The sequence below is a fragment of the Dendrobates tinctorius genome, unplaced genomic scaffold (genome assembly GCF_039654945.1).
Source record: "Dendrobates tinctorius isolate UK_male_01 unplaced genomic scaffold, ASM3965494v1 ptg000107l, whole genome shotgun sequence".
Taxonomy (NCBI): domain Eukaryota; kingdom Metazoa; phylum Chordata; class Amphibia; order Anura; family Dendrobatidae; genus Dendrobates; species Dendrobates tinctorius.
The window spans coordinates 30,203,566-31,356,998 of record NW_027361775.1 but is presented as its reverse complement, the minus strand read 5'-3'; the positions used below and the strand labels follow the sequence as shown (position 1 = coordinate 31,356,998).

Here is a 1,153,433-nt window from a genome sequence, read left to right as displayed (position 1 = left end):
CTGCTGAGACCTTCTGCAGCCAGATGCAGTGTGACGGTCTGCAGCCTCTGACACACCCGTGAAAATAGCAGGGTATAAGTTATTTTTCTTCTCTCTTAGGTTTTGTCTGTTTAATGGCCACTGTGAACATGCTCCTACACATTGCATGTATACCAACGTACCAACATATACTCCAGTTCATTTCTTTCAGTTTTACATTAGCTTTTTGCACTCAGTGCATGCAAAGGCATGGCCTCCCTTTTTTTGAGCAGGGCATTGTTTTTTATAGCTTCCTATTGCTGGGTGTCCATAGTTGGACATTTATCCACTCAATGCCGACTTTTATTCCCCATTGACTTGCATTGGGGTCGGGTTTCAGGTGAAACTCCGACTTTTTTTGCCATGGTCGGACCAGTTTCATCCGACTCAAATTTTGTTTCATTCGGGTTTCACGAAACCCGATCCGACCAAAGTTGCTCAACTCTATTCCTTACCACAGTATATATTGTGGAGCTGTGTATACTTCTATCCTGTATACATGCTGTAATTCTTAGTATCTGCGCTTATTATGTGTGTGTACAGTTGTGGCCAAAACTATTGACACCCCTGCAATTCTGTCAGATAATACTCAGTTTCTTCCTGAAAATGATTGCAAACACAAATTCTTTGGTATTATTATCTTCATTTAATTTGTCTTAAGTGAAAAAACACAAAAAGAATTGTCCTAAAGCCAAATTGGATATAATTCCACACCAAACATAAAAAAGAGGGTGGGCAAAAGTATTGGCACTGTTCGAAAAATCATGTGATGCTTCTCTAATTTGTGTAATTAACAGCACCTGTAACTTACCTGTGGCACCTAACAGGTGTTGGCAATAACTAAATCACACAGCCAGTTGACATGGATTAAAGTTGACTCAACCTCTGTCCTGTGTCCTTGTGTGTACCACATTGAGCATGGAGAAAAGAAAGAAGACCAAAGAACTGTCTGAGGACTTGAGAAACCAAATTGTGAGGAAGCATGAGCAATCTCAAGGTTACAAGTCCATCTCCAAAGACCTGAATGTTCCTGTGTCTACCGTGCACAGTGTCATCAAGAAGTTTAAAGCCCATGGCACTGTGGCTAACCTCCCTAGATGTGGACGGAAAAGAAAAATTGACAAGAGATTTCAACGCAAGATTGTGCGGATGTTGGATAAAGAACCTCGACTAACATCCAAACAAGTTCAAGCTGCCCTGCAGTCCGAGGGTACAACAGTGTCAACCCGTACTATCCGTCGGCATCTGAATGAAAAGGGACTGTATGGTAGGAGACCCAGGAAGACCCCACTTCTTACCCCGAGACATAAAAAAGCCAGGCTGGAGTTTGCCAAAACTTACCTGAAAAAGCCTAAAATGTTTTGGAAGAATGTTCTCTGGTCAGATGAGACAAAAGTAGAGCTTTTTGGGCAAAGGCATCAGCATAGAGTTTACAGGAGAAAAAAAGAGGCATTCAAAGAAAAGAACACGGTCCCTACAGTCAAACATGGCGGAGGTTCCCTGATGTTTTGGGGTTGCTTTGCTGCCTCTGGCATTGGACTGCTTGACCGTGTGCATGGCATTATGAAGTCTGAAGACTACCAACAAATTTTGCAGCATAATGTAGGGCCCAGTGTGAGAAAGCTGGGTCTACCTCAGAGGTCAATGGTCTTTCGGCAGGACAATGACCCAAAACTCACTTCAAAAAGCACTAGAAAATGGTTTGAGAGAAAGCACTGGAGACTTCTAAGGTGGCCAGCAATGAGTCCAGACCTGAATCCCATAGAACACCTGTGGAGAGATCTAAAAATGGCAGTTTGGAGAAGGCACCCTTCAAATATCAGGGACCTGGAGCAGTTTGCCAAAGAAGAATGGTCTAAAATTCCAGCAGAGCATTGTAAGAAACTCCTTGATGTTTACTGGAAGCAGTTGGTCGCAGTTATTTTGACTAAAGGTTGTGTAGCCAAGTATTAGGCAATACTTTTGTCTGGCCCATTTTGGGAGTTTTGTGTGAAATGATCAATGTTTTGCTTTTTGCTTCATTCTCTTTTGTGTTTTTTCATTTAAGACAAATTAAATGAAGATAATAATACCAAAGAATTTGTGTTTGCAATCATTTTCAGGAAGAAACTGAGTATTATCTGACAGAATTGCAGAGGTGTCAATACTTTTGGCCACAACTGTATATGTGTGTGTATATATATATATATATATATATAAATATACACTCACTGGCCACTTTATTAGGTACACCATGCTAGTAAGGGGTTGGACCCCCTTTTGCCTTCAGAACTGCCTCAATTCTTCGTGGCAGAGATTCAACAAGGTGCTGGAAGCATTCCTCAGAGATTTTGGACCATATTGACATGATGGCATCACACAGTTGGCGCAGATTTGTCGGCTGCACATCCCTGATGCGAATCTCCCGTTCCACCACATCCCAAAGATGCTCTATTGGATTGAGATCTGGTGACTGAGGAGGCCATTTGAGTACAGTAAACTCATTGTCATGTTCAAGAAACCAATCTGAGATGATTCGAGCTTTATGACATGGCGCATTATCCTGCTGAAAGTAGCCATCAGATGTTGGGTACATTGTGGTCATAAAGGGATGGACATGGTCAGCAACAATACTCAGGTAGGCTGTGGCGTTGCAACGATGCTCAATTGGTACCAAGGGGCCCAAAGAGTGCCCAGAAAAAATTCCCCACACCATGACACCACCACCACCAGCCTGAACCGTTGATACAAGGCAGGATGGATCCATGCTTTCATGTTGTTTAAGCCAAATTCTGACCCTACCATCCGAATGTCGCAGCAGAAATCGAGACTCATCAGACCAGGCAACGTTTTTCCAATCTTCTACTGTCCAATTTCGATGAGCTTGTGCAAATTGTAGCCTCAGTTTCCTGTTCTTAGCTGAGAGGAGTGGTACCCAGTGTGGTCTTCTGCTGCTGTAGCCCATCTGCCTCAAAGTTCGACGCACTGTGCGTTCAGAGATGCTCTTCTGCCTACCTTGGTTGTAACGGGTGGCAATTTGAGTCACTGTTGCCTTTCTATCAGCTCGAACCAGTCTGCCCATTCTCCTCTGACCTCTGGCATCAACATGGCATTTCCGGCCAGAGAACTGCCGCTCACTGGATTTTTTTTCTTTTTCGGACCATTCTCTGTAAACCCTAGAGATGGTTGTGCGTGAAAATCCCAGTAGATCAGCAGTTTCTGAAATTCTCAGACCAGCCCTTCTGGCACCAACAATCATGCCACGTTCAAAGGCACTCAAATCACCTTTCTTCCCCATACTGATGCTCGGTTTGAACTGCAGGAGATTGTCTTGACCATGTCTACATGCCTAAATGCACTGAGTTGCCGCCATGTGATTGGCTGATTAGAAATTAAGTCTTAACACACAGTTGGACAGGTGTACCTAATAAAGTGGCCAGTGAGTGTATATATATATATATACACATATATATATACACACTAGAGGTGTGCCCGATGCTATCGCATCGGGAAGGAAGTGTGAGTACGTGTGTGTGGGTACATATGTGTGTGTACGTGTGTGTGTGTACGTACGTGTGTGTGTGTGTAGCAGCTGCCTGCCCACCCACCTCTGTGCAGTCACAGCCGGCAGGAAAGAGGGTGGTTTGCGGCATGTGCTGGAGATGTGAGTACATGTGTGTGTGTATGTGAGTACGTGTGTATGTGAGTGTGTGTGTATGTGAGTGTGTGTGTGTATGCGAATACATGTGTGTGTATGTGAGTACGTGTGTGTGTATGTGAGTGTGTGATATATATCACTCTGATAAGTTGTGAAAAAAGTGGCGGACTCTTTATTAGCCAATGTGGCAACGTTTCAGATCCATAACATAACCTTTTCTCTGCTGAGGGACTGAAATGTTGCCACATGGGCTAATAAAGAGTCCACCCCTCCCTGCTTGCTCAGGGCCCTGGCACTTCCGATACTTACCTCTTCCCGCTACTCCGCTGCGGCGCCTTCTGACTGTCACGTTTCAGGTCAGAGGGTGCAGTGACATCACGTCTGTACTCCCTCTGCCTGAACAGTCACAGTGCAGAAAGCCGGAAGACACCGACGTTTAGGAGTCCAGAGCAGAGCAGTGGCAAGCGAGAACTGAGCAGGATTTTAGGTTTTTGTTTTTTTAAATGTTTTGAGCAATATATGGGTCCCATCATATACTGGAGCATCATATAGGGCCCATCATATACTGGAGCATAATATGGGGAACGTTATGTATTGAGCATCATATGGGGCCCATTATATACTGGAACATCATATGGGCCCATTATATACTGGAACATCATATGGAGCCCATTATATACTGGAACATCATAAGGGGCCCATAATGTATGGAGCATTACATAGGGCCCATCATATAATGGAGCATCATATGGGGCCCATTATATGTGGAGCATCATATAGGGCCCATTATATATGGAGCATCATATGGGGCCCATTATATGTGGAGCATTACATGGAGCCCATTCTGTTTGGAGCAATATATAGGGCGCATCATATAAAGTGCGGAGCATTATATGGAGCCCATTCTGTATGGAGCTCATTAAACTGTAGGGAGTATTATATGGGGTTCATTACACTGTTGGGAGCATTATATGGGGCTCATTATAGTGTTTGGGGAATTATATGGGTCTCATTATACTGCTTGGAGCAATATATGGGGATCATTATTCTGTATGGAGCAATATATGGGGCTCATTATTCTGTATGGAGCATTATATGGGGCTCATTATAATGTATGGAGCATTATATGGGGCTCATTATTCTGTATGGAGCATTATATAGGGCTCATTATTCTGTATGGAGCAATATATGGGCCTCATTATTCTGTATGGAGCATTATATTGGGCTCATTATTATGAATGGAGTAATATATGGGGCTCATTGTACTGTATGGAGCATTATATGGGGCTCATTATTATGAATCGAGCAATATATGGGGCTCATTATACTGTATTGAGTATTATATGGGGCACATTATACTGTATGGAACATTATATGAGGCTCATTATTTTGTATGGAGCATTATATGGGGCTCATTATTCTGTATGGAGGACTATACTGTCTGGTTTCTGACCTATTGCACAATAGTTATCACTCATGTAATGTAAGAAGTGAAATCTTTGGCATTGTATACCTATATTTCTCTGCTGTATCTGTGCATTATGAATTGTGGTATGTGTTAAAGGGGCCACTGAGACTATCACCTGGGGCCCACAAAAACCTGAAGCCGGCCCTGTGTGACTTGCACACTATCCACTTTTCCTGTCTTGTTGTCGAAGAGGTGACATTGGGCTTTGGGAGAGTCAATATTGGTTTAGTATTTTTAATATTACTATGGCCAAATAAAAATAAAATATTAGGAAAGCTATTTAAATGGATTATCCCAAGTAATCCACTCTCCTCTGGATAGGGGATAACTTTCCAATTGCTGGAGATCCGACTGCTGGGACCCCCATGATCCTGAAAATCGGAGGTCTGTAGAGCACCATGTAAATGCAGCTGTGGTCGATCATACGCACTGTGGCGGCATTCACATGTGGCTCTTCAAATAACTCCTTTTAAGAGAGTGACGGGCGCAACAAAGTATAGCAAAAATTCACTGATCGGGGTGATGAGTGTTATAGTTTGTGGGCTGGTGGAGTTTGTGTGGCAGGGCTGCTTTTTTGTCCCAATCCGGCCCTGCTAAGTACCCTACATTGTAAGTGCTATTGATTTTTACTTACTAATAGCAGGATATATGTTCATTTTGTTTCTATCTTAGGTTTTGTTTACTCCTACATGAACTCTGGTAGACAATCCTACTATGGAGTAAAGGTTTATGTTAGTCCCTTTGTGTTTATTGAGGGGCAGTGCTCTAATAATTGAACAATCTCAGTAATGATCAGTCTGGGCAGCATTTAATGTTATACAAATAAAGGTATCCAATTTATTTAAAAAAGTCTCGATGTTTTAAAATGTATATGTGGCGCCCCTGAGGCTCAGTCGCCACAGAGGTACTGCACCTTCTCCTAAGGTATAGTGCCCCACCGCCTAGGTAAGTTGGGAACTCCTTTCCACGCTCCAACACCTGCATCCCACACACAGGATAGTTCAGTAGGTCCGCCTAGCAGCTTCAGGCAGGGGGTAGCAGAGCACCCTTCATGGAACCCTGCTTCGTAACACGAGATGTGCTGGGAGGTGGGTGGAGTTAGTATAAAAGAGGGGGAAAGTGAAGAAGTGTAGGTCAGTCTGACGGGAGGTCAGGCGAGAGAAGTTCAGTTCTGAAGTTGAGTTTTGAGTTCAGTTTGAGTTCAGTTTAGAAAGAGAGTGCTGCAGCTGCCTCAGTGATCTGAGCCAGCTGGCACGGGAAAGAGAAGAGAAGGAGAAAGACGTAGACCTGCAACCTAAGCTTCCATAAGAAAGAGAAGGAACAGCGCGGAACGAAGGAGTAGGAGAACAGAGAGGAGTTGTGGGTTGAGAGAGTACCCTGCCTGTAGGTTCTCAGCGCAAGGCCGGGGCCCGGTCCCAGAGGTTGATTGGATCTTTATGTCCGGCAACAGACACTGGAGGAGTAGTGAGCCACTAACGCCTTGCTCCCATCATAGACTTGGGACACAACAGCAACTGAATAGAGAGCCGGGACGCAGTGAGGAGTCCCCGAAGCAGGTTACAGCTGTCTGTCATACAAGTAGAGACTAGGAACACCTAGAGAGAGGCATTCCAGGGTAACTAAGTACTAGAGTGCTTCGCACCTAAAGGCGCATTGGAGGAGTCGTTCAGTGAAGGTACATATTGGCGGAGTGTGGAAGGGAGAACCCTATCTGGCCTGGAGGTTGGCTGGAGCCCTGACCTGGAGAACACAGTACGGAGGCAGGTGTGTGTGTGAACTGCAAACAGTGAGTAAAGCCCTGGAACCGCACACCCTGGTGTCCTCCAGTTATTCCAGCACCGCTACACCTGGGTAACAACATCTATACCATTCTGCGCCTCTCCTCATTCATTGCACCTACACTGCCCTGGGACTACAGCTCCACCTGTGGAGAGCTACACCATCTTTGCTGCACCACACCATCAGTCCCAGCGGACCTGCATGCAGCGTTGGCTCAACATCTTACTTGCCAAACACCACGGGTGGCGTCACGAACTATTCTAAGAAACTTTAACACCATTAACATCACCGCCATTGATATTGGGCGCCCAGGGCCACGGACCGGGTCACCGCTGCTGTGACACGCATCCCTCTGACACCGGCCCAGTACCGAGTACCCCGCTGGCCTGGGTGTGAGACAGGGCGACCCATATAAAAGTCACGTATACTGTATAGTATACCCTAAAACCTTCTGTACATCTGATGTATAAACATGATGCAAAGGCATAAGAGGTTGCATGTGGGTGCTCGCTGTGTTATACAGCTGACATCTGGCTGCAAGATATCTAGAGCTTATCCCAACAGTTTAAGGGGGTTGTCAGGTCCAAATCAATAAGTGTGTAGTGATTTTGTGTGGCTGCAGACTTGCTGTATGAATACTCCCAGCAAATGCATTATGTATTGCGGGGATTCACTGGTTTACCGACCCAGGACCGGTGGGTGAGTATGAGTTATACATACTCCCGACCAGTCAGTGCGGCCTCGCTCCTTACACATGAATTGAGCCAAGAGTATGGAGAGCAAGTCCATATCGACTGGCCTTGAGTAGGTATAACTCATACATACCCTCCGGTTCTTGGTCAGGAAACCAGCGAATCCCTGCAATACACTATGCGTGCGCTGGGAGTATTCATAAATCTGCAGTCACACAGAGTGACTTAAGACTAATTGATTTTGACCAGACAACCCTTTTAACTAGAGTTGAGCGATACCAGCCGATACTTGAAAATATCGGATCGGAATGGATCGGCCGATCTTAAAAAAAAGTATCGGTATCGCCGATTCCGATACCGGGAACCAATGCAAGTCAATGGGGCCAAAATATCGGAATTAAAAAAAAACCTTTCTTTCCTTGTAGGTTAATTCTACATGAAGAAAAACAACTAAGAATAATGTAGAATGTATTGTGGGAGGTGGAGGAGACATTAAAGCCATAGAGGTTTAGCCCAATCAAATGGAATAGCAGGAATTAAACTTTTTTTTTAAAGACGTTAGGAGTTACAAAGATATTGACTATGTTAGCCTCATTTATATTTTGCCAGACATGTATGTCTTCTTCTTCTTTCTTCTTTCTTCTTCTTTCTTATTCTTCTTCCTTTTTTTACCTTCTTCTTCTTCTTATTCCTTTTTTTACATTCTTCTTCTTCTTCTTCCTTTTTTTACATTCTTCTACTTCCTTTTTTTACATTCTTCTTCTTATTCCTTTTTTTACATTCTTCTTCTTCTTCCTTTTTTTAAATTCTTCTACTTCCTTTTTTTACATTCTTCTTCTTCTTCCTTTTCTTACATTCTTCATATTCTTCTTATTCAACAATTATTATTCTACATATTCAACTTGTTCATCTTCTTCCTATTCTTCTTCATCATATTCTTATTTGTGTCAGGCATTCCTGTAGTTGTTATCTAGAAAAGTTAGAAGTTTACACCTTCCGTTCTGCCTGTCACAAAAGATTTACAACAGGATTTGTCCGCGTTCAGTTTGGCCTGCAGCAGCAGGCCTTTTCCAGGGGCACCACGAGGAGGAACGGACTCACCTCCATACACTGCTTAGTCTTCTTCTGCTTATAAATAAGATAATATCATTTGCTCAGAGTATTAGTCTTATGCTTAATGTTCTTCTGCTTTGTTTTTTTATGCTTCTTTGTCTTCTCTCTCTTGTTGTTCTGCATCTTGGTGGTTGTCTTCCTGTTCTTTGTCCTCTTGAACCAGCTGACGGTACTGGCACCCGGAGTGGCAGCAGAAGGAACAAGAGCCAATGGCACTACCGAGGACCAGCTGACGGTGCTGGAACCCGGTTACTAAGCAGGAGGTACCTGTGCTACAAAGCACTACCAAGGACCAGCAGACGTTGCCGGAACTCGGATACCGAGATGGAGGCACCTAGGCCAAAGGCTTTGCCGAGAACCAGCTGACGGTGCTGGAACCCGGATGGGTAGCATAAGCTGCAAGAGCAAATGGAAATAGCGAGGACCAGCTGACAGTGCTGGCACCCGGAGGGGCAGCAGAAGGAATAAGAGCCAATGGCACAACCGAGGACCAGCTGACGGTGCTGGAACACGGTTACTAAGCAGGAGGTACCTGTGCTACAAAGCACTACCAAGGACCAGCAGACGTTGCCGGAACTCGGATACCGAGATGGAGGCACCTAGGCCAAAGGCTCTGCAGAGAACCAGCTGACGGTGCTGGAACCCGGAGGGGCAGCTGAAGTTACCCCTGAAAAGCAAAGTTGGCATGCCGCAAGCTGGCCGCAGTTACCGAATCACACAGTCCTACAGGGGGTGCTTGTCCTACTGGCACTACGGAACAAGCATTTCTTACCAGAACCCGCAGTCCACATAGGAAGCACCTAAACTGCTGGCACCCTAGCCTCGGCTAACCCAACCGCAACACGACATGGCAACTTGGGGTGGCAAACTGACATTGACACTTCCCGGAAACAGCAGGCAGGGCTGGAACCAAGCTGGGCAGGAGGGAGTACCCGTGCCAAAGTCAGTTATGAGCAGCAACTGGCAATGTTGGAGCCCAGGGACAAGCACTTAGCAGGCTGAGGCCTGATGTGCTGTCAATTGGGAGGCAGCAGGACAGATTGCCATCAAAACAGCAGGGGAACAGCTGACGTTACTGAACCCCACAAACACAGGAGCTAGTGTTTTACTCTGTGAAGACGGCACTTCCGAGCATCAACTGGCTGTGTTGAAGCCCAGGGACAAGCACGGAGCAGGCTGAGGCTGCATTGAAGAAATTTTAAGATCGGTTGTAGACTTCTACTAATTTTAACCAAGCTCCACTTAGGCCTGTGGCTTCACTGATTTTCGTATTTCCCCTGTCCTCCAACCCCGCCAGTTATGGGAGTTAAGTTATGGGAATGTGGACAGAGCAGGCGACATTGCCGGACACACATCAGGGGATTAACTGACCGGACTGAACACCTGTAACACAGGAACAAGTGTGGATTGTGCAGATGCCACTTCGGAGCTGTAACTGGCGGGGTTGGAGGACAGGGGAAATACGAGAGACAGTGGAGCTACAGGCCTAATTGGAGCACGGTTAAAAATCAGTAGTAGTAGGACTGTGTAGGCAGCAGGAGACTTTGCCATCCACACAGCAGGGGATCAGCTAGCGTTACTGAACCCCACTGAGACACGGCAGCAAGTGTCTCTTTCCGTGTGGACGGCACTTCCGAGCTACAGCTGGCTGTGTTGAAGCCCAGGAAATAGGAGGGTGTAGGCAGAGGCCTACTGTCTTTGGAATGCGGAGACAGCAGGAGAGACTGCCATCCACACAGCAGGGGAACAGCTGGCGTTACTGAACCCCACTGAGACACGGCAGCAAGTGTCTCTTTCCGTGTGGATGGCACTTCCGAGCTACAACTGGCTGTGTTGAAGCCCAGGAAATAGGAGGGTGTAGGCAGAGGCCTACTGTCTTTGGAATGCGGAGACAGCAGGAGAGACTGCCATCTCCACAGCAGGGGAACAGCTGGCAGTGCTGAACCCCACTAACACTTGAACGAATGTGTTTGGCTGTGTGGAGATGACACTTCTGAACACCAACTGACGCTGTTGGAGCCCAGGATCAGGCGTGGAGCAGGCTGGGGCCTACTGGATTTTGGCAGGTGTAGGCAGCAGGAGACTTGCCATGTCCACAGCAGGGGAACAGCTGGCAGTGCTGAACCCCACTAACACTTGAACGAATATGTTTGGCTCTGTGGAGACGACACTTCTGAACACCAACTGACGCTGTTGGAGCCCAGGATTAGGCGAGGAGCAGGCTCGGGCCTGTTGCTTTTGGCAGGTGAAGGCAGCAGGAGACTTGCCATCTCCACAGCAGGGGAACAGCTGGCAGTGCTGAACCCCACTAACACTTGAACGAATGTGTTTGGCTCTGTGGAGACAACACTTCTGAACACCAACTGACGCTGTTGGAGCCCAGGATTAGGCGAGGAGCAGGCTGGGGCCTGTTGCTTTTGGCAGGTGAAGGCAGCAGGAGACTTGCCATCTCCACAGCAGGGGAACAGCTGGCAGTGCTGAACCCCACTAACACTTGAACGAATGTGTTTGGCTCTGTGGAGACGACACTTCTGAACACCAACTGACGCTGTTGGAGCCCAGGATCAGGCGTGGAGCAGGCTGGGGCCTACTGGATTTTGGCAGGTGTAGGCAGCAGGAGACTTGCCATCTCCACAGCAGGGGAACAGCTGGCAGTGCTGAACCCCACTAACACTTGAACGAATGTGTTTGGCTCTGTGGAGACGACACTTCTGAACACCAACTGACGCTGTTGGAGCCCAGGATTACGCATGCCGCATGCAGAGGCCAATGGGCAGCGGTTTTTATGGAGGTTGTTGACTACTACTGATTCTAACCATGCTCCACTTAGGCCTCTGGCTCCACTGTCTCTACTATTTACCCTGGCCTCCAACCCCGCCAGCTACATCTCTGAAGTGGCGTCAGCACAATCTACACTTGTTCCTGTGTTACTGGTGCTCAGTCCCGTCAGTTGATCCCCTGATGTTTGTCCGGCAAGTTCGCCAGCTCTGTCCTCATTCCCACTACTGGTTATGGGAATGTGGACAGAGCAGGAGACCTTGCCGGACACACATCAGGGGATAAACTGATGGGACTGAGCCACAGGAACACAGGAACAAGTGTAGATTGTGCTGACGCCACTTCAGAGATGTAGATGGCGGGGTTGGAGGCCAGGGGAAATAGTAGAGACGGTGGAGCCAGAGACCTAAGTTGGGCACGGTTAAAAATCAGTAGTGGTTTGAATGTTGATGGAGCTGGTGACTTTGCCGTCCACACAGCAGGGGATCAGCTGGCGTTACTGAACCCCACTAACACAGGAGCTAGTGTGTTTCTCTGTGCAGACGACACATCTGAGCGACAACTGGCTGTGTTGAAGCACAGGGATTATAGTTCAGGTGGTAGAAAAATGAACACACCAGCAGACCTGGATACAGTTGCCAACCACTAATTTAGTCTGTAAGAGGAATGGCAAAGTCTTTGGAGATCCAGGCCTTGTTCATTTTCAGAAAAGTCAGCCGGTCAACATTATCGGAAGATAGTCGCGTGCGACGGTCTGTTAGTACACCACCTGTGGCACTAAAGACGCGTTCCGATAATACACTGGCAGCAGGGCAAGCCAGCACCTCCAATGCATACTGGCTAAGCTCTGGCCATGTATCCAGCTTAGAGACCCAAAACTTGAAGGGGGAAGAGCCATCTGGGAGTACAGTGACAGGTTAAGACATGTAGTCTGACACCATCTGACGGAAGCGTTGCCTCCTGCTGACTCGAGGCGTCGCTGATGGTGTAGACAATTGTGGTGGACACACAAAACTTTGCCACATTTGGGCCATAGTGGTCTTGCCTTGTGCTGCGGCGCTGCCTCTGCTCCCTCTTTGTGCAGAGTTTCCTCCACTGCCTCGACGCACAGAGCTGCTTTGTAAAGCACTAGCAACAATGCTGTCGGGTGGAATGGAAAACATTATGGACTGCACCAGTGACTCTTCGTACTCCCGAAGTTTACGCTCCCGGTTCAACGTTGGTATGAGCCTTTGCACGCTGTCCCGGTAGCGAGGATCTAGGAGGGTGTACACCCAATAATCAGCCGAGACGAGAATGTGGGCGATGCGGCGGTCGTTTCTCAGGCACTGCAGCATGAAATCAACCATGTGCTGCAGACTCCCAACTGCCAAAGAACCGCTGTCCCCTGTTTGAGGCGTGACCTCGGCCTGCTCTGCATCACCCCACCCTCGCTGTACATACTGACTAGAGCTTTGTGTACCTCCCTCCTCTGGAGAGATGTCTTCCTCCTTCATCGAGTCCTCCTCATCCTCCTCACAAAGTGACCCCTGCCTAGGCCTTTGTGAGGAAACACGTAGCGCAGACTGTCCAGAAGCAGATGGCATTTGGGACTCCTCATCCTCCACCTCTTCCGAAACCTCATCCCTTAGTGCTTGCAGTGTTTGTTGAAGCAGGCAGATAAGGGGGACAGTCATGCTGACTAGTGCATCATCTGCACTCGCCATCCGCGTGATTCATCGAAGGCACGCAAAACGAGGCAGATGTCCTTCATAGAGGCCCACTCAATGGTGCTGAAGTGTGAACGGCGCACAGTGCGACTTGTTTGCGCCTGATGCAGCTGGTACTCCATGACTGCTGCCTGCTGCTCACACAACCGCTCCAACATATGTAACGTTGAATTCCACCAGGTGGGTAGGTCACATATGATGCGATGTTCCGGAAGGCCAAATCGTCGCTGCAGAGCAGCGAGGCGCGATCTTGCCGTGCTGGAATGCCGCAAGTGAGTGCACTCTATGCGGACCTTGTGCAACAGTACATCAAGATCCGGATAGTCCCTCAGAAAGCTCTGCACGACCAAGTTAAGCACATGTGCCAGACATGGGATGTGTGTGAGGTTGCCTAGGCCAAGAGCTGCCACCAGATTTCGGCCATTGTCACACACTACCAAGCCCGGCTGGAGATTCGCTGGCCCAAACCACACATCGCTCTCCTGCTTGATAGCATTCCAGAGCTCCTGCGCTGTGTGGCTTCGATTCCCCAAAGAAATTAATTTGAGTACAGCCTGTTGACGTTTGGCCATGGCTGTGCTCATATCGGTCGTAACAGGCTCCTGCTCTGCTGTTTCTGAGGAACTTGAGTAGGAGGAGGAGTCTATGTGTACAGACTGGAGTCCTGCAATCCGTGGCGTTGGAAGAACACGTACGGCGCCACTCTCCAGATCTGTACCCGGCTCCACAACATTGACCCAGTGGGCAGTGAGGGAAAGGTATCGTCCCTGTCCATGGTTACTGGTCCAGGCATCGGTGGTCAGGTGGACCTTGCTACTAACGGCGTTTAGTAGCGCATGTTTTATTTTGCCCTCAACATGTTTCTGCAGGGCAGGGACGGCTCGCCTGCTGAAATAAAAGCGGCTGGGCACGTTGTATTGGGGGACTGCCAATGCCATTAAGTCCCGGAAGGTGTCAGTGTCCACCAGCCTGAATGACAGCATTTCAACTGCCAGAAGTTTGGCAATGCCAGCATTCAGAGACTGTGCTCGGTGATGGTTTGCCGAGTAAGGGCGCCTTTTATCCCATGCCTGTGCTACCGATGGCTGTGATGGATGGGAACGTGCTGCTATGGGTGGAATCTGACAGGGTCTCCGGACAACAGTGGCAGAGGTTCTTCCTTGGCGATCCTGTGAGGAAGCCGAACCAGCAGTGTGTGAGCTGGAGGAAGAGGCCCCAACACGAACTGAAGAGGTGGTAGGTGGTGCTGTACGTTGGCCTACGTCTTCAGGGTGTCTCTGCAACTCCAACTCGTGCTTGGTGCGCACATGTTTCCACATATTTGTGGTATTGAGGTTGCTGACATTTCTCCCTCTTTTGACTTTCTGATGACACAGCTTGCATTTGACAAAGCAAATGTCATCTGCAACTGTGTCAAAAAAGGACCACGCACTGCAAGTCTTGGGAGCGCCCGTTTTGCCTTTGGAATGAGGAATGCTCCTAATGGGTGCCGAAGTGGAGGGTACAGGCAACCAAGTGTTCCCCCTCCCTCTGCCTCCTGTTTTGGCCGGTAGGGGAATCTCTTCCTCCGAGCTGCTCCCACCACCTTCCTGTTCCTCACGCCATGATGGGTCAAGGACCTCATCATCTTCCCTCCCCTCTTCAAACAGCTGCTTCTCCGGGGTTGTCTCGCCAGCACCGTACGCACCAGAAAGTGGCAACTGAGTCTCGTCATCATCTGATGCGTACTGAGGTGTGCTGACCATAGGCACTGGCCCACTCGCCTCTTCAGATTCAGAGGGACAAAGAAGTTGCGCATCACTGCATACTCCCTCTTCTTCACATTCAGGAATGCTGCTTGGCTGGCCCCCTCTTTCCAAGCCAACAGATTCCGAGAACAGAAGTAGAGACTGTGATGGCTCCTGTCCATATCTCTCTGACTGCCTGGGCACTTTGGCAGGTGGTGAAGAGACAGATGGTTGCTCTTCGGTGCTCTGGTCCTGAGAGGCTGTGGAAGTAATTGAAGTCGATGCGTTAGCTGCCATCCATCCGACAACGGCTTCAATTTGTTCCTCCCGCAGCAGTGGGGTACGTTGAGGTCCTACAAAGCTGCGCATAAAGGACTGTTGCCTGCTAAAACTGGGGGATGCTGATCCACTGGTGCCCGCAGCAGGCCCAGAATCCCCACGTCCTCTACCTGCAGAATCCCCACGTCCTCTCCCTGCAGAATCCCCACGTCCTCTCCCTGCTGAAACTCCACGCCCACGCCCACGCGCCTTACTCCCTGCCTTCTTCATCTTGCCAGACTGCTTAAGATAGGCAGAAAAGTACAAAGGGGGGCCTTAGTGTGCTTATTCCTGAACAGCTGGTTACAGGTACAAGAAACACTAATTTTATGAAGTGTGTGTGTGTGGACTACACTTTAATAGGAGCTGATGTGGCCTACACAAGTTCCAAATGTAGTGTTTGGTGAACTTTTTTTGTGGTTTCTTTGTTGGAAACAAACTCAAAGTATGTGAACAAAGAATTGAAACTGATAGTATCACCAACTTTTTGGAGCTATTACAATGCAGGCAGGTAACCTACAATGCAAAAGATGAGGCTCCAAAAAAATTGGGTAATACTAATCTGGCTGCGCCGGCAGGGCACAAGCCAGAAAAAAAGGCTCCTCTATCTACTCCTATATAGTGTTTGCAACCAACCAATGTTGATGGATACGGATGGATGCACACTAATAGGAGAAGAAAAAATGAGCTGCACTCAAAGACAAATGTGTGTGAGGCAGTGACGCACGTTGAGCGTCCTACAACCAGACGTAGCTGCAGGACACTCTACTCAGCGTGAGCTGCACTCACACACAGTCAGAGACCTCTCAGACAGCCGTGAACAGTGCAGCTAAGTGGACACTGGCACTAACAGGCTGCAGAAAGGCTCCGCTGTGTACTCCTATATAGTGTTTGCAACCACCGTAGATGGAGACGGATGGATGCACACTAATAGAAGAAAAAATGAGCTGCACTCAAATAAAAATATGTGTGAGGCACTGACGCACGCTGAGCGTCCTACAACCAGACGTAGCTGCAGGACACACTACTCAGCGTGAGCTGCACTCACACACAGTCAGAGACCTCTCAGACAGCCGTGAACAGTGCAGCAAAGTGGACACTAGCACTGAAAGGCTGCAGAAAGGCTCCGCTGTGTAATACTAGTGTTTGCAACCAACGTATATGGATACGGATGGAAGCACACTAGATTGAAATTATGTAAAAAATGCAGCTCAAAAATTAAAAGATGTATGAGGCAGCAGTGAGGCACGCTGGGCAGCCTACAACCTGACGTGGCTGCAGGACCCACTCCACAGCGTGAGCTGCACTCACACAGCCCTTGCAGACAGCTGTGAACACTGCTGCTAGGGCAAAGAAGGCTACAGTGGTGGTTTACGTAGCCTGGGTAAAGCACTAGATGTTTGGTGTAATCGCTATTTCTAACTGTCCCTCACAGTCTTCTACAGCAGCCTGTCCCTAACTGAATTCACAGCAGAACCAGTGAACCAGAAATGGCGGCTGCGGTGGCTTTTATAGTGCATCATGACATCATTTCGGCAGCCAATCACAGCCATGCCAATAGTTAACATGCCTACATGCCTAACAGGATGTGCCCACACTTCGGAGGATTCCCATTAGCTTAATCAAAGCAAGCAGGCTCATAGCATGATGGGAACTTCCGATTCCGGTATCCGATATGACAAAAGTATCGGAAGTCAGTATCGGAATTCCGATACCGCTAATATCGGCCGATACCCGATACTTGCGGTATCGGAATGCTCAACACTACTTTTAACCTTTAGAAGACACCATCGATAATGACTGTTGCATTGAAACAATTACACATCTCTGTCACCCCTATAACCACTCGCAGCATGATCACAAGATGACGATGGAGTGCCATGACAACAGGGTCGGACTGGGGTGTCTGGGGCCCACCAGGGTAATGGACTCTAGGGGCCCACCCTACAGCTATATGCAAATATCTGTCATTCGTTATCACCATTATAGAGAAGCATCGGCTGTAAAACACAGGCGGCTCCTGCACATCTACTGTGCGCCCCCATAACTGGGATGTATAATTATGGTAGTTTACATTAATGGGGTTCTTTGGTTGAAACAAGTTATCACCGATCCATGGGCTCCACAGGATAGGTGATCGCTTAGGTCCGACCATTAGAATCTGCACCGATTGGAAGAATGGCGTAGTTTTATCGTTGATAGGACACTTATCCCCATTTTAAAATGGAGCGGCAGGTGGGATGTCTGACCGCAGCTCCATTCATTCTCTTTGGGGCTTCGAGAAAAAAACAAGTGCAGCCACGGAGGGAATGAATGGTCAAGTCAGACATGCCACTCCTGTCTAATGGGGATGAAAAGTTCCACATTTTGCCAAATGGGTCCCAGCAGTCAGACCCCCACCAATCAATACGTTATCACTTATCCTGTGGAGAGGTGATTACTTTTTTCCACAGGAAACCCCTGTAAGTGCATCTCTGCAGCTGTGTACAAAGTATTTAATCTCTAATGGAAATAAAGAATCTTCTCCTAATTAATATCAGAGAGAACAAATGATCGCCATACACAACACAATCCCCTATACCAAGACCAATACCACCACATACAGGGGAGAAATACCACCACACCATGACCAGACCACATAGTGACCGAATAATATTACACACAATGGACAAATACTGCCACACCATGACAAGACCACATAGTGACCGAATAATACTACTTACAAGGAAAAATACTGCCACACCATCACCAGACCACATATTACCACCACATAGTGACCGAATAATATGACATATTAACAGCATATAGGGACCAAATAATACCACATACAAGGAGAAATACTGCCACATTGTGACCTGACCACAAATTACCACCACATACTGACCAAATATCACAATACTGATTATGAATACAAACCACAATACTAACAACACTGTTATTACCACCAGTCACATTTTATACAGGAGCTCTGTATATAGTGTAAATGCACAGGTAATACAGTGATCACCAATGACATTATACACAGGATCTCTGTATATAGTGTCAGTGTACAGCTAATACAGTGATCACAGGTGACTATACACAAGAGCTCTGTATATAGTGTCAGTGTACAGCTAATACAGTGATCACTAGTGACATTATACACAGGAGCTCTGTATATAGTGTCAGTGTACAGGTAATACAGTGATTACCACTGACATTATACACAGGAGCTCTGTACACAGTGTATAGTGTGCGTGTACATGTAATACACTGACTCACCAGTGATGTCTGTAGTTAAAGTCCTTCATCTTCGCTTTTCTTCTTCAACCAGCACAGACCGCCATCACTTCTTCCAGCCAGAACTCGTCTCTGCAAAAAATAATACAGTCATCAATAGCTGATCGTTCCTACAGCACGTTCCCCACTTTTTCCCTGACTTCTACACTATGTCAGATGAAGAAGAAAAGCGACATAGTACCGCCTTGCACAGTAACAGGACCTCCCTTTTGTTCCCTACATGGAAAACAGTTTCCTAAAAAAGTAAATTATATTACAGTAGTAATAATGTCCCTAATTGGACCCAAAAGAAATTATGTTCCCCACTTGTCACCATAAACTAATATATCATGTTCCTCATTCTGGCCCTCGAACAGTAATTAAGTCCCTCATCCTGGCCCCCTTTATTTAATAATCTCACCCAGCCTGGCACCCTATATTTTATAATATGCCCCAGCCTGGTCCCCTTTATTTTATAATATGCCCGAACCTGGCCCCCTATGTTCCTTGTCCTGCTTGGCCCCCAGATATCCATCCCGCTTCCCCAGCTATACATACTGGCCCACATATGTCCCATGTCCTGCCCCCCATATATATGCATCCTGCTCCCCCCATATATATGCTTCCTAGTCTCTTGTACTGCCCCCCATATAACCATCCTAGCCCCAAATATATGCAACCTGATCCCCCATATATATCCATCCTGCCCCCCATATATATGCATCCTGGTCCCTTGTCCTGCCCCCTCCCCCATAAATCCATCTTGGCCCCCCCATATATATGCATCCTGGCTCCCCATATAATTATCCTGGTCCCTTGGCATGCCCCTCACCCATATATCCATCCTGGCCCCCCATATATGCATTCTGGCCCCCTCATATATATCCATCCTGCCCCACATCCATATATCCATCCTACCCCCCATATATCCATCCTGGCCCCCTCATATAAATGCATCCTGGTTACTTGTCCTGCCTCCCATAAATCCATCCTGCCCCCAATATGTGTATCCATTCTGGCCCCTTGTCCTGCCCCTCAACCCTATCTATATCCATCCTGGCCACTCTGTATGTGTATGCATCCTGGCCCCCTTCCCCCCCCCGTATGTGTATACATCCTGGCCACCCCTGTATATATATCCATCCTGGGCCTCTTCCCCCTGTATATATATCCATCCTGGGCCCCTTCCCCCTATATAAATATATATGCATCCTGGGCCCCTTCCCCCTGTATATATCCATCCTGAGCCCCTTCCCCATGTACATATATCCATGCTGGGCCCCTTCCCCCTGTATATATATATATATCCATCCTGGGCCCCTTCCCCCTGTATATATATCCATCCTGGGCCCCTTCCCACTATATATATATATGTATCCTGGGCCCCCTCCCCCTGTATATATATCCATCCTGGCCCCTTCCCCCTGTATATATATCCATCCTGGCCCCTTCCCCTGTATATATATCCATCCTGGGCCCCTTCCCCCTGTATATATATACACATCCTGGCCCCTTCCCCCTGTGTATATATCCATCCTGGCCCCTTCCCTGTATGAGAGAGAGAGAAAGAAGAAAAAAAAACATTGCTCTTACCTGCCTGCACTCCCGGCGGCGGTGTCCTCCTCCTCCTCGGCATGTCAGCGCTCTCATACTAAAATGGCAGCCAACATAGCAGAGGACGGTGAATGTGTGCACCCGTAGCATGGTACTGACGTCATGCGCCGGGCGCACACTTGCCAGTATCGATGAGGACATGCGCTACAGAGGTTCAGGTAATGAACGCTGAGAGCGCACGTCCCCGCACATAGCGGCCTGCGCTTTTAAAGGGCCCGCGCCCCTTAAAGCCGCAGAATTTTTTTTTCGTCTCACCTTCCCGGGCCCACCGGGGCAATCCTCAGTAACCTGCCAGGCCAGACCGGTGCTGCATGACAACCATTGACCTAATGAAGGCCCATTTGTGTGTTATGCTAGCACTCCTTATAATCTACAAACAGATACATAGCCAAAAAGTTTTTTCAAAAATAACACTCGTGTATATACTCGTGTATAAGCCGACCCCCCTAATTTTGACACAAAAACTGGGAAAACTTATTGACTTGTGTATAAGCCGAGGGTGGAATCCATAGACTATGCCCCCATATGCTGCTCCATAGTTTATGCCCCCATATGCTGCTCCATAGAATATGCCCCCTTATGCTGCCCCATAGAATATGCCCCCATATGCTGCTCCATAGAATATGCTCCCATATGCTGCTCCATAGAATTATGCCCCCATATGCTGCTCCATAGATTATGCCCCAATATGCTTCTCCATAGACTATGCCCCCACATGCTGCTCCATAGAATATGCCACCATATGCTGCTCCATAGAACATGCACCCATATACTGCCCCATAGAATATGCCCCCATATGCTGCTCCATAGACTATGCCCCAATATGCTGCCCCATAGAATATGCCCCCATATGCTGCCCCATAGAATATGCCCCATATGCTGCTCCATAGACTATGCCCCCATATGCTGCTCCATAGAACATGCCCCCATATGCTGCAAAAAAAAAGCCATACTCACCTCTCCTGGGTCCTTCGCCGCTGTCTGCCGCTTCTTGTGTCAGTGACTGTTCAGCCAGCAAAGGGGCGGCGCGCACTAACCACGTCACCGCACCCCCAGCTGCCTAAACGTCACTGACACAGGATTCAGCAGAGACAGCGGTGAGCAGCGAATGACCGGGGGACAGGTGAATATCGCTATACTCACCCGTCCTGCCACGGTCTCTGCAGCCTCGCTTCTCCACTGTCTCCCTTCCTGTCTTCAGCGGTCACGTGGTACCACTCATTACACTCTTGAACCACGGCAGGACAGGTAAGGACACGTAAGGTAAGGTAAGACACGTAAGGACACGTAAGGTAAGGTAAGGTAAGAACCACGGCAGGACACCCCCGCTCCCCCTCCCCCGCCGACCCCCAGGTATATGATCCGTGTATAAGCCGAGAGGGGTACTTTCAGCCCAAATAAATGGGCTGAAAATCTCGGCTTATACCCGAGTATTTACGATAAATGACCTTTATTAAATACTGAAATATGTAAAAGCATTACAACAGGAAAATACCATATATAAGTTAAAAATTATACATACATACAGATGGTGAAAGGAACCAATGCTATAAAATTTATTATCACTATATACAGCTGCCTCTAACAAAATTAGAAAATCATCAAAAAGTTTTTTTTTTTCAGTTACACAATACAAAAAGTGAAACTCATATGTTTTATAGAGTCATTACAGACAGAGTGATCAATTTCAAGTGTTTATTTCTATTAATGTTGATGATTATGGCTTACATCCAATGAAAACCCAATAGTCATTATCTCAGTAAATTAGAAAAATTAACAAGCAACACCAGCAAAGGCTTCCTAAGCATTTATAAAAGGTCCCTAGTCTTTTCAGTAGGCTCCACAATCATGCGGAAGACTGCTGACTTGACAGATGTTCAGAAGGCAGTCATTGACACACTCCACAAGGAAAGTAAATTTTGCATTTCATTTGGAAAGCAAGGTCCCAGAGTCTGGAGGAAGAGTGGAGAAGCCACAATCCGAGTTGCTTGAGGTCTAGTGTGAAGTTTCCACAATCAGTGATGGTTTGAGGAGCCATGTCATCTGCTGGTGTAGGTCCACTGTGTTTTATCAAGACCAAAATCAGGGCAGCCATCTACCAGGAACTTTTAGAGCACTTCATGCTTCCCTCTGCCGACAAGCTTATAGGAGATGGAAATTTAATTCTCATGCAGGACTTGGCCCCTGTGCACACTGCCAAAAGTACCAATACCTCGTTCAAAAACAACAGTATCACTGTGCTTGATTGGCCAACAAACTCGCCTGACCTTAACCCCATAGAGAATCTATGAGGTATTATCAAGAGGAAGATGAAAGACACCAGACCCAACAATGCAGACAAGCTGAAGGCTGCTATCAAAGTAGCCTGGGCTTCTATGACATGTCAGCAGCGCCACAGACTGATTGCCTCCATGCCAAGCCACATTGATATTGTAATTGATGTAAAAGGAGCCCCGACCGAGTATTGAGTGCATTTGCTGAACATACATTTCAGTAGGCCAACATTTCAGATTTTAAAATAATTTTTCATGCAAGAGTAATAAAATATTCTAATTTACTGAGATGATGACTTTTGGGTTATCATTGGCTGTAAGCCATAATCAACATTAACAGAAATAAACACTTGAAACACATCACTCTATAAAATATATTAGTTTCAGTTTTTGTATTGAAGAACTGAAATAAATTAACTTTTTGATGATATTCTAATTTTGTGAGAAGCACCTGTATATTCACTTTTTATGTAAAAAAAATACGTATGTATTGAAAGGTCTTGATTTTAAATATATTCAATTGCTTTTATTAATAATAATATTAATGACTTCTTTTTGACTGTTTATTTTAGGATCTGTATTGAAATCTAAGGACTAGATATCTGATGGACCCTATGTTTTCCTTATATATGGCCTCATGCACATACAGTTGTGATCAAAAGTTTACATACCCCGGCAGAATTTTTTCTTTCTTGGCCTTTTTTCAGAGACTATGAATGATAACACCAAAACTCTTTCTCTACTCATGGTTAATGGTTGGGTGAAGCCATTTATTGTCAAACTACTGTGTTTTCTCTTTTTAAATTATAATGACAACCCAAAACATCCAAATGACCCTGATCAAAAGTTCACATACCCTGGTGATTTTGGCCTGATAACATGCACAGAAATTGACACAATTGGGTTTGAATGGCTACTAAAGGTAGCATCCTCACCTGTGACCTGCTTTCTTGTAATCAATGTGTGTGCATAAAAGCTGGGTGAGTTTCTGGGATTCAGACAGACTCTTGCATCTTTCATCCAGCCCCTGATGTTTCTGGATTGTGGTCATGGGGAAAGCAAAAGAATTGTCAACGGATATACGGGAAAAGGTAGTTGAACTGTATAAAACTCTGTTTTCTCTTTTTAAATCATAATGACAACCCAAAACATCCAAATGACCCTGATGAAATGTTTACTTGCCCTGGTGATTTTGACCTGATAACATGCACAGGATTTGACACAAATGGGTTTGAATGGCTACTAAAGGTAACATCCTCACCTGTGACCTGTGAAGAATGCCAGAAAAATTGTTATGGATGCAATTAAAAACTGGCAACTTGACCATACAGCCCATTTTTCTTCAGTTGACTTCTTATTGTGCATTTTGAAGCAACCACACTGTCCAGTATTTCAGCTGATGTTATTTGTGGGTTTTTCTTTGCATCCTGAACAATTTTCCTGGCATTTGTCACAGGTCACAGGTGAGGATGTTACCTTTAGTAGCCATTCAAACCCATTTGTGTCAACTTCTGTGCATGTTATCAGGGTAAACTTTTGATCAGGGTCATTTGGATGTTCTAGGCTGGTTTCACACTTGCGTTGGGCAGAGCTGCGGAGGGCTGTGTATTTCCTCCATTAAGCCACGCCCACTGACACACCTCTTTCATTCCGTTCCGCCTATGTCTGCCTGCGTACCCATCTTTAACGTTGGGTACACAGGCCATGGTGATGTATGCCGATGCCTCCGCTTGCATCATTTTGACGCTGCACCGATCATAACAAAATGCAACATGTTGCATTCTACACAGTTCAGCACAGCATCCAAACGATGCAAGCGGAGGCATCCGTATACATCAGCATGACCTGCATACCCATGTTAAAGATAGGTACACAGGTCGCAGGCAGACGTAGGTGGAGCTGAATTGAAGAGGTGCGGCAGTGGGCAGGGCTTAACAGAGGAAGTATGCAGCCCTCCGTAGCTCTGCCCAATGCAAGTGTGAAACCAGCCTTAGGTTGTCATTATGATTTAAAAAGAGAAAACACAGTAGTTTGACAATAAATGGCTTCACCCAACCATTAACCATGAATGGAGAAAAAATTTTGGTGTTATCATTCATATTCTCTGAAAAAAGGCCAAGAAAGCAAAATAATCTACCGGGGTATGTAAACTTTTGAGCACAACTGTATCTGTGGTACTTTTCCTTTTATATTTTTCTGCATTTAATAAAGGTCATTTCATTTATATTATTTTAAAAAAAAAAACGTTTTGGTCATGTAATTTTTTTGTTGGTTATAAGGTTGTGGTTGGACATATGACCATATTATGTATATTAAATTATATAGAGTAAGCCACAGAGAAATGTGAATAGCAGTATTAAAGCATATAATCCTTTGTACGGAGGACTTGAGACGGATTATAGAGCCTTTATCAGCATAAATGTCCAATTTGGAGGTGCTCAACATACACTATATCAACATGTAGACGTTAATGATTAAAAAAAAAAGTATGTGGCACTCACCATGGCATCTTGAATGAAAAGTCCTTTATTTCGTGACTATCATCTTAGATGGCAAAGGGCAGAGGTGTGCAGGGAGAGAGCACGATAGCCGTATCGCGTTACCACGCTTCAACAAGTCCAGGTGAATGACTAATTAAAACGTAATTCCTTTAAAAAGGCTGAACATGTGATTTAACCATATACATGACAGAGTGAACAATCAAACAAAAACAAAATAAAAATTGTTTTATAGGTAAAACTATAAGACCCCTAAAAACAAGATTCTGTGAACATTATCGATCTATTTCCTCAGGAAAAGGTTCCCAGCGATTAATAAATCATATAAAAAATTTTCATAATTCCGACTCTGAGACACTGAGCTTCGCAGTGCTTGAAATAATACAGAATCCTGCAAGAGGAGGCAATCAAAATTATTTGTTATCATTTTTCTTATGTTGCTAAAAAATCTTTTTTTGTTATGCTGCAAAAAATTTTTTTCTTATGTTGCAATAACTGTAAAAGTTAAATACTGTTGTATGTGATAATTCATAAAAATGATTTTTAGTTATTTTATTTAGTTTTTGACTGTTCACTCTGTCATGTATATGGTTAACTCACATGTTCAGCCTTTTTAAAGGAAACACTTATTAATTAGTTCTGTACTCTGTTACTTTCTCCAGAGGGGCACAATCTACTTTTGACGCCTGAATTAGATGAGTATAAGGTTTTATTTTTTTAATTTTTTTAGGGGTTGTGTGGGGGGCCATCAAATTTTATAGGGAGCTGTGTGTGGACTATTATACGATATAAAGCAGGCCCGGATTTAGGGGGGCCCAAGGGGCCCCGGGCCCTAGGCCACCCACCAAGTGGGGGCCTCCCACCAATATAGGGATAGATATCTCAAAACATGTAAAATACATGTCTCTTTTTGATGTGAACCATTTCTAATGATAAGGAACATTTAACAAAAGAGAAACTGGCTGGCACAGAGTGGCAGAGTGATGGCACCTGTGCCAGCATCCACTGACCTGGCTAGCCAGACTTCCTTAATACCTTTACCTAATGCTTAGCTTATGGCATGCGGCAGCCTTCTCCGATCCTAACAGAAGCTGTTCTAGGTGCGCCACGCTACCTATTCAGCTATATCACTCCCTCGGATTAGATCAGATGAAAGTTTGTTCAGTTCAGCTACCTTCGAGGAATGAGGTGGAGCCACGATGCCGGCGCAAGAAGAGGATTCTCCACCGCGGAGCGCGGCAGGACTTCAGTCTTCACAGTGTCGCGAGGGGTGAGTATGATCTCTGTCTGTCTGTTTGTGTGTGTGTGTGTCTGTCTGTCTGTCTGTGTGTGTCTGTCTGTGTATCTTTCTTGCAGCTCCTGTCCTACACAGTACCATATTGAATATACAGGTCCACACCATATCCTGCATTACAGTGTGTCTGTGTATACTGTATGTATATAGTGTGGATCTGTTTACAGTATAGTGCTGTGTATACACTTTATATAGCACACTCTTTAAATCTGGTTGCTAAAAATGCTGTAGAAATCTGCTCAAGTGCTGTACATTTTTTGACTTCCTTGAAAAGCTGTTCCTCTTCTTCACAGTTTCAACGCATCTGCATCAGCTCCTGAGGCTTTGAAAAATATTGACTCAGCAACAGCATTGACTCTCAAACATGTCACAACAACGCGTTGGTCCTGCAGAGCTGACGCTACTAAGGCCCTTAAGCATGACTATCAGCAGATTAAATCAGATTAAAGATGTACTTAAACAGATTGCTGATGACTTTGAAGAAAAAAGCTGTGTACGGTGTGAAGCAGAAGGACTGTTAAGACAAATGAATCAACTTGAAATTGGTATTAACACCACCTTCTGGGATGATATCCTGCAAAGAATAGATGCAACTAGTAAAAATCTACAACAAGCAAATCTCGATCTAAACACTGTTGTGGCATCACTGACCAGCTTAAAAAACTGTCGCATCAAAGCGTGACTCCTTTAAAATTTATGAGGAGCAAGGAGAAGAACTGTCTCGTTCATCTGAGAATGTTCAGACGATAACTCGACACAGGCACGGAAACGTGTGTCTCATCCATTGGATTATGGCCAAAAGGAAGAAGTACAACTCAGCCCTTCTGAAAAATACAGAACAGAAACTTTCTTGCCTATCATTGATCAGTTTATCGCTTCTCTTGACCAATGTCTTCAAGCATATAAAGATATATCAAGCAAATTTAGCTTTTTTAGCCATCTGAAAGAACTGTCTTCACGAGCTTAAGGCCACAGCAGAGCAACTCGTCAGGTCTTATTCAGATGACTTGGACATTACATTTATCGATGAACTGTGCCAGTTTGTAACATTTGCCAATTTATTCACAGACGAGGAGCCAAAAGATATCATCACTGAAATTTTCATGTACAAGCTTATCATGGAAAAGGGTGTGCAGGACACTTTCCCAAATATTGAGATAGCGCTAAGGATATATCTAATTTTGATGGTAACAAACTGCAGTGGTGAGCGTTCCTTCTCAAAACTCAAATTAGTTGAAAACCGATTAAGGACATCCATGAAGCAGGAATGGCTTGCAAATTTGGCTATCATAAGCATCGAGTCAGATATACTGCATTAATTGGACTTTAGTGACTTTGCAGCATGAAAACCAAGGAAAGTGCCTGGATTGTAAAAAATGAATGATTTTACCTGAATTACTCTATGTAAATGATTTTTGTAAATAAACTTGCGTTCGTTTCATTTTGTGTTTTTGCATTACATATTGCAACATCTTGGAAAATGGGCCTCCCTCCAAAATGGGCCCCGGGCCACCCACCTATTAAATCCGGTCCTGATATAAAGGGCTGTGTGGGGACCAGAATAATGATCCCCTTCTACTCCTCCTTCATCAGGCCTCATCTAGAATACTGTGTCCAGCTCTGGGCACCACATTTTTAACCCCTTAACCCCCAAGGGTGGTTTGCACGTTAATGACCAGGCCAATTTTTACAATTCTGACCACTGTCCCTTTATAAGGTAATAACTCTGGAATGCTTCCATAGATCCTGGTGATTCTGACAATGCTTTCTCATGACATATTGTACTTCATGTTAGTGGTAAAATTTCTTTGATATAACTTTCGTTTATTTGTGAAAAAAGCAAAAATTTTGAAAATGTAGCAATTTTCCAACTTTGAATTTTCATGCCCTTAAATCACAGAGATATGGCACACAAAATACTTAAAGGGAATTTGTCACCTATTATTTCATCTATATGATGCAGCCACTGCCATCAGTGGCTTATCTACAGCATTACAGAATGCTGTAGATAAGCCCCTGATGTAACCTGAAAGAGAAGAAAAACAAGTTAGATTATAATAATAATAATAATAAATTTTATTTTTATAGCGCCGACATATTCCGCAGCACTTTACATTTCAGAGGGGATTTGTACAGACAATAGACATTACAGCATAACAATAATCACATACAGTAGATTATAACAAATACCAAGAGGAGTGAGGGCCCTGCTCGCAAGCTTACAGTCTATGAGGAAAGAGGTAGACACGAAAGGTGGGTGGTAACAGTTGCCCTGATTGTATGGACCAGCCATAATGTTAAGTGTGTAACAGTACAGACACAGAGGGCTAATGGATGCATAAAGCAAGTGGGAACATGATGCTGGGAACCTGGTTATGGTAAAACTTTTGGCTCTGCCACACAGGGATAGGTTAGGTTAATGTGTTGAGGCGATAGGCCAGTCTGAATAAATGCGTTTTCAGGACACGCTTAAAATTGTGGGGATTGGGGACTAATCGTATTGACCTGGGAAGTGCATTCCAAAGAATTGGCGCGGCACGTGTAAAGTCTTGGAGACGGGAGTGGGAGGTTCTGACTATTGAGGATACTAACCTCAGGTCATCAGCAGAACGGAGGGCGCGGGTAGGGTGGTATACTGAAACAAAGGAGGAGATGTAGGGTGGTGCTGAGCCATGGAGGGCTTTGTGGGTGAGGGTAATAAGTTTATACTGAATTCTGGAGTGGATGGGTAGCCAGTGTAATGACTGGCACAAGGTAGAGGCATCGGTGTAACGATTGGTGAGGAATATGATCCTGGCTGCAGCATTCAAGACAGATTGGAGAGGGGAGAGTTTGGTAAGAGGGAGACCGATTAGAAGAGAGTTACAATAGTCGAGACGAGAATGAATAAGAGAAACAGTAAGAGTTTTTGCAGAGTCAAAAGTAAGAAAAGGTCGAATTCTAGAAATGTTTTTGAGGTGCAGATGACAAGAGCGAGCCAGTGATCGAATGTGGGGGGCAAAGGAAAGCTCAGAATCAAGTATGACCCCAAGACAGCGGGCATGTTGCTGGGGAGTAATAGTGGAACCACACACGGAAATGGCAATGTCGGGTGTAGGTACATTAGTAGCGGGAGGAAACACAAGGAGTTCAGTCTTTGACAGGTTCAGTTTCAGATATAGTGAGGACATGATATTAGACACAGCGTTTAGACAATCGCCAGTGTTTTCTAGAAAGGCTGGCGTGATGTCAGGAGAAGAAGCGTATAATTGGGTGTCATCAGCATAGAGATGGTACTGGAAACCAAATCTACTGATTGTTTGACCAATAGGGGCAGTGTACAAGGAGAAGAGGAGGGGGCCTAGAACCGATCCTTGAGGAACCCCAACAGTAAGGGGAAGGTGAGAGGAGGAGGAACCGGCAAAAGAAACAGTAAAGGAGCGGTCAGAGAGATAGGAGGAGAACCAGGAGAGAATGGTGTCCTTGAGGCCAATGGAATGGAGCATAGTGAGGAGGAGCTGATGATCCACAGTGTCGAATGCTGCAGAGATATCCAAGAGAATTAGCATGGAGTAATGACCATTTGATTTAGCTGTTAGCAGATCATTAGAGACTTTAGTGAGGGCAGTTTCAGTGGAGTGTAAAGAGCGGAAACCGGATTGGAGAGGGTCGAGAACAGAGTTTTCTGAGAGATAGCGGATAAGACGGGAGTGGACCAGGCGTTCCAGGAGTTTAGAGATGAAGGGAAGATTAGAGACAGGTCTATAGTTAGCGGCACAGTTTTGGTCGAGGGATGGTTTTTTAAGTAGTGGATGTATGATGGCATGCTTAAATGAGGAGGGAAAAATACCAGAAGAGAGAGAGAGGTTAAATATTTTAGTTAGGTGAGGGGTGACAGCAGGGGAAAGGGACTGGAGGAGATGTGACGGAAATGGGTCACTGGTGCAAGTAGTTGGGCGAGAAGATGCAAGGAGCCTGCTTACTTCTTCTTCTGTGACTGGTTCAAAATCAGAGAGTGAGTTAGATGCAGTGGGGGAGGGAGGACAGTGCATGGTATGAGGGGATTTGGAGATAATTTCCTGTCGGATCTGGTCAATTTTTTCTTTGAAGTAATTGGCCAGATCGTCAGCTCGGAGCTCCGTGGTTGGGGCCTGTACTCTTGGATTGAGTAGAGAATGAAAAGTGTCAAAGAGACGTTTCGGGTTATTGGACAGTGAGATGATGAGGGTGTTGAAATAGGTTTGTTTGGAGAGGTGAAGGGCAGTGTTGTATGTTCTAAGCATAAACTTAAAATGGATGAAATCTTCGTGTAGATTGGATTTTCTCCACAGACGTTTGGCGCACCTGGAGCACCGCTGCAGGAAACGTGTTTGCACCGTGTGCCAGGGTTGTCGCCGTCTGCGTTGTGGTGTTCTATTTATAGGGGGTGCAAATTCATCCAGGGCACTTTGAAGTGTTTCATTGTAATGCTTCAATGCAGAATCAGGACATGAGAGTGAGGAGATAGGGGCCAATGAAGACTGCAAGTTCTTCAGAAGTTTCTGGGTGTTAATGGCCTGTATGTTTCTATAAGTCTGGACAGTGGGGGAGACCTGAGCAGCCTGGCAGTTCTTTATAGAGAATGAAAGAAGATTGTGGTCAGAGAGCGGGAGAGGGGAGTTTGCAAAATCATCCACTGCACAAAGCCGAGAGAAGACCAAGTCGAGGGAGTTTCCGTCTTCATGCGTTGGAGAATTAGTAAGCTGCGAAAGGCCAAATGAGGAGGTTAGAGATAAAAGGTGAGTAGCAGATGGGGAGAGGGGAAGAGCAATGGGGATGTTGAAATCTCCCATGATGAGGGTAGGGATGTCACAGGAGAGAAAATGTGGAAGTCAAGTGGCAAAATGATCCAGGAACTGATGGGAGGGGCCGGGAGGACGATACACCACCGCCACTCGCATGGAGAAGGGGGTGTAGAGTCTGACGGCATGGACCTCAAAAGAAGGGAAGACAAGTGAGGGTACTTGAGGGATAACCTGAAAGTTACATTTTGGTTATAGGAGCAGACCAACGCCTCCACCAGCTCTATTGTCTGATCTTGGGTTATACTCACCCAGGGGCGGTCCGGTGCGGTCCAGGTCCGATGAGTGTCACAGTCCAGGTCCGATGCCTCCCATCATCTAGCAATGACGTCCTCAAACTAGCTGCCTGTCGTGGCTCCTGTGCAGGCATACTTTATCTGCCCTGTTGAGGGCAGAGCAAAGTACTGCAGTGTGCAGGCGCCGGGAAAGGTCATAGAGGCCAGGCGCCGCTATTACTTCAGGTCCAATTTTTTTTATTTTACCAAGGAGAAATTGGACCCCAAAAAAAAAGTTATTTTGCAATTTGTCCTGAGTAAGCTGGTACCCTAGCGCCGTTTGACTTTTTCAATGCAAAATAGGCTGGAATTGAGATCGGACGCCATGTCACATTTGGAGAGCCCCTGTTGTGCCTGAACAGTGGAAACCCCCACAAGAAACCCCATTTTGGAAACTAGAACCCCCAAGTGCTTCACAGAAGTTTATAAAGTAGAGCCATAAAAATAAAAAAATTCATATTTTTTCCACAAAAATGATATTTTCGCCCCCAATTTTTTATTTTCCCAAGCATAACAAGAGAAATTGGACCCCACTAGTTGTTGTGCAATTTGTCATGAGTAGGCTGATACCTCATATGTGGGGGTAAAACATTGGGTGCATGGCAGAGCCTGGAAGGGAATTGAGATCAGACACCATGTCGCGTTTGGAGAGCCCCTGATGTGCCTAAACAGTGGAAACTCCCCAATTCTAACTCCAACCCTAACCCCAACACACCCCTAACCCTAATCCCAACCCTAACCATAACCCTAACCACAAACCTAACCCTATCACACCCCTAACCCTAATCCCAACCCTAATCCTAACTGTAGCCCCAACCTTAACCCTAACTTTAGCCCCAACCTTAACCCTAACTTTAGCCTCAACCCTAACCGTAGCCCCTACCCTAACCCTAACTTTAGCTCCAACCCTAATGGAAAAAATGGAAAATAAATACTTTTTTTTATTATTTTCCCTAACTAAGGGGGTGATAAAGGTGGGTTTGATTTACTATTTGTAGCGGGTTTTTATGTTTGGCAGCTGTAAAATGCTAAAAGATGCTTTTTATTGCAAAAAATAGTTTTTGCATAACCACATTATGAGAGCTATAATTTATCCATAATATGGCCCATAGAGTCATGTGGGGTCTTATTTTTTGCAGGATGAGTTGATGTTTTTATTGATACCATTTTCAGGCACATGACATTTTTTCATCACTTTTTATTCCGATTTTTGGGATGCAGAATGAACAAAAACCAGCGATTCATGAATTTCTTTTGGGAGGGGTGCGTTTATACCGTTCCGCGTGTGGTAAAATTGATAAAGCAGTTTTATTCTTTGGGTTAGTATGATGACAGCGATACCTCATTTATATCTTTTTTTATGTTTTGGCGCTTTTATACAATAAAAACAATTTTATATAAGAAATAATTATTTTTGCATTGTTTTATTCTGCGAGCTATAACTTTTTTATTCTTTTGCTGATGATGCTGTATGGTAGCTTGTTTTTGCCTGACAAGATGACATTTTCAGCGGTACCAAGTTTATTTATATCTGTTTTTTTGATTGCGTGTTATTGCACTTTGTGTTCGGTGGTATGATGATAAAGCATTCTTTTTTGCCTTGTTTTTTTTTAAGGAGTTCACTAAAGGGGTTAACTAGTGGGACAGTTTTATAGGGCGGGTCGTTACGGATGCGGCGATACTAAATATGTGTACTTTTATTGTTTTTTTTATTTACATAAAGAAATGAATTTATTGGGGGATTTTTTTTTCTTTTTTTAAGAATTTTTTTTAAATTATTTTTACACATGTTAATTTTTTTTTACTTTTTTACATTGTCCCAGGGTGGGACATTACTATACAAAGTCAGATTGCTGATCTGACACTTTGCACAGCACTGTGTCAGATCAGCGATCTGACAGGCAGTGTGGGAGGCTTCTCAGCGCCTGCTCTCAGCAGGCTCTGAGAAGCCACCTCCCTGCAGGACCCGGAATGACCCTGTGGCCATCTTGGATCCGGGGAGGCCATCGGAACAACGCGATCACATCACGTTGTTCTGAGGGTCTCAGGGAAGCACACAGGGAGCCTCATCCCTGCGCGATGCTTCCCTATGCCACCGAAACACTGCTATAATGTTTGATCGCAGTGTGATGGGGATTAATGTGCTGGGAGCGTTCTGTGACCGCTCCTGGCACATAGTGCTGGGTGTCAGCTGTGAGCGTGGCTGATCGCCTATGACGTACTATTCCGTCCATTGGCATCAAGTCCCAGGGCACATGGACGGAATAGTACATCTAAGGTCAGAAAGGGGTTAAAAAGACATTGAAAAACTGGAGCAAGTTCAGAGAAGAGCAACCAGTGAGTAGACTTAATTGCTGTCTACAAATATCTGAAGGGATGTCACAGTGTAGATGGATCATCCTTATTCTCATTTACATATGGAAACATGAGAAGCAATGGAATGAAACTGTAAGGGAGAAGATACAGATTAGATAGAAAAACATTTTTGACAGTGGGTGTGGTAAATGAGTGGAACAGGCTGCCATGAGAGGTGGTGAGTTCTCTTTCAATGGCAGTTTTCAAACAGAGGCTGGACAGATATCTGTCTGAGATGGTTTAGTGAATCCTCCACTGCATTGAGCAGGAGGTTGGACACGACGATCCTTGAGTTCCCTTCCAACTCTAGCATTCTATGATTCTATGAATACTCTATGGTGGGCTATGTGGGGATCAGCATATATTATGGAGGTCTTTGTGGGGACTTGCATATGTTATGAGTGCTGTGTGGGGATGAGAATACTCCATGGGGTCTGATTGGCGACCATTGCAAGTTATGGGTAGCTGTGTGAGGATGATTGTCTGTAATAGAACACTGTGTGCGGTCCATCATACGTTATGAGGGACTGTGTGGGAACCATCATACTCTTTGAAGGTCTGTGGGGGCCTTCATATATTATGGGGGGATGTCAGGAGACCAGCATACATTATAGAAAGTTGTGTGGGGATCAGTTTAATCTATGGAGTGTCTTTGTGTGGAACAGGATATGTTATAGGGGGTTCGTGGGGACCATCATGTTCTATCGAGGGCTGTTTCAGGGCCATGATACGTTATGGGCGGATGTGTGCAGACTATCATATGTTATGGGGGACTGTCTGGGGACCAGAATAATCAAGTGCATTATTAAAGAGACACTAAGGGTCATTATTATAAGGAGGCACAATAGTAGATCGTTATCATTTTAGGGGAAGCACAGAAGGCATTATTATTCTAAGGATACACAAGGGGGTTAATAATTGAAGGGAAGTACACGTCATTGCAAGGGGTCAAAGGGGAGTATTGTTAAAGGAGGCACATGTGGATTATTATTATAAGGAGGCACAGGGGGACATTATTATTATGAGGAAGTATAGGGGGAACATTGTTACTGTGAAGGGGCACAGAGAGGGCACTGTTATTGTGTGAAGCACAAAGGATGGTACTATTACTATAAAAGGCAGAGAGGGGCATTATTACTGTCTAGAGCACTGGTTCTAATACTATATAATTTAGGTTGAGGTGGAGAATGTCAAGAGGGTGCTGGAAAGCAGTAAAGCAAAGATGCCTCGGTTTTACACTTTGCAGGGATGAGTTATGGATGTAGGAAGTCACCTGGCATTCTTGGCTGAATAGAAAAGGGAAAATGAATGACTACGATCATCAAGAACATCACTGGTGAGAACCTGTACATTATACACCTATATGGTCTGCAGATCACTGGTGTAAATCTGATATTACCATTAATATGGTCATTGAATAGTGGTAATCGGTCCTAGTACAGTGGCTTTGGTTAAGATCAGTACGGTTTTATTAGCACTATTGCATATGCTGGTAATATTTGCTTATTGACTGGTTGTAACAATTATAAGGGTACTACAGAATCTGATTGTGTGGGATAACACGAGACTGAGACCAAAGCTGATGTAAATAAATATATTAAGAAGTGAAACAAAGCAAACAGAGCACTTCCTGCAATAGTAACGAAAACACAGCACAATATTATTATTATTATTTATTGTTATAGCGCCATTTATTCCATGGCGCTTTACATGTAAGGAGGGGTATACATAATAAAAACAAGTACAATAATGTTAAACAATACAAGTCATAACTGGTACAGGAGGATAGAGGACCCTGCCCGCGAAGGCTCACAATCTACAATGGATGGGTGAGAATACAGTAGGCGAGGGTAGAGCTGGTCATGCAGCGGTTTGGTCGAATGATGTAAGTATAGCAAAACTAACAGAGCATTTCCTGCAAGAGTAACGAAAGCACAGCACCATATAGAAGGATGCAAGTGAAGCAAAACTAAAAGAGCATTTCCTGCAATAGTAACTTTCCTGCAATAGTAACAAAGGCACTGCACAATATAAAAATGTCCAGTGAAACTGAAGAGCGGAGCACGACTGCTAATATGAACCACTCCAACTGTAATATCACACAGGTGTGCACTAGGCACTAAACGTGAGAGTCCAGCAGTATATATGAGAGGAAGCTCACGGCCCTTAAAGACAAAGTCCAGCAATATTATGGATGAGCACGCACACCGCACTAACGTGTAGAAGTCCAGCAATCATATAGGTGAAAATGCACATGGCACCTAAACGTAGAAGTCCAGCAATTCACAGGAGTAGCATTAACAGAGGAAGGTCTCCACATGTACCTTTTGTGCTGAAAGTCCCGCACAAGTCCAGCACAGCAGCCCACACAAACACAGACCAAGAGGAGATGGTGACGTCAGAATTCCTTACTGGCCACAGCAGTTCCAGAGGCAAACAGCTCCTCGCTAGAAGTCCAGATAGCAGTTATTGGGGAGATGCACAGGGGACTGTAGGTAGCAGAGCATGGAGAGGCAGAGAGCCGAGTAACGAGCAGCAGGGAGTCCACCAGTAGACAGGCAGGAGCTCAAGACCCAATTGCAACAAAATACTCAGGCAAAGAAGAACACACAACCTGGACTTAAATCACAAAACAGACAGGAAGTTCCATGACAGGGCGAGATACTAGACTCCATCTTGAATAAGGGCAAACATGCACAAAGGAAGTCGGGCATCCATACATTACTCGCATCTCAGAAGCGGCCTCAGGACGATCCAGGACCATGCTTTTCAGGATATTTCTGGTGGAACAGAGTAATTTTTTGAGGCGCACAGATATTACTTACAGGCTCCTAAGAGTTCTCCTCAGAAGGATATTCTTGCCACTTGACAAGATACTGCAGCTGATTCCTGCAGATCCTGCAGTCCAGTATTAGGAGACACTAGTTTTAATAGGGAGACATGAAACACAGGATGTACATTCAAGGTCCTTGGTAACTTCAGATGACAGGCAACGGAACTCATGATCCCAGAGATCTTGAACGGGCCGATGAATTTCTGTCCCAGTTTCTGTGATGGAACGTTCAATCTCAAATATTTTGTGGTTAACCACACTGAGACCCCTACCTTGAACATAGACATAGGCCTCCGAAACCTATCGGCAGATCTTTTATATCTCTCCTGTGCAGTGGATAGTGATTCCTTCAGGGTTTCCAGATTCTGTCTCATCGCCGCCAACCTCTCATGAACTTCAGGCACTGGTGCATCGATCAGAGATGTGGGAAGAATACTGGGATGATAACCCAGGTTGGCAAAGAAGGGTGTAACCTTAGTAGATGAACTCTGTGAGTTGTTGTAACAAAATTCTGCTAGAGGAAGCAGCTCCAGCTAGTCATCCTGCGAATGGCTAATATAGCATCGAAGATACCGTTACAGAGTCTGATTAGTCCACTCTGTCTGCCCATTAGTCTGAGGATGATACACAGAAGACAGACAAACATTAACACCAAGTGCAGAACAGCCAACTTGGAGTCATGAACAAACTTGAGTTCCTGCAGCTTTACGGCCTCCAGAAAGTATAAGCGTTGATCCTGGACCCATATGCCGTTCTTGAGAACTAAGTTCACATCAGCAGTCGCGTTGGCGAGAAATGGGTCTGTGGGACGCCCTCACACCCAGGGCTGTGGGGTACTCGGTACCGAGCCCGGTGGATCTCAATGGGAGTTGTCACGGTAGCTGTTACACGGCCCGTGGCCCTGGGCGCCCATTGTAAATGTTCAGTGTGAATGAATAAGTCGTGACGCCACCTGTGGTGTTCGGCAATGTAGATGTTTGGCCGACGCTGCAGACAGATCCTCTGGGACAGATGGTGTGGTGCAGCAGGGATGGTATAGCCCTCCACAGGCAGGGCTGTTGTCCCAGGGCAGAGTAGATATGGTGACACTTAGGTGGTGTAGTGTCAGGCGCAGGGGATGTAGTGGTGCCGGGCAGGTTGACGCTGGAATAAGTGGAGGACACCAGGGCATGCAGTGCCAACGCTTTACTCACAGTCTGTTGCACAAACAGGTGCCTGCTTCTGTGCCGTGTCCTCCAGGTCTGGGACACAGTCAACCCCCAGGCCAGATGGAATACTCCTTTCCAACACTCCGACAACTTGTGCCTTTCTGAATGTCTCCTCTTATAGCGCCTTTAGATGAAGTACTCCTAGTACTGAGTTACACTGGAGTTCCTCCTGGCTGATGTTCCTATGAACTCTACTTGTACGGCAGACAGCTGTAGCCTGCTTCGGGGACTCCTTGCTACTAAGTCCCGGCTCACTATCCAGTTGCTGTTGTGCTCCCAAGTCTTGTGTGGGAATAAAGTGGTCACTACTTCTATTCCTCCGTAGTCTGCTGCAGGACCATTAGTATCCGTACAACCTCGGGGACCGGGCCCCGGCCTTGCGCTTAGAACTTCTAGGAAGGGTTCTCTTCTCACCCACGTCCTCTGTTCTCTTTTAGTCCTCACGTTCCGTGCTAATCCTTTCCTTCTATGGAGAGTCAAGCTTTCAGTCTATGTTGCTCTCTCGTTCTCTCTTTCCCATGCCAGCAGACCCAGATCACTGGGATCTGCTGCAGCACTTCCATCCATCTATCCCTCTCTCTAGGGATCTTCTTCTCTCTAGCTCCTCAATCAACTACTGACTAACTGACTTAAACTCTTCCCGCTCCTTAAAATGTAATCTAACTCCACCCACCTCCCAGCACGTTTCATGTTCCAAGCAGGGAGCCACCAATGGGTGCTTTGCTATACTCCAAGCAGGGAGCCGCTAAAGATGCTTTGCTACACTACTTTGTGATGTGGGGTGCAGGCATTGGAGTGTGGTCAGGAGTTTCCACCTTACTTGGATGGTGGGGCACCACACCTCAGGAGGAGGTGCAGTACCTCTGTGGCGACGGAGCCACAGGGGCACCACATACCCCCCGTTAAACACAGCATGTCCGTGGGCTGCAAGAAAACAAAGTTGACAAATACAGGAACATACAAAATTTTTGTAATGCTAATAAACAGTTCTTATCTAATCTTCTCAATATGAGAGGCACTCATTCTTGAACGCTACAAACAATTCTTAATTAACTATCTAAAGTCTTAATTCAAAAGTGAAAGTTTCATCAACCTACTTCTTCATCATCTTTCCTTTTTTTTCACATTTTCTACCTTTCTGTCATTAGCTTAAAATGATAACAGCTGATACCTGGTTCATCACCTACATTTTCCAAATCTTCATTCTTTATTCAAATCTCTCATCTCTTTATTAAAACATTCCTACATCTTATATAAAAGCTATCATCAGACACATTATCAAATACTTCACATTAAAACTTTCAATAATTCTTGTAAGTGCTGGACACCGCTCCCAGCCGGGATCTCTTGCAGTGTCCTTTGATTGGAGTCATGCTCCAGATGGGGTAGACGTTATCTTCGCAAAGTGTCTATGTAAAACAAAGAGAGGGCACCTAAAGAGGTGCAACTATTTACAATCACAGTTCTGGATCATTCAGCGTCCATGATCTCCACAGTTCCAAACGAAGAAACGCTGCCAATCAAACTGGGCAACAAAAGTGCGAACAGAAAATCATGATGAACAAAATTAGAAAAAGGCACAACGGTGCAAATACCCTCCTGGGTAATGAGAGTTATTTTTGCTTAAGATTGCTAGTGATGGTCTCCTTCTGGGATTTCTGGAGACTGGTTACTGGAACGGTTTCCAGGGGAGAAAAGCGCGTTTGCAAGCCACAGGTGACCCTCTTCCATCGGAGTCAAATTTGTAGCTTTCTGTACTCTTGGCTGTAGGACTGGTGTTGAGTTAGCTTGGCTTGTGGGGACAGGTACAAATACGGTTTGCTTTATGACTGTGGTTGGAGGGGCAGTAGGCGGTTTCTGCCTGTAGGTCTCGATGAGATCCTCAGGGATCCGTCTGATATTCATGGCGTACCAGCCTTTCAGTCCTTCATGTCTAGTAAAGGTTACATGCTCCCCCGGGTGCAGGTTTCTAGCAGGGTGTCCATTCCTCAGGTGGGATTCCACGTCCCGTCGGTTTAAGAAGAGGTCGGAGACTCGGCTAGGGTCATGAATGAAGCCGAACCCCTTCTCGTGGTTCACCTTTAGGACGTGTCCCCAACCTGCTGAGTCCTGGGGACCGTAGTGACCGGCACGAACCTACTCTTTCCGGTCCAAATCAGGGCCCAGCACAGCCAGCTTGCGCTGCTCCCTCGCCCGTTGCTCGGCTGCCAGCTGGCGTATGGTTGCTTGGCAGTTAGCCCAATTTTCATCTTCCTCTCGTTCTTCCCGAGACCGATCCCGGCTTGTTGTGTACCGCGGCACCACCATTAGGGGTTCCGGTGTCCTCCCCGGGGGACTGGTATACCGGTCCCAGACCAGATCTAACACGACCTGGCCAGCCGCTGCGACCGTGGTACACCCCAAGGCCTTCCCAGGTGTAGGGGCATCAGACATACCTGGAGCCTCCTGGCGGTGCGGTCTCTGCTCCGGTGCAGGCATAATGGTGGTGGACGCCGTTCGGTGGGATGCCGGGGACGGCGATGGAGCCAATGGCGGATCCGGGTCCGCAGGGGTCTCTGGAGGGACCTGCGTGGCCGCGTCAGGTCCGGACGGGAGCTCTTCTTCGGCTCTGCCTCAGACAGCTCCTCCGGTGGTAATGGCAGAGAGGGGACAATGAATGCTGTCGGGGCATGGCAGCGGTCGCAGGCTCCACTGAGTCTGCCTGGAAAAGATCCAGTGCAGCAGCGGCAGGTACCGGTGTGGCGGGTACCACAGGTGTAGGCCCCTCTTGGGCGCGCTGCAGATTTAAGGTCCATAGCGCTTCCTGCCTCAGTTGCAGGTGGCGCGACAGCTGGGCTATCTCGTCCTCCAGCTTCCGGCGGTTCATCTCGGACACTGGGTTGGAGCCTTCAGCCATGGCGCCGGGGAGGTCCAGCATAACCTCCATGCGCTCCGCAAGCCTCCATAGAATCTATGATTCTATGATTCCCATCTCCTTCCAAGATGGCGTTCTGGTGTTCTTCTTCCTGTCTGAGCTCTTTTCCCGCCACTGGCTTCCGCTCCTCCTTCTTGGGGCGGTGTCTTCTTCCAGCTCCTCCATACCGAGCCAGTATACGAACCCCTCGGGGGGTGGGCCATGTTGCTATCGCATAGTAATTCAGGCAGGTGAGGCCCAGGACAGTTCGCGGTCTTTTCTTAGGACCTCCCATGTTGTCACACCCTTCTTCACCGTGCCAGCGGCCATTTTTAGCATTCATTTTACAGTCTATTAAATTGGGTCTTCTGCACATTTTCAAAAATTTTAAGTCTTAGGCACACAGAACCCAATGGCATCGGGTCTCGTCATCCTGTTCGTGACGCCAAGTTGGGACGCCCTCACACCCAGGGCTGTGGGGTACTTGGTACCTGGCCCGGTGGATCTCAATGGGAGTTGTCACGGTAACTATTACCCGGCCCGTGGCCCTGGGCGCCCATTGTAAATGTTCAGTGTGAATGAATAAGTCATGACGCCACCTGTGGTGTTCGGCAATGTAGATGTTAGGCCGACGCTGCAGACAGATCCTCTGGGACAGATGGTGTGGTGCACCAGGGATGGTATAGCCCTCCACAGGCAGGGCTGTTGTCCCAGGGCAGAGTAGATATGGTGACACTTAGGTGGTGTAGTGTCAGGCGCAGGGGATGTAGTGGTGCCAGGCAGGTTGACGCTGGAATAAGTGGAGGACACCAGGGCATGTAGTTCCAATGCTTTACTCATAGTCTGTTGCACAAACAGGTGCCTGCTTCTGTGCCGTGTCCTCCGGGTCTGGGACTCAGTCAACCCTAAGGCCAGATGGAATACTCCTTTCCAACACTCCGCCAACTTGTGCCTTTCTGAACGTCTCCTCTTATAGCGCCTTTAGATGAAGTACTCCTAGTACTGAGTTACACTGGAGTTCCTCCTGGCTGATATTCCTATGAACACTACTTGTATGGCAGACAGCTGTAGCCTGCTTCGGGGACTCCTTGCTACTAAGTCCCGGCTCACTACCCAGATGCTGCTGTGCCCCCAAGTCTTGTGTGGGAATAAAGTGGCCACTACTTCTATTCCTCCGGTGTCTGCTGCAGGACCATTAGTATCCGTACAACCTCGGGGACCGGGCCCCGGCCTTGCGCTTAGAACTTCTAGGAAGGGTTCTCTTCTCACCCACGTCCTCTGTTCTCTTTTACTCCTCACATTCTGTGCTAATCCTTTCCTTCTATGGAGAGTCAAGCTTTCAGTCTATGTTGCTCTCTCGTTCTCTCTTTCCCGTGCCAGCAGACCCAGATCACTGGGATCTGCTGCAGCACTTCCATCCATCTATCCCTCTCTCTAGGGATCTTCTTCTCTCTAGCTCCTCAATCAACTACTGACTAACTGACTTAAACTCTTCCCACTCCTTAAAATGTAATCTAACTCCACCCACCTCCCAGCATGTTTCGTGTTCCAAGCAGGGAGCCACCAATTGGTGCTTTGCTATACTCCAAGCAGAGAGCCACCGAAGATGCTTTGCTACACTTCTTTGTGGTGTGGGGTGCAGGCGTTGGAGCATGGTCAGGAGTTTCCACCTTACCTGGATGGTGGGGCACCACACCTCAGGATGAGGTGCAGTACCTCTATGGCGACTGAGCCTCAGGGGCGCCACATCAGCATCATAGGCCTCCTAAATCGTCTTCCAGAAATCCTTATTCTGAATGACTCCAATAAAGTTGGCATCAGACAAAATGGTCATGGACAGGGTCCCAGGTACGAAATCAGTGTGTCATGATCCAGACCGGGTTTTGAGTCCTGTCTCCCCCTCTTCCCATTCTGGTCATGATAGGGGTTAACTTTGCTTTGCCTTGTTTTGGTTTCAGGTTGGCTATTTCTCTCCCCTGGATCCTGAGGCGATGTCAGTTATATTTCTGCCTACGGCATGTGTATCTGACTCTGGTAGTACCCTGATTTGTCCTGCTGCGCTTACTGACTTTGCCCATGTCTGTTCCTTCCTCTCTGCCTGTCCCATCTTTGTGTTTCTCTTTGTTTTTGGATTTCCCAGTGTTTGACTCGGCTTTGACTCTGACCTGTCTTTGTCTCTTGCTTCTGGTACTTCTGCTTTGGACTGGTATTGACCCTCTGGCGCTCTGCTGACTCTGTTCTTGTTTTTTCCTTTTGTACTGTGTGATGGTCTAGGTCAGTGCTGGCAAACCTTTCTGAGACCTAGTGCCCAAACTGCAACCTAAAACCCAATTATTTATGACAAAGTGCCAACAGGGCAAGCACTGCTCAGGAGGAGAGTCAGCAGCTGCCAACTCTCATCGCTGTACAGCACAACCATCCCTAAACCCTGATGATCAATTCTATTATGTAAACAATTCATTGATTTTAAACTTAAAGCCCCGTTACACATAATGATGTCCCAGCGATCCCACCTACGATCCGACATGGATGGGATCGCTGGGACATTGTTATGCTGATCGCTGGTGAGCTGTAACATAGACAGCCCCTCCAGCGATCAGGACCAGCGAGCAAGCTGGTTTCTAATGTAAACAGCGGGTATCCAAGATCTGCGCAGCTCTTGGATACCCACTGTTCACCTTGGAAGCCAGAGTGCATGCTGGTTTTCAAGGTAAACAGTGGGTATCCAAGAGCCGTGCAGCGCTTGGATACCCACTGTTTACCCTGGAAACCAGCGTCCACGCTGGTTTCCAAGGTAAACAGCGGGTATCCAAGAGCCGCGCGGCTCTTGGATACCCACTGTTTACATTGGGGACCAGCGTCGCTGATCGCTGGTCTCTCGCCTCTCACTGGCGAGATCGCTGTGTGTGACGGGGCCCTTACCTTTGCAGTCTTCTCTTCTGTTCAGCAGGGGGGCTTCAAACTCATGCGTGCTTATCACACACTGAAACTGAGCCACTCACACTGCCCTTTCCAGACACAGCAGTTGGATTGATCTTTAGGGAAAAAATGCAGAATATTAGATAGATAGATAGATAGATAGATAGATAGATAGATAGATAGATAGATAGATTTTAGCATGGAATGCAAGCAGATTCCAAGATGAAATCCACTTCTACATTTCAAAGTACGAATATCTCTAATCTCTAGCCACTTACTGTATCTGGCTGCTGCTGACTTCTGAATCCTGGCATGGAGAAGGCTGGCTTGGGAAGTTGGCTGGCTTATGGATAGCACCTGGCAAGAATGGCAGGCTAGGAGGCTTCACCGTGAACGAAAAAGTATAAATATTTGCTGCGGCTCCACATTTGACAAAAAATATATTAACGAATCGCTGGTGGTCAAGGTGCTGAGATTGCAAACAACCGCCAAACTAGCAACAGGTACACACTTTATCTTTAAATTAATGTGCTCACCACCTGCCCAATTAGAATGGTCCCACGGCCAGTAGCTATGTTCCCATCCTGATACCCTTGTTGAAGTAATATGCCCCATCATTGTCCCCTTCTTTTAGTAATGTGCCCCATCCTCCACCCCTTCATGTAGAAATGTCCCATCATGATCCCCTTCATGTAGAAATATCCCATCATGATCCCCTTCATGTAGAAATGTGCACCATCATGATCCCCTTCATGTAGAAATTGCCCATTTCACCTTCTCCCCATCACCCCAATATTGCCCTTTCGACTACCACCATCATTGCCCTTTCCACCACCCCATTATTGCCTTCTCCCCACCACCCCATCATTGCCTCTCCATCACTCCCATCACTCCCATCTTTGCCCTCTCCCCATCATTGCCTTCTCCATCACTCCCATGATTGCCCTATCATCCATCACCCCCATCATTACCTTCTTCATCACTCCCTCCATTGCCCTCGCTTCCATCTCTCTCATCATTGCCCTCTCCACCATCACCCCCATCATTGCCTTCTCCATCACTCCCATCATTGCCCTCTCCCCATCACCCCATCATTGCCTTCTCATCACTCCCATCATTACACAGATGCACACACCTTTTACACACACTCACACCTCTCACCTCTCCGTGCGCTCGCCGGCTTCCGTGCGCTCGCCGGCTGCTTCCTCTCACTGGCACAGTGGCTGCGGAGCTGAATGATGATGTCATCCAGCCGCACCGCTGACTGCCGAGAGAGGCAGGAAGCTGCATCTCTGGAGGGAGGACACTTGCACATCTGACGATGCCGCGTGCCAGAAGAGAAGGCTCTGCGTGCCCTCTCTAGCACACGTGCCATAGGTTCGCCATCACTGGTCTAAGTTTTGACTCGGCTTGTTTGACTACTCTGCTGCCACCTGGTGGTAGTCTCAGTGCAGCACTGCAGTTCTGCTCTTGCAGACGTGCTGTCCTCCTTCCACTCTATTGCCATCTAGTAGAGCTTGCAGCTACCTGCATAGCTGCAACGTGACACTGTGTCTTAGATTCGGGACAAAGCATCCGCTTTCCCATTACGTGATTCTGGGCGGTACGAAATCAGAAAATTAAATTGGTTCAAAAATAGAATCTAAGGAATTCCGGATTGCAATGAGCCGTGAGCACAATAACTTGCCGTGCTGCCCCCTGCAGATGGTGTCTCCATTCCTTAAATGCAGTGATAATGGCTAAAAGCTCTTTATCTCCCACATCATAATTCTTCTCTGCTGTGGAAAGTCTGCGAGAGAAAAAAGCACATGGATGTAACAGACCCTTCTTGTAATGCACGGTGAGGGAAAACCAAGTGTAACATAAAGGCAAATGGGGAAGGGGGCCCAGACACTAAGAAAGGGATTTGGAGACCCCCTAGGCTAGATCTAATCTCTCCCTAGAACTCCTACCAAGTCCCTATATTGGTTCCTCACCAATCGCTGAGCTGGAACCTGAGGCCTTGAATCTCCCTGGGGCCTAGTCCTGAATAGGGAACAGGAGGGAGATGCGCGCTATGCAGTCTCTGCTAAACTAAAGACAGTAAGGTGAGACAAACAGGGGAGCACTTAGCTGAATAGCTAGATACGGGTACCAGAAGAGTGATTCCAGACACCAAACTGGAGCACTCTGAGAAGGTCCAACACTCTAGCAAGCAGAAGTGGAAATGAAGCTATTACCCGCACTGGGTCACAGCTGAGCCACTAACTAAATAGATCCAAACTTCCCAGGGCAGGAGGAGGTCGATGCTAGGTCCTAGAGGCAGTTGGTTCAGGGAGCAGTCTGTATGGACAGGCGCTCAGACCTTCTGAGGCCTGACGCAGGATGATAGCCTGTCACCTCCGGAGCGCTCGTGACACTTCTCTCCTCTTCTCTGTGAGAGGATGGCCCCCAGAGAATAATCCGAAGCGTCCACTTCCACGATGAAAGGATGTTCTGGGTTAGGGTGAATGAGTACAAATGCAGATGTAAACTGTGACTTAAAGCAATCAAATGCTTCCTGAGCCTGTGGAGACCACAAGAAAGTCTTTTCCTTCTTAGTTAGCTGCATAATGGGTCGAACAATTTCAGAGAAATTTCGAATAAATCATCTATAAAGGTATGCGAATACGAAGAAATGCTGTACCTCCTTGCCATTTTTAGGTGTGGGCCAATCAAGAATAGCCTGGATCTTTCTTGCCTCCATGTTAAGCCCCTGTGGCAAGATGACATAACCCAGAAATTTAATCTCTGTGTGATGGAACTCACACTTTTCTGGCTTAATGTAAAGATGATTCTCTTTCAGGCATCTCAAGACAGTTCTAATATGATCCTGATGTTCCTGCAACGAATCAGAAAAAATCAAAATATTGTCCAGATAGATCACGAGAAACTGGTCTAACAGATCTCTAAAAATATCATTAGCCAAGTAGTGGAAAGTTGCCAGAGCATTGCAGAGACTGAAAGGCATCACAAGATATTCAAAATGCCCATACCGACATCTAAATACAGTCTTCCATTCATTTCTTTCCAGCAGTTCAGGAATTAACAGTAAAGGGTAGCGTTTCCTAATGGTTACCTTATTGAGCTCTCTTTAATCCCGTTATCAGGGAGACACACAGGGGACTGTAGGCAGCAGAGCATGGATAGGCAAAGCGCCGAGTAACAAGCAGCAGCAGGGAATCCACCAGTAGACAGGCAGGAGCTCAAGAGCCAACAGCAACAAAATACTCAGGCAAAGAGGAACACACGACCCGGACTTAAATCACAAAACAGACAGGAAGTTCCATGACAGGGTGAGATGCAAGACTCCATCTTGAATAAGAGCAAACAGGCACAAAGGAAAGTCCAGAATCCTTACACTGGTGGTATTTGTCTGCTATTTTGCAATATTATTGAGGTATCATTCTTTTCATTATTATTATTAGTCATTCTTATATAATGGTATCATTGGAAAGCTATGTATTGTATTAGTTTAATTCTTGAATTCCTCCAGGCAGAGTAATATTAGTAATAGAGGCCTGTATTTGGGGAAGAGGGCAAGGACGGTATGGGCCTCTATGCTTTTAAATGCCAGGGCTGAATTTTAGTCAGTCTATTCCTGATCAATCTTTTGAAATCAAAAATCGAGAAAATAAGCTATCAACTGGCCTAAAGAAGATTATCTCATCATATGTATTTTCCCATCTCTCTTGTCATGAAAGTTGATTGCAAAGTCCAGAATGTAATTTAGGGAAATGGTCAAAAATACTCTGCATATTGAGAGAATAAATGACTGCCTGATATCTTTTTCTTCTTATCTATCTCCTATCAATGTGTTCCCTCATACTTTTTAGTTTGCCTCTTGATAAAAGACAGTATAAAGCAAGATTATCAGGCTTAATGATAATTTCTTCATGCCTAGTTATAAATCTCTTAGGACCTTGTACACCCTAATTTGGTGTTATCTCTGTGTATGTTGTGCATGGTACTCAGATCTGTGTATTTTTATGGAAGAAAACATCTTGAAAATCTAATGAAAACTGATAGAAATACCCATCCACAACAATTTATGCATTAAAAGTGCCTTTATAATTCTGATAAATATGAGTATATTGGATGTATTTTCATTTAACCCCTTAACCCCAAGGGTGGTTTGCACGTTCATGACCGGGCCAATTTTTACAATTCTGACCACTGTCACTGTCCATTTATGAGGTAATAACTCTGAAATGCTTCCATGGATCCCGGTGATTCTGACAATGTTTTCTCATGACATATTGTACTTCATGTTAGTGGTAAAATTTCATTCATATAACTTGCGTTTATTTGTGAAAAAAACAGAAATTTGGAGAAAATGTTGAAAATTTTGCAATTTTCCAACTTTGAATTTTTATGCCCTTAAATCACAGAGATACGGCACACAAAAAACTTAATAAGTAACTTTTCCCACATGTTTACTTTACATCAGCACAATTTTGGAACCAAAATTTTTCTTGTTAGGAAGTTATAAGGGTTAAAAGTTGACCAGCGATTTCTCATTTTTGCAACACCATTTTATTTTTACGGGCCACATCACATTTGAAGCCACTTTGAGGGGTCTATATGATAGAAAATACCCAAAAGTGACACCATTCTAAAAACTGCACCCCTTAAGGTGCTCAAAACCACATTCAATAAGTTTATTAACCCTTCAGGTGCTTCACAGGAATTTTTTGAATATTTAAAAAAAAATGAACATTTAACTTTTTTTCACAAAAAAAATACTTCAGGTTCAATTTTTTTATTTTACCAAGGGTAAAAGGAGAAATTGGACTGGAAAAGTTATTATGCAATTTGTCCTGAGCACGCTGATACCTGAAATGTGGGGGGGAACCACTGTTTTGGCGCATGGCAGAGCTCAGAAGGGAATTTTCAATGCAAAATTGGCTGGAATTCGGATCGGACGCCATGTCACGTTTGGAAAGCCCCTGATGTACCTAAACAGTGGATACCCCCCAATTCTAACTCCAATCCTGAGAACTTTGAACCCCCAAGGGCTTCACAGAAGTTTATAACATACAGCCGTACAATTAAAAAATCATATTTTTTCCACAAAAATGATCTTTTCACCCTCAATTCTTACTTTTCCAAGGGAAACAGGAACAAAAAGTTATTGGACAATTTGTCCTGAGTATGCTGATACCCCACATGTGGGGGTAAACGACTATTTGGACGCATGGCAGAGCTCGGAAGGGAAGCAGCGCCACTTGACGTTTTTGGCAGGAATTGAGATCGGACACCATGTCGCGTTTGGAAAGCCCCTGATGTACCTAAACAGTGGAATCCCCCCACAAGTGACCCCATTTTGGAAACTAGACCCCCTAAGAAACTTATCTAGATGTGCGGTGAGCACTTTGAACCCCCCAGTGCTTCACAGAAGTTTATAACGACCAAGCGTGAAAATAAAAAAATCGTATTTTTTCCACAAACATGATCATTTAGTCCCCAATTTTTTTATTTTCCCAAGGGTACCAGGAGAAAATGAACCCCAAACGTTGTTGTCCAATTTGTACTGAGTACACTGATACCCCATATGTGGGAGAAAACTACTGTATGGGCACACGTCGGGGCTCGGAAGGGAAGTAGTGACGTTTTGGAATGCAGACTTTGATGGAATGCTCTGTGGGTGTCATGTTGCCTTTGGAGAGCCCCTGATGTACCCAAACAGTGGAAACCCCCCACAAATGACACCATTTTGGAAACTAGACCCTATAAGGAACTTATCTAGATGTGTGGTGAGCACTTTGAACCCCCAAGGACTTCACACAAGTTTATAATGCCCGGGCGTGAAATAAAAAAATCGTATTTTTTCCACATGCATGATCATTTAGTCCCCAATGTTTTTATTTTCCCAAGGGTACCAGGAGAAATTGGACCCCAAAAGTTGTTGTCCCATTTGTCCTGAGTACGCTGATACCCCATATGTGGGAGAAAACTACTGTATGGGCACACGTCGGGGTTCGGAAGGGAAATATTGACGTTTTGGAATACAGACTTTGATGGAATGGTCTGCGGGTGTCATGTGCGTTTGGAGAGCCTCTGATGTGCCTAAACTATTGAAACTCCCCACAAGTGACCCCATTTTGGAACCTAGACCCCCCATGGAACTTATCAAGATGTGTGGTGAGCACTTTGAACCCCCAAGTGCTTCACTGAAGTTTATAACGTCCATGCATGAAAATAAAAAAAATCATATTTTTTTTCCACAAAAATTATATTTTTGCCCCCAATTTTTTATTTTCCTAAGGGCAACAGGAGAAATAGGACCCCAAAAGTTGTTTTGCAATTTCTCCTGAGTAGGCTGATACCCCATATGTGGGGGTAAACACTGTTTGGGTGCATGGCAGAGCTTGGAAGGGAAGGAGCACCATTTGACTTTTTCAACGCAGAATTGGCTGGAAAAGAGATCAGACGCCATGTTGCGTTTGGAGAGCACCTGATGTGCCCAAACAGTGGAAACCACCAATTCTAACTCCAGTCCTAATGCCAACACACCCCTAACCCTAATCTCAGCCCTAACCCTAGCCCTAACCCTAGCCCTAACCCATTGAAGCAGACTTCCTCTTGCCTGCGCTTTGCAAGCACTGAGGAAGCCGGCTCCCTGCAGGCCCCCGAAGGTCCCTGTTGCCATCTTGGATCCGGGGACCTGCGGGGAAGGAGCCCCCCACAGCAGCGCTGCACATTGAGCTGCTGTGGGGGGCTGAGGCAAGCATGGAGGGAGCCCCCTCCCTGCCAATACTTCCCTTTAACCCCAGGTACACCGTGATCGTGTTTGATCGCGGTGTGCAAGGGGTTAACGTGGGTCGCCCTCCCAGGGCTGTGCGGTACTCGGTACCGGGCTGGTGTCAGTGGGAATGTGTCACAGCAGCGGTGACCCGGTCCGTGGCCCTGGGCGCCCAAGTAATGGGGGAATGTAGTTAATGGAATGGAATAGTTCATGACGCCACCTGTGTTGCTCGGCAGGGGAGATGTTAAGCCGATGCTGCAGACAGATCAGCTGGGACTGATGGTATGGTGCAGCAAGGGTGTAAAATCTCCCCACAGGTGAAGCTATAGTCCCAGGGCAGTGTAGAGGTGGATGGCACGGTGACGTAGCAGTGCCGTAAGGGTAGGAAGAGGACAAGACACAGCAGGGTGCAATTTCTGTACCTTTACTTGATAACTGCAGTCCAGGGTCCTGATTACAGATGGTAACGGAGCAGGCCAGCCTGGAAGCAATTCAGGGATTCTCTCTCAGCAGACGGGCTTGTGCAGTCTCCTTCCTAGCGCTTGTTTGAATGAAGTACTCCAGTACTAAGTTACTCTGAAGTTCCTCCTGTCAGATGTTCCCAAGAACCGTACTTGCACGGCAGACAGCTGTAGCCTCTCTCGGGGACTCCCTTCTCTGAGTCCTGGCTCTCTATCCAAGCTGCTGTTGTGCCTCAAGTCTTAGATGTGAGTAGGGCATTTACAGCCTCCTACTCCTCTGGTATCTGCTGTAGGACCCTTAGTATCCGTACAGCCGTAGAGACCAGGCTCCAGTTCTTGCGCTCTTAAGCTGAGGGAGCTCTCCTTCCTAGCTCAACCTCCTGCTTCTCTCTCCACGTCTGCACACTTCACCCTCTGCAGACTAACTAACTCTCCCTTCCTCCTGGCCCTCAGAGGGCACTCCTCCCCTTAATCCTGGTTCAGAGTTCCCCCTGCTGGCCTGGAGTGGAACTGTGTTGCATGTATGGATTGACTGTGAGAGAGACTCATCATTGCCTCCAAGCCTGGCATTACCCTCACCTGGAGGAAGGCAAGGCCACTGTGGCGACCATACTCCTAGTGCAAGTCAGCACTCCTGGGCTGAACAAAAGCAAACATGAATAACATATAAACAGTTAAACAATAATTGTACAAGTTTTAAAATTGAAAAATGTACAAAAACCAAGTGCTTCAAAAGTCGTCCTATGATGTCAAGTCCAGCATCAATGTCCATGGTCCATTCCTGGGCAAATGGTAAAAGTTTTTGACCACACACAAGTCCTGTGGTTCAGTGTCCATAAAACAAATTCCAAAGGAAACTCTTACAGGTTACCTGTAGGCACAAAACTTGAGAACAGTTACATATTTACATTTATTTTGCTATATGCGATATCTAAGGGGTGGTATACCTTGTGTAGTGCGGGTAGACCTGCGTAAGACTGGTGTAGTGGATAATGTACTGGATACACTACTGGGGGTTCTATGTAACACAGGGATACTGGATTGTCTGTGACCTCTCAGACTCACCAAGGGCACAACAGGTTCACCACTGACAGGGCGAGGGTTCTCTGGCTCCACTGCTGGTGTGGTATCTGCTACCCGATTTTCCTGATTCTCTTGAGTCACATCTTCCTGTGCTGCCAATTGGGGAAACAGCAACACTGGCACCACTATAGCATTGTTCACTTTAGTCCAATTCGCAGGGAATTCTGTTGTGAACTCATTTTCTGCTCCACCAGTTGAGAGTTCTCCTTCTGTTCTTGCTCTGGTGGTGACAGGAGGTAGTGAGGTTGGTTTAATTGGTAGTGATCTGCCACCTGATGAGAAGGATAACGATTGGATCTCTGGAGTATCAGACTGGATATAAGACAGCTGACTCCCTATCCTGGTCCTGGTGATTCAGTCTGCTTCTCAGGTCTTGGACTTCAGCTCTGTTCCAGTCTTCTCAAGTTAAGTTTGTTTTTGCTATTGTTCACACTTGCTCTTGTTGGTCAATTCAGTTTTTTGTGGTCAGCCAGCCCCTGCTGGGGTTGTGCTGAATTTCCACTCCTATTTATCTGTATTTGCCTTTTGGTCCCTTATTAGATTGGCCTCTTTTTGCTCTGTCTCAGAATATTTCAGAGTGCTGATATAGTGGGAGAAGTCTAGTGACTTCAGGGTTAATTTTGCTATCAGAAGTGTTGGACATTATTTTGGTAGGGTTTTTGGCAGATTGCAGACAGTGTCTTTCCTTTCCTGTCCTTTTTAGTTAGTCGGGCCCCATCGTTTGCTCAGCCTATTTTTCTGCCTTTGTTTGTGTTTTCATCTTGTTTCACCGTCAATACATGTGGGGGGCTGTCTTTCCTTTGGGGTCTGCTCTGGGGCAGTTAGTTTCCCTCTTTTCCTGCTTTAGGCTTATGTAGTTCTCCAGTTGTGATGAGGCGTCTAGGATCATCGTAGGTACGCTCCACGCCTGCTGCTAGTTGTGTGGTAAGATCAGGGATCTGCAATCTGCATAGTTACCAACCCCTCTGGTTTTCTGAGACTTGGCTTGTGTTGTTTTTTCCTCCTCGGTGACCCATTCATAACAGAATTCCCCAAGCACTGTGCTGACCTTCTCTTCTTCCACAGATTCTAGGGTACTCAAAAGCAGGAGAAAATTGTTTAAAAAGAAAAAAAAGTGTCAGAATTTTTTATTTTTTATTTTTATTATATTTTTTCCTCTTTTTCTCTGGGGCCGTAGGAGGATTTTTTTTTCCCTCTCCTAATGGAGATTAAGCAACTGTCTGATCGTGTGGAGCAACTTGCTGCTGAAATACAGGGAATTTCCACCTATCTCATTCAGTCACATGCTGCTGAACCCAAGATTCCTACTCCTGATGTGTTTTCTGGGCATCGGTCTAAATTTTAAGAATAATTGTAAATTATTTGTTGCCTTGAAGCCTAACTCATCGGGGAGCTCTGTGCAGCAGGTTAAAATTGTCATCTCCTTGCTGCGCAGCGATCCCCAGGATTGGGCTTTTTCTCTGACGCCTGAAAATCCTATTCTGACTAATGTGGATCCATTTTTTCAGACCTTGGGGTTGTTGTATGATGAACCTAATGCCGTTAATCAAGCTGAGAGAACTCTATTGGCATTAGACCAGGGTCAGGATACTGCAGAGTTGTACTGTCAAAAATTCCAAAAGTGGGCAGTCCTTACTACATGGAATGATAGTGCATTGGCAGCTCTCTTTCGGAAAGGTTTATCAGAGACCATAAAAGATGTTATGGTGGGATTTCCTGTTCCCGCTGGTCTGGATGGCTCTATGTCATTAGCCATTCAAGTTGATCGGCGTTTATGTGAACGTAAAACTACACGGGAGGTGCTGCCACCTTTTGAACAAATGTCTGAACCTGTGCAATGTGATGGGGTTTTGTCTAGGGTGCATCATCAGGAGTTTAGAAGGCATAATAAGCTGTGTTTTTTCTGTGGAGACGCCTCTCATACTATTTCTGTCTGCCCTAAACGAGAGAAACGTTTTGCACACACATTTGCTGTGGGCAGTGTACAACCTAAGTTCCTTTTGGCAATTACTCTGATCTGCTCCTTGTCCACATTTTCCACTAAGGCTTCTGTGGATTCAGGAGCAGCTCTGAATCTGATGGATTTGGACTTTGCTAAACGTTGTGGTTTGTCCATGATGCCTCTGCAGACACCTATTCCTTTGAGGGGTATTGATGTCACTCCTTTGGCGGAGAATAAACCTCAGTATTGGACCCAGGTGATAATGCGAGTTACCCCAGACCACCAAGAAAATTGTAAATTTTTGGTGCTGCATAATTTGCATGATACTATTGTTCTGGGTTTCCCCTGGTTGCAAACTCATAACCCAGTTTTGGATTAGAAATCTGTGCCTGTGGTGAGTTGGGGTTGTCAGTGTGTTCTTAGGGACGCTCCTGTTTTCTCCACCCCTCCTCAGTCTCATGATATTCCTGATTATCTGGCTGATATCTCTGATGTATTTAGTGAGAGTAAATCTGCGTCTTTGCCTCCTCATAAGAGTTATGACTGTGCAATTGAGTTGATGCCTGGGTGTAAATTTCCCAAGGGTCGGCTTTTCAACTTATCTGTACCCGAACATGATGCTATGCGATCCTATATTAAGGAGTCATTGGAGAAGGGTCCTATTAGACCATCCTGGTCACCTTTAGGCGCTGTTTTTTTTGTGGCCAAGAAAGATGGTTCATTAAGACCGTGTATTGATTATCGTTCCCTTAACAAAATGACGGTTAAATATCAGTACCCGTTACCTCTGATGTCTGATTTATTCTCCAGAGTTAAGAGTTCCTGCTGGTTTACTAAGCTTGACCTCAGGGGGGCGTATAATCTTATTCGCATCAAGCACGGGGATGAATGGAAGACGGCGTTTAATACTCCGGAGGGACATTTTGAGTACCTGGTGATGCCTTTTGGGCTCTCTAATGCCCCTTCTGTCTTCCAGTCCTTTATGAATGATATTTTCCGAGACTTTGTGGATAAGTTTTTGATCATCTATCTGGATGATATTTTGATCTTTTCTAGTGATTGGGATTCCCATGTGGAACACGTCCGGACTGTGTTCCGGATTTTGAGGGAGAATTCCCTGTTTGTTAAGGGATCAAAATGCCTCTTTGGTGTACAGAGGATTTCATTTTTGGGATTTATCTCATCTCCATCGACTATTGAAATGGACCCGGCCAAGGTACAGGCCATTTATGATTGGGTTCAGCCTACTTCTTTGAAGGCTCTCCAGAAGTTTTTGGGTTTTGCTCATTTCTATCGTAAATTTATAGGTAATTTTTCTAGTATTGTCAAACCACAGACTGATCTGACCAAGAAGGGAGCTGATGTGCTGAATTGGTCTCCTGAGGCTGTCTCAGCATTTCAGGAGCTTAAGCGGAGATTTACTTCAGCTCCAGTTTTACGGCAACCTGATGTCTCACTTCCATTTCAAGTGGAGGTAGACGCTTTTGAGATTGGTGCAGGAGCTGTTTTGTCCCAAAAAGACCCTGTGACTTCTAAGATGAATCCCTGTGCCTTCTTTTCTTTAAAGTTTTCCCCATCTGAACGCAACTATGACGTGGGGAATCGGGAATTACAGGCCATGAAATGGGCATTTGAGGAGTGGAGAGATTGGTTGGAGGGAGCTAGACATCAATTTGTGGTCCTCACCGATCATAAGAATCTGATTTATCTGGAGTCGGCCAAACACTTGAATCCTAGACAGGCTAGATGGGCCTTGTTTTTCACGCGTTTTAATTTTGTGGTCTCTTTTCTTCTGGGCACTAAGAATGTTAAGGCAGACTCCCTTTCAAGGAGTTTCTTTGCTGATTCTCTTAATGTGACCGAGCCTACTACTATCCTAGGTGAGGAGGTAGTTCTTTCTGATATTTCGCCTGATTTGAGACGTGCCCTTGAGGAATTTCAGGAGGATAGGCCTGAGCGTTCCCCTATGGGAAGATTGTATGTTCCTGACCAGTGGAGAAAGAGAGTGATGTCTGAAGTCTATTGCTCCGCATTGGCTGGTCATCCAGGTATTTTTGGTACCAGAGATTTGGTGAGTCAGTCGTTTTGGTGGCCTGCCTTGTCTCGTGATGTCAGGAATTTTGTACAGTCCTGTGGAACTTGTTCTCGGTCTAAACCCTGTTCTCGTTCTAGTGGGTTGCTGATGCCCCTGCCGGTGCCCAAGAGGCCATGGACCCATATCTCAATGGATTTTATTTCTGATCTTCCTGTCTCTCAGAGAATGACTGTTATCTGGGTGATTTGTGATAGATTTTCGAAGATGGTCCATCTTGTACCACTCCCAAAGTTGCCATCTTCTGCTGAGTTGGTACCTGTCATGATCCAGGCTGGATCTGACAAGTTAAATGGACAAAGTGAACTTTTTTTTTCCTTTGGCTTGGTGACAAAGTGGGTTGATTGCCCCCGGTAGCCATTAGAATTATTACACGTGGTGTCGTTCATTCTAAGTTGCCCCGGTGGTGGTGAGCGGTAGTGCATTTTAGTTTCTTTGGTTTAATATGCACTTAATTACAAATCAGGTGTTCGGCTCTATAAAATAGAGGCAGGTGTGTTCAATCCCTGTTGGTTATATTGTGTTAGTCATTCACAAGGAAGCCTGGGTGAATGAAGGAGCTGAACATGAGTCCTGTGCAGCCCAGCCAGAGGGGACGAGTGGCAGCTAGGTGGTCTGCAAGAAGGGCTGGCATGGCGTGGTGGAGTCACAGTTTATGGTGTTGGCAGGAAGTGCTTGCATGGCTTGGTGGAGTGATGACTATGGAGAGAGTTGCACTCAGCATGCAGGACTTGGTTGCTGAGAGCTGGACTCAAGCATGCTTGACTTTTTGGGCAGGAGCTGAACTCATCTTTGGGACTCTGTCACTGGACTTCTGCAATTGGTGGTAGACTCTGCTCCAAGGCTGCACTATGGAGAAGGATCCAGTTATGGTGATGGATCCGGGTGGAGGAGAAGATGCACACAGGTGGTGGGCTCTGTTGCTAGGAGCGTACGCATCAGAGCAAAGCTAAGTGGTGTTTTCCCTGTTTTGTCATCTTTCCTCATGTGTGTTTTAGTGCAGTGGTGGGATTAGTTTCCGCACCGACCAATTCCCTAGTGAGGGTTTAGGTCAGGACGAGCTAATTTTTTTAGGTTCCTGTTGCGCGCCCATTGCGGAACCGGCATAGGGAACGTTAGGAGTGCAGGGACACTGGCTCAGGGGAGCTCAGGAGGTCTCCACTTTCCTATTCCCTATCGCAGGGCCCACCATTGTTAATGTTTCCCAGGTTTCCCTTATTGTTTAAATTCGCCTTACTGGAGTCGGGGTTTCCAGACTTGTATATACGTGTAATGTCTAAATTCGCCAGTTGGAGGCGGTGTATCCAGCTGCACGTGTTATTATTTAAATTCGCCCCACTGGAGGCGGTGTATCCAGGGTCACATGGGTTCGCCTTGCAGTACTCGCTGCGTCCAGACACACGTGACCGTGACAGTACCCTTGTTTTTACAACAGGTGGTTCGGTTACACGGGATTCCTGAGAACATTGTGTCCGATAGAGGGGTCCAGTTTGTTTCCAGATTCTGGAAAGCCTTTTGCTCCAATCTGGGAATTCAGTTATCCTTCTCCTCCGCGTTTCATCCCCAGACCAATGGGCAGACTGAGAGAACAAACCAGACCCTGGAGTCTTGTTTAAGATGTTTTATATCTGCTGATCAAGATGATTGGGTCTCATTTTTGCCCTTGGCCGAATTTGCACTGAACAATAGAGCTAGTTCTGCCACTTTGATGTCACCCTTTTTCTGTAATTTTGGGTTTCATCCTTGATTCTCTTCAGGGCAAGTGGAATCTTTGTCCTGCCCTGGTGTGGACACTGTGGATGTGAGAATGCAGCAGATATGGTGGATAAGTTGTCACTCTCTCAGGAAAAGGCCCAGCGTTTTTCCAACCGGCATAGGACCATTGGTCCCCGGTTTAAAGTGGGTGATATGGTTTGGTTGTCATCTAAGAATATTCCTATGAAGGTTGCATCTCCAAAATTTAAGCCAAGATTTATTGGACCTTATAAGATTTTGGAGATTCTTAATCCTGTTTCTTTTCAATTGGCTCTTCCAGTTACGTTCAAAATCCATAACGTATTTCACAAGTCACTGTTGAAGAGGTTTGTTGAGCCAATAGTTCCTGTGGCGGCACCTCCTGACCCTGTATTGGTTAAAGGCAATGTGGAATATGAGATAGAGAAAATATTGGATTCTTGTTTGGTTAGACGGAGACTCCAGTATTTGGTCAAATGGAAGGGTTATGGCCAGGAGGATAATTCTTGGGTCTCTGCCTCTGATATTCATGCCAATAAATTGGTTCGTGCTTTTCACCGGGCCCATCCTGATCGGCCTGGTAGCATGGATGAGGGTTCGGAGACCCCTCCTCAAGGGGGGGTACTGTTGTGAACTCATTTTCTGCTCCACCAGTTGAGAGTTCTCCTTCTGTTCTCCCTCTGGTGGTGACAGGAGGTAGTGAGGTTGGTTTACTTGGTAGTGATCTGCCACCTGATGAGGAGGATAACGATTGGATCTCTGGAGTATCAGACTGGATATAAGACAGCCGACGCCCTATCCTGGTGCTGGTGATTCAGTCTTCTTCTCAGGTCTTGGATTTCAGCTCTGTTCCAGTCTTCTCAAGTTAAGTTTGTTTTTGCTGTTGTTCACACTTGCTCTTGTTGGTCAATTCAGTTTTTTGTGGTCAGCCAGCCCCTGCTGGGGTTGTGCTGAATTTCCACTCCTATTTATCTGTATTTGCCTTTTGGTCCCTTATTAGATTGGCCTCTTTTTGCTCTGTCTCAGAATATTTCAGAGTGCTGACATAGTGGAAGAAGTCTAGTGACTTCAGGGTTAATTTTGCTATCAGAAGTGTTGGACATTATTTTGGTAGGGTTTTTGGCAGATTGCAGACAGTGTCTTTCCTTTCCTGTCCTTTTTAGTTAGTCGGGCCCCATCGTTTGCTCAGCCTAATTTTCTGCCTTTGTTTGTGTTTTCATCTTGTTTCACCGTCAATACATGTGGGGGGCTGTCTTTCCTTTGGGGTCTGCTCTGGGGCAGTTAGTTTCCCTCTTTTCCTGCTTTAGGCTTATGTAGCTCTACAGTTGTGACGAGGCGTCTAGGATCATCGTAGGTACGCTCCACGCCTGCTGCTAGTTGTGTGGTAAGATCAGGGATCTGCAATCTGCATAGTTACCAACCCCTCTGGTTTTCTGAGACTTGGCTTGTTTTGTTTTTTCCTCCTCGGTGACCCATTCATAACAGAATTCCCCAAGCACTGTGCTGACCTTCTCTTCTTCCACTATGGGTTGGATGTTATCTGGTTCTTCTTTACTTTCCTTCAACTGGTCAGGACACAACTTCAAATGATCTCTCGAAACCGTTGCAGAGGTCTCTCCCCCATCTTTACTAACAAGGCATACCTTAGTATTATCAAAGTTCGAGGGAAGAATGGTTTAAGGTTCAGCTTCCCATTGATCATCCAATTTGTGCAATCTTCTCTTTCTTTTCAAGACTTGCTCTCCCGGCGACAAAGGAACGGCAGGTGCATTTTGATTGTAAAGCTTCTCCTGCTTTTGTCTTGCCTGTGCCAAACTCCTCTCCACACACTCTTGAACTCTTCTGTACTGTTGCTGCCTCTCCGTGTCCCAATCAGCATCTGGGGACGCCACTTCAGGTGTCATGACTCCCATGTCTAAGTCAATAGGCAGCTTACCAGGTCTTGCTCTCATTAAGTAAGCTGGGGTACAGTTGGTGGAGTTCACTGGGATATGGTTGTAGAGGTCCACCTGATCGGGCAACTTCTCTGGCCACAGACTCCTCTCCTCCAAGGGCAAAGTCTTCAGGTGGTCAATCACTACCTGGTTCATCTTCTCGCACATGCCATTGGTCTGTGGGTGATACGGCGTTGTCCAGATCTTCTTACAACCATACAGGTTACAGAATTCTTGGAACACTTCTGCCTCGAAAGCTGGACCTTGATCTGTAAGCACTTTCTCCGGGTGCCCATGTGGTCTACACAAGTGCTGCTGGAATGCTCTGGCTGCTGTCCTGGCAGTTTGATCTTTGACAGGCACAACTACAAGGAATCTTGAGTAGTGGTCCACAATGGTAAGAGCATAGATGTAGCCTGACCGGCTTGGAACCAGCTTCACATGGTCCAAGGCTACCAACTCAAGGGGCTGTTTGGTGATGATTGGCTGTAGAGGAGCTCACTGGCTGTCTCGATCCTTTCTGCGCAGGTTACATTGTCCACACTCCCGGCACCACCTCTCAATGGCTTTCCTCATACCAGCCCAGTAGAACCTCTCTCGGAGCAATACTTCCAACTTCTTCCATCCGAAGTGTCCAGCTCCATTGTGGTATGCTTCCAGGACTATTGATGCCTCTCTCTTTGGGATTATCACCTGCCAAACCAGCTCATGAGTGCAGGCATTGATACTCCTCCGACACAACTTCCCTTCATAAATGAACAGCCGGCCTCTCTCCTACCACAACTGCTGAGTTTCTTCAGGAGCATCCGACTCTGGACGTGAGTCAGCTCGTGTCAGGAGCTCCTTCACCAGGCGGACTGCAGGGTTACAATCTTGCGTTTCTGCCCAGTCATGATGGGGCAACGGATTCAGGGTGACCTCCTTCAAGCCAGACCATCGGTTCCTCACTCCTTGAGCACATTGGGCCGCAAGTGGCTGGTGGAAGGGAGGTAGCTCTATCTCTTCAAGAGCCTCAGGGTCTTCTCCTGCATCTTGTAGGTTAGGCATTCTGGACAGCGCATCAGCATTGGTATTCTTGTGCCCTGCCCGGTACTTGATGGTAAACTCATAGTTCGATAGCCGAGCCATCCATCGCTGTTCCAGTGCACCTAGTTTTGCAGTGTCCAAATGCGTCAACGGATTGTTGTCCGTGAAGATAGTGAACTTGGCAGAGGCTAGGTAATGTTTGAACCTTTCAGTGACAGCCCAGACTATGGCAAGGAACTCCAGCTTGAAAGAACTGTAATTATCAGGGTTCCTTTCAGTGGAGCGCAGCTTCCTGCTGGCATAGGAGATCACTCTTTCTTTCCCATTCTGTACCTGCGACAGTACTGCTCCTAGTCCCACGTTGCTGGCATCTGTGTACAGCACAAAGGGTTTGTCATAATCTGGGTAGGCCAGAACTTCGTCTCCTGTGAGAGCCATCTTCAATCTGGTGAAGGACCTTTCCAACTCTTCAGTCCATTCAAAGGTGGAATTTTTCTGTTTGGTCTTCTTGGACTGCCCCACCAGGAGATTTTGCATAGGGGTGGCTATTTCAGTAAAGCCCTTGATGAATCTTCGGTAGTAGCCTACCAGTCCAAGGAATTGGCATACTTCATGAAGGTTGCTGGGCTTCGACTAGTCCCGGATGACTGTGACCTTGTCAGGATCTGGTGGCACACCTTCTGCACTGACCACATGACCGAGGTACTGCACCTTGGGCTTCAGGAGGTGGCATTTGGAAGGCTTCACCTTCAGGCCAAAATTGGACAAAGCTTCAAACACTTCAGCCAGGTGCTCCAGATGATCTTCATAGGTTTTGGAGAAAACAATAACATCATCCAGGTACAACAGGACCGTCTCAAAGTTCATGTGTCCCAGGCAGCACTCCATCAGCCGTTGAAATGTTCCTGGAGCAGTGCAGAGCCTAAATGGCATATAATTGAACTCACAGAGAACCATTGGAGTGGTAAATGCTGTTTTCTCCTTGTATGCCTCTGCCACAGGAACCTGCCAATACCCACTAGTGAGATCCAAGGTGGAAAAGTAATTAGCAGTTTTAAGTGCAGCCAATGATTCCTCAATTCTAGGCAATGGGTAGGCATGTTTATGTGTAATGCTGTTAATTTTCCTGTAATCAACACACATTCTCATGGTACCATCCTTTTTCGTTACAAACACTATTGGAGCTGCCCAGGGGCTACAACTGTCTCTGATGACCCCTGCCTCCTTCATCTCCCTCAACATACTCTTAGTACACTGATATTGTGTTGGGGGTATAGGTCTGTACCTCTCCTTTATGGGTGGATGGTCACCGTGGGGATATGATGTTGAACCCACTTTGCCTGCCCAAAATCTAGTGGGTGTTTGCTGAATACCCGCTCATACTCTTGTGTCACTCTGTAAACCCCATTTTTCTGGTATGAAGGTGTAGAGTCAGTTCCCACCTGCAGTTGCTGACACCACTCATCTGGCTGCTTCACAGAGCCATTGTCCTCCACCTGATCAGATGAGACCAAGGGTTCTGCTGCCTGCAAAGAGTTGTTAGAGTGAGTAGCTTAGTAACTGTGGCGTACCGAGGTATTGTGGCTTATTCTTCCCCACAATTCAAAAGGCGTACAGGTACTCTCCCCTTTCGTACGTCAACCACCCCTCTGTCTGTCAGGACAATGGGCCTGCTCTCGGAGTATACTGGTTCTACCAACGCCTGGTAATCTCTCCCTCTAAGGCCTATAGCTGCCCGACACCAAACCAACATTTCACATCTGGGGGGTATTGCAATGGGAAAAGCATCACTCACTCTGATGCTGCCAATCTCTCCACCAGAGAGTTCTACCTGTTGCCTTTGCATCAGGGCTCGGATCTCCTTCTGCAGGACTCGTTGTTCTCCGGAACCAGCAGTCTCAGCCACCTGTTGCAACAAGACAATAACCTCGGACAGACAGTTTTCAATTACATTTGTACCAAGAGTCATCATGGGATTACATTCACGTCGATCAATATCAACAGCTATTAAATCTTGAGACTTTAGCTCTACCCGCCCCACTTTAACAGTAATTTCTTTACATCCTATCTGCGGTAAAGACTGACCATTACTAGCAACTACTGTCAGTTCATCAGTAGGGCCACGGGTAAGCTGTGAATCAGCCCAATATGTCTTGTACAGAATGTACGGCATAGTGGTCACCTGGGAGCCAGTGTCCAGTAAAGCGTTCATGGGGATGCCGTCAATCACCACAGGAAGGATTGGTCTCCCTCCCACATACTTGGCTCTCCAGTTCTTTGGGCCTGGGGATCCTACTCCTGGGGGTTGGCCCTTTGCCCCAGGGGTTGCTCGTTTAAAGGACAGTGCCTGACAAGATGACTTGCCTTGTATCTCTCTGGTATCTGCTGTAGGACCCTTAGTATCCGTACAGCCATGGAGACCAGGCTCCAGTTCGTGAGCTCTCAAGCTGAGGGAGCTCTCCTTCCTAGCTCAACCTCCAGCTTCTCTCTCCACGTCTGCACACTTCACCCTCCGCAGAATAACTCTCCCTTCCTCCTGGCCCTCAGAGGGCACTCCTCCCCTTAATCCTGGTTCAGAGTTCCCCCTGCTGGCCTGGAGTGGAACTGTGTTGCATGTATGGATTAACTGTGAGAGAGACTCATCATTGCCTCCAAGCCTGGCATTACCCTCTCCTGGAGGAAGGCAAGGCCACTGTGGTGACCATACTCCTGGGGGCGCCACATAACGTGTCCGCAACCGCCCCTGACACATTGTGCCGGGTGTCAGCTGTGATAATCAGCTGACACCCGGCCGCGATCAGCTGCGCTTCCCCCGTGAGCGCCGCTGATCGCTGTGATGTACTATCCGGTCCCTGGGAATTAAGTCCCAGGGTACATGGACGGGATAGTATGTCACATGGCAGAAAGGGGTTAAAGGTTGCCTCAAATTTGCTTTCTTGAGAAACACACCGCAACCCGATTCCTGGCTTCCTGCTCTAAATGGGACATGCTCCTGAAAACAAACAGTTCAGACCAAGAACATGGCCGCGCCACTGGTTCAAACTGAGAGTTCTCCAAGTCTGTTAACAGACTTGTTAACCTTTTACTTTATATTGATAAAATATAGCTAGCATAGCGTGTGTTTCACAGAAATAACATGATCATCGCAAACAAAATAAAATTCCCCACACTTGGCTTGTTAAGTCAAAGATGTAACACACCAATCCATTCATTTTGAACTAACCCATATTGAAAATGTAACACCTCTATTGGGAGCTTTATGGCTCTGGGCATGATAATATTACACAGATTTCAAGTGCAAGCCATGGTATGGGTTTATATAGCAAAAAAAATTAAATGCCATATCAACAGCAATTTTACTGTATTTTTGTACTATTCCATGTCTTAGATGTGTATATGCGGTGCTCCAAAGCATTAGCTGCATTTACCATTTGACTTTAGGCATTTTGGCCATGGAACGAGGAGGTGGAATAAGATTCTGCAGGTGAACAACTGGCTATGTCGATGGTGCTGTCAGCAAGGATTGGGATTTCTGGATCACAGAGTGAATTACCTATACGATGGACTACTTTCTAGAGCACCTTACAAAGACTGGAAAACATGTATTTGGAAGTCACCTTGCTACTACACTAATCAGTAGAGCTTTAAACTAGAACAATGTGGGAAGGGAAACAAAAGGCCAGAAAAAGCCATACATCTGACAAATACAGTCATATGTAAAAGTTTGGGCACCCCTATTAATGTTAACCTTTTTTCTTTATAACAATTTTGGTTTTTGCAACAGGTATTTCAGTTTCATATATCTAATAACTGATGGACTCAGTTATATTTCTGGATTCAAATGAGGTTTATTGTACTAACAGAAAATGTGCAATCTGCATTTAAACAAAATTTCACCGGTGCAAAAGTATGGGCACCCTTATCATTTTCTTGATTTGAACACTCCTAACTACTTTTTACTGACTTCCTGAAGCACTAAATTGGTTTTGTAACCTCATTGAGCTTTGAACTTCATAGCCAGGTGTATCAAATCATGAGAAAAGGTATTTAAGGTGGCCACTTGCAAGTAGTTCTCCTATTTGATTCTCCTATGAAGAGTGGCATCATGGGCTCCTCAAAACAACTCTCAAATGATCTGAAAACAAAGATTATTCAACATAGCTTTTCAGGGGAAGGATACAAAAAGTTGTTTCAGAGATTTAACCTGTCAGTTTCCACTGTGAGGAACATAGTAAGGAAATGGAAGAACACAGGTACAGTTCTTGTTAAGCCCAGAAGTGGCAGGCCAAGAAAAATATCAGAAAGGCAGAGAAGAAGAATGCTGAGAACAGTCAAGGACAATCCACAGACCACCTCCAAAGACCTGCAGCATCATCTTGCTGCAGATGGTGTCACTGTGCATCGGTCAACAATACAGCGCACTTTGCACAAGGAGAAGCTATATGGGAGAGTGATGCGAAAGAAGCCGTTTCTGCAAGCACGCCACAAACAGAGTCGCCTGAGGTATGCAAAAGCACATTTGGACAAGCCAGATACATTTTGGAAGAAGGTCCTGTGGACTGATGAAACAAAGATTGAGTTGTTTGGTCATACAAAAAGGCGTTATGCATGCGCTGTATTGTTGACCGATGCACAGTGACACCATCTGCAGCAAGATGATGCTGCAGGTCTTTGGAGGTGGTCTGTGGATTGTCCTTGACTGTTCTCACCATTCTTCTTCTCTGCCTTTCTGATATTTTTCTTGGCCTGCCACTTCTGGGCTTAACAAGAACTGTACCTGTGTTCTTCCATTTCCTTACTATGTTCCTCACAGTGGAAACTGACAGGTTAAATCTCTGAGACAACTTTTTGTATCCTTCCCCTGAAAAGCTATGTTGAATAATCTTTGTTTTCAGATCATTTGAGAGTTGTTTTGAGGAGCCCATGATGCCACTCTTCATAGGAGAATCAAATAGGAGAGCTACTTGCAAGTGGCCACTTTAAATACCTTTTCTCATGATTTGATACACCTGGCTATAAAGTTCAAAGCTCAATGAGGTTACAAAACCAATTTAGTGCTTCAGGAAGTCAGTAAAAAGTAGTTAGGAGTGTTCAAATCAAGAAAATGATAAGGGTGCCCATACTTTTGCACCGGTCAAATTTTGTTTCAATGCAGATTGCAGATTTTCTGTTAGTACAATAAACCTCATTTGAATCCAGAAATATAACTGAGTCCATCAGTTATTAGATATATGAAACTGAAATAGCTGTTGCAAAAACCAAAATTGTTATAAAGAAAAAAGGTTAACATTAATAGGGGTGCCCAAACTTTTACATATGACTGTACTATTGAGAACTCTCCTATTAGAAGTGGAAGGGAAGAACAGACAGATAAAATCTAAATAATAAAAATATTGGAGAAAGAGAAACCAAGCACAAACAAATATTTCTATACGAATGCACAAAGCATGGAGAATTGGAACTACTAATGCAGGAAAGAAATATGATGTCAATGGAATCACTGAAACTTGGTGGGATGATACACATGATTGGAATACAAGGCTAGAAGGATACAACTTATTTGCAAGAAACAGACTTGATAAACGAGGAGGGGGTGTCGCATTGTATGTTAGAAACACGTATATCTGCACAGAGATTCAAACTTCAGAGACTGGGAGTTCTGTGGAAATTCTTTGGGTAAGAATACAAGGAGAGAACTATGGAAAGGACACCATTGTAGGCATTTACTACAGGGCCACCTGTGCAAGCTGAAGATATGGATGAACTCTTTATGCATCAAATGGCCAAGTTCTCCAAAAAATATGACACAGTTGTCATGGGAGATTTCAAATATCCAGACATTTGTTGGGAATCTCTCTCTGGCAAAACTAACAGGTCAAGCAAATTCTTATCCTCTCTTGCTGACAACTTTATCTTCCAAAAGGTAGGAGAGAAAACAAGGGGAACTGCTATCTTGGATCTAATCCTTATAAACAGAGAGGAAATGGTTGAGGAGGTAAGAGTGGCTGGGACCCTAGGAGGTAGCGACCATGCTATTTTAGAATTTTGAATAACTAGTCGAGGAAGACCTGTGAAGACTCAGATGTCAATGTCAGATTTCAGAAAGGCAGATTTTAAGGGACTCAGAAAGAGAATCGGAGGTATTCCATGGCTGGACATCCTTAAGGAAAAAAAATTCTAGGAAGAATGGGAAATCTTGAAAAAATGAGATTGTCAAATCACAATCATTAACATTTCTGAAAAGAGGGAAGAATAGGAAGCATTTAAGGAAACCAGGATGGATGAACACAGGACTTAAACGAATGCTAAAAAGGAATGTTTTCAAATGGAAAGAGGGAGGCATATCTAAAGAAGAATATAATGCTGTCTGCAGAACCTGCAGGGCACGAATCAGATTATCTAAAGCTGACAATGTTATTAAAGCTTGCAAGAGACGTGAAAAGCAATAAAAAAGGATTTGGGGGATATGTCAAAAGTAAAATAAAAGTCAAAGATGCTATAGGATTTTTACAGGATGAAAGTGATGAAATAGTAAGAAAGGATTTTGAGAAGGCCGAACTTTTAAATTCCTATTTTGCATCTGTTTTCTCTCAGAAAGGAAATGTAGCATCAACTGATCTTCACTGTCCTATTAAGGAAATAGAAGAATCCAGGATATCTATAAACATAAAGATAGTGATTAAACACTTAGCTAACATAAATAAATTCAAGTCTCCAGGTCCAGATGAATTACACCCCAGAGTACTGAAGGAGATAGCAGAAGAATTTCTTGAACCACTCTCCATAATCTTTGAAAATTCTTGGAGAACAAAAGTCCCAGAAGACTGGAGACGAGCAAATGTTGTTCCTATCTTCAAAAAGGGGAAGAAGGTGGTCTCAGGGAACTATAGGCGGGTAAGTCTGACTTCTATACCAGGAAAGATCTTTGAACAAATTATTAATCAACATGTATGTAAGTACCTAGATAAGAAAGAAGTGATTAAACAAAGTCAGCATGGGTTTGTAACTAATAAGTCATGACAGACTGACTTAATTTCCTTCTATGACAGAATCACTGACTAGCTGGATCAGGGAAATGCTGTAGATATAGTAGATCTTGACTTCAGGAAAGCATTTGACAAAGTATCTCACTCAATCCTTATTGAAAAATTACTAAGTATGGATTGGACAAGGCAGCTATTAGGTGGATTCATAACTGGCTTAGTGGTCGGACCCAAAAAGTGGTCGTAAATGGCTGCACATCCAGTTGGAAGAATGTCTCAAGTGCGGTACCACAGGGCTCTGTCCTGGGCCCTGTATTGTTCAATATTAGTGATGAGCAAGTATACTCGTTGTTCGGGTTTTCCCGAGCATGCTCTGGTGTCCTCCGAGTATTTTGGTGTGCTCGGAGATTTAGTTTCTGTTGTTTCAGCTGCATGATTTGCGACTTGCAGACAGCCTGAATACATGTGAGAATTCTCTAACAATCAGGCATTCCTGACATGTATTCAGGCTGTCCAGCAGCCGTAAATCATGCAGCTATTTCAACAGAAACTAAATCTTCGAGCACGCCAAAATAATCAGAGGTCACCCGAGCATGCTCGGAAAAACCCGAGCAACGAGTATACTCGCTCATCACTATTCAACATCTTTACCAATGATTTAGATGAAGGAATTGAGGGTAAATCTGATTAAATTTGCTAATGACACAAAGTTAGGAGTAATGGCTAATACTAGAGAAGAGAGAGGATTCAAAAAGATATAAATAAACTGCAGCAGTGGGTATCAACTAACAGAATGGTTTTTAACAGGAACAAATGCAAAGTACTACATCTGGGCAATAAAAATGAAAAAGCATATACAGAATGGGAGGAATAGGGCTAAGCAACAGCACATGTGAAAAAGACTTTGGTATACTAATAGATCATAAACTGAACATGAGTCAACAAGGTGATGCAGCAGCAAAAAAAGGCAAATACAATTCTGGAATGTATTAACAGAAGCATACAGTCTAGATCACGTGAAGTCATTATTGCCCTCTACTCCTCTTTGGCAAGACCTCATCTGGAATACTGTGTCCAGTTTTGGGCACAACATTTTAAAAAAGGCATCAACAAACTGGAGCAAGTACAGAGAAGAGCGACCAGAATGGTGACTGGTCTGCAAACAATGTCCTATGAGAAACGGTTACAGGATTTGGGAATGTTTAGCTTGCAAAAAAAGAAGAATGAAAGGAGACTTAGTAGCTGTCAAAGGCTGTCACATTGTAGAAGGATCATCTTTATTCTCATTTGCACAATGAAAGACTAGAAGCAATGGGATGAAACTGAATGGGAGTAGACACAGATTAGATATTAGAAAAAACTTTGACAGTTAGGATAATCACTGAGTGGAACAGGCTGCCACGAGAGGTGGTGAGTTTTACTTCAATGGAAGTCTTCACAGGCTGGACAGACATCTGTCTGGGATGATTTAGTGAATCCTGCTTTGAGCAGGGGGTTGGAACAGATGACCAGGTCCCTTACAACTCTACCTTTCTATGATTCTATGATTTTGGAGCTGGTGAATTGAACTACATTTATTTTCAGAATTTTTGCAGCTGTGTTTTACCATGTCCTTTTCTATGCTTTTTGAGATGGAAGCTGGGTCACATTTGTATTTTTGCAGCCTGTTCCAAGTGGTGCTGTCATGTGGTGATATCCATGTAATGGATGTTTAGGATATACTGAGCATGCTTGAAGAAGGGGAATTTCCCCAAAAATGAAACACCATAGGTGTCATAAGTAGTGTTGAGCTTTCCGATACCGCAAGTATCGGGTATCGGCCGATATTAGCTGTATCGGAATTCCGATACTGACTTCCGATACTTTTTTCATATCGGATACCGGAATCGGAAGTTCCCATAATGCTATCAGCCCGCTCGCTTTGATTCAGCCAATGGGAATCCTCAGAAGTGTGGGCACATCCTGTTAGGCATGTAGGCATGTTAACTATTGGCATGGCTGTGATTGGCTGCTGAAATGATGTCATGATGCACTATAAAAGCCACCGCCGCCGCCATTTCTGGTCACTCTGCTGTGAATTCAGTTAGGGACAGGCTGCTGTTGAAGACTGTGAGGGACAGTTAGAAATAGCGATTCTCAAAACAATATTGTGCTTTACCCAGGCTACATAAACCACCACTATAGCTTTCTTTTCCCTAGCAGCAGTGTTCACAGCTGTCTGCAAGGGCTGTGTGAGTGCAGCTCACGCTGTGGAGTGGGTCCTGCAGCCATGTCTGGTTGTAGGCCACCCAGCGTGCCTTACTGCTGCCTCATACATATTTTTCTTTTTGAGCTGCTTATTTTTAAAAAATTCTATCTAGTGTGCTTCCATCCGTATCCATATACGTTGGTTGCAAACACTAGTAGTAGACAGCGGAGCCTTTCTGCAGCCTTTCAGTGCTAGTGCCCACTTAGCTGCACTGTTCACGGCTGTCTGAGAGGTCTCTGACTGTGTGTGAGTGCAGCTCACGCTGAGTAGTGTGTCCTGCAGCTACGTCTGGTTGTAGGCCGCTCAGCGTGTCACTGCCTCACACATTTTTCTTTTATTGCAGCTCATTTTTTCTCCTATTAGTGTGCATCCATCATTATCCATATACGGTGGTTGCAAACACTCTAGAAGTACACAGCGGAGCCTTTCTGCAGCCTGTCAGTCCTAGTACCCACTTAGCTGCACTATTCACGGCTGTCTGAGAGGTCTCTGACTGTGTGTGAGTGCAGCTCACGCTGAGTAGTGTGTCCTGCAGCTACATCTGGTTGTAGGCCGCTCAGCGTGCGTCACTGCCTCACACATATTTTTCTTTAATTGCAGCTCATTTTTTCTTCTCCTATTAGTGTGCATCCATCCATATCCATCTACATTGGTTGGTTGCAAACACTATATAGGAGTAGATAGAGGAGCCTTTTTTCTGGCTTGTGCCCTTCAGCTGCAGCCAGATTAGTATTACCCAATCTTTTTGGAGCCTCATGTTTTGCATTGTAGGTTACCTGCCTGCATTGTAATAGCTCCAAAAAGTTGGTGATACTCTCACTTTCAAATCTTTGGTCACATCCTTTTAGTTTTTTTTCCCAAAAAAAAAAAACAACAAAGTTCACCAAACACTACATTTGAAAGTTGTGTAGGCCACATTAGCTCCCATTAAAGTGTAGTCGACACACACACTGCATAAAATTAGTGTTTCTTAAACCTGTAACCAGCTGTTCAGGAATAAGCACACTAAGGCCCCCTTTGTACTTTTCTGCCTATCTTTCTCAGTCTAGCAAGATGAAGAAGGCAGGGAGTAAGGCACGTGGGCGTGGGCGTGGAGTTTCAGCAGGGAGAGGACGTGGGGATTCTGCAGGGAGAGGACGTGGAGATTCTGCAGGGAGAGGACGTGGGGATTCTGTGCCTGATGTTGGCACCAGTGAGTCAGCATCCCCCAATTTTAGCAGGCAACAGTCCTTTATGCGCAGCTTTGTAGGACCTCACCGTACCCCACTGCTGCGGGAGGAACAAATTGAAGCCATTGTGGGATGGATGGCAGCTAACGCATCGACTTCAATTACTTCCACATCCTCTCAGGGCCAGAGAACCGAAGAGCAACCATCTGTCTCTTCACCACTTGCCAAAGTGCCCAGGCAGTCAGAGAGCCCTGGACAGGAGCCATCACAGTCTCTACTTCTGTTCTCGGAATCTGTTGGTTTGGAAAGAGGGGGCCAGCCAAGCAGCATTCCAGAATGTGAAGAAGAGGGAGTATGAAGTGATGCGCAACCTCTTTGTCCCTCTGAATCTGAAGAGGCGGGTGGGCCAGTGCCTATGGTCAGCACACCTCAGTACGCATCAGATGATAACGAGACACAGTTGCCACTTTCTGTTGCGTACAGTGCTGGCGAGACAACCCAGGAGAAGCAGGTGTTTGAAGAGGGGAGTGTAGATGATGAGGTCCTTGACCCATCATGGCGTGAGGAACAGGAAGGTGGTGGGAGCAGCTCTGAGGAAGAGATTCCCCGAACGGCCAAAACCGGAGGGAGAGGGAGGGTGCAGACTTGGTTGCCTGTAGCCTCCACTTCGGCACCCGTTAGGAGCATTCCACTTTCAAAAGGCAAAACGGGCGCTCCCAAGACTTGCAGTGCGTGGTCCTTTTTTGACACAGTTGCAGATGACATTTGCTTTGTCAAATGCAAGCTGTGTCATCAGAGAGTCAAAAGAGGGAAAAATGTCAGCAACCTCAATACCACTAATATGTGGAAACATGTGCGGACCAAGCACGAGGTGGAGTTACACAGACACACTGAAGACGTAGGCCAACGTACAGCACCACCTACCACCTCTTCAGCTCGTGTTGGGGCCTCTTCCTCCAGCTCACACACAGCTGGTTCAGCTTCCTCAAAGGATCGCCAAGGAAGAACCTCTGGCACTGTTGTCCGGAGACCCTGTGACATTCCAACCACAGCACCACGTTCCAAGTCATCCTCAAACTCCCAGGCCACTCGACAGCCATCGGTAGCACAGGCATGGGAGAAAAGGTGGCCATACTCGGCAAACCATCCCCGAGCACAGGCTCTGAATGCTGGCATTGCCAAACTACTGGCACTTGAAATGCTGTCATTCAGGCTGGTGGAGACTGACACCTTCCGTGACTTCATGGCATTGGCAGTCCCACAATACACTGTGCCCAGCAGCTTATATTTCAGCAGGCGAGCCGTCCCTGCCCTGCAGAAACATGTGGAGGCAACTAAACACCGTCAGTAGCAAGGTCCACTTGACCACCGATGCGTGGACCAGTAACCATGGACAGGGATGATACCTTTCCCTCACTACCCATTGGGTCAATGTTGTGGAGCCGGGTACAGATCTGGAGAGTGGCGCTCTACGTGTTCTGCCAACTCCACGGATTGCAGGAATCCAGTCTGTACACATTGACTCCTCCTCCTACTCAAGTTCCTGTGAAACAGCGCAGCAGGAGCCTGTTACGACCGATATGAGCACAGCCGTGGCCAAACGTCAACAGGCCGTACTGAAATTAATTTCTTTGGGGAATCGAAGCCACACAGCGCAGGAGCTCTGGAATGCCATCAAGCAGGAGAGCGACGTGTGGTTTCTGCCATGGAATCTCCAGCTGGGCTTGGTAGTGTGTGACAATGGCCGAAATCTGGTGGCAGCTCTTGGCCTTGGCAACCTCACTCACATCCCATGTCTGGCACATGTGCTCAACTTGGTCGTGCAGAGCTTTCTGAGGGACTATCCGGATCTTGATGCACTGCTGCACTAGGTCCGCATAGAGTGCGCTCACTTGCGGCGTTCCAGCACGGGAAGGTTGCGCCTTGCTGCTCTGCCGCGCCGATTACGCCTTCCGGAACATCGCATCATATGTGACCTACCCACCAGGTGGAATTCTACGTTACATATGTTGGAGCGGTTGTGTGAGCAGCAGGCAGCAGTCATGGAGTACCAGCTGCATCAGGCGCAAACAAGTCGCACTGTGCGCCGGTCACACTTCAGCACAACTGAGTGGGCCTCTATGAAGGAAATCTGCCTCGTTTTGCGTGCCTTCGATGATTCCACGCGGATGGCGAGTGCAGATGATGCACTAGTCAGCATGACTGTCCCCCTTATCTGCCTGCTTCAAAAAACACTGCAAGCACTAAGGGATGAGGTTTTGGAAGAGGTGGAGGATGAGGAGTCCCAAATTACATCTGCTTCTGGACAGTCTGCGCTATGTGCTTCCTCACAAAGGCCTAGGCAGGGGACACTTTGTGAGGAGGATGAGGAGGAGTCGATGGAGGAGGAAGACATCTCTCCAGAGGAGGGAGGTACACAAAGCTCTAGTCAGTATGTACAGCGAGGGTGATGCAGAGCAGGCAGAGATCACGCCTCAAGCAGTCGACAGCGGTTCTTTGGCAGTTGGGAGTCTGCAGCACATGGTTGACTTCATGCTGCAGTGCCTGAGAAACTACCGCCGCATCGCCCACATTCTCTACACGGCTGATTATCGGGTGTACACCCTCCTAGATCCTCGCTACCGGGACAACTTGCAAACCCTCATACCAACGTTGAACCGGGAGCGTAAACTGCGGGAGTACCAAGACACACTGGTGCAGTCCATCATGTTTTCCATTCCACCCGACAGCAGTGGTGCTAGTGCTTTACAAAGCACCTCTGTGTGTCGAGCCAGTGGAGGAAACTCGGCACAAAGAGGGAGCAGAGGCAGCGCCTCAGCACAAGGCAAGACCACTATGGCCCAAATGTGGCAAAGTTTTGTGTGTCCGCCACAATTGTCTACACCATCACTAATGGCTGCAGTCAGCAGGAGGCAACGTTTCCGTCAGATGGTGACAGACTACATGTCTTGCCCTGTGAGTGTACTCCCAGATGGCTCTTCCCCCTTCAAGTTTTAGGTCTCTAAGCTGGATACATGGCCAGAGCTTAGCCAGTATGCATTGGAGGTGCTGGCTTGCCCTGCTGCCAGTGTATTATCGGAACGCGTCTTTAGTGCCGCAGGTGGTGTACTAACAGACCGTCGCACGCGACTTTCTTCCGATAATGTCGACCGGCTTACTTTTCTGAAAATGAACAAGGCCTGGATCTCCCCAGAATTTGCCAGTCCTCTTCCCGACTAAATAATTGGTTGGCAACTGTATCCAGGTCTCCTGTTGTGTTCATGTTTCAACCACCTGAACTATAATCCCTGGGCTTCATCACAGCCAGTTGTCGCTCAGATGTGTTGTCTGCACAGAGAACAACACTAGCTCCTGTGTTATTGGGGTTCAGTAATGCCAGCTGCTCCCCTGCTGTGTGGACGGCAAAGTCTCCTGCTCCATCCACATTCAAACTACTACTGATTTTTAACCGTGCTCCACTTAGGCCTCTGGCTCCACTGTCTCTAGTATTTCCCCTGGCCTCCAACCCCGCCAGCTCCTGCTCTGAAGTGGCGTCTGCACAATCCACACTTGTTCCTGAGTTACTGGGGCTCAGTCACGTCAGTTGATCCCCTGATGTGTGTCCGGCAAGGTCTCCTGGTCTGTCCACATTCCCATTACTAGTAGTGTGAATGAGGACAGAGCAGGAGACCTTGCCGGACACACATCAGGGGATCAACTGACGGGACTGAGCCCAAGTAACACAGGAACAAGTGTGGATTGTGCTGACGCCACTTCAGAGCTGTCACTGGCGGGGTTGGAGGCCAGGGGAAATACTAGAGACAGTGGAGCCTGAGGCCTAAGTGGAGCATGGTTACAATCAGTAGTAGTCTACAACCTCTATAAAACGTGCTGCAAGTTGGCCTCAGCCTGCTCCATGCCTCATCCTGGGCTCCAACAACGCCAGTTGGTGTTCAGAAGTGCCGTCTTCGCAGAGAAAAACACACTCGCTACTGTGTCTGTGGGGTTCAGTAAAGCCAGCTGTTCCCCTGCTGTGTAGAAGGCAATGTCTCCTGCTGCCTCCACATTCCAAAACAATCTGGCCTCAGCCTGCTCCATGCCTCAACCTGAGCTCCAACAACGCCAGTTGGTGTTCAGAAGTGCCGTCTTCACAGAGACAAACACACTAGCTCCTGTGTTAGTGGGGTTCAGTAATGCCAGCTGTTCCCCTGCTGTGTAGGCGGCAAAGTCTCATGCTCCATCCACATGCCAACAACATTAGACCTCAGCCTGCTCCATGCCTCAACCTGGGCTCCAACAACGCTAGTTGGTGTTCAGAAGTGCCGTCTTCACAGAGACAAACACACTAGCTCCTGTGTTAGTGGGGTTCAGTAATGCCAGCTGTTCCCCTGCTGTGTAGACGGCAAAGTATTCTGCTCCATCCACATGCCAAAACAACAGTTGGTGTTCAGAAGCTGTTCCCTTGCTGTGTAGACGGCAATGTCTCCTGCTGCCTCCACATGCCAAAACAATCTGGCCTCAGCCTGCTCCATGCTTCATCCTGGGCTCCAACGCCAGTTGGTGTTCAGAAGTGCCGTCTTCACAGAGACAAACACACACTAGCTCCTGTGTTAGTGGGTTCAGTAATGCCAGCTGTTCCCCTGCTGTGTAGACGGCAAAGTCTCCTGCTCCATCCACATGCCAACAACATCAGACCTCAGCCTGCTCCATGCCTCAACCTGGGCTCCAACAACGCTAGTTGGTGTTCAGAAGTGCCATCTTCACAGAGAAAAACACACTAGCTCCTCTGTTAGTGGGGTTCAGTAATGCCAGCTGTTCCCCTGCTGTGTAGACGGCAAAATCTCCTGCTCCATCCACATGCAAACTACTACTGATTTTTAACCGTGCTCCACTTAGGCATCCGGCTCCACTGTCTCTAGTTTTTCTCCTGGCCTGCAACCTCGCCAGTTGCTGCTCTGTAGTGGCGTCTGCACAATCCACACTTGTTCCTGAGTTACTGGGGCTCAGTCACGTCAGTTGATCCCCTGATGTGTGTCCGGCAAGGTCTCCTGCTCTGTCCACATTCCCATTACTTGTAGTGTGAATGAGGACTGAGCAGGATGGATGATCATGATCATCAGGGGATCAACTGACGTGACTGAGCCACAGTTGCACAGGAACAAGTGTGGATTGTGCAGACGCCACTTCAGAGCAGCAACTGGTGGGGTTAGAGGCCAGGGGAAATACTAGAGACAGTGGATCTGGAGGCCATAGTGGAGCACGGTTACAATCAGTAGTAGTAGTCTACAACCTCTATAAAACCAGCTGCAAGTTGGCCTCCGCCTGCTGCATTCTTCATCCTGGGCTACAACACAGCGAGTTGTAGCCTGGAAGTGCCGTCCACACAGATTGAAACACTCGCTCTGTTGTCTGTGGGGTTCAGTAACGCCAGCTGTTCCCCTGCTGTGTGGATGGCAAAGTCTCCTGCTGCCTCCAAACTCACACTACATCATATTTTCTCTTCGCTCCAAGTAGGCATCAGCCTGCTCGGAGCATTGATCCTGGGCTACAACACAGCCAGTTGTAGCCTGGAAGTGCCGTCCGCACAGATTGAAACACTCGCTCCGGTGTCTGTGGGGTTCAGTAACGCCAGCTGTTCCCCTGCTGTGTGGATGGCAAAGTCTCCTGCTGCCTCCAAACTCACACTACATCGTATTTTCTCCTTGCTCCAAGTAGGCCTCAGCCTGCTCGGAGCATTGTTCCTGGGCTACAACACATCCAGTTGTAGCCTGGAAGTGCCGTCCGCACAGATTGAAACACTCGCTCCGGTGTCTGTGGGGTTCAATAACGCCAGCTGCTCCCCTGCTGTGTGGATGGCAAAGTCTCCTGCTGCCTCCAAACTCACACTACATCATATTTTCTCCTTGCTCCAAGTAGGCCTCAGCCTTCTCGGAGCATTGATCCTGGGCTACAACACAGCCAGTTGTAGCCTGGAAGTGCCGTCCGCACAGATTGAAACACTCGCTCCGGTGTGTGGGGTTCAGTAACGCCAGCTGTTCCCCTGCTGTGTGGATGGCAAAGTCTCCTGCTGCCTCCAAACTCACACTACTACTGATTTTTAACCGTGCTCCACTTAGGCCTCTGGCTCCACTGTCTCTAGTTATCCCCTGGCCTCCAACCCCGCCAGTCGCTGCTCTAAAGTGGCGTCTGCACAATCCACACTTGTTCCTGAGTTACTGTGGCTCAGTCACGTCAGTTGATTCCCTGATATGTGTCCGGCAATGTCTCCCGCTCGGTCCCCATTCTCATTACTAGTAGTGGGAATGTGGACAGAGCAGCAGACCTTGCCGGACACACATCAGTTGATCAACTGACGTAAATGAGCCCCAGTCACACAGGAACAAGTGTGGATTGTGCACACGCCAATTCAGAGCAGCGACTGGCGGGGTTGGAGGCCAGGGGAAATACTAGAGACAGTAGAGCCAGAGGCCTAAGTGGAGCCCGGTTAAAATCAGTAGTTGTGTACAACCAATATAAAACTCGCTCCAAGTAGGCCTCAGCTTGCTGCATGATTGACCCCTGGGCTCCAACATCACCAGTTGCAGCTCAGAAGTGTCTTTGGCATGGGCACTCCCTCCTGCCCAGCCTGGTTCCAGCACGCCTGCTGTTTCCAGGTAGTGTCAACGTCACTTTGCCACCGATACGTTGTCCTGTCGTGTTGCGGTCGGGTTAGCCGAGTCTATGGTGCCTGCAGTTTTGGTGCTTCCTATGTGGGCTGCGGGTTCCGGTAATAAAGGCTGGTTCCGTAGTGCCAATAGGACAAGCACCCCCTGTAGGACTGTGGGTTTCAGTAACTGCGGCCGGCTCACGGCCTTGCAACTTTGTTTTTTTCCTGGGTACCTTGTGCTACCCATCCGGGTTCCAGCACTGTCAGCTGGCTCTCGGCAGAGGCTTTGGCCTAGGTGCCTCCTTCTCGGTATCCGAGACCCAACAACGTCTGCTGGTCCTTGGTAGTGCTTTTTAGCACAGGTACCTTCTGCTTAGAAACCGTGTTCCAGCACCGTCAGCAGGTCCACAGTTGTCCCATTGGCTCTTGTTCCTTCTGCTGCCACTCTGGGTTCCAGCACCGTCAGCTGGTTCTCGGTAGTTCCATTTACTCTTGTAGCTAATACTACCCATCCGGGCTCCAGCACCGTCAGCTGGTTCTCGGAAGTGTCTTTGGCACGGGCACTCCCTCCTGCCCAGCCTGGTTCCAGCACGCCTGCTGTTTCCCGGTAGTGTCAACGTCACTTTGCCACCAATACGGTGTCCTGTCGTGTTGCGGTCGGGTTAGCCGAGTCTATGGTGCCTGCAGTTTTGGTGCTTCCTATGTGGGCTGCGGGTTCTGGTAATAAAGGCTGGTTACGTAGTGCCAATAGGACAAGCACCCCCTGTAGGACTGTGGGTTTCGGTAACTGCCGCCGGCTCACAGCCTTGCAACTTTGTTTTTTTCCTGGGTACCTTCTGCTACCCATCCGGGTTCCAGCACCGTCAGCTGGTTCTCGGCAGAGCCTTTGGCCTAGGTGCCTTCTTCTTGGTATCCGAGTTCCAGCAACGTCTGCTGGTCCTTGGTAGTGCTTTGGAGCACAGGTACCTCCTGCTTAGTAACCGTGTTCCAGCAACGTCAGCTGGTCCACGGTTGTGCCATTGGCTCTTGTTCCTTCTGCTGCCCCTCCAGGTTCCAGTACCGTCAGCTGGTTCTCGGCAGTTCCTCAGCCTTCTTGTACCTTCTGCTACTTTTCCAAGTTCAAGCTTGTGGAAATGGTTTTTGATTCTCACTCTGGATCTCCCTGACAATGACCCTGAAGACGACGACCCTGAAGACCACACAGAAGAATACCTAAAAGATGACCCTGAAGAAGATGACCAAGAGGACAAAGAACAGGAAGACAACCACCAAGATGCAGAACAACAAGAGACGGAAGACCAAGAAGCATAAAAACCAAAATCAGAAGAACATTAAGCATAAGACTAAAAATCAGAGCAAATGATATTATCTAATTTATAAGCAGAAGAAGGCTAAGCAGTGTATGGGGGTGAGTCCGTTCCTCCTCGTGGTGCCCCTGGAAAAGGCCTGCTGCTGCAGGCCAAACTGAACGCGGACAAATCCTGTTGTAAATCTGTTGTCACAGGCTGAACGGAAGGTGTAATCTTCAAACTTTTATAGATTACAACTACAGGATTGCCTGACACAAATAAGAATAAGATGAAGAAGAAGAATAGGAAGAAGATGAAGAAGTAGAATATGAAGAAGAATAATAGTTGAATAAGAAGAATATGAAGAATGTAAAAAAAAAAAATAGGAAGAAGGAGAAGAAGAAGAGGAAGAAGAAGAAGAAGAAGAAGAAGAAGAAGATGAATAAGGTGAAGAAGTTGATGAAAAAGATGCTGCTGAGGATCATGAAGGAGAAAGTGTGGGAGAAGTAAAAAAGAAGGTGAAGAGCATGGAAGTAGTGAAACATACTGTACATATCTGACAAAATATAAAAGAGGTTAACATAGTCAATATCTTTGTAACTCCAAACGTCTTTAAAAAAAAAATTTAATTCCTGCTATTCCATTTGATTGGGCTAAACCTCTATGGCTTTAATGTCTCCTACACCTCCCACAATACATTCTACATTATTATTAGTTGTGCTTCTTCATGTAGAATTAACCTACAGGGAAAGAAAGGGTTTCTTTTAATTCCGATTTCAGTTCCATTGACTTGAATGGGACTTCCGGGATCAGAATCGGCGATACCCGATACTTTTTTTTAGATCGGCCAATCCATTCCGATACGATATTTTTCAGTATCGGGTGGTATCGCTCAACACTAGTCATAAGTCCACCATACAGCACCTCAGAGCAGTGAAGGAACTGTACCTCCAGGTTCAGATTATAGTCAAGTCACTCTCTAGACATGGGAACGCTTCAAGTGAAGATGGTGAAAGATGCTGGACTGTCATGTTTGTAGGGGTGAGCAAAATATAAATATTTAATACAAACATTTTTTCAAAGATTGTGAATGTATGTGCTAAAGTATGAAAAAAGGTCCCAGAGCACACAGTGCTTTACGGTTAGCTGTGAAAGGGGATGTGCATCTGCAAAAACTGATCAGATAGCCCCCGACCATACGAGCCTACAGTGGGAACATGATTATCACAATTGCACCATGGAGCTGTTGAAGAAGGTGTCTGGTCAAATGTATACTATTTTCTTTCACATCATATGGATTGTTGAGTACATGTGTATTGCTTACTTGGGAAAAAGATGTCACCAAATACAATAGAAAGAAATAGATAGAAGTAGGTGAAAACACTTTACCAAACAGCACCAAGTTGAACATTGCCACAGGTCCAGTGCACCTTCAAAAGTGAGTGGGCTTTTCAGCAGAGTAATGTGCCATGCCACACTGCATAATTTATTGTGAATCGTCCGGAAAACATAAACAGTTCTTGTTGATAAACTGACCCCCAAATTACTGTTTTAATCTTACTGCTTGCTATAGAATGTGCATCTATGGAAGACTCAAAACTTACCAGATTTAAAGATTTTACTAAAGCAAGAAAAATGCTGCGTCACATACCCTTATCTGGACAACAATGCTGTAGCAGGAAGTACAGGGTCAAGTGAGGAAACAGGAAACAGCAGAAAGGTTGTGGTGGGATTGAGAAGGGTTTATTACTTGCAATTCACATTTATGTGGTCACATACCGACTAGACATTTCTCCATTTCGTAATGTTCTAGCAGAGGAGAGTGTAGTCAGTAACAAATTACAGCAATGTTATTACTTGACTGCCCGTCCGTATGGGAAACATAGGGGAGTCTTGACAGGGTATGAATTGCACACTGTCACAATTTGACTGTCTGCAGGCTATTCTTCATAGACCAGACATCTCACCCATATAAGCCCCTTGAGAGAGAAGGAAGAAAGCCACTGCCAGTCACCTCTAGTAAAGGCAACAAATAAACACTGTGTCAACCGTTCTTGTATTATATTCCACTTAAAATTGGTACGGATTTATTCACAGGACCCGGTCCAGCAGCCACGTTGGTGATCTAAGAACCACCTCATACCCAATGGCATCACGGCTTCTTTTTTGAGAAGCCAGCCTGGCGGAACATCATAAAACAGCATGATGTGCATGTAAAGTCACTCCAGGCTGGCTAATCAGAAGAAGAGCCATAGGTGCCATCAGATGAGAGGCAGTTTTTAGGCCACCCACCCAATGGCCACAGATTACTGATGTAGCGGCTGGAACTGGTCCTACGAACTGATTCACACTTACTCTAATCATACTATATCACATCAATGAAAGCACTAGGCCATAACATGAAATCATATAAATAGAAAAGTCATAAGTTTGACACAAATTGGTTTATCTTACATAAAAAATGTCCTACATTATCCAGAAAACTGGCACTTCACAATAATATCAACAAAAATTTGGACTAACATGTAACCATTGCCGAAAGAAGAGATCCAGAAATAAAGATTTAAAACATTGCAATATTTTATTAATGCTACAAAAATTTCAACAAAATTAAAACAATAAATCAAGAGCGCCCAAAACTAGGAGAGACGTGTAATGTGTGTTAGCTATCCGGCAACTCAGTGCTGTCAGTGTTACTGCTGCCTTCACCGTTTACCTGCTTTCCCTGGTAATGTATAGTGTTTTTTCCATTCATTCTGTTTGATATATAGTGGCTTATTATGAATTGATTATATGGGATGTATTTAGTATTGGTGTATGACTTGCCGGATAGTTAACACGCATTACACGTCTCTCCTAGTTTTGGGCGCTCTTGATTAATGGTTTTAATTTTGTTGAAATTTTAATAGCATTAATAAAATATTGCAATGTTTTAAATCTTTATTTCTGGATCTCTTCTTTCGGCAATGGTTACATGTAAGTCCGAATTTTTGTTGATACAAATTGGTTTATGTATAAAAAAATCTTACACAAGGCACAATTGTAAAGTGAATAACTACAAGACCATTCAGGTTGCAAGAGCAATGACAGGAGACCAAGCTGAGGTTCTCACTTTTATTACCACTGTAATCATTAACATTGTTACTTAGTGCACAGTGACTCTCCAGCAGACTTTAAAAAAATCGTACCTATTTAATAGGGTAAGAAAAAAAAAGTGGAGCCAAAATATTACAAAGTAACAAGAAAATATACTAATCTCTTTAAACGCAAATAAGCCTTTAAGAATAATTAGTATATAGCGATATTTAGGGATGGGCCACTTGGCCTCTTCTCACCAGTTTAGACCAGCCCATACAGAGGTCCATACCAGCATGATAGATGAGGAGATGAGGAAACCTGAATTTAATGGAGGACAGTCTGTATAGGGTTCTAAGCAGGCTGCGTAGGCCATAACATGGGCAATGTAACTCTGCTCATGAATCCCATGGAAGAGATGAGCGAGGGGTCCTTTAGCCATGATGGCCACATCCTCTCCTCCATGTGTCTCTGATGGAAGCTGAACAGCAGACTGCTGAACGTAATTTCCTTCTGTGAGATTCAACAGAAAACATGATCAGCGTATGCAAATATTATCCATTTTCAATAAAAACATTGTAAAGTAAAATTACTAAATGATTTATTCATATGTCTATCTTGTTTGTGCCCTTACCAATGTCAACAGTGGTAATATTCTCTCTTGTGCCATCAACAACTTTGTAACCAGGACCATTGCCATATAGAAGACTGGTAAATGGCATAAGATCCGAAGCCAAATTTGGTGCCTTCCCTAGAAAAGTAAAATAAGGTTTGGACTAAGGCTATGTAGATACAGGTAATAAAATATATATGCATGCATCAAATGCTTATTAATTCCCTCTCATACAACATACAGTAGTTGTTACAGTAATTGAAGGTAGAAGTACACATCCCAATAATGGACAGCGGTTCCTAAGGTTACCATGGCCCCTGATTGCAATATTTTCAACTTACAATGGCTTTTTCTGGTCAATTATAACTCAAAACCATGTTCACCTTACAATATGATTGACAGTGACAATCTGTAACTTGTGATTGACTGAAAAGACCAATACTTAAGTGCCTCTATACAGTACAGTGTAGTACTATATGTGCCGTACGGCTTTTTACCTATACTAGAAGTACTGTGCTGGTCTGCCTGTACTGCATGTATTATACTGCTCTCTTTGTGTAGTGCATATACCATACTGTCTATGCTTGGACTATATGTACTATGCTGATCTCTATTACTACTGTATATATAGTACTGCTCTCCATATATGTTGTGTCCCACGAATGGGAACAACCTGTAATATATATATTCTCTCTGTTGAGTTTTCCCTCAAATCAGTCAATTCCCTGTTGCTGCTAGGTAGAATTAGACTGTGTGAAGATTGTCCCTATGTCCCTCCCGTAGTTGGGCTCTGTATTAGGTTGCTCCTCCCTTCTTCTTCAGTTTAGCCTACAGCAGCCATTACTCAAGATGCATATGTACTCCCCTGTACAGATTACTCCTTTTTACTTACTGTTCATTGTAAACTAATACAAGATTTTGGAAGAAAACAGCATAGTTTCTCCTGGTCTTTCTACAGTTGCATTGCCAGTGGAGTTAAACTATCTGCGGACGCCTGGTGGTGTGAGTACGAGTTATAGAATTATCTAAGAAGCTGATAGAACGCATGGGATTTGCAGCCATCAGGAAGAGGCAGAATAATATATTACTTTTAAAGAACAGCTTTTTAACCTCTACGTCATTGCATCTGTAGTATATACACTGTATTGGTATCAACCCTTACTGCATGAACAGTCATGCCCAGAAATTTTGAGATTGACACAAGTTTTGGTATCATGCAGTTTGCTGCTTTAGTGTTTTTAGATCTTTTAGCCAGATGTTTCTATGGTTACAGAAGTACCATTATAAGCATTTCATAAGTTTTTACACTTTAGTTGACAAATACATCAATTATATATCAATATTCAGTATTAAAAGTGCCGACCTTTATTTTGCAATACTTCTGCAATTTGCCCTGGAGGTTGAATATTTTCTTACAGACCAAATCCTGACTGATGACAGCCCATTCTTCCCTGAACAGTGCTTGGAGTACTTTTGTTTGTCCACTCACAGTTTGAGGATTGACCATAGCTTCTCAATGGGATTGAGATCTGGGGAGTTTCCTAGCAATGGAACCAACACTTCAATGTTTAATTCACTGAACCACTTAGTTATCACTTTTGCCACATGATATGGTGATCCATTAGGCTGGAAAACGCATTGCTCATCACTATATTGCTCCAGGATTGTTGAGAAAAATTACCCCTGGAGGATATTTAGGATGTTTAGGTCCCAATTTTTAGTCCTAGCAGATGCTTTTCTATGAAAGAATTGGCAATTTTCCTAGTTTGCTTACTCCATATGCAGAGCACCTAAGTGCTAGAAGAGCAGAATACCTCCTCAAATGACCCCATTTTGGAAATTATACCTCTGACAAACATGTGGGTGCTAAATGTTTTTTAGTCACACTGTGGGGCTCAGAAGGAAGTCGGGCATTTGGATATGAGAGAATTACTAAATTTCTTTTGGGGGGACGAGGAGAGCCATAGCGCTGTATTGACATATGATGGCCTTAGTGGGGACTTCTTTGTGGATTGAGTTGTAGCTTTTGTTGGGAACATTTTACATAACATTTTGAATCACATTTATCCTGTGCTCTACACTGAGCACTTACATTGGGGGTTTCCATCTAAGTCTCTGAGTGACGTGATTCAGAGTAAACCCCCGAGGGATCCATTCACTCTAATGAGACAGCAGAGTTGCTCTAGACTCTGTCTGGCCTCTGTTCAGCATTGTATTTCTTTTCAGCAGTGCACAAAACTGTGGTCGACTGCACTTTTATGCACACCTAAAAAGACGGATAACTCTGGATCATAGGCTAGATGGCATCCACAGTACCTCCATCTGCCTCAGTATAGGGAATTTTCCATTGCAGTTTCCATCAGAATCACGTATTTCAGAGATTTACACGGAAATACTGGTGTACGCACACTTCTTAGAGCACAGTATAAATGTGAGTCGAGCCTTACTGAGATATTTGGGAGGTAGAATGAACAAAGCAACAGAAGGTGAAGAATTGGTTTTATTTGTTTTTATGCCATTCCTCATGCAGTATAAGTGTGAAGGAAGACCGGTTCCTCCCACATCACCAATGTGACGTAACTACAGCTCTCCGGCGCCCCCTTTGTCTCTCAGGTCAGTAAGGGAACTGCACCTAGAGCAAATGGCCGCCGGAGAGGATGTCCTGTAATCAAAGTAAAAGCATCAGCTCAAGATTAATTTTATGGATTAATTGCCTTAAGGGCGCACTAGATAATTACAGAAATATCCAGTAAGCTATACAACGGAATCACAGTGGATTTGCAGTCAGAGTAAAATATAACAATAATGGTATAAGACTTAGAGATATTAAGCTGGAGGTCAATTTACCAGGTTGTAGGTTGCATGTGGATGCCAGGAGCTCTGCAGTCCACAGGTATAAGAATCTTAGTTGCCGGACAGACCCCAAAGCGCGTGCCGCTGCTCCCTCGGCAGATCTGTCCCCAGTTCCTTCTTAGATCATCTGGTTCTTCTGTGAGAGTGAGAGTCTCTGCCATGTGCTCCCAGTTCTTAAGCATGCTGGGTTCCTCCCCCCTGTGTCAGAGGGTGGGCTAATAATCTCCACCCTTTAGCTCCCTGCAGAACTTATTCCCAATATCTAAGAAAGGGGGTAACTTTCTCCAGGATGATCGGATCAGGATACGAGAGGTACCAGCGAATGCGGTTTGTTTTGCCTGTCGTGTGGAGAGCAAACACGGCCCCATTGGGTCGCTGTGGAGGGCCAATCTCTATATCTCAGGTCCCAGAGCCCTCACCGACTCAGGAATCACACTGCCAGATGCGCGATTTCCTCAGGGTCACGCGGATATTTTTTATGAGTCTGTAACTCGAAAGGTGTGCTCATAATCCATGATCCTAGGATGGAGTCGGAGTGGCTGGGAGAGACAATGGATGTGTATTTCTGTGTCCAGCTGGCAGGTATATTCTAACTGAAGCCCCCAGGCACCTTCATGCCCCATGCTGGCATGGCTCCTACTCAAGCTTTGAAGTTCTCTTTTGGCCTTATCTAATTATCATGATAAAAGACCTTGCTATTCAACATTGGAGCACTAAATCCTGCTTTCTTCAATATGCTTACATGCCATGGGGGGAGCAGTTAGCTGTCAGACAAACTGGCGTCACTGGGACAGGCCAAGCTCAGACATGAGGCAAGCATTATGCCCCATATCCAAGATGGCAGCTGCTCTTTCATCACACCTCCCTGCTTTAGAGGGCGCTAGGGGGGTATCACATTCCTGTATTCCCCCCTGCGCCCTTCCGCACCCTCTCCTTGCCGGGACAACCCATTAGCGTTACCATGGTCCCTTCCTTTTTTTTGTGGCGAATGCTGAAATGATACTGCTGGAGAGCGAGGCTCCAGCGTAGCAACCTCCCATTCGTCCCACAGACCGTGTGTAACCAGCTGAGGGGGTTGTGGTCTGTTTCCATGGTGAATTGGCATTCGTACAAGTAAGGCTGCAGATGCTGCAGGGCCCACACAATTGCCAGACATTCCTTCTCCATCGTGGAATAGGCCACTTCCCTCGGCAGGAGCTTCCGGCTCAGGTACAGAACGGGGTGTTCATGGTCCGTAGTGTCAACCTGGCTGAATGAACACAGCACTGAGGCTGAAGTTGCTGGCGCCGGTCTGCACTAGGAACGGCCGCATGAAGTCGGCTGCCTGTAGTACAGGAGAGGTAGAAAGGGCAGTCTTGAGCACCTGGAAAGCTGTCTCACAGGCGACTGTCCAGTCGACTGCGAAGAGCAGCTTCTTCTTGGTGAGGTCCGTCAGGGGCTTGGCCAGGGCACTATAGTGTGGAACAAACCTCCTATAGTACCCGGCAGTCCCCAAGAAGGACATCATCATCGCATCCTGGGGGTGGGCCAGGATGCGATGGCATACACCTTCCCGGGCTCTGGCTTCAGAGCTCCCCCACTTACCCAGTGTCCCAGGTAGTGGACCTCACTCATACCCAGCTGGCATTTTTTCAGCTTAATGGTCAAGCCTGCTCGCTGAATCTGCCCGAGCACCTGCGCCAGGTGCTCTAGGTGATCCTCCCAGGTGGGACTGAAGATGGCAATGTCATCCAGGTACACGGTCGCATACCCTTCCAGTCCCTTGAGCAGCGTGTTGACCATCCTCTGAAAAGTGGCAGGGGCATTCTTCATGCCGAATGGCATCACCGTGGACTCGTACAGTCTGAATGGGGTGATAAAGGCAGAGTTCCCGTGCCCCAGGGGTCAGGGGAATCTGCCAATACCCCCTGCTCAGATCCATGATGGTCAGGTACTTGGCCCAGGCCAGCTGATCGAGCAGGTCATCGATGTGCGGCATTGGGTACACATCGGTGACTGTCACAGTGTTGAGCCCCCCGGTAATCCTCGCAGAACCGCGTAGTTCGGTTCTTTTTAGGGACGAGGACTACAGGCGAAGCCCACGCGCTGTTGGACGCTTGGATCACCTCCAGCTTCAGCATCTCGTCTATCTCTTGGCGCATGTGCTGCTGCACCTCAAGAGAGACCCAATATGCTGAACGCCGGATCGGGGGGTGATTACCGGTGTCCACGTCATGGACTGCTGCCTCAGTCCTTCTGAGCAGGCTGCTGAACAGTTCCCGAAAGGGGTGTAGGGTGACCCCCAGCTAGGAACGTTGGTCCCCTGAGAGCTGGTGGCCAACCCCCACATCCTTGATGGATCCACCCGCCTTGGCTTGAGTGAGCCGATCCAGGAGGGTTTCTATCTCTCCTTCCTCGGGAAGGTTGCACACTGGGTGGGCACAAGCCTCCCGCTCATGATGGGCCTTCATGTTCATGTGGAAGGCCTTCCTCCCATGGGCGTGGTCCAGGGTGACCAGATAGGTGACAGCGTTGAGACGCTGGTGCACGAGGTATGGACCCTCCCAGGCCGCCTGAAGCTTGTTTTGAAGTACAGGGACCAGTACCCACACCTTTTGACCCACCTGGTAGGTCCGCTTACAAGCATTTTGGTCGTATCACCGCTTCCGGTCAGCCTGGGCTTGGGCCATATTGTCATGCACCAGCCGTGTCAAGGCCATCATTCTGTCCCGGAAGCGCACAACATACTCAATGACCGACACTTCAGGGGTGGCCAAATCCCCTTCCCATGCTTCCTTCACCAGAGCATGGGGCCCCTGTACACGTCGCCCGTACAGGAGCTCAAAGAGGGAGAACCCTGTTGAGGCCTGTGGAACCTCCCGGTAGGCAAACAGCAGGTGTGGGAGATACAGCTCCCAGTCTCTCCCATGGGAGTCGACCAACATCTTTAGCATCTATTTTAAGGTGCCATTGAACCGCTCACACAGGCCATTGTTCTGTGGGTGGTACGGGCTGGCTACCAGATATTGCACCTGTATCTGCTTACAGAGACTCCATCAGCTGCGACATGAACTGGGTCCCTCGGTAGGTGAGAATTTCCTGGGGAAACCCCACTCTGGAGAAAATCTCCAGTAAGGCAGTGGCCGCTTTGTCGGCCCGAATGGACAACAAAGCTACCGCCTCCGAGTACCAGGTGGCATAGTCCACTACCGTTAGTATGAAGCATTTCCCGGAGTGGCTGGGAGTGGACAGAGGTCCAATGAGATCCACAGCCACCCTCGAGAAAGGCTCTTGATGATGGGCAGAGTTACCAGTGGGGCTTTGGGGTGCCGCCCCGCCTTCCCCACCCTCTGACAGGTGTCACATGAATGGCAGTAGGCAATCACCTCGGTCCTCATTCCTGGCCAGTAGAAATGCTGAGCTAGCCTGGCCCTGATTCCTAGGTGTCCGGCCATGGGAATCTCGTGTGCGATCCGCAACAATTCCACCCTGAACGGATAGGGTACCACTAACTGTCGGTCCCTGGGCCACTCCTCCGGTGAACCCTGCTGGACCGTTACCTGGTACAGCCGTCCCTGGTCCCACACCTTTCGCTTGCGGTCGGACTTCAGGGGAGGCTGTGCCGCCTGCTCCTTGAGAGCTTTCAGGCTAGCGTCAGCTTCCAACGCTGCCTGAAATCCCTGACTTGATGTGGCAAGAATTGATGAAACTGCCACATCCTGTCAGCTTCCCGGGATCTGTCTCCTGGCCGCTGTCTGACTCAGCAGCCACTTGGTCGGAGAGGGGGTAACCGTCGGACCTCCGGGAGGCTCCATGGGCTCTGGCGCTCCTACTCCTGGTAACAGTGGCCATGACCGCTGAGACCACAGGTAGCGCCTGCTTCCCCTCAGCCCCCGACCAAGTCGCCGGGTCAGGCAGACTTCCCTGGCCTCCTGACATCCCGGAGGCGGGGAACTCCTGCCCTGGGGTCTTATCTGGTGGCTCCTCTCCTGGGACACCCCCTCCTTCCATGGCCTGTTCCTCTTTCTGCAGAGGCCCTAGACTCAGCAGGCTGGATTCACTTAGGGGCCCTACACTGCCCATAGCAGCCCCTCCCTCCACCTCTGAGCTCTCCCTTGCAGTCTTCTCACCTGTCCTCACTGTGAGCCCTGTGTGTGTAGTGTCAGTGCATGGCTTGCCATCAGGTTTCACTCCCTCCTCCACTGTTGGAGACACATTAACATTCGCATTCACAGTAGAGTCATGACATTCTTGGGGAGTCGGACTTGGGGGTTGAGTGGCCACATACTGAGGCACTAGCCGCCCCAAATCGGTCCCAAGCAACACATTGGCAGGAATATTTGGTGTTACTACCACCTCCCGTTTTCCCCTCCCGGCGCCCCAGGCCAAAAACACCTTGGCGACGGGCAGCGCCGGTTCAACGCTTCCAATTCTGGAGATGGAGAGGGTTTTCCCAGGCACCAAGTCTTGAGGGGACACCATTTCCGGATGTACCAGGGTTCGTTCAGTGCCTGTGTCCCGCAGTCCCATGACCGCTGAGTGGCCGATGGTGACAGGTTGGTAATTGTCCAGGGACCTCCCACCACCCCCTCCCACACACAAAACAGTGGACGGTTTCTGGGACAGGGATGAGGTCCTATGGCGCTGGGGACATGCAGCCTTAAAGTGTCCCGGCTGGTTGCAATGATGACAATGCCTGGGTTCTGCTCCTGGCCTGGAGAGGGCAGCAGGGGGGTACACCCCATGCACTCTGGGGGCCGGGGGGACAGGGGCAGGATTGGGCTTACCCCCTCTCCAGGTGCTGCTGGCAGGCTTCTTTGGCTCAGACGCCCTGTTGTTGGCATACTCATCTGCCGGGCAGCTGTAGCAGAAGCCCACTTTGGTTTCCGGTCACAGAGGAACTGCTGGAGGTCCTCTGGGCAGTTCCACAAGAACTGCTCCGTGATGAACAGTTCCTGGACCTCCTGGCGGGTGGTGAGCCCTAGACCCGAGGTCCAGTGCTCCGCAGTTCTCAGCAGTGCCCGCATGTGGTCGGTCCAGGTGTCCTTTGAGCCCCGCTGCAGGCTCCGGAACTTCCTGTGGTATGACTCCGGGGTGAGGTTGTAGTGCTGGATCAGGGCCCGCTTGATGCTGTTGTAGTCCTGCTCCTCCCCGGCAGGTAAGTCCCCCAAAACTTCCAGGGACTTACCCCTCAAACGGGGGGTCAGGTACCTTGCCCACTGATCCAGGGCCAGATGGTGTTGGAGGCAGGTTCTCTCAAAAGCCAGCAGAAAGGAATCCAGGTCTCCATCCTTTTCAAGCAGGGGGAAGTCCTCTGCCCTGACCTTGGAAGCCTTGGTCACCGGTGGGGCTGGAGCGTCCAGCGGGAGCCCATGCTGAGCCATCTCCAGTCAGTGCCGGCGCTCCACAGCTTCACAGCGTTCTGCAGCCCGCAGCACACGTTCTGCATGCTCATGCTCTGCCGCCGCTTGCTCACGCTCCGGTGCTTTCTCTTCCGCCACCAGGAGTCTGTCATGGGCGGCGGCATTACCAGCCTCGAGCTGTGCCATAGCCGCTTGGAAAAGGGCCTCCTATCTGGACAGGCTGGGGCAGGCAGGTGGTGGACAGTCCACTGCAGGACTGAGCACGGGGGTCTGGCTCCTTGGGGAGCCCTGGCTGAGCTCCCCCTCACCTTCATTGGTTGTGTCTTCCACCACCTCATCATAGACCATAGCATTGGCCTCTCCCTTTGTCTTACTCCTGGTGCCTTCCTCCATCTTGGGAACCTCTGGTTACTGTCACAGCTGCAACCCTGACCTCACACACAAGTTATTATATTTACACTCTGACCGTCTAGTGCTGGGCTGACCTTAAGACCCCAGCAGTGAAAGTTACCGCTGGTAGTCCTTAGTGTCTGGGAGTAGGGGTCCCATGCACACTATTACTCTGATCCCACCGCTGCCACCAATGTGAAGGAAGACCGGTTCCTCCCACTTCACCAATGTGACGTAACTACACAGGCACAGCTCTCCGGCGCCCCCTTTGTCTCTCAGGTCAGTAAGGGAACTGCACCTAGAGCAAATAGCCGCCAGGGAGGATGTGCTGTTACCCGCTGGGTATTCTAAGATCCGTAATCAGAGTAAAAGCATCAGCCCAAGATTAATTTTATGGTTTAACTGCCTTAAGGGCGCACTAGATAATTACAGAAATATACAGTAAGCTATACAATGGAATTACAATGGATTTGCAATCAGAGTATAATATAACAATAATGGTACAAGACTTATAGATATTAAGCTGGAGGTCAATTTACCAGGTTGTAGGGTTGCATGTGGATGCCGGGAGCTCTGCAGTCCACAGGTACAAGAATCTTAGTTGCCGTACAGACCCCAAATCGCGTGCCGCTGCTCCCTTGGCAGATCTGTCCCCAGTTCGTTCTTAGATCATCTGGTTCTTCTGTGAGAGTGAGAGTCTCTGCCATGCGCTCCCAGTTCTTAAGCATGCTGGGTTCCTCCCCCCTGTGTCAGAGGGTGGGCTAATAATCTCCACCCTTTAGCTCCCTGCAGAACTTATTCCCAATATCTAAGAAAGGGGGTAACTTTCTCCAGGATGATCGGATCAAGACACGAGAGGTACCGATGAATGTGGCTTGTTTTACCTGTCATGTGGAGAGCAAACATGGCCCCATTGGGTCGCTGTGGAGGGTCAATCTCTATATCTCAGGTCCCAGAGCCCTCACCAACTCAGGAGTCGCATTGCCAGATGCGCGATTTCCTCAGGGTCACGCGGATATTTTTATGAGTCTGTAACTCGAAAGGTGTGCTCATAATCCATGATCATAGGATGGAGTCGGAGTGGCTGGGAGAGACAATGGATGTGTATTTCTGTGTCCAGCTGGCAGGTATATTCTAATTGAAGTCCCCAGGCACCTTCATGCCCCATGCTGGTGTGGCTCCTACTCAAGCTTTAAAGTTCTGTTTTGGCCTTATCTCATTATCATACTAAAAGACCTTGCTATTCAACATTGGAGCACTAAATCCTGCTTTCTTCAATATGCTTACAAGCCATGGGGGGGAGCAGTTAGCTGTTGTCACGGTCACATGTGTCTGGACGCAGTGAGTACCGCAAGGCGAACCCATGTGACGCACGTGACCCTGGATACACCGCCTCCAGTGGGGTGAATTTAAATAATAATCACATGCAGCTGGATACACCGCCTCCAACTGGCGAATTTAGACATTCCACGTATATACAAGTCTGGAAACCCCGCCTCCAGTAAGGCGAATTTAAATAATAAGGGAAACCTGGGAAACATTAACAATGGTGGGCCCTGCGATAGGGAATAGGGAAGTGGAGACCTCCTGAGCTCCCCTGAGCCAGAGTCCCTGCACTCCTAACGCTCCCTATGACGGTTCCGCACTGGGCGTGCAACAGGAACCTAAAAACCCTAGCTCGCCCTGACCTAAACCCTCACTAGGGAATTGGTCGGTGCTGAAACTAATCCCACCACTGCACTAAAACACACATGAGGAAAGATGGCAAAAGAGAGGAATCACCACTTAGCTTTGCTCTGTTGCGTACGCTCCTAGCAACACAGCCCACCACCTGTGTGCATCTTCTCCACCCGGATCCATCACCATAATCGGATCCATCACCATAGTGCAGCCTTGGAGCAGAGTCCACCACCAATTGCAGCAGTCCAGTAACAGAGTCCCAATGATGAGTTCAGCTTCTGCCCAAAAAGTCAAGCATGCTTGAGTCCAGCTCTCAGCAACCAGGTCCAGCATGGTGAGTGCAACTCTCACCATCGTCGCCACTCCACCAAGCCATGCAAACACCTCCTGCCGACACCATAAACTGTGACTCCACCATGCCATGCCAGCCCTTCTTGCAGACCACCTAGCTGCCACTAGTCCCCTCTGGCTGGGCTGCACAGTACTCATGTTCAGCTCCTTCATTCACCCAGGCTTCCTTGTGAATGACTAACACACAATCAATATCACCAACAGTGATTGAACCCACCTGGCTCCCCTTTATAGAGCCTAGCACCTGACCTGTAACTGCGTGCACATTAACCCTAAAACTAAGGTGTGATACCATTCACCACCACCGGGCAACTTAGAATGAAACACCACGTGTAATAATTCTAATGGCCACCGGGGGCAATCACGTCACTGTCACGCTCACGCCTTGGCTGACTGGCTTGAGCCGGGGGGTTTGTGGCCCCACTGTGCCACAAACCAGACTACCCTGGAAGGGGCGTGACTACGACAGCTACCTCGGTCTTCACTGGAGCCTCTGATGGTGAGGTCAGGCTTGTGCGGCAGGTAGCTGTCGGGTGCCACTCCAGAGTGGTGTCTGGCTGTGGCTGCTGATCCCACTCGGGGACAAGTCACTTGGACAGGTGTGACTAACAGGCAGGCTGAGACACTGGGCAAGCGGGAGTGGTATATGAGAGAACAGGTTTAGACCTGTTCACACAGGAGGTGCAGGCAGGCAGAGCGGCTAGAGAGCTGCGAGGGTGCAGATGCACAGATAAAGCTGCGAGGGTGCAGATGCACAGATAAAGCTGCGAGGGTGCAGATGCACAGATAAAGCTGCGAGGGTGCAGATGCACAGATAAAGCTGCGAGGGTGCAGATGCACAGATAAAGCTGCGAGGGTGCAGATGCACAGATAGAGCTGCGAGGGTGCAGATGCACAGATAGAGCTGCGAGGGTGCAGATGCACAGACAGGGAGGACACAAGGAAAGACACGGCAGAGAAGGAACCACAAACAAGGAGACTGACAGACAGAGGTAAGACTGAGTTCAGACAGAGACACAGGGACAAAGACACAGGGACAAAGACACAAGGGCCAGGATATTCTGCCTCCTGGCAGGCGGACAGAGAACAGACAAGGCACTGGGAACTAGACTCAAGGGCCAGGATATTCTGCCTCCTGGCAGGCGGACAGAGAAATGCTAGGCAAGGTACCAAGGCACAGGAATACGCAGTAAGAGCCTTCAGAGAAGGCAAGGCATAGGACAGGGCCTGGCTGGCTCAGCAGCAAGGAGCTAACTTAGTTTAGACATTGCACAGGCAAAGGTCAGTGGGTGTGGTGAAACTAAATAGTCAAGGGCTCTAGGTAATTGGTCAGGGACATATTACACAGGTGCACCCTGACTGCATAAGAACCAGAGAGTTCAGGCGCCGCCCCCCTATACACACAGTCAGGAAACATGGAGAGCAGAGGCACAGAGCTGGCAACAGACAGAATTCACAGCATGGCTTGAAGCAGAAAGTAAGTTGGTGTGCGGGGGATGGGAGGCCATGCAGTGATGCCAGCAGGGTTGTTACAGTCACTTTGGCACCTAGCCAAAGGAAAAAAGTTCACTTATCCATTTAAACTGTCAGATCCACAATGGATCATGACAGCTGTCAGACAAACTGGCGTCACTGGGACAGGCCAAGCTCAGACATGAGGCGAGCATTATGCCTCATATCCAAGATGGCGGCTGCTCCTTCATCACAATAAGTGATTAGATGACTTTATTCTTCAAGTCAGTGCGAATACTGCGATACCAAATTAATACAATTTTTTTCTGTTTGGCTTTGGTCACACAATAAAACATGCTTTTGGTTTGAGAGCTATAATTTTTCCATATTTCTGCCAACAAAGTCATGTGAGGGCTTGGTTTTTGTGGAACGAGTTGACGTTTTTATTGGTACCATTTTCGGGCACATAACATGTTTTAATCATTTTCTGTTCTGATTTTTGGGAACCAGAATGAACAAAAACCAATTCAGAAATTGTTTTGTGGGGTTTTTATGTTGTTTGGTATATGGTAAAATTAATAAGGCAGCTTTATTTTTTGTGTCTTTCTTTGGGGCTTTTACACAATAAAAACTTTTAGAAAAAAATAATTATTTTGCATATTTCTTCTGAAAGATATAACTTTTTAGTTTTTCCACTGATGGAACTGTATGGATGATTGTTTTTTGCAGGACAAGATGATGTTTTTAGCTATACCATTTTTGTATATGTTTTTTTTTTCATCGTGTTTTATTCTACTTTTTACAATAGTATGATGAAAACCATATTTTGCCACTTTTTGGGGTTTTTTTAGGGTGTGCACTGAAAGGGATAACTAGTATGACGGTTAAATAGATCGGGTCATTCTGGACGCGGCAATACCAAATACATGTACTTTTGTTTATTTTTCCTTATACATAAAAATGTTTATCTATTGGTGTAATATTTTTTATTTTGGAATTTTTTTTTTATATTTTTAATATTTTTTTTTACTTAGTTCCTCTGTGGGACTTTCACTTTTCTTCCTCTTTGATCACAGGTATAATGTATTGCAATGCGCCATTATACCTGTAGAGAAAGCTTTCCATAACTTGGTGACTCGGGGGCCACCATGGCAACAATATGGCACCCACAATGATGCCGCGGGGGCGCCAATCTGAAGGTAGCTCCCTCCCTCTGCCTGCCTTCTAAATGTTGCAATTACTTTTGATCACAGCACTTAGGTAGTTTAACAGCCAGGGGCAAACTAATCACAGCACCATGAGTGTGGGAACCAACGGCATGGTTTTACATGCAGTGATAGTTTAAAGTCATGAAGGACACAGTGCATCATGGTGTGGGAACTGACACCTGCTCTTGATGTGCTATGTCCATCATTGGTTGTAAAAGGTTTAATATAGTTTTTTTAGGTTTTGTTACTGTTGCACAATAAATTACCTAAAAAAAAAGTTTGGGTCACCATATTCTAACACCCATAGCGTTCATATTTTTCAGTACATGTAGCTTTATTAGTGCAGGACAAGCTTTACTACTTTTTGTACCATTTTTGGCTACATGCAAGTTTTTGATCACTGCTTACTTCCTACTGTTGGAGGTATGCATGAACCAAAAACATTGAGGTATCACTGACATGCTAACTTTATTCTTCGAGTTAATATTATTATGATGATACCCATTTTATACCTTAATCATTTTTACTTTTTTCACAAGAAAAATCTTTTTTTAGTCATACTATTTTGATCCTCATATTCTAAGAACCCTCACTTTTTCTTTTTCTGTTTGCAGAACTGTATGAGGGCTTGTTTTTTACTCAATGAACTTTCGTTTTATTGATACCTTTTTGAAATTTTAATCACTTTTTACTTGTTTTTTTTGCAGTTAAGATTAACCAAAACTACAATTATGGCATAGTTTGCCATATTATTTGTTAATGGCATCCCCGTACAGGATGAAAAAACTTTGTTTTATAGAATTATTTATTGTGAATGTAGTAATAGCAAACATGTTGGTTTTTTTTTTTTTCTGAGGGGCGCTTGTTTTTACAAATTGTGGTTGATCGGCTCACTTGGCTGCACATAGAGGTAGACATAGGATCGCTGTCTCTTTAAATATTCCACTGGTTTATTAAAGCTACTACATAAATGAGTAGAGTATTAAAAAAACAAAACAGCCTTTCTGTCCTAATGAGAGAAACAAAAACATAACGTGTGGCACAGTCCAAGTTGCTGCAGGGATCCGGTCACTTAGGGACAAATAACAAAAAAAGTTAAGCTTTCCTTATCATAAAAGCACAGCTCTGGAGCTTGCACCTCCAGTCACACCCAACATTAAATGAGCCAGAAGGCTGTCTATTTATCATCTGGACTCCACCCACTCTACAACTGTTTGAACATTCAACCTTGCCCTGAACATGGCTGATTAACCCCTCTCATAACTTACCATGCTGGAGCATTTTCCTAGGTTCATATCACTGAAACTAACAGCCACAGTTATACATATCATCCCTCCAGTACTTTGCCAGTGACTTTGTCACAAAATAAACTATTTTTTTTATTATTAAAACAGATTTTTATTGTTACAATTTTTTAACTCTTAAAGTCTTTTCTTTTTTACAATGCTAGTCCCACAAAGATAGTCACATTGATAATAAACAGTACAACCTAAGTTATACAAAGGATTATCTACTTTTCAGTGTTTCACTGAAAATCTATCAGGCCAAGACTCCAATGGGATCTAATAGACTGAGGAATACGACAGACATGGTGGTCATTTTTAGGACTCTGGTTTCCATAGCAATTCATTGCCACCCAGCAATCACTCTGCAAGGGTACCTATCGGCTGATGGGAATGATTTCCCTTTATCAAAATCCTCCTATCCGGTTGACAGTGGCATGTGAGAGGCTAATGTGCAGGGATCAGAGCTAGCTCCAGACCCAGTACACACAGCAGTGGCTCAGCTTCTAGTTCTTGTTGCAGATGGCATGCGCACACCTCCTGTGATCATGCTATCCCTAAGATGTAACTATACACCCGATTGCAGGAAGTCTGGACTGAAAAGTTTCTGGAAATGGCTTAATAATAAGAAAAATAATAATTCCGGTATAAGAAGGCGCTTACCCAAAATACTGTCACCACGATTTGTGTATCCTCCAAAAGTAAAGACGTGAGAGTGATCAGCAGTCACAACAGTCAGAGTTTCAGATTCTGATGTTAACTTCCCAGCAACCTGGATAGCCTTGTCAAACTCAACAGCCTCAGTCAATGAATTTCGTGCATTAGAATCATGGTGGCCATGGTCAATTCTACCACGTAAACAAATAGATATAATGTTACCATAAAAATGTCCGGTTTGTTAACATGTCTTTTGTTTAAGGAATAAATATTATTACATGGGACTTCTCACAACAAATGCTTCTTTTGATATTAAGTAAAATCTCGATTCTCAAATTTAAGCATTAACTCTGCTTTCTTTCTTTCTGTCTGTATTCTGTCTATCAATCCCAAGGAAAGTGTCAGGAACACCGCACTGCACTTGCTCACTGTGCCAGTGCGCGTGTCCTAAGTACAAAAACAGTGCTCAAAGATACCTATGAAGCGGGGCAGCAGTGGTGACGATGCATTCTTCAGACTATCAGGACCTGAAGCACGTGACTGCTGGGGGTGTGACCTAAGCTCCACAGAGCTAGGAGCTGCAGGGAAACTCCTAGAAAGGTAACTACGGGACAAGTTACCAAGGGGCATAGACAGGGACGTAAACCAGATCAAGCTGGGTCAAAGCACGAGATAGCAGGACAGTACCAAAGGGTTAGACAGAGCGAATAGTCAGGACGTAGCAATAGATCAGAAAACCAGAACGGGCAATGGATGGTACAATAGGGATAAACTGTAACGGAGTAACAATAGCCAAGCCAGGAGGTCAGAACCAGAGAACACAATAGTACCAAAACGTGAGACGGAGTACAGAGTGAGGGGACAGACTGGGTCATACATGGGAATCAAACAAGCAATGCAGTATACACGCACACCAGGGGGGTCGGTCAGACACACAGCCAGAATAACAGTATAACTGACAGGGAATCCTAGTCTGGAGTGAGTAAAAATACCCCTCCCAGATCCAAAGAGAGGCTGGCAAAAGTTAACCCTGTGAGAACAGGACATTAACCATGTCCTAACCATGACAGAAAGTTTTAAGTAGAACATAGATCTTAGTATTATATTCAACCCCAAGATTTTAAAGGATTATTTCCAAAATTCCAAAATAGTCTTCAAACTATGTACATACTGTATTTGACATACAGTATACTGTATTTGACTATATTATTTGACACGTTATTAACTCGTGTCAACATTAGCTTTCAATACTTTTTTAAATATGCCCTATTTCGCACATACTCGTGTCAACATTATCTTTCAATATTTTTTAAATCTGCCCTATTTCGCACATACCACCTCAATGAAACACATTGACGCTCTATTGTCCCCCAAGCCACTGGATCCATCCTGATATAGTTCCACTGCGCTTGATCGAGCATGTACAGTACAGTCTTTCTATGATTTTACAAACTTGAGTCACCTGGCTTCCAGAACAGCTCAGCTGCTCCTCCACCAGGGAGATTTGGCACATCTTTTGGCTCTGTTCTACTTTCAGATTGGAGCTTGAACCATTGTGGATCTAAAGCAGAGCTGACGATTGCACATCGCTGTACTGGAAGCAGACTAATAAATCAAAGATATAATCTTGCAAACTACACTCTATTGATATAAATGGCAGAAAATAAAATCACCATTGGAACCTCTGCCATATGCGCTGCCTTTTCAGCTGAATTTGCAGTATTACAACACTGATCTATTTAAAGGGAACCTGTCACCTAGTTTTCCCATACAAAGTACGCCCTCATATACAGCATTTTACCCCAACACAAAAAAATAGCTTTTAATATGCTCGCCTGTGGCTTAGTTTGGTCTGATGGGCATTTAAGATCTTGTTCACCTCCTCTCTTCTTGCGATCGCTGTCCTCCTTCCCTGCTTCATGTGGAAAATGCATCCTACGTCATCCACATGGTGTCCTCCATCGCACTCCTGCAGAGGTGTACTTCTCTCTGCCCTGCTGAAGGCATGTAACACTTGTTATGCTCTTGGCAGGGCAGAGAAAATGCCTGGGCAGGAGTGCGATGGAGGACACTGTGGGGATGACATACAACGTTATATAGGAAAAAACCTGAAGACAGGTTCCCTTTAACAGCAGACATTAATCACAGCTCAGCTGTGTTACTCTTAGCTCTCCTGTGCTTAAACTTTTTTTTATATACAGTACTGATCAAAAGTTTGGACACCCCTGTTCATGTTTGAAAACTCATAATAGAGAAAAGAGTATAAGTATAGTTGAGCGAAACGGGTCGAAAAATTTCAAAAGTCGCCGACTTTTGGCAAAGTCGGGTTTCATGAAACGAAACCCGACCCTAGGATGAGGTCGGCCACGAGGTTTGCGACTTAAGCGCCAAAGTCACGTTTCAAAAGTTTGTTTTGCGCTCTTTTTCAGCCAATCAGGATCCACGGACACTGTGGGCAACGTGATGACATAGGCAGGGGTCACCACCATCTTTCAGAAGGGCATGCAAGTGATTGGCTTGCTTTGGTGGGCGTCACAGGGGGTATAAAAGGGCGTGCACGCCGACCGCCATGTTACTCATGCTGATATCAGAATAGGGAGAGCTGCTGCTGATGATGATTTTGTAGGGAGAGCGTTAGGCAGGGAAGAAGACACCAAAAACTGCTTCTGCTGCTAGCGATTTTGCCTGTACAACACACCAGTCACTGTGTGTGCAGTGCAAGTGGAGGCTATATTTTGCTGGATCAGCGGTGTTGGTTGTTAGGCTGCCTTCTAAGGCTTCCTGACGGCTGCATTGCTGTTTACCCACTGCTCTGCAAACTGCTTTTTTAAAAGCAATCCCAATTTTTTTTTTTGTCCTGGTGAGGTACTGAGCGTGCATTTTTTCACACCATACAGCGGTGCACACTCCTCACACGGTACCGTGTAACGGCTGTTATCACAGCCACAGTGAAGCTATCTGTGTGTCACTCTGTAAGAATAAGTCGAGGACATGTTCTGTTCTTACAGACCTGCACCTTCTAGTTTTGTCTAGCTTTCAAACAGTTAAATATATTTGCTGTTTGATCACATTCAAAACTATAGAGAGACAGCGTGTGTCAGTCCGTATACTTAAAAAACACGGAGCTTGACAATTTTACGTACACCAGACAGCCGTGTACGCGCACGCTCCTCTCTCAGTACCGTGTAACGGCTGTTATCACGGCCACAGTGAAGCTATCTGTGTGTCGCTCTGTAAGGATAAGTCGAGGACATGTTCCGTTCTTACAGACCTGCACCTTCTAGTTTTGTCTAGTTTTCAAACAGTTAAATATATTTGCTGGTTGATCACATTCAAAACTATAGAGAGACAGCGTGTGTCAGTCCGTATACTTAAAAAACGCGGAGCTTGACAATTTTACGTACACCGGACAGCCGTGTACGTGCACGCTCCTCTCTCAGTACCGTGTAACGGCTGTTATCACGGCCACAGTGAAGCTATCTGTGTGTCACTCTGTAAGGATAAGTCGAGGACATGTTCTGTTCTTACAGACCTGCACCTTCTAGTTTTGTCTAGTTTTCAAAACAGTTAAATATATTTGCTGTTTGATCACATTCAAAACTATAGAGAGACAGCGTGTGTCAGTCCGTATACTTAAAAAACACGGAGCTTGACAATTTTATGTACACTGGACAGCCGTGTACGTGCACGCTCCTCTCTCAGTACCGTGTAATGGCTGTTATCACGGCCACAGTGAAGCTATCTGTGTGTCGCTCTGTAAGGATAAGTCGAGGACTTGTTCCGTTCTTACAGACCTACACTCTAGGGAGATTCCTATTCTGCCCAATTCTATATACACCTTGTAGTTTGTCATACACTAGCCAATTTCTGCCTGTGACATAGCGCTGTGATATTCACTGGGCCTCACACATTCCAAAAGTGTCCAGTGTCCACAAGTGTGTGCTGAAATTCAAAATCTCCGTTATCCTCTAGTCACATTTTTTACAACTGCGACATCAAGCCTGTGACATAGCGCTGTGATATTCAGTGGGCCTCACACAATCCAAAAGTGTCCAGTGTCCACAAGTGTGTGCAGAAATTCAAAATCTCCGTTATCCTCTAGTGACATTTTTCACACCTGCGACATCGAGCCTGTGACATAGCGCTGTGATATTCAGTGGGCCTCACACAATCCAAAAGTGTCCAGTGTCCACAAGTGTGTGCAGAAATTCAAAATCTCCGTTATCCTCTAGTGACATTTTTCACACCTGCGACATCGAGCCTGTGACATAGCACTGTGATATTCAGTGGGCCTCACACAATCCAAAAGTGTCCAGTGTCCACAAGTGTGTGCAGAAATTCAAAATCTCCATTATCCACTAGTGACATTTTTCACACCTGCGACATCGAGCCTGTGACATAGTGCTGTGATATTCAGTGGGTCTCACACAATCCAAAAGTGTCCAGTGTCCACAAGTGTGTGCAGAAATTCAAAATCTCCGTTATCCTCTAGTGACATTTTTCACACCTGCGACATCGAGCCTGTGACATAGCGCTGTGATATTCAGTGGGCCTCACACAATCCAAAAGTGTCCAGTGTCCACAAGTGTGTGCAGAAATTCAAAATCTCTGTTATCCTCTAGTGACATTTTTCACACCTGCGACATCGAGCCTGTGACATGGCGCTGTGATATTCAGTGGGCCTCACACAATCCAAAAGTGTCCAGTGTCCACAAGTGTGTGCAGAAATTCAAAATCTCTGTTATCCTCTAGTGACATTTTTCACACCTGCGACATCGAGCCTCTGACATAGCGCTGTGATATTCAGTGGGCCTCACACAATCCAAAAGTGTCCAGTGTCCACAAGTGTGTGCAGAAATTCAAAATCTCCCCTGTTAGTAGTCTTGAAAGCTTGCAATGTGTTACCATCTTTTCAGTTAGCCATTAAAAGGTATCAACTACTGAGGACTCTCAAACCTGAATATTTTTCCCTGTCCTATAGACACATTGTACCTTGTTTTACATTACTATATAGTTTGTTGGATTTTGTCTACATTTCTACCAAAAATGAGGAAGGCTGGTGGAAGAGGCCGTGGAATTGGGCGTAGGTTGGCAGCTGGTAATGATGGTGTTGGTGGTGGATCTGATGGTAGTGATAAAATCAAAATAGGACCGAATGCAGGAGGTGTTGAGCCTGCGTCATCGTCTGGCTCCACAAGGCCTCGAAGGCTTAGTTTTCTAGGAGTAGGCAAACTGCTTTTAAAGCCAGAGCTTCAGGAAAAAAGTTTTGTCTTACATTGCTGACTCAGCCTCCAGCTCTATCGCCTCCTCTTCTGAAGTTGTAAAAATTAAAAGCACTGAGTCGTCATTGGAGGCTCATGTTCATGAACCACACCTTTCCTTGTGTCCTTCACCCCAACCAAGATTGAAGGATGACGCAGGCCATACTACTGATTACTCCATGGAGCTGTTTTCACATACCATGCCTGGATTATCAAGTGAAATGGTGAATTACCCAGGCCAAGATGAATCTGACATGGAGTGCACTGATGCACAGCCACTGATAGATGATTCTGCTGGTACATGCACTCAGAGCACTACATTGTCCTTGCAGTGTACAGAGCCAGATTCTGACCCTGATGAGACTCAGGTGCGCCTTCCCGCACACTATACCACCATACACGGTGACATAGAGGAAGGTGCACATGACATTGAAGAGGAGGTGATGGATGACCCAGTTGTTGACCCAGATTGGCATCCATTGGGGGAAGAGGGTGCTGCTTCCAATAGCTCAGATGAGGAAGAGGAGCATCCACAGCTGACATCGACATCGCAACAGCTGTTATCTGGCAGGCCCGGAGCACTCCAAAGACAGGTTCCAAAAATCAAAAGAGTTGCTGAACAGCTTGTCCAGAGGGTCAAAATATCACAGCGTGCTAGGCCGCAAAATGTCTGCCAAAGTAGGAAGAGTGCAGTGTGGCACTTTTTTGAACAAAATCCTCATGATCAGGCCAAGGTTATCTGTAAGAAGTGCGCAAAGACCTTTAGCTGAGGGAAAAATCTGAAAAATTTGAATACCAGTTGCATGCTTAGACATTTAACCAGCATGCACTGCAAGTGTGGACACAACACCAAACCTCAAGTACCACATGTGCAACTGATCACAAAAAAGGTAGTCAGCAACGCTACATTGTTTCCCCCACTGTAAGCCCACTGGTTAGCGCAGCAGCAAATGTTGAGGTGTCGTTGCAAGGCCACAGCAGTCAGGGAATCCCACTGTTATATCAACGAAATACTGAATCTAGGCCATCAGAAAGAACACCAACTCCATCACCATCATCAACCCTCTCTCAGTCCGCCCTGTCCACCGCTACTTCCACCATATGCAGCTCTCAAGTCCAGCTCACCCTCCCAGACACTATGAGTAGGTCAAGAAAGTACTCAGTCTCTCATCTGCGTACACTGGGTTTGAACGCCCACATTGCCAAACTAATCTCGTTAGAGATGATGCCCTATCAGTTGGTGGAAAGCGCAGCTTTCCGCGAACTCATGGCCTATGCAGTACCACGCTATGACCTACCCAGTCGCCACTTCTTCTCTCGCAAAGCCATCCCAGCCCTCCACCATCATGTGAAAGACCGCATTGTCCATGCACTCAAGCAGTCAGTGAGTGGAAAGGTGCACCTCACAACTGATGCATGGTCCAGTCGGCATGGCCAGGGCCGTTACGTGTCCATCACTGCGCACTGGGTTAATGTGGTGGATGCAGGGTCCACAAGGGAACAGCGGTGGTGGGACAGTGCTGCCTAGCCCATGGTATAGGAAACAGTTGGCTGTAGGCGTTCGACCCTCCTCCTCCTCCTCCAGAAGCGAAAGCTCGTCCACAGAGCGCAGTCGTACGAGCACTCCATCTGCAGCTGCCACTGTTGCACATGAGGTGTTCCCCTATCGAGCAGCTAGTGGAAAGCGTCAGCAGGCTGTGTTGCAGATGATGTGTTTGGGCGACAGACACACTGCCGAGGTGCTGGTCGAGTACTTTCAGCGACAAACTGAGTCATGGCTGGGCAGTGTACATCTTGAAGCAGGCAAGGTAGTTAGTGATAACGGCCATAATTTTGTGGCAGCCATAGCCCTTTCAAAACTCAGCCACATACCTTGCTTGGCTCACACCTTGAACCTGGTGGTGCAGTGCTTCCTCAATAATTATCCGGAGTTAACAGCCCTGCTCCAGAAGGTGCGAAGACTGTGCGCACATCCGCCGGTCGCCTGTACACTCCATTCGTATGCAGAAGCTGCAGCGATTGCTCCACCTTCCCAACCACCGCCTCATTATCGACATTGCAACAAGGTGGAACTCCACCCTGCACATGGTTGAGCGGCTGTGCGAGCAGAGGCAGGCCATAATGCATTTGTGGGAGGATACACGGCCAGGCACTTTGAGAGCAGACATAGAGTTGACAGGTGTGCAGTGGTCGAAGCTGAAAGACCTCTGTAAAGTCCTTCAGTGTTTTGAGGAATGCACACGGCTGGTAAGCGCAGACGACGCCATCCTAAGCATGAGCATCCCACTTATGCGTCTGCTCATGCAAACTTTGACGCACCTTAAGGAGCAGGCGTCTGCAGCCAATGTTGACGAGGAGGAAGAGGAGGAGGGAATCCTTGATGACATTCAGCCATTGTCTGCTCAGGGACCTCTCCTGGACGAGGTAGAGGAGGAGGAGGATGATGATGGGGATGATTACTTAGGGGAGGAGGATGCATCTCGTGGGGTAAGTTAAAATGTTGGCGTGGCAAGGTCTGGTACAGGGTTTGTGCGTGACGGGAGGGATGTGGATTTGCCAGAAAGTGCTCCTCCACCCAGCACTCGCAGTGCATCATTGACACCGGGAACATTGGCCCACATGTCAGATTATGCCTTGCAGATCCTAAAAAGGGACCCATGCATTGCCAAAATGATGAACGATGATGACTACTGGTTGGCCAGCATCCTGGATCCACGCTATAAAGGCAAATTACAAAACATCATGTCACAGGAGAACCTTGACCTAATATTGGCTACTAAACAAGCAACTCTTGTTAACCGGTTGGTTGAAGCATTCCCAGCACACAGCAGCGGTGATGGTTCTCACACGAGCCATACGGGCCGGGGGCAGCTTGGCAGAGGTGTTCGTGGTGCACACAGCAGAAGTGGCGTTGGAGACAGGGGTTTCATGACAATGTGGTGGACTGATTTTTCACGGACCGCTCAGACACTGTTAATACAGCATCGATGGAAAGTGACAGGAGACAGCAGTTGTCAACTATGGTTAACAACTACTTTTCCTCCCATATCGATGTTCTCCCGCACAGGTCATTCCCCTTTGACTATTGGGCCGCTAAACTGGACACCTGGCCTGAATTGGCCCAATATGCCTTACAGGAGCTCGCTTGCCCAGCTGCAAGTGTGCTATCGGAAAGAGTCTTCAGTGCAGCTGGATCAATCCTGACAGAAAAAAGGACCCGTCTGTCAACCCAAAATGTGGATGATCTAACATTCATTAAAATGAACCATGTATCCAAGGATTTTGTCCCACCTTCCCTTGATGACACATAGGTTGCCAGAAAAATGGCTAGCTTTGGTCCTCCTCCTATTCCGCGAACTTGACCTATTTCGCCTTTTGCAGCAGCTGAATGACCCACATCTACATATGCCACTTTGTAAACCTCCCTAAGTGGGTGGCCCCCCCATGGCCGGGGTCACCACCTAGCGCACAAAACCGTGCGATTGCCGTTGCCCTGGACAGGTGGGTAGGCCGACTCTTGGGCGCGGGCACTGGCATAGGGTCCCTCATAGTGCAATCAAGTGTCTCTGACAGTGGTGGTGCACACCCGCCGTCAGACACACCGCCGTACTATGAGGGGCCCAGTGCCAGTACCGACGCCCACGAGTGTGCCCCCCTTGCTTGGGCAGGGCCCCAGCATTTGCAATGTTTACCTCTCCCTGCTCCTCCGCTGTGTAGTCTGGGCTGTCAAATCCTTCACTGGGACTGCCACTACAAATTGATTGAACTGAAAGATGATGGTTAAGATGTAGCTATGCCCTGTCCTGCTGGCCGGGCTCTAGCTCCAGATGATCAGTGGCTTCCATTTCTTATGGACGTCGACTCACAATTACATGCAGTGGCGGTTTATCATCAGCTTTCACAGTTTTCCTACTCACAAATGTGTGACATTCCGGCGCACATTTCAAAATGTGCCCTCTCATGCCAATCAAATACAATCGCCTATGGCCTGTGGCTTCTGTCTTTTGCACTCCAAAGTTACGTGACAGATCATGATGGCCAGTGAGCACCATGCTTACATCGCTCCCTGTGATAAAAATTGGATTGAGATGAGTAACAGTGATGGAATCAACGGAAGTGCGATACAGCAAGACTTTATTCACTAAAAAATGTTTTCACTGTCTCAACACACAAATTAATTGAGGGTCAGCATCGCCTATGAGAATTGTGACGGAAGATTTTCCCGTGAATAATAATTCCTAGATTTCTGCAATCAATAGCCTTTATGTCACTAATTGTATGCATCTCATTTCCTATTGCGGAGAGGCTGGACTGTATTACTGAGACAGAAATATATATGAAGATTTAAAAATAACACCAAAAGTATATAGTTGTGTACGCCTCAAATGCATTTCCTTTTTTCCACTTTTTAGATTGCTGTGTAATCCATACTGAGAACACGGAGATTTTACATGTTTAAACTATGCTATATATACCTGCTATCCAGTGATAAAGTACCCTTTCTCAACTTTGTACAATCTGGTCAAATCCATACTGGGCCTGAGAACATCTGAGTCTGCCTCCTGATCTATAGACATATATTTTTAATGTGTAAACTAGGCTACATATATACGTGTTATCCGGTGAAACTGTACCCTTTATCAACTTTCTACAATGTTGTTGAATCCATACTGGGCCTGAGAACGGCTGCCGAGCTGTTAAGCAAGCTACAGCACCTGTGGTTTGGACACGTAATTTTTTCAGGAATGACAGTTAGGCCTAACTCCGGAATTGCAGTTGACCTGATCTTACTGGGAAATCATCGTTCGCGGGGAATAATCTGAATCCCAGATCCCCATCACTAACGGAGTTCAGCAGGTTATCTGCACCTGTAAGCGACAAAAGCTGGTCCTTTCAGTGTAGCGTGCATGCAGCCCCGGACATGTACTGGAATGCTAGACCTGTTATTGCTCGATCTCACGTGCCACAGCCTCGCGTATCCCTCTAGTAAGCTTGACGCGTACCACGGGGCCATGCCGGAGTCTCGGTCGTTAACGGAATAAAGCTGAGAAATCGCTAGCACAACTACAAACGGACATACCACACCACACACAGAATCGACAAAGCTTGCAATCTGTCCATCTTTTCTGTAGCTTGTATGGTAGTGGTTTCCCGGGTGCAGTCCAATTAAGCCACAGGCTCCACTCCCGGTGGTGCCCTTTTGGACATTCCTTTAAGGTTCAGCTTTGCAATCATACTGCCCCCGGAAGCCAAAAACTTTGCCTTCAGGGATGCTGTTTGGAGGTTCGTGGGAATAACGCCGCCCGATCAGCAGTCGGCATATGGGTCGTCCTCCCAGGGCTGTGGGGTACTCGGTACCGGGCCGGTGTCAGTGGGATGTGTCACTGCAGCGGTGACCCAGACGGTGGCCCTGGGCGCCCATGTAAATGGCGTGGTATAATGGTAAAGAGTTTATATAGATAGTTTGACGCCACCTGTGGTGTTCGGCAACATAGATGTTAGGCCGACGCTGCATGCAGATCCTCTGGGACTGATGGTGTTGTGCAGCAAAGATGGTGACGCTCCCCACAGGTGGAGCTGGAGTCCCAGGGAAGTGTAGATGTAGTGATGGGGGAAAGGCACAGGCGGTGTAGGTGCTGGTACCCAGATGTAGCGGTGCTGGAATAACTGTAGGACACCAGAGCGTGCAGTTCCAAAGCTTTACTCACAGTCTGCAGGTTACACAGATGCCTGCCTCCGTGCTGTGTCCTCCGGGTCAGGACCTCTGCCAACCTCCGGGACCAGAATGGAAAGCTCCCTTCCAACACTCCGCCAACATGTACCTTCCTGAACATCTCCTTTCTAGCGCTTGTGGGGGAAGCACTCACAGGACCGTGGTTCACTGAAAAGCCTCCTGTCTAACAGATGTTCCTCAGACTTTACTTGTATGGCAGACAGCTGTAGCCTTATCCTTCTGCCTCGCACACATCGATGCTGGGGCCTCCGAGCCTTAGTTGGGTACAGAGCATTTATAGCTGCTACTTCCCCCGGTTTCTGCTGCAGGAACGTCAGTGTCCCAACAAACTCAGAGACCGGAATCGGGACCATGCGCTCCAGCTAGGAGTGAGCCTTAACTCTGCTCATCCTCCAGCTCCCCTTCTCACGTCCACACACTTCCCCTTCCCTGCACAGAGTGCCCTAACTTACCTCCTCCCGACCACAGAGAGCAGCTCCTCAGCAGTCAGGTTCAGAGGTCTCCCTGCTGGCCTGGAGTGGGAAATGTGCTGTGTGTTGGTTTCACTGCTAGAGAGATCCTTCGTTGCTCCCAAGCTTGACAACACACTCCCTAGGAGGAAGGCAATGCCACAGTGGCGACCGTACTCTTGGGGACGCCACAAGTGCACTGAGGCCCAGCCACTGCTGGATGATGCTGCTGGTACATTGATATCCCTTAAAAATGGTACTTTATTGTTTAAAAAACCACAAATGTGGTATGCACCAGAAAAAGCGTGACTAAAGATGAAAAACAAAAATAAAGTGTTCAAACAAACAAGCCCATACTAAGGTGACACCTTGGAATCCCTCGTAAAGACTAAGCTGTATCCTGCCTATCATCGTGACTTCTCTAACTGCAAGACAACAGGGGTCATCTATATGGCCACGTGTTCGTGCCTTAAAAATTATATAGGTAAGACTAGGAGAGAGTTCAGAAGAAGAGTGGGGGAACATCTTGGGGACATAAGGCATCAAAGAGAAACCCCGCTTGCAATGCATATGTGGACATGCCATAAAGGCGACCTCGGTGACATCAAATTTTGTGCTATAGAGGTTGTTAATGTTAACCCAAGAGGAGGTAATGTGGACAAGGTGATTCTTAGGAGAGAATGTGAATGGATATTCAGGATGGAGTCCCTAGAGCCGAGGGGGTTGAATGAGCAACTGTCGTTTGCCTGTTTCTTATGAGCCACAGTAGAATAATGTGTTCTGCTTTGAGGATATTGCTCTTTTGGGTTTTGTTTGTGTTTCCCATTTTTAATGGGATCCCCATGCATTGTCATGGAATATTGGATATATATAAAAAAATTCCCCTCCTCACTGCCATATCTAGATCCACCCTCTAATGAATGTGAGCAGCTCTTATTAATCTCAGCTCCATTGGCATAATAATTTTTTAACAGGTGTGTGCTAGGGATGCTGTATATATATATTGATGCATATCTATTATTATCTCCAACTATGTTTGCAAATCATTTAACATCGGATTAACAACTATAGGATCTATATATATGTGCTATAATGCTTTTTTCCTATAGGTATATATATTTTGATTGTAAAAGAGTGTTCAATTCATTTAATGAGGGGCATGCCCACTGACTCCTGTTCACACCGCTGAAGGTTATGATGCGATTTACATTTGCGTACCTGCATGCTAATCATCATGCCGAAAAAAGAAAAACATATTAAGACTACTGAGCATCGGTCTATATGCCACACCTAGCGCTTTACTGTGGATTTATTTGGAGAGTGTATTTTACATGTGGGTGATATACTTCGGAGTGGACAGCGATTCTAAGCCGCAGCGCTTTGAGAGCGCTGTGAGATGGCTTATCCACAGACATTTGATTGGCGATCCAGCAGTGACGCTGCGTGTATGTCAGACGTGGCAAACAGTTTCAGCTCTGCTGATTGGTGAATGCTGGGAGACTTTCTGTCTGAGGACATCGGATTGGTCACCATGACGCTGCTGGAGAGTCCGGTTAGCTGATTGGAGCAACAGTGGATGGGTGTCGAGGCAATTGGCGCGCAGAGACGCCATGCAACGTGAGTGGGCGGAGCTGTTGCTCTGCGCGGCGGCTTTAAAGAGGGGAGTTGCACTGAGTATCGGTAAGCTATTTGCACCTTTATGGTACACAAGATATCGCAGCATCGGGCCTCCTGATGAGCCTAATAAGGCGAAACGCGTTGAGACGTTAACTGGTTGTTGGCAGGTGGCAGAAAATGCAGATGAGTATCGCTGTGGCAGTTCTGCATTTTTTCTGTATTTATACAGCAATGGGATATAGCCTTTATCCGTTCTGTGTGTTATGACTTATTAGAGTCAGTGCCTTTTCTATATATTAAGAGATCTTCTACATGAGATTGAGGCACTATTCACAAACTGTTTTTTCTATTATGATGTCTCTTGCTCTAATCTGACCACCGATTGCCATATGTGTTCTATTTAATTTTAACCTCTTTGCTTTGGGACACAGGGTCCTCTTTAAAGCAGCTTGGTCTCTGTCTAGAGATAGGGGTTCCCATATCTTGCATCGGGTAGAAGGGACCACTAGTGGCGGTAGGGCTTATCAGGGCCCCTAGGGACAGCCATCGTTGAGCGGGGGCGCCACAACGTTCCCCCCTAGGGTGCCAACCTCCGCGGACAGGCAGGATACAGCTTAGTCTTTACGAGGGATTCCAAGGTGTCACCTTAGTATGGGCTTGTTTGTTTGAACACTTTATTTTTGTTTTTCATCTTTAGTCACGCTTTTTCTGGTGTATACCACATTTGTGGTTTTTTAAACAATAAAGTACCATTTTTAAGGGATATATATGTATGATTTGACTTTGAGAACCCTTACAACATTGTAATTGAAATTGTTTATATTCGAACCTGGGATGGCTGGTTTTCTAGCAGGCCCCATTAATTCAGATTTGTGGCTGGAAGATGCAAATCAGGCATTCAATACAGTAGGGTCAGTTGAGGGCAATACTGGCCCGTTGGCTCTCAAAAATTTGTTTAATGAAGTCTATGGAGGTTATAAAAACTTTTTGAAATCTTGGTGGGAACTCAGGACACTTGAGAACTATATAAAAAATCGGATAATCCCAAGAGGTTTGAGGATAAACATCAATCCTTCCCCCAGAATCTCTTCACCGGACCTTTTGAATGTGTGGATGAAGGAATCCATTGAGTCATCTGTCAGATTTATGCAAATCCTATTGGTAGAAGAAAGGAAGGTGTTTGAGAGGGTCACTGGAGAATTAAATAAACTGATTGAACAAGTCCTGAAATTTAAAGGGGATACCGACTTTAATAGAAGGGAGGGAGTACTACAAAATTCCGTTGAGAGATATCAGGCCCTACTAAAAGAGCGAAAGCACCTCCAGTTTCATAGAGATCTTAAGGACTTTAGTGACAATCAGGTTTTTAGTTACCAAAAAGAAAGACAGTCTGAGGCTTCTTCATCTGATATTGATACCTCTGATACAGAAAGGACAGAGAGGGTATCGGGGGTACTTATCAGTACAGAGAGACGTTGTCGAGACAGAGATGGCAAGGTGGGAGGGGCAGATATGTGAAAAAAGGAAGAGGGTCGCACAGGGGAGGTATACGAATGCCAACTCCCTCTCCCTCTCCAGGTTCCAATTTAGTATCTGGTTTAGGTTCTGGTTCTGCTCAGCCCTTTACCCCAGCTGTCTCCTCTTCCTCTTTTTTGGAACAAGGTGCGAGGACGGGTTATCAATTAAGAACTCGGTTCAACCATTAAAAGGTCAGATTATAAACCTATCCTCGCACATCCTCACTATGGATGAACAGAGTGTCCTCTCAAGAGGCCTGAATTTTGTGCCATTGAATAGGTTCAATTGTTTTGAGTGGGTAAAAGATCTGAATTTGTTTTGTAGGAAACTCAAGTGGAAAAAGTTCTTTAGACACAATAGTCGTGAGGCCTGTAGACAACAGGGCCTTAATGAGGAGGACATTGAAGGATACGAGGCGCTCATTGGACTTCTAAATGAAAATAATAGAGCCCCCATTGCTGGGAAAGGTCCCTTTACTACTTTAACAAATAAAAGCGAAAAGATGCCACCTCTGGGGGATATGGGAAACATTGATATCTTTGCCAGTTTGGTAGAAAGGGACCTTAAGAGATTAACAGGACCAGAATGGGAGAATAATGATAATTTGTTGACCAGTGAGAGACTAGCACTTGAGGCCTTAAAGAAAAATGACCAAATAGTAGTGAAACCCTCCGACAAAGGGGGTAATATGGTAATCTTGAACCACGCTGAGTACCGTAAAATGTGCCAGGCTATACTGCAGGATAATTCGACATATGAGGTCTTAAAAGAGAATCCTATGGTCACCTTCAAAGGGGAGTTGCAATTGATTGTGGATAGGGCCCTAGTGGAGGGCTTGATCTCAAAGACTGAATTTGATTTCATTATTCCTAAGTTTCCAATGGTAGCCACCTTTTATGCATTGCCAAAGATACATAAGGGTCTCAATCCCCTCAAAGGGAGGCCGATTGTATCAGGTGTGGACTCTTTGACACAAAATAGCGGTTTATATATCGACCAGATAATACGCCCCTTTGTGGTCTCTATGCCATCATACTTAAGGGATACATCCGACCTATTGCTAAAATTAGAGGGCGTACATCTGGAGGGGGATGCTTGGTTGGCTTCTATTGATATAGAAGCCCTCTATAGCAATATACCACATGACGGAGGCATCAGAGGTGTGGGACACTATTTGAGTCAGAGGTCAATAGCTTGTAGAGGGCATAATACTTTTTTGTGCTCGCTCTTGCGATATGTATTGACCCATAATGCATTCTGTTTTGATGGAAAATTCTACCACCAGCTCAGGGGCACTGCGATGGGGTGCCCCTGTGCCCCTTCGTATGCAAACCTGTTCCTGGGCTGGTGGGAGGAGACTATTGTGTTTGGAGGAGAAGAGAAGTGGTGGCACGGTTTGATTTCTCTGTGGTACAGGTTCATAGATGATGTCTTTATGATATGGACAGGAGAAAAAGATCAGTTTGAAGAGTTTGTAAGAGAACTGAATCAAAATAATGTGAACCTGAGATTTACCTCAGAAATTCATAAAACCGAAATACCATTTTTAGATATCAAAATCAAAAAAGATCTAATGGGAGGTGTCTCCACTAGTATATTTCGGAAACCGACAAGTACAAATAGTTTATTACATTGGCAGAGCCACCACCCAGTTCCCCTCAAGAGAGGCATCCCGAAGGGACAATTCCTACGATTGAGGAGGAATTGTTCCAGGAATGACCTGTTCCATAAACAGGCTGGTGACATGTTCTGTAGGTTTAAGGCAAAGGGATACCCACAACATGTTTTAAACACGGCGTATGACTTTGCAAGGAAAGCAGACAGGGGTAAATTGCTGCAGAAACGTGAGACTGGAGACTCGACAGAAATAATAACAGTCATCGGGACTTTTGATGTAAATCATCAGGAGGTCAGGAAGGTCCTGTCCAAGCACTGGGATGTCCTTAGGTTAGATCCGGATTTGAAAAATATCATTGGTGAGCGTCCCAATATTACCTTTAGAAAGGGCAAATCAATCAAGGACATGCTGGTCCATAGCCTTTATAGGAGACCAGGGGTTGGTGGGACATGGCTAGATAGGAGACCCTGCGGCTTTTATAAGTGTGGGGATTGCAGTTTTTGTAAATATATGAGACCAGGGAAGTCCTTTTGTAGTGCGAGTACAGGCAAGATTTTCTATCATCGTGACTTCTCTAACTGCAAGACAACAGGGGTCATCTATATGGCCACGTGTTCGTGCCCTAAAAATTATATAGGTAAGACTAGGAGAGAGTTCAGAAGAAGAGTGGGGGAACATCTTGGGGACATAAGGCATCAAAGAGAAACCCCGCTTGCAATGCATATGTGGACGTGCCATAAAGGCGACCTCGGTGACATCAAATTTTGTGCTATAGAGGTTGTTAATGTTAACCCAAGAGGAGGTAATGTGGACAAGGTGATTCTTAGGAGAGAATGTGAATGGATATTCAGGATGGAGTCCCTAGAGCCGAGGGGGTTGAATGAGCAACTGTCGTTTGCCTGTTTCTTATGAGCCACAGTAGAATAATGTGTTCTGCTTTGAGGATATTGCTCTTTTGGGTTTTGTTTGTGTTTCCCATTTTTAATGGGATCCCCATGCATTGTCATGGAATATTGGATATATATAAAAAATTCCCCTCCTCACTGCCGTATCTAGATCCACCCTCTTTGAATGTGAGCAGCTCTTATTAATCTCAGCTCCATTGGCATAATAATTTTTTAACAGGTGTGTGCTAGGGATGCTGTATATATATATTGATGCATATCTATTATTATCTCCAACTATGTTTGCAAATCATTTAACATCGGATTAACAACTATAGGATCTATATATATGTGCTATAATGCTTTTTTCCTATAGGTATATACACTCACTGGCCACTTTATTAGGTACACCATGCTAGTAACGGGTTGGACCCCCTTTTGCCTTCAGAACTGCCTCAATTCTTCGTGGCAGAGATTCAACAAGGTGCTGGAAGCATTCCTCAGAGATTTTGGACCATATTGACATGATGGCATCACACAGTTGGCGCAGATTTGTCGGCTGCACATCCCTGATGCGAATCTCCCGTTCCACCACATCCCAAAGATGCTCTATTGGATTGAGATCTGGTGACTGAGGAGGCCATTTGAGTACAGTGAACTCATTGTCATGTTCAAGAAACCAATCTGAGATGATTCGAGCTTTATGACATGGCGCATTATCCTGCTGAAAGTAGCCATCAGATGTTGGGTACATTGTGGTCATAAAGGGATGGACATGGTCAGCAACAATACTCAGGTAGGCTGTGGCGTTGCAACGATGCTCAATTGGTACCAAGGGGCCCAAAGAGTGCCAAGAAAAAATTCCCCACACCATGACACCACCACCACCAGCCTGAACCGTTGATACAAGGCTGGATGGATCCATGCTTTCATGTTGTTTACGCCAAATTCTGACCCTACCATCCGAATGTCGCAGCAGAAATCGAGACTCATCAGACCAGGCAACGTTTTTCCAATCTTCTACTGTCCAATTTCGATGAGCTTGTGCAAATTGTAGCCTCAGTTTCCTGTTCTTAGCTGAGAGGAGTGGTACCCAGTGTGGTCTTCTGCTGCTGTAGCCCATCTGCCTCAAAGTTCGACGCACTGTGCGTTCAGAGATGCTCTTCTGCCTACCTTGGTTGTAACGGGTGGCAATTTGAGTCACTGTTGCCTTTCTATCAGCTCGAACCAGTATGCCCATTCTCCTCTGACCTCTGGCATCAACAAGGCATTTCCGGCCACAGAACTGCCGCTCACTGGATTTTTTTTCTTTTTCGGACCATTCTCTGTAAACCCTAGAGATGGTTGTGCGTGAAAATCCCAGTAGATCAGCAGTTTCTGAAATACTCAGACCAGCCCTTCTGGCACCAACAATCATGCCACGTTCAAAGGCACTCAAATCACCTTTCTTCCCCATACTGATGCTCGGTTTGAACTGCAGGAGATTGTCTTGACCATGTCTACATGCCTAAATGCACTGAGTTGCCGCCATGTGATTGGCTGATTAGAAATTAAGTCTTAACACACAGTTGGACAGGTGTACCTAATAAAGTGGCCAGTGAGTGTATATTTTGATTGTAAAAGAGTGTTCAATTCATTTAATGAGGGGCATGCCCACTGACTCCTGTTCACACCGCTGAAGGTTATGATGCGATTTACATTTGCGTACCTGCATGCTAATCATCATGCCGAAAAAAGAAAAACATATTAAGACTACTGAGCATCGGTCTATATGCCACACCTAGCGCTTTACTGTGGATTTATTTGGAGAGTGTATTTTACATGTGGGTGATATACTTCGGAGTGGACAGCGATTCTAAGCCGCAGCGCTTTGAGAGCGCTGTGAGATGGCTTATCCACAGACATTTGATTGGCGATCCAGCAGTGACGCTGCGTGTATGTCAGACGTGGCAAACAGTTTCAGCTCTGCTGATTGGTGAATGCTGGGAGACTTTCTGTCTGAGGACATCGGATTGGTCACCATGACGCTGCTGGAGAGTCCGGTTAGCTGATTGGAGCAACAGTGGATGGGTGTCGAGGCAATTGGCGCGCAGAGACGCCATGCAACGTGAGTGGGCGGAGCTGTTGCTCTGCGCGGCGGCTTTAAAGAGGGGAGTTGCACTGAGTATCGGTAAGCTATTTGCACCTTTATGGGACACAAGATATCGCAGCATCGGGCCTCCTGATGAGCCTAATAAGGCGAAACGCGTTGAGGCGTTAACTGGTTGTTGGCAGGTGGCAGAAAATGCAGATGAGTATCGCTGTGGCAGTTCTGCATTTTTTCTGTATTTATACAGCAATGGGATATAGCCTTTATCCGTTCTGTGTGTTATGACTTATTAGAGTCAGTGCCTTTTCTATATATTAAGAGATCTTCTACATGAGATTGAGGCACTATTCACAAACTGTTTTTTCTATTATGATGTCTCTTGCTCTAATCTGACCACCGATTGCCATATGTGTTCTATTTAATTTTAACCTCTTTGCTTTGGGACACAGGGTCCTCTTTAGAGCAGCTTGGTCTCTGTCTAGAGATAGGGGTTCCCATATCTTGCATCGGGTAGAAGGGACCACTAGTGGCGGTAGGGCTTATCAGGGCCCCTAGGGACAGCCATCGTTGAGCGGGGGCGCCACAACGTTCCCCCCTAGGGTGCCAACCTCCGCGGACAGGCAGGATACAGCTTAGTCTTTACGAGGGATTCCAAGGTGTCACCTTAGTATGGGCTTGTTTGTTTAATCATAGAATCATAGAATCATAGAATCGTAGAGTTGGAAGGGACCTCCTGGGCCATCTGGTCCAACCCCCTGCTCAAAGCAGGATTCGCTAAATCATCTCAGTCAGATGTCTGTCCAGCCTCTGTTTGAAGACTTCCATTGAAGGAGAACTCACCACTTCTTGTGGCAGCCTGTTCCACTCATTGATCACTCTAACTGTCAAAAAGTTTTTTCTAATATCTAATCTGTGTCTCCTCCCATTCAGTTTCATCCCATTGCTTCTAGTCTTTCCTTGTGCAAATGAGAATAAAGTTGATCCTTCTACAATGTGACAGCCCTTTAGATATTTGTAGACAGCTATTAAGTCTCCTCTCAGTCTTCTCTTTTGCAAACTAAACATTCCCAAATCCTGCAACCTTTCCTCATAAGACAGGGTTTGCAGACCGGTCACCATTCTGGTCGCTCTTTTCTGAACTTGCTCCAGTTTGTTGATGTCTTTTTTAAAATGTGGTGCCCAAAACTGGACACAATATTCCAGATGAGGTCTGACCAAAGAGGAGTAGAGGGAAATAATGACTTCACGTGATCTAGACTGTATGCTTCTGTTAATACATCCTAGAATTGCATTTGCCTTTTTTGCTGCTGCATCACACTGTTGACTCATATTCAGTCTGTGATCTATTAGTATACCCAAGTCTTTTTCACATGTGCTGTCACTTAGCCCTATTCCTCCCATTCTATATATGCTTTTTCCATTTTTATTGCCCAGATGTAGTACTTTGCATTTCTCCCTGTTAAAAACCATTCTGTTAGTTGCTGCCCACTTCTCCAGTTTATTTAAATCTTTTTGAATCCTCTCTCTCTCTTCTCTAGTATTAGCTATCCCTCCTAGCTTTGTGTCATCAGCAAATTTAATCAGTTTACCCTCAATTCCTTCATCTAAATCGTTGATAAAGATGTTGAACAATACAGGGCCCAGGACAGAGCCCTGTGGTACCCCACTTGAGACATTCTTCCAACTGGATGTGCAGCCATTTACGACCACTCTTTGGGTCCGATCACTAAGCCAGTTATGAATCCACCTAACAGTTGCCTTGTCCATTCCATACTTAATCATTTTTTCAATAAGGATTGTATGAGAGACTTTGTCAAATGCTTTGCTGAAGTCAAGATATACTATATCTACAGCATTTCCTTGATCCACCCAATCAGTGATACCGTCATAGAAGGAAATTAAGTTAGTCTGACATGACTTATTAGTTACAAACCCATGCTGACTCTGTTTAATCACTTCATTCTTATCCAGGTATTGACATACATGTTGTTTAATAATTTGTTCAAAGATCTTTCCTGGTATAGAAGTCAGACTCACCGGCCTATAGTTACCTGGGTCCACCTTCTTCCCCTTTTTGAAGATAGGAACAACATTTGCTCTTCTCCAGTCTTCTGGCACTTCTCCTGTTCTCCAAGAATTTTCAAAGATTATAGAGAGGGGTTCAAAAATTTCTTCTGCTATCTCCTTCAGTACTCTGGGGTGTAATTCATCTGGACCTGGAGACTTGAATTCATTTAGGCTAGCTAAGTGTTTCCTCACTATCTTTCTGTTTATAGATATCCTGGATTCTTCTATTCCCTTAATAGGACAGTGAATAACAGTTGATGTTACATTTCCTTTCTGAGAGAAAACAGATGCAAAATAGGAATTTAAAAGTTCAGCCTTCTCAACATCCTGTCTTACCATTTCATCATTTTCATCCTGTAAAAATCCTATGGCATCTTTGACTTTTCTTTTACTTTTGACATATCCCCAAAATCCTTTAATATTGCTTTTGACATCTCTTGCAAGCCTCAATTCATTTTCAGCTTTAGATAATCTGATTTGTGCCCTGCAGGTTCTGCAGACAGCATTATATTCTTCTTTAGATATGCCTCCCTCTTTCCATTTTATAAACATTTTTTTCTTCCTTTTTAGCATGTGCTTAAGTTCTGTGTTCATCCATCCTGGTTTCCTTAACTGCTTCCTATTCTTCCCTCTTTTCGGAATTGTTAACAACTGTGCTTTGAGAATTTCATTTTTCAAGATTTCCCATCCTTCCTGGACATTTTTGTCTTTAAGGATATCCAGCCATTGGATCCCTCCAATTCTCTTTCTGAATCCCTTAAAATCTGCCTTTCTGAAATCTAACCTTGACGTCTGAGTCTTCACAGGTCTTCCGCCTCTAGTTATCCAAAATTCTAAAATAGCATGGTCGCTACCTCCTAGGGTCCCAGCCACTTTTATCTCCTCAACCATTTCCTCCCTGTTTATAAGGATTAGATCCAAAGTAGCCGTTCCCCTTGTTTTCTCCCTTACCTTTTGGAAGATAAAGTTGTCAGCAAGAGAGGATAAGAATTTCCTTGACCTGTTAGTTTTGCCTGAGAGAGATTCCCAACAAATGTCTGGATAGTTGAAATCTCCCATGACAACTATGTCATATTTTTTGGAGAACTTGGCCATTTGATGCATAAAGAGTTCATCCATAGCTTCAGCTTGCACAGGCGGCCTGTAGTAAATGCCTACAATGGTGTCCTTTCCATTGTTCTGTCCTTGTATTCTTACCCAAACAGTTTCCACAGAACTCCCAGTCTCTGAAGCTTCAATCTCTGTGCAGATATACGCATTTCTAACATACAATGCGACACCCCCTCCTCGTTTATCAAGTCTGTTTCTTGCAAATAAGTTGTATCCTTCTAGTCTTGTATTCCAATCATGTGTATTGTCCCACCAAGTTTCAGTGATTCCAATGACATCATATTTCTTTTCCTATGTTAGTAGTTCCAATTCTCCTTGTTTGTTGCCCATGCTTTGTGCATTAGTATAGAAACATTTTAGTTTGTGATTGGTTTCTCTTTCTCCAATATTTTTATTAATTAGATTCTTTCGTCTTTGTTCTTCCTTTCCACTTCTAATAGCAGAGTTCTCAATAGCATTTGTCAGGTGTATGGCTTTTTCTGGTCTTTTGCTTCCCTTCCCATGTTGTTCTAGTTTAAAGCTCTCCTTACAAGTGTAGCAAGGCGACTTCCAAATACATGCTTTCCAGTCTTCGTAAGGTGCACCCCATCTCTAGCAAGTAGTCCATCGTATAAGTAGTTCACTCCGTGATCCAGAAATCCAAATCGTTGCTGACGGCACCATCGACGTAGCCAGTTGTTCACCTGCAGAATCTTATTCCACCTCCTTGTTCCATGGCCATCCACTGGGAGGATGGAAGAGAAGACCACCTGCGCTCCCAGTTCTTTCACTTTCTTGCCTAAGTCTTCAAAGTCTCTGCAGATGGTTTCCAGGTCGTTTCTTGCAGTGTCATTTGTCCCCACATGTAGTAGCAGGAATGGGTAGTCATCTGTAGGTCTGAAGAGTCCTGATATCCTGTCAGACACATCTTTAATTTTTGCACCTGGAAGACAACACATTTCTCTTGAAGTTATATCCGGTCTGCAGATAGCGGCCTCAGTTCCTCTCAACAGGGAATCCCCCATGACCACCACTCTCCGTTTCTTCTTCACAACATTTTTCTTTCTCCATCCAGGAGGACTCTGAAGGCGTACAAGGTTGCTGCTTGTTGGCAAAGTCTTATCCTGATGTATTTCTTCATTGTTTTCCTGCGTGAGAGCCTGGTACTGGTTTCTGAGCAGTATGGGTGCTGACTGCCTCCTGATCCTCCTGCTTCTCTGGGTCACATGTCTCCATTCCTCTGTTTCTTCAGGTGCACTTCGAATTTCTTCTCTTTCTGTAACATGAAGAGATAATTCTGCTCTGTCCAAGAACTCTTCACCTTCCTTAATGATCTTCAATGTAGCTAACCTCTCTTCGAGATTTTGCAACTTTTCCTCCAACAGGGACACAAGCTTGCATTTGTGGCATGTGAAGTTTGGCTTTTCCACTGGTAAGTCTGTGAACATGTAGCAAGAAATGCAGCTCACCAAATGGCTCCTGGCCTCTTCCATCTTGAGATTTCTTAAAAACGATGAAAGATGAGCCCAAACGGTTTTTCCGATTTCCTCTTTTCAGCTGCAACGGCCAAAACCCAGTGATCGTTGAGCTCGCGGAGACTCTTCACTTATCCCAGAAGGCACTGGGAATATGCAAATGATCTCCTCAAGACTCTTCCCCTGGTTTTCCGATTTCCTCTTTTCAGCTGCAACGGCCAAAACCCAGTGATCGTTGAGCTCGCGGAGACTCTTCACTTATCCCAGAAGGCACTGGGAATATGCAAATGATCTCCTCAAGACTCTTCCCCTGAACACTTTATTTTTGTTTTTCATCTTTAGTCACGCTTTTTCTGGTGTATACCACATTTGTGGTTTTTTAAACAATAAAGTACCATTTTTAAGGGATATATATGTATGATTTGACTTTGAGAACCCTTACAACATTGTAATTGAAATTGCTGGTACATTGACCCAGTCCACTACATTCCCCTCGCACTCTACACAGCCAGAATCTGACCCAGAGGAAACTCAGGTTCCCCTTCCCGCATACTATACCACCTTACACGGTGGCAAAGAGGAAGGTGCAGATGAAAGTGCAGGTTCCTTGAGCAGGTGGGGGGGCATACTCATGGGCGATGGCACTGGCACAGAGCACCGCATAGTACGCAAAAGTGTCTCTGCCGGTGGGAGGGCCTAAACAGCCAAGTGAAGTGAGATGGAAGATGAGGACGACAAGGAGTTCAGAGTAGTGTAGGGATTCCCTAGCAAGGAGACTTATGTAATTGCTTTCAGTGTTGGGACAGCAATTTTTGGGGAGCACTATACTCTGGTGAATGATATATGGGGCCCACCATACACTGGAGCATTCCAAAGGTGGACATCAGACACTGGAGCAGCATTTACATGGCCCATTATACACTATAGCAGTAGAAATGGGGACCATTATATATGGAGCATTATTTGGGCCCATAAGACAGTGGAGCTTCATCCATTGGGACCAACATATACTATAGCATTATGTGGAGCTCATCATATATGGTTTGAAACATTATATGGGAATAATGATTCCGTATGGAGAAATATATGGGCCTCATTACTCTGTATAGCGCACTAAGCGCTGGCCATAATACTGTATGGAGTTATATACTGTCCGTTTTTGGAGGTATTGGAGAATTTAAAATGGATATCAGTCATGAGATGTAAGAAGTGAAGTATTTTTCATTGTACTATACCGCTATTTCTCTGCCGTATCGGAGCATCATGAGTTGTGGTATGTGTTAAAGGGGCGCTCTTTGGCCCTGGGCCCACGAAAACCTGGAGCCAGCCCTCCCCCCCACAACTGTAGCCAAATAACCCCCATTTTTCAGTGCGTAACTAGTATTATGAAGTTAATTAAGGTTGACAAGCTTCAGTAACAAGAATTTATGCTTTTGGCATTCAATGGGCACTGTTGGTGTGTTTCCTGTCCTCCTCTCACTGCCGACTTTAATTCTCCATTGACTTACATTGGGTTTCGTGTTTCGGGACGACCCCGACTTTTCCCTATAGGCGGCCGATTTTGCTCGACCCGACTTTTGGAAAAGTCGGGTTTCATGAAACGTAACTCGACCCTAAAAAACCAAAAGTCGCTCAACACTAAGTATAAGTATCACATACAATGTATATAAATCTTTATTTAACAGATATTAAAAAGAAGATCATATAGAATATGCAAATACAATATCAGAGGCTGCAATGCCCATGCAGCAGTCTCAGGAGACCTTGTTACATATTTTGCCCTAATTTAATCCTATTATATGCTCCATTAGAACGTAGTTTAAACATTAGTAAAAGTACAAAAAAAGAGCATTTTAATATAAAGTGCTGCTAAATAGCATGCATGTACAATACAATTATGAATATAGGACTTACATAGGAGGACAAGGTATGATAGAGGTACTCCTGCTGCCCCAACGCAAGTTTCGTGTGGTCTCTTCCTCAGGAGGCGTGTGTTGGGAAGGAAGGTCAAAACATATATAAAGCTGGCTGGCCAGTAGGAAGGTGGATACTCATGTGGTGTGATTTTGATTGCCGGAGCAATCAGTGAGCCGGTGGCATGCCCGTAGTTGGCGCATGCGCGATGCATGTCCAGCGTCGTGTGAGGCTGCTTCAGCTTGCGTCCAGTTGAACACAAGCACAGGCACATCGGCAAGTCAACAGCGCATGCGCAAGAGTCCAAGTGGATCATTCGCCGAAGTGTCAGCGGCAGACACATTGCACAGTCGTGCAAGGATACAGAACGGAAATGCTAAAGTATAAGCCGCATAAGGAATGAACTACAGAAAAATTGCAGGTAGATATACTGTGAAATAATAAGTGAAACTGTGGATACAAAGAAAATGAGATGATGATTGAATAGAATGCATAATTTAGATTCCTAGAGCCAGGAATAATGGTCTAAAGAAAAAGTAGTGCACAAATATGAAACTATAAAAAGGGAGAGTGAAGTAAAGGACTTGACGATTGTAAGGGAAGAAATATCATAAATTGCATTGGTGTATGCTGTAACTGGTACTGACAATAAGAGAGAGATTATATGAATTGAAATGTGCTTATTATGTGTTTACTGAATGCTAGTGGAAAAATAAAATGTGTGTGTTTCTCTAAACCACTAGTTTCATATTTGTTCACTACTTTTTCTTTAGTCCATTACTCCTGGTAAATATGATCACTGCACCCTGTTTACCCAGCTTCGTATTTATTTGTTCATACTAGGTACCTACTCTGATATATATATATATATATATATATATATATGGGTGCAGAGGATATTCATGCCTGCCCCTTTCGTTATTTAAGACTACCTCCATCAGATTTTTGCACAATTATTGGTTTCTTTTTTACCAGCTCACCATTACTGCTTTTCTATCTGTACACACTACATGTTTTTTCTGATATTTGTATAGGTACACAGGATATTCCGGTGTGCCCCTTTTCTATTTAAGACTACTTCTATCAGGAATAGGTTTACTGGCTTCATTTATACTCTACCTAATGCACAATTATTGGTGGGTTTGCTGCGTGAACAGTCGGGCCTGGATCCTGCCCTGCCCATATCTATTTTGAGGTCTGCTGACACAGAGATTTAATAGAAGAGATAGGACCATCCCGATTGGGTACACCTTGTCATGATGGGATGGCTCTTACACTTTTTTGATCAAAATAGAGTTAATTTGCTTGTTGCCATTTGTTATTTACATGACCTTATTATTTTTTATTTAATTACTATAGGGATTTTGCTCACTTTGTTTTTATGTTAGATTTTGTTTGCTAAATGACGAAAGTGTGAACATGCACCTACACAGTGCACTTATACCAACATATATACAGGCTCATTTCTTTGATGTTACATTTACAAAATAAATAGGTTTAGTGGTATATATTTTTTTACATTTTTGCATTTGTTTGAAAAGTGTTAAAACTGTCCTGAAAGTCCTCAAATCTGTTACTCATGTCATCCAATATTTTTAATGCCGCAAAGTAGAATATACTTATCTTCTACAAATAGGAAAAACCCTTTTGGATTCTTGCTTAGAATCTTAATGGCCTTCTCTGTCATTTCTGCAAGGGTTGGGTCCATGGAATGGTCTCGGTTTAACTCGTACTTCATGTCTTTTGGTTCAAAAAGACCTAAACAGTTAAAACAAACACGATAATAAATGCGGTTGTAATGATCAGTTAGTATCTCAATCTCAAGTAATGAGAGAATGTTATCACTTTTTGTTTGACATTTGAATAAGAAAAAGACAAACTAAAAATGTAGTTGGTGTACAAAGAAAGCTGTAATTTCACAAAGGCAAGGACACTAGGAAAGCTGTTATACCCCGTTTAATACTATATATCATAGATATTAGAAAGGCCCACTTAAATATTATAGTTGTTAAAAAAGAGCCTTACCCATAAGATAATCAGTGTTACTTTCAACAACAGCTTCAAGCTGCTCTTTGTTCCAGACATATTTGGAACCCTGAAAAAAACAAGAAATAAATGCATTTCAAAATGATTGGAAACCGTACTGAGTACAGGGTGATTCACTCGTTACTTTACCTGGAAAAATTGCTGTGACTTCTAAAAGAGACAATCTATTGTACTGAAATTTGGACTGTATATACTTTGGTTCATGAGACGTGAGAGCGCAAAGAATCTCAGCGACAGCGACATGAAACATTCTCGCGCCGAGTGGTCTAGCGGACCTGTCACCCTGCCGTTGGTCTCCACTACAAGATTCACTTGTTGGACGCCTTTCTGCTCTTTGGTAGTTTGTGTGCTTGCATTTTACTCCTGCTGAATTCCTTCTTAATTTGTTAGCAATGTACAGTTATAGTTTGGAGAAGCGTCTTTCATTGTGAAAACTTATTGGAAAACGGACTCCTTAAACAGGTGCCAAAGTGAGTTTTTGAAAGGAAATTTTGAGGTCGAAATTCGACGTCCAAACTGTGTGTTCTCTCATTGGTGAATAGGCTAGAACATTCAGGAACATTACTGGATAGGCATAATGGAGGATGTTTCATTTGGAGCCATTTGAATGTTCTGATGTACAGTAACAAGAAACAAACATTATAGGCACTTGGAGAAAACATACAGTGAGAAATTCAGGCTATGACCCCAGACATCCTGTGGAATACATTCAAAAATATGGAATGGCGCGTGCAGGAGTGCTTGGATGCGAACACTGGACATTTTCAACACTTGCTTTAAAATATCAGTTTCTCATGAACCATGGTATATACAGCCCAGATTTCACTACAATAGATAAATCTATTTTAGAAGTTATAGCAATTTTTCTTTGAAAATTAGTGAGCAATTCACCCTGTATAATTCAGGAAAAGGGCTAGCTCTGGTGAAAGATTTAACTTCTAGGCTTTATTTAAGACATATTATAAGATACAAGGTACGAGAAGCTTTTTTTTCATACATGAAAAATCTCTGATGAAATACTAATGGTAAAAAACTGACAAACTGACCAAGCACTGATGCAAATCTGACCCAGAACACTGATGAAACTGAGAAAAATCACAGATGTCTTACTGAAACCGCAAATATTCAGTGGCCTTTGTAATACAGCCTACCTAATATATTTTTGGATCGCCATATTTTATGACCTACAATATTTTTGTTTTATTTTTGATGATTTTTTTTATCTTGAACTTTTTATTCTACTTTTAAGTAAGGTCAAGCAAAAACAGCTATTCTGACATCATTTTTCTTTTTATTTCTTCATAAACTACATCATAATTTTATAGTACAGGTTGTTATAAAAGGTAGCAAAACAAATGTTGCACAGTATAGTCTTTTTTGTACAGAATTTTGTATTGTAATAAAAACACAGCATCTATGGGGTTTGTGACTGATATCAGAGATAGGTGTTGTAGCAGGGTGTCTGATCTGATACAAAAAAAGTAGTTCATTTTGTGGTTGTATGTTTTCTTTCATCCTTCCCTGACATACAGTCATGGCCAAAAGTATTGACACCCCTGCAATTCTGTCAGATAATATTCAGTTTCTTCCTGAAAATGATTGCAAACACAAATTCTTTGGTATTATTATCTTCATTTAATTTGTCTTAAATGAAAAAACACAAAAGAGAATGAAGCAAAAAGCAAAACATTGATCATTTCACACAAAACTCCAAAAATGGGCCGGACAAAAGTATTGGCACCCTCAGACTAATACTTGGTTGCACAACCTTTAGCCAAAATAACTGCGACCAACCGCTTCCGGTAACCATCAATGAGTTTCTTACAATGCTCTGCTGGAATTTTAGACCATTCTTCTTTGGCAAACTGCTCCAGGTCCCTGATATTTGAAGGGTGCCTTCTCCAAACTGCCATTTTTAGATCTCTCCACAGGTGTTCTATGGGATTCAGGTCTGGACTCATTGCTGGCCACCTTAGAAGTCTCCAGTGCTTTCTCTCAAACCATTTTCTAGTGCTTTTTGAAGTGTGTTTTGGGTTATCGTCCTGCTGGAAGACCCATGACCTCTGAGGTAGACCCAGCTTTCTCACACTGGGCCCTAAATTATGCTGCAAAATTTGTTGGTAGTCTTCTGACTTCATAATGCCATGCACACGGTCAAGCAGTCCAGTGCCAGAGGCAGCAAAGCAACCCCAAAACATCAGGGAACCTCCGCCATGCTTGACTGTAGGGACCGTGTACTTTTCTTTGAATGCCTCTTTTTTCTTCTGTAAACTCTATGTTGATGCTTTTGCCCTAAAAGCTCTACTTTTGTCTCATCTGACCAAAGAACATTCTTCCAAAATGTTTTAGGCTTTTTCAGGTAAGTTTTGGCAAACTCCAGCCTGGCTTTTTTATGTCTCGGGGTAAGAAGTGGAGTCTTCCTGGGTCTCCTACCATACAGTCCCTTTTCATTCAGATGCCGACGGATAGTACGGGTTGACACCGTTGTACCCTCGGACTGCAGGGCAGCTTGAACTTGTTTGGATGTTAGTGGAGGTTCTTTATCCAACATCTGCACAATCTTGCGTTGAAATCTCTTGTCAATTTTTCTTTTCCGGCCACATCTAGGGAGGTTAGCCACAGTGCCGTGGGCTTTAAACTTCTTGATGACACTGCGCACGGTAGACACAGGAACATTCAGGTCTTTGGAGATGGACTTGTAGCCTTGAGATTGCTCATGCTTCCTCACAATTTGGTTTCTCAAGTACTCAGACAGTTCTTTGGTCTTCTTTCTTTTCTCCATGCTCAATGTGGTACACACAAGGACACAGGACAGAGGTTGAGTCAACTTTAATCCATGTCAACTGGCTGCAAGTGTGATTTAGTTATTGCCAACACCTGTTAGGTGCCACAGGTAAGTTACAGGTGCTGTTAATTACACAAATTAGAGAAGCATCACATGATTTTTCGCACAGTGCCAATACTTTTGTCCACCCTCTTTTTTATGTTTGGTGTGGAATTATATCCAGTTTGGCTTTAGGACAATTCTTTTTGTGTTTTTTCATTTAAGACAAATTAAATGAAGATAATAATACCAAAGAATTTGTGTTTGCAATCATTTTCAGGAAGAAACTGAGTATTATCTGCCAGAATTGCAGGGGTGTCAATACTTTTGGCCATGACTGTATGTTACCTCATATGTTGGGTCTCTGTCTTTGATTCGGGCTCACATGCAAAGCCCACATCTTTTCAAGCAGATGATGGCTGAATTATTTAGCCATCATCTACCTGTAACAGCAGATTAGCTGGACAGCCTGGTATATAACAACTAGTCCTGCAGTGATAATTTCCTGTTGATGAAACTCTGATTATATTGAAACTACAGCAAGATGCTGAGAAAGTGACACATCCCTGGAATCAGGATCTCTGGCTAGTTATGCTGCTCTCATATTAAATTGCAAACGTTGTGGCTGGAATTAGCTTCAGTCTCGGCAGTTTAATTGCTTAGATGAAGCTACAACCAGTAGAGTAACGAAGAAGGCTGAGAGGATGCTTTGTGAAGATTTACACATTATGTAGCTGAAGATCAGGGTGAACAGCATGCTTTAATCAAGTAACTGAACAGGAAATGCTAATGCATTACATGACAAATACACTTTTACTAAAAGGGGTTGCCTGCTGTATCTTAATCAAGTATGTTCTCCAATTCTCAAAAAGGCATTTGATCGATGAGCATGTGATCAGATCCGTATATCAGTCTCTTCTATTTGAAAAACACTGTACATGGGAAAGCTGTATAATGGACAGGTTTGGTCACATGCTCAGGGCCTCCATCAGGGCATTACTGCCCTTACTGGTGTATGGGTCAACAGAAGTACAGAGGGGGGCCCAGACCGAGCCCTCCTCTGTTCACCAGGCCTCATGGGCAGGAGGATCCTGCCGTTGCAGTAACTGAACATGTGTCCTCGATCGTACGTTCGGTTAAAATCTATTACAATGCAGGCCCACACAGCAATAGTTAAAAGCCCTCCATCCAATCACAGGCTGGCAGCTGATGTCAGTCTACACGTCGCCAATGTATGACGTCACTGTCATGTACCGGCGAGTCCATGCTTCAAATGAAAGGAGGAGATGATGACGCAGGACTGTGGCCAGGTAAGGAAAATGTGTAATATGGGGGCAGATTATGCAGGATCATGGGACATATGAGGCAGGATGGACACAGATGAGGCAGGATGAAGACACATGGGGCAGGACGAAACAGATGAGGCAGGATGGAGACAGATGTGGTTGGATGGAGACAGATGGGGCAGACTCATGGGGCAGGATGGATACACATGGGGCAGGATCATGAAGCAGGATGGAGACGATGGAGACACATGAGGCAGGATCATGGGACAGATGGGGCAAGATTATAGGACAGATGAGGGAGAATCATGGGACACATGAGGCAGGATGGAGAAAGATAAAGCAGGATCATGGGACAGATGGGGCAGGATTATGTGACATATATGGCAGGATCACAGGACAGATGGGGCAGGATCATGGGACACATGAGGCAGGATAAAGAAAGATTAAGCAGGATCATGAGACAGATGAGGCAAGGTCATGTGTCACATGAGGTAGGTTGGAGAAAGACAAGCCAGGATCATGGGACAGATGGGGCAGGATAGAGACAGATGGGGCAGGTTGGAGACAGATGGGGCAGGATTGGGAGATCATATGGGGCAGAATGGGGAGATCCGATGGGGCAGGATGGAGACACATGAGAGCAGGATGGGAGAACATATGGCTGGAGCCAGGAATGAAACACATGGGGGCCAGGATGAGGGATATTAATACTGTAGGGGCTAATTAAGGGATATTGCTGCAGTGATGTATGTTATGTTTGAGGATCCTGTATTCAATGGGCGAGTGCTGGAGCTGTGCAGGTCGGCACTATGTCGCCTTTTTTTCTTCATCTGGTGTAGTGTAAAAGTTTGGGAAAAATTAAGTAATGTGTTCTGCAAGCGCTGCTCTAGATAACTGTGTCATTTTCTGCAGAGATTAGTCCTGGTTGATACAAGTGATGGTGTTCTGCACTAGATGAAGAAGAAAAGCGAAGATGAAGGACTTCAACTACAGAGATCACTAGTGAGTCAGTGTATTACCTGTACAATTGCACTATGCACTATATATTATATACAGATCTCTTTCGTATGTCACCTGTGATTACTGTATTACCTGTACACTTGTGGGGAGGAGGACTCCCAGGCAGTGACCGGGCAGGTACCCAGGGGACCGCCATCAGGGTTCCTGAGGGAACGATACTGGGAGGACAGTAAATGGAGAGACTTGACTGAAGTTGTCAGGGAAACAGGGGGCGGGGCAAGGATAAAAGGAGCAGGGGGCGCGCTGAAGTGGCAGTTGGGAGAGAGTGTTGCAGGAGGCAGGAAGCCGGGTGACTTGGAGGGACACTGACCGGAGCCTGTGAGGAGAATACTGCGCACTCACCGACAAGGGTGACATGAGAGACTTTTACCGGGGGTCACTTCCCGCCCCTGTTCGCAGATAGACACGCCCGCCGCCCCCGCCTATGTGAGACAGATCCCTTACCTCAGGTCGCGGCTGTGACTAGACGTAAAACGGCTACAGAGGCCTGGACACTGCCCCCAGGCCTTCTCCCACTGCGGCGACCCTGTCATCACCGGCCTCAGGGGACACCGCCTCGTCCTAGGTGACATTAGAGGCCCATTTCCCGGCTGTGGAGGGACCCTTATCAGAGGACAGCTACTGGTCATTTGGGGACCTGCGTCATTACCGCGCCCCACCGACATCGTTTCTTCAGGGCCTGTTGCACCCCACCGACATCGTTTCTTCAGGGCCTGCTGCGCCCCACCGGCATCGTTCCTTCAAGGCCTGTTGCACCCCACCATCATCATTTCTTCAGGGTCTGTTGCGCCCCACCGACATCGTTTCTTCAGGGCCTGCTGCACCCCACCGGCATCGTTCCTTCAGGGCCTGCTGCACCCCACCGGCATCATTTCTTCAGGGCCTGTTGCACCCCACCGTCATCGTTTCTTCAGGGCCTGTTGCACCCCACCGGCATCATTTCTTCAGGGCTTGTTGCGCCCCACTGCCATCGTTTCATCAGGGCCTGTCGAGCCCAAATCTTCCCGGGATATCGAGGCGTCAAGACAGCCGCATCAACGATCTCTAAGCGGCCGCATCTGCGATCCCGAGTGACGCAAGGAAGGATAAGTGCACTATAGCCATAAGTACTATAGTTTGGCCACGTTCCGGCTTTCTACACCCGGACTAGCCGGGGTACTCCCAGTTTCCTTAGCAAAGTATTGTTTATTTTATTGAGTCCCTGCGAGGACAGATTTGTGTTTACCCCTTTCTGCCTGTTCAGCATAGCCCTAGGGGCTCCAGTTTATAAAAGTTGATTATACAAGTTATACCCTGTCTCGTCTCTCGTCACTGCATCCTGAGAATCTGCTGGTCACTACACTTGGTGTAGTCTGCAGGAAGCAGTCTCCGAGCGCAGACAGTGGTGCCCCCTATCAGGGCGGAGCTGTCAACTCTATAAATAATGAGGGTACCCGCTCCAGCATTTCATTGAGAGCCATGCTGAACAACCTGCCTAGATTTTCCGGCTCCAATACTATGTTATGGAGCTGGACAGAGCGGATGCGGGGGCTCTTTCGGATGCACCCAATGACCCCTGATCTGGAAGCCGAGGTGGCACTCATGGCACTGGACGGGGAGGTGCGGAGGTCAGTGATGTTGAAACCTCCGGGGCACAGCAACACTTTTGAAAAAGTGTTACAGACAGTAGAACAGACCCATGGGGACACTACTAATGTGGGAGAGTTAAAAACCCGTTTGTTTAGTCAGATGCAGGTAGAGGGGGAGACGATCACAGAGTATATGAATGTCCTCCAGGAATTGCATATGGCTATAGAAAGAAAGGATGGGGTAAGGGTAGGACCTGTTGACATTACCCTACGTGACCTACTGGTGACTGGTTTGCGAGATCCATTAGTCAAACAGGCACTGCGGGAGCAGATCAGAATGAATCCCCGAATAGACTTTTCAGAGGTGGGAAGTCAGGCACGTGCTCGAGAGCAGGAGCAGGGGATGGCGGTCCCCGTGGGGAAAGTCCGAGGTGTGGAGGCCTCCGCGAATGCAGTCGAGGAGCCTCAGTGGGTGTAGGAGATGAAGCAAGAGCTGAAAAATATAAAGGGCGAGTTGGCCGAAGTAAAGAGAAGAACCGAGACCGGGACTGGACGACCTAGCTTTAATCCTGGCTCTTGGGGATCACGCTCCCCGCGGGGTGGTCACCCTACACAGGCCCGGTGTTTTGAGTGTGGAGAACCAGGCCACTTCGCCCGAGAGTGTCCGCGGCGTGGGAGATACCCACCCCCGGCGGCCATTATACTAAAGGGCTCCGGGCTGGGGGGACGCCGCTCAGAGCCGAAAACCACAACTAGGGGTGGTGGAAGGCCCGAAGATTTGGTAGCAAAGTGCCCGGTGGTTTGGGCAGAAGTGGAGGGCCGGGCCGTCCGGTGTCTGGTAGACACGCGGTCACAAGTAACCACCATGCCTGCAACGTACTTTCAACAAAACTTCCCAGAGGCAGAAAGACCCCAGTGGAGGCCCATGATTAGACTAATAGCCGCCAACCAATTGCCGGTCCCGGTTGCCGGGGTAGTGTGGGTGCAGGTGACATTGTGCGGTAAATCCCTTGGTCGCAGAGGGGTGGTGCTTACTCAAGGAGAAGCTGACCCCGTCACCCTAGGCATGAATATTTTACGCGAGTTCGGCAACCTGCTACTAAATGATCCCACACAGAAGATTCTGAAGCAGTGGGGTTCTCGCACAGCTCAGGGACAGGTATTCCAGCAGCTGGTGCGAGGTGCGCGGGTGCATCAGGACTGCCAGGAGGGCGAGGCTCTGGGCAAAGCCATCGCGTCAGCAGCTCCCCTGCTTGTGCTACCTCCTGGACAGACAGTGGTGGGCCTGCCAATTCGGGCCCCGATACCTTGTGGAGGTGCAGGTGGAGCCGTGTCACTCAGAGCGCTTACCTCCTGGCATACTGGTGGCCCGTTCCCTGGCTATGGTGCAAAAAGGAACCGTCCTGGTACGCTGCATTAACCTTGAAGACCGAGACACCGTTCTGAAAGCACGGACTGTACTGGCCAAACTAGTAAGGCCTTTAGAAGAAGTGCTGCCAGCTCCTGCGGTTCAATTACGAGTACACCCCGAGGATCCTTGGGAAGTAACAATACGAACCTTACAGGTCCACGAAGTCTCGGCACAAGAGAAGGGCCGAAATATTTTGGAGCAAATGCGGGCCGACCTTTCTGGATTAACTGCAGCCCAACTCTCACAGATAAAAACATTGCTTGGACAGTACCATGAAGTATTTGCTAGTCATGAGGACGATTTTGGGTGTACCACCGCCATCACTCATGAAATCCCCACAGCAGGAGCGGCCCCTATCCGGGAACGATATCGACAGATTCCGCCACAACTCTATCAGGAGGTGAAAACTTTGCTGGCCCAAATGCTGCGAAAAGGGGTGAAACGGGAAAGTCAAAGCCCCTGGGTGGCCCCAATCGTGTTGGTCCGGAAGAAAAATGGTACACTACGATTCTGTGTGGATTATCGTAAACTGAATGCTTGCACTATTAAAGACTCATATCCACTGCCCCGCATAGAAGAATCCCTGTCCGCCTTGGGAAAAGCAACATATTTTTCAACCCTGGACTTGGCCAGTGGGTACTGGCAGGTGCTCAAGTCAGAAGAAGATAGAGCCAAGACGGCGTTCATATTGCCCATGGGATTGTTTGCGTTTAATCGGATGCCGTTTGGGCTGGCCAACGCCCCCGGGACCTTTCAGCGATTGATGGAGCGGTGTCTGGGAGATCTCAATTTTGAGGCTACGTTGATCTATCTGGATGACATCATCGTCTATGCCGCCACCTTTGAGGACCACCTGAAGCGGTTGGGACAGGTACTCAGCCGGTTGCAAAAGTACGGGTTGAAGGTGAAGCTTCAGAAATGCCACCTATTTCGCTCTCAGATTGAGTATCTGGGTCATGTCGTTTCGGCAGAGGGTGTGAGGCCATCCCGGGAGTAGGTTGCTGCTATCCAGGAATGGCCTACCCCCGAGACGGTGAAAGATGTGCGGACTTTTCTGGGGTTAGCCGGATATTACCGTCGCTTCGTAAAGAATTTTGCATGTCGAGCTCGAGCCCTGCACGACCTGCTGAAGGGGGCTCCCGCTGGGGCCAATGGGCGAAAAATCCAGTGGCAACACCCTCAGGAAGAGGCCTTCCGAGACCTCAAGGCTGCGCTCTCGGATCCCCCAGTGTTGGCTTATGTGGATTTCTCTCAACCGTTCATCTTGCACACTGACGGGAGTCTTCACAGGCTGGGAGCTGTGTTGCCACAGGTTCAGGATGGCCGGCAGGGGGTGATCGCATATGGAAGTCGCTCACTCCATGACTCCGAGCGTAACCCTGACTATTACAGCTCCTTTAAGCTCGAGCTCCTCGCAGTGGTGTGGGCTACGACGGAGAGATTCACAGAGTACCTAGCGGGCTCCAAGGTGGTAGTGCGAACTGACAACAACCCACTGGCTCATTTGGAAAACGCCAAATTGGGGGCTCTGGAACAGCAATGGGTGGCCCAGATGGCGAAGTACAATTATAAGATTATCTACAAAAGAGGGGCCGAGAATGTCCATGCAGACGCCCACTCCAGGATTCGACATACAACTCCAGGACAGAATCGAGATGAAGAATTAGAAGGAGAGGAAATACCGTTCGCTCTCACTGCTGCCGTGCTCACAACTGACAATAAAAAAAATCTTCCTCTGAGACCCCAAGGGGCATATTGGAACAATCCCGGGATAAGTGGATACAATAGCAACAAGAAGACGAAGAGGTTGGCCTTCTCAGGACATGGGTCGCCGCTGGGCAATTACTCACTGACTCTCAACGGCAAAATTTGACTCAAGACCTGTTGCTTATGCTGCGACAATGGGAGAGGTTGGTTATCCGAAAGGGATTATTGTATCGTAAAATAACATCACAAACAACCTCAATGACGGTTTGGCAGGTGGTAACGCCAGGAGCCCAACTTCACGTACTGGCTTGGGAGGCTCACGAAAAAGGGGCCCATTTCGGAACAAAAAAAACTTTGCAATAGCTGCAACAGAAAGCTTACCAACCGCGCTTGCCGGCTGTTGTGGACGAAATTTGCCGGACCTGCCGCTTGTGTGAATTAGCCAAACCACCCGCTCAGCGAGCTGCAGCACAGACTATTGTGACCTCAGCGCCCCTTGAGCTCCTGATGGTGGATTATCTGACCATTGGGCCTGCATTTCAGGGATACGAACACTGTCTCGTTATGGTAGATCATTTCACCAAGTTCGCTGTGGTCACCCCCACTCGGGATCAGACCGCAGAGTAAGCTGCCTCCGCAATTTGTATAAACTTTATACAAGTATACGGCTGTCCTCAATGAACACATTCTGATCAGGGAGCATGTTTTTTGGGAAAAGTCATGGAAGAACTACATCACCTCTATGGAATTGACAAATCCCGGACCACACGGTATCACCCGCAAGGGAATGGGGCTTGTGAACGATTTAATCGGACATTGATTCAGATGTTGCGCACTCTGGAGAGTGACAAGAAGGCCCGTTGGCCTGAATATGTTTCTGAATTAGTTTGGGTCTATAGCAATAGGGTACATCGAGTGACTGGCTATACCCCCTATTCCCTGTTGTTCGGACGAGAAGGTAAAGGGATCACGGAGGTGGAGTTAGACCCCGAAGAGCCTCAGCCCTGGACTGGAGTGTCATCTTGGGTCCGAAATCATCGTCACCGGCTGCAAACTCTTCACCGAATTGTACACACCAAGCTCCGAGACTGGGAGCACCCTGGGAAGAATGCAACCCCACCTCCTCGCCTCCAAAGCAGGGACCGGGTGCTTGTATTAGATCAACGCCCCCAGAACAAACTGGAGCCGCGTTGGGAAGAAAGTCCTTATCGGGTCTTACGCCGTATCCATCCAGACGGACCGGTGTACGAAATACGACCTGAGGAGGATGAGACACTGCCCACTCGTATTGTGCATCGTAATATGTTACGCCCATGTACTTCCTCCGACCCGAAGCAACCGGAGCCTACCCGGTCGACATCCGTACCGTCTTCCGTATGTTGGAACCCGGACGACGACGAAGATTGTCTCCCAGGACACAGAGGCCCTCCACTCAGTAATGAATCATCTGACACAATTAGCCCGCCCGCACCAATCAGTCCACCGATGTCCACCACCCCAGACGACTCTACCCCAGTTGAACTTAGACGCTCCGAGCGGTCAACAGCCGGCAAACCCCCTGAACGATATGAGCAAGATGAATTCATATGGCAACGAATATTGAAACCCCTACAGACCGATCTCAATAGACTAAGGCCCTCGCCCGAGGACTGGCGAGCTTACAGGGTGGGGGAGTGTGGGGAGGAGGACTCCCAGGCAGTGACCGGGCAGGTACCCAGGGGACCGCCATCAGGGTTCCTGAGGGAACAATACTGGGAGGACAGTAAAGGGAGAGACTTGACTGAAGTTGTCAGGGAAACAGGGGGCGGGGCAAAGATAAAAGGAACAGGGGGTGCACTGAAGTGGCAGTTGGGAGAGAGTGTGACAGGAGGCAGGAAGCTGGGTGACTTGGAGGGACACCGACAGGAGCCTGTGAGGAGAATACTGCGCACTCACCAACAAGGGAGACGTGAGAGACTTTTTCCGGAGGCCACTTCCTGCCCCCGTTCGCAGAGAGATACGCCTGCCGCCCCCCGCCTATGTGAGACAGATCCCTTACCTCAGGTCGTGGCTGTGACTAGACGTAAAACGGCCACAGAGGCCTGGACACTGCCCCCTGGCCTTCTCCCACTGCGGCGACCCTGTCATCACCGGCCTCAGGGGACACCGCCTCGTCCTAGGTGACATTAGAGGCCCATTTCCCGGCTGTGGAGGGACCCTTATCAGAGGACAGCTACTGGTCATTTGGGGAACTGCGTCATTACCGCACCCCACCGACATCGTTTCTTCATGGCCTGTTGCGCCCCACCGACATTGTTTCTTCAGGGCCTGCTGCGCCCCACCGGCATCGTTCCTTCAAGGCCTGTTGCACCCCACCGTCATCATTTCTTCAGGGCCTGTTGCGCCCCACCGACATAGTTTCTTCAGGGCCTGCTGCGCCCCACCGGCATCGTTCCTTCAAGCCCTGTTGCACCCCACCATCATCATTTCTTCAGGGCCTGTTGCGCCCCACCGACATAGCTTCTTCAAGGCCTGCTGCGCCCCACTGTCATCGTTTCTTCAGGGCCTGTTGTGCCCCACCGGCATCGTTTCTTCAGGGCCTGTTGCGCCCCACCGCCAACGTTTCTTCAGGGCCTGTCGTGCCCAAATCTTCCCGGGATATCAAGGCATCAAGACAGCCGCATCAACGATCTCTAAGCAGCCGCATCTGCGATCCCGAGTGATGCAAGGAAGGATAAGTGCACTATAGCCATAAGTACTATAGTTTGGCCACATCCCGGCTTTCTACACCCGGACTAGCAGGGGTACTCCCAGTTTCCATAGCAAAGTATTGTTTATTTTATTGAGTCCCTGCGAGGACAGATTTGTGTTTACCCTTTTCTGCCTGTTCAGCATAGCCCTAGGGGCTCCAATTTATAAAAGTTGATTATACAAGTTATACCCTGTCTCGTGTCTCGTCACTGCATCCTGAGAATCTGCTGGTCACTACACACTGACACTATGTACAGAGCTCCTGTGTATAATGGCACTAGTGGTAATATTAGTATTGTGTTTTTTATTAATGATCAGTATTGTAGTATTCGGTCACTATGGGGTGGTAATATGTGTTCTGGTCAAAGTGTGGCATTATTTGTTCCATGTATGTGGTATTATTTGGTCATGCTAGTGATATATGTGGTCTGGTCTTCGCGTGGTGGTATTTGTCCCTTGTATGTGGTATTATTGGCCACTATGTGGTCTGGCCACAGTGTGGTAGTATTTGTTCCTTGTCTGTGGTATTATTCGATCACTATATGGTAGTAATATGTGGTCCAGCCATGGTGTGATGTTATTTGTCCCTTGTATGTGGCATTATTGGTCATTTTAAAAATGGAAAAATAAATAAAAATATAGGTAAGAAAAGAGCTTTGGGCATTTTAAGAAATGTTTAATAAGTTAGAGTAGAGAGGGGCCCGGACAAAAAAGTCTACCTTGCCATGATGTCAGATTAAAAAATCTTTTGGCCAATATAAAAGCTGATGACTATGTATATGCTATATCACATGGGAAATGTTAACGTGTGATTGGTGTGGATGTGGTGCAGAAGTTGAGTTTTTCCAAGAGTGGAAGGTGGGACCGTGAAAGGTTCAAGGGGTGGAGGCGGGGCTGGAGTGGAGCCTGGGCAGAGTCTCAAGGGGATCCAAAAATTTTGTCAGTATGGGGCCCTGAAATTCCTGGTGGCAGCTCTGCACATGCTGCTCATTCAGCTGCCATCTTGAGAACAGGCGAGCTGCACAGTCTGTGATGAAGGCTAAACTAAGAAGTGGATGGCGGCACACAAAGGAAATCATGTAAGGGCAGGTGCATCAAGCAACGTGCACGGCCCCATAGACTAACATTGATCTGAGTGCAATCCAATGTTTTGTTGGATCGCACTCGGAACAAAACTAAAGTCATCTGCACCTGCCCTAACACATATATTAGTAAATACAACAGAATCTCCCAAAATAAAGATAAAGTAGACAACACTTTTACAATTTACCTAACATGAAGAAACCTATTTTATTTTAGTGTGCTGCACACCCCCAATGTGCTTGCTCCAGGAGGAGGTGAGGAGGGAGGCGTGGGTATGTCTGGTCTACATGGTTTCTGTATTTAGTATTACTGTCTTTCTATTATGCCTTGCAAATAACTACCCATAAATTCAATACAACGCTTTTGGCTGTTTCCCATTGTGATGTGTTCATTGATATGTGACATACATAGTTTGTCCCTTTTATGCCTCTGGAGATTCTAATAGCATGTACTTATTAATTGCACTACCACTTTAAATATACATGGATTTAATTATATAAATATATTTTCTAATATTTCCTTGGACATTCTTTGTTCATTCACTAAGTGTCTTGAAATTAAATTTATGGAAGCATATTTTTGGGAAAAAAACTTTGATTATACTATCATTGTTTTATTTGGCATATTGTTTTCCCTAATATGGGGGTTATTCTTCTTTTTGCAGTGGACATACCCCTCCCCCCTCATGAGCTACTTTTTATTTGCCTAAATTGTTTGTATTCTAATATATCCTTGTCTTGTGTCAGTTTTACTTAGTTTCAGTTTAATAAAAATATATTTATAGAGATTGATTTTGTCCTTGTTTGATACCATTTATTTGGGAATTTCCGCGTTTTTTCTTGGTAGTTTTTGAACTCATTATTTTTGGTGTTTTCTTCTGTTTTTGTAAGATCTATTCTGAAAGTATAATGGTATGTATCACAATCTCTATGAAATCGGGAAAACACTTTTGCATGTAAGGCAGCTGTGATATATTAGCTCCCCAAAACCTTTTTTGTCTTAGGTGTTGCTTGAAATGAGATGACTTATATGCGATACCTATCTGTTCTGTAACATTTACACCTGCCTACCTGTGGATAATAGTCGGGTTTCTGTTTTTGTGTCTTAATTTGAAAAATTGATATTTTAATTACTGAATTAAATATTCTGTTTTAAATTCCCATTTCTTGCCTTACGTTATGCTACATAATCTAGGGAACGCACTTTTCTTCTATTCTATTGTTGAAAATTGATTACGCTATTGCGGTAAGGGTCACATATTTTTCATACTTATCACATAGTGTTTAGTTTATAAGCCACATATGGATGATTGATCAAAAAAGGCCAGTTACAATGGGTCTTTTAGCACAAGTCTTGTCAGATCAGTCCACTGAAGTCCATAACATCTTTGGTTACCTATGAAGTTCGCTTGCTATAAACAGCAATACTTACTGTATATTGACAGTATATACAACTGTGGAAAAAATTAAGAGACCACCACATCAAAACCCTGTCATGGGCAGCCCATTCTCCATACCTGAACCCCATTGAAAACCTCTGGAATGTAATCAAGAGGCTGATGGATAGTCACAGGCCATCAAACAAAGAAGAACTGCTTACATCTTTGCGCCAGAAGCAGTGTGAAAGACCGGTGGCAAGCATGCCAAGACGCATGAAAGCTGTTTTTAAGAATCATGGCTATTCCACAAAATATTGATTTCAGAACTCTTCCTGAGTTAAAACATTAGTATTGTTGTTTCTAAATGATTATGAACTTGTTTTTTTTGCATTATTTGAGGTCTGGGTTTTTTAAATTTTGACCATTTTTCTTTGTCAGAAAAAAAAATACAAAATTTATTGCTTGGAAATTCGGAGACATGTTGTCAGAAGTTTATAGACTAAAAGAACAATTTACATTTCACTCAAAAATATACCTATAAAGAGAAAAATCAGACAAACTGAACATTTGATAGTGGTCTCTTAATTTTTGCCAGAGCTGTAGTACAAACAGTTGCAGACTCAAGCCCCTAGATATACTAAAATAATGTTTTTAAAAATATTATCAAAACATAAAATATTGAATCTCAGCCTTTTCGCAAAGCAAAAATAAAGTTAAATATATATATACTTGGTATCACCAAATACACAAGTCTGCAAAAGTACAATGAAAATCTTAAATTATTTAACTCATATGGCAAAGAGCATAAAGCAATAAAAAGAGAAATTACACAATTGTCATTTTTTGATCACCAGACTTCTCCCTAAAAATTGCAATAAAAACCAGCTAAAACATTTATGTGACACCAATAAAAACTGCACCTCACCATCAAAAAATTCAAACTTTCAAACAATTTAATTAATGGAAAACAAATCAGCACGCAAAAAACAATCTTTATATGAGCTTATTTTTGGACAGAAAAATAAGAAAGTCACATGACTCTTAGAAAAATGGGAAGAGTAAGCAAAAGTGCAAAAAAGGTAAAAAAAAATGCCCTGGGATTAATATTCCATAGAAGAGTTGCACAATACCGGTCTCTGGTCCAGCCACATTTTTGTTAGGTTAAGATTATCTTTTCGAAGGCCGCCACTTGATGAATCAGTTGGGTATTCTGGGTCTGGTGTCCCGCTGGGAAACATATAGGCTCTTCCTCCCCCAAGTATTACCTGCATAGAAGAAATTATGAATCAAGAAATAGTTGAATCAGTCGTAAATGTTATAATAGAGCAATACAATAAAAAGATTATATATATATATATATATGTATTTCTATATATATATATAAAATTGAATGTATGTGTGTGTGTGTGTGTATCACCGACCAATCACAAAGGATCTTTCATTTCACCAGAGCTATTTAAAAGAAGCTGAGCTGTGATTGGTTGCTATGAGCAACAGTTTTCCTTGCAACCAATCACTAAGCATCTTTCATTTCACCAGAGCTGTTTAAAAGAAGCTGAGCTGTGATTGGTTGCTATGAGTAACAGTTTTTTCACTCGACAACACCTCAGCAGACACTGACTTGGTGGGAGAAATCTAACATACCTGGGAACATAAGCTCCCAGCCATTGCCTGCCCCCCAGAAAGGAGCAGAGAACACATGACAGAAATGAATCACCCCCTCCCATGCCCATAACCCCATCACACATCCTGTGCAGGCATGAGGAAGCCTTGTGCAGCGCCTGTCAGATCGCTGATCTGTCACAGCACTGTGTGACGTGTCAGATCAGCGATCTGACACATGACAGTGATGTCCCCCCTGGGACAATGTAATAAAGTAAAAAAAAAGAGTGTAAAAATAATTTATAAAAAGTCGCTAAATAAATAAAAAAAAAATATTCCCTAATAAGTTCATTTTTTGGATATTTAGTATCGCCGCGTCCATAACGACCTGCCCTATAAAACTGTCCCACTAGTTAACCCCTTTAGTGAAAATAAAAATTAAAAACAAAGCAAAAAATAATGCATTATCATCATACCGCCAAGCAAAAAGTGCAATAACGTGCAATCAAAAAGATGCATATAAATAACCATGGTACCACTGAAAACGTCATCTTGTCCCGCAAAAAACAAGCTGCCACACAGCATCATCAGCAAAAAAATAAAAGTTATAGCTTGCAGAATAAAGCAATGCAAAAATAAATATTTTTTATATAAAATTGTTTTCATTGCATAAAAGCGCCAAAACATAAAAAAAGACCTAAATGAGGTATCGCTGTAACCGTACTGACCCGAAGAATAAAACCGCTTTATCAATTTTACCGCACGCGGAACGGTGTAAACGCACCCCCCCAAAAGAAATTCATGAAACGCTGGTTTTTGTTCATTCTGCGTCCCAAAAATCTAAATAAAAAGCGATCAAAAAATGTCACGTGCCCGAAAATGGTACCAATAAAAACGTCAACTCGTCCCGCAAAAAATAAGACCTCACATGACTCGGTGGGTCAAAATATGGAAAAGTTATACCTCTCAAAATGTGGTGATGCAAAAACTATTTTTACAATAAAAAGCGTCTTTTAGGAGGTGGTGATCACAATAAATCACTGTTGCAACGTCAAGCAAGGTAGATTATCAAAACTAATGCACAAGGAGTATTGGGGTTGAACGATAGATTAGATTATTCTGTGTTCCTATGACAATGTATTAATTTTTTGGTTGCTTACAATCAGTAAATGGATTTTTGCATTGTTTTTAATTTATGAAAAAAAAAAGAAAAAACCCTGTTTTTTTCGCTGTTTTTAATTTGAATATGTTAATGATGTATATGGTAATTCTTGATGATAAGCCCTATAAAAAGAAATGACGGTGTAATTGATACATCTGGACCTGTTGAAGCGTGTATAACGTGAAACAGCTGTAGTCTTGTTCTGTCTCTGCATTTTGTTCACGTAGCTAGCCCTATGTTAACCTTGTCCAACTGATCCAATAAAGGTCTTTGGTTTTTTAACGGAGTTGAAGAGTGCTGCATTTTTTCTCCTTCTGGATTTTTGTTTTGATACTACGTGTGGTTTCATGCAAGCACCAGAGCAACCGGTTTGAAAATCACCCAGACGTCCGGAATTCAGATATCTATATCTCCACCAGTGAGTAGACCCTGCTTAGTGCAGTTTTGCTGTTTCTTATTGTATGCAATTCCACTAAGTGCTCTGGTTCTGTCCCCAGGCCCCTCTTAAAGGGATCCTTGGTACAGAAGTGAGTGCAATTCCACTCAGCGTTCTAGTTCTGACCCCAGGCTCTCTTAAAGGGATCCCCGGTATGGAAGTCAGGGCAATTGCCTTTAATTCCTCTGGTACTAACCCCAGGCTCTCTTAAAGGGATCTCCTGTATGGAAGTTAGGGCAATTCCACTCAGCGCTCTGATTCTAGCCCCAGTCTCTCTTAAAGGGATCATTGGTATGGAAGTTAGGGCAATTTCACTCAACGCTCTGGTTCTAACCCCTGTCTCTCTTAAAGGGATCATTGGTATGGAAGTTAGGGCAATTCCACTCAGTGCTCTGATTCTGACCCCAGGCCCCTCATAAAGGGATCACCGGTGTGGAAGTGAGGGCAAATCCACTCTGCGCTTTGGTACTGACCCCATGCCTCTCTTAAAGGGATCTCCGGTATGGAAGTTAGGGTAAAACCCTCAGCACTCTGATTCTCACCCCAGGTTTCTATTAAAGGGATCATTGGTATGGAAGTTAGGACTATTCCACTCAGCGCTCTGGTTCTCATCCAAGGCTGATGGGATGATGTGGGATATTAGGGGTAGTAGTCCGGTGGCTCTGGCTGATGGGATGATGTGGGATATTAGGGGTAGTAGTCCGGTTGCTCTGGCTGATGGGATGATGTGGGATATTAGGGGTAGTGGTCCGGTGGCTCTGGCTGACGGGACGATGTGGGATATTAGGGGTAGTGGTCCGGTGGCTCTGGCTGATGGGACGATGTAGGATATTAGGGGTACTAGTCCGGTGGCTCTGGCTGATGGGACGATGTAGGATATTAGGGGTACTAGTCCGGTGGCTCTGGCTGACGGGATGATGTGGGATATTATAGTGAATGTGGCTCTGCGGAGTGGGCAGGGCTCTACACTCAGCTTTATATAAATAGATATAATCATTATAATTTGTTATAACTAACCGTAGTTAGTTACTATGCCCGGGCAGCGCCGGGGTCTTCAGCTAGTGTATATATATATATATATATATATATATATATATATATACATAAACAGTATAGACCAAAAGTTTGCACACACCTTCTCAAAGAGTTTTCTTTATTTTCATGACTATGAAAATTTGAAAATTGTAGATTCACTCTGAAAGGCATCAAAATTATGAAATAACACATGTGGAATTATATAACTAACAAAAAAGTGTGAAACAACTGAAAATATGTCTTATATTCTAGGTTCTTCAAAGTAGCCACCTTCTGCTTTTATTATTGCTTTGCACACTCTTGGCAGCTTCAAGAGGTAGTCACCGGAAATGGTCTTCCAACAGTCTTGAAGGAGTTCCCAGAGATGTTTAGCACTTGTTGGCCCTTTTGCCTTCACTCTGCGGTCCAGCTCACTCCAAACCATCTCGATTGGGTTCAGGTCTGGTGACTGGTGAGGCCAGGTCATCTGGCGTAGCACCATATCACTCTCCTTCTTGGTCAAATAGCCCTTACACAACCTGGAGGTGTGTTTGGGGTCATTGTCCTGTTGAAAAATAAATGATGGTCCAACTAAACGCGAACCGGATGGAATAGCATGCCGCTGCAAGATTGAGTGGTAGCCATGCTGGTTCAGTATATCTTCAATTTTGGATAAATCCCCAACAGTGTCACCAGCAAAGCACCCCCACACCATCACATCTCCTCCTCCATGCTTCACGGTGGGAACCAGGCATGTAGAGTCCATCCATTCACCTTTTCTGCGTCGCACAAAGACACGGTGGTTGGAACCATAGTTCTGAAATTTGGACTCATCAGACCAAAGCACAGATATCCACTGGTCTAATGTCCATTCCTTGTGTTCTTTAGCCCAAACAAGTCTCTTCTGCTTGTTGCCTGTCCTTAGCAGTGGTTTCCTAGCAGCTATTTTACTATGAAGGCCTGCTGCACAAAGTCTCCTCTTAACAGTTGTTATAGAGATGTGTCTGCTGCTAGAACTCTGTGTGACATTGACCTGGTCTCTAATCTGAGCTGCTGTTAACCTGTGATTTCTGAGGCTGGTGACTCAGATGAACTTATCCTCCACAGCAGAGGTGACTCTTGGTCTTCCTTTCCTGGGGAGGTCCTCATGTGAGCCAGTTTCTGTCAGAATCCTGTCAGCATCGGCAAACTGCCATGGCTGAGCAGGGTGACTTACCCACACTACGGGTGGGCCCGGGGTCTGATACTACAGTGAAAGTTCAAGCAGACAGGACCTGCGACACTGAAAGTGGTAAGGAGTGCGAGGACCTACGATCATGTGACTGCAGGGGGCGGGGCTTAGTGTCCTACTGCTGTAGATGATGTAATATACTTACTGCAGAGATACTGTAGTAGAGGAGAGGGAAACGCAGGTCAGACAAGCAGAGGTTATACACAGAGAGGGCGGTGCAGTACCAGAGGAATGAGCAGAGAATAGTCAAGTCACTGGCAGAGAGTCATACACAGAGAGGGTAGAGCAGTACAAGAGGGACAGGCAGAACTCGTAACAGGGACGGAACTGGATCAAAACCAAACAAGCAACAAGTTAACAGGCACAAGGCACACATACGTAAGATTTCAACTAACTCAGCCGAGGGCAGGAGTATAACGGACACTGGACCTAGGTCGAGTGGCCACTAAATAGCCGCCCTCTGCCAGAGAGAGGCAGAAACAATTAAGCCCTGTCTGACCAGGATGGGCGAAAGACAAAACCCCGTCCTGGATCATGACAGTTTCTTTGTAGCGCTTGATGGTTTTTGCCACTGCACTTGGAGACACTTTCAAAGTTTTCCCAATTTTTCGGACTGACTGACCTTCATTTTTTAAAGTAATGATGGCCACTCGTTTTTCTTTACTTAGCTGCTTTTTTCTTGCCATAATACAAATTCTAACAGTCTATTCAGTAGGACTATCAGTTGTGTATCCACCAGACTTCTGCACCACACAACTGATGGTCCCAACCCCATTTATAAGGCAAGAAATCCCACTTATTCAACCTGACAGGGCACACCTGTGAAGTGAAAACCATTTCCGGTGACTACCGCTTGAAGCTCATCAAGAGAATGCCAAGAGTGTGCAAAGCAGTAATCAAAGCAAAAGGTGGCTACTTTGAAGAACCTAGCATATAAGACATATTTTCAGTTGTTTCACACTTTCTTGTTAATGATATAATTCCACATGTGTCAATTCATAGTTTTGATACCTTCAGAGTGAATCTACAATTTTCATAGTCATGTAAAGAAAACTCTTTGAATGAGAAGGTGTGTCCAAACTTTTGGTCTGTACTGTATATAGATACACATCAACAAAGAACCATATCTCAACTATTAAGTGAAAATTAGGGACCAGAAGAGTTTTAGCAAAAAAAAAAAAATTAAATTTTATTACAAAATAATTAAAAACAAAAACAGAGCATCAATGCTAAAGCAGGCAGTGATAGACATGAATAATAGGTGACATCTAGAGAAAAAATCCAAGTGGAAAGAATAATAATAGAGAGCGCTACTCCCTTAAGGTACTCAATAAAAAGTCTCATCCATATAATATAAATATGATCTAGAAAGCCTTATTCATTAATCTGCCATATTTATGTAGTAGAGATAATAGGGAATATTTCTTTTGCCAAAGAATTTATTATAACAAATTCACTAAAGTGTTGGTTATCAGCTAAGGAAGAATACAGAGTCAAAATTGTATAATGTACATACCGCCGTAAACAGTTTTCACCGCATGGAGAATGGATTTCAAAGAGCTGCACCAATCACGTAAACTCGCATAAAGTGGCAAGAGTTAAAAGTGAGTATAAATAATTGCCACAATGATAGGCGGCAGAAAAGATTTTTTTCACTATAATGTTCAAAACGAACAGTATAAGTAAACAGTTAGTTGCTCGGCAGAGTAAACCACTTATTAAAGCAAATAAGACTGACCGCAATTTGAAAAGAAAAGTACAAGTAGTAACCTCAGCAACTACTGGCGAAAGTAAGCCATAGAGATAACCAACCTAGGGCAAAGCAAACTATATTCTACTATGCAGAGAAAAAGACCTAATAATAAAAGTGGGACCGGATAACAAATAAGCAATAGAGTACCATAACACTTACATTAAAGTGACTATGTGCTGCCGCTGCCTGCCGCCTCTACGCGCGTTGCGCCTTGGCTTCCTCAGGAGGCATAACTCACAAATGCCCCGGAATTAGTATATATAGGGTCAATGGGCAATAAACCACATCGCGCATCAGGTGTCATCCCGATTAGGCACATGCGCAATGCCAGACCACAGGACTCACCATTCAAAAGTCTGAAAATAGGTGACGCATGCGCTGATGTATCCCGACTCAGTAAATCAGAGATTCTCCTTCAGCGCTCATGGGGAGCAGATGGATCCCGCTGCGTGAGCAGCAGGACACCACGAGCGCACCTGGTGAGCGTGTCTGGAGATCTCAAGTAGGGAGAATCCAGGGCATGCGTACTAATCAGACTGAAAAAACAAAATGAAAACAGAAAGAAATATATTGAAATGTGAGCAACATTTGTAGAAATGTAACTAAATAATAAAGTGTGTAGAAAGAAAAACAAAAATTAGATGCTGGTGCCAAATAAGATATGCAAAGAATGTGACTGGTGATTGAAGATTATGAAATTAATATAATCCCAATGTTCAATCCCTAAAGTGATAGGGACAAAAACCCTACCTAACGGTTTTAACAATAACAAACACATAAAATATTAGTGCCAATGGATTATGCAAAATATGTGGCTAACAGTACTGGTGAACAGTAGCAAAATACACATTATAAAATATTAATAATATCCCCAATATTCATTCCCAAAATTAATGAGGAGGAAAATCCCAAAGTCTTCTTCTTTGTGAGTGAGATATATTTCATTTTCTGTATAGTGAAACGAGATCAACGAAAATCCCAAAGTCTTCTTCTTGTGATTGAGATATACTTCATTTTCTGTATAATGAAACGAGATCCACGACCAGGAGCAGACTGAATAAGGTGAGTCAAATAAAATGAAAACTAAAAATAATAAGAATAAAAAGGATTAAAAAACCGAAGCAAAAGTAAAAACCATTATACACAATATGAGAATTTTTTTATAAAAAGGATCCAAAGCCATTGTTCTCATTTAAACCCACTGGTATCATCGTATTGAGCCTATAGATCCATCTGCTTTCTACCTGTGAAAGAGTTTGGCATTGCGCATGTGCCTAATCGGGATGACACCTGATGCGCGATGTGGTTTATTGCCCATTGACCCTATATATACTAATTCCGGGGCATTTGTGAGTTATGCCTCCTGAGGAAGCCAAGGCGCAACGCGCGTAGAGGCGGCAGGCGGCGGCAGCACATAGTCACTTTAATGTAAGTGTTATGGTACTCTATTGCTTATTTGTTATCCGGTCCCACTTTTATTATTAGGTCTTTTTCTCTGCATAGTAGAATATAGTTTGCTTTGCCCTAGGTTAGTTATCTCTATGGCTTACTTTCGCCAGTAGTTGCTGAGGTTACTACTTGTACTTTTCTTTTCAAATTGCGGTCAGTCTTATTTGCTTTAATAAGTGGTTTACTCTGCCGAGCAACTAACTGTTTACTTATACTGTTCGTTTTGAACATTATAGTGAAAAAAATCTTTTCTGCCGGCTATCATTGTGGCAATTATTTATACTCACTTTTAACTCTTGCCACTTTATGCGAGTTTACGTGATTGGTGCAGCTCTTTGAAATCCATTCTCCATGCGGTGAAAACTGTTTACGGCGGTATGTACATTATACAATTTTGACTCTGTATTCTTCCTTAGCTGATAACCAACACTTTAGTGAATTTGTTATAATAAATTCTTTGGCAAAAGAAATATTCCCTATTATCTCTACTACATAAATATGGCAGATTAATGAATAAGGCTTTCTAGATCATATTTATATTATATGGATGAGACTTTTTATTGAGTACCTTAAGGGAGTAACGCTCTCTATTATTATTCTTTCCACTTGGATTTTTTCTCTAGATGTCACCTATTATTCATGTCTATCACTGCCTGCTTTAGCATTGATGCTCTGTTTTTGTTTTTAATTATTTTGTAATAAAATTTAATTTTTTTTTTGCTAAAACTCTTCTGGTCCCTAATTTTCACTTAATAGTTGAGATATGGTTCTTTGTTGATATATACTGTTGTCTGAGTTATGCTATTATTTATTTCCCATTAACAGGGGATTTTTTTGGTACTTAATGTATACTTTCTGTTTTACCACAGTTTAATTCCCTATGATGGATTTCAAAGCCAGGGAAAAAGTCTGGCAGGATAAAGCATCGGATTTATTCAAACAGAGCTCTATTGCTAATTTTAACCATACCCAATATGATGATAAAGGATTAATGATGAAATATAAAAACTTGGTTAATAAAAAAACTAGGATTTGGTGGACAAAAACATCCCTAGATAATTATATTAAACAAAAAATCATTCCACGTGGCCTGCGGATACAACTGTATCCCACTTTTAGTCTGGATGATACTGAGTTAATATCTAAATGGGAAAGTGTTTCCTCAGCATGCTCTATGTCCTTTATGGAGATCATCAATATCAAAAACGCTTCTATTTTGGAAGAATTAGATATTGAGTTGCACAAATTACAAGAAGAATTGGTAGCCAAATTGTCTAAAGAGGTCCTGGAAAAATTCTTTCAGGATCTCAATCATGATATGGAAAAATGGGAACAACAGATCAGTAAAAATAAAATGAAAAAATATGAACGTGATGTGTTGGATTATGATCAGAAAAAAGTTTTCCGTTGGCAAAATAGAACTTCAGCTGAAGATCAGAAACAATCAGAGATAAGAAGCTCATCGGTGTCTTCGGTGTCTTCTATATCTAGTAATACCACTTCAATTCATGAAAGGGAATATTACACTCCCAGACGTATTAAAACAAGATATGGTGGTAGAGGCAGAGGAAATGCTAGACATCAATCTAACTCTGGTACCAGGAGAAATGATAAACCTAAGGTAATAAATCTATCCTCGCATATTTTATCTAATGAACAGGTGGAATTGTTAGAAAAAGGTCTATCTTTCTCTCCATCTCAACAATTAGATCCCTTCACGGTCATAAAAGATGTTCATCTGTTCGCGAGAAAACTGATACTAAAGAGATTCCATGAGAAAAGCACTATGGGATTGTCACTTAATTCTGAGGAAGAGAAAGCTGCTCTGGAGATTTTAGAATCCTTAGCAGAGGAGAGCAACCCTGTGGAAGCGGTGAGTTCCTTTCCCGTCTCCTTGTTCAATAAATCAAAAAAATTTCCTAACCTTAACACATGCTCGGCCGTTGAAACTTTTGTTAGATTGGTCACCCATGATATAGAGGAACTTAAGAAAAATTATCACTTTAATCCAACTTTTAAAAGTGATAAAAAAGCAATTATGGAAATGCAAGATTGGAAAGATGTAATCTTTAAAAGAGCCGATAAAGGTGACAATCTTGTTCTTTGGCCACGTGACCTCTATGAAAAACAGGCTCATAAATTATTATCTGACATTAATTGCTACAAAAAATTGACTTTCAGTCCTCTTCCTGTATATCATAAAGAACTAAACAATATTCTGTTAGAGGCACATGAGAAGGGCATTATCCCCAAATCATTGTTGGAGTTTGTTCAATCTTTAAAACCTAAACTGCCCACCTTATATTTAATTCCAAAAATACATAAGAACATTGAGGATCCGCCCGGCCGTCCTATCGTGTCTGGAAAGGAAGGACTTAGTGAATTGATATGTCAGATAGTAGATTACTATCTGAAGCCCCTGGTGACCACTCTACCTTCTCATATTCTTGATACAACTGCGGCCCTACGGAGGTTAGACCAGTTACATCTGGGGGACGACATGATCCTGGTCACGGCTGATGTGGAGGCGTTATACACCTCCATTCGCCATGACCAGGGACTTAGAGCTACCTCCTGGTTTCTGAGAAATAGCAATTTGGACCCCCCTCTGGCAGCCCTTATAATCATTCTGTTAGAATTTATTCTGACGCACAACTGTTTTTTATTTAAAGAACAAGTATTTTTGCAAACACAAGGTACAGCCATGGGGGCGGCTTGTGCTCCGGCTTATGCCAATTTATTTTTGGGTTTCTGGGAGAGGGAAATTTTTCAGTGCTCTCCTGTTGCCAATATTGTAAAGGCCCATAATTGGATGAGATATATAGATGATGTTATGTTTGTATGGGAGGGCTCGTTAGATGAATTAAAAACATTCATGTCTGTATTAAACGATAACGATTTGAACATAAAACTTACCTATTCCTATGGGAGGAGAGTTAGTTTTTTGGACATCGATATTTCAGTCAATGATGATGGATCTGTATCGACTGATATATATAGAAAACCTACGGCCACTAATTCAATTCTACACGCTAAGTCCTCTCATCTAAAATCTACTATACGTTCAATTCCAGTGGGGCAGTTCTTGCGAGCAAAGAGAATTTGCTCTTCGGAAAAGACATATCAAAATCAAGCTGCAGATTTATACTCCAGATTTAGAGAAAGAGGATATGGTCACAGGCAAATTCGCAGAGCTTACAATAGAGTACAAGAAGTCTCTAGGGATCAATTACTTTACAAAAGAGACTCTAAATCTAGGGATAACAATCAAGTTCGTTTAATTACCCCTTTTAATGATCAATGGGATAACTTTACTGGTATAATTAATAAACACTGGCATGTGCTACAAATAGATCCTATTTTGAAAAAGACATTGCCAGCTAGACCTTGTATTACAGCTAAAAGATCCAAAAATCTATCTGACCTGCTTGTAAGGAGTCATCTAACCTCCAACGAAAAAGTACAAAAAGGTATTTTTGGTGAACTCCAAGGATTTTTTCCTTGTCGAACTTGTAAAGCATGCTCTAATACACTAAAAATGAATAAATTTCAAAATTCAGATCATTCCAAGACCTTTTCAATTAGAAAATGTCTTACCTGTTCATCTAAGGGTGTGATATATTATGCAAGTTGTCCTTGCAAAAAAATTTATATAGGAATGACTACAAGAGAGCTTAGAATTAGAATTCGTGAGCATGTTCGAGATATTGAAAAATCTAAGGAGGTTAAGGATCTGGACCAATTGAAGACACTACCGAGACATTTCCGTGCATTTCATCATTCTCGAGCTGATGATCTCCGTGTTTTTGCAATTGATCAGGTATCGTTGGGTATGAGGGGTGGAAATTTATTTCAAACTCTTTCACAGGTAGAAAGCAGATGGATCTATAGGCTCAATACGATGATACCAGTGGGTTTAAATGAGAACAATGGCTTTGGATCCTTGTTATAAAAAAATTCTCATATTGTGTATAATGGTTTTTACTTTTGCTTCGGTTTTTTAATCCTTTTTATTCTTATTATTTTTAGTTTTCATTTTATTTGACTCACCTTATTCAGTCTGCTCCTGGTCGTGGATCTCGTTTCATTATACAGAAAATGAAGTATATCTCAATCACAAGAAGAAGACTTTGGGATTTTCGTTGATCTCGTTTCACTATACAGAAAATGAAATATATCTCACTCACAAAGAAGAAGACTTTGGGATTTTCCTCCTCATTAATTTTGGGAATGAATATTGGGGATATTATTAATATTTTATAATGTGTATTTTGCTACTGTTCACCAGTACTGTTAGCCACATATTTTGCATAATCCATTGGCACTAATATTTTATGTATTTGTTATTGTTAAAACCGTTAGGTAGGGTTTTTGTCCCTATCACTTTAGGGATTGAACATTGGGATTATTTTAATTTCATAATCTTCAATCACCAGTCACATTCTTTGCATATCTTATTTGGCACCAGCATCTAATTTTTGTTTTTCTTTCTACACACTTTATTATTTAGTTACATTTCTACAAATGTTGCTCACATTTCAATATATTTCTTTCTGTTTTCATTTTGTTTTTTCAGTCTGATTAGTACGCATGCCCTGGATTCTCCCTACTTGAGATCTCCAGACACGCTCACCAGGTGCGCTCGTGGTGTCCTGCTGCTCACGCAGCGGGATCCATCTGCTCCCCATGAGCGCTGAAGGAGAATCTCTGATTTACTGAGTCGGGATACATCAGCGCATGCGTCACCTATTTTCAGACTTTTGAATGGTGAGTCCTGTGGTCTGGCATTGCGCATGTGCCTAATCGGGATGACACCTGATGCGCGATGTGGTTTATTGCCCATTGACCCTATATATACTAATTCCGGGGCATTTGTGAGTTATGCCTCCTGAGGAAGCCAAGGCGCAACGCGCGTAGAGGCGGCAGGCGGCGGCAGCACATAGTCACTTTAATGTAAGTGTTATGGTACTCTATTGCTTATTTGTTATCCGGTCCCACTTTTATTATTAGCTCTTTTTCTCTGCATAGTAGAATATAGTTTGCTTTGCCCTAGGTTGGTTATCTCTATGGCTTACTTTCGCCAGTAGTTGCTGAGGTTACTACTTGTACTTTTCTTTTCAAATTGCGGTCAGTCTTATTTGCTTTAATAAGTGGTTTACTCTGCCGAGCAACTAACTGTTTACTTATACTGTTCGTTTTGAACATTATAGTGAAAAAAATCTTTTCTGCCGGCTATCATTGTGGCAATTATTTATACTCACTTTTAACTCTTGCCACTTTATGCGAGTTTACGTGATTGGTGCAGCTCTTTGAAATCCATTCTCCATGCGGTGAAAACTGTTTACGGCGGTATGTACATTATACAATTTTGACTCTGTATTCTTCCTTAGCTGATAACCAACACTTTAGTGAATTTGTTATAATAAATTCTTTGGCAAAAGAAATATTCCCTATTATCTCTACTACATAAATATGGCAGATTAATGAATAAGGCTTTCTAGATCATATTTATATTATATGGATGAGACTTTTTATTGAGTACCTTAAGGGAGTAACGCTCTCTATTATTATTCTTTCCACTTGGATTTTTTCTTTAGATGTCACCTATTATTCATGTCTATCACTGCCTGCTTTAGCATTGATGCTCTGTTTTTGTTTTTAATTATTTTGTAATAAAATTTAATTTTTTTTTTTGCTAAAACTCTTCTGGTCCCTAATTTTCACTTAATAGTTGAGATATGGTTCTTTGTTGATATATACTGTTGTCTGAGTTATGCTATTATTTATTTCCCATTAACAGGGGATTTTTTTGGTACTTAATATATATACACATATATTATATGTATATGGAAGTATAGGCAAATAAGGAAAAATATAGCAGGTTCTGTTCGTAAATGTAATAATAACAATATGCTGTAACTATATGCTACAGTGATCATTACGCTAATCCCACCCATCAACTCTATATATTTACATTAATATCAGTATTTGTAACCAGCTGGTACGCAATGTCCTTGCAGCCTTTTTCTTTCATAGCAGTAGTCATCTCATAGTCAGAGTACCAGCCCCGATAGGCACTGTGTGCATAGGCAGCGGCTGGAGAGGCATGTTGGACACGGGTTGTTGTTACAATGCCTACAGATTTTCCTGCAGTAAAGAAACACAATTGAAGTTTCTTAAAAAGTTCATAAGAGGCTAAAATAACAGGTAAATACATGAAAACAAACTAAAGAACCTCTAGCTTGCTAACTTGTCCCCTGACCGCTTTACCACTGTATAATAGTACACATTATGATTCAACTAGACTTTATAAACATTTCTACAAAGTATCTTGCCCCAAAGTTCTTAATAATAAATAACCTGCTGAAATATTAAAATTTGGAATATAGAAAAAAACCTGTAAGTGTTAGGGATCGAGTGATTGTTTTTGTGTACTATACGTTACTATAGTCTATGAACTTCAGCTTGTTTTCTATTAAAAAATATTTTTAAAAAACAGCCACAATGTCTTTGTACCTGCTATTTTTGCTCGATGAAGTATGGATTTGACCTCATTCCCTTTTGCAGTCTCACAGAGGCCATACATTGCATTTGCACTAACTCCCAGGGTCCCAGAGTTGCCTTTTACCCCGCACAAGTAGGCTGTACCTGTCCCCGCACTGTCAGGGACTTGTGCATCCACGTTGTATACCTGCAGTATAAGCAAGAAAGAATATGGACATCATTTTTTATCCTGAATTCCATTTCCACTAATAGCCTACGCTCACATAACCTTACAAAAAACGATCCAATTTTAATTAAAAAAAATAGTTGATTTTTTATCTATATTAGGCCGGTTTCACATTAGCGCTTTTTCAGCGCACGCACGGCCGGGGGTAGCTCCGCCCCCGAGCCGGCTCTCTGCCCGGCGTGCCCGCCCCTTGCTTATAGCGCCGCCTGCTAGCGGACAGCGGCGCCTGCGATCGGCGCACCCTATCTTTAGCATAGGGTGCGCAGATCGTGCGCAGGCCGTGCGCTAGTTGCGCTTTGACCTGCGCTGCGCACTTTTGAACGTGCGCCGTGCGCGCCAAAATCAAACTTTTCGGATTTTGGCGCGCACGGCGCACCGTCAAAAGTGCGCAGCGCAGGTCAAAGCGCAACTAGCGCACGGCCTGCGCACGATCTGCGCACCCTATGCTAAAGATAGGGTGCGCCGATCGCAGGCGCCGCTGTCCGCTAGTAGGCGGCGCTACAAGCAAGGGGCGGACACGCCGGGCAGAGAGCCGGCTCGGGGGCGGAGCTACCCCCGGCCGTGCGTGCGCTGAAAAAGCGCTAATGTGAAACCGGCCTTATAGTTGGTCTTCCAATTGTATGGCAGTCTTATGACATTCAGTTCTATATATGAAAAGAAAAGAAAATTTTCAGTACCAAAAGCAATTTCATATGTTAAGAATTGCAATGTTTCAGTCAAAATTAGATGTTGTGAAGTTGATTTGTATGGCATTTGATTTTTGTTGTGCACACATAGACTTTTAATGGTGAGCCTCATCGGAAATATGGAATATACTAGTGCATGCTACAATTTTTTCATGTGGACGTTCTGTCTGTGTGAAAAAAAAAACTGTATATGTAAGGTCAGGGGGTTTTTTTTAGCGAGAGCACTCGTACTGAAAATATTGTTTTGTGAACATAGTTTTCCAAAGGAACAAAGATTTAACATAATTTATGCTCTAAGATCTATTCTTTTCAGGTATTTTGTAATGTCCTTTGTATTACTTCTTCTGCCTCATGGGTAGAGGGATGGAGAAGTAATTGTTCATAAAGAGAACCAACTGTTGTGATGGTGTGATATGTGATGTGGGTATCATTTTGTGTCTATTTATATTTTACGGATTTCCATAGTGTTTTCTTGTTGCCCTGTATCATTCCGTGTATTTCCCATATTGTCTAGAGTCTCAATTACCTTCCAAAAGTCTGATAATTGAATTAGTTCACTAAAGGTACTGTCACACTTAGCGATGCACCAGCAATCCCAACCAGCGATATGACGCTGTCAGGATCTCTGGTGCATCGCTAAGTGGTCACTAGTGAGCTGCCACACAGGCAGATCTCACCAGCGACATCACTGGGGACGGGGGTCGCTACCTACCTGTCACACTAGGCGATCCTGCGTCCTCCCACCCGGCTCCACGCTCGTCGCTCTTCTCTCCACAGGAAGCGCCGCAGGAAGCTGACGACGAGAAACAGTCCAGCCTGTTCTCGCGCGATCAGCGATAAGCAGCAGGAGAGCGGGTCGTAGGTAAGTATCAGACACAGCGATATCGCTAGCAATATTGCTATAACGTCACAAGTTATAGCAATATTGCTAGAGATATCGCTTAGTGTGACAGGCCCTTTACTGTCTGCAGCCTGACTGTATCTATGCCTCTTGATGAACCCCCTGACAACCCCCTTTGTCAGGTCTGGGAGGCCTGAAAACCGCCCCAACCTGTCTGACTACCCCTGGACATAAGGAGGGGGCTGGGGAGGACAGGGGCTGTTCAAATCAGACCCTGTGAGGTGATGATCGTGTGAAGACAGCACGTCAGAGAGAAGGGAAAGCACATGGACCCATTTTATCCTCTGTCTGCTGGATTATTGGACTCTCATCTCCTTGGACATTCATCTTGTTACTGAACTGCATTAGTGTTCTGGACTATTGTATCCTCAGTGCGATGGATTGTGTCTGGACCTTTTAGTTTTGCCTATAATAAAGGTTTTGGGATTGTTCACACTTCCCTCACTCTGTTGATTGTGTGGTATCAGAGAAGGACCCCGTGACACCTGTCATGTTAAATAATGCTATTAACCTGCAGATATGGGGTTAATCTGCAGGTCAATAACATTCTGAAACTGAGAACCCTGCTGCCAGAAGGAAATTAGCTTTAATCCCCCCAGCATGCTCGATCTTTCAGTTATAGGGCTGGCGGTAGCGGTGGCGCCACCGTGGTTTCAGTAACCGCCCTGTGTATAGAGAGCAATGTATGTAAATGCGCCCCCAGCACTGACTGAAAGCCAGCCCTAATGCTGATTGTGCTGTCAGTAATGCTGTCCCTGTCTACAACAGAATATGCTGCAATGTGTTACCATATTAGACAACCTCCATCTTCCTGTATGTAAACGTAAAGGGAATGAGTTCGTTGAATGCAGTGGAGAGCCGGAGACAGAGAAGGGGTTAACAAAGGTTTACTGAACAAGAAATAAGACAAGGAACACTCCACACAGGGAGACAAGATTAACTACATGAACTACAGTTATTAAGCACAACCACAATGCACGATAGAAAGATATGCAAAGCGGGGTAACTTATCGCTTGCATTCCTTGCAGGGGAAAGGCGACTGGAAAATCTTCCAACGTCGTTGCTAATCGTGAAGAAAGTCTCTGCCTCTTTTGCGGAGGAACGAGAAGCACTGTCTTCCAATGTTGCAAATGGATCCGGTCCTGGCTGGCTTGAGTACGCTGGATTGTGGAAACAGTCCTTTGTGTGGATTCTTCAGTGATGGCGCCGAACGCGAGCCATGTGCTCGCTCACAAACTGCAATAGTGGGTGGTTCTCTGGGATAATCTATAGGAACGCAGCAAATCAGCTTATCAATCACCACAGGCAGGACTGGGCTGTCCATAGGAACAGGGTCAGATGATAACTCAATGGTGTCAAAGTCAATTGTGGGGTCAGCATTCTGTGGGAAGGGTGGTGTGGAGTTGTCAGCTGGAGCAGCGGAGAGGGAGTCAACCTTCTCCTGTCGCTTTCCCACCAAGTCTGACCCATTCCCACGCTCAGTCCTCTTTATATTCCCTGTGCCCCCTGCTGTCCAGCGTGAAGGTTCTTCCCTCCCAGAAGAACCCTCCCCCGGCAACAGTAGTGACAGCCCTGATAATTCCGGCCCTAAAGGGCTGTTTCTGCCTTGACCCATCTTCTTACACCATGCTGCAGTGCTTACCCTATAGTTGTAACCTGGCATAGCAGCCTCTTAAATGAGTAAAGAAAACTGGCTGAATACAGCCCCTCTTCCCTGATTGTTGTTACCACTGAGCTATGTCTCCAAAATGAGGGCTGGGGGATGCTATCATCTTCTCCCACTGCAAGGTGCTGAGTTCAACATTCCAACCCGGCCATTCACAATTTCAAGGGAAGCTACCATCAGAAAATCACCTATTGCTTAAATCAAGTTTTTGTGTTATACGTTTTTGAAAATGCTTTAAAAGAGTGTTTTATTAACATTTTTGTCACAATGTCACAATACTACCACTCACGGTGTCCTAGGGATGCTGTGAATGACAGTTCTGGCACCCTATAGGATCGAGGGATAGCTGAGCTTTCAGGATTATGAATGACAGCTCTACCACCCAATCTGAGGCTGAAGTTTTAGTTTTGTGATTGACAGATCAGCCGTCCTATCTGGCTGGGTCTGTGTGATCTTCTCCATGTGTCATCAAGTCTGGGTAATTGCAGGGCTATTTAGCACTATGACAACTATAAGACCTTTGCCAGTTGTAGATTTGCTCAAGTGGTGTGTGTGTCTGCTCTGTGCTCTGAAGTTGTATCCTGATCTCCGTTGACGATCTTGGAATTACCTTTTGACCATCCATTTGACTAACCCCTTTGTCTTGATCCGATACTTTCATGATACTCTATCCTTACTATTGTATGCTTTTGTCTTTTTCCTTTGTCTAATTTGAGCCCTCTTCGTACTTATCCCAGACCTCTTGACTATCCTGCCTCACGGTAAATTTGTGAGTATGACTACCGTCACACTGAGTAGTGACTAGTGTCACATTACAATTGGCCCAAATAACTTTTTTCTCCCACCAGTATGGAGCCAATTGGCATACTTTGCAATCAGGTGATGAACCTGATACAGGTGGCTCAGGATCTGGCCAAGCAGCACCAGAAATTAGAAGCATCACAGTCCCAGCTGCACGATCAGTTTTCCAGTGCGATGGATGCTACTCAGAAACCTCTGCTGCAAGCAGTAGCTATGACAGCTGTACCTTCTGATATACAGTTGGTCTCTCCTGAAAAAGTAGTTGCTATCCCTGATAAATTTTCAGGGTAGAAAGATCAGTTCTGGGTTTTCAGGGAGAATTGTAGGATATTTTTTACCTTGCGACCCCGGTATTCAAGGGATGAGTCCTAGCGGGTGGGAATAATCATGTCACTACCGTGAGGAGGCCCTCAGACTTGGGCATTCTCTTTGACCCCACAATCCCCAGGATTGTCTTCAGTTAACACCTTTTTTGACGCATTAAAATTAATCTATGACAAACCTGACAGGATCCAGTTTGCGGAGGCAAGGATTATGACTCTGACATAGGTGGGGCTGCAATGCTGAGGATTACTATACCAAGTTATGGCAATGGTCCATGGAAGTGCTGTGGAATGATGCAGCTCTTTGTTGTCAGTTCTGTAGAGGCCTCTAAGATACTCTTATGGGCACTCTGGCCATCCATACTTTCCTTGGAGGAGGCCATGACCTCGTCCAAGGCTATTCAGTTGTATTGCAGAATTCGGAAGAGGCATGATGAGCGACAGCAGGGGTTCGTTCATTCTCCCCGATCTTGTCTACTTACTGGAGGCGGAACCAATGGAAGTGCGAGCTGCCATCTCTTCGGTCTTTAAAATGAGACATTGGTGCAATCTCGGACTCTGCTTTTGCTGTGGTCATGTTGGAATAATGCTTATTAGTGTATATATTATATCAACTATTATTTACTACTGTAATGGATGAGCTTCTGTCTCCAGCAATAATACAAAAAAAAAACAAAAAAAACAGGACTCTCCTGTTCACTGTGTGTGTAGCTGGAGCACATTTTACTTTCACTTTGTAAGCTGACAGACAGGATGCTAACTAGAGATGAGCAAGCTTGTTCGGAAAAGGTTTGCCAATATCAAATTTAGCGTGACCATTACACATTCGGATTCTGATTTGATTTCCCAAACATTTTCCTCAAAGTTGGCAAAATTCAGCTAAAGTTAAAAAATGATCGAGTTTCCACTAATGCTTTTCTTAGGACTTTGAATAGGATATTGGTGCTGTATGAGGAGCTGGGGGGATGTGTTTGATGAGGGGAGGGAATGGGGAGAGGTCAGAGGAGCGGCAGACTATTCTCCTTTAATTTATTTATATTTTTATTTACTTACTGTATGAAGATTCTGGCACCCAATCAGGGTGCAGAAACAATCCACAACATCCAGACACAAGGGTTTGCATCATTGGCTGCCGAAGTCACATGTCCCTCTCCATATAAAATGCAGGCATGTGGTTTCTGCACCATTTTGTGGGTGTAACAGCATACTGAGGCTGCTTTTGCTGCAGTTATTCAGATAGTTAACTAGGTGGTTTATCCTCAGCTAGTTCAGATAGATAGGATGCTGTGTCAAATCGACCTTTCAGCATATAAATCTGGAGTGCTAATTCTGTGATGCAGCCAAAACTCGCCACTTCAACATATAAATCCATAGTGCTGCTGATTCTGTACTACAGTAACCAGCCACCACTTCAGCATATAAACTGTAACTGTGAGCGCTATAAGAGAAATGAACATTCATTGCCAGTGCAGTGAATATTCATTTCTCTTTAGTAGCAGGCACAGTTACAGCCACCGACTCCTGCCTCCTGTGACCCGCTGCTCCGCCGCTCCCCCTAAAGGGTTCTAGCAGGAACGTGGATGCAGTAACGGAGCAAGGCAAAGCAAGGGTTAAAAAGGGGTTTAATATACAGTGGATACTCCATGCAGGGAGAAGTGGGAAACAATAGACAGGTTCAACAGGGGTGATTTAACGAGAATGTTGAGCAGAATCAGGTAAATAGAAAAAACAGGCCATGGCGCATTCGGGGTCTTGCATTGTCCTGAAGAAGGAGGTGTTCTGGATCCTTCTGAAGGCAATGAATCCTTGTGGTCCTGGCAAGGGGTCCGGAGGAATGAAGGGTGGCGAAAAAGAAAGTCTCTGCCCCGTGCAGGGGTTAACGTGACATGGCGATTGTGCGCGAGCTTGCCTGGCCTCAGATCACAGAGGCTGACCCGGCTTCCTTTCCGGCTGAGGTGTGAGTCTACGATTTCACAAGGGGTCTTATGACTTACAGTCAGTGATGGAAGCGGCGTCAGTGGTGTCGGAGATGTCAGCGGTGTCCGTACCGCTCTCTGCTGCTTGACTCTCCTAGCATCGCTGAAGCCTCTCAGTCCTAGGCCAGCTCTGTGACGAACCCCTACCATCAGAGCACTCACACTGTCGCCCTGCGCACTGCACGTTCCCGCGCCAAAACTGCCCATTTTCCCACGCTGCGGCTCTAATAACTTAACCGCGCCCCCTGTCAGCAGGTGCAAAGGTCGGTCTGGGGTTTTTAGCTTTCCCCCGTGCAACATAGGTGACAGCCCCGACAGTTCCGGAACCTTTGCAGGGAAGGTACACCTGATATGGTCCTTGTTCTTACACCCCTCCCCCGCCATCTTTCTGGGACAATGACTCGTGTAAAAGCTGAATGCATTCCTCAATAGGGCAGATATAGTACGCCTGCACAGGAGCCGTGGAAGAAGTAAGGAAGCGGACATCATCGCTAGAAGATGGGAGGCGCCGGACTGGACCGCGACACCCATCAGACTGGACCGCGACACCCATCGGATCGGACCGGACCTCCAGGTGAGTATAATCTAATTCATTTTTCTTATCTTTCAGGTTACATTGGGGGCTTATCTACAGCATTACAGAATGCTGTAGATAAGCCCCTGATGGCGGTGGCCGCATCTCATATCGGAAAAATGTGTGTGGTCCAATGAGTACTCAAACTCCTGAAAATAAAAGATATTTTCTCATATTTATAGATGATTATTCAAGATGTACAGTTGTCTTTCTGCTTCACAGCAAAGATGAAGTTCCAGAGAAACTTGAAATATATCTCGCTGAAGTATACAACAAATTTGGGAGAATGCCAAAAATTCTGCCTACAGAGAATATAACTGAATATTCAAGTAATGAGACACAATGCATTTTAAGGAAAAATGGGATCGTGTTTCAGACCACTGTACCATACAGCCCTGAACAAAATGGTGTAACAGAAAGAAGAAACTGGACGCTTTGTGAAAGTGGGAGAAGTATGCTATTTGACGCAGTTTTGCCAACAACATATTGGGGTGAAGCAATCATGACACCAGGCTACCAGGTAAAGCTAATGAGAAAACTCCGCTTGAGCAATGGAACAGCAAGAAGCCACATAATATTCGGAAATAAAGTATTTGTACATATTCCTTAAAAAAATGTACCAAGTGGGAATCTCATGCAAAAGAAGGTATCCTGGTGGGCTACAGTGAAACCCAGAAAGGATATAGGATCATGCACCCAGAAATGAACAATTTCACAATAAGGAGAGATGTAATGGAAGAAACACTTTACAGCCCAGCTCTTCCTATATGAACCTGAATATGCACAGTAAAGCATGGATGAACTTTTTTGTAATTAAATGCTATAGAAACAGCTAAAACAGTGATATGATTTGGTCTTCTCGAAAGGTGGATGAAGAACCCGTGACAGTGGCTCCTATGATAATTTCACCTTGATTGTGGGTATATGATTTTGGAGACACAGAAAAAAGTCACAAATAAATCAAAGAGAAACAGAACTCTGCTTTGCTTATATTGAATCTTAATGTTATTAAGTGGCCAAAACAAACATGACCATAGTGTAATTTACATTAAAGTTCATTTCGAGGTTGAAAGTGAAAAAATATTTCTAGTTTAATAATAATTTACTGTTTTTTATTTCTGTGCTACAACCATAAAAGTGACTTAAAACACAGAAAACTACAACTTGTTATACATGGAGAGTTATTTGCTAATTAACTTTTTTCTGCCACAAATCTAATACTTCACCATGTAATCTAACCCTCACTGTTGTGTCATCAATCAAGGGGCACATTTTATTTTAAAGCAGAAATAACCTATTCCTTAGGATCTCAAGGCTGATCAAAATTTATTAATCAACCACTGCCCATTAATATTTATTTAAATGGTCAGCCTTGGCTATTCTGTAATATTAATGTTGGTAGAAAGAAATTCTCTGCAGGATCCATCAATCTGTTTTCTACACATGTGGTAGCATGGAAAGGTATTTTAAGTTACTTCCCATTTTCCCGCAATTTCCACATAGGATATGGCTAGTGGGTAGATTTGATAGAACCCGCTAGAAACCCCTTCCTGTCCAAGATTTTTAGGAAAAGAATACGGTATGTTGATTTGGTTAAATCTTGATACATAGAAATCGTTATTGAGTGGGAACATAGGTCTACACTACCTTGGAAAGTGCGACATAGGGAAATGATTCCATCTCTAATATATTTTCTTCTCCATTTTCATTTCTTAGCTGGCCTTGGTATATTCGTGCTGCAGATATTGTGGTTACTCCCATTCCTGGAACGAAACAGCAGTAAATTATCACTATAAAGGTAATTAAAGACTAGTATAGTTAGTAAAAGAAGTAGTATATATGGTAAAGAAGTATAATCAAAAAAGGGAATCACATTTATATTTGTTGTGATGAATGGAGATGAGCGTCCACCTCAGTAGTAATCAAGGACATGCTGGGTCCACCAAGAGGTCACAAGGATCACAGGTGTCCACTGTAGAATTAAAGCCTATGGCATATGGCCTTATGATATGAACACAATTTGCAGTATCGCTATGTAATCTAACAATTTCAATGTCTTCATTATGTTACACATTTTAACAATAAAGATGCTCACCGTCTCCCAGGAACATGATTAGATTCTTGGCTCTGTGGTTGATGGGTTTCAAGTCCAAAGCTCTTTTCAACGTCTGGAAAGCCTGATCGTTCCAGAATTTAGGAGTCTTTTCTTGCTCTGAATGCAAAAAAGTAAAATTATACAAGGTTCCAAAGCTGTCAATCCAATAGTCATTCCAATGTCATTATTAATAATTATGGGTTCCATGCTAAGCAAACACTCATATGCGCCGCATGAGCAATTTTAGAGGTATTGAAAACAGTTATTTGTTTTTTTTTGTAGAAAGGTTTTAATCTAGTCCCAGTAATGGAAAATAATTACTTAAGGTGTTTCATGTTCCAGATCTTAAACAATTCACAGCTTGACAACTGAAAAAAGATTCTCAATGCATAAATGTATTTGGGAGTATCACAGGAATGGCATGTGCAATAAGTGGACATTCACAACTCTACAGTAACAGTCATCACTACTCATTGGCGTAACGTGAAGCTTGTGGGGCCCTCTGCAAAATCGCTAAGAGGCTCCCTAAATATCACAGGCCTTCAATAGTATTGATCTTTTCACATAAACCAAAGGGACCTTTTGGGCCTCCCTAGTTTTCAGGGACTGGGTGCAGTTACAACCCCTGCACTGTTTATAGTTACTCCCCCAGTAACAATTCCTCCTTCAAAGTGTCAGCAAACACAGTGGCTTGTAAAAGTTTAGGCACCCCTGGTCAAAATTACTGTTATTGTGAACAGTTAAGTAAGTTGAAGATAAAATGATCTCTAAAAGGCCTAAAGTTAAAGATGACACATTTGTTTTGTATTTTAGGCTAAAAAGTAATACACATTGTAATTTTTTCACATTTTAAAAATTACAAAAAGAAAAATGGTCTGATGCTAAAGTTTGGGCACCTTTGGAGATTTGCGTGCTCAGATAACTTTGACCAAGGTTTCAGACCTTAATTAGCCTGTAAGGGATATGGCTTGTTCACCCTCAATGTTAGGAAAGGCCAGCTGATGCAGATTCCACAGGTTTAGAAACACATAGCCTCCTCTAACTTTGTGCGAAAAAACAGCCACCATGGGTTCTTTTAAGCAGCTGCCTAGCACTCTGAAAATGAAAATGGTGGCGGCCCACAAAGCAAGAGAAAGCTATAAGAAGATAGCAAAGCGTTTTCAAGTTGTCCTTTCCTCAGTTCAATATGTAATTCAGAAATAGCAGTTTACAGGAACAGTGAAGGTCAAGATAAGGTCTGGAAGGCCAAGCAAAATTTCAGAGAGAGCTGCTTGTAGGATTGCTAGAAAGGCATATCAGAACCCCCACTTGACTGCAAAAGACCTTCAGAAAGATTTAGCAGATTCTGGAGTTGTGGTAATTGTTCTACTGTTCAGAGACACCTTATCAAATATGGCCTTCATGGAAGAGTCATCAGAAGAAAACCTCTTATGCACCCTCACCATAAAATTTAGCATCAGAGGTATGCAAAAGAACATCTAAACAAGCCCAATGCATTTTAGAAACAAGTCCTGTGAATCGTTGAAGTTAAAATAAAACTCTTTGGTCGCAATGATCAAAGGTATGTGCAGAGAAAAAATTGCATAGAATTTCAGGAAAAGAGCATCCCTCCAACCATTAAGCATGGGGATGGATTAATCATGCTTTGGAGTTGTGTTGCAGACAATGGCACAGGGAACATTTCACAGGTAGAGGGAAGAATGGTGTCAATGAAATTTCAACAAATTCTTGATGCAAACATAACACCATGTGTAAAAAAGCTGAATTTGAAAACAGGATGGCTTCTACAAATGGATAATTGTTGTGAGTTCATTTTCCCCTTCGTCACTGAGGTCTGGTGAACTCCCTATTCTGGTGAGGGAAGGTAGTGAGCCTGATTATCAGGCACCTGAGCCTAATGATGATGACTGGCTGAGTGGAGTCACGGACTGGATATAAGGCTGCCGACGCCCTTCTGCCCTGCGGGTGATTTCTCTGTGGACTTCTAGGACACCAGTCTGATTCCTGCTCCTCTAAAGCTAAGTTTTCTGATTTGCCTTTTTGCATTTGTGTTTTGTTTTTGTTTGCCTTGCTTTTCTGGTTTCTGCCATTCCCTGTTGGGTGAGCTGAATTTCCTTTTGCCTGTTGCTCTGTCTTCAGAATATTCCTGAGTACTGACATAGTCTTTTGAAGCCTAGCGTCTTCAGGGCCTTTTTCACTGTCAGTCTGTTGGCTCTTATTTTCATAGGGTTTTTCACAGATTGCAGACAGCAGCCTTCCTGTCCTTTCCTATCTAGTTAGCTTGGGCCCCGTCTTTGCTCAGTCTATCTTTCTGTCTGTGTTAGTGTTCTTTCTTCTTGCTTCACCATCATTATATGTTGGGGGCTGCCTTTTGCTTTGGGGTCTGCTCTGGGGCAGTTTAGATTTCCCTTTCTGTCTTTAGGCTATATAGTCCTCCGGCTGTGATCGAGGGGTCTAGGGCATCGTAGGAACCCCCCACGGCTACTGCTAGTTGTGTTGATAGGTTCAGGGGTCTGCAAGCCGATAGCTGCCAACTTCTCTGGTTTTCTGGACTTAGCTAGCATTTCTGTTTTTGCCTCCTACGGTGACTCATTCATAACAGATAATGATCACGCACATCAAAATCCACAATAGACTACCTCAAAAGGCGATAGCTAGAGGTTTTTGAATGGCCCTCACAGTCCCCCGATTCGATCATCATTGAAAATCTGTGGCTAGTCTTCAAAATAGCAGTGCATGCAAGGCGACCCAGGAATCTCACAGAAATGGAAGAATTTTCCAAGGAAGAAAGGATGAAAATCCATCAAACAAGAATTGAAAGACTGGCTGGCTACTAAAAGCATTTACAAGCTGTGATATTTTAAAAGGGAGTGCTACTAGGTACTAACTATGCAGGGTGCCCAAACTTTTGCATTGGCCTATTTTCCTTATTGTAATTTTTAAAATGTAAAAAATGACAATATATAATTTTTTTGGCCTAAAATACAGAGAAAATGTGTCATCTTTAACTTTAGCCCTTTTAGAGATCATTCCATCTTCAACTTGCTTAACTGGTCACAATAACAGTAATTTTGACCAGGGGTGCCCAAACTTTTAAATGCCACTGTATGTAAATTCTTCTAATATGGCAGCTTAAGTAGCAACTTGGAACTACTTTGTGGTTGTATAAAAGGAGAAGGCAAATGATGAGAAATGATCTCTGTTCTGCCTTCTTCCATGTGTGACGTTGTGTGGATTCCAGCATACGGCTAAACCCTTCATCCACTCCCAGTAAAAAAGACTGTATGGGTGCTTAAGTCTATATTTATTAGGATGACGTGAACAACAATGGTAGAAGATAATGGATGATATAGTAGCTGAGATCGGGTAAAAACTATAAAGAAACAGACAGTACAATACATTAGTACTGGCAGATAACAACATAGCAATAATGCAGGGTGCTATTACATAGGTAAAGGCAATGATACAGAGTGCTAATATATCAGTAGCAGGCATTATTACAGAGGCTGAGTACTACACACACAATGCAGTGAAAAGAGATATCTAAACAAACTTAGGCTGCTAGCATTGCACTACCATGAACAGAAATGCATAAATACATACAGAGCAAGAGCATTACATAGAGCTGAAAATACATTGCAAATATCATGGGGGGCTGCATTATGGCTAGCTTACACAGATGCATTTGCAAAAACACATAACTGCACTAAACCCTCACCGGAATCTGCTTGATAGGAGCAGTGATTTTACAGAGAGCTGGATGCCTGTGAGAAGCTCAGAGATCCGAGGGAAAATGGCTACATGCTTCAAGCCCGGGAAACCTGGAGGGGCGGTTCTGAACAGAACAACAATTAAAGGGAAAGGAGCCCCTAACTTCAAGAATAGGAAAAAGAAGGGCAACTATGACATCTAATGGCCATAGCTGGAACAGCACTTAAGAAATGTCTTGCTGCACATGAATGAGTAGAACAGTCTCCATATATAGCATAGACTGTAGAGGAATTGGCACATCTCACAAACTTTGAGATTTGGCCCGAAATGGCTATAAAGTATCTTTTACAACTATACTAAGAAGGTCATTACAAAACATTTACAGCCCTGCCACTGGAATTTAGGCTACCGAAGACATGCTTATTCAAAACTGCTATATTTCCAATTATCACATGTCTGTATAAATCAGTTTAGGAGGGACCCTATTATGTGGAAATGTGGTTATCTTGAACCAGTGCCTAGATCTAAGCAACTTCAGAAAATAGTTCATTCTTTTACAAAACTATGCAAGCAGTCACCAATCAGCAAAATAAAAAGTGTTTGAACTTGGATGGAGAACTTTTTTGAGTTGAATGATGACCATGTTTAAAAACTTGCCATTGTGTGGAATATCTCTGCAATCAGTGCTAGGAATGAACTCATGTAGATGAAATGCTTACATAGTGTACTTGCCCCTGAGGAGCTAGTACAAATGGGAAAGCTCGCTATTAATACATGTACTAGATGTAACAGTGGTCTAGGTAGTCTATTTAAAAAAAAATTTAATTGGCCTATTATTTGACCCTAATGTTAAGATGTCCACCATTTCTGGAATGCAAAATTGGGATTTCTGGATGTCAGGGAGAACACCACTATGCCAATTACAAGGGAACTCACAGTGAGTGTATGGTATATACACCTCCGATTCCAACGCATGGAATATATATACAAGGTGGGCCATTTTTATGGATATGCCTAACTAAAATGGGAATGGTTGGTGATATCAACTTCCTGTTTGTGGCACATTAGTATATGGGAGGGTGAAAATATTTCAAGATGGGTGGTGACCATGGCGGTCATTTACAAGTTTCTCTTTGCTTACAGCCATTGATATGTCACAAAGGTTAACACGTCAGGAGCGGATAGAAATTATGTTGATGTCTGGTGAACGCAGTACCCGGGTCATTGCAGCAGATTTCAATGCAAGACACCCTACGCAAGAAAACTGTCACCATTCCCATTTTATTTAGGTGTATCCATATAAATGACCCACCCAAAAAAGTTTGCCTCATCATTGAACATAATGTTCTGTGTAAACTGTGGGTCCTGTTCCAATTTTTGTTTTGCCCATTCTGCAAATTCAGCGCGCCGATCTGGGTCACCAACCATTCCCATTTTATTTAGGTGTTTCCATATAAATGGCCCACCCTGTGTATATATATACCCAGGAAGGTCACTGGTAACAGCACAATAACAAAAGGAACTACTAGCTACCTCCACCAATAATGTATATAGGCCAATTAGGCACCAGTTACAGGTAGCGTATGGTTTCAGGGGTGCGGTTTACAGAGAAAGCGGATCATAGCTATTATATCTTATACATTAAATCTGGAAAGGTGGGCAGTGTTTAAAAAAAATACACAAAGACCTTACAAAATGGTAACAACAATACGCTATGTGACGGAGTCAGCTTTTGCTGAGTCGTTTTCTTTAGAGTGGACCCTCTGGGTCGTGGCACCCACCCACCTAGGGCGAGCTAACCTTGTGAGGAACCACCCCCTATACAGGGAGTGTCAGGGGCAAGGCCAAAGGGGTGAGGCACCACTACTGCTGGAACCAGACGGCCGGCTCAAGGAAGACACGAGTGTCTGAGGACATGTAGGAAACAAGACAAGACGTGAATTCAAGGTATCTTCATTAAGGCAAACTCAGGGTAACAACAGGTGCAAAACATGATTGTCAGGAACACTGCACTAAACTTGCTCACTGAGCCAGTGCGCGTGTCCTGAGTAAAGCGAACTGTGCTCAAAGATACCTGTGGTACTTCAGAACAGCAGGACCTGAAGCACGTGACTGCTGGGGGCATGGCCTAAACTCCAGAGAGCTAGGAGCTGCAAGAGAACTCCTAGCAGGGTAACTGCGAGACAAAGTTACCAAGGGGCATAGACAGGGAGGATAGTCAGGACGTAGCCAATGAGTCATACACAGAGATAGCTGCAAGGTACAAGAGGGGCGAGCAGAGAGTAGTCAGATCACAGGCAACGAGTCATACACAGAGAGGGTAGCACAGTACAGAATCAACAGGCAAACTCACAACGGGGAACAGAACCGGGTCAGAACCATATAAACAAGCTATAACAATGAACAGGCACAGGCATACAGAGGTCACCACACTCGGCCAAAGGCAAAAGTATAACTGACAGGGATTGGAGCTTCCCAGGGGTTTAAGAGGCTCTCCCAGAACCAAAGAGAGGCCACAATTATTAACCCCAGGTGTGCAGGTCAAAACCTGCAATGAGCTCCAGACATTAACCCCTGAAGTGCAGCTCAAAAACCTGCACTGGGATCATGACAATGATAACAAGAAAACACAGCAAGGTGCGTGCATGGCACGCCAAGGTCCATGGCATGGTACGTGCTAGATGGCATGCCTAGGTATAAGTAAGGCTCAATGGCATCGGACTCCGGACAGCTGGCAACAATCGACAGGATCAGAGCATCAGGCTGCGGACATCAGCTCCGGACATCAGGCCGCAGTCGTCAGGCTTACGATCTCTGGCAGCGATCGGCAGGTTCCAGGCATCCGGCCGGCAAACCAGGGTTCAGGCAAGGAGGCACAACAGATCTCCAGACATGGTGCGTGTTAGGGAACACGCCAAAGTCCAAGGCAAAGTTCCAGGCAGGGTGCGTGCTAGGGGCACACCAGGGTCCAGGGCAAGGTGCAAGGCAAGGTGCGTGTGTAGGGGACACGCCAGGTTCAAAGTACAAAACACGGTGCGTTTGTAGGGGACACGCCAGGGTTCAAAGTACAAGACATGGTGCGTGTGTAGGGACACGCCAGGGTTCAAGGTCCAAGGCAAGGTCCCGCGCATGCTGGGGGACACGCCAAGGTCAGGGTACAAGTCAAGGTCCTGCGCGTGCCAAGGGACATGCCAGGGTCAGGGTACAAGGCAAGGTCCTGCACGTGCAGAGGGACACGCTAGGGTCAGGGTTCAAGACAAGGTCCTGCGCGTGCCGAGGGACACGCCAGGGTCAGGGTTCAAGGCAAGGTCCTGCGCGTGCAGAGGGACACGCCAGGATCAGGTTCAAGTCAGGGTGCGTGCTAAGAGACATGCCAGGGTTCAGGCTAAGGCAAGGGCCTGCGCGCGCTCGGAGGCACACCAGGGTACAGGCTAGGGCCTATGCGTGCAAGTGGGCACGACAAGTACATGGCAAGATCTGCGCATACTTTTACAGAAGCATTGGGAGATGTGCCAAGGAGCAGGCTAGGACCTGCGCGTGCTATTATAGAAGCACGCAAAGCACAGTGCAGAGACAGCGTGGGTGCAAGGAAGCACAGAGAGCACGGCTGGGGCACTGGCTAGCTGGTCGGGCTGCGGCACAGACAGACGGGCAAGACTCCAGCGAACCCGGCTGAGGCATTACAGGCGACACAGCTGTCACTGGCCGACAAGCACGACTGAGGCACAAGCAGGCGGACACGGCTGAGGCACAGACAGGAGGCTAGGAAGGCCAAGCGCATGCAAAGGGCACATGAAGAAACAAGGCAAGGCAAAAAACAAGGCAAAGCTAGACTAGGTACGGAACAAGATGCGGAACGTAGGCAGAAGCACAGAGCGGGGTCAGAGAGAGAAAAGGGCTAGCAGCGGAGCATAGGCCGAAGCCCAGAGCCGGGTCAAGGGAGAACCTTGAGACTAGCCATGAAATGTGCTAGAGAGCACGATAGGACAGAGTCTAGCAGCGGAGCGTAGGCCGAAGCCCAGAGCCGGGTCAAGGCAAAACCTTGAGACTAGACATGGAATGTGCAAGAGAGCACCATAGGGCAGAGTAAGGAAAACCAGGCAGAGACAGAGAACGTGGAAGTACTACAAGGCTCAGAACAGCAAAGGCCAGACATGGCAAAACAGGCAAGGCAGAGAACAGAGGAAGGACTACAAGGCAAAGAATAGCTAAGGTGAGACACAGCAAAACAGGCTAAGGCAGAGAACACAGGAAGGACTACAAGTCTAAGAATAACAAGGACAAACATGGCACAAAAGACAACACAAGACATGGCACGAGACAAGAGGCAGAATACAAGCACAGAGCGTGTGCAGAGAAGCACTACAGGGCAGAGTGCAGGGGCACAGAATACAAGGAGCGACCGAGCAGACCAAGCAGCCATGCAGGGAAGCAACACGATACTCAGGCCCTGACCAACCATAGGAAGGGGCGATCTGATATAGCACCATAGCACCTGCACTTCCAGGTCAGGACCAGGGAAGGACTTCCGGTTCAGATCCTCCAGGATCATAGAGAGCATTGCTAGATCAGACTGGGCTGGACCATAGAGAAGGTCACATGATCAGGGGCTCCAGAAACACTGAGAGGTTAGCTGAGTCAGACAGTGCTGGAACATAGAAAAGGTCACATGATCAGGGGCAGAACCACAGAGACAACTACAGCAGGCAGAGCAGAGATGGGCGCACACACAGTAACGGCGTGCAGCCATGAGGTACACGTGCGCCTACACACTGCTCCAAGAGTCACGCAGCACAGCAGTCATGAGGTGCACAGGCACACTGCTCCAGGGATCTTGCAGCATAGCAGACATGAGGTGTGCATGCACACTGCTCCAGGGATCTTGCAGCATAGCAGACATGAGGAGCGCGTGCACACTGCTCCAGGGATCTTGCAGCATAGCAGACATGAGGAGCACGTGCACACTGCTCCAGGGATCTTGTAGCATAGCAGACATAGTGGGCATGACACGCTATATACAATCACATAGAGTAAAAGGAGTAACAAAAAAAAAAGAACTAAACTTGTGTCAAGAAAATGGCTCAGAAATTAGCAGAGGGAAGTACTCCTTTAGGAAATGGACAAACTACAGCAAACTGTACCTTCCAGGACGGACAAATGACAGAAACGCAACTTCAATTTTTATTAGATCAAGGTTACACCCATACACCTCCCCTTAGTGAGCTCATATGTGGGTTCTTTATTGATTTGATAGGTCTTTTAGAAAAGTCCCAGGCGGGAGATATCATTGTCATGTTTCATAGCGTGATTTTACCTTTCTATAGAGATGAAACATGACATGGATTCATTCATTTGACTTAAATTAAGTAGGAGGTCTTCGGCTGGCCTTACGATCTGAGTGAATGCGTCATCTTTGTCCCTTGCTACGACGCTTTAAATATATCTCCCATAAATATTGGATCGATGCAAATCCCAATATTTATCACTGACCACTGAGCTCCAGAGGGTCGGAGACAATCCTTAAAACAGAGGAAATTGAATCTTTTGAACAGAGAAAGCCTCTGTACTTCTCTACCTCTGTGTAAAGGAATCCTGGACTTAGGGTACCGTTACACTTAAAGATGCACCAGCGATCCTGACAATGATACGACCTTGTCAGGATCAATGGTGCATCACTACATGATCGCTGGTGAGCTGCCAAACAGGCAGCTTCACCAGCGATCAGCACCAGCGAGGACACTGGTATCTAAGGTAAATATCGGGTTACTAAGCAGCGCTCGTCACTTAGTTACCCGATGTGTACCTTAGAAACCTGTGTGCTCGCACCGGGAGCTGCCAGCACGCAGTTTTCTAAGGTACACATCGGGTAACTAAGTGTCGCGCGCCACTTAGTAACCCGATATTTACATTAGATACCAGCTTCCAGCGCCTGCTTAGAGCGCTGGGAGCCTCGCTGATCATTGGCTCCCTCTGCCACATGCAGCGATGCGCACTGGCCAGCGGGAGAGCAACGATCAAAAAATGGCCTGCACGATCAGCGATACCCGGTCGCTGATGTGTGTCACACACAGCAATGTCGCTGGCGAGATTGCTGTGTCGTCACAAAATCAGCCATCTCGCTAGTGATCTCTCTGTGTGTGAAGGGGCCTTTAGTGACTTGCTCTCAGAGCAGATATCTGCTGTAATTACATGTTCACGGCAGGAGGTCCTACATCAATGGAAGCTGAAGTGTCGGTTATTTCTCACTTCCGAAATTATATGTAATCCCATATGTTCAATGTGAGGGAGATATGCCCTCTCTCTGGGTATGTCTGTATGGATTTTATAATTTTTCTCTATGACACTGGGCATCTGTTCTCAACAAATAGGGTGAAATACAGAATAGGGTGGAGAGCTTTACAGATATTTACTGTTCCACTTCAGGAAATGTATATTCAGTTGGAAGCTTCCCAAGAGAACATAATCATTAGGTGGCTCTACCAATCTATAAACTACCTTATTCCTAATAGGGTAGCTCCTGACAGATTCTTCCAAATTTGGAACCTGTGGCTTAGTGCTCTTACAGCCACTGCTTCGTTACTGGTCTTAGGAATTTAATTCTAAAAGCATTAATGGAGTAGTGTGATTTTAGGTAGACCTACATTACCTAACGAAGTACTGTATAATATCTGTACAATGTTATGTTATATTATGCACTGGTGTACTGTTTGGATAGTGTGATAACTTATTTCTGTTATTATGCCTTAACCCTTTTCAGGTACTATCTATTGTATGTATTTTTTTGTTTTGTTAATTTTGAAAATGCAAAATAAAAACTATTTAAGTAACTATAAATTCTGAAGAAAATAGACCATATAGAAAATGGACCTTTTATTGGTATTGTCTTTAGAGGTGCATGACTGGGTAATGTTTGATTATGATTCTGTGAAAGTTTGATTCTGGCCCCATCAACATCCACCTTGTGTATGTGGTAATTCATGTAATCTAATATATACCTTCAAGCATGCAATATTGTTTAAAGGCATAGTTCCCATATATAGTGATGTTAAACTGTCAAGCTAGAGATCAACATGAGGTTTGCCAGCAAACAACTTTTCCTTTATAGTAGCACTAGCCTGAGGGCGTAAGTTAAAGCACTCTGTAAACAATACATGAAAGTTGTCTGAACTTGCTGATTTCAGGGGGACCATCCATCTGATATGTGAGGATGGCTCCCCACTCTCTCCCGACAGAGGATGTCAGAGGACAGAATGATGGAATTTCAATGCCCAATCCTTTTCTTTAAGTTGAGATAAGCTGTTGAGGGAGGATCTAGAGTGACCCTTCACGGTTGACCAAGTGATTTCCAAATTAATCCACAGGGCATTGCTAGCAACTGAGAATGACCAGACGGAGATGAGTCTCTGTTTGGGAGGATCAAGGCAGATCGCTAACCCCGTTTATTAAGTCACCTCTTTTATAGTATTCTGCTTAGTTATACAAAGTACACAGCTACCAATAGCATCGTAATACGTTTACTTTATAAGCCAATAGTATTGCAAGAAAACCGGAATATGTCCCTAGCTACGTGACATGGAAAAAAATTACAGAACTTCATGAGTCAAGGCCACTATACAACAACCCCCTTTGTTCATACTGGTGTGAACTAGTCATAACAGCTAACAGAATTTATCTCGTAAACAACAAGATGGGGTTTCAAGCACAAAAAATGAAGCCTTCGGTTTTGATTTTAGTTTAACCCTTCACAGAGCTGCTCCTGTTACCTTTCCTTTTTGCTCCTCTCTCTTTTTCCTTTCTTCCCTTTGTAAACACGTGAACGCTCGATCGTTCTGATTACTCAGGAGTATGGTGGAGTGAGGAGAGATATCCCGTGTGTGGCCAGACTAGTGGAGTGTATAGGTCAACAGCATGTACTGTATGTGAACAGTATAATATAACTTCTTACTAATAATGTTATTGATTTATTTTACTACTTGATATGATTTCTGAATTCTGATTGATTAGTAGACAGATGAAAAACAAGTAATTAAGATTTAAGAGAGTGATGAGAGTATTGTATCATGAAGAGTTGTGGTTTTGTAATAGCCAATTAAACAGCACTTTAATAAATTATTTCAATATTTGGTAAGATACAACATGTGAAAATGATAACATGTTACATATGTACACCATAGGGTAGAGTAGGAAGGGTAGTTAAAACTAGTGATTTAGTCTGTTTGTGCCATGAAACAACAAACAAGATTGTCTTACCGATGGAAGCGACAGCTGCTCCATTGCAGAACTGAACACTATAAGATCCCAGGACCCAAAGAGTGTAGATGACGGCAAAGGTTCCCATCACCGTTTTAGTTTATGGCTCTGTGTTCTAGACTGACATTATATCGCTATATATGACTTTAGCCATTACTACATAGACAATCAGTTTAACCTTTGGACAGTAATATATACATTGATCTATATGAGTGCGTAGATGTCTTTTTCTCTAACTCCACCCAAGCCAGTGTTCACATTTTATTATACTCAAACCCACAAACACGTAATAGACTCACATGACAACTTCAGTATATTCTAGGTGATGACCTCAGGAGTGTGCTTTAGGGTATGTTCACACTGGGCGTTTTTGATGCGGCAAAAAACATGTTTTAGCACTTTTTTTTGCAGTTTTGATGCTTTTTTCATGCGTTTTTGGGGTTAACTTGTGTCTCTTTGTGCATGCTAATAAAGTTGAATGCCCCAGAGAAAAAAAATTACTTCCAGTAGAACCATACCTCCTTTGAAAAGCCGACAATTCAAGTGCCGCTACAGTAAAATCACACTGACAGGTTAGACTAGAATGGATAGAATAGATATATACATATAGAATACATATATTCCGTATATATATATATATATATATATATACACACTCACTGGCCACTTTATTAGGTACACCATGCTAGTAAGGGGTTGGACCCCCTTTTGCCTTCAGAACTGCCTCAATTCTTCGTGGCAGAGATTCAACAAGGTGCTGGAAGCATTCCTCAGAGATTTTGGACCATATTGACATGATGGCATCACACAGTTGGCGCAGATTTGTCGGCTGCACATCCCTGATGCGAATCTCCCGTTCCACCACATCCCAAAGATGCTCTATTGGATTGAGATCTGGTGACTGAGGAGGCCATTTGAGTACAGTAAACTCATTGTCATGTTCAAGAAACCAATCTGAGATGATTCGAGCTTTATGACATGGCGCATTATCCTGCTGAAAGTAGCCATCAGATGTTGGGTACATTGTGGTCATAAAGGGATGGACATGGTCAGCAACAATACTCAGGTAGGCTGTGGCGTTGCAACGATGCTCAATTGGTACCAAGGGGCCCAAAGAGTGCCCAGAAAAAATTCCCCACACCATGACACCACCACCACCAGCCTGAACCGTTGATACAAGGCAGGATGGATCCATGCTTTCATGTTGTTTACGCCAAATTCTGACCCTACCATCCGAATGTCGCAGCAGAAATCGAGACTCATCAGACCAGGCAACGTTTTTCCAATCTTCTACTGTCCAATTTCGATGAGCTTGTGCAAATTGTAGCCTCAGTTTCCTGTTCTTAGCTGAGAGGAGTGGTACCCAGTGTGGTCTTCTGCTGCTGTAGCCCATCTGCCTCAAAGTTCGACGCACTGTGCGTTCAGAGATGCTCTTCTGCCTACCTTGGTTGTAACGGGTGGCAATTTGAGTCACTGTTGCCTTTCTATCAGCTCGAACCAGTCTGCCCATTCTCCTCTGACCTCTGGCATCAACATGGCATTTCCGGCCACAGAACTGCCGCTCACTGGATTTTTTTTCTTTTTCGGACCATTCTCTGTAAACCCTAGAGATGGTTGTGCGTGAAAATCCCAGTAGATCAGCAGTTTCTGAAATTCTCAGACCAGCCCTTCTGGCACCAACAATCATGCCACGTTCAAAGGCACTCAAATCACCTTTCTTCCCCATACTGATGCTCGGTTTGAACTGCAGGAGATTGTCTTGACCATGTCTACATGCCTAAATGCACTGAGTTGCCGCCATGTGATTGGCTGATTAGAAATTAAGTCTTAACACACAGTTGGACAGGTGTACCTAATAAAGTGGCCAGTGAGTGTATATATACACACAGTGCCTTGCGAAAGTATTCGGCACCCTGGAACTTTTAAACCTTTTCCCACATATCATGCTTCAAACATAAAGATACTAAATGTAAATTTTTGGTGAAGAAACAATTGTGAAGTTGAATTAAATTTATTGGTTATTTTAAATTTTTGTGGAAATACAAAAACTGAAAAGTGGGGCGTGCAATATTATTCGGCCCCTTTACTTTCAGTGCAGCAAACTCACTCCAGAAGTTCATTGTGGATCTCTGAATGATCCAATGTTGTCCTAAATGACTAATAATGATAAATATAATCCACCTTTGTGTAATCAAGTCTCTGTATAAATGCACCTGCTCTGTGATAGTCTCAGGGTTCTGTTTGAAGCACAGAGAGCATCATGAAGACCAAGCAACACAACAGGCAGGTCCGTGATATTGTTGTGAAGTTTAAAGCCGGATTTGGATACAAAATGATTTCCAAAACTTTAAAACATCCTAAGAAGCACTGTGCAAGCGATCATATTGACATGGAAGGAATATCATACCACTGCAAATCTACCAAGACCCGGCCGTCCCTCTATACTTTCATCTCAAACAAGGAGAAGACTGATCAGAGATGCAGCCAAGAGGCCCATGATCACTCTGGATGAACTGCAGAGATCTACAGCTGAGGTGGGACAGTCTGTCCATAGGACAACAATCAGTCATACACTGCACAAATCTGGCCTTTATGGAAGAGTGGAAAGAAGAAAGCCATTTCTCAAAGATATGCATAAAAAGTGTTGCTTAAAGTTTGCAACAAGCCACCAGGGAGACACACCAAACATGTGGAAGAAGGTGCTCTGGTCAGATGAAACCAAAATCAAACTTTTTGGCACCAATGCCAAAAGATATGTTTGGCGTAAAGGCAACACAGCTCATCACCCCGAACACACCATCCCCACTGTCAAACATGGTGGTGGCAGCATCATGGATTGGGCTTGCTTTTCTTCAGCAGTGACAGGGAAGCTGGTTAATATTGATGGGAAGATGGATGAAGCCAAATACAGGACCTTTCTTGAAGAAAACCTGTTGGAGTCTGCAAAAGACCTGAGACTGGGATGGAGATTTGTCTTCCAACAAGACGATAATCCCAAACATAAAACAAAATCTACAATGGAACGGTTCACAAATAAACGTATCCAGGTGTTAGAATGGCCAAGTCAGAGTCCAGACCAGAATCCAATCAAGAATCTGTGGAAAGAGCTGAAAACTGCTGTTCACAAACGATCTCCATCCAACCTCACTGAGCTAGAGCTGTTTGCCAAGGAAGAATGGGCAAGAATTTCAGTCTCTCGATGTACAAAACTGATAGAGATATACCCCAAGTGATTGCAGATGTAATCGCAGCAAAAGGTGGCGCCACAAAGTATTAAGTTAAAGGTGCTGAATAATATTGCACGCCCCACTTTTCAGTTTTTGTATTTCCACAAAAATTTAAAATAACCAATAAATTTCGATCAACTTCACAATTGTGTCCCACTTGTTGATGATTCTTCACCAAAAATTAACATTTGGTATTTTTATGTATGAAGCATGCTATGTGGGAAAAGGTTGAAAAGTTCCAGGGAGCCGAATACTTTTGCAAGGCACTGTATATACTAGATGGTGGCCCGATTCTAACGCATCGGGTATTCTAGAATATGTATGCAGTTATTTATGAAGATTTAAAGGGAGTCTGTCACCCCATTTTTGCCTCATAAGCTGGGGCCACCGCCATCAGGGGCTTATCTACAGCATTCTGTAATGAATGAAACCTGAAAGATAAGAAAAAAGAGTTAGATTATACTCACCCTGGCGTTTGGTCCGGTCCAATGGGTGTCTCCGTCTCATCCGGGGCCTCCCATCTTCATACGATGATGTCCTCCTCCTTGCTTCTCCCTCGGTTCCTGCACAGGTGTATTTTCTGTGCCCTATTGAGGGCAGAGTACTGCAGTGCGCAGGTGTGGGGAAGGTGACCGGACGGACGGACTTGTCAGCAAGAAGAAAGGATGGTTTGTGCACTTTAGACAGATGTTAGTTATGACAGAAAGGAAACAGCTGGGAAAAGTGTATATTGAGTGCAGTACCTTGGGTTGACCAAAAGATGGCAGGGGAGAGCGTCAGTTCAGGACTTGACAGCAGCTTAGGGCTTTAGAAACCGTTGGTCATGGGGGGCGGAGTTAGAGGGAACCGGGAAAGTTATAAATAGGACAGGAAGGTTCCAGAAAGTTCCAGTCCCGGGAGGAGCTCAAGAGGAGAGGAGTCTGTGATGAAGTGTGTGCTGTGTGGAGAGCTCAACTAGGGGACTGAGGAGAAAGGAAGTCAGGGGGGTGGTCCCGACACGAAGAGCCGCAGAACAGACGAGGCCCCGGGGGAAATATACCAAAACTGACGACGACCTCTGACGAGTAAATTGCTGTTGGTGAACAGGCCTAAGGCGGCCACATTGACCGAGCTGGTAGGAATGTCACTAAGCTAAAAAGTATGGTGTATGTACCCGGTCCTGGAAACTTAAGGCTGTGGAAGAAGTGTGGTGTATTGCTGGAGTCGTCAGACAGACGACTAAAATAAACTTGGACCTGTTGTACCCGAAATCTGCCTACTTCTTGTGTCTGTGACGTCTGTGCGCAGTAAATAAGGGACCACCCCCCCCAAGTCCGGCCCCCACCACTACATTTGGCGTAGTCGGCAGGATCATTGCCGCAAATACATCATCTTCTGCGGGAAGCCTGCGCCAGAAGAGCCAAGGGACCCAAGTTGCTTTTTGCCCTTGTGGATTATAAAAAAAATAAACTGGACTGGCTGGCTGTTAACAAGTCTATCCGGAGCAGAAAACTGCTTTGTTAAAAATGGCTGTGGCGATTTGGCGTCAAAAAGAAGCACAGGAGTTTGCAGCCACCTTGGACTACCAGGAACAGCTGCTAGAGGAGCTGTTGCTGACCGTCCATGTGGAGTCATCGGGCCTGGAGGCTGGCCCTGCCGGATGGCAGAGTGAAGAACATCGGCTACTGGAGGAGCTGCGGGATGGACTGTCGGGAGCAGCGGTGCCAGGGAAGGTGAGCGTTACTCCGGCCCAGCTGCTTGCACCTCAGGCAGACCCCGTCCTCATACCCCATGTACAAGACATTCCCCAGGGCCCTGACACCGGCCCTCGGCCTCCCCGCCCGACCCCTTACGCTGTGGTGCCTCCCGCTCTGGAAGATGGCGTGACCCCCGCCAATCTGACTTTCGCTACATCGGTCCCACTCCCGGTCACTGCTGTGATCGGGCCGTCCGCTGCTGTGGTGGACTCACCGGCACTTGCGGTCACTGCTCCATCTGTGGCCCTACTTGCGATTGATTTGCCGGAGCCCATGGCCGCCTTGAGTCCAGCTGCGGCCTCCGCCGCTGCCACGCCAGCCTCACTGCTAATGACAGCTTCCGCCTACTCACCACCAGAGCCTGCGGCCGCTTCTGCCCCGCCCCTGACCTTGACCGCAGCCCGCCCACCGGACTGTGCGGCCTATACTGGACCCTCCGCTTGGGTTGCGGAGGTAATCGAGAAAAAGAAGGCTAAGAGCGGGAGATCTGGGGGCTGCTTCATGAAAAAGGGAGGCTGGTTTACACAAATGTGGAAAAGGGTTATGGATTCATCCGGGACCTCGCCACAGGTGAAATAGTATATTTAAATGTGACTTCCATCCGTCACGGCCGGGCTCTACAGGAGGGAGACTCAGTCTCTTACTATAAGGATTACTGCCCCCCGCGGTTACTACGCTGTTGTGGTGATCGCTTGTCCTGAAGGCTACGTGCCCCCGTAAAGGGACTTCACGGCTGTGGAGTCCCTTGCTGAGTTGGCGGAACACCAGTCGTCAGGAGATGGCCCGGACTACAGGGAATTCGACGCGCCATTGTGCAGTTCACAGGACAGTTCTACGTCCAAGTTATTAGAAATGTTTTGTTTGCTGAAAGTGGTTTACTCCTGACACAGCGGGGATGCATACGGGGAAGTACTATTGTCAAAGGAAGGGGGAGTATGTCTGTTTTGTTTTTTTTGTTGGTTTAAAAAAAAAAAGAAAAAGGGGGTTACTTGTGCTATTATAAAGTTGGTTTAATGTATAATATGCATAAGAATGCAACAGGTCCCGGGTTTGAGGGTCTGTGTGACAAAGGGTCTGTGTGACCGAGACGCCAACCATGACTTATTTTATAGCGAAGGACAAAGAGATGGAAGATATGGAACCAGACAGTGGTCCCAAGCCAGGTCCCTGACACCACGGACACCCCAGGAGAATAGGCGGGCGCTGACAATGACCTGGTAGGCGTAAGGCCTCGGTCATGGCGTTGCGGACAGTTGAGGGTGACAGAAGGGGAGAGTAGGGGAAGGTACACACCATAGAGAAATCCGGGTGTACCTATCCCAACTTGAAAGAAGTTGTCATGTGGCGTGCACGCCGGCGAGTAGCAGTAGGCTGCTCGGGGCATGGTGCTCCCGGTTTGGTTCGGCCCCTGCGTGTGGCGGGTTTGGCCCAAAAACCGGTCCGACAACAGACAGTAGGAAAGCTTCAGAACGACGAAGGTAGGGAATACGATTGTCGGGGACGACAATAGACAAAGGAGGGGGGAGTGTGGGGAAGGTGACCAGACGGAATTGTCAGCAAGAAGAAAGGATGGTTTGTGCACTTTAGACAGATGTTAGTTATGACAGAAAGGAAACAGCTGGGAAAAGAGTAGATTGAGTGCAGTACCTTGGGTTGACCACAAGATGGTAGGGGAGAGTGTCAGTTCAGGACTTGACAGCAGCTTAGGGCTTTAGAAACCGTTGGTCATGGGGGGTGGAGTTACATTGAACCGGGAAAGTTATAAATAGGACAGGAGGGTTCCAGAAAGTTCCAGTCCCGGGAGGAGCTCAAGAGGAGAGGAGTCTGTGACAAAATGTGTGCTGTGTGGAGAGCTCAACTAGGGGACTGAGGAGAAAGGAAGTCAGGGGGGGTGGCCCCGACACGAAGAGCCGCAGAACAGACGAGGCCCCGGGGGAAATATGCCAAATTGACGACGACCTCTGACGAGTAAATTGCTGTTGGTGAACAGGCCTAAGGCGGCCACAGTGACCGAGCTGGTAGGAATGTCACTAAGCTAAAAAGTATGGTGTATGTACCCAGTCCTGGAAACGGAAGGCTGTGGAAGAAGTGCGGTGTATTGCTGGAGTCGTCAGACGGACGACTAAAATAAACTTGGACCTGTTGTACCCGAAATCTGCCTCCATCTTGTGTCTGTGACGTCTGTGCACAGTAAATGAGGGACCACCCCCCAGTCCGGCCCCCACCACTACACAGGCGCCGGATATGCATCACACATGTTTTGCGAAACAGCTGTCGTCATCTCCACTCCTGCTCCCATCCTCCCTATGCCGATGTTTTAAAGAAATAGAATAAAGAAGATTTTAACCGGTGAGTGCCATCTGTATCTCTTTTTTGGTGAAGTTGTTGTGCCTATTGCTTTGGAGTGGCACCCCGGTCTATGGAGGACTTCTTATAATGCACGCACTCTTAGGCGGCAGTTCACACAGGTATTTGCACAATGAATGCATTTTCTTGCTGTGCGGATTAATTCCTGGTTGGAGAATTTAGAAGTTGGTTCATCTGAAAATTTTCATCTCTGGTTGGTGCAGGCTTTTTCTTTGAAAAGAAAACAGAGAGGCCTCTGAGATTGTTTAGAAACTTATAGTGGTCTGAATAAAATCATGCTGAAATACAGATATCTATTCATTGTCCCTCATCTAACAACTATTTGACAGAATTAAAGGTGCTACTATTTTCACCAGATTAGATCTGCGTGTAGTTTAAAAATGGTGACGAATGGAAGAGAGTATTCAGCATCCGTGATGGTCACTATAAATTTCTAGTTACGCCTTTCTAATTATACAATGCAATGGCTGTGTTGCAGCAGTTCCTTAATGAGATCTTTTGTGATGTCCTGTACCATGATGTCCTAGTATTCATGACAACCTAATTTTCTCCAAATACCTATACGGGCACGTCTTCATATCTGCTTTGTTCTGAAAAGACTGCAACAACAACATTTTTATGCCAACCTGGAAGAATGTCACTTTGAACCTGACATACCAGCCATTTTTAGATACCGTATATCATTTTATCTGATGATCTGTGTATGGATGCTGAGAAGGTTTCTGCTATTTTGGATTGGCTACAACCCATAAATCTGAAAGCCCTTCAAAGATTATTTGGCTTTCCAAATTATTACAGCCAGTTCATTGTAAACTATTTTCTAGTGTCATCTCTTCTTAAAGGTAACTTGTCACCAGGATTAACATTTACCTGCAGATATGGGGTTAATCTGCAAGTTAACAGCATTATTATGCTGTCAGACACCTGCATGCCGCCGAATACAGCGGGGAGAAAATTATCTTTATTCTCACAACCAGCATACGGTATTCACTCATGGGGGGCGCCATCTCTTCAGTCACCGCTCTGAGAATACAGAGCAGCTGCTTTACCCGCGCCAGCCCCAATGTAGAGCCAGTGTCAGTCAGGGTCGGGGGCACGGTTACAGCAGCCGCTCTGTATACTCAGAGCAATGACTGAACCGGCACCGCCCCCATGAGTGAATACCGAATGCTGGCGGAAGAATAAAGATCATTTTCTCCCCTCTGCATTCTGCTGCATGCAGGCACCAGACAGCATAATAACGCTGTTAACCTGCAGCTTAACTGCAAATCTACAGGTTAACAGCGTTATTCCTCATTATTGGTTCCCATTACAGGCACTAATACTCTGAACTGGTTGGATTCGACTGTTCAAGCCTTCCAGGAAATTAAATGTTTTCCATTTCTCTACTCTGACACCATCTTGATGTCAACAGGTTGTTATTTACTGTATTCCTTGAAGTGGATGCCTTTGTTTTTGGTGTAGGAGAAGTTCTGGTTCAATATTTCTCCGAATGAAGAAATCACCCCTGCAAAATCTTCTCCAAGAAATTCTCTCTAGCAGATGAGAATTATTCTACTGGTGACCATGAGCTTTTAGCTCTAAAATTAGTTTTATCAAAATGACAACATGTACTTCAATAACAAGTTCTATTGACCATCTTTTACTATTTGACATTTTACATCTTGACTATTAAAATCTGGAATACCTTCAGTTAGCTTGCAGGCTGAATCCCCCAAGATGATCATGGGGCAATAATCTATTGAAGACGTTTTCACAGACATCACAAATTTGCCTGTACCCATGATAATGACTAATGGCAATCATTGAGAATTGATACCCCCAATTATCTTGAAAATGAGGATCTGAAACTACAAAAACAGGACCCTTTTCAATGTTTTGTGGACTTATAGAAATACCAAATCACTGTACTGTGTTTTCCTCAACAGTTCCAGAGACAATAAATAGAGCGAAGGTCAAGCATCACCACTCCATTCGAGATGGGGTTCTGCAAAGCCCTGTTCTTGTACTTCAAGTCCTGATGTCTCCATTCTTAATGGTTGGACCTCCAGCAATCAACAAGTTATCCTGTATAACTCACAAAATTGGGAAACCAATTTTACTTTTATTTCAGAAAATTGATCAAACCATAAGCGAATCTCCTGTTTCCTAGTGAGGAAACCTTTTGTTTCTACTAAATATAACATACTTGAATATCATCCCCGTATAACATAAGTTTCCCAAACTGGCAACCATCACAACCATTTTTCAGTCTCTACAATTCATTTCAGCCAAGGATTCAATTATCAGAGTGTACAAGAGGGGAGACAGAGGACATCATTGTCTAGTTTCTCTTTTCAAAGATAAATCTGCCAAGCTCCTATTATTTAACTGTATACATTACTTTTGCTCTTTATATAAAATAGTGTTCCAATGTAGAAAAATTTCATGGAAACCAAGCTCCTTACATCTGAATTTAATTGTGAGATTGGATGGTAAGATTGTGTTTTTCATGTGCCTGTTTCAACAGTTGTTTGACAGCAGCTTTCTTTTCTCGTTCCTTTGAAACGACACTATAATCGCCCATCTGTTTATGGGTGAGTCGGAAGAGATAGCTGACTGCCGAATGAGTTCTCAACTATCAGTTATCATATGTGTACAGCTGGCTTAATAGTTACTTCTATGTCTTAGATAGCATAGCTTTATACCTTTATCTTATAAGATATGTTGTATGAGAACATCTTGGTTAAAGGTTGTTGTTCTTTAATCATGATCATAACAATGATATAATGGTTTAGTGCGTGTAATCATTATAAAAGTCAGATATCTCCTGGCTCAGGCCACATAACTATTAAGTTTCTTCCAGCCTACACAAATTTATCACAAAGTTCAGTCAATGTGATATGAAGCCATAATAATTCAAGAAGATCCACCTGCACAGCATTAAGTTCCAAGTTTATGTTACTCAGCAACAGTTTTCATGAAAATTACTTACAACATTGGTGACAAGTTTCAATTTTTATCTGACAAAAAAGGCTAGAGAGGGTTAAATGAAAACGGTCAGCAGTTTTGGCCGATATAAGATGCGGCCATTACCTTTCAGGGCTTATACACAGCATTCTATAATGCTATAGATAAGCCCCCAACCCGACCTGGAAGAAAAAAGTCTTATTATGCTCACCTGTGGGGTGGGGTGGTCCGGTCCAATGGGTGTCGCAGGTCTTGGTCCAGCGCCTCCCATTTTCTTATGATCGCCCCCCTCCTGTTTGTTTCTTGTGGATGACGCGACCCTGCATCATCCACACAGGCTTCCTGGCATTGCTCTCCTGTGCAGGCGTACTTCTCTGCCCTGTCGAGGGCAGAGCAAAGTACTGCAGTGCTCAGGTGCCAGGGTTCTTTGACCTTTCCCGGCATGTACACCAGCAGGGGGGCAGGGAGGCACCGTCTTCAGCTGAGGACTCACTGATGAGTTCCACTAGGGTGAGGAGAATGGTATCCCCAGGTCTGACACCCATGAAGGGACCAACAAAGTCAGGGGCTTATGTCTGCCCCAAGGATGGCCAGTAATGTGACTAGTGGGACCCTGGAGAAGAAATGGGGGCTTATGAATCACCGTGAGACTGTGGACACTTCTACGGCCCGGGTGACTCACATGTTTAAGATCTATGAGGAGATGAGCAAGGAGGAAGGGCTGCCACTAGGAATTTCAGGGCCCCATACTGTCAAAATTTTGGGGCCCCATTGAGACTCCACCCAGACTCCACCCCAGCTCCACCACCACCCCTCAAATCTTTAACAGTCCCACCGCCAACTCTTGGAAAAACTCCACTTATGCACCACGTCCTCACCAATCACACATTAACAGTTCCAAGATCACATACATAGCCATCAGCTTTTGTTTTGACCAAAAGAATTTTGAATTCGATACCATGACTAGGTAGACTATTTTTGCTGGGCCCTACTCTACTCTAACTGCACTGCAAAACCACAAAAAGAAGACTTAGAAATCCTCCAAAAATTATTCAAAAAACACCAGAAAAAAGTCAGAGATGCTTACCTGACCAGGCCTCCAAACAAGTGCACTATAAGAGTGCAGTGGACCCAATTAATGATGGTGGCAACACAGGTGCAACAATACCGATGAAACAACCACTCTCAACCTACCAATCCATGGAGGGGGTAGCTGTTTGGTATATTAGTGCACAAAAAACAATCTGTATGCGGCACTGTTCACATACAGGTAATGCAGAGCATCTGGCCTACAGCCTATTAGTGACACCCATAGTTTTAGGTCAGGCGGGCTATCCAGTGCTAATCAAAATGCATCCCGTGTGAACAGACCCCACAGTTTACAGAGCTGTCTGGGCCCAACTGCACCATGAAAGATAAATAAAGTGCAAAAAACACATAAATATATGTGAGGTATTAGTTAATATTATGGCCAAAATATGGAAGCTCGCAACCCACATCAAGGGTCCTCACACTTGCGAGTCCTATCACTAAACAGCAAAACCACAAAAAGAGGACTTAGAAATCCTCCAAAAATTATTCAAAAAACACCAGAAAAAAGTTAGAGATGCTTACCTGACCAAACCCCACAGTTTACAGAGCTGTCTGGGCCCAACTGCACCATGAAAGATAAATAAAGTGCAAAAAAAACACATAAATATACAACACAGGTGCAACAATACCGATGAATCAACCACTCTCAACCTACCAATCCATGGAGGGGATGACTGTTTGGTATATTAGAGCACAAAAAATAATCTGTATGTGGCACAGCAGTGTGAGCGCAGACCATTTTCCCCTTTTCAATAATTACACTGCCATAATAAAGATGTTTCCCAATCATATATGCCCACTTTCTATTTTTCTATCAATATGGCCATGTGATGGCTTCTTTTTGTGGGACAAGTTGTACTTTTGAATGACATGATTGGTTTTTACCAAATAGTGTACTGGAAAATGGTAAAAAAAAAATCAAAGAGCAGTGAAATTGCAAAAAAAGTGGAATTGTACAATTGTTTTTTGGTAGTTTTTTTTTTTTTACCATGTTCACCAAATGGTAAAACTGACCTGCCATTATGATTCTCCAGCTCATTTCTAGTTCGTAGATACCTAACATGCCTAGGTTCTTTTTTATTTAAATGTTGAAAAAAAATCCAAAGTTAGTAGAAATGCTCATTTGCGATGAATGCCGACCACTGGGCCACGCTCATAGCAGAGTGGCAATGACAACCACAGGGGTCTGCTGCAAACCCCAGGTTGTCATGCCAACCCATTGGTGACCCACAGTCATGTGACGCAGGCGCCGGTGGGCGTGGTTTGCATCATGTGCATGTTAAGGCTGTCAGACATTGACAGAGGCATTTAACATGTTAACAGCCATGGGTGGATCGTGATTCCACCTCCGTCTGTTAGGGGCACATGACAGCTGATGAGATCAGCTATCATTTCCTGGAAAAGGTGCGGGCTCCACAGGGGGAGGCATCCAATGATGTACACTGCACATCATTGGGTGTCAAGGGGTTAATAAATGTAAACAGTGTATATTATAGCATATGCAGTATATTCACCGTTTAAACACTACCAAAAAATGTTTTTATTGGTATTCATTAAAAACCTATAAATTGTAGAATATACTGTAAATACAACCCAAAACATGACAACTCCAAAAGTGATATGATAATAGAAGAAAAAATATCAATTGTCAAGCATAAAGGGGGATCATCCTATTTGCCAACTACTCTTGTTCCTACCTGTCCGCAGAGGTTGGCACCCTTTTAAAACGCAATTGGCGCCGCCGCTCCTCATCGACTAATCCTGGTTGTCTTCATCGCCGCCTCCTTAGCCTCACTCTATCAGATGCAGACTCTCCTCAGCAGCTCCCCCCTGCTGGATGCAGACTTCCCTCAGCAGCCTCTCCTCACTCCTGTAAGCAGCCTCCCCCTGCCAGATGCCGAATTCCCTCAGCAGCCTCACCCTGCCGAGCACAGACTCACCTCAGTAGCCTTCCCTCAGCAGCCTCACCCTGCCGGACGCAGACTCCCCTTAGCAGCCTCCCTTCTCCTCACTTCCCTCAGCAGCCTCCCTTCTCCTCACTCCCCTCGGCAGCCTCCCATCTCCTCAGTCCCCTCGGCAGTCTCCCATCTCCTCTCTCCCCTCAGCAGCCTCCCTTCTCCTCACTCAACTCAGCAGCCTCCCATCTCCTTACTCACCTCAGCAGCCTCCCATCTCCTTACTCATCTCAGCAGCCTCCCATCTCCTTACTCACCTTAGCAGACTCCCATCTCTTCACTCACCTCAGCAGCCTCCCTTCTCCTCATGCACCTCAGCAGCCTCCCATCTCCTTACTCACCTCAGCAGCCTCCCATCTCCTTACTCACCTCAGCAGCCTCCCATCTCCTTACTCACCTCAGCAGCCTCCCATCTCCTTACTCACCTTAGCAGACTCCCATCTCTTCACTCACCTCAGCAGCCTCCCTTCTCCTCATGCACCTCAGCAGCCTCCCATCTCCTCATTCACCTCAGCAGCCTCCCATCTCCTTACTCACCTCAGCAGCCTCCCATCTCCTTACTCACCTTAGCAGACTCCCATCTCTTCACTCACCTCAGCAGCCTCCCTTCTCCTCATGCACCTCAGCAGCCTCCCATCTCCTCACTCACCTCAGCAGCCTCCCCTCTCCTCACTCACCTCGGCAGTCTCCCCTCCCCGTCTCACATCGGCAGCCTCCCCTCTCCTCACTCACCTTGGCAACCTCCCTTCTCCTCACTCCCCTCAGCAGCCTCCCTTCTCCTCACTCCCCTTGGCAGTCTCCCATCTCCTCACACTTCCCTCAGCAGCCTCCCATCTCCTCACTCACCTCAGCAGCCTCCCTTCTCACTCACCTCAGCAGCCCTCATTCTCCTCACTCACCTCAGTAACCACCCCTCTCCTCGGCAGTCTCCCCTCCCCGTCTCACATCGGCAGCCTCCCCTCTCCTCACTCACCTTGGCAACCTCCCTTCTCCTCACTCACCTCAGCAGCCTCCCATCTCCTCACTCACCTCAGCAGCCTCCCATCTCCTCACTCACCTCAGCAGCCTCCCCCCTCCTCACTCACCTCAGCAGCCTCCCCCCTAATCACTCACCTCAGCAGCCTCCCTTCTCCTCACTGCCTTGACAGCCTCCCATCTTCTCACTCACCTCAGCAGCCTCCCATCTCCTGACTCACCTCGGAAGCCTCCCCCCTCCTCACTCACCTCAGCAGCCTCCCTTCTCCTCACTCCCCTCGACAGCCTCCCATCTTCTCACTCACCTCGGCAGCCTCCCCTCTCCTGACTCACCTCAGCAGCCTCCTTTCCCCTCACTCCCCTCTGCAACCTCTTCAGAGTCCTCACACACTGTCCGCCTCCTCTGCCTTCTTGCCACCGACTTCAGTGTCTCCTGTCTCTCACAAACATGGCATGCTGCTTTGCTCCAGAATGAAAAAGCACGCTCAACGTGTCACATGACCGGCATCAGAACCGTGATGCACTTGGGCCTGCTGCTGCTGCGGCTTAAAGGTAGAGCTCCAATTTCTGGATGCCAGATGCAATAATAACACTGTAGGTGTATCTTTAAATCACCGCAGTGTTGTCATGTATCTGGCTTGCAGCGGCCCTGAACTATTGCGCATGGAACCTGACAAGCAGAAGCAAGAGAGGAGGGCCCAGGCTTCCAGCGCCTCTGGCCCCATTTTTGCTACTGCTCACTGGGCCCCATACAGTAGTAAGGGCAGTAATGCCCTGATTGCAGCCCTGCAAGGAGGTCTCCATCTACGGGAGGAGCTGAGGGGCGCTAGGTTCCAGTATGACCATGTGTCCAGAAAGGACTGGCCAGAGGTGTCAGTCAGGGTGAAAACCCTGAAAGAGCCACAGTGGCTCTCTGTGACGGGATCCTCAGAAATGCGGATTCTTTCCTGGAGAAATTTTAGAACGATCACCGCTTTGCCAATATGATAAAACCAGGCTGTCAATTTGCCCAGCAGGTCGGTCCTGTTCAGATAGGGTGTATTTTCAAGAGATAGAGTAACAGCTAAGGTTGTGTTGTCCAGTGTCCAGCCTAATGCTGGCCTCTCTGCAAGCACCCCGCCCAGGGTCAACACCCCATCTAGTTCCACTCTGGCAAGTGGAGTCCCTCCTAGTACCATCCCACCTGGGAGTGACCATCCCAGTAATGTTTCATCTGGCAGTATTGTTCCACCTACTGTGGCTGAGTCTAGCATGAGAGTCCAGCCCCATAAGACGCCGGCTAGAGGAGAACCACTCAGCAGTGATGTCCCAAAGAGCAGTAGCGCTCCACCCAGCTTTGTCGCTCCACTCAGCTATGTCACTGCCTTCAACTCTGCCGCTCCACCCAGCGTCACTAAATCAAGCAGTAGTGTTCCAGTCAACATCTTCCAGCCTCATGACATCACCCTGCCCAGTGCAGTAGACAGACAAGGGGATCGGGATTTGGTGACATCAAACCCCCCAACTATTACCCCACTTGCCACCGAATCAGGGCAAGTTGGAAGAGTGAGGCTAAGTGACAAAATTGGCACATCTTATAGATGGTGCCTTTACTGGGGTGGCTGAGAGCTGAAGTTGTTAGCTGGGGGGATAATATCAATGGCCACTTCCTAGGCTATTAATATCAGTCCACAGCTGTCTGCCTAGCGTTTGCTGGTTATTAATTATAAGGAGACCCTATGTCATTTTTTGGGGGGTCCCCCATTTTAATCACCAGTAAATGCTAAGTATACAGCTGTGAGCTGATATTAATAGCCTAGGAGGCTCCATGGGTATTACCCCTTCTCAGGCTTTAAACATTTGCCACCAGCTGTCAGCTTTCATTCTGGCGGTTAAGAAAATTATGCTGGAGCCCACACCATTTTTTTCAGAAAGATTATCTTTTAATAATTAAATACATGTACAGTAAGCTGCAGACGCACTAATTATATATGTCACTGACATCTGTATATCTATATATTCTGTGTGTATACTGTATGTAATCCATTTATTCTATCCTGTCGGATCCTGAGTGATTTCACTGTACGCGGCTGCTGAGTTACCGATTTTTATTCTCTCTCGCTATATATACTGTATATATTTATATATATATATATACACATAGTGGACTATATGGTGGAAAATAAGTATTTGATCATTATGTTCATCTCAATATTTTGTTATATAGCCTTTGTTGGCAATGACGGAAGTCAAACCTTTTCTGTAAGTCTTCACAAGGTTGGCACACACTGTTGGTGTTATGTTGGCCCATTCCTCCATTTAGATCTCCTCTAGAGCAGTGATGTTTTGGGCCTGTCACTGAGCAACACGGACTTTCAACTCCCTCCAAAGGTTTTCTATGGGGTTGAGCTCTGGAGACTGGCTAGGGTACTTCAGGATCTTCATATGCTTCTTACGAAGCCACTCCTTCGTTGCCCTGGTGGTGTGCTTGGGATCATTATCATGCTGAAAGAGCCATCCACGTTTCATCTTCAATGACCTTGCTGATGGAATGAGGTTTGCACTCAAAATCTCATGATACATGGCCCCATTCATTCTTTCATGTACACGGATCAGTCATGCTGGTCCTTTTGCAGAGAAACAGCCTCAAAGCATGATGTTGCCACCCCCATGCTTCACAGTAGGTATGATGTTCTTTGGATGCAACTCAGCATTCTGTCTCCTCTAAACACGACATAGTTTTGTTTCTACCAAACAATTCTACTTTGGTTTCATCAGACCATATGATATTCTCCCAATACTCTTCTGGATAATCCAAATGCTCTCTAGCAAACTTCAGATGAGCCCGGACATGTACTGGTTTAAGCATGGGGACATGTCTGGCACTGCAGGATCTGAGTCCCTGATGGCGTAGTGTGTTACTGATGTTAGCCTTTGTTACAGTGGTCCCAGCTCTATGCAGGTCATTCACTATGTCCCCGCCGTGAGGTTCTGGGATTTTTGCTGACCGTTCTTGTGATCATTTTGACCCCATGGGGTCAGATCTTGTGTGGCGCGCCCCGTATCGAGGGAGATTATCAGTGGTCCTGTATGTCTTCCATTTTCTTATTATTGCTCCCACAGTTGATTTCATCACACCAAACTCCTTGGTTATTGCAGATTCAATCTTCCCAGCCTGGTGCAGGGATACAATTTTGTTTCTGGTGTCCTTCGACATCTCTTTGGTCTTCACCATACTGGAGTTTGGAGTGTGACTGTTTGAGGTTGTGGATAGGTGTCATTTATACTGATAACAAGTTCAAACCGGTGCCATTACTACAGGTAATGCGTGGAGGACAGAGGAGCCTCTTAAAGAAGAAGTTACAGGTCTGTGAGAGCCAGAAATCTTGCATGTTTTTAGGTGACCAAATATTTACGGTATTTTCCACCATAATTTGAAAAATAAATCTTGCAAAATCATCCAAGGTGAGTTTCTGGATTTGTTTTCTCATTTTGACAGTCATAGTTGTGGTCTACCTATGATGTCAATTACAGGCCTCTCTCATCTTTTTAAGTGGGAGAACTTGCACAATTGGTGGCTGACTCAATACTTTTTTCCCCACTGTATGTAATAGTCATAATAACCACAATAATCAACATGATTCACTTGCAGGTAACAGGCTGCATAAGCATGATATACAATTAGGAGAACAAAGGAGCATATACGTATAAAATGGCAAAGTTTATTAGTCATATATCAGAAAAGTTCGAAACAGTAGTAAGATCGTACAAAAAGGCATAGTACATGATACATGGATGGAAGAAAAAATGGGGGCAGAAGTATGTCCCAGAACCCAGTGCAGAACAAGTGCTAATAATTAGGTATACCAACCCCCAGAATCAATAAGGTGCCTATGTTCCTAAATGACTGGACTTCTATGAGAGTAAAACATGGGGGCAGTAAAGACCCATATATAAGGGCAAACACGGGGAACCAGAGATGAACCAAACATTTCCTCAAACCTGGAATGCTATACCAGCAGCAAGTAACCTAATGGGCAGAGTGTCATCCACAATAAATTAAGTAAAGACCCTAATAGGTATATAAATAAGGTGGAACAACGCTTACCTATGGAAGACAGGTATAGGGCACCAGGTATGGTTCCAGAAAGAGACCCCTGCCGCGCGTTTCGCCTAGAATGGAGTAGCTTTCTCAAGGGGATATCAGACTAATCTCCGCAAGGACCTTTAAATATCATTGGTGGTCAGTCAGGTGACCTGGTCACATGTATAAAATGGGCCAATGAGAGCAGCTATAGTCGACGCATAATCATTCTGCCCCATAAAGGGCACATGCATAATTACAATTAATCATACAGAGTATAAATAAAGTCGAACTGTGCCACAAAAGAAACAGCATATAAATATAAACATAGGCACAGGATTAAGAACGTTGTCACATAGGGCGGGTATCTTCAAAATTCAGTGTCCATCATCATATGTCAGATAATGCATGATGTTCAGTATCTTATAATTAAATATTAGTCAGAATACCACAGAAGAACGTCTGGTTATATATATTCATAATCTATGATGGGCATGGCATGCCCTAAAGCTAAGTGCAGGAACTAAAATACTGCAGCAGCGTGCAAGGATTTAAATCCCAAAATACTGTGTAGGAAAAGTAGAGTGTAGGAAAAGTACTTATGCCAGGTAAGGGTCTCCGGGATATATAGAATCCACACGTGTGCTGTATTCAGTGCGCGTGTGTCTTTTAACCCCTTTACCCCCAAGGGTGGTTTGCATGTTGATGACCAAGCCAATTTTCACAATTCTGACCACTGTCCTTTTATGAGGTAATAACTCTGGAACGCTTCCATGGATCCCAGTGATTCTGACAATGTTTTCTCATGACATATTGTACTTCATGATAGTGGTAAAAATTCTTTGATATGACTTGCATTTATTTGTGAAAAAAAACTGAAATTTGGTGAAAAATGTAAAATTTGGCAAGTTTCCAGCTTTGAATTTTCATGCCCTTAAATCACAGAGATATGGCACATAAAATACTTAATAAGTAACATTTCCCACATGTTTGCTTTACATCAGCACAATATTGGAACCAAATTTTTTTGTTAGGAAGTTATAAGGGTTAAAAGTTAGAGCGATTTCTCATTTTTACAACAACATTTTTTTTTTTAGGGACCACATCACATTTGAAGTCACTGTGACTTTGAGGGGTCTATATGATAGAAAATACCCAAAAGTGACACCATTCTAAAAACTGCACCCCTGAAGGTGCTCAAAATCACTTTCAAGAAGTTTATTAACACTTCAGGTGCTTCACAGGTATTTTTGGAATGTTTAAAAACAAAGAACATTTAACTTTTTTTAAAAAAAAAATTTACTTCAGATCCAATTTTTTTTTATTTTACCAAGGGTAACAGGAGAAATTGAACCCCAAAAGTTGTTGTACAATTTGTCCTGAGTACACTGATGCCTCATATATTCAGGTAAACCACTGTTTGGGCGCCGTTTGACTTTTCAATGCAAAATTGGCTGGAATTGAGATCGGACACCATGTTGCGTTTGGAGAGCCCCTGATGTGCCTAAACAGTGGAAACCCCCCCACAAGTGACACCATTTTGGAAACTAGACCCTCTAAGGAACTTTTCTAGATGTGTGTAGAACACTTTGAACCCTCAAGTGCTTCACAGAAGTTTATAACATAGTGCCGTAAAAATAAAAAATCATTTTTTTCACAAAAATGATCTTCTCGCCCCAAATTTTTTATTTTCACAAGGGTAACAGGGGAAATTGGACCCCATAAGTTGTTGTCCAGTTTGTCCTGAGTATGCCAATACCCCATATGTGGGAGTAAATCACTGTTTGGGCACACAACAGAGCTTGGAAGGGAAGGAGCACCGTTTGATTTTTTTCAACGCAGAATTGGCTGGAAATGAGATCAGACGCCATGTCACGTTTGGAGAGCCCCTGATGTGCCTAAACAGTGGAAACCCCCCAATTCTATCTCCAACCCTAACACCAACACACCTCTAACCCTAATCCCAACCCTAACCCTAACCACAAACCTAACCCTCTAACACACCCCTAACCCCAACCCTCACCATAATCCCAACCGTACCGTAACCCAAACCGTAACCCCAACTTTAGCCCCAACCCTAACCCTAACTTTAGCCCAACTCACTTTAGCCCTAACCATAATGGGAAAAAGGAAATAAATACATTTTTTCTACTTTATTATTTTTCCCTAACTAAGGGGGTGATAACTCTCCCTAACTAAGGGTTTGTTTTACTATTTTTTTTTTACATTTTGATCACTGTGATAGGGTCTATCGCATTGATCAAAATGAATCAATAGGAAAAAAGCTCCTATTCTTGCCGGGTGCCGGCTGGCAGATCTTGGCGGGCACACTCCGCATGCGCCTCCCATTTTCTACCGAACAAAGAAGCTGGCAGCCCGGGGGACTTCAGGGAGGCCTGCAGGGACAACGGAGGTACCGGGGGTGATCTGGGGACCAGGGGAACCTATTTCTCTCTCCTCTGATGTGCGATCACATCAGAGGAAAGAGAAATTAAATGGATAATCAGGGGTTTTTTTGCAGTCGCAACATCGGGGTCAGTAAAAACCGATCCGAATTATGTTCTCTTGGGTCTCGGCTACCCCCGGCAGCCAAGACCCCGGAGAAATTCCAATGCTGGGGGCGCTATAACCTTAAACATCAGGGCCATTGAAAAGTGGCGCTGTGGTTTACATACCCTTAACTGCCGCCGTTAAAATACGTATCGGCGGTCTTTAACCCCTTTCTGACATCAGATGTACTATCCCGTCCATGGGACCCGGGCCCCTATGCCCATGGACGGGATAATATGTCTAGCGCGATCAGCGGCGCCCACGTGGTGAGCGCCGCTGATCGCGGCCAGGTGTCAGCAGATTATTACAGCTGACACCCGGCACTGTGTGTCAGGGGCGGTCACGGACCGCCCCCCGACACGTTAACCCCTTGCACACCACGATCAAACACGATCACGCTTTACCGGGGGTTAAAGGAAAGCATCGGCAGGGAGGGGGCTCCCTCCGTGCTTCCCTGAGCCCCCCACAGCAGCGCAATGTGCAGCGCTGCTTCGGGGGGGCTCTTTCCCTGCAGGTCCCCAGATCCAAGATGGCGACAGGGATCTTTGGGGGCCTGCAGGGAGCTGACTTCCTCAGTGCCTGCAAAGCGCAGGCATGAGGAAGTCTGCGTCTATGCCTGTGACAGATCGCTGATCTGTCACAGTGATCTGTGATGTGACAGATCAGCGAGCTGTCACAGGATAGTGATGTCCCCCCTGGAGCAACCTAATAAAGTTAAAAAAAGAAAAAAAGTGTAAAAATAATTTTTTAAAAATCGCTAAATAAATTAAAAAAAAAAAAATTCCCTAATAAATTCTTTTTTTGGAAATAAAAAAAAAAAAAACAATAAAAGTACACATATTTGGTATCGCTGCGTCCGTAATGACCCGCCCTATAAAACTGTCCCATTAGTTAACCCCTTTAGCGAACCCCTTAAAAAATAAAAAACAAAGCAAAAAATAATGATTTATCATACCGCCGAACAAAAAGTGCAATAACGCGTGATCAAAAAGACGCATATAAATATCCATGATACCGCTGAAAACATCATCTTGTCCCGCAAAAAACGAGCTGCCATGCAGCATCAATAGAGAAAAAATAAAGTTATAGCTCGCAGAATAAAGCGATGCAAAAATAATTATTTTTTATATAAAATAGTTTTTATTGCATAAAAGCACCAAACCATAAAAAAATGACATAAATGAGGTATCGCTGTAACCGTACTGACCCAAAGAATAAAACTGCTTTATCAATTTTACCGCACGCGGAACGGTGTAAACGCACCCCCAAAAGAAATTCATGAAATGCTGGTTTTTGTTCATTCTGCGTCCCAAAAATCGGAATAAAAAGCAATCATAAAATGTCACGTGCCCGAACATGATACCAATAAAATGTCAACTCGTCCCGCAAAAAATAACACCTCACATGACTCAGGCCGGTTTCACATTAGCGCTTTTTAAGCGCACGCACGGACGGGGTTAGCTCTGCCCCCGAGCCGGCTCTCTGCCCGGCGTGCCCGCCCCTTGCTTGTAGCGCCGCCTCCTAGCGGACAGCGGCGCCTGCGATCGGCGCACCCTATCTTTAGCATAGGGTGCGCAGATCGTGCGCAGGCCGTGCGCTAGTTGCGCTTTGACCTGCGCTGCGCACTTTTGACGGTGCGCCGTGCGCGCCAAAATCGAACTTTTCGGATTTTGGCGCGCACGGCGCACCGTCAAAAGTGCGCAGCGCAGGTCAAAGCGCAACTAGCGCACGGCCTGCGCACGATCTGCACACCCTATGCTAAAGATAGGGTGCGCCGATCGCAGGCGCCGCTGTCCGCTAGGAGGCGGCGCTACAAGCAAGGGGCGGGCACGCCGGGCAGAGAGCCGGCTCGGGGACGGAGCTACCCCCGGCCGTGCGTGCGCTTAAAAAGCGCTAATGTGAAACCGGCCTTAGTGGGTCAAAATACGGAAAAATTATAGCTATCAATATGTGGTGAGGCAAAAACTATTTTTACAATAAAAAGCATCTTTTAGCGTGTGACAGCTGCCAAAAATAAAAACCGCCATAAATAGTAAATCAAACCCTCCGTTATCACCCCCTTAGTTAGGAAAAAATAATAAAATTAAAAAATGTATTTCCATTTTCCCGTTAGGGCTAGGGCTAGGGTTAGGGCTGAGATTAGGGGTAGGGGTGTGTTGGGGTTAGGGTTGGAGTTATAATTGGGGGTTTCCACTGTTTGGGCACATCAGGTGCTCTCCAAACGCAACATGGCGTCTGATCTCAATTCCAGCCAATTCTGCGCTGAAAAAGTCAAATGGTGCTTCCCTTCCAAGCTCTGCCATGCGCCCAAACAGTGTTTTACACCCACATATGGGGTATCAGCCTACTCAGGACAAACTGCAAAACAACTTTTGGGGTCCAATTTCTCCTGTTGCCCTTAGGAAAATAAAAAATTGGGGGCAAAAATTTCATTTTTGTGGGAAAAAAATATGATTTTTTTATTTTCACGACCGGGCGTTATAAACTTCTGTGAAGCCCTTGGGGGTTCAAAGTGCTCACCACACATCTAGATAAGTTCCTTAGGGGGTCTAGTTTCCAAAATGGTGTCATTTGTGGGGGGTTTCCACTGTTTAGGTACATCAGGGGCTCTCCAAAGGCAACATGACACCCACAGAGCATTCCATCAAAGTCTGCATTCCAAAACGTCACTACTTCCCTTCCGAGCCCCGACGTGGGCCCATACAGTAGTTTTCTCCCACATATGGGGTATCAGGGTACTCAGGACAAATTGGACAACAACTTTTGGGGTCCACTTTCTCCTGGTACCCTTGGGAAAATAAAAAAAATGGGGACTAAATGATCATGTTTGTGGAAAAAATACGATTTTTTTATTTTCACGCCCAGGCATTATAAAGTTCTGTGAAGCACTGGGGGAGTTCAAAGTGCTCACCACACACCTAAATAAGTTCCTTAGGGGGTCTAGTTTCCAAAATGGTGTCATTTGTGGGGGTTTTTTATTGTTTAGGTACATTAGGGGCTCTCCAAAGGCAACATGACACCCGCAAACCATTCCATCAAAGTCTGCATTCCAAAACATCACTACTTCCCTTCCGAGCCCCGACGTGGGCCCATACAGTAGTTTTCTCCCACATATGGGGTATCAGTGTACTCAGGACAAATTGGTCAACAATTTTTGGGGTCCATTTTCTCCTGGTACCCTTGGGAAAATAAAAAAATGGGGACTAAATGATCAGGTTTGTGGAAAAAATACAATTTTTTTATTTTCACGCCCGGGCGTTATAAACTTCTGTAAAGCACTGCGGGAGTTCAAAGTGCTCACCACACATCTAGATAAGTTCCTTAGGGGGTCTAGTTTCCAAAATGGGGTCACTTGTGGGGAGATTCCACTGTTTAGGTGCATCAGGGGCTTTCCAAACGCGACATGGTGTCCAATCTCAATTCCAGCCAAAAAAAGTCAAATGGCGCTGCTTCCCTTCCGAGCTCTGCCATGCGCCCAAATAGTGGTTTACCCCCACATATGGGGTATCAGCGTACTCAGGACAAATTACACAATACCTTTTAGGGTCCTGTTACCCTTAGGAAAGTAAGAATTGAGGGTGAAAAGATAATTTTTGTGGAAAAAATATGATTTTATAATTGTACGGCTGTACGTTATAAACTTCTGTGAAGCCCTTGGGGGTTCAAAGTTCTCAGCAAACATCTAGATAAGTTCCTTGGGGGGTGTAGTTTCCAAAATGATGTCATTTGTGGGGGGTTTCCACTGTTTTGGTACATCAGGGGCTTTCCAAACGCGACATGGTGTCCGATCTCAATTCCAGCCAAAAAAGTCAAATGGCGCTGCTTCCCTTCCGAGCTCTGCCATGCGCCCAAATAGTGGTTTACCCCCACATATGGGGTATCAGCGTACTCAGGACAAATTGCACAATAATTTTTGCAGTCCATTTTCTCCTGTTACCCTTGGTAAAATAAAAAAATTGAACCTGAATTATTTTTTTTGTGAAAAAAAGTTAAATGTTCATTTTTTTTTTTTTTTTTAAATATTCAAAAAATTCCTGTGAAGCACCTGAAGGTTTAATAAACTTCTTGAATGTGGTTTTGAGCACCTTGAGGGGTGCAGTTTTTAGAATGGTGTCACTTTTTTCTATCATATAGACCCCTCAAAGTGGTTTCAAATGTGATGTGGTCCGTAAAAATAAAATGGTGTTGTAAAAATGAGAAATCGCTGGTCAACTTTTAACCCTTATAACTTCCTAACAAAAAAAAATTTTGGTTCCAAAATTGTGCTGATGTAAAGTAAACATGTGGGAAATGTTACTTATTAAGTTTTTTGTGTGCCTTATCTCTGTGATTTAAGGACATAAAAATTCAAAGTTGGAAAATTGCAAAATTTTCAAAATTTTCACCAAATTTCCGTTTTTTTCACAAATAGACGTAAGTTATATGAATGAAATTTTACCACTAACATGAAGTACAATATGTCACGAGAAAACAATGTCAGAATCACCAGGATCCATGGAAACGTTCCAGAGTTATTACCTCATAAAGGGACAGTGGTCAGAATTGTAAAAATTGGCCCATCATGAACATGCAAACCACCCTTGGGGGTGAAGGGGTTAAGAATGATTAGAGCCATGTTCAGCACCTGGCGCCGGGGAACAGTGTTTACTGCATCGCTTCTTCCTTGGCACCCGTCCGTGTGGTACTGATGCGGCACACACATGCCATATGTGTGCCACAAGTGTCACACACAAGGACACTTACATTTCTGAGACCGTAAATATCAGGACGTGTGAAAGAGGCGTTATAGTGGGTTTTTATGTTTGGCAACTGTCAAACACTAAACGACGCGTTTTACTGCAAAAAATAGTTTTTGAATCACAACATTTTGAGAGCTATAATTTTTCCATATTTTGACCCACATAGTCATGTGAGGTCTTTTCTTTTTGCGGGACGAGATGACATTTTTATTGGTATAATTTTTGGGCACATGACACTTTTTGATCACTTTCTATTCCAATTTTTGGGAGACAGAATGAGCAAAAACCAGCAATTCATGAATTTCTTTGGGGGGGGGCGTTTATACCATTCCGTGTGTGGTAAAATTGATAAGGCAGTTTTATTCTTTGGGTCAGTATGATTATAACGATACCTCATTTATATTTTTATGTTTTGGCGCTTTTATATAATAAAAACTATTTTATAGAAAAAATAATTGTTTTTGCATTGCTTATTCTGACAGCTATAACTTTTTTTCCCCGCTGATGGAGCTATATGGCAGCTCGTTTTCTGCAGGACAAGATGACATTTTCAGTGGTATCATGGTTATTTATATCCGTCTTTTTGTTCGCATTTTATTTCACTTTTTGTTTGGCAGTATGATGATGATAAAGCGTTGTTTTTTGCTTGGTTTTTTTATGGTGTTCACTAAAGGGGTTAACTAGTGGGTCAGTTTTATAGGTCACTACGGACTTGGCAGTACCAAATATGTGCATTTTTATTGTTTAGATTTTTTTTTCATCCAAATATTTATTTTTTTATTATTAGTTTTTTAAATATTTTTACACTTATTTAAAAAAATTTTTTTTTACTTTATTCTAACGTTTACATTTTGTCCCACTATGGGACAATTATTTTTTTCAGGCTTATCACTTCTAAAAGACAGCAGAAAAAAAGGCAGCAATGTATTTACCTGCCTAGGCCTCCAGCCAAATGCACTTCAGGGTGCAGCAGGCCCATGTGGTTAAGGTGGCAGTAACACAGGTGCAAAAATACTGATGAGACAGCCACTCACTACCTACTAATCCATGGAGAGGGTGGCTGCTTAGTATATGATTGCACAATGAGGACTTGTATGTAGCACTGTTCACACAGTGGAGATGCACAGCATCCAGGTTACCAGCCTATTGGTGATGCCCTTCTATTAGATCAGGCGGGCTGCCCAGCGCTATCAAGATGCATCCCATGTGAACAGGCACCACAGTTTACAAGACAATGGGCCAAGCTGCACCCTGATATTAAAGTTCAAAAAAAAATTTTCTTTCCTATCATTCAGATCTCATAATATGCACTAAGGCTAGTTTCACTAATAGGCTGGTAACCTGGATGCTGTGCATCTCCACTGTGTGAACAGTGCTACATACAAGTCCTCATTGTGCCTAGGCAGGTAAATACATTGCTGCCTTTGTTCTGCTGCCTTTTGTATTTTTGGATGATTTGAGTCCTCTTTTACTTGCTGTCTATTGATAAGGCTTATCGCTTCTATAGCATGCAGATGAAGAAGCATCTGCATGCTATAGAAGCTGTCAGCGCTGCACTCAGTGCACTGAGACTGAGAGACTTTTTGACCATGTACTTCGCATGACAGGAAGTTTCTTAGCTCTGGTAACTTTGATGTCGTCATGACGACATCGGGTTACCATGGCAGCAATTACGACCTCGCGTCACGCTGCGGGGTCTCCGATCCAAAGGCAGAGGGGCTGTCAGCACTGTACCTGCTCCCGGAATGCTGCGATCATGTTTGATTGCAGCATTTCAGGGGTTGAAGTGCCACCTGTGTGCACGGCCAATCGCTATGACGTACTATACCGTCCATAGTCAAATTGTGCCAGGTCAAATGGACGGTATAGTACATCAGATGCCAGAAAGGGGTTAAACATAGTCTGTTCAGGCGAAATACTTCCGGGGTACTAGCCACCAACGTGAAAAGAACTGCGCATGCGCAAACCAGAGTCTGCCGGAGATAGCAGAGTCATATCATAGATGGCCGAGATTTCTTAGATCGAGACAGCGCATGCGTGTCGGCCAGTGAATAGTCGAGTCAGATAGTGGATGGCCGTGTCTCCTTAGATTGGGACTGCTCTTGCGTACTGCAGAGAAATAGACAGAATGTTATGATATATACTGGAATAGACTGAGATGTACCAGAGCTAAAATGAATAGAAAAATGGTGAAACCTACACATTAAAATATGTCTATTTATGTAGAGAGGTGTATAATTTAAAAAAAAGAAAAAGCTAAAACAGCAAAAGGGGAAAAAAGTACTTGTTAGGTTAGTTCCGGTCAGTTCCTCCTCTGATCGCATGAGGCTGCATGCGATCAGCGTATCCTATATTTAGCGTTGGATACGCTGATCGTGCGCTGGTCTGATTTTGCTGGCTCTGCGCCTAGCGCACAAAAATGCGCTGTGTTGCATTCTTGTGCTCTGGGCGCAGCGCTAAAAGGGGGCAGCACCAGCAAAATCAGACAAGCATATCCAACGCTAAATATAGGTTACGCTGATCGCATGCAGCCTCATGCGATCAGAGGAGGAACTGGCCAGAAGGGGCGCGGCCGGGGGCAGGGCTTAGCAGCTGCCCTGCGCTGCGCCTGAGAACGCTAGTGTGAAACTAGCCTTAGTGCGTATTATGAGATCTGAATAAAAAGAAAGAAAACGTGATCTGGTTATAATCAATATATTAATAAGTATGACATTCAAAATAGTTATGAGTATATAAATGTTCTCAATATATTACTCCTAAAGAAATGCAATGCTCTGGTTGGGGAAACCTTAACCAAATATCTTATAGACCTATAGTTGAGAGAACCTTATACATAATCCAAAATGAAAGTACCATACAGGTCAGATACAGCTACTCTGAAATTTAGGGGAGTTAGGCTGTGTGCACACGATGCAGATTTGCAGCGGTTCCGCAGCGGATTTTACCGCGCAGAAACGCTGCATTTCTGTATTGTGATGTACAGTAGCCTTAAAATCAATGTAAAAAAAAAACGCTGTGCAGACGCTGCAGATTTTTCCGCGGTACAAAATCCGCAGCATGTTACTTCTTTTGTGCGGTTTTCCTTCTCCCCTGTCACCAAATCCGCAGGGGGAAAACCGCGATGGAAAACCGCACAAAAACCGCATGAAAAATGGAAGAAATCCGCAGGAAAAATGCAGGTCATTTGACCTGCGGATTTCTTCCATTCTGCGCGGAAAAATCCGCAGGGCCAAAAACTCCGTCTGCACTCAGCCTTAATGTAGCACTTCATATTTCCTATTAAGGCCTAATGGGGTTAGAGTCTGAAGCGTGTGTATCCAAAATGATTCACGTTCTTTTAACCTTTTAATCCTATCGCCTCCTCTTCTGACAGTTGGAACATGATCCATGACCTGATATTTTAACTGGGTTATCGTATGGTTGCTATGAAGAAAGTGGGCAGGAATTGGTAAGAGTGTGCGTCCACACCTAATGGTAGATTTGTGTTGTGAAATCACACAGATCATACATAGCTAAGATCGATCAGCCATGCTTACAGCTAGGGTGCCCTTTCTGGATAGGGGGTCCTGGGAAGTGGCCAATCTTCTGCCCTATGCCATCCCTGATCAGGGGGCAGAGGCTGCAGTCACTACCGCCTCCTGTGCCCCCTCCCTGAAATGAAACATCACCAGTGATGTTCATTTCAAGGGATGGGCTAATTCCTGCTCTACTGATAATACGTTAGTTATAAATTCTGACATGCTCAGTGTGAGCTCCCTGTGCAGCATTTCTTTGAATGCACAGTGATAGTGCACTCCCTTGCCAGCTCTAAAGAAGAGTGATGAGCTAGAAAGAGAGTGCACTGTCAGTGCAAATTGTAAGGAGACACTCAGGGGGCAGGGATTAGCCTTGTCCCTGAAACAGGGATGCTTCTTATCAAGATGGGAAAGCAGCTGGTCGTAAACACAGCCTCTACCCCTGATGACGACCCATGCAAGTATCCCAAAATGCACTCGGATTCTCAAACAAAATATCATTTGAAGTAAAAAAAAAAAAAAAAAAAAAAAAAAAAGCAAACAAAAAAAAACCAAACAGGCAAGAAGTTAGAGTAGAGAGGAGAATTAAACAGACATTTAGCATGACTTTCAGCATAGGTTTTGGATCGCTCCTTTAATTCTGCACAATATTAATTTTATCAATTTATATAAAGCAATTGATTATAGAAAAACAGACAATTCTTTCACCTGTATTGGCATCCTTATGGCATCCATTTTTATACATCAGAAGTGAATACAATTTACAAGAACTGATATATTTTTCTGTGTTAGTAATGAAAAAGTATCCGTATTATTTTTTTTGCACATCCATAGACATTAATAGGGGAGTATAAAACATGGCGAGCGGCGGTAGCTGTGGCTGAGGTACTCATTTCCTATGCCCCGGCACAATACATGAAGGTGTGGGGCCTGGATGGGTGGGTGGACTTGTGCTATGGGGGTGCTACAACCTTACAGGCTGCATGTTGCAAATGACTTGGGTTGGACAGGACCAGATGTTGAACAGTTCAATGAGGGAGAACACCAGCCAAAAAAAAACCTTTTTGCTGAACAATAACTTGGTGAGGATTATATACAGTAGATTAGTGGGTATACAACTTTATGAACGTTTCCTTCACAATATGGAACATTGTATACACACAGTTCCAGTTCCTTTCTAGTTACGCATTCATTTTCTATCTCCACTGTTTCACTCGCCTTCACCACAACACGTCAGTACTACAATCCAGCTTTATGGTAATGAATGTTATACCTATTTTATATAAAAAGCTAGCTGAAGAGCCCAGTATTGCCTGGGCATAGTAACCAACTATGGTTAGTTATAACAAATTATAATGATTATATTGCACATAAAAACATTTCACATCATATATTCAACACTACAGATTTGCAACACAAATTAACTAAACAATTACCCAAGTATTGATAGTATTTTATTTTCAACTCATTCAAGATTTTTGGTTTTTCCTTTCGGTGCAAAGATGAACAGATTTTTGGCAGTTCCAACTCTTGAACAGACCACGTAAAGCTGACCGTGAGAAAAGCATGGAGATTGCAAATCGATCCCTACTACTTTCAAGGACTGTCCCTGAGCATTGTTAGTGGACATTGCAAATAGGAGTTGAACTGGAAACTGGAGGAGTTTAAAATCAAAAAACAAATCAGATGGAATGAGTGGAATGAAAATGTCCTCTCCTTTGGCACATCCTGTTTCTGAGCTGTGTATCTAACCCTATCCTGTGTGATAATGTCTGCTGAGCTGTGTACCAAATCCTCTCCTGTGTGACCCTTTCTGCTGAGCTGTGTATCTAATCCTATCGTGTGTTACTGTCTGCTCAGCTGTGTATCTAATCCTATCCTGTGTGATACTGACTGCTGAGCAGTGTATCTAATCCTATCCTGTGTGATACCGTCTGCTGAGCCGTGTATCTAACCCTATCCTGTGTGATACGGACTGCTGAGCCGTGTACCTAATCCCATCATGTGTGTTACTGACTGCTGAGCCGTGTATCTAATCCTATCCTGTGTGATACTGACTGCAGAGCCGTGTATCTAATCCTATTCTGTGTGATACTGTCTGTTGAGCCGTGTATCTAATACTATTCTTGTGTGATACTGTGTGCTGAGCTGTGTATCTAATCCTGTCCTGTGTGATACTGTCTGCTGAGCAGTGTATCTAATCCTATCATGTGTGATACTGACTGCTGAGCTGTGCATCTAATCCTATCCTGTGTGATACTGACTGCTGAGCCATGTGTCTAATCCTCTCCTGTGTGATACTGACTGCTGAGCTGTGTATCTAATCCTATCCTGTGTGATACTGACTGCTGAGCCGTGTATCTAATCCTATCCTGTGTGATACTGACTGCTGAGCAGTGTATCTAATCCTATCCTGTGTGATACCATCTGCTGAGCCGTGTATCTAACCCTATCCTGTGTGATACTGACTGTTGAGCTGTGTACCTAATCCTATCATGTGTGTTACTGACTTCTCAGCCATGTATCTAATCCTATCCTGTGTGATACTGACTGCTGAGCTGTGTATCTAATCCTATCCTGTGTGATACTGACTGCTGAGCCATGTGTCTAATCCTCTCCTGTGTGATACTGACTGCTGAGCTGTGTATCTAATCCTATCCTGTGTGATACTGACTGCTGAGCTGTGTATCTAATCCTATCCTGTGTGATACTGACTGCTGAGCAGTGTATCTAATCCTATCCTGTGTGATACCGTCTGTTGAGCCGTGTATCTAACCCTATCCTGTGTGATACTGACTGCTGAGCTGTGTATCTAATCCTATCCTGGGTGATACTGACTGCTGAGCCGTGTATCTAATCCTATTCTGTGTGATACTGTCTGCAAAGCCGTGTATCTATTCCTATCCTGTGTGATACTGACTGCTGAGCTGTGTATCTATTCCTCTCCTGTGTGATACTGATTGCTGAGCTGTGTATCTAATCCTATCCTGTGTGATACTGGGCTCCCCCTGCAGTCTGTGTCAGAGGGTGGTCTGTGTTGGCATGGTAATAAATTGTGTTATTTCCAGCTTTACAGAAGGATGATAACACCATAGAAATGATAAGAATAATAGGCCAAATTGTATGGTGAATTGGAACGCCCGGGGTTAAAATTTTGCCTCACAACATAGCCTATGACTCCCTCGGGGTCCAGACGTGTGACTGTGCAAAATTTTGTGGCTGTAGCTGAGACGGTGCAGATGCCAATCCCAGACATACATACATATATACACACACACACACACACTTTCAGCTTTATATATTAGATTTTCATAATATGCAGGATTTGTCTACTAGCTATGCTCTGCCATGAGCCCTTCCTACCAGCTAATGTACTACTTATGGTTTAACTCTCTGTGGCTGAAAGACTCACTATTTTTTTTTAAGCTTTGGACAAATGTATTGTATGTCTTCTTTATTTTTATGCACCAAAAAACAGCCCTGTGCTTAGCATGCCTGCATACAGCCTGCCTTAGGCTACTTTCACACATCCGGTTTGTGACGTCAGGCACAATCCGGCATGTGTGTAAAAAAACGGATTTTTTTTGTTTAACGCCGGATGCGTTTTTTGTCATTGAGAAGCACATGCGCCGGATTGCGCCGCATGTGCTTCCGTTTGTTCCGGTTTTTACCGGATCCGGCAGAATTCTCCCGTCCGGCGGCCGGACAGGACGCATGCTGGAGCGTTTTTTTGTCCGGCGCAAAAAGCCGGACATGGCCGGATGCGGCCCTCCCGGCTCTGCGGGACAATGTTACTCTATGGCACATTCCGGCCGCCGGATCACGCTTACACCTGATCCGGCTGCCGCATGCACCATTTGACCGTGTGTGCATGCCTGGAGCGCTCTCTCCCCCCCTCCTCACCGGCGCCTTCTCTACAGCATCCGGCGCCGTAGGTTGCGCCGCATACCTTTCCGATCCCTGCGTTCCCAGCCGCATCCGGCTCTCCTTCTTTTCACCGCACCATACCGGATTTGCAACGCCGGATGTGTGAAAGAGGCCTTAGTAAATGTTTCTTGCTAATAGCAAAAACACACTATTATTTGAATTACTTTAAAAGCACACATGGGATATAAATGCTATTTGGACTATTCTATGTATATGTTAATGTTCATTGCCTAATTACACTTGTATATTTATGTATTTTTAACCATATATATGTCCAGGCTGTGCCACCCAATTTCCTCAACTGTGCTCTTCTTATCTTTTTATCTGTCACCCCATTTTTCGAGTATCAGCTGCCGGCACCGCCATCAGGGGCTTATCTACAGCATTCTGTAATGCTGTAGATAAGCCCCCAATGTAACCTGAAAGATAAGAAAAATTAGTTAGATTATACTCACCAGGGGGGCGGTCCGGTGCCTCCCATCTTCTAACGGTGACGTCCTCTTCTTTGCTCCCTGTCGTGGCTCCTGTGCAGGCGCACTGCTCTGCCCTGTTGAGGGCAGAGCAGAATACTGCAGTGCGCAGGCGCCGAACCTCTCAACGTCACCGTTAGAAGATGGGAGGCGCCGGACCGGACCGCGACACCCATTGGACTGGACCGGACCCGGGACCGCCCCTGGGTGAGTATAATCTAACTCATTTTTCTTATCTTTCAGGTTACATTGGGGGGCTTATCTACAGCATTACGGAATGCTGTAGACAAGCCCCTGATGGCGGTGCCGGCAGCTGATACTCAAAAAATGGGGTGACAGATTCCCTTTAAAGGGAATTGCCCTGCATGCTAACAACAAAAAAATGCAATGCAACAGAAAGAGGCAAATAAAATTCTTTTTACTACAAAAATGTGTACAAATTCTTACTAATCAGTAAAAAGAGCTTTAAAATAAGCCTAGCTTTACACTTTTGAAAATACATCTGGTACTGTCAAAGAGATGCTGAAAATACTAATAATGAGAATTTATATATATTTTTTTCAGTTTATCACTTATGGTACCTGATAACATAATGCAGAAAAGAACAGTAATGATTAGCTGTTAATAAAATATCTTTACACCATCTCAGAAGGAGTATAACCCCTTTCTCTTTAGGTACTGTCACACTTAGCGATATCGCTAGCAATATCGCTATAACTAGTGACGTTATAGCGATATTGCTAGCGATATCGCTATGTCTAATACTTACCTCCGACCGCTCCCCCGCTGGTTATCGCTGATCGTGCGAGAACATCCTGGACCGTTTCTCGTCGTCAGCTTCCTGCGGCGCTTCCTGTGGAGAGACGAGCGACGCGTGGAGCCGGGCGGGAGGACGCAGGATCGCCTCGTCTGACAGGTAAGTAGCGACCCCCGTCCCCAGCGATGTCGCTGGTGAGATCTGCCTGTGTGGCAGCTCACTAGCGACCACTTAGCGATGTACCAGCGATCCTGACCGCGTCATATCGCTGGTGCATCGCTAAGTGTGACAGTACCTTTAGACTGAATGCCAGAATTTCTGTACAGGTTAAATGCAAATCATTCAAAAGACTTTTGTAAAAAGCAAATATTGAAAATAAATAATCAACTAAAAATATAAAACAAATTATATTTTTAGCTTGTAAAAAATGTCAGAGTAAAAATAATAGTAAAAACTCTTATGTATGTGCCATTTAATTTTCTAATGATTAAACAAAATATCAGTATCTCCCGCACACAAAGAAGGTAAGAAGAACTCTCCTTCCCCCTACTGGATATAAATGGAATATTGTTTTTCAAGTCATGCAGTACATTGAAAAACTAATACTTTCTTAACACATGATCGTTTAAGGTTGTTATAAAGAAACTTTCAAAAGGTAATTTCCAAGTAAACAAATTTTGATAATAATTGGCTTAGCCAATGTCATTGGGATCATAAACATAATAACTATCCTTAAGCCCCCGTTACACACTGCGATATCGCTAGCAATATCGCTGTAAAGTCACCGATTTTGTGACGTCGCAGCGATATTGCTAGCGATATCGCTGCATGTGATACTTACCTCCGACCGGCTCCTCCGCTGGTTATCGCTGATCGCGCGAGAAGCTGCTGGACCATTCCTCGTCGGTCACTTCCTGCGGCGCTTCCTGCTGTGACGACGAGCGACGCGTGGACGCGGGCGGGAGGACGCAGTATCTCCGCGTCTGACAGGTAAGTAGCGATCCCCGTCCCCAGCGATGTCGCTGGTGAGATCTGCCTGAGTGGCAGCTCACTAGCGACCACCTAGCGATGCACCAGCGATCCTGACCGCGTCATATCGCTAGTCGGGATCGCTGGTGCATCGCTAGGTGTAACGGTACCCTTACTATTTGGACTGTTAAAAAAAATGCATATTGACGCCGACTAATATTTACAATTTAGTAGTTTTATTGAGTACAAAATTTTAAAAAAATCATGATCATCAAAGTTACAAACAGATAATATGTATCTGAAATTCTCATAGATCACACATGCTTTATTCCTACCACCATTATTACAGCAGCAACAGCAATATAGGCGGCTGTTTCAGAAGTTATTCAGAGGGCAATTTTGCCTTTAATTGTTCACAGTCTGTATACGGTTCCAGACAGCCTGCATAGGCTACATGGGCAATGTAACTCTGTTCATGGAAGCCATGAAAAAGATGGGCAAATGGGCCTTTAGCCATGATTGCCACGTCGTCTCCTCCATGAGTCTCCGACACTAGTGGTATAGCAGCCTGCTACCTGTAATTATTGGCTTCTGTTGAACAAAAGTAAGACAAAGTTTCAGTTATGGTGACAACCACATCCCAAATTGTGGAAAGAGAAAGAGGTAAAAGGAAGAAAAACACACGATTTGTTACAGAGAACAGGTTCTAAATGTACTAAAATAAAGATTTACTATCACAAAGATTGCATTTCATCTCCATCCATTGTCTTTGCCTGCTTTATTTCACCTCTGGAGAAATCAAGAAATATTCCCATCATGGACACATCAAATATAGCATGCTGGTTAATACCTGTATCAATGTTTGTGATGTCCTCCCGTACTCCATTAATGAGTTTAAATCCAAGTCCATTTGCATACAAAAGGCTAGTGAAAGGTTTAATGTCACTGGCTTTATTTGGTGCCAAACCTACAAAGATTACAAAATAAAGGAATACTAATCTTTTTGGCAATGTGGTGCCTGAAAATAAGGTGGATGAACTTTCTTTAGAAATGCCTCATTAGTTTTGATTCCGACAACTTAGGGTTGTATTCAACACCGGACAGGGACAAATAATCCCACCGGCCCACATATTAAAACACGTTCCCCCACCATCAAGGTACAATGTAAGGTTCAGTGAATTTTATTTTACCGAAGGCCCCTTTACATTTAGCGATGCACCAGCGATCCCGACCACGATACGACTCGGTCAGGATCGCTGGTGCATCGCTAATGGTCGCTAGTGAGCTGCCAAACAGGCAGATCTCACCAGCGATGTAGCAACGCAGCAGCGGTCGTACTTACCTTTCAGACGCGGCGATCCTGACGTCCTCCGCCCGCGTCCACGCGTCGCTCGTCAGTGCCAGCAGGAAGCCCAGCAGGAAGCGCCCGACGAGAAATGGAGCTGCACGATCTCGCGCGATCAGCAATAACCAGCGGGGGAGCCAGTTGGAGATAAGTATCACATGTAGCGATATCGCTAGCAATATCGCTGCTGCATCACAAAATCGGTGACGTTTTAGCGATATTGCTAGCGATATCGCTATGTGTAAAGCCCCCTTTAGTCATGCCCTTCACCACTCACTTATAGGAGGTGTTTGAACAGCTACCTGTCATGATACCAGTGCTGGGTTGACCGGCACTTCTGGGGTTAATGTTTTGATCTCAGTGCAGACTCTTACCTGCTCACCTGGGACCTATTATGGTGGCCTCTCATTGGTTCTGGGAAAGCTTCTTATAGCCTCAGGAAGTTCCCATCCCCCGTCAGTTATATTCTTGCCCTTGGCATAGTGTGGTGACCCCTGAGTGTGTTTGTGCTGTGTTCTGGTTGCTTGATAATCTGTGTACGACTCGGTCTGTTCTCTGGATATTGCTTTGGATTCTGCTTGGTACCATCTATGTCTGTTTGGTTTTGACTTCTGCTTGGCCCTGACTATCCGTTCTGTCTCATCCCTGGTACGTTACTGCTATCTCTGTGTATGAACCCCGTTTTGCCTGACTCTGAGTAATTCTGTATAGTGTCTTGCCATCTCACTAAGCAGGATGCTAAGCCCCGCCCCCTTGCAGTCACATGACCGCAGGTCCTGTGTCTGCTTGCTAAACTTCAGCATCCACAGGTCCTGTGTATCGGTACTTTCTGGCTGTACCTGACCCCGGTACCCCTACAGTGCGGGTGAGTCCCTGCTCAGCGGAGGCTGCACGCTGGCGCTGACAGGATCCTGACAACACCCATGAATGAAGTGGATTGACTTTCGCTCCATTCACACAGGGCTCTTCAGAGCCATGTTTTTTTTCATTGTTGTGGGTCCCATTGGTCCCCACAGTGATGGGATAACTTTCAAATGTGAGAGAACTCCTTTAAACAAGTTGTCCTAGATTAATTTTTAATTGCCCAAAGGATACCGACCCTTCCCAAGTCCACTGCTATCAATCCTTATATAGAACAGGAGAAGTGGAACTGTATAAAAAACAAATCTGAACTGAGAAAAGTAAGTTAATGTGTATGCACAATGTGAGTGCATATTAACACATGACCATTAACCAGAGAAAACAAAAAGCAAAAAACACAAATATCCTGAACTAAAAGTAAAAAATATACTGCAAATAATGCATAAAGGTAATAATAATAATAAGGGTATTTAGTAAACATAATTTTGATCAAAATAACGAACAAGCCATCCCGCCACGTCACGGCAACCCTTGTGGGACAGTCCCTACTCTAGTATTTAAAACCTTTTCACTTGCCAAGTGGCGTGAATGTGAATAAGGGTCGAGCGGCTGAACCACTAGTAACAGCTTAGGCCAGACTGGATGGCTTTCCCAGCTCAGAAAGAGGGCAGTCACACCCATATATGCACTGAATGCACAATGAAATGAATAAAAAACAAATCTGAACTGAGAAAAGTAAGTTAATGTGTATGCACAATGTAAGTGCATATTAACACATGACCATTAACCAGAGAAAACAAAAAGCAAAAAACACAAATATCCTGAACTAAAAGTAAAAAATATACTGCAAATAATGCATAAAGATAATAATAATAATAATAATAAGGGTATTTAGTAAACATAATTTTGATCAAAATAACGTACAAGCCATCCCGCCACGTCACGGCAACCCTTGTGGGACAGTCCCTACTCTAGTATTTAAAACCTTTTCACTTGCCAAGTGGCGTGAATGTGAATAAGGGTCGAGCGGCTGAACCACTAGTAACAGCTTAGGCCAGACTGGATGGCTTTCCCAGCTCAGAAAGAGGGCGGTCACACCCATATATGCACTGAATGCACAATGAAATGACCGCCCTCTTTCTGAGCTGGGAAAGCCATCCAGTCTGGCCTAAGCTGTTACTAGTGGTTCAGCCGCTCGACCCTTATTCACATTCATGCCACTTGGCAAGTGAAAAGGTTTTAAATACTAGAGTAGGGACTGTCCCACAAGGGTTGCCGTGACGTGGCGGGATGGCTTGTACGTTATTTTGATCAAAATTATGTTTACTAAATACCCTTATTATTATTATTACCTTTATGCATTATTTGCAGTATATTTTTTACTTTTAGTTCAGGATATTTGTGTTTTTTGCTTTTTGTTTTCTCTAGAAGTGGAACTGTGCAGTGTATATATACATAATGATATAGAAACTGAGAACTACACCCAGTATACAGGAGAGGAGAAGTGGTACTGTGCTGCATGTATATATATACAGATTACATAGGATAAAAATAGGCTGCTGTATATACATCACATAGGATACACTGGGACTCTGCTGTACGTATCGTATAGGATGCACTGACACTGCTGCATACATCAAATAGGATACACTGAGGCTGTGTTGTATAAATAACATATGATACACAAAGGGTCTGCACTCTGCAGTATATACATCACATAGAATACACTGTGACTGCTGCATAAATCCCAAGGAAACACAGACTGCTGTATATACATCAAAGGATACACTGATACTCTGCTTTATACTTGATACTCAGACTGCAGTATACATCACATAGGAGACAATGAGACTATTGTATATACATCACATAGGAGACATTGTGACTGCTGTACATACATCACATAGGATACTTTAAGACTGATATATACATCAAATATGATACAGTTAGACTTCTGCATATATATCATATGCACTAGCATGCTACAGTTCATTAGATTACATAGGATACACAGAGACTGATGCATATACATCACATCCAGGGCCGCCATTGGGACATTAATACCCTTACTGCTGTATGGGACCAGGTGAGCAGAAGAAAAGAGGGGAGCCCGCACCCGGTCCACCACCCCTCTTGTGCTTTTCCTCACTGGGCCCCAGGGTGTAATAAAGTGCAGAATGTCATGACGCACACTTCAGTGCTGAGAGATTTCCTGGAGCTCCACGGCCATTTAACCTGAACAGCTGCACAGCTCCAGCTCCCTCCACCTTCTCTGGACTTCTGGTCAGGTGACAACACGTACGAGATGATGTCATCATGTACGTGCCGGCATGTACAAGCACCACTGGCCGTTGCCAGGACACCAGAAGCAGAGCTGCACCTGCAGAGAATCATCAGTGTGGTAAGTATGAAAAATATTTTTGTTTTTTCTTTACAAAATTAATGAAATGGGTAAGGGGACTATAAATGATGAAGTGAGGGGGGAGGAAGACCGCAAATAATTAAGTGAGGGGAAAGGGAGACTTCAAATGATGAAGTGAGGGGGGAGGGGGACTGCAAATCATTAAGTGAGGGAGCGGGGGACTACAAATGATGCAGTGGGGGCAGAGAGCAAATGATGAAGTGAGGGTGGAGGTGGATTGCAAATGATGAAGTGAGGGGGATGGGGACTGCAAATGATGATCTGAGGGGGAGGGGGACTGCAGATGAAGTTAGGGGGGAGGGGACTGCAAATTATGAAGTGAGGGGGACTGCAAATCATGAAGTGAGGTGGGGGTTGGTTGACTGCAAATGATGAACTGAGGGTGGAGACAGCAATTGAATTGAAGGTGGAGGGTGGGGAGAGCAAATAATGAATTAAAGATGGGAGTGGGGAGAGCAAATTAATTGAAGGTGTAAGGTGGGAAGAGCAAATGATGACTTGAGAGGCTGGGGAAGAGCAAATAATGATGAATTTTAAGGGTGAGGGGAGTAAATGATGTATTGAGACAGGGGATGGGGACGTAAATGATGATGAATTGAGGGTGGGGGACAACAAATGATTATGAATTGTGGGTGGGGCAGATAATCATACATTGAAGGTGGGGGAGAGTAAATGATGTATTGAAAGTGGGGGAGAGCACTTGAAAATGAATAGAGGGTGGCAGCGGGAGAGAGAGAAGACATGACATAATGAAATGGGGCAGAGGTATTGAATTGGGGTAAAGAGTACAGCTGCTAATTAATTTATATATTTATTAGATGGGGAAAGTAGCTATTTATAGTTGCTGGGGCCGTAGTGGTGGATTACAATTTATACTTGAAATGGTGGGTTGCATAATAACTAATTATATATTAATGGTGGGTGCACGTCTGTAGAGTCTACCCTGTCATGGTGCACATAAAAAATCTTTTGGCCAAAACAAAAGCTGCTGGCTATGTATGTGATATGGTGTTAATGTGTGATTGGTGAGGATGTGGTGCAGAAGTGGAGTTTTTCCAAGACTGGGCAGTGGGACTGTGGAATATTTGAAAGGTGGAGGCGTAGCTGGGGTGGAGGTTTGGCAAATTCTCAAGGGGGCCTGAAAAAGTTGTCAGTATGGGGTCCTGAAATTCCTGGTGGCAGCCCTGATCACATCATAGATACTGAGACTGCTGTATATACATCACATAGCATACATTGAAACAGCTGCTGCTATACATAACATTGACCTCATCTCGGGAATTCACCCAGAGACTAGAGACAGGAGATGCTGAAAGGTTGTTGGGTGTCCAGAGACACTGAATCAACTGCCACATCAAGAACAAGACAGCGGAGTGAGAACTCCACCACAAAAAAAGTTCTCACGCTGGCACTGGCCGGCGTTAGACTTAGACCAGCTCACAATGCCACTATGCTGAAAAATTAAACGGTCAGTGGACGAATAATGGAGTCGCCTTCACAATATGTAGTTAAGTGCTTTGGCAAGGGCCAGACTGGCCATCTGGCAATTCTGGCAAATGCCAGAAAGGCTTGTCTGGTCGTAGGCTGCCTTGTCTGCTATGTTGTTAACAGAATCAGTATTCTCTAGACACCCATACTGTTAAGAGTTGTGACGGAGCACAAAGTCACTTACCCCAGCAGGCCATGGGTGTCATTAGAAATATTGGTCTTGTAGTATACCTTGCTTTCTTCAATCCAGGGTAATATTAGTAGTAAATCCAATCTGGTGCTTGGGGACGTGGACAGCATAGGTCTGTGTGATTTCAAATGCCAGGACTGAATTTCAGCCCCAGTCCATACCTGGTTTTGGCATACTATGAATCTGCCGGATAGGTCAGGGCCTAGGTTTTATTCACTCTTGGACTCTGATGTTTTAGGCTATTATTTTTTCTGTTGCATATAGCGTATATGCTATATCTATAGCTTTGTATTGGTAGCGACTGCTGATCAACTGCAGACTATTCCGTCAGAGCGGACTTATAACTATATATATTAGTAAAGTAAAAAAAATGTAAAAAACATAAGTTCCTTACCTAAAATACTATTGCCACGGTCTGTGTAGCCACCAAACATGAAGACGTGTGAGTGGTCCGCAGTCACAACAGTGAGGGTGTCAGAAACAGATGTGAGCTGTCCAGCTAAATGGATAGCTTTGTCAAATTCAACAGCTTCAGTCAATGAATTTTTAGCATTCCCATCATGGTGTCCATGGTCAATTCTACCTCGTAATTTCAATTCAAAAGGGTAAATGGTATAAATTTATGGGAATCACAAACATATGTTTAAATCTACAATTCATTTATCCATAACATTAAAGCATTCTACTTTATCATTTTATTTCTAGTTTCAGTGGAACTATACGTCAAAGATTACAATATGTTGATTAATCAGAGACTGTAATAAAAAGAATAAAGAAAAATAATGACCTAAATTAATATGAATACATTCTAGATTAGGATTTGAAGGCCATTTGTCATATTTTATATTAGGAGTCAAGAAAAAAGCTATAATATATTCTACTGCATACTTTACATACTATATTATGTTTTTAATTTTAGAGTCCATCTATTTACTGTGATGTTTTATTTGGACTGCCAATCTATTTTTGCTTGCCCATTTTCTGTCTTTCTTGGCTTATTTTAGAACTATAGTGATGATAAAAAAAGTGATTTTTTTTTCTATATTTAAATGTACTGTATGTCAAAAAAGCATTTTATACTCATCTTCTACAAATAGAAAAAATCCATTGGGATTTTTGCTCAAGATTTTGATGGCCTTCTCTGTCATTTCAGCAAGGGATGGGTCAGTTGAAGGGTCCCGACTCAGTTCATATTTCATGTCTTTTGGCTCAAAAAGACCTAAAAATACAAAGTTATCGTGTTTTTTGTTAGTAAAAACATCCCATCTATGTTATCAAAGCAAGAGGCTTGGCAAAGTGTTGCTTATATCATTTAGGCAAGGTCTACACCAGTGTTTCACAGACCTCATGGCCCCCCCAACAGATAAGGATTTCCTTAGTTTGGACATGTGAGAGAACCTGTGGCTATTTTGATGCCTTGATAGTAATTCCATCACCTTTTCAATAGTGAGGATATCCTGTAGACATGATCTGATGGGAGGCCGTGAGGACTGAAACTGGAAAACACTGGTCTACACAGTGCAGGTTGTCAGCATAAGTGGCATGCAATTCAATAACAACTATGGGACAATCACTTGATACTGTGGGTCATTAATATAGTGAACATAAATTGCCCCTTTTTTTTCCATGTTCCCAATATATAAATATAAATATAGAAGACTCTTTACCCATGAGATAATCGGTTGTATTTTCATTCACTGCATCAAAGTCTGCTTTATTCCACACATATTTGGATCCCTGTGAGGGTAAAATTAGCGTAAATTATAATGTGTAGTGTGAGGACTATAACTAAGGTATCATATATACTGGCTGATAAAGAATATGTCGGTGTCACGGGTTTACCGCGACAGTGTGGAGCCAGTAGACCGCAGCGGCTGATTGCTCCTACTCCAGCGCTGAGAAGAAGCACCTCTCCCTCATTTTAAATGTGTTTATTTCTTCTGGCAGAACAGGGGTTAATCGGCCATGTTGGAAATCGATGTGCTCGCAGCTGAGCTCAGCTAGCCACTCCCTTCCCCTTTATAATCTGGACTCTCATCCACATGCTTGTCAGAGCAAGCATTTCCTGCATGGCTAACAGAGGGAGAGGAGTTCATATGAGAAGTGTTGGAGGAGTTATCTATGACTGTTGCTTGGTTTGTAAGTGTGGTAGTTCCCTATCCTTCTCTATTTGGGTTTATTCACCTACCTCCATGCCCCAGTGTATTCCTGTGTTACTTGTGAGTGAATATTTTGTATGCCTGGAGTTTTCTGTTAACCCTTGTCTATGTTGCCCTGTTTGTCGGGTTGGTGTACTACCGTGCACAGTAGCGCCCCTCTTCCCTGGGTGGTTGAAGAGAACAGACGGAGGGCTAACTCAGGAGATAAGGCAATGGCGGAGACCCCGGCATCTTCGCCGTCTGAAATGTCCCGGGGAGCAGGGTGAGCTAGGGCGCCCCCTTGTGTTAGGGATCAGGGAAGGAGTCCCTGATCCCTGGTCACCCGACAGCTGTGCCGTGACAGTCGGTTCTTGTGTAAACACTCAAACGAGCAAAGGGTTTAGTTCTTGGCTGCATTTACACTGGACGATCACAGCCATTAAATGACTGCCTTTCGACTACCTGAAAGCCACTCGGTGGTCTGTAAATAGCCTGTATACAGGCAGGATGACAGCACTTCCATGTGCACAGAATAATCATTAATACAATCGTTCCGTGAGCATAAAACATCATTGTTCCTTGCAACACCTTTCCTGCTTACATAGGATAATGTGTTGTTGAGAAAGAAGGTCTTTCATGCAAGCTTACAAATCATATCACCTTACTAACGATTAGGTGATTGGCAGCCTGTTTAAGCAAGACATTAATTGAGAAATAATTCTAAAAATTCGTGTTCCCACTCATCAACCAGTGTAAATAACCTTGCTTAAAAAAACATTCTTCTCTGCAGCATTTCATCTTGTGTTAACAGGACATGTGCTGGAAAAACAATTATATTCCATGCTCACAGAACAATCTTAATATTGATTGTTCTGTGCACATAGAAGTGCAGGTGACCTGTCTAAACAGGCTATTAAACAACCGATGATCAGAGTACAAGTTCCCAATTGGTGGTCAATTTTTAGTTATGATAAGACAGACCATTTAAATTGTTGATATTGATTTTTAGGATTGTTATATTCAATAGGTGGCACTATAGTTCAAGTCCTCTAAACCAGTGGTCCCCAACCTTTTTTGCACCAGGGACCAGTTTCAAGCAAGACCATTCTTCCATGGCCCGGCAGGGCGGGGATTGAGGTGTGGCAGGGGCGGGGCTTTGGTCATAAGGGGGCGGGGCTCTGGACACGGTTGTAGTGTAGCAGTGCATACTTATAATTAACTAACATTTATAATGTGACTCAACTCACCATAGGTTTTGAATGAGTGCTCCATCACCCCTTCTCCCCATCATTGCCTTCACCCCATCACTCCCTTCTCCCCATCATTGCCTTCACCCCATCACTCCCTTCTCCCCATCATTGCCTTCACCCCATCACTCCCTTCTCCCCATCACTGCTGTCTCACCATCATTGCCTTCACCCCATCACTCCCTTCTCCCCATCATTGCCTTCACCCCATCACTCCCTTCTCCCCATCACTGCTGTCTCTCCATCATTGCCTTCACCACATCACTCCCTTCTCCCCATCATTGCCTTCACCCCATCACTCCCTTCTCCCCATCACTGCCGTCTCTCCATCATTGCCTTCACCCCATCACTCCCTTCTCCCCATCATTGCCTTCACCCCATCACTCCCTTCTCCCCATCACTGCTGTCTCTCCATCATTGCCTTCACCCCATCACTCCCCTCATGGCCTTCTCCTCATGTCCCCATCTCCTCCAGGGCCAGGTTACACAAACACAGACCAACACACACACACACACACACACAGACATACATACACACACACACACACACCACCTCTCTCCTCTCACCTGTCGCAGCATCGCCCGCGCTTCCTCGCTCTGACACAGCAGCGGCCGCGCTCTCCTCTCTGTGTCAGTCAGAGACAGGAAGCGCGGGCGGCGGGCAGGAAGCTGGACGCAGTGGACGGGTCCTTGCAGCTCCGCTCCTGCTATTCCCTCTTGCAGGCAGCGGAGCTGCTTGGATCGCTCCCTGGCCGCCGCTACACATGAGGGCAGTCTAAGAACTGCTGCGCGCCGCCCCAGCCCCCGCTACGCCACTGACCGCCCCTGGCTCCCCTTGTGTCCGCGGACCGGCAAGGGCACTGCAGCGGCCCGGTGCTGGGCCGCGGACCAGCGGTTGGGGACCCCTGCTCTAAACCTCTGAAGAGGATTATTTGCATATTTAGATTCCCAGAAAAGTATTGCATGACCTATAAGTCTCCTTACGCCAGTTTGATACTCTCCACAAAGAGAAACATTTGCCCTTTAGGTACCTATTCCATGCCTCTCAACCAGCCAAATCAGATGCCTCTCGACCAGCCAAATCAGATTTTCTGCTTTGCACTGATGAGGAGCAAACACCCTAAAACACATGTCTGCAAATGGAGTGTCAGGTATTACTCCTAATCCTAAGTCATGTGGCAAGGCTTTTTAAAGGGTCAACATTGTTACATCCAATAGGTGGCGCTTGAGTTCCAGTCTTCTTTCTCTCTGAAGAGGCTATTTGCATGAAGGAAGTATGTAATATATGAATGTTCCCATTGGCATTGGATCCATTAAGGTATAAATGAGGTATTGTGACTGCAAGTACTATGAGACTTTTCAAGTTTCCATTTAACTGAAGAATTTATTACCTCTCTTTTGTTCAACCACAGATCAATTAGGTTGAGTCCATCTTTTCTTACAGCCTGGCTTGTTATGCTGGTTGGGTATTCTGGGTCAGGTGTTCCCTTTGGATTCATGTAGATTCGGCCTCCTTCCAGAATTACCTGTAAATAATATAATATAGATATGTTACTCAATTAAAACCCCTTATAGTAGCCATCACATATTGTGTACGTCTAATTACATTAATGTCTGTATTGTGCACCAGCTGGTAGGCAATGTCCTTGCAGCCATTGTTAATCATATTTTGGGTCATCTCATTGTCAGAGTACCAGTCTCCGTTTGCGCTGTGAGAATAGGCAGCAGCTGGGGAAGCATGTTGGATGTGGGTGGTTGTCACAATACCTACAGATTTACCTGTCAAATAGAAGGACATGGAACAGTTACTAGAACTAGTAAAAGAATAACAATAATATAACAGTAAAAGAAATAATGGAGGAGAAAAGAAGGTGAAAGAAGCAGACGGGAAAATAGGTATTAGACCTACCGGTAATGATGTTTCCAGGAGTCCATCCTGACAGCACCATGGAGGACGTCCTCCTCCTCCTTACAGGGACAAGAAAGCACACGAGAGGTTAAAAGGCCCCGTCCCACCCCTTTCCCTCAGTGACTTAACAAGTACCACAGCGTGGATAATGCTATAACTCTTTTAATGGTATCATCATATTACATCATATGACATAACTTAACATAACAACCTATCCGGGAGGGAACTATCCGTGCTGTCAGGATGAACTCCTGGAAACATCATTACCGGTAGGTCTAATACCTATTTTCCAGGACGTCCACCTGACAGCCCCATGGAGAGTACTAAAGCACCTCCTCAGGGTGGGATCACCGCCTGGAGAACTTTTCTCCCAAATGCGGTATGTTGGCCTGATAGCACGTCAAGTTTGTAGTGCTTGCAAAATGTATTCAGGCTGGCCCAGGTTGCCGCTCTACAAATCTGCTCGACTGGGGCGCCTGCGCGCTCGGCCCAGGAGGCTGAAACTGCCCTAGTAGAGTGGGCCCTTAAGGTATCTGGTGGGTTGGCGCCTTCCGACTGGTAGGCGTCTGAAATTACTGATGTGATCCATCTTGCGATGGACGCCTTAGAGGCTTTTCTCCCCCTATTTTTACCCCCGAAGAGGATGAACAGGTTTGAGTCAATACGCCAGTCATTGTTGGCCTCTAGATAGCTTATAACTGCCCGTCTTACGTCTAGGGAGTGGAGACGCTGTTCTTTCTCATTGCGGGGATTGCTGCAGAAGGATGGTAGCACTATCTCCTGATTTATATTCTGGTAAGAGGCTACCTTGGGGATAAAAGCCGGATCTAATCTTAAGGTTATATGATCGTCTTTGATCTGGAGATATGGATCCTTGGTGGACAGGGCCTGGATCTCCCCTATTCTTTTGGCCGTGGTGATGGCTACGAGGAAAGCCGTCTTACAAGAGAGAGTCAAAATGGACATTCTATCACTAGGCATGTAGGGGTCCCTACATAAAGATCTGAGTACCAGGCCGAGGTCCCAGGGCGGGGTGAGCTGCCTAATTGTGGGGCGAAGACGCTGCGTGGCCTTTATGAATCTTACCACCCAAGGATGGGAGGCTAAAGGGTAGTCGAAGAAGGCGCTCAAAGCCGAGATCTGGACCTTTAACGTGCTGGGTTTAAGCCCCTTATTATATCCCGACTGCAGAAAGTCTAGGACACTAGGGAGGTCAGGGGTGCCTGCCGAGAGGTCGGACCTGCCACCTTCTAGGCAGAATCTCTTCCATACTCCGTGCACGGACAGGAAAGACACTGAGGGAAAGGGGTGGGACGGGGCCTTTTAACCTCTCGTGTGCTTTCCTGTCCCTGTAAGGAGGAGGAGGACGTCCTCCATGGTGCTGTCAGGTGGACGTCCTGGAAAAAGAGGATAGGGAGAAGCAAGATCGTGATGAGAGAGGGAAGGACAAATGGAAAGCAAAAAAGAGAAAGGTAGGAAGAACGTCTTGATTAAGCCTAGAATTAATGTATTGTGAGGAAAGCATCTATTGTTTGATTCAAGTTTTGATGTTGAACATATTTTTTTATTTTTCATTTTGGTGTTTTTTGCTTTTCCCATTTAGATGCCAATAACATTATTGACAACTCTTCCTGAAATCTTGCAGCTTTTATGTTGGTTACTGAGCCTCACAATCTCACAACAGATTGACATCATTTTAAGCTACATTCATGTATTTAATATTGCTTGGATGTATTAGGACTAAATGTACAGTAAAAAAACAGTGGCTGTGAGCTGCTTGTCAGGTTAGTCATACAGGAAATTCATGATGTTTCTCACCTGCTAATTTAGCTCTGTGAAGTATGGATTCAACTTCATTTCCATTAGCGCTTGTACAAACTCCATAATTTGCAGCTGCGCTCACTCCCAGGGTCCCAGAATTATTTTTCACCCCACACAAGTAGGCTGTACCTGTCCCCGCACTGTCAGGTACCTGTGCATCCACGTTGTATACCTGCAGTAGAAGTAACAGGCAGTATCTTATAGTCTAAAAATGATGCTGTCATGTATGAGTGATTAAATTGGAAACAGGAATAGGATCATGTACCTCTTATTTTATAGCTCCTGCTTAATAGAGGTTTCCACTTAGGATGTTTGCCCTAAGACCACCCCTTGCATTTCCAAACATCTGATCTAATCTTCAGAATGAAGAGCTGACATTTTTAAATTAGCATTCTGATTGGAGCTACATCAGACATGCTAGCAACCATTAAAGAAGCATTGCCATCAACAAAAAGTTATCCTCTTAATACATGATAGTGGGCAGAGCTGGGGGGACAGTAGGTGTGATATTCGCTATGCCACAAATCTTACTTCAGTCTCAGTAAGAACTGGAGTAAAGTTTCTGGTGAGGCGCACACTGAGGTGTACACCACTCATCCAACATTTCTGATTCATGAAACGACCTCTGCATCTTCATGAATCAGGAGTGTCTGACTCCAGTGCATCTTCACATCAAGGCCAGAGTGAACAAGACTGGTTTTGGTAGATTAGGTTCAATGTACATAAAAATGCAATGTAAATTAATACTAATCGTTAGTCATGTGGAGTCACAATTGGGTCACATGCTCCTGGGAGATCTGGGGTTAGACCATCACTACATATTGTGAATCACAGATCTTCCCTTTAACCTGTGTGTTTTTGTTTTTTATTAAATGGATTTCATATCCTTTGGTGCAGAAGAGGTTAACGAGCCTTTCTATGCTTGTTAGAAACTTACAGCTCCATCTCACAGCTGTTCCTGACCTGGTCATTTCCTCTTGCTATAATATCTGTCCAGACCTTCTCTTCCTTGCCAGTGAAAGTTTTACTTCCTACCTGCTTGGAGTCGTTGTGCTGAGTTGGAGATTATTGTTGCTGCTGGAAACTGTTACAGGCTAATGCCTGTCTGTGGTGTAGATTACTAAGCATTCACCACTAGTGGTTATGATCTCTGCTGCTGGGATTTTGTATTATTTGTAAACTGTTACATGCTGTTTTTGAGTGTATTCTTTCCTCATTGTCCTATTGTCATTTGGTTTGTACATTCCTACCTCTACCTTTGGTGAGTTATTTGTATGTTAGTTGCTTTTCTTATCCCTGTTTGTCTTGCGTTTTTATACACTAGCATATCTGTCCCAGGCCTCCTGAGGGAGGGGGAGGAGAAAGCTTAGTATATTTCAAGTAGAACAGTATGGCTGGTGGCCCAAACCTCCTCACCTTTATACAGTCATATGTTAAAGTTTGGGCACCCCTATTAATGTTAACCTTTTTTCTTTATAACAATTTTGGTTTTTGCAACAGCTATTTCAGTTTCATATATCTAATAACTGATGGACTCAGTTATATTTCTGGATTCAAATGAGGTTTATTGTACTAACAGAAAATGTGCAATCTGCATTTAAACAAAATTTGACCGGTGCAAAAGTATGGGCACCTCAACATAAAGGTGACATTAATATTTCGTAGATCCTCCTTTTGCAAAAATAACAGCCTCTAGTCGCTTCCTGTAGCTATTAATGAGTTCCTGGATCCTGGATGAAGGTATTTGTGACCATTCCTGTTAACAAAACAATTCCAGTTCAGTTAAGTTTGATGGTTGCCGAGCATGGACAGCCCGCTTCAAATCATCCCACAGATGTTCAATGATATTCAGGTCTGGGGACTGGGATGGCCATTCCAGAAAATTGTAATTGTTCCTCTGCATGAATGCCTGAGTAGATTTGGAGAGGTGTTTTGGATCATTGTCTTGCTGAAATATCCATCCCCTGTGTAACTTCAACTTCGTCACTGATTCTTGCACATTATTGTCAAGAATCTGCTGATACTGAGTTGAATCCATGCGACCCTCAACTTTAACAAGATTCCCGGTGCCGGCATTGGCCACACAGCCCCAAAGCATGATGGAACTTCCACCAAATTTTACTGTGGGTAGCAAGTGTTTTTCTTGGAATGCTGTGTTTTTTAGCCTCCATGCATAACGCCTTTTTGTATGACCAAACAACTCAATCTTTGTTTCATCAGTCCACAGGACCTTCTTCCAAAATGTAATGAATAATCTTTTGTTTTCAGATCATTTGAGAGTTGTTTTGAGGAGCCTATGATGCCACTCTTCATAGGAGAATCAAATAGGAGAACTACTTGCAAGTGGCCACCTTAAATACCTTTTCTCATTATTTGAAATACCTGGCTATGAAGTTCAAAGCTCAATGAGGTTACAAAACCAATTTAGTGCTTCAGGAAGTCAGTAAAAAGTAGTTAGGAGGGTTTAAATCAAGAAAATGATAAGGGTGCCCATACTTTTGCACCGGTCAAATTTTGTTTAAATGCAGATTGCACATTTTCTGTTAGTACAATAAACCTCATTTGGCTTTTCCAGATATTTTGGACAGATGCATCAAATGTAACTTTTTAAAATGGCACACTGTTTTTTGCTCAAATGTAATCTAGTCCCTTCTGTAGTGCTTTTTGTATGCCAGAAATGTTTGCAGAAATTTTGTGGAACACACAACTCTTTGCCTAAAAAGGTATAAAAAATAAGGCTAAAGACAAAAATAATAAAAATAAAACACGAGGGGATAACTGCTGGCCGATTGACCGGCCGAACCAATGTTCTTCTAATAGCTATCTATTGTGTATGAGAGGCTTTAGTTTTTGATAACTGTTTAATTAACGTTTATTTGCCAAGCAAGATTCCAGTACAAATGATATTATATAACTTCTACTTCTGCCATTTGGAAATAATTGGCAATAACATTATTGAACGATATTTTACAACTTTGGAGAGCCCCAGCATCGCACCTGTATGTTCCCACCGCTACAAACACCTATTGGTGATAACTTACCATCTCCTAAAAACATAATGAGGTTCTTGGCCTTGTTGACATTTGGTTTCAAATTCAGCGCAGCTGCCAAAGTCTCCCTGGCTTGGTCATTCCAGTACTTGGGGGTCTTCTCAGCTTCTATAAGTCACAAGGAAATTATTACATTAATTCTGTATCAGTACTAATAGATTACAAAGGTAATGACTGAACAAAAAACTGTAAGTTAAGTCATCGTACAATGTGGAACAAATAATTTATCTCATTTTAATCTTATGTTGTACATCGCAATATCATGAGCGAAATGTGTACTTCCAGAATCACGGCATTTAATAATATGTATAACCTTAACCCCTTCATGACCTTGGGGTTTTCCCTTTTGCATTTTCATTTTTTGTTCCCTTTCTTCCAGAGCTGTAACTTTTTTTTTTTGCGGGACAAGTTGTACTTTTGAACGACACAATTGGTTTTACCATAGCGTGTACTGGAAAATGGGAAACAAAGTGGGGTGAAATTGCAAAAAAAGTGCAATTTTACAATTACAAATGATTTTTTTTTAACCATGATAACTAAATGCTAAAACTGACCTGCGATTATGATTCTCCAGGTCATTATGGGTTCGCAGATACCAAACATGTATAGGTTTTGTTTTTTTTTATTTAAGTGGTGAAAAAAAAATCCAAAGTTTTCAAGAAAAAAAACTGTTGCTGTTTTCTTGTACACATAGTGTCTTCATTTTTTGGGATCTGGGGCTGGGTCAGGGCTTATTTTATGCAAAGCGAGCTGATGTTTTTATTGATACTATTTTGGGGTAGATACAATTTTTGATCGCCTATTATTGCATTTCATTGCAATGTTACGGCATCCAGAAAAAGCATAAAGCTGGTTATTTTTATTTTTTTTTCTCGTTACCCCGTCTACTTAACAATCTGATTAATTCTTTTTTATATTTTGATAGATCGGGCTATTCTGAACTTGGCAATACCAAATATCTGCATTTTTTATTATTAGTTTATTTTGATTGGGGCAAAAGGGTGATTGATTTGAACATTTATATTTTTTAATACTTTTAAAAACCTTTTTTTCTACTTTCAACTTGCTTCAATCTGTAGAAGGGAGGACCAGGTTGCAAGGGATGCTGAAGTGCCGGGTCCGGAACTGCTGGGGACGCACATCCTGTTGCTGGAGGGAATGCAACTGCAGCCAGAGCATGTCGGTAACTTGGGTGAAGGGGGCATGGCCAGGGTCAGTGAGCTAGGGGACTAGGACATGGAATAGGGGCTCAGCGGGCAAAACCAGAGACCGCCCATTGCCACCAGAAGCAGGACCGTGTGTTGTGCTGCCGGCATTCTACTACCCACTGGACCTTCAGAGAGTGACAGGCTGAAAAACCACTACAAGGGTGTGTGCACACACTGCGGATTCTGCTGTGGATTGTTCTGCGCGGATTTAGTAAAATCCGCAGGTCAAAAGACCTGCGGTTTATCTGCAGGTTAGCCTGCAGTTTTCCCCTGCGGTTTATCACCTCTACAATGGAGGAGATGGTAAACCGCAGTGCAATCCGCAGAAAGAATTGACATGTCAATTCTTTCTGCGGATTTGAAACCGCGGAAAAATCCACACCGTCTGCACTGCAGTTTCCATTTCCCATAGGTACTGTACACCGCAGCAGAAACTGATGCGGATCCACAGGACCAAAACCACGGCGGATCCACAGCAGAATCCGCAGCGTGTGCACACACCCTAAGGCCACTTTCACACTTCAGGCTTTTGGTATCCGATATGGTGCAGCGAAAAACCGGACTGCCGGATCCGGCGCCTGTTACGACCAGATCCCCCTTTTTCCCCGTGCTGTGTCATTGCTGCCGCATTGCGCCGGATGGCAATGCGGCGCATCCGTTTTTTTCCGGATCCGGAGAAAATAGCCGGTCCGGCGTCTGGAAAAAACGTTGCATGCAACGTTTTTCCCAACGCCGGACCGGTTTTTCGCACTGCGCATGCCCGGAAACCTTCTCTGCCAGGAATATATCCGGCAGAAAGAAGGATCCGGTGTCTGCGTTTGCGGCCGGATCTGGTAGTCCAGTTTTTTGCCGCACCATGCCGGATACCGAAAGCCTGAAGTGTGAAAGCGGCCTAAGTGAAACTGTTAACCAAAAACTGTCTAGTTAAACAGTTTAGTTATTGTACCCCTTTTTCCCTGCTATCTCCCTGCAAGGAGTTTATTGCTGTTGAATAATTAAATATACTTAACCCCTGCTCTGCAGTATTTGTGTTACTGCGTCCCAGTACCTGCATATTACAAATAGTCTGCAGTCTGCATAGGAGACTTGAATCTGCCACTGGGCAACACTCATAACAGACGGTCAATGACAACCCATCGCCGCCCCGCATCCATGTGACAGTGGCGCCGATGGGTGGGATTAGTGATGTGCTTCTGGCAATCCATGTTAAATGGTGCTGTCAGAGATTGACAATGGCATATAACATGTTAACAGCCGCAGGTGGATTGCGATTCCACCCATGGCTGTTAGAGGCACATGTAAAGCGGGAGTCACACATAGCAATCTCGCTAGCGAGATCGCTGCTGAGTCACAGCTTTTGTGACACAACAGCGATCTCACCAGCGAGATCGCTGTGTGTGACAGCGATCAGCGACCGGCCCCCCTGCCGGTATCGCTGATCGCTGCAAGAAACCTCTGGACATATTTTTCGTCGATGGTCTCCCGCTGGCCAGCACACATCGCTGCGTGTGACAGGCGGGAGACCAGCGATCAGCTGTAAATTAATAAAAAAAATTAAAAATATTGTTATTCTCACCTTCCGACGTCCCGCACAGCCATCCTGCCTCTCTCCACGCTCCCAGTCCCAGTGATCCTTTGCACGAATGACCGCGAGACTTCGCGATCCCGCGAGACTGTGACATTCTCGCGGTCATTCTCGCAAAGGATTACTGGGACCGGAGCGTGGAGAAAGGCAGGATGGCTGCGCGGGACGTCGGAAGGTGAGAATAACAATATTTTTTATTTTAATTCTATTTTTTTACAGGGATATGGCATCAGCGCTAACGAACACAGCGATGCCAGGCGCTCGACATCGCTGTGCTGATCGCTGGTGAAGCTGTCTGTTTGACAGCTCACCAGCGATCACATAGCGACTTACCAGTGATCCTGACATGTTGATATCGTTGTCGGGATCGCTGGTAAGTCGCTATGTGTGACTCCAGCTTTAGCTGATGAAATCAGCTATCATGTGCCGGAAGACATGCGGGTTCATCACCATAGCCCACATGCAGTGCAGGGACACAACCTATGATGTACCGTAGTTTTTGGATTACAAGACGTACCCCAAATATTGAGGAAAAAATAGGATTTTTTTAATAAAATGGTGGTGCTTCTTATAATCCATGCGTCTTATTGCTTAGCGGGAGTGGTGGCGGTGGTGAAGTGGGGTCCCAGGGTTGCTGCTGGAGGAGGCAGGAGTGGGGTGATGCTGCAGGCCGGGATGAGGGGGTATTTCGATGTCTGGTGCGCAGCTACTGCTTCACGGTGCTACTGTGGTATCCGGTGCTGCGGGGGTGTCCGGCGCTGCTACAGGTGCAAGGCACTGCTGCAGGTGTGTCGGGCGGTGCTGCCCAGTGGTTGTCTCCGGTCTTTAGTGGAGCCCCAGCAGTTCCATGGGTTCCATGGGTTTCCTGTGCAGTGAACTCCAGGAAATCTCATCTCCTGAGATCTCGGTGCCGAGAGCTCTATCTGCGCATGCGATGTTTCGGCAGCCATTTTCTTGAAGTTTTATGCGGTAGACACAGGTGCTCAGTCCGGAAACTGGAAACTCGCAGCCTGATACCGGAAGTGCAATGGCGCCTGCATTATGCCGCCTGCATACAGCTGAACACTGCCGATGACCATGCCAACACCCCCAGCTCCAGGCCTGCTGCATTGCCCCACCAGTGACCCTACCTTCTGCCAGTCTGCTCTGCAGCCGCCGCCAGGACCTCAGTAAGAAATATTTTTTTTCACTTTTTTCCCTATTTTTTCACTATTCACTTTGCAAGAGGCACCCCCATTACCCCCCCAATTTGGGTGAAATAAGTGTGTCTTATAATGCGTAAGATGCGGTATATATACGTTATAGTTTATGAAGGGGTTAAAATCAATTGAATGTGTGTGTCAGTTGGTGTCTCCCTACTGTGTTACTTGATCTCCTCTGACTATTGCCAAGGGTAATCTGTTTCTTGCAGCAGAGACACCAAGACATATTAAAGGAAGGGCGTTAGTCTTTGTCTCTCCGCTTCTCCTCTACTGTTTGTCAAATTAGACAAAGGTATTACAGAAAGATTAACTTTCAGTTCGGACAGGAAAGTCATTTACAATGGCGGTTGCAATGTATGCTGGGAAATGATGGAAAGAAGTTTCAATTGTTATAGTGCTGGTAGTAAACTGATAAAGAGGAATCCTACAATTAAAAAGGTTGATGGCAAATTATAGAATATAAGTAACAGGACAGTTCCTGAATTTAATAGCTTGATATGTGCACCAAAAAATATTTGTGGAGGATTAGGGAAGCCAGACTATGCTTTTCTATAGGACAAGTAGGTGGTAATGAGAATATGTCAGCAAGATTTCAAACACCAAACTATATGTGCATGTAACTTTTTGAAAGACAAGTCCAGCAGTACTTTTACATGGTCAGTCTGGTCCTCTGTTACTGAGAAATCAGCATTTGAATTGATATGTAATGAGGCTGTAGATCTGAAGCCTCTGTCACTCCAGCTCTGTTCCTCGTGCAGCACTGCCTCTTCCTGCTTGACTGCCAGCCTCTATGCTGTGCAACTTCAGGCAAATGAGCTGTCAGTCAAGCAGTAGGAGGTAGCGCAGGTAGGGAATAGAGCTGGAGAGACCGAGACATGTCAATTCAAAACTGATTTCTCAGAAATAGAGAAACAGACTGGCCCTGTAAAGATATTCCTGGACTTGTCTATAAAAAGAGCAACATGTGCATATATGACAATTATTATATAGTAGGTTATATTAAGACAGATTACCTTTAAGATTGTACTTGAGAAAATGTGCCATAACGCATAAAACTAAATGAGAAAAAAACTATGTGGGAAAATAGTGATACAGCGCATAAAAAGCTGTTAAACTGTAAAGCGCTGCAGAATATGTTGGCGCTATATAAAGATTATTATTATAAAAATACCCCATTATTGCAAACTGAATAAAGAAAGCTTCCTTTCTTCAGGCTAAACCATTTGCATTACACTGTGATACATTGAGCTTCCCTTACAATTTGTATCTATAGTTGAACAAGTAGAGGAATATTGGAATTGGATGCATTTTTGAACAATGTCCGGTCACTGGCAATGACGCCGTATAAATGATGCCATATAAATGAGAGCTCTCCATTTTATCTTCCAATATAAGCTGGTGTATATTTCATTCTATAGTGCGTTATCTCTTATCTCAGAGCTGTGGAGATTATTGCACTGAAGATTATAGTAAATGAATATATAGTACATACAAACCAGATACAATACACAGTACAATGGTGATCGCTCAGCATTTATCTATTCAATTAAGCATTTTCCTTATGTTAACAAAAAAAGGGAGCAAGATTACAGCACCAATTCAGTGGCTGTAATGGTCTATTTCGAAATACTGATTGACTGTAAAGCATTCATGTTGATTGTCGCTCATTTACTCACTGGTGCCATATCCACTGTATGGGGAAAATTATTAATTGATACATGTAGTCCTAAAATTATTCCTTATTGGAAGAGAAATGGCGGATGTAGAGCGCACATGCTATAGAGCAGTTATATTAGCAGTAGTGAAGCACATACACAACATAACACAAGATTATTGTTGGCTTTGGGAAAGAATGTTTCCATTATGTAGGGTGAAATTACGTACATAGATTCAGTAGTTGCTCACCTAAGGATATAGTTGCTCCTGCGCACAATGGCAAAATGCAGAAGGCCGTGATGAGTATCGGCAGCAAAGCTTTATGGAGCAGGTTCATTTTCTCCAGCTAAGGCTGGTTTCACATTTGCGTTTTTTAGCGCTGGAAAAAAACGCATACCTGCGCATGCGTTTTTTCCCCTATATTTAACATGGGTGCGCATACCTGCGCGCTGGTAAGCGCATGTATGCGATTTTCATGCGCTGCGTTTTTTTGGGGTGTGCGTTGGTATTTTCCAGACGCAGCATGTTGCATTTTTTGGCCCTGCAAAAAAGCGCATGCGCACATATGCGCATGTTTTGCGCTAAAAATGGCCATTATAGCCTATGGATGCGCATATGTGCGCACTGGCATGCTCATGTATGCGTTTTTTTGCATATGCGTTTTTTTTTTAACCATGGAATTTAGGGGTTTGGGTTAGAGTTAGGGTTAGTTAAGGGGGTTTAGGGTTAGGGTTAGGGTCAGGGTCAGGGTTAGGGTTGGGGTTTGGGTCAGGGTTAGGGTTAAGTATGGTTTGGTTAAGGGTTAGGGTCAGGGTTAGGGTCAGGATTAGGGTTAAGTATGGTTTTGTTAAGGGTTAGGGTCAGGGTTAGGGTTAGGGTTAGGGTCAGGGTTAGGGTTGGGGTCAGGGTTAGGGTTAGGGTCAGGGTTAGGGTTAAGTATGGTTTTGTTAAGGGTTAGGGTCAGGGTTAGGGTCAGGATTAGGGTTAAGTATGGTTTTGTTAAGGGTTAGGGTCAGGGTTAGGGTTAGGGTCAGGGTTAGGGTTAGGGTTAGGGTCAGGGTTAGGGTTAGGGTCAGGGTTAAGTATGGTTTTGTTAAGGATTAGGGTCAGGGTTAGGGTCAGGATTAGGGTTAAGTATGGTTTTGTTAAGGGTTAGGGTCAGGGTTAGGGTTAGGGTTAGGGTCAGGGTTAGGGTTAGGGTCAGGGTTAGGGTTAGGGTTAGGGTTAGGGTTAAGTATGGTTTTGTTAAGGGTTAGGGTCAGGGTTAGGGTTAGGGTTAGGGTCAGGGTTAGGGTTAGGGTCAGGGTTAGGGTTAGGGTTAGGGTTAGTTAGGGTTTAGGGTTTGGGTTAGGGTTAAGTATGATTTGGTTAAGGGTTAGGGTCAGGGTTAGGGTTAGGGTTAGGGTCAGGGTTAGGGTTAGGGTTAGGGTCAGGATTAGGGTTAGTAAAGTCATGGTTTGGGTAGTGTGAGGGGCCACCTAAAAATGTTGGAAAAAAACGCAAACGCGGTAAAAACGCACTAAAAACGCATACAAACGCATAAAAACGCTGCGTTTTTTTCATGCATGCTCATAAAAATGCTTGAAAAAAACGCAGCAGTTGTATGCTTATGTATGCGTTTTTTCAATGCATTTTTTTGCGGGAAAAACGCGCTGCAAAAAAAAGCAAGTGTGAAACTAGCCTAAGCCTTCAATGGTCACTACTCAGAGCACAATCTTTCCTCTGTCACGCTCTTCCTATATATATCATTATCCAAGACATCAATCCCTCCATCTTTGAACTCTAGTGTATTTAAGAGTGTCAGAAAAATAGGCATTTATCTACTTTGTTCAAGGCAGGTCTCAGATTTCCAATATTGAATGTCACACGTCGATAGCAATGAATCCTGAGTAGCAGAACATGCTTTGTGTGGTGGAGAGATGAATGTCATGCTTTGTGAATGTGGCATTTGTGCTTTCAGATCTTTCTACAAATAAGGGAGCATTTACACATTTGTAGAAAAAAAAACTTAGAAAGAAATCTGCCCAAAATTTTGATAAAGAATATGAAGAATATGCATGGCAGAGAACAGAGGCTACACAGCCACATAGGCTTCATCGGGCACCAAACATCAGAAACATTCAGAACATATGGAGCATGCCATTATTTTTTTCTGTTGACTTTATTCAGAATTCAGGACCTATATACCCTCTTAAAGACCAGAGCCATATCTGCGCCATGTACATGCATTCTCACTTGCAATTTTTTCCAGTTTGCTTTTGGCTCTGTACCGGATTGATTCTTTAATTTTTCCGATCTGTCTCCAATTTGCTGATTTAAAAAAAACGATCATGATAGATTCTGACAACCATTTTGATTACATGAGTAATAAAAAAAGTTCCATCATGATCAACTTTTACCAAACTGGAAACTAAGAGCTAATTCACACTGTATAAAAGCCTAACAACCTCATAAACATTTATGAAGTGGTTAGTTAAGGCATTGAGATCTGCAACCATGCTGGGAACTGTAATACATCTGTTGTTGTATGGTCATCTGAATTATCTTTATAGTTCTACTTAATCGTACACATTGTCAGCAGTGCTCTGGGTTTGGGGAACCTAATTGCTGCTGTGACTTCAAACAATTTGCTTTTTGGCAGTATCAAACCACAGAAGTGCAATATCATCCCAAATTATTGTAGTGGTGCTTGGGGCGGCTTGGATGGCAAAAATAGATTTGAAATCATGGTGGTCATATTACTCCACTGGGATGTTTCTGTTGGAAAATATAACCTTAAGTAGAGTTATATCCTAAGCTGTGGCCGTCCTTGCTTATAATTAGCCATCCTACCTTTATGGAGAAGTGAGGTTTCTGGAAAAGTCCTCTATAACATCTCATCTAGAGAAGCTCATGGTCAGAAGACCCAAGGAGAACCATGTGCATGGTAGTTCTGTCCAAATTTCTGCAGCGTCTAGTCTGCCCGAAACACTCACAGATCAAATTTGGAAGATGTTTCTGTATTTTATCCCTTTTAGTTTACAATGTTTTTGCTTTTATGCATATCTTTTTATTTTAACATCTTTTTGTCATTTTTTAAGCACTGTTTTCTTTTTGAATATAAAATCTAAAATTTAATCAGCTTGTTCCTTGCTGCTGTAATTGTACCCCCAGACTGAAAAGGAAAAATATAACTTGGTTGTGTTACTCTGTGCATGCCAGTGCAAGAACTGTCCCTTTCAGATGCTCTGGAAAACTGGGTGGCTTGTGTGCCTGTGTTTTATTCAGTGCAGACGTACTGGATGTGGGATGTGCTTAGCTCATTGTCAGCCTATGTGAGTGTGAGAAGCAGAGTCCCCCCTTTACATACATATCAGAGTCACATCATCAGCAAGTGAGTGGTGTTTGTGACACATAGTAATGTAAAAACAGCATTTATTGAGGAAAATTTTAACTTTCATATTATAGTGAAACTGATACTTGGTGAATCTACAGAAATAGATATAGCTCACTTAAAAAACTTACTATGATTTAAAGATCTTATGGGAACCTTTTTCCATGAGGTACTAAATAATAAAATGAAATGTGCACACCAGTAAAACTAAGAATAAGTGACACACACACACAGGACCGCCATAAGGGCATTACTGAGGCGAGGTGGATGAGGTGGTGTCTACAACCCAAAAAAGTTGCTCAGGAAGTACAGCTCATCCAGGATGGCACATCAATGCGAGCTGTGGTAAGAAGGGTAGCTGTGTCTGTCAGCAGTGTCCAGAGCATGGAGCAGATACCAGGAGACAGGCCAGTACATCAGAAGACGTGAAGGGGGCTGTAGGAAAGCAATAACCCAGCAGCAGGACCGCTAGTTCCTCCTTTGTGCAAGGGGCAACAGGAGGAGCAGTGCCAGAGCCATGGAAAATGACCTTCAGCAGGCCACTAACATCCATGTATCTGCTCAAACTGTCAGAAATAGACTCCATGAGGGTGGTATATAGGGACCATCTTCCACAAGTGGGTTTTATGCTTACAGCCCAACAAAGTGCAGGGCTATTGTCGGAAAGCACAATTGGCAGATTTGACATTGGCGCCCTGTGCTCTTCACGGATGAGAGCATGTTCACAGAGAGCACATGTAACAGATGTGACAGAGTCTGGAGATGCCATAGAGAATGTTCTGCTGCCTGCAACATCCCCCAGTATGACTGATTTGGCAGTGGACCAGTAATGGTGTGGGGAGGCATTTCTTTGGAGGACCACACAGCCCTCCATGTGCTGGCCAGAGGTACCCTGATTGCCATTAGGTAACGGTATGAGATCTTCAGACCCATTGTGTGACCATATGCAGGTGCAGTGGGCTCTGGGCTCCTTCTGATGCATGGCTATACTAACCCTAATGTGGCTGAAGTGTGTTAGCAGTTCCTGCATGATGAAAGCATTGATGCTAGGGACTGGTCTGCCCTTTCCCCAGACCTGAATCTAATAGAACACATCTTGGACATAATATCTCGCTCCATCCACCAATGCCACGTTGTACACAGACTGTCCAGGATTTGACTGATGCTTTAATCCAGGTCTGGGAGAAGATCCTGCATGTGAACATCCACCACCTCACCAGGATCATGCCCAAGCATTGTAGGGAGGTCATACAGACATATGGAGGCCACACACACACAAACATTACTGAGCATCTTCAGTCTTGAGGCATTCGCCTGTAATTAGATTTTCCACTTTGATTTTGATTTTCATTCCAAATCCAGGCCTCGGTGAGATATTAATTTTGATTTACATTGATCATTTTTATGTTTTATTGTTCTCAACACATTCCACTATGTAATGAATAAACATTTGCAACTGCATTTTAGTGTTCCCATTATTTTTTTTGAGCCGTGTATATACATAGCATATCATCATATTAAAAGATTTTTTTTTTTTTTTTTTTTACACAAAGCATCTGTCATGCTCATATAAATATATAACTACATGAAAAATATATAAATATAAGTAAATTAACATAAGATAAAACAATAAACAGATTTTTTTTTTTAAATTTCAGATCACATAATTACCAGCCACTATCCTGGCTCTCCTGATAAACTGATAATCTTATTCTGTTTGGCACACTTATTATCCTATTTCTCAGCTGTTGAAATCTTGCTCCGGAGTAATTGCCGATCTCTGAATAGCTGATTGAATGGACAACACTTTCTGTGGAAACAGAAGTCTGTGAGCTTCCGTATTCAAAGTCTCCATATGCAGAATGATCTACAAAGCTGCTCAATGAGGGAAAGTAAGTAGTTCCCTGAAGGAACCAAATATATTTATTTCATGCATTTTATCAGAATTTTATAGGAGGTATTTTAACTTTATTCGAGGAGAAAAAAAATATTTGGGTGGCTCAGTGGTTAGCACTGCAGCCTTGCAGCGCTGGAGTACCGGGTTCAAATCCCACCAAGGACAACATCTGCAATGAGTTTGTATGTTCTCCCCGTGTTTGTGTGTATTTCCTTTGGGTTCTCTGGTTTCCTCCCACAATTCAAAGACATTGATAGAGAATTTAGTTTGTGAGCTCCACTGAGGCAGCAATAATAATGTATGTAAAGCGGTGAGGAATAAGATAGAGCTATATAAACAAAGCATAATAAATATATATATTTTTATCAATAATAAAAAAGCCTATGCTGGGGATTTGTATATAAAATCAATAACCATACTTGTTCCTACTTATAATTCAAACCATCTGGATATAGACTTTGAATTCCAATGAATAATTTTGAATCTATAAATTACAAAGTTTTTACTATTCATTGATTCCATACTGATTTTCTCCAATGGTGTTACGTTGACCAAATCAAAATTTTTATTATGTTATATCAGGATGTCAGGATAGACTTTGCTTTAAAAAAAAAACAAAACATTTTTAACATTGTGTCTGTGGCCGTTCATATGCAATCTTAGGGTTTGAGTGGTGAGACCCACGTATTGCAGACCATAGTCACACGTTACTACATAAAACACAATCAGAACTGTATGTTAAATTTTGTGAAATATAAAATTTTTCTCCAGTGCTATTGGAATTAATTATGCTCCGTGGTTGATAATTATGCAACAGCAGCAATTTTTTTTTAAGACTGCATTTTATAACTCCCCCTTGGTATGAACTGATGGATGGGTTTTAGAGATGGTAGGACACCTGGATGTTCGGGTACCAGAACAGTACTTGGATTCCATTCACATGAGTGGGGGGCCCGATCATCCAGTGTTTGCCATGCTGTCATGTGCATAACAGCGCAGCAAACAGCGCTTCTGATCGGCGGTAAAATCATCACCACTGGTGAGACAGCCATGGTTCCCACGCTGTCAAAATACAGAGTGAGTGCGAAGCTGTGATCAGAGGTATAAAGTTTACCTCCGGTCACTGGTGTCAGCTGATGGGACTACTGCTCCCATCAACCTACGCCTACTGTCGCTAATAACAGCAAGAGCATTCTGCGGCAGTGGTAGAATTTATCAGCTGGCACCTATGTTGTAAATGAAGAATTAAAAAGCGAAAACTGCTTGGGTTCCCCTGTATTTTTGATAACCAGCCAGGCAAAACTCACAGCTGGGAAGCTGCAACCCTCAGCTGTCATCTTCAGCAAGGCTGCCGCTAGTAACAGTGAGAGCAGGAGCAGCTGATGGGAGTGTAACTATTCATTTAGGATAACTTTTTTCAATGAACCTTCTTCTAGAATTTCAGACTGAGTTATACAATCAGTGGTCATAGTACAATTTCTTCTAACATGATGGAATTGGCTTGATGCAATGTTTCTTTTCCATTTTGGGAAGTGAGCACTACAAAAATTTAAATATCCATTTCAATCCTATTGTTAGGATAGGTCATCAATATAAGATCATTGGGGGTCTGCCACTCAAACCCCCCACAATTAGCTATTATTGCTTCCAGGAGAGGCCTGATGTAAACAGTATACAGAGTAGAACACCACAGCTTCACACAATGTTTAGTGGCTTCACACATGTACTGCAGATCAGATCCTATTGAAGGAAATAGGGTGTGAAAAAGCTTGTAGACTATAACTGATATTTTTCTATCTGGAAATACAGTTAGAGGAGCAATGTCAGGACTAGGCTGTAGACCATGAGAAAGTGTTTGGAACCTTTGGACCATATTTCCATGTCCAAGTTTTACAGGTGCTTCTCACAAAATTATAATACCCTCAAAAAGTTTATTTATTTCAGTTCTTCAATACAAAAAGTGAAACTCATATAGAGTCATTACAGAGTGATCTATTTCAAGTGTTTATTTCTGTTAATGTTGATGATTATGGCTTCCAGCCAATGAAAACCCAAATGTAATTGTCTCAGTAAATTAGGGTACTTTAGAACACCAGTTTGAAAAATTATGTTAAAATCTGAAATGTTGGCCTACTGAAATGTGTGTTCAGTAAATACACTCAATACTTGGTCGGGGCTCCTTTTTCATCAATTACTGCATCAATGCAGCGTGGAATGGAGGTGATCAGCCTGTGGCACTGCTGAGGTGTTATGGAAGCCCAGGTTGCTATTTGTCTGTCATCTTCCTCTTGACAATACCCCATAGTTTCTCTGTGGGGTTAAGGTCAGGCAAGGTTGCTGGCCAATCAAGCACAGTGATACTGTTGTTTTTAAACCAGGTATTGGTACTTTTGGCAGTGTGCACAGGGGCCAAGTCCTGCTAGACAAAGAAATTTCCATCTCCAAAAAGCTTATCGGCAGAGGGAAGCATGAAATGCTCTAAAATTTCCTGGTAGATGGCTGCGCTGACTCTGGTCTTGATAAAACACATTGGACCTACACCAGTAGATGACATGGCTCCCCAAACCATCACTGATTGAGGAAACTTCACACACTAGACCTCAAGCAGCTTGGATTGTGTGCCTCTCTCCACTCTTCCTCCAGACTCTGGGACCTTGATTTCCAAATTAAATGCAAAATTTATTTCATCTGAAAACAACACCTTGGACCACTGAACAACAGTCCAGTTCTTTTTCTCCTTGGCCCAAGTAAGACGCTTATTGCGTTGTCTATTGGTCATGAGCTGGCTTAACACAAGGAATGCGACACTTGTAGCCCATGTCCTGGAAACTTGTGTGTGTGGTGGCTCTTAAAGCAATGACTCCAGCAGCAGTCCGCTCCTTGTGAATCTCCCCCAAATTTTTTAATTACCTTTTCTTAACAATTCTTTCAAGACTGCGGTTATCCCAGTTGCTTGTGCACCTTTTTCTACCACACTTTTTCCTTCCACTCAACTTTCCATTAATATGCTTGGATACAGCATGCTGTGAACTGCCAGCTTCTTTAGCAATGACCTTTTGTGGCTTACCCTCCTTGTGGAGTGTGTCAATGACTGCCTTCTGGACATCTGTCAAGTCAGCAGTCTTCCGCATGATTGTGGAGCCTATTGAAACAGACTAAGGGAACTTTTTAAACACTTAGGAAGCCTTTGCAGGTTTTTTGTTAATTATTATAATTTACAAAGATAATTACTTTTGGGTTTTCATTGGCTGGAAGCCATAATCATCAACATTAACAGAAATAAACACTTGAAATAGATCACTCTGTAATGACTCTATATAATGAGTTTCACTTTTGTATTGAAGAACTTAAATGAACTATTTGAGGATATTCTAATTTTGTGAAAAGCACCTGTAAAACTTGGACATGGAAATATGGTCCAAAGGTTCCAAACACTTTCTCTTAGTCTACAGTCTAGTCCTGACATTACTCCTCTAACTGTATTTCCTCAAGTCATTACTAAAAACTTATAGACATTTAATACCTTTATTTGATAAATAGATAAATACCTTGGCCTAATTCATGTGTTCATGAACTTGACTCTGACACAAAATTCCACAAATGGCCAGAAGATTGGAAAACTAGAAACTCAAAAGACTATTGTAACAGAGGCAAAATGCAGCATTACATAAAAACGGAGACAATAACTTGTGACTTATTAACAACCTATAGAAAGTCAAAGGGTGTGACCACATGTGCATCCTGTTCAGCTGCATAGGAACCCGTGGGGAAAATGGGACTAGTTTCACTGCAAATATCTCAGTAATCACACTGTTGTGATAGTTCGGTTTTCCCCTCTATAGATTCTCCTTCGACTGACGATCTTTGGGAGTATTTGTCTGTGCTCAGCAGATACCTTCACATATAGTTGATTTTCTTCAAGCTTGCGCTTTCTCAGGATTCAAACTTAGAACCTGCGGCTTGGCAAATAAACTTTAGGAGTAAAGCCCGTTACACACTGCAATATCGCTAGCAATATCGCTGTAAAGTCACCGATTTTGTGACGTAGCAGCGATATTGCTAGCGATATCGCTATGTGTGATACTTACCTCCGACCGGCTCCCCCGCTGCTCATCGTTGGTCGCGCGAGAACTCCCTGGACCATTCCTCGTCGGCCGCTTCCTGCTGCGCTTCCTGTGGCACCGACGAGCGAGGCGTGGAGGCGGGCGGGAGGACGCCAGGATCGCTTCGTCTGACAGGTAAGTAGCGACCCCCGACCCTCGCTATGTCGCTGGTGAGATCTGCCTGTGTGGCAGCTCACTAGCGACCACTTAGCGATGCACCAGCGATCCATATCGTTGTCGGGATCGCTGGTGCATCGCTAAGTGTAACGGTACCCTAAGCCACAGGTTGCAGTGCTAGGGAGTATTTTCTCTGCCTAGATAGCAGTATTCTTTATATGTATATTGTACTGCTACAGTGCAATCTTTTTTTATATTAGGAGTAAAACAAAATTATGATTATTTCTTCTTATAAAAATACTAAAAGCAATGAAAACTTGCTTTGTCAGCTGTCAATACATAGCTGACATTAACCCCAATATGATCGCACCAATTGCTAATGCACCAGGGCAAGTGGGAAGAGCTATGCTAAGAGCCAGACTTGGCACATTTTATGGATGTGCCTTTTCTGAGGTGGCTAGGAGCTTATGTTTTTCATCTGGGACTGGGGCAATATCCATAGCCCCCTCCTAGCCTAGTCTGCCTAGCCTTTTGCTGGTTATTATTTATAGGGGACCCTACGTTATTTTTTTTTAGGGAGATCACTCATTTTAATAACCAGTAAAGCCTAAGTATACAGTTGTGAGCTGCTATTAATAGCCTGGGAAGCTTCATGGGTATTACCCCCTTCCCAGGCTATAAACATCTGCCCCCAGCTGATTAATAAAATTACTGGGGACCCCACGCCATTTTTTTATGAAAATAATTAATTTCATGCTAAAATTACTAAAATACAGTAAAAAAAAGTACAGTAAGTTACACATGCAATGCACTGAATATATCTCAATCATATATATGTATATATATATAGATACACTACCGTTCCAAATTTTGGGGTCACCCAGACTATTTTGTGCTTTCCATGAAAACTCATACTTTTATTAATCAAATGAGTTGCCAAATGAATATAAAATCTAGTCCAGACATTGGCAAGGTTCGAAAAAAAGATTTTTATTTGAAATAATAATTTTCTCCTTCAATTTTGCTTTCGTCAAAGAATGCTCCCTTTGCAGCAATTACAGCATTGCAGACTTTTGGCATTCTAGCAGTTAATTTGCTGAGGTAATCTGGAGAAATTTCACCCCATGCTTCCAGAAGCCCCTCCCACAAGTTGGTTTGGCTTGATGGGCACTTTTTGCGTACCATACGGTGAAGCTGCTCCCGCAACAACTCAATGGGGTTGAGATCTGGTGACTGCGCTGGCCTCTCCATTACAGATAAAATACCAGTTGCCTGCTTCTTCCCTAAATAGTTCTTGCATATTTTGGAGGTGTGCTTTGGGTCATTGTCCTGTTGTAGGATGAAATTGGCTTCAATCAAGTGCTGTCCACAGGGTATGGCATGGCATTGCAAAATGGAGTGATAGCCTTTCTCATTCAAAATCCCTTCCACCTTGTACAAATCTCCCACTTTACCAGCACTAAAGCAACCCCAGACCATCACATTACCTCCACCATGCTTGACAGATGGCGTCAGGCACTCTTCCAGCATCTTTTCAGCTGTTCTGCATCTCAGAAAATGTTCTTCTGTGTGATCCAAACACCTCAAACTTGAATTCGTCTGTCCATAACACTTGTTTCAAATCTTCCTCTGTCCAATGTCTGTGTTCTTTTGCCCATATTAATCTTTTCCTTTTATTAGCCAGTCTCAGATATGGCTTTTCTTTGCCACTCTCCCCTGGCCAGCATCCCAGAGTCACCTCTTCACTGTAGACGTTGTCAATGGCATTTTGCGTGTACCATTTAATGAAGCTGCCAGTTGAGGACCTGTGAGGCATCGATTTCTCAAACTAGACTAATGTACTTGTCTTGTTGCTCAGTTGTGCAGCAAGGCCTCGCACTTCTCTTTCTACTCTGGTTAGAGCCTGTTTGTGCTCTCCTCTGAAGGGAGTAGTACATACTGTTATAGGAAATCTTCACTTTCTTGGCAATTTCTTGCATGGAATAGACTTCATTTCTAAGAACAAGAATAGACTGTCGAGTTTTTCTGGCCATTTTGAGAGTTTAATGGACCCAACAAATGTAATGCTCCAGATTCTCAACTAGCTCAAAGGAAGGTCAGGTTTGTAGCTTCTCCCAAACTGTTTTCAGCTGTGCTAACATACTTGCACAAGAGTTTTCAAGGGTATTCTAACAATTCATTAGCCTTCTTACACAGTTAGCAAACACAAATTACCATAAGAGCACTGGAGTGATGGTTGTTGGAAATGGGCCTCTATACACCTATGAAAATATTGCATTACAAATCAGATGTTTGCAGCTAGAATAGTCAGTTACCACATTAACAATGTATAGAGTGTATTTCTGAATCATTGAATGTTAGCTTCATTGGAAAAAACTGCATTTCTTTCAAAATTAAGAAAATTTCTAAGTGACCCTAAACTTTTACACAGTAGTGTAGATACATAGATATATATTATATATAGCCGCTTAGCCACACCCATCGTTGATAAGCTAGGCTCCTGGCACAGTGGGTCATACTTCTTGTCTTCCAGGTGCAAAAATTAAAGATGTGTCTGACAGGATATCAGGACTCTTCAGATCTACAGATGACTACCCATTCCTGCTACTACATGTGGGGACAAATGACACCGCAAGAAACGACCTGGAAACCATCTGCAGAGACTTTGAAGACTTAGGCAAGAAAGTGAAAGAACTGGGAGCGCAGGTGGTCTTCTCTTCCATCCTCCCAGTGGATGGCCATGGAACAAGGAGGTGGAATAAGATTCTGCAGGTGAACAACTGGCTACGTCGATGGTGCCGTCAGCAACGATTTGGATTTCTGGATCACGGAGTGAGGTACCTTTACGATGGACTACTTGCTAGAGATGGGGTGCACCTTACGAAGACTGGAAAACATGTATTTGGAAGTCGTCTTGCTACACTTGTAAGGAGAGCTTTAAACTAGAACAACATGGGAAGGGAAGCAAAAGACTAGAAAAAGCCATACACCTGACAAATGCTATTGGGAACTCTGCTACTAGAAGTGGAAAGGAAGAACAGGAAGAACAAAGACAAAAGAATCTTATTAATAAAAATATTGGAGAAAGAGAAACCAATCACAAACTAAAATGTTTCTATACTAATGCACAAAGCATGGGCAACAAACAAGGAGAATTGGAACTACTAACGCAGGAAAAGAAATATGATGTCATTGGAATCACTGAAACTTGGTGGGACAATACACATGATTGGAATACAAGACTAGAAGGATACAACTTATTTGCAAGAAACAGACTTGATAAACGAGGAGGAGGTGTCGTATTGTATGTTAGAAACGCGTATATCTGCACAGAGATTGAAGCTTCAGAGACTGGGAGTTCTGTGGAAACTGTTTGGGTAAGAATACAAGGACAGAACAATGGAAAGGACACCATTGTAGGCATTTACTACAGGCCACCTGTGCAAGCTGAAGATATGGATGAACTCTTTATGCATCAAATGGCCAAGTTCTCCCAAAAATATGACATAGTTGTCATGGGAGATTTCAACTATCCAGACATTTGTTGGGAATCTCTCTCAGGCAAAACTAACAGGTCAAGGAAATTCTTATCCTCTCTTGCTGACAACTTTATCTTCCAAAAGGTAGGGGAGAAAACAAGGGGAACTGCTACCTTGGATCTAATCCTTATAAACAGGGAGGAAATGGTTGAGGAGGTAAAAGTGGCTGGGACCCTAGGAGGTAGCGACCATGCTATTTTAGAATTTTGGATAACTAGAGGAGGAAGACCTGTGAAGACTCAGACGTCAAGGTTAGATTTCAGAAAGGCAGATTTTAAGGGATTCAGAAAGAGAATTGGAGGGATCCAATGGCTGGATATCCTTAAAGACAAAAATGTCCAGGAAGGATGGGAAATCTTGAAAAATGAAATTCTCAAAGCACAATTGTTAACAATTCCAAAAAGAGGGAAGAATAGGAAGCATTTAAGGAAGCCAGGATGGATGAACACAGAACTTAAGCACATGCTAAAAAGGAAGAAAAAAATGTTTATAAAATGGAAAGAGGGAGACATATCTAAAGAAGAATATAATGCTGTCTGCAGAACCTGCAGGGCACAAATCAGATTAGCTAAAGCTGACAATGAATTGAGGCTTGCAAGAGATGTCAAAAGCAATAATAAAGGATTTTGGGGATATGTCAAAAGTAAAAGAAAAGTCAAAGATGCTATAGGATTTTTACAGGATGAAAATGATGAAATGGTAAGACAGGATGTTGAGAAGGCCGAACTTTTAAATTCCTATTTTGCATCTGTTTTCTCTCAGAAAGGAAATGTGACATCAACTGTTCTTCACTGTCCTATTAAGGGAATAGAAGAATCCAGGATATCTATAAACAGAAAGATAGTGAGGAAACACTTAGCTAACCTAAATGAATTCAAGTCTCCAGGTCCAGATGAATTACACCCCAGAGTACTGAAGGAGATAGCAGAAGAAATTTTTGAACCCCTCTCCATAATATTTGAAAATTCTTGGAGAACAGGAGAAGTCCCAGAAGACTGGAGAAGAGCAAATGTTGTTCCTATCTTCAAAAAGGGGAAGAAGGTGGACCCAGGCAACTATAGGCCGGTGAGTCTGACTTCTATACCAGGAAAGATCTTTGAACAAATTATTAAACAACATGTATGTCAGTACCTGGATAAGAATGAAGTGATTAAACAGAGTCAGCATGGGTTTGTAACTAATAAGTCATGTCAGACTAACTTAATTTCCTTCTATGACGGAATCACTGATTGGGTGGATCAAGGAAATGCTGTAGATATAGTATATCTTGACTTCAGCAAAGCATTTGACAAAGTATCTCATACAATCCTTATTGAAAAAATGACTAAGTATGGAATGGACAAGGCAACTGTTAGGTGGATTCATAACTGGCTCAGTGATCGGACCCAAAGAGTGGTCGTAAATGGCTGCACATCCAGTTGGAAGAATGTCTCAAGTGGGGTACCACAGGGCTCTGTCCTGGGCCCTTTATTGTTCAACATCTTTATCAACGATTTAGATGAAGGAATTGAGGGTAAACTGATTAAATTTGCTGATGACACAAAGCTAGGAGGGATAGCTAATACTAGAGAAGAGAGAGAGAGGATTCAAAAAGATATAAATAAACTGGAGAAGTGGGCAGCAACTAACAGAATGGTTTTTAACAGGGAAAAATGCAAAGTACTACATCTGGGCAATAAAAATGAAAAAAGCATATACAGAATGGGAGGAATAGGCCTAAGCAACAGCACATGTGAAAAAGACTTGGGTATACTAATAGATCACAAACTGAATATGAGTCAACAGTGTGATGCAGCAGCAAAAAAAGCAAATGCAATTCTAGGATGTATTAACAGAAGCATACAGTCTAGATCACGTGAAGTCATTATTTCCCTCTACTCCTCTTTGGTCAGACCTCATCTGGAATATTGTGTCCAGTTTTGGGCACCACATTTTAAAAAAGACATCAACAAACTGGAGCAAGTTCAGAAAAGAGCAACCAGAATGGTGACCGGTCTGCAAACCCTGTCTTATGAGGAAAGGTTGCAGGATTTGGGATTGTTTAGTTTGCAAAAGAGAAGACTGAGGAGACTTAATAGCTGTCTACAAATATCTCAAGGGCTGTCACATTGTAGAAGGATCATCTTTATTCTCATTTGCACAAGGAAAGACTAGAAGCAATGGGATGAAACTGAATGGGAGGAGACACAGATTAGATATTAGAAAAAACTTTTTGACAGTTAGAGTGATCAATGAGTGGAACAAGCTGCCACGAGAAGTGGTGAGTTCTCCTTCAATGGATGTCTTCAAATAGAGGCTGGACAGACATCTGACTGGGATGATTTAGCGAATCCTGCTTTGAGCAGGGGGTTGGACCAGATGGCCCAGGAGGTCCCTTCCAACTCTACGATTCTATGATTCTTTAATGCATGCTTTTAAGACCTCAGAAGTCACCGTACACAACTTAAGGTACTGTCACACTAAGCGATATCGCTAGCAATATCGCTATAACTTGTGACGTTATCGCGATATTGCTAGCGACATCGCTGTGTCTGATACTTACCTCCGACCACTCCCCCGCTGGTTATCGCTAATCACGTGAGAACGTCCTGGACCGTTTCTCGTCATCAGCTTCCTGCAGCGCTTCCTGTGGAGAGACGAGTGACGAGCATGGAGCCGGGCGGGAGGAAGCAGGATCGCCTAGTGTAACAGGCAAGTAGCGACCCTCGTCCCCAGCGATGTCGCTGGTGAGATCTACCTGTGTGGCAGCTCACTAGCGACCACTTAGCGATGTACCAGCAATCCTGACTGCGTCATATCGCTGGTCGGGATCGCTGGTACATCGCTAAAGCCCCCGTTACACACTGCGATATTGCTAGCGATATCGCTGCATGTGATACTTACCTACGACCCGCTCCCCCGCTGGTTATCGCTGATCGCGCGAGAAGCTCCTGGACCATTCCTCGTCGGTCACTTCCTGCGGCGCTTCCTGTGGCACCGACGAGCGACGCGTGGAGCCGGGCAGGAGGACGCAGGATCGCCGCGTCTGACAGGTAAGTAGCGATCCCCGTCCCCAGCGATGTCGCTGGTGAGATCTGCCTGTGTGGCAGCTCACTAGCGACCACCTAGCGATGCACCAGCGATCCTGACCGCGTCATATCGCTAGTCGGGATCGCTGGTGCATCGCTAGGTGTAACGGTACCCTTAGTGTGACAGTACCTTTAGTTAAAAATCATAAATGCGTTTCAAAACAATGTCCTTGTCATAGTATAATATAATTAGCACGCGGTTAATTATATCCTACTCCAGATGAGCACAATAAAAAAATTCAACCTATCACAACATTAACCTACTACAGTGGCATGTAAAAGTTTGGGCACCCCTGGTCAAAATTACTGTTATTGTGAAGAGTTAAGCAAGTTGAAGATCAAATCTCTAAAAGGCCTAAAGTTAAAGATTGGTGATGAGCGAGCACGCTGAGGTGTTCTGAGTATCTTGGTTGTATTTATATATCTTATGTTCGCGTCCCCATGTCTGCATGATTTGCGGCTGTTATACAGTCTCAATACATGCAGGGATTATCTGTTTGTTAGGGAATCCCCACAGGTATTCAGGCTGTCTAAGAAACACAAATCATGCAGCCAACAGGGACGTGAACATAATATACGGGCACATCCAAGATACTCAGATAGAACACAGGCATGCTCGGATAAGACATTATCTGAGCACGATCGCCCATCACTATAAAAGAGGACACTTTTCCTTTGCATTTTAGTAAAAAAAAAAAAAAAAAATTATATATATTTTTTTCCATCTTTTACATTTCAAAACCTCACAAAAAAAGGAAAATGGCCTGATGCACCCTACATGGGTAGTGTGTAGTAGCACCCCCTTTTGAAAGCATCACAGGTTGTAAATGCTTTTTATAGCCTGCCAAGAGTCTTTCAATTCCTGTTTGAGGAATCTTCATCCATTCTCCCTTGGAAAATTCTTCCAATTCTGTGAGGTTCCTGGTTGTCTTGAACGCACTGCTGTTTTGAGGTCTAGTCACAGGTATGTAATGATGTTCAGATCAGGGGACTGTGAGCCCTCATTGTAAAACATTCAACTTGCGCCTCTTGAGGTATTCTTCTGTGGATTTTGTGTTTAGAATAATTATCTATAGAAGCCATCCTCTTTTCAGCCTCAGCTTTTTTTACATATGATTTAAAAAAAAACAAACAATTTTTATTGATCTTTAACATATATATAGAAATGTACATTCAAAAGCATTATCTTAGCTTACAGATTCTTTATTTCAGTTTTTGATTCTCACATTACAATTTGTAAGGTCAAAATACAGAATAAACAACACAAACTCCCCACCACCCTCCCTCTTCCCAGACATGCAGGAAATAGTGGTATATTTCTTGTGTGCACCTCTCCTTTCTTTAAGTACATCTTCTTAATCCCAAACAGTTATAGAATATTTAGTTTGCATCCATAATTTATATTACTTCTTAACCAGTGTCCCTACCATTTGTTCCATCAACATTCAGATCAACTAATTTTCAACTTCCCCAATGTTTCTCCCATGTACTCCAATATTTACCAACTGGTCTGTTCAAAGGGTTTCATAATTCCCAGAAGTTCTCTGTTTGTATAATGTTCAAGTAAAAAGCTTTTCCACTTGAGTGATTTTATACTCTTTTCTTTGTTACGTTCTGCTTCCAGCCATTCTAAGTGAGAAAGTCTTTATTTGGAATGGAATCACTCAACCAATCCTTTAATAAGCTTCTTTTGGCTATCAGACAAATTAAGTGGAACATTGGAGTATATGTTTCCTTACCTTTTTGCTGTGTGGCTCCATCTCCCTTCCTGTAATGGAAAAGGAACGGTAACGGGGTGCAATGATATATTTCCAATTCCAAAATTTTCCATCATCTGCTTTATGTCCTCTAGAAATCTTGTACTTTAGGGCAGCCCCAGAGTCCAAGTAGTAAATCAGACTCTCTAAGTTTACATTTTGGACAATGTACCAGCCGATCTCTCACTGTTCTAAATACTGGTATACTGATGGCTAGTACAGCTCTATGCATAATCCTAAATTGTGTTTCTCCAAGCTTCACTCAAAATATTTTTCCGTACTGCCTGCTAAACTGCTAGTATTTTTTCCCCAATTTCCTCACCCTCTATTTGTTTAGCTCAGGATCTAAATGTTTGCTGTTTCCATTTTCACAAGGATGTCTTTTAAACTTCTGTATATTGTGGACATATTGTGTGTGCCTGCTCTGTCAAATACTAGATTATCCATTTCATCCCTTCTCGTTTCTCCCCTCAAATTTATCAAATGTGTCATAATCGTTGCTTTATTTGTCCAAATTGTAGGAATTGCTGTTCAGTCAGCTTGAGTTTTGATATTATCTCTTCCCTACTCAGCCACCTATTTTCTTCTTCATGCAGTAGATTAGCAATTTTATGGATCCCTTTCACCCTCCATTCCTGAAATAGTTTGTTCTCTGCTATTTGTTGTAATGCTGGGTTTCCCTATATGGGTAAATCTCTCGAGATTTTCCATGATAATTTCAATTTTCTCCTAAGTTCCTTCCAAGTGGCTATTGTGTCTCGGTACACTATTGAATTTTTAATTTTTTTTTAGGCATTAGGCTTTGTGGCATGTGTAATAAGGCGACAAAGTTCCACGGGTGTGTACACGATTTTTCCAGGGCCGTATCAGAAAACCCATTAGTGTCTTTAAACCAATCTACAATGTGATGGGAAATGCACAGTAGATTATATCATCTTATGACTGGCAAGTTTACCCCTTCCTTTTCCTGGGATGCCATCAGTTTACTCAGTTTTATACGCGGTCTTCGACCTTTCCAGATAAATTTCCTAATAGCCAAGTATTTTTTTTCCCAAGTCCACATGTTTTAGGAGAACAGGGATGGTCTGTAATGGATACATGAGTTTTGAGAAACTCATCATTTTTAAAAGGTGAATCCTGCCCAAAAGACCCAAAGGCAAATTTTGCCACCTTTCTATTTCCTGTTGGATTTTTGGAGATAATATATAATTTAAACTTTTCTCCAGTTGACTCTGGTTTTCTACCCATCTTGATACCCAAATACTGTAGAGTATGATATGTGCAAAGTACGAGGCCCTAAGCTTCGTGTCCCTTATTGATGTCCCTTCAAATATTTCATGTTGTTCTATGTATTGCGCCAGGGGTTGTAGTGTCAGTCCAAATATAAGCGGGGACAAAGGACATCCCTGGCATGTTCCCTTTTCAAGTGGTAAATTTGCGGATAGATGACCTGAGGTTTGAATTCTTGCTGCAGGGTTAGCATACAGGGCTTTTATAAAATTTCTGAAATTCTCCTCCAGCCCAATTTTGTCCAAAACTTGTCCTACTCAATTCCACTTCACCTTATCAAAAGCCTTCTCTGCATCTACTGTAACCAAAGCCAGCTTACCTTGACTGTTTTCGCTTTTATTTATTACATCTATGGCTAACAGTGTATGTCTTACATTTGTGACCGCACTCCTACCTTTCACAAAGTCCAACTGTGCGGGTGTTATTAATGTTGGGAGTATCTCTGTTTGCCATGAGTTTGGATATTATTTTAATATCCTGGTTTATTAAGGATATAGGTCTATAGGATGCTGGGTCCTCCACATTTTTCCATTCCTTTGGTTTTAGGCTAATATGAGCTACATTAGTGCCTGCCAACAGATCCCCCCCTGTAACAACTCGTTCTACCATAGAGTCAAATTAGGGGTTATTGGTTGGGTCATGGCTTTAAAAAAATCACCCGTGAACCCATCCGGTCCAAGTGCTTTTCCAGCCGACAGTCTCCCAATGGTACTCCTCACTTCTTTCTCTGTAATGGGAGCATTCAAAATAGTTAACTGTGGCTCTGTGACATTAGGCATGTTAATTTTTTTTTTTAAGAAAGTCTCCACCCCTGTTTATGCCCTTGGCCTCCTCAAAATATAAATTAGCATAAAACTCCCACAGGGTTGAGTTTATTTCCCTGGGATTATCTACCAATTAAGCCCTCTCTAGTCTTAAGCCTTAATAGATTACGCTTTCCCTTCCTACCCTTTACCAAGTTTGCGAATAGCTTTCCTGCCTTATCTCAATATCTTCTCAACTCAATTTACATTTGCATCTTTATAAATAATTCTCTTTTTTCCGCCCATGTCAAAATCTCTTTTGGCCTCCCTCTATTCGTCTCTAGCTTTTGTTGATTCTTGTTGTTGAAAGCACAAGCACTTCTCCCTTAATTTCCTACTAAATTCCTCATGTTTAGAGTTTGTTTTTTTAATGTATGCATATACGCTATTATTTTCCTTTAAAAACCTCCTTTCCTGCTTCCCAGTATGTCTGTGGTTTCAGATCAACCGTCGTCTTGTGGTAGGTATACTCCTCCCACCATTGTTGCAATATCACTTTCAAATTGCTTGGGAATATCCATATGTAATCCGCTCCCTATGGAAATTGCTCATGTAAATTTAGAGATATCGGCATATGATCCGAAATAACCATTTCCTCAATTTTCGTCTTTTTGCATCTGTCTAGTAGCCCTCTACTCCCCAATATATAGTCAATTCTCAACCAAGTTGGTTGACGTGGGTAAGAAAAGTGCATAAATTCTCGTTCATTAGGTGATTCCATTCTCCAAATATCTGACAGATGTGTCCTGTTAACTCTGCCAATAGGGTTGGTTTTCCACTAGTCCCCCCCCTTGTCCCCATGTGGCTGAATCTATCTTCCTCTAAGGTGTGTGTGTTATTGTAGTCTCCTCCTCCTATCATTTTCTTTGTTGTGTTTTGCAGTATGTTAGACCCTAATTGATCAAAAAAAGGTTTTTGGTTTGTGTTAGGCGCATATATTGATTAGGTAGATTTCCTCATTTCTTTCTAATTTTAGCATTATGTACCTTCCATCTGTATCCCGTGCCACCTGTTTTACTTTGTAGGTTAGATTTTTGTGCAGCAATATTAGAACACCTGCTTTTCTTCCTTCCTCCTCTGATCCATGCACCTCTCCCACCCATTTTTTTCATCCTAAACATATCTTCATTTCTCAGATGCGTTTGCTGCAATAATGCAATATCTGCTTTTAGTTTCTTTAAGTGCCACAGAACCATCACTCTTTTACGTGGGGCTCTAAGCCCCTTTAGATTCCATGATACAATGTGAATGTTATATTTTCATTTTTGGATTATATGTTAGGTGCTCATACCAAATGCTCACAATTTCGTTCTGTCTTACATTGTGTTCCTGCATGTCTCTCATTTGAACAAAAAACGAATTAACAACCAACAAACAATAGCATGCGCTCTTCTGCGACTTCCTTTTTTCTGGCTTATTCTCCCCATAAACTCCTCCCCCTGGCAATACTGGTTTCATTAAACAACATCTAAAGTTCTTTAAATGATAACCCCCTCAAGTGAATACAAATAGGAGAGCCCTTGGGCAGCCAGTATCATTAAAGTGTCCTTCTCCCTGAATTATTCCCTCCAGAATGCATTATTTATCTGCTTCAATGTCCACTTCCTAGAGTTTCCCGTGTTACCGGGGCTTTGTCTTTGGGTCTGTGGGCTCTTCCTCCAGTTTTTGGAGCTCTTCTCCCCTGTTGTGATTTCCTGGCCTCTGTTTCATCTTGTCCGTTTTTCCCCAGCAGCTTCAGTACATATTCTTCTGCATCTTTCAGATTTTGAAAGTTTTTCATTGAGCCATCTGTGTGTCGTACTTTCAATATGGCCAGATATAGTAATTGGAACTGTATATGGTTTTTAAATAGTCTGGAACAACAGTCACTAAACATTCTGCGCTGTTTATTAACCTCCACAGAATAGTCATTGAAGATGGTAATTTTGTGTCCTTGAAAAGTTAACTGCTCTCTGCGGTGCCTGAACGCTCACAGTATGTCCTCCTTATCGTTAAAGTCCAAGTACTTGGCTATTGCCTGCCTTGGTCTCTGGCGTATTGCCCTTTCTACCCTTACTTGAGAAGCTATTCCCAGAGCCTCTGGTAAATAATCTTCAAATATTCTCTGAAGTCGTCTGGGCTTGATGGTTTCTGGGAGTCCAACTACCCTTAAGTTGTTCCTGCGCAACCTGTTTTCAAGGTCTTTAATACGATCAGAATATGGACTTGTTTCTGCAGTAAACTGAGGTCTTTATCAGCTTGTTCATTTATATCCTCCAGCCTTGCTATTCTGCACTCTGCTTCCTGTATTCTCACTTTATGTTGGGAGATATCTTTTTTAAGAGCCATCAGTGCCTGCTTCATTGCATTTTCTAGAGAGACCCTTATCTCTGGTGTGAGGTGTTGGATTACACTGTCAGTTCTTTGTAGTTTATATTGCTGAAGACTGCCTCTCCCAACTGCTAGCCAGCTTCTCTGGTGCACTGTCCTCATCTCTCACCCTCTTCTCCGGTTGGATAGTTGCAGAGATTACCTCCTGCCTCTGCTGATAGCTGAAAGCCACCCTGAGAGTCTTCAGCAGTGGCCATTTTGGATAGCTCATGCATCTCAAATATTATGCCACTCACAGAGCTTTTACTTCCACTATGAAGGAGATAGTGTTCCATGGGCTGGTTAATCTGCTTCTCACTGCTCTGTGCTTTTGATGCTTGGTTTTCTTATCAATTTTTACTGCTCCTAGGGGGTGAAATCTGCAGGGGCTGTGCAGAGCTCTCCCTTCTCACTCCTGTATAGGCAGGGCCAGAACCAGGAAGTCTTTTACAAATGACTATGTTTGCATCAAGAATTAGTTGAAATTTCATCGAATCCATTCTTCCCTCCACAAGTGAAATGTTCACCATTCTATTGGCTGCAACAACTCCAAAGCATGCTTAACCCCTTTCCGACATCGGGTTTACATTTACGCCAGTGTTCGACTCCCTCCCTTTGATGTGTGCTCCGAGGGTGAGCCCACATCTTTCCTAGGACAGGTCAGCTGTTTTGAACAGCTGTTGTCTGAAATAGCCACGGGTGGAATCGTGATCCACCCGCTGCTATTAGCCCGATAAATGCCGCTGTGAAACGCTGACAGCAGCATTTAACAAGCACTTCCAGCAATCGCACAGGAAATCCACCCACCTGTGACCCGCATCCTGTAATCGCAGGTCACCGGTGTGCTGGCATGACAACAGGAGTTCTCCTAGATATCTCTATGGTTGTCAGTTTTGTCTTGCTGTAAGCGCCACCCAGTGGTCAGCACTCATAGCAAGTAATTCTACTACATAGAGGCAAACTGATTATAGCCTCTATGTAGCAGAGTTGATCGGGTTATGGCAGCTTCTAGTCTCCCATGGAGACTATTGAAGCATGCCAGAAGTAAAAATAAAAAAATTTCTAAAAATATATATATAAAAAAACAAAACAAAGTTCAAATCACCCCCCATTCAAAATAAAAAAGCCATAAAAAAACACACATTTGGTATCGCTGCATTCAGAATCGCCCGATCATAAAAAAGGATTAAATGGTCGCCAAATGGCATAGCGAGAAAAAAAAGTCAAAGTCAGAATTACGTTTTTTTTTTCCTGGCTGCAACACTGCATTAAAATTCAATAACGGGTGATCAAATGATCGCATCTGCACCAAAATGGTATCATTAAAAACTTCAGCTCGGCACTCAAAAAATAATCCCTCACCCAGTCCCAGATCCCGAAAAATGGAGAAGCTACGGGTATCGGAAAATGGTGCAATTTTTATTTTTTTTTAACAAAGTTTGTAATTTTTTTCACCACTTAAAAAAAAGAACCTAGACATGTTTGGCACCTATGAACTCATAATTACCTGGAGAATCATAATGGCAGGTCAGTTCTCGAATTTAGTGAAAAAAGCCAAACAAAAAACAAGTGTGGAATTGCATATTTTTGCAATTTCACCGCACTTGGAATTTTTTCCCCCGTTTTCTAGTACACATCATGGTAAAAGCAATGGTGTCGTTCAAAAGTACAACTCGTCCCGCAAAAAACAAGGCCTCACACGCCCATATTGATGGAAAAATAAAGTTATGGCTCTTGGAAAGAGAGCGAAAAACAAAAACACCTTTGGGGGTTAAAGGTTGATGAGATTTTTTTTACGGAAGTTCTGTGCCCTTTTTTCTCTACACATACCTTTGATCATTTTGGCCAATAGAGTTTTGTTTTAATCTGATCGGTCCACAGGGCTTGTTTCCAAAATGCATCAGGCTTGATTAGATATTCTTTTGCACACTTCTGAAGCTAAATTTTATGGTGTGGACACAGGAGACTTTTCCTTCTTATGACTATTCCATGAAGGTCGTATTTGTGCAGGTGTCTCTGAATAGACAAATGTACCAAATTTACACCACCAGAGTCTGATAAATTTTTATGACGGTCTTTTGAAGTCAGGAGAGTTTCTAATTTGCCCCTCTGGAAATCCTACGAGCAGCTCACTAAAATTTTGCTTGGTCTTCCAGACCTTATCTTGGCCTTCACTGTTCCTGTTAATTGCCATAACTTAATTACATTTCAAACTGAGGAAAGGGCAACTAGAATACACTTTGCTATCTTCTTGTAGCGTTATCCTGCTTTGTGGGCCTCCATCATTTTCATAGTGTTATAAAGCTGCTTAGAAGAACCCATGTCAGCTGTTTTGGCACAACGTTCGAGAAGGCTGGGTTTTTCCAAAGTTGAAAAGTTTGCATCACATGATCTTTGCTAATGATGATGTTGAAGAAGCCTTAGACCTGACAGGCTAGTTAAGGTCTGAAATTTTGTTCTACGTTATCGGAGCACCCACATTTGCAAGGGTGGCAAAATTTAGCATCAGCCCATTTTCCTTTTTGTAGTTTTTAAAATGAAAAAAACCACAATATATATTTCTTTTGGCTATAGAGATTATTTCATCTTCAACTTGCTTAACTGTTCACTGTGTCTTTATGTGGTGCTCTACTTACATATACATCTGTATGGCTTATGACATGGCACTGATTCCTCACTTACCTGCCCCCTATTTTACCTACTGAGTGTTTTGTAAAAAAAAAAAAAATCACATTCAGCTGGCACTGTGGCATGATCTCATTTATAGTGTCCATTTAATAGTTTTAATTGGCGATATAAATTTATTAAAAAAATTCTGTCAAAAATGGTGCCAGTGCAGTAGCATCCATCGAGCTGATAGATGCTACTGCAAAGGCGCCATCTTGGTGGTGACCATTTTTTTTCCCCTCTAGCAAAATGGCCTTTAGGAGGGACCCAGGGTGTGAGGACAGTGCGGAGAGGGGGCCCAGTATGGAAAGGAGAGGTCAGTGTGGAGAGCATGTGCCATAAGAGACAGTGTGGGGGGGTCATATTTAATCATAGAATCATAGAATCGTAGAGTTGGAAGGGACCTCCTGGGCCATCTGGTCCAACCCCCTGCTCAAAGCAGGATTCGCTAAATCATCCCAGTCAGATGTCTGTCCAGCCTCTGTTTGAAGACTTCCATTGAAGGAGAACTCACCACTTCTCGTGGCAGCCTGTTCCACTCATTGATCACTCTAACTGTCAAAAAGTTTTTTCTAATATCTAATCTGTGTCTCTTCCCATTCAGTTTCATCCCATTGCTTCTAGTCTTTCCTTGTGCAAATGAGAATAAAGTTGATCCTTCTACAATGTGACAGCCCTTTAGATATTTGTAGACAGCTATTAAGTCTCCTCTCAGTCTTCTCTTTTGCAAACTAAACATTCCCATATTTAGTGAAGGGAACATAGTGAGGGGCATTTATTTATTCAGGTGCTCAGTGTAGGACAGATATTTTTATTCAGGAGCATTATAATGACACTGCCATCTTTATGAGCTTTGTGTGGAGATGTGCTTCAGAAGACTGAAGATGAAAATCTGCAGAGGCAAGATGTGGATGAGAAAAGTCATCATGGCGACTGGACAAGATGAAGAGGAAGTGAACAACTTAAATCAGAGACATCATATGTAAGGTATCCAAATCTAAGTGATATTTGTGATACTAATTCTCATTTTTATGTTCGGATCATTAAAAAGGTTGTCCAATTTGTGATGAGTCTGCAGTCATTCTATGTGACCGCAGACTTCTGAATTCTCACAGCGCATACTGCACGCTGTCAGGATTCTCTTGTGCCAGTGATTTGCATACATGCGGTCACATGCCGACTAGATGTGTAGCCTCACTCAATGAAAAGGAATTGAGTGAGGCCGGACAAGTCTAGTTGGAAGGTGGCAAGAAGTATACAAATCTCATATTTGTGCAAGGGAGAATCCTAAAAGTGTGCCGTGCATGCACTGTGAGAATTCAGAAGCCTGCAGACTTTCATCTCAAACCTGAATGAGCACTTTAACTATAAAATGAAGCCCCGCAGCCAATCCTAACAGCATGTAGCATACTCAGTTAGGATTCAGCTCTGCTTGCTGGTCCCAGCAGTCATCACATGGCCACTTGACTCATATGTGATTTTCAATCTTATGGTCATGTGACAATGAGCTTCTCTTCCTGCTTCTCTGTGTTTTTCACTTTACATTGAATTAGAACAAGCAGGTTGTCAGCAAGTGATTAAGTGTGAAAATCGCTTATGTGCTTGGAGGATTCCAGGGGGAAGGGCGCCAAACTGAATTCTTGCCCCAGGTGCCCAAAAACCTAGATACACCCCTCTGGGACAGGTTCCTTAGTTCCAGTGAAAGGAAATCTTAATGCTTCAGCACATTAAGGGATTTTGCCCAATTGCATGCGTCCAACTTTACGGGGATAGTTTGATAAAGTCCCTTTTCTATGCCAGCATGGCTGCGCCACAGTGCAGAGCAAGGTCCCTAAAAGCATGCTTGAAGAGTTAAGTAGTGTATGTACTTGACTGACTTATGGCGCAGACCTCAAACCCAATGATCACCTTTGGGATGAGGAAGAACAGATATTGTGAACCAAGTCTTCTCATGTAACATTAATATCTGACCTCAGAAATGTTCTTATAGATGAATTTGTAAAAATTCCTTCTACACAACGAAATTCATATACAATGCCTTCCCAGAAGACTGGAAGCAGTTATAGCAACAAAAAGAAAACTTTGCTTTAATACCTTTGGATTTAGAATGGGATGTCAAAAAATGTCATGTATATAAATGATATATAGCTGACTCAAAGATGGGAAAAACTACCCTTTAAAATGAGCCCGTCAGTAGGATTGTGTTCCGTAAACTACAGACTGTCAGGTTGGCGCTGTTATACCAATTAAAATGATACCTTGGTTGATGAAATCTGTCTTGCGGTTGCAGTGTAATCTTTATTTGTAGTTTTCAGTTAATTAGATTCTCATACTCCGGCGGCCTATGGGGGGGGTCTTTATGTGGTGCTCTGAATACATATTCATCTGTATAGCTGTAGCATATGATTTATAATATCTATATATTCATTTTAGTCAAATATTTCTTGAGGAAAAAAAAGATAATCAAAATGGAGCCGACAGCCGTGCTTGCGCAGCATCATTCGAAAAGCAATAAATGCAACTGCTGGCACCATTTTGTTAGAGGAAAAGAATTTGTCTCCATCAGAAATGGTGCCATATGACTAAATAAAATGAATATAAGGCTATTATAGATTGTATCATGCTACAGTGCAGGTGCCACCTTCATGATAAATGTAATTTTTTAAATTTTTTTTCAAACAATAAGATATACAGTATGTAAAATAGGGGGCAGGTCACAGATCAGGGACTGGTCGTAAGCCATAAGGATGAATACCTAAGCAGAGCACCACTTAAAGAACCCCCTCTCCCCACAGGCCACCCCAGAGCACGAGAATCTCATTAACTGAAAATTAAAAATAAAGATTAAACCACAAGATGGATTTCATCACCCAGGTATCATGTTAATCAGTATAACAGCACCAACCTGACACTGTCTGCAGGTTACTGAGCACAGGCCTGCTGACAGGTTCCCTTTAATGGTATAAACCCTTCCCCAGACAGGGTCAGTAATTAACATTTCATCTATTTCAGACATGCCTGGATCTAATGATTTCTTTACACACTTCTACATATTGGGTAAATGTTGAGAGTATCCTCAAATGAATACCTCCGATACATGTACTGTGTTTATATATAAAAAAATCCTAACCACCCCAAAACAAGAGACACACCTATTTGGACTTCAGTTGGAAGAATGGTGGCAATCTAACGTCAGAAAAAAGGTGACAAATTGTCAATTTAAAGAGTTTTTTTCCCCCAACAGAACTCTAAACTTGGACTGAAAATGTCATTTTCACAGTTCACCCACTATTGGAATATATTTGTTTTACTAAAATTACAGCCATATTTTCTCATTACAGATCCTGCACAGGAAGTTGAAATGGATCAGAGCTACAGTATAATATATTGTTTTATGCCTATTACCCATATTTCTAATATGTAAGTAGTAACATAAATGTAGTTCAAATGAGGTGTTTTACATTGTATGATTTGGAGACGCCCGTCACAGAGATCGAGACCATAAGACAAGACAGACGATCATTTTATTTAATTGTGGATTACAGAAATCAGGAGAATACAGGTCTAGACTTACACATTACTGTCAAACACAAAAGATGGGAATAAAACTCCTGACAGTATGCAGAAGGCAAACCACGAGTACGGTAATACACAAGTAGTGGGGTGATGGAGATAACCTGTCCAATTAGAAGACCGCAACTAATAAATTAATAAAAGAAATAAAAATGACAGAAAAATTCCAGCTCATGTCTAATCTGTCCATCTCTGGCAATAGATGGGTATATTCATATCCATTACAAAGCAAATTCAGAGTGCAAAATAAAATCCATCAAAACTTGTAAACATTTTGCTAAAAGGTAAAAATAATCCAAGAACAAATAAAATATAAATATTTTGTTAAAAAGTGTAAAAATATGAATTTCCAAGTCACATTTTTTTCTTTCCTGTATATTCAATGAATATGACATCGGAAAAGTTTTACCATCTTCAAACAAAAATAAATCTTAACGGATCGGTGCACAATTAAAACTATTCTTATTGTTCCAGTGAATCTAAAAAAAACCTAAACAGTGACACTTGTGACTATGCAATGTTTATGTTTTTTTTTTAAGCTTCTAAAGCTCTTCAGAAAACAGTTTCTTCATGGTAAAAGACTAAACAAACCCCATATAATTTGATCCTACAAATTTAGTTTAATTCTCCTACTTGACAGAATTTATGTATACATAAAATGGATCCATAAATGCATTCATAATTCCGATTCCTTTTTAATTCCTAGCTTTGGCTCAAAAAAAACAAACAAAAAAAACAAAACAAACTACAACAACTTGCATGTGTGTTTTTCAAAAACTGCTACGTGTGAAATCAACCTTAGCAGGTTAGTAAGACGCAGCCATCCAGATCGATGCCAGAACGAATACTGAATCAGAAAAGACAGAAAAGGGCTTTATAAAAACTGCAGAAACAAAAAGGATAGGAGATATTTAAGTCCATTTGCAGCGTTAAATTTAGATGCACTGGAAGCAAAAATAGTAAAAATGTACCTATGCCTTTAATGAATACAAGAAAGCGGCTATGCCATGTTCATCCTCTAATCCACAAAAAATATAAAATAAAAATGAGGCAATTAAAACACTAAATTAAAAATAAAACAAAATAATGAATAAAAACATGATACTGTACACTGTATGGCCATTAGGTAGCACATCACTGCACAGAATAATTCAGCCAATTCCTCGCTTTGGATATTGCACTGATGATAAAATAAGCATTGCATGAGGAGATGTGCAAAAACTCGGTGCTCCGAAGTGTCCTCAGCTCAGTTTGCAGCCCCAGGTCTTTTTAGCACCGCCGTATACTTCAAAGGCACATTATCTGACTTCAGAACCACCTCTAATAACGTGAAGATGCCAATTACCTGTGGAAGGATTGAAAATGATTTCCCAGTTAATATTGTATCATAGTGTAATACTTATAGCAGCAACATTCTACACTTCTACAGCTATAAATATTCTGAAAGTTGCTTGATAAAGTTGCTGTTCATGCACTGTATATCATCTGTCAGTGCACAGCTGACAGCTTGCACAGCATTGGGATGCTGCTGCATCTCCATGCTACACAAGCGATCAGCCTGCAAAAAATGATATTCCCATAGTGGGGCAAAGTAAAAAAAAAAAAAAGTTATTAAAAATTAAAAAGAACAGTTAATTTTTTAAAAATAATTCTAAGAATTTGCAAACAAAAAAAATCATTTGTGTGACAAAAATAATAAAAGTACATATTTGGTATCGCCACGTCCAGACCAATCTGACTTATACAAGTGTCCCACTAGTTAACCCCTTTTGTCAACACCATAAAAAAACAACAAACAAGACAAAAAGACAATGCTTTATCATCATACTGCCAAAGTAGAATAAAACACAATAAATAAGACTGATCCAAATAAACATGGTACTGCTGCAAACTTCATCTTATCCCGCAAAAAACAAGCTGCCATACAGCTCCGTCAGCAGAACAACAAAAAAGTTAAAGCTCTCATAATAAAACCATGTAAAAGTTTTTTCTATAGAATAGTTTTTATTGTGCAAAAGCACCAAAACAAAAAAATCAAAACAATATAAATGTGGTATTGCTGCAATCGTACTGACCCGAATAATACAACTCTCTTATATCTTATCAATTTTACCACACGTGGAACGACAATTCATTCTGCCTCCCAAAGATCGCGGTAAAACTCAGCACATATTTATCCTGCACTCTGCACTGAGCGCTTGCACCAGGGTTTCCGTGTAAATCTCTGAAATACGTGATTCAGATGGAACCTCTGGCGGAAGATTTCCTACAAAGAGGCAGATGGACACCATAGCACCTGTGATCCGGAGGTGTCCGTCTTTTTAGGACTGCATAAAAGTGCTGTCGACCACAATAATGTGCACTTCTGAAAAGGACTCCGCTGAACAGAGGCCAGACAGAGTCCAGAGTAACTCTGCTGCTTCATTATAGCGAATGGATCCCTTGGGAGTTTCATCTGAATATACGTCACTCAAGAGATTTAGATGGAAACCCCAAAGTAAGTGCTCAGCGTAGAGTGCCAGATAAATACGATCCCAAACGTTATGCAAAATGTTCCCAATAAAAGTTTCAACTCAATCAACAAAAAAAATTAAGTCCCCACTCAGGTCTGTCATCAGTTAAAAGAAATATAGGGGGATTTCATGTTACTGGTAGTACAAAGGCTCTGGAAAAGTGAAATGACTCCTCACCCACCAAAAGAAATTCAGTAAAATATCTGCTCCCAAACCCAAATGACCCCTCCCTTCTGAGCCCCACAGTGTACCTAAACCACATATAGCGTTCACATGTTTGGCATTTCTGAAGAGATGAGTGCCGCCTAACTTACGGGTTCAGGCCTCCAGAAGCACAGGCTGGGCATAATGTACTGGTGACCGCAACGTACTGGTCACTACAGGGGCAGTTTGCCATTTTCACTCGGCAACATTTATTGCTGCTTGTTTCTGGAAAATACCCACCATGGAGTCAAAATAGTCACTACATATGTTGATAAATTCCCAAAGGGGTATTATTTCCTAAATGGAGTCACTTGAGGGGAAATTCTGCTCTTCTAGAAATTAGGGGCTTTGTATATGGCGTCCACAAACTGTCCTAGGAAAATAGGCACTCTAGGAAGCAAATAGCACTCCGTTCCTCCCAAGTCTTTCCGTATGGTTAAGTAGAACTGTACTGCCACATATGGGGTATTGCCACATTCCGTAGAAATTGTGGGACAAATTATGGTGCCATTTTTACCCAGTTCTTGTGTGAAAATGTAAAATCTGAGGCTAAAAACATTTTGGTGATAAAAATGTAGTTATTTTTTTTTCACAGTCCAATGGTATAAAATTCTGTGACACAAATGAAGTTTTGGTGTACTCAGGAGAAATTGCACAACAAAATTTTATGGAACAATTTCTTCTGTTACATGTTTCATGGCTCAACGTTAAAAACTTATGTGAAGCACCTGGGTATTCAAGGTGCTCACCACACATCTAAATACATTCCTTGAGGGGTTTAGTTTCCAAAAAGGGGTCACTTGTGGGGGGTTTCCACTATTTAGGCACATCAGGGGCTTTCCAAATGGGACATGACGTCCGCTAATGATTCCAGGAAATTTTACATTCTGTGAGGTAGCGCTGTCATTTAAGTAGGGGATCACTCGCTTGGCAGCTAATAAATCACATCCGGCACAGGTTTTCCATCAAATCATACCAGTCCATGCGGTTTATTAGGCATCATAAACCATGACCATCAACATAAAGATCATATAACCGGCACAGCGTCCATGACAGAGCTTCACTGTTAGCAATGTCCAATACACAGGCTTTTCAGCCTCAGTTATATCTCACCCCGTCAGGGCTCTCTCATGGCTGCTTCTCCATACTGCAAACATTCATTCCCTCCAGGGAACTCTTAGGCACTTGCAGCCATTAACACACAGCGTCCACATGCTGTCAGGAAGGTAGCCATACGAGACCTTCCAACCAGACCAATCGGGTCGCTGCATTCACCCCATGTGACCTACCCTGGCCACATTATATGGTCCATAGCCACGCCCACCGAGTCACATGACTATGACCTCATCACAGGTCCTACACACACATATACACTTTACAATAGCGTTATTAAACACACCCCCTGGGTGGGTTTGTAGGTAACTAGTCCCCGACACATTGAACCAGCAACTCAGCAGTATCCCTGCTGATTAACACACACAAATCTCCATCTCAAGGCCACCCACCTTGAGATACATAACGGTCATTCAGTATCTTGCCATTTATCCACTCTCCTGGGACATCCATACAGTGCCCCCTAGTGGACACACTGGTCATTACACCACATGCCACATACCTCCCCCCTCTGTTCAAACTTATGGGGTTGAACACACAACCTTACATCAGGCTCTCCAGACTGGGCACTCATTACACCTTGCCCCACAGGTAGAGAGAACAGTCTCCTTCTATCATACGGCCTCATCTCTACGTTAGGCCTCCCCCGCCCCCAGTGGTCAGAATATCAGCCCTGATCTTTGGCCCTCCAGTTACAGTCTATCTGCGTCATCAGACACTGTCTAGTCACCACATTCCTCTCCCTGTTTGTTCAGTTCCCCGACCAGCTCCCCCGGTTGGTACGGTCATCAGTCTTAGTTGGGCCTACTGTCTGGCCTGAGTCTGACCCATTCAGCATCTCACAGGAACTACGGTCTCTCAACGTCGTCCTGCCAGTCGAACTACCACTTGCTGACATTCTTCAGCCATCTGCCATGTCACTTCTTGGCGGAACCCCTTCGGGTCCTTACATCTTGGGTTGAAGGCAGCCGCCACTTGGTGTTCTGAACCTCTTGATTCGCCTCAGGTCCAGCCTCAACTGCTCAATCTCTTGCAGGTACCCCACTCGATACTCCAAGAGCATCCGAAAGTTTCTCCGCCTTTCCACAGAGCCAACCACCAGGATGGGAATCCTACCCTCTTCACTGGATACCTGGTCTTCATCATCAGGAGGGATCCTCACCCTCACCACACCAGAGCTATTTACAAGGTCTTGCATTACCTTCCCGAATCTTCCAATGATTCTCCCAATCAGACCTTTGGGAACCGGAACTACCTTTTTCCGCAAACCCAACCGATCCATAGCCTCTCTTGCTAACTCTAGGCGTTGAGCAGCTTTCATATTACTCCGCCTAACTGTTTGACATGGAGACACTGCAGATGCATGTTTTTCAGGACAGCCACCCGCTTTGCTGTGTCTTCCCTGGCTGACATCATCAACTGCCGAGTCTCAGGCGCCCAGTGCACCTTACACGCTTTGACCGCCTCTCTGAAAGCCTCATGCACACCTTCCTCAGCACAGGCCTCTTGCATGTCTTTTGGTACATCAATCACAAACTTGAAGGTCGTGGCCTTGCTCTCTGCCTGGGCAGGAGGCTCTGGCCACTTCCCTCACTACAGTTGACCCGACCGGGTGACTGTCTTCAGTTCTTAGCTCCCCAACTTCACGAGATCTCATCTCTTCATGACCGTCTGCCAAGACGGGCACCAGCAGCTCCGTTCCACCACCAGTCGGACCCGGCCGCTGTTCATCACTGTCAAAGTTCTTCTCCTGCGAAGACCACTTACAGTTTCTTTGAGCTCCAAGACTTCTTTCTCGAGCTCCTCAACCCTGTGCTCGGCCATTTGTCTCAGGACTCGTTCTTGTTTGAGATGCCCTTCCACTGTCTCCTTTATCAGCTGTATCTCACGATCCTGTTCTCTTTTGGCCAGCACGTGTCTCACCACTACCTCTTTAATTATATTGTCAAAGGGTACCACTGGGTCAGTCCCACCAGTTGAGTGAACCCTCCAGTTACCGTCCACCACCAATGTGTCTAGCCCAGTCATCTCATCTCCTAGCCCACCAACCGTCATGTCACAAGACGTCAGGTCCGTCAGTTGGGTAGATGTACCTCTTCTTCCAGTCACATCTACATCAGACCTGTCCACTTTAGGAGGCGTCACCGTCTCAGTGTCTGCTGGTCCCACAGTCGAAACGTCTCCATCGTCTGACCATACATCATCAAACAAAACAAAGTCCCGGCCCCTCTCCAAGGCATAGAATAAGTCACGTGGTATCCCGCCCCCTTGGCACTCACCACCTTTGGTTCCCTCGAACATTACTGTCTACTGCATAGTTCTCCGTGACCCCATGTTTACAGCGAACCCTGGCGTTTTTCTCGGTTAGTGATAAAACGAGAGGAGTTCCTGTCAGAGTCACCTGACTCTCTGAGTCCAGTCTACCAAAGACTCCTTCCCGATGCAGCATCACGGTACACACCTGTGGTCCGTCAATATCCGGAAAATACATGCCGCACTCCTCAAAACTCATACAGACACACTGCGGTTCCCCAGACATACCCACTGAGGCAAGTGCTGCCATTTCCTGAACCACCCCAATTTGGGTCACCGCCCCCTCCCGAAACTCCACCCCTTTTTGGGTTACCACCCCAATTTGGGTCACCGCCCCCCTCTGGGACCCCACCCCCTTTTGGGCTACCACCCCGATTTGGGCCACAGCCCCCTTTCGGGATTTCCCCATGTCCATTATACCGGTCTTCTCAGACCACAGTTCACACAACACAGTTTGTCTCTTTTACGATACCACACAAGTCTTTGTTGGCACCACCACAGCTCCTGCTGTCACCGATACCACCGGCTGCTGTTCACACACAGCGGCTGGTGTCCTCTTCATAACCCCGCCGAGTTACAGGAAGCCGCTTGTCCCCTTCATAACCCCGCCGTGTTACCAGAAGCCGCTTGTCCTCTTCGTAACCCCGCCGAGTTACAGGAAGCCGCCTGTCACCTTCTTGACTCCCACTGAGCCACCGCAGGCTGAGTTGAGAAAAGAAGAAAAAAAAAACACCACACAAAAAACTCACCTGTCCTGTCTGTGTGCTATTCAGGACGCTCCATCTCCGCCTGAGACCGTCCAACACACAGGGCGCACCGGGTGCTATTCAGGGAGCGGCCCTCCTCCCAGGGTTTCCCAACACACCAGCCTCACCAGGTCCAGGGGCTTAGCGGATGCTCTTCAGGACATCCGTCTCCGCCTGAGACTGCCCAACACTCACACCTCACCAGGTCCAAGGTCATACCACGTGCTCCAGGGATCCGATTCTTCTCCTAGAATCTCCCAACACTGACCCTCCAGGACCTTGCTCACTGAACCCTCCAGGTACACAGTCTTTCCCACTGACTTAGGTCAGTACAACACGAACACCTGTCCGTTACCTGTGTCAGCCCCACAGGTCTTCGGATACCTCTTCTCCACAGAGGCACCCTATCAATCACCAGTCTCTTTCTCACTGACCCCGGTCAGTACAACACGGTTTTCACGACCGTCACCTGCTGGCCGCGCAGGTTCTCGGACCCCTCTATCGCAGAGGTATCCTATAAGTCTCTTTCTCCTGGGGAAACGGCCACACTGGGCTCACCGATCCGGACAGTGTCTTACTCACTAGGCCGCCCCACGGTTCCAGAACCACAGCCGGGCAGTGGCTTCCCCAACCGTCAGCCCTCCTGGCTCAGCGTTGCCCTTAGCAACCGACTTTGCAGTCCTCTAACGTTGCTCCCAGCAACAAGGCTACAACAATGCCCATAACTTTCTCCACTAATTGTGAGGTAGCGCTGTCATTTAAGTAGGGGATCACTCGCACGGCAGCTAATAAATCAGATCCGGCACAGGTTTTCCATCAAATCATACCAGTCCATGCGGTTTATTAGGCATCATAAACCATGACCAGCAACATAAAGATCATATAACCGGCATAGCGTCAATGACAGAGCTTCACTCTGTTAGCAATGTCCAATATGCAGGCTTTTCAGCCACACAGTTATATCTCACCCCGTCAGGGTTCTCTCATGGCTGCTTCTCCATACTGCAGATATTCATTCCCTCCAGGGAACTCTCAGGCACTTGCAGCCATTAACACACAGCGTTCACATGCTGTCAGGAAGGTAGCCACATGAGACCTTCCAACCGGACCAATCGGGTCCCTGCATTCACCCCATGTGACCTACCCTGGCCACATTATATGGTCCATAGCCACACCCACCGGGTCACATGACTATGACTTCATCACAGGTCCTTCACACACACATATACACTTTACAATAGCGTTATTAAACACACCCCCTGGGTGGGTTTGTAGGTAACTAGTCCCTGACACATTGAACCAGCACCTCAGCAGTATCCCTGCTGATTAACACACATATAAATCTCCATCTCAAGGCCACCTTGAGATACATAACGGTCATTTAGTATCTTGCCATACATCCACTCTCCTGGGACATCCATACAGCGCCCCCTAGTGGACACAGTGGTCATTACACAATTCAAAAAGTGAAAAGACGCTCCTTCCCTTCAGAGCCCTGCCAAGCGCCCAATCAGTGGTTTTCTCCCTCATACGGAGTATCTGCATGCTCAGGAGAAATTACAAAACAAATTTTGGGGTCCATTTTTTCCTGTTACCCTTGTCAAAATAAAAAAATAAGATCTGAAGAACAATTAACTTTTCACAAAAAAATTTCATTTTCTTCTCCAAATTCCAAAAATTCCTGTGAAGCACCTGAAGGGTTAATAACAGGGCTGTGGAGTCGGAAAGTCAAACCTCTGACCGACTCCAACTCCACAGCCCTGGTTAATAAACGTATTGAATGTGGCTTTGAGCACCTTGAGGGGTGCAGTTTTTACAATGGTGTCACTTTTGGCTATTTTCTCTCATATAGACCCCTTAAAGTGACTTGAAATGTGAGGCGGTCCCTAAAAAAAAATATGGATTTGTAAATTTTGTTGGAAACATGAAAAATCACTGGTCAACATTTAGCTTTTATAACTTTCTTAAAAAAAAAAAAAAAAAAAAAAAAAAGTCATATTGAATAAATTTTGCCACCATCATGAAGTACAATGCGTCAGGAAAAAAAATCTCAATCATTGGGGTCTAATGAAGTGTTTTAGAGTTATTACCTCAAATTAACGGTGGTCAGAATTGTAAAAATCAGCCTGTCATTAACATACAAACTGCCATAGGTGGTATGTTATACTAGCTATGAACCCGTTCTACGCCTGGGTGGCGAGCATTTTTATTGGTATATGGTCTCCCATCCTGGTATGTGCTGCCCCCCTCCTATTCTCGTGTGCATGGCACCCCTCATCCCTATCCTGGTATGCATGGTAACCTCACCCCCCCAATCCTGATAAGCATGACATCCTATTCCTCATCCTGGTATGAATGGTTCCCTCACCCCCCTATCCTGGTATGCATAGCACCTTTAACCCCCAATCCTGGTATGCATGGTCCTCTCACTCCCGTATCCTGGTATTCATGGTCCTCTCACGCCCCTATCCTGGTATGCATGGTCCTCTCACTCCCCAATCTGGGTATGCATGGTCCTCTCACCCCCCCCAATCCTGGTATGCACGGTCCCCTCACCCCCAAATCCTGGTATGCATGGTCCCCTCACCCCCCTTTTTGTTGTATGCATGGTCCCCCTCACCCCCCTTTCGTAGTATGCATGGTCCCCTCAACCCCCTTTCGTGGTATGCATGGTCCAGTCACTCCCCTTTCGTGGTATACATGATCCCCTCACCCTCCTTTCGTGGTATGCATGGTCCCCTCACTCCCCTTTCGTGGTATTCATGGTCCCCTCACTCCCCTTTTGTGGTATGCCTGCCCCCTCACCCTCCTTTCATGGTATGCGTGGTCCCCTCATCACCCCCCTATCCTGGCATGCGTGGTCCCCTCAGCCCCCTTTCGTGGTATGCGTGGTCCCCTCACTCCCCTTTCGTGGTATGCATGGTCCCCTCACCCCCCAATACTGGTATGCATGGTCCCCCTCACCCCCCAATACTGGTATGCATGGTCCCCCTCACCCCCCAATACTGGTATGCATGGTCCCCCTCACCCCCCAATACTGGTATGCATGGTCCCCCTTCACCCCTATTAAACTAAAAACATACAACAAAAAAACATTTATACTCACCCTTCTTTCCTGTGCTCCAGGTGCTGTCACGTTCTACTGGAGGCCGGGAGAGGAGTCTGGCGCCGGAGTACACGCATGCCCATAGCGCTGTCCGGCGCCATATTGCTGAAGACACACTACAAATGTGTCTTCAGTAAAATGGCGCCGGATCGCGGAATCGCGCATGCGCATAGAGGCCGCACTCCTGCCCCAGTCTCCAGCCGAAGAGAAGCACTGCGGCAACGCTCCTCCCGGTCAGGTAAGTATGGCGCCCGAGATCGCGGTATGCAGTGTGTACGCGTACTGCCATCTCAGACGCCATACACACTCCTCACCGCTGGATGCTCATTCTGTCTGGAGCCAGACTGCGCAGGCGGGTCGCGCTTGCGCAGTCTATAAAGGCACAGAGCGACGCTTAGCCCTTTATATTATAGATACAGATTTTAATAAACGAGTTTAATATGCAACAACATATATTGTATGCAGACTCTTTGAATTCTAGTCCATCAGACATCGCCAAGACTATTGTTAGTATTTACTGGTGTTCTTAAAAAGGGTTAATAATAGCAGCCATATCTAATCCCTGAAGACATGATTCCCAGTACTGTAACCATAAAAAACACCACACGCCCACCGCTCCTCTACTGAGCACACTATCAGGGATGCCCTTTGGCACCACATGTATTATAGAAATCAGGCAAAGGCCAAGGTGATAAGCTGATAATTAGCCTTCTGGACTCACTAAATACCGCTTTGGAAATTTTAATTGTGAAATTGTTATTCTGCCCTGTTTTATAGTTGTGCAGAGAAATAACAAGGTTCCACGACACACTCATTTACATGGATTCTGCTACAGAGTACAGACCTGCATTCAATATAGAAAGCAAAATTGAGATATTTAGTTTTTCTACATATCAAAATTTCTAACAAATCAAGGAATAGCTGAACTACAGTGGATGCACAGAAAAGCGACCAAAGTCATCAAGGGAATAGCTGGAATGCAGGACCAAGACAGGTTATCACAGATGCAGATTCTTTATAGTAAGAGCAGAGATACTATGGAACTCCCTGCCAGTGTGATGCAATGGTTGCTTCACGCACACAAAAAAGTACAAGAAGGGCCTGGAAGCCTTTTACAAAAAATATAATATTACGGTACATGTTATGAGTACCAGATTCTGTTGCTGGGATGTTGACCAAGGGAACTAGTCCGATTGCCATATGTGGAGTCAGGAAGGAATTTTTCTCCTAATTTTAGGAAATAAGCATCTACCTTATGAGGTTTAGACTTCCTCTGATCAACAAGTTAGATTGTAGGTTGACCTTGTATCCCCCCCTATGACCTTGTATCTACCTTTAGCCTTAAAACTATGAAACTCAAAACACACAGATCAAATCACGTTCTATCCGTTCTTGCTCAAAAATGATGCATGGCTGTACTAACTGTATCTGAAGCCGCTTCCATGGCATAATTGGTGGAAAGCACTTTTCATTGCTAAAACTGTAATTTTACTAACGAGTCTGATTCTCTGGATAAACTAATAATTGAATTCTGTCCTGCTTACCTGTTTGACAGGCTGATCTCCATTTTGTTCTGGACTCCACACAAGTGTCAACTCAGGCTTTTTGCCCACCTGCTGGAAATGTGAGCTCTGGAGAGGTAAAGCCTAAATATGACACACAAAACCAGTCTATTAGTGGTCAATCATCCATCACTAGCAGCACAAAGTAGAATATATGATCTACAACTTATGTTCTTAATTATTGCTCCACCAGCTTACATTACAATAAATCCGCTTCTGAACACCATATCTCAAGACCAAGACATCAAATGCTTCATTTAAGACTCCCATAACCATGGCTTCTGACTCCAATGGACCACACTCCTGCAGAAAAATCACAAAAGTAAAAAAAAAAAATAAAATTGTAAAATATATTGAGGTTTTAAATAGTAACAGGAAAGTTTTGAGAATTTTTTTCAAAAGATAGTGTATTTTGCCACAAGGTAATATCTTGTCTAGTGACCACTTGCTGATACTTTATATTAAAATTTAGTTTGTGTCTCACCTTTACAAATACAGAGAAAAAGAGATCTGCACTTAGTTCCTGTACCCTCTTAGATGCAGTTTTGCGGTCATTACAATGGTCTGCCTGGTTCTGTATTGCCTCTTGCATTAATTTCAGTGGTGGTCCTCGCCCTACAAATAAAAAATAAAATAAAGTTCTTTCATATATACCCACAGGATAGCTGGAGAAAGCCAGAACTGTCGTCCGCTTTGTATGGCAGTCTTAAAGACACAGAATGGAGAGGTGGCCACCACTCTAATCCAGAAGGAAAACTTCAGATTCCAGTTCTCAGAATCGCTGGGGGTCCCAGATGAAAATCTTAAGCAGATTAGTCTCATCCACATCCTATAAAATTATTCCACACAGAATTTGACCTGTGGTTTAAATTATACCATTTGTAGCGTGTCAATTTCTGATATGGATTTCCATTGCAGATTTTACCTCTTAAAAGGGAACCAGTCAGCGGGTTTTTAGACTTCTATACCTTTATATTACAAATCTTTGTCTCGGTTGTCTTGGAAGCCATTCTTATGCAAATGAGCTTGCAAAGTGCAGGGGCTTGGACTACACTTACAGATCTTTGGCCTCTTTCTCTTCCCGGCACAGACTTCCTGCCAGCGATTGACCGGTCACTTTTCTGTAACCTGTTCCACTTATCTCACGAAGGCGCTGTCATTTTCAGAGACAGCACATGAGCAGATGGATATTCTGGCTCTCACAATGTCATCAGAATGTTACTGCACATTGGAGTCACCCTAAAAATGATGGCACTTGTGAGTGATGGCGGCCAGGGGCGAGCAGGTCACAGAGAAGTGTGACCCGTCAAGCAGACAAGAGGCCAGCGCTGGGAGGAGAAAGTCCAGACCAAGACCTTGCACGTGAGAGTTCATTTACAGAATTCGCTGATGGATTATAGAACAACGGAGACGCAGACTTATAACGGTATAGAAGTAATCACAGATACTTTACATTAAAGGGAATCTGTTGACATGTTTGTATACCTCACAGTAACTATCACCGTAAAGTGGTGAAAACCGCTGGTATACATGTAGATTCTGCTAGGAATCTGCAACAGAAACCAAGTAACTATGCAGATAATCAGCCAGCAGCAAATTTCTGTGCTATTTCAGCTCTGAAATCTAGAGCACTTTGAACGCAGCTCTGGACTAAAGGTTCCTTCACCATGGGCAGATAATGTGCCCATAAATAATCAGCAATGTGATGATATATGCAAGTACAATAAACACCAATCATTGATGCATGTAAATGAATGCATGGGGACAAAAGATTGTTACTCTGCAGCACATCCTGTTTATAAGAGGGAAAGTGCCATCAACCAACAAGATGTGATCAATGGTATGGAGTGGTACAATGCAGGGCCCTCAGGAAGATAAAAAAAAACATCCAACATCAATGCTATTTCCATGACAAGCGCAAGTATATACTAATCTCAGACAAGTTGCGTGACGGATAGCATTTAAATCCCAATTCTACAGTATAAAATGTAAATACTGAGAGTAACCAGAATGGATTCCATTTTACCCTGCATGGATTCGGAGCTATACATTATCCAGCAGCCCATTCAGAATGAGGGCAGCTTCAGAGCTCTGCTGGTTGCTCTTTACAATGGACAGGAAACTAAAATTACAGCTCTGGCTTACTGTCTGATCTCTTAGGCTATGTGCACACGGTGCAGAATCACCTGCGGGTTTTTCTGCGCGGAACCGCAGGTAAAGTGACCTGCGGATTAGCCTGCGGTTTCACACCTTTATGATGTTAAAGGTGTGAAACCGCTGAGGAAACCGCCCAAACAATTGACATGCTGCGGTTTGTAAACCGCAGCAAAACCACGCGGAAGAAAACGCACCGTGAGCACAGCGTTTTTGAAAACCCATAGGGTTTCACTGTACTGTACTTGGTCAGCGGAACTGCTGCGTTTCCGCAGGGCCAAAACCGCTGCGGAATCGCAGCAGAATCCGCAACGTGTGCACATAGCCTTACAGTGCACTTCAATCATTGCACAGGAAGGGTCAAAATTCAAGATTTAGGTCGGAATATGAGAGAAAGAATTGTCACTCAAATACAGCACATCAGTGCAGCAAGGTAGTACCAGCTAGGTATTCACCATCTTAGCAGGTTTAGATAAATAATCTGATCAGCAGTGCAGGGCAGCGGGACACATAGTATTTTGATAATCTATAGGAGGCCAATGTGCATATGATCCATTAGGGGAATACAGATTAGACAGAGGAGGGGTCACCGGCATAAAACTACTTTTCACTGGAGGTTTGTAAGAATGAGAAGTCTTCAGTCTGACGCCATGCAATGCTACATTTTCACTGAGCAGTCACTCAAATAGAAATGTATGGCCAGTTCCTGCTTTCACTTTCAGAAGCTAAACCCAGAAATTGGGCGCAATACATGTTATGTAGAACGCTGTATAGACCCATATGGATCCATCAGTCTCTTTTCTAGAAGAGGACACAGGATATTTAGTAACTGCATATATTCCTGCACTTTCATTACAAGTATATAGAGAATGATCCTTTATTATGATTAAACTTTTTAATGAAAGCTTTTTAATGATTGGAGGACTGAAAAGTCACTACAGATATAAGATGACCATCTTCAGTACAAGGACTGCAGTTTCTGCATTTAGGTCAGTGGTTGTGGCATACGGTGTGTAGATGTACAGATGGAGGACACTTATAATAGTGACTGTTCTGTATGAACAATATAGTCGGGTGTGCATTTAGACAAGCCAATAAATATGATTTGCTTTGCTCCAATTTGCTTGCTCCACAAGATAGGTGATAACTTGTTTTTCGGTGGGGTACCTACACCAATTGAAAAGGGGAACTTTTATTTCCATTAGACTAGAGCGGCAGTGCACATGCTCAATCTGTGCTCCAATTTTTCATTCTGGGGCTGCAGAGCACAGCGCTCGGCTTTTATTTGGCAGCCCCATAGAGAACAATGGAGTGATGGTTGAGCATCCAGCCAGCTACACCATTTTATAAAAGGGATAAAAGTGTCCCATCAAGGATAAAATAAATTCTGCTCTGCTGATCGGCACAAGTCAAAAGAGTCGGATCCCCATTGATCATCAAGTTATCACCTATCCAATTAAAATGATCACCCTATCAGATTAAAGAAATCTGTATTCATCCTGTTATAGCAGTGATGGGAGGCAGCCAGAAAGCATAACAAGTTCCCTTTAAAACAAAAGGAAATTTAACAAAGTTTTACAAAATAAAGTGGAGGCGTGCCCATGGTAACCAACCAATTTGCATTTTTCACTTTCCAAGAGGCAACTAAAAAAAAAAAAAAAAAAGGGTAGAAATCTGATTGGTCACCATAGACATCTGCTCCATTTTCTTCCATAAATCTAACATTTAAAATAGTTTCTTTCTGTGCCGGTTTGATTACAAAATTGATCCATGGTTGTTTAGATAATGAAAAATAAAACTGTGATACCAGTATGGTGTCTTACCCAGAATATAAGTGTAAGGATTAATGGAACGGACATCATGAACAGAGGGAGACTATTGTAGTTTCCTTTATTCTAGAAAACTCACCTATGGCAGCAGCAAGAAGCCGGTGAACTATGATGTCAGCATAGCGCCTTATGGGAGAAGTGAAGTGAGTGTACAGAGGAACATTCAATGCATAATGATGGAATAAGGCTTCATCCTTGAGCACTCCAGTACAGAAATACACTGCCATCTACGAGGAATAAATCTTATTATGATCACAAAAATAAGGAAAGACGAATTTCATGTGCACATAGTAATGTAGCAGTACATAGGAATCCATCTTCACATTCAAATAATGCTCTTTTCATTACAACACAACAAAGTCCCATGGAAACGTGTGCTACCTTTTAGTTTTATTTTAAATGAATAGAATACATGAAAATAGGCAACTGTGTAATGTATCTCATAATAGAAACCGGCTTCTTTATCCTTCTGTATTGATTTTTAACTCTAAATTCAGGGTTAAATCTGTATTCAGTGACGACAGACCTTCATATTACCGAGATAGGAGATGGCAGTTGGTGCTTTGATAATTCTATGGAGAGGCGCTAAAGGCGGACACGGACGTGCTGCTGCACTTACACTTTAAATTTATGGTATAAAAAAAATGAAACTGTTTGACAAGTTACAACAGAATGTCTTTCTATCGCCTCCCTACTTCCTTCTTCATAGAATCCTATGAGCAGCCAGTGTCATCTACCCTCCCAGTAATGGCAAAGGGTGTATTCACTGAATACGGATCTAACAGCTTTTACCCGTGAATTGAAATTAAATAATCAGTCAAGGGAGAGAAAGAAGCAGATCTCCAAAATACAGTAAGTATTGTACAAACCTGCTTATTTTCATGTGCACTACAGATTTATGAAACAAAAATTAGACTGGCAGCGCTCTTGAAGGCTATGTTCACACAAATATTTTCACATGGAACTTAAAAACAGAGAAGAAAAAAAAAAGTTGTGGCACATGAATATTTGCAAAGCAGATAAGAACAGTGAGCTGCCCAGGAACCCAATCGTGACCGGCTCGATAAGACATACAATCATCTAGACATAGTCTAGAAATTCAGTATACTGAGCTTTTGCATGAATAAGTTATATATCCTCACTAGCTGAAGAGCCCGGCGCTGCCCGGGCATAGTAACTAACTACGGTAGTTATAACAAATTCTAATGATTATATCTAAATATATATAAAGCTGAGTGTATAGCCCCACCCACTACATATAGCCACATTCACTATAATATCCCACATCATCCCGTCAGCCAAAGCCACCGGACAACTACCACTAATATGCCACATCATCCTGTCAGAGCCACTGGACTACTACCCCTAATATCCCACATCATCTCGTCAGCCAGAGCTACCGGACTACTACCCCTAATATCCCCACATCGTCCGGTCAGCCAGAGCCACCGGACTGCTACCCCTAATATCCCACATCATCTCGTCAGCCAGAGCTACCGGACTACTACCCCTAATATCCCCACATCGTCCGGTCAGCCAGAGCCACCGGACTGCTACCCCTAATATCCCACATCATCCCGTCAGCCAGATCCACCGGACTACTACCACTAATATTACACATCATCCCGTCACAGCCACCGGACTACTACCCCTAACATCCCACACCATCCCATCAGAGCCACCGGACTACCACCCCTAATATCCCACATCATCCCGTCAGCCAGAGCCACCGGACTACTACCACTAATATTACACATCATCCCGTCACAGCCACCGGACTACTACCCCTAATATCCCACACCATCCCATCAGAGCCACCGGACTACCACCCCTAATATCCCACATCATCCCGTCAGCCTGGGGTCAGAACCAGAGTTCTACCGGGGATCCCTTTAAGAGAGGCCTGGCATCAGAACCAGAGTGCTGAGTTTATGTGCCCTGACTTCCATACCAATGATCCCTTTAATAGAAGCCTGGGGTGAGAATCAGAGCACTGAGGGATTTACCCTAACTTCCATACCGGAGAACCCTTTAAGAGAGGCCTGGACGTCAGTACTAAAGCGCAGAGTGGATTTGCCCTCACTTCCATACCGGGGATCCCTTTAAGAGAGCCTGGGATCAGAACCAGAGCGCTGAGTGGATTTGCCCTGACTTGCACATCAATGATCCCTTTAATAGAACCCTGGGGTCAGAACCACAGCGCTGAGGGATTTGCCCTGACTTCCATACAGGAGATTTTAAGAGAGCCTGGGGTCAGTACCAGAGCATTTGAAGGCAATTGCCCTGACTTCCATACCGGGGATTCCTTTAAGAGAGGCATAGGGTCAGAACCAAAGCGCTGGAAGGATTTGCCCTGACTACCATACCGGGGATCCCTTTAAGAGTGACCTGGGGTCAAAACCAAAGCGCTGGATGGATTTGCCCTAACTTCCATACCAATGATCCCTTTAAGAGAGGCCGGGGGTCAGTATCAGAGCGCTGAGGGATTTGCCCTTACTTCTATACAGGAGATCCCTTTAAGAGGGAAGATATGCCTATGGGGTGGAGGATGTGTAATGGGGATATGGGCATGGAGGGGGGGGGGGGCGCAGACAATGGCTGAGAGCTTATGTTCCCAAGGATGCTAGATTTCTCCCACCATGCCAGTGTCTGCTGAGGTGTTGTCAAGTGGGAAAACTTGCTCATAGCAGCCAATCACAGCTCAGCTTCTTTTAACAAGCTCTGGTGAAATGAAAGATGCTTCGTGATTGGTTGGTGATACACACACACATTCACTTTTATATATAGAGATTGGCTCACTGTTGCATCGTAAAACAGTTAAATAGTAAGCATCTCCCAATTCCAGCTGATATTCTCTTTAATCACAAAACAATTAAGCCCTTCTAGTAAAAAAGTGTATCGCTAGGTTTAAAAGCCCATCAGCACGTAGCTGCAGGTTAAAGACAAATACAGTAACATGATGAGAAAAAAAAACTTGAGGTGCTGAAAATCTATACTTGTGCAAGGACAGAATGGATTTTGCCAGGTCTGTGCTAGGACTTTGGTTACCAATAAGCGATCTACTAAAATAGTAACCTCAGGAAAAAAGACTAAAGCAAATGTAGTACTAAACCCCTATTTGATATGATTTCTATGGTGTTGGAGGTGTAGTACATATTCAATTATTACAGAAATGAAGAACGATAAGTCGTTGAATAAAAAGTGATACTATGCCATCATTAAAAGGGTCTAGAAATTCTGGAACAGCTAATGGTTACAAAATGAAGGAATCTCACCTGCATAGGTCTGGAGCACATATTGGTCAGAACCTCTTTGCGTGCTGTAGAATACTCATCTGCACCAAACTGATCATTCAAGCTTTTCTGCAAGGAAAATAAAGACGAGAGTGTCTGCCATTGGGTAACATCAGGACACCATTAATATCCAATTTTTGCTGGCAAACCTCTGACCATACTGTACATATCAAATAACCCCAGTTAATGCGACATAATAAAAACAAAGGCTGTGGGGTTGTTATTTTCTCTTGCGCTTTGGTATCAACTTATTTGCAATGGGTGGGGGGTCAGTCACTTTTCTTTTTCTGCCTTGTAGTACTTCTTGACCTAATTTGTCCCACATTACTTGACATATGTAAGGGGATGAGAGCCTTACCCCTTTAAGCTCCCATGTTGTTAATTTATATATATATTACATACACCCATATATATCCATATTGTTGTTGCGTGGTTTCGTGTTAGATATGCATATTTCGCGTTTCTACACCATGTATTTAATAGGAACAGTACAGGTTGGGTTTTGACCACTAGATGGGGGCATGGAGGTTGCTACTCCGTATATAGCACTGTAAGCGTTAACTGTAGAAGGGGTTAGCTGATAAGTCAGGAAGGTCTTCTTGTATTGGGTCAGTCGGGGGGAGGTCAGACTCCTTAGTGCTCGGGTGGGCTACATGGCCAAGCTGACAGATAACCCTGTAACGTTCAAGCGTGTGCCCAGCCATCCAGGGTACACAGAGAAGAGCAAAGTACAGCAGATCCTACAGTAGAGAAAGGAAGGAAGCAAAGGAAGACAAAAAGATCACCGTAAAAGTGTACGGGCAGGTCGCTCCAGAATTTGGCAGATAGCTTCATGGGCTAAATCTCTGATGTCCGGGGCAAAACGGGAAGGGAGTACTTCACCGTAGTGACGCTTTACAGGGAGGACACTGAGGGGCCGTTTGAGACGCTACGACCCACAGAAACACTTAGTGACGCAGGAAATAGTGAAAGGAAAGATGAAGTGATATGCTGTATCAACGGTGATGGAAATGCTGGAAACTACTTGGATGTGCTGTGTCCTGAAGTAAATAAATATGTTCAGTTAATAGTTGTCCTCCACTGTGACTATTCATTGGGATCCAGAAGCAGCCGTTTGCCAGGGCAGCAAAGGGGACACAGAGCACAGTGAGTACTGAACACAAGATGCAATATAAGAAACACTTTTTTCCTGTAGAGGGAGGCCAGGGTATCAGACACCTGAAAAGCTCAGTCATGACTACTGCCCTGGCCGACCTTCACAGATACATGGTTCATAAATATTGCCATTAAAAAAAAAAAACAATCATCACTCTGGGGTGTGGTGTGTGGGAATGTGCTGTGGTGTGTGGGGATGTGCTGTGGTGTGTGGGGATGTGCTGTGGTGTGTGGGGATGTGCTGTGGTGTGTGGGGATGTGCTGTGGTGTGTGGGGATGTGCTGATCATTTGCACAAAGTTGTGACTTAAAAAAGTGACAATTGACAAATCAGTTGAAAAAAATCTAGAAATCATAAATCCTGCCCAGGATGAAGAAAAAAAGGCAAACCAAAAATGGAACTAAAAGTAATGCAAATTAAAAGAATAAGACACAAGCAAAATAAATAAATAAAACTAAAGAATACACCAAAAACAGCACAAATGTAGTAATGAATTCAGCCCCTTGACTCAGCAGCAGTTTGACTCAGTTTTTTGACTAATTAGTGTCTTACATTGATCGAATATAATTATATCTTTCTAAATTGCTATGAATGTTATTAATTCTATACTATTAATAACAGGTTTTTTTTTAATACCCAATTCAGTACTTTTTTTCAACTCCATCATTGACTGCACACCTCTAGTCGTAAGTATTCAACCATAACATGAAGGTTTCTTGTGGAAGAAGAAAATGTGCAAAAATACAGTGGTTTAACAGAATTGTGGGCTACCATACTGCTGCTGGGGATCTCAGCATCTACACATTTTACTTTATTTTCACTTACATGTAAAGTTCCAGAATTGGTGAAATCCAGTTCAATTCCCATTTGGTCACAGAATTCCATCAAGTCATTCAGCAACTTTGTCTGTGGTGGAGGGTGGCGACGAAGCAGTGCCAGTTCTGGAAATCGGTGGTAAATTTTATGAGCAGCTGCCATGTTTGCAAGCAACATGAACTCTTCCACCAGCCTAAACAAAGCAGAGATAAATGCATGAAGGATTATAGAAAATAATAGAGACAGTTTAAATGCTCATCCAGTCATTCCTTCTCAAAATTCATTTATACGTTTCAAGCACAATTATTACCTTAAAAAACACTATTTATAATTAAATTTGAAACGCAATAAATAACCACATTCAGCCTTACGAGGGACTTCTAATTACAGTAATATGAAAAATAAACATACAAACCAACCTATTGAAAAGTTTACAGATTGTCAAGTCAAAACCCAAGAAAAAACACAAAAAAAGTGCATTTCAAAAAAAGAAAAAAAAAAATGGCCACGTGTGTCACTATACAGAGCTTCAAGGAAACACCATATTGCTCAGAAGAATTTGGTGTCTCACAGATTCTATGCCTCTGTTCACACACTGTTCAGCAAATGTACTGGGCTGAATGGGCAGGTTGACACATGGAGTACACAGCTCTAATACAGTGTGAACAGATGAATGATTATTTTGCACAACTTCAGAACTCATGAATAAAATATTAGCAAAATTATTTTATATTTTGTATAAAAAAAAATGTTACAATAACTTTCTAAGGTTTAGAAATGTGCGTCATTATTTCCTTAAAAACAGCCTGTTGCATCAATTAAATCTCAACTTAAGTAATGGATGAAAAACTGCATCCTCAGATACTAGTTGGGCTATGTTCACACTTTTTTTTCCACGCAGTCAATACCTGATCTCTTGGCAGTAAAAAAGCTGTAGCCAAAAATTATTTGTGGGAAAAAGTATTTTGTGTCTGAAAAAATAGTGACTATTCAGAACAAAAAAAAAAAAAAAAAATCTGGATTCATACATGAAGCACAGCCATGAAATAAGGTTAGACGTGTTCATGAAAAACTACACAACTGCAGATGTATAAACAGCAGACGGTGAATTGGTCGGCCATTGTTTACTTTCACACCCTGGTAGGGCATTGAATTGGTAGGGCTTTGTTTACTTTAACACAACACTTTCATTAAATAGAAAAATGAAAAAGAGCAAAGATCCTCCACAAAGTAATGATCTAAAATTATTTAACTTTATTACAATGTTAAAAACATAATAAAGGGATGGCAACACATACTGTACAGAAGAAACATTAGTATGCATGGTAAAAAACACTAGTAAAGTGCTAAGTGCATAAGATATACAGAGGATGCTGTGGGCGACCCTGGAAACTATCCCAATCATGTACTGCAGGGGTCCACTGTTGCAAGTCCTGACTGTGGGTAAATAGAAATATCAGCATCTACAGTAATGTTTACGTTCTGATCATTATGGTTTGTTTTGCAATCCAATTTTTACTTCCCTCTGGTCTATCTGCAGACGGATGGTTCAGATTAATGCTACTATAGCTTTACCCTTCACATCGGATTTCTCTGATCAGTACATGAACTTCTAGGCACTTTATATTCGTTAATAGAATTAATTTTCTTGCACAGTGATTTTTGTCTTCTGCACAGTACTGTATGTGTTGCCATCTCCTTTGTTATGTTTTTAACACGTAATTGTAATAAAGTTAAATAATTTTAGATCATTACTTTGCTTGTGGAGGATCTTTGCTCTATCGGTTTTCTGATTTTGCGATCCTCCGTGTGATTGTTTAGGGCAGGGATCCTCAAACTACGGCCCGCGGGCCACATGCGGCCCGCGAAGGACTTTTATCCGGCCCCTGGCCAGGCTGACATTAACCGCACTGATTGCACCGCCCTCACTGCCGTGGTGAACCAATCAGCGCTGCAGCCGTGATGAACCAATCAGCGCTGCAGCTCACAAACACTGCCACCCCCCTGACACGCCCACTAAAGAACTAGACTGCAGAGTGAAAACTCGCGGGCGGGACGAGGCGCCGAGGAAAGGCGTTGTGAAGCCCTCAGTATGCAGCAGAGACCACAGAGACGACGTGTTTGTCATCACGCCGCCTGCTCGGCCTAATGACGTCACGCCGCCTGTGCCGGAAGAAGACTGAGACGAGCGGGCGCCTCTTCAGAACAGCAGGGGACATAGGTGAGTACTGTTTTTTTTTTTTTTTCTTTTTAACTCCGGGTCCTATTGGGGACCTGTGCTGCAAAATGGGGACGTTTACATGCCTAGTAGGGACCTGTGCTGCGTATTGGGGACCTGTGCTACCTATTGGGGACCTGTATCTGCCTATTGGGGACCTGTATCTGCCTATTGGGGACCTGTATCTGCCTATTGGGGACCTGTATCTGCCTATTGGGGACCTGTATCTGCCTATTGGGGACCTGTATCTGCCTATTGGGGACCTGTATCTGCCTATTGGGGACCTGTATCTGCCTATTGGGGACCTGTACCTGCCTATTGGGGACCTGTAGCTGCCTATTGGGGACCTGTACCTGCCTATTGGGGACCTGTATCTGACTATTGGGGACCTGTATCTGCCTATTGGGGACCTGTATCTGCCTATTGGGGACCTGTATCTGCCTATTGGGGACCTGTATCTGCCTATTGGGGACCTGTACCTGCCTATTGGGGACCTGTACCTGCCTATTGGGGACCTGTACCTGACTATTGGGGACCTGTACCTGCCTATTGGGGACCTGTATCTGCCTATTGGGGACCTGTATCTGCCTATTGGGGACCTGTATCTGCCTATTGGGGACCTGTACCTGCCTATTGGGGACCTGTACCTGCCTATTGGGGACCTGTGCTACCTATTGGGGACCTGTATCTGCCTATTGGGGACCTGTACCTGCCTATTGGGGACCTGTGCTACCTGTTGGGGACATTTTTCTGCCTATTGGGGACCTGTGCTGCCTATTGGGGACCTGTGCTGCCTATTGGGGACCTGTGCTGCCTATTGGGGACATTTACCTGCCTATTGGGGACCTGTGCTGCCTATTGGGGACATTTACCTGCCTATTGGGGACCTGTGCTGCCTATTGGGGACATTTACCTGCCTATTGGGGACCTGTGCTACCTATTGGGGACCTGTGCTGCCTATTGGGGACCTGTGCTGCCTATTGGGGACCTGTGCTGCCTATTGGGGACATTTACCTGCCTATTGGGGACCTGTGCTGCCTATTGGGGACATTTACCTGCCTATTGGGGACCTGTGCTGCCTATTGGGGACATTTACCTGCCTATTGGGGACCTGTTCCTGCCTATTGGGGACCTGTTCCTGCCTATTGGGGACCTGTGCTGCCTATTGGGGACATTTACCTGCCTATTGGGGACCTGTGCTACCTATTGGGGACCTGTGCTGCCTATTGGGGACCTGTGCTGCCTATTGGGGACATTTACCTGCCTATTGGGGACCTGTTCCTGCCTGTTGGGGACCTGTTCCTGCCTATTGGGGACCTGGTGCTGCCTATTGGGGACCTGGTGCTGCCTATTGGGGACCTGGTGCTGCCTATTGGGGACCTGTGCTGCCTATTGGGGACATTTACCTGCCTATTGGGGACCTGTGCTGCCTATTGGGGACCTGTGCTGCCTATTGGGGACCTGTGCTGCCTATTGGGGACCTGTGCTGCTTACTGGGGACATTTACCTGCCTTTTAGGGACCAATGCTGCCTCTTGGGGATTCTTGCACCACACTAGTCTGAGCCTGAGGTAAAAGTGGAGTTCCACCAATATGGGCACTGGTGAGGCTGCATTGATGGGCACTGATCAGGCTGCTTTGATGGGCACTGATCAGGCTGCATTGATGGGCAGTGCAGTCTGTATGTCTCTGTATGGGCAATTTTATTGCTGGTATATTGTTTTTGTAGCGCTGTATATATGTTGGTATTTTACTAATAGCAATTTTGAATCCCTAGGAAACAATGATATCAAGAAAGAGAAAAAATTGACTCGAAGTGTAGGATATTCGAAGAACCCAAAAGAATCGGTAAGTTTGATGATTTAACTTTACTTCATTTTTAATATTGTATTTGTTCCTATTTTGTTTTATGATTTCTAAATAAGATATGTGCAGAGTGCCTACGAATTTGGTGCTAATTTTTTTTTAAACTATATTCCGGCCCACCAATGGTCCGAGAGACCGTGATCTGGCCCCCTGTTTAAAAAGTTTGAGGACCCCTGGTTTAGGGCATAGTAGGCTCTCACTTTAATTAAACAGCCATGCTCATGTGAGGATACAGAGACATTAGGGTTTCAACTAGGGAAAAATCAAATATAAATGTGCCTCACATTATGCAGCACCGGTGTTTTTTTTTTTTTCCACTAAACGTGCTGCAAAAAAGGCTAGCAGCGCTTTTGCACTTCATCACTGCTTTCTATGGGTGAAAAACAACGCAAAAACGCTAAGGCCTCTTTCACACATCCGGTTTTTGTCATCCGGCACGATGCGGCGAAATTTTTAATAACCGGATCCAGCACCGGATCCGGTTTTGTCCCATAAGCTTTCATGGGCGCCGCATCGTGCCGGATGGTTATGCGTTGTGTCCGGTTGTTGCCGGACACGGCATAAATTAGCCGTCCGGCATCTGCAAAAAACGTTCCCTGCAACGTTTTTTGTCAGCGCCGGACCGGCTTTTTCCACAGCGCATGCCCGGACTCTGTGAATGTTAACCCCACAAGTGCCCGGCGAGAGAGAGAGAAATCTCTGTCACCCGGACACTTGTGAGAGATCTCTCTCGCCGGGCACTTGTGGGGTTAACACTCACAGTGTCTGGGTGAGAGAGAGAGATCTCTCTGTGGGGTTAACCCCACAAGTGCCCGGCAAGAGAGAGAGATTCTCTTGCCTGGACACTAAGTGTTAACCCCCCATGTCTCTCTCTCTCCACCCCCCTCCCCTCTCCTCTCCTCCCCTCACCTCCCTTTCAGCAGCTGTCTCATTGGCTGCCTCTGTCCACCTCGTCCTGCGGCTCCTTTAATAATATCTGAGCCGTATCGTCTCGCTGCACACACATCCGGTGTCACGGCTGCAGGCCGGATCCGGCGGCCCGGCTTTTCGCCGCAGGCCGGATCCGGCGGCCCGGCTTTTCGCCGCCGGACCCCACACACCGGATGTGTGAAAGTAGCCTAATAGAAGTAACATGCTACAGTTTTAAAAAAACGCAGTTTTTCAATTTAGTCAGAAAAAAAACAAACGTGTGTATGGGATTTTAGAAATCTCATCTTTTGCTGTTACTGTACAAAGCAGCTTTTAAGAGGCATAAAAAATGCAGCAACAACGAAATGTGTGAACGTAACCTTACCATATTAGCAATGGCATGAAAGGGAAAATCCCAGATATGAGCATGTCTCCAGACATGAGCATTAAAACAGGTGAGCCGCTACTTTATTGATGGCATATCCTTAGGATAGTCAGTCAATATCTCGGTAGATTGCAGCACCCCTCATCGATCAGCTGTTAGCAGCGGTGGCCAGAAGTTCTCGGATGCTACCGGAAGACAGCAGATTTGTCAAAACTAGCATTTGAATGGGAGTAGATCTGCAGTACACGACCGTGGCCACTATGAAAATGACGGAGATGTTGTGTTCTGGCCGCGTCAGAGAACGTCCAGCCACCATCAGCAATCATTGACCAACAGGGGTGCTGGATGTCGCACCCCCACAGATCAGATACTGATGGCCTAAACTAAAAAAATAAAATAAAAAATGAGTGCCAAACCCTATTAACAAATGCATTTCAATGGAAACTGTACTGATATGGAAAGCTGATGAATTAAGCCCAACACAAAAGACTACATAACCACTTCGAACTGAACAGGCTGCATGCTCCGTTTTCTATAAAGCCGATTATTAGGAGTTATTTACGATGACATATTACCCAACAGGAGGAAAACTCCATTATAAATAGCAGAAAAGTCAAGTCAATGTATACCCCCTATATGCAGTGTCCATTACAGGATTAGTCATTAAGGGCATAGGAGGTAGGGATTTACACAAAGTAGTGAAGGAGATTTTTATTTTTTACATTTCAAAAATGCCTTAAAGGGAATGCATCAGTTCAAGTCTTATTGTTTAAAATGCTCATCATATTTTAACCCCTTTACTCCCAAGGGTGGTTTGCATGTTAATGCCCGGGCCAATTTTTACAATTCTGACCACTGTCCCTTTGTGAGGTAATAACTCTGGAACGCTTCCATGTTTCCCGGTGATTCTGACATTGTTTTCTTGTGCCATATTGTACTTCATGTTATAGGTAAAATTTCATTCACATAACGTGCGTTTGTGAAAAAACGGAAATTTGGCGAAAATTTTGAATATTTCGTAATTTTCCAACTTTGAATATTTATGCTCTTAAATCACAGATATGGCACACAAAAAACTTAATAAGTAACATTTACCACATGTTTACTTTACATCAGCACTATTTGGGAACCAACATTTTTTTTTGTTAGGAAGTTATAAAGGTTAAAAGTTGACCAGCAATTTCTCATTTTTACAACACCATTTGATTTTTAGGGACCACATCACATTTGAAGTCACTTTGAGGGGTGAGAAAATACCCAAAAGTGACACCATTCTAAAAACTGCACCCCTCAAGGTGCTCAAAACCACATTCAAGAAGTTTATTAACCCTTCAGGTGCTTCGCAGGAATTTTTTGAATGTTTAAAAAAAAAAAACAAAAAAAAAAACGAACATTTAACTTTTTTTTCTCAAAAAAAAAAATTACTACAGGTTCAATTTTTTTTTTATTTTACCAAGGGTAACAGGAGAAATTGGACTGAAAAAGTTATTGTGCAATTTGTCCTGAGTACGCTGATACCTGATATGTGGGGGGCAACCACTGTTTCGGCGCATGGCAGAGCTCGAAGGGAAGGAGCGCCGTTTGACTTTTTCACTGCAAAATTGGCTGGAATTCAGATCGGACACCATGTCGCGTTTGGAGAGCTCCTGATGTGCCTAAACAGTGGAAACCCCCTACAAGTAACCCCATTTTGGAAACTAGACCCCCCAAGGAACTTATCTAAGCACTTTGAACTCCCAAGGGCTTCACAGAAGTTTATAACGTAGAGCCGTACAATTAAAAAAATCATTTTTTCCACAAAAATGATCTTTCCACCCCCAATTTTTATTCTCCCAAGAGTAACAGGACCCCAAAAGTTATTGTGCAATTTGTCCTGAGTACGCCGACACCCCATATGTGGGGGTAAACCACTATTTGGGCCCATGGCAGAGCTCACAAGGGAAGCAGCGCCATTTGACTTTTTTGGCTGGAATTCAGATCGGACGCCATGTCGCGCTTGGAAAGCCCCTGATGTGCCAAAACAGTGGAAACCCCCCAATTCTAACTCCAACCCTAACCCCAACACACCCCTAGCCCTAACGGGAAAATGGAAATAAATACTTTTTTTTTTAATTTTATTATTTTTCCCTAAGGGGGTGATAACGGGGGGTTTGATTTACTATTTATAGCAGGTTTTTATTTTTGGCAGCTGTCGCACGCTAAAAGATGCATTTTATTGTAAAAATAGTTTATGCATCACCACATTTTGAGAGCAATAATTTTTCCATATTTTGACCCATGTGAGGTCTTGTTTTTTGCGGGACGAGTTGACGTTTTTATTGGTACCATTTTCGGGCACGTGACATTTTTTGATCGCTTTTTATTCCGATTTTTGGGACGCAGAACGAACAAAAACCAGCGTTTCAGGAATTTCTTTTGGGGGGTGCGTTTACACCATTCTGCGTGCGGTAAAATTGAAAGAGCGGTTTTATTCTTCGGGTTAGTACGGTTACAGTGATACCTCATTTCTGTCTTTATGTTTTGGCGCTTTTATGCAATGAAAACAATTTTATATAAAAAATAATTATTTTTGCATCGCTTTATTCTGCGAGCTATAACTTTTTTATTTTTTCACTGATGACGCTGTATGGCAGCTCGTTTTATTTATATCCGTCTTTTTGATTGCGTGTTATTGCACTGTTTGTTCGCCGGTATGATAAAGCTTTATTTTTTGCTTTTTATTTTTATTTTTTAAGGGGTTCAATAAAGGGGTTAACTAGTGGGACAGTTTTATAGGGTGGGTCATTACGGACACGGCGATACCAAATATGTGTACTTTTATTTTTTTTATTTTCACAAAATGAATTTAGTAGGGAAAATTTTTTTTTTTCTTTATTTAGCGATTTTTTTTATTAATTATTTCTGCACTTTAACTTTATTACATTGTCTCAGGGGGGACATCACTGTCATGTGACAGATCGCTGATATGTCACATCACAGATCGCTGTGACAGATCAGTCATCTGTCACAGGCAGTGCTGGAGGCTCTCTCATGCCGGCACTTTGCAGGCACTGAGGAAGCCGGCTCCCTGCAGGCCCCCGAAGGTCCCCGCCGCCATATTAGATCCGGGGACCTGCAGGGAAGGAGGCCCCCGCAGCACGCTGCCCATTGCGCTGCTGCGGGGGTCTCAGGGAAGCACGGAGGGAGCCTGCTCCCGATGCTTCCCTAAACCTCCGGTACACTGTGATCGTGTTTGATCGCAGTGTGCCAGGGGTTAACGTGTCGGGGGCGGTCCGAGACCGCCCCTGACACAGTGTCGGGTGTCAGCTGTGATAATCAGCTGACACCCGGCTGCGATCAGCTGCGCTCCCCCCGTGAGCGCAGCTGATCGCGCTAGACGTACTATTCCGCTCTTGGGACTTAGGTCCCAGGTCACATGGACGGAATAGTACGTCTAATGTAGGAAAGGGGTTAAAGTTTTAAATAATTTTTTTCTATATTCCATATTACTATCTAAAAGTAGGGTGACTACTCTGACTTAACAGGCCAACACTGCCTTTTCTATGGAGATCACTTTTCAGTAATTATCAAAAATTAGTTGACTCTGCTCCAGACTATAGATTTTTATGGTCCATCAAGGGCTGAACTCCATGCTGAAGCAAGAAGCTTAATTATGCAGAATTATGCACAGAAAATAGAATCAAATCTACAATCTTAAGAAAACAAAAAAGAAATGAGGCATTCCAGTATCTTGTATGTATAAAATGGATATTGATCTAAGGTTCAGCTGTTTTCACATACCACACCCCTAAAGCGCTGTCCTGTTGGGTGGTAAAAGAAAGAGGGGGGTGGAGGGGAATGAAAGAGAATAGAAATGCAAATGCTGATTAACTGGTTGTAAAAACAGGCTGCACTGCAATTTATGCTCATTTTATTTTTTACGACTTGTTGACTAGGTTAGCGAACAGCACTGCAGTCTATTAGCAGTGGTCAGTCTCTTAGGCAAGGAGCACAGTGCTTACAAGCTCTTTCCAACAGAGCTTGTAAGTGCTGTTCTGAAACTGGCCAGATCACTGAATTTTAGCCAGCTTCTGTTTTACTGGACTCCTCTGATGCCGCAGAGGTTAAGCTGCTTCGGCTTGCAGCATCAGAAAGCAGTGAGTTTAGGCCAGTGGTGCAACAAAGAGATAGGTCCAAACTGATAAGTAGGAGAGCACCGCTTAGCAAGCAGGAAGATGGGAGGCTGAGGACCAGTGCAGTCCTGACAGCCAATGGTTAACCAAACTTTTTAATATGTCCAAACCAGATTGTTTTTGTGCCATTTTTTCTTTCAAGTCCCTTTAATGCCATATTTGCAAAAAAACAATTTTCAAGTGCAACCCTTCATCTCATAACTGGCTACAGACAGAAGTTCTTGTGGCTACAGTAGACGAATGATTTTAGAAGTCAAACGATTCCACATACAGAGACAAATTTGCTTTCATCACCAATGGTATAACAAAATGTTCAAGTGTTGTACACACCTTTAGACAGCAGGTGGCAGTGTAGCTCCTGATATAGGAATATCTCTGACTACATTCTGATACAGGAAAGATGTATATCTTTGTACCGTGTTAGCCAGTAGATAGAAAAATATTCAGGATTGAGAGTCCTCAGTAGTTGATACCTTTTAATGGCTAACTGAAAAGATGGTAATACATTGCATATGTTTCTCCCTCTCCCATATTGATAGTTCTGCTTCACGTCACTTGTCTTATCTATTGCATTTTTTCTAGGCTGTATTGTGCATAAATATGTGACTTCAGATTTTGTATTAGTCTAGCCTGATGAAGAGACCTGAGTAGTCTCGAAAGCTTGCAATGTATTACCATCTTTTCAGTTAGCCATTAAAAGGTATCAACTACTGAGGACTCTCAATCCTGAATATTTTTCTGACTACATTCATGACTCATGTAATACCAATTTCTGCACAACAGACCACCATACAGATACTAGGGGATACTGTACATGCTCTTTCTAGGAATCCGAGAAAGAACATAACCCTGCAATCGCATCCATTTCTAAAAAGTTCCATGATTATTTTCTATCAAAGGTCAATCATTACAAATTTAACAGACGGAATTTTTCAATCTTCTTAAAAGTTTTCTAGCGGTTTCATTACGTTATGCTGGTTCACGGCATATAAAGTTCTCTTTTCCAAAAATCATTCAACTTTCATTCGTTCCAGTTGCAGAGATCAAATTATCAACTTATTTGCGGTCACGGAGGGCAGTCCTGCAGTGATGGGGTAAATTAACAAAATGAAAAGAAAACATGTCAAGAGTGAAATCTCCATCTGTTCTTACATTCCCATAGAGGTTACACACAGAGGGCTATGTTCCAATAGGCTCGAAATTATTCTACTGCTGCGCCTCTCATTAGACAAGGGGAAGACACAGGGATCCGCTGATCTAGGGCTCTGTCCGTTTTTAAAGAAGGAAATCGCATCTTAAAGAGAGAACTACATCACTGCGTTTTTTCACAAATCTGTTTGTGGGTTTGGAACAAAACTTTAACGTGGATAATACGGATATAAAGCAATTACAGAAAAAAAATCAACAATGAAATTTAGCCAATACTTGCACATTTTCAATAAATATTACATTACCAGCTGCTTGTTCCCATACATGTGGCAGCAAGCCAATACAGAAAAGTGGACGGTCAAGTGTCATTTGTTTTTACAAGAGCCTGGAATCCATAGTTCTCCTTCAAGGATGGACCCTCATTCTTATCTTGGCTTACGTACACTCCACTAAATAACTTCTGGTCTTATTAAAATGGTAGCGTCCATGTCTATTCTCACGGACTGGAAAAATCCATCTTTATCTGATCATATTGGAGGTTGCCTTCTGTCTCCCATCACATTACCCTTCCCTCTCTAAGTTGGGGAGTCATCATTGAATTTGAGGACAGACTGCGGTGATGAAGATAGAGGTGGAAAGAGATGGTAAGGGGGGGGGGGGTGGAGTTTTAGGAGTAGTTTAAGTTTTAACATTTCCTTTCATTTTAAGACTAAATTCACACACCTCTAAAATAGAGATTAAGGCCTGGCTTAATTGGTGGTCACCTGAACAAAGACAACTGCTTTTTATATGCCTATGAGACAGCTTGCTCAGGTCAGACTTGATGGTCGGCATCCAAGCACAGTCAGTGCTTCACAAACAATCTCCATAATTAAAAATATTTCTTAATTTCACAAAAAATGCTACGTTTTCACTCCAACTTTTTCATTTTTGCAGCAGCACAACCACAACTATAGATAAGTTTATTAGAATACAGCCCCCTCTAGTGGTAATCTAAATTAATTTAATATCCTCAAATGTCTACATTTTGTGTAGATCAGCAAGGCTTAAAATTTCACAACATATCTGTATGATCCATTTCATATGATTTTTTTTAATTTTCTTTTATCCCATGCGAGAATCTAGGAATCAGACAACTTACTACTACCAAGTAATCTTTTAAAGTCTAACTTATTTATTCAATTTTTGCAAATAGATTTGCTAATACTCGATTGTTTTCTTCCCTATCAGCTGTCAATTTTTTTTTATTTCATTTTTGGAAATTTAAAGAGTAACCCTAGTTTTAAAAAATGCTTTCCCTGTAAGTCAATAACACGCATCTTATTAGGAAAATCAGCTCGTTTCTCCTGCTTGACTAATCTTTTACTCGCAATGCATGAGTAAAATTGGTCTTCGGTGGAATACAGACTTTCCTACTACTGCGGTAGGAGATGGCAGTTGAGGCTTGTTATAGATTTTTACAATTCTATCATATTCACATTGAAGCATGGATTATATGAAGCAAAATTTAGCTCCATGACCTCCAGATAACCCTTAACTGTGGCTGAGACCAGGGTGGATAAAAATCAATGTTTTTTTAAAAAAAAATAAAAAAAAAAAAAATCGGATTTTTTTTATTTAAATCGGATTTTTTTCAATAAACTGCTTTTTGAGAAAAATATTTTACCATCCAAAGGTTCTTCCATCATGAGATAAAGCTTTGTTGTTTAACTCAGTAGAATAAAGGCTGTATATGTGTAACATTCACAATACCATGCTCTTCCAGAGGTTTCTGTAGGATTAGTGGGCAGTTTCTCTCCTATATTATCACAGACGCTCGCTTTACTTACGCAGTTCTCAAAACTGAATTTGACTCCGCAGAGGTCCCAGCCTCTTCTTCATGGCAAAAATGTTACAACATGAACAGAGTTGAGAAAAAGACCTTAATCCTATTGTTCTACAAACCTATGAATACAGAATCAACCCCTTCAGTGCCAAGTCCAAGAAGTTAGACAATATGTTTCTGATTGTTTGGAGTGGAATAGATCTGCACAACACAAGAAGAATGTGAATCTAAGTGTGAGGAGGAGGAAGGGCAAGCAGACAAGAAAATGAAAGTGAAACTTTGAGCACAATACTGCAGCATAGCCACAGACAGACAAGTCTGGATCTGTTTGTGTGTACGATCTGAGGTTTATTACATTCTTTCCTTATAATGGCAGCAGGCCGTAAAAGAGACCCAGTTTGGGAATATTTTAATGAAGCTCCTTCGCCTATCGGTAAGGCAGGCATGCGTGCAAAATGCAAACGATGCAACAAAGATGCAAGGCCTGGTGGCGCGAATGAGGCAACATCATGAGAAGTGCGGTGATTAAGATGACCAAAGAAACACTTCTGAACAGGCAGGATCTTCAGGTTGGTAAACATTTTTATTGAATCCTATTTCTAAAGACTGAACTGTCATGTGTGAGAAAAATTATATTTCTTATTATTACTGCATGTTACTGTCATTTGGTACAGTTATGAAGAAAAACAAATATTCCTTTTGGGGCAGGGGCAGTGATGTGTTGTGTACAATAAGCAGAAATTGTATAAACAATAAAATAACAGCATTGACTTTTTTTGTTTAGGGGAATTCATGGATTCTGGAAACTATCCACCTCCAAGATCACCATCATCCTGTTCTACAGTTTCAGAGTTATCCATCCAGGATAGTGCTTCATTAGCAGCAGCAGCATCATCATCAGACACCCACAGCCACATATCACCATCACCCAAAAGGAAGAAAAAACCTTTACCTCCTGGAACCACCATAGATAGGTTTGTGATAAGAACTAGCAGATTAGAAAAAGAGTTGATTGATGAAAAAATTGCCCAGTTTATTTATGTAACGAACTCTTCTTTCCGTCTGACTGAGAACCCACTTTTCATTAATATGGTTCAGTCACTGAGACCAGGATACAGTCCACCCAGCAGAGCTGATGTTGCAGGGAAACTGCTGGATCAAGTGTATGACAGAGAAATGGAGCAATGTGCAACAGCTCTGGAGGGTAAAATTGTTAACCTAAGTATTGATGGGTGGAGTAATGTCCACAATGATCCTATTGTATGTGCTTGTATAACAACAGAAGAAGGTAAAGTCTTCCTTGCACAAACAACTGATACGTCAGGAAATGCACACACAGCAGAATACTTACAAGAAGTGGCAGTAAAAGCTATAACGACATGTGAACAAAAATTCAAATGTCTAGTACGCAGTTTGGTCACTGACAATGCTGCAAACGTATCCAAGATGAGAAGAGATTTAGAAGAGCAGGGAGGGAATACAAAGCTGCTAATAACATATGGTTGCAGTGCTCATTTGCTGCACCTCTTAGCCAAAGACTTAAGTGCTCCAGAAATAAAGGCTAATGTTGTTGAAATTGCTAAATACTTCCGTAATAATCATTTTGCTGCAGCAGCTCTGAAAAGGATGGGTGGAACCAAGCTAACGCTCCCACAAGATGTTAGATGGAACTATGTGGTGGACTGTTTTGAGCAGTATATCAAAAACTGGCCTATTCTGATGACACTTTGTGAAGAAAATCGAGATAAAATAGATGGCACTGTCATGGCCAAAATCCTCAACATTGGGCTTAAGAGAAATGTTGAACATATGCTGAGCTTCCTGAAACCCATCTCTCAAGCTTTAAACAAAATACAGAAAAATAGCTGTTTTATTGCGGATGCTGTTGAAATTTGGAAGGAACCGAGTGAACACTTAAAAACAGAACTACACATGGACAGAATTAAATTACAAGCAGTAAACAAACGAATGGGACAAGCACTGACTCCAGCTCATTTTTTGGCAAATATTGTCAATATCCAATATCAGGGTCAAAACCTAAGTGCTGAGGAAGAGGAGTTAGCTATGACATGGGTATCCAGCAATCATCCATCTTTAATGCCAACTATAATAAACTTCAGAGCTAAGGGGGAACCATTCAAGAAATATATGTTTGCTGAAGATATTTTAAGGAAGGTCACACCAGTAAACTGGTGGAAGTCACTTAAGCGCTTGGATTTAGAGACTGTTCAAGTAATGATTTCACTTTTAACAGCAGTAGCTTCTTCTGCAGGCGTTGAAAGAATATTCTCTTCCTTTGGACTCATTCATTCTAAATTGAGAAATCAGTTGGGACCCAATAAAGCAGGAAAGCTTGTTTTTCTTTTCCAGATTATGAATAGGAACAAAGAAGAAGATGATGATGAAGATGACGACAAGTGAGCTACAGAGGACAGCAGGGACAGTAGTATTTAAGTTTTTCATGTGTCGGCTGGGCTGACAGTCTAAGTTTCTTAAAATATATATATATTTTGTTTAGCCAAATTAGTTAACAAACATGGATGTTTGTTTAAGCAAATAACTTATGCTGTAATGTTGTTATTGTTTCAGTTGAATAAATCTATTTAAATTGTTATTAAGGTCAGGATTATTTTTCTCCTTCCTAAGTACAACAGAACAGTGGTGTCCAAATATGAATGATTAACCCATTAAACTGGGGAGAAAAAAGTAATATAAAAAGTGATTCTAAAAATCTTCATCTACTTGCATGTTAAAGTAGCAAGAACTAGTTTAGGTAGAAACTTTGATTTAAATCACTGATTTAAATCCAGCCTTACTGACTAGTGATTTAAATCGTGATTTAAATCAGTTAGATTTAAATCAAATCCACCCTGGCTGAGACCCTATGTAAACAGGTAACTAAACTTGGTCATCTGATAGATCACAGACACCATTACATAACTTTAAGAATGGGGGAGTGCCCGATTTATGGCCCTTGCCTGCCTGTGTCACAGAACTGGCAGACAAAGTATTTTAAGATGCTTTGTAAGTTCTGAATATTGAGGTTTTTTTGCGAACAGCATAGACATGACAGATATGAGCCACTTTTGGAGTCGTAACGAAGTGGCGAACATAACACTTTGTCGTACGTCACTTTCAAATATGGATGATGCTATCCATGCCATGGGTTTTTCTTTATCTATACAAAGGTATAATCTTGATTGGAAACGTGACAGTAATATCTCCTGCCAGGGGGCCTCCAGGGGCGAAGATCTCATAGAAGTTGGGGTTCCCATAATTTTCTAAAAAGAACTAGCTACATCCTTTGACTAGCCCTGTTAGGAGTCATCGGAGGAGAGGTACGAGATATGTTGGCGTAACTTGTGTTAATAAAAGCATATACAGAACTATGGTCAGTGCCATACCTGGGAGACCATGTGTTGTGGTTCTGTACTGTTACCCCCAAAAAACTAAGAGCTTCCTTCATAAGAGAAAGAGCCAACCCTGTGACTTCAGGTTTAGAATATTTCTTCGGTTTACCCTTTTTATTTTATGTAAATGAATACACTGCATTTTGTCTATTTTGTAACACATTTGTATATTCTTTTATAAACACAGTCTACTTTTTGGATAAACATATAACAATGGAATAGCTACATTTTTCTTGCTCAACAAACAATCCCTGAAGCAATATGCCATTTGTTACAGGGGTCCAATAGACTTGCATTAACGATTGGTGGTGGCAGCTAGTTACTTTTGTTATTGTGGAGGTAGCAGTGACCTTTCCACGGTATGTATATGTATGTAGCTGGAATCTGATGTGTATCTACTATATGCTCACTGTGAGTTCTGCAATAAATGGCCTAATAGAGTGTTCCCTGAAAAATTGGTGCCAAGGGAGATCTGCGTGATTCTCGTGGCTGTTCTCTTTGTCAGTGCTTACAACATTCTATGGGGAGAAGAGAGGAGTGAGAAGTAGATTCATCTGCAAGTCCTCCTGAATTAAGTTAGGCTGTGTGCACACGTTGCATTCTTGCAACATGTTTTCAGTGCAGATTTGTCACAAGACCTGAAGGATTTCTTAGTACCAGCAAAGTGAAAGAGAAACAGTTAGTCTCATGCACACATTGCCAATTTATGACTTGTAGATTTTGGGTGGTTTTAAATCTGCATCATGTCAATTCTTTCAGTGTTTTTTGTTGCAGTGTACAGCCATATTAATAAGTGCTTTTAATGGAAGCAGGAAAGAAAAAAAAATGCCAACTACTAATCATCTTCATCTCAGGGAGTCCCAACAGGCTCAAATTGAGGATTGCCCTCTGTCTGTTCCATAAGCGTACAGTTCTTGGCGCACAGATTAGATTTTGCAACTGATGCTCCCTATTGACTTATCGTATATTTCATTTCAATTCACCACAGTGGTTGGGTAACATAATTAAGACAACCTTTAATACATAGACTTAAGAATACACAGTACTTCTTATCACCAATATATTCTGCAGATACAGCTGACTGCTGTACTGACAAATTATTCTCTAGAGGAGGGCTGTATCGATATAGAAAATTCCCTCTGTTGAGGCTTCTCCCAAGACTCATCTCTTGTTTCAGGGTCAGGACAAGCTCTTTTGGCACACAAGGTAGCTTCAAAAGGTTCGCCCCATGTCTACAGGCCAGTGTGAAACTGCGGTCACATAGTCTGGCAATATTGTGGCTGAGCCAAACTGGCATAGTTTGGAAACGATAACAGTTGACAGCACATTCATTGTTAATAGCTACATGTGAGCACTAATGGCAGCACTTTTACTGCTCTCATTTGTAAACTGATGGAGGTGTAACAATAGCCTGATCGCTAATAATTCACACACTTAGTACAGAAGTAAAAAAAGGTGTATGTTCACAGTTACATGCACACACTCTGCACATAGCAATACAGAAGAAAATTGAAGACACAGGCGTCACCGATAAGGACTGTCCAAAGAATAGAGGACTTCTGTATTGGTAAGACATTTGGGCAACAAGTTTCAATACCGAAATGGTATCATCATCAGGCATGAAAGGTGATTGCATCCCCAACTAATCACCTATACCTCCACCTCATTGGGCTTATTGCGCTAGGAGGCGCAGTGTCCATCTCTTGCAACGATGTATACACATTGCACAACTGTAAGACACAGAAAAAAAAAAATACATCATGCACACTTATATACACTGCTCAAAAAAATAAAGGGAACACTTAAACAGAATATAACACACTAAACACCTGTACTCAGCGTGCACATAGCGTATATAGGGGTGTGCAGAGTATGTATACTATGTTCAGGTATGGAAGTTTGATGCCACCTAAAATCTTTGGACGGTAAGCAGTACCTGACATTTTCCCCCATTTAGCTTGCAGTTGTGTGATCTAAACTTCTCTCATGGCTGTGCCATGTTCCCTACATTGTGGCAGTACCCTGGGAACCTCGCCCAGCACTAATACAAATCACCTGACTGAAGACAAAAAAGGTAGAGGGTGCCATAAGTGCTGCTCTTTAACAAGTGAGTGCTTATCAAACCTCATATCTGAAATAACTAATCCCCTGCTCTTAGGGTACCGTTACACTTAACGATGCACCAGCGATCCCGACAACGATATGGATCGCTGGTGCATCGCTAAGTGGTCGCTAGTGAGCTGCCACACAGGCAGATCTCACCAGCGACACCGCTGGGGTCGGGGGTCGCTACTTACCTGTCAGACGCGGCGATCCTGCGTCCTCCCGCCCGCATCCACACGGCACTACAGGAAGCGCCCGACGAGAAATGATCCAGGACCTTCTCGCGCGACCAGCGATAATCAGCGGGGGAGCCGGTTGGAGGTAAGTATCACATGTAGCGATATCGCTAGCAATATCGCTGCTACGTCACAAAATCGGTGACTTTACAGCGATATTGCTAGCGATATCGCAGTGTGTAACGGGGGCTTTACAGTGTGCAGAGTGGCTTGACAAAAAGTTTAAAGTGATACTTCTTACTGAAACAAAATGTAAGGAAAAAGGGGGAACAGGAGAGTCAGCTCACCAGATCCACTTAGTTATGAAGCTATGCATTATAACCATGAGTAAGGCGTAGCTGAAACACGTTCGTTGGAGACCAATGGAGGAACAGCTAGCGTTTTAGGAAGTCTATAAGATTCTGAAGTTTTATTTATCTGACTCTTCGCTGGAGATTTTTTTTCTCTTTGCTGCATACTCCTTATTGCATACTCTCACCTTTAAAGTTAGATGGTGCCCTAGGTGGGAGAACATTATTACTATTGCGAGGGCTAACCATATACAGACAAAGAGCTGCTGGACGGTCTACTAGGAGAAATTAGAACATCTCAACTTGTTTCAACCAGTCATTGAGTACTGGGGCACATCAATAGATCGTATACCAGACCCTGGTGGCCTTGATGAATGGACTCCAGTGGCCACTAGAACTGCTTTACAAATATGTACCCAGGTCCATTTTTAACGTTTCTTGTGAAATTTATCATCTATTTCTGGCTTCATAGCTTGTTGTAAAATAATGGCACATTAACTTCCATTAATTCTATTTATCAAGCACAATGTGCGTGAAGAGATCTTGTCATGTTTTCTTAAGTAAAAACACACTTATTCTTCGAAATGGGCTGGCAATACAGAAAAGATCAAGAGGGCTTCACTGGAATATAGCAACAATGAAAAAAAGGGAAAAAACAACTATGTAGAAATTGAAATGTTGAGTTATTATAGAGAAAAAGGAGAAATTTAAGAAAAGTGTAGGATGGCGGATGTGGAAGAAATAGTAAAAATGATTGCCAAACCTACAGAAGATCATTAGGTCATTCGATACCCATTTGGCGTCTTAATGAGTCACTAAAGAACAGGTGTCAAATATCAGGTCTTGAAACGTTAATGAGGTTTGAATTGTAAAAGGACCAGGAAAGCGAGAAAATGAATTAAAGAAAAATAATTAGATGTATATAATGCACAAACCACTCCGCGTCCAAAGTGTCTTGACATGGCTGCAAGTTACAAAATGGAAAATATGGCTCATTTTGCATTACCATTTCAGAGAAAGCCTACATCGAAGGGATTATACATCAAGATTCCTAGCTCACTTTCACTTGTACATTCAGTGTAGAATGAGGAGAAAGTTATGTCTGTCATTTCAATTTAGAGTGCACTTGTAGCAGATAAGATTCCCCTTGTAGTGAAGAACGGCTTTCAGGAAAAAAAAAAAAAACATACAGAAGCAATCAAAATTATTCAACCTCATTGCAAATAACGTTGGTTAACAAAAGGAAAAAAACTTGTTTGTAAAATCCAATAACAGCAAACCAAATAGATTAATACAACTAAATGCATTCTCCAAATTTAACAGAGAACTACATTTTTTATGACTACTGCAGTCTCAGAAATATTCAGCCCCTCATGACAAGAGTTTAGAATTTAGACCTTTGGTTGTTATGACCTGCGCCAAACATGATGCAAAGAAAGACACCGGCTTCTGGAAGTGTTCCTGAGGAAAACCACCTTCTGCAAATCCCAAAGATTTTCTCGTGGGTTAAAGTAAGGTGATTAAAAGTCACCTCAATCATTAAGGAATACTTCTAAAACCAAGCCTGGTCCTTTTTGAAATTCCAGTTACGCCAAAACTCCTTCCTCATAGAAGTATTTGCTAATACTTGATTGAATCCATCTTACCATATACATACTTCAGGTTTCCAGTGTGAGAGCAAGCAAAGCAGCCTCAGAGAAATATTGAGCCACCACCATTATTCACTACAGGCAGGATTTTGTTTTGAGCCTGTGTGTTATTCTTAACCAAGACATACTGCTGATCAGTAGGCCTGGAAACGTGTAGTTTTGTTTTAGCTCTCCTCAGAAAAGTCACAGAACTTCTGTAGCTTTATTTATACTTTAGCAACATTAATCTGCATAATATAATTTTGATTTTCATAGGGCCAACATTTTTCGCACCACTTTACAATTCAGGGGGAAACTGAATAAAGACATTACAGAGTAACACATAGCTAGAGAAGTGACGACCTTGCTTGCAAGCTAGCAATCTATGAGATTGGGGGGGGGGGGGCAACAGGTAAAAATAAAAGTGCTTGTCGTGTACAGTCCAGCCATTAAAAAAATAGGGGTGTTTTAACAATGGTGCAGGAACCAGCCACCAGCCAGTATGTGTACAAATACAGACACAAAGTGCTATATACTGTAGTGTATGGAAGGGAGAACAACACTTCAGTTAGTGAAGTGGCAGACCAATCTAAAGAAATTTGTTTTTAGGTCACGCCCTAGCCTTAGGTCATTAGTGGAACGGAGAATATGGGTAGGATGTAGAGGACTATTCTTGCGCTTTAGTGCTAAGCATTTCTGTGCAAACTTTAATCTCAGGACTTGCTGACACCAAATCTTGCAGAGGTCTTTTACAGTCACATAAGGGTTTCCCACCATCTGCTCCCACGGGAATCTGGTGGCAGCCAGTGATATTGTCATCTTTCCACCATGCCCAAGTAATGTTATTGTTTTCAAGTTTGAACTTGCTAAATATTTATTTTTAGAGAACCAATGATTCCCTGGTGCTGTACATAAGGGGGTTACATACAGAATACAAATAAATTACAGGGATCAAACTACAATGAACCGGGTACAGAGGGGAGAGGGCCCCGTCCTTGCGGACTTACAGTTTACAGGATTTTGGGGAAGGACACAAATATAATTTCAACTGTGATAATGTGGACACAGCACCCACAAAGAATCAGTGTGATCAAGTAAGGTGGTACCAACCCATAGTCTAATATATGTAATGCTGAAAAGTTTTAACTGGAGCAATCCAGAAATAAGAAGACTTTTCAGTATTATAACACAGATCTTCATCAGTCATGCAGATTGCATGTGAATGACCAGAAACCAAACAGAGCACACGCTGAAGGGGGAAATTACAACAGTCATCGCAGCCATAGAGCATGTGACATATGAATAAAGCCCTTGACTAGGTGCATCAGGAGTACTAAAGGCAATACCCAATTTGTAAATTTGTGCTTTTATGGGCGATTCAGTGGGTTGAATAATTCTATGACTGCAACAGTCATCAGAAGCGACATTTTGGCCAAGATTCAAGAATAACGTGAACAACGCAGGAGGTATGCTGGAGTCAAATGCTCCAGATTCATAAAGTGACATATGCCTTTGAGTGTGCCTAACAACTCTTCCTACTCAAGTCCCTGCTGGAGTAAGATTTGTGGCGCTTTAAATGCTGCTAATTGTCAAGAATCTGACTAGCGTCGATCGCTATGCCCCAGTTTAACCCAATCTCCACCCACTTTGGCAGTCTGAAGTCATTTTTGCCCAGCTCTGACAAACTACTAAATTTTAGCACAACCTCGTGTCGCACCAAAATGATGCAACTTTCCAAAGATTTTTACTTAATGGTGTAAAAGCTTTTACAAATTAGGTTTATTTTTGGAGAAACTACTACTACACTGTGTTGTGTAGAGCTATTTAAATTGTTCCCATCTGATTGTTTATTAGCAAGTGTTACAAACATTCTGCTGTTTGCAACAGACCAATTTGAAATGGAGGTTGAATAATTTTGATTGCAACTGTACATATGGAGGGCAGACTAAGCCTCTCCACAACTAGGTTGCAACTTGATAACTGCAATAACCCGTAGAGAATAAAGTTCTGAATTTAAGAAACAGGATGATGTGTTTGCAAGGTAGAAAACTAGTGCTACACACCTGTTTAAAGTCTAAGTGGAACTTAGACCTTTGTTATTTAAAGGTTTTATTAGGACTTTGATGTGTAAACCATCTCTGGGCTGAGCACTGGATTCAGCAGAGATAAAAGGAGTACCGCAGGAAAAGGTTTACAAAAGTTATTCTATAAACTGGTAAAGGAAAGTCTAAGAGAACAGCAACTATTAATACTGACAGACTGGACTTTCTTAGTATGCCTCCCTACGGGTTTCACTGTTCTTTTGCAGAATACTTATTTATAAACGTTAAGGAAGTCTCTGCAGCATGTAAAGACCCTTATTCTAGAATTTACAATAGGTTATTTATATGGAACCCCTTACCCAAAAGTAAAGTCTCCATAGCTCTAGTGGTCAAAGGTTTACGGTTTACAAAGTAATTTCACAACTTACCGTATATACTCGAGTATAAGCAGAGGTTTTCAGTACATTTTCTTTGTGCTGAAAACACCCCCCTCAGCTTATACCTGAGGGGGAGGGGCAGCGGCAGAGCAGCAGGTCACAGTGGAAGGAGCCGGCTGCTGCAGCTAACTCCTGTGCCTGCTGCTAAAGAGAAATGAATATTCTCTGCACTGGCAATGAATATTCATCTCTCTCCTGCAGCTGCCAGGCGGTCACGTGTGCCGCTACTTAAAAGAGGTGAACATTCATTTCTCTTAAGTAGCGGCCCGTGACCGACCGGAGGCAGACACTGTGCGCGCTACTTAATACTCACTGCCCTCCATGCATATAGTTCCGGTGTGGGGAGCGGTGAGTATTCCAGCAGCTGTGCTCTGCTTGTGAGCAGTACATGACGTACCTGCCATGCGCTGTTTACAAGCATAAAGCAGCTGCTGGCACCGGAACAAGACGCTGCTGGGGAGCGCAGGAAGGTAAGAGTAATGGTTTATTTTTTTGGTGTTTTTCTTTCATCCGGGCAAGGGCAAATCATACCAGGATAAGAATGGGGTCATGCATACACGGAAAGTGATGGAGTCATGCATACAAGAATAGGGATGGAGCCTTGCAAACAAGGATAGGGATGAGGAGCCATGCATACAAGGATAAGGATGGGGAGCCATGCAGATAAGGATAGGTATGAGGAGCCTTGCAAACAAGGGTAAGGATGAGGAGCCTTGCAGACAAGGATTGGGATGAGGAGCCATGCAGACAAGGATAGGGATGAGGAGCCATGCACACAAGGATAATGATGAGGAGAAATGCAGACAAGGATAGGGAAGAGGAGCCTGGCATACAAGAGTAGGGATGAGGAGCATGTGCATACCAGGATGGGGATGAGGAGCCCGTTCATACCAGGACAGGGATGAGGAACCATGCATACCAGGATGGGGGATGAGGAGACAATGGATACCCGGCTTATACTCGAGTCAATAAAGTTACCCAGTTTTTTTTTTTAGGTAAAATTAGGTGCATCGACGTATACTCGGGTCGGCTTATACTCTAGTATATACGGTAACCTTATTCTGTAATACTTTGATAGTCTTGAATTACCATAGTGTTTAATTCAGGCTTTTACATTACATGTATGGCTATTTTTCACAACACACTTTACTTAAAACAAAATTAGAAATCTTGCAATTTTTACACTTGTGAATGGGGCATATGTGGACTTGTCTTCCCTGTCCTTGCAGATAAAGTTTTCCGCAGATTCCTTATAAGAAGAGGCAATGTCACAGATGATGTTTTTCTGATCCTACATTGGGGTAACTACAATGCTGTGATTACTTTTTATTGCAATGTTGTGGCAGCCAAAAAAAATGATTTTGGAGTTTTTTTTTCCTCATTACGCCATTTACAGATCAGATTAATTGAATTTATATTGTGATACAGTTGTGTCCAAAAGTATTGACACCCCTGGAATTCTGTCAGATAATACTCAGTTTCTTCCTGAAAATGATTGCAAACACAAATTCTTTGGTATTATCTTCATTTAATTTGTCTTAAACCAAACATAAAAAAGAGGGTGGACAAAAGTATTGGCACTGTTCGAAAAATCATGTGATGCTTCTCTAATTTGTGTAATTAACAGCACCTGTAACTTACCTGTGGCACCTAACAGGTGTTGGTAATAACTAAATCACACTTGCAGCCAGTTGACATGGATTAAAGTTAACTCAACCTCTGTCCTGTGTCCTTGTGTGTACCACATTGAGCATGGAGAAAAGAAAGAAGACCAAAGAACTGTCTGAGGACTTGAGAAACCAAATTGTGAGGAAGCATGAGCAATCTCAAGGCTACAAGCCCATCTCCAAAGACCCGAATGTTCCTGTGTCTACCGTGCGCAGTGTCATCAAGAAGTTTAAAGCCCATGGCACTGTGGCTAACCTCCCTAGATGTGGACGGAAAAGAAAAATTGACAAGAGATTTCAACGCAAGATTGTGCGGATGTTGGATAAAGAACCTCGACTAACATCCAAACAAGTTCAAGCTGCCCTGCAGTCCGAGGGTACCACAGTGTCAACTCGTACTATCCGTCGGCATCTGAATGAAAAGGGACTGTATGGTAGGAGACCCAGGAAGACCCCACTTCTTACCCCGAGACATAAAAAAGCCAGGCTGGAGTTTGCCAAAACTTACCTGAAAAAGCCTAAAACGTTTTGGAAGAATGTCCTCTGGTCAGATGTGACAAAAGTAGAGTTTTTTGGGCAAAGGCATCAACAGAGTTTACAGGAGAAAAAAAGAGGCATTCAAAGAACACGGTCCCTACAGTCAAACATGGCAGAGGTTCCCTGATGTTTTGGGGTTGCTTTGCTGGCACTGGACTGCTTGACCGTGTGCATGGCATTATGAAGTCTGAAGACTACCAACAAATTTTGCAGCATAATGTAGGGCCCAGTGTGAGAAAGCTGGGTCTCCCTCAGAGGTCATGGGTCTTCCAGCAGGACAATGACCCAAAACACACTTCAAAAAGCACTAGAAAATGGTTTGAGAGAAAGCACTGGAGACTTCTAAGGTGGCCAGCAATGAGTCCAGACCTGAATCCCATAAAACACCTGTGAAGAGATCTAAAAATGGTAGTTTGGAGAAGGCACTTTTCAAATATCAGGGACCTGGAGCAGTTTGCCAAAGAAGAATGGTCTAAAATTCCAGCAGAGCATTGTAAGAAACTCATTGATGGTTACCGGAAGCTGTTGGTCGCAGTTATTTTGTGCAACCAAGTATTAGGCTGAGCGTGCCAATACTTTTGTCTGGCCCATTTTTGGAGTTTTGTGTGAAATGATCAATGTTTTGCTTTTTGCTTCATTCTCTTATGTTTTTTCATTTAAGACAAATTAAATGAAGATAATACCAAAGAATTTGTGTTTGCAGTCATTTTCAGGAAGAAACTGAGTATTATCTGACAGAATTGCAGGGGTGTCAATACTTTTGGCCACAACTGTAGATCGGACTTTTACGAACGCAGAGATACCAAGTGTGTCTTTTTGTTTTATTTTTAAATGGGGCAAAAGGGAGATTATTTGAACTTGTGTTATTTTTTTCATTTTTTTTTAAATAAAAGTTTAAACTTTTTACTGTATTTAATAGTTTCCTTAGGAGACTTGAACCTGCAATCATTTGATCGCTTGTGCTAGATACAGTTGCGATCTATGAATGCTAGCCACGGGCTCCTCAGCCGCAGCTTTTAGAGGCAAGTGATCTGCCGGGAAAGATGCAGACTCAGTGTGCAAGCCCGTATCAAAGGAAGGGACATGACATATGACGTATATGTACATCATATGTCGTACAAAGGTTAAACAAAAGGCCATATTCTGATGATCATTTCACTTTAAAAAAAAAAAAAAAAGCCAATGGAAAAACAAAGCTGTCCAGTTTCAACTTAAAGTTACAACTCAATCTGTGGCATTAAAAGTTCACAAAGATGTACAATACTAAACAGATGCTTCCCTCCATCGCGCTAGGCTTTGCTGAGCACACTACTTATGTCTGCACACTCAGCATCAGGAGATAATACTCTTCCAACTTACCCAATGCTTCGCTTAGTATCCTTCAATACTCCCTTATCCAACCTATAAGTAATCCAAAGAGAAGAAAATTCGGTCTATGCTAGAAGCTCATCCAAAACAAAATAGTAACCCAAAGAGAAAGAAACGGGAGCGTATCAAGTCAAAAATAATCTTCACTTAGACAATTCATAAACAAAAATCAAACAATACAAGTAAAAAGGAAGAATAAAAAAGGGGACAAAAGGTCTGATCCATTGCGGGATTATGAAGAATTTTTTCTATCTAATGCTGCTTCGTTTTACAGCCTTTCTTGATTCCTCCAATTTTTTTTTTTTGCCTTATGCTTTTCTTTCCCCTAGGATTTTGTGCCTCCTGTATGGACGTGGACTTTGAGGTCGCTTCTCCCCCTTTTTTATTCTTCCTTTTTACTTGTATTGTTTGACGTTTTTATGTATTGTTTAAATAACAAACTTTACTTTTTACACTCCTGTGTCCAATTTCTCTTTGGGTTCCCAAACCTATTAGTAGCTTTCAGAGGTATGCAAATTGCCTAGCTTTGAGAATACACTTTTGTCAAACAGGTAGAGGAAAAAGCCTGCATCTCCCACTAAAACCATGATTTTTACACGGAACAATGCTTTATCGCATGCAGTCTCCACTGCTTGGCTGCCAGTAAAGACTTAAAAAATCCCATCAATATCCAATATAGCCATCCTACTTATTAACAATGTCAGAATTGTATTTTTGTATATTGAGTCGTTTGGTTACTATTTTCATCTATTCCAGTGAGAACAATTTAGGTGAGAAAATATACATTTTTCATTTAAATACCATACATAATTCTGCCCACCAATAGTTGCCCAAAAATTCTGCACACATTCTCCTAATGAAAAACACTTTCTGAAATATTCAGCGTTCAGGTTTATTAACCTCTTGTATAGACTGGTGGTTCAATAATAAAAATAATCAAAACTACAAATAGCTAATAATAATGCACACAGTGTAGCAACTGGTCTAATTCGAGCATGTACAAGTAGAAACCAGTATGGACATACTTATTTGCGGCACCTTTACAGTAGCACCATATTTAATGCTTTGGAAAAGATGTATGACTTCGAAATACTCATTCCCTATCCAGTCTGGAAATAAACTCCTCAAAAAAGCAGTACAAACTTTCAGATATCTAAATAACGGGGATATACTCAAGATGATCAGTATAATTTAAGTAAAAAAATTTAAGTAAAAAAAAAAGGTCAGTATAATCTAAGTAAAAAAAAACCAAACATGAAGAAACTGCATTACTATATATAAGACACCTACCGGATTTATTAGACCCAGCTCATAGAAACAAAGCTATTACAGCAATCTCAAATACACATGGTGTTCACATATATACACACAAGTACAGATCTACAATGTCACTGAGAAAGACAATGTGGGAAGCACATTTCGGGTGGGTACATATACAACCTGAAAGGTCAGGTGTAACAAATGGCGCCATCTCCGTGGTGTGAGGTGGAGCCGACATATTCATTACTTTGCTGCCAAGCCCCAAGTGGCCTCTTTCCCTAATAGCATTTTCATGACAACTAATTAAGCAGCTTAACTGCAATGGATGCGGGTCGTTTCCCACATGGACAAGAATGCATGAGGAGCTTTGTCCAGCTATTAAATTGTAATTTGCAAAGATATAAATAGCAGTGTAGTCAAGCAGTGATCGGCATTCTTGTCAGCGGTATGTAAATGAGATCCTATCTAACCTACAGAAACAACCTCTTTAATTCCATACTGTTCCAAGAAGTATCCGCAAAGCCTCAATGACGGCTTTGTCATTGCAACTACTGCAACCACATCAATACTGAAAAGTAAAAAGGTCAATTTGTTGGCGCTCGTAAAAAAACAAAAATAATATCTATACACCTCCACTTCTATAATCCTCCACCCCTACCCCTCTATGTATATACCACATTCCACATTACCAGCAAAAATTTTATTTTTTTTTCCAAACTAAGTTTAGTCTCGATCACAGTTACAATAGGCAGATAGTCTTGGCTTGCTGAACGCCGCTAATCAAGCTCTACGGAAATGCATCCCTGCTCCACAGTGCATACTTGCACTGGTCACACGTTGACTTGCTTTAAACTACCACCAATAGGTATGTTGAATACCAAACAAGATTAACATGCAGAAGATGTTTTTTGTATTACTTTTTTTATACTAAGGGGGTAGGTTTAAAGGGGTCGTCCACTACAAGGACAGCCTCTTCTCATTCGGTTTGCCTCCGTTAAAATATAAATGCCTTTACTTCCCTACCGTGAAAGCGCAGTTCCAACCGTGGTTATTACATCACGTGAGCCCTGCGCCCAATCAGCACTTGTGTTACGGTACCCAACTTCAGACATACAAGTAATCAAGAGGAAGTGATAGCTGCGGCTGGCCGCTCAATTCCTCTCGATCACTTATACATCCGAAGGTGGGGACAGCGACTCCAGTGCTGATTGTGATGTGAGCCCTGCGCCCAATCTCATGTGAGTCACGGAAACGAAAGTGCAGACGCTGCTGGAACGGCACCGGAGGAGAGTATAGCCGCTTTTATCTTAAGGGGGAAAACATTAATAATCCTAGTAGAAGACAACCCCTTTAAAGCTACCCTTTTCTAGGAAGTCACTGGAAATCGTACTTCAGAAATAATTTTAATAAAATAATAATGCCTCATTTAAAACAGGTTTTATTTGCACATAAAAGTACACATCATCATTGAGTTGAATACTTTATGGAACCTGAATTTTTACACACTCAAAATAATGTGAAAGTATTTAGCTTCCAAATATTAATTCCATGTACTGTAACACTTATGTTAAAAAATAAGGGTTTTTATAGTGACAAATAATTTGAAAACCATCACTACTACATAAAGTTTATTTTTGTATAACAGAGAGGGGGTCCTCATCAGCATACTAATCCAGAATGGAAAATGATTACAAAGAGCGCTTTCAGGTCTGGAGGACCTGTCCTGCAATACATAATGACAATTCAAATAAAAGGTTATCGATGTAATCTCATTTAGCCATACTGTGAAGTTTCCCCATTATTACAGCTGATAACTTGAGTTTCCATCAGGGGAAACACTACAATCACCTGTGGTGGTCATTGCCAGATTGCCGTGGTCAGTGATCATAGCAAGTGAGAATTTCTGCTATACACAGGTGATCAAAAATTTGGTATTTCCGCTATCAGAACTGCCTGATCAATGTAAAGAAAGAATTAACCGGAAAGCTAAACGGCGTAAAGAGAAAAAAAAGTTAAAAATGCCAGAATTACGTTTTTGGTTGCCACTACATTGCAATAAAATGCAATAACGGGCGATTAGAAGATCGTATCTGTGCCAAAATTGTATTAATGAAAAAGCAGCACGGTGCCTCAGTGGTTAGCACTGCAGCGCTATAGTCCTGGGTTAAAATTCCACCAAGGACATCTGCTAGGAGTTTGTATGTTCTGCCCGTGTTTGCGTGAGTTTCCTCCAGGCACTTCGGTTTCCTCCCACATTCCAAAGACATATTGATAGGGAATTTAGATTGTCAGCCCCATCAGGGACAGTGATGATAATGTGTGCAAAACTGTAAAGCACTGCGGAATATGTTAGCGCTATATAAAAATAAAGATTATTATGCTGCCTCTCAAAAATCGAAATAAGGCTCGGCTCACATTTATTCTGCGCTCTCCACTGAGTGCTTACATCAGGATTTCTGTGCAAAATTCCCTCAAAACCGCGATTGAGAGAAAACCCCCAATAGAACCACTCACTTAAGAGGCAGATGGAGTCACTTTGGACTGGTCTCTGTTCCAGCGGTGTCCCATCATTTTAGGCATCTTTTTACTTCACACGTATGGTCGACCACAGATCTGTGCATGCTAAAAATATGAATACCATCGGAGAAAACGCCAAACGGACTCCAACGTGTCTCCATCTGCCTCATTATGGTGGGTGGTTCCATCAGGGGTTTTGTCTGAAACACATTTTTGGAAACTCCAAAGTTGTGATCAGCGTAAAACACATGAATGAGAATTTTTTTTTATGTACCCCAAGATGTTACTGAATAAAATCCTAATTCATTCTGAACAAAACCATCCCCCAGTCATCTGTCACTGGAACTGTCACTGGAACTATATGGGGTTCCCATGCTACTGGTGGAAAAAGACTCTGGAAAAAAGACATGACTCCCGCCCCCTCAAATAAAATCCGGTGAATTTTGCGCTCCCAAATCCAAATTGTCCTTTATTTCTGAGCCCCACTGTGCCTAAACCACAGTAAGAGGCCACATGTTTGGCATTATTGTAGCTAGGAGAGAGCACTTAATTTTGGAAGTGCGTGTCTTCAGAAGTACAAGCTGGTCATAATGTATGGGGGTGCTACAACGCTACAATACACGCGGGGGCTCTTACAATTTATGGGGATACAATATATGGGCACTAAATTGGCATATTTGCAATTCTACAGAATAAAGCAGAGAGTGGATGTTACAAAATAGTCACTGCAGCCATAGATTAATTGAGAGGTGCAGTTTCTACAACGGGGTCACTTTTGGGGGTTTTCTGCTGTTCTGGCACTTTTGTGGTTCCACAAATATCGCTCGTAAGCTCTTCTAGCAAAATCTGTACTCCAAAAGTCAAATATCGCTGCTTCCTTCTCAGCCCTGACGTGTGGCAAACCGTAAATTCTGACGACATGTGGCACATCACCGCGTTCAGGAAAATTTGCACAATAAAATATAAAGCCCAGTTTCATATATTAACCCTTGTGTACCTGATAAATTAGCAGCAAATACAAAAATTAGATTTTTACCACTAAAATGTCATTTCCACGTCTCAATGCTATAAAATTCTGTGAGGCACCCATGGGTTCAAAATATTCACTACACCGCTAGATGAATTCCTTAGGCAGTGAAGTTTCCAATATGGGGTCACGTCGGGGGGGTTTCTGCTGTTCTGCTACCTCAGGGACTCAGCTAAACTAGAGTTGTGTCACACAGAATAGTTACCGTATATACTCGGGTATAAGCCGAGATTTTCAGCCCTTTTTTAAGGCTGAAAGTGCCTCTCAGCTTATACTCGAGTCATTGTCCCAAGAGGTAGGAGGGGGAGGGGGAGTGCAGGAGCCGGCGACTGTCAAATCATACTCACCCCCTCCTGGCGCGGTCTCTGCACTCCCCTTCTTTCCGATGGTCTCCAGCACCGCAGCTCTTCCTGTATTCAGCGGTCACGTGGTAGCGCTCATTAAAGTAATGAATAGGCACGCGTATTCATTACTTTAATGAGCAGCACCACATGACCGCTGAACACTGGAAGGAGCTGCCGAAGACCATCGGAGAAGCAAGAACTGCAGAGACCGCACCAGGAAAGGGTGAGTATGACAGGGAGAGGCATACAAAAATCACCTGTCCCACCACCACACGTCGCTCTGTCTTCTGCGTACTCTGGCTGTGACAATCAGGTCAGAGGGCGCAATGACGTTTTTAGTGCGCGCCCTCTGCCTCAACAGTCACTTCCGACACCCGGAAGACAGAGCGACGAGTGGCAGTGAAACGGGGGACAGGTGAATATCGTGGGTGTCGGGGCCTTGAGTCAGCGGCGACACCGGCACCTGGCCCCCATAGCGTGTCGGTGTCCCTGCCGGCTCAGGACACAGGCACCTGGCCCCCAGCGACGAGAGGGGAGTATATATATATATATATATATTTTTTTTTTTTTATCACAGCAGAAAATGGGGCATATTGTTCTATGGAGCATCTTATGGGGCCATCAACCTTTAAGCAGCATTATATGGGGCATCTTATGGGGCCATCAACCTTTATGGAGCAGCATATGGGCCATATTATTCTATGGAGCATCTTATGGGGCCATTATTAACCTTTGTGCAGCATTATATGGGGCATATTTTTTTGTATGGAGCATCTTATGGGGCCCATCATGAACTTTATGGAGCATTATATGGGGTGTATTTTGTATGGAGCATCTCATGGGTTAAGGGCCTCTGCTTATATTCGGGTCGGCTTATACTCAAGTATATGCGGTAATTAGTTTTCACACATGTCTACTTTACATCTGCTTCATTTTTTAAACAAAAAAATTGGACGTTAAAAGAGTTAAAACTTGACAAGCAATTTCTATTTTTCCAAAAAATGTACACAATTTTTTTTTTTTTTAGGGACCACATCACATTTGAGGTGACTTTGGGCATCCTATATGAAAGAAATACCCACACATTACACTGTTCTAAAAACTGTAACCCTCAAAGTCCTTAAAACCACATTCAAGAAGTGTATTAACCCTTCAGGTGCTTCACAGGAACTAAATGCTAAAGGGAAAAAAAATGAAAATTTTTCCTTTTTTCGTGCCCCAATTTTTTTGGTTTTCACGAGAGTTATAGGATAGAATGTTCAAAGAGAAAGAAGGCAGCATTCACTGTTCTGGGCATCTGTGCTTTATTCAAAAGCATGTAAAAAAAAACCATTGCAGTAAAGGAAGAGAGGTGAAGCCAACGAAGGACTACAGTCGTTTTGCGCTGCAAGCGCTTCCATGGGTCACTTAGGATAGGTTTAATAACCTTGGACAAGGGAAAATATCCCATAAGGTTCCCAGGATATTAACAGCTCACAGCTGAATGCTAATTACTGGTGAATTTATGGGGGACCCCAGAAAAAAAATGAAAAAAAAAAATCAAAAGGCTTAACAAAACAAACCTTATTAGCCTGATTAGGGATCAGATATTGCACCAGAAATGGAATATCCTTAAGATGCACCAAATCTGGAGCTTATAATAATAATAATAATAATTTTTATTTATATAGCGCCAACATATTCCGCAGCACTTTACAATTAAGCGGGGACATGTACAGACAATAAATTCAATACAAGTTAAGACAATTCAAACAATGACATTAGGAGTGAGGTCCCTGCTCGCAAGCTTACAATCTACAAGGAAATGGGGGGACACAGTAGGTGAGAAATGCTTGTTAATTCAGGTCTGGCAATTATAATAGGGATTTTCATATAAAGCTGCATGATCCGGTCATCAGCCCGTGTGTTTAAGTGCAATAGACAAGTATCAAGTGCAGTTATCATGTGCATGAAGGGTGTGGAGACAGATGAATAGTAGGGTGCAGATTCAGAATAATATTTGGAAGGAGGGAACAGGGCAAAGTTAGCTTGCTGAGTAGTTGATGTGATAGGCTTCTTTGAAGAGATGGGTTTTCAAAGCGCGCTTGAATAGGTCAGGGCTAGGTATCAGTCTGATCGTCTGGGGAAGCTTAGACTCATTCTTCTCACTTGCCTGTGGAGGTGACAAGTAGGGTGATATTTGAGGTGTTGATGCCACCTTTGTATTGTTAGGCGACATCAAGCCCAGGAGCTAGTAATGGAGAAGTTTCTGTAAGACGACTCTCCATTACTATCCCCATAGTTATACTGTAAAAAAAAGTCAGTGTCAAAATAATGTCCTTTATTTGAAATAAAAATCCACACCGTTTTACAAATGTATTTAAAAATAAAAAAACTAAAAGTTATACTCCCCTTACACTCATTCCATTGAAGCCCTTGTCTCCTGTAAAAAAAAAAAATAAACACAACCAACCAAGTCACTCACCTGTTTTAAGTGTTTATTAGCTATATTGTCCCATGCCATAATCAATGTCTGAGATTAGCTTACTCACCGATAACGGTGTTTCTCGGAACCCATTACAGCTCCACGGAGAGAGGGGGTCCGCCCATCAAGGACAGGAACCTACAGATAAAAAGGCGGCACCTCTCCTCCGCCCCAGTTGGTTACAGAGCATCAGAGGGTCTCCCGGTTAGTTAACAACAAAAGTATATACATAACATTATAATATTGCATATTATGGAGAAGCACCGTGCCTTACAAAAAACACTACATGCATTAACTCGTGCTCACCGCATACGTGAAAAAGGGGGGGGAATAAGCAGGTGCTGTCATGGGTTCCAAGAAACACCGCTATCGGTGAGTAACTAAGCTATTCTCTCTCACCCATGACAGCACCACAGAGAGAATTTCAGAGATTGGTAGCTTAGGGAGGGACCACCGCCTGAAGGACCCTTCTCCCGAAGGTCAGATCAGACGTAGAGGCTAGATCTAAGCGATAGTGCCTGAAAAAGGTAGAAGGTGTTGACCAGGTGGCCGCTTTACAGATCTGTTCTATTGATACCTCTGATCTATCTGCCCATGAGGTCGCCATTGCTCTTGTAGAGTGAGCTTTCAGGCCCACCGGGATGGTATTCCCACTAGATGAATAAGCCAGGGCAATCGCATCTCTTATCCACCTTGCTAGGATACTCTTGGATGCCTTGAGTCCCTTCCGAGGTCCCTGAAAACACACAAAAAGACCCTTCCTTCCTACATCCCTTGGTGGCCCTCTAAGTATTGAGCTAGGCACCTCTTCACATCTAGGGTGTGAAATCTTTCCTCTCCCCTATTCCTAGGGTTTGGGCAGAAGGAAGGAAGGACTACTTCTTGTGACCTATGGAAGTGGGTCGACACCTTAGGTAGGTATGCTGGGTCGGGTTTTAATATGACCCTGTCGTCTAGGATTTCAGTGAACGGGGGTATTGCTGACAGGGCTTGAATATTGCTCACTCTGCGAGCTGATGTTAGGGCTACTAAGAGTATGGTTTTTAATTATAAGGTTTTCAGGGGTACTGACTGGATGGGCTCGAATGGGGGCCCTGTTAGGGCAGACAACACTAGGTTTAGATCCCATGATGGTATCTTCTGGGTGGTTATTGGTCTAGATCTGGCTGCAGCCCTCAAACCGTGTTACCCAAGGGTCGCCCGCCACATCCTGGTTATAAAGGGCGCCTGTACCTTCAACGTATTAGTAGCCAGCCCCTGTTCTAATCCCTTTTGCAGGAATTCAAGAATTTTGTTAATCTGTACCCCATCTTGAACCCTAACCCCGGAGCTGGATAGAAATTTCCTCCAAGTTCTACCATAGGCTCTGGTTGTGATCGGTTTCCTACTCTTTTGTAGCATGGAAACTAGGTTTTCTGAGAACCCCCTCTCCCTCAGCAGTGCCCTTTCAAATTCCATGCTGTTAAATGGAGGTTCACTGCTCGAGGGTGTAACACGGGACCTTGGGACAGACGGTCAGGGAGATCTGGTAGAACCCAGGGGTCGGTTACTGACAGTATTCTCAGCCAGGAAAACCACGTTCTTTTTGGCCAAAACGAGGCTATTAATATCATTCGTGCCCTGTCTTCTCTGATTTTCCTTATTACTGCTGGGATGAGGATGGGCGGTGGGAAGGCAAACATTAGGCACTGAGTCCACGGGAGCATAAACGCATCCAGGGTTCGAGGATTCCCCCTGGGGTCTAGGGAACAAAATGCTTCCACTTTTTTGTTTTTGTGGTCGGCAAATAAATCTATGTCCGGGTTCCCCACATTTTTACGATCTTCCGAAAAATGGACTGTTTTAGAACCCACTCCCCTTGATGTAGCTGGGTGCGACTTAGAAAGTCCGCTGTCTGGTTCTCTGCTCCCCGTATGTGTAGTGCAGATAGGGATAGTAGGTTCTCCTCTGCTAGCGTGAATATTTCGGAGGCTGTGTTCATTAGTGTCCGGGACCTGGTTCCCCCTGATGGTTTATGTAGGCTACTGTCACTCGATTGTCCGAAAATATGCGGACATGATGCCCCCCTTAATATCGGTAGAAAGTGTGTTAGGGCGTAATCTACTGCCAACAGTTCCTTTTGGTTTGAGGAGGCTTTTAGTTCCTGACCTCCCCATTCCCCTTGAGCTACTCTGTTGCTCATCTGCGCTCCCCATCCCTTGGGACTGGCGTCTGTGGTGATTATGTGTGAGATTTTTTATCCAGGGAATCCCTTTGGATAGGTTGTCTGTTTCCCCACCAAGCTAGGGAACGAATAGTCTTGGAGTGTAGTGTAACATGACCTTCCAGGTGGCCTCCTAATGCTGACTGGTTGGCAAAAACATCCCATTGGAGATCTCTCGTATGTAGTTGCGCCCACTGGACCGCTGGCAGGCAGGCGGAGAGGGACCCTAATAATGACATTGCTTTTCTTAGCATCATGGAAGGGTTCTGTGTCGCTCTTGCTACCATCTGAGCTATCCTCTCCTTTTTGTGGTCTGGTAGGTAACATTCCTGGGTGTTTGAGTCCAGTGTGAGGCCTAGGAACTCCTGGACTTTTCTGGGCTCCAGCCTTGATTTTTTGAGATTTAGGAGCCAGCCTAGGTTTTGTAGAGTGTCCATCACTCTGTCCCTTTGTTCTCTGCATGTTTGGGCCGAGTTGCTCGCTATTAAGAAGTCGTCCAGGTATGGAACTATTAGAACATCTTGCTCTCTTAGGTGAGCCATCATCTCTGCCACTAGCTTCGTAAAAACCCGTGGGGCTACTGAGATCCCAAATGGCAGGGCCCTGTACTGAAACGCCCTTATTTCGCCTCCTATGGAGACCGTCAGTCTGAGGTATTCTCGGGAGTCTTTGTGGATAGGGACATGATAGTATGCGTCGCTGAGATCTAATGCAACCATGAAGCAATGTGGAAAGAGAATTTTGACGGTCGACTTGATCGACTCCATTTTGAATTTTTCGTTTTTGACATAGCTGTTCAGCCTTTATTAGGTTTATAATTGTCCGGAAAGTACCGTCCGGCTTGGTTACTAAAAAAAAAAAGAGGCGAGTAGAATCCTCTGCCTTTCTCCCTAGGGGGAATCTCCTGGAGGACTTTTTTGTCCAACAGAGTTAGGACCTCTTTCTCAAGGGCTTCTTGTTCCAGAACTGATGATCTTAGTGGGGTCACTACATATTTTTGAGGTGGTAGAGAGAGAAAAATATATCCTTAATCCTGATCCTATCAGATTTAGCAACTAAGGGCTGTTCGATATTTTCTTCCAGGCTGGGAGAAAAAAAGCTTAGCCTCCCTCCCACCCTGGGCAGACAGTCACTTGGAGGGCTTTTTGTCTCGGGATGAGTTAAAGAAGAACCCTCTGTCCCTTCTTCTGTCGTCCCATTTCTGTTCTCTCGGGGGCCTCCTTTGAAAAAACCTTTTGTTCCGAAAGGACCTTTTAAAGCCTGTAGGACCTAGAATTGGGAATCCCTTCTTTTTATCCCCCGCTTTTTGGAGGATATCATCCAATGTCTCTCCGAATAAGAATTTTCCTTCACAAGGGATGGCGCATAATTGTATCTTAGTTTGTAGGTCCCCTGGCCAACATTTAAGCCACAGCGCTCTTCGGGCTGCGTTTGATAAGGCTGCCGCTTTAGAAGACAATCTTACTGAATCAGCTGATGAATTGGCTAAGAAGGCCGCCGCTCCCCTAATTACTGGAATTGATTCCAGGATTTTCTCTCTAGGTGTACCTTCTCTTAGCCGCTTCTCTAGGCAGTCTACCCACACCATGAGGGCTCTAGAGGTACAGGTTGCCACTATTGCTGGCCTAAGATTTCCCCCTGCCGATTCCCAAGTGACCTTGAGAAAAGTATCAGCTTTTTTGTCTAATGGGTCTTTTAAAGTACCCATATCCTCAAAGGGGAGTGCAAATTTTTTTGAGGCCTTGGCGACCGCCACGTCTAACTTCGGGGCTTTGTCCCAAGATGTGATTGCCTCCTCATCAAATGGGTATTTCCGTTTAAGGGAGGGGACCGTGGAGTTCTTCTTATCCGGTCTCTCCCATTCTTTTTTTTATCAGGCCATGTAGGTTTTCGTTTAACGGTAACACTCTTCGTTTCTTTTGGCCTAGTCCCCCGAACATAATGTCCTGGACTGATCTATCAGGCCGAGGGTCTACTACCCCCATGGTAGACCTTACTGCCTTTACTAACATGTCCACCTCATCCAGGGGAAAGCAATGACCACTTTCTGTTTCCTCATCTGAGGATGACGAGTCAGTGTCTGAAGTGTGAGATGTAACTTCCCTTGACGTCGAGACCTCTGACTGAGAGGCTACTACTGCGTCTCTTTTCTTTCCCCTCTCTTTATGTTTTAGGGAAGAAAGGGCACTTTGAAACTCCGACCGGATTACCACTCTTAGATCTGAGGCGTAATCCGGTGATTCATCACAAAGAACCTCCTGTATACAGGAGTCGCAGAGCTTTTTATCCCAAGCTGTTGGTAGTGGCCTGCTACAGGTGGGGCATTCTCTGTTCTTTGTTTTTTCTTTCTTCTTTCCCTAATAAGGTAAAGAATTATATTATAATGGGGGACATTCACGTAGATCACTTACCCCATTATGCGCGGTTGCATGTACCGGTTCGGGACATGCCTGTCCTTTTCTTTTTGCCGGCGATGATGATGCTGCCTATGCTGCTCCTTACGCTGCTGCATTGGCTGCTCCTCGAGCTGGTCGCTGTCCTCCATAACTATGGGACGCTTCCAGCAAGGAGCAGCTGCAGCATTCCTCGTTTTCAAATTTCCCGGCGATGACGTCACCTTCCCTCCCAGCCTGCCCCACTGTGTCCCCGGGAGCGCGCACTGCGCATGCGCAGACCGCGGAAGTCGGTAATTCATTTGCGGGGCAGCGCCATCTTGGTACACCTCTGTACCCGGCGCTGCCCGCGCGTATGCCGGGGTTCCCCAGCCCCATTCTCTCCGGAGCGGCGGCTTGGTCCTCTCCCGCCCGCTCACCCTGTAAGCCTCTCGGCGACAGCGGTGGCGGCTTCAGGTACCGACCCCACCGCGGTAGGGGCCTCCCCGCTACCAGGATTGTGGATGGGACTGCCCTGGCTCTTCCTCCAGGTAAGCTGTTGCTGCCGCTCTGCAGATTCTATGGTTCAACCGTCAAGGACAGGAAGCCAACTGGGGGCGGAGGAGAGGTGCCGCCTTTTTATCTGTAGGTTCCTGTACTTGATGGGCGGACACCATCTCTCCGTGGTGCTGTCATGGGTGAGAGAGAAATGTGGTTTACAGCCTGAAAGGTCAACATCATGCCACTGTCCAGGTTGTAAACCATGCGAAAATGAGATGCTGTGAGTGCAGCATCAGTGACTAGCAGAGATGTCAGAGGTCACCACCGGTCATTAAAGCTGCGTTCCCACACTTCACTGTGAGTAGCCCAATGAACTGCAGTGACCTCAACGAGATCGCCGTGAACACCATGAGAATCTTCTCACGGCGTTAGCGGTGATCTTACTGAGGTCACTGCAGTTTATTGGGCCACTCACAGTGAAGTATTGGAACGAAGATTTAATGATGTCACTGCTTGTCACTGATGCTGTGCTTGCAGCATCTCATTCTCCCATGGTTTACAGCTTCGACGGTCGCATCATGCCACCTTCCAGGCTGTAAACCACATATCGCAGACATAGATTACGGCATGAGACAGTATGGCTTATCTGGACAGGTGAGGGATACAGTGGGGAAAAAAGTATTTAGTCAGCCACCAATTGTGCAAGTACTCTCACTTAAAAAAAGGAGAGAGGCCTGTAATTGAAATCATACGTAGACCACAACTATGAGAGTCAAAATGAGAAAACCAATCCAAAAAATCTCCTTATCTGATTTGGCAAGATTTATTTTCTAAATTATGGTGGAAAATAAGAATTTGGTCACCTAAAAGCATGCAATAATTCTGGCCCTCACAGACCTGTAACTTTTTCTTTAAGAGGCTCCTCTGTCCTCCACTCATTACCTGTAGTAATGGCACCTGTTTGAACTTATCAGTATAAAAGACACCTATCTACAACCTGAAACAGTCACACTCCAAACTCTACGATGGTTAAGATTAAAGAGATGTCGAAGGACACCAGAAACAAAATTGTATCTCTGCACCAGGCTGGGAAGATTGAATCTGCAATAAGCAGTTTGGTGTGATGAAATCAACTGTGGGAGCAATAATAAGAAAATGGAAGACATACAAGACCACTGATGATCTCCCTTAATCTGGGGCTCCACACAAGATCTGACCCCGTGGGGTCAAAATGATCACAATAACGGTGAGCAAAAATCCCAGAACCACATGGGGGGACCTAGAGAATGACCTGCATAGAGCTGGGACCACTGTAACAAAGGCTACCATCAATAACACACTACGCCGCCAGGGACTCAGATCCTGCAGTGCCAGACATGTCCCCCTGCTTAAGCCAGTACATGTCTGGGGCCATCTGAAGTTTGCTAGAGAGCAACTGAATTACCCAGAAGAGTATTGGGAGAATGTCATATGGTCTGATGAAACCAAAGTAGAACTGTTTGGTAGAAACAAAACTTGTGTTTGGAGGAGTGTATTGCCAACTGTTCAGCAATAAGGTTCGGATACGGCTTTAAAGAAGGCTACTACTTGGATATGATACAATTTTATTATACAATGATTAATTTAAATGATAGAACACCAAGTTAATGGAATGGCAGATATAATATTACCCTGTGTTAATTAATTTCATTTGAATCATACAATTATTATGAATTATAGTACATAGAGAAATAAGTATCCATACTATACATTACCAAGCATTGTAGCATCACTTCTCTACTGGAAGGACCGCAGTGTCAGTGAGAAGGAAAATACTCTGGTCTTGTCACCACAGAAACCGTGCACCCACGATAGCTTCTGGAAATGTCCCTCCCTCGCTGAACCAGGTCCACCTTTTTATACACAACACTCCCACATTACAACTGTGCAATATGTTTATTCTGCATCAGAATCTTGAATCTGCACAAGACTTCAAGGTCTGTTTGTTATAGACTACTACAATCTTAGTGTGTTTGCACCAACCAGAGATTCGTTTGCCATTAGCATGTCTCTTAACAATAGCACAATGCATCAGGGTTGTTTTGTTACTGATTATAACCCAGGATCTGTTTGCCTCTGGTCAACTTGTCAAAGTTGTCTATCACTGTTCAAAGTTCAACATATATTGCTTATTACAAAGTTAACTCTTCATGCTCATAGCATAACGCTCTAAGATGGTAACATATGGGGCAGCATGACTTCCATAATCACCTATTCTGAAAACTGGATACCTATCGTAACCCAGGCACACACGCATACATGTCTTCATGTGTATCACAATCGGTCTTTGATTATTGATGTCATGCATGACCATATGTTACATGAGACCATAACATTTTGGTCTCTCTTGTCAATCGAGAGTCATACTATTATTGAGCACAAGACTTCCTTGTTCAAGCAGCATAAATATTCATTATCTATACAGTTTTTATTCCTATTGTCCTAGCACATATGTAAGAATTAGTTGGAAAGCTCCTTCCCATCAACCACCCCCCAATTGGCAGGGTATAGTAAAGAGAAAGTATTCAGTCAAAGCAAATATCACTTGTGTGCAAATCAGGATAAGGAATCTTTGAAACACAGAGCTTCAAAGACCACAGAACAATTCCTTGTCTTACGGTATTGACACAGAGCAAACGCTTTGTGTCTCAGTATCAAAGTTCAGCATTAATGATATTACACCATAGTATATTGCAATATAGTGTTTGGATTCAAACAACCATATTTCATATTTGCCATACTTTCCACCCTTGGTTTAATGACCACACTATATCAAAGCATATAAACAATATATTACAATATGTAGGCTATAAGATATCCATATTTTTATTAGCTCCACAGAGGAGATAATTGCTGAGTTGCATGCAAAGAACACCATACCTACTGTGAAGCATGGTGGGTGGCAACATCATGCTTTGGGTCTGTTTCTCTGCAAAGGGACCAGGACGACTGATCTGTGTACATGAAAGAATGAATGGGGCCATGTATCGTGAAATTTTGAGTGCAACTCATTCCATCAGCAAGGGCATTGAAGATGAAACGATGATGGGTCTTTCAGCATGATAATGATCCCAAGCACACCGCCAGGACAACAAAGGAGTGGCTTGGTAAGAAGCATATGAAGGTCCTGGAGTGGCCTAGCCAGTCACCAGATCTCAACCCCGTAGAAAACCTTTGGAGGGATTTGAAAATCTGTGTTGCCTAGCGACAGGCCAAGAACATCACTGATCTAGAGCATGGTTCCCCAACTCCAGTCCCTCAAGGCCCACCAACAGATCATGTTTTCAGGATTTCCTTTGTATTGCACAGGTGAAGCAATTATCACCTGAGCAATACTAAGGAAATCCTGAAAACATGATCTGTTCGTGGGCCTTGAGGACTGGAGTTGGGGAACCCACCCTGATCTAGAGGAGATCTGCATGGAGGAATGGGCCAAAATACCACCGACAGTGTGTGCTAACCTTGTGAAGACTTACGGAAAACGTTTGACCTCTGTCATTGCCAACAAAGGAATCATAACAAAATATTGAGATGAACTTTTGTTAATGACCAAATACTTATTTTTCACCATAATTTGAAAATTAAATCTTGCCAAATCAGACAAGGTGATTTTCTGTATTTGTTTCCTCATTTTGACTCTCATAGTTGTGGTTTTATGATGTCAATTACAGGACTCATCTTTTTAAGTGGGAGACATTGCACAATTGGTGGCTGACTAAATACTTTTTTTCTCCCACTGTATGGTTATTTGTATTTTATTTATTTTACAGGGGACATGAGCATCAGAGAATCAGGTGTAAGGGGAATATTTTTGCTGTTTATTTTCTGTTTTGTTACAAGGAACAAGGGCTTCAATGAATGGGTGTAAGGTGAGTATAACTTTGCTTTTTATTTTTAAATACATTTGGAAAACAGGATGTCGATTTTTATTTTAAAGAACTTTATTATGGCTGTCTTTTTTACAATATGACAATGGGGTTAGTAATGGATAGGCAGCGACAAGACTCCTCTCCACTCTTCATCACTAACCCCTGGGCTTGATGTCACCTGACAATAGGAAAGGTGACATCAACCCCACTTGCCAGCGCCACAGGGCAAGTGGGAAATGTGAGGCAAAGCGCCAGATTTGGCACATGTAATGGATGTGCAATTTCTGGGGTGTTTGTGGGCTGATGTTGTTAGCCTGGGGTCAGTGGGGGGGCAATCTCTCTGACTCCTTCCCAGGCTATTAACATCAACCACACAGCTATGAGTTTAGCCATTGCTGGTTTGAATTTATAGCGGGAACCTGTCATTTTTTTCTGGGGTCCTCCATAAATTGACCAGGAAAGGCTAAGCCAACAACTGCGAGCTGTTAATAGCCTGGAAATCTTTTGGGAGATTGTCCCTTTTTCCAGAGTATTAACATCAGCCCCCAGCTGTGGGTTTTCCCTCTGCTGGTTATGACATTTGCACGGGAGCCCACAACGGTTTTTTTTACTTAACCCCTTCACGCCGCAGCCCTTTTTCATTTTTGCCTTTCAACTTTTCGCTCCCCTTCTTCCCAGAGCCATAACTTTTTTATTTTTCTGTCAACATGGCCATGTAATGGCTTGTTTTTTCTGGGACAACTTGTAATTTGGAATGACACCATTCGTTTTACCATATTGTGTACTCCAAAATGGAAAAAATTTCAAGTGCGGTGAAATTGCAAAAAAGTGCAATCCCACAACTGTTTTTTGGATTTTTTTTTATCATGTTCACCAAATGCTAAAACTGACCACCGAAAGGCACTCATAGCATTCTGGCAATGATCACCAAACGAGTCTCCTGCAGACATTAAAATCGGCTGTCAACAGCGGGTGGATTACGATTCCAAAAGAGGCTGTCTGGGGCTCATGTCAGCTGTTCAAAACAGGGAAAGATGTGGGCCCACATCAAAGAGAAGGACACGACAATGCGCCGTACATGTATGGCGCATGTAGTAATGGGGTTTATCATTTTGTTAAAGAGCTGCTACTGAATACAAATCCCATCATTGTCTCCTGGTCGCACTGAGATCAGTGCGAGCAGGAGACCATGATGAGAGCTGCCTTCAGCAGCCAGCGTCTGTGTTTAGGGTGCACTGTACTGCTTTTCCCAGAAAACACTGATGGTACACAAATGTCAAATACATACACGGATCATGGCTCTCACGATTAGGCTGGAGTCACACTTAACGTATAAAAATACAGACCGTATTGTACGATCGTAATACGCAGAAATGTTTCCTGAAAATTGATCCATATGTCATCTGTTGTCAAGGTGTTGCCGCGTGTATTCTGCGCATGTAGGCATCCGTAAATAATCCGTATTTGATCCTTATGGCGTATTTTTCTTGCAACCTTGCAAAATGGACATTTAATGGTTTTGAGGCCTGAACAGAATTTAAATCATCATCAGCAACCCAATTTATTGCCTATACAACAGTTGCCAGCCTCCATTCTGGCCATTTTGGTGCTGTGCTTGTGTTGGTGTATTGGTGGTTGGTTGCAAACATGTCAGTAACACTTCAGCTCACCCCAACTGACCATGTTCTGTACAACTGGGTTTTGTCCCGCCGCTTTGGCCAGCCATACCCAGTGATTGTGGATCCGAGGAGACGAATGTGGGTGCATCCGCATTTGAGACAACGCCTCAATAAAAGCCATTTTCACAGGCTTTATGCATCTCTTCAGAAACATCCCGACAAGTTTTTCCTATATTGTTGGATGAGCATTGCCACCTTTGATGTTTTGTTGGAGACAGTGCGCCCAAGGATCACCCTCCAGGACACCAGAATGCACAAATGTATCTCTGCTGAGAAGCGCCTTCTCCTTACGTTACGGTATATATTCCTCAGCTACAGAATGTATGAGGATGATTCGTTTTCCAAATAATTCTTAGTCAGTAACCCCTTTTTGCAGAGTTACTTTCTTAATATATCCTAAATCTATTGTATAAGTAAGAATACTATGATGTTTGAGTACAAATTACAATACATAGCCATGTGACTTGTGTATATGTAGTGTAAGCCTTGCTTGTTAGTTACACACTGTTCGGGTGATCTATATGTAATGTGTGCAACCTTTTGCATGTTTTAATGTATATTTTGTCTACATTTGTTGAATTGTAGGTTCCTCAGAACTTGTCTTTCTTATGCTGCACTCCATCTGGAGTTTTTGATTGGGAGATCTACCATATCTGACATAGTCGGGGATACATGTTATCAAATCTGGAACAGACTTCAAGTGGTCATGCTTGAGCCCAAGATGGGAGACTGGTTGAAGATTGCCAGGGGATTTGAGGCGCACAGCCAATGTCCCAATTGTATTGGAGGCCTGGATGGGAAACACTTCCATGTGCATAAGCCGCCAAACTCAGGGTCCCAATTCTATAATTATAAGCAATATTTTTCTGTAGTTTTGTTGGCTCTGGTTGCAGTAACTACAGGTTTAGAATTGTAGACATTGGGGCTTATGAAAGAACTGGAGACTCGAGTCTTCAATTCTTCCATTATGGGTCGACGGCTGCGCAATAACCAGTTGGACCTACCACCACCACGTCAGCTTCCAGGCTCCAATCAAGAAGCGGTGCCTTATGTTCTAATGGGGGATGAGGCCTTTCAATTGACCAGGCATGTAATGAGGCCATACCCGTGACGAAACCTTGAACACTGGTGCAGGATTTTTCACTTGCGCCTATCACGTGGCTTAAAGATGTGTAAATTGTTTGTGTTATTTAATTATTAAAAGAAGAGTCAAAAATTTGCATTTTAAACTTTTTTATAAATGCAAAAAGGTAACTTGTGATACTGGTTACCATATTTTTTTCGTATGGCATATATTGCCCTTAAAATTTGTGCATTTCTGTATGAAACATTATTTGGACAACCAAATACATAAAAATAAATATTTGCTAAAGCAAGCACACAGCAATATTTGAATTTTTACGACTGCTGGTATGTTGGTGGAGGTGACGGCGGGAGTGCATCATCTTTGTTGGTGGGTGGGGTTCCCAGCTTGACCATCACCCTGTTGGGGTGGATAATCTTGGCCCTGTGGTAATATGTGGCCAGGGTCAGGTTGCTGTGCGCCGAAGTGGCCATAAGGAAAATGGAGATTATACTCCTGTGGCTGATTGTAGGCCCGTCCATCATACCCCCCAATATGACCATGTCGAGCAAATCCAGGTTGGGGCCAGCCTCCAACACCGGGTCTGTATAAGTGGCCATATTGGGCAGGTTGGTTATAGGCCGCAATTTGGCCTTGTTGTGGCCAAGGTTGGTTGGGGGGGGGAATTGGTTGAGGTTTAAGTGCACGTGCAGGAGGAACTTCTGATCCTAATTGAGCATGCACATCTGGGTGTGGAGTAAGGTGGAGACAATTACGGGGTGAGAGCTGCCACCTCTCAAGGAACTCAAATTCCTCATATGGGCTATTGGGGTGTGTGCATGCATCAAACAGGATCTGGATGGATCCTCGCACACGTAGCCTCACCTCACGGGGTAGGGGACGGAGGTACCGGGCCAGGCTTCGGGAATATACCTCTTCACCTTCATCCTGTGCAGCCCTGGACAGGTAATTGAGGACACCTGGGTTCTCTCGCCTAAGTCTCCCACGGCGGGATAAGGCTGCAGGCTGGGGGGCGCCCTCAAGACGACAGTAGGGCTGCTGCTGTTGCCAGGTTCATCGTGGCTGCCGGTTCCTGGTGCAGCTGCCGGTTCTGGGCCAGGTAACAGATGCAGGTCCTGCTGCTGGTGGAGCTTGGGGGTTGCAGCTGGAAGGCTCAGAAGATGGGCCAGCCACCTCTTCACCTTCCCCGACCGGGTCTATAATGGCCTCAGAATCCGACCCTGTCTCCCTCTCTGTGAGGATGGACAGAGTTCTGTTAGGAAATGTAAGCAAAATAAAAAAAGGTTGGAGATATGACCCTAAACAACATGTGTAATATGGTGTGATGTCTGTACTTACAGTCTGAGATCCATAATAGGAGCCAAAAAAGCAAGCCGGTCAAAATAGATTTATTTTCTGTTGGTCGGTGCTGCAGCCCTACTCCTGGCCCGCTGCTGTCGTTCCCGTCGGTACTGGTAGTGGATACTGCGCCAGCTTCTCATCACATCCTCAACTGCAATGTGACAGAAAATCTGAAAATTACATTGGTGAAATGTGAAATGTTTTGAAAGTTGCTTTTCACATAGTCATGTGGCCTAGTAGGTTGTGATTTAATTAACAGATTCACGCTTACAAACAATGATAACTACATACACAGTATAGGATTTTAGGGGCTCCTTTGAAAAATTCGTAGTTCAGGCATTTACGATGATTGGTAAAAAATGTGCTAACTTACTCATTTGTTGCTGCTCCTCACGTGGACGTTCCACAAACTCAGGAAACATCTGCTCACAGATGCGCCTCCATGCCACCTCTTTTCTGGCCCGGTCGGAATAACGTGCATCCCTTTGGTCCCAATTTTTGGGCCTTTCCTGGCCCAAAACGATTAGCATCTCCACTTTGATGTGTGTAGATATGCTGCAGGACTCCGTGGAGGCGTTCTTCCGGGATATCTGGAGCGCTTTTTGAGCTAATTAGCATGTCTAAGCTTCCTGATAATGGCTTGGCCCATTTCCTGTCACCTGGAGAAGTCTTGCGTAATTTTCGCAAGTCACGCGTGTGGTCCGTGTGTAATGCGTATTTTTTGCGCACCCATAGACTTGCATTGGTGTATTTCGGCCGTAATACACTTGACAATCGCAGCATGCTGCGATTGTCTCAGACCGTAAAATACAGCCAAGAAATATACGGCTGTTGGGAGATGCCCCATAGAGCAACATTGGTCCGAGTGTAATGTGTTGTTTTTACGCCTCTCACTCGTCCGTATTTCTCTCTAGAAACAGCAAGACAGCCAGCAAGATCGCTGATTTTGTGACGCCACAGCGATCTCGCCAGCGACATTGCTGTGTGTAGCATGTATCAGCGACCGCCCCCCCCGCCGGGTATCGCTGATCGTGATCGAACGCCCTGGGCCGTTTACTGATAGTTGGTCTCCCGCTGGCCAGCATGCATCGCTGCGTGTGACAGCGAGAGACGAACGATCAGCGACGCTGAGAGCTGGTTTCCAAGGTAAACAGCGGGCATCCCGCTGTTTACCTTGAATACCAGCTTGCTCGCTGGTCCTGATGGCTGGTGAGTCTATGTGACAGCTCACCAGCGATCAGCTAACTATGTCCCAGCGATCCCAGCCACGTCGGATCGTTGGTGGGATCACAGGGACACTGAAGCGTGTAACGAGGCCTTTAGACATTGGCAGAGCATTGAGTTTGAAGGATCCCGTTAACTTTCACACTTTGGTCAGCCCTTGAGTTGATCAGGTATTGTTTCATTTCCCACATCTGTCAGCCAATGTTTACTTGCACATATCACTATTTTAATTAAACTGTAGGAATCCTAACTGCCATTCTCAGGGGAGGAAACCAAGACATAATGGTTTAAAAACTTGGGAAAATCATAAAAATAAATGGGTTTTACATCTTGCTGTACATGCTTTTTTCCACACAAAAAATGCAGCAAAACCTCATACCTGAATTTTATGCTGTGTTTTTGCACTTATTTATTGCTTTCTATGGGTGAAAGAACACCGAGACATGCTGCGGTTATCAAATTCTATCAGGAAAAGAAAAAACTGCATGCAATTTCTGATATCTAATAGCTTTTGCTGGTACTGTAAAACACAGCTTTTAATTTGCAAAAAAAAAGCAGCAAAAACGCAATATGTGGACACAGCCAAAGAGTCATTGACGCCCACTAAGCAGGAATAGGCTACAAAACCATCTTTAAAGAGTTTGGCCAGCATCAATCCACAGTCTAAAGGGGCCTTTACACATAGCGATATCGCTAAAGCGTCACCGATTTTGTGACAGCAGCGATATCGCTGTGTGTGATACTTACCTCCGACCGGCTCCCCTGCTGTCTGTCGCTGATTGCGCGAGATCGTCCAGTTCCATTTCTCGTCGGGCGCTTCCTGCTGAGCTTCCTGCTAGCGCCGACGAGCGACGCGTGGACATGGGCGGCAGGACGTCAGGATCGCCGCGCCTGAAAGGTACCGTAAGTAACGACTGCTGCTGCTGCGTCGTTGTGAGATATGCCTGTGTGACCGCTCACTAGCGACCATTTAGCGATGCACCAGCGATCCTGACCGGGTCGTATCGTCGGGATCGCTGGTGCATCACTAAATGTAAAGGGGCCTTAAGGAGACTGACAGTGGCATGCCAGTGTAAAGAGATTTATAAGCTATGCAATGATCCTCTGGTTAATGAAATACAAATTGCCTCTTTAGAGAGAAAGAGGACTTGAACTCTAGGGCCACCTTTTGGAAGTAGCAATCCTTAAAGTCAATATTGACCCTGTAACGTGCCTTGTCAGAATCTTTATTTGTAGACGTGTTTTGGGGTGTTGCCCGTCTTCAGTGCAAAGCAAGAGATCTGATTTAGCGGTATGAGGAGAGGCCTCTTACTTGGGTCTAATAAGGGCTAACATCTCTTCTTGTGGAGAGTGACATGTCAGGGTTAGGAGACCTATAAGGCCATGCAATGCTTCTCTGGGAAATTAAATATGCAAATTGCCTCTACAGAGAGGTAACACAAGAAAACACAACTGCAAATAGGACAAAGGGGAAATCAGAATCTCTAAGTCATGTGGAAAGGCTTGTTAAAGGGTTGATATTGACTTATAGGATTGCTACTGCCAATACGTGTCTCTAGATCACTGTAGAATGGCGCTAAATAAAAAATTTTGAAGACTTACTAAAGTTCAAGTCCTCCCTCTCTGAAGAGGAAATTTGCAGATTTAATTTCCCACAGAAGCATTAAATGGAGAAAAAATGCACCAAAAACACATTTTATGCTGCGTTTTTCCTGCCAACACTTTAGTATTTGCTGCAGACATTTCTTCAGCAAATATTGAACATGTGCCAATATCTTGAAAACTGATAGCATTTAGACTCTGCTTTAACACACAGTTCAACTCAATAGATACAAGTACGGTAGGTAAGGGTACCGTTACACTTAGCGATGCATCAGCGATCCCCACAACGCTATAGATCGCTGGTGCATCGCTAAGTGGTCGCTAGTGAGCTGCCACACAGGCAGATCTCACTAGCGAAATAGCAGGGGTCGGGGGTCGCTACTTACCTGTCAGACGAGGCGATCCTGACGTCCTCTCGCCCCGCCTCCACGCGTCGCTCGTCGGCGCCACAGGAAGCGCCCGATGAGAAAAGATCCAGGATGTTCTCGCGCGACCAGCGATGAGCAGCGGGGGAGCCGGTCAGAGGTAAGTACCACACACAGCGATATCGCTGCTACGTCACAAAATCGGTGATGTTACAGCGATATTGCTAGCGATATCGCTATGTGTAACGGGAGCTTAAGTCATGAAAAAAAAGCATGTCCTGAAGAATGGAGTAAATAAATTGGAGTGCTGTAATATTTGGTGGCATTACATAACAATACAAATATGTTCATTAGTCATTTTCTTTCAATGCAGTAAATTAATCAGAAAGACAAGAAGGCAAAAATGAGAGACATTGCAGAGACCTCCCACATATGAGACACTTTACACGGTTACTTCATCAAATGGAAACCTGGACTAATCCTGACATTTATATTGTTCTAAAAATGAAGGCAAGAAACTGTAGATGGAAAAATACACAGTTTTTTTCTGCTATGTAAGTATGCAAACGTATTAACTCATTATTTCATGGCAGCTAGCCCTTTATAAGATTACAATTCAATGATAACCAGGGCGCAGACAAGGTTATTGTGTACCTGTTACCAGCTGGAAACATTTCTTCTTTATAATCACATATGCAGCAAGTCAGACCATATCTGTTGTGCATTTTCATTAATTATATTAACCTGCTTAGGACAATCTAATTTTGCACTTAATTACAGAACACATTTGTTTTTTCATTTTTCACATGGCAAAAGCCATAATTCCCCCCTCCCCCCAAACAATGAGGGCTTACAGTGGATTGTGAAAGTATTCAACTTCAGTGTGCATAACTATTCATCACATTAAAGTTGATACTTTGTAGATCCACCTTTTGAGGCAATTACAGCTGCAAGTCGCTTTGGATAAGTCTCCTCTGTTGAACAGCAATCTTCAAGTCTGACCACAGATTCTCAATTGGGTTAAACTTAGGGCTTTGACTAGGCGACTCCAAAACATTTACACATTTACCCTTAAGGGCCCGTTACACTAAGCAATATCGTTAGCAATATCGCTGTAACGTCAATGGTTTTGTGACGCAGCAGCGATATTGCTAGCGATATCGCTATGTGAGATACTTGCCTCCGACCGGCTCCCCCGCTGTCCATCGCTGACAGCGCAAGAACGTCCTGGGCCGTTTCTCGTCGGCCACTTCCTGCTGGGCTTCCTGCTGTGGCAACGAGTGACGCGTGGACGCGGGCGGGAGGACGTCAGGATCGCCTCGTCTGACAGGTAAGTAGCGACCCCCGACCGCTGCTGTGTCGCTGGCGAGATCTGCTTGTATGGCAGCTCACTAGCGACCACTTAGCGATGCACCAGCGATCCTGACCGGGTCATATCGTGGTCGGGATCGCTGGTGCATCGCTAAGTGTAACGGTACCCTTAAACTACTCATGGGTTGCTTTAGCAGTATGCTTTGTTTCATTGTCTTATTGGAAGGTAAACCTCCGTCCCAGTCTCAAATTACTGACAAACAGGTTTTGCGCAAGAATACCCCTGTATTTCGCAACATCCATCTTCCCCTCAACTTGGACCATTTTTTATCTCTGCTACCAAAAAACATCCCCACAGCATGATGCTGCCATCACCATATTTCACTATGAGGATGGTGTTCTTGGGGTGATGAGGTATGTTGGTTTGGTGCCAGACATAGCGTTTACCTTGATGGCCAAAAAAGATTAATATTGGTCTCATCCATTTTCAACACCTTCCTCCCTACATTTGGGGAGTCTTGCACATGTCTTTTGGCAAACTCAAAACAAGCCTAACAATTTTTGTGAGTACATAAAAGCTTTATTCCGCCCACTCTTCCATAAAGGCCACCAACATGGATTGTATGGCTTATTGTGGTAGTATGGACAGAAACTCCAGTCTGTGTATGGGAACTCTGCAGCTTTGGTCTCTGTGCTGCCTCTCTGAAAAATGCCCTCTTTGCCCAGGCTGTTCTTACCATTTTTTTTTTTTTAAATAACTTATCCCTGACATGTACTTCAACAACTTTGTTACTGACTTGTTTGCAGATCTCCTTGGTCTCCATGGTGGTATTTGGTTAGTGGTACCTCTTGCTTAATGGTGTTGAAGATTGTGTGGCCTTTCAGAAAAGGTGTGTATATACCTTGACAAACCATGTGACACAGATTGCACACAGGTGGACATCCCTTCACTAAGCATGTGACTTATTAAGGTAATTGCTTGCACCAGAAATTTTTAGGGCTTCATTACAAAAGGGGTGAATACATATGCATGTCAATTTTTAGTTATTTGATCCCATAAATTATATTTATGCCAATATTTTTTCTCAATTCAACTTAGACTATTTACTGGTCATTCATCAAACATTGGACTACAAAAATATTTAAACATTTTGTAGTGTAACAAAAGTAAGAACTAAGACCGGTGAATAATTTCACAATCCACTGTACATTTTAAGGCATAAGTTACTTTTTATTGCTACCATTTCGGGTTGAGTATAAAGTATTATAACTTATTAATTGGAGGGGGAATGGGCAAGACTCACAGCTTCCTACATTGCCAGTGAGTGGTGAGATCCCAAAGAGTAACAGTTTGGAAAAGCTGCATGCAGCTAGGAGAGACTGCTTTATTTCTGCAACAAGGGAGACGCACGGGTGGCTGGAGCTGGTCCTAACCGCTTCAGAGCGGCACTTGCAGGCTACAAAGCATAGAACATGGAAGCAGCATGCACTCCTTACCATGATAAGTTGCCTACCCAGCAGGGTGTCCAGTAACCTATGCAATGAGCTGTACACTAAACAATTTAAAATCCCTGCATTCTTGAGAACAGAGAATTTGTAACAGCAAATAATTTGTAAAGTTGCTCATTTTTACAAGCACTTTGAAATTTTATCTAATAACTTGAGACAACCTTTTTAAACCTTTCCCAACACAAGATACAATTTTACTTATGTTTGGTGTGTTGTCACTGCACCCAAGCATGCAAATGCTATCTGTAATATCAGTGGTTAGATCGGTATAGCATCACCACTTAAATGCTGCTGTCCGTCTCTGACAGCGGCATTTAAATTATGTCAACACAGATATGAGTGGTCATCAGCTTCAACTGCCCTCCCATGACACGATCACAAGGAATCAATAAGTTGACTCAGCAGCCAGGCGTCTGCTGAAAGCCCCTGTGATAGTCAACTTGATCTGCTTTTGGATGGAATTCATAGAACATCCTTTTCACAAATATTGTAATCGCAGATTCAAGTCCACTAAGACTATATATATATATATATATATATATATATATATATATATATATATATATATATATATATATATATATATATATATAGATATACACACACATACATATACACACACACACACACACAGTTGTGTAAAATAGTGTTTGCCCCTTCCCCATTTCCTATTCTTTTGCATGTTTGTCATGCTTAAATGTTTCAGATCACCAAACAAATTTAAATATTAGACAAACAGAAGAAAACAAAATGCAGTTTTTATTATTATTAAGGGAAAAGAAATACAAACCTACAAAGCCCTGTATGAAAAAGTGATTGCCCCCACCCTTAAAACATAAATTAATTGTGGTTTATCATGTTTGGGAAGTGGCGTTCAAATTCCCTAGCCACACCCTGGCCCGATTACTGCCACAACTGTTCTCAATCAAGAAATCACTTAAATAGGACCTGCCTGAGTAAGTGTAGACCCAAAAACCCTCAAACGCTAGACATCATGTCATGGATCCAAAGAAATTATGGCACAAATGAAAAACAAAGTATTTGAGAGCTATCAGTCTGGAAAAGGTTATAAAACCATTTTTCAAGCTTTGGGACTCCAGCAAAACACAGGCGAGAGGCATTATACACAAATACCAAAAACATTAAACAGTGGTGAACCTTCCCAGGAGTGGCCGACCGACCAAAATTACCCCAATAGCGCAGCGACGACTCATCTAAGTTGTCATAAAATACCCCACAACATCATCCAATTAACTGCAGGTCTCACTTGCTTTAGTTAACATCAGTGTTCATGACTCCACCATAAGAGAAAGACTGGGCAAAAAGGCCTGCATGGCAGAGCTCCAAGATTAAAACCACTAGTGATCAATAACAACCTAAATGCTCGTCTCAATTTTGCCATAAAACATCTTGATGTTCCCCAAGACATTTGGGAGAATTCTCTGGACTGACTAGACAATAGTTAAACTTCTTGGAAGATGTATGGCCCATTACATCTGGCGTAGAAGTAACAGCATTTCAGAAAAATCAAAGTTGGGAAAAAACACGAATTTTGCGCTGCTGAAAACACAGCTCAAAAAGAACAAGATAAATGAGTGTCTTATCCTGATGTAATTACACACGAGTTAAACTGAGAAACTCCACTAATATTCCTCTTCACAATTTTCCATAGAAAAATTAATATATTTATGAGAGAATTCATAACCTTTAAGAAAATTCCTCATTCAGTATAGAAAATTCTCCACAACCCGTAGCGGCTACTCAGTGCTGCCTCAGCAATATTGACAACAGGCCCAGTGACAACTCAAATCTCAGATCTATCGGAATTATGTTTTGTGCAATTTCACAGCACTTACAATTGTTTACTGGTTTCCAGTACGTTCAGTGATAAATGATTGCTGCCATTCAAAACTACAACTGGCCTCACAAAAAATAAACCCTCACAGGGCTGTTGAAAATAGAAATTAGGGGGGAAAAAAATTACCGTATATACTCTTGTATAAGCTGACCCGCGTATAAGCCGACCCCTTAATTTTGCCACAAAAACTGGGAAAACTTATTGACTCATGTTTAAGCCGAGGGTGGTGCTGCACAAGGGTTAATGGTGGTCCAAAATATGCTCCATAGATAAATACCCCCCATATATTGCTGCACAAGGGTTAATGGTGTCCCAAGCAGATGCTCCATACATAAATACCCCCCTATATATTGCTGCACAAGGGTTAATGGTGTCCCAAGTAGATGCTCCATACATAAACACCCCCATATATTGCTGCACAAGGGTTAATGGTGTCCCAAGCAGATGCTCCATACATAAATACCCCCCATATATTGCTGCACAAGGGTTAATGGTATCCCAAGTAGATGCTCCATACATAAACACCCCCCATATATTGCTGCACAAGGGTTAATGGTGTCCCAAGTAGATGCTCCATAAATAAATACCCCCCATATATTGCTGCACAAGGGTTAATGGTGTCCCAAGCAGATGCTCCATACATAAATACCCCCCATATATTGCTGCACAAGGGTTAATGGTGTCCCAAGTAGATGCTCCATACATAAACACCCCCCATATATTGCTGCACAAGGGTTAATGGTGTCCCAAGCAGATGCTCCATACATAAATACCCCCCATATATTGCTGCACAAGGGTTAATGGTGTCCCAAGCAGATGCTCCATACATAAATACCCCCCATATATTGCTGCACAAGGGTTAATGGTGTCCCAAGTAGATGCTCCATAGATAAATACCCCCCATATATTGCTGCACAAGGGTTAATGGTGTCCCAAGCTGATGCTCCATACATAAATACCCCCCATATATTGCTGCACAAGGGTTAATGGTGTCCCAAGTAGATGCTCCATACATAAACACCCCCCATATATTGCTGCACAAGGGTTAATGGTGTCCCAAGCAGATGCTCCATACATAAATACCCCCCATATATTGCTGCACAAGGGTTAATGGTGTCCCAAGTAGATGCTCCATAAATACCCCCATATATTGCTGCACAAGGGTTAATGATGGCCCAAGTAGATGCTCCATACATAAATACCCCCATTTGCTGCACAAGGGTTAATGGTGGCCCAAGTAGATGCTCCAAACATAAATATCCCCCCATATGCTGCTGTTATATAAAAACAAAAAAAACATACTCCCCTCTCCGTCACTGGGGGCCAGGTGCCGGTGTCGCCGCTGGCTCAGGCCCCCGTCACTGGCTATATTTAACTGTTCCCCGCTCCATCGCTGTCTCCTGAGTCCTGTGCAGTGACGTTAGCAGAGAGCGCGCACTGACCAAGTCATCGCGCCCTCCGCTGAATGTCACAGCCAGAGGACGCGGAGACAATGATGGAATGGGGACCAGTAAATATTGCTCTGCTCCCCGTCCTCCCCCGTCATACTCACCCCCCCTCCTGGCGCACGGTCTCTTCAGCCCCTGCTTCCCGCATGATCTCGATGTCCCAGCTGTTCCTGCATTCAGTGGTCACATGGTACCGCTCATCAAATATGCGCATATTCATGAGTTTAATGAGCGGTACCACGTGACCACTGAATGCAGGAACAGCTGTGACGCTGAGATCATGGGGGAAGCAGGGGCTGAAGAGACAGTGCCAGGAGGGGGTGAGTATGGTCTCTGACACCCCCCACTCCCCCTCCGACCCCGGATATGACTCGCGTAAAAGCCGAGAGTGGGACTTTCAGCCTAAAAAAATGGGCTGAAAATCTCGGCTTATACACGAGTATATACGGCAATGAAAACATACAAATCACTTGTGGCAGATTACGGGATTGTTTTCTTTCTGTGACAGTTCACTACACTGCAGAGAAATGTGTCAATAAATGGTTTTGTGGCAATAAATGTTAACATGATAAATTTTAGTTAAAAGAAAAGATTATTACTTTATAACCCATGGCACTGCGAAGCCTAACACTTCCAAACTAAACATTGGCTAAATTTGGCAGAGCAGCTAATTGATAACTGAAAATAGAAGCTGTTCACAAACAGAGGACAAAACACCAAGACAAAAATGAAGAGTTTATCAGTTAATAGTTTGAACACACAAAAAAAAGATATCTATGTAAACATGAGCTTGGTATTAGAATGGTTTAAAGTATGAAAGCATACAGTGGCATGTAAACATGTAAAAGTTTGGGCAGCCCTGGCCAAAATTACCGTTTTTTTCGCTTTATAAGACGCACCCCAAATTTTGAGGAGAAAAATATTTTAATAAAATTTCAGCGCTGAAATCTCATCTCCCGAGAATTCAGTGCCGAGATCTCCATCTGTGCTTCCGCGGCGGCCATTTTCCCGGAAGCAATCCACCGCACAGGCAAGCAAGCATGGATGGAATGGCAGAGCCCTCCCACGCAGCACAGGACAGAGCGCGGCGGCAGCGGCAAGCACCAGGGGACAGAGCATGGTGGCGGCAAGCAACGGACACCCAGAGCGACAGGAGAAATAAGGTATATACGCATTGTAAGATGCACTCCTATTTTCCCCCCAAATTTGGGGGGAAAAGTGTCTTACAAAGCGAAAAATATGGTACATTGTGAACAGTCAAGCAAGCTGAAGATGAAATGATCTCTAAAAATGATCTCTAAAAGGCCTAAAGTTAAACATGACACTTTTCCTCTATTTTAGGAAAAAATTATATATATATATATATATATATATATATGTGTATATATATATATATATATATATACACACACACATATATATATATATATATATATATATATATATATCAACAAAGCAAAGTCCAGCAATAACGTGAGCAATCCAGGATGCTGTTAAAAAAATTTTTCTTTTTATTCATAAATCCATTAAAATGCAATGGTCCAAGCAGTTCAAAACAGCAATAACGCAGGAAAGTTGTGCAGATAGGACTACGCGTTTCAGCGGTAGAACCAGCCTTCTTCACGGTCCAGAATATATATATACATACACACACACAGTATATAATGCACATTATATATATATATATATATATATATATATATATATATATATATATACACATATATATATACATACATACACACACACACATACACTACCGTTCAAAAGTTTGGGGTCACCCAGACAATGTGTTTTCCATGAAAACTCATACTTTGATCAAATGAGCTGCCAAATGAATTTGAAATCTATTCCAGACAATGACAAGGTCCGAAAAGAAGGTTTTTATTTGAAATAATTTTCTCCTTCAAACTTTGCTTTTGTCAAAGAAAGCTCCCTTTGCAGCAAATACAGCATTGCAGATATTTGGCATTCTAGCAGTTAATCTGCTCAGATAATCTGGAGAAATTTCATCCCATGCGTCAAGAAACCCCTCCCACAAGTTGATTTGGCTTGATGGGCACTTTTTGCGTACCATACGGTCAAGCTGCTCCCACAACAGCTCAATGGGGTTGAGATCTGGCGACTGCGCTGGCCACTACATTAAAGATAGAATACCAGCTGCCTGCTTCTTCCCTAAACAGTTCTTGCATAATTTGGAGGTGTGCTCTGGGTCATTGTCCTGTTGTAGGATGAAATTGGCTCCAATCAAGCGCTGTCCACAGGGTATGGCAAAGCATTGCAAAATGGAGTGATAGCCCTCCTTATTCAAAATCCCTTTTACCTTGTACAAATCTCCCACTTTATCAGCACCAAAGCAACCCCAGATCATCACATTACCTCCACCATGCTTCACAGATGGCATCAACTACTCTTCCAGCATCTTATCAGTGGTTCTGCGTCTCACAAATATTCATCTGTGTGATCCAAACACATCAAGCTTGGATTCGTCTGTCCATAACACTTTTTATCAAACTTCCTCTGTCCAATGTCTGTTCTTTTGCCCATATTAATCCTTTCCTTTTATTGGCCACTCTCAGATATGGCTTTTTCTTTGCCACTCTGCCCTGAAGGCCAGCATCCCTAGTCACCTCTTCACTGTAGACGTTGACACTGGCGTTTTGCGTGTACTATTTAATGAAGCTGCCAGTTGAGGACCTGTGAGGCATCAATGTCTGAAACTACAGACTCTAATATACTTGTCTTGTTGCTCAGTTGAGCAGCGGGGCCTCCCACTTCTCTTTCTACTCTGGTTAGAGCCTGCTTGTGCTCTCCTCTGAAGGGAGTAGTACACACTGTTGTAGAACATCTTCAGTTTCTTGGCAATTTCTCGCATGGAATAGCCTTCATTTCTAAGAACAAGAAGAGACTGTCGCGTTTCACATGAAAGGTCCTTTTTTCTGGCCATTTTGAGAGTTTAATGGAACCAACAAATGTAATGCTCCAGATTCTCAACTAGCCCAAAGGAAGGCTAGGTTAATATCTTCTCTAATCAGCCAAACTGTCTTCAGCTGTGCTAACATACTTGCACAAGGGTTTTCAAGGGTATTCTAACCATCCTTTAGCCTTCTTACACCATTAGCAAACACAAAGTACCATAAGAACACTGGAGTGATAGTTGTTGGAAATGGGCCGCTATACACCTATGAAGATATTGCATTACAAACCAGATGTTTGCTGCTAGAATGGTCATTAACCACACTAACAATGTATAGAGTATTTCTTAATCATTTAATGTTAGCTTCATTGTAAAAAAAAAACATGCATTTCTTTAAAAAATAAGGACATTTCTAAGTGCCCCCAAACTTTTGAACAGTAGAGAGAGAGATGATAAAATATATATATACACACACACACATACATACATACATACACACACACATACACACACACAAAAACATATCTCAAAAACATAAAGGGAACACTTAAACAACAAAAGTGTAACTCCAAGCCAGTCACACTTCTGTGAAATCAACACTGATTGTGTTTCAATTTCTCCTGCTGTTTTATGCCAATGGAATTAACAGGTAGAAATGATAGGAAGGTCACTAACGTTCATGCGTCTGCTCAGTAAGTGTGTCTAGTGTTCCCCTTATTATTCTCAGTTTGCCTGATTTTTCTCTTTATAGGTATATTTTTGAGGAAAATGTAAATTGCTCTTTTATTCTATAAACTACCGACATGTCTTCAAATTTCCAAGCACTAAATTTTGTATTTATTTTCAGAAAATGAGAAATGGTCAAAACAAAAAAAATGCAGTGCTTGCAGGCCTCAAATAATGCTAAGAAAACAAGTTCATAATCATTTAGAAACAACAATACTAATATTTTAACTCAGGAAGAGTTCAGAAAACAATATTTTGTGGAACAACCATGATTTTTAAATCACAGCTTTCATGCGTCTTGGCATGCTTTCCACCAATCTTTCACAGTGCTTTTGGGTGACCTTTGCCACTCCTGGTACAAAAATTTAAGCAGTTCTTTTTTGATGGCTTGTGACTATCCATCTTCCTCTTGATTACATTCCAGAGGTTTTAATCAATGGGGTTCAGGTGTGGAGATTGGGCTGGTCATGACAGGGATTTGATGTGGTGGTCCTTCATCCACACACTGATTGACCTACCTGTGTGGCATGACGCATTGTCCTGCTGGAAAAACCAGTCCTCAGAGTTGGGGAACATTGCCTGAGCAGAAGGAATTAACTGTTTTTCCAAGATAACCTTGCATGCGGCTTGATTCATAAGTCCTTCGCAAAGATTAACCTGCCCAATTCCAGCCTTGCTGAAGCATCCCCAGATGATCACCGATAGTCCACCAAATTTCATAGTGGGTGCAAGACACCGTGGCTTGTACGCCTCTCCAGGTCTCTGGCTAACCATTAGACCACCAGGTGTTGGGCAAAGCTGAAAATTGGACTCAGAAGATTACTTACGCCAGTCCTCTATGGTCCAATCCTTATCGTCTTTGGCAAACTTCAGCCTGGCTCTCCTTTGCTTCTCATTGATTAAAGGCTTTTTTTCTACCTTTACATGACTTGAGCCCTGCTTCTAGGAGCCTGATATGAACTTTCCTTGCCGTGCACTTCACCCCAGCTGCCATTTGCCATTCCTTTTGTAGGTCAATTGATGTCATCCTGCGGTTTGCTGAGTGCAGGGGCATAACCAGGGTCATACACGGTCTGACTGACTCACTTGGGGACAGGTGTAAGCGTCGCCACTGCAGCGGCGCCTCACCGCCGGCATTTCCGCATGCGCCAGCAGCGTGATCAGGTTACATGATCACACTGCTGACGTCACACGCTGACTCTTCAGAGGCGAAGACTCAGGCAGTGGGCAGCATTGCGGTTGGTGTGGTAAGTGCCCCAAAAGGGTAAGGGAGCTGAAGACACCACCGACTGTGCAAGGGAAGATTGGGGGATGGCTGCAGAGTCCCATGGAATGGATAGGGAGGGAGCAGGGGGAGTAAATTTACTGAGGACTGTGTGTGAGGACTCGGAGCAAGGCCAGGGTGCAGACACATTCATGTGGTGTGGTGGAGAAAGATGAGGAACATATGGGGGGAGGAGGGGAAAGTGTTATGAATGAGTCACCGTAGGAGGCAAAAACAGAAATACTAGCTAAGTCCAGAAAACCAGAGAAGTTGGCAGCTATCGGATTGCAGACCCCTGAACCTATCAACAACAACTAGCAGTAGCCGTGGGGGGTTCCTACGGTGCCCTAGACCCCTCGATCACAGCCGGAGAACTACATAGCCTAAAGACAGAAAGGGAAATCTAAACTTCCCCAGAGCAGACCCCAAAGCAATAGGCAGCCCCAACATATAATGACGGTGAAGCAAGATGAAAAAACACTCACACAGATAGAAAGATAGGCTGAGCAAATGATGGGGCCCAAGCTAACTAGATAGGACAGGATAGAAAAGCTGCTGTCTGTAATCTGCCAAAACCCTATCAAAACAAGAGCCAACAGCTGATAGGGAAAAAAGCCCTGAAGACGCTAGGCTTCAAAAAGACTATATCAGTACTCAGGTATTTTCTGAAGACAGAGCAAAAAGGAATTCAGCTCACCCCAGCAGGGAATGGCAGAAATCAAGGAAAACAATGCAAAACCAAAACACAAATGCAAAAAGTAGAGCAGAAAACTTAGCTTTTGAGGAGCAGGAATCAGACTGGTCTCCTAGAATCCCTCAGAGAGATCACCAGCAAGGCAGAAGGGCGTCGGCTGCCTTATATCCAGTCAGTAATTCCTGTCACCCAGTCATCATCATCCTGCCCAGGTGCTTGGTAATCAGCCTCACTACCTTCCTTCACCAGAAGATGGAGTTCATCAGACCTCAATGGTGAAGGGGAAAATTAACTCCCAACAGTACCTCCCCCTTGAGGAGGGGTCACCGAACCCTCATCCACGCCACCAGGGTGATCAGGGTGAGCCCGATGAAAGGCACGCACCAATCTTTTGGCATGAATATCAGAGGCAGAGACCCAGGAATTATCCTCCTGACCATAACCCTTCCACTTAACCAAATACTGGAGTCTCCATCTAGCCAGACAGGAATCCAGTATCTTCTCTACCTCATATTCCATGTTACCTTCAACCAATACAGGGTCCGGAGGTGCCACCCCAGGAACTACTGGTTCAACAAACCTCTTCAACAAGGACTTATGAAACACATTATGGATTTTAAATGTAACAGGAAGAGCCAAACGAAGAGAGACCGGATTAATAATCTCCAAAATCTTGTAAGGTCCAATAAATCTAGGCTTAAACTTAGGAGAAGCCACCTTCATAGCGATATTTTTTTATGATAACCAAACCATATCACCAACTTTAAACTGGGGACCAATGGTCCTATGTCGGTTGGAAAACCGCTGGGCCTTTTCCTGGGAGAGAGATAACTTATCCACCACTTGGTCCCAGATCTGGTGCATTCTCTCCACCACAGTGTCAACACCTGGGCAGGCAGAAGGCTCCACCTGCCGTGAAGAAAATCGAGGATGAAACCCAAAGTTACAAAAAAAAGGTGACATCAAAGTGGCAGAACTAGCTCTATTATTTAAAGCAAATTCGGCCAAGGGCAAAAATGAAACCCAATCATACTGATTAGCGGAAATAAAACATCTCAAATACGACTCCAAGGTCTGGTTTGTTCTCTCCGTCTGCCCATTGGTCTGAGGGTGAAAAGCAGAGGAGAAGGACAACTGAATTCCCAGCTTGGAACAGAAAGTCCTCCAAAATCTAGACACAAACTGAACTCCTCTGTCAGATACAATGTTCTCACGAATCCCGTGCAAGCGAACCACCTGTTGCAAAAACAGGGGCACCAACTCAGAGGAAGATGGCAACTTAGGGAGTGGTACAAGATGAACCATCTTAGAGAACCTATCACAAATCACCCAAATAACAGTCATTCTCTGAGAGACAGGCATATCAGAGATGAAATCCATTGAAATATGGGTCCATGGCCTCCTGGGGACCGGCAAAGGCATCAACAACCCACTAGAGCGAGAACAAGGTTTAGACCGGGAGCAAGTCCCACAGGACTGCACAAAATTCCTGACATCACGAGACAAGGCGGGCTACCAAAAAGACCGACTCACCAGATCTCTGGTACCAAAAATACCTGGATGACCAGCCAATGCAGAGCAATGAACTTCAGACATCACTCTCTTCTTCCACTGGTCAGGAACATACAACTTTCAACTGGGACAACGCTCAGGTTTGTCCTCCTGGAACTCTTCCAGAGCACGTCTCAAATCGGGCGAGATGGCAGAAAGAACTACCCCTTCGCCTAAGATGGTAGCAGGCTTGGTCACCACAGGAGAATCAGCAAAGAAGCTCCTAGAGAGAGCGTCAGCCTTGACATTCTTAGTGCCAGGAAGAAAAAAGACCACAAAATCAAAACGTGTAAAAAACAAGGCCCACCTAGCCTGTCTAGGGTTCAAGCGTTTGGCCGACTCCAGGTAAATCAAATTCTTGTGGTCTGTGAGGACCACGACTTGATGTTTAGCTCCCTCCAACCAATGTCTCCACTCCTCAAATGCCCATTTCATGGCTAACAGTTCCCGATTCCCCACATCATAGTTATGTTCGGATGGGGAGAACTTTCGGGAAAAGAAAGCACAGGGATTCATTTTAGATGCTACAGGATCCTTTTGGGACAAAACAGCTTCTGCACCAATCTCAGAAGCCTCCACCTCTACCTGGAATGGGAGTGAGACATCAGGTTGCCGCAAAACCGGGGCAGAAGTGAATCTTCGCTTCAGCTCCTGAAAGGAAGAAACAGCCTCTGGAGACCAATTCAACACATCAGCACCCTTCTTAGTCAGATCAGTCAATGGCTTGGCAATACTAGAAAATTTTGCTATAAATTTCCGATAAAAATTAGCAAAACTCAAACTTCTGGATGGCCTTCAAAGAAGTGGGCTGAATCCAATCATAGATGGCCTGTACCTTGGCCGGGTCCATTTCAATAGTTGACGGAGACAAAATAAATCCCAAAAAAGAAATCCTCTGTACCCCAAAAAGGCATTTCAATCCTTTGACATACAGGGAATTCTCCCTCAAGATCCGGAACACAGTCCGAACATGTTCCACATGAGAATCCCAATCCTTGGAGAAGATCAAAATATCATCCAGATAGATAATCAAAAATTGATCCACAAAGTCTCGGAAAATATCGTTCATGAAGCACTGGAAGACAGAAGCGGCATTAGTGAGCCTAAAAGGCATCACCAGGTACTCAAAATGTCCCTCTTCCATTCATCCCCATGCTTAATGCGGATAAGATTATATGCCCCCTGAGGTCAAGCTTGGTAAACCAGCAAGCACCTTTAACTCTGGAGAATAGATCCGAAATCAGGGGTAACGGATACTGATATTTAATAGTAATTTTGTTGAGGGCACGATAATCAATACAAGGCCTTAATGAACCATCCTTTTTGGCCACGAAAAAAAACCCAGCAACTAAGGGTGAAGAGGATGGTCTAATATGACCCTTCTCCAATGCCTCCTTAATATAGGATCGCATAGCCTCGTGCTCGGGTACAGATAAATTGAAGAGCCGACCCTTGGGAAATTTACACCCCGGGCTCAGTTCAATTGCACAGTCATAACTCCTATGAGGAGGCAAAGACGCAGACTCATTCTCACTAAATACATCATAAAAATCCGCCAAATAGTCAGGAACATCATGCGACTGAGGAGAGGTGGAAAAAAACGGAGCCTCACTGAGGGCACACCGACAACCCCAACTCACCACAGACACAGATTTCCAATCCAAAACTTGATTATGAATTTGCAACCAGAGAAACCCCAGAACAATGGTATCATGCAAATTATGCAACACCAAAAATCTGCAATTTTCTTGATGGTCTGGGGCGACCCGCATTACCAACTGGGTCCAAAACTGAGGTTTATTTTTCGCCAAAGGAGTAGCATCAATCCCCCTCAAAGGGATAGGCGTCCGCAGAGGTGTCATAGGAAATCCACAACGTTTAGCAAAATCCAAGTCCATTAGGTTCAGGGCTGCTCCTGAATCCACAAAAGCCTTGGCGGAAAATGTGGACAGGGAGCAGATCAGAGTATTTGCCAGAAGAAACTTAGGTTGAACACCACCCACAGAAAATGTGTGTGCAAAACGTTTCTCTCGTTTAGGACAGACAGAAATAATATGCGAGGCATCTCCACAAAAAAACACAGCTTATTACACCTTCTGAACTCCTGACGTTGCGCCCTAGACAAAACTCTATCACATTGCATAGGATCAGACATTTGTTCAACAGGTGGCAACACCTCTCGTGCAGTCCTGCGTTCACGTAAATGCCGATCAACCTGAATGGCTAATGACATAGAATTGTCAAGACCAGAGGGAACAGGAAATCCCACCATAGTATCTTTTACGGCTTCTGACAAACCCTTCCGAAAGAGAGCTGCCAAGACATTATCATTCCAGGTAGTAAGGACCGCCCACTTTCGGAATTTTTGACAGTACAATTCTGCAGAATCTCGACCCTGGCTCAATGCCAACAGGGTCTTTTCAGCCTGATCAATAGCATTAGGTTCGTCATACAACAACCCCACGGCTTGTAAAAATGCGTTCACATTAGTCAGAATAGGATCATCTGGTTTCAAAGGAAACGCCCAATCATGGGGATCGCCACGCAGCAAAGAGATGACAATTTTAACCTGCTGCGCGGAGCTCCCTGACGAGTTAGGCTTCAAGGCAAAAAATAATTTACAATTATTTTTGAAATTCAAAAATTTAGACCGATCCCCAAAAAACACATCAGGAGTAGGGATCTTTGGTTCAGCAGCATGTGAATGAGCAAGGTAGGCGGAAATTCCCCGCACTTCCGCAGCGAGCTGCTCCACACGATCTCTCCATTGAGAGAAAAAAAAATTCCCCCTACGGCCTCAGAGATTTAGAGGAAAAAATATACACACTTTTTTTTTTTTTTTTTTACAATTCTTTCCTGCTATAGAGTACCCTAGGATCTGCAGTATGGCTGGTGATTCTGTTATGAATGAGTCACCGTAGGAGGCAAAAACAGAAATACTAGCTAAGTCCAGAAAACCAGAGAAGTTGGCAGCTATCGGATTGCAGACCCCTGAACCTATCAACAACAACTAGCAGTAGCCGTGGGGGGTTCCTACGGTGCCCTAGACCCCTCGATCACAGCCGGAGAACTACATAGCCTAAAGACAGAAAGGGAAATCTAAACTTCCCCAGAGCAGACCCCAAAGCAATAGGCAGCCCCAACATATAATGACGGTGAAGCAAGATGAAAAAACACTCACACAGATAGAAAGATAGGCTGAGCAAATGATGGGGCCCAAGCTAACTAGATAGGACAGGATAGAAAAGCTGCTGTCTGTAATCTGCCAAAACCCTATCAAAACAAGAGCCAACAGCTGATAGGGAAAAAAGCCCTGAAGACGCTAGGCTTCAAAAAGACTATATCAGTACTCAGGTATTTTCTGAAGACAGAGCAAAAAGGAATTCAGCTCACCCCAGCAGGGAATGGCAGAAATCAAGGAAAACAATGCAAAACCAAAACACAAATGCAAAAAGTAGAGCAGAAAACTTAGCTTTTGAGGAGCAGGAATCAGACTGGTCTCCTAGAATCTCTCAGAGAGATCACCAGCAAGGCAGAAGGGCGTCGGCTGCCTTATATCCAGTCAGTAATTCCCGTCACCCAGTCATCATCATCCTGCCCAGGTGCTTGGTAATCAGCCTCACTACCTTCCTTCACCAGAAGATGGAGTTCATCAGACCTCAATGGTGAAGGGGAAAATTAACTCACAACAGGAAAGCCTGAGGGCATTATGGGGGAAACCTGAGGATATTACGTCTAGGTGGAATGTGGCCAGAAGTATATAAATCACATGCTTGTGCCGACATGACCGTGTACTCTTGCCATCTTGCCACCGGTATGGGAGAATCCTAAGTGTGCAGTGCATTCGTTGTGAGAATTCAGAATCTGCAATGTCAGGGAATCAGCTCTGCAGGTTCCAGTAGTCATCACATGGACACTTTACTCATATGCGATTTTCATACTTATGGTCTTGTGACAACAAGCTTCTCTTCCTGCTTCTTTCAGTTTTTCATTGAACATTGAGATCATTAGGGAGAGCAGCTCGTCAGTACATGGCTAAGTTTGGAAATCGCATATGTACTGGGGGGGGGGGCGCCGAACCGACTTCTTGCCCCGGGTGCCAGAAAGCCTAGATACACCTCTGGCTGAGTGACATTCCAATAAGATGACGATCATCCCGGTCAGTGGAGAGTCGTTTTCGCCCTGTGCCGCTCTGTAGCTTTGTTGTCCCCAAGGTCTGCTGCTTGAAGTTCTTGTAATGGACTGCCGTCATAAATTTTAAGGATGGAGGCAACATGGCGCTCACCGTATCCCTCTGCTAGTAAAGCTAGAACGGAGGCCTTTTCCTCACTCAAGACTTTTCTTTTCAGCTCCTTTGGCATGGCTAAAAGTTATTTTTTCATTCCTATTACTTTTGTGATATTACTTGCACTTGTTTTGCCATCCAGCTTGTCCCATTGCAAGAGGATTGTGAACACCACAGCAGGTTTTTTTTATACTTTTCTTCGTTAAATAAGATTTGGTTCAGATGATCACCTAATCAGAAGCACATTAAGTAGAATGATGTGAACTCTGGTTGGAATTCAACTGACACTGGAATGGAATGGCTAACATGTAGAGAGGCTGATTTTTATAAAATTGTGCAGTGAGGTCTCTTAATTTTTTGCGGGAGCTGTATATTAAGGAATGAACAAACATGCTCGGCGATACTCTTTTCACTCGGGTATCACTCATGGTGCTCGGATGTACTCGTTACTCAGCAAGTAAAGCACAGTGTGCTCTGTAAAATTGAAATCCCTACCCTGTATTTTTGGTGCCTGTTACACAGCCAATAAGCATGCGGAGATTGCCTGTATGTCACTGGAATGCCGTAGCCATCATGGTTGTGGCATTTCTGTGATTGGCTAGCAGTGACATCATCAGGGGTTATATAAGAACAGGTGCCGCCAGATTCAACACACTAACACCATTGCACAGCTCTGTGACACTTGGAATTGGAGGGAGAGTGTTTGTCAAGACTTGTGCGCACAGAATAACAAATCAGTGTTGATAATGGTGCTGAAGCTGAGCTATCATACTAACAGCCATTCTAAGGGCTATTCGTTTGCCTTGCTGTCTTTATCAAATACAATGTGCATTTATCCTAGGGAGGGAGAAAGTTGCAGGATCAAGAAGAGTGACAGAATCCAGTCTGTAAACGTGGATCAGGGCTGTGCAGTCCTTTGGCAAATATATAGCTGCAGCTTTTTTTTTTTTTTTTTTGGAGTGGGGGGAGGGGGTGAAGAGTGGAGTTAAAAAATTGAATATACTTTGATCCATCGAGTATTACGTGATATATGTTACTTATTTGTGTTATATAACAAAAAAATTATTAACATTTACCTGGGTTAAATTTCTTACCCACACACTATTCTGTGTTCTGGATGATCTATATCTATCTATATCTCTCTCTATCTCTCTCCAAAAAAGCGTTTAAAAGTTTTACAGAATTAAATTTGTCACCCATACAGTATTCTGTGGTCTGGGGTACATTTTTTGTGTTCTATAAAACGTAGGCTTAAATTTCTAAGCCATACAATTTCACATGTTCTGTGGTACATTGCTGTGATATCTAAGGCCAGACTCGTACTGCGTTAATGCAGTCCGTTCAACGCATAGCGTTGACAGACTGCGTTAATGCTACTGCATAACGCGATCGCATTATGCTATACCGCTAGCGCAGATGCTTCATCTGCGCTAGCAGTGACGGACCCTCGGATGCTGCAGACTGCGTCCGAGGGTCCGTCACAGAGTGATGGCACATCGCTAACACATGCCGCTTATGACATGCCTTAGCGATGCGCTTGTTAATGGCAGCGTTAACGGATGCGTTACATCTCAGTATGCCGCGATGTAACGCAATGCGCTAAACGGACTGCCTAAACGCAGTATGAACCCAGCCTAACATTTCAAAAAAGCATTAAAAAAATTAGCTGAATTACAATTCTCATCCATACACTATTCCGTGGTCTAATGTACATCTCCTGTGTTTTATAAAACAAAAAAAAGCATTACAATTTTTTCTATGGTTACATTTCTCAGCCAGACATTATTACGTGGTCTAGGTATATATTTCTGTGATGTACAATACTACAAAAAGTGTTAAAATCTTTACTGTATTCAATTAGTCAGCCAGTGTAATATAATTAGTGGGTGACAAAGATAGCAGAAGCACGCAAGACTCCCCGCGGGAGTGACCGGAGGAATATCGGATCCAGAGGACACTAGCGCAACAGCAGAGGTGGCAGGAGCCTGTGTTCCCAATATAGCCGACATCCCGGACCCACCAAAGCCCGAACCCAGGCCGAATTTTACACCACTTGAGTTCTTGGGGACTGCAGACAGGAGTCAGGATTCAGAAACTGGTGAGCAAACTGCGGTGCCTAGGCTGGTCGGAAGAGAAGCCAGGACCAGGTCTGGACAAATGTTATCATATGCCTGCTAGCCATAAGGTACAAAGAGATGGCATCCCAGGGGTAGTAGTTATGACAGTTAGCGGAGAAGGAGGTCCACTAAAGAGTTTGTGACCCATTATCACATCTTGTTCAACCATATGACCGTAAAACTGAACATGTACCTCAAAAGGTTGCAAGAGCTGACGGCTGGAATTAGAGTCACATTCCTCAAAATGGAGGGGCAACATCACTGGCATGCAGTGGGTGTGATCCCAGAAGGAAGGGAGCATGATGAACCCTTCTTGAAGAACGAACAGGCCTGGGAAAGGCTCCTTGAATGTTTTATGGATTCAATGACTCATATACACAGTTTAACAAGTTATTGTTGCATTACAGTGGTATGTAAAACATACAAAAAGTGCAGAAAAATGTCTGGATTAGATTACTCATCCATAGAGTATTACGTGCTTATCACTTTTTTGGTATACAAAACTACCAAAAAAAATTTTTTAAAAAGTAAAAGCATTGCTTGTTTAAATTTCTTACCCATACACTATTCCGTTCCCTAGGGAACATTTTTGGATATACAACACAAAGAAAAATTTTTTTCAAAATTTAGCTCGGTAACATTTGTCAGCCATGCAGTGTTGTGTGTTCTTGGGTACATTTCCTTGGTATATAACCCTCAAAAAAATAGTTTACAAATTTATTGGTATTCTATTGCTCACATATGGGGTATTAGGTCTTTTTTGGAGCATTTTGTTCATATCTAGTCTTCCAAAAACTTTAAAAATGTATCCGTATTATATTGCCCACCCATACAGTATTACATGTTCATCTTTAGTACATTTCTTTGCTATATAACCCTCAACAAACTTGCTAAAAAATTAAATCGGTATAATATATTTTTCGTCCATAGACTATTCCGTGGTGTGAAGTATATTTCATTGGTATACAACCCTCAAAAAACTTAATCAAAATTTATTGATATTATATTGCTCATCCATGGGGTTTTACATCGTCTTGGGTGCATTTCAGTGGTATTTAACGAGCCAAAAAATTATTTTTAAATATTTTCAGTATTATATTGCTCATCCACACATTATAAACGAGCGGTGGCCGGAGCCAGCGGCTGCGGACAACTACTGTGCCCGCTGCTAAAGAGAAATGAATATTCACTGCATTCCACACCCATTTCTCCACTGGCGCCATTTTCAACCTTTTTTTTATTTTTTTTTTTTTTTTTCAGGATAACCTTAAACAAATTAATTCTATACACATTTCATTACTGCTCCAGAAATCTTGTGGTTCGTTTATATTTAAAACTTCAGCTGTGCTGCCATATTCTTTTTAGAAAGAGGCAGTTTTCTCCTGGAAAACTTTCAAAAATAAGCTATTTTCAGTAGTTTTCTAATTGCACAGTCATGAACTTGTACATCTAACATGCTGAGGACTATAAAGTGTGAGCTGCAGCACTTTCTGCAATTCTGAATTTGGAGTGATTTTGCTTAGGGGCCCGCTCCTGGGAAGAAGGTTTTCAAGGTTTTCCACTTGTGACTAAGTTTTCTTACTGTAGAATGGTGGACTTTCAGCTTTTTTTGAACTGGCCTAACCCCTTCACAGATTGATGAAAACCAAAAAATGGTTCTCTAAGGGTATGTGCACACGTTCAGTATGGCAGGGCTTTGGACGCTGCACATGTCCGCTGCGTCCAATGCACTGCTGGCTTCTGTACGCAGGAGATTCCACATGTGTTCATTGAATCGTGTGGAACCACCATATCCTATACATTGCACGGGTGAAATTTATCCTGTGCAGACTTGCGTCTCCGCAATAGATAAATGGACATGCTGTGATCTGGAAAGATGCACTGCATGTCCGTCTCCGCAGAGAAGCCAAGTCAGTGCACGCATAGTGGACATGGGAGTTATTGATCTAGCCGCTGCTTTTACCGACAGTGTGCACATACCCCAAGACCACTCTTCATTCAGGTCTTTCATCCTTGGCACTGTGTTAAAATGTCAGAATGCCGCAGACCAGCAAATTGCCAAAACTCTTGCTTTTAGTGCAGTGTTGACCCATACTAATGAACAATTAACAGCCTACTTACTCCCTTAATTTCTCTGGAAGCTGTATGGGTGAAGATATTTTTTCATGCACTATTTCTGCAATTTGACTAGTTTTAGTTAAATAATTACATGGAGTAATTTGCCATGTGTTGTTAATCTGAAGTTGTTTTTAACCAATTTTTAAGACCTAAGGACCAGATGTTTTGGGTTTTTTTTTTTTTTTTATGACATCCTGACACGCAACCATAGAATACTTAAGATTTTTTCGATGCGTGCTTTGCTCTGCCATTTATACTCCTTTATCTACAAAAGATGGTGGACAAAGAGTTAATGTGAACTGCTACATCTGGGTCTGCCTAATGCTGCCATTCCAGGAAATGGTGATCTGAACTACACAAAACCATGAAGGAAGGTAAAGGAAAGGCTACAAAAATAACACCCTGCTGCTTAAATGGGAAACTGAGGCACTGGTTCCCATGAAAAGATGGGCTTGCCAAACCACAGAGATAAAACACTGTGCATTTATGAGGCTTTTTGCTGTCCTGTGATCATTTCTGTTATCTCAATGAAAAACAGCAGAATATATGCAAAAGTTAGAAAAACCTCATTAGAAATAAGAACGGGCAACACGTTTGTTGGCAAAGGTATTTGGTATTGTTAAATTAGAACATTTCCAATACGTCAGAAAGTCTAGCGAAAATCAACATTTATACCAATTCTTTCACACACTAAATTTATATAAATAAAAACTATCATATCAATAGTTGGAATAAATATAGCAAAAATAGGTCATAAAAAAAGTCTTCCACATGAAGGATAAAACACAGTTCTCACATTTTGCTCAAGATTTTGTGATTGAAAAAATTAAGCTCAGTAAGAATTATTTTCAAAAGCTTTTTAAAGAGAACCTGTCAGCACTTTGCATGTTAACGTAAAGGCAAGGCGATAATGGCACTGTTATACAGATTAAATAGATATCTTTAATGAAGAAATCCATATGGTGGTTGTTTTTTTAATCTGCATTTGAAGTTTTGATGCTTTAGGTGCATAGGGGTGCGGCTGTGGGTAGGGCCTTTGACTCCTGACCAGCCCCTCCGCCTACCTCTGGTGTCTGTATGACAGGTCACTGCTATGTGAGTGACCTGCCTCCTGCTTAAACATTCACACAGCATTGTCCTCGCTATGGGTGGTGCTTACACAGATTGAGCTCCAGTCTGTCATCAGAAAGAAGACACAGGTGACTGTGCATGCATAAAATAAGATCTCAGCTGTCTTCAGTAAAAAGGTGCCGGCAGCAGGTACCAGATTGAGATCTCAGTTCAATTAAGTCTTTAAAAGTACGTAATTTAAAAAAAATGCAAATCTCAAAGTATTCAAAACACCATTTAGGAAATTTATTAACCCTCCAAGTACTTCACATGAATATATGCAAAGTGGAAAGAAAAATTAAAAATTGCAAAAGTGTTTTAGTCTCAAATTTTAAATTACAAAAAGGTAACTAACAGACAGTAATATCGCTAGTATCAAAAAATGCTAGATTGGTCACTGGATATTCGGGCCTCCAGGCAGGAAGTTCAGAGAAGGAGCCCGAGTCTCTAACGGCCTCCTCAATTACCTTTGAACACTATTGGCATCATGTTGACCGTGACAATCTTGCAATAGAGGAAGGATTCACACGCTCCCTGTTATCAAGCACCTTATTTTACCTCCCCAGGCTGCTGTAGGCCTTTCAGCTTACAAGACACCACTGCATTATGCCAGCTGCTATATAATTCAAAAGAGGAAAAAAGCTGCATTGGACGGGGAAATCAGGATTAAGCGAGAATATGTTATTGTTTTTTTAATTACGGTGAGGCCATCACACTATGTGTGGGGATTGTGGTTATATTGATTGTGAGGCAGTAAATAATGCTGTGGTGTTGGCTCATACTTTAGGAGGGGTGTATCATACTGTGTGAGGTGCTGTGGAAACATTAAACTGATAGGGGACATTGTGATCGCATCACACTGTTTGCACACTTTGCATCGTACTTTGATGGTGGCATTGTGTGTGGGGGCTACTATAGGGCATCTTAATGCATATAGGATATTTTTGGGTGCATCGTACTCTACGGGGGTCACAAAAGTAGTATTGTAGTGGTTTAGAAAGTGCTTCAATAGGAGCAATATTACTGTGTAAAAGCAGTATAATACATGTCCCTCTCTGTCTTTATAAGTTGGGAGGTATGCTCTTCTAGGGCTGCAACTTTGCCTGATGACCCTGCCTACTCTGTTGATTTTTTTTGACACTAGGAGAGGTATACCCAATTCAAACCTTGTGTTATGTAGTTCCATGATTTATATGTATGCTTAGGATCATTTTTAATCCTGATGCGAGAGCGTTAACCACTGAGCCACCGTGCTGCCTATGAACAAAGTTTTTAAAACAATCATTTGTAATTGCATTGCCTCATATTGAGAGCTGTTTATTTAATTTTTCCTGCCAACAGCCAATGCTCATTTGTGGTAACACCTTCCTGAATAAAACAAATTATTTCATCTTATGTCGGGGAAGGGATTACACATGAACACTTTTGCTTTTAAAGGAAAAACAAGTTCGATAACTTAAACTACTTCTGATCCTTCCTTCTCCCTACATCATCGGTCAGGAGAGAGTAAGCGGTTCGCCATACACATCTCATTGTTGACCGGTTCCATCAAAACAGGTAGGTTTGCTCTAAAACCATATGGTTACATTCTGGGAAACAATGTTAGATCCCATGCATTGATTAAGTTTTAGAAGGTGGTTTTAGTTTAAAGGGACTGTCAGCACAAAAAGACTGTTCAAACCAAGTGCAGGCACACGGTGCATCATGGTGTGGCCAAACATTAAAGTGCACCTTCCCACTTGCTTGTTTTAGATCTAGCTCTTCCCTCCTCTGGCTCTATGAAGCCAGAGATGACAATCAAAGAAGGAGGCTTGGAGATATATATGTGATGGAGTTTCCAATCTTGAAAACCTCCATGATTTAATTGCTGAATAAGGAGAAAGCAGTATTCACTATTAGGACCATATTTACACTTGTGTGAAATGTTCTGTTGGAAGACTTAATAGATTAAGTCACCTTTGATGGGAAGAATGACATAACTTTGGTGCTCCTTCAGTCAAAATAACCACTTCGGAACGAATACATGCCAATGGCCAGTTGATGTCCTGTGACAGATCCAGATTCCAGTTTATAACAAACCATGACTCAAATGTAAAAAGTATACCCCCATGGTGCAATAAAGGGAAAATTTGGTCACAAATTAAAGGTTTTAATCAGCTGAAGCACCCTAAACGAACAAGACATGATCATGCATCCTTTGCAGATTAACTACTGAACTGCTTAAGTAAAAAAAAAAAAAGCAAACAATAGTTATTTCCATCCAGCCATATTTTAGTTTGAGATATTTATAATGTTATGAAGCTGGTAAACAAGTTTACTTGTCTGGAGGATATACAGATGTTTCTCACAAAATTAGATCAAAAAGTTAATTTCTTTCAGTTCTTCAATACAAAAAGTGAAATTCATTATAGAGTCATTACAGAGTGATCCATTTCAAGTGTTAATTACTGTTAATGTCGATTATGGTTTACAGCCAATGAAAACCCAAAATTCATTACCTCAGTAAATTAGAATACTTTATAACACCAGCTTTAAAAATGATTTTAAAATCCAAAATGTTGGCCTACTGAAATATGTATGTTCAGTAAATGCACTCAATATTTGGTTGGGGCTCTTTTTGCATCAATTCGGCGTGACATGGAAGCCAGTGGCACTGCGGAGGTCTTAAGGCAGCCCAGTTTGCTTTGATATGAGCCTTCAGCTCGTCTGCATTGTTGGGTCTGGTGTCTCATTTTCCTCTTGAAAATACACCATAGATTCTCTAAGGGGTTAAAGGGAATCTGTTACCCTTTTTTTGCCCTATCAGCTGCCAGCATTGACATCAGGGGCTTATCTACAGCATTCTGTAATGCTGTAGATAAGCCCCCGATGTGACCTGAAAGATAAGAAAAACACGTTAGATTATACTCACCGGAGGGAGCGGTCCAGTCCGGCGCCTCCTATCTTCATACGATGACGTAGTGGCTCCGGCGCAGGCGCACTGCTCTGCCCTGTTGAGGGCAGAACAGAGTACTACAGTGCGCAGGCGCCAGACCTCTCCCGGCAAACAGCAACAGTGAAACTGTTGCTTTTAAACCAGGTATTGGTACTTCTGGCAGTGTGGACAGGTGCCAAGTCCTGCTGGAGAATAGAATTTCCATCTCCAAAAAGCTTATCGGCAAAAAGAAGCATGAAGTGCTCTAAAATTTCCTCATAGATGGCTGCACTGACTTTGGTTTTGATAAAACACAGTGGACCAACCTGTTGTGAGCTCATCTGTTCATTCATCTTTTGTGTCCGAGGATCTCCCTCTTCTGGTGAAGGAAGGTAGTGAGGCTGATTTGGATGAAAGAAACCAAACACCTGATCAGGTGGATTGTGACTGGGTAACGGGAACTACAGACTGGATATAAGGCAGCCGACGCCCTTCTGAGTCGCTGGTGATTTCTCTGCTGGATTCTTGGAGACCAGTCTGATTCCTGCTTCCCAAAGATGTTTTTGCTCTGCTATTGAACTTATTAGTTTTGGTTTTGTTTACCTTGTTTTTTGAGTTCAGCCATCCCCGGCCGGGGGTGTGCTGGATTCTTTTTCCTTGATCAGTGTTCTCTTTTGCTCTGCTTCCAGTATATTCTGAGTGCTGATATAGGGTTTGAAGTCTAGTGACTTCAGGGTCCTTTTTGCTTATCAGTTGTGTTGGTAATATTTTTGGCAGGGTTTTCTCGGATTGCAGACAGCAGCTTTTCTGTCCTGTCCTTTTTAGTTAGCTTGGGCCCCATCGTTTGCTCAACCTATCTTTCTATCTGTGTTAGTGTTTTCATCTTGCTTCACCGTCATATGTTGGGGGCTGCCTATTGCTTTGGGGTCTGCTCTGGGGCAGTCAGTTTTTCCCTTTTCTCTCTTTAGGCTTGTGTAGATCTCCGGCTGTGACGAGGTGTCTTGGATCACCGTAGGAACACTCCACGGCTACTGCTAGTTGTGTGATAGGATCAGGGGTCTGCAATCCGCTAGTTTCCAACCTCTCTGATTTTCTGGGCTGAGCTTGTGTTTTTTCCTCCTTGGTGACTCAATCATAACACCAACCCCAGTAGATGACATGGCTCCCCAACCCACCATTGATTGTGGAAACTTCACACTAGACCTCAAGCAGCTTGGATTGTGGCCTTTCCACTCTTCCTCCAGACTCTGGGACCTTGACTTCCAAACGAAAATGCAAAAAATTTACTTTCCTTGTGAAGTGTGTCAATAACTGCCTCTTGGACATCTGTCAAGTCAGCAGTCTTTCCCATAATTGTGGAGCCTACTGAGACAGACTAAGGAACCTTTTTAAATGCTTAGTAAGCCTTTGCTGGTGTTTTTTTTTTGTTAATTACTCGTGTATAAGCCAAATTTTTCAGCCGCTTTTTTGGGCTGAAAAAGACCCTCTCGGCTTATACACGAGTCATACGCCAGAAAGCCGGCAGAGAAGGGGGAGCAGGAGACCCCATACTCACCCTCCTGGCGTCTGCATATCAGGCTCTGCATCTCTCTTCCGGTCTTCTTCCTGTGCAGTCATGTGACACCGTTCATTAAAGTCATGAATATGGACGCGTCTCCACTCCCATAGGGGTGGAGAGTATATTCATTACTTTACCATGTGACCACACAGGAAGAAGACAGGAAGAGAGATGCAGACGCCAGGACTGAGATGTAGCAGAGCCTGATAGGCATACGCCAGGAGACTGAGTAGCAAAGGGGGAGGGTGAGCTATGCCATATTCACCTGTCCCCGTTCCACCGCTGCACTCAGTCTCCCGAGTCCTCTGGCTGTGACGTTAAGGTGACATGATTAGTGCACGCCCTCTGCCTGAACAGTCACTGCAGAGAGCCAGCGACGCTGAGGAGCAGCGATGAGAGGTGAGCATGTCTTTATTTTTAAATCACAGCAGCAGCATTATTATATGGAGCATGTTATGGGTCCAGCATTAACCTTTCTGCAGCATTATATGGGGCATATATTAATATGGAGCATGTTATGGGGCCACCATTAACCTTTCTGCAGCATTATATGGGGCATATATTAATATAGAGCATCTTATGGGGCCACTATTTTACTTTTATTAGTATCTATTTTTATTTTTGAAATTTACCAGTAGCTGCTGCATTTCCCACCCTCGGCTTATACTCGAGTCAATAAGTTTTCTCAGTTTTTGTGGCAAAAAAAAGGGGCCTCGGTTTATGCTCGGGTCGGCTTATACTCGCGTATATACAGTAGGGTGTTTCATTTTGTATGGTGAAAATAATTGAAATGTCAAATTTTTGCAGACTTTGCTTACATCCTGAGTCTCATTAACGTAAAAAGTATATATGCCGAATTTCAAGACGATTGAATAATATTTAGAGGTTGCACACTTTTCAGTTTAATAAAAGTACACAAAAAAACAGATTTTCAATATTAAGTATTTTTTATTAGAAATTCAAACAATTTAAAACTTAGAAAAATAGTTACAATAAACAGTAACATTGATAGGCAGTATCGTACATATTAAATGATTTACACTAATGTGCTGTGAAATATGCAACTCCTTTTGTTCGCTTGGTGACGGCTTTTCTATGATACTCGAACAACAAACAGTTTTTGTTAAGAGTTGTCATCTCTGATTGAATTATTAAACTTCTTTATCAGAGAAATGCCCCTTTCCGCGTTGTCATTCACCACCTTAAGAGCATTAACGAAGCTTCTTAGTGTATCACTGCAATATTCTTCTATGTCGTTGATACCAAACAAATCAATGATTGTCTTTGTTTTACTTGTAACAAAATCGCTGAGATCTTGTCCTTCAAATACTAAGTTTTTACCTTCCAAACATTTCAGTTTCTTTTTCTTTGCAGGTTTCATTCTTAAATTTTCAAACATCTAAGGCCGGTTTCACATTAGCGCTTTTTAAGCGCACGCACGGCCGGGGGTAGCTCCGCCCCCGAGCCGGCTCTCTGCCCGGCGTGCCCGCCCCTTGCTTGTAGCGCCGCCTACTAGCGGACAGCGGCGCCTGCGATCGGCGCACCCTATCTTTAGCATAGGGTGCGCAGATCGTGCGCAGGCCGTGCGCTAGTTGCGCTTTGACCTGCGCTGCGCACTCTTGACGGTGCGCCGTGCGCGCCAAAATCCAAAAAGTTTGATTTTGCCGCGCACGGCGCACCGTCAAAAGTGCGCAGCGCAGGTCAAAGCGCAACTAGCGCACGGCCTGCGCACGATCTGCGCACCCTATGCTAAAGATAGGGTGCGCCGATCGCAGGCGCCGCTGTCCGCTAGTAGGCGGCGCTACAAGCAAGGGGCGGGCACGCCGGGCAGAGAGCCGGCTCGGGGGCGGAGCTACCCCCGGCCGTGCGTGCGCTTAAAAAGCGCTAATGTGAAACCGGCCTTAGGCTGGTTTCACATTTGCGCTTTTGTGCGCAGCGCATCTTGCGCACCCGTGCGCATGCGCACTGCGCACCTATGTTTAACATGACGTGCGCATGGTCTTGCGCACACTTGCGTTTTCGTGCGCATGCGGTTTTTTGTCTTTCGCGCCAGGCGCGCCAGACGCAACATGTTGCATTTTTTGGTGCGCCCTGTCTCGGCAAAAAAACGCATGCGCACGCTTGCGCACGTAATGCGCAAAAACAACACATTGAAGTCTATGGGAACGCATGCGTGCGCATGGTCTTGCGCACGGTTGCGTTTTTTTGCGCATGCGTTTTTGAGTTAAACAAGTCTAGAATGTTCTCTAGACAATGGAAAAAATGACACCTAAAAACGCATGTGCATAAAAAAATGCAAACGCATGCAAAACGCATGTAAAACGCAAGCAACGCTGTGTTTTTTTGACGCATCAGCGTTCGCATGACGTTAAAAAAACGCGCGTTTGCTTTGCGTTTTTCTTTGCGTTTTTTATGCGCCCAATGCGCTGCGCAAAAAAACGCTAATGTGAAACTAGCCTTATCCTTCTCAGCCTGACCGATACTTTCATCCAAAAATGCCAATCCTATGTTAGTTTCTGACAGATACCAAATGTGTCTCTTAGCCACTGTGAGGGAACGTTCTCTGACATCTTTATCTGGATAATATTGCAAAAGCTGTAGCATCTCCAAATCATTCTTTGGAGCCCATCGACTTACAACTGCCTCGTGCCAAAAGCGGACATGTATTAGACAGACAAAACGTGCTACTTTTCTTACTCCTTTCAATTCGGTATTAGAAATATGCAATTGTTTACTGAATAGCACAATTTTGAGTACATATATGGCCTTTGCCATCAACCTTGCTTCAGTCAGAGCCCCTGGAACCCTAAATTCAAAATAGTTTTCATCCCAACCTCCAAGATATACAATAGAAGTGATAGTTGTAATAGCTCTTTGTAATCTTCTCTTGGATGACTGCCATATTTCAAGACATTGCTGAGGTAGTCCACCATTTTCACATGTTGTTCTTCTAGAAAACCTTGAATGGGATTCTCTTCATCTAACATCATGGAATAGGACTTAACTGAATTCCACTGATTTTGGAACTTTCGGAAAATCTGGATGTCAGGACCACTTGATGGTATGTTACAACAGTTACCAAACACTCCTTTCAAGATTAATTCGTGGGTGTGGTGGTGGCAAGTCAATCACAACAATAGTCGCCCAAATTCAGTTTCAATTCTGATACATTCTCCTTGGAACATTCCTGTATTAGATGCAGTTGTATCAAAAGATATACAGTACCAATGATACAGTCACATAGCGCGAGTCAGTACACCTCCTGAATAACAACTTCAGCCATTAGCTCACCAGTACAAGCAAATGCTCAAAATCTTTTTCAGTTACAAGAACATCAACTATCTTTTAGTTTTGACACTCCCACAGGCAACCAAGCGCAACAATTTACTATCCCAATGTAAGACTAAATAAGGAGGATTTTCAAACAGTGACTTTTCCATGTTCTCAACCACTTGTCTTCTGTTAATCGCCCTAGCTCGGAAAACGGTAGATTGAGATATGGAAATGCATGAAACATCGCAACCAAGGCTTTTTGCATTTGCAATAAATGAAGTACTTGCTTGTCGAATGGAGAGTTGTTCTCGATCCCATGTAGCCATGAATGTGTGATCAAGAGGTTTTAATCTACGACCTGCACAAGATCTTTCCACTAGTGGTGCAGAAAATTCGTCCTCTTCGTGAACTGATGATGATGGAGATGAGACTTAGTGTTCCACTATAACTGTCTTGTTCATTTTGGTCATATCTTTATAATGTTTCATCTTGTATACCTCCTTTTTTCTATATTTATCTTCTTTGTAATTTGCGAAGCAAGAACCTTATCTACACCACTCATTGATGAACTCATACGATCCTCTCTTTGTGACATAAGGAATGCTTTATCGTGTTCTAGTATGCTATTCATGGACATCACATTTTGCCTGGCATTATCAAATAGCTCAAGAAGATCACCTTTCCAAATCTGCCGTTTCATATTTGCTTTGTCAGTGTTTCTTGATTTCTCTTTACCCAGATGTTGATATTCCTTGTATAACTTCTGTATACGATTTTGGATATTCTCCTCTGTCATGACAGGGCTACTTGCTTTCTTCCACATTTCCTGTAGTTTAACACTTGTGGATTTAGCAGCACACCAGAGTGTTTCTTTCATTTCCTTGTGATGGAAAATAAAAATTAAAAGCACTTGTTCCTTGGAAGGGAGTCGAGCTCCCAAAAATTCACCAGGCAGCACCTTTTCAAGTAACCAAATTCCCTTTCTAGTACTCATTTTCAGTTTAACTACCTGCAAAATGTAATATAAACACAACATACACATCAGTGTGTTGTCGATAATACATTTTCATGAATTTCAATCCTTTCAGATAAAAGTAATCAAAGTGTGCAACCCCTAAATATTAATCGATTTCACTACAATTTTTTACATGGATCTTTTACATGACTTAGACCAAGGATTCACGCAAAGTCATATGAAAATCATAACTTTGGAAAAATGAAACACCCTAATTCACAGTATTCTAATCTACTGAGATAATGACTTGGGTTTTCATTGGCTGTAAGCCATAACCATCAACATTAACAAAAATAAAACTTGAAACAGATCACTATTTTTAATGACTATATAAGAGTTTCACTTTTTGTATAAAGGACCGAAATAAATTAACTTTTGGATGATATTCTAATTCTGTTAGAAGCACCTGTATAAAAGAAAGTAAAGTAAAAACTTAAGAGCTCTAGTACTCAATAAGCAAAAATACTAAAAAATATAAATACTAAAAAGTGCTACGAGTTTGTACTAACAAGGGTGATTCTTTCCTAGTCAAAAAGTTAATTCTGCTCATTACACATATAGCATATAATTTACAAAAGAATGTTACCATTTATACGTAGACCAAGTTTTGCTTGTAGTAATGTACATTAAATATTTTGCGATATTAAAAATGGATTGACATCCCTCTACCTTTCACTGTAATAAACAAACCAAGGGTACATTTTTGGTGATATCATTTTTCATTTGAAAAGTTTCTCCATAGGAGTGACTTGGGGACACTTGAAGTGGTATTGTGGGAGCAAATTAAAAACAACTTTGAAATTTGACTGGAATATTTATCCATCAATTATATATTCCCTCTTAAGTAAAACTCAAGAGGAGGACAAAGTGGTGACCCATCCAGTAGGGTTGCCTTTGTATAATTTCTATTCATGGGAAGAAAAAAAAAAAGACAACTTTACGAACATCTGATTGTACTTTGGAGATTAACTTACAAAGTACAAAGATCTCGGAGTGTTTAAAGCATTACCTGTTACTTCCTGAAAGTGGCGCTCAGTGCACGCAGCAAACACTGACACTGTACTAGCCAGCAATATCAGGTCAGGTCATAAAGCAATGCAATGACATCTTTACAGCCATGATAATGCAACCTTAAAAGGAAAATTCCAATTCGTAAAATACACACACAATTTGGGATATTAAAGAGTTGTCCATTACTTGGACAATGTCTTCTGAAATGCAGCAGTCACCTGAGTAAAATAAAACAAAAAAAACGTTTTATTCTCCACTGGGAGCCGTTTAAACAATGTTAGGGCACCAGGTACCCAGGCGCTTGCGTGAATTGTGTCACATGAGCACTGAGCCCAATCAGCAGTCGCTAATGGACTGCAGCATTCACACCTCTGGACCTCCATGCTTCACCTGGGGTACGTGTGAGCAGGGACGCTTGTTAGCAGCCGCTGATTTTCATGCGAACACTGCAGTCAATATTACTGAGCTTTGGGAGGCAAGTTTTAGGTTTTGTTTTTTACTACATGAAAAGCTCCCCACACATCTGCTAAACAGAGGTTTTTGATGGATGCTTACGAGCGGCATTGGTTCACCACAGACCAAGTAAGAAATAAAGATATGTATCTATAAATACACTGATTATAGAAAACACACACACACACACACACTAATCTACTATGCCATTCCATATCTTTTTGCGGTATACTAGTGTCCGAATGGAAGCCAACCAGATTTGTTTAGGCCTCTGCCTAATGAACATGCTGATGGGTGTCAGGACCTTGCCAGGTGTATACGCAAATTCTAAATCAAAAATTCAGTATGTACATGGCTTTTGACACTTCTTGAGGTTTAGGAAGCTTCAAATTTTGCAATTCTAAGGATCTGAGTGACATTAATCATAACAATTAACCTAGATAACAGAGTCACATATCCAAAACAGAAGTGAATTAGTGACAGGTTCATTTTTGCACCTAGAGAACAAAGGTTAGTCTTTTAGGTCAGATTACATAGAAGAGCCACTGTAGCACAAATAGGTAAAAAAGTGAATAATGGCTAGGTTAGAAAAGTGTCAGAATATACAGGGTATCACAGTTTCTTGTACATGGAAGGACATAGCTACTGAATGATCTTGGAGACCCCTTGATCATCAACGAAAGCATTTACAGTGGGCAAATAAGAATTAGAACTAAGTCAATGAAAGAAGCTGGAGTAATGAAAGTTGATGGGCTGGACAGATGAAACATCTTAAGACATGCAGACTGCAATGTGCATTGTGAATGTGTCACTTACCTAGGGAACAGAAGGCACGAGGATGCACTGAGAAGAAGGTGGGCTGGTGGAGGCAATGTGATGTTTCAGGCAATGTTGAGCTGGGAAACCTTGGGTCCTGACATTCATGTGAATATCACTTAAATCTACCACTTAACTTTACAATGTTGCAGACCAAGTACACCTCTTCACATATCAATGGAGTCTCCACGTTTCAACCTACAGAACTCAAAGTATTTTCTAGGAGTCAGATACTACAGGACACAATGAGAGGAAGTGCGTAGTGCATGCCTTGGTAGGTCACTGCTGTTTTGGTGGCATGTGGACCTACACAATATATACACATACAGATACAGACAGACCTTTATAAACAAACACTGCAATGATTTGAAAATTTTTGGGCTTTTCACACAAAAAATTCAAATGAATGGGACTCACTGTTGAGATTCCGCTGTTTCCATACTTGTCACATGATTGCACCATATGCAATTTGCATATGGGGAATTGTGCACCACCTGTGTAGTTAGGATTCCACAGGTTAGAGACCCTATCCAATTCTATAAACATTCCAGACAACCTATTTAAGATCATCAAGCGAGACAAAAGCATGACGACAACTAAGGTTCTCAAATACAAACTAACATTTGGAACATTTCTATAATGTGCCTAAAATACTTAATGCTCTCTAAAAACATCCAAACTCATAGATTTATCCCTGTCTTTCTAAAATAAGAAGCTGCAATTCCAGAGAACAAAACTTTCACAAGTTTAAGACAACAACAGCACAAGTTACAGAGGAGAGGTCAGAAGAGGCACAGAATATGCCTCACCGCAGGCAAAAAGCCAGGGAAACTGCTGGATAAGGTGTCAGGGGGGCTCCAAGTTCAACTAAAGTGCAGCATTCAGGTCAAGTATATGCAATGCTGAGGAGCACAACTCCAGACCAGAATTTAATGTACATGGGAAAGTACTTGACTGCAAAAGTTTGAGACCATACAAAGGGTTATATGTGATAATAAACACAGCAATTTTGGAGAAAATATGCTGAAGTAGGATCCAAGGCCGTCAGTTATGATACACAAAGACTTGGAACTCGTATTGATGTATTCAACGAGAATAGTATTTTATTGTAGAAAATTCCACACCAAATAAGGAAACGTTTTGGCTAGGGCACTTAGTCTGAGTGGTGGATCCCGCAGACACCCTTCCTGACGCTGCTCTAAACCATTTTGCCACTTCCAGATGACTGATGAAGGGCTAGCTTTGACTGAAACTTTATTTTGTCTGGAATTTTATACGATAAAATACTATTTTTTTATTGAAATCATTAATACGAGTGCCAAGTCTTTTTGCATCAGTACAAAGGGGTTAAGCTGCCTGAGGCCTACTAAGCAGAAAAAAAAAAAAAAGTTATCAAATACTGGCATTTCCACACATGTGGTCAAACTCCAAAGCTGCCATTACGATAAATGTATTAATATCACCTGAGAAGAGGTTAAAGGTCCAGTAACGTCACCCATTTTCTCACTGGGTGGAGGCGGCGGGGGGGGGGGGGGGATTATGACAGGTAAACCAACGTGGGAGAACCTAGCAGTTGCATCACTGTTTAATGTGCAAGACATTGTAAGCGTTAGCTCATGGACGGAACAAGTCAGCCTTCATTGCCATAGACAACTCTAGACTTGTTCCCATGAGCTCATCCTTGGCACGCGACAGGTGAACATTGTACACAAGCTTAAAGGTTTCACAAGCTCTTCACTAACACAAAGGGCAGTATTTATCAATCAAGTGCACATGCAGAGATGTTATCAGCACAAACAGCAGCAGAACTCAAGTGCCCCCAGGCAACGTCCATGTGATGGAGCTGTAGGTGAAGTCTGCTGCGCAAAAATGTGGCTTACAGACTCCAGTTATTTTTAGAGTAAAAGTCAATCTGCTTACTAAAACATAATTACTGGACTAACACTGCAAATTAGTCATTTTTACTAAAAGGTAATATTCATGGTGAATTACACGCTTCTGCTCGATTTATCTTTCCAGACCCTTTGTTCCATCCAGGAAATCTATGTAGGTTCTGAAGCGACTACAACTGAAATTTCTGACTGCTGCCATAACAATACAGTGACATGTCTGATACTGACGAAGGACCAAGGAATGTTTGAATTTTGGGGGCATTTATCTGGTATTTTTCACCATGTTCAAATGAGTTTTCTACAACCTTATGCCACGTTCCCAACTTCAGTATTTGGTCAGTATACTTACCGCAGTATTTGTAAGCCAAAACCAGGAGTGGGACAGTCAGAAGAAAAGTATAATAGAAACACGTCACCACTCCTGGATTTATCACCCACTACAGGTTTTGGCTTACAGATACTGAGGTAAAATACTGACCAAATACTCAACGTGTGACCAAGGCCTTAATCAAATACATGAAAAAAAAAATGAATCCAATGATAGTTTTTCAGCAGCCATCACGAGGGTGAATTAGTTGCAAATATTAACTTGGCCATAGATATTTTTATAGATTCATCAATCAGTTTGACAGAATTTTGGTGTAATAATACTTGAAAGGTTGTAAACTTCAAGTTGTGCTAAAAATTTGACTTGCAATTTCTTTGCCAGTTCTGCCAATTTTCTTAAAAGTGGGTGGGTCTTTGATGGGACGGGAACAAGGTAGACAATTCCTCAATTTCTACAGTGACTTAGAATAAATATGAGAATTATATACACATACCCGTGACTGGGGTATATTCCTTGTGGTACATGGCAGCTAAAAGATTAAATAAATTTATTAACTGCTCCAGGACCACCTATTGATTTGTTCAGACTGTCCCACTCACTCTCCAGTGGCTCTCTGTTGATTACCATCTACGGCTTCTTGATCGCTGTAGTAACAGCACTAAACATGTGCTGTGTATACTGTAATAGGAAGTGAATATGGTGTTCAAGATATGATCGGTATGTGTAGGGAGGGAACTAGAGCTGATGGGTCACAGGAGACACAGACAGCTCTACTCTTTGAATATTTAAATCCCCCCCCACAACTAATTTTACCTTATGGGAGGTACAATGTGTAAAATGAAACAAAAAGTAAATAAAAATGCCACTTTTCATTTAACCCCTTAGACTGGTTTCACATTAGCGCTTTAGTGCACAGCGCATCTAGTGCAACCGTGCGCATGCGCACGGCGCACCTATGTTTAACATGGCGGGCGCATGGTCTTGCGCACGTTAGCGTTTTCTCGCGCATGCGCTTTTTTCTTTTGCGCCAGACGCAACATGTTGCATTTTTTGGTCCGCCCTGTCTCGTCAAAACAACGCATGCGCACGGAATGCGCCAAAACAACACATTGCAGTCTATGGTATCGCGTGCGTGCGCATTGTCTAGCACACATGTGCGCTTTTGCGCGCATGCGTTTTTTAGGTAAACAAGTTTGGAATGTGGTCTAGACACTGGAAAACCACTCCCAAAAAAAGGTGATAAAAGATTGTGTGGGCACTGGAATTCCCCAATACTCTACTGACTGCTGCAAGAGTCACAACCCTAATAACCCAAAGCTGTACCAATGTAAGTATAAAACCTAATGTCTGGCTGAATTTTGAATACATTTCTATGTACTTATGTCTCTTTTTTTTATTGCAGCATGTCTTCTTCATCTGATGAAGAATATGTCCCCGGGACAGGGCAAGAGGCACAAGAAGTGAGTACCATGCTTCCCTATGGATTGGTAAAAAAAAAATATACACATGTGGCTAATTTTTTTTGTTTAATTTTCAGACCTCATCCTCCACCACACCACCACCACCGGAGGAACGGCAGGAGCAGCAAGGCCCAGTGCGGGCGGGAAGATGGAATGTAAGTACAGACTGTCTTTTTTTTTTATTGTCATTACACCTTTTTATGCCTTTTTTTCATCTTCATTTATTGGTTTAATTTTGTTCTGTATTTTTGTCAACTTTTTGCTTGGAAATTCCTCTGCTTTTTTTTTTTTTTTCTCAAGTTGATTTCTATGCTTGGTTTTTGATTTTGTTTTTTTGGAACTGTATTGAACTAATTTTATCTGGTGTTTTTTTTTTTTTTTTATGTTTTTTGGTAATTTTTTATTATTTTTTGGTAATTTTCCTGCTATTTTTTGGTTCTTTTTTTGGTACGTTTTTTTTTCATGTTAATTTCTATGCTGATTTATTTTCTAGGTTTTTTTGGTAATCGTTTCTTAATGTATTTTTTTTTTTTTTTTTTTTTTTAACATTTTCATGCTGGTTTTTTTTCTGTGTTTTTTATTCATGCTTTTTTTGCTTATATTTTCATTTAAATAAATTTTTTTTTCATGGCTGGTTTATTTTATATATTTTTAATTTTAAAATGGTCTTTCTTTTCTAGGCTCCACAACGGGAGGAGGACCTCGCCCTGTACAATGACGAGCTCATCCGTCTAGTCCAGGAGCGAGTCCCGCTGTGGGACACCCGTTACCAACTGCACTCGGACAACGTGGTGATCCGGCGGCTCTGGAACGAGGTGGCCGCATCGCTGATGGATGGCTGGGACAACGCCTCTCCCCGGGTCCGCAAGGATTTTCGTAAGTATATAAATGCAGTGTGATGCAGCAGTGATCTTGGCCGGGATCACCCAACTGTGTGTGATGCTAGTAACTCCATGGAGTTTCTAGCATCACACACAGTTGGGTGATCACGGCCTCCAGTGCATACTCTTATTTTTTCTTTGTTTTTACCCACAGTGAACAAAGTCAGAACCCGTTGGCGCTCGATGAAGGACCGCTTCAACAGGTATATCCGTCAGGAGAAGCATGTTCGCAGTGGTGCTGCGGCAAGGACCGGCACGAAATACAGATATCATCGTGCCTTGGCATTTTTAAGACCGGTCCTTGCCTCCCGAACGCAAGTATTTTCTAGTTGTATTGTGTTTTATTCTGTGCTTTTCTATTCCACAGGAGTTGGCGATTGTTAATTTATGGTAGTAATTTCTTTTTCTTTTCACAGCACCTGGAGCAGCACCCTGCAACCTGGGCCCGAAGCGGTCCTTCATCAAGCTGCCCCAGACCCGTCCCAGCCATCCATCAGCGAGGAAGCACCTTGCAGGTCTGCACCAGTCATCTGGAGACCAGGAAGCTGGTCGCTCAGGTGTTCCCCTGTCCCAGGTCTCTGCCACTGGTTTTGCAGGCACTTCCCGCCAGCAGCGGCAGAGGACCTCGGACAGGCCTGTCATGCCCAAGTTCGTTGAATTGAGCTCGGTCTTTCAGAGTAGCCTCAAGGCACTCTCCGATAGACTTGAGAGTGGTTTCCTCCTTTTGAACCAACGCTACAAGTCTATCGAGAGTCGCCTTGGACGCCTGGAAGTCGACCTCGCCAGACCAGCGCATAATTTCTATACACAAATAGCTCGGGACACGGCAGAACACCTTACCCCTGAACTCCAGTTGACTGTCATGCAGGCCTGCAACAATGCTTTTATGCAGGCTATGCAGCAGAGTAGATATATGCAGCAGTCAGCGGGGGCATTTCCGCCGGTGTCACCGCTGACTCGATTCACAGCATTACCTACTTCTGCTGCATATCACTGCACGGCTACCACACTTCCAAGCCACGCCGGACACCAATATACCGCCCCAAGTCCGAGTGCAGCTGGACACTTCCCCGCCAACACCATGCCAAGCGCTGCTCCAGCCTCGCCCACCACTGCTGCCGCCACCACCACCACCACCGGATGGCCCGTCGTTGCCACCCCTGCCTGGAGCGCCACCAGCACCACCACCCGGAACACCACCCCTGACTGGGGCAACACCGCCGCCACCACCATCACCACCGGGAGGACCACCCCGATATGGACCGCCACCACACCTGCATGGACCGCCACCGCCACCTCTGAGCAGCATCAGCTGGGGGACATGCATTCACTATTTACGGCCCCTGCCAGGACATCCACCACCAGCATGCTACAGCAGCTACAGGATCCTGGCAGGCGGTCCACAAGCTCCAGGCGGTCCCCCAGCTCCAGCCGGTCCACGGCCTCCAGGCGGTCCACAGGCTCAAGGCGGTCCCCGGGGTCGAGCCAGTCCTCAGGCTCCAGGCAGGACAGCAGCACGCCGACGGGCCACCATCATAAAAAAAAAAAAAAAAAAAAAAAGAGGAGGACTCTAGCTCTCCCTACTCCCTCACCTCCCACCTTTCCTTGCCTCCGCTGCCTTCCCACACTTCTTTGGTTCCTCCTTCCCCTAGAACCCCTTCCTCATCCCTCCACACACCCCAGTTTCCACCAACTGACCCCAAGTAAATTTTTTTTTTTTTTTTTTTAAATCTTAAATTCTTTTATTTAAATAAAGTTTAACGTTTGATTTGAAAATATTGTTTGGTTATTTTGTCTTTCGCCGCCTGCACACACTGCGCCGTACACTTTGTTTTTGACACCTCATAGCTCCAGTACTGACACATGTTTCTTGTGTCAGTCCTGGAGAAATGTGATGTCAAACACACAAATATATGACTTGTATTTTCATCCACCAGGCACTTCAGTCTGCTAATATTGGTCAGACTGATGGTGGAGGGTGCAAGGCATATCTATTCTTACCTTTCCAGGTGTCAAAGAGTGAATTGAGGATGGTGTGTTTTGCCCATCCCCATTTCACTCTTTGTGACACAAGGCCAGGGGATCCTAGATACCTCGTCATGAACCACATTATCTATACAGTGTGTGGCAAATAGACTGAATAGATGATAGAGAAATTACAGGCCATATCTACAAATCCCCTGGCCTGGTGTCATAACTATTTAGCACACCTGGCCAGGTGAGTATACCTATGAGTTGTAATCTGCAGCGTCGCTTCAGTCTTCATTATCTATTGCACACAGACTGTAGAGATGCTGGAGGTTAACTCCTATGTGTATTCACCTGGCCAGGTGTCCAAAATTTCTGAAGTCAGGATGTGTTTTTTGGGGGCATCATCAATTCATCATGACACCAGGCCAGAGGATTGTAAAAGTTGTATAAACCTTTATCATCTCTCCAGTCTGCGTTCGACAGTGGAGATACTAAAACTAATAGTTTTAATCACATGGTCAGTTATCAGACAGAGTATACTTAGGCCAGGTGATATAAATATTAGTTGTATTATCTACACCTTCTCGCCAATATGCCTTATGAACACGGACTGGAGAAATGAGGAAGGTCATACAACTTTTATATGTAGGGTCACCTGGTCAGGAGTCCTAGCAAAGTCAGGAAGCACAGCATCCTGATTTCACTGGACACCTGGGCAGGCGAGGAGTGGAGTGTATTCAGACACAGTACACTGGGTACAGGAAAAAAAAACAAAAACGGTATTTTATTATTAACAAACAAAGCTATTACACCATTTGATCCTGCCATGCTACACGACCCACATCGGATAAGAAGAAGTCCGCAAATTGGTCCCTCATATGGGCAACTTCGACTGATGACCGAAGAGGATGCTGATTAAAATCTGGCAAAGGGTTGGCAGCAGGTTCATCCATGTCAAAGATCGGCTGCTCCTTTGCCATAACAAAATTGTGCAGAACCACGCACGCCTTCACCACCTCATCCACTGTTTCAAGTTTGAGATTGATGGCGGTGCTGAGAATTCGCCATCTGGACACTAGAATGCCAAAGGCGCACTCTAAAGTCCTGTGTGCCCTCGTAAGCCTGTAGTTGAATACTTTCTTGGAGTGGTCCAAGTCACGGAAGGAGTACGGCTTCAGCAGGTTTTGGCACATCTGAAATGCCTCATCCCCAACCACTACAAATGGCAGTGGTGGAGCTTGGGTTTGGGGAAGAGGCCGTGCCAGTGGAAAATTGAACTGGTTGCCGTACAACCTCCGGCCCATATTAGAGTTTTTAAAAGTCAGGGGAATTCGGACGGGGCAACGATTCCCAATGTCTACCGCCACAAACCGGCAGTCTGCATCCGCAATGGCCATGAGTACTGTCGAAAAGTACTTCTTGTAGTTGTAGTACTCAGAGCCACTTCTTGTGGGTTTTGTGATGCGGATATGCTTCCCGTCCACCGCTCCTAGGCAGTTTGGGAAATTGCAGACTGCCCAGAATTTGTCCGCTATTTGAAGCCACTTTTTGGCGGTGGGCAAGGGCAGAAACTCCGGACACAGAACATCCCACAGAGCCCTGCAGGTGTCGGCAACAATCCCGGATAAAGTGGAGATTCCCAGCCGGTACTGGAAATGCAGGGATGAAAGACTCTCTCCAGTTGCCAGGAACCTGCAAAACATAAAAAGAAAAAAAAATTATATTTCTGTCTAGGGTATTAATAAAAACACTGAAAATAAAAAGTACATGGCATAACTATTTTGCATGGTTTTTTAATACAACATAGCAGAAAAACATTTTATAAAGGCTTGTGGTTAGTACATGACAGAAGAAAAACCATTATGCAAAAAAGCAATTTCCCAAAAATGTTAAAATTCATTACCAAAAAAACACAGAATTTTTTAGCCAACCACAAAAAAAAAAAACAAAAAAAACTGCAAACATAAAAACATTACATACCGTAAGGTGACGAGGAGCCTTTCTTTGGGAGGAATGGCACGCCGGAGACGAGTGTCCCGTCTGCGGATGATTCCTTCAACCATACCCAGCAAGTCCAGGAAGCTTTGCTGGGACATCCGTGTATACTCTGCAAATTTCTCCTGGTTTTCCTGGAGCTCGCTGTGCAGTGTGTGATACGCTCCACGGCTTTCCCGGAGTTCAATTATTGGATGCCTCCAAAACCGACGCCGCTGCCGTCTATGCTGTCTTCTCCCTCTCCCTTTGTTGCTGGCAAGAAAAGGCATACGCCTGAGACAGCGCAATGTCAAGATCCAACTTGAATCGGAAATTATCCAGACGTAGGTCCATCTTGACACCGGAAACAGCAGCAAAATCTGAGGAATTCATATAACAGGGTCTATATAAAACATTCCAATAACACACGCCAACTGGTGTCCCATTGGTGTACTCTGTCACGCCTAGAAACGCATGCATCAAAAAAACGCAAACGCATGTAAAACGCAAGAAACGCTGCGTTTTTTGACGCATCAGCGAACGCATGACGCTTAAAAAACGCGCGTTTGTATTGCGTTTGCATGCGTTTTTCGTTGCATTTTTTATGCGCACGATGCGCTGCGCAAAAAAACGCTAATGTGAAACTAGCCTTAGTGACAGAGCCAATTTGGTACTTAATGACCAAGCCAATTTTTACTATTGATCAAAATGAACCAATAGGAAAAGTTTCTGTTACCGGGTGCCGACCAGCAGATCTCGGCGGGCGCACTGCGCATGCACCCATCATTTTCTTACCGGATGATGATGCAGACAGCCGGGGAACAGCACCGGGGGATGCAGGAGGGTCCAGGGACACCGGAGGACCCCATTTCATTTTGTGAACAACAGTGATTGCAACACTGGGGTCAGTAAAAACCTACCTGAATCATGTTCTCCAGGGTCTCAACTACCCCCAGTACCAGAGACCCCAGAGAATTTCCGACGCTGAGAGACGTTATACACTTATTTCTCAGCACAGTTAAAAAGCGGTGCTGAGGAATAAGTACCCTTAACTGCCGCCGTTAAAAGGTATATCGGCGGTCGTTAAGGGGTTAAAATGCTGTTATTAGGCCCGAAAAAAAACTTTTTCAGATTAAAAAGAAACAAAGATCACAACATAAAAATGAAGCCTCATGTATTTGGAAAAAATATGCAAAAATAACTTGAATAACTGAACGAGAAACCAAATTGCAACAGGTTGCGTTTGGCGCTGGTTGGTGCACCGTCAAAAGGACGCATGCGCCGCCAAACGCATACTGCGCATGGCCTGCGTCCCCAGTGATAAAGATAGGGGACGCAGGACGCATGCAGCGTCATGTGCCCGTAGGCGGAGCTACCGGCAGAGGAGCGGCAGGGGGCGGGGCTTAGCGGCGGCCGTGCGCAGCCCGACGCTGCGGCCGTCAACGCTAATGTGAAACTAGCCTAAGCGGTTGTCATGTTCTACTACATGAAATGTTGTATAGATTATAAACAATTTGTTGACCACATTTGTCCATGACACGTCTACAGAGCTCAACTTGCGCTCCCAAAAAAATTGGCAGATGTATCCGCAACCACAAAAATTATGGCAAAAAATTGCTAAACTTTTGTGCTGCACTGCGTGGCAGCTCTTCATTATGCACATTTTACCCCAGTGCTCCCTTCATTAAGACTGGCGTACAAAATGCCAGTGCTAAAGAAGCACTCACTGTTATTTTTATTCATTGAAGCTCTGAATCTGCCACTAGCGAAGATTCAGGATTGGGAGGCTCCTCAACCCTCGGAAGTGCCCCCTACTCTACCTCCGATTTGGAGCCGAAGGGGACGAAGGTGTGAAGAGCTCAAAGCGACGGAGGACCACTGACTTTATTCAGTCTAAAGCAGGATTCTAAAGCCTACCTGCTTGGCACTGAGAATTCTTTAACTTGTACTGGCTGGTATCATTTCAATTTATAAATGCTTTGACCTGTGCCGTAATTTGATATGCAGTTACTAGGCTTTTAGAATTTAGTGGCGAGTTTCCTGATTAATTGTAGTACTTCCTTTCTGGTTCGTTTTCTGGGCTTTTCCCGGAAATTAGATATACAGGGGATATCCTTCATATAGATTTTCACTATAGACAGGGCTAGCTAGGTAGCCTATTGTTCTTTAGTTATCCAGTGGGCTCATTTATTGCCACATGAGTTACCCCCCTACCAGGAATTTACCTGGGATTTTTGATCTTTACATACAGCGTTATATGTCATTGATTAATATTAATTGTTGTCTCGCTACCCTCGTGTCTCTTCCCTCCACTTGCCCAGCACCCCCCTTTTGAGGGTCGTGGCTCCCACTGTTAAGCAAGAGTCTTCCCCATCCAGGGGGCACCTGATTTGTCAGAAAAGGCTAGCTCCAGTGAGTCACTAGTGAGTAATCTTATATTGCTCTTCTTTCACACACTAGATTTTAGTCATGACATATCTAGTTTCTCAATGTAAAAATGTCTTAACTCCCCAAAGAAGAGGAGAGTCACTCTGAAGGAGTTGAAGCATCAGAGATTAGACACAGTCTTTCTGCAGGAGACCCACTATGATAAGTCTGGAACTTTCCACTTTGCAGCTAGTCAGTGCCCAATCGCATAATCTGCCTTCAATAATTAAAGAGGGAGAGTGGCAATTTTAATTTCAACAATTTGCCCATTGCAGATGACCAAATCTCATTTAGATCCAGGTGGCAGTTGTGTCATACTAGAAGCTCTTTTGGGAGGTAAACCCATTATTTTATGCAACATTTGTGACAAAGATAGCACAAATTTATTTCCCAAGCACGGTATTTGCCCTCCTCCGGAACTTAACGCCAGTGCTTTTAGTGGTGGGAAGTGACTAACAACATCCCCGTCTCTGAAATTTTTGACAGACACTCTGTTAGAAGTAACCCTCCCTCTGTAAACTTGGCTAGTATGACAAAGAAGTTCAGGAAATTAATCAAATCCAATTCCCATTTTGATCTCTGGAGGACTGACCATCCCAGAGAAAAGTCATATTCCTTTTACTCCACTACCCATGGCACTTACACAAGATTAGACATTTTTGGTAATATTACAATTCTCAGAGTGCTTGAGAAAGCAGATATGGATCAAATTTCCTGGTCAGATCATGCTCCAATTCTGGTACATCTGAAATCAACTTACCCTTCATTGCAGACTTGCCACTAGAGATTAAATGAAATTTTTTTTTAAGGATCCTAATATAAGGAAGTCCTTAACTGATCATCTGAATGAGTTTTTCCACACACAATATGGTGTCAGTGTTTTCCCCCTCTATTTTGTGGCAGTCCCACAAGGCGGTGATAAGGGGTCATTGTATTAGGGAAGGGACTAGAATTTTAAAAAAAATGCTAACCATTTAAATTCTAAACTCTCCTCTCAACTCCAAGCTTGGAAAATAAATTACTGTATATACTCGTGTATAAGCCAACCTGTGTTAAAGCCGACCCCCCAATTTCGCCACAAAAAATTGGGAAAACTTATTGACTCTAGTATAAGCCTATGGTGGAAAATGCAGAAGCTACTGGTAAATTTCAAAAATAAAAACAGATACCAATAAAAGTAAAATTAATTGAGACATCGGTTGGTTACATTTTTCGAATATCCATATTGAATCAGGATCCCCATATAATGCTTCGTACAGTTCATGATGGCCTCATACAAAATACACCCCATATGCTGCTCCATAAAGGTTATGGCCCCATAAGATGTTCCATAGATTATGCCCCATATGCTGCCCCTTAAAATGCTCCATAGATTATGACCCCATAAGATGCTCCATACATTATGCCCATATGCTGTCCCTGAAAATGCTCCATAGATTATGCCTCATATGCTGCCCCATAAGATGCTCCATAAGATTATGCCCCCATAAGATGCTCCATAGATTATGCCCATATGCTGCCCCATAAGATGTTCCATAGATTATGCCCATATGCTGCCCCATAAAATTCTCCATAGATTATGTCCCCATAAAATGCTCTATAGATTATGCCTCTGCCCCATAAGACGATCCATAAAATGCTCCATAGATTATGCCCCCATAAGATGCTCCATAGATTATGCCCATATGCTGCCCCATAAGATGTTCCATAGATTATGCCCCCATAAAATGCTCCACAGATGATGCCCATATGCTGCCCCATAAAATTCTCCATAGATTATGTCCCCATAAAATGCTCTATAGATTATGCCTCATATGCCGCCCCATAAGATGCTCCATAAAATGCTCCATAGATTATGCCCATATGCTGCCCCATATGATGTTCCATAGATTATGCCCATATGCTGCCCCATAAAATTCTCCATAGATTATTTCCCCATGAAATGCTCTATAGATTATGCCTCATATGCTGCCCCATAAGATGCTCCATAGATTATACCCCATATTCTGCCCCATAAGATGCCCATATGCTGCTGCTAATAAAACAAAAAATTACATACTCCCCTCTCGTCGCTGGGGGCCAGGTTCCGGTGTCCTGAGCAGGCGGGGACAGTGCCGCACTATGGGGGGGCAGGTGTCATTACTGGCTCAGGGCCCCCACGGCAACTCGAGATATTCACCTGTCCCCGTTCCACCGCTGCGCGCCGCTCTGTCTTCCGGGTCCTTTATCAGTGACTGTTAAGGCAGAGGGCGCGGCGCGCACTGACTATGTCATCGTGCCTTCTGACCTGATCACCACAGCCAGAGGACGCGGAGGACAGAGCCGCGCGCAGTGGTGGACCGGGGACAGGTGAATATCGCAAATACTTACCCCATTCTGGCACGGTCTCTGCAGCCACGCTAGTCCCACGGTCTCCAGCAGCTATTCCTTCCTTCAGCGGTCACGTGGTACCGCTCATTAAAGTCATGAACATGCGTATATTCATGACTTTAATGAGCAGTGCCACGTGACCGCTGAAGGAAGGGAGAAGTGGGAGACCGTGGGAGAAGCGAGGGGCTGCAGAGATGCGCCGAGGGGGGTAAGTATGATCTGACACCCCAGCTCCCCTTCCGACCCCCGGTATATGACTCGCGTATAAGCCAAGAGGGGGACTTTCAGCATTAAAAAATGGGCTGAAAATCTCGGCTTATACGCGAGTATATACGGGTAGTTGCTGCCCTCTCTAGGAGAGTCCTTAGGAAGTGGATTGCTACTAGATGAAAGACAAATATGAAAAAAGTCGCTTCTCTACTCTAAACAAAAATATGAGAAAGGTAACAGGGTTTATACACTCTTAGCTCGTCAACTGAAGGATAGTTTTGTGGCCTTGACTCCTAAGGTTCTCAAAGATTGAAAGAGTATAATTCAATATAACCCTTCTAATATTTTCAAACTATTTTTCAGCTTTTATAAAAAAAAAAAAAAACAACAAAAACTATATAACATCCAGGAGACACTACCGTTGAATCAGAAAAGAGGAGCCCACTTACTGAACAGTTATCTGTCTAGTCAAACTACCTGGTCTCTCCCCAGAAGCAATGAAATCTTTGCATAAACCAATATTCAGAATTGAGAGTCCTCAGTGATACCTTTTAATGGCTAACTGAAAAGATGGTAAAATGGTAAATTGCAAGCTTTCGAGACTACTTACGTCTCTTCATCAGGTATTGAATAAAACAATACCTAATGAAGAGATTTTGGGCATTACACAAGACCTTCCCCTGGATAAATCTCAGGGGTTGGATGGTCTGACATACCTGTATGGACAAACTAATACCTCACATTTCTAAAATGTTTAATTCCTTTATGGAAAGGTAACTATCCCTGATACCTCGCTCATTTTTAGCTAATACTCATCCCTAAGTCAGGCAGAGACACATTAGACTGCACCAATTACAGGCCTATTGCCCTTCTTAATTCGGACTTGAAAATTTTCACTCGTCTGCTAGCCTATACACTGTGTTCCAAATTATTATGCAAAAAATATTTCCTCATATTTTCTCTAAATTACCTATATGAATTGCAGTCAGTGTTATTTTCCAGTCATCTAATATTCTAGCATAATTGCAATGTTTTTGAACAATCTTCCTATGAAAAGAGTATATTTTTAAAAATAAAAAACACTCAAAATGCATGTTCCAAATTATTATGCACAGCAGAGTTTTCAACCTTTTTATTTTGAACAAAAAAATGGTCAATTGTGAAATTATAAGCATTATCAGCTTATTACAAAATGAAATCAAACAGTTTTCAAGTCAAAACTTTATTCTAGGTGATGTTACATTTGCACATAGGACCCCTTGTTCGAAAGAAGCTTCTGAACTCTCTCGTCCATTGAATTTGTCAGTTTTTGGATGGTTTGTGCTTCAATTGTTGTGCATGTGGACAGAATACCCTCCCAGAGCTGTTGCTTAGATGTGAACTGCCTCCCGCCATCATAGACACTCCTTTTGATGATGCTCCAGAGGTTCTCAATGGGGTTGAGGTCAGGGGAAGATGGTGGCCACACCATAAGTTTGTCCTTTTTTATGCCCATAGCAGCCAGAGATGCAGATGTGTTATTTGTAGCATGAGACGGTGCATTATCATGCATGAAAATGATCTTGCTGTGGAAAGCACGGTTCTTCCTCTTGAACCATGGCAGGAAGTGCTGCTTTAGAAACTCCACATAGATTATGGAGTTCATCTTTACCCCTTCAGGGATCCTAAAGGGGACGACAATCTCTCTCCCCATGATTCCAGCCCAAAACATTACTCCACCTCCTCCTTGTTGGCGCCTTAGCCATGTTTTCATGGGGTGTCCATCAACCAGCCATCCTCCACTCCATCCATCTGGACCATCGAGCGTTGCACGGCACTCATCGGTGAACAAAATAGTTTGGAAGTCAGTCTTCATGTATCGTTTGGCCCACTGGAGCCGTTTCTTCTTGTGTGCAGTGGATAGAGGTGGTCGACAGGATGGCTTACGCACAGCTGCAAACCTCTGAAGGACCCTGCATCTTGTTGTTCGGGGGACGTTGGAGGCACCAGCAGCTTCAAAAACTTGTCTGCTGCTATGACAAGGCATTTTTGCAGCTGCTCTTTTAACCTGACGCAATTGCCTGTTGGAAAGAGTCCTCAATTTTTCCTTAGCACGCACACGCGTGTGCTGGGAATCAGCTACATACTTCTTGATTGTGCGATGATCACGATGAAGTGTCTTGGCAATGTTGATTGTAGTCATGCCTTGACCTAAATACTCCACAATTTGTTGCTTCTCAGCAGCCGACACATCCTTTTTCTTTCTCATTTTGGCAAAAAATGTAGGCTGCATAATAATGTGGAACAGCCTTCTTAAGTAGTCTTGCCGTTATTTGGACACACCTGCCAAACTAATTTGCACAGGTATCAGCAATTGCTTTCAGTGATATAAAGAGCCCTGACACACATCACCATCGATGAGTTTAAATGACAAACAAAAAAATTCTAACCTTATCACTCCTATACTCTTTTTGCATAATAATTTGGAACACAGTGTAGAAACTACTCTCCTAGAGCCCATCCAGTTTACTTAAGAAATTTGGCCAACATGCAGGAAACTGTTTGGTCGTTGTTCTCCCAATTCCTCAATGAGGTCTTTCATCCATCAACCTTTAATACCCAATAGTCTGGATCCTGCGATGGTTCATCCATGGATCTCGGCAGGCCTATGCGGGCATCGTGGATAGAAATTTAATGGAAAACTTTTCATTTGACTACATCAAATCTAAATTCCCAATAACCAAAAGTGAATTCTTTCAATTGAGATTAAACACTTGGTATTAACTCTCTATGGCTCTATGAAAGTCTCATAACCGACAGAATTTGAAAAACTAGAAGACAGTCAACCAAGGGTCTAATTTCTGACATTTCTAGGATTCTTAACACCCCGAATGCAGATCCCCAAACTAAACATTCCTTCATGGTAAACTGGGAGACACTGCTGGGAAGGGAACTTTCTACCTGGCGGCAGATCATCTGGAACAAGACTGTGAAGACTTCCATTTGCACTTACCATAAGGAGACCCAATACAAAATTTTTATGTTCTGGTGCCATACTCCAGAATTCCTGCATAAACTCAATTCCCAGTTTCCGGATATCTAATTGCACTGTGGATCCTAGTTTCACATCTTTTGGTCCTGCACTATGATTGTAAAGTTTTGGGACTTGGATATATATCGTCTACAAACTGTTCTATTTTCTGAAATTCCACAGGACCTATTACTTTACCTAATAAACATTACCCTTACGGGGATGGGTAAGAACTCTGCTGAACTTCTACTGCATGTGTTAACAGCGGCCAGGTGCTTGACAGCACTTCATTGGAACAGATTAGTACTCCCTCCTATCACGATCTTCTGAGTAGTGGTTCTGATATTAGGTGAATGGAATAAAAAACTGCTATACTGAATGGTAGAGGAAAAGAAAAAGAATATGTTTCCAGCACACAGACCAGTTAAAATGAAAAAAGTTTATTAGGACATGATTAAAAATAATCATATCTACATTTTTTTCATTTTAACTGGTCGGAGTGACGGAAACATATTTCCTTTTCCTACATTTTCTGAATGCACCAGAAGGATAAGTACCCACCAGACACATGCTAGCAAACTTGCTTGGATTCCAGCTGGATTCTACTCACTTGGAGACTCCCTCTCCCTCTTCTCTGCCATTGATTGGTAGAGCTGACATTTTTGACACTATTTGAGCCCCTGGGACTACTTTTGGGCACAACATAGTATTTAAGACCTACACTGTCATGGGGTTAAGATTTTTAATCTTTAATAACCCCAGGGCCATTTTCAGTTTTCGTTTAATCCACCTCTTCCATGAGCCATAACTTTTATTTTTCGGTTCACATAGCTGTATGAGGGTTTGTTTTTTGCCTGACAATTTGTACTTTTGAATCATTCACTTTATCAAGCGACGCACTTGAAGTTCAAGTGGTAAAAGAATTGCAAGGGAGTTGAAATTGCAAAACAAAAGAAGAAAAAAAAGTGTTAAACAACTTTTTTCTTTTGTGTCACCATTTTCCAAGACCCGCAACGCTTTTTCTGGGCTATAAGGCTGTGTCAGGGCTTATTTTCTGAGTGGATATTTTTGTGGATACTATTTTGGAGTACATACGATGTTGGTGATTGCATTTTATTTGAAATGTTGCAGCGGCCAAAAAATGTAATTCTGATGTTTCGATTTTTTTTTTCCTCAAAATGCAGTTTACAGATTGGGATAATTTTTATATAATTGGACATTTACAAATAAATGCATGATACAAATTATGGGCATTTTTAATGGGGCAAAAGGGTGTGTGATTTGAACTTTTCATATTTTTATTGTCATGTCTTTAATAGCCCCCTTAAAGGACTTAAAGCTCCTATCGTCTGATCGCTTGTGCTATACTTATTGCTATGCATAGTGAAAATCCCAATCTTCTATGATCACCAGCTAAATGTTGACTTTAACAAAAGTATCGTAATGACCGCCACAGGGCTTCATCAGCAGACCGCTGGCTGTCATGGCAATCTATTGGTGCCCTGCGATCACGTCACCACCCATGGGTATTAAAGGCACATGATGGCTGATTAAATCAAGTTTCATCTCGAAGGAAAGATGCAGGCTGGAGCATCTTTTCCAAGATGTTAGCTGAAAGCATGTTTCTACACACTGCGGTCTGGTCATCACTGATTGGACAATGTCAGACTGTCTAAAGACACGCCCTTATGACATGATAGCTAGTACTGCCCAGTTGTAAATTTAATTTAACAACAGAAAAATTGCTCAAAGTTAGATTTAGGTGAAAAGAGGATTCCTGACTTTTATTTCATGGGGAAGCAAGTATTTACTGATACAGAAATGTGACCGATGGCAAGTGCTCTTTAAACATTAATCCTGCCTACTCACTGTGTTATAACATGGACGAGGTCCAACTCTCCAATGGGTTTAGAATATACAGTCAGTAGTAAGCAGAATTGTTCTCTTTTTCCTTTATTTTATTATGCCTTTCACTTCCTCCCACAGACCTCTTTGTAGCCTTTGTAAGCTTCAATCACTCATGAGGTTTCTGGATCTCAAGCTAGGGTTCACCTGGCCAACAACCCAGTACTACATATTTAAAAGACCCCAGTATAATGTTCCCTTAGGCAGTTTTAAAACTATCCCTGTTTGAAGGGAATATGTCAGCAGGTTTTTGCCATTTAATACAAGAGTAGCATAATATAGGGCATGAGACTCAATCCAGCAATGTGTCACTTATGAGGCTGTGTGTTGTAGTTTCAGTGCAATTAGTAGGAGATTAAGATTGTCAGGACTACAGTTTAGGTGCAGAGCAGTCAGGCTAATTTGTGTAACCCCACCTCCACCACTCAGTAGCAGCTTGCTCACATTGCACAGTGCATACAGGAAGCTGCTGCCACCGTCAAAAGGACGCATGCGCCACCAAACGCATACTGCGCACGGCCTGCGTCCCCAGTGATAAAGATGGGGGACGCAGGACGCATGCAGAGTCATGCGCCCGTAGGCGGAGCTACCGGAGGAGGCGCGGCAGGGGGCGGGACTCAGCAGCATCCGTGCGCAGGCCGTCGCAGCACCCTGAAACGCTAATGTGAAACCACCCTTAGCTAGTTGCTAGGGGTAGTAACCATGGATAACTAAGGTCTTGCAATGCCTGCACATGAGGAAAGACATAGCAAATCAGAATAACTATATTACATTTCTAATTGGAGACACTGTATTTGCTAATAATATGACTATAACACCTATTACATATTGGGATAAAATCTTCAAGATGGGAATACTCCTTTAAGTGCTCTTCCAGGTTTGCACTGGTCTGGAGTGAAATTAACTCTGATAAGTTTTGTAAAGAACTTGCAGCAGTAAGTTATAATGAACACATATTACACTTCAAATCTCCAGACAATGTGAAATTTATAAATGCTACACTTAAAAAACTCAAACAGTGGGAGGTCTACGGTATATATCACATAAACACAAGGACTGCTGTATATAGATCACATAGGAACAGATATATCATTGGTGTAACCTGTGTAGTTACATAAGGTTCAAAAGTTAAGGGGGCCCCACTACCACCTTCAAAAGCAGTAAGATGCTCCTATCACTGGTAGAACTTCTTTAGCAAACGAGCATACTTGGCTGTGTCTTCAACGTGCTCAAAAGACATATTCGAGTCCCTGTAGCTGCACGTCTCTCGGCTGTTCGACAGCTGCAACACATGCATGGATTACCTGTTTGTTAGGCAATCCCTGCATGTGTTGTGGCTGTTCAACAGCCGTGAGACTTGCAGGCACATGGACTGGAACATATTCGAGCACCTCAAAGTCACTGTTAGCACTCGAACATGCTCAGATGACACCTTATCCGAGCACGTTCGTTCATCACTAGTGGCAAGTCTTCCTTCAAAGGAAATCTTCAAACCAAGGATGGACAGTCATCTGTCTGAGCCGTTTTAATGAATCCTGCATTGAACAGGGCGTTGAACACGATGACCCTGAAGGTCCCTTCAAACTAAGGGCCCCGTCACACATAGCGATCTCGCTGGTGAGTCACTAGTTTTGTGACGCAACAGCGATCTCACCAGCGAGATCGCTGTGTGTGACAGCGATCAGCGACTGGCCCCCCTGCCGCTGATCGTTGATGGAAAGCCCTGGACATTTTTGGGGTCGCTGGTCTCCCGCTGGTCAGCACGCATCGCTGCATGTGACAGGTGGGAGACCAGCGACCACGAGCTGGTAACTAAGGTACACATCGGGTTTCTAAGGGGGCGCGCTGTGCCTAGAAACCTGATGTGTACCTTAGTTACCAGCACGCTGATGCAAGGAGCTGGTAACCAAGGTACACATCGGGTTTCTAAGTGACGCACTCCCCTTAGAAACCCGATGTGTACCTTAGTTACCAGCTCACAGCATCAGCGCGCTAGTAACTAAAGTACACAGCGACGCCACGTGCTCGGTGTCACTGTGCTGATCGCTGGTGAAGCTGTCTGACAGCTCACCAGCGATCATGTAGCGATTCACCAGCGATCCTGACACGTTGATATCGTTGTGGGGATCGCTGGTGAGTCGCTGTGTGTGACGGGGCCCTAACAGTCTAGGATTCTACAAACATGCCGCTCTCAAATTACAGTTTAGGCTTTTTTTCATTTTTCTAATATTGTTAGATTCCATGTACAAAGTGCAGATGGAGGACTTGGAGACTAAGTTTGTTATCTTCAATGTCTGACAAGTATTCTCGCTGTCCAACAAAAATGTTGGCAAACAAAACAATTCTATCAGTAACTTATTATTTAGGTCAGCATTAGTTGTAAGTACTGGGGAAACAGTCTTGACTTATAGATTTTGGAAATACACATTACACGAACGAACAATTTTTGCCTTTTGGACATTGAGCGCTAAGCTATTTTTTGGAAAACAAATCAAAGCTGTGGCATGGCCTCATTTATCACTATTTAAAAGGATGTACGGTATTACTGCTACTTGTTAAATTACCCAGTCGGAACAACAACATGAACTATGCCTTGAAAGTACATATTGTAACATCTATCTTCTAACTACACACTAGTTTAGTTTTATTAAATGTGAATGAAAGCCAATCACAGGGAGTACGAAAGCTACAGATTGTCAGTTCATCATCATCCACACCTGGTTTACATCTTTAGAGTTTAAGCTGATGAGAAAAAAAAGTAACTTGAATAAGAAAGAGCATTTTCCATTCCATGTGCAGCAAAGAAACCACCTGGAGGTTCAAGGCTGGGAGAAACCAAGGATACATCTTATTCTACCACTAACTGTTCTGATAAAAAGATTAATGGACATGACTTCATTACCATAACACTACACAATCGTGATAGCACGCATACCCCCCCCCCCTTCGAGAATGACAAGACAACACATGTGTAATGCACATAGTACATAGCCACCAGGGATACTTTGTCTATGATATCACAGTGCTATGGAAAGGAATAAAAAAGTAAAAGATTCTATATAGGTTTAGTTTAGCCCATGAAATCAATTAATTTGTTGTGAATTTTTACAGCTTGAAAATCCTAAATAAATATAACAAATCTAGTTTTCATGTAAACTCTTCACATCTTAGAAAGTTATGCTCTTATCCCACATACGGCAATGCCACATCTGTTAAAGGTTTAAACTTAAAAAGTAAAACAAAAACATTTAGGTTCCCAAAATATTTCATAAACCAATTTTGTTTTCAATTTACGGTAGTTTTTTATAATCTATAAAAAGCATAAAACCGTACAAATAAAAATATACATTTTGCATAATTATATTGACTTGCAGAATTTTTTAAAGCATAGTGAAAGCTTTCAAAACTAAAATCAGAACAATGGCTAAATGATGTTTTTTTTTATCTTTACATTACACACCACAAAGAATTTTTCAGTTTTTTGGCACTTTATACAGAAAAAAGGGGGAGGAAAAATTTACAATGAGGCCAGAGTATACATTTTTAAAAGAAAAGTAAATAAAGTTTATTAAACGTATAGTAAAATCACAAAAAAAAAAAAAAAAAAACAAACACACCGGTACAAGAATAAAGTGGGTACACCTGGATAGTGTATGATTATTGATATGTATTCGGAGTATCATATTAATAACAGTCCCTGTATGTATAGCATATGTATGCAAGTGGTTCCAAACACTTGGGGTAACCAATAATGTACAGGAAAAAAAACAAAAAACACTATAGCTATAATATACACTGCTCAAAAAAATAAAGGGAACACTAAAATACCACATCCTAGATATCTCTGAATGAAATATTCCAGTTGCAAATTTTTACTCATTGCATAGTGGAATGCGTTCAGAATAAAACATATTAATGTAAATCAAAATGAATATCCCATGAAGATCTAGATTTGGAATGATACTCAAAGTGGAAAATCAAATTACAGGCTGATCCAACTTCCGTGGAAATGCCTCATGACAAGGAAAAGATGCTCAGAATTGTGTGTGGCCTCCATGTGCCTGGATGACCTCCATACTGTACAATGCCTCGGCATGCTCCTGAGGGATCTCCTCCAAGACCTGGACTAAAGCATCCACCAACTCCTGGACAGTCTGTGGTGCAACGTGACATTGGTAGATGTAGCGAGACGCTCAATCGGATTCAGGTCTGGGGAACGGGCGGGCCTGTCCATAGCTTCAATGACTTCATCTTGCAGGAACTACTGACACACTCCAGCCACATGAGGTCTGGCATTGTCTTGCATATGGTCTCACAAGGGGGTCTGAGGATCTCATCTCGGTACCTCTGGCGAGCACATGGAGGGCTGTGTGGCCCTCCAAAGAAATGACACCCCACACCATTACTGCCCCACAGCCAAACCAGTCATATTGAAGGATGCTGCAGGCAGCAGATTGCTCTCCATGGCGTCTCTAGACTCTGTCACATGTGCTCAGTGTGAACCTACTTTCATCTTTGAAGAGCACAGGGTGCCAGTTGCAAATTTGCTAATCCTGGTGTTCTATGGCAAATGCCAAGCATCCTGAACGGTGCTGGGCTGTGAGCACAACCCCCATCTGCGGACGTCAGGCCCTCAGACCATCCTCATGGAGTCGGTTTCTAACCGTTTGTGCAGACACATGCACATTTGTGGCCTGCTGGAGGTCATTTTGCAGGGCTCTGGCAGTGCTCCTCCTGTTCCTCCTTGCACAAAGGCTGAGGTAGCAGTTCTGCTGCTGGGTTGTTGCCCTCCTATGGCACCCCTCCATGTCTCCTGGTGTACTGTCCTGTCTCCTGGTAGCGCCTCCAGCCTCTGGACTCTACGCTCACAGACACAGCAAACCTTCTTGCCACAGCTCGCACTGATGTGCCATCCTGGATGAGCTACACTACCTGAGCCACTTGTGTGAGTGGTAGAGTTAGTCTCATGCTACCACGAGTGTGAAAGCACAACCCACATTCAAAAGTGACTAAAACATCAGCCAGAAAGCATTGGTACTGAGATGTGGTCTGTGGTCCCCACCTGCAGAACCACTCCTTTATTTAGGGTATCTTGATAATTGCCAATAATTTCCATGTGTTGTCTATTCCATTTGCACAACAGCATGTGAAAATTGATTGTCAATCAGTGTTGCTTGTTAAGTGGACAGTTTGATTTCACAGAAGTTTGATTTACTTGGAGTTCTATTCTGTTTAAGTGTTTCCTTTATTTTTGTTGAGCAGTGTATATTAGCAGTCTAGAAAGGACAATAAATGGCTGGGCAATAGATGCATGCATACATGTGTAAAACTGGCAGCACCACAAGAAAATTTGTGGTAATACAAAAAGGGGGAAAACTTCCATATTAAGACTGAGTGGTCAAAAGTGTATAATGCTGCCAGATACACACATGTGGTTAAACCAGACACATAATAAACACATCAGACAGTAAAGGAGTACATGATAAAATGTATTTACCTCAGGAGTAGTTACCGTGGATCCACCACACCCGACACGTTTCACACTGAAATGCTTCATCCAGGGGTGGTTAGGTACTGCACAGGTAGAAAATTTAAGATGTCGACACCCAATCAGACCATGCATAGGAGGAATCATGTGTGCCTGATTGCTTTCTGCCACCGCATAATAATCCCAGATATATTAATCCATAACAATGGCGTAATCAAAGAAAAACACCTTGCTTCTGGTTCCCGTGTCATCGCCGCATCATGTTAGATCATATGACTCGGGGAGCAGAGATGCGGTACTTCCTGATAACATGGCAATGCCGTTGTTTCCCCGCATTGTCATGTGTCTCTGCAATGCAGTTGTCATGGTGCGCCATCATGTTAGCTAGTGATCAAAATTTGTGTCCTCTGTATTTTGATGACCCAAGGTGGAAACGGAATGGAAAAAGTCAATTGGTGTTTATCTACTGTTGAAGACCATGGAAATAGTTAAAATGATAAGTATGCTAAAAACAACTATAAAATGAAAATATATAATTAATGAGTGTGTTAAACTCCAATAAATGATAAATGTAAAAAAAAACAAATGGAAAGTAGTAGGGAATAATTGATAAAAGTGCAGTAAAATAAAGAAAGCTTGTATTGTTTCTGAGTAGTGTGAATGGTGTCATGTGTAGGGATATACAGTGCCTACAAGTAGTATTCAACCCCCTGCAGATTTAGCAGGTTTGATAAGATGCAAATAAGTTAGAGCCTTCAAACTTCACAAAAGAGCAGGATTTATTAACAGATGCATAAATCTTACAAACCAAAAAGTTATGTTGCTCAGTTAAATTTTAATAAATTTTAAACATACAAGTGTGGGTCAATTATTATTCAACCCCTAGGTTTAATATTTTGTGGAATAACCCTTGTTTGCAATTACAGCTAATAATCATCTTTTATAAGACCTGATCAGGCCGGCACAGGTCTCTGGAGTTATCTTGGCCCACTCCTCCATGCAGATCGTCTCCAAGTTATCTAGGTTATTTGGGTGTCTCATGTGGACTTTAATCTTGAGCTCCTTCCACAAGTTTTCAATTGGGTTAAGGTCAGGAGACTGACTAGGCCACTCCAACACCTTGATTTTTTGCCTCTTGAACCAGGCCTTGGTTTTCTTGGCTGTGTGATTTGGGTCGTTGTCTTGTTGGAAGATGAAATGACGACCCATCTTAAGATCCTTGATGGAGGAGTGGAGGTTCTTGGCCAAAATCTCCAGGTAGGCCGTGCTATCCATCTTCCCATGGATGCGGACCAGATGGCCAGGCCCCTAGGCTGAGAAACAGCCCCACAGCATGATGCTGCCACCACCATGCTTGACTGTAGGGATGGTATTCTTGGGGTCGTATGCAGTGCCATCCAGTCTCCAAACGTCACGTGTGTGGTTGGCACCAAAGATCTCGATCTTGGTCTCATCAGACCAGAGAACCTTGAACCAGTCTGTCTCAGAGTCCTCCAAGTGATCATGAGCAAACTGTAGACGAGCCTTGACATGACGCTTTGAAAGTAAAGGTACCTTACGGGCTCGTCTGGAACGGAGACCATTGCGGTGGAGTACGTTACTTATGGTATTGACTGAAACCAATGTCCCCACTGCCATGAGATCTTCCCGGTGCTCCTTCCTTGTTGTCCTTGGGTTAGCCTTGACTCTTCGGACAAGCCTGGCCTCGGCACGGGAGGAAACTTTCAAAGGCTGTCCAGGCCGTGGAAGGCTAACAGTAGTTCCATAAGCCTTCCACTTGCGGATGATGCTCCTAACAGTGGAGACAGGTAGGCCCAACTCCTTGGAAAGGGTTTTGTACCCCTTGCCAGCCTTGTGACCCTCCACGATCTTGTCTCTGATGGCCTTGGAATGCTCCTTTGTCTTTCCCATGTTGACCATGTATGAGTGCTGTTCACAAGTTTGGGGAGGGTCTTAAATAGTCAGAAAAGGCTGGAAAAAGATATAATTAATCCAAACATGTGAAGCTCATTGTTCTTTGTGCCTGAAATACTTCTTAATACTTTAGGGGAACTAAACAGAATTCTGGTGGTTTGAGGGGTTGAATAATAAATGACCCTCTGAATAAACTTTTCACAATTTAAAAAAAAAAATTAAACAAAGAAATAACATTCTTTTTTGCTGCAGTGCATTTCACACTTCCAGGCTGATCTACAGTCCAAATGTCACAATGCCAAGATAATTCCGAATGTGTAAACCTGCTAAATCTGCAGGGGGTTGAATACTACTTGTAGGCACTGTATATGACCAAGTAATGTGAACCACTAATTAACGAGCATGTTAACAAATGTGGAAAAAAACGATCTGCACATGGTAAATTACGAGTATCACACAACAGTCATATCGTCTAAAAAATGATAAATTATTGTAGAAGTGCCATAGTGTTACATTAGCAGGTCAGTCCAAATGATAAAGAGATCCACAATGTTTTCCTTAGTTGTAACCATGAGGGTAGAATGAATTTTTTTTTTTTATGGTAAAACCTATAATGGCAAGGTGTTCCGGGTTCAGGTATAGAGACACATGACACCACTCACACTACTCAGAATCAATACACTCTTTCTTGATTTTACTGCACTTTTATCAATTATTCCCTACTACTTTCCGCTTCTTTACATTCATCATGTATTGGGAGTTTAACATACTCAATTAGGCTGGTTTCACATTAGCGCTTTTGTGCGCAGCGCATCGTGCGCATGCGCACTGCGCACCTATACTTAACATGACGTGCGCATGGTCTTGCGCATACTTGCGTTTTCGGGCGCATGCGTTTTTTTGTCTTTTGCGCCAGGCGCGCCAGACGCAACATGTTGCATTTTTGGTTCCGCCCTGTCTCGTCAAAAAAACGCTTGCGCACGGAATGCGCAAAAACACCACATTGGAGCCTATGGGAACACATGCGTGCGCATGGTCTTGCGCACGCTTGCGTTTTTTTGCGCATGCGTTTTTGAGTTAAACAAGTCTAGAATGTTCTCTAGACAATGGAAAAAACGTCACACTTAAAAACGCATGCGCATAAAAAACGCCAACGCATGCAAAAAACGCATGTAAAACGCAAACAACGCTGCGTTTTTTTTACACAGCGTGCGCATGACGTTAAAAAAACGCGCGTTTGTTTTGCGTTTTTCTTTGCGTTTTTTATGCGCCCGATGCGCTGCGCAAAAAAACGCTAATGTGAAACTAGCCTTATATATTCTTTTCATTTTATAGTTGCTTTCAACATAGTTATTTTTACCATTTCCATTGTCTTCAATAGTAAACACCAATGGACTTGTCCATTCCGTTTCCACCTTGGGTCATCAAAATACAGAGGACACGTTACCCGATTTCTTTATAGCAGCGAGATGAACTCTTACGTACCGATGACGGGTGGCCTAATAGAGTCACTGGAAATCAGGAAGTGATGTTATGCGAATTTCGATCATCAGCCCCCTTTCACGGCACACCATGAAAATAGCATTGCCGAGACACATGACAACGCAGGGAAACTATGGCATTGCCCTGTTATCACGAAGCACCGCATCACTGCTCACCAGGTCACAAGAGCGAACAACATGATGCGGAGATTACACGGGAACCGGAAACGAGGTGCTTTTCTTGTATGCATCCATAACAACGGTGTAATCAATCATGGATCACTATGCGGCGGCGGGAAGCAATAATCAGGCACAAGTGATTCCTCCTATGCATGATCTGATTGGGTGTCGACATCTTAAATATTATACCTAGTCACTACCTAACCACCCCTGGACGAAGCATTTCAGTGCAACACACGTGTCTGTTATTGTGGATCCTCGGTAACTACTCTTGAGGTAAATACATTTTATTGTGTACTCCTTTACTGTCTGATGTGTTCACTATATGTCTGGTTTAATCACAGGTGTTTATCTGGCAGCATTATACACTTTTGACTACTCAGTCTTAAGGCAATTTTTTTTCTTTTCCAAAGATTTTGTTGTTTTAAACTTTAAACAGGGGAGGTATGTGGGAGGGAAGGAGGAAAGGGGGGAGGGAGGAGAAGGGAGCAAGAGATATTAGGGAATTAGGGAATATGCATCAGTTGACAAGGGATAGTCTTAAGGCAATTTTGACCTTTTTTGTATTACCACAAATTTTCTTGTGGTGCTTCCAGTTTTCCACAGGTATGCATATAGCTATTGCCCAGCCAGTTATTGCCCAGCCTCATTGTAAAACTTTTGTCCCCCTTTGGATATTCTATGCTGTTTTAACAAGGGATAATTAGTTTGGTGTACTTTATATGGCAAGTTAAATTATTTTACAAACAACATTTTTCTCGCTAAAATGGCTATAACTACAAAAAAAAAAAAAAAAAAAAAAAAGTATAGCTCTTGAAAGATTGGTTTAAAAAAAAAAAAAAAAAAGTTGCTTATAGAGTGCATTTCCCCCACCCCAAGTTATTTTCTCAAGCATACACTACAAAAACACCAGGCATACCAACAAGAGCGACTTGTCTCGATTCCCACCTACATTATTTACTCACTTGTTGCTGTCTCTGTAATTGTAGATGTAACAGCCTTGAGGCATCCCACTCTCTTTGTCTAATGTGAAGGAAAGTTTTAGCTGTGAAAGATATGAGAAAGATATTAGTATGGATTTATTCTAAAAGGTCTTTCATCATCCAATATGGCCTGGCTACATCATGGTAGAGCTCTGGCAATTTGGAAACAAAATGACAATGCTTATAAACTGTTATATCATAATAAATGTTTACATTAGTATTACTATTTTTAGAACACCATTGATGCCATGGTGTTGTACACGAGAGGGTTACATACAAGATACAAATATACAATACAGTGAACAAACTAACAATGACAGACTGTTACATGAGTGTGTTCTGCCCTTGCAGCATTCAGTCTGTAGGATAACGGGGAAGAAGACCATAGGTTAAGGGTACCATTACACTTAGCGATGCACCAGCGATCCCGACAACGATATGACCCGGTCAGGATCGCTGGTGCATCGCTAAGTGGTCGCTAGTGAGCTGCCAAACAGGCAGATCTTGCCAGCGACATAGCAGCGATCGGTACTTACCTATCAGACGCGGCGATGAAGACATCCTCCCGCCCGCGTCCACGCGTCGCTCGTCGTCACAGCGGGAAGCCCAGCAGGAAGCAGACGAGGAACGGCCCAGGACGTTCTCGTGCGATCAGCGATAGCCAGCGGGGGGAGCCGGTCGGAGGTAAGTATCACATGTAGCGATATCGCTAACAATATCGCTGCTGCGTCACAAAACCAATGACTTTATAGCGATATTGCTAGCGTTATCACTATGTGTAACGGGCCCTTAAGGGGTCGAGGCAGCTCCGTTAGCGAGGGGGGGGTCACTTCAGGATGCAAGCTTTACTGAAGAGATGTTTATCCAAGTTCCATCGGAGGGCTACAAGTCTGGCAGATTATCGGATGTGTTGCACAGAACTCCAGAGATTGGGGTAGAGTTGAGCGGACGTCTCGATGTTTGGGTCCGCGAAACAGTTACAAAAAGTTTGAGGTCGGGCACCAGAACAGTACCCGGACCACAAACTTGAATGGGGCGCCCAAATAACCTGTGTTTGCCATGCTGGCAAGGGCATGACAGCGCAACAAACACCGATTCTGATCAGCGTTCAAATCATCACCGCCGGTCAGACAGCCACAAATGAGCGTGACTGCTGTGATCGGAGGTATAAAGTTTACCTCCAGTCACTGGTGTCAGCTAATGGGACTAATGCTCCTATCAGCAGACGCCTGCTGCCATTAATAACAGTGAGAGAAGGAGTGCCCGATGGGAGTATTCAGACGGCGCCTGCGCTGTAAATAAATAATTTTAAAAAACGGCATGGGTTCCCCTTTATTTTTAATAACCAGCCAGGCAAAACTCACAGCTGGGGTCTGCAAACCTCAGCAAGGCTGCTTATCAAGAATAAAGGGGTCTCACCACACTGATTTTTTAAATTTAAATAGTGAAAAAAAAAAAAAAAAAAAAAATAGGACGTGGGGTCACCCTTATTTTTTTTTTACAACCAGCCATGCTAAAGCAGACAGCTGGGAGCTGGTATTTATAGGCTGGTAAGGGGCCATGGATATCGCCTACCAACCTAAAAATAACAGCACGAAGTCGCATCTATTTAGATGCCTCTCCAGTACTAAGCAGGGAGCTAGATGTCAACAGACAATATAAAGGTAACATCAACCCCATAAATATGAATCCCACTTGCCATCGCTACAGGGGAAGTGCAGGGCAAAGCGCTAGAATTGGGGCATCTAATAGATGCACCTTTTCTGGGCAGCAGTGGGTTATTTTTAGGCTGGGGGGAGCCAATATCCATGGCCCCTTACCAGCCTGAGAATACTAGCCCCCAGCTGTCTAATTTAGCTTGGCTGGTTGCCAAAAATGGGGGGACCCCATGCCGTCTTTAATTAAATAACTAGCTGAAGAGCCCGGCGCTGCCTGGGCATAGGAACTAACTGTGGTTAGTTATAACAAATTATAATTATCCTCCATCCCATAGTCCCGTGCCCATATACCCATCATACATATCCACGATCCCATAGGCCCGTGTCCATATACCCATCATACATATCCTCCATCCCATAGTCGAGTGCCCATATACCCATCACACATCCTTCATCTCATAGTCCCATGCCCATATACCCATCATACATATCGTCCATCCCATAGTCCCGTGCCCATATACCCATCATACATATCTGCCATCCCATAGTCCCGTGCCCATATACCCGTCATACATATCCTCCATCCCATAGTCCAGTGCCCATATACCCATCACACATCCTCCATCCCATAGTCCCGTGCCCATATACCCATCATACATATCCTCCATCCCATAGTCCCGTGCCCATATAACCGTCATACATATCCTCCATCCCACAGTCCAGTGCCCATATACCCATCACACATCCTCCATCCCATAGTCCCGTGCCCATATAACCGTCATACATATCCTCCATCCCATAGTCCAGTGCCCTTATACCCATCACACATCCTCCATCCCATAGTACCGTGCCCATATACCCGTCATACATATCCACCATCCCATAGGCCCGTCCCCATATACCCGTCATACATAGCCTCCATCCCACAGTCCAGTGCCCATATACCCATCACACATCCTCCATTCCAGTCAACCATTATGACATCATAATGAGCGGCGGGGCTTGCAACCTATGATGAATCAGCGTCGCCATGTCAACCATTATGACATCATAATGAGGGGCGGGGCTTGATACACACTGTTTACCCATTATGTAGATCGGGGCATTATGACATCATAATGAGGGGCGGGGCTTGACACGCACAAACTTTTTCCCCAGTATGTAGATAGGGGCAAAATTGTTTGGTGAATTGGAACACGGGGGGTTAAAATTTCGGCTCACAACATAGCTTAGGACGCTCTCGGGGTCCAGACGTGTGACTGTGCCAAATTTTGTGGCTGTAGCTGCGACGGTGCGGATGCCTATCCCGGACACACACACACACACACATACACACTTTGAGCATTATATATTAGATTTAAAAAAATCACAGTGGTGACCCCTCTATTTTTTGATAACCAGCCTTGCTGAAGATGACAGCTGAGGGTTGCAGCTCCCCAGCTGTGAGTTTTGCCTGGCTGGTTATCAAAAATACAGGGGAACCCAAGCAATTTTCTCTTTTTCATTCTTCATTTACAACATAGGTGCCAGCTGATAAATTCTACCACTGCCGCAGAATGCTCTTGCTGTTATTAGCGACAGTAGGCGTAGGTTGATGGGTGCAGTAGTGCCATCAGCCGACACCAATGACCGGAAGTAAACTTTATAACTTCGATCATAGCTGCGGGCGCACGCTGTCATTTGAGACCGTGGGAACAGCGGCTGTCTGACTGGAAGTGATGATTTTACCACCTACCAGAAGTGGTGTTTGCCGCGCTGTCATACACATAACAGTGTGACAAACAGGCGATGTTTAGGGAGGCCGAACCTGAACAGTAACACGGACTTCCTGGTGAAGTTCATGTTCAGTGTCCGTGCCCGAACAGTAGGTGTTCGGTACGAACGCCGAACTTTACTGTTTGGGTTCGCCCATTCCTAAATGGGGGACATTCATGAGAAGTTTTCGTTGTGATTGGGTGTGGAATTTTATAAGTGGGGAGGAGAGAAGGAAATCTTAGGAAGACAGGAAAATGGGTTGGAACATATTGGGAGATTAGTTCGGAGATATACAGAAGAGACAGATTAGTAAAACATACATATAGCAACAAACCACGCACCATCATAATAATTACTAATCATAATAACAAATATTCGGTGCAAAAAAAATAAGACTACATATGGAGCCAATCGCAAACAGAACAGAAACATAGAAAGGAAACTACGATCAAAAAGGCCCACTTTTTAATAAAGGTCAAAGTTTATTGTCATATCAAAAAGAACAAACACATGGGGGAGACAAAGTGCAACTGTGCATGACAGAGTGCCAAAGGAATACAGATCCATACAGGGCATCACAAAAATATATATAAAACATATCAGAATCCATGTAGATGGTAAGAATCCAATACATGTACATATCTCTCACCATATAGACTAAGCTTATGCAGTGCGCTAACCCATAGAGAAATATATAGATATAGAGTGTATTTATATAATAACATAGGAATGCCACCGCACAGCTGATCTTACCAAAAATAGTAGTAATGATGCCCTGGGACCTGCACCCACCCCAACGCACGTTTCGGCCTTTCCTTCGTCAGGCAAGGCAGAAACGCGCGCTGGGGTGGGTGCAGGTCCCAGGGCATCGTTACTACTATTTTTGGTAAGATCAGCTGTGCGGTGGCGTTCCTATGTTATTATAGAAATACACTCTATATCTATATATTTCTCTATTTATGGGTTAGCGCACTGCATAAGCTTAGTCTATATGATGAGAGATATGTACATGTATTGGATTCTTACCATCTACATGGATTCTGATATGTTTTATATATATTTTTGTGATGCCCTGTATGGATCTGTATTCCTTTAGCACTCTGTCTGTCATGCACAGTTGCACTTTATGTCTCCCCCATGTGTTTGTTCTTTTTGATGTAATGACAATAAACTTTGACCTTTATTAAAAAGTGGGCCTTTTTGATCGTAGTTTCCTTTCTATGTTTCAGAAGAGACAGATTGTGGAAGGTTTTATAAAGGTCAGTGCTAGGAATTTCAACTAGATACATTGGCAGCCAATGAAGGGATTTTCAGAGGTGAGAAAGAGGAGTAGCGTGGAGAGAGGTGGATGCAAGAGTTATCAGGGAAGCCACAGGAGAGGATATTGCAGTATTCAAGGCGGGAGATGATGAGAGCATGGACAAGCATTTTAGTAGATTCAACGTTAACAAAAGGTTGGATTCTGGAAACATTTTTGAGTTTGTGGTGGCAGGACATGGCAAGAGCTTGGATGTGCAGATTGAATAACAGGGCAGAGTCTACGGTAACTTTGAAGCAGTGGACTTCTGCCACGTTTACATGAATTTAATGTTAAAGCTACTAGTAAAAACAAAACCAAAAAAAATATTAAAAACTAAGCATAATTCATTCTTAAAGCACTTGTCCGGTTTTAAAAATAGACAGGATGATGAGACAATCACAAGGTAAGCAATAAAAATCAGTTTGTACACAGCAGCGAGCTGTAACTTCAATTTTGCAGCAGTATGTACAAGGTAGTCTGAGACACACCTTCTGTATCACTGGTTCAAACTGCTGCTCTCTGCTTCTTCTGATAGGCTTTATGCACAGCAGTCAATCACAATAAATGCAATACAATGACTGAGGCTGGTTTCACACTAGCGTTTGATAGTGCAGCGCATCGCGCGCTATAGGGCGCACGCGCAATGTTCCCCTATCTTTAACATGGTGGTCACAGGGTCTTGCGAATGTATGCGCTCATCAGCGTTTAGCGTGCGCTGCGCATTTTACAGGTGTGCGCCCAGACGCGCCGTACACTACATGCTGCATTTTTTGTTCCGCCGACATCGCTAAAAGAAATCGCGCGCGCACAGCTCGCAAAAATAGCATTACAGTGTATTTGGTCGCTGATGAGCGCTTGGCAGTGCGCACGTCAGCGCCTTGTACGTGCACGCGATTTGAGTAAACAATGTCTAGACACTTGTCTTAAAACTCCCCCTAAATAAGCAACATTGTTTGGGAGGAGTGTAGATAAAAGGTGTCTTCAGGGACAATTACTCTACAGACAGCCTTGCAGAGAGACCAGACAAGAGCCTAGAAGAGCCTTTACAAGTGTGGATTCAAGCTTAAGGAGCCAAAATGTGAGTATTCTTCAACATAATGTCTGTGTGTCCTGTACAGTTTTATAATGTACTAATGTATTTTTTGTTTTCATTTCAGCATGTCTTCTTCTGGATCGGTGTATTCGCCATCTCGGCAAGAACTGGCCCAAGCTGATCGTGAGGTGAGGATCTTGCTGCCTTTGGGTAAGTATATCTGACTCGATAAATGTGTTTTATTTTTTTCTTTCTTTACAGACATCGGACACTGAAGGTGAAGAGCGGGCGCAGTCTGAGCGGGAGCAGCGTAGTCAAGTCGTGTCAAGGAGACGCAATGTTAGTATATATTTTTTTTTTCTGTTTTTATTTATCTTGCTTTTTCTCTGTTTCTTTTTGTATCTGTTTCATCTTCCAAAATTCAAAACATTATAATATCTTTTCTAGGTTCCACAACGGGATGACGAATAAGTAGTGTACATCGACAACGAGCACCTGATCCACCTTGTTGAGGAGCGTATCCCGTTGTGGTACAGCCGTGACCAGCAGTACAAAGACACAGTGGTGACCCGGCAGCTCTAGAATGAGGTGGCTGCAGCGATGATGGATGGCTGGGACAGCGCCTCTCCAAGTTCAAAAAGGGTGTTCAGTAAGTATAAAGATGCTCTGTGATACTGCATTGATTTTTGGACCTGATGGTGCTGATGTGTTTTTTTTGCAAGCTATATTCTTGCATTAAACACATCAATGCCTTGTGGAATACATAGATTGATTTTTGTCTTCAACTGCTGCATTGCTTTATGGTCTTGATGGTGCTGATGTGTTTTTTGCAAGATATATTCTTGCATTAAAACACATCAATGCCTTGTGGAATACATAGATTGATTTTTGTCTTCAACTGCTGCATTGCTTTATGGTCCTGATGGTGCTGGTGTTTTTTTGGCAAGATATATTCTTGCATTCAAAACGCCAATGCCATGTGGAAAACAGTGATTGATTTTTGTCTTCTGCTGTCATTATACGGTTTTCACTCTTGCTCCGGATGATACTGTTTTCGCTGCTACATATATTCTAGCAGGAAACATAACAGTGTCCTCAATATCAACAGTGACTGCATTGTGTCTAGAATTTTATTTGTGCTGCAGCATTGACTGTTTGCAAAGTTCTATCCGTTATGTGTGCTGATAATTAAGTTTCCTTAAGTTCATTTTCTAATTTTTTTTCTTTTTTCCCCCCAACAGTGAACAAAATCCGCACACGTTGGCGCTCGATGAAGGACCGCTTCAACACTGATGTTCGTGCTGAGGGACAGGTTCGGAGTGGTTCAGCGGCAAGGCGCAGAAGAAAGTACCGCTATTATCGAGAGTTGGCTTTCCTGAGACCGTTCCTTGCCAGCAGAGCGCAAGTTTTTTTTTTTTTTCTGGTTTGTTATTACTATGTGCTTTTCAAATCCACAGGTGATGCTTCTTGTAAATGCATGATACTACGTAATGTTTTCCCTTTCTTTCCACAGCACTTGGAGCAGCACCCTGCAACCTGTCCCGGGAGCGGTTCTTCATTGATCGACCTCGGACCCGTCCCAGCCATCTGACAGCCAGGAAGCATCTTGCAGGTCAGCAACACAGACAGCTGGTGTCCAGGAAGCTGGTCCATCAGGTGTTCCCCTGTCCCAGGTCTCTGTCACTGGTTATGCGGGCGCTACCCGCCAGCAGCAGAGGGCCTCGGACAGGCCTGTCATGCCCGAGTTCATGCTCGAGCGAGGCCTTTAAGGGCAGCCTCAAGGCGCTGTCCGCCAGAATGGAAAGCGGTTTTTCCCTGATGGAACGTGGTTTTAAGCACATGGAACACCGCTTCCACTCTGTTGACCAGCGCCTTGACCGTCTGGAGGACGACCTCAACAGACCAGCGCACCATTTTTTCAGTAACACTGAACAGGGCATGGTGGAACACCTTAGTCCAGAGCAACAGCCGGGTGTGTTACAGGCCTGCAACACTGCTTACTTGCAGGCTATGCAGCAGAATCGGTATGTGCAGCAGTCAGTGGTGTCATTTCCAACAGTTCCACCGCTGACTCGCTTCACCACACTACCGACTTCTGCTGCATACCACTGCACGGTCACCTGCATTCCCAGTGAAGCCGGACACCACCCCAAGTCTGAGTGCTGCTGGAGACTCCTCTGCCACCACCACTATGGCAAGCGCTGCTCCTGTATGGAGCACCACCAGAGCACCAACAGCTTGGACCCAAACCACCACAGAACCTGCTTGGGCCACAGACACCACCAGTCAATACCAAAGGAGCACCGCCAGCACTCCTCATCAAAGGAGCACCGCCAGCACTCCTCATCAAAGGAGCACCGCCAGCACTCCTCATCAAAGGAGCACCGCCAGCACTCCTCATCAAAGGAGCACCGCCAGCACTCCTCATCAAAGGAGCACCGCCAGCACTCCTCATCAAAGGAGCACCGCCAGCACTCCTCATCAAAGGAGCACCGCCAGCACTCCTCATCAAAGGAGCACCGCCAGCACTCCTCATCAAAGGAGCACCGCCAGCACTCCTCATCAAAGGAGCACCGCCAGCACTCCTCATCAAAGGAGCACCGCCAGCACTCCTCATCAAAGGAGCACCGCCAGCACTCCTCATCAAAGGAGCACCGCCAGCATTCCTCATCAAAGGAGCACCGCCAGCACTCCTCATCTTAAGATCACCGCCAGCAATACTCCTCCTCGGAGTCCCCCAAGAACTTTGGCTGAGATCACAGACAGGCAGCCTCCTGCTCGGAGCACCAACCCAAATTTCTCCCCTTCTAGCACCGCCACTGCCACTTCTACCGCCACCACAGAGCAGCAAAGGGGTGATCCGTATTCCCTGTTTTACGGGGCAACAACAACACAGTCCACCATCACCAGGCGGTCCACCAAAGTAAGTCGGTCCGGGCAGGATATTCCTGCGCCAAAGGAAAAAAAAAAAAAAAAAAACTGTTTGTCCATCCACCCTCTCCTCCTAAGGTGTCTCAACCTGCTTCCATGTCCATTCCAGAGCTCCCTTCCCCCAGTACTTTCATCGCCCCTTCTCCTAGAACCCCTTCCTCAACCTCCAGTCGTTCATCTCTCCACACACCCAAAGTATCCCAATCTTCCCCCAAACGCCTTTCCTAAAAAAAATTGTTTTTAGTTTTTGTTACAAAATAAATGTGCAATTGTGCTTTCGAAATATTTTGATTGGTTACTGTGTAAATCGCCGGCTACACACACTGGGCCGTACACAAACCAAACTGCGCCGTACACTTAGCGTTTTTGCCACCAGATATCTCCATTACTGAGACATGTTTTTTGTGTCAGTCTTGGAGATATGTGTTGTCAACTAAATAAATCTACATGACTTGTCTTTTCCACAACAGTCTCTACATTCTTGTAATATTGCACAAGATCCAGCTGGGTTCCCCAACTCCAGTCCTCAAGGGCCACCAACAGATCATGTTGTATGGAATCCTTTTTTTTTTTGGCTCTTGATATGGATTTCACTACAATATGATCTGTTGGTGGCCCTTGAGGACTGGAGTTGGGGAACCCTGCTGGATCCACACTGTGCAATATTACAAGAATGTAGAGAATGTAGAGACTGCTGTGGAAAAGACAAGTCATGTAGATATGTGTTGTCCAAAAAAGAAATCCAATCTACATGATTTTTCTTTTCCACAGCAGTCTCTACATTCTTGTAATATTGCACAGAGTGGATCCAGCAGGGTTCCCCAATTCCAGTCCTCAAGGGCCACCAACAGATCATGTTGTATGGAATCCTTTTTTTTTGGCTCTTGATATGGATTTCATTACAATTTGATCTGTTGGTGGCCCTTGAGGAATGAAGTTGGGGAACCTTGCTTGATTCAGTCTGTGCAATATTACACGAATGTAGAGAGTTACCTACCCAGGAGTATTAGTGAATTCATGATGCACAAAACACAGCATCATAAATTCACTGATACACCTGGCTACTTGCTAATAGTATTGGGAGTGTAAAAACAGAGAATGCACTCAGTACAGGTTTCAAAAAGGTTTGTTTTTTTTTATTAACATACCAACATATCAAAAAGGTATTTTTTTTATTAACATACCAACAACAGGTATCAAAAAAAAAAAAAATTTTTTCTTATTAACATACCACCAAGAAAATTTTTTTACACTATTTGCTCTTGCCATTCCACCCGTCCTACATCTGAGTTGAAGTAGGCTGCAAATTGGTCCCTCATTTGGCCAACTTCAACGGATGACCTGAGAGGGTGCTGAGTAAATTCAGGCAATTGGGTAGGAGCAACATCATCAAGATCTAAGTTCGGGTGCTCTCTAGCAATTACAAAATTATGTAGAACACAGGCCTTGACCATCTCATCCACTGTTTCCAGTTTCCGATTAATAGCTGTGCCAAGAATGCGCCATCTAGATACAAGTATACCAAAAGCACACTCTACTGTTCTCCTGGCCCTGGTGAGCCTGTAATTAAAAATTCTTTTGTTGAGGTCCAAGTCCCGGCTGGAGTAGGGTTTGAGCAGGTTTTGGCACATCTGGAATGCTTCATCACCAACCATTACAAATGGCTGTGGCGGACCTTCGGTGTTGGGAAGAGGCCGTGGCATGGGGAAATTGAAGTGGTTGCCATACAACCTCCTGCCCATGTCGGAGTTCTTAAAAGCCTGGGAGTCATTCTCACGGCCAAATGCCCCAATGTCCACTGCAATAAACTGACATTCTGCATCCGCAATGGCCATGAGTACAGTAGAAAAGTACTTTTTGTAGTTGTAGTACTCGGAGCCTGTTATTTTGGGCTTGATAATCCGGATGTGTTTCCCATCCACCGTTCCAAAACAGTTAGGGAAATTGCAGACAGTCCAGAATGTTTTGGCAATTTCCATCCATTTTTCTAAAGATAGGGTGCACAGATCGCAAGCGCCCATGTGTGCTAGTAGGCGGCGATGACTGGATGGGGCGGGCAGGGAGCCGGCAGGGGCCGGGGCTTAGCGGCGGCCGTGCGCAGGCCGTCGCAGCGCTATAAAGCGCAAATGTGAAACCGGCCTTAAATGTTTTGACAAAAAAAATAAAGTTTTTCTTTCCATTTTTCACTTGTATATAAACAACCAGGTTCACATACAAAATACTGCAAAAATTATTCAATTAAAACACTTAAATTAGCTAAAAATCAAGACTTTACTAGGTCCGGTCAAAAATGACCGGAACATAACAAGTGTATAGTGGTAACGAACAGAATAGCAGGATTAAGGTTTTCTCGCTGGGATGGACCTTTGCCCATTTGTCCTTTACCATTTCTACTTTATGGACTCCATGTGGGATAGGCTAAGGCTAGTTTCACATCAGCGTATGGAGGAGCTGCGGAGGGATGTAGACTTCCTCCGTGAAGCTCCGCCCACAGCCACACTTCCTCCGGTCAGCTCCGCCTGCGTTGGCAAGCGGCCTGGATACCCTAGCTTTAACATTAGGTACGCAGGCCATACCGATGTATGCGGATTCCTCCGCATGCGTCATTTTGACGACGCGTCAACTGCAACAAAATGCAACTCAAAATATATATACTGTATATACTCGTGTATAAGCCGACCCCCCTAATTTTGCCACAAAAAACGGGGAACTTATTGACTCGTGTATAAGCCTAGGGTGGAAAATACAGCAGCTACAGGTAAATTTCAAAAATAAAAATAGATACCAATAAAAGTAAAATTAATAGAGACATCAGTAGGTTAAATGTTTTTGAATATCCATATTGAATCAGGAGCCCCATATAATGATCCATACAAAATACACCCCATATAATGCTGCACAAAGGTTAATAATGACCTCATAAGATGCTCCATAGAATAATCTGCCCCATATAATGCTCCATAAAGGTTATGCCCCCATAACATGCTCCATAAAGGTTATGCCCCCATAAGATGCTCCATAGAATATGCCCCCATATGCTGCTCCATAGAATATTCCCCCATATGCTGCTCCATAGAATATGCCCCCATATGCTGCCCCATAGAATATTCCCCCATATGCTGCCCCATAGATTATGCCCCCATATGCTGCCCCATAGAATATGCCCCCCATATGCTGCTCCATGGAATATGCCCCATATATTATGCCCCCATATGCTGCTGCTATAAAAAAATGCCATACTCACCTCTACTGCTCAGGACCCGGCACCTGTGATATTCACCTGTCCGGGGTCCATTGCTGCTCACCTCTGTCTGCGCGTCCTCTGTCAGTGACTGTTCAGCCAGCAGAGGGAGTGGTGCGCACTAACCACGTCATCGCGATCACGGACACAGGAAGCAGCAGACGGCAGTGAGCAGCGTGGGAACGAGGACAGGTGAATATCACTATAACCACCCATCCTGGAACCTTTCTGCAACCTCGCTTCTCCACTGTCTCCCTTCCTGCTTTCAGCGGTCATGTGATAGCACTCATTACCGCTCATGAATATGCGCATATTCATGAGTTTAATGAGCGGTACCATGTGACCGCTGCAGGCAGGAAGGGAGACAGTGGAGAAGCGAAGGGGCTGCAGAGAGTACCAGGACGGGTGAGTATGATCTGCGACACCTACGCCCCCCCTTCCCCACTGACCCCCAAGTTATTTGACTCATGTATAAGCCGAGAGGGGGACTTAACGCCCAAAAAAATGGGCTGAAAATCTCGGCTTATACACGAGTAGATACAGTAAGTTTTTTGGCATAGCCAGCTCACCGCTTTGACGAAAACCAGGAATAAGTCCAGCTTTAGGTTGCAGCTCGCATGGAAAACGAAATGGGATAAATCCTTACATGTAAAGGAAATAGTTTTTGTTTCTCCAGCGATCAGTCCAATGGTAGGGTAAAACACAGCTTTTGTTTATCTATTAAAAAAGCTGTAGGTTTTTTCAATAACAATTTTGCACGACATGTTTCGACACTACATACTGCTCAAAAAAATAAAGACGACACTTAAACAACAGAATATAACCAAGTAAATTTCTGGCTGATGTTTTGGTCACTTTTGAATGTTGGTTGTGCTTTCACACTCGCAGTAGCATGAGACGGACTCTACAACTCATACAAGTGGCTCAGGTAGTGCAGCTCATCCAGGATGGCACATCAATGCGAGCTGTGGCAAGATGGTTTGCGGTGTCTGTCAGTGTAGTGTCCAGAGGCTGGAAGCGCTACCATGAGACAGGCCAGTACACCAGGAGACGTGGAGGGGGCCGTAGGAGGGCAACAACCCAGCAGCAGGACAGCTACCTCAGCCTTTGTGCAAGGAGGAACAGGAGGAGCACTGCCAGAGCCCTGCAAAATGACCTCCAGCAGGCCACAAATGTGCATGTGTCTGCACAAACGGTTAGAACCCGACTCCATGAGAATGGTCTGAGGGCCCAACGTCCACAGATGGGGGTTGTGCTCACAGTCCTAAACCGTGCAGGATGCTTGGCATTTGCCACAGAACACCAGGATTGGCAAATTCGCCACTGGTGCCCTGTGCTCTTCACAGATGAGAGCAGGTTCACACTGAGCCCATGTGACAGACAAGTCTGGAGACTCCATGGAGAGTGATCTGCTGTCTGCAACATCCTTCAGCATGACCGATTTGGCAGTGGATCATTAATTGTGGGGGTGGCATTTCTTTGGAGGGCCGCACAGCCCTTCATGTACTCGCCAGAGGTATCCTGACTGCCATTAGGTACCGAGATGAGATCGTCAGACCCCTTGTGAGAACATATGCTGGTGCAGTTGGCCCTGGGTTCCTCCTAATGCAGGACAATGCTAGACCTCATGTGGCTGGAGTGTGTCAGCAGTTCCTGCAAGATGAAGGCATTGAATCTATGGACTGGCCCCCCCGTTCCCCAGACCTGAATCTGATTTGAGCACATCTGGTACATCATATCACGCTCCGTCCACCATCACGTTGTGCCACAGACTGTCCATGAGTTCACGGATGCTTTAGTCCAGGTCTGGGAGGAGATCCCTCAGGAGACAATCTGCCGCCTCATCAAAAGCATGCCCAGGCATTGTACAGTAGGGAGGTCATACAGGCACGTGGAGGCCACACACACACAATACTGAGCATCTTTTCCTTGTCATGAGGCATTTCCACTGAAGTTGGATCAGCCTGTAATTCGATTTTCCACTTTGATTTTGAGTATCATTCCAAATCCAGACCTCCATGGGCTATTCATTTTGATTTACATTGATAATTGTTGTGTTTTATTGTTTTGAACACATTCCACTATGCAATGAATAAAGATTAGCAACTGGAATATTTCATTCAGAGATATCTAGGATGTGGTATTTTAGTGTTCGCTTTATTTTTTGGAGCAGTGAATAATACATTAAAAATAAATATATATATATATATATATATATATATATATATATATATATATATATATATATATATATATATACACACACACACACTGAAGAGCCCGGCGCTGCCCGGGCATAGTAACTAACTGTGGTTAGGTATAGCAAATTATAATTATAATTATCCTCCATCCCATAGTCCCATGCCCATATACCCATTATACATATCCTCCATCCCACAGTCCCATGCCCATATACTCATCACACATCCTCCATCCCATAGTCCCGTGCCCATATACCCATCATACATATTCACGATCCCACAAGCCCGTGCCCATATACCCATCATACACATCCTCCATCCCATAGTCGAGTGCCCATGTACCCACACATCCTCCATCCCAAAGTCCCATGCCCATATACCCATCATACATATTCGCCATCCCATAGTCCCGTGCCCATATACCCATCATACATATCCGCCATCCCATAGTCCTGTGCCCATATACCAGTCATGCATATCCTCCATCCCATAGTCCAGTGCCCATATACCCATCACACATCCTCCATCCCATAGTCCCGTGCCCATATACCCGTCATACATATCCTCCATCCCATAGTCCCGTGCCCATATACCCGTCATACATATCCTCCATCCCATAGTCCCGTGCCCATATACCCATCATACATATCCTCCATCCCATAGTCCCATGCCCATATACCCATCACACTTCCTCCATCCCATAGTCAACCATTATGACATCATAGTGAGCGGCGGGGCTATGACGACATCAGTGTCGCCATGGCAACCTTTATGACATCATAATGAGGGGCGGGGCTTGATACACACTTTTTCCCCATTATGTAGATAGGGGCAAAATTGTTTGGTGAATTGGAATGCGCGGGGTTAAAATTTCACCTTGCAATATAGCCTAGGACACTCTCGGGGTCCAGACGTGTGACTGTGCCAAATTTTGTGGCTGTAGCTGCCAATCCCGGACATACACTTGAGGTTTATATATTAGAGATATATATATATATATATAGATATATATATATATTATATTTATATAAAATATATATTTATATTTATTCTATATATATTCTATCACATTCCATAGGCACATTTTCTGACCACATCTGGTTACACTTCTGTGTTGCCAATAGCAACCAATAACTAAGCATCTTTCATTTCACCAGAGCTGTTTAAAAGATGAAAGCTGAGCTGTGATTGGTTGCCATGAGCAAAAGTTTTCCTTGTAGACAGTTGTGGTAACTGAGGCCTATTATTCTTATCATTTATATGGTGTTATCGTCCTTCTGTAAAGCTGGAAATAACACAATTTAATACCGTGCTGACACAGACCACCCTCTGACACAGACTGTGGGGGGGGGGCCATAATTAGGAACTTCTCTTTGTCTGGCATTTAGCATCTCTAACTTAAAAATTCAGATTAAAAAAAACAAAAAACACAAGACAGATTTCTACAACCTAGGTATAATTTTTATCTGTGTAACAGCGCCAACCTGACAATGCCTGGTTCGCTTTAAACTTATTTATACAGCTACAACTAATGCCACGCTAAATTAGTCCTTCTTTACAGTTTCTAAATGGTAATACTTTTTTCCTTACAGACGCTGCTGGTTCTATTATATCTAAAGTTGATGACAGGCTTTTACAAAAGTCTTCTGTTAATTTATTTGGGGCTCTAGAATTAGTATTTTTAAGCTGCAACATACTAAATGCTTAGGTGGCCTTAATCTCCCTAATATACGTCTATACAGTATAGCAGCTATCTTCCGCCACTCCCCGGACTGGATCTATGCCTTCACCCACTTCACCAATATTTCAATAGATGAGGCGAGGTGCAGACCTTTTATTCTGCCTGCTCTGCTTCACCTATGACAAGCCAAGGTCCCAGTGGAGGCTAGGGATAACCCCCTACTATGGTCAGTAATTTTGGGATGGCGTCATGCTAGACAAATTAGTGGACTTAACCCCCATATCTCGGTGTTTCTTCCCTTCCAAGGCAATCCCTCCATTCTACAGGGCAGGCCAACTCCCATCTATCATGTGCTTGTGAATAATAAATGTATACTGGTTTGTGACATATTGGCGGACAATCAATGTCCTTTTACACGGTCTTTAAATACCCAATCCTGGTGGGAGATAACGTTACTATAACTCAAATTAGACATTATGTAGGCTCGATACTGCAGGATATACCGGATGACGTTAGAGCGCACCCTCTAAACTTAAGCTCCATTAAAGCTCACGCGGGGAATTAGTCTGAGTTTTACATACAAGTCATTGAAACCATACAGTGGTCAAGACTTAACCGGGCCCAAGAAGATGGGTATCTCAACTAACTGACGGTCTCGTCAACGACCTCTTGAAAGCCACATTACGTATTAACTCTATGTTACCATTTGATAGTTACATAACCATGACTCATGATATTCCATAGAGCATATATCTCCCTAGAGGGTAAATCCAAAATGTTCTCCTCAGGTGATTTTCCCTACCCTAAATGCCTACATTCTCCAGCTGATATTTTTCATTGTCTCTGGGATACACTCTTGCAACATCTCACTAATACCTTTGGAGTATCTATTTCTCTTTCTTCGGAGTGGGCTTTCTTCAACATTCTCCCACAAGATCAGTTGGTGAGGCTTTCTGTTCAGCAGCGCCAGATTTTATTCATCTGGGCAGCAGCCACCCACAAAAGTATTCATCTATGGGCACAGGATAATACTCCCTCTTTCAACTTAATTACTACGAAGGTAGCCTCGCTCTTCAAGATGGACTGGATATTAACCATATTGAATAAAGAAAAATACACTTAACGTTTTTTCCTTACATGGTCGTCTTTTATTAATGCCCAGACATTATCCGCCAGGCGATTCATGGCTGCTTCCAATTTACAGACTGGTACATGAGAGAGCTAATTGATAGCAGAATTCCTGTTGGGCTTGATTGATATTATGCTATGAAGGTGTGGATGTGTGCCTGGGGGTGGGGGGAGGGGAAGTTGGTTATAGTTATAATATACTAATGTTCAAAGCACTGTAAAACTATTTGTCAGATCTTTCCTAATGCTTCTCAATTAATGTACCCTTTGTTTATTGTTCAGTAAAGACTTCTATGTAAAAAAAAAGACCCATAGAAGGTGAAGTTTTACTCAAATTTATCACTAAGCAACAGAGCAGAGTGACAAGAAAGCAAATTAGAAACTTTGCAATTTGCATCCATGTTTCTCTGATCCCCACTGAATTGTTTGGTCGAGTCTGATCCACAAACACAAATCAGAATAGAACTTTGAGTTTCTGATCTCACTTGGATCTGCAATTTTCACAGATTGATCAATACATCCTTTCAACTATGTCAGGCGAACAGCCTTAAGGTCACTAAAATTGGCTTTCTTATGAGCGATCATTCCCCAATTATCATCCTATCTAAATAAACTGCATGAGCTGTAAATACAGGCCAGTACAAGGGTCATTACAATTTTCCATTGGTCACTTATACTATTTCCGTACATAACAAGCCATGTCTCCCACCATTATACAACGGAAACTTGTTAGTAAGGAATGAGGGCAGGTGAATTTATAGTTGCAAAATAGGAATGTTTCCAGACAGATCAACAATACGTTTGGTCCTCCAAGTTATATCACCAGTTAAAATCGGTTGGCACAGATGACAGGCTACAGGAAGACTTAACTACCGTAGATTAAAATATTTGCATATAAGTAAAGCAGGAAACTTTCCTTGCAGCATCCTTCCTCTTACGCTAAGGCCTCTTTCACACATCCGGTTTTTGTCATCCGGCACGATGTGGCGAAATTTTTAATAACCGGATCCAGCACCGGATCCGGTTTTGTCCCATAAGCTTTCATGGGCGCCGCATCGTGCCGGATGGTTATGCGTCGTGTCCGGTTGTTGCCGGACACGGCATAAATTAGCCGTCCGGCATCTGCAAAAAACGTTCCCTGCAACGTTTTTTGTCAGCGCTGGACCGGCTTTTTCCACAGCGCATGCCCGGACTCTGTGAATGTTAACCCCACAAGTGCCCGGCGAGAGAGAGAGAGATCTCTCTCTGTCACCCGGACACTTGTGAGAGATCTCTCTCGCCGGGCACTTGTGGGGTTAACACTCACAGTGTCTGGGTGAGAGAGAGAGATCTCTCTGTGGGGTTAACCCCACAAGTGCCCGGCAAGAGAGAGATTCTCTTGCCTGGACATTAAGTGTTAACCCCCCATGTCTCTCTCTCTCCACCCCCCCTCTCCTCCCCTCCCCTCTCCTCTCCTCACCTCCCTTTCAGCAGCTGTCTCATTGGCTGCCTCTGTCCACCTCGTCCTGCGGCTCCTTTAATAATGTCCGAGCCGTATCGTCTCGCCGCACACACATCCGGTGTCACGGCTGCAGGCCGGATCCGGCGGCCCGGCTTTTCGCCGCACCCCACACACCGGATGTGTGAAAGTAGCCTTAGCGACTATGTAAATGACATATTAAAAAAAAATTATCCAAGTAGCCAAAGGCTAAATATACAAGATGACAAATGGATTATGTAATTTTTTTCTTGTTTAGTTATGCATAGAGATTTCTGTTTTGTAGCTCACAAGTAAGGAAAAAACTGCATTATAGCAGAAAGTTATAAGGGAATGTGCACATGGTGCAGATTCTGCTGTGGAATTTTCCACGCAGATTTTGCTAAATCCGCAGGTAAAATGACCTTGGTTTTACCTACGGATTTAGTGCAGATTAAGGCTGTGTGCCCACGTAGCGATTTAAGCGTTTTTGCCGCGATTTTCGGCGCGAAAACGATTAAAAATCGTGTACAGAATGCCCCCCCATGCATTCCTATGGCATTCCGCACATGCTGTACTAATGCTGCGCTTTTTTCCTCGGCGGAATCGCATCGCGGAAAAAAAAAATCGCAGCATGATCATTCTTTTGTGCGGAATCGCAAAGAATTGCCGCGATTCCGCACCCATAGGAATGCATGAGAATCGCTTACTTCCCGCATGTGGCTGTGCCCACCATGCGCGAAGTTAAGCGTCTCATGTGTGGTTGGTACCCACGGTGTGGAGGAGAGGAGACTGTCCTCCAGGCCCTGGGTACCATCCCCCTGTAAAAAAATGAAAAATAAAAAAATCGGGGTATATTTACCTTCCGGCATCACGCGCTGCATTCCCGGCCTCAGCGTTCCCAGTAATGCCTTGCGGCAAGATCCTATGACGTGGTCTCGCGAGATCGCTATAGCAACGCGAGACCAACGTCATCACAGGTCTCGCAAGACATTACTGGGAACGCTGTGGCTGGGAACGCTGTGGCCGGGAATGCAGCGCGGGACGTCGGAAGGTAAATATACCCCGATTTTTTATTTTTTTTTAGCATTCTAACATTCTATCTTTTACTATTGAGGCCGCATAGGCGGCCTCAATAGTAAAAAGCTGCTCACACTTGTCAAACACTATGTTTGACGAGTGTGACCAACCTGTCAATCACTTTCCAAGCGATGCTTCAAATCGCTTTGAAAGTGCTTGAATATCGCACGCGAAAATCGCAGCAAAATCGCGCGATTTCTGGGAAGGAGTCCGGTTTTTAGTGTCCGGAATAAAACGCTACGTGGGCACATAGCCTTACTGTGGATTTTTTGTAGTTTTTGTGCGGATTTCTCCTGCAGTTTTTACACCTGCGGATTTCTATAATGGCGTAGGTGTAAAACTGCTGTGGATCTTCACAAAAGAAGTGACATGCTGCAGTTTTAAATCCGCACCAAATCTTAAGCATGTGCACTACGTTTTTTTGTTTTAGGCTGTGTTCACACACAGCTTTTTTTAGCGGTTTTTACCGCGGTTTTCACTATAAAACCGCTAAAAATAAGCTGCACAGTCATTTCTATGCATTTTGCACTTTGTGTGCACATTGATGCGTTTTTTACCGCGAAAAAAACGCATTGCGGTAAAAAACGCAGCATGCACATTAATTTTGCGTTTTTTCCCGCGGTTTAGGCTTCTCCCATGCTTTTAGAAACCGCTGCGGTAAAAAACGCATCAAAAACGCATCAAAACCGGTTTTTGTGCAGAAATTTTCTGCACGTGTGCACATACCCTTACATAGCCTTAAATGGTACTGTACATCACTTGCAGTTCTGCTGCAGTTCCTTAGGGCCAAATCCGCTGCAGATCTGCAGCAGAATCCGCACTGTGTGCACATACCCTAAGGCCATATATAACATTCAATATTTAGGGGTCACACAAAGAATTCATGATAACCATCAGTGGGGGCCTAACCTTTATTTACTAATACATATACTTGAAGGAGAGCCATCATAACATCCCCTTTTAACTCAAGATTTGAATAGTACTTGTATTTGTCTATTTTTCCTCATTTTCGATTTCAGCAACTACCGGTATATTGAAAAAAAAAAAATTATATAAAACTTAATGGGTAATTAACTTTTTTACTCTTAGTTATAAAATCTGCATAACTTCCATTTTGTCATCTTGCAAGTGCAGTCCTGATCCGAAAAGGAGAGGTAGTGATTTTTTTTTGCATTACAAACAACCCAGTTACATTCTGGCTCATGCTGATGTATGTGGACAATGCCAGTGTTGGAGGCGTTTGCATCACTGGGCAACACAGGTGATGTCCAGCCAAAAATATATTGGTGTGGCTGTGGCTGGGTCTTGTGGTACCACCCAACCAGGGATGGTATTTTCTAACAGAATACCTAGTCAGCAGGTGTAATCAGCTTCATGCTGTGGGTCTATGGTGCAGTACCACTTCCCATTTAAACTCTCAGAAGTCTGCTAGAAATTGAGTTATGAGTATATCATAAATCTGGTTTGATTCTCCCAATTCTCTACTATTTACACCTTTTTGCTTTATACCTGTTGCTGACCTTGGTTTGACTCAAGCTTCCTCTGGCCAGACGATTCTGCCTCTGACCTTGGCAACCTGCCTGACCTCATCTCTATCCCCAAATTTTGTCTTGTACCTGACCTTTCTTGCTTTGACCAGCTACGCAACTATCCTCTGACTGCTGAATGGATTTGGCTAGTGCAAAGTCTGTCCATAGAAGCCCTATTAAGAGATGTCAGGTAACAGGTTTCATGTTCAGTTTGCCATTCCGAATCTCAGTAGCTAACCAGAAAACCCATCAGTTTCCCATTGTCCCATTATATATCAGTAACTGTACAGCATTTTTAAATACACTTTTTCCATTTAAAATTCTTTAACTATAACCTGAGGATAGTAAGCGATATACAGAAACTAATGGGGAGTTGCAAAGACTTTAAAGGGAATCTGTCACCCTTTTTTTCGACTATTTGCTGCCGGAACCGACATCAGTGCACCTGCGCTGGAGCCACGACAGGAAGGAAAGAAGAGGACGACATCGTATGAAGATGGGAGACGCTGGAAGGGACGGCGACACCTATCGGACCGGACTGCCCCCTGGGGTGAGTATAATCTAACGCCTTTTTCTTATCTTTCAGGTTACATCGGGGGCTTATCTAGAGCATTACAGAATGCTGTAGATAAGCCTCTGATGGCGGTGGCCACAGCAAATAGTCAAAAAAAAGGGTGACAGATTCCGTTTAATGAATTCCAGAGTTGGGCTTCTATACTTACAGTCAATGTAAAACCCCAAAACAGGGGAATGTACCATAAAGCTACAGATTGTTTCCATAAACGGTTTTCATAAGTGTAAATTTAGATCAGTAATTTTGTGGAGAAAACATTTTCAATTGCTCACATCAGCTGAAAGATTAACATCCTAGTGGAACACTTATTTTCTAGTATTCTATACGTTCAACTTCTCAGAATTTCAGACAAAAGCAAACCACAAAGTCATTTAATGAAGACTATAGTACACTGATTGTTGCTTTTCAAGATGTAACATGCTGATTCACCATATGGAAAGAAGGAATCTCAACACAATGAACATAAGTTTTAACTTCCTAAAGACCAAAGAGCCGGGCTCAGCCATATTCTAGTTAGACATTCATCATAATCATCAAGCACCACTGAGCACAAGATGCTTCATAGTTAATCTCTTTGGAAAGGAAATGGGGGGAAAAAACAAATTCACGTTTAGTAAACCAACATCTAGTTTCCCATATTATAACTTTGTAGAGCAGAATTGCTCTTTTAAGGACATCCAATTTACTATTAATACTGCCACTTGTGGGTCAAAGAATCTGAAGTGACAAAAAGAGATGCAAAATGTATCTTAGGACAGCATTATGCTGGCAGCGGGGATGCCAGATTTGTTACAAAACAAGCAGATACTCATGGTACATTACTTTATCTTAAGAAAAAGAGATCATAAAAATTCATTAGGCAGTATAAAAAGTGCCTTGTCGCCTCTGTTGACAAGTGGGGAAGGCTAAAGTCTGATCATTGCAATCTGCATGACTGAATCACAATAGAGAACATCACTCACGCAGCACAAAACCACGCAAACACAATAAGTGTTAACACTCATGGGGTCACCTTTAAAACGACTTGCCATGGGCTCTGGTATTCAGAGGAAAAGACTGCCAATGGTCCATTGTGTTGAAACCCTGGCTCCCCCAAACCCTCCCAATATGTCCCATTTTCAGGCTTTGAGAACTTCACCTCTGTAAATGGGATTGAGATGTTCTGTGGACAGGGTGTGAGAAGCAGTATTGAAACTGCAGGGCAACTTCCCAAAAGTGCCTTTGTGCTCCTTGTTTTCTAAGTAACAGCAGGAGGCTTCCTCTCACTTCAATGTGTACAAACACAGAAGCTGCCATTGGATGATGGGTCACTTAGTGGGAAGGAACCATCCTTCTATTTGTAACCTCCACATTTTCTACATCCAGCAGGCAACTTCTAAGCTTTGATGTTCATTTGGTTTAAAGCTGTTCTCATCCATCACTGACACCAAAAGGTTCCAGAAAGGCCTGGGAGTTGGTTCACCTCTTGATAAACTGTAGAGCATGAACCTAGAGTGCATGCTTTGGCCAGGGGGACAGAACCAAGTAGACAGCCACACATATTTACTTAAAAATCAGGAATATCTATTTTCAATCCTGAAGAGGCATTGGGGTGTTAAGCTCTCTAGGCACTAGCTAAATTAGTGGGAACATATTACACTTTGAAATAAATAGTAGATATTTGTCAGTAAAACCACTCTCTGTTGCACTATAAGTATAGAAGGCCTTTCAAACTACATGCTATAATCAGTACAAACTAGAATGAAGTCGAGTAATTTCATAATTTAAGCATTCTCCAAATTCATAAAAGAAAAAAAAAAATTGTCATTTCACATTACAAAAAGAAGTCTAAATATCTCGTACAGTGAAGCAAGTGATATTTCCAGTAATAAAGGAAGTTAAAACAAACCACAATGCTCCCAGCTCCTCAACAACTAACTGTTTCCACCACAGACTGCTTTGATAGGTGACACTGACATCTTGACCCAATAACTTCAAGCACAAGTGATGAGGAATCTTTACCTTTTTTCTAAGCCAACTAGTCCTCATTTGCCTAATTTGGGGCAATCATAAGATCCAGTCTTTAATATCAACTTGAACATTTCGTAAGCACTGAATAGATTGCATACGACTGGAAAGAATTAGAAGCTTGAAAATCAACTTTGACAGCTTGTAATCTAAATCCCACTAAACAAAAATATACATCTAAAACTCTAAACAAATAACTAAGACCTTACAGGGATTTTGTGGGTGTATATATACATACACACATTTTACCTAGATGGCATAAAAGAATACGCAATTTTAATCCTTACTAGCATTGTTGGCCCATAGTTCTGTTGGTGTGTGTTTACACTGGCTGAAGCTGTTGATGTGTGGTCAACAATTGAAGAGGAAGGCAATATTACCTTTTGGCAGAGTTGAACAGTAGTAGAGAAAGGAAAATTTAAAAAGCTGCCTGGACCAGCTATGATATTGCTGCTCGTATTTTCCTACTTGTTGGAATCACACATGCAGAATTTGTGGCACTTTTCTCAAGCAAAACACAGAATGAAAACTATGAAGGAAAGACTGCTATTCGTCTCTCCTTTGTAGTGATCTCAATCTGGATCAATTAGCTTTTTATTTTTACATTTTTTTTAAAGGTAAAAACACTGCATCAAGAACTGCCAGACCAATTGTATATATGAAGTATGGCAAAGAGGGATGTTCAATTTCAGGTCACACAGAAAAAAGGATTTGTTTATCCCCTTAAAACTAAACTTATAACTCAAAAATTAGCATAAGGGTGTTTTGTTTTCAACACTTCAGTGCTGCATTGAGGAGTGAATGATGAACGCAAAAACGTGTTGAGGGTGGTTGCCTGCACTTTAGGGACTTTCTGCAGTAATAGTAGTTCTTAATCTCTCTATTCTTTGTCATTGTAATGCCTGCTCTGGTCTTGTGCTAATTGATTATTCAGTGAAGGTAATTGGTAATGGACCTTAGCAGATACATCCTATAAATTCTGATCTGGCTAGGGAGAGCACATGTGCAATATATTTTTAAGTGCAATATTTTAAAGTATATCTGCAGTTATACAAAGCAGGAGACAGGTAAGCTGTACCATATATTTAAACAAATATGCTTCTTGGTCAGTTGTAATGCATTATTTATTGGTCATCTCACTCTGCATGATGTGTGTTAACTTCTGTTTTATCTCAGTTCTCCTGCTGTCAGGATTCAAAACCAGCAGCTCTTGTCCACCAGGCAGCAGCTCTTCAGCTCGCTGGACAGTTCCTTGCTAAATCAAATACTAGTAAATGTGTTTTGCTCCTGATGGTCTCCACCCTGAGTTACTGATTGGCTCAACCCTGTGATCTCCTGACTGAAAACACTATCTAAACCTGGCACTGCACTTCTTTCCTTGCAAGATTATCGAGCTCCCAGACTTTAGTCTAGCTTCTTTCCCACCTGCTGCTCATCCTCAAGACTACTGCTGCTCCGTGTACCGACCTCTGGCTATCTGCCGACTACGATTCCTGCTAATCCTCCCAACTACACTGCTGCTCCATGCACCTCTGGCTATCTCCTGACTACACTACCTACTGGTGCTGCCCCTAGTGAATGTCACCACTCCAACTCAGGTCAGTCCATAACACCAGCTCTCCAACACATTCTGTACATTCTCTCCGCATTAGCCCCTTCCCTTCTCCCATGTATAACATGCTCTACTGACATTTCTCACTCCAAATCATCCACTACCATCATACAGAACTCAAAACGTTCATAGAAATCACTGCACCACACCTGCTCTTTTTTCTCCTTCTCCTAGTTGCTGGCAACATCTCCCCCATCTCTAGGCCTTCCTCTACTCGTATACATAACTGTCTTCAAGCTGCAAACAGAAACCCTGCTAATCTTCTTACCTTTCAGTGCAGCCCACTACTAGCTCTTAATTGTGCCCTCTGGAATGCACAGGCAGCATGTAACAACCAACTTGCAGTCATGATTTTCTTTATAATTCCCTTAACCATTTGGTTCTCACTGAAACCTGGGTCAAGCAATCTGACGCTCTCGCATTTGGGGGGCTGAAATTTTCAAAGATCAATTTGCCACAGAAAATACTCGCAGTGTGTGGATGAGAAATTAAAATCTCATCCACTTTGCTTCTGAGAAAAAACTGTCTGCATTTTTTTTTTAACCTCAGTATTTGTAAGCCAAAGCCAGGGATGGGACAATCAGAGTGAAAGTATAATAGAAACATGTCACCACTTCTCAATTTTTCACCCACTCCTGGTGTTGGCTTACAAACACTGAGGCCACGTGCACACGTTGAGTGTTTGATGAGCATCTTATCTAAAGGTATGTGAACACATTCAGTATTTGTAGTAAAAAATTCTGCTGCAATTTATGTATTGACAGGAAAATGGTGTGTAAAATGCACACTTTTTTGCTGCAGATTTTTTTCCCACTCCAGTTAAAAATGCTGAAAGAATTGATATGCTGCAGATTTATATCTGCAAGGAAAAAGTGAGCAACGTGTGCATACGACTTCAGAAATCTCACTTTGCTGATACTAGGAAATTGTTCAGGTTTTGTGACAAGACTGCGCAGAAAAAAAATCCACGAAAAAAAAAAGTAACGTGAACACTAGTGATGAGCGAATGTTTTCGAACAAGTTGTTATCCGAGCATGCTCGGTTTTTAACCGAGTGTCTTCTCTGTGCTCAAAAAATACTTTAGAATCCCCGCGGCTGCATGTCTCGTGGCTGTTCGACAGCCACAACACATGTAGGGATTGCTTGTTTGTTGACACCTTATCCAAGCACAGTCACTCATCACTAGTTAGCACATATCCTTATGTGGCTGTACGTGCGTTAATAACGGGTATGAGTTGATAAATTGTTACATTCTTGAACACTGATCAGAAATGAAAATTGTTCACTAAGCAGTTATAGTAGAAAGGCTAGGAGGACAGAACAGTCACTTGTGTTTTTTAAAGCTTGCGTATCGCCGTTTTTTATTTTTCCAATACTATTGAAATAGTATAGGAAAAAAACTGCGTTCCCCAAAACTGGAAGTCACGGTGCTCCACAAAAACAAACTTCGGCTTGTTTTTGTGGCCCCAATGTTTTTCAATGGGGTCCATGTCCATACGCCATATAAAAGATCGCGCAAGCTCAATCTTTTATCACGGCTGCAAATACAGCCCCGAAACACACAGTGAGTGTAAAAGCAACCTTAGGCTTGTTACCTTGAATGGATATGTTCTAACCACCGTATATAAGAAACCTGAAAAATCCAGCACTACAATTAACCACAAGGTTAACACTAGGCAGATACCTGAATTCAGTGAAGAAAAAAAAAAAATATGGTTCATTTTGGCCCACCTAACAATTAGGTTTCCTGCCAGTTTTCATCTGACATTAGCAGAATGTGTGGCACATGCATTGGATACCAAGTAGTATGTATCACCCTGGATTTTCATGAACGCTAACTATGATAAAGCTGGCAAATATGGTAAAGTGACAATGTGTTTATTTGAAGTCTCTTTAGTTGAGAGGTGCCAGACACAGCATAAAGCACACAGCGTTAATCTACCTGCATGAGAATAAGCTTTTCAACAAAGGCAAGGAAGTTATATGGAAACGCTCTTAAATTAAACACATTTCATCTTAAAAGCTGGCGAATCCACAAATGCCCCCTCCGTTAATATATTACACTCCTATTTCTAGACGTATAACATTCTTTTCATCTTTACCTTTCATGAGATTACCCAGATGAGGATGGATCACACATGTGACCGAGCCATGGTGGAATGACATCACTCAGACATGATGGATTGTGCGTGCCATTAGATTAGCTTTCAATTGCAAATGAAAAGGCAGCTACTCTGCAAAGGAAGCTAAACAGGGAGGACATTTTCTAAGCGCAATATGCGGGCATGAAAAATTTACCATTTTTCGAAAGTTTTATAGTCCAAAGGTCATTTTCAGCAAAGTATGGTAAATCGAGGTATTTAGTTACCTTCTGTATGGGCTACATTTGTTGAAGAGGCACAAAACAAGCAGTAAGTAATGAATGTTTAACCCCTTAGCGACAGAGCCAGTTTGCAGCTTAATGACCAGGCCAATTTTTACAATTCTGACCACTGTCACTTTATGAGGTTATAACTCTGGAACGCTTTAATGGATCCCACTGATTCTGAGACAATTTTTTCGTGACATATTGTACTTCATGTTAGTGGTAAAATTTCTTCGATAAGTCTTGTGTTTGTTTATGAAAAAAACGGAAATATGGTGAAAATTTTGCAGTTTTAAAACTAAGTTTTTATGCCCTTAAATCAGAGAGATGTGTCATGCAAATTTCTTAATAAACAACATTTCCCACATGTCTACTTTACATCAGCACAATTTTGGAAGCAAAATATTTTTTGGTTAGGAAGTTATAAGGGTTAAAATTTGACCAGCGTTTTCTCATTTTTCCAACAAAATTTACAAAACCATTTTTTTTTTTAGGGACCACATCACATTTAAAGTCATTTTGAGGGGTGTACATGACAGAAAATACCCAAAAGTGGCACCATTCTAAAAACTAGACCCCTCAAGATGCTCAAAACTACATTCAAAAAGTTTATTAACCCTTTACGTGCTTCACAGGAACTAAAGCAATGTGGAAGGAAAAAATTCACATTTAACTTTTTTTTTGCAAAAAATTTACTTCAGAACTAATTTTTTTTTATTTTCACAAGTGTTAAAAGAGAAAATCAACCACAAAATTTGTTGTACAATTTCTCCTGAATACGCCGATACCCCATATGTGGGGGTAAAGCACTTTTTCAGCACACGGCAGAGCTCGCAAGGGATGGAGCGCCGTTTGACTTTTTCATCGCAGAATTGGCTGGAATTGAGATCGGATGCCATGTTGCGTTCGGAGAGCCCTTAATGTGCCTAAACAGTGGAAACCTCCAACAAGTGACCCGATTTTGGAAACTAGGCCCCCCAAGGAACTTATCTAGATGTGTGGTGAGCACTTTGAACCTTCAAGTGCTTCACAGAAGTTTATAACGTAGAGCCGTGAAAATAAAAAAAATTTTTTTTCCACAAAAATGATCTTTTCGCCCCCAAATTTTTATTTTTACAAGGGTAACAGGAAAAATCATACCCCCACTGTTGTTGTGCGATTTGTCCTGAGTATGCTGATACCGCATATGTGGGGGGGGAACCACTGTTTGGGTGCTTGGAAGGGAAGGAGTGCCATTTTGGAATGCAGACTTTGATAGAATGGTCTGCGGGCATCATGTTGCGTTTGCAGTGCCCCTGATGGGCCTAAACAGTGGAAACCCCCAACAAGTGACCCCATTTTGGAAACTAGACCCATTAAGGAACTTATGTAGATGTGTGGTGAGCACTTTGAACCTTCAAGTGCTTCACAGAAGTTTATAACATAGAGCCGTGAAAATAAAAAGTCTTTTTTATTTCCACAAAAGTGATTTTTAGACCCCCAAAGTTGGTAAATAGTGGAAACCCCTCAATTCTTGCTCCAACCCTAACCCCAACACACCCCGAACGCTAATCCCAACCCTAATCATAATTCTAACTCTAATCCTAGTTCGCCCTAACCCCAATTCTAACCCTAGCCCTAACACTAGTCCTAGCCTAACCCTAGCGGAAAACTGAAAAAAAAAAATATTTTATTTTGTTATGTTGGCCTAACTAAGGGGGTGATAAACAGGGGGGGTTATGTACTATTTTTTTTTTTATTTTGATCACTATGATAGTTTATCATAGTGATCAAAATAATTGAATGGAATCTGCCAGCCGGAGCCGGCAAATTCCCGGCGGGCGCACTGCGCACGCCATTTTCTTCTGGATCCAAGATGGCGGCGCCCACCGGGGCATGCCAGCAGGACGCGGGACCACCGGGAGGGGACCCTGGACCACAGAGATACCGGGGGGGAATCGGGGACCCTAGTTGTCTCTCCTCTGATGTGCGATCACATCAGAGGAAAGAGAAATTTAATTCCATATCGCGGCTTTTTTTTTTGCGGTCGCCGTTATAGGGTTAATAACTGCGATCGCAAAAGCGGGGTCGGTAAAAACCGACCGATTCATGTTCTCTGGGGTCTCGGCTACCCCCGGCTGCCGAGACCCCGGAGAAAATTTGACACTGGGGGGCGCTATTCACTTTCTCCACAGCGCCGTGAATTAGCGGCGCTGTGGTTTATGTACACTTAATTACCGCCGTTAAAAGGCGTATCGGCGGTTGCTAAGGGGTTAAGTTTATGTGCCCTTTAGCCATTTTCTACATGTGAACCATATTTATAATACACATTAAAAGATCCCATTAACTGCTACAATTGTGAGGCACTCACTAAGTTTTTAATTCATTAAATGTTTGTGCATGTACATGTAATGTAGTGCGAGTGTGTTAATATATTCACCAACCGCTGGTCTCATTCCGGTGGCCATGGCTGTTCTGCGACTCTTCTCTGTGATGACACCTCTCTGTAGACTCTCCAGGTCACACTACGCTTTGCGTGACCTGAAAGTGACTTTTAGAATGTAAGGCTAGGAAGGGTCAGAGTAAGCCTCCATTGTAAAAGACTTCTGGCTGATGCATACAACAGAGAGCCGGCTAGATGGAATTATGGTGACGTCACTGAGAAGAGAAGAACGTCACTGGATAAAGCAGTGGTAAGTATATTAACCCCTTCACAACATGCGTCGTGTTAGTACAGCGCATGTCGTGTCCCTCCCTTTTATGTGGGCTCTGGCACTGAGCCCATATCTTTCCCGGCACATGTTAGGCCGGTTTCACATTTGCGTTACAGGCCGCAGTGCCAGCCTGCGCATGGCTGCTGCTAAGCCCCGCCCCCTGCCACGCCTCCGGCGGTAGCTCCGCCTCCGGGCTTATGACGCTGCATGCGTCCCCTATCTTTATCACTGAGGACACAGGCCGTGTGCAGTATGCGTTTGGCGGCGTCTGCGTCCTTTTGACGGCGCGCCAACCAGCGCCAAACGCAAACTGTTGCAATTTGGTTGCGCTCGGCGCACCATCAAAAGGACGCAGGTGCCGCCAAACGCATAATGCGCACGGCCTGCGTCCTCAGTGATAAAGATAGGGGACGCATGACGCATGCAGCGTCATGCGCCCGGAGGCGGAGCTACTGCCGGAGGCGCGGCAGGGGGTGGGGCTTAGCGGCGGCCGTGCGCAGGCCGGTGCTGCGGCCTGTAACGCAAATGTGAAACCGGCCTTAGCTGTTTTGAACAGCTGACATGTGCCCCCAACAGCTGCGGGTGGAATAGTCAACCACCCGCGGTTGTTAACTGGTTAAATGCCGCTGTCTGACAGCAGCATTTAATGTGATCTCACCAGAAGCGTGTCACTAATTCAGCCCATCGGCGCCGGTGCCACATGACCACGGGTCGCCGATGGGTTGGCATGACAACCCGGGGTCTGCAGGAGACCCTTGTGGTTATCACTGCTAGATTTCTATGAGCACCGCCCAGTGGTTGGCGCTCATAGCAAGTGAGCATTTCTCCTACATACATGCAAATGATCATCACCTGTATGTAACAAAGGCGATCAGACAACTGCAGCTTCAAGTCTCCCATGGAGACTATTGAAGCATGCAAAAAGTAAAAAAAAAAGAAAAAAAAAAGGTTTTTAAAAATATTAAAAAAAAAAAAACTAAAACAATCTAAAAGTTCAAATCACCCCCATTTGACCCATTCAAAATAAAAATTAAACAAACATATTTGGTATCGCCGCATTCAGAATCGTCCGATATATCAAGATATAAAAAGAATTAATCTGATCAGTAAATGGCGTAGCGAAAAAAACAGTCAAAACACCAGAATTACTTTTTTTGGTTGCCACAATATTGCATTAAAATGCAATAATAGGCAATCAAAAGATAATATTCACACCAAAATAGTATCATTAAAAACGCTAGCTCGGCACACAAAAAATAAGCCCTCATCCGGCCCCAAATCAGAAAAAATGGAGACACTACTCGGAAAATTAGTCTTTTTTTTTCCTTTTTAAAGAAACTCTGAATTTATGGTGGATGTTTTTCACCATTTAAGTAAAAAACAACCTAGACACGTTTGGTGTATATGAACTGATAATTACCTGGAGAATCATGATGGCAGGTCAGTTTTAGCATTTGGTGAACATGGTTTAAAAAAAAAAAAAAGAAAGAAAAAAAAAACTTGTGGAAGTGCCCTTTTTTGCAATTTTACCGCACTTGGAATCTTTTTCTAGTTTAAGTACACGATACGGTAAAATCAGTGTAGTCATTCAAAAGCACAAATCATCTCACAAAAAACAAGCCCTCACATGGCTGTATTGACGGGAAAATAAAGTTATGGCCCTGGGAAGAAGGGGAGCGAAAAACAAACGAAAGGGTTGTGGCGTGAAGGGGTAATACACACACTACATAAATGTATGCACGTAATACATAAATAATTAACAACTCAGTGAGAGTACCTCTAACTATTTTATCAAATATTTACAGCATATCAAAAGTAAAAAAGCAATAATTTAAACACTTTCAGAATTGTCTACAGCCATGAGATCTCAGCGCTCATCTCCCGAGATCTTGGTGCCAAGATCTCCATCTGCGCATGTCCTGGCAGCAATTTACCCAGAGTACACCGTAGAGTAAACCATGTATGGCAAGTGTGAGGGCTCTGGGCTTTCACAAAATGTTGGCAGAGCCCCCACACCACCGAACAGCCGCAGCGCCATACATCATAACACCCCCTCATCGCAGCCTGCAGCAACGCTCCACTCTAGCCTCCTCCAGCAGCGACCCTGGGACCCTGATCCACCGTGGCTGGTAAGGTATATTATAAGGCGCACCCCCATTTTTCCTAAAAATTTTGGTGAGAAAAAAAAATGTATCTTATAATCTGAAAAATATGGTAAATAAGACATGATCCAATTTTGCTATTGGACAGTATGCCTTTCACATACACTTATAAGTGCAGAACACTTACCTTATGCATCGGTTTATTAGACCAGTACCTGCTAAACCTGTACTTTAAGCTTGAATAATTTTGCATAAAAAGTAAAAATGACAAAAATATTCTATAATTCTGCTTTTAGCAGAATGGACTGATACAGCAAAACAATCTCATATTACAAAATCACCTATAGCACAAATTATATCTCCCAGATCAGTTTTTGAGGAAGAATAGTTTTGGATTAGTTCCCATTACTTTGGAGCTGTGCAGACTTAAGAAATCTGCAAAAAACTTATGGTCAGATTTTAAAAGCCCCCCCAAAAAATTGTATCAGATACTGTAAAGCAAGGATAGAATCAATCCTTCGAAAAGGAATTCCATTCCTGACAGCGCTCCAGCATACCACTAAGTGCCATTCTTGACAATGTATATAAATAAATGTAATACTTACAACATAGGGCTCTGTATAAACAAATTTATAACTCTTTGATTTAAAAAATTTCAACATACTCCATAATAAATTCCCAGTGCAAATTAAAGGTTAGGATTTAAAACAAACTCTGCATTACATGCATACACTAGATCGCAATGGCAAGCAGAGCAGAGGATTTGACTTCGAGCCAGTATCAGGAACACTTTAGAAGGGCAAGGTAATCAACTCGACCCCTAGAATATTACGGATCACAGATTTTAGGACAAAACCTTAACAGAAACATTTTCTACCTTACTGTGAATCATAAAAATATATGTATATTGTTATTATGACGTTGCCTTTTTTGAGACCACTGAAAAAGCATACCCAGATAATTTTTCCACTGAAAAACTCGGCAGGAATTTGAGCACTCTCCTCTGTACTGGACATTGGGACCTCTACAAAACAGCTATGTGCGCGACTTCTTTGGCACATTTCGTCTGGGCATTTAGTGTATGCTTACCGTTTGGTACTCTTTAAAGTGTTTCCATTTCAATTACCTACTGTATTGTGCTTATGGATTATGTTTTTATTCTAGGTTATATTTTTGCCCAAACTAGTAAGGCTCAGAACTCCTAGCGCCAAATGTGCTCAACAACTTCATAACTAAGGATCACCCAAAAAAGAGTTGGCACATTTAGCTGTTAAAGGCATTCACTAAAGAGAGCAATATAAGAACATTTAATCAGCGTCGCCATTCATCCGATCATGAAGGCTCATTCAAATCTACATTTTTGGGAAAACACATTAAAATTTAGTTGTACATTGTATTTTTCTGTTTGGTGGGTTTTGTAAGTATTTCCAATAAGTGCAATTTGCAATGGTTTTCAAAATTTTCTGGAAGATTAAAATTTTAAACAGTCACCTTTTTTGCCATTCAGAAAGGATCTAAACATATCTAGAAAACTGTGGCATACATGCACGGGTGACAAATTTTGTGATCAATTTTAGTTTAGTTACACTGCTCTGTATGAGGATTGTTTGACTAGGTTTTTCCAAAAATTGAGCTATTTTTTATAAGATGCATCCTAAAAAAGTGTATTTGAGAAGAAAAAAAATAAGTTTTCACAACTTTTCTGAATTTCAAAACTAGTAGCATCCTGCCTTGTTGACAGACATGTCAGTGGCCAGAAGTGAACTAGAGAAAATGACCCATCAATTGACCAGGAAAGGGCACTGCTAGATAAGTAGTACAGAGGAGCGGTAGGTGCACCATAACCCCCAATTATAAGTTCCCTTTACTGTATAATGTACATTCCATGAGCATCACTGGACTGATAGGTAGGCAGTCACACTTCACTAAACATCTATAGATGTAAAAATGATAATTTAGTTCGACAAAAAAGTATATTCAAAGGACATTGTGTTTTTTGCATTGTGGGCATAAACTTATCTGAGGACTCCATGTCCTACAGAGTCATCGATAGCAGGTACAGGACATTAATCTCTCCAATTGTCACACTGTACTGGACCTGTTGGCATTGACCACTAACAAATGCAGTTAAAGGGGTTGTCCGGGCTTTTCACATAATCTCAGTACATATCTGGGCTGCAGAATTATGACAATAAGTAATTTACTTTCTGTCACTAGTTTGCACGGTTTTCTAGATATTCTGAACAGAACGTCCAAGGGGGGGGGGGGTGTTATGGCATTGACATGAGAACTAGTCGTAACCTCCTACTCTACTCCAAACATGCCCTCTATAGCAACAACCCCACCCTCCATAGTCACAGGCCCTCCCCATCCACATGAAGCAGCCCTCATCACACAGTAACAAATTCTTCCCCTCCAGCAGCCTCAGTGCAGAGAGCAAAGAGCTGCTCCTCCCCCAGACACACACTGAACAGTTATCTATGGAAAACGAAAGTAGTGAGGAGGAGGCAAAATCGTCCTGTATTCTGGGCCACTCCATGATTACAATACATAACTCATTATCAGTAATTCCTTCCCTCACTGTCCCAGGCTGCTGGCAGCAGTGAGAGCAGACTGTGTGATGGCCAATGATGGGGGTCTGCAGCTTCTAATCTGCACAGGGGATGGCAGTCACTGATGTAATCTGTTGTGTGACAAAGCCTCTGCTGTGTGAATGAGACAGCTCTGTGTCACTGATGTCTTCACACAGCAGCAGATTTGGTGCAATGTATGTGTGAGCACTGTCTCTCTAATGACACAAATACTGATGGGAGCAGCCTGTCCAATCAGCAGCTGTAACAGTGTGAAGTGTTGGGGGGTGTATGTATGTATGTATTGTGCTGCTTTCACAAATACAGGATCACTGCTGTGTTCTTTCCAATGCTGGAATAATGATAAATATGAGTGCTGGTGCAGTTTACTGCCAGCCAATGAGTGGGCAGTGTGTGGTGCTTCGCACCCCCCAACACTTCACACTGTTACAGCTGCTGATTGGACAGGCTGCTCCCATCAGTATTTGTGTCATTAGAGACACAGTGCTCACACATACATTGCACCAAATCTGCTGCTGTGTGAAGACATCAGTGACACAGAGCTGGCCATCACACAGTCTGTTCTCACTGCTGCCAGCACCCTGGGACAGTGAGGGAAGGAATTACTGATAATGAGTTATGTATTGTAATCATGGAGCGGCCCAGAATACAGGACGATTTTCACTCCTCACTAGTTTCACTTTCCATAGATAACTGTTCAGTGTGTGTCTGGGGGAGGAGCAGCTCTCTGCACTGAGGCTGCTGGAGGGGAAGAATTTGTTACTGTGTGATGAGGGCTGCTTCATGTGGACGGGGAGGGCCTGTAGCTATGGAGGGTGGGGTTGTTGCTATAGAGGGCATGTTTGGAGTAGAGTAGGAGGTTACGACGTTCTCATTTATTCGGTCGTCCATGACAGCACCACCTGAGAGAGGGGATCCGCCCTCCAGGAACAGGAAATCCTACACATACATAAGGGCGGCACCTCTCCCACGCATCAGTTGGTTTCCTGTTCCTGGAGGACAGGATTCCCTACAGATCATGCCATCATGGATGAGGAATCCCCAGGCCGGCTGTCCGACTCAGGTAGTGGGGGGGTCTCCAACATCGGGCAGTGCGGAGTCCCCTGGAAGCGCCATGGTGGCCCGAGCAGGGTTCCACGTCAGTGTGCAGGGCAGGTGGGAGCGGGGTCCGGCGGATGCCCGTCTCCTGGGCCGGCGCCGGCAGGTAAGTATGGCCTCTCCTCCCCTGATCCCGGTTCTCCTTGTGGCCGGTGCAGTCCCCCTCAGCCTGGATCGCGGTCGGGGGCGTGCGGCTGCGCCTCGGTGGCATCCGGGAGGGCGCTGTGTGTCGGGCGCCGCCATGGCGCTGGTGGCCTGCGCGTCCTCACGCGCGCCCATACCGGGGAGGATGCGGCGGGGGGCGAGGCAGGTGGTCTGCCCGTCCTCGCCAGCATCTGGACTGGAAGTGATTCGGCGGGGGCGGGGCAGGTGGCCTGCGCGTCCTCGCCAGCATCTGGACTGGAAGTGATTCGGCGGGGGCGGGGCAGGTGGTCTGCGCGTCCTCGCCAGCATCTGGACTGGAAGTGATTCGGCGGGGGCGGGGCAGGTGGCCTGCGCGTCATTGCGCGCGCCCGTACCGGAAGTGACGCTGCGGGGCCAGCGGCGCCGGACCGGAAGTCGGGTGCCTGCGGCCTTCTCCCTCCCAGTGCGTCGCCGGGCACGGTGGCGCAGGCGTCGGCAGAGCGGTAGGGGCGGGGGGGGGCATGGCACGCAGAGGGAGGGACGTCGAGGGTAAATGGGGAGGGGGGGCAAAAATCAGCCCCTGGCCACGTCACCTGTGAACCCGGATTATCGGGGGGAAAAAAGGGCACAGAGGCACTGACGAGCGGCTTCAGCTCAGATGCAGGATGGACGAGCAGGAAGCTCCCGTGCCCCAGCTGAACAAAGAGCAGGAACGTACCTCAGAGAGGTCCCAAACCAGCTCCCAGCAAAAGAAGAAACAAACTGGACAATCCGGCCACAGAAGTTCCTCCAGGCTGAAGGATCCAGCTCGCCCCCCCCCTGTGATCCGGTACCTACGCCTTCTGCTCAGGGTAAGAGATCTTCGTGAATGTACCCTAACGCAGTGTCCCCCTTATGTTTTCCTCCTATAGGGAAAGAAATGTACTGACAAGGCAAAAAAACAGGGAATGCGCCCTTTGCAAGTGCCCCTTGCCAGATGCCAACCCTAAGAGGCTGTGCCAGTCATGCTTACGGCCGACGGTAGAAAAAAAAAAAAGGGGGGGGCGTAGTCACAAAAAATTACTGGCATACTTCCTTACTCTGTCCCCCCTCCTGTAGGTGGCGGAAGAAACCCCTGACTTCGCTACAAGTCTAAGGGAAATAATCAGGACGGAGGTTAAAGCCCTAAAATCCGTACCCCAGCGGGAGTCGTCTAGGAAGAGAAAAAGGGCGAGTTTTTCAGGGTCAGGCTCTTCAGCTGACCCTAGAGGGAATGAAGAGTCCTCAGAACCCTCCACCTCTGTGTCTGCGTTCTCTTCAGAGGAAGACACCAGTCGTTTCTGCCTAGGTCTGGAACAAGTGGACAAACTAGTCAAGGAAGTCAGAGCTACCATGGGGGTAACAGACACCAGACCTGAACGGTCTGCACAGGACCTAATGTTCGGGGGTTTAGACCCCAGGAAACGCAAGTCGTTCCTGTTAAACGACAAGGTCCAAAATTTGATTAACAGGGAATGGAGGAAACCTGAAAGAAAAGGCTCCCTACCACCAGCCTTTAAATGGCGATATCCCTTTGAGGACCCGGTGGTGAATAAATGGGATAAAGCCACGAAATTGGATACAGCCCCAAAATTGGATACAGCAGTGGCTAAGGCATCCAAAAAATCCGCTATCCCCTTTGATGACATGGTCTCGTTAAAAGATCCGCTGGATAAAAAGGCGGACTCCTACTTGGAAGGCACAAGGGAGATGTCGGCTGGCTCCCTGAGACTGCCGGTCGCAGCTACCTGCACGGCCAGATCTATGATGGTCTGGCTGGACCAGCTAGAAACGCAGCTAGAGGACAGAGCCTCAAGGGAATCTATCTTGAAAACCCTACCCACCATCCAGGATGCGGCAGCCTTTTTAGCCGACGCTTCGGCAGATTCCGCAAGAATGGCGGCCAAGGCCACAGGGCTATCAAATGCAGCCCGACGGGCTATTTGGCTAAAATGCTGGCCCGGGGATATCCAGGCCAGATCCCGGCTGTGCTCCATCCCGTGTAAGGGGGAATATCTATTCGGACCAGTCCTAGTTGAACTCCTGGAGAAGGCTGGCGACGATAAAAAGAAATTCCCTTCCGTGCCCACCCCTTCCTATAGACGTCCCTTTGCTAGGAAGAGATTTTTTTGGAGGAGGTCATCCAGGGACCGGGGCAGATGGGAAGATGAGAAGAGGAAGGGTACCGGCTTTATGTTTTGAGAGGGACGCCAAGAAGCTTCCCGTGAGACCAAGAAACCCCCCCCCAATGACTAGAGGCCCCGGTGGGAGGTAGACTATCGGCCTTCTTCCAAGCCTGGTCGTGGATCTCGAACAGTAACTGGATCCTGGGGTTGGTAGGCTCAGGCCTAAAGCTCGAATTTGCCTGTGTCCCCCAGAACAGTTTTAGGGTCACCTCGCTCAGGTCTTCCTTGGCAGAACAGACTGCCCTAGAAACCTAAGTTGTTGACCTACTGTATGTCAGAAGGGAGTATTGATAAAGGTACCGGAGGCGGAGAAGGGGCGAAGGCTTCTACTCCCCCCTATTTTTGGTCCATAAACCAGATAACTCCTACAGGACCATAATTAATCTGAAAGCACTCAACAGATACCTGGTCATTCGGCCTTTCAAAATGGAAATGATCAGTTCCACAATAAAGTTGCTGTTCGAAAATTGCTTTATGGTGGTGTTGGATTTAAAAGGCGCTTATTACCATATACCCATCTATGCGTCTCATCAGCGTTTCCTAAGAGTGGCAGTTCATTTGGAGGGGTCGTTACAGCATTTTTCAATATGTCGTCCTTCCCTTTGGTATAGCAGTCTCCCCCCGGGGTGTTCACTAAGGTGATAGCGGAAGTTATGGCCCATCTATGGGAGGCAGACATCCTAGTAATCCCCTACCTGGATGACTTCCTTATTGTAGGCAAAACAGTCCATTGTCTGGATCAATTGCAAAAACCAAAATCGGTTTTGGAATGATTAGGGTGGCTATTAAACATTAAGAAGTCCCGTCTACAGCCCATGAAGGTCCAGCAGTTCTTGGGCCTAATCCTAGATTCGCAGAATCAGGAATGTAGTCTTCCACCCAAAAAATTAGTTCGCCTACGTCAGCAGGTCTTGAACGCCTCCAATAACCCTACCATGTCTCTCAGGTAGGCAAAGTCCCTCCTGGGTTCTGCGTTATCCTGCATCACCGCGGTCCGGTGGGCCCAGTTCCACACAAGGGGGCTACAGGGCGAGGTTTTACGCCATCAAAAGATCCTGGGCAGTTATCTAGAAGGCCAGTTGACTATCCCAACACACTTTGAGATCACTTGAATGGTGGCTAGACGAGAACAATCTAGCCAGAGGGGTACCCTGGGAAAATAACATAACCCGAGTAGTCACCACAGACGCAAGCCCTACGGGTTGGGGAGCCCACATGGGGGAAATCTTGATCCAGGACCTGTGGGAGGGCCATTAATTGGGAATGTCCTCCAACCTGAAAGCGCTAACAGCCGTAGAGCAGGCAGTTGAAAACCTTCTTGTGTATCTACAGGGTCGGCCTGTTCGTATATTCTCCGACAATCAGGTCACCGTGGCTTACATCAACCACCAAGGCGGCACTCGGTCCAGGCCCCTGATGGAGGTAGCAGAACGGCTGTTCCAGTGGGCAGAGCAACATCTCCTATCTTTAACAGCTCTGCACATAAAAGGAAGGGAAAACACCACAGCAGACTTCTTAAGCCGCAACCTTCTAAAGCAAGGGGAATAGTCCTTAAAAGCGTCCATCTTCAACCAGATAGTACAAAAATGGGGGCAGCCAGAAGTGGACATCTTCGCCACCAGAGAGAACAGCAAGGTGCCTCAGTTCTGCTCTCTGAATCCCAGGGAGAACCCTCTGGCAGTAGATGCTCTTCTAATCAAATGGGACTTCGGCCTAGCATACGCCTTTCCTCCCCTGGCTTTACTACCCCTGATGATGAGGAAAGTCAGGAAGGACAAAGCGAGGATTATAGTGATCGCCCCGTTTTGGCCCAGGAGGGCATGGTTCTCATGCCTCAGGACCATGTCGGTATCCGACCCTTGGGTCCTACCAAACATCCCAGACCTCCTGTCCCAGGGCCCAGATTGCCATCCTCAGGTAGCTGGCCTACATCTGACAGCGTGGATTTTGAGCGGGCACTTCTAAAAGAGGTTTTTCCCCGGCCCTAACACCCTGCATAAGCCAGTTACAACCAAAATCTACGTGAGGATCTGGAAGAAATTCCTTCAGAGCTCAGTGGTAGTAGCAGGACAGTCCACTCCCATAGCACAGATCTTAGAGTTCTTGCAAAAAGGTCTGGACATGGGACTCTCCACCAGCACCCTTAAGGTACAGGTGTTGGCTCTAGGGGCACTGTTCAACTGCAACATCGCCAGTAACCATTGGATCAATAGGTTTATTAAAGCAACAGGCAGGTCCAGACCGATAGTGAGAAATAAATTTATGCCATCGGATCTAAACCTAGTCCTTACGGCCATGAGGCCCCGTTTGAGCATATTTCATCAGCTTCCACGAAAAACCTGTCCCTTAAAGTGGCTCTCCTGGTAGCGTTAACATCAGCCCGTAGAGTGAGTGACATCCAGGCGCTATCTAGACTTCCTCCTTACATACAATTCAGGGATGACAGGGTAATTCTTACACCCGATCCAGCATACCTGCCTAAAGTAGCCTCCAGTTTCCATAGAACTCAGGAGATAGTTCTTCCATCCTTCCTCTCTAATCCCACGAACGATAAGGAAAGGAAATTACACACTCGACGTTAGGAGATGTCTCCTAGAGTACCTGACAGTTACCGACCCCTGGAAAAAAGATAATTCCTTATTTATTTCCTACCAGGGCACTAGAAAGGGCCTTAGGGCTTCAAAAAGTTCGCTAGTGAGATGGATTAGGGAGGTCATTTCTTTAGCATACACCTCAAAAGGCAAACCGGCCCCTGGCAAGCTGAGGGCGCATTCCACCAGGGCCATGGCAACCTCTTGGGCAGAGAGATCGGAAGTCTCGATCGACCAGATATGTAAGGCAGCTACTTGGTTCTCTCCGAGCACCTTCTACAACCATTATAAACTAGACCTGGGTGCTTCCTTTAGACCTCTCCTTTGGTGTCAGGGTTCTGCAAGCTGTAGTCCCTCCCTAAAGTTATTATTACTCTGTAATTCTCTCAGGTGGTGCTGTCATGGACGACCGAATAAAGTCGTAGTTACTCACCGGTTAACGGTATTTTTCGGAGTCCATGACAGCACCCGTATATTCCCTCCCTTTAGTTTAATTTGGGTGTGCACTTCCTCTTATATGTACAAGGGTAATTAATAGTCGTGTAGATTATTGTATATAAATTATGCTATTAACCATTGTGGTCCTCTTGTGCTCTGTAAACCAACTGATGCGTGGGAGAGGTGCCGCCCTTATGTATCTGTAGTATTTCCTGTTCCTGGAGGGTGGATCCCCTCTCTGGTGGTGCGGTCATGGACTCCGAAAAATACCGTTAACCGGTGAGTAACTACGACTTTCAATGCCATAACACACCCCCCCCCTTGGACGTTCTATTCAGAATATCTAGACAACCGTGCAAACTAGTGACAGAAAGTAAATAACTTATTGTCATAATTCTGCAGCCCAGATATGTACTGAGATTATGTGAAAAGCCCGGACAACCCCTTTTAGGCAAACATATGTAACAGCAAAGCTAGCAGCCAGCAAATAGGACTCGTCACAATTGACTGTCTAACCAGCGTACACATGGGGATAATCTGCGCTTCTCTGCTTCCCTTTTACACGTACAACTCTGGAATCTATAAACACTTGGTGAGAAATGTTTTACTAAACTCTGTCACAACCTGCTCTGTTTGTTCTTGCATGGGGCTGCTCTTCTGTCTGGTGTCTTGTCACTTGACAAGCAGAGGAAATAGGGCTTGGCATTTGTTTTCATTAACATTTGGTATAATTTTGCTGTATTTTTTTACAAGGCTTTTAAGCTAAAATTAGTAAGGCGTGAAAAATAATAGCTGATCTTTGGAGGGCAAGTTAAGTAAGGAAGTTGGTTTTATCCTGCAGGCAGGAGCTACAATGACTGCTTATCTCATCTGCCACTCAGAATTCATAACCCATACGTTATGAAAATGCACTGCAATATTGACACTAGACTTTATGACTGCTCCCCTTAAGGGTTAATTTTTTTTTTTTTAATACCCCATACGGCTTCAGAGATATGGGCCTTTACAGTCAGTACAAACTTGTATGGTCTTTACCAAAGAGGCATTTGTCATTTGCCTGCTCTGCACCATTTACACTGTAAGCAGCACCCCTATATAAAGATCATCAAAATTAGCATTCAATAGAAAGGAGGTCGGTATCTCTGAAATCATTAAAGATTTAAAGAAAAAAAAATCTTCAGGGAAAAAATATGAATAAAAACTGAAGGTAGAATTGACCTGGTGATGGGTTCTAAGTAAACAATGATTTTTGCATTCAAGACTCCTTACTCTGAACGATTCTTTAGAATCTTGATTTCTACCCATTGGCTGCATAATACCACTTTCTGCAGTAAAATATATAACCCCTTACTGACCGGGCCAAATTTTTGAAATCTGAACATCACTATGTAGTAATAACTCTGGAATGCTTCAACATATCCCAATGATTTCGAGATTGTTTTTTTACTCTTCGCCACGACAGCACCCACTTGGAGAGAGGGATCCGCCCATAGGAACAGGAAACCTACAGAGATAAAAGAGGGCGATCCGCCTCTCCTCCTCAGTTGGTTTCCTGTTCCTATGGGAACCACAGGATTCGCTACAGTCTTACCTGGGCCAAGGAACCGCCTGTGCAGTATCTGCGGGAATGGCAGGGGTTCCGGTCTGGAAGCAGCGACGGGGGAGTGCTGGCATTTGGCTCCCTCCTCGTCTGACACAGCAGCAGTGTGAGCAGAAACGCCGGTGCCGGGTGAGGCCGACTGGGGCTTCCCCTGCAGGGTCACACGCCACCGGGATTGCGGGAGGATCCATCCCGGTCCGTGTGGGAGCACAGGAACGGGAGGTGAGGACGGTAACCTCCGGTGTCCCTAAGGCTCCAGCGTCCAGGGGGACGCACATGCAGCGCCGACAGGAAGGGGTAAGTAGGAACTTCCGGGTTACCGGAGGATCCTCAGCTCAGGGCGCAGGCATGGCTGCAGGAGAAATATCGCGAGCGCATAGGCATGTAGGAGCGCACCCCGCCCCCTCCAAGGAAAGAAAACAAAACAAAAAAAAAAGATTTAATTTGCAGAGCGCTGGCGATGATATTCCGGGCCGGGCACATTAGGGTGACCGGATCTCATATGGGGTGAGAAAAGGTCAGAATCTTGTTCGTCTGGACCCCACAAAACGATTCCCCTTTCCAGATATTGAGAGCGCCAAAATTTGAGCTCGATCAAACGACGTTAACCCGTGCTGCTCGCCGCTCAAAGTTTGAAAAAATCCAAATTGAGGTATTTTAAGATTTAGGTATTTTGCATAGTCTGTTAGACTATAAAGAATGTGACAACAACATTGCAGAAATAGCCCTGACCAAATTTTCGAACCATTCGTGGTATTTGAATGCAGAGTTGGTGGGATTATCGTTTTTTGATCCCACCATTACAGACAATGAAAAGTTGTTAATGGCTAATAAATTGCTCAGTAGCACAGATGAACCATCAGAGCACGCTAACCTACATGAGTTGATAATTTTACATAGTTATCTAATCTATTCTAGAGCTTTTGTTAAAGTAGTTTTTGAAACGTCAGAATATAATGCTCGGCATTTGCTTACAACTTGCAGGACATATTGCTTTTGTTCTTCATCTTTTGTCAGAAGGTCGTTAAAGTCGGTTACTTCCTACCTCTTAATTTTTCTTTCCTAACTTTTGGATTTACAACCCTAGCGTGCTCTGATGGTTCATCTGTGCTACTGAGCAATTTATTAGCCATTAACAACTTTTCATTGTCTGTAATGGTGGGATCAAAAACCGATAATCCCACCAACTCTGCATTCAAATACCACAAATGGTTCGAAAATTTGGTCAGGGCTATTTCTGCAATGTTGTTGTCACATTCTTTATAGTCTAAAAGACTATGCAAAATACCTAAATCTTAAAAATACCTCAATTTGGATTGTTTCAAACTTTGAGCGACGAGCGGCATGGGTTAACGTCGTTTGATCGAGCTCAAATTTTGGCTCTCTCAATATCTGGAAAGGGGAATTGTTTTGTGGGGTCCAGACGGACAAAATTCCGACATCGATTTTTTTGCGGTCACCCTAGGGCACATATTAATTAGCCGCAAGCAGGCGCACCTGGAGGGGGAGGTACCAATCTAATGAAGGGGCTTACAAAAGGCCGGGGGTGACATGGGTACGGCGTGCAATCATGTCTTCACAAAGACAGGACACGCATCCCCAGGCAGGCGATACAGCGGCAGCCAAGGATCACTCACGCCGAGGTACCTCGGATAGAAGCCACAGAAGCCACGCCAACAAGCCTCCTTCTCAGCCTGCTGAACCGGTACCTACAGCTTCTCTGGGTGAGTGGAGGACTATCTGCCTATCAAGCTGATATATATCTATCTCTCTCTCTGTCCCTCTCTACGTCTCCACCTCAGGCTAAGAGAAAGGAAAAATCAAAAAATAAAGAATGTGCCCTTTGTACACGTCCCCTACCGGACTCGTACACAAAAAGGCTGTGGAAAAAATGCATTAATGAAACAGCAAAACAGGCGTCAACATCAGCCACAGACATTAGGGCTATAAAGAGAAGAATTACAGGCCCTAACCCAGTCCAGCATACCTATAAATACTAAGGCTAACAAGCCAGCTACGGTTAGCATAGAGACTGATGAGGACGAAGCGATACTCTGATACTTCCAATGCATCCACATCATCATCTTCCTCAGATATGGAGGGGCGTTCGTGTTTTCCTCTAGATAACAGACAACTTGGTGAAATCCGTGAGGAACACCATGGGGTGCACAGAGGCAAAAGAGCCGCAAACGACACAAGAAATTATGTTTGCAGGGGTAACAGATAGGAAAAGGAGAGTTTTTCCTGTTATACCAGCTATAAAAGCTCTGGTTAAGAAGGAATGGGAGAAGCAGGACCAGAGAAGTTATCTTCCCTCGGCCTCAAAAAGAAGGTACCCCTTCAGCGACGAAGAATTGTCATCATGGTCTAAGGTCCTGAAAGTGGACGCAGCAGTCGCCTCCGCCTCAAAACAATCGGTCTTACCAGTGGAGGACGCAAGGGTTCTAAAAGACCCACTTGACCGAAAAGCTGATGGCTCATTAAAAAGGGGATGGGAGGCGGCTACCGGCACGTTTAAACCGGCAATAGCTAGTACTTGCACAGCTCGTTCTATGCTGGTCTGGATTGATCAACTAGACCAGCAGATAGACCAAATGATCTCCAGAGACAAGCTACGAGCCGCTATACCACTGATCCGTGGTGCAGCGGCATATATAGCAGATGCTTCGGCGGATTCATTACGCATGGCAGCCAGAACAGCAGGCTTACTTAACGCCAGATGCAGCCAATGGCTTAAAAGCTGGAGAGGTGACACCCAATCCAAGGCAAAGCTTTGTGTCATTCCTTGCGAGGGCGAGTTCTTGCTTGGAAAAGCCTTAGATGAAATCTTGGCTAAAGGTACTGTCACACTAAGCGATATCGCTAGCAATATCGCTGTAACTTGTGACGTTATAGCGATATTGCTAGCGATATCGCTGTGTGTGATACTTCCCTACGACCCGCTCCCCCGCTGGTAATCGCTGATCGCGCGAGAACGTCCTGGACTGTTTCTTGTTGTCAGCTTCCTGCGGAGAGTCAAGCGACGAGCGTGGAGCCGTGCGGGATGACGCAAGATCGCCTAGTGTGACAGGTAAGTAGCGATCCCCGTCCCCAGCGATGTCGCTGGCGAGATCTGCCTGTGTGGCAGCTCACTAGCGACCACTTAGCGATGTACCAGCGATCCTGACCAAGTCATATTGCTGGTCGGGATCGCTGGTACATCGCTAAGTGTGACAGTACCTTTAGGCAAAGGAAAGGAAAAAAGGGTTCCCTAACCCCTCTCTCCCATTTTATAGGAGGGCGTTTAAGAGACGACCATTTGGTAGAGGGAGACCAGCAGAAAATCAAAATCGCTGGGCCACAAAGGAAGAAAAAGGCAAAGGTGCCATGTTTAGAGGATTCTCCTTCCGCAGGGACAAGAGCTAAGGAGCCAGACCCTCCAGTAGGAGGGAGACTAAAATTTTTTCTTCAGGAATGGGAGAAGGTTACGGCCAGCCCTTGGGTTCTGGGCATTGTTAGAGAAGGGTTAAAGATAGAGTTCCATCACGTACCCCATAACTCAGTTATCATAACATCTTTCAGCTCACAAATCCAACAGCGGGCCCTGGAGGCTGAGATTTTGAGTCTGTTGGACAAAAAAGTTTTGGTCCATGTGCCTAAAGGGCAGGAAGGGAGAGGATTTTATTCCCCTCTCTTCCTGATACCCAAGCCAGATGGCTCATTCAGGACTATAATCAACCTGAGGAAGCTAAATTCATTTCTAATAAACCATAAATTTAAGACAGAATCCATAAGATCTATGATTAAGCTCCTCTTCCCCAATTGTATGATGGCAGGTTTGGATCTGAAACATGATTATCATCTTCCCATCCATTACAGATATCAGAAATACCTCAGAGTGGCGGTATTCCTCGATGGCACCATACAACATCTCCAGTTCACAGCCATGCCATTCGGCCTTTCCATCGCACCGCGAGTCTTTACAAAGGTGATGCTGGAGGTGATGGCTTTCTTACGCCAAAATGACACACTGATAGTACCCTATCTGGATGACTTTTTGATAATAGGAAACTCAACTCGGCAATGTAATAAGCGAGTTGCTGATGCAATCTTATCCTTACAGGCTCTAGGTTGGATAATAAACTTCAAGAAGTCCAGAATCGAGCCACAATCCGTTCAGTCCTTCCTGGGTCTCCAACTAGACTCCATAAATCAAAAATGCCTGCTGCCACAGGTAAAAATTTCAGCGATTAAAATAAAGGTCAGGTCAGCAATAGACAGGCCACACATATCCTTAAGGGATGCAATGTCCCTCCTGGGGTCCCTGACTTCCTGCATTCCGGCAGTTCAATGGGCACAGTTCCACATGAGAGAATTACAGCATCAAATTCTCTTAGAAGAGACCCATGACCGTGGGAATTTGACAAAGAAAATTACTTTATCCCAGACGGTCCTAACCTCCCTAGCATGGTGGCTAGAGGATGATAATTTATCGGGGGGAGTACCATGGGTGATAACACCCTCCCATATAATTACTACTAATGCCAGCCCCACAGGATGGGGGGCTCATATGGGAGGCACCTTCACCCAGGGCCTATGGGCTATAAGTGTAGATCAGGATTCTTCAAACTTGAAAGAGCTAAAGGCGGTTAGTCATGCATTATATCATTTTCTTCCACAGTTACGAGGAGAAAATGTGAGAATCCTTTCAGACAACGCCACAGTGGTCACATATCTGAACAGGCAAGGCGGGACTCGATCAGTCGCCTTAATGTCTTCCGCAAGAAAAACATTTTTTGTCTCTCTTGGCCCTCCATATAAGAGGGAGAGAGAATTCGGAAGCAGACTTTCTAAGCCGCCATACACTACGGCAAGGAGATTGGTGCCTGAGCCAGCAGATATTCACACGCATCGTGTCACTATGGGGTCTTCCCCAGATAGATCTCTTCGCCACCAGGAAAAACAGGCAGGTGCGAAGATTCACCTCTTTGAAAGTGACAGACAGTCTGGAAATTCTGGATGCCCTCCAAGCTCCATGGCGGTTCAAACTAGCATATGCATTTCCCCCAATCATACTATTGCCGCAGGTGATCAGGAAGATCAGGGCAGAAAAGGCACGAATAATCTTGATAGCGTCATTCTGGCCCAGGAGGCCATGGTTCTCTTGCTTCAAGGCAATGTCAGTGACAGACCCTTGGGTACTTCCTTCAATCCCCAAGCTCCTCTCGCAGGGGCCATTCTTCCATCCTCAAGGGGACAACCTCCACTTGACGGCTAGGAACTTGAAAGGGAAATGTTGAGGGCAAGAGGATTCACGGAAGGGTTAGTCAATACTCTCCTACAGAGTCAAAAATTGACGACAAAAATTTACACCAGGGTATGGAGGAAATTCCTAGAGTTCCACACAGCTCCCAACTCGAGAGAAATTCCGATATCATCGATCCTAGAGTTTCTACAAAAAGGGAAAGAGTTGGGACTATCTATATAATAATGTGGCAGGCAATAGATGGGTAGCCAGATTCATCTCGGCCTGTGAGCGGAGCAAACCGGTACACATACCTAGAGTTCCTCCTTGGGACCTGAATCTCGTACTAGAGGCCCTTACACGTTCCCCCTTTGAGCCATTAGACTCGATATCCCTTAAGCACCTCTCAAAACAGTACTACTAGTTGCACTAACCTCAGCTAGAAGAGTTAGCGACATACAAGCACTCTCAATAGAACTCCCTTTTCTATTGACATTCCAGGATCAGCTAATATTAAAACCAGACCCCTCATACCTTCCAAAAGTAGCAGGGAAGTTTCATAGGTCACAAGAGATTCACCTCCCCTCATTTTTTAGTAACCCTTCTACTCCAGAAGAAGAAAAGTTTCATACACTACACGTTAGAAGAGCAGTATTACAATACATCGAGAGGTCTAGCAGCTGGAGGAAGAGTAGGGCTCTATTTCCTTTCAGGGCCAAAAGAATGGATATGAGGTCACAAGGGATAACCTGTCTCGATGGATGAGAGACGCGATCAGTCTGGCATACTCCGTGAGCAATGAATATCCTCCGGATGGTATCAGGGCACATTCCGCCAGAGCTATGGCTTCCTCATGGGCAGAGAGGGGAGACGTCGCAATTGAGTCTACATGTAAGGGTGCAACTTGGTCAATGCCCTCTACTTTTTATAACCACTATAGGCTTGATTTATCATGCTCATATGACCTAGCCTTTAGTAGAGCGGTCCTCGGCACGGTGGTCCCTCCCAGGTGAAGCTCTCGGAAAGTCTCTCCAAGTGGGTGCTGTCGTGGCGAAGAGTAAAAAGCCGGCTTATCGGTAATGCTCTTTTAATGAGTCCACAACAGCACCCATTCACTACCCTCCCTAGAAGTTAATGTATATACACCTTCTTAGATGTAAAATAAATAAAATTTGAATATTGAATAATATAATGGCCTAATAATTGGCGGTCCCCCGGGTACTCTGAAATCCAACTGAGGAGAAGAGGTGGACCGCCCTCTTATCTCTGTAGGTTTCCTGTTACTATGGGCGGATCCCTCTCTCCAAGTGGGTGCTGTCGTGGCTTTTTCGTGGCAGATTAGAATTTATGATAATGTTAAATTTAGTTTAATATTTATTATGACTAAACACAAAAGATATCAGTAATTTTACAAAAATGATTTGAATGATTATCCCTTTAATCCAGATAGTCACACCACACAAAAGCATTAATAAATACTGTGTTACCAAGGTTTTGCCCCTCGGACAATTCTGAGTGTTCCTGATAGTTTGGATAATTTTTTTCATGCTGATTTCAGAAATGACTTCAGATTTTCCTATCACATAAGGTTTTTGAGAAATGATACGAAACATTATAATATTCGGTTATAATTCTAAAAACTGCCCATCTATGTACAAGAATATAACTATAATACTGCCCCTATTTACTAGAATATAACTACTATAATACTACCTCCTATGAACAAGAATATAACTACTATATTACTATCTCCTATGAACAAGAATACAACTACTATAATACTGCTCCTATGTACAAAAATATACCTAATATAATACTGTTCCCTATGTACAAGAATATAACTACCATAGTACTGCCATGTATGTAAAAACATAAAAACAATACTGCTCCTATATGAACAAGAACATTACTATAAAACTGTCCCATAAGATCAAGAATATAACTCCCATAATATTGCCTCCTATGTACAAGAATATACTTCTTATAATACTGCACCTAAGTATAAGAATATACCAACTATTATACCACCTCCTATGTACAAGAATATAACTAGCATAATACTGCACCTTATATATAAGAATGTAACAATTATAATACTACTTCCTATGTAGAACATAACTTATAATGCTGTCCTCATGTACAATATTAAAACTAAATACTGTCCCTATGTAGAATATAGTTACTATAATACTGCCCATAAGTACACAAATATAACGCCTCCAAGTCTGCCTCCTATATGTGAGAATATAACCATCATAATACTACCTCCAATTAACAATATAGTTACTATAATACTGACCTTATGCACAATATTATAACTACTATAAATGAGTAAAATAAAATAAAAATAAATACTATAACACTGACCATATATACAAGAATATAACTACTAAAATATGGCCCCCACGTACAAGAATATACGGTAACTATGCTAAATCTGCCCCTATATGCAAGACTATAACTTCTATAATACTGTCTACAATGTACAAGATTATCACCACTATAATAATGCCCAAACGTTCAAAAATATAACTACTATAATACTGCTCCTACGTACAAGAATATAACTACTATAATACTGCTCCTACGTACAAGAATATAACTACTATAATACTGCTCCTATGTACAAGAATATAACTACGAATATACCGCCTCTATGTGCAGGAACTATTATGACACTGCCACTATGCACATGAATATAGCTACTATAATTCTGCTCCTAAGTGAAAGAATAAAACAACTAATACTGCCTCCTATGTTCAAGAATATAACTACTATAATACTAAATAACATTGCATGATTTTTACATAATTAATTTACACTTTATTTCATGAAATAAGTGATAACAGAAAAACATAACTTAATATTTGGTACAGAAACCTTTGCTTACAATTAGAGGTCTGATGTTTCCTGCAGTTCTTGACCTACTCCTCCATACAGATCTTCTCCAGATCTCGTGGCTGTCATTGGGCAAATTGGAGTTGCAGTTCACTTCAAAGATTTTCTATTGGGTTCAGGTCTGGAGACTAGCTAAGCCACTCCAGGACCTTGAAATGCTTCTTACAGTGCCACTCCAAATAATGGATCCCATGTGGCACCCCATACAGAATAATGAACCTAATATAATGCTCATAATGTAGACTATAAACTTTTGTTTCTTAAAAAGCTTACGTGATATAGACTTTTGGAGCACATATTCATGTTCAGAATATCAAAATCTCTAAGATACAATAAAATTTTCTCATGGGACAAGAACTTCCCTGAAATTTGTTGCACAGTGTAACATTTGCGTCATGTATGCTTCACATCAGCACCATTTGTAAAATGTTCTTTTATTTTGTTCGCATTTCAGAATGTTTAAAAATGAGGTAGTAATTTTTCATTTTTTTCAAGATTTTTTTTTTTACAAATGTTTTTTTTTTTTTAAAGACCTATCCAGGTTTGAAGTGACTTTGGGGGGTCCTGTATATTGCAATACCATTTTAAAACAGCACCCCCTGACATATTGAAAACTGCTGTCAAGTAGTTAATCAACCCTTCAGGTGCTTTTCAGGAATTAATGCATAGTGACATGACAGGAATGAAGTTTATTTTTACCACTTACAGTATTTCTTGGAGTATAAGACACTTGTGCAGAAAAAATGTGGAGGAAAATGGGGGTGTGTCTCAGTCTGGATGTACCGGCTCTTGTTATGGTCTGGATGTACCGGCTCTGGTTATGGTGGTGAGGTGGGGGAGTGGTTTCGGTGGAGCTGCGGGTCACAGAGGCTGGAGCCGCCTGCTGTGGCTAACTCCTGTGCCTGCTGCTAAAGAGAAATAAATACTGCATTCCACGCCCATGGGCATGGAGGGCAATGAATATTCATTTCTCTTCAATGGCATCCTGGTATGATTGCTCCCATCTTTTACTTATCGTGGCAAAACACAAACAAAGACCCGGTGTGCGGAGAATAGAGAAATCAGGCAGCTTCCCTTCGGCTTGCAAGCAGCTTTTGATGTCCCTGCCACGCGCTGCTTACAAGTCCCTGCGCAGAGTCCCTGGCTGACCTGAGGTGAACTGATGAGCGTGGGAAAAAGTTCAGAAACTTTCCCACACTCGTTAGTTCATCTCCAGTCAGCCGGGGAGGCTGCACAGAGATGAACTAACTCATTCTGGCAGTGGTTTACAGCGGGCTGGTTGCATTAGCACTGATCCCGTTGTAAACCAGTTAACCCCTTCTGATGGACTGCAGCGAGGGACCTGACTGACCAGCGGAGGTAAGTATATTGTTGCTTTTTTTTTGCAGGACCATGATTTTTTTTTTGGATTAGCAAAGGAATAAATTTGGTCAAAAACTTGGTGTCTATTTCATAAAAAGAATTTTTAAATTAATGTCTTTCTTTTAACCCTTTACTAGTATAGAGTTAATAATGTATAGGTGTCATATTGACAACTCTCCATTATTAATCCGGCTTAATGTCACCTTTCAATAGCAAGGTGACATTAACCCATTATTAACAACCCATTAGCCACCACTACAGGGCAATGGGAATAGAGAGGCTAAGTGCCAAAAAAGGCACATCTTATAGATGGCGCATTTTCTGGGGTCAGATTTTTGTAGCTGGAGGGGCCATAAACAATGGTCCCTCTCAAGGCTATTAATATCTTCCCTCACTCACTGGCTTTCCCTCTCTGGTTGAGAATTTACCACGGGAGCCCACACTTTTTTTTTTCAACGAATTAACCCCTTAATTTAACACCTAGTTGTCCCAAATTTTACACACATACCCTAATCTAACTATTAGTCAAAGACGTATAAAACAATAAAGGGAATTAAATGGTTTACTGTATGCAAACCATGTGTCATTTCATGTCGGGTTTTGGAATGATTTTACAGAAGCCGGCAACTGAATTAGCAGCTATTCTGCTATGTAGAGCTCTATGAAATTATATAAAATATATATATATATATATATATATATATATATATATATATATATATATATATATATATATATATATATACACACACACACACATATATACACACACACATATAGTGTCTATCATTTCTTTCGTTTGTGCTTTAACCTGTCATTGGGCTCCATTATATGTCCATTTTGCAAGCCGGCCAGAAAATCTTGGCATAAGGATGCAATACGGATGTCATACGGATCCTTACATGCGCAAAAACGTAGCCACACCTTGACAATGGATGACATACGGATCATTTCTGCGTATTACGACTGTAAAATACGGTCTGTATTTTTATACGTTATGTCTGACTCCAGCCTTATACTGAAGGCCAGACTGACAGCTGGACAAACTCAGGCCATTCACATCCGCAGCTCCAGACAAGTGTAGTGGCTGCCAGTTATTGATGTGCTCTAGTTTGGTCCACAAATCGGAGTATACTAGTGCAGTCTGCATTTTTTTCCCAACTGTCTGTGGGACCAGGTGAAAAATAATTTGAAATTGCATGAGCAGGAACACTGGTTATTTTTAGATCCATATTCTGTTGGTTGAGCACACAGACAATGGAGGTCTCCAACCCACAACACATGCGGTCATTGTTGTAGAGAAGGCACTGCCTGCCTGCTGCATTGGCCAAGCCTTCTGTTATCAGGGAAATAAGCCTCTGCCAAATGAGTCTGGGTTTATCAGCCGAGTGCTCCTATGTATAGGTGAATCGTGAAAAATGATGAAAGCTGAACGATTCAGCTAATGTGTGGATTTATTATTGGCAAATTAAAGTAATGAGAAGTAATAGCAATCTAATCAAATTTTCAATAAGGAAAATAAAATTTAAACAGCAAGCCTTAAACATGTATAGACAATCCTTTCAACACATTCTTTCAGCATTTAGAAATGCACATGCAAAATCATGTATTGTATGTAAAGACCCTTTATAGATGTAAATGACCCATAACAATGTAATTACCCCATCAAAGAGTTACTGTTCACTTCATGAGATAACTGGGTGTGTTCTATTCTAGATACTTATAAGATCAAATGCTACACAAACTCCAAGGAATGTCAATGTAATGTGGATGATATCAGAGTAATAATGCCATCAAACCCCTTCTGCCAGTCATCGAGACAGTTGAATTAGCCCTACCTCTAAAGAGCTCATCAAACTACTTCTTGTTAGACTCTTCCCAGGATGTGCACAGTAATTCACTTCATACATGTAAACCTATGAATATTAGTACAGATATTCTGCAGCTTTCGAAATGTAGCATTCAATGTTGAATACCTGTTTTGTAAATTGAATGTAAACGAAGATTAGTGTCAAGAAAAGAAAAAAATGTGGGTTTTTGGTTGAAACAATGGATGTGCCTCTCTCCCGACTTTCTTGGGGGAAGACTTGGTCAACCATTTAATGGTCTATGGGATCCTCACATTACAGCTAAATTTTGAGGATTTGGCCAACTTCTCTAATGTGTGTAGGAGAGTATGTGTATCGAACAATCAAGCGCTCTAATGTATGGAAAAATTGTCCAAGATGGCTGTCAGTTGAACAATCGGTCAAAGCATTATTCACTCGACAATCATCTAATGTGTATGTGCAGCTTTTTTTTATCAAGTAAACTTTTATTACATTATTTTCCAGACCATAAGGCGCACTTTTCCCAAAAAATTTTTTGGGGAAAACGGGGGTGCGTCTTATTGTCGCAATATACTTAGAAATCCTGTGGCTGTGGCAGTGCGGCGGGGCTCTGTGGTGTGGTGGTGGCGGGCTGTGCTCCGGGGCAGTGGCAGCACCTCTCTGTGGGGGGCTCTGCCGGCATTTCGTCAAAGCCCGGAGGCCTCCGCACATCCGTTGCTGCCATGTTGATGTGGCCTCTGGGTACATGGCCGCCGGGCTGGAGGCGGCGCATGCTCAGATTCAGATCTCATCCCGAGATTTCGTTGCTGAGATTTGAATCTGAGCATGCGCCGCCCCCGGCTTGGCGGCCATGTTCCCGGAGGCCACCAAAACATGGCAGCAACGGATGTGCGGGGGCCTCCGGGCTTTGTCGAAATGCCGGCAGAGCCCCCCACGGAGCACAGAGATCCACTGCACCAAAGCACAGCCCCCCTGCCCAAGCATAGAGCTGCCACCCCTAGCACAGAGCAGCTACCCCTGCCCCAGCATGGGACGAGATTTCCCGGAGGCCACCGTACCAGCCTGGACCACCCCTCCACCTGTGCCGATCCCTTCCCTGGTAAGCTGAAGACTAAGACGGACCCTCATTTGACACATTTTTTTCCCCTACTTTCCTTCTGAAAATTTGGGGGGGCGTCTTATGGTCCGGTGCGTCTTATAGTCTGAAAAATACAGTAACTTTATAACAGTTACACATACAAATAACATTGTCAACCAAGGTGTTTAAACCCATTCCCCATACCCTGAAAACCTCCCCTGCCCAACAATTGTTATTCAGAATACCATATCATAGGTATACGACCATACAAAACAGAATAAATCAGGCAGGTCAAGACCAGTCAAGTCGAAAGGCACACAGCTGATTGGCATTTGTAATGCAATGCGTAGTGATTCCATAGCAACTGATACATATCTAACAAGATCCTATCGAGGCTGATTGCTAGTTCTCGCCAAGCCAGGGACCCCATAATTTATCAAAATATTTACTTCTATACCTTTTGAGATCTATCCCTTTTTCCAATTATATGGGGGACTCAAATTGATTAATAAACTCTGCCTCTTGGGGGAGTTGCAGAAATCCAGTTTTTAGTAATCAGTTTTCTAGCCATGCATAGTAATCGAGCTATGGCAGGTTTCAGTCTCAACAGTACACAGTTTATCTACATATCCCAGTATGCAGGTGAGAGAATTATTAGTCACCACACACCCATAAGCTAACGCTATATGGCAAAAACTGCTTCCCAATATGAGTGCACATATGGGCATGACCATAAAATGTGCAATATTCCTGCTTCCTGTTGGGCGCACCTCGGGCATCCAGAATCATTTCAAAGAACTATTTTAAACATTTAAATTGATCTGTATACTCTATCAATGACAGAGCTTCAAAAGTCATTTGGGCTCACTAAGCGAAAGATTGGGTATGTATTCCAGCACCGAAGCCCACTCATCATCTGTAACAACACCAATCTCTGTCTCCCATTTCTTTTTAACCAACAGAGTGAATTTCTTAAGGAAGGCAAAGAGAAGGTCACTATAGACACTGGATATTACCTCCTTTGTGGCTCCCACTGAGTAAATAATGTCCAATACCACATCTTTGAGTTTTAACATCCTTTACTTTACATTGGGCTCTATAGGAGTGTTTCAGTTGAAAGTATTAAAAGAAGCAACTATCAGGCAGAAGGAACTCTTTGCAGACTGTCAAAGGATTTAAGCCCCTCATAGCAGACTAACTGGTGAACGAACTGTATACCCATATTCTTCCAGTTGCCGAACTCTCTAAGTTTGGCAAATTATGAGTGTATAACATGACGACACCAAAGAGGTGTGTACATTGACAAGTGTTCAACCTCTCATATGTTTTAATTTAAGCCAAACCTTGGAAATTAAGTCCAACGTAGGGTATACTGAGAGACCCCAAAACCTGCCTGCTTCTAAACTTTCCACAAGGGGCCCTTGTCCCACAGTGTTTTGAATAATTTTACAGCCCGAACTGCCCGTGTCACTTTCTTTCCATCCCTTCATATGTTGGCATTGAGCCGCCAGAAAATATAACCATGCATTGGGCAGTGCCAGGCCACCGTCGGCTCTGCAAAGTATTAAGTCTTAAGGGGGCTTTACACATCGCGATATCGCTAGTGATATCGCTATAACGTCACCGATTTTGTGACATTATAGCGATATCGCTATGTGTGATACTTACCTCCGAACGGCTCCCCCGCTGTCCATCGCTGATCGCGCGAGAATCTCCGGCTCCATTTCTCGTCGTCAGCTTCCTGCTGTGATGACGAGCGACACGTGGAGGCGGGCGGGAGGACGTCAGGATCGCTGTGTGTGAAAGGCGAGTATCGTGCGCTGTGTTGCTGCTGCATCGCTGTGAGGTCTGCCTGTGTGGCAGCTCACTAGCGATCATTTAGCGATGCACCAGCGATCCTGACCGGGTCGGATCGCTGGTGCATCACTAAATGTAAAAGGGCCTTTATTTTGGACTGCCCTTTACACGAGATCAATTCTCTGAAAAGAGTGCTTATCTTATGGAATCTACATAGAGGGAACCAAATGGGAGCATTATGTAGAATATATAAAATCTGAGTCATCCACACCATCTTAAGATTTCACCTGGCCACCAGAGAGTTGGAGTTTACACCATGCCATTATTTTGCACTTAATTTTGTCTAGAAGAGGCAGTAGATTCTGTTTTTCACAATCTGAGAGGGGACGATATTACCAACCCCAAGTATTTGAACTGGGAAACCACCTCTATTTGGGTATATTGAATGTCTGAACAGTCTACCGGGCCATTAAGGGGAACAGTACGGATTTATCCCAGTTAACAGTCAGTATTGGCTAATATTTTAGCCAATACTTTGATATCTACTGTCAATAGATAAAAAGGTCTATATGACTCCGGGAGCTGAGGATCTTTACCTTTTTTAGGGATAATAGTAATAATTGCCTCATGGATGGTGGCAGTGAACTCAAATCATGAGTGATTGCATAGCTGTAACAAATTCGGGAGTAATACCTTGTTAAAACGTTTATACACCTCCACAGTACACCCATCTACTCCTGGAGCTTTACCAACAAGCATAGAAGACAGAGCATTTTCTAGATATTCCAGTGACCGGGGACCATCCAGAGCCCTCCTCTCATCTTCAATGTGGGAAACCTGGCCATTTCTAAGAAATTTGAAATTTCTCCTCCTGAAGGTCTAACCTTTGACAAATATAGTGTTTCATAAATGAAAGCAGAAACTCCAGTATTTCTCCCGTAGACTCTGCCCAATCCCCATTTTGGTAGCGAAACGTATAAATATGGGACGAATTCCTTTGTGCTGCAGTAACAAGAGACAGTAAGTGCCTTATTCTTTCACCTTCAAAAAAAGGCTATTCCATGAAAGGCTCTTTTTCTCTCAGCTTTTTGCAATAACGTCCGTGTAGCAAGGGACTGGGCTGTTTTAAGCCTACTTTGAGCCTCAGGTGTAGGACTGCCTATCACTAACTTCAGCCTGCCCAAGTTCTTGAAATACTGCCTGATCTGCTTTTTTAGTTTTCATTTTGCTCCTAGTTATTTCTCTAAAAAATATCCCTTTCAGGTAGGCCTTCATAGACTCCCAAACGGTTGGAATAGATGCTGTTCCATTATTAATTTGGAAAACTCTGATGTCTACGGCCACTTTTTCTACATTTATGATTTGTAGCCAGAACGGATTTAATTTCCACAGCCTAAAGGAGTTTGTGCCCAGTTTGAGTGAAACCTGAAGAGGACTGATCTAAGATGAATATCTCCCACCAGACGATCCACAGCCATATTCCCCAGCACCAAATCTATACGTGACAAGGAATTATGTGTAGCTGAATAACACGAATATTGATAGGTATCAGGAATTCTTTCATCATAACTCTAACAGCGCAACCTCTTTAATGAAGGACCCAAAAGGTGTTCTGTTTCCTTCTTTCCTATTGGGGTCATGTTTCCCTTTATCCCAATGGAAGTCCATAATGTTAACATCCCCAAGAATCAAAAGCGTAGTCCCCTGATTAGACGCAGCTAATATTTTTTGCATAACCTTACCAGAATATGGAGGCAGGAGGTAGACGGAAACGATGGAGATCATTGTATCAAATATCTTACCGCTTAAATATACAAACTGTCCTTCTGCATCTATATCTACTTTAATTAGGTTAAACGGTAAAGAAACATGAACCATTATAGAGACTCCCCTTAGAATATGAAGAGAAGATGGAGTGGTAACGCGCCTGCATCCATCTCTTCCTCTTAGTTATAAAGCGTTTCTTTTGTGAAGGGTGTTTCTTGCAAACATACTATAGAGGGATTTTGTGATGGACTATATTGAAGGATCGCTGCTTGTTATGTCCCATCTGAAGGTCCCGACATTCCAGTTTAGAATCTCAATTGTTCCAGACATTATTGCTAGGATCATATATTGTACTAAGGATCTTGTTGTGAAAGCCATTACATTGCGCCTTTACTATTATGCCAGTACTTCAAGGACTCATTCTGTGATTGCGCCCCCCATACATAACAAGTAACTTTCCCTCCCCCCCTCCCATAGAAACAGTGGAGTATTGTTTTCCTCTCTTGCCCAGAGTAGAAAGCATACTCCTAGTGCAGTTAGGACAGCAGACATTTACACAGTTAGGACTTAGATTTAATGGCAGGAAGTTTACCTATCTCTGCATATGTTTCAGTACATGGTACCACACCAACCTAAGTCAAATAGTAAGGAGGGAAAAGGAAACCATTATAATAACTTCAACTCTGATAGCTACCCCATCAGGAATATCTACTATATAAAGTCATAAGCATGAACCCGCAGCACTGCTACATCTTCTTCCACCACTCAACAGCTTCAGGTGGCATCAGGACGTATTTGTCTTTCGTGTTGATCTAGCCACTTCATGGAGTCTTCTGGAACTGGAAAAACATGGGTTTCTTTCAAAGCAACCAATCACAGTAGCCGGAAACATCATGGAATATGATAATCCTAAATTCCTTAGACTTTTAACCTCCGAGAATTTCATCCTTGTTTGTGCACCTCAGTGGAATAATATGGAAATATAAAGATCTTATGTCCATGAATAGAGAGATCAGTCATATCTCTGGCCTTCCTCAGTATAGTGTCTCGATCCCTATAGTGCAGAATTTTTGCCAGCATTGGTCTAGGAGGGTGACCCGGTGGCAGGGGTCTGGAAGGGATCCGGTGGGCTCTCTCCACTGCAAACAGTGCAGACAGGATTTCTGATCCGAATTTGTTTTTATATCAGTTTTCAGTGAATTCAGTGGGAGAGTTCCCTTCTGTTTTTTGTTTTTTTTTCGGGAATCCCTATTATTCGCAAATTATTCCATCTCGGGTGATTTTCAATGTCGTCTGTTTTAGCAATTAATTTAGAAATATGCTGGACTGACCTCTACTGGATCCTCTTAACATTGACAATGTCATCCTCATTTGTGCTCACTCTCTTCAACTGCACTTGTCCTTCCTGTTACCATTTTAAGAGCTGCTTTGTTATTAGAAATGTTCTCTTTAATGACACCCATTTGCTGAGTCAGAGTACTTAATGCAGCTTTGCAAAAGGATACCACTGCAAATACATCTTTATCCCCTTTCTGTCATGTGATGTACTATCCCGTCCATGTGCCCTAGGACTTAATTCCCAGGGACGGGACAGTACGTCACAGCGATCAGCGGCGCCCACGTGGTGAGCTCCGCTGATTGCGGCCAGGTGTCAGCTGATCATCATAGCTGACACCCGGCACAATGTGTCAGGGGTGGTCACGGACCGCCCCCGACACGTTAACCCCTTGCACACCACGATCAAACACGATTGCGGTGGACCAGGGGTTAAAGGGAAGCATCGGCAGGGAGGGGGCTCCCTCCGTGCTTCCCTGAGCCCCCCAATGTGCAGCGCTGCTGCGGGGGGCTCCATCCCTGCAAGTCCCCGAATCCAAGATGGCGACGGGGACCTTCGGGGGCCTGCAGGGAGCTGCCTTCCTCAGTGCCTGCAAAGCGCAGGCATGAGGAAAGCCTGTGCAGTGCCTGTGACAGATCGGTGATCCGTCACATGACAGGTATGTCCCCCCTGGGACAATGTAATAAAGTAAAAAAAAAAAAAAAAAAGTGTAAAAATAATTTAAGAAAAAAAAAAAATCGCTAAATTAAAAAAAAAAAAAATATTCCCTAATAAATTCATTTTTTGGAAATAAAAAAAAGCAATAAAAGTACACATTTAGTATCACCACATCCGTAATGAAACGCCCTATAATTCTGTCCCACTAGTTAAGCCCTTTAGCGAACCCCTTAAAAAATAAAAATAAACAAAGCAAAAAATAATGATTTATTATCATACTGCCAAACAAAAAGTGCAATAACGCGCGATCAAAAAGACCCATATAAATATCCATGGTACCGCTGAAAACGTCATCTTGTCCCGCAAAAAACGAGCCGCCATACAGCATCATCAGCAAAAAACTAAAAATGTTATAGCTCGCAGAATAAAGCAATGCAAAAATAACTTTATATAAAATTGTTTTCATTGCATAAAAGCACCAAAACATAAAAAAACGACCTAACTGAGGTATCGCTATAACAGTACCGACCCGAAGAATAAAAGGGCTTTATCAATTTTACCGCAGGCGGAACGGTGTAAACGCACCCCCCAAGAGAAATTCATGAAACGCTGGTTTTTGTTCATTCTGCGTCCCAAAAATCGGAATAAAAGCGATCAAAAGAGGTCACGTGCCCGAAAATGATACCAATAAAAACATCAACTTGTCCCGCAAAAAATAAGACCTCACATGACTCGGTGGGTCAAAATATGTAATAATTATAGCTCTCAATATGTGGTGATGCAAAAACTATTTTTACAATAAAAAGCGTCTTTTAGCATGTGACAGCTGCCAAAAATAAAAACCCGCTATAAATAGTAAATCAAACCCCCCATTATCACCCCCTTAGTTAGGGAAAATAATAAAATTAAAAGAAATTGTATTTATTTCCGGGTTAGGGCTAGGGTTAGGGCTAGGGGTGTGTTGGGGTTAGGGTTGGAGTTATAATTGGGGGATTTCCACTGTTTGGGCACATCAGGTTCTCTCCAAATGCAACATGGCGTCTGATCTCAATTCCAGCCAATTCTGCATTGAAAAAGTCAAATGGTGCTCCTTCCCTTCCAAGCTCTGCCATGCGCCCAGTGTTTTACCCCCACATATGGGGTATGAGCCTACTCAGGACAAATTGCAAAACAACTTTTGGGGTCCAATTTCTCCTGTTACCCTTGGGAAAATAAAAAAAAAATGGGGACTAAGAGATCATGTTTGTTGAAAAAATACGATTTTTTTTATTTTCACGCCCGGTCGTTATAAACTTCTGTGAAGCACTGGGGGGTTCAAAGTGCTCACCACACATCTAGATAAGTTCCTTAGGGGGTCTAGTTTCCAAATGGGGTCACTTGTGGGGGGTTTCCACTGTTTAGGTACATCAGGGGCTCTCCAAAAGCAACAAGATACCCGCAGACCATTCTATCAAAGTCTGCATTCCAAAACGTCACTACTTCCCTTCCGAACCCCGACGTGTGCCCATACAGTAGTTTTCTCTCACATATGGGGTATCAGCGTACTCAGGACAAATTGGACAACTTTTGGGGTCCAATTTCTCCTGGTACCCTTGGGAAAATAAAAAAATTGGTGACTAAAAGATCATGTTTGTCGAAAAAATACGATTTTTTTATTTTCACGCCCGGGCGTTATAAACTTATGTGAAGCACGGGGGGGGGGGTTCAAAGTGCTCACCACACATCTAGATAATTTCCTTGGGGGGTCTAGTTTCCAAAATGGTGTCATTTGTTGGGGGTTTTCACTGTTTTGGTACATCAAGGGCTTTCCAAACGCGACATGGTATCCGATCTCAATTCCAGCCAAAAAATCAAATGGCGCTGCTTACCTTCCGAGCTCTGCCATGCGCCCAAATAAGGGTTTACCCCCACATGTGGGGTATCAGCGTACTCAGGACAAATTGCACAATAACTTTTAGGGTCCTGTTACCCTTGGAAAAACAAAAATTGGGGGTGAAAAGATCATTTTTGTGGAAAAAATATGATTTTTTAATTGTACCGCTGTACGTTATAAACTTCTGTGAAGCCCTTGTGGGTTCAAAGTTCTCACCACATATCTAGAAAATTTCCTTGGGGGGTCTAGTTTCCAAAATGGGGTCACTTGTGGGGGGTTTCCACTGTTTAGGTACATCAGGGGCTCTCTAAACGTGACATGGCGTCCGATCTGAATTCAAGCCAATTTTGCATTGAAAAAGTCAAACGGCGCTCCTTCCCTTCTGAGCTCTGCCATGCGCCAAAACAGTGGTTCCCCCCCGCCACATATCAGGTATCAGCGTACTCAGGACAAACTGCACAATAACTTTTGCAGTCCAATTTCTCCTGTTACCCTTGGTAAAATAAAAAAAATGAATCTGAAGTATTTTTTGTGAAAAAAAATTAAATGTTCATTTTTTTTAAATATTCAAAAAATTACTGTGACACACCTAAAGGGTTAGTAAACTTCTTGAATGTGGTTTTGAGCACCTTAAAGGGGTGCAGTTTTTAGAATGGTGTCACTTTTGGGTATTTTCTATCATATAGACCCCTCAAAGTGGCTTCAAATGTGATGTGGTCCGTAAAAATAAAATGGTGCTGCAAAAATGAGAAATCGCTGGTCAACTTTTAACCCTTATAACTTCCTAACAAAAAATTTTGGTTCCAAAATTGTGCTGATGTAAAGTAAACATGTGGGAAATGTTACTTATCAAGTTTTTTGTGTGCCGTATCTCTGTGATTTAAGGGCATAAAAATTAAAAGTTGGAAAATTGCGAAATTTTCAAAAATTTTCGCCAAATTTCCGTTTTTTTCACAAATAAACGCAAGTTATTTCAATGAAATTTTACCACCAACATGAAGTACAATATGTCACAAGAAAACAATGTCAGAATCACCAGGATCCATGGAAGCGTTTCAGAGTTATTACCTCATAAAGGGACAGTGGTCAGAATTGTAAAAATTGGCCTGGTCATGAACGTGCAAGCCACCCTTGGGGGTTAAGGGGTTAATAGTGGGTTCTGGTGATTCTCCATTCTCCCCAGCTTGCTGCATAGAGTTATTCCCCTGCTTTTCATATGCTGCAGGCTCTGCTGGGAGCAGTTGTTCCTCTTCCTCTGAAAGTTCATCAAAAGCAGGATTACTTAGCATGCTGACAGCCTGCAGCATATTAGCAGCCTCACTGCCCAATCAAGCAAATAGCTCCAATTTAGCAGCCATTTCAAGCGTCTTTGCAAGGACTAAATTAGCTTGTGCAGCCCCTGCCTTGGCATCAGCGCCATCTTGATTCTGATGCTTACCGTGGCCCCAGGATACTTCTGCCTTTTTCAGGTCATTCTGCCTGACAGCACACTCAGATGATTGATCTTTAGCCTCCAGGAACTCTTCCCCTTCATCCTGGTGTTTTAGGTAAGTGTTTAAAAAGCAGAGATCAGGAGGATAAAAAATATAAATCTAAGCAGGAGTTCTCTGAGCTGCTTCCTACTTCATGCCATGCTAGGTCATGTATATGGGCAGCTTTAAAGGGCTGCAGAGTGCCCTTCAATTTTCCTTCTATACTGATGCATTCAAACATACTGGCTGCACTGTGACCCCCCATACAGCATGTGGATATGTGTGCCCAATGCACAATGCTCTACCATGCTCAATGTTCTTGCACAATCAAATCATCAATATCTCCTGCTAGCAGCTCTCTTTGCCGTTGATGACCAAAGACATCCCCCAAGATGTAGTATGAGCAAGATGAGGTCTGACGTTGTTGCATTGAAAAACAACTCCAGGGACATGTTGGAAAAATGGCAACACCAGAGATTCCATGACCAAATTAATATTACATTATGCCACCTCACATCATAATCCTGGTGGTAGGACCAGTGTGACGTTCCCTCTTGAAGTAGTCTCCAGACCAATCTCTGGTTATTTTGTCCAAGACAAGCGGGACTCATCAATGAAGATAAACTTCTATTCCTTCTTCCACTGCAGTCATGCTCTACAACATGATAGACAGAGAAATGGCAAGAGGTCAATGAATAGACCTTCACAAAGGAAAGAAATACTGGTCCTACTCCAAGGATTATGAGATTTTCCATATTTTCATATACTTAACATGGATCCAAACATAGAAAAACTGCTTAGCGCTGCTGCACCACCGCAATATCAGCACAATGCTTAGAGGTCAAATCACACACACACATTTTAAAACGCCATAAAAACAGACTACTTTCAGACTTGCGTTACCAGGCGCAGTGTTCGGCCGCCGCTAAGCTCCGCCACCAGCCTCGCTCCCTCCGGTCAGCTCCTCCTATGGTCGCAAGATGCTGCATGCAATCAGCGTCTCCTATATTTAGCGTTGGGTACGCTGGCCGTGCGCTGGTATGTTTTGCCGGCGCATGGGACCTTTTTGCGCTGCGCCGATAGGCGCTGTTGCATTTTTGTGCGCTTGGCACAACGCAAAAAGGGCACGTGTCGGCAAAAAACATACTAGCACACGACCAGCGTACCAAGGCTAAAAATAGGGTACACTGATCGCATGCAGCGTCATGCGACCATAGGAGGAGCTGAACGGAGGAGGCACGGCCGGGGGCGGAGCTTAGCGGCGGCCAAGCGCTGCGCCTGGTAATGCAAGACTGAAAGCAGCCCAAGAATGGGTGCTCAACCCAGAGGCGAAAAACAAATGGTCCAGATGCAGAGAAGTGAAGGATGGCACTCACCATCCAAATATTGAAGATTTTATTCAGAAATAAACATCGGCACAGGAGCAATGTGTTGAGTACGGACTACGGCGTTTTTGCATGCGTTTGCATGGTTTCAGCGCATGCATTCAATATTTCAAATGTTTTGCAGTAGCTTTTCCTTGACACCAGACACCCAATGGGCAGGTCTCATGGGAGATTTTATATATATATATATATATATATATATATATATATATATATATATATATACACACACACATACAGTGCAAATTAATTGTGACAAAGCTTTTTTTTTTTTTTTTTTTTTTTTTTTTTAAGTAAAATAGTAAGTCGGATACCAGTCAGTGATTCAAACCAGTTTTAACTGATTTGAACAGGTGTGAGTGCCTGTTCAAAGCAGTTAAAACTGGTTTGAATCACTGACTGGTAACCAACTTACAATTTTACTTAAAAAAAAAAAAAAATGCTTTGTCCCAATTAATTTGCACAGCACTGTATATATATATACTGGCCATGAACCAGTTTTACGCCCGGGTGGCAGGCATTTTTATTGGTATATGGTCTCCCATCCTGGTTTTGCTGCACCTCATCCCTATCCTAGTATGTATGGTACCCTCACCCCCCAATCCTGGAATGCATGGTGCCCTCACCCCCCTATCCTGGTATGCATGGTCCCCTCACCCCCCAATCCTGGTATGCATGGTCCTCTCACCTCCCAAAACTAGTATGCATGGTCCTCTCACCCCCCTATACTGGTATGCATGGTCCCCTCACCACCCAATCCTGGTATGCATGGTCCCCTCACCCACCTTTCATGGGATGCATGGTCCCCCCTCACCCCCCAATCATGGTATGGTCCCCCCCTCACCCCCCAATCCTGGTATGCATGGTCACCTCACACCCCGAATCCTGGTATACATGGTCCCCTCACCCCCCAATCCTGGTATACATGGGTCCCCTCACCCCCCAATCCTGGTATGCATGGTCCCCTCACCACCCAATCCTGGTAAGCATGGTCCCCTCACCCCCCAATCCTGGTATGCATGGTCACCTCACCCCCCCAATCCTGGTATACATGGTCCCCTCACCCCCCAATCCTGGTATGTATGGTCCCCCCCTCATCCCCCAATCCTGGTATGCATGGTCCTCTCACTCCCCTATCCTAATATGCATGGTCCCCTCACCCCCCTTTCCTGGTATGCATGGTCCCCTCATCCTCCTTTCGTGGTATGCATGGTCCCCTCAACCTCCTTTCGAGGTATGCATGGTCCCCTCAACCTCCTTTCGAGGTATGCATGGTCCCCCTCACCCCCCTTTCGTGGTATGCATGGTCCCCTCACCCCCCTTTCGTGGTATGCATGGTCCTCCTCACCCCTCAGGGATACAAAAATGTTTTGCCACAGGTAGATCCATTCTTTTTTCTCTTATTGTGTGACGATGAGAATTCATCCTTGTTATCAGTTTTTGCCCTGTCTCCCCCACATACAGACCCCCAGTTGGACATTTAGTACAAATAATTAAGTACACCATATCAGTTGCCCTTAGCAACAAAACAGATTCCACCTTTCATTTTCCAAAGAGTCTGAAGAATGAAAAGTGGAATCGGATTGGTTGCCTAGGGCAACTGAGTCAGTTTCACTTTATACCAGGTTCGATAAATCTCCGCCATCATAACCCTATTACACATACTCTCCATCTACTTTTGGACCACCATGTACAGTACAGACCAAAAGTTTGGACACACCTCATTCAAAGAGTTTTCTTTATTTTCATGTCTATGAAAATTGTGGATTCACTCTGAAGGCATCAAAACTATGAATTAACACATGTGGAATTATATCATTAACAAAAAAGTGTGAAACTGAAAATATGTCTTATATTCTAGGTTCCTCAAAGTAGCCACCTTTTGCTTTGATTACTGCTTTGCACACTCTTGGCATTCTCTTGATGAGCTTCAAGAGGTAGTCACCGAAAATGGTCTTCCAACAGTCTTGGAGTTCCCAGAGATGCTTAGCATTTGTTGACCCTTTTGCCTTCACTCTGCGGTCCAGTTCACCCCCAAAACATCTCGATTGGGTTCAGGTCTGGTGACTGTGGAGGCCAGGTCATCTGGCGTAGCACTCCATCACTCTTCTTCTTGGTCAAATAGCCCTTACAGAGCCTGGAGGTGTGTTTGGGGTCATTGTCCTGTTGAAAAATAAATGGTCTAACTGAATGCAAACAGGATGGAATAGCATGCCACTGCAAGATGCTGTGGTAAACATGCTTGTTCAGTATGCCTTCAATTTTGAATAAATCCCCAACAGTGTCACCATCAAAGCACCCCCACACCATCACACCACCTCCATGCTTCACGGTGGGAACCAGGCATGTAGAGTCCATCCGTTCACCTTTTCTGTGTCGCACAAAGACACGGTGGTTGGAACCAAAGATCTCAAATTTGGACTCATCAGACCAAAGCACAGATTTCCACTGGTCTAATGTCCATTCCTTGTGTTCTTTAGCCCAAACAAGTCTCTTCTGCTTGTTGCCTTTCCTTAGCAGTGGTTTCCTAGCAGCTATTTTACCATGAAGGCCTGCTGCACAAAGTCTTCTCTTAACAGTTGTTGTAGAGATGTGTCTGCTGCTAGAACTAGGTGTGGCATTGACCTGGTCTCTAATCTGAGCTGCTGATAACCTGCGATTTCTGAGGCTGGTGACTCCGATTAACTTATCCTCCCTGGCAGAGGTGACTCTTGGTCTTCCTTTCCTGGGGCGGTCCTCATGTGAGCCAGTTTCTTTATAGCGCTTGATGGTTTTTGCCACTGCACTTGGGGACATTTTCAAAGTTTTCCCAATTTTTCAGACTGACTAACCTTCATTTCTTAAAGTAATGATGGCAACTCGTTTTTCTTTACTTAGAATTTGTATTATGGCAAGAAAAAAAGCAGCTAACAGTCTATTCAGTAGGACTATCAGCTGTGTATCCACCAGACTTCTGCACAACACAACTGATGCTCCCAACCCCATTTATAAGGCAAGAAATCCCACTTATTAAACCTGACAGGGCACACCTGTGAAGTGAAAACCATTTCCGGTGACTACCTTCTGAAGCTCATCAAGAGAATGCCAAGAGTGTGCAAAGCAGTAATCAAAGCAAAAGGTGGCTACTTTGAAGAACCTAGAATATAAGATATTTTCAGCTGTTTCACACTTTTCTGTTAATTATATAACTCCACATGTGTTAATTCATAGTTTTTGATGCCTTCAGAGTGAATCTACAATTTTCATAGTCATGAAAATAAAGAAAACTCTTTGAATGAGAAGGTGTGCCCAAACTTCTGGTCTGTACTGTATGTATTATATATCTTGTCCAGTGTGTGTGTGTGTGTGTGTGTGTGTGTGTGTGTGTGTGTGTGTGTGTGTGTGTGTGTGTGTGTGTGTGTGTGTGTGTGTATATATATATATATATATATATATATATATATATATATATATATATATATATATATATATATTATATATATACACACACACACACATCTCAAATTGGCCCCCACAATCCCCAGACCGCAACATTATTGAGCATTTATGGTCGATTTTAGAGATTCAAGTTAGACGTCGATTTCCGCCGCCATCGTCGCTCAAAGAACTGGAGGGTGTTTTAACTGAAGAATGGGCTACAATTTTTGCAGTATTATATTGTATGTGAATCTGGTTGTTTATTAACAAATGAAAAATAGAAAGAAAAACTTACTTTATTTTTTGTGTCAAAACATTTAACATGGCTTTATTGGAATATTTATGCATATTGCATATTTGCACATACAAAAATTTATCCAACTGTAAACTATAACTAAGCAAACTAAATGTGATTATATTTTCCAACAAAAATAAAACAAAAATTAACAGTTCAGTTTTTATGTAAAATTATAAAGTCACACTCTTTGCAATTGTCACAGGTATAATTGACATGTCTCTTGCATAAATATTTTTCACATCTGTAATATATCACATTTGATTTGTGATTGCTTGATGATGGACAGAAGTCGCATCGTTTCCGTTTTAGACTGGTTGCGTTGCTGGTGGCATCCGTGGGTATTGTAGCAGTGCTGGTGGAAGCTGTTCGTTCACTTTCTTTATCTTGCTGTTGGATCCTGAGGACAATGGCTGCAGCTCCATCAACTCTGGGTGTTACCTTCTGTTCTGCAATATATGGGCTAACCAGTGATTTTCCCAACTCCTCTATAAAAGGTCTTCTCTTATATAAATTTTTGATCCAATTTGGGTCTATTTCCTTCCATATGAAATGTTGAGAACTGAATTGAACTATTTTACATGAACAGCAGGGTAAAAATAGTTGGCACATAACTATACTGAAAGGTAATCCATCAGCAGTATAGTAATGAGAAAATGTATGTACAGTGCCTACAAGTAGTATTCAACCCCCTGCAGATTTAGCAGGTTTGATAAGATGCAAATAAGTTAGAGCCTTCAAACTTCAAACAAGAGCAGGATTTATTAACAGATGCATAAATCTTAAAAAAACAAAAAATTATGTGGCTCGGTTAAATTTTAATACATTTTAAACATAAAAGTGTGGGTCAATTATTCAACCCCTAGGTTTAATATTTTGTGGAATAACCCTTGTTTGCAATTACAGCTAATAATCGTCTTTTATAAGACCTGATTAGGCCGGCACAGGTCTCTGGAGATATCTTGGCCCACTCCTCCATGCAGATCTTCTCCAAGTTATCTAGGTTCTTTGGGTGTCTCATGTGGACTTTAATCTTGAGCTCCTTCCACAAGTTTTCAATTGGGTTAAGGTCAGGAGACAGACTAGGCCACTGCAACACCTTGATTTTTTTCCCTCTCGAACCAGGCCTTGGTTTTCTTGGCTGTGTGCTTTGGGTAGTTGTCTTGTTTGAAGATGAAATGACGACCCATCTTAAGATTCTTGATGGAGGAGCGGAGGTTCTTGGCCAAAATCTCCAGGTAGGCCGTGCTATCCATCTTCCCATGGATGCGGACCAGATGGCCAGGCCCCTTGGCTGAGAAACAGTCCCACAGCATGATGCTGCCACCACCATGCTTGACTGTAGGGATGGTATTCTTGGGGTCGTATGCAGTGCCATCCAGTCTCCAAACGTCACGTGTGTGGTTGGCACCAAAGATCTCGATCTTGGTCTCATCAGACCAGAGAACCTTGAACCAGTCTGTCTCAGAGTCCTCCAAGTGAGCAAACTGTAGACGAGCCTTGACATGACGCTTTGAAAGTAAAGGTACCTTACGGGCTCGTCTGGAACGGAGACCATTGCGGTGGAGTACGTTACTTATGGTATTGACTGAAACCAATGTCCCCACTGCCATGAGATCTTCCCGGAGCTCCTTCTTTGTTGTCCTTGGGTTAGCCTTGACTCTTCGGACAAGCCTGGCCTCGGCACGGGAGGAAACTTTCAAAGGCTGTCCAGGCCGTGGAAGGCTAACAGTAGTTCCATAAGCCTTCCACTTCCGGATGATGCTCCCAACAGTGGAGACAGGTAGGCCCAACTTCTTGGAAAGGGTTTTGTACCCCTTGCCAGCCTTGTGACCCTCCACGATCTTGTCTCTGATGGCCTTGGAATGCTCCTTTGTCTTTCCCATGTTGACCATGTATGAGTGCTGTTCACAAGTTTGGGGAGGGTCTTAAATAGTCAGAAAAGGCTGGAAAAAGAGATAATTAATCCAAACATGTGAAGCTCATTGTTCTTTGTGCCTGAAATACTTCCTAATACTTTAGGGGAACCAAACAGAATTCTGGTGGTTTGAGGGGTTGAATAATAAATGACCCTCTGAATAAACTTTTCACAATTTAAAAAAAAATTAAACAAAGAAATAACATTCTTTTTTGCTGCAGTGCATTTCACACTTCCAGGCTGATCTACAGTCCAAATGTCACAATGCCAAGTTAATTCCGAATGTGTAAACCTGCTAAATCTGCAGGGGGTTGAATACTACTTGTAGGCACTGTATGTATGTATGTATGTATGTATGTATGTATGTATGTATGTATGTATGTATGTATGTGTAACTCTGCATGGACCAAAGGACCTAAATAAATTGATAAATAGTAGTAGATGTAATATATAGTCCAAAATGAGATTATAGCTCCTTTATTTTACTCATAAAATAGCTGGAGATAACTATAAAAGGCTATCGGTACTTTTTGACTGAACAGTACAAGTGTATAAAAAATTGTGGAGCAAAAAGTAAACAAATAAAAAAAAAGTCAATCAACCACAAGTTTCAGAACCGCATCTTGAATATTTTAAAAAATATTAACGTTCAAAATCAGTCGTTTTTGACCGAACATAACAGCGTTAAGGTAGCTCTTATTGTTAGTGTTGGGGGACACTCGGCTGCGATATTGAGGCACACACGAACCCTTTCACTTGAAACAGTCCAATGGAGTTTATTGTGTCATCATAAACCGCACCGTAAGCCATGTTATACTTCACAGGCTTACACATAGTCCATAACATTACATAGTACATGGCTTTAATACGCTGTCACTAATCACGCTGGACCGCTTGGTCAAGTTACCGTGGTCGACCGCATGCCATACAGTTCATTGATGTCCATAGAATATCATAGGCACCAACAGTTATATCCCCATGTCCGGGTTTACCTCACAGGAGCTCCTGCTCCAGATGCCGACTCTTTGGTAGTCCTCTCTCTCAGGGAAGCTGCCAAACTTGGATCACCGTCCCCGGACAACGCCTTGCTCACCAGGCCACCTGACAGTCCAGATCCACAGACGGACAGTAGCTCCCCCAATGCAGTGCCGTCACTGACTCTGCAAACACATGTGGCCTGTCTGTGTGCTATTCAGGACGTCCGTCCCCACTTTGCAACCGTTCAACACACAGGCCTCACCGGGTGCTATTCAGGGATCCGACCTTCCTCCCAGGGTCTCCCAACACACCGGCCACCAGGTCCAAGGTCTCAGCGGGTGCCATTCAGGACGTCTGTCCCCTCCTGAAACTGTCCAACACTCACGCCTCACCAGGTCCAAGGTCGCAGCACGTGCTCGAGGGATCCGATCCTCCTCCCAGGATCTCCCCATACTGACCCTCTTCCAGGACCTTGCACCCTGAACCATTCAGGTACACACTCTCTCTCCATGTGACCAGACCTAAGGAACATTATATGGTACCTAACCACACTCAGAGGTGAGGTATGGATCACATGGTCACTACAGGTCCTATTACACACACAGCCGCACACATGCAGGCTTTACTTTGGACGTTCAGACACGCCCCTGGGTGGGTTTGTAGGTGACTGGTCCAACCCATCTCATCAAGTCACCTGGAATCTTCCCTAATACACAGTAACAAACCCTCAGCAGTACCTCTGCTAATCAATACACGCTCCAGCTTCCATCACAGGACCACCCATCCTTGTGATACATATCGGCCATTCACAACCCTGCCGCTCATCATTTCCCCATCACAATAAAGGAAACACCTGCATGCATGTCCTGGGAAGGCCATACAGCGCCCCCTAGCTGTCACAGGGGTCACTGCATCACACACATATATATTACATACATATACACACTGCACAGATGAAATCCTCGTCTTTTGCTGTTGTATCCAGCTGCAAGATGGATCTTAGCGTGGAGAGCTTCATTATTAGTCTCTATTTGCAATTGAAATTGGCTGTTGCCTTTGCTGTGGCTCGTGAAGAAGAAAGTAGAGAAAGATGGAGCAGACATCATCGTCGCTATTGGCAACACTCCATTGTTGAAGTCAGAGAGCCGTGGAGTCTACCACTTGTTGTACACAGAGCTGCGTAAAAACCTGCAAAAGTATTTCAACTACACAAGGATGTCCTAACAGGGCTTTGATGACACAGCCACGACCTCTTTCGAACACTGAAGGACCGCCAATGCCGTTTGATGTGGTTGGGGATGAGGGGTTCCAAATGTGTGCCAACCTCATAAAACCGTACTCAAGTCGGGACTTGAATCACACCAAAAGGATTTACAACTACCGACTGACAAGGGCACGAAGAACTGTGGGTGTGCCTTTGGATTGCTGGTATCTAAATGGCGCATTTTGGGTACAGCCATCAATCTAAAAATTGAGACAATTGAAGAGGTTGTGAAAGCGTGTGTTATGCACAATTACATCCTAGCAAAAGAGCGACCCAACATAGAACTTGAGGAACCTGTTAATACCACATTGTAGGATTACCAAGATCACCCTCTGAGGACTACAGTGGAAGATGCCCAAATGAGGGATAAAATTGCTGCCTACTTTGTTTTGCACATTGGATATGTGGCATGGCAAGATGAAATAGTTTAAGCTGATAAATAGACGTACCTGTAATGTTATGTACCTGTACTGTTTGTGGACTTTAATACTAACCCCTTGACTGTATCACCCGTTAATACTTCACTTAACAATACACACGTTTAAATAAAGAGAAAAAACAGGGAGACAGGTATTATGAAAAAACAATTTGAAATTTAACAAATTTAAAAAAAAAAAAAAAAAAAAAAAAAAAGAAAGGGCTTTACTTTTAGGATCTGCAGGGGGGAGTAACATTGAGGGCATGGGGGGTGTTGGGCTGTGAAGGTAAACTTGGAGTGGTTAGGGAAGCTATTACATGGCAAGTGGCAGGCAATTGGAGGATTGGGACAGAAACATTGACAGAGTACACATTGGGGGGCAGAGGATACATTAGGAGTGGAATACAAGTTGGAAGGGATTGACTCATTAGATGGGAGAGAACAAAGGGAAGGTGTGGACAGCCTGGAAACCACCATGGTTACTTACCGGTAGCCGGTTTTTCCGGAACCCATGACAGCACCACCTGAGAGGGATCCACCCCGCCAGGACAGGAACCTACTGAGACATAAGGGGCGGCACCTCTCCCCCGCTTCAGTTGGGTTACAGAGCATTGAGAGGACTTCCCGGTTAGTTACATGTTTAATCCAACACCACAACACTCAAAACACCCTACTAATTGTGCACACCCATACAGTGAAAAAGTGGGGGAATGTACGGGTGCTGTCATGGGTTCCGGAAAAACCGGCTACCGGTAAGTAACCATGGTGGTTTTCCCTTCACCCATGACATCACCACCTGAGAGATTTTTGGAGACTTCGAAACACCTTAGGGAGGGACCACCGCTTGCAGCACCCTTCTACCAAAGGTTAAGTCAGCAGAGGAGGATAGATTTAATCTATAGTGCTTAAAGAAGGTGGAAGGTGAGGCGCAGGTAGCGGCCTTACAAATCTGTTCGATTGATACCTCTGCCTTTTCAGCCCAGGAGGTCGCCACGGCTCTGGTGGAATGAGCCTTGATGCCGTCAGGAATCGGGATACCACTAGCTGAATAGGCTACACTAATGGCTTCCCTAATCCATCTAGCAATAGTCCCTTTTGAAACCCCATAGCCTTTCCTGGCACCCTGAAAAGCTACAAATAGGGACTGTGACCTCCTCCACTGGCTAGTGGCAGATATATATTCTATGAGAGCCCTTTTAACATCCAGACTATGGAATTTTTCCTCCCCCAGATTTTTTGGATTTTCGCAAAAGGATGGAAGGACAATTTCCTGACCCCGATGGAAATCTGATACTACCTTGGGAAGATAACTGGGGTCTGTTCTTAATACTACCCTATCCTGAAAGACTTGCGTATAAGGAGGATTTACTGAGAGAGCCTGTAAGTCGCTTATTCTGCGGGCTGATGTGAGGGCTACTAACAGGATTGTTTTTAGGGTCAAGAACTTTAGGGGTAGCTGATGTAATGGCTCATACGGATCTTTTGTAAGGGCTTCTAACACCAGGTTTAAATCCCAGGGGCTATTCTGGGTATTGGAATAGGCTTAGCTCTATGGCAGGATTTAATAAATCTGGCTATCCACCTATCTGATGCCAGTTTGCAATTGTAGAGCGCCCCTAGTGCAGACACCTGAACCTTAAGTGTGTTTACTGCTAACCCCATCTGCAACCCAGATTGTAAGAACTCTAGGATGGCCCTAATCGGGGGTTCTTTTCCTAACGGCTTACCCAAGAACTGTAGGAACTTATCCCATGTTCTGCCGTAGATGTTAGTAGTCACCGGTTTCCTGCTTTTTAGCAGAGTGGCCACCAGCCCAGGGGAGAACCCCCTATCCATTAAAAGCGACCTTTCAAATTCCACGCCGTCAGATGGAATCCTTTGACCTGAGCGTGCAATATTGGACCCTGAGCTAGTAGGTCCGGGATTTCTGGCAGAACCCATGGATCGGAGAGGGACATCTTCCGTAGCAGAGCGAACCAGGGCCTTTTTGGCCAGAATGGAGCTATTAGAATCACCCTGGCTTGATCGTTTCTGATTTTTCTTACCACAGTTGGGATCAGAGCTACTGGGGGGAACGCGTAAGCCAGTCTGAAGTTCCACTGGATGTGCAACGAGTCCACTGCCCATGGATTTTCCCTCGGGTTTAGAGAGCAGAACCTGTTTGCCTGTTGTGCTTGTTTGCAAAGAGTTCTATCACCGGTTCCCCCCAAAGCTGAATTATCTTTTGAAAAATGGACCGGTTTAGCGCCCATTCTCCTTGCCTCAGGGTATTGCGACTCAGGAAATCTGCCTCTATGTTTTCTGCCCCTTTTATGTGTAGGGCTGTCACGGAGTGTAGGTGTTCCTCTGCACTGCTCAGAATGTCTGTTGCTGCTTCCATTAAGGAGTGTGATTTTGTCCCACCTTGGTGGTTGATGTATGCCACTGCTACCTTGTTGTCTGACATGATGCGTACATCTCGACCCTGGAGTAGCGGAATGAAGTGGCTTAGGGCCTTGCCCACTGCCCACAGTTCTCTCAGGTTGGAGGATGCCTTCCTTTCTTGAGGTGTCCAGGAACCCTAACCTATGAGGCCCCTTAGGTGTGCCCCCCACCCCGAGGAGCTTGCATCTGTTAAAATTATATCTTTCGCCTGTCTGTCCCATGGTATTCCTAAGGTCAGATTTGTCTCGTTCAACCACCAGTTGAGAGAGTCTCTGGTTTTTGAGGAAAGCTCCAGCTTCCCTTCCAAACGCCCTCTTAGCGATCTTTGTGCTCTTAGTATCTCCCCCTGGAGTTGCCGGGTGTGAAACTGAGCCCACCTGACCGCCGGAATACAGGATGTTAGGGTACCTAGCAGGGACATTGCTTTTCTTAATGTCATACATGGTTGGTTTCGGCCCGCCAAGGCCAGATTTTGTCTGGGAGCAGACACTCTTGCCTTTCTGAGTCCAGTATAAATCCTAGGAAGGTCTGTTTCTTTAGGGGTTGTAATTTTGATTTTTTGAAATTGACTATCCACCCTAACTCTTGCAAGGTGTTGATCACCTGAGTCAACTGTGCTGTACAGTGGTCCTCTGAACTGCCCACTATAAGAAAATCGTCCAGGTATGGTATTATGACCGTATCGTGAATCCGGAGAAAGGCTGTCACTTCCGCTATGACCTTGGTGAAGACCCTCGGGGCTATGGATATGCCAAACGGAAGAGCCCTGAACTGAAAGTGCCTTAGTGTGCCCTGAATATAAAGCGCTACCCTCAGGTATTTCTGGTAATCTGGATGGATAGGGATGTGATAATACGCATCCTTTAAATCGACTACGGCCATGAAGCAATCTTGATGTAGCAGCTTCACTGCCGTAGTCACTGATTCCATCTTGAAGGTCGGGTTCCTTATTCATAGATTGAGGCATCTGAGATTTATGATTGTACTGAACGACTGATCCGGTTTTTTTATTAGAAAAAGGGGTGAATAAAATCCCTTTCCTTCCTGTAAGCGTGGCACCTCGGACAGTACCCGCTTGTCTATCAGGCTCAGGATTTCTGTTTCTAAGGCCAGTTGTTCTTCGGTCAACTTCCTGATAGGTGTGATGACGACCACGGGTTTTGGCTGACGAATAAAGGGGATTTTCAGACCTTCTTTTAGGATGCTCAGAATCCAGGTATTGGAGATCTTTTCCCAGGCCTGGAAAAAGAGTGCCAATCTCCCTCCTACTGGAATACCGGCGTCATTGTGGTGACTTTTTTGAGGTGGAGGTGCCTCCACCAAACATAAACCCTGATTCTTTCTTTTATCCTCCCATCTTCTCCTGTCAGCGGGAGGACGCCCTCTATTGAATCTCCCCCTCCGAAAGGGCTGTCTCCTCTGATCCATAGGGAATCTGGGGAAGCCTTTTTTCTTATCGCCTGCTTTCTCCAGAATATCGTCCAAGTTCTTGCCGAACAGGAATCGACCATCGCAGGGGAGAGAGCACAATTTGGCCTTGGACTGAAGGTCACCCGGACAGCCCTTAAGCCATAACGCGCGTCTAGCAGCATTTGATAGTGACGCTGCTCTGGCTGTCAATCGCATAGAGTCCGCCGAGGTATCTGCCAAAAAAGCCGCTGCCCCGTGCAAGAGATACATGTCTGATAAGATCTTCTCTCTTGGGACCCTTGACGCCAGCTTCTCTTCTAACTGCTGCAGCCAGATCATGAGGGAGCGTGCCGTGCAGGTGCCCGCTATCGCCGGCTTTAGACCTCCTGCTGTCACTTCCCATGCGTGCCTCAAATATGAGTCCGCTTTTTTGTCCAGCGGGTCTCTAAGAACCCCTGCATCTTCCAAGGGCAGGGCCGACCTTTTGGAAGATCTGGACACCGCTGCATCTATTTTTGGGACTTTGTCCCATACCTCCGTATCCTTGTATTCAAAGGGGTATCGTCTCTTAGAGGCGGATGGAAGGGCCCCCGATTTTTCAGGCTCTTTCCACTCCTTCTCAATAAGCGCCTGGATTTTCGCGTTTACTGGAAAGGTTCGTTTTTTCCTCTCCTGAAGCCCCCCAAACATGACGTCCTCTAGGGTTTTAGCCGCCCTTTCTTCCTGTAGGCCCATTGTGGTTCTAATGGCCTTTAGGAGGGCATCTGTATCTTCTACAGGGAAACATGGCTTACCCCCTGTGTCACTATCTGAGGAGTCTGAGGAGGATGATTTTTCCGCCTGAGATGATACTGACGCGGAATCTGAGGGGGAACTAGGGAAATCCTTCCTGCTTTTTTTCCCTTTTTTCAATAAGGACTTAATTGAGCCTTCCATTTCTGACCTGAGGGCAGATATTAGATTGGCTGCGAAACTAGGCGCTTCCTCCGCCATAGTCCGCTGAATGCACGAAGCACAGAGATCTTTTTGCCAGTCTCTTGCTAGGGGAGATTTACATATAGCACAACCCCTATTATTCTTCTTGCTTCCCGCTTTTCTGGGCCTTTCCTACAGAGTGAAGCATACAATAGAAAACCCCTATTAATATACTGTTAACATTCACGAAGATCACTCACCACCCGTAATCAAGGGTACCGGACTTGGAGGCTGCATCGGAGCACCTGACCCGCGCTCTTTGGACCTTGAGGAGTGCCCCGACCTGCGGCTGGGGCGACTGCTGCTTGAATGGCTTCCATGCTTTCTGCCAGAGGGCTGTGAGGGAGGCAGGGACGCTGAACGTTCCTGCTCGGACTCCATTTTGCACCGCCGATCTACAGCTCTCTTCCTCCTTTTAAATTGCATGCCTCCGCCTGGTGAGCGTCTTCCTCCCCTCCCCCCTGCGACTGCCGGCCCAGCGCTTCAGAAGCCGGCCGGCGTCGCACCCGGCGCCATTACACCGTCGCCTTCTGCTGACGTTAGCCGGCGCACCCAGCATTCCAAGCGCCGCTGACGTCAGCGGCCGGAAGACGCCAGCGTCTCTCCCCTACCACGGGGATCGAGATGCGGCGTGCGCGAGGGGAGGGCGGCGCGGTGGGGGCTTGCCGGAGCCACCGGGATCCCATCCACGCCCGCACGAACCCGGAGCCCCAGGGACCCCGGGGACTGCGCTTCCAGGACCCGACGGCCGGCGCTACAGGTAAGCTACCTGTTCTTCCCGCGCCGGGACGGGCCTGGGTCTTTTATCTTTTTCTTCGCCCATGACAGGCACCGCCACAGTGGGATTCCTTCCAGGACAGGAACCCAACTGAAGCGGGGGAGAGGTGCCGCCCCTTATGTCTCAGTAGGTTCCTGTCCTGGCGGGGCGGATCCCTCTCAGGTGGTGCTGTCATGGGTGAAGGGAAAAAGAGACATTCAGAGGTGAGGGTGGAGGGTGTGGGTAATGTTTCTTTGCTACTTTTCTTTTCCTGGCCTTCGTTTTTCTGGTTCCTCAGCGTTTCTGGGGTGCTGAACTTGGCTGCATGGTGGAAGTTGAAGGCTGGGCTGTCCTCACCCTCTTTTATACCCCCTTTGTTTTAGGAGTGGCTGAAACCAGTTCCTGGACATGTTCAGTCTGAAGTACGCATTCGTATTTAACGCATGCGTACACGTCATTGCGTAACAATGCGTTCCCATAGACAGTAATGTGTTTTGACACACTCAATCCACAATCATCCGCATGCACATGGCTGCGCATAATTGATGCCTCAAAAAAATGCAACATGCTGCGTTCGCCACCCAACGCGAAACAATGCATGCGTACGCATCCACACGCATGCAAACGCATGTCCCAGCGTACAACATGTTAAAGATATGTACGCATGAGGATCTATGCGGATCATACGCTGTGCACAGATACGCTGTGAAACCAGCCTTACCCATTTGTAGCAGAAGCATTCAAAATTAACTTTGCAACATGAATGGTGACAAGAAAAGTGATGTAAACTGCATTTAATCTATTATGATGCACTTTGACAGTTTTATTGATGTTCTAATGCATTATATAACTAATGTCCTGATCCAGTATAATCAGTATGATATGCAAAGTGCTAACCATAATTAAATACAAGGGAACATGATTTAGAATTTTTTTTTTTTGGGTTGCCATTTCAGAATTCTTACTTTTTCGTTTTGCTATTCATCTTGAGTATAAAACCATTCAAAAGGGAACCTGTCACATTGTACATGCAATGTGATCTGTGGCCAGCATTGTATAGAAAATAAGACCTGTCAATCAGTGCCTGGTGCTTGTATACACAAGTTTTACTGCAATTTCTCCCACAAAAAATACATCAATCTGATCAGATCCTCCTGCTCTATAACATCAAGCCTGCAGATCAGATCCCATTTTTTCAACATGACTGGCTCCCTAAGTTACCTCCCTAAGCTACCTCCTAAGTTACAGACTGGATATATGATTCCGGAGTACAGGATGATGGAACTTGAAGAAAAACGGAGACTTGTGTAGACGTGCTACTGAATGAGCCAGTGATAAACCCATCACTGACATTGCACAGCTGTCACTATGCAAGAGGGAGATTCAAGAGGGTGAATTACTGAACCAAGCAAAGCTTTGATGTGGTAAAGTTTGTTAAAGCGTTTTTATATTAAATCTTAGTTTTATAAAGTCTCACTACTGCATAAAATTAACCTCAGACCCCAATAATGCAAAAAAAAAAAAAAAAAAAAAAAAAAAAAAGAAATCAAGATAAATTCTATAATAAATCTCTGAAATTTAAACAATCTCATATATACAGTACCGACTAAAAGTTTGGACACACCTTCTCATTCAAAGAGTTTTCTTTATTTTCATGACTATGAAAATTGTAGATTCACTCTGAAGGCATCAAAACTATGAATTAACACATGTGGAATTATATAATTAACAAAAAAGTGTGAAACTGAAAACCACCACGGTTACTTACCGGTAGCCAGTTTTTCCGGAACCCATGACAGCACACCTGAGAAAGGGATCCGCCCCGCCAGGACAGAAACCTACTGAGATATAAGGGGCGGCACCTCTCCCCCGCTTCAGTTGGTTACAGAGCATGAGGGGACTTCCCGGTTAGTTACATGTTAATCCAACACCACATCACACAAATGCACCCTACTAATCGTGCACACCCTTACGGTGAAAAAGGGGAGGGGAATATACGGGTGCTGTCATGGGTTCCGGAAAACCGGCTACCGGTAAGTAACCATGGTGGTTTTCCCTTCACCCATGACAGCACACCTGAGAAATTTTTGGAGACTTCGAAACACCTTAGGGAGGGACCACCGCTTGTAGCACCCCTCTACCAAAGGTTAAGTCAGCAGAGGAGGATAGATTTAACCTATAGTGCTTAAAGAAGGTTGAAGGTGAGGCCCAGGTAGCGGCCTTACAAATCTGTTCAATCGATACCTCTGCCTTTTCAGCCCAAGAGGTCGCCACGGCTCTGGTGGAATGAGCCTTGATGCTGTCAGGAATCGGAACGCCACTAGCCGAGTAGGCTACACTAATGGCCTCCCTAATCCATCTGGCAATAGTCCCCTTTGAAACCCCACAGCCTTTCCTGGCACCCTGAAAAGCTACGAAAAGGGACTGGGACCTCCTCCACTGGCTAGTGACAGATATATATTCCAGCAGGGCTCTCTTAACGTCCAAATTATGGAATTTTTCCTCCCCTGGGTTCTTTGGATTTTCGCAAGAGGACGGAAGGATAATCTCCTGACTTCGATGGAAATCTGATACTACCTTAGGTAGATAAGCAGGGTCTGTTTTTAATACCACCCTGTCGTGAAAAATGTGTATAGGGTGGATTCACAGAGCCTGCAAGTCGCTTACTCTACGGACCGATGTAAGGGCCACTAAAATGATCGTTTTTAGGGTAAGATATTTTATGGGTAGTTGTTGTAGGGGCTCATATGGTTCTTTTGTAAGGGCCTCTAGTACCAGGTTTAAATCCCACGGGGCTATCCTAGGTATTGGGATAGGTCTAGACCTATGGCAGGATTTAATAAATCTGGCTACCCATCTATTTGCTGCCAAGTTGCAGTTATAGAGCGCACCTAGTGCAGATACCTGAACTTTAAGTGTGTTTACCGCTAACCCCAGCTGCAATCCTGATTGTAAAAATTCCAAGATGGCACTAATCTAGGGGGTTCTTGTTCTAACAGCTTACCTAGGAATTGCAGGAATTTATTCCAAGTTCTGCCGTAGATATTAGTCGTCACCGGCTTCCTACTCATTAGCAGGGTGGCCACCAACCCGGGAGAGAACCCTCTATCCATTAGCAGCAACCTCAAATTCCACGCCGTCAGATGGAATCCCTTGACCCGAGTGTGGAATATTGGACCTTGAGCTAGTTGGTCCGGGATTTCTGGCAGAACCCAGGGGTCCGAGAAGGACATCATTCGTAGCAGAGCGAACCAGGGCCTTTTTGGCCAAAATGGGGCTATAAGGATTACCCTGGCTTGATCGTTCCTGATCTTCATGACTACTGTTGGGATCAGGGCCACTGGGGGGGAGACGACGCATAAGCTAGTCTGAAATCCCACGGGATTTGTAATAAGTAGACTGCCCATGGTTCTTCTCTTGGGTTCTGTGAGCAAAACCTCTCTACTTGCCTGTTTTTGTTGGCAAAGAGGTCTATCACTTGTTTCCCCCAAAGCTGTGTTATTTTTTGAAAAAAGGACCGATTTAGGGCCCATTCTCCTTGCCTCAGAGTATTGCGGCTCAGGAAATCGGCCTCTATTTTCTGCTCCCTTTATATGCAAGGCTATTGGGGAGTGTAGGTGCTGTTCCGCTCTGTAAAAAATGTTGCTCGCTGACTCCATCAGGGAGTGTGATCTTGTACCCCCTTGGTGGTTGATGTACGCCACCGTTACTTTGTTGTCTGACATGATACAGACATTGCGGCCCCTGAGTAGGGGAATAAAGTGATTTAGGGCTTTGTCCACTGCCCACAGTTCTCTCAGGTTGGAAGATGCATCCATCTCTTGAGGCCTCCAGGAACCCTGGGCTACGTGACCCCTTAGGTGTGCCCCCCACCCTGAGTAGTTCGCGTCTGTCAGTATTATATCGGTCGTCAGTCCCATGGCACTCCTGAAGCAAGGTTTGTCCTGTCTAGCCACCAGTTGAGAGAGTCTCTGACCTCTAAGGAAAGCTCCAGTCTTCCTTCTAAACGCCCTCTCAGCGATCTTTGTGCTGATAGAACCTCCCCCTGAAGCTGTCGAGTGTGAAATTGAGCCCACCTGACCGCCGGAATACAGGACGTCAGGGTACCTAATGGCGTTCCTCAATGTCATGTGAGGTTGGTCTCAGGCAGCCAAGGTCACCTTCTCCACCTTTTTGTATCTTGGTATCCGGTAGCAGACAAACTTGCTGCCCTGAATCCAGGATAAATCCTAGAAAGGTCTGTTTTTTTAGGGGCTGTAGTCTCAACTTTTTGAAATTTATCATCCACCCTAGTTCCTGTAGGGTGTCTGTCACCCGGCTCAACTGTGCCGTACAGTGGTCTTCTGAGCTGCCCACTATCAGAAAATCGTCCAAATAGGGTATTATGACAGTGTCGTGAATTTGGAGGAAAGCTGTCATCTCCACTACAACCTTGGTAAAGACCCTTGGGGATATGGATATGCCAAATGGAAGAGACAGGAACTGGAAATGCCTGAGCATGCCCTGGATATAGAGAGCCACGCTCGTATTTTTGATAACCTGAATGGATGGGGATGTGATAGTATGCATCCTTTAAATCGAATACGGCCATAAAACAAACTTGGTGTAGTAGCTTTATGGCTGTAGCTACCGATTCCATCTTGAAGGTCTGATTTTTTATCCACCGATTGAGGCCTCTGAGGTTTATGATTGTACTGAATGACTGATCTGGGTTTTTTATCAGAAAGAGGGGGGGGAAATAGAACCCCGTTCCCTCTTGTATGTTCAGGACTTCGGAAAGGACCTGCTTGTCTACCAGGCTCAGGATTTCAGATTCTAAGGCTAGCTGTTCTTCTATCGCCTTTCTTATATGGGTGATGACAAACGTTGCCTTTGGCTGGGAAATGAAGGGGATCTTCAGGCCTTCTCTTATGATGCATAGGATCCAGGTATTGGAAGAGATCTTTCCCCAGGCCTGAGAAAATAGCGCTTATTTCCCCCCTACCGGAATGCTGGCGTCATTGTGGGGATATTTTTGAAGTGGAGGTGCCTCCACCAAACATAAATCTGGACTCCTTTTTCCTTTTATCTTCCCATCTTCTTCTATCCGCCGGAGGACGACCTCTGTTGAATCTTCCTCTCCGAAAGGGCGGCCTTCTCTGGTCTGCCGGGAATCTGGGAAAGACTTTCTTCCTATCACTTGCTTTCTCCAGGATATCATCTAGATTTTTCCCGAATAAAAAACAACCATCGCATGGGAGAGATCATAGTTTAGCTTTATACTGTAGGTCGCCTGGACAGCCTTTAACCCCTTCCAGACATCAGACGTACTATCTCGCCCATGGGACCTGGGCCCCTATGCCCATGGACGGGATAGTACGTCTCAGCGATAAGCGGCGCCCACGTGGTGAGCGCCGCTGATCGCGGCCGGGTCTCAGCTAATTATCACAGCTGAAAACCGGGACAATGTGTCAGGGGCGGTCACGGACCGCCCCCGACACGTTAACCCATTGCACACCGCGATCAAACATGATCGCGGTGTACCGGGGGTTAAAGGGAAGCATCGGCAGGGAGGAGGGCTCCCTCCATGCTTCCCTGAGCCCCCCTCGGCAGCGCAATGTGCAGCGCCGCTGCGGGGGGCTCCTTCCCTGCAGGCCCCCGAATCCGAGATGGCGACGGGGGCCTTCGGGGGCCTGCAGGGAGCCGGCTTCCTCAGTGCCTGCAAAGCGCAGGCATGAGGAAGTCTGCAGCAGTGCCTGTGATGTGAAAGATCAGCAATCTGTCACAGGACAGTGATGTCCCACCTGGGACTATGTACTAAAGTTAAAAAAAAAAAAAAAAAGTTAAAATAATTTTTTTTTTTTTTTTAAAAATAAATCGGCAAATAAGAAAAAAAAATTTCCCCAATAAATCCATTTTTTGGAAATAAAAAAAAAACCAAAACAAAAGTACACATTAGGTATCGCCGCGTCCGTAACGACCTGCCCTATAAAACTGTCCCATTAGTTAACCCCTTTAGCGAACCCCTTAAAAAATAATAAAAAACAAAGCAAAAAATAATGATTTATCATACCGCCAAACAAAAAGTGCAATAACGCGCGATCAAAAAGACGCATATAAATATCCATGGTACCGCTGAAAACATCTTGTCCCGCAAAAAAAGAGCCGCCACACAGCATCAGCGAAAAAATAAAAAAGTTATAGCTCGCAGAATAAAGCGATGCAAAAATAATTATTTTTTATATAATTCATAATTTCATTACATAAAACCGACAAAACATAAAATAACGACCTAAATGAGGTATCGCTGTAAGCGTACTGACACGAAGAATAAAACAGCTTTATCAATTTCACCACACGCGGAACGGTGTAAACGCACCCCCCCAAAAGAAATTCATGAAACGCTGGTTTTTGTTCATTCTGCGTCCCAAAAATCGGAATAAAAAGCGATCAAAAAATGTCACGTGCCCGAAAATGGTACCAATAAAACCGTCAACTCGTCCCGCAAAGAATAAGACCTCACATGACTCAGTGGGTCAAAATACGGAAAAATTATAGCTCTCAATATGTGGTGATGCAAAAACTATTTTTACAATAAAAAGAGTCTTTTAGCGTGTGACAGCTGCCAAATATAAAAACCGCCATAAATAGTAAATCAAACCCCCCGTTATCACCCCCTTAGTAAGGGAAAAATAATAAAATTAAAAGAAAATGTATTTATTTCCATTTTTAGACCAGGGTTAGGGCTGTGTTGGCGTTAGGGTTGGAGTTAGAATTGGGGGGTTTCCACTGTTTGGGCACATCAGGTGCTCTCAAAATGCAACATGGCGTCTGATCTCAATTCCAGCCAATTCTGAGTTGAAAAAGTCAAATGGTGCTCCTTCCCTTCCAAGCTCTGCCATGCGCCCAAACAGTTTTACCCCCACATGTAGGGTATCAGCCTACTCAGGACAAATTGCAAAACAACTTTTGAGGTCCAATTTCTCCTGTTACCCTTAGGAAAATAAAAAATTGGGGGCAAAAATATCATTTTTGTGGGAAATAATGATTTTTTTATTTTCACGCCCGGGCGTTATAAACTTCTATGAAGCACTTGGGGGTTCAAAGTGCTCACCACACATCTAGATAAGTTCTTTGGGGGGTCTAGTGTCCAAAATGGGGTCACTTGTGGGGAGTTTCAATAGTTTAGGTACATCAGGGGCTCTCCAAACGCACATGACACCCGCAGACCATTCCATCAAAGTCTGCATTCCAAAACGTCACTACTTCCCTTCCGAGCCCCGACGTGTGCCCATACCCCATATGTGGGAGAAAACTATTGCATCAGTGTACTCAGGACAAATTGAACAACAACTTTTGGGGTCATATTTCTCCTGTTACCCTTGGGAAAATAAAAAAATTGGGGACTAATTGATCATGTTTGTGGAAAAAAATACGATTTTTTTTTATTTTCATGCCCGGGCATTATAAACTTCTGTGAAGCCCTTGGGGGTTCAAAGTGCTCACCACACATCTAGATAAGTTCCTTAGGGGGTCTAGTTTCCAAAATGGGGTCATTTGTGGGGGATTTCCACCGTTTAGGTACATTAGGGGCTCTCCAAAGGCAACATGACACCCGCAGACCATTCCATCAAAGTCTGCATTCCAAAACGTCACTATTTCCCTTCCGAGCTCCGACATGCGCCCATACAGTAGTTTTCTCCCACATATGGGGTATCAGCGTACTCAGGACAAATTGGACAACAACTTTTGGGGTCCAATTTCTCCTGGTACCCTTGGGAAAATAAAAAAATGGTGACTTAAAGATCATGTTTGTGGAAAAAATACGATTTTTTTATTTTCACGCACGGGCGTTATAAACTTCTGTGAAGCACTGGAGGGGTCAAAGTGCTCACCACACCTAGATAAGTTCCTTGGGGGGGGTCTAGTTTCCAAAATGGTGTCATTTGTGGGGGGTTTCCACTGTTTTGGTACATCATGGGCTTTCCAAAAGCGACATGGTGTCAGATCTCAATTCCAGCCAAAAACGTCAAATGGCGCTGCTTCCCTTCCGAGCTCTGCCATGCGCCCAAGTAGTGGTTTACCCTCACATGTGGGGTATCAGCGTACTCAGGACAAATTGCACAATAACTTTTAGGGTCCTGTTACCCTTGTGAAAATAAAAATTGGGGGTGAAAAGATCATTTTTGTGGAAAAAATATGATTTTATAATTGTACCGCTGTACGTTATAAACTTCTGTGAAGCCCTTGTGGGTTCAAAGTTCTCACCACATATCTAGATAAGTTCCTTGGGGGGTCTAGTTTCCAAAATGGGGTCACTTGTGGGGGGTTTCCACTGTTTAGGTACATCAGGGGCTCTCCAAACGTGACATGGCATCCGATCTGAAATCCAGCCAATTTTGTATTGAAAAAGTCAAACGGCGCTCCTTCCCTTCTGAGCTCTGCCATGCGCCGAAACAGTGGTTCCCCCCCACATATCAGGTATCAGCGTACTCAGGACAAATTGCACAATAACTTTTGCAGTCCAATTGCTCCTGTTACCCTTGATAAAATAAAAATTGAACCTGAAGTATTTTTTTGTGAAAAAAAAGTTAGATGTTCATATTTTTTTTTTTTTAAATATTCAAAAAATTCGTGCGAAGCACCTAAAGGGTTAATAAACTTCTTGAATGTGGTTTTGAGCACCTTAAGGGGTGCAGTTTTTAGAATGGTGTCACTTTTGGGTATTTTCTATCATATAGACCCCTCAAAGTGGCTTCAAATGTGATGTGGTCCGTAAAAATAAAATGGTGTTGCAAAAATGAGAAATCGCTGGTCAATTTTTAACCCTTATAACTTCCTAACAAAAAAAAAATTTTGGTTCCAAAATTGTGCTGATGTAAAGTAAACATGTGGGAAATGTTACTTATCAAGTTTTTTGTGTGCCGTATCTCTGTGATTTAAGGGCATAAAAATTAAAAGTTGGAAAATTGCGAAAGCATCAAAATTTTCGCCAAATTTCCATTTTTTTTCACAAATAAACGCAAGTTATTTGAATGAAATTTTACCACTATCATGAAGTACAATGTCACGAGAAAACAATGTCAGAATCACCGGGATCCATGGAAGCGTTTCAGAGTTATTACCTCATAAAGGGACAGTGGTCAGAATTGTAAAAATTGGCCCGGTCATGGACGTGCAAACCACCCTCGAGGGTGAAGGGGTTAAGCCACAACGCGCGTCTAGCGGCATTTGATAATCCTGCCGCTCTGGCTGTCAACCTCATGGCGTCCGCCGAGGTGTCTGCCAAAAAAGCTGCTGCCCCGTGCAGAAGATACATATCTGCCAGAATTTTCTCTCTTGGGACCTTTGACGCTAGTCTCTCTTCTAACTGCTGCAGCCAAATCATTAGGGAGCATGCCATGCAGGTGCCCGCTATTGCCGGCTTCAATCCTCCTGCTGTTGCTTCCCATGCATGCCTTAGATAGGAATCCGCTTTTTTGTCTAGCGGGTCTCTAAGAACCCGAGTCTTCTGAGGGCAGAGACGATTTCTTGGAAGACCTGGGCACCGCTGCGTCGATCTTTGGGACTTTGTCCCATATCTCTGTGTCCTTATGCTCAAAGGGGTACAGTCTCTTAGAGGAGGATGGAAGAGCCCCAGATCTCTCGGGTCTCCTCCATTCTTTCTCGATAAGTGCCTGGACCTTTTCATTAACTGCAAAGGTCCGTTTTTTTCCTCTCTTGTAGTCCCCCAAACAGGACGTCCTCTAGGGATTTAGCTGCTTTTTCTTCCTGTAGGCCCATCTTTGCCCTGATGGCCTTAAGGAGAGCATCTGTGTCTTCTACCGGAAAACATGGCTTACCCCCCGGGTCACTGTCTGAGGAATATGAGGAGGATGGGTGTTTAGTCTGAGACAATGCCGAAGAGGAGCCTGACGGGGAACTAGGGGGATTTTTTCTACCTTTTTTCCCTTTTTCAGTAAGTTCTTAATTGAACCTTCCATCTCTGACCTAATGGCCGATTTAAGGTTGGCTGTGAAACTAGGCGCTTCTTCTGCCATGGTTTACTGGATGCAATTGGCGCAGAGGCCTTTCTGCCAGTCTTTTGCTAGGGGGCTTTTACATATGGCACACTCCCTTATTGTTCTTCTTACTCCCCGCTTTCTTGAGCTTTTCCTACGGGGTTAAACATACAACAGGGAACCCCTTTTAACAGACTGCTAGCATTCACGAAAATCACTCACCACCAACAATCAAGGGTACCGGACTTGGAGGCTGTGTCGGAGCACGTGATCTGTGCTCTCTGGATCTTGGGGAGTCCCCCGACCTGCGGCTGGGGCGACTGCTACTTGAGCCGCTTTCATGCTTGCGGCCGGAAGGCTGTGAGGGAGGCAGTCGGTGGAGACGGCGATCGCTCCTGCTGAGTCTCCATGTTTGACCCCCGCCATGCCGCTCTCCTCGTTTAAATAACCCGCCTCCGTCCCTGGTGGGTGTCTCCACCCCTCCCCCTGCAACCGCCGGCCGACATCACACCCGGCGCCATGACCCCATCGCCTAGCTGACGTTAGTCGGCATGCCCATGATCCTCTGCGGCTCTCCCCCGCTAGGTGCTCTGGGGGAGCGAGACCGTGGGACCGCGGGGAGGTGGGGGGGAGGGCGGTGCAGTGGAGCCTCCAGGAGCCGCCACATACGCCCACACGAACCCGGAGCCCGAGGGTTCACCGGGGACTGCGCATCCATGACCCGACGGCCGGCGCTACAGGTGAGACCCCTGTTCTTCCCTGGGACGGGCCTGGGACTTTTCGCCCATGATAGACACCACTGACAGTGGGATTCCCTTCCAGGACAGGAACCCAACTGAAGCGGGGGAGAGGTGCCGCCCCTTATATCTCAGTAGGTTCCTGGACTTTCGAGGCGGATCCCTGTCTCAGGTGTGCTGTCATGGGTGAAGGGAAAATATATCTTATATTCTAGGTTCTTCAAAGTAGCCACCTTTTGCTTTGATTACTGCTTTGCACACTCTTGGCATTCTCTTTTTGAGCTTCAAGAGGTAGTCACCGGAAATGGTCTTCCAACAGTCTTGAAGGAGTTCCCAGAGATGCTTTGCACTTGCTGGCCTTTTTGCCTTCACTCTGTGGTCCAAACCATCTCGATTGGGTTCAGGTCTGGTGACTGGAGGCCAGGTCATCTGGCGTAGCACCCCATCACTCTCCTTATAGGTCAAATTGCCCTTACACAGCCTGAAGGTGTGTTTGGGGTCATTGTCCTGTTGAAAAATAAATGATGTGCAAACTAAACGCAAACCGGATGGAATAGCATACCGCTGCAAGATGCTGTGGTAGCCATGCTGGTTCAGTATGCCTTCAATTTTGAATAAATCCCCAACAGTGTCACCAGCAAAGCACCCCCACACCATCACACCTCCTCCTCCATGCTTCACGGTGGGAACCAGACATGTATAGTCCATCCGTTCACCTTTTCTGCGTCGCACAAAGACACGGTCGTTGGAACCAAAGATCTCAAATTTGGACTCATCAGACCAAAGCACAGATTTCCACTGGTCTAATGTCCATTCCTTGTGTTCTGTAGCCCAAACAAGTCTCTTCTACTTGTTGCTTGTCCTTAGCAGTGGTTTCCTAGCAGCTATTTTACCATGAAGGCCTGCTGCACAAAGTCTCCTCTTAACAGTTGTTGTAGAGATGTGTCTGCTGCTTAAACTAGGTGTGGTATTGACCTGGTCTCTAAACTGAGCTGCTGATAACCAGCGATTTCTGAGGCTGGGGACTCGGATGAACTTATCCTCCACAGCAGAGGTGAATCTTGGTCTTCCTTTCCTGGGGCGGTCTCATGTGAGCCAGTTTCTTTGTAGCGCTTGATGGTTTTTGCCACTGCACTTGGGGACACTTTCAATGTTTTACCAATTTTTCAGACTGACTGACCTTCATTTCTTAAAGTAATGATGGCCACTCGTTTTTCTTAACTTGGCTGCTTTTTTATTGCCATAATACAAATTCTAATAGTCTATTCAGTAGGACTATCAGCTGTGTATCCACCAGACTTCTGCACAACACAACTGATGCTCCCAACCCCATTTATAAGGCAAGAAATCCCACTTATTAAACCTGACAGGGCACACCTGTGAAGTGAAAACCATTTCCGGTGGCTACCTGTTGAAGCTCATGAAGAGAATGCCAAGAGTGTGCAAAGCAGTAATCAAAGCAAAAGATGGCTACTATGAAGAACCTAGAATATAAGACAGATTTTCAGTTGTTTCACTTTTTTGTTAATTCTGTAACTCCACATGTGTTAATTCATAGTTTTGATGCCTTCAGAGTGAATCTACAATTTTCATAGTCATGAAAATAAAGAAAAAACTCATTGAATGAGGTGTGTCCAAACTTTTGGTCTGTACTGTACATATGGCTTAATTCTAGAAACAATCAAATATACATACATTTTTAAGATACACCAGCATCTGACATGAAGCTAGGGCTGTGCACCCAGAGTCAGTGCGCATGCCCGATGAGTGGATGGGCAGTGCGTACACACAGGATTTGATATGTGGTTACTGTGACTTCTAGCCAGTCACGGCAATCAAATTCAGTGCTGTGGGTGTGCCTAATTTCAAAAGTACACTGGATGTGATCTGTGATTGAAAAGGTAAAATTCCACCCCTATGACTGAAAGAAAAAGTATGTGAGTGAATCCTATAATGTTAAAGTTTTTTTTTTTTGTTTTTTTGTTTTTTAAACCTAATACTGGGAGCTTTTCTTTGACAAAACCATGTTAGTGATGCACACTGCAACACTGACAATGCATTGGGGGCAGGTTAACAGCTTAAAACAAGGTGACAGATTCCCTTTAAGCCCATCTGGTACATTATTGATCAGCATTTGCAGAGGCAGCTGCCAGCACAAGATCTTGAGGATTTGTGTGCCCAAATGCATTCAGCGTGGAAGAATGTTCATTAGGCAACCATTATAAACCTCATTGATTGCATGCAAAAATGTGAAAGTGCATGTACTCATGTGCATGGCACACACATTCTGTATTAAATAAATCGCGATGCAACATCATAGTAAATTTGTGGAATTATTGAAATCACAGGATCGATAGACATGTAAAAGTAAAACAAATGATAAGAAAATGGAAACAAAATGTTCAACATATCTTGATATATTCAGTATGGACCAAGAGCCAATTTGCTCCACTCTCCTAAACCATTAAATACACAATATGCAGAAACAAACCGGCCAACTGTAGGCCAAAAGTACACTACAGGACACAGAAGTGCTCGCTTACTTTGCATCTTCCTTTTAATTTCTCCCTATAAAAAAACTAATACAACTGCTCAGTGCACTCGTTTCCGGGTCTCTGTATGATGTTCCTTATGGACAACTGGAAAATCTATTATTCCGCATGAATGCATTTGTGCCTTAGTCTTCTCAAAGTGCAAAAACCTGGCCCATATATGTGATGTCAGTGAATTCTGCAGCTATAGATATAAGTAAGAGCAAATCTCTTATGGCAGCATAGGTGGGGAGTAGAAATGCAGTAAAGAACAGAATTGGTCTTTAATGAATAGTTTGTTTGGAATTTAGATTCATTTTACTATAGTTTTTGTTACTTTTTCAGCATGGAGGATATTATGCATTTGCCCTTCAGCGTTGACCCATTCCCGCCACAGCCAGGTTTTTTAGTATTCATTTTTTCCTCCTCCTCTTCCATAGTCATTACATTATTTTTCTGGCAATATAGCTCTGTAAGGCCTTATTTCTGCATTATGAGATGCAGTTTTGAATGACACCATTTATTTTATAATAAAATAGTGGAAAAGAGAAAAAAAATTTAAGTGTGGTGATGAGTGGTTAAAAAAACATTATGGTGGCAAAAAGTATTTTATTCGAAAAAAAATAATGCATTTATTTGCAGAGGTACTGCAATAAAAAATTGAAATTCTGGCATGTCTATTGTTTGGATTTCTGGCATTTGCTATGTGGGCTAAATAATTTTACATACTGCAATGAACAGCCTTGCTCAACTCTCTAATTGCAAAAAGCCACAAGCTGTATTAACCTTTTTGAATTCTTCTAAATACCAAATTGTGGCCCTGTAGCAGACTTGTGTAGGCATTTAACACAAAAATGATGGGGATAACTAGAACAATCCTTTACTGTCATAAGTTCATATTTGCCATGGCTGCAGACATGGCTACGGGCTCATACTCGTATGCCAGAAACTCGGACGAGTCTTGCATGCCAATACCCGGCACTGCCGCCGGCACTCGGGAGCAGAGCGTGCGGCTGCATGTATTTCTATGCAGCTGAACGCTCCAATCAGAGTGCCGGTGGCAGTACCAGGTATTGACATGCGAGACTCGTCCGAGTTTCTCGCATGCGAGTATGAGCCCTAACAAATATACTCTCTCATCCCACAACAGGACTTACTGTAAAATTGACCTTTTCTTAAAATTCACTGTCACTCAACCCTTTGCTTTAACTTATTTTTGGAAAAAAACATTTTCCAACTAGGAAACTCAAGAGGCACATTCAAAATGTGGCTATGCCAAGGAAAATCTCCAATCAAGCAATTCTTAGCGGGAACGCAAAAATTCCTCAACTAAGACTTCACCAATCCTCTAGTCCTACCTGGTCTAAATCCACTACAAACTTCATCATTGATACTTGGTACAATCCCTCCCAACTTCATACAAACCTCACATCCCTTCACCTTCTTTGAGTCCCTTTGTATATCTGAGGATCTCGTGGGAGAGACTCTCCATGATCCATCAATGACTCACGGACCCACCTAAAATGTTCGTCCTCATCTTAATCAAAAAGGGAAAGATTCTCAGAGAACATGGTCTTATGAAAAGATAACCAAATTCCTCTCATTGGTGCACAAGACCTTTATCTCAACATTTATCTGTTGGTTTAAAGTTTAACAACATTTTAAGCAAAGAAAAATTTGGAAAAATGGTACTTTTGCAAAAGGTTGACATGCTGAGTATTTTTTTTTATATATTTCTAAGGTTTTTAAAGGGAATCTGTCACCTATTTTTAGCCCTATCAGCTGCCGGCACCGCTATCAGGGGCTTATCTACAGCATTCTGTAGCGCTGTAGATAAGCGCCCCCCCCCCGAAGTAACCTGATAGATAAGAAAAACAAGTTAGATTATACTCACCAGGGGGCGGTGGGTGTCGCAGTCCGGTCCAGCGCCTCCCATCTTCATACAATGCCGTCCTCCTTCTTAGTTCTGTCTCGACTCCTGCGCAGGCGTACTTTCTCTGGCCTGTGGAGGGCAGAGCAAAGTACTGCAGTGCGCATGCGCCGGGAAAGGTCATTGTGGTCCGGCGTCTGCGCACTGCAGTACTTCACTCTGCCCTCAACAGGGCAGGTAAAGTATGCCTGCACCGGAGCCGTGGCTGAAGGAGGACGGCATCTTATGAAGATGGGAGGCGCCGGACCGCGACACCCATCGGACCGGACACCAGGGTGAGTATAATCTAACTTGTTTTTCTTATCTTTCAGGTTACATCGAGGGCTTATCTACAGCATTACAGAATGCTGTAGATAAGCCCCTGATGGCGGTATCAGCAGCTGAAAGGGCTAAAATGGGGTAACAGATTCCTTTAATGTGTACTTTTTTTTCTTTTTAAACTCTGATCTCTTGTTCTATACACTGCAATAAAAAGGGGGCCAATGGGAGCCTGGAAAGATGCCATCCCTCACCTGTGCTGTGAACCTTAAGGCTATGTTTCCACGTTAGCGATTTTAAATGCTCAGGAAACTGATCCCTTTCCCAGAAAACGAGCGTCTTTTTTCCACGCGTTTCTTGCACAAAAGACGCGCGTTTTTGACGCGTTTTCTGGGAACATTGGGGAAGGCTAAAAACGCTCAGCAATGCGGAAATTAATGAGCATGCTGTGTTTTTAGCTGCTAAGCGATTCCTGAGCGTTTAAAAACGCATGCATTGGCACAAAAACGCATGCAAATTAATTTCAAGTTTCTTTTAAGCGTTTCTGCAGCGTCTGAGACTGCACAAACGCTGCGGAAACGCTTGAAAAAACACAACGTCGGCACACAGCCTAAATGCCGCTGTCAGATTGTTTCGGTTAAGGAATATTTGTTAACATGGGCGCAATTATATTAGGTGCATAGGTTGCAATCGCACCCGGCCATGGAGCCTAGAGGGTCCAAAAGGCACTTCTGACCCATATGAAAAGACCGTTATTAAAGGCTTGCAAGAATTTGGGGCCTCAGTTTTTGTTTTGGGGCCCACAAGATTCAAGTTATGACTCTCTTTGTTAGAGAGGAAGCTGCAAGAAGTCAGGAAGTATCAGACACTGCATACATGCTTCACTCTGAAATGCTGCTGTGCTTTAGAGAAAAACCCTACTTTAAAAGTAGCCGGGGACAGAGATGATGACTAGTCGAAAAGGAGAGTTCCTGGCAGCTTCTCTTTGACCACTAATGACTGACAGGTGTCTCCCTACAAGAAACGCAGGTAGAGATCTGACTTTTCAACTTGACACCCGTGCAGCTTGGTCCTAGAGGCTTTTAAATGGTTTTTCATTGAGACGAAATGTTTAAGTGTAAAATGTATATGGCTGAAATCATACAGCCAGTACATCTCTACTGTCAGGTTCCCTTTAAGAGGCAAGCACAAGTCAATGAACAATGAATTTGGTGCAAATATTAGATTATTTTCAATGAGTAAAGTACATTTACATCCACTTTTGTGGCATAAATTATGTATTGGTTGGCCGTGTTTGATCATGCCACTCCCAGCTAAGCTTTGCTGACTTTTTAAGAAGTTAAAAACATTAAAAAAAAAAACAAAAAAAAAAAAAACGACGACATTGACAACAGCCAATTGCTCAAAAATGTTTGACATCAAGCAGTTTTATACCAGAAAACTAGCAAAAAATGCTTAATGAATTGGGGCCAAAGATCTTCCTCAATTTACATCATTAGAGCCCTGTAAAAAGTGGTCATGTATTTTTACTACACAAAGACCTAATATCACAATTTTATACATTAAACAAATATGTCATGAAAAATAAAATTTTACCTGGTCCAGTCTTAAAGCACCATCTTTAAATCGTTGTCTACGTAAATTCTTTGCAATAAGATGCAGGTTGAGAACTGCCTGTTGAATCTCTTGAACTGTATGATCTGGAGACACTGGCGGCAGCTCCTGCACATCAGGTAGTCTGTCTGGACGCTCAATCATGCCCTGTGCATGGTCATAGCTCAGCTTCACACAAGAGCAGATAATACTTCGACCAAACCACTCTTCGAGGATCTAAAGTGTGACCAAAATAAACGTATATGAATTAGGTCATTAATAAAATTAGTTACAACAGTACATCCATTGGGGTTTAGGGGTTTTTTTTTGTGATGTGGCTGCACGGTGGCTCAGTGGTTAGCACTGCAGCCTTGCAGCACTGAGGTCCTGGGTTCAAATCCCACCAAGGACAACATCTGCAAGGAGTTTGTATGTTCTCCCTGTGTTTGCGTGGCTTTCCTCCGGGTTCTCCGGTTTCCTACCACATTCCAAAGACATATTGATAGGGAATTTACATTGTGAGCCTCATCGGGGACAGTGATGATAATGTCTGTAAAGTGCTGTAGAATTAATGGCGCTATATAAATAATTTTATTTTTTTTTATATAGCGCTAACGTATTCCGCAGCGCTTTACAGTCTGCACACATTATCACTACTGTCCCTGATGGGGCTCACAATCTAAATATAAATGAGTAAAATAAATAAAATATGTTTTTCCAGGAAATGGCTCTGGAATCTGCAAAACCATAAACATAGCGCTGTTCATATTGAAATATTGTGTGTAAACATATAGCTACAATGATAAGTTACACAACTAATCTTACACCGCATTCATAAGACATTCTTCGAATGGTCAATATTAAATTAAAGCGTATCAAAATGAAAAATCAAAGTAAATCAGAAAATGGAAAGGATTAAACTTGAAGCAAGGTTTAAAATAATTATAAATTATATTTAAGTTTAATGGTCAGGACTGTATGTTTGTGGTTATGTTTATCCCGATAGCCTATTACCTCTTCGTCAGAAAGCAGATTCTACCCAGAAGATAAACGTAACTGCTGAAACTGAATTAAACAGTCATTGTTATCGAGCCCTACACTTTCATTTATTCTTTAATATTTTTAAATTATATTATAATCAACACTTACTTTCCCCTGTGGAGTGATTTTCCAGATGACAGAAAAAGTCAGTCTGTCTGCCATTGGATTTAAGCTGCAAAGCTCTTCACAAAGTAATCTGGGCAACATTGGTATGACCTGCAACACAAAAAAAATTATGACAATTGAGTAACGGGAGAACATGGTATGTTTTGTAAAGTTGGCTGAATTGAAAAACAAACTAAAATATGGAGTATCATTATAGAACACAAAAAATTATTACTGAAACGTGGATGCATTCTATGATTTGTAGGTTTTGAATTAATGGGGTATTCCCATCTAAAACATCATATCCCAATATGTAGAATGCGTAATAATAGTATTAACAAATGCCTCCTATTAGAAATGTAGTATAGTTCTTCTGATTCGCTATGTCGCTTACCTTATGCGCAGGGTTTTGCAGTAACTTCAGTATCCATGGTTACTACCAATAACTTACTTACTATGAGGGGACGTTGCAAACAGTGTAAGTATGTTGAGCAACTTAAAGACACAGCCCCAAAAAACCCTGTGAACAATACTCCCTTGGTAAAGGGAATAAAAATTAGCATTAAAGAATCTATCAGCGGTATTTTACCAAGTACAGAAAGGGGGGGGGGGATATTGAAGCTGTAATACGGATTAAAATGACACCTCAGGTGAAAAGATCAGTTTTGTAGATTTTCTTTAGTCTCCGACGTTTCCTTGTATTCATATCTTCGTGCATCAGGATGGGTCCTTGGGCTTGGCTGTGGGTAAGGCCTTCAGCTTTGTTCTGTTCCCTCAGCTGTGTCCGAGTGTCTCCTCTTTAAAATTTCACGCAGGCGCTGTCTTAGCCGCAGGCGACAGTTGTGCAGATTAATCTAATGATGAGCTTCAGTAAAATGGCACCTGTGGCACTGAGCAATCTACATATGCGCAGCCCCTGGCGCCATTTTCCGGGAGACTTCCAAGAGCTCAATCTGCGCAAGAACCGCAAGCTGCTAGGACACTGCTGGCACAAAATTTTAAATAAAGGAGACATCCAGACACATCGGACAAGACAGACCACAGCTTAAGACCCTATCCGTAGTCCCACCACAATGAACAAAAATATGAAATGCAATATGAATGCAAGGAAACTTCAAGCAAGGATTAAAGAAAATCTACAAAACTGATTTCTTCACCTGAGGTATCATTTTAATCAGTATGACAGAGCCAAAATGGTCCTTTCTGTACTTTACATAGAGAACGTTGATTTTGTGACACATCAGCGATCTCGCTGTGTGTGACTGGGATCAGCGACCGGCCCTCCTGCCGGTTATTGCTTTTCGCGCTCGAGTGGCCAGGGCCGGTTTTCGTTCGCTGGGTCCCGCTACCCAGCGCGCATCGCTGCGTGTGGCAGCGAGAGACCAGCGATCAGCGACGCTGGTTTCTAATCTAAACGTAGGACATCCAGGAGCCGCAGCTCCTGGATACCCACTGGTTTCCAAGGTAAACAGAGGGTATCCAGGAGCCGCGGCTCCTGGATACCCGACGTTTACATTAGAAATCAGCGTCCAGCGTCACTGGTCCTGATCGCTGGGGCTGTCTATGTGACAGCTCACCAGCGATCAGCCTAACGATGTCCCAGCGATCCCATCCATGTCGGATCGTTGGTGGGATAGCTGAGACATCGTTATGTGTGACGGGGGCTTTAGACAGGGGTCCTATTGTTGGAATCTTTGTTTACTATACATTTAAGGCATGTCTTAAGAATATGACAAAAGCACAAGTTGGGAAAACCCCTTTAAACTTATTATTTTGCACAGATTTGCATTTTTAAGCTCATACTCATTGGGTGCTTAAAAATATACATAACAAAAAAAAATTAAAAAAAATGTTTATTCATGTTCTGCCGAATGCTAGAATTTTTAATCATGATTTAGGGCCACAATCTAGGTTTATCTCCTGACCAAATTAAGTGGACAACATATCTTTAGTTAAATGTAATAAATGCATGCTTCTTTTGGGCCAAAAATAGCAACAAAACCATTGTATTGAAACTCTACTAGCAATTGGTGACCGAGAGTACAGGAAGATTTCAACCTTTTCAAAGTTTGTGCAATGTTGAAACTGTGACTTCAGGCAGTCATTACAGAATTACAGTATTAGGTAATGCAGCACATGCTCCGACAGAGGACTACCTGACTATCCTTCTTGCCAGCTTGCACCACTGAACAGCAGCTGACTCTATGGCCCTTGCCCAGAAACCCGTGTGTAAAGGTACTGTCCCACTTAGCGATGTACCAGCGATCCCGACCAGCGATATGACGCGGTCAGGATCGCTGGTGCATCGCTAAGTAGTCGCTAGTGAGCTGCCACTCAGGCAGATCTCACCAGCGACATCGCTAGGGTCGGGGGTCGCTACTTACCTGACAGACCAGGCGATCCTGCGTCCTCCCGCCCGGCTCCACGCGTCGCTCGTCGTCACAGCAGGAAGCGCCACAGGAAGCTGACGACGAGAAACAGTCCTGGACGTTCTCGCGCGATCAGCGATAATCAGCGGGAGAGCGGGTCGCTGGTAAGTATCAGACACAGCGATATCGCTAGCAATATCGCTATAATGTCACTAGTTATAGCGATATTGCTAGCGATATCTCTTAGTGTGACATGCCCTCGATCACAGTTAAACTGAAAGCAGATAATGTATCTTTCACAGCTAGGGAATTAAGTGTTACTCAATGTCAAAGAACATATCCAAGCCCTTAGCATAATCCTTCTATACAGTTTACAGTAGAGAAAATTTCATAAACACCAATAATTAGTCAATGAGCTAATCACATGTAAATGGTACTAGAGATGGTGGCACAAGTAAAGGTACTGTCACCAGGTGTGCTGCTTTAGAGCAGCATAATGTAGGAGCAGAGACTCCGATCCCAGCGATGTAACACTTATTGGGCTGCTAGTTGCAGTTTTGTTAAAAATCACTTAGCAGGAGATTATCACTACAGGATTGGAAAAACCTGCTGCCATGTAATTCTACATATTTATAAGCTCTACATAATGACATGCCCACAACAGATTAGCAGCCTTCTGCCTTTGCATAGTAAACACAGAAAGCTGCCATGCAGAGGCTCAGCATTCAGAGAACTGGTAGATATGCAGAAAAACTGCAGCACCCAGTCCAATAAGTGATATATCACTGGAATCAGGGCGTTTGCCCCATCACATCAGATAGCATAAACTTTTTGACAGATTGTCTTATACCAGGGAGACATCCTTTACTTAAACATCCATTAGAATGAACAATTTAGAAAATCTAAGTTACTCACTAATAATGGGATTTTCCAGAGCCCATGACAGCACCACCTGAGAGAGGATCCGCCCATCCAGGACAGGAAACCCACTAAAATAAAAGGTCAACACCTCTCCCCCGCATCAGTTGGGTTAAAGAGCAAGAGCGGACCACCAAATATAAACATACACCAAATTATCAACACAATCTTAATCTAATCATTTAACTTAAATAATGCACCCACACCAGTGATAGGGAGAGGAAAATAAGGGTGCTGTAATGGGCTCCTGAAAAATCCCATTACTCGTGACTAAGTAAAGGCCCTGTCACACTAAGCGAGATCGCTAGCGATGTCGCTAAAGCGTCATCGATTTTGTGACGCAGCAGCGACATTGCTAGCGATATCGCTATGTATGATACTTACCTCCGACCGGCTCCCCCGCTGGTTATCGCTGATCGCGCGAGAACGTCCTGGGTCGTTTCTTGTCAGCCACTTCCTGCTGGGCTTCCTGCTGGCGCCGACGAGCAACGCGTGGACGCAGGCAGGAGGACGTCTTCATCGCCGCGTCTGACAGGTAAGTAACGACCGCTGCTATGTCGCTGGTGAGATCTGCCTGTTTGGCAGCTAACTAGCGACCACTTAGCGATGCATCAGCAATCCTGACCGGGTCGTATCGTTGTCGGGATCGCTGGTGCATCGCTAAATGTGACGGTACCTTTAGATTTTTTCCCCTTCATCCATGACAGCACCACTTGAGAGATTTATAGAGAAACCAATCCTCCTTAGGGAGGGACCACCACTTGCAGAACCCTTCTACCAAAAGTTATATCAGTTAAGGAGGATAAGTCCAGCCTATAGTGTCTATAGAAGGTAAAGGAAAGATGTATATCTTTGTACCGTACTTTGTATTAGTCTAGCCTGATGAAGAGACCTGAGTAGTCTCGAAAGCTTGCAATGTGTTACCATCTTTTCAGTTAGCCATTAAAAGGTATCAACTACTGAGGACTCTCAATCCTGAATATTTTTCTATAGAAGGTAAAAGGAGAGGACCAAGCTTCTGCCTTACATACTTGGTGCAAGGATACCTACACCTTCTGGAACGGACACATTACTGGCAGAATAAGTTACTTTAATGGCCTCCCTAATTCATCTCGCTAGAGTGCCCTTTGATATTTTAAGCCCTTTCCTAGCCCCCTGAAAAAACGACTGTTTTCCTCCAAGGGGTAAGGTTTCTCCTTGTGGAGAGTGACATGCCAGCTCGGGCTTGTCAAGGTAAGGAGACTTATTCACTGTGCAATGCTCCTCTGGGAAATTTAATATGCAATTTGCCTCTTCAGAGAGAAAGAGGACTTGAACTCTATAGCACCACCTGTTGGTAGTAGCGATCCTACAAGTTACAATCAACCCTTTAACGAGTCTTGCAATATGATTTAGGATAAAAGCCAAATCAGAATCTCAATTTGCAGACACGGTGTTTTGGGCTATAGGCCCTCGTTAGTGCAAAGTATAAGCCCGAGCTGGCATGTCAATCTCCACAACGAGAAACCTTACCCCTTAGGCCTGTTTCACACTTCCGTTTTTGTGTCCGCCAAACGGATCCGTTTCCGTTTTTTTGACGGAAACTGATGCAAACGGATCCGTTTTTTAAAAACGGATCCGTTTTTTTGACGGATCCGCGGTAACCGTAATGGAAGTCTATGGGACAAAAAAAACGGATCCTGCAAAAAATGGCGGATCCGTTTTTTTACGGAAAACAACGGATTTTGACGGATTTGAAAAAACGGAAGTGTGAAACAGGCCTTAGACATCAGTCCAGAGCCTCTCACCTAACCAAATCAGTTTTCATACTTTGCAGCGACGAGGGCCAATAGCCCGAAACACCGTGTCTGCAAATTGAGATTCTGATTTGGCTTTTATCCTAAGTCATATTGCAAGACTGAAAGGATTGATTGTGACTTCTAGGATTGCTTCTACCAACAGGTAGCGCTATAGAGTTCTTGTTTTCCTCCATTTATTCAATTAGGGCCTTTCTAACATCCAGCATGTGGAATTGCTCCTCTTTTAGGTTTCTAGGACTATTACAAAAGGAAGGAAGTATAATTTGACTTCTATGGAATCTCCTAGCCACTTTTGGTAAGTAGGATCAGGTTTCAAAACTATCCTGTCTTCTAAAACCCTAAGGGTATGTGCACACGTTGCAGAAAATTTCTGCACAAAAACCTGAATCCCTTCCCAGAAACCGGACCTATTTTTCCGCAGCGGTTTTTGCGCGTTTTTTGCGCGGTTTTGATGCGTTTACCGCTGCGGTTTCTAAAAGCATGGGAGAAGCCTAAACCGCAGAAAAAAACGCAAAATTAATGTGCATGCTGCGTTTTTTACCGCGATGCGGTTTTTTCGCGGTAAAAAACGCATCAATGTGCACAGAAAGTGCAAAATGCATAGAAATGAATGGGAAACTTATTTTTAGCGGTTTTATAGTGAAAACCGCGGTAAAAACCGCTAAAAAAACGCTGTGTGAGAAAACAGCCTAAGCGTATGGGCGATTAACAAAGCCTGAATATAGCCAACTATGAGCCGATGTGAACACCACTAGGGTTATAACCTCGAAGGCGAGATTCTTAATGTATAATGTATAATGTATATTTAGATTGTGAGCCCCATCGGGGACAGTAATGATAATGTGTGTAAACTGCAAAGCGCTGCGGAAAATGTTAGCGCTATATAAAAATAAAGATTATTTATTTATTTATAACTCCTGTAGGGACTCAAAAGGGACTTCTGGTCAGTGCTTCCAACACTAAACTCAAATCCCAGACGGAATCTTTGGACTAGGCTGCAGTGTTTCTCAACTCCAGTCCTCAAGACCCACCAACAGGTCAAGTTTTCAGGATATCCTTAGCATTGCACAGGTGATTTCAACACCTGCTCAAGCATTAATTCCATCACCTGTGCAATACTAAGGAAATCCTGAAAACATGACCTGTTGGTGGGTCTTGAGGACTGGAGTTGAGAAACACTGGACTAGGGATTGGTCTGGATCCATCACAGGTTTTAATGAACCTAATTACCCAACTATTGGCTGCTAGGTTACAATTAAACAGTGCCCCTAGGGCTGAGACCTGAATTTAAGGGTGCTGGTAGACAACCCAAGCTCCAACCCTTTATGGCGAAATTCTAAGATAGATTTTCTTCTCCACCCAGTTTCTTACTTTAACTAGATATAAACTACTTCAAAGTTCTACCATATATCCATGTGGTCACAGGTTTCTTGATTTCAAAAGGTTAAATACTAAACTCTGGGGAAACCCTTTGCATTGGCAGAAACCTCTAAATATCAAGGCTATTAAATGGAGACCCAAACCCTGGGGCTAATAAACTGGGCCTAAGAGAGCAGATCTGGAATCTCTGGCAGTACCCAAGGATCTGAAATGGACATCTGCCTCAACCATGAAAACCACAGTCTCTTAGGCCAGAATGGAGCAATTAGTATCACCCTTGCGTGATCTTCCTCAGTACTGTAGTATCATTGCTATAGGAGAAAAGGCATAGTCTAAGTTGGACACCCATGATTTCTAAAGGGCATCCACAGCATAAGGCTCTTCCCTTGGGTTCAGAAAGCAGAACCTGTCCCCTTTCCTGTTCCCCTGGTTGGCAAACAGATCATGTCTGCTCCACCCCAATCCAAAGACCTATAAATCTGCTGGATTTAGAAACCATTCCCCTGTCCCCTAATAAGGGAGTTAAGTAATGTGATAGACAGGCCTCTATTCCTTATATTTAAAGACTCTATAGAAACAGGGTCTGTTCCTTTTGATTGGCGGCAAGCAAATGTGGTACCAATATTCGAAAAGTGGTGTAAAAGGGAACCTGGAAACTATAGGCCGGTAAGCTTAACATCTGTCGTGGGTAAAATTTTTGAAGGGTTTCTAAGGGAAACCATTATGGAATATCTCAATGTTAATAAATGTTTAACTCCATATCAACATGGATTTATGAAGGATCGCTCCTGTCAAATTAACCTGATCAGCTTCTTTGAGGATGTAAGCTATCAAAAGGACCAAGGAGAATCATTGGATGTCATTTATCTCGACTTCTCTAAAGCATTTGGCACTGTCCCACATAAAAGATTGGTAAGTAAGATGAGAAAGCTTGGGCTAGGGGAAAATGTGTGTAGATGGGTAGGTAACTGGCCTAGTGATAGAAAACAAAGAGTGGTTATTAATGGTGCATACTCAGATTGGGCCAGGGTTACTAGTGGGGTACCACAGGGTTCTGTATTGGGCCCCCTACTATTTAATATATTTATTAATGATCTAGTGCAGGGGTCCCCAACCGCCGGTCCGCGGCCCAGCACCGGGCCGCTGCAGTGCCCTTGCCGGTCCGCGGACACAAGGGGAGCCAGGGGCGGTCAGTGGCGTAGCGGGGGCTGGGGCGGCGCGCAGCAGTTCTTAGCGGCGGCCAGGGAGCGATCCAAGCAGCTCCGCTGCCTGCAAGAGGGAATAGCAGGAGCGGAGCTGCAAGGACCCGTCCACTGCATCCAGCTTCCTGCCCGCCGCCCGCGCTTCCTGTCTCTGACTGACAGAGAGGAGAGCGCGGCCGCTGCTGTGTCAGAGAGAGGAAGCGCGGGCGATGCTGCGGACAGGTGAGAGGAGAGAGGTGGTGTGTGTGTGTACGTGTGTGTGTGTGTGTGTGTGTGTGTGTGTGTGTGTGGGTCTGTGTTTGTGTAGCCTGGCCCTGGAGGAGATGGGGACATGAGGAGAAGACCGTGAGGGGAGTGATGGAGAGATGGCAGTGATGGGGTGAAGGCAATGATGGGGAGAAGGGAGTGATGGGGTGAAGGCAATGATGGAGAGAAGGGAGTGATGGGGTGAAGGCAATGATGGAGAGAAGGGAGTGATGGGGAGAAGGGAGTGATGGGGAGAAGGGAGTGATGGGGAGAAGGGAGTGATGGGGAGAAGGGAGTGATGGGGAGAAGGGAGTGATGGGGAGAAGGGAGTGATGGGGTGAAGGGAGTGATGGGGTGAAGGCAATGATGGGGAGACAGCAGTGATGGGGTGAAGGCAATGATGGAGAGATGGCAGTGATGGGGTGAAGGCAATGATGGAGAGATGGCAGTGATGGGGTGAAGGCATTGATGGAGAGATGGCAGTGATGGGGTGAAGGCAATGATGGAGAGATGGCAGTGATGGGGTGAAGGCAATGATGGGGAGAAGGGAGTGATGGGGTGAAGGCAATGATGGGGAGAAGGGAGTGATGGGGTGAAGGCAATGATGGAGAGATGGCAGTGATGGGGTGAAGGCAATGATGGGGAGAAGGGAGTGATGGGGTGAAGGCAATGATGGAGAGAAGGGAGTGATGGGGAGAAGGGGGTGATGGAGCACTCATTCAAAACCTATGGTGAGTTGAGTCACATTATAAATGTTATTTAATTATAAGTATGCACTGCTACACTACAACCGTGTCCATAGCCCCGCCCCCTTATGACAAAAGCCCCGCCCCTGCCACACCTCCATCCCCGCCCTGCCGGGCCATGGAAGAATGGTCTTGCTTGAAACCGGTCCCTGGTGCAAAAAAGGTTGGGGACCACTGATCTAGTGGATGGCTTACACAGTAAAATATCAGTATTTGCAGATGATACAAAACTATGTAAGGTAGTTAACACAAAGGAGGACAGTTTGCAACTACAGACAGATTTGAGTAAATTGGAGAATTGGGCTGAAAAATGGCAAATGAGGTTTAACACAGATAAGTGTAAGGTTATGCACATGGGAAGGAGAAACAGATGCTACAATTACTTACTAAATGGGAAACTGCTGGGGAAATCAGACATGGAAAAAGACTTAGGCATCTTAGTCAATAAGAAGCTAAATTGGAGTGCCCAGTGTCAGGCAGCTGCCACCAAAGCAAATGGGGTCATGGGATGCATTAGAAGAGGTCTGGGGACACGAGATGAAAACATAATTCTCCCTCTGTACAAATCACTCGTCAGACCACACTTGGAGTATTGTGTGCAATTTTGGACGCCGGTGCTCAAGAAAGACATTACTGAACTTGAAAGGATTCAAAGGCGGGCTACTAAAATGATAAATGGAGTTGGCTCACTACAATACCCAGAAAGGTTATCAAAATTAGGTCTATTTACTCTAGAAAAGAGAAGACTTAGGGGAGACCTAATATATATGTACAAGTATATCAGAGGGCAATACAGAGATCTCTCAAATAAACTGTTTGTACCAAGGACTGTGACAAGAACAAGGGGGCATTCTCTTCGTTTGGAGGAAAGAATTTCTGCACCAGCATAGAAGAGGGTTCTTCACGGTAAGAGCAGTGAGGCTCTGAAATTCTCTTCTTGAGGAATTTGGTGATGGCCAACTCACTGACTGAATTTAAGAAAGGAATGGATGCTTTTCTTGTGAGTAACAGTATAGAAGGTTACGAATAACAGAATATTTTAGGTAGATGGTTGGTCCAGCTTAGGGGGAAGGAATTTTTTTCCCTATGGAGAAAATTGGCTTCTACTGAGTTTTTTGCCTTCCCCAGGATCAACAATGCAGAACAGCTGCACTAAAAATAGGCTGAACTAGATGGACATAAGGTTTTCCTTCAGCCTTCAAAACTATGTTACTGTCACAACTGGATCACACTCAGGAAATCTGCATTTTCATTTTCCCTCCCCTATATGTGTAATGCAGTCAGGGAAGACGTGTTCTACCATCTGAAAAATGTCCCCCATTGTCTCCATCAAGAAGCGAGCTCTTGTTCCCCTTGGATGGTTTAAAGATGCCACTGTAACTCGATTGTCTGACAGTACAACAACACGACGGCCATGAAGGACAAGGAGAAATAGTTCTTAATGCCTTTTTCACTGCTAATAATTTCCTCATGTTGGATGAACTCTTCCTCCTGCTTCACCCACACGACCTGGACTACACAATCTCTTAGGCCCGTTTCACAATTCATTTTTTTTCGTCAAAATTCACCAGAGTGTGAAAAACGGATCCGTTTCACCACAAACGGATGCCACCGGATCAGTTTTTGGACGGATCCACCTTAGCAGCTAGTGCATGAAATTTAAAGTAACACAACTCTGGGATAGAGGGAGAGGGGAGGAAGAGGGAGAGATCGCTGCCAGAGTGGTTTTTGGGGTTAAATTTAATGAAATGAAAATCTTCCGGGCATGCTCCGTATAAAAAGGCAGATCCGTCGCCCATTGGCATCCATTACAATGCATGGCGGACAGCAATCCGCTGTTTTAACGCAGACAAAAAATGTTTCATTGTCCGTCCACCCCAGACAGTGGATGCCAAAATTATGACGGATCCGTCAAAAAAACGGATGCAACGGATGACCATCCGTCAAAATCAGCTTCTGATGCAAGTCTACGGGAACAAAAACCGGATCTGCCAAAAGGATCAGTTATTTTTGCAAAACGGCGGATTTTGACTGACTTCAAAAAACTGAAGTGTGAAACAGGCCTTAGGGTATGTTTCCACGTTCATGATTACATCAGGATTTACTGCGGATTGAATGCTGCGTACAGCCGCAGCGCTACATCCGCAGCGTCCAGATGTTACAGCATAGTCAAGGGGATGTTATTAAATTCCATCTCCACTATGCATACAAAGACGCAAGTGACACAACCGAGATTATGGACATGAAGTGCGTCTTTCCAGAATGCAGCAAGTCTATTTATCTTGGGGAGATTCTCGGTCTCCGCAAGATAAATAACCCAGTCCATGGATAGGATGCGGTGATGCCGCATGTGTTCAATGAGTGGTATCACTGCGCGTACAACAGGAGGCAGCGCTTTTGGCAGCAGGGGGCGTCCGCTGGGTCCAAAGCGCTGCAAGTACGCAGCGTGGAAACATACCCATAGATGTGCTCTCCATCCAGTCATGCTCGCATCTCTAGTTATGACATTGCTGATTGGACATCCATGACCATAGAACACCTGCTAACAGATTCTTAACATTCAACAACCACAACAGGGCATCTGTCGTTGCAGAGGGAAGATTTATGCTGCCCTCTAACCGCCTTCCTAGCTGCACTTTCCCCTTTAACACTTCCCACTGTATTTGCTGAGAATGGAGCTGGCCCCACAATACTGCCAGAATGCATGAGGTCAGTGTTCCTAACAATGATATTGCCCTCCTGAAAGCAGTAAACAGACAGGTTAGGTCTGAGTAAACTAAAGACATTACTTTATGCTTTTTCTCCTCTGGTGCAGTTGTGCTCAGAAGTTTACATACCCTGGCAGAATTTTTGCTTTCTTGGCCTTTTTTTCCCCCAGAGAATATGAATGAAAACACCAAAACTTTTTCTCCACACATGGTTAGTAGTTGGGTGAAGCCATTTACTGTCAAACTTTTTAAACCATAATGACAACCCAAAACATCCAAATGACCCAGATCAAAAGTTCACATACTCTGGTGATTTTAGCCTGATAACATGCACACAAGTTGACAAAAATGGGTTTGAATGCCTACTAATCAGTGTGTGCATAAAAGTTGAGCGAGTTTCTGGGATCCAGACAGTCTTGCTTCTTTCATCCAGCCACTGAAGTTTCTGGTTTGTGAGTCATGGGTAAAGCAAAAGAATCGTCAATGGATCCAAGAGAAAAGGTTGTTGAACTGTATAAAACAGGAAAGGGATATAAAGATATCCAAGGAATTGATAATGCCTGTCAACAGCATTCAAACTGTGATTAAAAATGGAAAATCGGGGCTCTAAAAACAAAACCACGGTCAGGAAGACCAACAAAAATGTTGTCCACAAATGCCAGGAAAATTGTTCGGGATGCAAAGAAAAACCCACAAACATCAGCTGAAATACTGCAGTACGTGAAAACTAGCAGTGTAGCTGTTTCAAGATGCACAAAAAGGAGGCACTTGAAAAAAAAATGGACTGCATGGTCGAGTAGCCAGAAGAAGGCCATTTCTACACGAATGTCACAAAATATCTCGCCTACAATACGCAAAACAGAACAGACAAGCCTCAAAACTTCAGGAACAAGGTAACTTGGAGTGATGAGACCAAAATTGAACTTTTTGGCCACAACCATAAACGTTACATTTGGAGAGAGGTCAATAAGGCCTACTGTAAAGCAGAGGTGGATCACTGATGTTTTGGGAATATGTGAGGTTCAAAGGCACAGTAAACAGTCAAAGTTGAAAGAAAGATAAATGCAGCATGTTATCAGCAAATGCTGGACACAAGTTTTCAATCATCAGCCCAGAAGCTGCGCATGGGACGTACTTGGACGTTCCAACATGACAACGATCCAAAACACAAATCGACCTATCATTGGCTAAGCAGAACCAAGTGAAGGTTCTGGAGTGGCCATCTCAGTCTCCTGACCTCAATATAATTGAGCCACTCTGGGAAGATCTCAAGCGTGCAGTTCATGCTAGACAGCCAAGGAATTTACAGGAACTGGAGGCTTTTTGCCAAGAAGAGTGGTCAGCGTTACCATCTGAGAAAATATAGAACCTCACCCACAACTACCACAAAAGACATCAAGCTGTCATTGATGTTATAGGAGGCAATACATGGTATTAAGAAATGGGGTATGTGAACTTTTGATCAGGGTAAATAGGATATTTTGGGATGTCATTATGATATAAAAAGAGAAAACAGTAGTTTGACAATAAATAGCTTCACCCAACCACTAACCACGAGTGGTTCAGTGAACACATGCAGATTCACATGCGTTCAATAGACGGCAGCGCATTGAACGCAGCGAACATGTGCTGCGTCCAAAGCAATGACAGCTCCGGATTGCACATATCCTTAATGATCTTAGTCTTGACTTTTCCAGATTCAGTAACCAATCCAACTCTGCCAAGTTAGCCCTGATTCTTAGGGTCCCATTGCACTAAACGACGCACCAGCAATCCCGACAATGATACGACCTGGTCAGGATTGCTGATGCGTCACCGATCTCGCTTAGTGTGAAGTACCCCATATAAGATGAGTTTTGCAACGCTCTACTGACCTTCTTACAATCCAAAAATCATCTAGATATGGAATAATCAGTGTGTCTTCCTCTCTCAAAGATGAGCCGTGATCTCTGCCAGAATTTTGGCAAAACACCCTTGGAGCCACAGTGAGACCAAACGGTAAGGTTCTGAACTGGAAATGTCTTAACTTCCATTTATGGGTAGATCCACCCTTAGAAACTTTTGGTGATCTGCATATATAGGCACATGGTCGTATGCATCCTTTAAATCCAATACTATTATGTAGTGAACATAAATCTCCTTTAAAAACAGATATTTTGTTTACTCTTTAAAAAAAAAAAAACGAAACACCTAACCCAGTGTAGACGGTACAAAAAAACCAACAGATACAAATTATAAATGACCAAATCCTTGCCTTCCAAGACCCTGCAATATACCTAATCTTGCTCCTTCCTTACTGTGGAGGTTGGCACCCTAAGAAACGATTGTTTAGCACCCCTACTCAACGTGGACTATCCCTCTCTCCCCTGATTTAAACCTATAAATATAGGTGGGAACAGCTAATTCATGATCTCCGGTTCTCTGGTTTAACACTATTCAACATAGAACGTCACTGTATATGAATTACTATATATTAGAGAAAATCGGGCGCAGAAACAGAGATCGTGTCCATAGTAGCATATACATCCCAAATAAAAAAATAATTTTTAAAGGAAACTATCTTTCAGGGAGTAGAGCATGCTTAGTTATGTTAGAAATATTTATACAAAAATTTGGCAATTGCAGATCCATGGGCCTTGTGTATAAAGCTACCTGCACTTGTCCCATGGATTACGTTGGGAAGACCATAAGGGAACTGAGTGTGAGGGTAGTTGAACATCTTTGACATCAAGAATAAACGTGACACACCAGTAGCCCAACACATGAATGAGGTACATGGTGGATGCCTAAGTGAAATCACCTTCAGTATGATAGAATTGGTTACACCTAAAATAAGAGAAGGCGATCTGGACAGGACCATACACAGACGAGAGGAGGAATGGATTTTCAGATTACAGTCCCTCACCCCGAAGGGGTTAAATGAGTGTGTATCCTATGCTTGTTTTATTTATTTTTTCTGGTTTTTGAATTCCTGTTTTGGCTGATACCCTTTTTCTTGATATGTGTATGCCGTGAAGCTACATACCGTGTATGTATTATAGTATATCATAACATGCTCCTGATTGTGGGACTGTATAAAAAATCTTTAATTTTCTGTATAAATATTTCTAACATAACTAAGCATGCTCTACTCCATTAAAGATAGTTTCCTTTAAAAAAAATTTTTATTTGGGATGTATATGCTACTATGGACACTAACTCTGTTCCTGCGCCCGATTTTCTCTAATAATATATAGTAATTCATATACAGTGAAGTTCTATGTTGAATAGCGTTAAACCAGAGAACCGGAGGTCATTAATCAGCTGTGACAGGGAGAGACACTCCTTACTGCGCATGAGCACAGAATGGTGGAGCATGAGACTCCCGAAACTGGAAGTTACGCTAGTCACATGATCGGAGGGCATCCTGCGGGTCTATGGAGCGCACGGGGTCAGCTGTGGAACGCACGCCCGAATAGACCGCAGGTGAGAAGGGGGCATGTCTCCTCTATTGATCAAAAGACCCGGGAGTAATACCGCCGGCCATTGAGTGGGTGGGGCTTATTACGGCATTTAAATCAGACGGGGGTTACTTAAATCCGCCCTTCCTGACCGCCGGCTATGCCAAGCATCATCATGGCATCTGGCATCTGCAGCATCTAGTCCTCCTGATGAACCGTGATAACGGGGAAACATGTCGGGGTGTCCTCAACTCATGCCAAGTCCTACTTTATTTGCTTCATTGTATTTATGCATACCGGTATATGTAGCTGCTCTATGAAGATTGTTTGAGGGATTATTTTTTGGTTACCCTCAATTGGTGTGAAGGTCTGTTTTTGGGCTATAACATTGTTCACTGATGCTATAATGCTTCTTTGTGTAAGGACTATTGTATCAAGATCTGCCAGTGGACCATAGAGCAGGCAGTTTTTGGGCATGTTTTTGAGCTTTTTTGTTTCAATTTTGTCCCTGTTCTGCCATTTCCATTAAGCAAACCTATGAGATGAGATGTTATATATTATAAGGACCTATTCCTTTCATTTCTTTCCTTCACTATATTTTCCCACATATTTACAGGGTTACATCAGGGGAGAGAGGGATAGTCCACGTTGAGTGGGGGCGCCAAACAATCGTTTCTTAGGGTGCCAACCTCCACAGTAAGGAAGGAGCAAGATTAGGTATATTGCAGGGTCTTGGCAGGCAGGGATTTAGTCATTTATAATTTGTATCTGTTGGTTTTTTGTACCTTCTACACTGGGTTAGGTGGTTTTTTTTTTGTTTTTTTTTAAAAAGCGTAAATTAAATCTGTTTTTAAAGGAGATTTAGTTCACTATATAATTGCAATTTCCTGGAACAATTTGTTGAAAGTGAGTTTTTTCAATACTACCATGTAGCAGTCTGGGAATAGGAGTCTTAAGGTAGGCTTTATTGGTCTCCATCTTGAAGGGACGATAAACTAAAAACCTGTTTAGGCCCCTTAAATTGACAATGGTTCTGAAGACCCTGTTCGTTTTGATTGTGATAAAAGAAAAAAACAAAGAGGGGGAATAGAGTCCCCTAATTTCTTCTTCTTCCAAATCAGATTTAGAACCTCCATTTCGAATGCAGATTGTGCCTCTGGCAGATGTTATTAGGGTTTCTTAAGGGATTGAATTAAATTCCAGAGTCAGGCCTTCCCGCGTAATGACCAATATCCAGCCACTAGAAGAAATTCTCTTCCAGGCTAGGAGAAAGAGGGAAAGCCTTACCACTACCTGGATGCTGGACGTCACTGGGAAGTTCCTCCCCCCCCCCCCCCCCCAAACATGAACCATGGATTCTTCCTATTCTCTCAGTCTTCCTGATTTTTGGGAGGCTGCATTCTGTTATATTTTTTCTCCTGAAAAGACCTCTTCCTGTACTCGGGAATGGAAAAACTGGAAAACCCTTTTTATAAATCCGCTTTTTCTAGGATGTCATCTAATGCCTGACCAAAGTGGAAATAACCTTCACAGGGAATGGAGGAAAATTTAAATTTTTGACTGTATATCCCCTGGCCAACATTTCAGCCATAACATTCTACTACATGCATTTTAGAGACCTGCTAATCTTGCTGCTAATCTCAACGAGTCCACCGAGTTGTCTGACAGAAAGGCTGCTCTCCCCTGTACTAAGGGCAGATTAGCAAGTATTTTTTCCACTAAGCAACATTCTCTTGTGAGGCGAAATCCATGATGCTTTTGTTACAGCTGTTGGAAGAATGGGTCCCTGCTATGGCAGGTCTCAGAGAACCCACTTGCTACGTACTTCTCAGATAGTCTGCCTTCCAATCCAATTGGTCTCTAAGAATACCCAGGTTTTCAAAGGGTAAGGTAGACTTTTTTGATGACTTGGTTACTGCGAGGTCTAATTTTGGGCTCTTATTCCATAATGTATCAACCTCCTCTTCAAACCAATACTTTCTTTTCAAATATGAGGGCAATGAGCCATTCCAATCCACTTTTTTCCATTGAGTTTCTGAATCTTTTCATTAAAAGGGAATGTGGGTTTCCTCCTCTGCTCTAGCCAACCAAACATACCGTCCTATATTGATATAGGGGTCTTAGTCTTCATAAACCACATATAGTTCTTTATCGCTTTTATCAATCTGCTTGTGTCCCAGGGAGGGTAGCATGGTCTTCCTCAAGCATCATCCTCAGATGGATGGAGTCTGAATCAGAATCACCATCTGTTTTAAGGGATTAGTTCAAATTAGATAACCGTTTAGGTTTCTTTTAGCTCTTTTTGCCTTTCCTGCATAAGGGCTTTTAGGGAGTGCTTAACCTCTACTTTAATAACAGACTTCAGATTGATTACGAAATCAGAGGTCTCGTCACAAATCATTTTCTGGATGTATGATGGACATGGGCTTCTATGCCAAACTTTGCAAAGATCACACACTCCATTTTGATTTCTCAAAGATCACTCACCACCCATTGTAACTCGACGGTACCGGATTCTGAGGCTGCATTGGGTCACAGGGTTGTTCCTTCCTGGAGTTTCTAGACCTCTGGCTGGTTGTCAATTTTATGATTGTGCGACTGCCACTGCTTCGTCTGCTTCTCCTGCATGGTCACTGCTGCTGTTCCTCCATTTAGACTTCCAAGGGGTGATGGGGCATTATTGCTCTGATCACAGCCCGCACTCATTTTAAAATGAGGTGCCCACAGAGAGTCTCCCTGCATATACTGGAAACCACTCCTGAAGCGAAAGTGCCATTTCCTGTATACGTCACTCGGAGTGCTCGTCATCAGTGTGCGCCATCTTGTACTGAGCCCTTCACTTTATCTCCACTTCACTTGGTGCGCTAATTGTCAGGGCAAACCATCTCGCGGCATGAAGTGCACAGATCCAAGCAGATACGGCAGTCTGAGATAATGCTGAAGCCTCCTCAGCTCACCATCTCCTATCGCACCAGCTTTCAAGCCCTGAAGCGGAGCCTCCAGGACCCAACACACCACGGCCAATTAAGCCGCTCTTCAAGCCACTGGGTAAGGCCTGGGACCTTTTTTCATCAGCAACATTCATCTTGAGGTCTCCCATCAAGGACAGGAAACTGAACTGATGCAGGGAAGAGGTGTCGCTCTTTTAGGTCAGTGGTTTTCCTGTCCTGGATGGGCAGATCCTCTCAGGTGGTGCTGTTATGGTGAAGGGAAAATATCTCTTACTCATTTCCATTATGAGGTCTTTAAATCACAAAAAAATACAATTAAATTAAAATGAACAGATGACTGCCAATGTTTAGACTAAACATTCTGTGCGAAGCAGTCCAGCAATGTCAAATAGGTGGCCTATAATCACCATTCAACTTAATGTTTGTTAGCAGCGAGTCTTGTAACATTGTAGGTATGGTATAGTTTGCATAACTTGGATGCTGGAAAATCAACTGGAAAAGAAATAAAAAAAATAAATTGTATAAAACGGATACCTGGACATAAAAAATGTTGTTCCCTGGAAAGGTTTACCTGAGATGTTTCCTAAAGACATTATATATGCCCAACACATTTGTGTTGCTTTAAGACCATACTTGGATCTAAAATAGCTCAGAAAAAAAGCATATGGACTCTTTCACAAAGATCCTGTCCACTTTTTTCCTCAAGCTTCTGAAAAAAACCCCTGAATTTAAGTATTTTTGACAAGTGTTTTTACTCAGATAGGAATAATTCCTGTAAGAAAACCTATCTAAGATTAATAAAATGATAAGCAACTTTGAAAGTTTATTAAAATTCCTCTCCTTTCTCAAAGAACAAAGTGATTTTCTATTTTATTGTTTAATGCTCAAGAGTGCTTTCCATCAGAACTTGCAAGCGCCAGAATGAAGCTGCCCAGGATCGTCGCAGGACACGTCGCAGCAATAATGCCATTTGTCCATGCTTTTAATCAAGCAGGAGCACAGCATGGGAAGGGAACACCACACTGCAGAAAGGTCATAGGACAAGCACTAAAACATTTAAGAAAAAAAAAAAAACAGAAAAAAATGCCATGACAATGACCTGCCAAAAAGCACCAAAACTGAGGGAAAAAAAAAGCACTCAAGCATGTTGAAACTTCTCCTATTGACTCACAGTTAACATCTAAGCAGATTTTTCTTGACATTGCAGTAGAAAGTAGCTACAAAAAACACCCTTATATTATTCTACTGTACCTGTAGGAAATTCTCATTTAACATAGTAACATAGTTATTAAGGTTGAAGGAAGACCAAGTCCATCTAGTTCAACCCATATCCTATCCTAACTTGCCCTAACATGTTGATACCGAGGAAGGCAAAAAAAAACAAAAAAAAAACAACAACATGTGGCAAACCGTAAGCTCCACATTGGGGAAAAAAATTCCTTCCCGACTCCATATACGGCAATCAGACTAGCTCCCTGGATCAACGTAATATTAAGGAAACTAGTGTATATAACCTGTAACATTATATTTTTCAAGAAAGGCATCCAGTCCCCTCTTAAATTTTAGTAGGGAATCACTCATTACAACATCATATGGCAGAGAGTTCCATAGTATCACTGCTCTTACAGTAAAGAATCCACGTCTGTGAGTATGCTTAAACCTTCTTTACTCCAGACGTAGAGGATGCCCCATTGTCCCTGTCTCGGGTTTATGAATAGAAAGGTCATTAGAAAAGCCATTGTACTGTCCCTGAATATATATATCCATTGTAATAAGATCACCTCTAAGCCTTTGTTTTTCCAAACTAAATAACCCCAAGTGTAATAACCTGTCTTGGTATTGTAGACCCCCCCCCCAGTGCTCTAATAATCTTGGTTGCTCTTCTCTGCACCCACTCCAGTTCAGATATGTCTTTCTTATACACCGGAGAACAGAACTGTACACAGTATTCTAAGTGTGGTCGCACTAGTGACTTATATAGAGGTAAAATTATGTTCTCCTCATGAGCATCTATGCCTCTTTTAATGCATCCCATTATTTCATTTGCCTTTGCAGCAGCTGCCTGACACTGGCCACTAAATGTGAGTGTCATCCACCCATTCACCCAGGTCTTTTTCAGTGACAGTTTTGCCCAGTGTTTCATAATTAAGCACATAATTATACATCCTATTTGCTATATCCAAGTGCATGACCTTACATTTATCCCCATTAAAGCTCATTTGCCATTTATCAGCCCAAACTTCAAGTCTACATAAATCCTCCTGTAATATAAAATTGTCCTCCTCTGTATTGACTACCCTGCAAAGTTTAGTGTCATCTGCAAATATTGAAATTCTACTCTGTATGCCCCCTACAAGGTCATTAATGTTAAAAAGAAGCGGGCCCAATACTGACCCCTGTGGTATCCCACTGCTAACCGTGACTTAGTCCGAATGTGCTCCATTAATAACCACCCTTTGTTTCCTATCCCTGAGCCAGCTCTTAACCCACTTACACATTTTCCCCTATGCCCATTGTTCTCATTTTATGTATCAACCTTTTGTGTGGCACCGTATCAAAAGCTTTTGAAAAGTCCATGTACACCACGTCCACTGCATTCTCTTGGTCCAGTCCGGAACTTACCTCTTCATAAAAGCTTATCAGATTAGTCTAACAGGAACGGTCCCTCATAAACCCATGTTGATATTGGGTCATAAGGTTATTCTTCTTCAGATACTCCAGTATAGTATCTCTTAGAAAACTCTCCAGGATTTTACCCACAGTTGAGGTTAAACTTACTGGCCCATAATTTCCAAGTTCAGTTTATGTCCCCTTTTTGAATATTGGCACCACATTTGCTATACGCCAGTCCTGTGGTACAGACCCTGTTATTATGGAATCTTTAAAGATTAAAAATAATGGTCTATGACTGTACTTACCGTATATACGCGAGTATAAGTCGATCCGAGTATAAGTCGACCCCCTTAATTTTGCCACAAAAAAATGGGAAAACTTATTGACTCGAGTATAAGTCTAGGGTGGGAAATGCTCCATGGATTATTCCCCCATATGCTGCCCCCATAAGAAGCTCCATAGACTATTCCCCCATATGCTGACGCCATAAGAAGCTCCTTACATTACTCCCCCATGTGCTGCCCCCATAAGAAGCTCCTTACATTAATCCCCCATGTGCTGCCCCCATAAGAAGCTCCTTACATTACTCCCCCATGTGCTGCCCCCATAAGAAGCTCCTTACATTAATCCCCCATGTGCTGCCCCCATAAGAAGCTCCTTAGATTACTCCATGTGCTGCCCCCATAAGAAGCTCCTTAGATTACTCCCCCATGTGCTGCCCCCATAAGAAGCTCCTTAGATTACTCCCCCATGTGCTGCCCCCATAAGAAGCTCCTTACATTAATCCCCCATGTGCTGCCCCCATAAGAAGCTCCTTAGATTACTCCCCCATGTGCTGCCCCCATAAGAAGCTCCTTAGATTACTCCCCCATGTGCTGCCCCCATAAGAAGCTCCTTACATTACTCCCCCATGTACTGCCCCCATAAGAAGCTCCTTACATTACTCCCCCATGTGCTGCCCCCATAAGAAGCTCCTTACATTACTCCCCCATGTGCTGCCCCATAAGAAGCTCCTTACATTACTCCCCATGTGCTGCCCCCATAAGAAGCTCCTTACATTACTCCCCCATGTGCTGCCCCCATAAGAAGCTCCTTACATTACTCCCCCATGTGCTGCCCCATAAGAAGCTCCTTACATTACTCCCCATGTGCTGCCCCCATAAGAAGCTCCTTGATTACTCCCCCATGTGCTGCTGCATGTAAAAATAAAAAAAATGACATACTCACCTCTCCGTCGCTGGGTGTCAGATACTCACCTGTCCTGCGTCCATGGCTGCTCACCGCTATCTGCCACGTCATCGGTCAGTGATGTTCAGACTGCAGGGGGCGCGGCGCGCACTAACCACGTCACCGCGCCCTCTGCTGTCTGAAGTCACTGACCGATGACAGACAGCAGCAAGCAGCCATGGACGCAGGACAGGTGAGTATCGCTATACTTACCCGTCCTGACGCTGGCTCTTGAGCCCCCCAGCTTCTCCGTGCTCTCTCTTCCTGCGTTCAGCGGTCATGTGATACCGCTCATTAAAACTCATGAATATGCGCATATTCATGAGTTTTAATTAGCGGTACCACGTGACTGCTGAAGGCAGGAAGAGAGAGCGCGGAGAAGCTGGGGGGCTCAAGAGACAGCGTCAGGACGGGTAAGTATGACCTGACACCTCCGACCCCCCGGTGTATATGACTCGAATATAAGTCGAGAGGGGGACTTTCAGCCCAAAAAAATGGGCTGAAAATCTCGACTTATATTCGAGTATATACGGTAATTCCTGCAGTACTCGGGGGTGTATCCCATCCAGGCCCGGGGATTTGTCAATTTTAGTGATTTATAGACACCGCAGTACTTCCTGCTGGGTTAAGTATGTGACATTTAATGGAGAAATTTTTTTTTTTTAATAACTGATCATATAGTCTAACATGGGATTTTCTTGTGTAAATACTGTTGAAAAAAGTCATTTAGCATATTGGCTTTTTCCTCATCCACCACTTCACCCAGACTATTTTTAACCCCTTTATCCCCAAGGGCAGATTGCACGTTAATGACCGGGCCAATTTTTACAATTCTGACCACTGTCCCTTTATGAGGTAATAACTCCGGAACGCTTAAATGGCTCCCGGTGATTCTGACACTGTTTTCTCATGACATATTATATTTCATGTTAGTGGTAAAATTTCAATCATATAACTTCCGGGTTTTTTTTCTCACATAAACGGAAATTTGGCAAAAATTTTGAAAGCTTCGCAATTTTCCAACTTTGAATATTTATGCCCTTAAATAACAGATATGGCACACAAAAAACTTAACTAACATTTCCCACATGTCTACTTTACATCAGCACAATTTTGGAACCAATTTTTTTTTTTGTTAGGAAGTTATAAGGGCTAAAAGTTGACCAGGGATTTCTCATTCTTACAACACCATTTTATTTTTAGGAGCCACATCACATTTGAAGTCACTTTGAGGGATCTATGTAATAGAAAATACACCCAAAGTGACAACATTCTAAAAACTGCACTCATCAAGGTGCTCAAAACCACATTCAAGAAGTTTATTAACCCTTCAGGTGCTTCACAGGAATCTTTGGAATTTTTTTTTTTTTTTTTTAAATAATTAACATTTAACTTTTTTCACAAAAAAAAAATTAATTCAGGTCCAATTTTTTTTATTTTACCAAGGGTAACAGGAGAAATTGGACTGCAAAAGTTATTGTGCAATTTGTTCTGAGTACGCTGATAACCTGATATGTGGGGGGAAAACCACTGTTTCGGCGCATGGCGGCAGAGCTCGGAAGGGAAGGAGCGCCGTTTGACTTTTTCAATGCAAAATTGACTGGAATTCAGATCGGACACCATGTCATGTTTGGAGAGTCCCTGATGTGCCTAAACAGTGGAAACTCCCCAAAAGTGACCCCATTTTGGAAACTAGACCCCCCCAAGCAATTTATCTAGATATGTGGTGAGAGCTTTGAACCCACAAGGGCTTCACAGATGTTTATAATGTACAGCCATACAATTAAAATCTTTTTTTCCACAAAAATGATCTTTTCACCCCCAATTTTTATTTCCCCAAGGGAAACAGGACCCCAAAAGTTAATGTGCAATTTGCCCTGAGTACGCTGATCTGATACCCCACATGTGGGGGTAAACCACTATTTGGGCGCATGGCAGAGCTCGGAAGGGAAGCAGCGCCATTTGACTTTTTTGGCTGGAACTGAGATCGGACGCCATGTTGCATTTGGAGAGCCCCTGATATGACAAAACAGTGGAAACCCCCCTCAAATGACAATTTTAGAAATTAGACCCCCCAAGGAACTTATCTAGATGTGTGGTGAGCACTTTGAACCCCCTAGTGCTTCACAGAAGTCAACGCCCGGGCGTGAAAATAAAAAAAAAATATATATATTTTTCCACAAACATGACCTTTTAGTCCCCAATTTTTTTTTATCTTCCCAAGGGTAACAGGAGACATTGTACCCCAAAAGTTGTTGTCCAAATTGTCCTGAGTATGCCGATACCCCTTATGTGGGAGAAAACTACTGTATAGGCACACCTTGGGGCTCGGAAGGGAAGTAGTGACGTTTTGGAATGCAGACTTTGATGGAATGGTCTGCGGGTGTCATGTCGCATTTGGAGGGTCCCTGATGTGCCTAAACTGTGGAAACCCCCCACAAGTGACCCCATTCTGGAAACTAGACCCCCCAAGGAACTTATCGAGATGTGTGGTAAGCACTTTGAACCCCAAAGAGCTTCACAGAACCTTATAACAGAGCCATAAAGATAAAAAAAAAATTACATTTTTTTCCACAAAAACAGTGGAAACCCCTCAATTCTAACTCCAACCCAAACCCCAACACACCCCTAGCCCTAACCATAGCCGGAAAATGGAAATAAATGATTTAATTTTATTATTTTTCCCTAAGTAAGGGGGTGATAAAGGGGGGGTTTGATTTACTATTTATGGCGGGTTTTTATGTTTGGCAGCTGTCATACGCTAAGAGACGCTTTTTATTGTAAAAATAGTTTTTGTATCACCACATTTTGAGAGCTATAATTTATCCATATTTTGACCCACAGTCATATGAGGTCTTAATTTTTGCGGGATGAGTTGACGTTTTTATTGGTACCATATTTGGGCCAGTGACTTTTTTTATGGCTTTTTATTCCGATTTTTGGAACGCAGAATGAACAAAAACCAGGAATTAATGAATTTCTTTGGTGTGGGGGGGGGGGGCGTTTACACCGTTCCGCGTGTGGTAAAATTGATAAAGCGGTTTTATTCTTCGGGTCAGTACAATTACAGTGATACCTCATTTATATCTTTATGTTTTGGCGCTTTTATAAAAAAAAAAAAAAAAAAATTTATATAAAAAATTATATTTGCATCGCTTTATTCTGTGAGCTATAACCTTTCCTTTTTTTTGTTGACGCTGTGTGGTGGCTCGTTTTTTGCGGGACAATATGACGTTTTAAGCTGTACCATGTTTATTTATATACGTCTTTTTGATCGCGCGTTATTGCACTTTGTTCAGCGGTATGATAATAAACCATTGTTTTTTGCTTTGTTTTTTTGGAAGGGGTTAACTAGTGTTACAGATTTATAGTGCAGGTCATTACGGATGCGGCGATACTAAATGTGTACTTTTATTTTTTTTTATTTAGAAAAAAAAAAAATGAATTAGGGAATTTTTTTTTTATTTAGGAATTTTAAAATTATTTTTACAAGTGTTTTTTTTTTACTTTATTACATTGTCCCAGAGGGGGACATCACTATCTAGTGTCAGATCGCTGATCAGTTTGCACAATGCTGTCAGATCAGCGATCTGACAGGCGCTGCACAGGCTTCCTCAGTGGCTGCTCTCAGCATGCACTGAGGAAGCCGACTCCCTGGGGGACCCCGAAGGCCACCAGGGCCATATTGGATCCGGGGGCCTGCAGGGAGGAGACCCTCGGAGCGATCTAGGATATCGCGTCGCTCCGGGGGGTCTTAGGGAAGCACCAAGGGGTCTCCCTCCCTGCGCTATTCTTCCCTGTGCCCCCAGTACACGGTGATCACGTTTGATCGCAGTGTGCCAGCGGTTAATGTGATAATCAGCTGACACCCAGCCGCGATCAGTGGCACCCCCCCAGAGCGCCGCTGATCGCTATGACATACTAGCCCTTCCATGGGAATTAAGTCCCAGGTCCCATGGTTGGATGTACTATCCCGATCGCAGAAAGGGGTTAAGCGGGTCAACACTATCATTTTATAGTTTCTTACTATGTAGTTAAAGAATATTTTGGGATTATTTTTACTTTCTCTAGCAATGAGACTCTCTGTCTCAATCTTTGCGGTCTTGGTTTGCATTTTACAGAATTTATTTAATCTTCTGCATTTATTTTTTTAATGCCTCATCACTACCTACTTGCTTTAATTCTCTAAACGCTTTCTTTTTGCCACTTATTGCGCCCCTTACAGCTCTGTTTAACCATAGTGGTTTCCTCCTATTTCTAGCATGTTTATTCCCATATGGTATATATTGTGCACCGGTTCTATTCAGGATGCTAATAAACGTCTCCCATTTTCCTTGTGTATTTTTATGTCTCAGGATATCGTCCCAGTTAATTACACCAAGATCTTCTCTCATTAGTTGGAAATTTGCCTTACTGAAGTTTAGTGTCCTTTAACCCCTCTTCTACACATCTTATTAAAGGATACCTGAAAACTTATTAATTTGTGATCACTATTAGGCCGGTTTCACATTTGCGCTTTTGAGCGCAGCGACGGCCTGCGCACGGCCGCCGCGAAGCCCCACCCCCTGCCCCGCCTCCACCAGTATCTCCGCCTCCGGGCGCATGACGTTGCATGCGTCATGCGTCCCCTATCTTCATCACAGAGGGCGCAGGCCGCGCACAGTCTGCGTTTGGCGGCGCATGCGTCCTTTTGACGGTGCGCCGAGCATAACCAAAATGCAACAGGTTGCGTTTGGCGCTGCTCGGCGCACCGTCAAAAGGACGCATGCGCCGCCAAACGCAGACTGTGCGCAGACGGCGCACGGCCTGCGCCCTCTGTGATTAAGATAGGGGGACGCATGACGCATGCAACGTCATGCGCCCGGAGGCGGAGATAATGGTGGAGGCGGGGCAGGGGGCGGGGCTTAGTGGCGGCCGTGCGCAGGCCGTCGCTGCGCTCAAAAGCGCGAATGTGAAACCGGCCTTACCCAAGTGACCCCCAACCCTTACATTTGATATGCGGTCTGGCCTGTTGGTTAATATTAGGTCTAGCAGTGCCCCCCCTCTTGTTGGGTCCAGAACCAGTTGTGAAAGGTAATTGTCTCTAATAGTTGTCAAAAACCTATTACCTTTGCTGGAACTGCAGGTTTCTGTTCCCCAATGAATTTTAGAGTAGTTGAAGTCCCCCATAATAATGACTTCTCGAGTCGCCGCTTCATCTATTTGCTTTACGAGGATATTCTCCGTCGTTTCCATTATTTTTGGAGACTTATAACAAACCCCTATCAGTACGGTAATTTATTCTTTTTTTTCCCCCCTTCCACCCACAGAGACTCTACATTTTCATTAGATTCACATATATTATCACACAGGATGGGTTTTAAGGATGATTTTACATATAGAAACACACCTCCCCCTCACTTATTTGTACGGTAATTTCTGAACAGACTATAGCCCTGTAACTTAACCGTCCAGCCATGTCTCAGATATCCCCACCATGTCATAATTATGTTCCAACAAAGTTAATTCTAATACCTCCATTTTGTTGGCGAGGCTTCTGGCATTAGTATACATGCACTTTATGTATCTCTCTGTACCTCTATTCTTTCTTAAATTATAAACTGTTCTAACCCCACTCCCCATGCCACCCCCAATTTCATTATATGTGCCCAGGTCTCCATCTTCCCCTCCTATAAAATGAATACCCACCCCACAATCCCTAGTTTAAACACTCCGCCAGTCTTCTAGCCATTTTCTCTCCCCAGCACAGCTGCACCTTCCCCACTGAGGTGCAGCCCATCCCTAGCGTAGAACCTGTAGCCAACTGAGAAGTCGGCCCAGTTCGCCAGGAACCCAAATCCCTCCTTCCTACACCAATTCTTGAGCCACTTAACCTCCCTAATCTCCCGTTGCCTCTCTGGCATGGCACAGCCAGTATTTCAGAAAATACCACCTTGGCAGTCCTTGCTTTAAGCTTGCAGCCTAATTACCTGAAATCATCTTTAAGGACCTTCCACCTACCTCTAACTTTGTCATTTGTGCCAATGTACACCATGACCGCTGGATCCTCACCAGCCTCTCCGAGTAATCTGTCAACCCGATCAGCGATGTGTCGGACTCGAGTGCCAGGCAGGTAGCACACCGTTCGATGATCCCTGTCTTTCTGACAGATTACCCTATCTGTTCCCCTAATAATTGAGTCCACCACCTGTCTGGCCTGCCCTGCTCTCCTATTTCCCCCCTTACTGGAGCAGACACTCCTATGGCTTTCAGAGGACATGCCTTGCTGCAGCAGTGCTACCCCTGCACTGACACTCCCCTCATCTGCCAACTTGGCAAACTTATTGGGGTGTGCCAGATCAGGACTAGCCTCCCTGGCGCTCTTTCCTCTACCCCGCTTTCTGTCACCCAGCTAGCTGCTTCATTGTCCTGCATCTCTACCCTAGCATCCCCCCCCCACCTATCTCATTGAGCGTCTGCTCAGTGAGCAGATGACTCTTTTCCATATTGTCTATGGATTTCAGTGTTGCCAATTGCACATTTAGATCCAGTATCTGGGCTTCCAAATGCACAACGTACTCACATCTCGCACAGCAGTATGCACCCTCGACCGGCTGTTCAAGGATTTCATACATGTGGCAAGATGTACACTGGATGGCATTGGCAATAGTGGAGCACATTCCTAATGGGGATTGCACCAGACAGAAATAAGTAAAAATAAATAAAAAGTATTAATAAAATATAACAGCAATTCAGTAATACCTCCCTTGGAAACTCCCTGAATCCAAAGTCACTGAATCACAAGTCAGACACTTACCACCGTTCGCACTTACGCTCCGGTCACACTCGCTCAGGCAGAAGATTTAAAAGATTTAGAGATTTTTATTTTCCCCTCAGCAGCAAACCACCCTGCAGCTCAAGTTAGTGAGTTTTACTTCTACATATTCACAATACAATGTCCATACCTTCTGTACAAGGTACACACTAGTGGCTCTTTCACTTGCCACTAAATCGAGAGTATTCCCTTCATCAACAAAATAGCTCACGTCTGCAATATGGACTCCAATTTCAAAGTTCCCTGTAGAAAAAAAAAACAAAAAAAAAAACTGATTAAATTAAAATGTCTAACTCTATGCAGTTTAAGACTCACAAGGTTTTTTTTATGCTCGTTAAAACATACGATTGTACACAGGTAGGATTTGGCTCTATTTTAGCTCACCCGGCGGTAATCAAGTGACGGCTCACGACTTGTATACTTGCAGTAACGCACCAACCACTTTCTTCCTGCTTCTCAAAATTAATGAGAGAAGCAATAGAATAAGGAGCAGCATGTGATAAAGGAAATCACAGATGAGCAGGTGTTTTCCAGAAATTAAGGTGTTTTTCGTGCTCAGCATAAGATTCTGCAATGCAATTATCTGCAATCACACTGACAGAAGATTCCAAAACCCTGCAGTACACACTGTCAGGATTCCCCTTTACTTCCAGCAGGTGGTCACATGACCTGTAAGTTTTCAATTTCCTTATCTGCGGACTCATTACAACCTACTTCTCATCAGCTTCATTCAATGTTCTATTGAGAGCAACAGGTGAGAAGCTGGCATGTGATTGCAGGTATGTAAATCGCATACTTGCTGTCACGTGCCTTCCCGCAAGAGCTGGAGAAAGAGGAGAATATGATTGCAGAAATTTAGGATGAGGCCAAGAAATCACATTGAATTGGCACAAAGTGAACGTTATAATTTTTCCACCAAAATGCCTTTTCAGTGCTTAATATTTTGTGCCAAGCGTGGGCCACTGCATAGACCGCTCTCTGACCTTTATGCTAGGGTTTCTTGCATATGTGCAGGGTGTACCTAAACAACTATAAGGCTCCCAAGAGAAGAAACATCAAACACATTTTCGGCCTCATTTAGTGATTGACCCAGTAAGCGGCCACAACTGCATAAGCTTTGAAGTTAAAAGAAAATTCTTCAGAAAACCACACACCTTAAAAGACTTCTTATGGGAAGCAGTGACCATGTGGAATGAAGGCGAAAGACCAGCACTGCACCGTGGTATTACATGTAGTGTGGTCACATATGTGATGTTTGATAACAATTACAGTGAAAGGTGCAACGTAAAAAAGAAATTAGTATCCAATGCACCATATTGTGCACAACTCGTTTTACCAGAGCTAGACATCCGTACACTTAGGTGTGCTCTCCTGAGCCTAGTATTGCCATATACACTCACTGGCCACTTTATTAGGTACACCTGTCCAACTGTGTGTTAAGACTTAATTTCTAATCAGCCAATCACATGGCGGCAACTCAGTGCATTTAGGCATGTAGACATGGTCAAGACAATCTCCTGCAGTTCAAACCGAGCATCAGTATGGGGAAGAAAGGTGATTTGAGTGCCTTTGAACGTGGCATGATTGTTGGTGCCAGAAGGGCTGGTCTGAGAATTTCAGAAACTGCTGATCTACTGGGATTTTCACGCACAACCATCTCTAGGGTTTACAGAGAATGGTCCGAAAAAGAAAAAAAATCCAGTGAGCGGCAGTTCTGTGGCCGGAAATGCCATGTTGATGCCAGAGGTCAGAGGAGAATGGGCAGACTGGTTCGAGCTGATAGAAAGGCAACAGTGACTCAAATTGCCACCCGTTACAACCAAGGTAGGCAGAAGAGCATCTCTGAACGCACAGTGCGTCGAACTTTGAGGCAGATGGGCTACAGCAGCAGAAGACCACACTGGGTACCACTCCTCTCAGCTAAGAACAGGAAACTGAGGCTACAATTTGCACAAGCTCATCGAAATTGGACAGTAGAAGATTGGATAAACGTTGCCTGGTCTGATGAGTCTCGATTTCTGCTGCGACATTCGGATGGTAGGGTCAGAATTTGGCGTAAACAACATGAAAGCATGGATCCATCCTGCCTTGTATCAACGGTTCAGGCTGGTGGTGGTGGTGTCATGGTGTGGGGAATTTTTTCTGGGCACTCTTTGGGCCCCTTGGTACCAATTGAGCATCGTTGCAACGCCACAGCCTACCTGAGTATTGTTGCTGACCATGTCCATCCCTTTATGACCACAATGTACCCAACATCTGATGGCTACTTTCAGCAGGATAATGCGCCATGTCATAAAGCTCGAATCATCTCAGATTGGTTTCTTGAACATGACAATGAGTTTACTGTACTCAAATGGCCTCCTCAGTCACCAGATCTCAATCCAATAGAGCATCTTTGGGATGTGGTGGAATGGGAGATTCGCATCAGGGATGTGCAGCCGACAAATCTGCGCCAACTGTGTGATGCCATCATGTCAATATGGTCCAAAATCTCTGAGGAATGCTTCCAGCACCTTGTTGAATCTCTGCCACGAAGAATTGAGGCAGTTCTGAATGCAAAAGGGGGTCCAACCCCTTACTAGCATGGTGTACCTAATAAAGTGGCCAGTGAGTGTATGTGTATATATGAGCCCTCGAAAACCTGTAGGGGGTATGTGCTGGATGGGCACGGCTGAGCACATTTTCCAGTGCACAGTATAAATATCGTAAAGGGGATTATCTGGGACTTTGTATGATATAAAAAAAAGTCTAAGCACTAACAGGCAAGTACTTGCTACTTACCTGCCAGTTGTGTCCAGCATCATTCTTTACAGTCACAGACTAGCTACTGCTAGTGATTCAGTTGCCTCCGCGGACCTTACGTCGACAGAACAGCAGCTTCTTTTCCGCTCTGCTCTATTGACAGGGCAGGACTGCCGCAGGTAGGTAGTAACTGCATGTTAAGCCCCCGTTACACACTGCGATATCGCTAGCAATATCGCTGTAAAGTCACTGATTTTGTGACGTTGCAGCGATATTGCTAGCGATATCACTGCATGTGATGCTTACCTCCGATAGCTCCCCCGCTGCTCATCGTTGGTCGCGCGAGAACTCCCTGGACCATTCCAGCGACGCGTGGAGCCGAGCGGGAGGACGCAGGATCGCCGCGTCTGACAGGTAAGTAGCGACCCCCGTCCCCAGCGATGTCGCTGGTGAGATCTGCCTGTGTGGCAGCTCACTAGCAACCACTTAGCGATGTACCAGCGATCCTGACCGCGTCATATCGCTAGTCGGGATCGCTGGTGCATCGCTAGGTGTAACAGTACCCTTAGTCTCAGTTTTTTTTTTTAACAAAGTCCTGAATATCCCCGTTTAATATGGTTCTGCAGTTGCATAGGTTTCCAATTCTAAAAAGAAAAATTACAATTTTGTACTACCTGTGGAAAACAGGAAGAAGAGTCCAAAGCTACATGAAAAAACATCATACTTTATGGAATATGAAGAGGCACAAGAGAACAGGATAAAATATCAGGCAGGAATATAGTCCATAGTCAAAAGAGGATAGTGATCAAATACCCAGAACCAAAACAACCTGATTAACAACAATGGGAGTCACACATGTGTAATGGGTTGAAGGTTAAGATAACAAAAATAATAATATATACCAGGGATGTTTATCATATAAGGTGCCCAAATTGATAAAAAAAATATGCTAATTATGCCGAAGGATCCCTAAAAAAGAAGCTAAATGGGAACGTAAAATGGGTACCAAAGCCCATAAAGCTCAAACATCAAACAGTAGTAGTCTAAGGATTCTCTGGCGCAATGCGCATAAGTGGGAGCAAGTTATTGCACACTAACCCGCTAAATAAAGAGAAAAAAAATAAGGTTCATAACCTCCCAAACGTACCCATGATGACAAGACCTCACTGTGGTGAATCAGGAAACCCCAGTTTTTTTTTTTTTTTTTTACAAAGTCCCGAATATCCCCGTTTAATATGGTTCTGCAGTTGCATAGGTTTCCAATTATAAAAAGAAAAACTACAATTTTGTACTACCTGTGTACAATAAATTTGCAAAAGAAAGATGCAATAAACATACTAAAAGCAAGCACTTTATTTTATTAAAAATGTCAATTTAAAAAGGAAGTCGCATGGTTACATAATTGGAGGGGGACATGGTAAGTATATTAAAAGGGAATCTGTCACCAGGTTTTTGCCACCTAATCGGAGAGCAGTATAATGGAGAAAAACAAAGACCCAGATTCCAGCAATGTTTCACTTACTGGGCTGCTTCCCGCAGTTTTGATAATCTCCTGCTTATACAACTGATTTTATCACTTGAGGACTAATAACCCTGCCGGATCTGTATAACACTTTCTCCATAACTGACTGACAGCTTTCTGCCTATGCACAGTGTACACAGAAAGCTGCCAATCGGTGATGTGGGCAGGGATATATAGAGCTCAGCACGCAGATCTAAAGCAGATAAAATCCCTGTTATATCAAAACTTCATCAAGTAGCTCAGTGACACATCAATGGAATCAGGGATTCTGCACCTACATAATGTTTTTCTTAAATGGGGAAGCAAAAATCTGTTGAAAAATTCCTTCTACACGTTTAATAATTTGCCAAAAAATGACCAAGGTTAATATTTTAAATAGTTAATGTAGCATTCTATTGCTTAGTTTATTAAATTAAGAAACAGGAGCACATGTGGGTGACTGCAGCAATGAAGTTCGTACACAGCTCTGAGAACAGTTAAGGTCCAAGCAAAAAGTGCTAGGACAGTGAATGGATGCCAGAAATAAGAGGTCTATGGTTTGCGCAACTACATAACATTAGGACCTCAAAAGATAATCGGCACCTTCATCAAGGAATTAATGTGAATTAGCATGATAAAGTGCTGATAAAACCAATAAAATATGAAATTATACTCTAATGGGATACATCTGGACGAAGTTGAGTCACTATACACAAGCATCAGGCATCCATATGCATTACAAACTGCATTGTATTCTTTATTTTACAGATGGGCGATAAATCAGAACTGGTACAGTTGACCATACAACTACTTGAATTTGTGACAATCTATAAAACTTGTGTGTTCAATGGGTCCTAACAATATATCCATGGTACAGCTATGGGTGCAGAATGTGCACCTGGTATGCTAACCTAATAGTGGGACTGAGGGCGAATGACCTGCTTCAGTCAGACCAGAATGTCACAGTGCACCGTATCATGTGGGTAGATCATGTTCTTGTTCTGGCAACTAGGACCATTAACCCCTTCATCCCCAGGTGATTTTCAGTTATTCTCTTCCTTTTCTTCCAAGATCCATAACTTTTTGATTTTTTCCAGCCATATGGAGGTATGAGGGCTTGTTTTTTTGCAGGATGAGTTGTACTTTTGAAATACACCATTCTGTGACAATGTACTGGATAACATCATAAGAAAAAACGAACAGCACTCCATCCGGGTAAAGATAAAGTTTGCTTGAAAAAGACCCTTAAGGGTCGAAAAGTTGCATTTGGCAGAATAAAGATGTCATAAGATACTTCATCTTCACCCGGATGGAATGCTGTTCGTTTTTTCTTATGATGGTTTGCTCTCCAATTGGGTCATTGGAGTTTTGAACCTGCATTCTGATGGTTGAGTGCTGCTGGCTGTACCTTTCCTATTTTGGAATGTACTGGAAAATGAGGGAAAAAAAAAATCCAAGTGTGGTGAAATTAAAGTGCAATTCCAATTTTTTTTTTATGAATCATGTTCAATGTAAAACTGACAGAGCAATATGATTAATCAGGTCAGCAAGAGTACACAGATAAAAAATAAACTAAACTATAGAGGTTTGGTATAAAAGTGATGAAAAAAAATTGTTGCCATTTTCCAAGACCTGTAACGTTCTCATTTTTCAGGATATGGGTCTGTTTGACGGCTTATTTTTTTGCACCCTGAGCTGATGTTTTTACCGGTAACATTTTGGGGTAGATCAGATGTTTTAATCCTCCCTTAGTGCACTGTATTTTTGTTGCAGCAAGAAAAAAAATGTAATCCTGGTGTTTTTCTCTCATTATGCAATTTACCAATCAGATTTCTTTGATAGATCAGACATTTCTGAAAGTGGCAATACGGAGTGTATTTTTTATTGTTTTTATTTTAAATGGTTCAAAAGGTAGGTTATTTAAACTTGTGTTTGTTATGTTTTAAAACTTTACTTTTTACTATATTTTAAATAGTCACCTTAGGAGTAGAGTTGAGCGACTTATTTTTTTATGGTCGAGTTTCGTTTCGTGAAACCCGACTTTTCCAAAAGTCGGGTCGAGCAAGATCGGCCGATTATAGAGAAAAGTCGGGGTCGTCCCGAAACCCGAAACCCAATGTAAGTCAATGGGGAATAAAAGTCGGCAGTGAGAGGAGGACAGGAAACACACCTACAGTGCTCATTTGAATGCCAAAAGCATCAATTCTTCTTACTTAAGCTGGTCAACCTTAATTAACTTCATAATACAAGTTACGCACTGAAAAATGTGGGTTATTTGGCTAAAGTTGTGGGGGGGGGGTAGGGCTGGCTCCAGCTTTTCATGTGCCCTGGGCGAAAGAGCGCCCCTTTAACACATAATACCACAACTCATCATGCTCCGATACGGCAGAGAAATAGCGGTATAGTACAATGAAAAATACTTCACTTTTTACATCTCATGACGAGGCCCATCTATTTCTCCATACAGAATCATTGGTCCCATATAATGTTTGAAACAGTATATGATGAGCTCCACATAATGCTACAGTATATGTTGGTCCCCATGGATGAAGCTCCAGTCTTATGGGCCCAAATAATGCTCCAAACATAATGGGCCCCATTTCTAATGCTCTAGTGTATAATGGGCCCCGTAAATGCTGCTCCAGTGTCTGATGTCCACCTTTGGAATGTTCCAGTGTATGGTGGGCCCCATCTATCATTCTCCAGAGTATAGTGCTCCCCCAAAAATTGCTGTCCCAACATTGAAAACAATGAAATAAGTCTCCTCGCTAAGGGAATCCCTGTACTAGTCTGGACTCCTCGTCGTCCCCATCTTCCATCTCACTGCACAGTATTTCAACCTTGCAAGTGCTGTGATCCTGAGCAAGCAGAGGGGGCCCACTCGTTGGCGACGGCACTGGCACAGGGCCCCTGATAGTACGGTGGTGTGTCTGATGGCGGGTGGGCCGAACCTTCACTTTCATCTGCAGCTTCCTCTTTGTCACCGTGTAAGATGGAACTGTATATGGGAAGGGTAACCTGAGTTTCATCAGGGTCAGATTCAGGCCGGGTAGCGTGCGAGGGGAATGTAGTGGTCTGGGTCAATGTACCAGCAGATTCATCGAGCAGTGGCTGGGCATCAGTGCACTTGTGTCGGCCCCAGGAGTACGGTCGCCACAGTGGCATTACCTTCCTCCTAGGGAGTGTGATGTCATGCTTGGGAGCAACGAAGGATCTCTCTAGCAGTTTAACTGATTGGGCGGCGTTATTCCCACGAGTCATGACCCTCCAAACAGCGTTCATGAAGGCAAAGTGTTTGTTTTACGTGGGCAGTATGGTTGCAAAGCTGAACCTTAAAGGAATGTCCAGAAGGGCACCACCAGGAGTGGAGCCTACGGCATAATTTGACTCAACACGGGCAACCTCAACCATGCCAGCTACAGAACAGATGCACACATTGCAAGCTTAATTCCGTTAACGAACGAGACTCCGTCATGCCCCGCGGTCCGAGTCCGGCTTACTAGAGGGACACGTGAGGCTCTGGCACATGAGATTGGCCAATAACTGGTGTGTCATGCCCTTACATGTCCGTGGCTGCATGTGCGCTACACTGAAAAGGCCAGCGTTTGTCGCTTACAGGTGCAGATAACCCGCTGAACAACGTTAGTGATGGGGATCACTGATTACAATTATTACTCGCGAACGATGATTTCCCAGTAAGTGCAGGTCAACCGCAGTTCCGGAATTAGGCCTAACCGTCATTCCTGAAAAAAATGAAAAACTTACGTGTGCAAACCACAGGTGCTGTAGCTTGCTTAACAGCTCGCCAGCCGTTCTCACGCCCAGTATGGGTTACACGTGAATGCACAAAGGTGAGAAAGGGTACCGTATCCCCGGATAACATGTATGGATAGCGTACACATTCAAAAGATATGTCTATACATCAGGAGGCAGGCTCAGACGGTGTAAGGCCCAGTATGGCTTGCAAGTGATTGCACAAAGGTGAGAAAGGGTACCGTATCCCCGGATAACATGTATGGATAGCGTACACATTCAAAAGACATGTCTATACATCAGGAGGCAGGCTCAGACGGTGTAAGGCCCAGTATGGCTTGCAAGAGATTGCATAAAGTTGAGAAAGGGTACCGTATCCCCGGATAACATGTATGGATAGCGTACACATTCAAAAGATATGTCTATACATCAGGAGGCAGGCTCAGACGGTGTCAGGCACAGTATGGATTTGACGGCCCAGACTACACAGCGGAGGAGCAGGGAGAGGTAAAGATTGCAAATGCTGGGGCCCTGCCCAAGCAAGGGGGGCCCACTCGTGGGCGTCGGTACTGGCACTGGGCCCCTCATAGTACGGCGGTGTGTCTGACGGCGGGTGTGCACCACCACCGTCAGTGACACTTGATTGCACTATGAGGGACCCTGTGCCAGTGCCCGCGCCCAAGAGTCGGCCTACCCACCTGTCCAGGGCAACAGCACTCGCACGGTGTCGTGCGCTAGGTGGTGACCCCGGCCATGGGGGGGGGAGGCAGCACAGTTAGGGAGTTTTAGAAAGTGGCATATGTTGATGTTGGACATTCAGCTGATGCAAAAGGCGAAATAGGTCAAGTCCCAGGAAGAGGTGGACCAAAGCAAGCCATTTTTCTGTCACCCTATGTGTCATCAGGGGAAGGTGGGACAAAATCCTTGGAAACCCATGCATGGTTCATTTTAATGAAGGTTAGATCATCCACATTTTGGGTTGACAGATGGGTCCTTTTTGCTGTCAGGATTGATCCAGCTGCACTGAAGACTCTTTCCGATAGCACACTTGCAGCTGGGCAAGCGAGCTCCTGTAAGGCATATTGTGCCAATTCAGGCCAGGTGTCCAGGTTAGCAGCCCAATAGTCAAAGGGGAATGACCTGTGTGGGAGAACATCGATATGGGAGGAAAAGTAGTTTGTAACCATAGTTGACAACTGCTGTCTCCTGTCACTTTCCATCGATGCTGTATTACCAGTTGTGTGAGCGGTACTTGAAAAATCAGTCCACAACATTGTCATGAAACCCCTGTCTCCAACGCCACTTCTGCTGTGTGCACCATGAACACCTCTGCCAAGCTGCCCCCGGCCCGTACGGCTCGTGTGAGAACCATCACCGCTGCTGTGTGCTGGGAATGCCTCAAGCAACCGATTTACCAGAGTTACTTGTTTATTAGCCAATATTAGGTCAAGGTTCTCCTGTGGCATGATGTTTTGTAATTTGCCTTTATAGCGTGGATCCAGGATGCTGGCCAACCAGTAGTCGTCATCGTTCATCATTTTGGCAATGCGGTGGTCCCTTTTTAGGATCCGCAAGGCATAATCTGACATGTAGGCCAATGTTCCCGGTATCAATGATGCACTGCGAGTGCTGGTTGGAGGAGCACTTTCTGGCAAATCCACATCCCTCCAGTCACGCACAAACCCTGTACCAGACCTTGCCACGCCAACATTTTCACTTGCCCCACGAGATGCATCCTCCTCCCCTAAGTAATCATCCCCATCATCATCATCATCCTCCTCCTCTTCTTCCTCCAACTCGTCCAGGAGAGGTCCCTGAGCAGACAATGGCTGAATGTCATCAAGGATTCCCTCCACCTCTTCCTCCTCATCAACATTGGCTGCAGACGCCTGCTCCTTAAGGTGCGTCAAAGTTTGCATGAGCAGACGCATAAGTGGGATGCTCATGCTTAGGATGGCGTCGTCTGCGCTTACCAGCCGTGTGCATTCCTCAAAACACTGAAGGACTTTACAGAGGTCTTTCAGCTTCGACCACTGCACACCTGTCAACTCCATGTCTGCTCTCAAAGTGCCTGGCCGTGTATCCTCCCACAAATGCATTATGGCCTGCCTCTGCTCGCACAGCCGCTCCACCATGTGCAGGGTGGAGTTCCACCTTGTTGCAATGTCGATAATGAGGCGGTGGTTGGGAAGGTGGAGCAATCGCTGCAGCTTCTGCATACGAACGGAGTGTACAGGCGACCGGCGGATGTGCGCGCACAGTCTTCGCACCTTATGGAGCAGGGCTGTTAACTCCGGATAATTTTTGAGGAAGCACTGCACCACCAGGTTCAAGGTGTGAGCCAAGCAAGGTATGTGGCTGAGTTTTGAAAGGGCTATGGCTGCCACAAAATTACGTCCGTTATCACTAACTACCTTGCCTGCCTCAAGATAAAGAACCGAAACTACCATGTGATGTACACGAACCACAGTTAAATAATAATGTAAATATAAATGAAGAAAATCTAAGAAATATATAAAAAGAATAATGTTTATTATAATATCTAGCACAATACACAATAATGTAAAAAACAAAAAAACAAATATAATAGTTAAAAAATGTGGCACAAAAAACACCTCAATATAATAGTAATAACATACTTGGATGTATTAACCACTGCAGAAGAGAATATTTTATGGTAAGAAACAAAATAATGATCCCCTATAAAACAGCAGAGAAAAATGTACATATATATATATATATATATATATATATATATATATATATATATATATATATATCAGTGTACGTATATGCAGTGAACAAACAAAAAGGATTTGTAATGTGAAAAGAATACACAATAAAAAATTAACAAGTGTAAAACACTGGGTAACAATTTGTGATGATAATGTGCTTTTAATATGTATAAAAGAAAATAATATAGAGATGTGAAAAATGTATGTAATATAATAGACTGCTGAAAAAGTAGGGTAAAAATTTTTTTTCACAAATATACTATGCCAATATAGAAAAAAAAACACCAGCACTGGAATATAATAAACCAATCAATTCTTAGTAACCATAAAAATAATAATAATAATAATAATAATGATAAAAATTATATACCACCAGTGTTAGTAAAATTAGTGATTGCACACTACTAAGGATAAAACGCACCAACCAACCAAAGGACCTCTTAACCATGAAGAACCAGACAGGGTGTATTTATTAATTTATATTTTATTTTATTTATACAAGTGGTTACATTAAAACCAAAAAGAGTGCGCGTATAGGAACAGTTTCCACAAAGTTGTAAAATAATGAGACCCAGTTTATATATATATATATATATATATATATATATATATATATATATATATATATATATATATATATATCTCAGATATGCATACCCCACATGTTATAGAATAACAATTTGAAAAGGATTGTAAAAAAAGTGCAAAAATTACATAAAAATCATTATAATACATAAAAATAAATAAACAAAAAAAGTGCAATGTGCAAAAATTGTCACACTGTGAATCATATATAAGAAAAAATATTTTAAAAGGGAAAACACATAACCGCATATGCTTTTAAATATCAATTGTGTATATTCACAAAGCTTCCATATATCCAAAGTAAAGTGCAGAGTGCCTGTGCAATAGAATCATGCACAATATGTGAAGCAACCAGTGCCACCTTTTCATTAGATAATTATAACTCTTTACATATACAGAGGTATGCCATAGATAGATCCTTTACCTATAAGGGTCACCACGTTACTATCACACGCTCCCCTAACTGACGAAGGAGTTCTTCCGAAACGCGCGTCGGGACGCGTTATTGTGGCCATCTTGCCTCTACCACTGCTCTCCGCCTACCGGGTAAAATATTATGCTCTACCCAGGTTTATGCCCTTTTTATTACTGAGCGCTGGACATTTTGTTTAGTCCACTATATTATATATTCAGTCTGGTGCTGGCTTAGATTTAAGACGTGTGTGTCTTTGGTGGATGTCACGGCACATGCGCCATTTTACTCTGCACACCTGAGTCAGTCTTATGCTTTTTTCATTACTGAGCGCTGGACATTTTGCTTAGTCCACCACACTATATATCCAGTCTGGTGCTGGCTTAGATCTAAGTCTTGTACTGGCCCATGTCTATTACATAGCGCTATATGATAATTTAATCCACTACACGGGTTACCATATTAGTTTATGTATTCTTATACTTGGCACTTTATTTATTGCACGACTTATTGCACGTCCTAATATAGCATTCTCTTTGTGCTGGTTCATGCTTTATATTTAGCGCTATATTGTGGTTTATTATATCATTTGGTTTTTTACTTTTTGTGTTATAGTAGCGCTGGACAATTCAATTATTATATACATGGTGTGCTGGAGACATATATACAAATTTTTTTCACATAATCGCACATTAGTTTTTTGATTGAACTTTTTTTCTCCGTGTTGGCCCATGTTTACTACATAGCGCTACACGGCAATTTAATCCATCACATGGGTTCTTGTGTTAACACTTGAGGATTTGATACTCAGCCTTTTGTACACTTAAGGGGGTTTTACACTAAGCGATATCGCTAGCAATATCGCTAAAACGTCACCGGTTTTGTGACGTTATAGCGATATTGCTAGCGATATCGCTATGTGTGATACTTACCAGCGACCGGCTCCCCCGCTGTCCATCGCTGATCGCGCGAGAATGTCCGGCTCCATTTCTCGTCGGGCGCTTCCTGCTGAGACTTCCTTCTGTGACGACGAGCGACGCTGGAGGCGGGCGGGAGGACGCAGGATCGCTGTATGTGAATGGTAAGTATCGTGCGCTGCGTCGCTGCTGAATCGCTGTGAGGTCTTTCTGTATGAAAGCTCACTAGCGATCATTTAGCGATGCACCAGCGATCCTGACCGGGTGGGATCGCTGGTCGGATCGCTGGTGCATCGCTAAATGTAAAAGGGCCTTTACTATGGATTGTGCTGATTTATGTCTATCTTTATAGCGCCTTGTGGTAATCCAATCCATTACATTAAGTTACATACCTTGTGATCGATTCCAATATATAGTGCTATATGTGCATTTATTCTAGACTCTATGCCCTGCTATTAAGTATTATATAGTTTACATAATGGCATTGTATATTTGTGAAAAAAAATTTTTACCCTACTTTTTCAGCAGTCTATTATATTACATACATTTTTCACATCTCTATATTATTTTCTTTTATACATATTAAAAGCACATTATCACCACAAATTGTTACCCAGTGTTTTACACTTGTTAATTTTTTATTGTGTATTCTTTTCACATTACAAATCCTTTTTGTTTGTTCACTGCATATACGTACACTGATATATATATATATATATATATATATATATATATATATATATATATATATATATATATATATATATGTACATTTTTCTCTGCTGTTTTATAGGGGATCATTATTTTGTTTCTTACCATAAAATATTCTCTTCTGCAGTGGTTAATACATCCAAGTATGTTATTACTATTATATTGAGGTGTTTTTTGTGCCACATTTTTTAACTATTATATTTGTTTTTTGTTTTTTACATTGTTGTGTATTGTGCTAGAAATTATAATAATAAACATTCTTTTTATATATTTCTTAGATTTTCTTCATTTATATTTACATTATTATTTAACTGTGGTTCGTGTACATCACATGGTAGTTTCGGTTCTTTATCTGATACCGGATGGTCTGCCATCCAACTTTAAAGGAACACATTGCTAATTTATTACAGATTTTTACATTTCTGATTTATATTATATATTGCTGGTGTGTTCCTTTACGTTTTCTTGCCTGCCTCAAGATGTACACTGCCCAGCCATGACTCGGTTTGTCGCTTCAAGTACTCGGCCAGCACCTCGGCGGTGTGTCTGTCGCCCAAGCACATCATCTGCAACACAGCCTGCTGACGTTTTCCACTAGCTGCTCGATAGGGGGACACCTCGTGTGCAACAGTGGCAGCTGCAGATGGAGTGCTCGTACGACTGCGCTCTATGGACGAGCTTTCGCTTCTGGAGGAGGAGGGTGGAACGCCTACAGCCAACTGTTTCCTATACCGTGGGCTAGGCAGCACTGTCCCACCACCGCTGTCCCCTGTGGACCCTGCATCCACCACATTAACCCAGTGCGCAGTGATGGACACGTAATGGCCCTGGCCATGCCGACTGGACCATGCATCAGTTGTGAGGTGCACCTTTCCACTCACTGACTGCTTGAGTGCATGGACAATGCGGTCTTTCACATGATGGTGGAGGGCTGGGATGGCTTTGCGAGAGAAGAAGTGGCGACTGGGTAGGTCATAGCGTGGTACTGCATAGGCCATGAGTTTGCGGAAAGCTGCGCTTTCCACCAACCGATAGGGCATCATCTCAAACGAGATTAGTTTGGCAATGTGGGCGTTCAAACCCAGTGTACGCGGATGAGAGACTGAGTACTTTCTTGACCTACTCAGTGTCTGGGAGGGTGAGCTGGACTTGAGAGCTGCCTATGGTGGAAGTAGTGGTGGACAGGGCGGACAGAGAGGGTTGATGATGGTGATGGAGTTGGTGTTCTTTCTGATGGCCTAGATTCAGTATTTCGTTGATATAACAGTGGGATTCCCTGACTGCTGTGGCCTTGCAACGACACCTCAACATTTGCTGCTGTGCTAACCGGTGGGCTTACAGTGGGGGAAACAATGTAGCGTTGCTGACTACCTTCTTTGTGATCAGTTGCACATGTGGCACTTGAGGTTTGGTGTTGTGTCCACGCTTGCAAGTGCATGCTGGTTAAATGTCTAAGCATGCAACTGGTATTCAAATTTTTCAGATTTTTCCCTCGGCTAAAGGTCTTTGCGCACTTCTTACAGATAACCTTGGCCTGATCATGAGGATTTTGTTCAAAAAAGTGCCACACTGCACTCTTCCTACTTTGGCAGACATTTTGCAGCCTAGCACGCTGTGATGTTTTGACCCTCTGGACAAGCTGTCCAGCAACTCTTTTGATTTTTGGAACCTGTCTTTGGAGTGCTCCGGGCCTGCCAGATAACAGCTGTTGCGATGTTGATGTCTGCTGTGGATGCTCCTCATCTGAGCTATTGGAAGCAGCACCCTCTTCCCCCAATGGATGCCAATCTGGGTCAACAACTGGGTCATCCATCACCTCCTCTTCAATGTCATGTGCACCTTCCTCTGTGTCACCGTGTATGGTGGTATAGTGTGCGGGAAGGGGCACCTGAGTCTCATCAGGGTCAGAATCTGGCTCTGTACACTGCGAGGACAATGTAGTGCTCTGAGTGAATGTACCAGCAGAATCATCTATCAGCGGCTGTGCATCAGTGCACTCCATGTCAGATTCATCTTGGCCTGGGTAATTCACCATTTCACTTGATAATCCAGGCATGGTATGTGAAAACAGCTCCATGGAGTAATCAGTAGTATGGCCTGCGTCATCCTTCAATCTTGGTTGTGGTGAAGGACACAAGCAAAGGTGTGGTTCATGAACATGAGCCTCCAATGACGACTCAGTGCTTTTACTTTTTACAACTTCAGAAGAGGAGGCGATAGAGCTGGAGGCTGAGTCAGCAATGTAAGACAAAACTTTTTCCTGATGCTCTGGCGTTAAAAGCGGTTTGCCAACTCCTAGAAAACTAAGCCTTCGAAGCCTTATGGAGCAAGACGATGACGCAGGCTCAACACCTCCTGCATTCGGTCCTATTTTGCTTTTGCCACTACCATCAGATCCACCACCAACACCATCATTACCAGCTGCCAACCCCCGCCCAATTCCACGGCCTCTTCCACCAGCCTTCCTCATTTTTGGTAGAAATGTAGACAAAATTCTACAAACTATATAGTAATGTAAAGCAAGGTACAAGGTGTCTATAGGACAGGGGAGATTTAGATTTTCTGCAGACACCGGTGGACACTGGACACTTGGATTGTGTGAGGCCCACTGAATATCACAGCGCTATGTCACAGGCTCGATGGCACAGGTGTGAAAAAAGTGACTACAGGATAAGGGAGATTTTGAATTTCTGCAGACACTTGTGGACACTGGACACTTGGATTGTGTGAGGCCCACTGAATATCACAGCGCTATGTCACAGGCTCGATGGCACAGGTGTGAAAAAAGTGACTACAGGATAAGGCCTGTTTCACACTTCCGTTTTTGTGTCCGCCAAACGGATCCGTTTCCGTTTTTTTGACGGAAACGGATGCCAACGGATCCGTTTTTAACAAAACGGATCCGTTTTTTTGACGGATCCGCGGTAACCGTAATGGAAGTCTATGGGACAAAAAAAACGGATCCTGCAAAAAATGGCGGATCCGTTTTTTTACGGAAAACAACGGATTTTGACGGATTTGAAAAAACGGAAGTGTGAAACAGGCCTAAGGGAGATTTTGAATTTCTGCAGACACTTGTGGACACTGGACACTTGGATTGTGTGAGGCCCACTGAATATCACAGCGCTATGTCACAGGCTCGATGGCACAGGTGTGAAAAAAGTGACTACAGGATAAGGGAGATTTTGAATTTCTGCAGACACTTGTGGACACTGGACACTTGGATTGTGTGAGGCCCAATGAATATCAGAGCGCTATGTCACAGGCTCGATGCAGCAGGTGTGAAAAAAGTGACTACAGGATAAGGGAGATTTTGAATTTCTGCAGACACTGGACACTTTTGGATTGTGTGAGGCCCACTGAATATCAGAGCGCTATGTCACAGGCTCGATGGCACAGGTGTGAAAAAAGTGAATTGTAGAATTGGGCAGAATAGGAATCTCCCTAGAGTGTAGGTCTGTAAGAACGGAACAAGTCCTCCACTTATCCTTCCACAGTGACACACAGATAGCTTCACTGTGGCTGTGATAACAGCCGTTACACGGTACTGTGTGAGGAGCGTACACCGCTGTATGGTGTGAATAAATGCACGCTCAGTACCTTAGCAGGACAAAAAAAAAAAATTGTGATTGCTTTTAAAAAAGCAGTTTGCAGAGCAGTGGGGAAACAGCAATGCAGCTGTCAGGAAGCCTTAGAAGGCAGCCTAACAACCGACACCGCTGATCCACCACAATATAGCCTCCCCTTGCACTGCACACAAAGTGACTGGTGTGTTGCACAGGCAAAATCGCTAGCAGCAGCAGTTTTTTTGTCTTCTTCCCTGCCTAACGCTCTCCATACAGAATCAGCAACCTCTCCCTATGCTAAGATCGGCAGAAGTAAGATGGCGGTCGGCGTGCACGCCCTTTTATAACCCCTGTGACGCCCACCAAAGCAAGCCAATCACTTGCATGCCCTTCTGAAAGATGGTGGCGACCCCTGCCTATGTCATTACGTTGCCCACAGTGTCCGTGGATCCTGATTGGCTGAAAAAGAGCGCTTAAACTTTTGAAACGCGACTTTGGCACGTAAGTCGCCGACCTCGTGGCCGACCTCATCCTAGGGTCGGGTTTCGTTTCATGAAACCCGACTTTGCCAAAAGTCGGCGACTTTTGAAATTGTTCGACCCGTTTCGCTCAACTCTACTTAGAAGACTTGAATCTGTGATCGACTGATCGTCTGTGCTATACGTAGCAATGCTTCAGCACTGCGGTGTATAGCAAAAATCATGATCTCCTATGAACGCCGGCCACGAGCAGGCGTTCACAGGAGCATCATGACAGAGAGGGGGGTCTTCAGCAGGCCACCGGCTGTCCTGACAACCTATATGTGCCCGATAATATGACAGGCGCTAATGGGCGGGATCAATGTTGCGCTTCCTGTCTGCGCATGTTAAATGCTGCTGTCAGTAATTGACAGTCGTATTTAACTGGTTGACAAATAGGAGATTCACCCTCAGCCGTTGGAGGTACTTGATGGCTAATTAAATTAGCCATCAAGTGTGGAGAAATATGCGGGTTCAGCGGCTCAGCATGTGAGCCTTGCATGAAAGGTACGTCATCGGTTGTGAAGGGACTAAATAATGATTGGAACATTCACCTCAAATATGATCATTTTAACAGTGGACTTTCTTGATGTGTGATTCTGATTTGTATTCTAATTTTTCACTGACGTTCTTTATTCTCTCTAGTGGTCCTCATGTACTTGTGTTGACATTCCAACCAGCCGCCTTTTTGTGGGGACCCACTAACCATGAATCCTAACCCTTTTATAGAAGCCTAGACCGCATAACCCAACCAGCTTCATGTGACTTAATGTGGCATGCAGCCTTATTTATATTCCGTATGACTAACAAGAAAAAGGGATATTACAAAAAACATGAGCTTTCATACATACTCTAAAAACAAACAAAACAAAAAGTCTAAGAATCTGCTGATCTTATTCTTTAATTCTGTCATCAGATCTGTGATTTGTTCCTCTCTGATAGTCTGGTATGGGGGAGCCACTGTGCATGACAAACTCCGCTTACAAAGGACTTTCAGAACAGCAGAGAGAATTATAGGCTCCCCCCTGCCTAAAATCCAGGATCTTTATGATAAGAGTATTCGATCCCACGCATTGAAAATTTCATCCGATCCCTCTCACCCGGGACACTCCTCATTCCAACTACTCCCTTCAGGACGTCGCTTCAGAGTCCCCAAATGCAGTACCAACCGCCATATGAACAGCTTCTATCCACTCTCTGTTCAACAATTAAATCGTCATGTGTAGACTATATACTGTATCTGTCTTGTTAGATGTTACTTGTTGTATCTGTTGTTATATATTATGTTGCCTCTTTGCCACAAAGAATTCCTTGTATATATGTAATATGTACTTGGCGATAATAAATTTGATTGATTGATTGATTGAAACAACCTGATCAATAATAAAACCTACAAAATCACACACCACCTATCGTGATAGCATGTGAACAAAATATCAGTACCAAAAACCTCAACCTTACAATGGGTATGATTAAAAGCAGAAAGACAGCCCCCACTATACACCTTCCAACACGGTACATTTTGTTGGCAAACAGTTCGCATAATAAAGCGAGGATTGCATATAGTGATAAAGGCTCAGTAATCTACCGACCGAGGTATAAGTAAAACTCATTTGAACGTTCATAAATGTCGCTCATCAATGGCACTGGGGGTGGTTCAGAAACACACTCATCAATAGTGACCTAGGAAAACCAATTACTCCCAGGGAAATGCTTTTATTAAATTTGAATTACATCACTCTCTAAAATTTCATAGCTTTTGTTTGCTTCTGACAGACCTCTATAAAAAGGCTCAATTTTTTGCAGAACGGGAAGCACTTTCAAATAGTACTTTAGTGTATGCGTGTCTTTTGGATCAGTTTTTTTATTATAGAGGGGAGGAACCATTCAAAAATACAGAGATTTTAGCAAGTCCCCCCCACCCAAGGTTCACAAAGTTAGATAAACCTAGTAGTTCATCAGGTTGTTACTAGTGATGAGTGAGTGTGCTCAGATATCATGCTATCCAAGAATGCTCAGGTGTTATCTTGAGCATGCCCAATATAGAGTCCTCGCGGCTGCATGATTCACAGAGCAAAATATGCGGGGATTGCCTACACGGAAATTCTTGCATGTGTTGCGGTTAACAAACGCGAATAATGCAACTGCGGGGATGCGAACATATTACTGGGCACGCCCAAGATACCCGGATAACACAATATTCAAGCACGTTCGCTCATTACAAGTGGCTATGAAAGTGGCAACAATCATTTTTCTCTTTTTCTTTACATTTTTTTTCCACTGTTAAATACCTTAATGGAAAAAATATTTTCCTTTAAAATTTAGTATTTTTTTCTTTTTTGCTTAGTCCAAGTGCAGGATTTGAACATCTGCTGGTCTGATATCATACACTACAACACTACTGTATTGCAATGTAAATGCATGTCAGCTTCCCACTGACTGTCTTTTAACCCCTTAGCGACAGAGCCAGTTTGCAGCTTAATGACCAGGCCAATTTTTACAATTCTGACCACTGTCCCTTTATGAGGTTATAACTCTGGAACGCTTTAATGGATCCCACTGATTCTGAGACTGTTTTTTCATGACATATTGTACTTCATGTTAGTGGTAAAATTTCTTCGATAAGTCTTGTGTTTATTTATGAAAAATACAAATCTGGCGCAAATTTAGAAAATTTTGCAATTTTAAAACTTTAAATTTTTATGCCTTTAAATCAGAGAGATGTGTCACACCAATTTCTTAATAATTAACATTTCCCACATGTCTACTTTACATCAGCACAATTTTGGAAGCAAAATTTTCTCTTTTGTTAGCAAGTCATAAGGGTTAAAAGTTGACCAGCGATTTCTCATTTTTACAACAAAATTTACAAAACCATTTTTTTTTTTTTTTTTTAAGGACCAAATAATATTTAAAGTCATTTTGAGGGGAGTACATGGCAGAAAATACCCAAAAGTGGCACCATTCTAAAAACTAGACCCCTCGAGGTGCTCAAAACCACATTCAAGAAGTTTAATAACCCTTTAAGTGCTTCACAGGAACAAAAGCAATGTGGAAGGAAAACATTAACATTTAACTTTTTTTTGCAAAAAATTTACTTAAGAACCAATTTTTTTTCTATTTTCACAAGTGTTAAAAGAGAAAATCAACCACAAAATTTGTTGTACAATTTCTCCTGAATATGCCGATACCCCATATGTGGGGGTAAACCACTTTTTCAGCACACGGCAGAGCTCGCAAGGCATGGAACGCCGTTTGACTTTTTCAACGCAGAATTGGCTGGAATTGAGATCGGATGCCATGTTGCGTTCGGAGAGCCCTTAATGTGCCTAAACAGTGGAAAACTCCAACAAGTGACCCCATTTTGGAAACTAGATCCATTAAGGAACTTATCTAGATGCGTGGTGAGCACTTTGAACCTTCAAGTGCTTCACAGAAGTTTATAACGTAGAGCCGTGAAAAGAAATCCATTTTTTTTCCACAAAAATGATCTTTTCGCCCCAAAATTTTTATTTTTACAAGGGTAACAGGAGAAATCATACCCCCACAGTTGTTGTGCGATTTGTCCCGAGTACGCCGATACCCCATATGTGGGGGGGAACCACTGTTTGGGCGCATGGGAGAGCTTGGAAGGGAAGGAGTGCCATTTTGGAATAAAGACTGATGGAATGGTCTGCGGGCATCATGTCGCGTTTCCAGAGCCCCTGATGGGCTTAAACAGTGGAAACCCCCCCACAAGTGACCCCATTTTGGAAATTAGACCCCCTAAGGAACTTATCTAGATGTGTGGTGAGCACTTTGAACCCCCAAGCGCTTCACAGAAGTTAATAAACGCAGAGCCGTGAAAATAAAAAAGACTTATTTCCACAAAAGTGATTTTTTTTAGACCCCAATTTTTAGACCCCCAAAGTTGGTAAATAGTGGAAACCACTCAATTCTTGCTCCAACCCTAACCCCAACCCTAATCCCTAATCCTAATTTTAACCCTAATCCTAGTTCGCCCTAACCATAATTCTAACCCTAGCCCAACCCTAACCCTAGCCCAACCCTAACCCTAGCCCAACCCTAACCCTAGCCCAACCCTAACCCTAGCCCAACCCTAACCCTAGCCCAACCCTAACCCTAGCCCAACCCTAACCCTAACCCTAGCCCAACCCTAACCCTAGCCCAACCCTAACCCTAACCCTAGCCCAACCCTAACCCTAGCCCCAACCCTAACCCTAGCCCAACCCTAACCCTAGCCCAACCCTAACCCTAACCCTAGCCCAACCCTAACCCTAGCCCCAACCCTAACCCTAACGGAAAACTGAAAAAAAAAAATATTTTCTTTATTTTATTATGTTTGCCTATATAGGGGGGGTGATAAACAAGGGGGTTATGTACTATTTTTTTTATTTTGATCACTATGATCGTTTATCATAGTGATCAAAATAATGAATGGAATCTGCCAGCCGGAGCCGGCAGATCCAAGGCGGGTGCACTGCGCATGCGCCCGCTATTTTCAAGATGGCGGCGCCCATCGGAGGACGCCGGCGGGACGTGGGACCACCGAGAGGGGACGGAGGACCACGGAGAGGTACCGGGGGGGGGGAATCGGGGACCTTATTTCTCTCTCCTCTGATGTGCGATCACATAAGAGGAAAGAGAAATTGAACGCATAATCGCAGCTTTTTTTGCGGTCGCCGTTATAGGGTTAATAACGGCGATCGCAAAAGCGGGGTCGGTAAAAAACGACCGAATCATGTTCTCTGGGGTCTCAGCTACCCCTGGCAGCCGAGACCCTGGAGAAAATCCGACACTGGGGGGCGCTATGTACTTTCTCCACAGCGCCGTGAATTAACGGCGCTGTGGTTTTAGTACCCTTAACTACAGCCGTTAAAAGGCATATCGGTGGTGGTTAAGGGGTTAAACCCCACTTCTGCACCTGGCAGACCCAGAGACCATGTGTAATCTAAAGTCTTCTATCAGATGACCATCATTTGTTTCAGCTGCTAGAATACACACACCTTCGTCACCACCTTTTTGGGAAGCAAATTTTGTAACGATCTATACAGAAGACCACAATTTGTTTGACCTTTACTGAAGAAATTATTTAGGTCTATGATAGCTTAAACTAAAAATATGTCTGAATTGTATCCTCTGCGTAAAATCTTAACAGCCATAGAGGAGTAAGTAGAAGACCAATGGTGTATGGCAAAAGGGAACAATCATTTACGCAGATGACTGTCAGAACTATTGGACTGGAAGATTACAAACGCTGCACAGTCAGAAGCAGCTGACAATATCATATCATCATTTAGGAGAATTAAACACTTGGTCAATGGAGGAAAAACTATAAATCCATATTGCATTTTTGCACATGACATGTGCCCTTCTAACCTCTTCCTTGCTTAATAAGGCGCAGGTTTCCCTGCAGCAGAGCTGCTAAGCTCGTGTCAGCACTACTCAGAAACCCAGTTTATTAAGCCCAGCGTTATCCGCCTGAACTTTAAAAGCTGGGTTATACAACCGACAAACTGAGAACGATCTCATGACATGAGATAACAGGAGAAGGCAGCCAATCCAAACAAACTGTAAGAAAGTTCAGGATATCCCCCACGGTGGGGAGCCTTTAGCAGACCCCTTGAGATCCCCAACTCTTTAATGGAAGCCCCAAGTAAATATTTGGTTACATATATTTACATAATGTAAGCGGTCAGAATCCAGGACGTGATGGCTACGCCTGAAATTTAATGAAAAAAAAAAAAAAAAAAAAAAAGGAGAGGAAACAATTCTTGTTTCTATGTGCAAGATTAGCTATTTTTTAAAAAAAGAAAAACATTTCCACAAAGATCAGCTATATCAAAGATTTCTAGCAGTGGATCTGGATCCCACACATCTGAGTTTCACACGATCTCCATAACGAGACAGAACTGTAAAAAGTACTAAAAGGCCAAAAGACCACCCTACAGCCCCAATTTAAATGAAACATACTGTATAATAGCAAATTAGGAAACCAGAAATCAATTATTTTGACATTAAAAGAAAGGTTTGTAGTTATAAGGGACATCTAGACTTCTGATAAAAGTATACTATTTGCATATATTTGTTCACATGCCAGCTATATGTGCAAGACAGAGCAAGTCTAGTCAGAATGTATCAGAAAGTAAGCAAATGCATAACTTATGGTCACATGATCAACTGAATTGACCCTTTAGTGTTGTATTCACTGCCTCCATTTGGCAGAAACTGAGGATTAAACAAACATGCCGATTTGGCGCAATCTTGGCATGGCCAAGATGATCAAAGCCCTGGCCTACCCACTGGTTTCACATGTCCCTGCCTCCTTGGTTGGCGATTGACACCAAGGATGCAAATTTCAGCCTAATAAGTCTATCGAAATAAACGTCTAAATCACTGCAACCATTCCACATCTCATACTTCGCTTGAACTAGAATATGTTGTGTTTATTTCACATGCAAGTGGATCATCATATATGACATTTTGTTTCTCTGGACAGGCACCCTGGATGAATGTCAGCAGTTTGTTGAGACATAAAACAACAATGTTCTGAATATACTACTTACCTCCCACTTCTCCAAAACAGAATTGGATTTCTGGATCTGAAGCTTCGTTTGGATGGTTCCCGCATTTTGTCTACCCTATACCGTAAACCAACGGCTACGAACAGTTTACTGCATTTTACCAGTTTCCATCCACAACACCTTAGGAATGGCATCCCTAAGTGACAGTTTTATCGTGTCAAAAAGAACTGTAGCACGCAAGAGGATTTTTTTGGCCCATGCATGGGACCTAACAACGAGATTCAAGAAGAGAGGCTACCCCAAAAAGGTACTATCACGGGCCTTTATGGCAGCAAGGGATGCTGATAGGGATGATTTGCTTGTACCTCGGGTGAAGGGACCCCCTAAACCACTTGGGGTCATTACCACATATAATAACCAGTGGCGGGATATTGGAAGAATTCTTACTAAACATTGGGGGATCCTCCGAAGCGAGCCGAGACTAAAACCCCACATCTCAGCACAACCAAGTTTGGTTGCAAGAAGGGCCACTAATCTTAAAGACAGTCTGTGCCATAGTCACTTTAGACGACCAGTTACTAGATTGAATAGGGGGGTACGCTTGACTAGCACGTACCCCTGTGGCAACTGCAACATTTGCCCATTTACCATTGGCTCTAATGTTCTTACCCTACCTGTTTTTCCATTCCAGGTCACTACACGGAGCTATTTTAATTGTAAATCTCGTAATGTAGTATATGCTCTGGTGTGCCCGTGCCCGAGGATTTATGTTGGGCAAACGACGCAGGAATTGAGAAGGATACAACACCATTTCTTGGGTATTAAAACAGCCAAAAAGGATTTGGAGAAGGGAAAAACACTCACTTCGGTAGCATAGCACTATCTGGATCTGCATAATTCTCGGTGGACTGGTACCAAAATCCTAGGAATTGAGACTGTTCAAGTGGACATAAGGGGAGGAGATATTAGGCTGTGTGCCCACGATGCGATTTTTAAGCGTTTTTGCTGCGATTTTCGGCGCATAAACGTTTAAAAAACTCGTACAGAACGCACCCCATGCATTCCTATGGCATTCCGCACATGCTGCGCTTTTTTCCGCGGCGGAATCGCATCGCGGAAAAAATGCAGCATGCTCATTCTTTTTTGCGGAATCGTAAAGAATTGCCGCAATTCCGCACCCATAGGAATGCCTGAGAACCGCTTACATCCCGCATGTGGCTATGCCCACCATGCGCGAAGTTAAGCATCTCATGTGTGGTTGGAACCCACGGTGTGGAGGAGAGGAGACTGTCCTCCAGGCCCTGGGTACCAAACCCCTGTATAAAAAAAAAAAAAAAAAAACACGAATAAAAAATTTAAAAAAATCGGGGTATATTTACCTTCTGGTGTCACGCGCAGCCTTCCCAGGCCTCAGCGTTCCCAGTAATGCCTTGCGGCAAGGTCCTGTGATGACGTAGTCTCGCGCTACTCTAGCGGTCTCGTGAGATTGCTATAGCAACGCGAGACCAACGTCATCACAGGTCTCGCAAGGCATCGCTGGGAACGGGAGCGTCGCTGAGACTGCGCGGGACTTCGGAAGGTGAATATACCCCAATTTTTTATTTTTTTTATCATTTTTAACATTCTATCTTTTACTACTGATGACGCATAGGCGGCCTCAATAGTAAAAAGCTGGTCACACTTGTCAAACACTGTTTAACGAGTGTGACCAACCTGTCAATCACTTTCCAAGCGATGCTTCAAATCGCTTGGAAAGTCTTTGAATATCGCACGCGAAAATCGCGGCAAAATCACGAACATAGTCACGGTAAAATCGCGCAGAAAAAACACGTGATTTCTGGGAAGGAGTCCGGTTTTGCGTGTCCGGATTAAAACGCAACGTGGGCACAATAGCCTTACTCTTGAACTTTTGAGACGAGAATCAAAGTGGATCTTCAATCTCGGAAGTCTGACTCCTTCAGGCTTAAATGAGTACTTATTATTCACTGGTTTTTATAAACAGATCTGATCATGCGCGGTCCAGATGTCTTGTTTTTCACCCTGGTCCATGTAATCATCAATAGTATGGCCCATGTCTAAATAACATCTACTTTTTGACTACTTTTCTTTACAGGTTTCCTGTGGTGGCTACATGACAGTGGGGCATGATTACCCATATCTATCCTTTTTCCGTCCACCCTTAATATGTTTAGTTCTTGACTTACTATGTGGGGCCTCTGCTTTATCAAGCTTAGTATTCCTTATCGCTTAGTATTCCTTATAGGCGTTTTTACACTTTTTGGGGGGGCCCTGGGTGTGGAACTTTCATTCTTCCACGCTGTCTCAATCTTTTGGGTGTGCGTGAGAATAATAAAACGTGAACTGATTATGACTATATCAGTTTTACTTTTGCTTGGTCCCTTTATCCTGATTGGGACTAGCGGGACGCTCTGGTACAAGTTGGGTATGGCTGCGCTCATTCTAATGTCGCGATCTCTATCATTTATATGTCGTTACTTGTTGTCCATACTTGTGCACCGTGGAATTGTGCGTTTGGGGATCGGCCGTTTACTCTGTGTTCGATCGGCTTATTGAGCCACTGCCTAGTAGGCCATTTATTTCACCGACAGAGTTATGAGTGATATTATGTATACGGTTTTTTTTTGTGCTTGTGACTATTTTTAGTCCAGCACATATACCGTATTTTCCGCTTTGTAAGATGCACTTTTTTCCCCCCAAACTTGGGGGGACAATGGGGGTGCGTCTTACAAAGAGGATATACATTACCAGGTGCAGGCCGCAGGGGTGTCCAGCTGTCCGTCGGCACTGTGGGTGTCTCCTGGTGCCCAGCCGTGTCTCCACGTGCCCAGCTCTCTCTCACTTCCTGTATTGAGCATTTGTGCCTTGCCTCCCGGACACCGATGCTTGCGCAGTTGGCATTCTGCGACGTCACATGCCGCTGCTGTGAGCTGTCAGCCATAGCTATGGATCAGTGACTAATCGCTGACTCTCAGGTATATTGGATGTTAACCTTGTCATGGTAAGCAGCGGCGCAGCTGCTCCCTATCTACTAATTATGCAACCGTATATATTGACACAGCTGACTGTACCCCTGACGAAGCCACCTAGAGTGGCGACACGTGTTGGGTCTCTGGCTCTACCTTCCCCACTTCACTTCTCATGGGTTTTGTATTGTGCTGACTTGTATGTGTGGTTATCATTTGGGGTGGTTATGGAGATTTTCTCTGTCCACTTAGACCCTCTCTAGCCCCTAATGGTCTGGCTGATCTGGTCCTTGATGTTCCCTATGCCTGATCTTGGGCTGGAGTACCTCTACGCAAATATGAGGTCCATTTAGTATGCATTTCTATATTTTTTGTACACCTCAGTGATCAGCATCTTCTTGGGTTTACATTATCCCTTGTACTGTTTTTTGTAATTATTGGGTTTGAATTGCATCATTTTTTTCATTGTATTTGTATATTATTGGTGTTTCTGACTCATATGCTCTATATTACCTATGTGTGGGCTTACTAATTCTCCTATTGAGAATCCTGTTTACATGGACCTAGGGATATAGGCATCATTCTCAGTGAGGGTGATAGATGGTAGCAGGTGGGTTGCTCTATTATGAGCATTGTATTATTTGTGTATGTGTCACATTTGTGACCATTTTTAATGTTTTTAAGAATTTTTGCTGTTTTGTGTTTAATAAAATTTGTATTATATATGCTGCTATGTCCTATTCAGGGTGATCCCCTGCTCATGGCCTATTTCTTTCTCTCCTTTTGGTTAAACATTTGGATCATCATATATGCACTGTGAGAAATTAGTCTCAGGCTGCATTAATATATATCGGTGTTTCATGGTGAGCGTATGGACCTCATTGCTTTAACTGGCCCCAGATTGGGCTGAATTCACACCTCTGATGTTTAGTTCAGTTTGGGTCAGATAAAGGTTATAATTTTACATAGGCTATATCCCCTACAAGGCTATGCTTAATAGACTCTACTATATACTGTCAGTTCGGGATGACAGACACCAACACCTGAAAAGCTGGCTAATTTTGTATTTTACCATGAAGCGTTTTTATTCTAGTTTTCCCATTGTCTGCCTGCAAGAAACACAACATTTTTATATCAATGTAGCAATATAAAAAGCTTGCTTAATGCAAAATTACATGTAGTTGTCAGTGTCACCATTTTTTGGTGCATACAGTTTATTACCTGTTAAATGCTTTATGGGCAAGAGTTGGGGGGGGGATCTACAATTCTGAGGCTTTTTTAAGTTGTAATTTTATGCTATTGATGAGCTGCTGAAATAAACAATGTTAACTAACTATTCAATACAGCAGTAGCAAATTCATTGTTTATTGTATAATAAGCTGAAATGAAACCAACTGTGGGAAAAAAAATTGTGTATGTCGCCATATCCTAAAACAAGATACAATTTTCAGTGGAAACCTTTACTGTTGCATATGCTAATCGCTTACTACACCAGTACTCACTTGCCGAGTTGCCCTACCTTCTGGTAGAGGCAGATGCTTGGTACTGCACATCCGCCTTTTATTCACATCACTGGGATGCGGATGTGCAGTACCCTACTGTGGCCACTATCAGAAGCTGGCCAGCTCCACAAGCAAGTACTTCCGGCTGGCCGCCGCCAATGAGAGCTGATCGATGGGGGTGTCAGACTCTGGACAATCAGACATTATCTTGCCTATGGATAGTGCATCAATCAATGTAAAAGTAGTGGACAACCTTTTTAAATGGTATTAAGGATAATATGTTACAAAATGCACAATAGTTAAAAAAAAAAAAAAAAGGGCTATTTACACCTTTTAAATAGAAGCTAAAGATACCAGTTAACGCTTCTTATAGTAACAATTGCGGTCAAATTCTGTATAACTAGAAAACAATAGTAAATAGAATTGAGGTGTGGTAACAAACAATAGTGCTACGGTGGCCGTATCAGACCAGATTGTGACCCTAAAGGCCCTTTTACATTTAGCGATGCACCAGCGATCCGACCAGCGATACGACCCGGTCAGGATTGCTGGTGCATCGCTTAATGATCGATAGTGAGCTTCCACACAGGAAGATCTCACAGCGATGCAGCAGCGACGCAGCGCACGATACTCACCTTTCACACACAGCGATCCAGACGTCCTCCCGCCCGCCTCCACGCGTCGCTCGTCTCACACAGCAGGAAGCAGACGACGAGAAATGGAGCCGCGCGATCAGCGATGGACAGCTGGGGAGCCGGTCGGAGGCAAGTATCACACATAGCGATATCGCTAGCAATATCGCTATAACGTCACAAAATCAGTGACGTTTTAGCGATATCGCTATGTGTAAAACCCCTATAAGAGTGGAGGTTGGCATCCTAAATTGCGTAAAGGCTTCCCCCACTCAACTCTGGTACTCACACCTCCTATTTAACCCTAAACTTCTAGGCAATCTTCTAACAGTAGAGATAATATCAGAAGCACAAAGAAACAAAAAAAATATTAGGCCACGTGCATAAAAAGATAAATTGGCAATAAGAAAATATTTATCAAAAGAACACTAAGTGATAACCCCACACAAAATGTGGCATATGAACTTCCTTAAATGTGGTTTGTCTAACTTTTCACATAACTAATTTTCATTCAATGCATTATTTTTTTAATTACTTTTGCACAACATACACCGTATAACAAAATAGGATGTTAACCCCTTCATGATATACAATTTACATCATATCTCCCTGGCTTCAATGCAGACTCTCACGCCCAATACGCATCTTTCCCAGCAGATGATAGATTTCATCAGCTGTCAAGTGCTTTTAACAGTTGTTTGTGGAGCGAAGCACCACTTGAGGCTATTGACCTGTTAATAGAGTTGAGCGATACCGTCCGATACTTCAAAGTATCGTATCGGATGGTATCGGCCGATCTTTAAAAAAAGTATCGGTATCGCCGATTCCGATACCGGAAGTCCCATTCAAGTCTATGGGACTTCCGGTATCGGAATAAGAAAAACCCTTTCCTGCCCTTGTACAGCCTCTCTGGGGTCTGTACGGGCCTTTCGGGGGGCTGTGCCGGCCTGCCAGGGGGTCTGTGCAGGCTCCGGTGGTCTGTGCCGGCCTGCCGGTGGTCTGTGCAGGCTCCGGGGGGCTGTGCCGGCCTGCCGGGGGGCTGTGCCGGCCTGCCGGGGGGCTGTGCCGGCCTGCCGGGGGGCTGTGCCAGCCTGCCGGGGGGCTGTGCAGGCATCGTCCGATGGGACTACAAGTCCCATCGGGCGATGCCTGCTACCATGACAGTGATTGACACATTAGCCAATGATGGGACAGTAGTAGTCCCATCATCCGGCTAATGTGTTAAATGTAAAAAAAAAAAAAAAAAATTACATGCTACATACATACAACATGCATACTACATACATGCTACATTCATACTACATACTACATACATGCTACATACATACTACATATATACTACATGCATGCTACATACATACTGCATGCTACATACATACCACATACATACTACATACATACTACATATATACTACATGCATGCTACATACATACTACATGCTACATACATACCACATACATACTACATATATACTACATGCATGCTACATACATACTACATGCTACATACATACCACATATATACTACATACATACTACATATATACTGCATGCTACATACATACTACATATATACTACATGCATGCTACATACATACTACATATATACTACATGCATGCTACATACATACTACATGCTACATACATACCACATACATACTACATACATACTACATACATACTACATATATACTACATGCATGCTACATACATACTACATATATACTACATGCTACATGCATGCTACATACATACTACATACATACTACATGCTACATACATACCACATATATACTACATACATACAATACATTCATACAATACATACATAGACATACAGTACATATAACAGAGTAACATACTTACCAATACTTGTCACATTGTTCCCCGAAGCCATTGTCGTCTACGGAATAAATATTAACATAACAAACCACAAAAATACTCACCCACGATCCGAAGCAGTCCACGAGTGTGTCCCACGACGATCTTGGGTAGAGAACTGCAGCATCAGATGATGCTGCCGTTCTCTACGGGCTGCAGGAATCCAATGACGGAAGGTAGGTATCCTTCCGCACTGTATTCCTCCGCCACTTAAAAAAAAAAAGTCCCTAGTCTCACTTTATGCCATTGCTGTGTGGGAATTTCCCACACAGCAATGGCATAAAGTGAGACTAGGGACTTTTTTTTTTAAGTGGCGGAGGAATACAGTGCGGAAGGATACCTACCTTCCGTCATTGGATTCCTGCAGCCCGTAGAGAACGGCAGCATCATCTGATGCTGCAGTTCTCTACCCAAGATCGTCGTGGGACACACTCGTGGACTGCTTCGGATCGTGGGTGAGTATTTTTGTGGTTTGTTATGTTAATATTTATTCCGTAGACGACAATGGCTTCGGGGAACAATGTGACAAGTATTGGTAAGTATGTTACTCTATGTTATATGTACTGTATGTCTATGTATGTATTGTATGAATGTATTGTATGTATGTAGTATATATGTGGTATGTATGTAGCATGTAGTATGTATGTAGTATGTATGTAGCATGCATGTAGCATGTAGTATGTATGTAGCATGCATGTAGTATATATGTAGTATGTATGTAGCATGCATGTAGTATATATGTAGTATGTATGTAGCATGTAGTATGTATGTAGCATGCATGTAGTATATATGTAGTATGTATGTAGCATGCAGTATATATGTAGTATGTATGTAGTATATATGTGGTATGTATGTAGCATGTAGTATGTATGTAGCATGCATGTAGTATATATGTAGTATGTATGTGGTATGTATGTAGCATGCAGTATGTATGTAGCATGCATGTAGTATGTATGTAGTATGTATGTAGTATGTATGTAGCATGCAGTATGTATGTAGTATGTATGTAGTATATATGTAGTATGTATGTAGCATGCATGTAGTATGTATGTAGCATGTATGTAGTATATATGTAGTATGTATGTAGCATGTAGTATGTATGTAGCATGCATGTAGTATGTATGTAGTATTTTTTTTTTTTTTTTTTTTTTTTAACATTTAACACATTAGCCGGATGATGGGACTACTACTGTCCCATCATTGGCTAATGTGTCAATCACTGTCATGGTAGCAGGCATCGCCCGATGGGACTTGTAGTCCCATCGGACGATGCTTGCACAGACCCCCGGACATCAGCACAGCCCCCCGGCAGGCCGGCACAGCCCCCCGGCAGGCCGGTACAGACCCCCACAGGGTGCACAGACCACCGGCAGGCCGGCACAGCCCCCCGGCAGGCCGGTACAGACCCCGGGCAGTCCACACAGCCCCCCGGCAGGCCGGCACAGCCCCCCGGCAGGCCGGCAGAGACCCCCGGAAGGCCCGAAATGACGGCGCATCATGATGGGCACACACCGCGCATCATGATGACGTCAGGCCGTCAATCAACTGAACTTCCGATTCCGATGCCGAATTCCGATATTGAAAAAATATCGGAAGTCGGTATCGGAATTCCGATACAGCAAGTATCGGCCGATACCCGATACTTGCGGTATCGGAATGCTCAACACTACCTGTTAAATCTCAGACTGCGGCATTTCACAAGGAGAATTGAAACTACTAACACAGGAGAAGAAATATGATGTCATTGGAATCACTGAAACTTGGTGGTACAATACACATGATTGGAATACAAGACTAGAAGGATAAAATCTGTTTCTTGTAAATAAGTTGTATTGAGGAGGAGGAGGTGTCGCATTGTATGCTAGAAACGCGTACATCTGCACAGAGATTTAAGCTTCAGAGACTGGGAGTTCTGTGGGTACTGTTTGGATAAGAATACAAGGAGAGAACGGAAAGGACACCATTGCAGGCCTTTACTACAGGCCGCCTGTGCAAGCTGAAGATATGGATGAACTCTTTATGCATCAAATGGCCAAGTTCTCAAAAAAATATGGGAGATTTCAAGTATCCAGACATTTGTTGGGAATCTCCTTCCGGCAAAACTAACAGGTCAAGCAAATTCTTATCCTCTCTTGCAGACACTATCTTCCAAAAGGTAGGGGAGAAAATAAGGGGATCTGCTACCTTGGATCTAAACATAAACAGGGAGGAAATGGTTGAGGAGGTAAGAGTTGCTGGGACATCTAGGAGGTAGCGACCATGCTATTTTAGAATTTGGATAACTAGAGGAGGAAGACCTGTGAAGACTCAGACGTCAAGGTTAGATTTCAGAAAGGCAGAATTTAAGGGACTCTGAATCGGAAGGATCCAATAGCTGGATATCCTTAAGGACAAAAATGTCCAGGAAAGATGGGAAATCTTGAACATGAGATTCTCAAAGCACAGTCAAACAATTCCAAAAAGAGGGAAGAATACAAAGCATTTAAGGAAACCAGGATGGATGAACACAGAACTTAAATGCTTGCTAAAAAGGAAGACAGAAATATTTATCAAATGGAGAGGAGGCATATCTAAACAAGAATATAATGCAGTCTGCAGAACTTACAGGGCACGAATCAGATTATCTAAAGCTGACAATTAACTTAAGGCTTGCAAGAGACATCAAAAGCAATAAAGGATTTTGGAGATAAGTAAAAAATAAAGGAAAACTCAAAGATGCTATAGGATTTTTACAGGATGAAAATGATGAAATGGTAAGACAGGATGTTGAGAAGGCCGAACTTTTAAATTCCTATTTTGCATCTGTTTTCTCTCAGAAAAGTAACATCAACTGATCTTCACTGTCCTATTAAAGGAATAGAAGAATCCAGGATATCTACAAACAGAAAGATAGTGAGGAAACACATAGCCAACATAAATTAATTCATGTCCAGATGAATTACACCCCAGAGTACTGAAGGAGATAGCAGAAGAAATTTTTGAACCCCTCTCCATAATCTTTGAAAATTCTTGGAGAACAGATGTTCCCATCTTCAAAAAGGGGGAAGAAGGTCCCATGAAATTATAGGCTGATGAGTGACTTCTACACCAAGAAAGATCTTTGAACAAATTATTAAACATGCATGTAAGTACCTGGACAAGAATGAAGTGATTAACCAGAGTCAGCATGGGTTTGTAACTAATAAGTCGTCAGACTAACTTAATTTCCTTCTACAAGGAATCTGACCCCCTTAGACTAGTATTTCTTCTGCTGTGTTGCTATCAGTGTTAAGCGTGAAAGAGGGTTGCATTGACAATCCAACACAATGGGCAGCACTTTGAACACATTTTATAAGTGGTCATAAACTTGTAAATAACTCAAGAATAGATTTACGTTAAAACCAAGCACACCATTGTTTTTCTTGTGAAATTCTCAATAAGTTTGATATGTCACATGACCCTCTTCCCATTAAAAAATAAACATTGGATCCAAAATGGCCAACTTCAAAATGGCCACCACCCATCTTGAAAAGTTTACCCCCTCCCATATACTAATGTGCCACAAACAGGAAGTTGATATCACCAACCATTCCCATTTTATTTAGGTGTATCCATATAAAAGGCCCACCCTGTAGACTGGATATAGAAAGTTGAAGGCTGCCATGGCCCTTGTGGAGTGAGCCTTCAAATCTTCTGCAACTGCTTTGCCATTTGCTCAGTGGGCTAAAGAAATTGCCTCACTGATCCACCTAGCTATTTTGCACTAGACATCTTTTAACCACCTAAGGTATAAAGGTTCTCTACCTTATGATTTTTTGGACTAGAACAAAAGGAAAAAACCATCTCCTGTAATCTGGACAAGACTTCAAAATGACTCAGTCTTCCTGGATCTGGTTAAATAGTGGACCTAAAGAAAGGTCCTGAATGTCCCTGACTCTTCGGGCCAATGTTAAAGCTACCTGAAGGGTTGTCTTAAGTGAAAGAATCTAGAGATGTTTATTCCATGGGTTCAAATGAAACCTGCATCAAGGCTGTAAGGACCAGATTTAAATACCCTGTTTTCATTTTTTCTTAAAATAGGCCTGGATCTATATAAAGCTCTAATATACCAAGACACCCAATAATTATCCGCTAAATCACAGTTAGACAGCCCCCCCCCCCCCCCCCAGTGCTGACACCTGGACTTTGAGGATAATGGTAGATAGGTATAGTTTGAGACATTTTTGCAGGAATTCTAGAATAGGATCCACTGACACCCCATCCTCTATTTTTGACCCTGTGGAGGTTAAAAACTTTCTCCATGTTCTAGCATATTTTCTTGTCAGATAGTTGCCTTCCTACTATGAAGTAGGGTGAAAATAAGATTAGAAGAAAAAACCTCTTATTCCCTTCATGAACTGAGGTATTTTCGGTTTTGCATTTTCATTTTTTGCTCCCCTTCTCCCCAGAGCTATAACCTTTTTAATTTTCCATCAATATGGCCACGTGAGGGCTTGTTTGGCTTGTTTTTTTGTGGGATGAGATGTACTTTTGAACGATACCATTGGTTTTACCAATATCGTGTACTAGAAAATGGGGGAAAAAAGATTCCAAGTGCGGTGAAATTGCCAAAAAAACTGCAATCCCACACGTAGTTTTGCTTTTTTACTAGGTTCACTAAATGCTAAAACTGACTTGCCATTATGATTCTCCAGGTCATTACGAGTTCATAGACATTAAACAAGTCTAGGTTGTATTTTATTTATGTGGAGAAAATAAAAATCCAAACTTTGTTTATAAAAAAAAATTGCACTATTTTCTGATACCTGTAGCGTCTCCATTATTCGTGACCTCCTTTGGGCGAGGGCTTATTTTTTGCATGCCGAGCTGACGTTTTTAATGATAATTTTGGTGCAGATACGATCTTTTGATCGCCCATTATTGCATTTTAATGCAATGTCACAGCGACCAAAAAAAGGTAATTGACGTTTTATTTTTATCGCTACGCCGTTTAGCGATCAAGTTAATCTTTTTTATTGATAGATCGGGCGATTCTGAACGCGGTGATACTAAATATGTGCATGTTTGATTTTATTTTATTTTGAATGGGACGAAAGTGACGCGATTTGAACCTTTATATTTTTTAGACATCTTTAAAAAGCTCCATGGGATACTAGAGGCTGCCATAACTTTATCGGCTTTGTTACATACAGGCAATTATCAGTTTGCCTGTACGTAGTTGAATTACTCACTTGCTATGAGCGCCGACCACTGGGCGGAGCTTACAGCAAGCCGGCAGTGACAACCATAGATGTCTCCAGGAGACCTCTGGTTGTCATGCCAACCCATCGATGACCCATGATCACGTGACTGGGTTTATCTCCAGCACGACTGCTGGAAGCGCATGTTAAATGCCGCTGTCAGCATTTGACAGTGGCATTTAATGGGTTAACAGCCGCGGGTGGATAGCGATTCCACCTGCAGCTATTCCAAGCACATGTCAGCTGTTCAAAACAACTGACATGTTCCCAGGAAAGATGTGGGCTCATAGCCGGAGGCCACATCAAAAGGAGGGTGTCCGAAATCTGCGTACTATTACGCCCGATGTAGGAAAGAGGTTAACAGAGCCCTCTCAAATTCCACGCTGTTAGATGTAGGTTAGCTACTTGTGGATGGTGCACTGGTCTCAGAGGAGATTCTGAATCTCTTGAAATAACCGTGGTTTGGTGATGGACATTATCCTTAACCATGAAAACCATAGTCTACTGGGCTACAAGGGAGCAATTGGAACAATCCTTAACCTGTCTTCCCTGATCTATTTTATAACTAACAGGATTAGGACTACTGGTGGAAAGCCAGGTCGAAATCCCACGGAATTAGAAAGGCAAGTATCACTTGGGGACTTTATCTGGCATTCAGGGAACAGAACCTTTTCAGTTTTCTGTTTAGTTTGCTGTTTGGTTGAAGATGGACTGATTTAGCTCCCACTCCCCTTGCCTTAGATGATTGCAGCTTAGGAAGTCCACCTTGATATTCTCTTTTCTTCTTAAGAGCAGTCAAAGAAAGGAGATGATCCTCTGCTAGTTGGAATAAGCGATCTGACACCTCCATCAAGGGTCTGAATAAGGTTCTCCCCCTGGTGATATGTATGCCACTGACACCTAACTGTCCAAGAGGAATCTGACATGACGACCCTGTAGGGATACAAGGAGTTTCCTTACTGCACACTACTGCTAGTAACTTCTTTGAGTTTGATAAAAGTGTCTTGTTCCTTGTCAAGACCTGGCCCATTATATCCATTAGATGAGCTCAACACCCCCTGGGACTTGAATCTGTGGTGACCACCTCCGTAATTTACCCAGGGAGACCCCCTGGACAAATTTGATACATTAAGCCACCAAGAGAGGGACTGCATTGTCCTTTGGTATAATGTCATCTTCTCTTCAATGTGCCCCTAAAGGGAAATCTCATTTCCCAAAACATCCCATTGCAATAAAACCCTGAAATGGAATTGGGCCCACTGAACTGCCACCATGCACAAGGTCAAGTAACCTAGGAGAGACATTGCGCTCCTAAGGGACATGGTTGGGACTTCCTTGGCTTTTGATACTTGATAATGAATACTTTTTATCTTGCTCTCTGGGAGATATCATGCTTTTACCTCTGAATTAAACAAGAGCCCTAGAAATTCCTGTATTTTTCACAGCTCTAAACTTATTTTTTTTTTATACTTAGGCACCAGCCTAAGTTCTTTAAAAAGGTAGACATCACCTCTTCTAGCTGACTTGCAAAATGGTGTGTCAAACTAACCACCACCAGAAAACTGACCAGATACGTGACAACACATCCTTCTCTTGGAGATGAGCCATCACCCCTGCGATCACCAGTGTGAAGATAATAGGAGCAATTGCCAAGCCAAATGGAACTGTCCAGCTTAATTATTACAGAGGAGTAAAACCCCTAACCCTCCCCACCCAGTCTCCGACCCAGGAACTTCCAGAAGGACAGCCTTCTCAACCAGATCTAAGGCCATATGCACACGATGCAGATATCCAGCGGATCCGCAGCGGATTTTACCGCGCAGAAACGTTGCATATCCGCATTGTGATGTACAGTAGCATGTCAATAGAAAAAAAAACGCTGTGCAGACGCTGCATATTTTTCCGCGCGGATTTCTTGTGGTTCTAAATATGCAGCATGACACTTCTTTTGTGCGGTTTTCCACCTGCTCCATTCTCCAAATCCGCAGGGGGGAAATCCGCACAAAAAACGCAAGAAAACCGCAAGAATAAAGGAAGAAATCCGCAGGAAAAATGCAGGTCATTTAACCTGCGGATTTCTTCAATTCTGCGCGGAAAAATCCGCAGGGCTAAAAAGTACGTCTGCACTTAGCCATAGACTTCCACAGAGCAACAGGCCCTAGAAGATGAAGACCAAGAAGGGGAAGCGGGGTGGGGGTGGTATGGTAGTCAAAACTAACTTCCTTTGCAGGATTGACTGGAATTCTAAAGGCCCCATTACATTTAGCGATGCACCAGCGATCCCGACCACGATATGACCCGGTCAGGATCACTGATGCATCACTAAATGGTCGCTAGTGAGCTGCCAAACAGGCACTTACTCACCTGTCAGACGAAGCGATGATGACCAGAGAAGATACAGCCAACAGCACACAGATCAAATAAGGGGATGCACGCTCCAAAAGTCCTGGGAACCAGCAGGAACCATGACTCTCAGTGAATAAGAGAAGGAACAGCATCCAATCCGGGTGAAAATAGTCAGTCCATTTATTCTGCCATCAGTACAACGTTTCGACCATAATCTGGTCTTATTCCAAAAAGACCATATTATGGTCGAAATGTTGTAATGATGCTCTGATGGCAGAATAAATGGACTGACTATTTTCACCCGGATTGGATGCTGTTCCTTCTCTTTATTCGCAGCGATGATGACTGTCTTGCGCCCACGTTCATGGCTCGCTCGTCGGCACCAGCAGGAAGCCGACAATGAAAAATGGACCAGGACGATCTTGCACGATCAGCGATAGCCGGGGGGGGCGGTCGGAGGTGCTGCGTCACAAAATCGGTGACGCTTTAGCGATATCGCTATGTTTAAAAGACCCTTAACTTTAACAGAGATCTTATCAGTCTAAGAATCCAGATTCTACCAGATATGCTTTCCCAGGCAGGGATGAAGTTGGAGAACCCTCCCCACCTGTGACAGGAGTCATTGACCTGTTTTTTTTTTCTGGGAGGAAGTTCCAAACATGAAGCCTCTACCTTTTCTTTTTCAGTCCTCCCATCTATCCTTCTCCCTGAAGGTTTCCTTCGGGTAATCATATAGAAAAAGATGAATTAGTTCCAGCTCCTTAAAATAACTTCTTTATTTCATCTCATTAAAAATTCACATGAAGTAACATGCTCTCCTGTGGACATAACGAGGCAGCAGAGGCAACGCTTTTCAATTTGGAAGATCTTTTTCAAGCCTCTGTTGCCTCGTTATGTCCACAGGAGAGCATGTCACTTCATATGAATTTTTAATGAGATGAAATAAAGAAGTTATTTTAAGGAGCTAGAACTAAGTTATATTTTTCTATATGATTATCTACGTCCTTTCAACATGGGAGTTCCGGGCACCTGTGGCGGTTACTGGTGAGCTGGCTTATTTTTCTATTTATTTTCCTTCGGGTAAACCTTTTTCCTCCAGTGGCGCATAGATTAGGGAATCCCTTCTTAATATCACCAGGTTTCTCCAGAATTTCATCCAAAGCTGGGCCAAACAGATATTCTCCTTCACATGGAATGGAAAACCACCTTGCCCTGGCCTGAATATCTCCAGGTCAGCACTTTAACCACAAAGCCCTACAGGACGCATTAGAAAGATCTGCTGATCTTGCCGCCAAATCATACAGAGTCAGCTGAGGCATTCTATAGAAATGCTGCTGCTCCTCACATAAGTGGGACAGTGGCCAAAATACTGTCACTTGACACCTTAAAAAATGCTACCAATGCTGGAATTAGGGGAAAATGTCTAATTTTCTATGGAGGTGATCTTTCAGTATCTCCGTATCAAAGGGGAGTGAAGATTTTTTAGAAGTCTTTGTTATGGCCATATCGAGTTTTGGGGCTTTATCCCAGATATAAGAGGAAGGCTCATCAAAAGGATATTTACGCTTAATTGATGGGGGAAGAGAGACTCTTCTGTCCTTTTACATTCCTTCTGGACTAGAGCCTGGATCTTTTCATTTAATGGGAAAGTTCTACATTTCTTTTGATCCAAGACCCCAAACAATGTCCTGCACCAACCTCTCTCTGGATAGCAATCCACTATCACCATCATGACTGACAGCTTTTATTATTTTTTTTCGTCTCTTCTATAGTGAAACAGACACCCTGTGATGCAGTCTGAAGAAGAGGCTAACGAGGAGGAATCAGAGGAGTTGTCATTTCTATCTGATTTACTAAAAGTGTCTGACACCAGGGATAACTGCCTAGCACTTCTATCCTTCAAGAAGCTCTTTTTGAGAGGGATACCAGTGCTCTCTCAGTGGTCCCACAGCTATGTTAAATAAAAATGCCTTAAAAAACATTCATTCAGCAAATTATGGCAATCCCAACTGACATCAAATGGGAAAGGTTTATTCTGATTTCATGTGAGATATTGAGAAAAACATGCATATGTGGGTCTTCTTATATAGTGCATGTAAAATTCTGCTTTCAACTGTGTATAAATTTATATTATATATATTTATATACATACACACATATATACAAGTGCTTCTCACTAAATTAGATCAGAAAGTTAATTTCAGTTCAATGCAAAAAGTGAAACTCATTATAGAGAGTCATTACAAACCGTGATCCATTTCAAGGGCATCTGTTAATGTTGATGATTATGGCTTACAGCCAATGAAAACCCAGGTCATTATCTCAGTAATTAAGAATACTTTATAACACCAGCTTGAAAAAATGATTTTAAAATCCAAAATGTTGGCCTACTGAAATGTATATTCAGTAAATGCACTCAATACTTGGTTGGGGGTCCATTTGCATCAAATACTGCATCAATGCAGCATGGCATGGAGGCAATCAGCTTGTGACACTGCTAAGGTGTTATATGAAAGCCCAATGTTGCTTTGACAGCAGTGTTCAGCTTGTCTGCATTGTTGGGTCTGGCGTCTCTTATCTTCCTCTTCAGGTCAAGCAAGCTTGCTGTCCAATCACGTCCTCCTCTGAGCCTGGCTGTTACTCACAGGGAGGAGCTGAACACTGGTGCATGACAAATTATGCGAGAAAGGAGGAGCGAGCTGTGAGGAGGAGCTCCTGTCACATGAAATTATAATTGTTCTAAAGATAATAGAACTGCACTGGGCATCTCATCTTAATAGGCAGAGGGCAGGGACAAAAGCAATTTTTATACTCTTCCCTTCGTACCCCTTCAAGGAAGTGCCAAATTAGAAGTGGTAAGGACCTTAATTGCACGGACAGATTACCCTCCCCCCCTTCCTTAAGCAAGATCCCGGCAAATACTGATGAGTGTTGAGATCAGTACTAGACTATGAATAGCAGTAACCTTACTGCTATTTGCTATTTCTGGGGTCAGATTCAGGAGAACGCTGGACTATGTCGGGGCTTTGTAGTAACAGGTTATCAAATAAATTGGTGAATGAGGGACAGACTCTTGTTTTTATTTCTCTATTTTTAGGTTTTGTGGGTATCCATTTTTTCCCCAATAAATTGGCGAACCAGGGATAGTGTGTGTGTGTGTGTGTGTGTGTGTCGGGGGGGGGGGGGGGTCTTCATTCAAATAAACTTTATTTTGTGTTTTCATTTTTGATAACAGGTTTAGTAATATGGGGTGTCACCTTCATTACTAACCCCAGGGCTTGATGTTTATTTCATATCTATCTTTTCACATCATTAACAGCTAAAACATCTGTCATTTCTAGTCTGCATTCTATTCCGGTACGTGTCAAGTGAATGGTGGTCATGGATGACTCCCCCGTTTGAAACCAGTACTGATGTTTTCAGTACCATAAAGATTAGCGTGAAGGAGGCCTTAATAAAAGTTAACAGTTTTCACTGGGGGTGTACTTGTACTTCATGTACGATGCTGTCCAATGATAAGCAGGCAGCGACAGCAGAAAAAACATGCTCTCACCATAGCTTAGAGCACATTTATCAGTATGCAATATGTAATCACACTTCTGTCTGCTGCACTTAATCAACTTCTAAAAATGCTGCAGTGAGCAGACCAGGCTATCATATCTAAGGCTGGTTTCACATTTGCGTCTGTTTGCGCAGCGTTTCATCCACATAGATCCGCATGCATCATGTGTACCCATCTTTAAACTGGTGTACGCAGGTACATGCGTTTGCATCAGTTCGCAAGCATCCACGTACGCATGCGTCGTTTTTTGGTGCACGGCGGGGTCCGGCAGACGCATCATGTTGCATTTTTGGAAGCTGCAAAAATCTGTCAAATATGCGCAGTCATGCACATGCAGATGAGTGCATCAAAAAAGCATTATGGAATGCATGGGAAGGCGTGTGTACGCATGTGTTCTTCAAAATGTAAATAGAAATCTCATGAGACGCCCATTTTTGTCTGATGTCCTATCAAACGCATGTGCATAAACGCAAACGTATGCCTAAACGCAAACGTATGCAAAGACGCATACAAACGCAGCTTTTTTTGCGTCATGCGCAAGATGCAGATAAAAACGCTGCATAAACATGCATTTTTGCATGCGTTTGCGGATGATACGCTGCATAAACATGCATTTTTGCATGCGTTTGCGGATGATACGCTGCAGACTCAAATGCTAATGTGAACCTAGCCTCACACAGGAGCGGTCTTTTAATGGCTACTCGAGTATAAGATGTAATGACATCCTGGTCTGGTCTCACTGCATAGTGAGTTACCCTGAACACAACAAATGTGTGTGATAACTGACATCTTTAGCTTGTCCCCTCAGGGACATTATCAGAGGTACAAGTCATGTGTGTTTTTTAATTATGCAGGAAGTTAGAAACGAAAGGGTTGTATGTCATACATCTCACACGCTGAGAAATTTGTTTTAACCCCTTCATGACCCAGCCTATTTTGACCTTAATGACCTGGCCATTTTTGGCAATATTGACCAGTGTCCCTTTATGAGGTAATAACTCAGGAACGCTTCAACGGATCCTAGCGATTCTGAGATTGTTTTTTCGTGACATATTTGGCTTCATGTTAGTGGTAAACTTAGGTCAATAATGTTTTCATTTATTTGTGAAAAAAACGGAAATTTGGCGAAAATTTTGAAAATTTCGCAATTTTCACATTTTTAATTTTTATTCCGTTAAACCAGAGAGTTATGTGACACGAAATAGTTAATAAATAACATTTCCCACATGTCTACTTTACATCAGCACAATTTTGGAAACAAAATTTTTTTTTGTTGGGAAGTTATAAGGGTTAAAAGTTGACCAGCGATTTCTCATTTTTACAACAAAATTTACAAAACCATTTTTTTAGGGACCACCTCACATTTGAAGTCACTTTGAGGGGTCTATATGGCAGAAAATACCCCAAAGTGACACCATTCTAAAAACTGCACCCCTCAAGCTACTCAAAACTATATTCAAGAAGATTATTAACCCTTCAGGTGCTTCACAGCTACTAAAGCAATGTGGAAGGAAAAAATGAACATTTTAATTTTTCCAACAAAAAATTTCTTTTAGCATCAATTTTTTCATTTTCACATGGGCAACAGGATAAAAAGGATCCTAAAATTTGTTGGGCAATTTCTCCTGAGTACACCGATACCTCATATGTGGTCATAAACCACTGTTTGGGAGCACGGCAGGGCTCAGAAGGGAAGGAGCGTCATTTGACTTTTTGAATGGAAAATATGCTGGAATATTTAGCGGTTGCCATGTCGCGTTTGGAGAGTCCCTGTGCGCCTAAACATTGGCGCTCTCCCACAAGTGACCCCATTTTGGAAACTAGACTCTCCAAGGAACTTATTTAGATGCATAGTGAGCACTTTGAACCGCCAGGTGCTTCACAAATTGATCCATAAAAAAAAAAAAGGACTTTTTTTTCACAAAAATTTTCTTTTAGCCTCAGTTTTTTCATTTTCACATGGGCAGTGGGATAAAATGGATCCTAAAATTTGTTGGGCAATTTCTCCTGAGTGCACAGATACCTCATATGTGGTCATAAACCACTGTTTGGGCACACGGCAGGGTCCCGAAGGGAAGGAGCACCATTTGACTTTTTGAATGGAAAATTAGCTCCAATCGTTAGTGGACACCATGTCGTGTTTGGAGAGCCCCTGTGTGCCTAAACATTAGAGCTCCCCCACAAGTGACCCCATTTTGGAAACTAGACCACCCAAGGAACTTTTCTAGATGTGTGGTGAGGACTTTGAACCCACAAGTGCTTCACAGAAGTTTATGACGCAGAAAAGTGAAAATAAAAAAATAATTTTTTTTCCTCAAAAATGATTTTTTAGCCCGCTATTTTTTATTTTCACAAGGCTAACAGGAGAAATTGGACCACAAAAGTTGTTGTGTAATTTGTCCTGAGTACACCGATACCACATATGTCAGGGGAAACCACTGTTTGGGCGCATGGGAGAGCTCAGAAGGGAAGGAGCGCAATTTTGGAATGCAGACTGATGGGATGTTCTGCGGGCATCATGTTGCGTTTGCAGAGCCCCTGATGTGCCTAAACAGTAGAAACCCCCCACAAGTGACCCCATTTTGGAAACTAGACCCCCCAAGGAGCTTATCTAGATGTGTAGTGAGCACTTTGAACCCCCAAGTGCTTCACAGAAGTTTATAAACGCAGAGCCATGAAAATAAAAAATCATTTTTTTTCCTCAAAAATGATTTTTTAGCCCGCTATTTTTTATTTTCACAAGGGTAACAGGATAAATTGGACCCCTAAAGTTGCTGTTCAGTTTGTCCTGAGTACGGTGGCACCCAATATGTGGGAGGGAACCACTGTTTGGGCGCACGGCAGGGTTCAGAAGGGAAGGAGCGCCATTTGACTTTTTGAATGGAAAATTAGCTCCAATCGTTAGTGGACACCATGTCGTGTTTGGAGAGGCCCTGTCTGCCTACACTTTGGAGCTCCCCCACATATCACCCCATTTTGGAAACTAGACCCCCTAAGGAAGTTATCTAGATGCATAGTGAGCACTTTGAACCCCCAGGTGCTTTACAGAAGTGTATAACGCAGAGCTGTGAAAATAAAAATATTTTTTTTCCTCAAAAAATGATTTTTTTAGCCCGCTATTTTTTATTTTCACAATAGTAACAGGAGAAATTGGACCCCAAAAGTTGTTGTCCAGTTTGTCCTGAGTACGCTGGTACCCAATATGTGGGGAGGGACCACTGTTTGGGCACACGTCGGGGCTCAGAAGGGAAGTAGTGATGTTTTGAAATACCGACTTGATGGAATCGTCTGCGGGCGTCATGTTACGTTTGCAGAGCCCTTGATGTGCCTAAACAGTGGAAACCCCCCCACAAGTGATCCCATTTTGGAAACTAGACCCCCAAGGAACTTATCTAGATGTGTGGTGAGCACTTTGAACCCCCAAGTGCTTCACAGAAGTTTATAACGCAGAACCGTGAAAATAAGAAATCTATTTTTTTCCTCAAAAAATGATTTTTTAGCCCGCAAATTTTTATTTTCACAAGGTTAACAGGATAAATTCGACCCCAAAAGTTGTTGTACAGTTTGTCCTGAGTACGCTGGTACCCCATATGTGGGGGGGGACCACTGTTTGGGCACACATCGGGGCTCGGAAGGGAAGTAGTGACGTTTTGAAATACCGACTTGATGGAATGGTCTGCGGGCGTCATGTTACGTTTGCAGAGCCCCTGATGTGCCTAAACAGTGGAAACCCCGTACAAATGACCCCATTTTGGAAACTAGACCACCCAAGGAACTTATCTAGATATGTGGTGAGCATTTTGAACCCCCAAGTGCTTCACAGAAGTTTATAACGCAGAACCGTGAAAATAAAAAAATCTTTTTTTTCCTCAAAAAATGATTTTTTAGCCCGCAATTTTTTATTTTCACAAGGTTAACAGGATAAATTCGACCCCAAAAGTTGTTGTACAGTTTGTCCTGAGTACGCTGGTACCCCATATGTGGGGGGGACCACTGTTTGGGCACACATCGGGGCTCGGAAGGGAAGTAGTGACGTTTTGAAATACCGACTTGATGAAATGATCTGCGGGCGTCATGTTACGTTTGCAGAGCCCCTGATGTGCCTAAACAGTGGAAACCCCCCACAAGTGACCCCATTTTGGAAACTAGACCCCCCAAGGAACTTATCTAGATGTTTGATGAGCACTTTGAACCCCCAAGTGCTTCCCCGAAGTTTATAACTCAGAGCCGTGAAAAAAAAAAAATCATTTTTTTTCACAAAAATCATTTTTTTAGCCCCCAATTTTTTATTTTCCCAAGGGTAACAGGAGAAATTAGACTCCCAAAGTTGTTGTGCAATTTTTCCTGAGTACGCTGATACCCCATATGTGGGGGTAAACCACTGTTTGGGCACACGTCGGGGCTCGGAATAGAGAGAGTGCTGTTTGACATTTTGAACGCAAAATTGGCTGGAATAAATCGTGGCGCCATGTCGCGCTCGGAGACCCCGTGATGTGCCTAAACAGTGGAAACCCCTCAATTCTAACTCCAACCCTAACTCCAACACACCCCTAACCAAAATCCCACCCTAATAATAACCCTAACCACAGCCCTAACGCCAACACACCCCTAACCCTAATCCCAACTCTAACCCTAACTACAAGCCTAACCCTAATCCCAACCCACCCCTAACCCTAATTCCAGCCCTAACCCTAATTCCAGCCCTAACCCTAATTCCAGCCCTAACCCTAATTCCAGCCCTAACCCTAATTCTAGCCCTAACCCTAATTCCAACCCTAACCCTAATTTTAACCCTAATTTTAACCCTAACCCTAATTTTAACCCTAATTCCAACCCTAACCCTAATTCTAGCCCTAACCCTATTTCTAACCCTAACCCTATCTGTAACCCTTATTCCAACCCTAACCCTAATTCCAACCCTAACCCTAGTTCGAACCCTAAATGGAAAAAAAAATATTTTTTTTATTTTATTATTTGCACCTGGCTATGGGGGTGATAAAAGGGGGGTGTATTTACTTTTTTTTTCATTTTGATCACTGTGAGAGTGTATCACAGTGATCAAAATGAAAAATGAACGGGCAACCGGCAAATTCATGGGCGCCGCCATCTTGGACAATGGCAGGCGCACTGCGCATGCGCCCGCCATTTTGCAAGATGGCGGCGCCCATGATCCGGACGCCGGGAGCCACGGCGGGACACCGGGAGCACGATCGGAGGTCCTGGGGGCATCGGAAGGTGGGAGGGAGCGATAGACAGGGGAGGGGGAGCAGATGATGACGGCGGCGAACGATCGCCGCCGTCCATCGGTGGCGGGGGCCGATCGGCCCCGCCAGTCGGTGTGTGGGGGGGTCGGGGGTCAGTGTCCAGCCATGTCCGATGCTATTGCAGCATCGGCCATGGCTGGATTGTAATATTTCACCAAATTTCATTGGTGAAATATTACAAATCGCTCCGATTGGCTGTTTCACTTTTAACAGCCAATCAGAGCGATCGTAGGCACGTGGGGGCTAAGCCACGCCCCCAGGGATTAACTGTAGAGTGTCCTTTGTGTGCGGGTCGGGTGACCTTTCAGTGACCCCGGTCACCCGACCCGCAGGGGGGCTATTTATAGCATGACGCCTACGTAGGCGTCATAGGTCGTTTGGGCACGACTTTTCATGACGCCTACGTAGGCGTCATGGGTCGTGAAGGGGTTAAGCTACAGGGTGTTGCTCCCTGCCTAAGATCGATAAGAATCATACAGGGGGAAGTGGTACATGCAGTGAAAACCTTCTCATAATGCTCACTTGGACTTAAAAGTTAACTCATTAGGTTCCAAATACTTTGATTGCCAATGTCTCCACAACAGAGGTGAAATATAAAAAAAAAAAAAACAACTTTTTAGAAGTCTTCAGATACTATTCTATCATGTCTCCAGTTCAACATGATATTTATTTTTTTCAAAAAGTTCTAAGGCTATGTTCAAATGTTACGTTTTACATTAACAGCAAAAGCTATGAGATTTCAGAAACATAATGCACACAAAATTTATTTTTTTCTGAATTGGAAAACTGCTGCTTTTTTGAAAAGCAGCATGTCCCTTCAGCGTTTTTGTAGTGTTTTCACCCATAGAAAGCAATGAGTTGGTGCAGAAAAAACGCAACGTGAGAACATAGTCTAACATTGCAAGAGTGACATCCGGTTAGAAAAAAAAAAGTGATAATGTCACATACAAGAATAAATTATAGATTGAATTCCAGTGAACCCATTTTCCTCAATTTGTTTAAGTGTATTAAGGTGGCAAGTTTTTAATCTGAAAAAAAGAAGTCAACAGATAGTAAATATTTTCTTAAAAAAGTTTTCAATAAACTGACAGTCAAGTGGAATAAAAACTCTAAGAGTATAAAGAATCCTGAGTGTACATGTAGACTACGTTTACTAACTCTAAGACATGCATAGCTGACACGGTTGCAATCTGTCTATGAAAGGATTAGGAGAACACAGACTGACTCTTCAGGGGTATAATTCCAATTTGGCCATGGGCCAAATTCCACGTCACATAATGTAGCTGTCAAGTGATGTCATGTCACTGGCATGCCTTTGTATTGAAAGCAAGCATCTGGGGCGCAGCACAAAGAATGACATCACTGCTGAGCGGACTGTATTAGAGGCATCAGCAGCAGATGGAGCCTAACATAAAAAGCAAGCAACTTTCAAACAAACAGTGCTGACTCTGCTTTTTCCCCTTATATTGGTAGCCTGGCAGGTTCAGCTCACCCCACAGCTGGCACAAAATGCACACTTCGTCTCCATGTTACTCCAGTACAGCTGCCTGAGCCTGGTGGAAGAAATCTCAAAGCTGCGTTATTTCTTTTCCCTCCTCTGTTGGTGCACTTTTACTTTAGACATACTGAATAATAATAATAATAAATTTTATTTTTATAGCGCCGACATATTCCGCAGCACTTTACATTTCATTTCATAATTATCTAAGTCAATTATATTCACTTAAGGTACATTTCTGGATTGGATTAAGAACATTTACCACTAAGGGTAGCCATATACATTATATCAAGACATGCTTATAAGGGTTTTGCTGGAATTTATTGATGTTTTTTGATCAGCTGTTGCAAGGGGCCATGGAACACCATTCCACTACATCAGACAGCTTGCAGTACCATTCACTGCCACTATACCATGTAACACTGCCACTTCCAATGCACTAAGGCTCCTTTAAATCTGCTGATCTATGGGAATGCTGGGAGTTGGACTGGCAATTGAACATAAACTGATAAACTACCCAAAGGACTGCTGAAATTATATATATTTTAGCCCCAGAAAAATTGTTAAAAAGGAAATTATCACCTATATTTGTTATATAATAAAACCAGATGGTTAAACACTTTTTGAAGCACTATTCCAGAGGGATTTTATTTTCCACTGGAGTGGTGCCATTAATGCTAGTTTCCTGACCCTAATCTTATACTTACCTGTCTTCAGATGTTCCTGGTGCCACTCCATGTCCCAATCCATCAGCTTGAGACCGCAACTCATGACTGACTGGAAATCAGAGGTAATGGTCACAAACTCTCAAATTCAAGTCTACAAGGGCCTTATCCTGGCCTCGTTCTGGGTCTCAAAAACTTACACTGAGAAGTGACCTCTGTGTCGCCCAGTGAAGACTAGAATAGTTAGGCAGATTGACAAAAAAGTATTAAGTTAAGTACCGGTAACGGTATTTTTCGGAAGCCCATGAAGCACCACGAGAGAGGGGATCCGCCCTTCGGGAACAGGAAACCTACAGATACAAAAGGGCGGCACCTCTCCCACGCATCAGTTGGATTACAGAGCTTGAGAGGCTACCATGGTTAGTACACCGCATGTACACAATATATACAACCTATCTATCCTATTTACAATTCTTTATACCATCTCCCACATAAGGTAAATTCGTGAAACAATCTTCTAAAGGGGTGCACCCCTATACGTGAACAAGGGAGGGAACTAAGGGTGCTGTCATGGGCTTCCGAAAAATACCGTTACCGGTACGTAACTTAATACTTTATTCGGACTCCCAAGACAGCACCACGAGAGAATTACAGAGATGTAAACTAATTTAGGGAGGGACTACAGCCTGCAGCACCCTTAGCCCGAAGGTGAGATCTGAGGAGGCACCCATATCTAACCGATAGTGGTTAAAAAAGGTGGAAGGAGATGATCACGTGGCCGCCTTACATATCTGGTCAATTGATACTCCCACTCTCTCTGCCCAGGATGATGCCATGGCACGAGTGGAATGCGCCCTCAGGTTCTGTGGAGCCGGACCACCACCTGCTGTGTAGGCAAGAGAGATAGCCTCCCTAATCCACCTCGCTAACGTGCGCTTTGACACTCTATACCCTTTCCTGGAACCTTGGAAGGATAAAAATAATGCGTTCTTCTTCCAAGGATCTGTGGCTGCTAAATATTTAAGTAGGCATCTCTTAACATCTAGAGCCTGAAGTTTTTGTTCTTTAGGATTGGTTGGATTAGGGAGGAAGGAAGGCAGAACTCTCTCTTGTGTCCTATGAAAATGAGATGCTTGGGAAGGTATGCCGGCTCTGGCCTTAGGATTACTCTATCCTGTAGGAATTCTGTGTACGGAGGTAATCTGGAAAGTGCCTGTATGTCGCCTATTCTACGTGCCGATGTTATTGCTACCAAAAAGGCTGTCTTAAGTGATATCGTTTTTAGTGAAGCCGAATGCAGAGGTTCAAACGGTCTCTCTGTCATGGCTGTCAGGACTAAATTTAAGTCACAAGGCATACACCTATCTTTGAGTATGGGTCTCGATCTGGAAACTGCCTTAATATATCTTGCAACCCAATGGTTACCGGCAATGTCGCATGCAAATAGGGCCCCTAAAGCTGAAACTTGTACTTTCAGTGACTCGTGGAAAGGCCCAACTCGAGACCCCTCTGGAGGAATTCTAGAATCCGTTTTACGGGTATTCCATCCCTGATATCAAACTCACAGGTGGACAGGAATCGTCTCCAGGTTCTAGCATAGATACCTGTGGTGGTTTGTTTCCTACTTTTTAGAAGTGTATCGATTAGGTTTTTTGAGAACCCTCTATCCCTCAATAGTGTTCTCTCAAACACCATGCCGTCAAACGGAGTCCCGCTACTTGTGGGTGGTTGACTGGCCCCTGGTAGAGGAGATCTGGAAGGTTCGGCAGTACCCAAGGATCGCTTACTGACATGGTCCTCAACCATGCAAACCAGGTCCTTCTGGGCCAGAAGGGGGCAATCATTATGACTCTTGCCCCGTCTTCCCTGATCTTCCTCACTACCAGAGGTAGAAGGCTCAAAGGCGGAAAGGCATAAGCCAGCGAGAAGTCCCATTTTATTAGGAGGGCGTCCACTGCCAGTGGATTTTCCCTGGGATTTAGGGAACAAAGTTTTTTCCTTCCTGTTTTCTTGGTGGCAAAGAGGTCTACCTCCGGTTGACCCCATTTGCGGACAATCTGGTTGTAGATGTGTGAGTTTAACGCCCATTCTCCCTGCCTTAGGGCCCTGCGGCTTAGAAAGTCTGCCTTCATGTTGTCTTTTCCGCTGATGTGGAGCGCGGTTAAAGATAGAAAATTTTTCTCTGCTATCTGAAGGAGACGTTCCGTTATACGCATCAGGGCGTTGGAGCGGGTTCCACCTTGGTGGTTGACATAGGCTACCTCTACCTGGTTGTCCGAGAGTATCGTCACATGATGGCCCTGTAGATACATAATGAGTTTTTTAATGGACAATTCAATTGCCCGCAGCTCCCTCTGGTTAGATGATATCTCAGCATCGGAGCCCCATTGCCCCTGTACCACTATTTCACCCATATGGGCCCCCCAACCCCATGGACTAGCGTCTGTGGTTATTACGCAGGTTATCTGTATTACCCAGGGCACCCCCGAGGCCAAATTTCCGACATCGAGCCACCACCTAAGAGATGTAATAGTTGAGGGGCTCAGCAATACTTGACCCTCAAGGAGCCCTCTAAGGTTCTACTATTAACCAGGACGTCTTTCTGAAGGGCCCTAGTGTGGAACTGTGCCCACTTGACCGCTGGAACACATGAGGTTAGGGAGCCTAACAGGGACATGGCCTGCCTGAGGGTCATGGAGGGTCTATCGATTGCCCGAAGAACCTGCTGCTGTATCTGCTGTAATTTATCTACGGGTAACAGACACTGCTGAGTTTCTGAATTTAACAGCAAGCCTAGAAACTTCTGGACCCTTAAGGGCTGAAAACGGGATTTCTCGTAATTTATTATCCATCCGAGGTTCTCTAATCTGGACTTAGCTTTTTTAATCTGAGATAGACAATGGTCCACTGAATTTCCCACAATCAAAAAATCGTCCAAGTATGGAATAATTAAGATGTCAACTTCCCGTAAATGAGCCATAACTTCGGCCACTATTTTTGTAAATACCCGGGGCGCTGCTGAGAGACCAAAGGGAAGGGCTCTATATTGATAATGACGGATTATACCGTCTATTGATACCGCCACTCTCAGGAACTGCTGAAAATCTGCATGGATGGGTACATGATAATATGCGTCTTTTAAGTCCACTACCGCCATAAAACACCCTTCAAACAGCATCTTTATTGTCGAACTAATGGACTCCATTTTAAAGGTGCGTTTAACCAAAAACTCATTAAGGAAACGTAAATTGATAATCGTTCTGAATGTTTTATCCGGCTTTTGGATTAGGAATAAGGGAGAGTAGAACCCTCTTCCTCTCTCAGACTCTGGAACCTCTATCAGAACGTTTTTTTAGACACAGGCTCACGACCTCTGCTTCTAAAGCCGCCAGCTCGAAGGGTGAAGACCTTAAGGGTGTAGGTTTAAAGGTATCCCGTGGGACTTGAGTGAACCCCAACCTGAGTCCGGTGGATATCACATTCCGCACCCAGTCACTATTGGTGATCTGCAGCCATGCTGGGAGGAAGGATAACATCTACCCCCCCACGGGAATTGCTAGTCATTGGTTTTGTCTTTTACGCTCTCTCGACGAGCGTCTTCTTCTATCCTCCCATCTGGGACGGTCTCTATTAGGTGACGGGTTACACCTTCTCCCTTGACCGAATCTCATATTAAACGGACGTCGGTAAGATGCGGACCAAAGATTTGGGAATTTCTTTTTATCATCCCCGGCCTTCTCCAGTAGCTCGTCCAGGACTGCTCCGAATAAATATTCCCCCTCACACGGGATAGTGCAGAGTTTCGCCCTGGACTGAATATCTCCCGGCCAGCACTTCAGCCACAGGGCTCTCCGAGCCGCATTAGAGAGTCCTGCTGCCCTGGCGGCCATTCTGACTGCATCAGCCGAGGCATCCACTAGGAAGGCTGCGCCATCCTGGATTATTGGAAGGGCCCCAAGGATTGCCTGTCTAGATGTTCCTTGTTTTAACTGTGACTCTAACTGGTCCAACCAGACCATCATGGACCTGGCCGTGCAAGTCGATGCTACTGCTGGTCTTAAGGAACCGGCTGCCATCTCCCAGGTATTTTTAAGGAAGGTATCTGCCTTCCTGTCAAGAGGATCTTTAAGGGACCCCATGTCCTCAAAGGGTAGCGAGGATTTTTTCGATGCTTTCGCTATAGCTGCATCTAACTTGGGGGCCTTGTCCCAAGTATTCATTGCTGTATCAAAAGGATATCTCCGCTTGAGGGCTGGTGGTAGCGACCCTTTTTTATCTGGCTTTTTCCACTCTCTGCGGATGAGATCCTGGATCTTTTCGTTTAGTGGGAAGACCCTACGCTTCCTCTGCTCCAGCCCCCTGAACATCATATCCTGCATTGATAATTGAGGCTTCGGCTCCTCCACCTCCATTGTTCCTCTGACCGCTTTTACCAATTTGTCTACTCGGTTGAGCGGCAGGCAAAACCGACCAGAGTCCTCGTCCTCTGAGGAGGACGAGGGAGATGAAATGTGGGAGCCCTTACTTCTCCTCCACTCTGTTGAGGAATCCGACTCCACCGGGTCCTCACCTCTCACACTCTCTGGTTGGGACAGGGTTTTAGGGTTTCCTTCATCTCTGCCCTTACTATATCCCTTAAACACACCGCTACTGCGGGCGACTCCTCCGCCACTGTCTGCTGGATACAGGGGGGACATAACTTTTTGGGGCATGAATCTGGTAACGGGCATGCACAGAGTGCGCATTCCCTGTGTCTGGTTTTACTCGTAGCTTTCTTCCCCTAGAATAAAACACAGAAGGAGGGCCCCGTCACTGAGTGAACATTCACGAAGATCACTTACCAGTACCACAATCAAGTACCGGAGAATGAGGGGGATTTTTCTCAGTCGATGCTCCTGTCCGCCTAGCGGAGCTCTTATGACTGGACTGGTCACTTCGTCCCAGACGCTCCTTACTGTCACGGGCCTCTTTCTTCTTCTGTTTGACCTACCTAAGGTCATCCAGGGGCGGCAGTGAAGATTGTCGCTGTTGCCACTGTAGCTGGTGCTTTTGCTGCTGCTGCTCCTGATCGCTCTCCATTACTGCTTGCAATAATGTGGCCAAGGCAAGGCACCCATCTAGGGTCCTGCCTATATACCCCTCCTCCGGACAGCAGCTATCACCCGCCGCGCCCCCCTTCTACTAGGACTCCTCCCCCCCAGCTGGCGCCGCTTCTGGCAGGGGAACCGGCGCCTACCGATGGGCGCCGCCATCTTGGGTCCCGGCGCCTGCGCAGTGGCGCCGCCGACCCGGAAGCGCCCCGAGGCTCCGCCCCCTGACGTCACCGCGACTCCCAACGCAAACCGGAAGTCACGCGGAACGCCCGGGCCCTGCACTATGGAGCGCTCCCCGGCCCCAACACCCTGCAGCCGCGCTCACCCTGCAGCCGCGCCGCCCCCCCCCCCCCGACCACCGCGATCGCGCCGCTGGAGCTGGGAGTCCCCGGGGGGCATACTCACCGGCGCGGTCTGCTTATGGAGACGGACCTCCTCCGGACGCCGCTCCCTGCTGTCTACGCCACTGCCGTGCCACCCATCCTGGGCCACCGTGGAGTCTTCCAGGAGCTCCGCACCAGGCCGAGGTAGGAGACCCCCCCCCCGCTACCTGAACCGGCCGGCCTGGGATCTAGTCATCTGCAGGATCCAGTCCCCTCAGGAACAGGAAACCAACTGATGCGTGGGAGAGGTACCGCCCTTTCGTATCTGTAGGTTTCCTGTTCCTAAAGGGCGGATCCCCTCTCTCGTGATGCTGTCATGGGAGTCCGAATAAAAATACCCTTTAAAAATGATCTTTTAATGATTAATGTAAAAAAAAAAAAAAAAAAAAGTTTACTTAAAATTAGCCTCAATCCAGAGGTGCTTAATTATCCACAAAACATTTGACAAAATGAAACCCCAAAGCAAAAGCACAAAGGGTGTATATAGTGTAGTTATCTCTCCCTTTTATATCCCTGTGCTGAACAGGCTACCTGGCAGCAGAGGTTGGCACCCCCAACTCAATGTCGACTAACCAACTGGTCTTGTTGATCCCCAAGTCCAGTATGATGAAATTAAACCAATCCAGAACCAGACCCCATAGGGACTTCAAATACCAGTCAGCCAGAATAATGGATAGAAAAAGAATAAGGGTTGAGTAGTTTATACACATTCATATAAAATCAATCAAGCACTGTGCGTGGATTTATGGGGCAGACAGACATAAAAACATAGAAAACAAATGTATCGTCCCTATCTTACAACCCCAAACAATTATTCAAAACTTTTAACTCCCTCCTCCGCCCACCACTGCCCCCTCCAACCGCCGTCACCTCTGTCGAGACTTTGCCACACACTTCCAAAATAAGATTGACTAAACAAGGCAAGTCTTCATCATTCAACCACCATAACCCCTTTATATACCGGACCAATGCCCAAATCCCATAACCTCCCTCTCCAACATCACTGAAGGGGAGCTTAATTGTCTCTTCTCCAAATCACACCTCACAACCTGTGCACTCGACCCCATCCCATCGGACCTCCTCCCCAACCTCACCACCACACTTATCCCATCCCTAACCCACCTCTTCAACCTATCACTAACGTCCGGTACCTTCCCTTCTGCTTTCAAACATGCCACAATCACGCCTATCCTTAAAAAGCCAACCCTCGACCCAACCGCTAGGCCCAGCTATCGCCCAATATCACTGCTCCCATTCGCTTTCAAACTCCTGGAGCAGCATGTCCACGCTGAACTTTCCTCCCACCCATCATCTAACTTGCTCTTTGACAATCTACAGTCTGGTTTCCGCCCCCATCACTCCACTGAGACAGCCCTGACCAAAATTACTAACGACCTACTTACAGCCAAGTCAAACGGACAATACTCTATACTCTTGCTTCGACACAGTTGATCACTGCCTCCTACTACAGATCCTCTCCTCCTTTGGCATAAAAGACCTCGCCCTATCCTGGATCTCCTCATACCTTTCCAACCGCACATTCAGCGTCTCCCACTCCCACACTACCTCCTCATCCCACCCTCTCTCTGTTGGAGTCCCCCAAGGCTCTGTTTTAGGACCCCTACTCTTCTCAATCTATACACTTGGTCTGGGGCAACTCAAAGTCCCATGGATTCCAGTACCACCTTTATGCTGGTGACACTCAAATCTAACTCTCTGGCCCAGACATCACCTCTCTGGTGTCCAGAAACCCAGAGCGTCTATCAGCCATATCCTTCTCCTCTCGCTTCCTCAAGCTCAATGTGGACAAATCTGAACTCACCATCTTTCTTTCATCTCACAGATCTTCCTTAACCGACCTACCTATAACAATTAATGACATCACGCTTTCCCCAGTACCGGAAGTCCGCTGCCTCGGAGTAACCTTTGCCACTGCCCTGTCCTTCAAACCGCACATCCAAGCTTTTTCTACCTCCTGTCGCCTCAAGCTCAAACATATTTCCAAAATCCGTCCTTTCCTCAACCCTCAATCTACTAAAATGCTTGTGCATGCCCTCATCTCCCGCCTCGACTACTGCAACATCCTTTTCTGTGGTCTCTGCTAACACCTTCGCACCTCTCCAGTCCATCCTTAACTCTGCTTCACGACTAATTTATCTTTCTCCTTGCTACTCCTCCGCTTCTCCCCTCTGCAAATCTCTTCACTGGCTCCCATTCCCTCAGCGTATCCAGTTCAAATTACTAATACTGACATACAAGGTCATCTATAACCTGTCTGTTCCATGTGTCTCTGAACTAATCTCCCAATATCTTCCCTCACAATCTCCGGTCCTCCCAAGACCTCCTCCTCTCCTCCACACTTATTCCCTCCTCACCTAACCGCCTCCAAGACTTCTCCCGAATAGCCCCTATCCTCTGGAATTCTTTGCCCCAACATGTTCGACTATCAACCACATTTGGATCCTTCAGGCGGAAACTGAAAACCCACCTCTTCAAGAAAGCCTTCAGCCTGCAATGACCCCAATATCTCCTCTCCACTACCGGAGATATCACCTCAACCAACACCGGAACTGCTGCAACCCACCAACCTACTGTCTCCTTCTCCACCATCCTGTAGCATGTAAGCCCGAAAAGGCAGGGTCCTCTCCCCTCTATCAGTCTCTGACAGTTTGTTTACTGTAAGTGATATCTGTAATTTGTATGTAATACCCTCTCATGTACAGCACCATGGAATAATAATAATTAATAATAATAAAATTTACCCCTGAATGAATATTGGTTGAAATGTCTGACTATCCAAGGTCAAAACACAAATTGTCTATGGCTGTAAAAAGGGAAAATAATAAAACTTTCCCCATTTGTCCCTATAATAAAAAGCTTACCTAGCTGTGGAGGTTGTCACCATAGGATATACGCAAATGGCGCCCCCCACTCACCGGCGACTGACCCGAATAGGTCCTATTAATCACTATTCTGAAACAATAAAATAAAAGGTATTCAAGGGAGTAGATATTTACAAAAAGATATAAACCTAAAAATAGAAATCAAAAGAAGAGACTAGAAAATGCAGTCATCAAATGTCATCAATTAATGCCTATACCTGCCTGCAGTTTACAGGGCAGATTAAAAATACACACTTATCTGCATCTTCTGCTATAGGTTAGCCTTGACGCGTTTCCCCTCCATCATCAGATTTATCAGGAGGCTCCAGGATAAAAGATTGACATCAGGTGTATGTCATACTTTATGGACTGTAGTCTAATTGTAGGTCTCCAAGAGGTGCTTCCTCATCCCATTGGTTGGCAAGTTGCACATGTGCCGCCTTCTGTGGCCATGATCATAAAGATCACATCTGTGCGAGCATCGCCCTCCATGACCAGCGTTACATGATCCAATGACGCAGATCACGTCAGCGCCCATCACTTCATATCAAACCTTTTTATGGTGCGAGATCATCTAAGCACACATCACATCCCCCACGATAACAGTCATATGACTTAGTGACGTGGACCGTAATGGAAGCTACCATTGCAAATTCCTATGAGACGAGGGAGGGATATAAATATCGGGTGTTCGCAGCTGCATTAGCAGTCCAGTCAAGTGAGTTACTCCACATACCCCTGAAAGAATCCATGTTTCCCCAATACATATCTGTCATATCCATCAAAAGCACCATTAATTAGATGAACCCGGTGTGTTTCAATGTTAATGTCCTTATATTCACGCTACTTTTTAGGGATTAACTAATAAAAGATGCGTTACGTACACACCTTAGCATGTGACGTGGAGTGCGCCTGCAGAGTTTAAGTTATCTACGCTAACTCAAACTATCAACCTCTGTGTTAGGCTATAAGGAGCATAAATCACACCCTGACCCATTTAGCACACCCCGATTTCTTAGCATGCTGCTACCACTCAAAGACACGGCGTAAAGAGTCCCCAAAAAGTGTTACTGTGAGAATCAAAAGGTCACACACACTCTGATGGGCTATAGACTATTTTAGGGCATACAAAGATCAAACTTAAAGATTTTAAGCGTTAAAATACAGTGCTTACAATAAATATATATAAAAGGTAAAAAACAAAAACAAATATGCAAAATAGTTATAAAATAAAAAGGGATAAATATCTAAATGTTTCCGTTTACAGTTATTGTCTGCTTTCTTGAGTGGAGAAGTTGATCATAAAGCACATCTGCCCCTCACATTTGAACCCCTTCTCTGACCATAGGCTCATATTTCCAGGATGACCTGGATTGGCCCCTTTAAAAGATGCAGTTTATGAATGGACGACTAAAAATATATACAGATGATGTGTCAGACAGATGAAAGCTTCTGTGATGAAAATTAATGTGAACTGAAAACCATTCATATATAAAATAATCACTAAATGATTTCTCAGGTAAAAAAAGTAGAACATACTTGTGCAAAACATGCTCAAAGGTAACACCCAAAAGTCAGTTTCTCATTCAGACGTTTAAGAGAGCCAGACTCCATCCTGAATATCCACTGCGTCTTCTTCTGCAACATGAGTTTGTCCCGGTCTCCCTTCTTACTATTCTCCCTAATTACCCCCAAGACACAGAATAATAGATCCCCAGCCTTTCCCAGACCATACTCCCAAATATGGCGGGATAGTGGGGTATCCCTTTTGTGTCTTATGTCCCCCAAATGTTCACGGATATGTTTTTTCAACTCCCTCATTGTCCACATAATTACATAGGGCAGACATGTACCGGTAGCCATGTAGACAACATGAGGTCTTGCAATTAGCCAAGTCCCTGATAAAGCATCTTTCTAGTTGAAGCACTGGCAAAATCTCTGCATGGCAGAATCCAACAGCAAAAGGAACATCCTCCACACCTAAAAAGTGCCACAAGTCCTCTTGTCTAGCCAGGTTCCCCTCTTGTTTCAGTAAGTCGACGCTGAGCAGGGGTGCCATTTACCTTTTATCATTAAGGTGCCGACCTCTGCTGCCAGGTAGCAGGTTCAGCACAGGGATATAAAAGGGAGAGATGGCTACACTATATACACCCTTTGTGCTTTCGGTTTGGGAGGTTCATTTTGTCAAGTGTTTTGTGGATAATTAAGCATCTCTGGCTTCGCTTCTGTACATGGTTATAAGATGGCCGTGTTGCTTGGGCATTTAGCAGCATTTAAATATTTGCTATCTAGCAGCCAAACAGATCCAAAGAAAATCTGGAGATGACTAGAGAAAAAAAATTCCCAGAGAAGTAAAAATACCATGAGTGGAGGTCATTGTGCAAGGAGGAAGAGGACTTGAGCAGAGTCAATTATTTATGGTGAATACAGTGTTATCCAAAAGAGCTTTTACCTTTTATTTTAATGTGTTCTGTAATTAAATCACGGCTGAAAAGAGATCTTTAAAGGAAACGAAAGGAAGCATCAGGCCATTTTAGTAACAATCCGGGGGTTTTTTTTCTCCTCTTCATTCTGTTATAGGAGAGTGCAGAGTTTGGACCAGCGACATGACCATGTAACTTGTCCAAAATGTCAATTTTTAGGTGTGCACCACCCTCAGCACGAGCGACATGCTCCTGAAGATAAATGGTATGTTCACAAGTGGAGGGGTATTTTATCCATATTTTAGGTAGCCTATTTGGTGCCTGAAATATGCAGCATTTGCCAGCACCAGCATAATTAATGAGATTGCTGAAGTCTCTTACACAGGCTGCTTTTTTTCCTATGCATGTGAATTCTTTCACGATTTTTCACTCAAATGAGTGTGCGAAAAATGCAAGTAAATATGTGTATTGTCTGTCGCGTATTTCCCACCATCACACGCTGGTTTTTGATGCTGGAAAAAACCCTGCAAATACGACACTTGTGTACATACGCTAACTATTCTCTGCTATGTGATGACTTCTTGGACAAACCCTTTAATGATCGTAATGATTACTATAATTTGAACTGCTCTTTCAAATGGCAATTTTTTTTTCTAATAAATGTAGAAGAGAGCAATGGTTCTTTATTCAGCTATGAAAATGCACACCCAAGGGCTGACAGCAGTTGTCAAGCTGTTGAAAGACTTGATTCAGGCATGAAACTTCACATTCAGACGTCCTATTGGTGTGATCTGGATTTTTCACTGTCACTTTTATTAGACCTTTTTGCCGATACTTGTTTTTTAATTTATCTGTAATAAAACAGCATGGCCAATATAAAGCAACCCTTCACCTTGGTATTGAAAATGGACTATATATTTTCACTCAGTTTATCTCCTCCACTCAGATCGATGTTCCGTTACTACTGCCTCCATGATGGCCCCCACTTTAGGAGCTGATGAGTAGTTCATAAAGAGAAGCTGTAAGAACAATTTGGCAATGTACAGACAATGCAGTAATGGTGCTGCAATACTGATTAAACAGGGTGGATTTATTCAAAGATATCACATTAATCAGCATTTAAGTAGGTTTCTAATGAGCTTTCTGGGCACAAGGGTCAAACTGTGGGTAGGATCTTCTCCTGCTCTGTCCCCTCCGCCTGCCTCCAGTGTTTCAATGACAGGTGACCAATTTTTCACTGACCTGCCTCCTGTTTGAAATTTTTATTGGAAGATATCATTGAGGAGAGATCTTTCTCTGTGCATGTGCCGCCTCTGGCCCCATTTTATTGAAGACCAGAAGACTGGCCGTGAAATCTAACTGCAAACGTGCTGCCTACGTCAATGATGGAGGCGACACAAAATTTCCAAACAGTTACCTGTCGTTTGAAAACCAGAGGCATGCGGAGAAGCTGGGCCAGGAGAAGACACTAAACACAGTAGGGTCCTTGAGCACAAAAATCTCATTATAAGAAAGGTTAAAAAGCTGATTACAGAAATCTACTCTATGGTTCTTGCTTAACAAATTTTATCTGTATTACAAAGACATTATGGTCATGCCTTTACTTTACATTAGAAAATCGTGCTGACAGGTTCTCTTTAACAGCAGTTGCTGAACATTGACGCAAACTCCTCCTACAGCACCCACAGAAGTGGCCCAGGGTCAGTTCCCCCCCACAGATCAAACATGAACTGTCTCTTTTTAAAAGCAATATCAATGTTTAAGACGCAAAAGCATCAGTAATATTTAAAAAGCTAGATGACAAACATTATGCAAATTTATGTTCATACCATCAGGGAGCGGTTTACAGGATAGAGCATCGTCCAAGTCTCTAGCAGTGGCAGGGTCAATGGTGAAGATGCACTCTTTCCTACAAAACAAAAAGGATAGGACATATTATAAACTAGAGTATAGCATTAGGATAAATCAGCGTTATACATAACTGAAGAGAAGCTGATATGGTGGCAACAGAGAAGAATCCAAATGGTTTATTGTGACGCTCGACCATTCCCCGTTTGCTAGTCAGAGGAGAGGGATCTTGCAAGTGTCATAGTCACAATTTTAATTGTGATCAACATTGCTTGCATCCCTGTATATTAAGTACACCATGTAAAATATCTTCAATATTTTTTATATATTATAAACACAATGATCATTTATAAAAACCCTCGCGGGGAAATATGCAATAACTGTCCAGGAAAAAAAAAAACACGAAAATTGAGACTTCATAACAAAAGACGGAGGTGTGCCCTGATGTGTCATTGCATATATTTAAATCACATCATATGCAAATACCCTTACAAGTCACTTTCATTCTGAACAGTAGCAATCGAGGAGGGTGTCCCCAAACACCCAATAGCCCTTTCTCTCACAATCATGTTGCCAAGGCAGCTAAAAGCAAAATGCTTCAATAGTACAATGTTGCAGTGCACTGGTTAAGCGGTCAAGTGGTCTCACATTCAAGCACCCTTAAAATGGTTTATAACGTTAATAAAGAACTTAATATGGTTAAAGTACTGTCAAACATATTAAGTAAAAAAAAAAAAAAAAAAAACAGATGGATTTGGACTTTTTCCTGAAACGTAAATAGTAAAATACGAAGGATAATACAGCTTGTAACTAGCTAAACAATTGAAATACAAAAATATTTATCCCATATGCAGCACCCAAAAAAAATAAAATAAAAAAACGACAAAACCGCAGGCTCATTGTTTGCATTCATGAACACATCTGTATAAGGCATAATAAAAACTACAGCTCAAGCTGCAAAGAAAAAGGAAAACATTATGGCTCTCAGAATATGGAAACCTAATAAAAGGAACCTTATGGAAAAATTGCCATTGCTTATTATTGTTATGGTCATGCATCACTTCGTTTACTGGGTGCAGTAGTTGTGACCAGTTGTTGAGCCCTGTATAACCCTACTCAAACCAATGACTTGCACCTATGTATAATGTGTATAGTGATAGGAAATGGCTATGGTTGGACTAGCAGGCACGAGACAGTTTGTCCTACAGTGATATTCTCCTACTGATAAAACATTGATTGTATTGAAACAGAAAAACACAGCCCAGTAAGTGACATCACTATAATAAAAGGCTATCTTCCCGTTAGATGTTCTCAAAATATATAGCAAAAACCTGCTGAAAGATTTCCTATAACTATTCTAGGATGACCCATAGACTATAAACGTCCGGGCGGTCAGTTTTCTTTTCTGCAGTGACATTCTAAAACATCACTGCACTGTGGAGCTGCTGAATGCTAATGTGCATATGCAGGGGGGAGCTGGCTATTAGAGTCCCTGCAGAGAAGGCAGGAATAAATCATCATGTCTACCTTCTCCGTTGTATAAGCAGCACTGAACAAGCACTGTGTATACAGATTAAAATGCACTGACTGTGCTTCCTTCTCTGGACCCAGAAATAATGGGATCACTGTGTAGTGAGGGTGCAGGAGCTGCTGGGCTCTAAGAAACAGATACAAGTTGTGCAGAGAAGAGACTGTTTTTCTCTGCTTTAAATGGTGCTAATTTAACCGCCCCAGTTATAGGAAAAATCAGCAATAAAACAGATGTACTTATGAGTTTAAACACCCCTCTCCCTCCCAAAGAACAGTGGTCATAAAACCCAGAAATGAACCAGAGACACTGGAAATCGGGGAAGTCAGGATTGAATATATTAATGTACGTACACAACATATACATTTACATGGGTTTAACCCATAAAACCTTATAGCAGAAGAATGTTTTTATCTTCCTGACGAGGTCGCATTTTTCAATTCTGGCCAGTGTCACTTTATGTGGTAATAACCGACATGATGAAAAATTTCAGTTGGGGGTTTTTATTTTTGCACACATTGTACTTCATATCAGTGGTAAATTTAGGTTGATATGATTTGCCTTTAATTACAAAAAAAATATAAGATTTGATACGGCGTTTTTATGCTCTTAAAAAAGATGGTCATACCACAAAAAATAATCATTTGTCACATGTCTTCTTAACATCCATATAAATTTTTTTTACTTTTTTTATAAAATGTAGAAGGGTAAAAGATTTAGCAGCAATTTTTTTTTAACTTATTTTATTAGGGGCCATTTCCCATTAAGTGACTTTTCTGCTTTTTTTTTTTACATAAGCCCCCATATAAGCACCATTTAAGGTATTCAAAAACACATTTAAGAAGCTTGTTAACCCTTTAGGTACTCAATTAAAACAAAATGGAAACAAATGAAAAATCAGTTATGTTACACAAAAATGATTTTTTAGCCTCAAATTTTTACGTTTCACAACAGTAACAGGAGAAAATGGACCATACAATTTGTTGTGCAATTTTTCCTTAGCATGCCGATAACCCACCATGTGTGGAAAAAAACTACGGATTAGGCACATAGCAAGGTCCAGGATGGAAGAACCATTTCAATTTTGGAACACAATTTGGTTGTAACATAGTAACAGTTTTGAAGGCTGAAGGAAGACCTGTCCATCTAGCTCAGCCTATTTTTAGTGCAGCTGTTCTGCATTGTTGATCCTGGGGAAGGCAAAAAACCCACAGAGTAGAAGCCAATTTTCTCCATAGAGAAAAAAATTCCTTCCCCTAAGTGGGGTCAACCATCTACCTATAATATTCTGTTATTCGTAACCTTCTATACTGTTACTCACAAGAAAAGCATCCATTCCTTTCTTAAATTCATTCAGTGAGTTGGCCATCACCACTTCCTCAGGAAGAGAATTCCAGAGCCTCACTGCTCTTACCGTGAAGAACCCTCTTCTATGCTGGAGCAGAAATGGTCTTTCATCCAAACGAAGAGAATGCCCCCTTGTTCTTGTCACAGTCCTTGGTACAAACAGTTCACTGGAGAGATCTCTGTATTGCCCTCTGATATACTTGTACATATATATTAAGTCTCCCCTAAGTAGTCTCCTCTCTAGAGTAAATAGACCTAATTTTGATAACCTTTCTGGGTATTGTAGTGAACCAACTCCATTTATCATTTTAGTAGCCCGCCTTTGAACCCATTCAAGTTCAGTAATGTCTCTCTTGAGCACCGGCGTCCAAAATTGCACACAATACTCCAAGTGTGGTCTGACGAGTGATTTGTACAGAGGGAGAATTATGTTTTCATCTCGTGTCCCCAGACCTCGTCTAATACATCCCATGATCCTATTTGCTTTGGTGGCAGCTGCCTGACACTGGGCAGTCCAATTTAGCTTCTTATTGACTAAAGCTGGAGTAACTCATAGCGACTTACTAGCGATCCTGACAACGATATCAACGTATCAGGATCGCTGGTAAATCGCTATGTGATCGCTGGTGAGCTGTCAAACAGACAGCTTCACCAGCGATTAGCACAGCGATGCCGAGCGCGCGGCATCGCTGTGTTAGTTAGCGCTGATGCCATGGATCCATGTCAAAAATAGAATTAAAATATAAAATATTGTTATTCTTACCTTCCGACGTCCCGCGCAGCATTCCCGCCTCTCTCCACGCTCCGGTCCCAGTAATCCTTTGCGAGAATTACTGCGATGACGTCCGTTCTCGCGGGATCGCGAAGTCTCGGTCATTCTTCCAAAGGATTACTGGGACCGGAGCATGGAGAGAGGCGGGAATGCTGCGCGGGACGTCGGAAGGTGAAAATAAAACTTTATTTTTTTTTATTATTTTACAGCGATGCGTGCTGGCCAGCGGGAAATCCGTGACGAAAAAAATGTCCAGAGGTTTCTTGCAGCGATCAGCGATTCCGGCAGGAGGGCCGGTTGCTGATCGCTGTCACACAGAGCGATCTCGCTGGTGAGATCGCTGTTGTGTCACAAAAGTTGTGACTCAGCAGCGATCTCGCTAGCGAGATTGCTATGTGTGATGGGGCCTTAAGATGCCCAAGTCTTTTTCCATGTCTGTTTTCCTCAGCAGTTTCCCATTTAGTAAGTAATTGTAGGATTTGTTTCTCCTTCCCATGTGCATAACCTTACACTTATCTGTGTTAAACCTCATTTGCCATTTTTCATTCTGTATCCATTTTTCATTCTGTAGCCCAATTTTGGCTGGAGTAGAATGTGGATACCATGTTGCATTTGAAGCGCCCCTGACATGCTTAAAATAGCAAAAAACTCGAACAAGTGACCATTTTGTAAACTATACCCCTCAAGTAATCGGTTATGGTCACCATGTCACATTTGCTGAACGTCAGGAGGTGCCAAAACAGTAGAAACCTCCAAAAGTTAAACCATTTTGGAAACTGTACCCCCTCAAGGAACCAAAGAATCAAACGAGTATAGTGAGCATATATTGCTGGACACTCAGTTGTCAAACTCAAATAGTTTTGTAGCATTGTGATGTGTAAATGATAAACGTATTTTTTTTTCTTACAGAAAGGTTAATGCAGCCCCAAATTATTCATTTTCACAAGTACAGGAGAAAATGAACCACATGATTTGTTGTTCAATTTCTCTTGCATACAATGATACCCAATATGTGAGTTTGGGTACATAGCAGATCTCAGAAGGGAAGGAGCACCATTTGAACTGTGTAGCGCAATTTTGGCTGGAGTAAAATGTGGATACCATGTTGCATTTGAAGCGCCCCTGACATGCTTAAAACAGCAAAATACTCGAAGTAGTGACTATTTTGTAAACTATACCCCTCAAGGAATTCATGTATGAGTATTGAAAGTATCAAAGTCCCACAGGTGCTTCGCTGAATTTTATAACATGGGGGCTTAAAAACGAAAAATTTTTCAATAATACCGCTTTAGCCCCCAAATGATTCATTATCACACCGGAGGCAAGAAGCATAGTTTACGCTAAACAGCTGTTGCTCAACCATTCCTTTATGTCTCCTCTCCTCATGTGACAAACAAATAAACTGGTATTAATTCAGAAACCCATTTCCATTGTTTCTCTCTTTTGCAAATAGCTACTTTAATTCTTGAGCGCCATTTTGGCTGAAATAAAATGCTGATGCCATGTGAAGTTTTAAGAGTCTCTGACATGCCAGAACAGCAGAAACCCCAAAAAGTGACTCCATTCTGTAAACTACACCTTTCAAGGAATTAATCTAGTGATGTAGTGAACATTTTTAACCCTAAGGTGACTCAGACAATTGTATAGCATTGGGCCAAGTAAATGAAAAATTACCATTTTTTACCTAAAATGCTGCTTTGGCTCCAAGTTTTTAATTTTTCAAAATAGCTAATAGAAGTAATTGGGTAACAGTGAAGAGACCGTTTTCTCCTGTGTACGTCAATACCTCATATGGCCGAAAACTATTTTTGAGGCACAGTGCAAAGCTCAGAAGGGAAGGAGCACCATATTGGGGTGCAGATTTTGATGGAATGTTTCAGAATGACATGTCAGTGGCAGAGCCCATGAGGTGCCAGAAAAGCAGACTCCACCCATTTGTGCCCTTATTTTACAAACTAAACTTCTGAATAAATTACTCTATGGGTACAGTGGTCATATTAACTTCACAGGTGTATCACAATTTTATACCACTGGGTGGTGAAGAATGAATAATTATATTTTTACCACTAAAATGTTGTTTTAGCCCCAAGTTTTAAATTTTTATGAGGGTTAATAGGAGAATTTGCACAACAAACTAAGAGATCCATTTTTGGCCCCTAGTGCACAGATGCCCTACTTATTATCAGGAACTTCTTTAAGCCACAGGGAAGGAGCGACACATAGTAGTGCAGATTTTGGTGGAATGGATTTAGAATGAGAAGGACAGAGCTCTTAAGGTACCAGAACAGAAGAGACACCCCCATGTGACCTTATTTTACAAACTACACCTCTCAATGAATTCATCCAAGGTCACATTCACAATTTGGTCAGTATTTTAAAACCGTATTTAGAAGCCAAAATCATGAGTAGAACAATTAGAAAAAAGTATAACAAAATCATGTGCATGACTTCTGCATTCTGCACCTATTCCTGGTTTTGGCTCACAAATACTGATGGAAGATATTGACCAAATACTGAATGTGGCCTAAAGGTGCAAAAAAGGGCAAAGAAAACATACACAAATCGCAGTGATCACCATAGAAACAATCAAATTTATTTCACAGAACAAAGTACAAAAAATTGTAAAAACATTTAAAATATACAATGGTTATGCACCTAGAGTTGAGCGAAACGGGTCGAACAATTTCAAAAGTCGCCGACTTTTGGCAAAGTCCGGTTTCATGAAACGAAACCCGACCCTAGGATGAGGTCGGCCACGAGGTCGGCGACTTACGCGCCAAAGTCGCGTTTCAAAAGTTTGTTTAGCGCTCTTTCAGCCAATCAGGATCCACGGACACTGTGGGCAACGTGATGACATAGGCAGGGGTCGCAACCATCTTTCAGAAGGGCATGCAAGTGATTGGCTTGCTTTGGTGGGCGTCACAGGGGTTATAAAAGGGCGTGCACGCCGACCGCCATCTTACTTCTGCCGATCTTAGCATAGGGAGAGGTTGCTGATTCTGTAGGGAGAGCGTTAGGCAGGGAAGAAGACAAAAAAACTGCTTCTGCTGCTAGCGATTTTGCCTGTGCAACACACCAGTCACTGTGTGTGCAGTGCAAGGGGAGGCTATATTGTGGTGGATCAGCGGTGTTGGTTGTTAGGCTGCCTTCTAAGGCTTCCTGACAGCTGCATTGCTGTTTCCCCACTGCTCTGCAAACTGCTTTTTTAAAAGCAATCCCAATTTTTTTTTGTCCTGCTAAGGTACTGAGCGTGCATTTATTCACACCATACAGCGGTGTACGCTCCTCACACAGTACCGTGTAACGGCTGTTATCACAGCCACAGTGAAGCTGTGTGTCACTGTGGAGGACTTGTTCCGTTCTTACAGACCTACACTCTAGGGAGATTCCTATTCTGCCCAATTCTACAATTCACTTTTTTCACACCTGTGCCATCGAGCCTGTGACATAGCGCTCTGATATTCAGTGGGCCTCACACAATCCAAAAGTGTCCAGTGTCCACAAGTGTCTGCAGAAATTCAAAATCTCCCTTATCCTGTAGTCACTTTTTTCACACCTGCTGCATCGAGCCTGTGACATAGCGCTGTGATATTCAGTGGGCCTCACACAATCCAAGTGTCCAGTGTCTGCAGAAATTCAAAATCTCCCTTATCCTGTAGTCACTTTTTTCACACCTGCTGCATCGAGCCTGTGACATAGAGCTCTGATATTCAGTGGGCCTCACACAATCCAAGTGTCCAGTGTCCACAAGTGTCTGCAGAAATTCAAAATCTCCCTTATCCTCTAGTCACTTTTTTCACACCTGTGCCATCGAGCCTGTGACATAGCACTGTGATATTCAGTGGGCCTCACACAATCCAAGTGTCCAGTGTCCACAAGTGTCTGCAGAAATTCAAAATCTCCCTTATCCTGTAGTCACTGTTTTCACACCTGCTGCATCGAGCCTGTGACATAGCGCTGTGATATTCAGTGGGCCTCACACAATCCAAAAGTGTCCAGTGTCCACTAGTGTGTGCAGAAAATCTAAATCTCCCCTGTCCTATAGACACCTTGTACCTTGTTTTACATTACTATATAGTTTGTAGGATTTTGTCTACATTTCTACCAAAAATGAGGAAGGCTGGTGGAAGAGGCTGTGGAATTGAGCGGGGGTTGGCAGCTGGTAATGATGGTGTTGGTGGTGGATCTGATGGTAGTGGCAAAAGCAAAATAGGACCGAATGCAGGAGGTGTTGAGCCTGCGTCATCGTCTGGCTCCATAAGGCTTCGAAGGCTTAGTTTTCTAGGAGTTGGCAAACCGCTTTTAACGCCAGAGCATCAGGAAAAAGTTTTGTCTTACATTGCTGACTCAGCCTCCAGCTCTATCGCCTCCTCTTCTGAAGTTGTAAAAAGTAAAAGCACTGAGTCGTCATTGGAGGCTCATGTTCATGAACCACACCTTTCCTTGTGTCCTTCACCACAACCAAGATTGAAGGATGACACAGGCCATACTACTGATTACTCCATGGAGCCGTTTTCACATACCATGCCTGGATTATCAAGTGAAATGGTGAATTACCCAGGCCAAGATGAATCTGACATGGAGTGCACTGATGCACAGCCGCTGATAGATGATTCTGCTGGTACATTCACTCAGAGCACTACATTGTCCTCGCAGTGTACAGAGCTAGATTCTGACCCTGATGAGACTCAGGTGCCCCTTCCCGCACACTATACCACCATACACGTGACACAGAGGAAGGTGCACATGACATTGAAGAGGAGGTGATGGATGACCCAGTTGTTGACCCAGATTGGCATCCATTGGGGGAAGAGGGTGCTGCTTCCAATAGCTCAGATGAGGAGCATCCACAGCAGACATCAACATCGCAACAGCTGTTATCTGGCAGGCCCGGAGCACTCCAAAGACAGGTTCCAAAAATCAAAAAAGAGTTGCTGGACAGCTTGTCCAGAGGGTCAAAACATCACAGCGTGCTAGGCTGCAAAATGTCTGCCAAAGTAGGAAGAGTGCAGTGTGGCACTTTTTTGAACAAAATCCTCATGATCAGGACAAGGTTATCTGTAAGAAGTGCGCAAAGACCTTTAGCCGAGGGAAAAATCTGAAAAATTTGAAGACCAGTTGCATGCTTAGACATTTAACCAGCATGCACTTGCAAGCGTGGACACAACACCAAACCTCAAGTGCCACATGTGCAACTGATCACAAAGAAGGTAGTCAGCAACGCTACATTGTTTCCCCCACTGTAAGCCCACCGGTTAGCACAGCAGCAAATGTTGAGGTGTCGTTGCAAGGCCACAGCAGTCAGGGAATCCCACTGTTATATCAACGAAAGACTGAATCTAGGCCATCAGAAAGAACACCAACTCCATCACCATCATCAACCCTCTCTCAGTCCGCCCTGTCCACCGCTACTTCCACCATATGCAGCTCTCAAGTCCAACTCACCCCCCCAGACACTATGAGTAGGTCAAGAAGGTACTCAGTCTCATCCGCGTACACTGGGTTTGAACGCCCACATTGCCAAACTAATCTCGTTTGAGATGATGCCCTATCGGTTGGTGGAAAGCGCAGCTTTCCGCTAACTCAAGGCCTATGCAGTACCACGCTATGACCTACCCAGTCGCCACTTCTTCTCTCGCAAAGCCATCCCAGCCCTCCACCATCATGTGAAAGACCGCATTGTCCATGCACTCAAGCAGTCAGTGAGCGGAAAGGTGCACCTCACAACTGATGCATGGTCCAGTCGGCATGGCCAGGGCCGTTACGTGTCCATCACTGCGCACTGGGTTAATGTGGTGGATGCAGGGTCCACAGGGGACAGCGGTGGTGGGACAGTGCTGCCTAGCCCACGGTATAGGAAACAGTTGGCTGTAGGCGTTCCACCCTCCTCCTCCTCCAGAAGCGAAAGCTCGTCCACAGAGCGCAGTCGTACGAGCACTCCATCTGCAGCTGCCACTGTTGCACACGAGGTGTCCCCCTATCGAGCAGCTAGTGGAAAGCGTCAGCAGGCTGTGTTGCAGATGATGTGTTTGGGCGACAGACACACTGCCGAGGTGCTGGCCGAGTACTTGAAGCGACAAACTGAGTCATGGCTGGGCAGTGTACATCTTGAGGCAGGCAAGGTAGTTAGTGATAACGGCCGTAATTTTGTGGCAGCCATAGCCCTTTCAAAACTCAGCCACATACCTTGCTTGGCTCACACCTTGAACCTGGTGGTGCAGTGCTTCCTCAAAAATTATCCGGAGTTAACAGCCCTGCTCCATAAGGTGCGAAGACTGTGCGCGCACATCCACCGGTCGCCTGTACACTCCGTTCGTATGCAGAAGCTGCAGCGATTGCTCCACCTTCCCAACCACCGCCTCATTATCGACATTGCAACAAGGTGGAACTCCACCCTGCACATGGTGGAGCGGCTGTGCGAGCAGAGGCAGGCCATAATGTATTTGTGGGAGGATACACGGCCAGGCACTTTGAGAGCAGACATGGAGTTGACAGGTGTGCAGTGGTCGAAGCTGAAAGACCTCTGTAAAGTCCTTCAGTGTTTTGAGGAATGCACACGGCTGGTAAGCGCAGACGACGCCATCCTAAGCATGAGCATCCCACTTATGCGTCTGCTCATGCAAACTTTGACGCACCTTAAGGAGCAGGCGTCTGCAGCCAATGTTGACGAGGAGGAAGAGGTGGAGGGAATCCTTGATGACATTCAGCCATTGTCTGCTCAGGGACCTCTCCTGGACGAGTTGGAGGAAGAAGAGGAGGAGGATGATGATGGGGATGATTACTTAGGGGAGGAGGATGCATCTCGTGGGGCAAGTGAAAATGTTGGCGTGGCAAGGTCTGGTACAGGGTTTGTGCGTGACTGGAGGGATGTGGATTTGCCAGAAAGTGCTCCTCCAACCAGCACTCGCAGTGCATCATTGACACAGGGAACATTGGCCCACATGTCAGATTATGCCTTGCGGATCCTAAAAAGGGACCCCCGCATTGCCAAAATGATGAACGATGACAACTCCTGGTTGGCCAGCATCCTGGATCCACGCTATAAAGGCAAATTACAAAACATCATGCCACAGGAGAACCTTGACCTAATATTGGCTAATAAACAAGCAACTCTGGTAAATCGGTTGCTTGAGGCATTCCCAGCACACAGCAGCGGTGATGGTTCTCACACGAGCCGTACGGGCCGGGGGCAGCTTGGCAGAGGTGTTCATGGTGCACACAGCAGAAGTGGCGTTGGAGACAGGGGTTTCATGACAATGTTGTGGACTGATTTTTCAAGTACCGCTCACACAACTGGTAATACAGCATCGATGGAAAGTGACAGGAGACAGCAGTTGTCAACTATGGTTACAAACTACTTTTCCTCCCATATCGATGTTCTCCCACACAGGTCATTCCCCTTTGACTATTGGGCTGCTAAACTGGACACCTGGCCTGAATTGGCACAATATGCCTTACAGGAGCTCGCTTGCCCAGCTGCAAGTGTGCTATCGGAAAGAGTCTTCAGTGCGGCTGGATCAATCCTGACAGCAAAAAGGACCCATCTGTCAACCCAAAATGTGGATGATCTAACCTTCATTAAAATGAACCATGCATGGGTTTCCAAGGATTTTGTCCCACCTTCCCCTGATGACACATAGGGTGACAGAAAAATGGCTTGCTTTGGTCCACCTCTTCCTGGGACTTGACCTATTTCGCCTTTTGCATCAGCTGAATGTCCAACATCAACATATGCCACTTTCTAAAACTCCCTAACTGTGCTGCCTCCCCCCCCCATGGCCGGGGTCACCACCTAGCGCATGACACCGTGCGAGTGCCGTTGCCCTGGACAGGTGGGTAGGCCGACTCTTGGGCGCGGGCACTGGCACAGGGTCCCTCATAGTGCAATCAAGTGTCTCTGACGGTGGTGGTGCACACCCGCCGTCAGACACACCGCCGTACTATGAGGGGCCCAGTGCCAGTACCGACGCCCACGAGTGGGCCCCCCTTGCTTGGGCAGGGCCCCAGCATTTGCAATCTTTACCTCTCCCTGCTCCTCCGCTGTGTAGTCTGGGCCGTCAAATCCATACTGGGCCTAACACCGTCTGAGCCTGCCTCCTGATGTATAGACATATCTTTTGAATGTGTACGCTATCCATACATGTTAGGCTAGTTTCACATTAGCGTTTAAACGACGCGCGCACGGCGCCGCTTAAGCCCCGCCCCGAGCCGGCTCCCTGCCCGCCCCATCCGGGATCACCGCCTACTTTCGCATTTGCACGCATGCGATCGGCGCACCCTATCTTTAGCATAGGGTGCGCAGATCATGCGCTGCCAGTGTGAAAGTAGCGTGCTGCGCACTTTTGACGGTGCGCCGTGCGCGCCGAAATGCAACATGCTGCATTTCCGCGCGCGCGGCGCACAGTCAAAAGTGCGCAGCACGCTACTTTCACACTGGCAGCGCATGATCTGCGCACCCTATGCTAAAGATAGGGTGCGCCGATCGCATGCGTGCAAATGCGAAAGTAGGCGGTGATCCCGGATGGGGCGGGCAGGGAGCCGGCTCGGGGCGGGGCTTAAGCGGCGCCGTGCGCGCGTCGTTTAAACGCTAATGTGAAACTAGCCTTATCCGGGGATACGGTACCCTTTCTCACCTTTGTGCAATCACGTGCAAGCCATACTGGGCCTAACACCGTCTGAGCCTGCCTCCTGATGTATAGACATATCTTTTGAATGTGTACGCTATCCATACATGTTATCCGGGGATACGGTACCCTTTCTCACCTTTGTGCAATCACGTGCAAGCCATACTGGGTCTAACACCGTCTGAGCCTGCCTCCTGATGTATAGACATATCTTTTGAATGTGTACGCTATCCATACATGTTATCCGGGGATATGTTACCCTTTCTCACCTTTGTGCAATCACGTGTAACCCATACTGGGCGTGAGAACGCTGGCGAGCTGTTAAGCAAGCTACAGCACCTGTGGTTTGCACACGTAAGTTTTTCATTTTTTTCAGGAATGACGGTTAGGCCTAATTCCAGAACTGCGGTTGACCTGCACTTACTGGGAAATCATCGTTCGCGAGTAATAATTGTAATCAGTGATCCCCATCACTAACATTGTTCAGCGGGTTATCTGCACCTGTAAGCGACAAACGCTGGCCTTTTCAGTGTAGCGCCAGTGTAGCAGCCACGGACATGTAAGGGCATGACACACCAGTTATTGGCCAATCTCATGTGCCAGAGCCTCACGTGTCCCTCTAGTAAGCCAGACTCGGACCGCGGGGCATGACGGAGTCTCGTTCGTTAACGGAATTAAGCTTGCAATGTGTGCATCTGTTCTGTAGCTGGCATGGTTGAGGTTGCCCGTGTTGAGTCAAATTACGCCGTAGGCTCCACTCCTGGTGGTGCCCTTCTGGACATTCCTTTAAGGTTCAGCTTTGCAACCATACTGCCCACGTAAAACAAACACTTTGCCTTCATGAACGCTGTTTGGAGGGTCATGACTCGTGGGAATAACGCCGCCCAATCAGTTAACCTGCTAGAGAGATCCTTCGTTTCTCCCAAGCATGACATCACACTCCCTAGGAGGAAGGTAATGCCACTGTGGCGACCGTACTCCTGGGGGCGACACAAGTGCACTGATGCCCAGCCACTGCTCGATGAATCTGCTGGTACATTGACCCAGACCACTACATTCCCCTCGCACGCTACCCGGCCTGAATCTGACCCTGATGAAACTCAGGTTACCCTTCCCATATACAGTTCCATCTTACACGGTGACAAAGAGGAAGCTGCAGATGAAAGTGCAGGTTCGGCCCACCCGCCATCAGACACACCACCGTACTATCAGGGGCCCTGTGCCAGTGCCGTCGCCAACGAGTGGGCCCCCCCTGCTTGCTCAGGATCACAGCACTTGCAAGGTTGAAATACTGTGCAGTGAGATGGAAGATGGGGACGACGAGGAGTCCAGACTAGTACAGGGATTCCCTAGCGAGGAGACTTATTTCATTGTTTTCAATGTTGGGACAGCAATTTTTGGGGAGCACTATACTCTGGAGAATGATAGATGGGGCCCACCATACACTGGAACATTCCAAAGGTGGACATCAGACACTGGAGCAGCATTTACGGGGCCCATTATACACTAGCGCATTAGAAATGGGGCCCATTATGTTTGGAGCATTATTTGGGCCCATAAGACAGTGGAGCTTCATCCATGGGGACCAACATATACTGTAGCATTATGTGGAGCTCATCATATACTGTTTCAAACATTATATGGGACCAATGATTCTGTATGGAGAAATAGATGGGCCTCGTCATGAGATGTAAAAAGTGAAGTATTTTTCATTGTACTATACCGCTATTTCTCTGCCGTATCGGAGCATGATGAGTTGTGGTATTATGTGTTAAAGGGGCGCTCTTTCGCCCAGGGCACATGAAAACCTGGAGCCAGCCCTACCCCCCCACAACTTTAGCCAAATAACCCCCATTTTTCAGTGCGTAACTTGTATTATGAAGTTAATTAAGGTTGACCAGCTTAAGTAAGAAGAATTGATGCTTTTGGCATTCAAATGAGCACTGTAGGTGTGCTTCCTGTCCTCCTCTCACTGCCGACTTTTATTCCCCATTGACTTACATTGGGTTTCGTGTTTCGGGACGACCCCGACTTTTCCCTATAATCGGCCGATCTTGCTCGACCCGACTTTTGGAAAAGTCGGGTTTCACAAAACGAAACTCGACCATAAAAAAACAAAAGTCGCTCAACTCTATTATGCACCATAACCTGTACAGATGGGAACAATAGCAAGCCCTATGAAATATCCATTAATTATAAATAAATTACATGTACAGCATGTCCACAAGGTGTGCATGTATAATACAAAGCAGCCTTACATAAAAGTGCAGAAGAGATAACTAGTTGCAGATTATATCCATATACATAATGAAGGCAAAAAATAATTTTGTAATACAATGGTGCATGGATTAAAGGTGCAGTGATCATGTTGAATCACAAGTGGGTCACAGGTATTTTTAATCTAAAAAAAACTTTAGCTGAAGATTTTACATTTTTACACAGGGAAATGGGTAGAAATCCAACCAAAAAGTATCACACAATTTGTTGAACATGGCAATACCTCATATGTGGCTGTACTGCACAAATAACCAACACAGCGATATTGGATGGAACGTTATTCAACTGAGCACAGATTTACCTAGCATAGTTTGTGGTCTCCATATAAAGGGCCTTTAAGTGCCAGAAGAGCAGAATTCCCCCCTCAAGTGATTTTTTAGGAAATTACAAGCTTCTGGGATTGTATGTACAGGTTTAGTGACAATTTTGACACTGTTTTCCAGAAATAAGCCGCAATGGATGTTGAGGAGTGAAAATTGCAAATCTGCCATTGTAGTGCCCGTACATTACTTGTCTCCAGAAGCACGACCTGGACACTCTAAAAGGTTCTTATCGCTACACTACTGAAAGATGTGGATGCAAAATAAGGCTTATTAACACTGTGGGGCTCAGAAGGTGAAGGGGGGCATTTGGATTTGAGAGTGCTAAATTTCTTTTTTGGGCGAGAAGCCATTTTGCTCTTCCAGAGGCTTTGTGTTACCAGTAACGTGGAAGCTCCTTATATTTCCTTTCAACAGATGACAGTCCTGAGTGGGGACTTTTTTTGTGGGTTGAGAGGAAGCATTTATTAGGAACATTTTACATAAAATTTTGGATCCCATTTATCCTGTGCTCTACATTGAGCACTTACTTTGGAGTATCCATGTAAATCTGAGTGACTTGATTCAGTTGAAACCCCTGAGTGATCCATTCACTATAATGAGGCAGCAGAGTTACTCTCTGGACTCAGTCTGGACTCTTCAGTGTCCTTTTCAGAGGTGCACAAAACTAGACAACTGAGCTTTTACGCATGCTTAAAAAGACAGACACCACACGATCATAGGCTAGACAACGTCCACTGTATCTCCATCTACCTTCATTAAAGGGTATGATATAGCACTTACTTTGGAGTATCCATGTAAATCTGAGTGACTTGATTCAGTTGAAACCCCTGAGTGATCCATTCACTATAATGAGGCAGCAGAGTTACTCTCTGGACTCAGTCTGGACTCTTCAGTGTCCTTTTCAGAGGTGCACAAAACTGGACAACTGAGCTTTTACGCATGCTTAAAAAGAGACACCACACGATCATAGGCTAGACAACGTCCACTGTATCTCCATCTACCTTCATTAAAGGGTATGATATAAAAAAGGGAATTAGACCTACCGGTAATTCTGTTTCCTGTAGTCCCTCAGGACAGCACCATGGAGGACGTCCTTCCTTGCCCTATAGTGGGACAGGATCAGAGAGAGGTTAAAAGGCACCTCCCACCTCCACCCTCCAGTGTTTTTTCAAAGTACCACCGAGGATGGATGGAAATGGTCTAAACACGCCCTTACAAACGCGTCTGTAAGACCCTTTAGCGGCTCCATCCCCATCTCGAGCCACGATGACCTGATGGATGAACAATCTGCCGATCGATTCCATGCAAGCCTAAAGACAAACATAAGGGAGGGAACTAAGGGTGCTGTCCTGAGGGACTACAGGAAACAGAATTACCGGTAGGTCTAATTCCCTTTTTCCCTTACGTCCCTCCGGACAGCACCATGGAGAATACCAAAGCAAAGGTCTCAGGGTGGGTACAGAAGCCCCCAGATCAAAGTTCTAGGTAAGAACCAGGCTAGATCCAGACATTATCTATAAGATGAGAAGAAATATAGATATCGAAAGGGATCTACAAAGGTAATCACCGCAGTGAGTGTCTGATATATGTCTATAATGGCCAATTTCAGTATGAATGTGGCAACAAGATTTGCAGTGGAACAACCTGTTGCACCCCAATACCACTAATGAACCGCAGTGAATTACAGTTATTGTGATAGATACTTATGAACACCGCAGTCACAGAAATAGGATTAAAACCTTATTGTCCAGCAAAAGGTATGGTGATAACCACAGCCATAATACAAAGAGGACTGTACAGACCGTTTATTCGCTGTATTTGCTTATAACACAGGATAGTTCCTTCGTCGGTCCTCCTGGGCCCGGCTTAAATCTTGGCTAGAGACCACCTTACCATACTACAAGGAAACCTGCAGGCCAGAGACCCTGCTCCGCTGGCCGATCAGAGCAATAACAGTACATGGAAAATAGCGGAGTATTGGGACGTATGTACCCTACTCATCCAGGAGGTCTTGTGTATTCTGAATCCTTTACATGTCTAAACCTCAAGAAAGGGTTGGCTATTATTTAAGACTAAGGAAATACTCCATCTGGCAGGTAACCTCTCCTGCCACTTACCAACATTGGCTTTTCATTAGAAGCATTGAAAGGGAAATGTGGATCCTCACGCCTGTTTTACTGATGTTAGACACGAGAGTCTGGACTTTGGAACTGAGGAGAGTAAGTGTGTGCTTCTATACAAGTCATTAGCCCAGACACTGTAAATGTGTAAACTTATTCATATGTTATATCCTAAAAGGCAATCTTCTTAGAGATATTTATACCCCTGACTGCTATGGTGCGAGGAACCACACTCTTTAACTAGAGGGAAGTAGGTTTCCTCCCATCGCAGAGGGGATTGACTACTGCGAGGCAGATGGGCTATGGGTTCTCGACTGCCAGAGTCATGGATACCGCTTCTTTACCTTAGGAGCCCTGACTCCCGTAAGAGCAGCGAGTATGGGATCCTCTGCCACCTGATGCAGGGCTGCTGAACCGTCACCAGGTACAAAAAGTAGTGATGCCACCCCTGGTAAACATAATAGAACTGATTTATAGGACAAGAATCTGCCTAACGGGTCTCTATCAAGGAAACCAGTCCGACTGCTCTATGTGGAGTCGGGAAGAATTGTTTCCTCCCACCTTATGGGATTTTCTGCACCCAGGCTATGTCCACTTAAAGGATGAACCCCAAAGACGTATGTCTCGCTTTAAAAGTTGACTATGAGAGGGACCTGCCTTTAGCCCTCAAGACAGTAACTCGCTTTAGAGTTCTGTTCCAAATAGAAGAAATGCTAAGTTACTAGGCCAATTCAAGCATAACTGTTCGTCTGGCTAAGTCCAGCTGCCAAGAATGAAGCAACCGAAACTGGGTCTAGGCCCGAAACACAAAGACCAGAGTTGGGGCCTGAGACAACCATACAAGGTGTGGCCCACAAAAATGCCTAGGACAGAAGGTCTAAGCCAGAGGCCCAAAGCCACAGCACCCGAGGTATTATGAAGCACAGAGGTATTAGGACCCATAAACGACCCCCTGAGGCGCAGGGGTACCAAAGCCTTATGACGCCATATGATGCACAAAAGCCTTATGCTGTACAGAAGCGCTATGAAGCAATATGATGCATAGAGCCACTGTGAAGGCTTATGATGCAATATGATGCACCCAGGGACTATGAAGCTATATGATGCAGTATGACGCACAGACACTATAGAGCTCTATGTTGCAGCACAAAGGCACTATGAAGCCACATAGTGGAATACGCTGCACAGAGGTCCCATGATGTCGTATGGTGAACAGAGGCACTATGCAGCCCCCTGATGCAGTCTGATGCACAAGGGAACTATGAAGCCACATGATGTACAAAGGGCACTATGAAGCCATATGATGACGTATGATGTACCAAAGTACTATGACGCCATATGATGCACAGAGGTACTATGAAGCACAATGATGCAACCTGAAGCGCAATGATGCAATATGATGCACAATGATACAATATGATGCACAATGATACAATATGATGCACAATGATACAATATGATGCACAGTGATACAATATGATGCACAGTGATGCAATTTGATGCACAGTGATGCAATTTGATGCCCAGTGATGCAATTTGATGCACAGTGATGCAATATGATGCACAGTGATGCAATATGATGCACAGTGATGCAATATGATGCACAGTGATGCAATATGATGCACAGTGATGCAATATGATGCACAGTGATGCAATATGATGCACAGTGATGCAATATGATGCACAGTGATGCAATTTGATGCACAATGATGCAATTTGATGCACAATGATACAATTTGATGCACAATGATACAATATGATGCACAATGATACAATATGATGCACAATGATACAATATGATGCACAGTGATGCAATATGATGCACAGTGATGCAATATGATGCACAGTGATGCAATTTGATGCAATTTGATGCACAGTGATGCAATTTGATGCACAGTGATACAATTTGATGCACAATGATACAATATGATGCACAATGATACAATATGATGCACAGTGATACAATATGATGCACAGTGATGCAATATGATGCACAGTGATGCAATATGATGCACAGTGATGCAATTTGATGCACAGTGATGCAATATGATGCACAATGATACAATATGATGCACAGTGATGCAATTTGATGCACAGTGATGCAATATGATGCACAATGATACAATATGATGCACAGTGATGCAATTTGATGCACAGTGATGCAATATGATGCACAATGATACAATATGATGCACAGTGATACAATATGATGCACAATGATACAATTTGATGCACAATGATACAATATGATGCACAGTGATGCAATTTGATGCACAGTGATGCAATTTGATGCACAGTGATGCAATTTGATGCACAGTGATGCAATTTGATGCACAGTGATGCAATATGATGCACAGTGATACAATATGATGCACAGTGATGCAATTTGATGCACAGTGATGCAATATGATGCACAATGATACAATATGATGCACAGTGATGCAATTTGATGCACAGTGATGCAATATGAGGCACAATGATGCACAGAGGCAGTATGGCGCACGGCGGTCGTATGGCGCACGGCGGTCGTATGGTGCACGGCGGCAACATATCGTGCACGGCAGCAGCATGTCGTGCACAGCGGCCGTATGTCGTGCACAGCGGCCGTATGTCGTGCACAGCGGCCGTATGTCGTGCACAGCGGCCGTATGTCGTGCACAGCGGCCGTATGTCGTGCACAGCGGCCGTATGTCGTGCACAGCGGCCGTATGTCGTGCACAGCGGCCGTATGTCGTGCACAGCGGCCGTATGTCGTGCACAGCGGCCGTATGTCGTGCACAGCGGCCGTATGTCGTGCACAGCGGCCGTATGTCGTGCACAGCGGCCATATGTCGTGCACAGCGGCCATATGTCGTGCACAGCGGCCATATGTCGTGCACAGCGGCCATATGTCGTGCACAGCGGCCATATGTCGTGCACAGCGGCCATATGTCGTGCACAGCGATACGATGTTCAGCGGCGATACGATGCACAGAGACAAAACGATGCCCCCATGATGTAATATGATGCACAGATTACGGCCCTGCTTGAAGGTGCCAAACAAGAGGCCAGGTCCCCAGCTACCTCCAAGAGAGCAATCAGAGATCCGGATAAACCTTCGCTCTGAATAGTATATCTCAATTGTCAGACCAGCTCCACCTGAAGGAGCTAATTAATGAGACTCAGGTGGAGAGCAGACTCCCTGGAGACCCTGTGTTGCATTCCACCATGTGTCCAGCCATAAGGCTCTGTGCAGACCTGGTCTGCAACTAACTGAGGTCCCATTATGAGATGTGGCTTGGACAAATGGCCTTACTATAGCCTAGAGGTCCAAGGCCTAGCTGCTTATATGTGGAGCATATCTCAGCACATGAGGCTCTAGGCCCAGCTTTGGCACCAAGGCATGAGGCTAGTATTAACCCAGAGGCCAGGCTCTGAACACAACATTCCAGCGTGCACTCACCTGTGCTGGCTCCACACCTGCTAGAAAGACAGGGGGAGCTGGTAACGCCGAGAGCCTACCATGGAGGGAATTGGCGTTCGGTCAGGAATGTTGTATTACTGCCAGTGATTTCCCCACGAGATCCAAGAAACTAGGCTGTTGCCTGTCTCGTTCTGCACTTCCGCGTTCTGCCGTGGAACGCACGCCGACCTTATGCTGACGTTGCCGGAGGCGCGGCGGCCTTCTCCACCGCATGCTTTCCGGAATTAACCATGTTTTGCCGGCCGGCGTCCGAGCCGAGAGCCTCCCACCGGGAGGAGCGGCTCAACCCAGGAGCACGTCCGCTCGACTGGTCTCTGGGGCAGAGGGACTCCCCACCGGGAAGTGTCGGCCCTGGGCCCCTTGGCAGGGGGAAGGATTGGACGCACCGCACGATCCCCCTGAGCCCATCATGCAGGCTGGCTGAGGAACTTCTCTAAGAGGTGTCAGCCACGGTCCACTTGACAGCGGGGAAGAGAGGGCTGAGACCCCCAATCCCGTCTGGTACAACGAATGACGGCTGAGGGACCTCTCCCAGAGAGGAATCAGCCACAGACCACCTGCCAGGGGAATGGAAAGCAATAAATGTCCACAGGCTATCTTCGCTCTAAGAGCAACCTCTCATACAACCGTCCCCTGCCGGGACAGGAAAAACACTGGAGGGTGGAGGTGGGAGGTGCCTTTTAACCTCTCTCTGATCCTGTCCCACTATAGGGCAAGGAAGGACGTCCTCCATGGTGCTGTCCGGAGGGACGTAAGGGAAAACATATTTCTTTACATGTTTTTATTTTTTGCAGTGTTCATAGAAAGGGGTTATATAGTGACAGGATTCTATATCAAGTAGGATAATTTTTTTCAATTTTTTGTTCTTTATTATGCGATTTTTACATTTTTAGAATTTATGTATTTTTTGTAAACTCGCATACATGGGAATGCACTAGATCTGTCAATGTTAAACTGAAAATGCCTTTTAGACCATACTCTTAGTATGGTCTAATAGGCCACCATAGCTGACAGACCATGTCATTATTTGACATCCTGCTGTCATGGGAACCTTCGGGCCCCTGTAAACATGGTGAAGGGGGGGGGGTCAATTAGGTGAGAAAAACCCCTGTCTCGCCTAACCGTCTAAATGCTGCGATTGATATCAATCACAACATTTAGAAGGTTAAGCAGCCGGGGGCAGTGCAGGCCCTGGCTGTGACAGCCGGAGGATAGCTATCTTTTAAAGCCAAGCTACTGGTGGCGATCTTGCAGGCACAGCTCCTGTGCCCACAGTCGCCAGGACTTTTACGAGAACTCACTGCAAGATAGGACTTCCTGGTATCTCTAGAGTCAGGAAAGTGTTAAAAAAAAGTGATTAGAGCTCAGCTCCTGCTGTTAAAGGCAGATACCAGTTATGTAACCTAGCAGGCATCTGCTACATGTGGAGCAGGCTCAGCTCCTGATCCCGCTTCACACACCCTTACCTGCTCCATGATGGATATATCAGTTTCACACTTTTTTTTGCCTATGTTAAACGGATAGTCGGATATGAAAAGATCAAAATTGTTCAGATATTATCACCAATATCTCATCAGCTTACTATTGAAAATAAAACAAAAAAAAAAAAAAACAGGTCAGTGTTTTTCGAACATTTATGAACTTGTTCAATGTGCTACCCGAGTTCTCTTATCATACACTTGCACAGGTTAATTTAATCCAAGACTGGGATAAAAAATGGATGTGTGTTTATCTTTTGCGGACACCATATGCAAAATAAAGTGCGCCATACAATGTATTGAGTATGTGTCTTATCCGTGAAAAATACAGATGGGACAGATGAAAAAAAAAATCTAAGTGTGAAAGGGGCCTTTAGTTGCATTTAGACAGTCCATTCATGCAGCTAAATGACTGCAATTGATACGTGTAAGCAGCTTGATAGAGTATTTAGGAAGGACTACCGCAGTTTCATATAGAATGATGACTAATCTTTGTTGACACAAGACAAGGGTTTGCCAAGAACAATCATTTTTGAGCAAGCTTAATCATTACACCCAACAAATGTTTGATAAGTGGTTCTGTTTATACAGCGTAAATTTAACCTTAAAGTTAACGTAGTGGGCACAAAATTATGTTCCAAGGTGCCCATCAAAATAACATCATACATAGGCACAAACAGATGGACCCTACTCTATAACATAATGAGACAATCAAAGTCAAATGGTAAAAAGCCAAAAACAACAACATCAAAACTACCAAGAAAAAGATCTCTATGGCAAATGCAATACATTTGAGATGTCTGTATATCACTTTTGAAATTGCAAAGTCAGCAGAAAAAATGTACACTATTTACCAAGTTACCCTTAAAGACTAAGCAGAATGTACGATTGCGTAGTTTTCCTTTTGTCAAATTCACCTCTCCAAGAAAAGACTGGAGTATGGATTGGCAGCAAGTACCATCTTGGCTGATCTTAAAGACCTGCTCTTAACCAAAACCTCTACTTATTAGATCTTCTGCAATGTGATCCAACAATGAACACTCCAAGTGCTACATTTAAAGCGCTGTTGCCAATATCCACTGCTTTGATCTGAAATGAAGGATTAGGCTTTTGCAAAACGCACACATGAGAAGGAATACAGGAGGATTAGAGGCCTGGTCACTTGTATCTCCTTTCATCAAGATGAAAAATTAGGTATTTAAAATCAAGATTGCTGATTTTTATTCATGTCATATTTACCATATCGAGCTATACGTCACGAGAGTTAACAACTGTTGGTGACTAAAAGAATAAAGACAAGGTTACAATCAGCACTGATTTCTGCAACTGTTCACTTACTATTTGTACGATATAACTAAATTATAATTATGTAAAAAATACAGAATTAACAACAAGATTGTAATGTCATGAATCATTAAAACTCTTCCTGTTCAAGCTAGTTTTTGGTATTTATGCAGATCCATTTTTCAATTTCAATTCATTATGCCATTCTGAGAGCGATACCTGCTTTTCTGAATTGATGCAGCCATATGAGGGCTTGTTTTTTCTAATCAGATGGATTTGATTGTAGGCACTGTTACGCTACTTTCACACGAGTTTGTTTTTTGCACTGCGTGCACAGTGCAAACGCACATAAAAACGCATCATGCGTTTGTATGTGTTTTTCTGTACAGTAAAACAGTATGCATGCGCACACCTGCCAGTCGGAGACCAAAGGAACATACTTTTAATCTCCATCCGGGAACTAAGGGCCTATAAAAACATTACAATATACATTGAGTAAATCTCCCCGCATTAGTGGCAAGTTTCTTGTGATACATACAAGATGCCTCTTATGGGGGGGAATAGAACCAGAACTGCAATCCTGACTATTTCTGCCTCATGTGTTTAGATGTGCATGTTTTAAATGCAGAGTAAGCCTAGACGGTCCCCAAAATGTCACAATAGGTGTGGATGCTGTATCCAGTCACAGGCCTTTCTCTTGGTCTATGGTTTCAGTTTAGAGAGAAGAAACCATGATAAAGGATTTAACTGCACAATGGTGATTTAATTAGTGGTTGCATTGACAGTCCTGTACAGTGGCGGACAATGACAGCTCGAGCCCCCTGTTCAAGAAATAGGTCTGGGCCTCCCTCCTGCACGGCATTTCGTTTAGGATGAGGACAATCTGGCAATGGGACTCCTGGAGCCTCGGGCTCTGAGCAACAGGCCAGATTGCCCTCATTATCACCGCCCTACAAGAAGGGGTGCACAAAGAGGTCAGCATGGCAAAAGTTCTATTTGGGGCCCCCACACCTCTAAAAAAATGTTTTCTTTTTACTGAAATGGAGATCTATATCTCAGTTAGGATTCCATTCTGCTGAGCCCAACCATAGAATCGTAGAGTTGGAAGGGACCTCCTGGGCCATCTGGTCCAACCCCCTGCTCAAAGCAGGATTCGCTAAATCATCCCAGTCAGATGTCTGTCCAGCCTCTGTTTGAAGACTTCTATTGAAGGAGAACTCCCCACCTCTCGTGGCAGCCTGTTCCACTCATTGATCACACTGTCAAAAAGTTTTTTCTAATATCTTATCTGTGTCTCCTCCCATTCAGTTTCATCCCATTGCTTCTAGTCTTTCCTTGTGCAAATGAGAATAAAGTTGATCCTTCTACAATGTGACAGCCCTTTAGATATTTGTAGACAGCTATTAAGTCTCCTCTCAGTCTTCTCTTTTGCAAACTAAACATTCCCAAATTCTGCAACCTTTCCTCATAAGACAGGGTTTGCTGACCGGTCACCATTCTGGTTGCTCTTTTCTGAACTTGCTCCAGTTTGTTGATGTCTTTTTTAAAATGTGGCGCCCAAAACTGGACACAGTATTCCAGATGAGGTCTGACCAAAGAGGAGTAGAGGGCAATAATGACTTCACGTGATCTAGACTGTATGCTTCTGTAAATACATCCTAGAATTGCATTTGCCTTTTTTGCTGCTGCATCACCCTGTTGACTCAACCATGGATACATTATAATAAATTATACGTCTGATATCTGATAAAGAGCTATTCCTCAAATAAGGGTACCGTTACACATAACGATGTCCCAGCGATCCCACCAACAATCCGATGTGGATGGGATCGCTGGGACATTGTTAGCTGATCGCTGGTGAGCCGTCACACAGACAGCCCCTCCAGCGATCAGGACCAGCAAGCACGCTGGTTACCAACGTAAACATCGGGTTTCTAAGGGCCGCGGGGCCCTTAGAAACCCGATGTTTACCCTAGATACCAGCGTGCACTGCAGGCAGGGCGGGAGGTGGAGGCAGAGTGGCGCAGACAGACTGGAGTAGCAGATAGCAGAGCTACTCCGGTCTGTGCGCCACTCTGCCTACACCTCCTGCCCTGCCTGCAGTGCACGCTGGTATCTAGGGTAAACATTGGGTTTCTAAGGGCCCCGTAGCCCTCAGAAACCCGATGTTTACATTGGTAACCAGCGTGCAGCGTCGCTCATCGCTGGCTCCCGCTGCCACACGCAGCGAAGCGTGCTGGCCAGCGGGAGACCAGTGATGAAAAACCGGGCCAGGACGATCCAGCACGATCAGCGATACACCGCAGGGGGGGGCGATCGCTGCTGGATGTCACACACAGCGATCCCGCTGGAGAGATCGCTGATGTGTCACAAAACGAGCCCTTTAATCAAGTTATCCCCAATCTCGATAAGGGATAGCTTACTGACTTATAGGGGACTGACTACTGGGACGCCCAGCAATCCTGAGAACAGGACTCTGCAGATCAGACATGAATATATTGGAGGGGCGCATGCTTGACTTCTGCTCTATTCATTGCCTATGGAACTGACGGAAATAGCCAAGCGCAACGCTCAGCAGCTCTATAGATAATGGAGAGAGCAGGGGCCGAGCATGCACAACTCTGCTGTATTCAGGACAAGACTGCAGACCCCCCTTCTCAGAATCTGGGGAGGGGTGTGTGGGAGTGGTTGGATACTATAGATAACTTGATTTGGTGAATAACCTTTAAAGAGAATGGCTGATTTACCCATTTTTTACAAATACAGTATCACACATGAACCATAAATATCTTCAAATATACATACAGACACATGCAGAGGGACAGGGCCTGCTCCAGGTTATCGTGGGCCCCGGGGTAAAGTCTCAGTGGGCCCCTTTAACACATCATGATTCATGATGCACAGATACAGCAGTTAAATATGGGTACAGTACAATGCCAAAAGTTCATTTACTTCTTGCATTACATGAGTGATATCTATTGTAAAATCTACAACACCATACAACGGGGATTCATTTGATCGAGGGTCCACAGGTTTCAGTACCTGTAGTATTAGAGGTAAGCAGGATATTGATAAATGTACACTACCAGTAGAAACTGTTCTCAAGTGTTCCCTTCACAAAAATCAATTTCCTCCTATATAACCCTCCATTCAAGTATAAGTATATATTACTCCATACAGTATGAGCCCCATATAATGCTCCATACAGTATAATGGACCCGATATACAGTATTATTCCATACAGTACGAGCCCCAAACAATGCTCCATACTGTTTAATGGGCCCCATATATTGCTCCATACAGTAAAATGGTCCCATACATTACTCCATACAGTATAATGGTCCACATAAATTGTTCCATACAGTATAATGGTCCCCATAAATTGTTCCATACAGTATAATGGTCCCCATATATTGCCCCATACAGAACAGGCCCCATATAATGCTCCATACAGAACAGGCCCCTTATAATGCTCCATACAGAATAATGGGCCACATATAATGCTCCATACAGAATAATGGGCCACATTTAATGCTCCATTCAGAATAATGGGCCACATATAATGCTTAAAAAAATGAAATACTTACCTATCCCTCTTGCCACCGCAGGACTAATCTCAGTGACTTCTGTCTCTGCAGTGTTCAGAGCAGAGGGCGAACGGTACTATTGTCAGCGTGCCCTCTGCTTTGGCACGTCACAGTCAAAAGATGCGGACAATACAGGGCCTGCAGAGGAACAGGGAGAAGTATGTATTAGGCTATGAGTCCACGTTGCAGAAATCCTGCAGCAATGCCTGCATCTCCCAACTCCCCGCCGCGGGTAAAACGCATGCGGAATTCGCATGGGTTTTCCAGTAAAACATGAGTTTTGCAAGCGTTTTTAGCTACGTCACCAGGGGTCATTTGCGCAATGCATCCCTGGAAACGGAAGTTGCCGGCAGCGCCATGAGGTGCGGGAGAATTCCGGGGGCCGACGGAGGGCAAGTATATCCCTATTTTTTATTTTTAACAGGAATATGGTACCAGGGCATGGAGGAGAGTCTCCTCCAGACCCTGGGTACCATCCACACATGAAGCGCTCACTTCACACATGGTGGGCAGAACCACATGCGTAAAGTGAGTGTTTCAATACAATCTTATGGCCGTGGAATTTCAGCGATTCCGTAGAAATAATAAACATGCTGCGGCTTTTACCGCTATGCTATTCCGCAGAGTTTGCATGCATGCTTGAGAAAGGTCTGCACCTACTGGACCGAAAAGTTGCTGCATGGGCACAGCCTGATGGGCTATTAAATAGCACTTTATTGAAACTTATATGGTGTGCTGCTTTCATCTGTGAAGGACTATATGGAGGTTTGGTATATGCCATATGCCGGGAAGGCTTGCTGATTGGTCGCTGACAGGCGCAGACCGGCCGCGAATTGGCACGGAATTCGAACGACGCATGGAACTCCTACCATCGGGAGATCAGCCGCGCCATATATATGTATATATACATACACACATTATATACATACACACATTATATATATACACACACACATATATATATATATATATATATATATATATATACACACATATATAAATATATATCTCTCTACACACACACATACATCCACAGTACAGACCAAAAGTTTGGACACACCTCATTCAAAGAGTTTTCTTTGTTTTCATGACTATGAAAATTGTAGATTCACTCTGAAGGCATCAAAACTATGAATTAACACATGTGGAGTTATATAATTAACAAAAAAGTGTGAAACAACTGAAAATATGTCTTATATTCTAGGTTCTTCAAAGTAGCCAACTTTTGCTTTGATTACTGCTTTGTACACTCTTGGCATTCTCTTGATGAGCTTCAAGAAGTAGTCATCAGAAATGGTCTTCCAACAGTCTTGAAGGAGTTCCCAGAGATGATTAGAACTTGTTGGCCCTTTTGCCTTCACTCTGCGGTCCAGCTCACCCCAAACCATCTCGATTGGGTTCAGGTCTGGTGACTGGAGGCCAGGTCATCTGGCGTAGCACCCCATCACTCTCCTTCTTGGTCAAATAGCCCTTACACAGCCACCTGGAGGTGTGTTTTGGGTCATTGCCCTGTTGAAAAATAAAATGATGGTCCAACTAAAAACAAACCGGATGGAATAGCATGCCGCTGCAAGATGCTGTGGTAGCCATGCTGGTTCAGTATGCCTTCAATTTTGAATAAATCCCCAACAGTGTCACCAGCAAAGCACCCCCACACTATCACACCTCCTCCTCCATGCTTCACGGTGGGAACCAGGCATGTAGAGTCCATCCGTTCACCTTTTCTAAGTCGCACAAAGACACGGTGGTTGGAACCAAAGATCTCAAATTTGGACTCATCAGACCAAAGCACGGATTTCTTTAGCCCAAACAAGTCTCTTCTGCTTGTTGCCTGTCCTTACAAGTGGTTTCCTAGCAGCTATTTTACCATGAAGGCCTGCTCCACAAAGTCTTCTCTTAACAGTTGTAGAGATGTGTCTGCTGCTAGAACTAGGTGTGGCATTGACCTGGTCTCTAACCTGAGCTGCTGTTAACCTGCGATTTCTGAGGCTGGTGACTCAGATGAACTTATCCTCCGCAGCAGAGGTGACTCTTGGTCTTCCTTACCTGGAGCGGTCCTCATGTGAGCCAGCTGCTTTGTAGCGCTTGATGGTTTTTGCCACTGCACTTGGGAAAACTTTGAAAGTTTTCCCAATTTTATAGACTGACCGACCTTCATTTCTTAAAGTAATGATGGCCACTTAGAATTTGTATAAATGGCAAGAAAAAAGCAACTAACAGTCTATTCAGTAGGACTATCAGCTGTGTATCCACCAGACTTCTGCACAACACAACTGATGGTCCCAACCCCATTTATAAGGCAAGAAATCCCACTTATTAAACCTGACAGGGCACACCTGTGAAGTGAAAACCATTTCCGGTGACTACCTCTTGAAGCTCATCAAGAGAATGCCGAGTGTGCAAAGCAGTAATCAAAGCAAAAGGTGGCTACTTTGAAGAACCTATAAGACACAGTGTTTTCAGTTGTTTCACACTTTTTTGTTAATTATATAATTCCACATGTGTTAACTCAGTTTTGATGACTTCAGCGTGAATCTACGATATACGATATATATATACATACACACACATACATAATATAAATATATATATATATATATATATATATATATATATATATATATATATATACACACACACACACATATACACACACACACACACACACACACACACACACACACAATAGGTACTTCATAGGTACATTTTTGAGTAAAATATAAATTGCTCTTTTATTCTATAAAACTACTGACATGTCTTAGAATTTCCAAGCACTACATTTTGTATTTATTTTCAGAAAATTAAAAATGGTCAAAGTAAAAAAAAAAAAATAAATAGATTAAAAAAAAAAGGCAAAAAGGCAGTGCTTGCAGACCTCAAATAAAGTTAGGAAAACAAGTTCATAATAATTTAGAAACAACAATACTAATGATATAACTCAGGAAGAGTTCAGAAATCAATATTTTGTGGAACAACTATGATTTTTAATCACAGCTTTCCACCAGGTCTTTCACATTGCTTTTGGGTGACCTTATGCCACTCCTGGTACAAAAATTTAAGCAGTTCTTTTTTGTTTGATGGCTTGTGACTATCCATATTCCTCTTGATTATATTCCAGAGGCTTTCAATGGGGTTCAGGTCTGGAGTTTGGGCTACCCATGACAGGGATTTGATGTGGTGGTCCTTCATCCACACATTGATTGACCTACCTGTGTGGCATGGCGCATTGTCCTGTTGGAAAATAGTCCTCAGAGTTGGGGAACATTGACTGAGCAGAAGGAATCAACTGTTTTTCCAGGATAACCTTGTATGCAGCTTGATTCACACATCCTTCTCAAAGATTAAACTGCCCAATTCCAGCCTTGCTGAAGCATCCCCAGATCATCACCGATCCTCCAAATTTCACAGCGGGTGCAAGACGCTGTGGCTTGTACACCTCTCTCCAGGTCTCCGTCTAACCATTAGATGACCAGGTGTTGGGCAAAGCTGAAAATTAGACTCACAGTAGATTACCTTACTCCAGTCCTCTATGGTCCAATCCTTATGGTCTTTGGAATATTTCAGCCTGGCTCTCCTTTGCTTCTTAATGATGAAAGGTTTTTATCTACCTTTACATGACTTGAGCCCTGCCTCTAGGAGCCTGTTACAAACTGTTCTTGCCGTCCACTTCACCCCAGCTGCCATTTGCCATTCCTTTTGTAGGTCACTTGATGTCATCCTGCGGTTGCTGAGTGACATTCCAATAAGATGACGGTCATCCCGATCAGTGGACAATCATTTTCGCCCTCTGACGGTCAGGTCAGTAGCTTAGCTGTCCCCAACGTCAGTAGCTTAGCTGTCCCCAACGTCTACTGCTTGACCTAGTTGTAATGGACTGCCATCTTAGAAATTTAAAGGATGGAGGCAACATGACGCTCACTGTATCCCTCTGCTAGTAAAGCCAGAATTGAGCCCTTCTTTTCCTCACTCAAGACTTATTTGCAACTCCTTTGGCATGGTTAAAAGTAATTTTTTTCATTCCTATTACTTTTGGGATATTACCAGCACTTGTTTTGCCATCCAGCTTGTCCTATTGCAAGAGGATTGGTAACACTACAGCAAGTATTTTTTATACTTTCCTTCGTTAAATAAGATTTGGTTCAGGTGATCACCTAATCAGACTAACTGAGTAGAATGAGGTGCACTCTGGTTGGAATTCAACTTGACACTGGAATGGAATGGCTGTCAGACATGTAAAGAAGCTGATTTTTATAAAACTGTGCAGTGGTCTCAAATATAAACAGCTCTGGCAAAAAAATTATACATATCACACACTTGTGCTCAAAAGTTTACATGCCCTGGCAGAATTTTTGCTTTCTTGGTTTTTTCAGAGAATATGAATGATAACACCAAACCTTTTTCTCCACTCATGGTTAATGGTTGGGTGAAGCCATTTACTGTCAAACTACAGTGTTTTCTCTTTCTAAATCATAATGACAACCCAAAATATCCTATGACGATTATCAAAAGTTCACACACCCTGGTGATTTTGGCCTGATAACATGCACAGAAGTTGACACAAATGGGTTTGGATGGCTACTAAAAGTAACATCCTCACCTGTGACCTGTTTGCTTGTAATCAGTGTGTGTGCATAAAAAGCTTCTGGGATCCAGACAGACTCTTGCATCTTTCATCCAGCCATTTATGTTTCTGGATTGAGAGTCATGGGGAAAGCAAAAGAACTGTTATCGGTTCTACGGGAAAAGGTAGCTTAACTGTGTAAAACAGAAAAGGGATACAAAATGATATCCAAGGAATTGATAATGCCAGTCAGCAGCATTCAAACTGATTAACAAATGGAAAATCAGGGGCTCTGTAAAAACAAAACCACAGTCTGGTAGACAAACAAAGATTTCGTACACAACTGCCAGGAAAATTGTTTGAGATGCAAAGAAAAACCCACAAATAACAGCTGAAATACTGGACTCTGAAAACTAGCAGTGTGGCTGTTTCAAGATGCACAATAAGGAGGCAGAAAAACGTAATGCATGGCCGAGTTGCCAAAATAAAGCCATTTTTGTGCAAATGACACAATGTATCTCCAATACAATACGCAAAATGGCACAGAGAAAAGCCTCAAAACTTCTGGAACAAGGTAATTTGGAGTGATGAGACCAAAATGGAACTTTTTGGCCACAATCATAAACGTTACATTTGGGGAGAAGTCAATAAGGCCTACGATAAAACCCCATTCCTACTGTAAAGCACGTAGGTGGACCCTGATGTTTTGGGGATGTGTGAGCTACAAAGGCACAGGAAACGTGGTCAAAATTAAAGATTAATGCAGTACCTTATCAGCAAATGCTGGAAGAAAATTTGCAATCGTCATCCCGGAAGCTGCATATGAGACGTACTTGGACGTTCCAACATGACAGCGATCCAAAACACAAGGCCAAGTTGACCAGACATTGGCTATAGCAGAAGAAAGTGAAGTTTCTGGAGTGGCCATCACCGTGTACTGACCTTAATATCATCGAGCCACTCTGGGGAGATGTCAAACACGCAGTTAATGCTAGACAGCCCAGCTTTTTGGCAAGAAGAGTGGGCAGCTTTACCATCTGAGAAAATAAAGAATCACATCCACAACTACCACAAGAGACTTGGTTATTGATGTTATAGGGGGCAATACACGGTATTAAGAAATGGGGTAATGTGAACTTTTGATCAGGGTCATTTTATCCAGCAATAAAAAAAAGTCATCAGAACACAGGTATCCAACAAGAATATATTAAAAACGTTTTCTAAAAGGGGTTGTCCAGGCTTGTACGAGGAAACTGCACACTTCTAAATCCTAACTGCGTGCAGAGAGCTTGTGATCAGGATCCTCTGGCATTGCTGGTGCGAGTAAGCAGTCACGTGATTTATGCGATTTGCATGCTTTTCCTCAAATAACAACTAAATCATGTTCGTCATCTCACAGTGCACTAGTATGGAGATAGGAAGAGCACATCTAGCCGTGCTTGCCGTCATATATGACCACCCACTTCCAACAGCAATATTGGAGAATTCCAACTGTGATCGCACCAAGCTGCCAGGATTCAGAAGACTGCTTTCAAAGAGAATACAGATTTTCATCCCAAGCTTGGACAACCACTTTAAATATTTTTAAAAGATGTCTGTTCCTGGATACCTGGTCTTATTTTTACTGCTTTTATTACTACATTATCACACTTTCAAGGTATTTATTAAAAGACAAAAAAAAAATTGAAAGGCTTTATGTTGAACTTTTAGTATAAAACAAACCTCTGAAACTAATAGAATGCCCACCCACCATAAGAGTGAGATTAGAGGGTGTAATATATGCTGCCAGTGGGTTTAGCCATCAAATTTAAGCATCAAATTTTGAAATTAACCGGTTTCCTTTTTAATTTAGAAACCTGTAAAATCGTGACTGCTTTGTTTAATTCTCTGTGCATGTTTATTTTTTAGTTAACAAAACGCCTTCAAATTCAATGGCTGGTTCTGCTCCAGGTGAGGAAACTGACAGTGTCCTTACTAATGTATTACTCCAGTACAATAATAAACCATTCCAAAAGAAGGTCCATTTGGAAGTCTGTACAGTCTATTCTAACTACTTGCTTACAAATTTGCTGTCAAGGGGAGTTAACATTGACCAGATTTTTTGATACTTCGAGACAGACAAAAATATGAATCAATGTATATTGTGGTCGGAACAGTTCGTTGTCATGAAAATCTCCAACGCACACTAAAATTGCAGCCAGAAATTTCTAACATCTTAGTCAAACACATTCCACACAACATAACCATGTATCCAATGGTAGCTGAAACCATCTGGACTGGAGAATGACACCTGGCTACATTATACAACAGGCAAGGCTGGTTTCTTTTGTCCGCCAGGTCACCTGACCCAAATTCCTGATAGGCATACATAAAGCAGTTCACTCAGGTCAGGAGAACAGGTGGTCGGGTCGGATTCTCCAATTTGCGCACGGTCCTTATTTCATAGGCTTCGGAAAACGGTTTAAGGCTTTACATTTGCCATAATTCTTAAATCAGTAGGTTACACTAGCACTTTGATGACCATATTACAATAGCATGCTGTGCTATGCTGAGAATATTAAAAACAAAGAGAAACCAAGATTTTATTCTAACCAATTCATAATCAGTCCTGAAGATGGAAGACATGACACCCTGATTTACAGGATTTAGAAAATATGGAAACTTAACAGGTATAAAAGGTAAAAGGCAAAATATCATTCACACCCTCATTCTTTTAGACTACAAAAGAAAATAACTGATTAAAGGAATAAAATGTAACACCAATATGAGAGCTGTATTTTAGCCCTTTAAGTAACAGTCTATTTAGGAGCTCTATAAGAAAATTTTAATTTTTATCACAAATTTAATCTAAAAGCCAGTCATTTTTCCATTAATATAGTTGTATTAGGGCTTCTTGATTGCAGGGTAAGTTATACATTTTCTTGGCATTGTTTGAAAAAAACAAAATTACATAATTGATTTAATAAGCTTATCAGTTAATAACGTATTTTGATTTTTGTATCGCAATGCTAAACAATAGCAGAAGTGCTTCTTTCCCAACACGCTCTTGTTAAAAAGTGTAACTATCATGTTAGGAGAACTTGCAGCAGAATGTCATGGAGAAAGCGATCAAGGTAAATAAGGTCCTCCTTTTTAACTTATTTCCAATAGAGTGCTGCTCCATTCTATTTTTTTGATAACATATAACTTGAATTGTAGTATTTTTACTGGTAATGTGACAGCCCTAATATTTTAGTTTCACATGTACATTAGTGAAAAAAAAAATCTAAGGAGAAAAAAAATAAAGTGGCTGCTAAAACATAGAAAGTTAAAATGAAAAACACAAATGGTAATTAAGGTCTTTTTAGATGGAGTCATTTAAGCCAAAATGAGAGATGGAGTCTAAAGAAAAGAATTATCCTTTTCATTGACATCCACAACTGTGTGCCCCTCAAAATAATCCAAAAGTTAACACTGTGAGCATCAATGAAATTGACATTCTGATACTATATGGAAAATAATGTTTAGCTGTGAATCTTTAGACGTGAGACTGTGTATACACGTAAGGAACTTACTGATACATCTATATTTCCAAAGACAACCCTAGTTGACAATATTAGCAGCATTACCAGATTGGGCAACTCTGGACCCATGCTGCTCTGTAGTGCTGTATGCTTAGGGAACTGGCTGATTTTCATGATTACGGTAACCCCTCTGTCATGGCAGTTGCCCCAACAGAAGCATTTCAGCAAGCAAACTTCACACACAACATTAAGGATATGTCAGCACTGTTAAAGGAGGTGACCACTACTTAGACAACACCTTCTTGATCTAAAGGTTTTACCCAGATAAAATAAAAAAAAAACTACACTCCATTCCATAGGTGTCAGCCCTTGAAATCCTTTGACATGTGTCCCAGACTGCTTTGAAAGAGAATACTCTCCACAAAAAACGAACATGAGTTAGTCCGGGCTGCAGCAGAGCTCTCAATTTCTCTTCATGTTCAATTCAACAGGAGGTGGGGACAGTGATGTCAGATAATCAGGGTCAACTGTCACAACAGAATGGGAGCCTTAGGGAGAGCAAGTGTCAACACTGCAGGAACAGCGCTGCATGGGAGGTGGGTGAAAGCTTTATTTTATCGGGCAAGCGAGGAGTATGAGAAGTGATGCAAGTAGTGGAGCTTCTGAAATTTCGAGAGCTGCAGACATTCAGATTTAACGTTGCCTATATCAGTATGTCTTTGGAGTATAAGAGGCAATCAGGGTACCCGGAAAAAAACCAAGCAAACACAGGAAGAACACACAACCTCCTTGCAAATGTTGGTGGGAATTGACTCCCTATAGGAAGTTCTATGTATCCCCATCAGAAACATCTAAAATAGTTATCTTTTTGAAGAAAAATGTAAAATATATCAACCTTAACCATATTTAAAGTTGCCTTTGCATCTTTGGTGCAAGTTAAAGCTACCATTAAGTAAGGTAAAAATCAGTTACAAGACCGTAGAAACATCTACATGAACTTTGATGACATGGAAAATGACTGGAAATACTTCAAGGCTATACGCAAACCAAGTCCAACAGCTCGGAAACGTCAGGACTTGTTAGGTGGAAACTACAATGACCTATTGAAGCTGATGAGAAAAACAGCATATATTTATCCTGAATGTCACAGCAGCATCCAAGCCTTTATCATCTGTTAAGTAACTAAGCTAAAAGTTGCAGAAAGCAAGAAACTAAGTGAAGAAAGAGAAAAAATGAGTGGTTGTGTTGTGTTTAACCTTGCAAATCAAGAACGGTTGCCTTGGAAATTGATAGAAATAGTAAACAGTGAAGACGTTACAAACACTTCTTCACTAGAGGAAGCACATACACCATCACAGGACAAATCAAATGGTCTTGGAAAAGCCAACAACAAATGATTCCTCAGATTTTCCAGATGCATTTTAAGGGGAAGATTTCAACTTTAGAGTTTGCTGCTGCTTACATGTTAATTATATTATATTAAATATATACAGTTAGTATCCGAAATATTTGAGCAGTGACAAGTTCTGGCATCTTAACAGTTTACCAAAACATACTCCTGATACACTTATATAATCAAATTGGACTCAAAGTGCAGACTCGGTGTTAATTTGAGGGTATGTACAACCTTACTGGAGTAAGGGTTTAGGAATTACAACTCATATGTAGATGCATCTTTTTCAAAAGGACCAAAAGTAAATAGACCATTATCTCAAAAGCTTTTTGATGAGCTGCATTCCCTCGTTAATCCATCAATTGAGCAGGTAAAAGGTTTGGAACTGATTCCAGGTGTGCCATTTGCATTTGGAAGCTGTTGCTGTAAACCCACAAAATGTCAAAGGAGCGCGCAATGGAAGAGAAAACCGGATTACTTACCGGTAATACTCTTTTGTAGAGTCCATGACAGCACCCACTGAGAGAGGGGATCCGCCCCAGGAACAGGAAACCTACAGAGAGATAAATGGGGCGGTCCCCCTCGCTCCCTCAGTTTGTATTACCGAGAACAACGGAGGAACCGCCATACATGTTTTAGTCATTTTGTTTGGGCGATTCATATATCTTACCCCTATAGCCTTTACATTCGCTAAGTTTAATCATATATTAAATTCTAATTACAATCTCCACCACCAAGGAGACCCATGTGTGAAAAATTTTTACCGGAGGGAAGTGAGCAGGTGCTGTCGTGGACTCTACAAAAGATTATTACCGGTAAGTAATCCGGTTTTTCCTCTTCGCCACGACAGCACCCACTGAGAGATTTCCAGAGATAATCACTTGGGAGGGCACACCGTGTTAAGGACCGATCTACCAAAGGTCAAATCCTCTGTAGAGGACAAATCTAGTCTATAGTGACTATAGAAGGTAGATGGAGAAGACCAGGTTGGAGCCTTACATATTTGTTCAATTGGGACGTTTGCTCTCTCGGCCCAGGAGGATGATATGGCTCTAGTAGAGTGCGCCTTAATCCCCAGCGGAGGGTCTTCTCCTTTTGCCAAATATGCCATTGTGATCACATCTCTAATCCACCTGGATAATGTGCCTGTTGTAACTCCAGACCCCTTTCTGTTGCCCTGGAAGGAGACTAAAAGAGACCTACTCTGCCTCCAGGGACTGGTCCTATCAAGGTAGGCTAGTACAGCTCTCCTCACATCTAAGGTGTGATATTTCACCTCGTCCTGGTTTGACGGGTTCTCATAGAAGGAAGGTAGGCATATCTCCTGAGACCTATGAAATTTAGTTGCCCGTTTGGGAAGGTAGGACGGGTCTGTCTTCAAAATCAGTCTGTCTCATGTTATTGACAGGAACGGAGGGACTACTGATAGAGCATGAAGATCACTTACTCTTCTAGCTGATACTAAAGCTACTAGTGTAGCAGTTTTCAATGAGAGGCACTTCACTGATGCCGACTTTATGGGCTCAAACGGGGCCTGAGTAAAGGCATCCAAAACCAGAGTAAGGTTCCATGCCGGAAGCCGAGGAATATGCACCGGTTCTGATCGTTGACAAGCTGAAACAAAACGGTTTACCCATCTATTTGCTGCCACGTTATAGTTAAATAGGGCTCCTAGGGCCGATATATGGACCTTTAGAGTATTAACTGAAAGGCCCAATTCTCGGTCTCTTTGAAGAAACTCTAAGATGGGCGTAATGGGTACTTCACCGGCTAGCTCTGCTGGGTGAAAGGCCAGGAATTTTCTCCACACCTTAGCGTATATTCTTGTAGTAGACTCTTTCCTACTTTGTAGCAGGGTATTAATCAGGTTTTCCGAAAAGCCCTTCTGCTTCAATAGTTCCCTTTCAAATTCCAGGCCGCTAGGTGTAGGGATTTGGCCTGTGGATGGTAGCAGGGTGCCTGCGAGAGAAGATCCTGGTGCAGCGGCAGGATCCACGGGTCGGTTATTGACATGGCTCTCAGCCATGAAAACCACGGCCTTTTGGGCCAAAACGGGGCTATCAAGATGACCCTCGCCCTCTCGTCTTATTTTCCTGACTACTGTTGGAAGTAGAACCATTGGAGGGAAGGCATAGGCTAGCCGGAATGCCCAGGGTGCTTGGAGGGCATCTAGAATGTCTGGGTTGTCTGACCTGTAGAGCAAAGTGAACTTTACGCGTCTGTTGGCTCTGGTGGCAAACAGGTCTATCTCTGGTCTGCCCCATTCTGTCGCTACTGTCTCGAAGACGTGCCTGCTGAGGACCCACTCGCCCTGATATAGGACCTGGCGACTGAGATAGTCTGCTTGAGAGTTGTCTACTCCTCTTATGTGGAGTGCCGACAAGGAGTGAAGATGTACCTCGGCCATCTCTAGGATCTTTTCCGCGATAGACATCAACGGTCCCGACCGCGTACCTCCCTGTCGGTTTATATAGGCCACTGCGGTGGTATTGTGTGTCTGGATTCTCACGTGGGTTCCTCTTAACTGCGGGAGAAATTGAGATATCGCATAGTAAATTGCTTTTAGCTCCTTTACATTAGAGGTTTCTATCTCATGTTTACGCCACCGGCCTTGTATCATGTGCTCCTCCAGGTGGGCCCCCCAACCCAAGGGGTTAGCATCCGTGGTGAGCACCTTGGAGGGAGTTACGCACCATTGCACTCCCTTAGACAAATTGGTAGGATTTAACCACCACTTTAGGGATTTAACAACTTCTGGCGATAGGGACATCCTCCCTTCCAACCGCCCCTGCAGTCTCTGTTTCCTGCAGAATAGCCCACTGTAGTGTTCTAGAGTGGAACTGGGCCCATTGCACCGCTGGGATGCACGATATCAGGGACCCCAGCAAGGACATACCCTGTCTCAATGATATTACGGGTCTTCCTGTAGTATTCTGTATCTTATTGATTATGGCCACTGCTTTAGCGTCTGGTAGAAAGCACTTCTGACTTACAGAATCTACTTGCAGGCCTAGGAACCTCTGACAGGTAACTGGTTCTAGTCTGGACTTCACCCAGTTGATTAGCCATCCTAGCGTTTGTAGGGATGAGATAATCTTAGCCATTCTTGTTTTGCACTGAGAAACAAAATTCCCTACTACGAGCAGGTCGTCCAAGTAAGGGACCACTAGTGTGTCATTCAGCCTTACATACGACATTACTTCCAGCATCAATTTGGTAAATACCCGAGGAGCCATAGATAGCCCGAATGGCATTGCCACAAACTGGAAATGCTGAATCCGACCCTTGAACCAAACCGCTACCCGCAGGAACTTCTGGTGCTCTCGGTATATGGGTAGATGGTAATAGGCATCCTTTAGGTCCAAGACTGCCATGTAACACCTGGGAAACAAAAGTTTTATTGCAGAATTTATTGACTCCATCTTAAATGGCCTCAGCCTTAAGAAGGTATTAAGCTTCTTTAAATTTATTATGGTCCTAAAAGAGCCATCTGGTTTTGGGACTAAAAATAGAGAATAAAAGCCCATTCCTTCTTCGTCCCCTGGGACCTCTATCAGGACCTGTTTAGTTAGTAATACTGCAATCTCCATCTCCAGTGCTTCCTGCTGTATGTGGGACTTCATGGAAGTCAATAGGAAGAAGTTTGGTGGATGCCGAACAAATTCTAGTTTTAGGCCCGATGAGACGATATCAATGGCCCATGGGTTTGATGTTACCTTCCCCTGCCACCTACCGATGTACTGGTATTAGCGGAACCTGTCTCCTCTGAAGGGACGCTTCCCGAATAGATTGCCCCTCTGTTTGGGGTCCTTATTTCCCCAGCGATCCTGGGGTTTAAAGTCTTTCTTTTTGCCAAACGGCAGCTTTCTGTAGGACCTCCTATTAAAGGGAATATACGGGTTAGGAAAACCTTTTTTTCTCTCTCCCGCTTTTGTTAAAATCTCGTCCAGTTCCGTGCCAAATAGGTACTTACCCTGGCAGGGTATAGCACACAGTTTAGTTTTTGTCTGCGTGTCCCCTTTCCACCCCTTCAACCATAAGGCCCGCCGGCCTGCATTGGTTAGCCCTGCTGCTCTAGCCGATAAACGGAGAGAGTCCGCTGAGGAATCGGAGAGGAAGGCCGCTGCTCCTTTAATGAGGGGCATAGAGGACAGGAGTTTATTCCTGGCCACTCCGTTTTTAATATTGTCCTCTAGGTCATTCAGCCATACCAACATTGATCTTGCTGTGCACGTGGCTGCTATTGCGGGCTTAAAAGCTGCCGTAGATGCTTCCCAGGATCGTTTAAGGAGTGTATCGGTCTTACGATCTAATGAGTCAGCCAAAGTTCCTGAATCCTCTACCGGCAGGGAGGATCTACGAGAGGTAGAGGCCACCGCCGCATCCACTTTGGGGGCTCTCGACCAAGCTGTCAATTCCTCATCGTCAAACGGATATTTACGCTTTGACGTTAAGGGGAGGAAGGTTCTCTGCCCCTGTTTTTCCCACTCCCTTTTCACCAGCTCTTTTATAGCTGGGACCACTGGGAATGCTCGGACCTTTCTACGGGAAATGCCTGCAAACATTATGTCTTGTGGAGTCTTGGGGTCCTTACTCTCTGGTAGCCCCATGGTATTTCGGACAGACTTAACCAAGTTACTGACGCTGTCCGTAGGGAAACACGCCTGCTCCTCGTCCTCTGAGGAAGGGTATTCCTGGAATCTATCAGAGTCTAGTTCCCCGGATTCTGACGGCGACTTTGACGCCGGCGAAGCTCCTCCTCTCGGTGAACTTATCTGTCTCACGGAGGAGTGACCCCCCAGACTACTGGAGCTGCCCAAGGCCCGTAGCTCTTCCCTAATTATCGTTCGGATATCCTCTTTCTTCCGTGCGGATTCCTCCTGTAAGGCCTCCTCAATACACGCTTGGCATAATCTTTTAGGGTGGCCGTCTGGGAGGGGCTCAGAACATAAGGCACACTCTCTATTTTTCGCCATCTCTGTTCTTTTGGCCTAAAAAGGGGGGTATGGACCAGAAAAAAGAAGGCCACCAGCTATTTATTCTGACTAAAAACACTCACCCGTGAGTCTCGTTAGCAAACTACCGGCTGCGGGGTCCGCGCCTCAGGCTGAGGCAAGGCGTGGGATGATTTCTTCTCCTTCCGTTTTTTCTCCAGGGGCTCAACTTGCCTGGAAGGTCCTCTAGATTCCTTCCTGGAGCTGCCACTTGTTCTGGTGCTGCTGCTTCTCCTTGTAGCACCGCTCTGTCTGCTGCCATGTGGGGATTCCACTGGCTGACTTAGCGGGAGCGAAGCTGGGTCATCTATGGATGACATGACTGCGCACTGACGCTGCCTCCGTGGCTTCCTTTTATAGCCTTTCCACTCTTTTTTTTTCATCCTTCATTTTTTTTTTTAGCCCCTTCTGCACATGCGCAGGCGTTCTCCCGCGAGCGCCCCTCCTGCACTGATCCCGGAAGGCCTCCATACCCTTACTTCTGGGTTGCCTGCCTGGGAGCGCCGCTGGAAGCGCTGATGCAGCGGCCCCGACAGTGACACCACGGGCCCACATGTTAACCCCTGCAGGTATGACCTCCGGTAGCGCTGCCTGGCACAAACGCTCAGGCTCTTCTGCTTCCCTCGGGGGGAGGGGGGGCGCGCGGCCACCATCCCTGATATGCCTAATGGCATTGTGTAATGCGTTCGTCCCCTTCCTGGGGGGGGCGTATACGCCCCTGTCCCCTCAGTGAGCCTTGGCACCTTCTTACCTCCGGCCTCACCTGCATTACCAGCTCTGGGAGGCGGAAAACATCACCTCTCCGCCCGACGCTGCCTCCAGTCCTGGGGCCCCTGCTGCTCATATTATGCACGCAGGCAGCTACCAGACCAGGTATCCTCTTCTGCCGGTTCCTTCCTAGGAACAGGAAACCAAAACTGAGGGAGCGAGGGGGACCGCCCCATTTATCTCTCTGTAGGTTTCCTGTTCCTGGGGCGGATCCCCTCTCTCAGTGGGTGCTGTCGTGGCGAAGAGGAAAACAGACCATCAATAGGCTGAAAATCAAAGAGGAATCCATCAGAGATAGCAGAAGTGTTAGGAATGGCCAAAATCAACAGTGTGATAAACTGTGCAAAAATACGCACTGGTGAGCTTGGGAATTTAAAAAGGCCTGCGCGTCCATGGAAGACAACTGTGGCAGATGATCACAGAATCCTTTCTATGGAGAAAAATAACCCCTTCACAACATCCACGCAAATGCAGAACACTCTCTAGGAAGTAGGTGTAGATGAATAGAATACTTCATGACAGCAAATACATAGTGCTCACCACAAGGTACTAACCCTTTAGGCTGTGTGCCCACGTTGCGTTTTTTTTAAGCGTTTTTGAAGCGTTTGTGCCAGATCTTATGCTTCAGAAACGCTTAAAAGAAGTATCCCATTCATTTTAATGCATTTTGGCCTTTTTGTGCCAATTGATGCGTTTTTTTCCGCACAAGAAATGCTTAGGCTGGTTTCACATTAGCGTTGAAACAACGCTGCGCACTGCGTCGGTAAGCCCCGCCCCAATCCGGCTCCCTGCCCGCCCCATCCGGGATCACCGCCTACTATAGCATTTGCACGCATGCGATCGGCGCACCCCATCTTTAGCATAGGGTGCGCAGATCATGCGCTGCCAGTGTGAAAGTAGCGTGCTGCGCACTTTTGACGGTGCGCCGTGTGCGCCGAAATGCAACATGTTGCATTTCGGCGCACAGGGCGCACCGTCAGAAGTGCGCAGCACGCTACTTTTACACTGGCAGCGCATGATCTGTGCACCCTATGCTAAAGATAGGGTGCGCCGATCGCATGCGTGCAAATGCGATAGGCGGTGATCCCGGATGGGGCGGGCAGGGAGCCGGATCGGGGCGGGGCTTACCGACGCAGTGCGCAGAGTTGTTTCAACGCTAATGTGAAACCAGCCTTAGTGGCTAAAAACGCAGCATGTTCATTAATTTCTGCAAAAACGCGCGTTTTCTGGGAAGGAGAAACATTTTGTATCAGGTTTTAAAAAGCTAATGTGAGCACATAGCCTCAAACAGACTTAAAAATGGAAAGGCCTGTTTACACATTGCCAAAAATCATCTAAAGAAGCCAGCCCAGTTCTGGAAAAATATTCCAAGGATGAAACCAAAATCAATCTGTACATGAATGATGGGAAGAAGAAAGGGGAAGGCTTGGATCGGCTCATGATCCAAAATACACCATATCCACTGTAAAACATGGTGGAGGCTGTGTGATGGCATGGGAATGCATGGTTTCCAATGACACTTGATCACTAGTGTCTCTTGATGATGTGACTTTAGACAGAAGCAGCTGGATCAATTCGTGTACAGGGCTATACTTTAGGCTCCGACGCCACCAAATGCAGCAAGGTTTAAGCTGTGTTCACACGTAGTTTTTTGCTTTTTCGGTGATTTTAAACGCGCAATTTTACCGCGAAAACGCAAAAAAACCCTCATCCCATGCAATCCAATTGGATTCCGCAATGCTGTGCTAATATGCTGCGGATTTTCCTGCGGCGGAAACGCATCGAGGAAAAATACGCAGCATGCTCATTAATTTTGCGAAATCACGGCGATTCTGCACCCATAGGATTGCATTGTTCTGCTTACTTTCTGTATGTGGCTGTGCCCACTATGCAAAAAGTAAGCAGCAAATTTGCGGATGGTACCCAGGGGGTGGAGGAGAGGAGACTGTCCTCCAGGCTGTGGGTACCATATCCCTGTAAAAAATAGAATTAAAAAATAAATAGTCATTCTCACAATACGATGTCCCTCGCAGTGTCACCAGGATTCAGCGATGCTGCCGGCAGGCCCCGTTCCCAGTGATGAATGCGGCAATGACATTTGATGACGTCACGGTGTCACGATACCGTAGCGGTCTCTCGAGACCGCGACGTCAAAGGTCATTGCCACAATTCATCACTGGGAACGGGACTTGCCGGGAGCATTGCGAGGATCGGGAACGCTGCGTGGGACATCGAAAGGTGAGAAAAACACCATTTTTTTTTTTTTTTATTATTATTTTTAACATTAGATCTTTTTACTACTGATGCTACATAGGCAGCCTCAATAGTAAAAAGTTGGTCACACTCGTCAAACACTGTTTGACGAGTGTGACCAACCTGTCAATCAGTTCTCCAAGCGAAGCTACAGATCGCTTGGAAAACGCTAGCATACTGCAAGCTAATTACGCTTGCAAATCGCTAGTTTTTACACGGGAAGATCGCGGGAATTTAAAATGCTGTTTTCCCACTGAATGGAATTCCGGAATTCCCGTGGTAACTTCCGCGGGAATTCCGTAACTTGTGCACATAGCCTTATTGTACAATGACCCCAAGCATACTGCAAAAATAACCCATGATTGTGTATTTTTTGTTTGTTCTTAGGCAAAAGAAGTGGAATATTCTGCAATGGCAGAGTCCATCACTGGCTTTTTGCTACTTAATCAGAGCAGCATAATGTAAGCAGAGACCATAAATCTAAATGTGCCTATTAGTTTACTGGGTGCAGCCATTCTGACACAATCGAGTTTTTAATTTTAGCAATACGGCACAGCTGAGAAAGCTATTCCCTCAACCAGGCTCTTTATATAAAACTAGCTGCTGGCCCGATTCTAAAGCATCAGGTACTCTAGAATATGGCCAGCGGCAGATTGAAATAAAAAATGTGATATACTTACCATTCGACGGCCCCCGGAATCTGTCCCTCTCCACGCTGGCGGAATCTTCCATTCCCAGTACTGCTTTGCACCAAAGACCGCTGCCGACAACGTTGCGCTCTCGCGAGAGGATATCAGCGGTATTTCGCGCAAAGCAGTACTGGGAACGTAAGATGCCGGCAGCGTGGAGAAGAGGGACAGATTCCGGGGGCCATCGGAAGGTGAGAAGATCACTTATTTTTATATTAATTCTATTTTTTACACGTTTATGGTACCGAGGGAAGGGAAGGAATCTTCTCCTCCGGACCCTGGATACTGGCTAGCGCCGGGCACCTCCGGCTGCGTCGCCTCTGACGCCCGTGTGCCCGGAGATGACCCATGGCAACCGTCGGGAGATCAGCGGTTAGCGCCGCTGAACTCCCGACGGCACGGTAGCAGTGGCGTGCGTCCTGCTAATTGCAGACTGCGTCTGCGCACTGCACCTGCTGCTGATTGGTTGCAGGCTGGAGGGGGCCTGGCGGCCACGACCGATCAGCGCAGCGAGATTTCGGTTACAGACATAAGGCGTTTATATATGTAGATGTCTATAGACAGTGAGGTGCTTATCACAGAAGGGGGTGGCGGTGGACTTGGACTCACCTGCTGCTGTGTGAGCAATTATAAGCTCCTGGCGCTAAAACAATCATTGCAAGTAAACAGGGAGCTTGATAAGAGGCATTGCTGAAATCTGTGTTATAACCCCCAATTCATTCTGTTTTCAGACTACAAAGCAAAAACCCGCCGACAGATCAGAAATAAAAAGTTCAGAATTTTATTTCTTTAGTGCCAACATTTTCCGCAGCACTTTACATTATAGAGGGGACTTCTACAGAGAATAGACATTACAGCATAGCAATAAATACATAGGTCAAAACAAATACCAAGAGGAATGAGGGCCCTCATTCATTTTTGAAGGCAAAGTTAATTTGTCCAACTACAACTGTGCCCCTGAAAAGAGGAGGCTTTGCAGAAAAATGGTTTCAATTGCTAAATGTTTCACAGGCTATTTTTGTTCAACCCCTTTCTTTATACCTAAAAATCTACTGTACACTTCAACTCCATCTCAGTGGTTTCAATTTAAACAAAAGTAGCATGCAGAGCCCAAATCACAGATTCAGTCAATGTCCAAATATTTTTGGACCTAACTATATTTATGTCATCATATGAAAAAAAACAAATCAGTGCAACAAAAACCTGATTTAAGAGAAAAGTCATTTTCTGAACATAGCTCCACTGTACTGTGACATCAGTATGTTAAATAAAATACGGTAACTTGTGAAACAAATGAAACAGGTTACTGCAACAAACTATGGTGATCCTCCAGTTTTAGTTTTTCATCAATTAAAATCAGATACTAAAGTACCTCCCCCATTCAGACTAATATAGGACAAACCGACAGATAAACACAGCTGTCCCAGAAACACTAACTTTTAGAAAGGGCAACACTCAAATCAAATGAAACCTAATGACCCCTGAGATGGTAAATCTTAGAATAAAGAAGTGTACAAAAAATATTGTCTATAAAATTATTCTTAATCAAATACACAAAGAGAAAATAAAAATAAGCGGCCTCATGCCAAGAGGAGACACGGTAATAAACCTTTTGTGGTCAATATACAGGATAACAGTTAGTGGCTAAATTAATGGGCCTGATACTTACACTATGAAAAATATATAATAGTCATGCAGAGTTCCAAATAAAGTGCACAACGTGGATCAAGCCAAGTTATTAAATGGTATAAATGGAATTGCCTAAAACAAGAAATGCTGTTGAAGTCAACCAGAGAGGTAATGTCACTTCTCTCCACCCCGACACGCGTTTTCCCTTGCTTAGACACGCCTCTGGAACAAGCAAGTTGAAACATGACTTGGGGTGGAAAGACACATCACTACTTGTTTTAGGTAATAACTCCATTTATACAATTCATAACTTTGATTGATCAAACTTGGGGACTTGTATTTGGAACTCATGACTGTCTATCATATATTTTACAAAGTGTATGTTCCAGTACTAATATATTAACCAGTAACTGTTGGTTATCCTGTATATTGCCCAAAAAAGGTTTATCACTGCATCTTCATGGAATGAGGCACCTTTTCTTTTCTGTGTATTTATATGCATGTTAATAAAAAAAATTTATACCAAATTTTTTTGTACACTTCTTGTTCCTAAGAAGCCTACTATCTCAGGGGGCATCTTTCAAACACAGATATCCTAATGTGTATGGGGACCCCATATAATGGATTTTCTCGGGCGTTAAGGATCCAGCTTGTACAATTTTCGACAGCAGATCCTCTGGTTCTCCTAGGGATATGCTGCCACTTACTCATATCTGGTTGTGACTCAGAACACAGGAGTGCTCAACTAAATTAGCGCTCAGGTATAAAGCCCCCTTTCACACATAGTGAGATCGTTAGCGATATCGCTAATGCATCACCGATTTTGTGACGCAACAGCGATCTCGCTACATGTGACACTTACCTCCGACCGCCCCCACCCCGCTGACTATCGTTGATCACGCGAGATCATCCTGGTCCATTTCTCGTCGTCGGCTTCCTGCTGGCGCTGACGAGCAACTCCATGGACGCTGGAGGAAGTAGTCAGCAGAGCTGCCGTCTGACAGGTAAGTAACGACCGCTGCTGCATCGCTGGTGAGATCTGCCTGTTTGGCAGCTCACTAGCGACCATTTAACAATGCACCAGCGATCCTGACCGGGTCGTATCGTTGTCGGGATCGCCAGTGCATCACTAAATGTAACGGGACCTTAAGGGAAAGCCAAGATAGCTGCCAGGCGAACAATGGACTAAACCATCATAAGACTGAGGACCATCAAGTTGAACCTTTATCTACCAATTGTACATTTTGCCACTAATTTAACTGTTGCCCACAATGTTATGTGCCTCGAGGAAATCATCCAGCTTTTTTTTTTTTTTTTTAAAGGCGTCATACAGTCTGCCATTACTACCTCTTGTGGTAGGGCATTCCACAGTCTGACTGCTCTAACTGTAAAGAACCCATTCCTATTTATATGCTGGAATCACCTTTAACTCGTAATGAATACCACCTGGTCCTTAGTATGGCATTTGGAAGGAATAAGTCATGTGCCATTCTTTTGTACTAAACAGAAAAAGAAAAAAGTCAGCTCACCTATGTTATGGGTTTCTCCACATTCATTCCCGCACAGAAAAAGGCTGAGCAGCCAATCCAATGCACAAGAAACAAGTCTATCCAGCGGGGAAACAAAATTCACTAAAAATCCAGCATTTATTAAATAAACCATTAAAAAATAATATGGTGCACCACAAAAAAATAATTTGCTTCTAGCACTACAACTTAATGCACGATTAAGACGTATGTCGAAATGTGTTGGTAAATGCTGTGGTTAATACTGCTCCTTGTGCATTAAGTTGTAGTGCTAGAAACAAATTGTTTTTGTGGTGCACCATATGCTTTAAAAAAATTTTTCTAAATGAAGCATATCAAGAAAAGAACACTGTCCCTACTGTGAAACATGGAGGAGGCTCTGTTATGTTCTGGGGCTGCTTTGCTACATCTGGCAAAGGGGTCTAGAATCTGTGCAGGGTAAAATTAAATCTCAAGACTATCAAGGGATTCTAGAGAGAAATGTGCTGCCCAGAGACAGAAAGCTTGGTCTCAGTCGCAGGTCATGGGTCTTGCGACAGGATAATGACCCAAAACACACAGTTAAAACACCCAAGAATGGCCAAGAGGAAAACATTGGACTTTTCTGAAGTGGCCTTCTATGAGCCCTGACCTAAATTCTATTAAGCATCTTAGGAAAGAGCTGAAACATGCTGTCTGGAAAAGGCAAACTTCAAACACGAGACAACTGGAGCACTTTGCTCTTAAGGAGTGGGCCAAAATACCTGTCGAGAGGTGAAGTCGTCTCATTGACCATTACAGGAATCATTTGATTGCAGTGATTGCATCAAAAGGTTGTGTGCAACAAGATATTAATTACGGGTACCATCATTTCTGTCCAGGCCTATTTCATGAGTTTTTTTTTTTTTTTTTTTTTTTAATTCTGTCTAAGCATGGTTGAAAAGTAATGTCTGACGTTCATTGTCATAGATTTTTGATTACTACTTTTGTCAGATTCAAGCTATTTCTGTGACCATTGTGGGTTTTTCTGTCATTACACGAGGGATACCACCAATTTTGACCTAGTGTGTAGTAATGAATTTGAATACATCAAAAGGTAGCAAAACTCTAGCGTGTTTATCAACTATTTCTGCAAAACAAAAGTGGCTTGTTAAACCATTCCGTAATGAGGTCACTTTTCAGGCTATCAGGCAATGTGGAATTAACATACAAAAAAAAAGTTTAAGATGCTAACCCAAATTGTTTTAGTAATAGATTACTGGTCCCAACATGGGAGAATCTAGTTTGAGGTGGTAACACAAAAAGGTATGAGTTGCAGTGGACCGGGGATAGCCATAGTTTTTCAATTCCTATCCATATAGAAAAAGCCTTCAAAGTGGACCAGGCTGGATTGTGCTAGAGATGGGTTGCCCAGTAGTGTTTGAGAACAACTGGTACACCTAAGTTCACCCTTCGTTTTACTAGTTAAAAATTGATTTTTGAAAAATTTATATAAAAACCAGTGGCGCTGCGTAGGGGTATAACAGCTGCAAATTAACAGACAATACCACCTTATTGTCTGAATAATAAAACAATTAAAAATGTAAAAATATTTGCGCTAGTGATACCCACAAGAATAATGTTTCTCACTCATAAAACCAGCTAGTTTTCTGAAGCATTTGATGCCTTCCAGAATAATCTCATACAAGACATTAAGGAAGGTTTCAGACAAAAGATGCAAGAAATTCAAACACAATCTGTCAAGGGAAGAAGAGAAGGCTATTAGACAATTACAAAATAACAAAAATATTACTATTAGGCCTGCCGATAAGGGGGGCGGGATCGTCATCCTGAACACAAAAGATCATCAAAATGAAGTTTTGCGTACTTTAGCAGATACACGGACATACCAAATAATGGAAAATGACCCTTCAGATCATTACATCCAAGAAATAGGTGAACTTATAAAAAAATGGCTTTGAGAAAGGTTTTTTAAATAAGGAGAGGGATTTTATTAACACCCCATATCCAAGGGTGCCCTACTTCTATTATTTACCAAAGGTGCACAAGAACTCGATCAACCCACCGGGTAGACAGATTATATCGGCTATAGGAGGGTTAACATCCAATTTATCAAAATATGTGGATTGTCACTTACAAAAAATTATTTCCACTCTCCCCACGTACTTAAAAGATAGCACCCATATTTTAAAACTTTTTAAAAATCTAGTGTGGCAGGACCACTACATTATGGGGACCCTTGACATCACCTCATTATATACTGTGATAAAAAATAAAAAAGGATGTGAATCAGTAGAGTTTTTTTTATATCTAAGAATAGTGCGATACCCAAGGAACAGAGGGAATTTCTTAGATTGTATTGAATTCATCCTAACTCACAATTATTTTAAATTTGAGATGAACTACTACTCCCAGAAATGGGGCACAGCTATGGGTACAAGATTTGCCCCTAGCTATGCCAATTTGTATGTGGAAAAATGGGAACTTGAGACCATTTATACGGATGGAGAAATACGGTTGAATCTGGTGCTTTGGCGCCGTTTTATTGACTATTTTTTTCATTTGGTCAGGTGGTGACATTTTATTGAATGAATTTTTAAGTGATTTAAATAAAAACTTATTTTAAATTTTACTGCCACCATCAGCCATAAAGAGGTGAATTTTTTAGATTTGAGGATTTTTATTGAGGAGAACACTATCCAGACCCAAGTATACCACAAACCCACGGACTCGAAGAATTTTATCTCTTTAGACAGTTGCCACCTACCAAAATGGCTTCTTAATGTCCCTAAGAGTCAGCTCATAAGAGCTCATAAAAATTGTTCTAGACAGCAAGATTTTGAGAAAGAAGCAGAGTCCATGAATACTAAGTTTAAGTACAAAGGATATGATGTAAAATCGTTGGAAAAAACCACAGAAACAGTCAGAAAAATACCAAGAGACCAACTACTGGACCCCATTAAAGAATGTACTCAGGACGATTTTTTTGTTCAAGACAAAATTCCAATAATTTTACAATATAATTCCAATGTTAGAATTATTAGAAATATTGTCAGCAAGCATTGGAATATTTTAAAAAATGACAAAATTATTGGTGAATTACTGCCTGCGTACCCCAGATTTGTGTTTCAGAAAGCAAATAATCTTGGAAATATGATTGCACCCTCAATTCCAAGAATTCTATACAGGCAAAATAGTAGTGAACTAAACCTGTTAAGTGTTTTTTTCCATGTAAAAAATGTGGACCATGTAAGAAATTAAACATAAAGAAGCAAAAGATGATTACTAATAAGGGAATAGAGAATAAAATTACTGGTTTTATTAATTGTAACACCAAAAGGAGTTATTTATGGGGTAACCTGTCCATGCGGTAAATTGTATATTGGAAGGACCATTCGTCCAATGCAGGTACGAATTGCTGAACACCTTAGCAAAATTAATAAATTCACTGGTCACTCCCTCTCTAATCATTTTTTCACACATCATGGGGGTTCTATTAGGGGCATTACGGTAACTGGCATTAAGATAGTTAAAAAAAAAGCTGGAGAAAAGGTTATTTTATTGAACAGATGTCAAGAGTGGAAAGTGAGTGGATATTTAAAATGAACACGCTCATACCAAATGGCTTAAACAGCGAAATTGAATTATTTGCCTTTAATAAATAGTACTGTTCCACCACACGGGCTGGGTATATAGGTGCCACCTCAACAGCAGGAACCATCCCTGAAGGAAGCAGTAAGCCTCTGAAACGCGTAGGATTGGTTGTTAGTCCTGTCAGTTTTTTCCAAGCCGATCACGTGTCTCAACACGTGACTGACGTCATGCAAGGTCCTGTACCTTGCCGGCTCCAACCGCGTCTCCCGCTGCTTGCCCCTCCAATAACGGGCGGCATACCAGCGGGTGAACAGGGCGATTGCTACCGGCCGGAGAATCGCCCGCCATCACTTGGACAACATCAGAGGTGATCAACCTGTAATCTCCTGGAATTTACCCAATTTTGCCCGTGACTTTTTCATCCACGCTACTTTTCGGCATTGAGAAACACACCAGCATTGGACTATATGAAAGTGAATCAGGAGCAAAGTCTACATGTGCGGAATCCAAGACCGATGATACCGCGCATGGTATGAACAGTTACTTGGACGGTTAGTATCACTCGCTCTGCTTTTTAGTGAGAATTATATTCATGTGTGCCTAATTTTACATACCTCTAGGAGAGAGAGTGGTTATATCTTATAGACAGTTACCTACTTCCTTGTAGTTAGTAATTTTATTTATTCTATTTGTTTATTTGCATTACTAGCGCATTTTTCCTATTATACCCTCTCAGATAATAAGGGAGGTCAGTAACATTATTTTATTCAGCTGTTTGGCAATCACTCTACAATCCTTAGGGAGATTCGCTATTCACATTTGGCAAATGACCACTAGCTGGTTTTATGAGTGAGAAACATCATTCTTGGGGGTATCACTAGCGCAAATATTTTTACATTTTTAAAAATTGATTTTTAATTTTATGCCTGTTATAGGCAAAAACAAATTGAAGGATAGATGATTGAACATTTCTTAACTCACTATAGGGGACAAAGAGGAGCAGAGTTACAAATAATTATAAATTCTTAGGGAGTATAGTCTTTTTAATTGCTTTAATTCTACCAGACAGTGGAAGGCTGTTTCATTTATTACGTAATCGTTTGAGTTCAGTTATATAACGCTATATCGACATAACTAACCCCAGTTATTTAATGAAGTCAACTGCACCCCCAAATATCACAGTGAGGTGTCTTTCCATTTATATTGATAATCTTCTGCTAGTTAACTTAATGGATTTATTAAAAACATTAAGAGGAAGGGCTTTTGGTTTGCTACAGTTAACTTTGTAACCAGAAAGTTAGCCAAATTGTCCAAAGAGATTATGTAGATGAGGAAGGGTAATGTGAAAGTTAATGCCAATAAAACATCTGTAGATAAAGAATTTAAATTTATTGTCTCACCATCACTCCATGAATATTAAGATCAAGGGGTATTGCTGTAAAAAGGTGGAAGTAATTTTTGACCTTTTGCAAAAGCCACACAGTGGGACCCCAGCCTAACGCTGCCTTTGATGACAGTGAGATTTTTTTTATTATTTTATTCACTTATGTAGTACCAATAATTCCACTGTCATCCAGAAGAATTGTTAAGTGGAAATCCTCTGTGGTGCTAAACAATTGAAAAGAAGTCCGTCCATGTGTGTTTTTTTTTTTTGTTTTTTAACAAATTGTGGTGTTATTCTACACTTTCGAAGTTATAAGACCTTCTTCCTCAGGAAAAAAAAAAAAAAAAAAAAGGACCACATGTACCTGTAGTCCTTCTTCCTGAGGAAGAAGTTTTTGTAACTTTGAAACACGTAGAATAAAAACACAATTTATTAACCCCTTTACCCCCAAGGGTGGTTTGCACGATCATGACCGGGCCAGTTTTTACAAATCTCACCACTGTCCCTTTATGAGATCATAACTCTGGAACGCTTCCATGGATCCGGGTGATTCTGACATTGTTGTACTTCATGTTAGTGGTAAAATTTCATTCACGTAACTTGAGTTTATTTGTGAAAAAAAGTAAATTTGGGTAAAATTTTTAAAATTTCGCAATTTTCCAAATTTGAATTTTTATGCGCTTAAATCACAGAGCTATGGGCACACAAAAAACTTAATAAATAACATTTCACACATGTTTGCTTTACATCAGCACAATTTTGGAATCAATTTTTTTTGTTAGGAAGTTATAAGGGTTAAAAGTTGACCAGCGATTTCTCATTTTTACAACACCATTTTATTTTTAGGGACCACATCACATTTGAAGCCACTTTGAGGGGTCTATATGAGAAAATACCCAAAAGTGAGACCATTCTAAAAACTGCACCCCTCAAGGTGCTCAAAACCACATTCAAGAAGTTTATTAACCCTTCAGGGGCTTTACAGGAATTTTTTTTAATGTTTAAAAAAAAAAATGAACATTAACTTTTTTCCACAACAAAATTACTTCAGGTCCAATTTTTTTTTTATTTTATCAAGGGTAACAGGAGAAATTGGACTGCAAAAGTTATTGTGCAATTTCTCTTGAGTATGCCGATACCTTATATGTCCACCTCCCTGCAGGCCCCCGAAGGCCCCCACGGCCATATTGGGAGGAGACCCTTGGAGCGACGCAGCACATCGCGTTGCCCCGGGGGTCTTAGGGAAGCACCCAGGGATCCCCCTCCTTGCGCGATCCCCCTCCTTACGCGATTCTTCCCTGTGCCCCCGGTACATTGCGATCACGTTTGAAGGGAAGGAGACCCTCAGAGCAGCACAGCATTTATCGCTGCTCTGGGGCTTCCCTAATCCCCCGGTACACTGCGATCATGTTTGATCGCAATGTGCCAGGGGTTATCGTGCCGGGGCGTCCGTCAGCTGACACCCGGCCACGATCAGCGTCTCCCCCCCCCCCCCCCCGGGAGAACCGCTGATCGCTTAGACTTCCTATCCCGTCCCCGGTCATACGGGCCCGGGTACCGTGGACGGGATAGTACGACCGATGTCAGAAAGGGGTTAAGAAACCACACATGGACGGACGTCTCTTCAATCGTTCAGCAGCACAGAGGATTTTCACAATTCTTCTGGATAAGGTCTTTTAGGTTATGTTGTAATCCGTGGATCTGCAGCAGCTGTAACATACTACAAGTGCAAAAGAAGTCTAATCAGGTTAGCACAAACTAACGATACCCCTACTTTATGTGGATAAAACCCTATTTTTGCACCATCTTCTCACCCCAGCATTTTTTTCAAATAATTCCACTGTGTTTTAAACACATCACTGTCCCCACAGGGGCTCACAATCTAAATTCCCTGCCCAAATGTCTTTGGAGTGTGAGGGGAAACAAACGCCTTCCAGATGTTGTGTTACAAATCAACAGTGCTAATCACTGAGCCATCGTGCTAGTGACTTTTCAATGAATATAAACCACAGAAGTCACGCCTAGGACATGGAGATAAGGTCCAGTGACCTGCCAGAAATGGCCAGTGATCAACAGCTCACTGGTGAAAAAGAAAACACTGAACATTAAGTGATTATTAGTGAGGACTGCAAGTGCTCGTTACTAGAGTATGCCATGGGTGCTAGTGTATGCACAGAGTATCCGGATGCTCGAGTGAGATAAGAGTCCCCGTGGCTGCATGTTTCGCTGCTGTTAGACAGCCACAAAATATGCGGGGATTGCCCATGTTTGTCTGGCAACACCAGCATGTATGAAAGCTGATAGGAAACATACGTGCACGGGACTCTAACATCTCACTCGACCACCCGTGATACTCTGTGCCTATCCAAGCACCCACGGCAAACTTTAGTAAAGGCCCCGTTACATTTAGCGATGCATCAGCGATCCCGACCATGATATGACCCGGTCAGAATCGCTGGTGCATCGCTAAATGGTCGCTAGTGAGCTGCCAAACAGGCAGTTCTCACTAGTGATGCAGCAGCGCTTGATACTCACCTGTCACACGCAGCGAGAGTGACGTCTTCTGCCCGCATTCATGGCTCGCTCGTCGGCGCCAGCAGGAAGCCGACGACGAGAAATGGACCAGGCCGATCTTGCGCGATCAGCGATAGCCAGCGGGGGGGCCTGTCGGAGGTGAGTGTCACATGCAGAGATATCGCTAGCGATATCGCTGCTGCGTCACAAAATCGATGATGATTTGGCGATATCGCTATGTGTAAAGCCCCCTTAACGGGCACTTTCGCTTATCACTAGTGATTATGTAGTTAGTTGCTTTAGATATAATTATATCTGAAGATAGGAGGAGAAAGAAGCTAGAGGTAAAGCCATGACAGCTGCCATCTATCGTAGTAATGGGAAGTCTGTCTTTACTGAATAAAAATTTTACCTCAGAATCGAGAATTTTGGTAATGACTGATTAATTTTATCAGAAAGAAGCAATTTGTCTGATAAGATATGTTCCAGAGTTGCTTATTTTTACGTGCACTATTGATTGCAATGTTCCAAACACCTAGTTGCAGGAAGTGAGGAATGGTTTTGTGCAGTAAACCACTCTACCATCAGTAATCCAAAATTATCAACATACCCCAAGACTAATAAATGGGAAATGTGCATTATACCCACAGGAAATGGACCAATGCTCTACTGTCCCATTAGGTAGGTGAGAGGAGCAGCACAAATCTGGTTAAAAAAATAAATATGTACACATAGGTATAGATATGTAATATATTGTAATATCTACACACACCACTCTGGAAAATTATATTTTGTAAAATTGTAGGTTTGCACTTCATTAACCCCTTTACCCCTAAGGGTGGTTTGCACATTAATAACAGGGTCAATTTTTACAATTCTGACCACTCACTTTATGACGTAATAACTCTGTACGTCACGACAGTGGTAATTTTTTTTTCAACATAACTTGAGTTTATTTCTGTAAAAATGGAAACTTGGCAACAATTTGGAAAATTTTGTAACATTTCCCACATGTCTACTTTGCATCAGGCCAATAATTGAAACAATTTTTTTGTTAGGAAGATATAAGGGTTAAAAGCTGACCAGCGATCTCATGTTTACAACAAAATTTACAAAACCATTTTTTTTTTTTTTTTTTAGGGAACATCTCAAATTTGAAGTCACTTTGAGGAATCTATATGGCAGAAAACACCAAAAAGCGACACCATTCTAAGAACTGGACCCTTCAAGCTGATCAAAACCATATTCAATATGTTTATTAATCCTTCAGGTGTTTCAAAGGAATTAATGGAATGTGAAAGGATAAAAAGAACATTTAACTTTTTCACTAAAACAAACTTTACACTAATTTTTTTTTATTTTCACAAAGGTAACAAAAAAAAAAAAAAAAATGAACCGCAAAATTTATAATACAATTTCTCTTGAACATGTCAATACCTAAAACATCGGAAACAACCACTGTTTAGGCGCATGACAGAGCTTGGAAGGGAAGGAGAGCAGTTTGACTTTTTCAAAGCAAAATTGGCTGGAAAGGAGATCGGACGTCATGTTCAGTTTGGAGAGCCACTGATGTGTCTAAACAATGGAAACCCTTCCCAAGAGACCCCATTTTGAAAATATAGACCCCCAAGGAGCTTTTCTACATGTGTGGTCAGCACTTTGAACCCTTCAAGTGTTTCACTAACGTTTATAACAGAGCAGTGAAAATAAAAAAAATTTATTCCACAAAAAATGATCTTTAAGTCCCATTATTTTTTATTTTCCCAAGGATAACTGGAGAAATTGGATGCCAAAAGTTGTTGTGCAATTTGTTACGAGTACACGGATACCCCATATGTGGTAGAAAACTACTGTTTGGGCACACATCAGATCTCAGAAGTGAAGTCGTGACGTTTTGGAATGCAGACTTTGATGGCATGGTCTGCGGGCGCCATGTTGCGTTTGCAGAGCTCCTGATGTGCCTAAACAATAGAAACCCGCCACAAGTGACCCCATTTTGGAAACTAGACCCCCCCCAAGGAACTTATCTAGCTGTGCCTATACAGTGTCAATGCCCTTTTTGGAACTAATCTGTTTCCTGTTATGTGAATTTTATAATGTAGTGGTATACGCGAGTTGTGTAGGGTTTGTCAGGTTGTCATACGTCAGTTGTGTAAATCAGAAACATGGTTATTAGTTACCTGGCAATGTGTTTTTTCATAACCCATGACGGCACAACGAGAGGGGATCGGCCCTTCAGGGACAGGAAACCTTCAAGATAAAAAGGGCAGCTCCTCTCTCCACATCAGCTGTTTTCCAGAGCATGAGGGGAACTCAGACGATTAGTGTACACTCAAAATAACTTATCCAACTATATATTTAAATTCTTACTATCCATGCCCAGGGGAGTGTCTAATGACTAAGACTCACTGAACAAACAAGAGTGATAAAGGAGGGAATTTAAGGGTGCAGTCATGGGTTACGTAAATAAAACACATTACCAGGTAAGTAGTTCCCATGTTTTTCAGTCACCCATGACGGCAAAATGAAAGAATTTCAGAGATCTATGTTCCTAGAGAGATCACCGCTTACAGAACCCTTCTACCGAATGTGAGGTCAGAGGAGGCAAACCGGTCTAACCTATAGTGCTTGAAGAAAGTAGTAGGAGGCGCCATGTTACCGTCTTACAAATCTGGTCGATGGAGGCATCTGCTCTTTTCCACCCAGGAATACACAGATAGACCATGGCCATGCTTGGAGGTGCTAAACAAGACACTAGGCCCACAGCTACATCCAAGAGAGCACTCTCTCAGAGCTACAGACAAACCTTCACTCTGAATAGTACATTTCAATTGTCAGACTAACCCCACCCGAAGGAGCTAATTAATGAGCCCCAGAAGAAGGGCAGTCTTCATGGAGACAATGTGCTGGATTAACACCATGTGTCCTCCTATGGATGGAGTAGTTAAGTTGCAAAGAAAAAGTGAAATACCTGTTTACTGAACCAGAAAAACATGCTTCACAAAGTCACTCTGAAGCCCAATCATAAAGCTCTGCGCAGACAAGACGTGCAACTAACAAGTCCAATCAAGAGATGTAGCCTGGACATATGGCCTTACCAAAGCCTAGAGGTCCAAGGCCTAGCTGCGTTTACGTGAAAGCACACCTCATTACCTGAAGTTCTAGGCCCAGCTTGGTCATAAAGGCATGACACTAGCATCAGCCCAGAAACCTAGGCTATCAACACCACATTCCACCATACTCTCACCCCTGACCTTGCTCATCATCATCATCATCATCATCATCATCATCATCATCATCATCATCATCATCATCATCATCATCATCATCATCATCATCATCATCATCATCATCATCATCATCATCATCATCATCATCAGTACGCGACTTCTGGTGTGTTCTATACCAGCCTGTAACTTCCAGCGCATGCGCTGCTTCAGCGTTCTGCGGACTGCGCATGTGCCCCGAGAACTACCACCGGCGTGCTGCTGCTGTATCCCGCATACAGCTGGGGCTCGTTCAGCCTGACAAAATGTCTCCTCACACTTCACTCAGGGAGGGCACGGCAAGACGTGGCCTCCGAGGTGCTACCGGTACCTGGCGATGGATGCAGCAGAACTCTGCCTGCCAAACCCAACCGACCCAGGCCCAAGTATCCTCTTCTGTCTTCTTTAAGATTTCATCTTGAGGATTTCCCATCAAGGACAGGAAATGTGGAGAGGGGAGCCGCCCTTTTTGTCTTGAAGGTTTCATGTCCTGGAAGGGTGGATCCCCTCTCGTTGTGCAGTCATGGGTGACTGAAAAATGAATTTAGTGCATGGATGTGTGAAGCAGTCTTTTATACACAGGCCAGGTTTGTCAAGGCAGGTGTCACATTGATAAATGGAGTCCTTGCATAGTCCCCTTCTGTAACACACTCGGCACCTCTTTTGCGACCTTTTTTTTTCCCCACTTTGAGGGACCTTCCCAGGGAAATGTTGACCTGGTAAGATACGAGAACCTTCAGTTCGTTCCGGAAGTACTGGGGCCCGTTCCTTGCTGATCTCCAAAGATTATGGCCTTGATCACTACCTCCTGGAAATGAAGGCACAACATATCGGTCTGGCCTGCACATTGTGACAGCAGGAAAGTGTTGAGCATTTCCATCTGTACGATTTGCACAGCCAGCTACTTGTGCCACATTTTGGCAGCCTCTCTCAAGGCAATGTACGACTGGAGGACTTGATCAGAGAGATCAACGCCCCCCGATATTTTTGTTGTACCCCAGTACACAGTCTAGTTTGCGGACCTGTGCAGAGGCACCTCAGTGCTGAGGGTGCTGCCAACACCATGTATGGTGGTCAAGAAAAAGACCTCCCTCTAGTCCTTGAACTTGACCATTAGCAGGAGGTCGCTACATTGGGCTCTGCTGTCACCCTTTTTGAGCATCTGCCCCATTAGCATTTTTGGGAGGCCTCTCTGATTTTTGCAGACAGGCTGCAGTACCTTGCACAGAGGGGGACTTAAAGAGTGGGATGCTGGCATTGCCAGACACCAGTCTAGGATCGGTGCTCTTACATCTCCGATCCTAGGTAGGTCACAGCGCAGTAACACCGCGGCTCTGCCCTGTGATTGGCACGATTGACATAATCCATCGCACTAGAGTGGGTTCAGGTGTTGCCAGGCAGAAGCCTATGATCGGTGCTCTTGGAGCACTGATCACTGGCTGGGACACCAGTGTTTCATGCAATCTGATTGCCTGAAACACAGAAATGCTGTGATTGGCTAATCAGAATTGAACAGCCAATCACAGCGATTGTGGTTGCGGGAGAGCAGCGAAAACCTCCCAGGATGACGACATCTACCCAGAAGTAAGATGGCGCCGGAATTTTAATGTGATCACCACGACTTCAGTTGCAGTGTCGCATTTAAAAAAATGACTTGATGATCCTTACCTGGTCAAATAGGCCCAAGGCACATGGACGGATCATTACATCTAATGTCAAAGGGGTTAAAATACCAACAAAAGTGGATGGTTTTTGCTTTTAAATTATTTTCCCAGCAACAGAGTATTTTTTTTTTCTTTGTCATGCAGTCCTAGAGATGTGGGCCTTTTAATATAGCACTACTTTTTATTAATTTTACCCAAGGCCCATATTTATGGAACCATATGGCATATTTAAAAAAATAAATCCACAAAAAAAAAAAAAAAAACTGCAAAACAAAAAGGAGCAGTGGAAATAGAGCATTAACTGGCAACTTTGACCTGGTGACAGGACCAATTAAGAGCAGATTACACATTAAATAGGCAGTATTGTTGATACTGCCATTACTTATAGTGGTTGTCCATTTTAGCATTTCTTTAGCAAATAAGTTAAGGATTCTGTGGAACTTTTAAATGTATACATTTTACAGGTTCTGCACTTAGCACAGTCTCCTGCACAGATCAGATAGCTACGCGGTCAACAAAACATTGGCTGTTAAAACGACTGAGTCAAATGCTTCTCTGCCATCAGTATCCTAAAAATGAAAAGGTCTTCACACGGGAAAATAGATTTCCAATTGCTTATTGCCAGGTCTGGTCCCATGTTCCTCCATCAGCAGTTAAGGGAGTAAGTCTTTGAGGAAAGCTGCACTACAACACAGGAGCGGAACCTTCAAGTCCTAGTGCAAATTTTTTTTTTTTTTAGATGTCAAACTCAGTTTCATAAATATATCAGCATTATTATTGTCATCAGTCTGAGGATCTCTATAAAATGGATGAAAACGTTGAAGTCAGTTTCTACTTCAGACTTCCATCTGCGTTTCATAAATTTTTAATGAATACACTGTTAAGTCAATGGATAAAAAAAAAAAAAATTCAGACAGTACATGCTACAATGGGACAAAAAAAAATGTTAAGAAAAAAAAAGGAACACTTTATGGCTGGCCACAGTCACACGGATGTATGAATGTAGCCCAACACATCAAATCCCTAATACATCTGGTAAACTAGAGAAAGCAGACAATTCCTTTAAGATTTAATACTGTATATCATTTACAGGAGACATTGTCTTTACAGTCTGCACTAATTGATAGGCAATATCCACAAGCAAACATCCCATTTATAGTCCTTTATGAGAAGCTATAGGTGGTTATTGCATGGAGTCGTCTCAGATGCCAATTGTCTCCAACACATTAAATGGTCATAGAAACATAGAATGTTAGAGTTGGAAGGGACCTCCTGGGTTATCTGGTCCAACCCCTGCTCAAAGCAGGATTCATTAAATCACCCTAGACAGCTGTCTGTCCAGCCTCTGTTTGAGGACTTCCATTGAAGGAGAATTCACCACCTCTCGTGGCAGACTGTTCCACTCATTGATCACCCTCACTGTCAAAAAGTTTTTTCTACTATCTAATCGGTGTCTCCTCCCATTCAGTTTCATCCCATTTCTTCTAGTCTTTCCTTGTGCAAATGATAATAATGATATTCCTTCCAAAATGTGACAGCTCTTGAGATATTGGTAAACAACCATTAAGTCTCCTCTCAGTCTTCTCTTTTGCAAGCTAAACATTTCCAAATCCTGTAACTGTTCCTCATAGGACATGGTTTGCAGACCGGTCACCATTCTGGTTGCTCTTCTCTGAACTTGCTCCAGTTTGTTGATGTCTTTTTTAAAACGTGGTGCTCAAAACTGGACACCGTATTCCAGGTGAGGTCTGACTTCACGTGATCTAGACTGTATGCTTCTGTTAATACATCCCAGAATTGCATTTGCCTTTTTTGCTGCTGCCTCTTATTAACAGCTCTGAATTCGAAGACTGAACAGGGCTGCTATGTATATGATTTGGAGGGATGGAGTATGCCGCAGATAACAGCACAGGAAAGTCGGAGGGGTGGAGGACGACGCAGATTAAGCAGCACAGGAAGGGGTTATACTGTTAGACTGATTAAATAGATTTAATATGCTACAAATCTTAATTGCAATGATTGTTCATTTAATATTGAGCACTGTATTTGCATATACACCATTTTCACGAAGAATGAAAGATCAAAGGAAAAAAGTAAAAAAAAATAAACAGATTTCAAGATTTAAGAAAGAAGTTGATAACATACTTCACATAGCTCAAAGAATTAAAAAATTGAGCAATATTATATAAGTCATTATCTTTGTAATTTATGGTTGCAAGCGACTACCTGGTAGGTCTACTCTTCGCATCTCAGTAGCTGAAACCTAAAATTGGTGAGAACAGGCCACCTGTCCATACAGTTTAGAAAAGTAATACCAAGTGGGGTGTTCCAAAAGTCCACAAGTGAATATCCCAGGGTTTATTAGCATAAGGCTTCGTAATTTCCTCTTCTTGGATAGTTTAGCCCAAATCTTAAGTATGACCCTTCTCCTGGGGCCAGAACAGTTTAAAAAGTAGACCTCTGGCTTTGCCATCTTTCCCTGTTTCTCCTACGCCTGCTAATTTTAGCTCATTGTTTTCTATTTTGGCAGCTGAAAAAGCGACGAATGTAATTTTACCTCTTGCCTCAAATTTCTACTTAAAAAGCGAATACAATGTCCTGTTTATAATAAAATTGTTAACTGGCAAAGAAATGGTGAAGGGAAAGAAAAAAAACGTATAAAAAAAGGAAAAGAGAAAAGTAGGAGGAGAGGCCAAGCAAAGGGAAAATGTAAAGCAAGCAAAGTCTAAGAGCCAATTCACACTAACTGTGAGCATTGGTCCCAAATAAGTATCACATATTGAGCTACTTAGAGCACAATAGATTGTTAACTTGAGGGAAAGAATGGGTGCTTTAAACATACCAGTTACATATGCACATCTCTACATATGCACATCTCTACATACAGGGTTGGTCCAAAAGAAGGTGGACAGAAAATAACATTTCACAGCTTTGAAGTCTGCCTCTTACGCTTCGACAAACATTTTTGCACAAGTCTCTTTGGGTATTAATTTCTTGAAATGCATCTCTTATGTAATTTTTCAAATCACTGACACTTTTCGGTTTTCGACAAACTGTCCTTGAGTACTCCTCAAAAGAAAAAATTCATTGGGGTCAAGTCTGGTGAACGTGCCGGCCAATCAAGTGGGCCTCTTTGGCCAATCCATTTATTAGGAAATGTTTCAACAAGATACTTGCGGACTACTCTTGAATAATGTGGAGGGGGTCCCATCTTGTTGGAAATAAAGGTCATTGAATTAGGCTGTTGCTGTAACTGGGGAACAACTTGATTCATTAGCTTTTCGATTTACTTATCTCCTGTGACGGTTCCATAAAAAAAAAAAAAAAATGGTCCAAAAACACCAAAACTTGAAATACCACCCCAAACATTGACACCAGGCTCATTTAGTTGTTGCTCTAATGTTAAACGCATGTTCTCATTATACCAGTAACAATTATGTCTGTTAATATGGCCAGATAATTTGAAAGAAGCTTCATCACTCCACATAATGTTATCTAAAATTACAGGATTTTCTTCAATTTCGTTAAGCATAAATCTCACTAAATTGCAGCCGCCTGTCTGGATCATCCTCCAATAAACCATGAATTAGACGTGGACGATAGGCTTCCCACCCAATAGATTTCAGGATTCGCATGATGAAAGCTTGTGAAAGTCTTAGTTACTCACCGGTTAACGGTATTTTTCGGAGTCCATGACAGCACCACCTGAGAGAGGGGATCCGCCCTTTAGGAACAGGAAACCTACAGATACAAAAAGGGTGGCACCTCTCCCACGCATCAGTTGGATTACAGAGCACAAGAGGACTTCCAAGGTTAATGCATGATTTATGTACAGTATTCTTTACAATTATAACTTTTATCACCAGTGAGCATATACAAGAAAAAAGACGTGCACACCCCAATTCAACTAAAGGGAGGGAATATACGGGTGCTGTCATGGACTCCGAAAAATACCGTTAACCGGTGAGTAACTAAGACTTTATTCGGTCGTCCATGACAGCACCACCTGAGAGATTTACAGAGAGTAATATCAGCTTTAGGGAGGGACTACAGCCTGCAGCACCCTTATACCAAAAGAGAGGTCTGTGGAAGCACCCAGGTCTAGCCTATAATGACTATAAAAGGTGCTCGGAGAGGACCAAGTAGCCGCCTTACATATATGGTCGATGGAGACTTCTGATCTTTCGGCCCATGAGGTTGCCATTGCCCTGGTGGAATGCGCCCTCAGCTTTCCAGGTGGCGACCTGCCCTTTGATGTGTATGCTATTGCAATCACCTCTCTAATCCATCTGGCTAGTGTATTTTTTGATGCTCTACAACCTTTTCTGGGGCCTTGATGAGAGATAAATAGGGCATTATCTTTCTTCCAGGGATCGGTGACTGACAGATATTCTATGAGGCCTCTCCTGACATCCAGGGTGTGTAGTTTCCTTTCCTTCTCGTTAGTTGGATTAGGGAGGAAGGATGGCAGAACTATCTCCTGTGTCCTACGGAAACTAGAAACTACCTTTGGCAAGTACGCTGGATCAGGTCTAAGCATTACCCTATCCTCTTTAAACTGTAAATAAGGAGGACACCTAGATAAAGCCTGAATATCGCTTATTCTGCGAGCTGATGTTAGAGCTACCAGGAAGGCTACCTTGAGGGACAGGTTTTTTAGGGAAGCCGACGAGATAGGTTCGAATGGAGTCTCTGTCATAGCAGTTCAAGTCCCACGGCATAAACCTATCCTTCATTATTGGCCTGGATCTACCTGCTGCCTTAATGAATCTGCTTATCCAATAATTACCAGCAATGTTACAGCTAAACAGAGCCCCCAAGGCTGACACTTGTACTTTAAGGGTACTGGTAGAGAGTCCCATGTCTAGACCTTTTAGTAGGAACTCTAATATCTGCATTATAGGTGCTGAATCCCCAGCGATTACTTCTGAGTTTTGAAGGAATTTTTTCCAAATCCTAACGTAAATTTTTGTGGTAATGATTTTCCTACTTTTAAGTAGGGTGTTAATTAGGTCTGCGGAGAAACCCTTCTCTTCTAATAATGACCGTTCAAACTCCACGCTGTCAGATGAAGGCCAGCCACCTGAGGATGGAAGACTGGGCCCTGGGACAGGAGATCCGGGATGTCCGGCAGAACCCAAGGATCGGACACCGACATGGTCCTGAGGCATGAGAACCATGCTCTCCTGGGCCAAAACGGAGCGATAACTATCACCCTTGCACTGTCTTTCCTGATTTTCCTCATCACTAGGGGTAGAAGAGATAGGGGAGGGAAGGCGTAGGCTAGTTTGAAGTCCCAGTTTATCAGGAAGGCATCTACCGCCAGAGGATTTTCTCTGGGATTCAGGGAGCAGAATTGTTTCAATTGCGTGTTGTCTCTGGTGGCGAATAGGTCTACCTCTGGATATCCCCACTTTTGAACAATCAGATTGAATATGGAGGTGTTTAAAGACCATTCCCCTTGCTTTAGCCGATTGCGGCTTAAAAAGTCTGCCGTGATGTTGTCTTTTCCTTTTATATGCAATGCTGTTAAAGATAGGAAGTATTGTTCTGCTAGATGGAACAACCGCTCTGCTACAAACATCAGGGGTCTGGAACGAGTCCCGCCTTGGTGATTGATGTATGCCACGGTGACCTGATTGTCGGAGAACACTCGCACGTGATGGCCCTGTAGGTACACAAGGAGCTTTTTAGCCGCCTGTTCTACTGCCGTCAATTCTTTTAGGTTAGATGACATTCCTAACTGATGATGTTGCCATTGGTCCTGGACTAAAATTTCACCCATATGAGCTCCCCAACCGTAAGGACTAGCATCCGTGGTGACTATGCGGGTTACGTTATACTCCCAGGGCACCCCTTTTGATAAGTTATCCTTGTCTAACCACCACTCTAGGGACTCCCTTGTGTTACGGGATAAGGTTAGCTGACCCTCCAAGTAACCTCCAAGGACTTTTTGATGTAATAAGATCTCGCTCTGTAGTTTCCTTGCATGAAACTGGGCCCACTGGACTGCCGGGATACAGGCCGAAAGAGAGCCTAGAAGGGACATGGCTTTTCTGAGGGACATGGTGGGGTTATTGGAGGCGTTCAGGATCTGATAATGGAGGCGAACAAGCTTGTCCGGAGGCAGACGGCATTCCTGTTTTTCAGAATCCAGGGTTAGGCCCAAAAATTGTTGGACTTTCATTGGTTGCAACCGGGACTTTTTGACGTTCAGCAACCATCCTAACCGTTCTAGGGCAGACATCGCCTTTTGTAGCTGTTGTAAACAATGGTTCGCCGTTTTACCTACAATAAGAAAATCGTCCAGGTAGGGGATCACCAGAATGTTCGATTCACGTAGATGGGCCATGACCTCCGCTATCACCTTAGTAAACACTCGGGGAGCGACTGCCACTCCAAAAGGGAGGGCCGCATATTGGAAATGTCGAATTGACCCATCCAACTGAACCGCCACTCTGAGGAACCGCTGATGGCCTGCATAGATGGGTATATGGTAGTATGCGTCTTTTAAATCTAACACCACCATGAAGCAGTTTTGGAACAGCAATTTTATTGCAGATTTAATCGTTTCCATCTTAAAGGGACGTATGACCAAAAACTTGTTGAGGGCCTTAAGGTTAATTATTGTCCTAAAGGAGCTGTCCGGTTTGCGGACCAGGAACAGAGGGGAGTAGAATCCCTTCCCCCATTCTTCCTCTGGAACCTCTATCAGGACTTTCTTAGCGCACAGGTTATGAACCTCGGCTTCCAGGGCAGCTTGTTCTGCCGCAGACGACCTGAGTGGGGTGATTTTAAATTGATCAAGGGGAACCCTAGAAAACTCTAGTCGTAGTCCCACGGCTATTATCCCCAATATCCAGCTGCTATTGGAGATCAGAGACCAGGATGGGTAGAAGGCAGCTAGTCTCCCTCCTACTGGGGCAACTAGTCATTGGGGCGGCTTTTTCGTATCCCGAGCTGGACCTTCCTGGCGCCCTCCCTCAAACATGAATCCTGTACCTTTCCTTTTTTTATCATCCCATCTGCCCTGATCTCTGGACGGCCTTCTCCGGAAAAACCCTTTCCTGGCAAAGGGACGTCTGTAAGAGGGGTTCGGGAGACTGGGAAATTTCTTTTTGTCATCTCCAGCTTTCTCCAACAATTCGTCCAAGACGGGGCCGAATAGGTACTCCCCCTCGCAGGGAATGGAACAGAGACGGGACCGGGCTTGAATATCTCCTGGCCAGCATTTTAACCAGAGCGCTCTTCGCGCTGCATTAGACAGACCTGCGGCTTTAGCCGCCATTCTTGCAGAGTCTGCAGAAGCATCGGCTAAAAACGCCGCGGCATTCTGAATGATGGGCAAATTTTTCCGAATAGATGATCTTGAAGCTCCATCTCTTAGTTCGGAATCTAGCTGATCTAGCCAGACCATCATAGATCTGGCTGTACAGGTGGCAGCTACCGCTGGTCTTAACGCGCCTGCTGACATCTCCCATGTCCCTTTAAGGAAAGAATCCGCTTTTTTATCTAACGGATCTTTCAGGGAGGCCATATCGTCAAATGGTATGGCGGATTTTTTAGATGCTTTGGCTACTGCTGCATCTAGTTTCGGGGCTTTATCCCATCTGTTTACTACCGGGTTATCGAAGGGGTATCTCCGCTTAAAGGCTGGTGGCATGGAGCCCCTTTTCTCCAGTCTCTTCCATTCTCTATCAATTAGGCTCTGAACCTTTTCGTTCAATGGAAAAGCTTTACATTTTTTGGGGTCCAACCCCCCGAACATTATGTCCTGTGCTGAGAGTTCCCGTTTTTTGTCCGCTACCCCCATGGTGGACCGTATAGCTTTCACTAATTTGTCCATCTGGTCTAAGGGGAAGCAGAACCAGCTAGAGTTTTCATCCGAGGAAGACGACGAGGAGGCCGAGGAGTCCGAGGAATTGTCACCCTTCCCAGGGGCGACTGAGGCCTCCGAGCCTGAACCACTAGCCTCTCTTCTCCTAGAAGGTTCTCTTTGAGGTAAAGCTTTCATTTCTGCCCTGATCATGTCTCTCAGGTTTGAAGTGAAGTCAGGTGTCTCTTCCGCTACCTGCATAAACGGGGGAGAGTATAAGGGCCTGACAATCTACCCCTGGACTCCCTGTCCTTAATAACTCCTACCGTCTGCCGTATGCATGGCTGGCATAACTTTTTAGGGTGGCCATCTGGTAGGGGGGAACTACAGAGGGCACATTCCCTGTGTTTCTGTTTTCCCGTAACCTTCTTCCCCTGAAAAAAAAACATAAGGGAACACTGCATCAGGGTACATTCACGAAGATCTCTTACCCATGCAGATGAGGCAGGTACCGGATCACGGAGGGAGGCAGGGGGGTCCTTTCTGGAGGAACTTTCGCGGCTCTGGTCGCTAGTTCGTCTCTGTTTCTTCTGCTGGCCACTCGCCTGTTTCTGCGGGTGCTCCTGCGTCTCGTCCTGCTGGACTAAGGGGGCTTCCGACGTATCCATTGCTGGGGCCTTCAGAAGCACCCCAGCGGCGTCCCCATCTGCCTTATATGGCCTCCTGTCCGGGTCAGCAGGCATCCTGCCATAGCACCACCCACCCGGCTTTTGCGTTCCCTCCCCCATGCTCCGGCCCCCCTTGCCTTCGCCGGGTCGCCGCGCGACCCCCGGACCGGCATGCACCCGCGGCGCGCGCCGGAGGCCGCCAGCACCCGACTTCCGGTATCGGCGCTATCGCTCCGCCCCTTCCGCCGCGTCACTTCCGCCGCTCACAGAGCCCTGCGGGAGCGCGCGCGAAGGAGCCGCGCAGCCCCGACCGGAGTGCCAGCACCCCCCGCGCCCGCTGCCATGAGCCCGGCCAGGGGACAGCACCGACCTGGAGGACCGAGCCTGGGGAAGCGCACCGGGGCATACATACCAGGTGCCGGCTTTGGAGACGGCATCCACCGGACCCCTGCTCCACCTGCTTCGTCCACTGCCGTGGTGACCTACCCGGCCCCACCGTGGCGCTTCCAGGGACCCCGCACTGACCGAGGTAGGAGACCCCCTCGCTACCTGGGTCGGTCAGCCGGCCTGGGTATTCAATGATGATTCCATGACGGACGATCTGTAGAGAGTCCTGTCCTCTAGGAACAGGAAACCAACTGATGCGTGGGAGAGGTGCCACCCTTTTTGTATCTGTAGGTTTCCTGTTCCTAAAGGGCGGATCCCCTCTCTCAGGTGGTGCTGTCATGGACGACCGAATAAAATCCCAATTCTAAAGAGACTCTTCTGGTGGACTTTTTTGGACTCTGAACAAATGTTTCAGCAACAAGTTGTTTATTTTCAGTACAGGCTCATTTGGGTCGACCAGTTTTTGGCGCATAAAGGATTGAGGCAGTGGCATCGAATTTGTCACAAATGCGGTAAATGGTTTGTCTTTTTGGGGCTTGAGTACCAAATGTTTCAACCCAATTTGCTCTGTTTCAGCATTTTGAGATTTCCAATACTCTTAAAATCCATTTTCTTTGCTCTGTATTTAAATTATTTGTCATTATGGGTTATCTGAATTATCTGAAGAGAAAACAGATTTGGGGGATATTTATCTGTGAAAACAATCTGTGAAACTGACGCAGTTGCCCTTAGCAACCAATCAGATTCCACCTTTCATTTTCCATAGAGTCTGAAGAATGAAAAGTGGAATCTGATTGGTTGCTAAGGGCAACAGAGTCAGCTTCGCTTTACACCATGTTTGATAAATCTTCCCCTTCATAACCCTAGTACACATACTGTCCACCTACTTTTGGACCACCCTGTACATACACCTCTACATAAATACACACACCCCTCTACATATGTACACACACCCCTCTACATATACAAATTCAAAGAAGCTTTATTAGCAGGACCAAACAAACAGTTTTGCCAAAGTATATGTACAGTAGGGAATAGGGAGTAGGGACTGAGGATAAAGGGTGGGGTCTGAGGGAATGATGGATGGGGTACAGGGTGGGGGCTAAGGAATTCCATGGCATATCATGGTTCTCTTTCTCGTAGCCCATGGCATGTACTCACATACTGCGCTGCTATCTCCACCGTGCTTTCTTCTTCCCCCAGCAGGATGTATGTTTTCTCTTCCTCCTTCATGGAGCTGAAATCTGAGAAGAGATTGGATAGTCTCCTGAGGTGAGTGTCCCTCACTGCTGAGTATTTGGTGCAGTGTAGCAGGAATTGGGTCTCATGCTCCAGGGCCTCGAGGTCACGGTGTAGGCACAATCTGTCTTCCCTGGGTTTGTAGCTCTGTCTGTGCCAGCCGACCTCGATAGCCAGATTGTGGGCACTGAGTCTACTCAGGATCTGTCGGTCTCTGGGGTCCAAGAGTTTCTCCCGATATGTAGCCAGTCTGTAGTCTCTGTAGACTCTGGTATAAGGTCAGTTTCTGAGAGCTGCTGATCTCTTTCTTCCAGTCACAGACGTACCTCTCCTGTCCCTCGTCTACCATCTTCCTGATTCTGGCTTTTGTCAGGTTGCTTTGGTTGACAGCTCGGTCAGGTTGGGTTTGGGTAAGCTGTTCCAGGGGTCCTGGTTTGTGGGGATCACCTACATGTAGCATGGCTTTGTGGTGATGAGAGTTTGGGTTGCTACTCTGTAGTGACCCTGGAAAGACAGCGCCCTCTTCAGGACTGCTAGGTGCAGTGGGAATCTGCCCAGCTTAGCCCGGCAGGCACTGTTGGTGGTGCTCTGATGGACCTGGAGAAGGTGTTTACAGAGTTCCACGTGGAATATTCCCCGTTGGACTGGAATCCCACTTTGACCAGTCTGGGTATGTTGAGGGCCCCAGACTTCACTGCCGTACAGGAGGATTGGGGTGATTTATAGCATCGAAAATTTTTAGCCAGATGCTCACTGGCGGCTTCAGATGGTAGAGTTCCTTCGGATGAAATAGAAGGTTTTGCAGGCCTTGTCCTTCAGGGTCTCTATGGCTTGTTTGAAGCCCCATGACTGGTGAATTTCCAGGCCCAGGTACGTGTATTTGTCTGTTTCTGGTGTCATGGAGTGAGAGACCTGGTGATGTGGAAGATTCCAAAGAGGTGGCCAGCTCATTGATGTAAGTATTGAAGAGCGTAGTCTTACTCTGTGGCTCTGCTGGAAATCAGCCATTCTACTACCATTAGCATTCATGCTGCAGCGGCTCTCAGTGTAGGAGCTTTTGATGACATCATAGGTCTTTCCACCTATTCCGCTCTTCAGCAGTTTAAGTAACAGGCCCAGGTGCCACACCGAGTCAAAAGCCTTTCTAAAATCCACAAAACAATCGTACATCTTCCCGTGCTTTGCGTTGTAGACGTGGCTCTGAATGAGGCTGTGCAGGGTGTAGATGTAGTCAGTAGTGCGGTGGTTTGGCATGAACCCAGCTTGACTTTTGCTGAGGATGTTATGCTCAGTGAGGAAACTGAGGATCCTTTTGTTCATCATGCTGTTAACAGTTTCCCCAGGTTGCTGCTGACACATACGCCTCTGTAGTTGGCAGGGTCATATCTGTCCCCACTCTTGTGAAGGGGTGAGATGAGGCTTTGATTTCAGGTACAAGGGAAGTAGCCAGCACTCAGCGCAATATTGAACAGTTTATCCATTGCTGCCAGTATTTCCAGTGGTCTACATTTCAACATTACTGGTGGGATTCCATCCGGGCCACTGGCTTTTCCACACCTTATGGAAGAGATTCTCTCTAACTTCCTGTAGTGTGATTGGTGCATCCAGTGGGTTTGGGAAATGTTTGATTTTTAACTCCATTGCTTTTAGTTTTTCGGTCACTTTTTTTGTTCTTGGTTTAGCTCTTCCTTCAGGGTGTCTTTGTAGAGGTCTCCGAAGTACTGAAGCCAGATACTGCCATTTTGGATATGGATGTTTTTCCTTGCTTTTTGTGCCCATGTGGTTCCATAGTTCCCAGGAGGAGTTGTCATGCAGAGCGTCTTGGAGTCGGTTAAGTTTGGTGGAGATGTAACTCTGCTTCTTCCTCTTGAGGATGGTTTTGTATGGTCTTTGTATGGTGTTGTAAACCTCCCTCAGACCCAGATGGACAGGGTTTGTGTGTTTGTTTGAGGCTGTTCTCAGGGTTTTCCGTACGGCTTTACATTCTCTGTCAAAACAACCATTGGTCTATTTCTTTTGGTCTTTTATAGTTCACATTTTTAAGGTGGCACGATTCGGCCATGGTGTAGAATACATCATTGAAGTCTTTTGTAGCTTGTTTCACTAATTCTGACTTGTACTCGTAGTTGTAGAAGTGGTGAAGCATCTCCTGTATTCTTGGTCTGCTGGGAGCCTCTTGATATTTTATTGCTGACGTCTTGGACAATTTATAGGATGGAGGCAGGTTGAAGAGGCCGCTCTGCTGAGGTTTTTGTGCTGTTGGTTTCTTTGTAGATTTCATGTATAGGACAAGTTGGCTGTGATTTGACAGGTGCATTTGTGGGGTGGCTATGAAGTCGCCGATATTTACCATGTCCATACCTGTAATAGCATAGTCTACTACACTCCTTCCTACACGGGCGTTTAATACATCTTCCTAGGGAGTCTCCCTTGGTACAGCCATTAAGAATATGAAGTCCTAAACTTCTACATAGGTTCAAGATCTTTTTGCCACTTTTGTTGACTGTACTGTCGTAGCCGTTTCTCTCAATGTGTACTGAGTAATTGCAGTCAGTCTCTGCTCCAAATATGTAGAGGTTTCCATCCGTGGTCAAAGTCTTTTCTCTCCCAGTTCATGCACTGAGGTCTCCAAAGAGGAGAACTTTGCCCAGGGCCTGATATGGGCAGCTTCTCCTTGTAAGATCTCAAAGCTCTATGGATTGAAGTAGGGTGACTGGTGGTGGGATATAGGTGGCACAGAGACTGGGCGGTGAGGATGGAGCTGCTGATTCTAAACCATATGTGGCAGTCTCCTGTCTTCATCAGCTTGATGTACTGGTGCAGCTCTTTATGCCAGATCAATATTCCTTCTGAGCAGTGGCCTTGTTTAGTGTTTTATTTTTCAAGACAGGGACACAGATTTCCCTGTATCCGATGGGTATCAGGGATTCGTTTTCGGCCCTGGTCCATGTTTCTAGGAGAATCCGAATGTCTATGTTTTTCAGTCTTTGTATAAAATCTGGGTCATTTGTTTTAGATCCAAAGTCTGAGGTGTTCAGGCCTTGGATGTTCCAGCTGCTAATTTTAAGTGAAGTCATTTTTTCTATATCACTTGTATGTATACCTTGTAATGAGAGGGTCTGTGTAGGACACCAGATTTCTGACTGGTCTATTGATGTTGGTACTATCCAGTTGCATCAGTTTACTGCACACTGTGTTGAGCAGTCTTTATCTCCTCCATATCTCTACTCTGCGTATCTCTGCTCTGGATGCCTCTGTTTTGCATGTCTCTGCGAGGTCTGTGGTCTCCTCCATGGTGTTCTCCTCCTCTGATGGCCCAATTTTGGGTGAGGGTGTATGTTTCCAGCTTCCTTTGATATAATTGTTTCTTGCGTTCTCATTGTCAGGGGTCTTTTCTTGGGATTCTGTTTGGTGTTGGATCCAGCCATAGGGTCCCTGTGTTTAGTACAATGTCCTTCAGCTCTTTGGCCAGAAGGCTGACCCCTAGTTTGTTCAGGTGCTTACTGTCAGAGGTGATGGTGATTTATGGAATGTTGTGCCAGAATCACTCCTGGCACAGATTTATTTCTTGCCGTTAGGTCCATATTGATGATCTGGATGGTGTGGTTGGATATATCCTTTCTTGGGAGCAGAGATGACAATGATTTTGCCATCAGGGAATTTTAGTTGTGCAGTCCTTGCTAGTTGGGCCAGTTGTCCTGAGATCTGCTGGTCTGGCAGATTTTTTGTGCCTGTATGTATAATGATATGGTTCGGGTTGGTAAACTGTGGCTTCTTGATGACCGCAGTCACCTGTTCAATAGTTGCACAGCGGGTTTTATTGACCCTTTTTCCTGGGAATAGCCACCGTGTATTCAGGTATTTCCCATTTGAGTCCATTATGAGGACGGTATCAGGACTTTGTGACGTTGTGGGTGGGTGATGTGGCTGCTGATGGAGGTCTGTGCTGGAGATTACGCAGGTGGAAGGTTCTCTTCTCTCTTCTATGGATCTTATTTCTGGCTCACCTTTATTAGACTCGAGTTCCTCCATATTGGGGTTGTTTGGCCTCCCAGCACTTCTGGCCAGTGGAGGTCATGTCCTCTGCACTCCTCATTTCCATGGCTCCCTCTTGGCTCAGATGTCCAGGTGTTGATGGTTTAAGCTTTTCTATCTCCTGTATATGTTATTTTAATAATCTTTATTTTTATATAGCGCTAACATTCCACGGCGCTTTACAGTTAGCACACATTTTCCCTCTGTAGTTCACATATTGCGGCTCTCATTTCCTGCAGGTCCGACGTGTATTCACATTTTAGTTTATCTCATTAATTATGTGGTCATTAGCATTTCTGTCTCCAGTGTTTCTCAGATGTTCTTCCTTAAATTGTACAAAGTCTCTTTCTAGTTGAAATAGACAGTCTCAGGGTCTGGGGTGAGGGGTTTGAAGCATTGGGGTAGTGGTGTCTCTGGAAGTCTCTGTAAGGGTGCGGACATCAGAGGTGGCTGGGGTTTGTTCTTTGTGAGATTGGGCCTGGAGTTTAATATGAGGGAATCGGTCTTCAAATTGCTCCAGATTGCCCTCAGTCCCTTGTACCAAGACAGTGCCACTGTTATACAGAGTGATGGTAAGTGAGCTGCAATAGTGATCTTCATAGTTCCTGACTCTGATCTGCCGGCCATTATTGATATCAGACTTGGTTGTATATTTATACTGCTTGCACAGGGTGGTGTGCCAGGCCTGGAGATTCTCTGTGAAGAATAACACGTTGGTTTTTTTTTATCATCCTCACTAGATGTAAAGTCAGCATAGAGGGTCTCTGGGTTTTCCCTAATTGTGGCAGTTTTTATGACTTTCTTTGCATAACTGATGTTCTTCCCTTCAGGGTATGTTATCTCCAGGATCTTTGACCCCCTGCTGGCTTGTGTCACTGGCTCTCTATCAGCATTTACTTTGTTTTGCTTCTCTTGTTCCAAGTTTAAATTTTCCATTTTTAAAATTCTAATTCTTATTTCTGATAGTTTTATGTTCTAGCAAGACTAGGAGTGTGGTGAGGCTGGTCCTACCAGAGGGTGCTTGCTGTCCTCTGGATGTCAGATCTGGTGCTACCTGGTGTTTGCTGTCTGTGCTCCAGGAGATTCTTGTTTTGTCCTTTAAAACTTATTTTTTCCTCCTTTTTCATAAAAATCTTAACTCCGGCTCAGTCCAGCTCACTTCTGTATTCCACAGGGATGAAGTTTTCCAGGTTGTGTCCTCAAGTTTCCTCATTACAGGGTATAAAGTGATGAACATTCAGGAGCTCATGCTCAGTGCCGCTTACTCCTGGAATGGTGGGTTATATCTCTACAAATCTATAAAAAAAAATAAATCATAAAATACATTTCTAATGGATAGCCATTAATACAGCCAGCACTGTTGTCAGTGAGGTGGTCATTTCTTGTAGGCCTTTGTCAACGCTCAGGTTTACACCCTTTCCTTCATACACATTAGATAGTGGACAGTTGAGTTTTCGTCGGTCATCTCACCCGAATACCTTCATACAAAGAATGCATGGTTCAGACAAGTATTCCTGTGTTTATGAAATTGCACTGCCACAATCACAGAGCGGCAGCTTAGCTTCCGCTAAATAAGAGGTAAGAGGATTGGCAGTTGAAATTCCAAAGCGGGATCCTTTTCTCTCCAGACCAAAAACTCAGACGGCTGTACAGTTCAGCCGACTTCATTATACTGATGAACTGGCTCATCAGCAATCACACATCTCTGGCTGCCGTTTCAGGCAATGATACAGTGACCAAGTGAGATGTACCATAACGTCAAAACAATTAGCAAAACCAGTTCCATTTCCCTTTTTTTTCAATTAGGGAAACATACTTCATTAAATAGTAACAGAAATTTAAATTTTTAATTTAGAAATCAGTAGTACACAAGAAAAAAATAAACTAATATATCTTAGAGAATTCTGCTTCTCTCTCCACCAAGTCTGATCTTTCTCTCCCAAAATTCTCAATTCACAGATGAAATCTGTATACAATGACTTCATTACTGAAATAGGAGAGGACCGTTGCAAATGAAGATCCCATGTTTTCTAATTTGTCATCCTAAGATGTTCAAATACTGAAGGCTTAATAGACTAGATTGATCATGTCAGACTAACTAACAATGCAATAATGATTCTGATATAATAAGGAGGCATGTTTTGTATAAGCCTGCATGGAAAGTAATTACAACCTCCTCTGAATCTTGAAAATTAGAGCCAAAAATCAAATTTAAGCATCATTTTCAGCACCACAAACCAGAGTAATCTGTTCAGATAAAACTGGGGAACACCAATTTTGCTGCCTTAGATCTGACACTGTCATTTTTGGATTCTGAATCCAAAAGTAATCCCAGATTATCTCAATCACAGCTTTTTAAGCTTCAGGATACTCTCCCCTTTGACTCCTAACCCACACAAAATGTACATACAAATGGAAAATGCAAAAAAATTGCCTTAAATGTAATGTTTATTTAAAGCCATTTTGTTAATATAAAGGATATATTGTTACTTTAAGTCAAATTGTGTGCAAGTAGTAAAGTTAAATATATAATAGTGTTCCAAAAAAGGAATCAAAATTGCCAGAAGAATCATCAACAATCTAGTATACACAGACACCACATTTATAGCAAGCAACATGCGTAGAAATTAAAGACTTATTAAGGCATGTCAAGCTGGAAAGCTTGAACATGGGACTGCTACTCAACACAGACAAAAGATATTGAGTACTGCGCGAGGTACGACCAAGACACATTTGAGCTTGAAGGCAATTAAAGTAGTTTAGGACTTCCACCTACTAGGAATGCAGATCACAAGCTGCTGTGATGACAATAGAAGTCTATAGAGAATAGGTATGGATAAAACAATGAAGTCACTGGACAAGGTGTTCAAATTGAGGAACATTTCACTAGTGACGAAGACAACTTGCACACAGTTTGGTCTATTCTGTGTTAACATGTGGATGTGAAACATGAATGATAAAGAAACAAGACGGAAGAAAAATGGACACCTTCAAAATGTAGTGCTGGAGAAGGAGGATTTCAATAACATGGATGGTAAGAAGAATAAATATCAACTTTAAAACAAATCAAGCCAGACATGTCAAAGCAAAGATCACCAAAGCTACAACTTGCCTACCTTGCGATTTGGTATAATGTGTCCGTTAATTTAAAAAGGACATCATGGTTGGAACAATAGTGGGAACAAAGTGAAACAGAAAACAATCAACTTTATGGCTTGATACAATTAACTGCAAGAGACTCTGGCAGACTTATCTAGACTTGCACAAGATCAATCTTCCTACAGATCATTCATCAAGTGGCCATGGCTCAAGATCGAGCCAAAGGCCAATAAATAAACCAAGTATAAAGTATTTTATACCACGCAGTCCTCACAAACTTGGAGAGCTAGACTATCCTCTGACCCTCATTCTGTTAAAGGAGACCACCTTCAACCCAGGCTCTCTCCTGAGCACATTCAGTCCCCCAGGCTCCCTTATGGGTCACGTGGCCTTCATCACCTTTGGCGAGAGAAAATGAGCTAGAACATTGCCAAGAAATGATTCCTCTACAGGATGGTCCACAAGGACATCCTGGGATTTTTCTCCTGTATCCCACTCTGCATCTCCAGACCTAAAACGGACATCAACTCGACTCAAACACAGTCCGTCCCACTTAGCTGGATCCAATAGACCTGGTTGCAGGCAGATCTCATCTTCCACTTATGCCCAAGATAGGCCTCTCCCCTGATTTTGAGTGCCAACTAAGCCTTGCAGACTCTGCACTTCTAAAACTTATCCTATAGTGATGAACATCGACAAGCATCCTTGGCAGACCTACGTTCTCTAATGCAGTCTATCCGCACTAGACACGATCCCTTGACTTTAAATTCCCAAATAGTCACAAAATGTAAGGTGGAAATTGCCCAATTCCACTCTGAACTCTTAACACTCACTTCCAGGGTCTATACATTATCCCATTCACAAGAATCATCCTCAGCCGTACAAGCTCTGCAGGAAACCATGAATCACTGTTCATCTAAGTGCTCTTTAACAAAATTTAGACGATCTTGAAAATAGAAATCGGAACAACCTACGTATCCTAGGGGGCACATATTGAACTTAGCTCACAGAGATCCACGCTCACCCAACCCAAAAGACCCCCACACTAGAGAGATATTTGCCATGTCCACTTTTTCGCACTGAAAGAATCCATCCTAACGGCAGCCCGGAAAAAAACAAAACTCTACCTCCAATAACCAACCAATCCAAATTATGTCAGATCTTTCTAGTTTCACTTTGGGGCAAATGTCTGCTCTTCAACCTCTCCTGGATGTCCTACGAGATTTTAAAAAATTATCTTCCGTCGGGGTTTTCCCTGTTCTTTAACGGCTCGGCGGAGCACCAGATAATTTGTTCTATGTTCTCCTAAAGACCCCCCTACTTTTCTTTCTGGACTGGACCTCCTGAACCTGCCTCTTCCAGATTGCCCCGAGCTGTCATCTGGAGCCCTAGGTACCAACATAAATGTTCTTCTGCTATCCCCACATCTGCCCATCAAAGACCTCTCACCTAGGGAGCCAAGCCAGAATGGTAAACGAGGTCCCCAAACCAGACTCCAATGCATGAAGGATTCCACCTGACAGCTTTATAGCTCATCTAAATATACTACCTATGCGGGAATGTGACATTGTCTATCTGCCTTCTCCTGCCTAACAGTTAATGTTATATTTGAATGGTAACCTTTTTATTCCTCAGATCTTCTATTAGGTGTTGTTCTAGTGATGTGCAAACCGAAGGGGCCTGAATACGCTAATATTTCTACTTTTCACATGTTGATTTAGAATATTATAACAGTTATTAGAATAGTTTATTTATATTGAGCAATAATGTGATACTTATCTGGTTTCATGTTTAAGAACTGTTCATCATCCCACCCAATATAGACTATTGCACTATTGTTTGAATGCCAGTAGTTGTATAGATCATTTTTGTCTAATCTAATAGGAGTTAATTCAGAACTTTTCAGGTCCCCCTTCATTAAAGCTTGGAGCCTCTGTCTTTTCTTGTATAGCCATGTATGCAACTTATAAATGATTGTAATGGTTTTGCTCCTGTTGCAGGGGCTTTCCCCTCTGCTTTTGTTTACCCCCAAGCTTGCAAGGTTTCTTTCCTCCCTAACACTTTTTTTTGCTATTTTCTGGACCTGGGGACCTGGCATCACTCCTTAACGAACATCCAACCAAACATAAATGGTGGATCTAAACATGGTCTCTAAAGGGCCTGTCACACTAAGCGATATCGCTAGCAATATCGCTATAACGTCACTGGTTTTGTGATGTTATACCGATATTGCTAGCGATATCGCTATGTCTGATACTTACCTCCGACTTGCTCCCCCGCTGTCTCGCTGATCGCGCGAGAATGTCCTGGGCCATTTCTCATCCTCAGCTTCCAGCTGGGCTTCCTGTGTCGCCGACGAGCGACGTGTGGACGCGGGCGGGAGGATGTCAGGATCGCCTCGTCTGACAGGTAAGTAGCGACCCCCGACCCCTGCTATGTCGCTGGTGAGATCTGCCTGTGAGGCAGCTCACTAGCGACCCACTTAGCGATGCACCAGCGATCCTGACCGCGTCATATCGCTGGTCGGGATCGCTGGTGCATCGCTAAGTGTGACAGTACCTTTAATGTAAAGGTACTTAGTACCCCAGAAAAGCTGCCCAGCTTCTCCACCACTTTCACCGCTGTAAGGTACATATTAGATTTCAGGAAACATTTCAAAACCAGTAATCCACCTTTAGATAAACATAAGCATTACACTACCTGGCATCTTGCTCATAACCCAGTTGCTCGCTCTAAAGGTGTGGCAATAACCATCCACAAATTCCTCACTCACCAAGTCAGACTGATGTGGACAAGGAGGCCAGGTACATTATCCTCACCCTGTCAGTAGATGGACAATTGTTTAACAATACTTACACCCCTAACCAAGACCAAGCTACTTTTATTACCAAGCTGATTAATTGCTATTCCTCTTGTTAGAGGCACAGTTATTAAGTGGGGATCTCAATACCAGTCTTGACCCAGTGTTCGCCAATTCTAAAAGCAAATCTCATCTCTCATGCACCGTAATTAAACGTATCAAAGGGGCTCTCCTTCGGCTACAACATTGTGACTCCTGGAGTATTAGTCACCCTGCTGATGGTAACTATAGCTTTTATTTCCTTCCCCATGACTTGTACAGCTAACTGGACTAAAACCTAACCCAACATAGCGCTCTGTCGTGGTTGGTGTCAACCAGTGTGGGTAATGTTCTCTGGTGAGACCACGCACCTGTACTTTGCTCCCTTAAAATAGCCTCATTATCCAAAAAGGGCGATCCTGGCAGCTTAACGAGTATTAGACTCACTTTGTTCCCCTGATATACATTCTTCCATAACCAATTTCAGATCATGCGTCTGATGAGACAGCCCCATCATTTAAGTAGGAGGCCCTTAAGTGTGTCCTGAGGGGGTTGTTTATTAACCACTGTAGTAGAATTTAAAAAAAAAAAAAAAAAATAGGGTGCAGATTAAAACTGCTCTTTCAAATGATGAACAAGCTAGAAATAGCCCTTAAACAAGCTCTCTCTCCACTAAATCCCTTAGAAATCTACTTAAAGCTAGAATGGAAGTCAGATGTTTGTTGGACTCTCCCATAAGATGATACTCCAAATCAGTCTCAGTAAGTTTTAAGAACTTGGGAATAAGCCAGGGAAGATGATAGGGCATTAAAGTCCAAAATGATCCAAATCATATCCCTTGTATTAAAAACCCTTGTGGCACTTTGGTAAATACTACCCTTGAAATGGCCGACACATTTAGGTTATACTATTTTAAACACCAGTAGAGAATTTCCCCTCAATACTTCCTTTTAAAAAATTGGGTATAGACATAGTGGATGGCCTGGAAACCCCATTTTCTCATAGAGATATTGGAAACAATAGGAGACCTACCAAAATAAAATCCAGGCTCAGATGGTTTAAAACTACATTTTACAAAACTGAATAATTGTCCACCATAATATTTAATGCCTTCAAGTCCACGATCGCACATGTAGCGGTCATTCCCAAAATAGTCAAGGGCCCCCTCATTTAACACAGTTTTCACCCAATTTCTCTCCTAAATATGGATTTAAAAATATAATCTAAGCCAAAATGCTTGCCAATAGATTAAACTCCCCACATCTCTCAGGTTGGATTCGTGCCAGGCAGGGAGGCCCGTGACAACACTAAAAATGCTGGATATAATTGATTATGCACATGCCCACAAGATTCCCCCTTTCACTTGATGCTGAAAAGGCTTCTAACAGTATCTCCTGGTCTTCCCTGTCCCAATCTCTAACACATCAGACTAGTCCAGTCCTTTACTTCTAAGATACTTGGCCTTTATAATTCGCCATCTGCTAGATTTAAAATTAAAAGGTACTCTCTGAGCCCTTTTCTATAAACAATGGGACTTATCAGGGTTGCTCTTTATCCCCTCTACAGTATATATTAATCATGTAACATCTTATTCATGTAATATGCTCCAACCTGGGCATTCGGCGAGTTAAAGGGAATCTGTCACCCCTTTTCTGAGATATCATATAATGATATCATTCAAGTGTGTCACATAAGGATTCTCTTAGTACTTTTGCTTCCCCCTGACCCCGCACATTTCATGTATAAATACCTTTTTTATATCGGTTCAGATGTATGTAAACTGCTGCAGTCCGGTCCGCTGGGCGGGGCTTATTCACCTGCTCCCCCCCCCCTATCTTGCTCTATGCATTTCTTCTTGTGTAGAGCAAGACAGGGAGGGGGGAAGCAGGTGAATAAGCCTCGCCCATCGGACCGGACTGCGGCAGTTTACATACATCTGAACCGATATAAAAAAAGGTATTTATGCATGAAAGGTGCGGGGTCAGGGGGAAGCAAAAGTACTAAGAGAATCCTTACGTGACACCTGAATGATATCATTATATGATCTCAAAAAAGGGGTGACCGATTCCCTTTAAGATTGGTGGGTGTGAATATAAATGTTAAGCATTCCCGAAGACTTGTTGATTTACATTTCTCGTCCGCACATCTCTTCTTTCTCTGATGTCCGAGGTGGAATGTTTCGGGAAATAGTCAAATTTTAACCCGTTATGACCGTCAATAAGTCTATTAATTGACTTGAGATATAAGAATAGTATCCCCTTACAGGTGACAATCCAGCAACTGTGGGCTGTACACTTGAGCTAACAACTTGCTGCATCAGCCATGATCAGTGTTGTCACTGTCCATCTCTGTTTAATTCCTCTAAAATGTTGTCACTGTCCATCTCTGTTTAATTCCTCTAAGATGCTGCTGTCAATAGTGGCTATATCATATAAATGTTTAAAAGTGTGGCTTCTCCCTCTTTATCCCCATCGGCACCCTGAGATCGTGATTGTGTGGACCTGATGTTTACCACAGCAATTCACGAGCAAATAGCAGCCTTAGGCTACTTTTACATTAGAGTTTTTTAGTGCTGCGCTTCGTGCGCAATAGAAACGCATGCAAAAAACGCATAATGAGTTTTGCATGCGTTTGCGCTTTTTAGGCGCAAGCGTTTCAACCAGTTTCTAGCCATGTTAACTCTTAAAACGCATGCGATTTCAAACGCAGGCATTCCCATAGACTAATGTATTTTGTCGCATTCCGTGCACAAGTCTGCGCACGCTTTTTTTTACGCCGTTGGACGGACCTAAAAATGCAACAGGTTGCGTCGGGCGCGCCTAGGCGCACACTACAAAAAATGCATGCGCACGAAAACGCCTATGAACACGTGCAAACGCTAGACCATGTGCCGGCCATGTTAAACATAGGGGCACATGGACGCGCACGATGCGCTGCGCTAAAAACCGCTAATGTGAAACCAGTCTTCATGTTTGCCGGCTTCACGGACCTGTTCAAAAGTCAGCGACATTTAGGTGGTAAAAAGCAACTTTTTCATTCCTATCATGCCACTTTGTATTAATTCCTGAAAATCACCTGAAGGGTTAATAAACTACCTGACAGCAGTTTTCAGTAGGTGTTTTTAAAATGGTTACCAATTTGGGGTTTTTTCCAATATATAGGAAAGCTAAAGTCACTTCAAACCTGGATAGGTCCCTAAAAAAATAATAATTTTGTAATATACCATAAAAAAATGAAAACTTACTGCTACATTTATAAACCTCCTAAAATGCTAACAAAATAAAACATTTTACAAATGGTGCTGATATAAAGCAGACATGTGGGAAATATTTATTAATGTTTTGCTATGGTATGACTACTTGAATTAAAGAGATAATCAAAGTTTAAAAATTTCTATTTTTTTTACATTTGTCAAATTTCTGATTTTTTTTAAAAAAATATTCAGGATCGAGAGTCCTCAGTAGTTGATACCTTTTAATGGCTAACTGGTATCAACTACTGAGGACTCTCAATCCTGAATATTTTTCTATCCACTGGCTAACACGGTACAAAGATATATGATTTTTTTTATAAGCTCAAAACAACCTAAATTTATCATTATCATAAATTATAATGTGTGACGAAAAAAAAAATTTAAAGACACTGGAATTTGTCTAAGCGTTTGAGTTATTACTACATAAAGTGACACGTCAGATTTTTAAAATTTGGCTCTGTCACTAAGGCTTTAAATAAATGTTGATAATCAGAAGCTCTCAGTATCTCCTTTCCCCAGCAATTGACACATTAAAGACTAACTTTCCTTTCAAGTGGCCCCCAAATATTACCATCAACTACTTGGGCACGCGTATACCCTCTGACCTCTTGAAGCTGTTCCCATATTTATCTAAGCTTGAGGAAAGCATCGAAATCAAGGTCAGATACCTTGGTTCTGTAGGATTAATATTCCTAAAATGACTTTTACCCAAGTTGTTCTACTTACAGCAAACTATGCCACTACAATTTCCCTCTCAGTTTTGGATCATAAACAGACGCAACTATAATCAATTTGACTGGGCTACTAGACAAAAAAGAATCAAGGGGAGCGTCTTGTCTCATCCTAAGTAGGCAGGTGGGGTGGGATTGCCTGATTGTCACCATTACTACTTAGCTGATGCTCACACAAGGATTCTAAACTTACTACATTGTCAAATCGATAATTTGGGTTTGTATTGCCCAAAACGTCCGTCCAACTTCGATTATCATCCTTCCTTGGACACGGCCCTCGGCTCCACAAAATAGGATCCCTATGTCATATTGTGTCAGACATTAACCCCTTAAGGACCAGAGGAATTTCAGTTTGAGTTTTAATTCTTTGCTCCTTTTCTTCCCAGAGCCATAACTTTATTTTTCAGTCAAAATAGCCATGTGAGGGCTTGTTATTTGGGAGAAAAGTTGTACTTTTGACAGCATTGGTTTTCACACATATCGTGTACGGGAAAACGGGGGGAGGGGGGGGGGGGGGGAATCCACGTCCGGTGAAAATGCACAAAGTGCAATTCCACAGTTTGTTTTTTTATCATGTTCACCAAATGCAAAAACTGATCTGCCATTATGATTCTCAAGATCATTACGAGTTCATAGACACCAAACATGTCTAGGCTCTTTTGAGTGATGGGAAAAAAAAAATCCAAACTTTGGATAAAAAAAAGGCGCTGTTTTCTGAGACCTGTATCGTCTCCATTTTCCAGATGTTGGACTGGTTTAGGGTTTATTTTTTGCACGCTGAGCTGACATTTTTATTGATACCACTTTGGCATAGATATGATCCTTTAATCGCCTGTTCTTGCATTTTACTGCAATGTAGTGGCGACAAATAAAAACCCTAATTCTATCATTTGAGGTTTTTTCATAATACGCCATTTAGCATTCGGGTTAATTTATTTTTTAAATTGATAGAGCAGCCTATTCTGGATGCCGTGATATTAAAGGAGTATATTTTATCTTTTTTATTGTTTTATTTTGAATGGGGCGAAAAGGGGGTTATTTGAACTTTTAGATTTTTACATTTAATATCTTTAAAAAAAACTTTAAAAACTTTGCATGCTTCAATAGTCTCCATAGAGACTCGTTATGGAAACTTGAAGCTGCAGATGTCCAATTGCCTCTGCTACACACAGGTGATCAGATCAACTGTGTGTAGCAGAAATGCATACTTGCAATGAGTGCCAACTGCTGGGCGGTGCTCATTGCAATCCAGCACTGACATCCATAGAGGTCTGCTGGAGACCTCTGGTTGTCATGCAAACCCATCGGTGACAGGGTCACCCATGAGCGGGATTAGTGACTCCCTTCTGGCACGATCACATTAAATGCCATTGTAAGATATTTAAAGTGGCATTTAATGGGTTTGACAGCCGCGAGTGGATCGCGATTCCACCTTGGGCTGTTACGGGCACATGCCAGCCAGCTGTTCAAAACAGCCGAAGTGTGCCGGGAAAGATGTGGGCTCAGCGCCAGATCCACATCAAAGGAAGGGACACGACATGCGCCGGAAATGTACGGCACATGTCGTGAAGGGGCTAACTTGCATGAGTTGGAATTTTAAAGAGCCTTATTTGCTTTCATACACTAACATGATTATGGAGGGTTTGCAGCAACCTACTTACAAAATTAAATAACCACCAAGCAGCTACTTGTCGTTTAATAGCCTGTTTAGCCGGGCACACCGCATTTGCACACAGCACGATCAGTAATGGATCCTTCTGTTCATATAGGATGGCAATGTTCTCGGCAGCACAAGTCCTGTACATTAGCTGCCCACAACAATTTTAAACAAACCAAAACATAATTTAGGTAATTTCACCCTACAAACTAGTGTTTTGCTTGCACATTAGGTGATCAGTAGCATGTTTACACTGCAGTTATTGGTAAATGATCTTTACTAGGAGTTCTTGGATAATCATGCAGTGTAAACTGAGCTTTAGACTAATGCAGCCCTTACCAGATACTATTAGACTTGTCCCAGAAAGATATAAATAACGGCGGGAGATTCTGGACGCGGCGATACTAAAGGTGTATTTTTTTTTTTTCTTCAAAATCTTTGAGAGTAAAATTATGGCAATAAACAGCTCAAATAACATCAGCAGTGACAAAAACAAATCTCTGAAATTCCCCAACACCCCTTCCCTACCCACCCCTCTCTGCGTGCATAGATTATAAATAAATTTCGGAATTGGCATATGCCCACTTATTCATTGTAGAAGGTACCATTGAGCATTCTCAAATTGAGATCAACTTTTCCCCTTACTATCTTTCTCTGCTAGTCAACGTATTTGATCGGTTTTATTGTTTTATTTTGAATGGGGCAAATGTGGGGTGATTAGAACTTATATATTTTTTTTTTTTTTTTTTTTTGTAAAGCTGCAGTTCTCTGTTCTCCTCTGCCACTTACAGGCGAAGATTTTCTTGGTACTTTAACCCCAGACTCTGATGAGGAAACTGCAGTGCAGTCCTCTGTATGTAGAAAGTGCAAGAGGCAACACTGATGAATTCAAAGCCAAGTCAAACAAAGTCAATTTTCTGGAGCAGATTTTGAATAATATTTAGAAGGCGTGAACAGGGAACAGTTAGTTTAGTGAGTTGAGGTGATTTGTTTTAAAAACACATGTCTAAACATGCCTACTTAAAAACGTGGGAGCTAGGTAACAGTCGGATCAACTGGGGTAGTGCATTGCACAGAATTGGCGCATCACAGGAGAAGTCATGGAGGTGGGGGTGCAAGGTTCACATTATGGAGGAGGTTTAGTCTTGGGTCAGTTTTAGAACGGAGGGAATGTGTAGGACGATAGACAGATGAGGCTTAGATGATGTGGGTGAGAGAGGAGTATATATTTTATTGTGTAGTGAATGGGCAACCAGTGTAATGACTGGCACAAGGTGGAGGCTTTGGTGAAGCGGATGGACAGAAATACGACCCTGGCATTCAGGACGGATTGGAGAGGAGAGGGTTTAGTAAGAGGGAGACCAATGAAGAAAGTTGCCATAGTCCAAAATGAATGAGAGCAACAGTAAGAGTTTTAGCACTTTCAGAGGTGAGAAAAAGAATTTTGGAGATGTTTTTAAGATGCAGGTGACATGAGTGAGTGATCCAATATAGGGAATAAAGGAAAGTTGTGTGTCAAATATAACTCCCAAGACAGTGGGTGAACTGCTTGAGAGTTATGGCTGAACTCTCCAAGGTAATTTCAATGTCAGGAAGAGTCAGGTTAGTGGAGGGAGGAAACACAAGAAGTTCAGTTTTGGAGAGGTTCAGTTTCAGATAGAGGGAGGACATTATGTTAGAGACAGCAGACAAAAAAGCCGTCTTACTTACCGGTAATGCTCTTTTAATGAGTCCACGACAGCACCCACTGGAGGTAGCGGGATCTGCCCCGTAGGAACAGGAAACCTACAGAAAGATAAAAGGGGGCGGTCCGCCTATCCTCCTCAGTTGTATTTCAGAGCACCAGGAGGACTGCCAAGAGTTAGGTAAAGTTCTTGTATTTTAAGTTTAACTTATTTACTTTAGGAAATATACTTTAATATGTGGTGTATTTATTGCTATTATCTTCATAGGGAGGGACGTGAGCGGGTGCTGTCATGGACTCATTAAAAGAGCCATTACCGATAAGTAATCCGTGTTTTTACCCTTCGCCACGGCAGCACCCACTGGAGAGATTCCAGAGACCATCACCTGGGTGGGACAACCGTGCCAAGGACAGTTCTTCCAAAGCTTAGGTCGGAAGTTGATGAAAGGTCAAGTCTATAGTGATTATAGAAGGTAGAAGGGGTTGACCAAATTGCCGCCTTACATATGGCTTCGATTGGAACATCTCCCCTCTCGGCCCAAGAGGATGCCATTGCTCTAGTAGAATGCGCTGATGCTATCCGGAGGATCTTTACTTCTCACGGAGTAGGCTAATCGGATGGCATCCCTGATCCATCGGAATAAGGTGCTCTTCGTGACTCCATACCCCTTTCTACAGCCCTGAAAAGATATGAACAGAGCCCTACATTGCCTCCAGCTCCTGGATCTTTCAAAGTATTTTAAGACAGCTCTCCTAACGTCCAGGGTGTGAAATTTCTGCTCTTCAGGAGTGGAGGGGTCCCTGAAGAAAGTGGGGAGAAGTATCTCTTGTGATCTATGGAATTCTGCTGATACCTTAGGAAGGTATGAGGGGTCTGGTTTCAAACTCAAACTATCATGATATATCTGAAAAAAGAGTGGATCTATGAATAGGGCATGAATGTCACCAACTCTCCTAGCAGACGCTCGTGCTACTAAGAGGGCCGTCTTGAGTGACAAGTATTTTGGAGATACAGTGTCTATTGGTTGAAAGGGGGCTTCCGTTAGGGTGTCTAGTACCAAGTTTAAGTACCAAGGAGGGATTCTAGGTATGTGAACAGGGGCCATTCATTCACAAGCTGTAATAGATCAGGACAACGACTTATTCCCCACTATATTATGGCCGTAAAGCGCCCCTAATGTGGACACTTGGACTTTCAATGTATTTACTGCCAGACCCAGATCTTTTCCTTTTTGTAGAAATTCCAATATAGGAACTATCGGGATTTCTGTGGAATGAGAGGCTGTGTGGAACTGCAGAAATTTTTTCCATATTCTCATTTGAATCTGAGTAGTAGACTGCTTCCTGCTCTATAGGAGCGTAGCAATTAGTGTTTCGGAAAACTCTCTTGATTTTAGTAGCTGCCTCTCAAATTCCACACCGTCAAGTGTAAGCTGTCCACTTGGGGGTGGAGAAAAGGGCCTTGGGAAAGCAGGTTGGGGGTCGAAGGCAGGACCCAAGGACCGGATATCGACCTGGTTCGTAACCAAGAGAACCACGGTCTCCTGGGCCAGAACGGTGCTATTAAAATTACCCTTGCCTTGTCCTCTCTGATCTTCCGAACGACATGTGGTAGAAGGATTATCGGAGGGAAGCCATATGCTAGGTCGAATTTCCATGGGGCCTGGAGGGCATCTAGTATGTCTGGATGATCCTACAAGGACAGGGAGGCAAATGTTTTTACTTGTCTGTTCTCTTTTGTGGCAAAGAGGTCAACTTGAGGTTGCCCCCATAGAGCTATTATGTCCTTGAAGACAAGGTGATTGAGGCACCACTCCCCTCGCCAAAGTGTGTGTCGGCTCAAGAAGTCTGCTTCTTGGTTGTTCTTTCCCTTGATGTGGAGGGCAGAAAGGGACAACAAATAAATTTCGGCTAAGCTTAAGATGCTTGCTGCAGAAGACATCAGATTCTCTAATCGAGTACCTCCCTGTCTGTTTAAATATGCTACTGTGGTGGTGTTGTCCGATAAGATCCGGACATGCTTCTGCTGGAGCTGTGGAAGAAAATGATGTAATGCATAATCTACTGCCATCAGCTCCTTTAAGTTAGATGAGTACTGTAGTTCCTCCTTACTCCACCTTCCCTGACAGAAGCTATTCCCCATATGGGCTTCCCAGCCGTGGGGGCTAGCGTCGGTGGTTAAAGTATGGGATGGTAATATTACCCATGGAACTCCCACGGTCAAATGATTACTATCTAGCCACCATTCTAGAGAAGTCAAGACTTCCTGGGACAGGGTTATCTTGTTCTTGAGGTGACCTCCGTGCCATCTGTCCTCTTGGAGGATATGATGTTGCAGTGTGCGGATGTGATATTGGGCCCACTGAACTGCCAGGTACAAGAGGTGAGCGACTCCAATAGCGACATTGCCTCTCAGAGACATGCGTGGTCTGTCCATTGCTGCTCTAACCTTATTGTTAATGAGCATAATTTTTACCTGAGGGAGTAGACACCTCTGAGTCGTAGAGTCTAACTAGAACCCTAAAAACGTCAGGAGGGAGAGTGGAACAAGTCTGGACTTCTGGAAGTTGTTGATCCAGCCTAGATCCTGCAAAAATGAGACCGTATCAGCCACACGTCTAGCACACTGGGTGATTGAGTTCCCGATAACTAAGAAGTTATCAAGTTAAGGCACGATCAAGGTGTCTTTTTGACGAAGATAGGCCATCACCTCGGTAAAGATTCTCGGTGCTGTAGAGAGACCGAAGGGCATGGTCGTATACTGAAAGTGATGGATCTTGCCTTCAAATGCTACTGCGTCCCTTAGGTACTTTTGGAATCTGTCATGAATAGGGAGATGATAGTAAGCATTTTTTAAGTCAATGCCTGCCATTACACAGTTCGGGAAGAGAAGTCTAATGGTGGACCTGATTGATTCCATTTTTAATTTATAATTTTTGATAAACGTATTAAGCTTTTTCAGATTTATGATTGTTCTAAACGTACCATCGGGTTTGGGAACTAAAAATAGAGACGTGCAGAACCCTCTACCCTCTTGTCCCTCTGGGACTTTTACTAAGACCCTCTTGGATAGTAGACTCCGAATTTCCATTTCGAGGGCTTTTTGTTGTATTGTTGAGCAGGGAGGTTATAATAAATGAGTCGTGGGAAATATGAAGGAATTCTAAATTTTATTCCTTCTTTGATTATATTTAGAATCCACGAGCTCGATATTATTGTTTTCCATTTTGAAAAATAAAGTTTCAGTCTACCGCCTACTTTGGGGATTGATCGTTTAGTATTTATTTTCTTTTCAGAATGTTGAACTTCTAAACAAGCTACCATTTTGCTTCTCTTCTTTTGTGGGCCATCTTGCTGATCTATCCATTTGTCTTCTCTTCCCAAACGGCCACCTTTTAAAGGCTCTCCTGTAGAAAGGGATAGAAGAGTCAGGGAAAGCCTTCTTCCTTTCTTTAGCTTTGGTGAGTATGTCGTCTAGGGCTTTCCCAAAGAGAAACGCACTCTCGCACAGGATTGCGCAGATCTTAGATTTTGATTGTGCACCCCCCTTCCAGCTTTTCATCCATAGTGCCCGCCTGGCGCTGTTTACAAGACCCGCCGACCTTGCTGCTAGGCGTAGGGTGTCTGCAGATGCATCGGCCATGAAGGCTGCTGCTCCTCTAATTAATGGAATAGCGGCACGTAGCTTTTCCCTATACACTTTCTGCTCAATTTGTTAGTCCAATTGGTCTAACCATACGAGCATTGATCTGGCGGTGCATGTGCTGGCTACTGCTGGTTTAAAAATGCCCGTAGTTGCTTCCCATGACCTTTTTAATGATGACTCCGCTTTACGGTCTAATGGGTCGGATAGTAAGCCCGCATCCTCTACCGGAAGATTAGATTGTATAGAGGTGGAGGCTACAGCAGCGTCAACCTTAGGAATTTTCGTCCATTTTAGTAGCTCGTCGTCACTAAATGGGTATTTCCTTTTTGAGGCCGATGGAAGAAAACTTCTCTGATCATGTTTTTCCCATTCTCTCTTTATTAGGGCCTTAATCGCCGGTATTACCGGAAAAGCTCTCCTTTTCCTCTCCACCAAACCCGCAAACATTACATCTTGCGTGGTTTGGGCGCTCTTTGTCGTCTCACACCCCATAGTGTTTCTTACGGATTTGACCAAGTTATCTACACTATCCAGGGGAAAACATGATCGTCCCTCAATTTCTGTTGACGATGATGACGATGTGAGTGAGGAGTGAGATTCTTGTTCCTCCGAATCTGAGCTGAGAGTCACTTGTTTTTTGCTCCTACCCTGAGGGAGTACTAGCACAGGCAATAGCCTGTAGTTCCTCTCTAACGATGGTCCATATGTCCTTAGATGACACTGCAGCTCCCTGTCTGGTCTCCCTAATGCATTGCTTGCAGAGTTTTTTGGGGTAGGAGTCAGGGAGAGACTGACCGCATAAGGCACATTCTTTGTGTTTAGATTTCTTTTTTCTTATCCTGGAAAGAGGGGGGAGACATGGCGAGAAAAAGGGGGTGTCAGCTTAATAGGCAGAGTATCTTTTTGCGCACTCACCCAGTGAGGCATACGGTACCGGATCAAATGGCTGAGGTCCAGTCCTGGATCTTGATTCCCCTGCGTCACTTCTGCGAGTGGTGTCCATGGATCCTCTGCCAGAGCGGTCTCGGGAGGTACCGCCACCCGCAGATTCCCCTGCTGGAGGATGTGCGTCTCCCGGGGATGACATGATTCATCGCCGACTGCTCTGCAGCATTCATTTAAATAGGGCCTCTTTTTTTTCTGTAGTGCCCCAACCCGGAAGTCCCCTTCTAGTTCCGAATCAAATCGCACTCTTCGTGCCTGCGCAGTAGCGCTTGTGGGCGCCCTGCACCTCAGCCATTATGCCCCAGAAGTTCACTAATTTCTTCCGGGGCTTGGAGCATCTACGTCAGGCGGTGCATGCGCAGGCCTCGCCCCCGGAAAGCTGCCGTTGCTGGTCCCCCCCCACCCCACTGGCGCTCTTACCGCTCCTACTGAGGCGGCTCTTCCCTGGTCCCAGAATCGCCGTTGAGCATATTCGGCAGCTGTCCCGGCGCTCCATGCGGCACACCCAGTATGCTCCTGAGAGACCGGGCTGCCCTCCCCGATCCCGGTCATCACTCCAGTCCATCCACCAGATGAGGAGGGAGCCATCTAAAGGAAACTCCCCCCGACGCAGCTTCTGGACCGCAGCCCCTGCCGTTCTCTCAGACACTGCACAGGCGGCGTGCACTGGCCCAGGTATGTCTTTTTGAAGGATTCTTCCTGAGGTTATCCTAGGAACAGGAAACACAAACTGAGGAGAGGCGGACCACCCCCTTTTATCTTTCTGTAGGTTTCCTGATCCTATGGGGCGGATCCCGCTACCTCCAGTGGGTGCTGTCGTGGCGAAGGGTAAATCCTTGGTATTTTGTATTTGAGTAGGGGTGATGTCAGGGGAAGAAGTCTATAATTGGATGTAGTCAGCATAGAGATGATACTGGAACCCAAATCTACTGATTGTCCAATAGGAAGTAGGCAGAGAAGAATCGAGGAGCCGGGTAACTACTTATTCATTTACAGGCTCAAAGATAGCAAGTGAAGGGCAGAGTTAAAAGTTTTGAGCATGAAGGGTTTGTTTTTTTCTTGCTGCGGTTTTTGCATGCTGATCAAGTTTAGTGTTGAAAAAAAAAAAAAAGGCCTATTTTATAGAATCAGGTTTTGGCACAAAAAATGTAGCAAAACCTGTGTTTGTGCTTTTTTCAGCTTTGTTTTACCACCCATTCATTTTAATGGGTGAAAAACACTGAAAATACACTGAAAAGTGACATGCTCCATTGTGCAAAAAAAACATGCAAAGCACAAAATCCTGACAAAAAAAACAAGCTGTAGGCATTAGATTTCCAAAATCTCAGACATAGCTGGTACTGTTAAACACAGCTGCAAAAAAATCGCCTAGTGCAAACTTAGCCTTATAGTGGCTGAAATCCTCAGCTAAAGGAGATATCATGTATAATATAATATTGGCTGCAAAAGCCCAACTTTATCATATGAGAGGCCTTTCATCCCTTGTAATAATCTAGTTGCCTGCCTTTGAACTGACTTGCTTCTGAATATTCTTTATAAAATGTGACCCAAAACAGGTTCCCATATACTAGATATGGCCTCACCAGTTATTTATAAAGGGTTAGCAATACATTGGAAACACTGGATTTCATCTCCTTTTATACACCCTAAAATCTTGTTTACTTTTGCGGCTGCTACTGGACATTGAGCACCAAAGTCCTTCTTCTGTTCCTGCTGTCCCAAATAAACGCCCATTTAACGTATATGCAGAAATAGGATTACTCCATCCTAGGTGCATTACTTTACATTTATCTACATTGAATTTCACTTGCCAAGTGTTTGCCCATTCAGGCATCTTATCCAGATATATGTAATATTGTATTGTGAAGGTCAGTTTTAACCTACACAATTTGGTGGCATCATAAGACTGGCACTTTACTCTCAATTCCATCCACAAGGTCATTAATAGAGATTAAAAAGAATCAGTCCTAGTACAGATCCTTGAAGTACCCCACTGCTGACTAGATCCCATTTAGAAAATGTACGACTACTCTTTCCCATCTTTCAGCCAGTTCCTTACCCATCTGCATTTATATTTTTCCATAATGCTTTCTTCTGGAGCTTCAGTATATGGCTTGTATAAGCTCCGTGCTTCAGCTTCCATCTCACAGCAGCCAGTGCAGCAATGTTGTAGCAATAGAACACAGCTGTAAGAGCTGCAGCAAATCAGTTTGTAAGGAGACAAAGTTCAGTTCTACTGTTCTGTGTTACATGTCTCACACAGGTAATATCTTTCTTTTTTAGTACTTACTAGAGGCAGATTCTCAGTGTGTCTGGCTTACAGTTCTTAATAGCTAATTTACATACAGGAAAAACAAGGATATCTTTGGGTTAAGACATTGGAAATCAATGTATCATTTTAATCAGCTTCCTATGACTTGCAGGCCTATAAAGTTTTCTTAGGAGGGTTGTCTTTAAAGGGGTTGTCCAGTACTATATACTGATGGCCTATTGTGAGGGACGAAGTAGATGTCCCTCCTGGAATGTGCCCCCACATTCCCCCAGGCCATAAAAAGCCATGCAATATTTATCTGTAATTAAAAACAAAGAACAAACCATTTGAAGCTCTTCACACAAGGGTGAGAACTTAAATTTTTTTTTTGCAGCTGGCTCTTGTCTGAGAGAAGCACATGGAAACACAGTCATACAAGTCACAGCACGCTTTGATGTATTGAACCTGAAAATTACCTATAATAACAGAATGCAATATCTCTGACTAGCCGCACACATAATCAGAATGAGAATTCCTTTCCCCATGCACCTACATTATGTAGCCACCTCCAGAACCCTGCATTATGGAGTTATAAAGCATAGCTAACAGGAAGTACAGACAGTACGCATAAATTAATCTCTATGCGCTGTTAAAATCCAGCCAAAACCATTTTCAGCACCACCGACCCATTCAGAGCTTCGGGAGGAAAGTTATGGGCCATCTACGATTCTGGTCAGAAAATCATTCTCAGACATAGAATCATAGAATCGTAGAGTTGGAAAGGACCTCCTGGGCCATCTGGCCCAACCCCCTGCTCAAAGCAGGATTCGCTAAATCATCCCAGTCAGATGTCTGTCCAGCCTCTGTTTGAAGACTTCCATTGAAGGAGAACTCACCACTTCTCGTGGCAGCCTGTTCCACTCATTGATCACTCTGTCAAAAAGTCTTTTCTAATATCTAATCTGTGTCTCCTCCCATTCAGTTTCATCCCATTGCTTCTAGTCTTTCCTTGTGCAAATGAGAATAAAGTTGATCCTTCTACAATGTGACAGCCCTTTAGATATTTGTAGACAGCTATTAAGTCTCCTCTCAGTCTTCTCTTTTGCAAACTAAACATTCCCAAATCCTGCAACCTTTCCTCATAAGACAGGGTTTGCAGACCGGTCACCATTCTGGTCGCTCTTTTCTGAACTTGCTCCAGTTTGTTGATGTCTTTTTTAAAATGTGGTGCCCAAAACTGGACACAATATTCCAGATGAGGTCTGACCAAAGAGGAGTAGAGGGAAATAATGACTTCACGTGATTTAGACTGTATGCTTCTGTTAATACATCCTAGAATTGCATTTGCCTTTTTTGCTGCTGCATCACACTGTTGACTCATATTCAGTCTGTGATCTATTAGTATACCCAAGTATTTTTCACATGTGCTGTCACTTAGCCCTATTCCTCCCATTCTATATATGATTTTTTCATTTTTATTGCCCAGATGTAGTACTTTGCATTTCTCCCTGTTAAAAACCATTCTGTTAGTTGCTGCCCACTTCTCCAGTTTATTTAAATCTTTTTGAATCCTCTCTCTCTCTTCTCTAGTATTAGCTATCCCTCCTAGCTTTGTGTCATCAGCAAATTTAATCAGTTTACCCTCAATTCCTTCATCTAAATCGTTAATAAAGATGTTGAACAATACAGGGCCCAGGACAGAGCCCTGTGGTACCCCACTTGAGACATTCTTCCAACTGGATGTGCAGCCATTTACGACCACTCTTTGGGTGCGATCACTAAGCCAGTTATGAATCCACCTAACAGTTGCCTTGTCCATTCCATACTTAGTCATTTTTTCAATAAGGATTGTATGAGAGACTTTGTCAAATGCTTTGCTGAAGTCAAGATATACTATATCTACAGCATTTCCTTGATCCACCCAATCAGTGATACCGTCATAGAAGGAAATTAAGTTAGTCTGACATGACTTATTAGTTAGAAACCCATGCTGACTCTGTTTAATCACTTCATTCTTATCCAGGTATTGACATACATGTTGTTTAATAATTTGTTCAAAGATCTTTCCTGGTATAGAAGTCAGACTCACCGGCCTATAGTTGCCTGGGTCCACCTTTTTCCCCTTTTTGAAGATAGGAACAACATTTGCTCTTCTCCAGTCTTCTGGCACTTCTCCTGTTCTCCAAGAATTTTCAAAGATTATGGAGAGGGGTTCAAAAATTTCTTCTGCTATCTCCTTCAGTACTCTGGGGTGTAATTCATCTGGACCTGGAGACTTGAATTCATTTAGGTTAGCTAAGTGTTTCCTCACTATCTTTCTGTTTATAGATATCCTGGATTCTTCTATTCCCTTAATAGGACAGTGAATAACAGTTGATGTTGCATTTCCTTTCTGAGAGAAAACAGATGCAAAATAGGAATTTAAAAGTTCAGCCTTCTCAACATCCTGTCTTACCATTTCATCATTTTCATCCTGTAAAAATCCTATAGCATCTTTGACTTTTCTTTTACTTTTGACATATCCCCAAAATCCTTTATTATTGCTTTTGACATCTCTTGCAAGCCTCAATTCAACTTCAGCTTTAGATAATCTGATTTGTGCCCTGCAGGTTCTGCAGACAGCATTATATTCTTCTTTAGATATGCCTCCCTCTTTCCATTTTATAAACATTTTTTTCTTCCTTTTTAGCATGTGCTTAAGTTCTGTGTTCATCAATCCTGGTTTCCTTAAATGCTTCCTATTCTTCCCTCTTTTCGGAATTGTTAACAACTGTGCTTTGAGAATTTCATTTTTCAAGATTTCCCATCCTTCCTGGACATTTTTGTCTTTAAGGATATCCAGCCATTGGATTCCTCCAATTCTCTTTCTGAATCCCTTAAAATCTGCCTTTCTGAAATCTAACCTTGACGTCTGAGTCTTCACAGGTCTTCCGCCTCTAGTTATCCAAAATTCTAAAATAGTATGGTCGCTACCTCCTAGGGTCCCAGCCACTTTTACCTCCTCAACCATTTCCTCCCTGTTTATAAGGATTAGATCCAAGGTAGCAGTTCCCCTTGTTTTCTCCCTTACCTTTTGGAAGATAAAGTTGTCAGCAAGAGAGGATAAGAATTTCCTTGACCTGTTAGTTTTGCCTGAGAGAGATTTCCAACAAATGTCTGGATAGTTGAAATCTCCCATGACAACTGTGTCATTTTTTGGAGAACTTGGCCATTTGATGCATAAAGAGTTCATCCATATCTTCAGCTTGCACAGGCGGCCTGTAGTAAATGCCTACAATGGTGTCCTTTCCATTGTTCTGTCCTTGTATTCTTACCCAAACAGTTTCCACAGAACTCCCAGTCTCTGAAGCTTCAATCTCTGTGCAGATATACGTGTTTCTAACATACAATGCGACACCCCCTCCTCTTTTATCAAGTCTGTTTCTTGCAAATAAGTTGTATCCTTCTAGTCTTGTATTCCAATCATGTGTATTGTCCCACCAAGTTTCAGTGATTCCAATGACATCATATTTCTTTTCCTGTGTTAGTAGTTCCAATTCTCCTTGTTTGTTGCCCATGCTTTGTGCATTAGTATAGAAACATTTTAGTTTGTGATTGGTTTCTCTTCCTCCAATATTTTTATTAATTAGATTCTTTCGTCTTTGTTCTTCCTTTCCACTTCTAATAGCAGAGTTCTCAATAGCATTTGTCAGGTGTATGGCTTTTTCTGGTCTTTTGCTTCCCTTCCCATGTTGTTCTAGTTTAAAGCTCTCCTCCAAGTGTAGCAAGGCGACTTCCAAATACATGCTTTCCAGTCTTCGTAAGGTGCACCCCATCTCTAGCAAGTAGTCCATCGTATAAGTAGTTCACTCCGTGATCCAGAAATCCAAATCGTTGCTGACGGCACCATCGACGTAGCCAGTTGTTCACCTGCAGAATCTTATTCCACCTCCTTGTTCCATGGCCATCCACTGGGAGGATGGAAGAGAAGACCACCTGCGCTCCCAGTTCTTTCACTTTCTTGCCTAAGTCTTCAAAGTCTCTGCAGATGGTTTCCAGGTTGTTTCTTGCGGTGTCATTTGTCCCCACATGTAGTAGCAGGAATGGGTAGTCATCTGTAGATCTGAAGAGTCCTGATATCCTGTCAGACACATCTTTAATTTTTGCACCTGGAAGACAGCACATTTCTCTTGAGGTTATATCCGGTCTGCAGATAGCGGCCTCTGTTCCTCTCAACAGGGAATCCCCCATGACCACCACTCTCCGTTTCTTCTTCACAACATTTTTCTTTCTCCATCCAGGAGGACTCTGAAGGCGTACAAGGTTGCTGTTTGTTGGCAAAGTCTTATCCTGATGTATTTCTTAATCGTTTTCCTGCGTGAGAGCCTGGTACTGGTTTCTGAGCAGTATGGGTGCTGACTGCCTCCTGATCCTCCTGCTTCTCTGGGTCACATGTCTCCATTCCTCTGTTTCTTCAGGTGCACTTCGAATTTCTTCAATTTCTGTAACATGAAGAGATAATTCTGCTCTGTCCAAGAACTCTTCACCTTCCTTAATGATCTTCATCGTAGCTAACCTCTCTTCGAGATTTTGCAACTTTTCCTCCAACAGGGACACAAGCTTGCATTTGTGGCATGTGAAGTTTGGCTTTTCCACTGGAAAATCTGTGAACATGTAGCAAGAATTGCAGCTCACCAAATGGCTCCTGGCCTCTTCCATCTTGAGATTTCTTAAAAACGATGAATGATGAGCCAAAATTCGCACGCCAATAGGCGCGCGGTTTTTCCGATTTCCTCTTTTCAGCTGCAACGGCCAAAACCCAGTGATCGTTGAGCTCGCGGAGACTCTTCACCTATCCCAGAAGGCACTGGGAATATGCAAATGATCTCCTCAAAACTCTTCCCCTGGTTTTTGAGAAGGGAGAAGGGAGGCTCATGGGAGAAGGGAGGCTGCCCAGCCCAGGGGAAGCAGCAGAGTGTGGCAGGTAACAGTCTGGGAGCTATAAGGCAGACCTTCATTTTGGACTCTTGTTTTCTAATGGCCAGAGGATACATTAGCTGACGAAGCCAGAAAAGCCTGTAACTTAGATTTTGACCTGTGATTCATCAGTACCTCTCTGTGGTCACCTGCTACATAACACTATAATTGAAACCTATCTATACCTTATGCCTGTACTACACTTGTGACTGTATACCTGTATATTGTTCTTGTAAATATATACCTGTACATTTGTATATCTCTAGTGCGCCTTTTCGGCGATTAAGTATAAAATTAATCTTGGACTGCTCTTCTATCTCGATTCACAAATTCCCACGTCCTCACGCTCAGTTGGTCAATTGTACACCACCCGGGTTGGTTTCTGACCCGATATAAGCCTATTGTCGGACGGGGCTTATGTCGAACGAGGAACTGGTGGAAGAATACCGTATTGTTTTAGTGAGGAACTCTGGCAGTGACGGCCGGGAGGTTTAAATATACATCCCCAGCCTGTGCTGGTGACACATATCCCCCTCACTGGGAGCGCCTCAATAACCTATAAGGGAAGCCTTTCCAGCGACTATTTGCTCATGGTGCAGTTCTCTGACTGACCTGGAGCAAGTAGTGGTGCCAGAGAGGCAATCTTTGTGTGTCCTCCTCTCCCCTTCCCCGAGGTAAGTCAAGTTGACGTCCCCCTCCCGTGAGATACCTTACACCTACCCTTAGGATAAATCATTAATATGATATCAGTGCAGCTACGTCAAGCAGCTGAGTATGTCTCCTACCATCGGACATACTCTCAGCTAGTCTATATACAGTATAAAGGGATCTTTAGAGCTAGATAAAACATGATCACCAACTAAGATCTTTTAAGTGTGGCCACACTGTCGGCACATGCTGCAAACATAAAACGTATGCAGGACACAAACTTTTACCTATTCTGTAACTGAAAGTATATAACAATTAATTGTAATACGACAAATGTGGTTTACCCGATTACATGCACAGCGTGTATTCTTCAAGATATCAGATGAACGACAGGCCCACTTAAAATCCGCATTAGGAGTCAATAAATTACTGCTCAAATGTTCAGCACTTAAAACATTTTGAAGTGAAAAATAATAGTGATTTAACTGCATTCAGAGAGTTATTAACATTGTGGATGTACATATTGCAAACTTTATCCCCTTTTGAAATTATCAGACATAATTTGATACATCATTATTAAAAGGTGTTATCCACTACCAGGACAACCCATTCTCATTCACAATGCTTGGCGCCAATAAAATAAAAAAAGCCTCTACTCCCCTCCCATGCAAAAGTCATTCCTGCAGTGTCTGCACGCACTGTCCCAGTGCTCTTGTGCGGTTGTATGACATATGGTGCCCGGTGTCCAATCAGCGCTGGAGTTACTGTCCCCGCCTACGGACAAATTGAACATGAGGAAGTTAGTGCTGCAGCTGATCTCTCACTTCCTCTTCATGTTCAATTCGACATAAGGCGGGGGGCAGGGACGACAGCACTGATTGGGTGCCGGGCAACAGAAGTCATACGGCCACAAAAGAGCTCAAGAGACGAGTGCTGACACTGCAGGAATGGCACGGGCACAGGAGAGTATAAGTTTATTTTATCAGGACCAAGCGTGGAAAGGAGTACAGGTTGTCCTAGTAGTGGACAACCCCTTTATAGACTTGTCATAATTATTTGGTTAATTTTGTACATAATTATAATTCACCTGTATGCCTTGTAGATCTGTGATTTGTCTTCCAGTCATGTGCCAAAAACAGGATATGACAACACGTCGATCTTTAACATTTTTCACCATGCAATTATTAAGGACACGCATTTGAAGTTCGTTTACACTGCATTATATATGTTTTTATGGAGTGTTATGATGGTAGGATTTGTGGGTTGTTTTTTTTTTAATACGCTTTTCCTTAATAAAATGATGTCTTTTTATGGCAGATCCGGGGAATCCAGAATCCAAGTTCTCCTTATTCCCTGGTGCATCGCAAGTTTCCGTGCAGCGGATATACATTTGAGTGAGCTCATTATCGTGATATTTTTCTCCATTTTTGAATCTACCAGCAGGACGTACTGTACAGAGAAACAGCTTCAGGAACCTACAATGTTAGGATCTTGTAAACTGTAACTCCCAGAATAGCAGAGGAGCCCAGAAGCAAGGAGGGTAATGTTTATAAGCAGGTCTGAGGTTTATATTCCTTGGAGGTTGCCGCTGATTTTCAAAGGAGACGAGTTAATACAGTTTCTTGTTTCCCCTGGACAAGTGTTTATATTTGATTAACCATGGATAAGAATCTTTGCTATGTATTCTGAATGCTGCTGAAAACCAGCACTTTGATAATTCTCTCCAAAACACTGTCTAGAACTAGTTTCGGACCACTATTTGGTCTCTGTATGGCAAGATTATTATGCTTATATAGTAGTAGTGTACATTAGTGCACTAGTGTACAGTGGTAGTATACATTAGTTTTTAACTGACAAAAAATCTCAATACTTGTCCAAGACCATATTAGGTTAGTCTAAAAGTCTTTATGTTGTACATCCAATATTGTATCAGAGCTATAAGGGTTTGAAATGCTTTTTTAGTCTCAGACCAGCCCTTATGTCAGACGTTTTAACATTGACTGAAGATGGGAGTTGTTTTTTCAAACTAGGTATATCGGTCCTCATTTGAAACCATGCTAGGAAAATCCGTTAATAAAGTTTATAAAATTTGAGACGAGGGTTCTTAATTAAGCACATTTAACAGTATGATAGCTAAACAATACAAAATCAGTAAAAGCCAGAACGTAATCAAGGTCAAGAAATAAATTATACAAGACATTGCTCCTAAACATGTAATCAAACATCACACCCATTAAAACAAAGTAGTAGCTGTGAACCATTAGTCTCGACTGGAAAAGAGTGGATAGGTAACATGGCCAAGAGTTCTTCAGTGGTTTTGTCTGCCACCCAAACCAAAATGAAGACGAACTTTGGGATAAAGCAAGTAAAAATGAGTAATCTCCCAATTCCTTCCCTCACGTAATCTCAGATCCTCCCAAGACCTCCTTTCCACTTATTCGCTCCTCACCCAACCGCCTCCAAGACTTCTCCCGAATAGCCCCCATCCTCTGGAATTCTTTGCCCCAACATGTCCGACTATCAACCACATTCGGATTCTTCAGACAGAACCTGAAAACCCACCTCTTCAAGAAAGCCTAAAGCCTGCAATGAGCCTGCAATGACCCCACTACCTCCTCACCACTATTGGAGATATCACCTCAACCAACACCGGAACTGCTGCAAAACCCCCCCAAGCCTCCTTCCCCACCATCCTGTTGCATGTAAGTCCGAAAGGGCAGGGTCCTCTCCCCTCTATATCAGTCTGTCATTGTAAGTTTGTTTACTGTAAGTGATCTGTAATTTGTATGTAACCCCTTCTTATGTACAGCACCATGTAATCAATGGTGCTATATAAATAAATTTAAAAAAATATATTAACGTGCATAAGGTCAGCTAACCAATATCTCAAAGATTGTGATCAATCTGTTCTCATATGTGCTACAATGGTGCTTCATTCTATTAAACTGGTCTTTCATTCATGCATATTTAACTCTGCTCCTACTATTGTTCATTCTATCGTGGTTAGATTCTTTTCTGTACCAATGGAAACTTGACAAAACCATTTTAACCTTCAATGGTCTAAAGGGGATGTTCTCCAGCATCAAAGGAAAAAAGTTAAAATTTAGCCTTTAATCATAAAATTGGCACACAAAAAAGGAAAAAGAAAAAAAAAAAATTTAGGGTATAAAAATCCTTAAGGTTGTGCTTAGTTATGGAGCTGCTCCACCTACTAAGTGGCCACAGGCAAGTACTGCTCATCAGCCCCTGAATGATTTAAATAGCAGGCAGATGTGCAGTACACAGCCGCAGCGACAATCATTGGACGGAGCAGCACCATAACTGAGCACTACCAGCAGCCTTCAACATCAAGAACAGCTGATGAGTGGAGTGCCAGGTGTCACACCCTATCCATCACACAATCTTACATTCCGACGCATTTCTTGGTTTATGGCTCTTGCTACACACAGATGTCCTTGATAAAGACCATTCTCGGTCGAAATACTGGACCATCTCTGTTTTGACTCCTCGATGCATCAAAACGAGTAACATTGCAGAAAGTCCTATAGTCCCAATTTCTTTTTCGAGGTGCTGAGGTTTCTACTTCAATTTGTCTGGGCCATGAGCTCCTTACACAAGCACACTATATTGAAAAGGACAGTGTTGCTGGTTTTTCCCCTTCATCTACTCCAAGGATAGGTCATCGATATTTAAAGTAGTGGACAACACCTCTTCAATATTTTAAAATGTGTCTTACGCATTTACCAAAGTTAAGCGAAATTAACATGATCAAAGCCTGAACCAGTCTAGCAATAATGACCATCGCCAAAGAACAGAACAGTCATTGAATGGTCATTCCATTAAAACCCCCAACGGGTCACACTTTTGTCAAGTAGCAAGTATAAGAATTTTAAATGTTGAGGCAGTAAAACTTTCAACAAGCGAGACCATACATTCTCACACACAATGAAAAACGGATATTACAAAGAGACTAGATTAAATATTAAATGAAAATATTCCTGAATTCTGGCTGAATGCCTTCATATTACCTAATTGCTCACCACTTGACAGTCTTAACCCCTCTTAATTTTTAAAATGATTACATTTTGAAGAGAAACAATTTAAATAGATTAGACACATTGATTTTAGAGACCAAAAATAGAGCAGCAAACATTAGCAGGTCAAGAGATCAATTTAACTATGAACCTTTATATGAAAAACACATCCGTTTCTCCTGGACAAGGCATTCAATAGTACACAGATTGATTACTGTGTAAATGCAGGAAAAGAGGGATTATTTTAAAATACATTTTTCTGTTCTAGGAGCAACTAAGACAATTGCTTTTACAGAAATCATAGTTTCGTACAAATTGTTTTAACTTTCCCTTTCCATTCTGATCTCTAAATCCCAACCAATATCCTCATTTGTAAATCCTGTTGAATTTGCCAAGAATCTGCATCATGTGTAAGAATGACTGGGGTTTCTGTCAAGTTTATTTTTTTCCAGTACTAAGTCAACATTTAGACTAAATATTGTCAGGTCTTTATTATTAAACTTAACAACCTAAGCAGAAGAATTTTTTTTAGCTAAGTATAAATCAACATGAGTATCATTGTGAAACCTAGATTTTAAAGGTTCACGTTTGCAGAATTTCCATGAATATTCTGTTTCTCCTATTAAAACGCAGTTGACTGATTAATGTTTAGACTCTAGCATTACAATATGAAGCCCAGTCTGGTTTTCACTAAAATTAAAAATTTCCAGTAATCTATTTATTCTTTTGGTAGGCTTCAGCCTGACGTCTCTAGACACCACTGCCTAAAAATTTCTATAATTATCATATTGTGGCAGCCTGGAGAGCACAATTATTTGCTTTTAGCCACAGGAAACAAATAATTCCAGCGGATTCATCCTACTCAGCAATTAAAATCCATCTTATTGTATCATCTTTTAAAAAATATTCCATTTAGCAGAAATCCTTATTATACACAGGGGGATCAGAAAAAAAGGTCACACTGCAGCTTTATGCGTGCAGACAACGCGTTTCGACCTCCTTAGGTCTTCTAGGTATTCAGTGTGAGCAGTGTCCAAGACAGAAAGGGTACCCTTACACAACGATGTCCCAGCGATCCCACCAATGATCCGACGTGGATGGGATTGCTGGGACATTGTTAGCTGATCGCTGGTAAGCTGTCACAGACAGCCCCTCCAGCGATCAGGACCAGCGAGCACGCTGGTTACCAACGTAAACATTGGGTTTCTATGGGCTGCGGGGTCCTTAGAAACCTCATGTTTTCCCTAGATACCAGCGTGCACTGCAGGCAGGGCGGGAGGTGGAGGCAGAGCGGCGCAGACAGGCCAGCGTAGGTCTATCTGCTACTCCGGTCTAACAGACTGGAGTAGCAGAGCTACTCCGGTCTGTGTGCCGCTCTGCCTCCACCTCTCGCCTTGCCTGCAGTGCACGCTGGTATCTAGGGTAAACATCGGGTTTCTAAGGGCCCCGCAGCCCTTAGAAACCCGATGTTTACATTGGTAACCAGCGTGCAGCGACGCTCATCGCTGGCTCCCACTGCCCCACACAGTGATGCGCGCTGGCCAGCGGGAGACCAGCGATGAAAAAACGGGCCAGGACGATCCAGCATGATCAGCGATACCCCACAGGGGGCCCGATCGCTGCTGGATGTCAAACACAGCAATCTCGCTGGAGAGATCGCTGCTGTGTCACAAAATCAGCAATCTCGCCAGCGAGATTGCTGTGTGTAACGGGCCCTTAATATACCCTGCTCCCAGGAACGCAGTCCAATTAGGAATCTGACAATTTACATAAATAAAATAGGGTGTATACCCTTGTATTGCAGGGATAAAATCTTGTTACATGCGAATTGTGCAAGAGTTTAAAAGGCATATTGCTGCATAGTGCCCTTTTTCAATATATCATAAATATCAAAATCTGTTGAGAAAAAATACTTGTGACTTTTATAAAGTTTTTTTCTCCTCTCCGCCTCTAATATTTCATAGGATATTTTATTTAGACAAAAAGTTGCAATGACCTACGTTGAAGCTGTTAGATCAAATTTGTTTGCATACTATTATTGCATCTATGATATGCTAATAACTCATTCAAAAATACATTTATATCAATCTAATATTCTTATTTCAGGATATTGTTTACTGCAACTTTTTGTCTAAATAATAAATATCCTTCCTTCTATCGAATATTAGAGGCAGAGAGAAGACGAGAGGAGGAAATATTTTTTTTATAAACGATAGTCACAGAGGGTTTTTTTCTCCAACAGATTTTCTCCAATAAGGATTTCTGCTAAATGGAATATTTTTTTAAAAAATACGATTAAATAAAATGGATGTTAATTGCTGAGTAGGTAGAATCCGCTGGAATTGTTGCTTCCTGTGGCTATTGCATCATGGGTGTGCCTCTCCCATTTCAACTCTGTGCGGCTTCCTGGCAATGAGTGGATCTCCTACAGATGACAGACTGGGTGAGCTGGTTATAACTTTTACTATTTGAATATTAATTGCTTTTTAAACATAGAAGTGGACTGCTCCTGCCTGAGAGCTTGCACACGCAGCAAAGACCGATGCATCAGAAAGCCTATAACTTGCTACTACATGCATACTCTGCTGTGTGCACACCGAGGCAGGAGCTGTGAGCTTTTGTCTCCCGAACTGCTTGTTTTTAACCCCTTCACCCCCAAGGGTGGTTTGCACGTTCATGACCGGGCCAATTTTTACAATTCTGACCACTGTACCTTTATGAGGTCATAACTCTGGAACGCTTCCATGGATCCCGGTGATTCTGACATTGTTTTCTCTTGACATATTGTACTTCATGTTAGTGGTAAAATTTCATTCAAATAACTTGCGTTTATTTGTGAAAAAAAATGGAAATTTGGCAAAAATTTTGAAAATTTCGCAATTTTCCAACTTTGAATTTTTATGCCCTTAAATCACAGAGATACGGCACACAAAAAACTTGATAAGTAACACTTCCCACATGTTTACTTTACATCAGCACAATTTTGGAACCAAAATTTTTTTTTGTTAGGAAGTTATAAGGGTTAAAAGTTGACCAGCGATTTCTCATTTTTACAACACCATTTTATTTTTAGGACCACATCACATTTGAAGCCACTTTGAGGGGTCTATATGATAGAAAATACCCAAAAGTGACACCATTCTAAAAACTGCACCCCTTAAGGTGCTTAAAACCACATTCAAGAAGTTTATTAACCCTTTAGGTGCATCACAGGAATTTTTTTGAATATTGAAAAAAAAATGAACATCTAACTTTTTTTCATAAAAAAAATAATTCAGGTTCAATTTTTTTTATTTTACCAAGGGTAACAGGAGAAATTGGACTGCAAAAGTTATTGTGCAATTTGTCCTGAGTACGCAGATACCTGATATGTGGGGGGGAACGACTGTTTCGGCGCATGGCAGAGCTCAGAATGGAAGGAGCGCCGTTTGACTTTTTCAATGCAAAATTGGCTGGAATTCAGATTGGACGCCATGTCACGTTTGGAGAGTCCCTGATGTACCTAAACAGTGGAAACCCCCTACAAGTGACCCCATTTTGGAAACTAGACCCCCCAAGGAACTTATCTAGATATGTGGTGAGAACTTTGAACCCACAAGGGCTTTACAAAAGTTTATAACGTACAGCGGTACAATTAAAAAATCATATTTTTTCCACAAAAATGATCTTTTCACCCCAATTTTTATTTTCCAAAGGGTAACAGGACCCTAAAAGTTATTGTGCAATTTGTCCTGAGTACGCTGATACCCCACATGTGGGGGTAAACCACTATTTGGGCGCATGGCAGAGCTCGGAAGGGAAGCAGTGCCATTTGACGTTTTTGGCTGGAATTGAGATCGGACACCATGTATCGTTTGGAAAACCCCTGATGTACCAAAACAGTGGAAACCCCCCACAAATGACACCATTTTGGAAACTAGACCCCCTAAGGAACTTATCTAGATGTGTGGTGAGAACTTTGAACCCCCATGGGCTTCACAGAAGTTTATAACATAAAGCCATACAATTAAAAAATCATTTTTTCCACAAAAATTATCTTTTCACCCTCAATTCTTATTTTTCCAAAGTTAACAGGACCCTAAAAGTTATTGTGCAATTTGTCCTGAGTACGCCGATACCCCACATGTGGGGGTAAACCACTATTTGGGCGCATGGCAGAGCTCAGAAGGGAAGCAACGCCATTTGACGTTTTGGGCTGGAATTGAGATCGGACACCATGTCGGGTTTGGAAAACCCCTGATGTACCAAAACAGTGGAAGCCCCCCACAAATGACACCATTTTGGAAACTAGACCCCCTAAGGAACTTATCTAGATGTGTGGTGAGAACTTTGAACCCCCATGGGCTTCACAGAAGTTTATAACGCCCGGGCGTGAAAATAAAAAATTCGTATTTTTTCCACAAACATGATCTTTTAGTCACCATTTTTTTATTTTCCCAAGGGTACCAGGAGAAATTGGACCTTAAAAGTTGTTGTCCAATTTGTCCCGAGTATGCTGATACCCCATATGTGGGAGAAAACTACTGTATGGGCACACGTCGGGGCTCGGAAGGGAAGTAGTGACGTTTTGGAATGCAGACTTTGATGGAATGGTCTGCGGGTGTTATGTTGCCTTTGGAGAGCCCCTAATGTACCTAAACAGTGGAAACCCCCCACAAATGACACCATTTTGTAAACTAGACCCCCCCAAGGAACTTATCTAGATGTGTGGTGAGCACTTTGAACCCCCCAGTGCTTCACAGACGTTTATAACGCCCGGGCGTGAAAATAAAAAAATTCGTATTTTTTCCACAAACATGATCTTTTAGTCACCATTTTTTTATTTTCCCAAGGGTACCAGGAGAAATTGGACCACAAAAGTTGTTGTCCAATTTGTCCTGAGTATGCTGATACCCCATATGTGGGAGAAAACTACTGTATGGGCACACGTCGGGGCTCGGAAGGGAAGTAGTGACGTTTTGGAATGCAGACTTTGATGGAATGGTCTGCGGGTGTCATGTTGCCTTTGGAGAGCCCCTAATGTACCTAAACAGTGGAAACCCCCCACAAATGACCCCATTTTGAAAACTAGACCCACTAAGGAACTTATCTAGATGTGAGGTGAGCACTTTGAACCCCCAAGGGCTTCACTGAAGTTTATAATGCCAGGGCATGAAAATAAAAAAAATCGTATTTTTTCCAGAAACATGATCAATTAGTCCCCAATTTTTTCATTTTCCCAAGGGTAACAGGAGAAATTGGACCCCCAAAAGTTGTTGTCCAATTTGGCCTGAGTACGCTGACACCCCATATGTGGGAGAAAACTACTGTATGGACACACATCGGGGCTCGGAAGGGAAGCAGTGACGTTTTGGAATGCAGACTTTGATGGCATGGTCTGCGGGTGTCATGTGCGTTTGGAGAGCCCCTGATGTACCTAAACTATTGAAACTCCCCACAAGTGACCCCATTTTGGACACTAGACCCCCCACGGAACTTATCTAGATGTGTGGTGAGCACTTTGAACCCCCAAGTGTTTCACAGAAGTTTATAACACTCGGACGTGAAAATAAAAAAATCATTTTTTTCCACAAAAATGATATTTTTGCCCCCAATTTTTTATTTTCCTAAGGGTAACAGGAGAAATTGGACCCCAAAAATTGTTTTGCAATTTGTCCTGAGTAGGCTGATACCCTACATGTGGGGGTAAAACACTGTTTGGGCGCATGGCAGAGCTTGGAAGGGAAGGAGCACCATTTGACTTTTTCAACTCAGAATTGGCTGGAATTGAGATCAGACGCCATGTTGCATTTGGAGAGCCCCTGATGTGCCCAAACAGTGGAAACCCCCAATTATAACTCCAACCCTAACCCCAACACACCCCTAGCCCTAACCCTAGCCCTAACCCTAGCCCTAAGGCTGTGTGCACACGCTGCGGATTTTGCTGCGGTTCCGCAGCAGTTTTGGCCGCTGCGGACCAGCAGCAGTTTTTGCTGCGGTGTACAGTACCATGATTCCCTATGGGAATCAAAAACCGCAGTGCAGACGGTGCGGAATTTTCCGCGCGGATTATCTGCGGTTTTCAATCCGCAGAAAGAACTGACATGTCAATTCTTTCTGCGGATTCCCCTGCGGTTTGCCATCTCCTCTATTGAGGAGATGAAAAACCGCAGGACATAACCGCAGAGCAATCCGCAGGTAAAACCGCAGGTCTTTTGACCTGCGGTTTCACCTGCGGATTTTACAAAATCTGCACCTAATCCGCAGCGTGTGCACACAGCCTTACCCCAACGGGAAAATGGAGATAAATACTTTTTTTTTAGTTTTATTATTTTTCCCTAACTAAGGGGGTGATAACGGGGGGTTTGACTTACTAGTTATGGCGGTTTTTATGTTTGGCGGCTGTCACACGCTAAAAGACGCTTTTTATTGTAAAATAGTTTTTGCATCACCACATATTGAGAGCTATAATTTTTCCGTATTTTGACCCACTGAGTCATGTGACATATTTTTTGCGGGACGAGTTGACGTTTTTATTGGTACCATTTTCGGGACGTGACATTTTTTGATCGCTTTTTATTCCTATTTTTGGGACGCAGAATGAACAAAAACCAGCGTTTCATGAATTTCTTTTGGGGGGGTGCGTTTACACCGTTCCGCGTGCGGTAAAATTGATAAAGCGGTTTTATTCTTCGGTTCAGTACGGTTACAGCGATAGCTCATTTAGGTCGTTTTTTTATGTTTTTGTCGGTTTTATGCAATGAAAACTATTTTATATAAAAAATAATTATTTTTGCATCGCTTTATTCTGTGAGCTATAACTTTTTTATTTTTTCGCTGATGATGCTGTGTGGCGGCTCGTTTTTTGCGGGACAAGATGACGTTTTCAGCGGTACCATGGATATTTATATGCGTCTTTTTGATCGCGCGTTATTACACTTTTTGTTTGGCGGTATGATAAATCATTTTTTGCTTCGTTTTTTATTTTTATTTTTTAAGGGGTTCGCTAAAAGGGTTAACTAATGGGACAGTTTTATAGGGCGGGTCATTACGGACGCGGCGATACCTAATATGTGTACTTTTATTGTTTTTTTTTTTATTATTTCCAAAAAATGGATTTATTGAGGGAATATTTTTTTTTTTTCTAATTTATTTGGCGATTTTTTTAAATTTATTTTTACTTTTTTTTTTTTTTTTTTTTTTTTTACTTTATTACATAGTCCCAGGTGGGACATCACTGTCCTGTGACAGATGGCTGATCTGTCACATCACAGATCACAGGCATTGAAGAAGACTTCCTCTTGCCTGCGCTTTGCAGGCACTGAGGAAGCCAGCTTCCTCAGGTCCCCGAAGGCCCCCGTCGTCATCTTGGATTCGGGGGCCTGGAGGATAGGAGCCCCCCGCAGCAGCGCTGCACATTGCGCTGCCGTGGGGGGCTCAGGGAAGCACGGAGGGAGCCCCCTCCCTCCCGATGCTTCCCTTTAACTCCCGGTACACCGCGATCATGTTTGATCGCGGTGTGCAAGGGGTTAAGGTGTCGGGGGCGGTCCGTGACCGCCCCTGACACATAGTGCCGGGTGTCAGCTGTGATAATCAGCTGACACCCGGCCGCGATCAGCGGCGCTCACCACGTGGGCGCCGCTGATCGCGATAGACATACTATCCCGTCCATGGTCATATGGGCCCGGGTACCGTGGACGGGATAGTACGTCGGATGTCAGGAAGGGGTTAAGGAGTCTTGAGGTTTTGATTGGGAACTCATGACCACCTAAAATAAATATCAAATTTCCCAAAATGAACACATTTCAACCAACCTCAAATCTCTCCGCTTTTCCAGCTCCTCTTTAGGTATCGTCCATGGCAGATTTTGAGGCAAACACTGCAGCACATTATTGGAGAATTCTGAGAAGTCTACTCCATATTCAGTTAATATTCCTTCTGACTCTGGTTCAATCTCACCAGCCTGCCCAAGGCTCTTCATCAGCTTCCTGAAGACAAAAGAGGCAGGGGAAGAAAACATGAATGCTAGAAAAGGTAATCACCATTAAATACTTAGCATTAGTATAATACTATGTAGGTAAGCAAAGAAAAAAGCACCAGGCGATTTCCTTAAAAAATTACAGTTTTATATAATCCATCGCTTACAAAAAGTTAAAAACATGTGTTATTAAATGTCAAGGGGCAAACATCCCCTGCACGCCTGATGCGTTTCAGACTTCATGTCCTTACTCATTGGCAATTGGCATACAGAAGAGATGCCTAGCAGTAAGGACATGAAGTCTGAAACGCGTCAGGCGTGCAGGGGATGTTTGCCCCGTGACATTTAATAACACGTATGTTTAACTTTTTGCAAGGTACGGATTAAATAGAAGAAAACCGTACATTTTTATGGAAGTCACCTGGTGCAGTTTTTTTTTTGCTTCTTTGCCGGCTGCCTGCATTTACAAGTGGACTCCAGCCACATTGAACCTGGCACCTGTGATCCTGGCATACTCTGGTGAGCACCGACTAAATGCTTTCCCCTTTATCATTTGTTGATTCACAATGTAGTTAAGCAGAACAAATAAGGTGTTCCCATTTTTGAGAGTCATTATAAAGTCCAAACCGAAGTAGCATAGTTGGCACCACTGACAATATCAGCTACCATCTGGAAAGTTCTCACCTTGGAAAAAGCTCTCTTTAATACATTCGCCTTGGCTAAGAAACAAGTCAGTTGCCGTCACAACTTGTGCAAGGATGGCAGATCTGCCTTTACCTTGCATGCATTACTATGGTCCGTTAAATGGAACAGAATAGTGAGCATGCTGCTATTTTTTCCCACACAGACCAGACCATCACTATGTGTTTACAATAAACCATGAGCACAGGCTATGCTTAAGTTCCATTATGCACAGGCAAACAATACACTACTCTGAACAAGCCCTTACAAATATATACCTCTCCAGTTCAGAGCTGCTTGGCGCGCACACACATCTTTAACAATTTTAGCAGCGCACAGAAAAGACCTTTATTCATTGCATAATAAAAATCCGTGTAAAGTTAAAAATGTAGGTGTGTGTTTATAAACTCCTTATTACAAGACATCAGCCCACCATCAGTGAAGGGAAATATTTTTAAGCAAAATCAAATGCGTTGACGTATTTAGGGTATGTGCACACGTTGCGTATTGCTGTGCGGAATCTGCATCTTTTGGTAGAATCCGCAGGTCAAAAACCGCTCGTTTATGTGAATTTCCTGCAGATTTGGCATGCGTTTTTACACCTGTGGATTCCTATAATGGAATAGGTGTAAAAACGCTGCGGAATCCGCACAAAGAATTGATATGCTGCAGAAAATAAACCGCTGCGTTTCTGCACTGATTTTTCCGCAGCATGTGCACAGTGTTTTTTTCCCTCCATAGAATAACATTGTTCTGTAAATCACTTGCGGATCTGCAGTGGATCCGCAGGGGCAAATCTGCCGCGGATCCGCAGCAAATCCGCAACGTGTGCACATACCCTTAAGGGATTACTCGGCAGCCCTCATTGGACGGGGAATGGTGCCAATGAGCCTGCATCCCGACCGTTATGTGCCGACATCACTGCCACTGCTCACTTCCTGATGCAAGAGGCGCCAGATCACCCCTTTATCCCAAATTCTCTGGCAAGCCGTAAATTCACATTGCATTATTGTATGGATAGTCCATCCATTTTAGTGTTTGTGTTATGTTACATTTTGAACAATGGAAAATGTAATTAAGTGGTTTTTTCATAAAATTATCAGGTAAAAAAAGGCATCAATAACTTCTGTCTGTAGAATTAACCCTCCTAATCTGCCTACAAAGACACGTAGGTTATAGGAACCTAAAAAAAAATTATATTTTGATTTATACGATCCAATGTTGTATTCCAGAGTAATCCATATTTTTCTTAATATGTAAATGAGCCATTACGATCTATGGGCCAGACACAGATCTCCCTGAGTCTATGCTTGCAGAGCATATTTTAAATTCAAGGGGGAGGTACCAGTGTGAGACATGTGACTGACCATCTGCTCTCCTGTTCTACAGGTCTCACACTGGTAACTATCCCTTTCATTTAAAATAAGAAGGGAGGCCTATTCCCAGGTAGGATCTATGTCTGGCCCAATAATCTTATTAGCTCATTTACATATTAAAGAAGTACTCCAAAGTTTTTAACCTCTTAATATATTGGAATCATTATATGGCACAATGTCCTGGCAATTGCTCATTTTGCCTTTCTACCCAATTAATTCTTCTCTTTACCATTAGGTCTATGATCACGTGATTAAAAACAGTCTAGCTGAATCTTTTTAAGCTCTATGTAGGAACAGGAAGTCTCTTCCCTTCACGAGTAATCCCAGCATTAAACTCCTGACTTAGATGCTCCCTCTTTTCCCCTGCAGGGATTTTAAGTAAAATCATGAGACTCCTGCAGGGAAAATAGACTTCCTGTTCCTACACAGAGCTTAGAAGGATGCTGCTAGACAGTTCCTAATCAAGTGAGGTCATAGACCTAATGTAAAAGAAGAATTAGCTGGGTAGAAGGGCAAAATTAGTAAGTACACAGTATATGATATATAGATATGATGATTGTAACATTAAAAGCATAAACATTTTGACGGAAGTGCTTTAAGAAAAATGTGGATTTCTTAGGAATACTACAGCAGACCACAGATATCAAAGTATAATTAATTGTATTCAACTTTGTGACCTGCATTCCCACAAACTGCTTAGGTGGGTTGATTCTACTGACAGAGTCCCTTTAAACCCAAGTTAAAAATTAACAATTTCCAATTTATTACACAATAACTAAAAGCAAGCTGTATAAAGCTGGTTAGGCATCTCTGGCACGTTAGGAAAGCGATGAATGTCAAAATATAACAAATTGATAATCACATTATACTAGTTGAAAATTTAACCGCTTTTTACCCCCTTTCATCACTGGAGCATAACTGGAAAGCGCTATATTTCTGAAAGGAGTTACATAAACAAAGTGTTATTTTAAGAGAGATCACATTGAGTGGAAAAGTATATGAAGCTAGAGAGGGCCGATGGGACTAGTTGAGACTTATTTATCTCTTAGGTCTCTGAAAAGCTGAGATCTGACAATGAGACCAGGGAAACCTGGACAGCGTGTCAGCAGTTTACATAAAGTTTGCCATGGGCTTGCACGATGAAACAAAAATGTGATTTCATCCCTTCTTAACTTGGTGGAATAAAACATAACATTCCTGTCCAAACAAAAGCTTGTCAAGAAAATTACAAGCGTGAGAAGGATCTGTATGTCATGATGTAGTTTGCTATGGCCTCACCCAAGCTCTATCAAATATAACATTTTCCTGAGGACACAACTCTACTGATATCTCATATGTTCCACAAATATCCAGCTTGATAGGAATAATTTGTTTAGCCATATGATGTAGCAGATATTGTTAAGTATTTCTGTCAGGCTAGGTTTAAGGAACATACGAGGAAAAAAAAAAATACCCCACGAGGTTTCTTTGAGAGTGGCCACCTTCCAAATTTAACTGTTGTAGCTACACTGCCATATGCTTTTTGACACTAAAAATTTAGCAGATAAGAAAAAACTGTAGAAGGAAACTCCATGACACACCTCACTTCTATGAAACAGCAAGGCAAGTCAAAGAATTAAAAATAAATAAATAGATTGGTCACATTTTGACATTTGATTTCACTGATCCACACTATAGGAAGGCAAAAAGCAGAGAATGGGGTCTTATCCGATGGATAAGTTAGGAACAATACTCCAAATGCACTCACCTGACGCGTGAGGAGTAAAAGCACATAATATCCTTAGTCGGCTGCCGCAGATCTACAGGTCAAACTAGTGACAGCAAAGATTTAAAAATTAAAATAAAGGAGATGATTGTTGATTGTTTATTCTTAATCCCAACGCGTTTCGAAGTTTAAAACTTCTTCCTCAGGGTATGATATCATCCCCTGAGGAAGAAGTTTTAAACTTCGAAACGCATTGGGATTATGAATAAACCATCTTCTTCTTTATGAATAATTGATCTTGAGTCATATTGGGCGGCGCATCAAATCCACAAAATCTCTTCTTTTAAATGACATTCAATTTCAAACATACCACAGATTGCCAAAAAGCTTTATACAACTCAATTTTATCTATTTTTGTATTAAAAAAAAAAAAAAAAAAAAAGTTTTGCAATTTAACTTGGGTTTACATCGATTCTGTTAGTTGGATCAACCCTCCTAAGCCACCTACACAGCAAGGCAGGTAATAGAAAGTTGAATAAAAGGATACCTTGATATCGGCTATCCAATATTTTAGTCATGAAAAATCCAAGTTTTTATTATGTAAATTGGCTGTCAAGATCTATAGGTGGGACATATCTCAAAGAATCTGTCTAACCACTTATACTACACAAGTAAACACATAAATATATCAAATTCTTGACCTGCTGTTGATTTGTGCATTCTGCCTCCCAAAGATCGCAGTAAGGCTCGGCTCACATTTATCCTGCGCTCAACACTTACACTGGGGTATCTGTCTACATCTCTGAAATACGCGATTCATTCTGAACATCAAGCGCAAGATTCACTGTAATGGAGCAGATGGAGATACTATGGATGACGTCTGTCCTATAATCCAGTGATATCTGTGTATTTAAGTGTGCATGAAATTTCAGGTAGACTACAGTTGTGTACCTCTGAAAAGAAGGGCCTGGTATTTAGCCAGCCACTCTGTTAGGTCATAGCATTTGGTTTAATCTGTGCATTAGCTGGACTCCCATTTTTTTTGTACTTAGCTACCACTTCTTCAAGGTGTATTCCCTGCAGTCTTATATGGCTGAATTGTCTATTTTGTTGCACTATGCACTTTAGTTTGTCAGTCTCCATGCTCCCTGCACTTTGCGTAGCAGTCTTTTAATATGGAGAGGGCAGCTGCTACAGATGAGATTCTATCCAGATAGGAGCTCTGCCGCTAGCTCCTACCATCTACACAGAATTGTATCCATAGCCACTGCCAATCTCGTATCTCAGTAACGGAAAAGTCTCCACTGATTTTAACTCAATTTTGATTATGTTTGGTCAATTTTGATAGCGAAAGAATCAAATTTCTCTGAAAAGATATTAAAATGTTTATTTTCATCTGTATTATTGATTATAAAAGAGAAATTAAAATGACGGTTACGCATTTTTAAGTCTGCGGCTACATGACTATGCTGATCATGGTACCTTGTGAGTCACGAGGCATGGCTAATGTAGCCGAGCATTTCCAGCCACACTCAGAGCTGCAGTTACAACCTGTAATATGCAATAGCATAAACTTATGGTAATGAAATAAGGATTTTTAGTAGAAACTAAATTATTTAATAACAATCTTACAGATTTTGCTCTGGCACATTCATGTACTAACTACCAAGCTCCTGTCTTTACCAAAACAGAATTCAAGTAACGTAGCAACAAAAGTGCTCTCTTTACCCAGTTCAAGTAAATCAAAGGGGCTGAATTACTTGGAGAAAGGTCAATTGTGTTGCTGTAAGGGAGTCATAGTCAGCATTTTGTTTGTCAGGGTAGCAAGATGAATTATTACAGAATGAGAGCGAGTCCACAGATGGAAGTAAAAGGAAACTCCACATTATAAAGCATTAAGGCTATTCAGAGGAACGAACTGTCTAAAACAAGAGAGACTGCAAAACCAGAAACTGTTCTCCTCAAAGCAAAAAGAGGAAAGACTATCACCAGAATATATGGTGCACATTCCATCATTTCAGCCTAGCATAATGTTAGGTAAAATTTAATGTACGACTACTGAAACGCTTTCTTACACAAGAAATGTGGATTATTATAGCGCTCCAGCAGTATAACTTGGGCTTCTATTTGTATTTTGAGCATCGTTTCCCGATCCCAATGTTGATGCCTGATCCGTGCCTCAAACTTCCAGTGAACCAGCCAGTAGAGAAGCCATGATCCCTCTTGTGATTTCTGCAAATCGTGATTCTTGCTCAGTTTTAGTGCTGTTTTCTGAGGTTTATTAGCCGCACCCAAGGTGCTTCCTCTGTGTAACCTTTAACCCAGCAATTACATGCATGTCGGATCCACTTACTTTTCCTAATCATCATCATAATTATTATTCTTTCCTCTCTTCTCAAATTCTCACAGTGCAGCTGTGACAAGCATGTCGGGCTCTCTTTAGGATCACAAGACCTTTTTCTTTCCAAATGGCTGATTACTCAGTGTTCCTCCCATTTTCTCAGAACAAGAAGCCCCTGAACTGGTCTTTGTACACAGAAAAACACTGACCGGACCTATGTAGATGCCATGTGCAAAATGCATATGATGCAGAATGCCATTCTCCATGAGGAGCACAGCGAGAACTATAAAGTGGCAGCTGAACAAGGTATCATTTTGTGAAGGTCAATAAAGAAGTTGTGCCAAAAATCAAGTATAGTCGCAGAATGGGAGTCCCAAAGTCCTCTGTGATAGCAGAAATAATGCACCATCTTTGCCATTTTTGGTAGGGGGTCCCAATACTTGAATTCCTGCACAATTAGGGGTTTAAAGCCCATCTTGTGCATGGTTTACAAGAAATCCCCTTTAAGAATGTTTAACATAGGAAGGCAAGGAAGGAAGACAACATTTTGCAAAGATTAACTTTCAGTACGGTAAACAGTTCTCCAATATATTGTCCTAAAATAATCACAATTTTGGACTAACACAATGAGTTGCCGAATGAAGAGATCCAGAGAAATAGATAAAATAACACTTTATTAATACATGTTAAAAGATAAAGATAAATAAAAATATAGTAACCAAAAACAAGAGCGCCCTAACTGGGGTGTGTTACAAAATCCTATGTATTATAATGAAAGCCAGTTGCACATAAGTAATGATATAGCATAATAGCTAAACATCAGGTTAAGTGACATCCTAAATGGAATATAAGAATACACAGTGCAGTGCATTTACTGCTTAGCAAGGTGAAGGTTATAATACCATGCAATCATGACAAATGTGAAAAACACATTACCAGGGTAATGATGTAAAGCACAGCAACAGGAAGACCTCAGTGCCCCTCCTCACCCCGACGCAAGTTTCACATCCAGCTTCTTCCAGGGGGGCTCTTGTTTTTGGTTACTATATTTTTGTTTATCTTTATCTTTTAGCATGTATTAATAAGGTATTTTATCTATTTCTCTGGATCTCTTCATTCGGCAACTCATTATGTTAGTCCGAAATAGTGATCATCTTATGTGAAGTGTCAGCCATTTTTCATTATCTGGACACCCTGTATATTTATATTGCCCTAAAAGTATTTTTCTTCTAACATGGAACCGATTAATACAGCATTTGGTGTAGTGTGTTGGATAGGATTTAAAGGGAACCTGTCACCCCCCCACCTCAGGGCCTATTAAATAAATAGAGCCACCTTCAGCAGCATAAGGTTGCGTTCTGTGAAGATGGCTCTTATGTTTATTATCCCTAGGAACGCTGAAATAATGTCTTTTATAAATTTCCCGCCATACCTCTATTGAGTCAGGGAGGTATGTATTCTCCCCCCGACTCATCCGCCTCGCAGCCGTCCATTACCACCCTCTGGCCTCCGGGTGCTGCCTTCTTTCTTGCGATGTCACCGGCGCCTGCGCGCTGCAATCAGTTCTCGGGCATGCACTGCACACGCTGCCCAGGACCTTACATCAGGTGATGTAAGGAAATTGTGCTTGCGTGTAGCGGAGGGGCCCCAGATCCCGCCCCCGCAGTGTGTTATGATGTATTCACACTGCGGGGCTGGGAATCTGGCGCCTGCGCAGTGTGGATCTCTGCGTCTGTCCCCATCTCACTCAGCCTCATTCCTCATTATTTCAGCGTTCCTAGGGATAATAAACATAAGAGCCACCTTCACAGAATGAAGACTTAGTGCTGCTGAAGGTGGTTCTTTAACAGGCCCTGGGGGGGGGGGGGGGTTACAGGTTCCCTTCAAATGAAATCGGTCATGTTAAAGTAGTATGTGATCTGCAGACCGTCTGTTCTAGAGCAGGAGGAGTGGATTGAATTGATATACCGTATATACTCGAGCATAAGCCGACCCGAGTATAAGCCGACCCCCCCTAATTTTGCCACAAAAAATGGGAAAACTTATTAACTCGAGTATAAGCCTAGGATGGAAAATGCAGCAGCAACTGGTAAAATTAATTGAGACATCAGTAGGTTAAATCTTTTTGAATATCCATATTGAATCAGGAGCCCCACATAATGCTCCATACAGTTCATGATAGCCCCATAAGATACTCCATACAAAATACACCCCATATAATGCTGCACAAAGGTTAATAATGGCCCCATAATATGCTCCATAGAATAATATGCCCCATATGCTGCTCCATAAAGGTTATGGCCCCATAAGATGCTCCATAGATTATGCCCCCATATGCTGCCCCCATAAGATGCTCCATAGATTATGCCCCATTGTGCTGCTGCTGCATTTAAAAAAAAAAAATGACATACTCACCTCTCCGTCGCTGGGTGTCAGGTGCCGGTGTCACTGCTGGCACCTGAGATATTCACCTGTCCCCCGGTCCATCGCTGCTTGCTGCTCTCTGGCACGTCATCTGTTGGTGACGTTCAGACTGCAGGGGGCGCGGCGCGCACTAACCACGTCACCGTGCCTCTGCTGTCTTAACGTCACTGACAGATGACGTGCCAGACAGCAGCAAGCAGCGATGGACCGGGGGACAGGTGAATATCGCTATACTTACCCGTCCTTGCACGGTCTCTGCAGCCCCCAGCTTCTCTGCTATCTTCCTGCCTTCAGCAGTCACGTGATACCGCTCATTACACTCATGAATAAGCACATATTCATGAGTTTAATGAGCGGTACCATGTGACCGCTGAAGGAAGGAAGGCAGACCGCGGAGAAGCTGGGGGCTGCAGAGACCGTGCCACGATGGGCAAGTATGACCTGACACCCCCGCCCCCCTCCGACCCCCTGGTGTATATGACTCGAATATAAGCCGAGAGGGGGACTTTCAGTCCCAAAAAATGGGCTGAAAATCTCGGCTTATATTCGAGTATCTACGGTACATTTATACTGGAAATTTATCAATAAACCTTGCATTTTATTCATTGAAATTGCTGGTGTTTGTTTGAAGGAGCCAAGTAGGTGGTTCTATTCAGTGACCAACATTGCACAGTCACAGTCATAAAGGGTCACTTAGCAGGACCGCCTGCTGGACTCATACTGGGAATTACAAATCATAAAATACAAGTGATATTGAATCTGTTCAAACAAACCTATACATTATTCTGCTCTGCTTCTTTATGCCATGCAATCCACAGACTGCATGTACAACATGACAGGTTCCCTTTAAAAATAAACAATTCTGAAAAAAACAAAACATCTGGCACTTTAACAGTTAACAATTTGTGAAATTGTTGGTCATCAGCAGTCCTTACCTAATGAGCCAAAAAAAAAAAAAAAAAAAAAAAAAAACACAACCTCAGGATAGATTAGAAACAGAATACACATTTCCAACATGTATTCGTGAATGCATTCATCGTCCTTGGAAACAATTGGCACCCTTACCCTTCAGCAAAATTGCTGTCTGCTCTCCAATCAATTATGCGGCAAATGAAAAGCGTGCTTGCAAAATCTTGTGGTCGCACCAAGAAGTCTGCAGGGCAGTCAGCATGTGGGACATATATTCTTGGTACCCTATGGTCAACGGGAGAAAATAAGGCATATCTTTTGGCAAGTTCCCCACTTTTGTCTGTCATTGGTTTAATAAAGCCGGTGGCAGCTCTTGAATGCTTTTTCTCCAATATGAAAACAACCTATTTAGAAAAAGAAAAAAAAAAAAAGGGGGGGTAAAAATGTGCAATAGTTAAATACAATAGAAAACACTAAGTGATAACTACTGCACATGCCCAAGATTCCCAGCCCCACAGTGTGAATAAATCATAAGACTGCGGGGCGGAATCTCTGGCAGCACGTCCATGAAGTGATGTGAGAACAGGCAGCGCTAACCGCGCATGCCCAAGAAAATATATTACAGCGCAGGCGCCAGCATTTGAATTGAACACTGATGAGGCAGAGCAAAGACATAAGGAGGAAATGAGTGATGGATGCGAGGCGTCTGTGTCAGAGGGGGAAAGACCTGCCCCTCCGGTCAAAATTCTGGTATGTCTGACTAATTTTAAAAACTCTTATTTCAGCGGTGGAAGGGACGCTAAATAAAAGCCACCTTGACAGAATGCAGCATTAGTGCTGCACAAGGTGGCTCTTTTACTTAAAAACGCCTGGGGGGGTGACAGGTTCCCTTTAACCCCTTCACGCCGCAGCCCTTTTTCATTTAGATGTTGCTTTTTTTTTGCTCCCCTCCTTCCCAGAGTCATAACTTTTTTTTTTAGTCAATATGGGCATTTAGGGCTTGTTTTTTGCAGAACGAGTTGTACTTTTGAACATTATTGGTTTTGCCATTTAGTGTACTGGAAAGTGGGTAAAAAATTCCTAGTGTGGTGAAATTGCAAAAAAAAAAAAAGTGCAATTCAACAACTTTCTTTTACCATATTCACCAAATGCTAAAACTGACCTGCCAATATGATTTTTCAGGTCATTACAGGTTCACACATACCAAACAAGTATAGGTTTTTTATTTAAAAAAATATTGCATCATTTTCCCCCAAGACCTGTGGCGTCTCCATTTTTTGTGATGGGTTTATATTTTGCGTGCCATGGTGATGTTTTTAATGATACCATTTTGGTGCAGATACGATCTTTTGTTCGCCCATTATTGCACTCTAATGCAATATTGCGACCAAAAAAAAAACGTAATTCTGGCATTTTCACTATGTAGTTTATTGATCGGATTAATCAATTATTTTTATATCTTGATAGATCAAGCTATTCTGAACGCGGCAATACCAAATGTGCATTTTTTTGTTTTATTTTGAATGGGGCGAATGGGGGGAGTTTTGAACTTTATTTTTTTAAAAAATTACCGTACTTTTTACTTGCTTCAATTGTCTCCAGAGGAAACTATAAGCTGTGATAATTTAGATTGTGAGCCCCATCGGGGACAGTGATGATATGTGCAAACTGTAAAGCGCTGCGGAATATGTTAGCGCTATATAAAAATAAAGATTATTATTATTATTATTATAATCCAATCGCTTCTGCTTACACACAGGCGATGATCAGATCGCTTATGTGTAGCAGAAATGCTCACTTGCTATGAGCACCGACCACTGGGTGGAGCTCGTAGCAAATCCAGCAATGACAAGCACAGGGGTCTGCTGCAGACTTTGGGTTCTCATGCCAACTAATCGGCAAACCGCGGTCACGTGACAAACGCGCCGATGGGTGGGATTAGTGACAGCGGCATTTAACAGGTTAACAGCAGCGGGTGGATCACGATTCCACCCAAGGCTGTTTGTTAGATAACATGTGCAGGGAAAAATATGGGCTCAGCACCAGAGCCCACATCAAAGGGAGATACATGACATGCGCAGAATATGTAAGGCGCATATCGTGAAGGGGTTAAAAGGATTATGAGGTTAAAGGGAACCTGTTAAAAATCCATTTTAAAATGGCGCCAGCAAAGTAGCAGCTATCGGTGTATGTAGAGGTAATACGATAGCTGCTTCTACGATAGCTGCTTCTATGCAGGCGGCGCCATCTTGAAGGAGGAAATTTTTGGGATCTTCTCTAGCAAGATGGCACTGCCAGTACATGTGCCATAGCAGCTATCGGATCACCTTTATATACAGCAATAGCTGCTCCGGTGCAGGCGCGGTGGGTGCCATTTTAATAAGGTTTTTTTTATATTCAGAAAATGAAGCACAGTTATTAACTGCACATTAAATACGCGATTATGCTGCAGCACAGATGCCATGGCTGGCACTGGCCTGCAGAAGGGGTTTTTGTCTTGTGTTTTGTTTTTTGGGATTTTTTAAGTATATACATATATTCATTATGTAAACTAGGGAGCAGGTCAGTGAGGGATCAGTAACCTGTCAGCAGGCTGCATTATGAATAGGTAGTCAGAGCAACACATCCCCCTCCAGGCCCACCCCAGAGCACGAGCATATCATTAACTCAAAACTGAAAATAAAGATAAAACAACAATCACAAGACAGAGTTCATCAAACAAGCCATCAATTTAATAAGTATAACGGCGCCGACCTGATACTGTCTGTAGGTTACTGAGGACAATCCTGCTGACAGGTTCCCTTTAATGTAAATATAATGAATGTAATACAGTTATCTTTATACTTTGTCAACCATTATATTTCATTTAGTATGCACATACACGTCATGGGACACAGAAGTCTGTGGATCTGAAAGAGCAGAATGTGACATATCTGTATGTTAGTAGTTAAAGTGCATCAGGCACCAAATATTGGGGTGCAATCTGTATCAGCTTCTGGTGATACCCTTAGGAACAACTCATCCGCTTTATGGTGTGACATTTGTCTGTAATTGTCACTTAAAAAAAAAAGTCAGCAAAATGGCTGCACAAATATACAGCGTTTAACCTACATACAAAGTTCCTCTATTTTATCTACTTATTTTACAGAAGGAGAACGACAAATATACTAAGCAGTATATTTATCAGGTTTCTATAAAAGATTGCGCTTAACATTTAGAAAAGGAGCAGTTTTCATTTGTTTCAAGTTATTCTTTACTACAGTTGACATTAACAAAAAGCATGATTATAATTCAAGTTTTTAAGGGGTCAAATATAGGATTCTCGAAATGACAATGGCCAATAAAACTGGCCATTGTACAATTCTTTGTTAGTTTTAAAGGGAATCTGTCAGCAGTTTGTTGCTATGCAATTTTAAGATAGCATGCTATAGGGGTTAATACACAAATTTTAGTGATGCCTCTAATTAAGCTCAGTGCATTTGGTTACCTGCAATGATTGTTTTAGCACCAGGAGCTTATTATTGGGACACAGCAGCTTGTGCCTGGTAGTTCTACTCCACCCCCTTCTGTGAAAAGCACCTAACTATCTATAGCTGTGTACATACAAAGCCTGTTGTGGGAAGGGCTAGCTTTCTCAGCTCTGCTTCATGCTAAATTTAAAAACTGTCAGAATGACTGCACCCAGTAAACTAAATGATACATCGTTGGATTCAGCTTCTCTTTACCTACATTACGCTGCTCTCAGATGAGGTAGCAAAAACCAGCTGACCATTTCTTTTTAAATATCTGTTTCCAATGTTCCACTTAGAGATTACAGACTAGCAATAATTTTAGCAAAGTCAGCTGTATGAGCAGTTTGGCCATAATATGATGCCACACAAACTTAATGGCACCAAACCATAATATTTAAATATATAGGCCCATACTGTTTTCTTTTTGCTTGTATTTTAAACACAAAACTTGGCAAATATTTAAGGAAATGAAGGCTTACAGAACATTGCATGGGGATGTATTGAACTCCAGGTGCAGACTTACAGGCTTTATGTTGAGGTCTAAATGTAAAGGAAACCCTACGCAATGAGACTACCTGAACGCTTCCTTACTAATGCAGAGACCAATTATTCAACAAACCAGTGTTAGTGTCGCCATTTAAAAAATAGGGATTTTTGTGGTACTCACCTTAAAATCCTTTTCTCTGAGACGTTCATTGGGGGACACAAGACTGTGGGTGTATGCTACTGCCGCCAGGAGGCTGGCACTAAGTGAACACAAAAGTTAGCCCCTCCTCCGCAGTATACACCCTCACACTGGCTCTAAGCGAACCAGTTCTGTGCAAAAGCAGAAGGAGAACAAAAGTAAATCAACTTTTACACAAATACAACATGTCCAGAAAATCCACCTATCAAAAAAGGAAAAACAAAAAAGGAGCCGTCGGGCTAATAGGGTGGGTGCGGTGTCCCATAGTGAGCTTCTCAGAGAAAAGGATTTTACTCTGAGTACCACAAAAATCCCTATTTCTCCTTCACCTCATTGGGGGACACAGGACCGTGGAACCGCCTAAAGCAGACCCTGGGTGGGAAACTGATCCAACGGTTTTAAGCCATAAGTACCAACTATCTATAGGTTCTATACCGCTGCCTGGAGAATCCTTCTACCCAAACTCACATCTGCTGAAGCCCGAGTATGGATATTGTAGTGTTTGGAGAATGTATGTAGGCTAGACCAGGTTGCCACTTTACAGATCTGTTCTGCCGATGCCTGGTGCCAAAGGGCCCAAGAGGCGCCCACCGCCCGAGTGGAGTGTGCCCTGATCCCTGCTGGAATGTCTGCGCCTCTGAAACGGTAAGACTCCTGAATAGCCAAACGAATCCACCTGGCTATGGTTGACTTCAAGGCAGCGAGTACCCTCCTACAACCCTCGGGGAGCATGAGCAGAGTGTGACGAAAAGATGCCGTCCGTGACACATGCCTACTAAGAGCTCTTACTAGATCCAATGTATGAAGAGCCTTTTCCACACGGTGTACTGGTGCTAGGCAAAATGAGGGCAAGACCATGTCGTCATTAGTGTGAAAAAAGGAAACAACTTTTGGCAGAAAAGGAGGGGCCGGCCTGAGAACTACCTAATCTTGGTGGAAAACAAGAAACGGGGCTCGACAGGATAGAGCCGCCAGCTCCGAGACCCGCCTGACTGACGTTATATCAAAGAGAAAAACCACTTCCCAGGAAAGGTATGTCAATGAGATATCCTGTAGTGGTTTAAACGAAGATTCCTGCAGAACACTAAGGACCATGTTAAGGTCCCAGGCGTCCAGAGGAGCTTTATAGGGAGGTACCACGTGGGAGACCCCCTGAATGAAAGTCTACCTGCAGATTGGAAGTGATCCTGCGCTGGAATAGGACGGGTAGGGCCGATATCTATGCTTTGAGGTAGCTTGGTGCTAGGCCCGAGTCCAGGCCGGTTTGGAGAAACGCTAAAGTGTTGGGAACGGAGAAAATAAGCAGAGAATGCCCGCAGTCCCTGTACCATGTGAAGAAAACCTTCCAGGTGTGGTGATAGATACGTGCCGAGGCGGGCTTCCGGACGCTAATCATTGTAGCAACCACATCCTGGCAGAACCCGGCCTGGGTCAGGATCCAAGATTCACCGGCCAAGCCGTTAAACACAGGGCCCGAGTTCTGGTGGCAAATTGGTCCCTGGGAAACCAAGTCCTGGCGATCTGGTAGCCGCCAGGGTACCTTTGTGAGTAGCTGCACTATTTCTGCGTACCATGCCTGACGCGGCCAGTCTGGGACAACCGGAATTACTGGGACCTCCTCCGACATGACCTTCCTGATGACCTTCGGCAGCAGTCGAAGCGGTGGGAATATGTACGGGAGTCGAAATTAGTTCCATAGCAGAACCGAGGTGTCCACGGCGATGGCCTATGAATCCCGGGACCAAGCGACAAACTCTGGCACCGTGGCGTTTGACCTGGGGGCTCCATCAGGTCCACATTTAGGGTTCCCCAATGTTGGCAAATCTGTTGGAAAACCTCGGGATGGAGCGACCACTCCCTGGACGCAAGACCCTGCCGGCTGAGGAAGTCTGCCGCCCAGAATGTGGACTGCAGAGATCACAGAGTGATTTCTCGGCCCAGCGGAGGATATGTTTTACTTCGTACATGGCCACTCTGCTGCGGGTTCCCCCCTGGTGATGGATGTAGGTCACGGCTGTGGCATTGTCCGATTGAATCCGGACAGGGCGAACTGCCAGAAGATGAGGAAAATGCTGTAAGGTAAGCCGGATTGCCTGCATTTCTAGAAGGTTGATCGGGAGGTGCGATTCCTGAGGAGACCAATGTCCCTGGGCTGTGTGGTGACGAAAAACCGCACCCTAGCTGAGGAGACTGGCGTCAGTAGTGACCACCAGCCAATGGTCTGGGGGAAAAGGCTTCCCTGAAGGGAGGAACTCAGCGTCCACCAACTGAGTGACTGCCTGACATGCGCTGACAGCAGACGCTGGTGGTCGAGAGAAAACGGGTTCCTGTCCCAAGCGGCCAAGAAGGTGCGCTGCAGGGGCCAAAGATGAAGCTGGGCAAACGGAATTGCTTCCATCGCTGTCACCACCATCCCTAAGACCCTCATGCAAAACCAGACGATACCAGAGACCAGCTGGCGAAGTGCCTGGACTCCCCGCCGGAGGGCCAGGGCCTTGTCCTGAGGGAGAATTACCAACCCTTGGGAGGTGTCAAAGATCATTCCCAAGAAGGAAATCTTCTAAGTTGGAACAGAGGACGACTTTAGTTTACCAGCCACCCTAAGCAGGAAAGCGTATTCAGCACGATGCCAACGCCTTCCTCACAGGCTCGAAAAGACAGACCCTTGACCAGGAGGTCGTCCAAGTATGGCAAGAAGACTATGCCCCAGGAGTGCAGGATGGACATGACTGCCACCATGACCTTTCTGAATACTTTAGGGGTGGTGGCTAGCAGAAAGGGCAGGGCTGTGAACTGGTAACGTAGGCTGTCGACAGCAAAGCGTAGGAACCTCTGATGCAAGGGAAAAATGGGGATGTGGAGGTAGTCATCTTGGATGTCAATAGAAGCCAAATATTCTCCCTTTTCTATTGCAGATAACACTGAGCAGAGAGACTCCATTCGGAAACGTCTGATCTTGACAAATTTGTTCAGCTTTAGGTCCAGAATCGGCGTAACTGTTCCAGGCATCACTGTTCTGGACCATGGACAGGTTGGAATAGAACCCCTGAAAGCTCTCATTTCTCTGTACGGGAATGACAACTCCATTGCGACTGAGTGATTAGATGGCTTTGAAGGCGGCCTGTGAACAGGTTTCCACTCTGGGAGGACGGGAAAGAAAAAAACCGTTTTGGAGGGTGGTTGACAAATTCTATCTTCTACCGAGAAGACACCAGCTCTCTCACCCATGCATCATGCACGACGGCGAGCCAGACGAGGCGAAACCAGAGCAGACGGCCGCCTACCCTGCTGGTGTCGACCGGAAAATGCCTCGACTCATTTGGTTGAAAGTCTTAGATCCCCTGGATTTGGGCTGTTGGGATTGGATTCTCCCCCAATGGATTGGCTCTGTATGAGACCTGACTATCTCTGTCCTGAGTGGGTCAACCTGAACTGGCAGAATTGGCAGCTGCGGTCCACTCGGGGTTGCAAAAGGATCCAAACCGTGCCTGCAGCTGGTGACGAAATGGTTGCTTAACCCTTTGCTGAGGAAGAATGTCGCTTTGCCCTCCTGAGGTGTCAGACGAGCTGATCTAGTTTCTCACCGAATAATCGGCCACTCTGATAAGGCAAAGAGGTTAGGGACTTCTTTGAAGTGTAATCTGCTCGCCATGTTCACAACCACAGAGCTCTCCTAATGGAAATCGCTTTCGCAGCAGCAAGTGCCGCGCAGTTGGCCTGTGTCCAAGGATGCATTAATTAAATCTCCAGCCAAAGCGATCTGATTTGCAACCTCAAATACCTCTGATTGTAGGTCCCTACCCTGCAGGGCTCTATTTAATGACTCTGACCAGAAAACCATGGCCTTAGCTACCCAAGTTGCCATGGAGGAAGGAGAGAGGGCTGATTCTGATGATTCAAAGGCCGAGCGAGCCAGACTATGAGACGGTCAGTGGGATCTTTGATAGAACAACAGTTAGGTACGGATAACAGGGTTTTAGAAGCCAAGCGCGACACGAGTGGATATACAGTCGGGGATTCTGCCCTCTTTTTACGGAGATGGGGAGCAAACGGACATCATGTTTTGCGCACCTTATGCCCTGAGAAACGTTTGTCTGGACATTCCGTGTGCCGTTGCACTTTGTCCTAAAACTCTGGATCAGTGCTAAATATCTTATGAGGCCGTTTGGCTCGTTTGAATGACACCTTGTGGCCTTAGGTCAAGGTGGATTCATCGTCAATCTCAAGGGCTTGGCTGACGGCCTCAATGAGGCTGTCAACTATCTCCTGGTAACCAGGTGTATCCCAATTGAGGGGCCCAACCAAATTGTAATCCGAGTTTTGCTCACTATCCTACACTGAAGAATGTGAACAAGAGGCGGAGCTTATGGATGCTGAGGCACCGGACGGGCCGGGAGACGTCACGTGGGTTCATTTCCCCCACGTCTGCCTGGAGTGAGAACGGCCCCTGCAGGTCGGAGGCTCCTGAGAGGTGGAAGATCCTTCCAAGACAGGCGAGCCACTGTTCATGCCCCTATCTGGGGCTTGAAGGGACTTGATTGCTCTCGTTAGCGAGGTCATAGACTGCGACAGAGACCATTCAGGGGGACGCGGTACACTGGGCTCAGTGGAAGGGGAGGGCTTCTGGGCACGTTCAGAATCAGACTTCACATAATTGTTTGCTCTGTGCCTGCAGAAAGGCGGACCGACAGGAGGAACGTGAGGCAAATAATACAGTATGTGTCTTGGTCCTTCTAGACATGCTGGCCCTGCTAGCTGATATGACCTACAGCTGCCGGAGCGTGTATATGCAGAGTGTCGCCTAAAAAGGGTTAGTGCAGCTTCTGAGAATTAATGGTGATGCAAGAGACAGGGGTGAGCACTTACGCTGGTCGGTCCTGTGCCCCGAGTGTCATGGAAGGCTGCAGAAGGAACTGTAGCTGCTTCCGCTTCAAAATAAGCGCCACGCAACGCAGTGTGGGCGGGCCCACCGGAAATAGCATGCCTGGGGTGGGACATCCGGCCGCAGCCTAGCACAGGCCGAAGCCGGGGACTAAAGTTCCAGCGCTGGCCCGAGGACATGGGGGCGGGCCAGAAGTCGACGCGACTGGGCGTGGGACATCCGGCCGTGGCCTAGCACAGTCCGAGGTCGAGGAGTAAAGTTCTGGCATCAGCCGGAAGACAGAGGCGGCGTTGTGCAGGGTATTTGCGCTTGCAGACGCTGCCCAGCACTGAGAGTGAGGACACCAGGCCCTCGCTGGCTGGACCGGCCAGGGAATGCTGCTGCAGGAGTTCTCCCAGCCCACCCCCTTGCTGTGCTCCCTGCTCCTTGACACATGCATGGAGCGCTTCAGCTACCTACTTTGCATGTTAGGGGGGGGAGGGCTTGTGTAAAGGACGGTGCAGGCACGTTAACTCCAACTTTCCCTACATGGGATGAGGAGAGGGACCGTCTGCCTCCTTCCATCACGCAGTCTTGCATTGGTGATGCAGTGGGGGCCGCAAGGACTCTCCCCATGCCTCTGTATATAACCTAGGGTTTCTATACCTTAGGGCGGTCAGGACTGATTCCAGCATCATGTCCCATGTCGCAGGAGAGGATACATGGAGGAGACACTCTACGTGCTCGTCTGTTGGTTTGGGGAGAACGTCCCTTTTCAATAGGGTCCGTCGCCAGTCTCCTCTTCGTGGTAAAAAGAGGGAGAAAAAAAAAAAACAAAGAAAATGTCTGAGAAAACCAGACATGTGTGCCTCCTACGAACACTAAGCATGTACTGGTTTGCTTATACTGCGGAGGAGGGGCTAATTTTTTGTGTGTTCACTTAGTGTCAGCCTCCTGGCAGCAGTAGCATACACCCACAGTCCTGTGTCCCCCAATCAGGCGAAGGAGAAATATATAGATATATTATACATCTCCAGTATACACACATATGATTTTATCTTTGATGGAATTTCATGAACAGGAAACAGATCCTCACTAAAGGCCCTGTCACACTAAGCGAGATCGCTAGCGATCTCGCTTAGGCCTGTTTCACACTTCCGTTTTTAACCATCAGTCAAAATCCGCCGTTTTGCAAAAATAAACGGATCCGCCATTTTTGTGGGCGGATCCGTTTTTTTTCTCCATTGATTTGCATTACCGGCGGATCTTGACGGATGGCCATCCGTTGGATCCATTTTTTTTGTAGATCCGTCAATTGTTTTGCGTCCGCCGACATGCCTGGATGGACCATGCAACTTTTTCTTGCTGCAGGATCCGCATTTTATAGTGAGCATGCCCGGAGGAATGAAGTCAGCCAGAAATTTAACCCTGACATTTCTGGCGAACAGAAAAAATTCTCTCTCTGGGCTGCGGTTCCTTTAAAATTCTTCATTCAAAGGATCCCTCCGGCGGCATCCGTTCACATCAGTTAGCAACGGATCCACTTTCCGCCAATTTGGCGGATTTTAACTGACACAAAAAAACTGAAGTCTGAAACAGGCCTTAAAGCATCACCGATTTTGCGATGAAGCAGCGATATTGCTAGCGATATCGCCAAGTGTAATACTTGCCTCCGACCGGCTCCCCCACTGTCCATCGCTGATCGCGCGAGATCGTCCAGGGCCGTTTCTCGTCGGCCACTTCCTGCTGGCGCCGACGAGCGAAGCGTGGGCGAGGTCGGGAGGACTTCTTCATCGCTGCGTCTGACAGGTAAGCAACGACCGCCATCCGCTGCTGCATCGCTCGTGAGATCTGCCTGTTTGGCAGCTCACTAGCGACCATTTAGCGAAGAACCAGCGATCCTGACCGGGTCGTATCGTGGTCGGGATCGCTGGTGCATCGCTAAATGTGACGGTACCTTAAGGCTACATGCAAACGTTGAGTATTTGCTTGCAGAAATTTCTGCAAGGTTTCTGCCCCTCTTGGCAGCAAAAATGCGCATTTTGCCACAGTTTTGGTGCGTTTTTGCAGCGTTTTGTATGCGTTTTTCCATGCACTTTTGTACGGCAATGAAGGCTTTTCTGAGCTAAAGAGGTTTAAAAAAAAAAAAAAGTTGTGTGATGTAAATTCTTGGTTCAACACCACCTTTTTCATCCTGATGCAGTGTGGCATCAGGGTAATGGGATTAGGGATTGGTGTCAGCAGCTGTCTTTTACCCCAAGCCCTAGGTTTAGTAATGAAAAGGTGTCAGGCCAACACCCTCATTACTAAGCCGGTAAGGAAACATAAGCACACACAAATTGTCAACAGCCTATGTAAGAGCGTTAACAGAATGAACCTACAACCTCAGTTATTCAAAACTTAACTCGCTCCTCCACCCACCACTGCCCCCCTCCAACCTCCCTCATTTCTGCTGAGGACTTTGGTCGATCTTATTTTTGAAGTGTGTGGCAAACAAGGCAAGTCTTCATTGTTCAACCACCCCTTTGAATACCAGACCAATGCCCAAACACCATAACCTCCCTGTCCAACATCACTGAAGGAAAGTTTAATTGCTACCTTTATAAATCACACCTCACCACTTGTGTACTAGACCTCATCACACCTCCACCCCAACCTCACCACCACCACTTATCCCATCCCTAACCCATCTCTTCAACCTATCACTAGCTTCTGGTACCTTCCCTTTTGCTTTCAAGCATGCCACAATCACGCCTATCCTTAAAAAGCCAACCCTCGACCCAACCGCTATGTCCAGTTATCGCCCAATACCGCAGCTCCCTTTCGCTTCCAAGCTCCTGAAGCAGCACGTCCACACCGAACTTTCCTCCCACCTCTCATACAACTTGCTCTTTGACAATTTACAATCTGGTTTCCGTCCCCATCATTCCACTGAGACTGCCCTGACCAAAATTACTAATGACCTACTTAAAGTCAAAGCCAACGGACAATATCCTAAAATTCTCCTACTAGACCTGTCCTCTGCTTTCGACACAGTTGACCACTGCTTCCTACTACAGATCCTTTCCTCCTTTGGAAATAAATAATAAAGACCTCACCTTATCCTGGATCTCCTCATACCTTTCCAACCGCACATTCAGCATCCCTACTCCCACACTACCTCCTCATCCCACCCTCTGTTGGAGTCCCACAAGGCTCTGTTTGTTCTAGGACCCCTACAAATTCCCATGGATTCCAGTACCACCTGTATGCTGATGAAACTCAGATCTACAGTTGTGGCCAAAAGTATTGACACCCCTGAAATTTTGTCAGATAATACTCAGTTTCTTCCTGAAAATGATTACAAACACAAATTATTTGGTATTATCTTCATTTAATTTGTCTTAAAAGAAAAAACACAAAAGAGAATGAAGCAAAAAGCAAAACATTGATCATTTCACACAAAACTCCAAAAATGGGCCAGACAAAAGTATTGGCACCCTCAGCCTAATACTTGGTTGCACAACCTTTAGCCAAAATAACTGCGACCAATCGCTTCCGGTAACCATCAATGAGTTTCTTACAATGCTCTGCTGGAATTTTAGAACTTTCTTTTGCAAACTGCTCCAGGTCCCGGATATTTGAAGGGTCCCTTCTCCAAACTGCCATTTTTAGATCTCTCCACAGGTGTTCTATGGGATTCAGGGACTCATTGCTGGCCACCTTACAAGTCTCCAGTGCTTTCTCTCAAACCATTTTCTAGTGCTTTTTGAAGTATGTTTTGGGTCATTGTCCTGCTGGAAGACCCATGACCTCTGAGGGAGACCCAGCTTTCTCACACTGGGCCCTACATTATGCTGCAAAATTTGTTGGTAGTCTTCAGACTTCATAATGCCATGCACACGGTCAAGCAGTCCAGTGCCAGAGGCAGCAAAGCAACCCTAAAACATCAGGGAACCTCCGCAATGTTTGACTGTAGGGACCGTGTTCTTTTCTTTGACTGCCTCTTTTTTTTCTCCTGTAAACTCTGTTGATGCCTTTGTCCAAAAAGCTCTACTTTTGTCTCATCTGACCAGAGAACATTCTTCCAAAACGTTTTAGGCTTTTTCAAGTAAGTTTTGGCAAACTCCAGCCTGGCTTTTTTTTTTTTTTTTATTATAACTGGATATTTATTGATTTTCCAATAGAAATTTACAGAATGAAAACACACCAAGATACAATGCATGTAAGCATTCAATGAAAAACAATTAAACATAATAGAGACAAATATAATTGACAAGACAGTGAAACACGAGTGAGGGAGGGAGGGAGGAAATACCCCAGGGAAAGATGGCACATTTTGCTGAGTAAATATCCAGCCTGGCTTTTTTAGGTCTCGGGATAAGAAGTGGGGTCTTCCTGGGTCTCCTACCATACAGTCCCTTTTCAAATGCTGACGGATAGTACGGGTTGACACTGTTGTACCCTCAGACGGCAGGGCAGCTTGAACTTGTTTGGATGTTAGTCGAGGTTCTTTATCCAACATCCGCACAATCTTGCGTTGAAATCTCTTGTCAATTTTTCTTTTCCGTCCACATCTAGGGAGGTTAGCCACAGTGCCATGGGCTTTAAACTTCTTGATGACACTGCGCACGGTAGACACAGGAACATTCAGGTCTTTGGAGATGGACTTGTAACCTTGAGATTGCTCATGCTTCCTCACAATTTGGTTTCTCAAGTCCTCAGACAGTTCTTTGGTCTTCTTTCTTTTCTCCATGCTCAATGTGGTACACAAAAGGACAGAGGTTGAGTCAACTTTAATCCATGTCAACTGGCTGCAAGTGTGATTTAGTTATTGCCAACACCTGTTAGGTGCCACAGGTAAGTTACAGGTGCTGTTAATTACACGAATTAGAGAAGCATCACATGCTTTTTCGAACAGTGCCAATACTTTTGTCCACCCTCTATGTTGGGTGTGGAATTATATCCAATTTGGCTTTAGGACAATTCTTTTTGTGTTTCTCCATTTAAGACAAATTAAATGAAGATAATAAAGAATTTGTGCTTGCAATCATTTTCAGGAAGAAACTGAGTATTATCTGACAAAATTGCAGGGGTGTCAATACTTTTGGCCACAAGTGTACCTCTCTGGCCCAGACATCACCTCTCTGCTGTCCAGAATACCGCAGTGTCTATCAGCCATATCCTCCTTCTCCTCTCGCTTCCTCAAACTCAATGTGGACAAATCTGAACTGATCAGCTTTCTCCCATCTCACAGATCTTCCTTACCCATCACAATTAAAGGACATCACGCTTTCCTCCGTACAGGAAGTCCGCTTGTTCAGAGTAACCCTTGACTCCACCCTGTCCTTCAAACCACACATCCAAGCTCTTTCCACTTCCTGTCGCCTCCAGCTCAAAAATATCTCCAGATGGTGTCCTTTCCTCCACCCTCAATCTACTAAAATGCTTGTGCATTTCCTCATCTCCCGCCTCAACTACTGCAACATCCTTCTCTGTGGCCTCCCTGCTAACACACTCAAACCTCTCCAGTCTGCTGCCCGACTAATTCATCTCTCTCCTCACTACTCCTCCACTTCTCGCCTCTGCAAATTCTCTTCACTGGCTCCCATTCCCTCAGCGTATTCAGTTCAAATTACTAATAATGACCTACAAAGCCATCCACAACCTGTCTCCTCCATATATCTTTGAACTATTCTCCCGAAATTTATCTCTGGTCCTCCTAAGACCTCCTTTTCTCCTCCACACTTATTCGCTCCTCACCTAATCGCCTCCAAGACTTCTCCCAAATATCCCCCATCCTCTGGAATGCCATGCCCAAACACATCCGAGTATCAACCACATTCGTATCCTTCAGACAAAACCTTAAAACCCACCTCTTCAAGAAAGCCTACAGCCTGCAATGACCCCGCTGACTCCTCACCACTACCAGAGCTACCGCCTAAAACCAGAGCTGCCGCAACCCCCCCAACCTACTGTCTCCTCCACCATCCTGTGGAATGTAAGCCCGCAAGGGCAGGGTCCTCTCCCCTCTATCAGTCTATTATTGTAGTTTGGTTACTGTAATTTGCAGGTCACCCCTTCTCATGTACAGCACCATGGAATCAATGGTGCTATTAAAATAAAAATAATTAATCTAAATAGGCAGTAACTAAAAAGCAACCCTATTTAAAAAAAAAAAAAAAATTATGTGTGCTCCCGCGTAATTTTAATAACTAGTAGAGGGAAAGCCAACGGCTGAGAGCGGATGATAATATTCTGGTAAGGAGCCAATAGCCATAAAGGTTTCCAGGCTATTAATATCAGCTCACAGCTGTTTGCTGTGGCTTCACTGGCTAGTTTACAGGGGATCCCCAGAAAAAAAAAATTGACATAGGGTCCCCTTATAAAATCTAACCAGCAGAGGCAAGGCAGACCACTGTAAGCTGATATATTAATAGCCTTGCAAGGGGGTCATGGATACTGGCCCCCTCCCAGACTAAAAAAAAAAATCAACTCTCAGCTGTCCAAGAGAAGGTGCATATATAAGATGCGCCAAATCTGGCAATTAGCTTCGCTCTTCCCACTTGCCCTGTAGCAGTGCCAAGTGGGGTAATGGTTGGGGGGGTTGATGTGACCTTTGTATTGTTAGGTGACATCAAGCCCACAGGTTAGAAATGGAGAGGAGTCTATAAGATGCCCCCATTACTAACCCCATAGTGATATTATAGAAACACACACACCCAGAATAAAGTCCTTTATTTGAAAATGACAAGACTCCTTTATTGAATCTAAATTAAACCATATTTACTGAACGCCACTGATGCCAACGTCTACTGCAACAAAAATACAACAAACCACAAGATTTCTAACCTGTCCGCTGAGAAAATAATCCATATCATCTCCACAACAATCTTTATGACTTGAGAGCAGTTACTGATGTGACTGCTCTCCAAGACAGACGGCGATGCACTGACAGGAGGCAATCACTCCCGCAGTGTATAGCACTGAGCTGCCCTGAGAGTTCACCGGACTTCATCTGCTGATCAGCTCCGGTGATCTCACGGCATCACTGCTGATTAGCTAATGAACTCTGGTGAACTCTTACGGTAGCTCAGTGATACACTGACAGGAGGTAAATGCTCCCGCAGTGTATAGTCGGCGGCCGGGTAGAGTAGTTACATCTCCCGATGTGACTTATATACGTGAGCTCGCAGTGGGACACTCGGGATTACGTGGACTAAGGTGGTTTAATATTTATTTTTTCTATGAGACATGGGCTTCAGGGATTGGGCATTAAGGGGAGTATGTTTTTTATTTTATTTTTTTCTAGGAAACGAGGGCATCGGGTATTTGGTGTTATGGGATTATAATAAGTTTATTTTAATCTGAATATGTAAGCTTTCTACCACAGATCACTGTCACAGCTATGGGGTCACACTGACATCTGACAGCATGACCCCCACAGCGCTCTGACAGTCTTACCGGCAGTAGTGTTACCGCCGATAAGAACCACCACGCCGGTGTTTCCCACACTGTCACACAGATGACAGCATGGGAAACACCATAGGAAGTCTGTAAAAATGCAAACCAGCAAATCCGAACACATTTTTATACCTGTGTTTTTGCTGCAGGTTTGACTGACTCAATTGAAGTCAATGGGTAAATAACGCTGCAGAAACACAAAGAATTGACATGCAGAGGAAAAAACAACACTGCAAATACTCAAGAAAAATTACTGATCATGTGCACAACACGTCAGGATTGTCATTCAATTATCTGGCATAAGGATTCCACAGCGTTTTTGGCTTATTTCCGCATGGAAAACCCACCGTGTGCACATAGCCTTAATGTGTTGAGAAAACCATTTCATCAGCTGGATAAGTGATCCCAACCTTTCTTATCTAGAGCCACGTTCTGCCAAGAGATGGTCGAGAGCGACATCCAGAGCACTCCCCCCCCCCCCCCCCCCTGAATAGTGACCTGCAGCTCCTGCATCGCCCACAGTTGTGACAGAGGTTGCATTATCGGTGTTCAAACAGCACCAAGGAAGTGTACTTATGGGGTCTGGGGTTTCCCACTATTCTGTATTTTCACATTAAGGACTCCCACCACACTATCACATCCAGCTTCAAACTCTCTATCTTTCTGGTAGTATCATCCTATCTCCAGCTTAGTACCCAACTTCTCTTTCCAACCCCAAGGTCCGTATAGGCACATCCAGATCTGCTCTTCTACGTGGGCCTTCATTCAAGTTTGCTAGACATGATGCTATTGCATTAAGTTGGCAGACAGCTACGAGCCACAAGTTGAGAATCCCTGCGCTAGCTTGTTGAAATAAAAAAAAGCAATAAAATTTAAGAGTCCTGGACTCTTAGGCCTTACCTTTGCAGTCTTTTGAAGCCCATCCTCCATCATATGACTCTGGTCAGTGCGATTAGAATGTAATTTATTTACTTCAACTTTCTCTGACCTGTCTATAGTATCTGTTAGAAGAAATTCGAAAAAGAAAAAGGGGGGTTAGGCTTATACAACACTAAACTCTGCAGTGTACACTTCTAGCAATTTAAAAAAAAAAAAAAAATTTCCCAGAAAGTATGGTAGTTACATTTTTTAGTCACTTTTGTAACCTATTAAGTTATTATACTGCATACTGATAGTTCTTGGTAAGACACATTACAGGTATGTTCTCATGGTCCGTAAACGGCAGCACTTTGGACGCTGCACATTTCCGCTCTGTCCAAAGCGTCTCCGCAAGATAAATAGACATGCTGTGGTCTGGAAAGACGCACTGCATGTCAGTGTACGCAGGGATGCCGCAGGTGCCGAAGCACGCATAGTGGAGATGGGATTTCTTGAAATCACATCCACTATGCTGTAAAATCTGGCCGCTGCGGACGTACGCCGCATCCAACCTGCAGCATTTACTGACAGTGGGAACAAACCCTAAAGAAACTGGGACAATAATTCACAAACAAGCGTTCATAAGAACAATACCAAAAATTGACTGTACAGTGACCACACCGCTCATGTATTACTGGTCATTTTGCATATGCCAGTGTGATTGAGTCATTAAGTGAGATACAATTACAATTTACAGTATGTACTCTTGAATAAGCTGAGTTTTTCAGCACTTTTTTATGCTGAAAACGCCCCACCCTCCCTCCTTCGTCAGCTTATACACGAGTCAATTGTCCAGAAAGCCGGCAGGTCACAGGAGGCAGAAGCCAGCGGCTGTCACTGTGCCCGCTGCTAATGAGAACTGAATATTCATTTCTCTTACAGCAGCACACAGTGACAGCCGCCGGCTTCCAGAAGACATCCTACTCACCCACCAGCGCGCCTTCGCAGCATCTCGGTGGTCCCTTAGTCTTCGCAGCATCTCCATGGTTCCGGCTTCCAGCAGCTCTTACGACGCGATCTCGTGGCACCACTCATTAAGGTAATGAATATGCAAGCATCTCCACTCCCATAGGCGTGGAGCACACATTCAATACCTTAATAAGCGATCGCGCCGGAAGTCGGAATCATGGAGATGTTGCAAGGACAGGAGAGCCAGGCGTACCAGGACAGCGAGGGGGGGGGGGGGAAGCCAGGCATACCAGGACAGCGAGGGGGGGGGGGGGGGGGAGAGCCACGCATACCAGGACAGCGAGGGCGGGTTTGGGGTTGAGCCAGGGATGAGGGGACAATGCATAACCGGCTTATACTTGAGTCGATAAGCTTACCCAGTTTACCAAGGCAAAATTAGGTGCCTCGGCTTATACTCCAGTGTACACGGTGCTTGTATATAGCTGATTGGCGCTCATGTATGAGCAAAAATCTGCAGGTCTAAATGCATCTTTAATCTTACCGCATTAAAGAGGTTGGCCACCTTCTCATGTTATTGCAGCTTTAAGGGCCCTTTACACATAGCGATATCGCTAATGCGTCACCGATTTTGTGACGCAGCAGCGATATCACTACATGTGATACTCACCTCCGACCGGCTCTCCCGCTGACTATCGCTGATCGCGCGAGATCGGCCTGGTCCATTTCTCGTCATCGGCTTCCAGCTGGCGCCGACGAGCGAGCCATGGACGCGGGCAGAAGACGTCACAATCGTCACGTCTGAAAGGTAAGTACGACCACCGCTGCCATCGCTAGTGAGATCTGCCTGTTTGTCAGCTCACTAGCGACCATTTAGCGATGCACCAGCGACCCTGACCGGGTCATATCGTGGTCGGGATCGCTGGTGCATCGCTAAATGTAACGGGGCCTTTACTCACAAAAGGACCAGCACTTCTGTTCATACAATGGCTGCTGGTGGAGGAACACATTGAACAGATCATCAGACTTCTCCAATAGAAATGCAGCTTTCCCATGTGAGGAGTCTTACAATTGGAGGAGGCAGGCCATCCCCTTTAAATGAACTGGTATTCAAGACCAGTAGGACCTTCTCGAAGATAAAGATGCCACTAAAATCAGTGCAATAAAATTTATATGCAAATAAAGCTTTCAAAGTCTAAATTGCAATGTCAGTTTTACAGCAAATACAAATATGCCTAGATAAAAAAAAAAAATTATATATATATATATATATATATATACACACACCACAATATCTCTCTCCCTCCAATATCTCTCCCTCTCCCTGATCTCTATCTGAGGCACTGTGGTAAAGCAGGGGCCATGTCCTTACACTAATTCATGTAGCCAAACAAAACTTCGAAATGCGGCTACACCTCAAACGAAGCTCATCAAATGAATTCACATGTTCCACTGAAGAGCCAGACACTTAGTAACATTCTGAATTTTCTGCCAAATGGTGTAAACCACCTTTGTAATCAGAGAATCATCTTAACTCATCTATCAGGTTACAAACCAATTTAGAAAAAAACAGCCTGTCCGGCATAATCTTTGTAATAGATAGAAACATTACACACTTAACCTTAGCACTCACACACACAGTGCTGAAGTATTACCAACACCACCATCATATTCCGAATACTAGAAAGAGGTTCAAACACCTGAAGATATATCATGAAACCATGACCACAAAGCCTAAGGAGCACACTTTTGACGCTCTGGTTTACAACTATTGGTACACATGGGCCCCTTCCAGAGACATACATGCTGAGCCAGAATGGGTTTCACAAGAGGGAGGGAGTTGGCTGCTTCTGGACACCAGTCATGGGAACAAAGGAACGGGACATATTTTGGGAATGGGTATTGGACCTGTTAAATGAATGGGATTAAGCTGCAACACTAGGTACATTTTCACAAGATTTGGTAAAAAAAAAAAAATTATATAATTTTAAAACAAATTACACTGTCCCCCTTGGCAACATGCAGGGACTTTCCTCTCTGGGATGTGAAAAAAGAATAGGTTTTCATAGATGACTAATTTAAGATTTATAAAATGTATCATACACCGTGCCCTATTATACTCATCATAACTGGAGTTTTCAAATGACTTATCAAGCAATCTGAACTTTGGTTCTAACATCTTTATATAAAAATTAAAAATACGAGTAGGGTCCATGATGTATAGGTGAAGTTCCCATTGTACCATTTCATTAAGTCTCTTTTCTTTTGACTTGTATTTGATGATTTTTCTGGGACCAATTTTTTTTTTTTTTTTTTAATCATACACACTGCTTATGGATTTTGCACAAGATAGAAAAAGGTCTTTAAATTTAACCTTTTTTTGCAACTTATGCAAAAAGTAGCATATGTTCTGCTAAAAGGTTACAATATTTGTGCAAAAATTTTTTTTTATAAGTACAATAATAATAATAATAATAATAATAATTTTTATTTATATAGCGCCAACATATTCCGCAGCACTTTACAATTAAGCGGGGACATGTACAGACAATAAATTCAATACAAGTTAAGACAATTCAAACAATGACATTAGGAGTGAGGTCCCTGCTCGCAAGCTTACAATCTACAAGGAAATGGGGGGACACAGTAGGTGAGAAATGCTTGTTAATTCAGGTCTGGCAATTATAATAGGGATTTTCATATAAAGCTGCATGATCCGGTCATCAGCCCGTGTGTTTAAGTGCAATAGACAAGTATCAAGTGCAGTTATGTGCATGAAGGGTGTGGAGACAGATGAATAGTAGGGTGCAGATTCAGAATAATATTTGGAAGGAGGGAACAGGGCAAAGTTAGCTTGCTGAGTAGTTGATGTGATAGGCTTCTTTGAAGAGATGGGTTTTCAAAGCGCGCTTGAATAGGTCAGGGCTAGGTACAAAAAACGATTCCAGAAGGTACCTGGACTAAATATGAGCAAAATATTTGCAACAGAGGAAAAAGGGGCAGGGGGAGAAACAGGACCACATAAAATGGTCTTAAAAAAAAAAAAAAAAAAAAAAAAGATTGCAAATTAAAATAAAAGGCAAAACAAAAAGAAAAATAAAGCGAAATGCCCGAAGAAATGGACAAAAAAAAAGGGTTCAAAAATAGAATTAGACTTACCGGTAATTCGGTTTCTAGAAACCTTCCACGACAGCATAGGAGGTTGTCTCCACGCCCTAATGGGGGACAGGAAGAACGAGAGGTTAAAAGGTCCCACCCACCTCCCTCTCACCAGTGACTTATAACTGATTACCATAGCACCGGTTACCTTAAGATTCTCAGAATTTTGTCCAAGAATGCAGGGAGGGAAATAGTGGTGTTGTGGAAGGTTTCTAGAAACCAAATTACCGGTAAGTCTAATTCTATTTTCTCTAGCAACCTTCCACGACAGCATAGGAGGCATAACAACCTATACTGCACTAGGGGGGGGCACAACGGCCTGAAGAACTTTTCGGCCAAAGGCTAGATCCCTGTTGGACACAAGGTCCAACCTGTAGTGTTTAGCGAAAGTATGTAGGGAGGACCAGGTTGCTGCCTTGCAAATCTGTGCCGAAGATGCGCCTGCCCTCTCAGCCCATGACGTAGAGGTAGATCGTGTTGAATGTGCCTTGATCCCCGTAGGGGGAGCGATGTTCTGCGCCAGGTATGCTTCGGAGATGGCTTTCTTAATCCAATTGGCAATGGTGTTTTTTGCTACCTTCTTTCCCTTGTTTGGACCAGAAGTATGGATAAATAGGTTGTGATCAATTCTATAGGGTTTGGTACACTAAGTAGTAGAGAATTATGCGCCTCACGTCCAGCGTATGAAACACCTTTTCCTTAGGGTTCGCTGGGTTTTGACAAAACGAGGGAAGAATGATTTCCTGCGATCTATGGAAGTCAGACACAACCTTTGGCAGGAACGATGGATCAAGGGAAAGAACTATGGAATCGTCCCTAATGGTTAGGTAGGGATCCCTGATTGAGAGAGCTTGGAGCTCTCCTATTCGCCTTGCCGAGGTTATCGCTATAAGGAAGGCCACTTTACAGGAGAGCAGCTGAGAAGTACAGGATGGCAGGGGCTCAAAGGGTGATTGAGTGAGTCCCGTAAGTACCACATTCAAGTCCGAAGGTGGAATGGCGACTAGCCTTTTTGGATGTAGCCTAGTGGCTGATGTGATGAATCTTTTTATCCACCTGTGGTTGGCCAAGTCACAGTCGAACATGAAGCTTAATGCTGATATCTGAACTTTAAGCGTGCTGGGTTTTAGACCTAGCTCAAGCTCCCTCTGTAGGAAATCCAGGATACGGGAAATGTTAGGGTTTTCTGGGTCAGGCAAATCTGGCAGACACCATGAGGAAAAATTTTTTCAGATTTTGTTATAAATATTTCTGGAGGGTTTTTATTACTGCTTCTGATAGCCCCCTGGCCCTCAGGATCTGGGTCTCAGTAACCAGGCCGCTAACTTCATTCCCCGGAGGTTTGGGTGATGTAGAGGGCCCTGCAAGAGAAGGTCATCTTCCAGGGGTAGGTGGAATGGCCCGTCTACCTGTAGCTCCATAATTAGAGAGTACCAGCTCCTCTTTGGCCATAGCGGGGCTACTAGGATGGTTTGGGTCCGATCCTCCCGGATTTTCCTCAGGGTTGCGGCAGGGATTGGAACTGGCGGGAATGCATACGCCAGGCGAAATCTCCACCTGTGGGCGAAGGCATCTACCCCCAGGGATCTGTCTCTGGGGTTCAGGGAGAAGTAGTTTCTCACTCGGGCATTTTCTCTTGAGGCCAGTAGATCCACCTCTGGAAGACCCCACCTGTTGACCAGCCTCTGAAAGACACTCTGGTTTAGGCTCCACTCTCCAGGCTGGATGCATTTTCTGCTCAAGAAATCTGCTTGAAGGTTGGAGGTACCCTTTAGGTGGACTGCTGTTAGAGAATGGAGGTGTCTTTCGGCCCAGCAAAATATTCTACCAGAAAGGCCCTCTAGGCTGCTGGATCTCGTGCCACCCTGGTGTCTGAGATGGGCCACTGTTGCTACACTGTCCGAATAGACTCTGATATGATGGCCCTGGACTAGGTGTCTTGCTGCCAGAAGAGCTTCCTCCACGGTCTTCAGCTCCCTGAAGTTTGAGGATTTTGCACTCATTGTCAGGCTCCACAACCCCTGGAATGGTTGTCGGGACACCACAGCTCCCCAGCCTTTTTTGCTGGCATCTGACGTTACCGTGACCAGGGGAATCTGAGACCAGTTGATTCCCTTGCACAGATTCTTGTGGTCCAACCACCATACTAGTGAAGCTTTCACCTTTCCTGGGGTCTGAACTCTTGTTCAGGCAGGTATGATCCCCGTTCCAGCTCCCCAAGATGTGGGACTGGAGTATTCTGGAGTGGGCCTGTGCCCAAGGCACTGACTGGATGCAGGAGGTCATTGACCCTAGTATAGACATGGCTGACCTGAGGGTTGGGGACCTTTGTTCCCTGAAAGCTGAGATCCTTGATATTATGGACCTCTGATGTTGCTCTGGGAGGAAGGTTATTTGTGGTCTTGAATCTAGGAGGACTCCTAAGAATTTTATCTCCTGGGAGGACTGGATCTGTGACTTTTTTATATTCGGGATACACCCCAATAATTGAATACTCAGGGTTTGAGTCACCTGTCTTTCCAGGATCTGGTAGGAGGCTCCTATTATCAGCAGGTCGTCCAGGTAGGGCACAATGCATATGCCCTGCCCTCCGATGTGGGACACAGCTTCTGCCATAACCTTGGAAAATACTCGAGGGGCAGAGGATATTCCAAAGGGAAGCATGTTGTACTGATAGTGCCTGACTTCTGTACCCTGGCGGATCGCAAACTTCAGATACCTCCTGTGAGAAGGATGTATGGGGATGTGAAAATAGGCATCCTTTAAGTCTAAGGTTGCCATGAAGTGAGACGGCCCTATCAGAGGAATGGCGGTCTTTACCGACTCCATCTTGAATCTGTGATATACGATGTGTCGGTTGAGGCCCTTCAGATTTATTATTATTCTTGCCTCTCCTGTGGGTTCTCTCACTAGGAACAGTCTGGAATAATGCCCTCTTGCCCGTTCCTCCACAGGGACCGGAGAGATGGCGTTTGACTGGAGCAGGAGCTGGATGCCAGTTTTTAGTGTTGGGGACTCCCGAGGCGGTAGGGAGGTAACTCTTACACCCCGCGGAGGGAAGGATTCGAGTTCTAGCAGCAGGCCATCCCTGATCACGCTGAGGACCCAGGGGCTCTTGGAAATTATCTGCCAAGAGTGAATAAACCGCAAAAGCCTTCCCCCCACCGGGGTCGAGTCATTGCTTTTCTTGTGGCTGTTGCTGCTGCTGCTGGGGGACCAGGATGTTCCTGCCACTCCCCTTAGCATAACTCCATCTTCCAGTCTTTCCCTTGCCTCTCAGCTGGGATGGCTGATTCTGGGGGGCTCGAAAAAGCCGCTTTTTTGTGGTCCTCTGCTCAGGAAGCACCTTCTTATCTGTGGCCTTTTCAAGAATTTCATCTAAGGCCGGGCCAAAGACATGTTCACCCTTGAAGGGTAAGGAGCAGAGTTTAACCTTAGAAGTCACATCCCCGCTCCACGTTTTAAGCCAAAGGGCCCGTCTTGCAGAATTGGACTGGACCATGGCCATGGCAGAGGTGCGGATCATCTCCATTGATGCATCGGCCAAGAAGCCTGTAGCTCTCTGTAGTATGGGAAGGGAGTTAAGGAGGTCACCTCTTGAGGTTCCCGGGGAAATATGACTAGTTCCTCTATCCATTGGATGAGAGACCTAGAGACACATGTGGACGCTATTCCTGATTTTAGGGAGAAGGCAGAAGTTTCCCAGGCTTTTCTTAGGAGGCTTTCTGCCTTACGGTCCATCGGGTCTCTAAGCTGGGACACGTCATCAAATGGAAGGACCGTTTTTTTCACCACTCTCGCCACCTGGACATCAACCTTCGGGATGTCCCAATTAAACGCCTCTCCTTCCAGGGGGAATCTATGCCTGAGCTCCGACGGGGCTGAGTAGCGCTTCTCTGGGTACTCCCATTCTTGAGAGATCATGTCTACTATGCTCTTATGAACTGGGAAACCTGTTTGTCTGGGTCCCTCAAATCCTCCGAACATGCGGTCCTGTGCTGACTGAGTAACTGGTTCGTCCTCTAGGCCCATGGTGGCCCGCACAGCACTGACCAGCTCCTCCACATATTCCGTAGAAAGGAGTTATCTCCTAGTTCCGGCTGATTTAGAAGTTCCCGGTTGTTCCCAGCCCTCGAACCCTGAATTATATGACCTCTCTGATTCGGATTCCAAGTCCTCTATTTGTATTTTCCGTTTTTTGAGGGATGGGGAGCCTACAATCGGAGTAGGAGGTGGTGGGGGGGGGGGGAGACAGGGCAGCCAAAGAGGTCTGGACCTGATGAGTAACCAGGCTGTGGATTTCGTCAATTAGTGACGGGTGCTCAGCCCTGACCACCCTGTCCGTGCAAGCCTGACACAGTTTTTTTTCACCCAATTTAAGGGAAGTTTTGAACTGCATATGGCACATTTGGCTGACTTGCTGGTGGTATTGGTGTTTTAGTGGGCAGACTTTTCTCCCTAAAAAAAAGGGGGAGAAGCATTTTGAGGACCTCTATCCCAGGACCGCACCACTAGGACCCACCCCAGGTAACACTCACTGTGGCAGCGCTGGGCTCCGCAGACGCAGGGCAGGAAGAACCGTCCATGCTGACAGGGGATTTAATCTTACCTGTCGGCGTCTTCCGGCGGGTTAATAAGGGGTTTACCCCGCCCTCAGCGCAGTTTCTCATTTCCCCCTCCTCCTCCCTGGGTCCAGGAGCAGGCACAGCTGGTGCTGACGAGCTCCACGCGACGGCAGCTGAATGGGGGCCGCCATGATAGGAAGTCGTCAGACATACCCTGGAAATGACCGCGCGTGACGTCACTTCCGGGTCACCGCACAGCGCGCAGGAGGAGGAGAGACCGGAGAGCTGCGGGAGGCCTCCGGTCGGGGATCACTGGCCTGCTTTACTCCCCCTGGGAGAGTGCGGGTGGGCCAGGAATGGTCCCGAATTCTAAGACGACGGGAGCAGTCTGGAGGAGGGGAGGCAGCGCCACCGACCACCACTACACGGCTTAGGATCCCAGGTACACTGCAGCAGCCGGCCACACAGCATACCGAACCTCTCCATGCCCCATGGGGGACAGGAAAGACACTGGTGAGAGGGAGGTGGGTGGGACCTTTTAACCTCTCGTACTTCCTGTCCCCCATTAGGGCGTGGAGACAACCTCCTATGCTGTCGTGGAAGGTTGCTAGAGAGAAACAGATTGAGTGCCACGCATTTTTTATATAAACGTCAGTATTTGTTTAACTGTATTCAGCAGACTTGCTTTCACAATTTAGCTTATTATAGGGGATTATCAAGTTTCTGCTAAGCAATCTGACAACCGCATGAGGTAGGGACACAGACCCGGATTCCAGCAATACGGTATATTACTTAGTTTTTTTGTGAGCACTAGTTTGAGTAGAAGTCACAATTTTGCCTGCTGCTGATCTAACAGAGCTCAATTGTTAAACCCACCCATACTGCAGCTCTCTGAAGACTGACTAATGAAAGCTGATAATCAGTGCTGGGGGAGTGGCTTGACTATTCAGCAGGAGCAAAGTTGTACAGTAGTGATAATCTCCTGCTGATGAAACCCTGATTGTTAAGTGGTTTAAGTACAGAGACCAGTAACTGAAATCACTAATCAGACTCTGTCCCATCATTGGGCTCTCATATTACATAGCAAAAACATGCCGATATTCTTCTGAACAAGACTACATTACTATGAAATCATTGTTGCCCTATAAAAAATTATATCATTTACATGCACATTTTTGTCCCAAAATGAACAACTTTACACCTGATAACTCATCAAATGTAATTATGTTGCCCATAGATTACCCGATAAACATCTTAGACACTTTTGCTGCCGTGTTGTAGACCAGACTAAGTAGTATGGCCTCCCATTTATGCATCATGCATAAAAAGTCAAAGAATGCTCCCAGTACAAATCACATTTTTCGCTAATGCACCTAAGGCCACCTTGCCAAAGGAGATATATGGACAGATAATGGCATTAGTCTTACATCAAACTAATTATCCAAGAGCGGATAGGGTTCATTCATATAAACATTAGCCAAGGCGGCTCTCAACCAAGCCATGTCAATATTTGCTAATCACAAATTAATAGGATCAATACAGCAGATCGCTTTAAAACACATGAGAACAAAAACATTACTATAACATAGTATATAGTGATTAAGATTAGGGAACTAAATAAATGCAAACAGGACACAATTTAAAAGAAAAATTTAACTTCTATTTATAATTTGTCTATATGAGTAAGCTTTTGATATATATAGTAGAAACAGTGTGTGAGCGTTAGAGACCCAACCCTATGAAGAGACACACGTTTGCCGGTCACAGCCAAAACACGTTTGTCCTGGTAGAAACTGTGCTTGGGGCTGTTATCTGCAGCTGACAACCTATTATGTCTGTCTCTTGTGAGGCCACCCTTACTTAGGAAATGTAGAGGTGCCAGCAGGGTACAGGATTGCCCAAGGGGCCACACCTTGGGCAGCGTGCCACTTCATTGTTTAATTATAAATTGTTTAGTTCCTGTATACCATTTCTACTGGAACGGTCCCAGATCTATTAAAATTAATTTTATTACAGACACCGAAGCAACAGGCAGGATGGAGACAATGACTAATGGAAATTATGTAATCTAGTTCATGTTGAATGCTTACAATAAATGTACTTCTGATATGCGAAATATTGCAACTCCAAGAAGGAGTCAACTTTAATAGTGTTACAAACTTTTTAATATAGCACAACACTAATGTAATGTTCCATTATATCCTATAATTACATAAACTGGTGCTTAGGATTTAGAACATATATAATAGCAGATCAATAACAGTTCAAATGTTACTGTAATACATTCAAGGGTTGTCAAGCAAATCTTTAGATCCCGTATGATCAACAAATTACCTATCCAACAATTTGGTGAGGTCTGGTGAAAACAAGTGAACCCCATTAAACAATAGGTTCCTCAAAATTCCCACTAAATGACGACAGCTTGACCCACCATTGGCATTCTCTCAAGCAGCTTCCATAGATATTAAATGGAATCCAATGAACAGGTATGCCTCATCAAGAGTTCATTTGTGGAATTACGGTCTTCCAGAAAAAAAAACAACTATATGATGTGATTTGCTTTTGCTCCACACTGCACTGAGACCTACTCCAGAATTGTTCTAAGCCAGAATATGACAAGAACCAAATCAATTTGGTACAGAGAAACTGTCCATTACTACTTGAAGACATGAAAGACAGTAATTTTGTAAATTTGCTAGAACTTTCCACAGTATCCTCAAGAGCAGTCAAGAAAATCATCAATAGCCATGATGAAATTTGTTCTCATGAGAATTGTATCAGGAAAGGAAGACCGAATTACCTCTGCTGAGGAGGATAAGTTCATCATTTAAAGTCAGAAACCGCAAATTGACAGCATCTCGGACACCAGATCTTATAAAATGATTCATAGATGTCACGTATCAAGCAAAATCAACATTAACTGTCCAGAGAACACAGCAAGAAGCAGGAGTTTGTTGTTAAATTGTGGCAAAGAAGTCACTATAGGGGACCGCAAACAAAAAGAAGATACTTGATTGTGCAAAGCAAGACAAAAAAAGACAAAGACTGGACATTAGATCAGTGGAAATCTATACTGTGGTCTGATTAACACAAAAATAAAATTTTCACTCAACGCCATGTATTTCTGGGAATTAGAAAAGTATGGTTTCTACATGCGTTATGCCTATCATGAAGCATAATGGTGATAGTTTCCAAATCCAATGGATCACGTGCAAACTTAAATGACAAATGAGCAAATGCAAGTGGTTAATCTAGCTCCACTGAAGTTTGCACTCATTCTCCACTTAGGCTGCAAATTAAGCATGACCTACAAGAATGAGAATACTTAAAACTTAATTGTTTTCCTTTTTTTTTTTTTTTTTTTTAAAGCCCCCTCTCCCCCAAAAGCACAGGTGTTCAGGGCCTCTGGTAATTTTACAAGGGAAATTTGACACCTGTAACTGGACAGTAATCTAATAAGGGAAAGTACAATGAATTTTAATGTTAATTTTCTTAGCACTAGCAAGGTTGTCCTGGTCTCAACACCTAGAGTTGAGAGACTTTGGTCGGATCGGGTTTCATGAAACAAAATTTGTTTCAGATGAAACTGCTCCGACTAGGGCAAAAAAAGTCGGAGTTTCGTCCGAAACCCGACCCCGATGCAAGTCAATGGGGCCTAAAAGTCGGCATTGAGTGGATGAATGTCATCCGCTCAATGCCAACTTTTATTTCCCATTGACTTGGGGTCGGGTATCGGACCAAACTCCGACTTTTTTGCCCTAGTCGGACCTGTTTCATCTGAAACAAATTTTGTTTCATGAAACCCGATCCGACCAAAGTCGCTCAACTCTACTCAACACTGTACAGGCATATGGACTTGCAAAAGGACCTCTGGGTTGGGGCCACAAAGACGGCTGCTGGCTGGAGGAACAAGCACGAGACAAGAGCTGTAACAAGGGGTCGTTACCAGGAGGTTAAAAGCCACATTCACACATGTGACATCCTACTGCTGCAGTTTGTTGTTTTTTTGTACCTCACACAGACTCATAGGGTTCCATTGATTTACAGACACAAACCTCAGTTTACAAACTTATCAATGTCTATGGTCCATGAGACTCAGGGCAGGCCCTATTCTTAAACGTTTTGTGGATCAGACCCCGCCATTTAAGTTTATAGAGATCTGTATAAACTGGATAACGCACTAAAAGTGTTTGTTGTACTTAATCAGAGTTTCATCAATTAAAGGGATAAATTGTCAATGAATAAAAAAAAAGTTCATACAGTATCCACTCCAGTGGGAAAAAAACTGAAAAAAAATTTAAACAGCAGCATCTAGGATGACAAATGAGTAGAAAAAAAATTAAGCCATTCCATACCTGTCAAATGGTAACAATCACGCAGCTTAAGCCAGACGGAATCTGGAAGCAAGTATGTGGTCAAAATAGGAGCAAAGGTGAAAAATGTATTTAGAATCGTATCACAAGAGGATTACGCAAGATATGATCCATGTTTATTCCATAAGCAACAACAATTATTGCACGGCTAGAAGCTCCAAAAGGAGATTTTTTCTTTCCAGACCTTGCGTGATACACTTAAGACCCGATGGGACCACCGATTGTGGGACAAAGCACAGAGTAAAGGTACTGTCACACTTAGCGATGCAAAAGTGATCCCGACCAGCGGTATGACGCGGTCAGGATCGCTGGTGCATCGCTAAGTGGTCGCTAGTGAGCTGCGACACAGGCAGATCTCACCAGCGACATCGCAGGGGTCAGGGGTCGCTAGTTACATGTCAGACGCGCCTGCGTCCACGCGTCGCTCGTCTCCACAGCAGGAAGCCCAGCAGGAAGCTGACGACAAGAAACGGTCCAGGACGTTCTTGCGCGATCAGCGATAACCAGCGGGGGAGCCGGACGGCGGTATCAAACATAGCGATATCGCTAGCAATATCGCTATAACGTCACAAGAACCAGTGACGTTATAGCGATATTGCTTAGTGTGACAGGCCCTTAAAAGCACCCTTAAAGAAGTGAAACGATAAGAGTTTGCTCCTACAGTTGCGCTGTATGCCCAGTAGCAATAAATTTTCATTGCAAAGGTATGGTCACAGAAGGCCATCATAAGAGGCGGAGGTGAGTGTCAGGGCAGATGTCAAAAATCAGGGGAAAAAATAAAATAATTGCATTCTTGTTAGAAAGTTATCACAATCTTCATAAATGGCAATGGTTGGCTAATGCTTATATAAACAGCACTTTTGCTGTAATTGTTCATCTTAAGAAAGTCTGCAAATTTCAAGACTCGGTTATAGCTTGTTTTCTAGACGACCTACCACCTCTGCAGAGCTTAGAATCTCATTTCTATCGAGCTTGTAAGGACTGCTTTCAATCAGGCTGGGATCGCTAGGGAGCACCGTTCGCTTCTAACCCCGGCCAGCAACAGTGCAGTGCAACAAGCTGAACAAACATCCATCAAGCCGCATCTTTGAAAAAGGGAACAACCTTCTAATGATCACATGTATGTGCAGAAACATTTATACATGCCATTTCACAAGTTGCTTTTTTTTGCAAAAACTAAAATGTATATTTTAATGAGGGGGGGGGGGAAGTGTGGGGGGGGGGTGGGAAGAGTGGGGAAGCAGATTTAATCCCAGCATTAGGTGTTTAAACACAAAGCTGTTACATATGGGTCAGTGTATTGAAGCTTCCTTGCTATACTGACGTGAATGTTAAAAACTCGCACAGATTTATGTTCAATTCCTTATAAGCAGCAGCCCCAGTCCAGAGCAGTGAGTGCCATTAACTACTGAGCTTTTCCACCTTTATCTTAACCAATGCTGACTTTTCTAAAGATACCACAATCTCATAATTTATTGTAACAAGAAGACAGCTGATGAGATGAATACCTGAAAAGACTCATTTCCAGGGAGGCCCAGATTTTGGCTCGGCAGCTTCCACTCTGAATATTCTGCCAAAACCAAAAGTTCAGGCTTACATGAGTACAGGATATATAAGTGATCCAAACAGAAAAGCTTCTGGGAAGCATTTCCAAAGAAACGCCAGGGATAATTAAGATGTATAGGATGGTTACGTGGATGTGACTGTATTAACCTGGAGCAGTTGTGCTTGGCTGTACTTTGTCACTTCTCCAGCTGTAGCGCAAGGACAAGACCTCAGCCGTGAACAGCTGTGCAATAGATCCTCCTCGACTGCAAACCCAGCAAATCGGATCACATTTATTTAGTGAAAGGTCTCATTATGCAAGTGTCATCTGGTAAATATTGGTTTATCATACGGGCCATTAGTAGGTTTATTTTGTTGCTTAAAGACAATTGCCAGCAGTTGAGTTCTTGTATGTAGTTTCTGCATATATCAGCAGGATTTTCATTCAGTGTTATATTGTATATTACGTAGCACCGTCATTATCAAACCTGTTCCACAATTAACCCCTTAATGACCCATGGTGTACATTTTCATCACAGCTCGTTGTGTGGGTGTATGGAGCAGATGGCAGATGTTGACTGTGGATGTGTTACTGCATGCTCATAGTTTGAGGGTCCCAAAAAAAAAAAAAAAAAACACATACATACAGTACATACACAATATAAATTGAATTTATTCACGCAATAAAAATTGAATATACACACGCTATACATACACATATATATATATATATATATATATATATATATATATATATATATATATATACACACACACACACACATACACATACACACACACAATCCTTGAAAGGCCCTTCCTATTCATTTCTACTAGAAAGCCACTTTACTGGTTATATGTCCAGTTTTTTGAGAGTTTTCTCCCACTACAGGTTTGAATACCTGGTGGGAGGGGAAAAAAAAAAAAAAAAGGGCATGTCACTTTTCAAGAATCTCCCGAAATGCTTACTTTCACACATCAGTTTTTTGCCGTCAGGCAGGATCCGGCTTTTTTTTAGAAAAAACGGATCCGGCATAAATTTTGGAGAACTGTAGAAACGGATCCGTTTTTTTGCTGGATCCGTCTCTGTTCCTGGCGGCTGGCCAATTGGATCTGAGCATGCGCAGACTTAAAAAAACCGGATCCAGTTGCTGGATCCGTCTTTTTCTGGATCCGGCGCATTCCGGCGCCCATAGACTTTCATTGTAGCAAAAAGCTGGAAGCGCCGGATCCGGCGCTTCCGGCTTTTTCGCCGGAGACAAAAAACGTTACAGTAGACGTTTTTTCAAGACGCCGGAATGAGACAAGTTGCCGGATCCGGCAAAAAACGGATGAAACGCAATGCCATCCGGCGCGATCCGGCGCTAATGCAAGTCAATGGGGAAAAAACGGATCCGGCATTGCATTTTGCCGGATCCGTTTTTTCCAAAAAAAGCCGGATCGCGCCTGAAGGCAAAAAACTGATGTGTGAAAGAGGCCTAAGTGGTCACTGTCCAGTCACAAAGCTGCAAACACTTCAGGAATTAAAACTTAAAAAGCGTTCACTGAACTTTTTTTTTTGCAAAAAAAAAAAAAAAAAACCCACACACCACATCCTGTACACAACCCTACACAGCCAGCATCTGCCTTTAACAGTGCTGTTAACTACTTAGATGCCACTGCTAATAACAGTGGCATTTAAATGCGCCATTTATAACATGATTGCAGGGAGCCGATAGGCTCTTTTGAGCCACAACACTTCCCAAAAAATAAAACGTCATGCGTACCCCACAATTACGGGTCTGAAAAAGTTAAAAAAAAAAAAAAAAAAGTTGAACATAGTTCTGATTTTTTTTTTTTTTTTTTAAACCATTAATACAGTTATATAAATTTGAACTGGCCCCAGTCTATAAGTCTGCAGTCACTATGTGATTGCAGACTTGTGAATCTTCACATCACACGCACTGCGCAAATTCTCCGGTGCCGGGAGCACAACCGCGAGTAATTTGAATACATGCAGTTATGTGCAGACTAGATGGGCACTACCTCGTTCAACACAAGTGTATTGTGTAAAACTGGATATAGTCTAGTCAAGAGTGTGGCCAAAAGTATACAAAATTGCTTACTTGCAGCATGTGACTGCCAGCTCCCGAGCAGACACTGAAGAATCCTCAGTGTGTAGCTTGAGGCTGGACAACACCTTTAAGTATTAATTTTTGCACCATAGTAAATCGCACTGACCTGTAGTATTCTACTGCCACAACATTTTACTGCACAGTGAATGCCATAAATATACAACTCAAACCCCCAGGGGCAGAAGAGCGCTTTTATTCACCATTTCACTCTGCTTAGACTTTTTCAGCATAAACAGTAATATGGTACAACAGATTGTGTTTATTAAAACCACAACATAAAAGCAAAATAAACAGAAGAGACTATGGCCATGTAGACCAAAAAAAAAAAGTTATGGCTCTTGGAACAAGGGAAGGAAAACATGCAAAAGGTTTGTGCTCTTAATGTGTTATATTAGGATAATAAATTGGGGCATGCAGTCTAAATAGAACAAATAAGAATGCACGGTCATAACAGAAGAAAATAAAAAAGGAACTCAAAACACAGCACTTCATAAGTAAATTAGTTTATGCTTTTTCATTGCGTATGACTTATTACATGCATTTTTAAAGCCCTTTCAACAATGTGGTTTGTGTCTCCCTTTGGCAGGTCATGTTTTAAATAAAGCTGCTTTTTTCTGCATACTTACTGATATTTTCTATCAAAACAAAAAACCTTTATTGATGGTTATGTTTTGATTACAGGAATGCTTGCGTTTCCATGGCAGAAATGCACTAAAAGCATATTCCTTTTTTTCCTGTAGACTTTCTGCATCTAATGCAATTCTATGGGGGAAATCAGCACATAAGTCTGTGTACTCACAAGAGTAAAGGCCTCGTCACACTAAGCGATATCGCTAGCAATAGCGCTATAACGTCACTGGTTTTGTGACACAGCAGCGATATTGCTAGCGATATCGCTATGTGTGATACTTACCTCTGACCGCCCCGCTGATTGCGCGAGAACGGCCTGGGTAGTTTCTCGTCATCAGCTTCCTGCTGGGCTTCCTGCTGTGGAGACCAGTGACGCGTGGACGCGGGCGGGAGGACATCATCATCGTCTCGTCTGACAGGTAAGTAGCGACCGCCGCTATGTCACTGGTGAGATCTGCCTGTTTGGCAGCTCACTAGCGACCATTTAGCGATGCACCAGCGATCCTGACCGCGTCATATCGTTGTCGAGATCGCTGGTGCATCGCTAAGTGTGACTGGGCCTTAACTTGCACCTCGGATCAGTTTACGCAGGGGTGGTGGTGGGGGAGCACAGCGGGCAGGAGATTTCTATACATCACATACACTTTGCTGGAACTGGAAGCTGCAGCGCTTGGTGTGGCCAAGATACACGATGTTAATTCCTCACAAACTCATGGTGAGAACTGCCTCCGAGTACAAAGCGTATCAGACTAAGGACATAACCCAGCTGGGAACACAAAGCTGTAATTTATTCTTAAACTTCTAGGAGAAATGGCACAGGAACGGTACAATAGACAGTTTTAAGAATCAAAAGGTGCAGAAATATTTCACAGAGTATACACTTACAAATAGAGACATGCTCGGAGAGCTGATCTTTATATATAAGCTTATGTATACGTTTCTGTGTATGAATATTTATAATAAGCGCTCATGCACACGGCCATTTTATAACTATGTTCCATTTTCAGTTTCCACAGAGTAGCAATAAAATATCTACACAGATCTTCAGGGTTCTAGTACTGATCGGTCTCTTAATAGAGAGTTATTTTTTAGTTGATTCTCATGCCTACATGTTGCAACAGGAGTCAAAATGAGGAGATTCTCTTCGAGTCATTCCTTCTAATGCAGGAATGTGTTTTCCATCCATGTGCTGACCCATGTGAAGAACGGACAGCACATGAACTCAATGTTGGCTTATGGGCTTGTGCACGGACCTTAGGTTTGTGAGTGGGGGAGGGGAAAGGCTTGTGTTCGCCTGGTCAGATTTACAGACCAGGATAGTGCGTGTAAACAGGAGGCAGCTTAAGGTGCTGTTTGCAATGCGGACGGGCACATAAAATCGGCTGTGTGAACTAAGCCTGAGGAATAATCTCTGTAAGGCCATGTTCACACAGCAATATTTCACATCAGTATTTGTAAGCCAAACCCTATAGAGGCAATAGCAGAAAGGCATATATGCATAATTCTGCTGTACTGTTCGTCGAGAAGATATCCAATGGAGATGATGGTGTTGACTAAAGCAGTTTTATTAATCAACGCATTTCAGTGTAGAACAAACTCCAAAAAGTATAATAGAAACATGCGTCCCACATCTGCATTTTTTACCTACTCCTGGTTTCGGCTTACAAATATGGGAGGTAAGAAACCCTCAAAATACTGAACGTGTCAACGTGGCCAGCAACGGAGGACAAGACTCAGAGGTCCACTGTCCTCGTTGGCAGGACCCTATATGGCTGTATACAAGGTCAGTGCACACAGGGCTGCAATGGGCAAAAGTCTAAACTTGGCATGAAACTAAAGGCATATGACTGTACAGTAGAGGCCACACATGTTAGGTATACGCAACAGCTTTTTGTGGACTTAGTAGAGTTTAGTAAGATGTTACAATAAGTAAAGTGATCTCTCTTGACAATGCAATTTATTTTTAACAGATTGCAGAAATCAACCAAGACTGGATTTTCTTTTCTTAAGAAACCACATTCTGTTATGCTAGAGTCATCTACCCGGATCAACAATTAGCAGGAGCTGCAAAATTAACTTCCAAAACCCATCTTTATATATTGGACTTCTGACTACAAAAGGAGATCAAAATCCCTTTTGTTGAAAGTTGATCTGTAGGGAGATTTCAACAAGTGTTTGTGGGCTTCCGTAATAGCAGGAAAAGGCCCATATTAAATTAAAAAAAACACATCTGCACAGCAAAATGGAAAGGGAGGTTATGTATGGTGACAGGCAAGGCGGGAGAGGGGGGGGATATAGTGAGAGCAGCTTTGTTAACCTAAAATAGTTTTTCCAAGGCTTTAACGTAGTATCTAGGAACAAATACTGCCGGACGCAGCGCAACGTGCAGTGCAGCATTGGACACTTCACACCGTGCAGGAGCTAATGTCGGTACAAAGTAAATCAAGCAAGCCGCTTCTTGTACATATTAAAGAGTTATAACAACCATCTCCCCTAATTGTTATGGCACAGACACACACGCTCGACAAAAAATTGGCATTGGCCCAGAGGGGATATATGCTGTGAAGACATTCAGGAAAATGAACACAAGAAGCTGGAGGGCACCACTGCCCGGGATAGCACGTACATGCTAATGACAGAATAGGCAAAAAAAAGGGGGGAAGGGACATGTACATAAGAGGGATCACCAGACTATAATAGAGTGAAAAATTATCCTTTATTGAAACACTGCAAAACACACAGAACATTAAAAATGCACAAGAGGCAATAAGAAGAGTACAAAAACCCGCAATAGGGTTTAAACGACAGGGCTGAGGAGAGGCAGTCAAAAGTCATTCAGCTTAATACAAAATATAAAAAGTTCAGGTCAAGAGTGCCAAAAGGACAAGACACCCAATACAACCTGAGCCCAGAGAATGGAGACATGCACCTAAACAAAATAACACATCCAGCTAGGGCAGCATATGGACAAGGTAGTGAGGGAGGCAGGTGCCCAAAGGATGCCCCTCCTCAGCCCTGTAACATATGCAGCATCTGTTTATATACATTCGTGTGAATCTGTGGGATTTGTCTTCATCAATTCAGTCATTGTTATATGATTTTGAGTGTTATTTATCTTTATCTCTCACAGTCTACTCTAGTGGTGGGTTTTGGCAGGGGTCTTTTTAACCCTATTGTGGGTTTTTGTACTCTTCTTATTGGCTCTTGTGCATTTTTAATGCTCTCTGTGTTTTGCAGTGTTTCAATAAAGGATAATTTTTCACTCTATTATAGTCTGGTGATCCCTGTTATGTACATGCCCCTTCTCCCCTTTTTTGACATTCAGGAAAATGTAGCTTTATGGTCTTTAAAAAAGTCACACTAAATTCTGCTTTTGTCTGGGATGTTTTGCATGCTTTCTAGTCTCACAATTACACCATACACTAGCAACACAACACCCAGCTACTACGTGCCATTTTTACATATTCTCTCAGTGTTGTGGTTCCATGGCCCTAGAAATCTAATCTGGGCCATTACCTTTTTGATAAACCATGAAACAAATTTAGCCATCAGAAAAATGAAAAGCTATGATTCTTTCCTTGTCACAGAACACCCTGTAATCTGGTTTAATGGCTCCTCCTGCAGCCAATGATACACTTACTCAGCTACAGTGGGGAAAAAAAGTATTTAGTCAGTCAGCAATAGTGCAAGTTCCACCACTTAAAAAGATGAGAGGCGTCTGTAATTTACATCATAGGTAGACCTCAACTATGGGAGACAAACTGAGAAAAAAAAATCCAGAAAATCACATTGTCTGGTTTTTTTTTTCATTTTATTTGCATATTATGGTGGAAAATAAGTATTTGGTCAGAAACAAGCAATCAAGATTTCTGGCTCTCACAGACCTGTAACTTCTTCTTTAAGAGTCTCCTCTTTCCTCCACTCATTACCTGTAGTAATGGCACCTGTTTAAACTTGTTATCAGTATAAAAAGACACCTGTGCACACCCTCAAACAGTCTGACTCCAAACTCCACTATGGTGAAGACCAAAGAGCTGTCAAAGGACACCAGAAACAAAATTGTAGCCCTGCACCAGGCTGGGAAGACTGAATCTGCAATAGCCAACCAGCTTGGTGTGAAGAAATCAACTGTGGGAGCAATAATTAGAAAATGGAAGACATACAAGACCACTGATAATCTCCCTCGATCTGGTGCTCCACGCAAAATCCCACCCTGTGGGGTCAGAATGATCACAAGAAAGGTGAGCAAAAATCCCAGAACCACGCGGGGGGACCTAGTGAATGAACTGCAGAGAGCTGGGACCAATGTAACAAGGCCTACCATAAGTAACACACTACGCCACCATGGACTCAGATCCTGCAGTGCCAGACGTGTCCCACTGCTTAAGTCTGTACATGTCCGGGCCCGTCTGAAGTTTGCTAGAGAGCATTTGGATGATCCAGAGGAGTTTTGGGAGAATATCCTATGGTCTGATGAAACCAAACTGGAACTGTTTGGTAGAAACACAACTTGTCGTGTTTGGAGGAAAAAGAATACTGAGTTGCATCCATCAAACACCATACCTACTGTAAAGCATGGTGGTGGAAACATCATGCTTTGGGGCTGTTTCTCTGCAAAGGGGCCAGGACGACTGATCCGGGTACATGAAAGAATGAATGGGGCCATGTATCGTGAGATTTTGAGTGCAAACCTCCTTCCATCAGCAAGGGCATTGAAGATGAAACGTGGCTGGGTCTTTCAACATGACAATGATCCAAAGCACACCGCCAGGGCAACGAAGGAGTGGCTTCGTAAGAAGCATTTCAAGGTCCTGGAGTGGCCTAGCCAATCTCCAGATCTCAACCCTATAGAAAACCTTTGGAGGGAGTTGAAAGTCCGTGTTGCCAAGCGAAAAGCCAAAAACATCACTGCTCTAGAGGAGATCTGCATGGAGGAATGGGCCAACATACCAACAACAGTGTGTGGCAACCTTGTGAAGACTTACAGAAAACGTTTGACCTCTGTCATTGCCAACAAAGGATATATCACAAAGTATTGAGATGAAATTTTGTTTCTGACCAAATACTTATTTTCCACCATAATATGCAAATAAAATGAAACAAAAACAGACAATGTGATTTTCTGGATTTTTTTTCTCAGTTTGTCTCCCATAGTTGAGGTCTACCTATGATGTAAATTACAGACGCCTCTCATCTTTTTAAGTGGTGGAACTTGCACTATTGCTGACTGACTAAATACTTTTTTGCCCCACTGTACATAACATTCATCAACGCTACTTGACCCCCATTCGATGGTAACATAAGAGCACAATTGCCAGAACGGCACAGGTTGTATGACACCAGGGCAGACTTAATTAACATAATAGGATTGTGTTAATTTAACCATTTCCTTGAGCCTCATTTAGACATCAGTGTTGCACATACATGTTCTGTTACCGATACAACACGTTCCCATTATAATCTAGGCTATTCACATGTCCATCTTTTTTCGTAAACTGTGCAAAAGTCACACCTGTGTTACGGATGTACAATACCAATACAAGTCTGTGGGTCCATGAAAAATACGTACCTCACATGGATGGCTTTCATCTGCTGTCCGTGCTTAACATTGTAAAGTATAGGAGACACTTTTAATTATTTACGGATGGCCAAAACAGACAACAGCTGTTTCTTTTGGTGCACCAATTAAAAACAATGATGTCTGAACGAGGCCTTCGTTATATAGCACCATCATATCCTGCAGGGCTTCACAGACATTATTATTAGTGGAATAGAAGACGGACTTAATTGACCGCATAAAATACAGGGAGTTCTATTAACTCAACCCCTGCTCTTTGTTCCTTAGGATTACTGTACTGACTTTTGGTTTTATTACAAAGGCATATTTGACAGCCATTATTTCAGCTAGGAGAACCATTGCTATGCATTAGATGGCCAGTAGATCAATCCATAGAAAAGCACACTGCAGCAGGATATGCTAAATTCATTAAGAGGCCATGCCCTCTCGGTCAAGTTCCACCCACTTGAAGAAGTTGGCTGAGCTGGCCAGGACTTGAAAAAAATAAAACAGACATTGATGAAACGCGCGTCAGGGTGACATGTTTTCTGCTGGGCCCCCCTCCTCTTTCTTCTAAAGGTGTTTACGCGAGGTATGTGTTATAACTATATAGTATATACTTTATGCATCTGTCTACCCATAAGTACTGCTGTGCTTCTCTTGCTTGCTTCAGATGTTTAGTGATCACCAGATGACTGAGATGTATACTTCAGTGCATATGGTCTGTAGTGTTCTCTGCCAAGTATGACTATTAGCCAGCTATAACTAGGATATTCTATATTGACCTTAACCAGCACACTGTCATTTTTTGTATACTGCACATATGAACTTTGTGGTCTTCCCCTTCTTAACCTGTACCCTTATTTTGAATATCAAAGCATTTATGCTATGTGCACACGCTGCGGTTTTTGCTGCGGTTTTGCAGATAGTGTACAGTAGCATGTTATCCTATGGGATTTACAAATTTTCTGTGCACATGCTGCGGATTTTTAACTGCGGAAAAGCTGCGGTTTTGAATCAGCAGAAATAAATGACACGTCAATTCTTTTCTGCGGATTCTGCTGCGGTTTACCATCTCCTCCATTGTAGAGGTGATAAACCGCAGGCCAATTCGCAGGTAAAACCGCAGGTCATTTAACCTGCATTTCCGCAGATAAAAAGTCCGCAGACCAATCCGCAGCGTGTGCACATAGCCTTAGGGTATGTGCACACGGTGCAGATTCTGGTGCAGTTCTGCAGCAGATTTGGCCCTGCAGTACTGCAGCAGAACTGCAAGTGATGTACAGTACCATTTAAGGCTATGTAAAACAAAAAGTGCTGTGCACATGCGCAGATTTTTCTGCGCAGATTTGTTGCAGATTTAAAACTGCAGCATGTGACTTTTTTGCAGTTCTGCAGCAGTTTTTCATCTGCTCCAATATAGAAATCTGCACAAAAACTGCAGTAAATCTGCACTAAAACTGCAGGTAAAAACGCAGGGCATTTTACCTGCAGACTTAGCAAAATCTGCGCGGAAAATTCCACAGCAGAATCCACACCGTGTGCACACAGCCTTATACTTTTTCACTACTCCTGGGCTATATGATCGTTGTTTGTCTTTTTTCCAGGACTCAAAGTCAGAAGTGGCTACATTTTTGAGTAACTAAATGTTGTGCAAAAAATGTTGAAACATATTTAATAGTTTTACATCAGAATTGTGGCCAAAGCTGTGATGAATTTATTCCATTACCTATCCTGTAATTACACCCTAAAGAAAACCAAACCGTAAATTGACAAAATAAAAATATGCTACAAATCAAATCCCTAAAGACAATACCTATGAATGCAGCGGAACCGGCTGCAGTGGTGATGTGCACTGGTGCACAGTGTTTTGCCCATTCATGTGCAGCAAGAAATTTCTTAAGTGCTGTTCCAGTTATGGCCATTAGATGTCATTTGTCCTCTTTTCTGTTCATGGACTTCGGATCCTCTCCCTTTTATAGTTCTGTTTAGAACCATCCCTTCAGGTATCCTGGGCTTGCAAGCTTGCAGCCATTTTCTCCCGGATCTCTGAGCTACTCACATGTCCTGTTCTCTGCAAAATCACTGTTTCTGTCAAGCGGATTCCGGTGAGGGTTTAATACAGTTATGTGTTTTTGCAATGCATCTGTGTAAGCTAGCGATTATGCAGCCCTGTGATATTTGCAATGTGTTTCCAGCTTGTTGTAATGCTCTTGCACTGCATGTTAGATAGATGCATCCCTGTTTAGGGTAGTACAATGCTGCAGCCTAAATTGCTTAGATATCTCTCTTCACTGCACTGTGTTTTATTACTCAACGTATGTAATAATGCCTGCTACCGTTATAATAGCACCCTGTATTATTGCTATCTGCCAGTACTGATATACGGTACTGTCTGTTTCTTTATAGTTTTTACCCGATCTCATCCACTATTGTGTTCACCAATCTACTCCACTATATCATCCCTTATCTACCATTGTTGTTCACATAATCTCTATAAATATAGACTTAAGCTCCCATACAGTCTTTTTACTGGGAGTGGATGAAGGGTTTAGTCGTATGCTGGAATCCACAAAGCGTCATACGTGGAAGAAGGCAGAACACGCAGCTTTGTGCCACCATTGCAGCAACATACAAAGACTGGAGATGCATCACTGAACCTGGGAAGGGTGAACAATATTTCACCAAGTTTCTTTACAAGTAATTTTTTGGGGTCAAGTAATTTGCAAGTGGAAAACTTCTTTAACATTACAAACCAAAGCCTAATGTTTAAAAGGCTAATTAGGGCTGGGCTGCTTGCTGTAGGTTTTTTTTTTTTTTTTAACCTACTTCTTAGCACCTAATGATCACAGGGGACAAGCAAACCTGCATCAATATGTTCCATAATATTCATGAGCTCTATGTATCCCTGCCTCTCACCACTGAAAAGCAGCATCGGTCAGTTGAAGTGTCCTGCAGCTGCCCTCCAAACATCTGCAAGATCAGGGCTGAAGACAGTGATGTCCATCATCCGAGTTTGCAAGCTCAGACACCCAGTCAATCCCTTAACGGCAGCTCCGTTCCATCAGGAGCTGAATGACGTGCTCTTCCCATTCCTTACAAATCATGAGCCCAGACGAGGGGCAGATCAGACAGACAGGGAGCAGTGCTTGCATGTTATCAACGGCAATATGTGATCACAGAAGACAGACAATGAAGGTACAGCGTTTCCACAAAAGACTTGCCCCGAAAATAAGCCCTACCATCACTTTACAGGATTTTTGGTGTGTGCATGAAATATAAGTTATACTCAAAATAAAAACCCTAGTTAGTTAAGGCCGGCATTAGGGGCACCCAGTGTTTCTAAGACCATGAGGTCATCAAAGGTTCTTTAAATGCGGGAGTCTAGAGGAACTGTAACGTAGACAGGCTGATATGTACTGTGTGTGGGTGTATACATACGTCTATTTACGAGCAGCGTGTATGCGCGCACGTGCAGTGTGCGTAGACATTTAAATAAATGTTGATTTTTTTTTTTGTTCAAGAAGACATGTGGATTGTTGTTCTTGGGGGGGGAAAAAACTAAGACATCCCCGTGTTTAATTTTTCAAGCTTTTCCATATTCTCGTGTTTTGAGTTTTTCTTTTGCACTAAACTCACTAGTGTAGTTTATTGTGGATCGATAAGAGGCACCCCACTAATATCTTTAGAGAACATTTTAATTAAATATGCAAGAGAAATTGACATTGTTGATTGGAAAGTTTACAAAACAGTATAAATTCCATCTAGATAAAATAAGTATGTGCATGAGACATCAAAAATCTTCCAGTTTGCTGGTACTGTAATATGCTGCAGAATTTCAATTGAGAACTTATACGGAAAAGCTGCAGTATTTTTAACATTTGTAAAACGCCTGATCATGTTAACAGTCCACACTGCAAATGGTTTTTTTTTCCCTTTTCATTTTACAGTATATTACAAGTTATATTAAATGGTGGCATTCAAATCTACAACTCAAAAAAAAAAAAAAAAAAAAAAAATCTAAAAAAATTGAGCTTTCATATGGGTGTGTTGCCACACATTAATGATCCACAGAGACAAACATGGAAGCTCTGCATGAAGTTTAGGACTCTACATAAGACTTGAGCATCATGGGTCCTACACCATAGATGTTGCTACAGATCTGCAGCATTTTTGCTTTAAACAATGCATTATAGAGCTGCCACTGCAGACTTCCCTTAAAGTGAACCTGATCGCTTCCCCAGACCCCCCACACTGCCACCATGTATTCATTGCTATCTTTATACCCTTCCTAAAAAGCCCTTTTTATTGTCTTCTTGATTGCTATACTCAAAGAAAACATTTTAAAACTGTGCTGGCAATATGCTAATTAATGGGAGCATTGTTTTTCCCAAACTAGTCACATTACTAATAACGCTATCACGTCCCTGTGCGAGCGAATACCATGACTTAAGCCCCCGTTACACACTACGATATCACTAGCAATATCGCTGTAAAGTCACCGATTTTGTGATGTTGCAGCGATATTGCTAGCGATATCGCTGCATGTGATACTTACCTCCGACCGGCTCCCCCCGCTGGTTATCGCTGATCGCGCGAGAAGCTCCTGGATCATTTCTCGTCGGTCACTTCCTGCGGCGCTTCCTGCTTTGACGACGAGCGACGCGTGGAGCCGGGCGGGAGGACGCAGGATCGCCGCGTCTGACAGGTAAGTAGCGACCCCCGTCCCCAGCGATGTCGCTGGTGAGATCAGCCTGTGTGGCAGCTCACTAGCGACCACCTAGCGATGTACCAGCGATCCTGACCGCATCATATCGCTGGTCGGGATTGCTGGTGCATCGCTAGGTGTAACGGTACCCTTAGGGCCCCGTCACACATAGCGACGCACCAGCGATCCAGACAACGATATGACCTTAAATTCAAAGGATTAAGGGGTGCTCACTCTAGAAATTACTTATGAAACTGGTGCTGTGAAAAAATTAGTCCAAAATAGTCAGAAAAACTTCGGCACTCAAAATTGTTATTTTTTCTCACAAATTGTCAGGCAAAGGCTTTTTACAAAAGAAAATCAGGGCATATAAGACAACCCTTTAAAAAAATTATTCTTGAACATTCAGACACTTGCAACGTTTCAGCCAATATAAGCCTTTGTCAAGCCTACATCTGAAATATGCGGGATCAGTATGTCTAACTCATTAGAATCCACAAGTAGGACAATCAGTAACCGTGCTATCCCCAAACATGGAACAAAAGAATTTACTGCCTGTCAGGAAGCCGTTACCACATGTGAGTCTGGTTGTGTCTTATATGCCCTGATTTTCTTTTGTAAAAAGCCTGACATTTTGTGAAAAAAACATAAAAACAATTTTGAGTGCCAAAGTTTTTCTAACGATATGACCTTGTCAGCATCACTGGTGTGTCGCTACATGAACGCTGATGAGCTGCCAAACAAGCAGCTTCACCAGCGACACGCGGGTAACAAGGGACGCACGTCACTTAGTTACCCGCTGTGTATGTTAGAAAACAGCAAGCTGGTGCAGGGAGCTGGTAACCAAGGTAAACATCGGGTTTCTAAGTGCCGCGCGGCGCTTAGAAACACGATGTTTACCAGCTCCCTGCACCAGCATGCTGGTTTCTAACGTACACATCTGGCTTCTAAGCGCCGCGCGGCGCTTAGAAACCCGATGTTTACCTTGGTTACCAGGCTCCAGCTCGCTGTTCGCTGGTCTCCCGCCTGCCACACGCAGCGATGCGTGCTTGCCAGCGGGAGACCAGCGATCAAAAAAATGTTCTGGCCATTCGAGGACGATCAGCGATACCCGGCAGTGGGGCCGGTCGATAAGTGTCACACACAGCGATCTCGCTGGTGAGATCGCTGTTGCGTCACAAAACTTGTGACTCAGCAGAGATCTCGCTAGCGAGATCGCCGTGTGTGACAGGGGCGTTAAGGTCCTGTTTCACATAGCAGCGCACCAGTGATCCCAACAGCGATACGACCTGGTAAGGATCGCTGGTGCGTCGCTACATGGTCGCTAGTAAGCTGCCAAACAGGCAGATGTCTTCAGCGACGCAGCAACGATCCGGCGATCCGTATAATGACCTAGGCGGTCGTTGGTACCTTGTCACAGCAGCTATTGTGACGATTCCCGCCTGCGTCCCTGAGTTCTGCGTCGCCAACTAGGTCGCTCGTCGGCATCAAACACAGCGACGCATGCTGACTAGCGGGACGCCGGCGACAAAAAAATGGCCCAGGACAGTGGAGCACGATCAGTGATAACCAGCGGTGAGCCGGTCGCCGCTGCGTGTCATATGTAGCGAGATCGCTGTTGCATCACAAAATCGGTGACGCTTCAGTGATCTCGCTATGTGAGACGGGGGCTTTAGAATAACTACATCACTGCAGGCTCTTTGCAAATATCCAACAACGTGCAGTAAGTTGGGGAGTTGGCAGTGTGCTGGTGGACCCTCAGTGCGTACACCCACCTAACTGCACATTGTCATGAAGGCAGAGATTGGCAAAGTGCCGGCAATAATGCAACTCTTACAAATCATGTCACTTACTCCCACAGGGACATAACATTAGCAGGATGACTAGTCTAAAAAAAAACAAAAAACCATGACTATCTACCCACTAGTTAAAACACCGCAAGCCAGTGTTATAAAATGAGCTTCTGCCATATGCCGAAATCAATTAGACAATGAAAATGGCTTGTTAGTAAGGATATAAAGAAAGCAATAATTTCATAGTGACTGAAGGGCCTGGGAAAGTGGACAGATTCCCTTTATGACAGATAGAGACCTGCTGCAAAAAGAGTAAACCGCAAATCAGCAAATTGTGAATATACGCCGCCAAAGGGGTTAGTCAAACAAAAGCAAATAAATGCCTTTTCTTTACCTATTTGAAGGGGCCAGTTTCAATTTTTTTTGCATGTATTCTGGCATAAAAAGCTTTGAAGCCTTGTGCAGTACACACTTTTGAAAATATTACCCCAGGAGTGGCTGGAGTGAGATTTGTGGTTAGGCACATGTCAGTCGTTTTATGGTCCCGATTCATGAAAAGGTATACCCCTCTTCATGAATCAGGAATGTGTGACTACAGCACTCCCCTTCATGAATACCAGTGTGAACACCAGTCTTTTTGAATTGGGCCCAATGTCATTAAAGGGGTTGTCCACTAAAGGGACAACCCCTTCACATTTCTCATTTTTGGCCCCGTTAAACTAAAAACGCCTGTTTCAGAGGTGATGGCACTCACATTCCCATTGCTCACATGAGGTTATGTAAAACGTGTGCGGCGCCCAAATCAGTGGAGGATTCACTATCCTCACATGGACCATAAACAGGGAGTCGGGGTTGCGTCTGCTCTCCGACTTGCTCTTGAGATTCAATTTGTCCTAAAGCAGGAACTTCTAGAAAAGGTTGTGCAGCACTCCAGTTAGGAATGTGGTGCACAAATAGGACACCACTCCAAAATATTTAATGAAAAATTCAGCACTCCCAAATTTGTGATGCAAAAATCACATAGAATTTTATTGACAAATTACACAGGTCTGCAAAAAAAAAAAATATTTCAAGAGCTGTTTTGGTTATTCCACGTAATCTGTATGTTTTTGAGTGCACTGAATCCGAAAATGACCTCCGTTTTGTCATAGGACATAACATTTTCTGACAATTTAAGTAACTATGTTAAATAAGACAATACCTCAAAATAAATGAAAATAGAATCATAAAATTAATTTTTTATTACAAATGTTTCATGAAAATCATTTTTTTTTAACTGCAATGAGCTCACTAACACTAAAATCGATTCTTCTTCCCTGTGAGGCTTCTCTTGGTACATGTACGCTTGTGAGTAGCATCTGTAATGTCTCTCTGAAGTGTCCAACAGTAGTCTGCCATCATTGTAATGCTCCATCTTCCCTGGTATCTTCTTTCCATCTCTTTAATGTCTTGGTGGAATCGTTCAACTTGCTCTTCACTCACAGCTCCCAAATTTTCAGGAAAGTTGTCAAGGTGGGAATGGATGAAATGCACTTTCAAACTCATCAGGCAGCCTAAAGCTTGAAATGCTTTCAGCATTCATCCGACGATTTTTTTGTAGTCAGGGTCTTTGGTATTGCCTAAAAATTTCTCTACGACCTCTTTAAATGCAATTCACCCTCCTTTTTGAGGATGCGTCATGGTATTGATAAACTCTTGATCAGCTATAAGCCTTCTAATGTCTGGTCCGACGAACACACCTTCCTTTAATTTTGCCTCAGAGAGGCCTGGAAACTTGGTGACCAAGTATTTGAAGCATTCTCCATCTTTTGGAATTGATTTTACGAATTGCTTCATCAATCCCAATTTGATGTGGCGAGGTGGTAGAAGAACTTTATGGGGAGGAGCCAAAGTTTCTCGGAGGACATTTTTTTCCATCAACTGTGAGCACCCTCGGCTGCCAATTCTTCTTGGTCCAGTGATTTTGTCGGTCTCGACTGTCCCATAGACACAGAAAACAAGGGTATTTGGTATACCCAGCTTGTTGCCCGAGCAGCATGCACAAGACTTTCAAATCCCCGCACAATTGCCAATTGTGGTCTTCATATTTAAGTTTACGAAGAACCAATTCCAAGTTCTCGTAGGTTTCCTTGAGGTGTACGGAATGACCTACAGGGATGGAAGCATAAAAACCGCCATTGTGGAGTAAAACTGCTTTGAGACTTTTTGAAGAATCTATAAAAAGACGCCATTACGCTGAATCATATTTGATTTTGAATTGACCCATCAAACCTTCGACATCGATACAATAAACCAACTTATCTTCCTTGGCAAAGTAAGGAACGAAATCATCTTCACGATGTCTGAACCATGAAAAGGACACTCCTGGCAACAATTCTTGCTTTTGAGCCTTGATCAGAGTAACTCAGCGGCATCTTTGGGAAGATTCAAGTCTCTTACCAAATCATTCATCTCCTCCTGGGAAAACAGCTTTGGTCTTGTATCATCTTCAAAGTCAGAACTTGATTCATCATCTGGTTCAGGTATGACTCCACCTTCATCAGAGCTAGTTAACTCTTCCAAGGTAGCAGGAGCCTTGGGTACTGGTATATCTGGGCCATGGGGGATGGGACGAATTGCTGAGTGAATATTGGGGTATGAAATGGAATGCTTCCATTTTGAATTCTACCCTTTCACATCGCATGAACAAAAGTAACAGTCTTTACTATGGTTCTATTGCTCTCGCCATACCATAGGAATCCCATAACTGAAAGCTTTTTTCTTACCCTTGAACCAATTTCGGAGGTCCTCAACATACCGTTTGCACACTTTATGAGGTGCCCAAGCTTAATCTTGATCTCCAAGCTTTAGTCTGAAATATGCGAAGTATACTTTTTCCACAAAGTCTGTAATATTCAGCTGTTGCTTCAACACTGTATATTCACCACAAATGTAACAGAAACTGTCAGGCGAATTAATACACTTCCGCTGAGCCATAATGCTAATTTTGGGAAACACGGTTGAATATGATGAACTAACACGAACTGAGATTAAAAAGTGTGAACAGGCGAGAACTAAGATAAAACAATTGAAACAAGCCCGGGCATGTCAGAGCCCTCTCGTTCAGCTTGCAACATGTTGATGCTGGTTTCATTAGCTCACTCTGCAAGTTCTTTTCTTTGAAAGTTATATTTTTTTGGCATTGTATATCTTCAATGCATTGATGTGAATTAATTAATAGTAATTTTTACTTTCAAAACCATAAGATAAAGAAAAAAAAAATTGAGGAAAATGTACTAAATTTGAAGAGAATTTTGCATTTTGTGGCAAATCCTGATGTCCAGGATTTTTTTCAACATTTTTTTCATTTTCAGCACACCAAAATACATGGAAATTAGATGAAAATAATCAAACCGCTTTAGTCGCAGACCTGTGTTATCCCCTGTAGACAAAAACTGTTGACGTTTCGGCCAATTCTTAGGCCTTCATCAGAGCTCTAATGAACATAGAAAAATTCCATATCAATAAAACACATTGGTGTATACATAAAACAACAATTCCATAACAGTGGTGAAAAAAAATAAAATACAAATGAACTACATAAGTCCGCTTTGAATAATCAAAACGTAGCAACAATAACACAACTTATATCTTGAGATGTATTAAACATAGCTAATTCTAGCTGTATAACATAGAAAGCAATAATATTAGAATATGCGGCTGTAGTATATACTAGACAAATAAAGTGAATATAGATACCGTGTATAGGATAATAGGAAGAAGCAGAAAGGAAAAACATACATTGTCTTCAGTGTTTGTGGACCTCAAGTCCAATATAGAGGTGAAAGAAAACATATGGTCTATAAGTAAAGGATTTTTTCATATTCATATTATGGCGCCTGACAGCATATAGGTCCCTAAATGGAAGACTGGACTCACTAAATGGCGTCACGTCCTGGTACGCTAAGGGGAATGGCACTGAAGTGCTGGAGGGAGTAGCGACATCTATGTGTAGTCAGAGTGAGTTTTTATATGAGCAGTAACACCGCATGTGAGGCACGTGTGGCGCCATGGAGCCGCGAGACCGGAAGTTCCGGGTGGAGTTACGTCACGGTAAGTGACGCTGAGCCAACCAGGAGGAAAAGGCTTCCTCCGTGTAGTACATAAACAGCGTTTGTGTCCCACTAGACTATGATTGAATGTGTGTCACAGGAAGTGACGTAACGGGCCCTTGTATTCAGGGGATAATAGTAACACACTCTGCTGAGAATTGTAAACACTGAAACAAAGGGTATGGACAAAAGGAGAGCTGAGTGTGTGATGATTGTAAAGGATATCCAAAAAGGATATATTGTATAGAGCTTCAAACCTACCTAGAGGAAAAAAAAAACAGAATAGTTGGTAATGGACTGGAAGGTTTAAAACAATTAGCTATGCTTTATACATCTCCTTAAGATATAAAGAGAAACAGAATCTCGAGCACAGAACACATGATAAAAAGCAAATTCCTAGTTTTCAAAACCTAGGATTGGGGAAATCCCTATGGAGCTCCTCCTAAGGCCTCTTTCACACTTCAGTTTTTTGCATCAGTTATAATCCGCCAAAAAGGCGGACAAGCAGAGAGAGAGAGAGAGAGAGAATTTTTTTGTCCGGCACCCAGAAAGAATTTCGGGTTAAATGAGTGTCTGGAGGATCCGCCAGAGGAAAAAACGTTACAGGCTCCGTTTTGAAATCTTTGAGGATGGTGACGGACAGCAACTTTTGGCGGATCCTCACAAAAAACGGATGCAACGGACAGCAATCCGTCACAATCTGCCATTAATGCAAGTCAATGGGGAAAAAACGGATCCTCAAAAAAAACTGAGGATCCGTTTTTTTTCAAAACCTGGCGGATTGTGACTGATTGTAAAAAACCGAAGTGTGAAAGAGGCCTTACTGAGAAACACAAAGAAGCAATGGAGCCTATAACCCATAACAAAGAGTCTGCATAGTTTCATTAAATATAAAAATATATTTTTAATTATATGCATACAAAAAGACAGACTACAATTATTTAATTCATGTGATAACCAAAACAGAGATCAGATGATGTAAAAAAAGGTGCACCGGTTAAGAACAAAGCGCACGGTTACATAATCCAGCAGTGTGGGCAAAAAATCACCACCCTAAAATACATATACATCATGATAAGTTCACACGTTAGTACAACTAAATAGTCATGTAAAATGCCAGTACCATCTCAAACAAACAAAAAGGGGGGGGAAGAGGGAAAAGACCATACCATACTTTAACCCCACAAAAATAGTTCCATACTATAACTCATGACGAAGTGTCACTACCCATCAAGAATTTCCATTGCAAAAACTGCCAACAGGGTGGGGAACATAAAGTGGATGAAAGAGGTCTAATGGTCAATTACCCATGCTGGAGTCCATGAACACGTACGCGCGTTTCGCGGTAGCTTCTTCAGGGGGAAGGGAAAAAACCAGATGTGCCAAGTGTCCCTCTCATGCCTCTTAACCCCTTCCCGACCAACAACGCCACATAGGAGTCACGAAAACTGGTGCCAATCTGACCAGTGACACCTATGTGGCGTCATGACTTTAAAGCCCCCCTGCGGGTCGGGTGACCAGGGCCACTGAAAGGTCACCCGACCCACAGATACAGGGGGCTTTGTTCTTCACCACAGGGGGCATGGCTTCGCCCCCACGTGGCTACGATGGCTCTGATTGGCTGTTAAAAGTGAAACAGCCAATCAGAGCGATCGCAATATTTCATCAATGAAAATTGATGAAATATTACAATCCAGCCATGGCCGATGCTGAAATAGCATCGGACATGGCTGGAGACACAAAGTTACCCCCCCCCCCACCGACTGACGGTGGCGATCGTCCGCCGCTGTCACAATCTGCCCCCCTCCCCCTCCCCTCCGCTCCCCCCACCTTTCGATCCCCCCACCCCACAATACTCACTAACCCCCCTGGCCGTCCCGGTGTCCCGCCATCTGGGTCTATGGGCGCCGCAATCTTGGAAACTGGCGGGCGCATGCACAGTGCGCCCACCGGCATTTCCCGGCGGCAGATTCATTTTTTTTATTTTGATCACTGTGATACTCACAGTGATCAAAATAAAAAAAAAAAAAAGTAAATCATCGCCCCCCCTTATCACCCCCCATAGGGACAAATAATAAAATATTTTTATTTTTCAATTAGGGTTAGAAATAGGGCTAAGGTTAGGGGTGGGTTGGGGTTGGGATTAGGGTTTAGAGTTGGTATTAGGGTTAGGGGTGTGTTGGGGTTATGATTAGGGGTGTGTTGGGGTTAGGGTTGGCGATAGAATTGAGGGGTTTCCACTGTTTAGGCACATCAGGGGGTCTACAAACACTACATGGCGCCACCATTTATTCCAGCCAATTTTGCGTTCAAAAAGTTGAACAGTGCTGCCTCCATTCCGAGCCCCGACGTGTGCCCAAACAGTGGTTTACCCCCACATATGGGGTATCAGTGTACTCAGGAAAAATTCCACAAGAACTTTGAGGGTCTAATTTCTCCTGTTAGCCTTGGGAAAATTAAAAATTGGGGCTAAAAAAAAATTTGTGGAGAAAATTTTTTTATTTTCACAGCTCTGCGTTATAAGCTTCTGTGAAGCACTTAGGGGTTCAACGTGCTCACCACGCATCTAGATTAGTTCCTCGGGTGGTCTAGTTTCCAAAATGGGGTCACTTGTGGGGGGTTTCCACTGTTTAGGTACATCAGGGGCTCTGCAAACGTAACATGACGCCCGCAGACCATTCCATCAAGTCGACATTTAAAAACGTCACTACTTCCCTTCAGAGCCCCAACGTGTGCCCAAACAGTGGTCCCCCCACTTATGGGGGTACCAGAATACTTAGGACAAACTGGACAACAACTTTTGGGGTCCAATTTATCTTATTACCCTTGTGAAAATAAAAAATAGTGGGCTAAAATTCATTTTTTGATTTTTGAGCGGAAAAAAATATTTTTTATTTTCACGGTTCTGCGTTATACACTTCTGTGAAGCACTTGGGGGTTCAATGTGCTCACCACACATCTAGATAAGCTCCTTAGGGGGTCTAGTTTACAAAATGGGGTCACTTGTGGGGGAGCTCCAATGTTTAAGCACACAGGGGCTCTCCAAACACATGGTGTCCGCTAACGATTGGAGCTAATTTTCCATTCAAAAAGTCAAATGGCGCTCCTTCCCTTCCGGGCCCTGCCGTGCACCCAAACAGTGGTTTATGACCACATATGAGGTGTGTTTTTTTATATATATATATATATATATATATATATATATATATATATATATATATATATATATATATATATATATATCTTTTAAATATATAAATATGAATATAATTTATCATTCTTAATGAGTCCGGCTGTAAAGCAGAATATTGAGGGAATTCAAGCAGCTCCACATTCCATTATTTCAAGAATTCCGAAGGCCAGGCATATAGAATGGTTCCAGAAATATAGTATCACAAACTAAATAAAGGCGAAACATAAAATTAAAAGCAAAATATAGTGACCATTAGAAAGCAAACCATGTGAGCTCACAAATAAGAGAAGCCAAGTTGTTCATTTAAGTCTAGAGGAACCATAGTCCCCAAAGTTACAATCCAGCAACATTCGTTTTGCGTGAGGAGACGAATATTATCGCCACCCCGGACCCCCATATTAACATGGTCAATTCCTCTAATTTTCAGATCGCCTGGATTACACTTATGTTTCAATTTAAAATGCCTGGGGATTGTTTTAAGAGAATCCACATCCTCCACATCACGTGCAGCCTCAATGTCCCTAATATGTTCCCGGGTTCTCACCCGTAATTCTCTAGACGTTAGGCCAACGTAAATCAACTTACAACTACAGATAGTGTAGTAAATCACATGTGTGGTAGAACAGGTGATATAATCCCTAATTGATAATACCTTGAGGCCGTCCGATGATGCGAAGGTCGTGGCCCTCACGATTCCTACAGGCTAGAAATTTTCCACATGGGAAGAATCCATTGTTTCTCCCTTTAGAGCCAAACAAAAAGCGTGATTTAGAAGTGTAATGGCTTGATACCAAAATATCCTTTAATTTTTTTTTTTTTTTTTTTTTTGCACATGATGTGGAGGACGTGGATTCTCTTAAAACAATCCCCAGGCATTTTAAATTGAAACAGAAGTGTAATCCAGGTGACCTGAAAATTAGAGGAATTGACAACGTTAATATGGGGGTCCGGGGTGGCAATAGTATTCGTCTCCTCACGCAAAAAGAATGTTGCTGGATTGTAACTTTGTTTGCTTTCTAATGGTCACTATATTTTATATATTTTGCTTTTAATTTTATGTTGTTTCTCCTTTTAGTTTGTGATACTATATTTCGGGAACCATTCTACAGTCATGGCCAAAAGATTTGAGAATGACACATATTAATTTTTACAAAGTCTACTGCTTCATTTTTTCTAATGGCAATTTGCATATACTCCAGAATGTTATAAAGAGTGATCAGCTTAACAGCAATTACTTGCAAAGTCAAAGTTTGCCTAGAAAATGAACTTTATCCCCCCCAAACACATTTCAACATCATTGCAGCCCTGCCTTAAAAGGACCAGCTAACATCGTTTCAGTGATTGCTCCATTAACACAGGTGTGGGTGTTGGAGGACAGGGCTGGAGATCAATCTGTCATGATTAAGTAAGAATGACACCACTGGACACTTTAAAAGGAGGCTGGTGCTTGGCATCATTGTTTCTCTTCTGTTAACCATGGTTATCTCTAAAGAAACACGTACAGTCATCATTGCACTGCACAAAAATGGCCTAACAGGGAAGAGTATCGCAGCTAGAAAGATTACACCTCAGTCAACAATCTATCGCATCATCAAGAACTTCAAGGAGAGAGGTTCCCTTGTTGCCAAAAAGGCTCCAGGGAGCCCAAGAAAGACCAGCAAGCGCCAGGGCCGTCTCTTAAGTGTTTCAGCTGCGGGATTGGGCTACCAGCAGTGAAGAGCTTGCTCAGGAATGGCAGCAGGCAGGTGTGAGTGCATCTGCACGCGCTGTGAGGCGGAGACTCTTGGAGCAGGGCCTGGTCTCAAGGAGGGCAGCAAAGAAGCCTCTTCTCTCCAGGAAAAACATCATGGACAGACTGATATTCTGCAAGAGGTACAGGGAGTGGACTGCTGAGGACTGGGGTAAAGTCGTTTTCTCTGATGAATCCCCTTTTCGATTGCTTGGGACATCTGGAAAACGGCTTATTCGGAGAAGACCAGGTGAGCGCTACCACCAGTCTTGTCTCATGCCAACTGTCAAGCATCCTGAAACCATTCATGTGTGGGGTTGCTTCTCAGCCAAGGGAATGGGCTCTCTCAGTCTTGCCTAAAAACACAGCCATGAATAAAGAATGGTACCAGAATGTCCTCAAAGAGCAACTTCTCCCAACCGTCCAAGAGCAGTTTGGCGATCAACAATGCCTTTTTCAACATGATGGAGCACCTTGCCATAAAGCAAAGTTGATCACTAAATGGCTCAGGGAACAAAACATAGAGATTTTGGGACCATGGCCTGGAAACTCCCCAGATCTTAATCCCATTGAGAACTTGTGGTCAATCATCAAGAGACGGGTGGACAAACAAAAACCTTCAAATTCAGACAAAATAAAAGCATTGATTTTGCAAGAATGGACTGTTATCAGTCAGGATTTGATCCAGAAGTTGATTGAGAGCATGCCAGGGAGAATTGCTGAGGTCCTGAAGAAGAAGGGTCAACACTGCAAATATTGACTTGCTGCATTAACTCATTCTAACTGTCAATATAACCTTTTGCTACTGATATGATTGCAATTATATTTCTGTATGTGATAAAAACATCTGACAAACACATAAAAACCAGAGGCCGGCAGATCATGTGAAAATATAATATTTGTGTCATTCTCAAAACTTTTGGCCATGACTGTATATGCCTGGCCTTCGGAATTCTTGAAATAATGGAATGTGGAGCTGCTTGAATTCCCTCAATATTCTGCTTTACAGCCGGACTCATTAAGAATGATAAATTATATTCATATTTATATATTTAAAAGTTCTTTATATATATTTCTAATATGTATTAACTTTTGTGATTATTTAACTAAAATGCAATTGTTATTGGCCCTTTTGGTAAGGCGGCTTTGCATTTATCTATTGAGTTCCGGGTTCTTTTTTGCTGTTCAGCGTTTGGATGAATAGTGGGCATTATTTGCCCATCAACAACATGGCGGCGCCTGACACTTCTCACTAATGCGCATGTCCTGGGTGTGGGCGCTGCTACCGGCGCCAATTCTGGTGTCCTTCTGTGACGTCGCGGTTCACGCAGGCACAGTGTGGATCGCGTCGCCATTTTGACGCCGGGGCTGTCGCTCGGTGCGGCCCCCGCTAACCCATGACATGCGCCACCAATGGTTCGTCCTGGTCAGGTATTGAAGAGGCATGAGAGGGACACTTAGCACATCCGTTTTATTCCCTTCCCCCCCCGAAGAAGCTACCGCATAAGTGTTCATGGACTCCAGCATGGGTAATTGACCATTAAACCTCTTTCATCCCCTTTATGTTCCCTACCATGTGGGCAGTTTTTGTAAGGGAAATTCTTAATGGGTAGTGACACTTCGTCATGAGTTATAGGATGGAACTCTTTTTGTGGGGATAAAGTATGGTATAGTCTTTTCCTTTTTGTTTGTTATGTTTGAGATTGCACTGGCATTATACATGACTATTTAGTTCTACTAACATGTGAACTTATAATGTATATGTATTTTAGGGTGGTGATTTTTTGCCCACACTGCTGGATTATGTAACAGTACGCTTTGTTCTTAACCGGTGCACCTTGATTTACACCATCTGATCTCGGTTTTGGTTATCACATTTATTAAATAATTGTAGTCTGTCTTTTTTATGCAAATAATTAAAAATATATTTTTATATTTAATGAAACTATGCAGACTCTTCGTTATGGGTTATAGGCTCCATTGCTTGTGTGTTTCTTCTTAAGATATAAGTAGTGTTATTAACCCTGTGTTGGTACATTTTGATTATTCAAAGCGGACTTATGTACTTCATTTGTATTTTATTTCTTTTCTTTCACCACTGTTATGGACTTATGTTCTTTTATGTATACACCAATGCATTATATTGATATGGAATTTTTCTATGTTTATTCATTAGAGTTCTGATGAAAGCCTAAGTATTGGCCGAAACATCAACAGTTTTTGTCTACAGTGGATAATTTGTCAATAAAATTCTATATATGATTTTTGCATCACAAATTTGGGAGTGCTGAATTTTTCTTTAAATATTTTGTCCTAAAGTAGGGACAGCGTCACCAGCTGATCAGGCGCTAGGATCACGTGACAAACTCACGCGAGCTCCGAAGATGTGAGTGCAGACACTGCTGGAATGGCGCAGACACTGGCGGCTAGTATAGGTGTTTTTATTTGAAAGGGGCAAACCATGAGAATGAGAAGGGGTTGGTCCTAGTAGCGAGTCATTTTTATCCCTTATTTTTCATTAAAATACTGTACTGTCCATAAAAAGCAGCATTACTATCTGAACACATCCTTTTACAAGAAAGAGAAATGTAGACTTTCTAATGTGCCTATATTCACAATTGCCTGTAATTTTAATGATTCCAAACTGGTGCAAGAAAACAGGCAGCCTAGTGACTGCTGACAATTGGAGGGTGGCATAAACTAATCAAGCTCTCTTCAGGACGGCAAATCAAATGGTTATCAGGCAATGTATAACCTGTGGGTAGAGTAACAGTTCTCACTGAAAGTATTAGATTTCTGTTACAAACAGAACTGTGCATTAAGGACAGAAGTGTCCTGGGAAAACCTTTTACCTTAAATTTAAAGGTTGCATGTACGAAGTCATGTATTAGAATGCAAGAAAAAAAAACAACTTGCCATTTTCAGCAATAAGAGATAACCTAGTCTGGAGGTCTTCTATGCCACACTCGAACTGGGCTTCTATAATGAGATCCGGGCTTTTTGATCCATCCCGTAAATGACTGGAAGCGGCAACGGGCTGTACAGTGTCAATTGCTGCAGATGTTTTGTCACCATCACCGAGGTCCGGTTTTATAACCTGCATAAAAAAGAAAAAAAAAATATTCAGAGAGATGTAATATGTACGCACCCTTTCTATTCCAGCCCACCTGTTTACACTGGTTGGCAGAAGTCTTAGGGTATGTGCACACATTGCAGATTAGCCTGCGGATTTTTCTGCAGAGAATCCGCATCTCCTGGCAGATAAAGCAGTGCAAAATGGAGGGGGGGGGGGGGGAAGATTGGGAGAGAGTGATTTTTAGGTGCCAGAATGGAAACCACAACCGCGGATGTGCAATAAGATTTGACATGCTGCGGAAAATATAACTGGGCATTTCCCATTCATTAACATTGTGTGCACAACGCACTGTGGATTTGAGGCAATTCCACGCGCCCAAAAACGCTGCAGAAACGCATCAAAATCCGCAACATGTGCACATACCCTCAGACTGTGTGCAGAGAAGATGAATGGGGAGCATCAGGGACGCTGTGTCGAAACAGTGGGGAGTAAGCCGCTAAAGAATGCTAACGGAGTTATGCAAAGCATTTTCTAAATTTTTCTTAAAAACGTATGTCACCCCAACTCTAGGGTTTTCCCTGCTGCGCGTTTTAGGCCAGCTTCACACATTTACAATTCACAGTCCATGTATAGGCAGCAATTTCCAGACTGACCAGAAACAGCCTAATACATGCCTTTGAGGCGGTTTATGTTGAGAGACTGGTCTGTCCAGATGTTCCAATCTGTTACAGGAAGACCCCTGAAGCCAGCTTAAAGGTCCCCCATACACATTTAACGGTCGGACGGACACTCAATTGGCAAACTGCTATCACAGCAGATTCCAGCTTAACTTCAGGAAGAACAAAAAGGACAAAATGCTAAAATTCAACAAGCCAGATGCTTATTTTCCCCAAAAAGGTGTTGGGTAAAAGTAGTGAGGCCCCATACACACACTGTCAGCAGGTCCCACCACTATCAGCACGATAGGCAGACTTTAGTCTACTATGTATGGAGGCCTTGAAACTGCTTTATCATAAAGTCACCATAGTAGCTGATCACACAGAAATGACTGCTATATTGTAACATTAAGTGACAAACAGGTATGTGGTAAACAGCCATCATTTAAAGGAAAGGGTACTAATTTTAGTCAGTGGAAAATTAATGGGTGTTGTGCACTTGTTTATTTACAGCATTCAATCATTGCAAAACCTACACGAAGCTGCACATGTTAAGTTACCATATGTGCATGGAGCCAATCTTTCTCAAAGATTTGGAAAGGAGAAGCGATTGTATTCAATTCAAAATAGTGGAACATCTCTAAGTAGTAATCCCAACCGCCTAGAAAAGAGTGGCAATTAACACCTATTCTGGAATTAAGTCAATTGGCAGCAAGACTTGCTATTTCGCCTAAGACTCAGCTGTCTGTGCAGTAGACCTTTCAGGCTTTAAATAGTAGATGGTGGTTGCATCGCTTTCCCCTAGGAAATCAAAATGGTCATCAATGACCTGGGAAAACTATTTTAATCTGACATCTAAAAAATAAAAAGTTCTGCATATGTTAAACACAAGGACAAAGAAACAAAACCATAAAATAAGTAGCTTTTCTTTAGACAGCAGAATCTAAAAAGTCAATTTACAAATATTCATTTTTATTGAATTGTAGAGAAAAAAACGTATTTACATAACATACAACTCATCCAGAGTAACTAAAATGAGCAGACCATTGGAAAGTAACGCCGAAGGGCAATAGGTCAACAAGTACAAAGTGGAGTTCTGCCATATAGTGTCCTTCCTAACGCAACTTCTATTGATCATGTGATACAGAGGGACCAGAGCAGAAACCCATATCTGTGTACTATGTGTAGGTGACATCTCAGCTAGTCTCCACTCACCAGCTCAGACAACAGAAAATTATAGATCGTTTAACCTTTTGCAGGTTCTGATGAGAAATTTACATACCGGTAATTGCCAGGAATTAAAAAAATAAAACACAAAAATTATTTGCATTATTTGCAGTATATTTTTTACTTTTTAGTTCAGGATATTTGTGTTTTTTGTTTTCTCTGATTAATGGTCATGTGTTAATATGCACTTACATTGTGCATACACATTAACTTACTTTTCTCAGTTCCGATTTGTTTTTTATTCATTTCATTGTGCATTCAGTGCATATATGGGTGTGACCGCCCTCTTTCTGAGCTGGGAAAGCCATCCAGTCTGGCCTAAGCTGTTACTAGTGGTTCAGCCGCTCGACCCTTATTCACATTCACGCCACTTGGCAAGTGAAAAGGTTTTAAATACTAGAGTAGGGACTGTCCCACAAGGGTTGCCGTGACGTGGCGGGATGGCTTGTACATTATTTTGATCAAAATTATGTTTACTAAATACCCATATTATTATTATTACCTTTATGCATTATTTGCAGTATATTTTTTACTTTTTAGTTCAGGATATTTGTTTTTTGTTTTCTATAATTGCCAGGAATTGTATTATTTGTTAAGTACACACACATCTTAATAGTAAAAGTAACAGGTAACCACTGAGCAACTCAATGGTAAACTTTGCACACAACATTAGTGTGCACCATTGAAACTTGTAGCATTTCCAAACAGACATAGTAAAGAAACGTATGGATGAACAGATTCATACCGGAGCTCTCCAAATGCTGAACTACCCTGTCCAGAATGAGCAACAGAAATGTTAGACATTCTTTTTTCTTAAGAATAGTTTAATAAAGGTTACTAAAATAAAACAATTTCAACTGACAAGTTCACAAGACAAGTACTAAAAACAATAAGCAATTGAACAAGGTTTTTTTGTTTGTTTTTTTTTTTTTTTTTAGGAGGACCAAGATTTGGTACAAAGAGCAGCATTCCCAGATAAAAATTCTCAATGCAGAAGTCAGGGCTGTGGAGTCGGTAAGCCAAACCTGCAACTCCGACTCCTCAATTTCTCTTACACCGACTCCGACTCCAACTCCGACTCCACGACTCCGACTCCCACACATATTGCTTATATTTAAGTGAAAAATTTATTGTAGTACAATGTGAACCTCAGACATTTAATCATTTTTATGATCCCATAATCAAGATATTTAGATAGAACAGAATATATATTGGTGTACTACCCGGTTTTCATTCTTTTTGGTACAGATACGATATGGATAGACAGATATGGATAAATGGATAGATAGAGCAGATTTCTAATCTGCTTTTGCTATTGAAAACATTATCTATGAGCTCAAAAACCTTTCAGGTGATGCGGTTTTTTAAAAAGATGATCAGTTTTTGCAGCTGAAAAACGTATCCTCAAAAAACACAGGAAAAACGCTGTGTGTGAATGTAGCCTTAGAACAGGAATAGAACAGCCATTTATAGGACATTTCATAACTTTCCCAAACTCCTATTAAAAAATATTCAGCACATCCTGCATTGAATTACTGTACCCAATTTATTATATATTTTAGGAGTCGGAGTCGGTCCATTTTATACCGACTCCAACTCCGACTCCACCAAAATGAGCACCGACTCCGACTCCACAGCCCTGGCAGAAGTAGAAATGTAACAGTGTGGCTACAGGTCAATATCTAGAAACTAATAACTGTTTATGGGACATTACTGCAGTCAGCAACTAGAAGTGTTAACATGGTGTTGATAGCAATTCCATTTGTACAGCAAAAACCCTAATTAACCTACAAATCACCACTATGGCAAGTAATTGAAGGTAGATCCGATTTTGTTTATCGAGTGTTTTCAATATGTCAAGGCCAACATATACATTACAAGCTGGAAGGGAGAATGTAGATTCATATTTTATGGAGAGCGAGCAGCATGACAAAATATATTCTTTGAGCACAAAGACTTTGGAATTTAAATTAATGAATTTAGCAGAGAAAAATTAAAATTTTGACTAATAACTCATTAAAATCCTATGTGAAGTGTGGGAGAGTCCCCTGCGGCTTAAGAGTATTCAAAGAAATTTCACACTTCAAAAGAAAATAAACAATTCTCTGCTGAATGGGAAAAAAAAATTCCTAATTATTGCAGCTGGTTTTAAAATTTAACCTGTTGAACCACAAGGAGGTAGATAAAGACATTTAAAAAAAAAAAAAAAAAAAAAAAAAAGATGAATTGAAATCTAGACTCACTGGGAATCAATGGTCCGCTCTGAACAAGAGAATGGACAATAAATTAATTCCAATTCAAGCTGAGATTAAACAAAGAAAAAGAGGAATTCATCCGAGATAAAAATGATTTTGAATCTGGTAACATCTTTTCGTGGAACAAGCAGTAAGATAATTACGGCGATCATCGACCCATGAGAAACTGTTTTGAGAGGAATAAGGAAATCAACAGTAGGAGAAATAGAAAAGATTATTTGACAACGGATTCGGATTCTAGTTGTTGTGAAGATCCGTTAGTTGCAACAAGCTCCATTGATGAACATCCATTGGATACAATTGAGTCTACATCTACAGCTCTCCCTTTAGACGAAGGACACGTAGAGGAGGTGGTAAACAATCAGAGACCAAACCTCAAGAGGAAACAAGTCTCGTGGACTCCAAAACATTAAAGGGTCCCCTCTGGGGACATGGTTATTAATCTGACTGATCATTTTTTGAACCCCTCGCATATTTCGATATTATCTAAGGGGTTGGGATTTTGTATTCCTGAGGAATTTAACATGACAGATTTCAAAGTAGGTTTGTTTAAAGCAGTCAGGAAAATTCATGTATATAAATCTTTTGTTACTAAATCAATTAATGACATGAATTTAGAAGGTGAACGCCCTTGTCAAATAGGGCCATTAGGATTTTTAGCTGGCACTAATGCACTTTCCAATATTAGGGATGATTCAATCGAACTGGTGAATTTGACGGATTCACAGGCTATGAGAATTGTTAAGAATAATGGGCCTGACCTGGTTAATCCTTCTACAGGAGATGTAGCATCTACTTATATGCCCCTCGTTTCTCCAAGGAATGTAACTTACCTTTTTGAAAAACAGGTTGTTGAAGATATGGAAGCCCTTCTCTACCCTAAAGTGCCATACAATTTAATATAATTGGAAAGGCAAACATTGATCGATACTAAAGGGTGGTCAGACACAGTAGTCAGATTCGCCGATAAAGGCCGCAACACCATGTTGTTAACTAAATCCTACTATGTATTTGAGGCTAATAGACAGTTATCCGATGTTGACACATCTCAAACTCCATAAGGATCCCACTAGTAAATTTAAAAAATGAACTACATTGTTTTCTTAGAAAATATGTGGAGTTAGGAACCATCTCTAAAAAGAAGGCTGAGAAGTTGCTACCGGAGTTCCCCAGGAGACCACATTGGTACCACATTCCTAAAATACATAAGTCCATGGTAACCCTGCCAGGTCGACCCATTGTTTCTGGGATAGGGTCGCTAACCGAGCCCGTCCCAGTACATGGATTTGCTTCTTCGACCGATTTTGCAGTACATTCCGTCGTACATGAAAGATACTAATAAATTTTTGATATACAGAAATTTGAGTGGCAAACAGGTTTCTCCTTGGTCTCTGTGGACATGGAGAGCCTGTACACCAGAATTCCCCAAGACATGGGACTAGAAGCAATCAGAGGCATATTGAATACCACTGATAAGGTTTTAAATTTCATTAGCTATTTGTGAAGGCATTTTGTGTTATCACACAATGCATTTTTTTGGATACTTGGGGTCTACAGAATGTTGGTACCGAAATGGGGACTCCGGAAGCATGCACTTTGGCCAACCTATTTTTTGGACTTTGAGGAGAGGTCTGTCTACTCTTTGGGTAACATGTTAAGCACATCAAACTATTTGTAAGGTATGTGGACAACATTCATGGTGTGGGACGGCACACAGGAAGCTTTTGAACATTTTGTTACATACCTTAAATCAAACATGAATATGCCCTTCACTTCCAAATTTGGTGGTTTGTCGTTAGAATTTTTAGACTTTCTTGCTCAGCCACACTCAGGTGGCACACATCAGTTTCGTAGAATACTATAAGAATACTATTGTCAGGAAAATGTAAAGATAGTAACATGGGTAGCTGACTCACAGTGGAGAACTACCGGTATCTGAGGCCTACTGCTACAAGCAACACACATGGAGACCCAATGCAGAATATACACATTTACAATTTTTGGGGGCCTGTTGATGAGGCCTATATAACATTGACTAGATGCTACAAACAATTTCAAAGTCACATGTCCCCTAATGTATGATGTTAGTAGCAGAAGAATTGTTGGGACCTGTCGATAAGGCCTGTATAACATTGACTAGATAATCCAAACAATTTCCAAGGAGATGTCCCCTACTGTATTACGATAGTAACAGAAGATTTTTTGGGGGCCTGTCAATAAGGTATGTATAATATTGACTAGATGCTACAAAAAGTTTCAAACTGAAATCTCCCCTTCTGTATTTGGTTAGTAACAAACTAAAATTTCTTTAGTGTGGTTGAGGTCTGTATAATCTAGAAGATTGTGCGTGACGTTGGATCGCCCTCTTTCCTACTGTTGCTGCTGGTAAGGTGCAGGTTTGCATGACAAATATGGCCAACGTGTCATTACATTAACTGAGCAGGAACAGGGCCATAATGATGGCTGGAATGGGAACTTACAACAGGATCAATAACAGGGAGGCCTTGGGAAGTACGAGACCTATGATCCAGCCTCCGATTACCGTATTTTTTTTTCACCATATGACAAACTTTTTTTCCCTCCAAATTTGGGAGGAAAGCGTTGGTGCGTCTTATGGTCAGAATGTAGCATATGGGGAGAGGCAGCGGTGAGTGGGATCGCAGGAGGCAGGAAAATGTTGCCTGCTACAGGAATCCAGCCACTGGGGAAACCACGTGGTCCTGATACTTATAGTGAATATTCATGAGCCGCTTCCCCGCTCTCCTGTCAGCTGAGCAGTGAGCAGCAAATGACAGACCCACATGGTTACCCCAGCACCGATTCCTGCAGCAGCTGGGGAGATCTGTGTCCGGTGGTGGAGGGGGCAGGAGCCGAGTGCAGCAGGAGGGATCGCCACATACCTGACAGGCAGCACAGCCAGGGCTGTGCTGATGCGATGTGGAATGCTGCTGTGGAGGACCTGTGGTGAGGTCATGAAGAGGGCAAGCTGGATCACCACATGACCGCACAAAGCCCTGCCTCTTCATGATGTCATCACAGGTCCTACAGACACCGCACTACAAACAATGCAGCATCCTCTTGCATGACCTGTGGTGAGGACATAAGAGGGCTCTGTGCGGCCATGGGATGCTGCATTACCTCACCACAGTGTGGCTTCCTAGCTGCAGGACCCGCACTGAGCAGCAGCCTGTACAAGAATTAATTATAAGGTTAGTAATAGCAGCACATAAAATCACTCTGACATCCTGTGGTGAACTATAACTCCCAGCATGCCATAGGATCTGCAGGACATGCTGGGAGTTATAGTTCTCCCATGGGATCTTAAAGCCGCACTCCAGTGTTATTTTTCAGCGCTGGAGTGGTGCTTTAAAAATATAAGCCCTGTGCCTCCATTCTATACTCACCCTCCAGCGTCTTCATACAGTACTTTACAGACAACACACTAGTCCCACAGCACCATCTTCTACCTGTAGCTCCCAACACACACACATACATATATTTTAACACCATATATAGTATATTATTAAATATTTTACCACTTTTTTTGGTTCAAGCATTTTTCCCTTATTATCCACCTCTAAAACCTGGGTGCGTCTTATAGTCCGAAAAATACGGTACTTATTTACCCAACACCAATTACCAGAGAGTGTTTGATGCTCGTCAGAAGAAAGGTGTAAGAGATGCGTGATTCACGTTCGGTATAAAAAAAGCCCGGTATAAAAAATGCCAAAGTTACACATAATCTAGACGATAAGCTCAAAACAATTTCAAACTCAGATCTCGACTGCTGTATCATGTTTATAAAAAAATTAAATAAATTAATTTTAATATGCAACAGCTCTGTACACAGAACAATTTAAACGGCACTAAATGAAAAGGTTGTCTAAAGCGGACTGTATCAAATTTATCAACAGAAAAAATAAATTTTTCAATGTGCTTGAGGTCTGAAGACCGCTTCATATCAAGTCCACAAAATGACAATGTCGGATATGGCGGGCTGCATCACATTCAGCAACAGAACAAAAAATACAATTTTTTTAATGAGCTTTAGGTATGCAATCAGGTTCATATCATCGCCACAACATGACAACGTGGGTTATGGCGGGCTGTTTTACATTTATCAACAGAAAAAAAAAATATGTTTAATGTGCCTTAGGTCTGCAGACAGCTTCATATCACCACAGCACTAAATGACAAGGTGGGATACAGCAGTGTTTCACATTTAGCTAGTGAAAACCATCTCAAGACAGATGTCTGTCCAGCCTCTGTTTGAAGACTTCCAATGAAGGAGAACTCGCCACCTCTAGTGGCAACCTGTTCCACTCATTGCTCACCCTGTCAAAAGGTGTTTTCTAATATCTAATCTGTATATAATCAGAGAAGGGCAGTTAGGGATGGAAACCAAGTAGATAGGAAGGTGCATTTAACGCCATGTGCACACATTCAGTATTGAGGTTTTTCACCTCAGTATTTGTAAGCTAAAACCAGGAGTGGGTGATAAATACAGGAGTGGTGACGTGTTTCTATTATACTTTTCCTCTGACTTTCACTCCTGGTTTTGACTTACAAATACTGAGGTAAAAAAAAAAAACAAAAAAAAAAAACAAAACACTCAAATACTCAACATGTGAACATGGCTTAAGTGTCCAGTCATGCAAGGGTGCTCGAAAGGATTTGATTTAACCCCTTAGTGACAAGGCCAAATTTTTAAATCTGACCAGTGTCCCTTTATGTGGTAACTCTGAAATGATTCAACAGATCACAATGATTTTGAGATTGATTTTTCGTGACATTTTGTACTTTATGTTAATGGTAAATTTGCATGTTTTGTGTTTATTTATTAAAAAAAAAAAAAAAACAGAAATTTGACAAATGTAAAAAAAAAAAAAATAGCAATTTTCAATCTTTGAATGATCATCCCTTTAATCCAGACATTAACAGCACACAAACATTTAAATAATATTCCCTCATGTCGGTTTTACATCAGCACCACTAATTGTAAATTTTATTTTGCTAGCCTTTTAGGAGGTTTAAAAATGTAGCAGTAATTTTTTCAAGGAAATTTACAAAACTTATTTTTTGAAGGACCTAGCCAGGTTTGAAGTGACTTGGGGTCCTAGATATTGGAAAACCTCCAAAAGTGATACCATTTTAAAAACCGCATCGCTCCACATATTGAAAACTGCTGTCAGATAGTTTATTAAACCTTCAGGTGTTGTTAAGGAATGAATGCAAAGTGGAGTGATAGGAATGAAACACAGGTATTACATACCTGGTAATGGTGTTTTTTCATGAGACATGACGGCACCACGAGAGAGGGGATCAGCCCTTCAAGGACTGGAAACCTTCAAGATACAGTGCCGCCAAAAAAAATCTTTACAAGTTCAATGAAACCACAAAATCTTAATATTCAAGTGGATTCAAGTGTTTTATTGTGGATATTTTATTACAATTTAGTATTTTGTCATGTCACCCTTACATTTTATCACCATCTGCAGTCATTTAGGCATGGATTCAGCAAGGCTGGCTAAGTATGTGGAGACCATGTTTACCCACAGTGTCTTCAGCACCTCCTTTAGATTGTTGATGTTGCTGGGTCGTGTCTCTTGAACCTTGTTTTTCATTAAATTCTAGGCATTGTCTATGGGGTTAAGGTCAGGGGAATTACCTGGCCACTCTAAAATGTTAATGTAATGGTCACTGAGAAACTTTCTCACGGCCTTGGCTTTGTGGACAGGGGCTCTATCATGCATAAAGTAATCACTTATGTATGACCCAAAAAGTAAGCATGTGTTCGTCCAAAACAGTAATACAATTGCTTGCTTTCATAATTACATTCTTGGGAAGGAAGTACAAACCTGCCCTGCCCATGCTTCCACTGAATGCACCCCACACCATCACACTGTCAGGGTGTTTAACAGTCTTAACTGTGTATTTTGGGTTATACCGTGACACGGTACTCGGACATCGCACAACTTTTGAGCCTCCCCTGACTAGCCTGAAAGAGCTCTCATCACTAAACATCACTTTCTTCAACTCTTCAGATGTCCAGTCTTGATATTTCTTACACAAGGCAAGCCTTTTCTTCTTCATTGCTGCTGTGAGCAGGGGCTTCTTTGCGGCACGGCAACTTGGTAGACCCAGGTCCTTCTGCAGGCGGTGACGAATTGTCCTAGTTGCGATGTTCTGGAGGAGCATAGGGTACTTGTTTTTCAGTTCAACAGCAGTTATAGAAGGATGTGACATCACTTCACGCTTCAGAAGCTTATCAGTCCTTGGTGAAGTCTTCTTAGGGTACCGTTACACCTAGCGACTCACCAGCGATCCCGACTAGCGATATGACGCGGTCAGGATCGCTGGTGAATCGCTGGGTGGTCGCTAGTGAGCTGCCACTCAGGCAGATCTCACCAGCGACATCGCAGGGGACGGGGATCGCTACTTACCTGTCAGACGCGGCGATCCTGCGTCCTCCCGCCCGCATCCACGCGTCGCTCATCGTCACAGCAGGAAGCGCCGCAGGAAGTGGACAATGAGAAATGATCCAGCAGCTTCTCGCGTGATCAGCGATTACCAGCGGGGGAGCCGGTCGGAGGTATCAGACATGGCGATATCGCTAGTAATATCGCTGTAACGTCACAAAATTGGTGACTTTACAGTGATATTGATAGCGATATCGCAGTGTGTAACGGGGGCTTTAGGTGCGCCAGAGCCTGACTTGCTCTGCGGTACCATCCCAGGAGGCAATGATGCCGCCGACCGCTTCAGTTGATAAATTGCTTCTCTTGACACTCCCAGATCTCTAGCTACAGCAATCACCGAATCCCCCTTCTCGAGCAGAGTCAAGGCACAGGATTTCTCTTCCATTTTAAGCTTCTTTCGACCCATTGTGGGAGATAATAAAAAACTGAGGGAGATAAAAAAAGACTGCCTAATAGCAAAACTGGCTGAGCTGCACATAACCAGAGTGCAGCTTTCGCTTTACCAGAGAAGTGAAAACTGAGCGTTGATTGGTTGATATTTGCAACAAAGCCAGCTTTAATATTAGACAGTTTTTTATTATCTCCCCCATTGTGTACACTTTTAAAAAGTGAAATTATGATGTGGATTTTATATGTAAAGTTTTTTTTTTGCTGCGCAAGTGTAAAGATTTTTTTTGCCGGCACTGTAATCTCCGCACCAGTTTTACAGAGCACGAGAGGAACTCTGCAGATTAGTGTACATATAAATAATACATCCTTTATACTACTAATTACAAACACCCAAGGAGTGTATAATGCTAATAATGCACCCACTAATGATGTGATCAATAGGGAGGGAATATAAGGGTGCTGTCATGTCTCATGAAGAAACACATTACCAGGTATGTAATACCAGTGTTTTTCCATCATACATGATGGCACCATGAGAGAGTTACAGAGATTTGTATTCTCTTAGGGAGGGATCACTGCTTGTAACACTCTTCTCCCGAATGCAAGATTAGAGACAGCGATAGGTCTAACCTATAAAAGGTAGACGGAGAGGACCAAGTGGCCGCCTTACAGATTTGGTCGATGGAAGAGTCTGCTCTCTCCGCCCAGGACATGACCATGGCCCTCGTGGAGTGGGCTTTTAGACCCTCTGGAACAGCCCTGCCTGCACTACTATACGCTAGCATAATGGCCTCTCACCCATCTAGCTTTAGTCTGTTTAGAGGCTTTAAGGCCCGCCCTTGGAATGAGACAAATAAAGGGCCTGTCACACAAAGCGATATCGCTAGCAATATCGCTATAACGTCACAGGTTTTTGTGACGTTATAGCGATATCGCTAGCGATATCGCTATATCCGATACTTACCTCCGACCGCTCCCCCGCTGGTTATCGCTGATCGCGCGAGAACGTCCTGGACTGTTTCTCGTCGTCAGCTTCCTGCTGGGCTACCTGTGGCGCCGATGAGGGACGCGTGGACGCGGGCGGGAGGACGTCAGGATCGCCTCGTCTGACCGGTAAGTAGCAACCCCCGACCGCTGCTGTCTCGCTGGTGAGATCTGCCTGTGTGGCAGCTCACTAGCGACCACTTAGCGATGCACCAGCGATCCTGACCGCGTCAAATCGCTGGTGCATACTGCAGGATACACATAACATCTAGGCAATGAAGCTTCTCCTCCTTCTGGTTACTAAGGTTAGGACAAAAGGATGGTAAAATTATCTCCTGAGCCCTATGGAATTTTCACACCACCTTGGGGAGATATGCTGGATCTAACTTTAACACAACTCTATCGTCCATGACCTGAGTGTAGGGAGGGTCTGCTGACAATGCGTGCAATCCCCAATCCTACGGGCCAATGTGAGCACCAATATTAAGGATGTTTTTAATGTTAAAATTTTGTCTGATGTTGTGTTTAGTGGTTCTAACAGACTGTTACAGATGAGACTAAATTTAGATCCTAAGGAGGAGTAGGAGATGGGGCAGAGTCAGCTCTACTACAGGCTCGGATAAACCTGGTCACCCACCTATTGTTTGCCAGGTCACAGCTGAATAAAGCTGCCAGGGATGAAACGTGTACTTTGAGGGTACTGACAGTTACCCCCCAACTCTAAACCTTTCTGCTGAAATTCCAGTATTGCCACTATCAGGCCCAATACAGGAAGGGGAAGTCCCGAGACAGATAAGAATTTTTCAATATCCTCCCATAAGTTCTGGTAGTTAATGGTTTTCTGCTACTGAGTAAGGTGGATATTAACCCCCGCTGAGAAACCCTTTTTGTCTAGTAGTGACCTTTCAAATTCCAGGCTGTCAAATGCAGTCCAAACTTTTGAGGGGATTGAAGGGACCCTGTGTAAGAAGGTCCTGGTCCTCCGGGAGCACCCACGGATCCGTCACTGACCTCACTCTCAGCCAGTAGAACCATGGTCTTTTCGACCAAAAGGGGGCCATCACAATCACTCTGACTGTCCTTCCCGATCTTCCTCAGAACCGCTGGTATGAGGCATATTGGAGGGAAGGCGTACAGGAGACCTGATATACACTCTATCCTGAAGGCGTCTATTGCCAACGGCCTATCTGCTGGACTAGAACAGAATTTCTGAACCTTCCTGTTGGCTTTTGAGGCAAAGATCTATACTGGGTTTTCCCCACATGTGCATTATCCGTTGAAAAATGGACTCTTAGGGACCATTCTCCTTGCCTCAAGTGGTTCCTGCTCAGAAAATCTGCCTTCAGGTTGTCTACACCTCGGATATGAAGGGCCGACAATGAGAGGAAATTGTGTTCTGCCAGAGTCATGATCCTCGGTTATCTGCATCAAGGACTGAGAACGGATGCCCCCCTAGAGGTTTACAGTCATGGCCAAAAGTTTAGAGAATGACACAAGTATTATATTTTCACATGATCTGCTGCCCTCTGGTTTTTATGTGTGTTTGTCAGATGTTTTTATCACATACAGAAATATAATTGCAATCATATTATGAGTAACAAAAGGTTATATTGACAGTTAGAATGAGTTAATGCAGCAAGTCAATATTTGCAGTGTTGACCCTTCTTCAGGACCTCAGCAATTCTCCCTGGCATGCTCTCAATCAACTTCTGGATCAAATCCTGACTGATAGCAGTCCATTCTTGCAAAATCAATGCTTTTATTTTGTCTGAATTTGAAGGTTTTTGTTTGTCCACCCGTCTCTTGATGATTGACCACAAGTTCTCAATGGGATTAAGATCTGGGGAGTTTCCAGGCCATGGTCCCAAAATCTCTATGTTTTGTTCCCTGAGCCATTTAGTTATCACCTTTGCTTTATGGCAAGGTGCTCCATCATGTTGAAAAAGGCATTGTTGATCGCCAAACTGCTCTTGGACGGTTGGGAGAAGTTGCTCTTGGAGGACATTCTGGTACCATTCTTTATTCATGGCTGTGTTTTTAGGCAAGACAGAGAGAGCTCATTCCCTTGGCTGAGAAGCAACCCCACACATGAATGGTTTCAGGATGCTTGACAGTTGGCATGAGACAAGACTGGTGGTAGCGCTCACCTGGTCTTCTCCGAATAAGCCGTTTTCCAGATGTCCCAAACAATCGAAAAGGGGATTCATCAGAGAAAATGACTTTACCCCATTCCTCAGCAGTCCACTCCCTGTACCTCTTGCAGAATATCAGTCTGTCCATGATGTTTTTCCTGGAGAGAAGAGGCTTCTTTGCTGCCCTCCTTGAGACCAGGCCTTGCTCCAAGAGTCTCCGCCTCACAGTGCGTGCAGATGCACTCACACCTGCCTGCTGCCATTCCTGAGCAAGCTCTGCACTGCTGGTAGCCCGATCCCGCAGCTGAAACACTTAAGAGACGGTCCTGGCGCTTTCTGGTCTTTCTTGGGCGCCCTGGAGCCTTTTTGGCAACAAGGGAACCTCTCTCCTTGAAGTTCTTGATGATGCGATAGATTATTGACTGAGGTGCAATCTTTCTAGCTGCGATACTCTTCCCTGTTAGGCCATTTTTGTGCAGTGCAATGATGACTGTACGTGTTTCTTTAGAGATAACCATGGTTAACAGAAGAGAAACAATGATGTCAAGCACCAGCCTCCTTTTAAAGTGTCCAGTGGTGTCATTCTTACTTAATCATGACAGATTGATCTCCAGCCCTGTCCTCCAACACCCACACCTGTGTTAATGGAGCAATCACTGAAACGATGTTAGCTGGTCCTTTTAAGGCAGGGCTGCAATGATGTTGAAATGTGTTTTGGGGGATAAAGTTAATTTTCTAGGCAAATATTGACTTTGCAAGTAATTGCTGTTAAGCTGATCACTCTTTATAACATTCTGGAGTAAATGCAAATTGCCATTATAAAAAAATGAAGCAGTAGACTTTGTAAAAATTAATATTTGTCTCATTCTCTAAACTTTTGGCCATGACTGTACATATGGGACCGCTGTTCGGTTGTCCGATAGGATTCTCACATGGTGTCCTTTTAAGTGCGGTAACAACCCCTTTAGCAGCTTTTCGATTACCAGAAGTTTCCAATTGTTTGAGGATAGATTTCTTTCCTCCTGGGCCTAAGGATCCTGGAGCCATAACGTGTCTAGGTGAGCTCCCCATCCCCAAGGACTGGCGTCCATTGTGACTACCTTGGAGGCGCTGTATTTCCAGGGTACTACTCTCAGAGATGACTATCTGTAACCACCACCTGAGTGACTGGAGTACAGAGCCCGGGAGGGTGAGCTTCCACTCTGTCCCTGAAGTTTCAGGTCGTTCTGCAGCACACACCAATGCAGTTCTCTTGTTTGGAACTGGGTCCATTTCTCCGCTGGTATGCAGGAGGTTAGAGACCCCAACACCGACATGGCCCTTCTCAGTCATTTCCGGCTTTTTCATTATTGTTACAATTGCTTGAATTTTTTTCCTCTTTCTCCTCCTGGAGGAGACACTCCGGCACCACCGATTCCACTGTTAACCCCAAGAAAATCTGGATCATTGCTGGTTCCAGTTTGGATTTTTTGGAGGTTCAGCTGCCATCCTAGAGTCTGTACTGTTTCCATCACTATTCTGACTTGTCAGGTAGGGAGATTTCTTCCCACTATCAAGAAGTCGTCCAGATATGGTATCACCAGAGAATCTCTCTGAGATGCGCTGACTTCTGCAATCAATTTTGTGAAAACTCGAGGAGCTATCGCTATCCCAAAGGGCAGAGCCCTGTACTGAAAGTGACGCCACAGTGACCCCATCTGGACTGCCACCCTGAGATATTTGCGATCTTGATGCCAGATTGGGACGTGGTACTGCGGAAAGATGAGTTTTACTGCTGACCTTATCTCCATCTTGAAAGATGGGATTATCAGATACCTGTTGAGGCCCTTGAGGTTTATATTTTTTTTTTTTTTTGGGGGGGGGGGGGGGGGGTAAGAACCTTCCTTTCTTTCCTCTACCGGAACCTCTTTTAGGACATGTTTGTCTAGAGCAAGATTACTTCCCCTTGCAGACTCTTTCTTGAGAGGGCTTTACTGGAGTCTGCATGTATCTTCGTGGCGGCCAGTGGTGGAACCTTAACATCAGACCTGATGCCACAATTTTCTGGATCCAGGTGCTGGATGAGATCCCCTCCCAGGCTGGGAGGAAGTGAGAGCCTCCCACCTGAGAAGACCCATCACTGGGAGGGTTTTTTTGGTGTCTTTGGAGGGCTTGTCGAAGTAGAAGCCTCTCCCTCCTCTGGATTGCTTGTCAGTTATTTCTGTCTCGATCCTTGTACTGCTGTCTTCTGACCTTCCGGCCCTTCTGAAAGGAGCGCAGAAAGGCCTGAAATGGCTGATTTGGGAAATTTTTCTTGTCACCGGCTTTTTCCAACATGTCATCCAATGCCGGTCCAAACAAGAAATTTCGTTCACGCGACAGAGCACAGTTTCATCTTTGCCTGTGTGTCCCCCGGCCAGCATTTGAGCCATACCGTACGGTGTCCCCAAAGCTGCCGATTTTGCTGCTAGCCTTGCTGAATCCGCTGAAGCCTCAGCTAGGAATACTGCTGCTGCTCTTATGGCCGGTATTGCTTTTAGGATAGTCTCCCTGGGGACTCTAGCTGATCCTCCAAGTTATCAATCCATATTTTTAGGGATTGAGCCAGACAAGTGGCTGCGATGGCTGGCCTTAGAGCCCCAGCTGATGCTTCCCAGGCTGTTTTAAGACACCTGTCTTTCTGTGTCCAGAGGTTTTCAGGGACCCTAAATCTTCAAAAGGCAGGGTAGACTTTCTGGCGACTTGAGATCGCTACATCAATCTTTGGAGCCCTATCCCAGGATGAGGATGCCTCTTCATCAAAGGGGTATCTCCTTTTCAGGGAATTGACTATCTGGGACTTCTCTGGTTTTTCCTATTCCCTTTTTAGGAGTCCTTGCAGTTGTTCGTTAATAAGGAAAACTCTACGTTTCTTCTTTTGCAAGCCGCCGAACATGAGTTCCTGGGCCGTCTTTTCTGCTCTCATCTACCAGACCCATGGTAGACCTGACAGCTTTTATAAGCTTATCTGTAGCTTCCACTGGGAATGTATCTTCCTCATCAGAACTACTTTGAGTATCGAGATTTATCTATCTGAGTTCTCCTCTGATCCTGTGGAGTCCTCCTGAGAAGCCAATGAGGGGCTGGACCTATCCCTTGCTTTGCTATCCATAGTCTTTAAAGGCCTCACTGACAGACCTCTGACTGAATCAGGGATCTCAGGTTTCCAGCAAAAGAGGGTGTCTCTTCCGCTACTGTCTTATCAATACAGTCCTGGCACAATCTCTTATTCAAGCCCACGTTCAATTCCAGAGCATACCGGACTACCTCCAGGTGCGCGCTTCCTTCCTATGCTCTGGGAGCCTGTCCTGGCCGGTCCCTGGTGTGCGTCCTCTGCTAACTGGCTTTCCGGTGTGTGCGCCCGGCTCGTATCCATGACACCCGGCACTGCTGCTCTGGAGGGAGCGATCACGCTGCCCTTTCTCGGCGCCATGACACCCGATGCCGCTGCTCCCTCCACACCTGTGGACCTCACCAGTAGGGAGCAATCACGCCGCTGGCCACCAGAGTCCTGCAGGTACACTCCTTCTTTGGCTTTTTTTTTTTCATGGTGGCCCGATGTCTTGGGCTCAACAGGGAGGGTAGTAAACATGGCCTCCGAGGAGCTTTACTTCGGCCCAGGCACCGATGTGCCACACAGGCTGCAAGGCCACCATACGTCAACAGGGAGGGCACAGTAACATGTGGCCGCCAAGGACCTTAGAATAGCGTGGGGTTTTGTCGGCGTCAGGGAGGGTGCACCAAATGTGTCCTCCGAGGCTCCAATCTTCACCCGGGCATTGCCTCAGGTTGTGGCCATGCGTTAGCTCAGGTGGGGGCATGAGAATACATGGCCCCCGAGGCGACTACCGGTACCTGGTGACGGATGTAGCGATATAGCAGACCCCTGCCTGCCAATAACCAGCCGATCCAGGCATCCTCTTCTTTCTTCAAGAGTCTTCATCTTGAGGGTTCCCCATCAAGGACAGGAAACCAACTGATGCGGAGAGAGGACCCGTCCCTTTTATCTTGAAGGTTTCCTGTCCCTGAAGGGCGGAACCCCTCTCTCGTGGTGCCGTCATGTATGATGGGAAAAAAAAAAAAATGTATTTTTACCACTTAAATGTCGCTGACTTCTGAGCAAGCCGCTGTAGCTGGCAGACTTTAAGGTCGCTATTTGGCCGTGAATTGCCATGGCAGACATCAAGACCACACAATCATGATGTCAGGATGCCAATGGAATTAAAGAGGAAGCCCCCACACTGTTAACCATTTATATGATGTAGTCACTATTGACAGCAGCATCTAAGGGGTTAAACATATGGATGGTGCCAACATGGACCGTGGCTGATGCAGCAAGTAGTCAGCTGTAGTGTAGAGTTGACAGCTGCTGGATTGTCACCTGTATGGGGAAGCTATTTTCTTATATCTCAGGTCAGTTAAAAGACGTATTGGCACTCATTAAGGGGTTAACAGTGATTATTTGCTGACAGATTACCTTTAAAGGTTCTCATTTTATATTGGAAAAACAACATGGCCATTTATATCCTTCAGGGAACATCTAGTAGTATCTCCTAGTAAAGATCGTTTACCAATCACCTAATGTACAAGCAAAATATTCGCTTGTAGGGTGAGATAACCTAAATGATCTTTTGGTTTGTTTAAAAGGTAATCGCTCAGGGCAGCAAGTGTACAGGACTTTTGCTGCCGAGAACATTGCCATCCTATTTGAGCTGAAGAATCCATTACTGATCATGCTGTGTGCATAGGAAATGCGGTGCACCCAGCTAAACAGGCTATTAAACCATCAGCAGTTAGCAAACAAGTGCGGTAGCTGCTTGGCGGTAGTTTAATTTTGCAAGTCGGGTGCTGTAAACCCACCTGAATCATGTGAGTGAGGTCAAATGAAAGCAACTTGGGCTCTTTAAAACTCCCACCCATACAAGCTGGGCGAGCAGCTCTCAATCATTCCTGTTATGCACAGGAGCGGCTCCTGTGTGCTCTATTAGAGCCATCTCTGATGGCGGCTTACCTCTCCAACAAAAAAGGATCAGCAGTTCCACATCGAAAATGTTGAATCGTTATCTCCCTCAATCATATGTCCAGGGCTCCCATACACAGACTGCCAGCTGTATGCAAGAATGCTCCTCCATGATTTTGCAGCGTAAATGCATTTTAAATTTAAAAAAAAAAATAAAAATTCTTCGCACATTTAAGAGCCAGATCGCAGTCTGACTATTATGTGCCAATTGGCTGCTTGTGTGTTTTCGGCAGCCCAACCCTCAATGCATTAAGGTATTAAATAAGGAGCCCAACCAAATTGTATCTAGACGTTAAGTATTGGACTTCAAATATCGCTTTGAGCAAAATAATCAGCTCAAGCCTCAGTAGATCTTCTGGACTTCGTTTACAGAAGGTGAATATAGAGGTCATGTGCCAAACTATTGTTATAGCAGCTTGATGAGAGCCACAGTGTCCGAAGTACAGGATGTAAAATTTAAGGCCACCATTTGGCTGCGGCGGTCACGTGCAAGGTACTTGTAAACAGACCGGGACGAGTTTCTGAGCACCAGCTACTGACTGCCAGGGGGGGAAATAAGTTTTAAAAAAAAAAAAAATAAAAAAATAACTCAACCTATAAGTGTATAAAAAAAAACAAACAGTTAAGATTTTTTGTATAAATTTATTAATGAAGCTAATTGACATGAAAAATTATAAAGCACACCTTTCTTGTTCATGCTGCTGTCCTATTAACCACCAAGCTGCTTCCAATCCTTATAACCCCCCTTCTATCACCCAGCAGAATGATACAGAAAATTTATAGTTATCAACTCAGATTTGTGTACTTGAAGCAGCTTTTCATGACAGACAGATTAATGGATTCCTAGTGCTTCACTATAGAAATTGCTCTCCTGTTAATGTCATTTTATCACAGGACCACCAAAGCAGTGTTATGGGTAAGGTAAATAGAGCGTTAAAAAAAAAAAAAAAAAAAGCACAAATGCAGAAGAGATTGAGTAGTCAGTTTGTCCAGATAACTAGGCAAATAAGAGGAAAAAAAAAAAAAAAAACTAAAAAAAAAAAAAAAAAACAGGCACAAAGCCTTGAGAATAGTAATACTTGGGTTTCAGCGGAAGTAGAATTGAAAGGGAGAGATTTGTCAGGAGTACATATAAAATGAGGGGGCCAGGGTCTCCAGGAGCAGACTCTAAAGACATTGGCAGGCCGAGATCAGCTGATCGATCTGTAAAACTACATTTTCAGTCCAAATGACTGAAGGATTGGGAAACCTTACTTTCAGAGTTTGTACTTCAGCTTCAAGCTTTTTATCGCTTACGTGTTTCAATTCATTTTAGGTTTTCGGTCATAGAAAGTGTAAGAAGTTAAATAAAAGCTGGAGGGCTCTGTACCATTCTGACAAAACCGCCTTGGCACAGCAACACAAGTGGAATCAAACGACCTGCCAGTAAAGGCTATGTACTACACAGCACATGGCCTTCTATATAAAACCGGCCATGCTACCCACTGCAAAGCTCACATTCTGTGTGCCCAACAGATGGCACCGACAAGTGGTATTAATAATATCTTTGGCTGTTTCATCAAAGACTTCTTGAGCAATATCGTTTTATAATGATTGACAGTTTACAAGAATAAGTTTTACTTGGATTCTAAGAGTGTACAGCAGATCGAAAAAAGAAAGGATACAATGATGCACAGTTTACAACAGTATACTTTTAAGCAGATCCATTTCTTACAGAATTTAAAAAACAGGACACTATTGTATGAAGCCTTAAATCAGATTTTTAGCTTGATCAATGGAGTTTAGCAAACGGTACGCTCACACCACCACCATAGAGTGAGAAAGATCTGCTGTTCTGCATCATTTTCAGCCAATATATTCGTGGGCCCGAGCTAAAGGGAGAGGTTCGACAAGCTTCTCACTTTATTTTAAAGATCCATTTATATTTTTGAGAAGTGGACATCCTAATTGAGGTGCAGCCTTACACTATGTTCACCGGTTGCATTTTTGCCATGGTTTTCTATCACAAAATGCAGCAGTTTACTATTACAGCAAAGTGATATTTCTTAAACCTCATGCGCACACTGCTTTTTTCCTTGCAGCATTGAAGCAGTTTCAAGTCTGTGGCATGGCAATTCTTTCACGGTTTTTCACCAATTTTAATGAATGAGAAAGAAAACAGATTCATCCACAAAACACTACAAAAACACAAGCAAAATGCAGTAAAAAAAAAAATGACTATTTGATGCAGTTTTCTTCTGACAACACATCAAAGTCATGAAGCTGCATGTGTACATTAAGTATGTTCACATGAGTTTTTGCTCTCTTGCTGGAAAAATGTCACAGCCGTCACTCTGGTCGCGAGACTCACCGACCAGTCCTTGCATTGCTGTCTAATCTATACAGTTGTCTGACTGCGCCTCAAAAGGTAATAACTAATTGTTAGACTAACTGTATTCATTGTCCGGTGCCATGAGCAAACCTCAATATTCAACACTGCCCCCTACAGAGAAGCTGAGCGCACGGATTGGCTAATGCCAGTGCAATTTTGTGATGATAAACTGCAGCCAGAGACACTTATTGAAAGGACACAACCCCTTTAAAAGGCTCTGTTTAAACATTGATGCTTTTTGGGAAAAAAAACAAACAAAAACGAATAAGCAGAGTTTTTGAACTTTATATTATTGCAGTCTGTGGCCCCATCAGGGGGTTCATAATACAGTTTAAGGGAATTCAGGTGGAAACTCCCAAATGCACAGCAGAAACAGTGTTAATAGGGCCTAAAAGTTTAAAGGCAATGTGTGAGCAGCTTTTTGTTGCATAATACAAGAGCAGCATGATGTAGGTACAGAGACCCTGATTCCAGCGATTTGTCACTTGCTGGTCTAATGCTGTCGTGTTGATACAGCTCTGTATAACCTCACTGATTAACAGCGGGCTGTGTCCACTGTAACTTAACATAAAACTGCCAATTATTGGTGGAGCGGAGATACAAAACAGCTGACCAGTCCTGAAATGAATCTCCTGCTGATAAGACATTGACTTTATGGAAACCACAACAGTGACGTTACTGGAATCAGGCTCTGAGCTGTCAGATTACATAGCAAAAACCTGTTTACAAATTCCCTTTAACATTTGCAGTACAGTCATGGACAAAAGTTTTGAGAATGACACAAATATTATATTTTCACATGATCTGCCGGCCTCTGGTTTTTATGTGTGTTTGTCAGATGTTTTTATCACATACAGAAATATAATTGCAATCATATTATGAGTAGCAAAAGGTTATATTGACAGTTAGAATGAGTTAATGCAGCAAGTCAATATTTGCAGTGTTGACCCTTCTTCTTCAGGACCTCAGCAATTCTCCCTGGCATGCTCTCAATCAACTTCTGGATCAAATCCTGACTGATAGCAGTCCATTCTTGCAAAATCAATGCTTTTATTTTGTCTGAATTTGAAGGTTTTTGTTTGTCCACCCGTCTCTTGATGATTGACCACAAGTTCTCAATGGGATTAAGATCTGGGGAGTTTCCAGGCCATGGTCCCAAAATCTCTATGTTTTGTTCCCTGAGCCATTTAGTTATCACCTTTGCTTTATGGCAAGGTGCTCCATCATGTTGAAAAAGGCATTGTTGATCGCCAAACTGCTCTTGGACGGTTGGGAGAAGTTGCTCTTTGAGGACATTCTGGTACCATTCTTTATTCATGGCTGTCTTTTTAGGCAAGACTGAGAGCCCATTCCCTTGGCTGAGAAGCAACTCCACACATGAATGGTTTCAGGATGCTTGACAGTTGGCATGAGACAAGACTGGTGGTAGCGCTCACCTGGTCTTCTCCGAGTAAGCCGTTTTCCAGATGTCCCAAACAATTGAAAAGGGAATTCATCAGAGAAAATAACTTTACCCCAGTCCTCAGCAGTCCACTCCCTGTACCTCTTGCAGAATATCAGTCTGTCCATGATGTTTTTCCTGGAGAGAAGTGGCTTCTTTGCTGCCCTTCTTGAGACCAGGCCTTGCTCCAAGAGTCTCCGCCTCACAGTGCGTGCAGATGCACTCACACCTGCCTGCTGCCATTCCTGAGCAAGCTCTGCACTACTGGTAGCCCGATCCTGCAGCTGAAACACTTTTAAGAGACGGTCCTGGCGCTTGCTGGTCTTTCTTGGGCGCCCTGGAGCCTTTTTGGCAACAAGGGAACCTCTCTCCTTGAAGTTCTTGATGCGATAGATTATTGACTGAGGTGCAATCTTTCTAGCTGCGATACTCTTCCCTGTTAGGCCATTTTTGTGCAGTGCAATGATGACTGTACGTGTTTCTTTAGAGATAACCATGGTTAACAGAAGAGAAACAATGATGTCAAGCACCAGCCTCCTTTTAAAGTGTCCAGTGGTGTCATTCTTACTTCATCATGACAGATTGATCTCCAGCCCTGTCAACACCCACACCTGTGTTAATGGCGCAATCACTGAAACGATGTTAGCTGGTCCTTTTAAGGCAGGGCTGCAATGATGTTGAAATGTGTTTTGGGGGATAAAGTTAATTTTCTAGGCAAATATTGACTTTGCAAGTAAATGTTGTTAAGCTGATCACTCTTTATAACATTCTGGAGTATATGCAAATTGCCATTAGAAAAAATGAAGCAGTAGACTTTGTAAAAATTAATATTTGTGTAATTCTCAAAACTTTTGGCCATGACTGTAGCTTTGAAAATGTCATTCCATGGGGTAAAATGTGACAATTTATCAATTTTGTGTGAGAGTGAAGTTACCATCTTTATCAAGTTAAAGGTGTTGTACACTACTAGGAAAACCCCTTCTCAATCTGGAGGTCTTCCCGTTAAAAACAGTTATACTCCCTTCCGATGCCGACATTTTTCCAGCACTCAAGTTCCCTGGGGCTAATGTGAGGTTGCTCCATCACCTGAGCCCTGCACCCAATCAGCGCTGGCGTCACTAAGTAATCAACAGGAAGTGAGTGGCCAACCGCTAATCTGACTCCTAGTAGTGGACCACCCCTTTAACTGTTAAGCAAATAACTTTACTATGGCAAAATATATTAGTGTATTTCACATAGGTTCGTCTAGGACTAAGATATCGATGACCTAGCCAAAGAATAGGACAATATCAGATGGGGTGTGGGTGCTGGGAGTGACACCTGCCCAGATCTACTGATATACGGACCCAGTGACAACTGGCTGTAAACCAGGTCTTCTAGAGCCTAAAGGTACTGTCACACTTAGCGATGTACCAGCGATCCCGACCAGCGATATGACGCGGTCAGAATTGCTGGTACATTGCTAAGTGGTCGCTAGTGAGCTGCCACACAGGCAGATCTCACCAGCGACATCGCTGGGGACGGGGTTCGCTACTTACCTGTCACACTAGGCGATCCTGCGTCCGCCAGCGTCCACGCTCGTCTCTCCACAGGAAGTGCCGCAGGGAGCTGACGACGAGAAACAGTCCAGGACGTTCTCGCGCGATCAGCGATAACCAGTGGGGGAGCGGGTTGTAGGTATCAGACACAGCCATATCGCTAGCAATATCGCTATAACGTCACAAGTTATAGCGATACTGCTAGCGATATCGCTTAGTGTGACAGTACCTTTACAGTGGGTGCCATCAGGTACTGAAAAACCCACCCCTATTCAAGTGAATGGGACCTGAGCTGCAGTATCCGGGAGTGTCCGTAAGCCAGTGTACAGAGGTGTGCTCTTTGGGCTCTTTACATCTGACTCCCGCCAGATCAGATCACAATTACACAGGTTCAGACTCAGACCGATCTGATATTAATGACATCACAGACTGGAAATACTTATTGCTAGTTTTCCAGGACTAGTTATTGATAATCTGTTATGTCAAAAACAGAAAATGATAGCTTCTTTAAATTCTCTATACATTTTGATTAGCAAATTTCAGATAAAAGGAATAAGGACAATTTATAAAAGGAATTCCACTGTACCTCCTGTTAGGATGTGTTTTTTCTCTTTAAAAATATAAATGGGCTTTTTATGCCAAATTTCATAAAACGTTTACTAAACCTGGTCCAGCTTCACAGTTCCTAATACACTGTATAGACATTTTTACATTTGGGATGGAAGTGATCTTAAGCAGTTAAGCCCCTATTACACCCAGTATTACACTTACTCCTTACTATGCTGGTTGCAGGGTCATAGACAAGTCAATACAAGCGTAAGGAAGTTCTAATAAAACGTAATTCCATTGCACTTCAGGGAGAATAGCTGACAACACAAACCAGCTTCCCCTCCCCTTGGTAAGAATTATGAATTCTCAAGCCTCAGGCATTACAAGCCATATAAACAGAGCTTTGTCTGAATCCATAAGCTAAGCATTTTTAAGTACTACACATCAGACGCTGATCCTCCTTTATTGGTGGCTGCAGACAATCTTTTTGTGTAAACAGAGGGTAAAAAATTTTTTAAAAATCTATTGCATCTCCAATGATACACAACTGATCCTTCACTTTTGAACATTCATTCTGAAATACAGTCAATATGTCCCCTTCAAGTGAGAAAATAGAATGCCAACAAGTGGTGGCAATCTTTGTTCAACATTGTGGAATATGTTGGCACCATACAGCTCAAAAAAACTGTGAAGACTTCTTAAGATAAAGAACAATAAGTTTACCTCATCACATCCAAATCGTAGAGAGTAAAAAAAAACCAAACAGTATTAACACTTTATTAAGCATATACATAGACCAGCACCTGCCCTCCCAGGAATCTCATAACATTAAGTCATGCGCTTCCTGCGGGCAATCAGCAGCCACTTTAATCTCCCCACCTTCAGCTGTATGCATTCGGAGGAAAGGAGAGATGCTGCACTTCCTCTGGATGTACGAGATTCATCCAAATGGCAGTGACCGTGAAATCAGCGCTGATCATACACAGGGATTTCATGACATATCAATGTTACGAGAGCCCCAGGAGAGATAGTGAACAATGTTGGAATGGCACCAGCATCGGAGTCGAGCATTTTACTGGGGGTAAAAATACAGATTGAAACGGTTGTCAGAGTAGTGGACAACCCCTTAAAATATATATATATATATATATATATATATATGGATTTTCATAATGAATGGTGCTTTGGATTTTGGCTCACAATTGTTTCAGACCATCCAGCATAAATTCTGTCACTGGGGTCATTTGTGTCCATTTGAGAACAGTGCCATTTCTTGCAAAAGTTAAATACTTCTGTATCTATATGGAATAGAGACACAATGACAAACGCCATTGTGAATGTAGCCCAAGGCTGGGTTCACACTAGCATTTTTTACATTCTCGGGTCAGAAGCAGAAAAAAAGCTACAAATATCCATTACACTGTGTGCAACCAGCATTAAAGTCTAGTCATATGCCGACAGCTAAATGTAGTTGGTCTAATAGATAAAAAGGACTGCAACACTCCAATAGAAGAGAAGAAAAAAATAAGTGAGTTTTATTTACCCAGTAATCTGACTACAATGTCAAAAGCGCTTTTGCGTTCACTTCAAAAAGGATAGGAAAAAAAAAAAAAAAAAAAAAAAAGAGGCCAAAGAGCAAAAGGGACTTGTCGGAAAAAGCTGATGTAAACCCAACATAGGGCCAGCGATGACCACGGCGCTCTTGGGGGGGGTTTGCTGGAGACAAGATCCTCGCCTTAATGAATCTGGAGCGTCTGACAAGTGGTGTGCACCTCTGTGCCTTACACAAGAGACCTTACCCCATTCAGGCACTGCAGTGAAATTTCTGGAGTACAGAACGCCATAGCTCTTCATCAATTCGAATAGCTGTGGCGTCCTGCTCCCAACAAGCCCCAGCTCCGCCCATTTCGTCAGATCTAGTAGAAAGTGGTATAAAAACCTCAAAAATTGCAACATTTTGATGCAATTCCAAGTTGCACCAAAATTTGGCAACTTTTCAATGCTTTTGACAGAATTTTAACAGAATGTGAAAACTTTGATTAATGGAGCCCTTATAGTATTTATGCAGCATCATAAGGGCAACATTTCAACCCCTAATTTTTCCTACTGAAGTGTTGTGGTTCTGTAAACTGAATGCATTTCTGCATGTATTGAATCTGCAGACTTACTTCCATCAATCCATTCATGCCAAGTTTTAAAACTTGTTTCAAGGAAGAAAATAAAACGACCCACAGCGCACAAGGTGAGCACGGTATAGTTTTTAATCAACTTCGGCCGTTTTTCAAACCATGGACAACCTCTTTAATACACAAACACCAGTTTACTGTCCACTGATATGTGGAGAAATTACACCATTTACGTGCTATATATAATCCAGATTTGACCAAATAAATCAGTCTGACCTATGCTTCCTTTTAATAGTTTGCAGTATCACTTTCATTGTATGACATTTCCCCATCCTCCTCCTTTGAACGCACCTACACATGTAGTGGAATTTCAGCCACAAGGCTGATTGGATTATATGTATCATATCAGTAAAATCACATTGCCAAGGATTAGCACCTGTACCCTGCTGAAGATCTTCTTACAGTAATAGTTACATGAACATATAAGCTTCACACCACTAGCATGTGTTAAGACATCAACAAAGTAAGCTTCTTGTGCACACCGCTTGCCAACATCCTACCGAAAGCCTACTAGATAAGCTATAATAAGCAGGACACATTTTACTCTTTGAAAGAGGTAATCGACAAGAATTCATCTCACCCCCCAGATAAAGGCTGGCCCCGAAACACTGAGCTGGGTGCTATCCAAGCAGAAGGAAGTACACACGGCTGTGAACGGACTTTCGGTCTCTTCACTATGGTTACCTTACCTCTGTCATTACTGATTTGTTCTTACTCTCTACAATTAATTTTGAGCCATATTTCTGATTAGTTCTGATACAGTGCAATTGTACATTCTACCAGATTGTATATATTTATCTCCAGGAATGACGTAAAAAGAATATGGCAAAAACACCACACATTTTGTATAAAATTTAAAGGGGCTGTCAGGTTAAAATAAGTTAGGTGATCGGTAATTGGCCAGTACGGATCAGTAAAATGGGTAACCTTTACCCCCCATTGGAATGGACAGGCAGTGCACGCATGCTCATCCCATGCTTTACTGATTCCCTACAGGACTACCAAGCTATGCGCTCAGCTTTTAACAGCCACCCTACAAAGAATGAATGGGGCGGCAGTCGGGCATCTGCCCCATCATTGTGTTACAGGAATAAAAAATTCCCTGAGCTGCCACTCATTGCTAGTTCCAGAGGTCGGATCTTCACCCATCTTTGTTAGGTGATAACTTGCTTTAACTAGACAACTTTAATGATAATTTACTCAATATGTCTTCCCTGCACCATCTATTGTCAATACCTTAAATCATACAATAGATTTGAGACTACTAAAGGGAACCGATCATGTCATTTTTTAGCATCTAAACTGTCCTCAGTGCATTGTTAGTGATGAAATGTGCATCACAGTTTCTCTTCATGAGAAACTGTACTATAATCATGTCCAAAAAGCCTTTTATATATTTATATAGTCAGATCATACCTGCTCATTTAGTCATGGTGGGTGCTTAATTTTTGTTTAGTCACGGACGTAATTTGAGGTTACGGGTTGCACCGACGTCAACTCGAATCAGCTGTAAAACCACGAGCTTGAGTAATGTGGAGCCACACTTGCAGTGTGGTGCAATCGTGGCCCCACGCTGTACACTGCGCAAGTGAGGGATTTTACAGCGGATGTGAGCCAAGTCTGACAACCCAGAACATCAAATTGTGTGGACGGCAACACCTGTGACTGAACGAAAATGAAGCGCACACCCCTATGACTAAATAAGCAATACAATCCATGTATGGTATATAAAGAGCTTTGTGGACATTACAGTGCTGTTTTTAATGAAAAACTCGCTCTTGGTGCACATTGCATCACTAACAATGGACTGGGGATGGTTAGATGATAAAAATGAAGTGACCGGTTCCCTTTCATAATTTCTTTAATGCTTGCATTTGCAGAATGGCCATACATGCAAGAGCTGTCGTCCAATGTTCTCCTTTACACTCAAATACATATCAGGGCCACTTAACTTTTTTACTCAGCATAAAACTGACTTGCAGTAGGTGTTTCAAATCTGCAGCATGTCAATTTCTCACGCGGTAAACAAATTTTTCTGCACAAATTTTCCCCAGAGACTTGCATTAGACACGGAAAAGCCACAGGTAAAAACTGCACATAAATTTTTAGTGCATTTCTAAGGTGGAAACACATCAAAATAGGATGTTGCCTGAACCCAAGTACATCAATAAAGTTTCCTAGACGCCAAACCCCAAGAAGTCATAAAAACAATGCTTTATTTTAAGCATGAGTCTTTAGGTATCACTATTTACACAAAGAAAACAAGGAATTTTTACAAGCACACAGCTTTAGGGTCCCGTTTCACATAGCGAGGCTCTAGCGATCCCGACAACAATACGACCTGGTAAGGATCGCTGGTGCGTCGCTACATGGTCGCTAGTAAGCTGCCAAACAGGCAGATCTACTCAACGATGCAGCAACGATTCGGCGATCCGTATAATGACCTCAGCAGTCGTTGGTACATTGTCACACAGCAGCTATTCTGGCGACTCACTCCTGCGTCCCTGAATTCTGAGTCGCCAACGAGGTCGCTCGTCGGCGTCAAACAGCGATGCATGCTGGCCAGCGGGACGCCAACTATCAAAAAATGGCCTGGGACATTCAAGCACAATCAGCTATATCCAGCGGGGGGGGGCGGTCGCCGCTACGTGTCACATGTAGCGAGATCGCTGGCGAGGTCGCTGTTGCGTCACAAAATCTGTGACGCTTCAGCGACCTCGCTAACGATCTCGTTATGTGAGACGGGGCCTTTAGGTCGCTAGAGAAAAGCAGAAAGAAAAGCCCTGATTAGGAGGAGACCTGTTCTGAAAGCTGGGGTCTGGTGATTTATAACTGCACCTCTTCAGAAGCTGAAGGGGAGAGGAGGGAGCGAAGTGAAGCATACTACTGTACAGAAATCAATGAGTTGAAATGTTATGTTAATCACTCTCCTGGAATGTAACTACTGTGCACCCTCCCTCAAGGATTAGAGGCCAGGTTCCATGGAAACCAGCTGTACAAGTTCAAGATAAAACTTCTTACAGTAGGAGAATGTCAGCAGATAGAAAAAGCATGTCAACTGCAAACTTGCTTTGTTTCATTGTAACTGAATTAAGTTAAGAAATTTAGAATACCCATTTAAAGAATAACTTAAATTAGCACAGAAATGAACAATGTATAAAAGCTATGGCTCTTGGAGTGTTGAAATATTTAGCATTATTGCCAAGACACTGAAAGGTAGAATTAAGTCAAAAGGTTATTCATACCAAATGTGTTAAGTGGGGAGAACAAAATAAACTAGATGTGTATTTCCTGAAGGAAGTACAGATAGTGGTTTGAAATGGTGCCCGGGCTGCCCCATTAAGAGACTTGCCTGCTGCCCCTGCAAGACTTTCAAGTCAGGATACGATTTAACTGTGGGTGCCTCAGGGTCTGATTTTGTGGGGGGGACCACTCTGGGTCCGATTTGGAGGCCGGGGTGGCTCAGCCTCCGATTTGGAGGCCGGGGTGGCTCAGCCTCCGATTTGGAGGCCGGGGTGGCTCAGCCTCCGATTTGGAGGCCGGGGTGGCTCAGCCTCCGATTTGGAGGCCGGGGTGGCTCAGCCTCCGATTTGGAGGCCGGGGTGGCTCAGCCTCCGATTTGGAGGCCGGGGTGGCTCAGCCTCCGATTTGGAGGCCGGGGTGGCTCAGCCTCCGATTTGGAGGCCGGGGTGGCTCAGCCTCCGATTTGGAGGCCGGGGTGGCTCAGCCTCCGATTTGGTGTGTCGGCCCTTTAAGACTCATTTGAGTGCGCTGGCCCTTTAACAATCACTTTGGCGCGTTGGCCCTTTAAGAGCTAGTTTAGCTCACTGGGCTTCTTTTAAATCCACTTTGGCGCACACATTCTCTCTCAGGGGCATGTGTCATGTGATGAAGCTAGATTTGCATTTGTGCTGTGGGTTTCGCTTTAAGAGCTGATATTATGTGGCAGAGGCTCTGTGCTGGGGTTCAAGTGACGTTCGTAGGCGTTGGCATAGTAACTGGGTCTGCCTGCGCATATCAATGAGCTCAACTGTCATTTCAATCGCCTCAGGGCACGTTTTGCCATTTCCTATTGAAAAGCATTGGAGACAGTGCATTCCAATGACGGGAAAAAAAATTTTCAAACGCAAATTGCGCAAAAACTACAAATCCGATCGACACGAAAAATACTTAGCACACCTCTCATGGACGCTGGCTTCGAAACGACACCTCAACGGAGTCTGCGCGTGTAGCGGTTCGGGCCGCATTAATTGCGGAAATCAACTTAATAATAAGAAGAATAAGTTAGCAGCGTTCGGATTACAATATAGTGGTTTTTTCAAACCACTATAATAACAAAATTATTAGCTAGGTAACCTTTTACAGGAGCAACATAGACCTAGGAATTAGACTTCAGTTAAGTGCACGCTGCGTACTTGCACTTCGGAGCTTTTCCCGATACATACTGCAACATTCCCATCTGGCTCTATTCAGACAAAGGCCAAAAGTGTTATTTTGGACTGTGCATGGTATATGGAAAGCACAGCAGACTGTACTTTCTTATACATAGAACCACAGCTAAAAAAACAAAACAAAATGCAGAATTTAATTTCCTTAACGGGTCCTTATGGTGAACAGATAGCAGGAATCCATTTCTCTACGTTAGCCATTGTCAGGCACATAGCTCCTAGTTGTATGCATGCAACAGTGGGCAGAGATGTAGTGTGTAATAGCCTAAGGCTTAATTCACACATCATGTATCGGGATACAGTGCAGACCAAGATGCATGGACTGGTAAGGTCTCCTAACCCAAATCTTGTCGGAACTTCACTTGCCTTTGAATGGAACTTGAGTTTGGGTCAGGAGACCTGTGGCAAGTCCATAAGCCACAGTCTGACACAGATGTTTGAATACAAAAGGGTGAGGCCATACAGTCAAGTTTTGTCCATGTCTGAACAAATTTTGAAGCAAAAACCATATGTGGATCATAAAGGAAAATATATAAAAAAAAAAAAAAAAAAAAAAAAAAAAAAAGGCCATGTGAGCACATTCAGTATTTCAGCGAGTTTTTTTTTTACCTATTTATAAGCCAAAACCAGGAGTGGGAACGTGTTTTTATTGTTCGTTTCCTCTGATTGTAAGCCAAAACCAGGAGTGAAACAAATACTTAGGTTATAAAAAAATAAATCAAAAACTCAACGTTGCACGTGGACTAAGATGAGAGCTACTGCTACGTTTTTCTTTTTTAATCTATTCCCAGTTTTATCTACAGTACTTTCATCAAAATCTGACTGTGGAAGAATAATAAGTATGTGCCCCTGAACTATTCTAGCAAGCCGATGACGGTGAAAAATAGCGCAACTACAAAATCATACCAAACCGACATGTTAACTTCTGCTTAAGGACCCCGTCACACACAGAGACTCACCAGCGATCCCAAAAACGATATGAACTTGTCGCTACATGATCGCTGTTGAGCTGTCAAACAGGCAGCTTCACCAGCAATCAGGACAGCGACACACGGGTAACAAGCGACGCGCGTCGCTTAGTTACCCACTGTGTACCTTAGTTACCAGCTCCCTGCACCAGGGCGCTGGTTTCTAACGTACACATCAGGTTTTGTGGCGCTTAGATTGTTTATCTTGGTTACCAGGCTCCATCTCGCTGATCTCCCGCCTGCCACATGCAGCGATGCGTGCTGGCCAGCGGGAGACCGGCGATCAAAAAATGTCCTGGCCATTCCAGGACGATCAGCGATACCTGGCAGGGGGGCCGGTCGCTGGTGTCACACACAGCGATCTCGCTGGTGAGATCGCTGTTGCGTCACAAAACTTGTGACTCAGAAGCCATCTAGCTAGCGAGATCGCTGTGTGTGACGGGGGCTTAATGCAAACACAATGTTTTTGAAAAAAAACACAAGTGTACATATAATACAATTAGATATACACACGCACATACACACATCTATTAAATAAATATACATACATTTTATTAAAAAAAAAATGCAGGAGGTAAAGTCATGGATGGCAGGTATGTGTCACCAAGGTGCCTTGCCTCTGTGATGTAAATCAAGGAAAAGAGTGCTCCAGAAATAAGATATTGAAAGGAATTTTAGTGGACTGGATTTTGGATCCAGAATTTTGGAGCAGCCAAAAAAGCTTGGATGGGAAAGGTTGCGCTAGTACATTTCAGTCCCAGGGCTCGCAGGTCCTATGTAAGGCACCTTGGATGGCTCAGGTTTGGTCTGTAGCATTGAAGAGGAAAAGATCCTTAATGGTGGACAAAATAAGCGTTGCCAGAACAGCTTTGTGGGCAAGACAATGCTACATTGATGTTCCTAACATGAGAAAGGCATTTTTAAAGTTATTGATTGTTTTGGCATAAGAAAATCAGTTTATTGTATGTTAAAAGTTTAAAAGTTTATGCCAAAAAATAAACTTTACCCTGATAACAAGGAATCTTGTACCTGTGGGAATGTCATTGGCTACCAGAGTGTGAACCATCTTCTATTAGGTAGAACTCCAACAATGTTTGCATCTGGCCAAACAACTCAACCAAATTATACAGCAAACTATACCCCTTATAACTGCTTAACACTCATGGACAGTTACTTTATGAACAATAATACTCCAAATAATAATATTCCCTTCATACTCCAACACAGAGACTGAACACTAAAAGATGTAAATTAGACAAGAGTGGAATTCACCAGTCCATTTTTTTTATCCTATTAAATAGTTCAAAAGAAAAACAAATTGCTTGTTTCCATGGTATGGTAAAATGAAAATACTAAAATGTAGATGAATATTTTTCTTGGAAAATGAAAAAAGAAAACAGAAGTGTGTGCCATCTGACCGGGGAAGAACATGAAGTTCTAAAGCCAAAGCCAGTCATAGTATCACAAGGATGGGTAACTGTAAACCAATATACTGCTAGGAGATTCAGATATTGTTCTCAGGGCACAGTATAAGCCTTTTCATGACGCACTTGTGGGCAGAAAAGAATCTGGCTGCAATGAAATCTGCTTTTAGAGAAACAGCTCAGGTGAGAAGAGAAACCATAAAATTATGTTACAATATTAATGTTCCTAACATGCAAGACATAAGGGAATTCATATTTCATTTTAGTTTCACTAAATGGAATCTGTCACCAGATCAAAAGTAGACCGTTTTAATTTAATGTTTGCGCTTTTCTGAGTATTCCCCTTTGTTTTCTTTTAAATCCGCCAACTTCAAAGACAGGTTTTATATTATTTAGCACTAATTTTGATGATCTTTACTAAGGGAACTTTACTCTCAGGGTAATTATGTCCCTGTGAGTCAAGTCCCATGGGCAAAGACCATAAAAATTAGCACTTAGAAATTTTTCATTACTTTTACATTGATGAACCATCGTTAGGCTAGGTCATCAATGTCTGATCGGCCAGGGTCAGACACCCGGCACCCCCTGCAGATCAGCTGTTATCAGTGTTGGCAGCGGCCAGAAGTACTCACTTGCCGAGCTGCTCCGTCTACTTGTAGTGGCCACCGCAGGGCACTACACATACGCTTCCTATTGTTTTCAATAGCGACGCATCCATTTGGTTTAAAGTGAACCTGTCAGCACAGTTTTGTAACGTGAAGACATGGCTGTAATGGCACGGTAATAATAAATTTATACCTCTGGTCAAGAACTTTGCTTTGTTGTTGTGCCCATATATATTTTCACAAATATCCATAGTCTTTTTAGCATGGGAATTACATAATCACTTACACAATGTATATTGCAGTTTAAAATCAATTTTCTTAAAAATAAAACATGCAAGTCACAAGTTCACTAAATCATACACAAATTTATTTTAAGAGCAAGTGGAAAGAATGACCTGCTGCACAAACTTGAGATTTTTCTGTTAAAGGAGTAAATTATATTGTGTTTTTTGTAACTGTACGAGAATATGTTGTTAAGAAACAAAGTGTACTCATTACATTTGTTCTGTAACATGCAGCTGGACACAAATCAATTACTACATCGCTAGTGATCGATTTACTTTGAATTTCTTCTTTGCAGTCAAACATGTAAGTGTTAATGGTTTGGAAGATGAATAAAAATTCCTAACTTATTATAGACAGTGTCCTCTATTAGAATAAAGTGGTGGTGGTTGTCACATGTGCACTACTGCTCTATTCAATGTCTATGGGAGACTGGCTGACAAAGCGATCATGCATCCTTCACCAATCCTGTGGATAGATGATAAAAGCTGCTCATGGAACAAATCCTTTATCCCCTTTACCCCTGAGGGTGGTTTGCATGTTAATGACCGGGCCAAATTTTACAGTTCTGATCACTGTCCCTTTATGAGGTAACTCTGGAGCACTTCCATGGATCCCGGTGATTCTGAGATTGTTTTCTGGTGACATTGTGCTTCATGATAGGGGTAAAATTTCTATGATACGACTTGCGATTATTTGAGAAAAAAAGAAAAAAAAAAAAGTTTGTCTGAAAATGTTGTAGTTTTCCAACTTTGAATTTTCATGCCATTAAATCAGATATGTCCACTTTACATCAGCACAATTTTGGAACCAAAAATTTTTTTGATAGGAAGTTAAGGGTAAAAAAAAAATTAAAAAAAAAAAATGAACATTTAACTTTTCCCAAAAATGACTTCAGATACACTTTTATATTACCAGGGGTAGCAGGAGATATTGGACCCCAATAGTTATTGTGCAATTTCTCTTGAGTACGCCGATACCCCATATGTAGGGGAATACTACTTTTGAGGATCAGTGCAAAGCTCAGAAGGGAAGAGGCACTATGTTAGAGTTCAGATTTTGCCGGAATGGTTTGAGGGTGCCATGTCACATTGGCAGAGCCCCTGAGGTGTCAGAACAACATTTTATGAACTACACCTCTCAATGAATTCATCTAAGGGTGCAATGATCATATTGACACCAATGGTGTGTTACAGAATTTTATACCATTGGGCAGTGGGGACAAAATAACTACATTTTTACCACCAATATTTTGTTTTAGCCAAAGATTTTACATGTTGACACAAGTGGGTACAATTTCTACTGAACGTAGCAATACCTCATATGTGGCTGTACAGGGATACTTATCCATACGGAAAGACTCAGGAGGAATGGAGCGCTATTTGTCTATTCAAGTAAATGGGTCTCTGCACATGTCAGTGTGTTTACACGGACTGTGTGTCCATAGGCAAAACATGCTGACATGTCCATTTTTTAATGTCAGCACGGGCCACACGTGCATATGCATAACACACATGAATGTCATCCATGTGAAACGCATCAGCGCCAGGAAAGAAGCGTTACAGTAAGCGCTGTTCCCCGGCTCTCATCATTCTCCCCTGCTCTGCTGGCGATCAGTGCAAGCAGGGGAGAATGATGAGAGTTACATTCAAGTGATAAAAGACAGCAGGTAGTGGCTGATGGGACTATTACTCCTATCAGCCTACCCCTGCGGCTGCTAACATTAACAGCAGGAGCATCTGATGGGGGTATTCAGCTGCCTGCGCTATAAATTTAAAAAAAAAAAAAAAAGGCTTGGGTACCCTTGCATTTTCTATAATCAGCCAGGTAAATATCACAGCTGGGGGCTGCAACCCTCAGCTGTCATCTTCAGCAATTTTAGTCATCAAGAATAGAGGGGTCCCCTGTTTTTTATTTCAAATTTAAATAATTTCTTTAATAAAAGGCGTGGGGTCCCCCCCCATTTTTGACAACCAGCCCTGCTAAAGCTCACAGCTTTTGACCAGCTGTGACCAGCTTTTTACTATTGAGGCTGACTATGCGGCATCAATCGTAAAAGACAGAATGTTAAAAAAAAAAAAAAAAAAAACACGGGGTATATTTACCTTCCAACGTCCCGCGCAGCCTCAGAGACGCTCCCAGCGATGCCTTGCGAGACCTGTGATGACGTTGGTCTCGTGTTGCTATAGCGATCTCACGAGACCGCTAGAGTAACGCGAGACTACGTCATCACAGGGCCTTGCCACAAGGCATTACTGGGAACGCTGAGGCCCGGGAATGCAGCGCGTGACGCCAGAAGGTAAATATACCCCGATTTTTTATTCTTTTTTTTTACAGGGGTATAAGTAACCAGGGCCTGGAGGACAGTCTCCTCTCCTCCACACCGTGGGTACCATCCGCACATGAGACGCTTATCTTTGCGCATGGTGGGCATAGCCATATGCGGGAAGTAAGTGGTTTTCATGCATTCCTATGGGTGCAGAATCACAGTAATTCTTTGCGATTCCGCAAAAAGAATGAGCATGCTGCATTTTTTTTTCCGCGATGCGATTCCGCCGCAGAAAAAAGAGCAGCATTAGCACAGCATGTGCGGAATGCCATAGGAATGCATGGGGTGCGTTCTGTACGAGTTTTTTAAACTTTTCTGCGCCAAAATTCGCGGCAAAAACGCTTGAAAATCGCATCGTGGGCACACAGCATTAAGCGGAAAATAATGAGCATGCTATGTTTTTAGCCGCTAAGCGTTTCTTATGCGGAAAAAAACGCATCAATTGGCACAAAAAGGTCAAAATGCATTAAAATGAATGGGATGCTTATTTTAAGCGTTTATGAAGCGTCTGATCTGGCACAAACGCTTAAAAACGCAACGTGGGTACATAGCCTTAACTGCGATCTGTAGCATCGCTTGGAGAACTGATTGACAGGTTGGTCACACTCGTCAAACAGTGTTTGACTAGTGCAACCAACTTTTTACTATTGAGGCTGCCTATGTAGCATCAGTAGTAAAAAGATCTAAGGTTAGAAAAAAATAAAAGAAGTCGGGTTATATTCACGTTCAGACATCCCGCGAAGCATCCCCAGGCCTCAGTGATGCTCCGACAGGTCCCGTTCCCAGTGACGCATTGCGGCAATGACCTTTGATGACGTCGCGGTCTCACGATACCGCTACAGCATCGCGAGATGCGACGTCACCAAAGGCATCGCAATGCATTACTGGGAACGGGAGCTGCCACGTGTATCGCTGAAGCCTGGGGACGCTGCGCTGGACGCCGGAAGGTGAATATAACCCGATTTTTTTTATTTTAATTCTATTTTTTTACAGGGATATGGTACCCACAGCCCAGCGGACAGTCTCCTCTCCTCCGGACCGTGGGTACCATCCGCAAATGTTCTGCTTACTTTTCGCATGGTGGGCACAGCCACATGCGGAAAGTAAGCAGAACAATGCATTCCTATGTGGGCGTAATCGCCGCGATTCCGCAACTTTAATGAGCACGCTACGGATTTTTCCACGATGCGATTCTGCCATGGGAAAATCTGCAGTATTAGCACAGCATTGCGGAATCCCATAGGAATGCATGGGATGCCGTTTTTATGCATTTTCACTGTAAAAACCACCGCGAAAACGCAAAAAAACCTGAACGTATGAACGCAGCCTTCCTGTTCCCTGCAAACCATGCCACCCCCCAGTACTCACATTGGTGCCATATTGGATGTATTTTTGAAAACTGAAGAACTAATGCAATAAAATTTGAGGTGTGTCCCTCAGAACGTACCAAAAAAAAAAAAAATCAAAGGACAGTGGAAAAAAAAATACAAATTGTAAATTTTCAAACTTTTGTTGCAGCAACTGAATAAAAAATGGTGGCGTTCAACTAACCACTACCTCCCTAGATAAATTACAGGGTTTAAGTTACAAAGAAAGAAAAAAAAACCCAAAAAAACCCACATTTATAGGGGATTTCTGTTTCTCTTGAACCACACAGGCTCTGCAAATATGACTATCTCCTCCAATCGGAGCCAAATTTGTGTTCCAAAATTCACATTGTGCCCCTTCCATTCCAAGCTCTGCAGTTTGTCAAAACAGAACTTTTTGACTACACTGTGCTCGTAAGAAAGTGGGTAACAAATTTCGGGGTTCACTTTTTGGTGCTACTTTAGTAAAAATGAAAAATTTGGAGCTAAAGCAAGAGTTTTGTGAAAAAATGAACTTTCAATATGACAACCTAATGTTTTAGAATTTTGTGTCGTACCTGTAAGCTCAAAATGATCAATATACCCCTGGATAAAATCCTTCAGGATGTAGTTAAAATAGAGTCGCATGTGGAGGGGTTTGCACTATTGGCACATCAGGGTCTCTCCAAACTAGACATGGCATCTGCTCTCCATTCCTGCCAATTGTGTGTTTAAAAAGTCAAATGCTGCTTCTTCCCTTCAGCGTTCTGCCGTGTGCCTAAATAGTGGTTTTCCCCCACATATGGGGCATCACCATACTCAGGAGAAATTGCACAACAAAGTTTGTGGTCAATTTTCTTTTGTTACCCTTGTGAATATAACAAAAATTGGGGTCTGGAGTAAAATTGAGATAAAAGTTAGATATTCATTTTTTCCTTCCACATTGCTTCAGTTCCTGTGGAGCACAGGAAGGGTTAATATTCATGAATGTGGTTTTGAGCACCTTGAGGGGTACAGTTTTTAGAATGGTGTCACTTTAGGGCATTTTCTGTCATATTAAACCCCTCAAAGTCACTTCAAATGTGATGTGGTCCCTAAAAAATGGTCTTGCAAATTTTGTTGGGAGAAATCGCTGGTCAACTCTTAACCCTTAACTTTTTGTAAGAAAAAAATCATTATTGTTATCATATGAGATAGATATATATATATATATATTCTCTTTCAAAAATTGGGTTGATGTAAAGTAGAAATGTGGGAAATGTTATTCACTATTGTGTGACAACTATGATTTAAGGGCATAAGAATGCAATGCTTGCAAGTTGCTATGTTTTCAAAATTTTCACCAAATCTCTGTTTTAACAAATAGTAAATCATATAGAACAAATTTTACCACTATAATGAAGTGCAAAGTTACAAATAAACAGTCAGTTAGGGGGATCTGTCGAGTTCTAGAGATATTACCACAATGTGACAGTGGTCAGCAGTGTAAAATTAGGCTTGGTCATTAAGGTCAAAATGGTTCCAGTCAAGGGATTAAAATCTCATAAACACTGAAGGTCTTTAGCCACTAGATCCTGCTGATTTACTTTACTCCCAGATCTGGAACATACTACAAAAATATTTTAATTTGTTGACTTCAAAGTACCGTAATTAAAAATTCTAGACTTTGCTAAAAGTCCTCACAGGGGTAACTAAAGCAGGTAAGAGGGATAGATCGCTCATATCAACTTCAGAAAGGTAACGTCAGTCTTTTGTTTTTTTTAACAGTGTATTCCAGAAGTAAAAATGATCTCAAATCAGATCTCCACCTTTGCAGCTGGATTATTCATCTGAAGTGCAATGGGATCAAATCCATTCGAGAACTCAGTTTCCGTGTCCTCCAGGGCTATATCTCTACACATATCCAGATCACTTGAAAACAGACTTCAAATACCAAGACATTGTATGCAATTATTTTAACTCCACAGCTGTCTATGCCTCATCTCTTCAGAACATCGAAATTCATTCATGAAGTACAACAGCTGATGCTTACAGAGTAAATTTATGGGCTAACTTATCAACGTTGCAGTCATTGATGAGGGGGACAAACACGATTATGGATTCGCCAATCATTCTTGCTCATATCAATGATTCTTACCTCCTTCAAAATGAGGCCCACCAGAGGCACAAAACAAATATTACCGGTAAGAGTAATAATAACTCCTTTTAATTGTGCAATAAATTTTAAGTGGGGAAATGTACATAAAAAAAAGGGGAGTGTCAGAACAAAAATCAGTAAGTGATCACACATTCTTCTGTCCACATTGAACAGGAACATAGCCCAGATAAAAGTATTTGTGCAGGGATGTTGGAGTAGTTTAAGCCCTTGTTTTAAACTTTTCCAATTCCCAAATAAATCATTTTTGCCACAAAATGTGCAGCGTTTTTCCAAAAATCATTGAGTGATGCCACCATATGGCAGCCGTTTTTAATCTTAAGGAACAATTATATCCCTACATGCATTTGAAATGAAATTCAGGATCTACACAAGACTGCTGTAAGCAGCGCCTTACTAGCCCAACCTATAGAGCCTACCGGTATGTTTCAGCAATTAGAACTGCCCTATAAAAGGCTTTTTTTATTTTACGCTATCCCCAACACTTTACGGCTAATGAAATCCCTGTCCTGTAGGGTTATTTGACACAAAGAAAGGTGCAAGTGTTAAACTGTATAACAGTACACTTACACTTCCAAGAGTCCAATTCTAAGTGTTCATCACCTTCAGTGGTTTTTATGCAGCATTTCACACACTAGTAAACGCTCTAAATTTAATAGCCCCGAAGTCTTGTCAGATAAAAATAAGTGTAATCTAAGCGATAAGAGCAATTCTTGCTTGCATGCATTTCTCTACTGAAACTAAAACCAGCTAACTTCGCTCCTGCTATATTTGTCCATAATAGCTAAAAACATATTTTGTCAGAAAACCAGATTCCCCCGTTGCCACTAGAGGTCATGATGAAACCAAGCTCTCCTAGATAACTGCTGATCTGAGTGCACCTGCAGATAGGCAAGGCGGGATTGGGTTTATTCACATGATGCACGAAGTGGACCATCTTGAAGTTAGTGATGTCACAGAAGACCAGCATTAATCCTCTTCCAGCTGCTTCATAGAAACAATCTACACTGACTTCATTCCACCAGCTGGGCACACAGGGTGAGCAGACTTCAACAGTTACACTTTTAAGCAAAATAGCTGTGAAGCTACCAGTTTCCAGCCAAAACAAAATGACAGAATGCACACAAAGAAAGTTTATATAAAATAAAGTTAGTGATACGAAGAGGACATCATTGATCAATCTTCTGTGGTTAGAATTGTTTTACAGCAGGGATAAGATAGCCACTAGAAGCAGGATGTGCCAGCTCATCAGAAGAAGAAAGTCACTGTTCCCGAGAGGGGATACTTAGGTGTCAGACCGCTAGAACCTCCATGGATTCTGAGAATGGGGGAAACAGGTTGTTTCAAACTACTTGTATGAATGAAGCAGTCAAGCACATGATTAACCAGCACTTTATACACTTCTATGGGAAAGAGGACTTTGTTCTACAGAATAAATGACTGCATTCACACAATTTTGGGATTACCTATTAACCAGATCTGCATGGGTCCCAGTTGTCTACCAGCCAGTCTTACATAAGCCATCCTGATAAGTTGAGAAAAAAAATTTGCATGACCTTGGTCCAGTGGTAATGTAAAGCTAGTTTACTTTATATAGTAAAGGGTGAAGTGCCTATTTCAAATGGGAGCCAGTGGGATGGACATCAGGTTGTCAATATATCATCGCAAAAATACACGCAAAGTTCCCTAAACCCAAGTCCCCATGACTTACAGGTGCTTACTCATTCTGTAATAGTAGGGCAAACGCCATGCTGCAACCGATGCACATTTCGATGATTCTTGGTGCGGTAGTGTTGAGTGTCAGGCCAGAGCATAAATAGCATATTCCCCAGGTGTTCGTAATGTCGGTGCATGGCATCCCGTAATACACGCCAGACGTTACATCACTTCCGGCTCCCATTTGAAATAGATACTTCACTATATATTCTCCTGTAGTTAGGACACTTGAGCCATTGTCTAGCTGATCCTGCTGCTTGTGTCATGTCTCTTTGTACTGTTATTTTTTTGACAAAATCATGTTTATCAGTATATGTGAAATAAATTTATACCTTTATGAAGATTGACAGGCTTCATGCCAGAACTGCAACTAGGGATACAGTTATTAGAGCTGGGACTTTTAAAAAGATCATATAGCAGAGTTAGGACCACAGGGTCAAAACAGATTTTCAATCATGGGAATCCAACCAAAGAGACTTTCACTGAACTACAGCAAGAAGAAATTATTGCAGAAATGTATTACAAAGCCAAATTTATGCAAGTCTTCACTATGTATTAATTCCACTTAATAAGACTGTTCCAAAACAGGCACTGCCTTACAAACACCGGGTGATGACATCACAGGAAGTAAGGGAAGATTACACAGAGGGAAGTTTCACTTTCACATGAACCTTCGACACCCTGAACTGATGGGAAAGAAAACATTTAAGCACTCCATGTTACACTTTGAAAAAAGGCTTATTATGATGTCATTGTACAAGGAAAATGAATTAATGTACTCTTCAATTTGAATTAGTACATAAAGAAATTTTAAAAAAGTTTGACAGTAAACTTTTGGCTAGTAAACAAAATATTCATTAAAGGGGTATTCTCATCTCCAAGATCTCATCCCAATATGCAGTAGGTGTAATATTAGCAAATAACTCCAATTAAAAATGTATTATATTTCTTCTGATTCGCCATGTTGCTTACCCCATGTGCAGGGTACTGCATCAACTTAGGTATCCATAGTTACAACCACTAAATGTCACTATGAGTGAGTGTGAATCAGAAGAACTTTACTATATTTCTAATTGCTAATATTATTACACCTACTACATATTGGGATCTTGGAGATGGGAACAGCCTTTTAAGGAAAGTGAAATAGTTCTACAAAAATGTACTCAATGTAAAGATTTCCTCTGGTGATGCAATGCAGCATCTATTACAGAAGGGCTCATCCTCCATGTAATCTGACAGACTACCATAGCCCACAGGTGACACAATATAAATGGCTAGAGGAGAGAAAAAAAAAATGTTCCCGAAGCACTTCTCTTCAGAAAGTGCAGCTGGCCTGCAGAGATATCAGGCTGATGACCCGAGACAGATTGCGTACATGAGAATGGCACAGTACTTCGAGCTCGTGTTTATTTGGAAAGTTACACAAGAGAGGAAAAGTGCAGCGATTAATGATAATCTTCATTAAAACTGGAAAACTGAGAGGTTTAGTTATGGGAATTGAGGCACTGTGCTTACACTTGGGGAAAAAAAAAAAAAAAAAGTTGAATTTACCAGTAAAGGCTTGCATTTCATACATAACCTGCTAAAGTTTGGAAATTCTAGGCAAACGTGGACTATAAAAATAAGCGGCCAATTCAAAGCACTTTATGACAGAAGCCTGGTGTCAAAAAAATGCTAATATTGCTTATTCAAAAGTTAGTGGGGCTGATATAAAAAAGTGGGCGCCTCTTAGCATAAGGGTGCAGGGGAGGGAGTGGATCGACTCAAACATTTTCTGACTTCATGCCATAGTCTTAACAGCCAGCGGGAAATAAACTACTGAAAATATGAATTTAGATTTCCTTCCACACACTATAATTTGCTTGCTCTTGAAGAAATTGTTCATTGAAACGAAGATACACACACTATACATTAGTATGTGAATCTGTATCGTATACCTATATTAAATATTAGACATTAACGTTTGTAAATATAGTCCCTGCATAAACTGTATTTTAATACAAATTAGTACAAAAAATACCCATTCACTTTCTGTATTGGAAATGTGGACAGGCTGTGAATATCCCCTTACGTGATCGCACTCCCACAACTCCCAAGTCAATGGAACTCATAAGTCTATGAACCAAGCAAAGTATGTGCAGTAAAGAGGGTCTCAGGAAGTGGAAGTGACTGAGCATGTGCAAAGGTAGAGAACAGTGGCTCTTAACTGTGCAGATTCAATCAGCTGCTAGACCTAAATGATCATGGGTTACATTTGCAATGATAACCACAACAGGTTGCCAGATTCTTTGTCCATCGGATACCACCAATACACTATTAAACCCATTTAGCTGAAACCAGTCAAGTACCATCACGGGGCCAGTTTTTGGGAGAAATCTGAGAAGACTGTTAATGCAACACAGGATAATGTGAACTGAACACGGAGCAAGCTCAGTCTATGTGCAACAGTAATGTCAAAGCCACGATGAGTAAATATTCTTGTAAAGATCCTCAGTAGTTGTGATACACCCATCAAGGCTCCTAATTCATTTTATTCCCCACCCCTACCCCAACACAAAAACTGAACACTACGGCATGGTATGTTCACATGGGCAGTGGATTTGCCATACGAATATTTCAGAGGGAAATCTGACGCGTATTGCAGAACCAACATCAGAGATGAGAAAAATCTGTCAACTTCTGCTGCAGATTTTCACTGTGCATGTCACACTTTACAAAGGATGCCATCTGCGGTACAGCGTCAGCATTTCCGAAGTGAAACACTTTGCCCCTAGAGAACATGTTTGCGGTGTCTTTGTCCGCTAGGCATAATCTAAAATATAAATAAAATATCCAGGGAGTACAGCAATGCAGCAGTTTTTTTCAGGACACAGCACAATTTAGCCATTATCACAAGTAGGAGGAAAGCATTAGACCTCCAGAAAATGTTTGACACCCAGCCGGAGTTGGCAGAGAGAGAAACCTGCTAATAGATTGGCTTGCATGCTGTAACTTTAAACGTGGCACCTGCTGAGTGACCAGATAAACTGGGGGTAGCAACACAGATATTACCTCTAAGGAAGAACTAGTGAAATTCTACACCCAGGAATCTCAAGGGCAACTGTACAACATTTAGTGAAATTTTAAGAAAACCACAGATAAGAGAAGTATGAGCCCTATATAATAAGCAAGAACAGTCTGGGAAACTACATTACTAGATGACAACATTTTGGAGAAGCATTGTAATAGAAGGAAATCCGATCAGGAGGATGAGGGATTAGGATTTCTGGATGATATACGAGGTACGATACACAAGGGTGGATTTATGCAGCAACATCCTTGCTCAAGAGCTCTTGCCTCATCTTTTCTTACTGCGCACTTGGCTACATAGTGGAATAAATTAAGAATTTTAAGACAGGCAAAGTGGAACCCCTGAAAAAGCCTTTTACGTCTAAGCAGGGACAATAACCATGCAATGAAAATTAATACAGCCATGACCAGAGACCACATTTGTGGATCTTGGGCAACAAGACAATTCAATGAGACTTAAGATAAGGGCTTTTTAGTCAGATTCTAGGAAAATGAAAAAAAAAAAAAAAAAAAAAAAGTATGGCGCTTGTATGTCCCTTTGAAGGAAATCATTGCTTGTCCCTGCCTTTCCTTTGTCCCCGGAAGGTGTGGTGGCCCAATCTTATCTAGTGTGGATGGGGAACAGCCCATGGGAAATAACAAAACACATGATTGATTTAAAATGACATATCAGCGGGGCTCCAGAGAAGATGTGTGCACTCACCATTCCTCAACATCACATATCCTGGCAGGAAGTATTAGCAAGCATTTGTGACAAGATAAAAAAAATGGAAAGAATAGAGTGAAATAAGTTGCTCTAAGTTCCAAGTATTAATTTTAATTTTTAGTGCGTAAATCTTTCTGGTAATACAGACTGGTGTTATTAACAAGGGAAAACAATGATATAAATAATAACACTGATAATTATATTACCACCATCACGCTGAAGACAGTTTTTACCTTCCTGACCAGGCCAAATTTCTCAAATCTGATATGCATCCCTTTATGGGTTAACAACTTAGGAGGTATTCCAATACATTCAGAACTCTGAGTTTAAAGTTCATATTAACATTAGGTCAATATGAATTGCATTGTTAAAAATCAGAAATTTGCCAAAAATTTAGAACGTGCGATTTTCAAACCGTTTTAACCTCTTCACGACATTCGTCATACATGTACAGCGCAAGTAAGAACAGTGCGTATAAAGCGGGCTCAAGGGGTGAGCCCACCTCATACCCGGCTGATCATGACTGTATATTATAGACCAGAACTGCCTCTAACAAATGCAGGGGAGCGGAGCTCCAACCACGATTTTTAACCTGTTTAATCCTACTGTCAAACTGAGAGCAACTTTTTAACACTCGCCGGCAAGGGTGCACGTCATTACATACGTCCATTGGCGCACCCGTGATGTGCGCACAAGTCGCTATGACAGCCGGGGGAGGTATGTTGTTGACCCCCATGCCTGATTATGGAGCTCCTTTGAAGCCTTTGGTTGAGCTTAAAAGGAGACAGTTATTTACAGTGCCTACAAGTAGTATTCAACCACCTGCAGATTTAGCAGGTTTACACATTCGGAATTAACTTGGCATTGTGACATTTGGACTGTAGATCAGCCTGGAAGTGTGAAATGCACTGCAGCAAAAATGAATGTTATTTCTTTGTTTAATTTTTTTTTAAATTGTGAAAAGTTTATTCAGAGGGTCATTTATTATTCAACCCCTCAAACCACCAGAATTCTGTTTGGTTCCCCTAAAGTATTAAGAAGTATTTCAGGCACAAAGAACAATGAGCTTCACATGTTTGGATTAATTATCTCTTTTTCCAGCCTTTTCTGACTATTTAAGACCCTCCCCAAACTTGTGAACAGCACTCATACATGGTCAACATGGGAAAGACAAAGGAGCATTCCAAGGCCATCAAGAGACAAGATCGTGGAGGGTCACAAGGCTGGCAAGGGGTACAAAACCCTTTCCAAGGAGTTGGGCCTACCTGTCTCCACTGTTGGGAGCATCATCCGCAAGTGGAAGGCTTATGGAACTACTGTTAGCCTTCCACGGCCTGGACCGCCTTTGAAAGTTTCCTCCCGAGCCGAGGCCAGGCTTGTCCGAAGAGTCAAGGCTAACCCAAGGACAACAAGGAAGGAGCTCCGGGAAGATCTCATGGCAGTGGGGACATTGGTTTCAGTCAATACCATAAGTAACGTACTCCACCGCAATGGTCTCCGTTCCAGACGAGCCCGTAAGGTACCTTTACTTTCAAAGCGTCATGTCAAGGCTCGTCTACAGTTTGCTCATGATCACTTGGAGGACTCTGAGACAGACTGGTTCAAGGTTCTCTGGTCTGATGAGACCAAGATCGAGATCTTTGGTGCCAACCACACACGTGACGTTTGGAGACTGGATGGCACTGCATACGACCCCAAGAATACCATCCCTACAGTCAAGCATGGTGGTGGCAGCATCATACTGTGGGGCTGTTTCTCAGCCAAGGGGCCTGCCCATCTGGTCCGCATCCATGGGAAGATGGATAGCACGGCCTACCTGGAGATTTTGGCCAAGAACCTCCGCTCCTCCATCAAGGATCTTAAGATGGGTCGTCATTTCATCTTTCAACAAGACAACGACCCAAAGCACACAGCCAAGAAAACCAAGGCCTGGTTCAAGAGGCAAAAAATCAAGGTGTTGGAGTGGCCTAGTCAGTCTCCTGACCTTAACCCAATTGAAAACTTGTGGAAGGAGCTCAAGATTAAAGTCCACATGAGACACCCAAAGAACCTAGATAACTTGGAGAAGGTCTGCATGGAGGAGTGAGCCAAGATAACTCCAGAGACCTGTGCCGGCCTGATCAGGTCTTATAAAAGATGATTAGCTGTAATTGCAAACAAGGGTTATTCCACAAAATATTAAACCTAGGGGTTGAATAATAATTGACCCACACTTGTATGTTTAAAATTTATTAAAATTTAACTGAGCAACATAACTTTTTGGTTTGTAAGATTTATGCATCTGTTAATAAATCCTGCTCTTGTGTGAAGTTTGAAGGCTCTAACTTATTTGCATCTTATCAAACCTGCTAAATCTGCAGGGGGTTGAATACTACTTGTAGGCACTGTATGCTATATGCCTCAAAGCTGTTGCATCGCTGTATATATCACAAGAAATCAGACCATCACCGCTTCAAAACCCCTAAGGGGGCTAACTATTTATTACACAAAAAAAAAAAAAAAAAAGACGGATTACTTACCGGTAATACTCTTTTGTAGAGCCACGACAGCACCCACTGAGAGAGGGGATCCGCCCCCAGGAACAGGAAACCTACAGAGAGATAAAAGGGGCGGTCCCCCTCGCTCCCTCAGTTGGATTACAGAGAACAAGAGGAACCGCCACACATGCTTTAGTCAATTTGCTCAGTAAGCGATTCTAGCATATATTTATATACAGCTTCTATCCTTCACCCCCCAGAGTGAACCACATGTACATATATCAAGGGAGGGAAGTGAGCGGGTGCTGTCGTGGCTCTACAAAAGAGTATTACCGTTAAGTAATCCGTTTTTTTCTCTTCGCCACGACAGCACCCACAGAGATTTTCAGAGATAATCACCTGGGAGGGCCCACCGTGTTAAGGACAGATCTACCAAAGGCCAAGTCATCGGAAGAAGACAAATGTAGCCTGTAGTGATTATAAAAGGCAGAAGGAGAAGACCAGGTTGCGGCCTTACCTGCTTTGCTCAACTGTTACTCTTACCCACCTCTAGGGAAACAGACCAATATTAGCTCAATTAGGACTTCCGTCCTTTTGGCCCAGGAAGAAGATATGGCTCCTGCAGAATGTGCCCTCACGCCCTGTGGCGGGCCTTCTCCTTTTTTTGCCTAATATGCCAATGCGTTTCTTATCCACACTTCTTGTTACCCTGGAAAGAGACAAAAAGACAAAAAGAGCCCTGCTCTGCCTCCAGGGTCTAGAGTTATCTATATAGACTAAGATGGCCCCCTTTACGTCTAGGCCATGCTATCTTTCCTTCTCTGGTGTTGCCGGGCTATCATAAAAAAAAAGAGGGAAGGTAGATTTTTTGGATCTATGGAATTTAGCAGCCTTCTTAGGGAGGTAGGACGGTCCATCTTTGACACTATTCTGCCCTGAAATATTGTCAGGATGGAGGATCTATTGACAGGGTCTGGAGATCATGCATCCTCCTTGCGGATACTAGAGCTGCCAATATGGCGGCTTTCAATGAAACGCACTTTATTGAGGTAAAGTGTATGGGCCCGAATGGTCCCTGTGTGAAAGCATCTAGGACTAAGCTAAGGTCCCCAAGGCGGTCCTTGAAGAATGTGAACCGGGTTTGCTTGCTGGCAAGCAAAGATCGAGCTACCCCTTTGTTGCCCACACGTTATAATTATAGTTGGCCTCCAGAGCCGAAACTCGGAATTTTTGGGGTGTTACCTGCAAGTCCGAACTCACGCCCCTCCTGCCGGAACTCTAATATGGCAAGGAAAAAGACCCTCCCCGGAAAGGTCTGCTGAATGGAAAGTTTAAAGTTTTTCCTCCAAGAGGGTGCCAAATAAGTCATCTGCTTAGCTTCAGTAACTGCCCCTTAAATTACATGCCGTGAGGCGTAGACCTTTGACCTGAGGGTGTAACAGGGTCTTTGTGAGCGCAGGTCCCGATCCAGAGGGAGAACCCATGACATGACTCTCAGCCATGAAACCCACGGCTTTTTAGCCCAACCGGCTATTAAGATGACTCTCACTCCTTATTACCTCATCATCCTGGTAACAGCTGGCGACCATAACATCGGAGGGTCTGGTGAACCATCCAAGGGTTTAGAAGGGCGTCGAGTACATGCCCTGTACAGTGGAGCGAACCTTTCGACCTGTCTATTGTAGCGAACAGATCTATCTCCGGCATGCCCCATATAGCCGCTATCATCTTGAAGATGCCCCGGCTGAGCACCCATTCCTCTTGATGCCGGGTAGGGTGGCTGAGGAGGTGTGCTCCGGAATTGTCCACTCCACTGACATGGAGAGCACCAGGAACAGGCTCTGAAGTTATTACCCTGATAAAAACGGGTCAATAGGAACAACAGGTATGTTTTGGCTCTCTACAGGATTCTCTCTGCGGTAGATATCAGAGTTCTTGACCGTATTCCTCCTCATACTATGCAGGTACCATATCATACCATGAAGCATCCTGAAGTGATATGAGGTCCTATAAAGTACCATGAGGCACCATTAAGTACTCTGAAGCACCATGAAGCACCATGAAGCACCATGAAGCACCATGAAGTACCATGACGTAACATGAAGCACTATGAAGTACCAAGTACCGTGAAGTACCATGAAGTACTCTGAAGCAATGTGGAGTACCTTGAGGTACCATGAAGTACCATGAAGCACTATGAAGTACCATGAAGCACTATGAAGTACCATAAATTACCATGAAGCACTATGAAGTACCCTGAAGTACTTTGAAGCAATGTGGAGTACCTTGAGGTACCATGAAGTACTCTGAAGCACTGTGAAGTACCATTAAGTACCATGAAGTACTAATAAGCATTATGAAGCCCTATGAAGTACCATGAAGCACTATGAAGTACTATGAAGTACTGTGAAGGTACTATAAAGTACCATGAAGTAATATGAAGCACTATGATGCAATCTGAAGTACTATGGAGCAATACCAAGTATGAGGCAGTACTATGAAGTACCATGAAGCAATATATATTATGAACCACAAAGGATGTACAATGCAGCACTATTCAGTACTATTATGCCATCTGAAGTACTATGATGCAATACTAAATATGATGAAGCACTATGAAGTACCCTGGCATACCATGCAGCAATATTATGCGCTATGACATACTATGATGTACTATGGCGCAACAAGTACCACCACAAGGTACTATGACACACCTATGACCTATCATGAAGTACCATGAAGCAGTCTGATGAGCTATGGCACACTATGATGCAACTAGAAGTACTATGAAGTACTGCAACATATCACGAAGTACCACAAAGCAAATATGACGTACCATGAATTATATCATTGGCTGCGTGTGCATCACTATTTGCGGTTTTTCTCTTATTTTTTTCTTTTTTTTTATTCATCTTTGGCGCATGTTTGCAGCGGGCCGTAATATTTGGTAGTTTATACAGTGGTGTCCACCTCTCACTGCATATCTTTCGTACTATGAAGCACCATGCAGTACCCTGAAGTACTATGAATTACCATGAAGTATTCTATGATGCAGTACGATTCATAGAGCCGCTATGACGTAATACGATACATCCAGACTCTATTATACCATATGATATACATAGGCCCCATGGGGTACACAAAGACTTACGGCCCCGCTTGAAGGTGCTAAACAAGAGACCAGGCCCACAGTTACACTCAAGGGGGCACCTCTCAGAGTTCCAGATAACCCCCACTCTGAATGGTACATCTCAATTGTCAGAGTGACCTCCCCCGAAGGAGCCAATTAACGAGCTGCAGCTGGCAATCTTCACAGAGACAATGCGCTGCTGAAGTCCCCCATAAGGCTCTCAGCACATGAAATTGTGTGTGCCTCTTGGACTGCTACCAGTATGCTGCTGTTTACCAGGATCTATGACTGGTATTCCATTCTGGTACTTGCCTGGCTTCCAGCTACTTAGCTGCTGCCATCTAACGAGAGCAGTCAGACTGGAAAGGCTGCCGACCCTTCCTTTTTTTTTTTTTTTTCGGAGAGCAGGAGGAAGAATGAGCAAACTCCTGCACACTGCTTCATTAACCCCTGCCGGGTGCTGTAACCCCCAATTGCAAGCCGAGGGTCTAGCTATACTGAGCCTTCCCTCCAGGGAAGCAGGGTGAGGTGAGTGCACTTTTTTTTTTTTTTTTCCTTTTCACACATCAACCAGACTAGGGATCATCAGCTGGTCTCTCTCCCACTCTGGTATATGCCCGGCCTTCATTTGCTCAGCAGCCACCTAAAGAGAGCAGCCCCGCGTCTCCTTGATGATTAACACACGGTACCGGCTGTGGAAACTCAGCCTAAGATGTGGTCTGCTTCACCGTGTACCACCTCTTTCCGTGGAATCATTCTGTCTACCACTTTTATCCGTGGCTATACAAGGCCTTCAAGTGCCTGCAGACCCTCTGCGCAAATGCGCGCCTGTTACATTCCAGCCATATCGTGCTGCATCCGTGAGCGACGATGGCCTCACCTGGCCCCTGCCTCACGCTGTTATTATCAGCCGAGGGGGGAGTCATTCTGCCTCGGCTCTCCTCTGAGACTCAGGCCCACCATGCCAAGCCCCCCGGCTGCTGGCCTTCTGCGCCTCTCATACGCGCCATGTCGGCCAATCCCGGTCTACGCTGTTGGACCGGAGCTAGTTCTACTCCAGCCATATGCTGCATCACCATGCCAAGCCCCCGGCTGCTGGCCTTCTGCGCCGTGCTGCGCCTCTCATACGCGCCAGGTCGGCCTCTCCAGGTCTACGCTGTCAGACCGGAGCCAGTTCTACTCCAGCCATATGCTGCATCACCATGCCAAGCCCCCGGCTGCTGGCCTTCTGCGCCGTGCTGCACCTCTCATACGCGCCAGGTCGGCCTCTCCAGGTCTACGCTGTCAGACCGGAGCCAGTTCTACTCCAGCCATATGCTGCATCACCATGCCAAGCCCCCGGCTGCTGGCCTTCTGCGCCGTGCTGCACCTCTCATACGCGCCAGGTCGGCCTCTCCAGGTCTACGCTGTCAGACCGGAGCCAGTTCTACTCCAGCCATATGCTGCATCACCATGCCAAGCCCCCGGCTGCTGGCCTTCTGCGCCGTGCTGCGCCTCTCATACGCGCCAGGTCGGCCTCTCCAGGTCTACGCTGTCAGACCAGAGCCAGTTCTACTCCAGCCATATGCTGCATCACCATGCCAAGCCCCCGGCTGCTAGCCTTCTGCGCCGTGCTGCGCCTCTCATACGCGCCAGGTCGGCCTCTCCAGGTCTACGCTGTCAGACCGGAGCCAGTTCTACTCCAGCCATATGCTGCATCACCATGCCAAGCCCCCGGCTGCTGGCCTTTTGCGCCGTGCTGCTGTCGGACCGGACCATACCACTGACCATCGCCAGGAATCAGGTATGGAATCAGCGTTCAGCCTCTTACCGCAATCCGCATCATACCTGGGGATGCTGGTCTTTTGTTTTCATCTCAAGCACCTGTGGCACACCTTGCGTCCTGCACAAGCTCAGGGCATCATTCTCCACCCTGGCCTTGCTATCCCCAGTCTTCCTTTTGGGGAGGGGGGGGGGGGTCTTCATCCAGGTTCCCCGGACCCCTGACGCTGTGCCGCGCTTCGTAATGCGCAATCCCCTCCTAGGGATTTCCCAGGTGCTCCTCCACTGCACCTCCTGGTGAGCCAGGCACTCCTTGCCACGGCCTCACCCGCATTACCAGCAGAGGGGGGATTCCTATTTCGGATCTGCCCGTCGCTGCTTCCAGCTCTGGGGCCCCCGTTGCTCATATAATGCCGCGGGCGGCTACCAGGTCAGGAATCCTCTTCTCTGTGGGTTCCTTCCTAGGGACAGGAAACCAACTGAGGGAGCGAGGGGGACCGCCCCTTTTATCTCTCTGTAGCTTTCCTGTTCCTGGGGGCGGATCCCCTCTCTCAGTGGGTGCTGTCTTGGCGAAGAGAAAAATCACCATTTTGCCCCCTTAAAAATAGAAATGTCAAAAAAAAAAAAAAAGTGAAGTAGCCTTGTTTAGAAAAGTTCGATCAATGAAATTTTAAAAATAATTAGCTTTATAGGTAAACACCATAAACAAAAAAAATTCACCTTCCATAACAGGGTCTGTACCACAGGACTGGCGTATAGCAAATGTGGTGCCAATATTCAAAAAGGGGACAAAAACTGAACTTGGAGATTATAGGCCAGTAAGCTTAACCTCTACTGTGGGTAAAATCCTGGAGGGTTTTCTAAGAGATGCTATACTGGAGTATCTGAAGAAAAAGGACCTCATGACCCAATATCATCATGGGTTTACGAGGGACCATTCCTGTCAGACTAATCTGATAAGCCATTATGAAGAGGTAAGCTCCGGACTAGACCAAGGGAATGCAGTGGACGTGGTGTACATGGACTTTTCAAAAGCTTTTGATACAGTGCCACATAAAATGAGAACAATGGGGATAGGGGAGACTATGGGCCCCGTCACACATAGCGACTCACCAGCGATCCAGACAACGATATCAACGTGTCAGGATCACTGGTAAGTCGCTATGTGATCGCTGGTGAGCTGTCAAACAGACAGCTTCACCAGCTATCAGTACGGCGACACCGAGCGCGCGGCGTCGCTGTGTTCGTTAGTTACCAGCACGCTGATGCAGGAAGCTGGTAACTAACGTACACATCGAGTTTCTAAGGGACGCACGTCCCTTGGATACCCGATGTGTACGTTAGTTATCAGCTGATCGCTGGTCTCCCGCCTGTCACACGCACCGATGCATGCTGGCCAGCAGGAGACCAGCGACAAAAGAAATGTCCTGGGCTTTCCAACAGCGATCAGCAATACCGGCAGGGGGGCCAGTCGCTGATCACTGTCACACACAGCGATCTCGCTGGTGAGATCGCTGTTGTGTCACAAAACTTGTAACGCAGCAGCGATCTAGCTAGCGAGATTGCTATGTGTGACGGGGCCTTATGTCTAAGTGGCTTAAGAGCTGGCTCAGGGATAGGAAACAAAGGGTGGTTATTAATGGAGCACACTCGGACTGGGTCACGGTTAGCAGTGGGGTACCACAGGGGTCAGTTTTGGGCCCGCTTCTTTTTAACATATTAATGACCTTGTAGGGGGCATAGAGAGTGGAATTTCAATATTTGCAGAAGACACTAAACTCTGCAGGGTAATCAATACAGAGGAGGACAATTTTATATTACAGGAGGATTTATGTAAACTAGAAGCTTGGGCTGAAATGACAAATGAGCTTTAATGAGGATAAATGTAAGGTCATGCACTTGGGTAGAACAAACAAGATGTATAATTATGTGCTTAATTATGAAACACTGGGCAAAACTGTCACTGAAAAAGACCTGGGTGTATGGGTGGACGACAAACTCACATTTAGTGGCCAGTGTCAGGCAGCTGCTGCAAAGGCAAATAAAATAACGGGATGCATTAAAAGAGGCATAGATGCTCATGAGGAGAACATAATTTTACCTCTATTTAAGTCACTAGTGCGACCACTGTGTACAGTTCTGGTCTCCGGTGTATAAGAAAGACATAGCTGAACTGGAGCGGGTGCACAGAAGAGCGACCAAGTTTATTAGATTACTGGGGGGTCTGCAATACCAAGACAGGTTATTACACTTGGGGTTATTTAGTTTGGAAAATCGAAGGCTTAGGGGTGATCTTATTACAATGTATAAATACATGCGGTGACAATACAAAGACCTTTCTAATGATCTTTTTACTCTTAAACCGATGACGGGGACAAGGGGGCATCCTCTACGTCTGGAGGAAAGAAGGTTTAAGCATACTCACAGAAACTGATTCTTTACTGTAAGAGCAGTGAGACTATGGAACTCTCTGCCATATGATGTTGTAATGAGTGATTCACTACTAAAATTTAAGAAGGGACTGGATGCCTTTCTTGAAAAGTATAATATTACAGGGTATATACACTTGTTTCCTTAATATTGCGTTGATCCAGGGAGCTAGTCTGATTGCCGTATGTGGAGTCGGGAAGGAATTTTTTTCCCCAATGTGAAGCTTACTGTTTACCACATGGGTTTTTTTTTTGCCTTCCTCTGGATCAACATGTTAGGGCAATTTAGGATAGGATATGGGTTGAACTAGATGGATTTAAAGTCTTCCTTCAACCTTAATAACTATGTTACTATGTTACTTAGAATCCCCCCTCTGTTTTCGGAATGAATAGTGTCATTCTAACCTACAACTCATCCCACAAAAACAAGCCCCCATATGTCTACTCCAAAAAATAAAATGCATGGCTCTGAGAAGAATGGGGGTTGGGGGAATGGGGTTGAAGAAAAAACAGCAATTGGGGGGGGGGGGGTGAAGGACATAAAATTTGATCACACCGTGCAATAGTTATTACATTACATTGTATTTCTGTGTTACATTGGCATAATTTTTAAAACATCCTTTTATTTTGATACAATTTTGATACAATTTTGAGACTAATAGCAATGTTTCATCATAAATTCCAATTTTTCTTTTTATAAAGAACCATTTAACTTTTGATGCGACTTTAAAAAGCCTGTGTCAGAAAACCCAGACAAGACCCCATTTTATAAACTGCACCAATTAAAGAAATCAAAAACATAACGGAAGTTTAATGCTATAGATGCTTCACAGAAATTAATGTGAAGGAAAGAATGAATTACATTTTTTCTGTCACCCATGATAGCACCAGTGAGAGAGGATCCGCCCTTCGAGGACAGGAAACCTACAAGATAAGGGTGGCGCCCCTCCTGCCAGTGGTTTCCTGTCCTTGATGGGGGGAGCCTTCTTGGACGGCGGTAGAAACAATGATATTCCCAGATCTAGGTAGTCCAGTTAACAGCAGAGCACAGTCTCTGCTGTGGCACCAGGAGGCTGGAAGTGCAGGGGGGGGGGGGGGCCCCATGGTGTCTCGTCCGTCGTACGGACGTATATGTGGTGCCATTAACGCATGGGGTCTGGCAGCCACGAGCCCCAGATGTGCGATCACAGGGTGCAAGCCGGAAGTTGCGCCCTGATGACACACACCGGGTCCTTTCAGGGCGGGTACCGGAAGCTGAAAGAGCGCGCCGGCTGGCAGATCCCCTAGTATTTAAAGAAGGATCACCGGTAAGGTAGGGGCACATGTGTTTGCCATTATAGAGTCACAGCAGCCCTCTCTACAGCAACAGCATACAATGCAGTAGCAGTACTTGGAGCAGGAGCATCAGCGGCAACATCTCCAGCCTCGGCGCCAATTCCCAGCAAGGTCATAGCCATGTCTGGACATAAGTGGTCGCTCCAGCGGAGTACACAGGACAGGGACTCCAGGTCAAGTAGACAGCTCCAGCAGCATACAAGATTCCGCCATCTCCAAAGGAGAGATTTCAGATGACAGTCTGCCTCCAGTTGCGGTACCCCCTTTCTATTCTCCGAGTGGTGAGTGATCTATGCGTAAGTTCAGCCTGTTAATGAGGTGTTCTGTTTCTCTCCCTCTCCTTTCTCTTTGTCCTCTATGGATAGGAGGTCCCCAGAAAATGCTCCACAAATTCTAATAGAACCTGTCCGTTATGTGGCCAGGGGTTAGCCAAGACATGGCCAAAAAGATTAGTGTATATACTCTTGTATAAGCAGAGCTTTTCAGCACAATTTTTTGTGCTGAAAACACACCCACTTGGCTTATACACAAGTCAATTGTCCCAGAAAGCCGGCAGGGGGAGGGGGAGGGAAAGCGCAGCAGGTCACAGGGGCAGGAGCCGGCGGCTGTGGCTAAAGCCTGTGCCGCTGCTAAAGAGAAATTAATATTTATTTCTCTTGTAGAGCTCACAGTGACCGCTGCAGTCGCCAGCTTACCTTAATGAGCGGGGCCACATGAAAGCTCGGCACAAGAGCTGCTGAAAGCCAGAACCAACGAGATGCTGAGAAGGCACCGGGAAAAACAAGATGCAGGGCGCACAGGAGGGTGAGTAGCATTTTTTTTTGTAATAGGAAGCATGCATACCAGAACAGCGACAGGGGGAGCCACACATACCAGGACAGCGACGGGGGAGCCACGCATACCAGGACAGGAACAAGGGGACAATGCATACCTGGCTTACACTAGAGCCAATAATACTGCTGTATGAGACAGGAAGTGCAGGCAAGAAGCAGGACAGATCGCTGCAGCTCCACTGCCATTTTCTCTTGCAGGACCTCTCCCTGCCAACCACACATGAGGGCAATCTGGCCAGACACCCCCCCCCCCCCCCCCCAAAGCCTCAAACAGGTCAGATTACCCTCATTATTAGCCCCCTGCAGGCCCCCCCCCCCCCCCCCCTCCGGGCCCTGCGGTATTTCTGCCCCTGATTTTTACTACATGTTGTTCCCGTTCCTTTTATCGACATCAATAAGAAAATGTATCAATAAGGTACCTGTATGTTTATTTGGGATACAGCCTGCGTTTCATCAGTTCTGTGGTTCCTGTACGCTCAGCAGCCTGACAATGGCTGGTAACAACTCCCAGCATCTCCTTACCCTTGTTAAGGATATACTGGGAATTTTAAGTTCATGCAAAAATTATATATGGGGCTGCCATGACATTACAATTGATAGCTGAACTTGGTGCTGTATATATTCACCAACCGCAGTTCTGGGGCTACATTCACATACTGACAGTGATTCTGATGTTGCACTCATGTGCTAATGGTGGATCTGATCTTGCACACATAGCAATCCAGAACATGCTTCATGGTCATGTTAAGACTTAAAAATTCTCAATACTTCGAAACTTGAGATTATGATGAGAATTTAGAGAGTTTCTGTCCCAAAAAGTCAATTTAAATTAGCATATGTTCACACTGATTTTTTTGGAGAAACTAAGAATAAACACTAATTCCTCCTCGAAATACTCAAAACTTGATTCTGCTGATGTATTAATGTACTGATAGTGGTTTTGGTGATGCATTCATGCACGTAGTCTTACATTATTGGGGGGGTTCTTAGGTTTGATTAAGTATGGCAATGTAGACTTTGGACCAAAAATAACAAGAAAATGTTGCACATCTCTGGTATAGGCAATGATCTGTACTCTATACATACTCCTCTAGTTGTACAGACGTGATAGTGCTGCGGCTAACCACTGACCACAGAAATACGTAGGTTAGTGCTGTGAGTAGTGACTACTAGAATAAAAACGAATTTAAAAAACACCATTAACCCTTTAACAGCCAATTGAGAATATAACCTGCTACTTTACATAAGGATGGCTGGTTTTACTACAGATACCTACCATAGAATACTCAAATACTATTACCAAAGAGCAGCAAACTTCATAGAGAAAAATGGAAACAAAAAGAATACACTCAGATGAGGAACAAGGGCAATGCTATGACTACAAGAAATCATTGCAAGACTTCCGAGCAAAATAAGTTCTATAGTTCTCTACAGAATGCTCATTGATAGAAGGCCATTGTGTTCCCGCCTTTCATGCAATGCCAGGTATTGTGCTATGCTAACATTAGCAGTTAAACGTTTATGAATTCTCTTGTTCGGTCCCTTCAAGTAGAACACAGGACAATGTACTGTGAAGTAAATAAGGACAAACTGTATAGCTTTAATGGTTTGTAGCTCCTGCCCAACATTTCTAAAACCCTGGGTACTTAATCCTTTACTGAAGTACTGATTTTACCAGGTCATCAGTCGATCCAAAATTATATACAGTTTTCGTTAGTTTTTCAGCTATTTTAGGATTTGTAAGATCCAGTGATATTCAAAATTATAACTTAATACTACTGAGAAAAAGCTCAATCCTCGTAGCAGCATTTATTTCTATAGACACAAAGGCACTGGGAGCCCTGCACATTAAATTCCTAACAAAAACATGAAGATATCAATTTTAAAAATTAAAAAAGAAAAAGGATTAAGGCTATGTGCACACGTGCGGAATTGCTAAGGAGATTTCTGCAACCACCCTGCCGGGGGAAATTCGCATGCGGAATTCCTACAAAAAACTAGCATTTTGCAAGCGTAATTCGCTTGCAGAATGCTAGCATTTCCCAAGCGATCTGAAGCATCGCTTTGAAAACTGATTGATAGGTTGGTCACACTTGTCAAGCATAGTGCTTGACAAGTGTGACCAACTTTTTACTGCAGTATTTAGGCTGCCTATGCAGCATCAGTAGTAAAATATAGGATGTTAAAAAAAAAAAAATTAAAAAAAATAAAAAATAGTGTTAGTCTCACCTTCCGACGGCCCCCGATCTGCTCTGCGGCACTCCCGGCATCTTCCGATCTCCATTATGCCTTGCGTGAAGGACCTGCGATCACATCACGCTCGCGAGAGCGCGACATCGCGGTCATTCGCGCAAAGCATTCCTGGGACAGTTAGATGCAGGGAGCGTGGAGAGAGATGGGAAGGAGATCGGGGGCCGTCAGAAGGTGAGAACAATAATATTTTTTATTTTTATTATATTTTTTACAGGATTATGGTACCCAGGGCCTGGAGGACAGTCTCTCCTCCTCCAGACCCTGGGTGCCATCCACACATGAAGCGCTCACTTCACGCATGGTGGGCATAGCCACATGCGAAAAATGAGCGTTTCAATGCAATCCTATGGGTGCGGAATCCCCGCGATTCCGCAAAAAGAATGAGCATGCTGCGGATTTTTCCGCTATGCGATTCCGCAGCGGAAAAATCCGCAGCATTAGCACAGCATTGCGGAATCCCATAGGATTGCATGGGATGCGTTTTCGCAGCGATTCCGCGCGTAACAATTGCTGCAAAAATCCAAAACACTACGTGTGAACACAGCCTGATAGTCAGCTCAAAACAGTGTTTGAGTTTTCATTTACTAACTTTAATGTTTACAGAATCAACCGAAATTTGCTCAGAGTTATCTTCTGTTAATCACTGAACTAATATTTATAACACCTTTATTTCTGATAACTCCATGCCACACAGATTTAACCCCTTAGCGACAGAGCCAGTTTGCAGCTTAATGACCAGGCCAATTTTTACAATTCTGACCACTGTCCCTTTATGAGGTTATAACTCTGGAACGCTTTAATGGATCCCGCTGATTCTAAGACTGTTTTTTCGTGACATATTGTACTTCATATTAGTGGTAAAATTTCTTCGATAAGTCTTGTGTTTATTTATGAAAAAAATGGAAATATGGCGAAAATTTTGCAATTTTAAAACTTTAAATTTTTATGCCCTCAAATCAGAGAGATGTGTCACACAAATTTCTTAATAAATAACATTTCCCACATGTCTACTTTACATCAGCACAATTTTGGAAGCAAAATTTTTTTTTTGTTAGGAAGTTATAAGGGTTAAAAGTTGACCAGCGATTTCTCATTTTTACAACAAAATTTACAAAACCATTTTTTTTTAGGGACCACATCATATTTAAAGTCATTTTGAGGGGTGTACATGACAGAAAATACCCAAAAGTGGCACCATTCTAAACACTAGACCCCTCAAGGTGCTCAAAACCACATTCAAGAAGTTTATTAACCCTTTAAGTGCTTCACAGGAACTAAAGCAATGTGGAAGTAAAAAATTAATATTAAAATTTTTTTTGCAAAAAATTTACTTCAGAACCAATTTTTTTTTATTTTCACAAGTGTTAAAAGAGAAAATCAACCACAAAATTTGTTGTACAATTTCTCCTGAATACGCCGATACCCTATATGTGGGGGTAAACCACTATTTCAGCACACGGCAGAGCTCGCAAGGGATGGAGCGCCGTTTGACTTTTTCAACGCAGAATTGGCTGGAATTGAGATCGGATGCCATGTTGCGTTCGGAGAGCCCTTAATGTGCCTAAACAGTGGAAACCTCCAACAAGCGACCCCATTTTGGAAACTAGACCCATTAAGGAACTTATCTAGATGTGTGGTGAGCACTTTGAACCCCCAAGGGCTTCACAGAAGTTTATAACGTAGAGCCGTGAAAATAAGAAATCTACTTTTTTCCACAAAGATGATCTTTTCGCCCCCAAATTTTTATTTTTTACAAGGGTAACAGGAGAAATCATACCCGCACAGTTGTTGTGCGATTTGTCCTGAGTACGCCGATACCCCATATGTGGGGGGGAACCACTGTTTGGGCGCATGGGAGAGCTCGGAAGGGAAGGAGTGCCATTTTGGAATGCAGACTTTGATGGAATGGTCTGCGGGCATCATGTTGCGCTTGCAGAGCCCCTGATGGGCCTAAACAGTGGAAACCCCCCCACAAGTGACCCCATTTTGGAAATTAGACCCCCTAATGAACTTATCTAGATGTGTGGTGAGCACTTTGAACCCCCAAGCGCTTCACAAAAGTTTATAAACGCAGAGCCGTGAAAATAAAAAGTCTTTTTTTATTTCCACAAAAGTGATTTTTTAGACCCCCAAAGTTGGCAAATAGTGGAAACCCCTCAATTCTTGCTCCAACCCTAACCCCAACACACCCCTAACCCTAATCCCAACCCTAACCCTAACCCCAACCCTAATCCTAATTCTAACCCTAATCCCAACCCTAATCCCTAATCCTAATTCTAACCCTAGTCGTGACCCGAGCCCTAACCCTAGCACAACCCTAACCCTAGCCCAGCCCTAGCCCAACCCTAGCCCAGCCCTAGCCCAACCCTAGCCCAGCCCTAGCCCAACCCTAGCCCAGCCCTAGCCCAACCCTAGCCCAGCCCTAGCCCAACCCTAGCCCAACCCTAGCCCAACCCTAGCCCAGCCCTACCCTAGCCCAACCCTAGCCCAACCCTAGCCCAACCCTAGCCCAACCCTAACCCAACCCTAACCCTAGCCCAACCCTAACCCTAGCCCAACCCTAACCCTAACCCTAATGGAAAACTGAAAAAAAAAATAATTTTCTTGATTTCATTATATTGGCCTATATAATGGAGTGATAAACGGGGGGGTTATGTACTATTTTTTTATTTTGATCACTATGATCGTTTATCATAGTGATCAAAATAATGAATGGAATCTGCCAGCCGGAGCCGGCAGATTCCCGGCGGGCGCCCTGCGCATGCGCCCGCCATTTTCAAGATGGCGGCGCCCATCGGAGGATGCCGGCGGGACGTGGGACCACCGGGAGGGGACGGAGGGCCACGGAGAGGTACCAGGGGGGGGAATCGGGGACCCTATTTCTCTCTCCTCTGATGTGCGATCACATCAGAGGAGAGAGAAATTAAATGTAAAATCGCAGCTTTTTTTTTTTTGCGGTCGCCGTTATAGGGTTAATAACGGCAATCGCAAAAGCGGGGGTCGGTAAAAACCGACCGATTCATGTTCTCTGGGGTCTCGGCTACCCCTGGCAGCCGAGACCCCGGAGAAAATCCGACACTGGGGGGCGCTATTCACTTAAATCACAGCACCGTGAATTAACGGCGCTGTGGTTTTAGTACCCTTAATTACCGCCGTTAAAAGGCGTATCGGCGGTCGTTAAGGGGTTAAAGCAATTAACATATGACACCCACAAACAGATAATCCAGCCTAAAGGCCCAGTTATATATAATGATGTCCCAGCGATCCCACCAACGATCCGACATGGATGGGATTGCTGGGACATAGTTAGGGTGATCGCTGGTGAGCTGTCACAGACAGCCCCTCCAGCGATCAGGACCAGCGAGCAAGCTGGTATCCAATGTAAACATCGGGCTTCTAAGAGCCGCTCAGCTTAGAAACACGATGTTTACCTTGAAAACCAGCGTCACGCTGGTCTCCAACGTAAACAGCGGGTTTCTAAGAGCCGTGCTGCTCTTAGAAACCTGCTGTTTACGTTGGTTACCAGCGTAACATTGGTTTCCAAGGTAGACATCGGGTTTCTAAGCCGCGCGGCTCTTAGAAACCCAATGTTTACGTTGGATACCAGCATGCAGCATCGCTGATCGTTGGCTCCTGCTGCCACACGCTGCGATGCGTGCTGGCCAGCGATGAAAAAACTGCCCAGGACGATCCAGCACGATCAGCGTTAGCCGGCGGGGGGGGGGGGCGGTCGCTGCTGGATGTCACACAGTGAAATCGCTGGAGAGATCGCTGATGCGTCACAAAATCAGCGATCTCGCCAGCAAGATCTCTGTGTGTAACGGGCCTTAAGCAGACTGGACTACATTCCACAGTTCATTTGCATTATGTTTTATACTGAAAACTGAATTTTTTGATGTTACTCCACAAATTCTCAATCGGATTGAGGTCTGGGGATTGAGCTGGCCACTTCAAAATATCAATCTTGTTGGTCTGGAACCATGATGTTGCCTGCTTGCTGATGTGTTTGGATGTCATCGTCCTGCCCAAACACCATTTTAAGGGCATTTCATCTGCAGCTTAAGGCAACATGAGCTCTTCAAACTGGTCCACGGTGCTTGGTATGTGAAAAATGGGTTTAACTCCCTAGTATGAGAAACATTCCCAAACCATTATGCTTGAACCTCCATGTTTTAGAGTCTTCACTGCATACTGTGGCTTGAATTCTGTGTTCATGGGTAGTCTCACAAACTGTCTATTCATATTGGGTCTTACTCTTGCTATATTTCCATAGAATGTTGCGTCATTTCTCTTTAGGCCAGACAGTTTTCTTTGGCAAACTAACCTTTTCAACACATCTTTTTTCAGCAATGGCACTCTAGGGGGGTTCATGCAAATAGGTTGGCTTCATGTCGGCATCTTCTGATGGTTGCAGGACTCACAGGTAACTGAATATCTTCTTTGATCTCCCAGAGTTGATAATTGGATGCTTCTTTGCCATTTTTGTGATTCCGTGATCTATGCAAATGCTAGTATATTTTCATACCACGTGTTTCGGATTTTGTTTGCCATTTTAAATCACTGAAAATCTTTTTTAGCTCAGCAGCCAATTATGTTCTGCACTTTATATGTTTTCACCTTGCCAATCAGCTTCTCGTTGGGTACAATGTTTGGAAACGATCCATTTTATTCACTGAGCAAGAAATAAACTAGCAGGTAAAACATTTGCTGCCCTCCTTTAAATAAGGGCCGTAATTGACATCAGTTTCTTCACAGAATGAGTGACTTCACTAACTGAACAATGCATTAATGCTTGCCTCCTGTTCTTTTGATTCACACATAGTAGGGCTAACTTATATGTCTACTAGTGTCCGTGAGAATAAGATGATGTTGATACCAACTGTGCTATACAACAGCAGAAATCATGAGAGAAAGTGGCTCATAAGTTGAGGAAAAAAAGCATATTTCTCTAAGATGACCGACATTAGACAATGGATATACCCTGCAAGAAATCAGCAAGATGTAAAACAAAAAAACCTTGGATTGCTGGATCTTCGTAAAAGGGCCACGGGAAATCTGGTTTTAATCAGTTTGCAGTTTGTCATTTTATAGTGAAAGACCCTTGTAATAAGTTTTGTCACTACTAACCTTCCATTGCTCACGTGGAAGCAGTTTCACAACCACAATATCACCATTCAGAGCTCTATTTCTGGAAACCACCCCATCAATAAAAATGTCCCTTAGACCAGCCTAAAAGAGAAGGAAAAAAAAAAAGTTAATTGACAAACCAAACACGGTTTTCATTGTACAAAAGATAAAAAAGCCAAATAAGGTGTACCAAACAGCTAGTGCCATGTAGTACAGTGTCACAGCAAACAAATTCACGTATCTGCCGTTATTGATTTTCTATGTTAGATTAGTAGTTGAACTTTCCTATACATGAAATGGCATTAATAAGACCAACTATTTAACAGTTAATTACTGGTCACAAATACAGTCGATATGGAAAGTCATTACAGGAAACATTACAATATAAGCCCCCCCACACACACACACACCTTCCTGTATGTCAACTCACAAAAACCTAGGGCAACCAGATGACAAAATGTGGTTGACTAGAACCACTTAAAATATTATATATCTAGGTACATAACTAAGCTGTTAAGAATGGCCCCATTATTGGCCTGCCATAAGAGAACATGGACAACCTCGATTGCGGTATGTTACGTAGTACAATTAGTCAAAATTAACGTATTCTACCCTCAAAGCAAATTAGGTTTTAGTAAAATTTATTACAATTTTCTGCTGTTTGTTAATGAGCCAAACAAGTAGTTTCTCCCCACGCAACACAATATTCCACTTTTACAGGGGTTGTTCGCTTTCAGAAACCTCTCTATATGCACAGCTTATTTTATCACAAATTTATAAAAAAAAAAAAAAAAAAAAGCTTACCTTCTCCAAGTCCATCGCATCGCAGTGTCTCCGTTTGGCTGAAAGGTGTTCTGCTGCAAATGCGATGCATAGCCAGACTGCGGCTTCTGCCAGTGTTCCTGACTGAGGAGCTTTAGCCTATCCTTTATGGGCAATGGCCTCTAGTTTGCAAATATTCTTGGAGCTGCAACTACCTTCAAACCCCAAAAGATTTTCTGTTAGGCCTCTCCCAATGTGAGATTATCAACCGTTGCAGAAAGAAACTGACCTGGGGCTGCACCAGTTATCAGGTCTCTCTCTATGGCTCCCAGACATATTTTCAAATTATGTTTTCTCTGAAACATTAAGGTGAAATCTGGGCCTTACGTAACATTTCTGGCATAACACCATAATTCGCCAAGAATTAGATGAGCATGTGTCACTTCGGCATACCACATTCCACCTAAGTCCGGCCTCAGCCCCACTTACTTTGACGGAGCTGGCCGAAACTAGCATGAAAACATCAAAAGGAGCAATTTTACTGCAACCTAGTGTTCTGCAAAACCATGGAGACCTTTAAACCATTTTGTGTAAACACTGATGAATCTGGGCTAAAGTTTTTCCATTAACATGCAACATCAGGGTACTAGCTGAAACCACTACTGGACAACCCAAACTGAACACCCACAGCATTACTACCTTCCATTGAAAACGAGTTGTCCAGTAGTGGACGGGAATGGAAGTTAAAGCAAATTTAAAATGCTATAAAAAGCAGTGAGAAGACCGTAAAATAAAATTTAGCGATAACTAATTCTTTACCCAAACTTCATTGAAGGTGGCACCTGCAATACCATAGAGTAAGTGTTTCCTTTGCTGCTCAGTTCTTTGCATCAAGAAGCTCTAAAGCTTTATTTCACGCCTTCCCTCCCTGTTGTGCTTAAATGAGTCTGAAAACAGACATAATTAGTTTTGTGGCGCCCCGAAAATGAAGGAAAATAAAAGCCAGATGCTACAAGTAATGACATGCAAATCACTTGCCAACACATGCCAGGACAAGTTGCTAGGAGGACTATTTGAGCCTTGTTAAACTTTCAGGTCTATTTTTTTATTTTTTACCACAAGTACAACTATTAAGGAAAAATAAAAATAGAAAATAATTACGGAAAATTGATTTTAACACAAAGGCTCACAAAGACCTTAACATAATAGAAAGATGAGATTCATCAGTAACAACTTTTTGGTCTTGTGGCATTCAGTGCTTTTTTGCTTTAACCCCTTAATGACCGCCAATACGTCTTTTTACTGACCTTAGATTTAAGCGAATATCATCCCCATACAGGTGACAATCCAGCAGCTGTCGGCTGTACACTATAGCTGACAACTTTCTGTATCACAAACGATCAGTGTTGGCACCGTCCATATCTGTTTAACCCCTTAGTTGCTGCTGTAAAAAGTGACTACATCCACTAAGTTATTGATTGTGGGGGGTTTCCCTTTAACTCCTTCATGACCAAGCCTATTTTGACCTTAATAACCTGATCATTTTTTGCAATTCTGACCACTGTCCCTTTAGGAGGTAATAACTCAGGAACGCTTCAACGGATCCTAGCAATTCTGAGAATGTTTTTTGTGACATATTGGGCTTCATGTTAGTGGTAAATTTAGGTCAACAATTTTTGCGTTTTTGAAAAAAATCAGAAATGTGGCAAAAATTTAGAAAATTTCTCAATTTCCAAATTTTGAATTTTTTATTCTGTTAAACCAGAGAGTTATGTGACACAAAGTGGTTACTAAATAACATTTCCCACATGACTACTTTACATCAGCACAATTTTGGAAACATTTTTTTTTTGTTAGGAAGTTATAATGGTTAAAAGTTGACCAGTGATCTCATTTTTACAACAAAATTTACAAAACCATTTTTTTTAGTGACCACCTCACATTTGAAGTCACTTTGAAGGGTCTATATGGCAGAAAATACCCAAAATTAACATCATTATAAAAACTGCACCCCTCAAGCTACTCAAAACCACATTCAAGAAGATTAACAACCCTTCAGGTGTTTCACAGGAACTAAAGAAACGTGGAAAGAAAAAATTGACATTTTAATTTTTCCAACAAAAATTTTCTTTTAGCATCAATTTTTTCATTTTCACATGGGCAACATAAAATGGATCCTAAAATTTGTTGGGCAATTTCTCCTGAGTACTCCGATACCTCCTATGTGGTCATAAACCACTGTTTGGGCGCACGGCAGGGTTCTGAAGGGAAGGAGCGCCATTTGACTTTTTGAATGGAAAATTAGCTCCAATCGTTATCGGACATCATGTCGCGTTTGCAGAGCCCCTGTGTACCTAAACAGTCAAAACCCCCGCACAAGTGACACCATTTTGGAAACTACACCCCTTATGTGTGGTGAGCACTTTGAACCCCCAAGAGTTACACAAAAGTTTGTAACGCAGAGCAGTGAAAATAAATCTTTCCACAAAAATGACCTTTTAGCATGCTATCTTTTATTTTCACATGGCTAACAGGAGAAATTGGACCACAAAAGTTGTTGTCCAGTTTGTCCTGAGTACACAGATACCCCATATGTGGGGGGAGAGACCACTGTTTGGGCGCACGGCAGGGCTCAGAAGGGAAGGAGCACCATTTGACTTTTTGAAATGAAAATTACCTCTAATCATTAGCGGACACCTTGTCGTGTTTGGAGAGCCCCTGTGTACTTAAACATTGGAGCACCGCCACAAATGACCCCATTTTGGAAACTAGACCCCCTAAGGAACTTATCCAGATGCATAGTGAAAACTTTGAACCCCATGTGCTTCACAAAACTTTATAACCCAGTGCCGTGAAAATAAAAAAATACTTTTTGTCCTAAAAAAAAAAATTTTGTAGTGCGCAATTTTTTTTATTTTCACAAGGGTATCAGGAAAAACTGGACCCCAAAAGTTCTTGTCCAGTTTGTCCTGAGTACCCTGGTACCCCATTTGTGGGGGGGGGGGGGGGGCGACACTGTTTGGGGACACGTCGGGGCTCGGAAGGGAAGTAGTGACATGAAATGCTGACTTTGATGGAATGGTCTGTGGGCATCATGTTACATTTGCAGAGCCCCTGGTGTGCCTAAACTGTAGAACCCCCCGCCCCAAATGAACCCATTTTGGAAACTAGACCTTCCAAGGAACTTATCTAGATGTCTGGTGAGCACTTTGAACCCCCAAGTGCTTCACAGAAGTTTATAACGCAGAGACGTGAAAATAAAAAAAAATTAAATAATCATTTTTTCCACAAAAATAATTTTTTAGCCCCCAATTTTTTATTTTCCCCAAGGGTAATAGGAGAAATTAGACCCTCAAAGTTGTTGTGCAATTTTTCCTGAGTACGCTGATACCCCATATTTTGGGGTAAACCACTGTTTGGGGACACGTCGGAGTATGGAAGGGAGGGAGCACAGTTTCACTTTTTGAACGCAGAATTGGCTGGAATCAATGGTTGCACCATGTCGCGTTTGGAGACCCCCTGATGTGCCTAAACAGTGGAAGCCCTTCAATTCTAACTCCAACCCTAACCCCAACACACTCCTAACCACATTCCTAGCCCTAATCCCACCCCTAACCATAATCCTAGCCATAATCCTAACCCCAACACACCCCTAACCCTATCCCTAACCCCAACACCAACCCTAACCCTAATTCCAGCGCAAACCCTAGCCCTAACCCTAAACGAAGAATTTATTTAATCATTTGATCCTGCCTATGGGGGTGATCAAGGGGGGGTTTATTTACTTTTCATTCTATTTTGATCACTGAGAGTTTATCACAGTGATCAACATCAATGAATAAATCTGCAGCCAGCGGGCGCACTGCGCAAGCGCCCGCCATGTACCAAGATGGCGGCGCCCATGGTCCGGGACACTGGGAGCCACAGCGGCACTCTAAGTATCATGGGGTGTGGGGGGGGTAATCGGAAGGGGGGGCGGAGGGATGGCGGGGGGGGAGCAGATAATGACAGTGGCAGCACATCGCAGGGGGGCTTTAAAGTCACGACGCGACATAGGCGTCACTGATCGGATTGGCACAGGTTTTCGTGGCGTCATTGGTCGTGAAGGCGTTAATCTAATTGACACACCGAGATCATGATTGTGTAGTCCTGATGTTTGCCATAGCAGTTCATGGCCAAATAGCAGCCTTAGAGTCTCCCGGCTATAGCGGCCTGTTTAGAAGTCAGCGACATTTAGGTGGTAAACAAACTTCTTCATTCCTGCTGTACCACTTTGCATCAATTCCTGAAAATCACCTGAAGGGTTAATAAACTATGACAGCAGTTTTCAATATGTCAGTGGGTGCTGTTTTTAAAATTGTGTCAAGTTTGTGGTTTTCCAATATATAGCCCCCCTAAAGTCACTTCAAACCTGGATAGGTCCCTCAAAAAATAAATTTTGTAGATTTCCTTGAAAAAATGAAAAACTGCTGCATTTTTAAACCTCCTAAAAGGTTAACAAAATAAATTAGCATTTTAAAAATGGTGTTAATGTTAAGCAGACATGTGGGAAATCTTATTTATTAATGTTTTTGTGTGGTATGACTAACTGGACTAAATGGCTAATCATTAAAAACCGCAATTTTTTTGTACATTTTTGACAAGTTTCTGATATTTTTTATAAATAACCACAAACCTATCAACTTAAATTTAGCATTATCATATATTATAATGTGCCACAAAAAAAAAATTTTTGTTTACATTTTGTAAAGAACAAAAAGTCGCAAGGCCTTTAACCACTTCCTGATACCACCAATATCAGGGGGTTTTTTTTGCGTTTTCGTTTTCTCCCCCTCTTTGAAAAGGCATAAAGTTTTTATTTTCTTGTCTATACAAACGTATAAGGGTATGTACACACAGTTTTTTCGTCTCTGCAGATTTTGTAGAGAAAACCGCAGGTAAATCCACGGGACAAAGTCCTGCGGTTTATCTGCGGTTTTGCCCTGCGGTTTAAAACACCTCATAATGGATGAGTTGTAAAACTGCAGCTTTTCTGCACCAAACAATTGACATGCTGCGTTTTGAAAACCGCAGCAAAACCACGCGGAAAAAAACGCAGAATGTGCACAGCTTTCTTTTATTTCCATAGGAAATAAAGGTACTGTGCAACGCAGCAGAACTGCTGCGTTTCTGCAGAGCTAAAAACGCTGCGGAAACGCAGCAGAAACCGCAAAGTGTGCACATACCCTAAGGGTTTTTTTTGGTAAGACGAGTTGTAATTTTGAATGCAAAAATTCAAAACGCTGTGAACACAATTATGACTTTTTGGCAATTGTTTTTTACACTGTAATCTAGTCTAGTTTTTTTTCATTATTTTAATGGTATAAATTCAGTTTATTTTTTTTAAATGATTGCGCCCCCAATGTTAGAGATTGACAGTGGCATTTACCAGGTTAGCAGGCTGTTAGAGGCAGATCTTCTGGACTGCCCAGACTATGAACTTCTGGGCAGTGCACACTTCACAATGTACAGACGTTTTAAAATGTCAATGCAGAGTAAAGAATTTACAGTTGTGAAGGCAAAGCAGTGGCTGTCAGACACATCCAGAATCCACACAGAAAAAATGTTTATCATGTTTACCCTCTCCAATTGCTGTATACACTGTATACCATGGGTCCTCAAACTACAGCCCGCAGGCCACATGCAGCCCGCCGAGGACATTTATCTGGCCCGTCAGTCCCGCCGACATTGATGAACATCACTAACTGATTTCAATGCCGGGAGGCCCTTTATTCCTGGGCGGAGCTACAAGGCGGCGAGGAAGGACTTGCGGCCTTCCATATGTAGCACAGACGACGTGATCATCACGCCGCCTGCGCAGCCTGATGACGTCCTGTCGCCTGTGCAAGAAGACGGAGAAGAGCGCGCGCTTAAGAGCAGCGGAGGACATAGGTGAGTACTGGCTTTTTTTTTTCCTCTAACTCCAGGCCCTGCCTATGGGGGACTACTATGCCGCCTATGGGGGACTACTATGCCTCCTATGGGGGACTACTATGCCATTTATGGGGGATTATGCTGCTTATGGGGACTACTATGCTGCCTATGGAGGACTACTATGCCGCCTATGGGGGACTACTATGCCGCTTGGGGGGATTATGCTGTTTATGGGGGAACTACTATGCCGCTTATGGGGGGGAACTACTATGCCGCTTATGGGGGACAATTACCATTAGAGCTAATGCATTAAACCACAGACAATTTCAGGAACTTCTGTCTGAGCTAAATGTTGCATATGAAGATGTTCTATACCACACAGAAGTCCGTTGGCTGAGTCGAGGGAGAGTTTTGAAACGTTTCTAGGACTTACTTCCACAGATTACAGAATTTCTGCTTTCAAAAAACGAAGAAATACCAGAGCTCAATGATGCAGAATGGAAATGGCACCTTGCCTTTCTGACAGATGTAACAGAGTTACTTAACAGTTTAAATGTGCAACTTCAAGGAAAGGGGAAGCTCATCTGTGATATGCAATCACATGTGAAAGCATTTGAAGTAAAATTAGGCCTCCTCAAACAAGTGGAGGAAAATTTCTGCCATCTCTCCACAACTTAAAATTTGTTAGCGGAAAAACCATTGGTTGCATTCCCAAACAAAACATGCGTGGATTCACTGGAAATCTTACAAAAGCAGTTCCAATTTAGATTTAAAGAGCTTCATCTCCATGGACAGGACATACAGCTTTTCCGTAACCCATTTTCTATTGACATTGAAAATGTGGATACAGTTTACCAAATGGAACTGGCTGAACTACAGAATTGTGACTCTCTGAAAGACGTGTTCAAGTCAAGCAGCCTTCCTAATTTCTATGCATCTCTCCCCTCTGAGACATACCCTAATCTCAGGAACCATGCACTCAAAATGGCAACGATCTTTGGCAGCACTTATGTCTGAACATTCTTTTTCCAGAATGAAACATCTGAAATCTCCAACCAGATCTAGACTAACTGATGAACACTTGCATCACTTGTTACGATTAGCAGTGACAAATATGGAACCGGACATTGACCATCTCATTAGCCAGAAGCAGGCCCACAGTTCCCATTGAAATATTGGTAAGTTTGTTGATTTAACTTTTAACACTTTACTTGTTCTTCATTTTAAATATTGTATTTGTTCCTGTTTTGTTTCTTTTTACTTCTAAATAAGATAGGTGCAGTGTGCATAGGAATTTGTTCATAGTTTTTTTTAAAAATATATTCCGGCCCTCCAATGGTCTGAGGGACCGTGAACTGGCCCCCTGTTTAAAAAGTTTGAGGACCCCTGCTGTATACAATAGCGCTGGTTTGTGTATACAGATTAGGAAGCACTGACAGTGACCCCTCCTCCAAACCCAGGGTTAATGTAACTGGCTAGGTGCTGCTGGGTCCTGGGAGATGCACTCAGCTCTGCTACATAGGCAGTAGGCTGAATTTCCCCCTGTAACTAGGGAGAATATACAAGCTCCAGGCCCATATCAAATCAACAATAAAAAAAAATGTATTAATATGTTAAAATACACCAAATCTCTTAATCCCATATGGGGGGGGGGGGCACAGTGTCAAATTCTGAAGTTGTAAATTTAGATCAAGACGTTTTGCCTTTGTTTCACTCTTATAGGTGCATCGTCCTGTGTAAACAGGACTCGCTCTGATAATAACAGTAGCCTTTGCATCATTTACTATGGAAGTTTAGTGATGCAAGTCAACCCGTGTAAATCGACATTACACTTGACCAAGTTTGGCTTCTGTTTCAGCAGTATCTAGTGTTTTTAGGCAAACAGATATATGAAGTGAACCATACCTGTATGTACTAAAAAGTCACCTAAAAAGACCCAGGCCAGAAGGAATCCAAAGCCTCTCCATTTTCCACATTATAGTAAAGGGTTTCATCGGGAAGGAAGGGCAGGATTCATCTGAATAAGGTATTTGGAAATTTAGACAAAAAAAAAAAATGCAAATCATAGCTAGCATAGGATTAGTGATGGGCAGTCCGGCTTTTTGGTGATCCAGCTCTCATGGCTCCGCTCACCAAAAAGAGCCGCCTCTTTTTGGATCCTAAATGGATCTCTAATGCATCCGTGTTCAGGCGTCTGAAACCCTGCCCACTTTCTAAGAACCAATTAAATTGCAGAGTGGGCGGAGTTTTGTTCAGGTGGGCAGCATTAAGTCTGCCGAACACCGGGATTTTACGCCTAGTGAAAGCCATTAAGGGATTTTAGTGGTTCTCACTGGGGTGCCGGCTCCCATCGTTCACACCAGGGAGCCGGCTTTTTGTGTCGGATCGTTCGCGAACGACACATCACTACATAGGATATAACTTAAACCAAGAACTGTACTGATTTTTGCGAGGCAGCACAAACAAAATGAATATGTAAGTTAAAGCTATTCTTGCTTTCCACCGTGCAAAATAATTAAGACATTTCTTTAACAAATAATAATGTGATACCAAATTATGGGTTTTATGTTATTTTTGTATATTGCAAGAGCTGTAAATTTGCCAACCAAGCAGACAGTGGAAGTATTATGTTTCCTTCCCCCCCACCCACCATGCTTCACAGTTGGGACAGTGTTCTTGTGGTTGTACTCATCCTTTTTTCCTCCAAAACACAACAAACAGTGGATAGATAAAGTTCTATTTTGGTCTCCTCCGACCACATGACCTTCTCCCATGCCTCATCTGGATCATTCAGTTGGTCATTGGTGACCTTCAAAGGGTCCTGGACATGTGCTGGCATGAGCAGGGGTCCTTGCGTGCCCTGCAGGATTTTAATCTATGATGGCGTAGTGGGTTACCAATAGTAATGTGGACCCAGCTCTCTTCAGGTCATTGGCCAGGTCCTCCCGTGTAGTTCTGTGCCAAATCCTGACCTCTCAGAATCATCCTTACCCCACGAGAAGAAATCCTGCATGGAGCCCCAGATCAAGGAAGATGGGCAGTCATCTTGTGTTTCTTCCACTTTCTAATAATTATGCCAACAGCTGTTGTCTTCTCGCCAAGCTGCTTGCTTATTGTTGTGAAGGGCTACAATTTTTTCCCTGCTGTCAGACAGGCAATTTTTACACAGGTAATAACTAGTGATGAGCTAATGTACTCTGATAACGTTATCTGAGAATCTTGGGCGTGCTTGGATAATGTGTTCGAGTCACTGAGACTGCATGTTTTATGGAGGAAACAAAAGGGCAGGAAAATGGCCCAGAGTGAAGTGGTTAAGCAACTGGTCATTTTCTGATGATCGTTTCACTTCGAAAGAATAAGTAGTAATCCTGAAATCCATGTTAGACAGACACAGCCTATCAAATGGGACCCATCACTCAGTTCATGGTGCTCAAACATACAGGATAAATTGCAGCCAGGTATGTTCTCCTCTGAATAGCTCCAGTGTTTCAGCGAAAACAGTTTGAAGAGCCAACTGGTGACTATGGGGTAAAGCTGAAGTCACACATAGCGATCCTGACAACGATATCAACGTGTCAGGATCGCTGGTAAGTCGCTATGTGATCGCTGGTGAGCTGTCAAACAAACAGCTTCACCAGCGATCAGCACAGCGATGCCGAGCGCCCAGCATCGCTGTGTTCCTTAGCGCTGATGCCATATCCCTGTAAAAAAATAGAATTAAAATAAAAAAATATTGTTATTCTCACCTTCCGACATCCCGCGCAGCCATCCTGCCTCTCTCCACGCTCTGGTCCCAGTAATCCTTTGCGAGAATGACCACGAGAATGCCACAAATTTGTGCAGACATAACAAAGGCAAATAGGCAAAAATAGATGAATCAATAAAACCAATCATTTATTAATAAATTTCATAAAAAGTTTTTTTACAAGGAAATTTCTAAAAAAGCCAAGGTACAAATGTTTGAGGAAACATTCAGATGGAAGTTTAATATATATAACTATATGAATTTATGCCTAAGTAATGAACATTTGTATGGGAAAAAAAGATTGAAAAAAACAGTTTGTATGATATGTGATTATGTAGTATAAAGCTGAACTCTGAGCATTTATCATTACATTTGTACCTTGGCTTTTTTAGAAATTTCCTTGTAAAAAAACTTTTTATGAAATTTATTAATAAATGATTGGTTTTATTGATTCATCTATTTTTGCCTATTTGCCTTTGTTAGGTCTGAACAAATTTGTGGCAGAAATTGAGATATAATAGAATTGTGGCAAGGCACACATCTGACCAAGGTTACAAAAGAATTTCTGCAGTACTCAAGGTTCCCAAGAGCACAATGGCCTTCATAATCCTTAAATGTTAGAAGTTTGGGACCACCAGAAGGTTCACCTTCCATCAAGACAATGACCCTAAGCACACAGCTAAAATAAAGGAGTGGCTTCAGAACAACTCTGACCATTCTTGACTGGCCCAGCTAGACTCCTTACCAGCCCAGCTAGACTCCTGACCTAAACCCAATTGAGCACCTCTGGAAAGACCTGAAAATAGGTGTCCACCAAAGTTCACTATCCAACCTGACAGAACAGGATAAGATCTGCAAGGAAGAACGGCAGAGGATACCCAAATCCAGGTATGAAATAACTTGTTACATCATTCCCAATAAGACTCATGGCTGTATTAGCTCAACAGGGTGCTTCTAATCCATACTGAGCAAAGGGTCTGATAACCATGTGATATTTCAATTTTGCCTTTAATAAATTTGCAAAAACTTCTACATTTGTTATTTTCAGTCAAGATGAGGTGCAGGGCTGTGGAGTTGGGAGTCGTGGAGTCTGAGCTCATTTTGGTGGAGTCGGTATAAAATGGTCCGACTCCTAAAATATATAATAAATTGGGTACAGTAGTTCAATGCAGAATGTGCTGAATTTTTTTTCATAGGAATTTGTGAAAGTTATGAAATGTCCTATAAATGGCTGTTCTTTGCCGATCTAAGGCTACATTCACACAGCGTTTTTGCTGTGTTTGAGGATACGTTTTTCAGCTGCAAAAGCAGATCAGCTTTTTAAAAAACCGCATCACCTGAAAGGTTTTTGAGCTCATAGATAATGCTTTCAATAGCAAAAGCAGATTAGAAATTTGCTCTATCCATTTATCCATATCTGTCTATCCATATTTTATCTGTACCAAAAGGAATGAAAGCCGGGTAGCACACAGACCAACACTTTTTTTTTTAGCACCAGTCAGGTACACCTCATAGCTGCCCAAAAGGACGCCCAGGACAGGCATTGCTCGTCTTCAGTAACACATTAACACCAATTGATAGTTGGAATAAATAGACTGCATTCATCACCACCACATCTTCTTAAGGTGCAGGCTTTATTTTCAAGTGTAGGGGTGTGCAGTATAAGGTTCTGCAGCAGCTGAGGTGTGCAGTATGAGATTCTGCGAAACAGTATGAGGTTCTGCCCCCCCAGTTTTGATCCTGGCTAAAACAGTTTCTTATAGATATGGCGAACCCTCAGGTAACCCTAAATGAAGGTCAATGGACACAGGTGGCTGAATTGAAGGAATTGCTTAATCACCTATTTACCGTGACTAAAAAATTACAAGCTAAGGATTTAACTCCTGGCATTTTCATAAAGGAGTGAAATAACTTGCTATTTTGCCTGTCACAAAGAGGAGATTTAATCGCAGATGGCATTTCTGCTTCAATGAAGCGGAGAGAGACAGCTATTGGAAAATAGAATTAGACTTACCGGTAATTTGGTTTCTAGAAACCTTCCACGACAGCATAGGAGGTTGTCTCCACGCCCTAATGGGGGACAGGAAGTACGAGAGGTTAAAAGGTCCCACCCACCTCCCTCTCACCATTGACGTATAACTGATTACCATAGCACTGGTTACCTTAAGATTCTCAGAATTTTGTCCAAGAATGCAGGGAGGGAAATAGTGGTGTCGTGGAAGGTTTCTAGAAACTGAATTACCGGTAAGTAAATCTATTTTCTCTAGCAACCTTCCACGACAGCATAGGAGGCATAGCAACCTATACGGCACTGGGGGGGGGGGAGAAGACAACGGCCTGAAGAACTTTTCGGCCAAAGACTAGATCCCTGTTGGACACAAGGTCCAACCTGTAGAGTTTAGCGAAAGTATGTAGGGAGGACCAGGTTGCTGCCTTATAAATCTGCTCCAAAGATGCGCCTGCCCTCTCAGCCCATGAAGTAGAGGTAGATCGTGTTGAATGCGCTTTGATCCCCGTAGGGGGAGCGATGTTTTGCACCAGGTATGCTTCGGAGATGGCTTTCTTAATCCAATTGGCAATGGTGTTTTTTGCTACCTTCTTTCCCTTGTTTGGACCAGAAGTATGGATAAATAGGTTGTGATCAATTCTCTAGGGTTTGGTACACTAAGTAGTAGAGAATTATGTGCCTCACGTCCAGCATATGAAACCCCTTTTCCTTAGGGTTCGCTGGGTTTTGACACAACGAGTGAAGAATGATTTCCTGCGATCTATGGAAGTCAGACACAACCTTTGGTAGGAACGATGGATCAAGGGAAAGAACTATGGAATCGTCCCTAATGGTTAGGTAGGGATCCCTAATTGAGAGAGCTTGGAGCTCTTCTATTCGCCTTGCCGAGGTTATCACTATAAGGAAGGCCACTTTACAGGAGAGCAGCTGAGGAGTACAGGATGGCAGGGGCTCAAAGGGTGATTGAGTGAGTCCCGTAAGTACCACATTCAAGTCCCAAGGTGGAACGGCGACTAGCCTTTTTGGATGTAGCCTAGTGGCTGATGTGATGAATCTTTTTATCCACCTGTGGTTGGCCAAGTCACAGTCGAACATGAAGCTTAATGCTGATATCTGAACTTTAAGCGTGCTGGGTTTTAGACCTAGCTTAAACCCCCTCTGTAGGAAATCCAGGATACAGGAAATGTTAGGGTTTTCTGGGTCAGGCAAATCTGGCAGACACCATGAGGAAAACTTCCAATATTTTGTTATAAATAGCAATGGTGAATGGTTTCCGAGATTTCTGGAGGGTTTTTATTACTGCTTCTGATAGCCCCCTGGCCCTCAGGATCTGGGTCTCAGTAACCAGGCCGCTAACTTCATTCCCCAGAGGTTTGGGTGATGTAGAGGGCCCTGCAAGAGAAGGTCATCTTCCAGGGGTAGGTGGAATGGCCCGTCTACCGGTAGCTCCATAATTAGAGAGTACCAGCTCCTCTTTGGCCATAGCGGGGCTACTAGAATGGTTTGGGTCCGATGCTCCCAGATTTTCCTCAGGGTTGCGGCAAGGATTGGAACTGGCGGGAAGGCATCTACCCCCAGGGATCTGTCTCTGGGGTTCAGGGAGAAGTAGTTTCTCACTCGGGCATTTTCTCTTGAGGCCAGTAGATCCACCTCTGGAAGACCCCACCTGTTGACCAGCCTCTGAAAGACACTCTGGTTTAGGCTCCACTCTCTCCAGGCTGGATGCATTTTCTGCTCAAGAAATCTGCTTGAAGGTTGGAGGTACCCTTTAGGTGGACTGCCATTAGAGAACGGAGGTGTCTTTCGGCCCAGCAAAATATTCGACCAGAAAGGCCCTCTAGGCTGCTGGATCTCGTGCCGCCTTGGTGTCGAAGATGGGCCACTGTTGCTACATTGTCCGAATAGACTCTGATATGATGGCCCTGGACTAGGTGTCTTGCTGCCAGAAGAGCTTCCTCCACGGCCTTCAGCTCCCTGAAGTTTGAGAATTTTGCACTCATTGTCAGGCTCTACAACCCCTGGAATGGTTGTCGGGACACCACAGCTCCCCAGCCTTTTTTGCTGGCATCTGATGTTACCTTGACCAGGGGAATCTGGGACCAGTTGATTCCCTTGTACAGATTCTTGCGGTCCAGCCACCATAATAGTGAAGCTTTCACCTTTCCTGGGGTCTGAACTCTTGTTCAGGCAGGTATGATCCCCGTTCCAGCTCCCCAAGATGTGGGACTGGAGTATTCTGGAGTGGGCCTGTGCCCAAGGCACTGACTGAATGCAGGAGGTCACTGACCCTAGTATAGACATGGCTGACCTGAGGGTTGGGGACCTTTGTTCCCTGAAAGCTGAGATCCTTGATATTATGGACCTCTGATGTTGCTCTGGGAGGAAGGTCATTTGTTGTCTTGAATCTTGGAGGACTCCTAAGAATTTTATCTCATGGGAGGGCTGGATCTGACTTTTATATTCGGGATCCACCCCAATGATTGAAGAATACTCAGGGTTTGAGTCACCTGGCTTTCCAGGATCTGGTAGGAGGCTCCTATTATCAGGTTGTCCAGGTAGGGCACAATGCATATGCCCTGCCCTCTGATGTGGGACACAGCTTCTGCCATAACCTTGGAAAATACTCGAGGGGCAGAGGTTATCTCAAAGGGAAGCATGTTGTACTGATAGTGCCTGACTTCTGTACCCTGGCGGATCGCAAACCTCAGATACCTCCTGTGAGAAGGATGTATGGGGATGTGGAAATAGGCATCCTTTAAGTCTATGGTTGCCATTTAGTGAGACGGCCCTATCAGAGGAATGGCGGTCTTCACCGACTCCATCTTGAATCTGTGATATACGATATGTTGGTTGAGGCCCTTCAGATTTATTATTCTTGCCTCTCCTGTGGGTTTTCTCACTAGGAACAGTCTGGAATAATGCCCTCTTCCCCGTTCCTCCACAGGGACCGGAGAGATGGCGTTTGATTGGAGCAGGAGCTGGATGCCAGTTTTTAGTGCTGGGGACTCCCGAGGTGGTAGGGAGGTATCTTATACCCTGCGGGGGGAAGGATTTGAGTTCTAGCAGCAGGCCCTCCCTGATCACGCTGAGGACCCAGGGGCTCTTGGAAATCTGCCAAGAGTGAATAAACCTCGAAAGCCTTCCCCCCACCGGGGTCGAGTCATTGTTTTTCTTGTGGCTGTTGCTGCTGCTGGGGGACCAGGATGTTCCTGCCTCTCCCCTTCGCATAACTTCATCTTCCAGTCTTTCCCTTGCCTCTCGGCTGGGATAGCCGATTCTGGGGGGCTCGAAAAAGCCGCTTTTTTGTGGTCCTCTGCTCAGGACCTTTTTTTGGGGATGGGGAGCCTACAATGGGAGGAGGTGGTGGTGGTGGGGGAGACGGGGCAGCCAGAGAGGTCTGGAGCTGATAAGTAACCAGGCTGCAGATTTTGTCAATTAGTGACGGGTGCTCAGCCCTGACCACCCTGTCCGTGCAAGCCTGACCGTTTTTTTCACCCAATTTGAGGGAAGTTTTGCACTGCATATGGCACATTTGGCTGACTTGCTGGTGGTATTGGTGCTTTTGTGGGCAGACTTTTCTCCCTATAAAAAAGGGGGAGAAGCATTTTGAGGACCTCTATCCCAGGACCGCACCACTAGGACCCACCCCAGGTAACACTCACTGTGGCTGGGGCAGCGCTCGGCTCTGCAGACGCAGGGCAGGAAGAACCGTCCATGCTGACAGGGGATTTCACCTTACCTGTCGGCGTCTTCCGGCGGGTTAATAAGGGGTTAACCCCGCCCTCAGCGCAGTTTTTCATTTTTCCCCCTCCTCCTCCCTGGGTCCTGGGAATAGCGGGTGCTGGCGAGCTCCACGCGCCGGCAGCTGAATGGGGGCCACCATGAAAGGAAGTCGTCAGACATACCCCCGGAAGTGACCGCGCGTGACGTCACTTGCGGGTCACCGCGCAGCAGGAGGAGGAGAGACCAGAGCTGCGTGAGGCCTCCGATCAGGGATCACTGGCCCGCTTAACTCCCCCTGGGAGAGCGCGGGTGGGCCAGGAACAGTCCCGAATTCTAAGAAGACAGGAGCAGTCTGGAGGAGGGGAGGCAGCGCCACCGACCACCACTGCCCGGCTTAGGATACCAGGTAAGCTGCAGCAGCCGGCCACACAGCATACCGAACCTCTCCATGCCCCATGGGGGACAGGAAAGACACTGGTGAGAGGGAGGTGGGACCTTTTAACCTCTCGTACTTCCTGTCCCCCATTAGGGCGTGGAGACAACCACCTATGCCGTCGTGGAAGGTTGCTAGAGAAAATAAAATTTTTCAGGCAGCGGTTTATGTGGACCCAAGTCATCGTATATTGCTTGATGATCAACAACTTACTAAAGGAAAAGAAGCTCTGACTCAGGTAGCAGTTAGGATGAGTGGAATCCAGGATGACTGCCAGGCGCTGAGGACTTGGGTCCTGACAGTGCTACTGCTGCCATATATTCGTCCTCATCAGATGAGGAGTTTGACTTTGACAAGTATTTGGATGATATGGAGCAGGCAAAGCGTTGCTGCAAGGAAAAAGATTTCACTCCATCTCCTATAGCAAGCAGATTGACCATATTTCAGCAAAATGTTTCACTTGCTCTCAAAGAAAAATTCAACCGTTCATCAAAACTGACTGTGCATGAGGCAATTCCTTTATACTTGGAAATTGTTGAGATGTTGCGCACGTGGTTACGGCTTTGCCTCCAACCCAAGTTAGTGTAGAGAGGTTGTTCTCTAGCCTTAAAATTATTAGGTCAGATTTTAGGTCATCTATCAAGGAGGATCTGATGGAGGCATTCCTATTTCTTCAAACAAATTCATAGACTGCACAAATGTTATTTAGTATGTTTTTGTTCAAAACTTTTTTTGCCACTTACATAGTATATTACATAGTGAGAGATAGATATAGATATATATATATATATATATATATACATACATACACACACACACTGTATATGTGTAATCGATATTATAGTGTATTACATATTTACAATTTATTAAAGTTTTTTGTGTTCTAAAGTTGTATTCCAATAAATATATGTTCTATCTAAAGGTCTTGATTATTGTATCAAAAATGATTAAATGTCAGATGTTCACATTGTACTACAATAAATTTTTCACTTAAATATAAGCAATATATGTTGGAGTCGGAGGAAGGGACATTGAGGAGTCGGAGTCGCAGGTTTGGCTTAGGGTACCGTTACACCTAGCGATGTACCAGCGATCCCGACCAGCGATATGACGCAGTCAGGATCGCTGGTGCATCGCTAAGTGGTCGCTAGTGAGCTGCCACACAGGCAGATCTCACCAGCGACATCGCTGGGGACGGGGATTGCTACTTACCTGTCAGACGTGGCGATCCTGCGTCCTCCCGCCGGCTCCACGTGTCGCTCGTCGTCACAGCAGGAAGCCCAGCAGGGAGCTGACGACGAGAAGTGATCCAGGAGCTTCTCGCTCGATCAGCGATAACCAGCGGGGGAGCCGGTCGGAGGTAAGTATCACATGCAGCGATATCGCTAGCAATATCGCTTTAACGTCACAAAATCGGTGACTTTACAGCGATATTGCTAGCGATATCGCAGTGTGTAACGGGGGCTTTACCAACTCCACAGCCCAGGTGCAGAGTGTACATTAATGATAAAAATAATGAAGTTTTTTTAAATTTACCAAATGGCTGCAATGAAACAAAGAGTACACAATTTAAAGGGGTCTGAATACTTTCCGTACCCACTGAACATAGGGACAAATCTGTCAATCACCTAGAGCAGAGAGCGGAATCAGCAAGAAGCCACACCAGACTAGTCAGGTCTCTCCCTATAGTCCTCAGCTGGCTCAAATATGTTCATGTCGAAGCTTTTCAGAGAAAAACATATCAGGCTCTGATTTATGCAATACAAGTCGAGTAGCGGTCCCCTTTAAGTTAAAATGTTATCACGAAAATGGCATATTTCAGGATAAAATAGGCAAGTGTGAAGATCTCAAATTTTTTTTACCATCAGCCTAAGCAAGCCCACATTACAGTCTGGAAAAGCGTCCAACTGCTGTCGTGAAGAGGCACATTTACAAGTCAATGACATTACCAGGTGTACATATCAGTAATAGGACAGATTTTGGCACTTTGCTTTGGTCAGTCATGGAAGCAGACTGTTCAAAAGACAAGTTATAGACCATTTCACTGAGCATTAGAAACAGAATGTTCCTTGAGACTCTGGAAAGCAGAAACAATCAAATTGGGACAAGAGCAGCAGCAGCTGCCTCCCATGACTTGATGCAGAAAGACTGCAGGCCTGTTTTTCGAGGGAGAGGGCCACCACAGGGAACAGATTTTTGCACATGTTTAATTTTTTTTTTTCCCTTTCTTATTCACAGCCATGTAAGGTTAGACTGGTGGGCTATGCAGACAAGCCAGCAACAATGTCAGTCAGAAAATACAAGTAAATATCTAAAGAAACTAAAAAAAAAGCAAGATTTAAGAGGAGTGCTGTTACCAGATGGGATGAACTGCTCACAAGCGTCAATTGATAATGTGGGGCATCAAAATAGCCCATCATTTTACATGATGAATTAATCCTGAGGATTAACCACTTATGATTTAGACGGCTATACGCAGAACATTCCCTGTTTACACAGGAAGATGAACTGCTGATCAATTATATTTAAGACATAAAAAATAGTCAATATTCGCCATCATTAATTGTTTGCTCATTGACCTGGTTTACACAGGGAAAAGATAACCCTTCGAAGGGGAATTTTCATGTACTTGTTAAAGGATCTAATCAAGTGATTATTGCCTTGTGAATGTTTCAGCAAGATGAAAGCAGTGACAACATGGCCAATAGAGATGAGCGGGTCGATCTGCTGAGGACAAAGTTTAGAGTTGAAATTCCTGAAATTCGCAGTTTCACACAAACATTTTGAGATTCGCTAAGAGGAGAAAAAAAGCATCAGGGAGCAGACTAATGTTGCGCTGCTGTGCAGACTTCCCATAATACTCTGCAGCTATGGCATCTTACAAATCATCATACCTTGTACAGCGGTGGTCAGTACCTGGCCCATTACAGGTCACTGGCTCCTAGTGGAGCACTCTTTAGAAGAGTTGTTTTCCCATCTTCTGAGTCACTGGGCAATCTCTCACATGTAGAGTTCTTTTGGTAAGTGGGGTCCCCTTTCTCCTGGACAGTGTGAGCTCTTATGGCCAGCAGGATCCTCTCGCTCTCTTGTACAGTGTAAGCTCTTCTGGTCAGCGGGTTCCTCTCGCTCTCTTGTACAGTGTAAGCTCTTCTGGTCAGAGGGATCCTCTCGCTCTCTTGTACACAGTGTAAGCTCTTCTGGTCCGAGGGATCCTCTCGCTCTCTTGTACAGTGTAAGCTCTTCTGGTCAGCGGGTTCCTCTCGCTCTCTTGTACACAGTGTAAGCTCTTCTGGTCCGAGGGATCCTCTCGCTCTTTTGTACAGTGTAAGCTCTTCTGGTCAGAGGGATCCTCTCGCTCTCTTGTACAGTGTAAGCTCTTCTGGTCAGCGGGTTCCTCTCGCTCTCTTGTACAGTGTAAGCTCTTCTGGTCAGAGGGATCCTCTCGCTCTCTTGTACAGTGTAAGCTCTTCTGGTCAGCGGGTTCCTCTCGCTCTCTTGTACACAGTGTAAGCTCTTCTGGTCCGAGGGATCCTCTCGCTCTTTTGTACAGTGTAAGCTCTTCTGGTCAGAGGGATCCTCTCGCTCTCTTGTACAGTGTAAGCTCTTCTGGTCAGCGGGTTCCTCTCGCTCTCTTGTACAGTGTAAGCTCTTCTGGTCAGAGGGATCCTCTCGCTCTCTTGTACAGTGTAAGCTCTTCTGGTCAGCGGGTTCCTCTCGCTCTCTTGTACACAGTGTAAGCTTCTGGTCCGAGGGATCCTCTCGCTCTTGTACAGTGTAAGCTCTTCTGGTCAGAGGGATCCTCTCGCTCTCTTGTAGAGTGTAAGCTCTTCTGGTCAGCGGGTTCCTCTCGCTTTTTTGTACAGTGTAAGCTCTTCTGGTCCGAGGGATCCTCTCACTCTCGTACAGTGTAAGCTCTTCTGGTCAGAGGGATCCTCTCGCTCTTGTACAGTGTAAGCTCTTCTGGTCAGCGGGTTCCTCTCGCTTTTTTGTACAGTGTAAGCTCTTCTGGTCCGAGGGATCCTCTCACTCTCGTACAGTGTAAGCTCTTCTGGTCAGAGGGATCCTCTCAATCTCTTGTACAGTGTAAGCTCTTCTGGTCAGAGGGATCCTCTCACTGTTGTACAGTGTAAGCTCTTCTGGTCAGCGGGTTCCTCTCACTCTTGTACAGTGTAAGCTCTTCTGGTCAGAGGGATCCTCTCACTCTCTTGTACAGTGTAAGCTCTTCTCGTCAGCAGGTTCCTCTCGCTTTCTTGTATAGTGTAAGCTCTTCTGGTCAGCGGGATCCTCATTATTGCACTGTGTAAACTTCTGGTCAGAGGGATCCTCTCTCTCGCTCATGTACAGTGTAAGCTCTTATGGACAGTGGTGTCTTCTCTTCTACAGCTCAAGTTCTTCTAGTCAGTGGGGTTCTCTCTCCTGCAGTATAAGCTCTTATAGTCAGCAGGGTCCATTCTCTCTCTAGTGTATAGTGTAAGCTCTTACGGTCAAGCAGGATCCCCTCTTTTGTAAAGCATAAGCTCTGGTAGTCAGATTGCTCTCCTATTTCCCCACGTGTATTTTCCAAGAAATTAAATGTTTTACAGTATTAAGAGTTAAGCAAATATGTTTGAGGCACATTTAATTTTTGGCTAAAATTTGGAGAATTCAAGTTTCAAAAGACACACTCATCTTTAATGGCCAATGTGTTAACAAACATATGCCATAATAATTTGTGCAACAGATCCAGTGCTTGGAAGTTTTGTAGTCCGCGAGTCATCTGCTTTTTTGCTCTCATGTATGAACCCTGATGAAGGAGTCTGTGGGAACTAGTGATACCATCTTGTATAAATTAGACATGACAATTAAATAGGTCTTGTACTTTATCTGAATAAACACTGTAAATTGGCTACTGAAACAGAGCAGAAATAGATGGCAAAATTGCTTCAAGGGAGATTAGTTTAATTCACTGGAAAATGAAGACATCTCAGCAGGGATACATGAAGAGAGTCCTGTTACATTAAGTGGTGGTCCCAAGTCAGCAGCTGAAAAAAAACCTGTATGCACAGACATTAGCACATTATGACACCATTGTATGCAACAAAGGAAAAAGTGTGTGACTTAAGGCCCCATCACACTAAGCGATATTGCTAGCAATATCAGTTCAACATCACTGGTTTTGTGATGCAGCAGCGATATCGCTATGTGTGATACCTCCGACCGGCTCCCCCGCTGATTATCACTGATGGCGCAAGAACAGCCTGGGCCGTTTCTCGTCGTCAGATTCCTGCTGGGCTTCCTGCTGTGGAGACGAGCGACGCGTGGACGCGGGCGGGAGGACGTCTTCATCGCCTCGTCTGACAGGTAAGTAGCGATCGCCGACCGCTGCTATGTCGCTGGTGAGATCTGCCTGTTTGGCAGCTCACTAGCGACCACTTGGCGATGCACCAGCGATCCTGACCGGGTCATATCGTTGTCGGGATTGCTGGTGCATCGCTAAGTGTGACAGTACCTTTAGAATTACTGAACAGAATATACAACTTTAGCCACATGCAGGGGCAATTGTAACCAATTTTATTTTATTTATTTATTTTTTTTTAATATACATATTGTTTTCAAAAGGGACATGGGTATTCTTACCGGTGATGGCAGGAACGCTTCATGGAATTTCTTAGGATTAATCCTCAAGGAGCCCTAAAGAGTAAGTAAAGGAAAATCATACGTTTATCTCCAAAACAATAGGACAGGTGCATTAATATACGGTAATCTCCTAAATTTTGACAGCATATAAAATCAGATAAACATGCCCAAAGTTTATCAATCATACAGGTCATGTGACAAATTGAACACACATTCCTTGGTTCCTCGGTGTGGTAGATACTTTCTCCTGACTCCATTTGTTGGTTGGCTAACTTTGCACTACTGTTTCGTGCAATTAATAAATGTGGCGGATTTCACAACTCACCAGTTGCTCATGTGTTCTGAGTTTTTCACCAACAAAACCTGTACCCATTATATTCTACTAGGCTGTTCAAATATCTGCAAAAAATTATGGAGACATTGCCACTTAATCCAAGGCATGGCTCTAAATTAGCCATATAGGTCCATGATCATCACTGACAGCACACGGTGTTGTGTCTGATCAACACTGCAAGGAATAGGAGAAGCTTTGTCTTTTTTACATATTTGATTAATCATGACTGTAGAGTAAAACGGATACTAGCCAATCACCCATGAAATACGGATCCAACATAATGACGGATAATAGTCAATGGCCTGAATTCAATAAGCCTTAAACGCCAGAATTCTGACAAAGAAAGCTGCAGAATACTGGCGCAAAGCAAGGCTGTGCTAGAATTTTGTAATTATTTTCATGTTATTGTTGCCCAGCTCTGTCAAAGTGTGTGGAGCTGGGGCAAGGTAACTGTAGCTTGTCAAATCAATGACAAGTAGCAATATTCCATACTCTAGTCGTCAACTGGAGTACAATTTGTGGAGAGGCGCACAACACTTCCCAGGTGTGCCAGATGTATTACAGGCATGCGCCGTTAATGAATCAGGAGTGTGACCGCTACACGCTGCCTCAAGACTGGAAGGAAACAGGTCAATTTATGAACCGGGTTTTAGGTTTATATGAATGGTAAGGGTATGTGCACACGCTGCAGATTCTGCTGCGTTTCCGCAGCGTTTTTGGCTCTGCAGAAACGCAGCAGATTCTGCTGCGTTGTACAGTACCTTTATTTCCTATGGAAATCAAAAAAAGCTGTGCACATGCTGCGTTTTTTTCCGCGCGGTTTTGCTGCGGTTTACAATCCGCAGCATGTCAATTGTTTGGTGCAGAAACGCTGCGGTTTTACACCTCATCCATTATGAGGTGTAAAACCGCAGGGCAAAACCGCAGAAAAAACGCAGATAATCCGCAGATAAACCGCAGATAAACCGCAGCACTTTGTCCTGCGGATTTCCTGCGGTTTTCTCTACAAAATCCGCAGAGACTAAAAACTACGTGTGCACATACCCTAAGAATCACAGATGTCAAAGAAGTCTGAAATGGTCTAATGAAGAAAAAAAGGGTTTAAAATATCCAAGTTTAGCACTTCTTGTTTATGCTAGTTTTGTAAAGTCTGGGTATGGGGGTATAGTGCATTTTACTTCGTATTTCTCCTTCCTGCACAAGGTGTCTCAGTCCATAAGTTTTGCTTTTAGCATGTGGTGCTAAATGCATATCCCAATACAGACTTGATTTTCTGACACAGGTTACGCTCACACACCCAAGTTGCAAGGTGACCAGAATAAAAAAAGGACGCTTTACGTAAATCAATCACAGCATCCAAAAGACATTTCTTTTTATTAAGGCTATTGCACTATGAGATCATGTTTTAAGCAAGAAGAAAAAAAAATTCAGGTGCAGAGTTCCCACCAGATAAAGCTCTATATTCCTAGAGTGGTTATTTTATCCTGGCTGTTTGACACATGTTTCACTTCAACCCATCTGCGGGTTCAGTGTTTCCAAGACAGCAAACAGAAGTTCGCCCAAGATTTGACAGACCACATGCCTGCAGCTGCTTGTTTGACTTGCTAGATTTGGTCTTAGAGCAGATTTGTGGGCTCAAGGCCACTAAAAATCAACATGCTGTAATATAAAATACGGAGTACACCCAAAAGGCTTCCAAATACTCAGATCCACAGAAAGGTAGACACCTTACCCATCCCACCTACAGGATATTAGGAAACACGCGTTACATAATACTATATATTACATAATTAAAAATCAATACAAGTTGTGCACAAGAAAACGCAGAACTTCAATACAGTGATAATGACAGATATGACAGCGGCACCATGAGTAAGTCTATCATTTATGGTGTATCCTCCACCAGAAATATGTTCTTAATGTACAAGATGCATCATCTCTAGCCTCTCTAACAGCCAATTAACGCACTTAAACTTTATGTATCTGACAGCAGATGGGTCAGATATCCTTCCCGACCGAAAACCTATTTACCATGTTACTTATTTCACGCTGTGATCTCATATTTGGAAAGAGCAGCGTTTCCCATCTGCGGAGGACAGATGTTTTCGTGTAGAGGGACGGGGTGGTGTTGAGTGGAGGTCTGTCCAGAGAGGACTAGGGGGTCGTCATGTCAAATAACTGGATTCACTTACAATCCAAACTTAGGACTAAATTAAACTGCTACTGCACAGCGCTGACATCTTCCAATAGTTCCTGTTGCTACACGGCTCACAGTGAGGGGAAGACATTCCTAGAATCACTGCAAATAATGACAGTGAGGCTACCAACATAGTCGCTAGGAAAATTAATCAACCGCACTGCAAATTAGATTTTTACCAAAGTGTACAAGTTTCTGATATTTGCAAAGACCAAAAAAAAAAAAAATCAAACAAGAGCCATTTAAAAATCTCAACAGTTAATATAACGTTTCTCTAAATTCAATGCATCAATGAATTAAATTACTGCTGTCATGCAGGGGTTGAATAATTCTTCGTACTGCACCTTAGGCTGTTATGACCTGCAACAAACATGAATTAATGCCAGATATCAGCTTCAGGTTGTGTTCCTGAGGAGTCTTAGCCCATACCTCATGGGAAATGACCTCCAGTTAACACATTTTATTAGGTTTGTGTGCTGCAACTCTTCACATTTCAGTAAAGATTTTCTATAGGAGTGAAATTAGGCAATATGTGGAAACTACACAATCTTCCAGGACTGTGTCTGAGCATTGAATGTTCCTAGATATACATCAAAGTTAAAGAAGCACTGGCTTCACTACCTGGACGTGAAATTAAGAGGAAGCCATCATTGCATACCACCAGACTCCCGCGTAGGCAGATAGTCAAAAACACCTGAGTGACTATAAGAGACCTGCAGCAAGATCTGGCAGCTGCAGACACAAGGGGCTCAGTTTGCATTGTTAGGCTATGTGCCCACGCTGCAGAAATGCTGCTGAATTGTCCACAGCATTTCCGCAACTCCCCGCCACAGGTTTTCCCGCAAAATACAAGCGTCGTGCAAGCGTTTTTAGCTTGTGGAATTCAAGCGCTTTTCCAAGCGATTCAAAGCATCACTTTTACTATTGATGCTGCCTATGCAGCATCAGTGATAAGATAGGATGTCAAAAATAATTTAAAAAAAAAAAAAATTAACAAATATGGATATACTCCCCTCCTGTCGGCCCCAATCTCCTCAGCGGAGCTCTCAGTCTGTTCCGTTCCGAGGCATGCTTTGCGAGAATGACCTTTGTGACGTGACCGCGATATCACAAAGGTCACTTTGTCACAAAGCACGCCTGGGAAGCACCACTGAGGGCCGGGAGGACTCCGGGGGCCAACAGAGGGTAAGTATATCCCTATTTTTTTATTTTAATTCTATTAACAGGAATATAGTACCCAGGGCATGGAGGAGAGTCTCCTCTCCTCCAGACCCTGGGTACCATCCGCACATGAAACGCTCACTTTACGCATGGTGGGCATAGTCACATGCGTAAAGGGAGCGTTTCAATGCTATCCTATGGCGGTGGAATCGCCGCGATTCCGCAAAATTAATGGACATGCTGCGGATTTCTCCGCAATGCGATTCCGCAGCATTGACACAGCAACTGCGGAATTCCATAGGATTGCATGGGACGCGTTTTAACTAGCGTTTTTTAAGCCTTTCCGCAGCAGCCCTGCTGCTGCGGAAACGCTTAAAAATGCAATGTGGGCACACAGCCTTAGGGCTCGTTCACAATCATATTTATAGTCAGCTGTCCATGAAAATAAAAATTGCAGATGAGCTTTTTTCCTCTCACCAAATCTGTGTCAAAATAAAAAAAAGTGCATGCACTAGTTTCATCCGTAAATTGGATAAGACTCACCCATTCAATTCTATGGATGCATAAGGGTAAAAAAAACAAAAAATAAATAAACAGATGCCATAGGGAGCCACAGTCTAACAAATATGCTCAAACAGGGACAAAGGCCCTTCGGTTAGCATCTCGGTCCTATGACAGCGTCATGGACGGCCAATGCGATCCAGTTCATGTATATCTGCTATCATATCATTTAAGCGCTGTTAGCCAGGCAACATACAAGGTGTTAACAGTGTATGTAGTAGCCTCAACTTTTGAGTTTGTGCTACACATTTCGACCCTCTCTGAAGCAGAGTTTTTATGTGGGGTTATCAGACCCCCGTCTAAGGCAACATGCTTCTCTCGCTTCATGGCAAAAATGTCCTCATGCTCAAGACCAAATTAGAAAGCCACTGAAGTTTTGGGATTCTATTCTATGGAGCAATGAAAATTCTGGAACATTTCTGGCCTATGGATTAGCAGAATGTCTGGAGAAGGCATAATGAAGCATATTCTGAAAACTCCATGCCTACAATGAAGCATGCCAGTGGCTCAGTGATGCTCTGGGGCAGCTTTGCGTTTTCTAGGACTGGAAAACTGCATAGTCAGTATGGAAAGGTGGATTCCTTCGTGTAGCAGGAAATCTAGGGAAAAAAAAAATCCATGACTTCTGAAAGGTTGGGCATCACTGGTCATTGCAAAAGGACAATCAATGAACCCAAGCAGGATTCTGGAGTGTCACAGCTGCACAACTTTTACCCTCCACAGAAAATCTTTGTTAGAAATTGAAAGTCGTTGCAACATGCAAACCCAAACCTATTGCCAAATTCTGAGACTGCAGCCATCAAAATGGCATTTTGTATTGAATTTAGAGAAACCATGTCTTATATTAGGCCTGTTTCACACTTTAGTCTTTTTGCATCAGTCACAATCAGTCAAAGTGTGAAAAAACCGGATCCAGCAAATTATTTTAAATTCCAAAAGCTGCAGCTTCAACAGATCCGTCGAAAAAACGGATCTGATGCATCAGTTTTTTTGCAATCTTCACTGGATCCGTTTTTTTCACACTTTGACTGATTGTGACTGATGCAAAAAGACTGAAGTGTGAAACAGGCCTTAGACGTGTGGAGCCATTTTTTTAAAAAAATTCTTATTAGTTTATTAAAAACAGCAGAAAGTTTGGAGATTTTGATAATCCTAAGTGGGAGCTGGCCGATTTACTACAATTGTAACCAATACATGAAACCTAAAAAGATCAGTGAGCAGTCCCCATAATTATACTCTTATATCTTCACCTAAAAAGGGGTTATCCCAAAATCAGAACATTTTCCTAAAATCTCCATAGTCTATTAGAACATAACTTCAGACATTGGTTTCTTATCCTTGGCCATTTTGGTCTGATATCCTTGGTAAAGATCATAGCGCTGAGAACAACAAGACAGCGGTTTCATAGAACTACACTGCAGGGAAACTCTTGCTGGTTTGTTCATTGGAGCATTCCAGGAATAAATTGTCAGATTAGGTATGCTCGCAGCAGCAAGTTCTTTTTTTGTACAGGTGAATAGATACCAAGTACCGTATTTTTCGCTTTATAAGACGCACCTGATTATAAGACGCACCCCCAAATGTGGTGAAGGAATAGAGAATTTTTTAATAAATGGGGTCCGTCTTATAATGCCAGTGTCCGTCTAACAAATCATATAGGGTATATGTCCCTCATAGCCCCCCCACCCTAAAATTAGCCCCCTTAATCTGGATATGGCCACCTTATATTGAATATAGCCCCCTTGTGCTGGCACACGGGCCCCCTGTGGCTGGCACACTGGCCCCTGTGGCTGGCACACTGGCCCCTGTGGCTGGCACACTGGCCCCTGTGGCTGGCACACTGGCCCCTGTGGCTGGCACACAGGCCCCCCTGTGGCTGGCACACTGGCCCCCCTGTGGCTGGCACACTGGCCCCCCTGTGGCTGGCACACTGGCCCCCCTGTGGCTGGCACACTGGCCCCCCTGTGGCTGGCACACTGGCCCCCCTGTGGCTGGCACACTGGCCCCCCTGTGGCTGGCACACTGGCCCCCCTGTGGCTGGCACACATCACCCTGTGTTAGATATCGCCTCCATGCTGCTGCTTTTAGTAAAATAAACTCTTTCCTTACCTTCTCAGCGCTGTCCCTCCTCATGTCTTCCTCAGTGTGGTTGAGCTCCTCCTCCACTTCCTGGTTCTCAGAGCCGGTCATGTGATCAGCACAGCAGAGTGCTGATGACAGCAGCAGCAGAGACACCGGGAGATCAGCGCTGGAGGAGGTAAGGAAAGAGTTTTTTATTTTACTATGGGCAGCAGCATGGGGGCGATATCTAACACAGGGGATCAAGTGCGATCAAAGGAGGGCGCAGGCAGCTATAATATGCACCGCTCCCCCAGCCAGTCACCGTGGTGCGGTTTCAGCACCATGGTGATGGACAGCGGCAGTGCATATTATATGAGCGGGAGCAGGAGATCAAAGGCTCCCTTCGGCAGCTTTTACCAGCTCACAGCACCGCTCCAAAGCTGCCCCCACCTCCCCTGGACCCTGCAGTACATATATATATATACACCCCCTCCCCCGTATATTCGGATTATAAGACGCACCCCCTACTTTCCCCCAAAATTTGGGGGAACAAAAGTGCGTCTTATAAAGCGAAAAATACGGTAATATAAATGATCAGCTGTCTGTTTGGCATGCAAGAGACTGGCTATCAGATAAAAAGGGTTGGTCTTACATGGATAGGCTATAAAAGAAGTCACCTGTAAGGCTATGTTCACAGGGAGTGTTTGCAGCCAAATCTTTTACTCTTGGCAATACAAATTGCTGAGTATAAATTACAGTAAATAGCTGCTTTTTTGCTGCACTTTTCATGCAGACTACATATGCGATTTGGCTATAGTACATGTTAAGTTTTAGTCATCAATCGTAAAAAAAAAAAATTGACATCTCAACTTTTGCTAGTACTGCAAAATATAGCTTTTCTGCATGAAAAAGCAGCCACTGTAAAAATGCCACGTGTGAACATAGCTTGAGGATCCCGATCCTCACCACTCGGTCACATATCAACTAGATAAAAAGTTTATGGCATCAACACAAGAAAAATGCATCAAAGCAATAATGGATAAGGTGCAAAAAGTGTGTTTCTACAGAAGTAAATACAAGCCATGGAGAATGTAACTAAGGGTTTGCTCACACAGCCGTATAACTCAGACACGTGCTAGCTGATGTTTTATTGGATGGCACTCTGCCCAATGTTATACTATGAGCAGTACAGATCTGCGACTTTCTCACGCCAATTCGGCATGAGAAAACCATCGCAGCATGCTGCAAGTGCATCAGATGAACATATCACGCGCACCCATACAAGTCTCTGATGCCATCCAAGTACAGTTTAATGTACATGCACAGAAACAATGTTCAGATTTATTTTTTCCATCAATAGGTAAAGCTGCGACCACATGTATATAGTAATTTAGCATAAAATGATGTACTACCAATCTCTACTGTATGCACTGTATAAGTGTTTATGTGCTAACTAGTGATGAGCGCAAGTGCTCAGGTAAGCACTGAGTAGTGCTCAAGTAAGACTTCCGCGGCCGCATGTTTCGTGGCTGTTAGCCACAAAAGATGAGGGGATTGCAAGTTTGTCAGGCAATCCTCGCATGTTTTGTGGCTGCCCAGGGAATACCAGTCAAATTTGTGATCTGCATATTCCCAGGCAGAACCAGTTTAGTGGGCAAGGCCTCTGTCACTTTTTGAGCAAGGCCATGCCCACTAGACTGGTTCTGCACAAGAGTATGTATACCACATACTTAACCACTGTTCCCAGGGAAGACCATGCCAAATCCTTGCAGTGCACAATGCGTGCACTGGGAGATTTCACAAGTCTGGAGTCACCCAGAGTGACTACAGACTTTATTTTTGACCAGAAAACCCCTTTAAAAACTGTCCGAAAACCATCCTCCATGATTCCCTCATAAATATGCATGCTTGTATTGGCCGAAGCTGAATGATTATGTCAAAGGAAAGGGGTGAAATAAAAGGCTACAAAATGTTACCCAAAATTGTACAAATTTTAGGAGTCTCCTTTGCATGTCCTTTTTAAACAGAAGTAGACAACATGACTGATGAGAAAAAAAGGGGTCGTTTTTAAACCACAAATAGGCATTTTTTTAAGGATAAATTTAGTTGCCAGTGTTTCACAATTCTTATATGAACCTCAAAGCCTGAGCGGGCCACGGTTGACCTAAACTAAGACTCCTAGGCATGTATCTGGCTGTTAGTTCAAGTTATGACACCTAGGGCCAGTGCGGTCACTGAGGTCCTTACACGGACCATGAAAAACAGGACGTCTGAATTCAGACTTGGGCTGACAATCTCCAGAAAGTAAACGTGAATATTCCCCGCTAATATCATGTCATTTACAGACCTGAATCAGTTCTCCTCTCTTCAATCCTGCAGAAACCTCTTCTCTGGACATATAGGCTTCAAATAGGTTTCTTTTCCTAGATTTGTTGTGTTTTTTATCATTGGGTGTGGAAGCAGGGCTGTGACTTAATCCTATGGAATAAAGACAGAAACCATACAATGTTACTAGTGCATTCATTTAAATTCTCATGTTAACAGCGCACAGAGAAGGTTTAAGGTGTCTACTTTTTTTTTTTTTTTTTTTTTAAAGGCATGGGATTCATTGAAAAAAGGCGTACACCCCTTTCAGTAATCATATGGATCCAGTGCATGGCTACTTCAGACACTCGCTCAACCGCCACAGCCTATAATTGGCAGTAGCAGTCATTATTGGGGACTCAGACAAGGTAGACAGCACATCTAGAGCCGGTGTAGACCTCTGGAGCAGCCTGCGCTGGATAGTATGGGCACTGAAAGGGGCGTAATACCTATATTTTATTAACCCCTTCACCCCCAAGGGTGGTTTGCACGTTCATGACCGGGCCAATTTTTACAATTCTGACCACTGTACCTTTATGAGGTCATAACTCTGGAACGCTTCTATGGATCCCGGTGATTCTGACACTGTTTTCTCGTGACATATTGTATTTCATGTTAGTGGTAAAATTTCATTCAAAAAACTTGCGTTTATTAGTGAAAAAAACGGAGATTTGGCAAAAATTTTGAAAATTTCGCAATTTTCCAACTTTGAATTTTTATGCCCTTAAATCACAGAGATACGGCACACAAAAAACTTGATAACTAACATTTCCCACATGTTTACTTTACATCAGCACAATTTTGGAACCAAAATTTTTTTCGTTAGGAAGTTATAAGGGTTAAAAGTTGACCAGCGATTTCTCATTTTTACAACACCATTTTATTTTTAGGACCACATCACATTTGAAGCCACTTTGAGGGGTCTATATGATAGAAAATACCCAAAAGTGACACCATTCTAAAAACTGCACCCCTTAAGGTGCTCAAAACCACATTCAAGAAGTTTATTAACCCTTTAGGTGGTCACAGGAATTTTTTTGAATATTTAAAAAAAAAAAAAATGAACATTAACTTTTTTTCACAAAAAAAATACTTCAGGTTCAATTTTTTTTATTTTACCAAGGGTAACAGGAGAAATTGGACTGCAAAAGTTATTGTGCAATTTGTCCTGAGTACGCTGATACCTGATTTGTGGGGGGGGGGACGACTGTTTTGGCGCATGGCAGAGCTCAGAATGGAAGGAACGCCGTTTGACTTTTTCAATGCAAAATTGGCTGGAATTCAGATCGGAAGCCGTGTCACGTTTGGAGAGTCCCTGATGTACCTAAACAGTGGAAACCCCCTACAAATGACCCCATTTTGGAAACTAGACCCCCCAAGGAACTTATCTAGATATGTGGTGAGAACTTTGAACCCACAAGGGCTTTACAGAAGTTTATAACGTACAGCGGTACAATTAAAAAATCATTTTTTCCACAAAAATGATCTTTTCACCCTCAATTCTTATTTTTCCAAGGGTAACAGCACCCTAAAAGTTATTGTGCAATTTGTCCTGAGTACGCTGATACCCCACATGTGGGGGTAAACCACTATTTGGGCGCATGGCAGAGCTCGGAAGGGAAGCAGCGCCATTTGACGTTTTTGGCTGGAATTGAGATCGGACACCATGTCGCGATTGGAAAACCCTTGATGTACCTAAACAGTGGAAACCCCCGACAAATGACACCATTTTGGAAACTAGACCCCCTAAGGAACTTATCTAGATGTGTGGTGAGCACTTTGAACCCCCCAGTGCTTCACAGAAGTTTATAACGCCCGGGCGTGAAAATAAAAAATTTGTATTTTTTCCACAAACATGATCTTTTAGTCACCATTTTTTTATTTTCCCAAGGATAAGAGGAGAAATTGGACCTCAAAAGTTGTTGTCCAATTTGTCCCGAGTAAGCTGCCACCCCATATGTTGGAGAAAACTACTGTATGGACACACGTCAGGGATTGGAAGGGAAGTAATGACGTTTTGGAATGCAGACATTGATGGAATGGTCTGCGGGTGTCATGTTGCCTTTGGAGAGCCCCTAATGTACCTAAACAGTGGAAACCCCCTACAAATGACCCCATTTTGAAAACTAGACCCCCTAAGGAACTTATCTAGATGTGTGGTGAGCACTTTGAACCCCCAAGTGCTTCACAGAAGTTTATAACGCTCGGACGTGAAAATAGAAAAATCATTTTTTCCCACAAAAATGATATTTTTGCCCCCAATTTTTTTATTTTCCTAAGGGTATCAGGAGAAATTGGACCCCAAAAATTGTTTTGCAATTTGTCCTGAGTAGGCTGATAACCTACATGTGGGGGTAAAACACTGTTTGGGCGCATGGCAGAGCTTGGAAGGGAAGGAGCACCATATGACTTTTTCAACTCAGAATTGGCTGGAATTGAGATCAGACGCAATGTTGCATTTGGAGAGCCCCTGATGTGCCCAAACAGTGGAAACCCCCAATTCTAACTCCAACCCGAACCCCAACACACCCCTAACCCTAATCTCAGCCCTAACCCTAGCCCTAACCCTAGCCCTAACCCTAGCCCTAACCCTAGCCCTAACCCTAGCCCTAACCCTAGCCCTAACCCTAGCCCTAACCCTAGCCCTAACCCTAGCCCTAACCCTAGCCCTAACCCTAGCCCTAACCCTAGCCCTAACCCTAGCCCTAACCCTAGCCCTAACCCTAGCCCTAACCCTAGCCCTAACCCTAGCCCTAACCCTAGCCCTAACCCTAGCCCTAACCCTAGCCCTAACCCTAGCCGAAAAATGGAGATAAATACTTTTAATTTTATTATTTTTCCCTAACTAAGGGGGTGATAACGGGGGGTTTGATTTACTATTTATGGCGGTTTTTATTTTTGGCAGCTGTCGCACGCTAAAAGACGCTTTTTATTGTAAAAATAGTTTTTGCATCACCACATATTGAGAGCTATAATTTTTCCGTATTTTGACCCACCGAGTCATGTGAGGTCTTATTTTTTGCGGGACGAGTTGACGTTTTTATTGGTACCATTTTCGGGCACGTGACAATTTTTGATCGCTTTTTATCCCGATTTTTGGGACGCAGAATGAACAAAAACCAGCGTTTCATGAATTTCTTTTGGGGGAGTGCGTTTACACCGTTCCGCGTGCGGTAAAATTGATAAAGTGGTTTTATTCTTCGGGTCAGTACGGTTACAGCGATACCTCATTTAGGTTGTTTTTTTAGGTTTTGTCGGTTTTATGCAATGAAAACTATTTTATATAAAAAATAATTATTTTTGCATCGCTTTATTCTGCGAGCTATAACTTTTAAATTTTTTCGCTGATGATGCTGAGTGGCGGCTCGTTTTTTGCGGGACAAGATGACGTTTTCAGCAGTGCCATGGATATTTATATGCGTCTTTTTGATCGCGCGTTATTACACTTTGTTTGGCGGTATGATAATAAATCATTATTTTTTGCTTCGTTTTTTATTTTTATTTTTTAAGGGGTTCGCTAAAGGGGTTAACTAATGGGACAGTTTTATAGGGCGGGTCGATACCTAATATGTGTACTTTTATTGTTTTGGTTTTCTTTATTTTAAAAAAATGAATTTATTGGGGATTTTTTTTTTATTTTTTTTTTTACTAATTTATTTGGCGATTTTTTTTAAAATTATTTTTACACTTTTTATTTTTTTTTTTACTTTATTACATAGTCCAAGGTGGGACATCACTGTCCTGTGACAGATCGCTGATCTGTCACATCAAAGATCACTGTGACAGATCAGCAATCTGTCACAGGCATTGAAGAAGACTTCCTCTTGCCTGCGCTTTGCAGGCACTGAGGAAGCCAGCTTCCTCCAGGCCCCCGAAGGCCCCGTCGCCATCTTGGATTCGGGGGCCTGGAGGAAAGGAGTCCCCTGCAGCAGCGCTGCACATTGCGCTGCCGTGGGGGGCTCAGGGAAGCACGGAGGGAGCCCCCTCCCTGCCGATGCTTCCCTTTAACTCCTGGTACACCGCGATCATGTTTGATCGCGGTGTGCAAGGGGTTAACGTGTCGGGGGCGGTCCGTGACAGCTGGCCGGGTGCCAGCTGTGATAATCAGCTGACACCCGGCCGCGATCTGTGGCGCTCACCACGTGGACGCCGCTGATCGCGGTAGACGTACTATCACGTCCATGGGCATAGGGGCCCGTGTCCCATGGACGGGATAGTACGTCGGATGTCAGGAAGGGGTTAATGCATGACCAAGAAAAGTTTTGTTTTGCTTTGTTTTTTTAACACACTATCCAACTTCCTCTTTACAGAGTTTCTCACCATCAACAGGTTTTTAAAATAGGCATCATTAGAAATTTGTTACCGCCAAATAAAAAAAATCATGAAATCTTGTAGCCTTCACCAGCCTCATATCATTAGGAGAGTGGCCAGGTCTATGACAGTTGTATGGTGGATGTTGAGGGAATAAACGTTTGGGCATGTTAAAGGTCAGAGCAAAATCTTTTGGTTTGCAAGGAAGATAAGCCACAGTTGAAGATGTCCGGTAGCGTCCCACCATGAAACCTCAAATATGCTCAGCTAGCCTGAGTTTGCATGTTTCGAAGGGAGGTTCGGAGAAAATGAAGAGGTATGGATACTTTTACAGTTTAAAAACATACCCACAGGTGAGACTTTGCATTCCCCCCCCCCCCCCATGTAAAAATAACTCAATATAGTGTTGCTCTTGTGCTTGTCTGACAGGCTGCAGCAGTGAGAACACAAGTACACTGCAACTGACCGCTGCAATCACTTGGTTCAACAGTAATATCAAGGTGGTTGGCAAAAACCACCTAATTGGCTGCCGTGGTGTCGTCAGGTCATCATGGACGTATCCTGTCAAAGAACACAGGCTGTGGTACAAAGGCCTCACTTGGTTTGCAGTGAGCGAGGACATATCACCTTATTTTGAAACTGGGCAAGCCAGGTAAGAAAAAATATTCTTGGAAATTCCCTTTAGACGATGTTCACATTCAGGCTTTTTTTAAGTGGACTTTTAAGTGAACCCACTTTAAAATTTACATCAAAGATTATTCAAAGAGGTTTTCGATGTGGAATTAAAAGCGAATCCATTTAAAAAAAAAAAAATGTAAAAAAAAAACAACTAACGTGTGAACAGAACTTTAAAACGACATTACACTGAAAAGTCAAGTAGAAGTGTATGAAACCACTCTCAACTCTAGCTAAAGGCTTCTGGAAAGGGGAGACCAAATTATTATTTTTTTTTAATCTGCAAAGCCTCGTCACCACTTCCATGCAACATTTTCACTTATTTAAATAAAATCAGCACTAAAATAATGGATGCAAATACCTCTTGCTGCCCCAGTCTGAGCCGGGATAACTATGGTCTGCTTGTTGAACATGCTTTCACCGTGGGACTCTGGAAGCGGTCGCTTCTTATCGACACTTGGCGGTGAGTTGGCACACTCAGACTTGTTCCTGATCCTGGAAAATCCTGACCTGTCAGCACCTGTAGTTACATATCAAAAAAAAATAATTAATATCCTGTACAGTTAAGCCTTACTCTAAGTGAAATATTAAAATGAAGAGCAAAAATTTTCCTGCACATCTTTTACTACAATTTTTTTGTATTCTAGCAAGTGTATCATAGGTACAAGTAGTAAACTGGAGTTCGTAAAAAACGGAATTAAATGTGTTTTCTAACCTTGATCAATGGGAGGCATGGCACTGCCCAGCATGCTACCTACTGGGGTCAGTACGCTCCTGCTTAATTGACAATTCAGACAAATGTCATGGTCCCAAACTGTGCACTTGCTGATTCCACAGTGGCAAAGCTGCCTCTGCTTGCAGCATCAAAGGATCATGCCATCTCTCCAGCTTCAAAGCAGCACTTACATGCTCCATTGGAAAGATCAGATACATAAAAATCATGTGCGTGTCCACATATATTATATATACACACACAAACATCTTCGATAATACAAGGAGGGAGTTCAATAGCAGATAAAACAGCTGGCAGTCTTACTGCACCCCTCACTAAAGTCACATTATGCTGTGGTTAGTTTCAGATGGCAAGAATACATCAGTAGTTTAGGATTGGCATAAACTGCTGGTTTTTAGTACACAGAAATTAAAAAGAAGAGTTACAAATAAATGTCATGTCCAATAAGCAAAGGGCCCCCTTTACCACTGTATGTGTATACAAACTATATAAAAGCACCAGGAGACTAATGTTCATAAAGAACAAGTACAATTCTACAAAATCATTAATAGGGATCCCATGCAGAATAATATTTATTCACTGGAACGAAGCCCTGAATATTGACATTAGCCAAACACACATGGGGTGGAAAATCTGAATGATTGCAGAGTCGACGTACTTGTATCAGATTTTATAAACAAGACAACACCCCCCCCTCCAAATACACTATACAGATAGAGAATTGGTTAATTCTGAAGTTATGTTAACGAGTTAGCAAGTCATTTGCACGCCACACTTCTGTGACCTCTCAAGCATTGCATTTAGAAAAGCATTTTGAAAACTCACATGATAAGCCAAGTCCCAAATAGCACTTCATCATTAATCTATGTTAAGGCTGGGCTATGCAGAGAACTTTGCAAAACTCATCAAAAGTGAACATCCCTGAAAAGGCCGTTGAAGACAAGCCCATCTTGTAAATGTCAGTTCAAATAAGCCATTCAATAATTATGGCTGCTCTAATTACGAGCTTATGAAGCCAGCAACACGTGGGGATATATTTATAAGAGACATTACAGGGGCAGTCTAGTCTAAGCAAGTTATCACCAAACCACTGGATAGGCAATTACTGCTTGATCGTTGTGGGTATGTAACAATCACCGGAGGCAACTTGTGTCCTCTGTCAAATTATTTTTGCGTTATTGTAACTTGGAGAAAAAAAAAAAAAAAAAAATAAAGTACACTTGTGCCATCCTCTGCCAAACTGGCCAAATCCAAGCAATGGGACGCATACAGATCTAAGGCCATGTACATACATTGAGCAAATGGATGCAAACATTTCTGCATCTCTTGGCAGGAAAAACGAAGCTGCAAAAACACAGTTTTTGACTGATGCAAGTGAGGTCAATGGTGAAAGACAGGCAAAACCACACAGAGAATTGATGTGCTGCAGATTATTTTCTGCACCAAATCTGCAAGTCACAAATACTCAACATGTGCATGGCACGTCAGGTTTCAGGTTTGTCATTCACTGCTGGCGTAAGGATTGCTTCAGGTTTTGCTAGTAAGTCCGCATGTCAAAAATGCACCAAATCTGCAACATGTGCACAAGCCCTTAGGGTAAGTTCACACTGGGCGCTTTTTCAGCTTTTATGCAAATTTTCAGCTGTGTTTTACAGTACCAGCAAAGTATGAGATTTCAGAAATCTCACGCACAGCTTGTTTTTGTTATCAGCATTTTTTGCACAACAGAAAATAACACTTCTTTCAGCATTTTTCACCTACTGAAATGAATGGGCGGTGAAAAAAAACACCAAAAACACAGGTATCCGGTTTTGCTGCATTTTGTGCCAAAACCTAGTTCTATAGATTAGGACATTTTTTCCCAACACTAAAAAGAAATATAGCATGCTAAAACCGGATGGGGGGGGGGGGGGGGATAAAAAAGCGCACAAAAAAAAAAACAAGAAAATAAGGGAAAACATGTTTTTTCTGGAGCTTCTTTCCTGCCAACAGATCAGGTTTTACAGCAGGAAAAAAAAAAAAACACTGGAAAAACGCCCTGTGTGAACTTACCCTTAGGCTATGTGCACAAGTAGATCTGCTGCAGATCCACAAGTGATGCAGTGTTGCCATCAGTGTGTCAAGAGTGGGAGAAGAGGGTTGCATTGACAATCCAACACAATGGGCAGCACTTTTGAACATATTTTATAAGTGGTCATAAACTTGTAAATAATTCATGAAAGAATAAAGTTACATTAAAACTAAGCACACCATTGTTTTTCTTGTGAAATTCTCAATACGTTTGATGTGTCACATGAGCCTCTTCCCACTGGAAAAAGTTGGATCCAAAATGGCCGACTTCAAAATGGCCACCATGGTCACCACCAATCTCAAAAAGCTCCCCCCCCTCCCATGTACTAATGTGCCACAAACAGGAAGTTGATATCACCAACCATTCCCATTTTATTTAGTTGTATCCAAATAAATGACCCACCCTGTATACATATATACTATATATACACATATATACTTCAGAGTTATTGCTACATAAAGGGACACTGGTCAGAATTGAAAATGTGGCAAGGTCACTGGGACCAAGAAGGGGATGGCCAGTAGTGAACACCTAAAATTTTCCCCTGTAGAGAGATCTGTATTTGGTTCCATGTAAACTCAGTCTTCTAACATTTCCACCTACTGTACAATAGGCGTACAAGAAAAACAGAGATAGATATATATATATATATATATATATATATATATATCTGTTTTTCTTGTACGCCTATTGTACAGTAGGTGGAAATGTTAGAAGACTGAGTTTATATATATATAGAAAAAAAACTGACATGTGAACAACCCCTTAGGGTACGTGCACACGTTGCAGATTCTACTGCGGATCGCAGGGGATTCGGCCCTGCATATCCAAAGCAGATTCTGCTGCGGTGTACAGTACCATTGTAGCCTATGTAAATTGAAAAACGCAGTGCACATGCTGCGGACAAATCCGCAGCATAAACGCTGCAGGTTCATTTCCGCAGCGTTTTACACCTGCTCCATTATAGGAATCTACAGGTGTCAAAACGCAAGGAAAAACCGCAGGCTAATCCGCACTAAATCCGCAGGTAAAACACGTCATTTTACCTGCGGATTAAGCCAAATCCACGCGGAAAAATCCGCAGCAGAATCCGCAACGTGTGCACATACCCATACACTGCCAGATCTTAGTGCTATCCATGAAATAAAAAAAAAATAAAAAAGGATGGCACTCAAATGTGAAAAACTGACATTTGAAGCCAGTCAAAAGAAACTTGTGCTCCTATCCTGAATTGAGGGGACTGTAATTGGGAGTGATTTTTTAGGTGTTCAAAAACAGAGTTTTCTAGGTGAAACCGCTTTAGGAAACACTGCTACTTTGGGATTTGTGCACAGGTGTTTTTTGTTTAAGGAGGTTTAGAAGCAGAAACAGGAAACTAAATCCACCTCCAAATCTCAAAACTTCTAAATAACAGTTTCTAGCTCCGCTTCTGCTCCATAAACTCAGCGAAAAGTCTCCATATGCACAAGGCTTTTTTTCTTAAACTGTAAAGCGCTGTGGAATATGTTGGCGCTACATAAAGATTTTTTTTGGGGGGGTGGGGGGGGGGTTGTGTGTTTTTTGTAAGAGGAGTTTTTCATTTCCTGACACCATTTGTATTTTTTCCCCTTAAACATTTTTTTGCAGGCTTTTGCTTGAGAGCTGCCTAGTTTAGAACATTTTCAATCAAGAGACGTTTTAAAGTAGCGACTCACACTCTCTCCCACCAAGCGTTTTTCAGAACCTGAAGCAGAAGGAAATAGAGCAGTCTCAAGATTTTTCTGGTGTATTTTAGATCTAAAAAAATTAAATAAAAAAACAAAACATTTTTTATACTGGTTCTCCCATATTTCCTTCTAGATTTTGTGAGGTTCTTTACTAGAACACATTGTACTATAGATAGAGGATAAAGACAGGCTTTCTGGCATTTTTACAAGTTCCTGAGAAATCATGAAGTGCTTCAACATCCGCCAAAGGTATTCTTGCAGTCATTTACTGCACATCTGCCTACTGAGGAGATTCATCAAGTGTGCCCAAAATATTGTATTTATTTTGGCAAATGCATTAAAATCCTGCTCATGGCATAAGATACCCTCATACTCAGTGTATACAGCGATCAATAACCATGAGAGAACACATGCACTGCAATGTCAAAATAACTTTGTTTACATGGTCAGTAGTGTTGAGCGATACCATCCGATATTCAGAAATATCGGATTGGATCGGCCCGATACACAAAAAGTATCGGGTATCGCCGATTCCGATACCGCAAGTCCCATTCAAGTCAATGGGACAGAAATATCGGAATTAAAAAAAAAACCCTTTCTTGCCTTGTACATCCTGTTCGGGAGGGGGGAATAGTGTGGGCGGTGCGTGGGCGGACACTGTGCGTGTCTGTGTGTGCGGGCGGGGTCTGTGCGGGCCTCTCGGGGGTCTGTGCCGGCGGTCTGTACGGGCCTCTCGGGGGTCTGTGCTGGCTGCCGGTGGTCTGTACGGGCCTCTCGGGGGTCTGTACAGGCCTGTCGGGGGCCTGTGCCGGCTGTCTGTACGGGCCTCTCGGGGGCCTGTGCCAGCTGTCGGTGGTCTGTACGGGCCTCTCGGGGGCCTGTGCTGGCTGTCAGTGGTCTGTGCCGGCTGCCGATGGTCTGTGCGGGTGCAGGCATCGTCTGATGGGACTACCAGTCCCATCGGGCGATGCCTGCTACAATGACAGTGATTGACACATTAGCCAATGATGGGACAGTAGTAGTCCCATCATCCGGCTAATGTGTTGAAAAAAAACAAAAACATGCTACATACATACTACATATATACTACATTCATACAACATACATACATTCATACATACAACATACATACATGCTACATATATACTACATTCATACATACATGCTACATATATACTACATTCATACATACATGCTACATATATACTACATTCATACAACATGCTACATATATACTACATTCATACAACATGCTACATATATACTACATTCATACAACATGCTACATATATACTACATTCATACAACATGCTACATATATACTACATTCATACAACATGCTACATATATACTACATTCATACAACATGCTACATATATACTACATTCATACAACATGCTACATATATACTACATTCATACAACATGCTACATATATACTACATTCATACAACATGCTACATATATACTACATTCATACAACATGCTACATATATACTACATTCATACAACATGCTACATATATACTACATTCATACAACATGCTACATATATACTACATTCACACAACATGCTACATATATACTACATTCACACAACATGCTACATATATACTACATTCACACAACATGCTACATATATACTACATTCACACAACATGCTACATATATACTACATTCACACAACATGCTACATATATACTACATTCACACAACATGCTACATATATACTACATTCACACAACATGCTACATATATACTACATTCACACAACATGCTACATATATACTACATTCATACAACATGCTACATATATACTACATTCATACAACATGCTACATATATACTACATTCATACAACATGCTACATATATACTACATTCATACAACATGCTACATATATACTACATTCATACAACATGCTACATATATACTACATTCATACAACATGCTACATATATACTACATTCATACAACATGCTACATATATACTACATTCATACAACATACTACATTCATACAACATACTACATTCATACAACATACTACATTCATACAACATACTACATATATACTACATTCATACAACATACATACTACATACATACTACATACATACAACATACAACATACATACTACATACATGCTACATTCATACAACATACATACTACATACATGCTACATTCATACAACATACATGCTACATTCATACAACATACATACTACATATATACTAAATTCAACTACATACATGCTACATACATGCTACATACATGCTACATACATGCTACATACATGCTACATACATGCTACATACATGCTACATACATGCTACATACATACAACATGCTACAGATATACTGCATACATACTACACACATACTGCATACAATACATATAGACATACAGTACATATAACAGAGTACATACTCACCATCACTTGTCACTTTGATCCCCGAAGCCAGTGTCATCTGTGGAAAAATATGAAAACAAAACTATACTCCCTGATCCGCAGACATCCACGCGTGTCCCACGCAGATTTCCCGTGGAGAACAGCAGCACCAGCTGATGCGACTGCTCTCTACGGGGCTCCAGGAATACAGTGACGGAGGTAGGTATCTTTCCGCACTGTATTCCTCCGCCACTGTAAAAAAAAAAAATAGTCCCTGTTCTCACTTTATGGCAAAAGCTGCGTGGGAACTTTCTCACACAGCAATGCCAAAAGTGAGACTAGGGACTATTTCTTTACAGTGGCGGAGGAATACAGTGTGGAAGGATACCTACCCCCGTCACTGGATTATTGAAGCCCCTAGAGAGCGGTCGCATCAGCTGATGCTGCCGTTCTCCACTGGAGATCGGCGTGGGATCCTCGTGGATTTCTGCGGATCAGGGAGTATATGGCTTGTTTGTTATTTTCATATTTTTTCATAGATGACACTGGCTTCGGGGATCAAAGTGACAAGTGATGGTGAGTATGTACTCTATGTTATATGTACTGTATGTATATGTATTGTATGAATGTATTGTATGCAGTATGTATTTATGTTGTATGTCTGTAGCATATTGTATGTCTGTAGTATGTATGTACTATGTATGTATGTTGTATGAATGTAGTATATGAAGCATGTATGTAGTATGTATGTTGTATGAATGTAGTATATCTGTAGCATGTACGGAGTATGTATGTATGTTGTATGAATATAGTACACATGTATGTATGTTGTATGAATGTAGTATATATGTAGCATATATGTAGTATGAATGTAGTACACATGTAGCATGTATGTAGAATGTATGTTGTATGAATGTAGTATATATGTAGCATGTATGTATGTATGTTGTATGAATGTAGTATATATGTAGCATGTATGTTGTATGTATGAATGTAGTATATATGTAGCATGTATGTAGTATATATGTATGTTGTATGAATGTAGTATATATGAAGTATGTAGTATGTATGTTGTATGAATGTAGTACATATGTAGTATGTATGTTTTTTTTTTACATTGAACACATTAGCCGGATGATGGGACTACCACTGTCCCATCATTGGCTAATGTGTCAATCACTGTCATTGTAGTCCCATCAGACGATGCCTGCACACACACACAAGACCCCCGGCAGGCTCGCACAGACAGCCGGCACAGGCCCCCCCCCCCCCCCCCCGAGAGGCCCGTACAGACACCCCCCCCCCCCCCACCGAGAGGCCCGTACAGACCCCCCCCCCCCCGCAGCCGGCACAGACCACGCATCATGATGCGCACAGACTGCGCATCATGATGACATCATTTCAGCAGCCAATCACAGCCACAACAGTGGCTCATTGCATTATGAGGACTTCCGATTCCGGTATCCGATATTGAAAAAATATCGGTACTCGGTATCGGAATTCCGATACAGCGAATATCGGCCGATACCCGATATTTGCAGTATCGGAATGCTCAACACTAATGGTCAGTCTTTTTTTAGCGGTTTTATTTTTTAAAGAGGTTTTAGGGTCTAAAACTAAAAGTCTTCGTGACTGCAGACTTGTGAAACCCCAGCAGCAATCTCACTAGACTGTTTCCGGCCTCGTTCAATACACTAAAGGCCCCTTTACATTTAGCGATGCACCAGCGATCCCGACCACGATATGACCCGGTCAGGATCGCTGGTGCATCGCTAAATGGTCGCTGGTGAGCTGCCAAACAGGCAGATCTCACTAGCGATGCAGCAGCGGTCGGCGGTCACTCTTACCTTTCAGACCCGGCAAGGGTGACCATCTTCCCCCTGCGTCCATGGCTCGCTAGTCGGCGCCAGCAGGAAGCCCACGACGAGAAATGGACCAGGCCGATCTCACGCGATCAGCGATAGCCAGCGGGGAGCCGGTCGGAGGGTAGTATCACATGTAGCGATATCACTAGCGAAATCAGTGACGCTTTAGCAATATCGCTATGTGTAAAGGGCCCTTAACATTAAGTGAGGCTGCACCCACTAGTCGGATTGTAGCCGGAGTATGCATATTGCATACTTGTGGTCACATGACCGCCCTTCCCAGCTCTGATACTGGAGAATCCTCAAAGTGCACACTGCATGCGAAGTGAGGATTAACAAGTCTGCAGATTTGTAGTTTTAGGCTGGAGACACACTGGCGAGGAATACGGGCGAGTGAGAGGCGCTAAAAGCACGCATTAGACACGGACAAATGATTCTCTATGGGGTCACTCGCACCAGGCGTATATTTCTCATCCGTATCCTACGCCAGCATGCTGCGATTGTCAGCGTACTACGCCCGCAGTACGCCAATGCAAGTCTATGGGTGCGCAAAAAATACGGATTACACACGGAACACACGTGTGACCTGCGAGCAATACGCAGGTCTTTTGGCTGGTGACAGGAAATGGGCCAATCCATCATCAGGAAGCCTAGACATGCAAATGAGCTCAAAAAGCGCTCCAGACATCCAGGAAGTACGCCTCCACGGAGTACAGCAGCAGCATGGCGTCCATGTACATAAATGTGGAGATGCTCATTGTCCTGGTGCAGGAGCGTCCCGAAATATGCGACCCACGCGATGCAAATTATGCTAACCGGACAAGAAAGGAGGCGTCATGGAGGCGCATCTGTCGCCAGATGTACCATGACTTTGGTGACCAACCACGTGATGAGCAGCATAAAATTCGTAAGTGCAACGCTAAACATCATTAACCTTTGCGCGCAAAAAAAAAAGGAATCTAGAATCAGCACCCCCCTTCCTGTGCATGTACTTTTAGCCTCATGAGGCCGTTACATTTGGATGTGTCACGTAGCTTCACACAGCCATAATTTGGGGTTAGGCCACAAGCTCCTCATCCTCCTAGACAAACAAATTATTTTAAGTGTAGCTAATGAGACCCTGTGTATCTGCCCAATTACATAAGCCACCATGGGTAGAACGCACACCCCAGAAGGCCCCATGCCTAGACTACTGTTTTAGAAAATGTGACCTCTCAAATATGTGAATTTGACTATTTTTCCTGTCACATTGCAGTGGAAGATGTGATGAAACGCTGGCGAAGCATCCGGGACCAGTTCCGCCGGGAAGGCCAGCAGCGGTCCAGGAGTGGGGATGCTGGATATGTCAAAAGGAAGTACATATACTATGACCGGCTGTCCTTCCTCGCCCCAATTCTGGATCTGAGACCGTAAGTAGATACCTCACATCACATTACACAAATACATTACACAAATACTTTACAGGGACAAAAATATTGATGTATTTTTGCCTCTGTTCTATTTCATAACAGAACTCAATCCAACCTTACGGATCGAGGAATGGCCTCAGAGGCAGAGCCCATTATAGATCCTGTAGGGGATGATGTGGCTGGCCCATCTTCTCCCCCTACAAGAAGGATGGCTGAAGATGACGCATCACAGGTCAACACAATGGCTGGCCTACACACAACACCACCAGGACGGTCTGCTGCTGCCACATCATCCTGGAAGAGCCGGGCAACTTGAGCAGCAGCCCAACTGCCCAGATCAGGTCCTCCCCACAGGCTGCTCTTACATCCAGGGCTGTGGAGTCGGAGTCGTGGAGTCGGAGTTAGTTTTGGCTGGAGTCGGAGTCGGTAGAAATGTACCGACTCCAGCTTTAAAAAAAAATGTATTAATATTTCATAATTGAACTTTCATATGAATTTTATAAATGTTACTCAAATATATATGTTCTATCAAACTATGAACAACAGTGATAAGCAGTTCTGCTGGAGATAGAGACATTTCTTACTTCTTGTGTGTCACTGTTCTCCACTGCCCTTATCTAATCTTATACTTGGTTAACCTCATGCTGCCCCAACCCCCCTACTTACAATGTATGAAACTGAAAGTGAAAATGTGTTGCAAATTCTTAGTAGTAAAGCTCCTCCTCTAGACTAGATCATACTAGGTGTGCGTCTTCCAAGCATCTCACAGCTGCCTGCTACTCAGAAGAGGAAGACTGTAAGAAGTATTATCCTTTCAACAAACTTTGCATCAGTTAACTGTGAGTACATGAGGAATAATAACAGTATTACTGACCACTATATCAGTTGTACGACCTGGCAATAATTTTGTACAATTGTTTTTAGGAAAAACAATTGTCATTTGGATTGTGAATGCAGAATTAAAAACCTGAGAATGTCAAAGAAGCATCACATTAAATCAGCTGTATTTGAACATTTCACCATCACTCAAGATAGAAAACATTATGTCTGTCAGTGTATGACAAATGATCCAGACGAAAACAAATGCTAATCTAAAGAGACATTTACAGCGCTTTCATCCAGAAGTACTGAAAGCAGTGGATGAGAAAGACTGCATCCAAACCAATGAACCAGTGCCCAGCTCTTCCAGCCAAACAAAGGAGCAGAGAACTTTGCAGCCATCAGTTGCAAGATATTTTGTCAGTGACAAAGTTACTGTGACAATGACAGTAGATACATTTAAAAAACAGATCATAGCGCTTGTTGTAAAGGATAGTGTGACTATTTCATTATTTTCACGACCAGCTTTTATGTGTCTGAATGGGGAAATGGCCCGCAAGCTTGGTGTTTCTCTGGAGAGAGAGTATTAGAAAATTAGTAATCGAAGAAGCTTTTAAACAAAAGGAAGAACTTAAAAAAACTCTCAAGGGACGCTTTCTGTTTCTTAAAATGGATGCCTGCACACGTCACAGAGTGAACTATTTTGCCATCAATGTCCGATTTGTTTGTGACAAAAATGAAATAGTTACCAAGACATTGGCAGTAAAAGACACCAAAGCTCATCACACCAGTGAGTTTCTCCAGGTCTTGGTGGAAAAGGTTCTGCAAGACTATGAACTTAAAGAGCAAGTTCTTTCTGTCGTAACTGACAATGCTTCAAATATGATAAGTACTATTAAGCTAATGAATGAGAGTAATGATGGTGACCAGCAGCTAGAAGAACATTCTGGGTCCACAGACACAGAAATGTTTGAAATAGAGGAACACAGTATTGTAACTGAGGAGCAAACTGAAGTTGCTTCAGATGAACAGGAACATGATAGTTTACAGTGGGGCAAAAAAGTATTTAGTCAGTCAGCAATAGTGCAAGTTCCACCACTTATGCAAATAAAATGAAAAAAAAACAGACAATGTGATTTTCTGGATTTTTTTTTCTCAGTTTGTCTCCCATAGTTGAGGTTCTACCTATGATGTAAATTACAGACGCCCCTCATCTTTTTAAGTGGTGGAACTTGCACTATTGCTGACTGACTAAATACTTTTTTGCCCCACTGTAGATCTTGTTGAAACTGTGTCAATATGTTCTTTCATTCATCACATGCGCTGTGTTGTGCATACGCTACAGCTGGCTATAAGAGATAGTCTGCAAGAAGGACATGCTGCTGCACTGATTGGCAAGGTGAGAAAATTGGCTACTGTTGCCAGAACCCCTAAAGTTGACTCAATTTTGAAGAGACGTGCTGGAAAAGGGGCAATTATTGATCAAGCCACACGATGGGGCAGTACTTACTTAATGATTCAGCGCTTGGTTGAACTGAAAACCTTTCTTGTAGACATGGCTAACCTTCAACTGACGCTAAATGAAAGTCAGTGGAATCAGGTGACTGAGCTGGAAAAATTGCTAGAGCACCCATTTACAGTGACTAAAAAATTACAAGCAGAGGACTTAACTCCAGGTATTTTCTTAAAGGAGTGGAAGAACCTGATGTTTCGCCTGTCCCAAAGAGGAGGGTTAATTGCAAGTGGCATTGCTACATCAATGAAACGGAGAGAGGAGCTACTATTACAAAATAACATTCTTTTGGCAGCTGTTTATGTAGACCCAATGCATCGGATTCTTCTAGATGATCAACAGCTAAGTAAAGGAAAAGAAGCTCTGTTTGAAATAGCAGTAAGGATGAAAGGGTTGCAGAACAGTCAGGAGGAACAAGAAGAATTTGGTCGTCCTGCCACATCTTCACCCTCATCATCAACTGATGAAGAATTTAATTTCGAAAAATATTTGGATCACAAGGACCGTGCAAAGCGTTCCCGCATAGAAGAGTCATCCCCATCAAGGAACACAGCCAGTACATTTCAGCAGAATTTTTCATGTGCACTAAAAGAAATTGAGAAATTTGACCGTTCATCAAAAATAACAGTGCAACAAGCGATTCCTCTGTATCCTGACATTGTCAGAGATGTTGCCCAAGTGCTTTGCCACCAACACAAGTTAGTGTAGAGAGGTTGTTCTCTGCTCTCAAAATAATTAGATCAGATTCGAGGGCATCCATGAAGGAGGATCTGACAGAGGCAATACTTTTTCTGAGGACAAATTTATAGATTTCTTCTTATTAACTGCATAAAAGTGTTTATTGCATATTTACTTACAGTTTAGAAAAGTTTATAAAAGTTATTTGCTATATTCTAATTGTATTCTAATAAATGTAGTTTTTGCTCTAAGTGGTCTGATTACTTATATGATGGTGAGAAACTGAATAAGCACGATGTTTAATATTTTACAACAGTAAATTTGTTGTTATGAATTGGCCATTTATGAAGGAGTCGGAGTCGGAGCCTGATAAAATCCAGGAGTCGGAGTCGCAACTGTGGCTTACCGACTCCACAGCCCTGCTTACATCACGGCGAACAAGAAGGCGCCAGGTCACTATTCAAGAGAGCAGGACCAATGTGGACACAGGGGTGCTCAATTATTTGTCTAGAGTAACTACAGATGATGGGGAGGAGGCCTATGCACTTAGCCTCACCCTTTATCTCCGTGCCCTTACCTGTGAGGTCCGGCTCCGTATTAGGGGATGTATTCAGATCCTGCTTGGTGCAAGCAACCCCCCCCCTCCCCCGCCCCCAATACCCCATATGAGGTTTTTGAATTTCTGGAGAGGTGGCAGCTCTCACCACGAAATCTAATGCGCATGAGACCATCCACACAGATGCTTGCTCAAGCAGGGTCTGAACAGCCCCTAATACGTGGGCCAACACCTCAACCCCTTCCTCCCCCACCTTCTATTCCGCAGCCCCAAATGTCATCCTCAAGCCAACCCCACCAATATGGCCACTTGTACCCACCCAGTGTTGGAGGCTGGTCCCAACCTGGTTGGGGACGATCTGGCTATCTTGGTGGGTATGAGCCACGAGCCTACCACAGCCAACAAGAACCCCCTCACCATCATCATTACTCTGGCCAGTATCCCCAACAGTCCCAGGAGGTAGGACAATTCCAGCATCATGGGCAACAGTATGGCCCCACACAGGGCGATGTTGGCCACAGTGTCCAGCAGCACCCACAGGCTGTTCTTCCACGTTCCCCTTCCCCAACCTATGAGGATTTATGATTCTGATGGGGGGAGATGTCCAGTGCGTTTTGACTGGTGCTCCAAATATAAAGGAAAAAACAGGTGTTCTCCATCACCAACATTTAGAACATAATTTAACATTCACATTTTTAAACAATGTTTTCCAAACATATGAAACAATCCATCATGACAGGCAACGCTACCTCACGCCTTTCAGACATATATTACATGTGTATACAAAAGAGAATATTTAAACGCGCTATACTGTAAAATGAAAAGGATGAAAATACACTACTCACTTGCTAATGCCTAGGAAAGGCGTGCTGGCCTTAGTGAAGTACCGTATTTTTCGCTTTATAAGACGCTCCGGATTATAAGACGCACCCCAAATTTTGAGGAGAAAAATAGGAAAAAAACTTTATTTTTAATAAAATGGTGGTGCATCTTATAATCCATGCGTCTTATTGCTTTCCAGGGGTGGTGATGGAGGAGGCCGGAGTGGAACATTGCTGCTGGGATGAGGGGGTGTTTTGATGTGCAGCGTGCCGCTGCCGGTGTCTGTTACTGCCGCCGCCCTCTGTCCCCTGATGCTTGCCACCACCGCCACGCTCTGTCCCCCGGTGCCTGCTCGCCACCACCGCCGCACTCTGTCCCCCAGTGCTTGCCACCACCGCCACGCTGTCCCCCGGTGCCTGCTTGCCACCACCACCGCGCTCTCCCCCGGTTCTTACCGCCACCACCGCGCTCTGTCCCCCGGTTCTTACCGCCACGCTCCTATCCCCCGGTGTTTGCCGCCATCGCCGCGCTCTGTCCCGTTCTGAGGGTACTTGCCGCGGCACTCTGTGCCCTGATGCTGCCGCTGCGCTGTCCGCCACCGCCGCGCTCCTGTCCCCCGGTGGTTTCTTCCGCCCCACCTCCGCGCTCTGTCCCGTTCAGCGTGGGGGGTCTCTGTCGCTCCATGCCTGCTTTTTTCCTGGAAAATGGCCGCCGCGCATGCGCAGACGGACATCTCGGCACTGAAATCTCGGGAGATGAGATTTCAGCGCTGAAATCTCATCTCCCGAGATTTCAGTGCCGAGATGTCCGTCTGCGCATGCACGGCAGCCATTTTCCAGGAAGAAAGCAGGCATGGAGCGACAGAGACCCCCCACGCTGAACGGGACAGAGCGCGGCGGCGGCGGCGGGGCGGAAGAAACCACCGGGGGACAGGAGCGCGGCGGTGGCGGACAGCGCAGCGGCAGCATCAGGGCACAGAGTGCCGCGGCAAGTACCCTCAGTGGCAGCGCAAATGTATATCCACTTTGTAAGACGCACCCCCTTTTTCCCCTCAATTTTGGGGGAAAAAAAGTGCGTCTTACAAAGCGGAAAATACGGTAGTCACCTTTTTTGCTAGCAATCTCTAGAAAAAAATTCAAGGCAACCAGCATTCAGAATATCACGCTCTCTCTATGTCTTAACAAGTGAGCTTTGTATTTTCATCCTTTCCAGTATAGCATAGTTAAATATTCTCTGTTCTACAGACAGGTAATATCTGTCTGAAAGCTGTGAGGTAGCCTTGCCTGTCATGGTGGAATCTTTCTATGATTGGAAAACATTATGAGGAAATGTGAGTTATCTTGTAGCCTTTATTTTGGTGATGGAGCTCACCTTTTGTTGGCAAATCTAGCTTAATCTTGTCATGCAGCAATGTTGTTATTGCCTAATCTTTTTTTGTGTTTTGTTATGTAATGTTAATTTGAAAAAAAGTTAAAGGCACAGGGTCATTTTGCCCATTGCCAAAATGTTCTTATGGCAATATTATGTTTGCCTTTAAGCAAACCAAAAAAAAAAAAAAAAAAAGGCAAAACTAAAAATTTGTCTACTCTAGTTAACGTCTGTGATTTTTCACAATCCCTCACAACATACTAACAGACACAAACCAATGCAATGAAACACTCATAGAATCATAAGGGATTGAGTAATATATATTTAGACACAATTAAAGAAAAAAATTATAACAGACAGCATGCTCTTGCCAAGAAGTTGCCCCCTCAGGTGAGAAAATAATTAGTGAAAATATCACGCACTTTTAGGCCAGACAGCGGTCTACGTTGAAGGTTCATAGGTGATCTCACCCTGCGCACATTGTCCGGCCTACGCACACCACCATCAGAGGAGGAACAATCATGTATCCTGGTGAAGTTATGCAGAACACAGGCTTTCACAACTTCATTCACATTTTGCTCACTCAACTGAATGGCAGACTGGAGTACCTGCCATTTGACACAAAGAATCCCAAAAGAACACTCCACCAGTCGCCTAGCACGTGATAGGCGCAAGTTAAAAATTCGGCGCCTGTGGTCAAGGTTGCGCCGGGGATATGACCTCATGACATTGCGCGATAACTGAAACGCCTCATCTGCCACAAGGACATAAGGGACTGATTCTTCGGGGGAGCCTGGTAGCTGGCGTGGTGATGGTAGATCCAACTGGTTGGTGCGTAGCCGCCGAGCCATTATGGAAGTATTGAAGACTCTAGAGTCTCCCGTCCTTCCATAGGCCCCAATGTCAACAATTATAAACTTGTATTGAGGGTCTACCAGAGCCAACAATACAACAGAAAAGTATTGTTTATAATTGAAGAATTGGGAGCCAGAGTTCGGCGGCTTACGCACCCTGATATGTTTGCCATCCAGGGCCCCAATACAATTTGGAAACTGGCAGTCCTCCTCAAAGTCCCTTGATATCCTTAACCAGTCTTCCATCCTGGGCTCGGGCATGACCACTTGATGGAGTCTTGTCCAGATTTCTGTACATGTAGACCTCACTATGCCTGAAATGGTTGACTTTCCAATGAGAAACTCATGGTGGAGGGCGGCATAAGACAGGCCAGTGGACAGGAAGCTGTAGAACAGAAATTGTTAAGTTTAGAATGCCTAAAGTAAAAAAAAAAAAAAATCAGTTACATGCCGACCAAACTTGGTAAGAATTGAGAGAGAATAACACACACATATTTGGTGGCACAATGACTAAGTGATATGCAGGACATATTAGATCTAACATTCTGGTGTGTAAGTTGAAACATATTTGGATTAAGATGAGGGTATTAAACTTTGTCCAAGAAGGCCAAAAACCATAATTTAGCACACACATTATGAACATAGAGAATGTGGTTGTGTAGTACATACCGTATTGTGAGTAGAAGTCGCTCCTCTGCAGATATCGCTTTGCGAATCCTTGTGTCCTGAAAGGTTATCCCAGGGCGCACTGTCTCCAAGAGTCGATCAAATGTGGAAATGCTCATGCGACAGTACTGGTAAAATTTCTCCGGATGCTCCCGCAGAGAAGAATAGAGGCGGTGAAAATGACCTCTTGTGAGTCGTTGCCTCAAAAGTGGATGTACCCACATGCGTCTCCTCCTCCGCAGATCCACTATCACTGGGTATGGTTGCCCAAAGCGCAGTGACAAAAGCCAGGTAAAGAGAACCTGCTCGGTTGTATTGAAGGTCAGACCCTCTGCCATGCTGCACAAAGAACACCAACACACCTCGTGAAAGCAAGGTGACAAATGGACAGAATGTAGGCAGCCACCTGTTTCTGAGTGTATAAATAGGGTGCAGGCTAATGATTTAAATTGTTTGCAGGCCTCAAAACCGTTAAATGTCCATTTTGCAAGGCCGCGAGAAAATCTCGCCATACGGATTGCATACGGATGCTACACGGATCACATACGGATGCAGACATGCGCAAAATACGTGACCTCACCTTGCTTACGGATGGCCTACGGAGCACTATTTAGGGGTCATTCATCCGTATTACGCATGTAAACTACGGACCGTATTTCGCATGTAAACTACGGACCGTATTTTGCGCAGGTTAGTGTGACTCCAGGCTTAGACTGGACAACCCCTTTAACCACTCATGGCTGGTATATGTGTATACCAGTAATCTGCCAGAATGTTGCACATAGGTACTCCATTTTTTATTCAGTTTGAGATACCATTTTGATGTATTTTGTGTTAAGTCTCTGACAAGTCAAAATTAGAACAGTTTTCACTCCTTTGAGATTTTGGAGCCCTGAAACTTGTCTTCTCTAAACTCCTTACATTCTCAGGCACGATTACAGATAGACCATACAATTAAATATAAGGCCACATTCACACATTGAGTGTTTGGTCAGTATTTTACCTCAGTATCTGTAAGGCTGGGTTCACATTGCGTTGGGCAGCACGGTGGCTCAGTGGTTAGCGCTGCAGCCTTGCAGCGCTGGAGTCCTGGGTTCGAATCCCACCTAGGACAACATCTGCAAGGAGTTTGTATGTTCTCCCCGTGTTTGCGTGGGTTTCCTCCGGGCACTCCGGTTTCCTCCCACACTCCAAAGACATACTGATAGGGAATTTAGATTGTGAGCCCCATCGGGGACAGTGATGAAAATGTGTGCAAAACTGTAAAGCGCTGCGGAATATGTTAGCGCTATATAAAAATAAAGATTATTATTATTGCGTTGCAGGCAATGCCCTGATGGCATCCATTACATAGCAGCACCAACGCTATGTAATGGATGCGTTAACGCCGCCATTGCCCGCAATAATAGTAACGCATGCCAAAATCGGCATGCATTAGTGATGATGCGTTACTTCATGACACAGCCTGGAACACTGTCTGCAGCGTCTGAGGGTGCGTCGGGTCTAGCGCACAGCGAACGAACGCGTTCGCTGTGCATAGACCTGTATGGGCCAACGCATGGTAACAAACTGCTACTATGCATTAGCGCATAAATACAGGAGTGGTGACGCGTTTCTATTAAACTTTTCCTCTGTCTAACTTCCTAGTTTTATGTTATAAATACTGAGGTAAAATACTGACCAAATACGGATCATGTGAACATGGCCTCACACTAACTGATTATGGCCTCATCCTCACATCAATATTTGGTCAGTATTTTACCTCAGTATCTGTTAGCCAAAACCAGGAGTGGGTGATAAATGCAGAAGAGGTGACACGTTTCTATAATACTTTTCCTCTGACTGTTCCACTCTTGATTTTGGCTTGCAAATACGGAGCGAAAAAATGCAAATACTCAACATTACCTTACAGGGACTGTCAAAAATATCCCTGGAGAAAACCCAGTTATGGAACAAAACCTGGCCCCATGAGAGGTACACTTACATGAACACGAGGGACTCACTAGTATTTAATAAAAGGTTCCCACAAAATGATCGCCCACACCAGCTATAATTGGATGGTGGGCTGTGTACAAACACTAGACAGATTTTCTTCAGCGCCCCCTGCAGGTATGCAACTGAGTGGAAGGCGTTCTATTGGGTAATATGAAGACTTTCCACTGTAAGGCTGTGTGCCCACGATGCGATTTTTAAGCGTTTTTTGCCGCGATTTTCGGAGCGAAAACGTTTAAAAAATCGTGTACAGAATGCACCCCATGCATTCCTATGGTATTCCGCACATGCTGTGCTAATGCTGCGCTTTTTTCCGCGGCGGAATCGCATCGCGGAAAAAAATCGCAGCATGATCATTCTTTTGTGCGGAATCGCAAAGAATTGCTGCGATTCCGCACCCATAGGAATGCATGAGAATCGCATGCCCACCATGCGGGAAGTTAAGCGTCTCGTGTGCGGTTGGTACCCACGGTGTGGAGGAGAGGAGACTGTCCTCCAGGCCCTGGGTACCATACCCCTGTAAAAAAAAAAAAGACAATCGGGGTATATTTACCTTCCGACGTCCCGCGCTGCATTCCCGGCCTAAGCGTTCCCAGTAATGCCTTGCGGTAAGGTCCTGTGATAACGTGGTCTCGCGAGATCGCTATAGTAACGCGGGACCAAGGTCATCACATGTCTCGCAAGGCATTACTGGGAACGCTGAGGCCCGGGATGGCAGCGCGGGACGTCTGAAGGTAAATATACCCCGATTTTTTAATTTTTTATCATTTTTAACATTTTATCTTTTACTATTGAGGCTTTATAGGTGGCCTCAATAGTAAAAAGCTGCTCACACTTGTCAAACACTATGTTTGACGAGTGTGACCAACCTGTCAATCACTTTCCAAGCAATGCTTCAAATCGCTTGGAAAGTGCTTGAGAAAATCGTGGCAAAATCGTGAACAGAATCGCGGTGAAATCGCACGGAAAAAAACGCGCGATTTCTGGGAAGGAGTCCGGTTTTCAGTGTGCATTTTAACACGCAACGTGGGCACATAGCCTTAACCTACTGCTTAAGACAGGCTCCTCTTAAATATGAGGTATTCTGTAGTGTGTCAATATATGAGGAAGCAATCACCTAATTAGCCCAGAGAAAACATAGCATAGAGTCGGCATCGGTGCATGGTCACTCTCACACAAGCTGCAGTCGTGTCAGCATGGGTGCAAGGTCACTCTCACACAAGCTGCAGTCGTGTCAGCATCGGTGCATGGTCACTCTCACACAAGCTGCAGTCGTGTCAGCATCGGTGCATGGTCACCCTCACAAGCTGCAGTCGTGTCAGTATTAGTGCATGGTCACTCACACAAGCTGTAGTCGTGTCAGCATCGGTGCATGGTCACTCTCACACAAGCTGCAGTCGTGTCAGCATCGGTGCATGGTCACTCTCACAAGCTGCAGTCGTGTCAGCATCGGTGCATGGTCACTCTCACACAAGCTGCAGTCGTGTCAGCATCGGTGCATGGTCACTCTCACACAAGCTGCAGTCGTGTCAGCATCGGTGCATGGTCACTCTCACACAAGCTGCAGTCGTGTCAGCATCGGTGCATGGTCACTCACACAAGCTGCAGTCGGTCAGCATCGGTGCATGGTCACTCTCACACAAGCTGCAGTCGTGTCAGTATTAGTGCATGGTCACTCTCACACAAGCTGCAGTCGTGTCAGTATTAGTGCATGGTCACTCTCACACAAGCTGCAGTCGTGTCAGTATTGGTGCATGGTCACTCACACAAGCTGCAGTCGTGTCAGCATCAGTGCATGGTCACTCACACAAGCTGCAGTCGTGTCAGTATTGGTGCATGGTCACTCACACAAGCTGCAGTCGTGTCAGTATTAGTGCATGGTCACTCTCACACAAGCTGCAGTCGTGTCAGTATTAGTGCATGGTCACTCACACAAGCTGCAGTCGTGTCAGCATCGGTGCATGGTCACTCACAAGCTGCAGTCATGTCAGTATTAGTGCATGGTCACTCACACAAGCTGCAGTCGTGTCAGCATCGGTGCATGGTCACTCTCACACAAGCTGCAGTCGTGTCAGTATTAGTGCATGGTCACTCTCACACAAGCTGCAGTCGTGTCAGTATTAGTGCATGGTCACTCACACAAGCTGTAGTCGTGTCAGCATCGGTGCATGGTCACTCACACAAGCTGCAGTCGTGTCAGCATCGGTGCATGGTCACTCACACAAGCTGGAGTCGTGTCAGCATCGGTGCATGGTCACTCTCACACAAGCTGCAGTCGTGTCAGCATCGGTGCATGGTCACTCTCACACAAGCTGCAGTCGTGTCAGCATCGGTGCATGGTCACTCTCACACAAGCTGCAGTCGTGTCAGCATCGGTGCATGGTCACCCTCACACAAGCTGCAGTCGTGTCAGCATCGGTGCATGGTCACTCTCACAAGCTGCAGTCGTGTCAGCATCGGTGCATGGTCACTCTCACACAAGCTGCAGTCGTGTCAGCATCGGTGCATGGTCACTCTCACACAAGCTGCAGTCGTGTCAGCATCGGTGCATGGTCACTCTCACACAAGCTGCAGTCGTGTCAGCATCGGTGCATGGTCACTCTCACACAAGCTGCAGTCGTGTCAGCATCGGTGCATGGTCACTCTCACACAAGCTGCAGTCGTGTCAGCATCGGTGCATGGTCACTCTCACACAAGCTGCAGTCGTGTCAGCATCGGTGCATGGTCACCCTCACACAAGCTGCAGTCGTGTCAGCATCGGTGCATGGTCACTCTCACACAAGCTGCAGTCGTGTCAGCATCGGTGCATGGTCACTCTCACATAAGCTGCAGTCGTGTCAGCATCGGTGCATGGTCACTCACAAGCTGCAGTCGTGTCAGTATTAGTGCATGGTCACTCTCACACAAGCTGCAGTCGTGTCAGTATTAGTGCATGGTCACTCTCACACAAGCTGCAGTCGTGTCAGTATTGGTGCATGGTCACTCTCACAAGCTGCAGTCGTGTCAGCATTGGTGCATGGTCACTCACACAAGCTGCAGTCGTGTCAGTATTAGTGCATGGTCACTCACACAAGCTGCAGTCGTGTCAGCATCGGTGCATGGTCACTCACACAAGCTGCAGTCGTGTCAGCATCGGTGCATGGTCACTCACACAAGCTGCAGTCGTGTCAGCATCGGTGCATGGTCACTCTCACACAAGCTGCAGTCGTGTCAGTATTAGTGCCTGGTCACTCACACAAGCTGCAGTCGTGTCAGCATCGGTGCATGGTCACTCACAAGCTGCAGTCGTGTCAGCATCGGTGCATGGTCACTCACACAAGCTGCAGTCGTGTCAGTATTAGTGCATGGTCACTCACACAAGCTGCAGTCGTGTCAGTAGTAGTGCATGGTCACTCACACAAGCTGCAGTCGTGTCAGCATCGGTGCATGGTCACTCACACAAGCTGCAGTCGTGTCAGTATTAGTGCATGGTCACTCTCACACAAGCGGCAGTCGTGTCAGTATTAGTGCATGGTCACTCACACAAGCTGCAGTCGTGTCAGCATCGGTGCATGGTCACTCACACAAGCTGCAGTCGTGTCAGCTTCGGTGCATGGTCACTCTCACACAAGCTGCAGTCGTGTCAGTATTAGTGCATGGTCACTCACACAAGCTGCAGTCGTGTCAGTATTAGTGCATGGTCACTCTCACACAAGCTGCAGTCGTGTCAGCATCGGTGCATGGTCACTCACACAAGCTGCAGTCGTGTCAGCATCGGTGCATAGTCACTCTCACACAAGCTGCAGTCGTGTCAGCATCGGTGCATGGTCACTCTCACACAAGCTGCAGTCTTGTCAGCATCGGTGCATGGTCACTCTCACACAAGCTGCAGTCGTGTCAGCATTGGTGCATGGTCACTCACACAAGCTGCAGTCGTGTCAGTATTAGTGCATGGTCACTCACACAAGCTGCAGTCGTGTCAGCATCGGTGCATGGTCACTCACACAAGCTGCAGTCGTGTCAGCATCGGTGCATGGTCACTCACACAAGCTGCAGTCGTGTCAGCATCGGTGCATGGTCACTCTCACACAAGCTGCAGTCGTGTCAGTATTAGTGCATGGTCACTCACACAAGCTGCAGTCGTGTCAGCATCGGTGCATGGTCACTCACAAGCTGCAGTCGTGTCAGCATCGGTGCATGGTCACTCACACAAGCTGCAGTCGTGTCAGTATTAGTGCATGGTCACTCACACAAGCTGCAGTCGTGTCAGTAGTAGTGCATGGTCACTCACACAAGCTGCAGTCGTGTCAGCATCGGTGCATGGTCACTCACACAAGCTGCAGTCGTGTCAGTATTAGTGCATGGTCACTCTCACACAAGCGGCAGTCGTGTCAGTATTAGTGCATGGTCACTCACACAAGCTGCAGTCGTGTCAGCATCGGTGCATGGTCACTCACACAAGCTGCAGTCGTGTCAGCTTCGGTGCATGGTCACTCTCACACAAGCTGCAGTCGTGTCAGTATTAGTGCATGGTCACTCACACAAGCTGCAGTCGTGTCAGCATCGGTGCATGGTCACTCACAAGCTGCAGTCGTGTCAGCATCGGTGCATGGTCACTCACACAAGCTGCAGTCGTGTCAGTATTAGTGCATGGTCACTCACACAAGCTGCAGTCGTGTCAGTATTAGTGCATGGTCACCCTCACAAGCTGTAGTCGTGTCAGCATCGGTGCATGGTCACTCACACAAGCTGCAGTCGTGTCAGTATTAGTGCATGGTCACTCACACAAGCTGCAGTCGTGTCAGCATCGGTGCATGGTCACTCACAAGCTGCAGTCGTGTCAGCATCGGTGCATGGTCACTCACACAAGCTGCAGTCGTGTCAGTATTAGTGCATGGTCACTCACACAAGCTGCAGTCGTGTCAGTATTAGTGCATGGTCACTCACACAAGCTGCAGTCGTGTCAGCATCGGTGCATGGTCACTCACACAAGCTGGAGTCGTGTCAGCATCGGTGCATGGTCACCCTCACAAGCTGCAGTCGTGTCAGCATCGGTGCATGGTCACTCACACAAGCTGGAGTCGTGTCAGCATCGGTGCATGGTCACCCTCACAAGCTGCAGTCGTGTCAGCATCGGTGCATGGTCACTCACACAAGCTGCAGTCGTGTCAGCATCGGTGCATGGTCACCCTCACAAGCTGCAGTCGTGTCAGCATCGGTGCATGGTCACTCTCACACAAGCTGCAGTCGTGTCAGCATCGGTGCATGGTCACTCTCACACAAGCTGCAGTCGTGTCAGCATCGGTGCATGGTCACTCTCACACAAGCTGCAGTCGTGTCAGCATCGGTGCATGGTCACTCTCACACAAGCTGCAGTCGTGTCAGCATCGGTGCATGGTCACTCTCACACAAGCTGCAGTCGTGTCAGCATCGGTGCATGGTCACTCTCACACAAGCTGCAGTCGTGTCAGCATCGGTGCATGGTCACCCTCACAAGCTGCAGTCGTGTCAGCATCGGTGCATGGTCACTCTCACACAAGCTGCAGTCGTGTCAGCATCGGTGCATGGTCACTCTCACACAAGCTGCAGTCGTGTCAGCATCGGTGCATGGTCACTCTCACACAAGCTGCAGTCGTGTCAGCATCGGTGCATGGTCACTCTCACACAAGCTGCAGTCGTGTCAGCATCGGTGCATGGTCACTCTCACACAAGCTGCAGTCGTGTCAGCATCGGTGCATGGTCACTCTCACACAAGCTGCAGTCGTGTCAGCATCGGTGCATGGTCACTCTCACACAAGCTGCAGTCGTGTCAGCATCGGTGCATGGTCACTCTCACACAAGCTGCAGTCGTGTCAGCATCGGTGCATGGTCACTCTCACACAAGCTGCAGTCGTGTCAGCATCGGTGCATGGTCACTCTCACACAAGCTGCAGTCGTGTCAGCATCGGTGCATGGTCACCCTCACACAAGCTGCAGTCGTGTCAGCATCGGTGCATGGTCACTCTCACACAAGCTGCAGTCGTGTCAGCATCGGTGCATGGTCACTCTCACACAAGCTGCAGTCGTGTCAGCATCGGTGCATGGTCACTCTCACATAAGCTGCAGTCGTGTCAGCATCGGTGCATGGTCACTCACAAGCTGCAGTCGTGTCAGTATTAGTGCATGGTCACTCTCACACAAGCTGCAGTCGTGTCAGTATTAGTGCATGGTCACTCTCACACAAGCTGCAGTCGTGTCAGTATTGGTGCATGGTCACTCTCACAAGCTGCAGTCGTGTCAGCATTGGTGCATGGTCACTCACACAAGCTGCAGTCGTGTCAGTATTAGTGCATGGTCACTCACACAAGCTGCAGTCGTGTCAGCATCGGTGCATGGTCACTCACACAAGCTGCAGTCGTGTCAGCATCGGTGCATGGTCACTCACACAAGCTGCAGTCGTGTCAGCATCGGTGCATGGTCACTCTCACACAAGCTGCAGTCGTGTCAGTATTAGTGCATGGTCACTCACAAGCTGCAGTCGTGTCAGCATCGGTGCATGGTCACTCACAAGCTGCAGTCGTGTCAGCATCGGTGCATGGTCACTCACACAAGCTGCAGTCGTGTCAGTATTAGTGCATGGTCACTCACACAAGCTGCAGTCGTGTCAGTAGTAGTGCATGGTCACTCACACAAGCTGCAGTCGTGTCAGCATCGGTGCATGGTCACTCACACAAGCTGCAGTCGTGTCAGTATTAGTGCATGGTCACTCTCACACAAGCGGCAGTCGTGTCAGTATTAGTGCATGGTCACTCACACAAGCTGCAGTCGTGTCAGCATCGGTGCATGGTCACTCACACAAGCTGCAGTCGTGTCAGCTTCGGTGCATGGTCACTCTCACACAAGCTGCAGTCGTGTCAGTATTAGTGCATGGTCACTCACACAAGCTGCAGTCGTGTCAGTATTAGTGCATGGTCACTCTCACACAAGCTGCAGTCGTGTCAGCATCGGTGCATGGTCACTCACACAAGCTGCAGTCGTGTCAGCATCGGTGCATAGTCACTCTCACACAAGCTGCAGTCGTGTCAGCATCGGTGCATGGTCACTCTCACACAAGCTGCAGTCTTGTCAGCATCGGTGCATGGTCACTCTCACACAAGCTGCAGTCGTGTCAGCATTGGTGCATGGTCACTCACACAAGCTGCAGTCGTGTCAGTATTAGTGCATGGTCACTCACACAAGCTGCAGTCGTGTCAGCATCGGTGCATGGTCACTCACACAAGCTGCAGTCGTGTCAGCATCGGTGCATGGTCACTCTCACACAAGCTGCAGTCGTGTCAGTATTAGTGCATGGTCACTCACACAAGCTGCAGTCGTGTCAGCATCGGTGCATGGTCACTCACAAGCTGCAGTCGTGTCAGCATCGGTGCATGGTCACTCACACAAGCTGCAGTCGTGTCAGTATTAGTGCATGGTCACTCACACAAGCTGCAGTCGTGTCAGTAGTAGTGCATGGTCACTCACACAAGCTGCAGTCGTGTCAGCATCGGTGCATGGTCACTCACACAAGCTGCAGTCGTGTCAGTATTAGTGCATGGTCACTCTCACACAAGCGGCAGTCGTGTCAGTATTAGTGCATGGTCACTCACACAAGCTGCAGTCGTGTCAGCATCGGTGCATGGTCACTCACACAAGCTGCAGTCGTGTCAGCTTCGGTGCATGGTCACTCTCACACAAGCTGCAGTCGTGTCAGTATTAGTGCATGGTCACTCACACAAGCTGCAGTCGTGTCAGTATTAGTGCATGGTCACTCTCACACAAGCTGCAGTCGTGTCAGCATCGGTGCATGGTCACTCACACAAGCTGCAGTCGTGTCAGCATCGGTGCATAGTCACTCTCACACAAGCTGCAGTCGTGTCAGCATCGGTGCATGGTCACTCTCACACAAGCTGCAGTCTTGTCAGCATCGGTGCATGGTCACTCTCACACAAGCTGCAGTCTTGTCAGCATCGGTGCATGGTCACTCTCACACAAGCTGCAGTCGTGTCAGCATCGGTGCATGGTCACTCTCACACAAGCTGCAGTCGTGTCAGCATCGGTGCAGGATCAGTCGCGTCACCAGCGGCGCAGTTCCCATCTCACCAGCCGCAGCCCACCCCATGGCAGCTCATCCCATATAAAAACTTAGCTGCATTCATTGATTAGAAGATGACTACAGTCCCAATAATCTGTACACTCCTTTTTTTTTTTTTTACAGACAGTCCAGGAATTTCTGGATAGCTGGCAATTCTGGCGATGACCAGAAACATACCGTACATTCCTTGCTCCTTTCTTAACATATGCAGTAATTTAAGCCTGATATGGTGAAATTCAGGAATTACAAGACTACATACAGGAATTGTACATGTTGAAATATGGCTGGAAGCAAAAAGCAGGAAAACCATGTGAAACATACAGGAAGTTTATACTTTTATCATTCAATAAAAATTTCCTGAAGCCAGAATCACTTACTGTGAGATGAAAAAAAAAAAAAGCTTTGCTGCACAGAAACCTGTGATAAGTTTTCAATCACATTTTGGCCATATGTATGAGTTAAGTGTATTTTCAAATCCCTTCCAGGCACACAAGCCGGATTCATTACTGCATTTGCGCCTGGTATTTTTTTTTTGGTATGAGTTATTGGTATTTTTCGCCTTTTTTGTTTGCACCAAATTCATGTTTTTGTTTAGCCTGTTTTATAAGTGTTTGCCTGTTTTTTTTAGTGCGGCACTGGGCAGAGTTTAGGGGGTTTCCTGATACCTGGCCACTTTGGTCCAATAGGCAAGACCACAAAAGAAAATGCATGAAACTACTGTACTTTCTCAGAATCGTTGGGCAATGAGACATGATTTATAACAGCAAAAGGACCATTGCACTGACTGCATCATTTGTTCATCTTTTTTCAGTTACTGTATTTTACACTACGTCTCCTTATATGCAATACCTAGGACTGACTGACAGGCAGCGCATGATTCCTGTGCACAAAGATTGTATGGGCATCCCATTATGTCAATGCCAAGAAAACCACAAAAGGGAAAGTTCTATTCCTCACGAGTTACAATATATTGCACATAACTCACATGTGCCACTCTGTGTGGCATGTATTCGACATGACACGTTGGCACACAAACACATAGCATGCACCACTGATACATGGTACCAATTCCTCATATGTAATTTTCAACACTGTATATACATCTGCTTAATGGACCCCCATAGGTCACAGGTGCCCACCCCGACCGTCTGTACCCCCCACAGGCGCGCCCCCCCAACCGCCTGGACTGCCATAGGCCACAGGTGCGCCCCAGCCACCTGGACCCCAATAAGCCTCATGTGCTCCCCGACCGCCTGGAACTCACATGGCATATGTGCCACCAATAAGCAAGACAAAATGCTGACAATACACCACCTACTTATGTCACTTGTCCAAAAAAAAAAGAAAAAGAAAAAAATTGGGTTACTTTGCAACAATCTTACATCTCCTGCAATTCTGCCTGTTTCGTACTGCATTATTATCCTGTGTTTTATAAGCTTTAACCCAGTTCAGAAATGACAATGTTTTTATTCCCCCCACCACTCCAACATAACCGTACAAGGGCTTGTTTTTTGCTGGAAAAGTTGTTGTGCAATTTCTCCTGTGTACGCCGATACCCCGTATGTGGGGGAATACTACTTCTGAGGCACAGTGCAAAGCTCAGAAGGGAAAATGCGCCATATTGGAGTTCAGATTTTGCTGGAATGGTTTGAGGGTGCCATGAAAACATTTTATAAACTCCACTCCACAATGAATTCATCTAGGGGTGCAGTGATCATATTACCACATGTGCCTCACAGAATTTTATACCACTGAGCAGTGAATAATTTACATTTTTACCACTGAAATGTTGTTTTAGCCTAAAGTTTTTAATTTTACAACAAACTGAGGTCCATTTTTTCCTGAGTGCGCCAATACCCTACATGTAAATCGGGAAATATTTTCCAGGCACAGTGCAAAGCTCAGAACGCAAGGAGCGCCAGATTTTACTGTTATGGTTTTCAGGTGTGCCATGACCCACTAGGAGAGCCCATGAGGTGCCAGAACAGCAGAACCCCACATAAGTGACCCCATTTTACGACTTACACCTCTCAATGAATTCATTTAGTGGTGCAGTGATCATATCGACACCATGGGTGTGTCACAGAATTTTATACCATTGGGCAGTGAAGACAAAATAACTACATTTTTACCACCAACATTTTGTTTTAGCCAAAGATATTACATTTTCACAGAAGTGAGTAAAAATGGCACCAAAATTTGTCCTACAATTTCTACCGAGGGCAATACCCCTACTGCTTAGCCATATGGAGAGACCTCGGGAGGAACAGAGCGCTATTTGCCTAATCAAGTGAATGTATCTGTGCACATGTCAGTGCGTTTCCATGGACGTGTGTACGTATTTAATGTCAGCACGTGCTGCAAAACATCCAGCACGAGCACACACTCATAACACATGGATGTCATTCGTGTGATACGCATCAGAACCGGTGAAGGAGCGTAAGAGTAAGTGCTGTTCCCTGGCGCAGAGTGCTGAACACGGCTCTCATCATTCTCTGCTGGCGATCAGTGCGAGCAGGGGAGAATAATGAGAGTTACATTTAAAACAAACCTGTCAGCAGTTTTGGCCGATATAAGATACGGCCACTGCCTTTCAGGGCTTATCTACAGCATTCTATAACGTTATAGATAAATCCCCTTCCGACCTGAAAGATAAGAAAAAGTTATTATATTCACCCAGGGGGGCAGTCTGGTCCGATGGGTGTGGCAGGTCTGGCACCTCCCATCTTCTTGCAATGCTGCTCTCCTGTCGCTTCATGGTTGCCCAGCATCACTCTCCTGAGAAGGCATACTTCTCTGCCCTGTTGAGTGTACTGCAGTGCACCTGTGCACTGCAGTACTTTGCTCCACTCTCAACAGGGCAGATAAGCACGCCTGCACAGGAGCGCAATGTCAGGGGAGCAATGAAGCAACAGAAGGGCGGCATCGCAAAGAGGAGAGGCGCTAGACTCGGACCTGCGACACCCATCGGACCACCCACCCCGGTGAGTATAATGAGACTTATTTTTCTTATCTTTCAGGTTGGACCGGGGGCTTATCTACAGCATTATAGAATGCTGTAGATAAGCCCTGAAAGTCAGAGGCTGCATCTTATATCGGCCAAAACTTCTGACAGGTTCCCTTTAAGTGATAATAGACATCAGGTGGTGGTTGATGGGACCTATTACTCCCATCAGCCTACGCCTGCTGCTGCTAATAACAGTGACAGCAGGAGTGGTTAATGGGGGTATTCATCAACCACCTGCACTACAAGTGAAAAAACAGCAGGTTCCCCTGTATTTTCTATAACCAGCCAGGCAAAACTCACAGCTGGGGGTTCAACCCTCAGCTCTGAGCTTCAGCAAGGTTGGTTATCAAGAATAGAGGGGTCCCAATGCAGTTTTTTTTAATGATTTAAATACATAATTTATAAATAGAAAAAAAAAAAAAAACAAAACTGTGGGGGTTCCCACTCCCCATTATTGACAACCAGCCATGCTAAAGCACTTTGCCTGACTCTTCCCAAATGCCCTGTAGCGGTGGCAAGTGGGGTTCATATTTGTGGGTTTGATGTCACCTTTGTATTATCCGGCGACATCAAGCACACGGCTTAGTGTCTATAAAGACACCTATCCATTACTAATCCTTTAGTTGTATGGTAGGTAAATAAAGACACAGCCAGAATAAAGTCTTTTATTAGAAAGAAAACAAAACAGTTTTCTATTTTTATTTAAAAATAACAAACAATTACCGTATTTTTCGCTTTGTAAGATGCTCTTTCTTCTCCCAAACTTGGGGGGGAAAATGGGGTGCGTTTTTGAAACCGTACATGCCTTACCGGGTGTAGGCCGCAGGGGGTGTCCGGGTGTCTCCGGGTGCCTGGCGGTGCTGTGGGTGTCTCCGGTTGCCCAGCAGTGTCTCCAGCACTGCTGGCGACAGGCCAGAACCCTGGGGCACTTTCACTTCTCTCTTTGTGATGGACTCTGGCAATATGGCCGCCACCTGGGGCGTCGCATGCGCTGATGGTGATCTCGGGACTAAGATCTCATGCGCTGAAATCTCATCTCTCGAGATCTTAGTCACGAGATCACCATGTGTGCATGCACCGCCCCCAGCGGCAGCCATATTGCCGGAGTCACTCACCACTCACCTAACGCCCAATTCCACCAAAGCCCTCGTTGTCCTGTAATAAACAAATTAAAAAAAAAAAAAAAAAAAAAAAAAAAATATCCCTCACCTGTCAGTCGTTCTATCCCAAGCCGTAATCCATGTCTGGGGTACAATTAGATTTCAACCTGGACAGTGCCAAGATGCAACCTTCCAGGCTGAGAACCACTGGTGAATGGAGATGCTGCGAGCGAAGCATCAGTGACTGGCGGTGATGTCAGAGGTTACCTCCGGTCATTGAGGCTCTGTTCCCAGCCAGGCAGAGCTGCAGTGAGATCCCCGCTAGCAATGAGCGCAAAAGGTGACACCTTGAGCGCTCACCTCGTCTGGGCAGCTGTGGGCTGCTATTTTTAGACGAAGGGGGGGGGGGGTTTCAACATCCATGGCCCCTTGCCAGCCTGAGAAAAACCAGCCCCAAGCTGTGAGCTTTAGCAAGGATAGATTTGAAAAAATGGGGGGACCCCACACCGTGTTTTTTTTTTTTTTTTGTTTTTTTTTACTTGATTTACCCCTTAACATGCGCCGCACTAGCACTGCTCCACGGGAGAGTCATTTATGCCCAGAACAGTGCTAGTACGGTGTCGCGATTGCCACAGCATAACGCTAAGGCAGCGGCGATCACGTGCAGGTGTCAGCTGTATGTGACAGCTGACACCCCGCAGCAATGCCCACAATCAGTGCTAGCACCGATCGTGGGCATTTTACCCCTCTGATGCCACTGACAGTAGTGACAGCAGCATAGAGAAGCATCGCGGAAGCAGGGGGGCTCCCTGTGCACTCCCACCAGAACACGATCGTGTTGTTCTGGTGGACTCCATGGAGACCCCCACCACCAAGATGGCCACGGTGTCCTTCAGTGTCTTGCAGGGAAGGTGGCTTGTGAGCGCCCGCTAAGAGCAGGCGCCGGCATGCAGCCTTCCCTGTCTGTCAGATCGCTGATCTGATACTCTGCTGTGCAGTGTCATAGGAACAGCATAAAAAAAATAAAGCCAATTCTTCACCTGCTGTTGATTTTTTCATTCTGCCTCCCAAAGAACGCCGTAAGGCTCGGCACAAATTTATCCTGTGTTCTACGCTGAGCGCTTACATGGGGGTATCCATGTAAATCTCTGTAATATGTGATTCAGACAATCCCCGGAGGAAAAATAGAATTAGACTTACCGGTAAGTCGGTTTCTAGGAACCTTCCACGACAGCCACCTTGGAGGTTGTCTCCCCGCCCTAATGGGGGACAGGAACAGAAAGAGGTTAAATAAGCCTCCCCTTCCTGCTACCTCAGTGTTTTTTCTGACATACGAGCATGAATAGTTACCGCCAGTAGAGCAGGAATCATCAGGTAAATACATCATATAGGGAGGGAAATAAGTGCTGTCGTGGAAGATTCCTAGAAACCGAATGACCGGTAAGTCTAATTCTATTTTCTCTAGTCACCTTCCACGACAGCCACCTAGGAGTCATGCCAACGTTAATTTATTAGGGAGGGACAACGGCTTGCAAGACACGTCTGCCGAACGTCAGATCCCTATCGAAATCCAGTCTATAATGCCTGGTAAAGGTGTGCACAGAGGACCAGGTGGCAGCCCTGCATATCTGCTCTGAAGACGTATTTCCTCTTGCTGCCCAGGACGTAGCGACTGATCGAGTGGGCTTTTAACGACTCCGGAGGAGAAAGATATCTTGAAGAATATGCCAGGGAGATGGACTGTTTGATCCAACCCGCTATCGTGTTCTTTGCAGCTTTCTTCCCTTTGTTTCTTCCAGAATACTGAAGGAACAGGTTCTGGTCAATTCTCCACTCCTTGGTTGCTTCGAGGTAGCGGAGAACCACCCTGCGAACGTCCAGGGTATGAAACCTTCCCTCTTTCAGATTGGAAGGATTTGGGCAAAATGAGGGCAACACAATATCCTGGCTTCTATGAAAATCTGACACCACCTTGGGCAAAAAGGAGGGGTCTAGACGTAGCACTATACTGTCTGAATTGAGTAGGAGGTAAGGTTCCTGCACTGATAGGGCCTGTAACTCCCCCACCCGTCTGGCCGATGTGATTGCCACCAGAAACACCGTTTTGAGTGTAAGAATTTTCAATGAGATTTCTGACAGGGGCTCGAACGGGGCCTGTGTTAGGCTATTGAGTACTAAATTAAGATCCCAGGGGGGAACCCGATTAGGAAGTGAAGGGCGAATTCTGCCTGCCACTACCATGAACCGCTTAATCCAGCGGTGTCTAGGTAGGTCTTGGTCAAAGAAAGAGCTAAGGGCAGATACCTGCACTTTTAACGTACTTGGCGTAAGCCCTAACTCTAAGCCTTTCTGCAGGAAATCTAGTATTTGGGCAATAATTGGATGGAAGGGGTCAGGGGGGCCCGGTAGGCACCAGGAGAAAAATTTCTTCCATATCTTGCCGTAGATTGCATTTGTCACCTGCTTTCTACTTTTTTGGAGGGTCCGAATCACCTCATCCGATAACCCTTTAGCTTTTAGAATATTGGCCTCAATAACCAAGCTGCCAGACGCAGCTTGTCCGTGTTCGGGTGTAGCAAGGGACCCTGAAACAGGAGGTCGGTGTTTTGGGGTAGAAGCAAAGGGCCTTCTTGGGCGATGTCCAACAGAGCGCTGTACCAGCTTCGTCCTGGCCACATGGGAGCCACCAAGATCGTTGTGACTCCGTCTGCTCTGATCTTTTGTAATGTTCTTGCCAGCATTGGGATGGGGGGAAAGGCGTAGGCCAGTCTGAAGATCCATGGATGGGCAAACGCATCCGTCCCCCGAGCTGCGTACGTAGGACTGAGGGGAAAAAAAGGTCGCCGCCTTTGCATTCTGCGCATTCGCGAACAGGTCGACTTCTGGGTTTCCCCATCTTGAGACAAGGTTTTGGAAGACCTCCTGGTTCAGACACCATTCCCCTGGATGGACGTCTCTCCTGCTCAGGAAGTCTGCCTGGATGTTTTCCGACCCCTTCAGATGTACTGCGGAGATGGATAATAGGTTCTTCTCTGCCCAGAGGAAGATCCTTGTTGCTACATTTTTTAGACTGGCGTACCTTGTGCCCCCTTGGTGTCTGAGATACGCTACCGTGGTAACGTTGTCGGAGTATACCCGAACATGATGGTTCTTGACCAGGGCTGATGCGGCTTTCAGCGACTCTTCTACTGCTGTCAATTCCCTTAGGTTTGACGATCCGGATCTTATGTTCTGAGGCCACTGCCCCTGAAAGTATGAGTCTTCGATCACGGCCCCCCAGCCCCTTAGGCTGGCATCGGTGCATAGTACCTTTAGAGGAAGTTGATCCCAGCTTATTCCTAGTCTCAGGTTTCGGTAACTCAGCCACCACCAAAGGCTCGTTTTTACATGTCTTGGAAGCAGAATCCTCTTTGATAGGTTGTTTGGATACTTCTTTGTATTCATTAGGACATATGATTGAAGGACTCGCGTATGAGCTTGTGCCCAAGATACCGCCTGAATGCACGCAGTCAGAGAACCCAGGATGGACATGGCGTCCCTCAGTGTTGGCGCTCTCTGGTCTCTGAACCAGATTACTTTCTGCCGAAGGTCTCTTTGTCGATCTTCGGGAAGAAAGGAGGTTCTTTCTTCCGAATCCAAGAGGATCCCCAGGAATTTCCTCCTTGGAGAAGGATAGAGGGCCGACTTTTGGAGATTCGGTATCCACCCCAGGCCTTCTAGTATCTGTAGGGTCCTTGATACGTCTTGGTTCAGCCGAATTACCGAGGGTGCGACGATCAGCAGATCGTCTAGATACGGCACAATGCATATCCCTTGAAGCCGGATAGAGATGACTGTTTCCCTCATTATTTTCGTGAATACCCTTGGTGCTGAGGATATCCCAAACGGCAGGGCGTTGAACTGGAGGTGGCGGATTCTCTGTTCGTGGGAGATCATGAACCTCAGGAACTTTCGGTGGTCTGGGTGGATGGGGACGTGGTAATACGCGTCCCTCAGATCTATTGTGGCCATTTGCCAGTTTCGTCCAATCAGCGGAATCGCTGACTTCACCGATTCCATCTTGAACCTTCGGTACTTGAAGTGGTTCAGGGGCTTTAGATTTATTATAAGCCTATATTTTCCTGAAGGTTTTTTTTTTTTTTTTTTTTTTTATCAGGAACAAGCGAGAATAATGCCCCCTGCCCTCCTCTTGTGGAGGAACATATGAGACCACTACTTCCCGTAGGAGCTCTTCTATCTGACGCCATAATATTTTTTGAAGACTTGGGGATTGTGTTGGAGTAATTCTCAGGGCGTGTGTGTGTGGGGGGGGTGCTCGAACTCCAGCTTTAGCCCAAATTGTACCGCGTGCAGGACCAACTGATTTGAAGTCGTGGCCTGCCATTGGGCGAGAAACTGAGCCGACCCCCGACCCGGGAGTCACTGTTTCTCCGGGGGCTGCTGCTGTTGGGGCACAAGGATGTTTCTCCCCTTTCCCCCTTTCGGGTAGCTCCATCGACCCGTCTTGCCCTTTCCTCTGAATGCCCTCTGGGAGGTCTGCTCTCTTGAGGGACGAAAAAACCGCCTTTTGGTGGATTTTTGTTCTGGCAGCGATTTATTCTTGTCTGAGGCCTTCTCTAGGATGTCCTCTAGGACCGGACCAAACACCTGGTGTCCCTGGAAGGGGATAGCACGCAGCTTCGTCTTGGAGGTGATATCACCCCCCCATGATTTCAGCCACAAGGCTCTCCTGGCCGAGTTTGAAAGGACAAGGGACCTTGCTGCCACCCGTACCGTCTCTCCTGAGGCATCTGCCAAATATCCTGTTGCCTTCTGGAGGATTGATAGGGAGTCTAGGATTTCCTCTCTTGGCGTACCCCCTGATAAGTGCTCTTCCAACGTGCGTAGCCAGAAAAAAAAGATCTGGCTACGCAGGTGGACACAATATTTGCCTTGAGCAAGTTCGTGGAGGCCTCCCAGGATTTTTTAAGATGGCTCTCTATTTTCCGATCCATTGGATCCTTTAATTGGGAAGCATCCTCGAAGGGCAAGGACGTCTTTTTAGTGACCCTAGACACTTGGGTGTCTATTTTAGGGATCTCCCAAATAGAATTATCACCCTCTAGGGGAAACTGTTATGATTGAGTCACCGTAGGAGGCAAAAACAGGAATGCTAACCAAGTCCAGAAAACCAGAGAAGTTGGCAACTATCAGATTGCAGACCCCTGAACCTATCAACACAACTAGCAGTAGCCGTGGGGGGTTCCTACGATGACCTAGACCCCTCGATCATAGCCGGAGAGATACATAGGCCTAAAGAAGGAAAGGGGAAAATCTAACTGCCCCAGAGCAGACCCCAAAGCAATAGGCAGCCCCCCACATATGACAGTGAAGCAAGATGAAAACACTTAGACAGAAAGACAGGCTGAGCAAAGACGGGGCCCAAAAACTACCTAGATAGGAACGGATAGGAAGGCTGCTGTCTGCAATCTGCCAAAATCCTATCAGAGACAAAAGCCAACAAGCTGATATAAAAATGGCCCTGAAGCAACTAAGCTTCAAAAACTAAATCAGCACTCAGGTACTTTCAGAAGACAGAGCTAACGGAACACTGCACACTCCAGCAGGGAGTGGCAGAATCCAAAAAGCAAGAAAAACAAAAACAAATCTTAAATGCAAAAAGGCAAAACAGAAACTTAGCTTTAGGAGAACAGGAATCAGACTGGAGTCCAAGAGTCCACAGAGAAAATCACCCGCAGGGCAGAAAGGGCGTAGGCTGCCTTAAATCCAGTCAGTGACTCCACTCAGCCAATCGTCTTCATTAGTCCCAGGTGCCTGATAATCAGGCTCACTACCTTCCTTCACTAGAATAGGGAGTTCACCAGGTCTCAGTGACGGAGGGGAGAATGAACTCACAACAGGAAACCGGTTTTTAAGCTCGGAGGGCACAGTGAGTGCTCTCTCTGGGGAGGACCACTCCTGAGCTACTAAATGTATGATCTCATGAACCGGGAAACCCTTTCTACCTCTGGGTTTCAACCCTCCAAACATCTCATCCTGGACTGAGAGTTTAACCTCCTCGTCCTCTAATCCCATGGTATTTCTCACCATGGATACTAACTCCTCCATATCCTCTGAGGAGAAATAGTATTTTTTTGCATCATGAGTGGATGCGGACGTGGAGCCCTCATTTTCCCAGATATCCTCCGATCCGGAGGAACGGACTTCTCCCGAGTCCGAGTCAGCTTCCACGGGCGCTCTCTTCCTCTTTTTTGGGGCAGGGCCCTGGGCCGCGGGGGTCTGGGCTGCTATGGAAGTCTGCACCTCTTGTCTGATGAGAGCCTTTATGCTGTCAAACAGGGAGGGTTGCTCGGTACGCAGGATATTTTGCGTACAGGGTTGGCATAACTTCTTCCTGTAGTCAGAAGGAAACCTGGCACCACAAATACCACACTTGCGGGGATTTTTAGGGACCGAGGCCTTGTCTTCCTGCAATTAGAAGAGAGGCTTGCTCAGATCCATGCCACCGTAGTTTGACAGAGACGGAACCAGCCCTGCTACTCACTGTAGGAGGGGGAACTCTGGGCTCCGCAAATGCTGCAGTCGAGGGCTTCTCACCATCCATGTCTGCACACACCACAGACACACTGCGCTTACCTGGAGCTGCTGCACCTTTTTAAGGGTGTTGCTTGGCGTTCTTCTGTGGTGCTCCTCCCTCCTTCTTTGTCCCTGGGGAGGACTCTGGTCGACCCCCACCGCCATTGGAGGCCTTTCCCGAGTCCCCCGAGTGCCGGCGCGCGTTTCCCCTCTCACAGGATGCCGGAGGCCGCAAACCGGAAGTGCGCGTCATCGCAACTTCCGGTTCACTGCCCGCCCCCTCTGGCGCGCGCGCGCCGGCGTCATCCTGCAGCGTTTGGGAGGAGGGAGGATGCCGGGGAGCTATGCAGGACCCCGCAGGCACCATACCGCCCCGCTTTACCCCGGAGGGCGCGGGAGGGGCGGCAAAAGTCCTGAGTCACACGGCGGTGGAGACGGGAGCAGCCTGTGGAGGAGGAGAGGCGAACCCCCCGACCTCGGCTGCCCAGCTTCGGTAAGTATATTATAGTTATATATTATATTACAGTTTCTAGACCACTTCACCACCTGGCTTACTCACTTTCTGTCCTGTGACATCCCCACCCTCATCATGGGAGACTTTAACATCCCCATCAATGATCCGCTCTCCCAGTCTGCCTCTCATCTTCTTTCTCTAACTTCTTCATTCGGCCTCTCACAGTTTACTTATTCTCCTACACATGAGGACGGGAATACTTTGGACCTGGTTTTCTCCCGCCCCGGCTCGCTGCACGACTTTACTAATTCACCTCTCCCGCTCTCGGACCACAACCTTCTTTCCTTCTGTCAAGAATTGTCTCCTCACCCGGGACACCCCCACTTACCACACTTATCGGAATACACGTACCATTAATACCCAACAGCTTAGGGACAATCTCCACACATCTTTAGCCCCCATCTCCACCCTCTCCTGTCCAGACATAGCATTGTCACACTTCAATAATACACTGAAGAATGCCCTAGATGAAGCAGCACCTTCTATACGCAGAAAGACCCGACACAGACAACGGCAGCCCTGGCACACAACGCAAACACGCTTTCTTCAGCGCTGCTCGAGGTGTGCAGAGCGGCAGTGGAGAAAATCTCTCTTAGCAGAAGACTTCATCCACTATAAGTTCATGCTCAAAACCTATAACTCTGCCCTTCATCTGGCCAAACAATCCTACTTCACCACCCTCATCACCTCACTATCCAACAACCCAAGACGACTTTTTGAAACCTTAAACTCCCTCCTGAAACCTAAAGTACAGGCCCCCATCACCAACCTCAGCGGTGAGGATCTAGCCACTTATTTCCTAGAAAAAATCAACCACATCCATCAGGATATCTCAGCCCTATCTCCTCAGTGCCTGGATCCCCTTCTCTGCCGCACCTCAAGCTCACTAGACATCTTTGAGCCTGTTTCAGAAGAAGAAGTTTCCAAGCTCCTCACTTCTGCTCGGCCTACAACCTGCAACAGTGACCCTATTCCTTCACAGCTCCTGCAGTCTCTCTCACCAGTGGTCACCACTCACCTGACTAAAATATTTAACCTCTCTCTTTCTTCAGGTATATTTCCCTCCTCATTTAAACATGCCATCATAACCCCTTTACTTAAAAAGCCATCCCTGGACCAGAACTGCACTGCTAACTACAGACCTGTCTCTAACCTTCCCTTCATCTCTAAACTCCTGGAACGCCTGGTCCACTCCCGTCTAATCCGCTATCTCTCAGATAACTCTCTTCTCGACCCCTTACAATCTGGTTTCCGCTCTTTACACTCTACTGAAACTGCCCTCACTAAAGTCTCTAATGATTTAATAACAGCTAAATCGAAAGGTCATTGCTCCCTGATGATTCTCCTGGATCTCTCTGCCGCATTTGACACTGTGGATCACCAGCTCCTCCTCACTATGCTCCGCTCTATAGGCCTCAAGGACACAGCCCTCTCCTGGTTCTCCTCCTACCTCTCTGACCGCTCCTTCACTGTATCTTTTTCCGGCTCCTCTTCCTCTTCTCGTCCCCTTACTATCGGGGTCCCGCAGGGCTCAGTCCTAGGCCCTCTCCTCTTCTCTTTATACACTGCCCCTATTGGACAAACAATCAGCAGATTTGGGTTCCAGTATCATCTCTATGCTGATGACACCCAATTATACACTTCTTCCCCTGACATCACCCCTACCCTAATTCAAAATACCAAGGATTGTCTGTCTGCTGTCTCTAGCATCATGTCCTCCCTCTATCTGAAACTAAATCTCTCTAAAACTGAACTTCTTGTGTTTCTCCCCTCTACTAACCTCACTCTACCTAACATCGAAATAACCCTGGAGGGTTCAACCATAACTCCCAAGCAGCATGCCCGCTGTCTTGGGGTCATATTCGACACTGAACTTTCCTTTACTCCCTACATCCGATCACTCAGTCGCTCTTGTCACCTGCATCTTAAAAACATCTCCAGAATCCGACCTTTTCTCACCTTTGAAACTGCTAAGACTCTTACTGTCGCTCTTATTCATTCTCGTCTGGACTACTGCAACTCTCTTCTGATCGGTCTCCCTCTTACCAAACTTTCTCCTCTCCAATCCATCTTGAATGCGGCAGCCAGGGTCATATTTCTGTCCAGCCGCTTCACCGATGCCTCCATCTTATGCCAGTCATTACACTGGCTACCTATTCGCTACAGGGTCCAGTATAAACTCATCTCTCTCACCCATAAAGCTCTCCACTGTTCTGCACCGCCTTATATCTCCTCTCTCATCTCTGTCTATCGCCCTACACGTGCCCTCCGTTCTACAAATGACCTAAGACTAACATCCCCCGTAATCCGAACCTCGCACCTCCGTCTCCAAGACTTCTCTCGTGCTGCTCCAGCTCTCTGGAATGCACTTCCCCAGACGATCAGACTGATACCTAGCCCTGACCTATTCAAGCGCGCTTTGAAAACCCATCTCTTCAAAGAAGCCTATCACATCAACTACTCAGCAAGCTAACTTTGCCCTGTTCCCTCCTTCCAAATATTATTCTGAATCTGCACCCTACTATTCATCTGTCTCCACACCCTTCATGCACATAACTGCACTTGATACTTGTCTATTGCACTTAAACACACGGGCTGATGACCGGATCATGCAGCTTTATATGAAAATCCCTATTATAATTGCCAGACCTGAATTAACAAGCATTTCTCACCTACTGTGTCCCCCCATTTCCTTGTAGATTGTAAGCTTGCGAGCAGGGACCTCACTCCTAATGTCATTGTTTGAATTGTCTTAACTTGTATTGAATTTATTGTCTGTACATGTCCCCGCTTAATTGTAAAGTGCTGCGGAATATGTTGGCGCTATATAAATAAAAAGTATTATTATTAAAAAAAAGTATTATTATTCAGACCTAGCTAAGGGGAGCATTTATGCAGGGGTGGCATTTATGCACATGTAATCGAAGTACATGTATCAAAGTACTACTGGCAGTTATAACATGGCAGTTAGACAGGGCAGGAGACAGGTAAGACATATATATACATCTACTCCCTGTACATTAGGAGTACAACAAATATATACCATATGCATTTGTGTAGTTTTTATCCTGGCTGCTGCATTCACACACATCCACTGCCCTGGCATGAACTCTCTACACTCCATCCATATCGGCTCCTCGCTCCTTTCCTCTCCTATGTATAGCACTCACGCTCGTTTCACATTGTTAAATTGCACAGATCCAGTCAGTCCCACCATTCAACATCAGAGACGCTCTCACAAATCACTTAACCATCTGCTCACTCTTTCTATCCTCCTTCTCCTAGTCGCAGGAGACATTGCTCCCAACCCTGGTCCTCCATGTTATAGAAAGTCAAACCCCCCGTCTGCTACACTTAGAAACCCCTCTAATCTTATTAATATTCCCTGCATGCCATCTGTCTCTCTTAATTGTGCACTTTGGAATTCGCGCTCAGTGTGTAACAAACTCCTTCATCCATGACTTTTTCCTTTCTAATTCTCTTAACCTCCTGGCTCTTACTGAAACCTGGATCCAGCAGTCAGACACTACCGCTGCTGCTGCTCTTACATACGGGGGGCTACACTTCTCTCATACCCCAAGATCAGACAGTAGAGCAGGTGGAGGCGTTGATCTGCTATCACCAAAATGTACCTTTCAGGTTATCCCTCAAGTACCCTCACTAGTCTTCCCTTCTTTTGAGGTCCATGCCGTCAGACTCTACACCCCCTTCTCCATGCGAGTGGCGGTGGTGTATCGTCCTCCCGGCCCCTCCCATCAGTTCCTGGATCATTTTGCCACTTGGCTTCCACATTTTCTCTCCTGTGACATCCCTACCCTCATCATGGGAGATTTCAACATCCCCATTGCTCTTCCCCTCTCCCCATCTGCTACTCACCTTTTATCTCTAACCTCCTCATTTGGCCTTTCGCAGCTTACAAATTCTCCAACGCATGAAGACGGAAACTCCCTCGACTTGGTCTTCTCTCGGCTTTGTGCAGTGGATGATTTTGCAAACTCCCCTCTCCCGCTCTCTGACCACAATCTTCTTTCATTCTCTATCAAGAACTGCCAGGCTGCTCAGGTCACCCCCACTGTCCAGACTTATAGAAACATACAGGCCATTAACACCCAGAAACTTATGCAGAACTTGCAGTCTTCATTGGCCCCTATCTCCTCCCTCTCATGTCCTGATTCTGCATTGAAGCATTACAATGAAACACTTCAAAGTGCCCTGGATGAATTTGCACCCCCTATGAATAGAACACCACAACGCAGACGGCGACAGCCCTGGCACACGGTGCAAACACGTTTCCTGCAGCGGTGCTCCAGGTGCGCCGAACGACTGTGGAGAAAATCCAATCTACACGAAGATTTCATCCATTATAAGTTTATGCTTAGAACATACAACACTGCCCTTCACCTCTCAAAACAAATCTATTTCAACACCCTCATCACCTCACTGTCCAATAACCCGAAACGTCTCTTTGACACTTTTCATTCTCTACTCAATCCAAGAGTACAGGCCCCAACCACAGAGCTCCGAGCTGACGATCTGGCCAATTACTTCAAAGAAAAAAATGACCAGATTCGACAGGAAATTATCTCCCAATCACCTCATACCATGCACTGTCCTCCCTCCCCCACTGCATCTAGCTCACTCTCTGATTTTGAACCAGTCACAGAAGAAGAAGTAAGCAGGCTCCTTGCATCTTCTCGCCCAACTACTTGCACCAGTGACCCATTTTCGTCACATCTCCTCCAGTCCCAGTCCCTTGCTGTCACCCCTCACCTAACTAACTTTTCCCTCCTCATTTAAGCATGCCATCATACATCCACTACTTAAACCATCCCTCGATCAAAACTGTGCCGCTAACTATAGACCTGTCTCTAATCTTCCCTTCATCTCTAAACTCCTGGAACGTCTGGTCCACTCCAGTCTTATCTGCTATCTCTCAGAAAACTCTGTTCTCGACCCCCTCCAATCCGGTTTCCGCTCTTTACACTCCACTGAAACTGCCCTCACCAAAGTCTCTAATGATCTGCTAACAGCTAAATCAAATGGTCATTACTCCATGCCAATTCTCTTGGATCTCTCTGCAGCATTCGACACTGTGGATCATCAGCTCCTCCTCACTATGCTCCGTTCCATTGGCCTCAAGGACACCGTTCTCTCCTGGTTCTCCTCCTATGTCTCCTTTACTGTATCTTTTGCCGGTTCCTCCTCCTCTGACCTTCCCCTTACTGTTGGGGTCCCCCCAAGGATCGGTTCTAGGCCCCCTCCTCTTCTCCTTGTACACTGCCCCTATTGGTCAAACAATCAGTAGATTTGGTTTCCAGTACCATCTCTATGCTGATGACACCCAATTATACGCTTCTTCTCCTGACATCACGCCAGCCTTTCTAGAAAACACCGGCGATTATCTAAACGCTGTGTCTAACATCATGTCCTCACTATATCTGAAACTGAACCTGTCAAAAACTGAACTCCTGGTGTTTCCTCCCTCTACTAATGTACCTATACCCGACATTGCTATTTCTGTGTGTGGTTCCACTATTACTCCCCAGCAACAGGCCCACTGTCTTGGGGTCATACTTGATTCCGAGCTTTCCTTTGCCCCCCACATTCGATCAGTGGCTCGCTCTTGTCATCTGCACCTCAAAAACATTTCTAGAATTCGACCTTTTCTTAATTTTGACTCTGCAAAAACTCTTACTGTTTCTCTTACTCATTCTCGTCTGGACTATTGTAACTCTCTTCTAATCGGTCTCCCTCTTACCAAACTCTCCCCTCTCCAATCTGTCTTGAATGCTGCAGCCAGGATCATATTCCTCACCAATCGTTACACCGATGCCTCTACCTTGTGCCAGTCATTACACTGGCTACCCATCCACTCCAGAATTCAGTATAAACTTATTACCCTCACCCACAAAGCCCTCCATGGCTCAGCACCACCCTACATCTCCTCCCTTGTTTCAGTATACCACCCTACCCGCGCCCTCCGTTCTGCTGATGACCTGAGGTTAGCATCCTCAATAGTCAGAACCTCCCACTCCCGTCTCGAAGACTTTACACGCGCCGCGCCAATTCTTTGGAATGTACTTCCCAGGTCAATACGATTAGTCCCCAATCCCCAAAACTTTAAGCGTGCCCTGAAAACGCATTTATTCAGACTGGCCTATCGCCTCAACACATTAACCTAATCTATCCCTGTGTGGCACAGCCAAAAGTTTTACCATAACCAGATTTCCCGCATCATGTTCCCACATGCTTTATGCATCCATTAGCCCTCTGTGTCTGTACTGTTACACACTTAACATTATGGCTGGTCCATACAATCAGGGCAATTGTTACCACCCACCTTTCGTGTCTACCTCTTTCCTCAGGCTGTAAGCTTGCGAGCAGGGCCCTCTTTCCTCTTGGTATTTGTTATAATCTACTGTATGTGATTATTGTTATGCTGTAATGTCTATTGTCTGTACAAATCCCCTCAGAAATGTAAAGTGCTGCGGAATATGTCGGCGCTATAAAAATAAAATGTATTATTATATTATTAAGTATATAGGCTCCGCTCGCTGGCCACGGCAGCCCCTTGTGACCTCTTCATGCCCCGATAGGGGACAGGAAAAACACTGAGGTAGCAGGAAGGGGAGGGTTATTTAACCTCTTTGTGTTCCTGTCCCCCATTAGGGCGGGGAGACAACCTCCAAGGTGGCTGTCGTGGAAGGTGACTAGAGAAATTCCCTATACTGAGGCAGATGGAGGCACTGTGGATACCACAGCACCTGTGATCTGGGGGTGTCGGTCTTTTTAGGATTGCATAAAAGTGCTGTTGGCCACAGTTTTTTTACACTTCTGAAAAGAAAACCACAGAACAGAGGCCAGACGGAGTCCAGAGTAACTCTGCTGCCTCACTATAGTGAGTGGACCCATCAGGGGTTTCATCTGAACCTCATTACTCAGATTTAGATGAAAACCGCAAAGTAAGTGCTCAGTATGGAGCGCTGGATAACAGATACCAAACATTATTTAAAATGTTCCCAATAAAAGCTTCCACTCAATCTACAAAAAAGCCCCCACTCAGATCTGTCATCTGTTAATGGAAATATAGGGGGCTTCCACGTTACTAGTAGCACAAAGGCTCTGGAAAAGCAAAATGTCTCCTCACCCACCATAAGAAATTCAACAAATTCTCCACTCCCAAATCCAAATACCCCTCTCCCTTCTGAGCCCCAGGGGGCCTAAACCACATATAGCACCTACATGTTTGCCACTTCTGTAGTGAAGAGAGCCCGCCTAATTTACAGGTGCGTGTCTCCAGAAGTACTGGCTGGGCATAACGTACTGGTGACTGCAACATACTGGTCACTACTACAGCAGTTTGCAATTTTCACTCAGCAACATCCACTGCTGCCTGTTTCTGGAAGACACCATGGAGTCAAAATCATCACTACATCTGTAAATAAATTCCTAAAGGGTTATAATTTCCAAAATAGGGTCACTTGAGGGGGGGGGGGGGATTCTGCTTTTCTAGCCTTAGGGGTTCTTTATATGGAATCCACAAACTAGTCTAGGAGAATCTGCATTCCAGGAGGCAAATAGCACTCTGTCCCTCCCAAGTGTTTCCGTATGGCAAAGCAGTGCTGTACAGCAACATATGGGGTATTTCTACATTCAGCAGAAATTGTGGGATAAATTCTGGTGCCATTTTTACCCATTTCCCAGTGTGAAAATGTAAAACTTGGGACTAACACACAATCTTGGTGGTAAAAATGTAAATTATTTTTTCTTCACTGCGCTTGTGATGTAAATGTATTCATTGCGAGGTTTAATTGGTAAATTGGGGTCACTTATGGGGGGATTCTGCTGTTCTGGCACCTCATGGGCTCTGCCAATATAACATGGCACCTCAAACAAAATCTGCACTGTAATATGGTGCTACTTCCCTTCTGAGCTTTGCACTGGGGCTGGCAGTCTGGTGACACCACGGTGACCGATATGGGTATGGATCAGTCTTGAATTATTCACTATACTGTTTACCTTTTAAACAGTCTCCTTAAGAACTTGATCCTACCAGTCATATACTTTATAATTTAGTGGTGTTTTCCAGACTATTGTTGTCCTGTGCCCTTTGCATTTAACTCTACCTAAATAATACTTTTTGTATCTGTATTGTAGAGACTCTTGATATTCGTATTTTATGTCTATGTTTGAATAAACTACTCTTTGCATATACATTTGACAGATTTTATGACTCCAATTTTTTTTTATTTTTCATATATTTCTGGGAGTTTATCAGTCTCGTTAGTTGATTGAAGATAGCCATTTCTTACATAGTCAGATGTATATTTTGACTATTGCTCTGAATTAATTTTTCATACTGAGCTTTGCACTGCACCTGAAAAGTAGTTTTTGACCACATATGGGGTATCTGAACTCCGGAGAAAATACACGAAAAACTTTGAGGTCCATTTTCTCCTTTTGCCCTTGAGCAAATACAAAATTTGTAGCTAAAAGATTTTTGTGGGAAAAATGATTTTTTATTTTTACAGCTTAATGTTATAAACTTCTGTAAAGCACCTGGGGGTTCAAGGTGCTCAATACACATTAGGTCCAAAAGGGGTGTAGTTTCCAAAACGGTGTCACTTGTGGGGGTTCTCACTGTTTAGGCACATCAGGGGCTATCCAAACACGACATGGCGACTGCTAGTTATGTCAGCAAATTTCACATTCAAAGTGAAATGGCGCTCCTTCCCTTCCGAGCCCTGTCATATGCCCAAACAATAGATTTCCCCCACATATGGAGCATCGGCGTACTAAGGGGAAATTGCACAACAAAACGCATGGTCGATTTTCTCCTGTTACCCTTGCGAAAGTATTACAAAAAAAAAAAAAAAAAAATTAGGTTCTAAAGGAAAATTTGTTTAAGTAAATGTTTATTTTTTCCTTCCACATTCCAAAAAATTCCGTGAAGCACCTGAAGGGTTAATAAACATCTTGAATGTGGTTTTGAGCACCTTAAGGGGGGCAGTTTTTAGAATGGAGTAATATTGGGTATTTTCTGTCATATAGGCCCCTCAAAGTCACCTCAAAAGTGAGGCAGTCCCTAAAAAAAATGGTTTTGCAAATGGTTATAAAAATGCCAAATCGCTGGTCAACTTTTAACCCTTATAACTTCCTAACCGAAAAAAAAAAATTATGTTTCCAAAACTGTGCTGATGTAAAGTAAACATGTGGGAAATTTTATTAACTATTTTGTGCAATATGACTGATTTAAGAGTTTGAAAATTGTAACGTTAAAGTCATAGCGAAGAGATTTTACCAATATCATAAAGTGCAATATGTCACGACAAAACAGTCTTAGGCTACTTTCACACTTGCGTTAGGAGGCGCTACGCACGGCCGCCGTGCAGCTCCGCCCCCTGCCGCGCCCCCTCCGGTCAGCTCCTCCAATGGGTGCATGACGCTGCATGTGACCTGCGTACCCCATCGTTAGCATTCGGTACGCAGGCAATGCGCTGGTATGCTCTTGCCGGCGCATGCGCTCACTTGACGGTGCGCCGAGCGCACCAAAATGCAACACAGTTTGGCGCACGTCGGCACACCGTCAAAAGAGCACATGCACCGGCAAAAGCATACCAGCGAACGGCCAGCGTACACAATGCGAAAGATAGGGTACGCAGATCGCATGCAGAGTCATGTCCCCATAGGAGGAGCTGACCGGAGAGGGCGGAGCTGCACAGCGGCCGTGCGCTGCGCCTCCTAACGCAAGTGTGAAAGTAGCCTTAGAGTCACCGGGATCCGTTGAAGCGTTCCAGAGTTATAAAGGGACAGTTTAAAAATAGGCCTGGTCATTAAGGCGAAAACAGGCTTAGTCTCAAAGGGTTTAAATAAAGAACAGCGTGGGGACCCCTCTATTCTTGAAACCCAACTTTGCTGAAGCTGACAGCTGAGGGTTGCAGCCCCCTGCTGTGAGTTTTGCCTGGCTGGTTATGGAAAACCAGCTATGAACCAGTTCTACGCCCGGGTGGCGAGCATTTTTATTGGTATATGGTCTCCAATCCTGGTACGCATGGTCCCCTCACCCTCCAATCCTGGTACGCATGGCCCCCTCACCCTCCAATCCTGGTACGCATGGCCCCCTCACCCCCCAATCCTGGTACGCATGGCCCCCTCACCCCCCCAATCCTGGTACGCATGGCCCCCTCACCCCCCAATCCTGGTACGCATGGTCCCCTTCATCCCTCAATCCTGGTATGCATGGTCCCCTCATCCCCCAATCCTGGTATGTATGGTCCCCTCATCCCCCAATCCTGGTATGCATGGTCCCCTCACTCCTATTAAAACTACACACACCAAAAAAAAAAAAAAAAAACATTTATACTCACCCTTCTTTCCTGTGCTCCAGCGCTGTTCACCACGTTATGCTGGAGGCTGGGACCGAAGTACGCGCATGCCCATAGCGCTGTCCGGCGTTGCGCTTGCGCAGTCTATAAAGGCTTCGGACAGAGTGACGCTTACAGCGTTATATTATAGACAGGAAAATACAGGGGAACCCACACCATTTTTTCCCCATTTGTTTATTTATAGCGCAGGCAATGAATGCCCCCATCAGCCGCTCCTGCTGTCACTGTTATTACCAGCAGGGTTAGGCTGATGGGAGTAGTAGTCCCATCAGACACCTGCTGTATCTTATCACTTAAATATAGCTCATCATTCTCCCCTGCTCACGCCAATCGCTGGCAGAGCAGAGGAGAATGACAAGAGCCTTGCTCAGCACCTGCCGCCAGGGAACAGCGCTCACTAACGCTTCTTCCCTGGCACCTGTCCATGTGGTGCTGATGTGGCACACTGACATCTCCCGGTACCAGAAATATCACGACGTGTGAAAGACGCTTTTTATTGCAAAAAGAATTTTTGCGTCACCACATTTTGAGAGCTATTATTTTTCCATATTTTGGCCCACTGAGTCATGAGAGGTCTTGTTTTTTGTGGGATGAGCTGACGTTTTTATTGGTACCATTTTTGGGCACATGACTTTTTGATTGCTTTCTTTTCCGATTTTAGGGAGGCAATATGACCAAAAGCCAGAAATTAATGAATTTATTTTCTTTAAGTGGGGTGGGGGGGGGGGGGGTTTATACCATTCCATGTGTGGTAAAATTGATAAGGCAGCTTTATTTTTCGGGTCAGTACGATTACAGCGATACTTAATTTATATCTTTATATCTATTATGTTTTGGCGCTTTTTTACAATCAAAACAATTATATAAAAAAATATTATTGCACCAATTTATTATGAGAGCTGTGACTATTTTTACAGTGATGGAGCTGTATCTGTATGGCGGCTTGTTTTTTGCAGGACACGATAACGTTTTCAGTGGTACCATGTTTATTTACTGGTATATCAGTCTTTTTGATCACATGTTATTCCACTTTTTTTTCAGAAGTATGATAAAGCATTGCTTTTTGTCAGGTTTTTAATTTGTTTTTTTATGGTGTTCACTAAAGGGGTTAACGAGTGGGACAGTTTCATAGTACGGGTCGTTGCAGATGCGGCGATACCAAATGTGTACTTTTGTTGTTTTATAATCTGTTTACTTTGTCCCAGTATGGGACACCATGGCAACGACAACGATCAGGACCTCGCGTCATGCCACGGGGTCTCTGATCCGAAGGCAGAGGGTCTGTCAGCCCTCTGCCAGCTTCAGGAATGCTGCGATAGTCTTCGATCACAGTGTTTTAGGCGTTAAAGTGCTGGGAGAGGTCTGCGACCACACCTAGTGCCGGGTGTCAGCTGTCAGAACCAGCTGACACCTGGTGGCAATCACCCGCGCACCCCCCCGAGCGCGCGGGCGACCGCAATGATGTAATGATCCATCCCTGTTCAAATATGCCCAAGGCACATGAATGGATCATAATGCCCATTGCCCAAAAGGGGTTAATTTTTCGGTCGATGGAGCTGTATGACTATTTTGAGTGGAGAGTTAACACTTTCACCGATACCATTTTGGGATAGAGTCGACATTTTAATCGCTTCTTATTGCATTTTCCTGCCATCTTGTTGCAGTCACAAAACTGCAGTACCAACATTTTGGTTTTTTTCTCTTTATGGTGTTTACCTCATCAGGTTAATTTGTTTTATATTTTGACAGGTCAGACTTTCATGTACACCGTGATACCACATTTATTTTTAATGGGAGAAAAAAAAAAACGTAGAACTTTTATATTTGTCAATTTTAAAACTTACTTAGATTCCTGCACTTTGCATTCTCATTAAAGAGCTTGAACCTGCAGTATAGAGCATAGTTTCCTCTGAAGCCCAGCCAAAGGCTGATTTTCCATACAGCATTGTCATGACAGGCACTGGGGTCTTCTCAGCAAGCATCTGGCTGACAACAACACCGACACCACACAATATGGTGGGTGGTGGGCGTGGACAACCAAGTGCAGGTCTTACACTGTAAATTCCGTGGCATTTAATGGGTTAACAAAAGGGATCAGAGCTCAGCTCCACCAACGGCTGTTAGAGGCAGATAAAGTCAGAATAAGACCGCCAACAGGGGGGAAAGATGGGGGCTCCACTACTGAGCCTGCACGAATGACAACCCAACATAAACCCAACATAAACCCAACATAAACCCAACATAAACCCAACATAAACCCAACATAAACCCAACATAAACCCAACATAAACCCAACATAAACCCAACATAAACCCAACATAAACCCAACATATGTGATATGTCTGAAAAGGGTTAAAAACATGTATCTAGAGGACAAAGGATATTTGATTGTAGTAAACAGCGGTGACAGGACAGATTTCAGTTTACAGAAAACCGCTCTCAACTTGATCTTACAACTATTAGGAGGTTAAAAAGCCACAGATCTAAAAGCACAAGGTTTAGAAATAGTTGACCAAGGTATAGTTTTTCTATTATATTTCAAGCCATAGAAAAGATTTGATTCACAGAAACCAAGCTGCAGCTACATATTCATATTACATAACTCATCTCAGCCACAACAAGGAAGACCCTACAGGTGGTCAGATCGGATCACAAGTGAGGGGTTGGGGGGATTGCACTGAAGCCATACCTTCAATGAAACAAGTCTGAGACTTTGGCGTCGGCATCTCAGTCTGGGATTCCTTTCTCTCAAAGTCACAATTGCCTTTGGAAGACTGAAGCTTTGCGCTGAGTAAACTAGGTTTACTTTGAGTAGGCACCTTCTCCTTTTGGTAAAAATCTGCATCTTCATTGCCATGTGTGCCAAGACGATGCATCTCTGATTCACTTTTCCTACTGGCGTCTCCTCCAAACCTTAGGACACTACTTCTCTCAGCGGAGAACAATGTATTAGAATACACGTCATTTCTACCAAAACCTCTTTGAAGGCCTTCTACGGTAGAGTCTTTGTCACAGTGCCCATGGCTGGCTTCTTCCAGCTGCAGCTTCTGCGCTATATAGTTCAAGTAGAATGTAAAGCGTCCACTGTGGTGCTGCTGGACCAGTCTAGCATAAGCATTTTTTTGTTGGACGCCTGTCCAGTTTGAACCTTCTTTTGCGGACAAACCATGATTAGCTTTTGCATGTTCCATACTGTATCTTTACACTCAGACTTGGTGGAGAAGAGGGAAAACAAAGAAAAAAAAGTTACTTAATTTACAATGAATAAGTCAAAAAGCGTGTTTAGCTTTTCTATCAGTGTAAAAGTAGTTCTAAGTCAAAAAAATTGCAATGAGTTGTAGAGTACAGGCAAAGAATCTCAGTGAGTGACCCATTCGGTCAGTAAGGTCGCTTACCAGTCAAAATCAGGGATTGCGTGACACCTGTTCTGGAGATAAGTGTTCTTAGATGAGGAACCTGCATCTATTAGACATTCATGGAACATTCTATGGATAGGCCATAAATGTCTATAGTAAGACAACCTCATTAAAGCAAACCCTGACAAAGATTGTAAGTTTACCCTTGTGCCGAAAGGACCTGAGGACCTGAACACATGACCGCTTGGTGACTTATGAACATAAGTGAATGCCAATGACATTTACTATGATCCCATCCAGCAGTGCCCTCCGAGGTTACACTCTTGGGCTGTACAAACCTGAACGCAAATAGTAAACCCTAAAAATAAGAGGTAATCACATGCAGTAAGCTAATCCTGCCAATGCTGAAGGAGGACTGAAAAGAGTCAAGAACCAGAAATGCAAGTCAGAAGGCTTAGGGCCCAGTCACACATAGCAACTCACCAGCAATTCCAACAACGATATGAACTTGTCAGGATCGCTGGTGAGCTGCCAAACAGGCAGCTTCACCAGCGATCAGAACCAGCGACGACAAGCACGCGTCGCTGTGTACCTTAGATACCAGCGCGCTGGTGCAGGGAGCTGGTAACCAAGGTAAACATTGGGTTTCTAAGCGCCGCGCAGCACTTAGAAGCTCGCTGTTTACCTTGGATACCAGCTCCCTGCACCAGCGCGCTGGTATCTAAGGTACACAGAGGGTTTCTAAGCGCCGTGCGGTGCTTAGAAACCCGCTGTTTACCTTGAATACGACCTGGGAGCTCGCTGATCGCTGCTCTCCCGCCTGCCATAAGCAGCGATGTGTGCTGGCCAGCGGGAGACCAACGATCCAAAAAAAGTCCAGGGCTTTTGAGCACGATCAGCGATACCCGGAAGGGGGGGCGGTCGCTGATAGGTGTCACACACAGCGATCTCCCTGGCGAGATCGCTGTTGCGTCACAAAACTTGTGACTCAGCTGCGACATCGCTAGCGAGATCGATGTGTGTGACGGGGGCTTTAGGGTAAGTGCAGACTATCAGTAAACATGGTGGCTTTGACACTGCGTCCTTGTGCAGCATCCAACCCACAGCGGCCAGATGTTACAGTATAGTGGAAGGGATTTCAAGAAGTCTCATACCCATTATGCATCCACATATGTCCTCAGCTCAGCTGCGGAGACAAACATATGGCGCGTCTGTCCAGACCACAGTATGTCAATTTCAAGCCTCTCCGCAAGAGAAATTTTACCAACAGAATGTATTGGAAGCGGAGAACCCACATGGTTCAGTGATCACATGCGGATCCACCTGTGTTCAAAAGACAGCAGCGCTTCGGACACAGTGAACATGCGCTGCGTTCAAAGTGCTGGCACTTCCAGATCATGTGCACCTGCCTAAGTCCACAGACACAAACCTGGGAACTTAACTGGATAACAATATCAGTTATGCCAGAAATACTGAAAACTCAAGTTCCGCCTCTGGGACACCCAAAAATTAGCTAAGAGTCAAATGACACCCACCACCCACCATATTTGCTGATCATTATTATTCAATAGAAAGGGCTGTTTGATGGGTTCTCTTTGTAACTCCCACACACATCTATGGAGAAGGATGCACGAGAGGCTACTACTCCTTGAATGTTGTCAAGACTTACCAAGGATGTGTTCACATCACATTTTTGTCAAATATAACAGGCTCCGAAGGGATACAGGTATATCTGCAAAGAGGGCCATTTACTTCTAAATTCCCAATCAGTGTGTCAGTAGAGGGAGAAAACTGAAGGAACTTGAGGAAACCCAAGCAAACACGGGGAGAACAAAAAAAAAAAAAAAAAAAAACTAATTGCAGATGTTGTTGATGGAAAATGAACCCAGGACCCGAGCGCTGCAAAACAGTACTAATCACTGAGCCACCGTGCTGCCCAGACTGCACCAACCTGTGCTCTCTGGCCTAACTTCCAATAATGTCTGCCAATTTGAGGCAGTTAGCCAATTTTGGTTCCCGCCTCAAAAAGCCAAACACTGAAAAGTGAGGTTAGAGCACAAAGTGACACCATCTGCTTAATTAAAATCAACGGCCACATTGGCAAATCCACCTAAATCCTGTTTTCAGGGTTTGGGATAGAAAACCTGACGGCGCCATGGACGTGGCATGTAATACGCTCAGTGAGTTGAATGGTGGGGGGGGGGGATATCTCTAATTGCGGCCCTATAACTAGCCAGGCTGCCAATTTGCCAATACGTTTTCATCATCTAAGACCGTAAGCCCTCAGACAAGCATATTGCAAGCTTAACCCCTTAAGGACCGGGAAATTTTTTGCACCTTCGCTTTTACTCCCCTTATTCCAAGAGCCATAACTTCTTTTATTGTTCCGTCGATACAGGCGCAAGGGCTTGGTTTTTGCCGGGCGAGGTGTACTTTTGAATGATAACCATTCATTTTATCATATTATGTATTGGAAAGTGGGGAAAAAAATTGCATGTGCAGCAATAAAGCATAATTCTGCCATTTTTATTTTACATACAGTTTACTTTACAGTAAACCTGACCAGGCAGTACGATTCTCCAGGTCAGTACAATTACATACATACTAAACATGTATAGCTTTGTTTTATTTAACCCCTTAGCGACAGAGCCAGTTTGCAGCTTAATGACCAGGCCAATTTTAACAATTCTGACCGCTGTCCCTTTATGAGGTTATAACTCTGGAACGCTCTAATGGAACCCGCTGATTCTGAGAATCTTTTTTCGTGACATATTGTACTTCATGTTAGTGATAAAATTTCTTCGATAAGTCTTGTATTTATTCATGAATATAACGGAAATATGGCGAAAATTTTGAAAATTTTGCAATTTTAAAACTTTAAATTTTTATGCCCTTAAATCAGAGAGATGTGTCACACAAATTTCTTAATAAATAACATTTCCCACATGTCTACTTTACATCAGCACAATTTTGGAAGCAAAATATCTTTTTTTTTTTAGGAAGTTATAAGGGTTAAAAGTTGACCAGCGATTTCTCATTTTTACAACAAAATTTACAAAATCATTTTTTTTTTTTTTTTAGGGACCACATCATATTTAAGGTCATTTTGAGGGGTGTACATGACAGAAAATACCAAAAAGTGGCACCATTCTAAAAACTAGACCCCTCAAGGTGCTCAAAACCACATTCAAGAAGTTTATTAACCCTTTAAGTGCTTCACAGGAACTAAAGCAATGTGGAAGGAAAAAATTAACATTTAACTTTTTTTTGCAAAAAATTTACCGTAATTCAGAACCAATTTTTTTTTTATTTTCACAAGTTTTAACACTTGTGAAAAGAAAATCAACCACAAAATGTGTTGTACAATTTCTCCTGAAAACGCAGATACCCCATATGTGGGGGTAAACCACTTTTTCAGCACACGGCAGAGCTCGCAAGGGATGGAGCGCCGCTTGACTTTTTCAATGCAGAATTGGCTGGAATTGAGATCGGATGCCATGTTGTGCTCGGAGAGCCCTTAATGTGCCTAAACAGTGAAAACCTCCAACAAGTGACCCATTTTGGAAACTAGATCCATTAAGGAACTTATCTAGATATGTGGTGAGCACTTTGAACCTTCAAGTGCTTCACAGAATAAGAAATCCATTTTTTTTTTCCACAAAAATGATCTTTTCAGCCCCAAATTTTTATTTTTACAAGGGTAACAGGAGAAATCATACCCACACAGTTGTTGTGCGATTTGTCCTGAGTACGCCGATACCCCATATGTGGGGGGGAACCACTGTTTGGGCGCATGGGAGAGCTCGGAAGGGAAGGAGTGCCATTTTGGAATGCAGACTTTGATGGAATGGTCTGCGGGCATCATATTGCGTTTGCAGAGCCCCTGATGGGCCTAAACAGTGGAAACCCCCCACAGGTGACCCCATTTTGGAAATTAGACCCGCTAAGGAACTTATCTAGATGTGTGGTGAGCACTTTGAACCCCCAAGCACTTCACAGAAGTTTATAAACGCAGAGCCGTGAAAATAAAAAGTCTTTTATTTCCACAAAAGTGATTTTTTAGACCCCCAAAGTTGGTAAATCGTGGAAACCCCTCAATTCTTGCTCCAACCCTAACCCCAACACACCTTACCCTAATCCCAACACTAACCCCTACACACCCCTAACCCTAGTTCACCCTAACCCTAATCCTAGTTCGCCCTAACCCTAATCCTAGTTCGCCCTAACCCTAATCCAACCCTTGCCCAACCCCAACCGAAAAAAAAAAATATTTTCTTTATTTCATTATGTTTGCTTATATAATGGAGTGATAAACAGGGGGGGTTATGTACTATTTTTTTATTCTGATCACTATGATCGTTTATCATAGTGATCAAAATAATGAATGGAATCTGCCAGCCGGAGCCGGCAGATTCCCAGCGGACGCACTGCGCATGTGCCCGCCATTTTCAAGATGGCGGCGCTCATCAGAGGACGCCAGCGGGACCACCGGGAGGGGAAGGAGGGGGAATCGGGGACCCTATTTCTCTCTACTCTGATGTGCGATCACATAAGAGGAAAGAAATTTAATGCATAATCGTGGCTTTTTTTGCGGTCGCCGTTATAGGGTTAATAACGGCGTTCGCAAAAGCACCAACCGATTCATGTTCTCTGGGGTCTCGGCTACCCCTGGCAGCTGAGACCCCGGAGAAAATCCGACACTGGGGGGCGTTATGCACTTTCTCCACAGCGCCATGAATTAACGGCGCTGTGGTTTTAGTACACTCAATTACCGCCGTTAAAAGGCTTATCGGCGGTCGTTAAGGGGTTAAGTAATGAAAAAAAAATTCAGAATTCAGTAAAAATAAATAGATTTTGATTGTGTTGAGACTTTTAAGACTTGTAATACTTTCAATTTTCAGGATATGGAGCATTGTGATGGCTTTGGGTTTTCTGCACCCCGAGTCACAGTTTTATTGAGATCACTTTGGGGTAGTTACGATTATCTTTTTGATCGGCTATTACATTTTTTCCATTGTTGTGGCGGCCGAAATACCCCGAATTTCTGGCATTTTGTTTTCTCTCGTTACGTTGTTAACCGACCAAAATTATTTTATCATTTGAAAGGACAGACATTAAGAACGCAGTGATACCAAATATGTGCATGGGGGGGGGGGGGAGAGAGGGTTATTTCTTCATTTTTAATGGTGGTGATTTGAATTTTTTCGTATTTTTTAAAGTCCTTTTTCTACTGTCTACGGTACTTGAAAGTGGCTTGTGCTATATATTGCACTGCTGTATATAGAAGAATTCATGGTCTTAAGAATGCCGACTGGATGGTTTTCACAGTAGTACCGTGAAGACACACACACAGGGGTCTTCAGAAGACCCCAGGGGCTGGCATGGCCACCCACTGGCATCCCCAGATTGGATCACAAGCACGTCCATGAGGTGTTAGAACAGTGCAGCCCCCTGCTTATGTACACTAAATGCCGCTCTCAGATTCACAGCAGTATTTAACAGGTTAACAGCCTTGGGAGGAGCTTTGCTCCACCTGCTGCTGTTAGAGGCAGGCAATTGCTGAATAACACAGGCATCATCTGCTGGGAAAGATGCAGGCTCAATGTGCAAGCCCACATCAAAGGCAGTGAGACTACGTGTAAGGGACATAGTACGCCATAAGTTGCTAAGGGGTTATAGGGGATCCATCACTGGATTTTCTCACCCAATTTATCAGCAGCATGATGCAGGGGCAGAGACTCCGATTCCAGTGATGTGTCACTTACTGGGCTGCTTGCTATAGCTTTGATGAAGATAGCTGTTTTAGCAGCTGATCGTCATTAGAGGAAGAGTACACCTGCTGCCATCTAGTTAACCACACTAATGAGCTCTGTATAACCCTGCCACCATGGATTGACAACTTTCTGAGTACACTGTGCATGGGCAGAAAACCGCCAGTGGTGTGGGCAGGGTTATACAGAACTCAGCATTCAGAGAACTGCTAAATCTGCAGCAGATAAAACAGGACTTTCATCAAATCAGTAAGCAGCTCAGTAGGTAACATATTGCTGGAATCAGGGTCTCTGCCCCTAAATCATGCGGTTCTTAGATGGGGTAGGAAAAACCTGGTGTCCAATGCCATTTAAGGCCGTCAAAAAAACGTAAGCCTAATGTCAGCCGAACCTGCCGACAGTCTAATGTGTATAGGGGGCCCGAATGGAGGTGGGAAATAATCCGGCATGGACGATCCCAGACAGCCAGGCCTTTATGGTATGTGCACAGTGCGCTTATCCACCACAAACACATCACAACCCGCTACTAACAAGTGTCCCATTAATCTGTATGGGATATCCTGCCGCTCATCTGCTCAGGCCTGTCAGAGGCAGCAAGCGATGGAAAGTGGCAGCCATTCTTCAGGAGATTCTACCGGGAAGCAGCGCCATACTGTCCAATAGCAGGCAAAAGACACCTGAGCACGTCCTACGCTGAACCACAAACACCATAGAGGTTTATTTAAGGCTTAATGGATGAAAACAAAAACACACGCTCAGCATAGGACCGAAAGCCATGAAAAGCAGCGATTCCAGGAGACACTGTGGAGGGTTGTGATCATAGAACGAAGATGCAATGTGAACATGGCCCAAGAGACAGGCAGCCAGCAGGGCAGGCGGCCGCGCTCCTGTGTATGGGGAGACAGCTGCCCGCTGTGTACGGGGGCTCCAGTCATGTACAAGAGTCCAAGGAGCGACAGCACAGATCCCCCCCCCACATTGCACAGCGCCGCTACTGGCAACACCCGGGACACCACGCTTACCTCCCCGCACTATCTCCTACAGCCGCGGAGCCACTGCGTCGCGGTTTAAATCCCCCCGGGTCGCTGCTGGCTGAGATTCCTCTTCCGGGTCAGACCGAGGGCTGTGGGCGGGGCTAGTCTCTGGCGACTACCTGTACCTGACGAGATGGCGGGAGCTGCGCGCTGCGTCTCTCCACCTGACGTCCTGGCGGCCAGATGCTGTAGCGCTTGCGGGCGCCGAGCTGGCCGTGTGGGGGCTGATGCCGCGCCATGTTTGCACGTTCATCTGCCTCCACATCATGCGATGCTGAGACTGCAGCCGCTGGCACAGCGTGGACCGTCCTGCTCTACCCGAGCTGACATGGCCAATGTGCCTGATTTCAGATTGATGCCAGGGGCCATTGATTTTTTTCTCTCTATTTTTTTTTTCAACCCCCCAGTTTTAATCACAGCAGGATCCTACCTTCCCATATAAATGTAGGCTAGCACCGCAGGAGAGGTACATGTCCGGTTAGGTTCCCAGCAAGGATCGCCTTGTCGCTGGCTGCTGGGCTCACGTGAATTGGCCAATTTATGAGCTTAGTAGTTTCCTGAGCAGTAATGCTATTCCTAGTATTTAATGTTTGCATGCTATAGCACTACAGAGTGCAACTTTGTTAGTTACTTTTAAGTGTTGTCATAGTAAAAAGATGGATCTTGAGTATTGATTCCCTGATGTAATATACAACACCAGGTGCATCGCACAGTAATGAGCAGAATATGATTTGAGGTTATCCATGAATTTCTGTACTACATTGCTCCTAGTCGCTGCCCACCCCCAGAGGACCCACATTTTAACCACTTTTTAAAACTAAAGACGTTAATAACTTTTTCCAAACGTTTTCCAATTTTATGCCATAAAGCAAAATACTGTTGTAGAGGAGTGTCTTATAAGTGTTAAGGGATGACTCCCATTAAGGCCTCGGTCACACGTTCCGTATTGGGTCAGTATTTTGCATCAGCATCTGTAAGCCAAAACCAGGAGTGGGTGATAAATCCAGAAGGGTGACATGTTTCTATTATACTTTTCCTCTGATTGTCCCACTCCAGATTTTGGTTTACAGATAATGATGTAAAATACCGACCAAATACTGAAAGTGTGAACATGGCCTTAGACAATATCTCCCAAACAGGAGATCCCGGTGTGGCAGCAAAATATATAAGCCCTGGGAAAACACTACAGGGTCTACCTATTTAGAATTAATGAGGAAAAGGACTCTAGAACATCACCAAAAATGCTCTTCCATACTAGGTGACAGTGGCAAACCTCTGGGTCCTACTTATACATACACTTTACACTAGTGTCCCTTTGCTAAAAGCCTTTGTATCACGTTCCACAATAGCCTGTGGCACCAAACATAAAAAAGAGGTCTCCTCAAAGCTTTGCTGGTTCAGACATTAAGACTTGGAAAGAACATGGCAGTCTGTAGTGAAGACCTGCTACTTGTTAAATGCAAAGATAAAAGGGGTGTCCTGACCCTATCCACATCCATGATGGCAGCAGCAATCCTGTCCTGTACTGGGATCCGCTGCCCAAGCCCACAAACCGCTGTGACTACAGGAGTACAATAAATTCATGGGAGGAGTTGATTTACCATAAAGCGCAATGTGCAAAGCTCTGTCATACAAAGGTCTGTCCATTTAGTCCAAATAGCAGTATACCATACTTTTCACTCTACGCTGGCATTGGGGACAGTTTACTTCAATTTCAGAAAAAACTAATTTGTTGTTCAGTCTAAAATGAAAAGTCTACAGTCACTCTGTGCCAGGAACGGTGGTGATGTATGCAATATGCGTACTCCAGGGTAGAAGCTGTCCCGTGGATGCGAGCGAGGCTGCGCCCACTACATGGCTTCTGCCCGGGAGTATGCATATTGCATACATCACGACCATCCCGACACAGAAACCATTGAGTCCTTGTAGTGCATGTGGCGTGTGCTGGGGAGATTCAAAGGTCTGCAGTCACACAGAGTGCAGACTTTTCATTTTAGATGAAACAACCCCTTTAAATCTCTGATATTTGCTGACCAGGAAGAAGAGAGCACTGCATCTAGCAGTGATGTCAGTGTAAGGCTAGGTTCACATTGCGTTTAGTACAATCTGTTTAACAGATCCGTTAAAAGGATGTGCCAAAATGAGCCAAATTTGGTCCAAATTTGCCATCACGTTAACGCATATGGCTGCGTTATGTCATTTTGATGTCCGTTCCTGAAGCATCCATTTGCCTTCAGGCGCTGTCAATAAAGTTGTATTTTGTTTTGTTTTTTGTCTTTTGTCAGCGTCGTGTGTGGGTGGACACAAGTTCTCCATTTTGGAAGCATTGAGTGAACTTCTGCTGCAAGCAAGATGTTTGTGTCTCAGCTTGTTAGATTTCACTTGATGCAGTTGCGACGTCGTCAGAGAAGGCGTATTTCCCAAAGGAGATATTGGATTCATGAAGTTAATTTTTTTTCGGAATACATATGGTGCCGTTCACACCCTCTATGTACAACTTTGTGATCTTCCCTTTAAATTTCAGCGGTATCTTCGAATGTCAATTGAAACCTTTGATATTCTGCTCTCGCATGTGAAGGATGGGATACGTCATCAACGAAGCACTTTCTGGGAAAGTATTTCTGCGGAAGAACGTTTAGTGGTGACCCTGAGGTAATTTTCCTTTTATATCTTTACATTATGCCAGTGACAAAGACAAGATGTAACTTATTGTTGTGCATGTCTTGTTATTTCCTACACGTAACCAACTGTCCTAGTCCATGTTCTGTTTGTTGTCAGACAAAATCCCTTTATTAAAATCTGTACCATATGTCCATATTCGTAATATTGTTTTTTGTCCATAGATACCTGGTTACGGGAGAAACTTTTGCCTCAATGCACTTTCAATTTCGGCTGGGGAAATCGACCATTTGCCAACTTGTTCATGAAATCTGTGGTGCCATGTGGAATAACTTACAACCACTTGTACTCCCAACACCAGAAATGTGGCTAGCGATTACACAAAATTTTGAGGATGTGGCAAATTTTCCCAATTGCATTGGTACCGTAGACGGGAAGCACATTCGGATTCAAAACCCAGTGCATAGTGGATCCCTATACTACAACTATAAAAAATACTTTTCTATTGTATTAATGGCTATTGCGGATGCTAGATACCGCTTTATTGCTGTTGATATTGGTGCATATGGACAGACGAACGATTCAAGAGTCTTCAAAGAGTCCAACATGGGGAAATGTTTGTACAGCAACCTGTTCAACATACCTTCAGCACGACCTCTTCCAGGCATTCCAACTCGGAAAAAGTCTACTCAAGTCGCAGTCTAAACTACACCAGACACATTTTTAACTATCGCTTGAGCCAGGCAAGACGTTACGTGGAATGTACATTCGGTATTTTGACCACAAAATGGTGGATTTTACTAACTTGTAAGCAACTACAGCCTGAAAATGTTGACCGTGTAGTGAAAGCTTGCATCTGCCTCCACAATTTTGTGTCCAGACATGAACCCCTGCTGGTTGACCCCGATGACTGTGAGTGGAACCTGATTAGCATTGAGTCAAGTACTTTTCGTTCTCCAGTTGAGGTTATGTAAATACGTGATAAATTTACAAATTATTTCGTCAATGAAGGTCTGGTTCCATGGCAAAACATCCATGTGTGATACCTTTAATATGTTATTTATTGGCATATGTGCAATGTGTGTAGATAGTGATTATTGTATTATTTTTGGTACTTTTGGTTATACCCTATTTTGCAATTTATGTTTACATTTTATAAAAATCTAATAAAATTTCCAAATCTTATTTTGCATAATAAAACAGTTTAATAACAAGTCTGGTATACAATGGTCTCCCATTCAATATGTTGGTAGACATTATAAACTTATGTGACTCCATAGGGATTTACAAAAATGTTCAACTTTGTCTTGGGTTAAACAAAACTGGTCAAGGCTATATTGCCGAACGATGTAAATTTTTTAAAATTTTTAGAGACTGTGGTATTGCGCTGGCGTATTGTCTGCGCAACTGAAAGCTGGACTGCTACATTGCCGGTGCATTTCCATACAGGTTCACCCTGGCCTCTGAGTTGTGCTGTTGCTTGGTATGACGGCATGTCCATGGTACAATGACTTGCAGTTGTTTTTGTTTTAGAAGAATTGGGTGCCTGAGGGGCCAAAAATTCCTTAACTAGATCGTTAAATCTTTGTCGAAACAGTAAATTTCTGTGCAGCGGTATTCTTTGTACTATAGGGACATGCGATAAAAGCAGGAGCTTCCAATCATTGGCTGCGTACACTGATTCTCGTGATTGCAAGTCCTTAATTTCCTGCCTTATTTCTGTGTTCGCTGCGACACAGATCCTCTAAGGCTGAGATCACACGTAGCGTTTTTTCGCATTTCCGTGGCAGTTTTAAACGCGCGATTTTGCCGCGAAAACGCAAAACATAAGCATCCCATGCATTCCTATCGGATTCCGCAATGCTGTGCTAATGCTGCGTTTTTTTCCGCGGTGGAATCGCTTTGCGGTAAAAAGCGCAGCATGCTCATTAATTTAGCGGATTCATGGCGATCCCGCACCCATAGGAATGCATTGTGATGCTTATTTTCCGCATGTGGCTGTGCACACCATGCGAAAAGTAAGCAGAACATTTGCGGATGGTACCCATGGTCCGGAGGAGAGGAGACTGTCCTCCGAGCTCTGGGTACCATATCCCTGTAAAAAATAGAATTTAAAATAAAAAATATTGATATTCTTACCTTCCGGCGTCCCGCGCAGCCTTCCAGCCGTTCTCCACGCTCCCGGTCCCAGTAATCCTTTGCCAGAATGACCACGATGGCGTCCGTTCTCGCGGGATCGCGATGTCTCGCGGTCATCCGCGATGACGTCCGAGTGCGACGTCATAGCGAATGACCACTAGACGTCGCGATCCCGCGAGAACGGACGCCATCGCGGTCATACTTGCAAAGGATTACTGGGAGCGTGGAGAGAGGTGGGAAAGCTGCGCGGGATGCCGGAAGGTAAGAATAACAATATTTTTTATTTTTTTTATTATTTTTTACATCCTATCTTTTACTACTGATGCTGCATAGGCAGCATCAGCAGTAAAAAGTTGGTCACACTCGTCAAACACTATGTTTGACGAGTGTGACCAACCTGTCAATCAGTTCTCCAAGCGATGCTCCAGATCGCTTGGAAAACGCTAGCATTTTGCAAGCTAATTACGCTTGCAAATTGCTAGTTTTTCCGCGGGAAAATTGCAGGAATTTAAAATGCGATTTTCCCGCGGAATGGAATCTGGAATTCTTGCGGTAACTTCCGCGAGAGTTCCGCTACGTGTGAACGTAGCCTAAGCGTTGGAGTCCATAAACATTTATGGCATCGACTTCATCTTTGGCAGATGATCGCTTGCGTCCGCGCTGTGCTTGCAAACGGCACTGACAACAGGAGCCACAGTACTACTGTCCATTGATCGTGGCTCGCTTAGGACAGACACATCTTCAGTGCCCGTTGGCTTGTTTCCTGGCAAGATGGCTCCGGTGCCTCTGCCTCTTGAGGTGCAGCTGTACTGCAAATCGTTCTACCAAAAAAAAAATATATATAAATTTTCAGACACACGTCTTGCTCTCACACATTTTTACCGACCCAAACAATAACATTATGTTTACTTACGATCGCTGGGACAACGCTCTCTGTAGAACCATCAATTCATCGTAGTGAATATAAGGGGTGACTCGTTTGCCTGACGATCTACTGGGGGTGTTTTGGCTGTTACGGTAGTCACAGACAAATCTATCTCTAATGGATCTCCAACGGGTATGGACTGCATCGGCTACAATAAAAATACAAAACCAAAAAAAAAATTTCTCTTTAACAATCTTTAATGAACATATATTTCAGTTGACCATTAACTAACAATTTTTTTTGCGAGGAGACAGACTTTCCCAGATACTGAGGATCCAACTCGCAAAATATTTTCTCCCACAATCTCCGGTTTTTAATGATATCATTGTGCGAGCTGTCACTCTGATCCCATATGGACGAATTCACAAGCACAATGCAATAAGAGTCTCATTTTCTATGTCCAAGGGCTCTTCATCAACCTCAATGTGTCGCCTTTTTGGATGGTTGCTTGGACTATGTAAATGCAAATTTTTTTTATAAAAAATTATAAGTGGATTTGTTCAGAATCAGAATACGTTTATCACATCCCCTAGACCACAATATCTTCCAGCGCCCTTTTTCAACAATTTTTATATTTTAAACACTTTCAGATTTTAAAAAATTGTATTGTAATGTTATTCGTTTATAGTAATATGTTTGTTAGGTGGGTCCATGTATTATTGTTTTGTTTAGTGTTCTGAAATTAATGTAGTTTGCTAGGATAAAAAAAGGTTTTAAAAGTTGTTATTTTGTGGTGTTTTATGTATAAACTGTTATGTTTTGTGAAAAAAAAATGTAATTTTGGTTGCTTAAAAATTGATACTTTGTGTGATAATTACCACTTCAAGGTGAGGTGATGCAACATGGCGAGGCTGTATTTTGGGTTTTGTAACATACAATTTAGAAAAAAAAGGAGTTACGATTCATGTTGCAATTGATTTAGAAAAAAGAAAATATTTTCTGGCATGTACCTTTATTGCCACTTTATTAGATTGCTTTTTTGGGGGTGGCCTGCTTGGTTTCGGATCTGAAGATTCCTATAATTTGCAATAAAAACATGATTACACATGATTCCCCTCAATACACTAGAATGCCACACAACATTTTAGAGCATTTCTATAAAAGGATTGACTATACCGATTCCAAGGAGAAGATGGCAGACACGCTGCTGCGGCTAGATCCCTCACTATCCAATATCTGTGTACATACAAAATCATACATTTAGTACACAAACATCGGACGGCCACTACACACTCAAAGGATGTACGTATATCTAATATATAAAGCTCAAGTGTGTGCATGTATGTGTGTGTGTGTGTATGTATGTGTGTATGTATGTGTGTGTGTATATGTCCGGGATTGGCATCCGCACCGTCGCAGCTACAGCCACAAAATTTGGCACAGTCACACGTCTGGACCCCGAGAGCGTCATAGGCTATGTTGTGAGGCGAAATTTTAACTCCGCGCGTTCCAATTCACCAAACAATTTTGCCCCTATCTACATAATGGGGAAAAAGTGTGTGTGCGTATCAAGCCCCGCCCCTCATTATGATGTCATAATGGTTGCCATGGCGACGCTGATTCATCATAGGTTGCAAGCCCCGCCGCTCATTATGATGTCATAATGGTTGACTATGGAATGAGGATGTGTGATGGGTATATGGGCACTGGACTATGGGATGGAGGATATGTATGACGGGTATATGGGCACGGGACTATGGGATGGCGGATATGTATGATGGGTATATGGGCACGGGACTATGGGATGGAGGATATGTATGATGGGTATTTGGGCACTTGACTATGGGATGGAGGATATGTATGATCGGTATATGGGCACGGGCCTATGGGATGGTGGATATGTATGATGGGTATATGGGCACGGGATTATGGGATGGAGGATATGTATTATGGGTATATAGGCACGGGACTATGGGATGGAGGATAATTATAATTTGTTATAGCTAACCACAGTTAGTTACTATGCCCGGGCAGCGCCGGGCTCTTCAGCTAGTATACATATATAATTGTACTTACATTGCCTCAGGTCAGTCACACTGTAGACACACTGTGTAGCTGGCGTTTCCAGAGTTTGGAGTGTATGCACCAAAATGGCTGAATATTTTCTGTCACATGACCACATGGAAAATCCTCATTAACGCAATCCAACGCATGGTTTCATTTGGACATTTTGCTTGATTTGCGTCTGGCTGCGTTTGCAATAGACTTCAATGGCAGAAATAACACTTCTGTTACCCGTGTATTCGCTGTACCAGATCCGAAAACGCTGCAGGCCGCGTTGAAAGGTGCGTCACAAAAAAACGGAATATTGCCAATTTTGACATGCGTTAAGATGCGTTACACTAATGAAAGTCTATGAGTGCATTAAAATGTCTGTTACATTGCGTTTTGGCTACTTTAAAATGCGTCTGTTAAATGGACTGCACTAGCGCTATGTGAACCCAACCTAATGCGATGACCAGTTTGGACGATAACACAATATCAGGCTGCACTGCTGTAATAAAGAATCATTGAGACCAAGATGAATTAAACAGCTTTTATTTCCACAACGCTTTTCAACGTTGGACTAGCATCTTTTTCAAGTGAAAAAAAAAATTGCATTTTTCACTTGAAACGGACTAATCCAGCGATGAAAGGCGTTGTGGAAATAAAAACCATTTAACTCATCTTGGTCTCAAGGATTCTTTATTACAGCAATGCAGCCTGATGTCGAGGAGGTCAACTATCCTGGAGGAGACCTTCCCCCAGCCATAAGGCAGCAGCAGCTGTTATTATCATGTGTTCATAGTTGTGCCTGCACACAACCTTCACCTACCTTCACTTTCCTTTGCAGCTAAAAGGGTATCACCCGATGGTCTTGTGCTCTTTTTGTTCCCCCACAACTTTTATACTAGTTTAAGGAGATGGACATACTACTAGTGATGCATCAGTGTACACGTTGCTCGGGTGATTTCCCGAGTATTTTGGCGTGCTCTGAGATTTAGTGTTTGTCGATGAAGGTGCATAATTTTCTGGACAGCCTTGAATACATGTGGGGATTGCCTGTTTGTTAGACAACCTGAATACATGTGTGGAATTCCTAACAGCCGCAAATCATGCAGCTGTGCCGACAAACACCAAATCTCCGAGCACGCCAAAATATTCGGAGATCACCCGAGCACCGACTATACTCGCTCATCACTACATACTACCCAAGTGCCCCTTTGAAAACACACGTTTTCTTGTAATGTGTTGTGACACGCGTTATTAGTGACAATGTTGTAGTTTCACCAACAGTAGGGAGAGTTAGGGTTAATGATTGGGACTAGCCCAGAGTGGGAGGTTCAAAAGCGAACCTCCATAGACAGTTTCCCGTCAGGAGGTCAGATAGGGCTCAGCATGCAGTGGAAACAGACTTAAGATCTGACGAGTCAGCAGAGCCACGCGTTGTGCGTGTCCCTGATGTGATTGGAAGCCGAGACAGTGGATAGCAAGATCTAGAGTAGAGATGAGCAAAAGTGACAGAAAAATAGAGCGACACAATGGAGACGGGTCTTGGGAAAGGACGCTTAGCAGTACGGCCTTGAGTACGCAAAACAGAGTGGTTAAGAACCAAGATAGAACAGGGAACATGAGAAGAAAAGAGTGCGCCGGCCAAAAGTTCCAAGACGTTCGCAGGTAGAGAAGCTAAGTAATAGCCATAGTGGCAAAGTAGCTCCCCGGGGGAAAAAAGGGCGCAGAAATGCGGGTAGAAGTACAGGATTCTCATTTACTGGACTGTAGTACTGTGCTTGGTTGTGATGAAGGTAGAGGAACAAATAAAAGTGGAAGAGGTAGAGAGACCGTGTGTGAAAATGCTCCATGTCATAAAGGAAACATTTGTGAAGTTATGCAATCGCTATCTATTATATGTAATTGTGGCGCCCCTGAGGCTCAGTCGCCACAGAGGTACTGCACCTTCTCCTAAGGTGTAGTGCCCCACCAACTAGGTAAGTTGGGAACTCGTTTCCACACTCCAACACCTGCATCCCACACACAGGATAGTTCAGTAGGTCCGCCTAGCAGCTTCAGGCTGGGGGTAGCAGAGCACCCTTCGTGGAACCCTGCTTCGTAACACGAGATGTGCTGGGAGGTGGGTGGAGTTAGTATAAAAGAGGGGGAAAGTGAAGAAGTGTAGGTCAGTCTGACAGAAGGTCAGTCTGGGGTGAGTCCCAGAGAAGTTCAGTTCTGAAGTTAGTTTTGAGTTCAGTTTAGAAAGAGTGCTGCAGCTGCCTCAGTGATCTGAGCCAGGTGGCATGGGAAAGAGAAGAGAAGGAGAAAGACATAGACCTGCAACCTAAGCTTCCATAAGAGAGAGAAGGAACAGCGCAGAACGAAGGAGTTAGAGAACAGAGAGAAGTTGCGGGTTGGAAGAGGAACCCTGCCTATAGGTTCTCAGCGCAAGGCTGGGGCCCACTCCCCGAGGTTGTATGGACAGTCACTTATGGTTCTGCAGCAGACACCGGTGGAGTAGTTGGCTGTAAATGCACTACTCCCATCAAAGACTTGGGACACAACAGCAACTGGATAGAGAGCCAGGAATCAGGAGAGGAGTCCCCGATAGAGGCTACAGCTGTCTGTCATACAAGTAAGGTTCTAGGAACATCTGACAGGAGGAATTCCAGAGAACTACGGTACTGGAGTTCCTCACACTAAAAGGCGCAATAGAGGAGTCGTTCAGGAAAGGCACATGTTGGTGGAGTGTTGGAGAGGAGAACCCTGACTTGCCCGGGAGGTTGACTGAGTCTCTACCCTGGAGGACACGGCACGGAGGCAGGCACCAGCGGGTACCACGAACTGTGAGTAAAGCGTTGAAACTACAAGCCCTGGTGTCCTCCATTCATTCGTCGCTAACACCTCCAGCACCGCTACATCTGGGTAACAGCACCTATACCATTCTGCGCCTCTCCTCGTCCATTGCACCTACACTGCCCTGGGACTACAGCTCCACCTGTGGGGAGCTATACCATCTTTGCTGCACCACACAATCAGTCCCAGCGGATCTGCATGCAGCGTTGGCTTACCATCTCCCTTGCCAAACACCACGGTGGCGTCACAAACTATTCAAATAAACTTTAACACCATTAAGATCACCGCTATTGATATTGGGCGCCCAGGGCCACGGACCGGGTCACTGCTGCTGTGACACATTCCCCCCCGACACCGGCCCGGTACCGCTGCCCTGGGTGTGAGGGCGACCCAATTTTGGCGTCACAAACAGGATGACGAAACCCGATACCATCGGGTTCTGTGCGCCTGAAATTTGTGAGACTATGTGCTTTTGAGAATGTGCAGAAGACCTAATTTAATAGACTGTAAAATGGACATTAGAAACGGCCGCTGGTGCGGAGAAGAAGGGCGTGAACAGATGGAAGGTCCTAGGAAAAGCCCGCGAAGAGTATTGGGCCTTCCCTGCCTGAATTACTATGTGACAAGTACATGGCCCACCCCCCGATGGGTTCGTATACTAGCTTGGTATGGAGGCGCTGGAAGAAGACGCCGCCCCCGGAAGGAGGGGCAGAAGAAGCCAGTGGCAGGAAAGGGACCGAGGCAGGAAGAAGAACGCCAGAACGCCATTTTGGAGAGTGAGGGAAGGAGGCCTGCGGAGCGCGGGGAAACGGATCTCCCTGGCGCCATGGCTGACGGCTCCAACCCGATCCGTGAGAAGAACTGCCGGCATTTGGAAGAAATAGTCATGCTGACCACCCGGCTGCGGCTGAGGCAGGAGGCCTTGGAGAGACTGAGCCGGCAGCGCGCCCAGGAGGGGGCCTACACCTGCGGTACCCGCGACACCGGTACCCGCCACTGCTGCACCGGATCTTTTCCTGGCTGACCTTGCGGAGCTTGGAGCCGCTGCCATGCCACCAGCAGCGTACTCTGTCCCATCTTTGCCGCTAATACCGGAGGAGCTGTACGCGGCCCAAGGAGCTAGACCTCGTACTAGAACATTGGAACTGCCTATTGAGGAAGAACAGTTGATGGGCATTGAGATGCATCATGGGTTCCATTTGCCACAGCTTCATGACCCTGTAACAAGAAGCCAGAATCACGATGATACCACCTCTGAGAACAATTCCAGTTCGGCTTCCAGAACCCCAGGAGGGGACCACAATTAAAGTAAACAATTTTCAAAATATCTCGTTACCCAGGAGGGTTTGTTTGCACCAGTTGTGCCTTTTTCTATTTTTGCTATCATGTTTTTGTTTTTCTGGTAGCACTTTTGTTGCCCTGCTTTTGATTGGCAGCGTTTTCCCAATTTGAACTAGCGATCATGAACTTGGAGTGATCCAAAAACTCTTACTTGTAAATAGTTGCACCTCTTTAGATGCCCTTTCTTGGCTTTACATATAAAGACACTTTGCGAAGATAATGTTTTTTGCATGGACACTTTTCGAAGATGATGTCTACCTCAAAGGACACTGCAAGAGATCCTGGCTGGGAGCGGTGTCCAGCACTTACAAGAATAACTGTTGAATGATTTACTGTGAAGTATTTGATAATGTGTTTTATAAGAGTATTAGTAACTGAGAAATGGCTTTTATAGAAGAATTAGGAATGTCTGATCTAGAGATGAGAGATGTGAATAAAGAACTGAAAGTAGACAGGTGACGGACCAGGTACTTGCGGTCAGCGTCTTGCGTCTAGAAGAGACAGTGAAAGTAGAAAAAAAATGTGTAACAGAGAATAGCACTTTGAATTAAGAATTGCACTTAGAATTAAAAATTTTAGATAGAATTGCTTGTAACGTTCAAGATGAGTACCTCCTATACTAGGAAGATTAGTATAAGAAAAGTTGTTATGCATTACAAAATTTTTGTATGTTTCTTTGCTGTCTACTTTGTTATCTTGCAGCCCGCAGACGTGCTGTGTTTAATGGGGGGGTATGTGGCGCCCCAGAGGCTCAGTCGCCACAGAGGTACTGCACCTTCTCCTAAGGTGTAGTGCCCCACCAACTAGGTAAGTTGGGAACTCCTTTCCACACTCCAATACCTGAATCCCACACACAGGATAGTTCAGTAGGTCCGCCTAGCAGCTTCAGGCTGGGGGTAGCAGAGCACCCTTCGTGGAACCCTGCTTCGTAACACGAGATGTGCTGGGAGGTGGGTGGAGTTAGTATAAAAGAGGGGGAAAGTGAAGAAGTGTAGGTCAGTCTGACAGAAGGTCAGTCTGGGGTGAGTCCCAGAGAAGTTCAGTTCTGAAGTTAGTTTTGAGTTCAGTTTAGAAAGAGTACTGCAGCTGCCTCCGTGATCTGAGCCAGCTGGCACGGAAAGAGAAGAGAAGGAGAAAGACGTAGACCTGCAACCTAAGCTTCCATAAGAGAGAGAAGGAACAGCGTGGAACGAAGGAGTAAGAGAACAGAGAGGAGTTGTGGGTTGGAAAAGGAACCCTGCCTATAGGTTCTCAGCGCAAGGCCGGGGCCCGGTCCCCGAGGTTGTATGGACACTTATGGTTCTGCAGCAGACACCGGTGGAGTAGTTGACTGTAAATGCACTACTCCCATCAAAGACTTGGGACACAACAGCAACTGGATAGAGAGCCAGGACTCAGGAGAGGAGTCCCCGATAGAGGCTACAGCTGTCTGTCATGCAAGTAAGGTTCTAGGAATATCTGACAGGAGGAATTCCAGAGAACTACGGTACTGGAGTTCTTCACACTAAAAGGCGCAATAGAGGAGTCGTTCAGGAAAGGCACATGTTGGCGGAGTGTTGGAGAGGAGAACCCTGACTTGCCCGGGAGGTTGATTGAGTCTCTACCCCGGAGGACACGGCGCGGAGGCAGGCACCAGCGGGTACCACGAACTGGGAGTAAAGCGTTGAAACTACAAGCCCTGGTGTCCTCCATTCATTTGTCGCTAACACCTCCAGCACCGCTACATCTGGGTAACAGCACCTATACCATTCTGCGCCTCTCCTCGTCCATTGCACCTACACTGCCCTGGGACTACAGCTGCACCTGTGGGGAGATATACCATCTTTGCTGCACCACACCATCAGTCCCAGCGGATCTGCATGCAGCGTTGGCTTACCATTTCCCTTGCCAAACACCACGGGTGGCGTCACAAACTATTCAAATAAACTTTAACACCATTAACATCACCACCATTGATATTGGGCACTAGGGTGACCGGATCTCATATTGGGGGGAAAAAATGTCAGAATCTTGTTCGTCTGGACCCCACAAAACGATTCCCCTTTCCAGATATTGAGAGAGCCAAAATTTGAGCTCGATCAAACGACGTTAACCCGTGCCGCTCGTCGCTCAAAGTTTGAAAAAACCCAAATTGAGGTATTTTAAGATTTAGGTATTTTGCATAGTCTGTTAGACTATAAAGAATGTGACAACAACATTGCAGAAATAGCCCTGACCAAATTTTCGAACCATTTGTGGTATTTGAATGCAGAGTTGGTGGGATTATCGTTTTTTGATCCCACCATTACACACAATGAAAAGTTGTTAATGGCTAATAAATTGCTCAGTAGCACAGATGAACCATCAGAGCACGCTAACCTACATGAGTTGATAATTTTACATAGTTATCTAATCTGTTCTAGAGCTTTTGTTAAAGTAGTTTTTGAAACGTCAGAATATAATGCTCTGCATTTGCTTACAACTTGCAGGACATATTGCTTTTGTTCTTCATCTTTTGTCAGAAGGTCGTTAAAGTCGGTTACTTCCTACCTCTTTTAATTTTTCTTTCCTAACTTTTGGATTTACAACCCTAGCGTGCTCTGATGGTTCATCTGTGCTACTGAGCAATTTATTAGCCATTAACAACTTTTCATTGTCTGTAATGGTGGGATCAAAAAACGATAATCCCACCAACTCTGCATTCAAATACCACAAATGGTTCGAAAATTTGGTCAGGGCTATTTCTGCAATGTTGTTGTCACATTCTTTATAGTCTAACAAACTATGCAAAATACCTAAATCTTAAAATACCTCAATTTGGATTTTTTCAAACTTTGAGCGACGAGCGGCACGGGTTAACGTCGTTTGATCGAGCTCAAATTTTGGCTATCTCAATATCTGGAAAGGGGAATCGTTTTGGGGGGTCCAGACGGACAAAATTCCGACATCGATTTTTTGCGGTCACCCTATTGGGCACCCAGGGCCACGGACCGGGTCACTGCTGCTGTGACACATTCCCCCCTGACACCGGCCCTGTACCGGGTACCCCGCTGCCCTGGGTGTGAGGGCGACCCATAATTCCCACCAAGTTACTGTTCAGTAAAAGACTGTGTATATTATTGACCGGTGGTCTCCCTTATTGAACCTCTGAACATCTGGTCTTGATCAGTTAAAGACCATCATGAGACCTGCAAAGGGCGTAGCACCCCCATAGACAAAGTCCACACACCCAACACCCTAGTTTCATGTAGCGTAAAACATGAGTACCTCACCCACGGCTATCACCCTGCACCACATTACATCATTAGGATAATTTCCGGCCAACCTTTTTTACAGAGAAGTCCCCAATACTGAAAAAAGGCCCCAAAGAGATGCTGAATGTGCTTAAAATTATGAATTACGAAAGACACAATACATCAGTATTTAACCCTCCCCACAAAACCCGACCTATGGGAACATGTTGTCTAGATTAATATACTCCTCTAAAACCAAGGACCTGTTTCAGACACTTTTGATACTTTTGAGGAAACATGGCACGTAAGGATTAATTAAAATGTATTTCCCATTAAAATTATTTTTTTCGGTGCATTTACCTTACCAAAAAAGGTGCCGTGAACATATTGATAAATTTGCCAATTATGTAGATTGGCCAGTGACAGAAGCAGTTTTATTAGTTTCTTCATTCTAATCTGAAGTTTATACCTTGAACAAGTGAACCATGAGGGTACGAGTAAACCGTGAGGGTACAAATGAACCGTGAGGGTACAAATGAACCATGAGGGTACGAGTGAACCGTGAGGGTACAAATGAACCGTGAGGGTATGAGTGAACCGTGAGGCTCCAAGTAAACCGTGAGGGTACACTAATGCCTTTCAGGTGAGAACTGTATTTGGATACATATGTACAATTTGCATTGCCTATACTGGTTTTGAGATTTTGTAGGTGAAACACATTTATTTGATATGCTTTCATTGTAAAAACTGTATTCAGTAACTGTATTTTCTGTATCGTTGCCAATGTCTGTCTCAGCCACACCTCAACAACGTGTGCATGTACCCTAACCTTTGGTTGTGTGTGTATTTCAATACGAGTTCATCACCCATAACAAAAAAGCACAACAGAAATGACGTTATGCTCCTGAGATTTCTATAGACAACAATCTTTAAAGTACACACAGAATATTGCATACAAATCCAGTGAGTGCCAGTTCCTTGGGTTAGACTGTCTTATTGATAAGATAGAGGTCAGAGACTACACCAGACTGGTTGATATTACAGGTATGCAAGAGCAACTGACGTAACCCTTTGTTAAAACAGTGATATGCAGAAGAACATCTCTGGACATACAGCACAAGAGGATAGACTGCAGCAGTGGAAACCACACTAGGTTTTAATACTTTCTAGCTAGGTAGACCAAACCGGGGTCATATACGTATGCATCAGTATAAGATGTTTATCGTTATATTAAAGGCGTGTTAGAGTAGAAACAACTCCAACTTTCAGAGATTCAGTTTATGGCCAGTGAGAATAGAAGAAATACACAGGCATATGATTTTTAACAATCTCCCTGAGCTTCCTGTTATGTTCGTATATTTATAGGCTTCATGAATATAGGCGTTCCATAAATATGCATGCTCAGCCAAATGTGCAAGTGCTTTTGTATTTTTAATGTGGAGAGTGGAGCAAGTCTCTGCCAGACACATCTGATCGCATCTAATCTTTTGGGAGAAAAAAAATTAACACGCAAAATCATCTCTTCCCTTCATCATCTGTCAGATTAAAAAAGTGAGGCCCTCAAATACTTTATATTGTCGGCCAGTCCCATCATAATCAGCAGGTCAGGAACACTTTTATATGATACTAGCTGAAGAGCCCGGCGCTGCCCGGGCATAGTAACTAACTGTGTTAGTTATAACAAATTATAATTATCCTCCATCCCATAGTCCCGTGCCCATATACCCATAATACATATCCTCCATCCCATAGTCCCGTGCCCATATACCCATCATACATATCCACCATCCCATAGGCCCCTGCCCAAATACCCATCATACATATCCTCCATCCCATAGTCGAGTGCCCATATACGCATCATACATATCCTCCATCCCATAGTAGAGTGCCCATATACCCATCACACATCCTCCATCCCATAGTCCCGTGCCCATATACCCATCATACATATCCGCCATCCCATAGTCCCGTGCCCATATACCCGTAATACATATCCTACATCCCATAGTCCAGTGCCCATATACCCATCCCACTTCCTCCATCCCATAGTTCCATGCCCATATACCCATCATACATATCCGCCATCCCATAGTCCCGTGCCCATATACCCGTTATACATATCCTCCATCCCATAGTCCGGTGCCCATATACCCATCACACATCCTCCAATCCATAGTCAACCATTATGACATCATAATGAGCGGCGGGGCTTGCAACCTATGATGAATCAGCGTCGCCATGGCAACCATTATGACATCATAATGAGGGGCGGGGCTTGATACCCACACACTTTTTCCCCATTATGTAGATAGGGGCATTATGACATCATAATGAGGGGCGGGGCTTGATACGCACACACTTTTCCCCATTATGTAGATAGGGGCAAAATTGGTGAATTGGAACACGCGGGGTTAAAATTTCGCCTCACAACATAGCCTATGACGCTCCCGGGGTCCAGACGTGTGACTGTGCCAAATTTTGTGGCTGTAGCTGCGACGGTGCGGATGCCAATCCCGGACATACACACATACATACATACATACATACATACACACATTGAGCTTTATATATTAGATAAATTGTGGCAATTACTCTTACCTCACTTTTTGTGGGTCATATTCCAAGATTGGCACCACCACAGCTCCAGTACATATTCACCTTGCTGACACCAAAATGGATGGTTATGCACTTGCCACGTGACCGGTCTTCATACTAAAGGCTATATTTCCCCAGATGCAGTGTCCCAGCTGTGGCGCAAATATAGGATACTCGGCATGCACAGTTCAGTACCGCTTCTGTAGTGAGATTTTGATGCCACGTAGGGAAATTATCAGGTAGAGCTGCTCATGTTCATCCTGGATTAGAGTACACCTCTGGTTGGGTGTTTCTAGTGTCAATAGGGTAGAAAATGGGGGTTTGCACTGTGGGTTTTTTTCTAGTGGCAAAGTAGCTATTCACCCATTATGGTCTAATCAGAAGAAAGCATTAGAAGATAAAAGGGGCTTATCACTCCAGTCTTCTCTTTTGGAGTCTAGAGGTTGCATCAGTGCTGCTGACTATAGTGAACCTTATGATTGAGCAATTGATGGATGATTCCCCCGCATGACAGAGTTGCTTTGTCTCTTATTAAACTTAGATCACCTCTGCCAGTGGAACTCATATGGATACCTTAGTCACTATGGAAGGCTGCAGAAAAGGTCCGCATTGCTGTCAGTCTTGTGAGCAAGTGATTGGATTTATAAATGGAATTTGAGGAGCAGTTTTCGCATTCACCACTTGTCTGGCTGTGTTCAATTATTGGTGTGAGGAGAATGACACTACAGACCCAGTCAGATATAACTGATATAACACGGACAATGATTGCATCGCAATGATTGGACTGACCGGCAGCTCTCCTGACCCAAGTATTAAAGCATGTATATCTATTCATCTGTCATGCTCGGGTCAGGAGAGTCGCCGGCCTTTCTGTGCACTGCAATAAGACCACTGTCCGTGTTATTCGGCCATCTGACTGCGCTCTACTACTCAGTATACCTGTCTTTCATATCAATGGCCCCAGGGAGCTGGATAAAGTTAAAAAAATATACTTACCTCCCAGATCTGCACTGCTGCTACGCCATCTGCTCTATGTGCCCCACTGGGCAATGTCCCAGGACTGGGCAGCACATTAGCAGACGCTGGTCAACTGCAATCTTGCAGCTTTGTCCCAGTGGAAAATTCATTTTGTGCTCATAGACTTGTTGAGCACAGACAGAATTGTTCACTTAATTTTTATTTTTTTTGCCTTGTTGTACTCATTGCCCCTTTGCAGACACCTATCTGAATATGAGCATGCATACCAACATTCCATTCTCTAAGGAACTGTTGAGGATAATAGCCAATTACAGCAGTTTTGTGAAAAAATATTCTGTTGTATCTGTATTTTATAAAATCATTGGGCAGTCCTACCAGTGATTGCCAGCTATCTCTGTATGCACACTTCTACAGATAAGGCTGGCAATCATTAATTAGAACCACCCGCTTGACTGCTGAGCCCAAAATGTATAAGTTGGGCAGCACGGTGGCTTAGTGGATAGCACTGCAGCACTGGAGTTCTGGGTTCAAATCCCACCAAGGACAACATCTGCAAGGAGTTTGTATGTTCTCCCCGTGTTTGTGTGGCACCAGCAGGTACGCAGGATGCAGCGTCGAGTCACGAGACAGCTATGGTGCTTTTTAAAGGTACGTTTATGGGACTTGAGGGGACTTCCCTCAGTCACGGCCTGATCACCGAAACAGGGGTAACACAGGTTGCCCACGCAGGGGCTCTAAACAAGCAAACACGGTAACGTAGAACACGACTACTTCTGGCAACGGCCGGTCACTATAGGGCCGCGGTGTGGCCGACTACGGGTCCTTAAGTCTAGAGTCTACTTAGCTGTCCCGACGTCCCTCGCAGTTCTGGATGCTGGCCTTTCGACGGAAGAGTTGCTGGGCCCAGTTGTTGAGGCGCTGTTGGAGTCTTCGTGCTCGCTGGCGCGCTGAGGCCGTTGGAACCCCACGGGCCCGGCGGAGTCCTGAGACAAGTAGGCCGCAGCCCCCGGTGTCTGGCAGGTGGCAGGGGTGTACGGTGGCGGGTGACAGGCCACCTGCGCAGCCAACGGCTGCGACGGGGAGTCCGCGATCAGGAGTGGCCCGGCCCCCGATGCAGACCGGAGCGGGACAGTGGTGGCCGCCGACGGCACGGTGCTGGACGCGGCCACTGGTGTGCGCAGGGTGGCCGCAGGTGACAGGGCACGGGCTGCGGATCCGAGCTCAGGGGAAGCGGCCGCGGGTGACCATGCGCAGGCCGCAGCCGCGGGCAGAGGGGAGATAACAGCGGCCGCGAGCTGTGCTGGGGCCGCAGCGGCCGCGGGCTGGGGAGAGGCAGCAAGTCTGGGACGATTCGCTGGATACCGTCCCCCTGGAGTCCTCAGTCGGAGTCCTCCCTGGCGCTGGTGAGTCACTCTGGTTGGCAGTCGCTTCCACGCTCTCCTGTTCTCTCTGTCCCGGTCTGCTGACTCATCGTCTGGGGAATTCCCCGCCCCCTTTATACTGGTCTCTCCCTAGCTCTCCTGTCTGTCACAATGGTGTGTCGCTGAATACTGTCCCCCGGGGACAGTTTCCCTCGAAACTTGGATGACGGCCCCTTTGGTTCTAACCCGGGCATCTGACGGGGGGGGCCGCTCCTCCCACACTTGCATGAGTTTCCTCCGGGTACTCCGGTTTCCTCCCACATTCCAAAGACATACTGATAGGGAATTTAGATTGTGAGCCCCATCGGGGACAGTGATGATAATGTGTGCAAACTGTAAAGCGCTGTGGAATATGTTACCGCTATATAAAGATTATTATTATTATTATTAAGTTATGCTGAATCTTTTCACACAAAACTATACAGCTTTTTCTCCCTTATAATACCTCCAGATTGCACAGTGTTTCCAAACTGAAATATTACCTTAAATGTATCAAATGAAAACTTTAGAGTTGGTCAAACTTTCCTTTTTGATTTACATGCAGCGGATACACCGAGCATGTATTCTATAGATATCTGTCAGGATATTTAGTTTAAAGGGTCAGAGTGTATCAGATGATGGCTGCACAATTTCAGCCATATATGTTTAATTTTGAAACGCGGCAGGGTTTTAGAGACAAATATATTTTAATAGCTGCCAGGGGACAAGCCGTATGAAAGACTAGTCGGACAGACAAGGTCTCCAACTGTTTCTCCCCGCCCGCTGCCCTTGAGTGATAGGTCTCTTCTTTCCTGCTTGTAGAGGAATTACTAATTGTTATTAATTAGGTAAACTATTGTACAGAAACGAAGCTCCCACTAGCAGATGCTAGTTTGTGTTCTCTGTAGTCGGTAATACTAGGTAGGGTATGAGGACATGCATCACTTTTTTGCGATTTGGTTATTATTTTATGAGATTTGCCCACTTTTTGCTATGATAGGATTTCATACATCAAGTAATAATGAGTTTGCAATATGTGAAATGAAGAAATGTACATAATGTTATATACATATGTAAGGTAGAATGTCAAATTTACCTTTTTAAATACAGTACAATAGAGCTTCTATAAAAAAAAAATCTATAATTAACCATAATGTGTAGATTGTTACCACGGCTGGTCGGGTGAGGAAAATCTCCAGGAGTGGACCCTCTGGATCGTGGCACCGAGGGGCCCTGGGCGAGCTGCCAGGTGGAGCCTACCCCTATACAGAGATCGTTAGGAGCAGGCCCAGGGGTTCGGGAACCACAATAGCTGGTACCGAGAGGGGAGGCTCAGAGTGGACTGGAGTAGGAGCACGAGACTATAGGAGATAGGACCAGAGTGGGGTTGCGGGACTGGAGCATAGACAGCAGGATGGAGCAGGATAACTGGAGACAGGACCGGAGTAGGACTGCAGGGCTGGAGCATAGATAGCAGGACGGAGCAGGAACACGGGAGGCAGGATTGGAGTAGGATGGCAGGGCTGGAGCATAGATAGCATGACGGACAGGGACACAGGAGGCAGGACTGGAGTAGGACGGCAGGGCTGGAGCATAGATAGCAGGTTGGAGCAGGAACACAGAAGGCAGGACTGGAGTAGAACGGCAGGGCTGGAGCATAGATAGCAGGACGGAGCGGGAACACAGGAGGCAGGACTGTGAGACTGCGGCAGGAACCACGGAGTACAGGACTAAGAGACTGCAGCAGGAACACGAGGAAGCAGGACCTAGTGTGCTAGCAAACACAATGATCAGGCACCTCCCTCAAAGGAGGACGGCCTGATATGCCCCTGTCTGGACTGCCATTGGTCCAGTGGTGCTTCCGGGTCAGGGCATTGCTGGAGCATAAGTGACAGGAGGGAGGCGCGGCCGCGGCCTATGGCGCATGCGCATTGCATGCAGAGACGCCGTCGGCCGCGGACCTGTCAGAAGGGACCGCCGTGGATGTCAGACAGCGGAGGGCTGCGGCGCGGGAGCGGAGGCGTGACATTACCCCCTCCCCTGAGCCACCCTCCCCTGAGGTTAGCAAAAAATCTCTTTAGGATTCGGGGAGCATTGATATTCTCCCGAGGCTCCCAGGATCTCTCCTCAGGACCAAAGCCCTTCCAATCAATAAGAAAAAGGGTCCTACCTCTAACCTTTTTCATGGCGATGATGTCCTCCACCTCAAAGATATTATCGGCACCAACCGGCTGAGAAACAGGATCAGACACGGAGTGGAAGCGGTTCAGCACCACAGGTTTCAGGAGAGAGACGTGGAAGGTGTTCGGGACCTGGAGCAAAGCAGGCAACCTCAATTTGTAGGCGACTTCATTAACACGTCCAAGAATTTCAAACGGACCGATGTAGCGTGGACCCAACTTGTAAGAGGGCAGTTTCAAGCGGATAAGTTTGGACGAGAGCCAGACTTTGTCCCCGATGTGATACGGTGGGGAATCCAATCTCTTTTTGTTGGCATAATTTTTCATCCGATCAGCGGCCCTCTTGAGTGATGTGTTGGTCTCAGCCCAGATCCTGGAAAATTCAGAGGGCAAGACGTTGGCCGCAGGTACCTCGGAGGCAGGGGTTACCGGAAGGGGAACTCCGGGGTGTCTACCAAACACAATGAAAAACTGAGACTTGGCCGAGGACTCGCCAGTGTGGTTGTTAGGCGAATTCTGCCCAGGGAAGTAGGTCAACCCAGTTGCTCTGGTGGGCGTTGGAGAAATGGCGTAGGTACCCAGTTAACGTCTGGTTGGTACGCTCCACCTGTCTGTTGGACTGTGGATGGTAGGCAGAGGAGAAGTCGAAGGGAAACGTTCAAGAGCTTACAAAATGCCCACCAGAACTTGGAGGTGAACTGAACCCCCCGGTCAGACACAATACGTTGCGGTAGTCCATGGAGTTTGAAGATCTGGTGGATAAAAACTTTGGCCAACTCAGGAGCCGAGGGGAGACCGGAAAGAGGGATGAAATGGGCCATCTTGGAGAAACGGTCCACCACCAGGATGACTGTACAGCCAGAAGAAGGGGGTAGGTCGGTGATGAAATCCATGGCTATGTGTTCCCAAGGAACCGCAGGGACAGGCAACAGGAGCAATAAACCGGATGGAAGTCGTCGCGACACTTTGTTCTTATCACAGGAGGGACAAGAGGCCACAAAATCAAGCACATCTTGGCGAAGCATAGGCAAACCAGTAGTGATGCGTGATAAGACCAAGCGTCTTCTTGGTTCCGGCATGACCAGCCAATCTGGAAGAGTGTCCCCATAGAAGGACCTTTCGCTTGAGATTTTCAGGCACAAGGGTCTTGCCAGGGGGTGGAGAAAGCCAGTTCACTGGAGCCACCGTGATGATTTTAGTGGGCTCAATAATGTGCGAAGGTTCCTCCACTGTTTCGATTGGCTGGAAGACCCTGGATAGGGCGTCGGCTTTGGTGTTCTTGTTGCCGGGGCGAAAGCGGAGCTCGAGGTCAAATTGGGCAAAAAATAAGGACCATCTGGCCTGACGAGGATTGAGTCTCTGGGCAGACTGGAGATAGGCCAAGTTCTTGTGGTCAGAGAAGATTACAAAAGGATGGACAGCCCCCTCCAGGAGATGACGCCATTCTTCCAGGGCCAATTTTATGGCCAACAGCTCACGGTCGCCGATTGAGTAGTTGCACTCGGATGGAGAGAAGGCCTTTGAAAAGAAGCCACAGGGTGCAGACGACCGGAGGCGGATCTCTGGGACAGTACTGCCCCGGCACCTGTTGAAGAAGCGTCCACCTCGAGCACAAAGGGTTGGTTACTTTCAGGACGGTGCAACACCGGAGCCGTGGAGAAAGCCCCTTTTAGGGTCTGAAAGGCCTCCTCCACCTCAGTAGTCCAAGAATTGGGAGCTGTCCCCTTATGAGTGAGGGCGGAAATTGGTTTGGTTATTGCGGAAAAGTGAGAAATGAATTGCCTGTAATAATTGGCAAATCCGAGAAACCGTTGTAGCGCTCTTACTCCAACGGGGCGAGGCCATTTGAGAATGGCAGTCAGTTTCTCGGGATCCATCCTTAATCCAGTGTCTGAGATTATGTATCCCAGAAACGGCAAAGAGGTTTGCTCAAACAAACATTTCTCAATCTTGGTGTACAGGCGATTCTCCCGAAGACGCTGTAACACCAGGGGAACACTCTTTCTGTGAGATGCGAGATCCGGAGAGAAGACGAGAATGTCATCTAAGTACACGACCACACAGAAGTACAAGAGGTCCCGGAAGATCTCGTTGACGAACTCTTGAAACACCGCAGGAGCATTGCAGAGACCAAAGGGCATGACCAGGTACTCGTAATGGACGTCTCAAGTGTTGAAAGCCATCTTCCACTCGTCACCAGCGCGGATACGGACCAGATTATAAGCTCCCCTAAGGTCTAACTTGGAGAAGACCCGAGCCCCTCTGGGACAGTCAAACAGCTCCGGAATGAGTGGAAGAGGATACCTGTTCTTGATAGTGATCTCATTCAAGCCCCTATAGTCAATGCACGGCCTTAGAGATCCGTCCTTTTTCTTGACGAAGGAAAACCCGGCTCCCGCGGGCGAAGAGGACTTCCGTATAAAACCTTTGGCGCGGTTTTCCCGGACGTACTCGGACATGGCTAAGGTCTCTGCGGGAGATAGAGAGTAGATTCTGCCCCTAGGAGGGGTCGAACCAGGGATTAGTTCAATTGGGTAGTCAAAAGACCGGTATGGAGGAAGAACCTCCGTTTCCTTCTTATCAAAGAAATTGGCGTAGAGACTGTAGACTGAAGGAAGGCCCGCAAGGTCAGGAGGTGGCCGAGGAGCGGCCGCAAGACGGACTGGTGTCAGGCAGCGAGCTTAGCACGGGTGGCCCCAGCGGAGTACCTCCCCTGAAGACCAGTCTAGTACAGGCTGATGAGTCCTTAACCATGGGAGACCGAGTAGAATCGCATGGGAGAGCTTGGGCAAAAACGTAAAAGGCTATCTTCTCTCGATGTAAGGCTCCGACTTGTAACTCCACTTCCTCAGTGACCAAGGTGACAGTCTCTTGTAGCGGTTTGCCATCCACTGCGGCAATCAGGCAAGGATTACATAGGGTAACCATGGGAATTTGGTACTTGTCCACCTCTTCACGCCGGATGAAGTTACCTGCCGAGCCCGAATCCACGTAGGCCACCTCGGACCCACGTCTCTGCCCTGAAACCACAAGAACAGAAATGGTAAGAGGTTGAGAGGAATCAATAGCACCTAGGGAGGCCTTTCTTACCTGACCTAGGTGGAGGAGTTTCCCGGTCTCTCAAGACAGGTGTGGACAAAATGAGACGAACCCCCGCAATAGAGGCATGAGCCTTGAGCCCGTCTCTCCCTCCGACACAACTCGGCCAACTTGAGGAGATCCACCTTCATGGGTTCGAGCGAGGAGGAAGAAGGAGACCCGGCAGGATGGGGACTAGCGGACTGGTTGGAATGGAAAGGCGGTCAAGTAGACCTCCTGTCTCTCGATGATTCCCGGGCGTGCTCCTGGAAGCGCATGTCGATGCGGTGGCCAGTGAGATAAGGTCCTCTAGGGTGGTTGGGGTATTCCGACCCGCGAGTTCATCCTTTATTCTGCTCGAAAGACCACGCCAGAATGCCCCCACCAATGCCGCATTATTCCAACCCAGTTCAGAGGAGAGAGTGCGAAAGTGGATCGCATACTGCCCGACCGTGAGGGAACCCTGATGAAGGTTAAAAAGAGATTCGGTAAGGGAGGCTAACCGACGCAGCTCATCGAAAACCCTGCGAAAAGTATCCAAAAAGACCGGAAGACTCGAGACAATGGGGTCATCCCGTTCCCAGATAGGGTTCAGCCAGGACAGGGCCTCTCCCTCCAGGTGGGACATAATGAAGGCCACTTTGGCCCGGTCAGAGGGATATTGCTAAGACATCCATTCAAAATGGAGGCTACACTGATTTAAGAACCCCCTGCAGAGCTTGGGATCGCCACTAAACCGTGGCGGCTTGGCGAGGCAGGGCGTCGGGAGAGCTGTAGGCACGGAAGGCGGAGTCGGGGTCGTGGCGGTAGACTGATGGACCGATAAACGGCTATCAACGGAGGCTATATAACTCAAAATATGGGCTTGAGTCTCCCATTGCTGGCCCAGCTCCTGTTGAAGATTGGCTAGTTGAGTGGCATTTCCAGGACCAGCCAACTGCAGGGCCAACAAACGGGTGTCCATAGACTTCATGACAGACATGATGCGTCCCTGATTTTCCCGTAAAAAGAGCAACTCCTTTTGGGCAGCAGCAGAAGTCCCGGCGGAGTCCATGGCCTGATCATACTGTTACCACGGCTGGTCGGGTGCGGAAAATCTCCAGGAGTGGACGCTCTGGATCGTGGCACCGAGGGGCCCCATGTGAGCTGCCTGGTGGAGCCGACCCCTATACAGGGATCGTTAGGAGCAGGCCCAGGGGTTCGGGAACCACGATAGCCGGTACCGAGAGGGACGGCTCAGAGTGGACTGGAGAAGGAGCACGAGACTGTAGGAGATAGGACCAGAGTGGGGTTGCGGGACTGGAGCATAGACAGCAGGACGGAGCAGGATAACTGGAGACAAGACCGGAGTAGGACTGCAGGGCTGGAGCATAGATAGCAGGACGGAGCAGGGACACAGGAGGCAGGACTGGAGTAGGACTGCAGGGCTGGAGCATAGATAGCAGGTCGGAGCAGGAACACGGGAGGCAGGACTGGAGTAGGACGGCAGGGCTGGAGCATAACTAGCAGGACAGAGCGGGAACACAGGAGGCAGGACTGAGACTGCGGCAGGAACCACGGAGTACAGGACTGAGAGACTGCGGCAGGAACATGAGGAAGCAGGACCTAGTGTGCTAGCAAACACAGCGATCAGGCATCTCCCTCAAAGGAGGACGGCCTGATATGCCCGTCTGGACTGCCATTGGTCCGGTGGTGCTTCCGGGTCAGGGCATTGCTGGAGCATAAGTGACAGGAGGGAGGCGCGGCCGCGGCCTATGGCGCATGCGCATTGCATGCAGAGACGCCGTCGGCCGCGGACCTGTCAGAAGGGACCGCCATGGATGTCGGACAGCGGGGGCTGTGGCGCGGGAGCGGAGGCTGGGTGAGTATGCAGTGGCGGCGTGACATAGATTTTAATAAATTGGTTTTGTTGCACAGAGAATAAATAGGTCATTATTTGACATCATGGCCCTGATTCACCAAAGCATTTTTGCCAGATTTTTTTTTTTGCATAAAATGCTGTGAAAAATCACAAAACCTTTGTGAAACTTTGACGTTTGTTGCGAGTTCCAGCGTTTTCACACCAGTTTTGGCTAACTCCGCCAAACTGGAAAGAGCATGGGCAGAATGGGGCATGGTGAAGCCCATCCTATAACTTAATCAAAAGTTGAGGCATACCTTATGCCAGAAATGTTACTACCGTATCTATCTGGAGTGCCTAATTATTTAGGCGCATCTTACTCCTCGCACAGCCATCATGGTTAGCAGCCATAGATTACAACTTTCAAAAGCAGCAGCAGCAACTCATATTTATTCAGAAGTACACAAGTTCGCTATATGCAGTATTTTCATGCAAGTCCACATGGAGCAAGTGCAGCATGCGCAAATGCAACTGTGACATGCCTTGGGACTGTGGGCGCTAACCAGGTCCCTAAAACTAGGGGACCCCTAGTCAATCTCTGTCCCCCCGATTACTCCTGAAGGTGGAGATGCCGGGTTCAAGTGCCTTGCTATACTACTATATCAGGATTGTCTCTATAGGAAATTTACTCACTTGTACAAAATAAAATAAAACTATATGGTCTGTATGACTTTGAATTTAAAACCTCTACCAATAATTATTGGGTGAGAGGGAGAAAGAGATTCGTCTATATACAACTATTGGAGGGTATGCATGGTTGTTTGTTATGACAGTCGCACTCTTTCTTTTATTCCCACCCGCTTTTATCCTGCTCTCATTCTCTTTGTATCACCTCCCTTTTTATTAATGTAAAGAAAATTTCTGGATATAAATTTGTCTTTCTAATATAATTGAATATTTGAGGGTACAATATGTGTTTGTAAACTGATTATTAAATGAACTGCCCGTATATATATATATATATATATATATATATATATATATATATATATACACACACTTATATGGTATGGTTGTGGGAGCAGACTCTAATTCTGTTTTATAGGGGAATAAGCACCTACACGACTGACAGGTTCATTGTGTCATTGGTTTCGGATGTCTGCGCCTGTGCGATCCTGTAAGGGGGTGGTGCTGTTATGGACAGTGAGAGACACGCTGCCACTTTAAGAGACAGCACCCTCTTGTCTGGTGTGATGGAATGCTCTGCTCCCCTGCAAAAGATTGCGTTTTGAATTGTCCAAGACAGGAGAGGGGAGGAGTTGACCCTGTTTGAGAGAGAGAGAGAGAGAGAGTGAAGAAGCTGCTGCTGAGAATGGCTGTGCTTGTAACTGTGTAAAAGGTCTCACAGCCTGGGATGTATTGGACTTGTGCAATTGAACAGACCTTTCGGGTGTAGCAAAGGTGGCTGTCCTGTCCTATTTTGAGAAGTCACGAAGAGACCAAGAAAAGGATTTACAGTTTCCGGGAGCACCTCCAGGACCCTGTAGCAAGGAGAACACGTTTCACGGATCTACCAGACAGCTGTGTGCACCACCGTACCGGACTATTGGGGGCCCCCGGGACTGGACCTAAGTCCCCAATGTTACCGTGAGTTTTTTCCCGTTTGTACACATGTCAGGGCCTAGTGTAGGCTTCAATAGACAGAAACACGGCAGCCGTGTGGCCTGTTTAGTAGAGGCCAGGGAGGCTATACTTAAAGTAGCATCATTCTGTGTTCATTGTTTGGATTTGCCTGTTTGATATATATTGATCCTGTAATAGTTGGAGCACCGTGCTATTTGACGGCCCAGCTAAAGAATACGAACTCTTGTCAAATTATCTTTTGTCACTGCATAGTCCTGTTTGCACCTTCCTTATCCACTTCATTCCTTACGTTCTAATAAATTTACCCTTTGTTGTTTGCACCTCATCTTGTGTACCGTAGTCTCCCTGCACCGTGGTGGTTCCCCGGCCATCGATTCAAGTGGCGAGCTGTCACCAAGATGGAGGCAGCAGACAGCACCGGTGGGAATGCTAATGTTAGTAGGGATGCTGTGGGCATTGGTGACACCCCTGCAAGGATACTCCCTATGGGCACCATATTTAGTGTGCTACCAAAGTTTGACGGCAATAATATGCCACTGTCTCACTGGGTGTCACGGCTGCAAGCACCCTGAAGATTTATAACATCAGCCCAGACCTTGAAGTGTACATCGCTTTGACTGCCTTAGAGGGAGAGGCCTGTAGAAACGTCTGTCTACAGCCAGAACTCACCCGTAGTACCCTGAAAGAGTTAGTGAAGTTCCTGGAAGAGATCTACGGCGAGACTGCTAGCGCAGGACTCCTTTGCGACAAATTTTTCTCGAGGTTGCAGCGGGAAGAAAAAGGAATTTCTCAGTATGTGACAGCACTGCAAGAAGTGTTAGTGGAGGTGCAGAGAAAGGAGTCAGATGGACTTAGTGGCATGGGCTCTAAAGACCGGATACTCAGGGAACAATTCATTCTGGGACTGCACAGCACATCCTTGAGGCGAGCACTGTCAGAACGGGTCCGGACAGATCGGGCTCTTACATTTCGTCAAATCCTGGCAGAAACAGTGGCCTGAAGCAAAGAAGACAGTTACGCGTCTGCGGTGATGCGTGTCCAGGGTGCCAATACCAGAGGGGACCATCAGGAGGTGCTGGTCCAGGTGGTGCAAGACTTGCAGGGGTCCCTTGTCAATGTGCAAGACAAACTGACCCAGATGGAGCAAAGAATGGGAGATCTGTCTGTTGTACATCCCTACTCGGCTGTGAAGGCCCTGCCTGACGCCTGCCGTGGGAGAACAACAGTCTGATCCATCGTACAACCATTCTTCAACCCGACCGATAAGGAATTGGATCGCCCTCCAGGGCCGTGGGGTTTCAATGGGAGATGTCACGGCAGCTGCGACCCGGTCCATGGCCCTGGGCGTCCATTGTAAAAGGGGATGGTTGAATGTGTGGATGATGACGAAAGTTTATAAGTGAATGATTCGTGACGCCACCTGTGGTGTTCGGCAATGAAGATGTTAAGCCAACGCTGCAGACAGATCCTCTTGGACAGATAGTGTGGTGCAGCAACGATGTTATGGCCCCCCACAGGTAGGGCAGTAGTCCCAGGGCAGTGTAGATGAAGAGATAGGGGAGAGACGTAGATGGTGCAGTGTCAGGCACAGAGATGTAGCAGTGCTGAGGGTGTTGGCACAGGAATAAGCGGAGGACACCAGGGCATGTAGTTCCAAAGCTTTACTCACAGTCTGTTGTGCATACAGGTGCCCGCATTCGTGCCGTGTCCTCCGGGCCAGGGGCCCAGTCAACCTCCAAGCTAGATGAAGCATTCCGTTCCAACACTCCGACAACATGTGCCTTTTCTGAACGTCTCCCTTCTTGCGCCTATGGTGAAGTACTCACAGTACTGAGTTACGCTGGAGTTCCTCCTTTCTGATGTTCCTATGAACTCTACCTGTACGACAGACAGCTGTAGCCTGCTTCGGGGACTCCTTGCTACCTAGTCCCGGCTCACTCTCGTTGCTGTTGTGCCCCCAAGTCTTGTGTGGGAATAAAGTGGTGACAACTTCTATTCCTCCGGTGTCTGCTGCAGGACCATTAGTATCCATACAACCTCGGGGACCGGACCCTGGCCATTCACTGTGAACTTGGGAAGGGTTCTGCTCTAACCCTAATCCTTAGTCCTCCTTTCCTCATTACGTTCCGTACAAAACTATCTTTCTGTGGAGAATTAGGCTTTCTGAATATCTCTTTCCTGTGCCAGCAGACCCAGGTCACTGAGGTCTGCTGCAGCACTTCCTTCAAACCATCCCTCTAAGGGGATCTTCTCTCACAGACTGACCTAGTCCTAATAATCTCCCGCTCTCTTGTGCAGAATAAGCTCCACCCACCTCCCAACACTCTTCGTGTTCCAAGCAGGGAGCCACCAAAGGTGCTTTGCTACACTACTATGTTGTGTGGGATGCAGGTGTTGGAGTGTGGTCAGGTGTCTCCACCTTACCTGGATGGTGGGGTATCACATCTCAGGAGGAAGTGCAGTACCTCTGTGGCGACTGAACCCTCAGGGGCGCCACATATCCCCCCATTAAACACAGCACATCCGCGGGCTGCAAGTGAAAACAAAGATGAAACAAAATAAGGAACATGCAAAAATTTTTGAATGCTAAATGAACAATACTTATCTAAACTTCCCAATTTGGGAGGCACTGACTCTTGAACGTCGCAAACAATTTAACTAACTATCTATACTTAATATATTAAAAGCTATATTACCTAATTTAAAGTGCTATGGTACCAGTTCAAGTATTATCACCTACACATATTCTTCTACGTCTTTCACATTTTCACTGTCTCTGCTAGACTATGGTTGACAACCGCTGATGCCTGGTTCGTCACTTGCATTCAAACCTTTATTCAAATTTTACACATCTTTATTAAAGTACTACCATTTAGTCTAAATTCTGTAAAATATTCCTTCCTAATCAAATACCTAGATATTACTATTAGCTACATTCTGTAGAAAATCTGTAACTATCAATACCAACAGTTTTATAAGGCACATTATAAAATACTTCACATCAAAACAACAATAATTCTTGAAAGTGCTGGACACCGCTCCCAGACGGGATTTCTTGCAGTGTCCTTAGGTTGGAGCGACGCTCCAGATTGAGGTAGTCCTTATCTATAAAAGACCTATGTAAAACCAAGAGAGGGCACCTTAAGAGGCGCAACTATTTACAAGACAGTTTGTGGATCACTCATTGTCCATGATCTCTGCAGTTCAAATTTTCATAATACTGATGCCAAAAACTAGGCAAAAAGAAGACTGAAGAAAACATGATATAGAAAACAAAAAGGCACAATGGTGCTAATACCCTCCTGGGTAGCAGTTAGTTATTTGGGGAATGTTTCTTTAGTGGTGGTCTCCTCCTGGGGTGGTGGAAGCTGGATTCTTGAGCTGCTTCCAGGGGAGATGATCTGGATGTCTTCCTCGTGGCGGATTAATGAATTGCCGGTATTCAGCTGGAATCTTGGGGATGACTGCCTGTGGTACAACAGGGGCAGCTACTTGTACCTTGGGATGTTGCACTTCAGTGGAGGTGGCCTGCCTGACTTTTGCAGGAACAACTACCACGGTGGGAGGTAATCCTGCTGGGGGTACGTATGCTTTCTCCTTTTTGTAGGCCGCAATAAAGTCCTCCGGTATGCGGCGCACATTCAGGGCGTACCAGCCACGAAGCCCCTCATGCCGGGTGAAGGTAACATAATCTCCCGGGTGCAAGTCACGAGCAGGGTGTCCCCTCCGGAGGTGGGACTCTACATCCGGTCTGAGATAAAGCCAAACCCCCATTCCTGGTTGACATTCAGGACCTGACCCCATCCTGCCGAGTCCCGGGGACCATAGTGACCAGCACGGACCTTCTCCTTCCGATCCAGGTCAGGGCCTAGCACTGCCAGTCTCCGCTGTTCCCATTCTCTCTGTTCCGCTGCCAGCTGGCGGAGGGTCTGCTGGCAATAGGACTCCTCTTCCTCCTCCACCTCTTGGGGCCGACCTCTACCCACCGTGGACAGGGGCACTACCGCTAGGGGTTCAGGTGTTTCCCCCCAGGGACTAGAATCCCGGTCCCAGACCAAGTCCAGCACGACCTGTCCGGCCGCTGTAGCAGGTGGGCTCCCAGTGGCTTCCCCAGCTGCAGGGGCGGCGGGCATACCTGGTGCCTCCTGGCGGTGCTGTCTTGGCTCCGGTACAGGCGCTGTGCGGTAACCGGTGGCAGCGGTGGTGACTTGAGCTGCCTGGTCGGAGACTGGAGACGGTGGTGGAGCGGATGGCGGCTCCGGGTCCGCAAGGGCCTCCGGTGGGATCTGCGCAGCCGCGCTAGGTCCAGGCAGGAGCACAGCTTCTTCCAGTTCAGCTCCCAGGCCCTCCAGTAATTCCTCCTGGCAGGCAGCGCTCAGCGGCGGTTGCAGCGGGGAGACGGTGACAGGCGCTGCTGATGGCATCGCAGCAGCCACAGACTCCGCAGATGCTGCCTGAGGGAGAACCAGTGCAGCGGCGGTGGGTACCGATGGTGTAGGTACCAGTGGTGAAGGTACCGTGAGCGTAGGCCCCTCCTGGGCGCGCTGCCAGTTCAGGATCCAGAGAGCCTCCTGTCTCAGCCGCAGGCGGTGTGTCAGCTGGGCAATCTCGTCCTCCAGCTGCTGGCGGTCCATTGTGGAAGCAGGGTCGGAGCCTTCAGCTACTGCACCGGGGAAGTTCAGCTCAACCTCCTTGCGCTCTTTGGGCCTCCTTCCTTCTTCCAACATGGCGTCCTGCCATTCTCTCCCCTTCCCGGGCTCCTTTCCCACCACTGGGCTTCGCTCCTCCTTCTGGGGGCGGCGTCTTCTTCCTACTCCTCCATACCAGGTCAGTATACGAACCCCTCTGGAGGTGGGCAATGTTGCTGTAGCATAGAAGTTTAGGCAGGGGAGGCCCAGGACAGTTCGCGCTCTTTTCTTAGGACCACCCATGTTGTCACGCCCTTCTTCACCGCACCAGCGGCCATTTTTAGAGTCCATTTCACAGTCTATAATTTTGGTTATTTTGCACATTCTCAGCAATTAAGTCCAATAAATCTTCGGCACACAGAACCCGGTGGCACCGGGCTTCGTCATCCTGTTCGTGACGCCAAAAATGGATCGCCCTCCAGGGCCGTGGAGACAGACAGCTGTAGCCTGCTTCGGGGACTCCTTGCTACCTAGTCCTGGCTCACTCTCGTTGCTGTTGTGCCCCCAAGTCTTGTGTGGGAATAAAGTGGTGACAACTTCTATTCCTCCGGTGTCGACTGCAGGACCATTAGTATCCATACAACCTCGGGGACCGGACCCCGGCCTTGCGCTGTGAACTTGGGAAGGGTTATGCTCTAACCCTAATCCTTAGTCCTCCTTTCCTCCTTACATTCCGTACAAAACTATCTTTCTTATGGAGAATTAGGCTTTCTGAATATCTCCTGTGCCAGCAGACCCAGGTCACTGAGGTCTGCTGCAGCACTTCCTTCAATCCATCCCTCTCAGGGGATCTTCTCTCACAGACTGACCTAGTCCTAATAATCTCCCGCTCTCTTGTGCAGAATAAGCTCCACCCACCTCCCAACACTCTTCGTGTTCCAAGCAGGGAGCCACCAAAGATGCTTTGCTACACTACTATGTTGTGTGGGATGCAGGTGTTGGAGTGTGGTCAGGTGTCTCCACCTTACCTGGATGGTGGGGTACCACACCTCAGGAGGAGGTGTAGTACCTCTGTGGCGACTGAACCCTCAGGGGCGCCACAGAATCAGTGGGTGCAAGCTCCCTCCCGTCAGGCATCGGAGGCACAAGGACAGGCTCGAGGTGCCCCCCAGTGAGGAGGAGGCATCCAATGCTGGGAATCTGGAGGATGGTGGCACCTTGCCTGAGACTGTCGGAATTATGCTCAAAGCCAGCGGAAGCCTCCGTTAAACTACCAACCCCCGCAGTAACGCGGCACTCTGCAGGGGAGGCGAGGAGAGAGGCCGCTCCATATCATAATGAACACTTGATTGCTGGGAGTCCCATCCTGCGTGCTGAATTCGATGGTATTCCAGTGTATTGCTTGATAGATACCGAGTCACAAGTGACGACGATTCCAGAAACGTATTTCAAGCAGCATTTTCAGGCCCTGGCCAAGCCAGAGAAGGAGACATTGATCCGATTGTTTGCTGCCAACCAACAACTGATCCCATTCACAGGGGTCGTGTGGATGAATATTCGAATCTGTGGGCAAGAAGTGGGGAGTCTCCCTGCACCGTGGTGGTTCCCCGGCCATTGCAATGATATTGCTAACACAGGCGCAGACTCATCCCTCCAGTAGCAGTGGGCATCTGTGTGACTGGCATCATCAGATAATGCAGTTGGTATCTGTGTGATCCATCACATTAGTATCAACGTATGCGCAGACTGGCCCTGTCCATCAGAGCCAGTGAGCACCTGCACTGGGAAGGAAGAGATACGCATGCGCCGACGTCCTCAGAAGGCCTCTAGTGATGTTATGAAAATAAGACGCGGAGACCTCATGCTTGAACTGTATCCTTTTCTCTCTTTGCTTACTCATTATCAGTAATTGCCACTGGGAGGGATATGTACGGTAAATGGTTTGTAGCACTATAGCTATAGACCTGCAACTAGGCTACGGCATATGATAGATGTCAATGTACTAACACTATTTTTCCCATTAGCCTCTTGAGGAACTACATGATGGAGGGGAAACGCGTCGAGGCTGTTTACATGACAGAGACTGCAGATACAGTAAGTGAAATTTTAATCTGGTTGCCTTGCCATTTTTATTTGTTGTTTTTTTAGTTTATGCCCTTATATTGTACTAGCTATGAACCTGTTATACGCCCGGGTGGCGAGCATTTTTATTGGTACATGGTCTCCTATCCTGGTATGCATGGTCCCCTCACCCCCCAGTCCTGGTATGTATGGTCCCCTCACCCCCCAATCCTGGTATGTATGGTCCCCTCACCCCCCAATCCTGGTATGCATGGTCCCCCTCACTCCCCCTATCCTAGTATGCATGGTCCCCTCGCCCCCCAATCCTGGTATGCATGGTCCCCTCGCCCCCCTTTCCTGGTATGCATGGTACCCTCACCCCCCAATCCTGGTATGTATGGTCCCCTCACCACCCAATCCTGGTATTCATGGTCCCCCTCACCCCCCCTATCCTGGTATGCATGGTCCCCTTGCGCCCCCTATCCTGGTATGCATGGTCCCCTCGCCCCCCCAATCCTGTTATGCATGGTCCCCTCGCCCCCCTTTCCTGGTATGCATGGTCCCCTTGCCCCCCTTTCCTTGTATGCATGGTCCCCTCGCCCTCCTTTCCTGGTATGCATGGTCCTCTCATCCCCCTTTCCTGGTATGCATGGTCCTCTCACCCCCCTTTCCTGGTATGCATGGTCCCCTCACCCCCCATCCTGGTATGCATGGTCCCCTCACCACCCTATTCTGGTATGCATGCTCCTCTCACCCAGCCATCCTGGTATGCATAGTCCCCTCGCCCCCTTTCCTTGTATGCATGGTCCCCTCGCCCCCCTTTCCTGGTATGCATGGTCCTCTCACCCCCCTTTCCTGGTATGCATGGTCCCCTCACCCCCCCATCCTGGTGGTATGCATGGTCCCCTCACCCCACCATCCTGGTATGCATGGTCCTCTCACCCCCCCATCCTGGTATGCATGGTCCCCTCACCCCCCTTTCCTGGTATGCATGGTCCTCTCACCCCCCCTTTCCTGGTATGCATCATGGTCCTCTCACCCCCATCCTGGTATGCATGGTCCCCTCACCCCCCCATTCTGGTATGCATGGTCCCCTCACCCCCCTATTCAGGTATGCATGGTCCTCTCACCCCGCCATCCTGGTATCCATTGTCCTCTCACCCCCCCATCCTGGTATGCATGGTCCCCTCACTCTCCCTTTCCTGATATGCAAGGTCCCCCCCCCTTTCCTGGTATGCATGGTCCCCTCACTCCCACTTTCCTTCTATGCATGGTCCTCTCACCCCTCCTTCATGTTATGTATGGTCCCCTCACCCCCCCTTTCCTGGTACGCATGGTCCTCTCACCTCCCTTTCCTGGTATGCATGGTCCCCTCACCCCCCTTTCCTGGTATGCATGGTCCCCTCATCCCCCCTTCCCTGGTATGCATGGTCCTCTCACCCCCCTATCCTGGTATGCATGGTCCCCTCACCCCCCTATCCTGATATGCATGGTCCTCTCACCCCCCAATCCTGGTATGCATGGTCCTCTCACCCCCTATCCTGGTATGCATGGTCCTCTCACCCCCCTATACTGGTATGAATGGTCCTCTCACCCCCCTATCCTGGTATGCATGGTTCTCTCACCCCCTTATCCTGGTATGCATGGTCCTCTCACCCCCCTATCCTGGTTTGCATGGTCCCCCTCACCCCTATTAAACAGCACACATACAAAAAATATATATATATATACTCACCTTTCTTCCCTGTGTTCCAGCGCTGTCACATTCTGCTGGAGGCCGGGGGAGGAGTGCGGCGCCGGAGTACGTGCATGCCCATACCGCACGGTCCGGCGCCATATTGCTGAAGACACACTGCAAACGTGTCTTCAGTAAAATGGCGCCGGATAGCGCTATGCGCATGCGCGATACTCACGCGCACTCCGGCCCCGTTCTCCGGCTGAAGAGAAGCGCCGTGGAACGGCGCCGGACATAGCGGTATGCAGTGTGTACAGTACCGCCATCTCCGGCGCCATACACACTCCTCACCGCTGGAAGCCTCATTCTGTCTGGAGCCAGACTGCACAGGCGCGTTGCGTTTGCGCAGTCTATAAAGGCTTCAGACAGAGTGACGCTCCGCCGGTTATATTATAGATATGAATAGATAGTATACATCATTACTTCCATCATGTGATCATCCCGTGATTTTATTAATTTCCATTTGATTCCCATTTCCCTCCTGATTTAAATCTAATTGTATGGCTTGCAGTACTGCTTATTTTGATTGCTCAGTAAGACCCCCTAGCTTCCTTTGTTATACTATTAAAGAAGGATCGCAATTAATAGGATTTATCAGGGTTAGCCGTCGGTGAGCATAGATGCCATTTCCCATTCAAGTTAGGGTGCCAACCTCCATAGCAAGGTAGTGACATACTTTAGGGACTTTTTAGGGTGAGAGAATGGGTTTATTTATCACTGTTTCTTCTGGCATTTGTACATAGACGCTGTTTTACACGACAGATGCTGTAGTTAAGTGGCTTTGTTTGATGCCCTGTCATTTGTTCTTTGGTTTATACACTTTTATAATATATGAATAGGTAGTATGCAGTGAAGAAATTAATTATTTGATAACTTGCTGTTTTTTTTAAGTTTGCCCACTGACAAAGACATGAACAGTCTATAATTTTAAGGGTAGGTTAATTTTAACATTCAGAGATAGAATATCAAAAATAAAATCCAGAAAATCACATTGTATAAATTATATAAAGAGTTCTGGCTCCTACAGACCATTTAGACACTCCTAATCAACTCATTATCTGCATTAAAGACAGCTGTCCTACATAGCCACATTTATAAAAGACTCCTGTCCACAGACTCAATTAATCAGGTCAGACTCTAATCTCTACAACATGGGCAAGACCAAAGACAAAGACAAGATCATAGACCTGCTCAAAGCTGGAATGGGCTACAAAACCATAAGACGCTGGGTCAGAAGGAGACCAGTGTTGGTGCAATAGTAAGAAAATGGAAGAAATACAAAATGACTGTTAATCAACATCGAAATGGGCCACCATGCATAATCTCACCTCGTGAGATATCCTTGATCATGAGGAAGGTGAGAGATGAGCCTAATACTACACAGGGGGAACTTGTTAATGAACTCAAGGCAGCTGGGTCCACAGTCACCAAGAAAACCATTGGTGACACATTATACCGTAAAGGTATAAAGTCCTGCAGTGCCCGCAACGTCACTCTGCTCAAGAAGGCTCATGTGCAGGCCTCTCTGAAGTTTGCCAGTGAACACCTAAATGATTCTGTGAGTGATTGGGAGAAGGTGCTGTGGTCAGATGAGACAAAAATTGAGCTCTTTGGCATTAACTCAACTCACCGTGTTTGGAGGAAGAGAAATGCTGCCTATGACCCAAAGAACACAATCCCCATTGTAAAGCATGGAGGTGGAAACATTATGTTTTGGGGGTGTTTCTCTGCTAAGGGCACAGGACTGCTTCACTGCATCAATGGGAGAATGGATGGAGCCATGTACCGTAACATCCTGAGTGACAACCACCTTCCCTCCTCCAGGACATTAAATATGGGTCGTGGCTGGGTTTTCTAGCTAGACAATGATGAAAACATACAGCCAAGACAACAAAGGAGTGGCTCAAAAAGAAGCACATTAAGGTCATGGAGTGGCCTCAGATGGTTATGTCACAGAAAATAGTTAATAAATAACATTTACCACACGTCTACTTTACATCAGCACAATTTTTGAAATATAATTTTTTTTGTTAGGAAGTTATTTCTCATTTTTCCAACAAAATTTACAAAACCATTTTTTTCCCGCAACATTTTTCTTTTAGCCATACAGTTTTATTTTCTCAAGGGTAACAGGAGAAATTTGACTCCAAAATTTGTTGTGCAATTTTCTCCTGAGTGGGCATAGTGCAAAGCTCTGAAATGAAGAAGTGAAGTTCAGATTTTGTTGGAATGGTTTGAGGGTGCCATGTCACATTAGCGGAGCCTCTGAGGTGCCAGAACAGCAAAAATCCCCCATAAGTGATATCATTTTACAAATTACACCTCTCAATAAATTCATCTAAGGGTTTAATGATCATATTGACACCACAGATAGGTCACAGAAATTTATAATACTGGGCAGTGAAGAAATAATAATTACATTTCCTCCACTAAAATGATATTTTAGCCCCAAATGTTTAATTTTTATAAGGGCTAATAAAATAAAAAAAATGGATAACTCAGTTTGTTATGCAATTTCTCCAGAGTGTGCCATACCCTGCATGCAATCGAAAACTACTTCTGAGGCACAGTGCAAATCTCAAAAGTGAAGGAGCAACATATTATTGTGCAGATTTTACTATTATGATTTGAGGATACCATGACCCACTGGGAGAGCCCCTGGGGTGCGAGCACAGCAGAACGCCTCATAAGTGACCCCATCTTACAAAATACACCTCTTGATGAATTAATCTAGGAGTTCAGTCATCATTTTGACTCCACAGGTGGGTCACAGAATTTTATACCATTGGATAGTGAAGAAAAAATAACTACATTATTATCACAAAAAAATTGTTTTAGCCCTAGATTTTACATTTTCACACAAGAAGTGGGTAGAAATGGCACCATAATTTGTCCCACAATTTCTGCTGAATGTAGAAATACCCGATATGTGGCTGTACAGCACTGCTAATTCATACGGTGAGACTTGGGAGGGACGGAGTACTATTTGCCTCCTGGAGCGCAGATTTTCCTAGAACAGTTTGCGGATTCCATACACAGAGCCCCTAAGTGCTAGAAGAGCAGTATCCCCCTTCAAGTGATCCCATTTAGGAGATTATACCCTTTTGCCAATTTATTTACAGGTGTATTGGCAATTTTAACTCCATGGGTGTTTTCCAGAAACAAGCAGCAACGGATGTTGAATGGATGCTAGAGAGCAGAATCCCCATTTTGGAAATTATACCACTGCCAAACGTCAATGCTAAAGGTGTTTTCTGCACACTGGGACTCAGAAGGGAGAGAGGCATTTGAATTTAGGAGCACAGAATTTGCTAAATTTCTTTTGGGGGAAAGGATCTATTTTGCTTTTGCAGAGCCTTTGTGCTGCCAGTAACATGTAAGCCCCCTATATTTCCATTAACAGATGACGGACCTGAGAAGGGACTTGCTTTTTTGTGGACTGAGTTGAAGCTTTTATTGGTATAATTTTACATTTGGGATCACAGTTATCTGGCGCTCTACACTGGCCACTTACTTTGGCTTTCCATCTAAATCTACGAGTGACGTGGCAGATGAAACCCCCAAGGGATCCAATCACTATAAAGAGGCAGAAGAGTTACTCTGGACTCTGTCTGGCCTCTGTTCAGCATTGTCCTTCCTTTCGAGCTGCACAAAACTATGGTGGACCGCGTTTTTATGCCTGCCTTAAAAGAGGGACACCGCTGAACCACAGGTCCTATGGCATCCACAGTGCCTCAATCTGCCTCATTATAGGGAATCTGCCACTGGCGGTTCTGTCTGAATCATGTATTTCAGAGATTTACACGGAAACCCAGGTGTAAGCGCTCAGTGTAGATCACAGGATAAATGTGCGCCAAGCCTTACTGCGATGTTTGAGAGGCAGAATGAACAAATCCACAGCAGGTAAAGAATTGGTTTTATTTATTTTTTATGCCATTCCTCATGCAGTATAAGTGATTAGATTTCTTTATTCTTCGGGCAGTGCGATTACAGTGATACCAGATTTATATCCATTTCATTACACTTTTTCCAAGCGGTATGATGATAAAGCAGAGTGTGCCACTTTTTTGTGCTTTTTTATGGCGTTCACTAAAGGGCTTAACTAGTGTGACACTTTTCTAGATCAGATTGTTCCGAATGCAGCAATGCCAAACGTGTACTTTTTTGTTTATTTAATTTTTTTTTACATAAAAATGTGTATTTATTAGTGTATTTTTTAATTATTATTCTGTAATTATATATATATATATATATATATATATATATATATATAAAAAATTTTATTTTTTAATTTTTTTTAGTTTTCTACCTGGTCCCTTTCACCTGGACTTTCACTTTTTTTTACTTTGATTGCAAGAATAATGCATTGCAATGCACTAGCACTGCACTGCATTATACCTATACTGAAAGCTTCTGACATCGCGGGGGGGCACCGATATGAAGGCAGTGGGAGCTCCCTTCCTCTGCCTCCCTCCTGAATGTTGCGATTGTTCTCTATCACAGAATTTAGGGGGTTAACAGTCATGGGCGGCGCTGACACCCCTCCTGGCTGTTAGTGCAGATGCTCAGCCACTGCAGACCTGAGCTGCTGCACTGATCAGGCAGGAGGTGCTGATATTTCTGCATTTCCCACGCGATCATGCTGTGATTGGTCAGTCAGATTGACTGACCGATTACTGCAATCTGGCTGCGGAGACTGACAACATGGGTCCCCGTGCCTCTTCCCATGCCTCTCAGCTGCTATATACAGCTATCGGCACTGAACTTTGACAGCTGTGATAAAACACTCCGGGATCGCCTTTGCTGGGGTCAAAGGTCACGTGCATTCAGCATGAAACTCAGGCGCAGAGCTGGGATTCGGGTGTAACTGACCCTGGGTCAGGTTTATTAACGGTGAAAGCAATGCAAATGGAAATAAAACATAAAACAAATCCTTGCCTGTCCGGCACTAACTAAACAATGGACAACCTAACTACCAACTGGCGGGCTTCTCCCGTCCAGCCAAACCACAGTTGCAGTGGGCACTGCTTCCACTCACGTGTGTCTCTCACACAGACAGGCTCTCTGTGTTCCCAGGCTGAGACACTCACACAACCACCTTGCATCCTTTTATATCCACCTCCCATTATTCATTAGCAAGCAGGTGCGATACTGACCAGACTAGGCCACATAGGAAAGGAATCTGGGCGAGATATACCTGCCCTCATCCACTATTCCCACATGATTCTCACATATCCCCCCCCTCTGCTCAGACCACTCTGGTCGAGCAATGACACCCGCCAAACAGTGCACTCGGGACTGGGCATCTGCATTCCCCATCTGTACCCCTGGGCGGTGCTCCACCGTAAAAGTGTAGGCCTGCAGGGCAAGGAACCACCGGGTCACCCGGCTATTCCGTTCCTTGTTCAAGTGCATCCACTTGAGAGGGGCATGGTCAGTGATCAGCCTGAACTTTCGGCCCACCAGGTAATATTTGAGGGCCTCTAGAGCCCACTTAATGGCGAGGCACTCTTTTTCTACGACTGCATACCTTTGCTCGTGTTTATTCAGCTTCCTGCTGAGATAGAGGACTGGGTGTTCCACCCCGTCCCTCACTTGTGAGAGTACGGCCCCGATACCGGTATCAGAGGCATCCGTTTCTGAACTTCTAAATCCGGCAAACGGGGAGGTGGACGGCTGTCAGCCTCCTCCTTTTCCCCGGTCTCCTCATTATCACCCGCCATGACTGAAAACGGGAACTGCAGGTCATTTCCCGCAGACTCTTCCCCCGAGTCTTCCGGGGAGACCTCTTCCAGGGGTTCGGGACCCACACGCTCCCTGGGAGAAGAATCATGTACACTATTACCCAAGGGCATCAACTGATTCTCCCACAATTGCCAGAAGTGGGGAAAATCCCGGCCCAGGATAACATCATGCAATAACGCCGGGACGAGTCCCACTTTATGTTGCACAGACCCATAGGAAGTAGTAATGCATATGACCGTGGTGAGGTACGAACAGGTGTCTCCATGCACACACGTTACAGAAAATTTGTCTGATGGTCCAGTCGGGGCTGACACCAGACTGGCCTTCACCAGAGTCACCACACTTCCCGAGTCTAACAATGCCACCACATTTTTGCCATCAACAGTTAAATCACACAAGTGTTTTTCCACATCCTTTTGACCGGCATTCACACTCACTACCCGTGCAACCATAGACATGCGGTTTTTAGAGTCTGTGACGTCGCACTGCATGGGTTCAGTAGTGACCGGACAGTTCGCAGCAATATGTCCCATCTCTTGGCAGCGGAAACACCTAACGGGCCTCTTGCTTAGACCATAGTTCGTTACTCTCGGCCTCGCAGTGCGGGCAGTCCCGTTTTCCTCCCCCACTGTCTTAGGGATTTTTCCATCTCCCCTACTCCCTGGAACAGTCTTACCGGTTCCACGTGGAGATGATGAAGAACGAGGTGGGGTAGCGTCGTCTCGGAGTCCTTCCGCCACGGAGTAACGTTCAACCAGATCCACCAGTTGATCTGCCGTCGTAGGATTTCCATGGCTTACCCACTTCCTCAGGGCTGGCGGTAGAGCTCTCAGGTACTTGTCCATGACGACTCTCTGGATTATCTCTGGCGCTGTCAACACCTCGGGTTGTAGCCACTTCTTCGTCACGTGGATCAGGTCGAACATCTGGGACCGCGGTGGTTTATCCGGCTGATAAGTCCATTGATGCACTCTCTGTGCACGGACAGCGGTCGTCACTCCCAGCCGGGCCAAGATCTCGGCTTTCAATTTGTCAAAGTCCTGCGCGGCTTCAGGTTCTAAGTCTTAATAAGCCTTTTGGGCCTCACCGGAAAGAAACGGGGCAATCAGGCCGGCCCATCGTGCCTTCGGCCATTTTTCTCGCACCGCCGTCCGTTCAAACGTGGTCAGGTATGCCTCGACGTCATCTTCGGTCGTCATTTTCTGCCAGTACCGACTCACGTGAATCACTCTCGACTCGGCTTCCAGGTTAAGCTCAGGTACGCTTGCCAAGCGCTGCGCTACCTGCTGGAGAAGCGAACGATCGGTAACTGTCATGTCCACCAACTCTTTCAGCTGGGCCATCATCACCCGAATAGCTTCTTGCTGGACGGCGGTGGACTGTACCAGCGCTTTCACCACGTCCTCCATGCTCATGCTTGCAACGTGATGCCCGCGTTCTCCACCACAATGTGATAAAACACTCCGGGATCGCCTTTGCTGGGGTCAAAGGTCACGTGCATTCAGCATGAAACTCAGGCGCAGAGCTGGGATTCGGGTGTAACTGACCCTGGGTCAGGTCTATTAACGGTGAAAGCAATGCAAAAGGAAATAAAACATAAAACAAATCCTTGCCTGTCCGGCACTAACTAAACAATGGACAACCTAACTACCAACTGGCGGGCTTCTCCCGTCCAGCCAAACCACAGTTGCAGTGGGCACTGCTTCCACTCACGTGTGTCTCTCACACAGACAGGCTCTCTGTGTTCCCAGGCTGAGACACTCACACAACCACCTTGCATCCTTTTATATCCACCTCCCATTATTCATTAGCAAGCAGGTGCGATACTGACCAGACTAGGCCACATAGGAAAGGAATCTGGGCGAGATATACCTGCCCTCATCCACTATTCCCACATGATTCTCACACAGCGTATTTACAGGCAGTGACAGTTTATTTGCATGACTGACATAGCCCGTCCTGGTGCGAGAACTGATACCATGCCATAACGGGCTATGTCCGTCATTGGACGTTAAGGGGTTAAAGATTAAATTTTAACTGGCATTTCATCTGGTAAGCCATTATGTATTAACCCATTAGTTCTGTAAGCATATGCTCCTATATCAACCCTTATCTGTTTCCTCCCCCAACCAGGGAGGTTGGGAAGCAGAAGTGTATAGGATAACAGTAACTAGACAAACAGGGAAGATGGACAGAGATAAATAAAAATAACAATCATGCAAAATACACTCACCAAACAACAGATTGGAACACGGGGGAGTAAAAAGAAGGAGGAACCAAATAGGAGAGGATGAGGATGTGCACCCAACTCTAAGAAACAATTTCCTGATCAAATCTCCAAACGCCAACTCCATCCACGAACTACACCTCCAACTCTATAACCAGGCAGTAAGAACTAACACCAGAAATTCCTAAGTTCCAGAGGGAAACATAGATAGCAGAAGGGTGTGGCCAACACTGAACAGCTGAGATAATCCAGGAAAGCTCCAGAAGCACTGAACAGATTAACCCTTGCACTGCCAGCAAGGAAAAACCTTGCACTGTTTAATATGGTGAAGTATTTCTAACCAGTGCAGGAGTTCGGGAAAACAGACGCCGCTTTCTTCTGGCCCCTCTCTGTCTTGATATCCCCTTGACACATTCCTTGTCCTTTAGCATGAGAATGGCATGTGCCCCTGGCATGGCTCAACTTTATGTGCACATGCTGAACGTGCTCCCAGCGATGTCTCCATGTGGAACTGAGTGACTTTACTACATATACTGTAGTGTATACATACGCTATGCATCAGCACGCTGTGATTAATGAATGCATGAACTCTAACATTACTGTAAACATCAAAGTATGCCTTAAATATGGATGGTCACTAACCAATATATATGTCTTACCTCTCCATGTGCCAAACCAGATCTCATCGGAAAGGATGAGTGAAAGGAAATCAGGCATAGCTCACAATTAAAACCTTGTATGCCCAAAGATGGGTGGATAAGAGTGCTGAGCCTTGAAGGGCCCCCCAGACCCTCCCGATAAGTACTGCAAAAAAGAAAAAATAGGACCAGCACACCTTAAGAATTACATTAATCTAAAGGTTCACAAGCATGCTATGTGGTCAATATACATACACGATGCATCATGACCTTCACTGTTACTGTAAAAGCTAAAAACGTCAGGTATTTAACTTTTTTTGATCAAAAAGCACACAAGGTTTTAATTGCAAGTTAAGCCTGGTTTCCTTTCACTCCCATTCAAATGAGGCCTTTTCTGTCACATGGAGAGGCAGGACTTTAGTGACCAGGACTATCCATATTTAGGTACACCTTGACATGGTTGGATGGCTTTTGCGCTCCTTCATCAAAAAATACTAACTACTTTACGTTTTTAATATTTACAGTAATATTGGAGTTCATGTGTTCATTAGTTGCAGTGTGCTGAAATATCGTGTATATACAGGGGTTGGACAAAATAATGGAAACATGTGGAAACATCAACAAAAGTTAGTTTAATATGGTGTAGGTCCACCTTTTTGCGGCGATTACAGCCTCAAATCTCTGAGGTATGGATTCATACAAGGTGTGAATTGTTTCCAAAGGAATTGTAGCCCATTCTTCAGTTAAAACACCCTCCAGTTCTTTGAGCAACGATGGCGGCGGAAATCGACGTCTAACTTGAATCTCTAAAATCGGCCATAAATGCTCAATAATGTTGAGGTCTGGGGATTGTGGGGGCCAGATGATATGCTCAACTTCATTAGAATGTTCCTCGTGCCATGCTTTAATGATTCTAGCTGTATGAATTGGTGCATTATCATCCTGAATTGGTGTGGATGATGCCATTATCCACCTTCTAGATAGGACTCTCTCTCACCTGGAGAAACCTGGGAACACTGTGAGAATAATGTTCTTCGATTTCTCTAGTGCTTTTAATACCATACAGCCAGGTCTACTGAGAGACAAGCTGGGCCTTGTTGGCGTGGACCTCCAACTCTCCACCTGGATCCTTAACTACCTCACGAACCGACCTCAGTTTGTAAAGGTTCGGGACAGTGTGTAAGACACGGTGATCTGCAATACAGGGGCACCTCAAGGAACAGTTCTTGCCCCTTTTCTCTTCACACTGTACACTGTGGATTTTAAGTGCAACTCAGATATCTAGCTGCTACTTGCAGAAGTATTCTGATGACTCTGCAATAGTAGGCCTCATCACAGGAGGAGATGAAAGAGAGTACAGAGATACTAACCAAGCTTTTGTGGAGTGGTGTCAGAGGAACCACCTTAGGATTAATTCCGGGAAGACCAAGGAATTGGTGGTGGACTTTCGCAAGGGAAAAAATCCACCAGTAGTGGTGAACATTCAGGGAAATGACATTGAGATAGTCGACACCTATAAGTACCTTGGTGTGATCCTCAATAATAAGCTTGACTGGGCCCATTGTCACGCGGCGGCAGCCGCGCACTCCTCCTATCCCTTCTCCCCGACCGCAGCTTACCCGCTCGCTGGTGGCCTCCTCGCCGCGGCGTCGGCTGCCTCGGGCTTCTCCGCGGTCCCTCCTGGCTCCTCTCCTCCGGCGACCGCGTCCATCCGGTCTTCTGGACCGCGCCGGGTGCGCGCTCCTGCCCCTCCTCCTCGGCGGGCGCGTGCACACACTATGCCCGGGCGCACGCGCACCTCCTGTTCCTCCTGAGGACGCGCGCCTTCCTCTCCTGCACTGAGAGGTCACGACCGGGAAGGCCTCTGATACTTCTCCTATATCAGGCCGCCTCTTCCTGCTGGCGGTGCCTGATTATCACTTTGCTTCGTTAGTGATTCTGGCCCGTTCTCCTATGTGCGTTCCTGCGTCCTGTCTGTCTGTAGCTCACCTGCCATTTCCACTGTCCTCTCTCCTAGGATCGGGAGGTCCGTGGTCGTGTCCCGTCCAGTCCTGTTCCCGCACCAGTGTCCTTCTGATCGTGCCTGCTGTCCCCTTCTCGCCTGTGTCCCTGACCTGACCGCCATCCGTCTTCCTGCTCCAGAGGAGGTCCCCGCCAGCATCCCCGGCCTGTGGCTGGCCTCTCTATACATTCCCTGGGTACCAGCTGCCATTGTAATAGTTACCCGCGGGCTTGCCCTAAACACTCCCTGTATAGGGGGTGGTCCACCTGGTCAGCTCGCCCCCGGGAGGTTCGTTGCCACGGTCTAGCGGGTCCACCCCAGGAGTACCTAACACCCATCACTTGGATGCAGTGTACAGGAAGGGCCACAGTAGGCTTTATCTGCTCAGAAGGCTGAGAGCCTTCGGAGTTAGGGGGGCACTCCTTGCATCCTTCTTCAACTCTGTTGTGGCATCAGTCATCTTCTTTGGTGTGGCGTGCTGGGGTAGTGGCATATCAACCAGGGACAGGAATAGGCTGGACAAGCTGATTAGAAGGGCCAGCTCTGTCCTGGGATGCCCCCTTGATCCAGTTCAGGAAGTAGGCGACAGGAGGATACTGGCCAACGTGAGCTACATGGTGTAGAATGATTCCCATCCCATGCATGAGACCGTGACACAGATGTGCAGTACTGTCAGTGGCCGGCTACTTCATCCTAAATGTGAGAGGGAGCGCTATCGAAAGCCCTTCCTTCCTGCTGCAGTTAGGCTGTATAACCAGCACTGTCCAAAACGGAGAACGACCCAAACAGTGAACTGATAGATCCAAAGTTGTGATAGTCCGGTTATATCTTTTTTTTTTTCGTATATGTACCTACCTACTGTCAATGTAATGTCTTTATGCATCTGTATCTGTACTTGTTCCTGCCTTGCTGCTGTAATGCTCTGAATTTCCCCATGGTGGAACCATTAAAGGATTATCTTATCTGAAAGATGGCGTTCCCCTCCGGGAACAGTGCTTGATCCATAGGATGCACTTGGTCGCCCAAAATGCCTAAATAATCTCGGCTGTTAATTCTTCCATGAAGGGATATCATTGGCCCGGCGGATCTCCACAAAATAGCACCCCAGATCATCACAGAACCTCCGCCATGTTTTACGGTTGGAAGAAGGCAGTCTTGATGGAATGCTTCTTTCGGCTGTCTCCAAATGTACTCTCGGCCGGAGGTCGGAAATAGGGTAAACGATGATTTGTCTGAGAATATCACATGTTTCCACTGCTCGAGTGACCAATTCTGGAGGTTTCTACACCACTCTAAACGCTTGGAAACATTTATCATTGAGAGCAGCGGTTTTCTAATTGCAGCTCTTCCGTGGAATCCAGATTTGTGCAGCTCCCGATGAACAGTTTTCGTGGAAACTGTGTTCTGTAGGTGTTCATTGAGCTCACCAGTGATTTTTGGAGCCGTGGTCTTGCGATCCTCTCTCACAATTCGCTTTAGAGTCTGACAGTCTCTCTCAGTCAACTTCGACTTTTGGCCGGACCTGTGCTTTGCTGCAAACGTTTTTCCTTCTCTTTTAAACGCAGTCATTACTTTGGAGACAGGACCTCTTGACACGCAAAGCATTCGGGCACTTTCTGTTACACGAGCGCCTGCCATACGAGCACCAACAATTTGGCCTCTTTGAAAATCCGAGAGGTCTGCCATTGGTATCAGGTTCTCATCAATGTTCTTACAATTCTGCAAAACAAACAGTTAATTTACATACACATATCACATAACACAAATAATCAACTACAAAACATTACCATATGTCACGGTTTGCATGTTTATAACATGTTCGAAGATTATGATGCCAAAACGTTAGGTGTTTCCATTATTTTGTCCAACCCCTGTATATGTTAGTATATTGGCTACATAGCCTATTTGTGCACCTGTACGTTAATTTAATACTAAAGGTGTGTGGGCCTATTTTGTTCTTTGTTTTCCTTTTTTCTTTTTTGGAGTACTGCATATAGCGAACTTGTGCACTTTTGGGTCAATATCAAATGTAAAATTACAGAAAAAAAGCAGCCTTACCAACGCAGTCAGATTACCAATACACTAGCAGGGTACAGGAGACCCCCATGATAAAGGCGGGGGCAGCACAGGTGCAAAATACTGATGAAGCACCCATTCACAAACCCACTCACAAATCATGGAGGGGTTGATTGCCTAGTATTAAAAATGCACAAAGATTAAGCCTGCTTGCATTTTTTCTGTGATTATTTTTGAATTTGTGTTCTTATGTGAGCTGTAAGGAGGCTAATGGCCGTGTAATCAAAGGGAGGTATGTGTCACAGAGATGGCTGCTCCCTGTGATGCAACCAAGAGTCCAGGTTGCGGGTAGCTATGAGAGATGGGAGGGTCTGGCTACCCACATGCCTCACCTCTGGGTGAGGGTGCTCACTGTACCCCTTTTCCCTGCAGGACCTGCAGAAGCTTGAGGACCTGCAGTGATGTCACGATCACGTGACCACTCCATGTGATGTTACCTCACCTGTGGGTGTGGTTACAGGTTACCTAATGGAGCCTGTGTGTTTGGCACATGTTGCAGTGCTGGCTAGTCTGAGCCAGTGGAAGGAGGCCTGTGAGAGACCTCCGGAGAGGACTGCCTGACAACTGTGAGAGATACTGACTGGGGGTCAGTGAGAAGTGGTTATAGGATGCCTCTGAGGATAAGAGGTGTCTGGGAACCAGTGTGGCCGACGTCAACAGTTAACGTTCAGTAATCCGTGTTATGCTAACCGTGGTCAGCGAGGAACCGTGGTTATACTATAGAGCGGAATGTGTAATGGACAGTGTACTGGCTGCTGCATACTACTAAGTTCCTGAGGAGCGGTTTAGGCTGTACTCTAATAAACCAAATTGACTTTTTTAACCCTAAGTGTCCTGGTATCTACCTTAATGACCAGCCAAGTGAGTACTCCCCATCCACTCATAGTGTGGGACTGCTACAGAGCCGTCAATATCTAATGTACAAAATTCTGTGTAGAAAGTTGTATGATATGGCTGCTGACCATTATACTTAGAAGAAAATGAGAAGCAAACTCAGTGATGTGTTCACATTTCAATTATTATGTCCTAAATAGAAATGAGAAAATTTGTTCGGATTTTGGACGCAAATCCGATTTTGACATATTCATGCCATATTCGAACACTATTCGTGTCGAGTGTATGTTTGATGATCGGTTCCAAACATATTTGGTAATTTTTACTCCCATTGACTCTAATGACGTTCGGCTGTGTTTGAGGAATATTGCAAAAACCATATTTGAGTCCAATCGTATTCGGAACCAAATCCGAACAAATTCGCTCATCTCTAGTCCTAAATTCAATTCCAACTAAGGTCAACAACTGCATGAAAGCTGCATGTTCTTTCCATGGTTGCATGGGCATGTTTCTGGTATGCCAGTTTTACTTCACACACCAGAAACCTGCTGGTAGGTGAATTTTGAATTTTGAGTCCCAAAGGGGCAGATATGAGTGAGAACAACTTCTGTACAACACTGTGATAAAAAAATAAATAATGAGTGAATTAATAGATTAATTAACCTGCTTTGGGTAACCTATTGTGAAGAACTACTAAGCTGTAATTAGTGCTGTGATGTAATGGGATCTGAGGAGTAACTTTTCTCGTTGTGGAGAGTGACATGTCAAGCCTGACATGCCGAGGTGAGGAGACTTTTAAGACGCTATGGTCCTCTGGTAAATATGCAAATTGTACCTTCAGAGTGTAAGAGGACTAAAACCACCTATGGGAAGTAGCAATCCTAAAAGTAAATATTGACTCTCCAACGAGCCTTGTCACATGACTTAGGCTAGTTTCACATTTGCGGACGGAGGGCTGCGGACTTCCTCTGAAGCCCCGCCACCGCCGTGCCTCCTCCGGTTAGCTCTGCCTATTTCTGCATGCGGCCTGCGTACCTTATCTTACACATTGGGTACGCAGGCCGTGCCCCAGTGTGCGGATGCCGCCGCATGCATCGTTTTGACGGTGCGGCGCCCGCATAAAATTCCAACATGATGCGTTCTACGCGGGTTGCAGCACCGTCAAAACGACGCATGCAGAAATAGGTGGAGCTAACCGGAGGAGGCGTGGTGGGGGTGGAGCTTCACGGAGGTAGTCCAAAGCCCTCCGTCCGCAAATGTGAAACCAGCCTTAGCTGATGTGGGGCACCAAACATACTTCATAATTTTCAGGAGTCGGTGCTGGTGTTAGTTTATGTACACGAGTACACATAAGATGAACATAATAAGAGTTTACTGTGCGTTTTGTTCATACAGGCAAAGTGTAGGTTAACACGAGTATCGTTTAGTGTTTCATCAATAAGAGTGGGACAATTCTTTTCTCACTTGTCATCTGTATACAACCTTTTTTTACAGCAGCAGCTATTAATCATTTACAAAATCATTTATAATTTCCTATTTTCTAGACTTGCTATGTATCAGTACAAATTAGATTCTATACAGAGGCTCCGTATGGCATCTTATTTATTTTTGCGCACGTATAGACTTGAATGGCCAAGTCTTATCTGATTTACGAAAGAAACTAGTGCATGCTGCGATACTTATCACTTGCAAATTCATTTAGTGAAAAACATCGCTCATCTGCACTGCCCCATTGATTTTTTTTTCACTGACAGCAGTACAGTCATGTGAACGAGACCTGACGCAGACTTTCAGAAGGAAATCTGTTGCTGTAGTTCAAGAAATCCGCTCTTTTCGCAATTTCATTGAGATCATATTTAGTGCTCCCATGTCATCCACTGTGTTATTGTGTGGATGTCTGGTTACATTTATCACCTGTAAGATGGCAGCCGGACAAGTCCTTGAGGGGAGATATGTGTCATCGCGGTTATTAGCTGCGGTGATGTGTGCTCGGAAGCTTGCTCCAGCGCATATAGTGCTGAGAGAGTTATTTGGGCCATTCCAGGGCCGGGGTTTACAAGCAGTCATAAGAGATGAGTGGGAATGACTGCTCACATATCCCCACCCCAGGGGCGTGGTTTGGCAAATAAAATGGATGCCGAATGTTTCATTCAGTGTCTGGTAGAGATGGGCAGTCCGGCTCTTTTGGGTGATCCAGCTCTCATGGCTCATGGCTCAGCTCACCAAAAAGAGCCGACTCTTTTTGGATCCTAAATAGATCCCTATTGCATCCATGTTCAGGTGTCTGAAACCCTGCCCACCTACCGCATAAACCACACCCACTTTCTAAGAAACAATTACATTGCTGAGTGGGCGGAGTTTTGTTCAGGTGGGCGGCGTTACGTCTGCCGAACTCCGGGATTTTATGCCCAGTGAAAGCCATTCAGGGATTTTAGTGGCTCTCACTGGGCTGCTGGCTCCCATCGTTCACAGCAGGGAGCCGGCTCTTTGTGTCGGATTATTCGCGAACGACACATCACTAGTGTCTGGAGCTGGAGATGTGTGGAGATCTCCAGTGTGTGTTGCTAAAGATGCTGACCTGACCTTAGCAGGCGCAGACCCGCAGTAATACAGTATATGGACTATATATTTTCAGATTGTTTTCACTTTGTGCCGGTGAAGGCTATCTTTGTTTGCGTGTGCTTAAATATGTTTAGGAAACGAATAAACCTGACCAGACATTTTCTTATGAAACCACTTCCTGTGCCTACATCAAAATCCCAGCTGAATGAATACAATCCTCTACACACCCTATATGTATCAATAAAATAGCACTTGTGTGAAGAAAAAACAAAAGATAATAGTGGGTTAACTCAAGCTGAAATGGAATTATATCAGATGCGCTTTTGGCTTTTATCTAACTGCAAGTGCACTGTCATTGTACATGGCTCAAGCAGATGGGATGTGTTCCCTGCGCCCTGTCTGTCACCAGTCAGTGCTAAGGTCCTACTAAGGAACTTATCATTATTACCTCATGTGAAAGGGCAGGGCTTGTGTATCTCAAGCAAACATTTAAAATTATATCCTAAGGAGAGTACATATTGTTATTTAACTGGAAGCTGAGGTTGGCTCTGTGGTGGAGAGCACGTCCACATGTGCACTGAACTTTTGCGTAACTAATGTCCCTCGAAAGTGTCTAGCCAAAAGAAACTGTGCCAGTATTGTTTCATGATTTTCCCCTTCAACACAGGGCAGCGACATGTCCCTGATACCAAGTCTGCAGTGTTTGGGACACCAAAATGTCACCATAAGGCTATGTTACCCTTTTTCCAGCATTTTTTTTCTGCAGCCAAAACTTTTAGGCTACGTTCTCACAATGAGTTTTTGAGGAGTTTTTGACACTGTGTATATAAAAAAAATACTAGTAACCTATTTTACTGAACAGGGGTAGAAATGCTTCAGTAGATTTGCAACATCAAAAACTAACCAAAAGCTCATCGTGGGAACATAATCTTACTCTTGGAAGTAAATGAGTACCTGGGCCATCATGCAATCTCCCGGCTGACCACCAGTCCAGAACCTTTTCTCTTCGGTAAAAAGCACATAAGGCTCTTCATGGCAACGGACTTTGGGTGACATTTACTGGATAATTATATTCCTAAAGGCAGCACTCAAAAGACTGAATGAAATAGTGAGATTAGTGCAGTTCAACACTAACATAGTGTGGTGGTGTCTTTTCACTAATAAGATATTACAAAGTTTCTTATCTTCATTTCCACTGATAATAAAAAAATAACTAAAAATATAGTTACTATTGAAAGTTTAGAGTTTTAGAGAGAAAGATGCAAGAACAAGTGGAGGAAAAATGTCAGGAAAGTGTGAGACTGTGGTAGCTGATATAGTAAGTATGGTCTCTGTAGCAGCAAAGTTAGATGATTCTTTTCCACCTCAATTGTTCTAAATTGTTCTAGTTAGGCTAGTTTCACACTAGCGTATGGAGGAGCTGCGGAGGGATGCGAACTTCCTCCGTGAAACTCCGCCCACGGCCACCCCTCCTCCGGTCAGCTCCGCCTCCATCGGCATGCGGTCTGCGTACCCTATCTTTAGCATTAGGTACGCAGGCCGTGCCGATGTATGCGGATGCCTCCATATACGTCGTTTTGACGGTGCGGCGGCCTGCGCCAAACGTGGGTTGCATTTTGGTGCTGTTGCCGCACCGTCAAAACGACGCATGCGGAGGCATCCACATACATCGGCACGGCCTGTGTACCCAATGCTAAAGATAGGGTACACAGGCCGCATTCTGATGAGGCGGAGCTGAATGGAGGAGGTGCGGCCATGGGTGGAGCTTCACGGAGGAAGTACGCATCCCAGAGAAATTACCAGAGAAATAACCAGAGAAATTACATTTGCAAGCTTTCAGGGCTCAAAAGGCCCCTTCATCAGGCTACATTAAAAGTGAATTACTGAGAAGAGATGGCAACATTTAAATAGCAATTACACAAGGACATGATGAGGTGATGCTTGCTAGAGACAGGTCAAGGAGATCAAATTAAGGTTTTTGTTATACATGCAGATGAGGTGGAAGTGTTCTATTAGACATCTGAAGACCTTCTTGTGGAGGTATGAACAGTGTCCATGTAATGAGTCATGAATCCAGGTGTCAAATTGAGTCCTATTGTTAGAGATTGAAACATATTTATCAACTTGAACTCCCAGATTTTACTTTCTCTGTTACTGTTAAAAATACCTTCCAATATTATGACTTTTAGATCTGCCATACTGTGTCCAGGTGACCAAAACAAAAGGACGTAATAGATGACAATACCATAAAAATAAAATTATAATTTATATATATACAGTATATATCCTAAATTATAGGTATCTTAACCCAAATGAACAATAAGAGAGATCTAAAAGTCCAAAAAACACGAGTGATAACCACTCAAAATGTAATATAACCAAAACCTCTGGATATGGATAAAACATAATGTCCCAACAATTATTGAAAAAAATAAATATATTGAGAGAAAGAGGACAGTACCATTAAAACAAATAAAAAATGCCTTTATTGGAAGTAATTTGGCAAGGAATTGGCACTAAAGCAGAGTTCCCACATCAAAAGACAGAATAAAACACAATATAATAAACACAAATCTGACCCCATATAATATAGTAAATAACAAAATTGTTCAAATTAATTTAAATATATACCTATGATTGCAATAGAGTACCTGGTAGTATATCATAAACCACATTGTACTGTATCAAATGCCATAACACTCATGGTAACCTGGTGCAATGCATTACTCAAATTATCATTGATAGAGGGCTAGATTACAAGCATAGTGCAGATACCATACATAAGTATACCTGAGTCAAATGCAATCAACAAGGTTACCTTCGTCAGGACTTTCCAAAACGTGCGTCGGGGTGTGCTCCGCACCTCTCCTGAACCACTACCATACTCCTTAAGGTAACCTTGTTGTCGTCAAGGCAGCTGGAACCACAGTCACCAAGAAAACCATTGGTAACACATTATGCCGAAAAATTTTAAAATTCTGCAGTGCCCACAAGGTCCCCCTGCTCAAGAAGACACATGTATAGGCCCATCTGAAGTTTGCCAATGAACACCTAGATGGTTCTGTGAGTTATTGGGAGAAGGTGCTGTGGTCAGATAAGGACAAAAATTGAGGTCTTTGGCATTATCTCAACTCGCCATGTTTGGAGGAAGAGAAATGCTGCCTATGACCCAAATAACACCGTCCCCACTTTCAAGCATGGAGATGGAAAAATTATGTTTTGGGGGGTGTTTCTCTGCTAAGGGCACAGGACTACTTCACCGCATCAATGAGTGACAACAAATGGATTGTGGCTTCCAACAAGACAATAACCCAAAACATACAGCCAAGGCAACAAAGGAGTGGCTCAAAAAGAAGCACATTAAGGTCATAGAGTGGCCTAGCCAGTCTCCAGACCTTAATCCCATACAAAACTTATGGAGGGAGTTGAAGCGCCGAGTTGCCAAGCGACAGCCTCAAAATCTTAATGATCTAGAGATGATCTGCAAAGAGGAGAGGATCAGAATTCCTCCTGACGTGTGCAAACATCATCAGCTACAAAAAATGTCTGATTGCTGTGCTTGCCAACAAGGGTTTTGCCACCAAGTATTAAGTCTTGTTTGCTAGAGGGATCAAATACTTATTTCTCACTGCAAAATTCAAATAAATCTCTTGTATAAAATAATTTATGCAATGTGATTTTCTGGATTTTATTTTTGATATTCTATCTCTCAATGATAAAATTAACCTACCTTTAAAATTATCGACTGTTCATATCTTTGTCAGTGGGCAAACTTACAAAATCAGCAAGGGATCAAATAATTATTTCCTTCGCTGTATATGTGAAGGATGTGGTGGCAGACTGGGTCCTGGGGGGTGATATATGTGAAGGATGAGGGGGCAGTCTGGGTCCTGGGAGGTTGTTATATGTGAAAGATGAGGGGGCAGGCTGGACCCGGGGGGTGGGGGTGATATATGTGAAGGATGAGGGGGCCATATTCTTTTCTGCAGTATCTGTGCATCATGAATCATGGTGTGTGTTAAAGGGTCCCACGGAGACTCTTACACCCGGGGCCCACGAAAACCAGGAGACTGACCTTACCGAGAGGTATAATTTCAGGAGTAACTTATCTTCATTGTAGAGGGTAGGGGGAAGAACTAGAAGAAGAGCTCCTGCCTTCTCCTCTCCTCTCCTATCTCTAAAGAATCATACCAGTGGTATCTCCCATCTCCTATCTTAATGTAAAGATCTGTCTTCAATGAATACAGATTTTACCCATCAATTGAGAACTGTGAAAATGAAAGATCAGTACAAAAGGAGAAAGACGCAGATTTCTCTAAAAAGATATATATTACAATTTTTTTTTTTATTCTCACTTGTATTATTCATTTATGAAATTAAAATTAAAACAACGATTATTCTTTAGAAGTGAATGCTCTAAACCATTTTCTGGTTGACGCAGGCTACACTAAGGGACTGAGTTTAAAGAACCACTGGTGTTTACGAGGGTCTCCTGTTCTAGTAATCGATGGCTGTCACAGAGTCCCCTAAGAAATCTAATATTTATCACATGTCCTGTAGAGGAAAGACTATTGAAAGACCAGTGTTAAGAATAAAGCCAAGGAAGGTAGCCAGGTCAAATCAGAGACAGGAAAGCAGAGTAGTCACTTCAATAAGTCAGTCGGATGTATGGCACAATGGGTAGTCCAGTTGAAGAACACTGAAGCTCAGGAAGTTCCTGAGCACAATTGGTTGAAAAAGCCTGCTGTCCAATGATGTAGTAATATTGTAACAAAACTATAGATGAAAGGGAAACCCGGTGATAGAGTGAGGAGGACTGATGCAGATCACAATGATATGAGTAGCCAGTGCTAAGAGCATAGCTGAAGGAGATGCTAGATATGGTTTTTCCTTTTTGTATTCTTAACTAATGGAAATTTAAAACTGTATTAAAGAGCCCACTAACCACTGCCATGACTAAGTAGTGTTAACCCCTTAGTGACCAGGCTAATTTTTTTAAATCTGACTACCGTAATCTCACTTTATCTGTTAATGACTCTGGAATGCTTCAACAAATCCCAGTGATTTTGAGACTGTTTTTTTCATGGCAGATTATAATTTACGATAATGGTAAATTTAGGTCGTTGTGTTATATTTATAAAAATTATCAGAAATTTGACAAAAATGTAAAAAAAATTTGCAATTTACAAATTTTGAATGATTATCCCTTTAACCCAGATAGTTGTACCCCAGAAAAACATTAATAAATAACATTTCCCACATGTCTGTTTTACATCAGCACCATTTATAAAATATTATTTTATTTTGTTAGCCTTTTAGAAGGTTTAAAAATGTAGCTGTAATTTTTCTTTTTTCAAGGAAATTTTCAACATTTATTTTTTTAAGGTTTGAAGTGAGTTTGGGGGTCCTATATATTGGAAAACCTCCAAAGGTGATTCCATTTTAAAAACAGCCCCCCGACATATTGAAAACTGCTGTCAGGTAGTTTATTTACCCTTCAGGTGATTTTCAGGAATTAATGTAAAGTGACATGACAGGAATGAAAAAGTGTTTTTTTACCACCTAAATGTCGCTAACTTCTGAAAAGGCCACTATATATGGCAGACTCTAAGGCCTCTATTTGGCCGTGAATTGCCATGGCAAACATCAGGACCAGACGATCATGATCTCAAGGTGCCGATGGGGATAAAGAGGAAGCCCCCACACTCACTTATATGATTATAAATGCGATCCATGTGAAATTGTGCTATACATATATAATAAACTCGTCCAAATCACCAAGTCCCTTCAATCTTTATTGTTTACACAGAATTTACTCACAAAATATATAGAATAAAACAGATACCTCTAATGCAAGGGACACATCAGGCTAGGGACACATCTATTAAACATCCATGGCTGGTTTAATCTAATTAATCTGAGCACTAAAGTGCATCATGCAAAAATAGAGGTAGTAGTGTTGATTGCATATACTCATGAAATAACCGTCCAAAAATAAGACAACATAAAGTGCAAGCTAATGGTATATATAACGAATATAAGGTAGGGAATATTTTTTTTACCACCATAAAGTCTGGTTAGGGAGCTAAATACTGATTTCTCCTTGTGAGATATACAGGTGCTTCTCACAAAATTAGAATAGCATGAAAAAGTTAATTTATTTCAGTTCTTCAATTCAAAAATTGAAACTCATATATTATATAGAGTCATTACAAACAGAGTGATCTATTTCAAGTGTTTATTTCTGTTAACGTTGATGATGATTATGGCTTACAGCCAGTGAAAACCCAAAAGTCATTATCTCAGTAAATTAGAATACTTTATAACACCAGCTCAAAAAATTATTTTAAAATCCAAAATGTTGGCCTACTGAAATTTATATTCAGTAAATGCACTCAATACTTGGCAAGTCTCTTGCATCAATACCCGGCACTGCCGCCGGTACTCAGGACTGGAGTGTGCGGCTGTATGTATTTCTATGCAGCCGCACACTCCAGTCCCAAGTGCCGGCGGCAGTGTCGGGTATTGATGCGAGATACTTGCGCGAGTTTCTCGCATAATATTCGCAAGTCTGACCCCGACCTTAGTGTGAGAACAAATAGACAGACACATGCCTGGGGGATATAGTGGGCTTGTTAGAAATGTATTAAAAAGGCTGGAGAACGTGATGGCAACCTGAAGACATGTTCACTTTAAGCAGTATTTTAATCTTGTAATCTATTGACCTGACCTTACCTTTTTGCCCCTTCAGTTTAAACAATCAGCCGCAATGTGATCCCTCATCCTGTCCACTGATCTACAACTAACAAGTGTTTTGATCAACTACTACTTTACCGCACAATTTAACGTCACTCTAGACATAGTTCTACTTTTTTGCTATTGCTTATACGGGGCCATGCTGAGAGCTGTGACCAAAGGCTCCATGCTTTCTTGTGGGATTTCAGCAGTCATTTACGGTCAGGTTAGACGGGCTGAGAGACACGGTCATTCTGTGTGTACAAAATATCATTATCAGTAGTACATTTCAAGTTCACATGGGGTGATATGCACAAATAATGATGATTTTTAAGTCCGCTTAAAAATCATAGCACCTTACAAATGAACTTGTTATTTGTTCATCAGGTGATTGCCGGCCTGTGTAGATGGCCACATAGTCCTACAAACTGTCATTTCCCAAATACTGGCCTGCTAAATGGATCATTGGTCTGTGTTCACATGGCAATGATGGCAAATGGTTTTTCAGAAGCTGATCAGATTGCATTTTTCATGCAATCCAAAAAAATAATTATGGGAAACGGCAGATCTCCTCATGGAAAAGGTGATGAGCTGATACAAATATACAAATTGAATGAATAGAACAATTATATTAAAGGGGTATTAAAAAATAATCACACTGTTGCCTAATAATGTTTTTTTAATCTCTGTTTTGGATATATCAGCCCCATGAGGTTGCCCCTTCAAGGCCGTATTTCATTTTTCAATTGCTATTGGATCCGTCTTGTAGTTCCAGGGACCCTGGTCAAGCATGCATACTGCAGTCTCTTCTTTAACTAGAATGGAGCTTTTACTGTGAGTGACGGTGTCACAGACAGGGATGGAAGCTCCTTCACTATAATGCAAAGGTCGTACCAGGAAGCATCAGTGCCTGTGTGCTGGTTACTAAGCAGTAATGTACTACTTGATGGGCTGTATACAGGGGCCTGAGTGGAGAGATATAATACAGGAGGGGGCTGTGAGTACAATGGACAGAAATGAGAGATACTGTATACTGCAGGATGGCCTGTATATAGAGGGGACAGTAAAGAAAGATATACTGCAGGATGGGCTTATGCATGGACTTGAAAGGAGAGATATACTGAGGTATGGGGTGTTGTGGAGAGTGGTTGAGAGAAGAGCTATACTACACGTTAAGCTGCATACAGGGGCTGAGAGGAAAGATATTCTACAGCCTGGGGCTCTGTGTACAGGGGCTGAAGAGGTATACTGCATGATGGGCTAAATACAGAAGCTTAGACCACATATATAATGCAAGATAGGCAGAAAACAGGGACTGATATATATTCTGCATGAATATACAGGGACTGAGGTTAGTTGAACTATTTGGTACCTGCTGCTGAGAGTCCAGTAATCTAAAACTGTAAATTCCGCTCTAACGATGCATATTTCAAAGGATTATCTTCTTCTATATGTATCAATTGAACATCAGTTCCAGTTTGAAATCACTGATCTGTATGGAGCCGGCAACAAACACAACTTTGCACTGCAGTTGTGCGGGAGTGCAGAACAATTGATCACTGCTAAAACCAAATAATGATGTAGTATCACACAGACAGCTATACTGATTTAGATGTCCGAATACTGTACAGGGGCAGTGTTATACTTAGATTAGCTCATAGATGGGGCTTCTTAGGAGCATGTAGGTGATAGAGAGAGGGACCTGCAGCACTGGAAAAGCAAGTGCTGTTGGTAAATGTAGTTTTAACAGATAATTATAAGACCACCCACTGGTTTGTGGACCTGGACATACAGAAGGGCAGAAAGATGAAAAAAAGACACAAAGGTACAGGAAAGAAACTTTATGTTAGGGTTTGTCTGTGTATGATCAATAAGTATGTATTTACTGTGTCTTTTTTTTTATAAAAAATACTATTCTAGGAATAACCCTTTAATTTACGCTGATGTCGAACTCCCTCACTTTGATATGGGCTCCAGTGCTGAGCCCATATCTTTCCCTGCACATGTTACATGTTGGAGTAAAGCCCCCGTCACACATAACGATGTCCCAGTGATCCCACCAACGATCCGACATGGATGGGATCGCTGGAACATCGTTAGGCTGATCGCTGGTGAGCTGTCACATAGACAGCCCCAGCGATCAGGACCAGCGACGCTGGACGCTGGTTTCTAATGTAAACGTCGGGTATCCAGGAGCCGCGGCTCCTGGATACCCGCTGTTTACCTTGGAAACCGGCGTACACGCTGGTTTCCAAGGTAAACGTCGGGTATCTAGGAGCCACGCGACGCCTGGATACCCGCTGTTTACTTTGGAAACCAGTGTGTACGCCGGTTTCCAAGGTAAACAGCGAGTATGCAGGAGCAGCAATGCATGCTGGGCAGCGGGAGACCAGCGATCGAAAAATGGCCCAGGCCGCTCGAGCATGATAAGCGATAACCGGCAGGTGGGCCGGTCGCTGATCCCCATCACACACCGCGATCTCGCTGGCGAGATCGCTGATGTGCCACAAAGTCAGCGATCTCGCTAGCGAGATCGCTGTGTGTGATGGAACCCTAAGAGAATCTTTAACAATCTTTTTTCTTACATTGCCATAGAAGTTCCACTCATGTAAAAAGGCATCTACCATTTGTAAAGAACGAGCAAGAGACCACACAAACAATCACAGTTACGAAACAGTTTTGTTGTATTATGTAAATACAAGTGTTATAATCATGGCCAGATTATCTACCCATGTTAGAATCCTCACTCCAGTCTCATCATTCAGAATACAGGCATGCTCAGCCGACAGCTACAGTGCATGGTCAGGTTAAAGTGGTTGTCCAGCATATAATATTGATGACCTATCCCTAGGATAGGGCATGAATATTAGATTTGTGAGGATCTGACATCCAGCTTCACCAGCTCATATCGTGGCTGGGAGTGTAATGCTCAGGTGTTACTATACCAAGGACACAAACATAAAAATAGCCTCCTGATGTGCCCCCAATACAGTAAAGGGCGAAATGCGTCAAGGTGATATAGCACAAGCGCTACAGTCTGTATTATCACAGCCAAGTGCCAATGTTAGGCTTCAGTCTCATTAGTCCCCCAAAGATATTAAAAGAGGTAGTATGTGCCTATGGGGGGGGGTTAGTGATTTAATCTGAATGGAGGTGATTCCTCCAATAAGAACATATCACTCCTCTGTTTTTATCTGTCCTTAGAAGCTTCTAGTATGAGTAGTTCTATATTGAATAAATTACACCGTTTCAGGTCTAGAGCACTAGGTGGCGGTTTATATCGAAACACAGGATTCATATGCAAACCGTTCCTGTCCACTGTGAACAATACATAACAGGTGATGCACTTTATTAGGCTGTGTTGTTTCCATTGAGCTAGAGTCGTATATCAGGCCTCTCCCTGAAATTCATGGTGCACGGTCTTTAATTAATACCTCACCACTAAGGGCAAAGTGCAGTCATCAGTGGATCCCTATGTGCATGATATGTTTTTAGGATATATTGAGTCCTATTTCAGGGCTCGTTCTAATATCAAAAATATATCCCACTAACTGAAGAGCCCGGCGTTGCCTGGGCATAGTAACCAACTGTGGTTAGTTATAACACATTATAACGATTATATTGCACATAAAAACATTTCACATCATATATTCAACACTACAGATTTGCAACACAAATTAATGAAACGATTACCAAGTATTGATAGTATTGATAGTATTAAATTCAAGAGTCTTTTGATAAACTACATTTTTGTTTTTTTTTTTCCTTTCGGTGCACAGATGAACAGATTTTTGACAGTTCCAACTCTTAAACAGGCCACGTAAAGTTAACCATGAGAAAAGCATGGAGATTGCAAATCGATCCCTACTACTTTCAAGGACTGCCCCTGAGCTTTGATATTGGACATTGCAAATGCCAGTCGAAGTGGAAACTGGAGGCATTTAAAATCAAAAGGCAAATCAGATGGAATAAGTGGAATTGTTGGAATAAAAATGTCCTCTCCTTTGACACATCCTGTTGCTGAGCCATGTATCTAATTCTGTCCTGTGTGATACATTCTGCTGAGCTGTGTATCTAATCCTATCCTGTGTGATACTGTCTCCTGAGCTGTGTATCTAATCCTATCCTGTGTGATACTTTCTGCTGAGCTGTGTATCTAATCTTATCCTGTGTGTTACTGTCTGCTGTGCCGTGTATCTAAGCCCATCACATCCTCCATCCCATAGTCCCAAGCAGTGATACTGACTGCTGAGCTGTGTATCTAATCCTATCCTGTGTGATACTGTATGCTGAGCTGTGTATCTAATCCTATCCTGTGTGATACAGTCTGCTGAGCTGTGTATCTAATCCTATCCTGTGTGATACTGACTGCTGAGCAGTGTATTTAATCCTTTCCTGTATTACTGACTGCTAAGCCGTGTATCTAATCCTATGCTGTGTGATACAGTCTGCTGAGCTGTGTATCTAGTCCTATCCTGTGTGCTACTGTCTAGTGAGTGGTGTATCTAATCCTATCCTGTGTTACTGACTGCTGAGCTGTTTATCTAATCCTATGCTGTGTGATACAGTTTGCTTTGCAGTTTATCTAATCCTATCCTGTGTGATACTGGACACCCCCTGCAGTCTGTGTCAGAGTATGGTCTGTGCTGGCACGGTAATAAATTGTGTTATTTCCAGCTTTACAGAAGGACGATAACACCATAGAAATGATAAGAATAATAGGCCTCAGTTGCCACAACTGTCTACAAGGAAAACTGTTGCTCATAGCAACCAATCACAGCTCAGCTTCTTTTAAACAGCTCTGGTGAAATGAAAGATGCTTAGTGATTGGGTGGGGCTATGTGGAGTAGGCGTGACTGATACACACACACATACATACAGTCAGCTTTATATATTAGATAATTAGGGCAAAGTGCAATTATCATCCCTTTGCCCTTGATGCCTTTGGGATAGTGTCTTCTTGATAGACTGATAGATTGGGGGAGGTCCATTTTTTCTTGTATATGTACCCCCTTAAACATAAAATACTGAGTCCTCCCATCTGTGATACTCTGGTGTCTTATTTGTAACCTTATTAGTGTACATTAGCATGGTGGCTCAGTGAATAGCACGGCAGCACAGTTGTGGTGTAGTAAGCCCGGTGTCCACTAGGGGGCGTTGTGTGGAGGTCCCAGGAGAAGGGATGAATGGCAGAGTGTTGAGTGGCCATTATGTATCTCAAAGTGGGTGGCTTTGAGATGGAGACTTATGTATGTGTGATCAGCAAGGACATTGCTGAGGTGCTGCGTTAATATGTGAGGGAGAAGTCTCCAGGTAACTAGAGAGTTGGGGGGCCTAGTTACCTACAAACCCACCCAGGGGGTGTGTTTAAAGCATGGCTGTAAAGAGTGTGAAAATGCCTGAAGGACCTATGATGAGGTCAGTCATGTGACCCAGTGGGCGTGGCCATGAACGATATAATGTGGCCGGGGTGAGTCACAAGGGGTGAATGCTGGGACCTGGTTGGTCCAATGTAGAAGGCCCTGTCTGAGAGAGATGGGGGCTGCCTTCTGACAGCGCCTGAGAGTTCCCTGGAGGGAATGAACATGTGCGGGATGCTGAAGCCGCATGAGGAGCCCTGACGTGGGTGAGATAATTGTGAGGCTAAGAGAGCCTGTATGCTGGACATTGATAACCAGAGTAAAGCACTATAATGGACGCTATGCTGATTATATGCTGTTAAGTGAACTTTCTGTTGCTGTGATGGTTTATGATGATAAATAAACCGAAGGGACTGTTATGAGTTTATGGAATACGTGTGCCGGATGTGCTTTTGTTCGCTGCCTAGCGAGAATCCCCTACTTAAATGACAGCGCTACCTCACAGTGTGCAAACTGTAAATCGCTGCGGAATATGCTAGCACTATATAAAAATAAAGATTATTATTATTACACTAGCTGAAGAGCCCGGCGCTGCCCGGGCATAGTAACTAACTGTGCTGTGGTTAGTTATAGCAAATTATAATTATCCTCCATCACATAGTCCCATGCCCATATACCCATCATACATATCCACGATCCCATAGTCCCGTGCCCATATACCCATCATACATAGCCTCCATCCCATAGTTGAGTGCCCATATACCCATCACACATCCTTCATCCCATAGTCCCATGCCCATATACCCATCACATCCTCCATCCCATAGTCCCATGCCCATATACCCATCATACATATTCGCCATCCCATAGTCGAGTGCCCATATACCCATCACACATCCTTCATCTCATAGTCCCATGCCCATATACCCATCATACATATCCTCCATCCCATAGTCCCGTGCCCATATACCCGTCATATATATTCGCCATCCCATAGTCCCGTGCCCATATGCCCGTCATACATATCCTCCATCCCATAGTCCAGTGCCCATATACCCATCACACATCCTCCATTCCATTGTCCCGTGCCCATATACCCATCATACATATCCTCCATCCCATAGTCCAGTGCCCATAAACCCATCACACATCCTCCATCCCATAGTCCTATGCCCATATACCATAGAATCATAGAATCATAGAATCGTAGAGTTGGAAGGGACCTCCTGGGCCATCTGGTCCAACCCCCTGCTCAAAGCAGGATTCGCTAAATCATCCCAGTCAGATGTCTGTCCAGCCTCTGTTTGAAGACTTCCATTGAAGGAGAACTCACCACTTCTCGTGGCAGCCTGTTCCACTCATTGATCACTCTAACTGTCAAAAAGTTTTTTCTAATATCTAATCTGTGTCTCCTCCCATTCAGTTTCATCCCATTGCTTCTAGTCTTTCCTTGTGCAAATGAGAATAAAGTTGATCCTTCTACAATGTGACAGCCCTTTAGATATTTGTAGACAGCTATTAAGTCTCCTCTCAGTCTTCTCTTTTGCAAACTAAACATTCCCAAATCCTGCAACCTTTCCTCATAAGACAGGGTTTGCAGACCGGTCACCATTCTGGTCGCTCTTTTCTGAACTTGCTCCAGTTTGTTGATGTCTTTTTTAAAATGTGGTGCCCAAAACTGGACACAATATTCCAGATGAGGTCTGACCAAAGAGGAGTAGAGGGAAATAATGACTTCACGTGATCTAGACTGTATGCTTCTGTTAATACATCCTAGAATTGCATTTGCCTTTTTTGCTGCTGCATCACACTGTTGACTCATATTCAGTCTGTGATCTATTAGTATACCCAAGTCTTTTTCACATGTGCTGTCACTTAGCCCTATTCCTCCCATTCTATATATGCTTTTTCCATTTTTATTGCCCAGATGTAGTACTTTGCATTTCTCCCTGTTAAAAACCATTCTGTTTGTTGCTGCCCACTTCTCCAGTTTATTTAAATCTTTTTGAATCCTCTCTCTCTCTTCTCTAGTATTAGCTATCCCTCCTAGCTTTGTGTCATCAGCAAATTTAATCAGTTTACCCTCAATGCCTTCATCTAAATCGTTGATAAAGATGTTGAACAATACAGGGCCCAGGACAGAGCCCTGTGGTACCCCACTTGAGACATTCTTCCAACTGGATGTGCAGCCATTTACGACCACTCTTTGGGTCCGATCACTAAGCCAGTTATGAATCCACCTAACAGTTGCCTTGTCCATTCCATACTTAGTCATTTTTTCAATAAGGATTGTATGAGATACTTTGTCAAATGCTTTGCTGAAGTCAAGATATACTATATCTACAGCATTTCCTTGATCCACCCAATCAGTGATTCTGTCCCATCACACATCCTCCATCCCATAGTCCCATGGCAATATACCCATCATACATATTCGCCATCCCATAGTCGAGTGCCCATATACCCATCACACATCCTTCATCCCATAGTCCCATGCCCATATACCCATCACATCATCCATCCCATAGTCCCATGCCCATATACCCATCATACATATTCGCCATCCCATAGTCGAGTGCCCATATACCCATCACACATCCTTCATCTCATAGTCCCATGCCCATACACCCATCATACATATCCTCCATCCCATAGTCCCGTGCCCATATACCCGTCATACATATTCGCCATCCCATAGTCCCGTGCCCATATGCCCGTCATACATATCCTCCATCCCATAGTCCAGTGCCCATATACCCATCACACATCCTCCATTCCATTGTCCCGTGCCCATATACCCGTCATACATATCCTCCATCCCATAGTCCAGGGCCCATAAACCCATCACACATCCTCCATCCCATAGTCCTATGCCCATATACCCATCATACATCCTCCATCCCATAGTCCCATGGCAATATACCCATCATACATATTCGCCATCCCATAGTCGAGTGCCCATATACCCATCACACATCCTTCATCTCATAGTCCCATGCCCATATACCCATCATACATATCCTCCATCCCATAGTCCCGTGCCCATATACCCGTCATACATATTCGCCATCCCATAGTCCCGTGCCCATATGCCCGTCATACATATCCTCCATCCCATAGTCCAGTGCCCATATACCCATCACACATCCTCCATTCCATTGTCCCGTGCCCATATACCCGTCATACATATCCTCCATCCCATAGTCCAGTGCCCATAAACCCATCACAATCCTTCATCTCATAGTCCCATGCCCATATACCCATCAGAAAGTTCATTGGCTCTTGAGGAAGCAGCTGCTATTCTTGTGTGTCAGCCTTGTTTCTCGGTCTTCACATTTTTCATTGGCCTGTAATGCAGCTTTTCTTTTTGCAACAGCTGACCTTCGTGCCATGGACTTCCTTTTCTGATGAGGCATTATTGTTTTAAAAATAATCTATTATACCCACAGCCCATATACCCATCATACATATCCTCCATCCCATAGTCCCGTGCCCATATACCCATCATACATATTCGCCATCCCATAGTCCTGTGCCCATATACCCGTCATACATATCCGCCATCCCATAGTCCCGTGCCCATATACCCGTCATACATATCCTCCATCCCATAGTCCAGTGCCCATATACCCATCACACATCCTCCATCCCATAGTCCCATGCCCATATACATATCCGCCATCCCATAGTCCCGTGCCCATATACCCATCACACATCCTTCATCCCATAGGCCCGTGCCCATATACCCATCATACATATCCTCCATCCCATAGTCCCATGCCCATATACCCATCATACATATCCTCCATCCCATAGTCCCGTGCCCATATACCCATCATACATATCGCCTTCACATAGTCGAGTGCCCATATACCCATCACACGTCCTTCATCTCATAGTCCCATGCCCATATACCCATCATATATATCCTCCATCCCATAGTCCCGTGCCCATATACCCATCATACATATCCGCCATCCCATAGTCCCGTGCCCATATACCCATCATACATATCCTCCATCCCATAGTCCAGTGCCCATATACCCATCACACATCCTCCATCCCATAGTCCCATGCCCATATACATATCCGCCATCCCATAGTCTTGTGCCCATATACCCATCAGACATCCTCTATCCCATAGGCCCATGCCCATATACCCATCATACATATCCTCCATCCCATAGTCCCATGCCCATATACCCATCATACATATCCTCCATCCCATAGTCTCGTGCCCATATACCCATCATACATATCCTCCATCCCATAGTCCAGTGCCCATATACCCATCACACATCCTCCATCCCATAGTCATAGAATCATAGAATCGTAGAGTTGGAAGGGACCTCCTGGGCCATCTGGTCCAACCCCCTGCTCAAAGCAGGATTCGCTAAATCATCCCAGTCAGATGTCTGTCCAGCCTCTGTTTGAAGACTTCCATTGAAGGAGAACTCACCACTTCTCGTGGCAGCCTGTTCCACTCATTGATCACTCTAACTGTCAAAAAGTTTTTTCTAATATCTAATCTGTGTCTCCTCCCATTCAGTTTCATCCCATTGCTTCTAGTCTTTCCTCGTGCAAATGAGAATAAAGTTGATCCTTCTAAAATGTGACAGCCCTTTAGATATTTGTAGACAGCTATTAAGTCTCCTCTCAGTCTTCTCTTTTGCAAACTAAACATTGCCAAATCCTGCAACCTTTCCTCATAAGACAGGGTTTGCAGACCGGTCACCATTCTGGTCGCTCTTTTCTGAACTTGCTCCAGTTTGTTGATGTCTTTTTTAAAATGTGGTGCCCAAAACTGGACACAATATTCCAGATGAGGTCTGACCAAAGAGGAGTAGAGGGAAATAATGACTTCACGTGATCTAGACTGTATGCTTCTGTTAATACATCCTAGAATTGCATTTGCCTTTTTTGCTGCTGCATCACACTGTTGACTCATATTCAGTCTGTGATCTATTAGTATACCCAAGTCTTTTTCACATGTGCTGTCACTTAGCCCTATTCCTCCCATTCTATATCTGCTTTTTTCATTTTTATTGCCCAGATGTAGTACTTTGCATTTCTCCCTGTTAAAAACCATTCTGTTAGTTGCTGCCCACTTCTCCAGTTTATTTAAATCTTTTTGAATCCTCTCTCTCTCTTCTCTAGTATTAGCTATCCCTCCTAGCTTTGTGTCATCAGCAAATTTAATCAGTTTACCATCAATTCCTTCATCTAAATCGTTGATAAAGATGTTGAACAATACAGGGCCCAGGACAGAGCCCTGTGGTACCCCACTTGAGACATTCTTCCAACTGGATGTGCAGCCATTTACGACCACTCTTTGGGTCCGATCACTAAGCCAGTTATGAATCCACCTAACAGTTGCCTTGTCCATTCCATACTTAGTCATTTTTTCAATAAGGATTGTATGAGAGACTTTGTCAAATGCTTTGCTGAAGTCAAGATATACTATATCTACAGCATTTCCTTGATCCACCCAATCAGTGATACCATCATAGAAGGAAATTAAGTTAGTCTGACATGACTTATTAGTTACAAACCCATGCTGACTCTGTTTAATCACTTCATTCTTATCCAGGTATTGACATACATGTTGTTTAATAATTTGTTCAAAGATCTTTCCTGGTATAGAAGTCAGACTCACCGGCCTATAGTTGCCTGGGTCCACCTTCTTCCCCTTTTTGAAGATAGGAACAACATTTGCTCTTCTCCAGTCTTCTGGCACTTCTCCTGTTCTCCAAGAATTCTCAAAGATTATGGAGAGGGGTTCAAAAATTTCTTCTGCTATCTCCTTCAGTACTCTTGGGTGTAATTCATCTGGACCTGGAGACTTGAATTCATTTAGGTTAGCTAAGTGTTTCCTCACTATCTTTCTGTTTATAGATATCCTGGATTCTTCTATTCCCTTAATAGGACAGTGAATAACAGTTGATGTTACATTTCCTTTCTGAGAGAAAACAGATGCAAAATAGGAATTTAAAAGTTCAGCTTTCTCAACATCCTGTCTTACCATTTCATCATTTTCATCCTGTAAAAATCCTATAGCATCTTTGACTTTTCTTTTACTTTTGACATATCCCCAAAATCCTATAATATTGCTTTTGACATCTCTTGCAAGCCTCAATTCATTTTCAGCTTTATATAATCTGATTTGTGCCCTGCAGGTTCTGCAGACAGCATTATATTCTTCTTTAGATATGCCTCCCTCTTTCCATTTTATAAACATTTTTTTCTTCCTTTTTAGCATGTGCTTAAGTTCTGTGTTCATCCATCCTGGTTTCCTTAAATGCTTCCTATTCTTCCCTCTTTTCGGAATTGTTAACAACTGTGCTTTGAGAATTTCATTTTTCAAGATTTCCCATCCTTCCTGGACATTTTTGTCTTTAAGGATATCCAGCCATTGGATCCCTCCAATTCTCTTTCTGAATCCCTAAAAGTCCCGTGCCCATATACATATCCGCCATCCCATAGTCCCGTGCCCATATACCCATCACATATCCTCCATCCCATAGGCCCGTGCCCATATACCCATCATACATATCCTCCATCCCATAGTCCCATGCCCATATACCCATCAAACATATCCTCCATCCCATAGCCCCGTGCCCATATACCCATCATACATATCCTCCATCCCATAGTCCCATGCCCATATACCATCATACATATCCTCCATCCCATAGTCCCATGCCCATATACCCATCATACATATCCTCCATCCCATAGTCCCGTGCCCATATACCCATCACATATCCTCCATCCCATAGGCCCATGCCCATATACCTATCAAACATATCCTCCATTCCATAGTCCCATGCCCATATACCCATCATACATATCCTCCATCCCATAGTCCCGTGCCCATATACCCATCACATATCCTCCATCCCATAGTCCCGTGCCCATATACCCATCATACATATCCTCCATCCCATAGTCCTATGCCCATATACCCATCATACATATCCTCCATCCCATAGTCCCATGCCCATATACCCATCATACATATCCTCCATCCCATAGTCCCATGCCCATATACCATCATACATATCCTCCATCCCATAGTCCCATGCCCATATACCCATCATACATATCCTCCATCCCATAGTCCCATGCCCATATACCATCATACATATCCTCCATCCCATAGTCCCATGCCCATATACCCATCATACATATCCTCCATCCCATAGTCCCATGCCCATATACCCATCATACATTTCCTCCATCCCATAGTCCCATGCCCATATACCCATCATACATATTCGCCATCCCATATTCGAGTGCCCATATACCCATCACACATCCTTCATCTCTTAGTCCCATGCCCATATACCCATCATACATATCCTCCATCCCATAGTCCCGTGCCCATATACCCATCATACATATCCTCCATCCCATAGTCCAGTGCCCATATACCCATCATACATCCTCCATCCCATAGTCCCGTGCACATATACATATCCGCCATCCCATAGTCCCGTGCCCATATACCCATCACATATCCTCCATCCCATAGGCCCGTGCCCATATACCCATCATACATATCCTCCATCCCATAGTCCCATGCCCATATACTCATCAAACATATCCTCCATCCCATAGTCCCGTGCCCATATACCCATCATACATATCCTCCATCCCATAGTCCCATGCCCATATACCATCATACATATCCTCCATCCCATAGTCCCATGCCCATATACCCATCATACATATCCTCCATCCCATAGTCCCGTGCCCATATACCCATCATACATATCCGCCATGCCATAGTCCCGTGCCCATATACCCATCACACATATCCGCCATCCCATAGTCCCGTGCCCATATACCCATCACACATCCTTCATCTCATAGTCCTATGCCCATATACCCATCATACATATCCGCCATCCCATAGTCCCGTGCCCATATACCCATCATACATATCCGCCATCCCATAGTCCCGTGCCCATATACCCATCATACATATCCGCCATCCCATAGTCCAGTGCCCATATACCCATCACACATCCTCCATCCCATAGTCAACCATTATGACATCATAATGAGCGGCGGCGGGGCTTGCAACCTATGATGACATCAGCGTCGCCATGGCAACCATTTTAACATCATAAGGAGGGCGGGGCTTCATACGCACACACTGTTTCCCCATTATGAAAAGAGGCGCATTATGACATCATAATGAGGGGCTGGGCTTGACGCGCACACACTTTTTCCCCAGTATGTAGATAGGGGCAAAATTGTTTCGTGAATTGGAACGCGCAGGATTAAAATTTCACCTCACAACATAGCTTAGGATGCTCTTGGGGTACAGACGTGTGACTGTGCCAAATTTTGTGGCTGTAGCTGCGATAGTGCGGATGCCTATCCCAGACATACACACATACACACACACATACATACATACATACATACACACTTTGAGCTTTATATATTAGATTAGTCTAATATTGTCATCTTTAGAGTTTAGTGGACAGACTGCACACAATCACAGTGGATCGGTTATATAAAAAAAATGTATTTAGTTATTGAAAGTTTTTTTTTTATTTTTGTTATTTCACCTCAGTCATTGATTTTGTTTAATTGGTGGTACTAGCTATTTGAGCCTATAGGGTCTTCAATCAGTGATACACCTGAAATCCAGCCCCACCAGTGATCAGCTGATACCAGTTCTGGAGGTGGCTGAAAACCACAGCACCATTCAATGTGTCGCAGCTGCTGTTGAGAACTGTAGATCAGTTTTTCTGCTCTTAAGTTGGAGCTGACCTGTAGCACCTGGCAGAGGTCACCACACATTGAACAGAGTTGTGCTGCTGAGTTCTGTTCATTATTTACATCCAACAGCGTCAGAGCTAATAACAGATGAACAGTGGTGGGGCTGTGTCCAGATGAACCCATTTAACTTATGGCATTGACTACAATAATTCTAAACTTTGTTTTTCCTTCCAGATGTAGTAATATTTTGATGTTCTGAGTATTAACATGCTACATAATATAATTATGCTTCATGCCACGTGATAATTATTGCAGAATTAACTTCATTGCACCTTCCAGGAACAAAGTATGAGGTCAGGCATATGCAGAACGTGCAGGTAAAGGTCCAGACGTTCAAAGATCTAAACCTAGTCTTTACACGTACTAGGATCAGGAGCTTCTGAGTCATGACATGGAATACTAATACCCCAGGCAATCAATCCTCCTATAAGAGCAGAAACTTTTCAGAATGGTAGCTATGTAATTATAGGAGACATCTGAAACAATAGTCTTCATAGTATGTTTGTTTCTACCTTCAGCATATTTCCAGATTTTGTCATACTGGTCCACATCATTTCTGGCAGCTCTCTGGAATTGTCTACTCTGCTTTCCTTTTAGAAGACCTTCATGATGTTGGCTTCTTGTTTTCTCTTATCTGCAGTTTCCATTGCATTTTCTGTTATTCAATTTGATTTCTTTGTTTTATTTCTCAGTTTTTCGTCCAGTCATCTTGCATTATCATAGGTCCTAACCACAGTTTTCCTATAAAACAATGGGTATGTTTTTCATCTGCTTTATTTTTATAAGCTGTCTAGTTTAGGTTTTACGCTCCTTAAGGAAAATGTAATTAGACCGTAAACTTTCTCAAGTTCTTGCAAAGAATGGAAAGTTTTACCTAGATATATACCTTTATATATTAATAACAACCAATTAAATGGAGAAATTAGGTGACATTTCATGGTCATTTTAATTTCCCATCTAGTGGGTGTTCCAGTGTGGGAGTTATAGGGGTGCCGCAAAGGTCATTGAATGACTCAGAAAACATTGCACAATTTATCGATTGTCTTTCTTCTCACGGATGTTTCATTGAAAAAGGCAGGAAAAAGGGCTAGTTACCAGCCACAATGATGTGATGCTGCTTTTATGATAAGGGAGAGCAGTCCTGAAGATTGGATTGTCTGTCAGTCACCACACGTTAGCCTGCTGAGCAGTATCACATGAACCATGGTGCCTATGATATTCTGTGGCATTGATATATATGCTGTCCCTGAAATCTATGTCTCTAGTTATCTCCCATGTGAATGTAGATTATTTTTAGGCGCTCTGGTGTACCTGATCGTAACTATACTGTGCTCAGCACGTGCATGGGGCACCTACTGTACCTGAGCTGGCAATTATGAATTGTCCAGTATAACCCAGTAACGATCTCTGTATACTATGCATGAAGTTGTAGCCTAATAGTAAGGCTGGGGTGAGATTTCCGAGAAACTCGGACGAGTCTCGCACGTCTTTACCCGGCACTGCCACTGGCACTCGGATCGGAGCATTCAGATGCCTAGAGTTACATGCAGTTGAACGTTCCAATCCGAGTGACGGCGGCAGTGCCGGGTATTGACGTGCGAGACTCGTCCAAGTTTCTGGCAAGTCTGACCCCGGATCTAATACGGTAGAAAGTCTACACTAGACTGCTCTGTGCACAGACAGATGTGCCGGCCCTATAGTCATACCTTGCTGTTATCTGCTCAGAGCAGGACACTTCTGTCTTCTTTATGTGCCTATTATGTCATATAATGCCATACATCCCTATAGTTATGGCCGTCCACCAGTAATAGGCACAAGAATGTTTTACTGGGGAAGTGTCATTCTGATTAGATACTGCTTGTGCTATGGTAATAAAGCACAAGTGCCCTGATATCATCTCACAGTACACAAGTTACACGTGTGTAATCCTGGCCATGAGAAAAATATCCCTGCACTTGGTTGTGCCAGTGTCTGTATCAGTATATCATACTCCTACCATTACTACAATTGGCAGTGCCAGTGTCAATATCAATTCTGCATTCTCCCCACTAGTTTTTCACTTGGCAATGCCAATGTTTGTATCAGTACAAGATACTTCCTACCAGTCATGCACTTGACAGTATCAGTTCTGCATATTCTCCACCAATTTTGCTCTGGCCAGTGCCAGTATTTATATCAGCATGGGATACTCACTAGCATTCCTGCACTTGGCCGTGCTAGTGTCTGTATCAGTACAATATACTCCTCACCAATCCTGCACTTGGTACTGTCAGTGTCTGCATCACTACAGGGTACTCCCCACCACTCCTGCACTTGGCAATGCCCGTGTCTGCATCACTCCAGTGTACTCTCCACCAGTCCTGCATTTGGCAGTGCCAGTGTCTGCATAACTCCAGGGTACTCTCCACCAGTCCTGTACTTGGCAATGTCAGTGTCTGCATCACTCCAGGTTACTCCCCACCAGTCCTGCACTTGGCAGTGCCAGTGTCTGCATAACTCCAGGGTACTCTCCACCAGTCCTGTACTTGGCAATGCCAGTGTCTGCATCACTCCAGTGTACTCTCCACCAGTCCTGCATTTGGCAGTGCCAGTGTCTGCATAACTCCAGGGTACTCTCCACCAGTCCTGTACTTGGCAATGCTAGTGTCTGGATCACTCTAGGGTACTCGCCACCAGTCCTGCTCTTGGCAATGCCAGTGTCTGCATCACTCCAGGGTACTCCTCACCAGTCCTGCACTTGGCAATGCCAGTGTCTGCATAACTCCAGGGTACTCTCCACCAGTTCTGCACTTGGCAGTGCCAGTGTATGTATAATTAGAGGATATTCCCTACTAGTACTGCATTTAGGATCAGTTCTGCATACTCTCCATTAGTTCTGCAAGTGTCTGCATCAGTACAGGGTACCCCCACCAGTCCTTCATTACACTTAGCAGTGTTTATATTAGTACATGGCAGTGCCAGTGTCAGTATTAGTACTACATACGCCCCACCAGTACTGCACTGCCAATGCCACTGTCTGTATCAATACTATATATTCTCCACCAGTTATGCACTTGGCAATGCTAGCACCTGTATTACTACAGGGAACTCTCCATCTGTTGTGCACTTAGCATTGCCTGTGCCTGTATCAGCTTGCATACTCTCTATCAGTCTTCCCAAGGCAATGCCAGTATCTGTAGAGGGTACTTTCTACCAGCTGTGAACTTGGCACAAGAAATGCCTATATTAGTACAAGATACTTTCCACCAGTTTTCAACTTGGAATTGTCAGTGTGTGTATCAGCGCAGTACAGAGTGCTCTCACCAGTTCTTCACGTGGCAGTGCCAGTGCCTGTATTAGTACAGGGTATGCCTCATCAGTTTTCCACTTGGCATTGCCAGTGTCTATATCAGTCCAGTACAGGGTACTCCCCAGCTCTGCACTTATCAGTGCCACTATCAGTTGTGCATACTTCCTACTAGTTCTGCACTTGGGAGTGCCTTTATCAGTACGCCATACTCCCCACCAGTTCTTACTTGGCAGTGCCAGTATCAGTTCTGCATACTCCCCATGACTTTTGCACTTGCCATTGGTAGTGTTTGTATAAGGACAGATACTCCCTATAACTACTAAATTTGGCAGTGCCAGTGTCAGTATCAGTTCTTAACACTACACACCAGTTTTGCACTTGGCAGTGCCAGTTTTTGTATTAGGACCTAAAACTCCCTACCAGTCCTGTACTTGGCAGTGCTAGTATCAATATTAGTTCTGCACACTTGGAAGTGCCAGTATGACATACTCCACACCGCTTCTGCAAATGACAGTGCTAGGGTTTGTATCAGTACTGTAAACTCTACAATAGTCCTTCTCTTGGCAGTACCAGCATCTGTACCAGTACAGGGAACTCTCTACCAGTACTGCACTTGACAGTGTCAGTGTTTGTATCAGTACAGGATATTCCCTACTAGTACTGGATTTGGCAGTTCTAGTGTCAGTATCAGTTCTGTGTAATGCTGGTGTCCCTGCGTGCCTCCACTACCCTCCGCCAGCAGGGACGCCGACTTACTCACCAGCTCAGGACGCCTGTCTCATGTCCCCACTCCGGCACGCCAGGGCCTACGCACTCCTGGCAGGTCTCCAGGCAGCGTGTGCGTGTCCCTGGTCTCTTACAGGGACAGCGAGCACCCTTTTATTTTGTCCCCAGCCAATAGCTGGGAGACACTTACTACTTAAGCCACCTCTACCTGTTGGGATGTGCCAGAGCAACATTCTAGTTAGTTTGTTTCTAGCCTGCTTGTTGTTAGGTCATCTCTGTCCGCATTGTCTGATATACAGTAGTTCCAGTCAGGGGCATAACTACAGCGGTCGCTGCAGTCGACGCAGCGACTGGGCCTGGCAAGTGAGGAGCCCGCCAAAGCTAGCCCCTACTTCAGCTGGATGTGCATCCTCGGACACACATTCAGCTCAAGTGTATTGCAGCGTACAGACCCATGAGGTGCGTGCACTGAAATACACGCTGCCGGTCAATCAGAGACCAGTAGCTAATGTCAGTGTGCATGTGACCAGGGTACATGGCAGTGAGGTCATGCTCTACCATCGCACGCTGAAGTCAGCTGTCAGCTTCCGAAGTGGATGCCAGGATCAGGCCAGGCCATATACCTGGATGAGACACAGGATGATTGCCATATACCAGGATGAGGCCCATGATGAGGGCCATATACCAGGATAGGGGCCATATACCAGGATAGGGGCCATATACCTGGATGGGGCGACATGTACCAGGATGGGGCGACATGTACCAGGATGGGGCGCATGTACATGTACCAGCTTAGAGCCCATGTCCCAGGATGGGGAACATGTACCAGGATGGGCACCATGTACCAGGATGGGGTGACATATACCAGGATGGTGTGCATGTACCAGGATGGAGGACATGTATCTGGATGGGGGACATGTACCAGGATAGGGGTCATATACCAGGATGGGGACCATATACAAGGATAGGGAACATATACGAGGATGGGGAGCATATACAAGGATGGGTTGTGCATTATATTATATGGAGGTCTATGGGCTGTGCATTATACTACATGGATGACTATGAACTGTGTATTATACTACATGGGTGACTATGGGCTGGGCATTTTACTGTATTGAGGACTATGGGGGCGCATTATACAGTACAGAGGATTATTGAAGAAGCATTATATTGTTTGGTGGACTATTGGGAGTGCATTATACTATAGGGAGGACTATGAGGGGTGCATTATACTATATGAAGGACTATGGGGAGTGCATTATACTTCTGATATGTGGCCCCATGATTTTTATGTTAACACCTGGTGAGTATAATGGTTTACGTTTTTTACCTTTTTTCTATACATTAAAGAACAAAATCAGAACGGAGGATATATACCAGGATGGGGTATATACAGCTCTGGCAAAAATTAAGAGACCACCACATCAAAACCCTTTCATGGGCAGCCCATTCTCCATACCTGAACCCCAAACCTCTGGAATGTAATCAAGAGGATGATGGATAGTCACAAGCCATCAAACAAAGAAGAACTGCTTAAATTTTTGCGCCAGAAGCAGTGTGAAAGACCGGTGGCAAGCATGCCAAGACACATGAAAGCTGTGATTAAAAATCATGGTTATTCCACAAAATATTGATTTCTGGACTCTTCCCGAGTTAAAACATTAGTATTGTTGTTTCTAAATTATTATAAACTTGTTTTCTTAGCATTATCTGAGGTCTGAAAGCACTGTTTTTTTCTCCTTTTCAGAAAAAAAAAAATTTTATTGGTAAGAAATTCGGAGACATGTGGTCAGAAGTTTGTACAGTAGACTAAAAGAACAATTTACATTTTACTCAAAAATATACCTATAAAGAGAAAAATCAGACAAACTGAACATTTGAAAGTTGTCTCTTAATTTTTGCCAGCACTTCATATAAGTATGGTGCTCAAGATAAGGGACAGATATACCAGGATGGAAAATACATATACTAGATGGTGGCCCGATTCTAACGCATCGGGTATTCTAGAATATGTATGTAGTTTATTTATGAAGATTTAAGAATAATGCAATGAATACACAGGATTTTCCAGGTAAAATATATACATTATCATTAAATGTTATTGCTCATAGAACTTAATACAACTGAACAAAATTATTAAACAGATTATCAAAATATATAAACCATTACATGAATATCTAACTGTATTTAAATAAATCATCGGACGAAAGAAGTACATCGACACTACAATATATTTGTTAACAATATCAACCCAAAATATTTTTGTACACCACATTTCTTGTGAATACCTTTTGACTATCTATAAGCAACTTTTGACTGACAGAACTTGTTCAGTTAACGTGACTGAACTATGTGGCACTGAGGCTAACAGAACTTGTCCAGTAAACGTGACTGAACTACGTGGCACTATGACTGACAGAACTTGTCCAGTAAACGTGACTGAACTACGTGGCAATGTGGCTAACAGAACTTGTCCAGTAATCGTGACTGAACTATGTGGCACTATAACTGACAGAACTTGTTCAGTAAACGTGACTGAACTACGTGGCACTATGACTGACAGAACTTGTTCAGTAAACGTGACTGAACTACGTGGCAATGTGGCTAACAGAACTTGTCCAGTAATCGTGACTGAACTATGTGGCACTATAACTGACAGAACTTGTTCAGTAAACGTGACTGAACTATGTGGCACTATGACTGACAGAACTTGTCCAGTAAACGTGACTGAACTACGTGGCAATGTGGCTAACAGAACTTGTCCAGTAATCGTGACTGAACTATGTGGCACTATAACTGACAGAACTTGTTCAGTAAACGTGACTGAACTACGTGGCACTATGACTGACAGAACTTGTCCAGTAAACGTGACTGAACTACGTGGCAATGTGGCTAACAGAACTTGTCCAGTAATCGTGACTGAACTATGTGGCACTATAACTGACAGAACTTGTTCAGTAAACGTGACTGAACTACGTGGCACTATGACTGACAGAACTTGTCCAGTAAACGTGACTGAACTACGTGGCAATGTGGCTAACAGAACTTGTCCAGTAATCGTGACTGAACTATGTGGCACTATAACTGACAGAACTTGTTCAGTAAACGTGACTGAACTACGTGGCACTATGACTGACAGAACTTGTTCAGTAAACGTGACTGAACTACGTGGCAATGTGGCTAACAGAACTTGTCCAGTAATCGTGACTGAACTATGTGGCACTATAACTGACAGAACTTGTTCAGTAAACGTGACTGAACTATGTGGCACTATGACTGACAGAACTTGTCCAGTAAACGTGACTGAACTACGTGGCACTATGACTGACAGAACTTGTTCAGTAAACGTGACTGAACTATGTGGCACTGTGGCTAACAGAACTTGTTCAGTAAACGTGACTGAACTATGTGGCACTATGACTGACAGAACTTGTCCAGTAAACGTGACTGAATTATGTGGCACTGTGGCTGACAGAACTTGTCCAGTAAACGTGACTGAACTATATGGCACTATGACTGACAGAACTTGTTCAGTAAATGTGACTGAATTATGTGGCACTGTGGCTGACAGAACTTGTCCAGTAAACGTGACTGAACTACGTGCCACTATGACTGACAGAACTTGTTCAGTAAACGTGACTGAATTATGTGGCACTGTGGCTGACAGAACTTGTCCAGTAAACGTGACTGAACTACGTGCCACTATGACTGATGGAAAGTCTTCAGTAAACGTGAGTGAACTATGTGGCACTGTGGCTAACAGAACCTGTCCAGCAAACGTGACTGAACTATGTGGCAATGTGGCTAACAGAACTTGTCCAGTAAACGTGACTGAACTATGTGGCACTATGACTGACAGAACTTGTTCAGTAAACGTGACTGAACTATATGGCACTATGACTGACAGAACTTGTCCAGTAAACGTGACTGAACTATGTGGCAATGTGGCTAACAGAACTTGTCCAGTAAACGTGACTGAATTATGTGGCACTGTGGCTGACAGAACTTGTCCAGTAAACGTGACTGAACTACGTGCCACTATGACTGATGGAAAGTCTTCAGTAAACGTGAGTGAACTATGTGGCACTGTGGCTAACAGAACCTGTCCAGTAAACGTGACTGAACTATGTGGCAATGTGGCTAACAGAACTTGTTCAGTAAACGTGACTGAACTACGTGGCACTATGACTGACAGAACTTGTTCAGTAAACGTGACTGAACTATATGGCACTATGACTGACAGAACTTGTTCAGTAAACGTGACTGAACTACGTGGCACTGTGGCTAACAGAACTTGTTCAGTAAACGTGACTGAATTATGTGGCACTATGACTGACAGAACTTGTTCAGTAAACGTGACTGAACTATATGGCACTATGACTGACAGAACTTGTTCAGTAAACGTGACTGAACTATGTGGCACTGTGGCCCGCCGCTGATTGGTCGCGGCCGGCCGCGACCAATCAGTGACGTGAGATTTCTGTTACAGACAGAATTAGACAATTATACAGTAGATATATATATATATCAGAGGGTGACCTAGTTCAAATCTTGCATCGGGCCCATCAGTCTCTAGTTTGCTAACCTGCATCCTGTGTGTTCTCTGCAGAGTCGCACAGTCTGAATCAGTACCAAGAGGCTGTCCTGTTTGCTATCCAGGCCTGCCCAATCTCAACCAGTACCTGGTGGCCGACCTTTCTGCTATCTAGAGCTGCACAGTTTGTGGTATAATTGTTGAACGAACAGAGGGATTTTTGAAACATGCAAGAGTGACCCCAATCAAGGGATGGGGTTTGAGCGTAGAAGCTGTAGATAGGTCTAACCAGGGAATGGTAATTAGAGGGATATTTGTAACACTTTTTCAATCCCAACCCAGGCTTTTCTAGTACCATTCCTACACCAATCCAGAACTCTAGAAAGGTCAGGGGCAATATAGTATGATCTGAAATCAGGTAGCGCTATACCCCCTGAGGACTTTGGATGATATAGTATGGTTCTACGGATACGTGGAGGTTTGCTAGACAATATAAATTTAGTTTGGACGGCAATGAGACTCCTAAAGAAGGACTAGGGAATGCCTATCAGAAGAGCTTGTGTACTTTCAGTCTTGTCCTTGGACAAAGGCAGACTAAATTTTGTCATGGTGAAATGAAAGGAGTTCAATAACCTTTCACAGACCTCAGTAGAAACTTGATCCAGCTAATTAAAAATTGTCAAGGTAGATATGGAATAAAAACCCACTTCATACTTGATAACCTATTTCAGAAATCAGTTGAACATTTCAAAATATTTTCAGGATATTGAGCAGTCCACTGGCAGGCAAAGGTCTACATATATCTGACCCAATTACTGGAATCCCAAAAAGTGAAAGCATGATGGATGAATAGGTGAGAGGTGGAAGGTAGATTCAATGTCAGATTTGGCTAAACGGGCACCAGGCAAGACCTCAACCACCAGCCATAATGCCCTGTCAAAGGACACATAATTCAGTGCCACCTCTTCTTTGCTAATAACATCATTAACTGACTTGTCAGGACAATAAATGAGGTGGTGCATCAGTCTGTATTCACCTGCTTCATTTTGGGAACCACAAATGATGGTGATATTCTTAAGTTATGAAATGGAGACTCTTGGAAAGGACCAACCATTTGACACAAGCTTACCTTTTTGTCCAGTTTGTCTTTAACCTCCTTTTGCAAACTTTGTATCTATTTTATTTTAGGCGAGATAAAAGTTTCAGTTTTTTCCTCATATGGAACAAAGCCCTCTAAAAACCTTTAGCTATTAACTTTGCTTCCCCCTTCTTAGGGTCCTAACTTAGCCATGGTCACTTGCTCCACATTCACTGGTGTCCTCCTGCCACCCAACACATAATAAATATTCATGCTTGATGTGGCATGAAGAAAAAAAATCTGCAGTAACCCTCATTGAAAAGGCAGCATCGGGAGCGCTGTGACATGGTGTGCTCTATCCAAACATCTGTCACTTTACATGCCCCACCGACTTCCATGTGAAAGACTAGGTGATGGCGAAACTGTTCATCATAAATTAATGCCACCATTCCGATCCCCCATGTAGCTCATGAGCACAATAAATTGTGTCTAACTAAATAAACAATTCTTAACCAAACTCATGGAGCTTTTCACTTAAGACACTAATGCCACAAAAGCCTGCAACCAATTACCAAACGTTTTTGCAACCTTAGGTTTTTTATCATCCCCTTTTTTCAAACCTTTTATTAATTGATAAATGATCTGAGGCAACTAAAGCCCATATATCCACATATTCATTTTGTATATTTTATTATGCCCTTATATGCTCAAATGTGTACCAAGGGGAGAAACACAGCAAAAATATCCCAAAATAATACTCCCATCGCCATCTTAGGCTGGGACAAAAGCCCATCTGGAGATTCAACAGCCTCTATTATCAAATTTTTCTAATACTTTCTGTAAAACCTCCAAAATGTCATCTCATTTATCCACAGAATTGTTTCTTGACCATGCAGAGATACAACACAAGCCACCCTCTACATGAGTTTGAGACATTGAAGCTAGTCCGGAAGTAATGGCTTCAGCAGAGGGAGCAACCCTGATTATCATGTGACCGCTCAGCTTCTTCATCCCTGTCCTTGTGATTCGTTGAAAGCCTGCCTCACAGACTTCCAGATTGACAAGAGCCGCTGTAGGGTATGCTCACTGAGCAAGAAGGAGAACCTGACCACTCTCTCCTGGAACACCCATCCTGGCATTTATGACCATGTCATGTACTAACAGTGTGGCTATCTCATTTAGAGTCCCTAGCATGATCATGCCTTCTTTTTTGACCACTTTTTGTTGCTAAAGTCTGAGCTAGAGTCAATGTACCGACTACTGGTATGTGACCTCCTCACATAGTGAGCTGATCCCCTGCAACTTCTTGATCTGGAAGAGAATAAATATAATGGGATAAAGGCAAACTCTAACTTTTATCCCTGGCACCATTATGATGATGCCCTCTTTTTCAGAGGATTCATGAGTTTCAATACGTCTGTGAGTGGATGGGAGTATGATCAGGGCCGTATTTGCCACTAGGCACCTGAGGGCTGGTGAATAGGGTGATGGGTTTCATGAACAGAGAACAAGTATATATATTACCCCGTCCACCGCACCAAGTAGCCAAACCAACATCTTTGCATAGAGGAGAGGGGGCTGGAGGTACGTAACAGCCATTCGGATTCGCACCTATATGTCTGTAAGAAGATTACTTCATCACACTGTAGATATCGCAACATCTCTGTAGCGGAGGAGAAGATGCAGAAGCTGAGAATAGTTAAGCACTCATAGGGCCAAAGAGACAGGTGGACTTTTACTATAGACTGTGAAGTAAAGGAGCTTAGAGTGAGGTATGGAAGGGGGACAGTGCGAAGATGTAGCAGTGTGGAGGCTTAGTATGGAGGAGCACCGTGTGGGAGGCTCAGTATGGAGAAGGGGTTGAGTATGGGCTTAGTGTGGAGAAGAAGCAGCATAGAAGGCCAGCATAGGCTGTGAAAGATCATCATGGTTTCAAGACCAGTTGAAAACTAAATGGATGAGAACAACTCCGATCAGAGATGTCAGTTATAAAGCACCTGCCTTTAAGATTGAATTTACATGGAAGAATCACAGTCTTTAAACGACCAGGTATATGAAGCCGATTGGCAATCTCTAATAGACTGTTTAGACAGGCCAACACATAATAAATATTCATGCTTGATGTGGCATGAAGAAAAAAAATCTGCAGTAACCCTCATTGAAAAGGCAGCATCGGGAGCGCTGTGACACGGTGTGCTCTATCCAAACATCTGTCACTTTACATGCCCCACCGTGAAAGACTAGGTGATGGCGAAACTGTTCATCATAAATTAATGCCACCATTCCGATCCCCCATGTAGCTCATGAGCACAATAAATTGTGTCTAACTAAATAAACAATTCTTAACCAAACTCATGGAGCTTTTCACTTAAGACACTAATGCCACAAAAGCCTGCAACCAATTACCAAACGTTTTTGCAACCTTAGGTTTTTTATCATCCCCTTTTTTCATACCTTTTATTAATTGATAAATGATCTGAGGCAACTAAAGCCCATATATCCACATATTCATTTTGTATATTTTATTATGCCCTTATATGCTCAAATGTGTACCAAGGGGAGAAACACAGCAAAAATATCCCAAAATAATACTCCCATCGCCATCTATATATATATATATATAGTCTGCTTTCAAGCCGCCTGCAGAATTGCCAGATCGCTTCTTTTAGCCGCTCCACGGTTTTCGAAGCCTGAAGCTATGAAAAGTTACAAAATACGGAACATATGCACAGCAAGTCGTCATTTTGACATAGCCATGAATATCTGAATTTTTTTTCTTTTTTTAGAGCTATTTCAGGCAGAATCCACCAGAAAAAGACGCTGTGCACGCATGTAAAGGGCCTAGGTCAGTAGGAATGGCCCTGGGTATGATGTGAGTATCATGTACACTTTTCTGCTGGGTGTGAGCTACCACTTCAGCAGGTACTGTGGGGGTCCTCATAGATTTGGACCCTCTGTTCACACTGGACAGATTATTTACTGATTGCACAGGCTGAGGAGAAAAGTAACATGATGTAGCAGTGCTGATTACGTTACACTCTGCAGGGAGCACCTGCTGTGCCGTGTCTGGTGGGGAGGGCCGGGCACACAGGGATAGACTAATCACTAAGCAGAGATTCCTGCAGACCAGCAGCATCCCTGACGGATGGATCGCAGGTGACCCCGACGGATCACAGGTGACATGGCCGACGGATCGCAGGGGACATGGCCGACGGATCGCAGGGGACATGGCCGATGGATCGCAGGCGACATCGCCGACCGATCGCAGGCGACATCGCCGACCGATCGCAGGCGACATCGCCGACCGATCGCAGGCGACATCGCCGACCGATCGCAGGCGACATCGCCGACGGATCGCAGGCGACATGGCCGACGGATCGCAGGCGACATCGCCGACGGATCGCAGGCGACATCGCCGACGGATCGCAGGCGACATCCCTGACGGATCGCAGGCGACATCCCTGACGGATCGCAGGCGACATCGCCGACGGATCGCAGGCGACATCGCCGACGGATCGCAGGCGACATCCCTGACGGATCACAGTGCCAATGCACTGCCATGATTTGTCTGGCTCACACTGACAGGAGGGGGCTAGGGCTCAGATGGTCTGGGGAGCACATCTGCACCTTGACCAGTTTCTTGTGTCCCCCACCCTGGGAGCAGGGCTAGATTGTCAGCCCCAGCACTGATCAGCCAAGCTGCCACCTCCTGAGCCATCTTTTCCTCCATTCTGTACATTAGGAAGGATTCCTCAGCCGTAGTTCCGCGCTGTGAAGTTTTCCCGGCTCCTCAGACAATGCACTGGATGAGGCGAGCAGGGCAGCCAGACATTTATAACCTCGCCTCCCTTCCCGCCCAGAGCCCCGGGGCCAATGAGGAAACAAAGCAACCCTGGGAACAAGTTGCGGCGGGTCCTGCCCCTAATACCATTAACCCCTTCTGCACCCTCACGATACACTGATGCCAATCAAGATCCTCCTATCACTACGGTGACGTCACCGCCCCGGGTTTATAAAATGAATGGGCTGCTGATATGAGGGTTAGAGAAGAACAGGAGGAGGCTCCTCTGCCACTTGTAGCCCTGCAGGAGACTGAGTGCCACAGCTAGGATGCACTTCTGTAATATGGTAGGCTGGGGACTGGTGCTGGCTGTGCTGTGCTGCAGGACGGAGGCGAAGCCTGTGGTGCAGGCACATCAGAAGGTCAGTGATCACCTGAAGTTATGTCATCCTTTGTGTCTGATTCATCCCATGTTTCTGACTTTCTTCCACTGCAGTCCAAAGTTCCCCAGCAGTGCTCACCCCTCTGTACATTCAGGGTCCCTGACACCCCCTGACTCCAGGATGCAGGTGGCACAGATGAGGGGGCACATCTTTCCCATTGATACCAGTCACTCAGCTCTAGTCTACACCGGGTTAGTTTATGACATACAGAAGGGGCATTGACTTGCTCATCCCTGGGATCCAATGATCATTGTGTCCCATATAGGTAATCTTTACAGTCAGGTTCTAGAGGTACAGATTACTGACAGGGCTTCCTTCTGTGCCAGGTGCATTCACCAGAGAATCTGGCCCCACTCACTGCTGTGTGGCTATTGGGCACCCACCTGGTCACACATCGGGATATCATTGTAGGCTTCATTCAGACTTGTGTCATGTTGTTCTTCTGGGATCTGATCCCATCTTTGGTACCAAATATACAGTTCATACATTGATCCACAATAACATATAGAAGTAAAGTCTTCCCCTCCCAGAAAACTGAAATCCTCCCGTAATGGGGTTGTGTATGGCAGCGTGCTTTATTTTCTACAATCCTAGTGATAATGGCAATTAGTAAAACAGTTTCTATTCAGGTCAGATACATTTTTTCTTTTGGAAGCTGGAATTGATCACCATCAGATTGAGTGTCCATGTTAGTACTGATCTGGTTAGGGAGTAAGCTTTGTGTAAGCAATCCATTCATTCCTCCTATAAAATCAGCACCTCAGCAGAAATGCAATTCCCAGGGTAAGGCTAGGTTCACACTGGGCGTTTTTTCTGCATTTTTTTTCTGCATCAACACCTGAGTGTTTGGCAGGAAAGAAGCTGCGGCAAAAACGCAGGTTTTGTTGGGTTCTTTCTTGGTGCACTTTTTCATGCATTGGTTTTTTTTATTTCAATTCAATGAGTGAAAGACACTGAAAAAAGTGACATGCTCTATGTCCAAAAAACCATGCGAAGCACAAAATCCTGATGACAAAAAAAAACTAAGATGTGTGCATGAGATTTCTGAACTCTCATAGACGCAGCTGGTACTGAAACACAACTGAAAGTTAGCAACAAAAACGCCCAGTGTGAACTTAGCCTAGGACTTTTTTATATTTTGCCATTGTACTTTCTGATGTGCTCCAGAGACTTTTCTTCATCAGATTCCACTGAAATATAATGGGATCTGCCAAAAGAACTAATTCCTATGGGCAGCTATCTGAGGAAGTGCTGGGAGACCACACATTTAGGACACTATCTCCACCCAGCCAACTCTGTACAGACAACTGTGATATTTCATGCCTGTAGACTCCAGGTGTCTGGCCGGGTACCAGAAGATGCTCTGACTGTGGATAGATAACAGAAGAGAACACAGAGTTACTAGATATAACCCGTTTAGTACTAAACTATTGTTACTGAGATGGAGCCTAACAGAAAACTAAATAATATACGATTATTAATAGAAGGTCACGGTGCGCTCCGTCCATGCGTGGCCTCGTATAACCCCAGGGAAAAGCTCAAATTCATACATGGGTACTTAATACACGTCGTGTGCAACAGATGTAGCAGGAAAAAAAATTGTAACATGGGACAAATGAGAATAGAATCTTTGCTACGACTACCCCCGATATCAGTGTATGTTATTTGTGGTCTTGCATGGAGCCACTGTAAAGTAATGTAGCCTAAAGCTAACTGACGCTTGACTCTGACGATGAAGGAGACATTCACTTCTGCTGCGCAAAAGAGACTGAAAAGAGCATCATTTAGCTGAAGTGTAATGTAGACCCTCTGCCTGCTGAAAATGCCGAGTCTGCCCTTTTTTATTGATGAGATCTATAGAAATCTGTTTGCCGACAGTATGTGAGCACGAATGTGTGTATGTAATATATATAGTATATACAGCCATATAAATGATATTCCTTAACTAGCCTCGCCAAATTAGTTTAGCAGGTGGTTGTCTGACATTATATTTAAATCAAGGGTCAATCCGCATCGTAGATGCGACTGCCAGGCATGGAAAATGTCTGGATCGTTAACTCTTTTGTCTCCTAGATGAGAATGGTTTCCAGCACTACTTGGAAAAAGTGAGGGGGGGGGGGAGGAGAAGTGTTATGATAGAATTACCGAATAATATATAATAGGTCACCACTATTGATAGTAGGGGAAAGAGCGGAGTACTGTGCAAATGTTACCACCTCGAGTGCAGAACGGGTTACTAAACAGGTGAACACAGCATGACATAATGAAGTAATAGGCAATCTCCGGCTCAGAGTCCACTATGTAGTCAGCACAATGCTCCACAAGGCAATCTACAAATCAAATTCTTTATTGCACTATATACCCCTTTTTATAAGCAGTGGATGTGCCTGACGTGACTAGCTCACCCCAAGAGCAGCCGCCTTGTTGTTGAATGATGGATGCTAAGGAGCAGAAGACAATCTCAAGGGCAGCTGATCTTATCGGGTTATCTCTTGTTATCCCATTATGATGGCTGTTATTACCAATTAAAAGTGTGTTATCTCGAAAACCAAGTCTGATAGTTGTTGTCAGCGACGGCCAAGACGTCCCTCATATCATTTGACGGCATCATCGCAGGTGGATCATAGTTGCCAATCCACCATACAATGTAGACATGATATTTAGACCCCTCTTTCTTGGTACCTGCATGTACTCTAGTTCTCCTCTCAAGTTATTGTAATTGATGGTCACAAACAAATGAACTTTTATTCACACAAAATCTTGTATTAAATTGAATTAAATATCTGTCATTTTCAATTTTTTTTTTTTTTTTTTTTTTTTACCAAACTTCCAATAATATTTAATTGTCAGTCAATGTAATCCGCAAATACATTGACTAATTTCCGTATTTTGTCTTTTTATTCCGCAGTCACTGCGCACGTTGCTAGGAGATGAACTGGCTGAATATTTGGCCTCTGGAGAAAGGGGAGAAAGAAGCATTGACCCCAAGACTCGTGCTCGACTTCTCAGAGATCTACGTGCAGATACACGATCAAGGGCGGCGTGGACCAGACTGCTCAACGAATACCCCAACACCCGCAAATTTAAAGGCGGGAATAAAAAGGGGCTATCCAAAGGCTGTTTTGGTCTCAAACTGGACCGCATAGGAGCCATGAGTGGCTTGGGGTGCTAGAAGTTGGAGCACCATCTTGTGGTGGTCAGTATGAACTACTCTAACATTTTTTTCCCTTCCCTGATCGTCCTCTGTTAAATTCCTGACTTTAATATTCTCCTGCATAGTCTTGTGTAGTTACTCAAAGCCTATAACTTGTTTCTAAGGACACATGGTCAAGTGAATTCAGACTCCCATTATTCAGTCCTGGTTTACGCCTTTTCTGGCATTTACTCCAGTTCATCCTTGAATTGTAACCTTTATTCAGTTATGCATAGTTAACTCGTTACTCATGTGTTCTTCAGAGATGTCACTTTCCTACATAACACAGTATACAACTCCATTCTTGGAAATTGACTTTCAAGAAAGATAACATTCAAAAATCTAAAAAGCAGTAAATAATGGTAGGCGTCAAGACAGGAAGGCAAGATTGCACTTGAATAAGTCTGTGTTTGTTCTCCAGATCCACAAATATGAGACTAAAAAGGAATTAGAAATTGCAAAGCATTTAAAGGGATCCATTCCAGACCTTTTACATTTGCTAACAAATATTAGGAAAAGCTAATGGGCGAACAAGCCCCCTACCCTCTTCATATGCTTGGAAGTGTTGCTGAGTTCTCTTGTCCTACAGAAATGTGAGGTTCAAGTTTCAGCTCCTTCCAGCTGCAGCCTATGAAGGCGCATTACATGCATGGTGGGCAACGTCCCACCATGAGGGTGAGCCCACACAGTCGGGTTTTGTTCAGGTTTTTTATGCAGGTGTTGTAGATAAAATCAGGTTCATAAAAGAGGAGCGATCGTGTCCGTCCTTTCTACTTTCTTTTCCTTTATGACTTACTACTGGTTTTGGCTCCGAAAGCAAGAACAAAACCTGAGTTTTAAGTTCCCATGCTGAGTATTTAGTGCGTTTTTGCTGTTGCAGATTTTCTGCACTTATTAGCTAAATTAGAGTGCATACAGTTTTTTCACGATTTTTCAAGTTTTTTTTTTTTTTTTTTTTTTTTTTTTTGTCTCCTTTTGGTAGGTAATGTTTTAAAATTGCTTTGATTTGGATACTTGTTACTTAGCGGTGATATAATAAAAAGTTTTATGATCTGATTATAGGTGCCCTTATCGTGTTTCCACTGCAGAAACAAACTAAAAACACATATTCTGTTTTTATCTGTGCATTTTCCTCAGCTCAATCGCGTCTATGGGGAAAATCTGCAAATAAAACACTATTACAAGAGAAATTGACATGCGGCAGATTTCAAAATCTCACCAAGGCTCATTCTATGCAGAGTTCACAAAAAAGCACAGTGGGCATGAGATATCTAAGAATGCCATTCACTTTATTGGAACAGTAAGATGGTAAGAGTAAGGCCGGGATCACACTACCGTGTGTGATGCGAGAAACTTGCACGAGTCTCTCGCATCAACACCCAGCGCTGCTGCCGGCACTCGGGACCGGAGCTGCGGCTGCATGTATTTCTCTGCAGCCACAACTCCGGTCCCGAGTGCTGGCGGCAGCGCTGGGTGTTGATGCGAGAGACTCGTGCAAGTTTCTCGCATCACACATGGTAGTGTGATCCCAGCCTAAGGCTGTGTGCACACGATGCGGATATCCAGCGGATCCGCAGTGGATTTTACTGCGCAGAAACGTTGCATATCCGCATTGTGATGTACAGTACCATTAAAAGCAATGAAAAAAAAACCCCGCTGTGCAGACGCTGCAGATTTTTCCACACTGTTTTCCCGCGGTACAAAATCCGCAGCATGTTACTTCCTTTGTGCGGTTTTCCATCTCCCCTGTCACCAAATCCGCAGTGGAAAACCGCAGGAAAAATGCAGGTCATTTGACCTGCGGATTTCTTCCATTCTGCGTGGAAAAATCCGCAGGGCTAAAAAGTCTGTCTGCACTCAGCCTGAGGGTGATGTGTGGTAGTGTATGCGTATACAGTGGTGCAAGACAGAGCATAATCTGTAAGGGTGACGTGGTAGTGTATGCATGTACAGTGGCGTAAGATGAGGCTGATTTGTAAGGGTGATGTGTATACAGTGGTACAAGACAGAGCATAATCTGTAAGGGTGACGTGTGTTAGTGTATGCATAAGCAGTTGCATGAGAAGGAGCCAGATCTGTAAGGGTTACGTGGTAGTGTATGGCTATACAATGGTGTAAGACAGAGCCTGATCTGTAAGAGTGGTAGTGTATGCGTTTACGGTGGCGTAAGATGGAGCCTGATGTGTAAGGGTGACGTGTGTTAGTGTATGCATAAGCAGTGGCATGAGAAGGAGCCAGATCTGTAAGGGTTACGTGGTAGTGTATGGCTATACAATGGTGTAAGACAGAACCTGATTTGTAAGAGTGGTAGTGTATGCGTTTACGGTGGCGTAAGATGGAGCCTGATGTGTAAGGGTGACGTGTGTTAGTGTATGCATAAGCAGTGGCATGAGAAGGAGCCTGATCTCTAATGGTGACGTGGTAGTGTATGGCTATACAATGGTGTAAGACAGAGCCTGATCTGTAAGAGTGACGTGTGGTAGTGTATGCGTTTACGGTGGAGTAAGATGGAGCCTGATATGTAAGGGTGACGTGTGGTAGTGTATGGCTATACAATGGCGTAAGACGGAGCCTGATCTGTAAGGATGATGTGTGCTATTTTAGGGCCATACAGTGGCATGAGATGGAGCCTGATCTGTAAGGATGATATGTGTTAGCGTATGCATATACAGTGGCGTAAGACTGAGCCTGATCGGTAAGGGTGACTTATGCTAGTGTATGGTTATATTGTGGTACAAGACGGAGCATAATCTGTAAGGGTGACATACTCTGATGTATGCCTATACAGTGGTGTAACATTAAGCCTGATCTGTAAATTGATGGACACCAGTGGTGGCCGACTGAATCTACTAAGCTATAACAAGGTCCTCTCGGATTCCACCGAGATGTTTAGCATTTTTCACAGGAAAAAAATTGCCGAAACCTGTGGAAAATGATGAAAGTGATTTTTGATGTGCAGGGTATGTTTGTAAGGTTGTGGTGCCTGACAGAGCAATTTATACTCAGGTACTAAGTGCAGGGTTTGCCTGTGCATGGAAATGTTCAGCCTGTGGAAGGAATATAGTGACAACTCGAGGAAAATGAATGATTTGAGGCCAGAGCAGCGCTTCCCAAGCTTCTGGCACTGAAAATCCCGGGGCTGTGTTATTAATAACTAGGATCATAATTCCATCTGCATTTTCCATGTGCTGTTACAAGCCTCGAAGTGCTGTATGAGAGAAGTCAGAAACCTGGCCTGCCATATGCTAATAACAACATTAATCCAAAGTCTTTTTCTCTTCCAGGCTCCTAACATTGACAACGGTTTTCTGATCACTGGTCATTATCCTGTCTTAGTGTAGACGCCCAGCTGAGAGTCTTGCGTTTCCAGAAGATTCTACAACGAAAGGGACAGGCCGGTACGATGGGACATTGGACCTGCTGTTACCACATGTCTGTCATCATTTTGTTGCCAGCGCACAAGAGCCACGAATGTGTGTTTTGTATCCACATCTGTAATGAGGGCTGCCTAGATGTTTACATATCAGTGTTCAGACACGTGTTCACCTTTTAGGTGGCCAAGCGGACTGTCCCGTGTGCTCTCCACAAGCAAGGCGAATCCATTCCTTATTCATGGACTGTCATCATTTGAGCTACAGGGAAATCTTCCCCAGGTTACAATTACTACAATCGGTCACATGCCTGACTTTAATTCTAGCCTGAGATTTAACCCTTGCCAGCTCATTATCCACAGAATGTATTAAGCTACTGTTTGCTCTGTAATGAAGCACCGGAGTTCAGTTACCAACCTGCCACGATCATAATTATGACCTGCCTCTAGCAGAGAGGTCCGTAAAATGCTTGTCCAACTTCTGCAAGATAATAGGGTAAGACTGCAGCGCTTTCTGGGACAGAGGTCGGTCTCGAAACCTTAGTAGCTGCTTAATTGTTTTTAATCTTTTTTTTTTTTTTTTTTTTTTTTCGTTAGTCTGTCAGTTTTATGCTGATCTTCTGGCCAAGTAAATAAGCTACAATGCTACAAATGACATGAACTTAACGTTTCATTTTGTGTTTCTACTTTTTAGACGTCTAGCGTTGTTACAAAGCTGCACAAAATAATAGGAAAACAGGGAATTTACTATTTTATTAAGGATTTCTCACAGATCTGGGAAATTAATTTGTAGAAGTTCCAGCCAACGTATACAATACTTGATACGATGCTAGCATGATGATGTGTGACTTTGCAGAAATGGTCTACAAGAGCGGTATGAATTCAGACACGAGTCCTTGCACATCCCAGCTTCACATATATTACTAAATGTATCCAACAATATAACTTCTCAGTCATTTTTTTTTTTTCTACTCCTGACACCGAGGGCTCCTCATCTCTACTACGATATAGTTAGTTGCATGATTAAGTATTCTGAGAATTGGACAAATTCAGGTAATCTATATGCAGTGGGTTTCACTGAAGTCGTGCCACATGCACTAGACCGACTGGACAAAGCACACGCAAAGTCTTCATTTACCCCATCAGGTCCATTGGAAAGCTGCAAGCTTTGTCGGAGAGGCTCAATCCAGCAGTGCAAGGATGAAGTCTCTTGGGGTACTCATGTAGACGGAGGGAGGGGGATCTGACAGAGCTATGTGTAAATTCTCACCCTGCATCAATGTATTTATGTTGTAAAGCTATTTATATTGTTTATGAAGAGATATTTATAAAGAACTTTTATTTATGTAATGAACCGGGTCAAACAATGTAACACTTTGTCCTGAATAGTTGGAACGTTTTAAGATAAAAAAAAAAAAAAAAATCGAGAAAAAAAAAGACTTCATTCCATGTACATCTGTAATCTGTCTTTATTTCTGATGTTCTGTGATCAAATTCATTCTGGAGAAATCTATCGAACACACGTGAAAGAAGAAGCGCTGTATAAGAATAGTTTCCAGGTCGCCGTTTACGCTGGAACTATTTTTATTTATGGCTTCTCATTAGATGGGTAAACTTAAGCACCATGCAACAGCGGTAGTGGAGCCATCAACTTTCAAACATTGTCTATAGTACTGATCTCTCTCAAAGAGAGACCTTTTAGTTAAAGATATTATTCACTACTTTTACATTGATGACCTACCCTTTGGATAGGTCATCAATGTCGGATCGTCCCAACACCTGGCACCGCCACCGATCAGCTGTTATCCATCGCCGCGGCTGCCGGCCAGAAGTGCTCACTTGCCGAGCAGTTCTGTCTACTTGTAGTGGTCACTGCAGGGTACAACATATCCGCCTACTATTGATTTTAATAGGAGGCGGATGTGCAGTACCAAGCCCTGGCCACTACCAGAAGGCGGGGTGGCAGGTAGCGGACCCTGAGTGATCAGAGATTGATGACCTAGCCTATAAATAGTTAATCAATGTAAAAGTAGTGGACAACAACTTTAATGTCAGGCATAGAGTCCTGGAAGAGTATATAATCTCTGCCATTGCTATAGTTACTGGTTCTCTTGCTATAGAGGAGAAACCTAGTATTTTAACGTAATATTGAACAGTTATAATTTGTTTTATCACAGCTCAGTTGTATTCACACAGCTGTGTTTTGTGATTTCCAATCTTAGCACCGGTTCAGGAAATGCTTTCATGCATGCCAAGGAGGTCTGGCTAAGACATCTTCACTTATCATATCCTTCTTGACACCATTTAGAGTTATAAAACCACCAATGGTTAAATGTTTACCGACTATAAGGAAAGTCCGTTTTTCACAGACCGAACGGCAGGTTTTTAGCATCCCCGATCAGTCTGTGTAAATGGACTTAATATAGAGTTGGTAAACATTTAGCCATCAGTGGTTGTTTTATTGCCGGTTTATACAGGCAGGCAACAGTAAACGAGGCACATTCAACAATCTGTAGTAGATTGTTCAGTGCACGTAGGCTGCCATTGTTCTCAGCAGGGCGAGTCCTCTTCACACAGGATGATGCAAGGAAGATGATTTTTTTGTGCTGCACAAAAAATAATTTCTCCTAATAATAGAGTGATTTGCTCTTTTATTGAGTGCTCAGCGGCCTGTTTACACTTAAAGATTAGTATGAATCAAGTATTCTTAAGAACACTCGTTCACGATAATCTTTGAGAGTAAATGCTGCATTAGTCACCCTGATTACTATCTACCATCATTTTGAACTTTTTACATAATCTCCAGTGCATCCTATGAAATGTTGCTTCCGCACGTGTCTCTGTCTCCTGCTTGTAATAGCCAGCTGACAGGGAGAAACATATTACAACAAGGAAACAGGGAAGGCAAGGCTGCAGCTACATCATATACTGTAGCAGACAGTAAATGTGTATGCACACTGCATGTTTATTACAAAGGAAAATTCCTAAGAATGCTTCTCTCACAATAATTGTGTAGTCAAAACAGGCTGCTGATCACCTGACGAAGAGTAAAACGCTCGTTCATCAGGTAAAATGATCTTTTGCACAAAAATCATGCTTGGTGGCACCTTGTCCTATGTAAATAGAACCTGTGCTGTCAAAAACAATAGCAGCCTATGTGCACAGCATAATTCATCACTGATTGTTCAGTTAGCTTCTGAAGCAGCGTCTGTCTGTGTAATCAGGCAATTAATTGACCAGCAACCAGCAAAATATGTTGCTGGTCATTGAGCGCTGCACAGTGAAAATGGACCATTGGACTTTGCATTGTGGGTCAGGACACATCAGTTGTATATCACTTATCTGTCATTGTCTTTAGATATGGCTCGGAGCAGAAAGCGCAGAACCCCATCTGCAAAGCCATCATGACAAATGGGATCTGCACTAGGGAAACCTTATTACGGGGAATAATACATCAACATGGAACAGATGTACACAAGAGCCTCTACATTATGCTGCATTGTACGGGCAAAAAATGCTGGACTGCTGCAGTCGGTTTTCAGTCTTGAATCTTGGTTGCAGTATTGTACAAAGATGTAATAACATTAGATTTATTTTTATTCACTACATATACCCTATAGTTTAAATGGCATCTCACAAAATAGCTTAAGGCTATGTGCCCACAGTAGCATTTTTAAACGCTCAGGAAGCGGGTCTCCTTCCCAGAAAACGCGCGTTTTTTTCTGTGCGTTTTTTGCTGTGATTTTTGCGCAAAAAAGGGCGTTTTTTATGTATTTATTTCCGCGCGTCTTTTGGACTATTGTATATAGCCAAAAACACGGACCTAAGTGGAAATTAATGAACATGCTGAGTTTTTTACCGCTAAGCGTTTCCTTAGCGGTAAAAAACGCATCCATTGGCACAAAAAGGCCAAAATGCATTAAAATGAATGGGATGCTTCTTTTAAGCGTTTTTGATGCCGTCTGACCCCGAAAAACGCATCAAAAACGCTTAAAAGAACTCAACGTGGGCACACAGCCTAAGATTGTAAAAGTTATTAAACAAAGGGTGGCATCTACAGATTCTGTACTTGTGCCTCCGGCAAAGTCTCTGAATAGCTTTTATAGAGCAAAGCTATTATAGCTCTGCATTCAAGCATGAGTGTGATGGGAGATGCAGTTAACTACTATCATTACCATTATAGAACGAGCATCAATACAATTACAAGTTCAGCCCTAATGACTATATGGCCTATATGTGTGAGGTATATAAAACGCTTTAGTTATCTACTTAACATGGCCTATATGGGTGTATATTACTGCATTCTCCTTTAGCGCCTGCAAAAATGGCATACAAACATTTAGGCATTATTGACTGTCATTGAAGTTTTATTTATTTTTTTAAGCGTTCGCTGCAGTTTTATGTCCACAGCATTATTATAACTTATGCAGAGACCGAAGGTAAAAAAAACAAAACAAAGTAAGGAAGATAACATTTTTTATCTATGTGAACTTAAATGAGAGTCAATAAACACAGCTCATTAGGCTCAGTGGATCTCCTTAGCATACAAGGTTATTTCCATATTCAAGGAAAGATTATATAGTTGTTGACAGAATACACCTGGTTTAACCTCGTGCTAGACATGAAACTGTATGTGATATCATGTACAACAGACCTAGGTAACATGATCCTTTAGAGCTTCCAGTAAATGTGACAAAACTTCATCCATCAGCAAATGTTTAGTTCCTATAGATGAGCATTCCTACAGTTTTAGAAGGTTATATAGGCTAAAATGTGCTAAAACTTTAGCGATGCTCATCTATAGGAACTAAACATTTGCTTAAACTTTCTAAATCTTATACATCCACAAAATTAGATAACCGTGTGCGTAATATTGCAGATCCATATCATTCAAATTTCTAATATGACTGGGTGCATGAGAACAGATGACATTAGACGGATTGAAGACCATCAAGTCAATTAAGTGTCTAACTTTAATCAATCAATAGTGTCTAATTTTAATCAAATAGTAGTGTCTTGTCGTGATGAGCGAACATGCAGGTGTTATCCGAGCATGCTCGTGTGCTAACCGTGTGTCTTCGGCATGTTCGAAAAATATGATGAGCATGCTCGTGTGCTAACCGAGTGATTTCATCGTGCTCGCAAAATATGATGCGCATGCTTGTGTGCTAACCGAGTGACTTCGGCATGTTCGAAAAGTATGATGCGCATGCTCGTGTGCTAACTGAGTGATTTCAGCGTGCTCGAAAAATATGATGGCATGCTCTTGTGCTAATCGAGTGACTTTGGCATGCTCGAAAAAAATGATAAGCATGCTTGTGTGCTAACCGAGTGGCTTTGGCGTGCTCGAAAAATATGATGAGCCTGCTCGTGTGCTAACCGAGTGACTTCGGCATGTTCGAAAAGTATGATGGCATGCTCGTGTGCTAATCGAGTGACTTCGGCGTGCTTGAAAAATATGATGAGCATGCTCGTGTGCTAACCGAGTGAATTCGGCGTGCTCAAAAAATATTACGAGCATGCTCGTGTGCTAACCGAGTGATTTCGGCGTGCCCGAAAAATGTGTTTGAGTCTCTGCGGCTGCGGCTATTAGACAGCTGCAACACATGCAGGGATTGTCTGTTTGATAGCTTGTGTCTAACTTTAATCAAATAGTAGTGTGCAACTTTGATTCAACTGAAAAATCATCCTTTGTATGACCAGTTTTAGCTGGTGGCCCAGGACACTAGTCGCAGAATCAGTTTTCTGCGTCTGCTGCATTAATATGATTATGTTGTGGAAATTTTTAGCTGTGGAATGCTCAGTGTAATAGATTTTATACACTTTGTTTAAACCTGCCTTTCGAAACTTTTCAAAACTATTTGCCTGTGGGTGACATATCTCACCACTTTCTATTACACAAATGTGTAGAAGTATCTCAGAAACAGGCATGGGTGAAGGTAATATACAGTATGTGATATTTATTGTGGCGCATAAGAAGTCTTAAGCAATTTTAAGCTCGCTTTACACATATTGGTTGAACAGCCGAATTCATCAAGACCAGCCAAGCATCTAATGTATACGGGGGGCCACACAATTCTGCTGCAGTGGCAGCTGTCAGGGGACATAGGGACCATGCAATTGGATTACAACTGCTCAATCATTTTGTTTTTGGACACCATCTGGCAGCGACCTACACTAGCAGGCGAATGTGCATGTTTTTGGGACTGTCAGGATATGTGTGTGGCCGCTAATCTTGGATTTTGTTCGTTATATAAAATTACAACACCTTTTACAATTAGTATTAACAACCACAATCTCATAGAATGCAATAGGGGCAAAAAACGCCAAAAATTAATATGAATACACACAACCCCAGATATTACCAAGGGAAAAGATGACAAATTGCCCAAAAAATTTTTTTTTGTATAAAATACCTTTATTAGGAACATACATAAAAAATGGGTAAATTTCCAAGCAATGGAAAGCAAAAAAAGAGTATACCAAAATCCAGGACTAAATGTATGACATGAATGTGAAAATGCACACGAAGAAATATTTTTGAACGAAGAAATGTATCAAAGTGGGAGGCAATTATAATTCATAATATGCAAATCTGACGATTATGAAATTATAATCATAACAATTTTAATGCAAAGTGCACTGTAAAAAAAATCACAACCGATTAAATAGCAATGAATGTAACAATAAATAAATATAGCCATTCCTAAAAAAAGGAACATATATGAAATGCTCCTATGCTGCTTTGTTAAACATGATTATATCATGTGAGCAAAAAGACATCATTATGGTAAATGTGCAAAAAAAATCAGAATAATCTGCAAAATTCACAAAGTGATTTGTGCAAAAAACACTATATAATCAGTAAGCACCATAAAAATAGCTGTGCAAAAAAAAAATCCGCATTGCTTGCAAAGTGGCGTGTGCAAAAAAAGATGATCCTTCTGTAATGTGACAGCCCTTGAGATATTTGTAGACAGTTATTAAGTCTCCTCTCAGTCTTCTCTTTGCAGGCTAAACATTCCCAAATCCTGCAACCTTTCCTCATAAGACAGGGTTTGCAGATCGGTCACCATTCTGGTCGCTCTTTTCTGAACTTGCACCAGTTTGTTGATGTCTTTTTTAAAACGTGGCGCCCAAAACTGGACACAGTATTCCAGATGAGGTCTGACCAAAGAGGAGTAAAGGGCAATAATGACTTCACGTGATCTAGACTGTATGCTTCTGATAATACATCCTAGAATTGCATTTGCCTTTTTTGCTGCTGCATCACACTGTTGACTCATATTTAGTCTGTGATCTATTAGTATACCCAAGTCTTTTTCACATGTGCTGTTGCTTAGCCCTATTCCTCCCATTCTGTATATGCTTTTTCATTTTTATTGCCCAGATGTAGTACTTTGCATTTCTCCCTGTTAAAAACCATTCTGTTAGTTGCTGCCCACTGCTCCAGTTTATTTATATCTTTTTGAATCTTCCCTCTCTCTTCTCTAGTATTAGCTATCCCTCCTAGTTTTGTGTCATCAGCAAATTTAATCAGTTTACCCTTAATTCCTTCATCTAAATTGTTGATAAAGATGTTGAACAATACAGGGCCCAGGACAGAGCCCTGTGGTACCCCACTTGAGACATTCTTCCAACTGAAAGTGCAGCCATTTACGACCATTCTTTGGGTGCGATCACTAAGCCAGCTATGTACATGTCAGTGTGTTTTGACGGACCGTGTGTCCGTGTGCAAAACATGCAGACATGTCCGTTTTCACACGGACACACGGACCGCAAAACATGCCGTACACGTGCATACGGAGCACAGTGCACATTGTCATCCATGTGCACGGACGGCCGCCGGGGAAGAAGCAGCTACTGTAGAAAATACTCTGCTGTAAAAAAATTGTTTCAACAATAAACAGCAAGTGCTAGTAAAAAGATGATATCAAAACAGGGTATTTAGTTGATACGTTTTTTTGCAAAAAATGTATGCCAAGCCGCTCTACCAACGCCAAGGTATACCCATCAGAGCAGTACTAGCCAATGTATTTAAAACCTGACCATGTGAACAGTACCTATATGAGCAGGGTTCAGAGAGGCAATGTCTGATGTGGACACGCTGTGTCTAAAAATCTAGCAAGTGAACACTCATAGACAGGAATTAAGTTGTTGCACCAAACATATTCCAACATCCCCACTCAACAACTACTTATCATGTTAGTCCCATTGCGATTCTGAAGTCCACAAACTTGGCTCTTGATAATGGCTTTGTCATACCATCAGCTATCATCTTGTCAGACTCACAATAAACAAACTCGAGTATACCACGTTCCACTAAGTCACGTAAGTGATGTTTTACATCAATGTGCTTAGTGTTTGCATTAATCTTCTTACTGCTGGCAAGTTTAATGCATCCATGGTTGTCCTCATAGATAACTGTTGGTTGAGCTAATAGCTTGCTGAAATCTTCCAAAAGTTGTTTCCACCAAATTACTTCTTGATTTGAATATTCTGCTTTTGTAGAAAATAATACGACTGACACTTGTTTTCTGCTGGACATTTAATTTTCTCCTAACTTGAACAAGTAACCACTTGTTGATTTCCGATCACTTGAATCTCCAGCCCAATCTGCATCCACATAAACTCTGAAAGTGAGATCTCCTGATGCAGATATCGTAAGATTTAGCCTTTGAGTTTCTTTAAAATATTGAAGAATTCTCTTAATTGCATTCCAGTCTCTTTGGCATGGCTTGCTTACACATCAGCAGAGAATTCCGACTGTGGCTGTGATATCCGGATGAGTTGTGGTTGCTATGTACAGAAGCACCCCATTGCTTGTCAGTAACTCTCATTGCTGGGTAGCAGATCTTCTTCTCCTTCCAACTTTAAGTAGGATGGGTCCATTGGTGTTGACACACCTTTGGCTTCTGACATTCCAAACTGGTTAAGTATTGCGGAAATTTTAGAACTTTGGTTGAGAAGAAAGCTCCCATCTTCCTCTCTCTGGATTTGGATTCCCAAATAATATGTCACATTTCCAAGGTCCTTAGTCTCAAAGTGCTGGTTGAGAATTTCACCTTGCTTTGCAATTTGTCTTTCATTGTGGTAGCTCAGTAAACTCCCATATCTGGAGTTGGTGTGGTGAAGGGACTCCATCTCTTCATTAGCAGCATTTATCCACTCCTGCTTCTCGTGGACAGGCAGCTTTTGCATCTCTTGCCATGACTGTGGCTCTGGTTCAGGATGTGTTCTGACCATATAAGAAAGGCGTCTAGCTGGGATACCTTTGTTTGGCCTTTCTGAACTCCTGACTGGAAGTTGACTTAGTTCTTCTGTGTCTTCCTTTGTGGCCTCAAAGCTTATCCACACTTCAGTGTTTTCCTTTTCGGCATCTGGGTTTGGTGATTGAGATTGTTGTTCTTGCTTCTTAGGTTGAATAACTGGTGTAACTTCATGGAATTTGAGCAATACAGGGTTTTCATCAATCACTACATCACTGTTGATTGTTACTGTGTTGGTCACTGGCTGCAAGATTCTGTATCCCTTTTGAGTTTCGCTATAACTCATCAGAACTCCTTGCTTTGCATGTGATTCTCACTTGGAATGTTTTTCTTTGGGAACATACATTAAACGTAAATATCCTAAAGTGCTTCAGGTTAGGCTTCTCGCAGCTCCATAGCTCATATGGAGTTTTATTTGTGGATTTACCTGGCACTCTGTTTTAAAGATAGCAAGCTGTCATGATGGCTTCTCCCCAATACATTGTAAGTAGATTCGCATCAAACAACATACTTCTTCCACTTTCACAGCAAGTACGGTTCTTTCTCTCTGCAATGCCATTTTGTTCTGTGTTGTATGGAATGGTAGTCTGGAACACGATTCCATCCTTTTTCAAAATGGTTTGCACCTTACCACTTGTATATTCTGTTCCATTATCTGCACGCAGGGCTTTTGGCATTCATCCAAATTTGTTAAACACTACAGCAAGATATTCTTCAAGTTTCTGTGGAACTTCATCCTTACTGTGAGGCAGGTATGGGACTGTACATATGGAGTAGTCATCAATAAATGAGAGAAAATATCTCTTCTTGCTAGGAGTTTGAACACTCATTGGACCACATACTGAGGCTGTGCAGATCTAGTGGTGCATATTTTAAGAAAAGAGTTTCTGGACATTTTCCCTTTAGGACAGCTAGTGCATGTCATCATTTGACTACACTGGTTGATTTCAGTTCAATTTGCAAGTTGACCTAGCCTCCATACTGCTTCTGGGTCTCTGTGCCCAAGACGTCTGTGCCACACATGGATACAGTTCTTATGTAGATCTTGTCTAGCACTGTACACTCTTTCTTTGCATTTTAGCTGATAAAATTCATCTTGGATTTTTCCTGCTGCAAGAGTGTGAGCCTTCTTTGAGATGATGCAGCTGTTATGTTTAAAAGTAACTACATTCCCCTTTTGCATGAGCTTCTTTATTGACAGAAGATTGCTTTCAAGGCTGAGAATATAGAGAACATCCTTTATTGGGATCTTTCTACTTTGTGCTGAGGAAACTGCACAGTGAAGGTGTAAAGGTACCGCAAGTGAAGTTCGTTGGATGCAGTGAAGAGCAGGAGGCAGAGAAGGGGTTAACAAAGATTACTTTTAACAGGGTAATCAGGTACAAGAGATGCTCCACACAGGGAGATGAAATCAACAATGAAATGGCACAGGAACACTAAGCGCAACAAGAGAATTTGCACAAAAACACAATAATTGGGGGGAAGAGGGAATGTACGAAAGAGGTAACTTATCACCTCAAGTTCTTGTTGGGGTGAGGCTGGAATATCTCCCACCGGCATCGTAGATTGTGGACAATGTTTCTGGCACTGTTGCGAAGGAATGAAATGCACTGTCTCCCAACTGTGCCGATGTATCCAGGCTTGCTTGGCTTGGGTGCGTTGGTAAGTAGAAACAGTCTCTTTTGTTGGTTCCTCTGGGATGTCGCAGAACACGAGCAGCATACAGGTAAGTCAGTCTGCAGGGAAATAGTATATGCAGCTTTCGCAGTCAGAGCAGTGGGGAGGGAGTCAACTTTCTCCTTGTACTCATGTTGCCTTCCTGCCAAATCTCCTCTGTTCCCGCGCTCTGTCCTTTTTATCTCCCCCACACCCCCTACTATCCAGTGCAAAGGTCCTTCAGGTCCTTTCCACTCAAATAAATCATCCCCTGGCAACAGTGGTGACAATCCAAATAGTTCCGGCCCCAAAGTGCATGGAGAACCGCTGACTCTGTTCTGGCTTATCTTTTTACAAAGGTAACCATCTGCTACTCATTCTGAAATCATATAGTGACCATTAGCTAAGATGAACTTTTCTGACTTGCTTTCATTAAGGTCAGTGAAGAAATCCTTGTTATTTGTCATATGGCTGCTTGCACCAGAATCTATACACCATATATGCTTTGCAGATGGGCCTGTACTGGCATTAAATGCAGCTTCAACACATGCAGAATCTTCCTTTACAGCTGTTTTAACCCTTTGATGACTGTTCTGCTTTTTAAGCTGACTTATTCTTGCTTTCCAAATTCTGCATTCTGCTTTAAGGTAGCTGGGCTTTTTACAGACAAAACATTCATAAGTTTCTCTTAGATTGCTCTTATATTTAGGAAAATCCTGTGTGGTTCCAACGGCATCATAGGTGGATCCAATTGTGACTAAGCCAATGTCAGTGGAAGGCAGAGCCCAAAGCACTAGGAGGTGGAACCAATTAGAGAGTTTTAGCTCCACCCACACAGATTGTTGTGAATCTGGCAAGTGTAACAGGATAAGCGATAGACTCCGTGTGCCCTGCAGCTCAGGGTCTGCGTCACCCCGTAAGAGTTAATTCACATTGCAAACACAAGCAAGGTGCCCAACTCAAATCAAGGCAGATGCAGTCCTGTACATATGCTGCCATCTTTGAAGACTCGTTCTGTAATAGCATTGTATTTATTGTAAAGGTTGGACGGGTGGCATGTATACTCAGTTTTAATTAGTTAATTTACACTAGGCAATATATTTTTTATAATTATTCAGAAACAACAATAAGTAATGATTACTGCTATCTGCACACATCTTTATAGTTGATCTTCCTAAAACTAAGCCCTAAAAGTAATTTCAACAAAGTAAGTCGTATGTGCACTGTCTTTGCTTTTCACTTTTTTCTTTTTAGTATATTTAGCTGCAGGCACTTACTGTATGAGTAAGATCTAGGTACACAACTCCTGTCATTAATTTTTTAATACTGACAATAAGGAATTTGTTTTTCCTTTTTCCTGTCAGGAATAATGTAGTTTTGCAACTTTGTAATATACATGCAGCCCTTACTGTAACCTAAGTGGTGACATGGACCCAGCATTTAGACTTGATATTTCCCAGTCTTAGGTACTAACAGAACTAAGGCCCCCATACACATTAGACTAAATTCATCCTGAACCCACCTATGTAGGTGGGATTGACCATCAGTCTGATGTGTATGGGGAACTCCCGAGTCTCCCCCTACAGTTGATGTAGGGCGAGAGAAGGATTCAAACTTAGATATTTCATTTTGTCCTCCCTGGAGATAAGCCCAAGCGTTCGGCCAACCGTTCCTATGTAGGGAGAGATTGCTGTAAGTTGAATGGCTCTTTATTCCCGCAGCATAGGCCACCTAAACGTGCCAGTTTCCATTTTTGCTATTTTCCGGTATTTTAGCTTTTTCAAAAGATCTAATTTTATAATTTGATTAATCCAAGCATTTTCTTTAAAATGTTATATTATCATTATATGAATATTGGTAACTTCCAAGAGGCAGTTCCAAGAGAAATTGTCACCAGCAAAAAACAAGAGGAGAGAACAGAATCTAGAACTGAGGAGGACTTGTCACTAGATCACAAGTGGCGAGTATTTACACTTATTTTAATCTCATTGCTCTCATCAGTATTACATTTTTTGTAAATTAGGTCTCAGAGTTATGGGAAAAATTTTTTATTGGTATATTGTACTGTCTTTACAAAAAGGTGTGGTTCTTAGGACTCTCTGGGGTTGTGTTTTCATGGTGCTTTGAATTACTACCGAGTAAGCACATCCCACTTCATAAAGTCCATAAAAAGTACTAAGAAAAAGTAGCAGGAATGAAATAAAGGCTAAAAACAAGCCAGGTCTCAGTGTCCTCCTAAAGTAGGTGTAAATGCCAGAAAATGATGCACAGCAGATTGCACGTTCACTCTGTCAGCACCTTTATAGTTTATGGCCTCGTCGGCGCATGCGATCAAATCCCGTTTTGCAGGGAGATTGGATGTAATCCCTAACGGGAGCCACTGAACTGGTGCCTAAACGCAGTGTGAAAGCATTCTAATAATAATAATAATAATCTTTATTTATATAGCGCCAACATATTCCGCAGCGCTTTACAGTTTAACAGTTTCAAAACACAAGTCATAAGTAACAACGCTAACAATACAATAATTAAAGCAAAATAAGACGAAATAAGACGACCCTGCTCGTGAGAGCTTACAATCTACAATGAGGTGGGGGAGATACAGAGTACAGGTGTGTATTTACAATGGTGTATTTATAATGAAGGTCCAGCCATCTTGCGGGAGTGAAGGATGGATGGAGATAGTGAATGGACTACACACGCACACTTACACAGAGAATGACTTTCATTAGTGAATGTGATAGGCCGCTCTGAACAGGTGTGTTTTGAGGGAGCGCCTAAAACTATGCAAATTGTGGATAGTCCTGATTTCTTGGGGTAGAGCATTCCAGAGGATAGGAGCAGCATGGGAGAAGTCTTGGAGTCGGGAGTGGGAGGTACGGATTAGTGCAGAGGTTAGTCGAAAGTCGTTTGCAGAGCGCAGCGATCGGCTAGGCCGATAGACAGAAATGAGAGAAGAGATGTAAGGGGGTGCCGCACTGTGGAGAGCTTTGTGGGTGAGAACAAGTACTTTGAATCGGATCCTATAATGAATGGGCAGCCAATGTAAGGACTGGCGAAGAGCGGACGCGTCCGAGTACCGATTACCCAGATGGATGATCCTGGCCGCTGCATTAAGTATGGACTGGAGAGGGGATAGTCGAGTGACGGGGAGGCCAATTAATAGAGCGTTGCAGTAATCCAGGCGAGAGTGGATCAATGCAACAGTGAGGGTTTTTGTTGCTTCCATAGTGAGAAAAGGGCGGATTCTAGAGATGTTCTTTAGGTGTAAGCGGCAGGAGCGGGCAAGGGATTGTATATGGGATGTGAAGGAGAGATTGGTGTCAAACATAACACCCAGACAGCGCACCTGCTGCCGGGGTGTTATTGTGGTACCACCCACGGAGAGGGAAATGTCAGATTTAGGGAGGTTAGTAGACGGCGGGAGCAGAAGAAGTTCAGTTTTGGAGAGGTTGAGTTTCAGATAGAGAGCGGACATGATATTGGAGACTGCGGACAGACAGTCACTGGCGTTCTGTAGTACAGCGGGGGTAAGGTCGTGGGAAGACGTGTATAGTTGTGTGTCATCAGCATAAAGATGGTACTGAAAGCCAAATCTGCTGATGGTCTGTCCAATTGGGGCCGTGTAGAGAGAGAAAAGAAGGGGGCCAAGGACTGAGCCCTGAGGTACCCCGACAGCAAGAGGAAGAGGAGATGACGTGGAGCCAGAGAACAAAACACTGAAGGAGCGGTCAGAGAGATAGGAAGAGAACCAGGAGAGTGCAGTGTCCTTAATGCCTAGTGACTGGAGCCTAGAGAGTAGGAGATGGTGGTCAACAGTATCGAAAGCTGCAGATAGGTCAAGAAGAATGAGCAGAGAGTGGTCACCGTTACGTTTTGCTGTCAGAAGGTCATTGGTCACTTTGATGAGTGCAGTTTCAGTCGAATGTAGGGGGCGGAAGCCGGACTGTGAAGGGTCTAGAAGGGAGTGAATGGAGAGGTAACGGGTAAGGCGGGAGTAAACTAGGCGTTCCAAAAGTTTAGAGATGAAGGGGAGATTGGAGACTGGTCTGTAGTTGTTTGTGCAGGATGGGTTGAGAGCAGGTTTCTTTAGTAATGGAGTAACGATGGCGTGTTTGAAGGAGGATGGGAAAATGCCCGAGGAGAGGGAGAGATTAAAGATTGTAGTTAGGTGGGTTGTGACGACTGGAGAGAGAGACTGGAGGAGATGTGAGGGAATGGGGTCGGTAGTGCATGTAGTCGGACGAGAAGAAGAGAGGAGTCTGGAGACTTCTTCTTCTGTGATGGGATCAAATGTGGAGAGTGAGCCAGGGGAGATGTAGGAAGGGATGGGAGTCACAGCACTTGGTGGTTGGGAGCAGATTTCTTGACGGATATTATCTATTTTTTCTGTAAAGTGGGAGGCCAGGTCATCAGCACAAATGTCTGTGATAGGGGCTTGTGCTTTTGGCCTGAGGAGGGAGTGAAAAGTGTCAAAAAGTTTCTTGGGGTTGTTGGCTAGTGAGGAGATCAGGTTGGTGAAGTAGGTCTGTTTGGCAAGGTGAAGGGCAGCGTTATAGGTTCTTAACATAAATTTGAAGTGGATGAAGTCTTCTAAGGTGCTTCTCCAGGTCTGATTCTAAACTTTAGCCATTAGATGTCAGAGCTTTGGAAACTTTTTTTTATTTTATAAGAACAGTGCTGATAAATCAGAGCCATTGTTTTAAATCATCAAATCACTATATCCATAAATCTTATGTTTGAGAGAGACATGCAAATAATTTGGATAATAAACATCTCCAAGCAATACTCTTCCCAAGCAATGATCTGTGCATGTGCATTGTTTTGAAATTTGAGAACATATTAGGCTTTCAAATGTACTAGAGACACATACCATATTTCCTTTAGTGGGTATTGGCCCCAAAGTATGTGGCTCTATACATAGTAGCTATAGGTACTGTCTAGTTTGTAATGCATTGACAAAAACATTATACTATAGTTAAAAAATAATAGTATATTAGTGAATTCACTATAGAGTCATATTGACATTAGTTACAGGGTTTTAAACTTCTTTATTCTTGATTATGTTGCGCATTATGTACAAATGAACATCAAGATCTCTGGAGATGGACTTGTATCCTGGAAATTGTTGATATTTTTCAACAATTTTGGTTCTCAAGTCCTCAGACAGTTCTCTTCTCCTTTTTCTGTTCCCCATGCTGTGGCACACACAGACACACAATGCAAAGATTGAATCAACTTTTCCCATTTTTATCTGGTTTCGTGTATGATTTTCATATTGGTCACAACTGTTACTTGCCACAGGTGAGTATGAACGAGCATCCCATGCTTGTTTACCCACACTTTTGGAAAGGTGCCAGCAATTTTCCCGTCTATTTTTGGAATTTAGTGTAAAATGATGTCCAATTTGCTTTTTTGTCCTCAGTTTTTTGTGTTCTTCCAATGCACACAAAGGAAATGAACATGTGTATAACAAAATTGCAATTTCAGTAAGTTTGTGGGATAAATTCTTCCATTTCTGGAACAATTTTAAGGGTGCCAACACTTTATGCCATAATTGTATATACTCAAAATTGAAATTGCAATACCAAAAAGAGAAAGTCGTGAGATTATGGAAATCACAGGATCGATAGACATGGCAATCTTTCTTGAAGGAATGTCAGCACTCACCCAGTCTGCAGGTAAATCAGTCCATTTTTATTTTCTTAACATCCTGGACAATATCATAAAGTGCGGTAGTTCTAATATTGCAAATGCATGTGCAGGGATTTCTGAAGAAAATGTGAGACATGGCTGACAACGACCATTTCTTGCTACATTAGCGCTCCTACAGGTCCATAATATTATGTGGCTCAACTAGACTTCCTTTTGACAAGGGTGAGAGGAGTGAGTAATTAGTGCAAAAACACATCACATGTGAACAGAAAAAAAAAACATGTCATAACCACACAGACATATCTAACTTGTTAAGAACAAGAGGACCTTGCGCGTCTGTGTCTAGAATCCAGTTAGCTTCTCTCTGGAGAAGTAATTTATTGTAATTTCCTTCTTGTGCAGGATAACTAACATATTCAATGCCTGCAAATTTTAAAAAAATATTCAGGATTGAGAGTCCTCAGTAGTTGATACCTTTTAATGGCTAACTGAAAAGATGGTAACACATTGCAAGCTTTCGAGACTACTCAGGTCTCTTCATCAGGCTTGACTAATACAAAATCTGAAGTCACATATTTATGCACAATACAGCCTAGAAAAAATGCAATAGATAAGACAAGTGACGTGAAGCAGAACTATCAATATGGGAGAGGGAGAAACATAAATATAAACATTGGACCAGTTCATAGATAAGGAGTCCGGATGTTATGGTCCTCTGATTGGGGTCTAGTTCTGTGTTGTGAAGTCCCCACACGGTTTTAAAAGGAAATTCCCTAATTGATGTAAAAAGACATAAATCCATGCGACACATTCATTCCAGCACTGAGAGTGTCAAAGTTTGTCAGTTCGTCAGTGCTGGAATGAATGTGTCGCATGGATTTATGTCTTTTCACAGGAATTAAGGAATTTCCTTTTAAAACCGTGTGGGGGCTTCACAACACATAACTAGACCCCAATCAGAGGACCATAAAACATCTGGACTCCTTATCTATGAACTGGTCCAATGTTTATATTTATGTTTCTCCCTCTCCCATATTGATAGTTCTGCTTCACGTCACTTGTCTTATCTATTGCATTTTTTCTAGGCTGTATTGTGCATAAATATGTGACTTCAGATTTTGTATTAGTCAAGCCTGATGAAGAGACCTGAGTAGTCTCGAAAGCTTGCAATGTGTTACCATCTTTTCAGTTAGCCATTAAAAGGTATCAACTACTGAGGACTCTCAATCCTGAATATTTTTCTATCTACTGGCTAACACGGTACAAAGATATACATCTTTCCTGTGCAAATTTTAATACATTTGGATCAGCATTATGATACTTGCGGATATGTCTAATAAAATGTAGTGACCCTTTCTTAGTTGATAGTGAATGAAGGTGCTCTCTGAATCTCTCTTATTGTTTTGCCAATATAGAAGAATTGACATGGGCAAAAAAATCGCATATACTACGTACTTACTGCGACATGTTATAAATTCTTTTATCTCATGTGTAATCGCACCTAATTTTTGGTTTTTACCTGTAAATGACAAAAAGAACAATTGCCGCAGCGGTAATTTCTTGATAAGCTAGTATCGTCTAGCCAGGTGGATGTGTTTTTATGTGATCTAAATCTTCTCTGCGCCAGTAAATCGTCTATATTGCGATTCCTCCTATATGTGACCATCGGTTTATTCTTAGCTATTTCTGCAAGATCTTTGTCACTTTCTATCAAATGCCACATTTTTCTAATTGTGTTTTTGATTAGATTCATGTTGAGACTATTTTTAAAAGTAAAAATAAATTTTCTACTTTCAGAATGATTATTTATAATGTTATTATTTTATTTATGCACTAATTCAGACTGCAGTTTTTCACTCGCTCTATTCCGTGCTTCTTTTAATATTTGCATTGGGTAACCACTTTTTCTGAGATTTTTTGTTAGATCATCCTCTTGTGCCGAAAATTCTGCATCACTACTGTTTATTTCGCTTGGTCTAAGGAATTGACTACTGTATAGGATAAACTTCTTTTTGAATGATTTGGGTGTGCACTATGAAAATGTAGGAGAATATTAGAAGCTGTCATTTTTTTAATGTTTTTTTGTAGCTATCTTACCATTTCCTGTATATACCTGTAATGTCCCTATCATCTTACCAATAAACTCTTACGGATAGGTGATATAACCAACAGGGTCCATGATTTTATTACTTGCAGTACCTGTTTTGTGGTTTATATCATCTTTTGTCCATGTGGCTTTTATTATACCGTTGAAAACCATTCGACCATTGTTTGTACGTTTTTTGGGAAAATTTCAAATCCATTTCTACAGGGAAAGGGTCTAGCAGATTGATCCAACATATGCAAGACGTACATGCAGGTAACCCTAAAGAGATGCGCTTTGCTGGATTAGAAAGGGCCAAATTGCCTGCCCAGGGAAGGGAGTTACATAAACGTCTCCTACAAAGAGAAGCTAGATTGATTATGCGTTCATGGATGCAAGGCCCTACTGGTTTTAACGACAAATTTGATAACAAAGTTTTAAATGCATGCTATAGCTCAGGGGGAAGGCACCTGTAAGTGGTGCTCTGACGCAACCAGGTAGATTGATCCACAATATAAGTATGATCCCCGTCACTTCCTTCTCACCTTTGGACCCATGGAAACACACGAAGCGCGAAACAGCCGTAGTCCGACCTAGTCCACACCCACCTCGCCCGCGGATGTGTTCACGCCACTGAATAAAGAACTACAGCTGGAACGGTGAGCGCTGCCTCTTCTTTAATTGGACATCACATTTTATTTTCTTTGGCTAAGCACCCGAGATGCCGTGTCTTCTGATCATCACCACGCTGTTGTACTGGGCTGACGTGTGCCAGTGTCCAGGTACTGGTGCTGGAACTTCACTTCCTCTGCTGGAATAAGTGTTCCATTGTTATGTACACCACTGTCTCTAAGGGTGTTTTTACACTGCGTTTTAGAACCAGTTCATTGCGTCCAAATTCCCCACAAAATGGGACTCGGGCACATGAGCTGACGGGGCCTCAGACTATAATGGTGCCGACAAAGTGAAGCTCTCTGTAGTGTGTATACGCCTACTGGAGATGGAACCTAGAAACAGTCTACTACGTTTGAGTGTGGTGAGCCACTAGGAGACGCCAGATGTTGTAGAGTTGCCAGATGGGACATGTAGTTCCACTGACAATGGATTTTAATGTCACAGTAGCTGAAGTGGGTTCCCTATACACTTCCCTTGTGTCCACAATTGTCTAGGAGATGGACACCTAGAAACAGTCTAATATGTCTGAGTGCGGTGAGCCACGGGGAGTCGCCAAATGTTGCAGAGTGGCCAGTTGGGACATGTAGTTCCACTGACGACGGATTTTAACCCCTTCACTACCAAGGGTGGTTTGCACGTTAACTCCCGGGCCAATTTTTACAATTCTGACCACTGTACCTTTATGAGGTCATAACTCTGGAACTCTTTCATGGATCCTGGTGATTCTGACATTGTTTTCTTGTGACATATTGTACTTCATGGTAGTGGTAAAATTGCATTCAAATAACTTGCGTTTATTTGTGAAAAAAACGGAAATTTGGCGAAAATTTTGAAAATTTCGCAATTTTCCAACTTTGAATTTTTATGCCCTTAAATCACAGCGATACGGCACACAAAAAACTTAATACATAACATTTCCCACATGTTTACTTTACATCAGCACAATTTTGGAACCAAAATTTTTTTTTGTTAGGAAGTTATAAGGGTTAAAAATTGACCAGCGATTTCTCATTTTTGCAACACCATTTTATTTTTAGGGACCACTTCACATTTGAAGCCACTTTGAGGGGTCTATATGATAGAAAATACCCAAAAGTGACACCATTCTAAAAACTGCACCCCTTAAGGTGCTTAAAACCACATTCAAGAAGTTTATTAACCCTTTAGGTGCGTCACAGGAATTTTTTGAATATTAAAAAAAAAATGAACATTTAACTTTTTTTCACAAAAATAATACTTCAGGTTCAATTTTCTTTATTTTACCAAGGGTAACAGGAGAAATTGGACTGCAAAAGTTATTGTGCAATTTGTCCTGAGTACGCTGATACCTGATATGTGGGGGGGAACCACTGTTTCGGCGCATGGCAGACCTCAGTAGGGAAGGAGCGCTGTTTGACTTTTCAATGCAAAATTGGCTGGAATTCAGATCGGACGCCATGTCGCGTTTGGAGAGCCCCTGATGTACCTAAACAGTGGAAACCCCCCAAGTGACCCCATTTTGGAAACTAGACCCCCCAAGGAACTTATCTAGATATGTGGTGAGAACTTTGAACCCACAAGGGCTTCACAGAAGTTTATAACGTACAGCGGTACAATTAAAAAATCATATTTTTTCCACAAAAATGATCTTTTCACCTCCAATTTTTATTTTTCCAAGGGTAACAGGACCCTAAAAGTTATTGTGCAATTTGTCCTGAGTACGCTGATACCTCATATGTGGGTGTAAATGACTATTTGGGCGCATAGCAGAGCTCGGAAGGGAAGCATCGCCATTTGACGTTTTTGGCTAGAATTGAGATCGGACACCATGTCGCGATTGGAAAACCCCTGATGTACCAAAACAGTGGAAACCCCCCACAAATGACACCATTTTGGAATCTAGACCCCCCAAGGAACTTATCTAGATGTGTGGTGAGAACTTTGAACCCCCAAGGGCTTCACAGAAGTTTATAACGTACAGCAGTACAATTAAAAAATCATATTTTTTCCACAAAAATGATCTTTTCACCCTCAATTCTTATTTTTCCAAAAGTAACAGGACCCTAAAAGATATTGTGCAATTTATCCTGAGTACGCTGATACCCCACATGTGGGTGTAAACCACTATTTGGGCGCATGGCAGAGCTCGGAAGGGAAGCAGCGCCATTTGACGTTTTTGGCTGGAATTGAGATCGGACACCATGTCGCGTTAGGAAAGCCCCTGATGTACCAAAACAGTAGAAACCCCCCACAAATGACACCATTTTGGAAACTAGACCCCCCAAGGAACTTATCTAGATGTGTGGTGAGCACTTTCAACCCCCCAGTGCTTCACTGAAGTTTATAACGTCCGGGCGTGAAAATAAAAAAATCGTATTTTTTCCACAAACATGATCTTTTAGTCCCCATTTTTTTATTTTCCCAAGGGTAACAGGAGAAATTGGACCACAAAAGCTGTTGTCCAATTTGTCCTGAGTACGCTGATACCTCATATGTGGGAGAAAACTACTGTATGGGCACACGTCGGGGCTCGGAAGGGAAGTAGTGACGTTTTGGAATGCAGACTTTGATGAATTGGTCTGCGGGTCTCATGTGCGTTTGGAGAGCCCCTGATGTACCTAAACAGTGGAAACCCCCCACAAGTGACCCCATTTTGGAAACTAGACCCCCCACGGAGCTTATCTAGATGTGTGGAGAGCACTTTGAACCCCCAAGTGCTTCACAGAAGTTTATAACGCCTGGGCCTGAAAATAAAAAAAACATTTTTTTCCGCAAAATTATATTTTTGCCCCCAATTTTTTATTTTCCTAAGGGTAACAGGAGAAATTGGACCCCAAAAGTTGTTTTGTAATTTGTCCTGAGTAGGCTGATACCCTACATGTGGGGGTGAAACACTCTTTGGGCACATGGCAGAGCTTGGAAGGGAAGGAGCACCATTTGACTTTTTCAACGCAGAATTGGCTGGAATTGAGATCAGACGCCATGTTGCCTTTGGAGAGCACCTGATGTGCCCAAACAGTGGAAACCCCCAATTATAACTCCAACCCTAACCTCAACACACCCCTAACCCTAATCTGAGCCCTAGCCCTAACCCTAGCCCTAACCCTAACCCTAACCCTAGCCCTAACCCTAGCCCTAACCCTAGCCCTAACCCTAACCCTAGCCCTAACCCTAACCCTAGCGGGAAAATGGAAATAAATACATTTTCTTTTAGTTTTATTATTTTTCCCTAACTAAGGGGGTGATAACGGGGGGTTTGATTTACGATTTATGGCGGTTTTTATGTTTGGCGGCTGTCGCACGCTAAAAGACGCTTTTTATTGTAAAAATAGTTTTTGCATCACCACATATTGTGAGCTATAATTTTTCCGTATTTTGACCCACCGAGTCATGTGAGGTCTTATTTTTTGCGGGACGAGTTGACGTTTTTATTGGTACCATTTTCGGGCACGTGACATTTTTTGATCGCTTTTTATTCCGATTTTTGGGGCGCAGAATGAACAAAAACCAGCGTTTCATGAATTTCTTTTGGGGGGGTGCGTTTACACCGTTCCGCGTGTGGTAAAATTGATAACGCGTTTTTATTCTTCGGGTCAGTACGGTTACAGCGATACCTCATTTAGGTCGTTTTTTTATGTTTTGTCGGTTTTTTGCAATGAAAACAATTTTATATAAAAAATATTTATTTTTGTATCGCTTTATTCTGCGAGCTATAACTTTTTTATTTTTTTGCGGATGATGCTGTATGGTGGCTCGTTTTTTGCAGGACAAGATGACGTTTTCAGCGGTACCATGCATATTTATATGCGTCTTTTTGATCGCGCGTTATTGCACTTTTTGTTCGGTGGTATGATAATAAATCATTATTTTTTGCTTCGTTTTTTATTTTTATTTTTTAAGGGGTTCGCTAAAGGGGTTAACTAATGGGACAGTTTTATAGGGCAGGTCATTACGGACGCGGCGATACCAAATATGTGTACTTTTATTGTTTTTGTTTTTTTTTATTTTGAAAAAATGGATTTATTGGGGAATATTTTTTTTTTTTTTTTACTAATTTATTTAGCGATTTTTTTTAAATTATTTTTAACACTTTTTTTTTTTTTTTTTTTTACTTTATTACCTTGTCCCAGGTGGGACATCACTGTCCTGTGACAGATCGCTGATCTGTCACATCACAGATCACTGTGACAGATCAGCGATCTGACACAGGCACTGCTGAAGGCTTCCTCATGCCTGCGCTTTGCAGGCACTGAGGAAGTCAGCTTCCTCAGGCCCCCGAAGGCCCCCGTCGCCATCTTGGATTCGGGGGCCTGGAGGAAAGGAGCCCCCCGCAGCAGCGCTGCACATTGTGCTGCCGTGGGGGGCTCAGGGAAGCACGGAGGGAGCCCCCTCCCTGCCGATGCTTCCCTTTAACCCCCGGTACACCGCGATCGCGTTTGATCGTGGTGTGCAAGGGGTTAACGTGTCGGGGGCGGTCCGTGACCGCCCCTGACACATTGTGCCGGGTGTCAGCTATGATAATTAGCTGACACTCGGCCGCGATCAGCGGCGCTCACCACGTGGGCGCCGCTGATCGCGATGACGTAATATTCCGTCCATGGTAATTAGGTCCATGGTCACATGGACGGAATATTACGTCAATTGTAGGTAAGGGGTTAATGTCACAGTAGCTGAAGTGGGTCCCCTAAACACTTCCCTTGTGTCCACAACAATTGTCAATAGCGGGATGTGGCACTTATGGAGATTGTATAAGACCCCGGGGGTGCTCCTATAGAGGTGGCATCTGGGTGCAGGTGTTAAGAGCGTTCATGATGATTGTACAATTACAAGGTGCAAGACACATGTGTGAACTTTGTAAATGTAATACTTTACTGAGGGAGAAAACAGGGCACAGTCTTCCTCTTACAGGCAAAATGGCGATAAGTCACAGTATAGGTTACACTATATTGTGCGTATGAAAGAAGGTGTCTTCTCCTTATGAAACAAGCAAGTTTATGGCCTATCAGGGCTCCTGGAGCACAGTTCTTTTCACTTGCTATTGGAGGAAATATTATGCACAGTCCAGGTAATACAACACTGGTGTAGGGACCTTCATGGGTTGGTTCCCCATACCGACACAGTAGCAGTGTGGAAGTACTCACAGTTTTGGCCCTTCTGTTGCTTAGGCCTATTTCACACTTCCGTTTTTGACCATCAATCAAAATCAGACGTTTTTGCAAAAATTTTTTGGCGGATCCGTTTTTTTCCCCATTGACTCGCATTACCGGCGGATCTTGACGGATGGCCATCCGTTGGATCCGTTTTTTTGCGGATCCGTCAATTTTTTTGCGCCCACCGAGATGCCTGGACGGACCATGTAACGTTTGTTCTACTGCAGGATCCGCATTTTTATAGAGCGCATGCCCGGAGGAATGAAGTCAGGAGGAAATTTAACCCTGAAATCATTTCTGGCGGACAGAGAAAAAAAAATTCTCTCTCTCTCTCTCTCCTTCCCGGGCAGCGGTTCCTTTAAAATTCTTCATTCGGCGGATCCGTGAAAAAAACGGATCCGGTGGCATCCGTTCACATCAGTTAGGAACGGATTCGCTTTCCGCCTTTTTGGCGGATTTTAACTGACACAAAAAACTGAAGTGTGAAACAGGCCTTATGGCAGGGGGTAGGTCAGACGAAGTTTGGGGCGTGAGAGAAAAATGGATCTGGTTTCCAGCTGAAAGCACATAGGAAAACCAGTAGGCAGGATAACACTTGTTCAGTCTTATTTTTCCTGACTGTTTGAGGCTTCAATCCTTTGTGGAGGCGACTATATGAAAAATGGTGTCACCTCAGCGTGAGCTGGAATGGATTAAAGGAGCAGTGGAGCTTCCTTCTAGGTACAAAGAGCTGGCTCCCTGCTGTGTACGATGAGTGCCGGCACTCCAGTGAGAGCCACTAAATTCTCTGAATGGCTCTCACTGGGCATAAAATTCCAGTGTTCGGCGAACGTATTTCCAATCACCCAAACCAAACTTCGCCCATAATCAATTTAATTGGTTAGCAGCAAGTATGCGGAGTTTTAGCTGTGAGTGGGTGTTGTTTCGGCCACGTTAATGTCAGCTTAAATATGTGTTCACCTATTCTGAACACAAATCTAATAGGGATCCATTTATTTTTTTTTTTCAGTAAATAATTTTATTACGTTTAAGGCAAAGTGAACAAAGTATCGCTCATATCACATATAAAATGTAAATGTACATCGGTTAAAGTTAATTCAAACATGTGGATCAGGCAAATAGCACTGTATTGTGAATACTTTTACCAAGATAGGAATGGTAAAATAAGAAAAGAAAACAGAAAAAACAGAGAAAGCAAATCAATTCAGATTATACCGTGTCATGGTAAGACTTCTCAAAATAGTATTATAGAAACTATTTTAACTATAAAGACTGAGTGAAGATCAGAAAGAGAAAAGAGGGAAGAAAGAGATAGGTATAGGAAAGAGAAGAGGGTATGGGGGGGGGGGGGAATAGATAGATAGATAGGAGTAAGTCGGGCGTCCAGAGAGCTCATACGCACAAATATCCGAATCTTCATAAAGATTACAAATATCTGTTAAAGGCACCTGGGGGATAAACGACCACAGTATAGCCCCTTATCTGTGCCAAGACGAATATTCCGGAGTCTCTCGGAAAATGAGCCAGGAAGTCCACGTGCTAGCATGTGCATCCCATTTGTCACTGTCATCTGCCATCAGGGATTCCATACGCTCCAATCTATTTATCTCCTCCAAAAATTCCCTCATAGAGGGGGTGGTAGTTGTCTTCCAATGTCTTGGAATAATCATACGAGCAGCGATGAGAAAAAAACGCAAGATACCTCTTTTGGTCACAGAGAGAGATCCAGGAATTAGGGACAGTAAGGCTATTTGAGGAGTGGGGATTACTCGAATACCCGACAGTTGAAAGTACACTTCAAAAATTGAATCCCAGAATGACCTTATCAAGGAGCAATCCCACCATATATGTTTCATAGTACCAATTTCGACTCCGCATCTCCAGCAGGTATCTGGTACTGTGGGGAAGATCTTATGCAGTACGTCAGGGCATCTGTACCAGCGTGTAAGAATTTTAAAATTTTTCTCCTGTGCACTACAAGAAATGGACATTTTATGAGAGAGTGTAAAGATTTTGAGATGATCTTGTTCCGACAACGTAATCTGGAGCTCTCTTTGCCAGGCCTCCAAATACGTTGGGGCACCTTTATACTGGGCTGTACACAAGAGGTTGTAGATCAATGCGATGGCATGCTGCGGCACGGCTTTTAATGAAATTAGGGTCTCAAAGTGTGTAGGTTTGGATAATAGAGCGGTTCCCGGGAATTTCTTTTTTAGAAATGTGGTCAATTGAGTATATTCCAGCCAGGATAATCTCCTCTCCGGGCATGACTCCTGCAAAGCCCCAAAAGACGCCGTTCCAGATAATTTCCTAGCCACCTGTCCCAGTGTAGCTCCGTCTGCGGAGTCCCAACATAAAAAGGTAGATCTTTTCAACGCAGGGGGAAAGTCTAAATTATTAAAAAGTGAGCTCATACTCCCCGGTCTGTGGGATAAGTTTAATGTCTCCAGATGTCTGTCCCAGAAAAGCATGAGCGCCTGAGTCAGAGGTTGAAACCCCGAGACCGCCGGTCTCTGTTGAAGGGGGGCCCATAGGAGCTGTGCCAAAGGGAACGGGGAGAGATGGGACTCAACGCCCACCCATTGTTTATTGAGATCGTTAAATCTCCAATCTAAGACCCTCGTAAGGAGGACACTCTGGTAATATTTTTCGAAGTCAGGTAAACCAGCGCCTCCCCTGGATTTGGGTCTTACCAGTGTGGCGTAACGAATCCGCGGTCTCCCCGTCCCCCAGACAAATCTGCTACACGCCCTCTGGAGCTGTCTAAAATATTGTTTGGCAACTTTTACCGGGACTGTTTGGAATAAATAAAGGAACCTCGGGAGTATGTCCATCTTGAGGGCATTGATCCGGCCAAACCAGGAAAGTCGGCCCCGGTTATATCTATTAAGATCTGCAAGAGTTCTAGTAAGCAGTGGGGAGTAATTAGCCTTAAACAACTCATCCGGATTGGCCGAAACAAATATCCCAAGATACTTGATAGATTGGGTCTCCCACCTAAATGGGAAGGCGGATTTTAGTCTATTAACTTGTGTGGTAGGAAGAGTAATATTAAGGGCCTCTGTCTTTGAGTAGTTTACTTTGAAGTTAGAAACCATGCCAAAGCGTTGAAATTCCTGGATGAGAACTGGAAAGGCGATTTCAGGGTTTGTTAGATATAGAAGGAGGTCATCAGCGTATAAGGCAAGTTTATAAGAATTCTGACCTATATCAAAGCCCTTTATATCGGGGGAGTTTCGAAGGGATATAGCTAAATGCTCCATGGCTATCACATATAGAAGGGGTGAAAGAGGGCACCCCTGTCTAGTGCCATTAGATATTTGCAGGGGAGAAGATAGAGTATTATTGGCTCGAACTCGTGCCGAGGGCTTATGATACAGGGCAGAGATTCTCTCCAACATAGTTTGACCGATTCCCAGCTGTCTGAGGGATGAGTGTAGGAAGGTCCAGTTAAGACGATCGAATGCCTTCTCGGCATCGATCGATAGAAGGCAGGCTGGAGTACCTTGTCTGTACATGTGGGAGGTCAAAAGTAGAGTTTTAATAGTGTTATCGCGCGCCTCTCTACCCCGGACAAACCCTGTTTGGTCAGTATGGATTGAGGCAGGCAACAGCGGGGATAACCGATTAGCTATTAGTTTGGCGAAGATCTTGACATCTACCCCTATAAGAGAGATAGGGCGGTAGTTGGAGCATAGCGATGGGTCCTTCCCAGGCTTGGGAATCACCGTTATGGTAGCCGCAAGAGTTTGCGCGGCAAAGGGGCAAGCTGAGGATATAGCGTTAAAGGTCCTGGTCAGGAAGGGCGTCAGTTCCAAGGCGAATTGCTTATAGAAATTGGCCAGGAAGCCATCCGGACCAGGACTCCTACCATTGGCTAGACCCCTAATAACCTCAGTGACCTCCTGTTCGCTAAAAGGGTCATCTAGCATGAGAGAGTCCACATGATTCAGTGGGGGGAGAGGGGTACCATCAACATACTCGTCCACTTTCGTTTGGAAATTTGTTGGGGACATGTCCGCCACTGGGCCACCTAGGTTGTACAACCCATCATAATAGTCTCGGAATACATCTGCAATTTCATGAGGTTTATATGCTGAATGGCCAGATGGTGATTTAATGGTGGGGATAAATGTAGAGGGTAGGCGAGGATTAAGAAACCTAGCCAGAGCTCTGCCTGGCTTGTTAGAGAATTCGTACATAAATCTCCTACCTCTGTCTCGGTGACGGGCAGACGCTGCATCCAAGAGGGACCCCAGATCTAGTCTATCCTTGAGCAAGTCTGTTAAAATCTGAGGGTCATGGGTCCGTGGATGGAAGTCAGTAATCTATCTATTTTGCAAGCTCTATCCCTCTTGAGTCTGGTTCCCTGTTGAATAAAAGTCCCCCGGATCATCCCCTTCAAGGCCTCCCATTGGAGCGGTAAGGGCGTTGGGTCATTGGCGTGAAATTCGAAGAAGTCCGTGATGGTCTTCCTGATGGCTGACTGACATATCTGATCTTTTAATAAGTGTGGGTTCAATGACCAAACCCACTCCCCAGGGCGCAAGTCTGTCAAGAGGAAAGAAAGTGACACTGAAGCATGATGGGACCACACCATAGGGTCTATAGTACAGGCCGGGTCATGTGAGAGTAGGTGGTGGCTAATGAAAAAAAGGTCTATTCTACTGTACATATCATGGACAGGAGAATAGAAAGTGTAGTCCCGTGTTTTAGGGTGTAGGGTACGCCAGATGTCAATAAGCCTCAAGTCCAGTAATTTACTCCTAAGACCCCGCAGTTTAACTGCAGGAACAGAGGACCTACCCGAGGAGGAGTCAACAGCTCGATCAAGGATAAGATTGAAATCTCCTCCAAGAATCAAGGAGCCTTCAGCGAAGTCAGAGAGGGTGTTCAGGTACTTTTGGCAAGTCCTGGCCGGGTCCTGGTTGGGGAGATAGAAATTGGCAATGGTATATAATTTGGTACAGATCTTAAGTTTGATAAGAATAAATCGCCCCTCTGGGTCGGACTTAACTGCTAAGACCTGGGCTGGGAGAGATTTATGTAGAGCGATGCTAACTCCCTTGGATTTTGCAACTGAATTGGTACTATGAAACCAGGAATTATAATACCTATGCTTAAATGTTGGGGTGTGGTCCGTTTTAAAATGAGTCTCCTGAAGCAGTAGAATATGGATTCTTTTTTTATACATGTTATAGAGGATCTTGGATCTTTTCTCTGGTACATTAAATCCTCTAACATTTAGCGAGCATATGTTGAGGTTCGCCATCTTAGAAGCCCTATCTTCTGGGCACCCGAGAGAAGAGTAGGGAGATGGGGAGGAGAAGAAAGAAACTGAGATTAAAGGAAAGAAAGCAGAGAAAGTGGTAGAACGGAAAAAGAAACCAGAATAATAAAGACTAGTATCAAGACCTGTCTTTACTTAGCCTCCTGAGTCCTAGCTCAGAAGGCAATTAAACTGAGAAAATACTCAAAACTAGTGTTCTAGGAACACACCCTAATGTGGGAGGTGACTGGAACTATGTCGCCTGAAGGACGGCTGCTACACCACCTAACTAGTTAATACCGAAAAGGGACAGAAGAAAAGGAAACCACAGATGGTCAGTCACCCGACCAAAATGAAAGTAACATATATAACAGCTAACAGCTCAAGTTCAATAAAATTAATCACAGCAACAAGGTGAGAAATGCAGCAGGAGAGATAAACTCCCGTCTCCTGGCTCACAACTCGTGAGGCTTTTAGGAGAAGCATAGATACCCATGGGGGTTCAGGCGTCCCAACCCAGCATTGAAGCATGCCGGGAGGGGAGGCAGAGAATCCCAACACTATTAGAATTAGTGATGCCCAGGGGAGAAGGGGGGGGGGGAGGGGGGAGAGGAAAGGAGAGGAGGGGGAGAGAGAGAGAAAAAAAAAAAAAAAAAACGGACAAAGGGCAATATTGGTTAGGCATCAGAGTAGGCCATAACAGCCCTCATTCCTCCTTCAAACTACATGTATAACCCAGTAGTCCCGAGAGTTCAGGTCTCCGCCGATGAGGATCTCGGCGACTTCTGGGATCTTGGTCGCTGAGTAAGGTGTTGATCAGGTGGGAAGGGACCTCCACGACGGACCATTCTCTGGGGTGGAGGTGTAGTATACGGCCAGTCCAGCAATTTTATCCCAGGGAGATCCAGAGCCGAAAGAAAATCTGGCAGGTCAGCCGGAGACCTCAAGATGATCAGGTTGGGACCTTTCCTGACTTGTAGTTGAAAAGGATAGCCCCAGGAATAAGCAATATTGTTGTTACGTAGAACCTCCAGCAGGGGTCTCAGGGCTCTCCTTTTTGCAAGTGTTGATCGGGAAAGATCCGCTAGAAGATGTATGGGAGTTCCTTTAAAATCCAGGGTACCTTTATCTCTTGCTTTTCTCATAATATTCTCCTTGACCTGGAAGAAGTGTACCCTGCAAATAATGTCCCTTAGCTGCTCTGGGTCCGGGTTTCTAGGCCCCAGTGCACGGTGTGCTCTGTCCATCTCAATGCGTGTTTCAAGGGGACGTTCCAACAAGGAGTTAAACATCCTCTGCAGTGTAGAGGTCAAATCCTGAGGCCCGACTGACTCCGGCAAACCACGAATGCGCACATTATTTCGCCTGTTGCGGTTTTCAGCATCTTCAATCATGTCAAACAAGAGATGGATCTGTTGAGCCTGCTGATCTATAAGCTGTTGTTGTGAGCTTTGCTGAGAGTATAAATCCTGGGTGGACGATTCAAGGGCCCGCACGGAGTTAGTTAGTGATGACATATCCTCCTTCAAGGAGCGAATTTCAGTTTTACACACAGCCTCCAGGCGGGCAATGTATCCCTCCATATCCATTTTGGTTGGCATAGCATTTATTTGAAGCCTTAAAGCTGACATTTCTGAGCCTTGGTCTTCCCCATAGTGTTGCAAGGTAGTAGCTGTGTTCTCCCCTCCATGGCAGGGGAGGGCAAGCAAGCTCTGCTCCATAGCCCCTCCTGAGCCAGCTGCCGGGGTAATTGAGTGCTGTGGGGCAGGGGACGACCGCAGGGTACCTGGTGAGTTGGAGCAGCCAGGAAGAGAGGCAGGAGATCCTCTGCTCTGTGAAGCCCCAGGGGGAGAAGCACGCCCTGCAGCCAGATTCCCACTGCTCACTCCTCCCCCATCAGTCACCACAGGCCGGTCTCCGGTGTTTTCCCCAGGAGCCATCCATCCAGGAGCCTGCAATGCCGGGTCAGTCTGCAGCCTCTCATCGGGCTGCTGTGCAGAGCGGGCGGGGGAAGCAGGAGAACGCTCAGGCTGTGACATCCGGGTCGCAGCAGCACGTGTCCCGGTCGCCATTACAGGCCTGGGAGGACGCTGGGCCTCAGTCAGGTATGGCACAATACCTTGCCCCCCACGGCTGGGAGTCCCTCTGCGTCTGCGACCGGAGACCCGCTTTCCCTCTCATCTGACCCCGGTGCTCGCTCTTGATAGCTGGTGGGTGGTGGTGTTTGCAGCCGTTACTGAGGAGCTCCTACAGTGAGTGTCTTGCCGGCTCCATGTCCAGGCCACGCCCCTAGGGATCCATTTATGAGCCAAGAGAGGCTTCTAATTTTGGTGAGAAGAGCCAGATCATCAAAAAGACTGCCCATCACTACCTTCCTTCCTCTGGATTGACTAGACAGGGCTAGACTAAACTGGTTTGCACCAGCTGACAGGAAGGTGTGCACTGAGCTGGGAAGCTCCTTCCAGCCATTTCTATGGCAGCTTGTTGTGAGGAAATAAATCACATAACTTTCATATGCATGTATTGAACAGTAGACAACAGCAAAATACAATTTACAATGTACATTATGTATCCTCAGTGCACAGATACTCCATGTATTATACATCTCTTAACTCACAGTGCCCACAGTAGTTCTGACACTGGAACAGATCTACTGCCACATGAGTATTCACCTCCAGTAGGCGTACACATCTGAAAATGATGCACAACAGAGTGCATGTTCACGCTGTCAGCACCATTATAGTTTATGGTCCCATCAGCGCATACTCCTGAATTTTGTTTTGTGGGTGGTTCGGAAGTCCCAACAGGACCAATGTTCAGGTGCCAAAGTGCAGTGTGAAAGCACATTTATTGCCTTGTATCCCCTTTTGTTATGTATAGCACTGTCCCTTATTCCATAACATCCCCTCTTTTTATGTATAGTGCCATCCCTTATTACATTGTATCCTCTACTTTTATTTATAGGACTTATCACATGATCTTACACATTATCTCCCAAAATATCATGTGACATGTCACATGATACATTGGTTACTAATAGTGATGAGCGAGTATACGCGTTGCTCGGGAGTCCTCTGAGTATTTTGGCGTACTCGGAGATTTAGTTTTTGTCGACGCAGCTGCATGATTTGCGGCTGCTAGACAGCCTGAATACATGTGGGAATTCCCTAACAAACAGGCATTCCTCACATGTATTCAGGCTGTCCAGCAGCCGCAATCATGCAGCTACGTCGACACAAACTAAATCTCCGAGCACGCCAAAATACTCAGAGAACACCTGAGCATGCTCGGGAAAACCTAAGCAACGAGTATACTTGCTCATCACTAGTTACTAAGAGGCCAATACACCTTAAACTGCCCGGGGCCCTGGCTGCCAGTAATCCACCCCTGTTTTAGCCTTAGGTAGATTCAGCTAGAAGGGAATGTATCAGTCCTTACTTTTTACACCACATTCCTTTTGAATTCACTTTTGGCTTTGACATTAACCCCTTTCTGACATCAGACGTACTATCCTGTCCATGGACGGGATAGTACGTCTAGCGCGATCAGCGGCGCCCACATAGTGAGCGCCGCTGATCGTGGCCGGGTGTCAGCTGATTATCACAGCTGACACCCGGCACAATGTGTCAGGGGCCGTCACGGACCGCCCCCGACACGTTAACCCCTTGCATCATGTTTGATTGCGGCGTACCGGGGGTTAAAGGGAAGCATCGGCAGGGAGGGGGCTCCCTCCGTGCTTCCCTGAGCCCCCCACGGCAGCGCAATGTGCAGCGCTGCTGCGGGGGGCTCCTTCCCCGCAGGTCCCCGAATCCAAGATGGCGATGGGGGCCTTCGGGGGCCTGCAGGGAGCTGACTTCCTCAGTGCCTGCAAAGCGCAGGCCTGAGGAAATCTGCAGCAGTGCCTGTGACAGATCGCTGATCTGTCACAGTGATCTGTGATGTGACAGATCAGCGATCTGTCACAGGACAGTGATGTCCCACCTGGGACTATGTAATAAAGTTAAAAAAAAAAAGTGTTAAAATAATTTTAAAAAAATCGCCAAATAAATTAGAAAAAAAAAAAAATCCCCCAATAAATCCATTTTTTGGAAATAAAAAAAACAAAACAATAAAAGTACACATATTAGGTATCGCCGCATCTGTAACGACCTGCCCTATAAAACTTTCCCATTAGTTAACCAATTGAGCGAACCCCTTAAAAAATAAAAATAAAAAACGAAGCAAAAAATAATGATTTATAGAATCATAGAATCATAGAATCGTAGAGTTGGAAGGGACCTCCTGGGCCATCTGGTCCAACCCCCTGCTCAAAGCAGGATTCGCTAAATCATCCCAGTCAGATGTCTGTCCAGCCTCTGTTTGAAGACTTCCATTGAAGGAGAACTCACCACTTCTCGTGGCAGCTTGTTCCACTCATTGATCACTCTAACTGTCAAAAAGTTTTTTCTAATATCTAATCTGTGTCTCATCCCATTCAGTTTCATCCCCTTGCTTCTAGTCTTTCCTTGTGCAAATGAGAATAAAGTTGATCCTTCTACAATGTGACAGCCCTTTAGATATTTGTAGACAGCTATTAAGTCTCCTCTCAGTCTTCTCTTTTGCAAACTAAACATTCCCAAATCCTGCAACCTTTCCTCATAAGACAGGGTTTGCAGACCGGTCACCATTCTGGTCGCTCTTTTCTGAACTTGCTCCAGTTTGTTGATGTCTTTTTTAAAATGTGGTGCCCAAAACTGGACACAATATTCCAGATGAGGTCTGACCAAAGTGGAGTAGAGGGAAATAATGACTTCACGTGATCTAGACTGTATTCTTCTGTTAATACATCCTAGAATTGCATTGATTATTATCATACCGCCAAACAAAAAGTGCAATAACGCGCGATCAAAAAGACGCATATAAATATCCATGGTACCGCTGAAAACGTCATCTTGTCCCGCAAAAAACGAGCTGCCATACAGCATCATCAGTGAAAAAATAAAAAAGTTATAGCTCGCAGAATAAAGCAATGCAAAAATAATTATTTTTTATATAAAATAGTTTTCATTGCATAAAACTGACAAAACATAAAAAGTGACATAAATGAGGTATCGCTGCAACCGTACTGACCCGAAAAATAAAACCGCTTTATCAATTTTACCGCACGCGGAACGGTGTAAACGCACCCCCCTCAAAAGAAATTCATGAAACGCTGGTTTTTGTTCATTCTGCGTCCCAAAAATCGGAATAAAAAGCGATCAAAAAATGTCACGTGCCCGAAAATGGTACCAATAAAAACGTCAACTCGTCCCGCAAAAAATAAGATGTCACATGACTCGGTGGGTCAAAATACGGAAAAATTATAGCTCTCAATATGTGGTGATGCAAAAACTATTTTTACAATAAAAAGCGTCTTTTAGCGTATGACAGCTGCCAAACATAAAAACCCGCTATAAATAGTAAATCAAACCCCCCGCTATCACCCCCTTAGTTAGGGAAAATAATAAAATTAAAAGAAAATGTATTTATTTCCATTTTCCCATTAGGGTTAGGGCTAGGGTTAGGGCTAGGGTTAGGGCTGAGATTAGGGTTAGGGGTGTGTTGGGGTTAGGGTTGGAGTTAGAATTGGGGGTTTCCACTGTTTGGGCACATCAGGGGCTCTCCAAATGAAACATGGCGTCTGATCTCAATTCCAGCCAATTCTGAGTTGAAAAAGTCAAATGGTGCTCCTTCCCTTCCAAGCTCTGCCATGCGCCCAAACAGTGTTTTACCCCCACATGTAGGGTATCAGCCTACTCAGGACAAATTGCAGAACAACTTTTGGGGTCCAATTTCTCCTGTTACCCTTAGGAAAATAAAAAATTGGGGGCAAAAATATCATTTTTGTGGAAAAAAATGATTTTTTTATTTTCACGCCCGGGCGTTATAAACTTCTGTGAAGCACTTGGGGGTTCAAAGTGCTCACCACACATCTAGATAAGTTCCGTGGGGGGTCTAGTGTCCAAAATGGGGACACTTGTGGGGAGTTTCAATAGTTTAGGTACATCAGGGACTCTCCAAACGCACATGACACCCGCAGACCATTCCATCAAAGTCTGCATTCCAAAACGTCACTACTTCCCTTCCGAGGCCCAACGTGTGTCCATACAGTAGTTTTCTCTCACATATGGGGTGTCAGCGTACTCAGGACAAATTGGACAACAACTTTTGGGGTTCAATTTCTCCTGTTACCCTTGGGAAAATAAAAAAAAGGGGACTAATTGATCATGTTTGTGGAAAAAATACGATTTTTTTATTTTCATGCCCAGGCATTATAAACTTCTGTGAAGCCGTTGGGGGTTCAAAGTGCTCACCACTAGAGTTGAGCGAAACGGGTCAAAAAATTTCAAAAGTCACCGACTTTTGGCAAAGTCTGGTTTCATGAAACGAAACCCAACCCTAGGATGAGGTCGGCCACGAGGTCGGCGACTTACGCGCCAAAGTCGCGTTTCAAAAGTTTGTTTTGCGCTCTTTTTCAGCCAATCAGGATCCACGGACACTGTGGGCAACGTGATGACATAGGCAGGGGTCACCACCATCTTTCAGAAGGGCATGCAAGTGATTGGCTTGCTTTGGTGGGCGTCACAGGGGGTATAAAAGGGCGTGCACGCCGACCGCCATCTTACTTCTGCCGATCTCAGTATAGGGAGAGGTTGCTGCTGATTCTGTAGGGAGAGCGTTAGGCAGGGAAGAAGACAAAAAAACTGCTTCTGCTGCTAGCGATTTGGCCTGTACAACACACCAGTCACTGTGTGTGCAGTGCAAGGGGAGGCTATATAGTGGTGTATCAGTGGTGTTGGTTGTTGGGCTGCCTTCTAAGGCTTCCTGACATTCCTGCATTGCTGTTTACCCACTGCTCCGACAAAACTGCTTTTTTAAAAGCAATCCCAATTTTTTTTTTTGTCCTGCTGAGAAGAAAATAAAACTGCTTCTGCTGCTAGCGATTTGGCCTGCACAACACATCAGTCACTGTGTGTGCAGTGCAAGGGGAGGCTATATTGTGGTGTATCAGTGGTGTTGGTTGTTGGGCTGCCTTTTAAGGCTTCCTGACAGGCTGGCATTGCTGTTTACCCACTGCTCTGCAATCTGCTTTTTTAAAAGAAATCCAATCTCCCTTATCCTCTAGTCACTTTTGTCACAGCTGTGCCATCGAGCCTGTGACATAGCGCTCAGATATCAGTGGGCCTCACACAATCCAAAAGTGTCCAGTGTCCACAAGTGTCTGCAGAAATTCAAAATCTCCCTTATCCTCTCGTCACTTTTGTCACAGCTGTGCCATCGAGCCTGTGACATAGCGCTCAGATATCAGTGGCCCTCACACAATCCAAAAGTGTCCAGTGTCCACAAGTGTCTGCAGAAATTCAAAATCTCCCTTATCCTCTAGTCACTTTGGTCACAGCTGTGCCATCGAGCCTGTCACATAGCGCTCAGATATTCATTGGGCCTCACACAATCCAAAAGTGTCCAGTGTCCACAAGAGTGTGCAGAAATTCAAAATCTCCCTTATCCTCTAGTCACTTTGGTCACAGCTGTGCCATCGAGCCTGTCACATAGCGCTCAGATATTCATTGGGCCTCACACAATCCAAAAGTGTCCAGTGTCCACAAGTGTGTGCAGAAATTCAAAATCTCCCTTATCCTCTAGTCACTTTGGTCACAGCTGTGCCATCGAGCCTGTCACATAGCGCTCAGATATTCATTGGGCCTCACACAATCCAAAAGTGTCCAGTGTCCACAAGTGTGTGCAGAAATTCAAAATCTCCCTTATCCTCTCGTCACTTTTGTCACAGCTGTGCCATCAAGCCTGTGACATAGCGCTCAGATATCAGTGGGCCTCACACAATCCAAAAGTGTCCAGTGTCCACAAGTGTCTGCAGAAATTCAAAATCTCCCTTATCCTCTCATCACTTTTGTCACAGCTGTGCCATCGAGCCTGTCACATAGCGCTCAGATATTCATTGGGCCTCACACAATCCAAAAGTGTCCAGTGTCCACAAGTGTGTGCAGAAATTCAAAATCTCCTTTATCCTCTAGTCACTTTGGTCACCGCTGTGCCATCGAGCCTGTCACATAGCGCTCAGATATTCATTGGGCCTCACACAATCCAAAAGTGTCCAGTGTCCACAAGTGTGTGCAGAAATTCAAAATCTCCCTTATCCTCTCGTCACTTTTGTCACAGCTGTGCCATCGAGCCTGTGACATAGCGCTCAGATATCAGTGGGCCTCACACAATCCAAAAGTGTCCAGTGTCCACAAGTGTCTGCAGAAATTCAAAATCTCCCTTATCCACTCGTCACTTTTGTCACAGCTGTGCCATCGAGCCTGTCACATAGCGCTCAGATATCAGTGGGCCTCACACAATCCAAAAGTGTCCAGTGTCCACAAGTGTCTGCAGAAATTCAAAATCTCCCTTATCCTCTCTTCACTTTTGTCACAGCTGTGCCATCGAGCCTGTGACATAGCGCTCAGATATCAGTGGCCCTCACACAATCCAAAAGTGTCCAGTGTCCACAAGTGTCTGCAGAAATTCAAAATCTCCCTTATCCTCTCGTCACTTTTGTCACAGCTGTGCCATCGAGCCTGTCACATAGCGCTCAGATATCAGTGGGCCTCACACAATCCAAAAGTGTCCAGTGTCCAAAAGTGTCTGCAGAAATTCAAAATCTCCCTTATCCTCTAGTCACTTTGGTCACAGCTGTGCCATCGAGCCTGTCACATAGCGCTCAGATATCAGTGGGCCTCACACAATCCAAAAGTGTCCAGTGTCCAAAACTGTCTGCAGAAATTCAAAATCTCCCTTATCCTCTAGTCACTTTGGTCACAGCTGTGCCATCGAGCCTGTCACATAGCGCTCAGATATTCATTGGGCCTCACACAATCCAAAAGTGTCCAGTGTCCACAAGTGTGTGCAGAAATTCAAAATCTCCCTTATCCTCTCGTCACTTTTGTCACAGCTGTGCCATCGAGCCTGTCACATAGCGCTCAGATATCAGTGGGCCTCACACAATCCAAAAGTGTCCAGTGTCCACAAGTGTCTGCAGAAATTCAAAATCTCCCTTATCCTCTAGTCACTTTGGTCACAGCTGTGCCATCGAGCCTGTCACATAGCGCTCAGATATTCATTGGGCCTCACACAATCCAAAAGTGTCCAGTGTCCACAAGTGTGTGCAGAAATTCAAAATCTCCCTTATCCTCTAGTCACTTTGGTCACAGCTGTGCCATCGAGCCTGTCACATAGCGCTCAGATATTCATTGGGCCTCACACAATCCAAAAGTGTCCAGTGTCCACAAGTGTGTGCAGAAATTCAAAATCTCCCTTATCCTCTCGTCACTTTTGTCACAGCTGTGCCATCGAGCCTGTGACATAGCGCTCAGATATCAGTGGGCCTCACACAATCCAAAAGTGTCCAGTGTCCACAAGTGTCTGCAGAAATTCAAAATCTCCCTTATCCCCTCATCACTTTTGTCACAGCTGTGCCATCGAGCCTGTCACATAGCGCTCAGATATTCATTGGGCCTCACACAATCCAAAAGTGTCCAGTGTCCACAAGTGTGTGCAGAAATTCAAAATCTCCTTTATCCTCTAGTCACTTTGGTCACAGCTGTGCCATCGAGCCTGTCACATAGCGCTCAGATATTCATTGGGCCTCACACAATCCAAAAGTGTCCAGTGTCCACAAGTGTGTGCAGAAATTCAAAATCTCCCTTATCCTCTCGTCACTTTTGTCACAGCTGTGCCATCGAGCCTGTGACATAGCGCTCAGATATCAGTGGGCCTCACACAATCCAAAAGTGTCCAGTGTCCACAAGTGTCTGCAGAAATTCAAAATCTCCCTTATCCTCTCGTCACTTTTGTCACAGCTGTGCCATCGAGCCTGTCACATAGCGCTCAGATATCAGTGGGCCTCACACAATCCAAAAGTGTCCAGTGTCCACAAGTGTCTGCAGAAATTCAAAATCTCCCTTATCCTCTCTTCACTTTTGTCACAGCTGTGCCATCGAGCCTGTGACATAGCGCTCAGATATCAGTGGCCCTCACACAATCTAAAAGTGTCCAGTGTCCACAAGTGTCTGCAGAAATTCAAAATCTCCCTTATCCTCTAGTCACTTTTGTCACAGCTGTGCCATCGAGCCTGTCACATAGCGCTCAGATATCAGTGGGCCTCACACAATCCAAAAGTGTCCAGTGTCCACAAGTGTCTGCAGAAATTCAAAATCTCCCTTATCCTCTAGTCACTTTGGTCACAGCTGTGCCATCGAGCCTGTCACATAGCGCTCAGATATTCATTGGGCCTCACACAATCCAAAAGTGTCCAGTGTCCACAAGTGTCTGCAGAAATTCAAAATCTCCCTTATCCTCTCGTCACTTTTGTCACAGCTGTGCCATCGAGCCTGTCACATAGCGCTCAGATATCAGTGGGCCTCACACAATCCAAAAGTGTCCAGTGTCCAAAAGTGTCTGCAGAAATTCAAAATCTCCCTTATCCTCTAGTCACTTTGGTCACAGCTGTGCCATCGAGCCTGTCACATAGCGCTCAGATATTCATTGGGCCTCACACAATCCAAAAGTGTCCAGTGTCCACAAGTGTGTGCAGAAATTCAAAATCTCCCTTATCCTCTCATCACTTTTGTCACAGCTGTGCCATCGAGCCTGTCACATAGCGCTCAGATATCAGTGGGCCTCACACAATCCAAAAGTGTCCAGTGTCCACAAGTGTCTGCAGAAATTCAAAATCTCCCTTATCCTCTCGTCACTTTTGTCACAGCTGTGCCATCGAGCCTGTGACATAGCGCTCAGATATCAGTGGGCCTCACACAATCCAAAAGTGTCCAGTGTCCACAAGTGTCTGCAGAAATTCAAAATCTCCCTTATCCTCTCGTCACTTTTGTCACAGCTGTGCCATCGAGCCTGTGACATAGCGCTCAGATATCAGTGGCCCTCACACAATCCAAATGTGTCCAGTGTCCACAAGTGTCTGCAGAAATTCAAAATCTCCCTTATACTCTCGTCACTTTTGTCACAGCTGTGCCATCGAGCCTGTCACATAGCGCTCAGATATCAGTGGCCCTCACACAATCCAAAAGTGTCCAGTGTCCACAAGTGTCTGCAGAAATTCAAAATCTCCCTTATCCTCTAGTCACTTTGGTCACAGCTGTGCCATCGAGCCTGTCACATAGCGCTCAGATATTCATTGGGCCTCACACAATCCAAAAGTGTCCAGTGTCCACAAGTGTGTGCAGAAATTCAAAATCTCCCTTATCCTCTCGTCACTTTTGTCACAGCTGTGCCATCGAGCCTGTGACATAGCGCTCAGATATCAGTGGGCCTCACACAATCCAAAAGTGTCCAGTGTCCACAAGTGTCTGCAGAAATTCAAAATCTCCCTTATCCTCTCGTCACTTTTGTCACAGCTGTGCCATCGAGCCTGTCACATAGCGCTCAGATATTCATTGGGCCTCACACAATCCAAAAGTGTCCAGTGTCCACAAGTGTGTGCAGAAATTCAAAATCTCCTTTATCCTCTAGTCACTTTGGTCACAGCTGTGCCATCGAGCCAGTCACATAGCGCTCAGATATTCATTGGGCCTCACACAATCCAAAAGTGTCCAGTGTCCACAAGTGTGTGCAGAAATTCAAAATCTCCCTTATCCTCTCGTCACTTTTGTCACAGCTGTGCCATCGAGCCTGTGACATAGCGCTCAGATATCAGTGGGCCTCACACAATCCAAAAGTGTCCAGTGTCCACAAGTGTCTGCAGAAATTCAAAATCTCCCTTATCCTCTCGTCACTTTTGTCACAGCTGTGCCATCGAGCCTGTGACATAGCACTCAGATATCAGTGGCCCTCACACAATCCAAAAGTGTCCAGTGTCCACAAGTGTGTGCAGAAATTCAAAATCTCCCTTATCCTCTAGTCACTTTGGTCACAGCTGTGCCATCGAGCCTGTCACATAGCGCTCAGATATTCATTGGGCCTCACACAATCCAAAAGTGTCCAGTGTCCACAAGTGTGTGCAGAAATTCAAAATCTCCCTTATCCTCTCGTCACTTTTGTCACAGCTGTGCCATCGAGCCTGTGACATAGCGCTCAGATATCAGTGGGCCTCACACAATCCAAAAGTGTCCAGTGTCCACAAGTGTCTGCAGAAATTCAAAATCTCCCTTATCCTCTCGTCACTTTTGTCACAGCTGTGCCATCGAGCCTGTCACATAGCGCTCAGATATTCATTGGGCCTCACACAATCCAAAAGTGTCCAGTGTCCACAAGTGTGTGCAGAAATTCAAAATCTCCTTTATCCTCTAGTCACTTTGGTCACAGCTGTGCCATCGAGCCTGTCACATAGCGCTCAGATATTCATTGGGCCTCACACAATCCAAAAGTGTCCAGTGTCCACAAGTGTGTGCAGAAATTCAAAATCTCCCTTATCCTCTCGTCACTTTTGTCACAGCTGTGCCATCGAGCCTGTGACATAGCGCTCAGATATCAGTGGGCCTCACACAATCCAAAAGTGTCCAGTGTCCACAAGTGTCTGCAGAAATTCAAAATCTCCCTTATCCTCTCGTCACTTTTGTCACAGCTGTGCCATCGAGCCTGTCACATAGAGCTCAGATATCAGTGGGCCTCACACAATCCAAAAGTGTCCAGTGTCCACAAGTGTCTGCAGAAATTCAAAATCTCCCTTATCCTCTCTTCACTTTTGTCACAGCTGTGCCATCGAGCCTGTGACATAGCGCTCAGATATCAGTGGCCCTCACACAATCCAAAAGTGTCCAGTGTCCACAAGTGTCTGCAGAAATTCAAAATCTCCCTTATCCTCTAGTCACTTTTGTCACAGCTGTGCCATCGAGCCTGTCACATAGCGCTCAGATATCAGTGGGCCTCACACAATCCAAAAGTGTCCAGTGTCCAAAAGTGTCTGCAGAAATTCAAAATCTCCCTTATCCTCTAGTCACTTTGGTCACAGCTGTGCCATCGAGCCTGTCACATAGCGCTCAGATATTCATTGGGCCTCACACAATCCAAAAGTGTCCAGTGTCCACAAGTGTCTGCAGAAATTCAAAATCTCCCTTATCCTCTCGTCACTTTTGTCACAGCTGTGCCATCGAGCCTGTCACATAGCGCTCAGATATCAGTGGGCCTCACACAATCCAAAAGTGTCCAGTGTCCAAAAGTGTCTGCAGAAATTCAAAATCTCCCTTATCCTCTAGTCACTTTGGTCACAGCTGTGCCATCGAGCCTGTCACATAGCGCTCAGATATTCATTGGGCCTCACACAATCCAAAAGTGTCCAGTGTCCACAAGTGTCTGCAGAAATTCAAAATCTCCCTTATCCTCTCATCACTTTTGTCACAGCTGTGCCATCGAGCCTGTCACATAGCGCTCAGATATGAGTGGGCCTCACACAATCCAAAAGTGTCCAGTGTCCACAAGTGTCTGCAGAAATTCAAAATCTCCCTTATCCTCTCATCACTTTTGTCACAGCTGTGCCATCGAGCGTGTGACATAGCGCTCAGATATCAGTGGGCCTCACACAATCCAAAAGTGTCCAGTGTCCACAAGTGTCTGCAGAAATTCAAAATCTCCCTTATCCTCTAGTCACTTTTGTCACAGCTGTGCCATCGAGCCTGTGACATAGCGCTCAGATATCAGTGGCCCTCACACAATCCAAAAGTGTCCAGTGTCCACAAGTGTCTGCAGAAATTCAAAATCTCCCTTATCCTCTCGTCACTTTTGTCACAGCTGTGCCATCGAGCCTGTCACATAGCGCTCAGATATCAGTGGCCCTCACACAATCCAAAAGTGTCCAGTGTCCACAAGTGTCTGCAGAAATTCAAAATCTCCCTTATCCTCTAGTCACTTTGGTCACAGCTGTGCCATCGAGCCTGTCACATAGCGCTCAGATATTCATTGGGCCTCACACAATCCAAAAGTGTCCAGTGTCCACAAGTGTGTGCAGAAATTCAAAATCTCCCTTATCCTCTTGTCACTTTTGTCACAGCTGTGCCATCGAGCCTGTCACATAGCGCTCAGATATCAGTGGGCCTCACACAATCCAAAAGTGTCCAGTGTCCACAAGTGTCTGCAGAAATTCAAAATCTCCCTTATCCTCTCGTCACTTTTGTCACAGCTGTGCCATCGAGCCTGTGACATAGCACTCAGATATCAGTGGCCCTCACACAATCCAAAAGTGTCCAGTGTCTACAAGTGTCTGCAGAAATTCAAAATCTCCCTTATCCTCTCATCACTTTTGTCACAGCTGTGCCATCGAGCCTGTCACATAGCGCTCAGATATCAGTGGGCCTCACACAATCCAAAAGTGTCCAGTGCCCACAAGTGTCTGCAGAAATTCAAAATCTCCCTTATCCTCTCGTCACTTTTGTCACAGCTGTGCCATCGAGCCTGTCACATAGCGCTCAGATATAAGTGGGCCTCACACAATCCAAAAGTATCCAGTGTCCAGTGTCCACAAGTGTCTGCAGAAATTCAAAATCTCCCTTATCCTCTCGTCACTTTTGTCACAGCTGTGCCATCGAGCCTGTGACATAGCGCTCAGATATCAGTGGCCCTCACACAATCCAAAAGTGTCCAGTGTCCACAAGTGTCTGCAGAAATTCAAAATCTCCCTTATCCTCTCGTCACTTTTGTCACAGCTGTGCCATCGAGCCTGTGACATAGCGCTCAGATATCAGTGGGCCTCACACAATCCAAAAGTGTCCAGTGTCCACAAGTGTCTGCAGAAATTCAAAATCTCCCCTGTCCTATAGACACCTTGTGCCTTGTTTTACATTACTATATAGTTTGTTGGATTTTGTCTACATTTCTACCAAAAATGAGGAAGGCTGGTGGAAGAGGCCGTGGAATTGGGCGGGGGTTGGCAGCTGGTAATGATGGTGTTGGTGGTGGATCTGATGGTAGTGGCAAGAGCAAAATAGGACCGAATGCAGGAGGTGTTGAGCCTGCGTCATCGTCTGGCTACATAAGGCCTCGAACGCTTAGTTTTCTAGGAGTTGGCAAACCGCTTTTAAAGCCAGAGCATCAGGAAAAAGTTTTGTCTTACATTGCTGACTCAGCCTCCAGCTCTATCGCCTCCTCTTCTTCAGTTGTAAAAAGTAAAAGCACTGAGTCGTCATTGGAGGCTCATGTTCATGAACCACACCTTTCCTTGTGTCCTTCACCCCAACCAAGATTGAAGGATAACGCAGGCCATACTACTGATTACTCCATGGAGCTGTTTTCACATACCATGCCTGGATTATCAAGTCAAATGGTGAATTACCCAGGCCAAGATGAATCTGACATGGAGTGCACTGATGCACAGCCGCTGATGGATGATTCTGCTGGTACATTCACTCAGAGCACTACATTGTCCTCGCAGTGTACAGAGCCAGATTCTGACCCTGATGAGACTCAGGTGCCCCTTCCCGCACACTATACCACCATACACAGTGACACAGAGGAAGGTGCACATGACATAGAAGAGGAGGTGATGGATGACCCAGTTGTTGACCCAGATTGGCATCCATTGGGGGAAGAGGGTGCTGCTTCCAATAGCTCAGATGAGGAGCATCCACAGCAGACATCGACATCGCAACAGCTGTTATCTGGCAGGCCCGGAGCACTCCAAAGACAGGTTCCAAACATCAAAAGAGTTGCTGGACAGCTTGTCCAGAGGGTCAAAAGATCACAGCGTGCTAGGCCGCAAAATGTCTGCCAAAGTAGGAAGAGTGCAGTGTGGCACTTTTTTGACCAAAATCCTCATGATCAGGCCAAGGTTATCTGTAAGAAGTGCGCAAAGACCTTTAGCCGAGGGAAAAATCTGAAAAATTTGAATACCAGTTGCATGCTTAGACATTTAACCAGCATGCACTTGCAAGCGTGGACACAACACCAAACCTCAAGTGCCACATGTGCAACTGATCACAACGAAGGTAGTCAGCAACGCTACATTGTTTCCCCCACTGTAAGCCCACCGGTCAGCACAGCAGCAAATGTTGAGGTGTCGTTGCAAGGCCACAGCAGTCAGGGAATCCCACTGTTATATCAACGAAAGACTGATTCTAGGCCATCAGAAAGAACACCAACTCCATCACCATCATCAACCCTCTCTCAGTCCGCCCTGTCCACCGCTACTTCCACCATATGCAGCTCTCAAGTCCAGCTCACCCTCCCAGACACTATGAGTAGGTCGAGAAAGTACTCAGTCTCTCATCCGCGTACACTGGGTTTGAACGCCCACATTGCCAAACTAATCTCGTTTGAGATGATGCCCTTTCAGTTGGTGGAAAGCACAGCTTTCCGTGAACTCATGGCCTATGCAGTGCCACGCTATGACCTACCCAGTCGCCACTTCTTCTCTCGCAAAGCCATCCCAGCCCTCCACCATCATGTGAAAGACCGCATTGTCCATGCACTCAAGCAGTCAGTGAGCGGAAAGGTGCACCTCACAACTGATGCATGGTCCAGTCGGCATGGCCAGGGCCGTTACGTGTCCATCACTGCGCACTGGGTTAATGTGGTGGATGCAGGGTCCACAGGGGACAGCGGTGGTGGGACAGTGCTGCCTAGCCCACGGTATAGGAAACAGTTGGCTGTAGGCGTTCGACCCTCCTCCTCCTCCAGAAGTGAAAGCTCGTCCACAGAGCGCAGTCGCACGAGCATTCCATCTGCAGCTGCCACTGTTGCACACGATGTGTCCCCTATCGAGCAGCTAGTGGAAAGCGTCAGCAGGCTGTGTTGCAGATGATGTGTTTGGGCAACAGACACACCGCCGAGGTGCTGGCCGAGTACTTGAAGCGACAAACTGAGTCATGGCTGAGCAGTGTACATCTTGAGGCAGGCAAGGTAGTTAGTGATAACGGCCGTAATATTGTGGCAGCCATAGCCCTTTCAAAACTCAGCCATATACCTTGCTTGGCTCACACCTTAAACCTGGTGGTGCAGTGCTTCCTCAAAAATTATCCGGAGTTAACAGCCCTGCTCCAGAAGGTGCGAAGACTGTGCGCGCACATCCGCCGGTCGCCTGTACACTCCGTTCGTATGCAGAAGCTGCAGCGATTGCTCCACCTTCCCAACCACCGCCTCATTATCGACATTGCAACAAGGTGGAACTCCACCCTGCACATGGTGGAGCGGCTGTGCGAGCAGAGGCAGGCCATAATGCATTTGTGGGAGGATACACGGCCAGGCACTTTGAGAGCAGACATGGAGTTGACAGGTGTGCAGTGGTCGAAGCTGAAAGACCTCTGTAAAGTCCTTCAGTGTTTTGAGGAATGCACACAGCTGGTAAGCGCAGAAGACGCCATCCTAAGCATGAGCATCCCACTTATGCGTCTGCTCATGCAAACTTTGACGCACCTTAAGGAGCAGGCGTCTGCAGCCAATGTTGATGAGGAGGAAGAGGAGGAGGGAATCCTTGATGACATTCAGCCATTGTCTGCTCAGGGACCTCTCCTGGACAAGGTGGAGGAAGAAGAGGAGGAGGAGGAGGATGATGGGGATGATTACTTAGGGGAGGAGGATGCATCTCGTGGGGCAAGTGAAAATGTTGGCATGGCAAGGTCTGGTACAGGGTTTGTGCGTGACTGGAGGGATGTGGATTTGCCAGAAAGTGCTCCTCCAACCAGCACTCACAGTGCATCATTGACACCGGGAACATTGGCCCACATGTCAGATTATGCCTTGCAGATCCTAAAAAGGGACCCACGCATTGCCAAAATGATGAACGATGACGACTACTGGTTGGCCAGCATCCTGGATCCACGCTATAAAGGCAAATTACAAAACATCATGCCACAGGAGAACCTTGACCTAATATTGGCTAATAAACAAGCAACTCTGGTAAATCGGTTGCTTGAGGCATTCCCAGCACACAGCAGCGGTGATGGTTCTCACACGAGCCGTACGGGCCGGGGGCAGCTTGGCAGAGGTGTTCGTGGTGCACACAGCAGAAGTGGCGTTGGAGACAGGGGTTTCATGACAATGTTGTGGACTGATTTTTCAAATACCGCTCACACAACTGGTAATACTGCATCGATGGAAAGTGACAGGAGACAGCAGTTGTCAACTATGGTTACAAACTACTTTTCCTCCCATATCGATGTTCTCCCACACAGGTCATTCCCCTTTGACTATTGGGCCGCTAAACTGGACACCTGGCCTGAATTGGCCCAATATGCCTTACAGGAGCTCGCTTGCCCAGCTGCAAGTGTGCTATCGGAAAGAGTCTTCAGTGCAGCTGGATCAATCCTGACAGAAAAAAGGACCCGTCTGTCAACCCAAAATGTGGATGATCTAACCTTCATTAAAATGAACCATGCATGGGTTTCCAAGGATTTTGTCCCACCTTCCCCTGATGACACATAGGGTGACAGAAAAATGGCTTGCTTTGGTCCACCTCTTCCTGGGACTTCACCTATTTCGCCTTTTGCATCAGCTGAATGTCCAACATCAACATATGCCACTTTCTAAAACTCCCTAACTGTGCTGCCTCCCCCCCCCATGGCCGGGGTCACCACCTAGCGCACGACACCGTGCGAGTGCCGTTGCCCTGGACAGGTGGGTAGGCCGACTCTTGGGTGCGGGCACTGGCACAGGGTCCCTCATAGTGCAATCAAGTGTCTCTGACGGTGGTGGTGCACACCCGCCGTCAGACACACCGCCGTACTATGAGGGGCCCAGTGCCAGTACCGACGCCCACGAGTGGGCCCCCCTTGCTTGGGCAGGGCCCCAGCATTTGCAATCTTTACCTCTCCCTGCTCCTCCGCTGTGTAATCTGGGCCGTCAAATCCATACTGTGCCTGACACCGTCTGAGCCTGCCTCCTGATGTCAAGACATATATTTTGAATGTGTACGCTATCCATACATGTTATCCGGGGATACGGTACCCTTTCTAACCTTTGTGCAATCACGTGCAATCCATACTGGGCCTAACACCGTCTGAGCCTGCCTCCTGATGTATAGACATATATTTTGAATGTGTACGCTATCCATACATGTTATCCGGGGATACGGTACCCTTTCTAACCTTTGTGCAATCACGTGCAATCCATACTGGGCCTAACACCGTCTGAGCCTGCCTCCTGATGTACAGACATATATTTTGAATGTGTACGCTATCCATACATGTTATCTGGGGATACGGTACCCTTTCTAACCTTTGTGCAATCACGTGCAATCCATACTGGGCCTAACACCGTCTGAGCCTGCCTCCTGATGTATAGACATATATTTTGAATGTGTACGCTATCCATACATGTTATCTGGGGATACGGTACCCTTTCTAACCTTTGTGCAATCACGTGCAATCCATACTGGGCCTAACACCGTCTGAGCCTGCCTCCTGATGTACAGACATATATTTTGAATGTGTACGCTATCCATACATGTTATCCGGGGATACGGTACCCTTTCTAACCTTTGTGCAATCACGTGCAATCCATACTGGGCCTAACACCGTCTGAGCCTGCCTCCTGATGTACAGACATATATTTTGAATGTGTACGCTATCCATACATGTTATCCGGGGATACGGTACCCTTTCTAACCTATGTGCAATCACGTGCAATCCATACTGGGCGTGAGAACGGCTGGCGAGCTGTTAAGCAAGCTACAGCACCTGTGGTTTGCACACGTAAGTTTTTCATTTTTTCAGGAATGACGGTTAGGCCTAATTCCGGAACTGCGGTTGACCTGCACTTACTGGGAAATCATTGTTCGCGGGTAATAATTGTCATCAGTGATCCCCATCACTAACGTTGTTCAGCGGGTTATCTGCACCTGTAAGCGACAAACGCTGGCCTTTTCAGTGTAGCGCACATGCAGCCACGGACATGTAATGGCATGACACACCCGTTATTGGCCAATCTCATGTGCCAGAGCCTCACGTGTCCCTCTAGTAAGCCGGACTCGGACCGCGGGGCATGACGGAGTCTCGTTCGTTAACGGAATTAAGCTTGCAATGTGTGCATCTGTTCTGTAGCTGGCATGGTTGAGGTTTCCCAGGTGGAGTCGAATTTAACCGTAGGCTCCACTCCTGGTGGTGCCCTTCTGGACATTCCTTTAAGGTTCAGCTTTGCAACCATACTGCCCACGTAAAACAAACACTTTGCCTTCATGAACGCTGTTTGGAGGGTCATGACTCGTGGGAATAACGCCGCCCAATCAGTTAACCTGCTAGAGAGATCGTTCGTTGCTCCCAAGCATGACATCACACTCCCTAGGAAGAAGGTAATGCCACTGTGGCGACCGTACTCCTGGGGGCGACACAAGTGCACTGATGCCCAGCCACTGCTCGATGAATCTGCTGGTACATTGACCCAGACCTCTACATTCCCCTCGCACGCTACACGGCCTGAATCTGACCCTGATGAAACTCAGGTTACCCTTCCCATATACAGTTCCATCTTACACGGTGACAAAGAGGAAGCTGCAGATGAAAGTGCAGGTTCGGCCCACCCGCCATCAGACACACCACCGTACTATCAGGGGCCCTGTGCCAGTGCCGTCGCCAACGAGTGGGCCCCCCCTGCTTGCTCAGGATCACAGCACTTGCAAAGTTGAAATACTGTGCAGTGAGATGGAAGATGGGGACGACGAGGAGTCCAGACAAGTACAGGGATTCCCTAGCGAGGAGACTTATTTGATTGTTTTCAATGTTGGGACAGCAATTTTTGGGGAGCACTATACTCTGGAGAATGATAGATGGTGCCCACCATACACTGGAACATTCCAAAGGTGGACATCAGACACTGGAGCAGCATTTACAGGGCCCATTATACACTAGAGCATTAGAAATGGGGCCCATTATGTTTGGAGCATTATTTGGGCCCATAAGACAGTGGAGCTTCATCCATGGGGACCAACATATACTGTAGCATTATGTGGAGCTCATCATATACTGTTTCAAACATTATATGGGACCAATGATTCTGTATGGAGAAATAGATGGGCCTCGTCATGAGATGTAAAAAGTGAAGTATTTTTCATTGTACTATACCGCTATTTCTCTGCCGTATCGGAGCATGATGAGTTGTGGTATGTGTTAAAGGGGCGCTCTTTCGCCCAGGGCACATGAAAACCTGGAGCCAGCCCTACCCCCCCACAACTTTAGCCAAATAACCCCCATTTTTCAGTGCGTAACTTGTATTATGAAGTTAATTAAGGTTGACAAGCTTAAGTAAGAAGAATTGATGCTTTTGGCATTCAAATGGGCACTGTAGGTGTGTTTCCTGTCTTCCTCTCACTGCCGACTTTTATTCCCCATTGACTTACATTGGGTTTCGTGTTTCGGGACGACCCCGACTTTTCCCTATAATCGGACGATCTTGCTCGACCCGACTTTTGGAAAAGTCGGGTTTCACGAAACGAAACGCGACCCTAAAAAACCAAAAGTCACTCAACTCTACTCACCACACATCTAGATAAGTTCCTTAGGGGGTCTAGTTTCCAAAATGGGGTCATTTGTGGGGGGTTTCCACTGTTTTGGTACATCAGGGGTTTTTCAATCGCGACATGGTGTCCGATCTCAATTCCAGCCAAAAATGTAAAATGGCGCTGCTTCCCTTCCGAGCTCTGCCATGCGCCCAAATAGTGGTTTACCCCCACATGTGGGGTATCAGCGTACTCAGGACAAATTGCACAATAACTTTTAGGGTCCTATTACCCTTGGGAAAATAAAAATTGGGGGTGAAAAGATCATTTTTGTGGAAAAAATATTATTTTTTAATTGTACCGCTGTACGTTATAAACTTCTGTGAAGCCCTTGTGGGTTCAAAGTTCTCAACGCATATCTAGATAAGTTCCTTGGGGGGTCTAGTTTCCAAAATGGGGTCACTTGTGGGGAGTTTCTACTGTTTAGGTACATCAGGGGCTCTCCAAACGTGACATGGCGTCCGATCTGAATTCCAGCCAATTTTGCATTGAAAAAGTCAAACGGCGCTCCTTCCCTTCTGAGCTCTGCCATGCACCGAAACAGTGGTTCCCCCCCACATATCAGGTATCAGCGTACTCAGGACAAATTGCACAATAACTTTTGCAGTCCAATTTCTCCTGTTACCCTTGGTAAAATAAAAAAAATTGAACCTGAAGTATTTTTTTTTGAAAAAAAGGTAGATGTTCATTTTTTTTTAAATATTCAAAAAATTCCTGTGACGCACCTAAAGGGTTAATAAACTTCTTGAATGTGGTTTTGAGCACCTTAAGGGGTGCAGTTTTTAGAATGGTGTCACTTTTGGGTATTTTCTATCATATAGACCCCTCAAAGTGGCTTCAAATGTGATGTGGTCCGTAAAAATAAAATGGTGTTGCAAAAATGAGAAATCGCTGGTCAATTTTTAACCCTTATAACTTCCTAACAAAAAAAATTTTGGTCCCAAAATTGTGCTGATGTAAAGTAAACATGTGGGAAATGTTACTTATCAAGTTTTTTGTGTGTTGTATCACTGTGATTTAAGGGCATAAAAATTCAAAGTTGGAAAATTGCGAAATTTTCAAAATTTTTGCCAAATTTCTGTTTTTTTCACAAATAAACGCAAGTTATTTGAATGAAATTTTACCACTATCATGAAGTACAATATGTCACGAGAAAACAGTGTCAGAATCACCGGGATCCATGGAAGCGTTCCAGATTTATGACCTCATAAAGGGACAGTGGTCAGAATTGTAAAAATTGGCCCGGTCATGAACGTGCAAACCACCCTTGGGGGTGAAGGGGTTAAAAACTGCACCAAATCTGTCACACAAACTACATTTTTGAAACCAGCCTAAATGTTACAAAGTTAAAAAGCCATCAAAAGTACTTGTAAAACTCTTTGCATTTCTGATTGTATAAGTTTTAAAAAATATGGAAAAAATTCTATTCATAAAAGGGGTTGTCCACCTTTGGAACATATTTTTTTTCTTACATGCACTTGGGGCAAAAAAGCATGTTTACATTTGGGTTTCATTAAAAATGTTGCACCATTTGTCTCCTATAGCCTCTGTATTACTGCCTATAGAAAGAGTTACTGAGGTTGGAGACATTATCTTTATTTTAGCTGACAAATTGGGGACATGATTTTTTGCCCCTTACTCTTATACAGGTATGACAGGTTCTCCTCCTGCTCTTGTTATGTTTAATCTATTTTTATTGAACATTTTTATATAATTAACAAACTCACATATTAAAATTGAGCAGAAAGACAAAGAATACAAATCAGTTTATCCTGTTGAATCACAGGATGCATATGATGGAACTGACCACTCATATGAGTCACACAACATTCTGTTACCAGCCATCAAGTAAACGCATATGTATGAACTATAATCCTTATGTATCTGCGAATGGAAGGCAACATAAAACACTATATATAGTTTTTTGTAATCAGGAGTAAAAGAAAAAAGGATAGCGGAAAGGAGGGAAAAGAAAATGAAAAAAATTGAGAAGGGAAGATAGGAGGAAGGGGGAGGAGGGAAAGAATAAAGGGTCCTTCAATTAAGGAGCATAAAAAATACTATGAAATTTGGGGGAATCCAAGGGTTTCAGGTACGTAAGAACCTGTCGGATGAGCCATTGAAGTCCGCTTTAGAGCTTCCATTTTATGTAGACGAGTCATGCCACTGAGCCAATCCCCCAGCGAAAGCGATCAGGTCAATTTCCAAAATCTCAGAATTACAGAGAGGATCGGAGCACAGTTGCATAGGAGGTGGAGAAAAAAATTTCTCCATCTCCACCGCACACGGATGATATCCGAGTGCTGTGCGTTGTGTCACACGCACCTATAGACTTATATGGGTGCGAGTGAGCAGAGACTCGGCCGAGTCTCAACGCCAATCACAGCATGCTGAGATTTTTCTTGCATAGTTTTTACAGCCTTTTTTAATGCAAATTTTAAGCTGCGTTTTATAGCACCAGCAAAAGCTATGAGATCTCAGTTATATCATGCACACACATTTTTTTTTGCTGACTGAACTGGATAACTGCTGCGTTTTTAAAGAAGCAGCATGTCATTTCTTTCAGTATTTTTGCAGTTTTTTCACCTACAGAAAGCAATAAGTGCAAATACCCAGCAAAAAACGCAGGTATCAGGTTATGCTACGTGTTTGGTGCAAAACCCTAAGGAAGTTGCATCACTTTTTTTGGGGCGCAAAGCTTTATGAACATGTACAAGAGACAAAAACGCAGCAAAACTTACATTTTGTAAGCAGCTTCTTTCCTGCCAAGAGAGCAGGTTTTGCCTGCAGAAAAATACCATAGTAAAAATGCAACGTGTGAACATAGAATGAACTCCCTGGTGTTTCTCGTTTTTCACTTGGCAATGCTGCATGAAGGCACCTGTCTGCATATTCGGCCTGTTTCATGGTCCGCACACTCAGATCAGGTGTATAAATGTACTTGACTGCATACCTGACTTAGCTATTTTTAAGTTGATGTACAGTTGTGGCCAAAAGTATTGACACCCCTGCAATTCTGTCAGATAATACTCAGTTTCTTCCTGAAAATGATTGCAAACACAAATTCTTTGGTATTATTATCTTCATTTAATTTTTCTTAAATGAAAAAACACAAAAGAGAATGAAGCAAAAAGCCAAACATTGATCATTTCACACAAAACTCCAAAAATGGGCCAGACAAAAGTATTGGCACCCTCAGCCTAATACTTGGTTGCACAACCTTTAGCCAAAATAACTGCGACCAACCGCTTCCAGTAACCATCAATGAGCTTCTTACAATGCTCTGCTGGAATTTTAGACCATTCTTCTTTAGCAAACTGCTCCAGGTCCCTGATATTTGAAGGGTGCCTTCTCCAAACTGCCATTTTTAGATCTCTGCACAGGTGTTCTATGGGATTCAGGTCTGGACTCATTGCTGGCCACCTTAGAAGTCTCCAGTGCTTTCTCTCAAACCATTTTCTAGTGCTTTTTAAAGTGTGTTTTGGGTCATTGTCCTGCTGGAAGACCCATGACCTCTGAGGGAGACCCAGCTTTCTCACACTGGGCCCTACATTATGCTGCAAAATTTGTTGGTAGTCTTCTGACTTCATAATGCCATGCACACGTTCAAGCAGTCCAGTGCCAGAGGCAGCAAAGCAACCCCAAAATATCAGGGAACCTCCGCCATGTTTGACTGTAGGGACCGTGTTCTTTTCTTTGAATGCCTCTTTTTTTCTCCTGTAAACTTTATGTTGATGCCTTTGCCCAAAAAGCTCTACTTTTGTCTCATCTGGCCAGAGAACATTCTTCCAAAACGTTTTAGGCTGTTTCAGGTAAGTTTTGGCAAACTCCAGCCTGGCTTTTTTATGTCTCGGGGTAAGAAGTGGGGTCTTCCTGGGTCTCCTACCATACAGTCCCTTTTCATTCAGACGCCGACGGATAGTACGGGTTGACACTGTTGTACCCTCGGACTGCAGGGCAGCTTGAACTTGTTTGGATGTTAGTCGAGGTTCTTTATCCAACATCCGCACAATCTTGCTTTGAAATCTCAATTTTTCTTTTTCGTCCACATCTAGGGAGGTTAGCCACAGTGCCATGGGCTTTAAACTTCTTGATGACACTGCGCACGGTAGACACAGGAACATTCAGGTCTTTGGAGATGGACTTGTAGCCTTGAGATTGCTCATGCTTCCTCACAATTTGGTTTCTCAAGTCCTCAGACAGTTCTTTGGTCTTCTTTATTTTCTCCATGCTCAATGTGGTACACACAAGGACACAAGACAGAGGTTGAGTCAACTTTAATCCATGTCAACTGGCTGCAAGTGTGATTCAGTTATTGCCAACACCTGTTAGGTGCCACAGGTAAGTTACAGGTGCTGTTAATTACACAAATTAGAGAAGCATCACATGATTTTTCGAACAGTGCCAATACTTTTGTCCACCCTCTTTTTTATATTTGGTGTGGAATTATATCCAATTTGGCTTTAGGACAATTCTTTTTGTGTTTTTTCATTTAAGACAAATTAAATGAAGATAATAATACCAAAGAATTTGTGTTTGCAATGATTTTCAGGAAGAAACTGAGTATTATCTGACAAAATTGCAGGGGTGTCAATACTTTTGGCCACAACTGTACTTACACTCAAATCTGCTGTATGCATATTTGGCTCTGCTCTTCCAATGTGCAGTTCGTATAGCCAGCTCAAATGTATCCAAGTACCTGACAGCATATACAGCATCATTGTTCTACACATCTTCCAAGATATCCAGCTTTGCAGCTGAACACTGGTCTATATGCCATCCAGTAAATCCAAGTACACTATTCCAAGCTACTCCAGGTGCCAACAAGCTAATCTAGCACCACGTGCAGACCGGGAAATCCAGCTCTGCGGAATCTAGCTACACCAAAGCTGCCAGTCTGAGCTGTTCATCCAGACCTATGGCTTTACAAGTCCCCCTCTTCAAATAAGCGAATACATGTACCCATACTGACCGCATCATTTATGTGTTTCCTGTTCTCTAAAAAGTTGCATCCCATTGTGACAAACTGATCTACTATATTACTATAATGGTTGCAAAATACTGATTGCACTGGTTAAAGGCAACTTGTCACATGAATAAACGCCATTAGCCTGCAGATATGGGGTTAATCTGCAGGTTAATAGCGTTCTGAACCAGCCCGGTGTCTGCACTGACAGCCACGCAGACAGAGGAAAAGAACTTTATTTCTCCTGGGAGCATTTGAATGCCAGTCATAAGGGGTGACGTCGACACGGTTTCAGTCACTGCTCTGTGCATAGTGAGCAGTGGCACTGACTGACAACAGCTCATCATTAGGGCCAGCTGTCAGTCAGTGCTGGAAGCATGGTTATAGCCGCCACTCACTATAGACAGAGCAGTGACTGAACCCGCACCGGCGCCACCTTCTGACTGAAACCTGAATGCTTCCGAACTCCTGAAGGAGTTAACAAAATCTATTGGGCACTGCTTGTTCACTCTGGAGATCTCTTAAAAATCTCCAAAAAACAAATGTCCGCTGAAAGGTTTCCTCTGAGTCTGGCGATATTGTGTTCTTTCACTATGACAAAACCTTGGCTTCTAATTTTCCTTTTGAGGGAAAAGTGGAACAGAGTGTGAAAGGGTAGGGCCTCAAAAGTGGCATGGTTATCAATGAAAATTTCCCATGTTGTACTCCACGCACTAAACTCAAGGTCCTGCTTAACAGTCAACCCAAAAACAAAGATTGGTGCTTAGTTGTGCTGCTTATTGTCCTACAATTCGCACTAAATGTGATGAATTCATATTTGGATATTTTTGTACTTTTAATGTACTTTTGTGACTAAGCTTTGTGTAATGAATAATCTTAAAATTTCCTTTTGAAAAATCCCTTAATAAACATATAAATAATTTATAAAATCATTTTACTGCAATAAAATCACAAGCATTGACCTAATGCTGCCCTAATTGTAGCATCACTGGGCTATGATGTACGATGTTTTTCTGACAAATATCTGTTTGGCCTCCCTGATGTCCTCTAATGTCCTTTTAATGTTTAATTTTTACTTTACTACATTTATATTACATTATAGATATTATACCATGATTTATATTATTCATAGTATAATTAATTTTCCGATAATACATTTTCCTATGTGCTCATTTTCCTAGGTTTAGTTTCCAAGTTTTCATTTATTTTTGCATTTAGCCCATTTATGAGATATTTTATATGTTTAAATGTATAGTAATTTTTCCATGCTAATTACTTTCTCGGGAGCAGCAACCTGATCACCATCTCCCTCTGCTCCTTTGACTAAAAGCTAAATGTTGAACATTCACTACCAAAAGATGTTGCAAGATTATTGCATGTGATGATTATGAAATGCAAAGTAGTACTCTATGATGGCTAAACTGGAAATTGAAGTCTATGGATGTCTAGCTCTCACCTTTCAGCCACTGTACTAAGATGTGACCTTTACTACAAAGTATCCCCATGTCATATATTGCCAAGTAGTCACTGACTGGCAGCTTGCATCTGGTAGGAAAATCATGATTAAAGGCAGATCAGAGATTAGGGTTATATACAGTGCGTTGCGAAAGTATTCGGCTCCCTGGAACTTTTCAACCTTTTCCCACATATCATGCTTCAAACATGACGATACCAAATGTAAATTTTTGGTGAAGAATCAACAACAAGTGGGACACAATTGTGAAGTTGAACAAAATTTATTGGTTATTTTAAATTTTTGTGGAAATTCAGAAGCTTATAAGTGGGGCGTGCAATATTATTCAGCCCCTTTAACAAGTTGAACAAAATTTATTGGTTATTTTAAATTTTTGTGGAAATTCAGAAGCTGATAAGTGGGGCGTGCAATATTATTCAACCCCTTTAACTTATTACTTTGTTGCGCCACCTGTTGCTGCGATTACAGCTGCAGGTCGCTTGGGGTATGTCTCTATCAGTTTTGTACATTGAGAGACTGAAATTCTTGCCCATTCTTCCTTGGCAAACAGCTCTAGCCCAGTGAGGTTTGATGGAGATCGTTTGTGAACAGCAGTAGTCAGCTCTTTCCACAGATTCTCGATTGGATTCAGGTCTGGATTTTGACTTGGCCATTTTAACACCTGGATACGTTTATTTGTGAACCATTCCATTGTAGATTTTGCTTTATGTTTGGGATCATTGTCTTGTTGGAAGACAAATCTCCGTCCCATTCTCAGGTCTTTTGCAGACCCCAACACGTATTCTTCAAGAATGGTCCTGTATTTGACTCCATCCATCTTCCCATCAATTTTAACCACCTTCCCTGTCCCTGCTGAAGAAAAGAAGGCCCAAACCATGATGCTGCCGCCACCATGTTTGACAGTGGGGATGGTGTGTTCAGGGTGATGAGCTGTGTTGCCTTTACGCCAAACATATCGTTTGTGTCATGATCTCAGTGCGGGTTTGACTCGCACACGTGGGGTTAATGTCTGGAACCAGTGCTGATGACTGGCATTTCTGGGGTTAAAGGTTGTGATCCCAGTGCAGGCTTACCTGCACACCTGGGGCTATGATTGTGGCCTCTCCCTGGTTCTGGGAGAGGCTTCTTATAGCCTCAGGACGCTCCCATCCCCGTCAGTTATACTTTCGCCCTTGGCATTGTGTGATGACGACCCCTGAGTGTGTTTGTGCTGTGTTTTGGTTGCTTGATTCTCTGTGTACGACTCGGTCTGTTCTCTGGATATTGCTTTGGATTCTGCTTGGTACCTTCTATGTCTGTTTGGTTTTGACTTCTGCTTGGCCCTGACTATCCATTCTGTCTCATCCCTGGTACTTTACTGATATCTCTGTGTATGATCTCCATTTTGCCTGATTCTGAGTATTTCTGTATCGTGTCCTGCCATCTCTGAAAGCAGGACGCTAAGCCCCGTCCCCTTGCAGTCACATGACCATAGGTCCTGTGACTGCTTGCTAAACTTCCGTGTCCACAGGTCCTGTGTATCTGTACTTTCCGGCTGTACCTGACCCCGGGCCCCCCTACAGCGCGGGTGAGTCCCTGCTCAGCGGAGGCTGCACACCGACGATGACAGGATCCTGACAATTTGGCATTGTTGCCAAAAGTTTGATTTTGGTTTCATCTGACCAGAGCACCTTCTTCCACATGTTTGGTGTCTCAACCAGGTGGCTTGTTGCAAACTTTAAACAACACTTTTTATGGATATCTTTGAGAAATGGCTTTCTTCTTGCCACTCTTCCATAAAGGCCAGATTTGTGCAGTGTACCATTGATTCTTGTCTTAAGGACAGACTGTCCCACCTCAACTGTAGATTTCTGCAGTTCAACCAGAGTGATCATGGGCCTCTTGGCTGCATCTCTGATCAGTCTTCTCCTTGTTTGAAATGAAAGTTTAGAGGGACGGCCGGGTCTTGGTAGATTTGCAGTGGTATGATACTCCTTCCATTTCAATATGATCGCTTGCACAGTGCTCCTTGGGATGTTTAAAGTTCTGGAAATCATTTTGTATCCAAATCGGCTTTAAAGGGAATCTGTCACCCTTTTTTTCCCCTATTAGCTGCCGGCATAGACATCGGGGGCTTATCTACAGCATTCTGTAATGCTGTAGATAAGCCCCCGATGTAACCTGAAAGAGAAGAAAAACACGTTATATTATACTCACTGAGGTGGGCGGTCCGGTCCGATGGGTGTTGCGGTCTGGTCCGGAGCCTCCCTTCTTCATGCGATGACGTCCTCTTCTCCCGTCCTGAAATGGCTCCGGCGCAGGCACATTGCTCTGCCCTGTTGAGGGCAGAGCAGAATTCTGCAGTGCGCAGGCGCCAGACCTCTCCCGACGCCTGCGCACTGCAGGACTCTGCTCTGCCCTCAACAGGGCAGAGCAGTGCGCCTGCACCATTACAGGACGGGAGAAGAGGACGTCATCGCATGAAGGGAGGCGCCGGACGGGACGGCCACACCCATCGGACCGGACCGCCCACCTCCGTGAGTATAATATAACGTGTTTTTCTTGTCTTTCAGGTTACATCAGAGGCTTATCTACAGCATTACAGAATGCTGTAAATAAGCCCCCGATGTCTATGCCGGCAGCTAATAGGGGAAAAAAAGGGTGACAGATTCCCTTTAAACTTCTCCACAACAGTATCACGGACCTGCCTGTTGTGTTCCTTGGTCTTCATGATGCTCTGTGCTTCAAACAGAACTCTGAGAGTATCACAGAGAAGATGCATTTATATGGAGACTTATTACACACAGGTGGATTATATTTATCATCATTAGTCATTTAGGACAACATTGGATCATTCAGAGATCCACAATGAACTTCTGGAGTGAGTTTGCTGCACTTTTCAGTTTTTGTATTTCTACAAAAATTTAAAATAACCAATAAATTTTGTTCAACTTCACAATTGTGTCCCACTTGTTGATTCTTCACCAAAATTTACATTTGGTATCTTTATTTTTGAAGCATGATATGTGGGAAAAGGTTGAAAAGTTCCAGGGAGGTGAATACTTTCGCAAGGCACTGTATGAGAGGGCTTCACAATGAGGGTCATAGTTAGGAGAAAGCCAAGGTCCACAAATCAAGAGAGGCACAAGAATTCCCAGTATCGCAGGCAATAAAGAACAGTCAAAAGATCAATTTAATCAAAAGGCAATCTGGTTGAGAACAGTCAAGAGGACAATTCAACTAAAGGCAATCCAACAATCACAAGTTCTGAGTCAGAAAAGAAGCTGGGTCACAATGTATACCTCACAAGTATTTTATACTCCCCAGGTAAACCTAAAATAATACTCAAAACGCAAAGAAATGCAGGCTGGCACATTGAAATGGCCAACCAGCTAAGTGAAACTCATCATTGTTTCTACATAATGAATTTGAAATCTATCTTCCATCCATATTTGCTCTATTAATGGGTCTACAAGTTCGTTTCCCCTGATGAACCTCCTTATATCAGAGGGGAACGGTTCGAGAAGCTTTGAATATCTTGCAATGGATTTTAGTATAATCTCAGATGGGTATTGTATACAATAATTTTTGCTATATCATGCAAAAATATTTTGCTATATCATTAATTGAATACATTAACCCAGGATGGGTATTTTGTGCAATATATTATCTAATCTCAAATTGGGGTGTTACTATTTTGCTCTTTTTGTCTATATATATACTGTATTATTATATGTGATTAAATCTAGAGACTGCTTATGACAAAGTCTTCTTTTGTTCCATTAGGGTGCCAACCTCCACAGATAGGCATGGACAGACTGTGACGCTGAATCACTTCTCACGGACAAGCCGCGAGTCGGGATAGTCAAGCAGTCCGAGGTCAATAGCCAGGAGGGTACATCATGAGCAGAAGGAAGAGACAAAGGTGTAGTAAAATAACAGTCTTAAGTCAAAATATCAGGAGGAGAGCGGATCAGAGCAGAAGGATTAGACAAACGGATGGTCAGAATGAGGTCCAAGGTCAGGCAGCAATAGATCAATAAGCAAGGCACACGGCACAGTGAAAACAATCAACACAGTGCTGAAGCAGCTACGGCTGATAGCTATCTGGGACTGCCAGCTCAGTTAAATAGCTGACCAATAAAGGAAACAGGGAGCATATGGCGAGAGCTCAAAATTTTCCAGTCTCAGACTGGACGACCGAGCAGTCAATAAACGTGTACAACAGCTCAGCACACCCCTGAAAAAGACTGGACAACTGAATTGTCAATCACTGCACAGACAGCACAGCACCAGATTGGACGACTGAGCTGTCAATCACTGCAGAGATAGCTTAGCACGCCTCTGCACCTGACAGGATGACTGAGCTGTCAATCACTGTATCCTAAGACACACTGAGGGGTTGATTCGTTACACAGACATTACAAAATTTTTAGCACACTCCTCCCTTAAAACAATATTCACCCTACTATTGTGAAAATTAATTACTGTGTCTTTAGATACTATCTTGCTTAATCAAATTTTACATTTTAAGTCAATATCACTTTGATGAATCATGGTATAGTTTTATTATTACTCAATAAAGATGCATAAATTAGTTTTTTTTTCTAGTTTAAGGGCCCGGTCACACATAGCGATCTCGCTAGCAAGATCGCTGCTGAGTCACTAGTCTTGTGACGCAACTGCGATCTCACCAGCGAGATCGCTGTGACAGAGATCAGCGACTGGCCCCCCCTGCCGGGTATCGCTTATCGTTGATGGAAAGCCCTGGACATTTTTGGGGTCGCTGGTCTCCCGCTGGTCAGCACGCATCGCTGCGTGTGACAGGCGGGATTCCAGCGACCAGCAACTGGTAACTAAGGTACATTGGGTTTCTAAGGGGGCACGCTGTGCCTAGAAACCCGATGTGTACCTTAGTTACCAGCGCACTGATGCAGGGAGCTGGTAACCAAGGTACACATCGGGTTTCTAAGTGACGCACGCCCCTTAGAAACCCGATGTGTACCTTAGTTAACAGCTCCCTGCATCAGCGTGCTGGTAACTAAAGTACACAGCGACGCCACGCACTCGGCGTCGCTGTGCTGATCGCTGGTGAAGCTGCCTGTTTGACAGCTCACCAGCGATCATGTAGCGACTCACCAGCGACCCTGACACGTTGATGTCGTTGTCGGGATCGCTGGGGAGTCGCTATGTGTGACGGGGCCCTAAGGAATGGTGGCTCCCCTATGTCAATTGTTTTTATTTAGTTCCGACCAGCTAAGTGCACTGATTGGATGAGGATTTAAAAAAATAAAATAAAATAAATCAAAGATAAGCGCTGCAGCCAGTAAGACTTTGCCTCTGAGCAATTAGCCATAATTATTTACTAGCATCAATTATTTCCTACAGAATGTACCGTAATTTGTTTTGTGAAAAACATATTTGAGAACTTGCATTTTTCTAAACCAGCCCGTTAATATAATATCAATGACCAACTATACAGTATTTTTTTTTTTTTAATCTCTGCTCTTTGGCTTTGTGTTAGGCGTCGGGTTCCTGCAGCGGTTCAACAGGAATCCAGAGCCTCAGATTCTGCGGTCTCCCATTATCTTTCGACCGCAGAGGACATTGCTCAGCAATCCCGGCTTCCCAGATGCTCTGCCCAGACCTGCTCTGTGGGGTTAGCTATTGCTGCCACCTTTGGGTCAGCAATGACAATGCAGGCTGCTCTGCAGCAAATTGCTCCAGAGGCTAAGTCCCTCCGTAGCTCTACTGAGCATGCTCACAAGACGATATCCCATTGGAGATCGAGAGCCACATGTCCAGGTCCTTCTCCAGATCTGATTGGTCCATCTCAGGGATCTGGAAGCTTCCGGAAGGTCCTGGCTATAAAAGGTTCGCATGGCCGCTCGGCTATGTGCTAGTATAGTCTGTAGTTGCTACTGTGTGAATGATGATGGATGCATGAACCTGCGAATGACTCATTAAGATCCCCTCCCCTCTGATATTACGAGTGCGTATAGGGACTGAGCTTTAGAGTCAGCGCCAGCCAGTGGCAAGCTATAGCCACAATAAGCATCTACACAGTACTAGCGTCCGACAATGCGACCCCTCTTGGGCATTGTCGATTAGTGGCAGTGTCTGTCGCCGCGCTGCTGTCTGCAGCTCCTTTTGGCACCCGCAGTTGCGACGCCGCACGCACGGTAGGTCTAGACGGACGCTGACCCTCTGCCTAGGGCCCAGCTCCTGTGACCATATACCGTGCGTGCACTCCTCTGAGACTTGTGACGCTAACAGGCTCAGCCCTTTTGTGTTTTGCATTTAAGGCATCTCTGTGAGTAAAACAGAGATCGCTCAGCGCACCTGGGTGACGTTCAACCCGCGTGCGTTATACCGCAATATTGTACGTCCGCCATCAGCTAGCAGCAGTGTTAACACCTTCTGTATGGTGGACCCTGGGCAGCGAACGCACTTTACATTATTTTATATTTAGTGCGTTCCGCCGTCCCTAACAGCAGTTTGTTCCTAACAAGAAGTCCCAACAAGTGTTTGTGGAAAGTTAGTATTGACATACAAAACTAATGAGCCAGTTTTTCAGCCAATGTAATAAGCTAAGTGACAGCCCTAATAATCTCTCTTAACCCCTTCACCCCCCAAACATGTTTTCACCTTCATGACCAGGCCAAATTTTATCATTCTGACCACTGCCCCTTTATGAGGCAATAGCCAATGCTTCAACGAATCCCAGTGATTCTGAGAATGTTTTTGTGACACTTTGTACTTTATGTTAGTGGTAAATTTGAGTTGATATTTTTTGCATTTATTTGTGAAAATATTGGAATTTTGGTGAAAATTTCACTATTTTCAAACCCTTAATTTTTATGCCCCTTACCCAGATATTTATGAAATATTTTGTGTAATATAACATTTGCCACATGTCTACTTTACATCAGCGTGATTTTTTTAAAACTTTTTTTTGCTTAGAAGTTAGAAGAGGTGAAAAGTTAAATCACCAATTTCTAAGGTTTCCAACGATGTACAATACAAAATAAAATTGTGGTACTGTGTTAGCCAGAAAAATAGATGTAAATACTTATGTCCCACCAAAAAATTGAGAAAAGTATTCAAGGTGTGATACCTTTATTGGCTAACCAGAGAAATTAGATTTGCAAGCAAGCTTTCAGGGCTCAAAAGGCCCCTTCTTCAGGCTTGATTACAAGCCTGATCTAGCCTGATGAAGGGGCATTTTGAGCCCTGAAAGCTTGCTTGCAAATATAATTTCTCTGGTTAGCCAATAAAGGTATCACACCTTGAATACTTTTCTCAATTTTTGGGGGGGGACATAAGTATTTACATCTAAGGTTTCCAACAAAATTTACAAAACTTAATTTTTTTTAGGGACTACATATTTGAAATGACTGAGGGGGCCCTATGACAGAAAATACCCAAAAGTGATACCATTTTGAAAACTGCACCCCTCAAAACCACATTCAAGAAGTTTATTAACCCTTCAGGTACTTCACAGGAATTTAAGCAATGGAGAAGGAAAAAATGAAAATTTTACTTTTTTTCCCACAAAAATGATTCTTTAGCTCCAAATTTGGCATTTTCACATGGCTAAAGGTACTGTCACACTTAGCGATATCGCTAGCAATATCGCTATAACTTGTGACGTTATAGCGATATTGCTAGCGATATCGCTATGTCTGATACTTACCTATGACCCGCTCTCCCGCTGGTTATCGCTGATCGCGCGAGAACGTCCAGGACTGTTTCTCGTCGTCAGCTTCCTGCGGCGCTTCCTGTGGAGAGACGAGCGACTAGCGTGGAGCAGGGCGGAGGACGTCAGGATCGCCTAGTGTGACAGGTAAGTAGCGACCCCCGACCGCTACGATGTCGCTGGTGAAATCTGCCTGTGTGGCAGCTCACTAGCGACCACTTAGCGATGCACCAGTGATGCTGACCGCGTCATATCGCTGGTCGGGATCGCTGGTGCATCGCTAAGTGTGACAGTACCTTAAAAGAAAAATATCCATACAATTTGCTGTGCAATTTCTCCTGAGTACACAGATACCCCATATGTGGTCAAACACTACTTTTGAGGCACAGTGCAAATCTCAGAAGTGTAGAAGCGCCATTTTGGAGTTCAGATGTTGCTGGAATGGTTTGTGGGTGACTTGCCAAATTGGCAGAGCCCCTGAGGTACCAGAACAGTGAAATCCCCCAAAAGTGGCCACATTTTACAAACTACACCCCCAATGAATTCATCTAGTGGTGCATATGATTTGGAGATGAAGAAAGAATAATTACATTTTTACCGCTAAAATGTTGTCTGAGACCCAAATTATTAATTTTAACAAGGGCTAATAGGAAAAAATGGACCTGTTTGTTGCACAATTTCTACTGTGTAGGCCAAAACCTTTCATGTACCATAATTGCGAAATACTTTTCAGGCACACCGCAAAGCTCAGAAGGGAAGGGAGAGCCCATGAGGTGCCAAAACAGCAAAACCCCCAAACCTCCATAACTGATACCATTTTACAAACTACACCTCTCAATGAAGTAACCCTGCTGTTATGTACGACCGATTTTGAACTTTAATATCTTTTAAAATATTCAAGATGCTGTTCTGAAACTTGTGGTTGATTGACTTCTCCTCATTTGAGGAATTCTTACTATGGGTACTTTTTTTTGTTTACTTTTTGCTCCACCATTTTTTACACACCTGTACTGTTCGGTCAAAAATGACCGATAGCCTTTTACAGTGATCTCCAGTCATTTTATGAGTAAAATAAAGGAGCTATAATCTCATTTTGGACTATACATTACATCTACTACTATTTATCAATTTATTTAGGTCCTTTTGGTCCATGCAGATTTACACATACATACATTTTCTCATTACAATACTGTTGATGGATTACCTTCCAGTATAGCTAGTTAGGTCCATATATATTTGGACAGAGACAACATTTTTCTAATTTTGGTTCTAAGACATTACCACAATGAATTTTAAACAAAACAATTCAGATGCAGTTGAAGTTCAGACTTTCAGCTTTCATTTGAGGGTATCCACATTAAAATTGGATTTAGGGTTTAGGAGTTTCAGCTCCTTAACATGTGCCACCCTGTTTTTAGAGAGACTAAAAGTAATTGGACAGATTAAATAATTGTAAATAAAATGTTCATTTCTAGTACGGACATCACCAGACGCTGTGTTTCCTCCTTTTTGATGCTCTGCCAGGCCTTCACTGCGGTGGTTTTCAGTTGCTGTTTGTTTGTGGACCTGTCTGCCGTGTTTTACAGATTATGTGGTATACTTTGGATCATGAGCTGTACCACGCCTTCACTATACTTTTCTCTTTCCATCACTCTGGTAGAGGTTGATCTTGGTTTCATCTGTCCAAAGAGTGTTCGTCCAGAACTGTGCTGGCTTTTTTAGATGTTTTTTTAGCAAAGTCCAGTCTAGCCTTTTTATTCTTGATGCTTATGAGAGGCTTGCACAGTGCAGTGAACCCTCTGTATTTACTTTCATGCAGTCTTCTCTTTATGGTAAATTTGGATATTGATACGCCTACCCCCTGGAGAGTGTTGTTCACTTGGTTGGCTGTTGTGAAGGGGTTTCTCTTCACCATAAGGATTATTCTGCGATCATCCACCACTGTTGTATTCCGTGGGCGCCCAGGTCTTTTTGCATTGATGAGTTCACCAGTGCTTTCTTTCTTTCTCAGGATGTACCAAACTGTAGATTTTGCCACTCCTAATGTTGTAGCAATTTCTCGGATGGGTTTTTTCTCTTTTTGCAGCTTAAGGATGGCTTGTTTCACCTGCATGGAGAGCTCCTTTGACCGAATGTTTCCTTCACAGCAAAACCTTCCAAATGCAAGCACCACACCTCAAATCAACTCCAGGCCTTTTATCTGCTTTATTGAGAATGACATAAAGGGATTGCCCACGCCTGTCCATGAAATAGCCTTGGAGTCAATTGTCCAATTACTTTTGGTCTCTTTAAAAACATCCAATTTTAATGTGGATACTCTCAAATGAAAGCTTAAAGTCTGAACTTCAACTGCATCTGAATTGTTTTGTTTAAAATTCATTGTGGTAATGTCTAGAACCAAAATTAGAAAAATGTTGTCTGTGTCCAAATATATATATGGATGTTATGATGAGTCACCGAAGGAGGAAAAAACAAAATACCAGCTAAGTCCAGAAAAACCAGAGAGGTTGGCAGCTATCGGATTGCAGACCCCTGAACCTATCCGCAACAACTAGCAGTAGCCGTGGGGGGTTCCTACGGTGCCCTAGACCCCTCGATCACAGCTGGAGAACTACATAGCCTAAAGACAGAAAAGGGGAAAAACTAAACTGCCCCAGAGCAGACCCCAAAGCAATAGGCAGCCCCCAACATATAATGACGGTGAAGCAAGATGAAAACACTAACACAGATAGAAAGATAGGTTGAGCAAATGATGGGGCCCAAGCTAACTACATAGGACAGGATAGGAAAGCTGCTGTCTGCCATCCGCAAAAACCCTATCAAAATGAGCCAACCGACTGATAGGAAAAACAGGCCCTGAAGTCGCTAGGCTTCAAAAGACTATATCAGCACTCAGGTATATTCTGAAGACAGAGCAAAAGATCAACAGATCAGAGACAAAAATAGATTTCAGCTCATCCCTGGCCGGGGATGGCAGAACTCCCAAAAAACAAGGCAAAACAAAAACACAACTGAAGAGTACAAAGCAGAGCAGAAAAACTTAGCTTTGAGACGCAGGAATCAGACTGGTCTCCAAGAATCCAGCAGGAAAATCACCAGCCAGGAAGAAGGGCGTCGGCAGCCTTATATCCAGTCCTCAATTCCAGCCACCCAGTCATCATCTAGCTGCCCAGGTGTTTGGTAATCAGCCTCACTACCTTCCTTCACCAGAGGAGGGAGTTCATCAGACCTCAATGGTGATGGGAAAAATGAACTCACAACATCTGGACCTAACTGTATGTGCCAAATATTTTTACCCTGCTGTTCATGTAAAATAGTTCAATTCAGTTCTCAACATTTCATATTGTAAATGAACATATTCTCTTTTTTTACTTGTCTTCCCTGATCTAATTTATGTGAAATGCTGACCTGAAAGAGTACTAATAAATTCTGTCTGAAAAGTGTGCTTGCTTTACTCTGAGCTCTTATCCTAAAGTGTGGGGGGTGTTTTATTTTATCTGATCAGTAGACAATTGCCATAGTAGTCTATCCAGTTTCATTTTCAGTACAGCTGGAGAGAGCATAGAGGACATATACAGACATCAGAGTTCTGAAGGATCATTGTTAAATATGCAATATGCATAAATATTCCAATAAAGCCATGTTAAATGTTTTGACACAAAAAAATAAAAAGTTTTTCTTTCCATTTTTCATTTGTTTATAAACAACCAGGTTCACATACAATATAATACTGCAAAAATTATTCAATTAAAACACTTAAATTAGCTAAAACTCAAGACTTTATTAGGTCCGGTCAAAAATGACCGGAACATAACAAGTGTATAGTGGTAACCAACAGAATAGCAGGGTTACTCTAAGGGTGCAGTGATTATACTGACACCATGGGGGGTGTCACAAAATTTTATACCATTGGTCAGTGAAGAAAAAAAAAATAAACTTTTACCATAAAAAATTTGTATTAGCCCCTGATTTTATATTTTCACACAGGGAAATGGGTAAAAATAGCACAAAAATTTGTCACCCAAGCAATATATACATACACAAACACACACATACCGTATATACTCAAGTATAAGCCGAGGCACCTAATTTTGCCACGCAAAAACGGAAAACTGGGTAAGCTGTCCCGATATGTGTGGCTTCCCCCCGTTCTGTCTTGACATGCGTGACTCCTCCCCAAACCCCCCCCCCGTAGCTGTCCTGGTATGCATGGCTCCCTCCGTTGTTGTCCTGGCATGCGTGGCTCCCCCTGTCGCTGCCTTGGTATGCATGCTTCCTATTACAAAAAAAACAACACATCCTACTCACTTCTCCAGTGTGCCCTCGCAGCATCTCGTTCCAGCTTCCAGCAGCTCTTCCTGTGCTGAGTGATCACGTGACACTGCTCATTAAGGTAATGAATATTCCCTCCACGCCTATGGGTTGACTAACACTTATTATGGTATCATTGACTGTAATTACAATTTTCTTTCATCCAATCACATTAGCATCCTTAAAATCCTTCTGCCACTTTTAAGGCAATTCATTTGGTTATCACAGCCTGTCATACACCAGTAATACTATATTGCCCTATGCACATAGAAACACTTTTATAGGATATATCAAAAGCATATATGGGCATCCAGGTCTGTGAAAAGAAAAGCCATTGACAATTTTTGTGTTGATGCATTCTCGAGTAAATAGCATTTTCAGTCATATGCAAATACTGCATTAACTGGTCTGGGAGTGGAAAACACCAAAACTGCCAACATTCTTCTCAGGGCACATACATGGAAATGATTCTTATTTCAGGTAGAATTGTAATTGATTGAATGGAGGACTATAAGTATACCCCAGAAAGTAAATCTGATTCAATGCTATAAAGAGATAACATATAAACTGTGGATTTTCCATGTGTATTTTAAGGTAAAAATTTCACAACATATTGTAGCAGTAGCAAAGTGTATCCACACTGTAGAAAACAAATCTGCAGAAAATCAATTATGCTGCAGATTTTCACCCAGGAAATACATGCATACACATGGGGATCTTGGCACTAATTTTAATGCTGTTTTGCTGTGGATCTGTGGAAAAATCCTGTCGATTTTAAAGGGATCCTGTCAGCAAGATTTTGCTCAGTAACCTACGGAGTGTCAAGTCAGCTCCGGCTATGGGCGCCTGACGCTGCATGCGACCTGTGTACCCTATCATTAGCATTGGGTACGCAGGCTGTGCGCAGGTATGCGTTTGCCGGCGCATGCGTCCTTTTGACGGTGCGCCGAGCGCACCAAAAGGCAACACGGTACGTTTGGCGCAGGTCGGTGCACTGTCAAAAGGACGCATGAGCCGGCAAACGCATACCTGCGCACGGCCTACGTATCCAATGCTAAAGATAGGGTACGCAGGTCGCATTCAAAGCTGACCGGAGAAGGTGCGTCCGTGAGCAGAGCTTCACGGCGGCCGTGCGCATCCCTCCACAGCTCCAGGAAACGCTAGTGTGAAAGTAGCCTAAGCCAACAATATTTTAGGCATTATGTAAAATGTAAGCAGAGCACCACATGAAGACACCCCACTGGCCGACTTGGAGAGCGAAAATCTAATTAACTGAAAATCACAAATTAAGATTAAACAATAACGACAAGACAAATTTCATCACCCCAGGTATCATTTTAACAGTAAACTGACGCCGACATGACACTGTCTGTATGTTACTGAGCAAAATTCAGCTGACAGGTACGCTTTAAGTATCTTTTCCAGACTCTATAAATTGCGTTGCATCCGCACAAGACATATTTACATAACTTCCACATCACAATGATAAAAATGTAGAAATTACAGTTAAATGTTACCTGCAACTACCCCCATTTTTTATGAACTAATAAGATATCCCATCCCTATTGTAGGTGACCATCCATAAAAACTATTAAAGACATGTTACGCAGATTTATAATTTTTTAATAATTATTTGGAGATTTAGAAGCACAGCAAGGAAACAGTGTATCATCAATAAACTGGCTCCACAACCCCAGAACTGAAAGGCATGTACGGGAGATGCGGTTCCTCAAAGTGAAACACATGAATGGGATCCCCAAATAACATTTTAAAGAAAAGGGAGTTGTGTTTATTACAATGTTGGGAGATTCTGGCTACGTTACCGCTAGGAGTATTCGGTGAGTTTTTGATGTTGTAGATTTTCTGTACCATTTCTGAACCTATTGCGTAAATTAGCTTACTTTCATTCTTTCACTGCGTTTTCGGAGTGCATTTTTTTTTTCTTGGTTTTGACGCTGAGGTTTTTGTGTCTTTTTTTAGTATATCATGTTATAAATAAAGGAGGTTTGCTTTTGATGCTTATTGGTATTTGGCTTTCATAAAACTTAATATTGATACAGTTGTGTGCAGATGCATCTTTAGCGCATTTCCATAGCATGTGTTTTTTACCTGCGGATTTTCTGCATCAATGGCAAATCTAGGGAAAAAAAGCCACACATAAAACAGTGCACACGCAATAAGCATGGCAGGTCAGTTTATGCAACCTAAATAGTGCACAGTGGGCGTGAGATTTCTATGAATCCCATGCAATCTGCTGGATGCTGCATTTTGCGCACCGAAAATACGCAGCATCAAAAACTCACCAAACGCTCTCATTGTGGGAACATAACTTTATGTTGTTTATTTTTATCATTTGTTGCTTTCTCCGGCAGTTTGAGATACGTCTTAAGAAAGCATCACATACATATGTGCTACAGTTTTCCATCTCAAACTCTTCCACAAGCCATACAGATATAATTGGATACAGGAAATTGCACCTCACATATCAAGTGGACTTTCTCTTCCTGCCAGATGACCATTAAAAATTATTTTTATGCATTTCAAAAACTGCCCTCAAATACATGGCATGATAAGATCAGGCAAAATGTCTCATTACAAGAAGAAAGAAAATACAATCTCCTGGAAAAATAACGCTATAACAGGGTGCATTTAAGAAAATAGGAAAACTTACTGTACAGATCTGTCCCTACTGCACATTTTAAATCTCCAGAGAAGAGATGACAGGACCAAAGTCACCTGGGATTTTATAACCACACAGCAATAAGCAGCCATTTCTATAATCCTCTCTCTGACAGAGAAGGCTACTGTGTACAGCAGACCTCTCCAGCAGGGAGATGGAGCCACAAACTTATAGGCAAACTGTCCTGATCTGCATGGACAACAACCTGCAAACCAAGCTGGATCTCAGCACTGCTAGCGCTAATGGGTTCACTGTCCCTCTTAGCAGGCAGGGTCTCCAAGGGTTTTGGATGGAAAGAGGCCGATACAATGATGGCATGTGGTTAAGTCTGTAAACAATCCAGGAGCAGTTGTATGCCACCTGGCGCCTCTTCCATATTTTCTAGCTTCATTAGTGGCGACTGGAGACCAGACCTTTAACCTTTGACATCTTCTTAGTAGGCTGTCGCTGCTCAGTAAGAGGGGGTCCTTCCCTCTCTGCAAGGTGCTGGTCAGTGTCCTGAGCAGTTGAGGAAGCTGTGGCTTTCAGAGTTTTTTTAATATTTGTCACCTGAAAAACCAAAAGAAAGATTAGTTTTTAAACTTAAAGATATCGGTTTCTGTTTCAATGTTCTCTAGAGACATTGTTTCTGGCACTGATAATGTGGAATTCTCCCTTGTATAACACGTATTTGAGTATAATACACTCATTTTCCTCTAACATTACAAAAGAAAGACATCTGAAAGGTGAAACTCGATCGTTGAATGTCATTAGTGGACAGCTTCCGCCCTCTGCTGGCTGTATACCGTAATACAGACGAGGATACTGTGACAGTGGGCATCATGCTCTCCTGCCTGCTTCCTATGTAAGTGGCGAGCACAGGTCACATCTGTGTCACGGTTCTGCTCGATACAACTGTAGCGTCTGACATTTTGATAGAAAGTGCTATTTATTCTTCGCAAAAAACAATGAAATGTGGAATATTCTCTAAATAGATCCCATGGCCTGCAGAATATGTTGGCGCTATATAAAAGTATTATTATTATGGCCTCTAATGTGGACAAGAGCATCATTTCTATGTATCCTCTGAATGTAAGGGAACACCAGATTTTTCAATGAGGTGTGTACTAAGAGTTTACATTATAAAAAGATCTCTAACATACCAATATATTGCCATGGCTTGGATTGCCTCAATAAAATAATATACTAAACTGCAGCGCAGCCATCAAGAGTGAGATATCACTTACTTCTGTTTCTATTTGCTGCTGTGTACGGATGTGGTTTTCCTTGTATTGGTTTGCCCTCAGCACTTGCTGTTCAATCCCCATCAAGACGGCTTCACAACCATCACACCTGGAGCAATATATGTTCAGATGTCAGTGGCATGCATGGAAAGAAGTGCAAAAACACTGGGAAAATTACTTTTTTTTTTTCCAACCGAGTTGCAGATGAAAGAATGGATGGACTTGGGGAATGTTCACATCACTTATTTTCCATATTTCGCATGTATGTTGGACAAGTACTCAATACACACCCTAAAGAAGTCCATAGCACTTTACTAACAGATGGAGGTCAAAACACTGTCCTGTTTGGAAGCCAGCAGAGGGGCTAGGGAATGACAGACATGTAGGAGAAGACCCCGTGTACAGTCCGGCCCCTGTGCACCGAAATCTAATTAGCAGAAAACGTCAAATGGTGATTAACAAGAACCACAAAGCGGATTTCCTCTCTAAAGGTATCAATGTAATCAGTATTACAGCGCCATTACAGCCATTTCTTTACTTTACAGTGCAAAAATAGTGCTGACAGGGTCTCTAAGTGGTGAAAAAAAAAAAAATCTGAAAATTATAAAAAATAAAATAAAATTCCTAGAGCTGTAGCATTTTTAATTTTTGAGACATGGGGCTTTGTGAGGGCTTGCTTTTTGTGCCCTGAAAACATGTTTTGATTTTTGACTGACATAATTTTGGGGTAGATACAATATTTTGATTGCGCCGTATTATTTTTGCATTCTGCGGTGGCCGAAAAATCACAATTCTGATGTTTTGATTTTTTTCCCCTCTTTCCGACATTTACCAATCGGATTAATTTTATATTTTGATAGATCGGAATTTAGCAAACACGGAAATACCAAATTTGTATATTTTTTAAAATTTTTTAGTGGAGGAAAAAAAAAAAAAAAAAAAGAGGGTGGTTTTAACGCAAGATTTTTTTTTGTAAGTTTTTTAAGACTATTTTATTCTTTATTGTCTTTGCTAATCCCCTTAGGGCACTTGAATCTGTGATCATCCGATTGCTTGTGCTATATACAGCAATACCACAGTACTCCTGTATATAGCGAGATTCACGGTCTCCTTTGAATGACAACCACGAGCTGGCTTTTTCAGGAGTGCCATCATTGACAGGCACAGGGTTCTTTAGCACACCACATAACGGGCGCACAGATTGGCACATAGAATGACGCGCTGTAAATGCCATTGTGCAAGATTGACAGTGGCATTTAAAATGTTAAAAGCAGCGGGCAAAGCTCCTCTCCACCTGCAGCTGTGAGAGGCAGATGATGGGTGAATATCCCAGCCATCTACTGTGAAAGATGCAGGATTTAATTTTTTTTAGCCCACCAAGTCAGGGAGCCGGCATGTCGGATCAGTACATCATATGTCGGTAAAGGGTTAATTTGTTATCGCCATAATTGTACTGACCCACAGAATAAAGTCAATACTTTGAGCAGTAAATGAGAGCATAAAATTTACAACGGCAAAAAATACCAGCTGAAAGAGGACTTTTCACAAGTTTGAGTATAAGCTGGCCACATTAAGGAATAGTGGCAGCACAGCTTAGGTTTTTATTCTCCTCTGTTGTGAAGATATTAGCTTGTAAAGTTTAAAGGGAACCTGTCACCCCCCCCATGCGTTTTTAACTAAAAGTGCCACCTTGTTTGTCAAGGTGGCTCTTTTAGTTGGGGTCCCTTCCACCGCTGAAAGAATCGTTTTTATAATTTGTCCCTCATACCTCTAGTTTGTCCGGGGGGCAGGTCTTTCTCCCCCCCAGACACAGATGCCTCACAGCCATCAGTCATTTCCTCCTTTCTTCTGGGCGCCGCCTCCTCAGCGTTCAGTTATTTACCCGGCACCTGCGCTGTAATCTTGTTTCTTGGGCATGCGCAGTTAGCGCTGCCCGTCCACTGACATCACAGGATGTCTCCCTTCTCGCGCCTGTGTGGATGCGTGGCCAGAGATGCCACCCCGCAGTGTGAATAAATCAGAAGAGACTACGGGGCGGGATCTTGGGCCGCACGTCCACGCAGGCGCGAGAAGGAAGACATCATGTGATGTCAGTGGACGGGCAGCGCTAACTGCGCATGCCCAAGAAACAAGATTACAGCGCAGGTGCCGGGTAAATAACTGAACGCTGAGGAGGCGGCGCCCAGAAGAATGGAGGAAATGACTGATGGCTGTGTGGCGTCTGTGTCTGGGGGGAAAGACCTGCCCCCCGGACAAACTAGAGGTATGAGGGACAAATTATAAAAACGATTCTTTCAGCGGTGGAAGGGACCCCAACTAAAAGAGCCACCTTGACAGAATGCAGAATTAGTGCTGCACAAGGTGGCTCTTTTAGTTAAAAATGCCTGGGGGGGGGGGGGGGTGACAGGTTCCCTTTAAGTCATAATTTGTTATAAACTTAGAGGGGTGTTAACATAGATTTGCCTCTGGGGGTGCGCATTTCTTTCCCTGGATGGGATTGACCAATCATAAGCAGGCAGCGTCATGCTGGGCAGAAAAGAACATGCCCTCCCCTTCTCACTGATCGCTGCAGCTTCTGTGTAGAGATACAGCTGAATTATGTACCATCACACACTTCTAGATTTTTATCTCATGGCAGACAGTGTGGGGGGAGGGGGAGGTGAGAGCTGACTGCACGGTCAGGAAATGTGAAAAAGTTTGTAATGAGGCATAACTTGGTTCAGCAAAAACAAGCCCCAGAAATTTGTAAAGAAAAAATTAAATTTGTGTCACCATATTCTGGGACCCGTAAGGTTTTTAATTTGCAGTTGAAGGAGCTGTGTGAGGGCTTGTTTTCTGCGCCCTCAGCTGGCATTTTTTACGGGATACTATTTTGGAATATAGTCAATGTTTTGATCACCGCTTGTTGCATTGTCTGTGTTGCTGCTTGCAGGGTCTGAAAAAAACACATGTAATTCTGGCGTTTAAATTATTTTTACCATCACAGTATCTACTGATTGGGTTAATTAATTTTATAATTTTGATATATTTTACTTTGAAATGTACATTTTTCAATTTTTTTTATTTCTTTATTTTTAATGGACAAAATGGGAGCTTTATTTTTTCAAAAACGTTTTTTTTTCTACTTTTTATTGTATTTTGAAACGCCTAAAAATTCTTATCCTATTAGTCAGGCCATAAAGTATAGATGTTTAGATACCAAAAAGAAACTTTACATAGAGGCCAGTGTAACAAAGGTGTTACCTGAAGAGATACAGTGTCCAGGGACCCATCACACCCGACGCGTGTTTCAACAACTTTATGGACATGACTTGTTCTTTCAAGCTGGTATACCTACAATTCTCATACATGGCACGATGATTTAAAATGCTGTATCATAACCACCTTTAAGGCTATGTGCACAAGTGCGGAATGGCCGCGGAAATTTCCGCGGCAATTCCGCAACTCCCTGCCGTGGGAGGGAGCATAATTAGCTTGTAGAACGCTAGCGTTTTCCAAGCGATCTGTAGCATCGCTTGGAAAACTGATTGACAGGTTGGTCACACTCGCGATGCTCTCGGCAAGTCCCATTCCCAGCGATGCCTTGCAACAATGACCCCAGATGATGCAGCATCTCGCGAGACGGCTACATCATCACAGGTCATTGTCGCAAGGCATCACTGGGAACGGGAGTTGGCTGGAGCATCGCTGAGGGGGACGCCGGAAGGTGAGAAGATCACCATTTTTTATTTTAATTCTATTTTTAACAGGGATATGGTACCCAGAGCTTGGAAGAGAGTCTCCTCCAGACCGTTGGTACCATCCGCACATTTTCCGCTTACTTTGCACATGGTGGGCACAGCCACATGCAGAAACTAAGCGGAACAATGCATTCCTATGTGTACGGAATACCCGCGATTCCGCAAAAAGAATGAGCATGCTGCATATTTTTCCACGATGCGATTCCGCCGCGGAAAAATACGCAGCATTAGCACAGCATGTGCGGAATGCCATTGAATACAATGGATTGCTTATTGTATGCGTTTCCGCGGTGAAAAAACGCGGCAAAAACCTCAAAATCCGCAACGTGTGCACATAGCCTTAAAGTGTAGATGTGAGTAGCATATTTTATTAGCCTTGCCAAACATTCACTTATTGTCGTTATTATTTTTTTAAACAGCATAATTTTCTGTACAGCTTTTTGCTTCACTGTCCCATGATATACAGTGAGGTATATTAATGTGGATACACATACATGTGTGTCTATACTTTAATGTGTTTTTGCTATTCTCTAATGACACTGCAGGAATGTACTGTTGATAGTATGCATATGGTACCTATGTAATAATGTGTTTTTGTCTAGGAGTACTCACCATTTGCGTCATCTGTGGTTTTCCCTTTTTAACGTTGACCGTATTTTGCGGATCATAAGACACACCAGATTATAAGACGCACTCCAAGTTTTGAGAATAAAAATAGGAAAAAACTTTTTTATAATAAAATGATGATGTTTCTTATAATGCATGCGTCTTATTGCTTACCGGGGGGTGGTGGCTACAGTGAAGCGTGGTCCCAGAGTTGCTGCTGGAAGAGGCAAGAGTGGTGCGTTGCTGCAGGCTGCAATGAGGGGGTGTTTCAAAGTGCATCACTGCGGGTGAAAATGGCTATGGTGCTCTGTGGTGCGGGGGGGCTCCTCCGACATTTTGTAAAAGCCCAGAGCCCCCCCACATATCCATTATTGCGATGCTGTGGCTGGCCTCTGGGAAAATGGCCGCCGGGGCGGCGCATGATCTTGGGTCCCGGAGTTTCGGGAGGAGAACTCGTTGCCAAATATCTCAATCTGAGCACGCGCAGCCCCCAGCGGCCATTTTCCCCAGAGGCCACCACATTGCACTAATGGATGTGCGGGGGGCTCAGGGCTTTCACAAAATGCCGGAGCCCACCCGCACCACAGACATTTTCACCCGCAGCGGCACACATCGGAACAACCCCCTTTCCACCTTCAGCATCGACACTGGGATCCTGCTCCACCGCGGCCGGTAAGGTATATCCGCATTATAAGACGCACCACAATTTTCCCCTCAAATTTTTTTTTTTGGGGCGGGGGGGGGGGGGGGCGTTTTATAATCCGAAAAATATGGTATATATTTAAAGTTTGGTTTTATCTATGCTTGTCAAAATAAAGTATGTTGTGTTTTATTCTGGCTTCTATATAAAGTGTTTCTTTTTGTATCCATTTTTACTGTGTTTTGAAGTCACCTTATTGATCTTGAACTTGCGGTCATATGATCGCTTCTATTATACACAGAAATACCACAGTACTACAGTATACTGGAAAATTCATGGACTCCTATGAACACCAGCCACGGGCTGGCTTTCATAGGAGAACCGTCATGATCGCACAGGTTATTCAGTAGATCCTTGGCCATCATGTCAACCCATTGTCGCCCCATGATCACGTTGGAGGCGCCAAGTCACGGCCAGGACATTCCCCTCGGGACCGAGTACTGTAAATGCCACTGTCACAGAAAGACAGCAACATTTAACTGGTTAAAAGATGCAGGCAAAGCGACACTCCACTCGCAGTTGTTATAGGCAGATGAAGGCTGAATAACAGTCTGCCGGGAAAGATGCAGGTTCAGATCATGAGACCACATCAAAGTCATGGAGCTAGTATTGGGACATACCAGTGTGTTTAACGTCAGTTAAAGGTTAATGAGCATTTTCACTAGAAAAATAGTTGTTAAAAGAAAAAAAAAAAAAAAAGACAATATGAACATGTGTGCAAGTAGTTTTATTACAGCATCTGTGCCAAAGCCAGAGATAGACTGGTGACCAATATTTAGATTTACTAGTCCTTGAAATGAAGTCTATGGTAAGAATAGAATCTACTAATTGGCCTCCACTGCCTTAAGCCTCATTCAGACATCGGTGTTTTTCAAATACACAAAAAAGGAAAAAAAAAAAAAGGTACTTGTGTCATCAGTGTGTTTCACGTTTGGGTAAATAAGGCTACTTTCACACATCAGTTTTTTGCCGTCAGGCAGGATCCGGCTATTTTTAGTAAAAAACGGATCCGGCATAAATTTTGGAGAACTGTAGAAACGGATCCGTTTTTCTGCCTGATCCGTCTAGCAGGTTATATCTGTTTCTGGGGGCTGGCCAATTGGATCTGGGCATGCGCAGACTTAAAAAAAGGGACCCGGTGGCTGGATCTGTCTTTTTCTGGATCCGGCGCATTCCGGCGCCCATAGACTTTCATTGTGGCAAAAAGCCAGATGCGTCGGATCCGGCGCTTCCGGCTTTTTCGCCGGAGACAAAAAACGTTAGAGTAGCCGTTTTTTCCAGACGCCAGAATGAGACAAGTAGCCGGATCCGGCAAAAAACGGATGAAACGCAATGCCATCCGGCGCTAATGCAAGTCAATGGGGGAAAAACTGGATCCGGCATTGCATTTCGCCGGATCCGGTTTTACAAAAAAAAGCCGGATCGCGCCTGACGGCGAAAAACTGATGTGTGAAAGAGGCCTAAATGACAAAACATCTCTAATCCTTTGCAATGTTAAACACAGACAGAATATAGACTGTACATTGATGCCATCTGTGTGCTGTCCGTGTTTTTCATGGACCCATAGATTTGTTTTGGCACTTTTTATCAATGCTGACAAAAAAAACCAAACAGACATGTGAATAGAAGCACAGATCATGAAACACGACGTCTGAATGAGGCATTAAAGAGAGTCCACATATAATGGCCACAGTATAGACCAAACACGGCAAGTCTTTATTGGTCAACCACCACAACCCCTTTGCACGTCAGACCAATGACCAAACCCCATAACCTCGCTACCTAACATCACTGAAGGGGAGCTTGCTCATCTTCTCTCCAAATCACACCTCACCACTTGTGCACTTGACCCTATCCCATCCCACCTCCTCCCCAACATCACCACCACTCTTATCCCATCTCTAACCCACCTCTTCAACCTATCACTAACTTCCGGTACCTTCCCTTCTGCTTTCAAGCATGCCACAATCACGCCTATCCTTAAAAAGCCAACCCTCGACCCAACAGCCATATCCAGCTATCGCCCAATATCGCTGCACCCATTCGCTTCTAAACTCCTAGAACAGCATGTCCACGCTGAACTTTCCTCACACCTCTCATCTAACTTGCTCTTTGACAATCTACAATCTGGTTTCCGCCCCATCACTCCACTGAGACTGCCCTGACCAAAATTACCAACGACCTACTTACAGCCAAAGCTAACGGACAATACTCTATACTCCTTCTAGACCTGTCCTCTGCTTTCGACACAGTTGACCACTGCCTCCTACTACAGATCCTCTTCCCCTTTGGCATCAAAGACTTCTCCCTATCCTGGATATCCTCATACCTTTCCAACCACATATTCAGCGTCTCCCACACTACCTCCTCATCCCACCCTCTCTCTGTTGGAGTCCCCCAAGGCTCTGTTCTAGGACCCCTACTCTTCTCAATCTATACACTTGGTCTGGGGCAAATCATAAAGTCCCATGGATTCCAGTACCACCTTTATGCCAATGATACTCAGATCTACCTCTCTGGTCCAGAATCCCAGAGTGTCTATCAGCCATATCCTCCTTCTTCTCCTCTCACTTCCTCAAACTCAATGTGGACAAATCTGAACTGATCATCTTTCCCTCATCTCACAGATCTTTCTTAACCGACCTATCTATAACAATTGACGACATCAAGCTTTCCCCCGTACCAGAGGTCCGCTGCCTCGGAGTAACCCTTGAATCTGCCTTGTCCTTCAAACCACACATCCAAGCTCTCTCCACCTCCTGTCGCCTCTAGATCAAAAATATTTCCAGAATCCGTCCCTTCCTCAACCCTCATTCTACTAAAATGCTTGTACATGCCCTCATCATCTCCCGCCTCGACTATTGCAACATCCTTTTCTGTGGCCTCCCTGCTAACACCCTCGCACCTCTCCAGTCCATCCTTAACTTTGCCTCCCGACTAATTCATCTCTCTCCTCGCTACTCCTCTGCTAATGTCTTCACTGGCTCCCATTCCCTCAGGATATCCCATTCAAATTACTAATACTGACCTACAAGGCCATCTATAACCTGTCTCCTTCATATATCTCTCAACTAATCTCCCGATATCTTCCCTCACGTAATCTCCGGTCGTCTCAAGACCTCCTTCTCTTCTCCACACTTATTCGCTCCTCACCCAACTGCCTCCAAGGCTTCTCATGAATAGCCCCCATCCACTGGAATTCCCAGCCCCAACACGTCCGACTATCAACCACAATCGGATCCTTAAGACGGAACCTGAAAACCCATCTCTTCAGGAAAGCTTAAAGCCTGCAATGATCCCCGCTGCCTCCTCACCACTACTGGAGCTACCGCCTCACCATCACTGGAGCTGCTGCAACCCCCCAACCTACTGTCTCCTTCCCCACCATTCTGTAGAATGTAAGCCCGAATGGGCAGGGTCCTCTCTCCCCTCTATATCAGTCTGTGATTGTTAGTTTGTTTAGTGTAAGTGATATCTGTACTTTGTATGTTAGCCCTTCTCATGTACAGCACCATGGAATCAATGGTACTATATAAAATAATAATAATAATAATAATAATAATAATAATAATAATATAGCGATGCGGTAACTCAGCCAGCCTTTGTGTAGTGGCGAAAATCTACTGGTTAGAAAATAATTATATTAGGTCTTTAAAGCGAAGCCTAATCTGCCACTTAAATAGTACAATCATCTGTCTGTAATATTTTGTTACAGCAGGTTAGTTGGCAGCATAAAAACAATGCATTAATTTCTCTGCATACAGTAGTTCCTCACCACTCTTGAAGGGTTTTCACAATGCTACTTATGTCCTTCTTGGGAATGTCCCGTCCAATGCAGAAATCAACTTCTAGTACATGATTGCGTTGATCCAGTTTACCCTGAATGATGTCTGTGTAAACTGCTTCTATGATTAGATCCTCCAACTCTCGGAGGTTCCTCATGTCTAAATCTTTCAGCAGCACAGAGTATGGAATGCACTGACAAGTAAAAATAAAAATAGGATTAGTACAAATAAATAAAAATATAACTATGCAAATCAATCTGCTAACCCACAATGCAATAATGACAGAGAACAGTATTGTCACAGCAAAACAAGGACCAAGCCTCACTGACATGTCACATACTCATCATCTAAACAGACAAAGCTATAATATAGATATATTACATACAAATGTTGTAAAAAATATGTATTGACGTGAATAGAGCATTAGGCTGACAGAGGAACGACAGCACAAAGGGATCACTTTGCATATTACCTTCATCCTGGATGCAAGGCTCACAATTGTCAGATGTTTCAGCTTGTTTTTCTGTACAGCCGAAAGTTCTGGCAAACTATCCTTTAATGCTGGGGATAAAACATTTAGACAAGGTTACAATGTCATGTTTTAGGAAAATGCAAGTTTCTAGGTGCAGCTTAAAGGGAATCTTTCTTGACAAACCCATTGCACCCTTACCATCCAATTATATTGTCATGTAGCCCCTTCAAAGATGAATCAATCAATACTTCTAATCAAAAAGTAACTGAAAACTCCACATTTGAATCCATGTACAAATAAGATTGAAGTGCTCTTTGTGTGCTTCTTCAGCTCTATTCTCTGCCCAGTGCCATCTTGCTCTTCTTAACTGCGCAGCCAGTGAGCTGTCAGTCAAGCAGGAGGTGAGGCTTGACAAAGAAAACTGCTGGAAAGGCACATGCTCAGGAAGTGCTCCAATCATGCAAAGAGCACTTCAGCCTCATTTGTATATGGATTATAAAGTGAATTATTTTTTAGTTATTGAGCTTTTTATAATGTAGTTATCAAATACCAAATCAACAGAAGTACACCATTAAGAAATAAAGGAAAATTAATCTTACCAACATAATCTGGATATGTCCCATAGGCAAACAAATTTAGGAGCTGTAAGTAGCCAGTATGTGGACTGTCTGCAAGCTAAATGACAAAACAAAAATATCAAGAGTTGGTAAACTAACTGGCATTTCGTAATGGCACCTGGGAACCCCAATGATTCTGAAAAGGGGGAGTACTGCATGCCATTCACCATTTTTTCTTGCACATTACCCTCCCAACTACTTAGCTGCAGAGCGGCATATAACCTAGTGTGACTAGTTTTACAGCAGGGATTACCTAGGAATATAAAAGTGGTTATCTCAGAACCAATGAGTAAAAGGGGAACAGCAGAGTTTACAAAGTTCTCATCTATGGCAATGAAACATGTACACAATTCCTCATGAATGTACCCATATCTAAAGACAAAAAAATGCCCACTCATTGAAGGGAAATATGGCATATAAAAATGCAAGATGACATCAGCAGCTTTTGATTAACAGCACTAGGGAGGATAAGCACAGTAAATGTGAACACAGCCAAAGAGGTCACTACAGAGTATACATGTGCTTACATTTTATAAAGGGGGTGTCTTACCTCTTGTACTGTGGGTAAATCTAGAAGTTCTCCGAATACATAGACTCCTGGGGCATCTAATACTTGGTTGATAAGGGCTGGAAGAGCTGAGCCTTTAGTGCCTTTGGCTAGTAAGATGAATTGCTCCAGGAGACTACTGGTTGGCTTCTGTTCTCCTGCCATACTACAGCTAGAGGTCTAAGAGCTGTAAGAAAGAAGAAGCTTTATAAGACTTTAAGGACCCACCCTCCAGTAATAAGTGACTGTCATACGAACTACACTGGGAAAGCACAGATCTCTTGGAGAACATGTCACTGGAAAGGCCTTACAGTCAAGGTGCATTCACAATTGTGGACAGGTGACACATGAGGTCTCTTGAAAAAAAAAAACTTCTGCTTTACTCACCCTCCCTAGGTAAAGTGAAGAAAGTCTCTCTCTGCTCCTGATGTCAGTTATTGACTTCAGCCTTGACATAATGTCAACAGCACTGCAACCAATCAGTGAGCATAGTGACTTTTGCAGAATTCTCAGGTAGCGACACTGAATCACTGATTGCCTATAATGCTGTCAAGTGTCAACAGAGAAACCCTTTAAGGTACCAATACAACGTAGAGAACTGCTAATATCTCCCCCACATGCAAAAAAAACTGGAATGAGCCACGTGTGCATGTGTTTTCAATTCGGAGAATGGCGTAAGATGCTGCCACGCCAAACTCTCCTGAAAACAAAAGGTTTTAACATTGAAACATGACCAGCCCGTTCTTACCCTAACAGATGAGGTCACGGGAAAGAAGGCTTATGTATGCTGAATTTCAACAGCAGATTGGGAAGTCCTCACATATATTAGATGGTAACCCATTTTCACTGAAATTGCCAAGTTCAGTTGACATTTCCTTAAACTGTACAGGAACCATTATCAGTTCTTACTGCCTAGGGGGCACCCATGAAGACCTCATGCCCCTGTCAGAACTGTGTATAGGAGGCAGAATATGGAATTGGAGACACTGCATGCCAAAGACAGGTGCTATATTGTGAATGTACTTCATAAATATTCTCTCCTAGAAGCAATGCAGAGTAGCATCCAGTCAGAAGCACCACAACAGCTCAAATATATCTTAGCTTAATGTCCACGGAACTGACCAAAGTAGCCGAGAACAAGACTCACATTATATGTCAACTAGGCAACCAGAACTCCAGGCCGATCTGACTGCAGTATCCTATGAGGCCATGAGAGATTTCTTCTGCGTGTGATCTATTATGCTGATTTCAGAGACAACTTTCTGCCTTCACATCTGGATCTAAAGAATGTCTAAATTCCCTGACAGCAAAAGGAGCTAATGAGGAAATGAACAAAATCATTTTTCACCTAATTTTAGATTTATACTAAATTATGATTCACAAAAAAAAACACATTAAAGGGAACCTGTCAAGAAAACTTACCTTCTGACTCTAGTGGCATGACTGCGTAGTTTCTAGTACAATACACAGCTCTGGCAAAAATTAAGAGACCCCTTTCAAATGTTCAGTTTGTCTGATTTTTCTCTTTATAGGTATATTTTTGAGTAAAATGTAAATTGTTCTTTTAGTCTATATACTTCTGACAACATGTCTCCGAATTTCCAAGCGATAAATGTTGCATTTTTTTTCTGACAAAGAAAAATGCTCAAAATAAAAAACAAAAACAACCCAGCGCTTTCAGACCTCAAATAATGCAAAGAAAACAAGTTCATAATCATTTAGAAACAACAATACTAATGTTTTAACTCGGGAAGAGTTTAGAAATCAGTATTTTGTGGAATAACCATGATTATTAATCACAGCTTTCATGCGTCTTGGCATGCTTTCCAGCAGTCTTTCACATTGCTTTTGGGTGACCTTATGACACTCCTGGTACAAAAATGGAAGCAGTTCTTCTTTGTTTGATGGCTTGTGACTATCCATCTTCCTCTTGATTACAAGGTTTTCAATGGGGTTCAGGTCTGGAGATTGGCTGCCCATGACAGGGTTTTGATGTGGTCTCTTCATTTTTGCCAGCACTGTATATGATGCCAGATTTGTATTAGTCCAACGGGTCGTGAGAAGTCAAACGTTGAAGCCACATGTAAATTTGCCAGAAAGTGCATAGGGGGCGTGTCGATTTACTCCAACTGCATCACCCCCCCCGATGCAAAACCACCCTGACAGGTTCCCTTTAAAGGTACTGATCCATATAGCAGTTCCATACAAGTTAGGGAACAATGGCTCTCATCCCATTGTGAGGAACATGGTCTATGTATCGTGTATAGTCAGTGCTGGTGACAGGCAATCTGCTGCTATAACAGTGCTCAATGGTCTGTCACCAAGTCTCTGGGCTGGCAGATGTGACTAGTTGGCAGCACTCCTGTGTGAGGCAGGAGTGACGTGCAGGAGCCTGGGGAAGCCGGTTGCAATCGTGGGGAGGCCTCCATGTGTGAGGCTCATTCCTCCCACCACACGATCAGACCACACTGCTCCTCCCCACACAGGCAGTGCCGTATATGCCGGCCTGACACACACCACTGACGAGGACACAGTGTGCTGGGCAGCTTCCCGGTAACTGCCGAGGCCCGTGGTCCGCTCTCAGGCCCGGCACTTCTCACCCAGTCACTCCTGGCGGAGAAGCACTGGGCCCGGCCCCTCACCCCGGCAGCGGAGTAACACTGACCCCGGCCTCTTCCTCTCTGCACCCCGCGCTCCTGCTCCCTATCTCGGTAACTGGACCTCCGGCACTTCGTACCTTATGACTGGGCTGCTCTGGTCAGGGACACACTCTATCCGGCTCTACCGTGTGGTTGTCAGGCAGCCATGACAGCGCCGGGTCCGCTGGAATTGGCTTCCCCCGGAAACAGAGCGCCGGCACCGAGGTGCTGCACGGAATCCGTGACTGTGCACCATTAGACTGCGTCCCCCTGAGTGTGGAGTGTCAGTTCTGTGCAGTGGGGATGTCACGTAGTCTTCTCTGTTGTAGCAGGAGTCATCTGTGCCTTGTTTTCCTCAGTGACCCTGCGGTAATTCTCTGCGAACATTGCATTGCGTTTTTTAATCACTTTTCTTCTTTATCTTGTGGTATTTGTTGCCATATTTTTTGCTCCAGATTCTCCCAAATGAAGCATATGGTTAAGGAATTTGGTGCGAAGTAAAAAAAAAAAAAAGCCTTTATTTCTTCCTTTTACCTTTTTTTTTCTTTTTTATTGCAATTTTTTAGTATAAAAATGTTGCACGTTACACAAAATGGCTTAGAAAATGCTCCCCGACCTCTGATGTAACTTACATTAGTCTGCCCACAATGGCGAACGTGAAAGAAAAACGACCGTCGGATGAAATAGACTATAGGAAAGGCGCAAATAGAAAGACTCACCTGTAAAGCGCCATGGAATAAATGGCGCTATAATAATAATAATACATATGAAGCTAACAAAAAATGGTGCAAAACGCTACAAACTCGAACAATGAACAGACGCAAATGCAGTAATGACTCGGGGCGGAGTGGTTGTCAGGCGGTCAAAAATGAAGAGTTTTCTAATAGAAACCTCTTCAGGAAACCTCTTTGGGGACTTTTTGGTGGTGTCTTTAATTACCTGCGACAGCTTTGAAGAATGTTTCAAGTGTTTTTGACTTTTTTTTTTTTGCCCCAAACTAGGACAGTTCAGATTTCACCAGGACACTTTAAATGAGTAATAAGTGACATGCACTTTCCTGTCTCCCACCACTTTCAAAACCTGAAGTGGAAAACAATGCTCAAGATATATATATATACACATGTAGCTTTGACGCCATAAAAGGAGGGAGGCCCAGACACATTTCTTGCACAGGGGCCCCAAGCTGTCAGTGTCCGCCCCTGTGCTGTTGTGCAAATGGAATAGACAACAGATGGAAATTATTGGCAATTATCAAGACACCCTCAGTACAGTAAAGGAGTGGTTATGTAGGTGGGGACCACAGACCATATCTCAGTACCAATGCTTTCTGGCTGATGTTTTGGTCACTTTTGAATGTTGGTTGTGCTTTCACACTTGTGGTAGCATGAGACAGACTACAACCCACACAAGTGGCTCAGGTAGTGCAGCTCATGAATGCGAGCTGTGGCAAGAAGGTTTGCTGTGTCTGTCAGCGTAGTGTCCAGATGCTGGAAGCGCTACCAGAAGACAGGCCAGTACACCAGGAGAAGTGGATGGGGCCGTAGGAGGGCAACAACCCAGCAGCAGGACCGCTACCTCTGCCTATATGCAAGGAGGAACAGGAGGAGCACTGCCAGAGCCCTGCAAAATGACCTCCAGCAGGCCACAAATGTGCATGTGTCTGCACAAACGGTTAGAAACCAACTCCATGAGGATGGTCTGAGGGCCCAATGTCCACAGATGGAGGTTGTACTCACAGCCCAACACCGTGCAGGATGCTTGGGATTTGCCACAGAACACCATGATTGGCAAACTCCATAAAAACATTTAAAAATCACTCCAAAACAGTGACATGTATCCTGAAGGGTTAATAATATAGCCCTACAAAAAGCTCCCCAAATGTGTAGATATCATAATGGAAATGGCTAATCATAATGAGGAAATACCATCATGGTCTAAAACAAACATGTTGTGATACAGATACACAGAGATAACTATTATTGGCAAATGCACCAATCATTAAATACAGAATGCTGCATCAAAAATCTATACACCAATGAATTAGTGTTCCAATTGTACCAGTCATCTGAATGAAAAAAATGACGACACACAAATAAGCGCACCAAGGCTCAAATTACAATAATTCAGAGCCAAATGATGTTCCGCCAAAGAAGCGCTTCAAAGAGGTATATATAAGCGCTGGGTACAAAGCCATTACCATGCCAAGGGGAGCCTGTGGAACCAACCACCCCATCATCATTTCTTTTTCCCCCATCACCCCATCATTGCCCTCTCCACCACCCCCATCATTGCCTTCTCCCTATCACCCCCATCATTGCCTTCTCCCCATCACTCCCATCATTGCCTTCTCATCACCCCATCCCTGCCTTCTCCCCATCACTCCCATCATTGCCTTCTCCATCACCCCATCCCTGCCTTCTCCCCATCAATCCCCTCATTGCCTGCTCCATCTCCCCATCCCTGCCTTCTCCCCATCACTCCCATCATTGCCTGCTCCATCACCCCATCATTTCCTTCTCCCCATCAGTCCCATCATTGCCTTCTCCATCATCCCATCACTGCCTTCTCCCCATCACTCCCATCATTGCCTACTCCCATCATTGCCTTCTCCCCATCACTCCCATCATTGCCTGCTCTATCACCCCATCATTGCCTGCTCCTTCACCCCATCTCCCATCATTGCCTGCTCCATCACCCCATCATTGCCTGCTCCTTCACCCCATCACTCCCATCATTGCCTTCTCCCCATCACTCCCTTCTCCCTATCATTCACATCATTGCCTTCTCCATTACCCCATCACTGCCTTCACTCCATCACTCCCATCATTGCCTTCTCCCCATCACTCCCATGATCCCATCAATGCCTTCTCTCCATCACCCCCATCATGGCCTTCTCCCATTACCCCCTCATGGCCTTCTTCCATCACCCCAGGCATCATGGCCTTCTCTCCCCATCACGGTCTTCTCATGTCCCTATCTCCTCCAGGGCCAGGCTCCATCTGCACACACGCAGACACACACACAGACATACACACATACATATACGCATACATACACACACATACATATACGCATACATACACACACATACATACACGCATACATACACACACAGACATACATACACATACATACATAGATACACACACACACCACCTCTCACCTGTCCGCAGCATCGCCCGTGCTTCCTCGCTCTGACACAGCAGCAGCCACTGAATGATGACGTCATTCAGCGGCGCGCTCCTCTCTGTGTCAGAGACAGGAAGCGCGGGAGGCTGGGAGGAAGCAGGATGGATCCTTGCAGCTCCACTCCTGCAATTTTCTCTTGCAGGCAGCGGAGCTGCTTGGATCGCTCCCTGCCCGCAGCTACACATGAGGGCAATCTGGCCAGGGGCCCCCGAAGCCTCGGGCCCGGAGAAACCCACCAGATTGCCTTCATCATTAGTCGCCTTGAAGGGCCCCCTGGAGGATCTGGGCCCCGGTGCAGTCGCACCTGTTCAAAAGGCGGTATGTCGCCCATGCAACAGCATGTGAAATTGATTGTCAATCAGTGTTGCTTCCTAAGTGAACAGTTTGATTTCACAAAAGTTTGATTTTACTTGGAGTTATATTCTGTTGTTTATAGTCCATGAGCCAAGAGCCAATTTTGACGATATCGGTACCATCCAGAGTGACTAATTCTCTTTGGTGTTTTTAGGTAGATGCATGTCTGTAGTTTATGTTTTGATATGATAGCCCTTGCACATCAGTAGCTTAACCCCTTCAGGCCTATTTGTACCCAAATGCCTAGGCCATTTTTTGTAAATCTGACCTGTCACTTCATGCAGTAATAACTTTGGGACGCTATCACCTACCCACGCCATTCTGAGATTGTTTTCTCGTGACATATTGTACTTTATGGTAGTGCTAATTGTGAGTCAATAGATTTTACCTTTCTGCATAAAAAATTACAAAATACACGAAAATTTGGGAAAAATTCGCTATTTTTGAACTTTGAAATTCTCTACTTTTTACAAAAATGCTGATACCCCCCATAACAGTTATTAGTTTACATTCTCCACATGTCTACTTCACATTGGCATCATTTTGGAAATTACATTTTATACTTTTCGGATGTGATAAGGCTCATAGTTTTATACGCAATTTTTAAAGTTTACGACTAAATTTCCAAAACCCATTTTTCCAAGGACCAAGTCAGTTCAGACGTCACTTTATGGGTCTTGTATAAAAGAACCCACCCATACATTACCCCATTTTGCAAACAACACCCCTCAAGGTGTCCAAAATGGATTTTCAAAACTTTGTTAACCCCTTAGGTGTTGCACAGGAATTCAAGCAAAATGACAGTGAAATATCAAAATTTCAATTTTTTGGCAGATATTCCATTGTAATCCAATTTTACCTGCAACCCAGCAAGGGTTAACAGCAAACCCAAACCCAAAATTGGTTACCCCAATTCCGCAGTTTATAGAAACACCCCACATGTACACGTAAACTAAATTATGGGCGCGCAAGAGGGCTCAGCACAGAAGGAGAGCTAGGCGTTTTTTGGGATGATAGATTACACTGGAAGAAATCCAGTGGGCCATGTCGTATTGGAGAGACCCTGAGGTACCCCCAGAGTGGAAACCCCCAAAAGGTTACCGCATTTTGAAAACTACACCCCCTAAGGAATGTTTTAGGGGGTATAGTAATCACTTTGACCCAACAAGCGCTCCATTGGAGTTTCATGCACTTGGTTGAGGAAATTGAAAAGTACGTTTTTTACCGAAAAATGTCGCTTTAGGCCCACATTTTTCATTTTTAAAAGGGGGATCAGGAAAAAGTACACCCCACTTTTTATTCCCCATTGTCTCCCGAACACGGCAATACCACAAGTGTTGTCTAAAACCACAGTATTGGCGCACGGCAGGCTTCGTAAGCGAAGCTGCGGCAAAATTCACTGTAAGAAATCTATGGGGCCATGTCACATTTGGAGACACCCTGAGGTCCCGCACAGTGGAAACCCCAAAAAAGTGACCCCATTTTTGAAACTACACCCCCTAAGGAATGTTTTAGGAGGTACAGTAACCGCTTTGCACCGGGAACCGGCTCCCGACCCGCGGCGATCGCCCGGCATATGATCCGGGTACGATTCGCCGTACCGCTACGGCGGCCGGCGCGAAGGGGTTAATGGTATTTTTCACCTTTTGAATAGATCCTACCTATATTTCCAAAAAATAATGATTAAAGGTCGATTTAGGGGAAATGCCAAAATGTCAATACAATGCATGTAGTATTTATAACAAAATTTAATCCAAGTTATGTAAATACACACTGAACATGTCATGGGCTTGTCCATACTAATGTGTGTGTGTAGGTGTGTGTGTGTGTGTATATATATATATATATATATATATATATATATATATATATATATAGTGTGTGTATTGTGATAAAACACTCCGGGATCGCCTTTGCTGGGGTCAAAGGTCACGTGCATTCAGCATGAAACTGAGGCGCAGAGCTGGGATTCGGGTGTAACTGACCCTGGGTCAGGTTTATTAACGGTGAAAGCAATGGAAAAGGAAATAAAACATAAAACAAATCCTTGCCTGTCCGGCACTAACTAAACAATGGACAACCTAACTACCAACTGGCGGGCTTCTCCCGTCCTGCCAAACCACAGTTGCAGTGGGCACTGCTTCCACTCACGTGTGTCTCTCACACAGACAGGCTCTCTGTGTTCCCAGGCTGAGACACTCACACAACCACCTTGCATCCTTTTATATCCACCTCCCATTATCCATTAGTAAGCAGGTGCGATACTGACCAGACTAGGCCACATAGGAAAGGAATCTGGGCGAGATATACCTGCCCTCATCCACTATTCCCACATGATTCTCACATATCCCCCCCTTCTGCTCAGACCACTCCGGTCGAGCAATGACACCCGCCAAACAGTGCACTCGGGACAGGGCATCTGCATTCCCCATCTGTACCCCTGGGCGGTGCTCCACCGTAAAAGTGTAGGCCTGCAGGGCAAGGAACCACCGGGTCACCCGGCTATTCCGTTCCTTGTTCAAGTGCATCCACTTGAGAGGGGCATGGTCAGTGATCAGCCCACTTAATGGCGAGGCACTCTTTTTCTACGACTGCATACCTTTGCTCGTGTTTATTCAGCTTCCTGCTGAGATAGAGGACTGGGTGTTCCACCCCGTCCCTCACTTGTGAGAGTACGGCCCCGATACCGGTATCAGAGGCATCCGTTTGTACCCCAAACTCGCTGCGGAAGTCCGGAGTCACCAGTACGGGCTGAGAGCAAAGTGCCCGTTTTAGGATATGGAAGGCTTCTTCAGCCGCTAAACTCCATTTAATCATGACAGAGTCTTTCCCTTTTGTAAGATCCGTCAGGGGGGTAGCGATGGCTGCAAAATTGGGTATGAACCGGCGATAATAGCCGGCGATCCCCAGGAAGGCTTGCACCTGCTTCTTGTTGACAGGTTGTGGCCAGTCCTGAACCGCCTGAATCTTATCAACATGGGGTTTAACAACACCCCTCCCAATTACATACCCCAAATACCGGGCTTCTTCTAGCCCGATGTGACATTTCTTGGGGTTCGCGGTTAGACCTGCCTCCCACAGGTCGTCAATCACAGCTTGTACTTTCTGGAGATGAGTCTCCCAGTCCAAGCTGTAAATGACAATGTCATCCAAATAGGCCGAAGCGTACCGCCTATGTGGCCTCAAGACTCGATCCATCAGTCTCTGGAAGGTCGCCGGTGCCCCGTGCAGTCCAAACGGCATATACACATACTGAAATAAACCTTCCGGCGTAGCAAATGCCGTCTTTTCTCTGGCAGCCTCAGCCAGAGGGATCTGCCAATACCCCTTTGTTAGATCTAGGGTCGTAATATACCGGGCTTTTCCTAACCGATCTATTAACTCGTCGACCCGGGGCATAGGATAGGCATCAAATTTTGAGACCGCATTCAGTTTCCTGAAGTCATTGCAGAACCGGATGGTGCCGTCCGGTTTAGGAATTAGCACAATTGGGCTGGACCACGCACTGTGCGATTCCTCAATGACTCCTAACTCTAACATTGCCTTCACTTCTCGGGAAACGGCTTCACGGCGCGCTTCCGGGTAACGAGTGGCATAATCCAAGATGACCAGGATATGTTGGTGTCCACGTGCAGACCGTGGAAGGGGCCCAACTAAATCCATCCCAATCCTCTCAAACGGGACTTCAATAATAGGTAGGGGTACCAAAGGGCTACAGAACCGGGGCTTAGGTGCAGAGGCTTGGCAGTCAGGACAAGACTCGCAATATACACAAATATCGTGATGCATGCCTGGCCAAACAAAACAGTGTAATATCCTTTCGGTGGTTTTCTGGACTCCCAGGTGACCTCCCATCACATGTCCGTGGGCCAGGTCCAGCACCTGCCGCCGGTAGGGTTTTGGCATGACTAATAGTTGCACCGTATCTTCCCCCTTTTTCTCTATCTGATAGAGTAAATCATTCTCCAGAACCATGTAAGGATATGCCAGCCTAGAGCCAGGTTCTACGGGTACCCCATTTATCACTTTCACATTTGTCCTAGCCTGAGAAAGGGTAGGATCCTTTATTTGCTCGCTTTGGAAGTCATCTTTCTAAACTTCTAAATCCGGCAAACGGGGAGGTGGACGGCTGTCAGCCTCCTCCTCTTCCCCGGTCTCCTCATTATCACCCGCCATGACTGAAAACGGGAACTGCAGGTCATTTCCCGCAGACTCATCCCCCGAGTCTTCCGGGGAGACCTCTTCCAGGGGTTCGGGACCCACACGCTCCCTGGGAGAAGAATCATGTACACTGTTACCCGAGGGCATCAACTGATTCTCCCACAATTGCCAGAAGTGGGGAAAATCCCGGCCCAGGATAACATCATGCAATAACGCCGGGACGAGTCCCACTTTATGTTGCACAGACCCATAGGAAGTAGTAATGCATATGACCGTGGTGAGGTACGAACAGGTGTCTCCATGCACACACGTTACAGAAAATTTGTCTGATGGTCCAGTCGGGGCTGACACCAGACTGGCCTTCACCAGAGTCACCACACTTCCCGAGTCTAACAATGCCACCACATTTTTGCCATCAACAGTTAAATCACACAAGTGTTTTTCCACATCCTTTTGACCGGCATTCACACTCACTACCCGTGCAACCATAGACATGCGGTTTTTAGAGTCTGTGACGTCGCACTGCATGGGTTCAGTAGTGACCGGACAGTTCGCAGCAATATGTCCCATCTCTTGGCAGCGGAAACACCTAACGGGCCCCTTGCTTAGACCATAGTTCGTTACTCTTGGCCTCGCAGTGCGGGCAGTCCCGTTTTCCTTTCCCCACTGTCTTAGGGATTTTTCCATCTCCCCTACTCCCTGGAACAGTCTTACCGGTTCCACGTGGAGATGATGAAGAACGAGGTGGGGTAGCGTCGTCTCGGAGTCCTTCCGCCACGGAGTAACGTTCAACCAGATCCACCAGTTGATCTGCCGTCGTAGGATTTCCATGGCTTACCCACTTCCTCAGGGCTGGCGGTAGAGCTCTCAGGTACTTGTCCATGACGACTCTCTGGATTATCTCTGCTGTAAGTCCACCGACAGAAGACGTAGGATCCTGGTGAAACGCCCTTTTCTGACCCGCAGCTGCAAGAGGTCCGGCGGAGTCTCTAAAATGACCAAGTAATGGCCCATTGTCCCGATCGGGGTCTGGACGGAAGGCGAGGACCTCCTGCCCTCGGCTGCTGACCTTTTCTACACTGGGAATACTGGGTTCGTGGGTGCAAGTCCCATCAGAAATTGGGGAGTATTCCATGCCAGCCATCTCCAAGACAATGTGATAAAACACTCCGGGATCGCCTTTGCTGGGGTCAAAGGTCACGTGCATTCAGCAAGAAACTCAGGCGCAGAGCTGGGATTCGGGTGTAACTGACCCTGGGTCAGGTTTATTAACGGTGAAAGCAATGCAAAAGGAAATAAAACATAAAACAAATCCTTGCCTGTCCGGCACTAACTAAACCATGGACAACCTAACTACCAACTGGCGGGCTTCTCCCGTCCAGCCAAACCACAGTTGCAGTGGGCACTGCTTCCACTCACGTTTGTCTCTCACACAGACAGGCTCTCTGTGTTCCCAGGCTGAGACACTCACACAACCACCTTGCATCCTTTTATATCCACCTCCCATTATCCATTAGTAAGCAGGTGCGATACTGACCAGACTAGGCCACATAGGAAAGGAATCTGGGCGAGATACACCTGCCCTCATCCACTATTCCCACATGATTCTCACAGTATGTATAATTATATAACGTTACTCCATAATATCTTCAACATCAGACTCTGAATCTGACTGTTGTTCTACTGGCTCGTCTTCAATACCCTTGTTCTGGCATGTCTGTAACCTGCACATGTCCGTGCACTTCAGGCCATTGCTGAGGCAAGTACACTGAGGAAGTTCGCATGACCGCACACACTTGCAGGACAGTAGCTGGATAATAGCTTCTGGTGCTGGTGCCCCTCGCATCCACTTGACAACAAGCTTTCCGTCATTATCTATCATCCAACCGCAGTCTGTTGGGTTTGCAACAAATGGCTGGCTCTGCAGACTTCTCCTCCAGATCGCAGCCTGGTAGTTTGCACGCAGTGCATGCATGAAAAGGCAGTCTTGGCAAGGAGGGAGTTGACTTGACTCTACCACTCCACGTCTGGCACAGAACAGCTGATACCGGAGCCTGTTTACCTCAGTTGTTTGGGTAGTTGGCAGGTACATGTGGCAGGTGATTTCCTGTAACTTCTCAAAGAGTTCGGGAGACACTTCCCATGAACGACCAACTTCCTGAAAGGCATCCTGGTATGTCTTGTTCATCTTCAACTGCTTGAGTGTCGTCATCTTCCCACGGCCAGCGAATGCACTGACTGTGTCACAGCCTGTAAATGCATGCATACCAATCAATGAATCACACACGCTGCCTCCCAATGTTCTGCTCAGAGTGGTGATATCCAGGAATCTTGTCCGGTTCTGTGTACCGCATTTCTGGAACAGGTGGGAAGGGATTTTGTGGCACATGCCCTGACACAGGACCATGACATCAGTATCCTCTGAAGTGATGATGACAGACTTGTAACTAGATTCTGCTGCATGAAGAGCATGGAGAAGGAGGCATGTGTCTGCTTCTTCTTGACTTGACTTAAGGTCAGCAGCCTCTTCCCACTGTTCTTTGATGATCGTAAAGCAGAGCTGCTCACATGTGACATACATCTCCTTCTCCTCAAGCTTCTCCCTGTGGTGTTTCGCCTTCCATTCTTCTACCAGAAACTTTATGAGACTTGCCTTGTTGGAGGAATTACTTAGTAGCTTTCTCCACTGCTGGATGTTGTGCCCATGTTGAATGTTCTTGAAATGGATCCCTGTGCCTTCATATCTGTTGACTCTTTCTGTATCTTTGATGGATGTCTCCTTGTAGACGTCAAAGACAATATCAATGCGCTTGCTCTTAGCACCCTCATGGATAGCGCGACTCATTGCTGTGCCTGCTAGCTGGGCAAATGTTGCATCGTTTCCCTTCAGTTTCTGAACCAGGCTCATCCTATCAATGATGGTTGCAGAGGGCTCAGGGATCACCTCTGCAGGAGGAGCATTCCTCTCCAACTCCCTTGCTAGGGCAGACTTGTTGGTCTTGCGGATAGACCCATCACCGTTGGCAAGTGCCCATGGCAATGGCCCCAGGGGATGAGTCAAGACATCACTCATTTGTAGCTTTCTGTTCTCAGCTACAAGTATCATCTGGCCAAATAGGTTCCTGTCAGCCTTCAAAATTACCTCCTTGCCAAGGCCTTGTCTGTGTGTCTTCATTCTGATGTTAGAGAACGTTTTAAGATTGTTCTTCGTCATCTTGTCATGAAACAGTGTAGTTGGCGTATCGGTACCCAAACGCTCATCCTTGAATGTGTGATATGCATCCTCTCCTATACTGTATGCCCCTAGAAGGTCTTTGGCTACATCTGGTGGTGCTGCAGTCGCTGTTGATAAACTGATAAGTTCACCATTATGCTCTTTGTTGAAGGGGTTCAACCAACCAGTCTCCAGCAGTTCAACAAAAGATCGGACATCGGCTTCATCTCTTCTAATCCTGGACACCTGTAGGTCTGAATGACTGAAGTCAGTATATTGTTGGCCTACTAGGGCCCTCAGCTGCCTCAAGTACATGCTGCGGTACTCCGATGTCAGGTAGAATCTGGCGACAGCTCCAACTTTGAGGCTGAAGCCTTTTGTGCCCCCTGGTGTCTGGGTGTCTTTGTTGATTGTTTCTTCGATGGTCTGGTCCACAGGAATCCGTCCAAAAGGATTCTTGCTACCGATCTGGACCGAAAAGCCACCTTTCATGAAGTATTCATGGACCTCTGGGTGGTCTATGGGCAGTCGAGACATCGTAGCATAGTAATAGGTTAGGTATTGGGCATAGTAGACCTTGTCATAGGCAAAACACCACGGTATCATCTGTCGGATTGCTCCTAGGTGAAGCATCCAGTTGCCTTCTCTTGAAGCTCGAACCAGGGCCAGCATGGTCTCGACCATGTCCAAGTATGACATCCAGAATGCTGAGAGTTGTTCATTTCTGAACGTCTCAAGATAAACTTGAAAGAGCTTCAGGGTAAGTGTGCAAGATTCATTATCCAAGAACTTTTCGAAGGATCCCTGCGACACACTGATGCGAAAGTTTGTGATGTTCTTCAGTGTTTCATCCAGATGGTGAAGGTCCCTTGCATGGTTTTCTTCTAGCCATGGAAGGAAGTTTTTCCATGCAAGCCTCATAAGTGCTTCATAGACCAGCTTGTGTAGTTTCACTGCTCTGTTGTACCTCCGGCCGTCCATCACTCCAGACACTGATCCTTCAGCGATGACACCGGATTCAACACACAGATCTCTAAGGCCTGCATCCTGAAATCTCTTACCTATGATGGAGAGGAGATTACAGATTGTGTGGAAGACACCCATTCTAATTATAATGTTCTTGAACTTCTCCTGTTTCCAGATAACCTCGGCAGCTTTGGCATAGAGTGCTTGATCAAACACGCACACAATTCTGTTAAGCTTCAGGGTCTGCATGATGGCATGTGTTTGCTCCAAGACTTCATTCACAGTGGACATGGCTGTTGCAGGAGCATTGATAGTGGGCAGGTAGCTTACAGTGTCCTGGGCCACTACAATGTCGCTGCGGATTTGGATGTTGAACCCAGTCCAACTGCTAATGGTCTGATCCTCATGGTCTGACATTCTAGCCAGAAGCCAGATATGGTTCTTGGTTTTTGAATCCTGGACCTCCTCGGTAGTGTTAACATTCGCAGTCTCAATCCTGGGTGGCCCTCCCCGCCGCCCAACATTGTATATTGGTAGCATTAATTCTGTCGAAATTATGCTTCTTTTCTTCGACTTGGTTACATCTGGCAGGACTTTTGCCACAGAGCATGCAACATTGGACTGAACAGCGATGCCATTGACTCTATGAGATGTACCTGCTCCACTTAGTGTCTCCTCAAGTCTGTCAATGTTATCCCAGGCCAAGGTTGTGAACACACCAGGGTAGATATTTGCTGGCATTGGGATGTCATCCGTTGAACATTCCAACTTCTGGATACAAAGGGCTGTATCGATCTCCTCAGCCGTTGAATATGACACACAGTGGCCAAGACGATTCAGAGTTCGAACCAGTTCTGTATTGCCAGTCAAAGACTTAATTGCAAAGGACAGCAGTACGTGCTTGGGTGGCTTTGTCTTTCCATTGGTAACAGCAAAAACCAAGTCACTGCTGAAGGATGTGGCAAGACGTTGAGCTCTTTCAGAGGGAGTTTGGCACTCACAATCTCCTGTAAGCAGGGTTTGCAGGAATTGAGTGACTAATGCAGGAACGACATTCTGATGTGTATCGGGAGGCCATGGCTGACTCACATCTTGCTTCTTGATCTCATTCCTCAGCTGCATTTCTGCTTTGGTTACGACATCTCCAGAGTTAGCGGCTCTTGCTTCTTGCAGATCTTTTGTCATGCTGTGTGCTTGCCGGGCAAGGTCGTCCATTGATAGGCTATATGGATAGACTAGAAGCTTACCTTTCTCATCGGAGAGAAAGCGGAGTGATTCACCAAACTCTGTTTCAAGTTTTCGGCGAACATGTTTCTTTGTCGATGGTTTCAGTTTGATGATACCACGGGACATCATGCATCTCTGAAGCCTAGATGTGAGGTTTATTATAGGCAGTACTTCTGGGTTTGGGAACAATTCAGTCCTTATATACAAGAAGAGTTCCTCAAGGGCTTCTCTCTCTGCCTCTCCGTAGCGTACTTCCTTGCTTTCTTCCTGATTTTCTGCTGCACCAGACCTACAGGCCACTTGGCAATCATCTTTTGTGAATAGTTTGTAGCACGACTTGTGGTAGTGCCCCTCTGAAGCAACAAGGTCTCTGCTAAGTAAACCAAGGATTCTCTGTGTGCCTTTCCTTATCGCTGCTCTGCGGATCGTCTCATCTGCTCGTAGCTCAACACACTGGACGATTGGCTCCCTTGTTTTTTCTCCTTTGAGATACTTGCTTGACTTCTCGCAGAACATACATACTTTGGCATACACCCTGCTATCACTGGGGGTACCCCTCGGTAGCCTCCTCCTGGGGATTTCGCTTGCTGTTTCGACATTGACACCCTTGGATAGAATCCAGTGACTTCTTCATTGTAAAGAGACTACGACATTTACGGTGATATTGTATGTGTGGTATTTCTCGTTCTTCAAGGCCCTTAGCTGCTTCCAGGACGGATTCATGCTGTCTGATCTCTGCAGCCCTAAGCAATGGTTTCCAGGAGTCCAAATCCTGTAGGGACGCCAGATCATCACTGTCATCATTAGAGCAGTGTATGATACAGTCGATCCGTGATTTCTTCCTCGCTGGTACTTCCATCATGCCATTAGATATGTCAGTAAACACCTGCAAACACAAAGAAAAACATTAAAATCCTTGGCACAAACACACACACACACACACACCTACATTTCATTACTTCATGAAAGGTGGCTTTTCGGTCCAGATCGGTAGCAAGAATCCTTTTGGACGGATTCCTGTGGACCAGACCATCGAAGAAACAATCAACAAAGACACCCAGACACCAGGGGGCACAAAAGACTTCAGCCTCAAAGTTGGAGCTGTCGCCAGATTCTACCTGACATCGGAGTACCGCAGCATGTACTTGAGGCAGCTGAGGGCCCTAGTAGGCCAACAATATACTGATTTCAGTCATTCAGACCTACCGGTGTCCAGGATTAGAAGAGATGAAGCCGATGTCCGATCTTTTGTTGAACTGCTGGAGACTGGTTGGTTGAACCCCTTCAACAAAGAGCATAATGGTGAACTTATCAGTTTATCAACAGCGACTGCAGCACCACCAGATGTAGCCAAAGACCTTCTAGGGGCATACAGTATAGGAGAGGATGCATATCACACATTCAAGGATGAGCGTTTGGGTACCGATACGCCAACTACACTGTTTCATGACAAGATGACGAAGAACAATCTTAAAACGTTTTCTAACATCAGAATGAAGACACACAGACAAGGCCTTGGCAAGGAGGTAATTTTGAAGGCTGACAGGAACCTATTTGGCCAGATGATACTTGTAGCTGAGAACAGAAAGCTACAAATGAGTGATGTCTTGACTCATCCCCTGGGGCCATTGCCATGGGCACTTGCCAACGGTGATGGGTCTATCCGCAAGACCAACAAGTCTGCCCTAGCAAGGGAGTTGGAGAGGAATGCTCCTCCTGCAGAGGTGATCCCTGAGCCCTCTGTAACCATCATTCATAGGATGAGCCTGGTTCAGAAACTGAAGGGAAACGAAGAAGCAGACACATGCCTCCTTCTCCATGCTCTTCATGCAGCAGAATCTAGTTACAAGTCTGTCATCATCACTTCAGAGGATACTGATGTCATGGTCCTGTGTCTGGGCATGTGCCACAAAATCCCATCCCACCTGTTCCAGAAATGCGGTACACAGAACCGGACAAGATTCCTGGATATCATCACTCTGAGCAGAACATTGGGAGGCAGCGTGTGTGATTCATTGATTGGTATGCATGCATTTACAGGCTGTGACACAGTCAGTGCATTCGCTGGCCGTGGGAAGATGACGACACTCAAGCAGTTGAAGATGAACAAGACATACCAGGATGCCTTTCAGGAAGTTGGTCGTTCATGGGAAGTGTCTCCCGAACTCTTTGAGAAGTTACAGGAAATCACCTGCCACATGTACCTGCCAACTACCCAAACAACTGAGGTAAACAGGCTCCGGTATCAGCTGTTCTGTGCCAGACGTGGAGTGGTAGAGTCAAGTCAACTCCCTCCTTGCCAAGACTGCCTTTTCATGCATGCACTGCGTGCAAACTACCAGGCTGCGATCTGGAGGAGAAGTCTGCAGAGCCAGCCATTTGTTGCAAACCCAACAGACTGCGGTTGGATGATAGATTATGATGGAAAGCTTGTTGTCAAGTGGATGCGAGGGGCACCAGCACCAGAAGCTATTATCCAGCTACTGTCCTGCAAGTGTGTGCGGTCATGCGAACTTCCTCAGTGTACTTGCCTCAGCAATGGCCTGAAGTGCACGGACATGTGCAGGTTACAGACATGCCAGAACAAGGGTATTGAAGACGAGCCAGTAGAACAACAGTCAGATTCAGAGTCTGATGTTGAAGATATTATGGAGTAACGTTATATAATTATACATACACACACAATATATATATATATATATATATATATATATATATATATATATATATATACACACACACACACACACACCTACACACACACACACACATTAGTATGGACAAGCCCATGACATGTTCAGTGTGTATTTACATAACTTGGATTAAATTTTGTTATAAATACTACATGCATTGTATTGACATTTTGGCATTTCCCCTAAATCGACCTTTAATCATTATTTTTTGGAAATATAGGTAGGATCTATTCAAAAGGTGAAAAATACCATTAACCCCTTCGCGCCGGCCACCGTAGCGGTACGGCGAATCGTACCCGGATCATATGCCGGGCGATCGCCGCGGGTCGGGAGCCGGTTCCCGGTGCAAAGTGGTTACTGTACCTCCTAAAACATTCCTTAGGGGGTGTAGTTTCAAAAATGGGGTCACTTTTTTGGGGTTTCCACTGTGCGGGACCTCAGGGTGTCTCCAAATGTGACATGGCCCCATAGATTTCTTACAGTGAATTTTGCCGCAGCTTCGCTTACGAAGCCTGTCGTGCGCCAATACTGTGGTTTTAGACAACACTTGTGGTATTGCCGTGTTCGGGAGACAATGGGAAATAAAAAGAGGGGTGTACTTTTTCCTGGTCCCCCTTTTCAAAATGAAAAATGTGGGCCTAAAGCGACATTTTTCGGTAAAAAACGTACTTTTCAATTTCCTCAACCAAGTGCATGAAACTCCAATGGAGCGCTTGTTGGGTCAAAGTGATTACTATACCCCCTAAAACATTCCTTAGGGGGTGTAGTTTTCAAAATGCGGTAACCTTTTGGGGGTTTCCACTCTGGGGGTACCTCAGGGTCTCTCCAATACGACATGGCCCACTAGATTTCTTCCAGTGCAATCTATTATCCCAAAAACCGTCTAGCTCTCCTTCTGTGCTGAGCCCTCTTGCGCGCCCATAATTTAGTTTACGTGTACATGTGGGGTGTTTCTATAAACTGCGGAATTGGGGTAACCAATTTTGGGTTTGGGTTTGCTGTTAACCCTTGCTGGGTTGCAGATAAAATTGGATTACAATGGAATATCTGCCAAAAAATTGAAATTTTGATATTTCACTGTCATTTTGCTTGAATTCCTGTGCAACACCTAAGGGGTTAACAAAGTTTTGAAAATCTGTTTTGGACACCTTGAGGGGTGTTGTTTGCAAAATGGGGTAATGTATGGGTGTGTTCTGTTATACAAGACCCATAAAGTGACGTCCGAACTGACTTGGTCCTTGGAAAAATGGGTTTTGGAAATTTAGTCGTAAACTTTAAAAATTGCGTATAAAACTATGAGCCTTATCACATCCGAAAAATATAAAATGTAATTTCCAAAATGATGCCAATGTGAAGTAGACATGTGGAGAATGTAAACTAATAACTGTTATGGGGGTATCAGCATTTTTGTAAAAAGTAGAGAATTTCAAAGTTCAAAAATAGCGAATTTTTCCCAAATTTTCGTGTATTTTGTAATTTTTTATGCAGAAAGGTAAAATCTATTGACTCACAATTAGCACTACCATGAAGTACAATATGTCATGAGAAAACAGTCTCAGAATGGCGTAGGTAGGTGATAGCGTCCCAAAGTTATTACCGCATGAAGTGACAGGTCAGATTTACAAAAAATGGCCTAGGCATTTGGGTACAAATAGGCCTGAAGGGGTTAAGCTACTGATGTGCAAGGGCTATCATATCAAAACATAAACTAATAAACTACAGACATGCATCTACCTAAAAACACCAAAGAGAATTAGTCACTCCGGGTGGTACCGATATCTGGCCCGGCTCATGGACTATTAAGTGTTCCCTTTATTTTTTTGAGCAGTGTGTGTATATATATATATACAGTATATATATAAAATCAGTCCCATTCTCATCCAAGAGAGTGGAACAATTTTCTCTCACTTGTCATCCGTGTGCTTTCCATATACAATCCATTTTTTACTCCGCAGTTATTAACCCCTTCATAATATATGACGTTTAAATACGTCTTGAAGGACTTGGAGGGGAAAAAGGTAGCTTTTCAGTACATGATTAAGGACGTCCCAATACACCAAAAACGTGTCAGGCCATCAGCTATTTGATTTCCCCGGACGATTGTGCTGAAATACTACCTCTTTCTCCAAGTCCTTAAAGTTGCAATCAACAACAGGTACGGCACCTGCCAGAGGCTAGTTTCACTGCAATGGTTCCTCACATATATGCAGTGTGACCAGCTCCCGACAGCCACCCTCCTCCGTACCTTTCACGTCTTTGTAGAAATATGTCATATGTCGTGTCTCCCCCTTTAATGCGGGCTCCGATGCTGAGCCTGCATCTTTTCCGGCACATGACAGCTCATTTCATCATCTGACCTGTTCCCCTAACAGCCGCAGGTGGAATTGCAATCCACCTGCTGATATTAACAGGTTAAATGCCGCTGTCAAGCTCTGACAGCGGCATTTAATATAATGACGCAGGAAGCGCTTCACTAGCTCTGCCCATTGGCGCCATGTCACTTGATCACATGGGGGCCAATGGGTTGGCACGAAAACCCAGGGTCTGCAGGAGACCCCTGTGGTTGTCATTGCCGATCTGCTATGAGCCCCACCCTTTGGCTAGCATTTATTGCTTTCTGGCATAACTGCAAAACAAAAAGATAACATAGCAAAATCCATATGTCTGAGGGATTCGCCCGCTCAGACCACCATGTGCCTTCAGCTCCACCTGGATCCACCATTTGGAGTCTTTCCTCTCCCAACCACAACACACCGACTGCCTCTCAAGCCCAGCTAGTTAAACCCAGACCATGTGACTGATCACATGACTGTGATATCACACAGGTCCTGTCAGCACATGGCTGTGCTGACTCTGCAGGTGGCGATAAGGTGAACATCTTCCCACCCACTCTATAGATGTCCATATAAAACCAGCCCATGTATGCAACTTTAATTTAACCCTCACAACACGTAGTTTGCTGGAGGAAAATACTCTGGTTTTACATCACTGACCCCGTTATGCGCAGTAACACATATCTCCCCTCTTATACCATGCCAGTGACCCTGTCACAATGTACTCCATCTTACTGCAATAAACAAAATTCACTTCACATACATGTGAATCAGGTTCCAATAACACCGCTTGTTTCCCTTAGAAAATGTCCAGCTTCACAGTGGAAAACAATCTGCCACAGAAAGCAGTAGCATTTCTCAATGAATGATGGATAAACCCCAATGGATGATGACGAAGCGTATCCAAGTGTAAATTCCTTGTCCCTTACACTAGGGGCGCTCTAGCTATCCCTGCCCCCTGGCATATCTTCAAATGGTGAAGATGCTGGAGCCACATACCTTGCTGACCTCCTGATTCATTGCTATATCTGTCTCCCTCCGCCACTTACACATACCAGTCTAACAAGGGAGGACATACAGGGTTAAATGAAAATGCCAAACATACAAATATGCACTCACAGACAACATAAAGGAACGTAGAAGAGAAAAGGGAGGTAAACCAAATAGAAGATGAGGAAACGCGCACAGCAGAAACCCCAAGCAACAATTGCAATTCAACACTCCAAACGCCTCTACCAACAACTGACACCGCAACTTCAGGCAGTACAAGACTAACACTGGCAATCCAGGTTTCTAGAGGTGAGTATATATAGGAGAGGTGAGTGGCCAACACTGAACAGCTGAGATCATCCAAGCAGGAAGGCTTCAGAGAATTTATTCTGAATAGTTTAACTCCTGCACTGCACCATTTGATATAAATTGGAAGTGCTTCTAATCAGTGCAGAAGTACATGAAATCAGATGCTACCGTCTTCTGGCCCCTCTCTGTCGTGGTAAACCCGTGACAGAAAATGTGCAACGGAAGAACTTCTGCACGCCCTCAACAAATCCCCAGCATAAACTCAAGGTTTTCTGTATTTCTGTCTATTAGAAATACTTGTTGGACTTTTGAGGCGTTTCTGTAAGCTGATCTCGCAATACAAACTGCATACATTATTAACCCCTTCCTCCCCTTCTTCTACGAGTTAGAACTCTGTTTCTTTTCTGCACTAGTGTAGCTACCAGGGAGTGGTGAGGGTGGGAAAGACGGGGCGGTTGCCCCAGGTTCTGCGCTCTGATGGGCTCACCCAAAGCTATGCTAGTCCTAACTGTATCGGCATGCGCAGCACAGTGATATAGTTAAGCTCTGTGGTACAGCAGTGAGACATGTTCTCCTTGCAATACCACTCTCCATTCTGTAGACCGCAGGTCACTATAAACCTGCGGTCTACATAATGGCTGAGGTGCTGATGTAAGAAGCATGCAGGAATAGGTATGTCACCACGAAGCAGACGGACCAACAGTTAAAAGGGAGGTTTGTTTACAGGGATTAATACTGGTAAAGTTAACAGTATAGAAATTAATACGATGTCAACGGGTTTAGAAAACAGCCGAAAAGCAAAAACAGAATTCAACGGTAATAAGAGTTATTTTCCTATGGTGAAAACTTTTCAGTCTGCAGGGGTCTTGATTGAAGGGGTCACTCTTCTCCAAGGTTGGTGCTGAATCACAAGCGGCGCTTGTAGTCCGTAGTCCTCTGTGTCCTGGGTCTATAACGTTGTCCAGCCGGGGTACGAAGGGTTAATGCGGGAGCCAGAGTGGTATAAGACTGACGATATGCCCTTTGCTCCAAGTCCTTATCTCTTACTCTGTAACGGTGCTCTCTCACCGGAATCAGGGGGAGCGTCTTGCCACATAACACAGTCTCTCTGCGGGGGAGCGTCTTGTCACAGAACACAGTCTCTCTGTGGGGCAGGGTTTTATCACAGGACACAGTCTCTCTGCGGGGCAGTGTCTTATCACAGGGGGGAATGCGCAACCTTCCTGACACTGCAGTCCCAGGCTTCACGTACTCACTGTCTGCAGTCTTTGTCCGCGGTCTCTGTCTCTGGCGGCTGTACCAGAGTTCTCTTCCCGCCTGCGTCAGCGTCCTTCTGTCTGATGTCTCCCCTGCTCTGAGGAAAGCGCGCACTTTTTTTTCGCTCTCAGCTCTCCTCCATACCTGTTCCTAGCTGCTGAACAGGCTGTTAAAGTGTCCCCCGGGGAACCTGCTGCCCTGCTCAATGGTTCTGGGCACGGAGCAGAGGAGGCAACTCTCCCTCGGCTCCTTCTGTGCTTTGCCTCCTTTCACTGACACACTTATCGACTTCAGAGTCTTACACAGGCAGTGTCCAGACTGAGGCATGGCTCCCAACCGTCCCGTTTCCCGCGGGACAGTCCAGTTTTTGACACCCCCCTCCCGCGTCCCAGCCGGGATGCTACTTTTCCCGCATTGCACGCCGCCCCATCCACCGACGCCATGCTCGCCGTCGCAGATAGACGCACCGCAGCCTGCAATGATGTGTCTGGGCTGTGTGTTCTGTGCGCAGAGGACCTGTGAGAGGACTGGAGAGGAGTCAGGGGTCACATGATCAGGGGCCTCTATGTGGCTGGGTTGTGTGTTCTGTGCGCACAGGACCTGTGAGAGGGGAGGAGTCAGGGGTCACATGATCAGGGGCCATGTCTGCCTCTGTGTCTATCTGCACTCTGCAGGACTCTGCTGTGCTGGTTGTCATGGTGCTGGATGAGGTAAAGTTTCTGTGTGGGGTCAGGAGGATTTTACAGTGTGGATGCAGCAGAGCCGCCAGTGTACGAGGTGTACGGAGCGGAGCTGCGTGTGTACGAGGTGTACGGACCGGAGCCGTGTGTGTACGAGGTGTATGGAGCAGAGCTGTGTGTGTACGAGGTGTGCGGAGCGGAGCTGTTTGTGTACGAGGTGTACGCAGCAGAGCCGCGTGTGTACGAGCTGTATGGAGTGGAGCCATGTGTGTATGAGGTGTATGGAGCAGAGCCACGTGTGTATGTGGTGTACAGAGCGGAGCCGCGCGTGAACGAGGTGTATGGAGCGGAGCCGTGTGTGTACTTGGTGTACGGAGCGGAGCCGCGTGTGTATGGGGTATGCGGAGCCGTGTGTGTCCGGAGTGGAGCCATATGTGTACTGGATGTACGGAGCGGAGCCAAGTGTGTACGAGGCATACAAAGTGGGCTTTTCCCATGGACACAGGAGTACACGGCGGAGCCCCGAGGAGCACTTTAAAACTCGCACACGATGTTCCATCGGAAGTGATGTGCTGGAAGCTGACCGGAAATTAGATAATTTCATCAGGAGATTGTGACGGAACCAGGAGGCACTTCAGGGAATGCTTCAGATCCATCACCATGTCCTCTTTCGACAGCGTGGACAGCAGGATCGCCTTGGAATCAGGGATGCCGGCCATGTGAGCAGATCATGATATGTCCTGCATCGGGAGGCTCAGGTGGGCATTACAATGGGAGCCTGGCTGCTATAGTATCTTTATAGAATCTTTCTTTCTTTCTCTCTCTCTGTTTCTTTCTTTCTCTCTGTTTCTTTCTCATTCTTTGTTCTGTCTTTCCTTGTCTTTTTCTTTCTCTCTCTGTTCTTTCTTTCTCTCTCTAATCTTTCTTTTTTTCTTTTTCTCTCTCTGTTCTTTCTTTCTCTCTCTGTTCTTTCTTCCCCCTCTTTCTTTCTTTCTTTCTTTCTCTCTGTTCTTTCTTTGCTTCTTTCTTTCTCTCTCTGTTCTTTCTTTCCCCTCTTTCTTTCTCTCTGTTCTTTCATTCTCTCTGTTCTTTCATTTTTTTCTCTTTCTTTCTTTCTTTCTTTCTTTCTTTCTTTCTTTCTCGCTCTGTTCTTTCTTCCACTCTTTCTTTCTCTCGATTGCTCTGTTCTTTCTTTCCCCTCTTTCTTTCTTTTTCTTTCTGTTCTTTCTTTTTTCTCTTTCTTTTTTACCTTTCTCTCTCTATTCTTTCTTTCTTTCCCCTCTTTCTTTCGCTCTCCCTCTGTTCTTTTTTTCTGTCCCCTCTTTCTTTCTCTCTCTGTTCTTTCTTTCCCCTCTTTCTTTCTCTCTCTCTGTTCTCTCTCTCTCTGTTCTTTCTTTTTTCTTTCCCCTCTTTCTCTCTCTGTTCTTTCTTTCCCTCTCTCTGTTCTTTTTTCTGTCCTCGCTTTCTTTCTCTCTGTGTTTTTTTCTTTCTCTTTCTTTTTCTCTGTTCTTTCTTTATTTCCCCTTTCTTTCTCTCTTGCTGTTCTTTCTTTCACTCTCTGTTCTTTCTTTCCCCTCTTTCTTTCTCTCTCTCTCTGTTCTTTTTTTCGCTCTCTGTTCTTTCTTCCCCTCTTTCTTTCTCTCCGTTCTTTCTTCTTTCTCTCTCTGTTTTTTCTTTCTCTCTCGCTCTCCTTTCTTTCTTTCTCTCTCTATTTCCTTTTTTCTCTCTCTGTTTTCTTTCTTTCTTTTCCTTAGTACCAGTCAGTGTGCCCACAGTACCAGCCACTGTGCCCATAATGCCAGCCACTATGCTCCTAAAAGCAGTCAGTGTGATCAGCAGTGCTAAATGGGTGTGACTGGGCTTGGACATGGGTGTGACTAGTCACAAAATGGGTGTGGTCAGGGCGTGGCCTAAAATTTGCGGCTGCGACGCAGCCTTTATCCCTCTTTCCCTTCAAAAGTTGGGAGGTATGCTGAGGTGTCTAGGGCCCACATGAGGAATTGACTCTACGGGCTCACCCTACATCTATACGCAAATGCTTGTTAGCTGTTATTCCTGTTATAGTGGAGTTTCGACTGTAAAACACAGGCAGCTCCTGCACATCTACTGTGCAACCACCATAACTGGAATGTACAATTACGGTAGTTTACATTAAGGCCTCTTTCACACTTCCGTTTTTTTGGTCAGTTGCAATCCGTGAAAAAATGCAAAAGACGGATCCGTTTCCGTTGTGACACCAACGTATGCCACCGGACCGTTGTTTTGACGGATCCACTGAAGTCGGAAATTTAAAGGAACCGCAGCCTGGAAAAGGGAGAGAGAGAGAGAATTTTTTTTCTGCTGGCAAGCAAATTCTTCCGGGCATGCTCAGTGTAAAAAAGAGGATCCACGCAGACAAAAAACGTTTCATTGTCCGTCCACTCAAGTCAGCGGACGCCAAAATTTTGGTGGATCCGTCAAAAAATGGATCCAACGGATGACCATCCGTCAAAATCTGCCACTAATGCAAGTCAATGGGAAAAAAACGGATCCGTCAAAAAAAATGGCGGATCCGTTTTTTTTTTTGCAAAACGACGGATTTTGACTGATGGAAACAAATGGAAATGTGAAACAGGCCTAAAGGGTTTTTTGTTTCAAACACATCAATCCATGGGCTCCACAGGATAAGGGATGACTTATTGATTGCTTGGGTCTTAGGCTGAGTTCACACGTGGCGTTTTTTTCGCGTTTCCGCGGCAGTTTTAACCGCGCGATTTTGCCGCGAAAATGCGAAAAATAAGCATCCCATGCATTCCTATGGGATTCCGCAATTCTGTGCTAATGCTGCGGTTTTTACCGCGGCGGAATCGCTTCGCGGTAAAAACCGCAGCATGCTCATTAATTTGCGGAATCGCGGCGATCCCGCACCCATAGGAATGCATTGTTCCGCTTATTTCCCGCATGTGGCTGTGCACACCATGCGGAAAGTAAGCAGAACAATTGCGGATGGTACCCACGGTCCGGAGGAGAGGAGACTGTCCTCCGGGCTTTGGGTACCATATCCCTGTAAAAAATAGAATTTAAAATAAAAAATATTGTTATTCTCACCCTCCGACGTCCCGCGCAACCTTCCCGCTTCTCTTCACGCTCCCGTTCCCAGTAGTCCTTTGCGAAAATGCCCGCGATGGCGTCCGATCTCGCGGGATCGCGAAGTCTCGCGGTAATTCGCGCGACGTCATCGCGAATTACCGCGAGACGTCGCGTTCCCGCGAGAACTGACGTCATCGCGGGCATTTTCGCAAAGGACTACTGGGAACGCCTGCGCGGGACGTCGGAAGGTAAGAATAACACTATTTTTTATTTTTTTTTTACATTCTATCTTTTACTACTGATGCCGCATAGGCAGCCTCAGTAGTAAAAAGTTGGTCACACTCGTCAAACACTATGTTTGACGAGTGTGACCAACCTGTCAATCAGTTCTCCAAGCGATGCTACAGATCGCTTGGAGAACGCTAGCATTTTGCAAGCTAAATACGCTTGCAAAATGCTAGTTTTTCCGTGGGAAAATCGCGGGAATTTAAAATGCGATTTTCCCGCGGACTGGAATTCCGGAATTCTCGCGGTAATTTCCACGAGAGTTCCGGTACGTGTGCACTTAGCCTTACCATTGGAAACCTCATCGGTCGGAAGAATTGGAGCGGCAAGTGTGATGTCGGACTGCTGCTCCATTCATTCTCTTTTGAGTCTTCCACAAAAAACAAGCGCAGCTTGAGGGAATGCATGGCTTAATGGTTGAGTCGTACATGCCGCTCCTGTCTAATGGGGATGAAAACTCTACATTCTGCCAATCGGTGCAGTTTCCAGCAGTCGGACAACCACCAATAAATGAGTTATCACTTCTCCTGTGAAGAGGTGATTACATGTTTTCATCAGAGAACCCCTTTAAGTGCATCTTGTTCCAAGTATTTAATCACTAATGAAAATAAAGAATCTTTTACTAATTAATATCAGAGATAACAAATGACCGCCATACAAAAGCCAATCCGTTTAGCAAGACCAATAATACCACAGACAAGGGAGAAATACCATCACACCGTCACCAGAAGGCATATTACCACCACATAGCGACTGAATAATGCCACCACTCCATGACCAGACTACATATTACCACCACATAGTGACTGAATACCACATACTGTACAAGGGAGAAATAATGCCACACCGTAGGCAGACCACATATAGTGACCAAGTAATATCACTTACAAGGGGAAAATACCACCACACCATGACTGGACAACATATTTCTGTTAGGCGTCAGGTTCCTGTCGCTGCACAGCAGGAATCCCAAGCCTTGCCTTCAGCAGTGTCCCATTCCCCTCTGGCCGCAGAGGAGACTGCTCAGCAGACTCGTCGATCCCGGCGCTCTGCTCAGACTAGCACTGTGGGTTTGGTTTCTGCTGCCACCTCTGGTCTAGCTATAGCAACGCATGCTGGTCAGCAGTGAGCTACTCCAGGGACTGCGTCCTCCTTTCGGTCCACTGAGCATGCCCGTGGGACGATCTCTCATTGGAGATCGGAGGTCACATGCTCAGGTCCTTCTCCAGCTCGGATTGGACCATCAGGAAGGTCCCGGAAGGACGCTGCTATAAAAGGTTCGCATGGCCGCCCGGCCATATGTGGAACCCCTGAGGGTTCAGTCGCCACAGAGGTACTGCACCTCATCCTGCCATTGGTTATTATAGTCACACAGACAAATGTGAATTCTTGCACATAAGTAATTATAAATAATTTCCAACAAGAGTATAATCTCTATAAATGTATGGAATATTCACACCACAGTATTAAAAAGTATATTGAATATAAATCAGGCCCGATATACTGTATGTAACTTAATTAAATAACCTCAGTGTCAAAATATCTAAATATATCGTGGCTGAAAAAAATACAAAAATACAGTCTAATACTAGAAACCCACATTAAATTGCACCTGAATGGTCGTGGCCCGATCTGATATATGCTGCAGGTTAAAATAAAAAGCCTCAATATCAGCAAGATTGAATAGCATCACAGCTGAAGAAGTGCTAGAGGATTGCTGCAAAAAGCCTCAAAGGTTCAACATTAAGATTAAAATTATACTGTGCGGAAATAATCTGTGACAACACTACAGGCAACTCACTCTGAATGTAATAGAAACCCACATTAAATTGCACCTGAATGATGGTAACCCAGTCTGATATATACTGCAAGTAAAAATAACCTCAATGTCAGCACAATTGAATAATATCAAAAAGGTAATACCTATGAAAACGCTGATGCCAGGTCTCTGGTGAGTGTGAATGATGTGACCTCCTTCACCCCAACACGTGTTTCGCACTAGCTTCTTCCGGGGGCGACTGCTCAGCTTGCTGCAAGCTCCACACTGACACACACAAACCCTCCTGCAGGGTTTTTTTTTTTACTCCCTCCTAGAGTATGTGGCCATAGGCCACTTTTAAGATCTGGGCTAGAGGAAACGGACCTCACCCACTACCATCCTGCAGTCTGTTTCAAAAATAAAAGCCCATACCGGGTTTTCTTGAACAATTCCTTGGTCAAATAGCTTGACCAGGCTTCAGCTTACTTTTATTCTGCTTTGTGGCTCACTGGCATCCTGCTGTGACCACAAGGCACTCCCAAGGATCTTCTGAGCGCATCCTGGGGGACATATAGTGACCCTCGCTTATGACACCAGTCACTGCCTCACATAATTCCCCCTCTGTTCAAGCTTGTGGGGTTGAACATTTGTCACCATACAGGGGGCCCGTGACAGGGCATCCCCATTTCCCTGTGATTTCCCCGCCCGATGTTCCACTGAAAAATTGAAGTTTTGTAGGGACAGGAGCCTTCTGGTGACTAGTGCACTCCTCTCTTTTGTGTTTCTCATCCAGACGAGGGGTGAATAGTCAGTTACCAAACGAAACTGACGCCCGAGCAAATAGTAGCGTAGGGACTCCAAGGCCCATTTAATCGCCAAGCAATCCTCCACTGCGCTATAATTTTTCTCTGCCAGGGTCAGTTTACTGCTCAAGTAGGTGACTGGATGCTCATCCCCATTCACCTCTTGCAACAGCACCTCTCCTAGGCCTACCTCCGAGGCATCAGTTTGCACAATAAAGGTTTTCTTGAAGTCGGGGCTGATGAGAATCGGCTGTCCACACAACGCCGACTTCAGGGATTGGAATGCTTCCTCTGCTTGAGGATTCCACCGGACTATCACCGTCTTCTTACCTTTTAACAGGTCCATTAGGGGTGCTTATTTCACAACTAAATTGGGTATAAACCGGCGGTAGAACCCAATGATGCCCTTGCTTGGTGGTACTTAGGGGCTTGGGCCAGTTTTGAATTCCTGGCCTCCGTGAGGCCTATCGCCCAATTCTTTGGATTTTCCGTTAACCCCGTGATTCTAAGAGACTCCAGCACTGCTTGTACCTGGGACAGATGGGTATCCCAGTCGGTAGAGTTTGGTCGGATCGGGTTTCATTAAACAAAATTTGTTTCAGATGAAACTGGTCCGACTAGGGCAAAAAAAGTCGGAGTTTCGTCCGAAACCCGACCCCAATGCAAGTCAATGGGGAATAAAAGTCGGCATTGAGTGGATGAATGTCATCCGCTTAATGCCGACTTTTATTTCCCATTGACTTGCATTGGGGCCGGAGCCAAATGGCAAAACAAAATATTGATAGAGACCATCTGGTGTTATAAACACGGTCTTTTCTTTCGCTAACTTTGATAAGGGAACCTGCCAGTAACCTTTTGTGAGATCCAGTGTGGTGTAGTACTGGGCCTCCCGCAGTCTCTCAATTAACTCGTCCACCCGTGGCATGAGATAGAGGTCAAATTTTGACTCCTAATTTAACCTCATGAAGTCATTTCAGAAGTGTAATGACCTGTCTGGTTTTGCAATTAGGGACAATGGGGCTGGCCCACTCACTTCGGGATTCCTCAATGACTCACAACTGGAGCATTTGCTGCACCTCGGACGCGATGTCTTGCCTTCGGGCTTCTGGCACTCGGTACGGTTTCATCCGTACCCTTACCCGGGGCTTGGTGACAATGTCATGTTGTATCACAGAGGTCCGCCCCGGCAACTCTGAGAATATGTCCGTATACCGCAGCACTAGGGCCCGAGCCTCCCGCTGCTGCTGTTTGGTGAGAACATCATTTCTTTTACCCAGACCCCCTGCTGTGTTCTTGGCCAGTGCCAGAGAGACCTCCGTTGGCACAACCGGAGTCACCTACATGAACAAATATTGCCGGTCCTTCCAGGCCTTTAGTAGGCTTGCATGGTACTATTGCTCGGGTTTCCTTTTCCCGGGTTGGTACACTCTATAATTCACTTCCCCCACCTTCCCTCGTATCTCATAAGGCTCTTGCCACTTGGCCATGAGCTAACTCTCTGGGGTGGGCACTAGTACAAACACCCGGTCTCCTTCTTTAAAGGTGCTGACTGTGGCCCTTTTATTGTACATGCAACTCTGTACAGCCTGGATGTAACAACCCTGCTGGCATCGCTGCATGGCCTCCCAATCACCACTCACCAACTTTCTCACTGCTCCAGGCCATGCAGAGATTTCTGTCTGCTGCCAGCTCCATGTTCTGTACCTCTTGTCTCCTCTCAGCTCTGTGCATATTTCCTGGCTGTGTGTATAGGGGGGCGGTGCCAGAACTCTCTGGTTCTTGTGGAATCAGTGTGCACCTGCCTGATGTGTCCCTGGCCAATTACCAAGAGCCCTCTAGTATTTAGGGCAGGTGCTCCCAATGGACTCTGCCTATGCAATGTGTTAACTCAGTTAGTTCCTTGCTGCTCAGTAAGCCAGGCCCTGTCCTAAGTCTCGCCTTCTCTGGAGGCTTTACTCCTAGCTTTGCCTAGTACTTCTCTGTCCGCCCTCCATGAGGCAGAATATCCTGGTCCCTGTGCTATTACTCTTTGCCTTGTCTTGTCCTGGTCTCTGTGTCTTATTCTAAGCCTTGCTTTGTATCTGAGTATACTCCAGTCCCTGTACCTTTTCTCGTACTGTTACCCTGTCTGAACTCTGTCCTACCTTTGTCTCTCTGTCTCATTGTCTGTGGCTTCTTCCTTGCTGTGTCTTTTCTTGTGTCCTCCCTGTCTGTGCTCTGTACCCTTGCAAGCTCTGCCTGCTCTGCACCCTTGCAAGTTCTGCCTGCTCTGCACCCTTGCAAGCTCTGCCTGCTCTGCACCCTTGCAAGCTCTGCCTGCTCTGTACCCTTGCAAGCTCTGCTTGCTCTGTACCCTTGCAAGCTCTGCCTGCTCTGTACCCTTGCGGCTCTGCCTCCTCTGTACCCTTGCAGCTCTGCCTGCCCTGTACCCTTGGGGCTCTGCCTGTACTCTGCACCCTTGCGGCCCTCCTCCTGTGTGAACATGTCCAAACCTGTCCCGTCATACTCCACTCCTTCCTATCAGTACCCGTACCTGTACCTCCTGTGTGAATAGTTCCAAACCTGTTCCGTCATACTCCACTCCTTCCTGCCTGCTCCAGTACCTGCACCTGCTATGTGAACAGGTCTCTACCTGTTCCTTCACACACCACACCTGTCCTGTGTCTCAGCCGTGCCTGCCTGCCCTGTGTCTCAGCCGTGCCTGCCTGCCCTGTGTCTCAGCCGTGCCTGCCTGCCCTGTTTCTGAGCCGTGTGTGCCTGCCTGGGTACCAGCCGTGCCTGTCAGTTGCACCTGTCCAAGTGTCTTGTCCCTGAGTGGGATCAGCAGCCACAGCCAGACACCACCCTGGAGTGGCACCTGGCAGCTACCTGCCGCACAAGCCTTCCCTCACCATCAGAGGCTCCAGCGAAGACCGAGGTAGCTGTCATAGTCACGCCCCTTCCAGGGTAGTCTGGTTTGTGGCACAGTGGAGCCTAAACCTCCCCGGCTCACGCCAACCTGCCAAGGCGCGAGTGTGACACTGGACATCCATTAGACGTTCTTTTACTATGGGCCGTATGGTCGCAATCCGGTTCTGCATGCTTGCCACGTGCTCAATTACTCTTCGATGCAGAGTGGGCTCCTATTCCCACGTCTCCTTAGCTACATCAAGCAATCCCCTCGGATGCCTGCCATATAACAGCTCAAACGGGGAAAAACCGGTGGATGCCTGTGGTACCTCACGGATGGCGAACATCAAATAGGGCAATAACATGTCCCAATCCCTCCCATCCTTGGTGACCACCTTTTTGAGTGTGGCTTTGAGGGTCTTATTAAACCTCTCCACCAACCCGTCGGTTTGTGGGTGGTACACCGACGTACGTAGCTGTTTAATCTGGAGCAGCTTACATAGCTCCCTGGTCACCTTGGACATAAAATGAGTCCCTTGATCTGAAAGGATCTCCTTTGGTATCCCAAGATAACATAACATTGCAAATAGCTCACGGGCTATTAGTTTGGCCGAGGTGTGGCGGAGGGGTATCACTTCTGAGTACCGGGTGTCGTAGTCTACAACTACTAATATGTGTAGGTGGCCCCAGGCGGATCTTACTATTGGCCCCACCAGAACCATCGCAATCCACTCAAAAGGTACCTCTATAATGGGCAGAGGCACCAATGGGCTCCTGTAGTTCACGGGGGGTGAAGTTAGTTGGCACTCCGGGCACATATCGCAGTACGTTTGGACCTCAGTGTAGATACCATGCCAAAAAAAAACACTGCACTATGTGCTCCAGAGTCTTTTTGGCCCCCAAATGCCCCCCCAACATGTGAGTGTGAGCCATGTTGAGTACCGTCCAAGGATAGGATTGTGGCACTACCAGTTGTTCTACCACCTCATCCCTGATTTTATCAACCTTGTAAGGTAAGCCCTGGTTGATCGTCATCCTGGCAAACTTCGTCTGTGCACCCGGTTGTTGAGCCACCCCATTCTCCTCGATTACTCTTTCCCGTGCCCAGGTCAGAGTGGGATCCTGGAGCTGGGCGGTCCAGAACTTACCAGGGGACACCTCCAGCTCGGGGATGGGTGGGGTCTCCTCAAATTCTCCTGCCAATACCTCTAAGTTAAACCTATCGGGGTTACACTATGTCCCTAGGTTGGCGACCCCTATGGCAGATATCCCTGATTCGGGATCTTCAGGCTCTGCTCCAGGAATATCAGTTACCCTGGGAGGGTTAATCCTGGTCTCCCACAGGGACCAGAACAGGGGTAAGTCTCTTCCCAATATAGTCTCATTCGGAAGAGTCTTTACCACTCCCACCACATGGTTTATCTCTCCACACGGGGTGGAAAATGTAACCTCCGTGGTCGGGTACTCTCGGAAGTCCCCATGTATGCACACCACCCCCACCTTCCTTCCATTGGCACTGTCACCAGCAACCAGGGACCAATGTACCAGAGTCACCAAGCTCCCCGAGTCCAAGAGAGTGTCTGTCTGGTACCCATTAACAAGTACCTTGCACAGCTGGGGTTTGGTACCAGCAGGGCCTGTAGTGGCAGTGCAGACTGATTGGGCAAACATAGACACACGGTGCGTATACCCGCAGTCCATGGGTTCTGCTGTTAGAGGGCAGTTGGCAATCACAAATCCGGGTCCTTGGCATCGCCAATATTTAATAACTGCAAGACGAGGGGACCTTGGGACCAACTTAGGGGACACAGGTCTGTTGTCACTCTCCTTTCGAGATACCCCCTCAATACGGGCCCAGTTTTGCCCCAGTGGAAAGTCGTGGACTTTTCTCAGACTCCTGAGCTGGCAGATCCTTACGTGACAGCCGAAGCATAAAGTCCTAAGTGGCCGTACACCGCTCCATCAGTCTTACCACCTGGTCCAGGGTTCCCTGGTCCCCTTGTCCCACCCATTGCTGTATGGCTGCTAGCAGAGCCCTCACCAGTCGGTCAACCACCACCCTCTCCCTCTCTGAATTGGGGTTAAAGTCTCAGGTTTCAGCCACCGTTTCATAAGCTGCAGCAAGTCATAAACCTGAGACTGGGCAGGCTGGGCTTCCACAAAACTCCATGAAAACACTCGTTGGGCTCTCACGTAGGTATTAATCTGCAGTCGGGCAAGGATCTCAACTTTTAGCTTGGTGTAGTCCTGGGCGTCCTCCCGACTGAAGTCAAAGTTGGCCTTTAAAGTGTCACCCCTCAGGAACAGAGCCACCACTTTGGCCCACTATGACATTGACAGGTTCTACTGCTCTGCCGTGTGCTCATAGACGGTGAGGAATGCTTCCATTTCATCATCTGCTGGACTCAGTTTCCTCAAAGCGGAGCGGACCTTGTCTTGGGCATCGCAATGTTCTGGGGTCGGTGCTGAGGTGCCTCACGCAGTGCTGCAATTTGCTGTAGCAACAGGTTATTAGTTTGTTACTGTTTTTGCTGTGTGAGGACCAGCTGCCTCAGTAGCTCCTCCATTTTGTCCACAGGCCTGGGTTGCAACATGGCAGGCCTAATGACAGACATGCAGCTGGCGTTGGGCTATGCCTCAATTGACACTGCTCCGTATTCTCCAACCATATGTAGTGCTGCAGTGTCCACACTATGGAATAATGAGGCAGTGACCCAATAAAGTTCAAAGTAAAACTTAGTTTTAATGTCCAAACGTACAAACGAAACACAAAACAGTATCCTCAGGATCACAGCCAGGAAGCAAGACAGTCTATAAATGCGTCACGTTGCCGTGGATGATGTGGATTGTTCCATGAGTTCGCTCTGCTAGGCTCTGTGTTCCCTCACACAGACTAAGCTTCTGCAGAGCGACTGCTCAGCTTGCTGCAAGCTCCACACTGACACACTCAAACCCTCCTGTAGATTTTTTTTACTCTTTTCTAGACTCTGTGGCTATGGGCCACTTGTAAGATCCGGGCTAGAGGAAACGGACCTGCCTCACTACCTTCCTGCAGTCCGTTTCAAAAATAAAAGCCCAATACGGGTTTTCTTGAACAATTCCTTGGTCAAATAACTTGACCAGGTTCCAGCTTACTTTTATTCTGACTTGTGACTCACAGGCATCCTGCTGTAACCACAAGGCACTCCACCAGATCTAATACACTTCTGAACGCATCCTAGGGGACACAAAACGATCCTCACATATGACGTCGGTCACTGCCTCACATAAGCTTGGTGATTTATTAATGTACTAATGGTGGTTCTTGCACTGCATTCACGTACTGATGGTGGTTCTGATCTTGAAAACATGTAGCAATCCAAAACTTTCAACAAAGCTACGTAAAAAAATCCTCAAAACTTAGAGTTTTGGAGGCAAAACATTTGTTGTGGACTCTTGATTAAACTTTTGCCCACACACTTTAGAATGGAGGTTTTTTCATATGTTACCATCACATATGTCAAACTGCTCCAGACACAATAAGAAATTACTTTTCTAGATCTCAGCAACTGTAAAAAGAGCAATCCTATGTTGGTTATGCACTTCCCCTTATATGCTGCATGTCTTTCTGGATACACTTTCTCATCTATTCTGAATCGATTCTGAAACAATTGAATAGAAGCCTCACTCTCTAAAAAGAAAAGGGTCAAACAGGCATTGAAATTGTGGGAAAGATTATTTGTCCTGCTTACACCACACGTTAAAAAGAAATTAAATCTTGTTTATTCTCACTGGGCCGCCCCGTCGCTGGCTTCACCCAGGGCTGTGGGGTACTCGGTACCGGGCCGGTGTCAGGGGGATGATGTGTCACAGCAGTGGTGACCCGGTCCGTGGCCCTGAGCCCCAATATCAATGGCGGTGGTGTTTGTTTGTAATATAAAGTTCGTGACACCACCCGTGGTATTTGGCAAGTAAGATGGTTGTCACGCCTCTGCTGCGGCTGCTGCCGCGGTCCCCGCTGGCCTCCTCACCGCCGCCTCAGCCGTCCCACTCACTCCCGGCTCCTACACCGCTGCCGCGCCCGCTTCGGTCCTCACCGCAGCTCCCAGCTACCCGGCGCACTCATCCAGCACGCGCTCCCGCTCAGTCTCCTGCTCTCCGTCGGGCGCACGCCCCTGCCTGGCTTCCCGCTCCTCGGTCACGTGCCCACACTATGCTCAGGAGTGTTCACGCGCTCCAGTTACCCTGCAGGCGCGCGCCCTCTTCTTCTCTCTGCTCTGGGGGGAGGTCATGACCCGGAAGTCCCAGGCACACTCCCTATATCAGGCCGCCTCTTCCTCCTGGCGGTGCCTGATGATCACTTGTGCCTAGCTAGTGATTCTGGCCCCTCGTCCCTCTGTTCACTCCTCTGCCTGTAGCTTCTGCTCTATATCTTACCCGTGCTCTCCGCTGTTCTCTCTTCTAGGTCCTAGTACTCCGGGGCTCCATTCCGTCCTGTGCAGTCTTCCAGTCCATGTCTGGTCCCTGCCGTTTTGCCGTCACTCCAGTCCTGATCGCCATCTCTGTTCCTGTCTTGGGGAGATCCCCCGCCAGTCTCTCCGACCTCCTGTCGTGACTCCTGTGTCCTTCCCAGGGTACCAGCTGCCATGGTGATAGTTACCCGTGGGCCTGCCCTAACAGTCCCTGTATAGGGGGTGGTCTACCTGGTCAGCTCGTCCGTGGGAGGTTCGATGCCATGGTCCAGCGGGTCCACTCCGGGAGTTCTTCCTACCGTATCACAGAATCATCAGGCCATGGATCCCGCTGGTACCCCGACCCCAACCCAAAAGGAACTTTTGTTCCTCCGGGAAAATCAGGCGAGGATAATGTCATTCCTTAAATCCATGGAGTCCCGCCTCTCGTCGTTACAGGCTTCTGATCCTGGGAGTGCCTCTCTGATCACCAGTCTCCAGCAGGAGCTCGCCCAGCAGCGCGACACCCAGGCCCACATCTTGAGTTACATGGCCTCAGTGGATAACCGTCTGCTAGCTCTCCAGACCGCCGCTGCTGCTCCAGTTCAGGCGGCGGTACCGCATCCGTCACCCCGTTTGGCCAAACCTCCGCACTATAGCGGAGATCCCAAGCTGTGTCGGGGTTCCTTAATCAATGCCAGCTCCATTTTGAATTGTCGCCCCTGCAGTATCCCACCGACCGAGCCAGAGTAGCCTTTGTGGTATCCCACTTGGAGGGTGAGGCGCTGGCCTGGGTAAATCCTTTGTGGGAGCGAGACGATCCTTCAGTCTCTCAGCTTGCAACCTTCCTGGAGACTTTTCGTAAAGTCTTCGACGAGTCCGGTCGCCTGGTCTCAACCACCGAGTCCTTATTCAATCTCTGCCAAGGTGCTCTCTCTGTGGGGCAGTACGCTATCCAGTTCCGTACGTTGTCCTCAGAGCTAGGATGGAACAACGAGGCGCTGGTAGGGGCTTTTTGGCGCGGCCTGTCCGCTCGAATTAAAGACGAGTTGGCTGGGAGAGACACACCTACGTCTTTGGATGACCTCATTTCCCTGGCGACCCGTATTGACCTCCGTTTCCAGGAGCGCTCCCGCGAAGCCGCCAGGGAGAGAAGACCTCCTTGTTCAGTTCCCTCTACATGCAACCCTTCTCGTCCGCGATTTTCCGTCGCGGCTTCTGCACCGGAGCCCATGCAGGTGGACCGACTCAAACCAGCGGAACAGCGTCGCCAGGAGAGGCTCACGCACGGTCTTTGCCTCTATTGTGGCAGCGCCGCCCATCTCCTGCTTTCCTGTCCGGTAAGGCTGGGAAACGCCTCCGCCTAGGACAGGTAAGAGAGGCCTCCCTAGGTGTCAGTGACACCTCTCTACCCTTGACCCTCTCTGTTTTGTTGATCCTGGGTTCCAAACGTTTTCTGAGGTGGCCTATATTGATTCAGGGGCAGCAGGGAACTTCATCCAACTCGAGGCGGTAGAAAGATTGAGGATACCTGTCAGGTCCTTGGAGTTTCCCCAGCTGTTAGCTTCTGTCGACGGTGCTCCCCTGCGTGAGAACGTTACCTTGGTCACCGAAGAGGTGGAGTTACAGATTGGAGCCTTGTACCGTGAGAAGATAACCTTCTTCGTACTGCCTTCTTTATCTCATACCTTGCTTTTAGGTCTTCCTTGGTTAAGGACACATGAACCTGTTCTGGATTGGCGATCTGGGGACATTCTTCATTGGGGTCAGTCCTGTCATACTAAGTGCCTCCTTCCTGTGCAGCCACCCAAGACTTCGCCATCAGCCTCTGGTCCATCCGGTCTACCCTCAGCCTATTGGGCCTTCGCCGATGTCTTTAACAAGAAGGAGGCAGAGAGTCTACCCCCGCACTGGCCATATGACTGCCCGATCGATCTTGTTCCAGGCTCTACTCCACCCCGGGGGGCGAATTTATCCTCTGAATCCCCTTGAGTCCCAAGCCATGACCAAATAGGTTCAGGAAAATTTGGCCAGAGGCTTTATCCGGAAGTCGTCTTCACCCGCTGGAGCAGGTTTCTTCTTTGTCAAGAAGAAAGATGGGTCTCTTCGTCCTTGTATCGACTATCGGGGTCTTAATGAGATCACAATCAAGAACAAGTACCCACTTCCTCTCGTTCCCGAGTTATTCAATCAGCTGCGAAGGAGGGGAATCTTTACCAAGCTAGATCTCCGTGGAGCCTACAATCTCATCCGTATTCGCTCCAGAGATGAATGGAAGACCGATTTCAACACCAGGGATGGGCACTACGAGTACCTGGTCATGCCCTTCGGTTTGTGCAACGCTCCCGCAGTATTCCAGGAATTTGTCAATGACATTTTTCGAGACCTTCTGTACTCCTGTGTGGTTGTGTATCTGGACAATATCCTCGTATTCTCTCCTGACCTGTCCGCCCACAGGAGAAATGTCCGTCAAGTACTGTTGCGCCTGAGGGAGAACCGCCTCTATGCTAAGCTGGAGAAGTGTGCCTTTGAACAGTCCTCTCTTCCATTCTTAGGCTACATCATCTCCGATTCAGGCTTACGCATGGATCCAGAGAAAGTGTCAGCCGTGCTCAACTGGCCGTGTCCCCATTGCATTAAGGCAATTCAGCGGTTTCTTGGCTTCGCAAATTATTATCGGCAGTTCATCCCTCATTTTTCATCCTTGACCGGTCCCATCTCCTCCTTGATCCGTAAGGGAGCTAATCCTCATGTTTGGCCATCCGAGGCCGAGAACGCCTTTTTGTCTCTGAAACAAGCTTTCGCCACGGCCCCCGTGCTCCATCATCCAGAGGCTAACAAACCCTTCGTCCTCGAGGTTGATGTTTCGGCTACTGGGGCCAGAGCAGTGCTCTCTCAGAAATCCCACACCGGTCGGCTTGTTTCATGCGGTTTCTTTTCCAAGACATTCTCCACATCGGAACGGAACTATTCCATTGGAGACAGGGAACTGCTTGCCATCAAGTTAGCCCTGGAGGAATGGAGGTACCTATTGGAGGGAGCCGTACATCCGTTTACAATCTACACGGACCATAAAAACCTAGCTTACCTTCGATCGGCACAGAGACTCAACCCTCAGCAGGCCAGGTAGTCCCTGTTCTTCAGCCGATTCGATTTTGACCTGCACTTCCGTCCCGGTAACAAGAGCCTCAAGGCTGACGCTTTGTCCAGGTCTTTCCTGTTTGCAGATGTTGAGGAGGAACCCACGCACATCTTGGATCCTTCCAGGCTCATTACGGTGGCACCTGTCGCCTTAGTTTCGCCACCTCCTGGTAAGACTTTTGTGCCTGAGAAGGACCGGAAATGGGTCTTACGCTGGGGACATGCTTCCAAACTTGCTCATCATGTCGGCCTTAAGAAGACGCTTGTCCTTGTGTCCCGCTACTACTGGTGGTCTACTCTTCCCCAAGATGTACGGAGTTTTGTCGCCTCCTGTCCGTCCTGTGCCAAAAACAAGGTTCCTAGGCAGCTGCCCTCCGGCCTTCTACATCCGCATCCCGTTCCTTCGACTCCATGGCAACATGTGGCCATGGATTTTTATCACCGATCTGCCCAAGTCTGCAGGCTGCACCGTCATCCTTGTGGTGGTAGACAGATTCTCCAAGATGGCCCACTTCATCTCTCTCCCTGGATTACCCTCTGCACCTGACTTGGCTAAAGTTTTCATCCATCACATCTTCCGACTCCATGGACTGCCCCAGCATATTGTTTCAAACAGAGGAGTTCAATTCACCTCTCGATTTTGGAGAGCCATATGCCGGTCTCTGGACATCACGCTTGACTTCTCCTCCTCGTACCACCCTCAGTCCAACGGTCTCGCAGAGCAGACTAACCAGAATTTGGTGAATTATCTCCGGCACTTTTCTAATGCCCACCAGAATGACTAGTCTTACTTACTCCCGTGGGCTGAATTCGTCTATAACAATAACGTCAGCGAATCTTCTGCCAAGTCACCTTTTTTTGTCGTCTACGGGCAACATCCGGGTGTACCTTTACCGATTCCTCCTATCTCGGGTGTACCGGCGGCAGATCTTCTGTCTGGGGATTTCTCTAGGATCTGGCAGGAGACCAAGACCGCTCTCGAGTTAGCTTGTGACAGGGTGAAAAGACACCCCGACAAAAGGTGCTTGGACCCCCCACTATATCATCCGGGTGATAAGGTTTGGTTATCCTCCAAGTACATTCGCCTAAAGATCCCTTCGCGCAAACTGGGACCCCGGTACATTGGACCCTTTGAGGTCTTGGCTCGTATCAATGATGTCGCCTCGCTCCGCATCCCTAATTCCTTTCACGCATCCCTCCTAAAACCTGTCATCCTCAATCAGTTCCATACCTCTGCTACCCATTCTCCTCTACCTGTCTCCACTGATGATGTGTTTGAGGTTAAAGACATTTTAGCCATGAAGAAGCAAAGGGGGAGAACCTTTTTTCTAGTTGATTGGAAGGGTTTTGGTCCCGAGGAGAGATCCTGGGAGCCTTGGGAGAATATCCAGGCTCCCAGAATTTTGACTAAGTTTCTTTCCAGTCTGCGGAGGGGGGCGCGTAAGGAGGGGGGTACTGTCACGCCTCTGCTGCGGCTGCTGCCACGGTCCCCGCCGGCCTCCTCACCGCCGCCTCAGCTGTCCCACTCACTCCCGGCTCCTACACCGCTGCCGCGCCCGCTTCGGTCCTCACCGCAGCTCCCAGCTACCCGGCGCACTCACCCAGCATGCGCTCCCGCTCAGTCTCCTGCTCTCCATCGGGCACGCGCCCCTGCCTGGCTTCCTGCTCCTCGGACGCGCGCCCACACTATGCTCAGAAGCGTTCACGCGCTCCAGTTCCCCTGCAGGCGCGCGCCCTAGTCTTCTCTCTGCTCTGGGGGGAGGTCATGACCCGGAAGTCCCAGGCACACTCCCTATATCAGGCCGCCTCTTCCTCCTGGCGGTGCCTGATGATCACTTGTGCCTAGCTATTGATTCTGGCCCCTCGTCCCTCTGTTCACTCCTCTGCCTGCAGCTTCTGCTCTATATCTTACCCGTGCTCTCCGCTGTTCTCTCTTCTAGGTCCTAGTACTCCGGGGCTCCACTCCGTCCTGTGCCGTCTTCCAGTCCGTGTCCGGTCCCTGCCGTTTTGCCGTCACTCCAGTCCTGATCGCCATCTGTGTTCCTGTCTTGGGGAGATTCCCCGCCAGTCTCTCCGACCTCCTGTCGTGACTCCTGTGTCCTTCCCAGGGTACCAGCTGCCGTGGTGATAGTTACCCGCGGGCCTGCCCCTAACACTCCCTGTATAGGGGGTGGTCCACCTGGTCAGCTCGTCCATGGGAGGTTCGTTGCCACGGTCCAGCAGGTCCACTCCAGGAGTTCTTCCTTACATATCACAATGGTAAGCCAACGCTGCTTGCAGATCCACTGAGACTGATGGTGTGATGCAGCTAAGATGGTGTAGCTCCCCACAGGTGAAGCTGTAGTCCCAGGGCAGTGTATTGGTGCAATGGAGGAGTAGGGGCACAGAATGGTGTAGATGTTGATACCCCCAATGTAGCGGTGCTGATGCGGGAATGAATGGAGGACACCAGGGCTTGCAGTTTCAAAGCTTTACTCACAGTTCGTAGTGCACACAGGTGCCTGCTTCGGTACCGTGTCCTCCGGGACAGAGGCCCAGCCGACCTCCAGGCAAGATTGTGCTCCCCCCGCCAGCACCCCTCCAACATGTGCCTTTGCTGAACGACTCCTCTATAGCGGCTATTGGTGTGAAGAACTCCAGCACCGTGGTTCTCTGAAGTTTCTCCTGTCAGATGTTCCTAACAACTCTCTCACTTGTATGACAGACAGCTGTAGCCTGCTTCGGGGACTCCCTTCTCCTGAATCCCAGCTCTCTATCCGTTTCGCTGTTGTGTCCCAAGTCTTGGATGGGAGTAGTGCATTTACAGCCAACTACTCCACCGGTGTCTGCTGCAGAACCATAAGTGTCCATACAACCTCGGGGACCAGGCCCCGGCCGTGCGCTGAGAACCTATAGGCAGGGTTCCTATCCAACCCACTCCTCCTCTCTCTTCTCCTTCCAATTCGTTCCGTACTTGTCTTTCTCTCTCTTATGGAAATGCAGGTTACAGTTCTACGTCTCTCTCTCTCTCTCTTCCCCTCTTCCAGGGACCCTCACTCCTGTCTGAGTGGCTTCCGTCCTGACTGACCTTCTGTCAGCCTCTCCTAACTCTCTCTGACGGCCCCCCTAAGGGACTGACCTTGACTCCCGTCCGGGAGACTGACCTGTAATTCTATCTTTCCCAGTCTCTTTATACTAACTCCACCCACCTCCCAGCACATCTCGTGTTACGAAGCAGGATTCCACGAAGGGTGCTCTGCCACCCCCAGCCTGAAGCTGCTAGGTGTCCCTGCTGAACTATCCTGTGTGTGGGATGCAGGTGTTGGAGTGTGGCCAGGAGTTCCCACCTTACCTGGATGGTGGGGCACTGCTCCTTAGGAGAAGGTGCAGTACCTCTGTGGCAACTGAGCCTCAGGGGCGCCACATCACCACCCCACCTCCCCTTTCTTTTCCCAGATATTGAGTGTAGACATTCAATGACTGCCAAACTATATTAAGTGCCAGAATTCAATGTAACAGTTTGCTGAAATTTAAATTTTGATATAATGCAAAAACACTACCTATGTTAATTGTACTACTATGAAGTAATATTTGGGACAGCTCCCTTTCCCTATCCTCTTAAAGTAGTGATAATTAAAAAAATTACCTATTGTTTAACCTTTCATGACCTTAGACGTATCTATAGGTCCTGGCTGGTAAGGGGTTCCCTACCTAGGACATATGAACACGTCCTGGCTATTGCTCAGGGACAGGAGTTGTGAACGCCTGATCGCTGCCGGGTGTTCAGCTAACATGAAGGCTGAGGGTGGTTTCACATTAGCGCTTTTTAAGCGCACGCACGGCCGGGGGTAGCTCCGCCCCCGAGCCGGCTCTCTGCCCGGCGTGCCCGCCCCTTGCTTGTCGCGCCGCCTCCTAGCGCACAGCGGCGCCTGCGATCGGCGCACCCTATCTTTAGCATAGGGTGCGCAGATCGTGCGCAGGCCGTGCGCTAGTTGCGCTTTGACCTGCGCTGCGCACTTTTGACGGTGCGCCGTGCGCGCCAAAATCAAACTTTTCGGATTTTGGCGCGCACGGCGCGCCGTCAAAAGTGCGCAGCGCAGGTCAAAGCGCAACTAGCGCACGGCCTGCGCACGATCTGCGCACCCTATGCTAAAGATAGGGTGCGCCGATCGCAGGCGCCGCTGTGCGCTAGGAGGCGGCGCTACAAGCAAAGGGCGGGCACGCCGGGCAGAGAGCCGGCTTGGGGGCGGAGCTACCCCCGGCCGTGCGTGCGCTTAAAAAGCGCTAATGTGAAACCACCCTTACACCCGACTTTTACTTCCAGGAGCAGTGTCCACTCCGCCCCCGGCTGTTTAATCCACTTAAATGCTGCGATCGATATCAATTGCAGCATTTAGAAGGGAGGGGGCTCCATCTCGGCTCTAATCGTCGCCCCCACGATGTCATCACGAAGGCTCAATCATTGCCATAGTGACCCGAGGTTGTCATGACAACATCTGGATCACCAGGCTACGGAAAGCCTATGATACTATGCTCAGAGCATGGCCTAAGAGGCTTGTGTCAGTGCAGCACTGACAGTTACAATGCATTGCAATGTTCATGCATTGCAATGCTTTATACAATAGATCAGAGCTATGAAAGTGAAAGTCCCAATGAAGGATTACTGTATATATTCGTGTGTAAGCAAAGTTTTTCAGCACATTTTTTGTGCTTAAAATGCCCACCCCTCGGTTTATGCACGAGTCATTGTTCAGAAAGCCAGCGGGGGAGGGGGAGCGGCGGAGCAGCGGCAGGAGTCGGCGGCTGCAGTTGTAACTGTGCTGCTGCTAAAGAGAAATTAATGTTCATTTCTCTTACAGCACTGACAGCTGCAGCTGCCGGCTTCCAGAAGACATCATACTCACCCTCCTCGCGTCGTCGCTGCATCTACGTTGTTCCCGGCACCGGCAGCTCTTCCTGTGCTGACCGATCACGTGGCACCGCTCAGTAAGGTAATGAATATGCACGTCTCTCCACTCCCATAGGTGTGGAGCGCGTATTCATCACCATATTAAGCGGTGCCACGTGATCGCTCAGCACATGAAGCACTGCCGGAAGCAGGAACGAGGTGCTATGCCTGCGATGGCATGCAGAGGGAGGATGAGTAAGATGTTTTGTTATTTTTTGAAGCATGCATACCAGGAAAGGAGGGGGTGAGCCATGCATACAACGACGGGACTGGGGGAGCCATGCATACAACACGGGACCGGGGGAGCCCATGCATACAACAACGGGACCGGGGGAGCCCATGCATACAACAACGGGACCGGGGGAGCCATGCATACAACATGGGATTGGGGAAGCCATGCATACAACATGGGACCGGGGAAGCCATGTATACATTGATGGACGGGGAAGCTATGCATACAACAAAGGGACCGGGGAAGCCATGCATACAAAGACAGACCGGGGAGCCATGCATACAACGACGGGACGGGGGAGCCTAGCATAGCAGGACAGCGACGAGGGAAGCCACGTACACCAGGACAGTGATGGGGTGAGCCACGCATAGCAGGACAGGGACGGGGGAGTCATGCATACCAGGACAGGGATGAGGGGACAATGCATACCTGGCTTATACTCGAGTCAATAAGCTTACCCAGTTTTCTGTGGAGTTGTCTCGGCTTATACTCGGGTCGGCTTATACTCAAGTATATACGGGTAAGTAAAAAAAAATAAATTGTAAAAAATAATGTTTTAAAAAATCACTAAATAAGACAAAAAAAATATATATTATACACATAAATACGTATTTTTATGTGAAAAAAAGAAAAAAGTACATGTTTGGTATCACCACGTCCGTAAGGACTCGACTTATAAAACTGTCACACTAGTTAACCGCTTCATTGAACATTGCCTAAAAAAAAGCAAAAAAACTGCTTTTCAATCATATCGTCAAACAAAAAGTGGAATAAAAAATGGTATAGCTAAAAACGTCATCATGTCCCAAAAAAACAAGATTTTTTTCTATAAAATAGTTTTTATTGTGTAAAAGCACCAAAACATAAAAAAAAATATGTGTAATTGCTGTAATCATACGGACCAGAAGAATAAAGCTGCCTTATCAATTTTGCCACACGCGGAATGGCATTAAAAAAACAAGCAAAAAAATAATATTTCCTGAATTGTTGGTTTTTGTTTATCTCTGAATAGAAAGCGATCAAAAAGCGTTATGTGACCGAAAATGGTACCAATTAAAAAAAAAAAACAAGTCCTCAGGCTGGTTTCACACTTGCGTTTTTTTGCGCTGCGTTTTTGCGCATACGTGAGCATGCGTGTTTTTTCCTATATTTAACATGGGTGCGCATTGGTATGCGTTTGTATTCGTTTTTCGTGCGCTGCATTTTTTTCCTATGTGCGGCCATAATTTCCAGACACAACATGTTGCATTTTTTGGTCCGCCCAACCGCTTTAAAAAAACGCATGCACACGTATGCGCACATTTTGCGAAAAAAATTAACATTAGAGTCTATGGGTATGCATACGTGCGCACTGGCATGAGCACGTATGCATTTTTTTTGCGCATGCGTTTTTTAGGTCAAGATTATCTAGACACATGATAAGACCCACCCCTTCCAAAAAAAACATGTCTATATAAAAGTAGGTGTCTGCCAGAACAGTACCACAACTATAGAGACAGCCTGGAGAGTAGACAGACTGCAAAAGAAGACACCATTTTCAATTCCAGCTTCAGCGGCAAGAATGTGAGTATTATTACATCTAATGTATGCCTGTCCTTTTAAATTGTATATGTACTAATGCTTTGTATTATTTTTTCATGCAGTATGTCTTCGGAATCTGAATATTCACCATCCCGGCAGGAACTGGCGCAAGCAGACCGTGAGGTGATTATTTTCGTGCGTTTGGTAAGTATATCTGTTGCTTCTCAAAATATCTAACATTTTTGGGGGGTTTTTCAGACATCGTCATCTTCAGCGGACGCGACTAGTGAGGGTGAACAGCATGAGCAGCCAAGCCAAGTCCCGGTGGTGATACGGAATGTAAGTATCAAATGATTTGTAATGTCCTTTATTTTTTATCTTCTATCTTTCCTCTTTTCTGGATCTTTTTTTAACTTTTTAGTCACACAAAATTCTAATATTATAATGAATGTTTTTTCTCTAGGTTCCACAACGGGATGAAGACGTCTACCTGGATAATGAGCACCTTATCCGCCTGGTCCAGGAGCGTGCCCCGTTGTGGGACAGCCGTGACCAGCTGTACAAGGACAATGTGGTGACCCGGCGTCTATGGAATGAGGTGGCCGCAGCATTGATGGATGGCTGGCACAGCGCCCCTGCAACCTCCAAAAAGGCGTTTAGTAAGTATTTCCCTGCTCTGTTATGCCGCAGTGACTATTGTCCTTGATGGCACTGTTGGTTTCCTGCTAGATACATTCTAGCAGGAAACCCAACAGTGTCATCTGGCTCAACAGTGACTACTTTGGATATTGTATTGCTGTATTGTACCGCATTGACTCTTGTTCGTGATGGCATTGTTGGGTTTCCTGCTAGATGTATTCTAGCAGGAAACCCAACAGTGTCATCTGGCTCAACAGTGACTGCTTTGGGTATTGTATTGCTGTATTGTGCCGCATTGACTCTTGTTCGTGATGGCACTGTTGGGTTTCCTGCTAGATATATTCTAGCAGGAAACCCAACAGTGTCATCTGGCTCAAAAGTGACTGCTTTGGGTATTGTATTGCTGTATTGTACCGCATTGACTCTTGTTCGTGATGGCACTGTTGGGTTTCCTGCTAGATATATTCTAGCAGGAAACCCAACAGTGTCATCTGGCTCAACAGTGACTACTTTGGGTATTGTATTGCTGTATTGTGCCGCATTGACTCTTGTTCGTGATGGCACTGTTGGGTTTAATGATAGCATATATCGTGCATCATACACAATTTTTTAAATGTTGTTTGTTTTTCCAACAGTGAACAAAGTCCGAACACGTTGGCGCTCGATCAAGGACCGCTTCAACGCTGATGTTCATGCTGAGGGGCAGGGTCGCAGTGGTTCAGCGGCAAGGTCCAGAATAAAATACCGGTACTATCAAGCTTTGCAGTTCCTAAGACCGGTCCTTGCCACCAGAGCTTAAGTATTATAATTTTTTGGTTTTTATCTTTACTAATCTGTGTTTTTCTATTCCACAGCTGATGCTTCTTGTAAATGCATGATAGTAATGTTTTTCCTTTCTTCCACAGCACCTGGAGCAGCACCCTGCAACCTGTCCCTGGAGCGGTCCTTCATCAGACCACCTCGGACCCGTCTCAGCCATCCGACAGCCAGGAAGCCCCTTGCACATCTGCAACACGGACAGCTGCTGACCAGGAAGCTGGTCAATCAGGTGTTTCCCTGTCCCAGGTCTCTGTCATTGGTTATGCGGGCAATACCCGCCAGCGGCAGAGGGCCTTGGACAGGAATGTCTTGTCCGTGTTTATGAACTTGAGCGAGGCCTTTAATGCCAGCCTCAAGTCGCTGTCAGACAGAGTGGAAAGCGGTTTTTCACTCATGGAACGTGGTTTTAACCACATGGAACACTGCTTCCACTCTGTCGAATAGCTCCTTGACTGTCTGGAG

At 44.2% G+C, this 1,153,433-nt stretch overlaps 5 protein-coding genes, 1 long non-coding RNA gene and 1 pseudogene across 8 annotated transcripts; 2 read left to right on the top strand and 5 right to left on the bottom strand.

Moving 5' to 3' along the window:
• Positions 1-81,931: 81,931 nt before the first annotated feature.
• LOC141100696 (alkaline phosphatase, germ cell type-like) lies at positions 81,932-165,019 on the bottom strand. The gene is made up of 10 exons (XM_073589331.1): positions 164,904-165,019; positions 164,456-164,571; positions 155,667-155,841; positions 155,125-155,297; positions 141,634-141,768; positions 125,476-125,545; positions 125,074-125,208; positions 97,742-97,933; positions 82,541-82,657; positions 81,932-82,419 (listed from the first exon to the last, which is right to left on the bottom strand). The coding sequence occupies exons 1-10, from the start codon at positions 164,917-164,919 to the stop codon at positions 82,163-82,165; spliced, it is 1,386 nt and encodes a 461-aa protein (XP_073445432.1). The 5' UTR covers positions 164,920-165,019; the 3' UTR covers positions 81,932-82,162.
• A 47,465-nt stretch (positions 165,020-212,484) lies between these two features.
• Positions 212,485-234,614, bottom strand: LOC141100755 (alkaline phosphatase, tissue-nonspecific isozyme-like; annotated as a pseudogene).
• A 28,131-nt stretch (positions 234,615-262,745) lies between these two features.
• Positions 262,746-925,979, bottom strand: DIS3L2 (DIS3 like 3'-5' exoribonuclease 2). 2 transcript variants are annotated; one of them, XM_073589329.1, is made up of 22 exons: positions 925,857-925,955; positions 918,397-918,918; positions 866,954-867,112; positions 861,590-861,720; positions 852,929-852,982; positions 830,729-830,830; positions 764,930-765,110; positions 723,633-723,733; positions 706,388-706,635; positions 696,632-696,805; positions 584,412-584,491; positions 522,415-522,527; positions 493,875-493,982; positions 492,729-492,962; positions 396,154-396,233; positions 283,627-283,810; positions 281,629-281,715; positions 278,433-278,580; positions 274,855-274,985; positions 274,569-274,673; positions 274,353-274,454; positions 262,746-264,158 (listed from the first exon to the last, which is right to left on the bottom strand). In XM_073589329.1, the coding sequence occupies exons 2-22, from the start codon at positions 918,896-918,898 to the stop codon at positions 264,060-264,062; spliced, it is 3,123 nt and encodes a 1,040-aa protein (XP_073445430.1). In that variant the 5' UTR covers positions 918,899-918,918; positions 925,857-925,955; the 3' UTR covers positions 262,746-264,059. The 2 variants fall into 2 exon arrangements, with proteins under 2 accessions (XP_073445430.1, XP_073445431.1); XM_073589330.1 differs by lacking the exon at positions 918,397-918,918 and having other exon boundaries at positions 925,857-925,979.
• Positions 465,358-476,395, bottom strand: LOC141100692 (uncharacterized). The gene is made up of 2 exons (XM_073589328.1): positions 470,919-476,395; positions 465,358-470,612 (listed from the first exon to the last, which is right to left on the bottom strand). Exon 1 carries the CDS (start codon positions 474,955-474,957, stop codon positions 473,506-473,508), a length of 1,452 nt encoding a protein of 483 aa, XP_073445429.1. The 5' UTR covers positions 474,958-476,395; the 3' UTR covers positions 465,358-470,612; positions 470,919-473,505.
• A 153-nt stretch (positions 925,980-926,132) lies between the features above and the next one.
• Positions 926,133-929,701, top strand: LOC141100695 (uncharacterized). Its single transcript, XR_012234746.1, has 2 exons — positions 926,133-928,520; positions 928,712-929,701. It is a non-coding gene; the product is annotated as an uncharacterized lncRNA (long non-coding RNA).
• An 84,010-nt stretch (positions 929,702-1,013,711) lies between these two features.
• On the top strand, positions 1,013,712-1,021,915 carry NPPC (natriuretic peptide C). Its single transcript, XM_073589327.1, has 3 exons — positions 1,013,712-1,013,878; positions 1,016,808-1,017,095; positions 1,020,377-1,021,915. Exons 1-2 carry the CDS (start codon positions 1,013,786-1,013,788, stop codon positions 1,017,069-1,017,071), a joined length of 357 nt encoding a protein of 118 aa, XP_073445428.1. The 5' UTR covers positions 1,013,712-1,013,785; the 3' UTR covers positions 1,017,072-1,017,095; positions 1,020,377-1,021,915.
• A 69,767-nt stretch (positions 1,021,916-1,091,682) lies between these two features.
• On the bottom strand, positions 1,091,683-1,107,378 carry COPS7B (COP9 signalosome subunit 7B). 2 transcript variants are annotated; one of them, XM_073589324.1, is made up of 7 exons: positions 1,107,111-1,107,378; positions 1,104,449-1,104,632; positions 1,103,881-1,103,956; positions 1,103,282-1,103,370; positions 1,102,800-1,103,002; positions 1,093,982-1,094,087; positions 1,091,683-1,093,304 (listed from the first exon to the last, which is right to left on the bottom strand). In XM_073589324.1, exons 2-7 carry the CDS (start codon positions 1,104,608-1,104,610, stop codon positions 1,093,146-1,093,148), a joined length of 795 nt encoding a protein of 264 aa, XP_073445425.1. In that variant the 5' UTR covers positions 1,104,611-1,104,632; positions 1,107,111-1,107,378; the 3' UTR covers positions 1,091,683-1,093,145. The 2 variants fall into 2 exon arrangements, with proteins under 2 accessions (XP_073445425.1, XP_073445424.1); XM_073589323.1 differs by having other exon boundaries at positions 1,107,183-1,107,377.
• Between the last annotated feature and the right edge of the window lie 46,055 nt (positions 1,107,379-1,153,433).

Excerpts from the sequence above, each read along its gene's own strand:
- LOC141100692 (XM_073589328.1), bottom strand. The coding sequence starts at position 474,957 with ATGGCGGAGGAAGCGCCTAGTTTCGCAGCCAATCTAATATCTGCCCTC.
- COPS7B (XM_073589324.1), bottom strand. The coding sequence starts at position 1,104,610 with ATGGCAGGAGAACAGAAGCCAACCAGTAGTCTCCTGGAGCAATTCATC. Across the intron at positions 1,103,371-1,103,880 it reads GACATATCCAGATTATGTTG|CATTAAAGGATAGTTTGCCA; the intron begins GTAAGATTAATT and ends TTTTATCCCCAG. Across the intron at positions 1,093,305-1,093,981 it reads AGCAGCAAATAGAAACAGAA|GTGACAAATATTAAAAAAAC; the intron begins GTAAGTGATATC and ends TTGGTTTTTCAG.
- NPPC (XM_073589327.1), top strand. The coding sequence starts at position 1,013,786 with ATGCACTTCTGTAATATGGTAGGCTGGGGACTGGTGCTGGCTGTGCTG. Across the intron at positions 1,013,879-1,016,807 it reads TGGTGCAGGCACATCAGAAG|TCACTGCGCACGTTGCTAGG; the intron begins GTCAGTGATCAC and ends TTTATTCCGCAG.
- LOC141100696 (XM_073589331.1), bottom strand. Across the intron at positions 155,298-155,666 it reads TCATCGAGCAAAAATAGCAG|GAAAATCTGTAGGCATTGTA; the intron begins GTACAAAGACAT and ends TCTTTACTGCAG. Across the intron at positions 141,769-155,124 it reads TTACAAATACTGATATTAAT|GTAATACTTGGGGGAGGAAG; the intron begins GTAAATATATAG and ends TCTTCTATGCAG.
- DIS3L2 (XM_073589329.1), bottom strand. The coding sequence starts at position 918,898 with ATGGAACATGCAAAAGCTAATCATGGTTTGTCCGCAAAAGAAGGTTCA. Across the intron at positions 584,492-696,631 it reads GAAAAGCGGAGAGATTTGAG|GAAAGAGTGCATCTTCACCA; the intron begins GTTGGTTGAAAT and ends TTTGTTTTGTAG. Across the intron at positions 274,674-274,854 it reads TTTTCTCTGTATTTGTAAAG|GAGTGTGGTCCATTGGAGTC; the intron begins GTGAGACACAAA and ends ATTTTTCTGCAG.